Raw genomic sequence first — 1,004,884 nt, 5'->3', positions numbered from 1 at the left:
TTGGTCCTTGAAGCTCTCTGAGTGTGACATGCTTGCATACGCTTTCTCTTTTGTGGATTTGTTCTTGGTGTTTTTGGCTCTCTGCTCCTTCCTAAATGTCTTTCAAATTACTAGGCCAGTTTTCCGTATATCAATAAGATTATTACTGAACACACACATGGTTCTATGAATTGGACAGCTGCTAAGAAAATGTTTAAAGTTTTAGCCTACACCTAAGTAAATCACTTTGAAAAAATCTATATTGTTCTCTTGCACAACCTATTAAATCTTTCCAATATTCTAAGGAAGTTACTACTGAAATTGCATCTTCAAAACATCCAAATCCAAATGATCAGATAAAATATAGCTTACCGAAAACAGAATTCCATTTCAAAGCATTGTATCCCTATAAGACCTTTGATAAGTCCCTTTTATAATTAATTGACTTTTAACATTTTGCTTTACAATTATGTTTTGTGAAAAATAATCTTAAACCCTGAAATATGATTTCTGTTTATCATTTGCTAGAATGTTTCCAAGCAATTTGTACCAACTTGATGCATACTGACTATGCCAAAGCCTTTGACTATGTGGATCACAATAAATTGTAGAAAATTCTGAAAGAGATGGAAATACCAGACCACCTGACCTGCCTCTTGAGAAACCTGTATGCAGGTCAGGAAGCAACAGTTAGAGCTGGACATGGAACAATAGACTGGTTCCAAATAGGAAAAGGAGTACGTCAAGGCTGTATATGGTTATCCTACTTATTTAACTTCTATGCAGAGTACATGATGATAAACGCTGGGCTGGAAGAAGCACAAGCTGGAATCAAGATTGCCGGGAGAAATCTGAATAACCTCAGATATGCAGATGACACCACCCTTATGGCAGAAAGTGAAGAGGAACTAAAAAGCCTCTTGATGAAAGTGAAAGAGGAGAGTGAAAAAGTTGGCTTAAAGCTCAACATTCAGAAAACGAAGATCATGGCATCTGGTCCCATCACTTCATGGGAAATAGATGGGGAAACAGTGGAAACAGTGTCAGACTTTATTTTTTGGGGCTCCAAAATCACTGCAGATGGTGATTGCAGCCATGAAATTAAAAGACACTTACTCCTTGGAAGGAAAGTTATGACCAACCTAGATAGCATATTCAAAAGCAGACACATTACTTTGCCAACAAAGGTCTGTCTAGTCAAGGCTAGGGTTTTTCCAGTAGTCATGTATGGATGTGAGAATTGGACTATGAAGAAAGCTGAGCACCAAAGAATTGATGCTTTTGAACTGTGGTGTTGGAGAAGACTCTTGAGAGTCTCTTGGACTGCAAGGAGATCCAACCAGTCCATCCTAAAGGAGATCAGCCCTGGGTGTTTATTGGAAGGAATGATGCTAAAGCTGAAACTCCAGTACTTTGGCCACCTCATGCGAGGATTTGACTCATTGGAAAAGACTCTGATGCTGAGAGTGATTGGGGGCAGGAGGTGAAGGGGACGACAGAGGATGAGATGGCTGGATGGCATTACTGACTTGATGGACATGAGTTTGAGTGAACTCCGGGAGTTTGTGATAGGGAGGCCTGGCGTGCTGTGATTCATGGGTTCTCAAAGAGTCGGACACGACTGAGTGACTGAACTGAACTGAACTGATGCATACAAAAGGTAGCAAAGTAACCTGAAAACTTTATCACTATCATCTTTTTTTTTTTTTTTTTTGTACTGAGAAACATGTCGTTTTCAGTGTACATTCATTTTCCTTGAAGTTCTGAGAACACAGAGTATTACTTTGAGAGAAGAAGGAGCATTTGTTTGATAATCTAAGTGAAAACACAAAGACTCAGAGGCTGATGTATTTGGCATAAGTTAAATAATGTTTAGCTGAGTTACCATATTAATAAGGCAATCATAATTGCTTTGGAAGGTAACAGCGTCAAATAACAGTGTCAAACCTTACTAAAATACAAGCGAGGGTGGCAACATTATTTAACAGGTGCTTACTGTGGTTATATTTTGGCAAAATGCTGTATTAGGTTCATCCAGGGAGTGAAACAATCCTTGTGCCTATTTGATACATCTTGTACATTTGAGTGTGAATGTGCATGAATGCTTCCACATTTTAAAAACCACGGTGATATATGCACATGGTAAGAAAAATCAAGTATTTATAGTAGAAAAGTCACAATGAAAAGCAATGGAAACAAACGCTCTCTCCTCCTTCCTTCTTCCAGTCACGTTTTCCAGAAGCAACTATCTGTAAGCTTCTCTGTTTTGTTTTCTGGTTTTTTTTACCCTAATTTTCAATAGTATTTTGGAACACTGTATCTTAAAATGGGGCTTCCCTGGTGGCTCAGTGATAAAGAATCTGTATGCCAATGTCAGAGACGTGGATTCGATCCCTGGGTCAGGAAGCTCCCCTGGAGAAGGAAATGGCTACCCACTTCAGTATTCTTGCCTGGAGAATCCCATGGACAGAGGAGCCTGGTGGGCTGCAGTCCACGGGGTCGCACAGAGTCAGACGTGGCTAAGGGCTCAGCACTCATCCGAGCAGAAGCAAGTGTACCAGGACTAGTTTTTCTATATCTTGAAATATTTGAAGGCCTTCCTTCATTCATTTCTTCTTTTATATGATCAAGAAACGTTTTTGGAAGTTTGCTGTTTTGGAATTTGGGGAAGGGAGGTAGAGATGACTACAGTAAGAAATACAGTACTGTCTAGACCCTTGACCCTTGCCTTAGGAATTTATAGTACAGAATTTACAACATTCCTGGGGTCAAAGAAGGCTTTGAGGAGATGAGGGAGTATAAACTGGGCCTTAAAGAAAGATAAGAATTTGAAAAGGGAAATGATACAAAATGAGCGAAGTGATAGAGATGGGAATTTTTTTTTCCTAAGAGATGAGATTGCTAAATTGCCAGCTTAGAGCAAGTGGTTTGCACTAGAGGAGTGTGTCAATGAAAATTCAATTAGCAATCAAGCTAAGAAGAAAAAAGAATTTTATTCAAGTCAAACTAGTGGTTATAACTTGGGAGACAGACTCTCAGAAGCTCTGAGAGTTCGTCCACTGGTCAGAAGCTAGAGGTGCAACTTCATACATTTTCGAGACAAAGAATTGTCAGTCACACTGACAGGTTAACGTGATACATAAAGTTCATCAGAGATGTTTTGGTCAGGTATGCACATACAGAGCAAGCCTTTAGGTCAGCGCAACCTGCTGTGCAGGATTAAAAAGTAATTTTAATCTTAAAAATTACAATGCTGGCCTTAGGAAAAAGGGATCATGTTTCTCCAAGGTTGCTTCTGTCCTCCTGCCTTGAGGAGGTCTGGTTAACCCGTGGGCTTCCCTGGTGGCTCACATGGTAAAGAATCCGCCTGCAATGCAGGAGATCTGGATTCGATCCCTGGGTCAGGAAGATCCCCTGGAGAAGGGACAGATATACTCAGTGTATTGAAAAGGCCGACACAACTGGGGGCATGTTATGTGTGTTTCAATTCTGACAGTTACTTTGATTGTCCTGCCGTAGAGAAACTTATGATTTTTCCTCATTATTTCCCCCCTTTGGAGCATGAATCTTTGGAAAGAAAGTTTTAAGTGATCAAACATTTTGTCCCTTGATGCCAGGGTGTTTTCTTACCATCATGAATCCATGATGTCCCTCTAAGCTGGGTCTTAATAGTTCAGTTTTTTCTTTCTTTCTTCTGGGGATTATACTATTAATAATACAATGCTTGCCAGGGACTGGATTTTCAGTTCTAGGATGTCCAATAGAATTTATGCCAATTGTATCCCATATGTGCATTGTGTGTGCCCATTACCCTAAGTAGAACTATACATACGATCAATAGTTTCAGATCATTTAAACATTATTATTTTATTTGGAGTTGCAAATATACATCAAAAAGCACAAGGTATTATCACTCTATAAATAATATAGAACACGATCAATATAGCCAAAAACAATAGTAAAGTCATGAACAGAGATTAAACCAGAAATCCCAGTGCTGAATTATTTGCCTGAGATTTCATTTAGGCAGAGTATCCTTCAATGTAGAAATGTGATTTTTCCTGTAAGTCATTAAATGAGCCATATTACAGGGCTCATCTGGTATGAAAATACAACATTCATTCAGGATTAGAGTATAAACTCCCCCCTGTAAAGCTGCTTTTAAATTAAGAGCCATTCAGTTTTATAAAACTGTTTCTCTCATCATGGGCTTTCCTGATAGCTCAGTTGGTAGAATCCATCTGCAATGCAGGAGACCCTGTTTCGATTCCTGGGTCGGGAAGATCCCCTGGAAAAGGGATAGGCTACCCACTCCAGTATTCTTGGGCTTCTCTTGTGGCTCAGCTGGTAAAGAAGCCACCTGCTATGTGGGAGACCTGGGTTTGATCCCTGGGTTGGGAAGATTCCCTGGAGAAGGGAAAGGCTACCCACTCCAGTATTCTGGCCTAGAGAATTCCATGGAGTGTATAGTCCAGGGTCACAAAGAGTTGGACACAACTGAGTGACTTCCACTTTCTCTCATCATGGAACTTTAGAACTGAGTAAATTAATCAAATATCATAAACAAGCATGCTCAGTTGCTAAGTCATGTCCCACTCTTTGCAACCCCATGGACTGTAGCCCACCAGGTTCCTCTGTGCATGAGATTTTCCAGGTAAGAATACTGGAGTGGGTAGCTATGCCTTCCTCCAGGGGATCTTCTAAACCCAGGGACAGAACCTGTATCTCCTCCACTTGCAGGCAGATTCTTTACTACTGAGCCACCTGGGAAGCCCAACAAGCACAGAGAAGGATGTATTGATGGGGAAACATTTTGTAGATTAGAGACTTGATCAATCATCTTGGTTTGCTGTACAATTGTTGTTCAACAGTGCTGTTGGCAGCAGACTTGAAGCAAGAAGTGATACATGCCATGAGTAACTTGATAGCTAGGAAAAGAATAATGACACATTTTATGAAAATAGTAATCATCTGTAGAGCAGAGCAGAAAAAATTGCCTAGTCCTGAAAGGAACCAACTGAACAGATGATTTAAATGATCAGTCTTTCTTACATCTTGTAACCATTTTGCAATTTGGAAATTTTTTTTCTAGGTGCATCTCAACTTCTCCAGAAGTCTTGAATAATCTGAACAGTAGTACAAGCACTTCCTTTTTTTGGCCAGTAGAAAATCTACAGTCATTTGGCCAGTAGAAAATCTACTTGGGCTAAGGAGTTTAGGAATGTCTGTTACGCTGCAAGGCTTTTTGTAGTCTCTTTGGCCATTCGACCAATGGTGGCTGGTAGATTTTTGCACATACCCCTGTTTACATATATTCTTGCACTAGGAAGCAAGGTTCCCAAAAGCTGTTGCCATCAGTTCTCTTGATACCCTGCTAGTATGGATCTCCCGACTTCATTGAGAAGAGAGAGAAGATCCATCTGTCTCTGTGTATGTAGACAGTGGGCTAACATAACACCCCAGTAAGTGTAAACTTTCTACCTGCTAGCTATTAATTCATTTATGTGCCCATCCTTGGGAAGGTGGGTTGATTCCAGTATTACATATGGAGACAGAACCTGGAGGAGCACAGGTAATTCACTTAGTGCTCTCATTAGCTTCATCAATTGGAAGTTTTGTTAACACAGTTAAATCATGGGTCTCTTTGCAGGCTTTCCGACATCTATTGTATGATGTGAGAGAGTTGCTGGCATAAGTGACCTGTATGCTTCTCTTTAAGACAGTTGTTAATCAAGTAAGGGACAGACTGAGGTGGTCTTAGGACAAGTTGTGTCTAGACTCTTAAGGACCTACGATAGTGTCGAGCAGGAGATGGACATATTAATACACTGGAGAATTTGGACCTGAAAGGTTAGAGGGAGGCCAATCTGAGTAAATAGTAACATTAGGAACATCTGAAATCAGTAATAGGAATTACAGGGGTTTAAAGCAGCCTTGAATTGAATGAGGAGTTGGATAACAAATCAACAATTAGTTAAATTGCGCCTGTGATAACTTTACTAAGAGTTTTCTTTCTACTTTAAACACTGGGGCAAAAACATAGCTAGAAATAAAACAACTTGCAATTTTGATAGGCATTTGGTAAATGGCACAATTTGAAAGAATAAAAGAGGTCTTAGAGTCCTGGTTTGGACACGTGGGTTAGCTGTCTGCCATTGCTGTTGTCTTCTCATCCTGGCTTGGTGATGTCAGTCTCAGTCGAAGCCAGGTTTTAGAAACAGTACATTCAGGGAAGGAGGCTTTTCTGAGGTAAGAAAGGTGAGTCCAAGAGTTTACTCCTTTGAGTTTTGCAGCACAGCGGTTTGTTTGTAAAATCTGATATGGCCCCTTCCAACACGGCAGTAAAGAGTCCTTTATCTGATGTGTTTCCGAAAGACAAAATCTCTAGATTTTCACCTGTAGTCCTTAAGGTCTTTGTATTCATGGAGCTCACTTTTGAAGGAGTCCGTTAACTAAAGTTTCATCTTCTTTAAAACACTTCGAGTCCCTGACAAAAATTTAAAATATCACTTTTAAGAAGTGGTTCATATATAACTTCATCTAAATGCATAGGTCATTGATTAATTATTTCTAAGGGAGACAGTTGATGTTTACCTAAGGTTGAGAACCAAGGAAAGAGCTTTTGTCCATGGAAGATTAAAAGCTTCTGAAAATTTAGCCAGTTGGGGTTTAATAGTATTATTGTTCTTTTCTACCAGCCCTGGAGATTGAGGGTGATAAATACAATGAAAATACAGCATTATCAGCCACATGTTACAAATGGATTTAATAGTCTGTCCAGGAAAATACATTCCTCAGTTGCTTCACAATTCAGAAAGAATTCCCCACACTGGAATTATTCTTTCCAAAAATAATTTGCCTACTGTTAAAGCCATTGCTCCTCTGCAATGAAATGCCTCCACCTGATATGAAGACATGCATACCATTACCAGGATGTATTTGCAGCCCTGTAAGGGAGGTACCTGGATGAAGTCCAATTGCCAAATTTCAAAGGGCCCCTAAGGGAGGGGAAAGTGGCCTTGAGAGGGATTTACCAGAATTATATTTAGACAGATAGACCATTGATCATAAACCTTATGAGCTACAGTGGGATAAAGTTTCCAGAAACATTGCATTCTCCATAATATCATTTTTTTTCAGGTGTCCAGTGGGTCAGGGAATGCACATGTTTGAGTGAAAGTAACTGGGCATTTCTAAGTATTATAGGCCTTTTATATTTGTGGGATGGGATTTAAAAAAAATCCCCCTTTTTTTCTTTGAGGCCTGCTTTTCACTTTCTGAAGCCAGTTCTTCACCCTGCAAAAGGAATTTCTTAATAGTTTCACCAGAATCATGTGTGAAGAGGTTATTCTCGAAAATGGACAGAGGCAAGGCTTCCCAGGTGGCGCTAGTGGTAAAGAACCCGCCTGCCTATGCTGGAGACATAAGAGATGCAGGTTCAGTCCCTGGGACAGGAAGATCCCCCAGAGGAGGGCATGACAACCTGCTTCAATATTCTTGTCTGGAGAATCCCATGGACAAAGGAGCCTGGTGAGCTACAGTCCATAGGGTTGCAAAGAGTTGGACATGAATGCGGAGACTTAGCATGCACACTCACAGCTTAAGGCATCTGATTTAGCTTCAGCATCAGCCAGTTGATTCTCTTTGGTTTCCACTGGATCAGCTTTGAAGTGTCCAGGTGTTTGAATGATAGCCAGCTGTTTGGGAAATTGAATGGGTTCTAATAGTTTTGAAACTAGTTATCCATTTTTTTTTTTTTTAATGGATTGGCCAGAAGAGGTGAGAAATCCTCTTTATTTCTACACCATTCCAAGATTGCGAGCCACTCCAAAGGCATAGTGTCTGTCAGTGTAAATGTCTATTTTATCCTTAGATAACTGCCAAGCCCTAATTAACACAGCTAGTTCAGCCTGTTGAATCAATTTGATGTCTGGTAAATAAGAACTTTTATTTATACCATCAAGGTTATTGTGTACCTAGTTTGATAATGCCTTGTCCTCCTTTAAATAGGATCCATCTGTAAACCAAATTGCTGCTGCTGCTAAGTCGCTTCAGTCGTGTCCGACTCTGTGCAACCCCATAGACGGCAGCCCACCAGGCTCCCCCGTCCCTGGGATTCTCCAGGCAAGAACACTGGAGTGGGTTGCCATTTCCTTCTCCAATGCATGAAAGTGAAAAGTGAAAGTGAAGTCGCTCAGTCGTGTGCGACTCTTAGTGACCCCATGGACTGCAACCTACCAGGCTCCTCCATCCATGGGATTTTCCAGGCAAGAGTACTGGAGTGGGGTGCCATTCCTTCTCCGGTAAACCAAATTAAATCAGCATTATCAATGGTAATTTCTTGAACGTCAGTCCTAGCAGTAGGAAGTCAGTTAACATAATGTAGTCGTGGTTGTCATCATCTTTAGGTGCTGGAAGCAAAGTTGTGGGGTTATAATTGTTATAGCAAAGAAAATAATATTGAGTGAAGAGAGTAACAGTATTTCATAAAAAGCCAACTGGCTCACAGAATAGTGCTGAGTAAGATGAGAATTTAAGAGAGATTCAACCGAGTGAGGAACATAAATAGAGACCCCATTACAAATTCTTCACTAGCTTAGCATAAGAGAGCTGTCACTGAAATAGTTCTCACACAGGGTGGGAGTCCTTTTGACACCTAATCTAGCTTCTGATTATGCCATCTGTGGATCGATGCTGGTCACCAGGCCTCTGAGTTAGTACACCCAGGGTTTCCTTTTCCTTCATGCCAAAAGAGAAAAAAAGAATGGTAATTTAATGGCCTACTGCTGGAGCCTGAGTCAATGCAGATTTTGAAGTGCCTATAGCCTTTTCTCCTCTGTCATCCATTCAGCTGGGTATGGTTTGTCAGGTTTAAGTAATGCATAGAGAAGTTGGGCAATAAGGGGAAAAAGAACTACCCAAAGGGAAGCCTGGCATGCTGCAGTCCATGGGGCTGCAAAGAGTCAATCACAACTGAGCAACTGAACTGAATTCCTACAATATTTGGTTAGACCCAGAAATCTCAGTTTGTTTTGTTTTGAGAAGTTAGAAAGTTAGGATTCCCTTAATTCTTTCAGGATCAGTTAACTAGTCTTTCTCAGATAACAGACGACCTAAATATTTCATAATTAACTAACAGAATTGTCTTTTGACTTTGGAAACCTTAGGTCCCTTGCTGCTGCTACTGCTAAGTCACTTCAGTCGTGTCCGACTCTGTGCGACCCCATGGACGGCAGCCCACCAGGCTCTGCCGTCCCTGGGATTCTCCAGGCAAGAACACTGGAGTGGGTTGCCATTGCCTTCTCCATTGTGTGAAAGTGAAGTCGCTCAGTCGTGTCCGACTTGTAGGGGCCCCATGGACTGCAGCCTACCAGGCTCCTCCATCCATGGGATTTTCTAGGCAAGAGTACTGGAGTGGCTTACCAGTCCCTTAGAGGTTAATTATTGTAGCAGATGGATAGTGTCTGTTTGGGAGTCCTATTCAGTTCCAGAACACAAAATAAGATTATCTACATATTGAATTAAAGCAGAGTCATTAGTAAAGTGTACATCAGTCAAATCAGCTTTAAGTATTTGAGAAAAATAAGTAGAGCTTTCAGTATAGCCTTGTGGCATAACTGTTCATGTATACTGACCATCTTCCCACAAAAAGGCAAAGAGTTCCTGGCTTCCTTCTTCCGCTGGAATACTAAAGAGCATCCTACCTGAAAAGCAACAGGTAGGATGAGAGCAGGGTGTGAGGATTAAGAAGCACAGGCTGGTAAGGGGTGACCCTGTTATTTATGGTGCTCACATCTGAACAAACCTCCAGCCTTTCTCATTTTGCTTTCTTACTGGTAAAATGGTGGTGGTGGGTGGGGGTCTGGGTATTGCCAAGACTGGAACAAGGAATTACAAGTCCTTTCTCAGGGAATTTCTGAGTAATTGGTATTATTCTATTTAATGCCTTTAAATGGATATTGTCAAATATTGGGTAGAAGCTTGGAATTATCAGTAGTTGCTTTAGTTAGAGTGGCTGTCTTAATTTTCCCACTATTTGAAAAAGAAGATGACCATAATTTCTCAGGTACACATACTATTAAAGTGTCAGTTCCTGCTGACCTGTTTGAATTTTTGTTTTCATAACCAACAATCTCTCAGTTATCACACTCTGACCTCTATCTACATCTTCCAAATCTAAAATCATTTCACCCTCAGGTGAGAAGGCAATATGGGAATTCTATGCCTCTAAAAGGTCGAAAAGAGTCTGACACAACTGAGTGACTGAACTGAACTGAACTGAAAAGGACTCATCATATTAATTGGAGCACAATTTCACCAAAAGAAACACATGTTTTCCTGTGATAGTTCTTAGCTGAAAACTTACTGGCTTTAACTTAAAAACCTGCACAGGAAAATTTGAAACCTCTACCATTTGAGGAGAAGGCAATGGCACCCCACTCCAGTACTCTTGCCTGGAAAATCCCATGGACGGAGGAGCCTGGTAGGCTGCAGTCCATGGGGTCGCTAGGAGTCAGACACGACTGTATAACTTTCAAGTAGACAACCTAAGCGACTTCACTTTCACTTTTCACTTCCTTGCATTGGAGAAGGAAATGGCAAGCCACTCCAGTGTTCTTGCCTGGAGAATCCCAGGGACGGGGGAGCCTGGTAGGCTGCCGTCTCTGGGGTCGCACAGAGTCGGACACGACTGAAGCGACTTAGCAGCAGCAACCATTTGAATTCTTTATTCCGAGGGAGAGGCCAGTGAATAAGGACTTTTGCCCAATCCATTCTCTTTGGGAAGATTTTTGGTATAGCCTGATATAGCTTGTGGGCAATTTCTCTTCATTTCTGGTGGTCTGAAGCCTCATGTTTATGAAAATCTTCCATAGGCATCTTCTAATTTAGCTCTCTGAGCCATTCTTTTGGTTTATGTCCAGAGACTAGTAAATGTACGAGCTGGTACAAGTCTGAATATCCAGGCTTATATGTTCTTACTGTAAGAAAGATCCTGTAAAGGATCTGGAAAATCTTTAGTTAGGTTCTGTCTCAGTCCAAGGAGTCTATGTAAGAGCGAGTTCCCCTTTGTTTCTGGACTTCTCCTTAAAGGGAGCTGCTGTTACCTCTGGGCTGCTTTCATTTTCTGCCTTGGACTCAGATTTTTTTTTTTTCTTTTGGTGTTGGAGATGGGAGGGCAGGCAGGGCAGGGCAGGGGAAAGGCAAGAATACAAAGTGGGGGCGGAGGCTTCTGAATGGAATGGCTTCTGAAGTTTTTTTGCTGATTTGGCCACCATTAGTCATGCTTTTTCCATTTGCGTCAGTGAGTGAAGAAATTTTCTCGTTTCCCCATCTTGAGGCTTTCAGGTAGCTAGTAAACATGTCTCCCGTTCTGGTTGTTGGATCTTATAGCCTTTTTTTTCTGAGTATGCAAATAAGCCAGTTTAGGTCAACCGGAAGTGCCCCGTTTTAACAACAGGCCCCGTGGGGTGACGGTTAGCACTCTGGACTCTGAATCCAAAAGCGCCCCGTTTTGACCATCTCAGGGAGAAGTTATCTTTCTTATATCTTTCCATTTAGTTAAAAGTTGCAAGTATTAGGCCCATAGGCCACTATACAGAAACCCAGCTGGTGTTCCCTCACGTGGCTGTCTGTCTGCCTTTGAAGCATGGTTTCCCATTATTAGTTAGGTAGCCTGATTCAGATATGATCTGAACAGCTTTCTAAGAACCATGTGATAGATTGGATGTGTGCTGCTTCTGAGTCTAGCTCTCTAAGGAGCTACCTTTGGGTCGATTTGACTCTATTATGTCTCAGTTTCTCTTTCCAAGAATCGAAAACCACTGTGGGTTCCCCGAGCGCTAGTTGATCAGTCCCTGTCCTGTTCCCTGGAACAGCAGTGTTTACTTAGTGCTTACGGTGGGGTTCTCTGGGGGACCACTGCGCAGCACCGGGATTAATCCTCAGACACCTTCACTAGGCTCTCAGTCATCTGAGAATGCTTTGTGTGCGAGGAAGAAGCAGGTATCTGTTCGGAGGTGAATTCAGGCACAGTCTCTCTTTCACTAGCAGTTTGTTCAATTGTATACCAACTTGTTTTTCAATTTGAGCCAACTTTAACCAAGATTAGTGACTTATGTTTTCCTAGTTGCCTCCCTAGATCCCCCTCTAGGTCCTCGCCCCTGAAGACTCCAAGTTTTAAGTAGAAACAGCTCAAAATTCTTAGGATCATCACTTCAGCAATGAGGTCCTGATGTCAAGAGAACTCACTAGAATACCTGAGAGATATGGAGAAGCCTGTGGGGCCTGATGGTCCCATGCTGGTACCGAGCACAGGATCCAGGCATCCTCTAGATGTTCTCTGGTATCCTTCTGACTACACCATGCAAACGTTCCAAAATCCAATTAGCAATCAAAATCTGTTGCAATCTCTTTTTTTCCTACGAAGGAAAAAATAGAATTTTATTCAAGCCAAACTGAGTATTATAACATAGAAAGACAGACTCTCAGAAGCTCTGATGACTGTTCCACTGGTTAGGTGCTACAGATGCAGTTTTATATATTTTTGAGGCAAAGAATTATGAACCATATTGACAGGTTAACACTATGCATAAAACTCATGTTTTGGTCAGGTATGCATAAACAGAGTGAGACATTAGGTCAATTCGACCCCCTATACAGGATGAAAAAGTAATAGTAATCTTAAAAATTACAATGCTGGCATCAGGTAAAAGCGACCATTTTTCTTGAAGGTTGCTTATTTCCTCCTGCCTTGAGGATGTCTGGTTAATGTATAACGTAGATGCACATAGTGTGTTGAGAAAAGGCCCATCACAAATGTGTGTTTCAGTTCTGACTTAGTTTGATTATCCTGCCATGGAGAAATTTAAGATTTTTCCTCATCAAGGTGTGATTTGAGCCTGATCATTTGTGGCTTGAACTAATGAAAATTTCCACGTAGAAATCAGTGAGTGATCAGAAATGCAATCAGAAATTAATGAAAAATTCAGGATTGAAAATCACATTAAAAGGTGATAAAGTCATGACAATGGATGAGTCTGCTGAGAAAGTAGAGGTCAAAAAGAGGAAGGAGTATTTAGAGGGCAAGAAAAGGAAAGGGGCATTGGAGAGCTCAGGACATGGGGAGGATCCCAAGAAGATGACACAGCAGCCAAGGAGTGATCAAACCAGCAGATGAAAGGTGAATGAGGGTGACGACTGAGAAAAACCTACTGGATTGGTGGCTCAGGTTACAGCTTTTAGAGACCACTTAGCCTCAGAAGAATGTAAAGGCTGAAACCACACTGCAGAGAACTGAGAGAGTATGCATGTGGTTAATGAAGGGAATACAGCTAATGGAAATGTAGACCACTGTTACTAGAAACTCACTGCTAAAGTGTTGTTCAGTCGTGTCTGACTCTTTGTAACCCCATGGATGGTAGCCCATCAGGCTCCTCTATCCATGGAATTCTCCAGGCAAGAATACTGGAGTGGGTTGCCGTTCCCTTCTCCAGGAGATCTTTCAGACTCAGGGGTCAAACCCAGGTCTCCGGCATTGCAGGCTAATTCTTTACCGTCTGAGGCACCAAGGAAGCCTGCTGTTTAAAGGAAGAAGAAAAACAGGACAGTGTTTGGGAAGTGAGAACATGATCAGAGGTTGAAGAAAAGCTTATATTAATAGTACAGTAGAAATCACTGCAGATGTTGAATGCAGCCGTGAAATTAAAAGACGCTTACTCCTTGGAAGGAAAGTTATGACCAACCTAGATAGCATATTAAAAAGCAGAGACATTACTTTGCCAACAAAGATCTGTCTAGTCAAGGCTATAGTTTTTCCAGTGGTCATGTATGAATGTCAGAACTGGACTATGAAGAAAGTTGAACGCCAAAGAATTCATGCTTTTGAACTGTGGTGTTGGAGAAGACTCTCGAGAGTCCCTTGGACTGCAAGGAGATCCAACCAGTCCATCCTAAAGGAGATCAGTCCTGGGTGTTCATTGGAAGGACTGATGTTGAAACTGAAACTCCAATCCTTTGGCCACCTAATGTGAAGAGCTGACTCATTGGAAAAGACCCTGATGCTGGGAGGGATTGGGAGCAGGAGGAGAAGGGGATGACAGAGGATGAGATGGCTGGATGGCATTACCGACTTGATGGACATGAGTTTGGGTGAACTCTGGGAGTTGGTGATGGACAGGGAGGCCTGGCATGCTGTGGTTCATGGGGTAGCAGACAGTCAGACACAACTGAGCGACTGAACTGAACTGAACTGAGAAGAAACTTGAACATGTTGTTGAGCAAGGGGAAAGAGAGGAAATGACAGCGTGAGACTCTGGAGAAAGCACATGGAAATAGGGTAGAAGTTTAGCTCTGGAGATAAGCCCACAACATATGCTTTGGGTGTTTTCCATAAGTGCATTGGAAACCCACTGGGGGATATAGAACAAGAAAGTGACATAATCCAATTTGCATTTTGAGAATACCACTTTGCTATATGGAGGCTGGGTTAAGTAGGAGTTCAGTTCAGTTCAGTCACTCAGTCATGTCTGACTCTTTGGGACCCCATGAACCACAGCACACTAGGCCTCCCTGTCCATTACCAACTCCCAGAGTTCACCCAAACTCATGTCCATCGAGTCAGTGATGCCATCCAACCAGCTCATCCTCTGTCGTCCCCTTCTCCTCCTGCCCCCAGTCCCTCCCAGCATCAGGGTCTTTTCAAATGAGTCAGCTCTTTGCATCACGTGGCCAAAGTATTGGAGTTTCAGCTTCCACATCAGTCCATCCAATGAACATCAGGACTGATCTCCTTTAGAATGGACTGGTTAGATCTCCTTGCAGTCCAAGGGACTCTCAAGAGTCTTCTCCAACACCACAGTTCAAAAGCATCAATTCTTCTGTGCTCAGCTTTCTTCACAGTCCAACTCTCACATCCATACATGACTACTGGAAAAACCATAGCCTTGACTAGATGGACCTTTGTTAACAAAGTAATGTCTTTGCTTTTGAATATGCTGTCTAGGTTGGTCATAACTTTTCTTCCAAGGAGTAAGCGTCTTTTAATTTCATGTCTGCAGTCACCATCTGCAATGATTTTTGAGCCCAGAAAAATAAAGTCTGACACTGTTTCTGCTGTTTTCCCATCTATTTGCCATGAAGTGATGGGACTGGATACCATGATCTTAGTTTTCTGAATGTTGCATGCATATTCTTTACCAACTGAGTTATGAGGGAAACCCCAATCGCCAAATCATCTCCAACTCTTCATGACTCCATGGACTGCAACCCACCAGAGTTCCCTGTCCCTCACCATCTCCCTGACTTTGCCCAAGTTCATGTCCATTGCATTGGTGATGCCATCCAGCCATCTCATCCTCTGTTGCCCCCTTCTCCTTCTGCTTTCAATCTTTCCCAGCATCAGGGTCTTTTTCAATGAGTCAACTCTTTGCATCAGGTAGCCAAAGTATTGGAGTTTCAGCTTCAGCATTAGTCCTTCCAATGAGTATTCAGAATTGATTTCCTTTCAGATTGACCGGTTCGATCTTCCTGCAGTCTAAGGGACTCTCAAGAGTCTTCTTCAGAATCACAGTTTGAAGGTATCGATTCTTTGGCATTCTACCTTCTTTATGGTTGAGCTCTCACAAACAGTTAAATTAATATGAGCTATTTGTTCTCTTCTGTAAATCCAGCCTAATACCACCACAACCAGCAACCCAGGCCTGATTTATAATTAGGACATATAAAATACTGTCATATTGGTAGAGATATATGTATTTGGGGGCTAAAATTTGTCTCGGAGTGACACTAAATTACACACATGGAATGCCATCCTATGTCAAGTAACTAAACCTTAGCCCTGCCCGACTGCCCCAGGCAGAAAATATGCTGGCCATCCTTTTATACCATTCGAACTATATTTCCAATTTCACATGTGAAAAATCTCCCTCAAACAGCAACACAGCCTACTTGATATTACTGATTTTATGAAGCTGAGGTCACTAGGTCAGAGTTGCAGAAAACAGTCAACATTGAGAATGCCACAAATACTACCAATAATACCAGTTACATTTATTAGGCTTGCTTTACGGTTGTAAAAGCACTTTCATATATATTGTACCATTGATCCTGAGACCAGTTCTGTACAGAATTCATGGCATGTATTACCTCATTTTACAAATGAGTAAACTGAAGCTTGATGTGGTTAGGTGACTTGTTGGGATCTTACTAGTGACCACTGGAAGCATCAAGGCAGGGGTCTAGCCTTCCAGCTCTGTCCAGGGCGTTCTCCACGTTACAAGGCAACCAGAGGGACATTGAGGGCCAGAAGGTCCCCACTCTGGAGAGAGATGAGCAAGGGCCACCCTCCTCATAGAGGAGAACATTCCTCCTGGTTCAGCCCGTCTCATCTCACAGAGCACAGTCTGGTAGCACGGGGCAGCCAGCAGAACCATCCCCTGTTCTCAGTACACAGTTGCAAAAGAGCAGCTGGGAGGGTGAAGCTGGAGCCCGCCTGCTGTGGGCGGCTGTCCGGTGACTCTGAAGGGCTCTGTGCTCCCGTGGAAGGGAGCCCGGGAACAGCCTGCAAGGGACGAGAAGAGTGCTCCTGTGTGGCTCAGAGACCAGGTCAGCAAACATCTGATGCCTAATAAGCCAGCCTCTGTGCTAGTTACGGGGGGCCAGAGGTGAAGAAAGGCGTTCTGCTGCCCCGTGTGTGTGTATGTGTATAGAGTGGGGAGGTGATCTAACATGAGCTTCATCTTTTTCATTTGAAGCATCAGTCAGTTCAGTCGCTCAGTCGTGTCCTACTCTTTGCGACTCCATGGACTGCAGCATGCCAGGCCTCCCTGTCCATCACCAACTCCTGGAGTTTACCCAAACTCATGTCCATTGAGTCAGTGATGCCATCCAGCCATCTCATCTTCTGTTGTCCCTTTCTCCTCCTGCCTTCAATCTTTCCCAACATCAGGGTCTCTTCCAGTGAGTCAGCTCTTCACATCAGGTGGCCAAAGTATTGGAGTTTCAGCTTCAGCATCAGTCCTTCCAATGAATATTCAGGACTGATTTCCTTTAGGATGGACTGGTTGGATCTCCTTGCAGTCCAAGAGACTCTCAAGAGTCTTCTTCGACACCACAATTGGAGAAGAGCATCAATTCTTCAGCACTCAGCTTTCTTTATACTACAACTCTCACATCCATACTTGACCACTGGAAAAACCATAGCTTTGATCAGACAAACCTTTGTTGGCAAAGTAATGTCTCTGCTTTTTAATATGCTGTCTAGGTTGGTCATAGCTTTTCTTCCAAGAAGCGAGCGTCTTTTAATTTCATGGCTGCAGTCACATCTGCAGTGATTTTGGAGCCCCCCAAAATAAAGTCTGACACTGTTTCCACTGTTTCCCCATCTATTTGCCATGAAGTGATGGGAACCAGATGCCATGATCTTCGTTTTCTGAATTTTGAGCTTTAAGCCAACTTTTTCACTCTCCTCTTTCACTTTCATCATTTGAAGCACAGAAGCCCATAATACGTTCTGAAGGAGCAGCCTTCAGAGCCAGGGTTCTTAGCATTCTTTGGTGGCTGATACCATTTGATTTGTGTGCGCCTATGAACACAGCACACAGGGGAGTTTTAAAATGAGAACGTCTTGCCAGTATTCGACTTTGTTATTCTTTCTTTTCTCACTTGTATTCCCTTGCTGGCCTTCCATTCTGGGCATGAAATATTAGGGATATTGATTATTTATTTGCATACCATGATTAATCTAAGTTAGGGGTTTCTCTGGGCTCTATTAAGTCAGCACATCTGACAAGTGAAATGCTGGCCCCGGGGAGCGTTGCCATGTGCTGTAAATCTGGTTAACTCTGTTACTGCAGACAAGTGCTGTCAGCCAAATTTAAGGCTCAGAGATATCTGAGAAATGCTCAATTTTCTTTGGCATAAGCCACAAGTCGAATGGCTGTCACCAATCATCAAATTATTAGTTTGAGGTTATCAGGTGCAGTTTAACAAAGAGAAAGTTTATGGTTGCACCGTGACTCAGTGTTTGCCGTAACCAAACTGACCTCCCATTGTGGCTTAACGGCAAAAGCATGTAGAAGCTACAGTTCAGCCTCTTCGCCCCTCCAACCTGCTGCTCCCTGTTCTTGTTCTCACAAATTCCCGTCTCAGCTTTGCCCTCTGACCCATTTTGAACACATATTGGGGACCTGATCTTGGCTTAACCTTTGGACATAATTTAAAAAATATTTTCCCTCTGAGCTCACTTGTTTTCTTCCTTACTCTCTTCTCTGGCCCCGAGGGACTTGCCATCTAGGCCTGGATATAAAATAAATTTTATTTAGTCAGGATTAAGATAGGCTGAATAAATACATGTTTCTCACCAGATACATGTCTCTTAAATTTAAGGGTATTTTGAGCTAATGGGACACAATACTGTATTACTGGTATGGTTTTACCCCTAATAACTCAAAAGCAAGAGGCATAGAGTAGTGATTATAGAGTCTCTGGAGACAGGCTACTGGGATCTGAAACTCAGTTCTGTGTTACTTGCTTGTGTAACTTTGGGGAAGTCACTTAGTTTCTCTGAGTCCAGTTTCCTCACCTGCAAAGTGGGAATGATAAGATAGCTGCCTCATGGTTACATGAGAAATCTTAACTGTTTATGTTACATCTTTCTTAGTTCATTACAGAAAAAAATGTGTTGAGAGTTTTCTATGTCAGGCAGTGTGCTAGCTATTGAGGAAAAATGAGCATAAGATGCAGTTTTTCCCCCAGAAAACTCATCTCTATTGGGAAAAACAAAAAGGCAGCAATGGCTTAGTGTGATAAGTGTGTAGGAGGAGTAAGACAAGATGCTCTGTGAGCATGTAGGAGCCCAACTGAACCCAGCCATGGGCAGTCCAGAAAGGCTTCCTCGAGGAAGTGACATGACACTGAGTTCTGAAAGATGAGGGGGCATTAGCCAGGCAGAGAGAAGATCACATCCTAGGCAAAGAAAGCAACACGTGCAGAGGTCTGGAGGCAGAAGAAAACATGGGTCACACTGGGAGGGACAGTAACTTGTTCAGTGGTGTGATTGTGGTACAACCTGAATGAGAAAGATCTGTGAGGTTGAGGCTCTGAGGGAAGGAGCCCGCTGAGATTGCAGCCATCAGGATGCAGAAAGAGCAGATGGCAGTCAGGGTCCAGAGGAGGGAGATAAAAGAAGCGACTGGTCAGTGTTCACAAGGTCCAGAAGAGGTAAGAGACGCAGAACCCAGCAGAAGACCGAAATTAGTAAAATGAGGACATTTTAATCAGAAAGTCAGTTCAGTTTAGCTCAGTCACTCGGTCGTGTCCGACTCTTTGCCACCCCATGGACTGTAGCACGCCAGGCCTCCCTGTCCATCACCAACTCACGGAGTTTACCCAAACTCATGTCCATCGAGTCAGTGATGCCATCCAACCAGCTCATCCTCTGTCATCCCCTTCTCCTCCGACCTTCAATCTTTCCCAGCATCAGGGTCTTTTCCAATGAGTCAGTTCTTTGCATCAGGTGGCCAACGTATTGGAGTTTCAGCTTCAGCATCAGTCCTTCCAATGAATACCCAGGACTGATCTCCTTTAGGATGGACTGGTTGTATCTCTTTGCAGTCCAAGGGACTCTCAAGAGTCTTCTCCGACACCACAGTTCAAAAGCATCAATTCTCTGGTGCTCAGCTTTCTTTATAGTCCAACTCTCACATCCATACATGACTACTGGAAAAACCAGAGCTTTGACTAGATGGACCTTTGTTGGCAAAGTAATGTCTCTGCTTTTTAATATGCTGTCTAGGTTGGTCATAGCTTTTCTTCCAAGGAGCAAGCGTCTTTTAATTTCATGGCTGTAGTCACCATCTGCAGTGATTTTGAAGCCCAAGAAAATAAAGTCTTTCACAATAAAGAAAGTCAGTGGCACACATTTCGTATAGTGTTACATGGGAGAGACGGATGACACCAGTGACCCCAGTGAGAACAGAGCCTGGGGTGGGGGAAAGGGGGCGGGCCAAACATGGCTGGGGGGACCGGCCATGAATCTATAGGCAAGGGCTAATTAATGGGATGAGGGCAACAGAGCAGAAGCAGCAGCCAAGTTGATATGAATGGTTACAGCGAACTGTGAACTAGCTCTTTTAATATTCCTGAGCACAGGATGGGTGCTGGGATGTGAGACTTTGAGCATGTTGAGAGCAAGGTGGAAGTTTACATCAGAGTGCTCAAACTGAATTAGACTCTAGCATATTCACATTCCAGAGGGGCTAATAACTTGTCTCTTTCCAAACTAATATTCTTTAAATATTGATATTTGGATAAAATGTGTTTGTAGGGGGCTTGCATACTGCATGTAAGGAAGAGAAAATAGTTTTTCCCCAATGGTCCCAGCAATTCAGATGTGGGCCACGGTCTTTCCCAGCACTGTAATTAATAAGACCCTCTCTTTCTTAGATGACAGTCAAGCACATAGCTTGAGGTCTCATCCTGTTTTGCATCTCAGGAATTTTAACACTGTTCCTTCAAACTCCATACAGTGGTCTTCTTTACAAAAATTTCAGCATTTGCAAATTCCCCCCTCTCATGACATTTCCCATGAGGTTTTAGCAAGGAGTGACATTTAAAATATTTAATACTCGGTACTATATACATGGGCTTCCCTGGTGGCTCAGTAGTGAAGAATCTGTCTGCCAATGCAGGAGATGCAAGTTCGATTCTTCGGTTGGGAAGATCCCCTGGAGAAGGAAAGGACAACCCACTCTAGTATGCTTGCCTGGAAAATCCCATGGACAGAGGAGCCTGCAGGCTACAGTCCATGGGGTCACAGAAGAGTCAGACATGACTTATCAACTAAAAACAACTATACACATACCAATTAGAATGGCATCTGCATTAGTGCAGAGCAAAGCCTGGATGACTGCTGGGCCAGACATTAAACCTTCTGTGTCTGGTTGGTAAAGAAGTTCAGAGTGGGATGAGCTGGGGTGCTGGGGAACTTCTGGAAGTCCCAGGGTAGAAACTAGGGAGACCAAAACAGGGGTCTAGAGACCTGCAGGCTCAGAAAAACCATATGGAAATATTTCAACATTTGAACTACAGGAGCAATTATGCTGTTCGTATCTGTTAATCATCAGCTCTGGTTTTGACACCCATTAGAGGTTGGTGCTGTGGTAAAGCACTTAGCTCTACTATTTTCTGAGTCCAGCTGTGGGCTTCTGTGATGCTGAGAGGAGATGTCCTGGGGCAGAAAGGCAGATGATCTACATGAGACACGCTGGGTGTTTACTGGAGGAGAAAAAACACAACCTGCAAACACATACGTGCATACACGTGTGCGTGTGAGTGAATTTGCACTGATTACCAGAGAACCGAAAATTCCCTTCCTCTTTACCTTTCTATTCCTTTTCCCTATAAGACCAAGAAGGAGATGTCTTAGAGTTCAAATTCACTTGACTGTGAAAGCAAATCTAAGTGTAGTTCAAGCTCTTAAATGGGAGAAAGGTGGAAATAACCCAAAGGTGACCAAAGTCTGCTGCAATCTCCTCTGCTGCTGCTGCTGCTAAGTCGCTTCAGTCGTGTCCGACTCTGTGTGACCCCATAGATGGCAGCCCACCAGGCTCTGCCGTCCCTGGGATTCTCCAGGCAAGAACACTGGAGTGGGTTGCCATTTCCTTCTCCAATGCATGAAAGTGAAAAGTGAAAGTGAAGTCGCTCAGTCGTGTCCGACTCTTCGCAACCCCATGGACTGCAGCCCACCAGGCTCCTCCGTCCATGGGATTTTCCAGGCAAGAGTACTGGAGTGGGGTGCCATGCAATCTCCTCTGGTGGTGAGCTAAAGCTTAAAAACCGCATCACCGCTTTTTTTTTTTTTTTTTTGAGAAAAATGGCTGGTTGCTGCTTCCTGCTGGAGAGGAAGCATAGTCTTTACCCTAAAATCAGGAGTTGCTGTGCAATTCACTAGGGAAGCCCCACAGCCACCTTTGTCAGGTAACAGCTCTGCCCACCAACTTGGGTTGATTTTTCCTCCAAAGCCTTCCTGATACATAGTTGTTTCAAGAGTGAGAGAGTCAATGTATCTTGTGAAAATAGCTTTGACAGAATTACTGTTTACATTCTTGCAGCTTAAGTTCATGGGATGTTTCTTCAATTTTCCTCATCACAGGTAAGAAGTCCTAGTGGTGAGTACCTTCATTACGTTGTTATCATAATAATGATGATGCGAACATGTAGTCTGTTCTCTTATGTGTTTCTTTAATGCCAATTCACTCAAGTGTGTTAGAAAATAAATCAAAGCTTGTTAAAAATGTTAAGAGTTTGAGCAACAATTTGAATCAGGTAGCATCAAAACAGACGTGTCATGCATGCTGTACCAACAGGAGCCAGGGGAAAGACTTTAACAGAGAAGAGATAGAGGCAAAGCAAGGAAATTACTTGATTGGCTGTAGTTTAAGCAGTTGCTTTCTTTGAATAAGCCTGGTTGGTTATTTGTGATTGGTTGTCCTTCGGTTTCCATTTCTTAACCTTGAGACATTTATAGGTTTGGGGTTGGTTTGCTTAGTAGACTGCTAATATGTTAGAACCATCTCATTCTGTTGATTACTTGTTTGATTGACTTAGTATATGTATTTGTAAATTGGAGAATAAGGGCAGTATATTGTGGAAGCTGGGTGGGTTCATACATAATTTTCCTCAGCATGTTAATGTTTCAAAGCCAAGCTTTCTCACAATTAGTGAGGAAGCTTCTGAGAGTATTAAAACTTAAGATAAAAGCTAAAAATTCTGCAGAAATACCTTTTCTTTGTATGAAATGTGGCTTGTTAGAAGCTTCAAGAATTGCTTCATTTTCTCGTTAAGCTCTCTGGGGAGTTTCAGGTAGAGAGGACAAGTGGAAAGATGTTTACTCCATGTTAAAAGAGAATGATAAATTAGGCCATTCTTGGATTGTATTTTAAATTTTGGTTAAATGATTTCTGTGGAACTGCTTGTCTTCAAGGACATTCATTTCAAAGAAAGAAAGCACGATTCTAGTTCAGAAGGCTATAAAACTGATTCAAATGTATTCTTTTTAATGGCTGAGTAATACTCCATTGTGTATATGTACCACAGCTTTCTTAGCATCCAATTAAATACATTTAAATTAAAAAAAAAATTGAGTGACTGAGGTTCTAAGGCAAATGCCCATGGAAATTTAACCATGCTAGCATAATTTTGTTAGAATTCTGATTGGTTTCATTAGGGTACTGATTTTGAAGTCATATTTTTATCAATATATATTATTATATATTATATATATAATTATATATTATAATTATTATTATTATATATTCCTTCTTCCTTGGAGAAGAAAATGGCAACCCACTCCAGTGTTCTTGCCTGGAGAATCCCAGGGATGGGGGACCCTCATGGGCTGCCATCTATGGGGTCGCACAGAGTCCGGGACACAACTGAAGTGACTTAGCAGTAGCAGCATAATTTTATTAGAATTCTAATTTGTTTTGTTAGGGTGTTGATTTCAAAGTCATATTTTTATCAATATATATTATTATATATTATATATTATATTAGTTTCAGATATACAACATAGTGATTCAAAATTTTGATAGATTAAACTCCATATAAAATTATTATAAAATATTGGTCACATTCCCTGCACTTTACAGTGTATCCTTGTAGCTTATTTATTTTATATATAATGTATGTGATTAGTCACCCAGTCATGTCTGACTCTTTGTATGAACTGTACATGTATGGACTGGCATGGACTGTAGCCTGCCAGGCTCCTCTGTCCATGTAGATTCTCCAGGCAAGAATACTGGAGTGGGTTGCCATGCCCTCCTCCAGGGGATCTTCCCAACCTAGGGATTGAACGCAGGTCTCCTGCATTGCAGGCAGATTCTCTACCGTCTGAGCCACCAGGGAAGCCTATATACATATACATAATCGTTTGTGCTGATAAATACCCTACTCCTAGCCCTTCCCTGCTCTCATCTCCCCCCAGTAACTGCTAGCTTGTTCTCTGTATCTGTGAGCTTGTTTCTGCTTTGTTATATTAATTCATTTGTTTTATTTTGTAGATGCCACATATAAGTGGTAACATAGAGTATTTGTCTTTTTTCTGTCTGACTTATTTCACTAAGCATTATACCCTCCAAGTCTATCCATATTGTTGCAAAAGGCAAAATTTTCATACTTTTTATGGCTGAGTAATATTCCATTGTATATATACACCACATTTTATCCATTCATCAATGAATACTAGATTGCTTCTGTATCTTGATTATTATAAATAATGCTACTATGGATGTTGAAGTGCATTTATCTACTCCAGTTAGTGTTTTATTTTTCTTCAGATACATACCTAGGGATGAAATTGCTGCATTATATGGTAGTTCTATTTTTAGTTTTTTGAGGAACATCCACATTGTTTTCCATAGTGGATTTTCAAATTTACATTTGCACCAGCAATTTATAAGGGTTCTGTTTTATCTACATCTGTACCAAATATCTGTTATTTGTGGTCTTTTTTTGATGCTAGCCATTCTGATAGGTGTGAGGAGATATCTTTATTGTGGTTTTGATCTGCATTTCTCCAGTAGCTAGTGATGTTGAGCATCTTTTCATATGCCTGTTAGCTATCTGTCTTTTTAGGTCTTCAATTTTTCAGTTGGGTTTTTTTTTTTTTATTGAATTGTAAGAGTTGTTTATACATTTTGGATTTTATCCCTTTATTGGTCACATTATTTACAAATACTTCGTCCCCTTCTGCAAGTTGTCTTTTTGTTTTGTCTAAACAGTTTCCTTTGCTGTTCAAAAGCTTTTAAGTTCGGTTCACTCCCATTTGTTTATTTTTGCTTTTGTTTCCTTTGCCTTGGGAGACAGATTCAAAAAAATATTGCTATGATTTATGTCAAAGTGTATTCTGCCTATATTTTCTACAAGGGGTTTTATAGTTTACAGTATTAATATTTAGGTCTTGAATCCGATATTTGTAAATGCTATGAGAAGATGTTCTAATTTCATGCTTTTACATGTAGCTGTCAGATTTTTCAGGCACCACTTAGTGAAGAGAATGTCTTTTCCCATTGTGTATTCTTACGCCCTTTGTTGTAGATTAATTGACCATAAGTGCATACGTTTGTTTCGGGACTCTGTTCTGTTCCATTGAACAGAACCATATGGCTCTGTTTTTGTGTCAGTACCATACTGTTTTGATTACTGTGAATTTATCAGATCAGATCAGTCACTCAGTCATGTCTGACTTTTTGAGACCCCATGAACCGCAGCACGCCAGGCCTCCCTGTCCATCACCAACTCCCGGAGTTCACTCAGACTCATGTCCATCGAGTCAGTGATGCCATCCAGCCATCTCATCCTCTGTCGTCCCCTTCTCCTCTTGCCCCCAGTCCCTCCCAGCATCAGGGTCTTTTCCAATGAGTCAACTCTTCGCATGAGGTAGCCAAAATACTGGAGTTTCAGCTTTAGCATCATTCCTTCCAAAGAACACCCAGGACTGATCTCCTTCAGAATGGACTGGTTGGATCTCCTTGCAGTCCAAGGGACTCTCAAGAGTCTTCTCCAACACCACAGTTCAAAAGCATCAATTCTTCGGCACTCAGCCTTCTTTACAGTCCAACTCTCACATCCATACATGACCACAGGAAAAACCATAGCCTTGACTAGATGGACCTTTGTTGGCAAAGTAATGTCTCTGCTTTTGAATGTGCTGTCTAGGTTGGTCATAACTTTCCTTCCAAGGAGTAAGCGTCTTTTAATTTCATGGCTGCAATCACCATCTGCAGTGATTTTGGAGCCCCCCAAAATAAAGTCTGCCACTGTTTCCACTGTTTCCCCATCTATTTCCCATGAAGTGATGGGACCAGATGCCATGATCTTCGTTTTCTGAATGTTGAGCTTTAAGCCAACTTTTTCACTCTCCTCTTTCATTTTAATCAATAGGATTTTTAGTTCCTCTTCACTTTCTTCCATAAGGGTGGTGTCATCTGCATATCTGAGGTTATTGATATTTCTCTCGGCAATCTTGATTCCAGCTTGTGCTTCTTCCAGCCCAGAGTTTCTCATGATGTACTCTGCATAGAAGTTAAATAAGCAGGGTGACAATATATAGCCTTGATGTACTCCTTTTCCTATTTGGAACCAGTCTGTTGTTCCATGTCCAGTTCTAACTGTTGCTTCCTGACCTGCATATAGGTTTCTCAAGAGGCCAGTCAGGTGGTCTGGTATTCCCATCTCTTTCAGAATTTTCCACAGTTGATTGTGATCCACACAGTCAAAGGCTTTGGCATAGTCAATAAAGAGAAATAGATGTTTTTCTGGAACTCTCTTGCTTTTTTGATGATCCATTGGATGTTGGCAATTTGATCTCTGGTTCCTCTGCCTTTTCTAAAACCAGCCTGAATATCTGGAAGTTCACGGTTCACATATTGCTGAAGCCTGGCTTGGAGAATTTTGAGCATTACTTTACTAGCATGTGAGATGAATGCGATTGTGCGGTAGTTTGAGCATTCTTTGGCATTGCCTTTCTTTGGGACTGGAATTAAAACTGACCTTTTCCAGTCCTATGGCCACTGCTGAGTTTTCCAAATTTGCTGGCATATTGAGTGCAGCACTTTCACAGCATCACCTTTCAGCATTTGAAATAGCTCAACTAAAATTCCATCACCTCCACTAGCTTTGTTCGTAGTGATGCTTTCTAAGGCCCACTTGACTTCCCATTCCAGGATGTCTGGCTCTAGGTGAGTGATCACACCATTGTGATTATCTGAGTTGTGAAGATTTTTTTGTATAGTTCTGCTGTGTATTCTTGCCACCTCTTCTTAATATCTTCTGCTTCTGTTAGGTCCATACCATTTCTGTCCTTTATCGAGCCCATCTTCGCTTGGTATCTCTAATTTTCTTAAAGAGATCTCTAGTCTTTCCCATTCTGTTGCTTTCCTCTATTTCTTTGCATTGATCACCAAGGAAGGCTTTCTTATCTCTTCTTGCTATTCTTTGGAACTCTGCATTCAGATGCTTATATCTTTCCTTTTCTCCTTTGCTTTTCACTTCTCTTCTTTTCACAGCTATGTGTAAGGCCTCATCAGACAGCCATTTTGCTTTTTTGCATTTCTTTTCCATGGGGATGGTCTTGATCCCAGTCTCCTGTACAATGTAATGAACCTCCATCCATAGTTCATCAGGCACTCTATCTATCAGATCTAGTCCCTTAAATCTATTTCTCACTTCTACTGTATAATCATAAGGGATTTGACTTAGGTCATACCTGCATGGTCTAGTGGTTTTCCCTACTTTCTTCAGTTTAAGTCTGAATTTGGCAATAAGGAGTTCATGATCTGAGCCACAGTCAGCTCCTGGTCTTGTTTTTGTTGACTGTATAGAGCTTCTCCATCTTTGGCTGCAAAGAATATAATCAATCTGATTTCGGTGTTGACCATCTGGTGATGTCCATGTATAGCATCTTCTCTTGTGTTGTTGGAAGAGGGTGTTTGTTATGACCAGTGCATTTTCTTGGCAAAACTCTATTAATCTTTGCCCCGCTTCATTCCATATTCCAAGGCCAAATGTGCCTATTACTCCATGTGTTTCTTGACTTCCTACTTTTGCATTCCAGTCCTCTATAATGAAAAGGACATCTTTTTTGGGTGTTAGTTCTAAAAGGTCTTATAGGTCTTCATAGAACCGTTCAACTTTAGCTTCTTCAACGTTACTGGTTGGGGTATAGACTTGGATTACCGTGATATTGAATGGTTTGCCTTGGAAACGAACAGAGATCATTCTGTTGTTTTTGAGATTGCATCCAAGTACTGCATTTCGGACTCTTTTGTTGACCACGATGGCTACTCCATTTCTTCTGAGGGATTCCTGCCTACAGTAGTAGATATAATGGTCATCTGAGTTAAATTCACCCATTCCAGTCCATTTTAGTTTGCTGATTCCTAGAATGTCGATGTTCACTCTTGCCATCTCTTGTTTGACCACTTCCAATTTGCCTTGATTCATGGACCTGACATTCCAGGTTCCTATGCAATATTGCTCTTTACAGCATCGGATCTTGCTTCTATCACAGCTGGGTATTGTTTTTGCTTTGGCTCCATCCCTTCATTCTTTCTGGAGTTTTTTCTCCACTGATCTGCAGTAGCATATTGGGCACCTACTGACCTGGGGAGTTCTTCTTTCAGTATCCTATCATTTTGCCTTTTCATACTGTTCATGGGGTTCTCAAGGCAAGAATACTGGTTTGCCATTCCCTTCTTCAGTGGACCACATTCTGTCAGATCTCTCCACCATGACCCGCCCATCTTGTGTTGCCCCATGGGCATGGCTTAGTTTCATTGAGTTAGACAAGCCTGTGATCCTAGTGTGATTAGATTGACTAGTTTCCTGTGAGTATGGTTTCGGTGTGTCTGCCCTCTGATGCCCTCTTGCAACACCTACCGTCTTACTTGGGTTTCTCTTACCTTGGGCATGGGTTATCTCTTCACGGCTGCTCCAGCAAAGTGCAGCTGCTGCTCCTTACCTTGGATGAGGGGTATCTCCTCACCACCACCCTTCCTGACCTTCAACGTGGTCAGGCCCTCCTGCGCCCACGCAGCCACCACTCCTTGGACGTGGGGTTGCTCCTCCCAGTTGCCGCCCTGGCCTCGGGCATGGGGTAGCTCCTCCCGGCCACCACCCCTGGCCTCAGGTGTGAGGGCATGGAGTAGCTCCTCTCGGCCGCCGCCTCTGACGTTGGACGCGGGGTAGCTCCTCCTGACCGCCGCCCCTGACCTCAGACTTGGGTAGCTCCTCTCGGCCATTCCTGCACCGTCGCAGCCTGGCACTCTCGGCTGCTGCCCCTGACCTCGGAAGTGGGGTAACTCCTTTTGGCCACCGCCCTTTGGGCATGGGGTCCTCCCGGCTTCCGCCCCTGACCTCGACGTGGGGTAGTTCCTCTGGGCCACGTTTAGTGCACCAGTCGCAGCCGCCCTGTTATCTTAGAATGTATATTATGGGAGTGGGTCTGGTAAGGTCTTTACAAGCTTGAGACATTCTTTTGATTTATTGTAGGAACTAATTTAGAAAAGTATATAATTCCCTTGCTTAGACTAGCGAGGGGGGCACTCTCTGTCCCCCTTCTGATGTCTATGTCAGAACCTTTCTCTGTCCCTTTTTCACTTTAATAAAACTCTGCTACACAAAAGCTCTTGAGTGATCAAGCCTGGTCCCTGGTCCCGAAGCTAAATCTTCTTCTTCGGAAGCCATGAATCCAACATCGTTCACTGTAAGCTATCCAAAGGAACTTTGCCTTTCAAGTTTGTTATCCTGTTTACAATGTGAATAAATACAACTCATATTATTCAAACCCTTTCTGGGAGAAAATGGGTCCACTGGGCCCAGTTAAGCTGCTCATAGCGGCCCTTCTTACCTAACGGGTGACTTTATAGCTTTGAGCTCTTGGTATTTGTCCCTTTTTACACATTTCTGACTGGAGATAAGTACACAACCATTGATACTGATTTTGGGAATAATTTTTGGAACCTTTTAGCATTGATATGAGGTGAAAGGAAGTTTAGCCTTTCTGTTTGGGCATCATCGAATCAGATTTACCTGCAGACTTCTGGTCTATTTCGACTGCAGTCTAGTTCTGGTTCTCTTCTACCTTCTGTCTACATGTTGTTTCAAACTAGGGCAGAGAGCAAACGACCTCTGCCCTGGAATCAGTGGCCTCAATCCTGTCCAAAGAGAGCGTTGGTTTTCCCACCCTTCTTTGGCAGGCTTCTGGGTATGACGATTAGTTTGCTCTTCCTGGTTTCAGCAGAGTTTTGGGCCTCGATCCTTCATCTGCTTTGCTCTGTATTTGTTGAGTGAATGAACAAGTACACATCGATCAGTCCACTCTCCCAACCCTGCTCCTTGAAACAAATCAAAGGACATGATTTTTAACCACCTAAGAAAAATGTTTTAATAAAATGTCTCTAGAAAATCAAATTTAAAATCATCTACAGCCTGTAACATATTATTCTGCCTTATTTTATTGTGTGTAGAGTGCATTCATTTTTCAAGGTGGATGAATCATAAGCTAATTTAAAACAATTTAGCCATGAAAATCCCTGTAGCATGTGCAGAATTAAGATTAAATTTAAGGCAATAATAATTCCCTGTCAGGAGAAAATGAATATATTTCATCATGGTACTTCACTTGAAAAGCAATTGAGTCACCATTTCTATTCCCATTACCATCTGAACATTGTAAAACTAAATTAAAAACTATGAAATTGTAATATGGTTATTTGAAAAATCTATTTTAATTGTCAGACTTGAATGTGAGACTTTTCATCTAACACAAGTTATTTTTTCAAAAGTAGGAAAGCCCTAAATTATATTTATGGAAACAGAATATCATTTGGAGCATTAAATGAAAGTACTATTCATATATCTTGTCATAAAATTTTAACTAGAAAATTCTGGGAATGGATTTTTTTCAATATTTCTCTCAAACCTAAGAACAAATCTTTCTTAAGCTACAGACCTAGATATTCAAAAATTGTATTTTTTTCCCTGTCTTGAGCCCCCAGTACACCCAATAATAGACAATTACTTTTAGAAATTCAGGAGTCAAGTCAGGATTTTCTTAGTGAATTCTGGGATTATGTGTTTCTTGTTCAGGGTTTATTTACTACCTGGAAGCGGGGAGAGGGCTTTAAGTTACACACAGATGGGGGCGGTTGTTGGAGACAGGGGCCTGGTCCTCAAACAACATTTATCTTCTCATAAAAATCATACTCGTTTATGTTATCACCATCAGGTTTCATGCTCCTGAGTATACATGGCCAGAAAAATGTAGCTCCCCTTGTTACGGCAGATCAGGGAATCTGATAACCTTGGTCCGTGGCAAAAGAAGAAGTAGGAGTTCTGGAAGTGAATCAGATTTAGGCTTCTACTACAGATGTTGGATGAATGAATGAACACATAAATAAGTAAATGTTTCTGTTGCTACAGTTTTGAGAACCAGGAAGCTACTTGTCTCTCTTTCCACAGGACAGAACTGGTCTGTTTGTTTATCGCTTGCTCTCAGCTGTCAGAGGATTTGCTGCTTGCCTTTTCCTTGTGCCGTTCCTGCCACTGGTTTCCTTTACTCTTCCTGTTTTGTTTTGCTTTTTCTTTTTATTTCCCCTGGCTCCTATTCTTTCTCCTGTATGCCTTGGCTTTCCTGAGAAAAGGTTGATATTGCGTTGCCTTTTTCGGCCAGACTAGTCTTGCACTAGCGGCCCCAGTGTAAGGAGCAGAGCTGTGTTCTTTGGCTCCTCATGACTGTATCTGGTGCTTCAGTGTCATAATCCGGTCCCAGGGCTCGCGAGGCAGACTGCCAGAACAGAGATTGTACTCATGGTGCTGGCTGCATACGTCAGGCAGAATCCGCGTTTGTGTGTAGGTCTGCTGTGTCGTGCTTGCAGGGTGTTTGAACACAGACCTGTAGGACCCAGACTGGGCCAACAAAACCAAAAGAGGAAAAACTGCATAAACAAATGTTTGACATTATCTAGTGATCAAGCATTCCAGTCTAATTATAGAGCTAGACCATGCCAAGCATTGATTTGTCTCCTGAGTTTGCAGAGGACGCTAGACTTTTGTTTTCTCGTAATTAGTTTCTAACCTAATTAATATGTAGGTTCTGATGAACTGGCTCATTCTTCATCAGTAGAAGGAGACCCCAGTGTCAGGCTTGTGTAGTGTAAGTTCACCCCATTCTCAAACTCATGCTTTAATCGAGTAATTGCTTAGAAAATCACTTTGAGATAATCAGCTCAAAATCCTGCCTTCAATTAGAAGAAAAGTTCATTTAATTACTTTCACTTCCCACTTTCCACTTTCATGCATGGGAGAAGGAAATGGCAACCCACTCCAGTGTTCTTGCCTGGAGAATCCCAGGGATGGAGGAGCCTGGTGGGCTGCCGTCTATGGGGTTGCACAGGGTCGGACACGACTGAAGCGACGCAGCAGCAGCAGCATTTAATTACTATAAAGGATTAATTAAATGCAGACCATAATTTAATTATCCCAGACCTACTGAATCCAGAATCTGCATGTTTACAAGATTCCTATGAAATTCATATGCATGTTAAAGTTTAAGAAGACCAGTTCTCAAACTTGGTGGCATAGTGCAATAACCCCTGGAGTTATTAAAACTTACTGCTGGTTAGCTTCCTCTTAAGAAGATTCTGATTCAGCTGGCATGGGGTCTGGTTTAAGCATCAGGATTTGTGAAAAACTTCTTAGGTCTTTCTAATGTGCAGAAAACTTTGAGAATCACTGGTCAAGGAGAGTGAAAGGCTAAATAGGCCAGAACAGTCGTCTTCAATCTTTGTGGTATCACCACCAAATACAGAGAGCCAGGCTGATGGACTAGGATTCACCCTGAGCTCTTGTATGTGCCAAGTTTCCCACTGGCTCTGACAAACACCAGTGTTTAAGAACCACTCAACCAGGAAAGCATACATAATTATCAGGCAGCTTTCAGGGTCTCTTTGACATTCCTGGGGAATCCCCCTTTGGTTCTGTTTTTATGACTTGGTGAGAACACTGATACAAGTATCTGTGTGAGCATTCTATTAACTCCCTATTTTATCACCTAATAAGTATCTAGAACTGATTCTTCAGAGATTAAATCATGCCCTGATTGTTTGCTAGCGTAGTGCTACTAAGAACATTTTTTATGTGGGAGGGAGTGAGTGAGTACCCCAAGGTCACACAGAGAATGGCAGAGTATGAGCAATAGCTCTGATAATCTTTAAAAGTTTGAGCAGATAAGCCTGCAACCTCAGCCTAAACCATGTGGTTAATTATTACAAAGATAAATTAGTCCAATAAAAGAATGAAGTTTACAGGTAATACATTTACTGACGTGCATGTAATCGATCATTTGTAACAAAATTATGCCCAAATGGTGAGGCGTTTGAATAGATGGCTATAATTAATGTTACTTTCATCCTGGCATCCTTGTTTTTATCAATTTTTCTATCCCCAGTGAAAGTCTGTGTTATATATCACAACAACCAGCACAAGAGCTTAGTTTTCCCCAGTAGTGTACAGTTTATCTTATGAAACATGCATGTCATTCTGTAGTCATTTGTAAATGTTGAGAAGAAGCCTTAGTACCCCAGCATCTCTGAGAAGAGACTCAGTTGACTTTGCCCCATTTGCTCTAAAACTCCTCTGGCTCCCATCTCTGCTCCTCAAAGCTGCTGTCTCTCAGCTTTCTTACAGAATCAAAAATGAATGCTTGTCAATAGACAAACCTGGTGTCCACAGTGTTTGGATCAATTGCCCTTCTTAAATATTTGAGCAATTCTCTCCAAAGGAAGTCGAGCATGCCCTGCTGGACAGATTTCTGAAAATAAGGCTTCTGTTTCACGCTCCCTTGCCATCCACTCCACCTGTGACCTCCTCAGTGTCTCCCAAGAAGCACACGGTGCCCTTGAGCTGCCCTAGGCTGCTTGGTATTTCCCCACTGGAATTCTTCTACCAGGCCCACCCCCTAGTAGTTCTTCCTACATCTCTCAGGGACTTGAGTATCTGATAGATTTTGATTTAGATTCATGTAGGTAATTCTGCATTAATGAGTGACCACATTATTTTAAGCTTTTTTTTTTTTTTTTTTTGCACACACAGAAAAACTGGTTGTAACTGACTTAAATTAAAAAAAAAAATTTACAAAGGAAAATGAACAGGAGGGAGGGAGTGTCTCAGAGAATTTAAGAAAGAATTGCACCGCTTTGCCCTGGAAAAGGCAAGGAACAGGGCAGAAAGTGTACTTGAATCCTACCAGAGGAGCTGAAAGTAAAGTGACTTTCTCCATGGCTGTGTTGGAGCTGGTTCAGAGAGGCTTGGCAGAACAAGTGATATTTTCTGGAGTTTTGCAAACCAAATGACATTACGTTAGTACCTTGAAATCGGCCATAAGGTATTTACACCAAGGAAATTGGCAGCTGCTACAAAAAGCATTACCAGCATACCACCACTCAGGTCCATCTTTGTTCCGAACTTCAGATTCTGAAGGGTTGTATTGGAGTGGGGCATTTTAAGTGTCCATTTCTTTGTTAATTATGGACAGCAAGGAGAACAGGGTTATAATATATAGACACAGCAAGCACTGTATATCAATGGTACCCTCAGGAAAGGGGCTCTTTATGAACTGGGAAGCCTCCCAAAGCCTTTCTGCAGTTTCTATCCCTTTTCAAATATTTGCTTCTTAAACAAGGTTAAACAATTAGGAAATTATGAAATATGACGTGTTTCCCTCACTGGAAGAGAATTTATGTACTTAGCCATGACTGTGATAAATGCTACACTCACACTCACTTCAGAGTGTTACAACTGACTGCACATTATAACTGCTTGGGACCTTTAACAGTAGACCAATTCCTGGGCCCCATCAGACAGATCCATGCTTGAACCGAGTGTCACCAAGTTTTAAAAGCACCTCAGCATGGAGACCGTTGTTGTATAGTTGCTAAGTCGTGTCCAGCTCTTTGCACCCCATGGATTGCGGCACACCACGCTTCCCTGTCCTTCACTATTTCACGGGTTTGCTCAAATTCATGCCCACTGAGTCAGTGATGCCATCCAACCGTCTCATTCTGTGCCACCCTCTTCTCCTTTGTCCTTCAATCTTTCCCAGAATCAGGGTCTTTTCCGATGAGTTGTCTCTTTGCATCAGGTGGCCAAATCATTGGAGCTTCAGCTTCAGCATCATTCCTTCCAAAGAATATTCAGAGCTAATTTCCTTTATAAGAGTATTGTTTTGTATGTTTGAAAGTTGCTAAAAAAAGTAGATTTTTCTTGTGTTTTCATTGCAAGAAGAATCAAATTGTAACTATAGATGGGGATGAATGTTAAGTAAATCATTTCATATATCAAAGCACATTCTTCTACACGTAAAACAAATATAAGATTACACATCAATTATAAAACTAATACAATTATGTAAAGTTTAAAAATAAAATAAAATTAAAAAAAAAAAAAAACAAGAAAGAAAAAAGCATCTCATATAATTCCAGAGAAAACCAGGGCTGAAAACAACTGAAGTTACGAGATGGCTTCATTAAAGCCTTTGTTGTTCTTGTTGTTCAGTCGCTTAGTTGTGTCCAACTATTTGCTACCCCATGGACTGCAGCATACCAGGCTTCCCCTTCATCCTTCACTATCTCCCTGAGTTTGCTCAAGCTCATGTCCTTTGAGCTGATGAATGGTTCTATGAAGACCTACAAGACCTTTTAGAACTCACACCCCAAAAAAGATGTCCTTTTCATTATAGGGGACTGGAATGCAAAAGTAGGAAGTCAAGAAACACCTGGAGTAACAGGCAAATTTGGCCTTGGAATACAGAATGAAGCAGGGCAAAGACTAATAGAGTTTTGCCAGGAAAATGCACTGGGAATAACAAACACCCTCTTCCAACAACACAAGAGAAGACTCTACACATGGACATCACCAGATGGTCAACACCAAAATCAGATTGATTATATTCTTTGCAGCCAAAGATGGAGACACTCTATACAGTCACCAAAAACAAGACCAGGAGCTCACTGTGGCTCAGACCATGAATTCCTTATTGCCAAATTCAGACTTAGATTGAAGAAAGTAGGGAAAACCACTAGACCATTCAGGTATGACCTAAATCAGATCCCTTATGATTATACAGTGGAAGTGATAAATAGATTTAAGGGACTAGATCTGATACATAGAGTTCCTGATGAGCTATGGAATGAGGTTCGTGACATTGTACAGGAGACTGGGATCAAGACCATCCCCATGGAAAAGAAATGCAAAAAAGCAAAATGGCTGTCTGGGGAGGCCTTACAAATAGCTGTGAAAAGAAGAGAAGTGAAAAGCAAGGGAGAAAAGGAAAGATATAAGCATCTGAAAGCAGAGTTCCAAAGAATAGCAAGAAGAGATAAGAAAGCCTTCCTCAGTGATCAATGCAAAGAAATAGAGGAAAACAACAGAATGGGAAGGACTAGAGATCTCTTCAAGAAAATCAGAGATACCAAAGGAACATTTCATGCAAAGATGGGCTTGATAAAGGACAGAAATGGTATGGACCTAACAGAAGCAGAAGATATTAAGAAGAGATGGCAAGAATACACAGAAGAACTGTACAAAAAAGAGCTTCACAACCCAGATAATCACGATGGTGTGATCACTGACCTAGAGCCAGACATCCTGGAATGTGAAGTCAAGTGGGTCTTAGAAAGCATCACTATGAACAAAGCTAGTGGAGGTGATAGAATTCCAGTTGAGCTATTCCAAATCCTGAAAGATGATGCTGTGAAAGTGCTGCACTCAATACGCCAGCAAATTTGGAAAACTCAGCAGTGGCCACAGGACTGGAAAAGGTCAGTTTTCCAATCCCAAAGAAAGGCAATGCCAAAGAATGCTCAAACTCCCGCACAATTGCACTCACATCACACGCTAGTAAAGTAATGCTTAAAATTCTCCAAGCCAGGCTTCAGCAATATGTGAACTGTGAACATCCTGATGTTCAAGCTGGTTTTAGAAAAGGCAGAGGAACCAGAGATCAAATTGCCAACATCCGCTGGATCATGGAAAAAGCAAGAGAGTTCCAGAAAAGCATCTATTTCTGCTTTATTGACTATGCCAAAGCCTTTGACTGTGTGGATCACAATCAACTGTGGAAAATTCTGAAAGAGATGGGAATACCAGACCACCTGACCTGCCTCTTGAGAAATTTGTATGCAGGTCAGGAAGCAACAGTTAGAACTGGACATGGAACAACAGACTGGTTCCAAATAGAAAAAGGAGTATGTCAAGGCTGTATATCGTCACCCTGTTTATTTAACTTCTATGCAGAGTACATCATGAGAAACTCTGGACTGGAAGAAACACAAGCTGGAATCAAGATTGCCAGGAGAAATATCAATAACCTCAGATATGCAGATTGACACCACCCTTATGGCAGAAAGTGAAGAGGAACTAAAAAGCCTCTTGATGAAGGTGAAAGTGGAGAGTGAAAAAGTTGGCTTAAAGCTCAACATTCAGAAAACGAAGATCATGGCATCTGGTCCCATCACTTCATGGGAAATAGATGGGGAAACACTGGAAACAGTGTCAGACTTTATTTTTCTGGGCTCCAAAATCACTGCAGATGGTGACTGCAGCCATGAAATTAAAAGGTGCTTACTCCTTGGAAGGAAAGTTATGACCAACCTAGATAGTGTATTCAAAAGCAGAGACATTACTTTGCCAACAAAGTTTCATCTAGTCACGGCTATGGTTTTTCCTGTGGTCATGTATGGATGTGAGAGTTGGACTGTGAAGAAGGCTGATCGCTGAAGAATTGATGCTTTTGAGCTATGGTGTTGGAGAAGACTCTTGAGAGTCCCTTGGACTGCAAGGAGATCCAACCAGTCCATCCTAAAGGAGATCAGCCCTGGGATTTCTTTGGAAGGAATGATGCTAAAGCTGAAACTCCAGTACTTTGGCCACCTCATGCGAAGAGTTGACTCATTGGAAGAGACTCTGATGCTGGGAGGGATTGGGGGCAGGAGGAGAAGGGGATGACAGAGGATGAGATGGCTGGATGGCATCACTGACTCAGTGGATGTGAGTCTGGGTGAACTCCGGGAGTTGGTGATGGACAGGGAAGCCTGGCGTGCTGTGATTCATGGGGTCGCAAAGAGTCGGACACGACTGAGTGACTGATCTGATCTGATCCAACCATCTCATCCTCTGTCATCCCCTTTTCCTGCCCTCAATCTTTCCCAGCATCAGGGTCTTTTCAAATGAGTCAGTTCTTTGCTTCAGGTGGCCAAAGTATTGGAGTTTCAGCTTCAACATCAGTCCTTCCAATGAATACTCAGGTTTAATTTTCTTTAGGATTGACTGATTTGATCTTGCTGTCCAAGGGACTCTCAAAAGTTTGTTCCAGCACCACAGTTCGAAAACATCAGTTCTTCATTGCTCAGGCTTTTTTGTTGTCCAGGTCTCACGTCTGTACATGACTACTGGAAAAACCATTGCTTTGACTGTACAGACCTTTGTTGGCAAAGTAATGTCTCTGTTTTTAATACACTCTTTGCATAGATTTTCTTCCAAGGAGTAAGCATCTTTTAATTTCATGACAGCAGTCACCATCCGCAGTGATTTTGGAATCCAAGAAAATAAAATTTGTCACTGTTTCCACTTTTTTTCCTTCTATTTGCCATGAAGTGATGGGACTAAGTGCCATGATCTCAGTTTTTTGAATGTTGAGTTTTAAGCCAGCTTTTCCACTCTCCTCTTTCACCTTATCAATAGGCTCTTTAGTTCCTCTTTGCTTTTTTTTAGTTCCTCTTTGTTTTCTGCTATGAGAGCAGTGTCATCTGCATATCTAAGGTTATTGATTTCTACCTACAATCTTGATTCCAGCTTGTGATTCAGCCAGGTACATTCATTTCACATGATGTACCCTGCATATACGTTAAATAAGCAGAGTGACAATATACAGTCTGGGATGAATGGAATTGTGTGGTAGTTTGAACATTCTTTGGCATTGCCCTTCTTCGGGGTTGGAATGACAACTGACCTCCAGTCCTGTGACCACAGCTGAGTTTTCCAAGTTTACTGACATATTGAGTGCAACACTTTAACAGCATCATCTTTTAGTATTTAAAATAGCTCAGGTGGAATTCCATCTTTTCCATTAACTTTGTTTGTAGTAATGCTTCCTAAGGCCCACTTGACTTCACACTCCAGGATGTCTGGCTCTAGGTGAATGACCATACCATCATGGTTATCCTGGTTATTAAGACCTTTTTTGTACAGTCCTGTGCATTGTTGCCACCTCTTCTTAATACCTTCTGTTTCTGTTATTTCCTTGCAGTTTCTGTCCTTTATTGTGCCCATCTTTGCATGAGGTGTTCTCTTGGTATCTCTAATTTTCTTGAAGAGATCTCTCGTCTTTCCCATTCTATTGTTTTCCTCTATTTCTTTGTATTGTTCTTTGAAGAAGGCCTTCTTTTCTCTCCTTGCTATTCTCTAGAGCTGCATCCATTTAGGTATAGCTTTCCCTTTCTCCTTTGCTTTTGCATTCTCTTATTTTCTCAGCTATTTGTAAGGCCTCCTCAGACAACCATTTTGCCTTCTTGAATTTCCTTTTCTTAGGGATGGCTTTGGTCACCACCTCCAGTACAATGTTATATACCTCCATCCATAGTTCTTTAGGCACTGTATGATGTCTAATCCCTTGAGTCTATTTGTCACTTCCACCATATCATAAGGGGTTTTATTTAGGTCATACATTAAAGGCCTAGTGGTTTTCCCTACTTTCTTTAAGTCTGAATTTTGCAATAAGGAGCTCATGATCTCAGCCACAGTCAGCTCCTGGTCTTGTTTTTGCTGACTAAATAGTGTCTCTATATTTGGCTGCAAAGAATATAATCAATCTGATTTTGGTTTTGACCATCTGGTGATGTACATGTGTAGAGTCATCTGTTATGTTGTTGGAAGAGAGGGTTTGCTATGACCATTGCATTTTCTTGACAAAACTCTGTTAGCCTTTGCCCTGCTTCATTTTGTACTCCAAGGCCAAACTTGCCTGTTACTCCAGATATCTCTTGAATTCCACTTTTGCATTCCAGTTCCCTATGATGAAAGGGACATCTCTTTTTGGTGTTAGTTTTAGAAGGCCTATAGGTCTTCATAGGACCATTCAACTTCAGCCTTTTTGGCATTAGTGGTTGGGTATAGACTTGTATTACCTTGATGTTGAATGGTTCGTCTGGGAAATGAACTGAGGTTATTCTGTCATTTTTGAGATTACACCCAAGTACTACTGCATTTCAGACTCTTCTTCTAAGGGAGTCTTGCCCATAGCAGTAGATATAATGGTCATCTGAATTCAAGTCGCCCCATTTCCATCCATTTTAGTTCACTGATTTTTGAAATGTTGATGTTCACTCTCGCTGTCTCCTGTTTGACCACATCTAATTTACCTTGATTCATGAGTTTAACATTCCAGTTTCCTATGTAATATTGTTCTTTACAGCACTGGACTTTACTTTTAGCACCAGACACATCCACAACTGGTCATTGTTTCCGCTTTGGCTCAGTCCCCATTTTTTCTGGAGCTATTTCTCCACTCTTCCCTAGTAGCATTTTGGACACCTACTGATCTGGGGGGCTCATCTTTCAGTGCCCTATCTTTCTGCCTTTTCATACTGTTCATGGGGTTCTCAAGGCAAGAACGCTGAAGTGGTTTGCCATTCCCTTTTCCAGCAGACCGCATTTTGTCAGAACTCTCCATCATGACCCGTTCATCTTGGGTGTCCCCGCATTGCATGACTCATAGTTTCATTGAATTGCACAAGGCTGTGATCCATATGATCATTTTGGTTAGTTTTCTGTGATTTTGATTTTCATTCTGGAGGCCATGGGATTGAAGTTCTTGCTTCTTCTGTCTGCCTTCTGATGGTTGAGAATAAGAGGCTTGTGCAAGCTTTCTGATGGGAGGGATTGGCTGTGGGAAAGACTGGGTCTTGCTCTGGTAGGCAGGGTCACACTCAGTAAATCTTTAATCCAATTTTCTGCTGATGGGTGAGGCTGTGTTCACTCCCTGTAGTTTGACCTGAGGCCGCCCCGTCCTGGAGTCTGCATTTTCTCTATGGCAGGGCTACAGGCTCTGTGGTAGGACTAATGGTGACTTTCTCCAAGAGGATTTATGCCAGCAGGCTGCGCCTCCCAGGATTGCTGCTGCCAACGCCCCTGACCCCGTGGCAGGCCACTGTCTACACATGCCCTCTCCAGAGACTCCCGAACACTCACAGACAAGTCTGGCTCAGTGCCTTGTGGAGTCATGGCTCCTTTCCCCTGCGTCCTGGTACACACAAGGTTTTGTCTGTGTCCTCCAAGAGTCTCTATTTCCCCAGTCCTGTGGAAGTTCTATAATCAAATCTTGCTGACCTTCAAAATCAGATTCCCTGGGGATTCACAGTCCCTTTGCCCGATCCCCAGGTGGGGAAGTCTGTTGTGGAGCCTAGAATCTTTGTGACAGCATGAGAATCAGGGAAGTGAAATCTTGACACGTTTGTCGCTTGCTGCTAAGTCAGAAGCCTTATCTATAGACTTACACCACCACACAGACTTAAATTTTACATGATGTTAAAGATTCTGAAGTGGTTCCTGATTCATCGTGGTCTGGGGGAAAGCAACTGACATGCCCTCCTGGGTCAGGGACAAGCTCACTCCCCAGGGAGCGAGAAAGAGTGCAATTTCAGGCTGATAAACTGAAAAATGATGGACTTAGGAACTTGGCAATGAAGTGTCAGGCTCCCTGCTGGGGTTAATAAATTATATAATACCTATGTTTGAATCTTAAAAGTTTTGAGACAGATAGTACGGGTCAAGGGATTTTCACTATTGGAAAGATAAGAATGCTTAAAAGCAGCATTTTAGTCAGCTTTCCAAGAGATGCAGTGGAAGAGACTCCACCTGCCAATACAGGAGAGACAGGGTCCGTCCCTGGGTCGGGAAGATACCCTGGAGTAGGAAGTGCCAACCCACTCCAGTATTCTTACCTGGGAAATCCCATGAACAAGAGTCTTGTGGGCTGCAGTGCATGGGGTTGCAAACAGGCAGACATGGCTGAGCACGTGCACACAAAAGCAGCACTGACTGGCTCATTTATTCCGCTCTCTCTTTCATCCAGTGAATATTTATCGGGCAGGTATTATATGCAAGATGCTGTGTTAGCCTCTCGTAAAGTAGCACTTAATCCTGCTGAATTTCCGTTTTAGCAGAAGAACCAAGAAATAAATCATTACACAATTAAGCATTTAGTTACAAATGTGAACAGTGCTATGAAAGAGAAGGACAGATTGGAAGATACAAGACCTGAGACCTAATCCTGGGAAGTCAGGTGATGTCAGAGGAGCCTTCTGAAAGTGGTGTTTGAGCTAAAATCTGAAAATTTGTGAGACTTATTAAGGAAAATTGAGGATGAAGATTGTTTCTAGAAGGTAAAATATCAATCATGCCTAGGTAATAAGATTCTAATAAAAATTCTGGACACCCGAAGAGCTTGGGTGAGTTTCCTTTTCTCCCCTGCCCTTAAAAACATACACATACACACACACACACACAATTGTATGGGTTGTAGGGTCTCACTTCCCCAACCAGGAGTTGAACCCAGGTCAAGGCAGTAAAGCCTGTTATCCTAAATGTAGGCCACCAGGGAACTCCTTCGGGTGAGTCTTCTGGTCAGTTATAGACATCAAATGCCCAATGGTGAAATGTCCTGAGGACACAGAAGCTTTGGGACTCTCTGACCTTGCCCCTGTGTCTCTTCATTTGTCTCTTCCTGATGCATCCTTTACAATAAAACTGTAATCCTAAATATGTACTTTCCTGTGAGTCACCCTAGCAAATTATCAAAACTGAGGGGTCATGGGAACCCCTGAATTTGTAGACAGTTGGTGAGAAGTATGAACAGCAAGGAATCCCCAAGCCTGTGAATTATGTCTGACATGAGGGGAGCCCTGTCGGAGGCTATATCCTTAACCTGTGAATCTGCACCAATTCTGTTCAGTTGCTAAGTCGTGTCCAGCTCTTTTGCTACCCCATGGACTGTAGCCTGCCAGGTTCCTCTGTCTATGGGATTTTCCAGGCAAGAATACTGGAGTGGGTTGCCATTTCCTACTCCAGGATTTCTTCCCTACCCAGGGAGTGAATCTGCATCTCCTGCTTGCCAGGTGGATTCTTTACCACTGAGCCACCTGGGAAGTGCACTAACTCTAGATAGTTACTCTAAGAATTGCATTGCAAATAGAGTGTCTGTGTGTGTTATGGCAAGTGATTTACTCAGTTCTTTCATGTTTCTATACTGGGCTCAAACAGTTGTGTCACTTCCTCTTAGAAGGGCTTCCCTGGTGGCTCAGATGGTAAAGAATCTGCTTGCAATGAAGGAGACTCGGGTTCTGTCCTTGGGTTGGGACGATCCCCTGGAGAAGGGAATGGCTACCCACTCCAGTATTCTTTTTTTAAAAAATTAATTTATTTTAATTGGGGGCTAATTTACAATATTGTGGTGGCTTTTGCCATACATCAACATGAATCTGCCATGGTATATATGTGTCCCCCCATCCTGAAATGCCTCCCACCTCCCTCCCCATCCCACCCCTCAGGGTTGTCCCAGAGCACCAGCTTTGAGTGCCCTGCTTCATGTTTCCAACTTGCACTGGTCATCTATTTCACATATGGTAATATACACATTTCAATGCTATTCTCTCAAATCGTCCCAGCCTCACTTTCTCCCACAGAGTCCAAAAGTCTGTTCTTTACATTTGTGTCTCTTTTGCTGTCTTGCATATAGGACCACTGTTACCATCTTTCTAAATTCCGTATATAAGTGTTAATATACAGTATTGGTGTTTCTCTTTCTGACTTCCTTCACTCTGTATAATACGCTCCAGTTTCATCCACCTCATTAGAACTGACTCAAATGTGTTCTTTGTTATAGCTGAGTAATACTCCATTGTGTATATGTACCATAACTTATCCATTCATCTGCTGATGGACATCTAGGTTGCTTCTGTGTCCTAGCTCTTGTAAACAGTGCTGCAAAGAACATTGGGGTACACGTGTCTCTTTCCATTCTGGTTTCCTCAGTGTGTATGCCCAGTAATGGGATTGCTGGGTCATATGGCAGTTCTCTTTATTTTTTTAAGGACTCTCCACACTGTTCTCCATAGTGGCTGTACTAGTTTGCATTCCCACTAACAGTGTAAGAGGTTTCCCTATTCTCCACACCCTCTCTGGCATTTATTGTTTGTAGACGTTTTGATGGCAGCCATTCTGACCAGTGTGAAATTGTACATCACTGTGGTTTTGGTTTGCATTTCTCTGATAATGCCATTCCAGTATTCTTACCTGGAGAATTCCAGGGACAGAGGAGCCTGGCAGGCTACAGTCCATGGGATTTCAGAGTCAGACACGACTGTGTGACTAACACCAATTGCCTGGGTCTACTAATCACAGGACTTCAGCAAACTTCTGGACTTAGTTTCTCATTTTTCCTTCCTCTTAAAAAATTTTCCAACTCTTTAAGGCACCATTTATACCTTCTTACTGTACTTGCATTCCCAAACTCTTTCATTCTTTTCTTTGTTCTGATTTATCCAATGTATGAAAAATAACTGGTTCACATGGCTTATTTGGCTGGAAGCTACTTGAAGGCAGGAAGATTGCCTGATTCTTCCTCAGATCCTCAGGCCCCATCCTAGGCCCTGAATGAATGAATGTTAGTTCAGTTTAGTCACTCAGTCGTGTCCGACTCTTTGTGACCCCATGAACCACAGCATCCCAGTCCTCCCTGTCCATCACCAACTCCCGGAGTCCACCCAAACCCATGTCCATTGAGTCGGTGATGCCATCCAACCATCTCATCCTCTGTCGCCCCCTTCTCCTCCTGCCCTCAATCTTTCCCAGCATCAGGGTCTTTTCCAATGAGTCAACTCTTCGCATCAGGTGGCCAAAGTACTGGAGTTTCAGCTTCAACATCAGTCTTTCCAATGAACACTCAGGACTGATCTCCTTTAGGATGGACTGGTTGGATCTCTTAGCAGTCCAAGGGACTTTCAAGAGTCTTCTCCAACACCACAGTTCAAAAGCATCAATTCTTCAGAGCTCAGCTTTCTTCACAGTCCAACTCTCACATCCATACATGACCACTGGAGTAACCATAGTCTTGACTAGACAGACCTTTGTTGGCAAAGTAATGTCTCTGCTTTTGATACACTGTCTAGGTTGGTCATAACTTTCCTTCTAAGAAGTAAGCACCTTTTAATTTCATGGCTGCAATCACCATCTGCAGTGATTTTGGAGCCCAGAAAAATAAAGTCAGTCACCATTTCCACTGTTTCCCCATCTATTTGCCATGAAGTGATGGGACCAGATGCCATGATCTTCGTTTTCTGAATGTTGAGCTTTAAGCCAACTTTTTCACTCTCCTCTTTCACTTTCATCAAGAGGCTCTTTAGTTCTTCTTCACTTTCTATCATAAGGATGGTGTCATCTGCATATCTGAGGTTATTGATATTTCTCCCAGCAATCTTGATTTCAGCTTGCACTTCCTCCAGCCCAGAGTTTCTCATAATGTACTCTGCATATAAGTTAAATAAGCAGGGTGACAATATACAGCCTTGACGTACTCCTTTCCCTATTTGGAACCAGTCTGTTGTTCCATGTCCAGTTCTAACTGTTGCTTCCTTACCTGCACACAGATTTCTCAAGAGGCAGGTCAGGTGGTCTGGTGTTCCCATCTCCTCAAGAATTTTCCACAGTTTATTGTGATCTACACAGTCAAAGGCTTTGGCATAGTCAATAAAGCAGAAGTAGATGTTTTTCTGGAACTCTCTTGCTTTTTCGATGATCCAGCAGATGTTGGCAATTTGATGTCTGGTTCCTCTGCCTTTTCTAAAACCAGCTTGAACATCTGGAAGTTCATGATTCACGTATTGCTGAAGCCTGGCTTGGAGAATTTTGAGCATTACTTTACTAGCATGTGAGAGGAGTGCAATTGTGCAGTAGTTTGAGCATTCTTTGGCAAAATGTTAGAGGCAATACAGGCAGAGCCCTGCTCATTGAACTTGAGCAGTTTTTATGGCTTCTTACATAGCTTCACATTGTTATCATGGATGGACTTTGGGAAGAAGTATCTGGATAGCAGTAAGGAAGTAATAAAACTGGAAAACTTTATCTCATAAGGTCCCACGAGGTACAGAATTCAAACTGCACGACAAGAACTACTATATTATTAGCATGTGTGTATGGGTAAATCTACACCTCTAAATTACTGTTTCCCCAAACGGGGGAGAAAGAGAGCCTAGATGAAAGTGTTCTCCCCAAGTTGTAGTCCTTGGGACTATTGGCATCAGAATCCCCCTGCAGTCATGACAACCCACTCAGCAATCCAGATATTAGCGTATCACTGTTAGCCCACCAATGGTCCTAAGTGTTTTGCTGCTTTTTCTTATAATTTTGAAAAGCTATGTGCCCTCCCAGCATTTGAGACAATTTAAATTTCTATCTAAATTTCACATATTTAAATTAGTTAGATACTTTCCATAGTTGAAAACGATGTAATTTCTGGTATGTTATAAATATTGGCATTTACAACTCTTATATTACATTTTAGAATATGTCCAGTAGGACAAAAATGTGACTAAGCTTTGATACCTATCATATATATACTAAAAAAATGAAAATGTCCTTTTTTAATAGTCAAATTTTTTCCTTTGTCCCCACTTCACTTCTTCCCCAGAATTTTAACCTAATATAATTTGTGATTGACAGTCTTTACTCAATCATGATCTTCTGAAATAAAAATATGTATATAAATGGAGATGCAAATGAAGATTTAATTTCCAATAACCTTAAGGATATTTTATTTTTTCCTACCATTTAATTCTTTTTTGAAAGCTTTTATTTTGTATTGGAATATAGGCTATTAACAGACAATGTTGTGATAGTTTCAGATGAACAGAGAAGGGATTCAGTCATACATATATCTATTCTCCCCCAGACTTCCATCCCAGGCTGTCACATGACATTGAGCAGAGTTTCATGTGCTATACATTAGGCCCTTGTTGGTTATCCATTTTTAATATAACTGTGTATACATGTCCATCCCAAACTCCTTAACTATCCCTTTCTCCCAACCTTACCCCCAAAAGCCATAAGTTCATTCTCTAGGTCTGTGAGACTCTGTTTTGTAAGTAAATTCATTTGTATCATTTCTTTTTAGATTCCACATATAAGGAATGTCATACAGTATTTCTCCTTCTCTGACTCACGTCACTCAGTATGACAATCTCTAGGTCCATCCTCGTTGCTGCAAATGGCATTATTTCATTCTTTTTAATGGCTGAGTAATATTCCATTGTATATACGTACCACATCTTTAGCCATTCCTGTGTTGGTGGCCATTTAGGTTGCTTCCATGTCTTGGCTGTTGTAAATAGTGTCACAGTGAACATTGGGGTATGTGTATCCTTTCAGATCGTGTTTTTCTCTGGATATATGTTTAGGAGTGGGATTGCTGGGTCAGATGGTAGCTCTATTTTTAGTTTTTTAAGGAACTTCCATACTGTTCTCCATAGTGGCTGTATCAATTTACATCCCTACAAGCAACAGTGTAGGAGTGCTCCCTCTTGAAACTATTTTTTAAACCTCTGGTTTGCACTATCATTACAACCAAAATAACATAAATATTGACAATTTTTTGACAATTGACAAAACAAACATTGACAATTATTTATCATTCTTTATCTATTAAGGAGATGAATGAGTCTTACTTTTCAATCAATGCATCTGTGTATGATTCTTTATTGCTAGAAACAGAATTCAATGTCAATTTTATTTCTATTTTAAATTATTATTGTATAACTGCTGAAGAGCTTTGTTCACGTAAGTTAGTTGAGAATGTAATGAGTTTTATTCTGATGGCGTCACTCTATTCTTTGAACTATTCTGCACTTACAAACCCCAAATCATACCTCAATCTATCATTAAGAACTGTTTCTAATTATCTATTAGCTATATACTCCTTTAATTTTGTTGAAAGCAAACTTTGAAGTCATTTAGAAATGAAAATGGATTTATTACCCAATCATTAGAGGCATTCATTTTCTCAACTTCAACAAAAATATTTCATGTTTTTATTTGCATCACAGAGGTTTTCTTAACCTAGGGATTGCATCATAGAAAGATTAGCCATGGGGAGAGGTTGGCTTTTCTTTGTAAAGTAAAGCAAAGGTGGAAAGAAGATCTTGTATGACTTCTAAACCTTAGGAGGTGCTTGGATAATGTGTGAAGCTGGGGTTCTAGAAACTGATCCCCTGAGAGCCACCTGTTTGCCTGGGTATCCTTTGGCTAGTCCTGTATTCCCAGAGGCCTGATTACTCCTATTGAAGACTCTGACCTGGCTAATGACCTAGCTAATGAGGTTTATAGTAACTAACAAGGAGGATGGGCCTGGCCCCTTACTGCTTCTGCTGGCTTCAGATGATTTATTTACATTTCTATAACTGAATGTAGCTGTCATCATGCAGTTTAAAACATGGTTATACAGGAAAAGGGCACACTATAAACTTTGACTTTAAATTCATGTACATAGAAGTACCAAATAATAAAATAATCAGCAATAAAATGTTTAAAGCATCTGTCTTTTTTTATATGATTGCATACATTTTACTGTTAAACTGTTTGGTAGAGATTTCTAACCACAGGATTAATATTTGAGACCAGCATCTGAGCTTCTATCTGGCTTTCATTTGTGTTTTTCAAGATCCTTCTAGTGATTCATACCATTAAATGAGGGAAATGTCCTGACCTCAGTGTCCTTAGGGAACTTGGTAAGTCCCTGAGGACCCCTGATGCAGCAAGAATCACTCAACAAGCCCCAGAGCAGTTCCAGAGCAGCTTTTGTCATAACCCACTTGGCAGTTCCAGTTACCTTTGAGCTTTCTGGGATAGTCAACAAACAGGTTATGCTTTCCTCAACTGGCAATGTTATATTACCTCAAGCCACAGATAGTGTCATGGTGTTACCTTTTTCACTGGTATCAAAGCAAACTTCTCAACCACCTGTATACTTCTAACAGCTTCACAGTATTTCTTAAGATCTGGAAGTGTCCAATGGCACCCCACTCCAGTACTGTTGCCTGGAAAATCCCATGGATGGAGGAGCCTGGTAGGCTGCAGTCCATGGGGTCACACAGATTCGGACACGACTGAAGTGACTTAGCAGCAGCAGGAAGTGTCCAACATACAGCAATTACTATTCTAGTGGTTCCAAATTGGTTGTATACATAAGAATCATGTGGGAGTGGGTTTTTAAAATGTAAAATTAAAAGTTGGAGGGGGAGGATAGATTAGGAATTTGGGATTAACAGATATGTACTGTTATATATAAAACAGATAAACAAGGACCCACTATATATCTTAAGAAACTATTTTCAATATCTTGTAATAACCTATAATGGAAAAGAATCTGAAAGCTGAATCATTTTCCTATATATCTGAACCTAATGCAACATTGTGAATCAACTGTATATCAATAAAAATAAATAAAATAAATGTCCTTCAATCAGTTTGACTCAGTTGATCTGAAAAACTGCATGTTACTAGGGAATTATTATCTCATGTTTCTTTGCATGATCAATATTTGTATCTTAACAAAACATTAGAAATGAATCTTCATTAAATGACAGACAGTTTGGGTTCAACACAATGCAGCAATCATTCAGTAATGACAGTGAAATAGAAAAATTATTTCTTCACACAGCATCAAACACTTTCAGTGATCACACGCCCAGGTCTGTTCTCAATGTTCTTTACAGAAGAATATCAGCAAATTGCAGCCACTGATTTTCATTGATTTCATTTTGATTATGTTCCTAAATCTATCTTTATTCTTCTTCAAGTAATTCATTTTGCTGTGTACCAGGCAAAATGTGACAATTCTGTCTCATTGGAAGTTTATATCCATCAAACTCAGGATGCCTCTTACCATACAACAATTTAGCAACTAAATTAAATTCTTTAAATTGGTCATGGCCTGATAACTGTGTTAAAATGAAAGAAGGAATCAATATTAATGATATGCCTGCTATGCACAGTGCTCTTTATGACTGGGGTTATTATTTCCATTTTACAGATGAAAAAACCCAGGCTAGAAAGTGTAAGGAACTGTCATAGATAGAAACTGGCAGCGCTGGAATAGAAACTCAGTCTGTTAAACTGCAAACCCATGAGTTTAGCTTGTTTGTCAAACTACACACACATCTTTGCAAAAAAGAAAATTCATGTATAGAAGGAGACTCTTGTAACAGTGAGCCAATCAAATCATTTGTCTTCGATGAAATCCCGCTATAATTATGGATGTAGTTGAGTTACTAAGGAGCCCCAAATCCTATGGTACTAACAATTTAAAGCAACTCTTTTTAAAAATTAATTTATTTTTAATTGAAGTATAGTTGATTTTAAATGTGTTAATTTCAACTGTATAGCAAAATGATTCAGTTATATATATGTATATATATACTTTTAAAGATTCTTTTCCAATATAGGTTATTATAAGATATTGAGTATAGTTTCTGAGCTTTACAGTAGGTCCTTGTTTATTTTATACATGGTTGTGTGTTTATGTTACTTCCAAATTCCTTATTTATCTCCCCCACACCCCACCATCTTTCTCCTTTGGAAGCAATAAGTTTGTTTTCTTTGTGGATCTGGTTCTATTTTATAAATAAGTTCATTTGTATCATTTTTTTTTAGATTCCACCTGTAAGTGATAGCATATGGTACTCATCTTTCTTTGTCTGACTTACTTAGTATGATAACCTCTAGGTCCATCCACGTTGCTATAAATGGCATTATTTCATTTTCTGTGGCTGATTCGTATTCCATGTGTGTGTGTATGTGTGTGTGTGTATGTGTGTATCACCTCTTCTTTAACCATTTATCTGTCGATGGATATTTAGATTGCTTCCATGTCTTGGCTATTGTAAATAGTGCTGCAATGAACATTGGGGTGCATGCATCTCTTTAAATGATGGTTTTCTCTGTGTCTATGCCCAGGAGTGGGATTGTAGAATTACACGGTAGCTCTATTTTTAGTTTTTTAAGGAACCTCCATACTATACTTCACAGTGGTTAAAACAATTTCCATGTTCACTAATAATGTAGAAGTGTTCCCTCTTCTCCATACCATCTCTAGCATTTATTACAGAGAAGGCAATGGCACCCTACTCCAGTACGCATGCCTGGAAATTCCCATGGATGGAGGAGCCTGGTGGGCTGCAGTCCATGGGGTCACTAAGAGTCGGACACGACTGAGCGACCTCACTTTCACTTTTCACTTTCATGCATTGGAGAAGGAAATGGCAACCCACTCCACTGTTCTTGCCTGGGGAATCCCAGGGACGGGGGAGCCTGGTGGGCTGCCATCTATGGGGTCGCACAGAGTTGGACACGACTGAAGTGACTTAGCAGCAGCAGCAGCAGCAGCAGCATTTATTATTTGTAGACTTTTTGATGATGGCTGTCCTGAATAGTGTGATACCTCATTGTAGTTTTGATTTGCATTTCTCTAATAACTAACAATGTTGAACATCTTTTCATGTGCCTTTTGATCATCTTTAGATGTCTTCTTTGGAGAAGAAGACATGTATGTCTTGTTTGGAGAAATGTCTGTTTAGAGTTGCTTATTTTTTGTTTGGTTTGCTTGCTTGTTTTTGATGTCAAGCTGTATGAATTATTTGTATATTTTGAAGATTAATTGGTTTTCAGTTACATTGTTTACAAATACTTCTTCCCATTCTATAGGTTGTCTCTTTATGTATGGTTTCTTTTGCTGTGAAAATGCTTTTAAGTTTAATTAGGTCCTGTTTATTTGTGCTTTTATTTTCGTTACTACGAGAGACAGATCAAAAAGATATTGCTGTGATTTATGTCAAAGAGTGTCCTGCTTATGTTTTCTCCAGGTGGTTTACAATATTGGGTCTTATATTAGGTAATTAACCCATTTGGAGCTTATTTTTGTGTGTGCTGTTACAGAACATGCTCGTTTCACTCTTTTACAGGTCCAGTTTCCCCAGCACCACTTGTTGAAGAGACTGTCCTTTTTACATTGTATTTTCTCGCCCCCCTTGTTGTGGATTCATGATCGTAGGTTCACGAGTGTATTTCGGGGCTTCTGTCCTGCTCCACTGGTGTGTATTTCTGTTTTTGTGGCCCTACTCTGCTGTTTTGATGACTCTGCCCTTGTGGTATACTCTGAAGTCTGGGAGTGTGATTCCTCCCGCACCCTTTTTTGTTTGATTTTGTTGTTTTCTCTCAAGATTGCTTTGACTATTTGGGGTCTTTTGTGTTTCCATACAAATACAAAATTTTTTGGTTCTAGTTCTGTGAAAAATGCTGTTAGTAATTTGATAGGGGTTGCATTACATCTATAGATTTCTTTGCATAGTATAGTTGTTTTGACAATATTTATCCCTCCAATCTAAAAATATGGTATATCTTTCCATCTGTTTCATCTTTGATTTCTTTCATCAGCATCTTACAGCTTTCTGAGTACAGATCTTTTGCCTCCTTACATAGGTTTAATCCTAGGTATTTTATTTCTTTTGATACAATGATAAATGATATTGTTTCCTTAATTTCCTTTTCAGATACTTCATTGTTAGTGCATAGAAATCCAGAATCTTATTTGTTAATAAACACAGCAGAGCTCTATGTTATTAGTTTTGCATCCTGCAACTTTACCAAATTCATTGATGACCTCTAATAGTTTTCTGGTAGCATCTTCAGGATTTTCTGTGTATAATGTTGTATCATCTGTAAATAGTAACTGTTGTATTTCTTTTTCAATTTGAATCCCTTTTACTTATTTTTATTCTCTGATTTCCATGGCTAGGACTTCCAAAAACTTTGTTAAATATAAATTTATTTATTTTAATTGGAGGCTAATTACTTTACAATATTTTATTGGGTTCAGGATGGGGAACACATGTACACCCGTGGTGGGTTTGTGTCAATGTATGGCAAAACCAATACAATATTGTAAAGTAGGACTTCCTAAATTATAAGTAAAGGTGGCAAGAGTGAACATTTTTGTCTTATGCTTTATCTTAGAGGAAATGCTTTCAGCTTTTCACTGTTGAGTATGATGTTAGCTGTAGGCTTATAATATATGTCCTTTACTATATTGAGGTAGGTTTCTTCTATACCCACTTTCTGGAGAGGTTTTTTTTTTTTAATGATAAATGGGTGTTGAATTTTATCATAAGCTTTTTCTGCATCTATTGAGATGATCATGTCCTTTTTATTCTTTGTTAATGTGGTGTATCACACAGATTGATTTTTGGATATTGAAAAATCCTTGCATCCCTGGAATACATTCCAGTTGATCATGGTGTATGATCCTTTTAATGTATTGTTGGATTTGGTTTCCTATTATTTGTTGAGGATTTTTGCATCTGTGTTCATCAGTGATATTAGCCTATAATTTTGTGTGTGTGTGTGTGTCTGGTTTTGATACCAGGGTGATTTAGGACTCATACAATGAATTTGAGTGTTCATTCCTCTGCAAATTTTAGAACAGTTTCAGAAGGATGTGTTAACTCTTCTCTAAATATTTGGTAGAATTTACCTGCAAAGCCATCAGGTCCTGGATTTTTGTTTATTGGGGAGTTTTTAATCACAGTTTCAATTCTAGTACTGGTGATTGCTCTGTTTATATTTTCTCTTTCTTCCTCATTCAGTCTTGGGAGATTTCACATTTCTAAGAATTTGTCCATTTCTTCTAGCTTGTACATTTTATTGACATGACAAATAGTTACTTATAAGAGTCTTTGTGATCCTTTGTATTTCTGTGGTATCCATTGTAAATTCTCCTTTTTCATCTCTAAATTTTTTTTTTATTGTGCCCTTTTCCTTTTCCTGATGAATTTTGCTAAAGATTTATCAATTTTGTTTATCTTTTCAAAGAATAAGCCTTTAGTTTCATTGTTTTTTTTTTTCTATTTTTTTCTTGGTCTCTTATTTATTTCTGCTCTGATCTTTATGATCTCTCTTCAATTAACTTTGGGGTTTTTTTTGTTCTTTCTCTGTTTGCTTTAGGTGTAAAGCTAGGTTATTTATTTGAGGTTTTTGGGTGTTTTTTTTTTTTTAATATGTTTCCCGAGGTAAGGGGTAAGGCAGTATTGCTGTAAATTTCCCACTTAGAGCTGCTTTCCTGCATCTCACAGGTTTTGGATCATTGTATTTTTGTTTTCATTTGTCTCTAGGCATGTTTTGGTTTCCTCTTTGATTTCTTCAATGATCCATTAGCATATTGTTTAGCCTCCATGTGTCTGTCTTTTTTGCAGTTTTTATTGTAGAAGATTTCTAATTTCATATTGTTGTGGTAAGAAAAGATGATTTCAATTTTTCTAAATTTACCAAGAATGGGGAAACAATGGAAACCGTGACAGACTTTATTTTTTGGGGCTCCAAAATCACTGCAGGTGGTGACTGAAGCCATGAAATTAAAAGATGCTTGCTCCTTGGAAGAAAAGTTATGAACAACCTAGACAGAATATTAAAAGCAGAGACATTACTTTACCAACAAAGGTCCATTTAGTCAAAGCTATGGTTTTTCTGTTAGTCATGTATGGATGTGAAAGTTAGACTATAAAGAAAGCTGCGTGCCAAAGAATTGATGCTTTTGAACTGTGGTGTTGGAGAAGACTCTTGAGAGTCCCTTGGACTGCAAGGAGATACAACCAGTCCATCCTAAAAGAGATCAGTCCTGGGTATTCATTGGAAGGACTGATGCTGAAGCTGAAACTCCAATACGTTGGCCACCTGATGTGAAGAACTGACTCATTGGAAAAGGCCCTGATGCTGGGAATGATTGAGGGTCGGAGGAGAAGGGGATGACAGAGGATGAGCTGGTTGGATGGCATCACCGACTCAATGGACATGGGTTTGAGTAGACTCTGGAGTTGGTGATGGACAGGGAATCCTGGGGTGCTGCGGTCCATGGGGTCACAAAGAGTTGGACACAACTAAGCGACTGAACCAAAATTTACCAAGGTCTGCTTTGTGGCCCAGCATGTGATCTGTCTTGGAGAATGTTTCATATGCACTTGAAAACAGTATGTATTCTTCTGTTGGATGGAAAGTTCTATAGATATAAACTAAGTTTACCTATTCTAATGTGTCATTTAAAGCCCAGTTGTGCTTATTGATTTTCTATGTGGATAATCTGTCCATTGATATAAATGGTGTGTTAAAGTCCCCCACTATTATTGTGTTACTGTTAATTTCTTTTTATATCTGTTAATATTTGCCTTATATATTGAGGTGCTCTTGTGTTGGGTGCATATATATTTACACTTGTTATATCTTCTTGGATTGATCCCTTGGTCACTGTGTAGTGTCCATCATTGTCTCCAGTGTTCATCCCCTCACTTTCAGTCTGTCTGTGTCTCTAGATTTGAATTGAGCCTCTAATAAATAACATATATCTGGATCTTCTTTTTAATTCAGCTAGACTATGTGTTTTGGTCAGAGCATTTTATATATTTACATTGAAGGTAATTATCAATATATATGTTCTTATTCCCATTTCATTAATAGTTTTGGATTTGTTCTTATAGACCTTTTTTCTTACTTTGCTCTTTTGTTCTCTTATGATTTGATGACTTTCTTCAGGATTGTGTTTGGTTTCCTTTTTATTAAGGTCCTTCATGTCTACATACAAATTCTGATTTTTTTTTTAGTTGTTGTTCTAGTCCTGTGAAAAATGTCATGGGTAATTTGATAGGAACTTCATTTAATCTATAGATTGCCTTAGGTAGCTTAGTGATTTTGATCATTTTGATTCTTCCAATCCAAGGATATTCTATATCTTTCCATATGATTGTGTCTTCTTTGATTTCTTTCATTTAGTTCAGTTCAGTTGCTCAGTCGTGTCTGACTCTTTGCCACTGCATGAATTCCAGAACGCCAGGCCTCCCTGTCCATCACCAACTCCCGGAATTCAACCAAACTCATGTGCATCGAGTCAGTGATGCCATCCAGCCATCTCATCCTCTGTCATCCCCTTCTCATCCTGCCCCCAATCCCTCCCAGCATCAGGGTCTTTTCCAATGAGTCAACTTTTTGCAAGAAGGTGGCCAAAGTATTGGAGTTTCAGCTTTAATATCATTCCTTACAATGAACACCCAGGACTGGTCTCCTTTAGGGACTCGCAAGAGTCTCCTCCAACACCACAGTCCAAAAGCATCAATTCTTCAGCACTCAGCTTTCTTTACAGTCCAACTCTCACATCTATGCATGACCACTGGAAAAACCATAGCCTTCACTAGACGGACCTTTGTTCACAAAGTAATATCTCTGCTTTTGAATATGCTATCTAGGTTGGTCATAATTTTCCTTCCAAGGAGTAAGCGTCTTTTAATTTCATTGCTGCAATCGCCATCTGCAGTGATTTTGGAGCCCCCAAAAATAAAGTCTTACACTGTTTCCCCATCTATTTCCCATGAAGTGTTGGGACTGGATGCCATGATCTTAGTTTTCTGAATGTTGAGTTTTAAGCCAACTTTTTCACTCTCCTCTTTCACTTTCATCAACAGGCTCTTTAGTTCCTCTTCACTTTCTGCCATAAGGGTGGTGTCATCTGCATATCTGAGGTTATTGATATTTCTCCCAGCAATCTTGATTCCAGCTTGTGCTTCTTCCAGCCCAGCGTTTCTCATGATGTACTCTGCATATAAGTTAAATAAGCAGGGTGACAATATACAGCCTTGACATACTCCTTTTCCTATTTGGAACCAGTCCATTGTTCCATGTCCAGTTCTAACTGTTGGTTCCTGACCTGCATATAGATTTCTCAAGAAGCATGTCAGGTGGTCTGGTATTCCCATCTCTTTCAGAATTTTCCACAGTTTATTGTGATCTACACAGTCAAAGGCTTTGGCATAGTCAATAAAGCAGAAATAGATGTTTTTCTGGAACTCTCTTGCTTTTTCAATGATCCATCGGATGTTGGCAATTTGATCTCTGGTTCCTCTGCCTTTTCTAAAACCAGCTTGAACATCTGGAAGTTCATGGTTGATGTATTGCTGAAGCTTGGCTTGGAGAATTTTGAGCATTATATTACTAGCATGTGAGATATAATTTTCAGAACACAGGTTTGGTAGGTTTATTCCTAGATATTTTATCTTTTTGATGGGATGGTAAGTTGAAAAGTTTCTTGAATTTCTTTCTGATTTTTCATTGACTAACACTAAGTATAGAGATGCAATAGATTTCTGTGTATTAATTTTGCAAACTGCAACTTTACCAAATTCATTGAGTTTTAGTAGTTTTCAGGTAGTATATTTAGGGCTTCCTATTTATATCAACAAGTAGTCATCAACATGTCATCAACAAGTAGTGACTCTGTAACTTCTTATTTTTCAACTTTGGATTCCCTTTACTTCATTTTCTTCTCTGATTGCTGTAGCTAGGACGTCCAAAACTATGTTGAATAAAAGTGGCAAGAGTGGACATCCTTGTCTTGTTCCTAATCTTAGATGAAATGCTTTCAGCTTTTCACTGTTGAGTATGATGTCAGTTGTAGGTTTGTCATAGATGTCCTGTCTTGTGTTGAGATATGTTCCCTCTATGTTCACTTTCTGGAGGGATTTTATCATAAATTTTATCCAAATCTTTTGAGATATATATTTAAAACATTTTTCATTTTGTTGACGTGGAATCTCATTGGAAGTACTGAAAACTTCTTGCATCCCTAGGTGAATCCCACTTAGTCATGCTGTATGATGTTTTTAATGTATGGTTGGATTTTGATGACTAATATTTTGCTGAGAATTTTTGTGTCTGTATTCATGGAACCAGAGATCAAATTGCCAACATCTGATGGATCATTGAAAAAGCAAGAGAGTTCCAGAAAAACATCTATTTCTGCTTTATTGACTATGCCAAAGCTTTTGACTGTGTGGATCACAATAAACTGTGGAAAATTCTGAAAGAGATGGGAATACCAGACCACCTGACATGCTTCTTGAGAAACCTATATGCAGGTCAGGAAGCAACAGTTAGAACTGGACATGGAACAACAGACTGGTTCCAAATAGGAAAAGGACTATGTCAAGGCTGTATATTGTCACCCTGCTTATTTAACTTATATGCAGAGTATATCATGAGAAACACTGGGCTGGAGGAAGCACAAACTGGAATCAAGATTGCTGGGAGAAATATCAATAACCTCAGATATGCAGATGACACCACCCTTATGGCAGAAAGTGAAGAGGAACTAAAGAGCCTGTTGATGAAAGTGAAAGAGGAGAGTGAAAAAGTTGGCTTAAAACTCAACATTCAGAAAACTAAGATCATGGCATCCGGTCCCATCACTTCATGGGAAATAGATGGGGAAACAGTGGAAACAGTGTCAGACTTTTTTGGGGGGGGGCTCCAAAATCACTGCAGATGGCGATTGCAGCAATGAAATTAAAAGATGCTTACTCCTTGGAAGGAAAGTTATGACCAACCTAGACAGCATATTAAAAAGCAGAGACATTGCTTTGCCAACAAAGGTCCATCTAGTCAAGGCTATGGTTTTTCCAGTGGTCATGTATGGATGTGAGAGTTGGACTATAAAGAAAGCTGAGCACAGAAGAACTGATGCTTTTGGACTGTGGTGTTGGAGGAGACTCTTGAGAGTCCCTTGGACTGCAAGGAGATCCAGCCAGTCCATCCTAAAGAAGACCAGTCCTGAGTGTTCATTGGAAGGACTGATGTTGAGGCTGAAACTCCAATACTTTGGTCACCTGATGTGAAGAGTTGACTTGTTGGAAAAGACCCTGATGCTGGGAAAGATTGAGAGCAGGAGGAGAAAGGGACAACAGAGAATGAGATGGTTGGATGGCATCATCGACTCTATGGACATAGGTTTGGGTGGACTCCGGGAGCTAGTGATGGACAGGGAGGCCTGACGTGCTGTGGTTCATGGGGTTGCAAAGAGTCAGACACGACTGAGCAACTGAACTGAACTGAACTGATTCATAAACGATATTGGCCTGTATTTTTCTTTTTTGTGGTATCTTTGTCTCGTTTTGTTACTAGGGTAATGGTGGCCTCAAAGAATGAATTTGGAAGTTTTCATTCCTCTCAATTTTTTGGAACAGAATCAGAAGGATAGATGTTAATTCTTCTCTAGTTGTTTGATGGAATTCACTTCTGAAGCCATCAAGTCCTGGACTTTTGTTTGTTGGGTGTTTTTAAGTCGTAGTTTCAATTTCAGTTCTTACGATTGATCGGTTCATATTTTCTCTTTCTTCCTGGCTCAGTCTTAGGACACTGGATCTTTCTAAAAATTTGCCCATTTCTTCCAGGTTATCCATTTTATTGGCATATAGTTGCTTATGGTAGTCTCTTATTATCCTTTGTATTTCTGTGGAGTCAGTTGTAACTTCTCCTTTTTCATTTCTAATTTTATTGAGTCCTCTTCCCTTTTTTTTTTAAGTAATGAATCTGGCTATTGTTTTTATCAATTTTGTTTATCTTTTCAAAGAACCAGCTTTTAGTTTCACTGATACTTGTGATTGTTTTCTTTGTCTATATTTTATTTCTACTCTGATCTTCATGATTTCTCTTTTCTACTAACATTAGGTTTTGCTTATTCTTCTTTCTCTAACTGATTTAGGTATAAGGTTAGGTTGTTTATTTGAGATTTTTATTATTTCTTAAGGTATGGTTTTATTATAAGCTTCAGTCTTAGAACTGCTTTTGCTGCGTCTCATAGGTTTTGGACTGTTGTGTTTTTGTTTTCATTTGTCTTCAGGTATTTTTTCATTTCCTCCTTTGATTTCTTTAGTGATCCATTGGTGGTTTGATAGAATATTGCTTAGCTGCCACATGTTTGTGATGTGATTTTTATAGTTTTTTTCTTGTGGCTTATTTCTAATCTCATACTGTTGTGATGAGAAAAGATGTTTAATATGGTTTTTTTTTTTTTTTTTAATTTTAAAAAATCACATGCTCCCCATCCTGAACCCTCCTCCCTCCCAACCTCCCCATACCATCCCCCTGGGCCTTCCCAGCGCACCAGCCCCAAGCATCCAGCATCGTGCACTGAACCTGGACTGGCATCTCGTTTCATACATGACATTTCACATGTTTCAATGACATTCTCCCAAATCTTCCCACCCTCTCCCACAGAGTCCATAAGACTGTTCTATACATCAGTGTCTCTTTTGCTGTCTCATACACAGGGTTATCGTTACCATCTTTCTAAATTCCATATACATGCGTTAGTATACTGTATTTATGTTTTTCCTTCTGACTTACTTCACTCTGTATAATAGTCTCCAGTTTCATCCACCTCATTAGAACTGATTCAAATGTATTCTTTTTAATGGCTGAGTAATACTCCATTGTGTATATGTACCACAGCTTTCTTATCCATTCATCTGCTGATGGACATCTAGGTTGCTTCCATGTCCTGGCTATTATAAACAGTGCTGCGATGAACATTGGGGTACACGTGTCTCTTTCCCTTCTGGTTTCCTCAGTGTGTATGCCCAGCAGTGGGATTGCTGGATCATAAGGCAGTTCTATTTCCAGTTTTTTAAGGAATCTCCACACTGTTCTCCATAGTGGCTGTACCAATTTGCATTCCCACCAACAGTGTAAGAGGGTTCCCCTTTCTCCACACCCTCTCCAGCATTTATTATTTGTAGACTTTTGGATCGCAGCCATTCTGACTGGTGTGAAATGGTACCTCATAGTGGTTTTGATTTGCATTTCTCTGATAAAGAGTGATGTTGAACATCTTTTCAAGTGTTTGTTAGCCATCTGTATGTCTTCTTTGGAGAAATGTCTACTTAGATCTTTGGCCCATTTTTTGATTGGGTCATTTATTTTTCTGGAGTTGAGCTGTAGGAGTTGCTTGTATATTTTTGAGATTAGTTGTTTGTCGGTTGCTTCATTTGCTATTATTTTCTCCCATTCTGAAGGCTGTCTTTTCACCTTGCTAATAGTTTCCTTTGATGTGCAGAAGCTTTTAAGTTTAATTAGGTCCCATTTGTTTATTTTTGCTTTTATTTCCAATATTCTGGGAGGTGGGTCATAGAGGATCCTGCTGTGATGTATGTCAGAGAGTGTTTTGCCTATGTTCTCCTCCAGGAGTTTTATAGTTTCTGGTCTTATGTTGAGATCTTTAATCCATTTTGAGTTTATTTTTGTATATGGTGTTAGAAAGTGTTCTAGTTTCATTCTTTTACAAGTGGTTGACCAGATTTCCCAGCACCACTTGTTAAAGAGATTGTCTTTAATCCACTGTATATTCTTGCCTCCTTTGTCAAAGATAAGGTGTCCATATGTGCGTGGATTTATCTCTGGGCTTTCTATTCTGTTCCACTGATCCATATTTCTGTCTTTGTGCCAGTACCATACTGTCTTGATAACTGTGGCTTTGTAGTAGAGCCTGAAGTCAGGTAGGTTGATTCCTCCAGTTCCATTTTTCTTTCTCAAGATCGCTTTGGCTATTCGAGGTTTTTTGTATTTCCATACAAATTGTGAAATTATTTGTTCTAGCTCTGTGAAGAATACTGTTGGTAGCTTGATAGGGATTGCATTGAATCTATAAATTGCTTTGGGTAGTATACTCATTTTCACTATATTGATTCTTCCAATCCATGAACATGGTATATTTCTCCATCTATTAGTGTCCTCTTTGATTTCTTTCACCAGTGTTTTATAGTTTTCTATACATAGGTCTTTAGTTTCTTTAGGTAGATATATTCCTAAGTATTTTATTCTCTTCGTTGCAATGGTGAATGGAATTGTTTCCTTAATTTCTCTTTCTGTTTTCTCATTATTAGTGTATAGGAATGCAAGGGATTTCTGTGTGTTGATTTTATATCCTGCAACTTTACTATATTCATTGATTCGTTCTAGTAATTTTCTGGTGGAGTCTTTAGGGTTTTCTATGTAGAGGATCATGTCATCTGCAAATAGTGAGAGTTTTACTTCTTCTTTTCCAATTTGGATTCCTTTTATTTCTTTTTCTGCTCTGATTGCTGTAGCCAAAACTTCCAAAACTATGTTGAATAGTAATGGTGAAAGTGGGCACCCTTGTTTTGTTCCTGACTTTAGAGGAAATGCTTTCAATTTTTCACCATTGAGGATAATGTTTGCTGTGGGTTTGTCATATATAGCTTTTATTATGTTGAGGTATGTTCCTTCTATTCCTGCTTTCTGGAGAGTTTTTATCATAAATGGGTGTTGAATTTTGTCAAAGGCTTTCTCTGCATCTATTGAGATAATCATATGGTTTTTGTTTTTCAATTTGTTAATGTGGTGTATTAGATTGATTGATTTGCGGATATTGAAGAATCCTTGCATCCCTGGGATAAAGCCCACTTGGTCATGGTGTATGATCTTTTTAATGTGTTGTTGGATTCTGATTGCTAGAATTTTGTTTAGGATTTTTGCATCTATGTTCATCAGTGATATTGGCCTATAGTTTTCTTTTTTTGTGGCATCTTTGTCAGGTTTTGGTATTAGGGTGATGGTGGCCTCATAGAATGAGTTTGGAAGTTTACCTTCCTCTGCAATTTTCTGGAAGAGTTTGAGCAGGATAGGTGTCAGCTCTTCTCTAAATTTTTGGTAGAATTCAGCTGTGAAGCCGTCTGGACCTGGGCTTTTGTTTGCTGGAAGATTTTTGATTACAGTTTCAATTTCCATGCTTGTGATGGGTCTGTTAAGGTTTTCTATTTCTTCCTGGTCGAGTTTTGGAAAGTTGTACTTTTCTAAGAATTTGTCCATTTCTTCCTCGTTGTCCATTTTATTGGCATATAATTGTTGATAATAGTCTCTTATGATCCTTTGTATTTCTATATTGTCTGTTGTGATCTCTCCACTGTCATTTCTAATTTTATTGATTTGATTTTTCTCCCTTTGTTTCTTGATGAGTCTGGCTAATGGTTTGTCAATTTTATTTATCCTTTCAAAGAACCAGCTTTTGGCTTTGTTGATTTTTGCTATGGTCTCTTTTGTTTCTTTTGCATTTATTTCTGCTCTAATTTTTAAGATTTCTTTCCTTCTACTAACCCTGGGGTTCTTCATTTCTTCCTTTTCTAGTTGTTTGAGGTGTAGAGTTAGGTTATTTATTTGACTTTTTTCTTGTTTCTTGAGGTGTGCCTGTATTGCTATGAACTTTCCCCTTAGGACTGCTTTTACTGTGTCCCACAGGTTTTGGGTTGTTGTGTTTTCATTTTCATTCGTTTCTATGCAAATTTTGATTTCTTTTTTGATTTCTTCTGTGATTTGTTGGTTATTCAGCAGCGTGTTGTTCAGCCTCCATATGTTGGAATTTTTAATAGTTTTTCTCCTGTAATTGAGATCTAATCTTACTGCATTGTGGTCAGAAAAGATGCTTGGAATGATTTCTATTTTTTTGAATTTACCAAGGCTAGCTTTATGGCCCAGGATGTGATCTATCCTGGAGAAGGTTCCATGTGCGCTTGAGAAAAAGGTGAAATTCATTGTTTTGGGATGAAATGTCCTATAGATATCAATTAGGTCTAACTGGTCTATTGTATCGTTTAAAGTTTGTGTTTCCTTATTAATTTTCTGTTTAGTTGATCTATCCTTAGGTGTGAGTGGGGTATTAAAGTCTCCCACTATTATTGTGTTATTGTTAATTTCTCCTTTCATACTTGTTAGCATTTGTCTTACATACTGCGGTGCTCCCGTGTTGGGTGCATATATATTTATAATTGTTATATCTTCTTCTTGGATTGATCCTTTGATCATTATGTAGTGACCTTCTTTGTCTCTTTTCACAGCCTTTGTTTTAAAGTCTATTTTATCTGATATGAGTATTGCTACTCCTGCTTTCTTTTGGTCCCTATTTGCATGGAAAATCTTTTTCCAGCCCTTCACTTTCAGTCTGTATGTGTCCCCTGTTTTGAGGTGGGTCTCCTGTAGACAACATATGTAGGGGTCTTGTTTTTGTATCCATTCAGCCAGTCTTTGTCTTTTGGTTGGGGCATTCAACCCATTTACGTTTAAGGTAATTACTGATAAGTATGATCCCGTTGCCATTTACTTTATTGTTTGGGGTTCGAATTTATACACCATTTTTGTGTTTCCTGTCTAGAGAATATCCTTTAGTATTTGTTGTAGAGCTGGTTTGGTGGTGCAGAATTCTCTCAGCTTTTGCTTATCTGAGAAGCTTTTGATTTCTCCTTCATACTTGAATGAAATCCTTGCTGGGTACAATAATCTGGGCTGTAGGTTATTTTCTTTCATCATTTTAAGTATGTCTTGCCATTCCCTCCTGGCTTGAAGAGTTTCTATTGAAAGATCAGCTGTTATCCTTATGGGAATTCCCTTGTGTGTTGTTTTTCCCTTGCTGCTTTTAATATTTGTTCTTTGTGTTTGATCTTTGTTAATTTGAGTAATATGTGTCTTGGGGTGTTTCGCCTTGGGTTTATCCTGTTTGGGATTCTCTGGGTTTCTTGGACTTGGGTGATTATTTCCTTCCCCAGTTTAGGGAAGTTTTCAACTATTATCTCCTCAAGTATTTTCTCATGGTCTTTCTTTTTGTCTTCTTCTTCTGGAACCCCTATGATTCGAATGTTGTAGCGTTTAATATTGTCCTGGAGGTCCCTGAGATTGTCCTCATTTCTTTTAATTCGTTTTTCTTTTATTCTCTCTGATTCATTTATTTCTACCATTCTATCTTCTAATTCACTAATCCTATCTTCTGCCTCTGTTATTCTACTATTTGTTGCCTCCAGAGTGTTTTTAATTTCATTTATTGCATTATTCATTGTATATTGACTCTTTTTTATTTCTTCTAGGTCCTTGTTAAACCTTTCTTGCATCTTCTCAATCCTTGTCTCCAAGCTATTTATCTGTGATTCCATTTTAATTTCTAGATTTTGGATCAATTTCACTATCATTATTCGGAATTCTTTATCAGGTAGATTCCCTATCTCTTCCTCTTTTGTTTGGTTTGGTGGGCATTTATCCTGTTCCTTTATCTGCTGGCTATTCCTCTGTCTCTTCATCTTGTTTAAATTGCTGAGTATGGGGTGTCCTTTCTGTATTCTGGCAGTTTGTGGAGTTCTCTTTATTGTGGCTATTCCTCACTGTGTGTGGGTTTGTACAGGTGGCTTGTCAAGGTTTCCTGGTTAGGGAAGCTTGTGTCAGTGTTCTGATGGGTGGAACTGTATTTCTTCTCTTTGTTCAGTCGCGCTGTGGGGAGGGAGGGAGGGATGCTGCAAGCAAATAACACTGGCGTGCGCTCGCAGTGCCTCAGCCACACTGGGTCTGCCCCCGCTCACTGCGCGTGTAGCCTCCCTGCCCACACTGCTCGGGCTCTAGGTTGTTCCGCCGGGAACAATCCGAGGCTGGCCCTGGGTTGCATGTACCTCCCAGGTCCAAGCCGCTCAGGTTCAGGCACTCGGATAGTCCTCAGAGGCGCAGACTCAGTTGGGCCTGAGTATTGTGCTCTTCCCAGGTCCGAGCAGCTCAAGTGATAAGGTGTTTGGCGAGCGCCAATGCTGCGACTTATCGCCTCCCCGCCACTCGGTTATCTGGGCGCAAAACCGGCGCACCTTCTTAGGCAGATGTTAACCGTCCAGACCCCCAGGAAGTTTTAGTTAGCAAAGAAGCCTGCTTACAGTTTTATAGATAATGTCTCTCTGGGGCTGCGATTGCCCCCTTCCAGCTCTGGCTGCCTATCACCGGAGGGGGAAGGTCTGCAGCCGGCTATCTCTGTTCAATTCTTTGTTCCGTGCGCGGGCCTGGCGGTCTTAGGTTGGGGCTGGCTTTTCGCGTAGTAGATATCCCACAGTCTGGTTTGTTAGCCCAAATTATTTCGCTCAGATAGTGCTCAGGGTATTCAGGCCAGATTCTTACTCTAAGCGATGCAGCCCGCGCTGCGCCTCCCTGCCCAGCCCCCGCTTGTTAATGGCGCCTGCAGGCGTCTGCGCTGCTTCTCCACTGGGGGAGTTACCGTAGGACTCGCAATCTTCGAGTTTTAATTGTTTATTTATTTTTTCTTCCTGTTATGTTGCCCTCTGTGCTTCCAAAGCTCGGCACAGATTCGGCAGTGAGAAGGTTTCCTGGTGTTTGGAAACTTCTCTCTTTTTAAGACTCCCTTCCCGGGACGGAGCTCCGTCCCTCCCTCTTTTGTCTCTTTTTTTGTCTTTTATATTTTTTCCCTACCTCCTTTCGAAGAGTTGGATTGCTTTTCTGGGTGCCTGATGTCCTCTGCCGGCATTCAGAAGTTGTTTTGTGGAATTTACTCGATGTTTAAATGCTCTTTTGATGAATTTGTGGGGGAGAAAGTGTTCTCCCTGTCCTACTCCTCCGCCATCTTGGCTCCTCCCCCTGCATGAGTTTCTCTGATGTTCCCATTAATTCCTTTTGGATTCCACAAGATGACTGCCAGCAGCCTCAGGCTTAGACCAGCTCCCTTGGCTGCTTGGTGACCTGTTGGGACCTGTCGCCATTGGAAGGGAGCAAGTCATGATCCTGTGTATCAAGGAGCATTGCCCGAGGGGAGTGACTTGAATTTCGTGATCACTGGTAGAACCAGCCAGTTCTGAGAGGCTGCCTGCTGGATGTAGATTATTTTTGTTCTGGCAGTCCCAGGCCTTCAAGGGATACAAATCCTCAGCAAGACTTGCGGTGGGCTGGTGCCGCTGCCGAGTGTGGCGGGAGAGTGGGAAGCAGCCCTCCTCTGGCCAGAGAAACTGGTCCCAAGGAAGGCAACGATCAATATGGTTTCACTTTTCTTAAAATTACCAAGGCTTGCTTTGTGGTGCAGCATGTGGTCAATTTTGTAGAATGTTCAGTGTACATTTGAGAAGAGGTATAGTCTGTTGTTTTTGCATGGAATGCTCTATAAATAACAGTTCAGTCTAGATGGTCTAAAGTATCATTTAAGGGTTGTGTTTCACTTTAAATTTTCTGTCTGGATGATCTGTCTGTTGATGAAAGTGGGATGTTACAGTCACCCATTATTATCATTACTGTTGATTTCTCCTTTATGGTTGCTAGTTTTGCCTTACATATTGAGGTGCTCCTATGTTGAGTGCATATATAATTCTTATATATTCTTCTTGGATTGAATCCCTGATCCTTATATATTTCCCTTCTTTGTCTTTTATAACAGTATTTGTTTTAAAGTCTATTTTGTCTGATATGAGTGTTGCTATTCCAGCTTTCTTTTGATTTCCATTTGATGGAATAATTTCTCCAATCCCCTTATTTTCAGTGTGTAAATGTCTATAGGTTTGAGATGGGTCTCTTGTAGACAGCATATATATGGGTCTTGCTTTCATATCCACCCAGCCAGTATGTCTTTTAGTTGGTGGCAGTTAACCTATTCACATTTAAGGTAATCATCAATATGTATTGTTATTGTTCAGTTGCTAAGTGGTGTGGAGAAGGCAATGGCAACCCACTCCAGCATTTGTGCCTGGAAAATCCCATGAATGGAGGAGCCTGGTAGGCTGCAGTCCATGGGGTCACTAGGAGTCGGACACGACTGACAGACTTCACTTTCACTTTTCACTTTCATGCATTGGAGAATGAAATGGCAACCCACTCCAGTGTTCTTGCCTGGAGAATCCCAGGGATGGCGGAGCCTGGTGGGCTTCCGTCTATGGGGTCACACAGAGTCGGACAAGACTGAAGTGACTTAGCAGCAGCAGCAGCAGCTAAGTGGTGTCCAACTCTTTGTAACCTCATGGGATGTAGCATGCCAGGCTCTTCTGTCCTCCACTATCTCCTGGAGTTTGCTCAAACTCATGTCCATTGAGTCAGTGATGCCATCCAACCATCTCATCCTCTGTCACCCCTCTCTGTTCCTGCCTTCAATCTTTCCCAGCAATAGAGTATTTTCCAGTGAGTTAGCTCTTCACATCAGGTGGCCAAAGTTTAGGAGTTTCAGCTTCAGCATCAGTCCATCCAGTGAATATTCAGGGTTGATTTCCTTTAGAACTGATTGGTTTGATCTCCTTGCTGTCCAAGAGACTCTCAAGAGTCTTCTCCAACCCCACAATTTGAAGCATCAGTTTTTCAGTGCTCAGCCATCTTTGTGGTCCTACTCTCATGCCCATATATGATACTGGAAAAACCATAGCTTTGACTATATGGAACTTTGTCAGTAAAGTGATGTCTCTGCTTTTTAATATGTTGTCTAAGTTTGTCATAGCTTTTCTTCCAAGGAGCAAGCGTCTTTCAATTTCATGGCTGCAATCACCATCTGTAGTGATTCTGGAGCCCCCCAAAATAAACTCTGTCACTGTTTTCATTGAAAATTCCATTGAGAATGTCTCTGAAGAGAACATGACTCTTCAGAGAGTCAGACTCTGAAGAGAGCCATAACTAATATGGCTGAAACTCCCTGCACCAGTAGTCAATACTACCCTGAATTTTATGAATTTTATGATTGTTGACTTGCTTTTTAAGTTTGACTACATTATATATTCCTGAACAATATGTTATTAATGCTGCTTGCTTTAGAATTTTGTATTATTAATATCACACTGTATGTAATCTGCTACATAATTTTTCTGCTGAATATTATATTCATGAAATTACCTATACTGATGCATGCAGCAGTAGTTTTTATTTTTACTGCTTTATATTGTTCAATTACATGAATATCTCATCTTGTTGATGAACATTTGGATTGTTTTCAGTTTTTAGTCATCCCTATACTGCTGTGGACATCCTTTGCATGTCCCCTGGTACATGTTGCTACAGTTTTCTGAAGTTAAATAGCTGGATGGTGCACATTTTCTTCTCTAGAGAAAATTTGGGGCATAGGATGATGTTATTTTCTTCCAGAGAATATTTTCATTTCCTTCTATCAAGTGTCAGAATTGTCATCCAACTTCAGGGCCTCCTTAAGGACCTGGAACTGGTCTGAAGTTGGTGCGATGTTTCTTTCCTTCCAGGTTTATCCTTATTCCTGGGGGGCAGCGAGATAGGGTTTCCCAGGGTTCCCACCTTTGGATGACCCTTCCCATCGCTTCATGGGAAATAGATGGGGAAACAGTGGAAACAGTGTCAGACTTTTTTTGGGGGGGCTCCAAAATCACTGCAGATGGTGACTGCAGCCATGAAATTAAAAGACGCTTACTCCTTGGAAGGAAAGTTATGACCAACCTATATAGCCTATTGAAAAGCAGAGACATTACTTTGCCAACAAAGGTCCGTCTAGTCAAGGCTATGGTTTTTCCTGTGGTCATGTATGGATGTGAGAGTTGGACTGTGATAAGGCTGAGCGCCAAAGAATTGATGCTTTTGAACTGTGGTGTTGGAGAAGACTCCTGAGAGTCCCTTGGACTGCAAGGAGATCCAACCAGTCCATTCTGAAGGAGATCAGCCCTTGGTGTTCTTTGGAAGGAATGATGCTGAAGCTTAAACTCCAATACTTTGGCCACGTCATGTGAAGAGTTGACTCATTGGAAAAGACCCTGATGCTGGGAGGGAATGGGGGCAGGAGAAGGGGATGACAGAGGATGAGGCGGCTGGATGGCATCACCGACTCAATGGACATGAGTTTGAGTGAACTCTGGGAGTTGGTGATGGACAGGGAGGCCTGGCGTGCTGCGATTCATGGGGTCGCAAAGAGTCGGACACGACTGAGCAACTGAACTGAACTGAACCGGACTCCAACTTTTTCAAAATTTCTTTCAAAGTGACCCCAAATATCTTTATTTGACATCTCATTAGCTGTTTGGTAAATTTTTTTAAGACTCCTTTTAAGAATTGTCAAGCTTTTTTAGTCATCATTGGGAGAATTGGTCTGCTTTCACTCATCATTAGCAGAGGTAGAAATTCCACACTTTCAACCCTACTGGTTAATGCCAACTTGCTATCCAAACATGTTTTATGTACTCACTAATGGAGAACAGCATTCTCACTGGTGAGAGAGACTTACTTTCCCATCTGTACCATTTTGTACTCTTTGCCTTTTGTGCTCAGGCATATATTAGTTATTCAAAAAATACATGAAAAATAAAAGAGTGAATCATCATTAATTTATAAGGCAATTTGCCCTCAAGGAAGCTAAACCACATGTTGCAATTTCTTAATCCTGCTTCCTAGTGTTTTCTTTAATTCAATATTGAGCTGATTATTATGTCAGCCAGGAAACTTTTTTTTATAGATAACAATGTCTGTGTTCATAGAATCTAAAATGGTTAGTGTTGTTGGATTAGAATGTATAAAAAGATCACAGTAATGGGAAAAATTCAATCAGGAAGTCTTAATGTATATAGAAAAATGGCTAGTTCATTTGTTGCTATGGGGAAAATGATGGTTTCAATTCCTTCTCCATTAAAGGCATTCTTGGATTTAGTAAAATTTAAAACAGGTCAGCATGCCAGTAATGCTAATGCTGTAGGATACAATGGTTTAAAGAAACTCATACTGAATTCTGAAAATCCTTTGTATTTTATTAAGTATGTGAAAAAAAACAAGTAATCTTCTATTAGGGCAATAATATCTACACATGTGTAAGTTATTTGGGATGAGCTCCTAGGGAACTGCAATTTGTTTAAAGCAATGAAAGAGCAGAACTAAAATGCCAGGAAGAAGAATACAAAGTTAATTTTGATTGCAGTGAGTGAGTAATTTCTTAAAATCTAGATTATTTGGAAGCTTATTGGCTTTTCCCTATCAGGTATCTAGAGTTGCTGAAATGTAACATGTAAGTAATGTTTATAACTGAGAATTTAATATCTAAAAGACTAACACCTAATGTGTCCAATAAATGCTTATTATTATTACTAAAATACATTTAATACTGAGTCTAGAGACTTTTACATTATTAGTAATCCATTTATTTTTATTTTTATCCATTTAAATTAAATAGTTGATTATAAACTTTAAAAATGTATCAGTGTTTATTTTGTAGTTATGTCCCAGGTGGGTCAATGGTAAAAAATCTGCCTGCAGTGCAGAAGCCACAGGTTCGATCCACGTGTCAGGAAAATTCCCTGGAGAAGGAAATGGCAACTCACTCCAGTATTCTTGCCTGGAAAATCCCACGGACAGAGTAGCCTGGTTGGCTACAGTCCCTGGGGTCGCAAAAGAGGTGGACATAACTTAGCGACTAAACAACAAATGATACATAAAAGACCTATAAATTAGATTATCTCAACAAAGAAAAAAAGCATTCGAGAAAATGTAACACCCTTTTTAGGACAAAAATCCTCAACAAGTTGGTTATAGAAGGAACATACCCCAAAATAATAAAGGCCACGTATAACAAACCTATGTCATACTCACTGTGAAAGGTTGAGTGCTTTTCCTCTAAGATTAGGAAGAAAGCAAGGATGCCCACTCTCACTAATCTTATTCAGTTAGTAATCTGAGCTACAGAAATCAGGCATGATAAAGAAATAAAAGACATGCAAATGGTAATTATATGATGGAATGGAAGTGTTAGCTGATGCTATGTTGTTAATCATTTTTAATACATAAATATATCAAATCAACATGTCACACACCTTAATTTACACAAATTCATATGTCAGTTATATCTCAATAACCAAAAAACCTATAAAGGCTTGATCCTGTAAGAGGTAGAAAATAAAAAGGTACTTGGAGTTAGACATCACAAAAGGCAGGAGAGAAAGGCCTGTATTTTCAAGGGTTCTATTTGTGTGCTTAATAGGAAATTTCTATTTTTATTTAAAAGCCTGGAGAATTTCAGGCTGAAATTTAAAATAATTTACAAGTTGAGTATGGGTCATTTCTAATAGACCTAATTTATCACAGTAGCTTTAAATAGGTTAGTCTGTGAATTAAAAAGTCTTACTTGGAAAATAATTCTAAAACCTAATAAAGTTGACTTTAAGCTGGCCCAGTAGAAAAAATAATGGTTACTGTTTCAGAACCCACTACTCTTCTGTTACCTTCTCTGAGTTAACCAATACAGAGGTCTAGTGTTCTTTAGATGAGCATTTGAGAGCTTCAGGGTTTTTTTGTTTTTTGTTTTTGCAGGGGTGAGGAGCATGCAGGGAAGAGGAGGCAGGGGGAAAGGTGAGGTGGAGGGGAAAAGGAAATGGAAACTGCTATTAAAAGATGAAAAGCAGCCAATTCCACAGAATGTCTTTGTATTTTCGTTCCTTAAAACAGAGGGAAGCATTTCAGTTTTATTTTTAACTTCGTAATCACTTGTCTTCTATAGCCAATTGACTTTTAAAAGGATACAAAAGAGCACTTATCCCTTGTGGCCATGAATTAAAGGACTCCCTAGAACCACTCCAAGTCTTTGCAGTTTCATCCAAAACTGTCTTCCTCTGCCTGGGCTTTATTAAAATCTAAGCAAAAACACAGGAAAGCTCTATTTGGGAAGGTGTGAATTAGAGCTAGGGTTTAGAGGGAGGTCTCAGATCCCAAAACGCTTGATACAATTTTAAACGTTAACATCGTGACACTGTTTTTTATTCTGTCCCCTCCCCTCTTCAATACTACCTCATAAATACCGTGGGTGTTTAAACCTTGTGGGAATAGAGGCAAGAGTTATTTTTACAGCTACACCCTGCACCAATAAGTATATCTAATAAACATTTCTATAACCCAGTTTATTTCAACTTCAGGGTATCGTTTTTTTCTGCAGTTAGAGAAACGGAACCATCTCTAATGGCCAATTAATCTCACAATCACGGTGAAAAACTTAAGGGGCCATGGTGAGCTGGAGGTCTTCCTGGAGAAGAAAACCACACATTCAAGCCAGGGGTCAAAAATTCAGATACTTTCAAGTGTCCTGTGGGTAATAGGAATATGTGAAACTACCGCAGTAAAATTGTTCAGAAATGACGTGCTGGCCAATGGGAGAATGCCCTGCCAATTCACATGTTTAAAAAGCACCCCGCTGGCTGAACTGAGTGGCCATATTTACTCCATCACAGTAAATATGGGTTCCCAAAGGAACCCATTTGGGATCCTTCTTTTTAAAATAGTCCTGTATAAAGGAGGTAAAAAGGGATAGGGTTTATTTGACTGGGGTAAAATCCTTGAGTTTTACTTCTTTTTTCGCTTTTCCTAAATAGACATTAAAAAACAAATAAAACTTAGGCAAAAACCATCCTGGTCAATCAGTTCAGTTCAGTTCAGTCACTCAGTTGTGTCTGACTCTTTATGACCCCACAAACTGCAGCACGCCAGGCCTCCCTGTCCACCAACTCCCTGAGTCCATCCAAACCTGTGTCCATCAAGTCAGTGATGCCATCCAACCACCTCATCCTCTGTGGTCCCCTTCTCCTCCTTCCCTCAATCTTTCCCAGCATTATGGTCTTTTCCAATGAGTCAGCTCTTCGCATCAGGTGGCCAAAGTATTGGAGTTTCAGCTTCAACATCAGTCCTTCCAATGAATATCCAGGACTGATTTCCTTTAGGATGGACTGGCTGGATCTCCTTGCAGTCCAAGGGACTCACAAGAGTCTTCTCCAACACCACAGTTCAAAAGCATCAATTCTTCGGCACTAAGCTTTCTTTATAGTTCAACTCTCACATCCATACATGACCACTGGAAAAACCATAGCCTTGACTAGACGGACCTTTGTTGGCAAAGTAATGTCTCTGCTTTTCAATATGATGTCTAGGTTGGTCATAATTTTCCTTCTAAGAGGTAAGTGTCTTTTAATTTCATGGCTGCATTCACCATCTACAGTGATTTTGGAGCCCAGAAAAATAAAGTCAGCCACTGTTTCCACTGTTTCCCCGTCTGTTTGCCATAAAGTGATGGGACTGGATGCCATGATCTTACTTTTCTGAATGTTGTGCTTTAAACCAACTTTTTCACTCTCCTCTTTCACTTTCATCAAGAGGCTCTTTAGTTCTTCACTTTCTGCCATAAGGGTGGTGTCATCTGTATATCTGAGGTTATTGACATTTCTCTCGGCAATCTTGATTCCAGCTTGTGCTTCTTCCAGCCCAGCGTTTCTCATGATGTACTCTGCATATAAGTTAAATAAGCAGGGTAATAATATACAGCCTTGTCATACTCCTTTCCCTATTTGGAACCAGTCTGTTGTTCCATGTCCAGTTCTAACTGTTGCTTCTTGACCTGCATACAGGTTTCTGTATGCCTTAGATGAGACCACAGTCCTGGATGACACCTTGAATGCAGTCTTGTGAGACTTTTAGCATAGGACCCAGAGATGTTGTATGGACTCTAGACCAACAGAAACTGAAACAATAGATGTATATTGTTTCAAGCTGATAAATCTGTTACATAAAATAGGAAACAAATACAGTGTCCTTAAGAGCATCTGTCTGTTCCCACCCACAGGCAAATCTTAATTCTCAGATAAGAAATCATGACTTTCTATTCGCACTCTTTCTCAACTTGTTCATCTTACTGAACTACTTATAGCCTCTCTGCCTAAGACCTGGGTTTTGGATCTGTGCAGGATCCTAGTTGGAATGATACCTCCCCTGGACTTTATGTAGCTGTCTGGGCCCACCATTTCCCTGGATGATAATTTTTATTCTATTTCCCTTTCCACCAATCCTCCTGTATCCTAATCCCACTTTCCTACACTCCCTGCCCTCCTTCCCCATCAGGAGTTGTTCTGTCTTAATCCCTTGCCAATCTCTGGCTTCCCAGGTAAGATTTATGGGACCCTTGCTTGTATCGGGTGGTAGTTTAGACAGGAGACAGAAGGGGAACAGACTGAAGAAGGCAAAGAGATTCTAAGTTAAAATACTAGTGAAGACGATATTATTGATATAATAACATAAGTGAACTGATTGGAGGTTGTGGGAATGGAAACAAAAGATTCAAGACAACTTTTGGAAGTAATATTGACAGGACCTGGTGGGGCTGAGTGGCAAAGGAATGAAGGGTCCTAGAGGGTGTTACTTAATTGACCTAGCTTGGAGGACTAGGTCAAAGGCAAAATCATAACCCCACTTGAAATAGTCTACCCCTCACTGATGCCAAGATAGCAGACAAGTAGAAACCAGGAGCACTTAATCTCTAGAATTCATCCTTGTCCCATCGCTAACTTGGCTCTGTCATTTCCAAGCCATATATCTCACAGCTAACCTTTCAGAGCCTCCATTTTCTCAATGGAAACGATAATGGTATATACCCTGTAGGGGTGTGAGAAATCATGACACAGTTCATATAAAGTGTTGGATGGTGCTTGGCACACAGGAAATGCTAGAAATATTCCAGATCTTATTGTTGAGATGTACTCTCTCTGGTCCACTCATGCTTTTACCAGTCTCAGATTTCCTACTGTTTATTTGTTTTTTAAAAAAATAACATTTATTTACTTATTTATGGCTGTGCTGGGTCTTCGTTGCTGCTGGGGCTTTTCTCTAGTTGCAGCCAGGGGGGCCACTCTCTAGCTGTGGTCCATGGGTTTGGTTGCTCCACAGCACGTGGGATCTTCCCAGACCAGGGATCGAGCACATGTCTCCTGCATTGACAGGCAGATTCTTTACCACTGAGCCACCAGGGAAGCCACCAAAGGGCAGACAGAATGAAAACCATAATCTCAGAACACTAACCAAACTGATCACAGGGACCACAGCCTTGTCTAACTCAGTGAAACTATGAGCCATGCCATGTAGGGCCACCCAAGATGGACCGGTCATGGTGGAGAGTTCTGGCGAAACATGGTCCACTGGAGATGGGAATGGAAAACCACTTCAGTATTCTTGCCTTGAGAACCCCATGAACAATATGAAAAGGCAAAAAGATAGGACACTGAAAGATGAACTCCCCAGGTTGGTAGGTGCCCAATATGCTACTGGAGAACAGTGGAGAAATAACTCCAGAAAGAACGAAGAGACGGAACCAAAGCTAAAACAATGCCCAGTTGTAGATGTGACTGGTGATGGAAGTAAAGTCTGATGCTGTAAAGAGCAATATTGCATAGGAACCTGGAATGTTAGGTCCATGAATCAAGGTAAATTGGAAGTGGTCAAACAGGAGATGGCAAGAGTGAACATTGACATTTTAGGAATCAGTGAACTAAAATGGACTGGAATGGGTGAATTTAACTCAGATGATCATTATATCTACTACTGTGGGCAAGAATCTCTTAGAAGAAATGAAGTAACCATTATAGTCAACAAGAGTCCAAAATACAGTACTTGGGTGCAATCTCAAAAACGACAGAATAAGCTCTATTCTTTTCCAAGGCAAACCATTCAATATCACAGTAATCCAAGTCTATTCCCAGACCAGCAGTGCTGAAGAAGCTGAATTTGAACAGTTCTATGATGATCTATATGACCTACTAGAACTAACACCCACAAAAGATGTCCTTTTCATCACAGGGGACTGGAATGCAAAAGTAGGAAGTCAAGACACACCTGGAGTAACAGGCAAGCTTGGCCTTGGAATACAAAATGAAGCAGGGCAAAGGCTAAAAGTTTTGTCAAAAGAATGCACTGGTCATAGCAAACACCCTCTTCCAACAACACAAGAGATGACTCTAGACATGGACATCACTAGGTGGTCAACACTGAAATCAGATTGATTATATTCTTTGCAGCCAAAGATGGTGAAACTCTATACAGTCAGCAAAAACAAGACCAGGAGCTGACTGTGGCTCAGATCATGAACTCCTTATTGCCAAATTCAGACTTAAATTGAAGAAAGTAGGGAAAACCACTAGACCATTTAGGTATGACCTAAATCAAATCCCTTATGATTATACAGTGGAAGTGACAGGCAGATTCAAGGAATTAGATCTGATAGAGTGCCTGAAGAACTATAGAGAGACATTTGTGACATTGTACAGGAGGTAGTGATCAAGACCATCCTCAAGGAAAAGAAATGCAAAAAGGCAAAATGGTTATCTGAGGAGGCCTTTCAAATAGCTGAGAAAAGAAGAGAAGCAAAAGGCAAAGGAGAAAAGGAAAGATATACCCATTTGAATGCAGAGTTCCAAAGAATAGCAAGGAGAGTTAAGAAAGTCCTTCTCAGTGATCAGTGAAAAGAAATAGAGGAAAACAATAGAATGGGAAAGACTAGAGATCTCGAGAAAATTAGAGATACCAAGGGAACATTTCATGTGAAAATGGACACAATAAAGTACAGAAACGGTATGGCCCTAACAAAAGCAGAAGAAGAGGTAGCAAGAATACACAGAAGAATTATACAAAAAAGATTTTAATGACCTAGATAACTACGATTGTGTGATCACTCACCTAGAGCCAGAAATTCTGGAATGTGAAGTCAAATGGGCCTTAGAAAACATCACTATGAACAAAGCTAGTGAAAGGGATGGAATTCCAGCTGAGCTATTTCAAATCCTAAAAGATGATGCTGTTAAAGTGCTGCACTCAATATGCCAGCAAATTTGGAAAACTCAGCAGTGGCCCCAGGACTGGAAAAGGTCAGTTTTTATTCCAATCCCAAAGAAAGGCAATGCCTAAGAATGTTCAAGCTACCACACAGTTGCACTCATCTCACACACTAGCAAAGTTATGCTCAAAATTCTCCAAGAGAGGTTTCAACAGTACATGAACCAAGAACTTCCAGGTGTTCAAGCTGGATTTAGAAAAGGCAGAGGAACCAGAGATCAAATTGTTAACATCCATTGGGACATAGATAAAGCAAGAGAGTTCCAGAAAAATATCTACTTCTGCTTTATTGACTATGCCAAAGCCTTTGTGTGGATCACAACAAACTGTGGAAAATTCTTAAAAAGATGGGAATACCAGACCACCTTACCTGCTTCCTGAGAAATCTGTATGTTGGTCAAGAAGTGACAATTAGAACCAGACATGGAACAATGGACTGATTCAAAATTGGAAAAGGAGTACATCAAGGCTGCATATTGTCACCCTGCTTATTTAATTTAAATGCAGCGTACATCATGCAAAATGCCAGGCTGGATGAAGCATGAGCTGGAATCAAGATTTCTGGGAGAAATATCAATAACCTCAGATATGCAGATGACACCACTCTTATGGTAGAAAGCAAGGAGGAACTGAAGAGCCTTTAGACGAAGTGAAAGAGGAGAGTGAAAAAGTTGGCTTAAAACTCAATAGTAAAAAAAATTAAGATCATGCTGAGTGACTGAACTGAACCAGGGAAGCTCTTCAGACTTCCTACTGTTTTGAGAGCCCCTTTAAAAAAAATTAATTAAAGGATTATTGCTTTACAATATTGTGTTGGTTCCTGCCATGCTGCTGCTTGCTGCTAAGTAGCTCCAGTTGTGTCCAACTCTGTGCGATCCCGTAGTTCCAGTCGTGTCCAACTCGGTGCGAACCCATAGACGGCAGCCCAGCCCACCAGGCTCCCCCGTCCCTGGGATTCTCCAGGCAAGAACACTGGAGTGGGTTGCTATTTCCTTCTCCAGTGCATGAAAGTGAAAAGGGTTTTTGCCATACATCAACATGAATCAGTCATAGGTATAAATATGTCCCCTCCCTTTTGAACGTCCCTCCCACCTCTCTAGGTTGTCACAGGCCTGGTTTGAGTTCCCTGAGTCATACAGCAAATTCTCACTGGCTATCTATTTTGCATATGATAATGTAAGTTTCTGTGTTACTTTCTCCATACATCCCGCCCTCTCCTTCCTCCCTAACCCCCCCACCCTGTGTCCATAAGTCTATTCTCTGTCTGCAGCTCATTGCTGCCCTGCACATATGTTCATCAGTACCATCTTTCTTGATTTTGTATATATACATTAATATACAATATTTGTTTTTCTCTTTCTGACTTACTTCATTCTGTATAATAGGCTCTGTGTTCATCCACCTCATTAGTATTGGCTGAAATGCATTCCATTATATGGCTGAGTAATATTCCATTGTATTTATGTATCACAACTTCTTTATCCATTCATCTGTTAGTGGACATCTAGGTTACTTCCATGTCCTAGCTATTGTAAATAGTGCTGCCATGAACAATGGGGTACATGTGTCTTTTTCAATTATGGTTTTCTCAGATTATATTCCCAGTAGTGGGATTGTTGGGTCATATTGTAGCTGTATTCCTAGTTTTTTAAGGATTTTCTATACTGTTCTCCATGGTGGCTGTATCAATTTACATTCCCAATAACCATGCAAGAGCATTCTCTTTTCCCCACATCCTCTCCAGCATGATTGTTTGTAGTGTTTTGATGATGGCAATTCTGACCAGTGTGAGGTGATATCTCATTGTAGTTTTGGTTTCCATTTCTCTAATAATAAGTGATGTTGAGCATCTTTTCATGTGTTTGTCATTCATCTGTATGTCTTCTTTGGAGAAATGTCTGTTTAGGTCCTTGAGATCTCCTTTTTAAGCTGTATGTTTTATCTCCTAATTTCCACTGAGCTCCTAGGTTAGACTTGTTTTACTTGCTTTGACTTTGGCACTCATCCAGGTATAAGACATGATCGTCAGTAGCTGGTCAAAGACAAGGAATCCCTCTGTGGCTTGCCCTTTACTTTGTCTTGTGTTCTCAAGTCCGTGGGACTGAATGATGAGTCCTGCCTTTCTTCTAGATTCACCAATGGGGTCAAGAATCAAAAACGGAAGATAGAAGGGAGTTATGGGCTTGTGAGGGATGAGGGCAGCTTCTTCTGGAGTCTGTTGAAAACTTTCCAAAATAAGTAGTGTTAATAGAGATACACGGTTCAGGAGAGAAATCAAGAGTGGTATCTCTAAAACCAAGGGAGGTAAGAGATTGCAAGTGAAACTATTTACCTCAGATTGGGACTCAACCCCACATGGCTGGGACTCAAACCCAGCCAAAACCTTGCTTGGGACTTGAACCCATGTGGCTGGGACCCAAACCCCAACAAAACCCATAGTACCTGGTTTCAGAACCTAATGAAGCTCAGGTTCTTGATGTCACAGAAAGAATTCAGTGAGAGACAAAGTGATAGGTACGAAGTGGATTTATTCAGATACAGAGAGAGAAGCACACTCCACAGACAGAGTGTGGGCCATCGCAGAGGGTGAATGCGGCCGTGAAATTTGGTGTGGTTAGTTTTTATAGGCTGGGTAATTTCATATGCTAATGAGTAGGAGGGTTATTCCAACTATTTTTGGGAAGGAGTGGAGATTTCCAGAATTTGGGCCACTGCCCATTCCTTGGTCATTTAACAGGGCCGTCGTGGTGCCTCTGGGTGTGCCTTTTCACTTGCTGATTGAATTAGGGTCTAGTCCTGTCTGCCATCTTGGTCCCATTTGATTCTAATCAGTTTATGTTGTGTCCTTGGGCTATGTCATTCTTTCAGAAGTTGTGCCCTGCCTCTTTCCCTCCTGTTGCACAAGGGAGACGTTATAAATGACATCAAATACTGCACAAAAACTAACAGGGTAAAAAGTGAAAAAAGAGCATTTGATCTGGCAACTAACCAGAATTTTCTGTTTGCAGTTTCACAAAGGATATGAGTCTTTTTTTTTTTTTGAGAAATGAAAGAAAATTTCTTTTTCAGGAATAGTCACAGTTTTATAGGACTCTTAAAAAAAAAAACCTTATGTGGTCTTATTCATGATTTATGCTTTCATCAACAGCTTAAGGAAAACTGGTAATTTTTAGACGATAGCATATTTTCTTAAGACTTCAGTCTCAAACGTCATTTGAGTATGCACTTTTCCCATGAAATATACAAAAATGAATTTTGGAATGTTAAGTAACCCCTTTAAGATACTTAATGAAATTGTACAATGCAGCTTCAAATTTTTTAGCTTTTATCACCTCAGAAATTGACTGTGCCTGTGATGCTGACTTGAGAACAGCAGAAGTGGACTGGGATGTGGATTCTGAATTGTTGGGCAGGACACTCAAGGCTTCTCCTGGAGCTCTAGCCAGAATAACCCTCAGCAAGGCCTCTGATTGCTCTGGCTTGGGTCACGTGCCTGTCCTTGGACCAATCACTGTAGCTAGAGATCACAGATGCCCTGATCATCCCAGACTTACACTGAGCCACATGACTGTGTATTTCCCAGAAGGAGGGGAAGAACCAGTGCTGAACGGGTAAAATGGAAAAAAAAAACGAGCCCCTAGAGACATTTCAGAGATACCACATCATACCCTGTTGCTTGACAATGTGCTTACATCACAGCAGTACTCATCCCACTCCAAAGTACCCCGAGCCTCTCATAATCTAAAGGTACCATTGATTTCCCAGTTATGTTTTTGTCCATAAAAACACTCAAAATTCCCTGAGGTTTCCTCATTGTTGTTTTCTTTCTTTTTCATTTGTTCAGTCTCAACACCGTTTAACGTCAGGGGTGTAGATTGTATCTGGTTCACTCAGTACCTCATCCAGCCCCTTTTCAGGATTCCTTACTCCACTGCAGAGTCTGGAAAGCAAAAACTTCATCTCCCAGAGGCCCTCGCTCCCAGGTTCTGAACATTCATCAGGCTCGGCCAAATAGAGGCACTGGTCGGAGACTTGAATCTGGAACTGAGTTAAGTGGGGAGAGAGGCAAAGCTTGAGTTATTCCTTTGGCTGGGACAGTTTGTAGCATCCCTGACATAGTTCAGAAGCCAGCAGCTATGGTAATTGCTGCCCAGAATAGCAGATAGCTTCTGGGTCATGGCAAGGGAAGCAGCTTTGTTGGTGGCCAAGTTCTACATGGTGGCTTTGGGATTTGTTCTGGAAGCTCCTTCCAGTGTGTGTGTTTTAAGCGACTGAACTGAACTGAATGATTATGTAATAGCCTGTAATAAATCCTTTTCTGGTTAAATAGCTTGAATAGATTCGGTTCTCTGTGACTGATTCAGCATAGAGGTTAGATTTTAAAATGTCACTGGTCTTTTTGGCAATTTCATTTTTTCTCATCTTTGTAATTACATGGATACAAAGCCTGAAGTGAGGTTGGCATTATTTGTTGATTTCAATGCACTGGTCAGTTGTAAGGTGATCACTGTCCCTAACTGACCTGTGGTTAGTTAGATTCCCAGGGACACACACTATTATTCAATATACCTATGCTGAGATCTCCCATCTGCATCTCCAGATCCACTGGCCACCCTTCTCATTCCATTTCACACCCTAGGCCTGCCCAGCAGCAGTGGGCTCCCTTGTACTCTGACTTTGCCAGTGAGGGGGCCTGCTTTATGCTGGTCCTCTGTCCCTCCAGGCCCCCACTACCCCTCCCCATCAGGGAGGCATTCAATTTGTATGTCAAACGTCTCCTTGCTGATTTAGCCCTCCTATCTGTGGGCCATCTTTCTCCCTAGAGTTCGAACTCTTGGAACAGTTTACATGTATTAATTTCTCCCTGTACAGCCTCTTTCACAAGCTGAGGATTCAGAAACCAAACCCACAAAGAGAATGCCTTCTCTGGCCCTTTCCCAGAATTAAATGCACAAATTTTGATCTCCAAACTTGAAATTTTCCCATTCTTCATTGGTAAAGAGGAGTTTGATGGAACGCTCTAGACAGTTGTCAACAACCATAGCAGACTCCAGACACTGTTTGCTGCTGGGAGCCAGCACGGGAGTTCCCACCCATGACAAGGTCATGAGGGAGAGCCCTGACGGGCAAGGCGAGTCAGAGCTCGAGGGGCCCCCCCTGGATCTGCCTGAGCGTCTACCCCAAAACCAGAATCTGTCTGTTCTACTATTTTACAACTTTCACCAACTCCTCTGACATTAACGGGGGGCTATCACCAATCACCTTTCTCTGAAGGAAATCAACTTAGAGCTCTAGTTAATTAGCCTCTTGGGCATAATAGGAGTGTTTCAATTCAAACCCCTCTGATGACTTTCTAACTTGCCTGACAGGTTTACCCGGATTCCTAGAGCTATGCATAGGATTGTTTACAGTCTCCCAACGGCAAGAGGCATGGGAAGCTTAAGATATTCGAATAGTATAGAGCCTCTCGGAGAGTTAGAAATTATTAGAACAGAACTAGTAGAAGATTTCATTGTTGAGCCAATGCTTGCTGCCAAGTTTCCACATCCCCTGTATTGTATCCTTAGAAGTGTATTAATTAATATAGTTGGTATATAGAAAAAATAAGTAGTGGCCTTGGTGCTAACAACTTTAGACACTTAAGGTAATAAATTCTTTCCTTTGTTGTAAGCCCACTGCACCTTTGCCCTATAGAAATGCAACTTTATCTAACACCTTCGGAGGATGGCGCCAAACCTTAAAATAATTACTCTTAGAGAAAATAAGTCTTATGGTTGACAAACCTTTATCAGAATCATAAAATGTTAATAGGCCTTCTGGCCAGAAGATGATGTAAATCACCTAAACCATTTGTATACGATAAGTTTGCAGAAAAGAAAGCCTGGTCTCGATAAGGATCAAAGACTGCTGACTTTGCATGATTTTACACTCCCTATTACCCTCTATGCACAACTTAAGGTATATAAGCTCCCTTTGAAAATAAAGCTACGGGCCTTGCTCAAAGCTTGGTCTCCCCATGTCATTCTTTTTTGCTTCCTTTTCTCTCCTTTTCTTTTCTGTTCTTCCTTCAGGACATTTAATTGGAGCGTGGGGGTCCTCTGGGACCACTTACTTGCCTGGGCTTCTAAGACCCAGTTGAGAAGGTGCCTAAGGTGGGGCACCTTCAGCGATTTGAGAGGGCGCCTGTGGCCTCCGTGGTCAGAGCAAACCTGATGTCACGGGTTTTATTGACTTTCCGCATAAACCAGTTATAATGAGCCCCTAATCTCTCTGCTTTGCTATCCTTTTCGACAACGCCGTCCTCCCGAGGGAATCCCTGGATCCAACCGGGGCTGGACCCCAGTAGTTCGCCTCTCTTTCTTCCTCTATCTGCAATATTTTCAGTAGTTCCTCCAAGGTTCCAGAACTCAAATAGCTGGTGCTGCCTACTTTTGAGGTCTGGCCCTCAGGAGTTCACTAATCCTCCTACTTTTCCAGCTAAGACATGGAGAATTCCCTTTGTCCTCAGGGCAGCTGTGTAAATGGGAAAAAAAAAAAAAAAAAATTTTTTTTTTTTTCCTCAGAGAAAGTTTATACTTTCCCTTGAATTTAATGTATATATCAACCAAGATCAGTTGAATCAGAATTTCTCATGGTGGAGGTAAGGAATCTTCTTTTGCTAAGACAACTTCCCTAAATTATTCTAGTGCATTTCTTTGCTTCTCTTTACTCACTGCCTCAATTAATATCTGTTGAAAAGAAGGAAGGTAAAGGAAAAAAAAAAGAAATTTCAGTAGTTTGGGTATTTTATTTACTAGTGCACTACAAAGGTTAAATGAGTAATATAAAATTGTACTGTATTACAATTTTTCAGTGTTCACTCTTTAGAAAGGGGGACTGTTGGACGGCTAGGCTAATATAGATGCTGTAAAACTTTAGCAAACCACCACCAGGACTGGGAAGCTCAGAGAGGGAAAACAAAGCCAACACAATGCTACAGAAACAGAAGAGCCCAGTATTCTCACTAATTTAACTCGAGTTTCATTTTGACATCTTTGGCTGAGCCACCCACTCACGGCTGGATTCTTCCCCTCCTTGTGGCCCTGCCGCTGAAGCAGGCTAGCGACTGAACAACCAGAATCTCTGATGTTGGGCCCAAGTGACTCAGCTCTGCAGTGCTTCTCTGCAGCTGCCCCGGCCTTCTCAGATCTTGCCCGAACTCTCTGACTTTGGGTTATTACTGGACCTATAATACATTCCCTATCCTGTAAAAGCTCTCTCTACCTTTGGTCACCTTCTTTATCGAATCCATTTACTGTTCAGATTATTTTATTGAGCTCTGATCTCTTTATTGGTTAGAATCTCAGATGTCATCTTTCTTCTGAGGTTGGAATCAGTTCTTCTGATAGAAGCTGACTCATTATCCATCAGTGAACATTTTCAGCCTGCTATTAATTTCTCATTTCTTATTTGGGAGATATTCACATTTTTAGCAAAATGAAGAATCAAATCTTTCGTTTCTGGAATCAAGGTCCTTCCTTAGTTTCTGATCAAGTATTCCCTCATCAATCACTTCCCAGATCTACATATCCTTCTTGCCTCAATGAGATAGGCTGTCATATCCTATGATTACAATAACAGAAATACCTAGATGTACAGTGTACAGTAATATTAATGTGGCAAATAGACATTTTCCTCTCCCCTGTCTCATGTGAGAGAGCATGAGAACTGTTTGGTAGCATGATACTATGGTTCTGTAGAAAATATAGTTGACATCTACTTCTGCTTCCTTGACTATATTAAAGGCTTTGACTGTGAGGATCACAACAAACTGGAAAATTCTGAAAGAGATGGGGATACCTGCCTCCTGAGAAATCCATATGCAGGTCAAGAAATGACAGTTAGAACCAGTCATGGAATAACAGACTGGTTGAAAATTGGGAGAGGAGAACGTCAAGGCTGCATATTGTTACCCTGCTTATTTAATTTAAATGCAGAGTACATCATGCAAAATGTCAGGCTCTATGAAGCACAAGTTGGAATAAAGATTGCTGGGAGAAATATCAATAACCTCAGATATGCAAATGACACCACCCTTATGACAGAAAGTGAAGAGGAACTAAAGAGCCTCTAGATGTATGTGAAAGAGGAGAATGAAGAAGTAAGCTTAAAACTCAACATTCAAAAAAATAAGATATGGCATCCACTCCCATCACTTCAAGGAAATTAGCTGAAGCTCCAATACTTTGGCCACCTGATGTGAAGAACTGACTCATTGGAAAAGACCCTGATGCTGGGAAAGATTGAAGGCCAGAAGAGAAGGGGACGACAGAGGAGGAGATGGTTGGATGGCATCACTGACTCAATGGACATGAGTTTGAGCAAGCTCAGGGAGATGGTGATGGACAGGGAAGCCTGGCTTGCTGCAGTCTATGGGGTTGCAGAGTTGGACATGTCTGAACAACAATCTATGTTTTCAAACCAATATTTTTATTATTTCTTTTGGAATATGCAAAGAACATGCTCACTCCTGGGTAACTCGTTTTTTTGTTTTTTTTTTTTAGCTTTTTGTTGTTCAGTCACTAAGTCTTGTCCAACTCTTTGGTAACCATGAATTCATTCTCTAAGTCTGTTCCTGTTTTGTGAATAAGTTCATTTTTTAAAGATTCCACATATAAAAGATACCATATGATAATTGTCTTTATGACTTACTTCACTTAGTATGATATAATCTCCAGATCCATCCATGTTGCTGCAAGTGGCATTATTTCATTCTTTTTAATAGCTGAGTAATATTCCACTGTATATATGTACCACATCTTCTTTATCCATTTATCTGTCAATGGACATTTAGGCTCATTCCATGTCTTAGCTATTGTAAACAGTGGTGCTATGAACATTGGGTACGTATATCCTTTTGAACCATGGCTTACTCCAGATATAGGCCAAGAAGTGGGATTGCTGGGTCACATGGAAGCTCTATTTTTAGTTTCTTAAGGATCCTCCATATTGTTCTCCATAGTGGCTGTATCGATTTACATTCCCATCAACAGGGTAGGAGAATTCTGTTTTCTCCACATCCTCTCCAGCATTTACTGTTTATAGACTTTAATGATGCCCATTCTGACTGGTGTGAGGGGGTACCTCATTGTAGTTTTGACTTGCATTTCTCTAATAGTGGTGTTGAGCATCTTTTCATGTGCCTATTGGCCATCTGTATGTCTTCCTTGGAGAAATGTTTCTTTGGGTGTTCTGCCCATTTTTTTTTTTTTTGACTGGATTGTTTATTTATTTATTTATTTAGATATTGAGCTGCATGAGGTGTTTCTAAATTTTGGAGATAAAGCCCTTGTCAGTTGCTTAGTTGCTTTGTTTGCAAATATTTTCTCCCATTCTATAAGTTGTCTTTTTGTTTGGTTTATGGTTTCCTTTGCTGTGCAAAAATTTTTGAGTTTAATTAAGTCCCATTTTATATATTTTTGTTTTAATTTCTGTTACTCTAGGAAGTGCACCCAAAAAGATGTTGCTGTAATTTATATCAAAGAGTGTTCTGCCTATGTTTTTCTCCAAGAGCTTTTAGTATCCGGTCTTACATTTAGACCTTCAATCCATTTTGAGTTTATTTTTGTGTATGGCATTAAAGAATGTTCTAGCTTCATTTTTTTTTCAAATGTATCTGCTCCGTTTTCCCAGCACCGTTTATTGAAGTCATTGTCTTTTCTCTGTTGTATATTCTTGCCTCCTTTGTTACAGATTCATTGACTGTAACTGCAGGAGTTGACCATAGGTGCATCAGTTGACTGTAGAATATTTCTGGGCTTTTAATTCTGTTCCATTTGGTATATATTTCTATTTTTTTGTGCCAGTATCACATTGTTTTGATGACTATAACTTTGTACTAGAATTGGAAGTTAGGGAGCCTGATTCTTCCAGCTCTGTTTTTTCTTAAAATTACTTTGGATATTCAGGGTCTTTTTTGTCTCCCTACAAATTTTATGATTTTTGAAAAAATTCTAGTGCTGTGAAAAATGTCATTGATAATTTGATAGAGATTTCATTGAATCTGTAGATTGCCTTGGGTAGTATATTCATATTTTACAATATTGATTCTTCCAATCTAAGAACATGGCATATCCTATCTGTGTCATTTTTTATTTCTTTCACCAGCAAGTTATATTTTTCAGAATACAGGCATTTTGCTTCCTTAGGTAGCTTTATTCCTAGGTATTTTATTCTTTTTGATGCAATAGAAAATGGGATTTCCCCCTTAAATCCTCTTTCTGATCTGCTGTTGTTAGTTTATAGAAACACAACAGATTTCTGTATATTAATTTTGCATCCTGTAACTTTTCCAAATTCATTGCTGAACTCTAGTGACCATTATATTTACTACTGCTGGCAGGAATCCCTTAGAAGAAATGGAGTACCCATCATGGTCAACAAAATACTCTGAAATGCAGTACTTGGATGCAATCTTGAAAACGACAGAATGATCTCTGTTCATTTCCAAGGCAATCTGTTCAATATCACAGTAATCCAAGTCTATGCCCCAACCAGTAATGCTGAAGAAGCTGAAGTTGAACGGTTCTGTGAAGACCAACCAGACCTTTTAGAACTAACAACCAAAAAAGATGTCTTTTTCATTATAGGGGACTGGAATGCAAAAGTAGGAAGTTAAGACACACCTGGAATAACAGGCAAATTTGGCCTTGGAATACGGAATGAAGCAGGGCAAAGGCTAATAGAGTTTTGCCAAGAGAACACACTGGTTATAGCAAACACCCTCTTCCAACAACACAAGAGAAGACTCTACACATGGACATCACCAGATGGTCAACACCGAAATCAGATTGATTATATTCTTTGCACCCAAAGATGGAGAAGCTCTATATAGTCAGCAAAAACAAGACCAGGAGCTGACTGTGGCTCAGACCATGAACTCCTTATTGCCAAATTCAGACTGAAATTGAAGAAAGTAGGGAAAACCACTAGACCATTCAGGTATGACCTATATCAAATCCCTTATGATTATACAGTGGAAGTGACAAATAGATTTAAGGGACTAGATCTGATAGATAGAGTGCCTGATGAACTATACACTGAGGTTCGTGACATTGTACAGGAAACAGGGATCAAGACCATCCCCATGGAAAAGAAATGCAAAAAAGCAAAATGGCTGCCTGGGGAGGCCTTACAAATAGCTGTGAAAAGAAGAGAAGCGAAAAGCAAAGGAGAAAAGGAAAGATATAAGCATCTGAATGCAGAGTTCCAAAGAATAGCAAGAAGAGATAAGAAAGCCTTCCTCAGTGATCAATGCAAAGAAATAGAGGAAAACAACAGAATGGGAAAGACTAGAGATCCCTTCAAGAAAATTAGAGATACCAAGGGAACATTTCATGCAAAGATGGGCTCAATAAAGGACAGAAATGGTATGGACCTAACAGAAGCAGAAGACATTAAGAGGTGGCAAGAATACACAGAAGAACTGTACAAAAAAGATCTTCATGACCCAGATAATCACGATGGTGTGATCACTGACCTAGAACCAGACATCCTGGAATGTGAAGTCAAGTGGGCCTTAGAAAGCATCACTACGAACAAAGCTAGTGGAGGTGATGGAATTCCAGTTGAGCTATTCCAAATCCTGAAAGATGATGCTGTGAAAGTGCTGCACTCAATATGCCAGCAAATTTGGACAACTCAGCAGTGGTCACAGGACTGGAAGAGGTCAGTTTTCATTCCAATCCCAAGGAAAGGCAATACCAAAGAATGCTCAAACTACCGCACAATTGCACTCATCTCACATGCTAGTAAAGTAATGTTCAAAATTCTCCAAGCCAGGCTTCAGCAATATGTGAACCGTGAACTTCCTGATGTTCAAGCTGGTTTTAGAAAAGGCAGAGGAACCAGAGATCAAATTGCCAACATCCGCTGGATCATGGAAAAAGCAAGAGAGTTCCAGAAAAACATCTATTTCTGCTTTATTGACTATGCCAAAGCCTTTGACTGTGTGGATCACAATAAACTGTGGAAAATTCTGAAAGAGATGGGAATACTGGACCACCTGACCTGACTCTTGAGAAACCTATATGCAGGTCAGGAAGCGACAGTTAGAATTGGACATGGAGCAACAGACTGGTTCCAAGTAGGAAAAGGAGTACGTCAAGGCTGTATATTGTCACCCTGCTTATTCAACTTATATGCAGAGAGCATCATGAGAAATGCTGGGCTGGAAGAAGCACAAACTGGAATCAAGATTGGTGGGAGAAATCTCAATAACCTCAGATATGCAGATGACACCACCCTTATGGCAGAAAGTGAAGAGGAACTAAAAAGCCTCTTGATGAAAGTGAAAGAGGAGAGTGAAAAAGTTGGCTTAAAGCTCAACATTCGGAAAATGAAGATCATGGCATCTGGTCCCATCACTTCATGGGAAATAGATGGGGAAACAGTGGAAACAGTGTCAGACTTTATTTTTGGGGGCTCCAAAATCACTGCAGATGGTGATTGCAGCCATGAAATTAAAAGGTGCTTACTCCTTGGAAGGAAAGTTATGAACAACCTAGATAGCATATTGAAAAGCAGAGACATTACTTTGCCAACAAAGGTCCGTCTAGTCAAGGCTATGGTTTTTCCAGTGGTCATGTATGGATGTGAGAGTTGGACTGTGAAGAAAGCTGAGCACTGAAGAATTGATGCTTTTGAACTGTGGTGTTGGAGAAGACTCTTGAGAGTCCCTTGGACTGCAAGGAGATCCAATGGAATGATGCTAAAGCTGAAACTCCAGTACTTTGGCCACCTCATGCAAAGAGTTGACTCATTGGAAAAGACTCTGATGCTGGGAGGGATTGAGGGCAGGAGGAGAAGGGAACAACAGAGGATGAGATGGCTGGATGGCATCACCGACTCGATGGACATGAGTTTGAGTGAACTCCAGGAGTTGGTGATGGACACGGAGGCCTGACATGCTGCGATTCATGGGGTCACAAAGAGTCGGACACGACTGAGCCATTGAACTGAACTGAACTGAGTAGTTTTCTGGTAGCATCTTCAGGATCTTCTATGTATAGAATTGATGGCTTATGGTGTCAGAATTGTGATCTCCAAAGAAGATTTAACTACAGGACCAGGGACCAGGCTTGATCACTCAAGAGCTTTTGTATAGCAGAGTTTTATTAAAGTGAAAAGAGACAGAGACAGCTTCTGACATAGACATCAGAAGGGGGATTGAAAGTGTCCCCCTCACTAGTCTAAGCAAGGGAGTCATATAATTTTTTAATTAGTTATTGCAATAAATCGAAAGAATATCTCAAGGTTGTAAAGATCTTACTAGACTCATTCCCATAATTTACTTTTTAAGATAACAGGATTAGCCAGAAGGTTTTCAGGAAGGAGAAACTGTCCTCAAGCAGGATACATGTTGTTATATAATCCTTAGTACAGAATTTAAACTGAGTTGTTTGTTGTATAATTATCAGTTCTAGGCTTAGAGGAAAAAACGTTTTATGTGACTAAGACTAAGGAACATAGAGTAGAGAAAAAAAAAAGATATTTTTCCTATCCTCCTCCTTGAGAATTCTAGACCCCTATCTCCACTTTGAGAGTCTCAGACCCCTTTCTCCTCCTTGGGGACCCAGGACTTCTTATCAACCTACCTAGGAACTGACTCTCTTGGTATCATGTCATCTGCAGACAGTGACAGCTTTACTTCTTTTCCAACTTAAATTCCTTTTATTTCTTTTTCTTCTCTGATTGCCATGGCTAAGACTTTGAAAGATATGCCGAGTAAAAGTGGTGAGGTTGAACATCTGTGTTTTATTCTTGATCTTAGAGAAAATGGTTTCAGCTTTTTGCTGTTGAGTATGATGTTAGCTATAGGTTTGTCATACATGGCCTTTATTATGTTGAGGTAGAGTCTTCTGTGACCACATTATGGAGAGCTTTTATCATAAGTGGGTGTACAATTTTGTCAAAACTTTTTATGCATCTGTTGAGATGATCATATGGTTTCTATTCAGTTTTTTGATGTGGTGTATCACATTGATTGGTTTGTGGGTACTGAAAAATCCTTGCATTCCTGGGATAAATCCTACTTGATCATGGTGTGTGATCCTTTTAATGTATTGCTGGTTTCAGATTGCTTGTATTTTGTGGAGGATTTTTACATATATTTTCATCAATACTATTGGCCTGTAACTTTCTTTTTCTATGGTATCTTTGTTTGGTTTTGGTATATCAGGGTGATGGTGGTCTCATAAAATGAGCTGGGGAGTTTTCCTTCCTCTGCAATTTTTGGGAATAGTTTCAGAAAGATAGGTATTAGCTCTTCTCCAAATGTTTGATAGAATCTGCCTGTGAAGCTGCTAGGTCCCAGGCTTATGTTTTGTGGTTTTAAAATCAGTTTTGATTTAAGTTCCTGTGATTGGTCTGTTTATATTTTCTAGTTCTTCTGTTTCAGACTTGGGAGAGTGTACCTTTTTAAGAATTTGTCCATTTCTTCTAGATTGTCTATTTTATTGACATATAGTTGCTTGTAGTAGTCTCTTACGATCCTGTACATTTTTGTGGTGTCCATTGTAAATTCTCCTTTTCCATTTCGAAATTTTATTGATTTAAGTCCTCTCCCTTTTTTTTTTCCCCCTTGATGAGTCTGGTTAAAGGTTTATCAATTTTGCTTGTCTTTTTATAGAATCAGCTTTTAGTTTTATTGATCTTTTCTGTGGTTTTCTTTATCATTATTTCACTTATTTCTGCTTTGATCTTTATTTCTTTCCTTCCACTGGCTTTGACTTTTGTTTGCTCTTCTTTCTCCAATTGCTTTAGGTATAAGGATAGATTGTTTATTTGAGATATTTCTTGCTTTCTGAGGTAAGATTGTATTGCTATAAACTTCCTTCTTAAAACTGCTTTTACTGCATTCCGTAATTTTGGATCATCATGCTTATGCTTTCATTTTCATTTGTTTTTAGGTACTTTTTGCTTTCTTCAGTGATCCATTGGATTTTTAAGTAGAGTATTATTTAACCTCCACATGTTTGTGTTTTTTAGTTTTTTTCTTATAGTGATATTTAATCTCATAGTATTGTGGTTGGAAATGGTTTTTGATATGATTTCACTTTTCTTAAAATTACTGAAGCTCAGTATGTTGTCCAGAATGTGATCAATCCTGGAGAATGCTCCACGTGCCCTTGAGAAGAACATATTGTGGCTCAGTCACTCAGTCGTGTCTGACTCTTTGTGACCCCATGGACTGTAGCACAGCAGGCTTCCCTGTCCTTCACCATCTCCAGAAGCTTGCTCAAACTCATGTCCTTTAAGTCAGTGATGCCATCCAACCATCTCATTCTCTGTCGTCTGCTTCTCCTCCTGCCTTCAATCTTTCCCAACATCAGGGTCTTTTCTGATGGGTCAGCTCTTCACCTTAGGTGGGCAAAGTATTGGAACTTTAGCATCAGTACTTCTAATAAATTTTCAGGGTTGATTTCCTTTAGCATAGACTGGTTTGATCTCCTTGCAGTCCAAGGGACTCTCAAGAGTCTTCTCCAACACCACAGTTCAAAAGCATCAATTCTTTGATGCTCAGCCTTCTTTATGGTTCAACTCTCACATCCATACACGACTACTGGAAAAATGATAGCTTTGACTATACAGACCTTTGTTGGCAAAGTAATATCTCTGCTTCTTAATATGCTATCTAGGTTTGTCATAGCTTTTCTTCCAAGGAGAAAGCGTCTTTTAATTTCATGGCTGAAAAGAACATGTATTCTTTTCCTTTTGGATGAAATGTTCAGTTGCTGTGGCAGAAAGAGTCATAAACAAGATCAAACCCAAATATCAGATTTCCTGAACCACTATGTGTTTAATGTTCAAGCTAACAATATCTGGTAAATAAACTCCAACATCTCAAATAACTTAACAAAGCAGGTACAGGTCTGGGATTTTAATAAACTGACATGATTCATTTAGACATACTTGCGGGATTGCTTTGAAGCAACAAAGCCTTACTGATTGTGATATTTTATATTTTTAATAGCATTCATGGATTTCTTTTGACTGTCATAGAAAATTTTTATGTAACTAAGTAATGACATTCTTATGAATTAATGAAATAGGAAAAGGAGTACGTCAAGGCTGTATACTGTCACCCTGCTTATTTAACTTCTATGCAGAGTACATCATGAGAAACGCTGGGCTGGAAGAAGCACAAGCTGGAACCAAGATTGGTGGGAGAAATATCAATAACCTCAGATATGCAGATGACACCACCCTTATGGCAGAAAGTGAAAAGGAACTAAAAAGCCTCTTGATGAAACCGAAGATCATGGCATCTGGTCCCATCACTTCATGGGAAATAGATGGGGAAACAGTGGAAACAATGTCAGACTTTATTTTTTAGGGCTCCAAAATCACTGCAGATGGTGACTGCAGCCATGAAATTAAAAGATGCTTACTCCTTGGAAGGAAAGTTATGAACAACCTAGATAGCCTATTGAAAAGCAGAGACATTACTTTGCCAACAAAGGTCCGTCTAGTCAAGGCTATGGTTTTTCCTGTGGTCATGTATGGATGTGAGAGTTGGACTGTGAAGAAAGCTGAGCACTGAAGAATTGATGCTTTTGAACTGTGGTGTTGGAGAAGACTCTTGAGAGTCCCTTGGACTACAAGGAGGTCCAACCAGTCCATTCTGAAGGAGATCAGCCCTGGGATTTCTTTGGAAGGACTGATGCTGAAACTGAAACTCCAGTACTTTGGCCACCTCATGTGAAGAGTTGACTCATTGGAGAGGACTCTGATGCTGGGAGGGATTGGAAGCAGGAGGAGAAGGGGACTACAGAGGATGAGATGGCTGGATGGCATCACTGACTCGATGGACGTGAGTCTGAGTGAACTCTGGGAGTTGGTGATGGACAGGGAGGCCTGGCGTGCTGCGATTCATAGGGTTGCAGAGTCAGACACGACAGAGCAACTGAAGTGAACGGAACTGAATGACATTCTAGTAGATAAATGGGCAACAATCATAAACATATAATTCTCAAAACAGGAAATAAAAAGTAAAACATCTAATCAACATATATTCAGTGTAGTGTTGAATCTCACAGTAATGAAAGAAGTGCAAAGCTTAAAAACGTGTTAACGATGACTTACTTCCTAGTTGAAATGAACAGAGGGAAAACCCATAGGAATACAGATTGTCGGCTGGAGAGGGGTGAGGTCGGCCTGTCATTTACTGAAGAGGGACAGAAGAGAGTGAGGTCTCTGGGTTCCATCAGGCTGCAGGAACTAGGAGGGGCACGCTCAGATTACTCTAGATGGCAGAAGTTTGTCAGATAGATGTCTGGGGTGGGGGGAATGGGAAACAAGTCATCAGTCCTCAAGTCACGCAGAAAGTTCTTCAGGAGTCCTAGTAGTCTGGCTGCAGTTTTGATCACTTAGTGAGAACTCTTGTTGTTCACTCTTAATAGAACCCACTTATACAGGTACACTCTGAGGATTCAATGAGAAAGCGTACATGTAAATACTTTCAAACCATAATGTTTTAGAGGGATTTATTGGTTGTTTGGGGTCAATGGCCTTCTTTGAAGTAGTGCTTCTTTTAACTTGACATCTATATTTTCTTCCTTTTTTTTTTTTGCTTTTCAGTAAAATGGTATAGATTTTGTTGAGTAGGCCTGGCTTGTGATTTGGCCTGAAGAGGAGGAAACTATCATTCTCTTTGTTAATATCAAGATATCAGGAATATCAAGAATGAGGGACATAGCTGTTTTTTGTTTGTTTGTTTTATTCTTTTTTAAGGTGGTGTTTAACAAATTAAGTTCTGGGGTCATAGGAGCCTATGGAGGTACCTAAGCATTCACAGTGTGTGTGAGGGGGTAGATGTGGGAATGGAGCTGAGAGCCAGTTGGCAAGGACTGAACAGGTGGGTTTGTTCCTCTTCATCAGAATAGCTCTGTTTTGTCTGGTTTCGACATCATGATTATGGGTAAGACTTTACATCAAAAAGGAAAGTGGTGACAGGTTCAAATGGTAGTAACTTTGGCAGCCAAAGAGAAGAAATGAACTCAATGCTGACATTAATTGACAAAAGCTAATGAAGACAGAGAGGCCCGGTGTGCTGCAGTCCATGGGGTCGCAAAGAGTTGGACACGACTGAGACGGAACTGAACTGAACTGAATGAAGACAGAACTGATGCAATTAATCAGAGCAAAACTGAACACTACTTGATCAACATCTGGAATCCAAGCTGGCAAAAGAGAATTGATCAACAATAAGCCACTGCAAGGAGATCCAACCAGTCCATCCTAAAGGAAATCAGTCCTGAATGTTCATTGGAAGGACTGATGCTGAAATGCCAATACTTTGGCCACCTGATGTGAAGAACTGACTCATTGGAAAAGACCCTGATGCTGGGAAAGATTGAAGGCAGGGGGAGAAGTGGATGACAGAGGATGAGATGGTTGGATGGATCACTAACTAAATGGACATGAGTTTGAGTAAACTCTGGGAGTTGATGGTGGACAGGGAGGCCTGGTGTGCTGCAGTCCATGGGGTCACAAAGAGTCAGACACGATTGGGTGACTGAACTGAACTGAAGCCGTGGTTGTATGTGTTGCAATGGCTAAAGCCTGAGACGGACTTCCTCCTCCTCCCGGGTCCCATCTGAGACTAAGGACATTGAACTTTTGATAGGTAAGACTCAGCTGACCCTGTTACACTGTGTTGAGGACAATATTAGTGTTTTCCAGCCTCTCCCTGTATTTGCAGAAGACCATGTAGTTAGTTCTGGTCAATGAAATGTGAGTGGAAGGGATATATATTATTCAGCAATGAGGTGGGAAAAAGCTGATGCCTAATTCTTTGGACTTACTCTTCCTTGCCGCGGTGATCAAGAAGGCCAAAAGCTTCAGATGGAGGTACCAACAAGATGATGGTCCTCCAGCACGCTGAGCCCCAACTGGCTGTGCAGGGCAGAGGACCCTGCCTACGGACAGTGCACCATGAGCGAGGTATAAAGCTTTGGATTCTTTAGCTACTACTGTAGTTAGAGCAGCATAACTGAATATCCACCAGGAGGAAATGGGGAGGCTCCAGGAAGGTTTTTCAAGGTGGGAAATTCCCAGGGGCTGCCTGGAAGAGAGCAAAGCTAGAACTGCCAAGTGAAGCGGTGGCAAGGTGAAGCGGGTGGGGAGTACATAATAGCTAGCTGAGGAAGGGATGTGAATCAGTGGAAAAAACATGTACTTTGGACTCAAATTGACACACCTAGGGTTCAAATTTAGGTGTTTTTTTTTTTTTTTGAGCAAGTTGCCAATCTCTCTTACTTTTCTAAATTTATAAAGCATAATACCTACATTACATGATTGCTGAAAAGATTAAATTATACATACATACACACAAATCCATTTAGCACAGTATCTAACAGTTGTTAAGTAATCAATAATCCTAGATGCCCCTTCTTTCTGGCCACTTCCCTCTAAGACCATTTCTGAGCTTGGTGGCTGCTAACTTTTGATCTCAAGGCCTCTGCAAGTGCGAATCCTTCAAGTTTAAAGTCCTTACTCCAAGGTCTGCATCCCACAGATCCCTGCTGGAGCTTTGAAACGGGAAGGGAATGCTGCCAAATCCTTGTCTTAATTGCTTTATTTGTAGTGTCCTTGGATTCTGAAGAGGGAATCCTAGCACTGTAACTGAGTCTAAAGTCTGGGCAAGGGAATGGCTGTGAGAAAGAAGTCTGGTGGCCAGCTTTCTCCTTACTGACATTTCAGTTACCTTCTGCCCAGTATGGGTAAAAGCATTCCCCTCTCCCTGCCTTAACTGGTCATTTAGAGCATCCTCTGGCCTTCCCCGGTGGCTCAGCTGGTAAAGAATCTGCCTGCAATGCAGGAGACCTGGGTTCGATCCCTGGGTTGGGAAGATCCCTTGCAGAAGGGAAAGGCTACCCACTCCAGTATTCTGGCCTGGAGAATTCCATGGTCCATGGGGTTGCAAAGAGTCGGTCACAACTGAGCAAATTTCACTTTCTTTCCCACCTGTTTGGTACCTTCACTTCCTTCCATCCTGACCATTTTAAGAAATCTTTTCAAAGAAACTAAGCTTATTAGAAACTGAAGGGAAACACCAAGTCCCAAAATACAAATATGAAAACAAAGAAATGCAAAAGTTTACTGGACCAGTAGCTCTCATCTGAGCAAACTGGGATCATTCCCTGATACCCAGAGGCCTGGGAGCTATAAGCTATACACTGACATCCTGGGAAACAGGCAGAAATTACCTGATCCCAGAGTGGGTTTTATTGTTGAATTTTATTGAAAATAGTTCCCTTGGTCCCACTCTGGTTGGGCTCAGGGACAGGGCGTTAATTTTATATTACAAAATAACCTTGACTATGCAGAAGGAAAAAATTGTATGTTTTAAAAGGAGGCATAAGATTGAGGGGAAAAGAAGTTGAGAAATACTCTTCGAGTAACTTAGAACCCCAGGGTTTCAAAGGCAAGGCCGCAGAGAAGGAAATGAGAGGAGAAAGCCTGCATTTACTGAGAAAAAGATCTCAGAGAGAGGCCAGGGCAGCATTCGGTGAGTAGGAACATTTGTGTCTTCTTGGCCTCTTACCCCATTCACCCTCAACTGTTTAAAGGTGGGCTTCTTGGGACATTTCATCCAGTCTTAATGTTCCAAGGGGAGCACAGAAATGGTCATTTGATTTGAAAAAGTAGGCCGAACTTTTATTGAGTTCTTTATTTTTAAAGAACTTTAATAAGTTCTTTACTGAGATTTATTTTACTAGCTGGGTTGACTCTTCGTTCTTGCATGAGCTTTCCTCTGGTTGTAGCAAGTGGGAACCACTCTCTAGTTGCAAAGCACAGAGTTGCTTTGCTGCAGAGCAAGAGAGGGGCTCTAGGGCGCAATGGCTTCAGTAGCCGTGGTGCCTGCGCTCGGTAGTTGCAGCTCTTGGGCTCCAGAGCACAGGCTCAGGAGCTGGGGCGCAGTCTCTGCTGCTCTGAGGCATGTGGGATCTTCTGAGATAAAGGCTTGCACACATGTCTTCTGCATTGGCAGGCAGATGCTTCACCACGGAGCCACGTGGAAGCCCAGGGAGAAAGTCGTAATGTGGGTGGACCATCTCCGCGGGGTCCGAGGGCCCCTTGTATATAGGTGGGGCAGTTCTGCGCCTCTGTTTCCCGTTTCTTCCTCTTCCGCGTCTGCAGCCTAACCTCTCTGCAACGGAAACCCTGCACAAGCCAGCATTTTGCAGAGCAGTTCTGGGTTCCTGCTTCGTTCTGAAGCGGGCCCGGGGCTCTCCGCTCATTTGCGGAGGGGAGATGATGGACATGCCTTGAGTCCAACGGGGCTGTGAGCTGGTTCAGGCGGTGGGGGGGGGGGGGGGGGGGGCGGGGAATGAGGGGAGCTTGGCTCCACCCAAGTGCCCTCAGAGTGCCAGCCCTCTCCTTATGCCCCCAAACCTCCGCTGCCCCAAAGGCTAATCCATGGGGGACCCCCCCCCGACACCAAATCTCCAGACAAGTGCAGGGAAAATAATTTGCACCCCTAAAGGGGTGCTTCTCCCCGCTGGTTCCCCCTGCACCATACGCCTTATTGTTTTGTGAGTCCCTGTCTTGGGATGGCATCACCAACTCGATGCACATGAGTTTGGGTAAACTCCGGGAGTTGGTGATGGACAGGGAGGCCTGGCTTGCTGCGGTCCCTGGGGTCGCAAAGAGTCGGACACGACTGAGCGACGGAACTGAACTGTCCTGGGAACATGGGGGTCTGCTCGTCCTGCCGGGTTTCCCCTGCCCCAGCTAGCCACCTCCTCGGCGGGGGCTCCCCTGCGCCCGCAGGGCTCGGCCCAGCGCCCCGCGCGCCTGTGCTTGCCGCTCCGGCTTCACTTTCGCTTTCAGTTTTGGTCCCAGGGCGGCCAAGGCAGGCGACGGCGGCGTGGTCCCCGAGTCCCAGGTACTGAGTGAGACAGACCCCAGTCCGCCCCGCTGTTGGGGGAGGCTGAGTGCGGGAAGAGCGAGGCCAGGGCGTCCTTTCTGTGGCGGCCCAGGGACCCGGGGAGGAAGAGAATCAGCGGGCGGCGGCCAAGTGGAGCCGGGGGGTGCGGGGGGTAGGGGTGGTGGGTGGGTCGCGAGGCTGGGGATCGTGTCCGCGGGGAGGGTGGTGGGGTTGGCGCAGGCTCAACAGTGGCCTTGCCTCTTTCTGCACCGGGAGCTGGCCAGCGGCGCAGAGCTCCCCTAAGCCCCGCCACTTCCCGGCAGGCAGGCGGGAGCCGTCCTCTGCGCTTCTCCTTGAGGCTGGGTTCCTGCCAGCCTCGCCCGCTGTGCTCCAGAGGAGGGTCAAGAGAGGTGGTGGGTGGATGGCGGGGGAGAGGGGTTGAGGTTTGGCCAAAGAGAGTATCTGGCGGATAGTAGTTGGAGAAAACAAACCTGAGTTCGGTGAGTTGCAGGCGCAGGGATATCGTCGCAATGACAGTTAAGCGTCCTTTAGATCCATTCAAGTCTGTCCCTTCTTCTGCACTTCTTGCCAATAGTTCCCTTCGCTGTGGCTCAACCAGGAGTTTATTGAATTTAAAGGCTCTCCTGTTGGAGCAAGTTAAAATTCTCTCTCGGTGTCTTACTAGCCTGCTGGGTCTGCAAGTTAATTTCGGGAGGAAGGAGAAAGTGCAGACACTTCTTTACCTTTTTCTTGGAGGTTCTTTGTGAGGCCAGGTTTAGAAAGAAGTGCTCTGGTTTCTACTAAATCCCCGAAGTATTTGCTCTCTATTCAGGATGGAGTCAACGACTTAAGAAAAAAAAAAGACTGAAAAATTGCCCAACTTGTCTCTTTTTGCACGGAGTTGCAGTGGTACTGATAGGCAGCGCATTTTCAGGTGGGCCTAAGTAGAAAAGTTCTAATACGTTAAAAAATTGAATCAATATTTTAAAAGTTTTTACTACCGGTAACTAGCTATCATCAGTGCCTGTTAATTTCATTGCTCAGAGCCTTTGGAAGAAGGCCTGTTACCTCTTGATGATGACATTCCATGGTGTCCCAAAAAGGGAAGGAGGAGACAGCCCAGGACCAGTTGCCCTGACTTCCTGTGTGAGTGGGAGAAGTCAGAATCACCAAAGGCAGTTAGTATCTTGAACTTTTTCTGGCTGTGAAAGAAAGTTAGGAACTCTGTTACTGCAGCGCTTTAATCCACACCATTGATTGTCAAAGAAGATTTAGTAAGATCAGATGTCAAAGGAAGATACTTTTTAAAACTTTAAAGGAGTACAGTCAAGAACAGGAAATTCCTTTAAAGCCCTTATGTCTCAGTCTGTGTATATTTAACTGCCTTCTTGATATTTCCCCTTGGATATCTCATAGACATCACAAATTAAACATATTGAAAAATGAAGCCTTGGTTCCCTCTCCTCCCTTTAAAATATTTTCCACCTCTGGCCTTCTCCATTTCAATAAAGGATACCTACCAACATCCAGACGTTCATTCTAGAAACCTGGCAGCCATTCTGATACATCCTGTCCTTTCCCTCAGTCCTTACTTCTCCAGTTCCAGTTCAACTGCTCAGTCGTGTCCTACTCTTTGCGACCCCATGAGTCACAGCACGCCAGGCCTCCCTGTCCATCACCAACTCCTGGAGTCTACTCAAACTCACGTCCATCGAATCGGTGATGCCATCCAGCCATCTCATCCTCTGTCGTCCCCTTTTCCTCCTGCCCTCAATCCCTCCCAGCATCAGAATCTTTTCCAATGAGTCAACTCTTCGCATGAGATGGCCAAAGTATTGGAGTTTCAGTTTCAGCATCAGTCCTTCCAATGAACACCCAGGACTGATCTCCTTTAGAATGAACTGGTTGGATCGCATGCAGTCCAAGACACTCTCAAGAGTCTTCTCCAACACCACAGTTCAAATGCATCAATTCTTCGGCGCTCAGCTTTCTTTATAGTCCAACTCTCACATCCATACATGACTACTGGAAAAACCATAGCTTTGGCTAGATGGAACTTTATTGGCAAAGTAATGTCTCTGCTTTTTAATATGCTATCTAGGTTGGTCATAACTTTTCTTCCAAGGAGCAAGCGTCTTTTAATTTCATGGCTGTAGTCACCATCTGCAGTGATTTTGAAGCCCCCCAAAATAAAGTCTGTCACTGTTTCCATTGTTTCCCCATCTATTTGCCATGAAGTGATGGGATTACATACCATAACCTTAGTTTTCTGAATGTTGAATTTTAAGCCAACTTTTTCACTCTCCACTTTCATTTTCATCAAGAGACTCTTTAGTTCTTCTTCACTTTCTGCCATAAGGGTGGTGTCATCTGCATATCTGAGGTTATTGATATTTCTCCTGGCAATCTTGATTCCAGCGTGTGCTTCATCCAGCCCAGCATTTCTCATGATGTACTCTGCATATAAATTAAATAAGCAGGGTGACAATATACAGCCTCGATGTACTCCTTTCCCAATGTGGAACCAGTCTGTTGTTCCATGTCCAGTTATAACTGTTGCTTCTTGACCTGCATACAGATTTCTCAGGAAGCAGGTAAGGTGGTCTGGTATTCCCATCTCTTGAAGAATTTTCCAGAGTTTGTTGTGATCTACATAGTCAAAGGCTTTGGCAGAGTCAATAACGCAGAAGTAGATATTTTTCTGGAGCTCTCTTGCTTTTTCAGTGATCCAACAGATGTTGGCAATTTGATCTCTGGTTCCTCTGCATTTTCTAAATCCAGCTTGAAAATCTGGAAGTTCACGGTTCATGTACTGTTGAAGCCTAGCTTGGAGAATTTTAAGCATTACCTTGCTAGCATGTGGGATGAGTACAGCTGTGCAGTAGTTTGAGCTTTCTTTGGCATTGCCTTTCTTTGGGATTGGAATGAAAACTGACCTTTTTCAGTCCTGTGGCCACTGCTGAATTTTCCAGATTTGCTGGCATATTGAGTGCAGCACTTTCACAGCATCATCTTTTAGGATTTGAAATAGCTCACCTGGAATTCCATCACCTCCACTAGCTTTGCTCATAGTGATGCTTCCTAAGGCCCACTTGACTTTACATTCCTGGTCTTGTTTTGCTGACTGTATAGAACTTCCCTATCCATTAACAGAAAATTGGATTAAAGATTTACTGAGCATGGCCCTGCCCATCAGAACAAGACCCAGTTTCCCCACAGTCAGTCTCTCCCATCAGGAAGCTTCCATAAGCCTCTTATCCTTCTCCATCAGAGGGCAGACAGACTGAAAACCACAATCACAGAAAACTAACCAAACTGATCACATGGACCACAGCCTTGTCTAACTCAATGAAACTATGAACCATGCCATGTAGGGCCACCCAAAATAGACGGTACATGGTGGAGAGTTCTGACAGAATGTGGTGCACTGGAGAAGGGAATGGAAAACCACTTCAGTATTCTTGCCTTAAGAACCCCATGAACAGTATGAAAAGGGGAAAAGATAGGACACTGAAAGATGAACTAACTCCCCAGGTTGGGAGGTGCCCATTATGCTACTGGAGATTGGTAGAGAAATAACTCCAGAAAGAATGAAGAGACAGAGTCAAAGCAAAAACAACACCCAGGTGTGGATGTGACTGGTGATGGAAATAAAGTTGAATGCTGTAAAGAGTAATATTGCATAGGAACCTGGAATGTTAGGTCCATGAATCAAGGTAAATTGGAAGTGGTCAAACAGGAGATGGCAAGAGTGAACGTTGACATTTTAGGAATCAGCAAACTGAAATGGACTGAAATGGGTGAATTTAACTCAGATGACTATTATATCTACTACTGTGGCCAGAATCCCTTAGAAGAAATGGAGTAGCCCTCATAGTCAACAGAAGAGTCTGAAATGCAGTACTTGGATGCAATCTCAAAAATAATAGAATGATCTCTGTTCATTTCCAAGGCAAATCATTCCATATCACAGTATTCTAATTCTATGCCCCAACCAGTAATGCTGAAGAAGCTGAAGTTGAATGCTTCTATGAAGACCTACAAGACATTCTAGAACCAACACCCCAAAAGGATGTCCTTTTCATTATAGGGGACTGGAGTGCAAAAGTAGGAAGTCAGGAGATACCTGGAGTAACAGGCAAGTTTGGCCTTAGTACCAAACAAAGCAGGTCAAAGGCTAACAGAGTTTTGCCAAGAAAATGCACTGGTCATAACAAACACCCTCTTCCAACAACACAGGAGATGACTCTACACATGGACATCACCAGATGATCAATAGCGAAATCAGATTGATTATATTATTAAGGCTTACTGTTGCAAATACGTGCCTTCCCACTCCCCCTTGCTACTGAGCATGTATTTCCTTCCTTTACTTTCTGTGTTTTAAGCTCAGTGGGAAGCAAGGCCTTTCTCCCACGGAGAAGCAGCAAGGCCAGATGCCTGCTTTGTGTCCTCCCTGCTGGTGGTTGGACACCTCACTTTTGCTGACACAACAGGAAGTTGCAGGCTAGTAGAGACCTCCTCCTTTGATGACTGCACAGGTGTTAGCATCTGATCTCTACGCATTGGGGTGGCTTCCTCTAAGGTCTAGTGTGGGCAGGGAGTGGTCATCTAATCACATATTTGTCTAATATAGTTCTAATTGCCCATCTTTGCTTGTTTTATGAGCCTGGCTTCCCAAATGACCTGTCAGTTCTGTGATCCATTTAAGGATCTTCAGCCAGAGCTTGTTCTTGCTCTCAGCGGAGGATCCTGACTGATAGAGTTAATTTAAACTTTGAAAGCTAGATGATGCTTTGTAGTAGATGTTAATAATTGTTGTTGACCATAAACTTCTCTCTTCTTGTGACTCATTAACATAGGAAAGATAATTTTACTTTCAGGGAAAGACCTAGTATTTTTTTTAAGTTTATCTATATCATGTTAATTATGGGTGGATGCATTCTGAAATTATGCTCTCTTGATAATATTTTAGTGATTTTTTTTTCTTTTGTACATTTGTGCCTCTAGCCATTTCAAGCAAGATGATATCTCCACCCAGGCCCTTACTGCTTTTGACACTGCTGATTCTCTTAACGGTGGCAACTCCATCCTCATGTCAGAGCAGGGAACCAACATCTCCAAAAGCTAGCAACGGGGCACCATTTCCTTGGAATAAAATTCGACTTCCAGAGCACATCATCCCAGCTCATTACGATCTCATGATTCACGCAAACCTCACCACTCTGACTTTCGGGGGAACCACACAGATAGAAATCACAGCCAGCAAGCCCACCAGTACCATCATCCTGCACAGTCACCGCCTACAAATATCCAAGGCCGCCCTGAGGAAGGGAGGTGGCGAGAGGCAGGCTGAAGAGCCACTGAGAGTCCTGGAAAACCCACCTCAGGAGCAGATTGCGCTTCTGGCTTCTGAGCCGCTGGTCGTCGGCCTCCCATACACCATTGTCATCGACTACGCTGGCAATCTTTCTGAGAGTTTCCATGGATTTTATAAAAGTACCTACAGAACCAAGGAAGGAGAAGTGAGGTAATTTTTGTCTTTTTTTTTTTAAAGTTCAAGTGCTACCCACACTAAATTTATTATTTCAGGTGGCTTGTCCTTTAAAACTTCCTTGATTGTTGAATTCTTTCTTTGGTTTTGTTTTGCATGTCTTTGCATATTTAAAAATGGCTTATAGTCTTTTTCTTTTTTTTTTTTAAATCTCATTTTTCACTCTATTTGAACCAATTTTCTTTCCTCCAGCTCTATTAGAGTAAATACCTACTTGTTTATTTAATTAGACTTCTGGGATAGAATATATGTTTTAAATTCTCTTGGCCTAGGTACCAGTTTCCAAGGGCCGCTTTAACAAAGTGCATAAACTGTGTGACTTAAAACAGTAGAAATTTAGTATCTCACGATTCTGGAGGCGAGAAGTCCAATCAAGGTGTCAGGAGGCCTGTGCTCTCTAGGTCTCTGAATAGCCTCGTTCTTTGCCTCTTCCTAGCTTGTGGTGCCATCAATCTTTGACATTCCTTGAACTGCAGCTACATCAGTGTGGTCTCTGCCTGCCTGTCACACGGCCATTCTCCAGGTTTCCCTCTTGTTTTAAGGACACCAGTTATATTGGACTAGGGCTTGACCCGATGGCCTTATCTGAACTTGACTACATCTGTAAAGACCCTATTTCTAAATAAAGTCTCACTGATATTAGGTAATAAGACTTCAAAATATATTTTGGGAAGACTCAATTCAACCTGTAATGGCCTATTAGAGGAAATATTTCTGTCTCAGTTGAAACCATTTTAGGGATCCTCTCCTGCTTGTTTTAGTTCCGTTTTTAAAAACACAATATATTTTGGGAGATTTTATGCTAAATTTTAAAATCAAAATTTTTTAGTAGCTTATACTTACTTTTCTGATTCCATATTATTTTTTGAGGTTAAAGAAAAGTCAAATACTACAGAAAAGAATTTTTGAAAAGATAAAATGTATCCCCATTATAACCCCTAGAGATAACTACTGCTTCTGTTTTAGGGGAACATCCTTTATACTTTTTTCTGGATATACATACATGTCATTTTATGTAAATGGAACTATGTTGTATTTTAAGTTTCACGAGGGACCTTTTTTATTAAAAATATATGTTGACATGTATTTTACATGATGACTGTCACTTTACATCATTTTAACAACGTTATTAAAATGCATGTTTCTGTGTTGATTTATTTAACTAATCTTCCTATGGATGGAAATTAGGTTGTTTCCAACTTTTTAGCATCAGCAACACTTGGACAAGCATCTTTGTAAATCATTTCTTTAGAATAAATGCCTAGAAGTAAAATTGCTCAGTCAGGGGTCAACAAACTTTTGATATGCCTTGCCATATTTTTCACTAATATTGTGTAGTGGCAATCCTTTTAGAGCCAAAGTACCAACAGATTTTCCCCTTTAATTTGTTACATTGATTATTAATGAAGCTGTGCAGCTTTTGATGTGTTTATTGACTATTTGTATGTTCTTCTTTTGTGAGTTGCCTGTTTATGACCTCTGCCTGCTATTCTGCTTGGTTGGTGGGTGAATTTTTACATATTTTTAAGAGCTCATTATTTGTTCAGGTTATGTTAACACTTTGTTAAATACCTTTTGATCAATTTTCCCTGTTCTTTTACTTGTCTTTTAGTTTATGATAGCTTTTGTCATATAAACGATTTTTTGGTAGTGAGATTCATCAGGATTGTGATAGCTTTAGGAATTAAGACATGATCATACACCTCACTTACAGTCCCTGGTACTTCCTGCTGTGTTTTTATTCCCCTTTACGGAATTTTAGGATACTTGCATCAACACAGTTCGAACCAACTGCAGCCAGAATGGCCTTTCCCTGCTTTGATGAACCTGCTTTCAAGGCGAGTTTTTTAATCAAGATCAGAAGGGAACCAAGACACCTCGCCATCTCCAATATGCCACTGGTGAGTCTAAATTGTGTATCTCTGATGAGGAGTCCATTCATTCCCTGTGGCTTGCCTCTCCCCATTGCCAGTTAACATTCAGGCTACCTGTTTTGTTTGTTTCATTGCCTGACAGATAGCTAATTTTTCTTTTTCACTTCTAACCTATGCTTTTGGTTCAAGCAGCAATTTATTTATGGTCAAAGGAAAAAAACATTTTCCCTAAAAACAAGCAAAATTAGGTAAGAGTGACACTGCAGGTCATCCACGTTGACAAGAGAGAAACCGTATAGGAAATTCAGGTCAGGTTCAAGTGAGAGTGCCTTTCGTAAAGCACTTACACTTTTCTCATAAGATCTTTTAAAAGGATTTTTAAAGGAAATGCTCTGTCGGATAAGGCCATATTCCTATGATTTAGTTATGTCCTATAATTTCTGCATACTATATTACTAATATTAGCTATACAGTTTGTATTAAAAATAACTGGCATGAAGTTGGGCAGATGGAAGTTAAAAAAGTAATCTTAAGTCGCCTTTAAAGAAGTCATTATTTTCCAGTTCCAGAGCAGATGTGGACAGTGTTCCCTTTGAGTTTTATTTTTTTATTCTACTTTTTTGTTTTCCATTATGGTTAATTACAGGATATTGAATATAGTTCCCTGTGCTATAAAATAGGACCTTGTTGTTTATCTATTCTAAATATAATAGTCTGCATCTGTTAGGCTGAAGCCCTTCTGATTTTTCAAAGCGGAAAGGAGAAGATGACCTTGCCAAATGAATAAAATTACTCAGCGAGGTCCATTCCCCTATGATTCTGGTAGCACTGGAAACACAGAAGCTGAGCTGTCGGTCTACCGCTGATACATACCACTGCTGAAGCACACACTTCCTTTGTTCAGAGAAGCTCACTGTGGATGAGACTCAGGCTGGAATAGGCTTTGCCCAGAGTCCGGAAGGGTATCATACCTCATCCCTATGCTGGCTGGGGAGGCAGTATCTTCACATGAAGGGACTCAGAGAGCCATGAACCAACCTCCAGTGTAGTATTTCCCAACCTTTAGAACTCTATATTGCTCATCGAATCCCTTAAGTCGTGTCCAACTCTGTGCAACCCCATAGACGGCAGCCCACCAGGCTCCCCCGTCCCTGGGATTCTCCAGGCAAGAACACTGGAGTGGGTTGCCATTTCCTTCTCCAGTACATGAAAGTGAAAAGTGAAAGTGAAGTCGCTCAGTCGTGTCTGACTCTTTGCGACCCCATGGACTGCAGCCTACCAGGCTCCTCCGTTCATGGGATTTTCCATGCAAGAGTACTGGAGTGGGGTGCCATTGCCTTAAGGACCCCCTAAAAGAGATTCTGACATTCCGCACCAGAAGCCTATATGAAAGGCAGACTTGTGAATCCTTACCAGACAAGAACTTTTGTCTCTTTCCCCAACACACTTGTATATAGAAAGGTAAGAAACAGTTATGCCGTTTTCCTAATATAAATTTGAGATAGAGAAAATGCTTTTTCAAATTATAGTTCCCTCCCCAAATATTATGGTACTGCTGCCTGGGGTGGGAGTGACTTCTCTAATTAGAAAATTACAGCTTAAGAAGAATAAAGGAACAGGGGTGGTTTGGAAGTGAGGGACAGACTGACCCACTAAACAAGACTGGTATAGATTTCATAGGTTTGTAGGGGGAAGGCCAAAGCCCAGAGGCTTCACAAAGGTGCTGGAGTCCAAATCCATGAATCCAAATCCATGAATCCAAGTCCGGGACCTACTTGTTGAGGATCCAAAAATATCTAATGTAATCTTGCCCTTGGATGGGCCATCCCTCCTCTTGGCAGAAATCTAACAGAGGTGCCTGAACTTAAGCTTCAGACATGGGGTTGAGAGGAAGGACAGCGGGGTTTCAAAGGGTCTTTTTGGAGGCTAGAGAAGAAAAATATACCTTTGGAACACCGAAGTGTTTGGGGCAAGAGTTAATCAAATCTAAATTTGAATTCGTTTAGTTAGCTTACTTCCCTACTAATAAGCGCAACTTCAAGAACAGAAATTTTTGTCAGGGGTAAGCTGAAGACATTTTAAAAAGAAAGGTGATTTCTGGCCCTTTAAGAATAAACCTAGGTTGGCTGTCAGAGTCAGGATATGAATGCCCAAAGGCTGGTGAGCAGGCAACCATAGCTTGTGGCTGGTGGGTATCACAAAGAAGGATAAGGACATAGAAATAGAGGTGGAAATGGGATTATAGGAAAAATGCATCGTTAATGTGGATGTTCTCAGACTAGTTTCGACTGGTCTTTTCTCCAGGATCCTGCCCACTGCTTTCTGTTGGCTGAGGTAGTAGACTTTCTTCTTGGGAAGCCGACCTCTTAGCCTGTACCTCTGTGGCTCCAACCCCACTCTGCAAGGCTGCTCCCTGATTACACTGCAAAACCTGACTTCACTGAAGCAGATTAGAGTCTGGAGGAGACTTTGCAGGGTCAGGCCCAGGCATGGGTTTCTTCGAATTGTTTAAGAAAGTAGAAGCTCTTTTAGGTTATCCATGGTGACACATGCACCCAGTTAGACACTGCATTTCCAGATTATTCTCGCACTTTGTATTATGTGGGCTACATCTTGGCAAAATCAGCAGTCTCAGTTTTGCTTTTTCCCAGCCACGTTACCAATCCTCATGTGCAAATATGAGTCAGTTTGTAATCGTCTGGCTTATTTAGAAGAGATTTAAGTGGTGATGGTTATATAACTGTGAATATAATTAAAAATAAAAACACAGAATAGTATACTTTAAAACAGTGAATTTTATGGTATATGAATTATATCTCAATAAAAACATGGAGGAGAATGGTTTGGCTTTCCTATCTAAATTACTTAAGAAAGAAATACGTTTTTTGAAAAGTCTTTATTGATTTTGTTACAGTATTGCTCCCGTTTTATGTTTTGGTTCTTGATTGTGAGACGTGTGGAATCTTACCTTCCCAACCAGGGATTAAACTCACATCCCCTGGATTGGAAGGCAGAGTCCCAACTGCTGGTCCACCAGGGAAGTCTCTGAAAGAGATATTCTTAAATAACTATACAAATGTCATGTCATATGCTTTCAGTATGTCCGAAACTTAGGACTATTTCTTTTTATAAAATGTTTTCAGTGTCTTGGGTAGTTGGATTCTTTGATGATCTCAGTTATCCTGATTTTAGGTTAAATCTGTGACTGTGGCTGAAGGACTCATAGAAGACCACTTTGACGTCACCGTGAGGATGAGCACCTACCTGGTGGCCTTCATTGTTTCGGATTTCAAGTCTGTCAGCAAGATGACCAAGAGCGGAGTCAAGGTGAACTTGTGATTGTCACATAGGGTGACCTACTTGCCCTGGTCTGCCTTGGACGGTCCTGGTTTTATAACTGGAAGTCCCACATCCTGGAAACACTCCTCATTCTCGGACAAACCAGTTTGTGGGCCATCCCACTGTCACAGATGCTCGTGTTTACAGTGGGGTTCTACTGGCAGAAACACATGGGGAAACGTGGCCTGGCCTGGGTCATGGTGCTGGCTCCACCATTAACTGGCTTTCTGCTACCTTTGGAGATGAGCTTACATTCTGTAAAATGTATACGTTGGATTAGATCCTGCAGTGGTTTCTCAGGTTGCTTCTTCTGTCTATAACTTTCTGCAGTTTGGAAGTGAATGTCACTGACTATCCGAGCTGGGGATTTCTAGCCACGGGAAGGAAGTAAGAGAAGACAGCTTGGAGTATTAAATGGCTCTGGGGAGAGCATTTGGGTCAGGGAGTACTGGAGTGTCAGGGGAAGAGGTCTTGTTTCAAGGAGTTCTTGCCACTGGGTGGGTCTCATTGTGTAGTGAGCAACCTACACAATTGTACACTGCGGCCCTGAATGCAAAGAAGATTTTCAAAGAGGAAGCAGGTGACTTTTTATTTAAAATGACCTCATTTATTTAACTGAGGCCTGGGATAGTTAGGGTTTCTCTTCTGAATTGCCTTGTCTTCTGTAGGGCCTGAATAAGGTCCTGAATAAAGGGTCTTCTTATCCTTGTGAAGATAATCTCTGCTTACCTGGGGATTTGAAGCTAAGGCTTGAGACTTGACTGTAGGAAGCAGCCTAAGTTCAGCAGTGAAATTAACAGTAAAAAACACCCACTCACTGATTTGCCCACTTCAGTGAATCCTTTTTGAATGGTTATTTTTATGTGTCTTTCATACTGTGATATTGTAATTCATAATAAGAAATATGTATTTGGTCTTCATCCTTGATGAAGGCTCAGAGCTACTAAAACTCTTAGAATGTCCTATGTGTTGAGAACCATAAGTATTATCTCTTGTTATGTTAATAAAAATTTCCTAGGTAACCTAACTAAGGCTGGTTGACTGGGAGCCAACCATGTGATGGGAGAGTTGGGACTGGAGACTGAGTTTCGTCACCAAAGGTCAATCATTTATGCCTGTTGTGAAAACTCCATAAAACCTCAAAGGGTGGCTCCTGTGAGCTTCTGGGTTGGTGAACCAGTGGAGGTATAGGGAAGGTGGTTTGGTAGGAGAGGACGTGGTCGTTACAGTGCCTTTTTCCAAACCTTGTTCTAAGGCACCGCTCGCGTGTGGCTGTTCATTCCTGAGTTACGTTTGTTTATAATGGACTGGGAATCTTGTCGAGTAAAATGTTACTCTTGAGTTCTGTGAGCTGCTCTAGCAAATTAAACTCAAGAAGGGGGTTGGGAACCTCCAGCCAACAGCTGCTAAGTCAGAAGCACGGGTGGTAACTTGCACTTTTGATTGGCATCTGAAATCGGGTTAGGGAGCAGGCTTGTAAGACTGAATCCTGTAGAATGATGCTCTCACACCAGGAGTGTCAGCATGGAACTGAATTGTAAGATACCCAACTGGTGTTGGAATGTTGCTTGGAGATGTGAGGGAACCGCCCCCTCCCACATATATCTACATTGGGGTTAGGTCCCCAGACCCCCTTTTGTGTGCCAATAGTTTGAGTCATTTTCTTTAACACATTAAACTCACACTTTATATCGTGTCTAGAAGTTGTCATATATGAAGTCTTAGTGTGGCTGGTTCTGTGATTTGTTGTTTCTGCTGGCTCTTGTTCACGGTGTCTTGTTCCTTCATGCTATGTACTGTGAATCGTGTCTATGAGCTTTTCTTACCTGACTTGAAGGTGAATTTTTCCAGAGAGAATTTGTATTTCGCTCCTGTCAAGTGACCTGGAGACTTTGCAGCCTTGGGAATCACTTTAAATTATTGGCTTCAGGTTTTTGGACCACCTAGGTTTATTGTGAGTTCAGCTGTTAGACGGCATGAAGTTTAGCTTTTAGCCATAAATTCTCTGAGGAGAGTCTCTCACTATTCCTCATACATCACCAGGGTTTGAATAAGGCTTTTTTTCCCCCCTTGCAGTCTCCTGGAGGAATTTGGTGATTCTTTCTAGTTTAGACTTCCAGTAAGGGCTTGGTCCTTTGGGGTCTAGCAGGGGACATCTCCTACCCACCTTGAGCAGGTTCTGGATTTTGTCTCCTTTCCCTGTTGAGTTCTCCAGTGCCATGAAGACCTCAGCTCAAGTCCATCTGTAGTGGTCTAGTGTCTTCAGGGCAAAAGCTGGCTGCAGTGACCCTCTGCTGACTTCCGAGGGTCCTGCGGTCATTTCAGTTTGGGACACTAAGTTGTCTTTACCTTTTCACTATCTCATGTAAACATTTAGGAAGACATTTTTATATTTGTTACTCATCATCTATCTGTTGTTTTCAGTAGGGGAATTGATCGAGAACAATCAGCATTAATATAAGAAATAGCAGCCTGCCATTGTCATCTTTAATACTGGCAACCATGTCCCACACTAGGAAGCTGTTAGTGTCAGGCTTCTCGAGAAGCCACGATGGCATCTGGATCACTCACTTGTGTCTTCCTCTCCAGGTTTCCGTATATGCTGTTCCAGACAAGATAAATCAGGCAGACTATGCACTGGATGCCGCGGTGACTCTTCTAGAATTTTATGAAGATTATTTCAGCATCCCGTATCCGTTACCCAAACAAGGTATAGGTCTTGCACAGGTGTTTCAAACTGGCATTTAATGACCCCCACAGTAGATTATATCTTCCTAACTGGCATCTTCCCCCATCAGCTCAGCAGCCTCTCAAGTCATTAAAATCGCAGCAGGTTTTTGAGGCATGTAGCATGCGGAAACTTTTGCCTTCTGATTTTAAAGACAAACATGACCCTATTAGTGGGCAGATAGCAAAGGACAGAGGCTGCATTTTTTTCCATGATTGGCATGCATTTGGTAAGAACATAGAGTACTCAGTAAATTTTTTCAATGAGTTCCTTGATAGAGCATAAGAAAATCTGCATTTTCTTTCTTACATGAGCCCTTAAAACTATTATGTGTTTGAGTTTGTAGTGTGTGGGAGTCTTGGGCATCCCAGCTAGAGTGGATTATTGAGACAATTTTTAAGATTGTCCAGTCCCCAGACACCTTGTCAGAGAATTAGAAATGGAGTCAGGAGGTCTGAAAGCCAAGTGTGACTTTATCATGCAGCAGCAGAGTAACTCTGAATGAGCCACCGAGCCCTTTGACTTCATTGTGAAAGGTTCTTCATCCAGGACCCAAGATTCTGTGTGGGTCACTTAGTTTCTCTTTGATTCCTGCATCCATCCATTCTGAGAGTTAGTGTGTTTGGGCCATGTGTAGGTTAAGACTGATAAGATGTTTTTTGTTTCCTTCCCAAGATCTTGCTGCGATTCCCGACTTCCAATCTGGTGCAATGGAAAACTGGGGACTGACGACATACAGGGAATCTTCTCTACTGTTTGATGCTGAGAAGTCTTCCGCCTCAAGTAAGCTTGGCATCACGATGATTGTGTCTCATGAACTCGCCCACCAGGTAAATGAGCTCAATCACACTTTTCAAAAAAGTATAAACTATGTTTTTATTGCTCTTCTGGGACATAGGTTATTTATATCGATACATGAATGCTATGGATTCACTTTTACTTTGTCTTTTTCTCCCAGAGGAAAATTTATGTCTTTAAAACATTAGGTACCATGTTTTAAAATACATATTGAAAAGTTTTTCTTTTTATTTTGAAAAAAATATTAGCTTCATAAATATGTTAACATTCATATACTGACATTACACATATAGAATATATTTCCTTCTGAATGTTTGATGTTTATGGCCGTGTAGATAATCCAGTTGCCATAGAAATCTGTGGATAAAATGAGTAATATTTTCCTTTAGTGGTTTGGGAACCTCGTCACTATGGAATGGTGGAATGATCTTTGGCTAAATGAGGGATTTGCCAAGTTTATGGAGTTCGTGTCAGTCAGTGTGACTCATCCAGAACTGAAAGTTGTAAGTTGTATTTACTTACTTTCTTTTTTCTTTTTTTTACATTTTAGGTTAATCTGTTGCTGGAAAATAGTATATTTACCAATGCTTGATTATGGAATTTATATAAAGATTGATAACCTCCCTGGGAGTTTAAATATGGATCAGGTTTCCAAAATGCTAGTGTACTTTAAAGATATCTCATAAAGACTTATTTCCACGCTCAGTTGCTTATTTCCAAATCTATGAGTTATGAAGTTAGTACTAAATTGTCCTCCCTGAGTGAAAAAGAAACAGAAATAATGACAACTTGTCTGTTCTGTATCGCTTTCCCTCCTTTAGGCTGCTCACTGGAGAAGTATTAGGTATAGATTGATGTTATTTCAATAGGGTCCTACTTGCCAAATCAAATGAGTATTAAGATAATTGTACATTTGATTGTATAAGAACCTAGACTCATGGGTCACAAACTTACTGGTTTGGAATCTCTACATGATGATTTCAAAAGTCATGTGTTTAACTTGTGAAAATCAAATGCAGTATAATTAGAAAGAAACATTATGTAAAAACAATCCTTTACCATACTTTAATTTTCATTTGTACATATTCATATTCCCATTTTCATCTTCCTATATACATAACTTATATGTGAAAAGAAAGTGAAAGTGAAGTTGCTCAGTCGTGTCCGACTCTTTGTGACCCCATGGACTGTAGCCTACCAGGCTCCTCCATCCATGGGATTTTCCAGGCAAGAATACTGGAGTGGGTTGATTACAGTATAGTGGATCATAATAAGTATTTTCTTGTTTCCATATAGTCTTTAATAGTAAAAGTAATCATGTATGCTTATTGTTTTGTTGTGTAATATGCCCTAATCAGATTATAGTTGGAATTTGTTCTCCATTGCTTTTTTTTTCACTACATGGTTAAAGCTAAATTTCTTTGCTTTAAAACCACTACAATATTGTAATTAGCCTCCAGTTAAAATAAATTAATTAATTTACAAAAAAAAATAGTATAGATGAAGACTGGAGATACTAAAATCATTATATATTTTAGTTTCATATTTGGGTACTATTGGGCTGTAGGCATTAATGTTTTTATTTTTATAGGAATGTTCTTTATTCTAAGGTGATGAATATTTAAACAAATTTTCAATACTGATCTAAAAATCACTGTTTCCTGTCTGTTTCTTAGAAGATAATTCTATTTAATTTTGTAAATTCTGTAAATATATAATAAATATATAATAGGTCACATCAGAAATTTGGAGTGTAAACCTGTTATCCCACATGCAGCCAGCCTTATTTCATAGTTTTTGATCTAAATGTGAATCATTGGTGATGTTGTCTTTCGATCTTAATAGGAAGATTATTTCTTTGGTAAGTGTTTCAACGCAATGGAGGTGGATGCATTAAACTCCTCACACCCCGTGTCCACACCCGTGGAGAACCCTGCTCAGATTCGGGAGATGTTTGATGAAGTTTCTTATGACAAGGTAAAAATGTATTCTAGGGATACAGTTTGCACACCAAACTTACTGGAGTGGAGAGGCTGTAGCTAGGGCTGTGGGGGGACTTTCCCTTCATAAGGACCGACCTGGACTGAAGGCTTTCTCTTCTCACTCAGGCTGACCAGAGTCAACTTTGTTAAGGCCTAACTTCAAGTTGGCTTAAAACCCTAAAGGCGATACTGTTGTCAGTTCTTCATTTACTGTCGTAAGTGAATATTCGCAGTCTGCAGAAACTTTTTATTTATCCTTCAACAAATAGGTCTTGATTGAGCTTTAGCTTTGTATCAGGCAAAAACGCCTGCCCTTTCGTAGCTCTGGGTGCCTTCGGAAACAGTTGTCATGCAAAATGTGTTTAATAAAAGAACTGGAAATTGTTGCATATAATAGTTGGGAGATTTTATGTAAAAATCCATATTACTGGCTTCTCTTTGAAGGGGATAGAATTCTGGTCATACCAGGCTTCTGTTTCCCTCAGCAATGTGGACTGGAGCTAAGTCATGGCTCCGTTAGGAGATCAGGATTCTGCTTTTCAACTTTCCCTTCCATTCCAACCATTTCCATTATCCTCACCGAGGCAGAGAACGTGCCATTTATCATAAAGCTTCGCTGCTCTATGTGTAACAAAGGGAAAAGTATTTCATGTTTGCATGTTTCCATCAATAGTGCAGAGTAGATAAAAGCAGACATAAAACAGACGTATAAACACACACGTAGATCAATGGAATAGAGTAGAGCCCAGAAATCAACTCATGAATATAAGTTTAGCTTATGAAAAAGGACCCAAGAATATACAATGGTAAATGGAGTCTCTTAAATAAATGATCATTTAGTTCTTCTGACACCATATACAAAGGAATAAAACTGCACCACTGTCTTATACGACTCACAAAAACTAACTTGAAATGGATTAAAGACTTAAATGTTAGGATCAGAAACCATAAAACTCCTAAATGGAAAATAGAGAGAAAAAGCTTCTTGACATGTGTCTTTGCAGTGATTTTTGTTTTTTTTATATGTGACACCCAAAGCATAAGTGCATAAGCAACAAAGGCAAAAAGCAACAAGTGGAATCACACGAGATTAAAAACCACGTGTACAACAAGAACAGGGTGAAAGGCAGCCTACTGAACGGGGAGAGTATCTGAAAACCAGGCGTCCGACACGGGATTAATGTCCACAGTATATAAAGAACACATACAACTGGATTACTAAATAAAACAATCTGATTTTATTTTTATTTATTTTTTACACTTTATTTTTTAATTTAAATGCTTTTCATGGAAAGGCATTTTAAATAGAGCATTGTGTACATGTCAATCCCAAACTCCCAACCTCTCCCTCCCCACCACCCTTCCCTCCTGGTAACCGTAAGTTTGTTCTCTGTGAGTCTATCAATATGTTCATTTGTATCATTTGCTTTAGATTCCACGTTTAAGCAATATCACATGACATTTGTCTAGCTCTATCTGGTTTACTTCAGTTAGTATGATGTAATCTCCAGCTCCATCCATGTTGCTGCAAATGGCATTATTTCATTCTTTGTAATGGCTGAGTAAAAACAATCTGATTTTAAAAGAACTGAATAGAAACTTTTCCAATGACAAACATATGACCAATAGGTACATTTTAAAGTGCTCAATGTCGCTAATCTTTGGGGAAATGCAAGTCAAAACACAATGAGACATCACTCCACACCTGTTAGAATGGCTAGTCTCATTTTGATATTTGGCAAAACTAATACAATTATGTAAAGTTAAAAAAAAAAAAAGACAAATGGCAAGTGTTGAGAGGACGTGGAGAAAGGCAACCCATGTGCACTGTGGTGGGAATGTAACTGGGTCTGGCCACCATGGAAGACAGGATAGAAAACAAGATATTACAAAATAGAGATATCATAGCCAGCAATTCCACTTTGAGGAATTTATTCAAAGAAAACAAACAGTAGCTAAAAGAGAGACATGCACCCCATGTTCCTGGCAGCCTTATGTGCAATAGGCCAGATAGCTGTTTCCTAAAGTGTCCATTCCATGGTGGACTATTCAGCCAAAGAAAAAGGAAAGCTTGGCGCTTGTAACCACATGGATGAATCTTGAGGGCATTATGCTAAATGAATTAAGTCAGACAAACCCGGTATGACCTCACTTATAGGTTAAATCTAAAAGCAAAAACACACGAAGAGTGAGTTCATAGATTGGTGGTTGCCAGGGGCTTAGGGAATAGGTCAAGATGTCAAAAAGTAAAAACTTGCAGTTATAAAATACATCATAGGGATATAATGTACAGCATGGAGTTGTAGTTAAAAGCATTGTATTGTGTGTTTGAAAGTTGCTAAGAGGAAATCTTAGAAGTCCTCCTCACAAGAAAAAAAAACTGTAACTGTGTCGTGATGGGTGTTAACAAGGTGTACTGTGGTGATCCTTGTGCAGTATATGCAAGTATTATATACCCGAAGCTGAAGTTATCTATCAATTATACCTCCATAAATTATACCTCACAAATCCTCATCCTGTTGGCAGGGATATGCACTCAATGCAGACCTTCAGGGACCCAGGCTCTGCCCATCTAGTGACTCTACTGTCTCCTAGAACCAGAGAGAGAGAGAGACTGTCTCTACCTTGAGGGGACCTAAGACATTCTCTTGGAATAGGAGATTTTGAGTTATGTCTTAAAGATGAATTGAGGCTTTTCAGGGAGTGAAGTAGGAAGGGTTTCCTAGGAAGGGGGACTCATGATTTCCTAGAAAACTCAGGGTGGTGTTTTGAGCGAGAGGGAAGGAGGAAGGAGGAAAAGTTCTTGGTGGTTAGTTGTATGAAAAGTTCAGGGGGAGACAAAGAACGTGAAAGCATTTTTCTTTTCCTTGGACTTCTGTTGCTCGTTTGTCACCTGTCTGACCACTGGAGGTATTCGAGTTTGTGACCCGTGATTTAGGAGAGTGGGCGAGGAGGAGGAAGAGCTCTTATTACAGGAGTGCAGAGTGACTGGGACTTCTCTTGCCCTTTCTCACGTTGCTCTTGCTGGACCAGTTTTCTGTGCTCAAGGCTGCCAATTCTTGCCCAACGGGCTCTGCCATTTCTCACCTGTTCTCAACTTTGATTCCATCTCTCCCCACTCCTGCCCTAGAGGGGCGGCAGGAGGGCCACGTGGTAGTCCAAAGTCCTGTGTTTATTCTGCACAGTCTCCCACTCGCCTGTGAATCATGGAAGCTGGCAGATGATGGGGAAGCTTGAATACTGACAAAAAATAGCAGTCCTGGTGACTAAAGCATGAAGAGTCGTATTGATCCCCTGCCTCAATCGGTCCAGGTGTAACCCACTTTTTCTATTTGTTCCACAAGTGATCAGATGCTAAAAATGTTACAGCATCTTAACGAGTGGCTCCAACATAGTGGCAGTATATGAGACGGAGGCCGACTATAGCTAACAATTATTTATATGGTCTTTTCAGGGAGCTTGTATTCTGAATATGCTAAGGGACTATCTTGGTGCCGATGCATTTAAAAGTGGCATTGTAAAGTATCTGCAGAAGTATAGCTACAAAAACACGAAAAACGAGGACCTGTGGAAAAGTATGGCGAGCGTGAGTATGTTTTCATGTGTCTCTGTGTTTGGGGTTGGCAGGCCTATTGCCTTATTTTGTTTTTGTTCTGTACCACATTCATTCCTCTGAGAAGAATCACGAGCGGTTTTTCTTTTTTTTCCCAAAGGACTGAGTGATGTGTTTATTTTTGGTTTTTAGATTTGCCCTACAGATGACACACAACGCATGGATGGATTTTGTTCTAGAGGTGAACATGCATCTTCAACCGCGGTAAGTTTTCACGTCTGTACGTGTTACCCCAAAGCCCATTCTTTTACTCCATTTTCTTTGAAGGATAACTCTGTGCCAAGCTTTCCGAGATCCTGGATCGTATCAGTCTCTCTGTAGATAAGGCTGCATTTAAACTATACCAGAGTGACAGCCTTTTACAGTTTTTCTTAAGTCTCTCTATACAAGGAAGTTTTCCAGCCATCTTTGGGAACATTATCTCACTGATATTAATTTCTTCAGCTTTACTCTCTGGAAAGCAGTAGATTTATGATGTGCTTCTGTGGTAGATTAGGACTATATCCATCAGGCTGTGTCGATTGTTTCCATAGCCCTTCATTTGTGGGGGGAAAAAAAAACATAGATGGCGTGAGCATTCTCAGGCACTTACGATGTGTCAGGCACGTGTGAAGCACTTACGTGTATAATCTGCTTTATTCTTCACAATAAGCCTATGAGCAAATGCTATTACCCCTATTTTTACAGCTGGGGAAATGAAATCCAAAGGCATATGATTAGTAAATTGCAGAGCGGGGATTTGAATTGAGATCTAACTCATGTCTTTAACTGCTAAGCTATAAAGAATTCATAACACCTGAATCACAAAGCAGCCTGAGTCTCTGTTTATCTGGCCTGTGGGATATTTTCACAGGTAACTCAGTGTGAGCCTGGAGATTCAACAGAATTATATCCACTCGATTTTTATTTTCTTGGCTGTTTTGCTTTCAGAGACAGATTTATTCCATAGTTTCTAGATGTGTCCCGTGGAATGTTTTATCCTTTCATTAGCTCTTAAATATTATTTGAAAGCTTTTTTAGTATCAAAGAATAAATGCTCGTTTGCATTAATGGCTGGGTGTTGGGTTGGGGGCCACGTCGGTTTTATCACTTGGGAAGTACGGGCTCTCGATGGAGCACTTTTCCCCGAGTCTTGCTTGTTGGATAGACAGCATCCTTATGGAGGTGTTGCACACCTGGCCACTTTCTGCCCTTTCTCTCCCTGACTTCATACACATGTCTGCTTTTGTGCCTGATGCCAAACCCAAGGTCTGCCCAGGAGAACCAGGTGTGGTACCTGTTTTTAAGACAGAAGAAAGGGAGAGAATGAAAAGCGAACAGTTAGTGCTCTGATGGATATGCTATGGCTGGAGCCAGCAGGAGAAGGGAGCGGGCTTGGGGCTGGGAGCAGAGGAAGGGACAGAGAAGAGCTTCACCGGCTGCAGCCTCTGCAAGCTCAAGTTTGGGCTCTCTTCTTAGAGGTGGGTCCGACTAGTTCACGTATCTGCCTTTTTCTCATAAACCAGCACTGGCGACAGGAAGGCCTTGATGTGAAAACCATGATGAACACCTGGACGCTGCAGAAGGGTTTCCCCCTGATAACCATCACCGTGAGAGGCAGGAACGTACATATGAAGCAAGAGTACTATGTGAAAGGCATGGCCGATGCCCCAGAAACTGGGTAAGGTTCACAGGGAGAAGCTCATTTGTTGCCTCGGTAATGACATCTGCCTGGTAGGATGAACCCTTGTTTTTGAACTAGTACCCTTCCCTTTGTTGCAAAACACGTTAATCAAATCTAAATACCCTATGAAGTTGACTTACACACCACCATCTTTTCAAAAGGATAAAGATGATATATAATTACTTTAACATTCTCATGGTTTCTAGTTAGACATGATGGTAATTTTCAGTTACTGGATTGAAGTCAGCTCTAAGCATTTGTCACTAAATTACAACCATGCCTGTCAGTAGGGTAGGAGCAAGGACATAAACATTCAGGTGATTTCCAGGAAATGCAAGAGACTTGATTCTCTTTTTTGCCAGTCTGATTTGGATCCCCAAACCTGTTTGTCAGCTTAACACTACAGAGGACATTGCTGGAAATGAGACACTGCAACTTGACTGACGCTGCTGCTGCTGCTGCATTGCTTCAGTCGTGTCCAACTCTGTGAGACCCCATAGACGGCAGCCCACAGGCTCCCCCGTCCCTGGGATTCTCCAGGCAAGAACACTGGAGTGGGTTGCCATTTCCTTCTCCAATGCATGAAAGTGAAAAGTGAAAGTGAAGTCGCTCAGTCGCTGGATGGACACTGTTAAAATTTTTTTTTTTTTGAAATGATTTCAGACCTCTGGAGAAGTTAGAAGGAGAGCAAAGAATTCCCGTATAATCTTGGCCCAGATATGTGTTAACTCTTCACCACATTTATTTTATATGTCTATATATAACCTAAAATATCAAACAATTCCAAAAATATGATCTTTATTTCTCTGTATATATGGCAAACATATTTTTAACTGAGAGTAAGTTGGAGGCATGATTCCTCTTCACTCTGAAATACTTCAGTGTGTTGTTCAGTTGTTAAGTCGTGTCCAACCCTGTGACTTCATAAACTGCAGAATGCCAGGCTTCTCTGGCTCTCACTGTCTACTGGAGTTTGCCAAACTCATGTCCATTGAGTTGGTGATGCCATCCAACCATCTCATCCTCTGCTGCCCTCTTCTCCTTTTGCCTTCAATCTTTCCCAGCATCAGGGTATTTTCCAGTGAATCAGCTCTTCACATCAGGTGGCCAAATTATTGGAGCTTCAGCTTCAGCATCAGTCCTTCCAATGAATATTCAGGGTTGATTTCCTTTAGGATTGACTGGTTTGATCCCCTTGCTGTCCAAGGGACTCTCAAGAGTCTTCTCCAACACCACAGTTCAAAAGCATCAATTCTTCAGCACTCAGCCTCTTTATGGTTCAACTCTCATATCCACACATGACTGCTGGAAAAATCATAGCTTTCACTACACGGATCTTTGTTGGCAAAGTGATGTCTCTGCTTTGTAATATGCTGTCTAGGTTTGTCATAGCTTTTCTTTCAAGGAGCAAGTGTCTTTTAATTTCCTGGCTGCAGTCACTGTCTGCAGCCCAAGAAAATAAAATCAGTTACTGTTTCCACTATTTCCCCATCTATTTGTCATAAGTAGTATTTTCTAAAAAGAAGAAAATTGATTTATATAATCACAGAACCTTTATCAGAATTATGAAATGAACTTGATATAATACTATTATCAAATGTATCAACCTTATTCAACTTTACTCAGTGGTCCTAATCATGTCTTTATAGCAAAAGAAAAAAAAAGAAAAAACCTGGTTCAGGATTTAATATAGGATCAGATTGTATTACTTGTCACATCTCTTTAGTTCTTTGATTTCTGAACCAGCTCCTCAGTCTGTCTTTCTTGACCTTGATATTTTTGAAGAGTAGAGGATAGCTATTTTAAAGACTGTCCTTTAATTTGGGTTTTCTGCTGGTTTTATTTTTTCACAGTCAGATTCAGCTTGTGCATCCTTGGCAGGAATTCCATGGAAGTGATGCTGTGCTGTTCTGAGTATATGGAAGGCACAGGCTGTCAACTCCCCTACTTCTGGTGGTCTCACTTTACAGTCATGCCCCCTGAGATCCCTGTGAGACTATCAGGGCTCCCTTGAGCCCAGATTCCTAGCTCTATTCAAGGAGTCCAAGAAGAATGAATCGAATCCGAACTGGCAGCTCCCACAAAGCTGGAAATGGGCTGGGATGTTTTGAGCTCTTAACTCTAGCTGTTTCGGGTACCCTCTTTGTTTAAACAAGCCAGTGCCTGGCACATGGTGGGTGATTTAGGAACTGCTTGCATTGAATCACAAGTGAACTGTCTGTCTTCCTTTTCTTAGGTTCCTGTGGCATGTCCCACTGACATTCATTACCAGCAAATCAGACGCAGTCCAACGCTTTTTGCTGAAGACAAGAACAGGTAATTTGTTGTAGACCTAACTAGTGTACTTCAAGAAGGAACCGTTTAAATGTATAGGATTTAGATAATCAGTTTTCCTGGGTATTTATCTTGGTTAAAACAAAAATGATCGGGTCAGACTTCATCTTCAGCAGATCCCTGACTTTCAATTTCTAGTGAAGAATATAGGTTTGAAAATACTGTCCAGTTGCAAAAAAGAAGGCCAATATCTTGCCAGGTAGGGAATAAAACAGGTGAGTTATATAATGCTGAGGAGGAGAGACACTTGGGAAAATCGCCCCCGACATTAACATTGATGGGTTGTATCATACATGTGGCCTGAAACATGGCAGCATTCTTCTCATAAGTCTATAAATCTCACAAAATTCATGTATTTTGACTGTGTTTTATGGCCTAGAATGCTATGTTAAAAATATATGTAATTGTTTCTGAGGTGATGTGCATGTAAAAGGTAATATTTATCAAAATAGAGCACAGTCTGAAATAAAAAAAAAAAAAAAAACTAGTATTGGCTTTTGTCTATTGGGATGCTGTTTTCTGGTTTCTTAAAGCAGTGCGTTCAATATGAAACTCATTTCAGTGTTAAAGTTGTTGAGTATTAAGCCTGCCTTTAGTTTCCTTGTCGTCTCTGATCAGAAAAGCTTTTACCAGACAAGAGAGAAAACGGAGCTGTGATTTACTTTATTTGCTCTAGATGTGCTCATCCTCCCAGAAGAGGTGGAATGGATCAAATTTAATGTCGGAATGAATGGCTATTACATTGTGCATTATGAGGATGATGGATGGGACTCTCTGACTGGCCTTTTAAAAGGAACACACACGGCAATCAGCAGTAACGATCGGGCCAGTCTCATTAACAATGCATTTCAGCTTGTCAGGTAATGCAAGCCCCCCTCACAGTCCTGGTTTATTCCTGAAAGCTGCTGTTATCGTTCAAATCTCTGATTTCTAAAGATGAAAACGATTGATTGCTAATAAGAAATTGAAGGATGTTTTCTCCCAAGTTCTCCTAACAATTCAGGGTTGCTTTTAGCCTCAGGATTAACCTCTTATCTGTGTCTGCTGAGGACCGAGGTAAAGAAAGGAATCTGTATTGGATCAGATGAAGGCAGAAGTGTAGAAAACCACAAGACCGACATCCCGGAGAAGTCCTTTGCCTGGCCCTTAAATCCTAGCCCAGCAGCTTTTCCTGGCCTTGCTGTATGTAACAGATCAGGTTTCTCCCTGCCGGGTGAAGGCTTCTTAGAAGACTAAGGTTGCCCAGACCCAAGCTGTCGTCATTACATCTCTTGGACTAAAGGAGAGCAGTTCCCCTGTCCCATCCCCATGCTCCCACGCTACCCAAACTGGATGCCTGGACGTCACAGCATCTTTATGGCATGCAGCTCATAGGACATGGTCCAGCCAAATGACCTTTGAGTGGGAGAGGATAATGTTCACTTTTTTTTTTCCCCCATAACACTGGCTTTTCAGGAAATCTTCCCCATGCCTAAAACTCAAACTTCTTCACTCTTTAGGTAGAAGTGACGTTCAAGAGGAATCCCCCAAGTGGGAGAGAATACTGTAATTCTCAGCTCCATGTCTCTCTGCTCTAAAATGTTGAGTTCTTCCAGTGACAGAAATCAGTGGGGGGTAAAGATAGGGGTTGCGTATGAAGCCGTTTCTGCCTGCCTGAATATATTCCCCTCCGCAGCGCACCGCTGCTTAAATCACTGCGTTTACTTATGTGAGTGTGTACCCTACCACTGAGGCTTTTAAGACCAACTCTCATTATAATGATGAATTTTTTAGATGTATATTCAGTTTCTTTTTTATTTGTAAAAAAATTTTTTAATTGATTTATGTTAATTGGAGGCTAATTACTTAACAATATTGTACTGGTTTTGCCATACATTGACATGAGTCAGCCACAGGTGTACATGTGTCCCTCATCCTGAACCCCCCTCCCACCTCCCTCCCTATCCCATCCCTCTGGGTCATCCCAGTGCACCAGCCCTGAGCACCCTGTATCATGCATCGAACCTGGACTGGCGATCTGTTTCACATGTGATAATATACATGTTTCAATGCTATTCTCTCAAATCATCCCACCCTTGCCTTCCCCCACAGAGTCCAAAATTCTGTTCTTATATTCAGTTTCTGTTTGAAACGGAGACCAGGATGTGTTAACTCCAGGGACTCATACTGCTGACTGAGTGGCAGCCTCTCTGGTGAAGCTTCCTGAGGGATCTTTGGTCACAGTTCCCGTTTCACACTGGCAGTCCAGCAAGGTTCGATGTTTCCTAGAGGGACAGATGCTGACCTGCTGCCATTGTGTCTTAACCACAACTAGCAGAGCTGGTGAACCCTAGCTCTGCTATTCGAGAAAGTTCCTTCACAGTGCAAAATGCCACATGTGTTATGTTTGACAGGAAAGCTATTAGAATAAAGGTCATTATCTGTAAGGAGTTGTCTGTATCTGACTGAATATTTTGCTGGAAGCTTGTTAAAATAACTTTTGAAGCAAATAGTTGATTTCCTGGATTTTTCTTTCAAACTGCTAACCCCGGTGTCTCTTGACCAGCATTGGAAAGCTGTCAATTGAAAAAGCCTTGGATTTAACCTTGTACCTGAAGCATGAAACTGAAATCATGCCAGTGTTTCAAGGTTTGAATGAGCTGATACCGATGTATAAGTTAATGGAGAAGAGAGAGATGAATGAAGTGGAAACTCAATTCAAGGTAAAAGGCTGGAATAAACTGAATAGTTTTAGATAACCGGTTTGCTTTGGTGTGGATGTGGAAAAGATTTCTTACCACGGTGTATATTTTATACATGTCTTGACATATTTTAAAGAAAATCGCCATTATCTCCATATCTGAGTTGACCCGTGAAGATTTCAGTTTTATTTTGGCACTAAAAACAGGCATGGTACTGTCAGATCCTTTTCTTAAGTTTCAGGGGCTTGTCATTCCCTTGTGTGGCTAATTCTTTTTGTCATTTTACTTCTGTATTGTGATGGTTGCTCTTAAGATTTTCTGGGACTCAGGTACTTAAGCAGGAGGCACACAGTTGTTACTTTTGGTAAAATGTCATGAAGTCTTGTTGTATAATTTGCTCTCAAAACGTCACATCGACTGTCTCTCTTACTGTGTTTTGAAAGTGACAGCCCATCCTGATTTTAAGTAGACTAAGTATATGTTTATAAGATGGTTAGGAAAATACTCGAATCGTGCATCATTTCTTGCTTTTGACCCCTTTTATAATTAAATAGAAACCAAACCGCATGGTTTTGAAAATCTGAGTTGGCCTAAGCTTTAAGAAGCAATTCCCATCACCCGAGGGTGTACTGAGTTCTATAAAACCACGAGATGACTGGTGACCGGTGTGGCTTTCCCACAGGCCTTTCTCATCAGGCTGCTGAGGGACCTCATTGACAAGCAGACGTGGACGGATGAGGGCTCCGTCTCGGAGCGAATGCTGCGGAGTCAGCTGCTCCTCCTCGCCTGCGTGCGCAAGTACCAGCCCTGCGTGCAGAAGGCAGAAGGCTATTTCAGACAGTGGCAGGAAGCCGGTGGAAACCTCAGGTCTGTTTTTTTTGACCAACTAGTTTGTTCATGTAAGGGGTATCTTTTCTGTTTTCCATCATTATGACTCAATGTTGGGGGCAAAAAAGAAACAAGTATGGATAAGACTCTTGTGCTCTTTGGGGAAAATATATATATTTTTTTCTTTTAGATTTATCTATGCCCCTCTCAATTGTCTGCTCAAAGAAATGCTAAGAGGAAACTTCTATGCATAAAAGTCAAATATCTGAACAGTTAGAATGGGATTAGAATATTTACTGGGGGGTTTTGTATAGCTAAGGATACAAAAGGGCTTCCTTTGTGGCTCAGCTGGTGAAGAATCTGCCTGCAATGTGGGAGACTGGGGTTTGATTCCTGGGTTGGGAAGATCCCCTGGAGCTAAGGGAAAGGTTACCCACTCCAGGATTCTAGCCAGGAGAGTTCCATGAACTGTATAGTCCATGGGGTCACAAAGAGTCTGGACACAACTGAGTGAGTTTCACTTGGCCCCAGATAATCCTTTCTTTTGGGTTTCCCTGATAGCTCAGTCGGTAAAGACTGCCTGCAATGCAGGAGACCCCAGTTCTATTGGGGTCGGGAAGATCTGCTGGAGAAGGGATATGCTACCCACTCCTGTATTCTTGGTTTTCCCTGGTGGCTCAGCTGGTGAAGAATCCGCCTGCAATGCAGGAGACCTGGGTTTGATCCCTGGGTTGGGAAGATCCCCTGGAGCAGGGAAGGCTACCCACTCCAGTATTCTTGCCTGGGGAATTCCATGGACTAGGTGGAAAAGTGTGACATGACTCTCACACGAGTGACATGGGGTGGCAAAGAGTCGGACACGACTGAGCAACTTTCACTTCACTTCAAGGATACAAAGGTGGCTTCTCAGGTGGCTCTAGTGGTAAAGAACCTGCCTGCCAGTGCAGGAGACGCAAGGGACACAGGTTCTATCCCTGGGTTGGGAAGATCCCCTGGAGTAGAAAGTGGCAACCTGTTACAGTATTCTTGCCAGGATAATCCCATGGACAGAGGAGCCTGGCAAAGTCAGACATGACTGAGTGCGTGCACGTGCACACACACACACAAGGATACAAAACCTTGTTAGACTGAGACAGCTGTGCTGGACAGGAAGAGAGGCAGTGCCTCTCATCAGAGCTTTTTCAGGCCTCTCAAGCTCCAGACAGGTGGGGAGGGGACACAGAGGGATACGGGGCAGGGACCAAGTCCTTTTACATTTGTGGCTTAAATCCCATGCAGGAAATACTAAGCTAACAACATACGCACTTCCATTTAAAGAAGTGCCTGCAAACAGTGGTCCTTTTGGGTTCCTGACTTTTGTTCATAGACTTCATCTTAAGTCTAGTTTGAATTTTTTTTCTTTTGTCTTGAAAAGTGACTACCTATTGAGTCACTTGGCATCATTCAAGTATGTTAGAAACAGATGTATTTAAAGAAGTGGCATTTCACAGTATATTTTTGAGAAAGCTACTTAAAACCTAATTTCAGTTACTCTTTCTTGCCTCTTTCATAAAATGTTACTGAAGGAAAGAGGTTGTTTTTATTTATATTTTCAAGCACACATCTCTGATTGTGGAACAGTTTATCACTTCATAAGTAAGTCTCCTGCATGCAAACACACTTCCTTCATCCCAGCCTCTCTCCTGGTGTGTTCTTTTCCACAGCCTGCCCAACGATGTGACCTTGGCAGTGTTTGCCGTGGGGGCCCAGACCCTCGAAGGATGGGATTTTCTTTATAGTAAATACCAGTCGTCATTGTCCAGTACTGAGAAAAACCAAATTGAATTTGCTCTCTGTATCAGCCAAAATAAAGAAAAGCTTCAGTGGTGAGTAATTCATTCATGTTCATGTAGCCAAGAGGAACTAAATGAGAGCAGATCCTTCTGGCATCTATTTTCATTCTCTTGGCCAGGAACCGCGTTTTCTGCTGGGAACATTTATGCAGGAGAGTGCACATCTAATGTGTATGGTAAATAATTAGGGAGCAGCGAGTGTTAGGAAAAATATTTTGAGGAGTATGTATTTGTGTATCTTTAACACATTTAGAAATATATACTTGGTATCCTTATTTAGCCACTTGTGAGCAAAAGGAGAGAATATATGAGAAAGGGTGTTGTAAATATAAATGTTAGTTTTTATTATTATGTAGCTATAGTGAGTTTCTCAGCTTTTTTTTCTTTCACAAATCATTGTATTAAAAAGTTCAGAACTTTTTCCAGGGCCTCTTCATTGCTAACACGTCTCTTAATCATTCTAGGCTACTAGATCAAAGTTTTAAGGGAGATGTAATAAAAACTCAAGAGTTTCCAGATATTCTTAGAGCTATTGGCAGAAACCCAGTGGGATATCCGTTGGCCTGGCAGTTTCTGAGGGAAAACTGGAACAAACTTGTGCAAAAGTAAGTCGTGCCAAAAACTGTGCCGTGACTGGGAAAAATTCCTGAACCTCGCTGTGTTTTAGCCGAGTTTGTCAGGTATCAGGGGTTATCCAAAGGGATTCTTTTGACTGAAGATAGGAGATAGAGGTACCCAAAATATCCTTAGAAAATATGAAACTCTAATTCAGTGCTAACTAGTGGATCTGGGTGGTCAAGTTTTTCATGCCACGTGGAATAATCTCTTCCTGTACCCTGTGAACTATATGAAGCCTTCTTCTGCACAGTTCAATCCAAGTCTTCTATTTAGTACTTGCGCATTGCATCTGCCTTTATAAGTAGCACTTATTACTTGTGTCATTTTCTTTTGGGTACTTTAGCTTTTATTCAGTGGCTGGTGCGTTTATTTTTTACAACTAGATCTTAGCCCCTTGGAGCTAAGGATCATGTTGTATCTTTTTCATGCCTAACTAGTGTTTGGTGGATTGCTATAACATTTGTTGAGGCACTTAAAAGTACATATAGAATGAGCAAATACTTCATAATACATTTTGACAATTTCTATTTCTAGGTTTGAACTTGGCTCAAATTCCATAGCCTACATGGTAACGGGAACAACAGATCAGTTCTCAACAAGAGCACGGCTCGAAGAGGTAAAAAAATAAATAAATAAAAATATTTCTTTTTAAACCTAAGTGACAGTTAGCTACTAGGTTATCTGATAAATAGGGGATCAGCAAAATACTTGAAGGGCCTGCTGAGTTAGAAGTGAATTTTGTCACTGAGTACATGTTCTTTCTGGATGTGTGTTTTGTTCAGTATGGTGGTTTTGATTTTAGCAAAAAATCAGTTACAAATAATTGTAAGCTGTTCCTCTCCCCATACATAGAAGTCTTAGCTCTGACACTGGAAATTTTAGGGCTTAAAAAAATTACTTTAGACATCTAATCCCTGTTTGCTGCTGCTAAGTCGCTTCAGTCATGTCCGACTCTGTGTGACCCCATAGACGGCAGCCCACCAGGCTCCCCCGTCCCTGGGATTCTCCAGGCAAGAACACTGGAGTGGGTTGCCATTTCCTTCTCCAATGCAGGGAAGTGAAAAGTGAAAGTGAAGTCACTCAGTCATGTCCGACTCTCCGTGACCCCATGGACTGCAGCCTACCAGGCTCCTCTGTCCATGGGATTTTCCAGGCAGGAGTACTGGAGTGGGGTGCCATTGCCTTCTCCGCTAATCCCTGTTTAGGATATTAAAAGTGATTATTGGAGGAATAAGTGACTGAAGTGATCATCTACGTTATTTTGAAAGAGGCCGGTCTGGAAACTAGGTTCTCCATTATTCAAGCTCATGGTTTCCCATTACTTACTTTATGTACTATCTACTTTCAGAAAGAATTTTAGGCCACTTGTAAGGTCTATATATAAAGCAATGTTAACAAAAAGCTGCATAATGTTCAGAAAGAGGTAATTTTATGAGGGATTTATGCTGAGGACAATTTATTGCAGTTGTACTCTACATTTATCACAGCTTCCTAGCAGCCAAGGAAAGATGAGAAAACAGTATGAGTTATTGTCAGGCAAGAGAGACCCATGGAACATGCAAGGTTTCCACAAAAGCAAACTTCAGTCTTAATGGGTCATTTTGTTGTGGTGCATGTGTGTGTGCTCAGCCACTTCAGTTGTGTCCAGCTCTTTGCGACCCTATGGACTGTAGGCTCCTCTGTCCGTGCGATTCTCCAGGCAAGAATACTGGAGGGTTGTCATGCTGTTCTCCAGGGGATCTTCCCAACCCAGGGATCAAACCCTCAGCTCCTACAACTCCTGCACTGCAGGCAGATTCTTTACCCACTGAGCCACCTGGGAAGCCTGGCTCTCCTCTAACAGTGTTTGTTCTCTATGGTAAAGTTGTAGAACACATTTTACATGGCTTGAAAAATGTAGCGTTTAGATAAAAGCCAAGAGCCTAATATTCACTTTTTTAGGAATGGTTCAGTTGTGTAGTTCCCTGATCTAACTTGATAGAGACTGCTTTGAAAAATGAAAAAGAAATATGACACCCCTTATTTCTCCAGTTTTTCAGTAGTCTCACCCAGGCTTGTAAAATTAACTTGCACACAATAATTCAAGCTTGACCTTCTAGTGAGGTCTACGGCAGACATACTCTGTGTGATGACTGCAGAACCAGCCAGGGGCTGTGACGATGTGTAGCAACAAAAGATTTCATATATTGATTGATCATTCATTTATTTTCTCATTAATTCATTCAAGACATATTTCATTCTTACTCTCCAGCAGTTATGGTTTTAGGTGTCAGGGCTACAGTGATGAAACAGGATATACAAAGTCCCTGTCCTCACAGAGCTTATATTCTACCAGGAGAATCAGACAGTCAGGGACACATCAGCCTATGTCGGGTAGTTATATGCCCTGAAGATGAATAAGGAAGGGGAAGGAAAGTGACTGAGTGGGTAAGGGATGATGCTGTTCTGTGGGATGACGAGTGGGCGTGTGAGCAGGTGCAGACGGAAATGGAGACGTTTAGGAGAGTGTTGTGTGCAGAGGAAGCATCAGGTACAAAACCCCTGCTTCAGGACATGTAAATGAAAGAGCCTGACATATTATCAGAATGGGACGTGTGGTGCTGACATTTAAATGCAGGCACCATCCCGAGCCCTTCCTTCCCCTTGCCTCCACTTCCTCCTGAGTCCTGTTGGCTCTGCTTCTGGCTGTCCATCCTCTCTGCGCCTCGCTGCTCTTATCGCAGCCAAGCCTTTCTCATCTCTTGCCTGGGTCTACAGTGATAACCTCCTGATTGGCCTTCCTCCTGCCACTTGGCCAGCACCAAACCATTTTCCATCCTGAAAACCAACCCATGGCGGACTGACCCTTTCTTGGAACTCTCGCCCGTTGCTCTTAACGTCTCAAACCTCTCCTTCCCGTGTGGGTGAGTCCACGATGACCTGGCCCCGGCCCACCTCTTCGGCTCATTCCCGCACACTTCTGTGTTCCTCGTCTCAGCCACTCAGCCTCCCTCTGCTCCTGGGCCCCACTGGGTGTTTCTCCCAGCTCGAAGCCTCCGCACTTTTTCCTTCTTCTTCCTGGCTTGCTCTGTCCCCAGCTTTAGACTGGGAAGGTTCGTTTTAGAGGCCCGAGCTCAAGTGTCATTACCTCTGCAGACCACTTTGTCAAAGGCAGGCCACCTCCTCCCCAGTTGCAATCATGGCCTGGGCTTATTTTCCTCCACTGCAGTGCAGAGTCATCCTAGTTCACTTCTTATCTCCTCTGGCAGACTGTAAGCTCCGTGAGGACAGGGTGCTTGCCTGACTCATGGCCTCATCCTCAGTGTCGTGCAGTAATTAAGCCAGAGGAGTGAGTAAGTAGCAGAGTCAGTGTTCATGAAGAAACGGATGTGGGTGAGTCCCTGGTACACCCTCTGGGCTTTAGGTTCTGCACTTCACCCACATTACACAACGGCATCCTCACCATCACTCTGCAGTGTTACAGATGAGCAATCTGAGTCCTGGAGAAGTTAATCATTTACTCCACCCATAGATCAGGCTGCTTATTGCACAGAAAATGTTCTCAAGGAGGCAAGTGTGAATCATCTATGTCCTCAGCTGAGATGCTGGATTTCCCAAGGCAGATGAAGATAGGAGTGATAAATCTGGGTCCGGAAAAGTTGAAAGGCAGGGGTTAACAACCGGCTTTATTAGAGCTCTTATAGGTATCTTTTAGTACTATTGTGTTAAGCTTCTTTAGGACTAATTAATTTGACCAATTAGTAAAACCGTTGATGTGGTTTGACTAAAGTGTGCCTAGAGTGATTTTTAAATTTTTTACATTTTATTGAAGTATAGTTGACTTACAATGTTAATTTTTCTTGCATAGCAAAGTGACTCAGCCACACACATTTTCTTTTTCATATTTTTTTCCTTGATGGTTTATCGAAGGATATTGCCCAGAGTGATTTTTTTAAATAGCATATTAATTAACCTTGAATTCTGATAGAAAAACAGTAGGTTGAGCTACAATTTAAGGCAGGACAGTGAAGCAGGGTATTCTCTAGGTTGTTATAGCGGGAAGGCATGCCTTCAGCTCGCTGAAAAGTTCTACTGAGATTTAATTTTAAAACAACCCTGAATCATTTAAAATTGGAATTTGATCTTTCAAAAGCCTATTCTTCCCCACCTCCTCTCCCCAAACTTATGATTATGACATGGGTTTTTAAGGAATTAACTGTCTGGAATCCATGCTGAATAAATAAAACATCTTGGCCGAGACTTGCTTCCTGTCTACGAAATCAAAAATTGATGGATTAATGCTGTGAAAATTTATGGGAAAAAGTTAAGAACCCTTGACGGTGAGAGAGAGTAGCACAATGGTCAATGCTGTTGCCAAGCCAACCTATTCCTCCTGTGAGCTTAAAGGGGATAAAACACCCAGCAGAGAAACAACAGCAGATATTTTCGAGGAGATAGCCAAACAACTCTTATCTCTCTAAAACCGTGGGGAATGTGTGGATTTTATCTTGAGGGAACAATACATCAATTGTGGATTAGGAGAAAAAAAATTGGCAAGGTTTGGGGTATTACCACCATAACTTGCTAAGAACCCCACTCCCTGCAGTGTTTCTATAATAACATACGTGGCCAGGGCCATAGAGAAAGACTGCACTTTATGTGGCTGAAACTGTTTGGCTTGGCAAAGAAGAGATTCTGCACATTCTGCTTTTTTCAGACACGTTTAAAAATGTTAAGTTTGCATCAGTGCATATGTCACAGACGACACATAAAATAGATACACAAGATTAAAACTTAATTATAAAATGGTAAACCCCAAAGTCTTTTAGAATCTGGCAACTGTGAATAAATTTTAAAAAGCTGCAGAGAGAAAAAAAAAACAACAAAAAACACAACGCTTGACATCATGAGGCATGAGCTCATTTCAGAGCTCAAGTTTATGTACATAATCGTATCCAGACACCTGGCCCTGCCTTCTCTGTAGAATTTTGACAAATGCTGGAATTCTGGCTTCAGTTTTAACTAGCCTGAACTTACATTTGTGTAACCTGAAAACAAAATTTTAAAAGCCTGATTTTTCCCCCACAAGGTAAAAGAATTCTTCAGCTCTTTGAAGGAAAACGGGTCTCAGCTCCGTTGTGTTCAACAAACCATCGAAACTATCGAGGAAAACATACGTTGGATGGATAAGAATTTTGATAAGATCAGAGCGTGGCTGCAAAATGAGAAGCTTAATCTGCTATAATGGTTCGGCTCTTGGTTGGTTCCTGTGATGTGTAATCTGCAAACTTTTGTTGAATGTGAATATTTTTGAAGTGGAGATGGGCCAGCTTGGCACCCACTGAAGATGCTTCTTGCCCCTTCAATTCATTGCACTCCTTCCTTTTCGTGAAGACCACTGCTTCACGTTTTCCTCAGGGAGTTGCTGCCACCACATGTTCCATTATAGGTGTGACCCCGAAATGTACACCCAGGTCGGGGGTTCCCTACTGTGGAGAAGTAAAGTTCCTTTTTCTTCTTATATTGTATATTGAAGCCCCGTGGTCTCCACACCCCTGCTCCCCACACGTTTGTCATTCGTACGCTGCTGCATCAGTCTCCTGAGAAGACTCAACAGTGATGACTACTGAACCATGAACCCCTGGGGCGCTCACTGAGCCAGAATGCCCCCTCTCCATCCAACTTTCTCCCGCTTGCTGCTTGCCCAGGGGCAGACCTGTCCGGCCACATCACGAGGCTTCCCTGTCCTCCAGCTTCGGCTGCACTCCCAGGAGGGCAGATCAGAGCTGGGGTTGGGGAGAGAGCAGGTGAGGGTCTTTATTGCCCCCTCCCTTGCAGGTAGCCTCAGGCTGGCCTCCAGCCGAAGGGCTCAGCTCCAGGGAGGTGGCCCTCTTTCCCACCAGCCTTCTGCATCTCTGTGCTAGTAAGATGCTTCCTTCTCTCAACTCTGCAGGGAGAAGTGGAAGCCTGGCTTTCATTAGTCCTGTCTGGACTTGTGGTTTTCATACAGCCTGCTCATATTCTTGTTAAAAACAAAACAAAACAAAAACTCCACAAACACCTTCCACAGACCCCTCCTGAGATAATCCTAATTAGAGGGTGCCATCTGTTTCCTCAAGGCCACTGACCAGCAGTGTCCCTTCTGAAAAAGCAGAGTGCTTTCAGGTCTAGGAGAGAAACCTTTCATTGGAAGTTGAACCTGAGGGCTATTGATCCTTCGGTAGGCAATGCTTCCCTCCCTGTTTCTTATTTGGTCTGGTTTCAGTTCAGTTCAGTTCAGTTGCTCAGTCCTGTCCGACTGTTTGTGACCCCATGGACTACAGCACGCCGGGCCTCCCTGTCCATCACCAGTTTCCGGAATTTAATCAAACTCATGTCCATTTAGTCGGTGATGCCATCCAACCGTTGAAGAAGTGACTCATTTGAAAAGACCCTGATGCTGGGAAAGACTGAAGGTAGGAGGAGATGGGGCTGACAGAAGTTGAGATGGTCTGGTTTATAATCCCTAAATAACTTGTTGTTTATTGCCAGTGGGCACTGCTGCTGCTGTTGCTGCTAAGTCGCTGCAGTTGTGTCTGACTCTGTGTGACCCCATGGACTGCAGCCTACCAGGCTCCTCCGTCCCTGGGATTCTCCAGGCAAGAACACTGGAGAGAGTTGCTATTTCCTTCTCCAGTGCATGAAAGTGAAAAGTGAAAAGTGAAAGTGAAGTCGCTCAGTCATGTCTGACTCTTAGTGACCCCATGGACCACAGCCCACCAGGCTCCTCTGCCCCTGGGATCCTCCAGGCAAGAGTACTGGAGTGGGGTGCCATTGCCTTCTCCGAGTGAGCACTGCAGACTCTACTAAATGTAAGCTACTGTGAAATGGAAACGACTTGCTTATATCAGTCTAAGCGAAGACCAGGTATGGTGTTGTTGGAGTTGAAATCTTTTATGAGTTTAATATATTGCAAAACTTAAGATAAAGAAATAGGATATGAAAAATGTCAATGTGTTCTAACACACTATGGAATAGAAGGTCTTTTCAGGACATAAATGTGTTTATAATTCCATTTTTATATATACTGCCTGACTTCATGGTTTAAGAACGAAAAAACAGAAATCACTGGTCATTTCTACCCCCCAGGTGTTTTCCTTCTAAAAAACATACAAAGCCAAGATTTTAATGTAAAATACTTTCCTTTAATTGCATCTTGTATCTTGAGTAATGAAACATGGACATAGTGGTTTTCCGTTTTGGTCACCTGAGGAACCTATTTTCATTTGCTTTTGGAGAAGTCCGTTTTCTAAAGAGACACACATCACCGCAACAATGTGCAAAACCCTTTTTGGTAATAAAAAATGTTATTTACCTCTAAGCAAGTATTTGCAATTATTTACTGCGAATTAGATGGGTAAAAAGGACTGATTTAGATCCTGTAGCTTACTCAGTTCATCATTAATTACCAGCAGACACCCAAGTCTTGAAGACATTTTGAATAAACAAAAGGCATATTCAGAGAACCTTAAATAAATGTTTACTTTTACAGGCATTTCTTAAAATCTCTGGATTTGGTATGTAATTAAAAAAACACTTGATATATGCATGTAAATTAGTAATACTGGAGTCATATCTTTGCAAACACATCTGTCAATGTCAAAGGTTTCATTTTTTTTTTTAAAACAACTTTGTACTACTTACAGACACATAGTTAAAATCCCTCAGGAAAAGTGTTTATTTTCTTGTTAGTGCCTTGAAAAGGTCTGTTTAAATTACCATAATCCTGGCTTATCTTTCCCAGATTTAGACTAATAATGCCTTTACCTCTCATGAGATGAAGACAGAGCATTTGAAGTGGATGAAGTTTGCAATCTCAGGCATATGCATGATTTTTAAAGAGAATTGTTAGTATTAATAGAATTGGATACCCATTATGAATAGTATTGTTATTTTGCTTGCCTCCTACCCCATTAGACAGTATCAGTGATACTACTAATTTTTAGTGAAATTGCCAAGTCCTAAGAAATAGTTTAAACAGATGCTAAGGAAGGCTGTACTCTCTGAAAGCAGGAATTCCAAATCAGTTTTATGATGTGTACCTGATATCTTTTCCTGCGTTCACTATCAGAAAATGAAGATGGGATTTTGATAATTTAATTTCATCAGTGCTATGTTCATCAACCATTCAGAAAAATATGAGAAACCTTTCCAAGTTGTCGGATATCAGACCCTCCCTAGTTCTTAAATGGCTATGGGGGAAAAAAAAACAGATTATTTTTTTTAATGTTAAAAAGATCTTTTTTCTTTATTTTTAAGCAGAAGTTTGTTTTTGTTTTTGGCAATAAACCCAACTTCCATTAAGCCACATGCTGTACAGCGCAAGACTGACGTGGCAATGGCTCTGTGCTAACAGCGGCTGCTCGGTTTCACAGAGAGAGGATGGCAAGCCCAGCTTAAGGCAGTACTGCGGCAGAGATCAAGCCATGTGAGTATTCTAAGCATTAGGTTTTGTTATTCTTGAAACTTGCTATGCAGTGACAGAGTCTGCGTTTTGCTCTTCTGACTTGAGTCAAGTCCCGGTGGGTCTCTGCGGACAAGGTGCGGAAGTCCTAACCTCTGGCAAAGAGAAGTTCAACCTGAAAGGGGGATGCGGTGCTTCCTGGTCTGTCCAGGGTCTCTACGATTAGCAGCTCAAGAGGAGACATGTGCCCAATGCACAGTATTTTATGACTGACTTATAAACAACAACCCAAAGAAACATCAAACACAGTCCACAAGTCCAAGAGGAAAGGGGTCATGAGAAATCAGAACACTGAAGAACACGTGAGGCATCGTTTTCCAAATGCTAACAACAAAAATAAGTGCAAATTGAAAATGCTAATGAGATTTACAGGCACTGTGGGGAGAATGTGCAAAAGTTTGCAAAGGTTTTTCCTTTTTTGTGTGCTGCTTTAAGAAACTATCAAATGTATCTCTTAGAAATATAAAGTTCCTTTCTCTCCCAACTGAAGGCAATTTTTAAAAATTTAAAGTTTATCAATACTCAGTAGAATAACACAGGTGAACCAGACAAATTCAGTTTCTTTTCAGGAAAAGAATAACAGACAATGTTTAGGAGGTCAAAAGACTCAGCAAATACCACTGTCTCCAAGCCACCCAGAAATTGTTTCTGTTATCAAAGCCTTTTCTTCTTCAGAAGTCACCATCTACCCGCTGAAGATTTTATATGCAGATACCTTGAAAAATTCAAAGAAGAAAATCCAGTGAACCATTTGATAGGTTATTTTCTTATTACAGGCATAATAAATCTAAGGAGGCATTTACTTTAAGCAGATATTAGAGTAGAAAATTAGAAGAACTTTTTTTTTTGGAGAAAATCTTTGGAGCAGTTCTAATCAGTATACCTTCGTCTACAGGAAATAAAAGTGAATCACAGTGAGAGAGCCCAATCCAATTTAATCTACATTGTTATTTCTTTTAGATTTTTTTGCAGCAAGTAGTTATATGCTTTTGTCATTTAGAATAAGACCTCTTCTCTTTGACATTAATAAGGGCCTAGCTCTCAAGACAGATGTCAGAGTCTCCCTCATCCAAACCAGCTCTTCAGTTACTGTAAAGTAGAATCAAACACAGGGCTTTACTTTCTAAAACTAAGATGATCACAAGTTATCAGTCTTTTCCTTTGCCCTATTCTCAAAACCCTGCAATTACCATCAGACCGTAGGCGTGCACTTCTCCTCACCCCACAAGTGTTTTGGGTAATATCTAGATTGTAAGGCCATTTCACCATAAGATGTTACTTGTCAATTTTGCTTTGCCACAGTAACCTGCAGTCATGAGCATTTGGGTTTCAAAGAGTCAACTAGACTTAGATGGTCATTTTGTTTAAAAGCCTGGCCTCATATTTTAAAGAGCTTTTAATTACAAGATTAATATTTTTAAACATTCTGGAAGCACCATTTATTGCTTTTCAGGGAATTACTCTACAGATTTCAGTGTCCCTTTCATTGCCAATAGCATAAAGAGAACATGAAATACTCAAGAAATGGACTTAGTTTCTCTCACCTATAACACACGGGCTGGTAGAAGGTACAGTGGTCTTCATTTGTGACAAACACCCAACTTACCAAATAGTGTGAACTTTAACTTGTACTTTTTCCATCAGCTTTTGGCTTGGAAGTTTCCTCCTTTGCCTAAAAGGACAAGCAAAAACCATCAATGAGTTCTTTATTTTCTGTATTGAGTACCCCAAACTGATCAACCAGAAGAGCTTTATGAGGAAAAATGTTTTTCAGATTTAAAAAGGTAAAAGATGGCAGTTAGCAGGGGAAAATAAGATAGTCCTTTTTGAGTATTTTATTTAGTCCAAACACTGAATTCTTCCCCTTGAAGTTTATAAACTAAAAATAACCTTAAGTGATTCTAAATGTTTTACTCTAGACTTTCGTTTTTTGTTTGAAGGCCAACATCATTGGTTTCCACTTGCAAGGCTTATTTTTCCATCTCTTCACTTTCAGTCTGTCTTTAAATTTGAAGTGAGTTTCTTATAGGCAGTATACATAGATGTGTCATGTTTTTTTTATCCATTCTGCCTCTCTGTATTCTGGGGAGTTCAGCTCATTATTTTCAAAGTATTTATTAATAAGTGTGTACGTATTGCCATTCTGTGAACTGTTTCTGACTGTTCTGTAGTTTCTTTGCTCTCTTTTCTCTGGCTCTCTCCTTTTGTGATTTGATGATTTCCTACAGTAGGTTCCTTTCTCTTTCGTGTATCTACCAAAGGTTTTCGTGCAGCTACTTTGTGGTTACCATAAGGGTTACAGTTATGTTTTAAGTTGACAATCACTTAGGTTTAAATGCATTCCAAAGCTCTACAGTTTTACTCATCACCCTCATGTTTTGTTTTTGATGTCCATTTTATGTCTTTTTAATCTTGTGTATCCCTTATTATAGTTAGCTGTTTTTTAAATTACTTTTGTCTTTGAAATTTCCTACTAGCTTTATCAGTGATTAATACACCACCTTTACATTAAATTATTCTGAATTTTGCTGTATATTAACCTTTACCAGTGAGATTTGTACTTTGATTGTTCTCCCATTACTAATTAGCACCCTTTTCAGCTTAAAGAAGTCTTTTTAACATTACTTGTAAAACTGGTTTAATGGTGATGAACTCCTTTAGCTTTTGCTTATCGGGAAAATTTTTTTCCTGAATGACAGTTTTTCTAAGAAGAGAATATTCTTGGCGTTTTTTTCTTTCAGCACTTTGAAAATATATCATGATACTCCTTTTCTGGCCTGCAAAATTTCTGTTGAAAATCTGCTGAGAGTCTTAACAGAGGCCCCTTGTATGTAAAAAGTTGTTTTTCTTTTGGTATACTCAAATTCCTCTCCTTGTCTTTAACTTTTGACATTTTAATGTGTCTTTGGTGTGGGTGTCTTTGGATTCTTCTTATTTGAAAGCATCTGGGCTTCCTGGTTATGAATGTCCGTTTCCTTCCCCAGGTTAGGGAAGGTTTTAGCCATTATTTATGTCGATAAGTTCTTGGTCTCTTTCTCTCTTGCTTCTCCTTTTGGGACTCCTATAATGCAAATGTTCATCTGTGTGGGTCTGCGTGATATTGTCTGATAAGTCTTTTTGGCTATCTTTTTTTTTGCTGCTTTGACTGGGTGAGTCCCGTTGCTCTGTCCTTGAGTTCCTGGATCCGTACTTCTGCTTCTAGTCTGCTGTTGAACCTCTCCAGTGTGTTTTTTGGTTCCGCTACTGTCTTCTTCAGCTCTGTGACTGTCTGTTACTTTCTTGTATTTTTCCTATATCTTTGTTGACGTTCTCACTGTGTTCATCCATTCTTCTCCCAAGTTTGGTGAGCATCTTTATGACTGTTACTTTGAACTCATCAGGTAAACCGCTTCATTAAGGTTTCTATCCTGCGGTTTTAATCGTTTGGAATGTATTCTTCCACTTCTTCATTTTCTTTGACTCTCTGTGTTGGTCTGTGTGCATTAGATAAAACAGCCACCTCTCCCAGTCTTGAAGGAGTAGCCTCGTGTAGCAGATGAACTTTACTGGTAAACCCTGCCCTGACTCTTGATTATCTCCAAACACTGTAAGCAGCCTATTTTATCTTCATTGGTTCAATATACAAACATAATAGTCTTGAAGGGCCACAGCAGGTGATCAGGAAGTATCCCTCTGGGGGGCAGTTACAAAAATTTGGCCTCTAGGTAAGCGTCAAAGCCCCTTTTCTGGGAGATACTGGTGGCCTGGAGTGAGATGGAGAAATAGCTCAGTGGTGGTGAGCACCCAGCTGATGTCTCCTAAGAGCACATCTGGGCATCTTCTGCCAAATCGGAAGCCTGCTTCGCACAGCGGAGCTTCAGGACAAGCAAGGAGACCTCTTACACAGAAAGCTGGGGCGTGTTTTGGTCTGTGGTCTGTGCAGCACTCTGGGGATAGTGGCCGGCTAAGAACTGTAGCTCTGATTGCTTGGTTGGGGGGGCGGGTGCATCTGAGCTCATGAGCTCTTGAAGAAGCTTTCCTCAGTTTGCTATGGCCTTCTGGACACAAGCTCCATTGGCTTCCCAAAGCTAGAGGTTTTGTGTGCTCATTTCTCAGGTGGTCTTTAAATGTTGGGGTGCTGCCATGGGAGTTCAACCTAATTTGCTCCTCAGGAGAAGCTCTGAGTTTTGAGTTTCCTTCTGACGGTGAGTTGACTGTGTTGGGACTGGATTTATGTCAAGAGTCTGTCCCAGCCTCTTCTACCTTCTTTAATGCTGGCCTTCTTTTATTGGCCTGATGGATAGGAGTCATTCATATCACTGTAGGAGTTTTTTCCTAGAGGAAATTGTTGTGTATGCAGCTGTAGATCTGGTGTTTCCATGGTACAAGGCGAGCTGATCTTTTCTACATCACCACCTTGGACCAGAACTCACTATCTTGCTTTTTAAGAGTTTGGATGCAGCTGGATTATTTCTGGACCTGTATCTTTTATTTCTCGTTATAATTGGAATTAACAGTCATAACCATTTGAATACTACGGTTTTAGAATTGGAGGGGACCCAGAAGTTGTTTATCCAATCCAACTTCCATCCCTTTCCTAACCACAGTTTGAGTCATTTTAATAATAGGAAACTTTCAAAGTGCCATGCTGCTTTAACGCCCAGCTCTAAGAAACCAGATCCGCTCATTAGTCTCAGTTCTGCTTTCTATAACAATGTGAAAAATGAGGTACCACTTGGGAGGAAAGACTACTAGTATTTAATATGAGTATATTGGATCTCAGAGACTGTAAGAGCTTCTCTAGTTCTCTATACTACTTTCCTGTTCGAAGATTCACAGAAACTACATTCTCTGGTGGTGTCATCTCCTTTGCCACGCACACATATTTTAACATGTCGTAATTTGCTGTTATGATGACTAACATCGTAATCAAACTGTTGACTTTTTTCTTAATAATTGGTGGCAATTTAGACTTGATCTAATAATGTATACGGATCTATACTGTCAATGTTTATCCAAGTGGAAATGTGAGGTAGGAAGTGTTAGTCTGGGTCTTTGGGCAGGTGAAGTTATAAAATATTCACCCATCCCGAAGTCTCAGTCATTACAGCATCAAATCTAACGTCCCAAAGCACACCCCGAGAGAACAAGCAAACTAAGGGCTGATAAGGAAACAATACAGCAACCAGCATGTCACTGCTGTTCTCAGGGGGAGCCCAAGGAGGGGGAGCAGGGGTCACAGACAGATCTTCCAAGGAGGTGAAGGGATGGAGGGAATAGGGCTTTGAGTTGTTAAAGAGCTTGAATATGTTTGTGCTACAAAGGAGATGAATTGAGACAGAGATACTGGAGACAGTTCAGTTCACTTGCTCAGCCATGTCCGACTCTTTGCGACCCCATGGACTGCAGCACGCCAGGCTTCCCTGTCCATCACCAATTCCCGGAGCCTACTCAAACTCATGTCCATCGAGTTGGTGATGCCATCCCACCATCTCATCCTCTGTTGTCCCCTTCTCCCCCCTCCTTCAATCTTTCCCAGCATCAGGGTCTTTTCCAATGAGTTGGTTCTTTGCATCACGTGGCCAAAGTATTGGAGTTTCAGCTTTAGAATCAGTCCTTCCAGTGAATATTCAGGACTGACTCTTTGGGACCCCATGGACTACACAGTTCATGGACTTCTCCAGGCCAGCATACTGGAATGGGTAGCCTTTTCCTTCTCCAGGGGATCTTCCCAACCTGGGGATCAAACCCTGGTCTCCTGCATTGCTGGTGGATTCTTTACCAGCTGAGCAACCAGGGAAGCCTGGAGAGAGTTAGTGACCCCTTGAGAAAGAGAGAGAAGGGGCTGCAGACAAGGAGGGGAGAGTGGGTTTATTAGGAGGAAGATAGGAAGGGGTCTTGGTTATTTCCTGCAAGGCACCCTCGGTTTTCTCTTTAAGTAGAAGGCGAGGCTTTCTGCATACGGTAGGGGAGAGTAGCAACAAGGGAGTGCAAGGCGTTTGGGGCTGATGAAGGGAGAGGGCCTCCGCTCACCCCAGACTAGCACAGCTGACACTGGGACTTTGTGTGACAAGGGCTGGCAATGCAGCACGCTTCAATTGTGTTCCGAATCTTTGTTCCTTCAGTAAGTTGATACTTACTGAATACTGATTATTGATAAGTAATATTGATACTTAAGTATCGATTACTTTAAAAAATAATATATATCATGGCTGATTCATGTCAATGTATGGCAAAAACCACTACAATATTGTAATGGAATTAACCTCCAATTAAAATAAATAATTAAAAAAAAAACCTTTAAAACTTCAGTTTCTTTGGCAAGACGTTCTAAGGTATAGATAGTACTTAAAAATGGTCTTATTCTAAATAGACCCCAAGCAGAAAGTAAATGACTAAGAACGTGCCGTTCCCTGTAATTGCCAAGCTCATTTGTCATCTATTTACTGCTCTGGTGGGGGCTTCCCTGGTGGCTTATATGGTAGAGTCTTCCTGCAGTGCAGGAGCCCCTGGTTGGATCCCTGAGTCAGGAAGATGCCCTGGAGAAGGAAATGGCAACCCACTCCAGTACTCTTGCCTGGAAAATCCCATGGATGGACGAGCCTGGCGGGCTACAGTCCATGAAGGTCACAAACAGTCGGACATGACCGAGCTTTGAACTTACCTTTGTGCAATCCTTTGCTTTCCCGCCATTCCTAGGTGCTTCGGCACTGGAAGCAGGCTTCTTGTCTTTGTCCTAGAGCAGAGGAGATGTAATGAAGCTGCTGTGGTCAACACTCCATCTAGCAATTAACTGCTGCTGCAAGCAAATCGATCCAGACTCTTCTTTTTAGGAGCCTGGAATCTCCAGTTTAAATAATGAAAAATTGAGTGTTTCACAGTCATGACTTTTTGAACCACAGTGAATGTACACACAGGTGTTCAAAGTGGGAGGTAAGAAGGGAAAAAAATGAGGAAAAGGCGACTCACGTTGACGCCCTGCCAATTTTCACGATGCACTCAGACTGTATTTTGCTTATCAAAATAGAGCCTGGTTCTATCAGGACTGGTTTCTATGTGCCAAGAGGACACTGCTTTCAGAATCATGGAAGAATAATCTAACAGTGGAAGCAACCAGAGTGAGCTAGGGCCAGTCACATACAAAAGTAAAGTCCATTCACCAAAAAGGCATTATTGATGAGGTTCTAGGAGTTGAGAAATAGGATACTGATGTGATCTAGAAATTAAATCACGCAAGATAGGGAAGACTCGCAATTCAGTGACTGGGAAATATGTTTAGTACCCGCTGAAACCACATGCATTTTATTCTGAAAATAACAATGGAGGACACTCATTTCACTTTTCCTCCTATTTGGTGGATTACACTTTTTTCCCCATTCACATTCGATCTCCTCTGCTATGCACCAGGCATTTTGCTGATGCTGGCCACAGAGCTACCAGACACATGACTGCTATCTAAAGCCCACAGCTCAGTGGAGTGAGGCCCATGGGACAGGTAACTCACAGCGCAGGGATGGCAGAGGAGAAGCCCCTGACCTGGGAAGGGAGAAGCAGACAGGGAGAGCTTCCTGGAGCAGCTGATGCTTGAACTGGTCTCTGAGGGGTAAGGAGGAGAGCTGCTCAGGGCAGAAAAGGGGAGGAAAGCCCAGAGGGCAAGGGGCATGGTGTATACAGTGAAGGACTGCTCTCCTTTTAAATGACCACAGATAAAGTAGTACTGTTACAAGCCAATATAGTGTGGCAATCAAAAATGGTGGCAACGGAGCTTATAAAGCAACATGGAAAACATTTATGATATACTCTTAAGAAATGTATTATATATAGAATCTAAGTAGAGAATATAGAATATTCTATATATAATATATATATTCTATATAATATATATAGAATCTAAGTATAATTATGTAAAACCTACATATGCAAAAAGACAAGAAATAACACCAAATAATGGTGTTTGGGGAGAAGTAGAATTTTTTTCAAGTTTCCTAGGGCATTAATCAGTTTATTTTACGGTATAAAATTATATAATGTGTGTGTGTGTGTTGTTTGTACAGAGATACATTAAAAACAAAAGCCAAGAAGAAAAAGCCCAGTACCTTTGGTGTGTCTGTCGAGGTTTCTGTAGTCGAGGGACAGCTGTCAAAGTCCCCTGAGAGGGCATCAATGGGGTCCTGGGCACCTGCAGGTTTCTGAGATATCAACAGAAATAACCATCAAGATTTGCTTTTTGGAGAAGCAAGGGAAAGATGCTTTGTGGGTTATTTCCCCACAGCCCTGAAAATGTGTTCAAAGAAAGCCTTGCTGCATTCTTTTCCTAACAAACTATTATAAAAGAGATCTTAAAACAGGAAAATCTTGACAGCTCCATTTTCTTCCACTCTGTTATACAAGGTGCTGAGTATTCTCTGAGCTATGATGTTCTAATCTGGAAAATGGAACTGCCTATGTTGAGTGGCTCTTGGGAAGACAGAAATAATATACTAATATACATGCCTTGGCATCAGACCAAGCACAAGGTAGGCATTCACTGAATTTTAGATTTCTAAAATGTGAAAGCTGCAGCTAGAGGTTAAAAAAATTGTTTCTGGAAATACACAGCTATGATATTTACCTCTGATGCCTTGGGCTTCTCTGATGCCTTTGGCTTCCCGGGTGTGCCCTTAGAAGCAAAGCAGACCGTTGGTTAAACAAATTGTTGTAAAGGTTTTACTCAGGTGTAAGTCAGTATTTACATGATCTTTATCCAGTGGAGTTCAGTCATCCCCCTGCATCTGTGGCTTCTGCATTGGCAGATTCAACCAACCAGCAGATTGAAACTATTTGGGGATATAGAATTCTAGGAATTTCCAAAAAGCAAATCTTGAATTTGCCACATGCTAGCAACTACTTATGTAGCACTTGCACTGTATTAGGTATTCTGAGTGATGCAGAGATGATCTAAAGTACCCTCAGATTTTGGTCTCTGGGGGTCTTGGAACTAACCCCCCCTAGATACCAAGGGACAACTGTATACTTTGCATAACTGATAAACCTGGGTCCGTATTATCTCTTCACCAGCTTTGCTTAATGACTATCTCATAACTATTTCAATAGCCTTGGGGAAAACGCAAAGATGAATCTGTTCCTGGAAGTGAAAGAAATACTATTTTAGCAACTCTGTCACTGCTTAACTCTAGTTAAAACATCACAAAAGGTAACTTGTGTTTTTATGTCTTATTTGCTGTTTTACTATATATGTATCCACTACAGCTTATTACACTTCAAAAGGATTTGAGGCACTGAAATGGTCTGTAGGTGATTTTTTTTCAGTGAGGATTCCAAGGACAACTCATCAGGGATTTTCCCATCGGCAAAGGCCAGGACACTAATGAACACATTTCCCAAAGAACACAACAGGGTCAGATGGGACCATCGGAGCAGGGGCATTCTAGCAGGGTGTACAAGCGCTGTCATGAATGCTGAATGCAAGCGAGGGGAACTGATTTCTGTAACAGAAGACAGTGAAGCTGATAGTATTCTATACAGTCAAACCCTTCACAAATCATCAGTGCAGAGACAGAAACTGTCATTTGGACTTCCTTGTTTTTATCTGATGAACAGATCTGGAAAGGGTTATTTAATATCTAGAAGCCAAACAGGAAGGGGCAGGGAACACAGCAGGCTGACCAGGAGAGACACAAAGACAGATAAACTTCTTGACGATACTGTTGCTGTACTGAGATAGAGCAACAGAGCTTTCGATTGGGAATATGGTTTTGCCGGTCTTCGCTCTCAACAGCACCGGTGGTGGTGGTGTTGGGGAAGAAAGAGAGACAGCAGGCCTTGGATCGTATTTGCCCCATGAATTATTTCCATCCTAGCTCTTTTTCTGTTCTGCTTCAACAGAGAGACTCTGTGTCAGGTAAGATTACAAATATCATTCATTGTTATTACAGCCTTTTCTTGCAGAGAATTCATCTGTGTACCTGCCTCGGAATCACTGTTAAGCATCAGCGAGTGATGGAACGTTCTTCAATTCTCTCTACGCCACAGTGCCCAGCACAGTAAACATGCAAGGGTACTGGCTCAAATAAATATTAAACAGAATTCTAGACAGCCTGCTCAGTGGGGACAGATTAAATGTGTCAGTCATGTTACATTTTTATGCTATTGTTACAGTGTTCTGTTCAAGTGAGGTTTGAATCTCAAAAGCTTTGGAGTATAGATCCAACCTGGACACCACCTTCATTTACCTCCTTGTTGTCATCCAAAAGATGTTGGTATTTAGGTGGGATGGTGTCATCTCTTTCTCCCAGCTTGTCTCTGTGTTCAGCTTTGGCTTTTTCCTGTAAACATTGAACATACAGAATTACTATTCTGTTCTACCTTCATCTAGCACATTCGAAAATGCAGCATTCAGCATTTATTGGATATTTCTGAGGCAAAACATAGTCCCTCTAAGTTTTATAAGTAACTTAGAGCAACAATGTCAACAGATTTCCAGTTGATGGAAAAAAAGCAAACCCAGTGCTTCTGTTTGTCATTCCACACCTATGAATTTTCTACTTGTATTTTAAACTGAAATAAGCTTTTAAGTAATTATTCTCAGTCACTCAGTCGTGTCCAACTCTTTGCGACCCCATGGACTGCAGCATGCCAGGCTTCCCTGTCCATTACCAACTTCTGGTGTTTACTCAAACTCATGTCCATCAAGTCAATGACGAATTATCCAGGTAAGAATACTGGGTTAACATTCCCTCCTCCAGGGGATCTTTGCAATGCAGGGATCAAACCCAGGTTTCCTGCACTGCAGGTGGATTCTTTACCAGCTGAGCCACCAGGGAAGACCGACTCCAGGCAAGTCAGGGCTATCAGTTCAGTTCAGTTCAGTCACTCAGTCGTGTCTGACTCTTTGTGACCCCATGAACTGCAGCACGCCAGGCCTCCCTGTCCATCACCAACTCCCGGAGTTCACCCAAACTCATGTGCATCAAGTCAGTGATGCCATCCAGCCATCTCATCCTCTGTCATCCCCTTCTCCTCCTGTCCCCAATCCCTCCCAGCATCAGGGTTTTTTCCAAGGAGTCAACTCTTCACATGAGGTGGCCAAAGTATTGGAGTTTCAGCCTCAGCATCAATCCTTCCAATGAACACCCAGGACTGGTCTCCTTTAGGATGGACTGGTTGGATCTCCTTGCAAGGGACTCTCAAGAGTCTTCTCCAGCATGATAGTTCAAAAGTGTCAATTCTTCGGCGCTCAGCTTTCTTCACAGTCCAACTCTCACATCCATACATGACCACTGGAAAAACCATAGCCTTGACTAGATGGACCTTTGTTGGCAAAGTAATATCTCTGCTTTTTAATATGCTATCTAGGTTGGTCATAATTTTCCTTCCAAAAAGTAAGCGTATTTTAATTTCATGGCTGCAATCACCATCTGCAGTGATTTTGGAGCCCCCAAAAATAAAGTCTGACAGTTTCCACTGTGTCCCCATCTATTTCCCATGAAGTGATGGGACCAGATGCCATGATCTTCGTTTTCTGAATGTTGAGCTTTAAGCCCACTTTTTCACTCTCCTCTTTCACTTTCACCAAGAGGCTTTTTAGTTCCTCTTCACTTTCTGCCATACGGGTGGCTGCTGCTGCTGCTGCTAAGTCACTTCAGTTGTGTCCGACTCTGTGCAACCCCATAGACAGCAGCCCACCAGGCTCCTCCTGTCCCTGGGATTCTCCAGGCAAGAACACTGGAGTGGGTTGCCATTTCCTTCTCCAGTGCATGAAAGTAAGAAGTGAAAGTGAAGTCACTCAGTCGTGTCCGACTCTTTGCGACCCCATGGACTGCAGCCCACCAGGCTCCTCCATCCATGGGACCCTCCAGGCAAGAGTACTGGAGTAGGGTGCCATCGCCTTCTCTGCCGTAAGGGTGGTGTCATCTGCATATCTGAGGTTATTGATATTTCTCCCACCAATCTTGATTCCAACTTGTGCTTCATCCAGCCCAGCATTTCTCATGATGTACTCTGCACATAAGTTAAATAAACAGAGTGACATTATACAGCCTTGACATACTCCTTTTCCTACTTGGAACAAGTCTGTTGTTCCATGTCCAGTTCTGTTGCTTCCTGACCTGCATATAGGTTTCTCAAGAGGTAGGTCAGGTGGTCTGGTATTCCCACCTCTTGAAGAATTTTCCACAGTTTATTGTGATCCACACAAAGGCTTTGGCATAGTCAATAAAACAGAAATAGATGTTTTTCTGGAACTCTCTTGCTTTTTCCATGATCCAGCAGATGTTGGCAATTTGATCTCTGGTTCCTCTGCCTTTCCTAAAACCAGCTTGAACATCTGGAAGTTCACAGTTCACATATTGCTGAAGCCTGGCTTGGAGAATTTTGAGCATTACTTTACTAGCGTGTGATATTAGTGCAATTGTGCGGTAGTTTGAGCATTCTTTGGCATTGCCTTCCTTTGGGATTGGAATGAAAACTGACTGGAGAAGGGAATGGCAAACCACTTCAGTATTCTTGCCTTGAAACCCCATGAACAGTATGAAAAGGCAAAATGATAGGATACTGAAAGAGGAACTCCTCAGGTTGGTAGGTGCCCAATATGCTACTGGAGATCAGTGGAGAAATAACTCCAGAAAGAATGAAGGGACAGAGCCAAAGCAAAAACAATACCCAGTTGTAGATGTGACTGGTGATAGAGGCAAAGTCCGATGCTGTAAAGAGCAATATTGCATAGGAACCTGGAACGTTAGGGCAAATTGGAAGTGGTCAAACAGGAGATGCCAAGAGTGAACATCGACATTCTAGGAATCAGCAAACTAGAATGAACTGGAATGTGTGAATTTAACTCAGATGACCATTATATCTACTATTGTGGGCAGGAATCCCTCAGAAGAAATGGAGTAGCCATCATGGTCAACAAAAGAGTCCGAAATGCAGTACTTGGATGCAATCTCAAAAACGACAGAATGATCTCTGTTCGTTTCCAAGGCAAACCATTCAATATCACGGTGAGCCTATGCCCCAACCAGTAACGCTGAAGAAGCTGAAGTTGAATGGGTCTATGAAGACCTACAAGAGCTTTTAGAACTAACACCCGCCTCCCCCCCAAAAAAAGAGGGCTATAAAAACTTTCAATTTAAATCACTTTTTTCTTGTACCTTGACTTTATCCTCTACGGGTTTATTCTCATCTGGATCAGGCTGTCTTTGCCCGAGACTGTCAGAAAGTTGATCCAGGGCATCGTCAAGTTCTTTGTTGTCACGCTGCTAAAAAGTAAATCTGAATTAGTCACTGGTTAGCCACCTTAGGTCACCTGCAGCCCCAACAGTGCCTCTGAGACTTCCGTAAGCTCGTGGGTTTTCCCCAGGGAGGGGGCAGGTGGCAGAGACGCCGGCTCTTTGTCCCTCGCTTCACTCAGCACCTCTCTGCACCTGGCTACCCTCCCCACCCCTAGATGCATTTTTCTTCCTAGAAAATAGGTCCTTCCTAAAAAGATGGGGTTCTTGGCCCGATTTCTAGAAGTCTTATGATGCCTTCAGTACATGTAACATTATGTTCCCCGCAAAATCACTAAGTTTACTCTCTGATTCCCAAGTGTATTGTTGTAAATAAAGCTTTATACCTAGTTTTAATGACAGCTTCAAATAAAATATTAACAAAAACTAAAAACTCTGACGGAGGAAGTGATGGGAAAGGGATCATTCTAAAACATACTGTGGAAGGCCAAAAAGGTTTTTTGATTGTGGATGTTTCTTAACAGCCTCGATCACTATTCTAGGGACTCCTAAAATCCGAGTATTAAGAACTGAAGTGTAAACGGCAGCCTGGTTATTAATGAGTCTTCCTTCTGTTGCACAGGGACTTTTGTCACTGTGGGTGTGTGTGCAGACATACACACAGACACATGGAGAGAGGGCATTTTACTGGTTTTAACTGCGTCATGAGCGCCCAGGATTATAGCAGCGAATGGTGGCGCCGCCCACAGCCAGATCTGGGCTTTGTCATTGTGCCTCTGGATATTTTCAGATGATCCCACGACTGACCCAACAGGAGGAAAATTCACTCAGAATCTCAGAGTGCAGCAGGAAGCAAGCTTTGATGCTACATCAAAAGGCAAGGGAGCCTAGCTGACTTCACTCAAGCTACTTCGTCTCCAACTAGCTCATGAAGCACTTCTATCTCAGCCCAAGGAGCTGGGGGTTTGGTTTAGGGCAATCTCTTTATCTTTTGATGTGCCGTGGTCTCCGGCATCATGTATAATTTGGTATCGTAAAGAAAATTAATCAAGGAAGTCAGGAAAAGCTTTGGTCCCACAGTCTTGCCTCAGAACGTGTAAATAATTAAAACGATATTGACACTGAGGTTTTTCCATTACTAGCATGAAAATGACAAGTTTTTACTGGTATGACTGGGAGGAAAACAATGCTTTTCTACCAGGAATCTGTGATTTGGTGGGCAGAGAGAAGCTCAAACACTGAACAATTCCTTAAAGTAAACTTGAGGTTAAATAATGAGTAGTACTTACAGCATGTATCAGAAAAAATATAAAGGAAGGAAACATTGTCAAGAAAACGAAACAATTTTAAAAATCTGAATATATACACAATATGCATTATTGCACTTCAATTCTAATAAAGCAATAATATATTAAGCTCCTTCAGTGTGTGTAAAATACTTTCACAGGAATTGTTTTATTTAATCATTTTAGATAATCTCTGTCATCTCCCTATCTTGCCAGTCTTACCTCTTCTGAAACAGAAGGTGACTGTGGTAACAATTTTGTTGACCCTCTAGTTGCTGCTCAAAAACCAAGTACTTATAAGCCATGCTGCTTACCGCAGTGCTGGGGGGTGGACCGGCTGCCTGGGTGGTTGGAGCTGGGGTTTGGGAAACCACTTCAGAGACGACAGCTGAAAGTTTAGCATCTTCAAATTGCTTTTGTAAGAAAACAATCACGAAAAAAGATTTGACCCGTAATATGTTGTAGCAAATTATGCCCACAATGCCATTACTTAAATAAAACCCTCGGGACAGCTTTATGATGGTTGTTCTCTTGATCCGAATGGAAGCACAGCAACACAGCAGCTTAAGAGCCATTTTATTCTACTTTCTACTCCAAGCGTTATTTTATACACTTTCCTATTTTCTCTTCCTGCTTATTATCCTAAATATTCAATAAGCTAATTATTTAAGAGTTTTATGGCTTATACATTTCTTGTTGCACATTTAGGCTGATGGAAGTGTTTTAGCTTTGCTCTTTGTAATGAGTTGCTCTGAGTAAATTTTAGAAGTGGCTCTCTCTCTGTATGGTGCTAGCTATATTGCACCAAATAACTTCTCTTTAAAAGCTGCTAGAAAATCATGCTGCTAAAAGCAGTGAATGGGTATGCCTGTCTCCAATAGCCTTGCTTGCCTAAATTAGATACTTATCCTATTTTTAATTCTGTATAAGTGCTGCTGCTGCTGCTGCTAAGTCGCTTCAGTCGTGTCTGACTGTGCGACCCCATAGACGGCGGCCCACCAGGCTCTCCTGTCCCGGGGTTCTCCAGGCAAGAACACTGGAGTGGGCTGCCATTGCCTTCTCCAGAATAAGTGCTACTATTGCTTTAATATTTGGCATACAGGATGAGGTTTCAGTTGTATCATTTTTTTCTTAATGTTAAGTAGTATATTATTTTAGAATCTTTCTGAAATAATGACGTTTCTCACTTTAAAGATATACTAAATCTGTCATCGATGGGTTATTTTCCCATTGGCTTTTGGCTTCACTTTCTGAATCAGAACTTTACTTTTTAACATTACTGTATAATAAATCCTGGCACTTAGTTGGGTTAATCTTCCCTAAAAATAAAATGCTTTTCAGTTTTTCCATATTTTTATGCATTTATTTTTCAAATATATTGGACAGCTCAGTTTTAAATTCTCTTTCCATGCATATACTTGACAGAGTGCATGGCCACTGGCTCTATTAGTTACACTGTTGAAAACATCCAGTGTGCTGGACCGTATTTCCTGATGGAATACATCTTTAATGGCCACAATGGGTTGAGGGCCGCTAATTTCATGACTGTTTCCTCATCTCTCATGTCGGATTCTAAGTCACAGGTTTCCACTTATTTCTGCTACCCTAAAAAGTGAGGCACTAAAACCAGGACTCTCAGGAGACTTACAGGCGATGATGTGTCTGAGGGGACAGTGAAGTCCTTGGACAGAGCATCGAGGAGGACGTCTTCACTCAAGGGCTGCAAAGAACCAGGAGACGTGTCAGCAAACGCTACCTCGTCAGTCTCCTCTCCAAAGTACTGTCACTGCATATATGCTGATCAGCTCATTACACAGAAAGCTCTGCCCTTCCTAAATTAACCATCAGGACTAAAGGAGAAAGATACACAGAGAAAAACTGGCTTGCTTACTGGGAGCGGTTCCTTGACCTCTTTTGGCAGCAGTGGTTTTCCGTCTTTATCCTGTGCAGGCGGAGAAAAACATGGCATTGAGTCATTTCACATGTATTCTAAGTGTGCACTCTGTAAACAGCATAAGAGGTTGACAGGTTATAGCTGATGATGTACATTATGAAGTCGATTCCTCATTCCAGGAAACAGATTCTCTCACCAGGAAATAGGCTCTCATGAGCTCATGTCAAGAAACAGCTGACAGACATCCCCTAGGCATGGGGGCTGTTAATGGGGCTTGCCAACTCCAGAAGCCCACGGACAATGGCTACAGCGTGCACAGGACACAGAGGGAACACGGGGATGAGACCCTCGCTGGCCTGGGGAGGGGGCTTTGCACGAGTTGCCTGGGAAAAGCCGGGTAACTTTAGAGGCAGTGCATCCAACCACTGTGCACCAACTCTGTGCCAAGCACTGATACCAAGCACTGGGAAAATTCACCCTAGGGGTATGACGCTCAAAACTTACAGTTCAGATGATGCCAACCTTCAAATGACCCTAAGTACCACTTCTGAGTAATGGGACAAAATCAATAAAGCATTTGGGGCTCTTTAGTAAAAGGCGATTTATAAATAAATGGTAAAATCCCATTTATCTACACATGCAAAAATGTGTAAGCACAAGATTCTCTGTTTGTACACACAGTTAACCCTTGGATAACTGCAGAGGTTAGGGCACGGACATCCCAAGCAGCTGAAAAAATCCATGTGTAATTTACACCTGGCCCTCAGTATCCTCAATTCCGTATCTGTGGATTCAGTCAACCACAGAAGGTGAGATGCTGTAGTGTTTACTAGTGAAAAAAGTCCCAACAGAAGTGCACCCAGGCAATTCAAACCCGTGTCACTCCAGGGTCAACTGCACAGTTCCCCTGATACACTGATCAAGGTGGTTTTCGTTTGCTTTAACATTCGAGGAGATGCAGAGGTCAAGAGTATCACCAGCTTCCCTTTTCTCAAAGTGCTTTCCCCCATTTCCACGTCCTCTGCGTCCTCATGGACCTTCTAATCACTGTCCAGTTAGGAGGGGAACAGAGCCCAGGGTGTGCTCTCTGCCACCCCTTAGCTGCCAAGGCAGCAAATCTCCTAAGGGGCACACAGGAGTGGGGACAGGGGGCACACTTGTTCCACACTCACACTGAGATCATCCCAAGTTTGGAAGGGGACACCTGCAATCTACCTTGGGGAGCTGACTCTCCTGAGGAGGCCTGATGGGAGCAGTTGAAGAACAACACAAGATTTAACCCCGAAATCAAGCAGCACCTGGACATGTTATGAAGCCATAGGTAATTCATAATGGGTGAGATCCATAGTTGAGGATGAGACAACCACAGAACAAAGTGGTCAGGAAAGCTAACTGGCCACGTTCTTAGAAGTTACGATGAAAATCCAGCAAAGGGAGAGAGAAAGTAACCAACCTCCTACTCTAAAGAGAGTTACAGGCACTTGACCAGCTTTATCGAATGTGACAGCTACTTACGGGCCACGTGGTCTAAGAACCTTATAAACATACAAGCCCAAACAAATAGAAATGCCATGGTTTCGACTGAATTGTGAAATGCAGAAAGGAAGCAGACTAAAGGGACCCAGCATAATAAACTTTCGATCAGGGAGAGCGCTCAGTATAGTTCCTATCTTTGCCACATAGATGGACTAGTGCAAATCGATGAATACAAAGAGTATCAATTTGATTTTCCTGCATTATTCATGAAGTCTGGTAGAATATTCTCTTAAGTAGTGGTCTCTCCCATATCACTTATTCTGTACAATCTGTATACTCAAAATAAAGGAAATGGGTCAATTTATCACTGGCTATATTGAGTTGCTCAGTCACGTCTGACTCTCTGCAACCCTATAGACTGTAGCCTGCCAGGCTCCTCTGTCCATGGGAATTCTCCAGGCAGGAATACTGGAGTGGGATGCCATTCCTCCTCCAGGGGGTCTTCCCGACCCAGGAATTGAACCTGGGTCTCCTGCATTGCAGGCAGATTCTTTACCATCTGAGCCACCAAGGAAGGCCATATTGCTCACTATAATACAATGTCAAATGGGCTATTTTTCAACTTTATCTAAGTTTTGTAAATCCTTCTTCAGGAAGTAATTGGTTCTCAGACGGTCAAGCGTCTGCCTGCAATGCGGAAGACCTGGGTTCGATCCCTGGGTTGGGAAGATCCCCTGGAGAAGGAAATGGCAGCCCACTTCAGTATTCTTGCCTGGGAAATCCCATGGACGGAGGAGCCTGGTAGGCTACAGTCCATGGGGTCACAAAGAGTCGGACACGACTGAGCGACTTTACTTTCCTTTGGTTTTCCTATCTATCCATATAAAGATTTCCTGAGTTTTGTTTATTTCTGGTATTGTAACAAACCACATATCAGACAAGAAAATCTTAGACTTCTTTCCCCTAAGGAAGGAGTGACAGGCCACTGACAAATATTTTAGCTTTACAGTGGGTGTGCTAACAGGATGTGAGTTAAGTAATACTACTTGATGTTTGAAATACTAAGAAACATGACTTTTATATCCCAGGTCTGTTGCATGTCCCTTCTTTATGTATATGAAATTCAATATGAATGAAAATAAGTTAGAAAAAAAGATCCCGGCCTGTTTACCTTGGCTTCTTCTAATCTGTAATCAGGAGGAATCGTTTCTTCTTTTTCACCAAGTTTCTCACAATCCTCTTCTTTGGCTTTCTCCTGAATAAAAATTAAACCGTTTTCAGTGTTAGTACCTCGTTCTCTGATAAAGTGGATGCCTGAGTGACTATATCCGAGGTCAGTGACTCCACTGTGAGGTTCCCACAGCAACTGTATCTTTGACGCTGTATCCTCCTGGGTTAGCAGGCTCAGAGACCACTGTTTTCAGCCTGCCAGGTTAAGGGGCAGCTGTGAGGAGCGGCAGGCAGTACCACTTCCCGCCTTGGTCCTTGGCAATGGAAACCGGGTGGACAACGTGAGACTCAGAAGCCCGATCTCTGCACGCCGGCCACCCACTGCCACACCTAAACACTGGCGCTCGCTCTGCTTCACTTATTAAGCAGGACATGCATCGTAACAGAGGGGTCCAGCCGGCCATGTGCTGCAGGAATTTTTTTTTTTTTAAACTGATTTATTTGGGGAGTTGGAGTGACCAATGATAGCTCCTTTCTAGAAGTTTCTGAGCTGCCATTACCTTGACTTTATCCTCCACAGGCTTTCCGTCTTCTGGATCTGCTTCCTTTTTGCCCAGGCTTCCAGCCAAGGCTTCGACAGCATCGTCTGGCACCATGCCCTTCTGAAAGCACAGCAGAGGGTATACTAAGTAGATGGTTAACCATGCCTTTTAAAAGAGACTACAACGAACAACTCAGATGAGCACATCCTTCTTTCAGGCCTAGATAAGAAGCACAGGTCATCTTTTAATAATTTGGAAAATCTATGGAATTAGAATCTAGGTTTAAAAAACCTGACATGTTAAAAATGAGGGCAAGCTTCTTACATTAAACATTAAGAGTGTGCAATTTGTGAGCTGGCACTGAGAAGCTTATAAGATCTAACCAGCACTCTGGTTCAGGAATAAGGCAGTTCACTGAATGGGGAGGACCACGGAGAAGCCGAAAGCCAGGAAAGAAGAAAAAGACATGATCTTCAGGCAACTGTCCTAGAGATGGCACAGGAAAGAGGCCCAGAAAAGCCCTCGAGAGGACGTGTTTCCCATTGAAACAGCCAGACCTGCCCTGGAGGCGATGACTCTGGCTGAGCCTGTAGGCACAGAAGCCTGCGTTCTCTGTGTGGCTTCTACTGGTCAGAGTGGACTCAAGCCAGTTCAGGTGACGGTCTGTGTGACCTACTAACCTGAGTGACACAGTGAGAGCAGTCTGCCTGTGGTCCAGCTGATGAAAATGAAACATGCTCCCTAAGATACAGTAATAACACCGGACACAGTGTTATTAAAAAAAAAAAAAAAACTGGATGAACACAGAATGTAAATGGCATAAAGGGAAAATAAAGAATAAATTATGTTTGGGCTAAAAGATAGGACTGCTACTGCTGCTAAGTTGCTTCAGTCGTGTCCAACTCTGTGCGACCCCATAGACGGCAGCCCACCAGGCTCCCCCTGTCCCTGGGATTCTCCAGGCAAGAACACTGGAGTGGGTTGCCATTTCCTTCTCCAATGCATGAAAGTGAAAAGTGAAAGTAAAGTTGCTCAGTTGTGTCTGACTCTTAGCGACCCCATGGACTGCAGCCTACCAGGCTCCTCCGTCCATGGGATTCTCCAGGCAAGAGTACTGGAGTGGGGTGCCATTGCCTTGAGCTGGCTTTTTTCAAACCATAGGTCACGATCCATACGTGAGCAGCACTTAAATCAATTCAGCAGGTGCTGGTCAGGCTTATTTTTAATGAAGAATATAAAACTGAACACATCATGCATATCAAGGATAAGTACCATTGACTAAACTATTGTTTCTACTGTGTGGGTTGCAGAATTGATGAATTTCCCACAGTTGGTCTTGATCCAAAGTAAAGGCTCCTGAATTAAACAGTCTCAAAGATTATTCTTATCGTAAAAGATATATGACCTCACATGGAGTATATATTGGAGTAAAAGCGTCTTTCTGTTTTCTATAGCTTAGCTACCCTCCTAAGTAAGAAAACTTGTTCTGCTGCTAAGCTGCACCACAAAAGATGACCAGGGAATAAAGGGCAGTTAAGTGGGAAGGGATTTATCACCATCTAGTGGTTAGATTATTCATTGGAAAAGGACTGATGCTGAAGCTGAAACTCCAATACTTTGGCTACCTGATGCAAAGAACTGACTCACTGGAAAAGACCCTGATGCTGGGAAGGATTGAAAGCAGAAGGAGAAGGGGACGACAGAGGATGAGATGGCTGGATGGCACCACTGACTCAACGGACATGAGTTTGAGTGAACTCTGGGAGTTGGTGATGGACAGGGAGGCCTGGAGTGCTGTAGTCCATGGGGTCGCAAAGAATTGGACACGACTGAGCAATTGGACTGAACTGAGTGGTTGGAAACTCCATAGATTTTCCCCCCCGCCCAGGGACAACAAACACCCCTGATGTCTTCAACCTGCTTGGGATTGTAACCAAGAGTTGCTGGGGTCCCCAAGTCTTAGCCAAACAATCTCATTGCTACCTGATCCCAGTCACTTGCTCACACTTTTGTTTTCTAGTCTCTGCTGCAGAATCTTTGGAAACCAACGCTGCCTTATTCTGTGTCCTCTGATTCAAGAAATAAGTGAAACAGCATTAGAAGAACTAGGAGAAGCAGCAGTCTTAATAACTAATGGATCTAGAAACAGGACTACGGACAAAAGCTTCTATCTCCATTGTCAAGTTCAGAACTAGAACTCAAATCTCCGGAAACTTTCTTTTTCTACCACAAGAATGCAGACAGCAGACACTCATCCCTGCCCTCCTGGCTTACTGTCTGCTTTTGCTCGTTCATCCTCCAGCCTCTCTGGAGTTCTCTGACCTTTATCACATTCTGCGCCTATTGTTTCTGGCTCCCGTGGGCGTCACAACCCCAGAAATGCCAACTGACCTCAGTGGTGAGAAACTCCGCAACCGTGGTAACCAGAGTTGGTGGAGTAGAGGCCCAGGAGAGGGGGTAAGAGAATGGCTCTTTTTTTTTTCCCGCTCTCCAATGCTTGAGTCTCTACAGTCAAGGTAAAGTTGGAAAGGAGCTAACTTGCTCTTAAGCCCTGGCAGTCACACTCAGGACGACAGGTAGTGGCCATGTTTAGGTACGAGAGTTCTGCACTGGAATGTTGGCTACTGTCTTTTTGACTCCAGTCACTGACTCTGTGCCTACTCCCTGCACAGTCTCCGCCAAGATTCTCTCTCCCACTTCTGTTCTTTACCACTCTGGCCTGTGGCTTGACTCCCACAACCTCATAGTTTTTGGAGGGTACCCTGAGAATCTCCCACGCCAAAAAGGAGGTCACGTCCTGTCCAAGGCAGGAGGAAGGCTGTGACGGGATTTGCCGATGGCACCCAGGATTCCCTGGCAGGAAGCACCCACTCGGGGTACCCAGGACACACGTCCCACACCTTCCCCAAGGCCCTCTTCTCTCAAACAACTAAATGCACAGACCCCAGTATCCCAAGGGCTCCACACCTCTGTGCTGGCCTGACCTGGGCTCACTGGTCTCCCTAGGAAACAGTGCTGTTCCCACTTCTCAGCAGGATCCTGTCCTCCACATGCAAGCCTTTCCAAGTTCCACCAGGAGAGGAGTTTCTTCACCCACTTTCCTTTTTCCACAGGAGAATGATCCAACTGAGCTGTGAGTGTCAGACCTGGCCCATATCCACACCAGGCTTGAGGGGGAACTGAGTGCAGGACCCTATTTTAAATCTAGCTGAGATTCTAAAGGGTGAAGTGAATTGCTCAAGGTCCATTCAAAGTTCATTTTCCTCATTAATAAGAGAGACATGATCAGAACAGACTTCACAGTGTCCTCATGAAAATTTAATGAGAAGATACTGCAAAGAATCTAGAAGATAGTTATTTAGCCTGTAGATTCACTAAGTCTATAGTAAGGAAACATAGTTCCATCAGCTGGTATCCTCTGAGTCAGAATCTACTTGCTAATGAAAACAGAAGAACACAGATTCAACCAGTTAAATATCACACTTCATACAAAAGTCAAAAAGTCAGAGACACAAAAAGAAGAAAGGGAAAGGAAGTGAGTCCATCTGTTGCCATTCAGTTGGGAGAAAAAAGGAGTCATGATGATAAAGGTTCTTCTGTGTTCTTCTGTGTATTCACAGAATTCTATGTATACACAGAGCTGTACAAAAAAGATCTGCATGACCCAGATAATCATGATGGTGTGATCACCCACCTAGAGCCAGACATCCTGGAATGTGAAGTCAAGTGGGCCATAGCATCACTATGAACAAAGCTAGTAGAGGTGATGGAATTCCAGTTGAGCTATTTCAAACTTTAAAAGATGATGCTGTGAAAGTGCTGCACTCAATAAGCCAGCAAAGTTGGAAAACTCAGCAGTGGCCACAGGACTGGAAAAGGTCAGTTTTCATTCCAATCCCAAAGAAAGGCAATGCCAGAGAATGTTCAAACTACCACACAATTGCACTCATCCCACACGATAGTAAAGTAATGCTCAAAATTCTCCAGGCCAGGCTTCAACAGTATATGAACTGAGAAATTCCAGATGTTCAAGCTGGATTTAGAAAAGGCAGAGGAACCAGAGATAAAATTGCCAACATCTGTTGGACTATGGAAAAAACAAGAGTTCCAGAGAAACATCTAATTCTGCTTTATTGACTACGCTAAAACCTTTGACTGTGTGGATCACAACAAACTGTGGAAAATTCTTCAAGAGATGGGAATACCACACCACCTTACCTGCCTCCTGAGAAATCTGTATGCAGGTCAAGAAGCAACAGTTAGAACTGGACATGGAACAACAGACTGGTTCCAAATAGGAAAAGGAGTACAACAAGGCTGTATATTGTCACCCTGCTTATTTAACTTACATGCAGAGTACATCATGAGAAACGCTGGGCTAGAGGAAGCACAAGGTGGAATCAAGATTGCCGGGAGAAACATCAATAACCTCAGATATACAGATGCTGCTGTTGCTGCTGCTGCTAAGTTGCTTCAGTCGTGTCTGACTCTGTGCGACCCCATAGATGGCAACCCACCAGGCTCCCCCATCCTTGGGATTCTCCAGGCAAGAACACTGGAGTGGGTTGCCATTTCCTTCTCCAATGCATTTAATTGAAAAGTGAAAGTAAAGTCGCTCAGTCGTGTCCGACCTTCAGCGACCCCATGGACTGCAGCCTTCCAGGCTCCTCCATCCATGGGATTTTCCAGGCAAGAGTACTGGAGTGGGGTGCCATTGCCTTCTCCGATATACAGATGACACCACCCCTTATGGCAGAAAGGGAAGAACTAAAGAGCCTCTTGTTGAAAGTGAAAGAGGAGAGTGAAAAAGTTGGCTTAAAATAGTCACAAAACTAAGATCATGGCATCTGATCCCATCACTTCATGGCAAATAGATGGGGTAACAATGAAAACAGTGACAGACTATTTTGGGGGGGCTCCCAAATCACTGCAGATGGTGACTGCAGCCATGAAATTAAAAAACACTTGCTCCTTGGAAGAAAAGCTATGACCAACCTAAACAGCATATTGAGAAGCAGAGAGATTACTTTGCCAACAAAGGTCTGTAGAGTCAAAGCTATGGTTTTTCCAGTGGTCATGTATGGATGTGAGAGTTGGACTACCAAGAAAGCTGAATGCTAAATGATTGATGCTTTTGAAGTGTGGTGTTGGAGAAGACTCTTGAGAGTATCTTGGACTGCAAGGAGATCCAACCAGTCCATCCTAAAGGAAATCAGTCTTGAATATTCACTGGAAGGACTGATGTTGAAGCTGAAACTCCAATACTTTGGCCACCTGATGCGAAGAACTGACTCACTGGAAAAGACCCTGATGCTGGGAAAGATTGAAGGCAGGAGGAGAAGGGGATGAAATGGTCGGATGGCATCACTGACGTGATGGACATGAGTTTGAGTAAACTCCGGGAGTTGGTGATGGACAGGGAGGCCCGGCATACTGCAGTCCATGGGGTCGCAAAGAGTCAGACACAACTGAGTGACTGAACTGATGATAAAGGTGCAGACTTTTCCATCAGGACAGTCAATAAAAAGTGCTTCTGGCTGTTGGTGGGGCTCCAAATCAGCTTGAAAGACCCAAGAAAGTGAAGAAGCATGATTATCCACAGTAGCTGAGGAGCTAGAAAGCATGTCAAGAGGTTAAAAACAAAACCACCTGAAATAGTGGAAACCTTTAAATCTAGCCTGAGTTTCCAGCTCCTCTCTGGAGCTGTATTATCCTCTCTGGAGGATAATATCCTCCTCCTTGGAGGAGGATAATACCACTATCTAAGATTTAATTTTTATCTTGTTAGAACAAGGTAATACATTGGTAATACACAGCAGGAAGGGCAGGAGAGGAAGAACACTGCTTTCTCGAGACATTTCCCAAGGCCCAGAGGGTCACTCACCGCTGGAGCTGCTGTGGGCGGAGCCGACTGCACAGAACACATAGAGGTCCGAGGCACGTCCTCTGCCACGGGCACGGGGGCAGCAGCCGGGGATGCCTGCAGAAAGAAGCAGCCACAACGAAGGATTTCTGAAATACCCAGTTATTAAAATGGGACAACAATGAACCAACAATAAGGTCTGCTACCCTACCCGCTGTGAGCATGATTTTCTTGAATGCCTAAGGATCTTGAGCAGTGAATAACTCAAGGTACGTTAAACCTCTGCAGCTACCACTACGTCACTTGGTTTTACCTCTTACCTTAGGTGGGTTACTTAACCTCTCTGAGACACAGTTTCCACATCTGTAAAATGAGAACAATGACAGTACCTACATCTCAAGGCCTTTAATGAGACAAAACACGCTAAGCGCTTTGCATAGTACGTGGGAACACAGTAAGCGCAAAGATTGTTATCAACTGTCATTATTTAGATGATTTGCCATCATATATACATAATGTTATATAAAATAATATTATATAGCTGTACTATATATATATATTGCAATTATGCAATATTTAAATATATCATGTTCATATATCTAACAGCACCCTGTCAGTTGTAAATAGCTAGGTACAAACAAACGCAAGGTGGTAAGACTATCCTGGGGGTTCTCAAAATGAGGTCCTGCGACCACCAACCTCAGCACTGCTAGGGAACTTGTTAGAAATTCAAATTTGTATGCCCCACCTTAACATACTAAATCAAGAATTCTGGGGGTGGGGCTCAGTAATCTGTACTTTGATAAACCTTCCCAGTCATCTTGATGCACACTGAAGTTTGAGAGTCACTATCATTTTGTCACAAGAGTAAAATTTCAAACAGGTTGCTTTTATTCCAGACATTTATGGAAGCAAATCCTATATGCAAGGTGCTTACCAGATGATCATTAATAGTGTATGATCTCTTCTTTCAAGAAATTTACTATGTAAAAATATGTACACATGTGAGAAGTAAAGATCAAAGCAGCTAAAAGCTTGTTTGCAACAAATGTCCCAACAGGGATATAAAAAGAAAGCATGACAGACTTCCCTGGCGTGTTGTATTCTGCTTCTTAAGAGTTGGAAGTGTGGTAAGGTTTGGGGAGGGACATGCAGGAGACGAAGGCCATATTTTAGCAGAGCCTTTTAGGGCTGACTACAATTTTAGCTGATCTAGAATTTGGAGAGATTATTCCAAGCAGAAGGAACCACATGAGAAAAGCTTGAAGATACATAAGTACTTACTATCAGAGTTTAGTGATGGGGGACACATCTTGGTAGGGAAGGAAGCTGGTGGTGGTGGTGTTTAGTCGCTCAGTCGTGTCCGACTCTTGCGACCCCGTGGACTATAGCCCGCCAGGCTCCTCTGTCCATGGGACTGTCCAGGCAAGAGCACTGGAGTGGGTTGCCATTTCCTTCTCCAGACCCAAATAAACAAGCAGGAACTTTTTTGGGAAGCTCTTGGCATTGGAACAGGGGGATGTTGTGGCTACAAACATGCCTGAGAAAGAATAATGCCAGTGGACACATGGGGTGGGCTGGAAGGAGACCAAAGACAGAGGCCACGGCCGTCTTGAGGTGATGAGCGATGACAGCTTTAAATAGGTCAGTTACAGAAGCAAGAAGGGAAAGAAAAACATTGGTGTGAAGGCTCTCCTGAAGGGAATACTTGATTACAGGACTTAAACTGCAAGAGTATCAGCATCAGCTTGGGAAAACAAAGCACATCCATAAACAGGCAAGATGAACACAGCATGTGAAAAAATATGGCAAAACAGGCCTTTTCATCAGCTGCTTCCTGTTAAAATACTTTTGGTCTTGGCATTTTCAAGATCATAGACAAACACTGAAAAACGACCAAAACTGGAGATTTTAAGTTTTAGAAACATACCTCTGTTTTTTCAGTTGGCTTAGATTGTTTTTCTTTACACTTAGACTGGTCAAAATCTTCTGAGAGTTCATCGATGAGTTCTGATTCACTCAGGGGCTGTAATATAAGGAATATTATATAGTATGAAAAGAAGGCTCTGGCCATATCAATATTTTTTTTTATTTTGATAGAAGAAAAAATGCTTTCCTAGAGAAAAAGTTTTTCTAGTTAACATGTATTAGGTTGCATTTTAGGATCTAAAACCCAAAGCTAATTTATACAGGGCATACATATCATTTATCAATATAAGATAAATGTCACGCAACAAATAATGAATATTGACACCAAGTACCATAAAAAATGTTAAAGGTTTATTCAGCTAAAAGTTTTCCTGATACTTCAATTTCAAAGTAATTTTGTTCAAATAAAACTGCCCATTTCCAGTGAAGAGCTGCATGGTTTTTTTTATGTGATTGCTTTTTCTACTTCCTATTGACTTCCGTAATGAATAAGTCAGAGGAAACACAGATCATATGTTCCCTTTCTATGAGAACGTGGGTTTGGCAGGAAAGTTCTGTTATCCCTAGTTCCTTCTGGTGAAGTAGTATTATTTATTTACTGTAATTGGTCAAAATCTCCACATGCCCTAATCTAAGACAGACAGATGGCATGTAATTCAGAAGCTCGGCCCCAGAGATGGACAGGCTGAGTTTTGAGCCCTGGCCTTGCTACTTGCTAGCTATTTGACTTTGGGCTATTTACAGGATCCTTTTATGTCTTAATTTCCTCACCTGTCAAGTGGGGATAATAATAGTGACTTCCTCATTCAGCGAGTTCTCAAAATGCTAACACACAAACACCATTTAGTGTGGTGTCAGGCACACAGTAAGTGACTAATATATGTAGTTGCTTAGTATCATCATGACAGGTCACTATGCTGGCTAATACCAAATTAAGTAAAGGTAGTGTAGAATCAGAGCATTTGATGATAAAAATAGGATCAAAGTAAATGCTAATGACCTAATTTGAGGGCCCTCTTGATATCAGCTCCTATGTACAATGAATGTCACCTATAAACTTGTAATAGGTAATAATTCATGAGGTAAATAATCATTAAAAATAATCATTAAAATATAATGGCCAAATGCTGCTGTCAAAGGTTCCTTTCTCCTTAATACTAGGCTGGCATATGAGTCTCCACAGTGAGATCTGGTCTATGAAAATTATCTGTTTATATCTTACAGTTGTATTTTTTTTTTTAAGTATCAGAAAAAAACTTATTTCCTCACCTTGGGTTTTTCTTCAGCCTCTGGCAAGAGTGGTTTTCCATCTTTATCCTGTGAATGAAATTGAAAATTCATTTAAAATGAAACAAAAAATTTTGCTTTCTTATTCCATTAAGTTTGTTTTTGAAATTCCAGGATATGAGAGAAGAGACTGTCTTTTTCTGATATGTTTGAGTGAGTTTGTATTTCAAATTAATTTTTTAAATTAACGTATCAGAATAAGGAGCTGAGTTATAAAAATCAAGACCCAATGCTATAAAGTACAATGCAAGTACTTTTTTTTTTTTAAGTTACTAGAAAATAATTTCCATCTTTGGATAGGGAAGTAGAATTTTTTAAAAGGTTCTTTGGCAAGAAAGATGCAGCTTCATCAAAGAAAGGCTGAAAAAAAGGTTTTGATTCTCCAACCAGGGTGAAGAGGTAGATCTCATTCCTATAAAACTGTTTTAGTTGTTTGGACATTCACATTCTAGAATATTTCTTAAGATACTTTATACTTTCCATATATAAGCATTACAACTATTTCCCATCATACATTTATGTGCATTCTTTCAAAGATAAATGACAAATATAATTACAGGGATAAGTCCAGTCTCCTTACACCAAACCAAACCCACTTTCACTGAAGACACTGGTAAATCATTATACATTTCTCTACCACTTACAAGATCTATGTGCTTTTATCCATTGGCAGTTAGAGAAAATATAAACTCCAAATTATTCCTTCCACTTTAAGGTTAAGGATCTATGTCAAGTATGGTTAATAGCTGAAACTCTTGAATTTGTGGGAATTTTAGTGACCACACATGGTCGCTACTTAGGAAACCCTCTTTTAAAGGGTTCAACTGTTCAGGACAGAAAATAAAAGTTTCAGGGTTTCCAGAGTTGTTATCTGAACTTGGCCAGACATGCCCTGAAGCCTCCTGGGGACAGACAGGGCGCCACGGGACACACGGGCAGGAGCAGCGAGCCGCCGGCACGCAACGAGGTGAGCAACGTACTGTGGCCGGTTTTAATCTGTACTCCGATGGGACTGTTTCCTCATCTTCACCACATTTCTTTACTTTCTCTTCTTTGGCTTTTGCCTAAAGAAAGTGGAGAGGAAAAAAAAAAATTGGATAATACAGGTAAAATAAGACATCACTTTATGTACTCCATGGGTGTTGAGGAGAAGACCCAATCAGATTAAAGGGCCTAGTGAGCGGCCGGGAGGAGGTGGTGTAGGGAGACTGGAGGTGGAGGAAAAACAAGCCAGCCAGGAGTCCCGGGGAGGCGTCCCTGCCCTGTCTCCGTGACCCTGGGAAGCCACCCAGACTTTCTTTGCCTCAGTTTCTTCAGCTGTAAAACGGGGCTACTTCTTTAAGAACCCTTACCTAGCTCTCTTGATTTGTAAAGACCAGCAGAGAAAATTAAATAAATATTCTTGGAAGAAAGTTAAGAAGAGTGCACAAGTTAGTTGCAATGATTTTACAGCCTTCATCTGTCATACTCAATGAGGTACTTACCTAAGGGGGAGAAAAAAGAAAAAAAAACAATGCTCAAGAGTGTTAAACTCGTTCAGTGTTAAACAGATGAGAAATGGGAGAGACATCCCATCACAAATCTGGTTGATACATGGATAACTGGTTTTACCTCTTTTACAAGAACTCCCTTCAGTAACACCAAGATTCACTGGATTACTGAACCACGAGCAACCGGATGCACGTACGTAGAAGTGCACTGCCGCAGCAGATCAGTGGCTTTCAGGACGGAACGTCTACATTTTAAGTTACTGGTGGGTAATGTGAAGTTTCATGCTATGTAATAATCTGTATCAGTATCAAGACATGGATTTAAATCACAAGCCAAGGAGCTACTGGGCACAAAAGTGTGTGTATGTATGTGTGCGTGTTTGTGGGGTGGGTGGTATTTAGCTAATTCTAGCTCACCTTATTGCTCCCACCTACGTCTCAGCCTAAGATCGTGGTTCTCCATCGAATGCTTAGTTAGTTGATTAATTTTAAAATATTTAATGAGCACTTTTAATAAGCCAGGTACTTTTTCTAGGCTTTGGTATCATAGTTTTATTTTTCTATAGAATAATAGCCGTCATTAAGGGATGAAAGGATTTTTTAAAAAAATGTTTCCAGTTATATTCTATTTCAGGATATAGTGGACATCCTATTACACCGTAGTTCTCCCCAGTTCAGGGATCTGTGAGGTCTCCAGCTATAAAACAGTCCTCATGGAAGAGTCACCCATATAGGACTGTGCCCCCACTTGGGCTTGTGAACAGTGAGTCATATGCACAGCTAGATACCTTTCTATTCCTCTTTGATCTTTATATTTCTTAAATGTCTGCACTGTGGTCTGTATTCAATAGGCAATGAAAACAAACATCCCTGAATTGACATAGTTCCAGACTAGTTAACAGCACTAAAAATGGTGGTGGTTTAGTCGCTAACTCATGTCTGACTCTTTTGCAACTCCCATGGACTGTAGCCCGCTGGGCTCCTCTGTCCATGGGATTTTCTAGGCAAGAGTACTGGAGTGGATTGCCATTCTCTTCTCCAAGGGATCTTGCAGACCCAGGGATAGAACCCTGGTTTCTTGCATTGCAAGCAGATTCTTTACCAACTGAGCTACCAGCGAAGCCCTAGAATCCGGGGAGATTAATAATGAGGTATCACTACAGAATAAATATGCCATGGTACATTATTTATGAGAACGACAAGCAGGCATGGACCTCCTCTCTGAAGCATCCCCTGGTGTAGAATGTGCTGGAGTGGCCATGGACTCCTATACCATATCAATCTTTATGGGGTTATCACAGCAGACTAACCAAAGTAGTGAATTCACGATCAGGTACTAAAACTCAATGTAAGGATCCAGAGGATTAGAAAATCTTCATACTTTATATATAATTTAAAAGGAAAACTAGTGGAAAGAGTGAAAAGGAACTGTTCTTTTTGTTTAAATTTTAAGAGTTTGCTAGCTTTCTAGAGGAAATTTAACACATTCCCTGGTATTAAAAAGCAGAGACATTACTTTGCCAACAAAGTTCCATCCAGTCAAAGCTTTGGTTTTCCCAGGAGTCACGTATGGATGTGAGAGTTGGACTATAAAGAAAGCTGAGTGCCAAAGAATTGATGCTTTTGAACTGTGGTGTTGGAGAAGACTCTTGAGAGTCCCTTGGACAGCAAGGAGATCCAACCAGTCCATCCTAAAGGAAATCAGTCCTGAATGTTCATTGGAAGGGCTGATGCAGAAGCTGAAAGTCTAATAGTTTGGCCACCTGATGCGAAGAACTGACTCATTGGAAAAGACCCTGATGCTGGGAAAGATCGAAGGCAAGAAGAGAAGGGGATGACAGAGGATGAGATGGTTGGATGGCATCATCGACTCAATGGACATGAGTTTGAGTAAACTCTAGGAGTTGGTGATGGACAGGGAGGCCTGGCGTGCTGCAGTCCACGGGGTCGCCAAGAGTCAGACACAACTGAGCGACTAAACTGAACTGGTCCCTCAGAGGGTTAAGAACTTGCCTACAATGTGGAAGACCTGAATTCGATCCCTGGGTTGGGAAGATCCCATGGAAAAGGGAATGACAAACCACTCCAGTATCCTTGCCTGGAGAAGTCCATGGACAGAGGAGCCTGGCAGGCTACAGTCCAGGGGGTCCCAAAGAGTCAGACACGACAGAGTGACTAACACTTTAATTACTCTACATCCGTAAACCCAAACTGTTTAAAACTTATTTTGACATAACTTGTTTCATATCCACTCATCTGATTTTAGTCACTCCTAAGAGTCTTTTCATCCTGGGATTTATGTCTATACGTTCCCTCCCCAAATTATCATCTTCTTAAATCACCCTAATCAAACAGCCCCAAGGCAGAAGTGCCCTCAGCGGGCTGCCACGGAGCCCTCAGTGGTGGACCCCCAGGGTCCTGCCAGGACCACCCTTTCCTCCAGATGCTGTGCCCCCTCGCACCCCGCTGCAATCCAAGTTCCCCTTCTCCCTGTACATTACTTGGTCCTGGAGGACAAAGGCGGCTTCTCCCGTTCCCTTGCCTTCGCCTTCGTAAAGCCTTTCGTGCCATACGGCACCCAGTGAGTCCTCAAAAAAGATTGAGGATAGAAACTGGCCCATTGGGGACTGGGTGGTCCCAAACTCCAGGGGAGCTGCTGAAAGTGACGGAGACCCACCTTCCTCCGGAGACCCGGAACAGGAAGTGACAGCAGAGGCTGCAGCATTGTGACAGCGACAGCCACCAGGTCCCACCTGAGCTGGGAGGCGGGCGCTCCGGAGGGTCTCCCCACCACTGCCTGGCCAAGGGTGGCCCCAGGACATCCCTCTGCTTCCCCTCCTCTTTTCCCCCAAGAGGACTCCTCAGCAATCCCTTAAAAACTGAAACTTAACATGAAAACTCCTCTACCAAACAGGAGCAACTCCCCAGCTCCATACTCTAAACATGGATTCCTTTTAGTTATAAAGCAATTATTGCTTGATTTTATTCTAATTGGCAACAAGGTTTCAACACTTTTCCCCAGAGTTATATAAAGATCTCCCACCCCCATCTGCAGCCATCTCCTCTCTTTCTTTATAAATAGAAGCACCTAGAACCCTTTTGCAAAGACAGATTTCTAATTTCCATACGAGCAGACAACCTGTTTCTCATCAGGCCACCACCTCTATGTTATCTTGTTTAGCCAGGTGTCACTTAAGAATTGGCAAAGGAGATTAGTCGTTCATTTGAAGTATGACAATTCTAGATGGTTTATAAGACAAACACTCAAATATCCTTCCTGGTTGTTAACTCCCTGGCAATAAAATACCTGAATTAGCCAGACTCTGAAAGTACAGCAGAACAAAGCACAGTTCATTTGAGATCTCTAATAAAAACAAAAGTGGTACAAAAGTTCTAAACATATGTTGGGCATTAGTTTCGTAACCTTGTAAGCTGCAGACTAACAGGCTTTGTACGTGAACCCCCAGGTCAGTACCTCATCGACCTCCTTAATGGAGCTGGGGTCGAGCTCCGGCTCCGGCTTCCGGGTGCCCAGGGAGGCTGACAGGGCCTCCAGGGCGTGCTCAGTCATGGCATCCTGCGGAGAAGCAAAGAATTCTGTACATGAAAAACGAGACGCTCTCCTCAACCTCGATAAGCCACCTACTTCTTCATGACATTCACATTTTGTCAGTAAATCTCTAGGAATGAGCTGTGGCTTGAGGAAGGACTCTAGGAAGGCAGTGCTACTTGAAACCCAGCAAAAAAAGGAGAAAGAAATAAGAACTTACCGGTGACAGGAAACATGGGGTAGGACCCGTTTGCACAGTAACGGGGCTCCTGTACGGGTGTGCACTTCACCTCTTAGGAGGCGAGAGGTGCACGTAGAGTAATAATTGTAAAATACTCGTATCAAAGTACTGTGTTTCTTTTTCTAAACTTAGGTCCCTTAAAAATGACTCTGATAACCCTGTCCTGTAGCCCAGCGGAGCCCAGGAAGCAGGGGGCCCTGAAGTGGCTCACAGCTGTAGGAATTCCCACTCTCAGGGGTGTGGTGCTCTCTGCTCCTCCAGATAAAAAATAAACTGGCCACTCCACGAGCCAGAGGCAGAGCAGCACCCACAGAAAACTCCTCCCTGCAGTATCTGGGCGATCTGCAGACAGGGCAGGTCTTCTCATCCAGCCCAGAGCTACAGGGCCGCCTTTCAGGATTCCTGAGAAGCAGGTTATAGCTGACTGTGGTCAAGGTGAACAGAGTAACTGCAGAAACGCTCCCTTTGAGGGTCACAGGACTCCAGGCCCTTTAGAAAATCAAGTCAAAGATCTGATGTCCCCAGAGAGTGGTGTCTCTGGGGTCCTGCCCTTCTGTGTAATGTAACAGTGAGACAGTCTTTTCCCACAACCAAGGCACGTGTGCCAAAATCACCCATAAGCATCTGTAGAAACAGAGAAGGCCTGCCCGACCAACATAAGCCTGACTGGTTTCACTATGCCACGCAGGCCCGAGGCCTGAGGGGAGTAAAGGAGGTCTACAAGTATAATGCACTATTGAGACTTCCCCCCCAGTCAGCTGGATCAGCCTCAGGAAACCAAACTGCTATCCAGGGCACCGTGCTGAAGTTCAAAGAAGTAATTATTGATACCTTTTCCACTTTCCTTTTTTTCTCTTGGGGTGGAGCAGCACTTCTGATCACCCCAGCTGACTGAGCTTTTAAAGCCTCTTCTGTAGATTTCTGAAAAATAAAATACAGAAGAAGGTTTGACTGGCAGATGAAGGAAACATATGAACCAAACGGTAAGAACCAGAAGTAAAAAGCCTTGGCATCTTGGGGCTTCCCTGGTGGCCAGAGGTTAAGAGGCCGCCTTGCAATGCAGGGGACACAGGTTCGCTCCCTGGCCAGGGAAGATCCCACATGCATTGGAGTAACCATGCCCGTGCGCCAAGACCACTGAGCCTGTGCTCTAGAGCCCTCGAGCCACAACAACTGAAGCCTGTGCACCTAGAGCCCCGGCCCTGCAACAAGAGAAGCCCCCTGCAGAAGCCTACACATCGCAACTAGACAACAGGCCTCGCTTGCCCCAACTAGAGAAAGCCCGAACACAGCAATGAAGATGCAGTGAAGTGAAAAATGAAGTTTAAAAAAAAAGTTGTTGTCTTAAAGTGGGAGGTAGTTTCTAACAAGCTTCCCTAAGGGCATTAAAAACCATACCTCTTTCTCAGTTTTCTTTGCATCAGCTGTAGGGGAACTGCAGGTGAAGTCGGATGACAAGGCATCGATGGCATCATTGGGCCCCAGGGGTTTCTAAAGAAACAGGCAGCATGACGGGTCACACATGGGAACCATTTAAGTGACAGAACAGATTACAAACCCAGCAAATGGTGAATGCACTCGTGCGAGTCTTTGACTACCAAAGGAGATACTTAATGAAATAACTCAGATGAAAGCCTATGTTTGGGAGGAAATTGGATGCTCAGTGCATGTTATTTTTCTGTTTCTCTCAACGTACTTGTTATTATGCCGGTAGGATATTCTCATCCTATTTTTAATAATATTTATTCTGTCCTAAAACTTTCTTGTCCCATTCTTCTTTCCCTCAAAAAAAAACTAATTAGGAAATAAACAAGCACTGAAATGACCCCCATCCCCACCCTCTTCCTTTGAATAGATGGAAACTTCATCTGATTCAGAGATCACTATAGTCATAATCCAAAAATACAGAATTGATAACTATTCCCCCAACCAAAGATATGAAAAATGTTAAATCTGATCTTGGAAGACATTTATGTAAACTCACCAAGGAGTCTGGAGGAGGCCCTGCGATCCCTTCTTCTTTCTGAAACAAATATTAGTTTGATGATGCTGAGAAGGCAAGATTAATCCTTACAGTCAGCAAAATGCATACCTCAGTGAATGGGATGGGCTGAACTGTATCCTCCCAAAACTCACATGCTGAAGTCCCATCCCCCAAAACCTCAGAATGGGACTCTATTTGAAGATGGGGCCTTTCAGTTCAGTTCAGTCGCTCAGTCGTGTCTGACTCTTGGCGACCCCATGAACCTCAGCACGCCAAGGCTCCCTGTCCATCACCAACTCCCGGAGTCCACCCAAACCCATGTCCATCGAGTTGGTGATGCCATCCAACCATCTCATCCTCTGTTGTCCCCTTCTCCTCCTGCCCTCAATCTTTCCCAGCATCAGAGTCTTTTCCAATGAGTCAGCTCTTCGCATGAGGTGGCCAAAGTAGTGGAGTTTCAGCTTCAGCATCAGTCCTTCCAATGAACACCCAGGACTGATCTCTTTAGGATGGACTGGTTGGATCTCCTTGCAGTCCAAGGGACTCTCAAGAGTCTTCTCCAACACCACAGTTCAAAAGCATCAATTCTTCGGCGCTCAGCTTTCTTTATAGTCCAACTCTCACATCCATACATGACCACTGGAAAAACCATAGCCTTAACTAGATGGACCTTTGTTGGCAAAGTAATGTCTCTGCTTTTGAATATGCTATCTAAGTTGGTCATAACTTTCCTTCGAAGGAGTAAGCGTCTTTTAATTTCATGGCTGCAATCACCATCTGCAGTGATTTTGGAGCCCAGAAAAATAAAGTTAGCCACTGTTTCCCCTGTTTCCCCATCTATTTGCCATGAAGTGGTATTGAATTTAATTACAGAGGTAATTAAGGTGAAATGACAACATTAAGATCGGTCTTATTTCAATATGACCAGTGTTCCTATAAAAGGGGGAAGTGACCCAGCGATCCACATAGAGAAAAGACGACATGCAGATAGGTACACATGGAAAGAAGATGTAGAGTTATTCCACACGGAGGTATCCACATGTGGAGACCAAGCAGAGGGGCCTGAAACAGAACCAACTCTGCCCACATCTTGATTCCAGTCTTCGAGCCCCCAGAACTGTGAGATAGTAAGTTTCTGTTGTTTAAGCCATCCAATCTGTAACACTCTGACACGGCAGCCCCATCAAACTAATACGGTGAGCTTCAGAGTAATGATAGTTTCACAAGCCCCTTATTTTATCTAAGTTAAAATAATTGGATATATTAATGTGATAAAAATTATAATTCCAAAGAGAAAACAATAAGGTATAAATACATAACTGTTTAACTTACATTCAGAAGTTCCTTATATTTTGGAGGAAGTGTGGATTCTCTTTTACCCAGTTCCTCTATGTAGGTAGAACTCATTGGATCCTAGGGGAAAAAAAAAGTACATATAGGGATTTTAGCTGAGAATGTTGTATACATAACTCTTAAATCAAAGTACTATTGCATTATTAACTTATGGAACTATTGAGATTAAATACAAATCATTAAGAAGCCAGCAGTTTATGCAACTCTGAAATTTTATGTTTCTACAGATACTTGCCCATATTTAATTGGCTTAACCCATAAATAATGCTATAAAATATTCAAACCAATATATTAAATTTGATTCCTATATAAAATACATTTTATTTTTAAATAATTTGCATTATCTAATATTTATATACCTATAAAAGAGTAGTTGGTAACAGTGAATTTCTATATAACTCAATAGATCTAGCTATTTCTTATGTAATGAAAAAAAGTCAGAGTGATATCTCTGTTTTAGCACTCTCCAATCCAATTTTTCTTCCTTGTTTTCCAGAGATAGCCACCACCCCAAACTTTATCACATCCATCAGTATAAAGCTGAGTATATTTTAAAACAATTATTCCACATGTAAGTATCCATAAACAATATACACCATTACTTTGCCTATTTTCAAGTGTTACATAAATGGTATCAGATCAAATTCTACTATCATTCTGCAATGTACTATTCTTCATTCAAAAATTATGCTTTTGTAATGAAACCATATTGATACATGAACAAACCATTTTAACCACTATAAAGCATTCCACTTGTCATCATCTTGTTTCCTGTTGAATGCAATTTTTTCCAAATGTTTCACCTGTTCTTATAACTCCTTACACACTGTGCAAGGCCCCCTCCCGGGAATCTGTCTAGACATGGAAGTGCTGGTTAGAGGGAATGCTTATATTCAGGTGACATCCACAGCCTCAGTCACGTGTCAGACGTCTACACTTCTGCCAATCAGGTAAGTGTGAAGTGCTATCCCTCTGCGTTTTAGTATCATTTTCCCAATTACTAGGGAGACTTTCATGTGTCTACTGGTCAAATTTTCTCCTAATTTTATACTGGATTGTTTTTTCTCACTTTCAAAAATTCTTCATAAACTCTAGAAACAAGTCCTTTGTTGTGTCTGTTGCAATATTTTCTTCCAATCTATGGAACATCTTTCTTAATACCAAAGAATATACAATTGCTTTTTATGAATCAGGAATAGAAATGAACTGAGGGCAGAAAATATCTAGACGTCAGAATAAGCTCAAGTCACAGGATGGAAATATCTGGAAACCATGAGGATGTAAACCTCGAAGACAGAAAGTAAGTCTTTGTGACTCAACAGAGTACATCCCAGCTGTAGTCTCAGAAGAAACAAGCAATCGGTGTTTGCTGATCAACACAGCTTGCATAGCTCCCTGGGACAGTTTCCAACCACAACACTCATGTTCATTTGCTACCACGGACGCTAACAGCATCCTCTTTCTCTTCAAGTGACAGAACACGGTGCATCCTTGCGTGCATCAGGGCCATGACCTACCAGCCCTCTTACTTACTAGGTACGAATCTTTAGAGACATCAAGGTCACGTACCGACACTTCCGGTCCGGTATATGTTGTGTTATCTTCTTTCATCTCTTCAGGTTCTCCTAAAGTGTCTATTAAGTCATCCAGAGCAGTGTCCATGTCTGACTGGAAAACAGAGCAGATATGTAAATGCTACTTGCTGCACATCCTTCACTTTGACATTTTAATCATCAAAAGAAATTCTATGTAGAAAAATGCCAAACACCAAAAGTTCTTCAGCTATCAAAATGGTTAAAATCTGGCCTGTAATAGAACCTATTAAAGTCCCAGAGTACAGACTCTAGGTTGGCAAGATAGAAAGCCACATTCAAGTAAGAATCACAATTTCAGTAAGTCTAAAGGCATTATTTGGAGAAGGCAATGGCACCCCACTCCAGTACTCTTGCCTGGAAAATCCCATGGACAGAGGAGCCTTGTGGGCTGCAGTCCATGGGGTTGCTAGGAGTCGGACACGACTGAGCGACTTCACTTTCACTTTTCACTTTCATGCATTGGAGAAGGAAATGGCAACCCACTCCAGTGTTCTTGCCTGGAGAATCCCAGGGACGGGGGAGCCTGGTGGGCTGCCGTCTATGGGGTCGCACAGAGTCGGACACGACTGAAGCAACTTAGCAGCAGCAGCAAAATAAGCAGCATTATTAACTAGGGGAACAAGCATATGGTTCATTATGGCTGCCAGACCACTGTACCGATAGTCAAAAGAAAGAAGAAAACAAAATGCAAAGAATGATGACCATGTTGCTATATGAAAGAGGGAAGATGCTTGGTTTTTTTTTATCAGTTGTTTCCACCTCTTCCAAATAAAATGCATCTCATAAACGGATTGCCCTGTGCTCTTTTATTCATTTGTGGTTTTCTGTTCACTTGCTTGTCTGAGGATGTTTACAAATAGAAATTTCCTGAAAGGGATGTTAAATTTATAAGAAGAGACAGTTTATTCTGTCGATATGGGCTTAAAATGGTAAAAGAAACAGTGACTCCACCCTATTTTTGAGGTTAAGAATCATACATTGTGAGACTTCCCCTATAGTCCAGTGGTTAAGACTCCGCGCTTCCACGGCAGGGGGGCATTGCAAGGCAAGGGTTCCATTCCTGGTGAGAGAAGTTCCACATGTCTCACAGTATGGCCAAATAAATAAAACAACTTGTTATTATTATTATTTTTTAATGATTCATTGTGAAGACTAAGCTGCTTTCAAAGGGAAAAATAACAAGTTGAAGAAAGACCCTTTACTATTTAATTCAGCTTAAAAATGCTCGCTTACTTTTTTTTTTTGCAACTACCATATATCTACTACAACTTCAGGAACTCACCAGACTGTGTAATAGAATCTGGGGTCTGTTAGCTCTGGGGTGATTCAATTGGAAATTTCAGAATAAAGAAGTGCCTGGCATTCTTTAGATTCCTTTAAACCTCTGTTTAAAGAAAGTACATTTGCAGGAGGGAAACTGGAATGTAAACTCCTCGATATATAATTGGAGTTTTCAGAACAGAGGGTTATAATATAAAATGTTACAGACATACATGAAGAAAGTCACACTTCCAACCCAGTTTCATTAGCTTCAAACAACAATTCATTAAAAAGGTCCTTTAAGCTAACCTCACCTCATATTGTTTGCCCTCGAGAAATCGGATCATGACAAACACAGAGACTGTGAAGAAATACCTATGCAAAAATGCCCTGCTGTCTTCATACCTTTCCAGACGGTTTACTTGGTTTGGATTCAGCTGGTACGGCCGATGTTAACAATTTATTTTCTTTATTCTGGTGGGGTTGAGAAAGAGATAAAAACTCCTCATATACTTTCATCAAGTTTAATAATATTACATACTTGAAAATGAATATGCTGTAACATAAATAATATCACTCATACACTGGACATCTGCTCTGTGCCAGACATTATACGTGTTATATACTTTTCAGAACAGCAGAAGTAATAATAACAATGATATTAATCTCATTTATCGATGCAACAAACAAGGCTCAGAGAGGCTGAGTCACTTCTCAGGTCACTCAGTAAAGGATAGCACTAGGATTTGAATCCAGGTCTACCCATCTCTTCATTGCTCTTGGCTGCCTCTCCCAGGACCCACAGCTAGTCTTTGCAACGCTCATGAATTCTTTCTTATCACAAGGCAGCCACTGCTTCTAGGCGCTGTTCTCTCAGTCTTTGTACCCACACATCAAGACCTCCACACCCCTTGTTTTGTCAAATCATCACACACTGTTTCTTTCATTTCCGTGAAATGAATGCCCTTCCCACCACTGCGTCAGTTGCTCTGTCAGTAACTGCTGACAACTTTCTAACCTGCGATTTCCATGCCTTTACCCAGACATCATAATCTTCCCTCCATTCCTCTGCCCAGCACCCGTCTCCTGACTCTTATCTCTCTCAGCACCACCCTGGTTCCACGCTGGCACCTGTGGCCTCTGTTCTCTGCCGCCTCTGGCAAATCTTCTGTTTTGCTCCTTGCCCCGCACACTCTGTGTGTTTCTACTGTGCTGCTGGGCCCAGGCAATCATTCTCTAGGATCAGGGGCCAGATGCTTTCGGGGCCAGGCAGGAACTAAATGGTGAGGTCATTGGGTTGAAGACAATAGAAAACTGTCTTATTTGAAGGTCTCTGAAATCCACGCAGCAGAGCTTGGAGGCGGAGCGTACAGGCTCAGATGCTCTGGGTTTGCACATCAGCCCCCAACACACACTGGCTCCAAGAGGCTGCCGGCAGGTCACGTCTCCTTCTGAACCTCTGTATCCTCATGTGTGAGAACCAGGGCAGTCACTGCACCTACTGCAGAGGGTTGTGAGGGTTCAACTAATTAATCGATCACAGTGAGAAAGCTGGTGGTTGGGCACATGCTAAGCTCTTCCGAAGTACTACATAAGCAGTTGCTGTGATTATTGTATTAAAGATACTGTGGAGGCACCAGGGTGAACCCAAGTCCTGGCAACTGAATTCAGTTCCTCGATTCATCCACAGCCTCTCGCAGGTGTTCACTCAGTGTCACTCTCTCCCCTCAGCCCGCTTCTCCTTCTCCATCGTCACCTGGGCTCCAAAGCAATGTTTGAATCACCTCTCTCTTGGGACACCTCAGAAACTTCAGCCTGTCCAAAGGCAGGCATCCGTTTTCCACCTCCACCAATTCCCCTCCTTCTGACCTCTGTCCACCCGTCAGTGGTAACCAGGGCCGGGCTCCCCGCTTAAGAAGATGCTCGCCTCATGGGTGCTGACTCTGCACTAGGCACAAACCTAGCAGTGATACCCGGCTCTCTTGTCTCACCTTAGGGTTGCCAACCTAGTCCATTCAGACGCTGAGGTCCCAGGACATCTGAGATCTTACTACTACTACTACTAAGTCGCTTCAGTCGTGTCCGACTCTGTGTGACCCCATGGACTGCAGCCCACCAGGCTTCTCCGTCCATGGGATTCTCCAGACAAGAACACTGGAGTGGGTTGCCATGTCCTTCTCCAATGCGTGAAAGTGGAAAGTGAAAGTGAAGTCGCTCAGTCGTGTCCGACTCTTAGCTTGCACCTCTGCAACACCTCCTGCCTTGCTCCCTACTCACTGATTCTATCCTAGCTCTAATTCAGCTGACTTCGACTCCCCAGAACAGCTCCTGACCAGCCTCTCTCTTTCCAGTCTCTATGCTGTCTCATTGTAGCCGTTGAAGTCACTTAATCCTCCTGCAGCCTGGTTTTAATCCCATCACATCGCTCCATCTGTTCTCTGATCCCCAGTGTTTACGTGGGCCAGCTATTATCATTACCACAGGGATTAATGCATCTCAGTGTCCTCCTCAGCAGCGCCTCGACCTGTCTTTCTGGTATTACACTCCCACTCATGTCTCCTGTGCTTCACCCACACTGGAATGCCCTTTGCACTCAGATCACACTTCTATTTTTCTCTCTTGTTATGTTTGCAAGCCTATAAGCCCAGCTTTCCTTTTATGACTTACTCAGACCATACGCACTCAAAGTCCTCCCGGGTTCTCCAAATCAGACAGAATCCCTGTCTCCACAAACAGCTCCCTGTGGGGGCCCGTTTCAATCTGCCTGAATGCAGCCCCAGGCACATTAGAGGGGCCAGGGATACCCAGGTGGCTCAGTGGTAAAGAACCCGCCTGCCAATGCAGGAGCTACAAGAGACTCGGGCTTGATTCCTGGGTCCGGAAGAAGCCCTGGAGGAGGAAATGGCAACCCATTCCAGTATTCTTGCCTGGAGAATCCCCAAGGACAGAGGAGCCTGGTGGGCTACAGTCCATGGGGTCACAAACAGCTGGACATGACTGAGCACAGCACATCCAAAAAAAGAGAGGCCAGCCTGCAGCTCAATGTCCTGCAGAGCCAGACCACAGTCCACAGTGCTTTACACACAGTGTGGACTGAAAAAGAAAAAGCAGGTCTCATCAACGTCATTTTCTAGGAGACAAATTAGAGGCAAAGAAAAGTGAAATAATTTGCCCCAAGCCCCAGCACAAGCCAATGCACAGCAGAATCCCATATAAACCTTGCCTGACTTTACTGTTTGATTTTATAGATAACCCTGGCTAAATAAAGTGTGGCATACATTTTCAAATTTTGAGTGCATTTTAAATCTATTCCAAGAGATCCAATCCTCCGCCTTTAAGCTATCCACTTTTCCATCTGTAGCATCTAAGTATCTCTCATCAACACAAGAGAGTGAGGTGTACCCTGGTGTAGGGAGGGGGAGTCTCAAGGGACATACAGGGGGGTCTGCTGGGAAAAACAAAACAGTTTAAAATTTGAGTATTTCCATTTAAAGTTCATGTAAATTTTGCCATCATGCCACCTGGTATCTGCATTAGTTTGGAGAAAAATAAGCGTGCTTTATCCTTTTCAAAATCTAAGAAAAACAGATGTTTCAGGGAGATTGGGCCATACTTTTATCCTATGACTTTCCTTACCATCTAGCCTGCAGGGGGATAACAGTTCCCATTTTGAGAAGCAGGAAAATAAACATGTTACTTTTTTTTTTTTTTTGCTTTCATTTCCATCTTATTGTTACTGCAATTAGTTACCTGTGGCTTTAAGAGAAATAAGTACTAGCAATTCTGGGACAAGATGACTTCCAAACTGATTACTAACCAACTGCTAACTCTGTATTGCTCTGAGTAGAACCAGCAGACCATTTCTTGTCTTACAGTCTCAGGCTAGTCCCTTCAAAGGATCTCGAGAAGCTGCCCATAATTTGCCAGCAGGGCACATATACTCCTGAGAGGGCTTGTGAGACCCCGTCGAAAACCTCCCCTATCAATTCATGTAGGTGCTGTGACCGCACATGGTTTACTTGCTTCAGGACGGTAGTGTTCATATGAAACGCTGAGAGTAATGCTAATTCAAATGCTCACGGCAGTTTTATCTGCTTCATTTCAAACCTATAAATCCTGCTGGCAGGGTCTGAGTCCACCTGCATTTTAATTTTCTTGGTATTGACATGAGGCCTTACACATGGCAGGTGCCCGGTAACTGTACTGAATACAGGAATTTTAAATTCATTTTTGGTGCCTTGCTCTCTTCTCTATTCTTAGACGCACGCTCCTCTTCATCAAATGTCACACACGACGTGTTCAGTTTTACCGAATGACAGGTTATTTGGGTATGACGGCGCTGGAACACTGAATGGTTAAACAGAGGCCAACCCAGGGAGAAGGGGTCTTCGCTGAGCATATGTTTCTCATAAACAGACCTGACAAGTGTCAGGGCCCACGCACACGCCGTATCTTTCACGTGTGCTCACCTTGTCAGCTGGTTCGGCAGATGCTGCAGCAGCAGCAGCAGGAACAGCGCTCTTTCCACCACCGGAGATCTTGTCCTGTGACTTGGTCTAAAAGATCGACAGAACTAAGTTAACTTTGAATGACCATTTTCAAGATCAAACATTTCAAATGTTACCAGGGAGCCCGTTTCCCCTAGTGAGCATCTTGTAGGGAAATGGTCACTAGCTTCTGCTGGACATGATGCAAGGCGGGGCACACAGAGCTGGACGCCAGAGCCTACAGAGGCCACGCGGGTGAGGTGGGCCGGGGAGGCTCACACCAGGCTGTAAGGACGCCAGTCAGGTGTTGCCATGGGGGCCCACTGCTGCCAGCGATTCCAGTTTTTCAAGAGAAGCTAGAAATTGGCATTTTATATGAACTATTCTGACTGTAATTGTTAGCGGCTAATTAAAATTCATTTTAATTCCAGTAAGCCAAATAACATACACAAGTGGCTGCAGTCAGTGGGCCACACGGCAATCCTGATACAAGGCATGTTGTATACAAGATACACGGTCTTCCAAGAGCTCATAACGAAAAAGTCCTTCTCATAGATTTTATTCTTCTTATATATGACTCCTGTTAGTTCTGGAAATACACAATATATTTCTGATTTTTTTGGCTCTGTAAGTTGATGTCTCCAGTAAGAGCCATAAAACTCTAAGACCTCCAGGTAAGGAGCAGATCACGCAGGGCATCTGAATTCCCACAGCCCATAAGGAGAGGGCTTCCCTCATAGCTCAGTCGGTAAATCATCTACCTGAAATGTAGGAGACCCGGATTCAATCCCTGGGTTGGGAAGATCCCCTAGAGAAGGAAATGGTGACCCACTCCAGTGGCCTGGCCTGGAGAATCCCATGGACAGAGGAGCCTGGTGGGCTACAGCAAGCGTCAGACACGACTTGGCAACTAAACTGCCACAAGAAGAGGGGTGCAACGAGGCAGCCTCAACTCCCAGCTTCCTCTCTGTAAGACACCGGAGCCTGCTCCCTGGTCACAACTGAGTACTGCTGGGCAGTGACAGGGCGTGGCGGAACATCCCCCAGACCCGTCTGATGCCCTCCTCAGGCCTTACATAGTCCCAGGTCCCCTCAAGGCTATTTCCAACACCAGGGAAGTGACAGCACCAAATCTTGACTATACTAGATACATTTGGCATAGCTCCGAAGAGTCACCTACACACATCAGTGTAGGTAGAGGATCTGTGTCTTATTCCCTAGCTGACATTAGCGTTTTCCCATCTATCCATCTGGTAAAGCATCTGCCTGCAATGCAGGAGACCTGGGTTCACTCCCTGGGTCGGGAAGATCCCCTGGAGAAGGAAATGGCAATCCAATCTTGCACTCCTGCCTGGAAAATTCCATGGACAGAGGAACCTGGTAGGTTCCTGGGGGAACCATGGGGTCTCAAAGAGTTGGATACGATTGAGAGACTTCACTTTCTTTCTTTCTTTCATCTGTCTGCTTTATTTACCTTTGGTTTTGTTGATTTCTCTGATGGTGGCTGCTCGCTTGATTTGGAAACGGCTTTTTCCTTAGGAGCATGCTTGCTTCCTGTATCTGATGAGTGCTTGGGTAGGCTTTTTGGCTGAAAACACGCATACACCCCATGGGGTTAATAATATGACACATATTGCTACTTTTCTCTGAGGAGTAGAAAGCAATTCATAACACTTGTGTTTTATGTAGTCAATTGTGAGAATTTAAATTAGTATGATTTACATGTGACAAATTTCACTTTGGGTACAAAATTTGAAACAATGCAATTCCTTCCCTCCAAATTCAGCAAGAATCACACAAGCAAATTGTAATACCTGCTGATGCCACACAGAGGTGCCATTTTAACAGAAAAACAAATAACTGCCATTCTAGGTAGGACTTAAGTGTTGAAAGATGAGAGTTCAAAATTTTATCCTTCACAAAAATAAGGGAAAAAAAAAAAAGGCTTCATCTTATGATATCAAGTCCTAATAATGATTACTTACCTCTGTGTGTTCCTTTGGCTTTACTTCTTGGGTTTTTTTCTCATGAACCACAGATGGCTGTCAATTTCAAAAGATAAAATTGCAATTACATTCTAGGCCATTGTTTTTGTTTTGCAAATAAGCTCAGAAACAAAGATCCCAATTAGACCATTCTGCCTCTCTTGAGAAAGGCCTAGGGAGAGAAATGGCTGTTGGTGTCTGGTTGATAATAATCCTAGCAACAGTCTGAAAACAATAATTATTAAAAAAATAATGGAAAATGTAGTATTTCATCTGGAATGATTTTTCACACAGGTATGTATCTACATTATAGGCTGTTTCTCACAATTCATGTAGATCATTTGGTAACTGCAAGTCCATCCACAGAAACATCAAAAAGATCACTCTGAACACTGAGTTTGTTTATAGGGGGATCCTACTCTAGAAATTAAAATTAATTAAAAAAAAAAACTCCTTTCATAGGAGATGAACACTATATTTTTTTCAGTTAAATGATTTACATGATCTTTTCTGCGTTACAAGTAGAGAAGACAGGTATCACCAGAAACCCAATTCTCTTGAGGCTGGGTAACCAAAAACATTTAAATTTGGAATAGAAGACAACTTCCACCAGCTGCTGAATTATACATCTACAGGGGCCACCAAGAGGTCTTACACAGAATCACATAAGCGTCATCTTTTACCCAGATGACCCTGGCGCCCCGACCCCTGCCTGCACTTAAAGTACTCCAGCCCAAACCACGTTTGTGCTTTCCGACAGGAAACCTTGCAATCGTATCTGAGCAACTGCTCAAGTGTGCTTGAGAGAAGTAACGCACAGCACCTTTCAGAAGAGACCCCACCTGCAGACATTCCGGGGTCCGTCTCCACACAGACGGGAATCGGCTTTCAGTCTAGACAGCCATGCATCAGGAAAGAAAGGGAAGCCGTTCCCAAGGGCAAGTGAGAGCTGTATCCTGAGCAACTGACAAGTAGTCCACCGACGGAGGTGAGACCACCACGGTAAACCCAGGGCCTCTGAGGAGAGGCTGTCATCTTTAGTTATCTAGGTGCTGGGTTCAATAGACACCTTTATTCTCCATGTCTCATCATTAATCAGATACTCATTACCCTTTGTCTCTTGTCCTTTGTTCTTGTTTTTTTTTTTTTCTTTTTAATTACTTCAGCTATAACGAAGACCTAGATTTGAACAAAATGCTTTCTGAAGTAAACTGTTTTCATTTATAAAATATTATTCATCTTAACAATATATATATATAGATAACATTATAATTATTTTATATACACTCTATATAATCATGTTCAAAAGGGTAATCCAAAATTAGTTAGCTGACCTTTTTTTTTTTTTACCATTCAGTAATCAATGTAGAAAATTAGCTATTCATTATTATTTCAAAGAATCCCAATAATTCATTAGTCGACTTAAATCATTTACCTTAGATGATTGTGGCTTCTTCTCAGGTTCTGTTTTTACAGCCTAAATGCAAAAGAAAGAAAAAGAAGGGAAGGAAAAATAAACAGAGTTTATAAAGTTTATCATATATTTTCTTCAACTAAGGGAGCTAAAAGATAAGTTTTATGTATTTATCAATGTAAGTGTTGTGAGTTAAGATTATTATGCTTTTCTTGGAATTGTAACTGCTATTTATGTGGCCATGCCACATGGCTTCTGGGATCCTGGTTCCCCAACCAGGGGTCAAATCTGTGTCCCCTCCAGGGGAAGCAGAGAGTCCTAACCACTGGACTGCCAGGGAATTCCCGGAATTGCAACTCTTTAGATAGAAGCACATCAATTAACAGTCTGCTCTAACGACTGAGATGGCAATCTGCATTTTACTTCTGCGTGTATTACAGATATGTAGGGATTTATTACCATGAACACTGTAGCGAACACATAAATGAAAATAAAAACCCTCATCCCTCAAAGCCATTAACATGTTTGACCTCTTTATGAGTGGAATATTCAGCACAGGTTTCAGCTGATGAGGTAAAAGAATGGGATGCTGACAGTGTTGAGAACATAGGAAGCAGTGAAGTTTATTTTTAGTGCCAGAATGTGAGTGATGGGTAACTAAGCCTACTAGAATTCTGTGATGGGCCAAAGCGTTACAGAAGATGGTGAACTGAAATTATTAGCTTGTGCTAGGCAGCTGCAGTGACCATTAGTAAACATACGTGTTCCCTGGTACAATGAACCACATCACCTGTTTTTTGTGTCTTTTCTTGTTAGGAGAATGCGGTCCTTCCAGCTGTTTGCTGCCTGGAATAGCCTAATATAAGAGCACAGCCCCAAGTGTGACTTTATTTTATCTGACAGTCAAGTAAGCAACACGAATTAACAGAGCTAAAGGTTTTATCAAAAGTTTTCTGAAATGCTGTCTGCACAATATTACGACGGTTTGATCAAACAGTGCATAGATTCTTTGTTGTACAATAAAAATCTGTGATCAAATCTAAAGTTTGAGGAATGCTTCTGAAGAGCTGGCTGTGATTCAGGCTCTTTAGTGGAGTATTTGACAGTTTTACCCAATCCAAAGTTACCTGTGTCAAAAAGACAATTCCTTAAGTGCATACATCCCTTCTCCATATAGGGAGGAAATGAAAATAATAAAACTTGATGAAACAGTTTATGAACTTCTCAAAAGAAGAGATTAAAAATGAAGCCTGATGCTTCCTGCTATTTCTTTCCTTTTTATGCGCTTGGTGGTATCAGCACAAACTTCTATATTTTACTATATTATCTGAAAACACTGATTAAAACTCCTCTTAATTTATCAGGTCTTATGCTTCAGTAATGAAGGTACATGTGCTCTTCACATAACAAACCCTTTTATGCCAGCACACATTGCTTCGGGAAGGAAACAAAGTTCATGAACAAAGAAATGTTTTTAAAATTTTAAATTTTGGTTCATTTCAAACTGGATCCTTGTTAATGAGTTCCTATACTTGCAACACTGCTTTTTTTTAGTTTATGCAAATATAATCTATTAAATGATTAACAAGGAAAATAAGCCAGCTGGTACTGTAGTGGTTTGAGTCTATCAATAGCTTCTAATTTGTAATCTGGCGTTATGGCAATATTTAGCATGTAAGAACTCTACAATACAATTAAGAATGTATAATCACAAGAAAGAATTTATAATCACAGAATCAAGCAGGTTCTAATGAAATATACATTTTAATCAGTAATCACTAACACATCTCTTTATTTTTGGTGGCAGTGAGTCTGATGAACATAGTAATGATTGATGACAATAATAACTAATGCTTATTGATAGCCCCTCAGTACAAGGGACTGTTCTAAACTCTCTGAGCCCTCACAATATTCCTGTAAGAAAGGTATGGTGAGTATCATTATTATCATCACCACCATCATCCCCATTTCATGACACAAAGAATCTCTTTGCTGTACACCTGAAACTAACACAACATTGTCAATCAACTGTACGCTAACATAAAGTAAAAATTAAGTTCAATTAAGTTTAAAATTAAGTTAGGAGGAGTTTTCCAATATCATAGCCAGCATGGAACCAGGAATAAAAGCCAAGCCATTGGGCTCCAGTGTCCACTATACATAATCTCTAAGGGATCTCCCCTTATTAACAATGATCTGACCTTTCACCCTACACACAGCAGTGTGCCTAACAAGTATGAGGGACAAGAGAGAGACCTGAGACCCAGACATACTGCCACAGCCAGACTGACTCTCATTTTAAAGGTGCCGAACATGACAAAGATTTGATACAGGCTTTACCTTGCATTAACACCTTTTCTCTAAAAGCTCAAAATATTTATAGAAATATGCTCATACAATTTCCAAAAATCCCCAGGAGGAGGCTAGTATAAATGTTATAAGCCAAATACCAGAAGTATATGAAGGGAGGTGGAGACAGATGGTGGAGTGGGAGGACATGAGCTCTCACGGACACACTAAAATCACAAGTAACCGCTGAACAGCCATCAACAAAAATCAAACACCAGCAGCCACAAAAACTAAACAAATATCACAATCAAATTGGCAAAAATTAAAGACAAGGAGAAAATATTGAAAGCATCAAGGGAAAAACAGCAAAGTGGGCATGGAGGGAACATACCCCAAAATAATAAAGGCCATATATGACAAACCTACAGCTAACAACACACTCAACAGTGAAAAGCTGAAAGCAATTCCTCTAATATGAGGAACACTACAAAGATGTCTACTTTTACCACTTTTATTAAACATAGTTTTGGAAGTCTAGGACATGGCAATCAGAGAAGAAAAAGAAATAAAAAGAATACAAATTGGAAAAGAAGACCTACAAATGCCCTTGTTTGCAGGTGAGCCCAGGTTCTTGCATCTTCCCACACTTAGTTCAGTTCGGTCGCTCAGTCGTTTCCGACTCTTTGCGATCCCATGAATCTCAGCACGCCAGGCCTCCCTGTCCATCACCATCTCCTGGAGTTCACTCAGACTCATGTCCATCGAGTCAGTGATGCCATCCAGCCATCTCATCCTCTGTCGTCCCCTTCTCCTCCTGCCCCCAATCCCTCCCAGCATCAGACTCTTCCAATGAGTCAACTCTTCGCATGAGGTGGCCAAAGTACTGGAGTTTCAGCTTTAGCATCATTCCTTCCGAAGAACACTCAGGGCTGATCTCCTTTAGAATGGACTGGTTGGATCTCCTTGCAGTCCAAGGGACTCTCAAGAGTCTTCTCCAACACCACAGTTCAAAAGCATCAATTCTTCAGTGCTCAGCTTTCTTTACAGTCCAACTCTCACATCCATACATAACCACAGGAAAAACCATAGCCTTGACTAGACGGACCTTTGTTGGCAAAGTAATGTCTCTGCTTTTCAATATGCTATCTAGGCTGATCATAACTTTCCTTCCAAGGAGTGAGTGTCTTTTAACTTCATGGCTGCAATCACCATCTGCAGTGATTTTAGAGCCCCCCAAAATAAAGTCTGACACTGTTTCCATTGTTTCCCCATCTATTTCCCATGAAGTGATGGGACCGGATGCCATGATCTTCATTTTCTGAATGTTGAGCTTTAAGCCAACTTTTTAACTCTACTCTTTCACTTTCATCAAGAGGCTTTTGAGTTCCTCTTCACTTTCTGCCATAAGGGTGGTGTCATCTGGATATCTGAGGTTATTGATATTTCTCCCGGCAATCTTGATTCCAGCTTGTGCTTCTTCCAGCCCAGCATTTCTCATGATGTACTCTGCGTATAAGTTAAATAAACAGGGTGACAATATACAGCCTTGACGTACTCCTTTTTCTATTTGGACATGGAACAACCAGTCTGTTGTTCCATGTCCAGTTCTAACTGTTGCTTCCTGACCTACATATAGGTTTCTCAAGAGGAAGGTCAGGTGGTCTGGTATTCCCATGTCTTTCAGAATTTTCCATAGTTTATTTTGATCCACACAGTCAAAGGCTTTGGCATAGTGACACAATACTGTATGTAGAAAATCCAAAAGATGCTTCCAGAAAACTACTAGAGCTCAGCAATGAATCTAGTAAAGTTGCAGGATACAAAATCAGCACAGAGAAAACTGTTGCATTTCAAGACATCAACAATAAAAGATCAGGAGAAATTAAGCAAACGATCCCATTTACCATCACATCGAAAAGAATAAAATACCTAGGAATAAACCTACTTCACGAGGCAAAAGATCTGTACTTCAAAAACTGTAAGACACTCATGAAAGAAACTGAGGATGACATAAACAAATGGGAAGATACACCACGTTCTTGCATTGGAAGAATCAATATTGTCAAAATGACTCAACTACCCAAGGCCATCTACAGACTCAATGCAATCTCTACAAAATAACGGCATTTTTCACAGACCTAGAACAAAAAATTTTAAAACCTGTATGGAGAAACAAAAGAACCCAAATAGCCAAAGCAATCTAGAAAAAGAAAAATGGAGCTGGAGGAATCAGGCCCCCAGACTTCAGTCTATGCTACAAAGCTACAATCACCAAATAACTATAAAAACAGAAATATATAAAAAGAGAAATACAAATCAACAGAATAGGATAGAAATTCTGGAAATAAACTCATGTACCTATGGTCAATTAATCCCAACAAAGGAGGCAAGACTATACCATGGAGAAAAGATAGTCTCCTCAAAAAGTGGTACCAGGACAATTGGACAGCTACGTGTGAAAGAATTAAGCTAGAAAATTCTGTAATTTCATACAAAAAATTAACTCAAAATGGGCTGAAGACCCAAATACAAGACCAGATACTTGTATAAAACTCTCAGAGGAAAACATAGGCAGAACACATTTCAACATAAATCACAGCAATATATTTTTGGATCCATCTCCCAGAATAATGGGAGTAAAAATGAAAATAAACAAATGGGGCCTAATTAAAAGCTTTCTCACATTAAAGAAAACCACAAACAAAGTGAAAAGACAACCTACAGAATAGGAGAAAATGTTTGCTAATGATGTGACTGACAAGGGATTAATATCCAAAATTTACAAACAGCTCACACAACTCAATATTAAAAAAAAAAAAGTTATAAAATGGGAAGACCTAAATAGCCATTTCTCTAAAGAAGACACACAAATGGGCCAAGAGGAACATCAAAAGATGTGCAACATCACTAATTATTAGAGAAATGCAAATGAAAACTAAAATGAGATATCACCTAACTCCAGTCAGAATGGCCATCATCAAAAAGTCTACAAACACTAAATGCCAGAGAGGGTGTGAGATAGGGAGCCCTCCCATACTGTTGGTGGGAATGTTAAATTGGTACAGCCACGATGGAGAACAGTATGGAGGTTCCTTAGAAAACTAAGCAAAGAACCACCATAAGATCAAGTCATCCCACTCCTGGCGACAGGTCCAGAGAAAACCATTGCTCAGAAGGATACGTGTATTCCAATGTTCATTGAAGCACTGTTCACAATAGCCAACACATGGAAGCAACCTATAAGTCTATCAACAGATGAATGGATTAAAATATATATATATATGAATATTACTCAGCCATTAAAAAGAATGAAATGATGCCATTTGTGGCAGCATGGATAGCCCTGGAGATTACTGGGCTAAGTGAACTAATTCAGACACAGAGAGACAAATAGCATGGTATCTCTTACATGGGGAATCTTAAAAAAACGATACAAAAGAACTTATTTACAAAACAGAAACAGAAAAGAAGCTTATGGTTATTAAAGGGGAAAGGAGGGGGGATAAACTGGGAGTTTGGGATTGACATATACACACTAGTATTTAAAATAGATAACCAACAAGGATCTTCTGTATAGTACAGGGAACTCTACTCAATATTCTGCAATAAATGGAAAAAGTATGCACACCACAAACTAACATAACACTGTAAATCAACTGTGGGTGTGGCTGCTCGGTCGCTCAGTTGTGTCTGACTCTTTGTGACCCCACGGACTGCAGCCCGCCAGGCTCCTCTGTGGGATTATCCCTCTTTATGGGATTATCCAGGCAAGAATACTGGAGTGGGTTGCCATCTCCTCCTACAGGGCATCTTCCTGACCTAAGGATCAAGCCTACAGCTCCTGCATTGGGAGGCAGATTCTTTACCACTGAGTCACCTGGGAAGCCTACTACAATATAAAATACAAATTAAATTAAATTAAATTAAATTAATTAAAATTAAAAAAAATTAAAGCAGCACACGAAGATAAGATGATTAATGAGAACAGTATGACTGAAATCCACCAAGGACAGAGAATTAAGGCCAAGAGTGGTTCTGAGTCATTGACTGGCGCATCTTAGTTTTGTTCCTCCCTTTCTTCCCTCTCCTACTTTCCTCTCTCTCTCCCCTCAGTCCACGTCTATAGGAGTGCCAAGAATTCTCATGATTCACGCTCAGCAATGGCTGAAGCATTTGCTGACATTTACTCTGGAAAACAGGACACACTTGAAATAAGCATCGGCCCTTAAGCTGAGTGTCAGCAGGGATGAATTATAATGAGGCATCGTGTCAAATGTGAACCAAAATAATAAGAAAAAGGAAATCTCATATTTCTGGCTCTCCTTTTTATCTCCTTACTTTAATTTTCACGGACTCTAAGTTCAATGAGAATTTTTCGGGGGCAGGGGCTAAATGTTTTTTTCTATAGTCTTAAGATCATTTTAAAGATCAGCCTGGAGAAGGAAATGGCAATCCACTCCAGTACTATTGCCTGGAAAATCCCATGGACAGAGGAGCCTGGTAGGCTACAGTCTATGGGGTCACAAAGAGTCAGACACGACTGAGCGACTTCACTTCACTTTGGTATAAATAAGTAGTGACACCTAATAGGTGGTTAATCACGAATCAGATAACATGTATTTTGAAAAAATTAAGAAATTAATTACTAAATAAAAACATAATTTTACATTTAAAAATAAAAATGAGTGCTAAATGACATTGGATAAGGGCTTAGAGTTTGACAGTGTGTTTCAAGATATTTTCAATCTCCTTTAAATACAGTTCAAGATGATGCCACAGGATTACTAAACAGTACTACATTATGGTGCCAGTATTAAATTATGGCATAGGATTCTACTTGGGACAGTAAAGTAACAAGGAAAACACAAAGCAAAAGTGTGTTGGTAATTTTAAACAAGGGCAATTTGATAATAATGGAGCTGGGGTAGCTCCTACAGGCACTGAAGAATATTAGCTCATAAGAATTAGTTGCGAGCATCTTGAAAAATGCTTCCTCTTTAATCTTCCATCCTAGAACATTCCCAAGAAACTCAGTTCGAGTCACAGAAAGTCAGTGAGAGTGTTTAGGTCGCTCAGCCAACTCTTTAGAAATAGGCTTATTATTCTATGCGGCAATCCCACTGCAGGCCATTCTTTTATTTATAATTCTGAAATTCCAAGAAATTATCAGGATACACCCCAAGAGCTCAACCACAGTTTATCAATAAGATGGTGACCCACATGACTCAAATGTCAGAAAAAAACTTCAGAAAGCATCTGAAATAACCAGAGTCTGTGTCACTTCTTTCTATGTTCATTTACTGTAAACTTTCTCATTCTTGGATTTCGTTTTAAATGGTTAGGATAATAAAACCGTTTTAGTAAGAAATTAAGAATTTATATTTCTATCTAGATCCTGATAAATGTACTTAGAGATACTTCCTTACAATTTAAAAAACTCAAGGCTAGAACCAAAAGAACTCTCACGGACTACACTTTTCTAGATATTCTAAAATCCTGTATAAGTATATAGATGGTGTTTGAGGCAAATACTGAAAGGAAAGCTGAGTTTTCAAAGACCCTCATTAATTAAGAAGAAAATATTTACTTCCATAGTGTAAGTCTCCTAGGACACACAAGCTATCTGTCAAAGTCTCTATTCATTTTGCTTTACAAAATGAAGGGCTTTCACCCAAGTTGACCCTTGAAGACTCTCCATACCTTGGCTTCTGTGGGATTCATACTGGAAGACTTGCTGGCTGACGCAGAGGAAGTAGTTACCTAGAAAGAAAAGAAACAGGAAGTTTGAATCTAGTTAACCTACACCCTGCTTTGTCCTCCACCTCCTTTTAACCACAGCAGTGTAGTAGTGTTAGTCACTCAATCGTGGCCGACTCTTTGCAACCTCATGAACTGTAGCCTGCCGGGTTTCTCTGTCAATGGAATTCTCCAGGCAAGAATACTGGAGTAAGTTGCCATTCCCTTCTCTAGGGGATCTTCCTGACCCAGGGATGGAAGCTGGGTCTCTTGCATTGCAGGCAGATTCTTTACCAAATGAGTCATGGTGGAAGTCCCTTTTAACCATACTTACTTTTAACTCTTTACCTTGGTTTTATCTCACCTAGAGATCTTCACGACCAAGATAATCACGATGGTGTGATCACTCACCTAGAGCCAGATATCCTGGAATGTGAAGTCAAGTGGGCCTTAGAAAGCATCACTATGAACAAAGCTAGTGGAGGTGATGGAATTCCAGTTTAGCTATTCCAAATCCTGAAAGATGATGCTGCGAAAGTGCTGCACTCAATATGCCAGCAAATCTGGAAAACTCAGCAGTGGCCACAGGACTGGAAAAGGTCAGTTTTCATTCCAATCCCAAAGAAAGGCAATGCCAAAGAATGCTCAAACTACCACACAATTGCACTCATCTTACACACTAGTAAAGTAATGCTCAAAATTCTCCAAGCCAGGTTTCAGCAATACGTGAATCGTGAACTTCCAGATGTTCAAGCTGGTTTTAGAAAAGGCAGAGGAACCAAATTGCCAACATCTGCTGGATCACTGAAAAAGCAAGAGTTCCAGAAAAACACCTATTTCTACTTTATTGACTATGTCAAAGCCTTTGACTGTGTGGATCACAATAAACTGTGTTAAATTCTGAAAGAGATGGGAATACCAGACCACCTGACCTGCTTCTTGAGAAACCTATATGCAGGTTAGGAAGCAACAGTTAGAACTGGACATGGAGCAACAGATAAGCTCCAAATAGAAAAGGAGTACATCAAGGCTGTATATTGTCACCCTGTTTATTTAACTTCTATGCAGAGTACATCATGAGAAACACTGGACTGGGAGAAACACAAGCTGGAATCAAGATTGCCGGGAGAAATAATCAATAACTTCAGATATGCAGATGACACCACCCTTATGGCAGAAAGTAAAGAGGAACTAAAAAGCCTCATGATGAAAGTGAAAGAGGAGAGTGAAAAAGTTGGCTTAAAACTCAACATTCAGAAAATGAAGATCCTGGCATCTGGTCCTACCACTTCATGGGAAATAGATGGGGAAACAGTGGAAACAGTGTCAGACTTTATTTTTTGGGGTTCCAAAATCACTGCAGATGGTGACTGTAGCCATGAAATTAAAAGACGCTTACTCCTTGGAAGGAAAGTTATGACCAACCTAGATAGCATATTCAAAAGCAGAGACATTACTTTGCCAACAAAGGTCCATCTAGTCAAGGCTATGGTTTTTCCTGTGGTCATGTATGGATGTGAGAGTTGGACTGTAAAGAAAGCTGAGCACCTAAGAATTGATGCTTTTGAACTGTGGTGTTGGAGAAGACTCTTGAGAGTCCCTTGGACTGCAAGGAGATCCAACCAGTCCATTCTAAAGGAGATCAGCCCTGAGTGTTCTTTGGAAGGAATGATGTTAAAGCTGAAACTCCAGTACTTTGGCCACCTCATGTGAAGAGTTGACTCATTGGAAAAGACTCTGATGCTGGGAGGGATTGGGGGCAAGAGGAGAAGGGGACAACAGAGGATGAGATGGCTGGATGGCATCACCGACTTGATGGACATGAGTTTGAGTGAACTCCGGGAGTTGGTGATGGACAGGGAGGCCTGGCGTGTTGGGATTCATGGGGTCGCAAAGAGTCGGACACGACTGAGCAACTGAACTGAACTGAACTGAGAGTAACACTCCCATGAAAGTTCAGTACATGCTGTTGTCCAGTGGGTAAAACCTTTGTAATCACTCCAAATGGGTTCAAATTTTGGGTGTGCTACATAGTAAATAATCTTGGGCAAGCTACTTAAACTGTCTGATCTTTAGTTTCTGCTTGATTTTTCTTCCATAGGAAATAAAGACCTTCTAAGTCTATTGCTGCCTGGTAATTAAGTGCTCAATAACCTCAGATATGCAGATGACACCACCCTTATGGCAGAAAGCAAAGAGGAACCAAAGAGCCTCTTGATGAAAGTGAAAATGGAGAGTGGCTTATAGCTCAACATTCAAAAAACTAAGATCAAGGCATCCAGTTCCATCACTTCATGGCATACAGATGGGGAAACAATGGAAACAGTGACAATTGTCTTGGTCTCCAAAATCACTATGGACAGTGACTGCAGGCATGAAATTAAAAGACACTTGCTCCTTGAAAGAAAAGCTGACAAACCTAGACAGCGTATTAAAGAGCAGAGACACTACTTTGCCAACAAAGGTCCATCTAGTCAAAGCTATGGTTTTTCCAGTAGTCATGTATGGATGTGAGAGTTGGACTATAAAGAAAGCTGAGCACCAAAGAATTGATGCTTTTGAACTGTGGTGTTGGAGAAGACTCTTGAGAGTCCCTTGGACTGCAAGGAGATCCAACCAGTCCATCCTAAAGGAAATCAGTCCTGAATATTCATTGGAAGGACTGATACTGAAAATGAAGCTCCAATACTTTGGCCACCTGACTCGAAGAGCCAACTCATTGGAAAAGACCCTAATGCTGGGAAAGATGCGGGAGAAGGGGACGACAGAGGATGAGATGGTTGCATGGCATTATTGACTCAATGGACATGAGTTTCAGTAAGCTCCAGGAGTTGGTGATGGACAGGGAGGCCTGGCATGCTGCCGTCCATGGGGTCGCAAAGAGTCAGATAAACTGAGTGACTGAACAACAACAACAAAATATCATTCTAATTTTTGTTTGTATTATTTTCAGAAGGAACATCGACTTGGAAACTTACAGAATTTTGTTCAAATGTCAGCTTTCCCCATTACTAGCTCTGTGACTTTGGGTCTTAACTTTTCCAAATATATAAAATGGAGCCTATAATACCTATTTTGCAGGGCTGCATGTATTTGAGATAATGTGGGTAAAACGCCTGCACATTCTAGGCGCTCATAAAATTGCCAGGGCATTATTTCTAAGGTATTATACCAGACAGAAGAGTAGGCACAGCTCTGGGAAGTAGACTCAAGTAGATCAGAACTCGGAGAAGGCAATGGCATCCCACTCCAGTACTCTTGCCTGGAAAATCCCATGGGCGAAGGAGCCTGGAAGGCTGCAGTCCATGGGGTCTCTAAGAGTTGGACATGACTGAGTGACATCACTTTCACTTTTCACTTCCATGCATTGGAGAAGGAAATGGCAACCTACTCCAGTGTTCTTGCCTGGAGAATCCCAGGGATGGGGGAGCCTGGTGGGCTGCTGTCTATGGGGTCGCACAGAGTCGGACACAACTGAAGCAACTTAGCAGATCAGAACTGGAGGGCAAAACAGACTCCTCCCTGGAGGGCAAAAGGCGATAAACGGTAACCGAAATATTCAAGAAACCCCTTCCCTAGTGGTGTGGTATCAGTCCCTGCAATCTAATCACCCAAGCAGGACAACGTGCATGGTACTGAGAACTATGTATTCTAGTACTTAACTTGTATTACACTGGCTAATATTAAACACACAATTACTACCTTTGAGAATTCTAACTCAGGCTCATCTAAACCTCCTTAACATATGAGTCCACTGGGTTTTAGAGTTCAGGGGTTCCATCTGGCACAGCTGCCTTCTTAAATAACTGGCTGTCTTTCTACCAACCAGTTCTCTACCAACAGCAACTGGAGCCCCGGGCCTGAGGGCTGCCCTGGAGCCACGTCCAAGGCTGAGTCCCCAGGCAGGATGCACCCATGCCTACTGGTCCCCGGCTCCCCTAGCTCGGACACACCACTCTCAGGGTGACTGCATGAACCCACTGTAACCCATGGCCCATGAACACGATCACTTCTCCTACTGACCTCACTTAATGTTGAACAGAGTGGTGCTTACAGTTAAATTGCCACAATTGACAGATCAAAGCCCAAAGCTTTATTATACTGATTTTTTAAACACAGTTATATAAACTTAATTATTCCTGAGCACCCTTAGGCACCAATTGGGCACTCCGACTCCAAAGCACACACAGACACACACACACACATATACATATACCTGGCCACTGTGGCAGGCACGCACGGTCTCTCTTACTTTCCCTTCAGGATAAAGAACTGGAGGATGTACCAAAGTAGATTTTCCCCCATCAAACTAGCAAATAAATATGTGAATATTTAGTTTTCCATGAGAATTTTTTTTAATATGTCGGAATTAACATATCCTTTTGGCTTCCCCCGTGGGTCAGTGGTAAAGAATCCACCTGCCAATTCAGGAGACGACGGTTTGATCCCTGGGCCAGGAAGAGCCCCTGGAAAAGGAAATGGCAACCCACTCCAGTATTCTTTCCTGGAGAATCCCATGGCCAGAGGGGCCTGGTGGGCTACAGTCCATGGGGTTGCAAAGAGTTGGACACGACTGAAGAACTAGCAGTTTCACTTTCACTATCTATATATTAATGACTGTCCTTCCACAGGTGCAATTGGTTGTGCAAATTTATATTCAAACTCAAGCTCCTCTTAGCTATATCCCACTCCTTCGATGATTTCCCTCAGCCATCTAAAACCACCCAAGACCAAACACTCCACACAAAAGTGCTTTTTAAGCTGCAGATCTGCGGGTGAAGTCACTTATTCTAAACATCCAAATTTATTAAAACATTCTTGCAATTCCATAGCCTTGGGTTTTCTAGTCTGCCTTACTGCTTTATTAAGCAATAGCTGGAAGGGATCCTTAAATCCAAGAAAGGAGAAGACCTTCAAAGGCTCACCAAGAACAGTAAAATCTCCGTGGAATGCCTATAAATAAGCATGGAGCAGACTGTAATGGGAACTGAACTGCAGCCTTGGCTGCACCTGTTTTCAGCATAGATTCCTCCCTTAAAGTTTTATCCCACCCCTAGGGCATTAAATATTTTGAAACTAAAAGAGGAAAACCAATTCATGGGGGCTGGAAATGAAAATAACCCCACCCTGTTAAGGAGTGGTTCAACTCTGGCTAACTGTGGTGTGTTTAATTTTTATTCTATTTGTAAGACAAGAAACATTTACTGTTACCTCTACTGAAGGATTATATACACTTTCATTTTAAATATTCTATGTGGTTTGAACTGCTGATCATAGGTGTGGATAACTTAAAATTCAAAAATTTTGAAGCGTTAATCCATAATTCTTTGAAGAACCTTAGAAAAAAACTTTTAATATGGAGGTTTTAAACAGATGAGGAAAATGGTATCTCATAAAGATGAAGTAACCTGTCGAAGTTTTCCACAGTTCACTGGCTCCATAAACATTTATTCAGAACATAGTTTGTGTTAAATAAATGTTAAATGATGGGAAACTGTCAGACATGTCCCTGACCTTGTGAAAGTTACAGCCTGGTCAGAGATGATACTAATAGAACAAAGACTTCAATCCCACTTCTGGGTATGCATCTGGATTAAATTATAATTCAAAATGAAACATGAGCCCCTGTGTTCACAGCAGCACCATTTACAACCGGCAGACATGGAAACAATGTATATACCCCACATCTTCTCCATACATTCTTTTGTCGATGGACATTTAGGTTGTTTCCATGTATATGTATATATACATATATAGAGAGAATGGAATATGACTTGGCCATAAAAAAGAATGAAATAATGACATTTACAGCAACATGGATGAACCCAGAGACTACTATGCTAAGTGAAGTAAGTCAGCAACAGAAAGACAAACGCTGTATGATACCACTTACATGTGGAATCTAAAATGTGGCACAAATGAATGCCTCTATGAAACGGAAACAGACTCACGTAGAGAACACTCTTGTGGTCACCCAGGAGGAGAGGGGTGGGATCATCTGATGCAAACTATTATATATAGAATGGATAAACAACAAGGTCCTTCCCTGGTGGCCCAGACGGTGAAGAATCTGCCTTCGATGCAGGAGACCCAGGTTAGATCCTTGGGTTGGGAAGATCCCCTGGAGAAGGAAATGGCAACTCACTCCAATATTCTTGCCTGGAGAATTCCACAGAGTGGCCTTACAGGCTACAGTACTTGGGTTTGCATAGAGTCGGACACAACAGAGCGACTAACACTTTTCTGTATAGCACAGGTAACTATATTCAACATCTTGTTATAAACCATAATGAAAAAGAATATGTATTGTTGGTGCTGTTCAGTTGCTCTTTCGTGTCTGATTCTTTGTGACCCCAAGAACTACAGCAAGCCAGGCTTCCCTGTCCTTCACTATCTCCCAGAGCTTGCTCAAACCCATATACAATGAGTCAGTGATGCCATCCAACCATCTCATCCTCTGCCATCTCCTTCTCCTCCTGCCCTCCATCTTTCCCAGCATCAGGGTCTTTTCCAACGAGTCAGCTCTTTGAATCAGGTGGCCAAAGGATTGGAACTTCAGTTTCAACATCAGTCCTTCCAATGAATATTCAGGATTGATTTCCTTTAGGATTGACTGGTTGGATTTCCTGGCAGTCCAAGGGACTCTCAAGGGTCTTCTCCAACATCACAGTTCAAAAGCATCAATTCTTCGGCACTCAGCTTTCTTTCTGGTCCAACTCTCACATCCATACACGACTACTGGAAAAACCAAAGCTTTGACTATACGGACCTTTGTCGGCAAAGTGATGTCTCTGCAAGGAGATCCAACCAGCCCATTCTAAAGGAGATCAGTCCTGGGTGTTCTTTGGAAGGAATGATGCTAAAGCTGAAACTCCAGTACTTTGGCCACCTCATGTGAAGAGTTGACTCATTGGAAAAGACTCTGATGCTGGGAGGGATTGGGGGCAGGAGGAGAAGGGGACGACAGAGGATGAGATAGCTGGATGGCATCACTGACTTGATGGACCTGAATTTGGGTGAACTCCGGGAGTTGGTGATGGACAGGAAGGCCTGACGAGCTGCAATTCATGGGGTTGCAAAGAGTCGGACACGACTGAGCGACTGAACTGAACTAGGTTTGTCGTATGTATACGTATGTATAACTGAATAAACTTGCTGTACAGCAGAAATTAACACATTGTAAATCAACTATACTTCAATAAAATAAATCAAAAAAAGAATAATCACTTTAGTAACTACTTGTGGTAAGTGCTATAAAGGAAAATCACAGGGTCCAATGAGAACACAGACTAAGGCAACCAGATCTAGCTGAGGAGACAGTTAGGACAGGTGAGGCTGAGGATGTAACAATTGACATGCAGACTGAAGGATAAGCGGGCATCGCCCAGAGGTGGGAGGGCCCCTCTGAGCTGTCTGATTTCTAAACCACTGCCTCTGCTGCAGGATCTACCACCTAGTGGCTCCTGACATCGGGGGACATCCAGATTTAAAGCCATGCTAGTGCTCAAATACCAAAATCTCTCTATGGGAGCAGGACTGTATATCAGACTAAAGTGCAGCCATAACCGTGCTCTCCCTCCTAAATGACCCAGGCAAGTCTCTTGACATACATACAGAGTTTATTATGTATAATCTTAAATTAACGTATAAATCGCAGTAACAGCAGAGAAAAAGTAATTATTTTCCAACTACCCACTCAACAACTGTTTAAAAAGCAACGAGCCTGGGGCCGAGGATACACAATGAATAAGTCTCCATCACAGCTTTGAAAAAGTTCATAATAAACAGACAATAAGCAGTCTGTGCAACAGACATCAAGCAGGTTTAGTTACAGCTTAAATGCTCTCACAGGTATGGAGAAAATCCTATGGGACTGGACAAATGTTTTAGTTCTATGTCAGCTGCAGGCCCACCTGAAATAATCTTACTGGGTTATCAAATACCATTAAAATGAGCAATTATTGATAAAAAAAAGTGCAGCCATAAAAAATTAATGTTTACTCCTGCACTTACCCAGGTTGGCTTCTTATGTTCTGGCATTATTCAACAAAACCTCTTTAGATTTGTTCAACTGCTACAGTAAGAATTTTGGAAGTTTACTGCTGGAAATGATGAGAGATATGAAGGGGAGATGGTATGCTTTTCAGATCCTTCAGAAATAGAAACTGATTTTCTTGTTCACATATATTTGGCAAAGGTCTCCCCGACTACAGCCGTTTAGCTCTCTCACCCATTTTGGCCACATGAGGCTCCCCACGTGTCACTCTCAAGCCTCCCTCTAAAGTAGATGCAGGGGCCATGACATCTGTAAACCACTGTATCACACAGAAAGCCTTTCTCTTGCCTTTAAAGACCCCCAGTCTCCAATCCCAACCATCTCCCAGCACAGAACATCTCCTCCAGGCAGCCAGCCCCTCCCTTTCTCAGAGCACACCTCACTCATCTCTCCCTTTACATTTTTTTTTTTTTTCACAAAAGTGCAACTGGTTGGGATGCTTCTCTTCCTCAAATATCCAAATCCTAAATGCCTTTCTTTCAAGTACATCTCACTAGCATCAGCCCTGACATTGCAAACCACTGCAATCCAAAGTGGGCATCCATACATCTTCTTTAATCCCCACTTGCTTTCTCAAAGTACCTTACTGCTGCTGTTGTTGAGTAGCTAAGTTGTGTCTGAATCTTTGTGACCCCAAGGACTGTAGCATGTCAGGCTTCCCTGTCTTTCATTATCTCCTGGAGCTTGCTCAAACTCATGTCCACTGAGTCAGTGATGCCATCCAACCATCTTATCCTCTATCATCCCCTTCCCCTCCTGCCCTCAATCTTTCCCAGCATCAGGGTCTTTTCCAATGAATCGACTGTTTGCACCAACTGGCCAAAGTATTGGAGCTTCAGCACCAGTCTTTCCAATGACTATTTAGGATTGATTTCCTTTGGAATTGACTGGTTTGATCTCCCTGCAGTCCAAGGGACTCTCAAGAGTCCTCTCCAGCACCACAATTCGAGAGCTCAGCACCAATTCTTTGATGCTCAGCCTTCTCTCTGGTCCAACTCGCACATTCGTACATGACTTCTTGAAAAACCATAGCTTTGACTATGTGGACTTTTGTTGGCAAAATCATTCGTCATAGTTTTTCTCCCAAGGAGCATCTTCTAATTTCATGGCTGCAGTCACCATCCACAATGATTTTGGAGCCCAAGAAAATAGAATCTGTCACTGTTTCCACTTTTTCCCCTTCTATTTCCCATGAAGTGATGGGACCATATGCCATGATCTTAGTTTTTTGAATGTTCGGGTTCAAGCCAACTTTTTCACTCTCCTCTTTCATCTTTATCAAGAGGCTCTTTAGTTCCTCTTTACTTTCTACCATAAGGGTGGTATCATCTGCATATCTGAGGTTGATACCCATGGCAGATTCATTTTGATATATGGCAACACCAATACAATATTGTAAAGTTAAATAAAATAAAATTAAAACAAACAAACAAACAAAAAAGATACTTCTGGCAATCTTGATTCCAGCTTGCGATTCATTCAGCCTGGCATTTCACATAATGTACTCTGCATATGTTAAATGAGAAGGGCGACAATCTACATACAGCCTTGACATATTGTTTTTCCAGTTTTGAACCAGTCAGTTGTTCCATGTCCAGTTCTAATTGTTGCTTCTTGACCCACTTACAGGTTTCTCAGGAGAGAGGAAAGGAGGTCTGGTACTCCCATCTCTTCCACAGTTTTCCACAGTTTGTTGTCATCTACACAGTCAAAGCCTTTAGCATAGTCATTGAACTAGAGTAGATAATTTTCTGGAACCCCTTTCCTTCTCCATGATCCAATAAATGCTGGTTCCTCTGCCTTTTCTAAACTCAGCTTGTACATTTGGAGTTTCTCTGTTCACATTCTGCTGAAGCCTAACTTGAATGATTTTGAGCATTACCTTACTAGCGTGCGAAATGAGCCCAATTACAGTAGTTTGAACATTGTTTGGCATTGCCTTTCCTTGAGATTGAAATGAAAACTGACCTTTCCCAATCCTGTGGCCACTGCTGGGTTTTCCAAATTTGCTAACATATCGAGTGCAACACTTTAACAGCATCATCTTTTTGGATTTTAAATAGCTCAGCTGGAATCCCATCAGCTCCACTAGCTTTGTTTGTACATAGTTCCTTATATAGACAGATAATGACATAATTGCATCTCAAGGTGTCTCCTCCACCACCCTGGGGTCCGTTTAAAAGATCAGCGCTGGGTATATTCATCTACTGACCCTACTCTTACTCAAGGCAGGTCTCTGTCAAAGGCTTTCCCTAGATTCTGCAGGGTGCCTCGTGAGGCTGCAGGAGAAGAGAAGCAAGACGCGGGATCAAGCCCACCATCCTGCGATGCTAGGTGTGAGTGGCCTCATGGGTCCCAGCTGAGAGAGCAAGGGCTTCTTCAGAAGGGGTGGTGTCCTAGATGGTTGACTCACCCACTCCTCTGCCATGAAGTGCGGCTGATGAAAATGTCAATCCCTTGGCCCTCTACTTCTCCATCTCCCATGGCACAGTCTTTTCACTTGGGTGGGCTCCTATCACCTTCTTTCCAGACACTGTCAGAGGGTTCACGGGGATCCTCAGTCTCTCCCCTCCACTCTCTCCGCCTCCCTGTGATCGCCCTCCCTGCCCCCAGCTCAGTTCAGAGAGTACACCCAGAGGATGCCAGCAGATGAGTCAAAGGCCGCGCCTCACCCTAGACCTGGCTTCCTCTCCCCACCCCTCGCTGGCAGCATGTCCAGTCACCCTTCCCACCCCAGCTGCCTTTGTTTGTGGAGGTGATGAAGATCGTTGGCCCAAGTCCACGCCAGCCTTCCCCACCTGACAGTCCATCCGCAGTTTCACTCTGAATCACTGATCATCCTCTTCCCCCAGGGTTACTGTGACCTGGAGAGCTACAGGGCCAATGCCCAGCCCTCCAACCTGTTTCCATCTGGAAGCCTCTTCCACTTGGCTCCATTCTGCTCTGCATTCTTTAGTATGTAGTCACCAACCCTCTGCCTCCTCTCTCATATTCCTGCGTCCTTGGAGATGTAGGAATCCCCATGACTTTATCGTTTCCTCTGTGAACAGTTCTTGACATTTTAACAGCAGCCTTGCTTTATTACCAAACATTATTTTTACCTTAAAGGGAGGAAATCGAGAGAGAGGCAGGTTCAAATGCCTGCTCCAGCACTTAATTATTCTCTCAGAAGCCGTCACCCTAATCTGCAAAAGGAAAGTAATACTACCTGCCTCTGGAGTCGCCCAATGATATAATGGGGGAAACTCGCCTCTTCTGAATCAGCTGGAGTCGGCACAGGGCTGCCTCCAGTGCTCGGCACCATCCCATCCTTCTGCTTTGGTTTCCTGCTCACACTCCTGGTCTCATCAGGCAGCTCCCACACCTGGATTATATCGAGTCCTTTCTATAGCTTTCATGCCTTGTTCTCTCCCACCCCCAACCCCACCCCAACCTCCAGCTCCCAGTCTTTCTATCACTGCCTGATTTATCTGAAATAAATGCACACCAGCTTCCCACTCTGATGAAACACTACACTCTTGGGGGTTTCCAACCATCCTAGATGAGGTCCAATATCTTCCACCTGGACTTTAGAGTCTTCGTATTCAACCTCATCTGTTGATTCCATTGCACCTCTTGCTATGTCCTGTACCATATCTCCCCACCACTCTCCCCCACCCCAGGATGCTGTCCTTCCTGTTTTAGGAGAACTTCATCAGACAACATCACTCACTGGCTAAGAGAGCGAGAGCTGACTCTGGACTCGAGACTGGTAGAATTTCAGCCAACACTGAATTCATATGCAAGTTCAAGCAGGTTCCTTAACCTCTCTGTGCCTCAGTGTCCTCATCTGTAAAATGAGAAGAGTAACAATTCTTCCCTTCCAGCATTGTTTTAAGACTTAGCTAATGTACACGAACCCATTATAACAATGCATGCTGCTGCTGCTGCTAAGTCGCTTTAGTTGTGTCCATAGACGGCAAGTCATGTCCATAGTCGTGTCTGTGCGACCCCATAGACGGCAGTCCACTAGGCTCCTCTGTCCCTGAGATTTTCCAGGCAAGAGTACTGGAGTGGGTTGCCATTGCCTTCTCCGAATAACAATGCATGGGAAGTGGCAAATGCTGGACAAAGGCTAGTCAGTGTTAGCATCACCACCACGCTCCCATCTACCATTGAGCCTTGCATCTTGCCATCCCCATGGCAAGGAAGCCTTTCTCTGCTCAGATTCCTCCTACCCTTGAAGACTTAGCTCAAAATGCAACACCTGTATCTGCTTCAGCTCATCCTATCTACTCAACTCCCTTATATGTTTGTACTTCTTACTTGAATACTTAATCCTATATGCTGTTGAGGGTTACTGAGTCTCTTCTATGTCTCAGTCATGTCTTATCAACAAAGCTGTAAACTGACCAAGAGACAGATCACTTCCACTCCCCAGGATGCCTATCACAGTGTTTAGTAGCAGAGAGGAGCTCAAAATCCACTGTTGATTCCAATCTTTGTTTCCATTTGCTAATTATCAGTTTCATTTAAACAAAGAATGAAGTATGGTTCTAATACCTTGCTTTTTCAAAAAAAGAAAGCTAAAATCAAGAAAATAATTAATAAATCAGAAGAAAGGTTCAATCTGATTGCTTCTTATGGCCAGGAGTCCATGAGCAAGTCAATTAAACCCGAAGAGCGTCTAGTTTCCCACATGGGAATACCATGTGCCCCACAGGGTTACGGTGAGAGAGTCTGATACCAAATACTAGGGCAATGTGAGCAAAGCGCAAAACAAATATTAAAAAAAATAAAACTAAGAAGTTCTGACAAATCAGTAACTAGGTCTGCTAGACGCACAAGAGAGAAATGTATAATTTGTTTCTGAACCATAATGAGATTCTTATTTTAATGACTCATCTCAAAAAAAGTTAAAGAAAAAATCATAGATTTTCTTTCAAAACTTCTTTTTTTACAGTTTCTGTCAGAGACCCAAACCTGAACTCCGTGAGGCCAGGGACCATGCCTGTCTCAGCAGCTGCACATACCCAATGTCGTACACAGTGACAGTGAAGTCGCTCAGTCGTGTCGAACTCTCTGCGACCCCATGGACTGTAGCCTACCAGGCTCCTCCATCCATGGGATTTTCCAGGCAACAGTACTGGAGTGGGGTGCCATTGCCTTCTCCAGGGGATCTTCCCAACCCAGGGATCGAACCCGGGTCTCCCGCACTGCAGGCAGACGCTTTACCCTCTGAGCCACCAGGGAATGTCGCACACAATAGGTACCTAGTAAGTATTTGTTAAATAAATTAATGTATGAATTTGTACATGAATAAACATGAGTATTATGTGATGGCTCAAATCAACATTATATTAGTTTTATTCAATCACCAGAAATTTTGTTTAAAGCACAGGTCAGAAAACAAGTTAGGAAAACAAACATCTAGTCTTCTATACCCTTACTGGCATTACCCGGCAGTTGTAAAACTTCAAAAAAGTACTCAGAGGCACACAACAAAACCCTTAGCTGCTTCCTGTGAGACACCTGGAACAAACAATAGATGGCCCATGAGGGGCTTTCTAAAGAAAGCACTGCTGTTCTTCACAGACACCGCTCACGGACCCAGTGAGAACACGTTTATGGGGATGGACTATTCACTTTAGGAAATGAATATTCAGATGTTTAACTGTCTATTGTTCACCCTGCAATCACACCATGACATACCATCCTGTCTCACAATGCTTTTAATTATTTACCATAATAATGATGCTTCTCAAGAGAACCACAGTTCAGTTACCTAAAAAAGTATGATATTTAATCCTAACAAAAAATATGACTCCCATGAAATGGGTCATTTATGAATGAAGCTGAGCCATCTCTTTCAGGGAGAACATGGCTTGGTGCCAGCAGACCTAGTTAGGCACCAACTTCCACCTCCGCACATGTGCAATATGAGACCAGGTCAACTGTGAGAGGATCCTAAGTACAGCACCAAGTTATAAGAGATCAGAAGAGGGAGACTGTATTTCTGAGATGCAGCTTTGAAGATGGCTAGGGAAAACTTCACAGAGGAGATGGGAACAATTTACTTAGCATTCATGGCAGTTGGGATCGGGAGGTAGGTAAGGACTATAGAACCTTCCGTGAGCCAGGATCTATGGCACATGCTTTAGGCATCTGATTTCAGTGTATCTTTATAAAATCCTAGGACCCAATCATTATTACCTGCATTTTACAAAGGAGAATACTGAGGCTCAGAGAAGTTAGGTAACTTATCTAAGACCTCACAGTTGAGAAGCTCGGATCTGAACACAGACACTGACAATAAGGTCCATAAGTTTTATGCTATAACAAGTTGACTCCCCTACTTTCAAAAAGTAAAACGAAATATTTGTTTTACAAAACAATGAGATGGAGCCAGGGACAGGGTAGTCATTCCAGATGAGCAAAACAGCTTGAGCAAGACTCAGAGGCGGGGAAGTACCAGAGATCATCAGTCCAGAGTCTGACCGGCTGGATAAAGTAGAACATGGCCAAATGAGGCGACCTGAACACTGCCTGGAGGAAACAGAAAGTGGTTCTATCCAGGCTGAGGATGCTATACACTTATGAAAAACATTAAAAGGGACTGCACAGCCTTAAGATAAAAATAGAAAGCCTGAGCTCTACTTGCTCTGGGAAGTGGAGAGCACATGCATCTTTGGCCTCTGATGCAACCCTGTGGGCAGACCTCAAAATAAACATCCACACATTGCCTGGCAACTGGGACAGTAGCCACAGCTGATCTGTGATCGAAATCCAAGCCCGAGAGACCTTAGAACATTTGGCCACACCCTGTGAGTGCCTGATTATGAGCTGTGACACAGGAGCACCCCAAACGCTTAGGAAAAAAGCCACAAAAGGTGGAAGTTATGTACCCTAAGACAACTGCTTCATTCTCATTGCTTTGTGAGCCCCACTTTTCCAGTGTTCCCCTTCCCTCCCCCACCGGGGCTGATTATTTTGTAGGCAAGGAAGAGAGCAAGCCACGCGGCCTGGATTCGTCATCAAAGAGGAGAAATGCAGCTTTTTTTTCAAGTTGTGTTCATGCCTTTGGGAGCCTGGTTACTTTACTTGATGCATGAATAATTCCAACTCTGTCTGACTTTGGCTGCCCCAAACAAGCCAGAGAAGTTAGACCTGGAAAAGACAGCCTGCTCTCCTCTTGTGGTCCCTCCCCTAGAAAAGGTTTGCTTGGCTAGGACATTCTTAAGCTTGTGAGTCATGCAATTTAAGCACATTAGAAGTGACATAATGAACAATGAGGAAGACAGCCCATGATAAGTTCTTTGAACTTAAGTCTTAACCTCTCTAGAACACAGTTTCCTCATCTGTAAACTGTCAGGCTTGAGAACTCTGGAGTTCTGCAACTCTAATATGATATGCTATAAATATGTAAAGCTTATTAAATAATGTAACCAGTGATAGATGTTCAAAGGGGAAACATAGGAGTTTAGCTTCTGGAGTCCCATAGACCTGGGGAATCACACTATCTGTGTAACTTCAGGCAAGTTGCTTAAAGTTTCATGTCTGACTGTTTGTGACTATAGTCTGCCAGGGTCCTCTCTCCATGGGATTCCCCAGGCCAGAATACTGGAGTGGGTTGCCAGTCCCTTCTCCAGAGGATCTTCCCCACCCAGGGATCCAACCCAGGTCTCCTGCGTTGCAGGCAGATTCTTCACCATCTGAGCTACAGGGAAGTACTAAGCTTTCTAAGATCGCGCTTTTTTATTTGTTAAATGGTATAAAGGTGACGTCTACCTCATAAGATGGTAGTGAGGGATTAATGAGGGTGTGTTCATAAGGCCGGGCACATCAGAAGTTAGTAAACAAAAGTGATTTGTATCATTTTACAAACATCAATTGCCTGGGCTTCCCTCCTAGCTCAGTTCGTAAAGAATCCGCCTGTAATTCGGGAGACCTGGGTTCGATCCCTGGGTTGGGAAGATCCCCTGGAGAAGGGAAAGGCTCTCCACTCCAGTATTCTGGCCTGGAGATTCAGGCCATGGGGTCACAAAGAGTCAGACATGACTGAGTGACATTCACTTTCAAAAGTTCTCCTCAGTCTCAGAATGGTGAAGCACTTCAGAGGTGATCACTGCTTTGAGAAGTCTCATATTGTTTATCCTACAGAGAAAGGGCAATATTATTCTACATGACAAAATTTTGTTTGGGTTGAAATGCATCACTTATTTATCCTAAAAGATTATGAACTCATCTGAAGCATATATGGCTACTGGTGATATGATTATTGTACAAGAATAAAAAATTCTGAGCTCTGGTGAACAGTCGCCTGAAAGCCTTTCAGCTTGGTTTTCGTAGTGCTTTCAAATTCATTCCTTAGGCACAAACCTAACAAAGAGTGAAAGAAAAGAGAACTTTTTATGGACTGCTGTGTAAAAGAAAAGAGAACTTTTTATGGACTGCTGTGTAATAAAACCAACGGCCCATCTCAATCTCCACAGGGATGATAGGCTCAAAGTGCCTCTTACCGAAACTGAGAAGGTACCTATAAGGAAACACAGAGATGCGGCCAGTTGCTTGGTGCCTGAGAGATGAGTCTGTCACATGGCCATTCTTGTAGCTGGCTTCTCCGTGAAGCGTGTTCTTAATAAGAAGACTTAACTGACAGGAATTAGTACAAAGTTCCCTTCTCCAAGCTGATTTCCAAATAATGAAAATGAAAATGCAGGGTGAAATAAAGCATTGTTCTAGAAAGCACGTAAGAAAAACAAATTCACGAATGTACACTAACAGCAAGCTTCATCTTTGAAAATATTAAAGAGGTAAGTTATTTAGTCAGGAGAGCAGCTGTGGAGCCTGACCACTTGAGTTTGAATTCCAGCTCTGCTACCAGCTGTATGACCTTGCGCAAATTCCCTAACTGCTTTGTGCCTCAGTTACAGTGGGAATTATCAATACCTTCCACATTTCATCCCACTTTCCCCTAAAATTAAAAACAAAATTCGATAGAATAGGAGAATTGATTTTTAAATAGGTTTCATTTTAAATATGTAAAACATTTGTAAAAATATGAACAGTGCTGCTTATCCTTAAGTTTAACAAAAGTTCTGCGTTCCGACACCAGAAGGATGTTTTTCACTATGAATTTTACCTGTTTTTTTCCCTTAAATTTCCCTATATTCGGATGTGCAATTTATTCCTTCTTTACTGCCCACTAAGACATCTGAAGAAACTCTGTCAACAAAACTCTTCTTTGCTAATTCCAATCAGTGTACAATATACTCTTTCACAGAAGCAGGAAATTTAATCAATCAGAATTTCCACAGCATTAAGATGTTGAGCATAATATTGAGGCCATAATATCAGTTTCTAGTGGTTTTCTGAATTTAGATACAAATTCCTCTCTCAGTTATTTAAACTGCCTGAATATAAACTACTGAGTCTAGGATTTTAGAAGACTGGTCTACTGAAAAAGGCATTGGAATCAAATAGAACCTTGCTATCCATGTGACCCAGGGTAAATTATTTAATCTAAGCCTTAGTCTTCTCATTTTAAAACCTGTCCTAATACCCATTTACCTAGTTGCAAAATATGCAACTCTTAAGAGGATTAAATGAAATCCATAAATCACTTAGCACAGTAGCTGTTTAACAAATTAATAAACAGTTGGGTTTTCTTCTTTTCATTTATTTTCCATTTATCTAGATCCTGGAGAGTTTCTCCAAACTACATACATACTGCTGGACCTAACCCCTCTCCCACAGCATTCCAGAATTATCTACAGATTATCAGAATGTCCTTTGTTAATCATTTGTTTCCTACTGGTTGTCTCTCCATTTTAAATAGTAACCCAGTCTTCAGTTCATTGGTCAGTAGAAGAATGTGGAGAAGTTATACACACAGAGAAAAGTTATGGTTTATCACTGGTTCAACTGGAAATCAACTGGGGTATCTTGCCAAGATTTTAATTGCAAATATGCAGATCAATGTTCATCACATTCAGTCTTTGGAAACTCAAGTAGAGGTGTAAGAATATGCTTGTCAGAGGACTATAGAGAATGAGACAGTTCTAATTTGCCAGGCTAGGAATCCTACCACAAGAACACTATTTGAGAATAATTCAGCACCCATTACTGTAATAATTTAAAAAAATTCTTGAAACCAAGGAAGAACTCAAACTCAACAGCCAAAAGAGGGGAGCCCTTCCCTTACGATCTCTAAATATTCAACAAGGGGGTACACTGTTTCTTAATAATGTGTGGATACTTTATGGCTAAAATTTCTAACAATAATTAGCTAATGAACCAATTGAGTTAAAACTCAAGTTACAGTAGGACATCACATAGAAGATGATATAATTTTATAATATTGCTAGGGAAAAATGATCACTAATTTTAATCAATGAAACTACGTGAAATATGCAGGAATCCATACATATTTAATTATTTTATACTAAAATTATACATAATGATTGCTGGCAATGAATGTTATATCCAGCTATTGGGCACTGTGCCAGGTCAAGCATTAACACCTTTGCTGTTTGTCTGGTTGCTGAGGCATGTCTGACTCTTTGTGACCCCATGGACTGTAGCCCACCAGGCTCCACTGTCCTTTGGATTTCCCGGGCAAGAATACTGGAGTGGGTTGCCATTTCCTTCCCCAGGGGATCTTCCTGACCTAGGGACTGAATCCGTGTCTCCTGCACTGGCAGGCGGATTCTCTACCATGGGCTAATAATTAATAGAGCCCTGTGGAGGGCAGGCAAAGAGCGGCTGAGAAGCACGATCACAGGCTAAGAAAACAGGCAGCACTGCTCAGTTTTCCAGTTTCCCTTTGGACAGGACCTCTGCATAGGAGGTGTGAGTGAAGTCACAGAGCTGCCTGGTACTCAAAGTGCTCCCCAGCATGCTCACCAGCTTGTTGAGGGACAGGCATGCTAACTCAGAGATTTTCTTCACATGGTTCATCAAGGAGTGACAGTTTTTGCCTTTTATCTCTGGCATTTTTAATGAGACGTTCTGGGCACCAGGGTTATACTTCTCTGCTTCAGGGAGGGTCTCAGAATTGGTGGTCACAGACGATTAACACCTAGTTCAGTGGTTTTGGGGCTTCCCTGGTGGCTCAGGTGGTAAAGAATCTGCCTGCAATGCAGGAGACCTGAGTTCGATCCTTGGGTCAGAAGATACTCTGGAGAACAGAATGGCTACTCACTCCAGGATTCTTGTCTGGAGAAGTTCATGGACAGAGGAGCCTGGTGGGCTCCAGGGAGTCCATGGGGTTGCAAAGCGTCAGACACGACTGAGAGAATTCACTTTTCAGCGCTCTTTGGCCCAGAAGCAGAACCACTGATGGGCACTGTGTGGGGAGGGGCAGGGCAGGAATGGACACTTAGAAACTTACAAAGGAGTTTGTCCAAAAGCCTAAGGCAGGAGGAAGACAGAGGAAGGGTTACAGCCTAAAACGCTGTAAGCACCCCAGGGGATTTTGAAACTCTTTGACATTGAGAATGACTGCTTTAGGTAGTTTTAAAGGAGATGGCTTTATAGGGGGTTGGTGGAATGGCCTGTATTTTCTATTAAAACCATCTATCGTTATCCATGGGCACTTTTCTTCCGGTAACAAACTTAAGTCTCTTCCTGCTTTCATTTGGTCAAGAGAAAGGTACCAGAATTCATTAGATAATGGGTCAGATTCACAAAATTACTTTTCAAAAGTACTTTCCAGCTGGTTTTGAAATGAAGATTTGTGGTGCTGACATGGCGAGTCTGAGTTACTAAACAGCATAGATGCTCCCTAAAAAAACAGTCCTGCAATACTCCAAGAATATCTGTCTTCTCCAGTCTCATGACCACAAACTCTGAGGACAATTGATAATTGGGATTATGCCTGTAGTGTACATCTTTCTTACACTAGAAAAATGTAGAATATAGGCTTCGCCAAGCTCAATAGCACTGTCATCTTATAGGCAGATATTCTGGCCCACTAGAGGAACTCTTAATGCTACACATATCCACACATCTAGTATACAGGATTTATTTAAGAAAAAAGTAAATTTTTTTTCTGAAAACATTTCAGAAACATAATATTTGTCTATCTCTGTAGATCAGGATTCTAACACTCAAATGAAAATATACTTCGGGGGATGTGAATGAGTGTATCAGGCCAGAATGAAGAGGGGGTAGGAGGCTTCACGACAAAATAGAATGTGCAATTATTATCTAAAGGCTTTCAAAAATTTTAAAACCATTGCGCAGGCTTAATAAAATTAATCTGAATTCTGATTCAAGAGCCCCTTTCTGTTCTAGACACATAAATATAAAATTTAACATTGAAACATTAATTAAAGAGATAAATCAAGAGATGGCAAGTATAAAAGAGAAGTTGAGAATTCTGGAAGATAAAAATTCTGGCCACAAGTTTCAGTTCCCCACTATAGACCAAGCCCTCTGAACCTCATGCATCTTTGTAAACAAAATATTATGAAAAGAAGCATGTCCAAAAGCATATATCCCAGGACTCTGATAATGACAAGTCATGGTAATGGCATTATATTAGACAATTTTATTTGCTTTGTTAGATATAAACAGAATTTTCCTATCCCACGATAAGAAGGAAACAGAAAAGACTTATACGGCTGAAAACCATACAAATAATTTCCCCTCTGCTACTCTGGCCACCCTTCATTAGTACAGCTAATGAAGAAACAATATGCAGGAGGCTGAGTCTCTGGTTTCTCTGTAGGAGCAACTTTCTGCCCCAGCAACTCTATTCTGGACAACTCTGGAGGGATCAAGATCTCATCGAGGTATTTATACTAAGGAGCTCAATCCATGACAGAGTCCAAAGAGTATGCCTGTTTACTCGCCCAGGTGCATTCTTATACCAGCTTTGAGTGAAAGAGGAGTGGTTCAGGCCCTTTCTTAGGCTCCAACAGAGGGCCACGAACATCAATCAGGTCAGTTCAGGGAGGCCACTCAGGATGGCTCAGAAGTCTCAGCTCCTGTCAGTAGAAGAGCCACAACTCTCAGCAAGATTGCACTGCACCGCTGCTCACAGACCGACTCTGGTGAGCCAACTCCCTTCTTAAAGCAGCGCTCATTCCACTTTTACAGGTTTAAGGATTTACCTTGAAAGCTTACTGGGCCATAGATTCCAGTGATGCTGACTGGGTAGGTCTGAGGTGCGACCTGGACACTCTCCATTTTTAATTAAGGATCTCAGGTGAATTTCACACAGATGCTTTCCAGACTTCATATCATGAAACACTGCATTAGAGCATTCCAAGGAGGGAGGAAGAAGTACAACCCCAGGACACAGGTCAGGAGAGTCCCAGGCCCATGGATTAGCCTGGGATTATCCCACTACACTGCCTTCTCTATTTAAGAAACAAGAACTTCTCTCCTCTGAAGAGACCCTGCTGCTAAAACACAGCCCTGTGCAATTAAGGAAGCCCTGCTTCAGTTACAGTCAACTTCCCCATTGCTTAGTATAACTAGTCCATTTGCAGGACTCCCTGGGAAACTCCTTACGTTCCAGAACTCGGATGATGACGAGCCACGGAATTATCACCACTCACACACATCTTAGCCATTATGATCAGTATGTACCATGGGACCTAGAGGACTGAGGATAATTATGTTTTGGCAATATGTAAAGTTAGTTTACCAAAGCTAACTTGACTAATCAGTAAAAGCAGACCCAAATCTTCTTTCCAATATATAAGAAATCCTCCCAAATAAAACTGATTGTTAGGGTTTTGTAAGTGTTGCAAAAGCATCTAAGGGAAAATAAACAAACACTATCAACAAAAGAGACCAAGAGGCACCTTTGTAACTAAGATGTGCCAATTACTGCTAGCAAAGGAATCAACAAAAATGATAAAGGGTGAGCAGATGAGCATCTGAGCTTCTTCCTTGTTTTGCTAAGGATATGTATCCACCACGTGGCAGCTGGGAAACATGAAATATTCAATCAGAAACAAAATGGAGACAATGTGCCCTTAGAGGTAAGTGTCTGGAATGCAGGGGCACGTTATCCTGTTGGTGAGCTTGTCTGGCCTCCCTGCATCTCAGCTTGGGTTGTGAAGCAACAGGAAGATGAACAGGACGACCTGTCACCCTCAAAGCTGGTTTGGCAGACAGACAGCACAGACTCAAGCAGCTATGGAGTCTCCAGTTAATCTGTGCACTGTGCAGGGCAAATGGAAACCTCAGGTTGTCATTGCCATCTGATGGGAATCCTGTCTGCAGGGGACCGTTGTCAAGAACATCTCACGAGAGAGCCCTATAATGAATCCAAACTCTCAGCCCCACATAACAGCATACGGAAAAGTGTGCGGCGGGAGATCAGAGTAACTCCACTGGGAGTCAGCGGTAAGTCTGGAAAGATGGATTGAGAAAATAATGAACGAGGCAAGCCAATGCTTGGGAAGTTGGATGTATTCAGATCTCTGAAGAGTCCGGCCTTGAACTGACTGGTTACAGATCTCCTTTAAGGGACTCATTTTACTAATGTTTATTCCCAGAAAAACAGGCCCATCTTAACCTCATCCCCCTTCCCTCAAACTTGCACTGCTTCACAGCACCTTGACAGCAATGCTTTTTAGCACTTTTTACATTGTGTTTTTATATTTGTTATATGGGCCATACTTCACGTCTGTATCCTCTGCACCATGACTGGACATTGTAGAAGTTAAACAAAAAGAGTTCATTATGGATCTTTTTTGATTACCTAATCTTTAGCTAATGGACAAACAGATGTTAAGCTGTAAATGCTCATAAAGCTTAGAGAACAAAAACGAATATTGTTTTACTTTTCTGCCTACCTAGGGTAAATCTCTACACTAGTGCAACAGTATCTTAGGGCTCTGTTCAAATTGAAAGAAAAAAAAAATCTTCTTTTTCAATTCAACAAACATTTATTGAGCAGTTACTATGCGGAAGGCACCACGGAACATGCAGTGGGTCCAAAGATGTGGATCTTGTATTGAAAGGGCTCACAGTAGAATAAAAAGCTGGTATTCTAAGAAAAGTAACCATAGCCAAATGAGACGATATAGTCAAATGAGACTTCAGTGTGCATTAACTTCACCCACTGCAACTCATTTTTTAGGAACTATTTTATGGACAGCTGTTAAACACGTCCTGAGAAACAACACAGGGCAATGGTTAAAAGATCAGGCTCTTACCCTCTTAATCTGGAAAGTGGGCATGATAAGGGTATCTGCCTCCTCCCTTTCTCATCATCAGATCATGTAAAGTGCTCGACATATGCCTCAGTTCAGTTCAGTTCAGTCACTCAGTCGTGTCCGACTCTTTGCGACCCCATGAATCACAGCACGCCAGGCCTCCCTGTCCATCACCGACTCCCGGAGTTCACTCAGACTCATGTCCATCGAGTCAGTGATGCCATCCAGCCATCTCATCCTCTGTCGTCCCCTTCTCCTCCTGCCCCCAATCCCTCCCAGCATCAGGGCCTTTTCCTTATTTGAGTCAACTCTTCACATGAGGTGGCCAAAGTACTGGAGTTTCAGCTTTAGCATCATTCCTTCCAAAGAAATCCCAGGGACTGATCTCCTTCAGAATGGACTGGTTGGATCTCCTTGCAGTCCAAGGGACTCTCAAGAATCTTCTCCAACACCACAGTTCAAAAGCATCAATTCTTCGGCACTCAGCCTTCTTCACAGTCCAACTCTCACATCCATACATGACCACAGGAAAAACCATAGCCTTGACTAGACTAGAACACAGTAATTGTCAGTAAGTGTAGTTATAACTATTAATGCTGATTTTTTTTTTTTTTTTTGCTGTTTAGTCACTAAGTCGTGTCCAACTCTTTTGTGACTCCATGGACTGTAGCCCGCCAGGCTCCTCCATCCATGGGATTCTCCAGGCAAGAACACTGGAGTGGGTTGCCATTTCCTTCTCCAGGGGATCTTTCCAACCCCGAGATAGAACCCACGTCTTCTGCTTGGCAGGCGGAATCTTAACCACTTAGCCAATACGCTGATCTAATACACATTGTGTTGATCTGTTCTTTTTCTGAAACCTATTAAAGTCACTTGCTAATAATTTATTATTATTGCCTAATGTAAACAGGAGGGCACAAGGCTAACAATGTCACTTCAGCAACAGGATTACACATAGCCTCCACCCAAATCTCCAAGGTTCAAATATATGTATGGACTTGCTCAGAAGTCAACCTGTCTTAAGAGATGCTGTAAAGGACCCTTAAAGATTGTAAACAATGGGACTGAGTAATTATATTTATGGCTTTCCATCAAAATAGTGTATCGACTGATCTTAACCATGGTGGGGGATGGGGGGCAGCACCCAATGAAGGGGTATTTTAAAATGTGTGCATGATAGCATTTTTGTCATGCTCTGGCATTTAGTGGGAACAAGAGAGCCCCGCCCAATTAAGAACTGTCAACCCAAATGCCATTAGTACTCTGTTGAGAAACACTGGGTAACTGACATTTTTTAGTTAAAAGCTATTCACAAAAAAAAAAAACAAAAAAACACAACTGTTTGTGAAGACCCATTGTACTTTCCCAGTATACAGATTATTAATTCAATATATAAAAAACTACAGGATAAAATAGCTCCTTCTTATGAGGCCAGACACACTGATGCTAAACCACATATCCCAGATTCAAATGGTCTCCAAAATGAGGGCACTGTGAGGTAAAGAGAAGAGACAAAGATATCTACGTACACAAGAGAACATAGGTTGTGGGCTTTTTATTTAAATAGGACTGAATGATTAAGTGGTTCATATTGTGGGAAAAGTAAATATTTCCAGCTAAGAAGTAGTGATGCCTTACAGATAGTTGTTATTATAAACAATGAATAGGAACACAAATATTTGGCTGACTTTATGAACTGAATTCAAATTAACTTCCCATGTTTTCCTAAATCTTTTTCAAATGATCAGTTTACTTGCTCTCTTTTAAATCTTCATTGGTGAGAGAAGAATTATACTCAACCAGTTCATGGACAATCAAGAAACCTAACTGACCACTAATAAACTCCTCTCCGCACTGAGAATCTTCTCTCAAAGCATGAGAACTGAAACAGACAATGTTTATACTTGAAGGCACTGCTTCGTAAACATGTCAGGCAGTCTGCAAAGTTCACTTAAAAAAAAAAAAGTCATCAAGAGTTCTTGCTGCCTGTACCAGGATTCCCGCTCTACCCTCACTGCTACTGGCCAGCTACCCCTTCTCCAAGTCGGCAGATGTAGCCTTGGCTAGTCTAGCATGATTTTGCTAAATGTCACTCTTCTGTTTTAATCTTACACAGGCAGCAATCTCCTCCCCACCGCATTCCCAGCAATAAATATCCTTTAGATACTGAATATCAGCATGCAAAAGTTAAATTCAATTTCCACAAACAACATGTCAGGAAGAGGCACTCTTCATTAGAAAATAAACTTGCCAGCTTTAAACAGCAGGTGCCACTCCTTACTGACCCTCCCTGCAATGCAGAGGTTTTCCCTCTAGAAAACATCTCATATAACAGGAAATTTCCAGAACTGCCGATTAGGCAGTCCCATTCCTCTGTTGTACGTACAGGTGGATTTCCCAGGGGACTAGTCAGAGGTCCCAAAGTCCCACCCTTGGAGGACGCTTCTTAAACTCTCAGCCTCCTTTTCTCAAGCTGTAAAATGGGAATAAAGAACCAGCCCGGTACGCGTTTATAACTGAAGCACGGGACCACACCAACAGCGCAGAAGAGACTGTCAAATCTCCACGAAAACATTTTGCATTCTTGAAAGACAGGTACAAAGCACCGCTCTTTGTGATGTCATCCGACCACAGCCTCAGGTTGTGTTCAAGGAAACAGAACCAAAACAAGTCACAACATCGGCCACGCCACACCCAGCATGTTATCAGGTACACTCAGAGGTTCAGTTCAGTTCATTTCAGTCGCTCAGTCGTGTCCGACTCTTTGCGACCCCATGAATCGCAGCACGCCAGGCCTCCCTGTCCATCACCAACTCCCGGAGAGGTTACACAAAGTGAAGTCATTCTCTAAAACGGAGGTCACCACGGCGGAGGGGGCAGGGCGCGGGGAGAAGACGGGGTCTAATCCTAAAGATCACAGGGCCAAACCGAATCCACAGAGCTGCTGCTCTTTCTTTTTTGTCTTTCAGCATTTTTTCCAGGTCACACAAATCCCTGGTTTTGGAACCCTACCGTGTACGATCACCAGATTCATTCCCAGTCCAGCAGCCAGCCACTGCGGCACCGACAGGGAGGAGGGGTCGGCAAGTAACACAAGGGAGCTTAGAACCCACTGGAAGGAGATGGATCTTAAAGGTCAAGGGACTGGTCTGGGAGCACGTCCAAGGCCCTGGGAGCCCGCCGGCCCGGGAAGCCGCCGCAGCCTCGGGGACAAGCGGCCGAAATCAGTACTCACTCTGCGTCCGGCTTCGGGGCCCGGGAGACTTCAGCCCAGCTTGCGGAACGTTTGCATTCCCGATTGCGCTCGGCCCCGCGGTTTCAGTTTGCAGCCGCAGCCGAGCTCCAGGAGAGGGACGCGGCGGGGCGGTCCCGGGACGCGCGACGCAGGCCGCTCCCCGCCCGCCTCTGCCCGCCCCGGGCAGCACCGCCCCCGGAGCCCCGCGCGGTTCGTGGAGGGGGCGATGCCCGCTCTGACTGCGGGCTGGCATCCCCCGGGCTGGCTAACAAAACAACGCGAGGCAGGTCACCCGCTGATGGCAGAGGTCTACCGCTCCAAGGCTGTCTCTGTGCGAACACACGCCCCCACATGTCGCTTTTTAGACTACGGAGTAAATTAACATTTTATATCCCATAACAGATTTTGCTTTCTAAAGAGTGGTTTACCAGAACCAAAATTCTACTGAATTATTGTACATTATACATTATGACTAAACATTTCAAAATAAGAATGGATTTTAAACTACTGAATAAAATAAGAATGCATGAATTCATACTGCCATAAATAAATGTGTTTATACATATACTCAGCCAATTCATGGGCAATCAAGAAACTTAATCGACCACTAATAAATTCCTCTCCGCCCTGAGAATCTTCTCTCAAAGCATGCGAACTGAAACGCAGACAACGTTGGCCACCTACCCCTTCTTCTGTTGGCCAGCTACCCCTTCTCTATCAGTTGGGAGATGTAGCCTTGGCTAGCCTGGAATGCTTTTGCTAAATGTCACTATTCTGTTTTAATCTTACACAGGTAGCAATCTCTCCCCGCCGTATTCCCACCAATAAATATCCTTTTGTTACTGAGGAGAGATAAGGAAATGCTTTTCCTTCTGGAAGAATACACTTACACTTGAAGTTGCTCAGTCGTGTCCGACTTTTTGCGACCCCACAGATTGTAGCCTGCCAGGCTCCTCCATCCATGGGATTTTCCAGGCAAGAGTACTAGAGTGGGTTGCCATTTCCTTCTCCAGAGGATCTTCCCGACCCAGGGATTGAACCTGGGTCTTCCACATTGGAGGCAGACACTTTACCGTCTGAGCCACCTGGGAAGTCAATAGAATGCTAACTAATAAATATAAAATAAGTGCCTGGGGTTAGGGAAAATACTTAAAAAATTTTAAAGAAATATGAGAAGCCAGTTTTCCCTAAAGCCATAAATCAGTTACAATAAAGGCTCTAGACAGGGAGCTGGGGGTATGAGTGGAGGAGGTAGTGGCAGCAGGTGGTTAAGGACCAGAAATTCAGGCCTCACTAGTAACAGCTGAGCAGCGACTCAGTCCGTGTCCAGCCAAGGCAGAGGTGACGGCCAGCGGGCATTCAGAAGAGAGCTCATCTGGGCAGGCTGGTACCCACATCCACCCGCAATCAAAGCAGGCGGGGTCCCACTGACTTCTCCTGCAAGGTGTTCCCCACAGCCACCTTATTATCATTTTTCATTTATTTCTGTTAAATAAAGGTGGTGAAAGAAAAGCCCTTCCAACTCTAATATTCTATAATTCCCTGAGGAGAAGACCCCGTCCTCATAATTCTTCTAGATGAAAATGTAGCTTAAATTCCTTTTTGGTTCATGGTCAGTATTTTCTCTGCTTTTTTGTTTCTTAACCTCAGCTTATCTTAACCTCAGCTTATCAGTGACATTTCAAATAACCAACATGACTTACTTGGGCCTGCTTCTCAAGAGGGATGAGCCCTGAGTCCCACAGCTGCAGGGGTGTAAGCAGCATATCTCTGTCAATGAGGGCGAGTATATCTGAGCTCTTCAAGGGTACAGATTACTAATTACATGGTTATGAAATAAAACTTCCAAAGATGCTTATCCTGCAGGACAGGTAGAAAGGGCCTCTTCTCATTGGAGATGGAGAGGGACGGTATTGCTCCCAGATAAGCTGTGTCTATTCCAGTCCCTCTTCTAGTTCTTTCTTCCAGCGTGGCCCCCACATCACCTGCATCTGAAAAACTGGAAGGTATTTATCAAATAGAGAAAATCCTGGGCCTTACCCCCTTACGAGGAATCAGGTTTTTGTGGCTTGGAACCTGAGAATCTGCATTTCAACCCGATTATATCTGTTAGATAATCTGATTCCCTGATCAGTTTAGGTAATCTAAGATACAAGTAATCTAAATTACCCACATTCAGCACAATTCAGCATCTCTGCAGCTCAAAATACAGTTGCCAAACCACCAGCAGCAACTGGGAGCTTGTTAGAAAAGCAGAAAGAGTCTCAGTCTCACCACAGACTTCCTGAGTCAGAATCTGCATTTTAATAAAAACCTCACTGACTGAATATGCACATTAAAATGATACTGCTCTGCATATTGTTTCCCAAACCTTGGTTATTTGTGTATGTGTGTTATCGTTGTTCAGTCATGTCCAACTCATTGCAACCCCACGAACTGTAGCCCACCAGGTTCCTCTGTCCATGGGGTTCTCCAAGCAAGAACACTGGAGTGGGCTGCCATTCCCTTCTCCAAGGGATTTTCCCAACCCAGGGATTGAACCTGGGTCTCCTGCATTGCAGACAGACTCTTTACTGTCTAAGCCACTATTTTTTTCAATCTGGCATAACTATATTTACTTAATATTTTAAAAACCAATTTACATTTTAACCATATCTAGCCTTGTCTTCCCTGGTGGCTCAGACGGTAAAGAGTCTACCTGCAGTGTGGGAGACCCAGGTTTGATCCCTCAGTTGGGAAGATCCCTTGGAGAAGGAAATGGCAACCCACTCCACTATTCTTGCCTGGAAAATTCCATGGATGGAGGAGGCTGGTAGGTTACAGTCCGTGGGGTCTCAGAGTCAGACACGACTGAGCAACTTCACTTAGCCTTGTTTTAAGCAAAACTATCCAAGAGATCACAAGCTGGAATTAAGACTGCCGGGAGAAATATCAATAACCTCAGATATCCAGATGACACCACCCTTATGGCAGAAAGTGAAGAGGAACTCAAAAGCCTCTTGATGAAAGTGAAAGAGGAGAGTGAAAAAATTGGCTTAAAACTCAACATTCAGAAAACGAAGATCATGGCATCTGGTCCCATCACTTCATGGGAAATAGATGGGGAAACAGTGGAAACAGTGTAAGACTTTATTTTTTTGGGCTCCAAAATCACTGCAGATGGTGATTGCAGCCGTGAAATTAAAAGACGCTTACTCCTTAGAAGGAAAGTTATGACCAACCTAGATAGCATATAGAAAAGCAGAGATATTACTTTGCCAACAAAGATCCATCTAGTCAAGGCTATGGTTTTTCCAGTGGTCATGTATGGATGTGAGAGTTGGACTGTGAAGAAAGCTGAGCGCCGAAGGATTGCTGCTTTTGAACAGTGGTGTTGGAGAAGACTCTTGAGAGTCCCTTGGACTGCAAGGAGATCCAACCAGTCCATCCTAAAGGAGACCAGTCCTGGGTGTTCATTGGAAGGACTGATGCTAAAGCTGAAACTCCAGTACTTTGGCCACCTGATGCGAAGAGTTGACTCATTGGAAAAGACTCTGATGCTGGGAGGGATTGGGGGCAGGAGGAGAAGGGGATGACAGAGCATGAGATGGCTGGATGGCATCACTGACTCGATGGACATGAGTTTGAGAGAACTCCGGGAGTTGGTGATGGACAGGGAGGCCTGGCGTGCTGTGATTCATGGGGTCGCAAAGAGTCAGACACGACTGAGCGATTGAACTGAACTGAACTGATCCAAGAGATCATGAGTTTGGAAGTTCTACTTTACTTTTTCTAGAACACTGAAACCCATGCAGAACTATTGAAATAAAAATGCTTGCTTACTTAACAACACACAGAATCATCTCGCCCACCACATGTGGTCCAAAGGCTCTGGGGGTGAGGCTGACACTGAACCCTGGGATGCCGGAGTGCTCGATGTCAGCTGAACGTGAGTGTCCTGAGCAACCCACAGGATGCTGAGTTTATTCCCCGCCCCCTGCCCCTCATTCACATTATGCATGAGAAAAGCCGGGCTGTGCTGCCAAAGTTAACAGGTATTTATGGTAGAATCAGGACCAAAAGCACAGAAGGAATTCTCTGGTGGGTACTTATTCCTGCACAGATCTTCTCCCCTCCAACTGGGAGCAAAGCTATGTGCCCTCTTCAATTTAAAAGGTCTGCTGCTGCTGCTGCTAAGTCGGTTCAGTCATGTCCAACTCTATGCGACCCCAAAGACAGCAGCCCACAAGGCTCCCCCGTCCCTGGGATTCTCCAGGCAAGAACACTGGAGTGGGTCGCCATTTCCTTCTCCAACGCGTGAAAGTGAAAAGTGAAAGTGAAGTCACTCAGTCCTGTCTGACTCTTAGCGACCCCATGGACTGCAGCCCACCAGGCTCCTCTGTCCATGGGATTTTCCATGCAAGAGTACTGGAGTGGGCTGCCATTGCCTTCTCCATGTTGCTAGATAACCTGTTGTTTGTTGTTGCTTAGTCACTCAGTCATGTCTGACTCTTTTGTGACCCCATGGACAGTGGCCCAGCCAACCAGCTCCTCTGTCCATGGGATTTTTCCTGCCAAGAATACTGGTGTGGTAACCAGTGATTTTTCCTCCAGTTCAATTAGGCAGTTCTCCTGTTTTCCTTTCCATAGTAAATAGCTGGCAGCTGGCAATACATTTGAAAATCCTCATTACTGAAAGTCATTCAGTCGTGTCTGACTCTTTATGACCTGATGGACTATACAGTCCATGGAATTCGCCAGGCCAGAATACTGCAGATTCTTTACCAGCTGAGCCACCAGGGAAGCCCAGTCAACACAGTGAGAGCCTTCCCAGCCCCAGATTCCTCTGCAGCAGGGTTAAGCAACGTGATCTGCACTAGCCAATCAGCTGTGCCTCACATGAGTGAGCCTGGAAATGAGCCGAGTGGAGGCGCCGCCCACTGGTAGGTCTGAGTAGAAGGCCTTCCAGCCTTCAAGGTTGGCAGTGTCCAAGTTCCCGGCTTCCAGGCTTAAACGTGATAGGTGCTGAGCTGCAGTGGCAACGAGGAGGAGCTGCCAGAGAGAGGCAGGGCGTTGTTCCCTGCTGTGAAATAGATTCTTTCTGCTGGAGCCTTTTGGATTTCTAAATGGCAACCCACTCCAGTGTTCTTGCCTGGAGAATCCCAGGGACGGGGCAGCCTGGTGGGCTGCCGTCTATGGGGTCACACAGAGTCGGACAGGACTGAAGTGACTTAGCAGCAGCAGCAGCAGGAGCTACCTGCTAGCCCTTAAGAATCCCTCTAGTGTGAAGTCGTCAGAGTGGGTTCCAATGGGAACTGATAACTTTACCCAGCACATCTTATAGCCACAGTTTTCCGCAGAGATGTTCTCTGGTTTTCCTCACCAGAGTTAGTTGGTGGTTACAATAGAAGTTGCCTGAGACTCTTTCAGTAAAATACAACTGCATGACTGATCATGGACCCCAGCTATTTATTTAGTAAGAGTCTAATTTCTATAGCCTCATTAGACCTCATTATTAATTTATAAAAATTCAATTTTAAGCACTGCTGCTGCTGCTGCTAAGTCAATTCAGTCGTGTCTGACTCTCTGCGACCCCATAGAGGTTAGCCCATCAGGCTCCTCCGTTCCTGGGATTCTCCAGGCAAGAACACTGGAGTGGGTTGCCATTTCCTTCTCCAATCCATGAAAGTGAAAAGTGAAAGTGAGGTAGCTCAGTCCTGTCTGACTCTTAGTGACCCCATGGACTGCAGCCTACCAGGCTCCTCCATCCATGGGATTTTCCAAGCAAGAGTACTGGAGTGGGGTGCCATCGCCTTCTCCGATTTTAAGCACTAAACACCTTAAAATAATGATTTTGAATTAGAAATATCTATGCCACTTAAGTATTTTGGACCTCCAAACCCAGGACTGTATGGCAGAAGTGATATTATTTGTACACATAATTACTGATTTTGTAAGAATTCTCATAAAACATTTCTGCAATACATGGTAACCAGTCTCTAATATACAGCTATATACAGCTCGCTGCTGCTGCTGCTGCTGCTAGGCCGCTTCAGTCGTGTCTGACTCTGTGCAACCCCATAGACAGCAGTCCACCAGGCTCTGCCGTCGCTGGGATTCTCCAGGCAAGAACACTGGAGTGGGTTGCCATTTCCTTCTCCAATGCATGAAAGTGAAAAGTGAAAGTGAAGTGGCTCATTCGTGTCCGACTCTTTGCGGCTCCTCTGTCCATGGGATTTTCCAGGCAAGAGTACTGGAGTGGGGTGATATTGCCATACTGAAATTTTAATACAGACTAAGTTTTTCTTTGGAAGGAATGATGCTAAAGCTGAAACTCCAGTACTTTGGTCACCTCATGCGAAGAGTTGAATCATTGGAAAAGACTCTGATGCTGGGAGGGATTGGGGGCAGGAGGAGAAGGGGACGACAGAGGATGAGATGGCTGGATGGCATCACTGACTCGATGGACGTGAGTCTGAGTGAACTCCGGGAGTTGGTGATGGACAGGGAGGCCTGGCGTGCTGCGATTCATGGGGTCACAAAGAGTTGGACACGACTGAGCGACTGAACTGAACTGAACTGAAGTTTTTCTTAATAAGTAAAACTTACTTTAAGTAATAAGTAAACTTTACGTTTACTTAATAAGTAAAACTTACTTTAAGTTGTCACTTACTTTGAGTTGAATGTGTCCAGAATCAAGAAAACCAGAACTAATTCTCACTACCAATTATATCTACTATTGTCATGTTATGTGTCGGGAGAATATCATTTGCCTGTGTGTTGTGATAATTTATTGTGTAATAAAAGGCTTCAAGGGGTCACAAATGCTATTAAATGATGCATGGGAATGGTCATTTTTAAGTGATGATGATACTGAGGACTTTCAATCTAGTATCAAAAGACAAAGTTAAAAAACTAAGAAAGTATATATATATATATATATATATAATATATATGTATGCACATATATAAGTATATATATTATGCACATATATAAGTGTATATATATATATATTTCTGATACTCTGTAAGGGTTAAAGATATAAAAAGGAAGGAATGAAGAATTAAATCCTGGAAAAAACAATATTCAGGAAATTGGTGAAGGAACTCCAGTCAGGAAACCACAGTGATAAAGAACAATAGAAGAATGGGATGGGAGAAGCCAAGGAGAGAATTACAAGTCTGCCAGTAAATACTAAATCAGTCACTGTGTGGCTAAATGTCTCTGCCTCCTAGCTACACTCCCTCCCACAGCTTCCTGAGGCAGGGGCAAGGTTTGAGGAGAATTGCCAAATTCTTTACAAGAATTCTACCTAGAAATGAGTGTATGATACTCCTGGGTAGAAAAAAAATGTAAAAGGGACTGCTTCTTACCACTAAATTCAAGGAGGGGGTGGGCAGGAAATAAAGGAAACGAAACAAAAATACCTAAGTGTGATTTTCCACAATGGACTGACCCTCCAAGAGTTTGAATGAATGAAATGAATAAAGGCCCTTCCCAGGCAGGAGATCTGGACAATGTACTGAAACTCCAAGAGTTTAGGTAATGACATTACCTAGAAACCATTTACAAATGATTCACTAAAAATCTCTTGAGATTGAGGTCTGGCTAATGAAGCTTTGGCCACCTGATGCAAAGAACCAGTCTTTTCACTGAAAAAGACCCTGATGCTGGGAAAGATTGAAAGCCGGAGAAGAAGGGGACAGCAGAGGATTAGATGTTTGGATGGCATCACCAACTCGATGGACATGAGTTTGAGTAAACTCCGGTAGTTGGTGATGGACAGGGAGGCCTGGCATGCTGCAGTCCATGGGGTCACAAAGAGCGGACACGACTGAGAGACTGAACTAATGAAGCTTCAAATTTTTAGAGGCATAACTTAAGTGCAAGTTAAATAAAAGTCATAATATTACAAAAGATAGGACATGTCTAGAAAATATATTTTAGTTGGAGACCTCCAAACAAGAGAGTATGAGGACTAACAAGGGCAATGGCAGCAGAGATACCCTGGTCCAGCCTCTTCTCATGTCTCAGCTGGGTTTTAGTTTGGATACTTATAAGGGGTTTGGACAGCAGCTGAGGCTCCAGGAGGCTCTAAAATATGAACTCTTCACCAAGCAAGTAACATACATGAATGAGGAAGTCCACAGCCCTCCACAGGAGAGCTACCAGTTTCAATGGAAAAAAAATGCTTATTTTCAGTAGTCATATAGGCAATCCTGAAACAGGTTAAGGTTTGGATAATCCTGGACATACTGGAAGATCACCAGCTGAAGTGGAAGGAGCATAGATAGCTTTTACTTTATATATTGAAAACTATTAGCTTAAATTGGAGTTACAGCTTATCTTGAAAGATGAAATTTCAGTGGTTTTTGTAAGCTGCAAAACTTGGTAGTGTTATATTGCCGAAGAAGGCTTGGTCAGACTTTAAAAGGTCCAGGATCTTTTGTGAACTGGAAGCCTGGGTTTGAACCCTACCTCCATCTTACTGGCTTTGTGATCTTGTCAAGGTTACTTAAGCTCTCTGACCCAAGGTTTCCTCAAGTATAAAGGAATAATAATTATAAGGTTGTGACAGATTACATAAGATAATTACACAGCACATTTAGCAAGAGCCTGCTATGCTTAATACTCATAAAGATAATTTGAATTATTTTCTGAAGAAATGAAAAAACTATATTTCTACTCATAATATGTGCAAAAATCAAATATTATTTATAAACATTTAGAATAATGATTAATATTTTTGGACGCTTACTATTAGATGCCAGTAAGAATAATAACACAAATGTCTTTATTAGGTCTTAAATCATCAAGTCCTTATTAAGAAATGTTATGCCTGTTGCTTTGTACCTCCCCCACCTGCCCAGAAATGATACTTTGTTCGATTTTCAGTGACATATTTGACATGTCTGTTTTCCCTACAAGTCCCACCCCCCACTAGTGATACATCTGTAAAGTAGGTGTCTTTTCATGTCCAGGAAATGACTGACCTTGGGGACCGGGGCTTTTTCACCAGCCTGAGTTTTGGAGAGCTGACTGCTCCCAAGGCTTGTTGCTTTTTTCTGAAAAAAGAAAAAAGAAAATATTAGCTTCGATGGGGGAAGATACCTTAACAGTGTGGTCAAGCGTAAATTTTTCTATCAATACAAATATCTTTTCAAGCAAAATTCAGACTAATATACTCAATGCTAAGCACACAAAAAGTGAAACAAGTTTTTAATTTGTTATATCTTAGCCTGAAGACTATATAAATATTAAAAAGAAAGAGTGCATTGAGTAAATTGCAATTGTTCAATAGTCAATGGTTTTGGAAAACTGCCGAACTCCTCACATGGCCAGGTGCCATTTTCCACTGCCATGCATTCCCAGAACAGCATCACTCACTGGGACAGGGTGCGTTCTTTCTCTCTTACCCTGAGCGCTGCAGAGCAGGCGTTAGCACAGTCTGCAGAGGGTGACTCAGCAGCAAGGATGCAATCCTATGTCTAAGAAACTTATCTTAGGGAAATAATAGTACAAGAGCAAAAGCCTTTTTTTTTCACAGATATTCATCACGGTATTCTGACTTCAAAAAGCAAAAAACAATATAGGTAATAATGAATGTTTATTGAGTCCTTTATTACCTATACTGTTTTTTGCTTTTTGAAGTTAGAATACAATGATGCATAATAATAAATGTTTATTGAGTTCTTGGGCTTCCCTGATAGCTCAGTTGGTAAAGAATCTGCCTACAATGCAGGAGACCCCGGTTCGATGCCTGGGTCAGGAAGATCCGCTGGAGAAGGGATAGGCTACCCACTTCAGTATTCTTGGGCTTCCCTTGTGGCTCAGCCAGTAAAGAATCCGCATGCAATGTGGGAGACCTAGGTTCGATTCCTGGGCTGGAAGATCCCCTGGAGAAGGGAAAGGCTACCCACTCCATAAGGGCTTCCCTGATAGCTCAGTTGGTAAAGAATCTGCCTGCAATGCAGGAGAACCCAGTTTGATTCCTGGGCTGGGAAGATCCCTGGAGAAGGGAAAGGCTACCCACTCCAGTATTCTGGCCTGGAGATCCCATGGACTGTATAGTCCATGGGGTCTCAAAGAGTCAGACACAACTGAGCGACTTTCACTTCATTTTCACTGCACATTGAGTTCTTACTCAATGTGTATCAGGTAATTGTTCCATCAGAATAACTAAATTATAGATAATAATAAAATAATGCTCTAATAATACAATATATTACAGTACTATTGTAAGTGCTCTAAGCATCATCATGTGTAACGTGTATAACATCATATAACATGATAAATATGTAACATGTATCATGTATAACAAGTTAGTTAATCTTAAAATTACACAATATAAGGCTGTTACTATTGTTATCCCCATTTTATGGGTAAAGAGATGGAGGAATGGGGTGAGTATATAACTTGGCCGTGGTCACAGCTCGTAAAAAGCAAAATGTCTATTTCAGACCTTATTCTCTCACCTACCTACACTGCCTCCCACATAAGAGGTCATGCTATGAACAGCTACAGGATGAAATGTCATGTGGTTGTTTAAAGATCATGTTTAGAAGAACACTGCATTAAATGAAAATATTTAACTTATATTTTACATAAAGAAAAGCCACATTATAAAGTAACATGCATAGTATGATCTCTGAAGTTCATGTGGGGTTATTTTCTGATAGTGGGGTTAAGCGTTCTTTTTTTTTTTTTGTATTTTCTTATATAACTACTTGGAGAAGGCAATGGCACCCCACTCCAGTGTTCTTGCCTGGAGAATTCCATGGACAGAGGAGCCTGGTGGGCTGCAGTCCATGGGGTCACTAAGAGTCAGACACGACTGAGCGACTTCACTTTCACTTTTCACTTTCACGCATTGGAGAAGGAAATGGCAACTCACTCCAGTGTTCTTGCCTGGAGAATCCCAGGGACGGGGGAGCCTGGTGGGCTGCCGTCTATGGGGTCGCACAGAGTCGGACACGACTGAAGCGACTTAGCAGCGGCAGTGGCATATAACTACTTAAGTGACAAATGGATAATAAACAAGGGGGGAAGATAAAATATACAGTTGCTTTCTCCACAAGGACTTGATATCTTGTATCTTTTACTTATGAATTTTACTTATGTATTTCAGAGAAGCAAGCATATAAAGTTTATAATGCAACATGGCGAGATTATGATCCAGTATCTATAAAACATGAAGCATATACTATAAGCATTGAATACATAGGAGGGGTTATCATGCCGATTAGCTGATATATAACACTGTAAAGAGTTACATTTCCACTTACACACAACTTTGGACACTTTTTGAAAAATATATAATTGAGAAGAATTTGGTTGAATTCTTTAACATTTAGAAGATATTCAGCAAAATTTATATTGCTTAATTTTGTGAAACTGTCTGCCACAATTTGAGCTAAAGTTTGAGCTGAAGCCTTGTTTCCCTTCAGGGCAAATACTGTCTTAGCAAGTAGAAAAGATGAAACTCAGCTTGCTGTCCTCAAAGTCCAATGGTCATGTGTCCACTGGTTGGCCATTCTCAGAGCCCTGCAGGGTGCCCACTGAATCAACAGTGTGGACACTTTTTAATGGGTGTCTGAGGGTCTTCAGAGGCCTCTGCAGGGGCCCCAGACTCCAAAGTATCAACTGTAAACTAAGTAGTCTCTCCCAAGCATTCATGCACTACCATCAACCAGAGGAAGAAAAAAATCCTAGATAAATGTGATAGAAATTAAAGAGGGCTTCCCTGGTGGCTCAGATGGTAAAGAATCTGCCTGCAATGCAGGAGACCTGGGTTTGATCCCTGGGTGGAGACGATCCCCTGGAGAAGAGAATGGCTACCAAATTCCAATATTTTTGCCTGGAGAATACCATGGACAGAGGAGCCAAGCAGCTTCTGATAATCATAGTGCATAACATGGATTCCGTGTAAGGGGTTGGATATAAGAAATGAAGACAAGCATATAGCATTGGGGTTATTCATTATACTTGCATTTTCCATTTCAACCTCCTCATTTCCAGTGAGGAGACTGAAGCGTGGCAAAGTCCAATCACTGTCCACTGCTCCAGCTATTAACTTGTGGTCCCAGCTGTAATCAGGGAAGGTCACGTTGCAATCCTGCACTAACTGCAGCTTCAATTCTCACATCAGAATGCACATACCAGACCCAGACTTATCTGTAAATGAATTCTACTCCACCCGTTAGCTAAGATTTGCCCACAAAAATTAAAAACTTTTGGCTGAGTTACAAAACCATTAAGTTAAAAATAACTTGATACACATGCTTTTTTTTTTTTAATAAATTTAACATACATAATGGTTTTTATTTTACCTGTGTATAAACTTAACGTTTACTTTAAAAGGTAATTTTAAAATTATTATTAAATTCAGTATCTTTTAACTCAACTGAGGATGGGTATCTCAGCTTTCCTGTGGGTATGACCTTGCTTTGTTCTTTGAGACAACTGAATTACCTAGTTTACAAAGGACCAATTTAGTTTAGCTGAAACAGGAGTAGAATTTGTAAAAAATGATCTTCCATTATGTAATATTTATAGAGCTCTTAACAATGTCAGGCACTTGAAACACAGCACAAAAGCTTAGATATGCACACATATACCACAGCACAAACCCCTTATTCTCAGATTTGTATTGTTACACATTGTTTTCACTGTGAACCACACATACATGACGTGGTTCTCTCTTCAGCTGTATTTGACTTCATGCATCCCTTTACTCCGGGCTTCCCTTGTAGGTCATTTGGTAAAGAATCTGTCTGCAATGCAGGAGACCCAGGTTCGATTCCTGGGTCAGGAAGACCCCTCTGGAGAAGGAAATAGCAACCCACTCTAGTATTCTTGCCTGGAGAAGCCCACAGACAGAGGAGCCTGGTGGGCTACAGTCCATGGGGTCGCAAGTGTTGGATACAACTTAGCGACTAAACTACCCATCACCACCATCCCTTTACTCACTGGACATTTACTGAACCCTGGCTAGAAGCCTGGTCCTACTGTAGGCAGTGGTGATATAATGACCAATTGAACAAAACAGGTCTTACTCCTGTACTGCTTACATTCCAGTAAGAGGACTTGGACTCTAAATAAGTCAATAAAAATCAAGATGGTTTCAAAGAGTGAAGAGTGTTGTAAAGATAATAAAACAGGGTCATGTAACAGAGAGTAACTGGCTAAGGGTTCCTTAGACAGGATAGACAAAGAAGTGACATTTGACTGAGATCTGGTATAAATAAATCAAGCATAAAGTGTGGCACGGGGGAAGGGAGGCATTCGAGGTGGATAGGGCGGCACGGATAAGGGTCCTGGGCTGGGTTTAGCAAGCTGGAGGAACAGAGGGAAGTTGCTGCCGCTGAAGCAAGGTGGGCACCAGCAAGCATGGAACAAGGTGATACAGGATGCTGAATCAAGATGCTGAGTCCGAAGCGATGGGTTCATGACAGACCCATAGTCAGGTGGGCTGGGACCACCAGTTTCTTGCAGGCCTTGGCTGGCTTCCTGCCTTCTCTGGGTACCTACCATCTAGTCCTTGGGAGTCTTTCTTGTCTCCACTGGAAAAGTTCTCAAAGTCCCTTGGCTTCACGTCAGCGTGAACTTAACTTGTGCAGTCTTCCTCATCCTCACCCCCTCTCTCCCCCCAACCATGAACATCAGTCCTTAGAAATCGCAGTCTGGCCTGGACATGTTTCTCACCCAGCTAGGTCTGCACATTCACAGCTCTGACAGGGCTGGGTCTACCCCTGGATAGAATGGAATTCATTTACTCACAGTAAGGGAAAACTCGCAACAAGCTCACTCCTGTAGGATTCTGCCTTTGTCTTCACACACAGACACGCTCTGGTCTCTACAGGATTAAGCTGTTACGTGAGAACACCGGTACCAGGACAATTCAAAGTTTGAGTTCAACTAATTTTTCTTCGAGGCCACTGAACAGATTCTCCCTTGCCATTCAACCGCATTCCTTCTAACATTTACGAGCACGTCTCTGTTTTACTTAAGTTTTATAGAAAGGAAATGGTCAGGAATGGTCTGCCCCTCGTCTATGGCTGAGTCACGCTTCCTGGCAGGCCTCAGTTTTAAAAACAGTTGACAGAAGTGTCACCATCCATGCCAGATCTGCCTCTACTGGACTCTGACTCCAGGTCATCAGGTCCGGTCCATTTATAGGGAATTTGTGTGATTTTTTCCTGCTCAGGTGCAGACTCCTGAGAAGACATAGACCCTGTTTCCACGGACCATGAATCCACACCTTCTGCTAGAAGCTGCCTCTCCCATCTCGAAAGAAGTTCAGAGTCTGCCGGCCAGGAGACCCATACAATGGGCACCTTGTCTTGAGCAGACAAGATGGATAAAGAACGCACAGATTACATCCATCCTATCCGCTGTTGCAGGAGGACATGAAAGGAATTAACGGCATGCCTTTCTTGGATGTCTGTTGTGGTTCATAACAAAAGTTTTTATTGAATGAATCAGAACTCAAGTCTCAAAATAAGAATTCAAGTTTTCAAAGTAACAATGAAATTCCGAGAGCCAGGCAAAGCTGCTGTGTCACTATCTTCTAAAATCTCAGGAAAGGCCCCTTAAGTGAGGCCTCATGCCAGCCTGAGACCTGATGGCTCTACACAGAAAAGTGCCGAATCCTCTAGAATAATGGTCCTGCTCTTTGATACATGTGGCAGGAAAATCCTGGCTGCAACCAAATGCCAACTATGAGACCTCGGTCAAGTTTATGAGCACTATTAAACACTCACTTTCTCACCTGAGCAATGAAAATAATCCTATTTGTATCTCAGAGAGAGACTGAGAGGACTGTATGAAATGAAGTGTGGCCTGAAGTCTGTGGCTCACAGGTTAGAAATTCCTGCTCTGGGGGAGAGAGAGGCCCAAGGCCTTGAACCAGTGGCACTGGGACAGACTCATCAACCCAGGGCAACCCCTGTGCATCTAATTTTAACTCATAATGGGTCTTAGTGGCTGCTGAGAATTTTTTTTGAGCTTTGTTATCTATATAATACATGTGCTTAGTCACTCAGTCATGTCCGACTCTTTGCAACCCCATAGACTGCAGCCCTCCAGGCTCCTCTGTCCATGGAGATTCTCCAGGCAAGAATACTGGAGTGGGTTACCATGCTCTCCTTCAAGGGATCTTCCAAACCCAGGGATCGAACTCAGGTCTCCCACATCATAGGCGGATTTTCTATCACCTGAGCCACCAGGGAAGCCCATTTATATAATAGAAGAATAGTTTTTTCATTGAAAAGAAAGTGATTTTTTTTTTTTAAGGACTGGTCATGATTCTATTACCTGGAAACAATTTGATCCATTTGAGATTTGCTTTTAAGCTTTGTTAGGTTGAACAAGAACAGCCTTCAGAGCAGAACTAATTTTTTTCAATACAGTGAGTACTGTACCCAGCGATTCTGACTGGTGAGAACATGTCCTGTGACTGTTCTCTGTGACAGGAACTCTGGAGATGATATGAAATTATACATACAATGCATCTAAGCCCACACTCAGAGATACTGTGATTACTCAATAACTGCTGTGCACGGTAAGTCACTTCAGGTGTGTCTGACTTTTTGTGACCCCATGGACTAGCCCACCAGGCCCCTCTGGCCATGGGATTCTCCAGGCCAAGAATACTGAAGTGGGTTGTCATGCCCTCCTCCAGGGGATCTTCCCAACCCAGGGACTGAACTCATGTCTCTTAAGTCTCCTGCATTGTAGGCGGGTTCTTTACCACTAGCGCCACCTGGGAAGCCCGATAACTGCTAGCTGAGGGGAACCTGGGATCACTTCCGGGGTCAATGCTGAAAGGCTTCCGTGATGAGTGTGGCCTTCCAGAGCCAGAGCAGCAGGTCCTGGTGCTCGTGCGTCAGCTGTGACAGATGCCGGCCCCTCTGGACCTCGCTCCCCTAGGCCTCACACGGTGTGTGAGTGTGTGTGTGGGAGGGTGATCCAGCGTCATCAAGATCCGCAGGAATAAACATGATCTCAGTGTTTCTGGGAGTGGCAAGCCTCCTTCTGAGGTACTACAGGGTGTCAGGACAGGATATGGGATAGGCGATTTCAACAGCCTTTGCGGCACATTTCAATATTAGTAAAATACCTGCAGAACACTCAAGCGCATTGCTAAATGAACAAAGAAGCAAGTCAGTGACCAGGCGTATAAATGAGAAAACTGTCACAACTCAAATCCCTTCACAGTAAAAGAAGGAACTTCGGTTTGTAAGCTGGGCCACAGCCTCCTGGCAAACACAGGTTTGTTTCCCTTTTACACTGATGACAGTCTTATGTAAGTAAATTGAGATTAAAAAGGAAGGAGTGTTTCTGCCTTAAATAACTAAAGAAAACCCTAGACCACTATATGCTACAGCGGTTTCCAGATGCTGGACACCAGTCAGCAAGGACGGGGTCCCCCAGAGAGGGAAAACAAACCAGGGATGCCCTGTGATTGCCACCGTCTACTGCCCACGGAGTTTCCAGCTGTTGGATTATGCGGTGGCTGTCTGTCTGTCTGGGCTGAGGAGATGAAGTTGGGAGTTCAAAGGTCAAGGGAAGGGCACCAGAGAGGGGAGGTGCAAAAGTTAGCTCCAGAGATGTGCATGTGAAGAGAGCCTGAATGTGGGGAAAGAAGACCCAGAAGGAAGAAGCAGAGACAATATCAAAGGGTTTCCCGGGAGCCAGGACCAGGATGTGTTGCCAGCAGTCAGAACCACTGGGTAGGGAATGAAGAAGAAAAAGGCTCCTCCTCTAAAAGCTGCTCTGGTCCAGCCAAACAAAGGTTAAAAGCAAACCCCAAAGTGTCAAAGTGATCAAAGTGTCTCCAGTAACTTAACTATGTTCCAAAACCAAGCTCCAGAAAACTTAAAGCAACAGTAACAAAAAGCACTTACACAATATAAAAATCACATCTGTTTGTTATCTAATAAAAAATTACAAGGCATGCCTAGAAGCAGAAAAATGCAACTTTGGGCTTTTCCATACACAGGAAAACTATAACGTGCAAGAAGCATAGTATCTTGATTGCAGGGCTGGCTACGTGAATCTACAGGTAATAAAATGGCATAGAATATATATAAGTTTCCTAGTCTTCATATCATATTATAGTTGTAGACCACGTAACCAGTGGGGAAACGAGGTGAACGGTATGTCGCACCAGCTGTATTATCTTTGCAACTTTCTGGCAATCTATAATTATTTCAAAATAAAAAGCTTTCTAAAAGTATGTTTAGGAGAAAAATAGCAAATATCTTAATAAAACTACCCAGGGACTTCCCTAGCGATTCAGTGGTTAAGACCCTGCACTTCCATTGCAGGGGACATGGGTTCCATTCCTGGTCAGAGAACTAAGATTTCACACGGCCAAAAAAAAAAAAAAAAAGTATGAGATGAAAAACACACTGCAATTAAAAACTGATGAGACACTGCAGAAGAAAAGATTAGTGAACTTGGAGACATGGCAATAGAAATAACCCAAAATGAAACAGAGAGTGAAGGGCTAGAGGACAGACAACAGAGCATCGCTGAGTTGTGGGGCAATCCCATGCCGCTAATACATGCACAGCCACAGCCTCCAAAGAATAGAGAGATGAGGAGACAAAACAAAATACTTGAAGAAATAATGGTCAAACATTTCCAAACTGCATGAAAATATAAACTCACAAGAAGCTCAACAAATACCTATTAAGAGTGATGAGTTGGGTATGAAGGAGCAAGCTGGGTTTTAGACTCCCATCCCCCAAAGATTCAAGAGATAATGGAGTCAACCCATGGGTGACAGCTTTTCCTCTGCCCCAGCTAAGTCATGGTGCCATCCACCGCTGTGAAGGTGTCACAGAGTTCCAGTGATTCTCCTCTCCACCCCAAAGGTGAGAAGGGAGCTTGTCTACCTTTCCACCAAAGTAACAGCCCTCAAGAGGAAGCAGACTAGGGATTCTTCAGCTTGCAACAATCTCTTAAGTAACAGATCGGATGCTACATTTGATGGAATTTGTGAGCACACAATTACCCCAAAACTTTTGTATTAAATGAACACTCAAAGGTTTAACTTGGTAGCTGGTGTGCCTGTGTGCTCAGTTGCTAAGTCCTGTCTGACTCTTTACAACCCCATAGAATGTAGCTCACAAGGCTCCTCTGTCTGTGAGATTTCCCAAGCAAGAATACTGCAGTGAGTTACCATTTCCTTCTCCAGGGCCTCTTTCTGATCCAGGGATCAAACGTGCACCTCCTACATTGGCAGGCAGATTTTTTTTTTTTATCACTGAGCCACCAGGGAAGCTCCTTGGTAGCTGGAATACTCAAATAATTGCTTAAGCTATTTTAAAAATCCTGTATGTTGAATGGTCTGCAACACATTATCTGATTATCCTTAAAAGCAAAACAAATATTCATCCTCTGAATGTCAATTTAAGTGTTTGAAACTACCGGAAGTTAATCAGATTCATATCTGATAAATATGGGAGGGCTATCAAAATGAAAAATCACGATTTTAATGAAAAAATTATCAAAGGGGGATATGAAACAGTTTCGTGAACTGAATGCAAAAGTGAAATTAGTTTCAGAATTATTTGAACAATGGACATCGTAATTACATAAGTTTTCAAGTTACTACTGAATTTTGTTTTATTGATTTTAAGTCACCATTTGCTTTCCTATTGCATACTGATGCATCTTAAAATCAATATAAAGCTTTGGTCAGAGATTAGTTGATAGTCATCTTTCTTTCTTTCTTAGCATTTTCTAATTAGTGCATTTTTAGATCAGTGGTGTCTTAGGCTTGATGAAATGTAGTATTTTTCAGCATAAGGACTCTCATTAAAATGTTTTGCCATATTTGTTGACAAGTCAGTTCCTTTAGTTAAGTCATCCCATAAAATGAAAAGCAAATATTGTGCTTCCACATGAAAACACATGATTTATTGGAAAATAGTATCTAGAAAAAGATTCTTTCCAAGGAGACAGATTCCCCAATACTAGCAATTATAAGCCTGTGACTTTTATTCACAAATGTTCTTTTACACCATGGTTGTAAGTAGTCTACGGACAAATACAAGTTGCTTTCACTACAGAAACACGTATAAATGGTGTTACCCCAAATGCAGTTCAGTAAATAGGCTATGTTAGTCCCCTGAGAAACACTGCTTAATAGGTCACAATGATAAGCCCTAAGATCAACTCATAACCTATTACACAGAAATTCACTCACTGAATGAATCATCCCGTCCACAGCAGTCTTAGTAACGCACGTTATGGTGGCCAGCGTGGAGTTGTTTCCCAATTCCTCAGCGCCATGCATGGTCTCCAGGCAGAAGGCCTGGGGGTGGTCTAGCTCAGGTCTCTCTATCTGAGGTGGCCGCACTGACAGGGGGTTGGGAGGATGCTTTCTTCTCCCACTCCACTTGTGCTGGGACTCAGTTTCCCTGGGGCCCCACTTCCTGTCCACCAGGAGGGCGCAGCTGTCCTTACACTCCCTTACATTTTAGAGCCAAGGGAATGGAATGATTTAACCTCGCTTAAAGATCTTTTGAGTAAAAAGAGGACATGAGGAAGAAAGACGGCAATGAAGAGTCAGAGAAGTGAGTTACAAAAACTGACAACAGCCTTAAGAAAGTCTATGGAGTTGGCATTAGGTAGACCTTTTTAAACAGATAACTTTATAAACAGTTTTGGATACTAGTTAAGAGTATGCTGCTGCTGCTAAGTCGCTTCAGTCGTGTCCGACTCTGTGCGACCCCATAGACGGCAGCCCACCATGCCCCCCCATCCCTGGGATTCTCCAGGCAAGAACACTGGAGTGGGTTGCCATTTCCTTCTCCAATGCATGAAATGAAAAGTGAAAGTGAAGTCGCTCAGTTGTGTCCGACCCTCAGCGACCCCATGGACTGCAGCCCACCAGGCTCCTCCGTCCATGGGATTCTCCAGGCAAGAGTACTGGAGTGGGGTGCCATTGCCTTCTCCGAGTTAAGAGTATAGACTCTGGAAAATGAGTTCCATCCTGGGGTCCACTATTATATAACTGTGTGACCTTGGACAGGTTATTTAATCAAGTTGTGCCTCAATTTTCTCATTAGGAGAATGGGGGTTGTTGTAAGGTGTGTGTGTGTAACCCCTACATATGTTCAATATCAAATGATCACTAGTTCTTTACTACCTTTATCAAATCTATAAAGATAGTGTTTACATAATTTGCTTTCTCTCTTATTAAACTACTTCTCACCGAGATGTTAATAATTAATATATTATCCCTCCTACAAATATCTACAATTTAAAAGAGGATGCACAGGAAGGCAATCCTTACTTCAGAGGTTAAGGAAGTTGCTACTGGTGGAATTTCAGACATCAACACTAATCCAACTGGGAAAATATTAGATGATACCTCCTAAACATAGCTACTCAATAAGATTCCTCCCCCGTCCCAGGTAGGGATGGTGTGTATCTCTGAACCTATGTAAGTTGTATGTCACTTTTTAAAAAATTCTTTTATTCATATACATGTGTCATTTTTCAGAGAAAACAATCAGTTTTCATTGGATTTCAAAAGGAACATAAACTAAAAATAATTAACAATCCTTGCTCTCCATGCAGCCTTAGTGCTTAAATCCTGATTCTCTGTCCGTATATAAGAAGTGCCCTTCTAGCCAAACACATGTGTGTATACACGCGTGTGCACACACACACTCACACACACACACACTCACACACACACACACACACACTCACACACACACACACAAAGGGTGGCAGCAGCAGCTTTACTCTGGAAACATCTCTTGAAGGTTCCAAAGGAAAAAGGCACATAAAACATTTCTCCCTTTAAGGTCTAAGCAGATAGATTCACAGATTTAGCTTTGATCATTGTTAAAACATTTTCTTCCATTATCCTTTTGTTATCTATGCTGTTTATTATTCTTCTCCCTCTAATGAAAAAAAAAAGTTTAGAATAAAGAGAAAAGTATAAAGAAGAGAATACAAATTACTCGAAATCTTGCCAATCAAGACAACCACATTCAGTTATTTTTCTATTTGTATGCAAATCAAAATATACACAATTTGTTAAATACATGGAATTACTGGTCTTTTATCATCGTTTTTTACCTATCATAAACATTTTCCTCCATTGTTAAATGTTCTTGAAAGCATGGTGTTAAAGATACCTTACTCACTATTTTTGTGCTGTTAACATCACCAGTTCATTAAAGCTGTATGTTTGTTTCTCTAGTTTGTTATCACTGTAAATAAAGCTATGGTTAATACTTTGTACACAGGCATCAAGTACACCTCTGATTATGTATTTGAAACAAATTTCTAGAAGTGGAATTTCTGGGTCAAAAATTTTAATTGTTTTTCTTATTTATGACTCTGGGTTGCTTATTTCTCATTTATTAATATTATTATGTCTTCATTAAAAGAAAAGTTTAATCACATTTCTAACATTTCTAACCTTATAATTTGTAAGTTTTCAAATACTTGAAGAAAATTCATATAAATGTCAAAACCAAGTCCCTTTCTTCTTAAAGCACACACATACAGCTAACATATGCTTATTCAGAAAGACAAAATCAGCAATGTATCAACATTTTGACTGCTGAGACAAGAAATACTTATTCTAACTGAACACTGCACCTCAGGAGGAATTTCCTCCTTTTAACCACTGGGTGTCCCCTGAATCCTATTTTTAAAGTTAGGCAGGTATCACCAGATCCTATCTAACAAATAGTTCAGCAATCTCTCATCATATAGCTGGTACAAGGAACCCTCATTATTTTTTAAGTGCAATATTTTAAAAATTAGTCATTCAACTTTCTTGTCAGCTTTCATTTTTCTGGGAAAGAGATGCATGGTTTCAGACTTGACTGAGTAAACTCAGTGTTTTAAGAAGGTAAGCAGGAAAAAAAAAAAAGTAACAATATTGCACTCAGAGAAGTAATTTTTATCCCAAGCACTAAGTGAAACCAAAATTGGAATGTGAACATGAGATCACTTTAGCTCTCTGTTTCCTGTAAAAAAAGTGTTTTCTTTGAAACTGTACTTTGCAGATTTTAGAGTGATATATTTCTGGAAGGTGCTGAAGTCCAAACATTACGTACTTTGAGCTCAAATTAGATCGCTTAGGAATCAGAGACTTGATTTGAAAAATAAAGAGAACAGGGGTGCCCACCTTAATGTGAAAAACCAACAACGAAGCCCACAGTCCTAATGATTAAGATAAACATATGTGTAGAATTCATTTCTGAGCTCTTCCCAAATCATGTCTTTCTTATTTGATATTGGTCAATTGATAAATGAATCCATTTACCTATAAACACCTGGCAAGCAATCCAAGAAATCTGTACCATGTGACACATGGCAACACTTATCTCTTTCTGTGTAGATAAACACTGATTTAAACTTTTTCTTTTCTTTTGTTTTATCTGATGCTCACTATAAAGGCACGTACACTGGAGGAAAAGAGTCATCGGTGCCGAATCTCCACTGACTCAGCAGCCTCTGGCTCGTAACAGAAATAGCTCTCAAGTGAACCGACGATATCCCAGTCTCCAAACAAGAAAGCTCCCTCAGCCCCCAGTCCCGGGTCTATCCTCAGCCTAGGTGCTCCTTCCAGCCTTCCCACCCATGACCTGGCAACATCCAGGCTCCCCCACCCCTTTTGTTGCTGCTTCTTTGACTCGTTCACTGGTGTCTCCTTCCTACCTACTTCAGGCAGCCATTTATCAACATTTGCTTTTAGTTTCTCTCTTCTTTCTCCCTACTCGCTTCTTCAATAATTTCAACCAAGAATTTTGGCAGTGAGGGTTAAAAAGGAAGATGGAATGGAAGCTTGAGCAGCTTCAAACGAAATATTTTAAAATAGTTCATGATGAGGAAGACTAAACTGAAATGTCGTCTAAAGAGGAGTCATTAAATAAGGAGTAAAAAGAAAAAAAAAAGAATGGGATGCGACTTAGTGACTCAAAAACAACAATAACAAAAGGAATGAGGGAAGAGTTAAGGAACGAGGTCCTAGGAGAAGTAGGAAGAAATAGGGTTTGCATTTCTGCATTTCTCCCTTGCAACCAAAGCCTCCCCATCTGGTCCAATGACTCCTTGAAACCACAGTGCCCTCAATGTGCTTCAGAGCCACGCTGTCCCCAGGACATGGAGACAGGAGACGGCTGAGGGATGGGGTGGGGTTGGCAGGCATTTCAAAAAGAAAAGGAAATGAGAAAGGAAAAAAAGGAAGAAAAGCTCATATTTTCCAGGAACTGCATTATGAGATCTGTAAGAATTATCTGTGTTACTCGAAAAGTGCTCAGAAGACCACCGTCAGAAGAGTCACCTGAGTGACTGGGAAAAATACCGAAAGCCTGATCTCACCCTGATCTGGGCCCAGGAGTCTGAATTTTTCATACTATGTCCAGGTGATTCATAGGCATGCTTAAACTTGAGAAATATTGCATAATCTCATGTAATGTCCTAGGAGATGAGGAACAAAGTTTAAAATAAATTTTTATGATACTAACAAATTGATGCTTTTGAACTGCGGTGTTGGAGAAGACTCTTGAGGGTCCCTTAGGCTGCAAGGAGATCCAACCAGTCCATCCTAAAGGAAATCAGTCCTGAGTGTTCATTGGAAGGACTGATGCTGAAGCTGAAACTCCAATACTTCGGCCACCTGATGTGAAGAGCTGACTCATTTGAAAAGGCCCTGATGCTGGGAAAGATTGAAGGTGGGAGGAGAAGGGGATGACAGAGGATGAGCTGGTTGGATGGCATCACTGACTCAATGGACATGAGTTTGGGTAAACTCTGGGAGTTGGTGATGGACAGGGAGGCCTGGCGTGCTGCAGTCCATGGGGTCACAAAGAGTTGGACACGACTGAGCAACTGAACTGAACTGAAATGAACAGCGCTCTATACATTTACTAAGGGTTCTGTAATAATGCGGATTGAAATATAAAAGACTAATTTATGATGTCAACTTGCTAAGAGATTTTGACTTCACAAGTGAACTGTTTTTGGAAGGTCTTAACAAGTTATTATGTACATTGGTATATGATAAAATATTACTGACTTTATGACAAGAATCATACATATTCAGTCCTTAAATGATAAAGGTTTCTTGCTGTGGGCACAATTTTAGGTCATCCTCCCTTCTGAATCAGTCATTCCATTATCTTTTAGAAGCTAATAAAGTCTAGAGAGAAGACTGAAAAAGATATAAATGTTAAAACAGTGTATTTCAGGATTAATATTTAATTGATTTGTCCCTCGGGTTTCCAGGACTTAAGATCTATTCTAAAGCCAAGAAATGTAACTTCTATTCAATTCCTTTGATTTTTTTTTAACTTTTATTCTAATTCCCTATGCTATAAGGTATAGTCTTCAGAGACAATTTTGGTAGGACCTAAGATCTTACGCAGTTAGGCTCATTACTCTGAAGTGCAATAATAACTATTTTTATTAGTCACTCACTACTACTTAGATAACATTTTGTATATCACAGATTCTTAATTTAATAGCAAATTATTTTCATGTTCTTGGTTACAGAGGGACTGTATTTTCTAGCAACTGGCATATATTTTTGGGTGTTAACAGAGTTGTTTTGAAACAAAGAAAGACTACTAAGCTTAATGAACTACCAAACTTCCTTCCTTTTTTAATGGGAAAGGCTTGGCAATATATAGTCAACAAAAGAATTTGAGTCCTGGCTCTAAAGCAATAAGGGGCTTACCTTTATTGCCAAACAAGTTCTCCTCATTGGCTAGTAAAAGTAATAACAGTAGTAATAATAATAACCGTGATAGCAGCTAACACCGTCGCATGTCCCAGGCACTGTTCTAGACACTTCATTTGCTTGGTCTCATTGATCTTCACATTAACTCATGTAGAACCTATCGCTGTCTCCATGGACACATGAGAAAGGTACCCTTAGGGAGGCAAAGGAATCTGCCTAAGAACACCCAGCTAGGAGGTTGCAGAGCTGGGGACAAGTCCACACACTGGGACTCCAGGGCCTGCTCTCAGCAACTACAGCGTGCTGCCTCTTTAGGCACCGTGGACTGGGGGCGGGCTAACTGGGGAGCTTTTCAGCGCTCCCACGGCACATGAGAAAGAAGATGCTCTTACAGTGGTCTCAAGACGGCAAAGAATTTTTGTCCTGAATTTGAGAAACTCCCTGTGTTTTTCTCAGAATTCAACCTGAAAACATGTCTTCCAATAAACAGGCTGTGTGAATGGCTACATAATGGCTGGTATTCTAACCGTAGGTTTTGACCTTAAATCCATAGATGGCTGGCGAAGACCCATATGGCAGGCTCCACGTAAGAAAATACAAACTCTATTACGTGCGTACACAAGTATCAGGCGCTGAGACGCAAGCAGTACCTAAAGCACGTCATGACGACACACGCACAGAACGAGGCCCACGCACCGGAAACCAGTCAGAGAAATTCCAGAAAAGAGGCGACATGGAATGCTCCTGAAGCCCTACACCTCAAGCCCTTCTGGTGAAACTCATGAGGAGCTACACACAGTTAATAAACAGAACAGAGTCCGCAGTGAAGGCCTACTTCACAGGTTATACCCGAAGGAGGCTAGAAAAGGGGAGACTGGATTCAAGACGTGAAAGAGAGTCATTAGGAGACCACTCCGGGAATTGCTACTACAAAATAATCTCGACAGCAGTTTTCTAATCATCTTCTCACAGAAGAGGCTGGAATTTGACTCAACAACAAAGGAAGTCAGGGAATTGCCAAAACTGAGGTAAAATCTCCACCCTGACAGTAACTGAGCAGGACCCTGTGGAGGCTTCCCGGGAAAGACCACCTCCCACCCCCTCACCACATCCTCCACTGCCTCTGGTTTGCAGAAAAACTTTGGCCTCCTAGGCCTTGCCTGAGTTCCAAAAAAGACATTTAATCAGATAAGTGAGAAGAAGGAAAACAGTCAAGAAAGATGCCGTTTTCCTGAAGACTGAGACAGTAAATCTCATAAAATGATACACTACAAGAAGAAAATTTCAGAAGACTGTCTGCATCCGTAATAGGAAACGAGATGGCATTGCCCCCGTGAAAGCCAGGTAGAGAGCCACAGACACAGAGAAGATGGAGATGGGAAAATAACAGAGTGAAACAGAGAGAGAGGTCAGGAAGACTGGATTAGAGAGGGGTACAATGCAACAGGGGAAAAGGCAAAATTTAAACCTGTATTGGAAGTTTCAAGGAGCAGAATTTAAATGACAGAAATAAAAATATGGGGGATAAAGTTCAGAAACTCTAGCAGAATACAAAGGTGAAGGTTAAAGAGAAAACTGAGGCAGGTGCCTAATGAATGTCTGATCTCAGAACTATATGTATGGTTAAAAAGAAACTGAAATAAGACCGATAATTACATAATAGACACTCTAGGAAAAAATTAATAGAAAAACACACATGTAGGCACATCCTGGCAATTTTTTAAATTGTAAGAATAAAAGAAAAAGAAATCACAAATGCACCAAAGCAGGAAAAACAAGTTCTCTAAAAATAAATAACAATTAGGCTGCCTCAGACATCTTTTCTATAGCACAAAAAGTCAGAAAACTATGGAGCAACAGGTAGAATATTTTAAGGGAACAGAACTGGTACCCCAAAACATACAATTTTGTAGTAGCACCTTGTGTGAGGCCAGCAGAAAAGCATGCTGAGATCCACACAGATGCAGAAAATCACCATCCATATGCCTTCATTGAAAAATAAATTATCTTAAAAATATTTTAGTTAATTGGAAAATAATAAAAATTTAGAATTAAAAAAAATTGGAAACTGCAATTGAAAAGGATTTTGGAACTTCCTTTAGTGAGTTTAGCCTTTCAAATCGGACACCCAGCAGAGTTCTGGATCTCCAGGTAAGACAGATGGGGACTGCCCTTGGGGCACATTTTCAGAGTTGCCTCCTTCTTGGCACTGGGACATGAACTTGTCGAGCACAATCAAGTCCCCACAATTAAAGTGGACAAGAGATTGTAATGACTTAACACCCCCTAAAATAACATTTGCTGTGGCACTTTTCCAGAATTTGCTAAGGACGGCTTTATCACTTGTTGGCAGGAACACTGTCCCAGAAAACTTGTTAACAAGAAACTTGTTTTCCTCTCTCAAACACACAGCACCAAATAATAACCAGATTAAATATTATGTGAAATGCCAAGGTACTTAAATACGATTTTCTATGTATTTAAAAGTGGAAGTGTTAGTCGCTCGGTCATGTCCGACTCTTTGTGACCTCATGGGTTGTAGCCCACCAGGCTCCTCTAGTGGGCTCCATGTCTGTGGAATTCTCCAGGCAAGAACACTGAAGTGGGTTGCCATTCCCTTCTCCAGGGGATCTTCCCAACTCGGTGGGACCAGCATCTTTTACATCTCCTGCTTTGGCAGGCAGATTCTTACCACTAGCGCCACCTGGAAAACCCCATGTATTTAAAAGCCACACACAATGATGACTCCTCTCAACTGGAAAATATTTATCTATCACAAAGCACATTGTTTATCATCTTTAGTCTAGGCCCTTTTAGTCTAGTAATGTTCCTTTGTTATCTCAGCTTAAACATAAAATATGGCTTCCCTGGTGCCTCAGATGGTAAAGAATCTGCCTGCAATGCAAGACACCCAGGTTAGATCCCTGGGTCGGGAAGATCCTCTGGAGAAGGGAATGGTTACCCATCCCGGTATTCCTGCCTGGAGAATTCCATAGACAGAGGAGCCTGGTGGACTGTGGTCCATGGGATCGCAAAGAGTAGGACAAGACTAAGTGACTAACATGAACACACATAGAAAAAAGATGAAGGAAAATACTCAAAGATAGAAATAGTGGCCATTTCTGTAGGGCTGGAATTCTAGATGACAGTGTTTATTTCTTTAAAATTGTTGATACCTTCTAAATTTTCTTTAGAAGAAACATATTGAAATACGTTTCTATAATGATATGTAAGAGCTGCATCATTATTTAAAAGCTACAAAAATCAGTATATATAATAACTATGAACATATAATATCATCACAATGATTTGAGAGTACACACAAAATTTTGTAGCAGCAGTGATAACTTAAGTGGTAAGACAGGGTAAATACTTTTGCTTTTCACAAGTACATATTACTTTTGCAATTAAAAAAGACTAATCTCATCAAGAGAAAAAATATGTTAGAAAGAAATTTTAAAATGTTGGAGTAATTCATGGACTTTAGAAGCAGGAGAGGTAAACACACTGAGGGAAAGAATACCACGAAAGCTGTTATGGTACAGAGAATTTATCAAATACCTTCAAGGAGCAGTTTAGACTCTATACATCTCCCTTTCTTTACCTATAAAATATATCCATCATTAAATATGAAGTCCTTAAAACAGGCTCTGTGAGATCGTGTGCATCCCATGTCTTAAATTCTATTTCTCAGGACGTCACGGAAATATGCTGCTAAGATGCTCACACTCCCCCAGGGTGGTCAGATGTGTCAGTCAAACACTTTAAATAGATTTGATTGCAGGTTTGGAAAGACAACTTTGTTCCACTGTATTTAAAGGTGCTGCTAAATGTTTTCATTTTTCTCTTTCCTACTCTGTAGTCATTTTATCTTTGGTTTTTTTAGTCCATTCAACTTTTGGTCTTACAGTTCCTCTACACCTGAGAAGAACTTAAGTTCTTAACAACTGTCACAAAAAACAAAACATACATTTTCAAAGAAACTTACTCAACTCCATCCTCAAGCATTTATACTGCAAATGCAACATGACAAATGATATTTTAGTTGCAATAGTCTATTAAAATAACTGCAGACATCCTAGGATCACTTAGTGGGTGTATAGGAGTAATATTCAAGATAAATAAAAACCATTTATGGCAGCAGAAGAGAAAGAACTCTGAAATTCACACAGCTGCATTCATCCCCAGGTAGTTTTGCCTATGACAATATCATAATGGTTCTTGTCTGATCCTAATCATTTTCAATCCTGGTTAAATCTTCCCGAAGCCCTTCTCTGTACCCTTTTTCTTGCACCTCCAAATGAAAGGCACTGGAGAAGTATCCCTGAGCAGAGAAAGCACATTTTCAAACTGACTTTATTTCAAAGGCCTGGCTTAGTCCTTGGAAGCTTAACTAGTATGTTTGCATATGCTTGGGGACAACAAGCTGTTTACTCTTTGGAGGTAGATGCTAGTTTGAAAATGGATAACCAAACCCCCCCAATAAGCTTCTTAATCTTACTTCTTGTTCAACAGAACAGCAGATAAGAAAGCATTTGTGCGAAAGAATCAGTTTTAGGAAATCTTTCCCTAGTAATCTGAAGACGATAGTAACTGGTTGTAGATGGTAGGCAGGGCAGATGACAAGTCCAGACTGCACGTGGTTTTATAATCACGAACATAGAGTAAAAATAATGCCTAACGGATGATTTCCTTGAATGGTCTCCAGGGCCATAATATGTCATCCATGACATACGGAATGAGAGACTCCTTGGAGACAGACTACATTAGAAATATAACTAGACCACTAGATGATTCAACTTACACATCCGTCCACCCTATCAAATAGATACGGGCAGAATTTGGCGAGATAATAAGCAGTCTTCAGTCTCAGGCTATCTGAACCTCTGCAGTGATTTATGTCACGGGAGCAGGGCGAAGCCTGGCTCTCCTCTCTGTCAGCCAGCTGGGGTGGAGCAGAACAGACCCAGATGACCAGGTTCTGGCACAAACGCAAGAGCTGTGAATCTGAATTTCCCAGACGTGTTATGAAACAAAGTCAGACTTGCTTCAACTGCTGATAAAGAAAAGAAAAATTCTTTCTTTCTTCTCCTGAGATGGAAGCTTAGCCTTTCACTTTCAAAGAACTGCAAGCACAGTCATCACACAGACACAGAAGTCTTGAATTCTCCTCTGATTGTACTGATAACAGGACTCCTTATCAATTTTCCCAAGCCCTTTATAAAAATGAAAATGAGGCATTTTATAGTCCAGATATTAAAAGAGATCTAACACTGGGGGAGCAGCTGCTGCCTTAACCAATGATATCTGTACATTCAAGACATAACATTTAAGCTTCCACATAAAAACGTAATTGTTGAGAATAATCCTCTAAGATCTAGGATTCTTAGAATTAGGTCACTATCCACTTGATTGAACTGGAAGATTTCCTTTCTTGTGCAAATGTTTTCAACTTGATTAATATTAACATAAAGAATAACATCTAAAAACATTATTTCCTGATCTGGACAATAAAGAGACACTATAGTTGTCTCTTTATTCAACAGGAAACCTATTTGGTAGATAACTTATCTGGGAAGATATTTAAAGAGAAGGATTGATAGGGGAACTGAGTGATATTAGGTACATAGATCTTCATGCTAGTAAAAGTTGGCTTGTTCTCATGGAAAAAAAGTTTAAATAATTTAACTAAGAGCCAGGATAAAACCTTAATAAAAGTTTATTTTTACTTTGTAAAGAAAATTTTCTTCCATGGAAACAAAAATATTCACTGCAGATTTGCATGGTAAGAAATAATCTAAATTATATTGACTTGGGTGTTGGTAATGGAAACAATAGTAGACAGCTGAGGACTAAACCTTCGTGCAGAATTCATAGCAAGATCTAGTCATAATGGCTCCCTTCATACTGAATATACAGAAATATATGGACTATTTCAAAACTGCAGAAAATAAGCAGAAAGAGAAGCTAGATTTCTGGAAGCATGTTAATAAGAGAGAAAAACCAAAATGGTTACTCTATGCTTTTTAAATTTCCAGGTACCTTTCAGGACCTGGCTCTTTTACAAACTGGGATGAATGATGATAATTATTTCTACTGAATGAAGATGAATATTCCATTGAGATTTAAAATGTAAAAAGCAGCAAAAGGAAGCAAGCCTAGGACCCTCTCAGAGGCTAGCACTTTCACACGACCCATTCATGGAGACCAGACGATGCTGATAGTGAACATAATGGGGTATCGTTCAGTGAAAGGAGAAATTCACGGACTCAAAGACAACCCATCTGAAAGTGAGGCTTGCTTCCACTAGTATTTCCACAGGATGGAACCAAATAAAAATAGTCTTTTTCTCTCCCTTTTGTTTGTGAACCTGAATGACTGGTTTAGTCTAGGTTATCACTGTTCTTTCACAATGACTCTCATAAAAAAAGATTTCCTTTTCAACAGTAGCATTTGGTTTCCCTTCTGTATGTTTTTGTTCAAAAAAAAAAAAAAAAAAAACAGAAAAAACAGTTAAGATTCACCAATTCCTATAGAGACAACACCCTAAATAACTGAGTTCTCCTAAATGAAAACTATTTCTGGAGGAAATAGTTCCTCTCTGAGGAACACTTTATTTATTTTAATGATTTCCACTTACAGCATTGAAGCAGCTCTTAGTTAAAACTAAATTTGCCAACATTTTAGTAGGAGATATTTGCTACCTCATTATTTATTTCATGATAGAATTCACAATTTAAAAACAGGAGAAAATGAAAATTCAGTATTGTAGAAATTACCTCATCTGATCCTTTCTTTTCTCCTGACTTGGAAGGCGATCCACTGGTTTTTCCACTGACATGCTGTAAAAATATTAAAAGAGATAACGTTTAATAGAGGGAGGTGATACAAGATTATATAATAGTGACTTTAATCCCAAAGGGCTAAATACACAGACTGTAAAAACAAGGACACCTTTAATCTTCCTCCTGAGAACTGTTAATAATTCTCCATTGACATAGGTGGCCTTCAAAAATAAAGGGAAGCTATAGACATTTATTTGGGATGCAGAAAGTAAGTCTGTAATTAACCAGACATAGATCTGATGGTGGTGCCAAGGCGGCATCTCGTCTCCTACAAAATGCCTCCTGGAATTTCAAAGCCCAAATTGCCAGCATAGGCGACATTTGGTTCCTCATGGAGATGAGATGTCTGAGGACCATGTTGAGCTGAAGCCATTACTTAAGCCTCAGTTCAGCATAAACTCAAGGGAGGAAATTCTCTGGAGTTCTGTCTACTTACCAAAACAGAAAGATAAAGCGTGCATCGGGAAGACCATACCTCCAACGTTCATTATTTATGGCTTTAGGATTTCATTATGTCCTAAATCAGAATTATTTTTCTCACAAGAACACTGGTGATGAATGGGAGTATTTTTGCATGCATGCTGGGCTGCTTCAGTCATGTCTAACTCTTTTCGACCCTATGGACTGCAGCCAGGAAGGCTCCTCTGTCCATGGGATTCTCCAGGCAAGAACACTGGAGGGGATTGCCATGCCCTCCTCCAGGGGATCTTCCCAACCCAGGGAGCCAATTCGCATGCTTCTCTGACATCTCCTGCGTTGGCAAGGAAGTATTTTTATGTGGTATATAAAAGCGTCAAGTAGTTTACACGCTATTTGGTTTGATAAGAAAAGAAGCCATGAACATTATTGTACTTTTTAAAATATTTATTTTATTTATTTTTGGTGGCATTGGGTCTCAGGTGAGGTGTGTGGCCTCTCTAGTTGCTGGGGTGGTGCTTAGTCGCCCCACAGTATGTGGGATCTTATTTCCCTCATCAGGGATCAAACCCTCACCCCCTGCACTGAAAGGCAGATTCCCAACCACTGGACCATTAGGGAAGTTCTCATTCTTGAATTTTTTTGAGAAATGAAAATATTTTATGTTCCTGAAAATTAGGGACAAAGAATTATTTCTTATACAAGTGGGATACGCAAGAAAGTGGGAAAAGGAACCTAAATATAAGAAAATGAAAAGCTCACTATTGGGTCTTAGCCCAATCATCTTTAGTTACATTGAAACATAAAACCCCATCATGTTCCCTAAAGTGGAATCAAAACCTGGATATGCATGTCACTCAAGTTATTCAAATTAAAAAGAATGGCAATAACAGTAATAATAGTAATAATAATGTTTATCATTTTTTATTACTTACAGGAACTTTCATATATATTTTTATCTGATACAAAAAAAGATGCTCACGTGAGTTCATGGATTAAAAAAAATTAAGAATAAAAGTCATGTGATGCGCTTTTCACAAAAAGATACACCCAGTAAATGAGAAAAGCTTGCAAAGCTGGTTTTCTGACAGCAAATCTATTGTCTCTATACTATGATAAGAGCTTCCCTGATGGCTCAGTCGGTAAAGAATCTGCCTGCAATGTAGGAGACCTGGGTTTGATCCCTGGGTTGGAAAGATCCCCTGGAGAAAGAAATGGCAACCCACTCCAGTATCCTTGCTTGGGAAATCCAGTGGACAGAGGAGCCTGACAGGCTATACTCTGTGGGATCAAAAGAGTTGGACATGACTTACCAACTATATCACACATACTATGATAAATAAAACAAGATAATATTTCTTTAAATCATATCAACAGATATTTTTGTAAAATAAGAAGGCTAAGCAATATTAGATATGTGCAGTAGTTCTTTGTATAAAAACTAGAAATAAATCACTTTCACAAATGGAAAACTTTCCCCCGAACAGAAACCTCTCATGAATTTCTGCCCACAGAAAAGCAGGCAGACTGCAGTAGCTTGGTGAATGAAGCTCTCTACAGGGCTTGTTTCACCCAGATGACCTAGTCAAGAGTTTGCCCACCCCTGGAGAAGGAAATGGCAACCCACTCCAGTATTCTTGCCTGGGAAACTTCATGGACAGAGGAGGGGGTGGTGGTTTAGTTACTAAGGTGTGTCCTGCTCATGCGACCCCATGGACTATAGCTCACCGGGCTCCTCTGTCCATGGGATTCTCCAGGCAATACTGGAGCAGGTTGCCATTTCCTTCTCCAGGGGATCTTCCCGACCCAGGACTTGAACCCAGATCTCCTGCATTGCAGGAAGATTCTTTACCAACTGAGCTACAAGGGAAGCACAGACAGAGGAGTATAGCGGGCTATATTCCATAGGGTCACAAAAGAGGTGGACACAACCTAGCAACAAAAAAAATGTTCATGTTTACATTTACAACATTATTTATAATTGTCAAGACATGGAAGCAACCTGTATCCATCAACAGATGATGAATAAAGAAGATGTGGTGTGTGTTTTTAAAAAAAAGAGTTTGTCCACAGTTGAGAGCAATAGCTATTGAGTAATTAATGAATCTTGAAAAAACAAGAGCCATTTAAAAGCCCACATATATATGTCAGAGCTAGATGGCCATTGATAAGCTTTAAGAATAATAGGTGAGCAAAAGAGAAGAATTATTCAGTGTTTGGAGAGAGAATTTGAGAGGGATGGGTCTACATGACACAAATTTATTCAATTTGTCTCCTTTCAGAACTGGTAAATTTAGAACCATGATATCAAATTCATTTTTATCACCAATTCTATATATTTTTCAGATTAGATATAGGTAATATCTAGTCACAACAATACCCACTGTTTGAGCATACACACTGAACATACAGCCTCATTTACTTTTAGGAAGTATGATTACTCCATTTTAGAAATGTGCTTACTCGCTGAGTCGTGTCCGACTCTTTGTGACCCCGAGGTCTGTAGCCCACCAGGCTCCTCCATGGGATTCTTCAGGCAAGAATACTGGAGTGGGTTGCCATTTCCTCCTCCAGGGGATCTTCCCAACCCAGGGACTGAACCCACATCTCCTGAGTCTTCTGCATTGGCAGGCGGATGCTTTGCACTAGCACCACGTGTGAAGTTCCATTTTAGAAATGAGAATACAGACACACAACTCGCTCTTGTCTTGGGCAAGGCTCCATGCTCTCTGCAAGGTCCCATTTCGGTTCTTGCTCAGGTGGGAAACATACATTACGATCTACCCTACAGTAAACACGCAGACAGCCTTTTCTCTTTAAAATAAAGGTAGATAGATATCTTACTATAAAACATTTATAAAGTTGATTCCCTGGTATTTCAAAATTGCAGTCCTCCAGATTAACCAACATCATCAGTTACTTGCTTCCACTGAAATGCTCAAAATCTCTCACAATTACATACTTTCCAAATAATAGTTTGAGAGGGATATATATAAATATATATATATATAAATATATAACAAATGCTTTTTTTGCTTAAAATGTCTATTATAAATATATGTTTTACAAAATGAGGTTTTAAAAAAGAAAATGCTTTTTAAAATGTTGAATTGTAATGACAAATTATAAAAATTATGTACTATAAGAATTGTCATTTTTTAACTTCAAAGAAAGATTTGCTCTCAATAGAGTAAGTATAATAATATAAATAAAAATCACATAGTGAAATGACATTTTTTAGTAACTATCAGGATTATATTTTTTCTAGTTTTTTTAACCTGGCTTTTTATTATAAAAATTTTCTAACATACAGAAAAGTTGAAAGAAAAATATCCATAGTCCCATCACTGAGAGTCAACAACTATTAACTATTGTTGCCATATACTGACATCTCATCATATATTATGGACAGACACATGATCTACATATATTTGCATATGTACCAGCATTTGAAAGTAAATTGAAGATATCCTGAGACTTTACCCCTAAACATTTTATCAAGCATGTCCTTAAACTGAGGACTTTTTCCTCTATAATTACAATACATCCTCACTCTAACAAAACTCTAATAGAATTAATAAGAATTACCTAATGCCATTCAATTTCCAGTAAATGGAAACTTTATAAGTGAATCATTGCCCTGACCAAGAAATGGCGCTTATTCATATTCAGTAGCTGGTGCTGTGCTGTGCTTAGTCGCTAAGTCGTGTCCAGCTCTTTGCAATCCGATGGACTGTAACCCGCCAGGCTCCTCTGTCCATGGAATTCTCCAGGCAAGAATACTGGAGTGGGTTGCCATGCCCTCCTTCAGGGGATCTTGCCAACCCAGGGATCGAACCCAGGTCTCCCACACTGCGGGCGGATTCTTTACGATCTGAGTCACCAGGGAACCCCATTCAGTAGCTTATTAATGATACAAAATCAGTTATATCTTTTCATTGAGAGAGATTCAAAGTGCCTAATTTCTACATTCATGGAATAACTGTGTACTTTCCACATACTTTCCATTCTGCTGATGAAATAAATGTTTGGAAATTATACATTTCAGATTTGATCCAGCTTAGGAAGCTGCAGCAAGTATCTCAAAGAGTGAAGAAAGAAACCTTTGTCTACTATCACTACATGTAGTTGGTGGGTCAGGATGAGCTGAGAGAAACATGGAAAAGGGACTGAACCACAAACCTGAAATATCCAGGCAGGACTTTTCTGTAAGAGTGGAAAGAAACTAACATGTTCTAAGCATCTCCTTTGTGAGCCCAGCACTGGGCATTTCCTCTCTGTGGTCTCCTTGACTGCCATAGCAGTAAAAAAGAGACACAACTGGCAGCTCATTTTATTGATAAAGAAATAGAATGTGAAACGTAAGATCCTCCTCAGTCACACTACATGTCAGCTACATGTGTGGGTTATAGTCTGGAAGCCAGAGACTGGGCTGGTTAAGCTAGCTGAAAACTTTTGATGCCCGTCAAGAAAGTCTCAATCCAATGCTCTAAAAGGAAAACAACTCAAAAAAAAATCAACAAAACCCAGATAAAGCCTTCCTATTCTAAAACTGTTCTTTTTTGTGTGTGTGTGAAATTAATCAGACACACACTACCAAAGTGTCATCCTGTTTTAGGAAGTTTTAGGAGCTGGACGGGAGCAAAGACAGGAAGTGCAGGATGCCGGTCCTAAAGTAGGAGACATTTCACTCGGAGGATACGGCCCTGGAAGCCAGGAGCTAAGATGAAAACACGTGAAAGAACAAGAGTGACAGGAGTTTAGAGGCAGAGAAAATATCAGATAAAGGGTTTTTTGGTCTTGCTTCAAAAAGAATTTTCCAACCTGTTTCCACCTCCTGGCATTGCTATATATTTGGTAAGCATAGCTGTCCTTTGTCCTCATTCTAGAAGACAGCACTAATATGCATACAATTTTCTGCCCTAGCAATCTCACAAACGTCTCAGGAAATCAACAGGAGCAAGGAGCCATGAAGCTTGGCACTGTGCTCCCACCCAGCTAAGGACGTATGCCAGCGCCAGGCTTTGGCTCTGCAGCATTTTGGGGTCGCCTCCCCAGGGCAACCCAGATACACCCTGACACACTCAGAGACAAGGGTATGTGTCACAGGATGAGCTGAAGCTCGAACTTCTACACATACAAGAAGAGAAGGAAGACAGACAAAAATTGAGCTTCTGCAAGCCTAAGCTCAGCTGTGAAAGAGCATCAAAAGCTAGTGTGCTTCTGAAATGCCTCTGTTAGATTTAAACCCCCCCCAAAAAGGTACTGAGTTTCATTTAAGGGTGACAAAAACATTGTAAAATGATCTTAAAGTGATGCTTGGACAACTCTGTACTCAGTACTAATAAAATAATAATACTGAGTTAATAATAAAATGGGGCTTCCCTTGTGGCTCAGCTGGTAAAGAATCCGCCAACAATGCAGGAGACCTAGGTTCAATCCCTGGGTGGGGAAGATCCCCTGGAGAAGAGAAAGGCTACGCACTCCAGTATTTTGGCCTGGAAAATTCCATGGACTGTATAGCCCATGGGGTTGAAAAGAGTCGGACATGACTGAGCAACTTTCACTTTCACTTTCAATAATAAAATATTAAAATATTAAAAATACTGAATTGTGTATTTTAAAGGGTAAATTATGAATTATATCCAAATAAAGCTGTTTAAGAAAATAATAAAGATTATGTGAAAACAGCTGGAAGATCTTCCTTCTGCAATTTGGGGAATGCTGACGGAGATCAATGTTTGCATGTCCAGTGACAGCTATGGCAAAATCAAGAAGTAATGATACGTAATCCCAGGGCCCTCTGGAGCCTGGTGCACACCGCTTTGCTCCCTCCCTGCACCACTGCTGCACACAGAGACAAAGGCTTGCTGGGGAGGGTGGGGTAGGGGTGCTCCCTAAGGATCAAAAAGCCTTCGTTTAGCTGTGGGTTGCTCCATGGAAGAAAAGCTATGACAAACCTAGACAGCATATCAAAGAGATGGGAATACCAGACCATCTTACCTGACCTCCGAGAAACATGTATGCAGGTCAAGAAGCAATGGTTAAAACTGGACATGGAACAATGGACTGGTTCAAAATTGGGAAAGGAGTATGTCAAGGCTATGTATTGTCACCCTGCTTATTTAACTTATATGCAGAGTACATCATGTGAAATACCAGGCTGGATGAATCACAAGCTGAAATCAAGATTGTCGGGAGAAATACCAATAACCTCAGATATGCGGATGACACCACTAATGGCAGAAAGCAAAGAGAAACTAAAGAGTCTTTTGATGAAGGTGAAAGAGGAGAGTGAGAAAGTTGGCTTAAAATTCAACATCCGAAAAAACTAAAATTTGGCATCCGGTTCCATCACTTCATGGCAAATAGACGGGGAAAAATGGTAACAGTGACAGATTTTATTTTAGGGGGCTCCAAAATCACTGCAGATGGTGACTGCAGCCATGAAATTAAAAGACACTTGCTCCTTGAAGGAAAAGCTATGACCAAATTAGACAGCATATTAAAAAGCAAAGACATTACTTTTCTGACAAAGGTCTGTATAGTCAAAGCAACGGTTTTTCCAGTAGTCATGTACAGATGTGAGAGTTGGACCATAAAGAAGGCTGTGCACCAAAGAATAGATGCCTTTGAACTGTGGTGCTGAAGACTCTTGAGAGTCCCTTGGACTGCAAGGAGATTCCAACCAGTAAATCCTAGAGGAAACCAACCCTGAATATTCATTGGAAGGGTTGATACTAAAGCTGAAGCTCCAGTACTTTGGCCAACTCATTGGAAAAGACCCTGATGCTGGGAAGGACTTAGGGCAGGAGAAGAAGTGGGCGACAGAGGATGAGATGATTGGATGGCATCACTGACTCAACGGACATGAGCTTGAACACACTCAGGGAGATGGTAAAGGACGGGAAGCCTAGTGTGTGGCAGTCCATGGTGTCAAAAAGAGTCAGACAAGACTTAGCGACCGAACAACAACTCGTCTTTCAGTGCAGGTCACAAGTGCCCAAGCACTTTTGGAAACGCTTAAGCTAGAGTCTGGGGATTCAGATTTAGTTTATCCAGGGTGATGCTGGGGACAGATGTACATCCCTGAACTTCCCCAGCTGAAACTAACACCCGGCTAGGACTGAAACCACTGCTTGGAGAGGAGCTCTGTGGGCACCATGTCAGGAAGTGGAGGTTTCTACTCCTCCAATCACCCCACTGAGTCAGCACCCATGGGAGCTTCCCCAAGTCAGACAGGCCAGGGCAGCTCAGGGCCTCCTGGGTAAACCAACTGCTCAAGGCAGGAACCCAGTGCCCTGTGTTCAACCCAGCATTTCCTGACTAGTTCTGAGCCTTGTCCTGCTAATGGCACATCAGATCTTCATGTTGCATGTAAGTCTCTATTTTCTTAGTAAAGCAAACCAATCAGCACTTTATTATATATGCTCCTGCTCACTGATTACTTCATAAATGTGTATTTTGCCTGCTCAGCCAGATGGTAGATTAAATTTTTTTTCCTAGTACCGTGGCAGCGGTCCGACAAACAATTCTTGACTGATGACTGCATTTCCACAAACCTCTAAACATTCCTTGAGAAGTACTTTTGCTCTTTTCAGGTTAGTAGACTAGGTAAAAGACTTTTTTTAAAGCTGAAAAAAAGAATAGCTTGAAAAATTAAGAGACAATATGCAAATTGGATTTCCTGCAAAGTTCCTTAAAAATCTATTTTTCCATGTATTCTACTTTCTAAAACAAGACTGTTCAGCAAACAAACATAAGGCTCAAGATGGAAAGCTGGTTTTGCTTTAAAACAGGCTCCCTGGTGCAGACCGAAGTGGACCTGCTTGCCCTAGGGTGGACTCCCTGCCCTGACCCCGGTCAGTTGGTGTAGTAGGAATGTGTGATGGCTGCCTCCATGGGAGCCTCCTGCAGGACAGGCCAGCAGTGGTTTCAGCTTCTGCAAGGTGATCCTGCTTCCCCTCCAGTCTAGGAATGGTAGCAGCTTCCTAGATTTCTAACCCCTGTGTTGCCTCATCCACCCCAGTTGGCTTTCCGGCCTTTTCTGTTACCTGGCAACCAGCTCCCTGCATTCCATTCCATTCCCCAAACTCGGATAAGACAGGAAGAATGTGGGTCTGAAATGCTATGAGACTTTGAGCCAATAATTTAAACTTTCTGTTTTCTCCTTGTAAAATGCAGGTCATGATGCCTACCCCAGGGGCTGGCTTACGTACAAAACAAGTGAGGAGGAGCCCAGTCCACTGTTAATGAGGAGTCTGGTCCATTGGCTCGTTCATTTTAAGAACACAATAAAGGTCATTTCACTCCTTTCACTGGCATGCTGAATTATGAGACAATAAAATGAATATGAGAAGAAACAAAGGTTTAAGCTTTCATTTTCTAAGGCTATAAATAATATAGCAGGGAATTTAGATTTTAACTGGCCGTAAGTACAAAGGAGCGAGAGTCATCTGCTAAGTTTATGTTTAGTACTTTGCCTACCTCACGACACTGTGTTACATTAGTCTCACATTTCCATAGTACAGATGAGGAAACAAAGTACACAGGGAACAGAGAACTCAGTTTTTCACACAACAAACACCAAGCTGGTCACAGGGATAGCACTTATTGTGCAATTCCCATGCTATAAAATACTTCAAGGGTGTGGGGTGTGTGTGTGTTTGTGGGGCTTCTAGTAAGATAGATAAGGCAGGATAGGCACAGTGTTACGCTGATAATTATAGAAGGTGATGGATACAAGAGGAGGGTGTTATATTATTCTCTCTGCCTCTGTGCTAAAAAAAAAAGTTTAAAAATTTTTTGAATCTTCTTGAGAGCTTGTATCTCCCTAAAGTTACACAAAGGGTTTCCCTGGAGACTCAGTAGTAAAGAATCCACCTGCCAATGCAGGAGTCATGGGTTCAATCCCTGGGAAGGGATGATTCCCCTGGGGAAGGAAATGCCAACCCACTCCAGGATTCTTGCCTGGGAAATCCCAGGGAGAGAGGAGCCTGGCAGGCTGCAATCCATGGGGCTGCAAAAGAGTTGGATACAACTTAGCAGTTGAACAACAACAGAGTCACACAAAGGGAATATCCTAGCCATTTTTACTTGCTTTTAATACTGAAAACCCCAAAATAATGGAGAAGGCTAGTATGAGAGGAAGAATTCATTTACTAAAAAAATAATCAGTGAGCAGCTGCTGTGTGCTAGGTTTTATAGGGGGAATAATTATTTAAAGAAAGGAAATGAAAGGTGTGATGCATGGTATCTTTCTGCTTCTCTGAAAACATTTGTTATTAAACTATAGAAATACAGGATAAGCTTCTTTGGGGTTCTCATAAAAAAGAAGACGCAAATTAAGGTTTAAATGCATATGTATACGGAGAAGGCAATGGCACCCCACTCCAGTACTCTTGCATGGAAAATCCTATGGATGGAGGAGCCTGGTAGGCTGCAGTCCATGGGGTCGCAAAGAGTCGGACACAACTGAACGACTTCCCTTTCACTTTTCACTTTCATGCATTGGAGAAGGAAATGGCAACCCACTCCAGTGTTCTTGCCTGGAGAATCCCAGGGATGGGGGAGCCTGGTGGGTTGCCATCTATGGGGTCACACAGAGTCGGACACGACTGAAGCGACTTAGCAGCAGCAGCAGCAGCAGCAGCAGCAGCATATGTATAATTCTGAAATCCTCATGTTTCCCTGAACTCCGTTTGCTTTTCTCTAACATTTTAACGTTCTGGTGGATATGCCCAGGTGGCAGTGTAAGGGTGCACCTTCTTTTTGCCCAGTTTTCAGAAGTAACATTGATTGCCTTTCTGCCTTGTTTAGCTTAGGGGTTCCACTGTAGTAAGGCTTTTTTAATTTCCTCTGAGTCAAAGACGACGCCATGAGAATTTCAATAGCTACTCTGCTACTTTTGTACTAGTCTTTAGGCTGTGCTTGTGATTTTTATCTATGAGAAAGGCAAGAGAAGACCAGGAATGGACCATCAGCACAATTTTTGTGTCCAGGGCACCCTGTTCAACACATGACACATAGTAGATGGGCAATAAGCAACTGTGAACATCTTTGGCCTTTACCAAAGCACTTTTATATTCTGTAAGTTCTCCAGAGTCAGAAGGAATTCCATACATTTTAGGAAAACTAACCATAGACCCTTTTTTTTCTGGAGTTAAATGACACTCCCATCTGAGGAAGCAACCTACATAGATGGTACTCATTGGATCAAGTAATTTCACACTTCTCTTAAGTGAAAGACACTGGATATTTTTTCTTTATGGTAGCTGCAAAGCCTTCTGGGTCATTTTTTATGAAAAGAAAATGAGACAACTTGAAGAATAGAGGTTTAGAATCACATTAACAGGATTTCAATCCTTAAAACAGTTTAAAGGGAAGATTCTGGGAAGATGAAGTAAGAGGTACCAGGAATCCATCCCCTGACCTGGAACAAATTCTCCCTGGCAGAATCTGTCTGATGTAACTACTGTAAGTTCTGGAGTCTATCAAAGACTTGCAACTTCCAGGGGAACATTTAAATGGTAAGTTTTGGTTAATTTGCATCCATTTTAGCTCTGCTCAGCAGCAGCTGCCCATTCCTCCTCCCCAATTCACAGCTCAGGTGGCTCAGGGGTAAAGAAGACTCAGGAGACGTGGGTTTGATCTCTGGGTTGGGAAGATCTCCTGGAGGAGGAAATGGCAATCCACTCCATTATTCTTGCCTGGAAAATCCAGTTGTCAGAGGAGCTGAGCAGGCTGTAGTCCACGGGCTCGCAAAGAGTCAGACAGGACTGAGTGACTGAGCACACACAACTCACAGCAAATGTGCACACACAGCTCATGCAAGCGTGCCCTGGAGCATTCGAAAGGACTCTGCCCTCCAGATATTGCGGATCTGTATTCTGATCACAGACTGCTCACGCCCAGGAAAAGGTGCAGAATCAGAAAAGACCTGAGAAGCTCTTCAGTGTACACTTTTGGCTGAACCTTGGCACAAAAAGATCCCATCATTACTAAAAACAAAACAGCAAACCCTAGGGAAAGAGGAGAATTTGATTTCCAAGACTTTCAATGATTCAAATGTCCAGTTTTCAACCAAAAAAAAAAAAAGAAAGAAATCACAAAGCATGCAAAGAAACAGAGATGTATTGCCCAATCAAGGGGAAAAACAAAAAACAAATAAAAAACAGAAACTGTCCCTAAGAGCTGATAGTAGATACACTAGATAAAAACTTTAAAACAACTGCCTTAAAGATGCTCAAAGAACTAAAGCAAGTGTGGAGACAGTCAAGAAACCAATGCATAAACAAAATGGAAATACCAATAAAAAATAGATCATCTAAAAAGAAACCAAAAAAAAAATTCTAGAGTGGAGACATATAATAACTGAAATGAAAAAAATCACTAGAGGGATTCAAAGGCAGACTTGAGGAGGCTGAAAAAAGAATCATTGCAATCAAAAAATAGGACAACTGAAATTATAGAGTCTGAGGAACAGAAAGGAAAATGATTAAAGTAAATAGAGCCCGCAGGGTGTCCCAGGTGGCTCAGATGGTAAAGAATCTGCCTGCAGTGCAGGAGATCTAGGTTTGATCCCTGGGTTGAGAAGATCCCCTGGAGGAGGGCATGGCAACCCACACCAGGATTCTTGCTTGGAGAATCCGGTGGACAGAGGAGCCTGGCGGGCTACAGTCCATGAGGTTGCAAAGAGTCAGACACGACTGAGGGACTAATACAGCAATGACAAACAGAGCCTACAGGACCTGAGAGACGTCATCAAGTATATTTGGGTTGCTTCCATGGATGGCCGTTTTTTGAGGAACCACCTTACTGTTTTCCACAGTAGTTGTATGGATGAGCACAATACTCTGTGTGTGTGTGTGTGTGTGTGTGTGTGTTTCAGCCTTAAAAGGAAGAAAATTTTGATATATGCTTTAACATGGATGAATCTTGAGGGGATTAGTGAAGTCGCTCAGTCCTGTCCGACTGTTTGTGACCCCATGGAGTGTAGCCTATGAGGGTCCTCCGTCCATGGGATTTTCCAGGCAAGAATACTGGAGTGGGTTGCCATTTCCTTCTCCAGGGGATCTTCCCAACCCAGGGATCGAACTCAGGTCTCCCACATTGTAGGCAGACGCTTTACCATCTGAGCCACCAGGGAAGTCCAATGAAATAAGCCAGTCACAAAAAGGCATATACTATAAAACTCCACTGATGTGAGGTGCCTAGGATAGTCAAAATCATAGAGAAAGTAGAATGATGGCTGGCAGGGACTGAGGGGAGAGGGGAATTCAGAGTTACTGATCAACAGGCATAAGGTTTTAGTCAAGGAAAATGAATAAGCTCTAGAGATCTGCTGTACAATATTGTACCTACAGTGAACAATAATGCACTGTATACTTAAAAATTTGTTAAAAGGGTACATTTCAGGTTAAATGCTTTCATAATACAATAAAAATGATAAGGAACACAGATACTGGAATATAGTACCATGCGTTTAAATGTAGATATGAAAATTGAATGAGAATTTATTGTTTAATGAGTATAGAGTCCCAGTTCTGCAAGATAAAAATTGTTCTGAAGCTAGATGGTAGTGATAGTCGCACAAGAATTATGAATATTTACTTCCACTGAACTTTACAGCTATAAATGGTAAAGACGGCACATTTGCTGTACGTTACCACAATAAATTTTTTTTTAAAACCTCAAGGAAAAAACAAAACAAAGATGGTTTGCTTAGAGGTTTTATACTCCATTGAGACAGTCTACTCAGAACTAGTTACCCACTAGTTCACCTGGGAACCTCAAGTGGCCACCCACCATTTATACCACCAGCGGCAAGCTACGTCATTCTTTAAAAAGTATTTATACAATTAAATTTCTGGGAAGTATCAAAATGGATTAAAGAATAATATCATCAGGTGTACTCTTAAGTCTTATCTGCAATGGGAAGCAAACCAATTCAGAGACGGGGGATGGGTTGAGGGGCGGGTTGGGGGCGAGGCAGAAGGTGGCGGTGCTGTGCCCTTTTTGCAGAATCTATAATTTACATTCCTTACTCTTAAAAGTCGCTGCAGCCAAGTGGTCTGTCCTGCCAGGGAAGGTTTGTGACACTCTTCCCAGGCTGGTCACAATGGCGGGGCCTCCCAAATGACTGCTCCTAGATGACTCTGCCGTTGGACCAATAGGTCTAATTAGGCCAAGAAACATCTTTAATTAACACGGTCTAATAGAGTCAACTTATGACTCAGGAATATGATTACTGGTGTCAGCCAACAAAATTTACTCTCCGTCATGCTTCATCATTATGAAGGTCATCAGATGTCCTTCAAATCTAGCTTTGTAAATTTTTTGTTTGTTTTTTTTTTTACTAAAACCACATAGTTCTTCAAAAGATCAGATCCATAATACTGATGGTATTCACTGGGAAAATATATACTGAAGCGTTTCTTTGATTGGCTTTATAGGTGGCAATCCCTTAAACAAAACAAAACAAAAGATACACCCTTCAATTATTTTACCTTATTCTGCCTAAATTTTTAAAGTTAGCTCATTCACAATCTTTTTCAGTAATTAAAGGATCTCAGTAAAGACATTTTAATTATAGGACTTACTGAAGCATGATATACATATATGCAGATATGTATTATATCGTGTTTTTGTATAAAATTTTTGTATTAATAAACTGCATAAATGTTATATTTAATAGCATATAATATAAATCATATATATGTGTGTATACACATATATAAATTGGCTCCACGGGTCTTTAAGGGATTATAGATGGTCTTCTGTATGTGTGTACATTTTGTTGTGGGAAAGTGGTCCACGACTTTCATTTAATTCTCAAAATGGCTGTGGTCATCCCCTCACAGCCACCAAAGGAAAGTGGTTAGAAACCAATGTCTAGAGCTATACTGTCCAATACAGTAGTCATTAGCCACTCATGCCTATTAAGCACTTGAAATATGTCGTGTTAACTGAGATGTGCTCTAAGTGTAAAATACACACCGGATTTTGAAGAAAATGAAAAAGAAAATTTACAATATCCCAATGATTTGCACATTGATTCCATGTTGAAATAGTACCATTTGGAATATAGTGGGCTAATTAAAATATGTCGTTTTAATTTCCTCTGTCAGCTAATGTAATTACTAGAAAATTTAAAATCACATATGTGGCTCACACTATATTTGAACAGCTCTGGTTGGGGGAAAGTTAGCGCTTCATCACTGGCAGGTTACTGATTCTAGGAGGTTCCTACTAGCAGAAAAAGAAAATTTAGAATAGTTCTGACACTGAATTATAAGAGAGGTTTCAGCAAAGATGTCAGACTGTGCCTAAACATAATAGGGTTAAAAACATACCTTTAAACTATTTTCATCCCAATAATCCAGGCATAATTTCCTTTGAAGAATCATGAATTTGGAAGAAAAGTGATGTTAGCTCTGAACCACTGTTATTGATATTTGCAGATAATTCATGTTCTTATCAAAATGCACCACATGAATTATCTGCAAATATCAATAACAGTAGTTCAGAGCTTAAGACAATAATGACTCAAAGTAAACTTTTGCTCTTAGCACATCAATAAGATGCTACATTCAAAAAAACCCAGAAAATGTACAAGGAAGCATTCATGAAGAAACATCTCAAGGAAAATGGAAATTTTCTCCAGTGTTCTTGCCTGGAGAATCCCAGGGATGGGGGAGCCTGGTGGGCTTCCCTCTATGGGGTCGCACAGAGTCGGACACGACTGAAGCGACTTAGCAGCAGCGATGTATGGGTATGGTACTTTTATTCAGGAATTAAGTCTTCAGCAACCCTTATGTGGTACCTATTATCACCCACGTTTTATAGATGTGGAAACCGGTTGAAAAAAGAGAACAAGAATTCTGTCCATTTTCCACTTTGAGGCTAACACTGAGTCTGACACATAGTAGATGCTCAGTGAATGGCCACGGGATGAAAAGGGACATTTTACTGGTTCCAGTACAAGGTTTCCCTCTAAAGAGTGTCTGATTACAACACTCTTGTTGTTCCCAGTACCACATGATGAAAGAGAAGGGTATACTTCTTTTTTCCAACTCTCATCATAAATCAATGGGATATAAATATTTCTATCCTTTCTGTCAACAAGACTTATGTGTATTGTTATTATTTTGGAAAGCATCCTAATATTAAAGCATGCTTCCTGGTTCAAAACATTACAAGTACCAGCTTGACTGGATATCACACTTACATAGTTGGACAAGCATTCAGTGCATTAAATAAATGGAACATCTTTGCCCCCGATCCAAGCAATAAAGTATAGAGTCTCCCTCTCTCTCTCTCATTCTCAACAAGGGTCTTGATCTCAGTTGTTTATGTTCCTTGGAGTTTTGGGATTTTTTTCCTTGCCCCACCCCACTATCTTAGTTACCTGTCTACTTGGCGCTGGAAAATACACGCCCAACAACACGCCTCTGAAAGTTTTGTGCTTTACTTATGAGTTAAAAACAAACTCTAGAGCTGAGCGCTTTCTGAGTCAGCGTTCATCCAGGAATCCGCGTCCGAGGGCAGAATTCGTCCAGCAACAATCCCTAAGCCATTCAACTTGTGAGCCTGAACTCACGCCGACTAGCACGTGTACGTCCAGCTGGCTCCCACATTCCACAGCAGGGTGGGTCTCAGCCTCTCCCGGAGCCTCCCCTGAAGGTCTGAGAGGAGGTCACAACCTGCTCCCCAACCCTCGCCCGAAAATCTGAACAGTGACCTCGCCTACAGCCCAGGAAGACAGAGCACATTCCCTTCCCAGTCCTGCCCAGGGACGATCACTCCTATTTACCGTCTTGTACCACCAGCTTGCAAATGCCATGGCGACGATGGATGTGTTCCGAGAGACGCAGCGAGGGACCCGAGGGACCCGGCGAGGACACGGGTGCAGCGCAGCAAAGGGCCACCGGTTCGCACTCCACCTGCCGCAGACCTGACTGGGACTAATTCTGTAAGCACCTAGGCTGTCAGGGGGTGGGCAAGGCAGCTGGGCGGGGCCTACCCAGACCCCGCCCCTCCGGCTGACCCCGCCCTCTCCCCGCCCCCGCCCCGCCCCTCCCCGCCCCGTCCTGCCGGTTTGGCTCAAAGCTGCTTAGGGAAGAAGTGTTATTGCTCCAGGCAGCCACGCCCTGCAGCCCTGACTGGGCGGAAGACCCGACTTTTCTGCTGAACTGTCCTACAGACTCCGGAATCCCGGGGGGTCCCAAATGAATTTCATTCTCCTTTTACCCTTATCCGCTTCTCACCCACCTCTGTCTCATCCACCAACTTTTCCCAACGCATGAGTGACAAGTGAGCAAAAGTCGCTCAGTCGTGTCCTGACTCTGCCACCCATGGACTATCCAGTGCAGGGAATTCTCCAGGCCAGGATACTGGGAGCCAGTTCCCTTCTCCAGGGGATCTTCCCAACCCAACGAGCCCAGGTCTCCCGCATTGTAGGCGGATTCTTCACCAGCTGAGCCGCCAGGGAAGCCCACTCCAATGTGGCTTGCGCCGCGCCCAGTGAACTTGGCCGGGACCCAGGGCTATCCGCGGGCCCCTCCGGTCACCTGCCCAGAGGCAGGTTCTGAGTCCACATCCCTCTCTCTCCAGATGTTTCTCCGGGCCTGGGAGGGGTGGCGCCCAGGGACAGAAGGCCAGGAAGGCTAACCCTCCTCTGAAGGTGGACCCGAGGCTTCGGGGGGCCCCGAGATCCTCCCCGCGCTCAACCCCGGCGGTAGGAGCGCCACTCACCTCCTGGGTGTGGCGGGCAGCGCGCCGGGGCCGCGGGGAGGCGGCGGGCTTCGGGCCCGGCTGGGACATGGCGAGGCCGGTGCGAGCGCTGCCTCCGGGCGGGCGCGGCGGAGCCTGGAAGGGAGGCCCGAGCCGGGGAGCGCTGGGAGGGAGCGAGGGCGCGGAGGGGCTGGCGGGCGCGCCTGTGAGGCAGCTTTTCCGACCCAGCCCCGACCCGCGGGAGCTCCCCTTCGCCTGGCAGGGCCCTCCCCTTCCTGCCTGCCGTTGGCAGCGCCCGGGCGGCAGCGGCCCGGGGCTCCCTGTTTGCAACTCACACCCTGGGTCCCGTATCTTCTCCCAGGGACACCCCACCCCACCCGAGGTCGCCTTGGTGCCCCAGTGGGTCGCAGAGAGGAGGGGCTGGAGATGGCGGGGTTTTCCCCTCGACTTGCCTAGACTTGGCTTGCAGTTGAGCAAGGAGAGCGGAACCGGGGCGTGGCCCCATCTACATCTCAAGCCCCCCTCCCTAAGAATCTCAAGAATTAGACAGCATTTCTGCAATCTGCTCTGAGTTAACTAGGAGGAGAATTTACCAACTCAGATGGCCCGGGGCCTGGACCCTCTGGATGAGGAAGCGGATTGCAGAAACAAATTGGTCTGTGTGTGACTCCGTGTGTTGTAATTGTGTGTGTGTGTGTGTGTGTACACACACGGGCCTGGGTGTGTTTTGTGCGGCTTTACTTGTTTTGAAAGTGCAATGATGTTTCATGTGGAACAAGTCTTGGGTTCCAATAAAAACCCAAGAACAGTCCTAAATTTAAACCCCATTGCCTTTCAGGAGGCTGTTGAATTTTGTTTGCGAGGAGGCCGGATTGCTTTTGTCTTTGGTTCGTCTTAAAGAGCACTTCCTGGTTTGGGGCTGTGAATTATAACCAGCTTGAAGTGAAATGTTATAAGCCAGACTAGAAAAGGCTCCTCCTCTGCAGTGATTGTCTGCCTGTGGTTGCTGCCAGTTTGTGAAGATCTGACAGAAGAAAACCTGTTAACCCTGCCATGGCATTGACAATGTGAGCCTCGGGGTCACTGCTGTCTGCGGTGCTGTGTTTCAGACAGTTGGGGAGAGGGGGTGCAGGTTACAAGGAAAGACAGGTCATGCTGAATGGACCTTGGCAGAATGGAATCCTTGTTTCCTTCTCCCTTCTCATTTTGGGCATTCTGACTTCCCTTTATTCAAGGGACCGGCTAGCTTCATTCTTCTTGAGGGGGGAGCAGGGAGGGATGATTGCAATGCATTTCCTCTTTAAGGAAATATTTGTGTATCTGATATTTCCAAAAAATAGCATTAACAGGTTTACTTCTGTTGGATTGTCACAAACCGGCAGCAACCACAGGCAGGCAATCACTGCAGAGGAGCCTTTTCTAGTCCACCTTGCAACATTTCACTTCAGGCTTGTTATAATTCACAGCCCCAAACCAGGAAATGCTGTTTAGGATGAACCTAAGACAACTTATACATAATTTGAATCAACTTGAATATGGGGCCTATGATTGCCCATTCAAGAAAAACTGATTGATGGCATCAGTTACATTCACAATTAAAGAAAATATGTCATAAACCTGAAAAATGCTTTTATGATTGTGACCAAACACCTACAGTAATTTAAGCATACATAAAACGAAAGGAGTGATATAATGGCCCTACCTCCAGGCCCAGGAATTGGAACCACCTCTCCCAGGATCCTAAAGGGCCTAGATTCAGTATCCCCGAGTACATTATTCTGACTCTGAAAGAACAGTTCCCATTAAAGTCTGAGTCATTTTTTAATGGAGTATTGAAATTGGACTTGGGACTTCCCTGGTGGTACAGTGGATAATGATCTGCCTGTCAATGCAGGGGACACAGGTTTGGTCCCTGGTCCAGGAAGATTTCACATGCTACACGGGGCAAGTAAGCCCTTGTGCCATGACTACTGAGTCCACAGGCTGCAGCTACTGAAGCCACGCACCTAGAGCCTGTGCTTCACAGCAAGAGAAGCCGCAGAGATGAGAAGCCCACGCACCACAACAGAGTAGTGCCCCTCGTCCAACTAGAGAAAGCCTGTGCGCAGCAGTGAAGACCCAGCGCGACCAAAAATAAAAATAAAACTGAGCTTAAACTGGCTAGTGTCATATTTGAAAGGCTTCCATGTAAAGCACGATGAAAAGGACTGTAGAGGGAGCAATATAAAGGTTAAAATACGTATTTCCTGCCCTCCAGGGACTTCACAGTTTAGCTGAAGTCATATAGCATTTGTAACCCATGATCATTTGGGTGGCATTGAAAGACACACAGTGGGTGAATAAATACAAACGCACTTTGGGAATTTGGGGTTCTGTGGGTTTGGGGGACTATAGGAAGGGAAAGCAGGCTTGAGCTGGCTGACTGGCTGGTGGGATGTGGTTAGAAGAAAGTGGGGATCAGTTCAGTTCAGTTCAGTCACTCAGTCATGTCCGACTCTTTGCAACCCTATGGACTACAGCATGTCAGGCTTCCCTGTCCGTCACGAACTCCCGGAGTGGAAGTGAGAAATAGATTCAAGGGATTAGATCAGATAGACAGACTGCCTGAAGAACTATGGACGGAGGCTCCTGAAATTGTACAGGACACAGGGATCAAGACCATCCCCAAGACAAAGAAATGCAGCAAGGCAAAATGGTGTCTGAGGAGGCCTTAAAAATTGCTTAGAAAAGAAGAGAAGCGAAAGGCAAAGGAGAAAAGGAAAGATATACCCACTTGGATGCAGAGTTCCAAAGAATAGCAAGGAGAGATAAGAAAGCCTTCCTCAGTGATCAATGCAAAGAAATAGAGGAAAACAATAGAATGGGAAAGACTAGAGATCTCTTCAAGAAAATTAGAGATACCAAGGGAACATTTCATGCAAAGATGGGTACAATAAAGGACAGAAATGGTATGGACCTAACAGAAGCAGAAGACAGTAAGAGGTGGCAAGAATACACAGAAAAACTATACAAAAAAGATCTTCATGACCCAGGTAACCATGATGGTGTGATCACTCATCTAGAGCTAGACATCCTGGAATGTGAAGTCAAGTGGGCCTTAGGAAGCATCACTATGAACAAAGCTAGTGGAGGTGATGGAATTCCAGCTGAGCTATTTCAAATCCTGAAAGATGATTGCTGTTAAAGTGTTGCACTCAATATGCCAGCAAATTTGGAAAACTCAGAAGTGGCCACAGGACTGGAAAAGGTCAGTTTTCATTCCAATCACAAAGAAAGACTATGCCAAAGAATGCTCAAACTACCGCACAATTGCACTCATCTCACATACTAGTAAAGTAATGCTCAAAATCCTCGAAGCCAGGCTTCAACAGTACATGAACCATGAACTTCCTGATGTTCAAGCTGGATTTAGAAAAGGCAGAGGAACCAGAGATTAAATTGCCAACATCCATTGGATCATTGAAAAAGCAAGAAACTCCCAGAAAACATCTACTTCTGCTTTATTGACTATGCTAAAGCCTTTGACTATGTGGATCAAAACAAACTGTGGAAAATTCTGAAAGAGATGGGAATACCAGGACACCTGATCTGCCTCCTGAGAAATCTGTATGCAGGTCAGGAAGCAATAGTCAGAACTGGACATGGAACTACAGACTGGTTCCAAATAGGAAAAGGAGTACGTCAAGGATGTGTATTGTCACCCTGCTTATTCAGCTTCTATGCAGAGTACATCATGAGAAACGCTGGGCTGGATGAAGCACAAGCTGGAATCAAGATTGCTGAGAGAAATATCAATAACCTCAGATATGCAGATGACACCACCCTTATGGCAGAAAGTGAAGAGGAACTAAAGAGCCTCTTGATGAAAGTGAAAAAGGAGAGTGAAATAGTTGGCTTAAAACTCAACATTCAGAAAACTAAGATCATGGCATTCGGTCCCATCACTTCATGGCAAATAGATGGGGAAACAATGGAAACAGTGACAGACTTTATTTTGGGGGGGCTCCAAAATCACTGCAGATGGTGACTGCAGCCATGAAATTAAAAGATGCTTGCTTCTTGGAGGAAAAGCTACGACCAACCTAGATAGCATATTAAAAAGCAGAGACATTACTTTGCCAACAAAGGTCCATCTAGTCAAAGCTATGGTTTTTCCAGTAGTCATGTATGGATGTTAGAGTTGGACTATAAAGAAAGCTGGAACTAACATTCATGGACCTAACATTCCAGGTTGCTATGCAATATTGCTCTTTACAGCATCACACTTTACTTCCATCACAAGTCACATCCACAACTGATTGATGATTTTGAAGAATGATGCTTTTGAACTGTGGTGTTGGAGAAGACTCTTGAGAATCCCTTGAACTGCAAGATCAACCACTCAATCCTAAAGGAAATCAGTCCTAAATATTCATTGGAAGGACTGATGTTGAAGCTGAAACTCCAATACTTTGGCCACCCGATGCGAAGAACTGACTCATTGGAAAAGACTCCGATGGTGGGGAAGATTGAAGGTGGGAGGAGAAGGGGATGACAGAGGATGAGGTGGCTGGATGGTGTCACTGACTCGATGGACATGAGTTTGAGTAAGCTCTGGAAGTTGGTGATGGACAGGGAAGCCTTGCGTCTACAGTCCATGGGGTCACAAAGAGTTGGACATGACTGACTGAACTGACTGAACTAAAGATAAAAGTTATGTTTACACTGTATCCATTAGGTGTGCAATAAACAACATTTCTAAAAAAGTAATGTACATGTATTAATTTAAAAATATAAACCAAAATCAATTATCATGTTAACATCAAAGATCGATGATCATAGATCACCATAACTATAATAATAATGAAAAAGTCTGTAAATTGGTGAATTTGCAAAAATATGAGACATGATATGAGCAAATGCTGCTAGAAAAATAGCATTGATAGACTTGATCCAAGGAAGGTTGCTGCAAATGTTCAATTTGTAAAAAACAAGGTCTTTGTAATGCACAGTAAAGTGTATTCGTTGCTCAGTCATGTCCAACTGTTTGTGATTCCATGGTCTGTAGCCTCTTTTCACAAAGTTCTCTAGGCAAGAATACTGGAGTGGGTTGCCATTCCCTTCTCCAGGGGATCTTCTCAACCCAGGGATTGAACCTGGGTCTTCTGCATTGCAGGCAGATTCTTTACTGTCTAAGCTAACCAGTTCTGTTCAGTTCAGTCACTTAGTCTTGTCCAACTCTTTGCAACCCCATGGACTACAGCACACCAGTCTCCCCTGTCCATCACCAACTCCTGGAGTTTGTTCAAACTCATGTCCATCATGTCAGTGATGCCATCCAACCATCTCATGCTCTGTCATCCCTTTCTCCTCCTGCCCTCAGTCTTTCCCAGACTGAAAGACTGGGAAAGCTAATGAGGGAAGCCCTTAATGCACAGTAAAGTGAGGTTGCAATAGAGCCTGGACACATGGCTCTGTTTTATTCCTTTATTTAGTCTGTAACAGGATGCCTGCTCTATGTCAGGCTCTGGGGAGGCAACAGGAGCTCAAGGATCTCAGAATCTAGTAGGGGAGACAGACGAATGAATCCACAATGACCATGCGATGAGGGCAGCTGCCAGCAGAGACAGCCTAAGAGCCTTGTTGGTTCCCTGGAGGGGCTTCTCTTTCTGACTGAGGGACAGGTGGTCTGGGGACAGGAGAGAGCTCAGGGCTGCATCCTTCCCTCATCTCTGACTTGAGTTGAAACCTGCTCTGAACAATCTCCACATTGTATCTCCTCCCCAGCCTCACCACTCCCCTCCTCCATCACTTTTCATCAGGAAATGCATGAAGAAGAAAAATAAAGGCAGGATGATGTCCAGAGAAGAAACCAGGGCAGCCTGAGAAGGTGCGGGCAAGGAGCAGAAGGAAGATGGTGGAAAAGTGAGCCCTAAGATTCAGGGAGGAGGGCCTTCTGAAAGGAAAGGCTGACCCCCGGTGTAAATGAAGGGAAGGGAAGTGAAAGTCGCTCGGTCGTGTCTGACTCTTTGCAACCCCATGGACTATACAGTCCATGGAATTCTCCAGGCCAGAACACTGGAGTGGGTAGCCTTTCTCTTCTCCAGGGGATCTTCCCAACCCAGGGATGGAACCCAGGTCTCCCATACTGCAGGTGGGTTCTTTACCAGTTGAGCCACAAAGGAAGCCCAAGAATACTGGAGTGGGTAGCCTACCCCTTCTCCAGCAGATCTTCCCGACCCAGGAATCAAACTGGGGTCTCCTGCATTGCAGGTGGATTCTTTACCAGCTGAGCTAACAGGGAAGCCCCACTCCATAGTATAACTGCTGCTGCTGCTGCTAAGTCGCTTCAGTCGTGTCCAACTCTGTGCGACCCCATAGATGGCAGCCTACCAGGCCCCTCCGTTCCTGGGATTCTCCAGGCAAGAACACTGGAGTGGGTTGCCATTTCCTTCTCCAATGCATGAAAGTGGAAAATGAAAGGAAAGTCACTCAGTCATGTCCGACTCTTAGCGACCCCATGGACTGCAGCCTACCAGGCTCCTCCGTCCATGGGAGTTTCCAGGCAAGAGTACTGGAGTGGGTTGCCAGTGCCTTCTCCACCCCATAGTATAAAACCTCACTCAAAAGTTGGGTCAGACAAAGCAGGGAGTGTCCATTGGCTCTGACAGCTGAGAGGTTTTTGGTAACGCAGCGGGTAAAAACTTAAAAGGAGGCAGAGCATTTTTCGAAGGGATGCACAGTGCCCTTCACTTTGGATGGTATTTCTTTCTACACCCCCAGAGGGGAATTTACCCCTGAAAACCTGGATCTTCTGGCTGGCATCCAAGTGCCCTCTGATGCTACTGAAACGTGCCTGTCCTGTTGGCCATTTCAACATTCACAGCCAAGTTTGCTCCACTCCATAGTAATGTTTGCCTAAGTAAACCAGAAAATAAACATTCGCGCACACCAGCAAAGACTGAGTAGTAAAATATTCAAAGGCTCTCAGAGTCTCCTTTCCCTTTTAACAAACATGTATCTGAGTAGGAGCTTCCTGCTTCTGACTTGAATTATCTTGAAGAATGCCGTCAGGGATGAAAAAGTGAAAAGTGAAAGTCACTCAGTCGTGTCTGACTCTCTGTGACCTCGTGGACTATACAATCCATGGAATTCTCCAGGCCAGAATACTGGAGTGGGTAGCCATTCCCTTCTCCAGGGGAATCTTCCTAACCCAGGGATCAAACCCAGGTCTCCTGCATTGCAGGCGAATTCTTTACCAGCTGAGCCACCAGGGAAGCCCTGAAGTTCTGTGCATAAAGGAAATGGGAGTGCTGACCTGGAGGACTAGATGTTTAGACCACAGGAGGCTTGCCGTTGCCTTAATGTCTGTGTCCCCTCAAATTCCTAAATTGGGATGCCAGTGTCCAAGCTGGTGGCGTTAGTAGGTGAGACCTTCCAAAGTGTTAGGTCCTGAGGACACAGCCCTCATGAATGAAATTAATGCCCTTATGCAATATCCCTGTGAGAGCCCCCTTGTCCTTTCCATCTTATGAAAATGCAACAAGAAGTCTGCCACTTGGAAGAGGCCCTCACCCAACCAGGCTGGCACTCTGATTTCAGACTTCTGGCCTCCAGAACTTTGAGAAAAAACATTTCTGTTGTTCCTAAGCCCTGCAGTCTGTGGTGTTTTGTTATAGTTGCCTGAATGGACTAAGACACCTTGCTTCTCAGCTCACCCCGGGCTTGTGCGTGAATGGCAGATGAGGAGGGGGAGGGAGAAAGAATGGAAGATTGGAGGGTCAGAGGAGGAAGACAGGAAAGAGAATCAAGAGCAGATGAGATAGCTTTTAGTTTTCACTACTACCAAACAAGAGCTTGAATCATACACACACCTGTACAGGGGATCTCAGGTTTTACTTCCCAGCCTTTACGTCCCTCCAGGGAGTCAGACATCACTTTGCCAACAAAGGTCTGTCTAGTCAAGGCTATGGTTTTTCCAGTGGTCATGTATGGATGTGAGAGCTGGACTATAAAGAAAGCTGAGCACCAAAGAATTGATGCTTTTGAACTGTGGTGTTGGAGAAGACTCTTGAGAGTCCCTTGGACTGCAAGGAGATCCAACCAGTCCATCCTAAAGGAGATCAGTCCTCGGTGTTCATTGGAAGGACTGATGTTGAAGCTGAAACTCCAATACTTTGGCCACCTGATGTGAAGAGCTGACTCATTTGAAAAAACCCTGATGCTGGGAAAGATTGAGGGCAGGAGGAGAAGGGGACAACAGAGGATGAGATGGTTGGATGGCATCACTGACTCAGTGGACATGAGTCTGAGTAAGCTCCAGGAGTTAGTGATGGACAGGGAGGCCTGGGGTGCTGTGGTTCATGGGGTTGCAAAGAGTTGGACATGACTGAGCAACTGAACTGAATTGAAGGGAGTAAGACACCCGCATATACCCTCAGGCCTTGTTCTTCAGCTGGACACAATGTTCTGCTTCTTGTCTCGGTGGAACACAGAGGGCTGAGTTTCCAGGGAGATATTAGGGACTCCTCTTGGGCTCAATACCTGGTTAAGGTAAGGAAAGATGGGCAAAGGAAGAAGCTGAGCTGGAGTGCAGACCTGGCAGAAGTCTCACATAATCCTGCAGGGAATGACGAAGATGCGGTACCCTTTAGAGATGTCCAGGGTTGGCAAGAGAGAGCTGAGCCTTAATAAGCCTGCATCAACCAGTCCTTAGATGCAGTTGAAGGGGGAGGGAGTGTGACTTTAAGGAAGGTGGGGGGTGTCTCCTTTAAGTGGTGGGAACCCCTAAGGGGGCTGATGAGGGTTACCAGCTGGCAGCACTCCAAGGAGCTGGGGTAGGAACCTGGGTAGGGCTCTTTCATCCCTGGGCGGAATTCAGGTAGTTTATCACATCTGCTACACCCCTCAAGGCTATGTAACACCATAGAACTTTGCAAAAAGAATGGAGGAGAGGATAAATGTTGCAAATATGTGCTGTCAAACTGCTATATAACAGAACATTAGGCTTGAAAGCATAACCCATTTAATTAAAATTTTCCTCCTTTTACAGTTGAGTTTGTCTTCAAGAAGGCAAAAGAGAGGAACACCTTGTTTCACAGAGCAGCCATGCTGTCAATACTAGTATCTAGATACATGGAAACAACAATTTTACAACTGTTATTGCTAAGAATGGGTAGAAATAAAGAGAAAATAACCTTTTTTTTTTCTAGGTTTGTCTCGTAGTATTAAAACAAGCAAACAAACAAAAAGATTGCTCTTTAGGTCCAGCAGCAGGTGAGGAGGTGGGTAGAAGACATCCTTTGTTTGCCCCGAAGCTCTAAGCCTTCAGCTTCTTCTGCCTTCCTTGCTAATTTCCCAAAGTTTCCTTGCTAGTTTCCCCAAAAAGTAAGTTTGCAACTTTCCATCCTGAGAGTACGGGTTCCTAAAAAGGGCTCAGTTTGCACAGTTAGTGCACTATGCTTGTGGGCCAACAGCTAACGATCCATGTGTGAGTCATTCCTTTTCTTGTTTACGGTCCCTGCTGGTTCCTCGGTGCCAATGGGGGTGATCCCTTAACATGGCCTCCCAGGACCTGCAGGATGGTCCTGTCCCAGGCAGCCCTATCTGCAACCTTGTACATTCAGGCCACCATTCTCCAGCCTTGCCTTCCTGCCTTCAGGTCCTGGGGGACGCCCGCTCTTCCCAGTTGCTCCCTTCACTCACTTTCCTTCTGAAATACTCCTGCCTTCCCATCCCCAAGGCTCTAACCTTCCCCAGCACTGCAGCCCAGGACACGGCTCAATCCTAAATTTGGCTTATATTTAAAGAAATAGTGGCTCAGTGCTCCAAAAGGAACTAAAAGCATTTCAATCTTCACTGCAGTTGAAGGTGCCTGAGTGGGCACAGAATCTGAACACTCAGCAAAACATCTTTAAAATCCTTTCTCTCTGTATCTTACTTTAACTACGTTCCCCCAACCCCCTGCTCAGAAAGTTCTTCTATAAACACTTCAGAAATCAACCAGATGTTCTTTTGTTCTAATCCCCCTTGTTTCCTTCTGCCATGATGCAATTCCTCCTAAAGGTGTATATTAATGTTCTCTGATTCACCTTTTGCCTGCTTATCCATATCCTCCACTAGACTCCATGATGAAACAGACCATTTCAATCTTATGCACAACACTTGAGACTCTCCCTGGCACAGACTGTGTCCTCAAAAAATATTTATGGAATGAGTAAGAATGCACTGTTGAGTCTTTCCAAGCTAAACTTCCGTCTTCAAAAGATGAAAGGAGTGGACTGGGTAATTTAAAAAGACGCTTATGACTGAAACCGTCTCTGATCACATAAGATCAGGAAGTCAGCAGTACTGTCTAAACACTCAGTGGTACTATTTGCGCCGAATGGCTCTCCACACTAGGTCATATTTGCTCGTTTCACCCTTATGACGTAGGGACCGTTACTTCCCCCATGCTACAGATGAGGAGACTAAGGCCCAGAGAAACTGAATAATTTGCCCTGGGTTGCAGAGCTGCTAAGTGACAGCCCTAGCATTTGAATCTGGAGGTCTCGCTTCCTGGTGTGGGTGCCTAACCACTATGCTAAGGTTATTCTTTGCTACATACAGACACTGATAATGGCCTGGGGAGTGGAATGTGGATGGCTACATATATCTTGTGGGTTGGGAATTGAGATTATATTTCAAAATGGGTGATTCAATATCTGTAATGATAACAGTGAATTTTCCAAGGTACCTTAACTATCTGTTCTTCAGAGTACATCTGGAGATTATAAAAATAATATGGCTAGCCAGTCATCAAAGGTCATATATGATTCCTTTTATACAAAATGCTCAGAATATGCAAATCTATAGAGACAAAAAGTTGATTAGCAACTGTTCTGGGTTGGCTGGTGGGGAGAGAAGGTTGTAAGGACAGGAGAAAGTGAAAGTCGCTCAGTTGTGTCTGACTCTTTGTGACTCCGTGGACTATACAGTCAATGGAATTCTCCACGCCAGCATACTGGAGTGGGTAGCCGTTCCCTTCTCCAGGGGATCTTCCCAACCCAGGGATTGAACCCAGGTCTTCCACTCCCACACTGCAGGTGGATTTTTTACCAGCTGAGCCACCAGGAAAGCTCAAGAATACTGGAGTGGGTCTATCCCTTCTCCAGAGGATCTTCCTGACCCAGGAATCGAACTGGGGTCTCCTGCATTGCAGGTGGATTCTTTACCAGCTGAGCTACCAGGGAAGCCCTATGACAGGAGGGCAATAGCTAAAGGGTTTGGGGTTTCTTTTCGAGGTGATAAAAAAAAATCCTAGAATTGACTAGTGCTTTCCATGTTCGTGAATATACTAAAAACCACTGAATTGCATAGTTAAATTGAGTGGATTGTGTAGTATGTGAAAGATATTTCGATTAAGCTGCTTTTTAAAAAAATACTTCCTTTAAAACAAATCTATTTCATCACGATGGGTATCTATGAATTTCAAAAGAACACTTTAGGATCCTTCTGGAGTACAGGTCTTCCACTTAAACTTCTGTTTACCCACTTATATTTGCTGCTCCTTCAAGGATTTTGGAAGAGATACTCACCACAGGAGTGCTTTTGTTACCTGGCAGATTCAGGTAGTATGTTGGTTACCTCCTTCAAGCAGTAAATGTGCGACTGGAAGATTATCTTTAAACCTTTAAACATGGTGATTACAAATAAAAGTTTATTTCAAATTTTTAGGGGTGTTTATTCTCAGAAAATTCTTGTTAAAATAGGAAATCATTTTTCTAGTAAAATTTTATTTTGTAATAATTTTAGAGTTAGAAAAAAGCTGCAAAGGTAGTATAAAGTTCCCAGTTTCAGTCGTCCTAATGTCACCATCTTATGTGACACATTCATCAAAGCTAAGAAACCAACCTTAGTTAGTATATTACTGTTCACCAAACCCCAGAATTTATTTCACCAGTTACCTCATTAATGTCCTCTTTCTGTTTGAGGCTGTAATCCAGGATCTCACACTATCGTCACATCTTCTCAGACTCCTCTGTGCACTGTGACAGCTCTTCAGTTTTTCCTTGACAGGCATTCATGACTTTGACAGTTTTGAGGAGTATTGGTCAGGTGTTCTGTAGAATGTCCCTCAATTTGAGGTTATCTGATGTTTTTCTGGTGAGTAGGCTGGGGCTGTGGGTCTGGGGGAAGAATACTACAGTAGTGAGTGGCTTCTCATCACATCCTCTTGAAGGTACAATGATATCCACATGCTCTGTCACTAGCAATGGTGATCTCCATCACTTAAGTAAGGTGGTGTTTGCTGGGTTCCTCCACTGAGGAGTTCTAGTCTCTCCCTTCTTATACGCTATTCTTCGGAAGCAAGTCATTAAGTCCAGCTTACACTCAAATTATTTTAAAATATAAAAACATTATTCTTATTTTTTGAACTATTTTATAAAACTTACAAAGGTGATTACAATTGGGAGGGTGAAGTTTAAGCCTCTCTGCTATGAACTAACAGGCAGGTAAAAAGTTTTTTGAATACTGAAAAACTATTCCAGAGAAAGACGGCAGGACAGGGGATATATGTTTGTCCCGTGTCCTGCCACCTCTTTCTGGAATAATTTTGAGACTTGGATGATTTTTGTTTCTGTAAAGTGGCCTGACTTTTCTGCTGGTGCAGCTGTCATGTCTGCAATGGGATTAGTGGAGGGTGGTTTGTTGCTGCCCAGTTACACACAGAGAACTATAAAGGAAACTCTACTCTGCTAACAGCCCAGTTCTCTGTATCCGCAGGGTCAAAAGTACCCTTTTGGTTTCATAACACTGTTTGTTAATTAGACCCAGTTCAGACTCTAAAAGTATGGATAACAGGAGATCTTGCTTTAAGCATGACTTGTTATTCAAATCAACACAGAGTAGTTCTGTGGTAAAAACAGCCTTCTTGCAAAGAAGCTTCATTGCATTGTAAAACTCGTTTGCTTCTATAGGATTTTTACTTGATATGAATTCACAAATATGGTATTGCTTTGTACTATTGGGGCTTTCCTGGTGGCTCAGACGGTAAAGCGTCTGTCTGCAGTGCAGGAGACCTGGGTTCGATCTCCGGGTTGGAAAGATCCCCTGGAGAAGGAAATGGCAGTCCACTCTAGAACGCTTGTCTGGAAAATTCCATGGATGGAGGAGCTTGGTAGACTACAGTCCATGGGGTCGCAAAGAGTCGGACACGACTGAGCGACTTCACTTCACTTCACTTTGTACTATTCAAACCAATAGTACTTTAATGATGAGGTCTGTTTCCTTTTTTCTGTGTTATGAGTTTAACTGTGTCCCTCCAAAAAAGGTACATTGGAATCTTAACCCCATACAACAGAATTTGACCTTATTTGGAGATAGGGTTTTATAGAAATAGAAAAGGTAAAATAAGGTCATTAGATGGGCCCTAATCCAGGATGATGGATGTCATAAAAAGAAAAAATTGGGGTACCGATGCACACACAGGGTGGACATTGTGTGCAGACTGGAGTTATGCTGTTAAAAGCTGAGAAACTACCAGAAGCTGGAGAGAGACCTGAGACAGGCATCTGCAAAAGGACTGAGACCCTGCCAACACGCCGCTTTTGGGCTTCAGCCTCCAGAACTAAGACAGAATACATTTCAGTTGTTCTAAGCCAGCCCTAGCTGTTATTATGGCAGACTTAGCCAACAAATACACCCAGGAGGCAGAATGCTGGACACAGGCATAAAGACCCAGCTCAGAAATGATTCAGACCTTTCGCAGTTTCTTCCTGTACCAGGAAATGCCTCTTGCAAATCTGAACTCTGATTTGAGCATCTAGGCTAGAAAGAGTTAACCACCTTTACTCAGGTTGTGTCTCCACAACATTCTTAGGAAGAAGGGCTTCCTTCTCCCTGTGTGACTGAGTTCACATTTTAGGCTGTCTTTATGAGGCTTTGGATCTCCTTGCTCAAGTTTTCCTCTTCCACTCTTTCAACACTCCCTTTCACAACCTGTCTGAAGCGCACTTCCTCACGGGTCTTGGCAGTCTTGCCCTCTCAGAACAGGGCCACCCAGCGACACCCCGTGCTCTGTGGTGGCACCTCCGCATTCCCGCCCTCACAAACCCGTCCGTTTCTCTCTCTCTCTGGGGTGAAATTTCAGTTCTTAAATTAGTATTTGGGGGATATTGCTCTCCTTTAACGGAGAAGGCAATGGCACCCCACTCCAGTACACTTGCCTGGAAAATCCCATGGACGGAGGAGCCTGGTAGGCTGCAGTCCATGGGGTCGCTAAGAGTCAGACATGACTGAGCGACTTCACTTTCACTTTTCACTTTCATGCATTGGAGAAGGAAATGGCAACCCACTCCAGTGTTCTTGCCTGGAGAATCCCAGGGACGGGGAGCCTGGTGGGCTGCTGTCTGTGGGGTCACATAGAGTCGGACATGACTGAAGCGACTTAGCGGCTCTCCTTTAAATGGCAACATCTTTGAAGAAAGGGTTTTTTCAACAAATGCTCATAAATATAATGGTTACGATTTATGCAGTGTTTTATTCAGTACATGTCTGCTATGAACTTCTATATACACACGTCTTCATGATCATGCAGAGCCAGGAATCACCATAGATCGGATGTGACAAATATATATATTTATATACATATATAGTGTATATAATATATAGTATTATATATTATATATAGTAGTATAATATATAGTATTATATATAGCACATATATAATAAATTATATATGTAGTATATACAATGTATGGTATATATATTATATATATGGTATATATATAATATATATACCATATATATGATATATATCATATATAGTGTATAATATATATGTATATACACATATATAGTGTCTATAAAGAGAGATATATAAACACTTGTTTATGGTCACACAGAGCCAGGAATCAGGACAGGTTAGATCAACTCTGAAGCCCTGACTCTGGGAATCACACACAGTAAAGCTGACCTGTTAAGCCAAGTCTGACTAATAGAGCAGTGGCGACTTTGTCTCTTTTGCTCACTGATCTTTCCTCAGGGCCCAGAAGAGTGTTAGCACGAGGGAGGTGCACTAGTCACATTTTTGTTACAGGAGGTGTTTGTGGCTTTGTGTGGGTACGACTATGCTGCACAAAAGAGGTATCACAGGGGAAGAAACTGCTCTACCCCAATTATGAGGCTGCAAAATTGCTTACATTCAAAATGCTTGAGATGAGCATTTCATACAATTTCAGTTCAGTTCAGTTCAGTCGCTCAGTTGTGTCTGACTCTTTGCGACCCCATGGACTACAGCACACAAGACCTCCCTGTCCCTCACCAACTCCCGAAGTTTATTCAAACTCATGCCCGTTGAGTTGGTGATGCCATCCAACCATCTCATCCTCTGTCGTCCCCTTCTCCTCCTGCCCTCAATCTTTCCCAGCATCAGGGTCTTTTCAAATGAGTCAGTTCTTCCCATCGGGTGGCCAATGTATTGGAGTTTCAGCTTCAAATCAGTCCTTCCAATGAGCATTCAGGATTGATTTCCTTTAGCATGGACTGGTTGTTCAACTGTGAAAAGGATTTAAGCTGAAAGAAAGTTCAGCTGCTTGATTTGGGATATATGTATACCTATGGCTGATTCATGTTGAGGTTTGACAGAAAACAGCAAAATTCTGTAAAGCAATTATCCTTCAATAAAAAAATTAATTAAAAAAAAAACATTCCTGCCATATCCATGAGCTGTGATTCCCACTGCACCCCTGGATTCTGATGAGGAGAGTCCATTATTGTATTTCTGTTAGTGTGTGTTCCTGACCTTAGTAGCTGTCTCACATCTAGACATTTTGTTTCAATCAGATCAGATCAGATCAGTCACTCAGTCATGTCCGACTCTTTGTGACCCCATGAATCACAGCACGCCAGGCCACCCTGTCCATTACCAACTCCCAGAGCTCACTGAGACCCACGTCCATCGAGTCAGTGATGCCATGCAGCCATCTCATCCTCTGTCATCCCCTTCTCCTCTTGCCCCCAATCCCTCCTAGCATCAGAGTCTTTTCCAATGAGTCCACTCTTCGCATGAGGTGGCCAAAGTACTGGAGTTTCAGCTTTAGCATCATTCCTTCCAAAGAAATCCCAGGGCTGATCTCCTTCAGAATGGACTGGTTGGATCTCCTTGCAGTCCAAGGGACTCTCAAGAGTCTTCTCCAACACCACAGCTCAAAAGCATCAGTTCTTTGGTGCTCAGCCTTCTTCACAGTCCAACTCTCACATCCATACATGACCACAGGAAAAACCATAGCCTTGACTAGATGAACCTCTGTTGGCAAAGTAATGTCTCTGCTTTTGAATATGCTACCTAGGTTGGTCATAACTTTCCTTCCAAGGAGTAAGCATCTTTTAATTTCATGGCTGCAGTCACCATCTGCAGTGATTTTGGAGCCCCAAAAAATAAAGTCTGACACTGTTTCCACTGTTTCCCCATCTATTTCCCATGAAGTGATAGGACCGGATGCCATGATCTTGGTTTTCTGAATGTTTAGCTTTAAGCCAACTTTTTCACTCTCCACTTTCACTTTCATCAAGAGGCTTTTTAGTTCCTCTTCACTTTCTGCCATAAGGGTGGTGTCATCTGCATACCTGAGGTTATCGAGATTTCTCCTGGCAATCTCAATTCCAGCTTGTGTTTCTTCCAGTCCAGCATTTCTCATGATGTACTCTGCATATAAGTTAAATAAACAGGGTGACAATATACAGCCTTGACGTACTCCTTTTCCTATTTGGAACCAGTCTGTTGTTCCATGTCCAGTTCTGACTGTTGCTTCCTGACCTGCATACAAATTTCTCAAGAGGCAGATCAGGTGGTCTGGTATTCCCATCTCTTTCAGAATTTAACACAGTTTATTGTGATCCACACAGTCAAAGGCTTTGGCATAGTCAATAAAGCAGAAATAGATGTTTTTCTGGAACTCTCTTGCTTTTTCTATGATCCAGGAGATATTGGCAATTTGATCTCTGGTTCCTCTGCCTTTTCTAAAACCAGCTTGAACCTCAGGAAGTTCACGGTTCACGTATTGCTGAAGCCTGGCTTGGAGAATTTTGAGCATTATTTTACTAGCGTGTGAGATGAGCGCAATTGTGCGGTAGTTTGAGCATTCTTTGGCATTGCCTTTCTTTGGGATTGGAATGAAAACTGACCTTTTCCAGTCCTGTGGCCACTGCTGAGTTTTCCAAATTTGCTGGCATAGGCATGGTTAAAGTTCTGCTGCCATGAAGCATCACTGGTGCCTGAGACTGGGAATGTTGCTTCTCCCAGGATCCACTGATGACCACCTTCTCTTAAATATTGGACATCAAGAGACCAGGTTTTTAACTCTTTCTCCTCCACTGATCTGCTCTGTGGCTCAGATTCAGCAACTTTTGCCATCTAGGTTTCTACCTTGATAAGACAGCAACCTTTGCCATCTTGGTTTCTACCTTGGTAAGACAGTCTGGGACCAAAGACTTATGAGGAATGGATTCTAATCTTCCTCCCAGAGCTAGCAGGGGGACTTTGACCCACCTGAGCAGTTTCTTATCTTTCTTAGTTAATTACATGGGAATTATCTTCATCATGCATGCTTTACATATTTATTATGGCTATTTAAACCATAAAATGCTATTCATGTGTAATGTGTTTCCTTAGCATTGTGGCTAAACTTCAAATTATTAGAGGCAATGAAGATTAGCCAAACTCTGGTGAACATAGCAAGGTAGTTACTACTGATGAGAATATGATAGCTATCAATAATCACTGAGAACTTTGTGACAGACACTGCTCTAGATGCTTTACTTGAATATTCCCACATAATCCTTATAACAAACAATACCATAAATTAGACGTCATTGCATCTTATAGTTGTAGAAACTGAGCTACAGAGAGGTTAAGTAAATCACACAATACCTGGTAGAGCCAGGCACTCACTTATCCACACTTTCAGTCTGTGGTAGAGACATTTAATGCTCACCAAATATCCATGTGAAACCCCTCATTTCCCAGACTCCCTTGTAATTATGCTGCCCTTGTGGGTAGATCTGGCTACTTGACTGGAAGTGCAGTGATGATGTGGGTTATTTCAGGTTGGAACATAAAAGAGTGATTATACCTCCCACACTGCTGGTGGGAATGTAAGTTGGTGCAGCCACTATGGAGAAGAGTAGGAAGGCTCCTTAAAAAACTAAAATTAAATCTACTAGGTGTGTGCTAAGGCATTTCAGTCGGGCCCAACTCTTTGTGACCCTGTGCACCATAGCCTGCCAGGCTCCTCTGTCCATGGGACCCTCCAGGCAAGAATACTGGATTGGGTTGTCATGCCCTCCTCCAGGGGATTTTCCCAAACCAGGGAACAAACCCATGTCTATTACATCTCCTGAATTGGCAGGTGGGTTCTTTACTACCAGTGCCACCTGGGAAGCCCTAAATCTACCACATGATCCAGCAATTCTCCCCCATGCATGTATCTAGGGAAAACTATAAGTTGAAAAGATACATACACCTTGATGTAAATAGCAGCCACATGATCCAGCAATTCTCCCCCATGCATGTATCCAGGGAAAACTATAAGTTGAAAAGATACATACACCTTGATGTAAATAGCAGCACTATTGGCAATAGGTAAGACATGGAAGCTGCCTAAATATCCGTCAACCTAAGGTGGATAAAGAAGACGTGGTACATATACACAATGGACTATTACCCCTCCAAAAAAGAAAGAATGAAATAATGCCATTTGCAGCAACATGGGTGGGCCTAGAGGTTATCACACCAAATGAAGTAAGTCAGAAAGAGAAAGACAAATATCATATGATATTACTTACATGTGGAATCTAAAATATGACAGAAATGAACTTATTTATGAAACAAAAGCAGACTCACAGACCTAAAAAACAAGCCTAAGTTTACCAAAGGAGACAAGGGGATGGGAGAAGAATAAATTAAGAGTTGGGGATTAATATATACACACTGCTATATGCAAAACAGATAAGCCACCAGGACCTACTATATAGCAGCCGGAATTATATTCAACATCCTGTAACAAACCATAATGAAAAAGAATATATATGTACATACACACACATGACTAATCGAATCACTTCGTTGTACACCAGAAACCAACACAACACTGGAAATCAACTACTATCCTTCAATATTTAAAAAAAAAAGAGAGAGGTTATGAACTTTCCACACCTTCTGCATCCCCCTGCCTAGGTCTCAGGTGAAATGATGACATTATAGGTAGAAGACAACACGGATAACTTGGAAGTCGGCTGCCTTGGGGAGCCGATGGACCTGCAGTAAACTTTGCATAAGAAAGAAATGTTCTATTTGACCAGCCATTGAAGTTTCCAATTTGCTGGTTACTGCATTACAGCCTATCCTGTCCTAATAAACTGCTGCTTCTTGAAGCAAATGTGTTAGTATTTCTCCTTGGCATGTAGAAAGACATTCAAAGATAATAATCAGACAATCCTCCTCCAATGGGCTTCCTCCTCAAAAGCTTCATTTGCAAAGTTAATTTATCTGTAAAGTTTGCTCCTCTACTTTCTCCACCCATCAACCTAAGATGTTTTTTCCATGTACCTATTCATTTACCTATTTCCCATCTACCTGATTCTTGTGTGTATGTAAATGACTGTTGGTCAGTTCCTCTGTTTTATTTTTATTTTTTTAATGTCACTGTTTGATTATATCCTTCCCTCTATTGCACGTCTGGATTTGATCCTCTAATTTCCTTATCTTCTCCTTGTTCTGGTTCTTTTCTTGGTGAGTCTCTCATATTATCTGAGGTTGGAAAGGGGTAGTTATCTTGCTGTGTGGGATGGAAGAAAGGGCCTGAGGGGCTAACCTCAGTCTGGAGATACTCAGCCATTTCCCTGGATTCAGCCCATGCTCCACCTCTAAATTCCAAACTTCACCCTGGCATTCAGCCTGGCTCACTTCTGGCAGTAGCTTCTGGTGGTTGGGCTGCCACTTCCTCCAATCTCTAAGTCAGTTTCCATATTCCACTCTCACTGCCCATTTTCCAGGCATGTCTGTAATTGTCTCCTGTTCTATTCTCTCTATCTTTGTGAGCTTATAATTTTCCTATTTGTTTTAAATTCCTTTACTCTCCTTTTAGTGGAGCTTCAGAGGAGAAAAGGAATCAAGAGACATGCTCAGTCTGTGTATTTGGTCAGAAGTTCCCTGTAACCTGTTTAAAAAAATAATAGCCCTGTAAGGTATGGAATAGTAGGCTTGTTTTACAGATAAAGGTACTGAGTCTCAGAGAGATTCAGCAAATTGCCAAAGAGCTCACAGCCAAGCACCAGAGTTGTGACTCAGACCTATATTTAACTGAGTCCAAAGCCCATGCCAGTGCAGAATCCTACCTGCAGTAGTCACCTGGGCAGAGACCAGATGACCACGGTTAGGGATGGTCCTAAGATGACACCATTCAGGTAATGCAAGGTCTAGACAACCCTAGGGTCTATTCCAACTCTGGCCATATTATTTGCCTTTGCTTTTTTGATAATCAAAGCGAGTGGGTTACAGGGATCTTTTTAAGGAAAGACAAGTGATTTATATCATTTTAGCTGAAGCACTAAATAGTGCTCAATTAAAACCCTAAGGAAGGGGAAAAACGCAGAAAAGGCCACTGAGTAATCCACAGTACTTAATTATACATTTAGCTACAGATACAATCAGCTCATTGCCACACACAGAGACGAAGACATATGTTTAGGTGACTCCTCTGTGACACCTCCACTTAAACACCCTATGTCATAGAGCCTCCTGACATAGAGCATTTGGCCAAACCCACTCAAGGAATGACTTGTATACCATTTGTTTATTTTTTTAAATCCACACTTGACATATATATTTGGATATGTGATCATCTCGTCTGTATTAGAACAATGCAATGCAAAATGTAAGAAGTGCTACTTGAAGTCTTCCCCCCAAAAAAACTGGTGACAGAAATGATGGTCACAGGGATCGCAGCAATGAAAGCCTGACTATCTCATCCTTCAGAGGGAGCACACACACTCATACATAGTATAAACTTTTACATGATTTCACTCAGATATTATCAAGAACAAGCTAATCAATCAACAGATCATATCAAAATGAGCAGAACAGAAAGATTAAGAAAATAGAAAGATCAATTAAGAAAACAGAAAGATCAATGGATCATATAAAAATGAGCAGAACAGAAAGATTAAGAAAAACCAAGGATGTATGATCTGAATGCTACAATGCACTTGGGAGTGAAAGCCATCCTGAATAAATGAAAAGAAAACAATTCAAGACCATGTAGGTTTGTTCTCTATTTTGAGACAACACGAATTATGGAAGTCCTTAAAATTCAAAGAAAAAATTTTCATTTTATTATTTTTATTGTACCTTAGGTGTTTAATGTAGAAATAACTAAGAAAACATAAACTGGGAAAACAAAATGAAAATTACCCTCAAATCTCATCATACAGTTAATTTGCTGACACATAGATTTCTCTTTATAACACCATAATTTACATGGTGAAATGCATTCTTCATCTAACACAAGATTTTGAATGCTTTTCAGTGTCAATAAATATGTGGCAGAATCTTCAAGGTTGGAAAAGGACAAAATGTGGGGCAGTGACTGGTCAGATCTCATGGCAAGTGGGCTTATTCTGGGCCCTGAAGGACATGCAGGATTTAGACAATCAGGGGGTGGGACTTTCCAGGCAGAACGACAACATGGAAAACTGCAGGGAAGGGGAAAGGGGCAAGACTCCTGGTCCAGGGAGGAGACCTCCTAGCACGGACACAGCTGACTTCCTGCAGAGAAGGGTGAGGACCGCTGGGAGAAGCAGGGACCCAGGTGCAGGGAGGGCTTGGAACAACTCTTCTTAGGAGGTCTCTAGGAATAGGTTTGAATGGCAGCCCAGAAAGAAATTTGTGAATGGGATATGCAGGAGCGAGAGGAGGGAATTCTCAAGTGATGCTCTGAATTTGTTAAGACCTTCGTTGTTAAGTAACAGAAAAAAGCCAACTTTACTCCACAAAATGAAGGGCAGCTTCATTCCATGGATTTAAGGGCCCCCAGAACTAAAGAGAACTTCCCTGGTGGATCAGGTGGTAAAGAATCTGCCTGTGATGCAGGAGACCTGGGTTCAATCCCTGGGTCAGGAAGATCCTGTGGAGAAGGGCATGACAACCCACTCCAGCATTCTTGCCTGAAGAATCCCATGGACAGAGGAGCCTTGTGGGCTACAGTCCACAGGATCAATTGAGGACTTAAGGGCTTCCAGAACTAAAGACTCTGGAGGAGGAAATGGCAACCCACTCCAGTATTCTTGCCTGAAAATCCCATGGATAGAGGAGCCTGGCAGGCGACAGTCAGGCAAAGAGTCGGACACGACTGAGCGACTAAGCACGCACGCAGAACTCAAGCAACAAGGCCTCCTTTGGGACTGGAGCTCATAGCTTGGAGGCTGCAAGGACACTCGCCTCCTCTGTTGCCAATGTTGCCCTCTGGTCCCCTGGCACACCTGCCATGCCCTTTCACTGCAGGCTGGCTTGAAGGACTATCAGTTCCCACAATAAACCTCAGGTATACATGCTTCATGTCATAATTTTTGCTACTTAGTTTTTCTCTGTCTCCTTCATTTCTTCATCCTGTCCCTACCTCCCAATGAGGGAAGCAAACCCATTTAGGTCAGTGTAATCAGGTCAACCTCTGCTCCCATCAACTGTGGGTTGGAAGCAATGGGGTAGAGTGATGAAATCCTAATGGGCTCTGGGATTCCACCCAGAGAAGGAGGACCTGGATTGGGCTGAAGGATGCCACACAGGGTTCCTGGGGCATGTTGTCAACTCCCCACTCCAGAAAGTGGGGGATCTCTCATATATTGGGTTAAAAAAATCAAGGTTATGCAAATGCCCAAAATAACTTTGAGTATTATAACGAAAGATATACATTCTCTCAGCAAAAGGAAGCCTGGACCAATGATGAGCTTACAAGCCAATGAAAAATCTCTTAGAATGAGCTCATTGTCCACATGTGACAAATGGTTCAGTTCAATTGCTCAGTCGTGTCCAACTCTTTGCGACCCCATGGACTGCAGCACGCCAGGCCTCCCTCTCCATCACCAAATCCCAGAGTTTACTCAAACTCATGTCCATTGAGTCAGTGATGCCATCCAACCATCTCATCCTCTGTTGTCCCCTTCTCCTCCTGCCTTCAATCTTTCCCAGCATCAGGGTCTTTTCAAATGAGCTCTTCACATCAGGTGGCCGAAGTATTGGAGTTTCAGCTCCAGCATCAGTCCTTCCAATGAATATCCAGGACTGAGTTCCTTTAGGATGGACAGGTTGGGTCTCCTTGTAGTCCTTGAAACAACAGAAATGTTGGGGGGCTGGGGGCGTGATAAAAATCCTCACTAATTATGTTATGTAAAGTGATCTGCAACAAGAAAGGACAAGACTATTATAAACTCTAGAGAGAGGTGACACTAAGCACACAAGGCTAAACAAAAGCTTGCCCTGCATGACAGCTTTAATTTCTTGACTAGACCTAACCAAAGAATCTGCAGTGTTGTGTGGTTTGGGTGTGGTGGTGGAAGCCTGAGTGAGTCACGCTGTTGACCAATTGTGGTTTCTTTTTCTCTGTGGTGAAGAAATATGATTTGCTCAGTGTATCAGCCAGTCTAAAGACCTTCTGGACGTGCTTCAAGAAACAGTGCTTAGTGGGGGAAAGACACGCTGAGAAAGGAAATGAGGGTCAGGCCTAAGGAAAATTTAGATGACTATTTTTTGGAGTGGGAGGGGTAGAATAAGCCATATAGAAAGGATAAGAAAATCATTTGAAAACTTCTATATCTCAAGAATATAATAACTCTTTTAAATAAAAGTTGACTCCTATGAACTACTTTGCCTTGGTAAATTCCAGACAGAAACAACACATTAAAGAATTAATCCTGATTTGTTAAGAATCTGAAGCAAGCCGTTATGGGCTGTTGAGAGAACTGGACTGGCTAAAATTTCTACCTAGAAAATTAATAAAAAACGGTGTTTGTGAGTAGAAGAAGAATGGAAGTTACAGGGAAGGAGCCAGGTTTCAAGACTAGAACTCAATTTCCAGAGAGCCACTTCCCAGCCAGAATAGTTAATTGCATGACTGTTTCCTGTGTTGCCTCCAGGCCTGAGGAATCATAACCAATGTGTCCCTACCCCAGGATGGGAACTATAGGACTTAGTGTTTGGTGTATTCATTACCATGAATACATCGGCCCAAACTTGTTTCCTGGTTGCCTAGCAAATGTTAGAGTCATTTCAGATAACCAGCCATTCTGTTAGCACACACACAAATGAAACAAGTTATCTCCATCAAGTTTATATTTCCTGAGGAAATGGAAAAAAGTACCATTATCAGGGATGAATACATCAGGGTGAGTTCTGCCTGCTAGCTCAGTCAGATGTGTGGGTCTGGAGGAGCACTTTCCTAGAGTACTGCTCGCCTCTGGATCCTTCTGTGGTCCAGGGAACGTCTGGAACACTGGCTGAATGGGGACAGATCTAGAACATTCAACAGCTAGGAAAGAGGTTGCTTCTGACTTGGGAGCCAGACAAAATTGGTTTGTCCCTGTCAAGAGGGTACTCTATAGTTTAAAATTTTTCAATTAATAATGATGACAGACACAATGCAATAATTGCAACTGGCATTTGTTACACAATTATAAGACAGAAGGCGCTAAGCTAAGTGCTTTTATGCACCACCTCATTCAATTATCAGAATAATCCTAGGAAGCAGGTATTCAGTTTTCTTCTCCAGAGGTAACAGATAAGGAAACTGAGGTTCAGAGTGATTATGTAACTTGCTCAAGGTTCTACAGTTGGTAAACGGCAGAGCTGGGATTTGAACACAGCTGTGTGGAGCTAAAGCACTTACTTTTCATCCATTATGCTGTCTTGCCAAACTATGACAGCCTTAGGCAAACGGAACTGATGTTCACTTTGGTGTTCGCTTTGTTCTGCTCTTTACGTCTCTATGGGAACTCTGATTCAAATATATATTTGTATGAAAATCTATTACTAATTATTTAAAAAATATTTTTATATTAAATAATTTCAGAAGCATGGAAAGGCTGCAATACAGCCAGCATCCAGTTTCCCTGTTGTTAGCACTGCATGGCGGAGAAGGCGATGGCACCCCACTCCAGTACTCTTGCCTGGAAAACCCCATGGACGGAGGAGCCTGGTGGGCTGTAGTCCATGGGGTCGCTGAGGGTGGGACATGACTGAGCGACTTCACTTTCTTTCATGCATTGGAGAAGGAAATGGCAACCCACTCCAGTGATCTTGCCTAGAGAATCCCAGGGATGGCGGAGCATGGTGGGCTGCCATCTATGGGGTTGCACAGAGTTAGCCACGACTGAAGCGACTTAGCAGCAGCAGCAGCAGCAGCACTGCATGGTACACGGTACACTTGTCATACCCAACGAACACGATACTATCAACTAAACTCCATACGTCATTCTAATTTCCTTCGTTTTCCCCTGACGTCCTTTTTCTCCTCCAGAATCTCATCTAAGATATCACATTAGATTTAGTCAAAAAGTCTCATTAGGCTCCTGTACTATAAAAGTTTCTCAGACTTCCCTTGTGTTCTGATGAACTTGACACTTCTGAGGAATACTGCTTACGTATTTAAACAATGTCCCTCACTTTGGATTTGTCTGATGATGCTTTTTTTTTTTTTTGTCTGGGATTATGAATTTGGAGAATAGGTTCTATAGAAGTGAAGCGTCATTCTTATAACAAATACTCACTATCAACATGACTTATTTTCCCTGGTGGCTCAGTAGATAAAGAATCCACCTGCAATGCAGGAGACCTGGATTCAATCCCAGGGTCGGGAAGATCCCCTGGAGAAAGAAATGGCAACCCACTCCAGTATTCTTGTTGGGAAATCCCATGGACAGAGGAGCCTGGTGGGCTACAGTCCCTGAGGTTGCAAGAACTGGGCATGACTTAGCGACTAAACCATGTGTTAATCTCGATCACTTAGCTGTCATGGTGTCCATCAGCTTCCTCCACCAGAAAGTTACTTTTGTACACTTCTCTACACTCTTTGGAAGCAAGCCACTAGACACAGCTCACACTCAAGGGCTGGAGGGTTAACGTCCCAACTACTTGAGGATGGAGTATCTACATAAAGTTGCTGAAGTTCTCCTGTATGGGATATTTGTCTCTTCTCCCCTACTTATTTACTCAACCATTTATTTTTATCAGTGTGGACTCATAGATATTTACTCTGTACTTTGGGTTGTATCTAATATTACAGTGTTTCTTTAGTTGCTCAAATTGTCACAGCTTTGGCCACTGAGGGCTCTTTCAGGTCAGCTCAGGTTTATCGTTGACATACTCCATGGTTTTACTTGTGAACACTCCCTTACTTTCTGCCACTACAAGATGCTTCAGGCTCATCTACATTCCCTGTTGCAGCACAAGCATTAGCCATTTCTTCAAGTAGTCCTGATTCCTTTTATTGGAAAAATTTTATTAGAAACCAAGATCTGGCAGTTGGCTGTGATCATTGCTACTGAAGTGTCGTAACTTCCAGGACAGAGCTAGGAAATATGCATATGTATACTAATCCATGTTTATACACACATCTATAATTATTACTGTACCTATATTAAGCTTAACATGAGTTTATACTGATATATCCAACTCTGATGCATTCCACAGGGTCCATTCTAGCCTTCTAAAGAGAAGGCTTATCTGGAACTTTCAACTGCAAAACTGAGTGAACTGGATTTCATCATCTGCCACTACTTACTTACTTGTTCAATCCCAGCTTATAAGTACAGTAGTTTCAGAATTCTTGATCTTTACCCCGTAAGGAAGAGCTTTATTATCTACAGTACAGAATTAATATGAAATTCCCTTAATGGGTAGTTAAAACACGGCTTTCCAAAGTCACCTAGTTATTTTTAAAAATTATTTTCTTATTATGAAACCATATATAGTTTTATTGTTGAATGTTTGAAAAGTAGAGCAAAGTTTAAAGGATATTCCATAATCTTATATTAACCACTGTTAATATCTTGGTGCTGTCCTTCTTTCTTCCTCTATCTCTATTTTATATGTTTATCTTTCTGTATTAGCTCCCTCCATATACATATATCTCTGTGTTCATGTACTTTATCAAAGGAGCAATGTAGTCAACAGTGGTCCTGCAGAAGATTTAGAAATGATGCTGTAACATGTTCATAAACTGAACCTTAATAAAAGCCAAGGGTATAGAAAATAATTCCAGTACATTTAAGTGGATCTAAAATACTTTGATGCTTTTGAACTGTGGTGTTGGAGAAGACTCTTGGGAGTCCCTTGGCCTGCAAGGAGATCAAACCAGTCAATCCTAAAGGAAAGCAACCCTGAATACTCATTGGAAGGACTGATGCTGAATCTCCAATACTTTGGCCACCTGATACGAAGAGCTGACTCACTGAAAAAGATCCTGATGCTGGGAAAGATTGAAGGCAAGAGAAGGTGACGACAGAGGATGAGATGGTTGGATGACATCAGCAACTCAATGGACATGAGTTTGAGCAAACTCTGGGAGATGGTGAAGGACAGGGAAGCCTGGCCTGCTGCAGTCCATGGGGTTGCAAAGAATTGGACACAACTGAGCAACTGAATAACAACAAAAATACTTCTAACCCATTTCTGTCTGGTGATCTAACTTCCTGTAAAGGAGAACTTACGTTCTTTAAGTTGTCCAGATATGAAACTGCCCTCATCTCTATTAATAGGACCTGAATAGCCATTATATCAAGGCTGATCTCTGTAGAGAAAGCTATTAGGGCAACTATCCTGCTTTGTTGGTTAAAAAGAAATCCCTAGCTATAAATACCCGAACGTCAGGCAGCAGGTGCAGCATTCCTCTGTAAACATTTTGGCTCCTAATGTACATGCCTGCCCACAACTGAGGACAATCCACCAGCTCAAAGCAACAGACTACAGAGGAAACCCCAAGAAAAGCCAACTTACATGTTTCTCAAACAGTTTCGTATGTCCTTAAAAGCACGAATGAGTGTTTGGCTGAGACTTGACTTTTCTATTCCATGGAGCAAAGAGCTCACTGTGGTGTTCATAACTCTAGGCACAGGTTGTAGTGCTCAACCACCTTGATCACAAGTGTGGGTCCCTGTAGTTCAATCTGTATGAGCTTCTAGGAACTCTCTCTCCTTTCATACCCTCTCATTGGCTTAGAGTGATTTCCTCTTTCCCATATGCATAGGATGAACAGGCCTACACGTAAGAGTTATCTAATGTTGGTGGATGCTTATTGATGCTGAAAAGGGGCAGGACCAAGAGGCAACACGTGGACTGAAAAGTGAAAGGTAGAAAAAAGTTCTCAAGAAGAAGACAGGAGTCACATGCCAGGCCCAGTGTGTCTAGAGAAGGGGAGAAGTCCTCAGCGGCAGGCTGGGCCTGTTTGCTCATAATCTCCCTGGGGGCTGTAGGACAGAGAAGGAGAGGAAACTGAGAGGGACAGAGAAATGCGTGGTGGTGAGAGGTTCCTCTGCAACAAATGTACGCTTTGTGCAGAAGAAACTCTTGGAACTAGATGGAGCAGATATAAAATACTGAGACCCATGAGTCTCATGGAAGTTGAAAGTTGCCTTGGTGTTGACAATGGCCATGAATGTGTTCACTGCTGGGAGACGGACAAGTTGGGCTGTTTGTAATGTTCTTTCTGGCTACACCCAAACAGAGGGTTTGAGCCTACTGATCCGAAAATAAAGGAGCTGCCGTGTGTACCTCCCAACTGACACTGTCTGGCACAAAATACCCAAGGTCTTTGGGGCGGTCTTAGGGAGCCTCTGAAGGATACAAATGGGTTTTGTTTTGTTTTGTTTTTTTTCAAAGGAAGAGAAGCAATTGAGGTGAAGGGCCTGGTAAGGTAAGGGCATTACTTACTGCTGTGCATCTCGTAAAACACCAATGAGGGGCCCGAACTCTCCATGGCCAAGCCCTACGCTCTGCCCGACACTTCCATCAGGGAAGGTGGTGGTCCATTCGGGCCACCCAGGCCTGTCTCAGGTCTCCATCAAGGCTTTATAAAACACAGTGGTGACCCAGAGGGCCGGCCATCTTTATGTAAGGCCCATTCACATGTTTCTTCACACTAGGAACCCTGTACATAAGTTTAACCTTTAAGTTTTTAAATTTACTCATGTGGATAATACTCCATTATCATATTTTGCTTAAATAGTAAAGCTTATTTATCTTGTAAGATTGCTGTATCAAAAATAACATCAACTAGTTATTAATAAAAAATAAAAATTTGTATTCAGACGAGAAAAATGAGCTCTTTGATTGTGTATATTTTGGGGTTATTCTTTTGGGGAGATATCGTTACCGTAACTCTTCAAGGTTCACAAAGCTGGGCCAGTCTTTATGTGATTAATGTTACTTTATGGTCTTGAAATTCCTTTGGTTACTGATCCTACAACAGCTCACCAGGAGAAGTTGCTTGAAAGATGTGTCCTAAGAAGCTGAATTTATTTACTCCTGGATTGGGATTATTTAAAATGGAACAATGGAGGGCTGGAAATCCACATTACAGAAACTTGGGGTTATGTGAGCCCCTCTCTGAGTAGCTGTGTGAATGTCCTGGCTGAGTAGACTTGGGCAAGCTACCTGGCCTCTGGGGCCTTCCTTTCTCATTTGTGAAATGGAACTTATCTAATATGGTTGCTACGGAAATTAACTGAGAAAAGAAATGCAAAGTGCTTAGGATCACACTCAGCACGTAGTAAACACAGTAGTAAAATTACACTAGCATTAGTACAACGGATGTTGGGATGACCCAAGACATAGTCGGCCAGCTACTCAGCTTCTCTTAAAGATTATGCTTTGTTCACTCCTGCAAAACTGTGTTATCTGAATAGGAAAGATGCTCAGAGAGAAAAGATATTTATTTACATCATTAAACTATGCTATTATCTTGTTTTTACATAATTTTTATCTTGAGTCTCATTAATTGAAATTTTATTAAAAACATTATGAGCACCTCTTAACATACGAAAAGATGCTCATATTCACTCATGATAAGCGAATGAAAATTAAAATTGTACCTCAGTATCATTTTTTTCTACCTTTCAGAACTGGCAAATGTAGAAAATTTCAATAATGATGCATTGGGAAGAACACAGAGAAACAGGGTATCAAATAATTATCAATATCTATAAAAATTACAAGTGCATCGAACTTTTGACTCACATAACTTCTAGAATTATATATTGTAGACATATTTGCACATATACAAAATGATATCTGAGTTTTTAATAGAAGTATTGCATTTAATGAGAATATTTTGGAGGCAACCTAAATTTCTATCAATAGGGCATTCATTAAATAAATTATGGAGCAAACATCTATAAAAAACAATGGGGAAGTTCTTCTTATACTCCTATGGAATGTTCTCCAAAGTATAAAATGCAAAGTTCAGAGCAATATGAAAAAAGAGGCAGTTCTTTGGCTAAAAGGGGAGAAAAAAGAAAAAGTGTTAGTATTATATATTAGTATTAATATATAGTATTAATATATATATATTAGTATTAATACTTAATACTAAGAAAAAGTATTAGTACTATATAAAAGTATTAATATCTATGGGCTTCCCAGGTGGCTCAGTGGGAAAGAATCCACCTGCCTAGCAGGAGACACGGGTCCGATTTCTGGGTCAGGAAGATCCCCTGGAGAAGGAAATGGCAACCCACTCCAGCATTCTTGCCTGGGAAATCCCATGGACAGGGGATCTTGGTGGCCTACACTCCATGGGGTTACCAAGAGTTGGACATGACAAAATCTATGGAAGACATAAAGGAAGCCACTCATATTAATTGTCTATTAGAGGAGGAACAGGAAGAGGGTTCCCAGGTGGCAGAGTGGTAAAGAATTCGCTTGCCAATGCAGGAGAAGCAAAAGTATATCTCACTGGTCAAGAGATGATCCTTACTTTTCCCAATTTTGGTGGCAGTTTTAACATAGGCTTTGATGAAATAAAGAAAAAATCTCAATTTCTTGCAAGTTTAAGATTTTAGGTAAGAAATGACATTGTTAGTACTATTATTATAATCCTTTTGCAGATAAGGAAACTTGAGTCATAGAGAGGTCAAGTCAGGCATTTAGGTGTTTTTGACTTTCAAAATCCTGCTCCTGACGTGTGGTTGTGTACCTGTACCAAGCAGAGTTTGACATCACCAAGATTAAATATTGACCAGGATTAGTTATTGACCAGGGTCTTAGAAAGCAGTAGGAAGGATGAGTTGATGTAAAAAGTAGGGAGAAATTAAGCTATTCAAGTTTATCTCTCATAAGCCAAGTCAAAGAATCTTCAACCTGAAGCAGAAGCAATTTTTTCACTAAGCACAAATAAAAGTCATTTACTATTTCAAAGAGGCTATTGCCATTTGAATGGCAGCTGCCCAGTCTTGGAGTAGCTAGTGGAATTGGAGGCAGGCATCTCTTCCTGATACCCACTAAGACAGAAGCAAATGTGATTTTATAGTCTTCTTGATCTTATAAATAGTCCTTAGTTCCCAACCAACTCAGAGAGTGGTTGTAGCTAAGTCTTCTTTCATTGGGTGCCTGGTAATATTTGTTCCTTCTAGACATTCTCATTTCTCCCCCTCAAAACAAACAGGTAGTTCAGATTTGGAAACAAAGAAAAGAGCAAAGTCTGTATGAATTGATTCTGCTGCTAAGTTGCTTCAGTCGTGTCCGGCTCTGTGCGACCCCATAGACAGCAGCCCACCAGGCTCTCCTGTCCCTGGGATTCTCCAGGCAAGAATACTGGAGTGGGTTGCCATTTCCTTCTCCATGAATTGATTCTAGCTCCTATCATTTCCCCATAACTCCCATCAAAAAAGCTTCCCTTTGGTCAAGATATTTTAAATCTCCTACCAGGTACAATGACTCTGCTATCATGCTTGTCCATGCTTCAGGCGCTCTTTCTCATAGGAAATCCACCCACCTAAGGTGTCATATTCTACTTAGAGTTTAAGGTCTCTCTCTAGCCATAAAGCCTCTGAAAATAATCCTCCTGTCAGAATTTCTATGATACCTAAAGTCTGAATCACAACGTTTAGTGCCAAATTACTGTGATTCGTTATCATTACACAATATTTATCCTTCTAAATAGACAGTGAGTGTTTTAAGTAAAGACACCTTGCCCAGTGCTCTTCTGAATCCTCTAAATTGCTGAACAGTCAGAATGCAAATGTTTGTTTTTAATCACACGTAGTTTTGTAGGTCTCACCCTTGAGGTTTAATGAATGTAAAAGCTCAAAAAGACTAAAAAATTATAGTCCTGGTAGAATATACCAGAAATTGGTCAAAAATGGAAACTATGTTGGGTACAATATATTTCATTTCAGAGGGAGCACTACTGATTTTTTTTACTAGTAGGATTCAGAATGGAAAGGCCCTTAAGGTTCAGGAAATGAGACTGCTTCTATCCTCTCCAACCCCAGCTCTCTGGTTCCCTATTTCAAGGTAAAAGCCCATTCCACTCGACTTGGTTTATCTGAAGTTTAAGGGTGGAAAGCATGCCATATTTGGAAAAAGAAGGAGAAATATTTTCATATTTTGAAAATATGTGTGTAAGCATACACACATATGTGTGTATGTGTGACATATGTGAAAATATGTGTGAAAATATTTTCATATTTTGAAAATATGTGTGTAAGCATCTCTCTGTAAGGGACTTGATATATTCATGCATAATTTCACATAATCTTTACAACAACCCTACACTGTAAAAATTGACTTTCATGAAACTCAGATAATGTGCATAGGTCAATGAATAAAAGAACCAAGACTTGAACCCCTTTTATTCATTCTGATTCTACTATGAAGGTTACATTGATTTAAAAAGTACAATAAAGAGCTAAATGGAACATGCCTACTCTGCTAAAAAATATCAGTGCATTCTTCCAATATCAAAACACTGCTTTGTGTCCTTACAAAAGATAAGCTCTTTATGTAGTCAGACAACACAAACATTGTATACACCATTTTATATTTGGCATGCTCAAGGAATTTATACTACCAGGCTAGCCTGAACTCAGAAACACATTATGGGAATAAAGAAATAATTCCTCTCCATTTTCAGACTGGAGGAATCAGGATGAGTCATGAGTTGTTCTAAATGGTTGGAAAATTAGAGACAAGATATACACTAGCTGTGATTTAACAGAGAGGAACAGAGTTTATGAAAGTGAAGACTTGAGATGCTGTCTCCCAGAATGATCAGTGGAGACTGTGTTTCTGAGTGAAGGGGAGCCTTTTGCTAAAATTGCCAAGACCATCAAACTTTCATCCCTAGCTTCATTCTAAAACTTGGCGATTTCTGTCCATTTTCTTGGCCTCTCATAATCAAAACATTATAACCATTGATTTCCTCCTCTTCAAATTTAACCAGCTACTAAATCTCAAAAATTATGAATTCCCAACACGTCTCACATTCTTTCCTATTTCTACACATATTAACACACATCAGACTCACCTTCTCATAACCATGTGTAAGCAAGTTCCTGGAAGGAACTCTCCAGGTTGACATTCCTCTGATATAAACAATCTATCAATCATCTTCAAACACTGGCAGAATCATCCTCACATTGCTGCTCCCTTGATGCGGATAGTGGGAGACCAGCTCCAGCCTCTGTCACCTTCATCTCCAGACTCAATCCCCAATCTTCCCTCTCCCCAGTGCTCCTAACTGATCTGCCCAGTCTCATTTAAAAGCCTCAGTGATGGAAATTATTTCCTCTCTTATATTTTCTATAAACATTTACTGGGTTGCTATTGAATGATTGCCCCTAAGTAAGTATTCAGGGGTTCTCAAGGCAAGAAAACTGAAGTGGTTTGCCATTCCCTTCTCCAGATCCTAAAGGAAATCAGTCCTGAATATTCATTGGAAGGACTGATGCTGAAGCTGAAACTCCCAATACTTTGGCCACCTGATGCAAAGAACTGACTCATTTGAAAAGACCCTGATGCTGTGAAAGACTGAAGGTGGGAGGAGAAGAGGATGACAGAGGATGAGATGGTTGGATGGCATGAGTTTGAGCAAGCTCCGGGAGTTGGTGATAGACAGGGAGGCCTGGTGTGCTGCGGTCCGTGGGGTTACAGAGTCGGACACGACTGAGAGACTGAACTGAACTAAACTGAAAGTATTCAGAAAAAGAAAGGGTGAATAGAACATGGTCTCTTCCCTACAGGTAAGGGAAATTGACATTTCACAGATGTGGGCCATTTCATATATTACAGTGGGTTACTATGGGTATATGGCGGGTAGGCAGGGAGTATGGAGTGGAGAGTTATTTGCTCTCACTTTGGGGAGTAAAGGTCAGGGAAAGTTTTACATAAGAGAAGACACTTCATCTGAAAACCAAGAAAAAATTCCATTTACAATAGCATCAAAAGAAAAAAAAAACCACTTAAATGAACTACTGTATATATACCAAAAACTACAAAACATTGTTTAAAGAAATTAAAGAGGATCTGAATAAATCAATTGTTAAGACTTACTACTGTTTGTATGGTAATACTATGAAAATTAATCTACAGATTAAATGCAATCCCTATTAAATTTTCAACTGCAAGGGATGCAGAATAGCCAAAACAATCTTGACAAAGAAGAGCAGAGTTGGAGGACATGGCCTTCCTGATTTCAAAACTAACTACAAGTCTAAGTGATCAAGAGAGTGTGATACTGGCATAGAGACGGTAATATAGACCAACGGAAGAGAACTGCAAATCCAGGAGTAAACGTATACATTTATGGTGAACTGATTTTTATGAGTATCAAGAACATTAAATGGGGGAGAAAGATAGTCTGTTTTTACGAATGGTATGGAATAATGTAGTGTAGTAGTGTTAGCCACTCAGTTGTGTCCGACTCCTTGCGACCCCATGCGCTGTAGCCCACCAGGGTCCTCTGTACATGGGGATTCTCCAGGCAAGAACACTGGAGTGGGTTGCCATTCCCTTCTCCAACGGAATAACCAAATGTAAAAGAATGAACCACGTGTTCCTTCCTCACACTATTTACGAAAGCTAACTTTATCCTTATGATTATACAGTGGAAGTGATAAATAGATTTAAGGGACTAGATCTGATAGATAGAGTGCCTGATGAACTATGGATGGAGGTTCATGACATTGTACAGGAGACAGGGATCAAGACCATCCCCATGGAAAAGAAATGCAAAAAAGCAAAATGGCTGTCTGGGGAGGACTTACAAATAGCTGTGAAAAGAAGAGAAGTGAAAAACAAAGGAGAAAAGGAAAGATATTCCCATCTGAATGCAGAATTCCAAAGAATAGCAAGGAGAGATGAAAAAGCCTTCCTCAGTGATCAATGCAAAGAAATAGAGGAAAACAACAGAATGGGAAAGACTAGAGATCTCTTCAAGAAAATTAGAGATACCAAGGGAACATTTCATGCAAAGATGGGCTCGATAAAGAACAGAAATGGTATGGACCTAACAGAAGCAGAAGATATTAAGAAGAGGTGGCAAGAATACACAGAAGAACTGTACAAAAAAGATCTTCACGACCCAGATAATCACAATGTGTGATCATTCACCTAGAGCCAGACATCCTGGAATGTTAAGTCAAGTGGGCTTTAGAAAGCATCACTACGAACAAAGCTAGTGGAGGTGATGGCATTCCAGTTGAGCTATTTAAAATCCTGAAAGATGATGCTGTGAAAGTGCTGCACTCAATATGCCAGCAAATCTGGAAAACTCAGCAGTGGCTACAGGACTGGAAAAGGTCAGTTTTCATTCCAATCCCAAAGAAAGGCAATGCCAAAGAATGCTCAAACTACTGCACAATTGCACTCATCTCACACGCTAGTAAAGTAATGCTCAAAATTCTCCAAGCCAGGCTTCAGCAATACGTGAACCATGAACTTCCAGATGTTCAAGCTGGTTTTAGAAAAGGCAGAGGAACCAGAGATCAAATTGCCAACATCCGCTGGATCATCGAAAAAGCAAGAGAGTTCCAGAAAAACATCTATTTCTGCTTTATTGACTATGCCAAAGCCTTTGACTGTGTGGATCACAATAAACTGTGGAAAATTCTGAAAGAGATTGGAATACCAGACCACCTGACCTGCCTCTTGAGAGATTTGTATGCAGGTCAGGAAGCAACAGTTAGAACTGGACATGGAACAACAGACTGGTTCCAAATAGGAACAGGAGTACATCAAGGCTGTATATTGTCACCCTGCTTATTTAACTTACATACAGAATACATCATGAGAAACACTGGGCTGGATGAAGCACAAGCTGGAATCAAGAATACCAGGAGAAATATCAATAACCTCAGATATGCAGAGGATACCACCCTTATGGCAGAAAGTGAAGAGGAACTAAAAAGCCTCTTGATGAAAGTGAAGGAGGAGAGTGAAAAAGTTGGCTTAAAGCTCAACATTCAGAAAACTAAGATCATGGCATCTGGTCTCATCACTTCATGGGAAATAGTGTCAGACTATTTTGGGGGGCTCCAAAATCACTGCAGATGGTGATTGCAGCCATGAAATTAAAAGACACTTACTCCTTGGAAGGAAAGTTATGACCAACCTAGATAGTATATTGAAAATCAGAGACATTACTTTGCCAGCAAAGGTCCATCTCGTCATGGCTATGGTTTTTCCAGTAGTTATGCATGGATGTGAGACTTGGACTATAAAGAAAGCTGAGTGCTGAAGAATTGATGCTTTTGAACTGTGGTGTTGGAGAAGACTCTTGAGAGTCCCTTGGACTGCAAGGAGATCCAACCAGTCCATCCTAAAGGAGATTAGTCCTGGGTGTTCATTTGAAGGACTGACGTTGAAGCTGAAACTCCAATACTTTGGCCATCTCACACAAAGAGTTGACTCATTTGAAAAGACCCTAATACTGGGAAGGATTGGGGGCAGGAGGAGAAGGGGACGACTGAGGATGAGATGGCTGTATGACATCACTGACTCGATGGACATGAGTTTGGGAAGACTCTGCAAGTTGGTGATGGACAGGGAGGCCTGGCGTGCTGTAATTCGTGGGGTCGAAGAGTCGGACGTGACTGAGTGACTGAACTGAACTGAACTTTATCCTGCACAGGCAGTTATGTTGATCTGCAGTTTATTGGGTTCTTGTTTCTAATCTGATGCTGCTGCTGCCGCCAAGTCGCTTCAGTCGTGTCTGACTCTGTGCGACCCAATGGACTGCAGCCCACCAGGCTTCTCCGTCCATGGGATTCTCCAGGCAAGAACACTGGAGTGGGTTGCCATTTCCTTCTCCAATTTCTAATCTGATAGAAAGCGCTGAAGTCAGGGAACATAACTGTTTGTGTCATTGATACATGCCAGGTGCCCAGGGCCGGGCTCCACACAGATTAGTTGAATGGATGCCTAACTGCGAAGGCAGAGAGCTGTGATCAGGAGACCCAGGCTCCTCTAGGCTGAGGTGCCCAGTGGCCTGGCACTGCCTTCTTCTGAGACTGATCTTGTCGAGCCTCCTCCACAACATCCGAGGCTTTGCTGGTCTAGGGCATGGCTGTCGCTTAACACTGTGTTTGCAAAATTTATAGCACTTGAGTGCAAAGAAGTTCACCTCTGCCAAAGTCAACACCAAATAAGGGCTGTGACATGCAGTCCAGCCTGGGAAAGTCAGGGTTGGGCAGAAAGGGGTAGGGAGGTCCTTTCTCTAAGGCAGCAGAGCAGTGGATCGAAAGACAGGAAGTAGGCAAGCCCAAGCTGCTTGAGTAGATGCTCTTTAATTTTGCCTTTCATGCTATCATCCTCAAGAGAGAGAGAGAAAAAAAAAAGAAAGGCAGGGAGGAAATGAAGTTCATTGAAGTCCCAGTGCTAGGCTCTCAGAGGCGAACTTTCCATATTAGGTATCATTTAATTAGAAGGAATTCTTTCACAGATAGGTCACTGAATATGAGGAGTCAAGGTGTTCCCTGCCTCTTACGCCTGTGAAGTCAAGGGATCATTTGTTACAGATGCTAAACTCTTCTAAGGACTTCAGCACGAGAGGTGCAGACTCCCAGTTCACTACGAACCAAGAAGGGCCAGAACGCAGAAAACAAGCAGTTGTATGATCACATGACCTGTTCCTTCAGCGACAAGATCTTTGTTAACTGGTCGTGGTCTCATCATGCAGGGAAACAGCATCCCGTTCTTGCTTTCTAATCTGGGCTCTGAAGGTTAAACTAATTGTGAAAGTCACTTAACTTCCCAGCTTTCTGGGACTTGGATTATCTCAGGATATTATTATCCTCGCTTCACAGATAAGAAAGCTGGGGTGTGAGTGACGAATGACATCCTGAGGCCTCGCAGCTGTCAAATGGCTGAGCCCAGCCTGGGCAGATCTGCCTGCTTGGCTTCAAACCAACATACTTTCAACTACATCAGGCAGTCTCTTAGATTCTTAAAATGAGGAGGCTGACGGGCTGATCTCTGTTATTTCCTTCCATTGTTAGCGTTCCATATGTTGTCAGGGCACACTTATCACAGAGAAGTAGAAACCTCATTCAGTGCATAAACACAGTTTTTATGCTCTGTGATTTATAACAGGGTTAAAGCTGATGCTCACCATTGTTGAGGGCATCTGTTCTCAGCAGTGGGCTTCCTCTGTGGTTTAGTGGTGAAGAATCCACCTGCCAAGCAGGAGACGCTGGTTCGATCCCTGGGTCGACCCCCTGGAGAAGGAAATGGCAGCCCACTCCAGTATTCTTGCCTGGGAAATCCCATGGACAGAGGAGCCTGGCGGGCTACAGTCCATGGGGCCCCAAAAGAGTCGGACTTGACTTAGTGACTAAAAACAACAACAAATTCTGAGCAGCAAGTTACTGAGTGACACCCTTTCAAACTTTATAACATTATGACACCCTTTCAAACATTATAGCTGTGGGGGAGTTTCTGAATGAACTTTCTTTTCTTTCTTCTCTATAGAGCAATTGTAAACAAAGTTTCCAGAACTATTTAGTGCATGAGAAACGCTGGACTGGAAGAAACACAAGCTGGAATCAAGATTGCTGGGAGAAATATCAATAACCTCAGATGACAACACCCTTATGGCAGAAAGTGAAGAGGAACTAAAAAGCCTCTTGATGAAGGTGAAAGTGGAGAGTGAAAAGGTTGGCTTAAAGCTCAACATTCAGAAAACCAAGATCATGGCATCCGGTCCCATCACTTCATGGGAAATAGATGGGGAAACAGTGGAAACAGTGTCAGACTTTATTTTTTGGGCTCCAAAATCACTGCAGATGGTGACTGCAGCCATGAAATTAAAAGACGCTTACCTCTTGGAAGGAAAGTCATGACCAACCTAAATAGCATATTCAAAAGCAGAGACATTACTTTGCCAACAAAGGTCCGTCTAGTCAAGGCTATGGTTTTTCCTGTGGTCATGTATGGATGTGAGAGTTGGACTGTGAAGAAGGCTGAGCACTGAAGAATTGATGCTTTTGAACTGTGGTGTTGGAGAAGACTCTTGAGAGTCCCTTGGACTGCAAGGAGATCCAACCAGTCCATTCTGAAGGAGATCAGCCCTGGGATTTCTTTGGAAGGAATGATGCTAAAGCTGAAATTCCAGTACTTTGGCCACCTCATGAGAAGAGTTGACTCATTGGAAAAGACTCTGATGCTGGGAGGGATTGGGGGCAAGAGGAGAAGGGGACGACAGAGGATGAGATGGCTGGATGGCATCACTGACCGATGGACATGAGTCTGAGTGAACTCCGGGAGTTGGTAATGGACAGGGAGGCCTGGCGTGCTGTGACTCATGGGGTCTCAAAGAGTCAGACACGACTGAGCGACTGATCTGATCTGATTACAAATGGGGCCTTTGTTTAGTGAAAGATAAATAGATAATTTTAAGTGGAGAAAAGTTTGTGCACTGAGATGGTCACTTTAAAAGGATGCTTAAAAAAAGGGAAAAAGATGCTTTAAAAATCAACAATGCTTAAAAGACTTTATCTTCTTTCTCAATGTCTGTATAAGAAATGGTAACATCTATTTTCACTTAAAACAGGTATTCTCCTACCAAAAGCAATCAATGGAGGGAAAAAAATCTTTCCTCTTCACCTTGTAGGATAAGGCAGTTGCCCAATGAAATGAAAAGGAAAAGAATGACAAAAAGGTAAATTTCACCTTCTGTGTGACTCATGGATTGTCACCTCCCAGGCTCCTCTGTCCATGGAATTCTCTAGGTAAGAATACCAGAATGGGTAGTCATTCTCTTCTCCCGGGGATCGTCCCAACCCAGGGATTGAACTCAGGTCTCCCACATTGCAGGCAGATTCTTTACCATCTGAGCCACCAGAGAAGCCCAAAATTTCACCTTCGGGATTTGCTTTATGACCAGGAAGCTCGGAGTGCCTGAGGAAGGGGACCTGAAGAGGAGCCCCACAACTTCTGGTAGTACCTCATGGGGCATGAGGAACTAATGGTCTCCTTGAATCCTCCTCTGCCTTCCCAACAACCCCACAATTGCAATTAATACAGGAGACCATAGAGATATTTACATTTCTGGCCAATAAGCATAACCTTTTTCCCTTCAGACAGGAGCTTTCTCAGGAAGTATTTTCTGCTTAAGAAAATACTAACACCTCATTTTTTTTTTTATAGTTTTCCAACCATTTTCACATGGTGGATTGCAGACTTTTATTTCATAGACTAACTAAAATTACAAAAAAGAAGAGTATCATCAGAGTTCCAAACTTTGCATTTTGTCAAAGAAAATATTAAAGAGAGAAAAAATGTTACTCTCTACAATCACCATCACTCATGAAAGAAGCTCCGATCACAGCAAAGGAGCAAGGAGGTCATTCATATAAGGAGTCCTTAAAGCAGCCTAAGATGGACTTCTTGGCAGATTCATGATACTACCCTGAATATTCTCACTCTTCTGCAGAGCAGTAAAAAAATTTGTCGAAGACTTTCACAACCAGCCTCTAAAGCAGGCAAAGGAGGTATTACTCTCCTCTTACCTGTCATGAAACGTGGGCCAGAAGGTGAAGTAACAAGCTCTGGGGACGCAGATATGGCTCATTCACAAACCACACTTTGGGCGTCAGAGCACAGACCCTGGGCTGGAATGCTGGGTTTTGCTGATGCTCACCAGCTGGGAGAGCTCGGGGACATTTTAGTAACACCAGAAAGCCCTAGATGAGAGACTGCAATCAGATTGCCCTGAGGCCCCTGGTTTTACTGGAGGGCCAAAGGGCAGGTTAAGTTTCACTGGTTCAGGTGCCTGTTCTTGACTCATCTGCAGGTTAGAGTGACCTCCTCAAGGCCGGGTCACTCTGTGTCTTTCCTGGATTTCCCAGATTACAACCAGGGTCCAGTTGGCTGAACCAGCAGAATGCCACTTGTGCCTGATATTCCCCATGATTTTGCATTCTCCAGAGAAAAAGATACACTGCTCTTCAGAGTTAGGCCCTCTTGGAAAGCCTATGAACTCCCTAGTACCCTGTAACAAATTCCCCTTCCTCCTAAAAAATATTAGGGAGAATAAAAAAAAGAAGAGAAGGGGTTGTTGTTTATTCTGAAATTAGACCTACATCCCTGAATGTCAAGATAAATTTCAGTTCAGTTCAGCTCATTTGCTCAGTTGTGTCCAGCTCTTTGTGATCCCATGGACTGCAGCACACCAGGCCTCCCTGTCCATCACCAATTCCTGGACTTTACTCAAACTCATGTCCATTGAGTCGATGATGCCATCCAACAATCTCATCCTCTGTCATCCCCTTCTCCTCCCACCTTCAATCTTTCCCAGAATCAGGGTCTTTTCCAAGGAGTCAGCTCTTCGCATCAGGTGGTCAAAGTATTGGAGTTTCAGCTTCAGCATCAGTCCTTCCAGTGAACAGCCAGGACTGATCTTTGGGATGGACTGGTTGGCTCTCCTTGCAGTCCAAGGGACTCTCAAGAATCTTCTCCAACACCAGTGTTCAAAAGCATCAATTCTTCAGTGCTCAGCTTTCTTTATAGTCCAACACTCACCTCTATACATGACAGAAAATCCATAGCTCTGACTACTCGGACCTTTGTTGGCAAAGTAATATGATTTGGTGGGTATAAATTTAATGGGCCATTAGATAAACCAGCTTATATCACTCAAATTGTATGGATGTGTGGGGGCTGTAAATACACTGCTTGAATCTGAAGTGAACAGTAATCTGAAAATTGCTTGGGGGTCATATGCACGCTTGGCCAGCAGTGGGGTGACCGCTTTCATTCCTTCTTTCCTTCTATGGACCCTGTGCGTGTGGCGGAAACGGGAACAGACGTTGTGTTGGAGTGGCGATAGAGGCAATCCTCGTTTTCTGTTTTCTATTTTATCACTCTTCTTTGAAACGGGTTTTCCTTACTTTTATTAGCTTAGATGATTTTACTGATGAGGAATTGGAAGTACAGACAGATGAAGAAAACTGCCCAAGATCACAGAGGCTGTGGCAAAATAAGACCAGAATTCTGCCTCCGAACTCTCTCTACAATTTTGTCGCTAGTTTCAAGCATTTACCAGGAAAACACTAGAAGGAGAGAATTTTGGACAAAATTTTGGACAAAATTTTGGTCTATCCAATTTCAGTAGAGATTAAAGGAGAATTCATATTCTACTTTATGAAGTGTATATGTGTGTATGAGAGAGAGAGAAATGCAGAAACTTAACTAGAAAACTGAAAACACCCTCATTGTCACACTCTAAGTCATAATCCTAAAAAGAATTTTGTTTTGAAATCCTTTTAAGAGAGAGCTCTCATAAAAATCGAGTTATTTTTCACAGTGCTAGTTAGTGCTGTCTGTCGCTGTTCACGGAATTGCTGACATAGACAGAAGTTCTGCAAGTCAAAATCGCATCTCACTTCTGCTTCAGATATTTACAACAAATAAGACAGTCTCACACGAAATTAACCTCACTAACTTAGAAAGATCCTGTGCCCATGAAAATTGCACACGATAAGTAGCAAAGACACCAAGAGCTCTTCCCTGAATCCAAGTGTTGCCATGGAAATAGATAACCAAAATGATGCCACTGTTTCTTATCTCTAGAAGCAATCCTTGTACAAAGGGAATACAAACACAAAGCCATATGAAGGGATGAGAATATTTGCTCCCTAAATGATACCGGTTCATAGTGATTAACTCTATGGCAAAATCTTTCACTTTGCCATTTTTTTTTGAGATCAGTTTATTTTTTCAGCCTCTGAAAAGTGGCAAAGATGATATCAAAGATCGTTATTATTAGTGATCACAGTCATAAACAAGAGACAGTGTAATACTAACAGGCTTCATGCTATATATCTGTGCCTCCAGCCACTCATTCCATGCTTTGGGAATTTTCATGTCCATTAAAAATATCACTTTGGGATACATTATATTAGGGATATCCATTTATTTTAGGAAATTTGGACAACACCAAAGAGAAAAACACACTTGGAATCCTACTGGTCAATGGTAACTATTGTTGTAATTCTTATATAATTCTTTCCAGATTACATGTGTAAAAGACAAACTAGACCTGTGTATTGACAAGATTGGAATCTCATTAAACTATTTTCCCAGACTATTCAAAACTTGTTCAATGATAGACACTTAGTCATTGAGTAGAGACTCCATGGTCTGACTAAGAGTAGTTGCTACTTTCCCACAGAAAGGTATGCCGAGAAAACACACACACAAGCTTGGTATCGGAACACTTCCCCTTGCAGCAGCAGTGGTTATTTCCTCATTACACCTATAAATATTTGTGGCAAGCCCTAGTATAGCACATGGATAAAAGGTCCAATAATAATCTAGAAAATGTACAGAATGCTTGGGAGCAACTTAGATCTGGCTAAAATAATGTCGCTTAAATGTCTCTGAAAAATTAACAAAATTATCGTGTTCTGAAAAAAAAAAAAAACCCTAACATCTCTCTTCTTTTCTTCCAAAAAGTTATGTTAAAATAATATTAGAGGAGAATGGACTCTGAATCTTCAAGAGGCAATCAAATGGAGGAGAAAGCAGCATGGATTTGGATTGAGACAGGTCCGGATGTAAATAATTGCACTGCCACTTAACCTCAATGAGACCTTGAGACTGTCTTTCCTATTCTGAAAAGTGGGGGGCATAAATATTCCTTAGAGCATTGCTGGGAGAATTAAATGAGCCTATGAACGTAAAGCTATTTGTAGAATGGGTGCCTCACTTAACTGCTGTTTTTACCATTACTGACTTTGGAAAGAATTAACCCACGGGCTCCATGCTCTCCCCCAGTATTTTACTATCCTATGAATTTAGCAGTGCCACTTAGCTTTAATGTTCTCTTCACTGGCTGCTATGGAATTGCTGAAAACAACTGCCATTACTACCTTTTAGATTCTCTGGCCTGCCAGCTAGATGAGAGCGCAGAAGAGGACAGCTAAAAGTGTCACATTATAGGAATCGCTGAGGCACGCTGCATATGACGCAATCTGTGAAACACCAGAAACACAATCTATTTGTGGAGGAAAACGAATTTATATTTCTTGCATAATGAGGCATTTCACAAAGAGACACAATTGGACAATGCCTGCTTTGAATTCAGGAAACAGCACTAAATGCTCCTTCTCCATCGGGGCTAATGTACTCTGGCTGCTATTGCTACTCCCTGCAGTATATCATCTCCTTCTAGAAGGTTCCACAAAAGATGAGTCAGCAAATGGCAACTGCCTGCACAATGCAAATTTTGCTTTTTCTTGCTTGAGAAAAAGGCCCTGCTTTTCAGTCTAAAATGAAGATACCTCCTGGTTTAGTTTGTTCTCAATGCTTTCTTTAAATAGAGCACTTAATGATTTCTAAACTCTCTTTCCAGTCAATCAAACTCACATATCTAATAATGCTTCCACCCTGGGTCAGAGCCGTGATGTTTGTGAAGCCAACTCTAGCACTTACTTACTACTATTTTTACCTCAAAGGTTGATTTAGTTCATTGCCTTTACTTCTGAGATTAACCCTTAATGTTAGAGAGAACCATGTGTCCATAGAAAAAGAATCAGAAGAATTTCTTTAGCATCAGGCCCAATACTATGTGCATTGCACCCGGCTGACGTCTTTGGTAATGTTAGCTCCAGCTTGCACATAGCAACTGAGCTCAAATGATTTACTCCTTCTTGGACAAGCTAGAAATTGTCTCATAAGATTTATTTCTCCACAGCAATCAGCCACCACTATATTACCAATTCTAAGTCATGGGCTGAAGGCTCATTGGTCATTTTATATTTCCTATGTGAGTCACGATCAATAGATGTTAGAGAAGAAATAGCCTCTGTTCTTAAGAGTTCCTGGCTGCTTTCAGAATTTAATTTCATTTCAGAGATGAGGAACAATCAGGAAGCTATATATAGAACCTAAGAGAACACAATAATCCTTAAAACCCCAGATAAATGAAAAGTCTATACTGTAGGTTTTTTAAGTCCCGAGACCAAACATCCTTTGGAAATCTGACCCAATGATTAGTGACTGAAGCAAAGTCTTGCAATAGCTTAATTCCTTCATTCTTTCTTTTATTGATCATTGTAGGGTGATTAAATTTGGGCTGGTCACCAGAACAAGGAGATAGAGAGACCTGAAGCTACAGTGATTCTAGTCAACCTGCCCCCAAGGAAAACTACAAAAGCTTTCACTAAGAGTAGGTTCCCCGTTTGGTACATTTTCTAAGTGCATGCTCCCCTTTCTTAGTATGTGAGTCCTGATTTTAGGTAAGGCTGAAATCTACACAGAAAGAAGTCTATTTCCCAATATCTTTTGCAACTGGTGGTAATCATGTAATTAAACTCCGGCCAATGAGATGCGCACATAAGTGTCGCCTGGACTTCTGGGAAGGCTGCTCAAATGGGACTGACTCAGCAGTCTGACTCTGAGCCCTTGACCTTTCCTCTTTCTTATGCCTTAAATGGCCTGTAACAATGGAGCTCCAGCAGGTATGGGGACTAGGAAGTGACCTTTAGGATGAAAGCCAGCTCTGAGCAGGAGGGAGAGAAAGACTGACAATGCTTTGGTCTATGACAGCTGTAGAACTGCCAGCCCTGGCCTTTCAGGAAGGAGTGGAAATGAATCTCCACCTTGCTTAACTGCTGCAATCTTAACTGCTTGCTCCTAAGAGCAGCTGAACTTCATGGAATGCATACAGCCATCAAAGAGTCAAACTTCCCAGTGTGGGAATTTCTTTTGTATGTGCGTGACTCTGTGACCCCACAGACTGTAGCCTGCTGGGCTCCTCTGTCCACTGGATTCTCCAGGCAAGAATATTGGAGTCGGTTGCCATTTCCCTCTCCAAGGGATCTTCCCAACCCAGGGATCAAACCTGTGTCTCCTGCACTGCAGGTGGATTCTTTACCTGTTGAGCCATCAGGGAAGCCTTGGAATTTCCTTTACAGGGAGACAAGGCCTTGTATGTTACAAGACATTTAAAATGCCAACCCTTTTAGGAGTTTCTTTTAAATCACTTAAAGTACAGATGTCTGCTAGCAACTCCTTTCCTGAGGGCAAATTTTTGAAGGGAAAGGCAGAGAATCTGAGGTTCCTGTGGGAAATTTCAAGAGTTCTAAGAAGGAAGAGAAAAGAGTTTAGAAAGGGAGTTAATAGTTGACTTAGCCGCCATCACATTTTAACCTTAGGCTTGTACTCCTGACTCCAGATGGATGCTGGGCTTCATTACCTGCCCGAGAGGCCCTGGGAGACTTGAGGAGGGAAACGTAGGTATTCTAGTAGCTGTCAGTTCAGTTCAGTCGCTCAGTCATGTCTGACACTTTGTGACCCCATGGACTGCAGCACGCCAGGCTTCCCTGTCCATCTCCAACTCCCGGAGCTTGCTCAAACTCATGTCCATCGAGTTGGTGATGCCATCCAACCATCTCATTCTTTGTCGTCCCTTTTTCCTCCCACCTTCAATCTTTCCCAGCATCAGGGTCTTTGGCTAAGAATACTGTTTAGTAGGTTAGGGGTATTAAATGCATTTTCTACTTACGATACTTTCAACTTATGATGGATTTATTGGGATAAAAAGTGAAAGTCACTCAATCGTGTCTGACTCTTTGCGACCCCATGGACTATATAGTCCATGGAATTCTCCAGGCTGGACAATACTGGAGCGAGGAGGAACCCCATTGTAAATTGAGAAAGACCTGTACATGCATTTGTGCGCGTGTGCTCAGTCATATCTGTTTGTGATCCTATGAACTGTAGCCTGTCAGGCTCCTCCTTCCATGGGATTCTCTGGGCAAGAATACTGGAGTGGGTTGCCATGCCCTCCTCCAGGGCATTTTCCCGATATAGGAATCAAACCTGCATCTCCTGCATTGGTAGGTGGATTCTTTACCTCTGAGCCACCTGGAAAGCCCTGGACATGCGTTACCACCAATCTAATCTTCATAAACTCTGAAACACAGGTTTGATAGCCTTAGTTTATCGATGTGCAAGCTGACATTCAGAGAGATTAAAGATCTTGCTGAAGGTCACTATCCAGGGCTCAAGTTGGGTGACCAACTATCTCGGTTTGCCCAAGACTAGGGTTTCCTGAGATGCAAGACTTTCAGGAGAGCATCAGGCAAACCAAGATGGAAGAGTGATGGCAAAGCCCTGTCATAGCATCTTTAAACCCCAAGGAGCACAGAGCCCAGACAGAGCTCCTCAAGGGCTGGCTCTAGCCTCCTAAGGTGCTCAACTTTACCTTGGACTTGGGAGTCTGCTCCCCTCTTGAGAGGTGGACTTGAGTAGCCTTAGCAGTACTGTGTGATGGAACTAAAGTCTCCCCTGGTCTGTTCCCCCAACCCAAGATAGGACCCCCCAGCTCCACACACCCAGTAGCTAACAGCAAGGGAGAGCCCAGTCCTATCCAAGGAGCAGGTCCATGTACTCTGTGGGGCAGAGCCCGGGTCCTTGCCCCACTGTGAAGTGTCCTTCAAATCCTGCTCCCTCATTTTTCACCTGATGCAACCACTGCGAACAATAAATTACCTTTAACATTTTCCTATGAAAATGTTTCTTCTAGAGCTTTTAAAGCACTATTATTTATGTTCACCTAAAGATGTAAAATGTATGATTCAAGATAACCTCCAAATTCTGTCCCTTCCTATTCTCTCTTATTCCTTACTGAAGGGTGCCAATGGCATTTTGTGAGTGTACCTCAATTTAAATACACCAAATAATGGCCATCTAAGGCAGGGGTTCCCAGCTTGAGGTTTCAGGATAGAATTCATAGGGTATATGAGCCTTCCTGAAGTTGTGTGTCCGTGTGTGTGTGTGTGTGTGTTTTATAGGGTAGCAGGTCTGTAGCTTTTCACTACATTCTCAGGAGAATCTGTGACCAGAACAGAGTTGAGAACCACTGGTGAGATAACAAGAATTAACTGAGAAGAATTTTTTTTTTTTTAACAAAAGATGTCTTTGTTTTCTGAAATGATTCACAGTAGCAACTAATCCCAGGATATTAACCTATGATTCAGGCTATGGCCTTGACATATATCAAAGGAAGAAGGTGGAGAGCCATAAGGAAGGTGTGGTCAAAGCCACAGCAGGGAAATGTGGCTGAAAGTTCCAGAGCCCAGGGCACCACGCCTCATGGGGACAGAGGCAGAATCTTCAGACCCAGAGGAAAGCTGTGGGGCTCAGAGCTGATTGTCTAAGATCTTCTAAGTCTTGTTGCCACTCACCTGTCTCTAGATGATTGGTTTTTTATTTCTGGTGTTCTGTGTGTGTGTTTTGCAAAATAAATGAATTCAATAAAACAACTATTGGGGGCTGTAGCCCAGCGTCTGAGAGCTCATACATTGGAGTCTTGCGTTCATAGCTCAGTCTACACTTTGCAGCCATAGGATTTGGAGCAGTGGCCCTGACCTTGCTGAACTTCAGCTTTCTGGGCCTCACTGGCATGGAACCTGTCCCCTGAGCCCTCCTTCCCAGCAAAGGCTTGAAGTAGTGGTCCTTAACTAAAAGGGCCAGTGAGAGCCTCATCACCACGATCCCCTGGCCAGCCCTCTTAGGCTCTCTGGCCTGCCTGGTTTCCAGAGCAGCGGACTAGGTTATATTCTCCTTCAGTGCTGGTCTCAGCCAAGCAGAGCCTCCAACAACCCTCTTTGGTTTGCTTCATTCTCCATGAGCTCATGTGCCCCCTGATGAAGCCATCTGAGAGATGCGGGCAGAGAGCTCAGAGACATGTGTGCTGACTACACCAGTGGGAGAGATGATTACTGCGGAATGAGGACCACAAGGAGGTGGGCCTTCCCCAGCGACTGACCAACACCTCCTCATGCTGGAGCCTTCTCAGGGGACCCTGGGGCCTCCCCAGGGCCCAGGCTCAGGCTTGTGAGTCAAAGTCAGGAGTCTGTCATTCTGTTTTCACCTTCCCAAGCTCAGGACGGGAACATGAGAATTCCTTTCCATAATTAATCTTCTTCAGGTTCAGAAAGTGAGAGTGAAGTCGCTCAGTCGTGTCCGACTCTTTGCAACCCCCGTGGACTGTAGCCCACCAGGTTTCTCCATCCATGGGATTCTCCAGGCAAGAATACTGGAGTGGGTTGCCATTTCCTTCTCCAAGGATCTTCCTGACCCAGGGATCGAACCTGGGTCTCCTGCATTGTAGGCAGATGCTTTACCATCTGAACCACCAGGGAAGTCAGGTTCAGAAGAATTTTAAAAAAAAAAACAAGAAGAAGAAGAAGAGCTGAGTAAGAGGGCCGGTCTGAGGACCCTCAGCAAAGCTGGGTCTGGGCTCCTGCCTGAAGCGACTGGTCTGCCCACATATTCCTTGAATTCTCCCTAAATCTTTGGACTCTGCTGCAGGTTTATCTGCCTGAACAGTTTTCCCTCCCCACCCCCCGCCCTGCCCCATAATGAATGAATCATTTCCTCCTCTCATATCCTGCCAAACATTTCAAATCATGCCTCCCATTCTTGGTTAAGTGCCTAAATTGACCTTACTATGATGAAACAGTAAAGGGTAGGAAACAATTTTTCACTCTCATTTACAAGCCTCTTGAAATAAGCTTTCTGAGAGGAGCTGTGGGCACAATACCCTGTGCCCAGCTGGATGCTCCTGCTGAAAACCCATCGTCCACAGTTAAGCCCTGTGGTAGGGAGGGGATCACAGAAACGCAGGGGGAAGAGAACAAGATTCCTCTCTTTGAAGTAATCTAAGTCAGACATCCACCAGGAACAATCAGCAGGAAAGTGGAGTCAGTCCAGTAAGTCAGTTCAGTCGCTCAGTGGTGCCCGACTCTTTGCGACCCCATGAACCACATCGTGCCAGGCCTCCCTGTCCATCACCAACTCCTGGAGTTTACTCAAACCCATGTCCATTGAGTCAGTGATGCCATCCAACCATCTCATCCTCTGTCTTCCCCTTCTCCTCCTGCCTTCAATCTTTCCCAGCATCAGGGTCTTTTCAAATGAGTCAGCTCTTCGCATCAGGTGGCCGAAGTATTGGAGTTTCAGCCTCAGCATCAGTCCTTCCAATTAATATTCAGGACTGATCTCCCTTAGGATGGACTGGCTGGATCTCCTTGCAGTCCAAGGGACTCTCAAGAGTCTTCTCCAACACCACAGTTCAAAAGCATCAACGCTTTGGAGCTCAGCTTTCTTTACGGTCCAACAGTCCAGGTTGGACTGTACGAGCTTCTGCTGCCATCTGGTGGAGTTCTCTCCTTTAATCATTGTTAATTAAAGGGTCACTTTCTAGAGGAAAACTATAGAGTCATGGTTCTCCAAGTGAGCTCCTTGGACCAGCAGTATGGGCATTACCTGGTCATTTACTTACTACCTATGACAACTGGAGAGTAACTTAATCTTTTCAAGCTTAGTTTCCTTAGTTATAAATGTCTAATTCACAGCATTAATGAGGATTTAAACAGAAAACACAGATAACACGAGCAGGGATAATAAAAGATGTTAAGGAGCCTAGCATTAAACCTAACAAAAAACTGGTAATTATGAAAACAGGTATAACATTTCTGTTATACTTACATAAAAGAGCTCCTTGGAAAAGAAGAATCTCAGACTCTAGACTTACTAGATCAAGAGGAACACTTAACAGGATCTCCAGGTCATTTATATAAATATTAAAGTTTAAGAAGTACTATCGGAGAAGGCAATGGCACCCCACTCCAGTACTCTTGCCTGGAAAATCCCATGGATGGAGGAGCCTGGAAGGCTGCAGTCCATGGTGTCGCTGAGGGTCAGACACGACTGAGCAACTTCCTTTTCACTTTTCACTGTCATGCATTGGAGAAGGCAATGGCAACCCACTCCAGTGTTCTTACCTGGAGAATCCCAGGGATGGGGAAGCCTGGTGGGCTGCTGTCTATGGGGTCACACAGAGTCGGACAGAACTGAAGCGACTTAGTAGCAGCAAGAAGTACTATTCTTGATGTTTTCCCCAGAGAGATAGATGTTTATTCTTGTTCTTCTTATTATTACTTTACACTTTTAAACACAAAGTTGTTTAATTTGAAAATGCTGTCACTGAAGAAACTCATCACAAGCCAGTATGGACTGGAGACGAAGAGCCCTGGACTGGGGAGTCAGACAGCACTTACTTTGCATCCCATCCCTGTCACTTGCCACCAATGATGTGTGATAAGTTATTGAATCTTTTTGAACCTTACTTTCCCTAGTTATAAAATAGACAAGAAAATATCTAACTCATAACATTGTGAACATTTAAAGTGTGAGTGAAGTGAAAGTCGCTCAGTCATGTCCAACTCTTTGCGACCCCATGGGTCCGATTCATCCACGGAATTCTCCAGGCCAGAATACTGGAGTGGGTAGCCTTTCCTTTCTCCAGGGGATCCTCCCAACCCAGAGATTGAACCCAGGTTCCCTGCATTGCAGGCGGGTTTTTTACCAGTTGAGCCACCAGGGAAGCCCAAGAGTGAAACATAAGAAAAATAGACTGTGCCTACATTAAAACTAATAAAAGATGCTCAGTTTTAAAAAAGAAAAGAAAGTACAAAATTTCTTAGAAAGACATTAAAGAGAAGACTTAATGCAAGAGAGGAAACCAGGTTCAAGGATAGGAAGACCCAATACTATAAAGCAGTCAGTCCTCTTCCGGTTCATCTCTTCTCATGCAGTTCAAGTGACAACCTTTAACTGGGCTTTCTGTTGAACTTTGACAAGCTCATTCTAAAGCTTATGTAAAATAAAATGGCTGGGAATAGCTTAAACAACTTTGAAAGAGAAGACCAGATGGGAGAGTCACTCTACCAGATATAAAAACTTGCTATACAACTATTAATATAAAAATAGTGAAGGCGGTGTGGTGTGATACACTGGCGGACACAGTGACCAGTGGAACAGAATAGAGTTCAGAAACAGTTCTGCACATATTTGGGGATTTGGTATATGACAGTGGTGGCGTTATAAATCAATTTGGCATGACCCTGTAAAGTTAACAGCAAGACCTTGTAAAGCCATCATTCCCACTCCTGTGGGTCTGTTCTGGAAACACTTTAGCACACACTCTCACTGAGGCATTTACAAGGATTTTATAGAAGCTCTTTTCTTGTAAAAATAAAAATATTGGGAAGAACCTAGAAGCATACTAACATAGTAGAATAGATGAATACATTTTCTTGCAGTATTGATTACTGTACAGCAGTTAAAAGAAATGGATTAGAGATGTATATAATAACACACACCTCAGAAGAATAACATTGGGGGGAAAAAAGGCAATTGCCAAAGACATAGGAAGAAAATGCCATTTGTAAAATTTCTAACCTGCAAAATAATATTATAGTATTTCTGTGTCTATACATATGCACTAAGAAGTAATATAGGCATATGAATAATACTCACCAAATTTAGGATGGTAGCTCCTTCTAGAAAGTGAAGAGGAACTAAAGAGTCTCTTGATGATGTGAGAGCTGGACCATAAAGAAGGTAGAGCACTGAAGAATTGATGCTTTTGAACTGTGGTGTTGGAGAAGACTCTTGAGAGTCCCTTGGACTACAAGGAGATCCAACCAGTCTGTCCTAAAGGAGATCAGTCCTGGGTGTTCACTGGAAGGACTGATGCTGATGCTGATCCAATACTTTGGCCACCTGATGAGAAGAGCCAACTCATTGGAAGAGATCCTGATGCTGGGAAAGACTGAAGGCAGAAGGGGAAGAGGGCGACAGAGGATGAGATGTTTGGATGGCATTGCTGATTCAGTGGACGTGAACTTGGAGAGTTCATATCTGGGAGATATCTTCAAACTCTGGGAGATAGAAAGGGACAGGGAGGCCTGGCATGCTGCAGCCCATGGGGTCACAAAGAGTTGGATACAACTTGATGTCTGAATAACAGCACCAATGCTGCTTTTGGAGAGGGAGAGGTGATGGCATTCCACTGAGGATACTGTATCCTTACAGGGAAAAGATCTGCAACATCGAATATCTCAGTAGTATCTGTATCATCTAATAATTTAAGGTCAATGGTAGATACTTTTAAAATAATATTTTCTAGAATTTTTATGTTTGAAGGGATCCCTGGTGGCTCAGGGGATAAACTATCTGCCTGCAATGCAGGAGACCAGGGTTCGGTCCCTGGGTCAGGAAGATCCCCTGGAGAAGGGAATGGGAACCCACTCCAGTATTCTTACCTGGAGAATTCCATGGGAGCCTGGCAGGCTACTGTCCATGGGATTGCAAAGATTCAGCCATGACTGAGCAACTAACACATACATACTACATAGAAAGAAAGACAATGTACCTGAAATGAATGACATATATTAAAATATGGCTGTGATCATTAATGAGGATTGAAATGCTTCCAAATAATTGATTGTGAGATTAAATAATTATATCTTGGAAGGAATGTTTTTAATTTCATCATAAAAGATCCACCTTAAACCTATTTTTTTTTTATGAACATGTTTACAGAGCACATTAATCAACAAATAACTTCTTTTTCTGGGCACCTGTCAGGGGTCTAGTAGTAAGCTACTCACTATGGGGAGGCTACAAGGGAAAGAACAGCCCGCCTGTAACATATCTGAAATAAAGAAAAAAAAAAGAAAGAAAGAAAGAAAGAAAGGGGAGGGGGAAGAGGGACAGGAGGGAGAGGGGACGGGGAGGAGAGGAAGAGGAGGGAAGATATCCCCGGCAGGATGGAGTCAACTCGCACACGGCTATTTTAACAAGCAGACTATTTCACAGATAAAAACGAAGTTAGTGCAGCCTCCTCATGACATGAGACATTTATCCTGATGATTTCACTAATAAGACACTTCTGGAACTCTTTATAGAATTATGGTCAGAATATATACTACTCTAACTTGAGTTTCTCTAATGGGAAGATAACTGGGAGATAAATTTGACTTGGGGAAGAGTCAAGAAGAGTGGCCAAGTCAGATAAAATGGCTTTTGGTCAATAGCTCAGTTCAGTGCAGTCACTCAGTCGTGTCTGACTCTTTGCGACTCCATGGACTGCAGCACGCCAGGCCTTCCTGTCTATCACCAACTCCCGAAGTTTACTCAAACTCACGTCCATTGAGTCAGTGATGCCATCCAACCATCTTATCCTCTGTCATCCCTTTCTCCTCCCACCTTCAATCTTTCCCAGCATCAGGGTCTTTTCCAATGAGTCAGTTCTTCCTATCAGGTGGCCAAAGTATTGGAGTTTCAGCTTCAGCATCAGTCCTTCCAATCAACATTCAGGACTGATCTCCTTTAGGATGGACTGGTTGGATCTCCTTGCAGTCCAAGGGACTCTCAAGAGTCTTCTCCAACACCATAGTTCAAAAGCATCAATTCTTCAGTGCTCAGCTTTCTTTATAGTCCAAGCCTCACATCCATACATGACCACTGGGAAAACCATAGCCTTGACTAGACGGACCTTTGTTGGCAACATAATGTCTCTGCTTTTCAATATGCTGTCTAGGATGGTCAGAGCTAGGTATGACCAAATACAAGTGTCTTCCCCCCTACACTCCATTCTCAAACCACAAAATGGTATTTGCATGGCACACTAGATACTATGGATGAGGCTATTTATGACCAAACGTGGTGGTTAGACTCTGATGCCACAGTCTCTGCCAGCCCACCCTAAGGGGGAAGGACATGGTGTTTCCGCTGACTCAGGATCAAGCACTGCGCTTGGCCAAGCCTCCTGCACTGGCTGGGAAGGTCGTTATAACACATCCTGTGAAATGACTCTGTGGCAGACCCTAGCGAGCGCTCACCAGCCCTGTTTCCTTATCTGGGTGCAGAGGTTTGCAGGATCCTGTGTACAGTCATTCCGGCCCTGATCATAGTCCTCCCGCGCCACTGTCCATGCTCTCCCCAACCTCGTTAGCCGGCAGCCCAGTGTTCCAACAGGCCAGAAACACATGCGGGAAGGAGCCTTAACTCCTGAGCCAGTATTTGAAGAAGAGTCTTTAGGAAAGGCCCCAGACCTGCCTTTAGGCCAGGATGCCACTGAGAAATAAACTTTTATAGCATTCAGGCAATGAGGTATTAGAATCTTTTTCTGTCATGTGACACAGCCTAGTATGTACTAATAGAGAGACAACTCCAAAAGAGTAAAACAAGCTCCAAACCTGTTTGAAGCAATGGCAGCACCATCATAAACCCATGCATGCATGCATGCATGCTCAGTCACTCAGTCATGTCCAACTCTTTGTGACCCCAAGGACTGGAGCCAACCAGGCTCCTGTCCATGGGGATTCTCCGGGCAAGAATACTGGAATGGGTTGCCATTTCCTTTCTCCAGGGGATCTTCCCAACCCAGGGATTACCTGTGTCTCCTATGATTCCTGAATTTGCAGGAGGGTTCTTTACCACTAGCGCCACCTGGGAAACTCCATAAACCCCTGCTCCTGCTGCTGCTGCTGCTGCTGCTAAGTCGCTTCAGTTGTGTCCGACTCTGTGCAACCCTATAGACAGCAGCCCACCAGGCTCCCCCGTCCCTGGGATTCTCCAGGCAAGAACACTGGAGTGGGTCCATAAATCCCTAAGTCTCTTCAAATGGTATGAAGGACAACACTGATTGCCAAGTGTATCAGTACTCGTGGTTTTACTTAAAATGTGATACTGCTATTTTAGAATTACACCGTGCAAACTTGTGTGGTAAGTCACTCACGTGCTGAGCAAGATTTCTCCTAAAAGAGCTAGATGTTGAGGTCAGGTTAGGATTTGCGTGGCTGAAAAAGGGGAGGGCATTTCAGGTAGAAGGTATGACGGAGCACATGGGTGAGCGCCTCTGACTGGGGTGGAAAGCAGCTCCTTACAAAGAGGAAAAATACTCTTCTCCCCCTTTGTAAAACCCAAACAAAGCAATTAAGAGTAGCCAGATCTTGTAAACATCCCCTAGCTTTGAAAGACCCAGATTTTATATAATGTCTACCTGATTAAAAATTCTGAGTTTTGAAAGAAATTTCAAATTGTTATTAAAAGCACAAGACTTCTGGAAGTCCCAATATCAATAGCTAATGTTTACTGAGTATTTAACACATCCTAGGACATAAGCCCTTTGCTTTTAACTGGGACAAGCAGCATGGGTGTCCCTGGGGAGCTTGTTGGAAATCAAGGATGTCAGACCCCCATCTCAGACATACCGGATCGACCCATGTCTGTCTTTTAACCAGAACCTTGGGGGATCTGTATACTTGCTAAGGTTTAAAAAGCACTGCTTTGAATACTTTATTACAAATCCCACAAAAATCCTATCATTCACTTCTTCTTACTTCAAAAATTGACACGTGTTTTATATCTCATTGAGAGACTTCTTGAAGTCACAATACCAACAGGTAGCATTTACTGAGTATTTAGCATGTTCTGCAAAAATCCCATAAGATAGGCACAGGTATTAATTATTAATTCCATTTTCAATAGACAAGGAAATAACGGTCTCAGAGATTAAGTAATTCACCCCAAAATACAAGTTTAATGTCTCTGATAATATATATACACACACACATATGTATACGTGTGGTGGCTGATTCTAGAATCTAAGCTTCTACACCCTGCACTGGTGGTCTCTCCTTGTATAAAAGGCTCTGTCAGTGCAAATCAGGCTCACTAGGACAGACCAACCTGACTGGAAGAACATACCCAATTGGGAAGTGCAGCAGAGTAACCTACAACATTTAAAGAAGTGACTGTGAAAGGAAAGCTTTGCAAAGCTGAATCAATAATTAAATATATATTTAAGCATATGAAAGAACACACATACACAGGTAAATATGGTAATTTGTAACTTTAAGTCTGAGAACTTTAGCAACTGAGGTCTAAAAAAGCCAGGACATTGGAAGCAACCTAGATGTCCATCAGCAGATGAATGGATAAGAAAGCTGTGGTACATATACACAATGCAGTATTACTCAGCCATTAAAAAGAATACATTTGAATCAGTTCTGAGGTGGATGAAACTGGAGCCTATTATACAGAGTGAAGTAAGCCAGAAAGAAAAACACCAATACAGTATACTAACACATATATATGGAATTTAGAAAGATGGTAACAATAACCCTGTATGCGAGACAGCAAAAGAGACACTGATGTATAGAACAGTCTTTTGGACTCTGTGGGAGAGGGAGAGGGTGGGATGATTTGGGAGAATGGCACTGAAACATGTATAATATCATATAAGAAATGAATTGCCAGTCCAGGTTCGATGCAGGATACAGGATGCTCAGGGCTGGTGCTCTGGGACGACCCAGAGGGATGGCACGGGGAGGGAGGTGGGAGGGGAGTTCAGGATGGGAACACGTGTACATGTGTGGTGGATTCATGTTGATGTGTGGCAGAACCAATACAATATTGTAAAGTAATTAGGTTCCAATTAAAATAAATAAATTTAAATTAAAAAAAATAAAAGATGATTTTATATTTCTTTCTGAAGGAAAATTAATTGGGATATTCCCCCATTTATAAAATTCATTGAGCCAAGAAGACAAAATTTAGGATACACTAGTGAATGAAATACAAATTTCTGTGGCTTTGTCTTGTAACTGTTTTTACTGCTGAGGGCACCTGCTCTAAGACTTCAGTACAGTGGGTCTCAAACTTTAGCATCAAAATCATCCAGGGAGCTTGTAAATGAGTTTGCTGGGCCCCTTCCCCAATCTCTGACTCAGAAGGTCAGAGGGGAGGGGTCCCACAGTGTCACATTTCTGATAAATTTCCACACGATACTGGTGCTGCTGGGCTGGGGACATCTTGAGGACCACTGGGATGGGACGATGTTCCAGAGTAAGTGTCAAACCCAAGACCAAGGTTTCAGGTTGCACACAGGTACTGTAAACCTTCCCAGGTCAAAAAAAAAAAAAAAGAGAGAGAGAGAAGGGTGGCAGAGCAACCTGGTGTTCCACACTGCAGGGCTTCCTTGGGGGAAATTGCTCATTCTTTCTGAGCCAACCTCTTGCTTTTTTTTTTTTTTTTCAACCTCTTGCTTTTAACTGGATTCCAAGCCAAACGTGAGGAGCAGGACACATGTCTTTATAAGGTGGAGGCAGCCTCAGTTGGCTTTGCCCGGCCCTTTCCCACCTCTCCTCTCTGCTCCTCCAGCCCCTTCCTCTGTCTTAGCTCCTCAGCCTGGCTCTCAGTCATTCCATCAGCATGGCCTGCATGGGGCACTGGGCCCTCTGTATACCTAATCTTTGGGGTAACTCCACAAAATAGCTATCGCTCTTCGTGCACAGATGAAATGCTGAGACCCAGAGAAGTTAAATAATTGACCAAAAAAAGACAAAGCCAATAGGTAGTGAAGTAGAGTTCAAATTCAAATTTCAGCTCAGTCGTGTCCAACTCTTTGTGACTCCATGGACTGCAGCACGCCAGGCTTCTGGGTCGATCACCAACTCCCAGAGTTTACTCAAACTCATGCCCATCGAATCGGTGATACCATCCAGCCACCTCATCCTCTGTTGTCCACTTCTCCTCCCACCTTCAATCTTTCCCAGCATCAGGGTCTTTTCAAATGACTCAGTTCTTCGCATCAGGTAGCCAGACTATTGGAGTTTCAGCTTCAGCATCAGTCCTTCCAATGAATATTCAGGACTGATTTCCTTTAGGATGGACTGGTTGGATCTCCTTGCAGTCCAAGGGACTCTCAAGAGTCTTTTCCAACACCACATTTTGAAAGCATCTATTCTTCAGGGCTCAGCTTTCTTTATAGTCCAACTCTCACATCAATACATAACCACTGGAAAAACCATAGCTTTGACTAGGGCCTTTGTTGGTAAAGTTATGTCTCTGCTTTTTATTATGCTGTCTAGGTTGGTCATAACTTTTCTTCTGAGGAGCAAAGGAGAAAAGGAAAAATATACCCACTTGAATGCAGAATTCCAAAGAATATCAAGGAGAGATAAAAAAGCCTTCCTCAGGGGCTTTTTTCCCCCTCAGAAATAGAGGAAAATAATAGAATGGTAAAGAATAGAGATCTCTTCAAGAAAATTAGAGATACCAAGGGAACATTTCATGCAAAGATGGGCACAATAAAGGACAGAAATGGTATGGACCTAACAGAAGCAGAAGATATTAATAAGAGGTGGTAAGAATACACAGAAGAACTGTACAAAAAAGATCTTCATGACCTAGATAACCATGATGGTGTGTTCACTCACCTAGAGCCAGACATCCTGGAATGCAAAGTCAAGTGGACCTTAGGAAGCATAACTACAAACAAAGCTAGTGGAGGTAATGGAATTCCAACTGAGCTATTTCAAATCCTAAAAAATGATGCTGTGAAAGCACTCACTCAGTATGATACCAAAGCTGGAAAACTCAGGAGTGGTCACAGGACTGGAAAAGGTCAATTTTCATTCCAATCTCAAAGAAAGGCAATGCCAAAGAATGTTCAAACTACCACACAATTGCACTCATCTCACACGCTAGCAAAGTAATGCTCAAAATTCTCCAAGCTAGGCTTCAACAGTACATGAACCATGAACTTCCAGATGTTCAAGTTGGATTTAGAAAAGGCAGAGGAACCAGAGATCAAATTGTCAACATCTGTTGGATCATAGAAAAACCAAGAGAGTTCCAGAAAAACATCTATTTCTGCTTTATTGACTATGCCAAAGCCTTTGACTGTGTGGTTCACAATAAACTGTGGAAAATTCTGAAAGAGATGGGAATACCAGACCACCTGATCTGCCTCTTGAGAAACCTGTATGCACGTCAGGAAGCAACAGTTAGAACTGGACATGGAACAACAGACTGGTTCCAAATAGGAAAAGGAGTACGTCGAGGCTGTATATTGTCACCCTGCTTATTTAACTTCTGTGCAGAGTACATCATGAGAAACGCTGGGCTGGATGAAGCACAAGCTGGAATCAATATTGGCAGGAGAAATATCAATAACTTCAGATATGCAGATGACACCACCCTTATGGGAGAACGTGAAGAAGAACTAAAGAATCTCTTGATGAAAGTGAAAGAGGAGAGTGAAAAAGTTGGCTTAAAACTCAGCATTCAGAAAATGAAGATCATGACATCTGGTCCCATCACTTCATGGCAAATAGCTGGGGAAACAATGGAAACAGTGAAAGACTTTATGTTCTTGGGCTCCAAGATCACTGCAGATGGTGACTGCAGCCATGAAATTAAAAGATGCTTGCTCCTTGGAAGAAAATTCAGGTTTATCCACCTGCAAAGCACTCTCCTCAGGGCAGTGCTTGTTCATGCTGGTTAGCTCTTAGGATCCACTAATGCCAGGGCCCCACCCCAGATCCATTGAATTAGAATCTCAAAGCTGGGGCCAAGGGTGCTATTGGTTTTTTTTTTTTTTTTTTAAATCTCCACAAATGATTCAAATGTGCTGTCAGGATTGAGAACAGCTGCCTTATCGGTATCTGTTTGACTCCATTATAGATCATTACAGATATATTCGAACACAAACACATATATGTGTATATATACACACATACACATATATACATATAGATTTTAAAGTGATACTGCCCCTTTGACATTGACCCAAAGGAATAGAAATGGTAGAATGTTCCCGTATCTGATTATTTAAGGGATAATTTCAAATCTCACCAGCAGGAGCAGTTTTGTCTAAGATATACAAAATCTTCTTGAAAACACGTCGTCACAAGCTGTTTTACTAGGTGGGGACATTACTATCTTAAAATACTAAATTTTTACAACACAGTAACTAGAGTCAACAGCAGAAGTAGAGCCCCAATCTCTCTATCCAGAGTCTGCTATTTAACATAAAACTAATAATGATGGTTATTCACTTTTCTAAAATTATGGTTCCTTATTAGTACAGTATGTACTACACCTGTGGGACAGCATAGTTGTTTCTAGAGCCTAAAAACAGAACTCAGAAAACTGCATCCTGTTTGTTCTGTTTGCTCACCACTCCCCTGGCAGAATTCAGTTAGAAGCCTTTGAGCATGAAATACGTGAAATATTCTTACTATTTTTCCTTTTACCCTGGCTAACAATGAAGTGAATGATCTAAAACTTCTCTTTTCAGGCTGAGAATTACTGTATACACCTATGTGAACAATTAAGCTGAGTTGTCCCTCAAGAAATAAGGAGGAGAAGTGCAGGAGAAAGCAAAATTTTGAAAATCACGCAGATGTTAGAATCAGGCAAAACTGGATTCAAATTCTGGTTTTGGCCCCCATTAGCTGTGTTAATGTGGGAAATTTGAGTGTCTGAGTTCTCTCTCTCTCTTTTTTAATCTGAAGAATGTGGCTCCTGATATCTACTTTAGTTGTTATAAAACTTACCAGCACATGGCAGACAGTGCATGAAAGGCAGCTCTCAGTACGTACCATGACGTGCCGGAGACTTAGTTCCAGGCTGAACAGCCCCACCTGAACGTTTCCCTGAAGTCTCACACGTGATGTGTCAGGAGCTTCAATTTGCTCTTTTCTCCAGTTTTCTGCCTCTGAGTGTGGCCTCAGCATCCCTCGGCCCCCTGGATGGCGAGGGTCTTTGGAGTCATGCTCAGTGGCTCCCTCCCCTCTTCGCCCCTCTGCTCTTCATCTCCGAGGCCTCCCGAAACCATCTCCTGTTTTCTCAGGCACCAGCAGAAGTCAGATTTTTATTTTCTGCCTGCTGCTTCATCTCCGAGGCCTCCCGAAACCATCTCCTGTTTTCTCAGGCACCAGCAGAAGTCAGATTTTTATTTTCTGCCTGCACAAATGGCAAGGCGACAGCTAGGGGATACTTTGTCCTCCAGCCTTCTCAGCCTCTTGTCCACTGAGCTCATTCTATGAGCGGCTGACAAAGACATCGTTTTGATCACGCCTCTTTGATGGATTGCCATTGTTACATAACAAATTCTAGATCCTCTGCATGGACATTGAGTGGCCTACATTCTGCCGTCTAGGACTTTAAGCCTAATTTTCCATCAGTCCCAAATTCTTTGCTCCATTCTAATGGACTCAGTGATTCATTCCCATGAGTCCACGTTCCTCCAACGGATTCTTTACCACTCCTCTTCAGTCCTTTTATGGGCTTCTCTGGTGGCTCAGATGGTAAAGAGTCTGCCTGCAGTGTGGGAGACCCGGGTTCAATCCCTGGGTCAGGAAGATGCCTCGGAGAAGGAACTGGCAACCCACTCCAGTATCCTTGCCTGGAAAATCCCTTGAATGGAGGTTCCTTTATGTGCCCTGTCCCCCGTACCTGGAATTTCTCTTCCTCTTCACCTGTTCAAGCTGTTCAAGTCCTACAAAGGCAATTCCATCACCATGGCCTCAGTGCCTCCTCCCACAGACCTCAATCACCATGAATTGTTTCCTCCTGAATACATCTCTGCTGCATTGTTTAAAATTCACCATGTAGCCCTAGCATCATCCTTATCTGTACACATTTATCTGTTCCAGTCCCAAATTTAAAAGGTCTTAACATCAGAACCCAAGTCTTATTCATCATCTTTTCAGCCATGGTGGAATCCAGATATTATTGAGAATCAAGTGATTGCAGTACATTCTGACCATAATGAGTACTGAGATCCTATCTTCCCCTCGTATTCCCAGTACAATAAACACTAGTCATGTTGATGAGTGAATACATGGGGAAAATAATGAGGAACTCTATGCAGTCTAGAAAGGTATTTAATATTTTGCACTCAATCTTTATTGTCATTCATAATTTTGTCCAAGATTGAACCCATGTTCAGTAGTTAAATGGTTGTTTTTATGTCAAAAGCAATGGAATATAGAACTTTCTCCAAAAAAGTGGACGCTGACCATGCTGAAGACAAGGCAGGTAGCCAGAGGGACACACACACACAGATGAACTGTAGTGTCATAAAAATTGAAGGAGAAGATATTTTCCTATCATAAGTAAACTAGCAGGAGAGCATTTTGTAGGACCCTTTAGATGGAAGTAAAATCTTCTTAGTGAAAAGGATGCCAAATTCTACATAAGCTAACAGAAACAGCTGATGCAGACTCAGATATGCTTGTTAATGATATTACAAGAGAGTAAAATCTCAAGCGAACCAGTGTGGGACATAGAAGCATATCAACAGAACCTGGGTCAAGAAAGAAGAAAAAATCTTACTGGGAAAAGAACTAAGACTATCCCTGGCTATGTTCAAGCCAACAGAGCCTTTTAAGTTCTTCAGTGAGTATATACTTCAAATTACTATTGAAAGGTTGTTGTTGAATCACGTGAATACACCAGGATTCTTGGCCCCCGGAGGAGAAGAATTCAATCCGGGGCCTGAGACGAGGCTTGATCGCTCAGAGCTTTTGTGTAATAAAGTTTTATTAAAGTATAAAGGAGATAGAGAAAGCTTCTGACATAGGCATCAGAAGGGGGCAGAAAGAGTACCCCCCTGCTAGTCTTTAGCTGGATGTTATATAGTCACTAGCAGTCTGTTAATGAAAGAAAGGAGTGTCTTAAAATTCAGAATGGCACCAGGCCCCTCACCCATAAGATGCATTTTGGGATAATCTTGGCACCAAATGGTTTATCCTGGGCCATAAAATGATTAACTTGAATCTTGAAGAAGGGCAGACCACCATACAAATAGTTTCATTTACATAGATTAGGGGAACAATATCCATACTGGTTTGTCAAGTAGGTTCTGGGCCAAGAGGCAGAACCGACTTGGAGACAGAGTTTGGGGTAAAGGCATAGTACATTAGCATAGCTTAAGACAAACATTTCCATAAGAAAAAGGCATTGGTTATCTCTAGACTCGAGAATAGCTAACTTCAGGCGAAGCCGGGTGTCATTATGGCAACACAGTATTTTAAGAGAAACCTCCCTTTAAATTTGTATAGAGAAGGAAAAAATATTGCTAGTTTGTTTCCTCCTGCCGCTTAAGAGAGATAAAAATGTCTGACACTTGCAGGCTATTTCCTCTATTTGGAGACCCCTGGCCTTCCTGCCTGTTACCCTCTCACTATCAGAAACTCACTGATCATGCTGAATGAAAAAGGATAGGGGCACAGAGGGACCAGCTCAGAGAGAGTGGCTGGCTCATCAATATGCCTCACCAGAGGGGACAGTAGCCAAGACTCCCTGCCCCCAGATATCATTTAGGGGAGAATCACCAGGTTTCAGCTCCAGGATTTTTTTTTTTTTCTTTCTGTATTTTAATGGCTGAACAAGACTCAGAAAAAATACATTCTTTCTTTGGGTAGTATTAATATCACTCAATACATCCTTGTCTTTTTTCTTTTTAATCTAAAGAAACATCTTACTGACGTGCTAGCCTTCATACGATGTGGCATATTTCTTTTCTCGTTTCTGATAGACAAATCAGAGTAATATTGATATTCCAGGGGCCATGTTCCCGTTCCCACATAATTCCTCTGCATTTGCAGTAACTGGCCACAGGGGTGGGCACAGGACAAAGGCTACCTGGGCCATAATCCCTCGCTTCCCTGACCATAGCAATCGGCTCAAGGAGTAAGACAAAGTCAAGGAAATCAGAGTCCCTCCCTGTGTTTTTCAAACTGGGTTGGGAGGAAAAACCCTTTGTTTCTTGCTTGATTAGGAGGCTGTATGAAGCTCAGAGGTACCAGCATCTATGGTTCTAGCCTAGTCCTAGGACAGACTGACTTCAACATGCACACAGAGGCAGAGAGAGCTGGTGACATAGAACCCTTGGCTCCAGCAGCCCCAGAGAGTATTCCTTCCGATTCCATGAAAAATCCTCCAATAAACCCTCCCCTATCAACTTTGTTTTCTCTTAATTGGGTCTGATTTAGATTTCTGCCTCTTGGAACCAAAAAGAGTCCTGATAAATATATAATCCATCATGTACTGATCTCAAAATTTAAGTCTCAGACGGCAATTTTACTTCTCCTGTCCCGAACTGGCAATGTCTAGAGAACAAACACCACTCGGTCCCCGTCATCACACTTCAGAAATTGATACACTGTCCTTTTCTCTGGCCCTTGGACATGCCAGGCTGCTTTCTTTTTCCAGGCCTTTGCACTTGCTGTTTGCTTTGCCTAGAAGGACTCTCCCCAGCTACTTTTATGCTTGGCACGTTCTCCGTATGTGAGTCGCATTCAAAGGCCAGTTTCTGGAGTAGGTTTTCCCTGGCCACCTTAAACAAAGCTGTCGAGGAAATTTACCTGCCGACCCTGTTTATTTCCTTTATATATATACATCCTAATATGAACTTGTCTTGTTTGTTTGCTACCCATCTTCCTCACTTCAGCTTTCCAAGGGCGGCACCCTTTTCTGACACTGCCTGTCTCATTCCCAATGCCCAGCCTGCAGTCAACACATAAACATTTCTGAAATGTTAAGTGAAGACATAGTTTCGCTCACTGCATATAAGTATCGTTGAGGTAACCTGTTATATGGACTGCATGCATTTTGAACAGTTCTCACGCCATGTACGTTTTGCCCATTCTCAGCGCCCCCTGGCTCCCCCGTGAAGTTCTGAGTCAGCTCACTCCTCTGGATGCTCTCACGTATAGACCCCGAGACCCCACCTGACGTCACAGGTGGGATTCTGCCGCTCAGAGTGGAGAGGCTGGGTCTGGTGGCCTCTCATAAAGGGACTTGTCTGCTGCCCAGAAGAGTCTGAAGCTAAACCCAGAGCGTCCAGCCGGGAGTTCACGGGGAACCTGGCTGAAGGCATCACTTACTGCAGTTTTTTAATTAAGACACTAGGTGGCAGATGACTATGCTCTTGGAGACAAATGAGCAATTAGCATTATAATGCTTAAGAAACCATGGATAACTTTCTCTGGTGACATTAATGTCACCAGGAATTATAATCATTTGACAGGATGGTAAGAATTATGACTGGGGCTTTGGCCTGAGCCTATGAAGGGTAGGATATATTCTGAAACATTTTACTTTCAGATTCACGAAGGAAATGTACAGCATGGAAAAATTAAAAGACTAATCTAGCAGAGAGATTTATATCAGCTACAGGGGACCACCGAGAGAGCTAATGTCTATATAGCAAGGCTAAAATTGCTATTTGCACTGTAATAAGAATTCTGTACCTTTTGAATTAATAATCTAATTTAGCAAATAATTGATCACATCTTTCTCTTTCTGTTCTCTTTTCTACTTAAACACCAGGGAGTGTTTCTTTTCTTTTTTTTTTTTTTTAAAGTCTTTCAAATAGAAACTGATCAGGGAATCCATTGTTTCCCTGGTAACCTTCTATGCACAGTCCTGGGCTTGGAAAGCCTTTATTTTCTGCCAAGGCCACAGTGCATGGCAGAAAACAATTGGAGGGACACATGCAAAAGTGGATTGCATTGGTATTTCTTTTAATTAATCACAAATAAAATGCTCAGATCGCCTGCTATTAAATTAAGAAAACAGAATACAAAATACAATAAACACAAGAAATCCCAATACATAGATTTCCTTTTCATGTGCAGTCATTAAAGAATGGCAGCAAGGAAAGAGATGAGAGGAGAGGCAGCCAGAGAAGGAAGAGGGTGAAAGAGTGAGGGAATGAGAGGTAGTGAAGGGAGTGGGGTGGGGGGACATTGACACAGAAGGGGAAACCAGAGGGAGAAGGAATGCAAAGAGGCAGAGAGAGAGGAGAGTCACACAGGGAAGATAAATCATAGAGGGAGGTGGGGAGCAGGAACAGAAAACTGTAAGGAAAGCCGAGGAACACAGAGAGGAGGAGGAAAAATCCAGAGGAGGAGGAGCAGGGGAGACGTCTAACAGGTTTCCAAATGTTTTCATCAGCGCCTATTTCTCCAGGGCTTCCTTATCTTCAAACTTCAGAAACGAAAAAAGGAAAAAAAAAAAATCACCTGTTATTTGCTGCCCTTTGAGATGTTTATTAATCAGTGAATCATTGTTTACTGCTCTTTGACCACCCTAATACTTAAGCCTCGGGAGTCTTGCTTGGGATAGATGTGAATGAGCCTCTCGTAGGTTGCAAGGACCAGAGAGAGGCTCGGGTTGAGTCAGAGGATTAGAGAGTGTGGAAGGGATCTGCAGAGATGCAAGGAAAACAGGAACCATGTGTAGACAGGCTCTTCAGAAAAAAATCAGATCTGGAGGATCTTTTAGGTGAGAACACTCTGACAGCTCAGTTGGTAAAGAATCGGCCTGCAATGCAGGAGACCCCAGTTCGATTCCTGGGTTGGGAAGATCCGCTGGAGAAGGGATAGGCTACCCACTCCAGTATTCTCAGGCTTCCCTGGTGGCTCAGCTGGTAAAGAATCCGCCTGCAGGTGTGGGAGGCCTGGGTTTGGTCCCTGGGTTGGGAAGATCCCCTGGAGAAGGGAAAGGCTACCCGCTCCAGTATTCTGGCCTGGAGACTTCCATGGACTGTATAGTCTATGGGGTCGCAAAGAGTCAGACGACTGAGTGTCATTCACTTGCACTGTTCGAGCCACCACATGTCCTGTCGCTAGGTCAGCAGCACAGATCTCCTGTTCTTTCTTGGCTTCTTCTCCATTCCTGTCACTTCACTTTTCAGCTCTGCATCTGCAATTCTCCCCATTATCCACCATTTTCTCTCTGTCTCTGGACTCAAACTGGGTACGGCAGAATATCCAGGTGTGGTCATCACCACCCACTTAGGGTGCCCTTAGGGGCAGAACTTTTTCTTGAGGCCATTTCAGAGAATGGCGGGCCTTGGGTTAGGTGTTCACTCATGGTTCAAGTAAGTCTCATCAGGATAAGAAGGACTAGGAGGTACATGTATGTGAGAGACCTTTCTGTATTACGGAGCCGGTAGGGCAGCAATCCAGAAAGGGAAGGGATAAAACCAAAAGGCACACTGGTTGGTAGGACCAGTGCATCCCAGGCTTGCCCATCAATCATATATTTTTTTTTTTTGGTGGGGGTTGGGGGGCAGATATGGCTTCAGCACTGCCCACATTGTACTAAACCTACTTAAACCTCACAAACCCAGGGCCAAGTTTAGCCACTACAACCAGGAGATATAACATGAATCACTTCAAACCTAAGTGTTTGAAACACTTTGAATGTTTTTGAAACCTAAGCCCAATGAAGCAATAATGCAGAATGTTTTGAGTAGAGGGAAAGGGGAAATACAGGAAATGAAGAAGCTGTTTGGGAGAAAGAGAAGGGAAAGAAAAGAGATTTTTCTCTGGTGAGAGAGGGAGGGAGGTCTGTGGACCTACCTGCGCCCACATCTGAACCCAAGGGGGTGGCAATACTTCAGAGATGACGGATCAGGACACCTTGGGAGGGGGGTTTCCAGCCTCTGCAAGCATTTCCGTGCCTCCCATGAGGCTGGCTTCAAGCTTGGGGACTCTGACAGACCACTCCGGATTTAAGCAACGCAGCTGTCATGGTGTCCTTGATGGCTTGAGGGATGAAGACCCCAGAAAGGCAGATAGAAAACAGATGTTACAGGATACTGCAGGCTTCCGGGTACTCATCAGACCTGAATAGGAAGCCAGTTCCAATATTACCTGACGTGAATTCCCTGACAGCTTGGGAAGATGTTTGCTTAAATTCATATTTCATTTGATTTATAGGAAATAAACCAATAGAGATATTTTTGAATCTCTGAGTTTAGAGACTGAAAATTGTACCACTTGAACATTTTTAAGCCTGGGGAACAGATTGGGACACTACTCTTCAAAGTCCTAAGTTAAGATAGGCCTTGGTCAAATCATGATTTTTACCTTGTCTGTTTGGTGGCTTAAGATTTTTCTATAAACACAAGCATACCTCTAGAAGTCTCACAAAAGTTCTGTATCAATGATTTCTTATTCTTCTTGAGATGCTACAGCAAACACGCCCTAGATTAGGTAGCTTGTAAACACCAGAAGACTCTTGAGAGTCCCTTGGACTGCAAGGAGATTGATCCAACCAGTTCATCCTAAAGGAAATAAGTCCTGAATATTCATTGGAAGGACTGGTGTTGAAGCTGAAACTCTAATACTTTGGCCACCTGATGCGAAGAGCTGACTCATTTGAAGAGAGTCTGATGCTGGGAGAGATTGAAGGCAGGAGGAGAAGGGGACGACAGAGGATGAGATGGTTAGATGGCATCACTGACTCAATGGACATGAGTTTATGCAAGCTTTGGGAGTTAGTGATGGACAGGGAGGCCTGGCATGCTGCAGTCCATGGGGTCGCAAAGAGTTGGACACAACTGAGTGAACTGAAACACCAGACATTCATTTCCCACAGGACTACTACAGGCCAGAAGTCCAAGACCAGGGTGCCAACATGCTCAGGTTCTGGTGAGAGCCCTCTTCTGGGATGCAGATAGTCAAGTCACACTTGTATCCTCCCATGGCCCAGAGCAGAAAGGGGAGCACCTCTCTCATGACTCTTATAAGGTCACTAATCTCATTCATGGGGCTTCCCAGGTGGCACAGTGATAAAGAATCCACCTACCAATGCAGGAGATGTTGGTTTGATCCCTGGGTTAGGAAGATCCCCCAGAGGAGGAAATGGCAACCCACTCCAGTATTCTTGCCTGGAAAAATCCCATGGACAGAGAAGCCTGGCGGGCTACAGTATACGAGGTCACAAAAAGTCGGACAGGACTTAGCAACTGAGCACTAATTCCAGTCATGAGGGTTCCACCCTCATTACCTCCCAAAGGTACCTCCTAATACCACCACCTCCTAATACCACCACCTCCTAATACCACCACCTCCTAACACCACCACCTCCTAATACCATCACCTCCTAATACCACCACCTCCTAATACCACCACCTCCTAATACCACCACCTGGTAGGCTTTCGACATAGGTGTTTCGGAAAGACCCAAACATTCGGTTCATAATAGTGACCATCATCACTTTTTCTCATAGAAAAATAGGAGCAGTATTTATTGGCTTGCTCTGTGGCACCCAGCCCACGTGGCCCAGCTCAGAGAGAAAGAAAGTAAGCAGAGCCAAGCCATGGCCTGTCTTCCCAAAGATCAAGGCTGTTGTCCTAGAGAAAGCACAGCTGGGAGGGAAGCTGGTTTCCCACTTGTTTTTTCCAGTGGTGGCACGGCTGGGATGTGACCATCCTTTTCGGTCCTGAACATGATGGAGGCTGAGTGCAGGGAACTGGCTGGCCTGTGTGCAGATTTAGGGCTCTTTCTCAACTTGTGTGGGGAGAAATACTTGGGACAAAGGCAAAAAAAAAAAAAAAAAGGGTCTTTTGTCATTTCACTTGGGACAAGGAAATATACAGCAAAAATAGAGCATATTTTCCTGTAGGCCGACTGTAAGCTCTCCTTAGGCATACAAGCTTATTTATAGAACAGAGTTTTGCCATGTCTGGACAGCTAGTCTAACCAATTCTCATCAAGCCAGTTGCACAAGTTCCTGTTACGATGGATTCCCATAAAATAACTCTCTGGGCTGAGCATCTCTGGGGAATGTGAAGGACGATATTGACTCAGGGATGGGAGACATGAGCTCAGCTGGTGCACCGCGGCTTCCCCCACCTGCAGCTGCGTCGCCTCCTTCCTCCAGCCTTCTCTCCCTGTTCCCTGCCCCTTCCATGCCTCCGGATGCCCACTGGGATGACTCAATGCTAGTGCCGAACTACATCACTGCTCTGCTCCTCACTGTATTCATTCATAGAGGGATGATGTCTACTTACCCGGATTACAATGAGGCTGAATAAAATAGCACATATGAATGTCCTTGCACAGAGCGGACACTGGATAATTATTCAGTAGGAAATAAGGACAAGAAAAGGCAGTAGTTTGAGTGCTACCCAGCACATGGAAAGATAAATCACTCGATGGAAGGTTTATCGGGTGGTAGGACGTGAGGAGGGTGAGTCAGAGCAAACTAATGAAGGAGGGTGATGTTGGAAGTTGCAGGCTTGTCACTGCTGCTGCTGACGTTATTTGAAAGAGACAGAAGGCTACATCTCCAGCCGGTGTTAATTAGTGGAGCTCCCTAGGCATTCTATGTACCTGGGATGGTAAACCCTCATGTCCTGCTTGAGACCAACTCCTGTTTGTATAATTACCTCCTGACAGCCAGCCCTCAGCTGTACAGTTTTTACAAAAAGATAGCATCTCTTCTATTGTACTCACTGTAATTAGCCTTTCACAAAGGGGATGAGGAAAAGGTGACAGGATGCAATGGGGTCCCCTTCTCTCTTAGGGCAGATGGGTGAATTCTTGGGAAAACTGTGGCATTAGAAAGATTTAAGAATGCATGAATATTAAAAGGTGTCCTGAAAGTATTTTTCATATTGTTTTCTGATATGGTCTTCATCACAATAATAACTATGAGGTCATGGACCCTAGAAGTAAAAAATGGTGCTATCCTGACTGTCAACATCTGATGCAGACTGAATTATGTCACCCCCCCCCCCAACCCCCATTCGTATTTTGGAGCGCTAAAAGCTGTGTTTTCCAGTGGTCATGTATGGATGTGAGAGTTGGACTATAAAGACAGCTGAGCGCTGAAGAATGGATGCTTTTGAACTGTGGTGTTGGAGAAGACTCTTGAGAGTCCCTTGGACTGCAAGGAGATCCAACCAGTCCATCCTAAAGGAAATCAGTCCTGAATATTCATTGGAAGGACTGATGCTGAAGCTGAAACTCCCATACTTTGGCCACCTGATGTGAAGAACTGACTCATTTGAAAAGACCCTGATGCTGGGAAAGATTGAAGGAGGGAGGAGAAGGAGACAACGGAGGATGAGATGATTGGATGGCATCACTGACTCAATGGACAAGAGACTGAGTAAGCTCTGGGAGTTGGTGATGGACAAGGAAGCTTGGCGTGCTGCAATTCATGGGGTTGCAAATAGTCAGACGTGACTGAGTGACTAAACTGAACTGAACCCCCAGTGTGACTGTATTTGGAGACAGGCTCTTGAAGGAGGATTAAAGCCCAGTGAGATCATAAGGGTGGATCTGATAGGACGGGGGTCCTGTCAGAAGAGACACAAGGGACGTCTCTCTCCACACGCACAAAGAGGAAAAGCTCCGTGAGGTCACAGTGGCAAGGCAGCTTTTGGCAAGCCAGGAAGAGAGACCTTGCCCCAAACCAAACTCCCAGCACTTGACCTATCCCAGACCTGCTGGCACCCAAGGGCTCGGGACACTGGGCTGTGGGCTGACTGGGGTGAGGTCGAAGCCCCCTCTGTGATCTGTGTGGAGGAGGGAAGAGGGTCTCAGCAAGTTCTATCACTCACTTGGTTGCATCTGGTTTTACTTGGCATAGCCCTTTGATTGTAAAGGGCTAAGCATCTTAGTCCGTGTTCTTCAGCACCTCTGTGAGCTTCCCATTGCTGCTGTAACAGATTAGCACACTCTCAGTGGCTTAACATGACACAGATTTATTCTCTTATGGTTTCGAAGGTTAGAAAGTCAAAAATCAGTCTGACTGCTAACGTCAAGGTGGTCACAGGGGTTCCCCCTGGAGGGTCTGAGGGGGAATCTGTTTCCTTGCTTTCTGTGCTTTTGGTAGCTGCCTGCATTCCTTAGTTTGACGTTGTTTCCTCTATCTTCAAAGCACATCACTCCAATCTCTGCTTCTCTCTCCTCTGACCTGGCTGGCATCTGTCTTCTAAGGGCTGCTGTGAATTGCCCTGAGCTCACACAGATAATCAGCCCACCTCATAATCGGATCTCATCTGCTGTTCTTCTTGCCACGTGAGCTAATGTTCGCAGGTTCTAGGACATGGCCATGTATGGAGGAGTGTCAGCCTACACACCGGCCTCCCCAGGGTTCCATACTCCCAGGCAGAGATCCTTTATGGAGATCACCGCCACAGAGATCAGCTTCCTGTGGGTTTATTACAGCCTTCCTGCCTGGACTGAGTCTCTCTAATATTCAGGTCTCGTGCCACCTCCTCCTGGAAGCCTTCACTCACTCCTCCAATCCACTTTGATGTTCATACTACTTAAAAAGTGAACTTCATTATTTGGCTCTAATGTGTTAGGCTGCTGCTGCTGCTAAGTCACTTCAGTCGTGTCCAACTCTGTGCGACCCCATAGATGGCAGCCCACCAGGCTCCCCCATCCCTGGGATTCTCCAGGCAAGAACACTGGAGTGGGTTGCCATTTCCTTCTCCAGTGCATGAAAGTGAAAAGGGAAAGTGAAGTCGCTCAGTCGTGTCCGACTCTTAACGACCCCATGGACTGCAGCCTACTAGGCTCCTCCATCCATGGGATTTTCCAGGCAAGAGTACTGGAGTGGGGTGCCATTGCCTTCTCCAGTGTTAGGCTGAGTTCAACCCTATTTTGTTTTGCGTGTGTTTGTTTTCTTTCTGCAACTAAACTGTAAGTTTCCTATCTAAGTTCTGTGCATATCCCCTGCTTTCTTCCCCTCCATTCCTTAAACAATGTCTTTAGCCTCTAGGTCTCCTTCTCAGCTGGACTCACCGATGCCCACAGGGTCTGAGCCACTCCCCAACTAAGTACCCGAACCCACCATGGTCCCTGCTTGTTCGTTCCCCATATTCCATCCTTGGCCTTGGTTGTGGGTCAGTTTCCTGCTTTGGTCCTGTCTGAGATACTGTTCTGAGAACCTTCCTGAATTGTTGAAACTTCTGTGACTCCACTGCCTTCCAAGACCAGGGTCCTGATCCTTTCAGTTGTCCTTCCTGGGACCTGCGGTTCTGCTGTTGAGTCTCTATCTCCCTGGTGACCAGGCCCCAGGTCTACGCACACAAACACTCCAGACAATACCTGCTTGATAGGAATCTGGGGGCTTGGGCTACAGCCTGGCCTTGAGGCTGAAGCCAGACCATTTACCAGGATTTTTCCACCTCACCCTGAGTTGCCCATGCAGGAATCATGCTTTTCTCTGTGTACATAGACATCCACTTTGGTATCTTAGGCAGATCTCCCGGCCCCTGGCCCCTGTGATGCTGCATGTATATACATATCTCCTGTGAGCATTAAGTCCTCACCATTTATCCTGTTTCTGGGAGGAAGCAGCCAGACCTCATGATGGACTCTTAGATATAATGTGGCTCTCTCACACACCTAGCACAGATACAGCAGATGTTCAAAACCAGCACCAACTGATTGGGGGTTTGGTTTTCTCCTCCCTACCTCATATTGGCACCTTGAAGACAAAAGGTACTTTGTCAGGCACTCCTTCAGGGCTTCCCTGGTGGCTCAGAGGGTAAAGCATCTGCCCACAACACAGGAGACCTGGGTTCGATCCCTGGGTCAGGAAGATCCCCTGGAGAAGGAAATGGCACCCCACTCTAGTACTCTTGCCTGGAAAATCCCATGGACAGAGAAGCCTGGTAGGCTACAGTCCATGGGGTCGCAAACAGTCGGACACGACTGAGCAACTTCACTTTCTTTCACTTTCATTCTGGTATGAGAGTTGTTTATTTTGTTGCTCCTTTTCTAGAAACATTAAGATTAGCCACAGTTGCCTTTTAAAATTCATCATGTGAGAGTTTGCTTCGTGAAAGCAATAGGAATACTCAGGTGAAAAACACTCTCCCCCCTTCAGGAAACCCCTAATCTAATGAGGCACACAGATAAGGACAGCAGAGACTATGACTGGGTCAGCAGGGTCAGCTGCAGCATGAAAGTGTGAAACCTCTCATTAAAAAATCAGAATAAAAGTCCCCATTAACCCTATAATGTAAAGCTTCTTGCCACGCGTGTACTCTCTGCCTTTAGTGTCCTGGTGAATCAGTAAGGGATGGAAGTAAAGGGACTGTGGGCTGCCTACCTTTCCCTTTTTTCCCCTGTGCTATCATTTCTGGTGTGAGTGGTTGCTAACACAGGGACGTTGAGAAGAGTAGGAAGGAAGATAGGATTCCTTGCTCATTCTTCCTTGTTAGAACATCACTGGCTTCTTTCTGTCTTCAAAGCAAGTTCTAGCTGGAAAAGAAAGCATGTCCTTTTGGGCTTGTAAATACCACTGCTTACTCAGTAGTAGACGTGCATGCTCAGTTCCTGAGTCATGTCTAGTGACCCCATGGACTGTAGCCCACCAGGCTCCTCTGTCCATGGGATCTTCTAGGCAAGAATACTGGAGAGGGTTGCCATTTCCTTTTCCGGGGGAACTTCCTGACCCAGGGATCGAACCCATGTCTCTGACACCTCCCGCAACGGCAGGCAGATTCTTTACCACTGAGCCACCTAGGGAGTCCCAGAGTTGCCAACGTTTTAGGTGGATGGAGCTGCTTAAAGAATGACACACACACACTGCATGGGTGTCCTCTGCTCAGGGGTACATTCCCTTGTCCTATGGGAGTTCACTTCAAAACACAAATTTAAAGATGAAATTATCAGGAATTTCAAAGAGGTGATACCAGAGCGTGAGGTAAAGTACAGGGCCCTCCAGACAGCAGGGTTCTGTGTAAACTATACAGCTTGCACGGTCACAGGGCTGGTCTGAATTTCAAAATCCTATGAGAAATCCACGATCAAGACGTATACAGGGCTCCAGAGGAACAACTCAGTAGAAAGGAAGTAAAGAAGAGGACTTTCCAAGAGGGGTCGGCACTGGGGCTGAGGTCTCAAGGATGAGAAAGGTTTACCCAAGTGAACAGAGGAGGAGAAGCGCATTATAGCTGAAGAGACGGCAGGTGCAAAGAACGCGCGAGGCATCATAAAGCCCTGCACGTGTGGGGAACTCAGCTGATGATGTGGCTGGAATGCTGGTGGGCGTGAGATCGTAAAGGAAGCTGAGACTTAAGAAATACCATGACAATCACGTGAAAGAGTTTCAACTCTCCGTAAAGCGATGCAATTATCATTGGAGAAGTATAAGCAGAAAGGTGGCATTAAAAGATTTGTATTTGCAAATTTTCTCTCCGACAGCTACGTGGGTAACGGGTTGAAAAGAGGGAAACTGTACCTAGAGAAGTCAATTGGAGGCCACTGCTGTGCTCTGAGAGGCCAAGACTGTGGAATTCTTTAGTTTTGTCCCTTTAAAATTAAAAAATACACATATTAATTGAAAAAGGCCGACCCATACTAAGGAACAAGAGTTAAAATATTAACTGAAAAATTTACTAAAGCACAAGGCCATTTACAGCAATAACAATCGCAATGGAGTTGGGCTCTTATATCAATGTTGAAGCTGCCCTCTTCAAAGCACAGGACAAATATTTTGACAAATACAGCTTAGAGAAATGCTTTTTCTGATTTGCTCTTTATCGTATTATTCAGTGATCCTTCCGTTGCCATTGTCAAGGATTTACTGCTGAAAAAATTTATGCATGTTTTTGGCTCTGCTACTTTATCTTAAAGCAAGAGCTATGAACGACAAATCCGCCAGGCAGGAGCTATTGTTCCAACATCATGTGATTATTGTTTAAGTTCTGCTTATTTAACTATGTAAGGAGTTGGAGAACGCAACCAAACCTTGTCTCATCCTGGCTTCCCCACTGCTGAGTTGTCTCTGCCCGAGAGCATCGGCTTCCCTGGTGGCTCAGATGGTAAAGAGTCTGCCTGCAATGTGAGAGACCCAAATTCGATCCCTGGGTCGGGAAGATCCGCTGGAGACGGAAAGGCAACCCACCCCCTAGTATCCTTGCCTGGAAAATCTCGTGGACGGAGGAGCCTGCCAGGCTACAGTCCATGGGGTCGCAAAGTGTCGGACATGACTGAGTGATTTCACTCTCACTTTTTTTCTAAGAGCAGCGGTTTACTGCTTCTCTACACTTTCTGTCTCTAATCCTTCTCAGGAAAATATACCCCCATTAAATCTAATTCATCTGAGCTGCATTCTGTTGCCTTTCCAGGTAGCAGCGCACACAGCTAATGATGTGATCTGTGTGATGCCTGGGGGTCAGTGGGCAAGGTCGCCTGCACCTGCAGGGGCTGCCCCGGGTTCTGGCTGCGCCAGTCCCCACCCTCGGGTGGTCATTGCCTCCGTGCACCTGCAGACCATTTGCTGCACAGCAGCCTGCCTCACACATAAACAGGGACACTCTCTGCAATAAACATTCTTCAGCCCTTCCGAGTACCCACGTTCACTATATGCTGCTTCTCAAACGTTACTATGCTCATGCAACACCTGGGGGATTCATTAAAGAAGAGCATTCCACAGGTCTGAGACTCTGCATTTCCTACAAACTCCCAGACAACACCAGGTGGGTTCCTGAACCATACGCTATGTAACAAGGAGCTAGATAGCTCATTAACTCAGCTTGCTCTGGAAAAACAACAATATTTTGGAAATTTATGTGTGTGTGTTAGTCGCTCAGTCATGTCCGATTCTTTGCGATCCTGTGGACTGTAGCCCATCAGGCTCCTCTGTCCATGGAATTTTCCAGGCAAGAATACTGGAGTGGGTTGCCAAGCCCTTCTCCAGAAGATCTTCCCAATCTGGGGAATTGAACCGGGGTCTCCTGCATTCCAGGCAGATTCTTTACCCTCTGAGCCACCAGGGAAGCCTTGAAAAATTATAAAATTTCTTGATTTTTTAATATTAGTTACTACAGCGACTTCACACACACACACTAGATTAGTTACTAGAATGCCAGAAATAGTATAGGTAAAGTCCAAATTGTAAAGTCAAATTGTAGGTAAAGTCCAACACTCTTACTTGGCTAAGCCTGCCTCGGTTCTGTTATACACATCTAATTAGAAACTTCAAATTATTGTTCTTGGTAACACTCTTTTAAAACCCATGTAAAGTGATTATAACTGACAGTTCCTATTATAAGGAACACTTGTCTGGAGTGCAGAGGACTAAATTTGGCTTTCTTGTAATCAAAGAAAGATCCTTGTCAAAGAGAGGTGAGAGCTGGTTATTTAGCAAGACTCTTGTACTAGACTGAACATACTCAAAGAAACATAATTATGTTGAAAATTATTGTATTCTCATGGTCCTTGATGCAGATAAATTCTGCCATTAAAAGAATCCCTTAACCTAAAACAAAATATCCTTTCCTCCTAAGATTGTGACTAAACCATTTGCTCTAGAAACTGTTCCTGTTTCTTCCCAACTGTCAACAAATGCAGATTCAGATGAAATGTTCTATTTCCAAGTGGAAATAAATTTAATGGCAAATGTAAAAATGACTTTCAGACTAAGTGAAAAGTGGCATTTAATATAAACTCAATGGCTTTATAATTTCTTGAAAGAAGAAATGAATTCCCAAGACTCAAAACATTTTGAAAATGAAAACTTAAACCTCCTAGTTTTACACAAACCAGTTTTCAAATAATAAAAAGCACTGACACGCTATGAGACTGAAAGGAAATATATCTCTATTCAAATTCAAATTGTGGAAAATTGGGAATTTTTACAAAAGTGTTTATTTATATAAGACCCAAACACTTTACTTCAACCTCTTTGAAAAGTTTATGGAACATTTGGCAATTTAGTACATCAATTTTTGTAATATGAGCATTAGATGAATCTAAATTGATTCACAGGGAGTGAATTTAACATTACTTAGAAATCTACTATCTTTAAAGTATTGTAAATGAACTCACTGTTTCCTGAATGAAAAGGTCATTGGAAGGAAGGGTAGTTGAAGTAATAAGCTGGAAAAGCTGGAAAAGAAAACGTCTATCTTTACAACAAACAGGGAAGAAAAAAGAATATGTGGGAAGACAACTTAGTGATTCTGGAGGCCTAAAAAATTACTGCTTTCATTTTCAAATAAATTATGAAAGTGAAATGCAGAATTCCATTACCATTTTTATGGAGGTCTTCCTTCTATGTTGCTGCTGCTGCTGCTAAGTCGCTTCAGTCGTATCCGACTCTGTGCAACCCCATAGACGGCAGCCCACCAGGCTCCCCCGTCCCTGGGATTCTCCAGGCAAGAACACTGGAGTGGGTTGCCATTTCCTTCTCCAATGCATGAAAATGAAAAGTGAAAGTGAAGTCACTCAGTCGTGTCTGACTCTTCGTGACCCCATGGACTGCAGCCCACCAGGCTCCTCTGTCCAAGTGATATTCCAGGCAAGAGTACTGGAGTGGGGCACCATTGACTTCTCCTTCTATGCAGAGCTAAAAAATGGGGGTGGGACTTTCTCCATATGGGGTAACTGTTGATCAATTTCACACCAATCCTTTCTCAGAAAATTTCATTAAGAAATCATGGCACAAAATACTTTGACCATGGATGAGTAGTTTTATAGTCAATAAATTGTAGTACATGGTGTTTCACATTAGAGAAAAGGGCAATCAGATTTCATGCTTCTGAGTGTAAATGGATTACTCTCTTGGGATCTGAATATAAATAATTTTTCTGGCCATTTTACTGCACTTTCATCCAGTTGGTAAAAGCACCTTTTTCCTTATCGGCATTGAAATTATTAGACTTGGACAACTACAGGTATCAAATGGCAAAACCTCCTGAACTGCTATCTTATTTTAATGAAGAAAATATAAATTTAACATAGGTTAGAACATCTAACTTAATTGTATGTACAGGTTTTGGTTAATAAAAGAAATAACAGCATTCTAGAAGCTATTGTTTCCTCTGAAGTGATTACAGTTTAGGTAATTACACCCAGGTGGTGGCTGGATTGTGGAACAAAAGTCTGAACAGCTAGAGTTTCAATAAGGACAAGAAAGCTGAACTACACCTGTGACAAGCACTGTGCTATGTCTTCTACATTAAATACCGCAAGAAAGATTATATGTAAGAAAGACTACTTTCCATGAGAACTGAAGCTTTTCCGAAACAGCTAAGCAAATCTGCCAGAATATTCCTTATTTAAATACCATATGTTACTAGCAACAAAGAATACCCTCACCTTAGTGGTATCAGGAATTGATCTTCAGTGTTTCTCCATCAACAGTTTCCTCCTGATTGATCTCGAACTATTTCTTGAAGATGAAATCTCTTTGAACATGTCCACAGAGCTGAAATTGTCAGTAGATTTGCCATGTATCAGGATTCTTTAAGCTCAACATTCTTATTACTCATTTTCTACCCACTTTTCTGCTTAAAAGACAGATGTATTTAACAAGTCAAAGAAACAGCCATTTTGTTCTGTGCCCAAACTATTCTCTACTCACAAAGAGGACACTCAAAATATTTACCAACTTATATGTGCAGCAGCCAATCCAGAAATAATATTTCTAACAGTTTCTTCTTATACTTACCAGCAGGACTATTCTTTTACTAGTCAGAAGTCTTCATCAGTCTCCCCAGCCAACCACTTTCAATCCTAGGTCTTTACCCTTTGAAAGACAAAATGCATTATTATGTTGCTGCAACTCTAGGCACCTGCAATAGACCTTCTGTGCTACAGAGACAATGCCCCTGGCAGCTATAATGGGTTGCTATTAAATATAGGTTAATTTTGCTTTCTATACAAAGAGCTGCTTTACTAGCTGATGTGGTGAATTGAATGAGGGTCTTATTTTCTGAAAGCAAAACTCTATTGCTTAAATAACCAGAGCAATTATAGAAACAAATAACACTCTATGTTCAGTAATAGCTGAGGCAGCTTGACACAGTGAAAAGATCATAGGCTTTAAACTCTAATAAATCTTGGCTTGAAGGCAGCTTTCCTACCTCAATGATCTTGAGCTTGTTCTGTAATATGGAGATAAAAATACCTTAGGGTGTTTTGCTTGAGACTTACATGGTATACATAACGTATACAGAGGGCTTAACACAGTGACTGGCTAACATCATAGGTGCCTGGCCAGTTGGAGCTCTTATTATTCCTCTTCTTCTCTTCCCTTTCTGAATTAACCCCTGATTAATTCCTACTAGGTAGGCATGCTTTTAGTCCCTCTGCAGATTTTCACGAGACACTTGGAAGATGGGCCAGCCCTCTGAAAGTCCTAACTGTCTCTTAACTTTTAGATCCTCTATCAGAAACAGAATGCTGAGTGGAATTCATCATAGAACTGATCAGATCAGATCAGATCAGATCAGTCGCTCAGTCATGTCCGACTCTTTGCAACCCCATGAATCACAGTACACCAGGCCTCCCTGTCCATCACCAACTCCTGGAGTTTACTGAGACTCACGTCCATCGAGTGAATGATGCCATCCAGCCATCTCATCCTCTGTCGTTCCCTTCTCCTCTTGCCCCCAATCCCTCCCAGCGTCAGAGTCTTTTCCAATGAGTCAACTCTTCGCATGAGGTGGCCAAAGTACTGGAGTTTCAGCTTTAGCATCATTCCTTCCAAAGAAATCCCAGGGCTGATCTCCTTCAGAATGGACTGGTTGGATCTCCTTGCAGTCCAAGGGACTCTCAAGAGTCTTCTACAACACCACAGCTCAAAAGCATCAATTCTTCAGTGCTCAGCCTTCTTCACAGTCCAACTCTCACATCCATACATGACCACAGGAAAAACCATAGCCTTGACTAGACAAACCTTTGTTGGCAAAGTAATGTCTCTGCTTTTTAATATGCTATCTAGGTTGGACATAACTTTCCTTCCAAGGAGTAAGCATCTTTTAATTTCATGGCTGCAGTCACCATCTGCAGTGATTTTGGAGCCCAGAAAAATAAAGTCTGACCCTGTTTCCACTGTTTCCCCATCTGTTTCCCATGAAGTGATGGGACCGGGTGCCGTGATCTTCGCTTTCTGAATGTTGAGCTTTAAGCCAACTTTTTCACTCTCCACTTTCACTTTCATCAAGAGGCTTTCGAGTTCCTCTTCACTTTCTGCCATAAGGGTGGTGTCATCTGCATATCTGAGGTTATTGATATTTCTCCCAGCAATCTTGATTCCAGCTTGTGTTTCTTCCAGTCCAGCGTTTCTCATGATGTACTCTGCATATAAGTTAAATAAACAGGGTGACAATATACAGCCTTGACGTACTCCTTTTCCTATTTGGAACCAGTCTGTTGTTCCATGTCCAGTTCTAACTGTTGCTTCCTGACCTGCATACAAATTTCTCAAGAGGCAGATCAGGTGGTCTGGTATTCCCATCTCTTTCAGAATTTTCCACAGTTTATTGTGATCCACACAGTCAAAGGCTTTGGCATAGCGAATAAAGCAGAAATAGATGCTTTTCTGGAACTCTGTTGCTTTTTCCATGATCCAGCGGATGTTGGCAATTTGATCTCTTGTTCCTCTGCCTTTTCTAAAACCAGCTTGAACCTCAGGAAGTTCACGGTTCACATATTGCTGAAGCCTGGCTTGGAGAATTTTGAGCATTACTTTACTAGTGTGTGAGATGAGTGCAATTGTGCGGTAGTTTGAGCATTCTTTGGCATTGCCTTTCTTTGGGATTGGAATGAAAACTGACTTTTTCCAGTCCTGTGGCCACTGCTGAGTTTTCCAAATTTGCTGGCATATTGAGTGCAGCACTTTCACAGCATCATCTTTCAGGATTTGGAGTAGCTCAACTGGAATTCTATCACCTCCACTAGCTTTGTTTGTAGTGATGCTTTCTAAGGACCACGTGACTTCAAATTCCAGGATGTTTGGCTCTAGGTCAGTGATCACACCATCGTGATTATCTGGGTCATGAAGATCCTTTTTGTACAGTTCTTCTGTGTACTCTTGCCATCTCTTCTTAATATCTTCTGCTTCTGTTAGGTCCATACCATTTCTGTCCTTTATTGAGCCCATCTTTGCATGAAATGTTCCTTTGGTATCTCTGATTTTCTTGAAGAGATCTCTAGTTTTTCCCATTCTGTTGTTTTCCTCTATTTCTTTGCATTGATCGCTGAAGAAGGCTTTCTTATCTCTTCTTGCTGTTCTTTGGAACTCTGCATTCAGATGCTTCTATCTTTCCTTTTCTCCTTTGCTTTTTGCTTCTCTTCTTTTCACAGCTATTTGTAAGGCCTCCCCAGACAGCCATTTTGCTTTTTTGGCATTTCTTTTCCATGGGGGTGGTCTTGATCCCTGTCTCCTGTACAATGTCATGAACCTCATTCCATAGTTCATCAGGCAGTCTATTAGATCTAGGCCCCTAAATCTATTTCTCACTTCCACTGTATAATCATAAGGGATTTGATTTAGGTCATACCTGAATGGCCTAGTGGTGTTCGCTACTTTCTTCAATTTAAGTCTGAATTTGGCAATAAGGAGTTCATGGTCTGAGCCACAGTCAGCTCCTGGTCTTGTTTTTGCTGACTGTATAGAGCTTCTCCATCTTTGGCTGCAAAGAATATAATCAATCTGATTTCGGTGTTGACCATCTGGTGATGTCCATGTGTAGAGTCTTCTCTTGTGTTGTTGGAAGAGGGTGTTTGTTATGACCAATGCATTTTCTTGGCAAAACTCTATTAGTCTTTGCCCTGCTTCATTCCGTATTCCAAGGCCAAATTTGCCTGTTACTCCAGGTGTTTCTTGACTTCCTACTTTTGCATTCCAGTCCCCTATAATGAAAAGGACATCTTTTTTGGGTGTTAGTTCTAAAAGGTCTTGTAGGTCTTCATAGAACCGTTCAGCTTCTTCAGCATTACTGGTTGGGGCATAGACTTGGATTACTGTGATATTGAATGGTTTGCCTTGGAAACAAAGAGAGATCATTGTGTCATTTTTGAGATTGCATCCAAGTACTGCATTTCGGACTCTTTTGTTGACCATGATGGCTACTCCATTTCTTCTGAGGGATTCCTGCCCGCAGTAGTAGATATAATGGTCATCTGAGTTAAATTCACCCATTCCAGTCCATTTCAGTTTGCTGATTCCTAGCATGTTGATGGATTGTGGTAATTCTTCCATTTTATATACATTTTGCTTTTCTATAGCTCCAAACTCTAAGCCTTCACCCGTAAACCACCTTGCTATATATGATATTAAGACAAAGGCTCTGAGAGACTTCAGCAGATGAGATCTGGCAGGACAGAAGGAGGAGAAGCAGCCTGGAATCCATACACAGGAATTTGGGCATTAATCTACAGTTTATAGGAAGTGAATTAAAAGGCTTAAGCTATGGAGTAATCGGGGTTATTCTGTGCAGGCAGGACAAACTGAAGGTAGGAAAACCGGTGGTAGGTAAATTAATTGGGTATAATTTGAATGGGACATAAGAACCTAATCCAGTGGAAATGAAGACAGATAGGGGCTGAAGAGTTGAGATAATATATAATGTAAATAGCAATAAAAACAATTGAATATAATGGAGTCTAGAGGATATCCAGTATAAAATAATTGCTTCTTCTGTAGCACACGGTATTAGTGGGCTAGGGCTACTGTAGCAAAATGCTACCGACTGGGTGGATTAAACACCAGAAATTTATTATCTGGTCCCATCACTTCATGGGAAATAGATGGGGAAACAGTGGAAACAGGGTCAGACTTTATTTTGGGGGGCTCCAAAATCACTGCAGATGGTGACTGCAGCCATGAAATTAAAAGATGCTTACTCCTTGGAAGGAAAGTTATGACCAACCTAGATAGCATATTAAAAAGCAGAGACATTACTTTGCCAACAAAGGTCCGTCTAGTTAAGGCTATGGTTTTTCCAGTGGTCATGTATTGATGTGAGAGTTGGACTGTGAAGAAAGCTGAGCACCAAAGAATTGATGCCTTTGAATTGTGGTGTTGTAGAAGACTCTTGAGAGTCCCTTGGACTACAAGGAGATCCAACCAGTCCATACTAAAGGAGATCAGTCCTGGGTGTTCATTAGAAGGGCTGATGCTGAAGCTGAAACTCCAATACTTTGGCCACCTGATGTGGAGAGTTGACTTATTGGAAAAGATCCTAACTCTGGGAGGGATTGGGGGCAGAAGGAGAAGGGGACGACGGAGGATGAGATGACTGGATGGCATCACTGACTTGATGGACATGAGTTTGAGTGAACTCTGGGAGTTGGTGATGGACAGGGAGGCCTGGTGTGCTGCAGTTCATGAGGTTGCAAAGAGTCAGACAAGACTGAGCAGCTGAACTGAACTGAACTGAACAGTTCTAGAGGTTAGAGGTCCAACACCGAGGTATCAGTCGGCTTAGTTTCATTCTCAGGCTGCTTTCCTTGGCTTGCATATGGCCACCTCTTCTGCTGTGTCCTTCCACAGCTGTCCCTTGATCTGTGCTGTGTCCTGATCTCTTGTAAGAACACCAGTCATAAAGGATTCGGGCCTACTCTCACAGCCCCCTTTACCTTATACCTCTTTAAAGGCCTATCTCCACATACAGTTATATTCTAAGGTACTAGAAGGTGAGGTTTCAACATATCAGTTAGGAGGGACACAATTCATCCTGTAACACACATCTTATATATTAATCGCACTTAACCATGACGGTGCGTGCATACATCGGTACTGGTTACTAAGCGACTGCCTCTCAGTTCCAAACCTGCCTGTGAGGCTGGAGCTGGGGACTCCGCCATTTTCTGCTTTGTCATCCGGTTGCTACTGAGGCTCTGCCAATAGAGGGCGCTCAAGAGAAATGACAAGGCTTGATAAGGGAGGAGGAATCTGGGCTCCTCCTCCAAACTTACGGGTTAATGATCCCAGATTCTGCCCTGTGTTTCTCTGGTCCTATGGGTGAAAGTTGCTTCCTACACTGAGTTTCTCTGTATTAACTCCGTGTGTCCCCGTTTGCCTTTTCAGTCCTCCAGTGCCTTTCAACCAATTTCCTATATAACATTTTGTCTGTTAAAGTAAGTGAGGTTATTTTGTTTTGTTTTCCCAACTGAAGTAACATCTTCCTTTTGTGAAATTCTTCCCTCCTCTGCTTCATGCAGTGAAGGGGTTACCAACTGTCTTATATTTACACAAAAATTAATATCAGAGGAGTGAAAAATGGCCAGCATTAGTTATCATCTAGGGGGCATCAGAATTCCATACCTATGAAAAATAATGAGCAGAAAAAACCCAGCAACCTGTTATTAACTTTAACAGCTCTGTCTTGCAACTATGACAGAAGGCACACCATAGAAGAAAGAGTACTGTTTCTCAGTCACTAAGTCATGTCCAACTCTGTGCAACTCCATGTACTGCAACATACCAGGCTCCTCTGTCGTCCAACTCTGTGCAACTCCATGTACTGCAACATACCAGGCTCCTCTGTCGTCCACTATCTTCCCAAGTTTGGTCAACCCCTTCATGGATCACAGCCTCATCATGGTGAAGATGCTTGTGTAACTCAGTGAAGCTATGAGCCATGCCATGCAGGCCACCCAAGATGGACCGGTCATAGTGAAGAATTCTGACAAAACATGGTCCACTGGAGAAGGAAATGGCAACCCACTCCAGTATTCTTGCCTGGAGAACTTCATGGGCAGTATGAAAGAGTACTAGATTTACCTTAAAAGACCTCATTTCTATCTGCTGTCTTCTACCTTCATCACTTGCTGTTTGGTGTCTTCTCAGAACATTGGTTTTTAATCACAAAGTTTTATTGAGGAATAAAATAATAAATGCAAAAGTCTTATGACAATTCTATAGCATAAATGATTGCACACAGAGTGCCTCTTAGCCTTCCCCTTTATTCTTCTCCTTGGTATCCATAGTTCTCATAGTATTTAAATTTGGGCAAAAAAATGTACAAAACAATAGTGGCATTAATATATGTGGAATGCTTATCCCATGCTAGATACCATGCTAAATACTTTCTGGATATTGTTTCCTTCACAAGAACCCTGTCGTGACAGTACTAATATTATCCCCAGATTGCTGAAAGGGAAACAGCAGCACTTAGAAAAGGTGCGCGTGTTACACTGTACCATAAAGATGGTGGAACTAGAATCTGAACCAAAACACTCAAACTCTAGGTCTGTGTTGGAAAGTTTCCTAGCTCACTTAATTTCTCAAAATACATTTGCAATAGAAAAAGAACTATTTCAAGAGGAACTCCTTTCTTTCAAATAGAAACTGTCGTGCAAGTCATTTACCAACATTTAACTTAACTCCAACTCCCAGTAACAACTCCCTCCTCCGCCCCAAATGACAGCATAAAATAAGAATCAGGGAAGAAGGATGACCAGATACTGAAAAGAACAAAACAGATATTCTCCAGTGGGATAAAGAGCTTTTATATTTTAAGGTGGGGTGTTCTGAAGGAAGTAAGGACCATTTAAAGATTTGAGGACTAAGGACTTCCTGGTGGTCCAGTGGTTAAGAATCTGCCTTGTAATGCAGGGGCCATGGGTTCCATCCCTGGGAGGGGAACTAAGATCTCACATGCTGCACAGTAACTAAGTCTGAGCCACAACTGGTGAGCCTGCAACTCCAGAGCCCTTGTGCCCCAAGTACTGAAATCCCTGTGCCAGAACTTGTGCATCATAACTAGAGAGTCCGTGCACCGCAATGACAGATCCTGCATGACACAATGAAGACCCTACGGGCTGTAGCCAAGACCCAGTGCAGCCAAATGAATAAATAAATAAGTAACTGAAAGATTTGAGAGTTATGTGAAGAAATCACTCTAACAGAAATGTTTCGAGCTTCACTCACCCTACCTTTACTTTCCTGTTTTCCCTTGCTTGTGTTTTGGGGCAGGGATTATCAAGAGCTTTAGCAGTGAAATTTCCTATCTTCCAAATTATACTGAATCATAAAACAAACAATAGAATTTTAATACACAACCTTATTTCATGCTTTGACATTCATGATACTTGTTAAACAGCCAATCAGTGAGAATGTATATTCATATTTTGATGGTTTCCAGTGTGTTAAAATTGGATATGTATCATATTTGAATGTGTTTGCTAGCTAGTTTTTAATTACAGTCTTAAAAATAACTATTTGAACATATTTCAAACACTTGCAATGAATGCTTGCTGGGCCCCCGAAGCACCTCTGAGGAAGTATCACAGATTGCAAATCACTGATGGAGGGAAATGCAGGCGTCCGGCTGCTCACCCCCGTCCAGTACACAAGGAGATGGCTTTCTCTGCTTCCTGAGTACATTTATGCTGGCCCACGCTCCTGGCAAAGGAGCAGGCGTCGGGCTCCATCCATCTTAGACACACAGAGTCACTTATCCATATGCTCAGGGTGTTTAATGCTGTGTCCCTGCACAGTCACAAATTAGTCACTTTCTGCTAGTGACTATGAATATAAAAGAGGCATTTTTTGAAATATGGATCTTATTTCAACAATTAGGCATAGAGAACCAATAACCATTTGTTCTTCATTTATTATATATCTAAATGAAATAGCTTCAGTTTGTGGCCTGCATACATGCTAATGAAAATATTTCACCCCTTACGACTGCTCCCAAAGTCCCAACTCTAAAATAAGGAGAGTAGATAAAAATAGGGTAGAAAACTTGCCTTCCTTCCTTTCTCTCATTGAGGCCACTGTGCTGAATTTATAGAATTATAGAATTTCTGAGTCAGAAGGAAACTAAGAAATCACACAGACTAATATGTTTAGAATTCTCTAAAAGAATTCCCCAGAAAGAATTTCTAACAGCCTTTGATGGAACATTCTAGTATGAGGAGCTTCCTACCTCATTATTCCACCCAAGTATTTATGTAAAGTTCTCCCTTCGATTGCATATGCCACTGTTTACCCAGTCACTAGTTGATGGACATTCAGGTTGTTTCCAAGCTCTTTTCACAAAAAAGTGTTACAGTGAACTTACTGGTGAGTATCTTCCTAATTCTAGGTTTATTTCATTAGAGAAGACTCTCACAATTGGAATTGATGAGACAAAGTATATGTGCACATTTTGTATTTTAACAGATAATGCTGGATTACTTTTCAAAAAGATTGTTGTAATTCATATTCTACCAAAGATGCCTATTTCCCACTGGATTTTTATCAAGTTTTTAAACGTTTGCCTGTCCACCAACTGAGTTTTTATTATTATCTGTGTTTGGTCTTCTGTGATTTTTTAAAAATTTTTTTATTGTCATTGTAGAATTGTTTGTCAGTTTGTCTTTGGATGGTTTATATTATCAATTTGAACGAGCTCTTACTTGATTAAAGGTTGATCTTTCTACTGATACTCATGGAACTTAGTGTCTAACTTCTTTTGTCATTGAAATATGTTTATTAAACACATACAAGGAAAGGAAATAAAATAAATCTCCTTTAGAATCACGCCAATCAGAGATGACCATCATTTCCAATTTGATCTACTTTCTTTTTTAGTGTCTAACTTCTAACTATCCAGCCTTATGTTCTCTGAACAAATTTATTACTCAAAGATTCTCTGAAGATGTGGTGATTGCTCATAAATGAATATCTCACCCTAGAAGTGATCTGTATGGTATAGGGCTTTGCTCCTCTAAGTGTGGTGGTTCCCTGATCAACAGAACTAGCATCATCTGGAGATTTTTTGACTACAGAATCTCCTGCCTCATGCAGTGTCTACTAAATCAGAATCTTCTGCTGTACAGGATATCCAAGTAATCTGCATGCACATTAAAATTTGAGAAGCACCATGATAGAGCATGAAGGATCTTCAGCTTTTGCCCCAGTTCCAAAATTTGTATTAATTTTGTATTATCATAGCTTTTTAGGTCACAGTAACTAAATCTTTTATTCTGGTTATCAAATAAAACTGTTGATAAATTGCTTCCTGACCTGTATTCACTTAGTAATATTTTGTACCTAAATATATGATTTTACATTTATTCTCATTAAGTTTTATTATATTCATGTAAAATCATAATTCTGATTTATGATACACTTGTTGAATACTGAATCTGCATTTTAATACACAGGCTCTCATTACTCAGTTTTTGGGGAAATTAATCTAAAACCTTTAGTAAATAGGTGTGGTAAGACTCCAGATAAGTCCCTTTATATTTTCCTTTGTCTTAGTGAAAGTGAAAGTGGCTCAGTCGTGTCTGACTCTTTGTGACCCCATGGTCTACACAGTCCATGGAATTCTCCAGGTCAGAATACTGGAGTGGGTAGCCATTCCCTACTCCAGAGGATCTTCCCAATCCAGGGATCGAACCCAGGTCTCCCACATTGCAGGTGGATTCTTTACTAACTGAGCTACCAAGGAAGCCCATTCCTTTGTCTTATGGACACATTAGATCCAGTTAAGATGAATCTTAAGACAGGCTTAAGAGAAAAGAGAAGGAAGGCCATGTTCATAATATAAACATTTAACTGAAGATATTTATCCATGTGTTGGGACTTGACTGACTTTGTTATTGGTTTTTCCCCAAACAATAACCTGTTGACCACTCATCCTCACAAGCTGCTTCTATGACAGATCCAGGCACCAAGTCACAGAAGAAATTTGGGGATCATGTGGCTGCTTCAAAGCAGCAATGGCTAGGAACCACGAGTGCAAAAATGACTCTGGTCCCTGGAATGATGAAGTTCTTAAACACAGATAGGAGACATTTGAGAACCAACGACAACTCCTCTTTTAAAAATATACACAAACTCTGGTCTGGACAGAATGGTGGAGACCTCTTTCTCCTTGCTCATTCCCCTAAATATTAACTACACTGGAAATAACTCAAAAGACAGCCAGAGGAGACCCTGATGGGTGATAAGAAGGGAAACTTGCTTGGGACCCCAGACAGACAAAACAGCACAATGGCAAGGCATTTTGCAGGTCCTACCCAACAGAAGAAGGTGATTCAAACTTGGCGTTTCCCTGGCCCCCAACCTAGCAGTAGATGGCAGCCCAAGTGGACTCATTCCTCCTCTGGGTTGAAAGGGAGCTCCTCTGAAAATATCCTTCTGAAATCAGCCTGACACGTTGGGCAAGGGGAATAGAACTAGAGACCCTCCGAATAATACATGGCCAAGAAGATCTCTCAGTTGCTGTCAGGCTAGGGACTACCCTTCCACTCCCCCCAAGTACCAAAGCTAGTGCGATAAACAGGCCAAAGGGACCCATTACAACATGTGACTTGGCCGCAAAGCCTCTCTGATCTCATATACTCTGCCCAGGGTCATCGTGGAGCTTGAGGTGGGGGGTTACCATGAAGGGGACCCTATCACAACAAATGCCAGACTAAGATGCCTCTCACCTCCTCTTGAAAGAGACTCCCCTTCTTCACTGGGACAATTATCAAAATCAGGAAGGAAACAGCAGATATCACTACAAATCCTGCAATTATCAAAAAGATGATAATGGCCTAAATCAAATCCCTTACAGTGGAAATGACAAATAGATTCAAGGGATAAGATCTGATAGACAGAGTGCCTGAAGAACTATGGACGGAGGTTTGTGACATTGTACAGGAGGCAGTGATCAAGCCCATCTCCAAGAAAAAGAAATGCAAAAAGGCAAAATGGTTGTCTGATGAGGCCTTACTAATAGCTGAGAAAAGAAGTGAAAGGCAAAGGAGAAAAGGAAAGATGTACCCATCTGAATGCAGAGTTCCAAAGAATACCAAGGAGAGATAAGAAAGCCTTCCTCAGTGATCAGTGAAAAGAAATAGAGGGAAAAAACAGAATGGGAAAGACTAGAGATCTCTTCAAGAAAATTAGAGATACCAAGGGGACATTTCATGCAAAGATGGGCTCGATAAAGGACAGAAATGGTAGGGACCTAACAGAAGCAGAAGATATTAAGAAGAGGTGGCAAGAATACAAAGAAGAACTATACAAAAAAGATCATCATGACCCAGATAAGCAAGATGGTGTGATCACTCACCTAGAGCCAGATATCCTGGAATCTGAAGTCAAGTGGGCCCTAGAAAGCATCACTACAAACAAAGCTAGTGGAGGTGACAGAATTCCAGTTGAGCTATTTCAAATCTTAAAGATGATACTGTGAAAGTGCTGCATTCAATATGTCACTAAATCTGGATAACTCAGGAGTGGCCACAGGACTGGAAAAGGTCAGTTTTCATTCCAATCTCAAAGAAAGGCAATGCCAAAGAGTGCTCAAACTACCGCACAATTGCACTCATCTCACACACTAGCAAAGTAATGCTCAAAATTCTCCAGGCCAGGCTTCAACAGTGCATGAACCATGAACTTCTAGATATTCAAATTGGATTTAGAAAAGGCAGAGGAACCAGACATCAAATTGCCAACATACGCTGGATCATCGAAAAAGCAAGAGAGTTCCAGGAAAACATCTACTCTTGCTTTATTGACTATGCCAAAGCCTTTGACTGTGTGGATCACAACAAACTGTGGAAAATTCTTGAAGAGATGGGAATACCAGACCACCTGAACTGCTGCCTGAGAAATCTGTATGCAGGTCAAGAAGCAATAGTTAGAACTGGACATGGAACAATAGACTGGTTCCAAATAGGGAAAGAAGTACGTCAAGGCTGTATATTGTCACCCTGCTTATTTAACTTATATGCAGAGTACATCATGAGAGATGCTGGGTTGAATCAAGCACAAGCTGGAATCGAGATTGCCAGGATAAATATCAATAACCTCAGATATGCAGATGACACCATCCTTATGGCAGAAAGTGAAGAACTAAAGAACCTCTTGATGAAAGTGAAAGAGGAGAGTGAAAAAGTTGGCTTAAAACTCAACATCCAAAAAACAAAGATCATTGCATCTGATTCCATCACGTCATGGCAAATAGATGGGGAAACAATGAAAACAGTGGCTGACTTTGTTTTTTTGGCCTACAAAATCACTGCAGATGGTGACTGCAGCCATGAAATTAAAAGACACTTGCTCCTTGGAAGAAAAACTATGACCAACTTAGACAGCATATTTAAAAGCAGAGACATTACTTTACCAATAAAGGTCCACTTGGTTAAAACTATGGTTTTTCCAGTAGGCATGTATGGAAGTGAGAATTGGACTATAAAGAAAGCTGAGCACCGAAGAATTGATACTTTTGAACTGTGGTGTTGGAGAAGACTCTTGAGAGTCCGTTGGACTGCAAGGAGATCCAACCAGTCAATCCTAAAGGAAATCAGTCCTGAATATTCATTGGAAGAATTGATGCTGAAGCTGAAACTCCAATACTTTGGCCACCTGATGGGAAGAGCTGACTCATTTGAAAAGACCCTGATGCTAGGAAAGATTAAAGGTGGGAGGAAAAGGGGACAACAGAGGATGAGATGGTTGAATGGCATCATCAATGTGATGGACATGAGTTTGAGTAGGCTCCAGGAGTTGGCGATGGACAGGGAAGCCTGGTGTGCTACAGTCCCTGGGGTTGCAGAGTCGGACACGACCAAGCAACTGAACTGAACTATGAGCTACTTTATGATCTATGATCATAAGTTTGATAACTAAGAATAAATTAATCAATTACTTGAAAACCCTCAAACTACCAAAAGTCAACCAAGATGAAAAAGATGATCCAAATAGTCCTCATAATATTTTTAAAATTAGATTCATAAAGAAGAAGTTTATGAAAAATAAATCTCCAGACTCAGATGGTTTAACTGGAAAATTCTACCAAACACTTAAAGAAGATTTAGCACGAATTTTACACAAGCTTTTTTTTTTCTTTCAGAAAATAGAAGAGGGAATACTTTCCAAGTCATTTTATCAGTCTATTATTACCTTGATAACAACCAGACAGATATAGTACACAGAAGAAACTACAGATCAATATATCTCATGAATTTAGTTTTTTAAAAAAGAAATCCTTTAGCAAATCAAATATGAACATGATTTAAAAGAATTATACCATGATCAAGTAGATTTATTCCAGGCAAGCAAGACCAATTCATCATTCCAAAATCAACCAGTGTAATTCATCATATCAACAAAGTTGTTTAAAAATCAAGAAAAATCATATAGTTGTGTCAGTTGATATAGAAAAAACATTTAATATAATCTAACACCCATTCATGATAAAACCTTTCAGTAAGTTAAGGAACTGTCTCACTTTGATAAACACAAAATCCTACAACTGACATCATACTTCATGGTGCAGAACTGAGCACTTTTCCTCTAAAATGAGGAACAAGGAAAGGACATCTACTCTCAGCACTCTATTCAACACAGTACTGGGACTTCTAGCCACTAAAGTAAGTAAGTAAGGGAAAGAATAAAGACATATACAGACTCAAAATGACAAAATGAAATAATTTCTGTTTGCAGATGACATGACTGTCTACATGCAAAATCCTAAGAAATGAATAAAAAACAATCCTAGAATTAGTGTTTTAAAGTCATAGCATATAAGATCAACACACAGAGATTAATCTCATTTTCATATTCTAATAATATATGTGAAACTGCAATTAAGTTGAAAATACTTCAGTATACACTTAACAAAATACATGTAGCATCTGTATGCTGAAAATTAATAAATGCTGATGAAAGAAATAAAAAAGGACTCAAATAAATGAAAGCATATACCCTTCATTTGGAAGACTCAACAAAGTGAAGTTTGCAATTCTCCCCAAAGTAGTCTATAGGTTTAATTTGATTCCTATCAAGACCCAAGCAAAATTATTTGTTATTTGTTTATGACATAGACAAACTTATTCTGTCATTTATTTGAAAAGCACAAGCAGAGAGATACATAAATCAGTAGAACATAATAGAGAACCTAGAGATAGACCCACACAAATATGCTGACCTAGTTTTTGACAAAGGTGCAAAAATAAATTTATGGAGGAAACTAGCCTTTTCAACAAGTGATGCCAGCCAGAGCAACCGGTGTATAGGCAAAAGGATGAATCTTGATCTAAACTCCATAACTTATATAAAAATTAACCAGAAATGGATCATTGACAGAAATGTAATAAAACCATTAGAAAAACAAAAAGGAGAAAATTTGGGGAATCTAGGGCTAAACAAAGAGTTCTTAGACTCAACATCTCAGAAAGTATAATCTGTAAAAGGAAGATTTGATACAATGGACCATATCGAAATGAAAACTATTGCTATACGAAAACCCTTCTTAAAAAGATGAAAAGAGAAGCTATACAACAGAAGAAAATATTTGCAAACCATATATTTAATATATAACTAGTACCTAAAGATAATCACGATGGTGTGATCACTCACTTAGAGCCAGACATCCTGGAATGTAAAGTCAAGTGGGCCTTAGACAGCATCACTACAAACAAAGCTAGTGGAGGTGATGGAGTTCCAGTTGAGCTATTTCAAATCCTGAAAGATGATGCTGTGAAAATGCTGCATTCAATATGCCAGCAAGTTTGTGGCCAGCAGTGGCCACAGGACTGGAAAAGGTCAGTTTTCATTCCAATCCCAAAGAAAGGCAATGCCAAAGAATGCTCAAACTACCGCACAATTGCACTCATCTTGCACGCTAGTAAATTAATGCTCAAAATTGTCCAAGCCAGGCTTCAGCAATACATGAACTGTGAACTTCCAGATGTTCAAGCTGGTTTTAGAAAAGGCAGAGGAACCAGAGATCAAATTGCCAACATCTGCTGGATCATCACAAAAGCAAGAGAGTTCCAGGAAAACATTTATTTCTGCTTTATTGACTATGCCAAAGCCTTTGACTGTGTGGATTACAATAAACTGTGGAAAATTCTTGAAGAGATGGGAATACGAGACTACCTGACCTGCCTCTTGAGAAACCTGTATGCAGGTCAGGAAGCAACAGTTAGAACTGGACATGGAACAACAGACTGGTTCCAAATAGGAAAAGGATTACGTCAAGGCAGTATATTGTCACCCTGCTTATTTAACTTCTATGCAGAGTACATCATGAGAAACGCTGGGCTGGAAGAAGGACAAGCTGGAATCAAGATTGCTGGGAGAAATATCAATAACCTCAGATATGCAGATGACACCACCCTTATGGCAGAAAATGAAGAGGAACTAAAAAGCCTCTTGATGAAAGTGAAAGAGGAGAGTGAAAAAGTTGGTTTAAAGCTCAACATTCAGAAAATGAAGATCATGGCATCCCCATCACTTCATGGGAAATAGATGGGGAAACAGTGGAAACAGTGTCAGACTTTATTTTTTGGGGCTCCAAAATCACTGCAGGTGTTAATTACAGCCATGAAGACACTTACTCCTTGAAAGGAAAGTTATGACCAACCTAGATAGCTATTGAAAAGCAGAGACATTATTTTGCCAACAAAGGTCCGTCTAGTCAAGGCTATGGTTTTTCCTGTGGTCATGTATGGATGTGAGAGTTGGACTGTGAAGAAAGCTGAGCACCGAAGAATTGATGCTTTTGAACTGTGGTGTTGGAGAAGACTCTTGAGAGTCCCTTGGACTGCAAGGAGATCCAACCAGTCCATTCTGAAGGAGATCAGCCCTGGGATTTCTTTGGAAGGAATGATGCTAAAGCTGAAACTCCAGTACTTTGGCCACCTCATGCGAAGAGTTGACTCATTGGAAAAGACTCTGATGCTGGGAGGGATTGGGGCAGGAGGAGAAGGGGATGACAGAGGATGAGATGGCTGGATGGCATCACCGACTCGATGCACATGAGTTTGAGTGAACTCCAGGAGTTGGTGATGGAAAGGGAGGCCTGGCGTGCTGGGATTCATGGGGTCGCAAAAAGTCGGACATGACTGAGCGACTGAACTGAACTGAACTGAGTACCTAAAATATATAAAGCATTATCAAAACCCAACAGGACAAAACCAATCAATCCAATTAGAGATGGGAAAACATATGAGGGTTTGGATAACAAGTTTGGATATTTATAGTGGAATATCATTCAGCAGTCAAATCACTTTTAATTAAATACTAAGGCATAGATCATAGGAAAATCTCAAAAACATCATACTGATCAAGAGAAAAGAGTACAAGTTTTTACTCTAGAACAGATAGAACTAATCTCTTACATGTCCTCAGAAGTGGCTGTCTGAGGGAGCAGTCGGGGGCTTACCTGTGAAGGGGCACAAAGGAACTTTCTAAACTCCTGTCAGTATTTTCTGTCTTGTTTGCACTGAAGGTTACATGGGTATGCACATCTGTTGGTGTTCATCAGACTGTACATTTATGATTTGTGCTTGACATTTCTTATAAATTTACTTCATTAAAAAGCACAAAAAGACAAAATAAAAAGAAGAAAAAAACAGTCTTAAGGTTACTGAAGATGTTTTACTGAAGAAGAACCTTACTTAAGGTTATTGAAGTTTAAATTTCTCATCTTCCGGGGACTCCCATAAAGATCTGATAGAAAACCATCTGGCTCTTACCCAGTTGAGTCATCACACCCAGTGTACAGTCCAAGGGCATAAAGCATAAAAGACAAAAAAAAAAAAACAAAACCCAAAACAACCTATCTGTAATGGGATAGACTCAGCAACCACAGCAGTCACCTACCTCCTTGTCCTTCAATATCACTGTTCCTGTCCTTCTCCCCAGTTAGTCATCAAGTAACCTGTTCCTGTGACCACTCAATACCCTGCCTGGCTTATTTCTATTGCATCCTGAACACACTTGTTATTCATTTGACCTTTCTTCCTGCTGTTTTACCAAGTCCCGCCAGGCTGTGCATAATGCTGTGAGCCATATCCTCCAGGGCTGCAGACAGTTGGTAGACAAATACAGACTCCCTTCAGCTCTGGCAGGCTCACAGCTGCTCTGCTGGCTGGCAAATAACTGAAGCAAGAGGAGCCTGTCCAAGGTGCAGAGACCAGCAGCAAGCAAGCTTTATTTTCAGCTAAGGGAACTATGCAAGTCTTGTTTTCATGTCCAAGTCAGATGTAGTTAGAGGGGATCGGGAAAGGGAGACCAAGAGATCTCAAGATTCAAAGGTATTACTGAATGGTTTCTCTAAAAAACCAAAGGTACTACTGAATGGTTTCTCTAAAAAAACCCTCTCCAGGGTTGCAGTTTTGAAGCATATTAAACTACCTGGCTTACAGCTTTTCTACAAAGTAACGTGTCATAGAAATAGCACAAGTTATATAATCAGAAAGAATCAGCTTCAAATTATTTGTCTGTAACTTACTGCGTGCATATTTCTGGGGCAAATTTTTTAACCCCTCTGAGCCTCAGTTTCCATACCTGTTCACTCTAGAAAGCAATACTTAGGTGACAGGGTTGGGATCGGATTCAAGTGTTTAATGGTTATAAAGCTATTACTGCTGGAACATGGTAGATGTCCATTCATGTATGAACTAATTCACTAATTCCATTCAACAATTCATTTACTAATTAATCCTATATTTATATATTCAATAAAAACAGCACCTTGTACATGTTAGGCAGCATTTTAGGATACCTCAGTGAGCACAGCAAAGCTCCTACCCTCAAGGAATTATATTCCATTTGGAGAGATAGGCAATGAACAGGTAAGTAAACAAGCACATACTATAATGAGCATGTAATATAAGAGCGATAAAGGAAAGTAAAGCAGGGTTGGGGTATAGAAAGTGGTGCAGGATGCTATTTCTTATCAAACCCCCCTCTGTGGAGATCACAGTGGAAGAGAAGCCAGACTGGCATGAAGGAGCAATGAACTGAAAATCTGTGACTCCTTTCCCCCTGGAATGGTTATTGATAACAGAAGACTTATCAAGCATACTGACTCCATTCAACGGTCTGTTCAGGCAATTATAACCATTCCTGGGTGAATCAACCTAGATCAAAACTCAACATGTTTCTTTATCAACTTCATTCTCCTACGAGCCCCATCAATAACTATATGGAATAGTCTCAAAATTCATAGCATTGATATGTCAAATAAATCAACAACAACAAAAAGATGACAGAGACTACCTGTGTGAAGAAGAGAAATCAGCTTCCACTCTTTTTCTGATCAAAGTGAAGAGGTATTAATGAGAAAGAGAGCTAAGCCTCCTGAGATGTTTTTAAAGTCGCAAATGACAGAGTAGCTTCTTTACATGTCCTCTCTGCGCCCTCCCCCGCCTCCCAGCTGCAGTACTGAGCCCTGCAAAACATGGAGCCTGAATGAGGTCCAGCTTTTAATATTTTATCTATAGCTCTGAACTTGGACCCGTTACAAAGGACAGCTCTGGCTTCTGAGATCACTCCTCAGGGTTTACCATTCAAAATCAGAGGCTAAGACACTCCAGCAGTTTGACAGAATTAAGCTCTGCTGGCTAACCTCTGCTTCTCCGAACATGGACTCACCCAGTGTGGCAGCATTATGCAGAAAGGCCCTAAATTCATAACACCATTCAGAGTTCTAGGGATCACCATATCTTGCTAACCAAAAGTTGGGAGCCATTGACACTGAATTTTTTGGTTCCTGACAGTGTTGGCCTGAGGATCATCTAAGTTCACCCTTCCACTTAACCGAGTTATTCTGTCTACAAATCGGATAAACTTGGGTCATTGTGTGGTCAATTTCAGCATTGTACGGCATTCAAAAGAAATATCAGTTTAACATTCTCCCCAAAGTTGTGAAAATGGATGTAAATCTTTACTAAAGTTGCTTAAAGAAATGCTAAAGGGGTAACTCATTGGAAGGTACACTGCACATGCCCTAAGGATCCTCTTTACCTTCATTGTATTTTCACTGCAACAGTACAGAATATTCATTATGGAAGGATTTCCCCTGATATCTATCTATTATCTATCTATTTTCTATCCCTTCTCCAGCTCTACCTTTTTAAGCTTTTCTCCTTCATTCCCTCTGTTTTTCATCTTTATAATCAGTTGTCCTTATGTGAGTTTCAGATCCATTCTAATGTGAACTAACTTAGCTTTCCCCCAATCCTTCCAATTCAGCCACTGTTCTCATTTCCCTGATCTCTACAGAAGTAATCTAGGCCACAGCTCCACGATCGGTGAAGAAAAGTTCCTTCTTTCTCAGCTAGCATGATGGGGAAACAGTTGTGAATACATGAATGCTATTATTTTTATTGGTCTCAAAAGTCATTTCATAAATATTTTTGAGGGCCTCCTCGGTTGGGTACATGTTCACTGTGGTAAACAAGTCACAAGCATTTTTTTTTCCCCAAGGATCCTAAGGCTCTCACAGTCTGTGGAGGCAGACAAACAGGTCTATAAATGTGCTTCTCAACTGCAGTGCTGTTCGACATTCACAAGTGAGCTACCGATTTTAGATCAAGCTATAAATTTATTTTTGTTATAGCTGAGGATACAACCCGTCACTGTGATGTCAGTCAGATGGAATTAGACTGAGAAGGTCTTAGACTGAGAGATGTGATTGAGAGACAGGTGCCACCTGCTTTCAGCGACTGAAACAGGTGAGGCATAATGTCAAACGGGAGCCATAATCAGATGTCTTGTTTACAGATTCCAAGCAGAAATGTGCTCTGCCTATTACACAGACTGAAGTAAGTCAGAGAGAGGAAAAATATCATATATTAATGCGTGTGTGTGTGTGTATATATATATATACACATATGGAATCTAGAAAGATGTACTCATGAACCTATTTGCTGGGCAGCAATGGAGATGCAGACATAGGGAACAGACTTGTGGATACAATGGGGGAAGAAGAGGGTGGGACAAATTGAGAGAGTGGCATAGAACATATACATTACTTTTTGTAAAACAGACAGCCAGTGGGAATTTTCTGTATGATGCAGGGAACTCAACCCGGGGCTCTCAGACAACCTAGAGGGTTGGGATGGGGTGCGAGGTGGGAGGGAGGTTCCAGAGGGAGGGGACATACGTATACCTACGGCTGATTCATGTGGATATGGCAGAAATGACACAGTATTGGAAAGCAATTATCCTCTAATTAAAAATAAATAAATATAAACAGTGTGCTTTGTGCACATGTAAGAGGGTAGGCAGGAGGGAACTGCTCTCTTCAAACAGTAAAACAGCGCTGAGGGGGGTACAAAGGAAAAATGCAATAACTGTGGGTGCTTTCATAGCCAGCTTGAGATATTCGACCAGAGAAGTCATTATCTTGTCACTATTGATGACTTGTTTATGACTGTTTCAAGACTTTTAGTCCCTTCAAAGGAGAGACCTTCCCAAATCTGAGTATTCCTAAGTTAGCAGTGAAACAAAACTGAAAATAACAAAAAGGGAAACTGAAGATCCATGTGGACCTCAGGGAGAGGGGCTGCAGAGAGGCTGGTACGTCTGGGCCAGGGTGACAGAAGCAAGAGGGATGTGACGTACAAAGACAGCCAGAGGGGCTGGCCTCTGGGTCTCAGAAACAGGGTGCTTGTGGGTCTCCCAGGGGGTTTTCCTTCACATGCATGAGTCACAGGGAGCAAAATAATAGCTATTCCTATTTATTGTTCATTTGTCATCAAGCAGGGCTTCCCTCATAGCTCAGTTGGTAAAGAATCCGCCTGCAATGCAGGAGACCCCGGTTCGATTCTTGGGTTGGGAAGATCCTCTGGAGAAGGGATAGGCTACCCACTCCAGTGTTCTTGAGTTTCCCTTCTGGCTCAGCTGGTAAAGAATCCATCTGCAGTGCAGGAGACCCCGGTTTGATCCCTGGGTTGGGAAGATCCCCTGGAGAAGGGAAAGGCTATCCACTCCGGTATCCTGGTCTGGAGAATTCCGTGGGCTGTATAGTCCATGAGGTCCCAAAAAGTTGGACAGGACTGAGTGATTTTCACTTTCTCTTTATCATCAAGCGGCTGAGCCAGAATTTGAACTCAGCTCCTTCTGACCCCCAAGCATGAATACTTCCCATTCTGACGTGACTACCACACAGGTCACATTTTTGTGACAGAGACAGAACTCTGAGTGAGGAGGTCCCTCACTGTGTCTGTTCTTTCAAGGGCTAGAATGTTAGGAATGTGTTTTGAATGCCTATTTCAGCAAATAGGCATTCCATAAAATGCAGTTTTATTTCTCTTGGTTTGGCATCAAGAAGTCCTCAGGGAGTTTCTTCCACTCATTATCCTAAAATGTGTAACAGCAACAGCTGAGGAGGTGCAGCCTCAGGCTTGTGTTCTGGGGGCGGCGGGTCCAGAGGAGAGCTGGTCTGTCTGTACAGAGTGTTGCCGCTGCTCTGTGCCAGGACACTCTTCTATTTTGGGCTCTGACAGAACAACAAAGGCTGCTTCTGTGCTGATTTCTCACACATGTATTATTATTCCCTTCCATACAATTTTCACTGTCCCTTCTGTTTGGCTTTTATGCTCATGTAGAATGTTGTTACGCAGAATATTGTTCACAATATTCTACGTAAGTACAGACTGAGTTATGATACACGTTAGCAGACATCCAGTCATTTTAGTTGCCTTTCACCAGCCCTTTGAAATATTCCCTTGTGCAACATGCACAGGAAGGAAACATCCCTATGAAAATGAAAGAAATATGCACAGAAAGAAAAAGGAAGGAAGAAGCACCTCACTTCTCGGTACCTGAAGGCAAACCATAATGCCAGAACACTCCCCATCCTGCTCAGTATTAGAGGGATAAATCAACCACCTCTACTTTCGGCTTCTTAATGGCAAGAAAAAAGTGAAACAGCATCTGTTAGAGGTATACGGTGGTGTGAGAGTCTCTGGAAGGCTAAGCCATCCACCAACGTTCTGGTGGGGATTCAGCCTTGACTCAGAGCTAGACACCTGTTCGTCCCTACCCACTTACAAACATTAAATTTTAATTTAATATTAAAATTCATATAAAAATTAATTTTATATAATAAAAATATTACATATTTTCCTACCCAGAAATAGAAGTTTCAAACTGGGTGTTTTCAAAAAGTGCCCTTTCTTCAAAAGAAATTTTGCCCCAAAGTCCAAGAAGTCTAAATGTGTAGAGTCAATAAAGGTAAAACTGCCTAGGTTAAATCAGGAAAAGGCATGTCACCTGCCTCCTCTTTTATCCCCTCCCCTTCCATGGGACTCAGAAGCTCTGCTAAAGCAGGGTTTAATGAAATGTCCAGATCCTTAGGTGACTCTGAAACATCTGCATCATCTGGTTCCAAATTACCCTGCCCATAGGTATCACGCCCTCCCCACCTTCTGGATACTGCAAAATCGAACATAAAATGATGCTGACTGGTCTTCAGTTGCCTGCTCTGACCCTGCTCACCCATCTTTCCCACCATGGTCAACCAGTATTTGTTGAATTAATGTGTTACAGCAGCATATACACGAAAAGACAATATGAGCCAGAGCCTGTGCTCAAGGACACTGTAGTCAAGAGACACACGAAGAACGTGTAAGGAAAATGGTGAATAGTCAAGAGTGGAAGCCCCCGACTCCCATTTCCAAAATCAACAGCCAGAGGACACCCCGTGGAGGAGGGGGAGCTTGCAGTTTCTCAGAGGATGAGTGAGGATTGGGTGGGCAGAGGGAAGGTGTGGAGGTGAGAACTGGTAATGCCGCTTTGTGGTTAGGAAGGAGAGGATACGGTTTGGAAGGAAGGGTTAGCATTGTGGGAAACAGGAGCTCAGGATGGACAGATGTGCTGGAGCCAAACTGTGGGGGGTGTTACAAATCAGGGAGAATTGGGTGTGATTTGGTTTTCAGTGCGGAGCCATCATCTGGTCTTAACTAGGAGAGTGACTTGATAAAAGGGGTAAATGAAGATCTGGAGGAGGGGAATAACGTGATTTGAGTCATAGACTAGAAAATGAGTCTAGCGGTGTTATGCTGACGAAAGACGGGAGGCTAGAAGGCTGCTTTAGGAATGAATGAGTTCTCTTCTTTCCTGCTGAGAAAGAGATGTATATGCCTACACTCAGATTCAGAAACGCCCACGTAATTTGCAGCAAATGCTGACACCCATTTTTGTGGCCCTTCTTGTGCAGATGAAAGCAACCCAGTGTTGTGTTTAAAACAAATTCACATGTTTGCAAACAAGTCCATGTGGGGGGGAAAACATAAATAAAGCATTCTTACTATTTAGCAAACTCAATGACAGTGTCTATTTTTAAACTCCATTTGTATATGCAATTAAAGTTGTGTCAGCTTTTTACTAAAATTTTTTATCAACTTCAATTTTTTAAACCTTCCAATTGTAAATGCATTGGTTTCCATGTCTGCCCTAGCAGGGGTAGAGGTCATGTATAGTTTGTATGTATTTTTTAGGTTGCTAACCCTTTCCTTCCCTCTGTCAACTCTAGGTTTTAGATGACTTGAGCTATTCTTTGTTACACCCGCTTTGTGCCTGGCTCAGTGCTCTGAAAAGAGTGACCAGCACATAAACACATGGACTGTGATGCTCTCAGCTTGTATTTCCAACAGGTTCCCTCTGTCTTTGCAGAGGTTCCTAGCTTTCTTGCTTAACTGCCTGTGGTTCATCCTGTTTGAAGAAGGGTCAGAAACTGCTTCTGGTTGTTTTCTTCAATTTCATGTCATCAGTGATGGATTAGCATCACCCTGTCACACAACTTTTCACTCATTTTTTCCCTTCCTGTTTTGCTTTTGGGGCTCATCTGCTTCATTGCGATCTTAATTTAGAAGAGAAGGGATTGCATTAAGGGAACAATGGAATCAACAAGTCTGATGTATGAATCAGACAAATTCCTAAAGTGCTTTTCTCTGAGGCAGAATCTGCACACAGAAATTCACATTCATTAGGCTAAAGGCAGAGCGTGTCAAGCTAGTTGCAGGTTTAATAGAGAGGTCAGACCCTTTTCTCCCCGTCTTTCCTACTAAGACATCATTAGAGCTACAGTAAAATAAGAGAATGTCACAGAATGTCAGCCTAGTCACAGTGCAACTGCTCTTTTTTCATTAGTGACTCAGCTGGTTGCTATGGAAACCCCACTCTAGTATCAAGGATACTAGGGCTGATGCTTTTCCGCCTCTATTTTCAGTTAGGATAAATTGTGCTCCCACCTCATGGGCTCCTGCCATGATATTTATATTTGGGTCACGATAATAGAGCCAGTTGGAAATATGTCTGTTGAAATTCTAGCCAGGCAGAGAGCCTTCCCACTAAAAGGGAGAGTGAATATAGGATTTCGAGGTTTGATTTGAGCACCAATTACCCCGTAGGAAGGAAGGTATTCCCTTCTGCTCTGTCTCGTGGGGAGACTGTAGACCTCTCATGTACTCATTTTTAGTATATGTACTGCTGAAGCGAGTGTTGGCGCCGGAAAAATTAGGCAATCTATTTTCTGTGCTCCCTGACTCACCCAAGGCTCTGTCCATTTAAAAGCTGCCTTCTGAGTGTGCTCAATACCACTTCATTTATTTATTCCCTCTATTTATTAACTGCAGAGTAATTATAATGGGGGCTTCCCTGGTAGCTCAATGGTAGAGAATCTGCCTACCAATGCAGGAGTTATAGGTTTGACCCCTGGGTTGGAAAGATCCCTTGGAGAAGGGAATAGCAACCCATTCCAGCATTCTTACCTGGGAAATCACTTGGACAGAGAAGCCTGGCGGGCTACAGTCCAAGGGGTTGCAAAAGAGTCCAATACTACTGAGCAACTAAACGGCAACAATTACGACGGACCGAGCATCATGTTAAACAGCACAGCTAGCGGCTGATTTGGGGTCTAGTATTCACAATAGCTAGAGGGCAGGCCAGGGAAGGAAGCAAGAGTATAAATAAAAGCTTATCATACCATCTGACACATGTTTTAGTTGAGGTCTAGGCATGTTTTCAAAGGAAGAAGGAGACAGTGACTCTGCCTGGAAGTCAGCTGGCAGATACTTCAGAAAGGAGGTGATATTTAAGTTGGAGTCTTAGCGAATGTGTTCTCCAGTTGAACGCCTCATTGATTCAGAGCTGAGGTGAGCCTGAAGGCCTCTGGTGACAGCAAAGTTTTGCCTGGTTGAAAGTTAGCTTGTTCTTAAAAAGTATATTAATTCTCTTGAATGCAAAAGTATTTGCTGGCCACCAGGATGAGTGTCTGTTTCAAAAAGGAAAGATTCTGGAAAGCAAAGCCAGATTCAGACAATAGTCTCTGGAGTCAGAGTACACCCAAGTGAAAAAGTTGACAGATACGAAGATCTTGTTGTCAGTTAACCTTTTCCCTGGAACTGATATATCGTGAAGGCTTCCACTATATCTCTGAAGCAAACAAAGAAAACGAAGATTGAACAACAAAGAAAACTATACTGAACAAAAGTGTTCTATGGTCCTTAGAGTTGGTTGGGAATAAAAGGATCCTTCTTTGCACCTATTTTCTACAAAATTCAGTATTTGGGGACCCTGTGGGATAAACAAAAGCATCTCTTTCTCCTGCATATCAATCATTGTTCAGAAGTAGGGGCAACAGCTTCATGAAGCCATTGCATAGAAGACAGTGTTCTTTATGAAATGTATCGTGGACCAGGGCCTCGTGATGGAAGCAACATTATTTATCATGGACTGGAAAAGTCCTTTCTTACTGAGCCTGTATCACTACATAGCTCACATATTCAAGCAGCACCTTCTAAGATGAACGCTCTCGACAGCCTGCCTACAGCAAAGAGTATTGCCAACATGTTCGGAGAAAGGCAAGAAGCGTGCGTCACTGTGTCTGCAGAACAGATCAGGACACAGGTCTGTGCAGGATCAAGAGGCCTTGCCTGCATCCTCTGCCTTGAACAGGGTGGGCAGGCCTGGTATGGAGAGGACAGTCCTTGCCAAACTGTGCTCCTTAAAATCCAATTAACAATAGAGTCCAGCAACTGCAGCAGCAAGCATCGCTGGTATATTGCAAGCATTAAAAATAATTTATAAAAGTGACATATTTTTGCATAGGTAATATGTGCAATATGGTACAAAATTCTAAAAGTATCTAAATGTGGACACAGTTCAAGTACGCCTCATTCCATTCCTGACAGTTCAACATTTTACTTCCCTGGAGAAAACTGCGATTACTAGTTTCCTGTTTTCAGGGATCTCATGCTTATAGATACATATTAATATTTATGAAGTAGTATAATATTATGCAAACTTTCTGCACTATGATTTTTTTCACTTAAAAATATTTCTGGACATCATTCCACATTCCAAATGAGCTGCTTCCCTTTTTTCTTTTTTAATGAGCTACATCATATTCCATTGAATGGACATATAAGCATTTAACCAACACCATCTTAATGGATATTGTCTTAGCCCACTCGGGCTGTTTTAACAAAATGCTGCAGAATGGGCAGGTTATAGACAACAGAAGTTTATTTGTCAAATTCTAGATGTTGGAAGTCCAAGGTCAGGATGCCAGCATGCCCGAGGGCTCTCTTTCGGGTACATAGCCTGCACTTTCTTACTGTACCTTCACATGATGGAAGGGTTGACGGATCTCTCTGGTCCTTCTTTTATAAGAAAATAATCCATTTTGTGAGGGCTCCATCCTCATGACCTCAGCAACTCCCAAGCCCCCACCTCCTAATACCATCATCCTTGAGGGTAGGAGTCAATGTATGAATTTTATGGCATTCAAGCCATAGAAGACATTGAAGGTCATTTTCAGTCTTTTACTATCATAAAAGTGCAAAGTGCTGAGGGAAAGTGTGTGTACATATAATTTTAATAATTTTGCACACCAATTTTGAATAATTCATTATTCCCCACTTACTTAAATGCTTAATTTTTCATATGCCAAATGTCAGAAGTCTGTTTGGTGTTAGGGGTCCATTCCACTGACTTGTGTGTTATTCACATGCTAATCAGAGAAGGCAATGGCACCCCACTCCAGTACTCTTGCCTGGCAAATCCCATGGACGGAGGAGTCTGGTAGGCTGCAGTCCATGGGGTTGCTAGGAGTCGGACACGACTGGGCGACTTCACTTTCACTTTTCACTTTCATGCATTGGAGAAGGAAATGGCAACCCACTCCAGTGTTCTTGCCTGGAGAATCCCAGGGATGGGGGAGCCTGGTGGGCTGCTGTCTGTGGGGTCGCACAGAGTCGGACACAACTGAAGCGACTTAGCAGCAGCAGCAGCAGCACATGCTACTAGTGCAGGGTTTTATCATTTGTATCGCTGTCAGTTATTAGAGCCAGTTTTAAGTGAAAGTGTCAGTTACTCAGTCATGTCCAACTCTCTGCAACCCCATAGACTGTAGCCTGCTAGGCTCCTCTGTCCATAGGATTCTCCAGGCAAGAACACTGGAGTGGGTTGCCATGCCCTTCTCCAGGGGATCTTCTCAATGGAGGGATCAAACCCAGGTCTCCTGCACCGCAACGGGCTTACTGGTTTAGCTCAACTCTACCCATTCATCAGTCCCTATTCAGCAGTGGCACAGAAGGGGGTTCAATCTATCCTTTTTTGCCCTGCTGGTGATATGGGAGCTGGCTCCAGTAAGTATTTCTCCCTTGCCAGGAGAGGGTGCTGGAGGGTCAGTGCAGGAAGAAGGAGCATTTTTTCCTGATTTTCTTGCCTTTCTCCTGTGACAATGATGCTTACCTTCAAGCTTGCCTGGCCTGGTGTGTGGCTTCCTGTCCACCAGTCTTAGTGTGCTAGCATCCTGGTGGTGTGATTTCCTGCATCCAGTTCCCTGCCCTGCCAAAGAGTCTGCCTGCCAGCTGTGAATAGCTCTGGCCTGGGGAGAACTCAGGGCCAGAGCAGGGACGTATTTCTGCTACATTTTTTGCTATTTATCTGAAATTCAAATTCAACTGGATCTCTCTCTTTTTTTGTGTGCTAAATCTGGCAATCATACTCAGAATACATACTCACTTCACTGAAGCACTGAGAAACAAATTAGAGAGAGAAGTACTGCATCCTTGAAAATGCTATAGTTGCTCCCTGTGTGGAGGCAGGGTATGGTCATAGGGGATTCCTGCACAGGATCCCAGAGATCTTTGGGGTGTCTCATGCTATAGATGGGATGTCTGCTGGAGTATTAGTTGGTCTGTATGACACAAAACTCTAGCTATGGTTGTTAAAAAGATGACTAGCATCACCATAGTGGAGAATCAGGCTTCAGTGACAGACTGAAGTCAATTCATAGGCCCTGAATTCCTTGGTTGGAGGGTAATTTGGGTCTTATCTTGTTGAAGAAGTACATGATATAAATATTTCTCTAAGGCTTCTCCAAAGGACTTGGAGAAAAGTACCCAGATGTTTGGGGAATTACCACCCATTGCTCTGAACTGACTGACTCCCAGATGTCATTGTGACCCACCAATCAGAGTGGAGGCTATGACTGTAGGTAACATCTTAAGTCTAACAGTGACCACATAGGCCCAAGGACCCACCTTGTGTTTATTTCTGCAGTTCTTGATGTATAACTGGGACAGACATGCTTAGCAATGGATGGAGTCCCCACATTGGATTTCAGACCCTGAAATTTATTCCAGTTCCTACCAAGGTCAGATCAGATCAGGTCAGATAAGTTGCTCAGTCGTGTCCGACTCTTTGTGACCCCATGAATCGCAGCCCGCCAGGCCTCCCTGTCCATCACCAACTCCTGGAGTTCACTCAGACTCACGTTCATTGAGTCAGTGATGCCATCCAGCCATCTCATCCTCAGTCGTCCCCTTCTCCTCTTGCCCCCAAATCCGTCCCAGCATCACAGTCTTTTCCAATGAGTCAACTCTTCACATGAGGTAGCCAAAGTACTGGAGTTTCAGCTTTAGCATCATTCCTTCCAAAGAAATCCCAGGGCTGATCTCCTTCAGAATGGACTGGTTGGATCTCCTTGCAGTCCAAGGGTCTCTCAAGAGTCTTCTCCAACACCACAGTTCAAAAGCATCAATTCTTCGGTGCTCAGCCTTCTTCACAGTCCAACTCTCACATCCATACATGACCACAGGAAAAACCATAGCTTTGACTAGACGAACCTTTGTTGGCAAAGTAATGTGTCCACTTTTGAATATGCTACCTAGGTTGGTCATAACTTTCCTTCCAAGGAGTAAGCATCTTTTCATTTCATGGCTGCAGTCACCATCTGCAGTGATTTTGGAGCCCAGAAAAATAAAGTCTGACCCTGTTTCCCCATCTATTTCCCATGAAGTGATGGGACCGGATGCCATGATCTTCATTTTCTGAATGTTGAGATTTCAGACAACTTTTTCACTCTTCTCTTTCACTTTCATCAAGAGGCTTTTTAGTTCCTCTTCATTTTCTGCCATAAGGGTGGTGTCATTTGCATATCTGAGGTTATTGATATTTCTCCTGGCAATCTTGATTCCAGCTTGTGTTTCTTCCAGTCCAGCGTTTCTCATGATGTACTCTGCATATAAGTTAAATAAGCAGGGTGACAATATACAGCCTTGACAAACTCCTTTTCCTATTTGGAACCAGTCTGTTGTTCCATGTCCAGTTCTAACTGTTACTTCCTGACCTGCATACAAATTTCTCAAGAGGCAGATCAGGTGGTCTGGTATTCCCATCTCTTTCAGAATTTTCCACAGTTTATTGTGATCCACACAGTCAAAGGCTTTGGCATAGTCAATAAAGCAGAAATAAATGCTTTTCTGGAACTCTCTTGCTTTTTCCATGATCCAGCAGATGTTGGCAATTTGATCTCTGATTCCTCTGCCTTTTCTAAAACCAGCTTGAACATCAGGAAGTTCACGGTTCACATATTGCTGAAGCCTGGCTTGGAGAATTTTGAGCATTACTTTACTAGCGTGTGAGATGAGTGCAGTTGTGCTGTAGTTTGAGCATTCTTTGGCATTGACTTTCTTTGGGATTGGAGTGAAAACTGACCTTTTCCAGTCCTGTGGCCACAGCTGAGTTTTCCAAATTTGCTGGCATATTGAGTGCAGCACTTTCACAGCATCATCTTTCAGGATTTGGAATAGCTCAACTGGAATTCCATCACCTCCACTAGCTTTGTTCATAGTGATGCTTTCTAAAGCCCACTTGACTTCACATTCCAGGATATCTGGCTCTAGGTCAGTGATCACACCATCGTGATTATCTGGGTCATGAAGATCTTTTTTGTACAGTTCTTCTGTGTATTCTTGCCATCTCTTCTTAATATCTTCTGCTTCTGTTAGGTGCATACCATTTCTGTCCTTTATTGAGCCCATCTTTGCATGAAATGTTCCTTTGGTATCTCTGATTTTCTTGAAGAGATCTCTAGTCTTTCCCATTCTGTTGTTTTCCTCTATTTCTTTGCATTGATCACTGAAGAAGGCTTTCTTATCTCTTCTTGCTGTTCTTTGGAACTCTGCATTCAGATGCTTATATCTTTCCTTTTCTCCTTTGCTTTTTGCTTCTCTTCTTTTCACAGCTATTTGTAAGGCCTCCCCAGACAGCCATTTTGCTTTTTGCATTTCTTTTCCATGGGGATGATCTTGATCCCTGTCTCCTGTACAATGTCATGAACCTCATTCCGTAGTTCATCAGGCACTCTATCTATTAGATCTAGCCCTTAAATCTATTTCTCACTTCCACTGTATAATCATAAGGGATTTGATTTAGGTCATACCTGAATGGTCTAGTGGTTTTCCCTACTTTCTTCAATTTAAGTCTGAATTTGGCAATAAGGAGTTCATGGTCTGAGCCACAGTCAGCTCCTGGTCTTGTTTTTGCTGACTGTATAGAGCTTCTCCATCTTTGGCTGCAAAGAATATAATCAATCTGATTTCAGTGTTGACCATCTGGTGATGTCCATGTATAGAGTCTTCTCTTGTGTTGTTGGAAGAGGGTGTTTGTTATGACCAGTGCATTTTCTTGGCAAAACTCTATTAGTCTTTGCCCTGCTTCATTCTGTATTCCAAGGCCAAATTTGCCTGTTACTCCAGGTGTTTCTTGACTTCCTACTTTTGCATTCCAGTCCCATATAATGAAAAGGACATCTTTTTGGGGTGTTAGTTCTAAAAGGTCTTGTAGGTCTTCATAGAACCGTTCAACTTCAGCTTCTTCAGCATTACTGGTTGGGGCATAGACTTGGATTACTGTGATATTGAATGGTTTGCCTTAGAAACGAAGAGAGATCATTGTGTCGTTTTTGAGATTGCATCCAAGTACTGCATTTCGGACTCTTTTGTTGACCATGATGGCCAGTCCATTTCTTCTGAGGGATTCCTGCCCGCGGTAGTAGATATAATGGTTATCTGAGTTAAATTCACCCATTCCAGTCCATTTCAGTTCGCTGATTCCTAGAATGTCGACATTCACTCTTGCCATCTCCTGTTTGACCACTTCCAATTTGCCTTGATTCATGGACCTGACATTCCAGGTTCCTACGCAATATTGCTCTTTACAGCATCGGACCTTGCTTCTATCACCAGTCACATCCACAGCTGGGTATTGTTTTTGCTTTGGCTCCATCCCTTCATTCCTTCTGGAGTTATTTCTCCACTCATCTCCAGTAGCATATTGGGCACCTACTCACCTGGGGATTTCTCTTTCAGTATCCTATCATTTTGCCTTTTCATACTGTTCATGGGGTTCTCAAGGCAAGAATACTGAAGTGGTTTGCCATTCCCTTCTCCAGTGGACCACATTCTGTCAGATCTCCCCACCATGACCTTCCCGTCTTGGGTTGCCCCACGGGCATGGCTTAGTTTCATTGAGTTAAACAAGGCTGTGGTCCTAGTGTGATTAGATTGACTAGTTTTCTGTGTCCTACCAAGGTAGTGAACCAAAAAACAACAGGGCATCCTCAGGGAACCTGCTGATATTAACACCATCAGAGACTTTAAAGAAGCAGGGGTCATAAACTATCATTACCCCTTTTAATTTACCTGTTTAACTTGTTCAAGCCAAAAAAGGTTCATCTAGTCAAGGCTATGGTTTTTCCAGTGGTCATGTGTGGATGTGAGGGTTGGACTATAAAGAAAGCTGAGTGCCGAAGAATTGATACTTTTGAACTGTGGTGTTGGAGAAGACTCTTGAGAGTCCCTTGGACTGCAAGGAGATCCAACCAGTCCATCCTAAAGGAGATCAGTCCTGGGTGTTCATTGGAAGGACTGATGCTGAAGCTGAAACTCCAATACTTTGACCACCTGGTGTGAAGAGCTGACTCATTAGAAAAGACTGTAGGGCAGGAGGAGAAGGGGACGACAGAGGATGAGATGGTTGGATGGCATCACCGACTCGATGGACATGAGTTTGGGTTGAACTCTGGGAGTTGGTGATGGACAGGGAGGCCTGGCGTGCTGCGATTCATGGGGTCACAAAGAGTTGGACACGACAGAGCAACTGAACTGAACTTGTTCAAAAGTAGGACGGATCTTGGAGAAAGACTATGTACTATCATAAACTTAATCAGGAAGTGACTTCCAATTCCAGTTCCTGTCCCGGGGGCAGTATCTCTCCTAGATCAAGCCAGTATGGTCTCTGGCACTTGGTTTCCAGCTTCAATCTAACAAATTCCTTTTTCTCCATAGGCATTTGTAAAGACTACCTGGAGCAGTTCTGTTTTGTCTGATTTGTCACAAATTACTTTCACAGCCTTGCCCTACAGCTGTGTCAGTTCTCCTGCTTCTTGCTGTAATACAGTTTAGAAAGACCTTGATTACCTTGACATTCCACGATGTCAGCATCATGGAACACATTGCTCCATGACACTGATGACATGTGCTACTTGGAACTGAGGTGCAGAAAATATCGAGCACTTCAGATGACTTAGGAAGACCTCTGAGAACTTAGGAAGAGAGTAGGCGATAACCCCAAGATGATTCAGGAGCCCCCCACTTCAGTGACATTCCTGAGAGTTGGTCCTGGGAGTGTTGAAATACCTACTCCAAGATGAAAGACCAGTTTCTGCCCCTTATATCCCTGCCACTAAAAAGAGGTGTGATGTTTGATGGACTTTTTGGATTTTGGAATATTACCTAGGCAATATATGCCGCATCTGAATCTGCTGCTTTGATCTCTAAAAGAAGGCAGTCTGCACCATGACCTGAGATCCACTAATACTCGTGGTGTGTGGCAAATGAGAGATGGCATATGAACCTCTGGCAAGCCCCAAAAGAGAATCACAATGAAGCCTAGGATTTGGGAGCAAATAGCTTCCTGAAAAACTTTTTCTTTTTTTTTTTAATTTTGAGAAACAACTTCTGACTTTCTAATAAGCACTGGTAAAGAGCTTGAATCTCTGATCATGTGTCATCAGATGACCATATGGCCTGAGCTTGCCATCATGAAACTGGCTATTTCTGACCCACCTAGCCACAAGGTTTACTGTGCTCAGAACAATACAGCATCAGGTAGGAATGGAATATAATAGACTAAGCTTGGGGACATCCAAGGTAGTGGGACAGGAGGCCCAGACATTGAACACTTGGCTACTACTGCATCGTCCCCTATCTATCACTCCATGGTTTTGGTCACCTGGGATGTTTCTAATAACCAACTACCCAAAATATAAAGAAAAAAATTCTAGTTTACAAATGGGTCTGCCCATTATATTAATATGGCCCCAAGTGGAGAGCCACGGTACTCTTCTCAGAAATAACCTTGTAGGGCAGTAGTGAAGGAAGATCAGTCATTGTGGTCAGAACTATGAGCAGTATATTTAGCTGTACATTTTGCCAGTAAGAGACAGCCAGAAAAACAGATATATTCATAGGCAGTGGCTAACGGTTTGGCTGGATTGTCAGTAACTTAGAAGGAACAAGGGTGAGGGCTTAATGACAAAGAAACCTGAGGAAGAAACATGTGGCTGGACTAAAGATGGCGAACGGTCACAAACAGTGAAGACATTTGTGAACCAAGTAAAAGATCAGCAAAGAGCATTCACTCCAGAGGACGCTCTTAGTCCACGAAGAAAAGGACACGTTTTGCATGTCAGTCAGCCTCTTTCCCCAGACAATGCTTGCTCAATGCTTGTTCAGTAGGCCTCTGAGATAAGTAGCATCAGATAAGTGACATAGTGGCATGGATAAAACCTTACATGGGCTGAACAATCTGGACTTCCTCTTACTAAGACTGACCTGGCTAACTGCTGCTGACTGTTGTGATGTGTGTGACACACATTTGGCAAGTGAGCATATGAAAAGATGCTCAACTTCATTTGTCACAGTTGCAAATGAAAAGAGCAGTCACATACCACCGCACACTTATTAGAATGTTAAAATCCTGAAGCCGACAATCTCAAAGGCGGTGATGCATCAAACAGGAACTCTCATTCATTGCTGGTGGGAATGCAAATTGCAGCCCACTTTGGAAGAGAGTTTGGCAGTTTCTTACAAAACTAAACACAGTTTTGTCTTAACATATTATCCAGGAGTTACACACCTAGGTATTTACTTAATTTAGTTTAAAGCATGTCCACACATGAAGGTTATGGCAATTGTATTATCATTGCCAAAATCTTGAAGCAACCAAGATGGTTTTCAAAAGATAAACAGATACACTTTGGTACATTTATACAATGGGATATTATTCAACCATATAATTCAGAAATGACCTATTAAGCCATTAAAAAGTCACGGTTTGGTTTGGTTCAGTCGCTCAGTCGTGTCCGACTCTTTGCGACCCCATGAATCGCAGCACACCAGGCCTCCCTGTCCAGCACCAACTCCCGGAGTTCACTCAGACTCATGTCCATTGAGTCGGTGATGCCATCCAGCCATCTCATCCTCTGTCGTCCCCTTCTCCTCCTGCCCCCAATCCCTCCCAGCATCAGAGTCTTTTCGCAGAAGAGCCTTAAATAATATTGCTAAGTAAGGGAAATAAGTTTGAGATGGCTATATACTGCTACGTACTGATTCAAATCAGATGACGTTCTTGAAAAAGCAGAACTATAGAGACAATTAAAAAAATCACTGGCTAGGAGTTTGGAGGAGAAGAGAAAATTGAAAAGGTAAAACATGGAAGAAGTAAAACACAGATGAAACTGTTCTTTATGATGCTGTCAGAGTGGATACATCAACATGTGTTTGTTAAACCTATAGAATTTTAAAGTACAAAGAGCAAAACTTAATCTATAGACATGAAAAAAATCATTTATTCCCTCTGGTTCAGGGAATCCCAGGGAAAAATGCAGTTTATTACAAGAGAATCTAAGTGTATTACAAACATATGAAACAGCCTCAAAGAAAGGGGTGAAGGAAAAGCACTGACCTAAAAAACTGTGGAAATGGAGTTTGTTTTTTAAGACAAAAGGCCAAAAGAAGTGCACAGAAGTACTGACTCTAGTCAATACAGTTTTTTCCCGTCATGGGTGTATGTATTAACAATTTTGACTCTGCTTTATGTGTATCGGTTCAGTTCAGTCGCTCGGTCGTATCCGACTCTTTGCGACCCCATGAATCACAGCACACCAGGCCTCCCTGTCCATGACCAACTCCCAGAGTTCAACCCAAACTCATGTCCATCAAGTCGGTGATGCCATCCAGCCATCTCATCCTCTGTCGTCCCCTTCTCCTCCTGCCCCCAATCCCTCCCAGCATCAGAGTCTTTTCCAATGAGTCAACTCTTCGCATGAGGTGGCCAAAGTATTGGAGTTTCAGCTTCAACATCAGTCCTTCCAATGAACACCATGCTGGAATTAAAAATTAAGTAAACAGATGGCAGATGGTGGGATCTAGGCTTTTCACTGTTTCAGGAAAAATATACATATCAGCAAAAAGAGTGGGCTAGAATGATCCATTTGGTAATAAAGACATCAGTACGAACTCAATTTAATTTACAATAGATACTGATGATTACATTTAGAAATATATACAGACATGTGTAGACAGCACACAAAGATACACTTCAGTACACACACTCATATTGCTTTGTCAGCCGAGAGGATCTAAACAAAATGACACCCCTTTAGCATGAGCATTTCCAGCACCCAGACCTTGGTTTCTAATGCCGTCCTCCAATAACAGGAAACAGGGCTTTTTGGAGAAACGGCTGTCTTTAGGACTTGGGCAGGAAAAACACAAGATGAGCTTGGAGTGGTTTGTCAGCTTGTAGTGCCAGAAATAAATAAGTGCTCAAAACCAGATAAAGGATGACACTGATGAATGGCAAAGGGGCACAGGAGCCAGCTGAAAGAGCTCCTGATAGCTGAAGCTGGAACGCTTCAAATGAAAAAATAAAGTAGTATTGGATTATAATCCAAAATATAAGATAGACATTCATGAGCACATACTGATACAAATGACTGAAAAATAAATGTCTCATATAGAAGAATTCCAAGTGAATTACAGATGCTCCCTCCTAAAGGGGATAGAGCATAACCCCCAGCCCTGAGCCTTATGATCTGCTCTCAAAGAGTACAGTATGGAAAGGCAGGAGGAAGAGGAATCTTACATTGGAAAAACCTGACAAACTCTACTTCAGCCAGTGATCAAGGGCAGTACTGTCAATGATAAATCACACTGATAGTATATGCCCTTGATACCACGTAACGAAAATATGAATTTACCTCTGTGCTCTTTCTCCTTAAAATCCTAAAATCCATGTGTGTGTGCCAAGTTGCTGTAGTCGTGTCTGACTCTTTGTGACCCCCGGGACTGTGGCCCACCAGGCTCCTCTGTCCATGGGGATTCTCTAGGCAAGAACACCGCAGTGGGTTGCTGTGCCCTCCTCCAGGGCATCTTCCCAACCCAGGGATCAAATTCGCATCTCCCGTGTCTTCCACGTTGCAGGTGGATTCTTTACTGCTGAACCACCAGGGAAGTACCCGAAACCCATAACCCCAGTCTAAACAATGAGGGAAAACATCAGACAATTTCACATGCAGGAGCATCCTACTATTCTTCAAAATTGCCAAGGTCATCAAAAATAAGGACCGTCTAAGAAACTGACTCTAAGGAAACCTGAGAACTATGAGTATATGCTGTCTTGGATGGGATCTTAGAATAAGGACATTAGGTAAAAACTAAGGAACTGTGAATAAACCATGGATTTTAGTTAATAATGGCATACCAATATTGTTTTATTAGTATAACAAATGTGCCACACTAATGTAAGATATAAATAATAGGGGAAAGTATGTACAGAGAGATATATGAGCACTTTCTGTACTACTTGTTTTTTTTTTTCTATAAATCTTAAATGGTTCTAAAAGTAAAGTCTATTGATAAAAAATACTGAGAGAAAAATATAAAGATGGAATAAATGTTTTTTTAGACTTACAAAACCTGAGAAAAATCCATCAGCAGCAGATATGCACCACAAGAAATGTTAGAGAAGATCCTTTCAGCAGAGGCACAATGATACCAGATGGGAACCCAGACTTGTACAAAGGATACAAAGCACCAGAAATGGTAACTTACGCTGGTTGAGTTTTTTCTTATTATTTAAATTTCATTTAAAAATAGCAAACTGTTTGAAACAAAGACAAAAATGATATCCTGCAGAGTTTATAATATCTGTATAAATTTTATGCCAACAAGAGGATAAAGACAAAGAAGGGAGAAATAGGACTAAATTGTTAAAAGATTTTAATTCTATAAATATTAAAGGTACACTGTGTCCATCAGCAGATGAATGGATAAGAAAGCTGTAGTACATATACACAATGGAGTATTACTCAGCCATTAAAAAGAATTCATTTGAATCAGTTCTAATGAGGTAGATGAAACTGGAGCCTATTATACAGAGTGAAGTAAGCCAGAAGGAAAAACACCAAAACAGTATACTAATGCATATATATGGAATTTAGAAAGATGATAACAATAACCCTGTGTATGAGACAGCAAAAGAGACACGGAGGTATGGAACAGTCTTATGGACTCTGTGGGAGAGGGAGAGGGTGGGAAGATTTGGGAGAATGGCATTGAAACATGTAAAATATCATGTATGAAACGAGATGCCAGTCCAGGTTCAATGCACAATACTGGACGCTTGGGGCTAGTGCACTGGGATGACCCAGAGGGATGGTATGGGGAGGGAGGAGGGAGGAGGGTTCAGGATGGGGAGCACATGTATACCTGTGATGGATTCATTTTGATATTTGGCAAAACTAATACAATTATGTAAAGTTTAAAAATAAAATAAAATTAAAAAAAAAACATGTGAATAAGCAAGTGAATAAAAGAAATTGGGTAAAAAAAAAAAAAGGTACACTGTAATAAGATAAAGATATACACTAGAAACCCTAAAACAACCATTAAAATAACAAAGATATGTATAATAAGCCAAAAAAAGGATAAAATTAAAAAATAAAAATATTCAATTAACCTATGACAAGGCAGAGAAAAGGAAAAGAAAAAAATGAACAAAGATAGATGCATTGAAATAAAAAATCAAGATGATAAGATTTAAACCCAATGATATCAATATTCACATTAAATATAAATGGTATAAAAACACCAATTAAATGTGGAGATTGTTAGATAGCTTAAAAAAGGAAGACCAAACTTTTAATATAGAGACATGAACAAGTTAAAAGTAAATGAATGGAACACATTAACATTAATTGAAATAAAAGTGGAATGACTATATTAATATCAAGGTAGATTTCAGAGCAAAGAATATTACTCAGGACAAAGACCATTACACTGTAATGATAAACGTGTCAATTAACCTACGCTATATGCAATTTTCAACATTTAAGAACCTAATTACAGAATATAAGTTCTCATTATTCCACTTTTTCACTTTCAAACAGTTCGCAAGATATAAAGATTGCATGGTCGATTCAAACAGGATTAAGTGTATTGTCTCAAGACTTTGACTCTCAAGTTTTGCTGGTTTTTTAAGCCATTCAACATATTATTCAATTTTGAACAGTATGAGTCAATGCTGATGAATTTTTAAAAGGGTGATATTCTGACATTTGCTGTGATTGTCTTCATACATATTTTATGAGAAAATACAAATAAGGGAGAACAGAGTTTGCCTTTACTTTAACTGCAAATGTTAGTTGTTGATGGGACCAATCAAGGATTATTACAATGAAAGTTCTGTGGTATTTTTTCACATAAAATTCAGAATGGTTTCGTGTCATCATATTGACCAAATATGAAGAGCTTCCTCTTAGGGTGACATGACAGCAGCAGAACCATTAAAAATAATGCCTCTATGAGTCATTTGACATTGATTTTTTTTTTTTAATCTTCACTTCTTGAGGATTTTTTAAAGTCTTACACAGCCAGAGTGCAGTAACGTGATATCCCTATCCAATGGTGTGAAACAGAGATGATATCCCAAAAGTCACTCCATTTCTGGCCAGAAGACTGTACATCTGAGGGAGGTATGAGAGGTCTTATGTGTGACCAATGACATAGTAATTCAATATTACACTTTTTGTTCCTTTTGATTTCAAAAGACTCATGTTGCAAAACTTTTAAGACTGAGGTTAGTCTCAGACCTATTTCTAGCTATTTGAACATTTCCTGGTTTGCCTACTGATTCTACTAACAATTCAGAAATTCAAGAGATGTTACAAAGTTTAATATTTTCCAAGATTTTGAAGGTCCTTGGTCATAGCTTTGCTGGTCCAGTGTTTATTATTCATTTATATGTTTTTAAATGTTTTCCAAACCACACTGGTTTCCAAAGGACCTTTAAACCATTTTCTATCCTAAAAAATGAATACAGAAGAGGACTTCCCCTTCTACAAATAACCATGATGTAAGACTCACATCCACATATCCTTATATAACTTTATATCTATATCAATCACCATTCACTGGCCTACTTTCCTAAATAACTTCAAATTAAGTAGTGATTGTAAATTTATCCCTAGAACCTGATAACGGCTCTCGATAACCTCTGTGGTTGAAAGGAAGCTCTTCCCTGGAGGGCTTGAAGGACACCACGTGGCCCTGCTTTGTTTAATGAAGCATTTTTGTTTTGCAAGCTGTTGCGTTTGCCTTGTGTGTACATCACATGAACTGAGCAGGGTTTTCAGGGAGCTGAGGGAGAGAAGAGGCTGAGAAGTGAGAGATCAATGGGAGATAGGGCTGGACGAGTAGAAGCTACTACAGGAAGATATTTTAGGGGAAGAGCTAAGATGATCTATGGACATAAAGGACACTTTCGGTGTATGATGTGCAGACAATCCCTTCCTCCCCCTAAAAAACATACTCACAAACATATATGTTCAGTTCAGTTTAGTCACTCAGTTGTGTCTGATTCTTTGTGACCCCATGAACCGCAGCACGCCAGGCCTTCCTGTCCATCACCAACTCCTGGAGTTCACCCAAACTCATGTCCATTGAGTTGGTGATGCCATCCAACCATCTCATTCTGTGTCGTCCCCTTCTCCTCCTGCCCTCAATCTTTCCCAGCATCAGGGTCTTTTCAAATGAGTCAGCTCTTCGCATCAGGTGGCCAAAGTATTGGAGTTTTCAGCTTCAACATCAGTCCTTCCAATGAACATCCAGGACTGATCTCCTTTAGGATGGACTGGTTGGATCTCCTTGTAGTCCAAGGGACTCTCAAGGGTCTCTCCTACATATATATTAGACATCTCTAGTTTTATTTGGGGATGCATACTGAGACTGGCCTCAGGTAGAAAGAAACATGGCCTGAGGGGCTTAGTGACAATCAGATTACTCTGGAAGTAGCACCTCCAAAGCAAAGGAAAAGAAAGTTGTCCACCTTTTATTGCTGCTCTTTCATTTCTCTGCTGCTTTCAAAATGTCAGAGTTTATAGGTGAAGAAAAGAGAAATGGCAGTTTTTGGAGAAATGAGATGAGCTTAACCTCTTTGGAGAGGAAATGATGAGTCATTTGCCATGAGAGTTGACTAGATAAGGATTTTTTTTAAAACATTCTTCCTGTGTTGCTCACAGAAACTGTGTTTTAATAAGTTCTCATCTCAATGGCTAATCATACACCGATGTGACTGCAGTAGAACAAAGCAGAGGGCTTTTTTAAACCGTAGCACTACTCAAGGGGAGGAGAGAGTGCTTGGAAAGCCTAACTGGGGGCAAGATGGCTTGCATGTTGTTCCAATGAGAGAAAAATGTGTTCAGACAGTTTTACAAAACCTACTGAGAAGAGGTAAGTTGCTTTTATATTTTTTTGCTGAAGAAGCCAGTTCAAGTTCAATTCTGAGATAAGCTTTGGGAGAAGTGAAGCATAGTGACTAAGTTGACTTAGGGGTGCAGGGGACAGAGGTCAGCAAGGGTAGGCTTCAATCCAGCCTGAAGCCAATCAGCTGGTCAATAGTCAGGGGAAATCTGACTAGCTACTATAGTGAAGTTTTCTTCCTTGGAAGCAGGCTCTATGTCTCAGTCAAATTTGTATTTCCCTAAGACTTTACATATTCAAGCACTGGGTAGATTTAAATGTGAAAGGTAGACTTTTGAGGTTCTCCTGGAAGAAGACAGTCTGGTTTGGTAACTTTTGTTAGTGAGAATGGGATTGTAAATTCCCATCCCAGGCTCCCCTGTGACAATATGATATGGCAAATCACTATATTGAATTTTTACTCACTTCTTCCTTTCTATAAAGAACATTCATGTTGTCACAAACATTCCTCCACCTAAAAGTTGGGCCCTTGCTTACTAAGCTCTTTGGGGGCAGAAGGGGTCACTTCCTGTGGCATGATCCCAAATTATTGTCAGGATATCCTTTATAATGTGGCACAGATTTGAGATGACAGCTCAAAAATGGATTACTTTGAGATATGTGGTGGCTATACAGAAAGAAAAATATATCATCAATCCTATAACCCACAGATTTTCTTCAAATCTCATACCTATGCCTTCTTCAAATCTCATATCCATGCCTTACCTTCCTCTTCTCTGATCCTGTAATTACCTCTTCTTCCTCACTTTTTGCTCACTCATTAATCCACTGAAATCCAGGCTGCAGACCCATCGCTCCACTAAAACTGTTCTTGTCAAAGACACCATTGAGCTCCATGTGGCAAAATGCAATAGACAAATCTGGCAACCTCATCTATTGAACCTTCACTGACATTAGATAGTACTGGCCCAGCATCTTCTTCTTTAAAAAAAAAAAAAAATTAAATATTTGATACATGGTGATTAACATGTGGTTTTATAAATATATTTGGTTTTCTCTGTTGTGATTTATTTATACTTAGAATCATACTATGTACATTCTTTTAAAAGTTGCTTTATAATGTTGTGTGAGTTGGTACTGTACAACAAAGTGAATAAGCTATACATATACACACATCCCCTCTTTTTTTGGATTTCCTTCCTATTTCAGTTCAGTTCAGTTGCTCAGTTGTGTCTGACTCTTTGCAACCCCATGAATCACAGCACACCAGGCCTCCCTGTCCATCACCAACTCCTGGAGTCCACCCAAACCCATGCCCATTGAGTTGGTAATGCCATCCAGCCTTCTCACCCTCTGTAGTCCCCTTCTCCTCCTGCCCCCAATCCTTCCCAGCATTAGGGTCTTTCCCAATGAGTCAATTCTTTGCATGAGGTGGCCACAGTATTGGACTTTCAGCTTCAACATCAGTCCTTCCAATGAACACCCAGGACTGATTTTCTTTAGGATGGACTGGTTGGATGTTGCAGTCCAAGGGACTCTCAAGAATCTTCCTATTTAGGTCACCACAAAGCACTGAGTGGATTCCTGTGCTATGCAGTAGGGTCTTGTTAATTATCTGTGGCTATATAATTTAAATGTGCAAAAGGGTCCATCATTAAAAAAAAGAAAAGTCCATTCAGTTGCTGATTTAAAAAATAAAAATACAGGATACCCAGTTAAACTTGAATTTCAGATAAACAATGCATTTTAAAAATATAAGTACATCCCATTTAATATTGGGAGTATATTATGCTAAAAAGAAAAGTATTTGTTGTTTATCTGAAATTCAAATTTAACTGAGTATTTCATATTTTTTCTGGCAACTCATGTGACCATATCCCATGCTTTATCCAACTCTCCAGAGGCAATAAATTCTAATTTTAAAAAAGCAGTTTCTTCTAGGAGTGAGCTCCTTATTTATAAATATTTTAAAACCTCCTGGTTTTTTACTTTATCCCTTTGCTTCTGTGATGATGAATGAAGATTTAGTTCCCTTGCATGATTTCCATTCTCCCTTCCCCACTTTTTTCAATAGAATCATACTTGCTATGTTAATTGCTGTTTCCTTACAAGCTTTCTAAAATACCAACAGCTTCAAATTCTTATTCGATCAACTACAGGTTATATCTTCTGACTTTTTGGAATGTGAGGGAATTAGCGCTCCTGCCCTATTCTTTATCTCCTCTTTCCACTTCCAGCTCCTACTTTCTGTCTTCTGTACTTATTCTATTGATAAGGCAAGGCTGATACTATTTACCATTGGTTCTGCAATAGGAACTAGGCTTATATTTTTATCCTAAAAACTACAAGTCAAGAAAGTGCTTACATTATTTTGACACCCTACCAATGCAGTTTTCATACTTTGTTACATTAAAATCTATTGATCGCATACTTTCAGGAGCTCTTTTGCTTGTGTGTGATATAATACCATGCACTGGTTATTTAGGCAGTGTTGATTCAATGAGTTATACATATCTTCCCAATGTTGACACATGTTACTTTACAATATCAAAAAAATAACATTTGTTAATATCACCACTGATCTCATCAGGAAGGTCTTTAAGTATCGAGAATCTGTCAGGTTCATAGTAGTGGATACAAGTTTTCCAAGATTGTCATTTCTGCTTGACAGTTTGCATTTTGACAGTGGCAATAAATACTGTCAGTTCTTTTCTTTGAAGCGACGGGCTCATTTCACTCATTTTAGGAAATGTCTGCCAAAACTCCAAGTTTGAATAATCAGAGTTTGTCTATCAATTGTTCACTCAAGTAAAAATAGTGCTTCATGGCAAAAGCGTCTAATTTAGCTCAGAAACAGCTGCACAAGTGCTTGTCCCCAAGAACACCTTCATGCTGCCATTGATGGAGGGCTGTGCACATTTGTTTTGATGCGAAGAATATTAAAAAAGACATCCTCAAGAGTCAAGATGAAGAAGACCAACAATTTGTGCTGTTTTGTCTATGACATTTAAAATAAAGGGTGGTGGGTTCTTTTTCGTTTTTGTTCCTGGTTGTTTTCACCAGAGTGCATGGCAGAGGAGAATTCAGTGCCTGTTAATACTGCTTGGTAGCACCAATGCATTTATGCTAGTAAGCAATTTTAACCATCTTGGCTTATGCAAATTTCAAAGCCATACAAAAGGCATATCTTAGTATTGTTATGAAAAGTGTCTATCTCGGATCTCGATCTCACAGACTCCCTGAAAAGGTCTCTGTGTTTCCTAGGAATCTGTGGAGCCTCGTTTGAAATCTAGTCTGGGTCTGGAGACCTCCCTCTGGGCACCTTCTAATGTCCTTCTCTTTGAGCAAAAGCCCCAGCCTTCCCTTCACAGGCATGAGTTAGAGATTCTGTTATTTGGATCCCATGTCATCTCTTTGTTGTTATTTACCCCTTGATTTATTACCACAGAAAAAGGTTATACGGGAGGCAAAGTTTTCTGAGTCCTTGTATACATAAAGTATCTTTATTCTATCTTCATATACCATGGTTTAGCTAGATACAGAATTACAGTTTGAAAATCATTTTCCTTTGAAACTTTACATTGCTCTGCTGTCTTCTAGCCCTTGGTATTGCTAATTGCAAAGTCTGATGAGAAGGTGATTCTTACTTCTTTATAAGTTGTTTCCTCCATATCCCATTGAGAAAGCATTTCAGATCAAGTTTATATCCTTGATGCTTCTACTTTTCAACAAGATGTGCCTAGGTGTGGGTCTTTCATCCACGTAGGACTGCAGATCCTGTAAAATCTGTAGACCTTTAAATCTGTCTCTCTGAAGTATCCTTGCATTATTTCTTTGATAGTTTATTGTTTGTTCTCTTTCTGGCACTTCCATTAGTCAGTTTTGGGAACATCTGGTTTCTTTAGTTTTCTTTCTACATCACTTATTTTTATTTGTAAATAATATTTTCTGTCTCTGACTCATTCTACTTTTTGATATTTCCATTTTGATTTGCAATGCTTCCATTGAATGTTGTACGTTGGCAGTCATATTTTATTATTCAAACATCTTTCATTTTGATTATTCCTTTCTTTTTGCTGCAAGCTTTTTGAAGATTTTTCTGTTCCATATATTAAAATTTCACTTCCTCTAGACTCACATTTACCTATTGTTCATCATGATCTCTTTGTGTTGGACACCTTCTCAGAATCTAGTGATCTTTAATTGTCTATTCATATTTAAGAATGAGGCAATAAAAAGTTAATTGGGTGCTCTGGGTACATGGAAGACCCTGTCATCTCACAGATTTAGATCGAGGTTAACATGCCTTATTAAAGCATGTTAGTTCTCCATGCTTCAGGCTCCATGATCCAGATTCCAAAATCACTGCAGATGGTGATTCCAGCCATGAAATTAATAGACGCTTGCTCCTTGGAAGAAACAATGTGACCAACCTAGACAGCATATTAAAAAGCAGAGACATTATTTTGCCAACAAAGGTCCATCTAGTCAAAACTATGGTTTTTTCAGTAGTCATGTATGGATGTGAGAGTTGGACTATAAAGAAAGCTGAGCACCGAGGATTGATGCTTTTGAACTGTAGTGTTGGAGAAGAGTCTTGAGAGTCCCTTGGACTGCAAGGAGATCAAACCAGTCAATCCTAAAGGAAATTAGTCCTGAATATTCATTGGGAGGACTGATGCAAAGAACTGACTCCTTAGAAAAGATCCTGATGCTGGGAAACATTGAAGGCAGGAGGAGAAGGGGATGACAGAGGATGAGATGGCTGGATGGCATCACTGACTCCATGGACATAAGTTTGAGCAAACTCTGGGAGTTGATGATGGACAGGGAGGCCTGGCATGCTGCAGTCCATGGGATTGCAAAGAGTCAGACACAACTGAGCTGAACTGAACTGAACTAACATGCCTGTTAGGGAGGTAGATTTTATTTAAAGGAGGTAACTTCTAGGAACTGTAGAGTATAGGCCTTCAACTTATAGAGAGGAGCTTTTGTTTGTTTGCTTTTTCTAGCCAGAGATTCAGAATGCAGGGGTGAATGTGGTCGAAGAGCAACAGTTATGTATATACTTCCTTTCAACCCATTCCTCTGTGTTCAGCCCTTAGCCTCACTTGTGTTCTCTGTGGTACAATCCTCCAGGATTCTGCAGAGCAGGTCAGGTCTCCCTGTAACCCCGTCTCTTGCAGTGTTCTCTGTGCTGTGTCTCCCTCGGTCCACTCAGTCACTCTTTCATCTCCTTTCCATCCTCCAGAAATCACTGAAATGAAGCCACTGGCGGTTCTTCCCCGTGTCTTTGCTGTAGTCAGGTTTATGTCTTTTCTAAAACCGCGTCACTGATATCGTTTCCTAGGTCTTGGTATAGAAAGGGGAGTGGGGGATGTGCTCATCACCCCACCATCCTTAACCTTTTTTTGACTCCTATGACCTCTGCTCTCCCAGTTCTGCTGGGCTCACTCTTTTACTGGCTCCCTCTTTCGTATTGATGGCTTCATGTAGGAGTTTCTCTTTTCTCTATACTCTCTTCGAAGACAATCTTATCCACTGGATCATTCTTAAATGTTTATCTATATGCTGATTGTTCCTTATCTGCACCTCCTTCCCTGACTTGACTTCTAGACTCCAGGCTCTTTAATCCAACTGCCTATTTGAAATCTCGAGCATTTCAGATACTTTCAATGCTAGTTTCCAACATTCTCCTCTCCAGCTTGCCCCTGTCTCAGGAAAGGGCCCTTTCCCTCTGCAGAGATTTCCAATCTTATTTCCTTTTCCAGGAATGCCCCTCTCTTCTCTACCTACATGGCTACTTTCTTCTCATCCTTAGGCAAAACTTCCCTAACTATACAAAGTTTCTCCCTCCTTCCCACACTGGTATTTTGTCTCTTGGCAGCCTGCTATCAATCTTCATAGAACTTTTTAAATTTGAAATTATTTATTAATATTATGTTTATTTCCCCCCTTTCTTATTAAATGGTAAGACCCACTACAGGTAGGGACTGTGCTCTCATATATGTCACTGCTCTTTTAGCACTACCATAGTGCTTGACACATAGGAAGAATTTAACAAATACTGTGGAATAGTTAGATACAGCTTAAAATGAATGCTGAGATCTCAAAATGTTTCCTTATTTACAATCATCTGAAAACTGCCTGAAAGGGCCTCAAAAATATTCTAAAAACTCATCCCATCACTTACTTTTAAAAATTTACTTGCAACCTGAAGACATAACTCAATTAAAGCAGAATACTGTATTGATAGAGCCATGATGGAGAAGAGTATGGGGGTTCCTTAGAAACCTAGAAACTACCGTTTGACCCAGCAATCCCACTCCTGGGCATATACCCAGAGAAAACCATAATTCAAAAAGATACTTGTACCCCAATGTTCATTGCAGCACTATTTCCAATAGATAGGATACGGAAGCAACCAAAATGTCCAGCAACAGAGGAATGGAAAAAAAGTGTATCATTAGCAGAGACACAGGCAGACCTAGAGACCATCATACAGAGTGAAGTAGGTAAATCAGAAAGAGAAAAACAAATATCCATATAATATCATGTATATGATATGGGGGTGGGGAGGAAGGGAGGAGGAGGTGAACTGGGAGATCGGGATTGACATATATACACTACATACGTAAAATAACTAAAGGGAACTTGCTGTACGGCACGGGGAATTCTACTTAATGCCCTGTGGTGATTTAAATGGAAGGGAATCCAAAAAAGAGGGGATGACTGAGTCACTTTTCTGTATAGCAGAAATTAACTCAATATCATAAAGCAACTATACTCCAGTAAAAATTAATTAAAAAGACAGAATACTATAATACTTGTGAATACAGTTTAGTCCAGAGAACAATGTGAGTGCATTTTAAGGCATATGCCACTTCTTGACGTGGTATATGCCATCTTTTTTGATATATGCCATCTCTTTGCCATCTACAGGGTGAGAGCTCCAAATGAATTTTCTCTCAGTCTTTTCCTTTTGTCCTTACCTGACCCAACTTTATGAAACTGATATGGCTTGCTTGATTAGGGCCATGAATGTTAAGTTCAAAATGGATTATGAATCATGACATCACTGAGAACACAGGAATAAAAAAGCAGCAAGACTTTCCTGCTAAAGCCAGACAGCTCTCTGTATTTCACTCCTTTAATCCTGCCAGATAAAACATCATGAAATAGATCAGACAGATCGAGAGGATCTCGCTGTCACGAAGAGCCGTATTCATCAGGTATGTGTCAACTGTCCTGCTACAGACCCTTGGCTTGATTCCCACACCTGCCTCTTCAGGGAAGAAGCAGAAACACAAAGCTGGTTACCCAGAGAACTAAGCCCTGGGAACTGACAGAGTAAGATATGATTAACGGCTCTGAATATGTATTTTGGCCAGACCAGTCTTCACCACAAGATCCTTTTTTTATCTCTTGGCACTAGAAAGAATCACTTGGACTAAGCTTACGAATGCTACTAGCTGTCAAAGGAAAAGAATACCTTTTATGTTGTAATTCTTGATTTTAATGAAACAAATTCTTGGAAACTGTTATTTAATCCAGTTTTTAAGGTATATATTTGATATAGCAATAAGTGCTGTTTTATGTAGTAATAAGAGCTTGTCTTATCACATCCGAAGGAAACCAACTGCTAGGGAGACTCTCCTTCTGCCCCTCTTATCCTATAAGACCCTTGAAACATGTGCCCTAGTCTCCAGCAGGCAGCTCCTATCCTGTGGGGACAAGGTTCATAGAAAATCATTCACCTTGTAAGGCCTTCCTCTGGTCTCAAGGAAGCTATAAAGGAAACTGGAGGGGCCTGGTGGAGAGGTGAATGATTGCTTGGAGAGGTGGCTATTGACAGAACCACAGATGGGGAGGAAGTTGTGCTAATTAACTGGATCTGTGTCTACTGCATTGGTCTCCTAAGCCCAGGACAACACATGCCTCCCTCACTGTGCTCTGGCTAAGCTTAGAAATACTTCCTTAGGAGGAGACCAAATAAATTCAAGTTTTAAAGTCAGACCACCTAGATTTGAATACCAGTTAAAACCACTTTTAGGGCTTTCCTCGTGGCTCAGACGGTAAAGCGTCTGCCTACAATGTGAGAGACCTGGGTTTGATCCCTGGGTCGGAAAGATCACCTGAAGAAGGAAATGGCAACCCACTCTAGTACTCTTGCCTGGAAAATTCCAAGGACCGAGGAGCCTGGTAGGCTGCATACAGTCCATGGGGTCTGAAAGAGTCAGACATGACTGAGCGACTTCGCTTTCTTTCTTTAAACCACTTTTTGGCTGGGTAAATTTATCAAGTAAACTCAGCTTCCCTGAGTTTCAATTTTTTTTATCTGAACATGTGCATAAAGTCAGAACCTCTCTCTGTGGTTTTTTTTTTTTTTTTGGTGAGTATTAAGTGAAAAAGTTCTTAGAACTGTGAAAATATAAATCAAGTGCTAAAAGCATATTGTTAGTTGCTATGAGCATTGCTGCTATCTTCCCATCACTCATTCTCCTTCTCCTGGAAACTATCCCATTCTTGTCTGGGTTTGCATGACCAACCCTATAGGTCCTTTGCATTTGGGTCTTAGCTCAATATTCCTGGCTCAGGCCTTAAGCGACACAGTCCCACCTCCTGGCCATGGTTCTTGGTCCTAGGGTGGGTATGTGATCTACTTTGGTCCAGTGGGACTTGAGTGATTGCTGGGGAATCCTAAGAAAGAAACATTCTTGCTTTTCCAAGAGAAGTTTCCGAGGGAAGTGGCATCATCATTATTAGCTCTATTTCTTTTATTATTATTATTGCAGATGACAATTCTAGGTTTTCTGGTGGGCCTTAACCTTTGTCATAGAGGGACGAGTCAGACTGGACACAGACTAGACTCAAGGAATTTACTAAACTTCGCCATTGAGCATAGGGACAGAGACAAGGTTAGAACCTCCACAAGAATCCTCACAGTCAGACACTGGGATCATGTTAGGGAAATTAAAATGGAACTAACCTTGTTCAGGCTTCAGAAGCACAACAGCAGACCTCTGACAGACTTCTGATCCTGCCTGAATGGTGTGCCTGACTGCAAACACACCAATCACTACCAGCAAGTCAAGTGGCACTTTAGATAAAAGAGGGAGTGGGTCTTGGATCTTCTTGAGCTCCTGGCAGCCTGGCTAGACCCCTGGGTTCAGAAAATCTTATGACTTGTAAGGTAAACAAAGAGCATTAGAAGTTAAAGGAAAGCCAGCTGCATTTTTGCTCCCAAACTGATGATACCGCCAGTTCGTGGCCTGGGGTTATATGCAGGAGCCCCCAAAACTGCAATTTGAAGTCTCACTCATGGGGTGGATGCATCTCCCGGGACCTTTTCCCAACTGGGACTCCAGATTACTGTTAAGGAGGGACTCCCCAGTGCTGTTTAAGTCTGGATGTTGGTCAGCCCAATTTGGTGATGTATGTGCTGTTACTTTTCTCTATTATTTCTATTGCTCTTCTTTCAATGACTGTACATTGAAATTTAGTTAAATAATCCTCTATTAAATATTGAAATTATTTATTGTGTGCGACATGTAGTTTCTTTTGTTAATGAGTCCTTCGAACCTAAAACAAAAGTAAAACTTTTGGCAAAACAGATGGCAGCCAAGGTTCTGTGCAACTTGGGGTCCCATGTTATATATCAAGAGGCTTCTGAAAATGCTTCATGAATTTCCTGGGGGGAGTGAGGCGAGATAAATTAGGACTATGGGCTTAACATAAACACACTGGTATTTGTATAAAATAGGTAAAGGACAAGGACCTACTATATAACACATAGAACAATAATCAATATCTTATAATAACCTACAATGGAAAAGAATTTGAAAAGGAATATATATGTGTGTGTGTGTGTATTTATATATATATAACTGAATTACTTCACTAACACAAATTTTAAAACACAAATTTTAAATTAACTATACTTAAAAACATTGCTTTATGAATAATTAACAGCAAGATAGCAGGAAGTTATGTGACATTAACAATCCTGAAAAAGCAAGTTCTCCAAGGTCCCTGCCTTCCTTCCAATAACTTGGCCAAAAAATGGGGAAATAGTCTGATGCCATAGAGACAAAAGCAAAGGCATCTCAGAGGATATTGCAGTTGCAAAACTTGCTATCTGAAACCCAGTAACGTGGTACAAACGTAGGCACCAGCAATCTGTGGCATGTGGGCCAGTTATGAGACACAGATCAGCTTTCGTTGTCAGGGGATCAATTGCCTCTCACTTTCACCTTTCTGGTTGGAAACCAAAGTTCCCTCTGATCGAGAGAACTATCAAGGGGCAGGAAAGCAGTTGCTGACAAATGTCTCTAGCCTCATTTTAGCTGTTGGTTCATCCACCTTGGGGAGACAACCCTGGCATGCCAATTTTCGCAGCTTGCCAACCTTTGTAGCAAAACACAGTGAAATGAACTGCCGTTTATATTTTGTTTTATTGCTTGATTCCCTGTAATGCTTATATTTTTCTTTAGCTTAACTAAATGATAACCAGATTCTTGACTCAGCGGAAACATCAGATTACAACTCATAGGCAAAAGTGAAGACCTCCAATGGCAGTGAATCATAGAAATAATATTTAAGTTAGGAAAGGGCAAAAATGTAACTGAGCCTGATTCTCAACAGCCGTTTGAAAATGCTTCATGAATTTTTAACTGCAAGAGGGCAGAAACTTGTCTTTGTGACTCAGCTGAGGGATGAATCCTCATAACCCACTGGTTTCATTTGAAGTTCAGAAAAATAACATCATCTATTAAATCATCAATATCACTGGTTATAACACCTTGGGTTTCCCTTGGAGACTTGGCTCTGACGTATAATTCTATAACAAGCCCCAGATTAGGGGAAGGAAACATGGTGCATGCCTAACGAATTTCACCACGATGATGATGTGAGGAAGGGTCAATGGAACAACACGTTATGGAACAACAACGTGTTATGTTGTGTGAGCAACATAACACGCCTTGGTCCATGTCATAGTCTAGACCAAGTACCTGCCTTCAGGGAGTTGATAGCCTAAAATGTGACTATGTAGGATTAAATCAATGTGGGAAAACAAAAAATGATGAGCAGCAGGCTGAGGAGTTAGGATGAATCACTCTTCAGTGATCAATATGGTTCCCACTTCTAACCTTGGCCTTCAGAGACAGCAAAGCTGCACCAGGAGAGTGCAAGGTTATTACTCAGGAGGCCTGAGTTCTATATTTAGCCCTATCCTCATAGCAGGAGTAAATATTAACTGACAATAGGTGGTTTAAAAAATACTATGTTGGAAAAAAAGATTCTCCCTGAGCTCCTATCTGCTCGTGGAGGAAAATTCACCCTTGATCTCATTTTGGGCTCAGCCTCTACTTCCCCAGGGTCACAGGATAGTCTCAGTTCACTTGAAGTCCAGAATAGAGATGGCACACCTTACTGTCTCACTTTCACTTTCACTAGACCCACTCCCACAATATACATTTTCCTGGAGAAGGCAATGGCAACCCAATGGAAAATTCCATGGATGGAGGAGCCTGGTAGGCTACAGTTCATAGGGTCGCAAAGAGTTGGACATGACTTCACTTTCACTTTCACTGTCTGGTTCATCTGTCTGAGAAATGGGCTGCTCGGGCAGAGAGAACATTTTCAACTCTGGGAGGTGCTTTACGACTCACATCTGGCTGCCTGAGCCACACACAGGGCCGCTGCTCTTAGGATGTGCTCTGAAGGCAATGCAGAGCGCTATGAGTGAGCACAGCTCTGGTCCCTCCTAGCTGCCAGACAGCCCAAACCCTGACCCCTTCTGCCTCAAGGAAGCTTCAACACCTCTCTCCAATCCACTTCTGCTTTCCCCAAACTTTGGAGCTCCTCTCCCCTTACAGATACTTTGCTATCATTGTTTCCATGAATTTATGCCATGAAAGCAAAAGTTGAGGCTGGGTTTACCTGCTGAGCACCTGTCAATGTTGGCTCTTGATCCCACAACACAAGAGCCTGTTAGACATGGGGATAATAGCTGAGCTACCTTTTCACGACAGGGAAGGGAAATGTATCAACAGCAGCAAGATGGAATATGAATTAAGTGATCAATAGGTGATCCTTTCACACACACTGGTGTGGAACATAACAATTCATAAGCATAAACAATTCAATGACCTCTTCCTCTTGCATGTGCCAGGTTGAAATCTATAAAGGGGGAGGGAAAAAAATCTCTTTATCGCAGAGACTCCCAGTTCTCTTTGATTATGTATTCTTGGCCTCCTTCCTGGCAGCAGAACTGCTGATGTGGCTGGAAACCTGGATACATGTAGTAAAGGGTTCATTTCCCAGCCTCTTTTGCAGCTAAATGTGGTGCTGCAGCCAAGCTCTGACCCATCAGAGGTAAGTGGAAACCTAGCATGTAAATTCTGAGTGTAGAGTGTCCTTAAAGAGAAGGGGCACGTCTTTCTTGGCCCTTCCTCTTTCCTGCGGACTGGGATGCAGCTCCCAATGCTCCAGCAGCAACCTGGGTTCTTGCAGTGGACACTGCGTGTTGAGGGTGGATCAGAAAGAAGAGTATGGTCCAGGCCCTGGTGACCTCACAGAGCTTCACCACCAGGCCTGGACTGGCCTAGCTTCAGACTTCCTCCACCCTACAGAGAAATAACCTCCTATCTTGACAAGCCTAACTATTATTTTGAGATATCCCAGATGATATTCCTCAAGGCAAATGAGATAACACCAGATTTTATATTCTCAGAAGAATTCCACAATATCAGCAATTTCACAGTACCAGGGGATAACAGAGTAATTTCACAAACATGTGAATTTTGCATTCTCTCTGACATTTTTCAATAAGGACATGTACCTATGTGTGCATGTGTTCCTAAGATGCATAGAAAGGAAGCTAGCTTGAGTGTCCACAATGAATTTCTAGGCTGATCCAGCAGGCATGTGTGTTTGAGTGGCTGTGGAGCCTCTGGGCCTGAGCCCATTCTAAGCAAGGAACGAGACAGGTCCATAAGCTGGTGAGGTCCCTGGACTAGAGGGAGAGTTCCAGGATGCTCCAAAGGTAACACTCAGCTCATTTCTGAACATGCTTGGATTGCACTCAAGCCACAAAGTGAGAAGGATCTGAAAGTTAAAACGAAAATACCTATGTTCCTTAAAATATTTGGTGTGATTGGGAATTGAGTTTAGGGGCCTGCATGGTGTAACTATGGGCATCGGGAGGAGGTGATGCCGGTGGCGGGAGGAGGTGGTGGGTCATGGCAGGTGGTGGCAGGAGGGACAGGCGGTGGTGGCAGTGGGGTAGCAGCACCGTAGCAGCAGTGGTGTGGTGTACAAGTGGGCAGGGCGTCAGCTCACGGCATCGATAACCCAAGAAAGAGGATGGCTTCAAAGGCAGCGAGAGGCACTGCTGAAGATTACAAGTCCGCAGAGAAAAGGGAACACTTTACTACTGTTAGTGGGAATGCAAACTAGCACAGCCACCATGGAGAACAGTGTGGAGAGTCCTTAAAAAACGCAATCCCACTGCTGGGCACACACACCAAGGAAACCAGAATTGAAAGAGACACATGTAGACACATGTATCCCAATGTTCATTGCAGCACTGTTTATAATAGCCAGGACATGGAAGCAATGTAGATGTCCATCGGCAAACGAATAGATAAGGAAGTTGTGGCACATATACACAATGGAATATTACTCAGCTATTAAAAAGATTGCTTTTGGATCAGCTCTAATGAGGTGGATGAAACTGGAGCCTATTATACAGAGTGAAGTAAGTCAGAAAGAAAAACAGCAATACAGTATGCTAACACATATATAGGGAATTTAGAAAGATGATAACGATGACCCTATATGTGAGACAGCAAAAGAGACACAGACGTAAAGAATAAGCTTTTGAACTCTGTGGGAGAAGGCTAGGGTGGGATGATCTGAGAGAATAGCAGTGAAACATGTATATTATCATATATGAAACAGATTGCCGGTCTAGGATCGATGGCATGAGACAAGGTGCTCACATGGCCTGGGGAAAACATAGGTTACATTTTTTCTTTTAAGGCTCTTTTTTTACACTGACTCTCGTGATTTTTTTCACTGTGCCACATTCAGTTCACCGATAGATGGGTTTGTGACAGGCTAAAATGATCCTTTCCAACAGCTACCTAAAGGCATTTTAAATTGGGTAAGAGAGACTTGCCTTCAAGAAACTGATATTGTCTCATGTATGCAGTGTGTTGGAGGCAATAAGTAGGTGACAAGACTGACATACTGTTCTGCTAGAAATGGGAAAATAAAATACTGCAAGGACAGATTATTTGATCTTTTACATTAGAAAAGGAAGACGAATGAAGACCAGGTGGTCAACAACTTAAAAATAAATCTTCTAATTTGGTTTGAGAATAGGACCTTGAATTGTATTGTCTGCAAAAACATTGAGTAAACTAGGTTTAACCCTTGTCTTGTCATCCTATGTAGTACAATGACAAGTTATAAAAAAATCCATTCATTAAATCAGAAATTATCTCATCATATGTTATATTCTAACAGCTGAGATATATACCATAGGAAATTAGAGGCAAGTCAAAGATTAATAAGATATAATTCTTGTCCTTGAAAAACTCAAAGCACACGAAATAAGCAGACAGAGAGACAGACACACAGAAATAGATGATTACAATAGAAGGTCGTAAATGAATCCAAGTGACTATGTAAGTACAGGAATGACAAGTCCTATGGATGGGCATGTGACATATGAGGATGTGTGATCTTTGACTTGGTTATGAACAACAAACAAGGTTGTATTAAAGGCAGACTCACTGCATAGAGCATTTCACTATGGACATTGGACGTTCCTCATGACTCAGACAGTAAAGCGTTTACCTGCAACGCTGGAGACCTGGGTTTGATCCCTGGGTCGGGAAGATCTCCTGGAGAAGGAAATGGCAACCCACTCCAGTACCCTTGCCTGAAAAATCCCATGGACAGAGGAGCCTGGTAGGGTACAGTCCATGGGGTTGCAAAGAGTCGAACATGACTGAGCGACTTCACTAATCCCCTTGAGAAATCCTAGAGGTTATTTGGGGAGCAGGAGACACAGTATGGTATGGCTGGAGCAAAAGAAACATGGCTGGGGACTGAGGAAGGAGAAGCCGGAAGGAGAAGCCAGGGCCAGCCTGAAGGACGCTGTATGCCAAGGTAAGGAGTTTAGACTTAAAATCTTTAACAGTGATGAGTCAGCAAAGGATTTTAAGTAGCAGAAGGGCATGATCAAATTGACTTAGCTTAGCAGGTGTTCAGTCAACACTTACTAAGTTTTTCCTAGGTGCCCAACACTGTTAGGCAGATAAAAGGAAGAACGCAGCTCAGGAATCCTACAGTTCCATGGCAGAGGTGACCACACAAACATCCAGGGGTCAGGTCACAGGATGTGCTGGGCTTAGCCAGCCTGGGAGATGCAGAAGAGGTTCAGGAGGACCCACGCTGAGCCTCACAGAGCCCATCTGGCTGGTGTGCATCTCCGACTAGAATGGAATCTCTTGGACTGGAGGACGTGCTCTGGGCACACAGCCCAAGTAGCATTCAATACATTCTTAAACTGAGAGCAAAGACTTATGTGCCCTGGTCCATGTCTGGAGCCAAGCCTGCACATAGTAGGTGTGACACAGATATCTGTTGAGAGATGAAGCAGGCGGGCAGCAAGGGTGGGCTGAGGCGAGGAAAAGCCTTTGAAGTAGAAGGAACAATATGCACAAAAGCACGGATGCATGAAAGAGCAGAGGGTGCGTAGCTGACAACAAAGTTTGACTATTGCGGAGGAGCGCCTATCGCGGCCAGCGAGGAGCTCGGTGCTGAAGGAGGCCCTCTGCTAAAGGGCTCACGTGCACCATGCAGACGCCTGGAAGCCAGAAGGATTCTGGAAAGGCGGTATCTTTTAGACATCTCACTTTGAAAACAGCTTGGAGAATGGGCTGAAGGGGTAAAACTGAATTCTGTTCTGCTACGGCAATAAAATGATGACAAGGAATGGATAAATCTGGATATTTAAGTGGTGGAACACCTAAAAGCTTGGATATTTATTACGGGAGAGAGCTGAGAGAGTGAGAGCAGCCAGAACACAATCTTCCATCTTCCTTGGTTATACAAGGAACACACACACATGCACACGTACACACATTCACACACACAAATGCACACATATGCACACATGCACACACACGCACACATACACACACGCACACACATATACACGCAACACATTTGTTGGGGGTGAGGCATTTATTTCAGATGTTGTGAGTTGAAGCTCCTGTAGCGCGTCTGTGTGTGTGTTCAGAGGACTGTTGGCAGTTCAGATCTGAACTGAAGAAGGGAGGAGGGGCTACCTTGGGAAGACGACACATGAACACATTCACCAGTTCCTGACTCACCTCTAGAAACAGCGGAAGAAACGAGAAAGTAAAACAAACTCAAATCAGCGCTGGGAGATACGATGGGACACTCTTAGGGATTAGAAATCATGAGAAATCTTTGAGAGATGGAAGCAGGTGGATTAATTGAAGATGAAAATCCCAGCTGGCCTAAAACTCAGGCAAAAGTGGGATTGGTTTTGAGGGAGCCTTGAGCACAGCCAGAACAAATATAGGGACCAGAGGTGCTCTTGAAACAACAAAGAGGGGCTGGGGTATCACAGGAGTGCCCAAGTGGGCGGGGGGCGGGGGGCAGTTACCACTGTTTTCCAAAACTGGATATAAGCATGAAAAAGTGCATATAAAATGACAAGATGAGCTACAAATATTTTTTTAAAAGAGAGAGAAAATAGATTACAAAGATGAAATGAGGTGTGTAGTATATTAAAAGTCATGCTATGAAATCCCACACACTTGCTAAGAGTGTGTCACAAATTAGGCTATAAATTTTCATTCAATGAGAAAAGGAAAACAGAATCTCTTTACATAGCTACCAGCAACCAAAGGGTTAAAAACATATTAGCTTCTTTTAATTTGATTTCCACAAGTTCAGCCTGGAATCTGTTCACATTCAGAGAGGAGCCAAGGGGTTAGATGCAGTGGAAGAAATGAACTATCAGTTATAACATGCCTGCCTGGTGCCAGACACCACCCCCATACTTTCCGATTTGGTATTCAAACAACTTTGTTCTTAGTCCAGATCCTGTGGGCTTTCCATCATCCTCTGCTTTCCCTCAGGAAGAAGAAGCTCCTGTGTACTTTGCTGTCTGCTAAATCCTTAGTACAAAACGCAGGTTGATTCCCCTGGTGTGTATCGATAATTTGTGAAGGAATCTTCCATGAGATGTGAATCAAAGGACTTTATCCAAGATGATTGATACTCGCAGCTGTCTTTTAAGATTACGATACATTCTGTTGATCCTTGCTGTCAGGCAAAGCGCGATACTATTCCTTCTCAAAGAGAGTTGCTTGACCCAACACAAAGCTTCCTGGATCACCAGGAACGCCTTATCCACAGTTTTGTGCCAGAACAGCTGTGCCCATGGGATGCTGTCCACAAGTGTTCTGTGAGGTATTTGAATTTATGGGGAAAAGTCAAGTGTTTTTCCAACTGAGTCCAACCCTTGAGTCAATCCACCTGAAAGCGAAAATGTACATTTTTAAGGTAAATCTGATTTAAATGCCTATTAACAGCCCAGATGTACACTAAAACGGGCAGATGGTATAATTAGGGTTCTGTAGCTTTTGAGGATGATTCTCTGATCCTCCCAGATATCCCACGACTAAACTGATTCCCTTTAGTATATTCCTTTCTTTTAGCTAGCAATTGTGGATTCTGCTCTCTGTAACTAAAACTCCAATAGTTGACGTATATCTATCTGTAGAGGAGAAAGAGGTAAAGGAATAAGATTCACATTGTATATTAAGGGCTTCCCGGGTGGCTCAGATGGTAAAGAGTCTCCCTGCAATGCAGGAGACCCAGGTTCGATCCCTGGGTTGGGACGATCCCCTGGAGAAGGGAATGGCAACCCACTCCAGTGTTCTATCTGTAGAGGAGGAGGAGGTAAAGGAATAAGAGTCATGTTGTGCGTTGAAGCTATAACTAAATACCAGGTGAAATGTGTATAGGTACTAGTTCCCTGGTGCCACTCTTCATTACTTCATTTCCTTAGTTACATTTGAATTGCCTCAAAGACAAGCACATCTTCTCGTGAGAGTTTAGTATTTAAGAACATGAGCTCTGCTACCAGACTGCCTGATAGGAATCCTGGCTTTATCATTTTCTAGCTGTGTGACCTTGGGCAGGATATTTAACTTCTCTGCACCCCAGTTTCTTCATTGGTAAAATGTTCAAAGTGATAACAATCATAAAGAGCTTGTCACCATCTTGGCAATGTGATAAGACTGAATAAAGACTGCTATCCTTATTATCTTGATTTTAGCTTGTATCAAGATTGCCAGGAGAAATATCAATAACCTCAGATATGCAGATGACGCCACCCTTATGGCAGAAAGTGAAGAAGAACTAAAGAGCCTCTTGATGAAGGTGAAAGGGGAGAGTGACAAAGCTGGCTTAAAGCTCAACATTCAGAAAACTAAGATCCTGGCATCCAGTCCCATCACTTCATGGCAAATAGATGGGGAAACAATGGAAACACTGACGGACTTTATTTTCTTGGGCTCCAAAATCACTGCAGATGGTGACTGCAGCCATGAAATTAAAAAATACTTGTTCCTTGGGAAAAAAGCTATGACAAACCTAGACAGCATATTAAAAAGCAGAGACATTACTTTGCCAACAGATGTCCATCTAGTCAAAGCTATGGTTTTCCAGTAGTCATGTATGGATGTGATGGATGGACCATAAAGAAAGCTGAGTGCTGAAGAACAGATGCTTTTGAACAGTGGTGTTGGGGAAGACTCTTGAGAGTCTCTTGGACTGCAAGGAGATCCAACCAGTCCATCCTAAAGGAAATCAGTCCTGAATATTCATTGGAAGGACTGATGCTGAAGCTGAAACTCCAATGCTTTGGCTACCTGATGCGAAGAACTGACTCATTGGAAAAGACCCTGATGCTGGGGAAGATTGAGGGCAGGATGAGAAGTGGGCGACAGAGGATGAGATGGTTGGATGGCATCACCGACTCAATAGACACGAGTTTGAGCAAGCTCCTGGAGTTGGTGAAGGACGGGGAAGCCTGGCGTGCTGCAGTCCATGGGGTTGCAAAGAGTTGGACATGACTGAGCGACTGAACAACAACAACAATTCTTATTATCACATGCTAACTCCAGAGAACTTGCTATAATGACAGTGATGAATAGCCAGTGTCAGAAAAGGAGTTGTACAGTGAATGGGAAACTTCTCAAATCCTGCAGTATCTTAGGACATGATGAAACACACTTTTCTCACCCTCTGAACTTTGAGGCTTTCCCTGCAGTTCTTTTTCCTGCTCATTGGCAGTGGAGTAATGGTGAATGCAGAATCTGTCAACTTACTTTGACATCCTTAACCTTACACAACTCACTCCAGTCATACAGCTCCATTTACATACCCTCCTCCCCAAATCTCTTCTACATCTGATTTCACATGGAGATCATTACAGGCAGAGTGTTTATACAAGTCTCCATGGTGACAATCCATTCTCTTGTCTCCACGGTGACATGTGCAAATAACTCATAACCTCTCCAATTCATTTTGTTTATCTGAACCGTCTACTGATTGTTATCAGCCTAAGCCATGTATAACAACACAAATTTATGTCTTTCTAGGAATAAAAAGGGAGAGAATAAAGTAAAATAATATTTAGGGCATGTCTCAATCCACTAAAAGAGCATATGGGGAAACTAAAACTCTAAATTTTATTTCATCCTTTAAATATACTGAGAATGCATAATTAGCACTTACAATTATTTACAAATTGTCTTCAGTGGTAGGACAACTATAATCTCAGTAAAAACAAAGATGGGTGGGACAAACATTACCGAGTCAGTAATCAGAGGACCTGAAATTGAGACCTAATCTTAGACTGACCAACCATTCCAAGATCAAGGGGGCTTCCCAGCACAGGAGACTTTAGTGCTAAAATCAGGCCATCTCTAAGTGTCCTTTTTCTCTTCATTGTTACGGGGTGCTGGAGAGAACCACTGCTGTGGTTCCTTCCAGACTGAATGTTTTGTGATTGTACAAAATAGAGCTGGATATTTTCCCCCCAGGACCATCCAAGTTCAGTGTGAGCATGGTAGATCGTACTTTATTTTCCAGTTATAAATGCATATTAGAAGTGAAAAGAGCAGTTCTTTTAGAGCTGAGTGTGCCTAGGTACAACAGAGGTCAAGCAACTAGTTAAGTTGTGAACTATAGCAAACGGCCTTAAATCATGTGCATTCTTCTCACTTGGGCTTGTCCCCAAACATTTTCACCAAATAAGGAAAATCTGTTTGGGGGATTAAGAGTGACTAACATTTATTTTTCAAAGCAATTGTGTTTTTTTAGGGCACATAGCCTGCCATTGCAAAATACCTCCAACCACCAGTAAGAAAGTCACTGGTGTGCAGACTCAGCCTGAGAAATAAGAATGGGTGTTACAAGGTGCAAGGTCAGTATACCTCTTTGCTTCACAGCATGAGCGAACACATGTAAAAAATAGAGATTATTCAGAACCAATCTCTTTTATTTTCCCACAACTGGAAGGTTCACCATGTTATTCCAGACTGCAGAGATGGGTGAGTCAAGCAGAGATGTTTTGAACAGAAATAATGTATTGATGTGCTTCCATTTCAGTTCACAGCTTTGTATGTCCCTTGCAACCATTTCTATGTGAAGAAAAATTGTTGTTTTTGTAGAAGGACTATGAGCAAGATTTTTTCATTCCCCTGAAATGCATGTTTACCATGTTAGCTGAGGCTTCTTTCTTCACAGATAATTCTTTTCCAACTTGGTGACTTTGATGTGAAGACTTGCTCACCGGCAGTTTCATAATTGATAGGCTGGGTTGCCTAGCAGGTTTATCTGTCAGTCTCTAGCTGTCTATCTCGAAGAATGGTATTTATAAAACCACAGTTATATAGAGAAATATTAAAGGAAAAAGGACTTTTTAGTTATAAGGTTCTATCTTAGAAATCCTTTGGACTTATATCCATCTCTGTTTCTTCCAATTCTATGTTCCCTAAAACTTTCTAAAATTAATTTTACTGATTTTTCCTCATTAGTATAAAATTAATCCATTGCTTATTCTCTTCCGCAGCAGGATGGAATCCAGTGTCACCTTGAACTTTTTTATTACTCCTCATTCTTGCCCTTGAAGGGAGAGAACAAGGGCATACAGACACTGAAGCTACGTGATGAGAACTGATCAATATCAGCAAAAAGAGTTTTGTTTGCTTCCATAAGTGCTGCTCACTCAAGGATTCGAGGGTCCAGTTTTGTTTCCTCGAGCTGGAAAGAGGGACAGGTTTTGCTGGCCATGATCACAAGGGGCAGGGAAGACCTCAGGCAGGGGAGAGAATATAAAGGGAAAAAGAACTTCTGGTGTCAACAGCCAGTGAATTCTGTATGGTTTGAAAGGCAATCTTTGTGGGAATAAGAATTGAATATTTGAGCCATCCTCCAAACTCTTTGCATGTGTGCGATCACCTATGAGTACATTTGAGTTCATTCTTGAATTATACCTTACGAACATGGAAGGGGGTGGCATTGCTGAAATGTAGTAGGGGGAGTGGCTACATCAAGTGAAATAAGCCAGGACCGCTGTACTGCGGTAGACAAGTGATGGGCAGATTCAGCCTGAGCTGCTGGTGTACTCAGCATATCCTTCCATGACAAGGAACATCAAGCACTGAAATCTGCTGTGTGGATAATGGCTTAGCAGAAATCTAGAACTGTGCTATGATGTGAAGGCTCATCAGTATGATTCCACAGAATATTTCCTACAGAGGATGCTGGAAGAGTGGGAATTATGGACTCTCATATCAGCCAATATAGATTTTAAAGACGGTGGCATTAGTCCTTGGCAGGACGGGAAGGATACAAGTGGAATGCTGGAACTGGTGGGAGGGTCTGTCACCATCAAATCTGGCCTCCCAGCCTCACACCCGCCAGGACTGCGGAACATGAAGTGGGAAAGCAAGGTGTTTGTGGAGACTGTGGATTGAATGCCAAAGGGAGGAGCATAAACCACCGCTTGCACACATTTAGGAAATACTCTAGGAAACAGACTGTCTCAAAGAGCAGACAATGCAGGAAGATCGTGGTGAGACCCCAGGATCCCACTCTCTACCTGGCCCCAGGGGCAAAAGCGGAGAAGCAGGGTGCCCACGGGACTGTCTGCCGGCTCCAAGGAGAGTCTGCGACAGAGATGTGATTGCCAACAGCAAACACCCAGCACGGCCCAGGAGAGATGAGACCTTCCAGTTTGTTCTCTCACATTGGTTCAGAAGGTTCAGGAAAGACTCTGATCTGGAGGATGGAAGTGGCCAGGATCTGTCGGTTTAACTGCGGCATCGACAAGCTTTAGATCTTGGAGGCTTCTGCTCTGCTGCTTCCACAAATTCTGATGGGAGATATAAGAGGCAGGCTTTGTGTTCAGCTGGGATTTCCTCTCTCCTGCAGACCTCAGTACTGGATCATTCAGGCTCCAGTCAGAAAACAGACAGTCAAAAAGGGCATTATATACAGGTATTTGTTATACAGATGAGGAAAGAGCTGAGAAGTCAAGCGGGATTCAGTGAGAAACCTACTGATTAGCAACTGAGGAAGGCCCTCCCACTGTCAGATGCAGAGATGAGCGGGATGGTGATGCTGGGTCCCAGGAGTGGGGACCACTGGACAGAAGCTGGAGCTTTCCCTGTGGAGAGAAGCTAGTCTGGTGTGAGTTAGCCCTATATCCACTGCCTCTCCTGCAGCAGAGAGAAAGGAGAAGACAGACTCTGGCTTTTCCCCTCCTCTGGCCCTCTGGGGTTCAATCAGTGCTTCCTGTTAGCTGTCTCTTTCTGGAAAGGAGAAGGCAAGAGAGCCTGGGAAATGTCTTTCCCTGAAAAAGACAGCAGAACTTCCCAGGTGGCACTAGGGGTAAAGAATCCGCCTGCCCTTGCAGAAGATGTAAGAGACGCAGGTTCGACCCCTAGGTTGGGAAGATCCCCTGGAGGAGGGCATGGCAACCCACTCTAGTATTCTTGCCTGGAGAATCTCTGTGGATAGGGGAGTCTGGTGGGCTATAGTCCATAGGGTTGCAAAGAGTTGGACATGACTGAAGCAATTTAGCACAAAAAGGGAAGGAGAAGACAGAAGTATGATTTGCACTGGGGTTGAAACAAATCAGAGATTGCACTTTTCTTTTCACATGAAGGAAGTATGGATGTAAGTTGTCTGATGTTAATATGGTGACTCCAAGATATTAGCAGGAAGCCAGGCTACTTCTCTCACGCCACCCCCCTCAATGTGTAGCTTTCATTGTTGACACTCCTTTAGGGTCCCAAATGACTGCTGTTGCTCTGGTTGTCACATTTACCTTCTCGCACAAAACAGGATGGTTGAATAGGACATAAAGAGCTTTCCAGAAGCCATGCCCCAAGACTGCCACTTACATCTATTTAGCTATTCTTGCTGGTGAACGAGGCTTGAAAGTATTGTTTTTCAGCTGGGAAAATGGCCCTCGCATTCTGCCTTTAAGGAAAGGGAAGACGGGATACTGGGTAAACCACAGGCAATCTCTGTCACAGAAAAAGAAAGACTGGCATTTAAGATCAAGTGAAAAATAGAACAGGCTGGTTGGGCAGCATCTCAGAGCAGTGTCTCAGACACAGGCCCAAGTCTCACAATCCACAGAAATCCAAGGCAGAGGAACAGGATGGGAGTGCCAGGTTAGGAGTGGGGTTACTATTCTATACGGCTCTGTCCAAATTTGAGTGGAAACCTACAGAAAGTATTGAACGTTGAGTACAGTCTTGATCGATTGCAAGTAAAGATAGATTCTTTCTGTGCTAATAGCATAGTGTTCCAGATTATCTGGTACATAAAAGAAATCTCACCATTCATTCATCTACTCATTATTTCAGCAGAGACTCGGCAGGCACTGCACTGTGAGCCAGGGTCTCAGAGACAAACAGAGAGAACGATGTCTGCTCTAATTGAGCTTACAGTCCTTTCTGGAGGCTCCTTAATGTTTGGCCTAAAGTTCCCAAGTGAATAAGCTGTGAGTCACCTATATGATTTATTTCTTCCAGAGTGTTAACTAAGGCACTATTTTTTAAATGCATACTAATTGATAGCTATTATGAGCTAAATTTTGTCTTCCTTGCAAAATATATGTTGAAGTCCAAATCCTCAATACCTTAGAATGTGACTCTATCTGGAAAGAGGGTCACTGCAGATGTGATTAGTCAAAATGAGGTCAACGGGTAGGATGGGCCTTTAATTCAATATAACCAGTTCAGTTCAGTTGTTCAGTCATGTCCGACTCTTTGCAGCCCCATGGACTGCAGCACACCAGGCCTCCCTGTCCATCACCAACTCCCAGAGCTTATTCAAACTCATGTCCGTTGCGTTGGTGATGCCATCCAACCATCTCATCTTCTGTTGTCCCCTGCTCCTCCTGCCTTCAATCTTTAATAGGATCAGGGTCTTTTGCAATGAGTCAGCTCTTTGCATCAGGTGGCCAAAGTATTGGAGTTTCAGCTTCAGCATCAGTCCTTCCAATGAATATTCAGGACTGATTTCCCTTAGGATGGACTGGCTGGATCTCCTTGCTGTCCAAGGGACCCTCAAGAGTCTTCTCGAACACCACAGTTCAATATGACCATTGGTGTCCTTACACAAGGGACAGAAGAGTCACATGTGTGCTTTCCAATCTATCATGGAAAATAATTAAAAAAAAAGAATATGTATGTATATATATATATGTATAACCAAATCACCTTGATTTGGACCTAAAACTAACATAATATTGTAAATCAATTTTAAAAAATCAGATTTTTTATTTCTCTTGGAAGACAGCAGATCTGGTAAAACTGGACCCAAATCCTACATGGCCACAGTGCTGGAGCCGAGAAACCACTATATTCTCCAGTTACAGTAACTGTCTGGTTTATTTTCCACATTAACTGGTTTATTTTCCACAGCTCTTAATAGGAATTGGCATTCGTACCCCACTGTCTCCAGCTTTATTTTTTGCTTTTGGTCACAGCCTTATCTGATGGACTTGATATATGAATTCTGTGTTGTCAAAAGGCAACAAGTATTTACTTAAAATCTCAGTGGAGATTTTTCTGCCCATCCTATTTACTCTTGCTACTCTACACTCTATTCTCTGCTTTGTATTTCTTTCTATCCATCTAACTATCTTAGTTTATTTACTTTTTATGCTCGATTCTCAGTAGAACATAAGTTCCCCAGAGGAAGATATTTGTCTCTTTTGTTCACTGTGGCAGCCCCAGTGCCTAGAGGAGTGTCTTGCTGTGAATAAAGGAACTATGGAATGTGAAAGCTATAATAAATCCCAAACATTAACTAACTCAATCTTAACGTTTTAACTCTCAAGGAAACTAACCAGGCCGAGAGAGGACATGATTTGAGAAAGGTCATATAGCCAATTAGCAGCCAAGTGAGTCAGGATTAGGACTGAGGTTTTTCTGCCCCCAAGTCCAGTGATCATTCTGTGGTTCCAGGCTGCCTCTCTAGTGATGTAATCATAGTATTTGAATTTTAAGAGTTAAGAATTTTAATTTTACCATCAAAATGGTAATAGAGAAATGATAGCTCTTATGTATTCCATCTAACTATTTATCTGATAAATGTTTTCAGAACAAAACTGAAAAAATATTAATTCACGTTTCTGATATCTGAAAAGGTGACAGATTTACTGCTTCTTTATGATTATTCATAGTAAAGATTTAATTGTCATAGTTTGGTAAACACCTTTTTGATTTCAGCCTCAGAAGAGAACCCAGCTGATTTCTTGATAGCTATATTCTATCTTATTATTAAAGAGGTAGTTAAAAAAAAAAAAAAAACTAGATTTCCATCCACCAGGTTGAAACATAATATGCCAGAAACTCAAGTGATGGTTTTTCACTAATTAACCCATCTAATCTTTCTAAGGAAGTTCAGTTTGGTTGTTGAAAAGAGAATATCACATCAGAAAGAGCTGGTATGTGTTCACCACTATATATCAGTCATTCATTCATTCAGCAAAAATGTAATGAGGTCTTGCTATGTGCCAGATCTCTCCAATGATTAAAACCAGACAAGGTACCTCCTAGATAAAGCTTCCCTAGTGGCTCAGCTGATAAAGAATCCACCTGCAATGGGGGAGACCAGGGTTTGATCCCTGGGTTGGGAAGATCCCCTGGAGAAGGGAAAGGCTACCCACTCCAGGATTCTGGCCTAGAGAATTCCATGGACTGTATAGACCATGGTGTCACAAAGAGTCAGACACAACTGAGCGACTTTCACTTTCAGGTAAAGCTTATGTTCTAGAGCAGTGTTTTCCACAGCTGCCTAATAGGAGGAGGCTCCTTGGCACCTGTAAAACATACAGACTCCTAATTTCTACTCTAGACCTACAGAATCAGAAACTCAGGGAAAAAGACCTGGGAATCAAGTGTTCAGCAAGCATTCAGGTTCAATTTCATCAGGAGTGCTCGGATGCTCAGTCACTCAGTTATGTCCATCTCTTTTGTGACCCCATGGAATGTAGCCCACCAAGCTCCTCTGTCTATGGGATTTCCCAGGCAAGAATTACTGGAGTGGGTTGCCATTTTCTCCTCTAGGTGATCTTCCTGACCCAGGGATCGAACTCGTCTGCCCTGTGTCCCCTGCATTGGCAGAGGTGAGTTCTTTACCACCAAGTTACCTGGGAAACCTTTCACCAGGCAAGTTTCAGCAAAACTTGTAATGGGAGCTATAGACATTAACAAAGTATTTACACTAAAGCATGTGTGGTTCCCAAAATAAGTGCTATGGAAAATTGTATACAGTGATTGCTCACTAACTGTTTATTCAATATGTTTTTATTGAGCACCTAACATGTGCTAAACACTGCTTTAGATGCTGAGCATACAGCAGTAAATAAAAGAGATACGATTTCTGCCCTCATGGAGTTTTCATTTTAGTGAGGGAAACAGATCATGAGCACACATTCTAATGAGAAACCACAGTTGTGAACACCATGCCCTTTGGGGAAGCCTTTCTGTGCCCGGTAACCAGGCTAGCAGAAAAGGAAGAGAAGCCCAAGAGGCTGGCTATGAAGGGTTTAAGGACTCAGATGTGTTGAGCTGATTTCAGAAAAAGTCCTGGTTTGTCCTTCTCTAGGCCCGTCTGAAAAGACTGCGCTTCCCAGAGAAGCCCCGGGGTTAAAACTATCCGCTGCATCCAACAGGCAGGGGGAGGAGAGTAAAATCGGCTGAGAAAAGTGGCTAAGAGATTGTATGCAATATCCTCTCTGCTCCATTGATTCTCCATGTCTTTCTCCCAGAGTGTTAGGAATCTAGACATTTCTGTGTCTGGGGTGAGGGGCCGGCATGTGGAAATAACTGAAGATATCAGCTGGTGAGTCAGTGATGCCGAGCTGGTGGCATCACCGACTCAATGGACATGAGTTTGAGCAAGCTTCAGGAGTTGGTGATGGACAGGGAGGCCTGGTGTGCTACAGTCCACGGGGTCAAGAAGATTTGGACACGACTGAGCCACGGAACTGAACTGAACTGATCAGCTGGTGAACTCACTGGCCAGGAGGGTTCGCTGCAGACAGGCACTATGGCTCTGGGGCTGGGAGCCACAGCATGGATCACCCAAGCCCCAAATCTACTGGTCATCAGAGCTAGGCCTCCAAGCATCAGCAGCACAACCAAAAGCAGAATAAAGAGACAAGCGGGCAAGGGGGAAACCATGAGGGTTCAACCACGACGTGTTAACCTGACTCAACTCTGAAAGTCACAGTCTCTTCAGAAGCAGAGGACCCAGAGAAGAGAATGCCCTGAGAGTCAGACTTCACACCATCCTCTATTCCAAGAAGACACTAGCCATCTTTACAAGGCACTATCTTGAAAAAGAGGAGAGAGAGACTGCTTTGGGTTAGAAAAGATTTTTTTTAATTATGAATATTTTGAAACTTGAAAAATAGAATAGTATAATAAATTCCATATATAAATTATTCATATTATAGTTTTTGTCATTCTTGTTTCCTTAATAACTCAATTCTTTTTAAAAAAAAAATATTTTATAGCAAATCCTCATGCCATTTTGCTTCTATGGACTTCAGTAGGCATATGGAGAAAAACAATTTCTAACATTACCTCAATGTTATCATCACACTTAGGCAATTAACAACCATTTCATGAATTATCTAATATGCTGCTGCTGCTGCTAAGTCAGTCATGTCCAACTCTGTTCGACCCCATAGACGGCAACCCACCAGACTCTGCCGTCCCTGGGATTCTCCAGGCAAGAACACTGGAGTGGGTTGCCATTGCCTTCTCCCATCTAATATACAGTCCGTTTTAAATGTCTCTGATTGTTTCACATTGCCTTTTTCTGTTGGCTTGTTTGAATTGAGGTTTAATTAAGGGTGACATGTTATGTTTGGTTGTTAATGTCTCTTTAAGTGTCTCTTAATTTAGAGCAGCTCCCTTGCAATCATCAGAGCAAGAATTTAAGAAAACAAGATCAATTGGAAAAAACAAATCATTATCCTATTTTGCTCACATGAGTCTGAGAGTGTATATTTTGACCCCACAACAAGAAGAAGCATTAATAGTCATATAGAATCTCACGCAACTGGAAGGTACCTTTAGGAAATCTTCCTGGGTAAATTATGTTAAAAAGCAGCAAGAAGATACTGGAGCAAAGGCTCTTATTCAGAAAAATTTTTTTGGCACTATTACAAAGGCCACTAGATGAGTTATTCAGAAAAATTTTTTTGGCACTATTACAAAGGCCACTAGATGAGCATGCTTCCTCAATTTCTTCCTTGCCATCCTGTAAATCCTGCAAGACTCATTATAAGCAGCACCTACTCTGACTCACAGACTATTAAAGCTTATTGAGAAATAACCTGGACTTCCCAGAAGACTAATTTACGTCAGCAAGCAAAAGGATAATCACAGCCATAAATCTCAAACCGATCCAAGAGTATAGCTGGTCAAAAAAAAATTCCGTAGTATTTTGTTACTTTAATCCAAAAGGCTTTGATTTTTCTTTCTTTAATAATCCACAGTGTTTTAAAAGCCACCCAGTTTTATTGCTGTTCCTTTCCTGCTACTGTGCAGGGTAACATCAAATAAGTTATGGCCGAAAGGCCAAAGTTCGTTGTTAGCTTCTCTCTGTTCGGTTTTACAGGCTGTTGGGAAACCAGAGAATAAATACTTGGAAGGAAAACAGAATTTAGACAATGGTACACATAAGTATAGAGAAACCCTCACATAATCAAGTATTACCAATCTTCATTTGTGTGGATTCCCATTTTTAGAAATTGAAGCCATTCTCTCTTATCGGTTTATTGGTTAATTGCTTCAAAAGTGCCTCTGGGAATAATTCCTAAAAATGGTGATTAAAACAGTCTCCTGAAATGCAGATGCTCCCCATCGCCAACCCAGCTCATTGCTCTCTGTGTTCATGTTAATATTTCTCTGGCCAGTGTCTGGTCAAAGACAGATTATTTATAGCAGAAACACCAGAGCTCAAAGCATCCTGCTTACCTTGTGTTGTCAAGGTAACAACTTAAGATCCTTTCCCACTTCTGCTGAAAGGTCAGATCTCTGATGATATGAGTCACAGAGCTCAGGGGGATTGTTAAAATTGAGATAGCACTTTGTCAAAGCCAAATTAAAAATAAGGCTTTATAAACATCCAGACCGTTTTAAATTGGATTGAAACCACTAGGTGGTTTATAGTACGTAATTAACCCTGCCGCCTCCCTGGCTGGGCTCTGGGAGGCGTGGCTTAGCCTCACGGCCACTCGAAGAGCTTTCTTCCGAGGATAGCAGCGCTCTCAGCTACTTACTGACTCTGTTAATTGCAAACAGAACTGCTAATTCTCATTTGCATGAGACATGACAGAGACTCCTAAAAATGTTTTTTTCCTTTAAATTTCACATTTAGAAACTTCGAAAACTACAGTGGGGAAGGAGATTTTGAAGTTAACTTAGAAAAGGAATCGCAGACCAATGCAATAGGAGGTAAGAGCGACTTGAAGCATTATCTATGAATTAAATTCTCAGAACAACTTTCTAAGGTAGAAAATATTAATCTCAAATCCTTTTCTTTTTTTTTTAATAAACAAGGATGGTGAGACAGAGATTGAGTAAGTAACTTAGCCCAGGTCATAGGAAAACTTCAGGGACAATTTGCTCCCAACAGTTCACTTGATGTCTACACTCTCACAACTTGGCCAGAATTCCTTTTAACAAGCTCATCTCTCGAACTGAGTTACAGGAAAGTCCTAAGGTGGCGTTCCGCTCGGGAGGGACCCATGCCAACTTGTGAGCTTGTGCTTTCGTGGGATCCTCTAGTGCCCACATACCTCCTCCAGTATAGGGCCCCACTTCCACCCTGCAGTGCCCAACAGAACTCATTTAAGAAATAATAAATCTGGGATATAAATAGTTGAGTACCTCAGTCCAACCTCGTCCAAAACAAAGTTTTGAAAATTTAGGTGCGTAATGTTAGGGACTTTGTACAAGGGACCGACTCCTTTGAGCTGACCGCTAAGCAATGAACATGAAAGGGAGCAGACATTTTAGAAAGATAAATAATCTTGAGCAAAAACAAGATTTACAATACCTGCCAGTCGCTTTGTACTGTGTGTACATGTTTTTTTTTTTTTTTTCACAATTAACTGAAGGAGCAGTTTGTTCCTGACAGTAAACTTTATGTCAGAGGCTTACAGAAGAGAGGCTGAGGGGTATAGGGCATCTTCCAGAACCCTCTCAGAGGAAAATAACCAGAGACCCTTCCCTTCCTCCCTAAAGTCAATTTAACCACTGTTTTCCGCAGCATCTCCAGGCTCTAATATTCAAAGAGAAATCGAGAGCACCAAGGAGTTTTAGCTAAATTGATTATTCTGGCCCTCCCGTATAGCTACACGACAGAGGTTTGTTCAGATTTATAAAAGATTATTTGGATCCTAGGAACATCTGACTCATGTGTGTTTGAGATCTGCATAACTACAGATAAGATTCGACTGGATGCACCAGTTTCATACATCAAAGAAATAATTGCTACCGAGTGGAGGATTATTACACAGATTCGGATGAGCCACCGCAGAAGTCACATTGCCCCTCAAGCGTAGCATCCTTAATTAGTTAAAGCCTGATGGAACAAAGCGGAGACGAATGAACACTTATTTAGCTTCCTGTGTGCTCCGCCTTCCCCAACCCCGCCGCCCCCCACCCCCAGTCTGGCAGGCTCCTCTCCATCCTCAGCTCAGGCCTCCCCTCAGAGGGCACGAGCTGGAGTGCTCAGGCCAGTGTAGGAGCATCTGCTGTCTCCTGCCCCAGACTCTGCCCCGCAGCCACCTGACACTTTCAGGGCCCTCATCACAATTTGCAGTGAGGGATTTTCTTGTTTGTCTATATTCTGCCTACTCAATAGCTTGCAGGTTTTTGTGAAGGCAGAGGCCACATCCACACTAACAGCAGCATTCAGGAGTTTGACTCCTGGCCAGAATCCTGTGTTGTGATTTTTTTCAGGCCCAACCACAGGCCTTTACCAAGGCTCTGCCTGAAAGTCTGATGGAGAAAGTCTGCCCTCCCCATATCAGACTCACATCATCAGCCTTCCCACCCCCTACCCTTGACTGGTCAAACTCTTACAGGTATTTATATTTGCAGCCAAGGGATCTTTACGTGGGGGGGTCTCTTTATCAAGATCCTTAAGTAGAGGCCTTGTTAGGTGCCTCTGAGAGCTGGGAGTAGGGTTGCAGGCGGCAGGAGGTGGGGTAGATGCTAGAGAAATGAAAATCTGAAGATATTTTCTCCACTCTGCTCAGTACTCGGTGCTTTTTGTCTTCCAGCTATTTCCTCTCCGCCTTTACCCGTCTCCCACCCCATGGCTCTGGGGTCCATAACATGGCAGGAGTCTTTCAACCAGGACTCTTGATAGTGAGACAATTCCCCATGTCTGGGCTGAGCCATCTAACCCTCACCAGTGTCCTTCTCTGGGGAAAGTGGAATGATGGGGGAATCTGTGCTTTCTCTACTATAACCTCATGCTAATATTATCACAGGAAGTGGTTATTGGTGGCACAGTTCAGCTCTCAACAAAGATATAGTAGATACTCAATAAATATTAAACAAAAGATTCAATGAGTGAATGAATGAATAATCTCTGTAGGTATCACGTATTACATTAAGTACTTTAGTCAATCTGTGAGCATTTGCTAAACACCTCCTACATGCCTAGCACTGTTCTAAGCTCCTGGGATTCACACAAAGATTTCCTGCCATCAAAGACCTTACATTATATGCATTGTATTATTATCCCAGTTAATCCTCACAGTAACCCTGTCAGGTGAAAACTGAGAATTATAAAGATTAAAAATTTGCTTAAGGTCATAAAATTGTAAGTAGCAGAACTGAAGTTGAAAAATCTCTTTCTTTGTGGCTATGGCCTTGTCTTCCCAAACCACCTGGGTAAGGACTAACTTCTCTCCTGATCTCAGGAGTCCACAATCTGCAGTCATCACCTGATAACTGTAGCAGCTTCCACTTTGCTGGTGTCCATAGGACAACAAGGCATGTGCACCCAGAATCCTCTGTTCCTGCCCCCTAGGAAGGCTCACTGGAGTCTTCTTAGCCAAAGAAATCTGAAAGGGGCACCTTCAGTGGTGGCTCACAGAGGCAGGACAAGGAAAGAGGGAACCAAAGGACTGAGAGCTGGTGGTGGCTGTGTGCTTTTCCTTTGTCAGTAGGATTCTAAAGAGCTCTTGGATGAAGGCTGAGAAGGAATGGAAAAAGACTTAAAACTGCTCCCTTTCCTTAGTTCCATTACTACGACTGCCCATGATTCCAGTCCTAAAAACCACAAAATGCTGCTCAGAACTTTTATTTATTTATTCCTGTAGACTGGGTAATTTCATGACAAATGCGACCTTAAAAAGATGAGACTTATTAACAAATGTCTTCAGAATTTGTTTGACAGTTTCTGAGAGAGTTAAACATACACTTACCACATGATCTTGCAACTCTGCTACTTGGAATTTACCCAAGAGAAATGAAAACACGTCTACACAAAGACTTACATGCAAATATTCATAGTAGAGGTGCCATAGTCAAAACTATGACACAACCCTAGTGTCCGTCTGCAGGTGAATGAATCAATGAAATGTGGTATCGCCATGCAATGGCATACTATGCTGCTGTAGTAAAGACCGAAACACCGATACAGGCAAGAGCATGGATGAACCTCAAAAACATTATTCTAACTGAAAGAAGCTAGATACAAAGGACTGTGTATTGTGATATTTCGCTTATATGAAACTTCTAGAAAAAGGCAAAACTACAGAGAAAGAAAGCAGATCAGCAGTTGCCTGGGTTGGAAGTAGGAGCAAGTATCAACTCCAGTTATCAAGGGGGAAGTTTTGAGGTGATGGAGCTGTTCTACAACTGGATTGTGGGGATGGCTGCACAATTACTTACACTTACCAAAAGTTTACAAACTGCACACTTAGAATCGGTGAGCTTTTATGGAGACATGAGTTTTCATTTCAATCCCAAAGAAAGGCAATGCCAAAGAATGCTCAAACTACCGCACAATTGCACTCATCTCACACGCTAGTAAAGTAATGCTCGAAATTCTCCAAGCCAGGTTTCAGCAATACGTGAACTGTGAACTTCCAGATGTTTAAGCTGGTTTTAGAAAAGGCAGAGGAACCAGAGATCAAATTAACAACATCTGCTGGATCATCAAAAAAACAAGAGAGTTCCAGAAAAACATCTATTTCTGCTGTATTGACAATGCCAAAGCCTTTGACTGTGTGGATCACAATAAACTGTGGAAAATTTTGACGGAGATGGGAATACCAGACCACCTGACCTGCCTCTTGAGAAACCTATATGCAGGTCAGGAAGCAACAGTTAGAACTGGACATGGAACAACAGACTGGTTCCAAATAGGAAAAGGAGTACGTCAAGGCTGTATATGGTCACCCTGCTTATTTAACTTATATGCATAGTACATCATGAGAAATGCTGGACTGGAAGAAACACAAGCTGGAATCAAGATTGCCAGGAGAAATATCAATAACCTCAGATATGCAGATGATACCACCCTTATGGCAGAAAGTGAAGAGGAACTCAAAAGCCTCTTGATGAAAGTGAAAGTGGAGAGTGAAAAAGTTGTCTGAAATCTCAACATTCAGAAAACTAAGATCATGGCATCTGGTCCCATCACTTCATGGGAAATAGATGGGGAAACAGTGGAAACAGTGTCAGACTTTATTTTTGGGGGCTCCAAAATCACTGCAGATGGTGATTGCAGCCATGAAATTAAAAGACACTTACTCCTTGGAAGGAAAGTTATGACCAACCTAGATAGTACATTGAAAATCAGAGACATTACTTTGCCAACAAAGGTTCATCTAGTCAAGGCTATGGTTTTTCCAGTGGTCATATATGGATGTGAGAATTGGACTGTGAAGACGGCTGAGTGCCAAAGAATTGATGCTTTTGAACTGTGGTGTTGGAGAAGACTCTTGAGAGTCCCTTGGACTGCAAGGAGATCCAACCAGTCCATTCTGAAGGAGATTAGCTCTGGGTGTTCTTTGGAAGGAATGATGCTAAAGCTGAAACTCCAATACTTTGGCCACCTCATGGGAAAAGTTGACTCATTGGAAAAGACTCTGATGCTGGGAGAGATTGGGGCAGGAGGAGAAGGGGACGACAGAGGATGAGATGGCTGGATGGCATCACTGACTTGATGGATGTGAGTCTGAGTGAACTCCGGGAGTTGGTGATAGACAGGGAGGCCTGGCGTGCTGTGATTCATGGGGTCGCAAAGAGTTGGACACGACTGAGCAACTGAACTGAACTGACACCTCAGTACATCTCTTAAAAGAGGGAAGGGGAAGAAACTGTTTAGGCATGGTTTTCCTTTAAGATTAAAACAAAAAAAATTAGACTAAGGGAAAAGAAGTATCCTAAATGCAAACTCTATTCTTGGGATATGGTTTAATTTTAAAATCTGCTCATAGATTAGTATTTGCTCAAACGCAGCTATCATCTGACATTTCAAGCTGGTCTCTGTGTGGGCTGAAATATGCAAGTGCATTCATGTTACCAAGTTCTTGGAATTCTCCGGAGGACTTCCTGACAGGATCAGAGAATAAATTGCCACCGCACACAGGAAACGAGGAAAGAGACAAACAGAAACTGTGCTAAACTGGATGTGCTGGTCCACTTCTAGAGCAGCTGATGGGGCCAGACAGAGTCAGGGAGGCGGGAGGTGAGGAGAGTGAGGGACTGTAGCCCGCCAGGCTCCTCTGTCCATGGGATTCTCCAGGTAAGAATACTGGAGTGCATTGCCATGCCCTCCTCCAGGGGATCTTCCCCACCCAGGGATCAAACCCACATCCCTTGTGTCTCCTGCATGGGTAGGCGGATTCTTTACCGCTGCGTCCAGTGGGTGGCAGGGTTTTCATCTCCTCCCTAAAACTGACCTGAGGGCTTAGGGACAAAAGCCGCAGAAGCGTGTGTCACAGGTCCTGCATGTGAAGGATAGTCAACCGGTCCTCAAAGAAATCAGACTCTGGCTCAGGTGGCATTTTAATAAAAGCAGACAGCTGCCTCCTGCCTTGCGGGTCAGCTTCCCCACAGTCTTGAGACTCACTCTTCTCTTCTCTGTGGGAAAGCCTGCTAGAGGCATATTGGCTGCAAAATGAGGTTTCTTTTCCTATTTTTTTTCCCACCTTTTAAAAAACCAGCTTGAAGCTCATTAAGATTAGGAAAGTGAATGAGACACTTGTGAAATAGGAAAAGTGGGGTGCAAGGCCAGGGAAGAAAAGACAGATGTGGACTTGTGTAAAAAGGTGCAGTCAAAGGGTGGTCAGGGAGGGCAGGGGCTCTGTCACTGCGGCTGCGATGCTTGGGGCTTCTATTCCCTCAAGTGAGACTATCAGGAGGAGTCCACGTTTTTCAATAGACCAGCATGACATTAAGCGGATGGTTCCTGAACATTGGCACTCCAGACTGCAGGGTCTCTGCAGGTGGGTTTTATGCTGTGCTCTTTGGTTGCCAGAATATAAATCCCACATGAATTGTGTAGCAGCAGCAGGTTTCATGGGTAGCAAAGAGGATTATGTGCTCTGGGGAAGTGCTTTTCTCCCCCTTTCTTCTCTTTCCTTTAAAAAAAATTTTTTTTTAAATGGAAGCATTCAACTTCCCAGAGAGATGGAACCATGTCTTTACAGCCAAAGTGAAAGGGAGGTTTGAGGCAAAGCAATAATAACTCAGGTCAACGAGGACTGTCTTGGCCACCCCACCTCCTCCGTCACTTCCACCTCACATAAAAGAACATATGGTGAACAAGTATTTCTAAGACAAAAAAGTAGAAAAATGGGCAAAGAATATAGACAGACAGCTCACAGACAAAGTTATGTAAATTACAGTTAATACATGAAAAGGCTTATTGCCCCTGGTGACTAGGGATATAGAGACCAAAGGAACATGAGATACTAGTCCTCACATTTCAGATTGATAAAACCTAAAAGGTACAACAGTGCACAGAAGATAGGAAGCAGCCCCTTCAACATATTGCTTGTAGGGAAGTGATCTGCAGCAGGCTTTTATAAGATAATAATTAACTTAAAATTTTTTTTTAATTGAAGGATAATTGCTTTACAGAATTTTGTGGTTTTCTGTCATATATCAACAGGAATCAGCCACAGGCATACCCATGTGCCTCCTTCCCAGACCTCTCTCCCGTCCCCCTCCCCATCCTGTGCTTCAGCCCGTCACAGAGCCCCTGTTTGAATTCCCTGAGTCATACAGCAAATTCCCGTTGGCTGTCTATTTTACACATGGTATCGTAAATTTCCATGTTACTCTCTCTATACATCTCCCCTTCTCCCTCCTCTCCTCCCCCTATGTCCATAGCTAGAACATGGAAGCAACCTAGATGCCCATCGACAGATGAATGGATATAGAAGCTGTGGTACATGTATACAATGGAATACTACTCAGCCATAAAAGGAACACATTTGAGTCTGTTCTAAGGAGGTGGACAAAACTAGAGCCTATTCTACAGAGTGAAGTAAGTCAGAAAGAGAAATATAAATATCGCATACTGACACATATATATGGAATCTAAAAAGATGGCGCTGATAAATTTATTTTCAGGGCAGCAATGGAGAAACGGACATAAAGAACAGAACTAACTTTTAAAGTTAAAAGAGGACTCCCAGAGGGAGGGGGGAATGATTTGGGAGAATGGCATTAAAACATGTATAATATCATATAAGAAATGAATCGCCAGTCCAGGTTCGATGCAGGATACAGGAAGCTTGGGGCTGGTGCACTGGGATGACCCAGAGGGATGGTATGGGGAGGGAGGTGGGAGGGGTGTTCAGGATGGGGAACATGTGTACACCCATGGCGGATGCATGTTGATGCATGGCAAAACCAATACAATATTGTAAAGTAAAAAAAAATAATAATAAAAAAAGAAAGAAAATTGACCTTGTTAAATAGAAAATAATAATAATAAAAGAGGACTCCCAAATTCCCCTCTTGGTAACTTGTCCTACAGAAAAGAAAACGTACCATGTTGGGAGGCAGAAGAACTGGAAACCCAAACCAATCAATCAAAAAGGGATGAAGAATTATGAGGCATCTATAATATAAGGTGTCATACAGGCAGTAAAAGGAATGAGTTGGATTCATATTTATTAATCTGGGAGAAATTTTCATGATCTGTTCAATATAGAAATACTTCTAATTAATGTAATATAGTATATCTAATATTCAGTAGAAAAAATCCTTTACTTCCCCCCAAATAATATGAATAATTTTGGACAGATAACTTAGTATATAGATATAATTAGGTCATCTGGACCACCTTAAAAGGGAGGAGACAGAGAGCTACATTTTTTTCATACATCTTTGGATTGCTCACTTGTAACAATGAACATGCATTACTTTTTAATTGAAACAAGGAAATCCATTTAGTTAATCTTTGTGCTTAGTCACTCAGTTGTGTTTGATTCTTTGTGACCCCTTGGACAATAGCCAGCCAGATTCCCTTGTCCATGAGAATTCTCCAGGCAAGAATACTGGAGTGGATTGCCATGCCCTTCTCTAGGGGATCTTCCCAACCCAGGGATTGAATCCAGGTCTCCCGCATTGCATGTGGATTCTTTACCATCTGAGCTACCAGGGAAGCCCAAGAATACTGGAGTGGGAGGCCTATCCTGTCTCCAGGGGATCTGCCCAACCCAGGAATTGAACCAGGGTCTCCTGCATTGCAAGCAGATTCTTTATCATCTGAGCTATCAGGCAAGCCCTAGTCAATCTTTAGTTTGCTTTAATTTTAGTAGGGTCTTTGCTGAGGCCCTGCTAAATTTTGAACTGTATTTCTGCCACCAGTCAGCTTACTAAACAATTGCAAACATATGAACAAAGAGAATAAAACCAAAGAAAAATAAATGACCATACATGTCAAGATACTCTGTCCCTTTGGAGGCTGGAGAGCTATGTGGGCCAAGGCAAGAGGGTAGAACTCTGTATTTTCTTGTGGAGGCAGCAACAGAGCCAAGATCTTGAAGTATAGGATTTGTGTTATGGGAGCTGTGGGAAGAAAAAAGCTAAATATACATGGTGGGATTATTAGATCGATCTTGCTGTGTTTGTCCAAATCTTCCAAACCATTACTGATGGTTTTATCTTTGAAAATTACTGAAAGAGGTATATTAACATTTCCTACTCTGACAGTGAACTTGTTCATTTCTTTCTGAGTATTATGTAAATCGAGTGGTGGGTACAGGGGTCAGTTAATTGCTTTGTTGACCTTTACACCTTGCACAACAAACATTCATTGGTAATCATCTGACATGTATAGAAACAAAACAAACTTTCTTCTGGTTAAGTTTTGGCATTTTTATGACTATTATAAATTCAGTATTTTTATATATTTCTGGTAATTTAAACCTATTTTGAATTATGTGATTACTGTTTTATTCTTAGTAACACTTTATTATGTAAGTTTTGTCAGATATTGATGTTGTTACACATGCTCTTTTGATTGGTATTTAACTGGGATGACAAGTTTATTCCTTTCCATACCTATCTTTCATGTATGTCTCTTGTCAATTGTTTATAGATAGCATTTTTAAAAATTCATATTTTTAATCTTTGTCTTTTAACTGAAAACAATGTTAGTTCATGTACATTTATTGTGTTTACTGACATATTGATGCTTGTTTTTACCATATTACCTTGTTTGTATATTTGCCCCAAGGTTTCATATTTAATAACTTCTTTCCATGTCTGATGCCTCTGGTGTCTGAACTTTGTCCTTTATCTGGATCAAGCCTCTCTGCCTAAATTTTCAGGTTGACACCTCAATTAGGTTGACACTGCCTAACTTTTAGTTACAACTTTCTTAGCTTGATTCTATTTACACTTGGTACCACATCCTGCAGCCCACTCCACCCCACTCCATATGGCCCTGGAACCTCAGGAGGATGATCAGATCCAGTACTTGCAGCTACTGCTTCTCTGGGAGAAGCTATTAGGCATTCTTGCCATCCAGGCTCTAATTATTGGATTTACCTTCATTTCTGTCTTTTGCAGTCAACAAAACTCTGACCATTGTTCCTTTAAAATCTGTCTTTATTCCACCCCCTATTCCATAACCACGATCCCAACCTTAGTTTAGGTTCTTAGTGCTTCCAAGTTATGCACTTCCTAGCAACTACAGTGGCTGTGCTAGACACAGTATTTTCAGCGTATGTCTAATGGCCATCACGCCCATCTTCCATTATCGCGACCTGATATATCACTACTGCCCTCAAAAACTTTCTATCGCTCTCCAAACAACTTAAATCTTCTGTCAGTGTAGAATTCCTAATCTACTATTTCAGCTTTATCTAATTACTCTCTAGTTGATTTTCTAGCATTAGTTCTATTCCCTAAACTAGATTATAATCTTTCACTGTAGGGAATTCCATCTTGTCCGTTTTTTTTAGTTTTTCTTATCTTATCACTTTGATTTCTTACTCACCAGAATCTTGATCATACCTCAAAACTATATTAGACTGTGAGATCCTTGAGGGTTGACACTGATGTCTTCATAATTGTATCTTATCATAACACAGGTGACAGGAACAGAGTAGTTACTCAAAGAAGGTTTCCTTACACACTACTATGAATTGGTTGTCCCGCTGTGGGAACAAGACTGTCATTGTCATAGTTAGTATTTATACACCTAGTTCCAATATCTACCTGTAATCATACCTGGTAGACCCCTTAATTCAGAACTTTATGAACGTACCTGTGGCACATGGAATCTGTTGCCATTTCAACAGGCAATATTCCCTTCTCTCATGTTAAGAGAATCCCTATTTTGTCTAGGTGTTAAGAAGCATGGCATATAAGGAAGGCCATCCAGCCCCAGGGAACAAATCACGATGAGTCTAGACCAGGAATGGTCTATTCTCCTCATCAGTGATTAATTTTACCTTTAGGCATATCTGACCAATGAGATACAGCAGGATTGCTGAAAGATTCTCAGAAAAATTTCTAAGAAAATAAGACACTTGAGGAGAAATGGGCTTTTCTGTCTTGGGGTGTAATTGCATATAGAACTGATGCCTGAAGCTGAAATCACCATCCTCTTACTATAAAGAGACAAGCTTCAAGAAGAAAAATCAATATGCTCAAGATGAGAGCAGAAAGGTAGAAAGAGTCTGGGTTATGGATAAAATCGGTCCTGGAACCAGCTACATCCATAATGGACAGTTTCTGCCAATTCTAGGCAAGTCTTCTGGCTATAGCACAAAAACAAAATAGCTTAGTCTGTGAGAGCTCTCACTATTGGTTGAAACTATTTGTAAACATGTTTACTATATAGTTAACTTAAAGTAATTATATACCAGTGAAGTTGCCCAGTCATGTCCACTCTTTGCAACCCCATGCACTGTAGCCTACTAGGCTCCTCCACTGGAATTTTCCAGGCAAGAGTACTGGAGTGGGTTGCCATTTCCTTCTCCAGGGGATCCTTCCAACCCAGGTCTCCCATATTGCAGGCAGATGCTTTACTGTCTGAACCACCAGGGAAACCCCCAAAGTAATTATATAAAGAAAATGATAATATCAATAAGGAAGTTGATGTTTCTTTTGATACTAATTTCACTCACACTAATTTTCCACCCTAAAAAACTTGATAGTTAAAAAGGTTTAGCAAGTATAGCTTAAGAAGACTGTTTCTGGTTTCGTTCTTTTCGTCTTGCTGTTCCATGCTCTCCATGCCATTATGTCCTTATGCTGGGAGTCTAATTTGCAGATAAAGACAAATCTCAGCCCCTACTCATGTGATTACTTGTATTTCATTTTAAATTCTAGACATTTTCCAAGTATGGATAAGGATGCGTCCTCAATACCTGCTGGAAACTACCCAGCACAAGCTATCATTACCCTTATATTGTGCTGCTACAAGGGAGCTGAGTATCCACAAAGAAACCTGAGGCTCTGTTCTTAATCTCTTAGAAATGGGTCAGCCTGTTTGCTTGGCCTTGCTGTTCTTGGACTGTCCCCGATCCTGTCCTATTCCCCACCTCTATGCCTCGTGCTTAGCAGAAGTACAGACACCGATGAAGAGTTAAAAAAAAAAAAAGTTAAAAAAATTGAAATGTTTTGTATTTCAGCTCTTTTCTTGGTTAATTTCAGTGAATTTCCTCACTGCAAAGAAACACGGATCCTCTATTACTCCAGCGGAACATCATTAAACCTCCTCCCTGCCGTGTTTGAAGCCCAGTGTCTCTTAGTATGCACAGCACGGGGCTCGGGGTTGGTGGGAATACATACTGGTTTAGAATTTCCAAGGGACTGAACTACATTTGAGGTTCATTTTTGCAGCTTGCCCAACTTCTAACTGGAGACTGTAATTTAGTTGGTGAGGAAACTGAACCCACTTCCCTTTAATCTCTCTCTGGTGAAGAGGCGAGATAGGGGTAGAATTAGATTGTGAGGACAAAGGGAAATTTCACTTTTGCTCCATTCCTGGGAGAGCCAGGTACCTTACCCAGACTGAAGAGGAGAAAAAAATGAACAAACGTTTAAGCCTGAAGTGAGAACAGTATAAAAATGTTATAAAAAGGTACATAAAAACAATAATTTCAAAGTAAAACTAAATCAGAGTTAGGGTATTTTTACATAGAGGGTTGTGTGACTTCTTGAATGGCAACTGTTCTCTCCTTGTTTTTACAAACTAAATCAATTTTACAAAGTGCTGCTTCTGTTAATTTAGGAAGAATATCTTGGTATATAGGAAATAAAATTATCTGTAGCTTTTATCTGCAGTTTTACTTTGTCGATCTTTTAAAGCATTTCTTGATTATTTTTTGTGGTAAAAATAGGGTAATATTTATATGAAATATGAATTTAAAAAATATTTTCCCACCCCCAAATCAATTGGCCTGTTGTTTTGGACTTTAAGCTGCATCACTGGACCTCACTGAAATGTTTGCATGCATCTCTATTGCTCCACTCCATAATTAATCACTTCCTTTTTGTTGATTCGGCATGGGACCTTGCGTTAGCTTGACATTTAGTCTATTCTCAGCTCATGTTCTTTAGTTTTATCTACTGTCTTACACGTTCTTCACTGAAGTTTATATTCATCATTTGGTCATTCATTAGGCTCCTGGGATGGAAGAGGCACTGGGATGGAAGATGATATAATTGGCTGGTGGGAGTCTTGTGTGAGAGGAAAAAGTGAACATCTTTAGTTCCAAGGAGAGAAAAACAGAATACATAAGAACAAAGGGAGCTTTCCAATGTAAGCAAAGAGCTCTGATGATGATATTTTCTTTCAGTTCAGTTCAGTCATTCAGTCGTGTCCGACTCCTTGCAACGCCATGGACTGCAGCATTCCAGGCCTCCCTATCCATCATTAACTCCCAGAGTTTACTCAAATTCATGTCCAACAAGTTGGTGATGCCATCCATCCGTCTCATCTTCTGTCATCTTGTTCTCCTCCTGCCTTTAATCTCTCCCAGCATCAGGGTCTTTTCCAAGGAGTCAGTTCTTCTCATTAGGTGGCCAAAGTATTGGAGTTTCAGCTTCAGCATCAGTCCTTCCAATGAATATTCAGGGCTGATTTCCTTTAGGATGGACTGGTTGGATCTCCTTGCAGTCCAAGGGACTCTCAAGAGTCTTTTCCAACACCACAGTTCAAAAGCATCAAAGATGTTTCCTTAGGGAGCTAACATACTAGACAGAGTAGAAAGAGACTACACTGGCTGCTGATTTGCTTTGGTGAAAATCAGGTTTTATACTCTATAGATTTTTAGAAAAAGAATTGTTTTATTATGGAAGATTAAAGGCAAATACAAAGTTAGAGAGAACAACATAATAAAATCACATGCTACCCATGGTCCAATGGAAAGAGTTATTACTCTACAGAGATCTCCTTTTCCTTCTAAACAGTGTCCCCAGAAGCTTCCCTTGGCTGAGTTTGAAGAGAACCAGGGCCTCCCTCAAACAAGAGTAAGTGGAAACATTGCAGATTCCTTCCTCAAATACTTTGATAAAAAGTGAATTATCTTATTCAAACATTGCATATGTAAAGTGCACACCAGCTGTATAGCTTGATGACTTTTATAAGCTGGGCACAGCTGCATAACCAACACACTGAGGTCAAGACACAGAATATACCCAGCATCCCGGAACACCCCGCACCCCGTGCTTCCTCCAGTACTGGCCCCTCTGGAGATGAGGATTGCATGGACTCCATGCCAGTATGTCAGTTTTGCCTGTTTTGGAACATTATGTAGATGGCTGAGTTGTGTAGTATGCACTGCTTTGTCTTTAGCTTTTTTCCAACATTGTGAGATTCATACACTTTGTGTAGTTTTATAATTTATTCATCTTCATTACTTATAGTGTTCCACTGTCTGAATACATCACAATAGATTTATCCACTGAACTGTTGATAGACATTTGGGCTGTTTTCAGTTTGGGCTTATTACAAATGCTGCTACTATGAGTATTCTTATGTATCTTTCCTATATATGTAGATACCTGGGAATGGAATTACAGTGTCATGGGTTTTGCTTATAATCAGTTTTTAAAAACACTGCCAAAGAGTTTCCAACCTGGTTGTTTCTATTTATATTTCCACCTGCAGTACATAAAAGTTCAAATTGTATCAATCCTCACCGGGCTTCAGTATTGTCAAGCTTTTAAATTTCAGTCATTCTGGTGAGTGTGCAGAGATACCATAATTTTTTTTGCATATCTCTGATGACTAATAAGGTTAAATAACTTTTCATGGTTTCTATCCTCTCTTATGTAAAACATCTTGTCGAATCCCTTATCCATTTGTTTTACTGGTTGGTGAGCCTTTTTCTTATTGAAATAGAGGGGTTACCTATTTTTGATACATCTGGGTCTTCTGTCAAACCATTTAAAGTGCAAACATTTTACAAGTGGCTTGCCTTTTTACTATTTTACTACTGTTCTTTGATGTACTATTTTTTTAATAGCTAGTACTTTTCATATCCTATTTAAAATTGTTTTGTTTATGCCAAAATAATCTCCCATGTTTTCCTCTAAAAGTTTTATGGTTTCTCACTTCATATGTGGATCTATAACATCTCGAGTTGGTTTTGTGTATAGTAAAAGGTGGGGGTCGAGGTTCATTTCTTTTCTGTTAGGGATGTGCAGTTAATTCAGCAACATTTGTGTAATGATGACCTTTTCCCTCCTGTACTGCAACATGATTTTTGTCATCATTTGTATGCACACGTGTGAGTCTGCCTATTTGTATATGATTATGCCTACACCACACTGTCATTATCACTTCATAATATGCCTTGAGAGTGCATATTGTATCTCCTCCAGCTTTACTCTTCTTCAAGATTGACTCTGAGCTGCTATCCCTGGCTCTTTGCACTTCACATGCGTTTTGGATCAGCAAGCCAAAATGACAGTTTACATATACACATATCCCTCTGTTGAAATTTTCGTTGAAATTTCTTGAATATTTGGAGCATGTGGGTAGTGGCCTATTGTCTTCTCTATATGCAGCACGTGGGAGAGTCAGAAGAGAGGAGGCTGGAAGGCTCACCGGTCCAGATAAGGAAGGTGAAATAGATCATGTTTGGTATTTTGAGCTTTGTTCCCAGAGCAGTGAAAATCCACCTCCAGGTGATCTGATAATCACTGGTGATCCTCACCAGGCCCTCTCCAGTGGTAGGCTCGGGAAGGAGGCAGTTCTGCCCTGCGGATGTCTGAAGCACACGCGTCCAAACGTCAACTCTTACGAAGCCTGGTCTTGAGCTGCATTTTCCTCTTCATTACTTTTTAAAAGGACACGGAAGTGACCTCCAGAGGTCATCAAGTCCATCTCAGAGGAGTAGATTCTCTCTTATTCCCAGAGCCTCAGATTCACTGTTCCTGAACTAAGTGGCACTAATAAGCTGTGCTCAGTTTAATTGCCTGTGTCTGTGTGACAGAAATCTTGCCTCTAAGCCCAGCTGTGTGGAGAGAGCATGGCATCTCCTAGAGGCTGAGGGGGCCCATTATCTAAGTGCTGTCACAGCCTGTCAGCAAACAGGAGGGCCCATGTGTTGTTACTGACAGTCTTGGGATGGAAGAGGGGCGAGGCTGGGAAGGGCAGGAAGGGAGAAGGATAGCACACACACGGAATCTTGTGTCTGACATTCCACCCAGCCGTGACTTCTGCATGATCGTGTTGCCCTAACACACGATGCACCTCGGTGATCCAGGAGTATGATTCTCTTTTTACTATGGATTTTGTACTGAGTGCATATTATTTACTATATATTATAGTATACACTATAAAACACAACATAATTTTAGAAATGTCGTGAACTATTCACAATCTGCATTACCAGGAGAACCACTCCCTTTGTAATAAACGAGGAGGGGATTCTCTGTGGTTGTTTATTACCCAACTTGCACATTTAAAAATGGCAAGCATCACATCCCATGAATTTCTTTATCCATGGAAGAGGAGGGGCTTGACCTCAGAAAAACCTAACCCTTGTTACTCCCTAGTCACCCTCAGGTCTGCCTCAAGCTGGCTTAAAAAGCAAAATAGAAATTGTTACGCCTATGAGTCTCTGTGGAAACCTAGATTTATGTTTGCAAGGGCAGGACAAATATTTGTAATTATCCTCTCAAAATTTCACATTCCCTTACTCAGTTTGTCCAGAGAGCTTTGGATAGCTGAGCATGTCTTATATAAACTAAAGGGGGCTTCCAGGAGTTTTGCGAACCCAATTATTGGGCTGAGTTAAATTCTTCCAAGGTGAACTCTGTACAGAGGTAGTGGGTCTGATATTGATCCTATTCATCATTATATGCCCCCTTCCCTCATCCCAAACTGCTCTTTGGTATCCTTGGTTTTTTTCCACCTGAAAATCTCAGTTTGTGCCATTCCCAAACATTGTAGAAGCTTCAGTAGAGTTGAGCCTCAAAAGGAGACAGAGGGGTTTTGTCTTGCTTCTCTCCAAAAGGACATTATTCTCTAGGTAAATTTACTAAACTTTTCCTAGTGCCAGGGAGAAACCTTTGTCAGCTCACAGAAGGTTCTGCTACATCCTTCCTCCAAGATAATGGTTACCACTCACTTCTTGTACATTTGAATAATAACTCCAAAAATCTAAGAAATGAAGCTTTTTCCAGGAAAGATCTATTTTAAGGAACATGCTATCTTCATCTAGAAACAACTATCTGATGACTTCTCTAGATTAAAAGAAACACTACATCTTCATTTGACAAAATGCCTTGTTCATATCCAGTACTCAAAAAATGGCAGTCATTATTAGGCTGCTATTATACTTAGGTTTAGTATTTTTCACATTGAAAATACGTTGTTGGATGTTAACAAAAATAAGAAAATGGTTCATCAATGTTCATTGCACATCCTCAGTTTTTTGACTGCTGCTTTTCTATTCTGGATATCATTAGATACTGTTGATGACTTCTCGTCACTCAGAAAGAAATATCTGTTTGTAACAGAATACTGAATTCACATAAAAGTGAAAGTCACTTAGTTGTGTCCGACTATTTGTGAACCTATGGACTGTATAGTCCATGGAATTCTCCAGGCCAGAATACTGGAGTGGGTAGCTGTTCCCTTCTCCAGGGAATCTTCCCAACCCAGGAGTCGAACCGGGATCGACTGCATTGCAGGAGGATTCTTTACCAGTTGAGACATCAGGGAATCCTCAAAGATTATTATAATCACTTCAACCCTGGGATAGACTATTGAATCAAAGGCAGTCCTTCCCATAACACATTGAATTAGCAAACAGTTTTCTCAAAGGAATTATTTTTCCTAACTCTACTTGGTTCTGCTCTGAAGCCTACAGTTGATAATTAATTATACTAACAGGTGATATTTTTAGTCATGTGTCCAACTGTATTAAAATTTTATGAGTTAGTCATATTCTATAAGATTCTCATAAGTAAAGTTACATAAAAGCAAAAAGGAAGAAGTTATTAACAATGAGTGGAATGCTAGAGAAAAATCTTACATACAAGTGTTTGCAGGACTTCCCTCATGGTGCAATGGATAAGAATCTGTGTGCCAATGCAGAGGACACAGGTTCGATCCCTAGTCTAGGAAGATTCCACATGCCTCAGAAAAACTAAGCTCATGAACCACAACTACTGAGCCAGCACTCTAGAGCCTCTGAGCTGTAACGACTGAGTCCACGCGCCCTCGAGTCCGTGCTCTGCAACAAGAGAAGCCACTGCAATGAGCAGCCCAAGAACCGCAACCAAGAGTAGCCCCCACTCACTGCAACTAGAGAAGCCCCCGCAAAGCAACAAAGACCCAGTGCAGCAAGAAATAAAACAAATAAAAACTATTTTAAAAGGATTTGCACTTTTTGTTCCTAACGTGTCATGCCATATACCTTAATCTTCTATTTAACACAATGCGTTCAGTGCCATCTCCAGATGCCATCCGGATTCACAGTGATGACAGAATATAAATTAAATTTCATTCACATGCTTTCAAAAGCCATACTCCAAAATTAAATCTTTAATCTGCTCTTGGCCAAGTACTTTCTACAAGAGGAATGTTTGTGTTATAGTTTGGAATAAGGTTCAGGTTAAGACAGTGATATACAAGGAACGGTCAGAGGCCAACCAGGCCTTATAAAGTGGCTTAAACTTTGTGGCTTATTCTAGATGTGTTTCCCAGGTGGCTCAGTAGTAAAGAATCTGCCTGCAATTAAGGAGACATAGGTTCGATCCCTGGGTCAAGTAGACCTTTAATTTAGGAGTCCTTTGTTCTACAGGATCTAAAGCCTGATTCAGTGTCTGAAAATAGATCTGTCTCACAGACCACATTACATTGATCCAAACTGTTGAAATATCAATGTGTAATAACCTGTTAGCTAATATATTAAGTTACAATGAGACTACAATTGATGTAGGGGATGAAACAGTCAGCAGCAGATACATATGAGCCTCTAAATGATGCTCAGAAAGTATGGAATGAGGAAATGGTGATTTAATTCTATGTTCAATGACTTCCCAGTGTGTGAAGTCAAGGGGGCCTTAGGAAACATTACTATGAACAAAACTAGTGGAGGTGATGAAATTCCAGCTGAGCTTTTTAAAATCCTAGACAATGATGCTGTTAAAGTGCTGCACTCAATATGCCTGCTGCCGCTGCTGCTGCTAAGTCACTTCAGTCGTGTTCGATTCTGTGTGACCCCATAGACAGCAGCCCACCAGGCTCCCACATCCCTGGGATTCTCCAGGCAAGAACACTGGAGTAGGTTGCCATTTCCTTCTCCAATGCATGAAAGTGAAAAGTGAAAGTCAAGTTGCTCAGTTGCATCCGACTCTTCGTGACCCCATGGACTGCAGCCTACCAGGCTCCTCCGTCTGTGGTATTTTCCAGGCAAGAGTACTGGAATGCGGTGCCTTCGCCTTCTCCTGCACATTTGGAAAACTCAGCAGTGGCCACAGGACTGAAAAAGGTCAGTTTTCATTCCAATCCCAAAGAAAGGCAATGCCAAAGAATCTTCAAACTATTGTACAATTATACTCATTTCATATGCTAGCCAGGTAATACTCAAAATCCTTTGAGTTAGGTTTCCAGAGTACATGAACTGAGAATGTCCAGATGTTCAAGCTGTATTTAGAAAAGGCAGATGAACCAGAGATCAAATTGCCAACATCCGCTGGATCATAGAAAAAGCAAGGGGTTTCAGAAAAACTTCTGCTTTACTGACTACGCCAAAGCTTTTGACAATGTGGATCACAACAAACTGTGGAAAATTCTTCAAGACATGGGAATACCAGACCACCTTACCTGTCTCCTGAGAAACCTCTTTGCAGGTCAAGAAGCAACAGTTAGAACCAGACATGGAACAATGGACTGATTCACAATTGGGAAAGGAGTACGACAAGGCTGTATATTGTCTCCCTGTTTATTTAACTTCTACAACAAGGCCGTATATTGTCACCCTGTTTATTTAACTTCTATGCTGAGTAGATCATGCAGAGGGAAATGCCGGGCTGGATGAAATCACAAGCTAGAATCAAGATTGCCAGAAGAAATATCAACATCCTCAGATATGCAGATGATAACCACTCTAATGGCAGGAAGGGAAGAGGAACTAAAGAGCCTCTTGATGAAGGTGAAAGGGGAGAGTGAAAAAGCTGGCTTAAAACTCAACATTCAAAAAATGAAGATCATGGCATCTGGTCCCATCACTTCATGGCAAATAGAAGGAAAAAAAGTGGAAGCAGTGACAGATTTTATTTTTGGGGGGTCCAAAATCACTGCAGATTGTGACTGTAGCCATGAAATTAAAAGACACTTGCTCCTTGGAAGGAAAACTATGACAAACCTAGACAGCATATTAAAAAGCAGAGACATTACTTTGCCAACAAAGGTCCATACAGTCAAAGCTATAGTTTTTCCAGTAGTCATGTACGGATGTGAGACCTGGACCATAAAGAAGGCTGAGCACTGAAGAATTGATGCTTTCAAACTGCGGTGCTGGAGAAGACTCTTGCGAGTCCCTTGGACTGCAAGGAGACCAAATCAGTCAATCCTACAGGAAATTAATCCTGATTAATCATTGGAAGGACTGTTGCTGAAGCTCTAATACTTTGGCAACCTGATGTAAAGAACCAACTTATTGGAACAGACCCTGATGCTGGGAAAGATTGAAGGCAAAAGAAAGGGGCGGCAGAGGATAAGATGGTTAGATAGCATCACTGACTCAGACATGAATCTGAGCAAACTCCGGGAAACAGTGGAAGACAGAGGAGCCTGGGTGTACTACAGTCCATGGGATCACAATGAGTCGGACACAACTTAGTGACTAACCAACATTAAAGTCATTATGCTATGACAATATGATGTACTAATTTATATAAACAAATCTGCATTCTCTAACCTCTAGGGAGAATTTGAAGAGCATTCCCCATGATTTACTATGTTAAGAGAATAGACCATTATTATACAGTAGTTTCAAAGTATAGTATTAGCCTTCTGGTAGAGAGGCTCAATCTCATTATACAGAACTGCCTAGCATATTATAGATGTTTAGCATTCCTGGCCCCTATTGATCACAATGATGTTCCCCAATCATTACAGCAGCCAAAAGCAGTCTCAGATACTTTTAGTGTTCCACTTTCCCTGCCTCAACTCTACCTGAGATCCACCAGTTTAATGGAAACGATCAAGAACTTAAAAATCTACACCTTGTGTATGGTATGCCCACTTTTTAATTGGCTTTTTTCCGCGATTATATGACCCTGTGCTTCTCTTTTCTTAGAGAATCTCTCAGAGGCCCACATCATATATATGGTAAGATACCAAGGTACATAAATTGGAGGCCACCTGGGGACCACAGAAGAGTCCTTGGGGGAGGATCTAAGTTGACTTTATCAAAGCAGTGAATTTTTGTAAATTTTTTAGGTGCAGAAACAGTCGCCAAGAGATCTTACATAGAACTGCAGTGTAATCTACAGACGAAAGTGAGCTACTCTGGTGGAAATGGGGATGGGGTAGAGGGGGAGGCTCTGCCTGTTGAACTTCCCTGGCACTCCTTGAGGCAGCTCATGGGATAACTGCATGAGCCCCTAGGGTTCTGAGGGACACAATCTGAAAAATTCTGGTCGCAAAGAGGCAGACATGACTAAGTGACTGAACTGAACTGGGAATTTTTTTGATAGTACAGAATAGGGGAAGGAGGGTTGTGAGAAATAGGCTACACTAATTGGCAGAGCAGAAGTAGAAAAATCCTTGATCTGTGGCCATAAAAACAATGATGAGTCTCTTTATTTCAGTTCAGCTCAGTTGCTCAGTCATGTCCCAGTCTTTGCGACCCCATGGACTGCAGCTCTCCTGGCCTCCCTGTCCATCACCAACTCCCGGGATTTATTCAAAGTCATGTCCATTGAGTCGGTGATGCCATCCAACCAGTTCATCTTCTGTCATCCCCATCTGCTCCCACCTTCAATCTTTCCCAGCATCAGGGTCTTTTCAAATGAATCAGTTCTTCACATCAGGCAGAAAAAGTATTGGAGTTTCAGCTTCAGCATCAGTCCTTCCAGTGAGTATTCAGGACTGATTTCCTTTAGGATGGACTGGTTGGATCTCCTTTCAGTCCAAGGGACTCTCAAGAGTCTTCTCCAATATCACAGTTCAAAAGCATTAATTCTTCTGTGTTCAGCTTTCTTTATAGTACTCTCACATCCATACATGACTACTGGAAAAGCTATAGCTTTCACTAGATGAACTTTGGTTGGCAAAGTAATATCTCTGCTTCTTAATATGCTGTCTAGGTTGGTCATAACATTTCATCCAAGGAGCAAGCATCTTTCAATTTCATGGCTGCAATCACCATCTGCAGTGATTTTGGAGTCCAGAAAAATAAAGTCAGCCACTGTTTCCATTGTTTCTATTTGCCATGAAGTGATGGGACCAGATGCCATGATCTTAGTTTTCTGAATATTAAGTTTTAAGCCAACTTTTTCACTCTCTTCTTTCACTTTCATCAAGAGGCTCTTTTGTTCTTCACTTTCTGCCATAAGGGGGATATCATCTGTATATCTGAGGTTATTGATATTTCTCCTGGCAATCTTGATTTCAGCTTGTGCTTCATCCAGCCCAGCATTTCTCATCATGTACTCTGCATATAAGTTAAATAAGCAGGGTGACAATACACAGCCTTGACATACACCTTTCCCAATTTGGAAAAAGTCTGTTGTTCCATGTCCAGTTCTAACTGTTGCTTCTTGACCTGCATACAGATTTCTCAAGAGTCAGGTTAGATGATCTGGTATTCCCATCGCTTTAGGAATTTTCCAGAGTTTGTTGTGGCTTACACAATCAAAGACTGGGGCATAGTCAATAAAGCAGAAGTAGATATTTTTCTGGAACTCTCTTGCTTTTTCTATGATCCAAGAGATGTTGGCAATTTGATCTCTGGTTCCTCTGCCTTTTCTAAATCCATCTTGAACATCTGAAAGTTCACAGTTCACATACTGTTGAAGCCTGGCTTGGAGAATTTTGAGCATTATTTGCTAGCATGTGAGATGAGTGCAAATGTGCAGTAGTTTGAGCATTCTTTGGCATTGCCTTTCTTTGGGATTGCAATGAAAACTGACCTTTTCCAGTCCTGTGGCCACTGCTGAGTTTGCCAAATTTGCTCGCATAGTGAGTGCAGCACTTTCACAGAGTCATCTTTCAGGATTTGAAATAGCTCAACTGGAATTCCATCACCTCCACTAGCTTTGCTTGTAGTGATGCTTTCTAAGGCCCACTTGACTTCACAGTCCAGGATGTCTGGCTCTAGGTTGGTGATCACACCATCATGATTATCTGGGTCGTGAAGATCTTTTTTGTACAGTTCTTCTGTGTATTCTTGCCACCTCTTCTTAATATCTTCTGCTTCTGTTAGGTCCCTACCGTTTCTGTCTTTTATTGAGCCCATCTTTGCATGAAATGTTCCCTTGGTATCTCTAATTTTCTTGAAGAGATCTCTAGCCTTTCCCATTCTATTGTTTTCCTCTATTTCTTTGCATTGATCACTGAGGCAGGCTTTCTTATCTCTCCTTGCTATTCTTTGAAACTCTGCATTCAAATGGATATATCTTTCCTTTTCTCCTTTGCATTTCACTTTTCTTCTATTCACAGCTATTTGTAAGGCCTCCTCAGACAACCATTTTGCCTTGATGCATTTCTTTTTCTTGGGGGTGGTCTTGATCCCTGCCTCCTGTACAATGTCAGGAACTGTCCACAGTTCTTCAGGCACTCTGTCTATCAGATCTAATCCCTTGAATCTATTTGTCACTTCCACTGTATAATTGTAAGGATTTGATTTAGGTCATACCTGAATGGTCTAGTGGTTTTCCCTACTTTCTTCAATTTAAGTCTGAATTTGGTAATAAGGAGTTCGTGATCTGAGCCACAGTCAGCTCCCAGTCTTGTTTTTGCTGACTGTATAGAGCTTCTCCATCTTTGGCTGCAAAGAATATAATCGATCTGATTTTGGTGTTGACCATCTGGTGATGTCCATGTGTAGAGTCTTCTCTTGTGTTGTTGGAAGAGGGTGTTTGCTATGACCAGTGCATTCTCTTGGCAAAACTCCATTAGCCTTTTCCCTGATTCATTCTGTACTGCAAGGCCAAATTTGTCTGTTACTCCAGGTATCTCTTGACTCCCTACTTTTGCATTCCAGTCCCCAATAGTGAAAAGGATATCTTTTGGGGGAGTTAGTTCTAGAAAGTCTTGTAGGTCTTCATAGAACCGTTCAACTTCAGCATCTTCAACATTGCTGGTTGGGACATAGACTTGGATTACTGTGATATTGAATGGTTTGCCTTGGAAACGAACAGAGATCATTCTGTTGTTTTTGAGATTGCAGCAAGTACTGCATTTTGGACTCTTTTGTTGACTATGATGGCTACTCCATTTCTTCTAAGGGATTCTTGCCCACAGTGATAGATATAATGGTCATCTGAGTTAAATTCACCCATTCCAGTCCACTTTAGTTCTCTGATTCTTAAAATGTCAATGTTCACTCTTGCCATCTCCTGTTTGACCACTTCCAATTTGCCTTGATTCATGGACCTGACATTCCAGGTTCCTATGCAATATTGCTCTTTACAGCATTGGACTTTACTTCTATCACCAGTTGCATCCACAACTGGGTGTTGTTTTTGTTTTGGGCCCATCTCTTCATTCTTTCTGGAGTTATTTCTTCATTGATCTCTAGTAGCATATTGGGCACCTACCGACCTGGGGAGTTCATCTTTCAGTGTCCTATCTTTTTACCTTTTCATACTGTTCATGGGTTCTCAAGGCAAGAATACTGAAGTGGTTTGCCATTCCCTTCTCCAGTGGACCACAATTTGTCAGAACTCTCCACCATGACCTATTCATCTTGGGTGGCCCTAGAGGGCATGGCTCATGAGTTAGACAAGGCTATGGTCCATGTGATCAAATTGGTTAGTTTTCTGTGACTGTGGTTTTCACTTCTGTCTGCCCTCTGATGGAAAAGGGTAAGAGGCTTATGGAAGCTTCCTGATGGGAGAGACTGACTGATGAGTCTGATGAGAGATCAATGAGTCTCTTAGCTCTACCTTAATATCACAGGCTCATCAGAGTTCATTTTTCAAGCCCCAAGTATCTTGAGGGCCAGAAATATTCTCTGATCAAGGAGAAAATTTATCCTCTTTTTCTCCTTAACTCATATATGTTTGAAAAAGAAACTTAGAAAACTCAGTTAAACTCAAATGGGAAAACTCTCAATAAAAAATGAGCATCATGATTGGTGGAGAAGTCCGGGCTTATCATTATTTAATATAAATTTGCCATCTGCTCCATACTGAATAACCCATCTGGTGTCTACTGCCAACAAGTATCAACACCTCTTCCAGATGTCTCTGCTGAGCATAATTATGAAAGCTTGTACTTGATTTAAAAGCAGATGTAGACAGGCAGAGTATATATGTTTCACTACAACTGAATTCTGATGGCTTCACTTTTCAGACAACTCTAATCTGCTCATACAAAATCATTAGCTGGGCTGAAAGTGTCTTTAAGAGTCACAACTGTATGTGTCGGGGAAACTTAACAGTTGTGAATATGAGCGAAGCCATTGGTAATGGTAACCATAGGCCTAAGAGAGGAATATACTCAGAGAAATTCCAGCCTCTCATGAGAAACAGAATCCTGGTAATGTAAAAAGATCGACAAGAGTCCTCAAACGCATGTAACAGACTTTTTTTTTTTTTAATTTAATTTTATTTTTAAACTTTACATAATTGTATTAGTTTTGCCAAATATCAAAATGAATCCATCACAGGTATACATGTGCTCCCCATCCTGAACCCTCCTCCCTCCTCCCTCCCCATACCATCCCTCTGGGTCGTCCCAGTGCACTAGCCCCAAGCATCCAGTATCGTGCATTGAACCTGGACTGGCATCTTGTTTCATACATGATATTTTACATGTTTCAATGCCATTCTCCCAAATCTTCCCACCCTCTCCCTCTCCCACAGAGTCCATAAGACTGTTCCATACATCAGTGTCTCTTTTGCTGTCTCGTACACAGGGTTATTGTTATCATCTTTCTAAATTCCATATATATGCGTTAGTATACTGTATTGGTGTTTTTCCTTCTGGCTTTCTTCACTCTGTATAATAGGCTCCAGTTTCATCCACCTCATTAGAACTGATTCAAATGAAATCTTTTTAATGGCTGAGTAATACTCCATTGTGTATATGTACCAGACTTATTAAACACGCATTTATGCAGGTTCTTTGAAGCTTGGAGCAAAAGAAGATGGACACAACACTAACAGAATTGTCAGTAAGCTTACAGTCTGCCCCAAATAAAGCCTGGCATTGACTTCATACCAGCAGTCAAGAAGCTGCATGGTGTAAATAGAACACAGCACTGGACTTGAGTCCATGTGATTTGGGTATGAGCTTTGAGTCTGCACTTCACCAGTCATCTGATTTTGGCAAATTACTTGACCCCTCTGAACTTGCTTTCTCAATTTGCAAGAGTTGTCACAAGAATCCTGACAGCTGTTTGTAAACTACAAATCAAGACAGAGTTGTTTCATATCTTTTAGAACAAGTCATATACCAATGAATTTTGTTATCAATAAAAATAAATATATTTTTTAAAGTAACTAAAAGGTTATTTAATCAAAAGAAAAAATAGTGAAGATCAAATTTAAATCAGACAACAGACACAAAAACAGAAAAATCTTCATGAGGAAGAAGTCAGAATAATTATTTTATAAATCCTCAAATTGATCATTTTTAATTCAACTTTTTTCTTCCTAATTAACCTCACCTTTGCAAAAATGACCAGGTTAACACACAGTAAGAGTTTAATTCAATCAATATTAATGAGCATTTACTACATTTAAAGTTCAATGCTAGACATTACAGAGGAGGTAAGACTGATAATCATGCTGTAAACACTGTCACGGCTACCTCACTTGTCAGTAGTCAGCACACATTCTTATGGCTAATGCTTATTCCATGCTGATTTTGAGAATTTGCTCTGAATACAAATATGAACAAAACATACTCCTCTTAGCCTTTGTCCACACCTTAGATCATCTCAGTTTTCCAAATGCACAGTTGGTAAGTGGCACTACTTAAAGTACAGATAGTTGAAGTGCTAGTTAGGTTTGACCAACGTGCTGACTGATTCATTGGCTGACAACAGGAGTTTGGCCATTTGAATCTAACTTATGTTTGTATTTTATTGGGGAATCTGTGGCTTCTTATCTTGATCCACAGCTTCTTTAGAGATGTTTTCATTTTCTTGACTGTTTATAATAGTTCCTACTTATTGTGTGTGTTATGTGTGTGTAAGTCACTCAGTCGCGTCCGACTCTTTGCAACCTCATGGGCTGTAGCTCACCAGTATCCTCTGTCCATTCCCTTCTCCAGGGGATCTTCCTGATCCAGGAATCGAACCCATGTCTCCTGCATTGCAGGCAGATTCTTTACCATTTGAGCTACAGGGAAGTCCTTTTCTACTTATTATTAAACATCAAATATGTACTTATTATTCAACATCAAATACCAGATAATATACTAAAGTCATCCTTATTATCTTGACAAGTCTGTGAAGTTGATAAAACTGTTTTAATAGACACTTAATAGGCTGAGCCAGGGACTCAGAAGTGATGGGTAAATTTCCTAAGGTGTGATGACTACGAAGTACTAAAGAAGTTGACTCTGGGTCTGTCTAACCTCAAATCTGGACCTTTTTACCATTCTCCATTGAATGATTAGCAGAACTTCTTTACCAGCATGGACCCTGTTTCTCCTTGATCTATTCTTCGCTCTAACACTTTCATTTCTCGTCCATAAGATTGTACTCAAAATTAGAAGCCAACATTCACATGGTGAAAAGGAGAAAATTTCCTCTCTCATCATAGCTATAAAGATAAATAACATCCGTCCTGTGACCAGACAGGAACATCTCAATCATCAGAACAGAGTGGGTAGTGAACTCCTGTCACCATCAAGAGAAGAGTTCTTTCTTCATTACAAAATCTTGTTACAGGATGCACAGAATTCTTGGGGCTATAGGACAGGAAAATATTGTGAATATCTATAAATCATGGCTCTGAATCCTCTAAGGGTCATCCAAAGCAAAACAGATGCAAGCATAATTCTAGAAGAGGGATGAGGGAATGACAGGCAATTCTCATCACCCTATTCTATTATATAAGGCCTTTCTTATACATGGGCACTGCCTGGAGGACTTTCATCCATTGCTTCATGTAATTTGGTGACTCAAATGTATTTCTTATCCTCCTTATAGACAACTTTGCAACTCTGGTTCAATGACAACTAACCATGTGCTAACCTTTACTAGTCCTAGTTTTTCTCATTTCCTTCTCTTCTTCTCTAGTACTAGCAGGGTTGTGTTTGACAGATCATATTGACAGATTGCTTCCAGGGGATATTTTTAGCACTATGGATAAGAAAATCTCCAGCAAAGGTCAGATCTTTCTGTTTTAATTAAATTGCAGTAGAGAGAGATTATATCATAAGGGTGGCCAGTCAGCTAACTCTACAGCAATATACACAAAGCCATCATAAGTCTCCTTCGTTAGCATGAATGCGTAAGAATGACGTGGGCACCAGGGCCAGGTTTTAATTTAAAATGAGGCTCAATAATTACTTAGAGTTTTCTTCAAAATTGTTGTCAAGGGATATTTAATAAGGTTTTGCAGATCCACAGTGACTGTGATTATTACTTTTTATTGGTATGATATTTTATTACTTCCCCTTCAGACATGAGTAGGCAATTTTTAACCAGTAGGATTTTATCTTTAGTCACTGAAAGCCACCAATTTAAATCCTTTCAAAAGTATTTTTCCACTTATTTACCTTTTCATGTATTCTACAGATGAGAAAATTGTTTGAGTTCATCTTGAAATCAAATACCAAAGAGACTCTTAAAGACTGTTCCTGAAATGTTATGGCTACGAGGGGGTTGAAATATTGCTGCTTTGTAAATAAATACAAACATTCTCACTTATATAATGCATCTGCTTCTTATTGGACCCCAAGCAAGCCATAACCCAGCTCCACAGACGATCCAGCTCAAACTGCCTCTTAACAGAGTGGGCAATAAAGAATTTTTACATTGGTTTCCTTGGGTTACAAATTGAGTATCTGCATATTTACTCAAAATGCCAGAAGATATTCTTGAAACCACTTTTAATGGATGTATAAAGCAGGCTCTGATCTGAATTAGAATCACCTGTCACTTGGCTCTTGCAGATTCACAGTAAGTTTGATTTTGTGAGCAAAGAGAGAAGCCATTGAGCAGAACATGACAAACCAGGGCTGGATACTGACTTTGTGAGAACAAGGCAGGGCTACGGCTAGTGACACTGGGTGATCATTTCTTCCCATGAGGAGCTCCTTTTTCTCTAGACTAGAGAGTCTTCTTAAATGGAATACACAGCACATACAGGAGAGGACTAGAAGGGAGGCAGGGAAAAAGACAGCATGAATCAAAATGTAAATCTATTTGCCTTTTTCTACTTATTAAATATAGTGAGAAGGATCCCAACATCCCTTCACTGCGTCCTTCGTTCACGTTCTTTTTTCAGGTTGAGAGCTCTCTCCACGTACCAGTTCAGCTGTAGGCCTTGCTCTGGCAGTGGCTACTGAGGGGTATCCATTAGCGCCAATGAAATCCGCTCCAGGGACTGTCTTGTTCTCTGGAAGGCTATTTGTGGTCTAAATCTGCCCCCACCCCCCACCCCCACTTTGACTGCCATCCTAATTGTTTCTTCCCCTTGATGGCCACAGCTCTTTAAAGAGCTGTGCCCACTATCAGCATGTGCTCGCCACCCTTTAATCTGCTATCTGCTAATTTAGCTCATTCCTGTTCCATTTCGCTGAAACTGCTTTCCAAAGGTCACTGGTTGCTTCTCTGTGAACCATGATCGTATAGACTCCTTGTCCTTCCTACTAGATGCTCTTCTCTTGGTTTCCATGGCACCAAATTACCTGCTTTTCTTCCTGCCTCTTTAAGCATTTCCTTGACCTTTATGAAGTTCTTGTCCTCTGCTCCTGCCTTGTATGTAACGGCTCCAAGTTCATTCTCAGGCTGTCTTCTCACTTTCTCTGGATGATCTTATCCAACTGCCTAACTGCACCTCCTAGGACTGTAAGTGTCAATATTTCCAGATCTCTAACTTCACTTCAGCCTATTGCTGGAGTTACTCAATCCACTGATGCAATGGCCTACAAGTCAGATCAACTTAAGATATATTCGTAGGCAATAAATAGTCAACCTGCCCAGAATAGGATTCACCCTGTCCCTTCCAATCCCAACCATTTCAACACATGGTGTTCTTTATCCATCCTGATGTACAGCAGTTTACTAGGATCAACCTTGATTCCTCTGTACCTTATTTCCATATTCAATTCCTTTCTCCCCATTTCCATTGAACTACCTCAGTCCAGGCCACCAAATTTCCCTGCCTGGACTCCCCAGTGACTTTCCAAATTTTTCTAACCCCTGCCTTAATTCCCTGCAAACCATGCTCCACGCTGGAGCCAGAGTCAACTTACTTCTCTGCACATCTGATGGCGGTTTTTTGTTTTTTTTTTTTTTCTCCCTTAAAACCATTAATGTCTTTCTAAAGGTCTTAGGATCAAATGCAGCTATGTAACATGATCTACACTTGCCTGGTTGTTCCTGTGACTTCTTAATTCTCTAGCCTCTTCTGATAAACCCAGCATCCACCCCCCAAAAAAAGTTCTCCTGCAGAGCTTGGCTTGTCCTTATCTAGGGCTAGCTACCCCCACTGGCTGGACTGCTCCTGCCTCCCTCTTCACCTAGTAAGTGGGTTTTCTCCCTTTTGACCTCAGATGCATTTGCCCTCTTATAATTTCTTGTAATTTCCCTCCCCCCTCCAAAGTACGTAAGGGTGTTTGGCTCATGGTAGTTACTCAGTATATCTTTTTTCAACGATTGAATAAATTTCAAAGGCTAACTTCACAGCAACCTTTTCCCCAAATATTTTCACTGTGCACACTTACTTTCAAAAAGATCTGCTGAATTAGTGTTGCTAAGTTGATTGTCTGGTAGTTTAATTAAATAGACAATCAAATCCAGAAGCAACCGCTAACGACATGAGTCCTTCTATTAACGCTGACATCAGAGTTTTCAATGCACCATGTACATGATAAATGCAGTCTCCTCCCAAGTGACCTGGGGACCTGACCTGGGTTCTATAGACAGACACCCTGCTCTGTGTGCATCCTGCCAGTGCACACTTCTCACTTCTTCAACTTCTGCTACTGTTCAGTTGCCTCAGTTATACCCAACTGACGTCACAGTTCCCTTCTCACCTCCTTTATCTCTATCACCAGCCATGCCTTGTGTACCACTTCACGTGTTCAACTGGTTCTATCAAGGATGCTGTGAGAACTAGTCATTACCCCTTATTGATAAGGAAGAAACTGAAGCTTGTTATCATAAAGTATTCAGTGGCCAAGCTGGGCTCTCACTCCAACTCATTTTATGCTTTCTGGAGAAAAGAGAGTCTTATTAATACATCATTGTCACCAGTCACGCGCAGGACATAAAGTAAGTGCTCAGTAACTGCTTATTGGATAAACGTCAGTAAAATAAATTAGGATGTTAGAAACAAGAAAGAGTATTCTTTCTACTTTATGTTAATCTGTTTTAGTGTAGTTTCTTAATGACTATATATGTATATTAAGCACAATCGTACTCAAATAATTAACCAGATAAAACTGCAAAGATAGAAATGGTATGAAGGTTCACCTTGACCAATAGAGTAAGGACCAAAGACCTTCCAGAAAACTGGTAACACCTTCCAGAAAACCAAGAACAGATTGTGACAAGATGATTGGAAACAATGAGGCAATTTTCACTTTGCAGTTAAATCCTATAATTTGGCCAATGTGCATTTGTATCAAATGTGCTTCACTTCAAGTGATGTATAATATTTAAGATGGATAAATTTGATGTGGGGTAAAATGAGGCATAAAATGCACTCAGTTTTTATTCTATTAGTTTTTCATAGCAAAGAATTACACAAATATTTCATTTATTAGCGATACTATTGGTTTTTCAGTAGTCATACATGGATGTTGAGAATTAGACCAGACAGAAGGCTGAGCACCAAAGAAATGATGCTTTTGAACTGTGGTTCTGGAGAAGACTCTTGAGAATCCTTTGGACTGCAAAGAGATCAAACCAGTCAACCCTAAGGGAAATCAATCCTGAATATTCACTGAAAGGACTAATGCTGAAGCTGAAGCTTCAATACTTTGGCTACCTAATGTGAAAGAAAAGACCCTGATACTGGGAAAGATTGAAGGCAGGAGGAGAAGGGGGATAAAATGGTTGGATGGCATCACCAACTCAACGGACGTGAGTTTGAGTAAACTCCAGGAGATGGTGAAGGACAGGGAAGCCTGGTGTGCTGCAGTCCATGGGGTCGCAAAGAGTCGGATATGACTTAGCCACTGAACAATAACAACAAAATTGGTTTCTATTGGGACCTTGTTAGGATAGATAATATACTCACTTAGACATAAGAGCAGAAGAAGGGGATTCATACTTTATTTTGATAAAGCAAATTGCAATAAGTTATAAAGTGGTGAACTTTTAGAAAATACAAATGATTTAAGCTTCTTAAAAAGAGAAGTGAGATATTTGCCCAAAGTCATCAATTATCTGGAAAAACATACTTATATCACTGCTTAAAAAGAAATGCTTAAATTAGCAGCATGAATCAGGGGCATAAAAATGGGTGTTTGAACATTTGATTTGTGTCCCTGGGTAGCACGAGCTCTCTCGTCCCACTGCCTTGGAGTCTAGTAATCATCTCCGGCCTCTGAGCCTGAAGTAGCATGCGCTCTCTCGTCCCACTGCCTTGGAGTCTAGTAATCATCTCCAGCTTCTGAGCCTGAAGGTGCCTTCTTACACAGTTTGCTTGATGAGGAAAATCTACAGGCCCTCCTATCCTCCCACTTTGTCATCCTCTCTGATGCTCTTTATCCTCATTTTAGACCTCTTGATTATAGTTCAAATTTGGCATTTGCAACCTGGATAATTGAATCAAATTGGGGACAGAAAATGAATATTCTCACCTGCAGAAGACTAGGAAGAGAAGACATGCAGATTTTTGTGTTAGCATCTCTTAAAATAGCCCAGCGGTGGCACTGAGAGCATATGTAGCCTGTACCATCACCCTAGGAACACTGGGCACCATCCCTGGATGTCGCAGCGCTATGAGTCAAAATACAATGGTGACTGTTGTCAAAATAATTGCTGATAATGTTAGTGAAAGCAAATTGTCAAGGTGGTTGTCCAATTATTCCAAGAAGTAACTATTGTGTAAGAAGGTTTCACAAAGACACAACTTAACCTAGGTTGATGGATCCATTTGGAAAATAAACGGAAGACTTGAATGGGCCACATAGAGGCAGAGCCAGTCTAGAGATGCTCGTATTGTATGTATGTGTGCCTATGTCTCTACACTCTCTACCCATATATCCATGTATGTACCCCTGGTGTAAATTATCAAAATCTGGTTAAACCAGAAGGATAAGTACCCTGCCTAGATTATGGAGATCTTGCAAATTTTCAGCAGACTTTGTATATTTTTACCTTATGAAACATAAAAAGCAGTCTTTTGAATTTGCAAATTCTGTGAAACTTCTGTTGTTGTTTTTTCCTTTTTTAACTCATTGATCTACCAGTTACCAGATCAACAACTGTGAAGGAAATAGAGATTGATGTCTAGCTGGGATCTTCAGACTTAATTAAAAGACCACTAAGAATAGACTTTCTTTTTAGCTGTTCACATCATGACTGGCATTGATATGGCTTCTTTCTACACTAAGATCTGTCCACTTATTATTAGACAACTGTGAACTGTATGTACTGCTGCTGCTGCTGCTAAGTTGCTTCAGTCGTGTCTGACTCTGTGTGACCCCAGAGATGACAGCCCACCAGGCTGCCCCGTCCCTGGGATTCTCCAAGCAAGAACACTGGAGGATGTGTTAATAGAGTGTGCGTGTGTGCTTGAATGAAAGAGGAAAGAAAAGTATAATACTGAACAATTATCTTCCTACTGATTGGAAGTTGGACTTATTTGCCATGAATATCAGGACTGTCCCATGGGATACTCATGTGGGTAGCCTTTCAGGTTAAGCATAGAGAATGGGCTAGCCAAGGAAGTGATGTCTTTGAAATGCATTTATAATTTTCTTGGAGCTTCCATTTAAAATGTTCCAAGTATTTGGAATAAATAAAAAAGAGTAGAAATAAAGAGGTAGAGTGATACTGCTCTGGCCTGGCTATAAAAATTTCTGAGCATAGTTCTAGCTAAAACATCTTTCTGGATAATTCCTAGCATCACTTCAGAAGTGTTGCTGGGATGATGGTAAGTGGTCAACTTGGCATCAGATAACCATGACATTCTTTCAAGTGAACATTGTTAAGAAATAATCAAGTGATGCAAACAAGCATAAACGTGGAGAAAAATGAGTTTGGTGCTATCTGAAAATAAAAACAAAAAGCCCTCGGCATGAAAAAAATCAACAAAAATAAATTCTAATGAGAAATGTAGTTACATGTTAAATTTACTCATTCTAACCCTAAATGTGCACCCAAAGGAGCAGCTTTCTTATTTTCTAATGGTAGAAGTGATTTTCCTTATGAGATCACCACCAGCAGGGAGAAGACTTGCCAAGAAATAATATTTTACTTTCTTCTAAACGTTCAATCACAAGTAAAGAAGGGTTGAAATTGTTTCTTCTGGAGACTACCTTTTCCTGACCAAAATAAAGCAGTGGAGTTCTGGTATATCAAGGGAAATGAACCATGACCCTATGGCAGGGGTAGCTGAACTCTTAGATCCCCTGACTGTACACTGGATCCTCTCCTCTCTCTACTGTTCTGTTCTCTTCCTGCACTGCTGACCTTTAAGCTGCAACTGTTTCCATCTGGCCATTGGAGAAGATGAGCTGCCCCCTACTCTCGGGAGCTATGGTCCTAGAAACCTCCCCTGTTTGACAATCTTTTTAGCAGCAACCTCTTATTTTACCCCCAATCCTTTGCCCATCCATGTCCCCTCACTTGAGGGCATGGGAACTTCCAGGATCCCTCCTTGCAACTCATGGACCCAGTAATTTGCCAAAGTAATCTGTGTGATCAATAGGGCACCCTCTGACCCACTACTGCTGCTCCTTGCCCACCTGCAAACCTCAGGGCACTCAGCCACACTGATCTGCTTTGCAGCGTTTGCTCATTATTTAACAGGAAAAGCAGCTGGTTCTGAAAGCTGCTAAAGTTAATATTCAGGTTCCTTTCTTATGCTTTGGTATGAGACGGAAAGAAGAATATCCAAAGATTTTCATTATTTATTACTTCCTGCAACAAGAGCTGGGGCTTAACATTAGTGGGATTTAGAGATTTCAGCTCCTCAAGGGCAGCAGGAGAAAAGTACCACGGTAACAAATACTTTGGAAGTCATTTCAAATGAAGATGCTACTATGAGAGGTAAAGATGGGGAAGCATGGTCCCAGATCCCGTCCTCAGCTACTCACCCTAGTCTTCATTTCCCCAAAAGCTGGGATGAGGGTACACTCTGACAGACCTACCACTGGACAGGAAGAAGTATCAGATTTTGGGCAATCAGAATGGCCAAGGGACTCTGGGAGATAACAGAAAGGGTGTACAGATATACAGGGAGTCCTAAGTGAAAGAAGACTGTAGTCAGGAAGAGGGGGGCAGTGTAGTGTTTGAAAGGAGGTTCAAAGGACAAATCCCTCTCATGGATCACAACCTTGTCACAGCAAAGGGGCCTACATAACTCAAAGGAAGCTATGAGTCATTCTGTGCAGGGCCACCCAAAATGGATGGGTCATAGAGGAGAGTTCTCTCAAAACATGGTCCACTGCAGAAGGGAATGGCAAACTACTCCAGTATTCTTGCCATGAGAATCCCATGAATAGTATGAAAAAGTAACAAGATATGACACTGGAAGATGACCTGAACTCTTTAAAATCCTAAAAGATTATGCTGTTAAAGTGCTATGCTCAGTATGTCAGCAAATTTGGAAAACTCAGCAGTGGTCACAGGACTGGAAAAGGTCAGTTTTCACTCCAATCTCATAGAAGGGCAATGCCAAAGAGTGCACAAACTACTGCAAAACTGCATTCATTCCACATGCTAGCACGGTTATGCTCGAAATCTTTCAAGCTAGGCTTCAATAGTACATGAACCAAGAACTTCCACATGTACAGCCTGGGTTTAGAAAAGGCAGAGGAACCAGAGATAAAATTGCCAACATTCATTGGATCATAGAGAAACAAGGGAATTTCAGAAAAAAACATCTACTTTTGCTTCATTGACTATGCAAAAGCCTTTGACTGTGTGGATCACAACAAACTGTGGAAAGGTCTTAAAGAGATGGGAACACCAGACCACTTTACCTGCCTCCTGAGAAACCTGTGTGCAGGTTAAGAAGGAACAGTTAGAACCAGACATGGAACAATGGACCAGTTCAAAATTGGCAAAGGAGTACAACAAAGCTGTATATTTTCACCTTGCTTATTTAACTTATACACAGAGTATATCATGCAAAATGCCGGGCTGCATGAATTACAAGCTGGAATCAAGATTGCCAGGAGAAATATCAACAACCTCAGGTACACTGATGATGCCACTCTAATGGCAGAAAGTAAAGAAGAACTAAAGAGTCTCTTCATAAGGGTGAAAGAGAAGAGTGAAAAAAGTGGCTTAAAACCCAATATTCAAAAAACTAAGATCATGGCATCCAGCCCCATCACTTAATGGCAAAAGAGGAAAAGTGGAAACAGTGACATTTTCTTGGGCTCCAAAACCACTGTGGATGATTACTGTAGCCATGAAATTCAAAGACTCTTGCTCCTTGGAAGGAAAGCTATGACAAATCTTAGGCAGGATATTAAAAAGCAGAGACATCACTTTCTTGACAAAGCTATGGTTTTTCTAGTAGTCAGTTATGGATACAGGCTTCCCCGTAGCTCAAACAGTAAAGAATCTGCCTGTGACGAGGGAGACCAGGGTTTGATCCCTGGGATGGGAAGTTCTTTTGGAGAAGGGAATGGCAATACACTCCAGTATTCTTGCCCGGAGAATTCCATGGACAGAGAAGCCTGGTTGGGCTATAATCTGTGGTGTTGCAAAGAGTCAGACACAACTGAGCAACTAACACACACACACACACACACACACAGGTATGGATGTGAGAGTTGGACAGTAAAGAAGGCTGAATGCTGAAGAATTGATGCCTTCAAATCATGGCGTTGGGTAAGACTCTTGAGCATCCCTTGGATAGCAAGGAGATCAAACCAGTCAATCTTGAATGAAATCAGCTCTGAATGTTTATTGGAAGGACTGCTGCTGAAGTTTCAATACTTTGGCCACCTGATACGACAAGCCAACCTATTAGAAAAGACTCTGATGCTGGGAAAGACTGAGGGCAGGAGAAGAAGTGGGCGACAGAGGATGAGATGATTGGATGCCATCACCGATGCAATGGTTCTGAATCTGAGCAAACTCTGGGAGATAGTGGAGGACAGAGGCACCTGGCGTGCTACAGTCCACAGGGTGGCAAAGATGCAGACACAACTTAGCAACTGAACAGCAACAAAAGGAGGAACTACCCGTGGGGTCAGGTTCTCAGGGAACCAAGGCTGTATTTAGGGCTTCCCCTGGGGGCAGGGGCAGAGGTGAGCTCCTGACCATCTCCCCCGCATGGGGAGTCTGACGCCTTTGACCGAGAGCACCAGCCAAGAGGCAGAGGACAGGCAAGGCCTTGTCTCCTCTTCTCGTCGTCTTGTCCAACGGCACAGTTTTTCTTATTGCTATCGTTTTTAAAACAGGCACAGAAGGGCGAAATATCACAGTCGTCTCAGTCCACAAGGCAGTTTGGCATCATCCAGAGACCTAGTATCTGGTCTCAGTGTGCACACTGTCTCCTCATGTGAAGGCATTTCCTGAGAACAAGACCCTGACCAGACACCAGGATGGTTCCTCTTCTTAAATTCAACCTCCCCTCTCCCACTCCCTGACCACAGTCTTCTTTCTTTCTCTCAGGTACTTCCTGGACATCCTTTCTGTGATCTCACAGAGTCCCTTGGCCATTCTGGTTGCCCAGCATCTGAAGCTTCTTCCTACATTTGGGGGAGTTTCTTGGTAAGAGTAGGAGCCTCTTCTCATGCCAAGTTAAAGTTAAAAAAGTTAAAAAAAAAAAAAAAAAAACATAAAACATAGCCAACTATGCAGACTTCCTTGCAAGCTGGAATTCAGGCCCATGACAGGGGCCTCTTGCTCAGACTTTGAGTTTGGAGGTGACGCAAGTTGTAATTAGCAAGTAACTTCAGGAGGGGAGCCTTCCCAGGCCCTCGGAAGCATGGCTTAGGGGGTAGCATCTGGTGTTTCGTGGGGTCAGGGCTCAGCAGCGGTGGCAGGGGCAGCCTGACTCATCAGTTCTGCATCCTGATTTGGACCTTCTTCCTGATAATGCAGCCCTATGTGGTTCTTTAGGTCTAGAAAGTTCTGTGAGCTCGCTCAGAACATTTGAATACATTTCCTTTTCTGCTTAAAACAGCCAAAGTTGGTTTCTTATTATATCCCAAAGCCCCAAATTATATATATATATATATATATATATATATATATCACCATGGGCTGTAACCTGCCAGGCTCCTCTGTCCATGGGATTTCCCAGACAAGAATACTGGAGTGGGTTGCCATTTCCTTCTCCAGACATCTTCTTCCTTACTGGCCCTTTTATGATTCAACCCTTACTTTCCTCCCTAGATTCATCTCATAGTGTGACTTCCCACTGCATATGCTACAATTTAGACATAAAGTATTTCATCTTGCTAGCTCTTTCTTACTTCCAGATCCATATAAACACTCTTCCTTCCTTCCTTTTGGAAATCCCCTCTGTGCCCTCTGTACTAACTTATCCTTTGAGTCTCAGCTTTGGCTATCACTGGGACAGCTTCTCTGGCAGAATCTGCTAGTTCCCCTCATCCCTCTATGTCAACAGAACCGTGATTTTGTAGAGACTGGTGTGGCCCAACTAGTGATACTCACCTCCTTAGTCTCTCTGAAACTCTGAATGGCTATGTGACTCAGTCCTGGTCAATGAGTTACAAATAGAAGCTGGTCAGGTGGGGACTCCAGGACATAAAGGGTCAGACCCAGTCCACAGATGCCCTCTCCCTGCTCCTTCCCCTTTTACTTGTAATGCAGACCTGATGTCCAGCTTGGAAATATTTTGAGGCCGTAAGAACCACAGTGCGGGAGAAGGAAGTGATTTCCTGGCATGGTTGCACCAGATGTGGACGGCCTACCTCCAATTTCCTGTTGAGTAATACAAATAAATCTCTTGTTAGGCCGCTGTTGTCAGACTTCGGAGTGCAATTCTGAGTCCATCAGGCACTCTGACTAGGTGCTCTTCTGAGTTGTTTTCACAGCATCCTTTATTCCCCCTATGGATTTCCTATGTATGTATCTGTATCTTCACTCTCCATGGTAAGCTCCATGAGGACAGTGACTAGAGTGGGTTGAGTTGTGTTCCCTCAAAGTTACATTCCAATCCTAACCTCCGGCACTGGTGAATTGGGATCTTGTTTGTGGCTCAGCTGGTAAAGAATCTGCCTGCAATGCAGGAGACCTGGGTTTAATCCCTGGCTTGGGAAGATGCCCTGGAGAAGGGAAAGGCTACCCACTCCAGTATTCTGACCTGGAGAATTCCCTGGACACAGTCCATGGGGGTCACAAAGAGTTGGACACAACTGAGTGACTTTCACTTGGAAATAGGATCTGTGTAGATGTAATCAAGTTAAGAGGAATCTCACTGGCTTAGAGCCCTAAATCCAGTGACTGGGGTCTGTGCAAGAGAACAAAGAAGACTTGGCTACAAAGACCCATACAGGGGGACAGGGCATGTGATGATAGAAGCAGAGACTAGGGTTAAGCTGCCACAAGCCAAGGAACAGCCAGAGCCTCCAGAAGCTGGAAGAGATGACAGGGCTTCCTCCTAGAGCCTCAGAGGGAGTGTGGCACTGTGAACACGTCAGTTTTCGATTTCTAGCCTCCAGAAATGAGACAGTATAAATATCTATTGTTTTAAGCCATACAGTAGTTGGTAAACTGCTAACAGCAGTCCCAGAAATCTAACATGGTACCCATGCCTGCATTGTTCAGATTTGTACCATGTCACCTTATGTTTGAGTCACCAACGCTAGTACTTCTCTGAGAGCAGGTCAGCCCTCAAGCCATAATGCAGGTGGATCAGAGCCAGAGGAGATACTGGGCCTGCTTTGTGAGGCAACAATTGGCTAACTCCGTATGCTATGGCCTGGCATCCTCATAATGAAGTCAGCATCTAAGAAATGACAATCCAAGGATGGCAAGCGGGTCTTCACTTTGATTGCCTAGAGCACCGCATAGGCTATGCAGTGCATAGGATCGCAGTGTACCACACTGCGGTACAATGCGTGGCATGGGATGCTGAGGCTGCATTTGGGTCATTTCATTCAACAGTTGCTTACAGAATGCCTACTATGTGAATATGCCAGGAAATGTCCCGGGAATCCAAAACACACAAAAGAAAGAAATCAACCACTCTATCAATCCTTGTCTCCATACAGCTGATCCTGGAAAGAGTGTCCTGACTAAGTAAAGATGTCTTCCACAAACATGGGAGGCAGGAATTGAAGAATTTACCTTCCACCTACCGTCCTTCCAAATCCTTAGCATTGGATTTTCAGGCAGTTTTACAATTGTCTGTATCTCTTCTTTGAATCTCATTTAAACAATTCACTTCAATTAGGTCTGATTGCAGCTCTTTCTTGTTTTAATGTTTAAAGAGCACAAGAGTAGAAGACCTCAGTTTGATGAGGAGGGGTTGAATGCTTGGTGCGACACCAGACAGATTGCTAGAACCCAGAAGAGTTTAAAGACATTCTCTTGCCTAAATCATAATCTCAAGAAATTCAATGTACCTCAGTGAAGCAAAGAATTTCATTTTCCATCAGAGAGTAAAAACTAGATGTTGGAAGGTATGTAGATAACTTTAAAATAACAGCTGTGGAGAGCTGTCCAGAACAAGCCTGGTAGGAGGTTGACCATGTCTTTAGTTGAACTTCTGAGAAATAACAGGAAAAAAAAAGTGCAAGCTAAATTTAGATTTAATCGGTTCAATTTGCAAATGCAAAATTCACATACACATGTACACCATATATTCAATTTGAAAAGAAAACTATAAAGCAACCTGAGCACCGAAGAAATGATGCTTTTGAACTGTGGTGCTGGAGAAGACTCTTGAGAGTCCCTTGAACTGCAAGGAGATCCAACCAGTCCATCCTAAAGGAGATCAGTCCTGAATATTCATTGGAAGGACTGATGTTGAAGCTGAAACTCCAATACTTTGGCCACCTGATGCAAAGAACTGAATCATTTGAAAAGACTGTGACGATGGGAATGATTGAAGGCAGGAGAAGGGGACGACAGAAGATGTGATGGTTGGATGGCATCACTGACTCGATGAAGATGAGTTTGAGTAAACTCTGGGAGTTGGTGATGGACAAGGAAGCCTAGTGTGCTGCAGTCCATAGGGTTGCAGTCGGACATGACTGAGAGACTGTACTCAACTGAACTGAAAATGTTCTCAGTCAAGCTGGCTTTAAAATTTGGTGAGAGTCAGGAATCAACTGGAAACAGGTGCTGTGTAAACATATTTATTTTTCAGATTAATAGAATATTACTGTCTGTAAGTCATAAATTCTCCAATCTGTGTGGAGAATTTTTATGTCATCATGCCAGACACCTCAATACATGATATATCATCTCTTCTTGACTGTATCTAAGGCCTTTTTACAGTATTTGAAGCAAAGTTTTTTTTTTTTTCATTATAATTTGCTTGTGAAAAGAGAAAATGGAACATAATTTTGGCTAGAGGCTGAGGAAATACGAGGATATTTTGGTAGCCTCAGGGGGACACATCGGTTCTGACACAGGAAGACAAGAGTATATCCACTTTGGAAAAGGAATGGGGACCGGCCTTGACCAATACAGGCCCTGCAAGCTAGAGAACAAAGACCCTGGGGGCCTGACTCCCAGAGGAAAAAAACTAGGTTTGCAGGGATAAAAGGTGAACTTTATTCCTGTTACACTGACGAGTATACCTAGTTGCCATGAGTATACCTAGTGAGGTACTTCCCCGGTGGATCAGAGGTAAAGAATCTGCCTGCAGTGCAGAAGCTGCAGGAGATGTGGGGTATGATCCCTGGGTCAGGAAGATCCCCTGGAGGAGGGTATGGCCATCCACTCTGGTATTCTTACCTGGAGAATCCCATGGACAGAGGAGCCTGGCAGGGTACAGTCCATGGGGTTGCAAAGAGTCAGACATGACTGAAGTGACTCAAAACACAGAACACATCCCTAGTGAGAGTTGAACCATAAAGAAAGCTGAGCACTGAAGAACTGATGCTTTCAAACTATGGTGCTGGAGAAGATTCTTGAGAGTCCCTTGGACAGCAAGGATATCTAACCAGTCAATATTAAAGGAAATCAACCCTGAATACTCATTGGAAGGACTGATGCTGAAGCTGAAGCTCCAATATTTTGGCCACCTGTGACTCATTGGAAAAGACCTCGATGCTGGGAAAGATTGAAGGCAAAAGGAGAAGGGTGCGGCAGAGGATGAGAAGGTTAGACAGCATCACTGGCTTAACGGACATGAGTTGGAACAAACTGTAGGAGATGGTGGAAGGACAGGGAAGCGTGACGTGGTGCTCGCAGAGTCGGTCATGACTTGGCGGCTGAACAACAGTTGCCACAACACAAGAAGCTCAGCTTTAATTCCTACCATATCTGCTCCTGTGCTTTCTTGCAGAAAATTCTTATGCATTTCTTTCCTCTCAAAGAAATGCTCCCTATTCCTGACTGCCACCATGGAGACACCTGCTACTGATCAAAGAAGTTTGAGGATTTCTGGAAATTATCAGTGATCAAGAGACAACCCTCCCTTTTGATATAAAAAGCAACCCATCCCTTCTACTTGGAGAGCTGGCATTTTTTGCCCCCACCTTCTTCCTTATGCACAAGCTCTTTTAATAAAAAAGCTTTGCTTGCTAAGAGTCTTGTGGCAGCTGTATTCATTTCTATAATATTGTTATTCAAGAATCTGGAAAGGTCCTGGTAACAGATCAAGGTGAGGTATGGCTTGACCTTTCTGGTAAATATTCTGGCAAGCATTCTATTCTTGGTCAGCTGATATCTGTGGAATATGACTCTGGGAGTTACTGATTCAATGTTCAGAATTACGGAACTGCACAAACTTGACCTGTCTTCAATCTGGCTTGTGACCTCAGTCAAGTCACTTATAACTTCTGTAACCCTCAGGTCCTAACACAATTACAAAGACCACCACATCTGTCTAATCTGGCTGCAGAGCTATTGGGAGGAATCTCCTCTCCCCATAGCCTCAAAGCCTTTTCAATTTTGTAATGTGTTTTTGTGCTAAGAGGCCCTGAGGTCAGCTTAACCACTGACAACAGAGCACTGAATTTCATTAAGCTCTTAACAGTGTGAAAATCTCAGGCCAAATGACATGTGACATCTGCATACACTAATTTCTGGGTGCTTTAAAAAATATGTACTTTCCTTTTGGCCACATAACCAATGACTCTTAAAATAAGCTCCAAGGCTGTAAGTGAATTACTAGCATCAAACACACATTCCTTCTCAGTTCTCACATGCAAGGGATACACAAAACCATAGACTTTTATTTTCACATAGGACTTAAGGCTGTTTATGGCTAAATTAATGGGTGAGCTATTAGAGTTATTTAAATTTTATATTTGCAAAATAAATTAGCACATTAACTGGGCATATCGAGGACATAAATTCAGTATTCTACTCTGAAGACCATGCTGTTATCAAATGTGGCAGAGTTTGAATATTTCATGCATATACATAATTTAATTCTAGTATTGCTGCAGCGCCAGTGTTGGCTTAAAATAGATGCCATTTCAAGATGCTGTTCTTTTTTGCCTTTGCATTCTAATTTATCATTATTTTAGCTCCGCGATTATGTTTATTTACTGTGGTAGCTTGGTTAATGCTACAGTGCATGGTGACACATATACGCATAAACTGTATTTTTGGCCTATGGCCCATGATTTCTATAATGACTAGATTTTATGCATCTGTGTTCTGTGGTTCTGGTACAAATCATCCGTTCTACCATTTCTAAAATCAGAATGCCTTCTCTTTCTCTGTTTTTCTCTCCCAGTATGTGCTTGCTTATATAGTGAGACTTCCTTCTCTTCACCTCATTCTTTCTCCCTTTTCGAAGTGGGCCATGGGTGGGGTGGTTGGGTTGGCAAGGGATCTTGGATCCTGCCAAAGAAGGCCACATTGTAACAGATGGGTGCGATGTAACAGAACAAGGTAGAGATAACAGATTTATGAAAAGCTGATACTCAAGCTTTACATTTGTATTCACATCATCTTTTTAACAATTTTAACGTTTTCAGAAACTTTCTACAAACACAAAATACACATCTATTTGCTCCTTTCTCCCCTTCTATTTGTGAGGGATGCTTCTTTACAGAGATACAATTTTTTCAAAAGACTGCAAATCATCATCAAACTAGAAGACAGTGTCTGATATAAATCATATGGATACATGTATATACATAGTGTATATTATTTGTATAGGACCTTGACGGTTATTTCCAATGCATTCTATTGTCTCCATTAGAATGAGACAAAAGGTGGTTTGATCTCAACTTGTATTTGATTCCTCAAAGTCACCTAGCTGAGGAATCACCCAATTGGAATAAAATGACCAAGTTTTCTAAATATGCAAAGTTGGTTTCTAATCTTTGGAAATTCCTAGATAACAGAAAAAAAATTAACCTTGGCAGCTGAATTTTTTTTGGAAGGAGGTCACTTCAGATTTTACTCTTTAGTCCAGAGCCTGACCGGCATACACCATCTCTCCACAGAAAACATAATCATGTTCAACGTATTGTGACGGGTGTTTTTGAACATCTAGACTCTCAGGTTAGAGTCTACAGGCTACATGACGATACTAAGAACACTTCCCCCTGTGGGAGTGCATTTAATCACGCTGATGTACTTTACCACCTATTCAGAAATTTGAAATCACTCGGTGGTTGAGCTGCCACAAAAATTACTTTTAGACACAATACTCGTGAATGAATCATAGCTGAGGTCTCCCTTTCACCTCCTGCCTGGCTCAGTAGTGGAGTAAGAGACATAGAGACATAATTCTTTTGTAAGGGGTTCTGAAGAGTAAGTGTGCTTTTAGCATCAATCTATTAATCAAAGTCAAAAGCAGGGGAGACATGTTCTGGCATAAAATTTAAATTTGTGTATAAGTCAAGCACATATTATTTTTAGTTTAAGTGAAGTGAAAGTCGCTCAGTCGTGCCTGACTCTCTATGACCCTGTGGACTATACAGTCCATGGAATTCTCCTGGCCAGAATACTGGAGTGGGTAGCCTTCCCCTTTCCCAGGGGATCTTCCCAACCCAGGGATTGATCCCAGGTCTCCTGCACTGGAGGCGGATTTTTAGCTTAACTGGAATTAAAAATAAAAAATCTGTTCTAGGCGAGATCCCCTTTATCGTCTGCTTTGTCTAGTTAGTTTTGGAATGCCAAAGAACAATGCATTTTCTGTCTTTCTCTTCCATTTGATGTATTCTCCTCCATTTGACATATTTGACATATTTCCTCCATTCAATACATTTTGGTGTAGGCAACGTACTAATGTACCCAAAAGTTACTAAACACACAAACAACAGCTCCCTTTAGACCCTCATTCCTAATGTTCTTTGTAATCTGTCTCAAAAATTACCTGTTTCAAATAAACTCTAATTGCACTTTCATCGCAATGGCACTTCAATTTTAATTGCATTTTAGCTTTTAAATCTTTAGTATTTTATCACATATTGGTCTGTAACTGATGTAAAATAGTTTTATGAATATAGTGATTTATGATCCTAGCTGGTTTGTTTTTGCATATTTGTACTCATTACCATGGGATGGATGAGATAGGCATTCCCCTTAGGCTCATGCTTCTTGGGGTTTGGCTTCAAAATAACACATGGGTCTGAGTACAATGCAGGTTCCTGAATCACACCAGACCCACTCAGCTAGAATATCTGAAGGACGGGGCCAGGGAATCTGCCTTGTAGCCAGCATGCCAGGAGAGGTTCATGAACACTAGTATTTGAGAAACACTGCTCTAGACAGTGCTTCATCTAGATACACTGAGCTGACAGACAGTAGCTATTTAATAAGAAGGAAATTAGCACTTATTAGGAAAAGGCAATGGCACCCCACTCAGTACTTTTGCCTAGAAAATCCCATGGACGGAGAAGCCTGGTGGGCTGCAGTCCATGGAGTCGCTAGAGTTGGACACGACTGAGCGACTTCACTTTCACTTTTCACTTTCACGCATTGGAGAAGGCAGTGGCAACCCACTCCAGTGTTCTTGCCTGGAGAATCCCAGTGATGGGGAAGTCTGGTGGGCTGCTGTCTATGGGGTAGCACAGAGTCGGACACGACTGAAGCAACTTAGCAGCAGCAGCAGCAGCACTTATTAAGTGGCCAGTGTAGTGTATAGGTTACATCATTTAAGCTTCACACCAGTATTTTGAGACAGAGATTATCAACAATTTACTCCAGAGAACACAGAGTCTCAGATATTAATGCTCTTTTCTGTCCTAGGATCCAATCCAGGGTACCACATTGCTTTTAGAAAGATGGGCTTCTAAATAAATAGTGCTGAAAAAACTGAGTAGCCATTTGGAAAAATATAAAACTAGGTCCACACACAAGAATGAACTTCAAGAAGATTAGGGACAAATACTAAAAATAGTATTATACATACAGGCAAAAATAAAACAATATAAATATTAGAAGAAAAACATGAGTGAATTTCTCTTTAATCTCACTGTAGGAAAAGTTTTTCTAACTACGCTTTAAAATACAGATGGAATAAAAGAAATGACTAATAATTCTGATGACAACAATAAGCATTTGTACACGGCAAAACACACACACCATAATCAAAGGAGAACTGATAATTACAGGAGAACTGAACTCACAGAAAATATTTTCAACCTATATCACAGACCAAGGACTAACATCCCTAATGTAAAACGAATTCTTAAAATTTAAGGAACAAAAATGAAAAGCAAATAGGAAAATGGGAGAAAGACACAAAAGACAGTTAACAGAAAAAATAATATAAAATAGCCCTTCAGCATCTGAAAAGATGCTCAAAATTACTAATAATTAGATAAATAAAAATTAAAACACTAAGATAACATTTTTCATTTATACAATCAACAGTTATTAAAATGTATGGCAATGCACTCTTTTGGCAAGGCTGTAAGGAACACTGCTGAAGCAAACATTAACTGGCACAACCATTCTAGAATTTGGCAATTTCTAATAAATCTATGTATGCATTTACCTGTTGACCAAGTGACTTTTAGGAACTTACATTCCCAACAATACAAAAATATATGCATATGAGGTTATATTGTTGTACTGTTTGTACTGCAAAATATTGGAGGTACTGTAAACTTCTTATAGAGTAGCTGAATAAATTATGGAGTACCATGCAGCAGTAATGGAGAAGGCAATGGCACCCCACTCCAGTACTCTTGCCTGGAAAATCCCATGGACAGAGGAGCCTGGTAGGCTGCAGTCCATGGGGTCGCGAAGAGTCAGACACGACTGAGCGACTTCACTTTCATTTTTCACTTTCACGCATTGGAGAAGGAAATGGCAACCCACTCCAGCGTTCTTGCCTGGAGAATCCCAGGGACAGGGGAGCCTGGTGGGCTACTGTCTGTGAGGTCGCACAGAGTCAGACACAACTGAAGTGACTTAGCAGCATGCAGCAGTAATCACAAAGATAATGAAGAGATTTATGAACTAATATGGGATGATTTCCAGGATAAATATAAAAAAGCAAAATTTGAGTACCTATGGTAAGATTTCTTGTAAGGGAAACTGGATGTGAGATTAAATGTACTTATTTGCTCATTTGTGCAAACAAATACAGAAAGGACAAAAGATAAAATAATGAGATAGGTTATCTACAAAGGGTGAGTGGGAATGGGTTGGAAAGAATGGGAGAATAAAACAGAAAAGAGGAATGATCTGAGCGACACTGCTCTGAATGTACCCTTTCATACAGTTCTGGCTTTTAGAACCATGGTAATATTTCACATTCTTGCCTGGAGAATCCCATGGAGAATCCCATGGATGGAGGAGCCTGGTCCATGGGGTCACAAAGAGTCGGACGCGACTGAGTGAGCAACTTAACTTGGGTTTCCCTGGTGGCTCAGAGATTAAAGCGTCTGCCTGCAATGTGGGAGAACTGGGTTCGAGCCCTGGGTCGGGAAAATCCCCTGGAGAAGGAAATGGCAACCCACTCCAGTATTCTTGCCTGGAGAATCCCATGGATGGAGGAGCCTGGTGGGCTACAGTCCGCAGGGTCGCAAAGAGTTGGACACGACTGAGCGAGCGACTTAACTTAATGTTTCACAACCATTAATTTAATCTTAGTTTGTGTCAAAAATTTTAAATTAAGTGACGCATGAAAGCAACTCCAAACAGAATGAAAAGAGTAACCAAAGGCACCTAACTATAAAACAAGTAAACAACAACAATAAAATCACATTGAAGAGGGTAGGGGAAAAAGAAGAGGAATCTAAGCAATTCTTTAAACAATATTTTCACAGTAATTCCAAGGCTAAGGACAAAAGGAACTATACACAAATATAGTACTCTAATCAGTACATTTGTTTTTGCTTTTTTTTTTTTTAAAGAGTTGTGGGTTAGAAAATCTAAAATTACTTTATGTTCTAAGTTTGAAAAAATAAGTATATTCTGGGTAATGAGATCCAGGTTTTTCCTGAAGGAAAAATTACAAATAAGGCAAGGAGAAAGGCTAGAATGAACCGTGTGTACAGATTGGAATTGGATTTATCGATTATGAACTCAAAGGTACACAAGCACACACATACACACTCCTTCTCACACACACACACACACTCTCTCACACACACAGATGGATATATATGTGTATATATATTCATATATACATGTGAGTGTATTTACCCATACCTGTATTTCCCAGCTCTTTTCACTAAAATGGTCTAGGAGCAATGAGACTCCAGTTAACAGTGAACACCTTCACACCTAGATCTTAAGAAAATTCAGTATCCATCATGATTTAAATATCAAATCCCATATCAAGTGAAGGGTAAAAAACCCAAAAATCCTTATTGGACAAAGATTATCTATAAACACCTATCACATACATTATGTTTAATGATAAGAATACTGTAAGTCTCTCTCTCAAGATAAGAATAACGCTTGCATTTCATATGGTACTGGAAGTCCTAGTTGGTATTGTAAGGTAAGAAAAGAAAATGTATAAGGATTAAAAATGAAGAGCAAAAATTATTATTTATAGATGAATGGTTTTATACATTAAAAATCTAAAGGAATCTATAGCTGTGCAAGCAGCAGGATAAAAAAATCAAATACACAAAAATCTATTTTCTTTCTAAATGACAAAATATAAAAGAGAGAGATAAATAGAGATGGTATTTACAGTATTATAAAATATCAAATGTCTAGGGGAAAATTTTATCACTGTCCAAGATTTCTTTACATAAAATTATAAAATTTTGACATAATTTTTGTAAGATCAAATACTTTGAAATAAATCTTCCAAAACATATGCCAGACTTCTATAGAGATCATTGTAAAATTACAGGAAAAAGACTTAAATAAATAATAAATATACTCTGTTCTCCATATCAATCTATGAATCCAATGCAGTTCTAATGAAAGCTCCAGCAGGATTTTTGTTAGAACTTGAAAAGCTATTTCTAAAATGTAAATAGAACAACAAATTATGAAGAAGGAAGCCACCCCAGAAGGACAAGATGGGGGGACTTGCTCTGTTATATGTTATCTTAGTCCATTTGGGCAGCTGTTTAACAAAATATCTCAGGAGAGCTTATAAAAAAGAGAATGACTTTCCTCCGTTCTGGAAGCTGAAAGTCTGAGATCAGGGTTCCAGCATGGTCAGGTGAGGGTCCCCTTGCATCGCAGAAGGGGAGGACCGTTAATCCATTCACGAGGGCTCCACTCTCATGATCTAATGACCCTCCCAAAGCCCCTCCAACGAACACCATCATCTTTGGGGCTAGGGTATGAATCTGGGAGGGAGACACAAACATTCAGACCAGAGCAGATGTCCAGATTCCTGTAAAGCTAGAGTTGGCAATGTTCTACTTCTTGACCTGTGTCATGCATGACCATACAAGTATTTACAATATACATTAAAGTATATATTTAGGTTTACTCACTTTATTATGGAATAGATTTCTACTGTGCTATGTTTCATAATAAAAGGGTTGACAAAGAAATATGTTTTTTTTAAGGTTTTTTCTCTTTCTGTCATTACAATCAACATTAATTAGTGGGTATTAAGTATTTGGACTGCAAATGGCTCAAAGCAATATAATATGTGACTTGCTCAATGCTATTTTGATTATATGCTTTTTGACCTACATGGAATCAGCTATGGAAATCTCAAGTATACTGACATTAATATGTAATAAATGACTATGTAAAACCTAGGACTTTTACCAAAAGACACACACACACAAGGTATAGGACCTGATGTCCAACTCTTTTCGACTCTATGGACTGTAGTCTGCCAAGTTCCTCTGTCCTTGGGATTCTTCAGGCAAGAATACTGGAGTGGGTCTTCATTTCCTCCTCCAGGGGATCCTCCCGACCCAGGGATTGAACCTGTGTCTCTTATGTCTCCTGCATTGGCAAGTGGGTTCTGGGAAGCCTGGTACTTGAATTCAATTAAATAACTACTCCTTACATGAAACCCTACAAATACATCAGAGACAGTACATATGTACTCATACATACTGTACAAAAATGTACTCATTTTTGGCTGAGCAAAAAGAGTTCCCAAGTAACAAGGGGAGAGAAATAACCCAGGAAAATACTTTGCTTACAGTTGTCTATTTCAAAGAGGAAGTGAGCTTATTAAAAAGTCAGATAGCATGTTTCTGCAGTTCTTTTGCAGTGTTGGGAAAAGTGTGCTGTGTCTAGCCTGGGTACTTTTTCTTTAAACACTCTAGTCTTGCCTTCCCAGAAAATGTATCACATTTTTATATGATAGCACATTATCAAATGTTTCTCTAAGTACTGAGTAGCTTGTCCTTTCACTTGATGCTCCCCAAGCACAGTTATCTTTGCTTCTACATCCTCCTCCAGATTCTTCTTCTCATTCTACTTTTTCCTCCCTTTTCTCATTATCATTTTCTGAGTCCTCATGTTAAAATAGAATGGTTAAAGGGTCAAAAGGTTTGAAAAGAATAAGAGACAGAGGTGAAACAAAGTCAAGTGATCGTAGAAGGTTAAATAAAGAAAAATAAAAGAGAAGTAGATGGGAAGTTCAGATTTGGACAAGGGAGGTGAAAGAGGAAGGAGAAACCCAAAGATTGCGGAAGTGAAATCTGCCTGTGAGGCTCAATTGAGGCACTATTATCTATGTTCCACTAATGTGTTTATGACTGATGAAGCCATATGGATGCCCCTTTAACATAAATCAGTATCAGTATGAATGAACAGAATCAGAGTAACAGCTTTTCTCTAAGTGGAGGTTTGTTATTTTCAAGAAAATACTTCCAGAAGAACAGGAATTAATACTGGATTTCTCTCTTGGGTAAGATCAGGGACTCACAGAAAGGACTGGCATTCGTCCTACCCCCAAGGAGCAATGTGTTCTGAAAGTCACTTTGGGACTTTGATAAAATCAATGATAATAACCTTTCCTAAATCAAAAAGCGACCAACCCACAGGATTTTGATTTCACCAAAAAGGACACTTGACATTTTCTTAAACTTTTCTCAGCTCATTCAAGTATTTCACTGTGTATCATTAACATACAAGAGGAAAATAAAGCTGAGTTTCAAATCACAAATGAATTTAGAGAAAAGTATCAGTTGTCAAATGGAATTTTGTCTCCATGAATGAAACTGGGTGCTTTCATTGTTATCAAGCTCTTACATACATGTTCAACCATGCCATCCTCCCCAGAAATGAAATATTCAGAATCACAATGGGTAGCGGTTATCATGTTAACAAACATACTATCAGAATATTGGCATTGGGAAGCATGTTCTGGAGATGCTCGTTCAGACTTCTTAAATTTTTATTAAGAAATTGATATCTCAGAGAGAGGGTAGTTTCTCAAAGAGTTAAGCATACAGTTACATGATCAAATAATTCCACTTCTATATACCCAAGATAACTGAAAATGTATATCCACACAAAAGCTTGCACAAGGATGCCAAAAGTAGTACTATTCATAATAGCCAAAAAAATGGAAACAATCCATACATCAATCAACTGATGAACAGAGAAATAAAATATGAGATATTCATTGCTAGAATATTATTTAGGCCCAAAGTAATGGCTTATGCTACAACATGGAGGAATCTTGAAAACATCATAATGGGTCAAAGAAGCTAGACACAAAAGGTTACATATTGTATGATTCCATCTCTATGAAATATCTACAACAGGCAAATCCACAGAGACAGAAATCAGGTTAGTGGCTGAAGAGGTTGGGGGCAGAAATGGAGAGTGACTCCTACTGGCATGGGATCTGGGGGGATGAGGGATGAAATGTTCTAAAATTAGGTAGTGGTGAGAGTTGAACAGCTCTGAGAATATATGAAAAAGCCCCACTGAACTGTATACTTTCAAAGGATAAATTTTACAGTATGAATTATACCTCTATAAAACTTTTATCTCAGAAATTATGTCTAACAACATACAGTTTCTACAAAAGTCCTGAAAATAGCTTATATTTTTATATATTTCTGCCCACAAAAGAAAGTATAAAATTGAGGAAAATGTGAGATAATTCAAGCCTAAAAATACTTTTTACCATGAATATGCAGCTACTTTTTGCAAGCATGACTTTTTCCATCCCATTGCCTTTTTTCTCCACTTCATTTCCATTCATTGGCATAAACAAGGCAACTGGACACCACTTTTCATTCTGCTCTGGCTCTTTGGACCTGAGTTTTATTTCTCCTCTGATCATGTCCTTCTTGCAGTTCTACCATCTCTGTGTTCTCCATGTCCTCAAGCAACTCTTCCCCTTCTTCTGTGACTCTCAGAACATCCTTCTTCTGAGCTAGGTCATGAGAATGCTTGTCAGAGTGTAGCTAAAGTGCACGACATTGAAACTCCAAACACTTGAAACATGTCCTCCCACTGGATCAGAGAGCCTCTTCTACTTGTCTAATATCCGGGCCATTGTCAGCACTTTCAATGTTTAGCCATTGTTGTGTATTTTCCACCTCTTTTGCCTGGATAGGTCTGGAATTGTTAACCAAACAAAAGGAGGCTGGTTGCTAAGTCTGAAGAGACCAAAGCAGTTCACGGACAGCTTCCTGTTTGCTCTGCATGATGTGGGCAGAGGGTAGCACACGGCCTCCTTATGCTTACGCTGTGTGTACAGAAGATGAGGAAAGCTTTTTGTGCCTTGCTTACTCAGATACACTCACTCAGAGCTGCTTCCAGGACTCCTCTGTGGTCAAATCTGAAAATGTGCTATGCACAATTACACAAGCAAACATAATGTCCCAAGACAAATATGCCCTATTAGTAAGCGGGCCAGAATGGAAGTAAAAACAGGTGTTTCTTATATTGGGTCTGATTGCCTACATGTGTGGCCACTCTGAAATTATTTCTTAATTACGTCGAAGGGTTAGCTCCAGCAGAGAGGGAGAGAGAAAGCTCCGCGGGAGTCTGAGGGCTCTTTGGTCCTCTGCCGAATTAAAGCTTAAGCAGCTGAATCCTGTAATTAGTTCATTTTTTTTTTTAAAAGAGCCATCATGGCCCATTTTTCCCTAGCCAGCAATTATATATTTCAACTACTGTATTAATTTTCCTCTCAATAATCATAGGCTTTATTAACTCAGTTACCCATTTTGATAGGAACCTCAATTTGTGCCATCAATATGGGTCGATATGCAATGTCCCTTAACTCGTGATCTATATTATAGCATCTGATCATTCAGTTTCAGTTCAGTCACTCAGTCATGTCCAACTTTTTGCAACCCCATGGACTGCAGCATGCCAGGCCTCCCTGTCCATTACCAACTCCCGGAACTTCCTCAAACTCACGTCCATCAAGTTGGTGATGCCACCCAACCAACTCATCCTGTCGTCCCCTCCTCCTCCTGCCTTCAATCTTTCTCAGCATCGGGGTCTTTTCAAAGGAGTCAGTTCTTCACATCAGGTGGCCAAAGTATTGGAGCTTCAGCATCAGTCCTTCCAATGAATATTCAGGATTGATTTCCTTTAGGATGGACTGGTTGGATCTCCTTGCAGTCCAAGGGACTCTCAAGAGTCTTCTCCAACACCACAGTTCAAAAGCATCAATTCTTTGGAGCTCAGCTTTCTTTATTGTCCAGTTCTCACATTCATACATGGCTACTGAAAAAACCATAGCTTTGACTATATGGACCTTTGTCAGTAAAGTAATGTATCTGCTTTTTAATATGCTATCTAGGTTGGTCATAGCTTTTCCTCCAAGGAGCAAGTGTCTTGTAATTTCTTGGCTACAGTTACCATCTGCAGTGATTTTGGAGCCCAAGAAAATAAAGTCTGTCACTGTTTCTGTTGTTTCCCAATATATATGCTGTGAAGTGATGGGACTGGATGCCACAATCTTAGTTTTTTGAATGTTGAGTTTTAAGCCAGCTTTTTTACTCTCCTTTTTCACTTTCATCAAGAGGCTCTTTAGTTTCTCTTCTCTTTCTGCCATAAATGTAGTGCCATCTGCATATCTGAGGTTATTCATAATTCTCCCTGCAATCTTGATTCCAGCTTGTGCTTCATCCAGTCTGGCATTTTGTATGATGTACTCTGTATATAAGTTAAATACGCAGGGTGACGATATACAGCCTTGACGAATCCTGTCCCAATTTGGAACCTGTCCGTTGTTCCATGTTCCATGTCCAGTTCAAACTGTAGCTTCTTGACCTGCATACAGATTTCTCAGGAGGTAGGTTAGGTGGTCTGATATTTCCATCTCTTTAAGAATCTTCCACAGTTTGTTGTGATCCACACAGGCAAAGGCTTTGGCATAGTCAATAAAGTGAAAGTACATGTTTTTCTGGAGTTCTCCTCCTTTTTCGATGATCCAATAGAGGTTGGCAATTTGATCTCTGGTTTCACTGCCTTTTCTAAATCCAGCTTGAACATCTGGAACTGCTCAGTTATCTGACCATAGGAGAAATGAATTACATAAAAAGAAATAAAAGGAGGCATTCTGCCATGTTTGTGTTGCCAACACTGGATCATGCTGAGCAGCCCTGGAGAGCAGTCATTTATTTCTAGCAAGTAGAAAAGACTTATGATTGCACTTGTTTCTCAACCTCAGTATTCTCTTTGGCTAATGCAGAAGAGATGTTGAGAGCCAGGAGTCTGCTGCATCAAGGGGACTAACTGTACATGGTATAGGAGCACTAACTGTATTTTTGGTATCATATTAGGCACCAAAATGGTGCAAAAATGACAAATTGTGGTCTCCGCCTTTGAGGATATTAAGACTAATTTGGTACTGGAATGTACAAATAAAGGCGATGAAAAATAAATCCCAAAACACGGGATATATCCCCATGCTATGGGCATGCTCAATATGCTGAGATTTGAGGATGTGAGCTGGGTGAAAACAACATGATGACCTAGAAACCTTTCATTTTATTGAGATAACACTAAAAAGATTAAGTCTTGAAATTTTTATGACATCCTTTAAATTAAGGAAATTAAAGATTAAAAGGGCTAAGTAATGAGACCTATTTTCCACAGATATAGGAAACTGGACCTTGGACTCAAAGGAAACTGGACCTTGGACTCAAGCCAGTTAGGTTTAATTCTAATGCCCCATGCTCTGAAATGCACAATATTATCTTTATTCTATGAGTATGTTCATTCTCATTTCTTCGTGCTATAATACACTTTCTTTTGTTAGGTTCTGGTGATGAAAGCAACATTTGCTTGTCTTCACTTGGTAAGAAACTAAATGTTGGCAAGCCCTGTGCTTGTTTCCTCTCCCCTCCTATTCTTTAATTTTACTGACCCAGGAAATCCCAAAGTCTAGTAATTATTTCTCTAGATTTAAACATCTGTAAAGGGCTAGATAGTAGATATTTTAGGTTTTGTAGGCCATATGGTATCTTTGCAATTCAGTTCAGTTGCTCAGTCGTGTCCGACTCTTTGTGACCCCATGGGCTGCAGCACGCCAGGCCTCCCTGTCCATCACCAACTCCCGGAGTTGGCTCAAACTCACATCCATTGAGTCAGTGATGCCATCCAACCAGCTTATCCTCTGTTGCCCCCTTCTCCTCCCTCCTTCAATCTTTCCCAGCATCAGGGTCTTTTCAAATGAGTCAGTTCGTCACATCAGGTGGCCAAAGTATTGGAGTTTCAGCTTCAGCATCAGTCCTTCCAATGAATATTCAGGACTGATTTCCTTTAGGATGGACTGGTTGGATCTCCTTGCAGTCTTTTGCAATTACTCAACTCTGTTACTATAGTGTAAAGGCAGTCCCAGACAACGCCTAATCAAGTAAGTGTAGCTGCTTGTTAATGAACACAAATATGAATTTCATAAACTTTTCATGTGCCACAAAGTACTATTATTCTTTTGATGTTTCAACTATTTAAAAATGCAACGACCATCCTTAGCTGTCAGACTGTATACGAATAGGTGACTGGGCAGATTTGGCCCTTGGTCCGTAATTCTGTGATAGGAGACTGGACAAGCTGTTAGTTCATGAAAACAGGGAACGTGACTTATCTTGACAATCTCCTTTCATGTAAACATATATATATATGATTTAAAATCTATTTTCCAGAGCAAAGTCAACAATATAAGAAAGAGGAAGTGCATAAAGTTTTAAAGCCCACCTGAAAGCTGCATGAAGGAGATATAAACCCAGCCAAAGAAGCCCGGCCTCCTGCCGAGGCAGCCTTCGTCAGGTGCACATCCCGGCAGAAGACCTTGCTGGGCGGGGTGGCTTCCAGATGGAGGACAGTAACTGATCCACCCTGAGTTCCGGGGGACGAGGAAGTTTCTGGTCCCATAAAGGAAACGTGAAAGATAGGAGAGTCAGGAATTCTAAGGGACTCACTCGTACAAAGTTGTGCAGGTAGGAACACATGTTGAGTTTGAAAGACAATGCATAAGTCATAGGCTGGGATTTGGGCTCAGGAAGAATTAAATATACATTTGCAAGCATGGCTAGAGGAGAGCTTAAGGAGGGCTAGAAATATGTATGTTACTATGGAGAGCAGAGGTTAAAAGGAATTGTCAGGAGCTATACCTAATATATGGATGTTTTATTTAGTCTCTATAGCATTTTATAAATTCAAGGCAATCTTTCAAAGTCCAGTTTCTCTTGAAAAATTAAAAGATCTGCCAATACTAGCCCAACATTCCTATGATCTTATAAGAATATGAATAACCCAGTATCCCACAGTTCCAATTCCTACTGACTCATTTCTGTCTCATTTCATTCATTTTTCAATACAACCCTATAGTAACTTCTCTCAGATCTTTGAAGCTATCATGAAGCTATCATGCTCTCATTTTACACACACACACACACACACACACTCATCATCCCTCCACAGCCCAACATCTCTTAGTTGTCCTTCAGAGCTAACATTAAATATGGCCTCTTCCAAGAAGCTTTCCATGACATGCCAAGTCCGGGTGAGATATTTCTAGAGCATTCTGTATCTTCCTGTATCTTCATCCATTCACATTTATTGAGACCCTGCAGTGTCAAATACTGTTCTGGGTAAGGGCAATATAAAAGTTTACAAAATTAACTCTCAGTTCTCTTGGAGTTTAAATTCTAGTAAAGGAGACAGGTACTAAGCTAATAAACAAGTACATAAGTAGGAAGATAGTGACAAATGTTATGGGAAAAAATAATGTAGGATAAGGGGCCTGAGTACTCCTCCTGTGAAGTGTTCAGGGCAGGCCTCACTGACAAAGTGACATCTGAACAAAAACCAGAAGAAAGATGAGGGAACAACTCATGTGGACGTCTGGGAGAAGACTGTGCCAGGTGGATAGGATACGATCAAAAGCCCTGAGGCCCACATGGCAAGTAATAGGTCCATAATCATCATCACAACTTGCTTTCAAGGAGGGATATGGAATGTTTTTGTGTTAAACTATACTCACTAGTTGGAGAAGGCGATGGCACCCCACTCCAGCACTCTTGCCTGGAAAACCCCATGGACGGAGGAGCCTGGTGGGCTGCAGTCCATGGGGTCGCTAAGAATCTGACACGACTGAGCGGCTTCACTTTCACTTTCATGCATTGGAGGAGGAAATGGCAACCCACTCCAGTGATCTCGCCTAGAGAATCCCAGGGACGGCGGAGCCTGGTGGGCTGCCGTCTATGGGGTCGCACAGAGTCGGACAGGACTGAAGCGACTTAGCAACAGCAACAGCATACTCACTAGTGGGAGTTAATGTTACCTTTCTTGGTGGAGGTGGATTTATATTTTAATAGTAAACAAAACTTTTAATTGATAGAATAAATGATCTGTGGCACACTGAAATGAATCAGCAGAGCTCATGGAGACTGGAACGTGAAGACCTCATTACTTCTGAAAGGATGTACTTGGGTAAAACAGATTCGACCTTGGACAATCTGTCTGCAATGCAGGAGACTTGGGTTTGATCCCTGGGTCAGGAAGATCCCCTGGAGAAGGGCATGGCAACCCACTCCAGTATTCTTGCCTGGAGAATCCCATGGACAGTGTAGCCTGATGGGCTACAGTCCACGGTGTGACAAAGAGTTGGACACGACTGAGCGCCTAACACTTTCACTTTTCACCTTGGGAAATCACTTGGGACAGGCTTAAATTCAAGCTGTAAAAAAATGAATGAGCTTCAAAATATGATTAGGCTGTACTTATTAATGTTTATACCAGCACCTTACTTATTCAGCAGTTATTTATCTGGAAACTCCAACTAGACTGATCACAACAGGGAAAGAAGAAAAGAAAATGGTTCTCAGCAGCTAAAACAAATGTCACAAAGCCCACACATTAAGTTCATGCCACACTTTACTAATCATGTCATGAAAAAGCTTCCCCCTGCTTCTCCAGAGCACTGCAGTCCAACCAGAAGAAATATGTATGTATGTATGTGTGCATATGTGTGTGCTCATATACATATTGTTGTTGTTCAGTCACTAAGTTATGTCTGACTCTCTGTGACCCCGTGGACTGCAGCACATTAGGCTTCCCTGCCTTCACCATCTTCCGGAGCTTGCTCAAACTCATGTCCACTGAGTCGGTGATGCCAAACAACCATCTCATCCTCTGTCGTCCCCTTCTCCTCCCACCTTCAATCTTTCCCAGCATCAGGGTCTTTTCAAATGAGTCAGTTCTTCTCATCAGGTGGCTGAAGTACTGGAGTTTCAGCTTTAGCATTTGTCCTTCCAATGAATATTCAGGACTGATTTCCTTTAGGATGGACTGGTTGGATCTCCTTGCAGTCCAAGGGACCCTCAAGAGTCTTCTCCAACACAAAAGTTCAAAAGTCTTAGGTGCTCAGCCTTTTCATGGTCCAACTCTCACATCAATACAAGACTACTGGAAAAACCATAGTTTTGACTATATGGACCTTTCTTGGCCAAAGGATTTCTCTGCTTTTTAATATGCTGTCTAGGTTTGTTATGGGCTTCCCTCATAGCTCAGTTGGTAAAGAATCCGCCTGCAATGAGGGAGACCTGGGTTCGATCCCTGGATTGGGAGGATGCCCTGGAGAAGGGAAAGGCTACCCACTCCAGTATTCTGGTCTGGAGAAGTCCATGGGGTCGCAAAGAGTTGGACACGACTGAGCAACTTTCACTTTCACTTTAAGGTTTGTTACAGCTTTCTTTCCAAGGAGCAAGTGTCTTTTTTAATTTCATGGCTGTGGTCATTGTTTTATTTATTTATATTGAATAATTACATATCCCAGATTTCTAACAAGCTTAGTTATCTAGAAGCAGCCATTCTAGAAGTTTTAAAGAAGGCTGCTGAAGTCAGGTACTTCGGCAGTGAAAAATAATGATACCTATCAGTCTTATAATAATGATAGAGAAAGAAAAATATTAAAAGGCAGTGGCAAGAGTCTGGAGGGTTTATCAACATTGGCTGTTTGGTGAGGGAACCAGCTCCATGAGGCTCCCAGCACCTGAGGAGGCCAGTGTGTGTGTTGCTAGGCCTTACTTATTCAGTTCTCCTAGTGACAACCCTGACACATGGACGTGACGTCATGTCGCACTATGGAGAGTCTACTTTAGAGACTGGGGAAGAGTGCAAAACATTTTAGGACAATTTCTTCCTGGAATGACTGTAGAAAATCAGGAGCTTTAGTGGCAGGCTGCATTGATTCAATCAGCACATATTCAGGAGCGTTTACCACATGTTCTAGTGGCAAAGAGACGGCATCTCACCCTGATGGAGCTCACACAGGAGCAGCAGCACGGAGAAGGTGTTCAAAGCCAGATGATGGGATCAGATCACCAAGTGCGGATCTAGGATGTTTGCTTTACATGGCGTGTACGTTCTCAGCTAATGCTGGGTAGGAGGGCCATTGTTAAGTTCCCCATATTTGCATCCTCAGGAGAGACTTTGTACAGGAAGCAAGACGCTCTTTAGTTGTGACACATGCTCAGTTGCTTAGTTGTGTGCGTGCTCAGTTGCTCAGTCGTGTCTGACTCTTTGCAACCCCGTGAACAGTAGCCCGCCAGACTCCTCTGTCCGTGGAATTTTCCAGGCAAGAATACTGGAGTGGATAGCTATTTCCTGCTCCAGGGGATCTTCCCAACTTAAGGATCAAACCTGTGTCTCCTGCACTGGCAGGCTGCTTCTCATGACAACATGTATTACCTTCATATTCTGGTTTCATCCCTTCAGATGAAGCTCTTAATTAGTAGAACTTTGAAGTCAAGGTTCATTATCTGTTATCTTTTTATAAACAACTTCATCTCATTTCCAGAGGTTATTTATAGTTTACCTAGAACAAAAGTCACCGATTGGTCACTCTATTTATGACAGCACCTAATTATTGCGAGCAAGGCTTACATGATTTTTTTTTAATGCACAATTTCTCTCCTGTAATAAAGAACTTCCTACTTGTTTATCTTTGTAGAAGAAGTTGAGGACATCTTCTCCTTGCAACTGAGCTGGAGCAGAGTCTAATTCAGGACCTGCTGCAGGATGGACTGTCTGAGACCCTGCCTATTCTCTTCATGTTGTATTTCAGTCACTCAGGTTCTGGGTTGGCTATTTTGCCATATAACTGTACTATTTTTTAACATGTATTATCGCCATGTGTCTGTATGATTATTTTGTGAAATATCATTACTTCAGTTGACTCACTTTTTAGTCTAAATTCATTTAGAAAGGACAATTTATATCACTGTCACAGCATCAACTGTCATAAATGAAAACTACTAATAAAATAAATGCTCTGTTGCTTGCCAAAGCCTCTGAATCAAATGCCTGCTTTCACTTTATTGGCAAAAGAGATTAGCAGGAGTTTTAAAAAGCACACTACCATCAAGCTGAGCCATTCTTCTTCATGGTCCCTGGAAAGATAGAAAAGGGAATACATCTCTCTTTGAGATTCAATATTGTTTAATTCAGCAGTCAGTGGCCCAGCTAAAATAATTTCACCTGTCACTGGTGAAATGCTTGGGAAACGAGGGAATTTTTCCAAGAAACAATGTCTGTTTAGCTTACCAAGGAAGAGGGCTGGGCGTTTCAGTGTTCTGTCTGTCCCACCAGGCTCAACACACAGGGAGTGGGTCATAAACCCCATAACTGCCAACTTGACCACCACAGCTGTATCCCTGCCTCTGCCAGATATCCACAACATTGCATCTTTTGGTTGCAAAAGTTTGGACACAGTAAAATGGCTGATCTCCTGGATAATAAAATCACAGTGCTGCTTCTGTTGACAGTGAACCAATAACCAACACCTCTTTTGTATTATAATGACATGAATGTAGCAGTATAGCATTTCAAAGGGGATTAACTCTGGGCCCACGTTCCAATATTTACTTAGCAACTCACTCGTTTCATGACCTTGACCAGGTTATTTAATTTCTCTGGCTTGGCTTTCCTTGTCTGTAATATGGGTCTGATAAAATCTTTCTCTTAGAGATGTTATCAGGACTAATGAGGCATACATATATGATGGTTGTCACATAGTAGGGTTGCAACAATATGGAGCTATTTTTAGGATACCAGATGGATAGGCTTCAAAGGCTCCAAGGCCCTTTATAATAGCTGAGCAAGAAAAAAATTATATCTGAAGAATTAGACAAAGTCAAAAAAGCATTTCTATGGATACAAATTAGAGATAAATCTTGAAGAAATTATGTAGGCATTTCAGATAAGAAATCCCGCTCAGCAGAACCTAAGGCAAAAGAAAAAAAAAAAAGAACCTAAGGCAAGCCAGTTTGCATTTTTTTGTTTGTTTTTTACCGTCTTGCTTCGCCTTGCTGACTTCCTGAGTTGTCCCTTGGGCAGCAGGGACACAGTTCTGGTGTGGACCACCAGATGCAGTGCTCTGCCCATTTGTGTTTCAGGGATGTTTTTGCATACTTAAGAATTATTTTTATATTTAAGGCTTTTACTTGCTGACAAAGTCTTTCTTCTGATTAAATCAATATACCACTTTTGATTGTGTCTAGTTAGCTGAAAGGTCAATGAATCACACTCCGTGTACATTCTGGAAACAATTACACATTCAGACCTCAGCTCACACTGTCATAAAGTGAAGTTGATCAGTCGTGTCGGACTCTTTGCAACCCCATGGACTGTAGCCTACCAGGCTCCTCCATCCATGGGATTTTCCAGGCAAGGGTACTGGAGTGGGGTGCCATTGCCTTCTCCAGGGGATCTTCCCGACCCAGGGATAGAACCCAGGTCTCCTGTATCGCAGGCAGATGCTTTACTGTCTAAACCACTAGGGAAGCCTGTCAAAGTCAGCAGAAAACTCACACTTGGATCTCCCTCAACAGTGCTTTATGGTGATGCCCGAAATACCTCCTGTAGCCACACTGACACAGCACTGTGATAGAGCCAGGAGAGGTGTTTCCCTTCTCACACTGTTCCATCCTTGATTTCATAAAGCAATTCTATTCCCTCAAATAAAATTAAAATTCGCAGTTTACTTACAGTCCTCTCTAGAAGAGCTCTGTTAAGGTTTACCACACATAGGTAACGGCAAAATAAAGTGACTCTGGAAAATCATTTTGTAGACTAATTATAAACCTTACTGTTTATATATTCTCCTCAAATATAATCAATATCTCTGCCTGAATCAATGCCAAATAGGATTAAAATTGGATTTATGTATATACATGGTGGGGAAAAATAACATAATAATCAACTGGCATTTAACATTGTTTTAATTGAAATATAGTTGATTTACAGTGTGATATTAGTTTCAGGTGTATAGCACAGTGATTCAAAATTTTTACAGATTATATTCCATTTAAAGTTATTATAAAACAATAACTATACTTCCCTATGCTGCATAATATAATCTGTTGCTTATTTATTTTATATATGGTATTTATTTTATATATAGCAATTGTATCTCTTAATTCCATACCCTTATCTTGACCCTCATGCCTTCCCTCTCCTCTCTGGTAACCAGTGGTTTGTTCTCTATATCTGTGACTCTGTTTATATTTTATCATATATATTCATTTGTGCTATTTTTTTTTAGATCTGACATAAGTGATAACCTAGAGTATTTGTCCTTATCTGCCTAAACTTATTTCACTAGGCATATTTCACGTGGACCTCCAGGTCCATCCGTGTTGTTATAAATTACAGAATTTCATTCTCTTTTATGGTTGAATGGCACCCCACTCCAGTACTTTTGCCTAGAAAATCCCATGGACGGAGGAGCCTGGTAGGCTGAGGTCCATGGGGTCGCTATGAGTCGGACACAACTGAGCGACTTCACTTTCACTTTTCACTTTCATGCACTGGAGAAGGAAATGGCAACCCACTCCAGTGTTCTTGCCTGGGGAATCCCAGGGATGGGAAGCCTGGTGGACTGCCGTCTATGGGGTCGCACAGAGTCGGACACGACTGAAGCAACGCAGCAGCAGCAGCAGCAGCAGCAGTATTCCATTGTGTATATATACCACATCTTCTTTATCCATGCATCTGTTGATGGATACTTGGGTTGCTTTCATATCTTGACATGCTGCTTTGAATATTGGGGTGCCTATGTCTTTTCAAATTAAATGATTTTAGTTTTTATTTTTTTGTCTATAAACCCAGAAGTTGGATTATTGAATCATATGGTAGTTCTATGTTGTTTTTTCGAGGAATCCCTATAATGCTTTCCATTGTGGCTGTACCAATTTACATTCCCACCAACAATGTACAAAGGTTCCCTTTTCTCCACATTCTTTCCAACATTTGTTATTTGTAGACTTCCTGATGTTTGGCAGATGTGAGGTGATATCTCATTGTGGTTTTGATTTGTGTTTCTCTAATAAGGAAGAGGAACTAAAAAGCCTGTTGATGAAAGTGAAAGAGGAGAGTGAAAAAGTTGGCTTAAAGCTCAACATTCAGAAAACTAAGATCATGGCATCCGGTCCATCACTTCATGGCAAATAGATGGGGAAACAGTGGAACCAGGGCTGACTTTATTTTTGTGGGCTCCAAAATCACTGCAGATGGTGATTGCAGCCATGAAATTAAAAGACGCTTACTCCTTGGAAGGAAAGTTATGACCAACCTACATAGCATATTAAAAAGCAGAGACATTACTTTGCCAACAAAGGTCCGTCGAGTCAAGGCTATGGTTTTTCCAGTGGTCATGTATGTATGTGAGAGTTGGACTGTGAAGAAGGCTGAGCGCTGAAGAATTGATGCTTTTGAACTGTGGCGTTGGAGAAGACTCTTGAGAGTCCCTTGGACTGCAAGGAGATCCAACCGGTCCATCCTAAAGGAGATGGAACACCCAGTCCTGGGTGTTCATTGGAAGGACTGATGCTGAGGCTGAAACTCCAATACTTTGGCCACCTCATGCAAAGAGTTGACTCATTGGAAAAGACCCTGATGCTCAGAGGGATTGGAGGCAGGAGGAGAAGGGGACGACAGAGGAAGAGATGGCTGGATGGCATCACTGATTCGATGCACATGAGTTTGGGTAAACTCCGGGAGTTGGTGATGGACAGGGAGGCCTGGCGTGCTGCAATTCATGGGGTTGCAAAGAGTCGGACACAACTGAGCAACTGAACTGAACTGAATGATCAACAATACTGAGCATCCTTTCACGTGCCTGTTAGCCATTTGAATGCCCTCATTGGAAAAATATCTGTTTGGGTCCTCTGCTCATTTTTCATTTGAGTTTTTTTTTTTTTTAATATTGAGTTGTATAAACATATATATATATATTTTGGATATTAATCCCTTAGTGGTCATATCATTTGCAAATATTTTCTTTCATTCAGTAACTTGTCCTTCCAAACTGCTTTAATTACTGTGGCTTTGTTGCTGCTGCTGCTAAGTCTCTTCAGTCAAGTCTGACTCTGTGCGACCCCATAGATGGCAGCCCACCAGGCTCCCCCATCCCTGGGATTCTCCAGGCAAGAATACTGGAGTGGGTTGCCATTTCCTCCTCCAAGGCATGAAAGTGAAAAGTGAAAATGAAGTCACTCAGTCACGTCCGACTCCTAGCGACCCCATGGACTGCAGCCCACCAGGCTCCTCTGTCCATGGGATTTTCCAGGCAAGAGTACTGGAGTGGGGTGCCATTGCCTTCTCCAACTGTGGCTTTGTAGTTTAGTCTAAAGTCAGGGAGCAGGTTACCTCCAGCTACGTTCCTTTTCCTCAAGACTGCTTCAGCTATTCAGGGTTTTCTGTGATTCTATGTAAATTTTAGGATTATTTATTCTAGTTCTGTGAAAAATGTAATGGGTATTTTGATAGAGATGGAATTTAATCTATAGATTGTTTTGGGTAGTATGGATATTTTAACAATAGTTATTCTTCCAATCCAGGATCATGAGATATCTTTTCACTTATTTGTATCATCTTCAATTTTCTTCATCAGTGTTTTATAGTTTTCACAGTACAGGTCTTTCACCTTCTCAGTTAAGTGTTCAACTGGCTTTTTAAAATAGCTGTTTCTGCTGTGTTTTGAGACTCAGAAACAATAACTTTGAGGCCTTATCCTTCATCATATTTAACAGGCCTATTTTTCTTCATTCTTTCTCGACTGAAATTAAAGTTTTTTTTTTTTTTAACCTATAGTTGTTGGGGATCATGGTTGTTCACTGGCTGAAGTCATTCCTTAGCTACCTGGAATTTCTGTGACCTGATTTATAAAAATACATCATTTCCTCACTTTCTTTCATTTATGTATTCATTCAACAGACATTTATTAAGAACTAGGCAGTGGTAAGCACTGAGTCAATTTTTTGAGGCAATGTGTGGGCAGTAAGTGGTACACAAAGATATATGACTAGGTCCCTGCCTTTCAAGAGTTTGCAATCTAAGCTTATATAGATTTCATATAAGCACTAAAATATATACCACATAAGTAAATAATAGATGTATTGAAGTATTGTGGGGAAAGAGTAGAAGAATCAGAAGAGAGGACACAGCTCAGATTTTAGAGGAAAGGCAGAATGTGAGAATGTAAAAAATATTATACAGAAGTATAGAAGGAGGGCATCCCAGCAGGAGAGAATTTTCTTAATATGAACTCCTTCAGTTTTGTCTGACTGAACCGTCATTTGCAGAGCAACTGCTAAGGATAAGATACTTGGGACTCTGAGAGATAAAAACATGAATGAAAAATAATACCAGAGCATAAAAATGACCAATCCAGGAGATCTAGCATCCAAATAATAGATAGATAGAAGTCCTATAAAGAGAGAACCAGGAATATTGATGGGAAGGAAATGAGTTTCCAGATTGTCCTTCAGATTTCCTGATGGACATGAGTTTTCAGATTGAAAGATATATGTAATGCCCAGTATAATGGACACCAAGGTTCTTCACTGTGAAATTTCAGAATACTGGGGATAATTTTCTAAAGAAAATGTAATACCTCCAGAAAGAAAAAAGAGCAAACAACAGGAATCATAAATAACTTTGAACTTCTGGACAAAACTTTTGCCAGTAATATGACGTTAGAGAAATGTTTACAGTTTTCCAAGGAAAATTATTTTTTCCAACGTGAAATTATATATCCAATTAAATTCTTACTGAAATGTGAGGGTAGATCTGAGGTATTTTTAGATATATGCCCCTTTTCAGGACTACATTTTAAACAGTATTCTATAAACAAAAGGGAAAATAACAAGAAGAGAGAAGAGATAGAATCCAGGAAATTGGCTCCAAGTTAAAAGGATGGTGAAGAGAACTTCTGATGATGAAGAAGGTATCCCAGATGCATCAGGTACAAAGAAAGTCTTGTCCCAACAGGACAGACCAGGAGGGCTCTGGAAGAACATCCCTAGGAAGATGAGACAGACAGATACATTGATACATTTGAACATAAGAAGAGGGGAGGAGATTTAGATAAATCAGGGAGAATTTTGAGATGAACTGGTGAGAAACACATAGAAAACTAAGGAAAGAACTCACAGGACAGAGTGCAGAAGAAGGGGAAATCAATCATAGTAGAGAATATGCCTCAGAGGTGAAAAGACTTTTCATAATCTAATCATGTAAACCCTGAATAGGTGTTTAAGTAGGGTTGTCATATAACCTGTATAAAGAGACAGAAATTACTGTGCATGGCTGGAGTGCAATGATGGTTGAAGAAAATTAGATGCTTTTAGGCTAGATAATGCATAAAATGAAAAATCAACAAAAAATGGAAAATAAGGTAATTTAAAGATATGGAAATAAAATGAAGCTGAAATACTGAAAGATAAGAAGGTGGAGAAGCTGGAGATGGGAGAGACTCCTCATTTCATAACGAGCCCAGCAGAAAACAGGCAATCTAACTATGTGTATAACTTGATACAAATAAAGTGCCAGATATTTTTAAAGGTACTATTTTTCATCACAATTTACCCAGGAATCTAGGTCTAGAGCATGGCTGCATTTTTAAATGGCATTTGATCCAATAATCAGCAAAGAGAAATGCTTTTGAGGGTCTCTGCTGGCCTACCTGTTTTGATCAGTGATATAATCCTTGTGTCCCTGTGTCTTTAGACCAGAATCCTTCTTTATGTGAACATGACAACCTGGACAAGCTCTAGATATTCTGAGTTTCTGGGTTTCTCTTTCCAAAAGGCACTAACTGCACTAAGAGCTTCAAGAATTTAAACACTGTTAGAAGCACATCTGCTTTTTGCCTTTTCATACTGTGCACGGGGTTCTTGCAGCAAGGATTCTGGTACGGTTTGCCATTCCCTCCTCCAGTGGACCACGTTTTGTCAGAACTCTCCACTATGACCCATCATTCTTGGGTGGCCCTGCAAAGCATGGCTCATAGCTTCACTGATTTACACAAGCCTCTTTGCATGCATCGCTGATTCAGTGGACATGAATTTAAGCAAACTCCAGGAGACAGAGGAGGACAGAGAAGCCTGGCATGTTGCAGCCCATGGGATCACACAGAGTCGGACATGACTTAGCAACCGAACAACAGAAACATATCCAAACATTCCCAGCTTGTTCTGATCTTGAAAAGGCAAAAGCATTTATAGTCCCAAGGATTCGTGTAAGGATGTCATGGTCAAGAGGGAGCAGGGAAACTGTTTCTAAGCACTATGCCTGGTACTTGGTGAAAGCATAATAAACATATGTTGCATGAGTGAATGAGTACACCAATACATGAATGAGTGAAATATAGCAAGCTCTTCTGAGAGAGCCGACAGGATGGTCTACATATGCCAGGGTAAAACTTTCACTTCTCCTTTAAATCCAGCAAGGGAAGGACTCAAGTGAAATTATAAGCCCAAGGGACATAATTAGAAACATTCTCTGCACAAACTTTGCATTCCATTTGGAATCAAACCTAGGCCTTGAAGATTGATAGCACCCCCACCCATTAATACACTCTCTGTAACATATCCAGCGGCACAAATAGAGCAATGGTTTTCAAAATGCTGTTCTTTACAGAGACACCTTTATTCCATGAAAATACTCCAGACAGATGCCCCCAAGCTGCTTCCTGGTCCCTCCTCTCCGCTTAGTCAGGGTGACCCGGCTTTTACCATTTTTTACATATGAGAGTTCCATCCCACAGGACATCTCTACCACTTCCAATGTCTGAAACCACCGATGCAGAAATGTGCTGCTCTAGCAGAGCGGCATCCTACTTCTTGCGCATTTACTAGAGAGGCTGGGACAGAAATGCAGTCTCACCACACAGTGGACAGCATGGGAGCAGATTTAATTAGAACCTCAAAGAGATGTCGGCCCTTCAGCTGACACCTGGGTTTTATAAATAAGTGCATAAGTACCAGCGCACATGCACACCTGATTAGGCACCCAGTGGGTAAAGTGCTTCCTTATTTATCAGTGAATAAATGTAATGTTTATCACAAATCCACATTGCTGTCTAAATGCACAAAACCTGATCAAATACAAGTACTTTGTACTTGTTCCCAAGAACATAGTAAAACTATTGCTCAGCTATTTTAAGTCCAAACTTGGGCAATGATAAGACTCTGCCTTACTCTATTTTCTCCCCTGAATGACACGGAAATTCCAAAGAGGGCTTGACAGGGTGTGCATGTGTCTGGTCAATAGGCATTCTCTATTCTCTGCTGGCATCAGCTATTTAAATTGTCTTTCCTACCCTTTAGAAATTGGATGTTATGCCCACGACTTCTGCTACTGCCTGAGATCCTAACATGGGTTCAAGCTTCTTAGAGTTCATCGGTGCTCTCAGCCACTTCCAAGCCCCCTTGGGGCTGCATACTTTCAGCTGTCACCACGTGACTGGAAGCCTGAGAGAAACTCAAAGAGGTATCTAATGCCTTCTCATGTTCAGCTCATTTATTTCACTTTTCTCTTGCCACTGTATGGTGAAACACATATACAAGTCTTCTGCCACCGTGAATTCTCAAATGGAAATCTGGCATCACTGCATTCTGTCCAAGTCTGTTATTTAGCCACCACACACCAGAATGATCAGTTGCTCTGATTGGCTGTCTTTTCTAATTGGCCAATCTTTGTGCTATTCTGGTTGTTAAAAACCCAGAATGATGACTTTACTCTCAAATCTCTGAAATGACAGAAAGCTCCGTCACCTCTTTTCTCTCCTAGATGTTGGGACTGGAGCTGAAGTCTCATGTCCATATTCTGCTGTTGCTTTTTCTTCAAGGTAACTATTTCCCCTAGCCTCAGTTCAGTGCAGTTGCTCAGTCATGTCCGACTCTTTGCGACCCCATGGACTGCAGCACGCCAGGCCTCCCTGTCCATCACCAACTCCCAGAGTTTACTCAAACTCATGTCCATTGAGTGGGTGATGCCATCCAACCATCTCATCTTTTGTCATCCCCTTCTCCTCCCATCTTCAATCTTTCCCAGCATCAGGGTCTTTTCAAATGAGTCAGCTCTTCACATCAGGTGGCCAAAGTATTGGATTTTCAGCTTCAGTATCAGTCCTTCCAGTGAATACCCAGGACTGATCCCTGAGCCTAGATAACCTTTATCTAGTCCCTAGGATAGGGCACTGTAACTCGTCCCCAATTTCTTTCCATTCTATTGTTTACAGCACAAACTTTATGTCCAAACTCCTTTGGGGCTTGGCCTTTTGCAGCTCAAAGGAAACTTGAATATTAATATCCTTGTCTTTACAGATTACTCTCTTTGCAGTGAGGTTGAGGTTTTATTTTTAGAGATTCAAAACTAAGCATTGACTGCTTACTCTCTTTTTATGTTCTTGGTATAAAACCCCACATCTTCTCTGAAGCAATGCTTGCTACTGACTGGACAGGACAGGAAGTGACCAGTAGTAGTTAGCTGCTCAGCTGTGTCTGACTCTTTGTGACCCCATGGACTGTAGCCCTCCAGTCTCCTCTGTCCATGGAATTCTCCAGACAAGAATACTAGAGTGGGTAGTCATTCCCTTCTCCAGGGGATTTCCCCAACTCAAGGATCGAATCTAGGTCTCCTGCACTGCAGGCAGATTCTTTACTGTCTGAGCCACCAGGGAAGCCCCAGTGAGGAGGTTGGACCCTGGCTAATATCTCAAAATTTGATCCTGCCACACCAGTAAAAGTGATGGGCCTATCCAGTCCTTTCTTTTTTCAAATACAGAAGAAGGCCAAGAAATCAGAGAGAAGCAACTGGCCATGGTACCCTTCGAAGTAATGTTAACAGTAGAGAAGTTCATAATGTAACTCAGAGTCATGAGTAAATGGTTCCCGCACCATAGTAAAGAGTCAAGTTAACAACAGAAGGATGGCTTTCTTATACAGACTCAATGAGGGTTCTGGCAGGGAGGGAATCGGATGCTTTTTCAGCACAAAATTATTTTGCAATTCCAAATGGAATCCCAGCCCCCTGACATTGTACCCTGATATCACACACAATAATGAGACCGGGGTTCAGTTTTTCTCAGAACCTAGCATGTTTCTTTTCACTTTATGGAAACTGACTCATATACTACACATTCTGCTTATTAATTTATAAAACAGGCTGTGACTAGACCTAGCTATGGAGAACCACGAAATACAACGTAGGTGGAAGACTCACCCAGTGAAGGTATAGAATCGAGAAGATCACAAAAGTGTGCCATTAGAGGCATCTCTGGACCTAGAACCTGGACATAGCCAGGTGGTAAGATTGCTAAACATTACCTTACACAGTAGAAGAGGCAGTGAAATGACCTGGAAGCATAAAAGGAAGCAAGCCTGACCACTCTTTGCCCTGGGCCTCTCAGACGTGTCAGATTTCTCACCTGCTCAAGCTGCTGACTACTGCCTTGTCCCTGGGGGAAGAAGAGGCACACTTCTTGGTCAGAGGGATCCTAGTCAACACTGTCCTCATACCCTTTTGATGCTGGATACAGTTGTAAATAGAACTCATTGCTGCCTCTGACTTCTCTGTCATTTTTGTTAAAAAAAAACCAAAAAACAAAAAACAAGGTGTATAATTGCTTTGCAATGTTGTGTTAGTTTCTGTGGTACAACAGTGTGAGTTGGCTCTATGTATAACACATGTCCCCTCCCTCTAGGTCTCCCTTCCACCCTCTGCATGGAGCTGAGCTCCTTGTGCTATATAGCAGCTTCCCACTAGCGATCTAGTGGGGCTTCCCTCATAGTTCAGTCGGTAAAGAATCCGCCTGAATGCAAGAGACCCGGGTTGAAATCCTGCATCCAGAAGATCCCCGGGAGAAGGAAATGGCAACCCACTCCAGTATTCTTGCCTGGAGAATCCCACGGAAAGAGGGGCCTGGCGGGCTACAGCCCATGGGGTCGCAAAGAGTCAGACACAACTGAGCAACTAAACCACCACCACCAATGTATATATACATGAATGCTTCTCTCAGTGTGGCCCACCCTCTCCTTTTCCTACTGTGTCTGGGTGTATTTCTGTCATTTTTGAAGCCAGTCACAGTCATCCCAAATCTGGGACAAAGACCCTGTGATTTTTGGCGGATTGCCTCATTTCTCCAAGCCTCTATTTCATCTATAAAATGGATAATAAAGATAACTTCCCTATAAATTTTGGGAACTTAGCAAAGCGTGAGGCCAGAGAAAGTTCTTTGTTAGGTACTATTATTAATACTATTAACCTGTCATTTCCCACATGGAATTTTATAGGTTACTATGTCCATAACTATTCATTGGCATAATCCTTTAATGATTATGAATAGCCTTCCATTTTATGAGAGCTCCCCTTGGACAGAGGGGCCTGGTGGGCTACAGTTCATCAGGTTGCAAAGAGGCGACCACAACTAAAGTGACTGAGCATGCACATGTGCATGGTTTATTTAACTAGTCAAATATTAGGGGTCAGTTAGACTGTGTTCATTTGTCTATTATCCTTTTAGGTAAAGTTAGCTGATTAAATATATATATCTATATGCACTCCCTCCCCAAACCTCTCAAAAACTACAGGGAAGGGATTTTTTTTAAAGGCATAAACTCACTGGAATGAGAACAGGCGTGGAAGCACTAGCAATAGAATTATGGAAGCAGAAAAACAAACAATTTAGCACACCCAAGAAAATGGAGTCTTCAGTCAGCAGAAGGGAAAGCTAAGAACTAAGCCTTTCTACATTTCAGAATTCCCCTACGGCTTGGGAATTGGTGGCACCAAATAGCTCTGGAAGCTGAGATGAAAAGACACGCAAAAATAAAATGGATTACTCGAAAGTCTGTTTCAGAAGCAACCATACTCCCGGATCCCTTCATCACTCTCAGAAAACCACTTATTTGCTACCTCTTGCTACCTCGGCCAAAGACTAGAGGATTCTTCCCTAGAGAGAGTAAAACAGGGATTCACCAGGACACAGGCACAACTAAAGGTGGGGTTTTCATATGGAACTGAGCAAGGCAAATGGATGCTAAGGTTCCCAGGATTCTTTTCCCTCTGCAGCCAGCCCCGCTCCCTCCAGACTGAAGGTTGGAGGTTAGAATCTTCTCTGTGGCACCTGAACAACCCAAGAGGAGAGACTTAAAGACCCGGAATCAGAGCTTTCTCACCTCAACTATCTGCTAGGCCATCCGACAGCAAAGGTCATGGTCGCCACTTCCCTCCGCAAGGACCACAGCTTCCAACCACCCTTTCCTTGACTCACACTTAAACAAGGTCTGGCAATCAAGGATTGCCAGAGATCTGAAGAATGCCTTTGCTCTGACAGAGCAGAAACAGAAAACAACAACTTGGTGGGCTGCACGGGGGGAGGAAACATCTTGAAAGCAAAAAACTGGCATGAATATTCTCAAAGGCATGAGGACATTTTGCAGTGATGAGAGAACAAGGACAAATAAAAAGGAACATTCATAAAACAAAGAGGATCTCTTGGAAATTAACAACATGATGGCAAAAACGAAAATGAAGAACTCAGTGGAAGAGCTGGAATATAATAAAAATTTCCAGAACTAGTAGCAAAAAAAAAAAAGATTGTAAATGAGACAGGATTTTTTTTTTTAATTTATTACAGAAAATTGTTTGGTGGAAATATTTGAAAGAAAGATTTTAAACTATATAAGCCAACAGATTTTGTAGTATTGGATAAAATCAGAAAAGAATTCAATTCCTAAAAAGTTTTGAACCTTTAAAACACAGAAAACAGGAAAAGTTTATTCTCAAGTGCCAGAACATCTAGGTAGATAGCAAGTACTGGAACTCAATTAGCAATCTTTCTAAATTAAGTAAATTTAATGCCTAACACCTGCAAAGTTAAAAATCTTTTACATGAGGCACATTGGCAAATCATGGTTTAAATGCACCTATTTTCAATGAGAGCTTAAAAGGCCTAAGCCAAAAATGAAGACAAGGGCAAAGAACAGCCTCTTTATGTAAATCTTTCCAGCTAATCTTCACAAGCTCCAGAAAGGGTGAGGTGAGGAATAAATGAACTCTCAACTCCTGTGGCTGCTTCTAGGACTACTCAGATTCAGCCATGAGGAATTATTGACCAGCAGATGTAACTTGCCTTTTACCTTTATTCTTTGTATTGCTAAGATTCACATGGAATGTCCTTGCGGTTCCACATACTGTTAGGTGCTCAGAGTATGTTGACAAGATCAAGTATACCCTAGCAAAATGAAACAGAAAATTGTGGCAATTAAGAAGAAATCCTAGACCAAGTATTTCACTTTCCCTAAAATATACAGGAATTGAGGGTAAAATGTTCTTAAAATTCTCTGCTTTAGTTTATTTCTAATCTTAATCTGTGCCTCAGCCTTGCAGAAGGAGGCAGAAAGCTGCAATGGTCAAGTAAATCTGACACAGGTATATTAATAACTACCCCTTGGTGCTCAGGAGAATTCCCAGTGAAATTGCTAGGTGGTATTTGGGGGCGTTCCAAGGAACTCTGGTTTTTTTGATTATATTTCAGTGCAGAAAGAATTCAGCAAGAGGCAAAGTGATAGATAAGAAGTGATTTACTAGATAGAATAGGATTCTTGTGGGGTTTACAAGCAGACATATGAGAAGGTCCCTTGCCCTGAGAACTTAGGGGGCTACAGTTTTATAATCAAAGGAAAAATGCAGAGGGAAAAGGCCATCTTCTTCCTCATTTTTGAGTAGACATCATGCTTCCATCATCAGTTCCTCTTCCACATTGGACAGGGGGGTCTTCTTGTCTTACATGGTCAAGTTGGGACTGTCATGGTGCAATGGAAATGAGCCAAAAAGCCATAACACATGCTATAAATGGTAAATCATCTCAGGTTTTGGTATACTGTCACCTTTTGCTTATATTTTTGTTTTTAGTGCACACAGAGGAGCATGTCCTAGGAATCATTAATTTACCGAGCTCACCGGATAGGATGTGGGTCTCACACCAGCATTGTTCCATTGTTCAGGGATATTTCTTGTTTCCATTAAACCGTTTTGTAGCTAAGTAAGCCTGCTTGGTTTTGCAGTTAGGCAAACCTGCTTTTTTTTGAGTAATCGTTAACTTACAGGGGTTTCCTATATATATATTTATTTATTTATTTTTACTGACAATCCCCTAGTGAGATTAACTATTTAGCCACTTACTTTGTCCCTTTACTCTGTCCCTATCACTGGCTTCCCCTTCACAGACCACAGCCTTGTCATGGCAAAGAGGCTTGCATAATTCAATGAAGCTATGAGCCATGCCATGCTCATAGGATCATGGCATCCAGTCCCATCACTTCATGGCAAATCAAAGGGGAAAAAGTGGAAGCAATGACAGATTTTATTTTCTTGGGCTCCAACATCACTGCAGACAGTGACTATAGCCATGAAATTCAAAGACACTTGCTCCTTGGAAGGAAAGCTATGACAAACCTAGACAGCATATTATAAAGCAGGGACATCACTGTGTCAGCAAAGATCCATATAGTCAAAGGTATGGTTTTTCCAATAGTCATGTATGAATGTAAGAGCTGGACTATAAAGAAGGCTGAGCACCAAAGAACTGATGTTTTCAAATTGTAGTGCTGGAGAACACTCTTCAGAGTCCCTTGGACTGCAAGGAGATCAAACCAGGCAATCCTAAAGGAAATCAACTGTGAAAATTCACTGAAAGGACTGATGCTGAAGCTGAAAGTCCAATACTCTGCCACCTGATTCGAAGAGCTGGCTCATTGGAAAAGACTCTGATGCTGGGGAAGATTGAAGGCAAAAGGAGAAGGGGGCAGCAGAGGATGAGATGGTTAGATGATAGTATCACGGAGTCAATGAACATGAATTTGAGCAAACTCTGGGAGATAGCGGAGGACAGAGGAGCCTGGTAGGCTTCAGTCCATGAGGTCTCAGAGAGTTAGACACGACTTAGCAACTGAACACCAGCAGCATCAGTAGCATGCTCTGTGACACACTAATTCAATCACAATCTCTAGGTGTAAGGCCACGGCATTGATATTGTCTAAAAGCTACTTAAATGACCCTAATGGACAGAAAGAACGGAAAACCACTGATAATCACATCTATAATTTGGGCTAAAAACACTTTGAAACTCATGCTTTGGATCAGCTATTTATATTTCTTTCAAAGCTGGTAATTGCTAAATATCTGCTTACTCTGAAGTTATCTAGATATAGTGTCCAAATAGGTGACCATACTTTGTTAAAGTGGTTTCATAGCTAGCACCTGGCTCTATTCTCTAGTTTCTCAGCAATAAGGTACAATAAGCTGGGGGTTGGAATGGGGAGACAGGAACCCAGAATATCTTTTTGGGGATGCCTGAATGATTTGAAGCAAAATAGCAATATAAGTAAGATTTCTATTGGATTGTCTGGATAACAATCCTATACCTGTGTGGGTGTGCTTAGTCGCATCTTAATGGGAAAGACTTTAAAATTTACTCTCAGGGCATTAAATTGGGCTCTAACATTGATAAGCTCAGGAAACAAACATGGGCTATTTTACTCTTTGTGAGAGGGCCAGAGTCTTACAATGATGTGAGGGCAAAATGATCACTTCGACTTAATGACTGTCTTCCTAATTGGATCCAGGGAAGTTATATATATATTTTTTTTCCTTTGAGTAATTACTCTGTATTTTTCCCCCAGGTTCAGTGGCATTTTCTCTAGAGAGATAATAATAGAGTTAGTGTAACAGTGGAAAATAACCTCAGGCAGTCTATTTGAAAGGGTGGGGGGAAAAGAAGCAAGCAATGAGAAGAGAGAGAAGATAAGGTGATGAAGAGGACAATGGTCATGATGGCAAAAACAAAAAAGAGGAACAGAAGGAAAAGGAGTAGGAGAAGCAACAGCAGGATAGGAGCCAACACTAGCTGAGGGTCTTTCCAAGTTTCCTATGTCCTCCAAGGGTATTGGTTAAAGATTGCAGATTCCTAGGCCCCATGTTATACAAGAATCAGAATGGGAAGAGGGACACCTAGCAATTTGCATTTTAGACAAGCACCCGAGATGAGCTTTACGCAAAATAAACTGTTTGAAAATTACTGGCCTCAAGATATGCCTAGTACCAACGGTCAGGGATGCTGTTCAATTTAATCAATTTATTTTTTGAGCTCCCAGTCTTTCCAGAGCAACAAAGGGTAATCATTTTTTCAGGTAATATAAACTCAGGAACATGGTGTTTCTAGGATTAATCTCAAACCATGGGCAGTTCTCTTTGCTGCAACACCAAGAAAATGACCAGAGAAGACAAAGAGGGAATCATAACAGTTAGCCTTTACTGAGCACTTAGCATGTGGCAAGCCCTGTTCTAAAAGATTTACATGACTGAGTCACCTCCAGTTCTTATGAAGAGTCGCCAGTTTTATTTCCCCTAGTGCACAGATAAGGAAGCTGAAGTTTCACGTTAAAACAACAGTGCTAGTAAGGGGCAGAGGGGACTCATACCCTCAACTGCTCAAACTACTAAACGTCAAAATAGTCCATGCGAATGAAGATAGAAGTACTGCAAGCCTGAGTTCTCCTTTTAGCTCTATCAGATCAATTAGGCAAACTCTGGCAGACTCAGCCTATGACTGAGGTTACGTGTCTGTAAAATGAAATTGGTGGTACCAGTGTAGTGAGAAGCTAGTAAATGTTAAGTCCTTATGAAGAGCATACAGTACTGTATAAGTGCCAGTTATCATTATATTCCTATAATCATGGGGCACATGGGCCAGATCTAAACCTTCCAGATGAAGTAAAGAAATAGAAATGAAGTGACTGTGTTACTGTTCAATCACACAGAATCATAGGCAGGTTCTAACAGCAGGAGGGCAAAATGGAGGGGTGAAGCCAAGTTTTCTAAAAGATGCTCCTTTGACGGCTGTCTATGTGTGCCTCAAGGTCTGACTGCCACTCTTGATACTGACTGCAGGATCCACTGGGCTCAAGCTTTCACAATACATTTCCATCATATTTCACACATCAACTCAATATAGTACCTAATTTTTTTAAAGTGCCATTTTTAGAGACTGTGTTTGGAGGAGCAGCTTTCTAGTCTTTCTAGTTCTTCCCATTAGCCTAAACTCAATGACTATTTTCCACCATGAAATCAAATGCCAAGAGTTCAAAGAGGAAGGAGCTGGTACCCTGGTCACACCAGCTGCATGAGCCACAGGTGACTCACTTCACTCTTCTGCATTTCAGCGCACTGGAGCCCATCAAATCTGTCTTGCTTCTCTCAGCAGGATTACAGCAAAAATCTACTCAGAATATGCACGACTATGATCGAAAGAAATAAAAGAGGAAGGGGAGCATACTGGAGTAGAAGAAGAGAAGAGAATGATGTGTGAATTGGGTACCAGAGCCAGGCAGGCTTAAGCTTGGAAATCAAGCAACCAATGTGCCTCCAAAACCGTGCCACATCCTCCCCACTGGAAAAACGCTTTGACAGCGAACTGTGTCCTACTAAGGTGCTACTTTCTTAATAAAAGTAACTCATTAACTTGCACTAGGTATATCATATAACTGCATCAGGTGAGTTCCCACTACAGCCCTTTTTACATATGAAGAAATGAAAGCACGCAAGCATCAAAACCATGACCAAACTTCCCGAGGGAATAGAAGTAGCAGAACTGGGATCCTACCCCGGGCAGTCTGGCCCCAGAGCCCGCTCTTGCCTCTGCACTTACTGCTTCTCAAAAGAGTGTCCATGTCAAGTTTGGGATCCGTTTGGCAAATGCTGTCAGTTTTCCAATCAACTCTCAATTCACCTTGCAAATAAAATTAAAGGCACTGCTTCTGCTTTTTCTAGTGATAAAGCACCAGAAAAGAATAAACCGGATCACCAGCCACCGCCCTCCACAAGCCACTTTCTCAAAGCTATTTTTCCCAAGCTTTCCCAGTGACAAAGCCCCATATTTCCCCAAGTGTAGGTGTGGCCCCAGAATCCTGATTAACCTGGACTGAAGAGTCAGAACATGAATAGCCTAAATTGACTCCTTCACCTTGCTAACATCTGTTCCATCTCCCCTACCACCACACACACACACACACACACAAGTCCATCTCTTTCCCAAATTTGTGGGCTGGGAAGGAACTCTTGGCCACAATTATTTTTGCACCAAAGTATACTTTCTCAAATAGTAATTTTGTAGTGGAGAATAATCTGGACAATGCCACTTAAGTGATCAGAGATAGCATCTCTAGTAATTTAGACATGTGGATATCTGTACCTCCTGACACCAGCAATGAAAATGACATAACATTACTTCCTGGGATACAAATTTCTTCCTGGGATGTAACAAGCCAGACCTGGCCAATACACGTTTGCTTAAGATATTGGACCTGTTGTCCTCTTCCTTGCTGTGAGTAAAGAGCTATGGCTGCAGTGTGACTGGGTTTGGAAAGAGTCTGCAGGAGGCTTCAGGGAAAAGAGTACAGACACAAATGCTCAGAGGAGACAGCAGATACCACAACTGATTGTGTAAGTCAAGCTTAAGACAAAGTTTTCTTTAAATCTCTGACTCCTGCTATGCTTTGTTTTCCTACTTTTGATAGAGTCAAGGATACCTGAACTTTATCATAAGAAAAAAAAAAGCGGAGGTAAACAAAATTGCAGAAATTTACCCTTTGTCTCAATGTCTGATAATGGTGGGAATTCACCATTATCAGACACTGATAATGTATTTCTTAATTTTCTTTTTTTTTAATGTCTTTTTTAAGAAGCCAGAAAACCAGATTTGCACTAGACAATTGTCAAGTTTAAGTGTCAGAAATCAGCTTAGAATTTTAAGGTAATGCGCAGTGGACTGATTCTACTTTCACAGACTTGTTTGCTCTTTGCAGTGAGTTAGTGGTGCTCAAAGAGGCCTGGGAAGGCAACTGAGGACTGAGACCTCTGCGCTAGAGTGGAAAGCAATCTAAGACTCCCCAGCGTCAGTTGTAGGATTGGTCATCTTCAGGTTCTATTTCTAGCAGGACCACTGAGGGATAAACAACAGTAATAGATTGAACCTAACTTTTCCTTTGCTTCTCATCTCCTTCCAGTGAACGCTGGGATTAATCTGCCTGTTGTTTAAATAAACGTAATCCTTGAAGGACTGCACTGAAGCTGTTGTAAATACGCAAGGAAAAGCAGGCCTCAAACAATTGTTTCTAACTGTGGTTCTAAGAGTGGACCAACCCTGATCCCAGATATGACAAGTAAGAAATACACTCAGTAAGACTGAAAAGCCATCTCCTGGCTTGTGGAATAATAAATAACGAGGATCACAAGGTACAAGGGCCTGTGGAAGTGAAATTATTTTCATTTTATCAAATTGGATATTATTAATATACTTTGGTTCTTTTCATCACGACTTCAACAATTATTTTTGCACTGAAATATTCTTTCTCAAACAGTAATTTTGTAGTGGAGAATAACCTGGACAATGCCAATTTATTCAAGTGGTCGGAAACAGCATCTCTAGTAATTTAGACATGTGGATATCTGTACCTCCTGACACCAGCAGTGAAAATGACATAACATCACTTCCTACTAAAAAAAAAAAAAAAAAAAAAGCATAATTCTAACCTAATCATGAGAAATTTGAAGAAGCTCTTTAGAATAGCTAATAGTAGTATACCAATGGTAATGTCTTGGTTTAGCTAACTAGTACTATAGTTACATAATATGGGAAAGCTGAGTGAAAGATAAATGAGCCCTATATACTGTCTTTACAACTGTTTGTAAATCTAAAATTACTTCACGATGAAAAGCTAGAAAAGATCTTGTTTTTATAACCTCACCCCTAAGTCTTTTTTAAACAATTTAAAAGGATTTAAATCTACTACTTGCTATATTTATGTTGTCTAAATTAACTAATTCAACATCAGTATTTGCTTTTAAATGTTGAACAATGCTTAAATGCATGAACCACAGGAGAGAGAATACCACAGAATGGGAAAATATGGATTGTCAATGACTATTTTTTACTTGCTTTCTGTCTGCTGAAGGGCATGGTGATTGTTTATGTTTCTAGACTTTTTTCTTTTTTTTTTATTATGGGAACTTCCTTTTGTTTCTAAACACTTTTGCTTTCTTTATTATACAAATCTCCACTTCACCCTTTCTTTGGGGAATTGCTCTTTCCTTACTGAAAACACTGAACTGATGATGTAACTACAAGTCATACTAAAGCTAATACCCTCCTTACACTTTCAAATACAGTATCGGTCACACTGTCTACATCCAGCCAATCAGAACACACTGACCCAGGGTGAAGGTATCAGTATCAGTGAAGCCTAGCACGCATAGTTTTGCTCTGGGACTTTCACATTGAGGACTGAAAGGAAATCCTCTTTTCCCCCTTATATTATGAACTCAAAAGCTGTGATCTCAGAAGTGTCAATGGTCACATATGTCGCCCTGTGGAAAAGCCTGAGAAATGAGAACTATGAAGATGTAGAAGCTGAGAAATGAGAGCGGGGATGAGGAGGGCACTTGATAAAAGCTATTTAAGTCTCTGATTCCAGTCTCTTGGGCCAGTTCTATATTTCATTTTTCATGCTTTAATAACATAACCCAATATATTTCCCTTCTTGTGCTTAAGCTGGTTTTAGTTAGGACACAGCTCTTTGTCTTTTGAAACCAAAATAATTTTGATTCATCCAAGATGCCTTTTGTTGTATACCAATACTACCTGGGACTAATTCAAGGGGAGGGGCCAGATAATACAGGTAAATGTCAATGAAGAATAAATCCATTATAAAAGGGAGACACCTGAACCAGCGTCAAAGATCACTGAGGAATATTAGAAGGCAGAATAAAGATCAGTGCTGAAAGATGAGCTGGTCAAAAATTCTCAGTTCCAAGAATGCAAAGAAAGTAAGTTTTATGAACTAGATCAATGGGCAATCATCAATTTCAGATCAAAGTATTAAAGTTTTGGTTTGAATTACTCACAAAATAAATTTTGATCACTGACACCCAGCATGACATGGAGAGAGTCAAGCCTATAGAAACTGTATATCTAGACTTCTACATAACATGTAACAAGGTCTTCTGCTACTCTTTTGAATAGTCACTGGTGAGGGAGAGTTGAAACTGCTTCTAAAGTATACTATTATTAAATTAACTTGTAAGGAAGTTTCTAGTAGTTATGTCTTTTCTCTTTCAATAAATTAACTAACTTAAATCTTTTTATAAATAACCTGAACAAAGCTACTAATAGAAAGCTGACTTCATTTGTATACACCATAAAGCTCAGAGCAAATCAATGGATGATAAAATCAAGATTCCAAACATCCTGCATCCATATACACAGATAACAAGAACACAAAAACTGCAAATCAGGGTGGAAATGTGGATTAATAGCACATGTGACTATAAATAGAGATTATTGTAAATTATTTGTTCGACAAGGAAAAAGTAAACCTAACTCAGTTTTATGCTATCGTGGCAGATGGATAGTTTCGAGAAAGAGGTGAAATTCTTGTTCTAATCAACACAGGTTTGGCTGACTATATTACATTTAATTCTGGGTGCCATATTTTTAAAAGTATGTTTGAAAGATCCTGTTCAGACAAGAGTAACCAGAATGCTAAATCATTAAAACAGATTGAGAATGTTTAACCTAAAGTAAGAAAACTTAGACAAGGCATAATAAATCTGTCTTCCAAATCAGAAAAGCTGTCACACACACAAAAAAGCTTAATGCCTACCAGTGTGGTGCAGCAGGGAAAAATTAGCATGACTGGAGGAAAACAATGAGCAAAGATTTATGTCATTATAAGGAAAGGTTTTGTAACCATTTGAGCTAACCCAAACCAAAGAACAGGCTGTTTGGGGAGAGACCCTGAATTACCTATTTGATAGAAATATTCCTTTTTAAAAATTTCTAATTTTATGGGCATATAGTTGATTTACAATGTTGTGTTAGTTTCAGGTGTACAGCGAAGTGACTCAGTTATATATGCACATTTGTTTATTTTTTTAGATTCTTTTCTAACATAGGTTATCACAGAGTATTGAGTAGAGTGCCCTGTGCTACACAGTAGGTCCTTGCTGCTTCATCTCAAGCTCCTGATTTGCCCCCTCCATTTCCACTCTGGTAACCGTAAGTTTGTTCTCGCTATCTGTAAGTCTGCTTCTGTTTTGTAAATAAGTTCATTTTTATCTTTATTTGTTTATTAGAGTCCATACATGAGTGATATCACTTGCATGTCTTTTTCTGAGTTGCTTCACTTATTATGATAATCTCTAGACTCATGGTGTTATTTTATTTTTATAGGTAAATAATATTTCATTGTTTATTTGCACCACGTATTTTTTATCCACTTAAGTCTGTAAAATTTGAAGTTACAGCTGACACTACAGAAATTAAAAGAATCATGAGACTACTACAAATAACTACATGCCAAAAGATGGGCAACCTGAAAGAAATAGACAAATTCTTAAGATAAAGCCTTCCAGGACTGAACCAGGAAGAAATAGAAAATATGAACAGATCAATCCCAAGTACTGAAATTGAAACAGTGATTTTAAAACTTCCAACAAACAGAAGTCCAGGATAAGACAGTTTCACAGGTGAATTCTATTAAACATTTAGAGAAAAGTTAACACCTACCCTTCTGAAACTCTTCCAAAAATCACAGAGGAAGGAACACTCAAGTTCATTCTATGAGGCCACCATTACCTTGATACCAAAACCAAAGATAACACACAAAGAATAAAATTATAGGCCAATAACACTGATGAACATAGATGCAAAAATATTCAACAAAACCGAATCCAACAATACACTAAAAGGATCATATACCACAATCGAGTGGGATCTATTTCAGGGATGCAAGAATTCTTTAATATCCACAAATCAATCAATGTGAAACACCATATTAACAAAGTGAAGAATGAAAACCATATGATCATCTCAACAGATGCACAAAAAGCTTTTGACAAAATTCAATACTGATTCATGATAAAAAGCTCTCCGGAAAGTGAGAATAGAGGAAACTTATCCTAACACAAAAAAGGTCATGTATGACAAACCATAGTTAATGTCATTCTCAATGGTGAAAAGGAATATTCCTTAGGAGTTTCATATATTTAAGAATGTGTTAACTAGATCAATGCTTCTCAAACTTTAATTGTATATGAATCAACATGGACTCATTAGAAAAGCCAGTTCTGATTCAGTAGTGTTGGGGTGGGGGGTGATAGACCAAATGAATTTCTAAAAAGCTCCAAAGTGATGCCTATCATGTAGTATGTGAACCACACTCTGAGAAGCAAGGAACCAGATAACTGTTAAGGTTACTTTTTGATACTGACAGTCTATAATTTTCACTAAAAAAAAAAAAAAAAAATACACTTACAGGAACAGCAAAAGCAATTATATTCTGTGTTTTCCATACGAAAATGGTAGTGTTTGAGAGCACAGAGGAAGCAGGAGCATTGCCTAGAATTCAAAACTTTCTCAGTAAATGCAAATTTTTAAGGACCCCATTCTAAAGTAAAAAAGGAAATATTAATAAATATTTGCATATGACTACATTTAATTATCTACTTTCACTGGAAGTGACAAGTCATGTTCAATAATTGGAATTAATAACACTCATTTCTTCAATTTTAATAATTCAACTTTGTATTAAATTCAATACTTTGTCCAGTTCACTCAATAAGTCCTTTATAATTACTTATCCACTCTGGAGCCTTTCAGTGTACAGACTTTGCTTTATTATCCTCTTACCTTCATTCCTGTAGATAGAACTTCCTAGCCTGTAGGATTATAGATGTGCCTCAAGATATTTGGTCTTTTCATCCTTTGAGAGGGCCATGCAAGCAGCCTGATCCTGGGCTCCTGGGGAGAAGATTCAACCAGGTCGGCAATTAGTCAATCATGATTAGTGACACCTAGCACTCATTGGCCTGGCCTCAAGAGAGTGAGCTCAACCAAGCTGGGTGTCTGTCTTGCTATCACCTTTGTGCTGCAAGTACGCCAGTTTTTATCTTAGGAGAAGGAACTATGGATCTGTTGGAGAAGTTCATGTCCTAAGTTGTTAATTAGCATACCATCCCCACCAAAATTTGGCCATGGGAGGTTAGACGATGAGAAAGAAGCTTTTGGCAGGTATATCTTTAGGCAATGGCACCAATGTCAGTCTTCCCATGCATTAAATACCTTTATCCATTTGTGGCAAAGTAGGTTCATTGTAACATTTCTAAAAGGCACATGTATTTTTCAATATAGAAAAATGATTTTGTAATGCTTTATAAAATTTAGGTGAATTCTAAATTTACAGCAACCTCTTATGAAATTCCTAAGGTAAATTTAGCAAGGAGCTAAAAGGAAGAATTGCTATATTTAAGATCAAATGTTGCAAATTTTTAATGATTGTAAAAGTTGTTTCAAAATTTTATTCTCTTCTACAAAATTGTTTTTTCATTGACAGCAGCCATAAACAATTAAAAAAGACTGACACTGGAATGTTTTGATTAGAAATGATATAGGCTTTCAAGCATAAAATCTGAGATTAAATGGTTACATTGGTGGAAGTATATTTATAGTTCTTAATTTAATGTTACCTATATTCAATTTTTGGAGAAGGCAGTGGCACCCCACTCCAGTACATTTGCCTAGAAAATCCCATGGACAGAGGAGCCTGGTAGGCTGCAGTCCATGGGGTCGCTAGAGTCAGACACGACTGAGCGACTTCCCTTTCACTTTTCACTTTCATGCATTGGAGAAGGAAATGGCAACCTACTCCAGTGTTCTTGCCTGGAGAATCCCAGGGATAGGAAGCCTGGTGGGCTGCCATCTACGGGGTCGCACAGAGTCGGACACTACTGAAGCAACTTAGCAGCAGCAGCAGCAGCATATTCAATTTTAATATATTGCTCCAAATATTATATTGTATTTTCTTGTCAAAACTGTATCACATTTTTAAAAATGCAAAAAATAGCTTTAGTAAGTGCTGTACAGATATTCCTAAATGTCTTCCAGCTTACCCCATGTGTCATGCAAATATTATAATTTTCTATTTGGGAAAAAAATACTGCTATGGGTATATTTCCCTCTATAATATGTTCTATTACCAAATATCTTAGTATAATTACAGACTAATTAATCACATACTTGTCTTAGTATATAGCTACTATTTTTTTATTTTTCTTTTTTTAAATATAAATTTATTTATTTTAATTGGAAGCTAATTACTTTACAATATTGTATTGGTTTTGCCATACATTGACATGAATCAGCCATGGGTGTACCCCATGGCTGAACCCATCCTGAACCCCCCTCCCATCTCCCTCCCCATCCCATCCCTCTGGGTCATCCCAGTGCATCAGCCCCAAGTATCCTTTATCATGCATCAAACCTGGACTGGCGATTCATTTCACATATGATAATATACATGTTTCAATGACATTCTCCCAAATCGTCCCACCCTCTCCCTCTCCCACAGACTCCAACTGACTGTTCTATACATCTGTGTCTCTTTTGCCATCTTTCTAAATTCCATATATATGTGTTAGTATACTGTATTGGTGTTTTCCTTTCTGGCTTACTTCACTCTGTATAATAGGCTCCAGTTTCATCCACCTCATTAGAACTGATTCAAATGTATTCTTTTTAATGGCTGAGTAATACTCCATTGTGTATATGTACCACAGCTTTCTTATCCATTCATCTGCTGATGGACATCTAGGTTGCTTCCATGTCCTGGCTATTATAAACAGTGCTGTGATGAACATTGGGGTACACGTGTCTCTTTCAATTCTGGTTTCCTCGGTGTATATGCCCAGCAGTGGGACTGCTGGGTCATATGGCAGAAGAACCCCAGGGTTAGTAGAAGGAAAGAAATCTTAAAAATTAGGGCAGAAATAAATGCAAAAGAAACAAAAGAGACCATAGCAAAAATTAACAAAGCCAAAAGCAGGTTCTTTGAGAAGATAAATAAAATTGGCAAACCATTAGCCAGACTCATCAAGAAACAAAGGGAGAAAAATCAAATCAATAAAATTAAAAATGAAAATGGAGAGATCACAACAGACAACATAGAAATGCAAAGGATCATAAGAGACTACCATCAGCAATTATATGCCAATAAAATAGACAACTTGGAAGAAATGGACAAATTCTTAGAAAAGTACAACTTTCCAAAACTGAACCAGGAAGAAATAGAAAACCTTAACAGACCCATCACAAGCACAGAAATTGAAACTGTAATCAGAAATCTTCCAGCAAACAAAAGCCCAGGTCCAGATGGCTTCATAGCTGAATTCTACCAAAAATTTAGAGAAGAGCTAACACCTATCCTACTCAAACTCTTTCAGAAAATTGAAGAGGAAGGTAAACTTCCAAACTCATTCTATGAGGCCACCATCACCCTAATACCAAAACCTGACAAAGATCCCATAAAAAAAGAAAACTACAGGCCAATATCACTGATGAACATAGATGCAAAAATCCTTAACAAAACTCTAGCAATCAGAATCCAACAACATATTAAAAAGATCATACATCACGACCAAGTGGGCTTTACCCCAGGGATGCAAAGATTCTTCAATATCTGCAAATCAATCAATGTAATACACCACATTAACATATTGAAAAATAAAAACCATATGATTATCTCAATAGATGCAGAGAAAGACTTTGAGAAAATTCAACATCAATTTATGATATAAAAAACCCTCCAGAAAGCAGGAATAGAAAGAACATACCTCAACATAATAAAAGCTATATATGACAAACCCACAGCAAACATTATCCCCATTGGTGAAAAATTGAAAGCATTTCCCCTAAAGTCAGGAACAAGACAAGGGTGCCCACTCTCACCACTACTATTCAACATAGTTTTGGAAGTTTTGGCCACAGCAATCAGAGCAGAAAAAGAAATAAAAGGAATCCAAATTGGAAAAGAAGAAGTAAAACTCTCACTGTTTGCAGATGACACGATCCTCTACATAGAAAACCCTAAAGACTCCACCAGAAAATTACTAGAGCTAATCAATGAATATAGTAAAATTGAAGGATATGAAATCAACACAAAGAAATCCCTTGCATTCCTATACACTAACAATGAGAAAACAGGAAGAGAAATTAAGGAAACAATTCCATTCAACATTGCAATTAAAAGAATAAAATACTTAGGAATATATCTACCTAAAGAAACAAAAGACCTAGATATAGAAAACTATAAAACACTGGTGAAAGAAATCAAAGAGGATACAAATAGGTGGAGAAATATACTGTGTTCATGGATCGGAAGAATCAATGTAGTGAAAATGAGTATACTACCCAAAGGAATCTATAGATTCAATGAAATCCCTATCAAGCTACCAATGGTATTTTTCACAGAGCTAGAACAAATAATTTCACAATTTGTATGGAAATACAAAAAACCTCGAATAGCCAAAGCAATCTTGAGAAAGAAGAATGGAACTGGAGGAATCAACCTGCCTGACTTCAGGCTCTACTACAAAGCCACAGTTATCAAGACAATATGGTCCTGGCACAAAGACAGAAATATAGATCAATGGAACAAAATAGAAAGCCCAGACATAAACCCACGCACCTATGGATACCTTATCTTTGACAAAGGAGGCAAGAATATACAATGGAGAAAAGATAATATCTTTAACAAGTGGTGCTGGAAAAACTGGTCAACCACTTGTAAAAGAATGAAACTAGAACACTTTCTAACACCATACACAACAATAAACTCAAAATGGATTAAAGATCTAAACATAAGACCAGAAACTATAAAACTCCTAGAGGAAAACATAGGCAAAACACTCTCCTACATAAATCACAGCAGGATCCTCTATGACCCACCTCCCAGAATATTGGAAATAAAAACAAAAATAAACAAATGAGACCTAATTAAAATTAAAAGCTTCTGCACAACAAAGGAAACTATAAGCAAGGTGAAAAGACAGTCTTCAGAATGGGAGAAAATAATAGCAAATGAAGCAACTGGCAAACAACTAATCTCAAAAATATACAAGCAACTCCTGCAGCTCAATTCCAGAAAAATAAATGACCCAGTCAAAAAATGGGCCAAAGAACTAAACAGACATTTCTCCAAAGAAGACATACAGATGGCTAACAAACACATGAAAAGATGCTCAACATCACTCATTATCAGAGAAATGCAAATCAAAACCACAATGAGGTACCATTTCACGCCAGTCAGAATGGCTGCGATCCAAAAGTCTACAAGCAATAAATGCTGGATAGGGTGTGGAGAAAAGGGAACCCTCTTACACCGTTGGCGGGAATGCAAACTAGTACAGCCACTATGGAGAACAGTGTGGTGATTCCTTAAAAAACTGGAAATTTACCCAAAGAAAACATGTAAGTCTATATAACAGTTGGGAAATGTTAGACCTAAGTTATTTCCTCACTCTTTTCCTTATGCTTCTTGAAGAAAAAAAAAACTGAAAAATTACTCTGAAGGGCTGGCAATACTCTTTTTCCTGACCTGAATGGTTATATGGTGTTCACTTTGTGATAAATCATTGGGTACATGGTTTTATACACTCTAGTATATCTACTTTATTTCACTGTAACAAAAGGTTTGAAGTTTTTATTTTCTAATACTAAAGAGATATGGTGATCTACAGATCTCTGAACATCTTTTACCTCCTGTTTATAATACCTCACTACCCTCCAAGAAAACCTAATAAATGATTAACTGTATCACTGTGCAGCTGGGAGCAGTCATGAAAGGCATGAGACTTGATAATTCATAATAGAAACAGTCCTTTGCAGTTTCTGAATTATCCTGTTTCCTGCATAAATTAATCAGATGAATCAAATGCTATTAAAACCAACTTAAGGGTGATAATTGGGACTTCTAATTTATGATATAAAATATGACAGTGATGGGCTTGGAGGTTATTACTATGATCTTCATAGCAGGACAGGGTTAGCCCTTGATATGACAAATTTAAGATGACTCCTACATCTATATTTGCACCCTTAGCCTTGGCAAACATTCATCCTTTCTGCATCCCAGAAACTGTGGCAATTAAAGTCCATCAGATAAAATTCAGAGAATTTCAAAATAAATTACTATATATATATATATATATATATATATATTTGGATGGGGATATTATGTTTCTACTGTGAGAATTTAGTTTGTACTTTTAAGTATATCAACTGAATGTTTATTCCAGGTGCGTTGGGTGCTCCGTTTAAGATAAATGATTCATTAATGAGACACTGGCCTCCTTAATCATTTACTTGAACTGCCAACTGATTTGCTTGAAGAATAATAAGGGCAAACATGTTCCTGCTCTAACCATTCCTACCATTATTAAACATTTGCAACAAATGTCTCCTGTTTTGCTAGCACACAGTTAACATCTGTCTACTGTAAGAATGAAATACCCTAGAGAGCTTGAGTCCACAACTCAGCTGAGATACGAAAAGACAGCTCACCTAGCCATCAATACTCACACATGTGAATTTACAGTGCCAACAGAAAAACTATCAATCTGAGTCCATTCTACAGCAGCTCATGTGAGAGTTACATTATTGTAATAGACTTAACTGCATCACATGGTTTATTAACATTGGCATTTGTTCTCATTAAGAAGCTTTATATTTAAAGAAATTATTGATCTCCTCCACATTTATGAAAACATGCAGGCAAATGAAAAATCCGTACTAGCCTTATCCTCCATCAAGCCTCCATTTCATTTGCTTTCTGTCAAGAGTTATCTCTTGCTTCCTTTCTCCACAAGCGCATATGCTTTCTCCCACTCTTAACCCTTTTCTCTTTTCTCTAGAATAGGCTGCGCCCCCCAGCGGTTGGGAGCTTTAAAAAGAAAAACAAGAAAGAAAAAACCTTTCTCGGGTGACTTTGAATCCCCTGCAATTTTATTTTGGGGCTGAATGCATTGTGTTCCCAAGAATTCCAATGCAATTAGTCACGATTATGACCTAACCATACTTCTCCCTTGTGGTCAAGTTCCTGTTTTTCCTTTTTAAAGAGGGGGGTGGTACCAGTCAAAAGGAAATAGTTTGATTCTTGGGGGGGGACGGCGATTCTTGGAACTCAGAAGCGGAGCTCCCGCAGGCAACCCGTGCTGGTGGCGCTGTCCACTCCTTGGTGCTGAATGCAGAGAGACCCTGGCATTTACCACCAGGCTCAGCTTCTCAGGATCAGAAAAGGTTCATCCACAGTACACTGTACTCACTTCCCTTTTCTGGGATAGAGGACCATTTAGACATCTCCTTATTCTCTTTCCATAAGAAAACACTCTTCCACCAAAAGAAACTGCCTCTTACGGGAAAGTAATGGCACAGTTTCAGTTCAACACCAAAGTGAAAAGGTCTCCTGAAGGAAGAATGGAAATTTCAGAGTTAATGAAACCTACTCTTCCTCTCTCTGAATCAACACAATACTACTTGGGTACACTTCCTTGTTAATAAATAAAGGAAACTTTTAAAAAATTGTATGATAAAAATAAATAAAATTTTAAAATAATGTGATTAATCATTTTTTCTGATAAAGACTGTAAAGTGGGTGGTAGTGGGTGCTGCAATATCTGAGACAGAATTTTAGATATTGTTTTACTGAGGTTAAGAAACAGAGGAGAGAAGGATGTAAACTTGTTAACTAAGGTGGTTTGAATGGCTAAAAATATGTTCTTTAAAATGTTGCTTTAACATTGTCTTCCCAGAGGTGCTCATTCTCCTGGGCAAATCAGATCAGAAGCTTCCCTTCTGGTCTCTGCCTTCCCAGCCTCTGTCCCATTTGAAAGACTGAAAGGCCCTGTTCTTCATAGCAGGTGCTGATATCCACAGGGTCGTCATAAAAATCCTCCTCTCTCCCTCCCCTAACACAGGAGATAATTAAGCATAGATCAAGAAAATGGACAAAAGGACAAAAGGGAAGGAAAGTGTTCTGCGCTCCAGGTCTTTGATTCTTGGTAGTTATATTCAAATGGGGGGCACTTCTCAAAGAGAAGTGAAGGTGTTTCTCGCGGCTGCAAAATTTACAGTCAGAAAGGGAGCCGACTTAACCAATACCAGCAAATGTTTCTTCCTTTTCTTAATCCCTCGCTGCTTATTTTAGCAGCTTCTCCACCCCGCCGGGAATACCATCCAGATCTCAGTCCAGGTAGATCTGACGTCAAGAGATGGCTTTCGTAGATTTGACGTGTAAACACTCATTTCCATTCCTCCTCGGAAGGGCTGGGGCTCCACTCGGCAGGGAGACCAAAACGCTGCACTGAGCGCTCGCCACCGCCCAGCGTCTCCTGCGCGTCTCTTATCTCATCGCAGAGCAAGCCGGGGCGAAAGTGGTCCCGAGCCTCGCAGTGGAAGGGGTGATCGTTTCTGGCTTCTCTGGCTTGCGTCTCGCTCCCCTCCCTCCCCACTTGGGTGCGAACCGGTGTGAAAGCCATGGGGCGAAGAGCCTGGACTCTGCAGTGTACTGCTTTCTCTCTCTTTTGCGCTTGGTGTGCAATGAACAGTGTAAAAGCGAAGAGGCAGTTTGTGAATGAATGGGCGGCGGAGATCCCCGGGGGACCTGAGGCAGCCTCGGCGATAGCCCAGGAGCTAGGCTATGATCTTTTGGGTCAGGTAAGAGTTTGCACTTTCAAGAAACTTTCTGGGGCCCGAAGGGACTGGAGGGACTGGAGCGCCATCTCTCAAGTGGTAGTCCCAGATTGCACTCTCCTGAGCCCAGTGGCAAAGAGCAGGAGCTTTTCCGGCTCTCGCCCCTGGCGCGCTTGCAGAAGCCTTGCATTATTTATTGCTTGGGCTGGGCGCAGCCAGGCAGAACCCAGCCGCCGCAGCTGGGTACAGCTTAGTCTTGGCTGTTGTCCTTCCTGGAACTGAAATCCGTTTCCCGCGCGGTTTGGAAGAAAAATCCCTCAACTGTCGTTCACGCAACTTGAGATGCATGCAGGCTCGTACCAACCAGCGCCAGGGCAGGGAGAGGCAGTGCGCTCTGTCCCCCTGGGTCTCAGCAGGTCTGCGTCAGGAGCCGGCTGTTTCCTTCTTTTCAATATGGCAGCATCAGATCCAAGTCCTGCTGCAAGGGGCCAAGTAGGCTTGGAGATGTTCGCTGCAGCCTTCTCAGATACGCCCACGGCTCATCTCTCTCTGGAGAGTGCCAGTGGCCTCGACTCACAACCTGGGGCTGGGGATTTCGGAGTGGTAGATGAGGTGGGTGAGAGGCATGGGACCAACTCTCCAGCCCTCTACTGCAAGCACCGGACTCTCACTGGAAACTTGCAAAGTCCGAGCCTCATAACTTTGCCCGGTCAGTTCCCCTGAAGGGTCAGGCTGCTGAAGTGACGGTGGGGAAAGGATTTCTTTCTTGTTCCTCAGCCAAATGTGTTTTAGCTTCCCAGGGGTTTCCATGTGGGGGGATGCGGGGGGTGGGGAAGGAACTGTTGCCTGCTCAAGTGAGGACTGGGTTAATAAATAGCTGGGGGGGTATGGGCATTGAGCCATTGTGTAGGGGGCTGTGAGTTCTCATGGAAGCTTTCACTTCCCTTGGCTCAGAATCAAGCCCTTATTTCTTGCCTTGTAAGTTGTTCACTGAAATGAGGGAGAAGGGAGTTGTAAAACATTTTGGCGCGTTTTTTCTAGAGGTGGTGGTAGAGATGTAGTTGAAGTCAGGGATGAGTAATCGGTGTGGGCGTTGCGATTCCATAGATTCAAATCCTCTGGAGAATGTGCCTTTCCTTGCCAGAGGCTTCATGCTCCAACTTTATGAGCCAAACTGCCTGAAATGCCCAGCACGAAAGTCAATGCCCATATTGACTTCTCTTCTCTGTGTACCAGTAGCAGACCAATAGTTTTGCTTTTGCCAAGTCCTTATTCTGTGCTAGGCTCCGCGTTGGGGGCTAAGGAATAATAGGAGGAAAAGAAACCTTCAGGAAACCAAGAGTCTAGAGACTGATTTAAAAATAAATGATTGCAATTGCAAGTAATTGGTATAGCAACAGAAACTGTTCCTGGAGTCTTGATTGAAAGACTGAAGATGGAAGGGAATTGGGAAGAGGGGAAAGAAGACAATCCAAGGAGGAAACATTTGCACAGGGTTTAAGAAGAAGAGTCAAAGGTGGGAACACGATGAGATTGGGGAAGGCACCCAAGGCATAGAAAACGGCTTGTGGGAAACCAGGGAGATACAAAGAAAGTGACTTATTTAGAAGTCAGGAAACTGCAAGGAATTCTTGGAGTCTAAAAAGAGAGTGAGTAGTGGGTAGAACTGTACTGGTGGGTACTGTGGGCACCATGGACATCTTGTGTGTCCTATGAAGGGAAAAAAACCCTGGGAACTTAATCCTTTGGACTAAAGCTAAATAGCATTGATAACTGTGTGGAAGGAGACTGGAGGAGAGAGCAAAAAATAACTCCCTCTTCCTTTTCTCACCTATTAGCCTCAGACATTCATCCAAACCCAGACCATTCATTGTGGGAACTGCTTTTTAAAATCACAAGTCCCAGTAAACAAATAAATAACAGTAAATCAGTACTGTTGGTAGGATCTTCAAGGAAAGGGTGGCATAGTAACAAGAAACTTTAGAAAAGAGTGGGAAAACCTACCTAGAGTTGCATACACATATTTCCAGTTAAATGACATTACTAATAAATGTTTTTAAAATAATAATTCCTTATAAAAGACTGATGGTGCTTTCCTGGTTCTGTTTATTTCTTCCTTTGTTTACACTTAGATGTATCACCATCTTGAACTTCTTAAGGCCTCAAAATAAAGCTAGGATAGGTAGGAGGTGACAAAAGGCAAAACCAATTGATAGCAGAAACAGAGCTAAGCACTGGTGATCTTTTCTTAAGGCTACTATTCTCTCCCCCCAACTCCACGTAAAGCTTATAGCAGATTTACTCCCAGAGATTCAGGCTTGGAGCAGGACCTAAGCATCTCTATGAAAAAAAGTCTTTAGGTGATGAGAAACATCAATTTAAAGAAAGTAATTCTTATGAAATAACCCATTGTCAATTGCTTGTCTCAATTTAAAAAAAATGCAGGGCATCTACAGAATTTAGTAGGTTCAAATTAAGTACTATTTGGAATAAAGGGAAATTATCTTAAAATAATAATGAACTTAGCTCTAAATTGGACCATTTGTATTGATAACAAATGTATTGATAGTCATCTAGAGAAATTTACACACTCTAAAGTGGAATACCTGTGCTAAATGTAGCATGCTGACATCTTGCTCAAAGCTTTGAACTACTGGAAAGTCAAGTAGTCATTACTAGTAGCTTATAACAATCATCACTATGGATTCAATCACTGTATTTTATAACAACAAATTGTTCTAGCTGAGTGCAGCACTACACATATATAGTACCGAAGAGTTCTCCTGCTTTCTACACAGTATCGTTCTCTGACAGCATGCATTTTGTAAAGTGAATATATTTTTTAGAAATGTCTATCTACGTAACATCACCTAGAAAAGAAAATGTGGTTTCTCTGAAATATAAAAGACAGAAGCATCATCAGCCCTTAAGAATGCTGTGACCCCAAATGATAATATTGGGAAGCTCATCTCACTGAACAGACTAAGAAGAAAGGGAAGGCTTCTAACAGTGTCTTCCTCATCAAGAAAAAGGTTACCTTCAAATACAAGAAATGGACTTAATAAAAATTGCCTGTTTGCAAGTTAGCTGGGTTTTAATCTGACCTATACACACTTATTTTGGAAAGAGGATTTTTATTTTAATTTTTCCTTTTATAGATTGGATCACTTGAAAATCACTACTTATTCAAACACAGAAACCATCCTCGGAGGTCTCGAAGGAGTGCCCTTCACATCACTAAGAGATTGTCTGATGATGATCGTGTAAGTATTGTGCATTTGTCTTCAAGCCAGTAACCTGACTTATCTGCTTTCTTTGTGCTTGCTAACAAGAACAAAAGTGAATATTATTCTTTTTCTTGTTTTCACAATTATTTATCTGTAGTGTTTCTTATCATTTCCATAGGGTTATAAATGCACATAATAATAACTGAATCTAATTGGTTGACTACAGTATATGTGTGTATATACATACACACACACACACACACACACATATGAACTATATAATATCAGTTCACAAATTCAGTCTAAGAGCATGAAAATGAATCCTGAGAATCAAGTGGCAGCACTAATGAACTGTTTGACAATACAATCAATGAACAGCCTTTTATTATATGGCTATCTATGTACCAAGCATTTTGATATTCAATGTGATGATGCCAAACAAATATAATGCAGAAACTCCATTCTTAATAACATTTCAGTGTTATCTGAAAATGCATTCTGCTGTTTCTATCTGATTTGGTTATATAGGGAACTAGTGTTTTTGAGAGAGTTTTAAATCCATGTCTTCAGGAGGCAAATGTTTCCATAAGTATTATATTATCTGACCCAGAGTATTTGATCTCCTTTTATTCTGGTTTGTATACATATTCAACGATAAGGTACCAGCAGGAAAAGTCTAGAATGAACACAGGTAAAGTGTGGGGCCAATTTCATGTATATCTAATGTACCTTTTGATTTTTTTAATTAATTTATTTATTTTAATTGGAGGCTAATTACAGGATTGTAGTGGTTTTTGCCATACATTGACATGAATCAGCCACGGGTGTACATGTGGTCCCCATCGTGAACCCCCTCCCACCTCCCTCCCCATCCCATCACTCAGGGTCTTTTTGAAGTCTGTTTTCAAGGTCATAAACATCAATAGAAATGCTGATATGAAATAAAAATTTGAAGTAAAATTTGAGAAAAATTTGCCTTTTCTCAAGAATATGCCATACTGATGAAAATTTATCCTGGGAAGCCTGATATCTGGATACATGATTTCTGTTGTCTAGGACATTCTCAAGAATTATGAAGGCTTTGTGAGAGATGAAACATACACGTTCAACTTCCCATAAAGAAAAGTACAAGTGACAGAACAGGGCTAAAATTGTTGAAAGTTCATGGAACTCACAACCACTGTACAATAGTTTGCTACTTTGTTATGCACCTGATAGAATTTTTAAAAGAAGAGGGAAAAGAAGACAAATTATGAGAGTAGGAAATGACTGGGCCTGGGTTACCAGTGTTCCAACATGAAAGCAGCAACCTAACCCAGACCAAGAACGTTGTATCAGGACCATGGACGGCAACCCGCAGCTCATAAACAACCGTTGCTGGCTTTTACTCGAGTAAACGGCTTAGAAGTGACAGACCTAAGCAGAGGCCCCTAACATCATTTTAAAAGTTTTTTGTCCAATAAAATCTTCCTTTTACTGTCCCAAGGCAGATGGCTAATTGTATATCGGCTCTGAAAGTAGGACAACTTCCAGTACTCTAGCTAGGCTTAGTCTTTGGGCAAAAACCCAAGAGAACTATTTCCTTGTCTGCCTAAATGCATGCCTGACGTTAAGTAATGTACAAGGAAGTCAAACCGACCTCCCTTCTCATCTTCACAGGAGAAAACTGGATAGAGTGAAGCAGTTATTATTCAAAGTATCTCACTAAAATGAACAGATGGCCCAGTTCTATTCTTTAGATAATTGATTTGTAATTCCTTAGTAATTGACTTGGGGGAGAAATCACAAAACATAGTGAAGAAGAGCCAAGAATTTACTCTCTAGCATAACTTCATTAGAAGGGAGTCTATATAATCCTATGAAAGTTATCCCCAGAATAATTTAATTTCAGGAAAAATTCTAGAACCCATTGAAGCTTGAAGTGGAAGGTTGGACTAGATGCTTTTTAATGCCCTTTGCAAAGGGCATTAAATCCCAAAAGGATTATTTACCATTAAGTACATGATACTTACTATATATACAATAGAAGGATGCTACCAATTTGCTCTGTTCCATTTGGTCTGCTCTTACAGAGACTAATATGGGATTTGGAGTTAATGACATTAATCACAACTCTGTTTCCACCAATTGGTTGTTTACCTGATCAGATGGCAGAGTGCCTCTTCTTTTATTCCACTTTTAAAAAAATGCTCTTGATTTTCATTTTATTGCTCTTTTTTTTGGATAGGGATACTATTCTTCCAAATTAGCACTCTGAAGTGCACCAATATGCTATCTGCAAGTCTGTTAATGAAATCTCTAACTGTAAGTGACTCTCTCCCTCAAAGATTAGTACTTGTTCCCTAGCAGCCAGCTTCCAAAGACCAACTCAAATGGCAGGCAGTATATTCCAAGCATTGAGGTATTTTAAGCCAAAACAATTAAGCTTGAAAATACAGGCACTTTAAAAATAAATTATAATGACTAATTTCCAACCCTCAAGTCCCTCCCAATGTTTATAATAGGTTTGCAGTATGTTTTCTAATTGGAAATTTAGGATGGTGTTACTGGATGGCTTTATCCTTTAGCTGCAAATTACTTTTCAGTTTTTATTTTTGGATCTGACTCATTAGTATTCTCACATTAGCAATATCCTATCACACACTGGACTATCATCGTGTGTACGAAAGAGAGGATATGTTTTGGGTAGGAAACAGTCATGTTGCTCAGCAGAATCAGAGCACAGTAGCATCTCATAATGAATATAACCACAAGGCAGCCCCTCACCTCTTGGGGCCTCAAGTATAATAGGATTATGCTATAAATGTTGGAAAGGTAATTTTTGTATTGTCAGATCTCCTTGCATAATACATGAAACAAAATTAATGATAAGTGTGCATGGCCAGTAAGGCTCATCCATCATCCCAGATCTGTTTCTCATATTAAATATTCTTAAGCAGAAGGCTGAAGCACAGGGGAGCCAGAATTTTGAATCAGCAAAGACACAGCACCTTTCCTGTCTTTTGTCACATCTGCAATTTCTATTTTTGTGAATAAAGAAAGGGACATTAAGCTGTAAGAGCAACATAACAGCAGTCTCTGAGATCTCTTAGCTTGTTGACTCATTCCATGCAAATGGACAAATTTTCAGCTATGGAACCCTGGAACCTCAATATAAAAATGGGTATTATGGTCCATTTGCTGATGAAAGCAGGCTGAACTTTTACTTCCACTGGAATCACAGTGTCAATAATTTGAGGGAACCATCACTTCACTGACTACTTCTCCTCCTCGTAAAGGCACACTTTACCATAATAGAGGAAATGGTCATCTCCCCAGAGGGCAAGCCCTTATTCTCACTGAGCTGCCAGTGTGATCTGTAGTCAGGTGGAAACACTGATGGAGAGAATACTAGAGCTAGTTAGAGGGAAGATGATTACACCAGAGGTGGCTGTTTAACTGTTGATTTTCTTGCTATAAAACTCCTGGTAGGTGATATGGGCGGAACAACAGTATGAAAAAGAAAGAAGTAAACGTTCAGTTCTAAGAGACTCAGCACTAGATCTCTTCAATGATCCGATGTGGAATCAGCAGTGGTACTTGGTAAGTACCTGCATGAGGACTGCATAGGCCCCGGGTTACTTGTTATCTCTGAACATTAGATATTTTTAAGTAACAGATAATTCAGTACAGGGCTGTGTTACCCAGAGATCAGGGTGAATGGGACCTTCCATGATCTGGATCTTCTGTTTGGCTGTGTGAGAACATCTGAAAACACAGATCTTTAGCTTCTACAAGAGGAAGTCTCCTTACATTTATCTGGAATAAGTACAGAAGAATTGGGTCTTGCAAGGTAGGGTTGGAAAACAGTATTCATGGCAAAAATCAGACCTGCTCAAGGTTACTCCTGAGAACCCTTTAAATTATCCAAAGAGGACAGTGAACGTGATTCAGGATATATAGCCCTGAATGACAATTCTTACATGCTCCCAGGTGAGAATCTCTGAACTAGGCTAAAGGAAGGAACGTGAGGAAAGACAAAAGGCATCTATCTGTGAATGTCTAGACTTGCAAACCAGTTCTACCTTTAAAGGGCTTCCCTGGTGGCTCAGATGGTAAAGAATCTGCCTGCAATGCAGATGTGTTTGATCCCTGGGTCGGGAAGATCCCCTGGAGAAGGAAATGGCATCCCACTCCAGTATTCTTGCCCGGAGAATTTCATGGACAGAGAAGCCTCGCAAGCTACAGTCCATGGGGTCGCAGAGAGTCGAACACGACTGAGCAACTAACACACACTTAGTCCACCTTTAAGACAGTTACTAAATCCTTACAGGAATGTGGGCAGTGAGTGGAGAAACTGTACATGCTCCTGCCTGCCTGCCTGCAGAGTGCTCTCCCTTCTGTTTTCACATTAAGCCTCTACTGTAGTAACACATGGAATAGATGTGCTTATTGTTGAGAATACTGTAAAAGATAAAATTTCATGAGAACCATAAGCTGAGGTCTAGACGTCCTTGTTGCAGATAGGATGGGAAAGGAGATCAATTCCTCTTGAAACTCTCCTAACCTAAGTGATACTTGCTTGCTGCAGAAGACACTCATTAACACCTGTGCATCTACCATGTGCCAAATATTAATACTATCCTGTTTGACATGAATTAACTCATCTAGTTCTCACGCAACATTTTGTTGTTCATATAATAAGTATTTCCTTTTAACAGATGAAGAAACAGAGACATTGGCAAGTTGAATAACTTGCCAAAAATCACATGATTCTTGTGGTGGGACCATAGTTCATAGTTCCAGAGGCCATACTCTTAACAGCCACAGTCTCCGATTGTTCCTCCCACTGACAGAGAGTCCTTCTCTGGCTTTGGCCAACAATCTGTGTGCAGTTCCAGCCTCCTGGGATTCAGCTTCATGTTGGCCTAGAAAATTCTGGTTTTGCTCCTCCTCTTTCTGATGGGCATCGGCCAGGGGGCAATGCATTCATTGATACTTTTGATTGCTGTCATTTGTAAGTTTCCTGTTGATCCCTTCACTAAAAACCTGGCTTTCTTCTAATGCGTCTCTCTTGAATGCTTGGAGATGTGCTCATATCTGTATGCCTTTGCTGTCCAATCTCTCTTCCCTACAGCCCCACATACTGTAACTCTCAGAAAAGTTACCTGAAAAAAAAATCCTAAATCACCTCTCACAGATACTGACTCCCTAAATAACTTATAATTGGAAACAGGCAGTTCAATTCCAAGTCCTGGTAAGACTACAGCTTCGTGGGCATTCCAGGTACTGTAAATCCACGAGTAACTGTGAACCAGACAAAATAAAGTATGTTCAGTGTGGCAGTGGAGGTTTAGGATTTGGGGGAGATGGAAGCTTGGGGCAGCAAATAAAGCTTCAGTAGATGAAAAGCTTGAGCATGTTATTATAAATGAAAGCAACTTAGGGATAAACTTCTTCAAAGCCACACAGCTCAAAGACAAGGGGCACAGGGTGATTCATCTTTTCGAGTGATTTTCCATTGGAACAACTGGAAAAAGAGCAGAACTATGATGATTCACTTGGTCCTCCCCTCAACTTTGTCTTTTATTTCACCTAATTTCCTGCTTCTAAAGAATAGAATGACCCCCAGAAAAAGAAAGATGGGTCTCAAGACTGGAGCTTCAGTTCTCATTGTGCAGCAAATGATTTTACCAATGCTTCTTTGTTCTTTTTCACCAGCAAGATACAAGGATGACTGCAACCCTGCCCAAGCTGGATCTCCACGTGATACCTGTTTGGCAAAAAGGCATCACAGGCAAAGGTGTTGTTATCACTGTATTGGATGATGGCTTGGAGTGGAATCACACAGACATCTATGCCAACTATGTGAGTCTAAGCCCTTCTATTGCTGCAGCTTAGGGAGCTGTCTACACAGACATACAGTTAAGGCTTCACTTCCCTCAAGCAGGAGGTGCTCTGAGTGAGCCCTGGGGTTGATGAGCCAAGCTTTGGCTATTTCCCTCACCCCTCTGCCAGTGCACATAAATTTCTTTCTTTCTTTCTTTCTTCTTCTTCTTCTTTTTTTTTTTTTTTTGTATCACTAGACTTTGAAAGAATTCACTGAAGCCAAGGACTGTACAAAAGTTATGTGTGTTGGGGTTGGAGGAGGCACTTATACCGGCTAGATTATTAAAAAGCCATTCAAATTCTATGCCACTCAGTACTGGGGAACATGAAAGCAATCAGATCAAGCCTCACGTCTGAGATCATTTTCACAGTCATCCTCCTCACATTCCCTGTGGGTCAATAGCTCTCACATTGTGAAGTTATATGAACGTGACTCCATCCATGCAAATCAAAGCATGTACTTCATACTGCAAAAATGACAAGCTGAGAAAAGTTTACCAAAAATGGGAAGTAAATTATTTACTTGTTTATGAAGTTCTCCATAATATTTTAGGTCTTTAGGGGACTTCCTTGATGGTCCAGTGGATAAGACTCCATGTGCCCAAAGCAGGGGTCTTTAGTTCGATCCCTGGTCAAGGAACTATTAATAGATCCCATATGCCACAACTAAGAGCTCACACCCTGCAAATGAATATTCCACAGGCCACAGTTAAAAGATCTTACATGCCGAAACAGAGATCAAAGACCCAATGAGCCACACCTGAGACCCAGCACAGGCAAACTAATGAATTAAAAATATTTCAGGTCTTGATTTAAAGATCTGTGTTTTATCTTGAATACTACCCCCTGTCTTTATGCCAGCCTTTCTACTCAACCAACGTTCTAAAGCTAAAGAGCAAAGGAAATGGGGTGGAAAAGAGACAAAAAAGATTAGCAATTATTAAGACAGAGAAACATAAAGAACAGCCTGAGTGGTGACACAATTATTAAAAGGTGATTGGATCTCCTTGCAGTCCAAGGGACTCTTAAGAGTCTTCTCCAGCACCACAATTCAAGAGCTTCAGTTCTCTGGTACTCAGCCTTCTTTATTGGAGGAGGGCATGGCAACCCACTCCAGTATTCTTGCCTGGAGAATCCCACGGACAGAGGAGCCTGGCAGGCTACAGTCCATGAGGTCACAAAGAGTCGGACAGGACTGACTAAGCAGAAGCAGTAGAGAAATACAGAGAATAGCAGTCTGTTTTAAGTCTATTTAGTGTAACTGGGGTGGCTGAAGGAGCTCACTGTAGACCTGAGCCCCACCCCACAGCCAGCTCTTTACACCTGTATCCTTAGGAAAGATGAGTGTCAAAGTGTTACTAACTAGCTCTGGAGCCAGTTGAACCATTCCACTTCTCTGGACCTCAATTTTCTCATTTGGAAAATGACATGATTGAACTAAGTAAACTCTGACTCCTCCTGTTCTAATAGCCTATGAGATTCTATAGGTTTGGAAACATTCACTGAGAATTGTTGGCTCACTTCTCTGTGCACGTCATCTCTGCCTGGTTTCTGGCTATGATGAATGATAAAAAACGGGGCCAGAAACTCTAAACTGCAGACTCTCAAGCCATCAGCCAGAATGGGAATAGGACAGGGGTAGATTGAAAGGACTGATGTTGAAGCTGAAACTCCAGTTCTTTGGCCACCTCATGAGAAGAGCTGACTCATTTGAAAAGACCCTGATGCTGGGAGGGATTGAGGGCAGGAGGAGAAGGTGATGACAGAGGATGAGGTGGTTAGATGGCATCACCTACTCAATAGACATGAGTCTGGGTGGACTCCGGGAGTTGGTGATGGACAAGGAGGCCTGGCGTGCTGTAATTCATGGGGTCGCAAAGAGTCAGAGACAACTGAGCGACTGAGCTGAACTGAACTGAAGAAGACTTGGAAAACACTGCTTTTTTTTTTTTTTTTGATGCTACAGTGTAATTTTTGCTTTCTCTTTAGGATCCGGAGGCCAGCTATGATTTTAACGATAATGACCATGATCCATTTCCCCGATATGATCCCACAAATGAGAACAAGTAAGTAAATGTGGATTTGGGGGTGGGGTAAGTGCTTTAAAATGCTTTCATCTTATTTGAGAAAATTACACTATAACTATGATCCATATTTTTGCTCTCAGAAAATGGTCATGTACACCATCCATACTACAACATTTTGTTGCTTTTAAAACAGGAAACAGAAGCTTTTATTTTTATATTCCTTTTGGCTTATAGGACTATATTTCAATTAAACTTTCTTCTTATACTGTGAAATGTTCCCCTCAAAATGTTACTGAATATCTATGGCTTTAGAAGAAATATTTGGGACATTTATTCTTGTTCAGTCACTAAATCATGTTTGACTCTTTGAGATCCCATGGACTGCAGCACACCAGGCTTCCCTGTCTTTCACTATCTCCCAGAGCCTGCTCAGACTCACATCCACTGAGTTGATGATGCTATCTAACCATCTCATGCTCTGCTGTCCCTTTCTCCTTTTGCCTTCAGTCTTTATCAGCATCAGGGTCTTTTCCAACGAGTCAGCCATACAACAGGTAGCAAAGTATTTATTAGAGCCTCAGCTTCAGCAACAGTTCTTTCAATGAATACTCAGGGCTGATTTCCTTTAAGATTCATTGGTTTGATTTGCTTGCAGTCCAAAGCATTAAAGAATAAAAATCTTCACTCCATTACCATTGCACCTACTTCCTCTATGGATCTTTTACTATTACCAACATGCTTGTTGCTAGCCATGAAGAGAAATAGAGATGGCCAAAATAACAAATCCCTACGACTTCTTATGGTAGCCACAACCATGCTTCCTAGGCCCCTCAGAAGAGCGCGGAAAGACACCAGACAAGAGAAATACACCATAAGGCTTGGCCCTCAAATCCAACACAGTCTCCAGGGCACTGGGCTAATTAGTCTGTTCCAGAGTTTCTTCTGGGTATTTTAAAGCTAAAAGGAAGAGGCAAAGGACATCTTCTGACCCCTAAACTAACTCTCCAGAGTATCCACCGGGTAGTGAGTGAGGCTAAGAGCCAGACTTGGCAAAGCAACAAGGCAAATGAAGACCCAAAGGCAGGAGACATTTTAGCCTTTTTTCTTAGCTCCAAAGGAACTTCACCCTCTAGGCACACAGCCCCATGTCCATGCCCATGGGAAAACTCATCTTTGTGCATAAAGACATCTTTCACAGACTTGAAGGAGACATTTCACTCTTTCATTTGCTTCACCCAAAAGAAACTCATACCAAAAGAGAAAAAAGTCAAGGCAAAATGAGTACTGCTACAAGGTGTGTGGAGGGGGTGGGGTAGATGGGGTGGAAAGAGCAAGCAGGGAAAAGCTCTTTGTGTCTGTCATGTAATATACTTCCCTTTCCTTTCTTCCTCCCTCTTGGATTAGTATCCAACTTGGGTCAATCAGTTCTCTCTCTCTCTCTCTCTCACTTTCACTTTCCCTCTCAGTTTCTCCCTGATTGTCTCAGAATTCCCACGTGGCTGGTGTGGTATTGTTGACTGAAAGCTGTTACATTGGATTGTCCTCCTCCAGAAGGCTCACAAACCCCAGGGAGGGAGTCTGGAGCTCAAGGACTTGGCTTCAACTTCTGGGTGGTTATTTCTTCCCTCGGGGGGAAGGGGAGGTTTGGGGAGGCACCATTTACTTTCCTTCAGTACCACTTATTTCTTCTAGCATTTATCTTTTAAAGGGGTCAACCGCAAGCAGCCCTACAGGTTAGAATATTCCATTAACAACACAATAGGAACCATGAGGGGGGCCCCCTTGGAGGAAAGTGGGATGTCTCAGAAGCTTAGAGTAGGACTCCCCAGACAAATGTTCAGCCATATTTCTGAGTGAGGGCAGTGTGGGAGCAGGAGGAACTTCTATCCTTTTACAGCAGGACCTTGCAATGTTAGCCTGGCTGGTAGTGAGAGCTTTGCCAATCACCAGAAAGGAGGATGGCTTTGAGGAAGTCACTCACCTCACTCTGCCTCTATTTTTTTTTTTTTTAATTTTGTCTCAAAACAAGATGACAAGGTCCCTGTTTACCTACTCTCCTAAAAGAAACTACCTTAGGAAATGGGCAATAAGTGCTGAGAAGAAAAGGGCACTCTTCCTAGAATGAACTAGAAGTGACAACTCTCATTCCTTTCCCTTGGTCAAGACTAAGAGGGAAATCCGCTCCCACCCACATGGGTTCAGCTGAGGACACTGTTAGCTGGAGGTGTCAGCCCAGCCTCTTGCTTAGGCAGTGCCTTGGGTCTGGTCCAGGATCCAACATGGGTGATGATTTGTGTGGCAGACGCGTGATAGGTGAATACCTGGTGAAATGATATTCTTGGAGTTTTGTACTTGTGAAAAGGGGAACTCAGGTGTCCTTCTTTCCCACTGCCAAACAAAAGGGACTTGCAACTCATGGTACTGATGATAGCCAATTCACAGAGTTTCAAAGGCCCCAAAATAGCAGCCTATACAATTTTATTTAATTTGTGCCTGAAAACTGTGAGCTTCTAGAGCACAGCAGACCATGGACCATGCACGTAGCATAGGATTAGGACAGTAGAGCCAAACACTTAAGAGCACAGACTTTACAGTTAGATTTAGTTCAAATCTTAGATCTTTCACTTAATAGCTGAGTGACCATGAGCAAATTATTTAACTTTGTGACCAGTTTTATCATCTACTGTGACAGACTTTTATTTTCTTGGGCTCCAAAATCACTGCAGATGGTGACTTCAGCCATGATATTAAAAGACACTTCCTCCCTGGAAGAAAAGTTATGACCAACCTACACAGCATATTAAAAGGCAGGGAGACTACTTTGCTGACAAAGGTCTGTATAGTCAAAGCTATGGTTTTTCCAGTAATCCTGTATGGATGTGAGAGTTGGATCATAAAGAAAGCTGAGCACCAAAGAATTGATGCTTTTGAACTGTGATGTTGGAGAAGACTCTTGAGACTCCCTTGGACTGCAAGGAGATCAAAACACTCAATCCTAAAGGAAATCAATGCTTAATATTCACTAGAAGGACTGATACTGAAGCTCCAATACTTTTGGCCACCTGATGCAAAGAGCTGACACATTAGAAAAGACCTGGTGCTGGGAAAGACTGAAGGCAGGAGAAGGGGATGACACAGGATGAGATGGTTGGATGGCATCACCGACTCAATGGACTTGAGTTTGAGCAAACTCCTGCAGATGATAAAGGACAGGGGAGCCTGATATGCTGCAGTCCATGGGGTCTCAAAGAGTCAGACACCACTGAGCGACTGAACAACAACCAAAGAGATAATGATGGTACCTATTTCATTGGGGATTTGTGGGGATTAAATAGGTTTATATATATAATTGACTTGGATCGTGTCTGGTACATAGAACAAGTTAAACATGTACTATGATAATGATGATTAAGGCTTCTCATTTAGCAACTAAGGTAGAACTCCTTTCAGTGAGGAAAAAAGCATGACAAGAATAATATTATCTGATAAGAGCAGAAGCAGAGACAAGTCAATTTTCTGAGCCAATTCGGAATCTGCTATTTGAAAATTACACAAAAAGCAACTATCTCTCAGGGTCCTCTTGATTATCAACCAAAAAGCTAACATCTCCATCATTTATCAAAAGGCACAATAAAAAAATAGAGTTAGTTACCCTTCCAGCATAGTGTCAGAAATAAATCCCTTAGGTTTAGAAAATGAATTGCCCCATTTTGTTTTGGCCTTCACAGCAGTTAGAGACCTATTATCTCCCAGTTCCAAGGGCTTTATCTCTCCAAACGATCTGTGTTGCTGCTGTTCTTTATTACTATGTAAATGAAGTTAATAAAAGCTGCGTTTGAATTCTCCTCTGGAAATCAAGAGAGGCATCACTAAATAACAAAATCTTAAAAGTACAGGTAACCCTTACTAGTAATCTAGCATGAATTTGTAATCAATATTTCAACAAAAATTTCAGATTATTTTTCTAGCTATATAACATATATGGCAAGGATATTTTAACAAGTGCCGTGGTAGTCTTTAAATTACCTTCTGAAATAATTTTTCAAACATAAATTTGTTTAAATGCCAGTTACAACCATTGTTCTAAGATAATAGAGGTTGCTTTTACCCCAGAGGCTGATTTAAGGGAAGAAAGCCATAGGTCTAAAAAGAATGACATGGAAGCACTTTGATAAAGTCTTCTTTTTCTCAAGGAACAGAGGTGAGAAGTGAGGATAAGAGGAGGAAAAGATATCAATCCCTATTTGTACATGATCCTACATTTTTTAAAGAAAATAGTCCTTAGTATGTAAAGAGAGATAATAGGTAGTGTCATGCCGCATCATTTTTAGGACAGAGGTATAATGCTGCAGATGTCTGCTCACAGGCTGCTTCTGTAAGTTCTATCTATCCACCTGGAGACTTTGCTATCTTGGGTCCTGTCTTCCATTTTGTATGAACAGAAATTCAGGTGACGGTGACTTCTGGTAGCATATTTCTCAGAGAATGGCAACTGAATTTTCCCTTCTACAAAGGTAGAGAGGGCTAAGCCCCCAAAGAAGCATAAGATGCCTTCTTCATGTTCAATATGCATGCATTTTGCAGAGAATAGATGTATATTGGTCAGGACAGCTTCAGTTGCAAGTGAGAGAATCCTAACTTGAAAATTAAGTAAAATGGAGGTTTAAAAATATTTTTTACCCAAGAGATGATCAGCTGTAGGCATGGCAAGATCCAGAAACTCAAATAATATGCCTTGAGGACACCAATTACTCTAGCTCCATCTCCTGGCGCTGCTCACCTCCCCTTAGCTTCATTTTCAACAGAGAATGCCTCATAGCAAGATCCACAAGGCTCACAAGGCACTTAAGCATCAGTTCTTGAAAGATGTCTGGGAGGACAAGTCTCATGATAGAGACTCACAAGGAATGGCTGAGGGTTACTTCCCCAGATGGGACAATGCTGGAAGACCGAAAACAAGTTGGTGCCTGCTACATCAGGGAAGACTGTGAATTGCATTGTTCTGACTTAGGACTCCTATCCAGTATTAACATAAAGGAGGCCATCATTCAGTGGAAGGAGACCAGGAAATCATCTTTGGTATTTTAGGTAAAAAAAGAAAAGTGAAACTGGTTTATTTTAAAAGACCAGTCAATTCAGAAATTTTCTATTTCATTCTGGCCTAAATAGATGTCCAGTAGAGTAGTAATCAGAAGGAGCTGGCTGACATTTGCTCAGACCTAACCCTTGCTCTTTTTCCCTGTGTCAGCATATGTGGTCAGCGGCTCCTCCAAAGGTGTCCACAGCCTTTGTGCTGCTCCTGGAAGCTTTCACAATGGAATAAAATCATGAAGCAACCAACTTCACATTAAAGTTCCCTCAACTTATTTACCTTCCTCAAGTCAGGAAGGTGACAGGAAAAGATAATCACTATGTCTAGAATTTCAGAAATGATACTTTTATACTTTGGTCTGTTTAAGATGGATTTTCTTTTCCCCCAAATGTTCTGAAATCGTAAATTACCTTCATCATCTGGTTGCAAAACTAGTCTTTTTCAGGCTTCTGGTCCCAATTAGAGTTGCAGGAGCACCCTGGCATCCCAAATAGCCTGGAGTGCCTTGTTAAACATTTCGAAATCCCCTTGGGACCAGGAAACCATCAGATGTTTTAGTCTGGTGTATGGTTAGAAGAGGAGAGGAGGCCTTGAAAGGGGGGCTCTGTTCTACATATCCCCTTAAGACTGGTCCAGATTAACCTAATCCAAGGAAGTCACTAGTGGGGGAGCCGGAGGGAAGGGGTCACTTCAACACCAAAAAGCATGGGACTGCTCATAGGAAGTATTAATAGCTAACACTTCCTGGTTCTTTCTGTATACCAGCCACTGTTCTAAGTGTTCTGAATACTTAGTGTTTCATGGGATGCCACATCTTTTGGAGGACCAGTCACTTTCCCAAGGTCATATACCTAGCAGAAGCTAGAATTTAAACTCATATACTTGGGCTCTGGTACTTGTTCCCTTCACCTATCTACACGTCATCTAACACTGATGGGATAAAAACCAGCAACAGGCTGACGAAAAGTTAGTATATCCATGGACCATCGATTTGTATGCAAAACCAATGTTTGCCCTCATTTACATTTTATAAATTCTATTTTCTCATCCTCAGACATGGAACCAGATGTGCAGGAGAAATTGCGATGCAAGCAAATAATCACAAGTGTGGGGTCGGAGTTGCATACAATTCCAAAGTTGGAGGTAAAGCAGAGGGTCGTTCCCGTAGATTCGCGCTTTGAGTCTTGTGTTAACTGGTGTAAATGGGGTGGGCAGAGGGGACTTTTCAACAACCAGAGGGAGAAGTGAACCCCATGCAAAATTTACTACAGAGCTTGAGTGTGATTTGAAATCTGCAAATCAGTGGATCTGGGTTCTCAAAAAATGATACCTGAATAAAGCCCATACCTCTCTTCTGGGGGAGGAGAGGGCGGGATGGAAATGTTGAATAGCTTTTGAAGCAAATCTGATTTTCTCTGTGTTCTGATTTAGAAGGGCTTGTTATTGAGTTCTGGCTAAGAGAACAGAAGGAAAAGGTAAATTTAGGCAAAGACTTTCCCTGCCTCTCGGTTCTGTAGTCCTTCAGTTCACAATGAACAGTCAAAAATTAAATAAAAAGAATGCATATGTATCACAGAAAGAAGACAAAGGTTATCTGTAGTAGCAAGAATTTAGAATCTCTGGTTGTTTCAATGTCTTTATGGGTAAGCATACGGTAAGTTCCATCAGCACAATTTGATAAAGGAACTATTTACAAGAGTCCAAGGGAACAAGTGGCTGTTGCAAGCAGATGTTACCACCTTCAGACCTAGTGGAGCCGGGGGAGGAAGTAGTCATGGAACCTGGGAAGAGAAAGCTGTGGCCACATGAGACAGCCACAGGACAAGAGCTGGGGCCCGGAGTACAACAGCAGAGGGGCTTCGAGGCAGGGAGGATCCTGAAAGGAGCACTTCGTTCTCCCCTCACCCCCCAACCTCCTGCCGCCGTGTCAGTTGGCTGACACCGACGTGAAGACAAGAGAGCCCACTGCTGCCATCCAGGTTCCTCTGGATCTGCAGGGGATCAGAGAGAATAAAGCACTTGCCTCTCCTCTTCACACTAGCCTTTCCTCTGGAGCTCATGGAGACATTATTGGTTTTGCACTTAATTTGCTTTCTAAAATCACAACAAAAAAGATTCATTGTAGAACATGGCCATGATGGTGAGACTCTTTCAAGCTCTACATGAGCATACCTTGAATGTGGTTTTGTAATCCTTTTCAGAAATCAAATAAATATACATCCTAGCTTACAGAATGCATCTCTCACTAACATAGCACATACTCCTAGGTTTTAGGTGTCATTCCTGATTCCTTTGATGCCAGCGTTGTCAAAGTGACATGTTAATCTACAGAAAATGAAGGCAGGAGCACAAATTACATTATCACCTAGAAAAAGAAAGCCCTTTCTAAGGAGTGATGAACAAAGTAGCTATAGTCTGTGAGAGAATCATCTCACCCTTTCATTTTACAAAGGAGGAATCAGAAGCAAGATCCTCAAGGAAACTAAAACACACCTACTGTGTGTCCATCATTTAACTCCCAAGACAGGATCTACATCCTGGAAGTTAACAGGATGGATCTGAGCACCAGATTTCTGGGCTTCAAGTCCCAGTTGCAAGCCATGTGGCCTTGGACAAGTCCCCGTCCCTCTCTGACCTCAGTCTCTCTCCCTGGGAAAAATTACAGCATCCGCCTCAAATGGTTCTCATATGGATAGATGAGTTCACACATTTAAGGCCTGTGTAATGGTAACTGCATACAATATATCCTCAATGCACATGAGCTGTGATCAAACCCATTTTACAGTTGAAGAAACTGAGGCACAAAGAAGTGGCTTGCCCAAGATCATAGAGCTAGCAAATAGTAAAGCTGGGATTTTTTTTCCCCCCAAATGCATTTTAAACAATTTTCTTAAAAAAAATAAATGTGACTTCTATTAGTCATGTCAGCTCCACGTTCCTTTACCCATGCTCCATCGTAAACAGTCATGTGAAAACCTGAGGCCGTGCACTCCGTTGCATCATTAGCCTGAAGCCAGCACTAACCAGGTAGCTGCCGATATCTGTCTAAACTGCTTTTGCCTTCCTGGCTCTTGCGTCCGTGAGTCTGATGATGGGCGACAGCCTGTTGGAAAGCACAATGAGCCACTGCATCTGCCTTCTCCGGATGAAAAACGATTCCCCCTCAGGAGTGAAATCCATGGCAATGATTTCATCCTTGAAATTATTTAGGAGAAAAGGAAGCATGTTCCTTTGCAAATGTTTCTTAGCAAACACATAAAAGAATGGCCTCTGGGTTATTTTCAATCAGTGCTTAGAAACAGGAGTTCTTTCCCTACTTGTTAGTCTTCTTTTGTAGGTAGGTCTTCTCAAGCTGCACAGGTTCCCGTACAGAGCCCTTTGTAAAGCGCTGGCTGGGCCACAGCCGTTGATGGGATAGTCATAAGCAGGCATGTTGACAGAGGGTTGTTTGATGCCTCTTTCTGAAAACTGTCCCATCATTTTCAGCTTATTAGGTCAGCAGGGGGAGGGGAGACATTTTTTTCCAGTGGAAAAATAAGCCTTTATTCTTACTGATTATACTTTAGCTTTTTTAAAAACATTTCATTTTGTATTGGGGTAGAGCCAATTCACAAACAATGTTGTGATCATTTCAGATGAACAGCAAAGGGACTCAGCCATACATATACATGTATCCACTCTCCCCCAAACTCCCCTCCCACCCAGACTGCCATATAACACTGTTCCCTGTGCTACACAGTAGGTCCTTGTCAGTTACCCAATTTAAGTACAGCAGTGTCTACATGCCCATGACATTTTATAATCGACAACAACCATGCCCACTGCATAGCACAAATAGTTACCTCTAAAGGGCAGATAAAGAAAGCTTCTGGAGGCAGTGGCTTGTATCTCCCCATGGTGCTGTTAGCAGCTGGGTCACAGGCATTTGGGACATACAATGGTTACCCTGTTTTTGACTCTTTGGATAGTCCTTTGAAGAATAAAATATTAAGAGCCTTGTGCCATCCTGCATGCACACACTGACATCAACATATTTTGTATTTGTCTGTTTTGCTGTTCAGGCATAAGAATGCTAGACGGCATTGTGACCGATGCTATTGAAGCCAGCTCAATTGGATTTAATCCTGGGCATGTGGATATTTACAGCGCAAGCTGGGGCCCTAACGATGATGGGAAAACTGTGGAGGGGCCTGGTCGACTGGCCCAGAAGGCTTTTGAATATGGTGTCAAACAGGTGAGATGCTTAACACAGACCCAGTTGAAATGAAAGCTGACCACTGGAAAAGGAAGAGAAGGGAAGAACACTTAGCTTACGTGCAAAGAAATGGTTGTGAATTTCTTGCTGCTGTTAATGATTTGAACTGCATTTAGAGACCCAAATCATTCTTCAGAGAGATGGAAGTTAATGTTTTCCCCATTTGGGCCTGACATTCAACAGATATTCATTCCTCTTAGAATATTTACTTAAAAAAAAAAAAGTACTCTGGATAGGTCCTTTCTCATTTTCCTGCTGCTTCTGAATGTCTACCCTAGGTAAACTACTCCCCAGACTTCTTTCAGACACTCTGAAAAGGCGCCTTCAATGCAGGAGCGTGCCGCCTCCCTCTCTACACGTGCCTGGTGGACACTTCTGCCTTGGTTGTGTTGCTCTAAAACTGGGGCTGAGGGCATCCTTGCCAAGATTCTAAGGCCTAGTTCTGCACAGGATGGAACAAAAGTAGAAACTTTGGAAAGCACAAATTGAAAAACCATAGAAAGAGTAGCCTTGACGAGTTCCATTCAATTGAAGAGTCCCTTTTAACGCAGCTGCAAAGCAGATCTGAATAATGCCTGATTTTGTCACGCTATCAGTCAGCCAGAAGATTCAACCAGAAATGAAGAGAGGAAGTTCAAAGACTCAAATGGAGTGACATAAGCCAAGGGAACGGCCAAAATACTAATAATAATAATGAGTGAGTGCTAAAGGCCAGATTATGAATCCACATAATACGGAAAAAAAAGAAAAGAAAAGTCCTCACTCCACACCATCCCAGAGAGGAGGATGGAGGAGGACCAGCATGCCAGAGCCCACCAGGGGCTTGTAACACACAGTCTTGGGAGAGTCCTCCTGCTGGAGGACCTGGAGACAAAACTGATCACAAATTCCTGTCTCTGAGAACCTCATGCATGCATTTATATACTTCTTGGGGATTTTATTGGGCGATGACAGCAATCTCAGCAGATGATAACAGACATGGTAAATTTTGGCTTTTCCTTTAGGGCAGACAAGGAAAGGGCTCTATCTTCGTCTGGGCCTCCGGGAACGGGGGGCGTCAGGGAGACAACTGTGACTGCGACGGGTACACGGACAGCATCTATACCATCTCCATCAGCAGTGCCTCGCAGCAAGGCCTATCCCCCTGGTACGCAGAGAAGTGCTCCTCCACGCTGGCCACCTCGTACAGCAGTGGGGACTACACCGACCAGCGAATCGTAAGCTGCTTTTGTCTGCTTCTCTCTGCTTAGGTAGGAGAGCACAGTTCGCCTTCCAAAGGATCCTTGGGTCAGATGGATTTGCTTAAGCTTCCTGTCTCAGTTAGGGAGACTCACACGTTACTCACCTGAAGGGTGGGTATGTATTGGGAAGTCTTCTCTCTCAGGGATAATGATACATCTGCTAAGATGTTGTTGCCCCTCGGTCATGTCTAAACTCAGCCCTGAGAAGCCACCAACTTGTCATTCAACGACCAAGACTCTAAATGGCTCTTCAGCTTGTGTGATGCCTCCCTGAAAACAGCCTTAAAGGAGATTTTAGGGTTGTAGGGGCTTATCATCCTTGTACTTGTTGATCCTCTAATAGCAGGGAGAATGTCTGACTTGCCCTTTAGTGGACAATAAAAGTATGGAGCATGCACCAGCTATGTCTCCTAAGAACGGATGACCTACAGGAAAATAACAGCCTAAGTTTCCCCTGAGGTGAACTTCTCAGCATCTGAATAAGCAGCTTAGGAAGGTTATATGCTCAGAGAGCATCTCCAGCCCACGCTTGGCTGTGCCTTCTCTTCCATGAGTCAGACTGCCAAGGGCAATTATTGGATTTCCCTTCAAGGGCATGATGATGAAGGGCCATTCGGGGGCTTTGAGAACAAAGAGAGGCACTTTTAATTTAAAAATGGAAAGCCTCAAACTTAACTCCTGACACAGAGAAGAACCAACTAGCTAAAGCATGTAGACCTTAATAAAATAATAGGTCAAGATCCAATTAGATTGTGGGTCAACCCCCTAATAATTAGCCTTTGGAATGTGTGTAAAATTCATATTAATGACATCTCAACACAATTGTCAGAACTAAGATCTTCATGCAGGATCACTCTTCTAGAACTCTGTCTCTGCAACCTACTCTAGTTAAGACAGTAAAACTGGGGTCTCAACTTGGAAGCCCTGGCCTACCTCTCATTCTGGTATTTTCAATTACTCAAAGAGACGGTGACATTCCACCCAGGGCCTCTTGACAGCAGAGATAACTTAGAGCCTTTGAAAGGAGCCTGTGAGACGTGTGTCCTGCCTGCATGCACAGCCTCCAGCTCTTAATGATCCCAGGGGTGTCCAGAGTAGCTTTTCAAAAAAAATGGCCTGTTGTCCATCACAGAGTCACCATTTCATAGACAGACCCTCATCTGAGCCACTCTGCTCCGAAGCAGGAGGAAGAATTTGCATCTTTGTAAAGATCCCTCTTTAGGAACACCAGCCATAGAAGAGACAGCTGGTGGTGTCTATTTGAGACAGTTGCAGTAACACAGCCTTTGTCTTACGCAAACCTCTTCCTCAGCAGAGTCATCTCTGGGGGCTTACTCGCGTCAACAGGTAAAAGGGCAAACTTGCTTCCGCAGCCCTCGGAGGAGCACAGCCACTGTCACCTGAGATATTCAGCGACTCCAAGTGGGAAGCCAAAGGAGGTGATAATGGAACAGATTATTTTTTTACACTTCCCTCCCACACATTGAAATCTCTAGCTGAAAATCACAGTGCAAGAGCCTGGGTAGGTGTCTTGCTAGCAGTCCTTTGGCCCAACTTCTGGTTCAACCAACAACACAGTGGTCCTTAAGGAAGACTAATTGGAAGTCTTTTTGGTTTCTTCCCTTCATTTCAGCAACCTCTTCAGTAAGCTAAAATTAGCCCAGGTAATTCCTTACGTGCAATGGCATTGTGTGAAAATTTGCTTTCACAGACAGGATCTCATTTCAGCTTCAGAATATGAGTTAAGAAGTGTCAACCTCACTTGACAGACAGGGACAACCAAGTGACTTGCCCATGGGACACATCTACTGAGTGGCAAGTTTAGAATTTGAGCCCAGATCTGTGTCTAGCACACTTTCATTTGAAAAACTCACCATTTTCAAAGTGAAAATATGATGCTAACTCCTGGCCATCAGAAGACATCAACAGTGAGTGCAAGCGAAACACACTCAACACGTTTTGCACAAGCAGTTCAAGTGGCCAAAATCAGCACAACTTCCTTTTGCTGAAGAGGCAGGCAAATGTCAATCTGAAGGCAATGGGGAGCTGGGAATGAGGCAAAATTTCTAAATATGCCAGGCCAAACACAATGGACCTGATGATTAATGGGCCAGCATGATTCACAGTGATTCTGAAACAGTCCCTTTTTTACAGACAGCGTTTCATTTGGGAATCTCAGTAGAGGAAAAAAAAAAATTCACAGTGGGAGGACTTCATCCCCAGAAAAGGCATTCTGATGCCAGAATTATAGACAAGTTGCATATAGAGGAGAGGGAGATAAAATATCAGCAGATGGCAAACATCCGCCTGTGGTTCAGAAGAGGAAGTAGGGAATCGCATCAGCTGGGCTTCCTGATCAGAGCAGATGCAGCCCTCGGTAGGGTTAACCCCCAGGGCCAGGATCACACGCCTCACATGTTCTCCCACGTTTCTCTCTCCTGATACCCCCCAGACGAGCGCTGACCTGCACAATGACTGCACGGAGACCCATACGGGCACCTCAGCCTCTGCACCCCTGGCCGCTGGCATCTTCGCTCTAGCCCTGGAAGCAAAGTAAGGCCCAGAAAGCTTCTGATCACCTGTAAGAAGCTGCTTCTCCTTCTTTTTAAATAGCATATATTCTTTTCTGAATATACAGTTATAGTAGAAAACTACCAAAAATAGTAAGTTCTCTTCCAGTTAACATCTCGAGGTAGGTTTCTTGCACACACTTGTCTTACAAAATTGGGATCTTAATTCACACACTATTCTGCAAATTTTTTCATCCGTCTGTATCCAAATCAATCTTCCCTGACCTTTAGAAACGCATGCCCTCCTCCCACTCAGCTCTAAGGCCTTCTCACTTCTGGTTATTCCCACCGAGACTACCCACAGATAGTCTCCTGTGGGTAGTATTAGGAATACCATGTTTTTAAAACTATCCCTTTTCTTTTTAGGTTAGGGTTAGCCCAGTCGTAAAGCTGACAAAACACATCAGGGGACATAAGAATTAAAAACAGGACTTTTATCTTTTCATTTCCTTCTCCAGAGGATCTTCCTGACCCAGGGATCAAACTCGGGTCTCCCATATTGTAGGCAGATGCTTTACCGTCTGAGCCACAAGGGGAGTCATTATGTAAATGCAAATCTTACTAAAGCCATTTGTGCTTAAACACCCTTGTCCATTGATAGCAGTTACTGTTTCTGATAATTTCCTGAAGATAAACATTTACAACTGAAATTTTGGTGTCAAAGGGAATGCCTACTTTAATGATCCTGATACATATTGTCAAGTTAGTCTAGAAAGACTGTACCATTTTATATTCCCATCAGCAATATATGTGTGAAAGTGCCAGTTTCCTAAAGCCTTATCAAACCTATATTTATCTTTTAAATGTTTGCTACTTTGATAGGTGAAAATGGCATCTCATCTTTATATGCTTTTATTTCATTACTAATGAAGCTCAAATATTTTATATTCTTTTGCCATTTATCATCTGTGATTGCTGTTTATGACCTTGATTTTGTTTTATGGTCTTAGTTAGAAAAGCTACTAATGCTCGGTTAGTTGACATTTATCTTTTAATTTTATTTACATGTAATTTTTAATTTAATGAAGTTACTATGTATACAGTTACCTTTATCAGTCTCTAAGTTCTTTTTTTCCCTTTTTTTTATGCTCAGGAAAATCCTTGCAACCCCAAATTATATAAATATACATTTATGTGTCTTTTATTAGATATTTATTTTCTAAATCCCCCTGGAATTTATCTTAGTGTATGCTACCAAAAAGGGATTTAGCAACATTTCCCCTTCAAAATAGTTATTCAATAGTCTAATACTTAATACAGAGGAAAAAAAGTCTGTCTCACACTATATGGCCACACCTTTTTATTCATCCTTATTTCTGCTTTCTGATGTTGTGTGGTGAGAAATCTTTAAATGTTAAGTCAGGTGCCATGGTTGAGTGATAGAGGAAGTGTTTAAACTTACAGATTACTATTATCCTTCCTAATAAGCAGGTTACCCTAGAATATCATCCATATTCTCTACAGAGAAGACAAAGCAGTCCCCTCATGTCACGTTCAGTAGATGAGGTTCACGGTAGCAGAAGAACAGAGTGCCTTGGCCTGGGCCGTAGCTGGAAAAGATGTGCAGTTGCTAGAGAGCCCAGCATCACTCCAGGAGCCCTGGGACCACCTGTGGAGTTGCGGTTTAGTCTCTGGTATCTCAGTTATGATGGCCACGGCAGCTAAGCAAGACAGGCTGAGTGAGGCCGACCTACTTGGAGGAGCTGGAAAGATATCTGATTACGGAAGAGCAAATCCAGATGCTCAATCAGAAACAAGCGAATCTGAAGCTCTTGGGTCCAGAAGAAAAGCTGTGCTCAGAATCTGAGCTCAGTTTCAACAGGTAGAGGATGGACAGAGAGCAAAGTCTACAGGCACAAGCTAAGACTAGCGTCGGCAGCCCCAAGCCAAATTGAAGGAAAGACCATCTAAGCAGTGAAAAGGGCAGGGAACACCTGGCTTCAAGTCCCAGGCATACCACTAGCTATGTGACCTTAGGCAAAGTAATCTCCAATTGAGTGCTCAATTAATCATCTATAAAATAGAGGGGTCAGATCAGATCATTTTTTTTCTAGCCTTTTCCTTTTAAAAGGATCCTCCAATTTGAAATTGAAGGTGTCAGCTTATACAGATCATCTAACATGAATTGCTGAGATTGGTGGGAAGAGGTCCAGAGCGGAAGAAGTAAGGTCTTATGAAGGCAAGCAGTTACACAGGTGGGAAAAAAGATCATCTTTTTTATGATTTTAGGATATAAGTTTTAGCTCCAGGGAGCTTTTAGAAGAAAACTATCCTTAAAGATCTTGTCTTCCCTATCCAACACCTATCAGATGTGTACAAATATAACCAGCCAGACCTAACCATCTTGTCTAGTGACCAGAATAGTAGAAACATTCATCTAGCTGAACAGATGTAATGTTATTTTGACTAAGAACTGAAATTTTAAAATTGTCATATCTGGTTTCTAAAATTTCAAAGCTCCTCTTTTGGTATACAGAGAAAATTATCTAAGGATGATCTAGCCCATTAATCTCAGCTGATTCCTAATGGATTACTTTATAAAGCAGGGGCCCCACGGATTGTTACAAAACATACGGGGCCCAAGAACTTCTTTGCGACTAGATGCAGACATGTTTAGGAGTGTGTGTCTGGCATTTTGGGGAGAATGGTTTGCAGTTCCATCAGATTCTTACGCTGCTCATGATTTGAGAGACATTAAGAGTCTATGATCTCCCTAGTGCACGTCATAAGAATTTAATTCCTTTCATTTTGATTCAGTCATCAGTAAGATGGACATAATCCAACTCAACATTTATAAACTTCCTGCCAAAGTACATACAAATTATTGAGATGTCTGTTCTCAGATGGACAGTTTTCTTTGCTCTATTCAGTTGTCTATACCAGATGATTATTTCAGAAAATCGGAATGCCAGAATTTCTAGAAGAGTCCGTAGACAAACACGATTGGGAGAATCATTTAACCATGTGTTCTTCCTTAAGTAACAACTATGGAGAATGAAGAACAACTCTGGGCTAAATTTATCATGAATAACAGCATTCAGCATTTATCAGGCTACTACCATGGGCCATAACCTGTGCTAATCTCTTTATATACAATGCTAACTCTAATTCTTACAACATCCTTGTGACATATAAATTATTAATTGCATTTTATTAAGGATGAAACTGAGGCTTCGAGAGGTTGGGAAATGTAACCAAGAAATCTTTAACTAAAATCTTTAACATCCAGGCTTTCCTAGTTGTGATTAGAGGCTAAACCAGGTAGCCTCTAAGACTTTTTCATTTTAGAATTTTGTCTCCAGAATACTTTACCTACATTCTCCTAATTAGAAGCAATGCTTAATTCCAATGTTTAATTCCAAAGCCCTTATTTTCTGTAAACATATCCTTGATTAGCAACCCAATGCAGATTTTTAAAAATTTAATTATTGTGGATGCCATCGAGGAGCGAGATGCTAATTAACAGAGGAAGGCTGTCAGGAATGAGATGCACTGCTGTTAGAAGGTCCCTTTCACTTTATGAAATGCAATCACTCAAATGAAAAATAACTCTGTTAGAGAAATAGCCTTAATTTTCCTAACTGCCTGACAATGAAGCCTCTTTGGATATTTTGCAAAGAATAGGTAAAAGAAAATAATCAAAAATAAAACAAAACCTGCAAGGGAATAAAAACCAATGCTCTAACTATAGAAATCTGCTTCGTGTTTGATTAGCATGATTATCAAGACCATGACTTTTACCTCCTTGGTACCTATCCTCATCCCAACACACACACACACACGTGCACACACACACACACGAGAGTCCAAGAGGTAAACTGGCATGTGGCCCACAGCCTAGCTCAGTGAGACCACCTTTGGTAAGAGGCTTTGACCTAAAACTCCTTTTAAAAGACTAGAAGGAAGCACGAATTTCAATAACATGCTATATAGGCCAGAATTAGTTTCCACATGGAGAAAACAGCCATTTCCGCTCAGCTAGTTAATTATTCATCAACGTGGGATGGCCAGTGTGGATACGAGATCTACAATGAAGGAGAATATATATGATCCTGGGCAGATTGGAGGTCAGATTGTCATACTCGACCTCTCATCTTAGAGGTGAGTCCATTCAGGCCCAGGGAGACGAAGTGGCTTGCTTAAGGTCACACAGGTCCTTGGTAATAGAATATAATTTAATGTGCTTTTTACTACTCCCTATTCTGACGCCATGATTCTGACCCCAGTGACTTCTAATTACCTTAATTAGATAGATACTTGTATTCTTTCTTTCAACTCCTATTATTGTAGCTGTAACACAAAACTGGCTGGATAGCTTTTTCAAATATAAAATCCCTCCCTACCCTCAAGTATTTTGGCTCAGTCGGTTCAGGGTGGGACTCCAGAATTTTCATTATTTGCAAGTGTACCGGGTGATTATGATGCAAGCAGCCTTGAACCTTGGAGAATCACTGAACTAGAGTCTTTCCAAGGGCTCTATCAGTCACTCCCTGGGTTAAAGCCTGACATCTGCCAGGAGCTCAGCTGAGCAGAGAGAAGGCATATTAAGCTTCTAGGAGTCAGAGCAGCTTTAAAGTAACACACCAAAAATGAAAAAGTTAAGCCTTCAACGACTTACCATGATGGTGTAAGCCAGAGTCTAAAACCAGAGAAAACACCAACTTTCCCTGATCCATCCCCCCACCCCCACCATGGAAAGGTGCACCAGTTGAAGGTCAGGTTAAAAGTATGGACGTGGGGGCTTGTTGTCTCGCTGTTGAGGGAGCCAACGCAAGCCTCTGGGATAGGGTGGGGGTGATGGGTAAGGCTGGGAGTGGAGAAGTCCTGGGCACTGAGTCAGAGTGGGGAGAGGTGTTTTCAAGGTTTCCCCCTCTTGCCCCCATCAGGAGGCCTTGGCCGAGCTGCCCAAGACCTCAGATAAGAAGGCCCAGGAATGTAAATATGTGAAGAGCTTGCTGGGAGAGGAGGACTGGAGTCCTTGACTACTACAGCTCCCTTAACAGAGGGCGATACGTGGGCTTGGCACCCAGGCTGGCATGCAGAGGGCAGCGTGCCCACGAGGCCACCAGATACAGACTTTGTAAAGCTTCTTATGAGGACTGGGATTGTAACCAGGAGCAGACTCCTCCATGTTTAGGAGTGTGCACCACCCCCTGTTGTCACTGAGGGATTGTTAAATCCGCCCATGATCAGCTCTGGGGAGACAACAGCAAACTGAGCCAGACTTCCCTGTTGGCTGTTTCACAACCTGGTGATAAGACAGAAGCCTGGAGGATGCAACTTAGGCATTTCTTTATCTAAATAAGGCTTGACTGGCCTGATAGAAACAATGCAGGTCTCAAAGCTAAGGAAAGGCCTGGGATCATGAAAGACTTCTAATGACTAATGGCAGTAAGTTTTAAAATTGTATTTAAGGCTAGTAGGCTGCAGTCCTTCAGGTATGACTGAAATCAAATCCCTTATGATTATGCAGTGGAAGTGAGAAATAAATTTAAGGGCCTAGATCTGAGAGATAGAGTGCCTGATGAACAATGGAATGAGGTTCGTGACATTGTACAGGAGACAGGGATCAAGACCATTCCCATAGAAAAGAAATGCAAAAAAGGAAAATGGCTGTCTGGGGAGGCCTTACAAATAGCTGTGAAAAGAAGAGAAGCGAAAAGCAAAGGAGAAAAGGAAAGATATAAACATCTGAATGCAGAGATCCAAAGAATAGCAAGAAGAGATAAGAAAGCCTTCTTCAGTGATCAATGCAAAGAAATAGAGGAAAACAACAGAATGGGAAAGACTAGGGATCTCTTCAAGAAAATCAGAAATACCAAAGGAACATTTCATGCAAAGGTGAGCTCGATAAAGGACAGAAATGGTATGGACCTAATAGAAGCAGAAGATATTAAGAAGAGATGGCAAGAATACACAGAAGAACTGTACAAAAAAGATCTTCATGACCCAGATAATCACGATGGTGTGATCACTGACCTAGAGCCAGACATTCTGGAATGTGAAGTCAAGTGGGCCTTAGAAAGCATCACTACGAACAAAGCTAGTGGAGGTGATGGAATTCCAGTTGAGCTATTCCAAATCCTGAAAGATGATGCTGTGAAAGTGCTGCACTCAATATGCCAGCGAATTTGGAAAACTCAGAAGTGGCCACAGGACTGGAAAAGGTCAGTTTTCATTCCAATCCCAAAGAATGCTCAAACTACCACACAATTCCACTCATCTGACATGCTAGTAAAGTAATGCTCAAAATTCTCAAGCCAGGCTTCAGCAATATGTGAACTGTGAACTTCCTGATGTTCAAGCTGGTTTTAGAAAAGGCAGAGGAACCAGAGATCAAATTGCCAACATCTGCTGGATCATAGAAAAAGCAAGAGAGTTCCAGAAAAACATCTATTTCTGCTTTATTGACTATGCCAAAGCCTTTGACTGTGTGGATCATAATCAATTGTGGAAAATTCTGAAAGAGATGGGAATACCAGACCACCTGATCTGCCTCTTGAGAAATTTGTATGCAGGTCAGGAAGCAACAGTTAGAACTGGACATGGAACAACAGACTAGTTCCAAATAGGAAAAGGAGTTCGTCAAGGCTGTATATTGCCACCCTGTTTATTTAACTTATATGCAGAGTACAAAATGAGAAACGCTGGACTGGAAGAAACACAAGCTGGAATCAAGATTGCTGGGAGAAATATCAATAACCTCAGATATGCAGATGACACCACCCTTATGGCAAAAAGTTAAGAGGAACTCAAAAGCCTCTTGATGAAAGTGAAAGTGGAGAGTGAAAAAGTTGGCTGAAAGCTCAACATTCAGAAAACAAAGATCATGGCATCTGGTCCCACCACTTCATGGGAAATAGATGGGGAAACAGTGGAAATGGTGTCAGACTTTATTTTTCTGGGCTCCAAAATCACTGCAGATGGTGACTGCAGCCATGAAATCAAAAGACGCTTACTCCTTGGAAGGAAAGCTATGACCAACCTAGATAGCATATTTAAAAGCAGAGACATTACTTTGCCAACAAAGGTTCGTCTAGTCAAGGCTATGGTTTTTCCTGTGGTCATGTATGGATGTGAGAGTTGGACTGTGAAGAAGGCTGAGCACCAAAGAATTGATGCTTTTGAACTGTGGTGTTGGAGAAGACTCTTGAGAGTCCCTTGGACTGCAAGGAGATTCAACCAGTCCATTCTGAAGGAGATCGGCCTTGGGATTTCTTTGGAAGGAATGATGCTGAAGCTGAAACTCCAGTACTTTGGCCACCTCATGTGAAGAGTTGACTCATTGGAAAAGACCCTGATGCTGGGAGGGATTGGGGGCAGGAGGAGAAGGGGACGACAGAGGATGAGATGGCTGGATGGCATCACTGACTCGATGGACGTGAGTCTGAGTGAACTCTGGGAGTTGGTGATGGACAGGGAGGCCTTGGTGTGCTGCGATTCATGGGGTCGCAAAGAGTCAGACACGACTGAGCGACTGATCTGAGGCTGCAGTCCATGGGGTCTCGAAGAGTCAGACATGACTGAGCGACTTAATGTTTAGTTTTCACTTTCATTCATGGAGAAGGAAATGGCAACCCACTCCAGTGTTCTTGCCTGGAGAATCCCAGGGACGGGGGAGCCTTGTAGGTTGCCGTCTATGGGGTCACACAGAGTCAGACACGACTGAAGCGACTTAGTAGCAGCAGCAGCAGCAGCAGCAACAACACTTAGACACGTTCAACCATCCAACCAGCTAATATTTACCCAGCATATACCCTGTGCCTGGCATTCTTTTGAGTGGTTGGTGCACATCAGAAAACAAGAAGGAAAAAAATCTCAGCCCTTTTCATTGCTGATTCTAGGAGGTGAGACAGATGCTAATAACACACAAAAGAAATGAGTTTCTCAGTATGTTACTAGATGATAAGCAGTATAAAAGAATAAAAACAAAGTACAGCAAGATAAGAGAGCACAGGAGTATTTGGGGGGAGTTGAAATCTTAAATAAGGTGATCAGGGAAGGCTTTGTCTTCATTATTAAGAGACCCAACACACCCATGCACCTCTGATTTATCCTTATGTTGCTATGAAATTAATTTTACCAAGACTTCTGATTATACCATTTCATTGCTCAAAAATCCTCGATGGCGCCCCCTTGCCCAAAGGATAAAGTATAAGCTCCTTTTCCTGGCATTCAAGGTCCTCACCACCTGGCTCAGTATTCCTCCTCACCTCTTCCCTGCTCCAATAAACCAGACTGTTACCATACTCTGGGCATATCCTATATTTCCCCTGCTCAGAGGTTTTGCTCCATTGCCTCATCTCTCATTCTCTCTCTCCACTTCTTAATGTTCTACCCATCCTTTAAAGTTCATCTCAAAATATTTCCTCCTAGAAGAGCCTTCCTAGAACCCTTCCATTCCCAAAGAATTATTTCTTTTTTTAAGTAATTTGATTACATGCTATATTACTGGCCAAACAAGTATTAATCTGAATATTTTGCCTTTTTATCATTTTTTTATTATTATTATTTTTACTTTACAATATTGTATTGGTTTTGCCATACATCAATATGAATCCACCATGGGTGTAAGTCCAACAGTACATTATGCTATGAATACAGGATTCAATAGATACAGTTTTTAAAAAGACTAGTTCTTTTACTGGATTTGAAGCCTCATGTGCTGCAGTCCATGGGGTTTCAAAGAGTCGGACATGACTGAGCAACTGAACTGACTGAAGCTTCTTAAAGACATGAACTACTTTCTTGCATATTCCCACTCTGTTCAGCATGGTGCTTGTAAGAATGAGCTCAAGTCGCTAAGAGCTTCTTGACACTTTTGCCATATAAAAAAAGAGACAAAAAAATATTTAGGAGTGGGTAACCAGTCTGTGTCTAAATCTAAGTCAAGACCTCAACTGTGGGTTCATAATGTTGAAAATTCTAAGGCTGATAAGGGACAGCATAAGGATGGAGGACACAAAGGAAGTGTCATCATTTTCAATTTTTGCTCCAGTCAAGTGTAAGTCATTAGAACTTGGTCCTACATTTCTACAGCACTGAAAACCAAAATTTAATAATTTATAAGACTGAATTTTTAATTCTGAATGAAAGATATACCAATAGTGATGCACATTAAAATTACAGAGGCACAGTTGCAAAAAGACACCTTACCATCTCTGAATGGAGATGCTTATTTTTAACACTTGCTTTTGCGACGAAACTCCCTTTTGCCCCTGAACATTCTTTCGGTCACTTCCTGTCCAGTCCAAATCTCACCTGGCGAGATATGCAGCACTTGGTTGTATGGACCTCTGAGTATGACCCACTGGCCAATAACCCTGGATGGAAAAAGAACGGAGCAGGCTTGATGGTGAACAGTCGATTTGGATTCGGGCTGCTAAATGCCAAAGCTCTGGTGGATTTGGCTGATCCCAGCACCTGGAGCAGTGTGCCTGAGAAGAAGGAATGTGTTGTCAAGGACAATGACTTTGAGCCCAGGTAAGTGTCTCCAGGAATTTTAAACAATTGTGTGCCATGGCACTATTTGAGAATGATGCTTGTCACTCTGCCTAATTTTTCTCCCCTGCCCTTCTGAAGTAGATAGGGATGGCATTTGCCAGTGTTCCCTGCGGCTCCATGAGAAGTCACAGAGACCGAAGATTTGCAAATCATGTTAACAACACACTTGTATTTTCCTTTCATAGCCCATCTCCAACAGTATAGCAGTAAGCTAATGTGCACCAACTCGGTGGATATGAGTTTGAGCAAGCTCCGGGAGTTGGTGATGGATAGGGAAGCCTGGCATGCTGCAGTTCATGGGGTCGCAAAGAGTCGGACATGACTGAGTGATTGAACTAAATGTGCTCCACTGTCCTATAGACCACTAAGAAAAATCACTGCCAATTAAACTATTACAAATCATCAGTTTATTAAAATTCATCCCAAATTCAAAGATGTTAAATTTTTTTTAATGCATCTTAGAATTGATGAGATGCAGTACTTGCCAACCAGTGTTACCCAAAACCGACTTCCAAAAGAACCCCGCTTTATGCCCCAAGGCTTTCATTTAGAATATACTTGTCCAACTACATCTAGGTGCAGAAGCAGAATCTGGTATCAAGACAACCACAACTATACTGAAGGCACACTCACACAAAATACTCAAGGGTGGGAGGCTTGGAGGGCATGCGTCAGGGAGATAAAATCATTTCTGAAAAAGGTATGTTTCAGTAATGGACCATTTTTGGATTAATATAAGACAAACCTGTTTGGATTTGATGCCATAACAAATAGTTTATTGCATTTAAATATCTGTGTTTGTGTTCCTTACCATTTACTTTTCTCCCCTTATGTTCAGAACTCAACATGAGATTTACCCCCTTAAGTTGTTAAGTGTACAATACATAACTGTTAACTATTGGTACAATGTATAGCTGATCTTTAGAACTTACTCATCTTGCTTAACTGAAACTTGATGCCCACTGATTAGTAACTCTCCATCCCCCCACCCCAACAAGCCCAAGGCAACCAACATTTCACTGTCTGAGTCTATGAATTTGACTATTTTAGACATCTTGTATAAATAGAATTATGCAATATTTATCTACCTGTGGCTGGTTCAGTCGCCCAGCATAATATCCTCACATTGTATCCATACTGTCACATATAGCAGAATTTCCTTCTTTTTTAAAGCTAATGTTCCATTGTATATGAATATCATATTTTCCTTATCCATTCATCTATTGAGGAATATTTAGGTTGTCCCCACAGCTTGGCTATTAAGAATAATACTGCAATGAACATGGGGATGCTAGTAACTCTCTGAGACCCTGATTTCAATTCTTTTGAATAAATATCCAGAAGTGAGATTTCTGGATCATATGGTAGTTTTATTTTTTAAGGAAGTTTCATATTGTTTTACATACTGGCTGTGCCATTTTGCATTCCCACCAATTGTGCAAGAGCTCCAGTTTCTCTACATCCTCACCAGCACTTGTCTTATCTTTTTTATCTTAATTTTTTTTAAGTAATAGTCATCCTGATCTTGATAGGTATCTTGATTTGGGTCTTGATTTGAATTTCCCTGATGATTAATTACTGTGAACTTTGTCCCCCGCCCCCCACATATCTATTGGCCATTTGTATGTCTTCTTTGGAGAAATGTCTATTCAGGTCCTCAGCTCATTGTTTTGAATCAGATTGTTAGGATTTTTGCTATCAAGTTATAGGAGTTCTTATGTATTTTAGAGATGAGCCGTTTATCACGTATTGTCTACTGTTCTTAGGCTGCCTTTTCAGTCTGTTTCCTTTGCTGTGCAGAAGCTTTTTTTTTTTTTTTTTACAGAATATTTATTTGAAAATTATCCTGTGTGTTTTCCCCAGAAAAATTTAAGTTCTGTATTGTTCTTTCTGGAACCCTAGCAACTAAAGTAGAGACAGAATCATGGTAGATGCTCTAAAACAAACAAAAACTTATTTGAAATAATGACTTAATGAATCCAGTGTTTCAATTCAGTTCAGTCGCTCAGTCATGTCCCACTCTTTGTGACCCATGGACTGCAGCACACCAGGCTTCACTGTCCGACACCAACTCCCGGAGCCTGCTCAAACTCATGCCCATCAAGACGATGATGCCATCCAACCATCTCATCCTCTGTCGTCCCCTTCTCCTCCCACCCTTAATCTTTTCCAGCATCAGGGTCTTTTCCAATGAGTCAGTTCTTCACATCAAGTGGCCAAAATATTGGCATTTCAGCTTCAGCATCAGTCCTTTCAATGAATATTCAGGACTGATTTCCTTTAGTATTGACTGGTTGAATCTCCTTGCAGACCAAAGAACTCTCAAGAGTGTTCTCCAATACCACAGTTCAAAAGCATCAATTTTTCGGTGCTCAGCTTTCTTTATTGTCTAACTCTCACACCTATACATGACTACTAGAAAAACCATGGTTTTGTCTAGACAGACCTTTGTTGGCAAAGTAATGTTTCTGCTTTTTAATATGCTGTCTAGGTTGGTCATAGCTTTTTTTCCAAGGAACAAGCGTCTTTTAATTTCATGGCTGCAGTCACCATCTACAGTAATTTTGGAGCCCAAGAAAATAAAGTCTCTCACTGTTTCCATTGTTTCCCTATCTATTTGCCATGAAGGGATGGGACCGGATGCCATGATCTTAGTTTTTTGAATGTTGACTTTTTTTTTTTTTAATTTTATTTTATTTTTAAACTTTACATAATTGTATTAGTTGTGGTCCTCGTTTATTTTTATTTATCTTTTGCTGCCTGTGCTTTTATTGTCATATCCATTAAATCACTGCCAAGACCAATGTCATGAAACTTTGTCCCTATGTTTTCTTCTAGAACTTTTACAGTTTCAGGTCTAATGGGTGGGTTTATTTCTGGGTTTCTACTCTGCTCTGTTTATCTGTATGTATGCGTGCTGGTATGCTCAGTCCTGACTCTTTGAGACCCTATGGACTATAGCTTGCCAGGCTCCTCTGTCCTTGGATTTTCCAGGAAAGATTACTGGAATGGCTTGCCATTTCCTCCTCCAGAGATTTACCGGTCTGTCTTCATGGGGTTCTACTCATAACAGAGATAACACGCCTAGCCGAGTATCTACTTAAGAGTGCTGTGTACACATTTCCATAAAATGTAAGGAAGAGATGCAACTTTGTTCACTGATGATTCTTTAATGTATTTAGAGCCCTGAAAGCTAATGGAGAAGTCATCATAGAAATTCCAACAAGAGCTTGTGAAGGTCAAGAAAATGCTATCAAGTCACTGGAACATGTGCAATTTGAAGCAACAATTGAATATTCCCGCAGAGGAGACCTTCATGTCACCCTCACTTCGGCCGCTGGTAAGTTTAAAAAAAAAAAAAATTCAATTTATTCTAAACTATGTGTTTAAATTTTTAAGCATAAATTAAATGATTTCAAATCGATGATTGATTTTTGCTTATATATAGGCCTAAGTCTTTCAATAGATACTTTCAGGACTTAAAAAATATGCTTTATTTTTTTTAGCATCAGAACTCTATCTACCCTGTTTATTTCAACTGATCCTTAGATAAGCGAAGAATGACATTTACTCAGATAATACCAATTAATAAACCCTCTGAGTTATGCATTTTGAAACTGTGTTCATTTTCCCATGTCACTGATCCATATCATTCATTTCTCTCATTAGTGAAAGTTAGTCTAATAATTTAACTGACAGATACATCAGACACATCCAAGGAATTAATTAAAAAACTGAGAATTCTGATCTATGAGAGTTAGGAAGACTAAAGAAATTTTCCACAATTACATGATTAAGGGTATATGATATGATATATTGATATTTGTCCTTTCCTGTAAAGTTACTAAATCAAACAAGATCATGAGTGGTAGTTTGTGAAATACAAGCTACAATCCAACTAGGAGAAGCTGTCCCAATCCTTTTTTATACTTTAATAGGATTCAAGTGACTAAATTCAATTCCTATAAGTAATGTATGAAAAAGATGAGCTATCCCTATAACATCCTTCTAGAATATGAACTTACTAGAGGTTTGGAGCTGGCTTTGTTAATTTTGGAAATGTGCTTTCTTAATATCTGGGAACTGGCCCCAAATACTGGTAGAATGCTTTTTTACTGACATTTTCTCTTGAAAATATTATTTACTGATCTATAGAGAACTTGGATGTGAACATTTACAGTAACTCTTACTAGGAATTTTTATATCAAAAGATATTAGTAAATTATACATGGTTTTATTATGTCTATGCTATATTATAGACCCAGGAATCTATTAAATTTAAAAATTTTTCTCTTAAATTTCAAAATGATAGTTCCATTAATATGTATGTTAGGTCTCTGATCCTCTTCTTCAATGTAGTTCATAAGCATAGTTCTCTGAGTTCTCCTTATTCAAATAAACCTTATTCAATATATCCAGCCATTATGTATTTTTCTAGGATGTTTACTGAGAACTTATTATATGCCAGGCAATGCACTACGTACTGGGAATAAACCTTTTTTTCCCTTGGGCATGTTGTCATCCTGGCATTATATTCAAAGGGAAATTAAGGCTTATGTCTCCCCGCTTTCTTTTTCAGTTATCAAACGCTGGAGTGCGTCCTGCTATCGGTTCTGTCAGGACACACATTAACTTGTGTTTCTTGCATGAAAACAGGAACCAGCACCGTACTGTTGGCTGAAAGAGAGCGGGACACCTCTCCCAATGGCTTTAAGAACTGGGACTTCATGTCTGTTCACACGTGGGGAGAGAACCCCATAGGCACTTGGACTTTGCGAATTGCAGACATGGTAAGTATGAATGAAAGGCTACTGACCCACAAGCTCACTTTTAAACACTCAGAGGCACTTTTAAAGTTAGCCCAACAGTAAGGACCCAAAGGAACTTTGATCACTCCTTAGAGAGGCCAAGGAGAAGGTATATATGTTTTAAGCTCTGCCCACTTGGCTAAAAAAATAATAATTAAAAAAAAAATTAGGCACCAGCCATGTAAGAAGGAAGAAAAAACATTTTGATACACATCGTGACAGACTGTGGGACAAATGTTTCCATGTCAGAACACAGCCAGCCACGTGAGCTACTCAGACACCAGAATCAGCTGTATTTACAAGCATGGCTGTAAATACTACACCAGCTTTACTATGACACTCTGCTGGGGTCAAGGCTCCCCAGGTGGTGCTAGTGGTAAAGAATCTGCCTATCAATGCAGGAGATGCAAGAGATGGGGGTTCCTTTCCTGGGTCAGGAGCATCCCCTGGAGTAGGAAGTGGCAACCCACTCCAGTATTCTTGCCTGGAAAATTTCATGGACAGAGGAGCCTGGGAAGCTACAGGTCATGAGGTTGCAAAGAGGTTGCAAAGAGTTATGACTGAGTGACTAACATCTGCTGGGGTCATATAAAGAAACTCTTAACAATATTACCACAGTGGTTATTTAGAAGTAGTTTACTTGTTAGACAAGATATTTTATTTAATATGATTTTTTTTGTTTTATTTCAGTTATGAAACAAGCAAAAGTATTTCTCAGTTTTCTTTGTTTGCTAACACTCTGATATTCTTCTATAATTGTGACACAGTCCCTAAATATAGTGTCGGAGCAAAATTCAAATTCAGTTGAGTCATTTATTTTTATATCATTTCTCCAGCATTTTCTATAGGTGAGCATATAAATGAATGGTGTTTCAGGTTCAAGTTCTCCAGAGCTAGCAGTGTTATAAGTATCAGTAGTACCAGATTTAATGTCTAGATAACTTTTCAAAAATAAATGATTTTAAATCCTTGAAGATGTCCATTAAATTAATAGAAATTCTACAGTCATTGTTACTTTTTTCTCCAAGAATAGCTTTCACCTAAAGACTGTTAAAATTGTGATTTAGCCATGGAAGTGGTAAAAATTTCTGCTCTCATACGGGGCAGAAGAAAACGTTTTTAGTTGATGGTTCTGTTCCTGAAGTTGGCCTCCATGCTTTAACTCAATGTCACCACAAGGAAACTAAGAAAATCTGTTAACCAAGATGGGACTGTTTTATATCAAGTTTGCAAAATCTGGCTACAGTTTTAGAGTTTGTTTGTTTTTTTTTTAGATATTTTAGATTTTAGCACATTATTTTTAACATAATTGTCGAGCCTGTAAAAATTATTATTCCCACAAATATACAGTTCTTAAGGACTGCTCAGTGTTGAAGGCTATTTATAATACTCTAGACTTTCATTCCAATGGAATGTTTCTACAAGTTGATAATTGGTAAATATAATTCCCATTATATAAGGTACTGTCAACTTTTCAAGAACACACGCAATATAGAAAAGAAGGTTCACACAGAGAGTTCTCCTTTATAAATTAAAAACAACCAGTTTGTAAATCTCTGAACCTGTCAACTACTCGTTTTCATCGCAAGAGTGAGTCTAGTGGTTTATGTCTTTGTACACAGAGCTCTACACACGGAATGCACAGAATTTGAAAGTTAGGTTTTCACTATAAAATCTCTCAGCTATCTTGAAGCCGTGTGTTTTATACTGCTCAGAACACACACTAACATTATGTATGCTTATTCGTTAGTCTGGAAGAATGCAAAACGAAGGAAGAATTGTGACCTGGAAGCTGATCCTGCACGGGACCTCTTCCCAGCCAGAGCACATGAAACAGCCCCGGGTGTACACGTCTTACAACACCGTGCAGAATGACCGAAGAGGCGTGGAAAAGGTGGTGGACTCTGGGGAGGTCCGTGCGGCTCTGTTCTTCCTGGCATGCTCTTCTCTGAACTGGGCTTCCCAGGTGGCGCTAGTGGTAAAGGACCTGCCTGCCAATGTGGGAGACATAAGAGATGTGGGTTCAATCCCCCGGTCAGGAAGATCCCCTGGAGGAGGGCAGGGCAACCCACTCTAGGATTCTTGCCTGGAGAATCCCATGGACAGAGGAGCCTGGTGGGCTACGGTCCATAGGGTCACAAAGACCTGGACATGACTGAAGTGGCTTAGCATGCACGCGCAATCAACAATGTAGTGGGTGAACCTGCCCCTTTTAGGCAGGAAGTGAGTTAAAAAATGGGTTGGGAGGAAAGGGAGTAGAAGTGAACTTTATTTTTGATAGAAAATTGTCTCACTTCTTCTTTTATCCAAAATTTAGAAATTAAAATGAATGAATTCAATATTATTCAATTCTTGAACATGAATTTTCTCCATTTAGAACAGTATCAAATTTTAAAGAAAGCTATCTTTTTGTAGGCTCACATATACCTAATGTTGGTATTGCACCTAGTTTTAAAGGATTTTCCACACTGTCTCATTTAACTTATAATGCTTATAACCTAAAAAGGATAGATCTCAGTATGTTCATTTTACAGAAAGAAGACCAAGGGTCAAGTGACCAAATCATGCACGCTTCTCTTTACTAATTCCTTAACTGATGCTTCTTGGTAACTCCAAGGGGAGCTACAGAATTCCGGTTTTTCTCAGAAACTTGCTGAGGAAAGCTGAAGTCAGTCAGTTACATTCCCAGGTCTCAGCCAGAAGCCACTGGCTTCTCCCTTATCAGATGATGGGCAGAAAACACATTTTCTTTATCTGTGTGTCCCCCCAGGCCTCTGGCACTGTGCCTCAGATCGTAGCAGGTAGGTTATCAGAGTTTCCAGGACGACCTTCCCTGAACAGGCCTGGCTCTGTGACGGGTGTTTTGGAAGATACAAAGACATTCTTTATTCAAGAAAGGTATAAACTAGCTGTGTGAAGGCCTCAGCTCATATTCTAGCCCCATTTACATTCTGCAAAATAGCTTCCGCTGGGGCCCTATCACAGAGGCCTCCTCATCACAGTCCTGGAGGCAGGGGGCACCCTGCAGGAAATTTTCCTCCAAGATTCCCTAAGGGGTATTAACAGAGCCCTTTGATTGTTAAGGACTTCCCTGGTGGCTCAGATGGTAAAATGTCGGCCTACAATGCAGGCGACCTGGGTTCAATCCCTGGGTTGGGAAGATCTGGAGAAGGAAATGCCAACCCACTCCGGTACTCTTGCCTGGAAAATCCCATGGACGGAGGAGCCTGGTGGGCTATAGTCTATGGGATCACAAAGAGCTGGACACGACTGAGCAACTTCACTTTCACTTTTCTTTTGATTGTTAAAATAGTGAAATAGTTCCACAACAGGTGACCAAGAAACGCTTCTCTGATCTCTCCAGTGCCCCCCTTTCCTAGACCACTGCCCAAGGCTCTTCCCAGACCCTTTCTGACAATTCAACAGCTGAAAGGGCAGCTCCTAACAGAGCAAGAGGCCTCCAGAGAGCTGCCACACAACAGCATTACTGGTGCCTCTGCAGGAGTTCCTGCCTGTCTTAGCAGCAGCTCCTTCCCAAAACATGGATGGGAGGAAAGGGATTGCCACACTGTTGATTTTCCATATGATAAGGCCATACTGTCTTTTACAATTAACTTTTCCATCCAGAACTTAAGACTTTAAAGTAAAATAAAATTTAAAAAAAAATAAAGAAATTATATATATGATAAAAAAAAAAGACATTAAAGTGAATGAATTCAGTGTTATTAAATAACATGCATTCTACTATAGCAGGCCGAAAAGCAAAGGAAACCAACAGGTACGCGCACTCACCTACATCATCCCATTCAGACTTCAAAACCCACAAGAAACGGAGGAATTCTTCCTGCCATATGACAGGGGAAGTTCAGGGAGAACTTCCTCTGAACTTCCCCACTTAAAAAGGTGCCAAAGCCCCTGGAGAAGGGCAAGGCTACTCATTCCAGTATGCTGGCCTGGAGAATTCCATAGACTGGATAGTCCATGGGGTCACAAAGAGTCAGACATGACTGAGTGACTCTTATTTCACTTCGCTTCAAAGATGAATTAGTGAATGGGAAAATGCAGACTGAAACCCCAGTTAGTATGAGTCCAAGCTTTGCACTCTCTCTGCTCCCCAGACAGCCTCGTGAGGGACAGGCAGTGGGTGTGTGTTGTAGCTGCCTTGCTGGCTCCTAAATAACGAGCTTTCTCCCCTTGGCCGGTGGCTTTCTGTGTTTCAGGAGCAGCCTACACAAGAGGGCCTGGATGAGAACGCTCAGGCATCCCAAAGCCCCAGCGGCAGTGGAGTCGGGGGCAGAAGGGATGAGCTGGCAGAGGACGCCCCTTCTGAGGCCATGCTGAGACTCCTGCAGAGCGCTTTCAGCAAAAACTCACCCTCAAAGCAAGCACCAAAGAAGCCCCCAAGTGCGAAGCCCAACATCCCTTATGAAAACTTCTATGAAGCCCTGGAAAGGCTGAACAAACCCTCCCAGCTTAAAGACTCTGAGGACAGTCTGTATAACGACTATGTCGATGGCTTCTACAACACGAAACCTTACAAGCACAGGGACGACCGGCTGCTCCAAGCTCTGGTAGACCTTCTGAGGGAGGAAAACTAAAATGCGTGCTGGTCCGAAGCTGGAGATAGTCACGCTTCTTCCTTCCCCCTTAGATTTTGCCTGTGTCTGAAGTGGGTGTTTTGTCATTGATTCTTCTGCTTCTAATATCCTTTGTGGTACTTTTTCTTTTTCTCCCTAAACTGGATATTTGAAAGCTAGGAGCTCAAGCAGTAAATCCAACTTCCTGAATTGATTGCACAAAGCACGTCTTCCCTGCTTGCACAAGTCAAATGTTTTGTTCTTTCTGGGGCCACAGTTCACACCTGGTCCTCATACCACACGAGAACGCCTACTCGGGCCTCCCATTTCATGTCTCAAAATAAAAGGTACACAGGGCAACAGATTACTTTGAAAAAGCAACCTGCAAAAAAAAATGAGAGGAAGGAAGACAGTTTCTAATAGCTTGTCCCCTGTCTTTGCCATATGATTCTTCAAATTTTGATGCCAGAGAAGGGCTTGGAAAGTCTCTAATGAAGGAGCTCTTAATTAGATTCACTATCCCAGGCTTTTCTGCTCCAAAGTGCTGCTCATTCAGGAAGAGGCCGTTAGGTCACTTTGGGGAAAGGCTGGGTTATTCAGATCCGGAAACAGGCCTCAAACCCTGCACTGGCTGGTGTGAGCAGTTGCAGAATATTCTTTGCTTGGTGTACCATGGAGAGGCCTCCAAGGATCTGAAGGTGACTGCGACTCAGGCTGTGAGTGCTGGCCTTCCTCTCTTCCCCCTCACATTCTCCTTTCTCAGCCACAGACTAAATACTGAGAGAGCTATTGATACCACTTTCTTAGAACAAGCTTGTATTAGGGACTTGGCCAATTCCTAGTCATAATTTTTGTTTTAAATGGTCATAACAGGAAATCACCACTCATAACATGGAAAAGCAATGTAATAAGAGGAACATGTTCATCGTAGGGAGAGCCAATGGAAGGTTTTGTTGTGTTTTAAACTACATTCATTAGAGCAGGTTTTTCTGGATCTTTGAGTTTATGTTCTTTGACACCGAAGGCGCTTCTCCAGTCTTACGGATGATAGTCTCCAAATTCTCAAATTGTTTCCAAGCTTCAACTCAGAGGACACAGGCTGGCCGCCCACAGGCAGCATCTGACCCTCAGCTAGATTTTGTTTGGCATGTTAAATGTTTTAAAAATGGGAGTGATTATTGGAACTGTAAGATTTCACATAAAACCTGACTGTCAGATGCATCTTCCCTCACAGCAGCAGCTGACCGGAGCTGAGTAGCAGCTGCCGAGCAGTTACAGACTTGGACACACGTCCCATGGTACTCTCTCCACCCATGCTGCTTATCACGGCCGCCTGACCGGCACGCGTTCATTAGGCATTTGATTTTGCCTATTCCTGCACTAAACGAACATGCACAGTGTAAAGGCATTAGGGAAAAAATATCCCCAACTTCTTTCAGGTAGGAGCTGTATGATAATCAATAATTACAAGAATGTGTCATGATCTAATTTATTGGCCAAAAAAGAAAAGGTATTTTAGACCCTTGAAAATACCCCTGAAATCTTGTTTTACTTACGTGTTTTATCTCACCTCACCCAGATGCTCACATATTCTAATTCATGAATTTGCCGAGGCCCTAGTTTCTCGCTCTCACAAAGGCTCCAGTCACTGACAGTACTGGCATTCTCCCACTCAGTCGGCTGTTTGCGATCCTTCCATGAACTCTGAACTTCATTAGGCTGCTGGACCAGGAAGAGAACGCCACTGAAGTAGATCAGGGGAACCCTAGGGTCTGTCACTTGCTTTAAAGTGAATTTGGTAAGACAGACTTTCACCCCCGATTGTGCAGAATGAGGGTATTTCTAGAGCAATACGCACGATGTATTGAGGATGTCCCCCTGAAGGAATGGCAGTATCTCTCTATCATGGAGGTATCACATGTTGTATGATTCACAGTGTTAAATAGAATTTTGGAAAATTGCAGCACATCAAAAAGTATTACATAAAGCTGAAAAGTACCAGAGAGTTACAATGAAAAAAAAATAACTAAGTTTTCAATGAGTTAAAAATAAATCAATGAAAAAATAAAGCTAAGGCCCAGAGAGGCCAATAAAAAATAACAGATGAAAACACCTCCTGACCCCATTCCCAAACTAGTGCTAATTTGTATGAAGCTTTCTTTTTCATCCTTCTAACAGTATCTTTTTCTGGTTAAAACCCCAACCAACCATTGGACCATAGCCAAAGGTTCAATCAAGAGAAGCTTTAATAGTTAAATAAAGTCATGTTTGAATGTTTCCAACATGGAACATATTGTTCAGACTTGAAATATTTTTGTCAGTCTTTCTTAGTACCTGTGTGGATTTTTGTGAAAATGTAAAAAGAAGAAACTTATATAATATTTCCCTCAGAATTTTAAACTATATTTTCTTTACAGGTATTTGTAATGCTTTACCAAATGCTTTTATCAAATAGAATTTTAAAAGGCATAATAAATTATATTAAAAACCAAAATTTTCCTGAGAGTAAAAACATTTCATCCAATAAAATATTTTTGAAAGGCATGTTCCTCTGTCAGTGAGAAAAAAAAAAGTGTAATATGTATATGTTGTGGTATTAAAAGTGACATTTGTCTCATAACCTAATATAATGTGTAGCTGAGTTTAACATGTGCGATCTTAACATTTTTAAAGGAACTCCCACATTATACGCTTGATGTATTAACCAGAATATGTACAATATGCTTATAAATCTGAAGAATAAATGGTTCCTCACTAAGGCAAAAAGAAAAAAGAAGCTTATGTTTCCAACAAAAACAGGATCTCCTTCTCTTATTATATTTCCTAAATGAACTGTAAAAACTAAAAGGCGAAGGTTTCCATTAAGTTCACTGGGCTTTCTTAAAGGCAATTTAAGAATCTACTTTAACAGGTATATTTCCCCTTGCTTTAGAGGCCAGTCTTCCACTTTTTTTTTTTTTTTTGACAACACACAAAGTTGTGTGACAGCATTAACTGAAGTGCTGAGGAAAAAAATAATAACTACAGGGACAGCATGTGAGAGCAGTCATTTGCAACAGTTTACTAATTGTGACTTTGTTTACCAGCCAGATTACAGCAACTCAGCATTAAATTCTTCTCAGGGGCCCCTCGTCAGAAGCCCGCTAGTTTCTAATTCTGATCTCCTATTCTCAGCCCATTTTCTCTCCTGCTCCAAACCCTTATTCCAGGATTTTGCACCCACCATTTCAGAATCTGACGCCTTCCTACGCAGAGGTTGGTTCCCCCCCAGACTGCATTCCCCCTTCCTAAGTCATAAATACTCAGTAAAACCAAAATGATTTCTCAAGAATTCCAGAAGGACTATTCAACTTGTTTTTGTTCTCCACATCTAGCCATCTTCAAAGTCTTCCCACCAGGGGGATTAAAGATAGTTTGATTTCTTTGGAATGTCCACTTAGTAAGTCCTGGATTAACCATGCGCAGGCTGCAAGTAAAAACACAAACACACACACATGTCTCAAGGACAGACAATTCCTAAATATAAATTTAAACCCAGAAGAAGGAAGCGCATTTCCTAACTGCCTGATAATTTTGCAAGGCTATAACACTAATACACATGATGGTGATTATTATTCACGCTACTCTCTCTGCCCTGGTGGACAGTGTACCTTCGTGGCCTATGGATGCTAAGCTTGATCTGCTTTGGTCAGTGAAATACTAGCAGACAGAAGGCAATCAAGGATCTTAAATCTGTTTGGCTTGTATCTTGCTTTTCAGTGCATCAGTGCTATGAGAAGAGCATGTTTCTGGGAGCTACAGCCCCTTCAGCCTGTTTCCACAACAAATGTATACAAGGCAGACTCACATTCTGGAGCTAAATCCAGGCAACTCACAGTCTGAAGCAGAGCTGTCCAGATGAGTGCAGCCTAAATAAACTGAACTTGTCACCTTGACAACAGTCTTTGAGTAGTTGGTTACACAGCCTTACTGTATCACAAAATAATGAAAGAAAAAGTTCCACATGTTCATTCCACTACCGATACCCTTTCAAACTGTGCCTTTCTGAGCCTGCTGCTGCTGCTGAGTCGCTTCAGTCGTGTCCGACTCTGTGCGACCCCATAGACGGCAGCCCACCAGGCTCCGCTGTCCCTGGGATTCTCCAGGCAAGAACACTGGAGTGGGTTGCTGTTTCCTTCTCCAACACATGAAAGTGAAAAGTGAAAGTGAAGTCGCTCAGTCGTGTCTGACTCTTCGCGACCCCCTGGACTGCAGCTCACCAGGCTCCTCCGTCCATGGGATTTTTCCAGGCAAGAGTACTGGAGTGGGGTGCCATTGCCTTCTCCATTCCTGAGCCTAAAGTACAAAAAAGAGCCAGTATTAAGCCATAAACTTCTTAATACTGATCCCAAGGATAAACAAAGACCCTACCCAAGCTCTGAAATTTTCATCTTTAAAGATCTTAGTTCAGCTCCTCCTAAAAGCAGAGCCTCAGACAATGAATGACTGGGTTCAGGTAGTTTATTTAGGAGGTAAACAAAAGCAGAGAGAAAAACTGACTCTCACAAACCTGCAAGGAGTAACACAATGGAGCCACACTGATCATCAGCACAAGACTTCCCAAAGACTAGAATGGATGTTTCAGCTGACAATGGCTTCAGAAGAAGGTAGCTCAGAGCAGACATCTATGCTCCCCTCTCTCCCTCATCCAAAACTGTCACAGTCCACTGGCCTCTCTCAGAAGCTAGATGAAACCCCAGAGTAAGGGAAGAAAACGTGATTGGCTGAGATCAAGTTCATACCACTAATTAGAAAAGCAACTTTTAACAGAAATCAAGTTCTGTCACAAAATAATGAAGAAGCTTTGGCTCACTTCGGTTTTAGCCTGCAATTTGTACATTTGTATAATTTGTATTGCTTGTATATTGCTGCTGCTGCTGCCAAGTCACTTCAGTTGTGGCCGACTCTGTGCGACCCCATAGACGGCAGCCCACCAGGCTCCCCCATCCCTGGGATTCTCCAGGCAAGAACACTGGAGTGGGTTGCCATTTCCTTCTCCAATGCAGGAAAGTGAAAAGTGAAAATGAAGCCACTCAGTCATGTCTGACTCTTCGCAATCCCATGGACTGCAGCCTACCAGGCTCCTCTGTCCATGGGATTTTCCAGGTAAGAGTACTGGAGTGGGTCGCCATTGCCTTCTCCTAAGTGAGCACTATTCTTGCCTTCCTAGGGACTCCGATGGTAAAGAATCTGTCTGCAATGCAGGATACCTGGGTTTGATCCCTGGATCAGGAAGATCCCCTGGAGCAGGAAATGGCAATCCACTCCAGTATTCCTGCCTGGGAAATCCCATGGACAGAGGAGCCTGGCGGTCTACAGTCCATGGGATCACAAAGAGTCAGATGCAACTGAGTGACTAACACACGCAACCTTATCATCAGTGCATGAAAAAGAGGTGACTATGGCCATTATGTGTCCACCATTCCCAGGGCATGTGCAAAGGAGGCAAAAATCACTTCCTGGTTTCTAAAACCGGCCTCCATTGTATTCCAAACAGTTTGCCCGGAACTCCACAAAGCACTTTCACTCTCATCCACAGCCACACACCCTCTACCTCCATAGAGCCCATGTTGTAGGTATCTTCATTGAACATTTACCTACCTGGGGAAGGGCCCACAGGCTCAAAAAGGGTTCTTGTTCATAGGAGAAGGTAGGGGGAAACAATCTCAGATCTGTTCCTCCAAGGCTGTTGTGACTGTTTTCTTCTACCGTTAGCTCTATCGCTGTCTCTTGCAGCCCCAGCATCAGATGACTTATCTGTTTTGATCATCAATCTAGATGATGTTCTGATGTGAGGAGAGTAGCCTCTATGTCTGGTTCTGCCTTATATCCTTGACACTTACTTCTTGCATCATTATTCAGTTCAGTTCAGTTGCTCAGACATGTCCAACTCTGCGACCCCATGAATCGCAGCACACCAAGGCCTCCCTGTCCATCACCAGCTCTCGGAGCCGACCCAAACTCATGTCCATCGAGTCAGTGATGCCATCCAGCCATCTCATCTTCTGTTGTCCCCTTCTCCTTCTGCCCCCAATCCCTCCCAGCATCAGAGTCTTTTCCAATGAGTCAACTCTTCGCATGAGGTGGCCAAAGTACTGGAGTTTCAGCTTTAGCATCATGCCTTCTGAAGAAATCCCAGGGCTGATCTCCTTTAGAATGGACTGGTTGGATCTCCTTGCAGTCCAAGGGACTCTCAAGAGTCTCCTCCAACACCACAGTTTAAAAGCATCAATTCTTCGGCACCCAGCTTTCTTCACAGTCCAACTCTCACATCCATACATGACCACTGGAAAAACCATAGCCTTGACTAGATGGACCTTTGTTGGCAAAGTAATGTCTCTGCTTTTGAATATGCTCTCTAGGTTGGTCATAACTTTCCTTCCAAGGAGTAAGCGTCTTTTAATATCATGGCTGCAGTCACCATCTGCAGTGATTTTGGAGCCCAGAAAAATAAAGTCTGACACTGTTTCCACTGTTTCCCCATCTATTTGCCATGAAGTGATGGGACCGGATGCCATGATCTTCATGTTCTGAATGTTGAGCTTTAAGCCAACTTTTTCACTCTCCTCTTTCACTTTCATCAATAGGCTTTTAAAAAGGGCAAGTCTGAAAATGCAACAGCAACACAAAGTGGCTAAAGGTGTAGGCTCTTCTATCAGCCGCAAGTGAATGTGAATTCTGACTCTACCGTATTCTAGCTGTGTGCTCTTGAGGTTACTTCACCTTTCTGAGTTCTGCTTCTTCATTTATGACAATGAAGTCTACTGCTCATAAAATTAAATAAGATAATGCAGATAAGTTATTTAGTATGGTTCCTATGCCTAATAAATTTTCAATAAATGTTAGTTTTTATTATTAGTGAAACTACTGCTCGTATTATTATCGTGGTGCTGTGAAAAGAGAGTCAAGTAGATGTGAATTTGTAGTTCTTGTCTACAAATTTAAGAAAGGAAAAAAAATTAGAATCGATAAAGAAGATGGAAATACCATAAATTATTGCTGGTCAAAGTGATGGTGCCTTGAGAATTGTCATTCCAATGGGAAATTTCTCCTAGGGTCACATTGGAAACCATTTAATTGTAGCCAATGAAGACTGGACCACAATGAGAAGAGAGTGTCAAAGAACAGCTACTCAAAGCCAAGGAAAGCTAGAGGTGACAACTGAAGAGAAAGGAGATGAAGAAAAAAGGAAATCGTGGGCTAAATTTGTCTCATGGCCAATCATTTTTTGTGTGTGAAATGAGTTGGGAATTTTCAAATGCAAGCATTTTATAAAATATTGAGAAATGTTGATGTTAAAAACAACGAGTCCTTTATTGTATCAGCAGCACAGTGCATTGCTCAGCTGAAGGCACCCAGGAATTGCAAAAGAAATAGGAGATAAATAATACATGTCCCTATTTTTAGATTAGAGAATTGAGGCAGAGAGAGGTGCTGTGATTTGCTCAAGGTCACATAGATAACAAGCAGCAGAAATGAGGTTTTTAACCTGGCAGAAATTTCAGGCTATTGCCTTACATTAGCAAGACAAAAAGAGGACATATATCTTAGAAAATATTTATAGCATGGGATCAAATGGATACTGTGTGTCCTATACTATCAATTCTTTTCTGCCATTAGAATGAATAGAAATAGCTTTTTATTAAGTGAACATTTACTGCATATTAAGCATATGGGTTCTATATTTTGTCAATAATGAGATAATTCATGAGAATGGAGGTATTATTTCTAATGCTTGCATTATGCTACAAGGGAAATGTTTTTACAGATACTGAAAATGAGATTCAGAGAGGTGAGGTCACTGGCCCAAGATCACAGAGCCAAGCCAGAATTTTAAAACTAGTCTATCTGACCCTGACTCTTCACTATGTCATCCTCTTTGACTTTTCAGTTGTAGCTCCAAATTTTTCAAACTGATACCTTAATAGACAATCTTACACTTCCAGGAACAACTAGATAGTTTTATGCTGCTTCTTTACTCAAAATTTCAAATCTCAATATATTGAAAAATGAGAGAGGCAGTTGTCCTTCTCAATAATCACTTTGACCTATTTTGAAATGAACCAAAGCCCTTTTCTTAAAGGACCAAGAGACCAACCCACTAGCTCAGGCATCCTTTGGATCAAGAATCAGCTCCACATAAATTTATGTGTAGTCCAGCCCAAGGGCTACCAAAACATATTGAAAACCAGGATGTCGCTAGGCTGGGCATAAACTCTAGGCATTTTCTACTATGGTGGGCCATTTTATTTTTCTCCCCACTCCTTGCCCTTCCTGTCTTGATGTTAATGTATCTTTTTATCCCCCAAAGTATATTCTTAATCTGTGGTGTGTGGGTAGGTATCTTAAAAAGGGACTCCCTGGTCAAGTGCAGTAGTGAAAAAGTGAATGAACAGTGAGTTTTTTTTATTCCTTTACTGTGTAGGAGTTCTCAGAAGTCCTCTCAAAACAATGCTTTGGATCCTCACTCTTCCAGAGGGATATTCATTTCTCCAGCCATAACCCCTGTTTCCTGGACCATCTTCCAGGATTAGTATTCTCTCAGCTCATGTGGGGAGACGTGATCTTCCAGCAAACCATCTCCAGTTAATACTTTCCCAGCATGATTCTGGGTTCTACCACAAGTAAGGCTTACAACCACCACATCCCTGATTATTTCTGAGCGTGTACAGCTCGTGCCTCCTCCTTGCCTCAGTACAAAATGCTGCAGCACACATTAGCTGACAGAAAACAGGTGCCAACCATTACCAACGAGGGGATGAGTCAGAGTCCACCCACAGTGATCCCAGGAAGAGCTGGAACTCATCTTCATGAGGGGCGACAACTGAGAAGAGAAAAGAAGGTACCCACCCAGTCACTCATGTCCATAATAGACAGACTGGTCATTGTCCCAGTTTGTTGAGTACCACTCAGTTTATCTCTGTTGTCCAAGCATACATTATTCTTTCAAAAGTATCTTGTTAAATAATTGTATTTTGCTACCGGAGCATGGGTGTGGATTGCCTTTTTGTCTCACAGATAACGTGCCTGCCTAGATTGTTTTCTACCCGCCACAGTCAGAGAGTCTTAAAATTGAAATGGATCATCTATTTTTCTATCCAACCTCCTACGCTTGAGAGAAATGCTGCAAAAGATTCTGGGGAAAGGGTTGTCCCTCAATAAAACGAGCTGCAGGAAAGGAAGCCCCTTCCCTTAATCATCTCGACCTCATTGAGTTCTGCATGCAAGGTCTGTGGACCTCCCTTTTTATAGAAAATCAATTTCTGGAGGAGCTTCCCAGTTCCATAAGCTTCAGGTCCCACAAAATAGGATTGGCCTCCTGCTCATCTACCTGATCTATGTTACTGAGTCTATAAAGTCTATCCCATGGGTATAGCTTTCAAATCTACCCACTTTTCTCCACCTCCAGTTCATTATCCTGGTCTACATTGACATCTTTCAACAGCGTTCGCCTGTGAGTCCTTTCAGACTGTGATTTTTCTAAACTGTGTATCTTGTCACAACACACTTTTCTATAAATCCTACTGAAGTTAGGGGAAGACCAAAATGCTTAACCTGGTTCTGAAGTTCTGGATAACCTGGCCCTATCCTGTCTCTACAGCTTCATGCATCTTACTGCCTTTCTCACCCCTGGCCTTCTTCCTTTTACAGCAGTGTCCCAAGTCCTTGTTGGGTACCTACTATTCTGCCAGAAAGGTTCTCAATTTATTGTCTAGTTAATTATTTTCTATTTACCCTTCAGAGCTCAATTTAAAAACCCCTTCACTGGGATAGACTTTCTGACCACTCAATCAGATTAAGTTAAAATTTCTGATAAACACTCACATACAGAATTCATCACAAAGGCAAATCACATAATTAATTAACTAGTGGCTGTCCCCCTGGATGGGGTGTAAGTTTCACTAACATCTTTCATGTCAACTGATAGGTCCGCAAACATTAGTACAGTGTCCTATTCACAAACGTGAATACTCAGTAAATACTTAGGATATATTTTGTGGAACAGCTGGATTACCTGCAGGGTGATGACACTCTTTAGAAACTAGAAATTAAGGATCCCAATGCATACCTCTCAAGCACCATGATAGCCAGTGTTAGCATTGCCTTCCTAGAGACGCAGCATACCAACTCCAAGCTGAGTCAACCTGAGGTGGTTTCAGTTCTGATTGTCACTTACTAGCTAGGTGACGGGAAAAGGCAATGGCACCCCACTCCAGTACTCTTGCCTGGAAAATCCTATGGACAGAGGAGCCTGGTAGGCTGCAGTCCATGGGGTCACGAAGAGTCGGACACGACTGAGAGACTTCACTTTCACTTTTCACTTTCATGCACTGGAGAAGGAAATGGCAACCCACTCCAGTGTTCTTGCCTGGGGAATCCCAGGGACAGGGGAGCCTGGTGGGCTGCCATCTCTGGGGTCGCACAGAGTCAGACACGACTGAAGCGACTTAGCATCAGCAGCAGCAGCAACAGCTAGGTGACATGGAATAAATGAATCTTCCTACCTTTTAGCTTACCTGCAAAATGGTAAGAGTAATTATAGTTACCTCATAGGCTGATTATTTGATTTTGGCACACATTTTTAAAATATCTACTCTATGTCAGACAGCTGGATAGAGGCTAGGAATAAAATAATATGCTACCTGGACAAGGCATCTGCCCTTCTGGACACTGTTTTCATTCATCTTGTATCTCCTAACCCTAGCACAAAGCCTGGTATATATTAATTTAACATGCATTTGTTGAAGTATCTAATATAGCTCTTTTGCTTTTCCTACTCATTTAAAGTACAGTTGAGATAAAAGCACCAATGAGGGCACGAGTCGCGGCTGATATCCACGGAGGACTCACTGGTAGCAGGTAAGATGCTGAGCGTGGCACGTGGATTGTTTCACTTAATCTCCATTCAGTGATGTAGACTCAATTATTATCTCCATCCTAGAGGAAGGGAACTGGAACACAGACAGGCGAAGTCACTTGATCAAGGTCACAGAGCTAATAAGTGGCGAGGACACATTTGAGCACAGGTGACTTCACTGTACCGATGGCACGCTTCAAGTTCTATCAAACTCTAGCTGAGAAGCCAGAGTCCCAGGGAGAGAGGAAATGAAGAGATACATTCAAAGCTCAGAAAAAGAAGTGCTGACATCAGAAAAGCAGCAGGAAAACATCTTTCTTTGCTTTCTCTGGCTATTTTCACCCAGCTGCTTTCCCTCTTCTGTTTTTATGCTCTATATCAGGTAATAATACACTTGACTATGTCGAACTGAATAGTTTTATTCAACTCTGTATTATATGCCATCAGCAGAAGCACTGAGTCCTAAGAATGTCATATAATGCTATGTATTTTTGATAAGGAAACCCACTTGAAACAGAACTGTAGTCTTCTGATTATTCCTCATACTAGTCTCAAAGCCCCCAGTGAAATGACATTATAAAAGGTAGACAGAGAAACAAGCCATATGTTGGAGGTATTAAACACAAGGAAAGCACACAGAAGACCAGTATCTGACATCAAAAAAGCATGTATGTGACATGGCAAAGCAAAGAGCCTCCCTAGAGACCAAGAGTGGCATTTACCATCTCGTGTCAGTAACCAAGCTCATCGGTCTTTAGTGCGTGTGAACAAAGGGTCAGGCTTTTTAAAGCTTTGTTTTTCTTTTGGACTTAATTATTTATGTGACTGATACTGATTGTTATTCCCTGTTTCATATCCAAATTGGGAGGTCATCCTAATCTACTGCTGACTATATAACTTGCTTGGTATAGCCTCATAAAACTGAAATGCAAAATTCCCCAAGAATGATTTATTCAGGTAGCAATTAAAAATTTGTTTGGAACCAAATCTGTTTTACACTCAATATTACTAAGGACCTCAAAGAGCTTTTGTTAATGTGGGTTATATCCACTGAAACTTTTTTAAATTAAAAAATGTTTAAGCTATTAATTCCAGAATTACAATAATAAAGTGAATGTATACCAGCATAAATGACATATTTAAAAAAAATAATAACTATTTCCAAAACAAAAAGTTAGTGAGAATGCCATTGGTTTATACTTTTGCAAATCTCTTTACTGTCTTAATAGAAGGTTGGATTCTGTTACCTACTTCAGCATTCTGCCTGCTACAAAATTATGTTTTGGTTGAAGTATATAAAGAAAATGCAGTCTCTCAAAAATATACATGCAAATGGAAGAAAGGAAGCAGTATACTTATGGATATTCTTCTTTGATGCTGCATCAAAACTCAACCAGCAGCTTCTCAAAGAGTAGAAGCAAGTAGACTCTGAAACGGAATCAAACCTTTTGCACTCTCTAAGACTAAAATCCATTGGTCTATCTTAAACTTTAAATAGAATTTTCACCCACACATAATTTTCTAAGACCATGCACTGTTAGTTGGAAAATATTGATTCAATGAGTCATATACACATTTCAACTGTTGACACATTTTTATCATACAATATTTTTTAAAAGCACATTTGCTATTATGATTACAATCTCATAAAAGTCTTTAAGTATTAAGAAGTTGTCAAGCTCATGATGGTAGATACAAATTTTCCAAAATTTTAGTTTCACCAGAAAGCTAAAATTGTATCATTTGCCACAAATACTGCCAGTGGTGTCTGCCATGAAGTAGCAGGCTCACTTTATTCATTATCAATAAATTTCTGCCAAATATCCAATTCAGAATAACTAGCTTGTCTTCCAGCCACTCTTTTTTAAGTAAAGATGATATGTCAAAAAACAAAACAAAACAGCTCATTCAACGTGCAACTCAAACTTCACAAATGCTCTTCCTCAAGACAACCATGATTATTAGGTACACAGCAAAGTGCTCCACCAAGGGTAGTCTTAAGTGTCATGGGATTCAGGGGGTTTTCTTACCCATGAATTCATGATGGTGAAGAATATAATGACTAGCGATGTCGTTGGTGCCACTGCTGATCATTAGTATTCATGCTACTCTCTCTGCCCCAGTGGACAGTGTACTCTCATGGCCTATGGATGCTAAGTTCGATCTGCTTTGGTCTATCAGTGGACATGATACAATCAAGGTCTTAAATCTGTTCCCACAGTTTGGCTTGGCTCTTGCTTTTCAGTGTGTCAGTGCTATGAGAAGAGTATGCCCCTGGGAGCTACAGCCCCTTCAGCCTGTTTCCAAAACAAATGTATATGGAGCAGATTCACATTCTGGAACCAAATCCAGTCAACCCACAGTTTGAACCAGGGCTGTCCAGATGAGTGTAGCCTAAATAAGCTGAATTATTTAGCAATAATAAGCAATTATTATTCATTGCTTTCACTGCAGGATTATTTATAATAACCAAGAAGAAGTTAGCTGAGTGTCTGCTGACAGATGAATAGAAAAAAGGTGAGATAGATAGATAATATAGATGAAAGAATATTATTCACCCATAAAAAAGGAAAGTCTGCCATCTGTGACAATATGAATGAACTTTGAGAGCACTATGTTAACTGAAATAAGGTAGAGGCAGGGGCGGCAGCAGGGAATGGATAAAAGCGGTCAAATAGTACAAATTTCCAATTACAAGATGAATAAGTTCTGAGGATCTAATATACAACATGGCAACTACAATTAGCAATACTGTATTTTTACATGTGGAAGTTGCTAAGATAGTAGATCTTAAAAGTTCTCTCTGTACACACACACACACACACACGATACCTATGAAGTGATGGATATGTTAAGATAACTATGAAGTGATGAATATGTTAACTAACTGTATTGTGGGAATCATTTCACAATACATACATGTATCAGATCATCGGCTATTCACTTTAAACTTATACAACATTGTAAGTCAGCTATATCTCAATAAACCTGTAGCATAAAAAAAAAGCTAATGACAAATTATCCCAAATGATGAATTTAGATAATTTTTATTTCCTTCATACTATTTTACAAGCCCTGAAAATACTCAAGATCTTTTTCTGTAATGCCTTTCCTTGTACAGCTATGGGAAAAGTTAAAAGGGAAAATCTCATATTTAATTAAGAAAAGAACCTTCAAATTTGAAGGCAGATGAAATCTGCCTAGGTTTTTTATTTTTCTCATTATCTTTTTTTCAATATAAATTTATTTATTTTAATTGGAGGCTAATTCCTTTACAATATTGTCTTGGTTTTGGCATACATTGACATGAATCCGCCACAGGTGTACATGTGTTCCCCTTCCTGAACTCCCCTCCCACCTCCCTATGCTATGGACAACTTTGACTCTTCCTTTTCCGAAGCACTTCTAATCTATTTCTGCTGAAGTGAAATGACTTCTCTGTTACCATGTTTTGTGTCCAGAATCTCAAGGAGAAGCAGATAAGAAGACTTACAGGGAGAATCAGTGAGTCATCAAGTGCCTGAGAACAATCCCTATCCACCCATGGGGAAGCGTCCTAATGAAAATGCCACTGCTGCCACCCCCAGTGCCCAACCCTGAGCATACCTGGGCCTGGGCATCAGACAAGCAAGACCCCACCTGCCGCGACGCGTGCCAGGAGACGAGTCCATGTGGGAACACATCCCAGCCCTGTTCCTTCCTCAGCTGCCCCCGGTGCAGGTGTGTCCAAATGAGGAAATCTAGGTTATGAGCTCTTTTTGTACCCTAAGCAGCAAGGGATTCTGGTGCAGACTTCTGCATCATATCCCAACAGGTAGAACAAAAAAAATGGGGACATGATCAAGACAAACAAGAGTATTTTCAAAACACGTTAAACAGCCATAGGTGCCCACTGTACCCACAGACACATAATTATTCAGATTGAAGTTGATAATATGCTGAGTCACAAAGAAGGCTCAGGATGGTATTCTCATCGTCTAGCATTCCCACCTCCTTCAACCTGAGCCTGGAGAATGGAAATCAAATTATTTCAGTCCACATTGCTTTCTATTACACCTTCTCTATGTCCAAAGTGTTTAATCTATTCTGAAACTTACTATGGGCATAGAATGGATTTTTTCTGGAATGTCCTTTTCTAAAGGACTGACCTGTTTTATGGAAATGGATCTGTGTTATGTGGTCCTAAACATTTCCTGCTGTCTTTTAATTTGTCATAATAGCAGAACTCCAATAAAGAATGAGAACATTCTGAATTAAAAAAAAAAAAACAAACAAACACCTTGTATTTGTATTGGAAAACATATGGTTCAGGCAGACATTGCTTCAATGCCATGGAAACAGCTGTTCTCCACCAAGTATATCTAAATAGTTGGCAATTATCCAATTTTCAGTGGTGCAAAAGAGGTTCTCTACACAAGGTACCCAATCTTAATGTTTTTACACGTTTTGTATCAACTTCATACGCTAAATGAACAACTGCAAGTCCTACTGCCCACATTCATAATAGGCAAAATGTCAACTCTTTTCAGCAAAAACAATCAGTTTAAGATAGCATACAAGGCTATCCCCTGTCCATGGGATTCTCCACGCAAGAACACTGGAGTGGGTTGCCATGCCCCCACCCCAGGGGATCTTCCCAACCCAGGGATCAAACCCTGGTCTCCTGCATTGCAGGCAGATTCTTTACTGTCTGAGCCACCAGGGAAGCCCAAAGATTTTTGGAATCCTGGTAGACTGAGAAATCTCAATCATGTTTCTTCCCACCACTAAAATAGGTCAATAATTTGTCAAGGTGCTTCTGCCGGTGACTCAAAGAATGACAAGACTTTCCATTTCTCCAACAACTCAGGTTCTACCAACAGGAAATCACATGCTCCATATCCAGAAAAACCAGCCTCACCAATGACAAAACTGCTCATGCTGTGCCTTTGAACACTACAGTTCCACTCTTAGATGTGAAGCTATTCACAAGTCTTCAAAGCAGTAGCTGCTTTTATTCCCTAGGGAAGTTTCTACAGGGCTGTAAATCTTCTGGGATAATAAGCAATTTTCTGAAAGCCCTACACCTTAGTAAGAGAGGAAAACTTGGTGTTCCTGGCTGGGGGGTCGGGGAGGGGGAAGTGGCTACACTCTCTGTAGAATATTTTGGCAAAATAGAGAAGATTAATCTACCAGCATCTGAGAGTTCAAGTGCATTTATCTACCTATTTTAACAGAAAAAAAAAAACTTCACTGTTACAGAAGCTACCTTACCCAGAGAAGATATTACTCATCATGAAGAGTGCCTTGGTGATCCCTGCCATCTCATTCCCAGCTCACAGGTAGAAATGATCCTGAAGCCTTAATTGCTTTCCATAGGTCATCATCACTGTCATCCAATGCTCTTTAAGGAACAAAATTTTAAAAGGCGTCTAACATTATCAGCTGTCAGAGTGTTCAGCTCTGCCTTAAGACAGTCCTGCCTGTCAAATGAAGAGCAAGTATCACAGTGGAAAGATAGGCCTGCCTGCATTCAAGCAGATGCTACTGATGCTCTCATAGGAAGAAAGCAAAGAAAATGGAGGACCGACTCAAAAGAGAGGGGCTGTATGTCCTTATTCGCAAACAACGTCTGCACTAAAGAAATTCCAAAGCCCCTGAGAAAAGAACTGCTGCGGTTCAGCTTGGGAGCCTGACCAGGAAGAACAAAGAGAGGACAGGCTGAAAGCAAGGTGTCAGTGATGTGAGGAACAGAAAACAACCCTGCCTTTCAGAAATGGTGGTGCGGCTCCATGCCTGTTCCAAACGCTGGGCAGAGAGGCTGTCAGGAAGTCAGCGAAGCTCTGTTTTTTTGGGCTAGAGTATAAATTGATGAAAAGACATCTAGGAGCTAATCTTCTAAGACAACGAAGGTGCTCTCTTCAGTGTGCACTGACGGGGTCCAGGGCAGGCATCCATGAAGAAAGGAAGAAAGACCACAGAAGAGAGAAGAAATGAGAGAGTGGCTCCCAAGAACAGCCCAAGGAAAGGCAGAGAGATGGCAGACTTCAGCCAGGATGGCGTGAAGGAACCCCCAGCAGGGTATGTTGCTTTTGTAGAGACAAGAGCAACATTTAAATCTGGAAATAGGACCTCCCAGTTTACCCTTCACCTTGGCATCTGACTGGTTCATCTTCTACCCAAGTCCATGATATCCACCTTTGTGACCAATGCCACGCTCCCTGGTGTGTCTTTGAGCAAGTGGAGTTAATCTTCCCTAAGTGCTATTTTCTCATGGCTTCTGAAGAGAGCTACCACAGTACACACTGGCTAGAAAAGCCAACTCTACCCCAGGTCGGGTCAAATTCTAAAGGTCATGGGTGCAACTTCAGGGTCATCAAATTCATGAGCCAAAGAAACAAATGCAAGACTGAAGAACAAAGCTCTCAGGAAATTCTATTCTACGTAGAATTCAAGAGGATGAGGTATATCTAGGGAGCACTAAAGGGGCCTTCTGATATTTAATAGACAGTGAGATATAGCAGTCAAGCAAGCCTGGGTTCAAATCTTAGCCATTCTATTTACGAGCCTCAATTTCTTTATCTCAAAAATAGTGATAGAATCGGCTTCCTGTTATTTACAGGACAAAACAAAGATACATCCTGGCAGAGTATCTGTAATTAATAAATATAAATTTCAAGAAAAGAATCTTAATCAAAGTCAATTTATTAGAAGGAAAACCAGAAAGTGAGCTAGGGAATTTCTATCAGTGATAACAAAAGCAGCCAAATAACAAATTACTTCCTAAGTATTAGATTTTCAAGTGCCATTTACCTCTATATTGGTTACAAATCCTGTTGTGTTTAGAGGTTTTTCCTGCTTGTCTTTATTTTTTATTCCATTTTCAGCCCATGGCTATATGTCTAGTGTGCTATTTAAAGACTTCCGTAGGTTGGCCATCTAGGCTCACGGCCCAGATTCCTTCCGGTGTTCGTACACAGTTGATCCATGCTTCCAGCCAGTGGGCATTATTGAGCACCTACTATGTTAGACGCTATGGCAGGCAATGAGGATCCGATACTCAGAATGGTTCCTTCCTTCCTGGAAAGTATATTTCAACAGGTAAAAGAGACACAGAGATTCCTATTGTAAGATAAGTGAAGAAAAGTGCTGTTTCACCCCTTGAGAGTCCATTCACCTTATAAAACACTTCATTCCCATATCACTGGCAAGAATGTTCCTGAAAGAAGGAAGGGAAAAGGAAGGGAGAGAGAGGAGGAAGTGCGCCATCGAAAAATAACATAGACATGGATATGCTAAGCTTCCGGCCCATACGTCATTGACATTTGACAGCAATCCAAGCGGACTTCCCCGCCCACCCCCAACTGGCTGCCATGGGATCAGTGAAGAACCTCCAGGTGGCAGGGAGGTTATTGAATAGCCTTGTTAATGATGACCTTCCTGGAAACTCTGCCAGCATCTCTGAGCAGGTTTTCCTCCCCCCCCTCTGAAGCAATCATGCTTTATCAGTTTTTCTACATAACGACCTATGGAAATAAGCCAGTCATGGCAATATGACTCCATTTACTTAGCTCTGAGCTACAAATGGCCTGGTGAACAAGGTGAGCTAATGGAAAACTAACACACGCTGGCCCAGGTCAACAGCTGTTTCCATTGTAACTGTGGCCCACGACACACAGGTGTACTCGGTAGGCCCTGATGCAGACTGCCATCTGCTCACTGAATGTCTTTCATTTCCTTTCAACATGCACACAGATACCAAGAACTGGAAGTGTGATGGACATCAACCTTGCTTCTTTCAGGCCCAGATGATTGGAGAGCCCTCCTACTTGATTTAAGTCATGAACAGGGGAATCTTTAACTCAGCACCTCAAGATTTCTCTTGATCTTCTCTGGGAGAAATAGGAATGATATGTACTTTATTCTGTCATTTTGCTTAAACATTTAGGATTCATATACACTCATAATTTCACCACATTAAATCTCTCTGGAGTCATAATTGCACCAAGTTGTAGAAGCATTCAGGCTAGGCACTCCTTACCATATCCCCAGTCTGAATACAGAGACAGTACAGATAAAGCCACAGTGCTTTTGATTCTGAGAACTATACCGTGATCCGGGGCTGTCCCCCTGTCTTCTGCATTCTGAGTGTCCAGGTTGGTTGCGGCTGTCAGGGTGAGAGCTGAAGGACCAGTTTGGCCCTGGAGGGGCATGTGACAGCTCCACATTGCTCTCCTTAGTTTGAGGGCTCACATGGCCCATTGCTTGGGGCTGAAACCGCAAGATACTGAGAACAATTCCAGTCAATATCCTCGTATGCTTGTGTGCTTGGCATTTGCCTCTCTCACTCCCAGAAACACCCAGCAGAGACCATGTCTGCTTCAGTCAGTGGTGTGCCCCCGGAGCCTCCAACGGTGCCTGGTACATATAAGATTCTGGTCTTGGTTCCACGCTGCCTAATACACCCTGGTCTTGAGCAAGTCATTTAACTTTTCTGGGCTTGAGTTTCCTCACTTACTATTTATTAATTACTTTCATACAATATACTATATAAAAGATATTCAATACATCCTATAACCACTTCCCAATCACTAAGAACTCTTAGCCATGAGGATGCTCTTTAATTTCATTTGAACTATATGAAGTTGCATTTTGAAGGTCAAAAATAGCTGAATAGCAGAAATTTCAAATGATTTAACCTATCTCATTACATGAATTTTCATTGAGCACCTCCTACATACATTTTGTTGTCAGATATTGGGTATTCAGTAATGAACAAAAAGAGGCACTGGCCTTACATTCTACTTGGAGAAGACAAAGAATAAACAAACAAATGAATATATCATGAGTCATGCAGTGAAGGGCACCAAGAAGGAAAATAAAACAGGATAAAGAGGCAGAGAATTACTTAAGAGCATGGGTACATACTCAGACTAGAGAGACTGAGAGAAATTTACCTACTGAATGTGGAGACCCTCAGCGTCTTTCCTTACGCTGCTCCAGATTTCTGGCAGGAAGGTGACAGACGTTAGAAAAGCAACTATTAGAATCCTGTTCTCTGAGGAATATTATTACCCCAAGAGAAAAGATCTAAAGACACTAATGTTAGATGTTAATATTTGTTATCAAAGTGGCTAATGTTTGTTAACAAAGTGGCTCGCCCAAATCACGTTAGAGTGACAGCCAGTGCACAGCTTCCAGAAGAGTTTTTTGGTGTCTAATACTTATATAAGTGAAAGTGTAGTTGCTCAGTCGTGTCCGACTCTTAGCGACCCCGTGGACTGCAGCCCACCAGGCTCCTCCGTCCGTGGGATTTTCCAGGCAAGAGTACTGGAGTGGGTTGCCATTGCCTTCTCAGAGACTTGGGTCCTCTGAATGTTATCAGTGTTCCTAAACACATATGAGGGTTTGAAAAATAAAATCCAAGCATTTTTAACTCTGTATGAACCAAAGCATAATGGACTCCTAAACTACAAGGAACATTTTGCTGGGCTATTACATTTAACCAAAACAACACATGGTTTTATAAAAAAAAAAAAAAGTAAGCTGGGAGTTACTAGGTCCAATATCCCACAAGTTCAGATATGTATCATTCCTGCTGTCCAAGTACCACACACACTACGTTCCCATGTCTGTTAAGCAGATCAGTTTAGCTCAGCGGTGATGGATGAATATTTACAAGCGTCTTATTTACAGTACTTCTTTCTGCAGATTGCAGGCCAATATTGTTTTCTTCCACTCCCAGTCAATCCGAGTTTGGTTTTCTCAGTGAGAAGGGGTAAATGTGAAAATGGTTGCTCAGCTGCTTTACCACTCGTACTCCATAGTGGACGTGGGCCAGAGTGAAAGCAGCCGTCAAGGCAAACAGGAGAGTGCTCTCAACGTAAGGGGTTACTCCTACATTCACCACCATGACAATCACAAAAAGAGGAAGCAGCAACCAATTCAAAGTTGGGCACCGGGTACTGCTCATCTGACAATCAGCTGACATGTGCTGTTGGCAAAGGCTGTTCCAACCATTAAGGAGAACACTCTAGGGTGTAAATCTAAAATAGCTGAAGGTGACAGGAGGATCCATGCTGTAGGCAAAATGAATAGCAAACATGGAGAAAAGAATGGAACCACAGCTTCATAGACTGAACTGTGTTTCAACGTGTTATTTTTATAGCGTCTGAAAAAATTGAACAAACTCATTGGAAGAGTCACACACAGTGCACAACCAATGATCATGGCAGTGAATAGGTCTCTATGTAAGAAATTAAACAGGAAAGGTTCATACCAGGCCTCAGCTCCCACGGCCGCAGTCACTATGTAGACAAAAGCAATAGTCACCGGGCCAATGTTATGTCCCCATGGCAGGAAAAGAATCCCTGTGTTATACTTTCCCCAGTGAGACAGGATGAAAGAGAACAAAACTACCCATAGCAGGAGATAAAGAACAAAAACACTGGAACCAGATGATCCTCATCCAAAAATGGAATACACGGTGACGACAAAGTAAACACATGACCAACTCCCCAGGCCTGGTCAAAAAGCTCCCCCAGCGCGGTGCTGGAACTGGTTCTGCGGGTTTGGTTTCCATCCACGCCATCTAGAGTGCAGGCCATGGAGTTGAGGATGCCCACTACAATCCAGACCCAGTCGGGTACATGCTTGTGACCTGGTGCTGAAGCATAAAAGTCAGGATCAGAGTATGCCATAAGTAGGAAATTGAACACGACCAGCAGAAGGCCAGAGAAGCTTATCGGATCTGGAGCCAGCCAAGTAGGAAGTACCTGTACTACAGTGTTCCAAAATGGGTGCATGACATACAGAGAGAGTGGACTGGTATCCGCAGCACTGTACTTGTACTTATCAAAGCCAGCCAGCTGCTCCGGGCTCACGTATTCGGAACTTGTCCTGACAACCCAAACACGAGCGCCCAGTCGGCAGCAACTCTCCACGATGAGATAGGAAAATAGGAGCACTACATCGGCTGGGCAGCCAGTTCATGGGGTTCTCACAGCAAGAATACTGGGGTGGTTGGCCATTCCCTCCTCCAGTGAATCACGTTTTGTCAGAACTCTCCACTATGACCCAACCATTTTCGGTGGCCCGACATGGCTCATAGCTTCATTGAGTCATGCAAGCCCCTTCACTATGACAAGGCAGTGATCCATGAAGGGTGAAGTCAAGTGGGCCTTAGGAAACACTGCTGTCAATAAAGCTGGTGGATGCAACGGAATTCCAGTAGAGGTATTCAAAACCCTAATAGATAATGCTATCCAAGTGTTGCACTCAATACGTCAGCAAATCTGGAAGACCCAGCAGTGTCCACAGGACTGGAAAAGGTCAATCCTCAACCCTTCGCCAGAAGGATAATGTTAATAATGTTCAAACCACAGGACAATTGCACTCATTTCCCATGCTAGTAAGGTCATGCTTAAAATCGTGCATGCTAGGCTTCAGCATTACGTGAACTAAGAACTGCCAGACATCCATGCTGGGTTTAAAACAGGCAGAGGAACCAGAGATCAAATTGCTGACATTCTCTAGATCATAGAGAAAGCAAGGGAATTCCAGAAAAACATCTATTTCTGTTTGACTACACTAAAGCCTTTGGCTGTGTGGATCATAAGAAACTATGGAAAGCACTTAAAGGGATGGGAACACCAGACCATCTTACCTGTCTCCTGAGAAACCTGTATGTGAGTCAAGAAGCAACAGTTAGAACCCTGTATGGAACAACTGATTTGTGTAGGACTGAGAAAGGAGTATGACAGGTCTGTCTGTTGTCACTCTGTTTATTTAACCTATACACTGAACACATCATCAGAAATGCTGGAGTGGATAAGTTACAAGCTGGAATCAAGATAGATGGGAGAAATATCAACAATCTCAGACATGCAGATACCACTTTAATGGCAGAAAGTGAAGAGGAACTAAAGAATCTCTTGATGAGGGTGAAGGAGAGTGAAAAAGCTGGCTTAAAACTAAATACTGAAAAAACTAAGATCATGGCATCAAGTCCCATTATTTCATGGCAAACAGAAGGGGGAAATGTGGAAGTAGTGAAAATGTGGAAGAAGTTTCCTCTTCTTGAGCTCTAAAATCACTGCAGATAGTGACTACAGCCATGAAATCAGAAGACAATTGCTTCTTGGCAGGAAAGTATGACAAAGCTAGACAGTGTGTTGAAAAGCAGAGACATTACTCTGCTGACAAAGGTGCATATAGTCAAGACTATGGTCTTCCCAGTGGTCACATATGGTTTGGATAGCTGGACCGTAAAGAAGGCAGAGCACCAAAGAATTGATGCCTTTGAACTGTGGTGCTGGAGAAGACTCCTGAGAGTCCCTTGGACAGCAAGGAGATAAAACCAGTAAATCTTAAAGGAAATCAACCTTGAATACTCATTGGAAGGACTGATGCTACAGCTGAAACTCCAGTATTTTGGTCACCTGATGTGAACAGAACAGCTGAATCACTGGAAAAGACCCTGATGCTGGGGAAGATTGAGGGCAGAAGGAGAAGGGGACAACAGAGGGTGAAATGGCTGGATGGCATCACTGATGCAAAAGTTATGAACTCGGGCAAACTTTGGGAGATGGTGAGGGGCAGGGAAGTCTGGCATGCTGCAGTACACAGGGTTGCAAAGAGTCAAACACAACTGGGTGACCAAACAACAACTCTTAAATATAAACAGGCATCCGGGACTAACAGGTGTTTGAGGATAGCTGCTCATCTTAAGGTCAGGAGACAACACCAACTAACAGTAACTTAGAAGAAACAAAACTTCACAAAAAGAAAAGGTCAAAGTTCTTTGATGTCTTCAGAGAGAGGAGAGAAGAAATGGATACTTAACTGTTTAAAGAAAAATTTGGAAAATAAAATAATTCTAAGAAATAAACAAATCTATACTGGAGATGAAGGAAAAAAAACTCAGTGAGGTGGTTGCAAATCTCCTAGAAAATAACTAAAAATTATCGAAAATAGAGGAATGTAGACAAAGGTGAAAAATAAAAATAGAAAAAAAATATATAGGTTAAAAAAGACAACCATCCACAAGGTCAATATTCAAATAATGAAAGTTTTAAAATAGAGAGAAGAGAATATTGGGGAGGAGGGAATGAAATTTTCAGTTAAATAATTCAATAAGTTACCAAAATCATTATGAAGTTTCAGAACCCTGGGCACAAAGAAAGGAGCATTTTCAGAAAGGGGAGAAGACAGGTTTCACACAACGATCCTGGACTATACTGGGGGAAATGAAGCAATACTTTATCCAGACTGGGAGAAATTCTTTCTAGCTTGAAATTTCGTACCCAGGCAATTAAACGCAGGAGTAGAATAAAATTATTTTTAGACATGCAAGGTTTCAAAACATTACTTTAAAACTTACTCAGAAAAGTAATACAATAGATGTTCCATACAAAGGAGCAAAACAAGAAAGATTACAAAATCCAAGGAACAGGAGCCTGTTGACATAGGGAACAAGAATACCAGAGAGATGGTGAAAAGAAATGCCAAGCTCACAACTCTGCAACCTGGCTAGAGAACTCAGAAGACTCTAGGATGAAGACCTGAGTGCCTAAAATTTATACACAGGAGAGTGAGCTTGAGCATAATTACACAGAAATATAAGTAAATATAATAGCTCAGTTGGTAAAGAATCCGCCTGAAATGCAGGAGACCCCATTGTGATTGCTCGGGTGGGAAAATCCCATAGAGAAGGGATAGGCAACCCACTCCAGTCTTCAACTTCCCTTGTGGCTCAGCTGGTAAAGAATCTGCCTGTAATGCGGGAGACCTGGGTTCGATCCCTGGGTTAGGAAGATCCCCTGCAGAAAGGAAAAGCTACCCACTCCAGTATTCTGGCCATGGAGAATTCCATGGGCTATGGGGTCGCAAAGAGTCGGACATGACTGAGTGACTTTAAAAAATTAAATAAATAACTGAAAGTTTTAAAAAGATGATTAGAAACTCCAGTGGCAAACAGAAAGGAATGGGGAGGAAAAGACAAGATAATTAAAGAGTATTATATGATCCAGCTATGAAAATGTTTATATAGTCATACTATGAAGATATGGGATAATCAAATGATGTCTTACTGTGGATGAGGGATACGACAGTAGGGGAGAGGCTATAAAAGCATAATAGACCTTCACCTTCCATAGTGCGGAGAGGGTATAAAGCATAATAGACCTTCACCTTCCATAGTGGGAAGTCAGTGCTTAATGGCTAAACCCAAGAATTAGGAATATAGATAATCATGCTGCTGCTGCTCAGTCATTCAGTCATGTCTGACACTTTGTAACCCCATGGACTGTAGCCCACCAGGCTCCTCTGACCATAGAATTTTCCAGGCAAGAATACTGGAGTGGGTAGCCATTCTCTTCCAGGGGATCTTCCCTACCTAGGGATCAAACCTGAGCCTCTTGTGTCTCCTGCATTGGCAGGGGGATTTTTTACCACTAGCACCACCTGGGGAGAAGGCAATGGCACCCCACTCAAGTACTCTTGCCTGGAAAATCCCATGGATGGAGAAGCCTGGTAGGCTGCAGTCCATGGGGTCGCTAGAGTCGGACATGACTGAGCAACTTCACTTTCACTTTTCACTTCATTGCATTGGAGAAGGAAATGGCAACCCACTCCAGTGTTCTTGCCTGGAGAATCCCAGGGACGGGGGAGCCTGGTGGGCTGCCATCTATGGGGTCACACAGAGTTGGACACGACTGAAGCAACTTAGCTGCAGCAGCAGCAGCACCACCTGGAAGCTATATATATATATATATATATATAAAATATATATATTTATATGGGGCTTCCGTAATTGCTCAGTTGGTAAAGAATCCAACTGCAATGCAGCAGACCCCAGTTCAATTCCTGAGTTGGGAAGATCTGCTGGAGAAAGGATAGGCTACCCACTCCTGTATTCTTGGGCTTCCCTTATGGCTCAGCTGGTAAAGAATCTGCCTGCAATGCAGGAGACCTGGGTTCGATGCCTGGGTTTGGAAGATCCCTGAAGAAGGAAAAAGGCTACCCACTCCAGTATTCTGGCCTGGAGAATTCCATGAACTGTATAGTCCATGGGGTCTCAAAGAGTTGGACCTAACTGAGCAATTTTAGAAGAAATAAAATATATTTATATATCCCCAAATTATTCAAAGAAATGAAAGTACCATATTTCTTCAATTCTGAGACAACTTTTTTGCATTTCAACATGTCCATAATGAGGCTATGTCTCAACCCATGGTGTGACACAGTGTAACTGGCAGCCTTTATAGCATCATATAATCACAGGCATTAGTGACTGAATGAAATGCGGCCAATATTAAAATCAGACAAAGGCTGGCTGCCTGCCTCTGGGAAGCAGTAATTGGGAGGGCGGGTGAAAGGGACTACTGTTTAAGTAACAAACTTTTGAAACTGACTCTTTAAATTATGTCTAGGTATACATTATTTTCTCTGTTGGCTCCGATGGTAAAGAATCTGCCTGCAGTGCAGGAGGCAACAGTTCAATTCCTGTGTCAAGAGATTCCCTGGAGGAGGAAATGGCAACCCACTCCAGGATTCTTGCCTGGAGAATCCCTTGGACAGAGGAGCCTGGCAGGCCACAGTCCACGGGGTCACAAAGAGTCAGATAGGACTGAGGGGAAAAACACTTTCACTTTTTTCATACATTATTTAAAAAAATATATGTTTAAAAAAATTCCTTCAACCGCCTTGTGGAGAAATGTCCCTAAGAGGACAAGACTGGGAAGGAGGAGATGAGTAGGAGCTTGTTCATAGATCAGAAGGGGACTGGTGATGGCTTGGACTAGACTGAGAAGAATGGAGGTGGTGATAAGTGGCCAGATACAGGATATATATTTTTTAAAAAGCTGCTCAAATCTTCCCATGGATTTAGCATGAAAGAAAAAGGAGAGTCAAACGTAACTCCAAAGTGTTCAGCCTGAGCAGCCAGAAAATGAAGTTTCCGTTTCCGGCAATGGAAAGTCTGCAGGGAAAGCAGGTTAAAGGAGGAAAACATCAGGAGTGCAGGCGAGACACAGATGGACGTCAGGATCCCATTAGATGCCCAAGTGGGCGTGGCTGGCAGGCAGACTGCCTAAACCTGGAGCTCTGTTCTAGCTACACCAAAGGTCAAGTGTGGCTTTGTTTCTTCATGTTCCTATCTCCCCCCTTTAACAGTAGGGTAATTTTTCGCTTGCTTCTATAGATAGTAATAAAGTAAGCCTTTTTTTGTTGTTTGCACACATACTCAAACAAAAGTAAAATTTTATTTTCTATCAACTGGTTCAGTTCAGTTCAGTCACTCAGTTGTGTCTGACTCTTTGTGACCACATGAACCGCAGCAGGCCAGGCCTCCCTGTTCATCACCATCTCCTGGAGTTCACTCAGACTCACATTCATCGAGTCAGTGATGCCATCCAGCCATCTCATCCTCTGTCGTCCCCTTCTCCTCCTGCCCTCAATCTTTCCCAGCATCAGGGTATTTTCAAATGAGTCAGCTCTTTGCATCAGGTGGCCAAAGTACTGGAGTTTCAGCTTTAGCATTATTCCTTCCAAAGGACTTCTCTGGTGGCTCAGAGGTTAAAGCGTCTGCCTGGAACTCGGGAGACCCAGGTTCGATCCCTGGGTCAGGAAGATCCCCTGGAGAAGGAAATGGAAATCCACTCCAGTACTCTTTCCTGGAGAATCCTATGGAGGGAGGAGCATGGTAGGCTACAGTCCATGGGGTCGCAAAGAGTCGGACATGACTGAGCAACTTCACTTTCACTTTTCACTTCCAAAGAACACCCAGGGCTGATCTCCTTTAGAATGGACTGGTTGGATCTCTTTGCAGTCCAAGGGACTCTCAAGAGTCTTCTCCAATACCACAGTTCAAAGGCATCAATTCTTTGGCGTTCAGCTTTCTTTACAGTCCAACACTCACATCCATACACAACCACTGGAAAAACCATAGCCTTGACTAGATGGACCTTTGTTGACAAAGTAATGTCTCTGCTTTTTTATATGCTGTCTATGTTGGTCATAACTTTCCTTCCAAGGAGTAAGCGTCTTTTAATTTCATGGCTGCAGTCACCATCTGCAGTGATTTTGGAGCCCAGAAAAATAAAGTCAGCCACTATTTCCACTGTTTCCCATCTATTTGCCATGAAGTGATGGGACCGGATACCATGATCTTAGTTTTCTGAATGTTGAGCTTTAAGCCAACTTTTTCACTCTCCTCTTTCCCTTTCATCAAGAGGCTCTTTAATTCTTCTTCACTTTCTGCCATAAGGGTGGTGTCATCTGCATATCTGAGGTTATTGATATTTCTCCCAGCAATCTTGATTCCAGCTTGTGCTTCTTCCAGCCCAGCGTTTCTCATGATGTAATCTGCATATAAGTTAAATAAGCAGGGTGACAATATACAGCCTTGACTTACTCCTTTTCCTATTTGGAACCAGTCTGGTGTTCCATGTGCAGTTCTAACTGTTGCTTCCTGACCTGCATACAGATTTCTCAAGAGGCAAGTCAGGTGGTCTGGTATGCCCATCTCTTTCAGAATTTTCCACAGTTTATTGTGATCCACACAGTCAGAGGCTTTGGCATAGTCAATAAAGCAGAAATAGATGTTTTTCTGGAACTCTTGTGCTTTTTCCATGATCCAGAGGATGTTGGCAATTTGATCTCTGGTTCCTCTGCCTTTCCTAAAACCAGTTTGAACATCTGAAAGTTCACGGTTCACATATTGCTGAAGCCTGGCTTGGAGAATTTTGAGCGTTACTTTACTAGCGTGTGAGATGAGCGCAATTGTGCGGTAGTTTGAACATTCTTTGGCATTGCCTTTCTTTGGGATTGGAATGAAAACTGACCTTTTCCAGTCCTGTGGCCACTGCTGAGTTTTCCAAATTTGCTGGCATATTGTGTGCAGCACTTTCACAGCATCATCTTTCAGGATTTGAAATAGCTCAACTGGGATTCTATCATCTCCACTAGCTTTGTTCATAGTGATGCTTTCTAAGGCCCACTTGACTTTTTGTACAGTTCTTCTGTGTATTCTTGCCACCTCTTCTTAACATCTTCTGCTTCTGTTAGGTCCCTAACATTTCTGTCTTTTATTGAGCCCATCTTTGCATGAAATGTTCCCTTGGTATCTCTAATTTTCTTGAAGAGATCTCTAGCCTTTCCCATTCTGTTGTTTCCCTCTATTTCTTTGCATTGATCACTGAGGGAGGCTTTCTTATCTCTTCTTGCTATTCTTTGGAACTCTGCATTCAGATGCTTATATCTTTTCTTTTCTCCTTTGCTTTTCACTTCTCTTTTCACAGATATTTGTAAGGCCTCCTCAGACAGCCATTTTGCTTTTATGCATTTCTTTTTCTTGGGGATGGTCTTGATCCCTGTCTCCCGAACAATGTCACAAACCTCAGTCCATAGTTCATCAGGCACTCTATCTATCAGATCTAGTCCCTTAAATATATTTCTCACTTCCACTGTATAATCATAAGGGATTTGATTTAGGTCACACCTGAATGATCTAGTGGTTTTCCATACTTTCTTCAATTTAAGTCTGAATTTGGCAATAAGGAGTTCATGATCCAAGTCACTGTCAGCTCCCAGTCTTGTTTTTGCTGACTGTATAGAGCTTCTCCATCTTTGGCTGCAAAGAATATAATCAATCTGATTTCGGTGTTGACCATCTGGTGATGTCCATGTGTGGAGCCTTCTCTTGTGTTGTTGGAAGAAGGTGTTTGCTATAACCAGTGCATTCTCTCTGCAGAACTCTATTAGCCTTTGCCCTGCTTCATTCTGTACTCCAAGGCCAAATTTGCCTGTTACCCCAGGTGTTTCTTGACTTCCTACTTTTGCATTCCAGTCCCCTATAATGAGAAGGACGTCTTTTTTGGGTGTTAGTTCTAGAAGGTCTTGTAGATTTTTGTAGAACTGTTCAACTTCAGCATTACTGATCGGGGCATAGACTTGTATTACTGTGACATTGAATGGCTTGCCTTGGAAACAAACAGAGATCATTCTGTCATTTTCAAGATTGCATCCAAGTACTGCATTTTGGACTCTTTTTTTAACTGTGATGGCTACTCCGTTTCTTCTAAGGGATTCCTGCCCACCGTAGTAGATATAATGGTCATCTGAGTTAAATTCACCCATTCCAGTCTATCTTAGTTTGTTGATTTCTAGAATGTCAATGTTCACTCTTGCCATCTCCTGTTTGACCACTTCCAATTTGCCTTGATTCATGGACCTGACATTCCAGGTTCCTATGCAATATTGCTCTTTACAGCATCAAACCTTACTTCTATCACCAGTCCCATCCACAAGTGGGTGTTGTTTTTGCTTTGGCTCCATCCCTTCATTCTCTCTGGAGTTATTTCTCCACTGATCACCAGTAGCACATTGGGCACCTACTGACCTGGAGGGTTCCTCTTTCAGTGTCCTATTTGCCTTTTCATACTGTTCATGGGGTTCTCAAGGCAACAATACTGAATTGATTTGCCATTCCCTTCTCCAGTGGACCGTATTCTGTCAGACCTCTCCACCATGACCCATCCATCTTGGGTGGCCCCACATGGCATGACTTAGTTTCATTGAGTTAGACAAGGCTGTGGTCCATGTGATTAGATTGGCTAGTTGTCTGTGACTGTGGTTTCACTGTGTCTGCCCTCTGATGCCCTCTCTCAGTGCCTACCATCTTACTTGGTTTCCCTTACCTTGGAGGTGGGGTATCTCTTCATGGCTGCTCCTGACCTTGGGCATGGGGTTGCTCCTCTCGGCAATGCTTGTATGCTGCCGCTGCTGCCATCACACTTCTGTGCCACTGCCACCACAGCAGCCAGGCATTGTCAGCAAATGCACATTACAGCAAAGTAAGACAGCATACCCCTCCAGTAAATCTAAGCATGTTTCACTTAGACTTTGGTTCTTTTAGGCAGAATTATTCTACTCTAAGTATTGTGTTTAAAGGGATGCTATAAACCCTGTTTGTGAAAGTGGATACATCCTGCTTGGAGAAAAATCTAAAACCAGGGCTCCTTTCTGCATTGAATGATGGATGCCACATCTCTTAAGTAACCTGCTGGAAGCCCCTGCAAACAGCTGACTGGTCAATAACATCATGTCTAATTTCTCGGCACTCCCTCCACACACACACACACACACACACCCTGCAAAGCAATTAAAGATAACTACATTCAAGTCAGATGAAGCAACTCAAGCTTACATTCTTCAAAGATCACTATAGTCAGGTCCTGCTTTTATCTTTTCAGACTTTTTTTGAGCTGTAATTGACATGTGCAACATGTTGATTTGATACATTCATATATGATTATAGTCAACGATACCATACCATAAACTTAAGAGTTGCTAAGAGATTATACCTTAACTGTTCTCCATATTTTATTTTGTTTACCACACACACACACACACACACACACACAAACTACATGATATGACAGAGGTGTTAGCTGATGCTATGGTGGTGAGCGAAAGTCCCTCAGTCATGTTCAACTCTTTGTGACCCCATGGGTATAGTCCATGGAATTCTCTAGGCTAGAATACTGGAGTGGGTAGCCTATCCCTTCTCCAGCGGATCTTCCCAACCCAGGAATCGAACCAGGGTCTCATGCGTTGCAGGCAGATTCTTTACCAACTGAGCGATCAGGAAAGCCCTGCTATGGTGGTAATCATACTGCAATACATAAATGCATCTCATCTGACTTTTCAATTCACATTTCACTCTGAGAAACACTCTAAGAGACATAAAGAAATCCTTTTGAACCAAGAAAACATATTGACCTGATAAGGTCTTAAGCAATTACAGAAAGGCTCTTTGAAGACTTTTCTTGAGTTCTGACTAGTTTTTGGCTGTCGTACTTGACCTACCTCATGTGTCGGGGCAGATCTGATAGATCCCTTCAATATTCCAAGCATTGGAATCATCCTCTAAGATGAGCCAAGCAGAGTGGGTTGACCTTCACAGGCTAATTCTAGATGAGGAGTCAGAAAAACACCCAGCCAACAGGTTTTTTTTGGCTCTCTGCGGTTACAGACATTTCTATTAGTTCACACTTCTTTGATCCTTTTAGAAAATCCAGAGAACTTTCCATTTTTTGTACATTTATTATTTTCAAGTTCCAACTCCTCCACCTCTTTCTCTACCCCTAAGCACTTGAAACAAAATATTTGATCATGTTTATAGCAGTATATAGTTAAACATGAAAGAACAAGTAGGTTATTTTCACCAATTTCTAGTGACAATTTAAAGACTATTTTCTACCAAATTTTCTTGTTACACCCACACTGCCTTTCCCCCCAATGTTTTTTCTTATAAAAATGACTCCATATATATAATAGTGGTGTACAGTAGAAATATACACCTTTTATCAGTTAAGATAGGTTGACTATGTTGTGGTAACAAACAGCTCCAAATCCCAGTGGCTTAACGCAACAAAGGTTTCTCTCTCGCGCATAATACATTTCCTTTACGTGCTAGCTCCATGTCATTGCGTCCTCACCCAAAGATCCAGCTGGAGACGCTACAACTATCAGTTGCCAAGGCAGAAGAGAAGGGCAGCCCTGAAAAAAATGCACTGGTTCTTAAACGTCCATCTGGAAAGGACATGCGCATCACTGCCATCACATTTCTTCAAACAAAGCAAGTCATGTGACCAAACCTCATTTCAAAGGGTCAGGTAAGCATTAATGTTTTTGCAAAAGGGGCATTGAATATGAGTGAAGAGTTATACACCCTATTATTCACACTCTACACCCAAGTTACAGTGCATCTGATCTTAAATCACAATCCCTAGTAATAGAGGACATTCTGTTCATTTTTGCCTAGATGTTTTTCAGAAAAACATCTAAATTGTGAGTTCCAAATCATTGTCTCAACCTCACTCTGTGTGTTTGGCTAATGGTGTCACATTCTGTAGATAAATAAAGGTCATCATCTCATTAAATGAGTATGTTTCAGACCACAGGAAAATGTGTGACACGGTTACCAAGGTTCTTCACTTATAATGAAGGTCTGAAATGTCAGCAGGGGAGGCCAGGAGCCAATTTCTGGCTGGCAGAATCAGTTCCAATTGCAATTGTGCAACAGTAATTATGCGACTGTTTTCCCTCCCTTCTCCCTAATGTTATTGGTGTCAGGAAACGTGCTGTTCTTTCTGACAGAGTCTACATGGCTCAGGGAGATATTTGGGTGCATGTGGAGAAGGATTTAATTGAAGTAGGAGCAGTGAAGTTCAGGAATCATGACCTTTCTAGTATAATTGGACAAATCAGGCAGTTCACCCAGTTGCCAATCAAGTGTAGGTTGTAAATCCGCAGCTTACTCCATCCCCATCTGTGATATTGTGATACAGTAAGAAATATTTTGCTCTTGTCTCCAGTTCCTGGCACAGCACTCCTAAAACTCCTGAAATTTCTTAAGTGGCAGGGGTAAGAGGAGCAGCTTTTGTTATTCATGAGAGGCCCCTTTCAACCATACTTGTTTTGATGCTAATGTGGTGACTCCTGGATGGTTGGGCTGGGCGCAAGAAGGCTCAACGTTGAGAGGGTTGAAATTTTCAGTCTTTCCCCTTGACCTAGCTGGAGGTTGAGTTAATCACCAATGACCAATGATCTGATCAATCGTGCCAATGTAATACAGCCTGCGTGAAAATCCTAACAACCAAAGGGGCTCAGAGAACTTCTTGGCTGGTGAATGCATGGAAGTACTTGGAAGGCAGTGCCCCTGGAGAGGACATGGAAGCTCCCCTCCCTTTCCCCATGCCTTGCCTTGTGCCTTCTTGCATCTGAGTTGTATCCTTTGATAATAAAATGATATAGTAAATATATAGTATACAAATATATAAATAACAATTAATAATTAATACTAATTAATTATTAATTATTATATATAAATATATAGTAGATAAATAGTATATATAGTATATAGTAGATATACATATAGATATATAGTAAATAAATTGTTGTTTCTGAGTCCTGTCCCGTGAGCTGTTCTAGCAAATTGTCAAACTGAAGGGAAGCGGGGGGTCACAGAAACCTTTGATTCATAGCTGGTCAGCCAGAACACAGATGACAGCATGGAGCTGTGACTGATGTCTGACGCTCTGGGGAGGGCAGCCTTTGGGGACTGAGTTCTTAACTTGTGGGGTCTAAGCTGACTCCAGACAGTGTTATAACTGAATTGTATGGCACCTATCTAATCGGTGTCCAAGAAGTTGGAAAATTAGTTGGTGTGGGGAAAAAAAAAAACAGACACTTGGTGTCAGAAATGTTTAAAGGAGAGGAGAAACAGAAAAGAGTTTTGTTCTTTTACCATCTTTGTATGGTATCTTCCTAGGTGGCACTGGTGGTAAAAAAAAAAAAAGCTTGCCTGCCAACCATCTTCATATAGTGGTCATTTGTACAGACTCGATTCGATATTTCTTCCCTAGACTATGTCACTTTTCTTTTGCCTCTAGTCTCACTGCTTTTTGCTTTTCACTCCAACTTCCACAAAGCAGCCAAGAGTTATCCTACTGAAGTTCAGTTCTGATGGTGAAAGTCACCATCAGCAAGGAGTTTAGTGGCACCTTATTGCTTAAAGAATGCAACACAGAGTTACTTACAGAGACCCTAAGCACAACATTCTGTCAACAATTCCAATCCAACCTACTTTTCATTCTTTATTTTCCAAAACACTCAGGTTTTGTGCAGTATGAAACTGACAACAGTGAACACTTCTCAGCTGCAAACATGCCCTGGTTTTGAAAGATAAAGGTATAGCTGCTCTTCTCCATAAACTTGTATGTCTCTCTGGATCCAATCCAGGGTTGAGAAGATCCCCTAAAGAAGGAAAGGCAACACACTCCCGTATTCTTGCCTGGAGAACTCCATGGACAGAGGAACCTGGCAGGCTGCAGCCCAGTGGGTCACAAAGAGCGGGACTCAACTGAGTGACTTTCACTTTTCACTGACCCAAATGGTCTTTGAAAGACTCATTGATAACAGGCCTCCAGATAGAAACGGAATATCTGCAGCCAGTTTTTGATAAACAGTTATATATGTTGCATTTAAAAATAAAAAGTAGATCACTTAAAAATTATCTTAAAACAGTCATATCAGAGTGAAGTCAAGAATAGAAAGAAGAAATGATTATATTTAGTTATCATCACAGCAAAAACGGTGTATTTTAATACCCAAACATGAATGTAGCCTTAAAACCAATAGCTTAGTTTGGACCTGAGCAACTAATAAACTTCAGTTCCTGGTAAGATTTATTTTAATTCAATTTTTCAAATCATCCCAATTGGCTACACTGGCTAAGAAAGTTTATACTGTTGAGTAGAAAACAATAGTGTTTTCACTGGTTAAAAGACACATTTAGAGTATTTTTGTTTGTTAGCTTATTTGTATAATGTTCTGTTTTCTTCTCCCTGACCTTGGGTATTAGTGGGTCATTTGTGTCTGACTCTTTGTGACCTCATGGACTTTAGCCCACTAGGCTCTTCTGTCCATGGGATTTTGTAGGCAATAATACTGGAGTGGATTGATATTCCCTTCTCCAGGGGATCTTTCTAACCCAGGGATAGAACCCAGGTCTCCTGCATTGCAGGGAGACTCTTTACCTTCTGAGCCACCAGGGAAGCCCTCTCCCTGACCTTATATGCGCTCTAATCTTTGCTCCCTTTGGGTTTTCCCTCTAGAAGGCCCAGCTCTACTACAAACAACTCCACAACCTCAAACTTCGCACTTTTCTACTTCCTGCTCATAACTAAACCCAACTTCCTCTAACCTAACCTCTAATCTTCCTCTAACTAAACCTAATACCACTTCCCTTCTAGTAAAAGTTGCTTATTTTCTAGTTTCCCAAGAACCTCAGGGTTGGCAGCATGTCCATGCTTCAGACACATATTGTCTATTCTCTGCCAACCCTGGACCTGCTGAACTGACCCTGCTGAGCTGCGTGTTACCTGGTAAGACCACTCTCTAATTGTCATTGCTGAAGTCATCTGTCCACCTTCTGCACAATAGCTGAGCTTCCTTTTAGACACTGTCCACCAACCTCACACCTCCTACTTCCTCTGACCCTGAGACTCTTCTCAAATGGCCTTAACTCCTACTCAAGGAAAATAAGCCATCAGGTTTAAATTATATAATTTCAGCTTCTCACACCAAAGCCCTAAACTCTCCCATCCTCTTCCCTCCTGTTTCAAAGCAGAGGTTGCCTATTCCCATCAAAATCAATCCCTCCATCCAGGCTTAAACTCTTCTAGATTTTTCTTCTCCAAAATTGTGTACAAAAGAATCTCAGTTTGCCTCTCTCTCTCCCCCCACCCCAAAATTCCCCTCTCCCTCTATGTCTCCTAGCTCCTTCCCACTAACATTTAGCCATGCTCATGTCTCTGCAAACTTTTTTCTTTAAAAATCAAATACAGAATAAAACCCTAGATAACCCCATAGTCTTTCCATCCACCATCCTATTTCCTTCCTTCTGGTGTTAATTTTTTTTTTTTTAATTTGACTTCATTTTCTTCTCTTCCCCTCTTCACTTTAAATCTGGTTCCTGGGCTCACTATCCCACTGGCATTGCTCTCACCAAGGTCATCATTGTCGCTTGACACTACATCCATTGAAGGTATCTGAGATCTCAGCTAACTTAATGACTTAGCACCTGCCAATTCAATAGACTGATCCTTTTTTCCTACCTGAGCATCGTCTCTTATGCAACTTTGTTCCTGTCTCATTTGTTGGCAATCTCTTCTCCTTAACCACTGACTACTGGGGTCATGTTGGGAGGGCTTTATCTGAAATCTTTGCTCTTCTCTCTCTACACTCTCTTCACATCATCCACCCCTATCACTTTGTAGTAGACATCAAGGGGGGTCTGCTGGTCCCCTCAAATCACTTTTACCAGTCTGTGGGCCTCTCCCTTGGTTTTGGGTCTTTTTTCTTTCAGTGGCACCTCCAGTTTCCTTCAAGCTTTGGAGTTGGTTCTAACGCATTTCTGAGATGACTCTTAGGATGTAAGTGTCAAAGACACTGCTTCATGTTAAATGAGGTGAAGATACCAGGACAGTCTCATTAGAGTTCCAAGGAGAAGATCTAAAGGCTCCAAGATGTGGGCATTTTGGAATGGCCCTGTTATATAATACCCGAGAACCCATCTGGTGATGGAGGAAGAAAGTAGCTAGGTCTGGTTCATAGGTCTGGGTCAGCTTGGTACACTGGTACAAACTAAACACAGACTGCTGCTAGTCTCTCACACCCTGCATAACCCAGACACTGCTGTCCTGAAACAGGCTGGAATAGCATGAAGGGACAACTAAGGTTACAGCCTGGAGATGACACCCAGTGAGGTCAGGGTGTTGCTTTCAGGATGTAACATGTTATGCCAATGTTCATTACGTGTTATTCTGTCTCCAGTGTGTAGAACGGATGAATCCAGGAACCAGGGTAGAATTAGAGTCTACTCACCCCATTCCCAGTGGCCTCTTGTCTCTTGGGAAATTTGCACTTCCAGGGACCTAGACAGACTTTAATTACCATCCCCATGCTGACAAATGCAAGCTCTATCATCTGAATCAAGATTGCTGGGAGAAATATCAACAACCTCAAACATGGAGAGGATACCACTCTAATGATAGAAAGAAAAGAACCAAAGAGCCTCTTGATGAGAGTGAAAGAACAGAGTGAAACATTGACTTAAAACTCAGCATTCAAAAACTAAGATTATGGCATCTGGTGCTATCATTTCATAGCAAATAGATGGGGAAACAGGGATATATTTTATTTTCTTGGGCTCCAATCACTGTGGATGGTGACTGCAGCTATGAAATTAAAAGACACTTTCTCCTTGGAAGAAAGCTATGACAAGCCTAGACAGCATATTAAAAAGCAGAGACATCATTTTGCTGATAAAGGTCCATATAGTCAAAGCTATGATCTTTCCAGTACTCATGTATGGATGTGAGAGTTGGACCATAAAGAAGGCTGAGCACTGAAGAATTGATGCTTTCACACTGTGGTGTTGGAGAAGACTCTTGAGAGTCCCTTGGACTGCAAGGAGATCAAACCAGTCAATCCTAAAGGAAATAAACCCTGAATAGTCACTGGAAGGACTGATGCTAAAGCTGAAGCTCCAATATTTTGGCCACCTGATGTAAAGAGCTGACTCACTGAAAAAGACCCTGATGCTGGGAAAGATTGAGGGCAGGAGGAGAAGGGGGCAACAGAGGATGAGATGGTTGGATGGCATCACTGACTCAATGGACATGAGTCTGAGCAGACTCCAGGAGATACTGAAGGACAGGGAAGCCTGGCAGGTTGCAGTTCATGGGGCCGCAAAGAGTCAGACACGACTGAGTGACTGAACAACAATCATCTGACCCATAGTTTTCTTATGAGCTCCAAATCTGAATACAGAACCACCTGTCTGATTTTCAAATTAGATACTGCAGAGTCACCTGAAACCTAGTATGTCCAGAACTGAACTTATCTCTCCGTTCTTGCAGGATGTCACTGCAAGTGAACAGTGCTGGCATCAACTCAGGAGCTCAAGCCTGAAATCTGCAGTCTTTAAAATCTCTCATTTCTTTATCCACCATATCCAAAGCAATGATCAAGTTTTGCCAATTCTACCTCCTACCCTCCAAGGTCAAACTGCATCTTTCTGAGTCAGATCATTGGAACAGCCACATGGTGGCAGCCTCTATGACGACCCCCAGGGACTCCCACCCGCTGCTGTTCACACTGTGGTATGGCCCTCTCGCCCTCCACCTCTAATAGAACACAGTGAACATGATGGGATGCGACTGCTGAGAGGGTGACAAGATTACTCGAGCTTTCATTTCCTTCTCATTCTCTCACTTGCTTGTTCTGAAGGAATCCAGCTGCCGCTGTGCTGAGAGCCGCCCCGCAGAGACCTGGATGGCACAGAACCGAACAGAAGCCTCCAACAACAACTATCACACAAGGACCAGAAGTCCCCAGTCCAATAGTCCCAGAGGAGCTGATTCTGGTCAACAGCCACATGAGTGAGCATGGATGTGGCCCTCCCTCCTGTGGGCCTGAGACTTGGCATCATCCTGGCAGACACCTGGGCTGTAGCCCTGTGAAGCCTCAACCAGTGTCTCTAGGCAAGCTGGGCCAGGATCCCAACCCACGAACGATGAGGGTGTTTGCTGTAAGCTGCTAAGCTTTGGAGGGATTTGTGATACAGTAACAGTAACTCAGAGAAGGCAATGGCACCCCACTCCAGTACTCTTGCCTGGAAAATCCCATGGATGGAGGAGCCTGGTAGGCTGCAGACCATGGGGTCGCAAGGAGTTGGACACAACTGAGCGACTTCACTTTCACTTTTCCCTTTCATGCATTGGAGAAGGAAATGGCAACCCACTCCAGTGTTCTTGCCTGGAGAATCCCAGGGACGGGAGAGCCTGGTGGGCCGCCGTCTATGGGGTTGCACAGAGTCGGACACGACTGAAGCGACTTAGCAAGAGTAACTCAGTTGGTAAAGAATCCGCCTACAATGCAGGAGACCCTGGTTGGATTCCTCGGTTGGGAAGAGCCCCTGGAGAAGTGATAGGCTACCCACTCCTGTATTCTTGGGCTTCCCTTGTGGCTCAGCTGGTAAAGTATCCACCTGCAATGCAGGAGACCTGGGTTCGATGCCTGGGTTGGGAAGATCCCCTGGAGAAGGGAAAGGCTACCCACTCCAGTATTCTGGCCTGGAGAATTCCATGGACTGTATAGTCCATGGGGTTGCAAAGAGTCTGACACGACTGAGCGACTTTCACTTTCAACAGGTTGAACACAGTCATCTTACTGGTGTCCGCCTGTGCATTCATTCTTACCTTCTCTAATCAATCTCCTCACCGAAGCCAAAGTCTCCCTTTACAAGAGAAAACTACAGTTGTGTTGCTTTCTTTATTAACCCTCAAATTGCCTACTGCTGTTGGTATTAAGGCCAAAAATCTTTACTCTGCCCTTTGAGGCCCCCGTGATCTGGCTCTAGCTGGCTTTTTTCTTTTTTTGGTCTCATTTCACATCCCTTTTCCCATCCACTCACCCTGATCCAACCCCTCAGGCCTTCTTCCAGATTGTTGGGGTTGTTGTTGTTTTGTCTTTAACAAGCAATGTTTCTTCCTCCTTTCTGTACATTGTTCCCTCCGTCTGAAACATGCACCCCTGTTCTTCGCCTGCTCACTGCCACCCTGCTCTCAGATCGTCTCAGATGTCACCTCCCCCAGAAGGCTTTACTGATTCCATCTCAGGCTAAGTTGAGCATTGCCCGTGACACATTGCCATAATACACCACCCCAACATGACAAGGGATATTTGTCATTATTTGTTCTGTCTGCCTCTCCTGCCAAACTGCAAACGCCCTGAGGGCAGAGAAGATAACTCCGTTGTTCACGTCCTCATCACCAGGGCTCACACAGGGTCTGGTACACGGCAACAACCTCATAAATTGATTATTCGTGAAGGGAAGCAACGGACCAACGAATTGAGAAAAATGTATCATCTTACAGCATGACAAAATATGGTCGATTATTTCAAACCACCTTAAACACGAGGAAGCACACCAAAAAGCATCCCATGCTTTATGTGCCAAATGTCTGAGATTGACTGCTCATGCGAAAGCCTTTACAACCTAGGATATGAAAGCAGTGCGAATCAATCAGACTTTAGACATTCAAGTGCATATGTTTGTCCAAGTGCTCTTTCTCTCCACAAACATTTATTGAATGTCTGCTTTCTGATGGGAAATTTTCTAAGCTGAGAACAGAGACAGTAATGAAGTTTCTTGCCTGAGTAACTGGATGAATGGAGGTGATGGTAACCAAGATGGGAAAAACTAGGGAGGGACAGGTTATGACAAAAGTAACAATTCTTTAATGAATTAAAAGCATTATAAAAGCTTCAGTTCCATTTAGTCGCTCAGTCGTGTCTGACTGAACCCATGAATTGCAGCACGCCAGGCCTCCCTGTCAATCACCAACTCCCGGAGTTCACTCAAACTCATGTCCATCGAGTCAGTGATGCCATCCAGCCATCTCATCCTCTGTCATCCCCTTCTCCTCCTGCCCCCAATCCCTCCCAGAATCAGGGTCTTTTCCAATGAGTCAACTCTTTGCATGAGGTGGCCCAAAGTATTAGAGTTTCAGCTTCAGCATCAGTCCTTCCAATGAACACCCAGGACTGATCTCCTTTAGGATGGACTGGTTAGATCTCCTTGCAGTCCAAGGGACTCTCAAGAGTCTTCTCCAACACCACAGTTCAAAAGCATCAATTCTTTGGCACTCAGCTTTCTTCACAGTCCAACTCTCACATCCATACATGACCACAGGAAGAACCATAACCTTGACTAGATAGACCTTTGTTGGCAAAGTAATATTTCTGCTTTTGAATATGCTATCTAGGTTGGTCATAACTTTCCTTCCAAGGAGTAAGCGTCTTTTAATTTTGTGGCTGCAATCACCATCTGCAGTGATTTTGGAGCCCCCAAAAAATAAAGTCTGACACTGTTTCCACTGTTTCCCCATCTATTTCCCATGAAGTGATGGGACCAGATGCCATGATCTTCGTTTTCTGAATGTTGAACTTTAAGCCAACTTTTTCACTCTCCTCTTTCATCAAGAGGCTTTTTAGTTCCTCTTCACTTTCTGCCATAAGGGTGGTGTCATATGCATGCTGCTGCTGCTGCTGTCACTTCAGTCGTGTCTGACTCTGTGTGACCCCATAGACTGCAGCCCATCAGGCTCCCCTGTCCCTGGGATTCTCCAGGCAAGAACACTGGAGTGGGTTGCCATTACCTTCTCCAATGCATGAAAGTGAAAAGTGAAAGTGAAGTCGAGCAGTCGTGTCCAACCCTCAGCGACCCCATGGACTACAGCCTTCCAGGCTCCTCCATCCATGGAATTTTCCAGGCAAGAGTACTAGAGTAGGGTGCCATTGCCTTCTCCATCATATGCATATGTGAGGTTATTGAGATTTCTCCCAGCAATCTTGATTCAAGCTTGTGCTTCTTCCAGCCCAGCGTTTCTCACGATGTACTCTGCATATAAGTTAAATAAGCAGGGTGACAATATACAGCCTTGACGTACTCCTTTTCCTGTTTGGAACCAGTCTGTTGCTCCATGTCCAGTTCTGACTGTTGCTTTCACTTTCACTACATGACTATTCACTTGTCAAAATTAATAGAAATTTTCACCAAATGGGGTGAACTCTACTGCAATTTCTTTTTAAATTATGAGGAACATACAGCATGTCCCAAGACATACTGCAGCATGCACTTACACTGAGTTAGGAACAGCAGTGAAAGGGCAGATCCAAAAGCAATGACATCTGAGGAATAAGCCTGTCCAAAGAGACAAAGAGCTGCACTCTGAAAACTATTAGGACAATGATAAAAGAAACTGAAGATAACATAAAGAGATGGAAAGATACACCACATCCTTGGACTGGAAGAATCCATGTTGCTAAAATGACGATGCTACCCAAGGCAATCTATAGATTCAAAGCAATGCCTATCAAATTATCAACACTATATTTCACATAACTAAAATTTGTATGCAACCACAGAAGACCTCAAATAGTCAAACAATCTTGAAAAATAACAGAGCTAGAGGAGTCATACTCCATGACTTCATAACAGATTACAAAGTTTGACTTGATTACCATATAGTAATCAAACAGTATGGTCCTGGCACACACACACACAAAACCAGATACATAGACCAATGGAACAGGATAGACAGCCTAGAAATAAACCCACGACCTTGTGGTCAACTGATCTACAACAAAGGAGGCAAGAATATAAAGAGAGAAGAGACCATCTTTTCAGTAAAGTGGTGTTGGGAAAACTGGACACCACATGTAAAAGAAAGAATTAGAACACTCTAAAACTATACACAAAAATAAACTCAAATTGGATCAAAGACCTAAATGTAAGACTGGATACTATAAAACTCCTGCTGCTGCTAAGTCGCTTCAGTCGTGTCCGACTCTGTGCGACCCCATAGATGGCAGCCCACCAGGCTCTCCTGTCCCTGGGATTCTCCAGGCAAGAACACTTGAGTGGGTTGCCATTTCCTTCTCCAATGCATGAAAGTGGAAAGTGAAAGGGAAGTCGCTCAGTCATGTCTGACTCTTAGCGACCCCATGGACTGCAGCCTACCAGGCTCCTCCATCCAAGGGATTTTCCAGGCAAGAGTACTGGAGTGGGGTGCCATTGTCTTCTCCAATAAAACTAGAGGAAAACATAGGCAAACACTCTTTAACGTAAATTGCAGCAATATTTTTTGAATACATCTCCTAGAGTAATGGAAATAAAAACAAATGGGATCTAATTAAACTTAAAAGCTTTTGCATAAAGGAAACCATAAACAAAATTAAAGACAATCCGTGGAAGTGGAGAAAATATTCACAAATGATATGACCAAAATGGGATTATTTTCCAAAATATATAAACAGCTCATTCAGCTCAATATTAAAAAACAAACAACCCAGTCCAAAAAAAATGAACAAAAGACCTAAATAGACATTTCTCCAAGAAGACAGACAGATGCTCTTATATGTAAAGATGCTCAAATTGCTACTAAAGAAATGCAGATCAAAACTACAATGAGGTATCACTTCACCCCATCAGAATGGTCATCATCAAAAAGTCTACAAATAATAAATGTCAGAGAGGGTATGGAGAAAAGGTAACCCTCCTACACCATTGGTGGGGATGTAAATTGGTGCATCCATTGTGGACAACAGTCTGAAAGTTCTTTGAAAAACTAAAAATAGAGTTATCATATGATCCAGCAATCCCACTCCTGGGCGTATACCTAGAAAAAAAATGAAAACTCTGATTTGAAAAAATACATGCACCCTAACATTCATAGCAGCACTATTTATAAGAGCCAAGACAGGAAAGGTACCTAACTGTCCATCGACAGATGAATGGATAAAGAAGATGTGGTGTGCACACACACATATATATATGTGAAAGGCACTCAGTCGTGTCTGACTCCTTGTGACCCCATGGACTGCAGCCTGCCAGGCTCCTCTGTCCATGGAATTCTCCAGGCCAGAATACTGGAGTGGGTAGCTGTTGCCTTCTCCAGGGGAACTTCCTGACCCAGGAATCGAACCAGTGTCTCCTGCATTGCAGGCAGATTCTTTACCAGCTGAGCTACCCAGGAAGCACACACACATGCACGCACATACGCGCACACACACACACACACTCACACGCACAATGGAATAATGTGTCTGCTGCTGCTACTCAGTCACTAAGTTGTGTCAACTCTTTGCAACCCCTTCCTGCCAGGCTCCCCTGCTCATGGGATTTCCCAGGATTTCCTTAATACAAGAGTGGGTTGCATTTCCTCCTCCAGGGGATCTTCCTGACCAGGGATTGAACTCAAGTCTTCTGCTTTGAAAGGTAGATTCTTTACTAACAAGTTACCTGGGAAGTCCACAATGGAATATTACTCAGCCATAAAAAGAATGCACTAGCGCTATTTTGCAGCAACATGGATGGACCTAGAGATTATCATACTAAGTGAAGTAACTGGAACAAAGATAAATAGCATATGGTATCACCCATAAGTGGAATCTTAAAAAATGATACAAATGGGAGGAGGAGCTAAGATGGCAGAGGAGTAGGATGGGGAGAACACTTTCTCCCCCACAAATTCATCAAAAGAACATTTAAATGCCGAGCAAATTCCACAAAACAACTTCTGAATACCGGCAGAGAACATCAGGCACCCAGAAAAGCAGGCACCCAGAAAAGTCTTCGAAAGGAGGTAGGAAAAAATATAAAAGACAAAAAAAGAGACAAAAGAGGGAGGGACGGAGTTCCGTCCTGGGAAAGGAGTCTTAAAAAGAGAGAAGTTTCCAAACACCAGGAAACCTTCTCACTGCTGAATCTGTGCCAAGCCTTGGAAGCACAGAGGGCAACATAACAGGGAGGAAAAATAAATAAACAATTAAAACCCACAGATTGTAAGCCCTATGGTAACTCCCCCAGCGGAGAAGTGGTGCAGATGCCAGCACATGCCACTAGCAAGTGGGGGTTGGGTAGGGAGGCGAGGCACAGGCTGCATCGCTTAGAGTAAAGATCTGGCCTGAATACCCTGAGCGCTTTCTGAGCGAAATAATTTGGGCTAGCAAACCAGACTGTGGGATATCTACCACGTGAAAAGCCAGCCCTAACCTAAGACTCCGCCAGGCCCGCACACGGAACAAAGCACTGAACAGAGATAGCCGGCTGCAGACCATCCCCCTCTGGTGACAGGCAGCCAGAGCCGGAAGGGGGCAATTGCAGCCCCAGAGAGACATTATCTATAAAACTGTAAGCAGGCTTCTTTGCTAACTAAAACTTCTTGGGTGTCTGGACGGTCAACATCTGCCTGAGAAGGTGAGCCGGTTGTACACCTAGATAACTGAGCGGTGGGGAGGCGATAAGTCGCAGCAATCGTGCTCGCCAAACACCTCATCACCTGAGCTGCTCAGACCTGGGAAGGGCACAAAACGCAAGCTCAACCGAGTCTGCGCCTCTGAGGACTACCCAAGTGCCTGAACCTAAGCGGCTTGGACCTGGGAGGTGCAGGCAGCCCAGGGCCGGCCACGGATGGTTCCCGTAGGAGCAACCTAAAACCTGAGCAGTGTGGGCAGGGAGGCTACACGCGCTGTGAGCGGGGGCAGACCCAGTGTGGCTGAGGCACTGCGAGCACATGCCAGTGTTATTTGCTTGCAGCATCCCTCCCTCCCTCCCTCCCCACAGTGCGACTGAACAAGTGAGCCTAAAAAAAAAAAAAAAAAGTGTCCTCCACCGTCCCCTTTGTGTCAGGGTGGAAACCAGACACTGAAGAGACCAGCAAACAGAAGAAGCTATAACAGAGGGAACCGCCTTGGAAGCTACAGGCAATAGATTAAAACCCTGTGGTTAGTACCAACTACATCAGAAGGGGCCTATAGATCTTGAGAAATATAAGTCGGACCAAGGAACTAGCCGAAAATGAACTGAACCCACAATACTCACAACAAAACCAGAGAAAGTCCTAGATATATTTTTACTATTTTTACGATCATTCTTTTTCTGTTTTTTTTTTTAATTTTTTAAAAAAATTTTAAGTCCTGTATTATTCCTTTAATTTTCACTTTTATAACCTATTACTTTGCGAAAAAAAAAGACCCTTTTTTTTTAAGCAAACTTCACATATATATTTTTTATAATTTTTTTGACCTTGTTTTTTTTTGTTTGTTTGTTTTTGTTTTTCCTCTTTTCTTTAACATTATATTTTTGAAATTCCAAACTCTACTCTAGATTTTTAACCTATAGTTTGTTTGTTTTTTTTTACAATTTCTGTGACTTGTTTTTTTTTTTTTTTTTCTTTTTCTCTGTTTCTTTCTCTTCTTCTTTTATATAACATTGTATTTCTGAAATTCCAAACTCTACTCTAGATTTTCAATTTATGCTTTTTGGTATTTGTTATCAATTTTGTACCTGTATTTTCTTTATAATTTTTGCGACTTTGTTTTTGTTTGTTTGTTTGTTTTTTCTCTCTTTCTTTTTCTTCTTCTTTTTTTTAACATTGTATTTTTGAAATTCCAAACTCTACTCTAGATTTTTAACTTTTGCTTTTTGGTATTAGTTATCAATTTTGTACCTATATTTTCTTTATAATTTTCACGACCTTGTTTGTTTTAGTTTGTTCATTTTTTCTCTCTTTCTTTCCCTTCTTTTCTTTAATATCATATTTTTGAAATTCCAAACTCTACTCTACATTTTTAATTTTTGCTTTTATGTATTTGTTACCAATTTTGTACCTTTAAGAACCCAATCTTCAGTACCCATTTTTCACTAGGGAGTGAGATTACTAGCTTGACTGCTCTCTCTCCCTTTGAACTCTCATTTTTCTCCACCAGGTTGCCTGTGTCTCCTCCCTAACCCCTCTCCACTCTACCCAACTCTGTGAATTTCTGTGTGTTCCAGACAGTGGAGAACACTTAGGGAACTGATTACTGGCTGGATCTGTCTCCCTCTTTTTCATTCCCCCCTTTTATCCTCCTGGCCACCTCTGTCTCCTTCCTCCTTCTTCTCTTCTCTGTATAACTCCATGAACATCTCTGAGCGGTCCAGTTGTGGAGTGCACATAAGGAAGTGATTACTGGCTAGCCCACTCTCTCCTCTATTGATTCCACCTCATCTCATTCGGGTCACCTCTAACTCCCTCCTCCCTCTTCTCTTCATGTAATGCTGGGAACCTCTCTGGGTGACTCTCACGGTAGAGAAACTTTTCATCTTTAATGTAGATGTTTTATCAATGGTGCTGTATAGAAGGAGAAGTTTTGAAACTACTGTTAAAAATAAGACCAATAACTGGAAGCAGGAAGCTTAAGTCCACACCCTGACTCCAGGGAACTCCTCACTCCAAGGAACATTAATTGACAGGAGCTCATCAAACGCCTCCATACCTACACTGAAACCAAGCACCACACAAGGGCCAACAAGTTCCAGGGCAAGACATACCAAGAAAATTCTCCAGCAACAAAGGAACACAGCCATGAGCTCCAAGATACAGGCTACCCAAAGTCACCCCAAAACCATAGACATCTCATAACTCATTACTGGACACTTCATTGCACTCCAGAGAAAAGAAATACAGCTCCACCCACCAGAACACTGTCACAAGCTTCCCCAACCAAGAAACCTTGACAAGCCACCTGTACAAACCCACACACAGCAAGGAAATGCCACAATAAAAAGAATTCCACAAACTGCCAGAATACAGAGAGGACACCCCAAACTCAGCAATTTAAACAAGATGAAGAGACAGAGGAATACCCAGCAGATAAAGGAACAGGATAAATGCCCACCAAACCAAACAAAAGAGGAAGAGATAGGGAATCTACCTGATAAAGAATTCCAAATAATGATAGTGAAATTGATCCAAAATTTTGAAATCAGAATGGAATCACAGATAAATAGCCTGGAGACAAGGATGAGAATATGCAAGAAAGGTTTAACAAGGACCTAGAAGAAATAAAAAAGAGTCAATATATAATGAATAATGCAATAAATGAAATTAAAAACACTCTAGAGGCAACAAATAGTAGAATAACAGAGGCAGAAGAAAGGATTAGTGAATTAGAAGATAGAATGGTAGAAATAAATGAATCAGAGAGGATAAAAGAAAAACGAATTAAAAGAAATGAGGACAATCTCAGAGACCTCCAGGACAATATTAAACGCTACAACATTCGAATCATAGGGGTCCCAGAAGAAGAAGACAAAAAGAAAGACCATGAGAAAATACTTGAGGAGATAATAGTTGAAAAATTCCCTAAAATGGGGAAGGAAATAATCACCCAAGTCCAAGAAACCCAGAGAGTTCCAAACAGGATAAACCCAAGGCGAAACACCCCAAGACACATATTAATCAAATTAACAAAGATCAAACACAAAGAACAAATATTAAAAGCAGCAAGGGAAAAACAACAAATAACACACAAGGGAATTCCCATTAGGATAACAGCTGATCTTTCAATAGAAACTCTTCAAGCCAGGAGGGAATGGCAAGACATACTTAAAATGATGAAAGAAAATAATCTACAGCCCAGATTATTGTACCCAGCAAGGATCTCATTCAAGTATGAAGGAGAAATCAAAAGCTTTTCAGACAAGCAAAAGCTGAGAGAATTCAGCACCACCAAACCAGCTCTCCAACAAATACTAAAGGATATTCTCTAGACAGGAAACACAAAGATGGTGTATAAATTCGAACCCAAAACAATAAAGTAAATGGCAACAGGATCATACTTATCAGTAATTACCTTAAACGTAAATGGGTTGAATGCCCCAACCAAAAGACAAAGACTGGCTGAATGGATACAAAAACAAGACCCCTACATATGTTGTCTACAAGACACCCACCTCAAAACAGGGGACACATACAGACTGAAAGTGAAGGGCTAGAAAAAGATTTTCCATGCAAATAGGGACCAAAAGAAAGCAGGAGGAGCAATACTCATATCAGATAAAAGACTTTAAAACAAAGGCTGTGAAAAGAGACAAAGATGGTCACTACATAATGATCAAAGGATCAATCCAAGAAGAAGATATAACAATTATAAATATATATGCACCCAACACGGGAGCACCACAATATGTAAGACAAATGCTAACAAGTATGAAAGGAGAAATTAACAATAACACAATAATAGTGGGAGACTTTAATACCCCACTCACACCTATGGATAGATCAACTAAACAGAAAATTAACAAGGAAACACAAACTTTAAAGGATACAATAGACCAGTTAGACCTAATTGATATCTACAGGATATTTCATCCCAAAACAATGAATTTCACCTTTTTCTCAAGTGCACATGGAACCTTCTCCAGAATAGATCACATCCTGGGCCATAAATCTAGCCTTGGTAAATTCAAAAAAATAGAAATCATTCCAAGCATCTTTTCTGACCACAATGCAGTAAGATTAGATCTCAATTACAGGAGAAAAACTATTAGAAATTCCAACATATGGAGGCTGAACAACACGCTGCTGAATAACCAACAAATCATAGAAGAAATCAAAAAAGAAATCAAAATTTGCATAGAAATGAATGAAAATGAAAACACAACAACCCAAAACCTATGGGACACTGTAAAAGCAGTCCTAAGGGGAAAGTTCATAGCAATACAGGTATACCTCAAGAAACAAGAAAAAAGTCAAATAAATAACCTAACTCTACACCTAAAGCAACTAGAAAAGGAAGAAATGAAGAACCCCAGGGTTAGTAGAAGGAAAGAAATCTTAAAAATTAGGGCAGAAATAAATGCAAAAGAAACAAAAGAGACCATAGCAAAAATCAACAAAGCCAAAAGCTGGTTCTTTGAAAGGATAAATAAAACTGACAAACCATTAGCCAGACTCATCAAGAAACAAAGGGAGAAAAATCAAATCAATAAAATTAGAAATGAAAATGGAGAGATCACAACAGACAACACAGAAATACAAAGGATCATAAGAGACTACTATCAACAATTATATGCCAATAAAATGGACAACGTGGAAGAAATGGACAAATTCTTAGAAAAGTACAACTTTCCAAAACTGGACCAGGAAGAAATAGAAAATCTTAACAGACCCATCACAAGCACGGAAATTGAAACAGTAATCAAAAATCTTCCAGCAAACAAAAGCCCAGGTCCAGACGGCTTCACAGCTGAATTCTACCAAAAATTTAGAGAAGAGCTAACACCTATCCTGCTCAAACTCTTCCAGAAAATTGCAGAGGAAGGTAAACTTCCAAACTCATTCTATGAGGCCACCATCACCCTAATACCAAAACCTGACAAAGATGCCACAAAAAAAGAAAACTACAGGCCAATATCACTGATGAACATAGATGCAAAAATCCTTAACAAAATTCTAGCAATCAGAATCCAACACACATTAAAAAGATCATACACCATGACCAAGTGGGCTTTATCCCAAGGATGCAAGGATTCTTCAGTATCCGCAAATCAATCAATGTAATACACCACATAACAAATTGAAAAACAAAAACCATATGATTATCTCAATAGATGCAGAGAAAGCCTTTGACAAAATTCAACATCCATTTATGATAAAAACTCTCCAGAAAGCAGGAATAGAAGGAACATACCTCAACATAATAAAAGCTATATATGACAAACCCACAGCAAACATTATCCTCAATGGTGAAAAATTGAAAGCATTTCCTGTAAAGTCAGGAACAAGACAAGGGTGCCCACTTTCACCATTACTATTCAACATAGTTTTGGAAGTTCTGGCCACAGCAATCAGAGCAGAAAAAGAAATAAAAGGAATCCAAATTGGAAAAGAAGAAGTAAAACTCTCACTGTTTGCAGATGACATGATCCTCTACATAGAAAACCCTAAAGACTCCACCAGAAAATTACTAGAACTAATCAATGAATATAGTAAAGTTGCAGGATATAAAATCAACACACAGAAATCCCTTGCATTCCTATACACTAATAATGAGAAAACAGAAAGAGAAATAAAGGAAACAATTCCATTCACCATTGCAACAGAAGGAATAAAATACTTAGGAATATATCTACCTAAAGAAACTAAAGACCTATATATAGAAAACTATAAAACACTGGTGAAAGAAATCAAAGAGGACACTAATAGATGGAGAAATATACATTGTTCATGGATTGGAAGAATCAATATAGTGAAAATGAGTATACTACCCAAAGCAACTTATAGATTCAATGCAATCCCTATCAAGCTACCAACGGTATTCTTCACAGAGCTAGAACAAATAATTTCACAATTTGTATGGAAATACAAAAAACCTCGATTAGCCAAAGCAATCTTGAGAAAGAAGAATGGAACTGGAGGAATAAACATACCTGACTTCAGGCTCTACTACAAAGCCACAGTCATCAAGACAGTATGGTACTGGCACAAAGACAGAAATATAGATCAATGGAACAAAATAGAAAGCCCAGAGATAAATCCACACACATATGGACACCTTATCTTTGACAAAGGAGGCAAGAATATACAATGGATTAAAGACAATCTCTTTAACAAGTGGTGCTGGGAAAACTGGTCAACCACTTGTAAAAGAATGAAACTAGAACACTTTCTAACACAATACACAAAAATAAACTCAAAATGGATTAAAGATCTAAACATAAGACCAGAAACTATAAAATTCCTAGAGGAGAACATAGGCAAAACACTCTCTGACATACATCACAGCAGGATCCTCTATGACCCACCTCCCAGAATATTGGAAATAAAAGCAAAAACAAACAAATGGGACCCAATTAAACTTAAAAGCTTCTGCACAATAAAGGAAACTATTAGCAAGGTGAAAAGGTAGCCTTCAGAATGGGAGAAAATAATAGCAAATGGAGCAACTGACAAACAACTAATCTCAAAAATATACAAGCAACTCGTACAGCTCAACTCCAGAAAAATAAATGACCCAATCAAAAAAATGGGCCAAAGAACTAAATAGACGTTTCTCCAAAGACATACAGATGGCTAACAAACACACGATAAGATGCTCAACATCACTCATTATCAGAGAAATGCAAATCAAAACCACTATGAGGTACCATTTCACACCAGTCAGAAGGGCTGCGATCAAAAGTCTACAAGCAATAAATGCTGGAGAGGGTGTGGAGAAAAGGGAACCCTCTTACACTGTTGGTGGGAATGCAAACTAGTACAGCCACTATAGAGAACAGTGTGGAGATTCCTTAAGAAACTGGAAATAGAACTGCCTTATGATCCAGCAATCCCACTGCTGGGCATACACACTGAGGAAACCAGAAGGGAAAGAGACACGTGTACCCCAATGTTCATCGCAGCACTGTTTATAATAGCCAGGACATGGAAGCAACCTAGATGTCCATCAGCAGATGAATGGATAAGAAAGCTGTGGTACATATACACAATGGAGTATTACTCAGCCATTAAAAAGAATACATTTGAATCAGTTCTAATGAGGTGGATGAAACTGGAGCCCATTATACAGAGTGAAGTAAGCCAGAAGGAAAAACACCAATACAGTATACTAACGCATATATATGGAATTTAGAAAGATGGTAACAATAACCCTGTGTACGAGACAGCAAAAGAGACACTGATGTATAGAACAGTCTTATGGACTCTGTGGGAGAGGGAGAGGGTGGGAAGATTTGGGAGAATGGCATTGAAACATGTATAATATCATGTATGAAACAAGTCGCCAGTCCAGGTTCGATTCACGATACTGGATGCTTGGGGCTGGTGCACTGGGACGACCCAGAGGGATGGTATGGGGAGGGAGGAGGGAGGAGGGTTCAGGATGGGGAACACATGTATACCTGTGGTGGATTCATTTCAATATTTGGCAAAACTAATACAATATTTTAAAGTTTAAAAATTAAAATTAAAAAAAAATGATACAGATGAACTTATTTGCAAAGCAGAAATAGACTTACAGACATAGAAAACAAACTTATAGTTACCAAAGGGGAAAGGCCAAGAGGGATAAATTAGGAGTTTAACATTATCAGATACACACTACTATACATAAAACATATAATCAGTAAGGATCTACTGTATAGCACAAGGAACTATATTTAATATCTAATAATAACCTGTAATGAAAATAATCTGAAAAAGTAAATATACACACACACATACATAACTTAATTATTTTGCGGTACATTTGAAACACAGTGCTGTAAACCAACAGTACTTCGATTTAAAAAAAGAGTCATGATCATGAAACCCAATGCCAAGTCAAAAGTCCCAAATAAACCCAGAATCGATATACAGTCTCACTCATCCCATGGCCCTTTTTCTTGGCAAATTGGAATCAATAAAATAGTGCAGTCTAGGAAATCATCCAAGACATTTATTAAGCAAGCACAGATTAAAGACTTCTCAGTTTAAGAACCTCTTTTAGGGAAAGGAAAATTAATATAAATCAAGAGGTGACTGAAGCTTTCTGAAACCATGGCAGGGGCGGGGGTGGGGGCAATAATACTGGGAAGACTCACTGTTAGACACCATTTCCCACAGCACTAGCAGACTGATTAAAAGGAAGCCGTCTACATTCTAAACTGGAAATGAAAGCGGCGTGCAAAAGACAAATTACACCCTTGCACACGTAAGCACATCAAGCCCGTGAAAAGCAGCAGAACTGAAGGCAAACCCTCACCCCATTCATCTGTGTTGAAATGCTGACCTCTTGTGTCGAAGAGACGTTGCATCCTGTGATTCCACGCTTAACCACTTGAAGTGGTTTTTCAGAGGTTTGTGTTAAGAGAAAATGAAAGAACCAATACAAACAAATCTCAAATATAATCCAGCCTGAGAAACTGTGCTTGACACAGAAATTATGTCTGCTCTGCCTCTCAATTCAGCGTGCCTGCCACCCACTTTCCAGGTATTAGTCGTTTATTCCAGTCCCAAGAAATACACTCAACAAAAAGCAAATTAAGCCAGCATATCCCCACAAGCCCCAACAAAAATAAATGAGGACATAAAGCAAAAGGAGACTATGTTTCATTTCTCATTAGATCATGGTCCAATTGTCAGAATATTAATTCCATCTACCTGATTCTCATTCATTCTAATCTGAATTATCTTTATGACATATGAGCCACTGCTTGCTTTTGTAGTTAATAAGTGATTTCCTTCTCACGCCATTTGATTGATACTCGTGTTTGACCCTGGATGAGTAATGAGATTAATACTCAAAAAAGCTAACTATTAGCTAATCAGAAAAAAATTCGTATTGGGAGAAATTTTCAACTGTTCCATATTGCTCGTATATTCAACACATTTTAGCATTAACTATATACCAGGCTATACAAGAAGAGGAGCTTCCCAGGTGCCTCAAGGGGTAAAGAATCCACCTGCCAATGCAGGAGATGTGGGTTCGATCCCTGGGTTGGGAAAAGCCCCTGGCGGAGGAAATGGTGACTGAACAACACTAGTTCTATCAAGTTCATAAGGGTAAATATAAAGTGATAATCCATGTAGGAGCTTTAGTCCAAGTTCTTTAGCGATCAGTTCATTCAGCACATATGTATTGAACCTGGGTTCATCCAGGTGCTGGGATGGCTGATCAAACCTAAAGCATCATCAACCACTAAGAAAAGTAATGTCAGTTGAACTGTGCTGCAATGCCTGAAACAATCTAGTGATGCTGACATTTATCCCATGTATTCTCAGGGATCTCACAATTTTTTTCTGCTTTCAACTGCAATACTTTTCAAGTTATGGTCATACTTGTGTATCACAGTAGCAAAATGAAATCTGGTTTTATTCATATAGCCTCTTCACATAGGCTCTATGAAGCCATGGTTGTTTAAAAGGAAATACGGGAAAGGGGGGAGCTGTTCTGTATTAACATCACTATTTTGAAACTAAAGAATATTTTAACTTCCTCTAATCAAAAAATGTAGAAAGGACCTGATTCAGAATTCAGAACTTTAACTGAAAAGCTTAGTTTTTTTTTTTAAATGAATAAACTGTCCTTACTTTCACATTTTTCAATGGATCAAGAATTCATTTTGGCCAGATGTCAGTTCTGTGAGGACCATTTAGAGAACTGCAATGTAGAACTGAGGTCTTCAATTTTTTTTGTTTATGTATCCCCCTAAAGGAATTTTTAAATTTCTACGTATGCCTTATTTTTGAGAGTAACATTTTCACCATCATTTAAATGGCTGTGTTATAAATGTTACTATTTTAAAAGTATCTTAACGTCATAGCTTTTTAGAAGTACAGAATTGCTATCACTCTTCTCGTAACAAAATATTTGCTTCAATACCAACTGTAGGACCCAATGTCCTGTTCCCACGCTTTTCTTCATACACAATCACTTCTGGTTAGGTGCTCAGTCACAAGACCATCATTTTAAAAACATTTTAAGCCACAATGAAATCCACTCAGGCAGTACCAAAACACGTGCAAATAACTTGAACAATTAAGACCGGATTTGCAGTATGACCGACAATGCCTGTGAAATACATGTCAGTTTCAGAAATGCAAAAATGAGGGAAATGCGCACCTTAGGATTGAGAAACACGGCAGCCTGACCTCAGTGCAAGGGAGCCATGTGGGCAGCCAGGAGGGAAGAGCTGTTCTAGCTTGAGACAGAGAATTAAATTCAAACTCATTTATGAGATAGGCTGCCTCTCCACTTTGGAACTAGGATCCATGCCCACATAACCTCCAACAGGGGCCTGGGCTGAAGGCAGGTGGACACCGCATCTCCTCTCCTCTGGACAGGGGTTCATCCCAGTGCGATCGCCAGACCTGCAGCCTCGGGCTCTGGTGAGCGTCTCACATCCCAGCACAGACCTGCTGAATCAGAAGATGTTGGGGTGGGCCCCGCATGCTGTTGGTTCAACAAGCCCTCCAGGTGATTTCCATGCAAGTGAAAGTTTGAGAACCACTGCCTCAGGGGAACTCCAAAGATAAAAAGGCAAAGGAAGTTATCCTGCTTATTTCCTTTCTGTTATCCCATGGGTTTGTGGTTTTATGTACATGTCTAGTCTCTTCTCAGATGTCCCCAGAGGAGTGAAGGAGCAAGGCTCTGTTCCTACTTGAGCCAAGATGTCCAGGGGGACACATCCCGAGGCCACCCTGGTGGCAACGGCGGCAGCAGTGAGAATCCCCAAGAGGAAGGAGACTTCTGGAGAATAAGAGCCATAGGTTCAACGTGATCTCACTTGGAGAGCTGTACACCACCAATGCTGGGAAAGATTGAAGGCAGGAGGAGAAGGAGATGACAGAGGATGAGATGGTTGGATGGCATCACCGGCTCAATGGACATGAATTTGAGTGAACTCCAGGAGTTGGTGATGGACAGGGAGGACTGGTGTGCTGTGGTCCATGGGGTCATGAAGAGTCAGACACGACTGAGCAACTAAACTGAACTGAACTGAAACTCCAGTTGTTAAACATTGAGGTTTTAATAGGGTTTAGTTCATTTTACCGAGGTATTATTTTCTAAGCTGAAGGTGACTTGGGGCTAGGGGAAGGTACTGTTGTTGTTCCGCCATTGCTCAGTCATGTCTGACTTTGTGACCCCATGGACTGCAGCACGCCAGGCTTCCCTGTCCTTCCCTATCTCCCAGAGTTTGCTCAAACGCATGTCCGTTGAGTCAGTGATGTCATCCAACCATCTCATCCTCTGAAGCCCCCTTCTCCTCCTGCCTTCAATCTTTCCCAGCATCAGGGTCTTTTCCAATGAGTTGGCTATTCCCACCAGGTGGCCAAAGTATTGGAGCTTCAGCATCAGCACCACTCAAGCACAGTGTGAGAATGTTTTCCTACACTCTTTTCTTCATTACATCTAAGGAAAGTCTCCATTTAGTGTCTTTAACTCTCTACAAAACAGAGACCAAAAGATAGAAATCCTTAGGCTCAAGTGCCTTGGTAGGCTCCTGTTTCTAGCTGGAACTCAATAATATTTTCTTGTTTTCACCATTATTTCTTTTCACAGTTACCTTCTATTGTGGTAGGGAATTCTGATTTTTCATCTGAGGTCATTATCTAAAAGTTCCACTTAAGGAAAGTTTATTTAAGTGAGAGATGCATCATTTTAAAGAACAACATGAGAAAGTCATAGTAGAGGTAGTCTGAGGATATGGTATGTAAATGGAACCACTATATTAAGGAAGACTGTGGGTTGTTATTCTGGCGCTTACACTAATGAGAACTCAAATTCAGCTCCTCTCCTCAAAGTGAAAGTTGTTATCCCTAATTCAACCTTCAGGCTGGCTTTCAGAAAAGCCACGTTGAGCTTAATCAACTGTTACAACAGTTGATTTAAACAAACAAACAAAACAAAACAGTCAGACAGAAAGTCATTCTACAAAAGGAGATTGTAACCAAAATTTTTAGGATAACATTTTTATGATAAAAATGTGAATTATGGTAATGTATCCATTCCAATGACAAGGGGATGAGTAAGATACAAACTCTTCATTACTGGTGACAATTAAAATGCAAATAATTCGCACTGAGAATCATGATTATTTACATGCTATGACAAAGTATTCTTTTGTATGTAATAGTTTAGGCAGTAGGGTTTAACAAAATACAGTTTTATTAATCCTAGGGCCAGAATTTCTCTATTACACTGTTTTAATTTTTTCCACGTAAATACATCTCAAGTACACTCACTAATGCTCCCCTCAGCATATGTGGTGATGGTAACACTTAGATATAAATTACTGACTACTCAGTTAATTTCCATTATTCTGCATAAGGCTCAGCATATAGAGTTACAGCTGTAATATAAGTTAGTCTCTAATCAGAAAATCATCATAGCATTTTCTTTGTAGAGCTTGGAACCAAATCTGATATGATTACTGGTTGGGAGGATATGAAAGCTTCCTGTAAAATAAAGTAAGTGATAAGAAAAGAGGACAGTCACATCCTCCTTGGAAGGGAGAATGCTTCCATGAAGGCAGAGCTTATGCAACCAGAACTCTCTTGGCAACCAAAGATGCTTTGACTGGATTCTACTCTTTGGCCATTTCTCCTTCTGGGATCCAATAGCCACCTGAGTAAATAAACACACCGTGAGTGTTACTGGATTTCAGAGTCTATTTGGAGCCAACAGGCTGATTCAATCCTTACTGACAATCCACATTCAAGAGATTCAAAGCCAGGATCATTGAGTTACTAAACCATTAAAAATTAACAGAAATAAAAATTGAAGCAGACTGGTATAACTTGGAACAAAGATGAAAAACATGGTAACCACCAGGGGGAGGTGAGGGCAAAAGGAACCAGTGGTTTTCGGTATCAAGTTCCTTCCACAAAGAGACCTGGTTGAAAGGGAACTGTTAGCCAGAGGACCTTCGAGATAAAAGTGGGCTCCTGCAGAATATGTTCCAGTTCCAGGGAGACAGCAGCACAAATTAAATAATATTGTGTCCTTGTTTAATTGTTGTCATTATGTATTGCAAAAAATAACCTTGGGGCAAACAGTAAAGATAATACTTGGCTGAATCTCCTTCTTTCTCTTCATACTGACTGCTCACAAAGTCTCGCCCTGTCATCTTTTCCGTTCCACAGCCTGTTGTCATAACGTGTTTCTGTAATGCTTTTCTGGTTGAAAGGCCATGAGTTCAAGCCAGACTTCAAGTGTCTGGGGGGATGAAGTTGAGGATCCCACCACACAGAGCTCAAGGCATCTGTCCCTTCCCACCTGCAGCCTCTCCCCCCAGTCTCCATCAGGAACCTGGGGGGGGGGCGCTTCCCCAAGGTCACCTGCTCCCTGCACCCACAAATCAATCACAGAAGAGTCTCATCCTGGGCAAGTCCCACCTCCTGTCTCCTCCTAAGAAAAGGACCATGGTGATTTCCTGTGCATTGCACCAGTGTAATTATATTATTTGTCTACATGTCTGTGAATTCAGGGTCTATGTTAAGTGTCCTTGTCACTTTAAACTCTGGGGATTTGCCCAGATATGGCTGTGTTTCTTGATGAAGCAAATATACCTCTTTGCTTTTAGGGGTTTTCCCCAGCTTATTGTGTGGTTTTAGCTTCATCACTTAACTCATCCACTCTTTCATTTCCCATTTACAGTGTGCAATGTCATGACAAAGAATGAGTGACAGCAATAACTTGAGTTTAAAATGGGCCCTCCTTCTAGGAGATTTAAAATAATTCATGAGGACTACCTGGCATCCTTCCCAAAGCCCTAGTGAGGAAGGTTTTGTTATTCATACTGCTTTTACATTTTGGTTCCATTTTACTGATACAAATACCAAGCACCAAGTTGTTGGAAAGATTTTTCTTGGGATCATTAAGCTATTATCCTCACTTGGCACTATGTTATCAAAAGCCTCTTTTGGTGCTTTCCTGGTATATATTATTCAAGTTATACAGCTAAAAGTATTCTGCATAGGTATCTGACAATAGGCAGAAACTTTAAAAATCACCACTAAAGCCAGAAGCCTATCCCCTCATTCTTCAGGCAAGAATTAGGAAAGAAACTCTTTCTTTTTTGCCCAAGTAATAGTTTCTATTTCTGAGTAAAGTGCTTCGGAAACTCAGCAGAGAGAGTCCAGGCGGTCTCCACTGCCACACCACACACATAACCAGAGCCAGGCTAGCACACGCATCAAGACAGAAACACAGGTGGCCTTGCCAAGGTCCAAAGGTCTGCGCAAAAATACCAGAAGCCAAGTCTCCAGAGCACAAACAACCAGGCGGAAGGTCTCCCAGGAACAGGATGTTCTGCTGCAGTTCCCATTACCCTGGCCTCTGGGCAGGGCATCCGCTTCCTGCTCACCACACGCCCCCTCTGCCAGGAAAAGCAATGGGATCTCCCTCGGAAGAGCTACAAGACCATCCACCAAATCACGGTCCTGACATTGAAGATGCAGTCTCTTTAGACCAGAACTCATGGGATTGCCCTGGTGGTCTGGTGGTTAAGACTCTGCCCTTCTAACGCGGGGAGCATGGGTTTGATCTGTGATCAGGGATCTAGGATTCCACATGATGCACATGTGAAGTGGCTCCCCCCCCAACCAGAAATATAGACTGAATCACAGAGAAGTGTGTTTTTGTGCGAGAAGTGATACAAATAACTTTTCCTCCTCCAGACTTAGCATTCTATATTATCAGGTATCTAGATATACTGTTAGGTCTTACAAGCTACCTATACTGTGACCTCACTCCACCAAACTTAAAGTTCTATTAATAGGGTAAATCAGCATTACGAAGAAAAAAGAAAGGAAAGAGGAGAATAATAAGTAGCACAAAACATGACAAAGGTGGAGGTAATAGCCTATGGTGATTGTCAGAAATCAGAGAGCGATGAACAGCAAGCAAAGGGTCTTACCTTCACAGGATTTGGAGCCGAACTTTGAAATGCATTTGAAATATGAGAGCAGGATAAAATTCGGTTCTAGCATTTTGGTTTGTTTCTTTGTTTTGGTGTTTTCAGCCTGACACGTGGAGGATGACACTGAGAATTTCTTAACGACCATGGTCTAGCCAACAGTTGTGCCACGATTTTCTGGAAGGAAAATATAAGCACCATCAGTCAAGTCTATTCACTCTCTTCATTTCTCAGTCCAAGACCTTCTCCCCAGCTGTGCCTCCAGCAAGGAATTCTGAGTGGAGTAGGTCAAGGCCCCCAAAAGATTTTCAAAGGGTTCCTTAGCTACAGAATCTAAAGAGATAATTTTAAGTAAGAGTGCCTTGTATGTGTTCAAAATGTTTGGGATACTCTCTTAGGTACATCTCTCCGATACTGTCCACAGGACTTTGGCAGTTTACAGAGAGTAAAACGGATGAAGAGAGGGAGAATGATGGGCTTGATGTGAGAGATCATGTCCAAAGACGCCAAGACGGGTAACTGAGAAGAAGATTCCATCCACTCAGTCTGCCATACCGGTCTCCTGGCACAGCAGGCCAGCTTTGACCTTGGCAGCATTTTCCACCTAAAGAGGCAGATGCCAGAGGGAGCATGGGCATTACACAGTATAGCAGCAGCACCGTAAGCACAGCACACAGATGTGGCTCCCCACGACTCAGAAGACTCACCTGGTGCCCACATCCCCAGTGGATTCACAAGAACACACACCTCTCGTCTCCCAGCTACTGTGTTCTGGGCTTTGTGGCCTCTTCTTCCGAATCTGACTATGAACACCCATGGTGTCTTAATCATTTTTCCCTTTCTGGGGGAAACGTCAAAGAAATTCTCAGGAGTCCACTGCCATTGTAAGGTAATAAATATAATTTTACCTATCATCAGTCATCATTACACAGATACAGAGAAATCACAGTTGGCTCCGTCATTAAATAAAAGACTTCTTTTTTCTTCTTTTGATTGAAAACAGAGGGAAGATCAGGCTAAAGGTGGTTTACACCAGAGCTTACTGACAAATTAAAGTGTGTGTGTGTTGTTGTGTGATTAACTTCTGCTTTCATATTGTAATAGACTCTTGGAAACCTCAGAGTAAGTCTTAATTTGTTTTAGCTCAGTTTTATTTTCAGGGTCAGGGTTAAACTCCTCCATTTAAATTGAAACCTTGAATGTCTTCCAGATTCTTTTCAAATATTTTTCATTTAACTGTCTAGAAATCAAATGTAAATATATAACCTCTGCAAAACAGCTCTTAGCCTACTGCCTTGTGTATACTTAGTGTATAACACGTATTTATTGCTAAGTCTGTTCCCAGTTGTTTGGCCAAAATATAATTTCAGATGATTCACAGTTTTCTGGATGGGGTCTTCCACTCCTTGTTTAACAGGTCAGAGATCTAAGTTCGGAGACTTTAGTGGAACAACTTGAACTGGAGCTTGAGTTCTCTAACTCCAAATTGAGTGCCCCTGGAGGTACACTGTGTGCTTTATCCCCAAACCCTATTATGGAAGCACATAAAAATTCTGTGAATCAAAATGATGCAACTGGGGAACACACATTTTGGACAAACAGCAATAATAGTACAGGTCTTACTATGAAGTTCTTTCACAGGAGAAACTGCAGAATGGGTTTGTTATGTGGGTATCTGCTCTGTCTCTGAAAGCCACCTCTAGAGGGTAGCACACTCTTTGTAACAAACAAGAATCTCCTCGGTTTGGAAGAACAGCCTGGCGTGAAAACCGAGCGGGGTTTGAAATACTTATTAACAGCTTTAAATAAGTAGAACCCACAAATCTATCAAGCCTGGTATACTTTTTGTCTGTGTGGGGGAGAAAGGGGGCTGAAATGAGAATATAACTGTGAGTCTTTTCTCTTTCCTCCCTCCCCAAGCACAGAGCCTGTAATATTTAATAGCAGCTGAACTTGAAACTTCCCTTATAATACCAGCCTGATACTTAATTTTAAAAGCAGAAGCAAAGAATAGAGGGAAAATGAGATGTGTACAAGGAACTACCTCCGGTTGACTGTTGCTGGAACCCAAGTGGTAGGAGCCAAGGCCTGAGAATTAGGCAAGAGACGGCCACAGAGGGCCATGTGTGCCCGGAAGGGAAGCTGAACTTGCTCATGTAGATTCCAGGAAGCAGAGAGGGACAGGGTCAGACTTGGTTTCATGTGGATCACTGAGGTAGCTCTGAACTGAGCAAAATTGAGGGCAGCAAGTCTAGAAACCAGGAAGCCAGTTGAGGTGGCTGTGCCAATCCAGGAAGAGAAGGCACATTTGGAAACAGGAGCAATGGCAGATGGGAGGATGGATTTTAAGGAATCCAAGGGAGGGGAAACCAGCAGAATGTAATGATCAGTTGGATGAAGAGGGTGAGAAAGACAGAAGCATTAAGGCTATTATTTTATAATCTGGATCACCGGGTAAAGAGGTGGTGACATGACAGAGAGAGACTGAGTTTGGAGGGATGTGCTACTTGGTTTTTGAAAACTCCAATCTGAAAAGTCTGATGAATCCCCAGGGAAGGTACCTGACAGGTAATGGAATTGTTGAGTCTGAAGCTTGGGGAAGGAATCTGAGCAGGAGATCGAATTAGAGAGTCATTAGCATACAGGTGGTAGTTGAACTCCAGAGAGGAGATAAATTCACCCAAGAAGAGTAGCTATAATGAGAAGCAGTGAGCTGGAAACAGACACCTAGGGAACATAAGCATGTGAGTGGTGAGTGCAGAGAGAGGAGCCTGTGGTTAAGAAGAAACAGAAATGAATGAGACAAACTGGGAAAGATGCTGTTACCTTGGGGGAGCAGCAGTGCGCATAACCCACGTTGCCAAATGCCCCAGAAACGCATCGCAAAACAAAGACTGGAAAACGTCCGTTGGAGTTTGTCATTAGAAGAGCACTGGGGGCCTTAACAAGGGCTCAAGCCAGACTGCAGGGGGCGCAGAGCGAATGAATGGCACCTCGAGTGGTCACACTGAGTACGTGTTCCTCCTCTAAGAAGTTTGAATAAGGGGGAAGAGGATATGGGATATTTTCCAGGGCACATGAGGTCACAGATAGATTTCCTTTTTAATAAATGGCAGGGAAACGAATAAGCTTACCGTCTGAAGGGAACACATACCTGCAAGAGGCAAAGATGGAGTTTCAAGGAGAATGGCTTTGGAGCCTGATCCTGGCCAGAACGAAAGGGGGCACCACCTCTTAGGAAACTGGAGGAAGAGTCTGAGAGCTGTCAGTGCAGCTCCGCGTCCGGGTGTGGGGGAGGCGAGAGACTGAGGGAATTCATGCCCCGCTGCTTCTGCGGCAGGAAAATCCATTGAGATATCACATTCGATATTGCTCACTTTACTGTAGTAATCTCTAGTGAATGAACAAGTCAGCCTTTGTGTTGTGTTTCCTGGTCCCGCCTCGAAGAACTGGGATGACTTTTGTGCTTCTGGGGCCGCAAGCGAGTCTCTGGGATACCAGGGTGGAAACTCCCTCCCAGCCTTTCCTTTCAAATATTTATTTAACTCAGTTCAGTTAGTCGTGTCCGACTCTTTGCGACCCCATGGACTGCAGCACGCCAGGCCTCCCTGTCCATCACCAACTCCCAGAGTTTACTCAAACTCAAGTCCATTGAATTGGTGATGCCATCCAGCCATCTCATCCTCTGTTGTCCCCTTCTCCTCCTGCCTTCGATCCTTCCCAGCATCAGGGTCTTTCCCAATGAGTCAGTTCTTCACATTAAGTGGTCAAAGTATTGGAGTTTCAGCTTCAACATCAGTCCTTCCAGTGAATATTCAGGACTGATCTCCTTTAGGATGAACTGGTTGGATCTCTTTGCAGTCCAAGGGACTCTCAAGAGTCTTCTCCAACACCACAGTTCAAAAGCATCAATTCTTCAGTCCTCGGCTTTCTTTATACTCCAACTCTCACATCCATACATGACTACTGGAAAAAACATATTGGGTTTCTCCAAATGGTCATTAGGAGTGAAGAACCCTACTGTGTGACTGGGTTCACAGGTGACGTGAGAGGAGACAGAGTTGGCGTACTGCAGTTGAAGAAGGTAAGTGTGAGACCCTGGGGGTGACTTCCCTGGAATGAAGAAAGGGGCCAGACGAGGTAGCAAGCTGTGCAAGAGGCTGAAAGCCATGCAGCTTCTTGAAGACGGCAGGCTCTCTAGAGAAGTGGCGGGTAGCTGTGAGCAGTCCTGAGTTCCCCAGCCACAAGAACCTGGCCACCTTGCCTGCACTGGGCAGGGTAGAGTGTGGGAGTAGGCGTGGGGAACAGAGCCTCCAGCCTTACCAGGGACCATTCTGCCCAGATAATAAATGACCCTGATAAGCTGGAGGGGGAAGATATCTCTCTCTGAATTTTCTGGGCTGGGCCATCCTCCAAGGAGGCCTGACCATCCCTAAAGAGAAGGCACTGCGTTAATGACTCCTAACACCACTCTTAAGGGACAATTTGGAGCTTGATTTTTTTTTTTTAATAGTGCAATATGACCATTCTTGCACCTGAGCATCATGGAGAAACTTCATCCCCAACACAACGCTATTTTCTTGACAAAGCAGACAGAAAGTTTGCTCAAAGTGAGGAGAACATGGAATACATGTTGAATGAAGGGTCTGAGCCACATAAAATCAGTTTTTAAATCTTTAGACTCATGGGATCAAAGAATGCTGATATTGGAAGAGATCTGCTGAACTCAGTCTAGGTTCTGCTGCATCTCCTGCAGAATATTTTATATATTCTATATAAATATTTATAATATTTGATTTAAATATAAATTAAATATTATTAAATATTTAGATTTATATATAAATATAATATTATAAATATTTAGAATATTTATAATATTTTACCAATGAGAATATAGAGTTCAGAGAGGCTAAGGATTCTATCTAAGGCCACCCAGCATCACAGCGCTTCAGCCGGTTTAGTCTCATCCATTCTATCCTCAGAGCAGCCGCCCCTTCCAGCACCCACCTCCTGGCACCAACATGCTGCTTGTGCCCCTTCGCCCACCATGGTCCCCCTGCATGAAGCTGCCCTGACCTCAGGGCTCACCACGCAAAGTGACACCAGCTTGGGCTGTCCGGCTGCCTTCCCACAGCTGCCCTCCAGCCTCAGGACAGAGGTATCTCAGCTTTGGACCTGGTTTCTGGCCCCACCTGACAGCCCTGGCCAGCCCCCGCCAGTCTCAGCTGCATGCTGCACAGAAAGACAGCAAGGTGACCACCACATCGCCAGGCTGAGTCCTCGGCCTCATGTGGCTTTCACTTCACACCAGAGGCAACAGAGGCCTCTGAGCAGCGCCAGGACTTGCCCACACACCTAGGGAGCCTTAAATCAATAGGAAAAGCCCGCTCATTCTGGCTTTTCTCTTTCCAAGCTTCTTTTCCAAACAGGCAGCTCCTCAACGGACTATGCAGAGGACAGCAGGAGCTGCCCTGGGTTAAACTCCCCACCGAGAACACACTGTCCAGGTCACCCTAACTCAGGCCCATGCTGAGTCCTGGGAGAGCTAGCAGGGCCAGAGGAGCCTCCAGCTAACTGGGTCGCGCTCCACGCTGAGAGAGGACTGGGGAAAGCAGCACTCTGCGTTCAGCTGCTGCGATATGAATGGAATCAAGGAAAGGCAAGGAAAGAAGCTAGAAAAAGACTAGGGCTTCCCCCAATAAAATTGGCACCCCAAGCCCTGGGTCCTTCAGGAGAGAAAGGCCAAACAACAAGAACCAAAGCAGAAATCTACACTGTGAGCGCTGGTGGCCAAAAGGAAGCCCAGCGGCTGAAGCTCAAGGCACAGATGGGGCCCGAGCCTGGAGACCGAGCTAGGTGGGAGGGGAGAAAGGCTGGGCAGGACTGGCATGGACCCAAGTGAGTTTGCTGTGTGAGGCAAGACAGCTTGTTGGGTTTTTTTTTTGATTACCCTCTCCCTATTGGAAGCTAGAAATAAAACCACTCCAGTGCTGTCATTCCTAGAGACTCCCTGCCATTGCTCCATCCCCAGGCGGGACCTACACCTTGGTATCTAGGATCTCCACTACCAGGGTATCTCACGGGAGGGTCAACATGCTCTGTATGCAAAATGATTTTAAGGGTACACAACAATTTTCATTTTAATAGTTACAACATCTATCAGTTCAGTTCAGTCGCTCAGTCGTGTCCAACTCTTTGCGACCCCATGGACTGCAGCACGCCAGGCCTCCCTGTTCATCACCAACTCCCGGAGTTTACTCAAATTCATGCCCATTGAGTCGGTGATGCCATCCAACCATTTCATCCTCTGTCAGCCCCTTCTGCTCCCGCCTTCAATCTTTCCCAGCATCAGGGTCTTTCCCAAGGAGTCAGTTCTTAGCATCAGGTAGCCAAAGTATTGGAGTTTCAGCTTCAGCATCAGTCCTTCCAATGAATATTCAGGACTGATTTCCTTTAGGATGGATTGGTTGGATCTCCTTTCAGTCCATTAATTATAACAATCAACACTAAATTTTCAGTTTATGAGCGGGAAAGTTATTCAAAAGGAAAAAAGTCTGAGTCAACTCAGACAGCATTATTCTGACCAAAAAAAAAAAAAAAAAAATGAAGGTGATATACAACAGCCCTGAATCTGGGAAACACTGCCTAGGACCTTCCCAAGCAGGGACCAATGTTAGCTACAGTCTGCTGTGTAAGAGTGCCAGAGAAATGCAAGGTTGGAAACAGCATAAAATAATACATGGTGTGAATTCGCCCACTCAGTGTGGACACCCCGGAGGTTTGTTTTTGTTGTGTGTGCTTGTGGGGGGCTCTTTATTGATCTCTTGTTTAACTTTCCAGAGAGTAACATTTTATTTTCCCATATTACAGTTGGGGGACTCTGGGGCCTCCTTCGTCCCAAATCCCTTAACAGAACCAGTGACAGAAGAGCCGTGAAGGGCTTCTGGTTCCAAAGGCCTCCCTCCTTCAAGAGGAATAGCGAAGTATGAGGAATAACTGTTCCATCTTTTTCCAACGACATGTTGAATGCCAAACAGGGAGGCCACGTTAATTTTCACTTGTGACATAAGACAAACATTGGCCCATGAATGGTTATACCCCTGCCTTTCCTTGTCATCTCTTCATTATTTAAGGGTGGAAAAGCAAAACCAGTTAGACAAGGATTAGTCCGTAGTAACCTCCGCATCATAAAGTCTTCCAAATCAGTGAGATTTATGTCTACATACCCACCAGGCGGAGATAGTAACTCAGTTCAGTGCTGGGATAAAGTTGAAATGTATCAAATGTTGAATGTTGTCAAGGAAATAATTTCCTTAAACTCTGACCTTTGTTTTAGCTGGTTTCTTTCAAGAGAAGATAAATAAAAGCAAGAAGAGCTAAAGCTATATTAGTGCTGATGAATATGCAGAAATAAGGAAAATTGGCTACAATAGAGCACAAGTTGGTTGATCCAGCTGAGAAATAAAAACATGAATAATTTGATTTTTTGGCTAAAAGAACTGAATTTTTTTCAACAAATTGACCAAGTTCTTTACTGCTTTTGGTGTAGACTCTGCCTGCATTTCCTAGTTTGAATGTGGAAGATCCCACAAAACTCCCCGTCTGTCAATTTTTCCTCCCTCCTCCTCCAGTTTGGTTTTACGAGGCTCTGCCTGTAGAAAAGGGAAAGAGTTGTTGTTTTAGTCACCAAGTCATGTCTGACTCTGTGCAACCCCATGGACTGTACCCTGAAGGCTCCTCTGTCCACGGGACTCTCCAGGCAAGAATACTGGAGTGGGTTGCCATGCCCTCCTCCAGGGGATCTTCCCGACCCAGGGGTCAAACCCACATTTCCTGCATTGGCAGGTGGATTCTTTACCACTGAGCCACCTGGGAAGCCCGAGGGAAGGAGAATGAGAGATATAACCTGACACTCAAAGAAAGAGAAGAGAAATAAAGTAGAGAAAATAGAACAGAACTTGAGCCTCTCTCCAACTTATGACTGAAAGTTTTCTGTTCTATTCCTGCGTCTGCCTGGCGCTCAGTTTTACCACATGTAAATAAAGTAGTAGGACCCTTAGTCACGAATTCTTAATCTAGAATTCACAGATTCTGTAAGAGCGACATGTGATGTGTGTGAAGTCGCTCAGTCATGTCCAACTCTGTGCGACCCCATGGACTATAGCCCACCAGCCTCCTCAGTCCATGGGATTTTCCAGGCATCAATATAAATGTTCTTAAAACAAGGACAAAATATAGTGAATATACAATTTACTTTCTAAGGGTTGAGAAGAATCTATAGTTTTTATCTGAATAAAAACTGTTAACAACCACTGTCCTGGATGATTTATATGGTCACTTTCTGATCTTGTATCTTATTACTGCAACAGGCAGAGAATCAGAGGAAGCGGTTAACAGCCATGGGTCAGAACGACAGAAAACACAGAAGGCAGAGAAGTTATTGTTTTCCTTCTACCACCAATCCTGAGCACCTAAGGGTGCTTGTTCACCTTTCCCCAAAGTCACTCCAGGGTCTACATATCCATAAGTCATGGGCTATCTCCTCAAAAGAAAGGAATCTTGTGTGCAGAATACAAAGTATACTAGTTTTATGTCAATAATTCATAAAAGAATTCTTGGACCTTCACAAACTAGATTTGCACAATTCCTAACACATATTATTTTCATTAGTTTTGACAGAGAAGAAAATCCTCATGACAGCTTCAAGTGAAACTCCAGAATGACTCAAGCCACCATGCTGATGGTTGGGGCTTCTTCTAAACAGTTTTGATAACTGTTTAAAACAACAGGAGTCAGTAATCTGAATGGGAATTGAGGAGGACAGGGGTGGGAAGAAGCAATAATAAAATACCGTAATTAAAAAAAAAAAAAGATACCGCAATTAAAAACCCCAAACTGGCACAATTGTCTAAAAAAAATGAAGCCCCTTGGAGATACCCCACAGTCACTCTGTCCTTAATAAGCTAATGAGAAAGCTAGCTGGCATCACCCCTCCCCCACTTCCTGTTGGCACAGAGCATAACTGGGAGGAAGCCAGCGGACGCATCTCTTTTGTGTCCACCTCTGAGGGCCCAGCTAACACTCACCAGACACAGAGGGAAAAGATGTCCTAGGGTGAACCATATAAACTACTATTTTTGTAAAAAGACACTGGTCAAACATTGGCAATGTCATACGGCTCAACCTAGTATGCAGAATAATTCCAAAGAGGACATTCTAGCCAATTTGGCATTAGCAAGGTGCTCCTGACTCATCTTTCATTGGCAAAAATAATTGAGACTCTGGAGAAAAAGACAAGAGATGGTTAACTCACTGTGAAATCAAGTCAGTCCATCCTCAATGATCATGACAATGTTTAAAAAGAAATGTTCAAACACCAAGACATCTCTGAAGCCAGCTCAGAAATAGTTATGTGTCTTATAGTATTCAATTGAACAAACCTCTGTGAAGAAACTTTTGTACAAAGCACAGGCTGCTAACTATATAACCACTTGGGATTAATCTTAGAGGAAGGGAGAAAGAAACCCTTCCATGAACGGGGAAGAGCTAATACCTCAGGAATTATTTGCTAACAAAGAAAGGTTTCTGGATTATCACCATCATCTTCAAAATTATTAGATTTTTTAAAAAGTAATCTTTTGTGCATATAATCACAATAGTCATCGGTCTGGATATATTAATATCATAATTCCCAATTATAGTATCAATATCAACCCCAATATCAATATCAATTCCCAATTGCTGGATATTTAGGTTATTTCTAATCTTCTTGTATTTACTAATTTTTCTGTAAATAATACTCTTATATATTTAAAAGAGTACGATTTGGCAAAGGCTATTTTATGTCAAGGAAGTTTGACAACAACTAGAGTTTAAATGCTAAAGTTTAAAATTTTCTATGAGTTTAGGAGTGGATGGAAGAAACATTCAGGTCAGCTGCTCAGCTTCCCACAAGGACAGAGTCTAGTGGTTCCTCTCGAGTCAATTTCAACCAAGGCTGTGAGACTAAGGACGGTCCTTATCCCCACAAACCCAAGGGAAACTCTGATTTCACCAGCTTGATTACATTTTTATTTAAATTATTTTTCAATTCAAAGTTCCCAGGTTTTCCTAGAGAATATACCAATTTAAAAGATCATTTCCCCTAATAAGAACCTACTGATATCACAGGGAACCCTATTCAACACTCTGTGATGACCTGTATGAGAACAGAGTCCAGAAAAAGAGTGGATAATGTGTATGTATTACTGACTCACTTTGCTCTACAGCAGAAGCAAACACAACATTGTAAATCAACTATAAACCAAAGAAAAAATTCATCAGAATAAAAAAGAAAAATTAAGACAAAATGTAAGCATATTGAAGCCACTGAAAGCAATTGGTTATAACTAGAGTAATGGGTAGAGACAGGAATTTGGGTAAGGATGGTATTTAACATATTTTTTAGTATTACGTGATGGAGGTTCCAGTATGCCATACTTGTAACTTGAATTTACCTTGAATAAGCTAGCAATCTAATCAGCAATTTATGTTTTACCAATGGCCTGGCAGGGTACAGTCCATGGGGTTGCAAAGAGTCAGACATGACTGAGCACACACAATGTTTTGATATAATTATTTTCAGTAGTGTTGATAACAGGGTTAAGAATTAATACTAGGTACATTATAAAAATGAGGAAACAAACAATGTGAATAGAGTTTCTCAAAAAAGCAAAACTTTTAGTGTGGCAGCTTTAAGTAATTTGTCTCTGACTTCAAATCTAAAATTCTTTCAACGAAATATCTTGCATTTAACAGGTACTCAATTACTGTATTATGAGCTGGTATTTTACTAACAGCAAGAACCAAATAATTCAAGAGACCCAAAAATAAATAAATAAAAAAGATCATTTTTCTAACAGCTAACTTAAAGCATTGGGTATCTTTTTTTCCAGTTTTACCGATATATATAACTGACTCATAGCATTGTATAAGTGTATGGCATACAACATAATGATTTTACATATATATATTTAAAAATCCATAACCTCACATAGGTATAATTTTTTTCCTGTATGAGAACTTTTAAGATCTACTCCCTTAGCACCTTTCAAATATACAATATATTACTGTTAGCTATAGTCACCATGCTGTATATTTCCAGAACTTCTCCATCTTACAACTAAAAGTTTGTACCTTTTGATCACCTTCATTCACTTCCCTCAACCACTACTCCCTGCCTCTGGCAACCAGCAATCTACTCTTTGTATTTATAAGTTTGATGTTTTAGATTATACGTATAAGTGAGATGATACAGTATTTGTCTTCCTGTGACTTATTTCAGTCAGCCTAATGTCCTCCAAGTGTGAGGTGATACCTCACTGTGGTCTTGATTTGCATTTCCCTAACGATTAGTACCTTTTCATTTATCTGTTAGCCATCCGTGTGTCTTTTTTTAAAAAACTGTCTATTCAGTTTTTCTGCCCACTTTTTTAATTGGGGTGTTGGGGTTTTTTGTTCTTGTTACCGAGTTGGATGAGTTCCTTGTATATTCACATATCTTTTATATATATTTATATATTTTAGATGTGAACCCCTTGTCAGATATAAAAGTTGCAAATATTTTCTCCCATGCTGTGGGTTGCCTTTTCATTTTGTTGATGGTTTTTATTGCTGCGCAGAAGCTTTTTAGTGTCGCGTAGCTGAAATGGTTTGATCATGACAATAACCATTAAAGCCTTGTTAGGAGGAGAAAATTTCAGGAGCATGGACAGCAGACCTGAACTTACCGTGCTAGTGTTACTGGTTATCGGGCGTCCAAAGACGGGTATCAAAGACAGACTTCGACTTCATCATTTCTAAATATGGGCACGTAGGGAAACTGGGCAGTGGAGCCTAGATTCTCGAGGGGTCACCAGTAATATTTACAACCTCTGCCAGCAGGAGCAGGGCTCTTCTCCAAAGAAGGCCCATTCGTTTGTTCAGCATTATCCTGAGGGAGCCAGAAAGGGACAGTTTATTAGAGTTTAACAGTTTCATAGGTTAAACCCTCTAATAAGAGCAAGCTTTGTGGTTGAGTCAAAATATTAAAACAGATAATATGCTGACAAGCATACAATTTTTAAATTCACAGCTTATACTGATTTAAAAGTACACACACTGTCGCATTGTTTTCTGAGCATTTCTTTCCCTAATGCAATAGTGAAGCCAACTGCAGCCCCACATATACATATGCATGTACATGTACATATACACATGCATATGCATATATCCATATCCATATCCATATGCATGTACATGTACATATACACATGCATATGCATATATCCATATCCATATATACAGTCCCCACTAGAGCCTCAGTAACAGTGAATCCACAGGTATTAATAATAATGATAGTAATAGCATACAGTAAGTATTAATTATTTCATAATAAACTACTATAATAATACAAGACCAGCTAGAATTCTATACTGAGAAATAAAATTTAAGATATGATTCTTGCCATGTGGGTTAGAGAAAAAGAACTCATAAAATAATTTTAAAAGTTACCAAATGAGCTATCAATGGGACTTAGAGCAATAATTCCTAAAATGTATAATAGAGCCAATGAACAATATAGGAGGGAGAGAAATTCAAATGGGGGCTGGAGGAGTCAAGAAGCATTGATGAGGTAGAGCGTTAACTGACGGCTTCATGCTGAGTTTCATTTTTCCATGGCGAGAGAGGAAATGAAGGGGTTACCAAGTGGAAAGCCAAGGCAAGCAAAAATGAAAAAGCAGGAAATGGCATCTTTGGAAGTTAGTGAGTGCAGATCAGTTTGGCTGGAATAAAGGGCCAGATTTTTTCTGAAAGTAGGTAAGACATAACTCTAGTCATAAGTCAGAGTTAGAGGCGATGTAACTTTTGTCCCAGCAATGGGTTAGTACCAAATACACAGTTTTGTAAAGCAGTTCAGCTCACATCCACAAAGGGAAATAATACTAAGTTCACTCATGTTTCTAATCTGCAAAGACAAATGAAAAAGATAACTCCATTCAGCACATTTAAGACTCATCTGGGCCTCCTGGGGTATTCCCTTTGGTCTCATAGCTTGGTATTGGTCTGACAGAGCTGACAGATGCTTTGAGTGTTTCACATTTTTCAGAAAAGTGGTTAGAAATAATAGCTGGGATCATATGAATAAATCTTCAGTAGTCAATGAAAAGACTTTGGGAAACCCCAAAGCACAAGAACAGAAGACAGAAAGAGAACAGACAAAAGTTGGGCAATTCTAAGCAAAGCCGCTCACTTCCTCATTTCTGAACCAGCTGTACTGCTGTTAGACATCTGGGCTGATCAGTGCCATCTGGTGAAGGAAGTAGGATGGCAGTAAAGCAGAAAAACCATCATCAAAGCAACTAGGATCTATATGTCACTTATAAATCATCAAACACTTTCAAAACACATGATGTGATTTAAAACTCGCAAAACTGGTGAGGTCAATGGGATGGTTCTTATCCCTGTTCTAGAGATATGGATGCTGTCAGTGCCCGTGTACATAACCATCCTAAGTTATTCCCAGAGTTATTCATTAGCCTGCTCTTCCAACTTCTGGTCCAGTGGTTTCTTTGACTACAGAATTGTTTTCCTCTACCTTAGAGGAACAAAACAGCTAAAAGAATGAATATAAAGAGAACTTTGTCTTTTATTTTGGCTAATCAAAGATGTTCTTAAGTGTCTTGAAGACTTCATTACTGATTCTAAAAAATACATTCCCAGCCTAATAGCTGACTCATTAGAAAAGACCCTGATGCTGGGAAAGATTGAAGACAGAAGGAGAAGGGGGACGACAGAGGATGAGATGGTTGGATGGCATCACAGACTGAATGGACATGAGTTTGAGGAAGCTCTGGGAGATGGTGATGGACAGGGAGGCCTGGCGTGCTGCAGTCCATGGGGTCACAAAGAGTCAGACACAACTGAGTGACTGAACAACAACAACAGCAAACCTAATATCCTGCCAAATTTAGGCCAGTGTGTGTGTGGGGGGGGGGGGGATCACCATGCCTTTTTTAAAAGGGAGAGAATTCACACTTACAGGCACTCTTTATACATAATGGATTAACTAACATCTCCCCTATACAAAGAATGACACTAGTCATCCTTAGGAGAGCTGACAAAACTGTTTCTCAACTATTTCTGTTGTTCTATGGTTTGGATGAGGATCCTGGCAGTACACTTATTTTTGAAGAGGAATCCCTTGGCGGCCAGAAGGAAGTATCGCACTTTGACCTGCCTATGTGCTATGGAGGATTTTACAATATGATGGTAATGATAACAACTGTCATTTATTGAGAATTTATTACACGCCAAGGACTAGCATACATGCCGTCCACATATCTCATTTCATCTTCAGAAGAAAACTGGGAAGCAGGTGTTATTACCATCTTACGGATAACAAATTTGAAGCTCAGAGAAGTCAATTAACCTTGCCCAAAGTTACACATGGAACAAGGGGCAGAAGTGAAATTTAAGCTGAGATCAATTTTACTCCAAAGCCATCCCCTGGCCCCTTACACTACACTGCATCGGAAGGTACATCCTCCCATTCTCACTGCATGACTTGATTGCTTCTCCTCCAGCCCACCCTCAACCATTGCAGAGAAAGAGCAGACTTGCAAGCAAGCTAACAAAAACAAATGGCTGGGCAACGAGCTGGTCCCTGACATCTGAATCAATGTCGAAACTAAAAATAAGTACAAAGTCATGAATAATACAAGAGTGGAACCTGAAGGAATCTCAAGAGATTATAGACTCATTCACTCCAATAATCTCCACTGGGAACCTACCATGTGCCCCATAATGCACTAGAAGCGAAAGACGGAAAAAAGAAAAGTCATCCTTCCTGCCTCTGAGGACTTACATCTAAAAGGAAATGCAGGCACACAAACGGTTGCCATACAGCTAATAAATATGTACAAATTAAAGAGGGGGCTCAAAGATGAGAACGATCCACTCTGTTTGGGGTCCCAGTCCCAGTCTGGATGCTTGAACTGGGTCTGGAAGTATGAGTATGAGTCTGACAGATAAAACTTTGTGGGAATGATACTCCGAGAAAAGAGGAAGAAAAGATTCAAAGGGATGGGATATAAAATCACACAGGAGTTTTGGGGACACGTGAGTAGTTCAACCTGGCTAAAGTGTTGGCATAGAAATAGAAGACCAGTGAGGCTTGTCATGGAAAGCTTTGTAAGCAAGCCAACCAATGGGAGATGAGATGCCGCAAGAGAGACTATTGCAATAGATCAGGAAAGAAAGGATGAGGATCTGGGCTGAGGCAGCAGGACCAGAAGAAACCAGTTAAGGAAGAAAAGTAATACGGAAGCCAAATCAAGAGAAGTGAACTTAATGACTGATCAGAAGAAGGGGTCTGCCAGGTGATAGGGAGAGGGGAACAGTTGGAAGGAGGACACTCAGGTTCTGAGTTTGGGTCGGATGAGTGAATGGGTAAGGCAGGAAAAAGGTGAGGAATTCAATGGAGAGTAATTTTAAATAGTGGTATCCATAGAATCTCTTTCAGTGTCCAATCTTTTTGCCTTTTCATATTACTCATGGGGTTCTCAAGGCAAGAATACTGACATGGTTTGCCATTCCCTTCTCCAATGGACCACATTTTTTAAGAACTCTCCACCATGACCATGTCCATCTTGGGTGGCCCTACACGACATGGTTCACACTTTCATTGAATTAGAAAAGGCTGCCTCCTGAGAAATATGTATGCAGGTCAAGAAGCAACAGTTAGAACCCGACATGGAATAACGGACTGGTTCCAAATTGGGAAAGGTGTACACCAAGGCTGTATATTGTCACCCTGCTTATTTAACTTATATGCAGAGCACATCATGAGAAATGCTGGGCTGGAGGAAGCACAAGCTGGAATCAAGATTGCCAGGAGAAATATCAGTAACCTCAGATATGCAGATGACACCACCCTTATGGCAGAAAGCGAAGAGGAACTAAAGAGTCTCTTGATGAACGTGAAAGAGGAGCATAAAAAAAGGTGGCTTTAAACATTCAAAAAACGAAGATATGGAGCAGAAGCTGGCAACCCACTCCAGTATACTTGCCTGGAGAATTTCATGGACAGAGGAGCCTGGCGGGCTACAGTGCATGGGGTTGCAAAGAGTCGGACACGACTGAGCGACTAACTACAGCATTGTCTCTACCCTTGAGTAGCATGTGTCTCTATGAGAAATAGGAAGGCTTGGCTTACGATACACTTTCATATTTAAGGAGATAAAGATAAATGTATGAATGAACCCATTTTACTGAAATAACTGATATTTCTGAAACATCATGTGTCATGTGTCTTTAACCAGCCAACACTCACACTTAATCGACTTATTTTTTTATTTGCCTGTTGGGTGAGGAGGACAGTGTAACTACACAACCTTCCCAGATGAATCCCAGTTCTTCCCTCTGATTCCTCCTTAGAGAGGCTTCAGGAACAATTCAGTGATTTTCTCGAGGTTGAATTGCAGCCACAACAAAACAAAACACACAGCTAAATTAAGCTAAATGATAACAATACCTTCAGAGAAGGAATCTCATTTTTAATCTTACAAAAGATTGTATGAAGATTCCCTGTCAAGTAAAGTGACTAGAATTTTAATGGTTGAAATAAGTGTGTGTCAGTACAGATACAGGTAAGTTCCACAAGTGTCACCATTGACTTTGTCCCAGTATAAGGACTAATGACTAATATCGTTTGCCAGGGTATTTTGAGATTCCTTCCTTTTATTTTTTTAAGCAACATGTGATAGTATTACCTCATGTTAAGAAATATACTGTACAGAAAGACATAAAAATATTCATGTATTCACTCTGAACCCTTCTTGGGGTCTTACAATGATTACATGCCTAGTTTTGTATGGCCATTGTAGGCCATGTCATTTCTGTTGTGTTAATCGATGGCATTATTGTGAAGGCCCCTCTTCATGGTGTTTCATGTCTTGTCTAAGAAGTCTTCAGCAAGCTCTGGGTTCTTAAATCTCTGATACACGTTGAGTTACTTTTTGAATTAACCGTGTGCAGTTTACGTAGTGGGTTTTTCTTGTTTTGCCTAAGGATGTTCAGTTGTTCTGGCACCATTTGAATAGTTGAAGACTATCCTGCCTCTATTAAACTGAACTTAGTTGAAATAAAATCTGTTGGACATATTGATTTTTGGTCTGTTTCTGAGTTCTTTATGTTATCCTATTGATCTGTGTATTTAAACCTGTGCTAATACCACATTCAGAGAAGGCGATGGCACCCCACTCCAGTATTCTTGCCTGGAAAATCCCATGGACGGAAGGGCCTGGTAGGCTGCAGTCCATGGGGTCGCGAAGAGTTGGACAAGACTGAGCGACTTCACTTTCACTTTTTACTTTCATGCATTGGAGAAGGCAATGGCAACGCACTCCAGTGTTCTTGCCTGGAGAATCTCAGGGACAGGGGAGCCTGGTGGGCTGCCGTCTATGGGGTCGCACAGAGTCAGACACGACTGAAGCAACTTAACAGCAGCAGCAGCAATACCACATTATCTTGAATACTGTAGCTATCATTAAACCTTAAAATTGGATAAAGTGCTTGTATTTTCTTAATAGTTTTTAAAATTGATTTACCTTCCCTTGTCAATTTTTCCTTTGGTTTTCTGTATAAGTTTTAACATGTGCTTGTCTATAAATTAAAAACATCTTGGGAGATTTTTATAAGAAAAAAAAAAAAAAAAGATCTTGGTATCTGGTCCGATCACTTCATGGCAAATAGATTGGGAAACAATGGAAACAGTGACAGACTTTATTTTCTTGGGCTCCAAAATCACAGCAGATTATTATTGTAGCCATGAAATTAAAAGATGCTTGCTCTTTGGAAGAAAAGCTATGACAAACCTAGACAGCATATTAAAAAGTTGAGACATTACTTTGCTGACAAAGGTCCATATATTCAAAGCTATGGTTTTTCCAGCTGTCATGTATGGATGTGAGAGTTGGACCATAAAGAAAGCTGAGTGCTGAAGAATTGATGCTTTTGAACTGTGGTGTTGGAGAAGACTCTTGAGAGTCCCTTGGACTGCAAGGAGGTCAAACCAGTCCATCCTAAAGGAAACTAGTCCTGAATATTTGTTGGAAGGACTGATGCTGAAGCTGAAACTCCAATACTTTGGCCCCCTGATGCGAAGAACTGACTGATTGGAAAAGATCTTGATGCTGGGAAAGATTGAAGGCAGAAGGAGAAGGGGCCGACAGAGGATGAGATGGTTGGATGGTATCACCGACGCTAGGGACATGAGTTTGAGTAGGCTCCAGGAGTTGGTGATGGACAGGGAGGCCTGCCATGCTGTAGTCCATGGTGTTGCAGAGTCAGACACGACTGAACAACTGAACGGAGAGGATCTCTGGTGAACGTTCTGCAGTGTGTAGACACATGGAGAGACTCATGTAGTCCATTGGTCCAATGGTCACTCATGTAGACCATTCAGTTAGATCCTTGAATCCCCAGCCAAAATAAAATCTGTCCATTTATGGTATCCAGGTGACCCATTTTTCTCATCATGAAAAATACTGGCATTTTGAATTTACATTATCCTTCCGTCTAAGATTTTGGAGCTGACTTTTCCCACAACTGCAGATAAACATGCACAGGAATTCTCTAACTCCTTTCCTTTCCATAGGTTTGTTTTTTTCATAGCGATTCTCATGTTCAGTTCTAATTCCTGCCAATCAAGCATTCCTAATGCAAATACCCAAGGAACTGTATGGAATGATGACCAACTTTTACATAAGGACCTGTTTACTCTTGTCACTTCACAGAAGTTAAATGGCACCAGGGCCAAAGGGTGGGGTTAACAGTAATGTACCCGATCATGAAGGAAAAAAATGAGTTCTCAAGTAACACACATTAAGAGACTATCTTTATATATAAAAACTTGACTTAAAAATTGTTTTTAAATGTTTAATTGGCATCAGGCCCTCAGGGTGCAGTGTTACAGTAAAAACCCAAGAACACAGACATGTTTACTCTCCTATAATTGCCTTGAATTGTAAATAAAGGATTACTGCAAGGTAATATGAGGGAGGAAATTCCTTCTTTGTTAAAGATTTAAGAGTGCAGGTAGGGTGGAAATGAACTGATAAGTCTCACGTGTATCTGAATAAGCAAGAAAGGTGTGCAAGAGAGAATTGTTAAAGGACATTCTAATTATGATTAGGATAAAGGCCCGTTCAGCAAAGCAGTCTCATCTGGCTTCTAGTGATATCAGTCTGCATAATGGAAATAATAAGTTAAGGTCATGAGATTGTTGGAGTCTCTTGTGAATATTAGACTTATTTCCTCAGTGAGTCAGAGTTAGAATGTCAGAGAGATCAATTTATGTGAATACAATTAATAAGGTAATTAAGAAGTAGAGACAGCTCAAGAGGATATTGCCTGATAATTAATAACCAGCTGGAAAGGATGAGGATCCTAGGAAACAGTGAATTAAATAAAGATTGGCATGGAGAATTTCCATCAATAAGATATGGGCTATTGTTTAAGCCAGCTGGGGTTAGTATCTGCTGCCATCTGCTTAAAAAAATAAAACTCAGATTAAGCAGGGCTTCTTGGAATTTTATGGCTTATAATTTTATGTCCAATAATTTTACATTCTAGAGAGCCCAAAGAAAGGGGGCCAGAAACAAGGAGAGGGAAAGGGGGGCACAATGTCCTACATGAAAATAGCACCTGGCCTAGAGTGAGGGTCTGGGTTCTCCTCTCATCTCTGCTAGAGATTAGCTGAACAATCTGAAACAAAGTACTTCACATTCAGGTCTCCACTTCATTAGCCAAACAGGGTGACTGAACTCTATGACCTCGACAATTTCTTGCAGCTCTGAAATTTGAATTATAAACACAGCTCCTTAACAACGACAGCCACAAAAAGCTGAAATATGAACAGTCAGGCCAGAACCGGGGTGGTATTGTTGGCTGAGGGTGTTGAATAGGCACCAAGAGGTACTGAAGACCCAGATTTTAAAGAAAAAGGAAAAAATTTGAAAAGGAAAATATAAAAATAGTCCCATTTTCTTAAGTCATGTGTTTGAAAACAAACATAAGAAATAAAGTGTGGGACTGTGGTTTATTTCTCTTTGCAACTCCTGATACTTGTAAGCAGATAATTTACTGCTGTAAGGGGTCTAGCTATCAACAAAATGCCCCTTGTTATAAAAAATAACATAAAGCATTCACCTCAAAGTTCAAGCCGCTCTGTGACAGGTTCTCTGGAAACCAAAGCTTAAAAATCCAGGAACTTTTTAAACTACAGAGTCTTTGCTAACCAGATACTCCTTGGTTAGGTGACCCTTTGAAGATGGGTATAAAACATCTCTTGAATGCAGAGAAAGCAAGAAAACAGACAGCTGCTTGTCTGCCTGGACCACGGTATATCTCCCATGTGTGAGTGCTAAGTCCCTTGTTATCCCCCAGGCTGGAGACTGCCACACATGTGGGGAGATGGGAAGAAATCAAACATCTCAATAACAGACCCTTCCCCAGGGTCTTCAATAGCTTGCTCTTGTCAGAAAGCTCAATAGCTTCAATGTTTGCTCTTCTCAGAAAGCACCCAGGCGCCAGTAAAACTTGGTAAGGATGAGTAGGAAGGTCAGTTTTCTTAGGGGAAATGAGTCACTTTGCAGATGGCAACAGGCACCTTGCAAAGCACGTGTATGCAAAGAAGGGCCCAGGTTAGGGTTGAGAGGGATGAGGGACAGGCTGTGAGGTGGGGGAAGCTGACTGTTCACACCCATGCAAATGACCATGGGAGTTTTGGGTACCATCTGTCAAGGCTGCCTCCTCTCCCAGGCTGCCCACACAGCCTGCCTGCCTGTATAGCACCCTCAAGGTCAACCAGGGGCCTCTCAAATATGCCACTGAAGAATCCTAACCCAACTCCAAAGTCCTACTTGCATCTTTCTTTTCCAAGCAGAGCACTGGGGCATACTTTGCGTGGTGATGTACATTCCAAGAGCAGACACCCAAATAAACCAGGGCAGAAAAGTCCCCTCTGACTTCCTTCTAAGGGGCCTGCACTCCAGAGGGGAGCCCTTTCTTTCAGGTCCCCAAGCAACGTAAAGGTCATTTTGGCAGTTTATTTGGAGAGGTGAGACATCATATCATTGCAGCACACAGAAATAACTATAATCGACCTGAAGTCACTGAGAAAAGCAGCCAAGATAAATGTAGCTAAATTCAGTCAGCAGGACATCTCTATCTCATGCGTAGATTTTTCTTTATGCTCAAGTGCTTGATGTTGTGGAGAGAATAGTTAAGTTGGGGGTTTGGATCTAGGTTGTAGTTCAAGCCATTAGCCAGTTGCACGAGCTGGGCAATTCACCTCCTTGGGATTCACTTCTCTTACCTGTAAAGCGAGGACACTGTGATCTTTAAAATTCCTTCTAGTGTCAATTAATGGCCCAAATAATCTTGGACTGTGATTTTAAGAGGGCTGGAGGGCTGGATGTCCCAGCCTGGTCAGGAATTTCAAAACAAGCACACAGTCTGGGCAGTCTCTGCAAATTACCCCCCAGAGTGACATTCTGAGCATAAGAAAGGAACAAGGCTAATGTGTAAGAACTTATAATACTGTTTCATTAGCTTCAGATGCTAACGTAGTCGGCTGTTATCTACTGAAGCCATAGGCATTGGACATTTTTGATTGTCTCCTCTGGGATGAGGTGGGTGGTAAGGGATGAAGGATACTACTAACAGGAGAGCCCCCACCCCAAAAAAGGATGATCTGGCCGCAAATGCACGAATTCTGAGGTGGGGCTCTGTGTATATATTCTGGGCAGGTAGCTTAGCTGGGAGACTGGGGGGTAAGCTGGAGAGGCAGGTTGTGACCTCTCTCCTCAACCAAGTTGTGACCATGTGGGGATGAGGGCCTCCTGTTGCCAAGCCTTCCAGTTCCTCCAACCTCATAAATCTAGACTTTTGCTGAACTCATCTGGCTTTCAATACTGACGATGACTAATTCAGTTCTTTCAAAATACCAGAACTCCACAATACCAGGGCTCCAAAATCACTGCGGATGGTGACTGCGGCCATGAAACTAAAAGACGCTTGCTCCTTGGAAGAAAAGCTATGACCAACTTAGACAGCATGTTAAAAAGCAGAGACGTTACTTTGTCAACAAAGGTTGGTCTAGTCAAAGCTGTGGTTTTTCCAGCAGTCATGTATGGATGTGAGAGTTGGACTATAAAGAAAGTTGAGCACTGAAGAATTGATGCTTTTGCACTGTGGTGTTGGAGAAGATTCTTAGGAGTCCCTTGGACTGCAAGGAGACCCAACCAGTCCATCCTAAAGGAAATCAGTTCTGAATATTCATTGGAAGGACTGATGCTGAAGCTGAAACTCCAACACTTTGGCCACCTGATGTGAAGAACTGACTCATTGTAAAAGACCCTGATGCTGGGAAAGATTCAAGGTGGGAGGAGAAGGAGATGACAGAAAATGAGATGGTTGGATGGCATCACCAACTCAATGGACATGAGTTTGAGTAAACTCCAAGAGTTGGTGATGGACAGGAGGCCTGGTGTGCTGCAGTCCATGGGGTGGCAAAGAGTCAGACACGACTGAGCAACTGAACTGAACTGAACTGAAAATACCAGACTTCCCTAGGCAGGGGAAAGGGGAGATCAGGCTCAGGCTGCAGGCTGCTAGTTTTGCCACCCTCTCATCTTACATGGCAAAAACTAACTTGCAGCATTCCCTTGCCTTAAAGAAAAAGTGTTCAAAAGAAATGCAGCCATCTGAGCCATTGTACAATACTACAAGATCGGTTTAGACAGGAGGGGGGTGACGATCTAATTGCATAACTAGGAGAAACACACAGCACATGATGGGGAGCTGCAATGGAATGCTCTGCAATGGATGCTGTGGCTTGCTCAGGAGGAAAGGTACAGGCTAACCCTTCCTGCTTCACCAGGACTTGAAACCTGAAGACTCCAGAAGCTTTTTCAGCAGGATGAGCCCCAAAGGATCTCTGACACATCTAGTACAGAAGAAAGGTGTGGACACCTCTTCATACCTGAGAAGGCTCTTCGTCTGTATTATAAATCAAAACCCACTAGGCTGGCCACAGGCGTTACCCTGCATGTGAGGGGAACTTCATCTGGCTTTCTCCAGCTTCAGTCATCTGACTCTGATACCAGATATTTGCACTCTGGAGCACCTAACATTTCCTTTCTTGAGTGACTTAACACTGATGCAGTGATTCACTTTTCTAGCACATAATGTCATCTGATAAGTTATGGAACCCAAAGGTGACAGCTGTTTGCTAACAGCACTGCATGGATGGTAACACTGTACTATTTTTTTAAAAAAACACTTTAAGCAGCTCTCATGTTGTTGTCACATCTGCTGGGACTGTGATACACAGAACATCCTGTGACGACAGTAGGTGTGGTCTTATTATACCCATTTCACAGATAGACTAGCCAAACTTTGATCCCTGTAACACCCTCTAGGGCAGGTAATGGGGCATGGGCTCTGGAGTCAGGTTTAAACCCTGACATTGACTCACATCAGCTGTACAAGCCTGCACAAATCACTTTATTTCCCTGTGCCTCAAATTTCCATATTTGAAAAATAAGAATAGTAGTATCATACTCTACCTCAGAGTTGTCATGAGAATTAAATGAGTTGATAAACATGTAAAGCACTTAGGGAATGGCCTGGGACAAAGTAAGCACTATAGTGTTAGCTGTTACTACCATCATTTTCCAGATGAAGCGACCGAAGCACAGAGTGACCCAGGTGATCTGAGTACAGGGTTTGCAATCATTTCACTGTGGCTCAATGAAGACACCAGGAAACAAGGTGCTGAATGATATGTCAGTCATTCATCACACAAGGATATGGAATCCAGGAGTCTTGACTCCAGGTCTAGCATCTTTCCACCTCACCCTGTAGCCCTTGGGTATCACAGCATGTGGGAGAGAACAGGTGATGAAAGTGAAAATATGTGGACCACACAGCAGCTGGTCCCCTCTCACTGTGAACAGAGCTGAGTGTCTTGATGGACTGATGTCCCAGAAAGGCACAGCCCTCTACAGCCAAGACCAGTAGGAGGAGGAGGAGAGTCCATCAGTCCAGAAGCGCAGCTCCCTGTAAACTCATCAAGCTATTACCACTGTTAGCTTGGATACGTGTGTTCTGACATGAGCAAAGAAGGGCTCATCCCCCACAGGGAGTTCTTTCAGTTCAGCCCAACATACTAAGTACGTTTTAAGTCAGAATAATTGCCCACTCCTGCCCTGAGGAGTTTCAAAGACACAGTGACTTGCTAGATGTCCTGAAATTGATCACTTCATCATCAAACAAGCCAGCCAGGGGAACAAACGCTTTGGCAGGAAGACTAACAGGCAAAAAAAAAAAAAAAAGAATCATCTTATGGTTACTAATGTTTTTGCTGCTATGACTAAAGATTGCTGTGATTTTTTTTTTTTTTTTTTGAGTTCAGATGCCTGGATATTTTACTGCTGAAAATGTCAAGCCACTGAGCTATTGTGATGATAACTGACCATGCCATGAGTGCATTTCAGGACTGTTTTTCTGTTGTTATGCGGTCAGCATTATAGATTCAGAATAAATTTGAGCGACTGCTGATCTGCCTTCCAACACGCAGCATGACTGGCTCTGAAGCAAGCATTAGCTCTGCAGGCTATAAATGTACATCATGAATGATGCCAGAGTACGGATATTACCAAACCTCTCTGCGTGCTTTCTATGTGCTCTTTGTTCCCTGACAAAACTCTTTAAGGCGCTCTCCCCAAAGGGGCCCACCTCAGCTGACCCAGGAATTCACTCCACCTATTAAGTTAATATAGCAACCTGCCCAGTCAAAGCTTCCCGAGTGCTGCTGCGTGCAATGGAGCGACGGGATGTGATGGTTTTTAGAAGTGGCTAATTTAAAACGCTTTGCACTTCCTTGGAAGAGGGTTTCATGTAATAGGACTAAATAATTATTATAATCATCGTCATACATATTCATTAAATAAGATCATTTTTTCAAGTACATACAGAATAAAGTATCCTAGATTTTAATTGTAAAATAGGATGGCATTTTTCTAATGCAGTGCTCCTCAGTTAAAGTAAACCAGTGGTTTTTCAGAACAGCTGAATGTGTGAAAAGTTTACCTGGCAATGCCCAACTGGGCAAGTCTCTCCGTGTGTGTGTGTGTGTGTGTGACCATCTGTGTGTGTGTGTGTGTGTGTGTGTCTTCAGTTGCTTCAGTCGTGTCCGACTCTTTGTGACCGCATGAACTGTAGCCCACCAGGCTCCTCTGTCCATGGGATTCTCCAGGCAATAATACTGGAGTGGGTTGCCATGCTCTCCTCCAGGGGATCTTCCCAACCCAGAGATCGAACCCCCACCTCTTACATCTCCTTCATTGGCAGGCGGGTCCTCTACCACCAGCCCCACCTGGGAAGCCCCAAGCTTTTCCCTAGGCATCTAGTATTCAGGGCCCTTAATGACTCAAACTTAGTCCCTCCCTTGGTACCAAGAACATAGCTAGGTAATCTTTTGAGACCACCCAAGTTTGGGTACTTCCCATTCAACCATATGTAAAACAGAGACCTTATGTGTAATAGAAAAAGCAACCTTACTTAAAAGAGCCTAAGTAAAACTAGAAACAGATTTACTTGACAATTCAATTAGACACATATCACATACATATTACAGCATCTATAACCCAGGTATGGTCTTATTTCCTCTCTAATTCCTCTCTCCTCACTTATTTCCTCTCTCCTCTTCTGGCCCTGGGTGGCTTGGATGGGAGCGTGAGTTCCCTTCTTGCATCATTCGCCTTTGGGATTCCCATTACACCTTCCATGGGGAATTCTCACACTCTCTCTGCATTTTCTCAGCCTTCCCGTCTACCTGCAGAAAGTTTCCTGGAGACAGCAAGTGCAGCTGTAGGTGATTTCAGCTGGAGTCTTGCTACTCCCTGCACACTGATGCTCGGCTTTCTCTCATACTGACAGTTCTGCTCCCCTGCTGTGCTCTTCTCTGCATCTCATCCCAGGTTTGTACATGTTCTTGTTGTTAACAAGAAAACTGTTAGCTTGGGTTAGCTCTCAGACATGTTTTAGCTGGAGACATATTCTCAGCTGGACTGCAGAAGGTCTCTGGACCTCTGGGGAGTTGGGGACAACAGAAAGACAGAGAAGATATCACTCTGGACTCCTAGCTATGACTCAGTTTTGAGCTCTAGCACATGTAATGCTATAGGTTAAGATTCTACTGCAAGTATGATTTCCTTGGCAAACAAGCAAACGGAGAGGTTTGAATACTCAGTGATCAAAGGCACTCCTTTCTTAACTACGTCACTCCCGGGTCAGGAAACTTACTATGTATGTTCACTGTTCTGATTATCTACTGCTGGGTGACAAAAGCTTCTAAGATGCAGCAGCTTAAAAAGACGCCCTATTGTCAAATCTCCAGGTGTCATGGGTCAGAAATTCAGACAAGATTCAACTGGGTGATTCTTTTGTTCCAAGTGCCATTGAAGGATTCGGTTGGTGACATTCAACTCTCAGGGTCTGGAGGGTCCACAACAGCTCACTCATGTTACTTGATAGGGATGGCAAGAAGGGTGAGCTTAGCGGGGTCTGTCAACGAAAGTTTCCACTCAAGGCCTCTCTAGGATGGCAGTGTCAGAGAAGATGGACTTCTTGTATAAACTCTCAGCTCCCAGAAGAGGATTCTAAGAGACAGGAAGTAGAAACCAAGTAGAGACAAGTAGGGTCTAAGCTCAGAAACCGAAACAGTGTTATTTCTATTATTCTATTAGTTAAAGCTGCCTACCTTCAAAAGGAAGGCAATAGGCCTCTCCTCTCAATGAGAAAAGTAGCATGGAATATGTGGACTTCTCTAGTCTACTGTAGAGGCAGACCTTTACATGACCCAAAAGGCCACAGGGTCAGTGACTCCACTCATTTCTGATCTCAGTTCTCTTTCTGGTCTTGCATCCTAAACTGGCTAAGATGATCAATCCAACTACATTTTCTTTACTGGCAAACCTGGGTCAATAATAGCATTGTCCACCATGTATTTCGGAACTTCCAAGAGCACTATTTCCTACAATTCATTACACTGTGTAAAGAGATTTGTGTTGGCTAGGGTTGACAGATAGTATACAGGACACCTAATTAGATTTAAATTTCAGATAAACAGGAAACTGCTTTTCAGTATAAGTATGTTCCAAATATTGCATGGGATATACTCATACTAAACAATTGTTTGTTGAGTCCCAAGGCCTAACATTTTGCTGATGTGGCTAAAGCAATTACATACATATCATAATCTGATAATGGAGACAGGAATCAAAGAATTCTTTTAATGCTTTGATTTTTCTTTCCTATTAGAAGAGGTTTATAACTACATTGATTAGATGAGGCTGAGAGGAATCTCATTCTAACTGAAATCAGTCGCATCTTAGAACTACCATTTTGCCAAAGTATTGATATATATGAATGGCTTTTACTCAGCAAAAATATCTGTTGAGCAGATGCTTCTATCATTCCTTTTCTAAGCTTAAGAAAATCTCTGCATTTAAAAAACCTTCACTGCAAATTTAAAGAGTCAGTCAAAAATTATTTATTGAGTGTGTATTATGCGTTAAGCCCACGAAAATTAACACGTGGTTCTTGCCTGAAAGGAGTTCAGAGTCTAGGAGAGATACAGAAATGTTAACAAATAACCACAAGGCAATGTGATAAGTCTTCAAACAAAACAAGCTCAAAGTTCAGTGGATGTGGCTAACAGGACTCAGGGGATTTGGCATCATAGAGGAGGTGACATTTTATCTGATCTTGAAAGGCAAGTAGGATTTTGCAGGCAGAGAAGGAGAACAAAAACATTTAAACAGTGTGCAGGTGTGTGGGGGCAAGGGGCAGACGGGAAGCAAAGGACCCGCCATGCTGATGTAACCGAGAAGGTTCTGATCTAATCAAATCTGGAAAGAAAGGACCAGAGTTCTATTCACTCCATCTCACGCATATCACAATTGCATAGGAAGGGTGAGGGGGACCTCTATCCAAGTCAAAACTTAGTATTAGTTGAGGAAGAGAAATAAGAGCAAGTGAACACAGGGCCAAACAAATAACCAAAATAAAGACGAGAGGAAAGGTGCGCAACTCCTACAGGAATGAACGGCAAAGTGCTGTTGTAGCTCCAGTAACTTTTATTTCATTCCCCTCTCACTGTGGCAAGAGCCAATTTTCTATGTGAGGCTAGCTTGGAGAGCAGCAGAAAAGAATTGGCTGCTTTTCCATTTTGGAGATGATGAGCAGAAATATTCCCCTGGTAGGCATTTCCCTGATACACTATGTGGAAAAAAAAAAAGGAGCAAAAAGCTTCTAGTGATTCTGTTATAAATCCTCTGATACAAGGATCCAAAACTGGCTAGAAAGTAAAGACACTGTGCCTGCTGAGCCTATTAATATGTATGCTTGGGTACTGAATCGCTGTAACATATGATTAGTGATAGCCCAGAGGTGCAGCACTGGTAGGAGAAGACGGTGAACAGCCAAAGTCCAAGGCTAACAGAATCTGTCTTTCTGATGTCTGACATGCCTTCAATTATTTAGTGTGTAATTCAAAACCTATCTTATAAACTTAACTGAGAAAACTTGAAAGACACAATGAGATACCATTGCACACCTATTACAATGGCTCAAATTAAAAAACGCTGCTGCTAACTGCTGCTAAGTCGCTTCAGTCGTGTCCGACTCTGTGCGATCCCAGAGACGGCAGCCCACCAGGCTCCTCCATCCCTGGGATTCTCCAGGCAAGAACACTGGAGTGGGTTGCCATTTCCTTCTCCAATGCATGAAAGTGAAAAGTGAAAGTGAAGTCGACACCATGGACTGCAGCCTACCAGGCTCCTCTGTTCTTGGGATTTTCCAGGCAAGAGTACTGGAGTGGGGTGCCCTTAAATACTAAAAGCTAAAATGAACCAGATGTCCATCAACTGGTAAGTAAATAAATTATGTTATCAGTTGATACATAGCAATTTAGAAAAAAGGTCTAAAGATACATAAAACAATATGGATAAGTCTCAAAAGCATTATGCTAATAGCAAAAAAAAGTCAGACTCAGGTAACTAGATATGGGGCTCCCCTGGTGGTTCAGTGGATAAGAATCTGCCTGCCAAACTTGGGGACCTGGGGTCAATTCCTGGTCCAGGAAGATTCCACATGTTGCGTAGCAACTAAGGCCCGTGTGCCACAACTACTGAGCCTGTGTGCTGCAAATACTGAAGCTCACACGCCTAGAGCCTGTGCTCTGCAACAAGAGAGCCGCCTAAATGAGAAGCCCATGCACCGCAATGAACAGAGGCCCTGTTCACTGCAACTAGAAAAAGTGAAAGCGAAGTTGCTCAGTCGCGTCCAAACTCTTTGCGACCCCATGGACTGTAGCCTACCAGGCTCCTCAGTCCATGGAATGTTCCAGGCAAGAGTACTGAAGTGGGTTGCCATTTCCTTCTCCAGGGGATCTTCCCAACCCAGGGATTGAAGCTAGGTCTCTCGCATTACAGGCAGATGCTTGCTCTACCATCTGAGCCACCAAGGAAGTCTCTAGAGAAAACCTACCAAAGTGACAAAGATCTAGACAATTTAAATAATCTTAAAAAAAATTTAAAAAGACAGTACACAGTGAATGACTCAATTTATGTGACATTCTAGAAGAGGAAAAGACTAGAAAAAAATCAGATCAGTGGTTGCTGATATAGAGCTGGAGGTGAGGGAAGGGAATTTACTATAAAGGATCGTGAGGAATTATCCTTTATCTTGATTTTGGTTGTAGTTACATGGTTGCATACCAGCTTTCCTGGTGGCTCAATGGTAAAGAATCTGCCTGCGAGACATGGGTTCTATTTCTGGGTCGGGAAGATCCCCTGGAGAAGGAAATAGCAACCCACTCCAGTATTCTTGCCTGGAGAATTCCATAGACAGAGGAGCTGGTGGGTTACAGTCCATTGGGTAGCAAAGAGTCAAACACAGCTCAGCAACTAAGCATGCACATGATTGCATAAGTTTGTCAAAATTCCTCAAACTTTACACCTAAAAAAAATGTGAATTTTTACCATCTGTAATAAACAACAACCAAACTAATTTGTATATCTAAAAGAAACAAACAACAAAAAAACTTTGGGAGTTGACGGAGGCATTATCTTGAATTTTTGTTTGACTATTTCCAGCTCCGAAGGCTTTTGATCTTTAGTCTTTTATTGACCATTAGTTGTATCCTATAATTCTTATCCAACATTCAAGTAGACATGAATGTCTCTTAGTGAAATTTAGATAATTTTGAGAGAATTAAGCCCTACTGGCTATGGTACCCACTGTATGTAATGAACAAACTTCCCTCCAATGCATCTTTGAAGGGACAGAGGATATAGTCATTTACATCATTTTCTGTTTTATGGTTAAGAGGAGGAACTCCAACTGAACCTATAGCTTAGAGGGATTAAAACAGCAAAAAAGGGACTACTTGAGGATATTCATACAGTGGTAGCCTGAGTAAGTCATGTATTTTAAGCACGTCTTCATTTCATGAAGTAGTTCGGAGTACCATAGAGGGGAAACATGGAAAGAATTATTTTACTACTGTTTCTCTGCACCAGTCCTTTTGCTTACTTAGTAAGAGCATTGACAAAAACAAGTCTCAAGCACAAAATCCAAACTAATTCACCAGGGCAGCCAACCTGTCGCTTCCAAAACAGGTTTCTTATCTCCTCTGTTTTGTTAGTTCCTGAGGTGTTCCTCCAGTGCACTGGGCCATGCTTCTTTTATAAATAGCTAATCTAAATCCATAAAATGCTCATCAAAGGAGCAGAAAAAAACTAATCAGTATTGACAAATACAATGAAGGAGTAACCTTTAGACTAATATCCTCTGGCAACATCTGAGGCCGGTCAGGAGGCATCTGGCACTAAGTTTACAACCATGTACTCATCAAATGAGAGGCAGGGAGAAAATTAACCTTAAAATCCCTGTAGCACGGAAGTTATAAAGCAGAATCTTATTGAGGCAAAATTTTGACTTGTGGTGCTGTGGATGCGTTTGTGAGCTGCTGGTTATAAATATTACTTTACATCATTTATCATTTATATTACACTGGTCTTCCACCCAGTGACTTCCCTGTCAGACGGTAAAGTGTCTGCCTGCAATGTGGGAGACCCTGGTTCGATCCCTGGGTCAGGAAGATACTCTGGAGAAGGAAATGGCAACCCACTCCAGTTTTCTTGCCTGGAAAAATCCCATGGATGGAGGAGCCTGACGAGCTACAGTCCATGGGGTCACAAAGAGTCAGACAGGACTGAGCGGCTTCACTTTCACTTTCTTTTTCCACCCAGTGACTCTGGTAGTAGGGCTCTTATGAGTTGTGCAAGCTCCAACAGAGCAGAAGGCAATGTGTGGTGGAGCAGGCAAGAGGGTCACAGCCAACATGAGGCATGGAACACAATTTTACCAAAGAGTAGAACATTTTGATGTCTCCTAGCACTGCGATTTGCTCTCCCAATCATTTCAATTAGCTACTGGAAGCCACCACCTCAAAGTGAATTTGCTAGAATATTTCAGTCTTTTTACCCTGCCTTCTCTTTTGGTGCCCTGTTGATTTTGATCCCAGGTACTGAATCAATTAACAAATGAATAGGCCTTCCTATAAATAGAGAATTTCTCTGCTCTGTCTTTAATCTTTGACATACACACACACGCATGTACCTCACTTAAGGTCCTGAGAGCTTTGTAGTTTTCATCAATCTTCCCCCTTACTGAAACTGCTTAAAGAAGTTAATATCTGGACCCATTATTTAAAACTTTGGCATTATAACTTTTGTACTAATTATAATTTTTCAAGTCCTAAACATTAATTTACAGATTAAAGACCCTCATAATTCAATTCATAGCCAGTAGTTTCCAGAAGTCTGTTTGGATTTGTCCTCAGATACTGGAGAGTGACATTAATATTCCTAAATTATAAAATGAATTAATAATAATAGCTAACCACATGTCAGGCTCTGTCCTAAGCACTGGCTTATACTAACTTCTATGGTCTTCACAACAGTCCACTGAAGTTGGTACAATTACTTTGGGACGGGATGGGAATGGAAGTCACACATCCTTGTGCATAAACGTGTCTCTGCCATCTAGGTGACAAGTTACATTTATCCCATGTTAGACAATGAGAAACAAAACCTGCCAAATAGCAATTTGAAACAAAGGTGAATGGACTGAAGTGCCTGGCAAGAAGAGCCTGCATTACTTTGATGCAATCAGTTCTCACCAAGCAGCAACTAGATGGATTGGATTTAGAGCCAAAGAAGAGAAAGGCATCATTCTAAGGCCAGGCCCCAACACTGCGGATTGCTTCTATCCTTTCTTTGCAAATATTACTTGCAAGTTTTATGTCAAGGATAATACAGAGAATCCTGGCTTCCAAAAATATCTAAAGAAGAAGTATAAAAATATTTCAGTGGGCCTAGGGTCAGCCAGCAAACGTAAGTTTAAAGTGTAGTCAGATTTCTATTGCCTGTCCAGCAGATAGCACTGGGCGACAAGGCAGCTGTAAGCTGTGCTCAGACAGGAGTCTGCCGGAGTCAGAGGTACGCGAGTCAGATGCCTCCACGTCTTTCTGTTCTCTGAGGGCACAAGCACACTCGCTGCAGAAAGGACCATAGGCGATGAGCTCCAGTCAATTCTAACTTGCTCATGAGCTTTATATTTGAAAACTGTTTCCAGTGCTGTCAATGACATGAGATACAGTGAGCTGAGAAGAAATGTCTTCCTGTGGCTACTAGGATTTTGAGACCTTGGAAGACAGGCATAGCTGTATCACTACCCAAGAAAAAGAGAAGACAGAATAAAATGAAATGGAAGCAAGACAGCTATTTCAGACCACCTGAGCCTGGTCCATCCTTGGCTCCTCTGTTACAAGCAAAGCACACTTTTCCAATTCCCACTGCTCCGAATTATCTTCCTGCTTAGTCAAATGCAGGACTTGAAGAGAGGGTAAGAAATATGCTGCCAGCTGATGTGGCTCCTGCAAACTGCCACCCCAAGAACCATGTTTCATGTCAAAATCCTCTGCTGGATCAGGGAAACGTAGGCATTATACAGGAGCTCCCTGACCACCAGAAGAATGCCACGGTGGCAGCAGACCCATGAGACACAAACATGCATACATCTGCCTTGACATGGAGAAAAACCTTCAGTTCAGTTCAGTCACTCAGTCGTGTCCAACTCTTTGCGACCCCACGAATTGCAGCACGCCAGGCCTCCCTGTCCATCACCAACTCCCGGAGTTTGCCCAAACTCATGTCCATCGAGTCAGTGATGCCATCCAGCCATCTCATCCTCTGTCATCCCCTTCTCCTCCTGCCCCCAATCCCTCCCAGCATCAGGGTCTTTTCCAATGAGTCAACTCTTTGCATGAGGTGGCCAAAGTATTGGAGTTTCCTTCCGATGAACACCCAGGGCTGATCTCCTTTAGGATGGACTGGTTAGATCTCCTGGCAGTCCAAGGGACTCTCAAGAGTCATCTCCAACACCACAGTTCAAAAGCATCAATTCTTCAGCACTCAGCTTTCTTCACAGTCCAACTCTCACATCCATACATGACCACTGGAAAAACCATAGCCTTGACTAGACGGACCTTTATTAGCAAAGTAATGTCTCTGCTTTTTAATATGCTATCTAGGTTGGTCATAACTTTCCTTCCAAGGAGTAAGCATCTTTTAATTTCAATCAGGGTAGAAATAAGAAATTATCTATTAGGTAACTTCCCTCCCCAACACCCAATTTTCCCCCTCAGATTATTCTTTTGTATAGAGCAACTGTTACCTGAATTTCTCTTTCAAAACTAACATTCTGGGAGAGGACAAGCAACCAGCACCATATTAACTCACTGCTGAAAACTTTCTGGCTGACACTGACCCTTTGTCAAATGCCACATTTCAGTGAGTAAAGGATCTATTAAAAAAGAGAGAGGTTCTTAAATAATAGCAAAAAAAAAAAAAAAAAAAAAAGAACTAACTTCCAACCTATGTATTACAAGACTTTCTAAGAGACCATAAGTCATTGTTCACAGTGAAAATATCCTCTAACCCTATGACTCTGAGTCTACAGCTGACATGGGAAGACATAAAAATAATTCAAAAGAACACAATATCCAATTACCAAATGCTATCTAATATAGAGGAGCAATAGAAAACTATTAATTAGGGTGTAAGAACCCTCAGAAGGTGGTCAGCAAGCCATTATGACATCTGAAGTTGGGCCAACGTTCCAGGTTCCTGTCTCTGCAAACCAGTCAGTCTATGATAAAAAATGAGAAGCAGATAGCCAATATATCATGGCCTCCAAACCCACAGTATTGCAATAGTTTGGATGTAATCAACACAGCTGAGCAGATATTCGCAGGAGAGACTGGATTCAACCAACAGCCAAGAGTTTAGAAGCTGATCAAAATACCTTTGCTCAGTTTCTCTCACAGGATTCTCAGTTCATCTGTTACTACATATTTTCAGCCACTTAATTAGTATAGATTCACTCTTTCAGTTGTTTAATAGAAAACAAAAATCACAAAGCTCTGGCCTCTGTACTCTGAGAATTTATCCTATAGATACAGAATGATGCTTCAGTAGAAAATCATATGAAAAGATGATAAAGCAATAAACAAACAGGATGAAGAATTATAAAACAACATAACAACAACCATGAAGTTACCTTAAAAATTAAACACATAAGAGCCAAAGATTTTCATAAAAAAAACAATCAAACTGAGATAGGTAGAATCAGAAAAGAACTCCTGAAGGAAGATAGCTTTTGGGCACATTTTAAAGGGACTTGAAGACAGCAATTTTCAGAGAGAAGTGAAAAGTACCAGCAAAAGCAAAGATATTGTATTTTTTTCTAGTGGAAAACTTGGGTGTGGAGCAATAAAAGAGGATTTACCCAAACCAGAAAATGTAGCAAACCCGATAGAAGGAAATAGTGTAATAAAGAATCTGTAATCCAGCTTGAATTTTGTATGTTGGGTGATTTTACCCTTGAAACAATACAGTTCTTATGTAAAAAGTACTATTTTAAAAAGCTGTATAAAACTTTAGCTATTTTATAGCATTTACTTTCCCTCTAGTTGTAAAAGTAACAACTGCTCATGGCAGAAAATTTGTATACAAAAAAGAGGTTTAAAATCCTCCATAATATCATTATTTAGACATAACCACTGTTAGGGCTTCCCAGGTGGTCCCATGGTAAAGAGTTTGCCTGCCAATGCAGGAGACACAGGAGACATGGGTTTGCTCCCTGGGTCGGGAAGATCCGCTGGAGGAGGAAATGGCAACGTACTACAGTATTCTTGCCTAAAAGCAATGTCATGGACAGAGAGCCTGGAGGGGTACAGTTCACGGAGTCACAAAGCGTCGGAGGTGACTGAGCATGCGCACACTGTAACACTCCCAGCCTTTCCATAATTTTACCATGAATGTGCATCAATAATATGTCTTACTCTAACATAAAATTAGATATCTCGCTGCACACATTTTTGTATATTTTTCACTTTCAATATTTTAAAACTAAAATCTGCTTTATAGGACTTTTTCTGTTGCTCTGATTTTATGGTGTTTTTTTTTGTTTTTTGTTTTTTGTTTTTTCCCCAATTCCCATTACGTTTGGCAAGTAAGAGCAATTACAAAATAAAATCCCTAGTTTTATAGTCTGAAAGTAATAACCCTTAGCTGAATTAATCTCTTTTCTTCATATTGGCACATTTTGGTTTCCAAGACTAAGATATTCAGAGATAAATTTTTACAGATGGTTGGATGGCATCACCAACTCGATGGACATGAGTTTGAGTAAACTCCGGGAGTTGGTGATGGACAGGGAGGCCTGGCGTGCTGCAGTCCACGGGGTCACAAAGAGTCAGACATGACTGAGCGACTGAACCGAACTAAAATTGTTGAAGCATCCTGACAAAGGACTAACCCTTTATTACTGGTTCCAAATTTCTTCTGGGCTTCTATAGTATTCCTGTTTCACTTTGGAAACTAGCAGTCTTGTCTTTAAATTAATGAGAAGATAATTTTCTTTCCCATTGTCAATGTCATTATCAAATCTCATATGAATGAACTGAATCACACCAAGAGCATAAAGTCCCCAGTGAGCCCACTGATTCCAAATGCGGCACTGGGCCACTTTCCATTGCTCCCTAAGTATTGTGACATGGACCAAAGTCCAGCGTGCCCCTTCCAAAATCAGGTTATCCTGCTCACACACAAAAGCAGTAGTTCAGTTTTACTACAGTATCATGGGTGGTGGGGGCATAGAATTCAAAAGAGAGGTTTAAAAAGCACCACTATGTTCAATCTGGCTATTCAAGATGACAATTCTTTTTCTTCCTTAAAAGGAAGTTCTATTCATTTGTGCGGTTGAATCTCTTATTCAAAAGTTCTATCTATAGCTTGCTTACTTCAGTATTCACCATAGAAACAGACTTAGAGAACTACCTTATCATTTTGTAGTGAGTGTTTCACAAATAAAAAAAAGGTAGCATTGATGAACGTTTCCCTATTAACTGATGAAGCTCTCCTCTGGAGATGCTCATGCGTCCAGCAGCCTTTGGCAAAATGTCACGAGAAGACAAATATTTTATTCCTGGCTCTCCTGTTTCTGGAAACTTGGGGCAATGGTAAGGAGATGGGACATTTCAATGAAGATTAAGTCCAGGAGAGATGGTATCTATGCTGGCCACAAGGCAGAAGTAGGTACCTTCCTCTACCATGTAGAGTAGAACGACCCTTCCAAAACTTGGTGACTAGAAATGTTCAATGAAAAGCTAACAATCTTGGCAGATGACTTCAATTTTTCATTGTAAAATGTACAGAACATATTGCTTATACAGGCCACTTGCAAAAGTATTACAAGATGAAGTATTTTCAGACCCCACAAAAATTGCTTGCCTGGATTACTCCATTAGACACCACAAAGGGAAATTTTCAGACTGGCAATTTCCTTTTGTGCATAGCAAAATGTGCTCATTCTCTGGAAATAGGGAAAAAGAAATCATATTTTTCAACTTCCTGGGCACTGGGACGAGAACTGGTTCAACTGGATCAATACTAGTCAAACAAAAGCATTCACTTTAAAACCAAAAGTAATAAGGTTTGCAGAATTCCAGGAGAAAACTTCTGAAGTGAGTTATGTTGAGGAAAAATACTGCCAAATTTTAAACTGTAATAAGAGGCCAGTTTTCTTCTCCCAGATTTCTTCCCTGTGTCTCTTCAAACCACTCAGTAAGTACACAAAGGAGCAAGATACAGAAATGAAACAAAACAGAACAACCCCTCCAAAACAGAAAAGACTTAACCCAAGTCAAGCATGGGTATAAAGCAAGAATTCCCCAATTTTTTTAAGTTGTAGCCAATTGAACATTTCAGGGAACAGTACAGTATGAATCCTGAGTCACTATGAATTGATTCAATAAAAAGAGTATTTTAATAGAATGAAACTTAAAATAAAAATAATCTGACATTTACTTAAATTATGCATCAAGTAGGTGGTAATGATGCCTAAGCTTCAGAAATACACATATTCTAAATACTATTTCAGTTCAGTTCAGTTCAGTCGCTCAGTTGTGTCCAACTCTTTCAACCCCATGGACTGCAGCATGCCAGGCCTCCCTGTCCATCACCAATTCCCGGAGTTTACTCAAACTCATGTCCATTTGAGTTGGTAATACCACCCAACCATCTCATCCTCTGTTGTCCCCTTCTCCTCCCACCTTCAATCTTTCCCAGCATCAGGTCTTTTCCAAGGAGTCAGTTCTTTGCATCAGGTGGCCAAAGTACTGGACTTTCAGCTTCAGCATCAGTCCTTCCAGTGAGTATTCAGGACTGATTTCCTTTAGGATGGACTGGTTGGATCTCCTTGCAGTCCAAGGGACTCCCAAGAGTCTTATCCAACACCACAGTTCAAAAGCATCAATTCTTCGGCACTCAGCTTTCTTTATAATTCCACTCTCATATCCATGCATGACCACTGGAAAAACCATAGCCTTGACTAGACGGACCTTTGTTGGCAAAGCAATGTTTCTGCTTTTTCATATGCTGTCTAGGTTGGTCATAACAGCATAGCCAAATTATATGCTTCTGGAGTTTTCTGGAAGAAGAAGAAACAACTGAATGGAACTAGTGAAGAGTACTGGATCCATTATACATGGGAATCTACAGAACTGGGCCTGCTCGCTTCGGGAAAATGGGACTCCAGGGACTACATGTTCAAGAACTAAGAACCCACAGATGCTCTCTCCTATACCACAGTCACCTTCCCGCAAGGCTACATTTCTGCGCACCTCTGGGGAACAACATTCATGTGACAGGCATACCTTGGAGAGGTTCGGTTCCAGACCACTGCAGTAAAATGAATATTGCCGTAAAGCAAGTCATATGAATTTGGGGGGGTATCCTCATGCCTACAATAGTTATGTTTACACTATACTGTAGTCTTTTAAGTGTGCAACAGCATTAGATCTTTAAAAAAAAAACATGCACACCTTAATTTAACAAATGTGTGTGTGTGCTCAGTTGTGTCTGACTCTTGGCGACCCCAAGGACTATAGCCCTCAAGGTTCTTCTATGAGATTTTCCAACCAAGAATACTGGAATGGATTGCCATTTCCTCCTCCAGAGGATCTTCCCAACCTAGGGATTGAACCCACATCTCTTGCATCTCCTGCACTTACCACTACACCTTTATTGCTTAAAAAAAAAAAAAATTGCCAACCATCATCTTGAGTTTGTGCAAAACGTAGTATCTGTGAAGTGCATGCAATAAAGGGAAGAACAATAAATTGAGATGATATGCCTATACATTCCACGTGACCAGTGGCCACTGGAACTGGGCAGCATGGCAGAGATGTCTCCCAGACAAAGGAAAATGTCATGAGGAGTTGGCTACTATTAGCTCTCCTCCCTCCACGCACACTTGAATCTTTCACTCAAGCATTTAACAACCATTTGTAGAGAATTGTACCCATAGAGTCTCAGTAAGAGATGTCAGACCACCTGACTCAAACTGGCTTAGTCAAAAAAAGAAACTTCCTTTTTCCTATAACTGAACAGTCCAGGAGTATCCTGGCTTCGGGTGAACTGCTCAGATCATCAGAACCCTGTGTGTCTCTCACCCCTTGACTTCGCTTCCTCTGTGTTGACTTATGACAGTACTTTGTGAATTGTTTAGTGCTAGACAAACTACTAAAAGGAAAAATTCTCCCAATTAATAGGCATCATTTTCTCCTACCTTTATTATTAATTCTAAACTCAACACAATCATCTTGCGAGAACATTAACCTATTAGTCAATAGGTAAATAAGTATCTTGAGGAATAAAAATGACCACACCCTTAAATGAAATGGAGGCAATTTAGTTTGAATCAGAGTCACTGGGGTGGAGCTTGAGCATTTTTAGCAGCTCTCTAGATGATACTTCTGAGTAAGATCACTAGCCTGCCTAGTTAACAGACAGCACTGAGAACTAACTTGCCTGAAGTTGTGGTATATTTAAAAGAATTCAATAGTTATTGTGATATTAAAAATGTATCTAAATTAGACTATTACAAAACTTTTTATTTGAAGAGTCCTAAGAATAGATATTTTAAGTTTTCAAGAACACCTAGGACCCACAGAACTCTCTAAGCTTTCCTTAAATTTCACTCTTAATGTATATTCCCACCTTCAGATAACTTTTATTCACATATAATTTTAAGGTAATATCCAGAGGAAACTTGAAATTCCTGCTTTATTTTAAATATGTTGGGATATTTTTGAATTATTGATATGTTTCTTTTTTTCTCCCAGTGTTCCCTTCTTTCCTTCACTTCATTCAAAGAAAGAGGATGCCTAAGAGGGGTATTGAAATAAAGGCAAAAAGCAGAAAAAATCTGAGAGTCTTTCTGACTTTTGTTTTCAAATGTTTAAAAATTTAAATAGAAAATATCTGGGATAGAGAAAAATATTTGAAACAAACAGGAAGATGTAACACTTATCACCTCCATTCACCCCCACCACACACACACACACACACACACATTTACACACACAGATAAAAACAGAAATCAGTCCCCTAGTTCATGATGAGAGTGGAGATTTTGGAAGGTTCTATAAGGATGACACTATCACATGACTTGGCAATAAAGCAACACAATGGTGGACCTAAGTAGATGAGAACCCAGAAAGTTCAGAATCCCCCATACTTATTCCCACCCCCACACAGAAACAGGTAAAAGTCTCCTGAGTCCCACTTACCCACTTCTACCCAAAGTGGTACTTGGAGGAATTGAGAGAGACATGTGGATACAAACAGGATAATTTTGAACTATCTTGCCTCAACTGACTAAAACTTTTAGTCATTTGATACGCGCTCTCTTCTGGGGGGAAATAATGGGCTTGACAGATATGGGCTACTGTTCGGAGAGTGCAGGACCACAAAACTTGAGCCATTCATTTGCAACAGATAGTGTATATATTTTACAAAGGGACAGGAAAGAATTCAGGGACTATCAACAAAGTCTTCATATCCATTCAGATACAAAACATTTTACTATACTAACACACTGCGTGTATTAGTTATCTATTGCTGAGTAACAAATTACTCCAAAATGTAATGGCTTAAATTACAATGACTCAGTATTATCTCTTACAGCTTCTGTGGGTCACAAATTTGAGAGTGACCCAACTCTGTGACTTTTGGCTCAGGCTCTCTCATGACTCAAAATGTCAGCTGCAACTATACGCATCTAACAGCTGAACCGAGTCTGAAAGATCTCCTTCCAAACGGCTCACTCACAAGACTAGCAAGTTCACCTTGGCTCTCGGCAGGAGGGCCTAACTAGTCCCCACAGAGCTGCTTGAGGATTCTTCCAAAGTGAGGAAGCTGGCTTCCCTCAAGAGAGAGACCTGAGAGCCGACAAGGCAGAAACCGCAATGTGGCTTTTCTGACCGGGCTTCAGAAGCTGCACACTTGTCATTTACTCTAGGATCCCATCGGTTACACAGGTCAAGCTACTGATTGCGGTAGAGGATTATCCAAGTTGAAAAATATGACATGACATGGCTCATTAGGAACCATCTTGGAGGCTGGCTACTACAGCTTGCTGCTTTGTGATATTTCCACTAGGGAATAAAAGAGGCTTGCCTCAAATGAAAAAGAAAACATTCTAATTAAATGTCATCCCTGTCAGTCATCTCAGATATAAAAAAGGCAGGCAGTTCACCTCATTTTCAAAAGGAAACAATGGGTTAGGTTGCACTCTTTGAACTTGACTCTGAATAAATTTCTTCGGTCTGTCTTCTGAATAGAAGGCATCAGGTGCATATGGGAAGCTTCAGGTTTTTGGCTTAGACGAAAGAAATAAAAGTGAAACCTCATGAGTAAAGCATTGAGAAACCAGCATGGATAATACCTGATTTTTATTTAATATTATTTTGAATGGAAAATAAAAGGGGAATTGCTATAAAATCTCTTCAGATTAATGTCTGTTTCTTAAAACCCTGAAACTTTCACTTATTGCTCTATGAAAACATCCAACTAACTTAGGACTTGGCACGGAGAAGGGCGTTTTTCCCGATCTTTGTCCAAGAATTTCCAGCAGTGACTGGTGTTTACCAAAAACTAAAGGAGGATCTGTCTACCCCCATCCCTGTGTCCTGGTATTGTATAAGCCCCCCAAACCTGTATCTAACCCTGGAAAGGTGGGCAGAACCTCAAACAGCACAATGAAGGCACGAGCTAAAATGAAGATGCAGAAAAAAATGTAGCTTATATTTATTTCACACATGTCTAAAATACCAAGCATTCTGATAAAAATGAAACCAATGCTTGAGAGATGGAAAAAAATCCCTAATGCTATATACATTAAAAAAAAATTGGGTAACTTAACCCATTTTGATCATGCCATTTAGTCAACTCAATTTTTCAAAAAATCTTCAAAGAAAGTTTTAAATGAAAGTAGATAGCAGAGTTTTGCCTCTATTAAAAACAGAAATTATAAAATAAATCATTTGTATGCCAAGAACCACACTAGGCATCTTTTTTCATCTCATTTGTCTCCCGACAAAACTGAGAATTGTGCATTATTATTTCCAATTTTCAGATGAGAAATCTGAGAGTCAGAAAGTTTAAATAACTTATCCAAGGATATTTATTAAAGCCAGGTTGGAATTCCTGACTCAAAAACCTATTTTCATTCCACTAAGCACACTGTCTCCAGTACAGTGGTCTCCTTCTTTGAACAGAAGCAAATTTCAAATACACTGAGGAAAATATTTACAATAGAAACATTGTAAATATATCATATGTACAACACAGAAGGAGAAGAAAATCATGATCAATCCTAACTGGTACCCACTATGCCCGACCATACTCTAAGATATTATTTATTTATTTATATGCATTTGTAGATAAATATATATATATGAAATACATATATATCTCTACAATTAAGCAATGTGGCATAGCAGCAGCAAAAATAGAATGTAACACTTGACCACATGCTGCAACTCAGGCCACTAGAGAGAAGCCCTCAGGCTACAGTGAAGATCCTGCTTGCTGCCGCAACTAACATCTGACCTGACATAGGCAAGTAAATAAAAATAAATAAATAAGAAATGTGACACTTGAAAAATTCCTTCCCACACATGGGCTTTGCAGTCCCAGGTACTGACTGCAAAACAGCTCAAATCACCTGTAACCGAAATGGTCTACTCATTAACCAGTTCACCTCAAAGGAAACCTCAGTGGCCTTCATTCTACAATGTATTCCTTACCTCCCATATTTCTGCCTTCTCATTTAGTTGCAAATTCAGAAGGAAAGCTCAACTCTGAGAACTTTGAATGTTTGTCCTTAATAGCCAATCACCTCTTTATCCGTGTTTTTAATAGAAAAACCAAGGCAAGGGAATTCAACACTTCCTAAGCCACACAAACGGAATTTGCTACATAATTTTGCTTCATGACTCCATGTACATATAGTACTTTACTTGTCCTTGTAACTTAGTCATATGCCCAAAGTTTCCCAGGTTTTTGGAAAATGAGGCATCTCACACACACACACACACACACATTTTAAGGTTCTAAAACAATGGAGAAGTTTATTATTTTATTACATTGACTTTGGAGTTATAAATATATAATTTCTATTTTATCGGATCATTCTGTGCAGCTGTGTCACTGCTCAGAAAATTTTGAAATAGCTTTTTGCAAAGCAGAGAGAAGGTTGCAGGAAATATTTTTTAAGTGGTTAGAATTCAGCTCTCAGATGAATTCTTTTAAGTACTGTTGTACTTTACCAGTAGCATGCTGGCATTGGTAAGAAAACAAAAATAATTATGCAATTATTATGAAACTCTGTGTTCAACAGTACTTTTTACTTCCCAAAAGGGGAAGAAGAAAAAAAAAACAGTCCTTTGCCTCCTGTAAATTTCTCCAAAATATTTGAAGATATATAAGAAAATTTATAGCATTAGGACAACATGGTTCCAAGATTTGCTTGCCCTTGACAGATGTGCTGTGCAATTTAAAAGCCAAAATCTTTCCCACAAAATAGGAAAGGCTGAAATCCCATCTGAAACTCAAAACAGCTTTTTAAAAAACGAAAAAATTTTAATTTAATTTATTTATTTTTCATTTTATTATCTTCAGTATTTTTAAAAGTATTAAAAGCAGAATTACTACTCAAAAACTTCACCATAAAAAAGGTTTTCTGCTTCTAGCACTATAGAAAATATTTTTTAAAATATTTTAAGGTTATAAAACAATGCAGAAATAGAATGACTTTTAAAGAGACAACAGAAATGACTGTTCTTTAAATACTAATGTAGCAAATTCCCTAGTCATTTGAATTTTTTAAATTTCTTAGAAAAGTGCCACTGTCTATACAAATGTGTTTTTATTTTATTAGATGTGTCTGAGCTTTCATTAGAATCTAGAATAGATGTATATAAAGTTTCCATTTCCTTATCTAAAGTGCTTTCTATAATTCCTATACTCAACAGAGGACCAATGCAAATATAGCTGAGGTTACATGGAATCCCTTAACACCCCAGGAAAGAATTCCAGGGCATGCTTCTTGGTTCTTCCCAACCACTTTCTTTATGAGTTCATTTCACATCGATCTGACACCTTGGAAAAATACAGGTCTAAAGGGCCACTCAAAGGAGAGATTTTCCTCTATATAATAAGGAATGGAAATTGAGGACTTTGATACTGTCATAGAGATGACTCTTTGTAAATACTGGGCCTATTCCAAGCCAGAATGAACTGGAACAACGTTCTCTTTTTTCTTTTCAAATTATGAGATTGGAATATGGACAGAGAGAAGATCTGGTCAAGATGGTGGGAAATAGAAAAAGAGTGTACCTGACAGAATTCCCCCTTTTGCCAGCAAGCCCCCACTTCTGGGGCTTCCCTAGTGGCTCAGAGGGCAAAGCGTCTGCCTGCAATGTGGGAGACCTGGTTTCAGTCCCTGGGTCGGGAAGATCCTGTAGAGAAGGCAATGGCAACCCACTCCAGTGTTCTTGCCCAAAAACCCCATGGACGGAGGAGCCTGGTGGGCTGCAGTCCATGGGGTCGCTAAGAGTCAGACATGACAGAAGCAACTTAGCAGCAGCAGCAATGTGGGAGACCTGGGTTCAATCCCTGGGTCGGGAAGATCCCCTGGAGAAGGCAATGGCAACCCACTCCAGTCCCCTTGCCCGAAAATCCCATGGACGGAGGAGCCTGGTGGGCTGCTGTCTATGGTGTCGCACAGAGTCTATTACGACTGACGCGACTTAGCAGCAGAGGCAGCAGGGAACTAGAGCCCACATACTGCAACTAAGAGCTTACGCACAACTCTAATATCCCACATAGCGACTAAAAGGCACCGCACGCCATAACAAAGACCAGGTGCATCCAAATAAATAAATATTGCTTAAAAATGCAAGAGTCTTTCCCACTTTAGACAAATCAGAAATTTTCAGAGAAACAAACTTAGGAAAAATCCCTGGATTTATGCTCGGAGGACAGTTTAAAGCTAACGATATTGGTTATCAGGGCGAAACATGGCGTTTTCAAAGTCACAACATAGTCCATATCCTGCCTGTAACTTTAGGGGCTCATTCTTTTATAAAATACTCTGTTGATTCTTTTAATATTTGTTCTTTGAGTCCAGAGGGAAAGTGAAGGAAGATTTCACTATAGGAGTTATCCACAGCATCCATCCATTGACCCTCCCTGGCCTTTGAGACAACGGTACTATCTTAGGATTGCTTAAAAGGCCTAGAAAATATTTCTGTAGGCCAACTTCCTGTGGTAACTAAAAACTGACTAGAGAGTATTTAAAGCATCTTAGAACAAGAAAGAATGAGCTGTTACTACCGAATATTAACACAGAGAGTTCCATTTTAAAGTAGCTCAGCTTAATGCAATGAGTATTAAATTAATTTTAATTCTACTACTTTGTCCACTCACAACCAGGAAGCTGCAAATCTATCAGGCTCCCAAGCCTGGCTTCTTTCCATTCCACTACACTGCCTCCCTTGAAAGGCTTGGCTTCTTGGAAGCAATCCTTGGGAGCCCCAGGACAGAGCCACCTGCCCCCTCGACAGGGGAAAAGATTAACTCAGGTGGTGCCATGGTAAAGAACCTGCTGGCCAAATGCAGGAGACAGATAAGATGTGGGTTTGATCCCTGGGTTAGGAAGATCCCCTGGATGAGGGCATGGCAACCCACTCCAGTATTCTTGCCTGGAGAATCCCACAGACAGAGGAACCTGGTGGGCTATAGTCCATAGGGTCGCAAAGAGTCAGATATGATGGAAACAACTTAGAATGCAGGCATGGATACATGTAGGAGTGTGGTGTTGTAGGAGCACTATGCAGGCAACTAGAGACCCAAATGGGCTTCCCAGATGGTGCTAGTGGTAAAGAACCCACCTGCCAATGCAGGAGATGTAAGAGATGAGTTTTCGATCCCTAGGTTGAGAAGTTCCCCTGAAGGAGGGAGGGCATGGCAACCCACTCCAGTTTTCTTGCCTGGAGACTTCCATGGGTAGAGGAGCCTGGTGGGCTACAGTCCATGGAGTCTCACAGAGTCGGACACGACTGAAGCAACTAAGCACGCATGCACTCAGAGACTATTAGCACCCTAGAGTCTGTAAAAGGCTTGGGGTGTTTGAATATCCCTCAGGATTCAATTTAGGATTGGAATGAGAAGGAAGGCAACGATCCAGGCAATAGTCATTCTGGGAGGACACAGTCCCTGGTGGTAATGAGTGGATTAAGTTTATCTTTCCTCCCTTCATCCACTACACCAAAACAATTCTGTAAGGATAATGTGCTTTCATTTCCACCCCCTGCTCTTTCTTTCCTTTTCTTCTTAGTGAAACACTAAGTTCATGCCTTTTAGAACTAGTAGTGAGCAGCTGCAGAAAGTGACCCTTCTTGACTCACGTCCCTCCCCACAGTCAGTGCAAATTCTACCTCTAAACTGGTGCATCACATCTCATTAGAGGAAAAATGGCACCTCCTAAACAATGGCTGAAGAGAAGGGGTGGGGGACACAGATATTTTGGCAATCAGGTTTCTGTCACTGAAAATGCTGATCTGACCATGAAAATAAATTCTGCAACTGACCATTTGTGAAGTCATTTGAGACAGGAACTGAGTTAAATTGACACAGGTTCACTGGTGGGTTTATGACCCTGGACAAGAAAGATGCACTTGCTTGGGAGAAGGCTAATTCTGCACATTTAAGACTGGCAGCTTCAGTGGAGTGTTCTAGGACAGGGCTGAGCTCAGGCTATTTCATTCAATTGTTAAACAGTATAAGTTGAAGCCTGGACAAGATGAACATGACACTAAGACTGTTCACCAGCAAAGATGAACCGCAGGGTTCAAACAGCAGCCTAAGTCCTGCCAGTTAAAATGCCAGGGAGGTGGGAAGGACAGGCAGCTTGGCCTCCTCTTGGGAGTGTGTCCAAGTATCCATGACTAAGGAGATGTACAGAGTTTCGCATTTTCAGACAACCAAGATAACTGAGAAAACCTGTCTTATATGTGCCTGTATATAAGGCAAAAAAACACACCACTTCATATTTGAGTCTTTATGAAATTTCTCACACTATGTGTTTGCCTATTTTTTAAATAGAAGATCAATTAGCCAACATAGACCTTAACCAATGCTAATTTTAATTGCTTGCAGAGGTCAATCTGATGAAACTTACATTTTAAAAATAGGACCACAAGTAAGCCCCACTTCTTAGATAGTCTGATAAATCAATAGACAATGAGACCTTGGAATCCTTTTTCTTCTTTAAGGTCCTTCAGGTAATTCTAAGGGGCAACAGCCAAGGTTGGAAAGCACTAATCTGGTAAAATCAGCAATTTTTAAAAGAACAGATGTGGTAAATATTCCTAAGGTTATGATAACCTCACAGTGACAAGTGTTGGGTTTCACTTAAGCATTGATGGGTGGCTATGTAAAAAGAATTAAAAAAAAATACAATGCATGGTTAGGTTGCAGTGATTGTGAATATTCACCCACAAGAGTCATAGAAAATTAAAACTCTTCCTAGTATTATACCAATGGGTGATTGACACTTGGGGTAAATTTTCCATTGATAGCATCTAGGGATGCTTGGTAAGGTTTTTAATGTTATGCACTGCACAACTCCAGGGGGTTGCATTCATACAACATTTGCATCTCATTGGGGAAATAGGAGTGTAGCTTAATATTTAGGCTTTTGTCTTATTTAGACATACATCATAAAATGTTACCCTAATTTGTACAGAAATTATACTACAGGAGATTCTTTTCTCTCAGTGTAGAAAATGTGTTTTGCTTCTCAGCTGACAAAGAATAAAATAAAATATTCTGGTGCTGAAGCTAGAGACGAGAAGCTAAGGTGAACATTTGTTCTTCATACCCATCCAGCACCCCTTCCTCTTTTCTATGATATTAGACATCCTCCTTGTATTAGGCAATATTCTCCAGAGAAACAGAACCAATAGGATGTATACATGGAGATTTAGTATAGGAATTGTCTCATATGATTATGAAGGCTGAACAGGTCCACAGCCTGCCATCTGCAAACTGGGGAACTCAGAATGCTAGTGGTGTAATTCAGTCTCAGTCCAAAGGCCTACAGACCCGAAATATTTCTTCAAAAGCGGAAAATGTGGATGTCTCAGCTCAAGCCAAAAGGGGTTCATATTCATGCCCTCTTCTGAACAGTGACATGGGCTAAAAGACAGAACTTCATCCTGAGATGCACCATCTTTACTCTGCAGTATTGGAACCAAGGAGTGTGTGTGTGTGTATCACGGATGACAGAGGAGCCGCCAGTAACAAAAAAATCTCAACTTTCAGTCTCTTAAAAGAGATTTACATTACTTTTTCAAATTTTCTCTGTGTTCAGTACCTCCTCCAATGTGAGATCACCTCTCATTCACTATCATACCAGCAGCCTGATCATTTTAGTAATTTACCGTTTCATGGAGCCATGGAAAGAGAAAGGAAATTGCTTTTAGACACTGTCTTATTCAAGCAAAAGGAAATGGTTTCTGAACCACAGAAAACAAATAAACATGCCTCTACCTGGAACTTCACTAGTATTTGCCTGTTGTCTGGCACTAAAAGGTGTGCTTTAACATAATGGTGCAGTGTGTGGCTGGAGATTCTGCGTGCTAGCAGGGATATCTAAGCTCTGTAAGACGATGTTAACAGTCTAGGACCACTGAACTTGGATGAACTCCCAAATGCTGGGTGTCAAACCACGTGCTAAATATCTTTCCATATAGCAAAATGAAATGCCAAATCCTTAATGGCAGCGCAGCTTTCACAGATTCCAAAGAAGTATATTCTATTACTGCTCAAAACGTAACGCAAGCACACTTACATACATGTATGTACATGGCCAGGGTGAACGACAACAGTCATAATATGGATGCTTGGCACTATGGTGACATTGTTAAGCCTTCTAAAGAATTACACATTTTCTATTCTCATGTCATTGATATATCATTTATCCTTTGCCTGTGAATTGAAAAAATGCGTACTTTGGAACTCTGTGGGATCCTGCCGAATTCCTCAGGACCATGGTCAAACACAGTTAAATGGTTATCCTTTTCCATAATGTTATTCTTGGGCATGGAAAGGAGTATCTTTTTAATAAAGGAAAATTGGCAGGGAGATCTCTTGCAATGCAGTCCTGGTTTGGCACAAAATGGGAGGCGCCAGGGATGCAAACATCTCATCTTCAGATCCTTACCTGGCAAAGACACAAGAGGACACATTGCCCTGGCGACGCGTAGCAGTCGGCTGCACCACAGCAGGTCTCAGGCCTTTGGACTGACCCTCGCTCAGATGGTAGAAATCCAAAGTAAAGCAATGTGACCTGGCAAACACAGGATCCTGGAGCAGAGCGTGTGATTTCTTCCATTCCTATGGAGATCCTCATTTGGCTGGAAGTCCACTCCAGGGACAAAGTGTTTCCAGATCTTTGGCAGAAAAAGAAATGCCCTCTTTTCAACTTTCTCTGTTTCAAAGAAGTAGAATGCTGACAAGCAAATATGAGTGTCATCTGTACTATTGCTATAGAAATAATAGCCACATAGGTTTTAGTGTTGTACAATAGTGATGTGAACAGTGGCTACTTTCAAGATCATTGAAAGAATGTAATATTCTTCTCTGAGCTATAAAACAAGAGATAGTAGGTGAAATATATAGATATGCATATGTGTTGTATGTATGGTATGAAATATGATAAAATATGTAAACCTATGCATATATGCATGATATATGTGTGTATACACACGTGTGGCCTATTGAGCATGTAGGACTCATGAGGTATAATCATAAAAAGCCATTTTGTTCCAAATTCTCTCAAAGCCCTCTCGTAATACTCTCTTAAGTTCTCCATCTTACAGGATTCTTGCTCCTTCTCAAACTGGATCATCTTCCTGAAAAAATCAACTGAAAATGGATGGTTTTCTTGTAAACTTTTAAACACATCTCTGGCCTTTTTGTAACTACCACTTCGATAAGCCCAATCCAGATATATTTCCTTTGCAGGGATTGAGCCAGCTCCTGGGAGACCAAAGATAGCTCTCTTATAGATCGCTTAAGTGTCTTCTTGTTTTCCAGCATCTTCACTCCACTGGGCCCAAGTGAGCCACAATGGAAGGCAAATCTGAGGTTTCAGGTACTCAAAGACTTGGTCAAAAACCTTGGCCATCTCCTGGCTCTCTGACGAAATCAGGGCCTCCAGCTTCACCTGCCACATCTCCACTGATTTTCTGAACAATTTCACCCCAGCGTCTGCCACCTCCAGGGGTTGTATATCCTTCAGTGAAACATGATGTTACTGGGAGAAGCATTCAGTACAGTTTTACCTACAATGTTTCACTTAATATTATGTTGTTTTCCATGTTATTAAATAGCCTTGAAAACATGAAATAAATCCATAGCATTCCACTGGAAAAAAAAAAAAAGCCATTTTGTTTCTGTATTCTGTACTCCTCTGTGCTTTTGAGTCTGGGGACATCTTCCTCTGCTCCAGATGGAAACATGGACAATCTCATGCCTTTTCTGAGCACACTTAGGATACAGAAAAATCTTACAATCACTTGAAGCTGTAAAATAGGATTGTGGTTCAGAAACTAGAATTGCTAGTCTGAGATATAAATCAGTGTGGCAGAAGCTAGGTGCTGCCCCCAACCCTGTTCCATCTCATTTACGGGGCTCGCACACCCGTCTCTCAGCTGTTGTGCAGGTGGTCGATGAATGGCTCCCAGAGTATTCTCAGGAGCCCCTGAGAGAGGACTACAGGTTACACGGCAGACCTCTCCCTCACATATCACACGAAGGCTAGACTTTTACCTGAAATCATATCCTTGTTCTGCTTTTCCACTTCCTTATCCTTAAACTTACTGACTTCTTCTGAAGAGCATTCCTCAAAAGGTTGTTTGCCCCTGAACTCTACACTCAGTTTCTGCTTCTAGAGAACTTGATCTAAGACAAAACAAAACATCTGTACTTGTATTTAAAGTGATGATTCTCTGCCATTCACTCAAGAGTTGTCTATAGGAAGGTCATCAACCATCAGAGAAGTGGATACTTTCTTACTGTATTTCCAGCTTCCCGCTATACTCACTCCACTCACTGACTGCTATTATCAAATATTTTTCCTACATCTCTTGATGTAAATATATGGTTTTTATTTTTAATAATACAACTAATTCATTGAAATTTGCTGATATTGAAATATACTTCTGGTGGTTAAACAAAAAAAGCCTTACTTGGTCATGATGCTCTGCAGATTTTGAGGCTATATTAAGACACATTTATATCCCTTTCATCTTTATTTCTCTTCTCTATTCTAATAATATCTAGAATTTTAGTTGTAGAATGTTAGGAAGCTTTCCTGTTTTGCTTTTTGTTTTCTTCCCTTTCACCCCCTGATAAATTTTTGGACAAATAAACATTAATATATCTATTTACTCATATTTATTTCTTATATCTTTGGCTGTATCTCCTAGAGTTTTTTTCTTCTTCTTCTTTTTTGAGTATTTCCTCCAGGAGTATTTACAAAGTGGTTCTCTGTGTGGCAAACTTGTTATGACTGTGACCATCTCCACTGGACCCTCTGTGGCGTTGTCGAAATCTGATCATGGGTTGTGGGTGGTGGGCACTCGTAAGTAAATATCAGAGTCATTTGAGGGGCAGCCAGCTATCTTGGAGCCTCCATATGGCAAAAATTCAGTTTACAATTGCTCTCTTGTGTACCTCCCAGATCTTGACCCCAAAGTACATTCATACTCTCCTACCACTAGGGTCTCCTTGCCTAAGAGGAAGGTCCTGAGAGTTTACCTGAAGACAAGGCAAGCCCGGCTACCTTCATCCCGTTCACAGGAAATGCGTGTATCCTTGGTCTTCCAAAGTATCAGCTCCTCCCACTTACTGACTTTTCTCCTAACTAACACCTTCTGAGTGCCTCCAGCCCAGTTCTCCCAGGCAAGAAAAAGACACCAAACACACATCAGGTGCTTCCAAATACTCTCTTACTCTCTATAAACTTAAAAGAGATGGGAATACCAGACCACCTGAGCTGCCTCTTGAGAAATCAGGAAGCAACAATTAGAACTGGACATGGAACAACAGACTGGTTCAAAATAGGAAAAGGAGTATATCAAGGCTGTATATTGTCACCCTGTTTATTTAACTTATATGCAGAGTACATCATGAGAAATGCTGGGTTGGAAGAAGCACAAGCTGGAATCAAGATTGCTGGGACAAATATCAATAACCTCAGATACACAGATGACACCACCCTTATGGCAGAAAGTGAAGAGGAACTAAAAAGCCTCTTGATGAAAGTGAAAGAGGAGAGTGAAAAAGTTGGCTTAAAGCTCAACATTCAGAAAACTAAGATCATGGTGTCTGGTCCCATCACTTCATGGCAAATAGACAGGAAAACAGTGGCTGACTTTATTTTTGGGGGCTCCAAAATCACTGCAGATGGTGATGGCAGTCATGAAATTAAAAGACACTTACTCCTTGGAAGGAAAGTTATGACCAACCTAGACAGCATATGAAAAAGCAGAGACAGTACTTTGCCAACAAAGGTCTGTCTAGTCAAGGCTATGGTTTTTCCAGTGGTCATGTATGGATGTGAGAGTTCAACCATAAAGAAAGCTGAGCACAGAAGAATTGATGCTTTTGAACTGTGGTGTTGGAGAAGACTCTTGAGAGTGCCTTGGATTGCATGGAAATCAAACCATTCAATTCTAAAGGAAATCAATCCTGAATATTCTTTGGAAGGACTCATGTTGAAGCTGAAACTCCAATAATTTGGCCACCTGATGCGAAGAGCTGACTCTTTTGAAAAGACCCTGATGCTAGGAAAGATTGACGGCAGGAGGAGAAGGGGCCGACAGAGGATGAGATGGTTGGATGGCATCAGCGACTCAATGGACATGAGTTTGAGTAAACTCTGGGAGTTGGTGATGGACAAGGAAGCCTGGCATCCTTCAGTCCATGGGTTTGCAAAGAGTTGGACACGACTAAGCGACTGAACTGAACTGAAACATAAAAACAAATTTATCTCTTAATAAAATGCTTGTGTTCAGGCATCATTCTGTAACTTCAAACTTTGGAAGATGAGGGTGCTTTTCTGTTTCTATTCTCCTGAAATAGTATTATTGTAACTTTGGTTTAATAAATACGCCATCACCAAACAAGAAAAAAAATTGCAGTTATGTGTTGCAACAAATGGTAACTGGGCTTTATTGTGACCCTTTAGTAATATATACAAATATCAAATTATTATGTCATATTTGAAGCTAATAAAATGTAATGTGAATTATATCTAAATAGAAAAATTTAAGATGATACCCTCAGAAAATGGAAGTGTTTAAATATGAGAGGAGATTTATATAAATTAGAGAAAAGTTGAGTATAATTATGACAAGAACATAGGAAAAAAATATGAATAAGACACTAATTCTAGGAAAAAGATACCAAAAATATGCAGAAAAGGGAAAGTAATTCTTACAGTACATAGTTCATTGATAAACAGAGTTTACACGGTAAAATAATTTAAATCTGGAACAGAACAATAATCCAACTACAATTACACTATTTTACAAGAATGGAAATAGGGGAGAACCCTAATCTTCCAAAATATTTCCAAAATAATTCCCAAAATGAAAAATTAAGAATTGAAAACACAAGCATACTATTAAAAGATAAAAGGGGTTTTGTTAATTTTATAAAGAGTAAAATAATGTTTGTATCTAAGGGCAGGGAAATGGTAAGAAGTGTAGTAGCAAGAAACTTTCATTTTTCATTTTTAAAAATGAGTATAGATTTCTTTGGAAGGAAAGTTATGACAAACCTAGATAGCATATTCAAAAGCAGAAACATTACCTTGCCAACAAAGGTTCATCTAGTCAAGGCTATGGTTTTTTCCTGTGGTCATATATGGATGTGAAAGTTGGACTGTGAAGAAGGCTGAGTGCCAAAGAATTGATGCTTTTGAACTGTGGTGTTGGAGAAGACTCTTGAGAGTCCCTTGGACTGCAAGGAGATCCAACCAGTCCATTCTGAAGGAGATCAGCCCTGGGATTTCTTTGGAAGGAATTATGCTGAAGCTGAAACTCCAGTACTTTGGCCACCTCATGCGAAGAGTTGACTCATTGGAAAAGACTCTGATGCTGGGAGGGATTGGGGGCAAGAGGAGAAGGGGACGATAGAGGATGAGATGGCTAGATGGCATCACTGACTCGATGGACGTGAGTCTGAGTGAACTCCGGGAGTTGGTGATGGACAGGGAGGCCTGGCGTGCTGCGATACATGGGGTCGCAAAGAGTCGGACACGACTGAGTGACTGATCTGATAGATTTCTTGAATACCTATATTTTGTACATATACAAATTTGATAGAAAATTAAAAGCAAATTCTTTAAAATCAAAGGCTTAAATGTGGATTATTTTTTAGATGGCACTGGGACAACTGGTTATCCATAAGGAAAAGATAAAAATAAATCTCTACATTTCTCATCATCTACAAAAGTAAGTTCAAAATGAATGTAAGACCTGTCTGTGAAATGCAAAGTTTTAAGTTTTTAGAAAAATATATGAGTGAATATATTTATGATATCAGTCTAGGGCAGAATTCTTAAAAGGCAGAACACTATAAAATTTAAGAGAAAATACTGATAAATCATCTTGCACATTACAATCAAAATCTCTGTATCAAAGAAAGTCAACATAAGCAAAGTTGAGGCAAGAGACAAAGGTGAGAGGCAGAAGATATTTGCAAAGTATACAATTGCTAAAGTATCTATAATATACATGGAATTCCTAAAAACAATAAGAAAAATGCAAAAAAGTTTAATAGAAAAAACAAATCAAGCAAACAATATAATCAGTTAATTTGTAGGAGAAGATATCTCAATGATCAATAAATATCAGAAAAGATAAGCAAACTTAACTAAAACAAGGAGAAACTAAATCAAGGAGAAATCATTACACACCAATGGTATAGGATGGGGGGAAGAACAATACAAAAGTTGATAATACCAATAGTTGGAGAGTTGGTGGAAAAAGAGAATTTATGTATTGTTTATGAGAGAACAAATTGGTACAATTACCTTGAAGAAAAACTATGAAAATACCTAGAAAAGCTTAAAATGTACACAGGACATTAATTAAACATCCAGATATAACCTTCAGACCTAGAGAAATCACTACACTTGTGGCCAAGGAGAACTACACAAAGATGTTTTTTTTTGCATTGTTTGAAACAGGAAAAAATGGACAATAACCTAAATGTCCATAAATAAGAACTAGATGAATTAGACAGTGGCTTATTCATAGAATGGAATACTATGCAACTGCTGAAAAGAATGAATTGTAGGTACATGGGAAAATTTCAGAAACATTACCAAAGAGACAGGACCAATGTGCAATTGGAAATGGTACATATAATTTTACATATGTGAAATTTAAAAACACAACAATTCTATTTATGTTCATAGACATAGATACGTAGAGTCATACTCTCAAAATAATTATGGGAATACTTCCCAACCAGAAGCAACAGGCAAGTTTGACCTTGGAGTACAAAATGAAGCAGAGAAAGGCTTACAGAGTTTTGCCAAGAGAACACACTAGTCATAGCAAACAGCCTCATCTAACAACACAAAAGATGATTCTACACGTGGACATAGCCAGATGGTCAACACCAAAATCAGACTGATTGCATTATTTGCAGGCAAAGATGGAGAAGCTCAATACAGTCAGCCAAAACAAGACCGGGATCTGACAGTGGCTTAGATCATGAACTGCTTATTGCAAAACTCAGACTCAAATTGAAGAAAGTAGGGAAAACCACTAGATCATTCAGGTATGACCTAAATCAAATCCCTTATGATTATATAGTGGAAATGACAAATAGATTCAAGGGATTAGACCTGATAGACAGAGTGCCTGAAGAACTATGAATGGAGGTTTGTAATATTGCACAGGAGGGGGTGATCAAAACCATTCCCAAGAAAAGGAATGCGAAAAGCAAAAATGGTTGTTTGAGGAGGAGTAAGAAACAGCTGAGAAAAGAAGAGAAGCTAAAGGCAAAGGAGAAAAGGAAAGATAGAGCTATCTAAATGCAGAGTTCCAAATAGCAAGGAGAGAATAGAAAGCCTTCCTCAGTGAGCAGTGCAAAGAAATAGAGGAAAGCAATAGAATGTGAAAGACTAGAGATCTTTTCAAGAAAATCAGAGATACCAAGGGAACATTCCATGCAAAGATGGGCACAATAAAGGACAGAAACAACAACCTAACAGAAGCAGAAGAGATTAAGAAGAGGTGGCAAGAATACACAGAAGAACTATACAAAAAAGGTCTTAATGACCAAGTTAACCACAAAGGTGTGGTCACTCATCTAGAGCCAGACATCCTGGAGTCTGAAGTCAAGTGGGCTTTAGAAAGCATTACTACAAACAAAATGAGTGGAGCTGATGGAATTCCAGCTGAGCTATTTCAAATCCTAAGAAATGATGCTGTGAAAGTGCTGCACTCAATGTGCCAGAAAATTTGGAAAACTGAGCAGTTGCCAAAGGACTGGAAAAGGTCAGTTTTCATTCCAAACCCAAAAGAGGGCAATGCCAAGGATGTTCAAAATACCGCACAATTGCACTCATCTCACATGCTAGCAAGGTAGTATGCAAAGTCCTTCAAACTAAGCATCAATAGTACACGAACTGAGAACTTCCAGATGTACAAGCTGCATTTAGAAAAGGCACAGGAACCAGAGATCAAATTGCCAACATCTGCTGCATCATAGAAAAAGCAAAGGAATTTCAGAAAAACATCTACTTTTACTTTTGCTTCATTGACTGTGCTGAAACCTTTGACTGTGTGGATCGCAACAAACTGTGGAAAATTCTTCAAGAGATGGGAATACCAGACCACCTTACCTGCCTCCTGAGAAACTTGTATGCAGGACAAGAAGCAACAGTTAGAAATGGACATGGAACAACAAACTGGTACAAAATTGAGACAGGAGTACATTAAGGCTGTATATGGTCACCCTGCTCTTTTAACTTACATGCAGAGTACATCATGCAAAATGCTGATTTGGATTAATCACAAGCTGGAATCAAGATTGCTGGGAGAAATATTAATAATTTCAGATATGCAGGGAATTTCAGAAAAGCATCTAAAGACACCATCGTTATGACAGAAAGTAAAGAGGAACTAAAGAGCCTCTTGATGAAGGTAAAAGAGGAGAGTGAAAATGCTGGCTTAAGACCCAACATTCAAAAAACTAATATCATGGCATCCAGTCCCATCACTTCATGGCAAATAGATGGGGAAAAGAAGGAAACAAAGACAGACTTTATTTTCTTAGGCCCCAAATACTATGGATGGTGAATGCAGCTATGAAATTAAAAGATGCTTTCTCCATGGAAGAAAAGCTATGACAAACTTAGTGAATGAAAAAGCAGAGACATCACTTTGCCAACAAAGCTCTGTAGAGTCAGAGCTATGGTTTTTCCAGTAGTCATGTACAGATGTGAGAGTTGGACCACAAAAAGACTGAGTGATGAAAAACTGACGCTTTCAAACTGCGGTGCTGGAGAAGACTCTTGAGAGTCCCTTGGACCTCAAGGAGATCAAACCAGTCCATCCTAAAGGAAATATCAGCCCTTAATATTCATTGGAAGGACTGATGCTGAAGCTCCAATATTTTGGCCACCGGATGCGAAGAGCCTACTCATTGGAAAAGATTGAAGGCAGGAGGAGAAGGGGATGACAGAGGATGAGATGGCTGGATGGCATCATCGATTCAATGGACATGAGTCTGAGCAAATTCCAAGAGATACTGAAGGATGGGGAAGCTTGGCATGCTGCAGGCCATGCGATCACAAAGAGCTGACCGTGACTGATGACAGAACAACAACGAGGGAGGGTAAGAGGGATGGGAAAAGATGGAGAAAGGACAATATTAGATGCATTGGCAAAGCTTGGTTACAAACCCCAAACAAAAATGATCTGGAGCAAACAAACAGAAGGCTAACATTCGTTGAACCTATGGAAGTAGAAATACGGGTATCTGAAACAACAGTTTTCTGTATGTTTAAAATTTTGGGCAACAGTTATGTAGAAGAGTATGCACCAGCTGACCATCTGATATCCAGTCCTGTTTCTGGTTTCCTCTGAAGGCAGTTTTATGCTTTTAGCCAAATCTCTTAGCATATTTTCATCTCAGTTCCTTTATTTGTAAATCGAAGGTAATAGCATTTTGCCTAATCTGTTTCAGTGTTTGAGAGATGACTAAATGAAAAAAAAAAAAACAGCCCCTTTGAAAACTATTAAGAGCGAAATAATTAAATAATTGTTACTGTTTGTGTGTTGACATGTAAGAAAAACAGATATCCATAAAAAATACTAATGCTACATTGGGAAACTAATATCAACATACTGGGTATATTTTACCTATGGGTTTTGTGCTGCTATTTTGACTGCAAAATTATACTAGTCATCTAACCCTACTCTGGAGGCTTGACAAGGAGAGGGAGAAAATTGTGTCCCATCCTTCTTCCATCTCTGTCCCCTAAACACTCTAAGGATTTGAAAGATTTAAAAGCACAAAAGTCAGCCAGGAACTACTTGGAGAAAAAAAAAAAAACACACACAACATGTAAAGATGGTGATTTAGGATATGTCAGTTTAGTCAAAAAGACTACTGGCAAACAAACACAATGCTTGCTTCTATTTGGAACTTTAAAAAAATATTTTTTAAAATAATCAGTTCAGTTCAGTCACTCAGTCGTGTCTGACTCTTTGCGACCTCATGGACTGCAGCACGCCAGGACTCCCTGTCCATCACCAACTCCTGGAGGTTACTCAAACTCATGTCCATCGAGTCGGTGATGCGATCCAGCCATCTCATCCTCTGTCATCCCCTTCTCCTCCTGCCTTCAATCTTGCCAGCATCAGGGTCTTTTCAAATGAGTCAGTTCTTTGCATCAAGTAACCAAAGTATTGGAGCTTCAGCTGCAGAATCAGTCCTTCCAATGACTATTCAGAACTGATTTCCTTTAGGATTGACTGGTTGGATCTCCTTGCAGTCCAAGGGACTCTCAAGAGTCTTCTCCAGCACCACAGTTCAAAAGCATCAATTCTTCTGCACTCAGCTTTCTTTATAGTCCAACTCTCACATCCATACATGACTACTGGAAAAGCCATAGCTTTGACTATATGGATATTTGTCAGCAAAGTAATGTCTCTGCTTTTAATATGCTCTCTAGGTTAGTCATAGCCTTTCTTCCAAGGAGCAAGCATCTTTTAATTTCATGGCTGCCATCACCATCTGCAGTGATTTTGGAGCCCAAAAAAATAAAGACTCTCACTGTTTCTATTGTTTGTGTATCTATTTGCCATGAAGTGATGGGACCAGATGCTATGATCTTAGTTTTCTGAATGTTGAGTTTTAGGCCAACTACTTCACTCTCTTCTTTCACTTTCATCAAGAGGTTTTTCAGTTCCTCTTCCCTTTCTGCCATAAGAGTGGTGTCATCTGCATATCTGAGGTTATTGAGATTTCTCCTGGCAATCGTGATTCCAGCTTCTGCTTTATCCAGTCTGGCATTTTGTATCATGTACTCTGAATAGAAGTTAAATAAGCAGGGTGACAATATACAACCTTTACGTACTCCTTTCCCAATTTGGAACCAGTCCATTGTTCCATGTCCGGTTCTAACTGTTGCTTCTTGACCTGCATACAGATTTCTCAAGAAGCAGGTCAGGTGGTCTGGTATTCCCACCTCTTGAAGAATTTTCCAGTTTGTTGTCATCCACGCAGTCAAAGGCTTTGACATAGTCAATACAGCAGAAGTCAATGTTTTCCTATAACTCTCTTTTTCTATGATCCAGTGGATGTTGGTAATTTGATCTCTGGTTCCTATGCCTTTCCTAATCCAGCTTGAACATCTGGAAGATCTCAAATCACTTACGGTTGAAGCCTCGCTTGGAGAATTTTGAGCATTACTTTGCTAGAGTGTGAGATGAGTGCAACTGTGTGGTAGTTTGAACATTCTTTAGCATTGCCCTTCTTTGGGATTGGAATGAAAACCGACCTTTTCCAGTCCTGTGGCCACTGCTAAGGTTTCCAAATTTGCTGGCATATTGGAGGCAGTACTTTAACAGCATCATCTTTTAAGACTTGAAATAGCTCAACTGGAATTCTATCACCTCTACTAGCTTTGTTCATAGTGATGCTTCCTCAGGCCCACTTGACTTCTGACTCCAGGATGTCTGACTCTAGTTGAGTGACCACACCATCGTGGTTATCTGGGTCATTAAGATCTGTTTTGTCCAGTTCTTCTGTGTACTCTTGCCACCTCTTCTTAATATCTTCTGCTTCTGTTAGGTCCATACCGTTTCTGTCCTTTATTGTGTTCATCTTTGCATGAAATGCTCCTTGGTATCTCTAATTTTCTTGAAGAGATCTCTAGTCTTTCACATTCTATTATTTTCCTCTATTTCTTTGCATTGATCACTGAGGAAGGCTTTCTATTCTCTCCTTGCTATTCTTTGGAATTCTGCATTCAGATAGCTCTATCTTTCCTTTTCTCCTTTGCCTTTAGCTTCTCTTTTTTTCTCAGCTACTTGTCAGGCCTCCTCAGACAACCATTTTGCCTTTTTGCACTTCTTTTTCTTGGGGATGGTCTTGATCACTGCCTCCTATACAATATCATAAACCTCCATCCATAGTTCTTCAGGCACTCTGTCTATCAGATCTAATTCCTTGAATCTATTTCTCACTTCCACTGTATAATTGTAAGAGATTTGATTTAGGTCATACCTGAATGGTCTAGTAGTTTTCCCCACTTTCTTTAAGTCTGAATTTGGCAACAAGGAGTTCATGATCTGAGCCACAGTCAGCTCCCCGTCTTGTTTTTGCTGACTATATAGAGCTTCTCCACTTTTGGCTGCAAAGAATATACTCAGTCTGATTTCAGTGTTCACCATCTGGTGATGTCCATGTGTAGAGTTGTCTCTTGTGTTGTTGGAAGAGGTGTTATGCTATGATCAGAGCATTCTGTTGGCAAAATTCTGTTAGCCTTTTCCCTGCTTCATTTTATACTCCAAGGCCAAACTTGCCTGTTACTCCAGTTATCTCTTGATTTCCTACTTTTGCATTCCAGTCCCCTGTGATGAAAAGGACATCTTTTCTTTGGTGTTAGTTTTAGATAACATTGGAAAAGAATGCAAAGTGAAAGGGGAACATAAGGAGCATCTTGCATATATACTCTTTCCAGTTGTGCTCTTCTTAATAAATGAACTCTCTTCTAAAATATTTGTTAGATAGAAGCAATTAATGCTGAGGCTCTATCCTTGCTCCGCTAATTAATTACAGCAAATGAGCCTGTAATGTGCATCATAACAACTTAATAAGCTGGCCCAAACTACTTTAGATTCTGCTATGCTAGTATTTCATCACGGCTGGGCTATTTAAAATAGTTAAGTAATATCTGAACATTAATAGCTTTTGAATGAGCTGTGTCCTTCAAAAGAAACTCTGGCTGAAACAGATGTGCTGTTTATCTGGAAGGAATGACAGTGAAGAATGTTGTAGTAGAAGTGAAGACAAGGAAAGGAGGCTGAAATGGGCAACACGAGAGTTTACACAAATTATCATCTTCGGTAATGTAACATCCCGCCCCCTGCAGCCATCACCCTGGCCAACCAGATGCCATTCCAACAGGTCCTTCACATTTTCCATGCTTGTTGGACATGTAGAGTTGAGAATCCAATAGCTGCACTAGCCTCTCTTTTTTGACACTGGTTACATTGTCCATTTCTCCCTCAAATGTCTAAGTGAACCTGGATCAAATTGTGACTAATACAAGCTCTTTAGTGATGTCTTTGCTTTTAATGAAACCTTAGAGGCAATTAGTGACTCACTGAGTCGAATAGACTTTGTACATCTGGGGATGACTTAAAATATGGCTTATTGTCAATGAAAGAGCCAAAGGCCCTGGATCAGCTGTGAATTATCTAAGACAAGATTATCTGAAACGAAAGCCCTGATTCCTTTCAAACCAAATGTCAATATATCTTCAAGGTAATAACATCTGCTATCAGCCTTCAACAAAAGTCAAGCATATCCTAGTCTCTCTCTCCTTGAAACACAAAGTGTTTACCATCCATAAAGGTATAATTCAGAAATTTACAGAAAGGAAGGAGAAAAAGGGATATCAGAGAGCCAATCTGGAGCTCAAGGCGAGCTCTGGAAGGTGGTCTTTTTGGCGGCCTCTTTTCCTGTTTATTTATATCAAATTTCTCTAGAACATAAAGCCAGGGCTCTTCAAGACAGAATGGAAAAAGCCTTGAAACAATCCTCTCGAAATATTTTTTAAACATGAGGTGTTTAGAGGCACAGGGAATGTGCCAATTTGACGAGCCAGAAGAAATTTTAGAAGCAAAGGCCAGTAACAAAGAGAAATAATTAATTGCCTCCCTTCCAATTTGTTGTGAAACCCATTATCTCTAGGAGGGAAATGGGAAGAAATGGAGACACACACACAAAACAATCTATGTTTGACCTAAGGGCCAATTCAATAATGGCAGAAACTATATTTGATCACAGTTCTTGATGTCTGTCCCAAAATACATTCTACCCTCAAATCTGTGATGCTTCTGGGATGAGAACTGTATGTACATATACTTTTAGAAGTGTTATTTTTTGGTAAATTTTGTGGACATAGTCACGACTGGACTGTAAAACTGGCTTTCTCATCCATTTACTCTCTCATACCTTCCCTCTCATCTCCTCCTTTTTCCTCTGAAGGATTTATTTTAGCAAAACCTTACTAAGATGTCAAATGAGAACTATTTCAAGTTGGTCCTCTCTCAAGGTTACATGTATTTTTAAAAATTCATTCCAAAACTCCAAAGCCTCCATAATTCAAAGGAGTACAGCACCTCTAGAATGACAGGGACAAGGATGAGAAGGTAGGTAGATGGTCGGGCCTCAGGGCCCTCTCAGTACAGCACTGATGCATTTCCTGCTCAGTCCAACCCTGAACACACAGGAGCAAGAACCAACAGGTGGAGAGAGAGAACTGCACTGTGGGTACTCTTGACCCAGGGAGTAGAGGTCAAAGGAATTAAAGTCCGGAGAAAGCTGTCCTTGATTTAGACATTTTCTTAAGAATGTTCCATGTCTAGAAAAATATCCCAACAAGCCATTTGGAAAGATGTAGGATCATTTTAAATCCCATTGATGCTTCAAAGGATAAAGAGGTTCAGTCAGCAATATATGACTAACTAAAATGTTTTTCTCCAAGTAGAGCCAGTCCTTTCTATATACTGGTGTCACTGACTGGCAGGCAATAAATCCGTCTGGCATTTTCTTAGAACAGAAAAATGAAGATAGGGCCAGATAATCTTGTCAGATTTCCATGACTCTTGCTATTCTCCAGCTTTTCTATTCTCGTCCATCACACTGCCCAGGTGGTCTTGAGCAAAGCCCCAAATGATCGAATCTGTTGGCTTAATGAGTTTATCCAACTCACCTAACTGTGGAAGCCTTCTCTGAAGTTCCATCACTGCACTTCACAGAATAGCTTGGCAGCCTTGATTTCCAATAACAGAAAAGGCCTCTAAAACAATAGCTCATTTGATTTGAACCATATTTTATCAATGACATATCAACCCTAGAACAGTAATTTCACTCAGAAAGTAAACTTCATCAGGATAAGGTCTCTCTAGCTTGCTCTTTCTCTCAGCACTAAGGCTGAGGAAGATATAAATGATGCAAAATATCTAAAGACATATCAATCATACATTCCAAAATAACTGCATAATTTTCCTTCAATCTGTTCACATTTATTATATATTAAATCATTTAATTTCCTCCTCTTTACTTTGAGTTGTTCCTTTTATGACCAGGTAAACTGAACAATTTAAGAAAATGATTGTATTAAGTTAGCCTAAGAAAACGGAATTTGATTTCTCCATGACATTAAGCAGCAAAAATGTTATGAAAACTGCTAGTGAAAAAGTAGGATACAAAATTTGTCTCTATGCTATTAAAATAACCATAATAAAACAAGCAACAGAAATTATTTATAGATGGCCAATAAAAATGTATGTGCATGCTCAGTGGTGTATCTGACTCTTTGTGACCCCCTGGACTATAGCCCACCAGGCTCCTCTAACCATGGAATTTTCTGGGCTAAAATATTGTAGTGAGTTGCCATCTCCTACTCCAGGGTATCTTTCCAACCTAGGGATCAAACCCATGTCTCTTGCATCTCCTGCATTGCAGATTTTTTTTACCACTGGGACACATGGGAAGCCCCCAGTAAACATGACAGATGCTCAACTTCAATAGTCACCATGAAATTGCAAATTAAAATCACAGTGTGATCCTACACATATACCAGGATGCCTAAAATGGAAAGACAGAAAAGGCCAAGTGGAAGTACCAGAGTTCTCATACACTGTCGGTGGACAGGAAAATTAGTACAGCCATTTTGGAAATTTGTCTGGCAGTACCTATTTAAACTGAATATACACATTCCCTATTGACTGACAACCCCAATTTTAGGTATACTCCCAACTGAAATTTGTATATACATTCACTGGACTACTTTTACCAGATTGTTCATAGGAGCAATTGCAATAACCTCAAATTGAAAACAATCCCAAATACACATCAATGGTTGAGTGGATAAATATTCACACAGTGGAAAACTCTACCATGATGATGGTAAATGATCTACAACCACACACAACGTCAATGAATCTCACAAGCAGAGTGTTAAACGAAAGAAGCCAGACACAAGAGTACATAATGCATGACTCCATTTACATAAAATACAAAGACAGATGAAACTAACTGATGTCTTGTTTGTATTTATGAAGGTTCAAAGAGGGAGACAAGTGCCCAGAGGATGGGAGGACTCGTCATCCTCTAAGATCCCGCCTTCTCCTGTGCAAGGCCCCCACCCCAAGCACTACACTCACGATAAAATGAAGACAGCCTTTCAAGTGAATACTGATGCTGAAGCACATGAAGCAGGCACAGAGCCACAGAGACATGCTTGATGTAGCCTCCGGGGCAGACAAGGACGTTGTGCTGCTCCTCCAAACACAAACCCCTGAGACCATCAGAAATCTTTGTCTTTAATTCTCCAATTTATAGCCCCGTTAAAGCACAGAAAATACTTTGATTTAGGCTATGGTTAGAAATGGAAACTTGTTAGTTGTGATGTGGCAGAGGGAATGAGTTGGCAAGGGGTGACAAAGAAGAGGAGTGGACTTATTTAATGCATTTCCAAAAACCATTATAGACTTTTACTTTACACATAATCCTTTTAAGAGAAGTTGCAGGTAGACAAGGCTCTAAGGTTCCTTTCAGTATGGTTAAACTGTGCACAAACAGACCACATGAAGGCTAAAAAGATATAAACAAGAGGATACTGCTGCAACCGAACATGACCACGGCAGAGAGAATCCGACACATGATGTGTCTGGGAGCTAGTTGTGTTGGGATTACCTGGCAAATGTACAAAAATGGAGTTAAACAAAGGTTATTCTTACTTGGTCAAAGGAGGGTTTTTTCCCCCTAATTTTTCTCTTCTTTTTGTTGATTCCAGACCTGAGAACCTTTTCCATGAAAGGGACCCTTCTGATCTATCTTTGTGCCCCTACAGCAGGGGCTGGTACAAAACATTCTCAACAAGTGATGTCAAATGGAAGAAATGTCACTATTGATAATTCACTCTGAAGCTCTCTCTCTCATCAGGGATTCCTGCTTTCCACCCATCTAATGCTTTGTGACAGAAGCCCCTCGAAGGGTCCCTCCACATCTCTTTTTCTGTCTTCCTCACCTGCAGGGTCCTTCAGAGGCACTTTTAAACTGCTTGTTTCCTACCCTCTGCAACACTCACCCTTTCCACCCACAGCCCTCACCTACCAAGTGCTCTAGGTTCAAAACATCTGATAGCAGTGCAACTCTGGGAGACATGCAGATGGCTCATAGGCAAGGACTGCTTCTCAGCCCTGCCTGCACACCGGAGTCACTCAGGAAACTAGCAGAACGTACTGATGACGGGACTCCACTCCTAGAAATTCAAACTTGGTTTGTTTGGGCAGATCCCTGGCAGCTGGACTTTTTAAAGTGCAACAGTTTTTTCTAGTCAGGTCTTGAGAACCACGGCCTTGAGGATAAATGCATATTCCCTAGATGTGGGGAACAGCTGTTAATGAAGCAGAACACACAGGGCAGTAAATAATGGACTCTAGACATCTTAAGAAATACAGGAAGGAAGTGGGAGTGAGGAGAGAACTGAGGTCCTGCCCTTGGCAGGGTTTGGGCTCCAATGAAAAGAAGCTGGCAACTCCCAGATGCACCTCTACTCAGTCCTAAGCAGCTGCCAACCAGTCAGCCTCTGATGGTTCTATTTGGAGAACTAAAGCCCAATTTTAATCTGAGGGAGAAAGGAAAGAGTAGGGACGGAGTATGCGATTCTGCATATGACAAGTTGAGGAGGCCATGCAGAGGGAACTTCCAGCAGCACAGCGCCTTTGGCCGCTTCTCTTCCTGCCATTGCCCACCTCCAACACCACCCTCCTGTCCACTGCACATGTTGTGTCTGTCCAGTGTCGGCACACATTCCCTTCTCACTCTCTCTGGACAATTCCTTTTATCATACAGTGACATCTGACAGGAGTGTTTTGGTGGTTGCCATTACTGCTTTAATTTTAAATTTAGATTCTATAATAACTCTTCACAGGGAAGACACCCCCCACCCCAAGTAAACTTCAAGCACAGGCTTTAGAACCAAAGCTACCAAAGTTTGAATGCTGATTTGATCATTTATCAGTCTTAAAATATGGGCCACTGATTCCCTGAGCTTCAGTTATTTTCAATCTATGAGATGGAGACAATACCTACCTTGCAAGGTTTCCTGAGGATTAAAGAAGATCATAAAAAAACATTGCTGACAATGGGAAGGTGCATAGTAAGCATGAGTTTTCTCACTGTCTAGAGAAGACAACTCTCTGACCTTCACTGTCCAGTATGGTCGCCGCTAGCCGCCTGTAGCTATTTAAATTTTAAATGAAATTAATTAAAAGCATTTAAAATTAGAAGTTCAAGTCCTAGTTTCTCTAGTCACGTTTCAAGTGCTCTATAGCCACACACAGTGATGTGCACACACACACACACACACCCATATTTTACTGGCTAGCACAGATTATAGATCATCTCTGTCACTATAGAATGTTCTAATGGACAGCATAATTATACCATCCGGCCTGCCTAACTGCAACTACAGTGAAGGCAGGAACCATCCATGTAACCCACTGGCCAGTAGTGAGGTTCAGGGCTAAATCCTTCTGTCAGAATAGTCTATTCATTGTGTGTTATGAAAGTTGCTCAGTTGTGTCCAACTCTGTGTGACCCCATGGACTATACAGTCCATGGAATTCTCTAGACCAGAATATTGGAGTGGGTAGTCTTTCCCTCCTCCAGGGGATCTTCCCAACCCAGGGATCGAACCCAGGTCTCCCACATTGCAGGTAGATTCTTTACCGGCTGAGCCACAAGGGAAGCCCAAGGATACTGGAGTGGGTAGCCTATCCCTTCTCCAGCAGATCTTCCTGACCCAGGAATTGAACCAGTGTCTCTTGCATTGCAGGCGGATTCTGTACCAACTGAGCTATGAGGGGAGCCATTCCATTCATAGCATAGCTGATATAGAGACTAGATTGGTAGTTGCCAGAGGTGGGGTGGTAGGGAGTGGGAGAAATGGGTGAACTGTTTTTGTTTTGTTTTTTCAATTTATATAAATTGAATAAAAATTAATTAATTAAACTAAAAGTATCAGCATGCTAAAAAATATTAAGTAAGTAAAAAAGAAGATGCTGAGGAACCTGAAAAGAAGTATGACTTACTCAGCAATTTTGCCAAGGCTGGACAGGTTATGTTAGTGTTCAGCTCTGGGTAAGCAAATAAATCCATCCAAGGTTGTCAAGCAAAGGGTATATTTGCCATGAATTTTACTTATTATTCACACACAGCTTCTAGACACTGCATTGGTCAATTTTGAATTCATTTCCCTAGCAACCTGGGCTAAATTAAGCAATACGACAGAGCCATGAGGCAGGGAGCCTTTCAAGAACATCTTAACCCATTATCTCAGACTTTAAACTTGCCTTTTATCTTAGTTGCTGTGCCAACAATTGTCTGCATCCCCAAGTCACTAGTTCAGGTCATGACTTGTTTAACAGAAGCACAAGAATGCGATGGGTCACAGGGTGTGGTTGTACAGGCTGTGCACTGCACAATTCCATGGGGTACCGTTTACAAAGTCATCATAAATTTGTATACTTAGTCCAACAGCTTCCCAGAAAACAGCAAAGTGCCTTGAATAAGGAGTAGCTTTTTCTGTCTTTTTAAAGGTACTGTGTATGTTAGCTGCAAGGGCGACTGCACGGGCCACTCTGTAGCTAGCGGCCAGAAACAAAGAATTCAGAATCCTTCATTTGGGGACAATTCAGCATTGGGGCCCAAGAATGTTCTGGACATCCACAGCAATTCTTTGTTTCAATAGCTGCCGGGGAAATTCTGCCTCATGACTCACTAACTGGACCAGCCTTGACCTCAGATCTAGACACTGGTTCTGACCAGGTTTCAAGACTAACACAGTGTTTTTCAAATCTGGTTCTACAATTCCTTGAGGAGTTTTAAAAAACCCTTTAGATAAAAAAAGTAGATTGGTACTTTCCAGTGGCAGATGGTGAGGAGTGGGCAAAAAGGATAAGGTGGTCAAAAGATACAAACTTCCAGTTGTAAAATAAATAGATCATGGAAGTGTAATGCATAGCATGGTGACTACGGTTTATAAAGTCATATTGTATATTTAAAAGATGCTAAGGGTAAATCTGGGAGAAGGCAATGGCACCCCACTCCAGTACTCTTGCCTGGAAACTCCCATGGATGGAGGAGCCTGGTAGGCTGCAGTCCATGGGGTCGCTAAGAGTCCGACACGATTGAGCGACTTCACTTTCACTTTTCACTTTCATGCATTGGAGAAGGAAATGGCAACCCACTCCAGTGTTCTTGCCTGGCTTCCCAGGTATCTCAGCTGGTAAAGAATCTGCCTACAATGCAGGAGACCGCAGTTCCATTTCTGGGTCGGGAAGTTCCCCTGGAGGAGGGCATGGCAACCCAGTCCAGTATTCTGGCCTGAAGAATGCCAAGGACAGAGGAGCCTGGCGGACTACAGTCCACAGGGGTCGCAAAGAGTTGGACATGACTGAGCGACTAAGGACAGCACAGCACCAAGGGTAAATCTTAAAAGATCTCATCACACACACAAAATTTGTAACTATGTGTGATGACAGATGTTAACTAGACTTATTGTGGTGAACACTTCACAATGTATATAAATATCAGATCATTATGTTATCCATCTGAAACTACCGTAACGCTATATATTATGTATACCTCAATTTAAAGAATTCTGATTCTGAACCACAGATTGGAGCAATAAATTAAAATCACTCTGGATAGGGCCTGGAGACCAGTATTTTATAAAAGTATCTAGAGTCCAGCATGGTGGATAACTGCTCCTCCAGCAGACAGAAAGAACAGGACGGACAGATGGATAAAAGAGGAACCTGATGCCCCAAGTCTGGGGAAAATTTGTCAAAATGGAAGCGGACTTTTAAAATGTGTTGCGCGGCCCTTTTAACCACTAGAACCAAAGGTAAACAAAAACGTTAAGCAACATGATCGGGTATTCACCAGAGCAGAGTGGGTCTTCATCATTTGTTTTTAAAGTTTAGAATTATACTAAAAATATAAACACATAACATCAGACTTTACTGATAAAACTGTTCTGGAGTGCTCAAACTGAGCTTTAAAGTGTTAAAAGAAGCAAGGAAGGAAGGAAATGACTGAAAAAGGAAGGGGGAAGTCGGACCCATTTAATAACAGAAATGAGCCCTCAGCTAAGCGCAGCAGGTGGCATGGCATTTCACAGTTTGAGGGCAGGAAGAAGGGGCTCACTGTGATGATATGAAAGATAAGCGGCATAACCACAGGGGAAGCCGACACTGTCTTCCCAAACTGCGGCTTGTTTATTGAGAAGACCTTGTGATTTCCTGCTAAATAATCCAAGTGTGGCCTAGTCCAGCTCGTTTCAGATGAGAATGGCTTAGTCATTTTACCCATTTCAAGAGTTTTCTGTGAGTCATGGGTTATACTCATTTCACATTCAGGTCTGAGATAGTCAGGCCCCCTTGAAACCTCTCTGGAATTAAGTCTGCCCAGCCAATCCTTTCTGCACTATCTCAGAGATGAGTCAGTGCTTTGCCGCCTTCCTCTGCCACCCGGAGTTAGTGAAAAATATTCAAAATTCCCAGAAAAGCAGAAGTATTCTAACTGGTTCTTAGTAAAACAGTCAATTTCATAAATGCATGATGTATTTTCAAGTGCATGTTCAGAGCCTAAAAATACGCATTTACTTTGAATTCCTCTACCGGAGATACATGTGTAAAAAAATTTAGGGAAAAAAACATATTTTCCCTCACCCCCATTTCTTCTTATACAAATCCTTTACTGCTTTCAAAAGCCAGTTTACTTCTCATATCCTCCATTAACTGTTCCCAACCCCAAAATAGCCTCTTCCTGCTCAGGATTCATATTGATTAACTGATCCCTCATTTGGTTTTATCCATATACTGTATTACTACACCTCTCCATAATCATTTAGCTTATCATATGGAAGTGCCTTTTCCACCTGTTATATTCTTCAAATATGCCCGTGTGTATAGTAGAAAAATACATACTTTGCAGCATTCACTGAATGTTAGACGCAGTCTCTGTTGTTTGCTGTTTTTATTAATAGTCGCTAAGTTGTGCCCAACTCTTTGTGACTCCATGGACTGTAGGCTGTAGTCAGGCTCCTCTGTCCATGGGATTTCCCAGGCAAGAATGCTGCAGTGGTTTGCCATTTCCTTTTCCAGGATATCTTCCCGACCCAGGAATTGAACTTGCACTGGCAGTGGGTTCCTTACCGCTGAGCTACCAGGGAAGCCCGTGACATAGTCTAAATTCACAAATCAATTTTATCCCATATTAACTATGCCATTGTTCCCTCTCTCAAAAGGGAGACACAATAATATGTCAGGATATAAGATAAGGTGCCCTGGTTTTCTTACAACTGTTGGACCCAAGCAGCATGGATGCCTGGATTCCTTTAGTGTGTCAGGTACCAGAAACATCGGCAGGGTGAAGGGCCTCCAGTGCTCCCCCAGTTGAGACATGTGTCTTGAAAGAGGTGTTTTTAAAGAATAGGGAGGCATATTGGTAACTAGATGATGGCATGCCATTGACTGTAAAACATCCTGTTAAAAACTGTTAACATACGAAAAAATATGTGTTTTTAAAATCAATGATATATGGTAAATAAATATGATCTTTTAAATGAGGCAACATGTAATAAAAGTTAGAAAGCCCCTTCATTAAAATGTTAAACTATTATCATAAATCAGAGAATAATCTATCTTAAAGAAAGATGTATCATAGACTTGCTTCTGAAACAGAGTGCCAGACAAGACAATCAGCCACGCTGGAGGCTGCTGATGGCCTAAATATGCCAAGTATGCACTTATGGTCCCAGAAGGTGAGCGTCCAAAGGGAACAAGGGCTATGGTGTCCTGCTGCTTCAAGAGTGCGTACAAGTCGCAAAGTGTAGTTCTGAAAGAACATAAGAACATGCGATCCGTGTTTATACAAAAGGAGGTTGCTGTTTTGTCTCTTGGAGTCCTTAAGCAGCATCAGTTCAGTTCAGTTCAGTTCAGTCACTCAGTCTTGTCTGACTCTTTGCGACCCCATGAATTGCAGCACGCCAGGCCTTCCTGTCCATCACCAGCTCTCGGAGCCGACCCAAACCCATGTCCATTGAGTCGGTGATGCCATCCAGTCATCTCATCCTCTGTTGTCCCCTTCTCCTCCTGCCCTCAATCTTTCCTAGCATCAGGGTCTTTCCCAATGAGTCAGCTCTTCGCATTAGGTGGGCAAAGTATTAGAGTTTCAGCTTTAGCATCAGTCCTTCCAGTCAACACTCAGGACTGATCTCTTTTAGGATGGACTGGGTGGATCCCCTTGCAGTGCAAGGGAATCTCAAGAATCCTCTCCAACACCACAGTTCAAAAGCATCAATTCTTTGGCACTCTGCTTTCTTCACAGTCCAACTCTCACAGCCATACATGGCCACTGGAAAAACCATAGCCTTGACTAGATGGACCTTTGTTGACAAAGTAATGTCTCTGCTTTTTAATATGCTGTCTAGATTGGTCATAACTTTCCTTCCAAGGAGTAAGTCTTTTATTTCATGGCTGCAATCACCATCTGCAGTGATTTTGGAGCCCAAAAAATAAAGTCTGACACTGTTTCTACTGTTTCCCCATCTGTTTGCCATGAAGTGATGGGACTGGATGCCATAATCTTAGTTTTCTGAATGTTGAGCTTTAAGCCAACTTTCTCACTCTCCTCTTTCACTTTCATCAAGAGGTTCTTTAGTTCTTCTTTGCTTTCTGCCATAAGGGTGGTGTCATCTGCATATCTGAGGTTATTGATATTTCTCCTGGAAATCTTGATTCCAGCTTGTGCTTCTTCCAGCCCAGCATTTCTCATAATGTACTCTGCATATAAGTTAAATAAGCAGGGTGACAATATATAGCCTTGACATACTCCTTTTCCTATTTGGAACCAGTCTGTTGTTCTATGTCCAGTTCTAACTGTTGCTTCCTGACCTGCATTTAGGTTTCTCAAGAGGCAGGTCAGGTGGTCTGGTATTCCCATGTCTTTCAGAATTTTCCAGTTTATTGTGATCCACACAGTCAAAGGCTTTGGCATAGTCAATAAAGCAGAAATAGATGTTTTTCTGGAACTCTCTTGCTTTTTTGATTATCCAGCGGATGTTGGCAATTTGATCTCTGGTTCCTCTGTCTTTTCTAAAACCAGCTTGAACAACTGGAAGTTCATGGTTCATGTATTGCTGAAGCCTGGCTTGGAGAATTTTGAGCATTACTTTACTAGCGTGTGAGATGAGTGCAATTGTGTGGAAGTCTGAGCAGCATATTCACACACCTGTTCACACCACTCCATCAGTGGCTAGAATCTGCCTGCATGTGTGTTTCAATAGGGAGTGTGTCTTGTGCACTGCTGTATTTCCTCAAGGGCCTTGCACTTGTGTCTGCCACATGGTGAGTAAGCCCTCAGAGGACTGTGAAAAACATATGTGCAAAGAACTATTGAAGGAAAAACTTAGTTCTGGGGTCAGTAGCTACCTAAGCGAGAAAGTGAAAATGAAAGTCGTTCAGTCATGCCTGACTCTTTGCAACCCCATGGACTATACAGCCCATGGAATTCTCCAGGCCAGAATACTGGAGTGGGTAGCCTTTCCCTTCTCTAGGGGATCTTCCCAACCCAGGGATCAAACCCAGGTCTCCCACATTGCGGTTGTATTCTTTACCAGCTGAGCCACAGGGGAAGCCCCAGTGAACCCATAAAGAATAAAGCATGAGATTGCTGCTTTGCAGAATATTCAAAAAGAAGGGTGAGTGATGCGGTTCTGAGGAGAAGACCCACGAAGAGTACCTTTCCCACACACTATCTCTCAGGCTATGAATGAAAAGTAATCCAAAACAATCTTTTTAGCAACTGGTGTCAATATCAATAGTAAATTCAGTCATTTTTGCCTTGTATCCTTTCTATCCCAAGACATCCCAACTTTTTCTTTAACTATGAAGTATATTCATATAGATGTATCTAAACTTTTCAGGTGGAAATCTTTCCTTTTTTAAACCCAAATAGACCTGTAACCTGCTGATGTTCCAGCATGTAATTTACAACATATTTAATCAGAACCCAACGGTGCAGGGATCCCTCTACACTGCAGTGTTTGAATCTAAAGCCCAAGAAGCCTTGAGCACAGGATCCTTCTAAACGCAGATAAGAGAACAAATTAATTTTTCTCTTGCCCTGGACTTCTGTTCTTCATCAAGGCCTGCACTGAAGCACAGGGATGAAGAGCCCCCGGGCAGCAAAGATCCACGCAATTGCTGCTGAAATGTTCCTTCTGGCCTTGCTCTGGGTGCTACTGCTGTGTTCCTTTCCGGGCCTACAGTCAGTCAGGAGCCATCTGGGCTGCCTGGCCTGAGAATGCACAAGGGAAAAAATATGGCATCATACAGATTTCACCATGTCTCCTGCCGGGGGAAGAGAACATAATCCACCTTCGTTACCAATTAAACACCCAACAAGTAGTGCATTCCTGGTCCCCCATGCCCGGGCTGGCACTGCCTGGTGCTGGTTTCTGTGGGGGAATACTGCAGAAAATTTAGACTCAGTATCAGTCTGCCCCCTTCTGATGTCTATGTCAAAAGCTTTCTCTATCTCTTTTATACTTTAATAAAACTTTATTACACAAAAGCTCTGAGCAATCAAGCCTTGTCTCTGGCCCTGGATTGAATTCTTCTCCTCCAGAGGCCAGGAATCCTGGCATCTTTTGTGGCTCAACAGCAACCTGTCATCTTGGGGGTTCATCCAGGACTCTTCAGGACAAAGTAAGGATACTTGGAGCTCTAGTTCTTTGTTCTTCTAGTGAACATGTTTTCCACTGTACTTTACTAACTCTACAGTGTGCTTGTGTGAATGAATGACATGCTCTGCACAAAGCAAGTGAGGAGACCTGCTCTGCAGTTCAGCGGTGACCCCATACGGCTTATGGCAGAAACCCTGTGTGTGTGGGGGGCGGCGGGTGGTTTATACTGACCTGCCAATGGACTTCCCTGGTGGCTCAGAGGGTAGAACATCTGCCTACAATGTGGGAGACTCGGGTTCAATCCCTGGGTTGGGAAGATCTCCTGGAGAAGGAAATGGCAACCCACTCTACTATTCTTGCCTGGAAAATCCCATGGATGGAGAAGCCTGGTGGGCTGCAGTCCATGGGGTTGCAAAGAGTCAGACACGACTGAGCGGTTTCACTTTCACTTTTCACTTTCATGCATTGGAGAAGGAAATGGCAACCCACTCCAGTGTTCTTGCCTGGAGAATCCCAGGGACGGCAGAGCCTGGTGGGCTACTGTCTATGGGGTCACACAGAGTCGGACACGACTGAAGCTACAGCAGGAGCAGGATGTATATGTTTCAATCATCTGTCAGATCAAATCAGATCAGTCGCTCAGTCGTGTCCGACTCTTTGTGACCCCATGAATCACAGCACGCCAGGCCTCCCTGTCCATCACCAACTCCCGGAGTTCACTCAGACTCACGTTCATCAAGTCAGTGATGCCATCCAGCCATCTCATCCTCTGTCGTCCCCTTCTCCTCCTCCCCGCAATCCCTCCCAACATTAGAGTCTTTTCCAATGAGTCAACTCTTCGCATGAGGTGGCCAAAGTACTGGAGTTTCAGCTTTAGCATCATTCCTTCCAAAGAAATTCCAGGGCTAATCTCCTTCAGAATGGACTGGTTGGATCTCCTTGCAGTCCAAGGGACTCTCAAGAGTCTTCTCCAACACCACAGTTCAAAAGCACCAATTCTTCAGTGCTCAGCCTTCTTCACAGTCCAACTCTCACATCCATACATGACCACAGGAAAAACCATAGCCTTGACTAGATGAACCTTTGTTGGCAAAGTAACTTTCAAAAATGAAGTGGCCAATTGTATATCCAAATAAGATCCTAAGAAGCAAGCAAGAACAACCATTATATAAATGGTTTAAATGACCCATACATTGCTTGAGAACCAGGAGGATGCCTTATTCATATTTGTATCCCCATAGCCTAACGTGGTGTTCAATATATAATAGGTATCTTATACTGCTGAAAGAATGATTGAACAAATATCTTACATGAAGATGGATGCCACCTGAACAGAACAGTCCTAATGCTTAATTACCTGTCCTCAGTTCAGTTCAGTTGCTCAGTCGTGTCTAACTCTTTGCAACCCCATGGACTGCAGCACACCAGGCCTCCCTGTCCATCACCAACTGGTCCACAAATTCATGCTAAGGCCAAAAGATTATGTATAAAGGCCAAAGTACTCTGTGGCACCATGGTTAAAGACAGATCAAAAGGAGTGGACCATATAGGATGGTGATTTCCCAAGTGATGTCAGTGGTAAAGAATCTGCCTGTTGATACAGGAAATATAAGAGATGTGAGTTTGATCCCTGGGTTGGGAAGATCCCCTGGAAGAGGGAATGGCAACCCACTCCAGTATTCTTGCCTGGAGAATCCCATGGACAGAGTAGCCTGGCTGGCTGCAGTCTATAGGGCTGCACAGAGTCGGACAGGACTGAAGCAACTTAGCATGTACATATTGGATAGTGGCCAGTAGAGTCCTCTGGATGCGCTCTCTCAGAAAGTACAAATACAAGTAGCACAGAGAAGAGGCTCCCAAGCCCTGCTCTTGAATCAGGCGCACCAATGACCATCTGGAAGACAGCGACCCAGAGTGGCTCATTGCCAGCTGTGCACTTACGAGGAACCCTATCGCTCCTGGCAGATTTCCCCTAACTATGTTCTGAGAAAAAGAGTTCTAAGAGATGACAATAGATATTGCTTGATAATAGTCTGGGAAATGCTGAATGCCATGTCCTTTCCTGATTATTCGCAATGTCCACTTGCATGTTAAAGTCTCTTAGAAATCTTGCTCCAAAAAAAAAAAAAAAAAGAGAGAGAGAGAGAGAATTTAAGCCTTTTTTGCAGAGGGACCCACACTCTATTTTGAGGCACACATAACTTCCAAAGTGTAGCACAGGACACCTGATTTGAGAAATAGTGACTTCTATGTATCTCTTCTCTCATAACTTGAGTAACTCGAAGTAAAAATTTGCCTTAATTATGGGACTTATAATCATCATTCTCAGCAAATGAGCCTCCAACTTGAGATAATGAAGCCACGGGCTCAAAATTAGACCAGGCCCTTTTCTATAAAGCAGTTACTCAAATTGTAACATGAGTCAAAATTTTGGGTTCCAAAATTCTTAAGACTTCATGACTTCATTCAGGAATCCTAAAAACAACTGTGGTCATCATCCATTAAAAATGCAATTTTCACAGTGTTCCACAGACAGGGAGATAAAAGTCCTTTGGGCTGATTTATTTTCATTAGTGCCTTGCCAGTAAATATGTAAACAATTTTAAAGCAGGGCAATGCACATGCCGAGCATAATAAAACCCATCTTAATTGCTGCTCTACCAAGGAAAAGAACTCTGAGTACCTTGTCAAATAAATAAATGATCTATGTCTTGTCACTTTTCTTTTCGTCAGTAAGTTTAATAAATAAAATTGATGGTTTTGGAAAGAGCTTTAGGTCAGTTCTTCCAATTGTAACATTCCTTGACTTAAATATCAGTTACCACAGCATTCCAAACTTTGAAGCAAAAGCTGTTTCCTGCATTTATTTTGACACATATCATAAAGCAGCATCAATAGCGCTCAGCCCCTCAGCCCTGGCTGGAGTTTTTCATGATACATGCCTGCTTTTACTTTTTGCTTTTCTTCACCTCACTGCTTTCTTCTGCCAATCCCCACTTTGCCCCAGAGCATGACTCATTAAGCTCATGGTAGAATAATTACTTTGTTGTGTTTTCTTATTTTTTTAAATCATTTGATGTCTGCAACATAATCTAAAAGGAAATGCATTTTATTTCACCTAAAAATTTGAATTAGGATCATGAATAACTGAAAAGGTTTAGCAATGAGCAAATATACCTAATATATACATTTTTTAAAAATCTTTTTTGGCCTCACCACGCTAGAGGCATGTGGAACTCCCTGGCCAGGGATCAAACCCACACCAGGGTATTAACCCCTGGACCACGAGGGAAGTCCCAAACCAAACATGCCCAATATAAAAGAGGAAAGGTGAGAATAAACTCCAATAGTTACAGGAATAGAAAAAGCATAGTCTGTAAAGGTATGTGTATGTATGTGCTAAGTCAATTCAGTCCTGTCTGATTCTTCATAACCCTATGAACTATAGAGTGCCAGGCTCCTCTGTCCATGGGATTCTCCAGGCAAGAATACTGGAGTGGGTAGCCATGCCATCCTCCAGGGGATCTTCCTGACCCAGGGATTGAACCCGCATCACCTGCGGCTCCTGCACTGAGGGCAGATTCTATACCACTGAGCCACCAGGGAAGCCCCATAAAAATATTTACTAGTGATTTAATGGTGAATTCATCGAGACATAAAACAAAAGCAAAAAGTAAAACAAAAACCTTAATTCTCACCTGCTCCCAAAATAAAATATTCCTGAAATTAGATACTCTTCTCCTATCACACATCAATCAATGCCTACTTTTGTAACTATCAGAATAACTGAGTAAGATTCCAACCACAGATCTATACATGGAAACATGGTTGGCTTTTACCCTCAAGAGCTAAGGAAGTAATGATCCTCGAATTTGGAAACTGCTATTCGGAAACTGCTAAGAGAGGAACTTCCAGATGTTCAAGCTGGTTTTAGAAAAGGCAGAGGAACCAGAGATCAAATTGCCAACATCTGCTGGATCATCAAAAAGGCAAGAGCGTTCCAGAAAAACATCTATTTCCAGAAAAACATCTATTTCTGCTTTATTGTCTATGCCAAAGCCTTTGACTGTGTGGATCACAATAAACTGTCGAAAATTCTGAAAGAGACGGGCATACCAGACCACCTGACCTGCCTCTTGAGAAACCTATATGCAGGTCAGGAAGCAACAGTTAGAACTGGACATAGAACAACAGACCGGTTACAAATAGGAAAAGGAGTACATCAAGGCTGTACATTGTCACCCTGCTTATTTAACTTCTACACAGAGTACACCATGAGAAACGCTGGGCTGGAAGAAGTACAAGATGGAATAAGGATTGCCAGGAGAAATATCAATAACCTCAGATATGCAGATGACACCACCCTTATGGCAGAAAGTGAAGAGGAACTCAAAAGCCTCTTGATGAAAGTGAAAGAGGAGAGTGAAAAAGTTGGCTGAAAGCTCAACATTCAGAAAACGAAGATCATGGCATCCGGTCCCATCACTTCATGGGAAATAGATGGGGAAACAGTGGAAACAGTGTCAGACTTTATTTTGGGGGCTCCAAAATCACTGCAGATGGTGATTTCAGCCATGAAATTCAAAGACGCTTACTCCTTGGAAGGAAAGTTATGACCAACCTAGATAGCATATTGAAAAGCAGAGACATTACTTGGCCAACAAAGGTCCGTCTAGTCAAGGCTATGGTTTTTCCTGTGGTCATGTATGGATGAGAGTTGGACTGTGAAGAAGGCTGAGCGCCGAAGAATTGATGCTTTTGAACTGTGGTATTGGAGAAGACTCTTGAGAGTCCCTTGGACTGCAAGGAGATCCAACCAGTCCATTCTGAAGGAGATCAGCCCTGGGTGTTCTTTGGAAGGAATGATGCTAAAGTTGAAACTCCAGTACTTTGGCCACCTCATACGAAGAGCTGATTCATTGAAAAAGACTCTGATGCTGGGAGGGATTAGGGGCAGGAGGAGAAGGGGACGACAGAGGATGAGATGGCTGGATGGCATCATGGACTCGATGTACATGAGTCTGAGTGAACTCCAGGAGTTGGTGATGGACAGGGAGGCCTGGTGTGCTGTGATTCATGGGGTCGCAAAGAGTTGGACACGACTGAGCGACTGAACTGCACTGAACTGAACTAATAGGCATTCTAATCTGAATGTATAAATGCTAAGCTCAGGTTAACGCACAGGAAAATGTAATAAATAGGTGAATACACTTTAGGTGACTAGAAGATCTGAGAAATACTTTGATAATTTGATACCCACACTCTTCCTTATTAGCTAAAATACCTTTAAAAAAAAAATTAGGTTTCACATATGTTGCTATCCCACTGACTATTTCAGGGTGTCCATTTTGCTTTCCCTGTACAGATAGAGCTGTAATGATACAGGAGTAAAGCAGGTGGGCACCAGGGCTCTGGGCACTCAATCTATTTCTATGTGTGTGTTCTAAGTCTTTTCAGTCGTGTCCAACAGTTAGCAACCCTATGAACTGTAGTCTGACAGGCTCCCCTGTCCATGGGGTTCTTCCTCTAATTCCAGTTTTAAGAAAAATCTACTCAAATCTGGGCATCAAATAAGTGTCTTAACACATTTGGTTTTAGGAAGCTAAAGTTAAATTCAAAGCCAGGGCCGCATAAGGAAAGCAATTGTCTAAGCTGAGATGGGATAGCCATCACACTGGTGAAATTCAAAACGTACAAAATGGTCTCCTGCTCGAAACATTTTCTGCCCTTGCCTGGCTATTGTCATTAGAGTTCATCACACTGACCAAAATATCCACTAGATACTGATTTCAGAAATTCAAATGACACTAAAAGCTGTTTGCACTTTAGTGTAAGTTAGCTTGATTTGATTTCTATCCTTTCAACAGAAATGGCAGCTTCTAGCTGTTCTCAACCCTGGCCTGCACACTTAGAATCACCCACGAATATCTGAAAATGATGCAAATGCCAGGGCCCCACCCCAGAGATGGTGTGGTTCTGGCATACTAGGACCTAGGCAGCAGCACATTTTATAAGCACCCAGCTGGCCCTGGTATGTGCCAGGCTTGAGAATCACTGGTTCAGACACTCTGCCTCCTGTAAAAAGAAGTAATAACATTTGCTGACCATGTCCGTATTTTCTGTGGTTTCCATCCTGCAAAGATTAACCTTTCTCACAGAAGGCTATATTAAGAGAGAGAGAAACCATCACAAAATCTACTCTGAAATAAGAAACAAAAGTTGTGTGGAAAGAAGATTAAAGGAGGGAAAGTCTGTTTTTGGTGATGTTAAAAAAAAAAAAAAAAAAAAAAACATGTTATCTGACTTCTTTGGGATATAGGAGACATGATCCCATTTTCTTAAGTAATCCTTTAAATATGATTCACTTTGAACTACATACTTCTTAACTGCCTGTGAGTCTTTATGAAGTTTACCACAGCTGCCATATGATAAGAGTCAAACCTTAACTGGCAGACTCCAGTCATTCTGAGACCACTAGAATTTTGACTACAAAGTAGGTTCAACAACCAACAAATTCAATTGCTATTTCTTTTCATGACATTTGATCAATAGTACAGATCTGCAATATGTAAGTCAGTCTGGATGAAATACCTATATTTCAGGAATCTAGGTCAGAACATTATTATTACTGTAAGAGGTTAAAAACAGACATCCAACTTCACCTAAGGTTCTTACAGGAAAATTTCACATATAAAATAACTCTTTCCATTAAAATGTGAAACTTAGAAGAATTAACAATCAACACTCTCTGCTACTAACTTTCTGTGCAATCAGATAGGTTGCTTAATATTCTGTGAGCTTCAATTTCTTCATTTTTAAAATGGGACTATTATTATCTACCCTACTTCCCTTGAGATTTTCTTAAAGATTTTGTTACAATGCTTGTGCACTTGAAAAACTTCAAAACACAATACAAAGGTAAGCTATCAGTAGCCACTTAATCATAAGTTTTATGAGGGCAGAAACAGTTTCTCACAGATTTATGCATTCTCCAAACTTAGCACAATACCAAGCATATGGTAGGTACAAAGTAAATGAGCAATATTCATTAAATAAATGAATGTGTGCGTTCTAACTAGCTTCAGTGGCATCCGACTCTTTGTGACCCTATGGGCTGTAGCTTACCAGGCTCCTCTCTCCATGGGATTCTCCAGGCAAGAATACTGCAGTGGGTTGCCATGGTCTCTTCCAGGTGATCTTCCTGAATCAGGGATTGAACTCGCATCTCTTACATCTCCTGCATTGGCAAGTGGGTTCTTTACCACTAGTACCTGCTGGGAGCACTGCAAAATATATGATCATATTGAAACTCACAGAAAACATGAGCTAATGATTATAAGTAAAATGCATTTTTGGACTTTTTTCCCCCTACCACAAAAGCTACCATTGCCTTTATGAAATCAGTAACCATATATTTAACTTTTTTTTTTTTTTGCCACTTTTTCCTATGAGCTAATAGGAAAACCTCCCGAAGAGAAGCTTTCATTGAATGTCACATAAAATTCTCCAAGAATCAACTAAGAGTATGTGGAGACCAGATGCAATCTGCATTCATCCACCTATTCACCTATTCTTGGACTGTGAGCTTACATTCCACTCCTATCTCTAACACAGAAATGAAGTAGAAAACAACATGAAAAGAGTATACTCTTCAACTTGGCCTCCTAAGTGATGTTAAATGCCAGCATTCTTGGTGCTGAAAACAATCTTTGTCTAATGGGCCAGAGAACAAACCAATTGAGGCATTTTTCAAGTTTTTTGGAATGAAGTTACTCATCACATGCTTGTATTCATTAGACTTAGGCAAGAAGAAGGCCCTTGACTATTATACCACAACCACTAGTTGAGCTATCGAGGTCTAAGTTTCTCTCTAGAGAGAATGGTGACTGGTTGATGTCAGTGATACACCAGTTCATCTCATCTTTTACTTTCAGAGACCAGGAATAAGTTTCCAAGACTCCTTGTATAGTAAGCATGCATTTTCTTTGCTTTTATTTAGAGTGTTTCTGAAAGGTTACTACTATGCTTCCTCCTTCCCATTCCCCTTCCAGTGAATCTGGGATTCTTGGACAGAAAAAAAGCTATCAAAATGTGGTTGGATGAATTTTCTAGGTGCCATCCATCCCAACAGGACTGTACTTTGGAGTAATTTATTAAAATATCATTGGTACTAACACATATGCCATACAGAACTTTATTAAGTAACTTACACACGTTTATAAAATGACTTTACAATTATGCTATTTATTGATAAGCTTTTAATAAGTTATGCCTTTATGAAGAAATTAGCACAACTGGAAACTGGTTTATGGTCCTGCTATATTTGTGCACCAATGATACTGTAGAGCAGAAAACAGGCCAGCAAAGAGCAGGTGTTCAACTTTCAACAGATAGGAAGCCTTAGTAAACAGTTAGATTATTGGCTCTGAGCTCAGATCAGTTGGATAAACAAAGATCTGCCCAAGTAAGGAAGGACTGCTCTGTGTTTTTTCTCTGATCTTCCATCAATCAGTACCACATTCTGAAGTTGGGTTTCCAAAGACAGACACAGTCCCATTCTTCTCCTCAGGGTCATCCCATATCTAGACTGTTGTTGAAGCAGGGGAGCCACAATTCAGAAGAGGATATATTAAGAGGACATCCTGATGCAGACTATCCACTGCATATCTTATATTTAACCTACTCTTTTTTTTTTTTTTTTTTAACCGAAAGAACCCTGCTTTTATCTAGGGTAGCAACAAAACATTGCTTAAAAACTACATTTTCTCACCTCTCTTGCATTAGAATTGGGCATGTGATACAATTTGACCAGTAAGAAATAGAAGTTGCTGTTAATGTGTCCTAAAAAGCTCCTTAAAAGGAGAAGCAGACTCAGGAGGCTTGCACTCTATTGCTTTGGGCTCTTCCCATTTTTCCCTGCCTGCAATGGGAACACTGGTGGCTGTAGCCACAGTGGCCACCTCCAGAGCCTGAGAACGAGAATCACACCTTCAGGCAGAGGAGAAACCTAGAAGGTCCTGGGTCCCTGATGAATCTGCTGAGTCACCACGGAGCTGTCTACTGCAGGGTCTCTGCTATGTGAGAGAAAAATAAACTCCCTTCTGTTTTAAGCCTCTAGTTTGGTGGTTCCTATTGGTTCATAGCAAAATATAATTTCTGACTGAAATAAGTCTAGTCCTAAAGTTATCAATCATAACATAAGAGGACTTGAAATCATGTCATTTGAGAAAGGTTGAAGGAACTGGGGATTTACATCTGGAAAGAAGGAAGTGGAAAATATAGAAAATAAGTATATTCAAAGTTGTGAGTCACTGATGTATGAAGAGCCACAGAAGCCAAGTTAGAAAGGATGAGTGAGAACAAGAGGAGCAGACCAGCTCAAACTAAAAGATTTTTCACATAATAAGACCTAGCTGCTCATGGATGGGGTTCCATCAGGGGAAGGGTTCAAGTATTAGGATGAATGTCTATTCCACAGGAATACAGTAAGGACAAGAAAACACTAAATGGGATAGTTGGGCAGGATGATATTTACTTACATTTCCACACCCAATCCAGAGAGTCTATAAATCTATGAGTTCCTAATACCTAATCATCAATTCTCTCTACTATAACAAATATTTTCTGAATGCCTGTGAAGTGGATTTTATTGCTTTCCTCTGTTTATTGTGTTTAATTCACCTAACTTATGCCATCTGTAGGCCTCTTTCAAGGACAACTGCCTTTTCACTTAATCTTAGAAGTGTCTTTAGCTTGTCAGAATTTGAAAAGAAATTCATTTGCAGCTAGAACAGACTAAGCAGAAGTTACAGACATTCGCTGCATCTAATTGCATGCCAAGCACTGAGCCATGTGCTCTAAATTCATGATCTATAATTTCACAACAATCCTATGAGGAAAACAGTTTCATTGCTTCCATTTTTAAAGGAGTAAAATAAGGCCCAGGGAGCTTAAATAATTTTTCAAGATCACATAACTAAGGGTGATGCCAGAATGGAACTTGTCAATCAGACTCTAGGATCCCATACTCCTGACACCTATTCTATGTCTGGCTTCAAAAAGACATATACATCCAAGGATCATAGTAAAACCAAGAGTGAATTACAGGGACCATAAAATCAAAGGATGAAGTCAAATACCCTGTGGTTTCTGAATATGTCTCTTGGTAAATTTATTTATTTTAATTGAAGGGTGATTGCTTTACACTACTGTGTTACTTTCTGCCAAACTTCGGCAGGAATCAGCCACAGGTTTATCCTCGTCCCCTTCCACTTGAACACACCTCCTTGAATATTTCTTTACCAATACTTTCTTCTTTTACATTCAATGTCACTTTATCCTTGTCTCTAAGTATCACCTGGTAAAAAACAAATATGAAATAATGCACATTAAAAAGGTATATGGCAGCTATACGACAAAGGACGGTACTTAGTCTCTGGATAAATTGGTGAGGGGTTAGAAGGTCAGCCTTTCTCCACAAACAGCTACAATTACCTTTGTAAGCCAGAGCAGCTCCAACCGAAATCTTCTCCCATCGATGACTGAGTGGAGGCCCACAGATTAAAAAACCTTGAAAGTATAAAAACACAGTAATTTTTCACAACAAATCTGACAACAAAATTTAAAAGTCAATATTTGAAATTAGCTTAATATTTGAAAAACAAGATACTTATTGCAAAGGTCCTAAACTTTTCTCTTACAGCATCGTTAACACAAGAATATGATCTGGCACAGTGTTTCATCATAAATCCTTGTCAGGACTTAAAAATCTGTCCCTTAAAAGCTGAAATAACTGCTTAATTGTTTTTTAAAAAAATAGCCACTGACATTACAGCTGAACAAATAAAATATTAATTTATTAACTTTATTCTAACCTCTTTTTTTCTGGTTTCATTTTTAAGTCATTTTGAAGCTCTATCGCATTTTGCCACTTGTTCTGATACACTCTGATTCTGCCTTGCATGCTGATCAGTCAAGATAAACTCAGGATCAGAACTCTGAAACCGCAGACTTCAAGTACGCCCAGACATATGCCATGCGTTTCATCTCACAAAAGCCTGGCACATTGTGACCCCCTCACCATGGAGACCATCCTATTTAGTGCACCCTGTATCATCCTGACTACAGGCACGGAGACCCCGATAGTCATGAATACGATTTTCCCTCTCTTCACACCCAGTCAATGTGCATCAAGTAGTTCAATAAAATATACTTTGGAACTAGGTCCAAAAGGAATGAGGAGCAAAGAAGAGAGAGGCAGGAAGAAAGAGAGAGAAAGAGAGGAAGTAAGCTTTGTAGAGATAAATAAATAAAGGTGAAGCCAAGAAAGCTTGGTGATGGCTCTCATTTTTTGGCAGGTGGATTTATGGTGTTAATGGCAAAGAGCAGAAAGCCAGGAGGAGGTCCTTCTCACTGACCTCAAAAATACATGCATCAATTATGGGCTTTGGTAAATATGTCTCCTATAAGCAGTGGCCCTACCTGTCACCACCAAGGGGTCTACTATGACTGAGCCTGTAAGTTAGGAACGTCCTTCCTCCTGTCCCCCAGCCGTGTGTCTCACATGGCCGCTCTGGGGCACCAATCGCCTTGCTCAGAACAGCCAGGGCAGTGGCAGTTTTTCTCTGCACATTGCGCCTCGGCCCTTTGCTCCCATAAGGTAACCCTGCAGGTGCTTTTCTTTGCTTAGACTATCAGCATATTTAAAGGAGCTGCATTTTCCTAAACTACCAAGCATGCAAGGGGCTGTGAAGTTATGACAGTTGCCAAGCAGTTTTTCTGGGGGCAAAATAACAGGAAAGAGAGAAGTTGGGTCTCCTTCCTGCTGCAGCCCAGGACCAAGCATGGCCGCCATCCCAAGAGGGAAAGAAAAATCACTGATCGGACTGTGTCTGCTCCGCATTCCAGCTGGACATTGCATCCTTTCCCTCCATCCTGAGTGTGCGAGACAGGAGCATGCTGACACATGTGGACACATGCTTGTTCCAAGTTTTACATTCTAAACAATAACTCCTCAGCAATTCAGAACTAACCACTGCAACAACACAGGGTCCTCTGAGACACAACCATGCAATCAAAGCCAACAAGTAAACAAAACCTTCTGGGCAGCCAGAATACAAGTCACAGTATTCCTCTCCCAGAGCTGGACAGTGACTCTCAGGAAAGATTGCCAGAGCTTTGCCCAAAATCCAGCTCATTCTAAATAAGACCTAGTTCTCAGCAGTTTGGCTATGTGGGAGTACAGCCCACAGAGATCAGAAACAGAAATGAAAGCATGTGTACGTACTGACAGCGGTACAGAAACAGCTGGCTTTCAAGGAAAAGGCAGAGCTAACAGCAGCACACAAGCAAACCAAAACCCGTAACAACATAGGATTAAAATGCAGGAGAAAATTATCTGCTTCAATGACTTCCATAATATACTGCATAGCTCAGTAAAATAAGTCATATTTTAATGACAATTCTGAATCATCAGGAAACATACAAAGCTTCAATGCCTGGTGAAAGCTGAGGAGTTTTAACTTTTTTTTTAAAAAAGTCATGGCACTTCAATAGGTAAAGTTCCATTTTCTGCAATTCCCAAGTAATTTTACTGAAATGATTATACACCAATATGTATCTTTAAGGTACATGGTTATTAGCCACCTAATAAGAGTCAGACGTGACTGAGTGACTTCACTTTCACTTTTCACTTTCATGCATTGGAGAAGGAAATGGCAACCCACCCCAGTGTTCTTGCCTGGAGAATCCCAGGGACTGGGGAGCCTGGTGGGCTGCCGTCTATGAGGTTCACAGAGTCGGACATGACTGAAGCGACTTAGCAGCAGCAGCAGCAGCAGCAATAACCGGTCAGGGCAAAGCCAAGCCGCAAAATGGGGAAACTGGATGAAACTGTCAAATTCAGATTACCACGCAGCAAAGCTGTCGACTTGAGAGAGGTGGATGGAGGCTTAAGAGGAGGATGTACTGAGAAGCTTGCCCCGAAGACAAGTCTTACTTTTCCAGAACATGGTGGTGGTTATTCATGGGCCCTACGTGGCTGCAACCACACCGGTGGAGCAAAGAGGTGGGGGGTCACTCCTTCTACACAAAGAACTTAGAATAGAAGCGTGGAATTCTAGCTGATCTCCAGGTTAAGAAGGCAGCTTTCCAGGATCCACTCTTGGATATGCTAGCTTGGAATGTCTGTCTGGATCCCTGGAGCCTGCATCTTTTAAACCTTGGCCAAGCTTGGTACCACTGACCAGGGATGCTGCTCTGGGGAGGAGCTCTGTGTGCCTGGACTTCTCAGTTCTGCACCTCCCACCTGAGGGGCCGCTGATCCAAAAGGCACGTGGTGCTGCCTCTGGGACCACTCTGTTCAGCCTGCCTCCCACGTGAACACACAGAGCCCACCCTCTCCCAGGGGAGCCCGGTGAGATTCCGAGCCAGCACCCTCGAGCTAGATGCAACTAGCACCGAGCTAGCTGCAAGAGATTAAGGCAGAATAAGAAACATAAAACTAGCCACAACTTGGTTTTCTTATATTATTATAAGTAATTGATCCCCACCCTCCACCACCAATGAAAAATACTTGAAAAAAATTAAAAGGAGATTGAATATTTTACTGCATCAAAATCAGTTATAAGAAAAATACAGTTTTGGGGTTTTTTTAAAGTTTCTTCAGGAAACTGACCACGGTGATCAGAATGTTCCAATTCTAACCACTTTCTAGCCTTCTGGCAGTCTATTTAATAAAAATAAAAGCTCACACTTAGGTACTGCTTAGCCTGTTTATCCCTCGATCATTTATTCAGGTATTTGTACTCTCTATTTGGCTTCATTCTTTAATGAATCTCTTTTATTTTCTTTTATCAATTTGATTTCTCCACAGAAATATTACAGTCTCCCCAACTGCACAGATTTTTCAAATACAATCACACATAGACCAAGTCTTTAAAATAAAATGAATCACTAGTAATGAATTTGAATATACATACAAAACCTTCCAGAATGGGTAGAACCAAAGCCTGGCTATGCTTCTTTGGCATTTCAGCCATACTCATTACCATTATGGTCTTTTTCCATTACATAGAAAGCAAACATTGATATCTGTGAGCACACAGAAAATTTCTTCTGCTTAAACTAGGTGAACTCTACTGTCAATGAGGGCAGCTTGTTTAACCTCTTTCCTTCTATTGCTAAACAGGTATACCACATAGTGTGAGACTGAAGGGAAGGAACAGATTAAAGTTTACAGTATTCTGTCCCTTTCTGAAAGATCCCCATTATAAGTGCTAGCAAAGGCAAGAATAAAGTACTTGCCTGATTTGTCCAGAGATGCTATGAAAGTTTCCACACAATCATTAGATTCTAGCTCTTTGGAGGGTGGGATGGTGGCTTTTCATCTCCGATGTGTTTAAAATTGTAACAGCAGGATTGGTAAACTTGGGACTCTATCCAGTTTCTAGAAGTTTCCAGCTGTCTTCATCAAATAACACCCTTTACATTATTCCTGCATAGAAATACCCTGAAATTAAGTGAACTAAAATTCTCTAGAACATGGTATGGCTCCTAAACACACTACTATATGTACGCATGTTCGATGAGTAGGATAGATTGGGCTCAGGGGAACAATGAAAAATATTTCTCTGGAGTCAACTGAAACAAATTTTGAGTGGATTATCTGAACAAAAATGAAAATCAGCTATTATTCTTTCCTTGATTAGTAGATATATTTTACATTTATTCTAAATAACCTACAAAGTTCCTTCTTCTACATATTGCCATCCCCGCTTCCTAAAACATATTCTCTGAGGCTATATTTACTACATTCATAGAGGCCTTACCCACACAGTCACTCAGTACGTATTTAATCAAGGAATGAATACACACCATTTAAAAAACTCAACCAAATATCTCAAGTATCGAAACAGAAAGATGTTCACAATTTAAGAATGCTATCTTGAGTCATTGTAGGAGAGAGTACAGGTTTTGCAGCGATTAGAACTGGGTTACAAGTCTCGTTAGAGGCTAACTAATGTACAAGCCTCAAACATTCAGCTTTCCCATCCATCAAATGAGGTTAATCATTTGCAGAGTTTCTAGAAAGATTAGAAATAATATCTGGAAATCTCTAAGCACAGTGTCTGCATATATCATTTTAATGATGATGATTAGTTTTCTTTAAAAAATAATACTAAGAGCACGTTATTTCCATCATTTTGAATGTCCCAACTTTTTCTATGCCAGGTAATCCTACTAATATTTTATTTTGCTTGACATAACTTCCCAGAACAGTAGAGCAGCATATTCAGAAGATATAAGAAAACACACTCCAAAGTAAATATAAATAATTTTTAAATCTTAGAATATTACTGAATTCCAATGTTTGGAACTGTACTGAGAGTTTTTCTTTATCCATGAGGATTCTTGGATTGCAAGAAGAGAAAGTTGAGTCAAAATGAATTTATCAGAAGGATACAGGGTAGTTCACAGAATTGGAGGAAATGCTTTATAATCTTGCCTTGGAGGAACTGACAGAACTAGGTCACTCTGGAGACCAGGGTAGAGAAACTAGGAGTGAGCTTTAGGGCAGCCAGGTGGAATGTTCCAAGTCTAACCACTCTCTAATGTTCTGTCACTCTGCTTAATAAGAAAGTTCACACTTGTATACTGCTTACCCTGTGCCAATACTGCTTCTAAGTACTATGCATGCATTAAGTCAATCCTAACTTAATGAGGATTTATGAGACAGGGTAATTCTCAGGAAAAAAGTAAAGTCTCATCAGTATACCTTGAGTCATGTTCCTATGCATTGGGTAAGGATGTATCTCATCTGATAGTCCCACCAAGGTGAGATGGAATAGCCAACGCCATGGTAATTTTAGCAAAAGAAGGGTTAAGCGTGGCTGGGTAGGTAAAATCCACAAATATCTACTACATTTGATAGAACCCATATGTCTGGCTTTGAAAGATTCTATGTCTCTATTTCTAGTTGGCAAAATATTTTCTATTAGTGATATGCACTGATGAGCATTTCAGCTCAGTTCAGTCACTCAGTCGTGTCTGACTCTTTGCGACCCCATGAATCGCAGCACTCCAGACCTCCCTGTCCATCACCAACTCCCGGAGTTCACTCAGACTCACGTTCATCAAGTCAGTGATGCCATCCAGCCATCTCATCCTCTGTCGTCCCCTTCTCCTCCTGCCCACAATCCCTCCCAACATCAGAGTCTTTTCCAATGAGTCAACTCTTCGCATGAGGTGGCCAAAGTACTGGAGTTTCAGCTTTAGCATCATTCCTTCCAAAGAAATCCCAGGGCTGATCTCCTTCAGAATGGACTGTTTGGATCTCCTTGCAGTCCAAGGGACTCTCAAGAGTCTTCTCCAACACCACAGTTCAAAAGCGTCAATTCTTCGGCGCTCAGCCTTCTTCACAGTCCAACTCTCACATCCATACATGACCACAGGAAAAACCATAGCCTTGACTAGACGGACCTTTGTTGGCAAAGTAATGTCTCTGCTTTTCAATATGCTATCTAGGTTGGTCAAAGCTTTCCTTCTAAGGAGTAAGCGTCTTTTAATATCATGGCTGCAGTCACCATCTGTAGTGATTTTGGAGCCCAGAAAAATAAAGTCTGACACTGTTTCCACTGTTTCCCCATCTATTTCCCATGAAGTGATGGGACCGGATGCCATGGTCTTCGTTTCCTGAATGTTGAGCTTTAAGCCAACTTTTTCACTCTCCTCTTTCACTTTCATCAAGAGGCTTTTGAGTTCCTCTTCACTTTCTGCCATAAGGGTGGTGTCATCTGCATATCTGAGGTTATTGATCTTTCTCCCAGCAATCTTGATTCCTGCTGTGCTTCCTCCAGCCCAGAGTTTCGCATGACATACTCTGCATATAAGTTAAATAAGCAGGGTGACAATATACAGCCTTGACGTACTCCTTTTCCTATTTAGAACCAGTCTGTTGTTCCAGGTCCAGTTCTAACTATTGCTTCCTGACCTGCATATAGGTTTCTCAAGAGGCAGGTCATTAGAAAGTTCAAAAATAAAATGCCTATCTTCCAGAAGTGGAAGTTATACTTTGTCTTCTATTATATATGTGGATAGAAATACAGAAATACTCAAAATGAATATATGATTGCACACTGATTCCAGTGATTAATAAAATTAAAAAATAGGTATTGAACAACAACAAAAAGAAACTGTAAATTCAGTCAAGTTTAGCACTCCTGACTTCACTGGGTCTAGGAACCATAGAAGAGAGAAGGAAATTCTCCCTCCATTACCCCAGGATTAGTGAGATAAACATTCTCCCAATCTCTTGTAAGCCCCTGGTAAAACAATCCCTTCACTGAGTTACTCAAATAAACGAGACTCCCACTGCCAGAGAAAAAAAGACATTCTATTATCCCGCAAACTTTCATTTTCAAAAATCAGTTCTGATGTTTGACCTGAAAAAGGGGGGAAAAAAGCAGTTGCTGCCAATAAACTATATGTGAGGTTCCTGCAGGATAGTAGGAACAAGTCAAAAGTTATAAGTGAAAAGAACAAACAATCGAAGCTATTTCAAGAGTAGTCCCCATTTTTTTTCTAATCAAAACCTGATTGCCATTACTACCATTTGAAGTATCTTAGAAACATGAAGAAACCTTAAAGTTTTCAACACATGAAGAATAATACAAAAGTTATACAATGATAATTCGTATCCTTTAAGTTCAAGGTGATATTCATCCTTTGTTTCGTCATTACATGTTCTTTAAAAGCTTGTGACGTTCAAGTCAATAGGATAATGCTAAAAGAACTCGATATGTGAATCAAAGTGTAAGTGCCTCACACCCCCTATTCTTAGATTTCCACTGATGTTCAAAGGGTTATCAAAGATGAGAAAGTCACTTTCAAATTAGAAGCCATGGTAATAATCTTCCACAAAGCAAACACTTAGAGGAGTTTCAGCTATATAAAGTAGATAAGATATAAAGCATACAAGAACAGTCAAGGAATAACTCTCAAATTCTCCAGCACCTAGTCACTTATTTGTAAGGACAAGATCTAATAGCTGGGTGTTCTAAGACAGCAGAGAGTAAAAACACATCCCTTCAATTGGTATCTCAAAGATTTGAATAAGCACCATTTGAAGCCCTCAAATTATTACAGAGGCCGTATCAAGTTGTAAGATTGCAGTTGGGCATAGATGCAGCTTACATATAGCATGAGGCAAGCTGGCTAACAAACAGGCAGTCAAGAAGCCTGCATAGCACCTTCACCAAATATGGAGAGAAAACACGGCCCAATCAACCTTCCTCTATTGGACTACACAGGTGTCCCTCTCCCTTCCTTCTCTCTACAGTCTTCAGGAGAGGAATCTGCTAATCAACAAAATAACTAATACCAAGCTTAAGAAAGCTGGAATCTAACCTACCAGCATGTGGGGAGACAACAAACATGAATAGCCCACTGCTCACAGAAAAATGAGAAACAGGGAGAAAAAAATACTACGTAGGATTGGTTTATAAAGACATTCTATGGCATAACAAATTGAAGACAGCATTCAAGATTTTTTAAAAATCAAACTTACATACCTACTACACAGGGAAATACAAGTAAATGTTAGAAAACATGACCTTCATGTCCCCAAGAAGATTAAGAATACATGAAATGGGATTAGATTATAAATTCGATGGAAGTTTACTTGGTTAAAAGGGGGAGGTAATATCATACAGAGACCAAAAGATGTAGTATCATAACTTTAACCTATGTGAACACTGCAGAAAATAAAATTAGAAATACCAAGGTAGCTGCACAAAGAGGTATGTAGCATCATTTTTAAGGCAGTATTTTTATTGGCTCCTGCCTTATTACTTTCCTAGCCCTTATTAAATAGTGAACCTATTAACATAGGAAACAGGAAGCATATTTAATATTCATTAGTATTTATATTCATGAATATTCATCAGTGTGAATATTCATCAGTGGTGGATAGTTTAAATAAATTATACTGTATCCAAACTGTGGAAAACTATGCAACTATCAAAAATGATGAGTAGGTTTTAATTTTATGACATTAAAATTTATCTAAAAATTGAAGAAATGCAAAATTGTATATAATAAGATGTCATTGAAAAATACGTACAGAGGGAAAACGAAAGCAGAGGAAAGAGAACAATCCAAAACAATATGCCCCCAAAAGCCTAACATTTGTTAAACCAGGTTATACAGATTACACTTTTGTCTTGTTTTCACTTTTCTCGAAATGATTTGAAAAAAGTAGCACTGTGTTTAATTCTTTCTTAGTTGAGGGAGATGGTTTAAACTTTGGGGTTATACTCACATGATCTTCCGTTATTAAACCAAGAAACCATGAAAATGAAAGAATTAAGTACACAATTTCAATAAATTAGAAGGTAAAGCAAACCTAAAGAACAAAAAGAGGGGCTTCCCTGGTGGTCCAGTGGGTAAGACTCCACACTCCTAAGGCAGGCGGCACCGTTCTGTCCCCGGTGGGGAAACGAGATCCCTTCTGCATGCATGCTGCAGCCAGGAGGCCACATGCTGCGACTAAGCCTGAATGCTGCAGCCAACCATCCTGCAGCCTGCAGCCAAAATACATAGAATGTTTTTTGAAAAGAACAAAAAAGAAGTATAAAGGTAAAAATATATCTTAATAAATTCAAAAATAGAAAAATAAAATTAAAAATAAATCCATGACAAATCCTTTGGATAAAAATAAGCTTTATGAAAAGTTAAGAATGAGTAAGGAGACAAATCAACAGATACAGAGAGGTTTTTTTTCCCCATTGCTAAAATACATACATTCAGTTTTATGAAAAATAAACTTGAAGTGTGAATAAAAATGATACGCTTAAAGAAAAACATACCAATTTCCAAAATTCAATCAAGAAGATAGAGGCAACCTCAACAGATCAATGATTATGAAAAGAATTTAAGACTTTGTCAAAGATCATTTCCAGAATATGGTTCCAGGTCCGTTTTATTTTTATGTACAAATGATAGAAAATGTCCAAGGAATTGATGATTTTTCAAACTGCCAGTGATTGCTTCCACAAACTTCTGGACAGCATTTTAAGAAACCAATTTACCCCTAACTCCCACATTAGGCAAAATTAGAAAACAGATATACCTAAAAAAAATTTAAACACATATTTGAAAAAGATTCATATACGTAAAATTCCAGCAGAGACAAGCCAAGGGTACTCACCCCTGTAGGAAGGTTCTGAGGTGGCTCATTATGCCAGCCCTCTTCTCAGGGTTGTTTTTTTCCTCTCCCTACAGAACAAGACTCTTGAGAGTCACCACAGCCCCTGGTGCAGATTCAGTGTGGACAGAACTCACACAGTTTTAGTTCCTGTTGAACATCAATGGATTTGAATTGCTAGAAGGCCAGAGGGCTGAACTCAATGACCAGAAGCACCTGGGTCTCAGCTTCTCTCTGAGAAATGCTTCCATCACTCTATGTTAAACACACAAAGAAAACTAGAGGTGGGCTAAAGGATTCAGTGGAAGAAGATTTACTTCTGATTGGAAGGATGAGGAATCAGGAAAGAGATGGTGGCATCTGAGTTGGTATTTCAAAGATTCACAAGATATTGTCCAACATAGGACCACCAGATGAGATACATGCCACTCAGTTAACTTTGAATTTTAGATAAGCAAATAATTTTTAGTATGTGCGTGGTAAGTCATTTCAGTTGTGTCCGACTCTTTGAGACCCTATGGACTGTAGTCTGCCAGGCTCTTCTGTCCATGGTATTCTCTAGGCAAGAATACTGGAGTGGAATACCATGCCCTCCTCCAGGGGGTCTTCCCCACCCAGGAATGGAACCCATGTCTCTTGCTGCTCTGGCATTACAGGCAGCTTCCTTACTGCTGAGCCCCTGGGGAAGCCTAGTTTTTAGTGTAAGTATGCCCAAAACATGCAACCTTGGGTAGAAACCACCACAGAGCTAGGAATGGAATACCAGAAAGTTCAGCAGGAATGCCTTTGACTTGCTCTTTGGACATTCAGAGCATGATTTTGTTTTGCCTTTCCTCCATTCCTTAGCCCTCAACTCACAACAATTCAGAGAGGTACACTGGAAGTGCCATCCAAGCACATAACTTTGGGCTAAGGAAAGGGAAGGCCTCCAGAGTACCTTCAGAAGGCAGTCCTAGAGAAGCACGTGTGTAGTGAGTCCAGCTCTGGTCACCACCAGGACACAGAGTGCACCAAGCTCTCAGAACTGGTGACTGCCCACTGGGCCAGGCAAGCGAGCAGAGAGCCAGGCTGAAGGCAGAAAACCCAGGAGCTTGGCAACGACAGTTGCTTTTCCTGGACATATCACTGAATTGTGAGTTTAAAAGGGAAAGAGAGCTAACCATTATGGTATTTGGGATTTCCACAAAACTGTGTCCAAAGACGGCTGTGATAAATATTTCACAAGAATAGGTAATTCCAAAAACAACCAGTCGAGCATAGTGGTTTGAAAAATGGAGTCTGAAGTCAGAGTTGGGTGTTAGTCCCGACCCCACCCACTGTGAGTCAAATGACCTTGGACAGAGTGTAAGTCATCTCTGCAGACTCAGTTTCCTTTCTGTAAAATGGGGGAAAATCGCAAGGTTATTAAATGAGATAATATTTTAAAAAAAATACCTAGCTCATGGGCTTCCCAGGTGGCTCAGTGGGTAAAGAATCCACCTGCGACACAGAAGTTTGTGGGTTCCCTGGGCCAGGAAGATCCCTTGGAGAAGGGACTGGCTACCCACTCCAGCACTCTTGCCTGGAGAATCCCATGGACAGAGGAGCCTGGTGGGCTACAGTCCATGGGGTTGCAAAGAGTCACACAACTGAAGTGACTGAGCACACACACACGCACACCTAGCTCATAGAAGTTACTTAGTAAGAGGTAATCTCTATAATATTCCAGGATGTTCTAAGTAACCAAAGGCAAAAGAAATGACAAAAAAAAGTTAGAACTGTTGCTCTTCTCAGTATTTCCTTAGACCCCTGAGAGAGCTCAGGAATCATGTGGGCCAGAATCAAAGGGCCATCATCTAGGACCCATTCCAGCATCCCTAGGCATCCAATGTCTCTAGAGTGCTCAGAGTGTTCTCAGGTTCTTGCTGTTAGGAGAGGAAACCAGAGTTACCCAGAGAGCAGGGAGGGGTGGGGAAATACACTCCAGTCCCTGAGCGACTTCAAAATAGAAGAATTTTCAGAAGCAGGGAATTTCTGAGATTCCAAGAAGATATTTGAGAACGTTCTTCCCCCAGAGGGAAGAAACTAGGTCGTGTGCTCTTAACCCAGTGAGGTTTAGGGTCACAGTGGAGAGGGAGAGAGAAGATAGTTGGCCTTAATTAGCTCCCAAAAAAGCCCAGGACTCCTGGGATTAATCCAAAAGCAAGCAGAACTTCTGGTGGAGAGATCCAAGCTCCCAAATTGTAAGTACTAGTTTCGGTAGGATGAAACCAAATCTAGGACAGCTTCTGAACAATTACCATTTTAACTACATTTCCATGCTATAAGGACTAAATTTACCCTGACCACAACTCCTGTTTATAGAAAAGGCTCAGTCGCCACCAGAAAGTATGCTCTGTGAAGGGACGGACTGTGTCTCCCCTTTTCACTGCATATGCTTAAGGAACGGCAGCGTGCCTGGCACATAGTTGGTACTTAATAAATATTCACTGAGCTGAATCATCAAAGCCACACAGCGAGTTAGTGGAAGGAGCTGGGATTTGAACCCTAGTCTGACGCTCAGAACCACACTTGCCCCTGTGTCATACTGCCAGGCAAAACACACAGGCCAGAAGCTACTGCAATGCAAGTTTTTGCCCTGGCTGTCTCCCTCCAGCCTGTCCTGGGGTCCACCAAGTTTTTCTACCAACTGGGAAAACCACTTGGAAGGACACCCTGTGGAGAATCTACGAAGCAAAACGCTGTGGCAGACACTGCTCGTGACCTCTCAAGCATCTTATCTTCCCCTTGCTAAAAGAACTTTGATCTATGCATTCACCTATGAGAAATGTTTGGTAGCTTAACTGTCGTGAAGATTTCATAAGTGTACATAAGTCTACTAGATAGGGTTTCCATTAAAGCTATTGTGATACTGTTCAATTTGAATATTAATAACACGAAATTCCACTCAATCATTTTAATAGCAGGGCCTTCCTCAGCTCTACAGGGAGGTCCTCAGTGTGGATTAGAAAATGTGTCTGTAAAACTACACGGAATCATGAATTGACCACAGTCCCTGACAATAGCAGAGGTTTTGCTGTCTACATATTGCTTCCCTGATGGCTCAGATGGATGAACTCTTGCCTTTGAGTTTCCCTTTTCTTTCTGTCTAGAGGTGGAACAGCTGTCCTGAGAGAATAAGGACAGAAGCCTCAAGCTAAGGCCAGTGAAACAGCAAGCTACAAGGAACCTGATCACTAGTCCCTGGTAACTATCTGGAGAGGCTACACCTGCCTTGGCTGGCCCACCTCCTGATTTCTTGCTTTGTGAGACTACAGGGAACCTGATCACTAGTCCCTGGTAACTATCTGGAGAGGCTGCACCTGCCTTGGCTGGCCCACCTCCTGATTTCTTGCTTTGTGAGAAAAATAAATCTCTATTTGGTTGACCTGACACTGCATGGTTTCTTCAGATGCTGCTTGCAATTGCTGAGTGACAGTATTCCCAAGCAAAGCATAAAGAAGAGAACCCTGCACCATTCCTCAAAAAATCTTCAGTTGTAAGACCCAAGCCTCCCTAGTCTTATCTCCTACTATGGCCTTTCATAAACACGTCCTTCCAACCCTAGCAGGCTCTTTCCCTTATTCCAAATAAGCAATGTATTTTAAGATTAATGCTGTTTTCCTAACCTGATATGTCTTCCTTCCATAATCTTTTACAGGCCTTGGAAGATTCAAAGAATTTATGTCGATCACAGTGGCCAGTGGAAGACTTGAGAAGAAATTTTGTCTTCTAAATATAAGCCAGATGCTTTTGCCTTAAATATCCATTTCTGGAGTAGGAAAATCAAATGCTCTGGTAAGAGACCTGATATACTCTTGGCTTTTTTTTTTAATATGAAAGACTATCACCTTTAAAAAAATGATTAATAAGTTATGTATTTGGAATGTTAGAATGGAAAAGCTCATTTACAACAGTGGTTATGAGAAAAATCAAACTTTTAAGAATAGTTTTCCTATTCTACCATATCTGATTATACATGAAGATATAAAGTTTTATATATGTAACAGAATATATAAGTAAATATGTTATGATAAAGACTTATCACTGTGATCTAACATTCTGTGTGTTGGCCAAACCCACAAATTATTGACCAAAATATTTCGTTTCCAGAGCTACTTGTTATGTAACTAGGAGAAACTAATTAAACCTCCCAGTTCACCCATCTGTCAAAGAGAAATAATATTATATTTGCCATCTGTGCAGCCTTCAGGTATGGCAAATACTGATGAGAGGATTTTAACTAAGTATAGGGCTTTGTGTCAGCTCATTTCAAAACTTTATCAGTACTGTAAACTCCAGAAATCAATTTTTGTATATTGATGTTATTTATTTACTCTTTAAAGTATTCTAGACACAGCTAAAGTGCTAATCCCACCCCAGGCTTTCTCTCTCTTCTTTCTCCAGAGGTATCCTAAATTTGGGGGGGAGCAATTCCATGCAAGACTGTATAATTTTACCACATGCATATGCAGGAATTAATATACATTATTATTTTTGTTTTTAAATTTAACTTGCATGTATTTTGTTTTATAAGTCTATTCCTACTGATATAGGAAGATTGACACAAGTACTTTATTTTAACTGTTAGCTAGTAATAATCTACAGTTAACTTATCCATCCCCTGATTAGTGGAGAGTTAGGCTGTTCCTCATTTTTCACTATACCCAGCAATGCTTTAAAAAAGAATATTTGTGTACATATATGCAAGTGTTTCACTAAAATATGTGACTGTATTTTAAAGTAGAATTGCTGTGCACTTCTGTGCATTTTTACCAAAGGCTCTATAGGAATTTTTATTGGAATGGCATTCAATTTTTAGATAAATTTAAGGAGACTTAATATTTTTAGGAATCTAAAACTTACCTGTGAATATGGTATGTCTCTGAAAATTCTAAGATCATCTACTTTATGTCTGTAAATAAAGTTTCATAATTTCATGCATGAAAAAAGGAAAAGTTTCTGTGAGATTTTTTCCCCTAGATATTGTATATTTTCTCTCTCCACACTGTTCCCCATGCTTTTTTAACTTATTGCATTTTTGAGTTACACTTTACCATTTTTCGTATTGCATTCTTACAAGGTTGTGCTGTTATACACATACTCTACTGAGTTGCTTTTTTTTTTTTTTTACATTGAATTTCTGGTCTTAATTTTGTATTCAGCAAACTTGATGAACACTATAAATTCTAAAGGTTCTTTTATTTACCTCAGGATGTTTCTGGATTTTCCAAAAGCTTTTGTCTGCAGATTCCCATGGGTTTTCTTTCAGAAACACATTATTTGTGGATAAGGACATTGTCACTTCTTTTCAGTCATCGCACATTATCTTTCCTATCTTAATTTGTTAGCTAGAACTTATATTATCATATAGAATAAAAGTTTGGGGGAAAAAAAGCATCTTTGTCTTTGTTTTGCCTTTAAAAAAATACAGCTAATGGTTCTAGGTCTAATGATCCTAGTTTGTTATCAATTACTATCATTAATCAGTGGGTCATTTTATAAGTTTCCAAGTTTCATTATCAATGTCCAGAAATAGAGTGTTTAAATAACAGATGACCATAATGAAAATTTTTTTTTAATCTGATTGTTCTAAATAAACATGGGTAATAATTTTTCTATACATCAGGTCATATCTTGAAGCCCCAGTCCAAAATTCCTTCAAAAAGTCTGGGGAACTTTGAGAACTAAATAGTTTAAAAATGAATTTCAAATATTAACAGGAATTTTTAAAGTCATCTCACTTGATGAAACAGCACATAATTAATACGTTCCATCTACTAATACAATTAACTCTTTTGATAGGACATAGGCAAATAATCAAAATTAACTCTAAACACTTAAAGCAACTTTTTAAAAGTCCAGGTTGGTAGGAAGATTAAGTTGGTGAAGGCACTATGGAAAACAGTACGAAGGTTCCTCAGAAAACTAAAATTAGAATTACCATAGGATCCAGCAATCCCACTCCTAGGCATACCAGGACAAAAGGATAATTCAAAAAGATACATGCACCCTTATGTTCATAGCTGCACTGTTCACAATAGCCAAGGCATGGAAACAACTGAAACATCTATTGACAGATGAGTGGATAGTGAAGATGTAGTGCACATGTACAACGGGATACTGCTCAGCCACACAAAAGAATGAAATACTGCCATTTGCAGCAACATGGAGGCCACTGGAGAGTATCCCATTAAAAGTGAAGAAAGATAGAAAGAGAAAGGCAAATCCCATATGATATCACTTATACGTGGACTGTAAAATATGTCACAAATGAAAACAGGAACAGACTCACGGACATGGGGAACAGACTTGTGGTTGTCAAGGGGGTGATAGGGTGGTGGGGGCAGAAGGGAGGAGGAGGGATGGACTGGGCGTTTGGGGTTACTAGCTGCAAACTATTACATCTAGAAGGAATAAACAACCAGGTCCTACTCTATATCACCAGGAACTACATTCAATCTCCTGTGATAAACCGCAATGGAAAAGAGTGTATATAAATAAATATGGGTGTAATTTCTGTATCACACAGTACTATAAATCAACTATACTTCAGTTTAAAAAAACAGAGAATAAAAAGGCAAAACATGGTAATATCCCACTTTACTGTTATTACTGGCTTGTCTAATCTGTTTGGGGTCATTTTTCCTAAAGATGGGGCAACTTCTTGACTGCTCTTTGCCCAAAAGATAATCTACTTGTGAGGAGCAAATGATCTTAAAATTCATTTTTTAAGCAGATTATCATGCACATGCAAAATATTTTCTAATGGAAACATTCCCCATCAGCAGATGAATGGATAAGAAAGCTGCGGTACATATACACAATGGAGTATTACTCAGACATTAAAAAGAATACATTTGAATCAGTTATAATGAGGTGGATGAAACTGGAGCCTATTATACAGAGTGAAGTAAGGCAGAAAGAAAAACACCAATACAGTATACTAACGCATATATATGGAATTTAGAAAGATGGTAACAATAACCCTGTATACGAGACAGCAAAAGAGACACTGATGTATAGAACAGTCTTTTGGACTCTGTGGGAGAGGGAGAGGGTGGGATGATTTGGGAGAATGGCATTGAAGTATGTATAACATCATATATGAAACAAGTCGCCAGTCCAGGTTCGATGCATGATACTGGATGCTTGGGGCTGGTGCACTGGGACGACCCAGAGGGATGGTACGGGGAGGGAGGAGGGAGGAGGGTTCAGGATGGGGAACATGTGTATGCCTGTGGTGGATTCATTTCAATATATGGCAGAACCAATACAATATTGTAAAGTTTAAAAATAAAATAAAATTTAAAAATAAAATAAAATAAAATTCTACTTTGAAAATCAAAAAAAAATTGTTAAATTCTCACACTAACTCATAAAAATCTATTTATTCCATGATATACCAGAAACAAGTACAAAATACATTCTTTCAACTATACCAAGCCATCACTTATAACATACCTCTATAATGGTAATTTATAAGAAGGTCACTTTTAAGACCTTCATGATCAGGGTAAGGAGTTATGCATTTGTTGGGAAGGAAAGGTGAATGACCTTGAGTGACAACAGTTTGTCTCCTTTAAATCAGATCCTTTAATTTAAACTGTTAAACTATTTTCATTTAGAATTACAATAAAAACCTTGATTCAAGATTCTGAGATTCTCAGGCTTACTTAGCCCAGTATTGGTTGCTCAGTCATATCCAACTCTTTGCAACCTCATGGACTGTACATTTGTCCATGGGATTTTCCAGGCAAGAATACTGGAGTGGGTTGCCATTCCCTTCTCCAGGGGATCTTTCTGATCCAGGGATCGAACCTAGGTCTCCTGCATTGCAGCTGGATTCTGAGCCACCAGAGATGATTCAAATTAAGCTTTGTTACATTCTGCGACTTCATAGAACAAATATCATAAATCCAATCAACAGGGCCTTCTTGCTTAGTGTCAGTGTTCAGAATTACCTAGTTAACTATATGAGGTATGGATATGTTAATTAGCTTGATGTGTTAATTAGCTCGTTATTTCACAATGTATATGTATACTGAACTATCAAGTCCAGGTCATTCTCTTTAAATACATACAATGCTTATTTGTCCATTATAACTCAATAAAGATGGAAATAAAAAAGAATCACCTAGCAACATTAAAATTCCTTCCATTTTTTTTATCACCCTACCCTGCAAAGATATTGATTCATAGGTCTAGGGTGAGATTGATAAATTTTCATTTTTGATAAGTATTCTCCACCCAAAATACTGATGGGAATTGACCCTGATTCATAGAAACACTTCTGAAGATAAAGTATACACCCACAGTTGTGGTCTATACCAAATCCCTGATTTTTAGTCCTTTTACCATCAACATATAACATATTCTTTAAAGCACAGTGACCCTATTGGCATCTCAACTCTCTCCATTCAATCCTGATTAGTAAAAAAAAAAAAAAATAGGTTAAGCATCTGCTTAATTGAGATTGGCATCCTGCACCAAGTTCTTGGGGCTTCCCTAGTAGCTCAGTCAGTAAAGAATCTGCCGGCGGTGCAGGAGACCCAGCTTTAATCCCTGGGTCAAGAAGATCCCCTGGAGAAGGAAAAGGCAAACCACTCCAATATTCCTGCCTGGAAAATCCCATGGACAGAGGAGCCTGGAGGGCTACAGACTATGGGATCACAAGAGTCGGACACAACTTAGCAACAAAACCACCACCAAGTTCTTATTTTACATAACCTTCTGGCTATCTCTTCTGCTCTGACATGCAGTGCTTTACTGAATAGCATCTAAATACCTAGGTCACTGCCAAAATTCAATATGCATGTTTTTGCCTTTCTTTTTTAATATTTTTATTTATAATCTAATCATTTTGGTCTACAATGAAAATAATAAATCATAAAATACTAATGTCATTGTTTTCAGTTTATTTACCATAACTATTTTTAACAACTTTATTAGGATATAATTTATACCATAAATTTTACCTGTTTAAGTACACGTAAGTATGTAAGTCAATGGTATTTAAAATATTTACAGGATTGTGAAACTTACTATATTCTAATTTTAAAATACTGTCATCGTTCCAAAAAGAAACCCCATGCCCATTAGCAGTCACTTCTCATCCTTGTCCCTCTCTTTCCCACAAACTCTGGTCAACCATTCATCTACTTTCTGTTGTTATAGATCTGCTTCTTGTGCGTTCTTCATACAAATGGAATCACACAATATGTGGTCTTTTATGACTGGTTTCTTTCACTCGGTGTAGTGTTTTTGCAGTTCATCCATGTTGTAGCACATATCATTATTTCTTTTTATGGCCAAATAATATTCCATTGTGTGACAATATAACATCTGTCTATCCATTCATCTGTTGATGGACGGTTAGAATATTTCCACTTCTTGGCTATTATGAGTAATACTGTTATGCATGTTCATGTACAAGTTATTATTTAGACTGTTTTCAATTCTCATAGGTACATACCTAGTAGTAGAATTTCTGTATCACAGTAACTCTGTGTTTAATATTTTGATGAGCTGCCAAACTGTTTTGCAGAATGACTGTATCATTTTACATTCCCACCAGCAAAGTATGAGAGTTCCAATTTCTCCACATCCTTGACAGTACTTGCTATTATATATTGTGTCTTTTTTGTTAAAACCATGCTAGTGAATGTGAAGGAAATGGAGAAGAAAATGGCAACCCACTCCAGTGTTCTTGCCTGGAGAATCCCAGGGACAGGGGAGCCTGGTGGGCTGCCGTCTATGGGGTCGTACAGAGTCGGACACGACTGAAGTGACTCAGCAGTAGCAGTGAATGTGAAGTAGTATTTCATTGTGACTGTGATTGGCATTTCCCTAATGGCTAATGATGCTGAACATCTTTTCATATGCTTGTTGGTAATTTGTATATATTTTTTGGAGAAATGTCTATTCTTATCCTTAGCATATTTAAAAAATCTATTGTCATTTTTTTATGGAGTTGTAAGAGTTTTTTATATAGTATGGATATATGTTTAAATATATGATTTACAAGTATTTTCCCTCGGCCAATAGACTGTCTATTTTCTTCCTAATGATGTCCTTTAAAGCACAAAAGTTTTTAATTTAATGAAGTCCAAGTTAACAGTCTTCTCTTCTATTGCTTATGCATTTGCTGTTGTGTTTAAGAAATCATTGCCTAATCCAAGATGAAGAGTTACTTCTGTGTTTTCTTCCACAATTTTTATTACCATGACTACTTTTATAGATATGAATGAATGGGAAGTGAAATTTAAAGTGGTATAATCAAAGAACTATCCAGGGAAAATATTTCAATTACTTAATTTTACAGATAATAATTACTAGGATTATGGGATAGTTTCTGGGCATTAACTCCAACTACAGATAAGTTGATAGAAGAAGTATCAATAAAGAGAGAACTGAAAAGTCATGGTGAACCTAAAAACACTTAAGGAATAGGTAGGAACCTGGATTAGTGAGAAATCAGAGGACTTTGTCTCCCTGCCCAGGGCACCTCTGGGGGACATTCCAAAGCAGTTCTAATGGCTGCCAATCATAAAGGAGAAGTCAGGAACCCTAACTCCTGCCCTCATACTGTAGGATATCAGCTAGAGGGAATGGAGTCACTTCCAGGCTATACAACCAAGTTCAGGCTTGATACCATACTGGCTTGATCAGTCATTTGTCACCATAAGAATGAGAGGTTTCTTTCTTCAACTGGTTAAGAGGTATATCTGAGCACAAGGAAGTATCAGTCCAACAGCCAACTACCAAGAGTCATTGGTCAACTGTTCTCCTTGGTCCAGATGGGAAGAAGAACCAGGAAGATACTATTATTTTACAACAGAAGGAACATGGGTGAGGATAAGAGAAGAATTTACTGATGGCCTGTCAAAATAAAAAGAAATGAGTATCATGGGCATTTTGAATCTAGTTTCCCCTTCACATTTCCGGTACTATGTGAAAAGTAAATGTCTCCTAATTCAATGAATGGATCACAGGAGTGAAAAACAGCACACACTGTGTTGAAACCTTATTCCTTCACTTCAAAACACAAAAGGAACATAAGGGTCACTGTGAACTATGTGATACAACTAAGTCACTATACCCTGAAGGCATTCTAGAAGGCATCATTTATGAAAAACAAACCCAATCACAACACAATGGTGAAATGTGAAAGGTCATTTGCCAGCCTAGTGGAAAACAAAATGTTTTCTAAGGACCTGATAGAGAAAAGAGCAAAGTGTTGTCTGTCTGGCATCCTTCATGTAATAATCTAGAAGTACTCAACACATGATTTGATACATCTTCATAACACAGGATCACTCTCTATTCTGTAGAGAAACAGAGAGCATTTAGAAGAGAATCTATCCTCACCTAAGTGGAATGGTTTGATGGGTTCTCTTTTAAAGTTGGATAGTGGATAACCTGAATTTTTCAGTCTTTCCAACCCCAGGATTCTGTGGAGTCACAAAATGGTTATTTTAAACAGAGAGCAAACCAACCAGAAAAGGTTTTGTTTTTTGTTTTTTGTTTTTGTTTTTACACAAAATGGATAAATATAGGAACAGAACTGAATATTCAGGTAATTTTCATCTAAAATTCCCTATATTTTGAGATATTGTCTCCTACATATTTTATTCTTACTTTCACATTTTTCATAAAATATTTGCTCATAATTTTCTATTTTGGTATAATGTCATCTACTTGTTCCTTAAAATAGTCTCCAGGATAGAAATTCAAGGTTTTGAAATACAATCAACTTTGCAAGCATGCTGACACATTAAATTCTCTCTGAGTATTACTGTGACTCAGAATAGTTATATCTTCTTTTCAAATCAAGGTTTTCAGTATGTAAATGAATCATGCAATAATCCAGAGCTTACTTTGTCAAGGCTTTCTGTGCAGAGATGGATTATAAACTTTACATAAGTTTCTTTGGATAAATGGATTGCAAATGCAGACACTAATCTACAGGACAAATAAAATTTACTGGAGTCCCACACTTAAAAACAGGTTTAATCAAGACAACAATCCATTCATTCATTCAAAGAATAATCTAGTGATGGAACAGGGTAGAAGAAGTGAGGAAAACATATGAAATAAGAAATTAGAAGGCTGGAGTCCCACACTTAAAAATAGGTTTAATCAAGACAATAAGCCATTTATTCATGCAGAGAATAATCTAGTGATGCAACAGGGTAGAAGAAGTGAGGAAAATATATGAAATGAGAAATTAGAAGGCTAATCAAGTACTCGAGTCAAGACTATGTTACCATGTTCTCTTATGAACTTGAGCAGATTAATTTCTCAAGATGTATTCATTAGAAATGTGCAGAGATATGAGTAATAGAAAAACTGACGAAAAGTGGCTTAAGAAAGAAAGACATTTAATTGTCTCATGAAGGAGAAGAACCAGAGACAAGATGTTCCAGATGTGTTGCAGTGGCTTGCTGCAGGAACCAAAGACCCAAGCTCTTCCCATCCTTCTGCTCTGTGGTCACCCCATCCCTAGTCTTGCCACCTCACAGTCCCCAGATGGCTGCCGACCTCTGAGTATTACACTCCTTTTCAAAAACATAAAGCCAGGAAGGCTGAGAAAGATTTTTATCTTCCATCTAGCTACTTCCCCTTAACAATGAAAAGATTGTTTTTCTCCTGAAACAATCCAGCAAATTGTTCCTTTTATACTGTTGTCCAAAAATTGGTCACATGGCCACCTGTATATACAAGAGAGTCTGGCAAAGTGAGGATCTGGCTTATCCAGTCTCTTAAAGAAGATGACAGACGAGGAAGAAGGGAGCCTCATAGCTCTGTCTAAAAAATGTGGGAATTGGATCAACTGATCTCTCAGGCATAGCTCTAGACTAATGAATGAAAAACAAGTCATCTGACTTCTACTTTATATGTTTTTAAGAGGCTTCAGTTTTTATTTCAAGCTTCCTGTGATGGAATTTTTCCTCCATCTAAAAACAAAACCAAACAAACTTCCTCCATCCATGAATCTGAAGTTCTAAAGTGACAAGTGTTTCCCCTTTCCTAACTAGGGGGGAAAAAAACACTTCTGAGTGGTCCAGACACTGAGTCATTCAATTTAACTTTGATGGGACTGCATCTATTTTTGAGGTCTTGCCATCGTGGTTTAAGAGCACTGACTGTCTACAGACACTTCAGATGATTTTCCCACCACCTCTCTGAGTTTACTCTGCACTAAATTTGAAATGGAAAATTGATGATGTAAAAGGTTGAGTAAATAATTCTATTGGAAAAACACGACTAATCTTTTTCTTTAAAAAAAAATCCAAAGAATTCAAAATGTATTGAATTTGTCCAACTGACATTCCATTTATGATGTCTCATACGCCCATGAAATATTACAATGTACCTCTACTTTTTTTTTTTTTTTACAGAAAATTACACAGCAGCCTTTTCTTATTAAAAGCATCCAACACCAAATATACATTCACACTAAAATTAAAACAAGGAACTAAATGGGAAAAGCTTGGAGGCTAGAATATTGCCAGCTGTGTACATGAGGTATGATTTAGAATGACAGCAAGCAATGCTCCAATCAGCCTGTTGGTTAGTTAGAAACTGTGGACACCCAGATGATATTCCACCTGAATACACACCCAATGGTGTACTCAAAACTACTGTGCAAAAATGCTTGTTTTACCCAGGTATCCTATGAGAATATTTAGCTGTTACATTGTAAATGCTGTTATTTTGGTTTCCAAAAATGTCATGACAGGAAATGATTCCATGGCATAGTTGCCAAGATGGCTGTTGAGCAGAATCAAGAGCAGGGGGGTGGGGGCAGTTAAACTTAGACAACAAGAAACTGGAAAAGGTGAAAATATTACTTACTTTCTGCAATAAAATAATTCTTATAATCCAAAATAATTTGATTATTTCCCTCTAACTGTCATCACTCAGAAGGCTGTTTATGCTTAAGGAGTCCCTACTGCTCTTTGTCCCAATGATTATAAAATCTGCCGTCACCTTTGGGTCAATTACCTGGTTGATAAATGACTAAAGAAAGACATCCAATTTGTATAGAGACAAGAGATGAGTACTTCTTGTCCTTATTTCCCAGCTGCTACAGCCAACAGGCAATTGAGGTCTTTTGGTAAGAATTTCTGCAGGTTCAGAAAGACTCATGCTTGTACTGATTCTTATTCTCACCCTATCTGAGAAGTACAAGGTGAAAACAGGTAAAAATAGAGGCTGTTCAGGAAATAACTATAGTTATTGTTTAACTATAAATATATTTATGCTGCTGCTGCTGCTAAGTCGCTTCAGTCATGTCTGACTCTGTGCAACCCCATAGACGGCAGCCCACCAGGCTCCCCCGTCCCTGGGATTCTCCAGGCAAGAACACTGGAGTGGGTTGCCATTTCCTTCTCCAATGCATGAAAGTGAAAAGTGAAAGTGAAGTTGCTCAGTTGTGTCCGACTCTTCTCGACCCCATGGACTGCAGCCTACCAGGCTCCTCCATCCATGGGATTTTCCAGGCAAGAGTACTGGAGTGGGGTGCCATCTAGTTAGTGCCATATTAGGAGTTTGACCTTCCTCAGAGGGATGCTAAGTTAGGTAGTTTAGTAATTGAAGAGCTGTAGACATTCAAAAACATAGAAAGGGGAAGAGATGGGAGGATGAAAGAGAATTATTAATAACTAAATTGGTTTTTCTTCCTCAATAGATTCATATTATAGAATAGCTCTAAGTATAAACTTCCTGATACAGCCAACTTACTTCCTGTTAATAGTATTTATCAGTCATAGTGGCTCAGTTGATGAAGAATTTGCCTGAAATACAGGAGACCCAGGTTTGATCCTTGGGTGGGGAAGATCCCCTGGAGAAGGAAGTGGCAACCCCCTCCAGTACTCTTGCCTGGAGAATCCCATGGAGGGAGGAACAGAGGAGCCAGGAAGGCTACAGTCCACAGGATCACAAGTCAGACATGACTGCAACTAACTTTCACTTCATTTATCTTTAAGCAATAATTTGTCTTCATTACTCTTTCTGTTATATCTACAAATATTCAAAAACCACAACAACAAAAAATCACCCAAGAGAGATAACTAGCTATCTACATTCTTAAGGAGGTTCATAGTTCATAAGTAACATCTTTTCAGAAAACTTCCAACATATTTATAGTTTTACTTTCACTGCTTTCAAGTAAACTCAATACTCTCCCCTCTTCTACAGCAACATGAGTGAGCTTCTTCCACCCTTTATTTTTGGACTCCCATTAACTCTTTACTATTTAGTAGGTTCCTCATGTGTTTTACAGTATAAGTTGCATATAATTTTATTACTTGTATTGTTACATCCCTTTATCCTCCCTTTCAATTTTCTTTTTTTTTAAAATTTTATTTTATTTTTTAACTTTATAATATTGTATTAGTTTTGCCAAATATCAAAATGAATCCACCATAGGTATACATGTGTTCCCCATCCCGAACCCTCCTCCCTCCTCCCTCCCCATACCATCCCTCTGGGTCGTCCCAGTGCACCAGCCCCAAGCGTCCAGTACCGTGCATCGAACCTGGACTGGCGACTCGTTTCATACATGATATTATACATGTTTCAATGCTATTCTCCCAAATCTCCCCACCCTCTCCCTCTCCCACAGAGTCCATAAGACTGATCTATGCGTCGGTGTCTCTTTTGCAGTCTCGTACACAGGGTTATTGTTACCATCTTTCTAAATTCCATATATATGCGTTAGTATACTGTATTGGTGTTTTTCTTTCTGGCTTACTTCACTCTGTATAATAGGTTCCAGTTTCATCCACCTCATTAGAACTGATTCAAATGTATTCTTTTTAATGGCTGAGTAATACTCCATTGTGTATATGTACCACAGCTTTCTTATCCATTCATCTGCTGATGGACATCTAGGTTGCTTCCATGTCCTGGCTATTATAAACAGTGCTGCAATGAACATTGGGGTACACGTGTCTCTTTCCCTTCTGGTTTCCTCAGTGTGTATGCCCAGCAGTGGGATTGCTGGATCATAAGACAGTTCTATTTCCAGTTTTTTAAGGAATCTCCACACTGTTCTCCATAGTGGCTGTACTAGTTTGCATTCCCACCAACAGTGTAAGAGGGTTCCCTTTTCTCCACACCCTCTCCAGCATTTATTGCTTGTAGACTTTTGGATCGCAGCCATTCTGACTGGCGTGAGATGGTACCTCATAGTGGTTTTGATTTGCATTTCTCTGATAATGAGTGATGTTGAGCATCTTTTCAGGTGTTTGTTAGCCATCTGTATGTCTTCTTTGGAGAAATGTCTATTTAGTTCTTTGGCCCATTTTTTGATTGGGTCATTTATTTTTCTGGAGTTGAGCTGTAGGAGTTGCTTGTATATTTTTGAGATTAGTTGTTTGTCCGTTGCTTCATTTGCTATTATTTTCTCCCATTCTGAAGGCTGCCTTTTCACCTTGCTAATAGTTTCCTTTGTTGTGCAAAAGCTTTTAAGTTTAATTAGGTCCCATTTGTTTATTTTTGCTTTTATTTCCAATATTCTGGGAGGTGGGTCATAGAGGATCCTGCTGTGATGTATGTCGGAGAGTGTTTTGCCTATGTTCTCCTCTAGGAGTTTTATAGTTTCTGGTCTTACGTTTAGATCTTTAATCCATTTTGAGTTTATTTTTGTGTAAGGTGTTAGAAAGTGTTCTAGTTTCATTCTTTTACAAGTGGTTGACCAGTTTTCCCAGCACCACTTGTTAAAGAGATTGTCTTTAGTCTATTGTATATTCTTGCCTCTTTTGTCAAAGATAAGGTGTCCATAGGTGCGTGGATTTATCTCTGGGCTTTCTATTTTGTTCCATTGATCAATATTTCTGTCTTTGTGCCAGTACCATACTGTCTTGATAACTGTGGCTTTGTAATAGAGCCTGAAGTCAGGTAGGTTGATTCCTCTAGTTCCATTCTTCTTTCTCAAGATAGCTTTGGCTATTCGAGGTTTTTTGTATTTCCATACAAATTGTGAAATTATTTGTTCTAGCTCTGTGAAGAATACCATTGGTAGCTTGATAGGGATTGCATTGAATCTATAAATTGCTTTGGGTAGTATACTCATTTTCACTATATTGATTCTTCCAATCCATGAACATGGTATATTTCTCCATCTATTAGTGTCCTCTTTGATTTCTTTCACCAGTGTTTTATAGTTTTCTATATATAGGTCTTTAGTTTCTTTAGGTAGATATATTCCTAAGTATTTTATTCTTTCTGTTGCAATGGTGAATGGAATTGTTTCCTTAATTTCTCTTTCTGTTTTCTCATTATTAGTGTATAGGAATGCAAGGGATTTTTGTGTGTTGATTTTATATCCTGCAACTTTACTATAATCATTGATTAGTTCTAGTAATTTTCTGGTGGAGTCTTTAGGGTTTTCTGTGTAGAGGATCATGTCATCTGCAAACAGTGAGAGTTTTACTTCTTCTTTTCCAATTTGGATTCCTTTTATTTCTTTTTCTGCTCTGATTGCTGTGGCCAGAACTTCCAAAACTATGTTGAATAGTAATGGTGAAAGTGGGCACCCTTGTCTTGTTCCTGACTTTACAGGAAATGCTTTCAATTTTTCACCATTGAGGATAATGTTTGCTGTGGGTTTGTCATATATAGCTTTTATTATGTTGAGGTATGTTCCTTCTATTCCTGCTTTCTGGAGAGTTCTTATCATAAATGGATGCTGAATTTTGTCAAAGGCTTTCTCTGTATCTATTGAGATAATCATATGGTTTTTGTTTTTCAATTTGTTAATGTGGTGTATAACATTGATTGATTTGCGGATATTGAAGAATCCTTGCATCCCTGGGATAAAGCCCACTTGGTCATGGTGTATGATCTTTTTAATGTGTTGTTGGATTCTGATTGCTAGAATTTTGTTAAGGATTTTTGCATCTATGTTCATCAGTGATATTGGCCTGTAGTTTTCTTTTTTTGTGGCATCTTTGTCAGGTTTTGGTATTAGGGTGATGGTAGCCTCATAGAATGAGTTTGGAAGTTTGCCTTCCTCTGCAATTTTCTGGAAGAGTTTGAGCAGGATAGGTGTTAGCTCTTCTCTAAATTTTTGGTAGAATTCAGCTGTGAAGCCGTCTGGACCTGGGCTTTTGTTTGCTGGAAGATTTTTGATTACTGTTTCAATTTCCGTGCTTGTGATGGGTCTGTTAAGATTTTCTATTTCTTCCTGGTCCAGTTTTGGAAAGTTGTACTTTTCTAAGAATTTGTCCATTTCTTCCACGTTGTCCATTTTATTGGCATATAATTGTTGATAGTAGTCTCTTATGATCCTTTGTATTTCTGTGTTGTCTGTTGTGATCTCTCCATTTTCATTTCTAATTTTATTGATTTGATTTTTCTCCCTTTGTTTCTTGATGAGTCTGGCTAATGGTTTGTCAATTTTATTTATCCTTTCAAAGACTATTACTGGTATTGATTACTGAAATGTGTGAAAGAAAATTCACCTTTTACATTCTATATTACGATGGATGAGAGAATATAATTCAAATAGATCTGAAACTTCATTTTTCATTTCTTCACTGGGTGACTATTGACTATTTTATTCTATCTCAAGTCATTTGGATTCATCTGGTGTTGGTCTACTTCACAGATCTGAGGCATCCCTTATAAAAATGCATGTCCTGATTATCAGCCAACAGTATATATAAATGTCAAGTTCATACACCTAAGGAGAAGAGGGTTTCTAACAATCTTTCCTTCTGTCTTCACTGAGGACAGAATATGTTGTCATTTAAATGTTAGGTGGCACATATATTGATTACTTGAATGTGTGAAAGAAAATTCACCTTTTACATTCTATATTACAATGGATGAGAGAATATAATTCAAATAGATCTGAAACATAAATTTCTGTTTCTTGAGGCACCTATAACACAAACATTAAAGGCCAAAAACAAAGCATTAAGGACCATGAAGATACATGTCTGCTTGCCACTATTGTTTAAAAAAAGATAAATTTCATGGCATAAAGAACAGAAGCTACTGATGCACTGGCTGAATAAAACCTGAAAAGAGCAAGCAAATGACACACCTCTTTAAAAAAGCAAGTATATCTTCTCCTTCAGTCTTCAAAGTTGCTCTTACAACACTTGATCTAGTGATTGCCTCAAAGCCCTACCTGCTGATCAACATGAATTTCTTGACAAACAAAACATCCATATATATGAAATATATTTTAATGAAATGATTATATATTGAACATTGTAGGCTCTGCTATAATGATGAAATAAAACATTGATTATGTTTACATCATTAAAAAAATGAGGTGTGGTGCATAAATAAAAAGATAATTTGATGGAGAAAGTAAAAGAAAGGACATGTATACTGAGTTGATACATAACAGATAAGATAGAATTGAAGTCATACTGTACCAAATTAGTCTGAATGTATTCTAGATGTATTCCTGGCTAATTTTGCTATTACAGTAAGACATTTAGCACTATAACACTAAATTTACTGTTAAGTACCCCTTTAATTTTAAATTCAACAACACCAACAAGAAAATATTATGTACAATTTGGGCCACCAACTAAAAATAAACATTTCACTAACCTCCACGAATTTACAGGAATTTTTCTCCTTAAAAAGAAGAGAAGCCAGATAAATACAAAACAAACCATAGTGTAGTACTTTAAATGATCTAATAAATCCAAAGCAAACTAATAAGGACTGAGAAGAGGATAGCATCAAGACATGAAGGAATTCTGGCAGGGGTCATATGGTAGATACTTGTTGGCTCAGAGCTAACTGGTAAATTTCCTTTGGGAAATCAGTGCAAGTGGATGGGCGGGCCTTCACCCCTGAGTACGTGACTCAGATGCAGCCAATCAGAACAGCTAATTACCTAGACGGTACCAGTTGATTCAGGGGTGGGCAGGTGACCCAAGCTGGCCACGTCAAAGTGAATTCTACCACTTGTGTGCAAGCCATAACAACAAACGCTGTCTTTTTCAACCGACTTGAACCCTGAGGAGAGCTCTGACAAGCAACTTGCCACCGTGTGTCATCTGAGAAGATGAATTAGTAGTCTGTGGCGGTAGAAACAAATTACCACAAATTTGGTATCTTAAAACAACAAAAACGTATTTTCTCACAGTTCTGGAGGGTAGAAGTATGAAGTTCAAAACTGAAGTATCCTCCGGGCCATGCTCCTTCTGAAGACTCCAGGAAAGACCCTTCTCTGCCTCTTCCTAGCTTCTGGTTCAGTTCAGTTCAGTTCAGTTCAGTCGCTCAGTCGTGTCCAACTCTTTGCGACCCCATGAATTGCAGCACGCCAGGCCTCCCTGTCCATCACCAACTCCCGGAGTTCACTCAGACTCACATCCATCGAGTTGGTGATGCCATCCAGCCATCTCATCCTCTGTCGTCCCTTTCTCCTCCTGCTTCCAATCCCTCCCAGCATCAGAGTCTTTTTCAATGAGTCAACTCTTCGCATGAGGGGGCCAAAGTACTGGAGTTTCAGCTTTAGCATCATTCCTTCCAAAGAACACCCAGGGCCGATCTCCTTCAGAATGGACTGGTTGGATCTCCTTGCAGTCCAAGGGACTCTCAAGAGTCTTCTCCAACACCACAGTTCAGAAGCATCAATTCTTCAGTGCTCAGCTTTCTTCACAGTCCAACTCTCACATCCATAGCTTCTGGTAGTTGCCAGCAATTCTTGGTGTTCCTTGGCATATAGACACATCACTACCATCTCAGCCTCCATCTTCACATGGGACGCTTCTAGCGTCTCCTCTGTGTCTCTGTGTCCAAATCCCTGCTTCCTCATAAGAACATCAGTCACTGGATGTGGGGCACACCCTAATCAAGTAGAACCTCATTTCACTTCATCATATCCATGAAGATCCTATTTCCAAATAAGGTTATATTCACAGGCATCAGATGTTAGCACGTCAGCATATCTTCTTAGGGGACACAAATCAACCCAGAATAGGCTACAGAGGACAAAGTGACCTTCAGGTCATTCATAATGACCTGACACTGCTTAATTTAGCACTGAAAATATATCCTGTGAACGAAATTAACTATAATCTCCTTCAGTAAAGCATAAACTTTATATATATCATGGTACCAGAAAGTGATACAGCTCTTCTTTCTCTGATAGCCAAGGGCATCAGAGAAAATATATTAGGTCTATTTTCTGCAGAATAAGTGAAATCATGGTACTTTAATTTCAAATAACTTATTAAACTCAAGGAAGACTGTCATAAGAAAAGAATGTCGGATAATATCACTAAATAGCCAACTAAGTTCAGAACTATTTAGAAATAAAAATGAACCAAACAAGCTGAATCATTTTAGATAGTCAACTTAACTAGTCACAAATATTTTCAATGGCATAGCTACATATGAGTGATGTCTTACTCATCAAGGAATGTCTTCTGGAACTAACACTGAATATAGTCAGAAGACCCATGTTTTAGTACAGGATCTAGCCAGCTCTGTAACTTTGGGAATGACTGTTAATTGCTCTGGGTTTCTTTTCTCAGTAAAACGAAGAGCTGATAATCAAGATAATCTCAAAAGTCTCTTTCTCCTAAAAAATACTTGCATAAAATTATATTTTTTACTATAGTCATTTTATTTACATAGCCTGTGCTTCACAGATCAATAAAAGAGATTAATTATAGTTAAGTTCCAGTGTGCCTGATGGTATATTTTACCATGTGAAGATAAAAAGCATGAGGAAGAAATTCCCTGGCAGTCCAGTGGTTAGAATTCTGGGTTTTCACAGCCAAATGTCTGGGTTCAGTCCCTGGTCATGAAACTAAGATCCCACAAACCATATAGCATGGCAGAAAAGAAAAGTATAAGGGAATTTTATGGTCACAAAATGGCTGCTACAGCTCCAAACATCACATCTTCACAAATCAATGTCCAAAGCAGGAAAGATAGGAAAGGTAAAGACTCTTCTTATGTATCTTTATAATAAGAGGTGAACCTTTCTCAGAAGTCTCCAAGGAAACTTCTCCTCTGGTTCCATTAGCCAGGACTGATTCACAGGTCCACCCCATAACAACAAAGGAGGAAGGGAAAACTAGTATTTAGCATTTTCTGCCTCTACCATGACAGATAGCAAGGCAGAAAGGGGAGAGAAAATTGTTTATCAGGCAACAAATAGGGCTAGTCAGAGGCCCCCAAAGAAAGTGACTTTAGAACCTTTTTGACAGATTCTGATGGCCTCCTAGCAAGAGACAGAGCAGGGTCTTCAGTGGATTCAGTGAGCGAGAAGAATTTCAGAGATATCAGTTTTGTCAGTCACACCAACAACTTCAGCATGGCCTATATAATATCACTTATTAGCTTTATGACCTTGGATTAATTACTTAGTATCCTTACAGGGCTCAGTTTCCTCATCTGTAAAATAGGCATAATACTTACTTCAGAGGTACATTCTGAGGATTAAGTGAGAGAATACATGTAAAGTGCCTAAATAGTGCCTGAAATACAGAAGATCCACAATAAATGTGTTTCCCCTCTACTCCTCTTTCTTAGAAAGCCCTTAACATAATTAATTTATATTAATTACATATACTCTGCTGTCTCACTTTCTCTTCATTTCCTACCTACATACTGAATAGCAAGGAGCTGTGGGCAAACAACCCTTAAAAGTAGGTTATTAATGGCCTGGCAGAGTATATACCGTGATTCCTCACTCCACTCTCTCAGGAATAAACTGAAAAGACCTTTTCCTGATGAGATTCCTGAAGAAAGGCATCTAACGACATGGTCACTTTCAACCCATGAGTACTGCTTTTAATATTCCGTGTGATATAAAGTATGCATAAAGGACCTCAACTGCACCCAATGTTCAGTTCAGTTCAGTCACTCAGTCATGTCCGACTCTTTGTGACCCCATGAATCGCAGCACGCCAGGCCTCCCTGTCCATCACCAACTCCCAAAGTTCACTCAGACTCACGTCCAACGAGTCAGTGATGCCATCCAGCCATCTCATCCTCTGTCATCCCCTTCTCCTCTAGCCTTCAATCTTTCCCAGCATCAGAGTTTTTTCAAATGAGTCAGCTCTTAGCATCAGGTGGCCAAAGTATTGGAGTTTCAGCTTCAATATCAGTCCTTCCAATGAACATTCAGGACTGATCTCCTTTAGGATGGACTGGATGGATCTCTCTGCAGTCCAATGGACTCTCAAGAGTCTTCTCCAACACCACAGTTCAGAGGCATCAATTCTTTGGCGCTCAGCTTCCTTTATAGTCCAACTCTTACATCCATACATGTCTACTGGAAATACCATAGCCTTGACTAGACAGACTTTTGTTAGCAAAGTAATGTCTCTGCTTTTTCATATGCTGTCTAGGTTGGTCATAACTTTTCTTCCAAGGAGCAAGTGTCTTTAATTTCATGGCTGCAATCACCATCTGCAGTGATTTTGGAGCCCCCCAAAATAAAGTCAGCCACTGTTTCCACTGTTTCCCCATCTATTTGCCATGAAGTGATGGGACTGGATGCCATGATCTTAGTTTTCTGAATGTTGAGCATTAAGCCAACTTTTTCACTCTCCTCTTTCACTTTCCTCAATAGGCTCTTTAGTTCTTCTTCACTTTCTACCATAAGGGTGGTGTCATCTGTATATCTGAGGTTACTGATATTTCTCCCGGCAATCTTGATTCCAGCTTGTGCTTCAACCAACCCAGCGTTTCTCATGATTTACTCTGCATATACAGGTTTGTCAAGAGGCAGGTCAGGTGGTCTGGTATTCCCATCTCTTTCAGAATTTTCTACAGTTTATTGTGATCCACACAGTCCAAGGCTTTGGCATAGTCAATGAAGCAGAAATACATGTTTTTCTGGAACTCTCTTGCTTTGTTGATGATCCAGCAGATGTTGACAATTTGATCTCTGGTTTCTCTACCTTTTCTAAAACCAGCTTGGACATCTGAAAGTTCAAGGTTCACGTATTGCTGAAGCCTGGCTTGGACAATTTTAAGCGTTACTTTACGAGCGTGTAAGATGAGTGCAATTGTGCAGTAGTTTGAACATTCTTTGGCATTGCCTTTCTTTGGGATTGGAATGAAAGTGACCTTTCCAGTCCTGTGGCCACTGCTGAGTTTTCCAAATTTGCTGGCATATTGAGTGAAGCATTTTCACAGCATCATCTTTCAGGATTTGAAATAGCTCAACTGGAATTCCATCACCTCCACTAGCTTTGTTCATAGTGATGCTTCCTAAGGCCCACTTGACTTCACATTCTAGGATGTCTGGCTCTAGGTGAGTGATCACACCATCGTGATTATCTGGGTCATGAAGATCTTTTTTGTACAGTTCTTCTGTGTATTCTTGCCACCTCTTCTTAATATCTTCTACCTCTGTTAGATCCAAACCATTTCTGTCCTTTATCGAGCCCATGTTTGCATGAAATATTCCCTTGGTATCTCTAATTTTATTGAAGAGATTTCTAGTCTTTCCCATTCTATTGTTATCCTCTATTTCTTTGCATTGATCGCTGAGGAAGGCTTTCTAATCTCTCCTTGCTATTCTTTGGAATTCTGCATTCAGATGCTTATATCTTTCCTTTTCTCCTTTGCTTTTTGACCACTTGTCAACTTTCAATGTAGTATCAAAAAATAACCACATTTATCTAAAAAAGAAACAATGAGTTTATCTATATGAGGCTGGGATTTCTTCACATGCTTTAAATAAAACATATATCAATAGATCACTGGAGAAGCAGGGGTGATATGCCAGCTACTTTCTCAAAATCAACTGTCAAAGAGATCGCAAAATGTAAAACAGGGCCCCTATTCTCACTAATTTTTTGTTTGGGGAAAATAGATTTTTAAATAAAAATATGGTATTTGCACTAGCATGCAATGAGTTTAGCATTATTTTTTAATGTTTAAATATTTTTTAAATTTCTCAGTTTTGTATAAGAATACAGTAAACATGGATAGCTATAATCTACATACTCAAAAGCTCTTTAGAGTCCTCAGTAATATTTAAGGGCGCAAAATCCTCAGACCAAACAGTTTGAGAACCTTTGCTGTACAGTATTTCATTGTGAGCAAGGATTTAATTTTAACAGTAACTTCTGGGAATATCCTTGAGATAGTATATATTTAGCTTAATTTCCTCATCTGGCCTCTCTGCTTGTGGTTTCTTCTGCTCTCCAACCCGTCCTGCATCGGGCCAATCAGATCATCCTCCAGTTCAGTCCTTACAGTGGCTGTTACATCAGGTGCGCTTTCTTCCTCCTGGCAGGAATATCCCAGAAAGCTTTACCAAGAATGTGGGACTGTGCTGTGGCTTAAGGATCTGGCCAGAAAGAGGTCAGAGGAGGACAGAGCAAACTAGAGCAATGTAAGCACAAGACTTTTTCTTGGATTATGGATATGATTTGCTGGGCTTCTCCGTTTAGCAGCATCTCCTAACACCAACTCTAAAACATTCTCCCTGTGTCTCTGTAACACATAACTCATGTTTTGTTCTCACCGAAATGCTGAACACTACCTGTTTTTTTTTTTTTTTCTTTGATTTTTATTCCTTTGTTTTCATTCTTCCTCACTACCTTCCCCAGAATATGAGCTGTAAAACTGCAGGAACCTTGCATGCCTTGTTTATTGACTGAAACTGTGTCAGGGGCGCAGTAGGTACCTAATATATTTTTGTTTAATAGATTCAACATCTCCTCTTCATAAATCTGTTTATTCTGCAATTCATAAAAGGCAAATGAAAATTCCAAGATTTAAAATTGTCTTTTAGTTCATGGGATATTAGGCTTTTCCAATCTGGCAATGTAAGAAATAAGAGCATAAAGTATTCTACAAAGTTTCCAGGAGATACATTTTTACTTACAATATAACCTTTCCTTTTTTTGGTTTCATTCCATTATTCTTAGCCATGTATATATTGATGCTCAATAACTTCACAACTCCCTGGAAATTTATGACTTATAAATAGATTCCCATCATGTTTCTTATAAATTATTTCTTATTCAAGCTATATACATTTAGCAATTTACATATTCCATGATAAATTATATTCTCCATTCTGTTCCTTAAATGTCTTCAATTCATGTCGATTTTCAGATTTAATCTTCTTGTGCAGAACAGCACACTTACCAAGACTGGCTTTTTTTTTTTCTGTGTGTGTGTAGCACAGTTTTATTAAAGTAAGAAACGGGAAATAGAAAGCTTCGGACAAGACATCAGAAGAGAGATGGAGAGTGCCCCTGAGACTGGCTTTTAAGACTTTTGAAGCTAGAAGAAAATACTTTTGTTTATATGTTACCAGCATGCTCTATATATACCAACATAGAAAGATCTCTAAGATATGGTATTAAGTATATGCAAAGAAGGCTTCCCCAGTGACTCAGCAGTAAAGGATCCATCTGTAATGCAGGAGGTCTGGGTTTGATCCCTGGCTTGGGAAGATCCCCTGGAGGGGGGCATAGCAACCCACTCCAATATTCTTGTTTGGAGAACCCCATGGACAGAGGAGCCTGGCGGGCTACAGTCCATAGCGTCACAAAGAGTTAGACACAACTGAAGCAACTTAGCACTCCCCCACATACATAAAGCAAGACATAGGACAGTATATATACTTTGCTCTTATTTGTATTTTCTTTTTAAAGAAAAGATATACAGTCCTATAAGTATTTATATGTACGTAGAATGGCTCTGACTTGGAGAAGGAAATGGCAACCCACTCCAGTGTTCTTGCCTAGAGAATCCCAGGGACAGAGGAGTCTGGTGGGCTGCCGTCTATGGGGTCGCACAGAGTCGGACACGACTGAAGCGACTTAGCAGCAGCAGCAGCAGCAGAATGGCTCTGAAAGATGATAGAAGGCTGAAGAAGATAGTTGCTTAGATGGGAAGACTGGGGGAAAGAGTAGAAGGAGCCTGATTTTTAATATGTTCTCTTTGATATCTTTTGAATTTTGTACACTGTATTACTTATTTAAGGTTTAGAAAATAAATGTCAGACATAAAAGCATGTTTATATGCACTAATTAAAGATAGAGATTAGCAGTGGGATTTAAAAAACATGACCCAACTATATGCTGCCTATAAGAACCTCACTTCAAATATAATATACATAAGATGAAAGTAGAAAGATAGAAAAAATTAATCATACAAACATTATTCAAAAGGAAGCAGGAGCGAGGCTTCCCTGGTGACTCAGTGGTAAAGAATCCGCCTGCCAAGGCAGAAGACACAGGTTCAGTTCCTGGTCTGGGAAGATCTCACATGCCACAGAGCAACTAAGCCCCTGCACCACAACTATTGAGCCTCTGCTCTAGAGCCTGGCAATTGCAACTGGGAAGTGCAACAACATGACCCTCATGCCGAGAGCCTGTGCTCTGCAACCAATGAGAAGCACACACACTGCAAGGAACAGTCGCCCCCTCTCCCCCAGGAAAAGCCTGTTCAGCAACGAAGACCCAGCACAGCCAAAAATAAATAAAGGCTAAAAAATGAAGAAGAAAGCAAGTGTTAATATCAGATAAATTAAGGAGCAAAGAGTGTGACAGAGACAGAGAGTGACACGACAAAATGATAAAAGAGTCAAACCATCAGTAAGACATGGCAATCCTGGGTAGGTAAACAGCAAAGCTACAAAATATCCGAAGCAAAAACCAGTGAGATTGAAAGATGAAACAGAAAAATTTACAACTGTAATTGAGACTTCAACATCCCTCTCTCGACAACTGGTAGGACAACTATATAGAAAATCAGCAAGAATATAAAAATAATTCAAAACACCATCAACCAACAGAATGGAATCAACATTTATGGAACAGTCTCCTCAACAACAGCAGAACTCACATTCTTTTACAAACCTATGGAACATATACCCAGATAAACCACATCACAGGCTTTAAAACAAATCCCAACAAATTTAAAAAATGTAAATCATACAGTTTGTTTTCTGACCACAATGGAAGTAAAATAGAAATCAATAACAGAAAGAAGAACAATACATTTCTAAATAATCCATGAGTCAAAGGGGAAGTCTCAAGAGAAATTAAAAATAACACTGAACCTAATGAAAATTAAAGTAGAATATATGAAAACTTGGGAGTCACAAATAAAGCAATGCTGACAGGGAAATTTCTAGAACTAAATGTTTATATTAGAAAATAAGAAAAGTCTCAAATCAGTAATCTAAGCTCCTACCAGAAGAACCTAGAAAAAAAGAAAAAAGCATATCCAAAATAAATAATAAAGATCAAAAAGAAAAAAAAAAGAGAATCCACAAATTAGCAAACTTAGGAATTATACAAGGGATATCACAATAGGCCATGGGTAATACAGGAGTACTGTGAAAAATTTTATACACATAAGTCAACTTAAATGAAATGACCAACTCTGAAAAGCACAAACTACCACAAGTGATACAGTATTAAATAAATAATTTGTATAACCCAATAACTATAAAGGAAATTAAACTCGTAATTTAAAATCTCCAAAAAAGAAATCTCCAGGTCCAGATGATTTCGCTGGAGAATTCTTCCAAATATTTACAGAAAAATTAGCATCAATTGTACACAATCTCTTCCTGAAATAAAAGAGGAAAGAACACTTCCAGTTCATTTTATGAAGCTAGTATTACCGTGATACCAGACCAAGTGAGTACAAGAAAAGAAAACTACAGGCCAACATCACACTTGTAAAAAGCCATAAAGGAAACACTAAATAAAATCTAGCAATAAATAAAAGAAATTATATACCACAAAAAAGTACAGTTTATTCCAGGGACACAAAGAGAGTTCAATATTTGAAAATCAGTCAATGTAATCTAAAAGGGAAAAAGCAGAAGCAGTGACAGATTTTATTTTCTTGGGTTCCAAAATCACTGTGGAAGGTGACTGCAGCCATGAAATTAAAAGATGTTTGCTCCTTGGAAGGAAAGCTATGATAAACCTAGACAGTATATTAAAAAACAAAGACATCCCTTGGTGGACAAAAGTCTGTATAGGCAAAACCATGTTTTTTTCAGTAGTCATGTACAGATGTGAGAGTTGGACCATAAAGAAGGCTGAGTACTAAAGAACTGATGCCTTTGAACTGAGGTGCTGGATAAGACTCCTGAGAGTCCCTTGGACTGCAAGGAGATCAAACCAGTCAATCCTAAAGGAAATCAACCCTAAATATTCAGTGGAAGGACTGATGTTAAAGCTCTAATACTTTGGCCACCTGATGCGAAGACCTGACTCATCGGAAAAAGCTCTGATGCTGGGAAAGATTGAGGGCAGGAGGAGAAGGGGGCAGCAGAGGACGAGATGGTTGATGGCATCACTGACTCAATGGACATGAATCTGAGCAAACTTTAGGAGATAGTGAAGGACAGGGAAGCCTGGTGTGATGCAGTCCATGGGGTCACAAAGCATTGACATGACTTAGGGACTGAAAAACAACAAATGTAGTATACCAACAATTCAGTTCAGTTCAGTCGCTCAGTTGTGTCTGACTCTTTGCAACCCCATGGACTGCAGCACACCAGGCCTCCCTGTCTATCAGCAACTCCTGGAGCTTGCTCAAACTCATGTCTGTCGAGTCAGGGATGCCATCCAACCATCTCATCCTCTGTCGTCCCCTTCTCCTCTGCCTTCAGTCTTTCCCAGAATCAGGGTCTTTTCTAATGAGTCAGTTCTTTGCATCAGGTGGCCAAAGTATTGGAGATTCAGCATCAATCCTTCAGTGAATATTCAGGACTGATTTCCTACAGGCTAATAAAAATATCATGATAATATCACTTGATAAGAAAAAACATTTGACAAAATCCCATAATAAAATCCCATTCATAATAAAAACTCTCAGAAAACTAAAAATAGAGGGGAACTTCCTCAACTTGATAAGGCTTATATTATAGTTAATAATGAAAGACAAAATGTTTTTCTACAATATCAGAAACAAGGCAAAGACACCCATACTCTTATTCAAAATACTACTGGAAGTTCTAGATAATACAGTAAAGCAAGGGAAGGAAATAAAAGGCATACTGATCAAAAACAAAGAAATAGGACTACCTACTTACAGATGACATGACTGTCTACATAGAAAATCCCAAGGAATCAACAAGAAAGCTTCTAGTAATCCTATGTCAGTTAGCAAGGGCATAGGATACAAAATAAACTGATTATACAAAAATCAATCCCACTCTTAAATACTAGAAGTAAATATCAAAATTAAAAATATAATACTAATTACAATCATTAAAGAAAACCCAAATACTTAGGTGTAAACCTAACAAGATTTGTATATGCTGACTACTACAAAATGCTAATGAAAGAAATAAAAATAAAAAATATTTAAATAAATGTAGAGACATATTGTGTCTTGTCAAGCCTGTATATTGTCACCCTGCTTACTTAACTTATATGCAGAGGACAACATGCAAAATGCTGGGCTCGATGAAGCACAAGTTGGAATCGAGATTGCCAGGAAAAATATCAATAACCTCAGATATGCAGATGATACCACCCTTATGGCAGAAAGCAAAGAGGAACTTATGGGCCTCTTGATGAGGGTGAAAGAGGAGAGTGAAAAAGCTGGCTTAAAACTCAGCTTTCAAAAAACTAAGATTATGGTATCTGGCCCCATAACTTCATGGCTAACACATGGGGAAAAAATGAACCTCAATGGACATGAGTTTGAGCAAACTCCGGTAGACAGTGGAAGACAGGAAAGCCTGGCATGCTGCAGTCCATGGGGTTGTAGAGTTGGATACATTTGAGCAACTGAACCGAACTGAACTCACCATGTCTCTGGACTGGAAGAGTCAACATAGTAAAGATGTTAGTTCTCCTTAAATGAATATATAGATTTAATTCAGTTCTCATCAAAACCCTAGCCAGAATTTCTGTAGATATGTTGTTGTTGTCAGTTGCCAAGTTGTGTCCAACTCTTCATGACCCCATGAACTGCAGCACACCAGGCTTCCCTATCCATCACCATCCCCTGGAATTTGCCCAAGTTCATGTCTATTCAATTGGTGATGCCATCCAACCATCTCATCCTCTGTCACCCCCTTCTCCTTCTGCCCTCAATCTTTCCCAGCATCAGAGTCTTTTCTAATGAGTCACCTCTTCGCATCAGGTGGCCAAAGTATTGGAGCTTCAGCTTCAGCATCAGTCCTTCCAAAGATATAGGCAAGATTATTCTTTCTAAAATTTATGTGGAAAGGCAAAAGAATTAGAATAGCTTAAAAAAAATTAAGAAGAATAATAGAGGAGAAATCAGTCTAGCCAATTATTGTGTATCTACAGTAATCAAAATTGTGAGGTGATGGAAGGACAGACATACAGATCAGTGGAACAGAATAGAAAACCAAGAAGTACACCCACACCTGACTGACTTTTGACAAAAGTGCAAAAGAAATATAATGTAGGAAGAATAGACTTTTCAACCAATGGTTCTGGAACAATTGGATAAGGAAAGAAGGAAGGGAGGAAAGGAGGGGAGAGGGAGAAAGAAAATAAATAGGTAGAGACCTCAACCTAAGTGTCTTATACAAAAATTAATACAAAATGGATCATGACCTTAAATGTAAAATGTTAAACTATATTACCTTCTAACTAGTAGGAAAAAAACAGGAGAAAATCTTTGGGTTTGAGATCCAAGCAAAGAGTTCTTAGACTTGACACAACCCATAAAAAGGAAAATCAATAAACTGTCCTTTCATCAAAAGGAAAACTCTGCAAAAGACCAAAAAAGAAAAAAAAAGAAAAACAGACTGGAAGAAAATATTTGCAAACCACATATTCGACAAAAGCCTATTGCGTAGGAACTTTCAAGGCCAAACTGTAAAAAAACAAATCATCCAATTAGAAAATGGGCAAAAGACATGAAGATGTGTTTGTCACAGTAGTTGTTGCCAGAAGACTTAAAGACATAAAAAATATATGCAGGTATGAACTTCGCTGAATGTTAGAAGAGAAATTGGAAAAAAAAAAAAAAAAAAGGCTAGACTTTGGCATTTCTACTCAAGATGTTATTTTGTACTAAATAATCCAGAATATACAGATGATGAACTAATAAATTACAGGCTGATCTCTGTGGGTATAGCTCGGGTCTTCTCCATACAGTATTTTCATGGTCGATCCCAGGAAGGGTCGGAAATGTAGACTATGAGGAGCAGGACTTTCACTGAGAGAAGAGAAATTCTCATCTGTCTGGGGACTTTTGGGGAGTATTTAACAACACTCCCAAACTGAGCCAGAGAGTGAGAAATCCCTTTAGCTGCCCTGAGGAAAGGCTGGTCCTAGATATAAGTTGTTATACTCTGGGTGGTACTTCCCAACATTACCTGGCCCACATCCCACAACGGGTGAAGTTTTGTGGGAACTTGCAGCCTGGTCTCTGCTGTGTGGAATTAGGAGAACTGGTCTGTGCTTGAGGCACAGAGAAGACTCCTGCACACCTGCCCCCACACCAAGTCAGAGAGGTAGAACAAACATCTTCATATCAACCTCATGAGGGTGACTGACAACAGAGGCAATGCGTGGTGGCTCTGCAGAAAGCCAGGTGGAAAAACACGAGGATCTGCTCTATTCTGTGCATCCCCAGGACAGCATCCTTGGGGAAGGGAAGGAAACTTAGAGGAAATCTTGCGGGAGGGGCCAATTTCAGGCAGGCAGGCCTGTGAGACCAGAGCTTGTATTGCTTGGGTATTTAGAGGAAATAAGATAATATTTCGTAGGGTTTCCCTTACAGCTCAGTTGGTAAAGAATCCACCTGTAACACAGGAGACCCCGGTTCGATTCCTGGGTCGAGAAGATCCACTGGAGAAGGAACAGGCTACCCACTCCAGTATTCTTGGGCTTCCCTTGTGGCTCAGCTGGTAAAGAATTTGCCTGCAATGCAGGAGACCTGGGTTCAATCCCTGGGTTGGGAAGATCTCCTGGAGAAGGGAAAGGCTACCCACTCCAATAGTCTGGCCTGGAGAAATCCATGGACTGTCCATGGGGTTGCAAAGAGTCAAACACAACTGGGCGACTTTCACTTCACTTAAGATAATATTTCGTGACTAGGAAATATTGGTTGTTGAAGCAGGGACGTTTGGTTTCACTAAGTTAAGAGAAAAGTTCAGTCTCCCCTTTTCAATAACCCGTTGTCTTTTCATTAGAAGCCTTAAATAGCAGGGTTTTTCTCTGCCCTTCCATTCCTTTGAAACCCTACTCATAATTAGCTTCCCACAACTCTCCTTGGTTTCTTCCAGCATTACTCATCATCCTGGTCTATTTGTGTTACAGATTACGATTCTCAGCCTCCATTGGTTTCACCAAGTTTAGTACCATTTTGCTATTTTAAGCCCATATGGCTAATCTTTGGGGAACATACAATACTTCTCCCTGATTACTAGTTTCAGTGCTCTCAATAATCTGATAAGTAATCTTTTTAATCTAATAAATTTAGTAAGGTTCTTAATCTGAGGCCTGTAGCAATGAAGGTTCACATATAAAATTCAAGCTATCTGTGAGTCTGGAAGGGACATGTTTCACCTCTTTATTTTTATTAACCTCTCACTGAAACTGAGTGTTTCCTTTATCACTAAAATAAGCAACAGATTACAATGAAGTAAATGGAGCATAGCAGCTACTATTACTCTCATTGCTTTAGGTATCTCAAAATTCATTTATGTTTATCACCAGTTAAAATTATTGTTATTATTAGATGTGCCATTAGATATTGTTATTTAACAAGAGGCACATATATCACAAATTTTAAAAAAATATTTTGATAATCCTTTTGATATAATTGGTTTCTTCTGTTAGCCTATATTTTTATGCAAAAGATTATTCTGAGAAGGGATTCACAGGTTCAACTAAACTGTCCAAGACAATAATGGCACAAAAATGATTTTAAATTCTTGAAATGGCCAAAAGTGTCTACAACATAACAGTTAAAAGATTAAAAGCAACCTAAATGCTAATAACAGAAGATTAGTGAAATCAATTATGATATATACATACAGCAGAATATTATGCAGTCACTAAACAAAATTCTATAGAACACTAATGGCTTACATGGATAGATATCACAATATATTGTCTAAAAGAAAAAGTGCATATGATCATTTTTTTGTAAATCACACATACATACACATATATACATACTTATAGTATACATGGACAGAAAATGTGTATCAAGACACACAAAAACGCTTATGGTGGTTGCTTACAGTTGGTAGAAACTGTAGATAATCTTGTTATCTCATTTGTAAAAAGTTTCTACACATTTGTAATTATTTTTGCAAGAAAATTTTTTAAAATTATTGTTTTTAAATAAAGCCCTAAGGAAATATCCATAAAGATATGCTATTCTTACTTCTGATCAGTTCTGTGTACAGTCATTCAACAAATAAACTTCAGTTCAATGGTCAATGTTATAAAATGAATTAATGCTATCTATAAAATCTCCCATCATTATGGGGAAAAAAATCTACTGATTTTCATACAATGATTTAGCAGCTGAACTAGTAGAAGGGTTAATTAGGCACCATTTATCAACTTTATAGGCTATGAAACCTAAAGTAAATTGCCATTGGCACAAATATCATATACTCATCACTTTCAAAATTGTGTCCCACCAATCATTAAATAATTTTATCTTCATAAAGTCCTTTTTGTTTTATTTTGTTTTGCTGATTGGCATTTTTGTTTTTTGAGTGTCATTTAACAAAGTAAATATAAATTTAGATCCCTTCATATCAATTCTCGTCTTAAAAATCAGCATATTTTATAACAATACATGTTTCTGAATTCACATTCCTGGAAACACAAGCTTTTCCTTTCTCTATGATTGTGCCACACCATACAATTTTGATTGATTCTGGATCACATTGTCATTGGCACTGGAAAAAATATTCACTGTTATTTTATTTTTATATCTGGGTATTAGGAATTCCAAAATGCATATCATATCCCTTTGTGCTAACATTTTGTTAGCTAGAAAAAATATGCTAGGTTTTAATAATGCTCCTAAATGAGGTTTATGACTTTTAAATACAACTTTTCTAAAAGCAGACATTCATCTAATATGCAAGATGTGACTTTAAGGAATTAGCCTGATATAATTCTCTTTGTTCATAAAAGCACCAGACTTTACATAGGAAATGCATGTCATCTTCTCTGAGCAGTCACCTTGGGACACCTCAGACAAACCTTGATGAGGTTTGTCTTTGTTCAGAACAATCTTAGGACCGCTCTTTTAGACTTGATTGTGCTCTGTTCCTTTTTTAAAAAACGAATGTCTTTAAAGATGGCAAAGCATTGCCCTTTAAAGTCAGGTAAAGGTAATCTAGAGTAGGAGATGGGATCCTAGGTGCACCAGGTTAAAAAAAAAAAAACAAAAAAACAGGGAATATGACAGGATTGCATGTGTGCTCAGTTGCTTCAGTCATTTATGACTCTTTGCAACCCTATGGACTGTAGCCCACCAGGCTCCTCCATCCATGGGATTCTCCAGCCAGGAAAAATGGAATGAGTTGCCATGTCCTACTCCAACAGATCTTCCCAATCCAGGAATCAAACCGGTGTCTCATGTGGCCCCTGCACTGCAGGCAGATTCCTTACCCCCTGAGCACCTGGATTAGGGGAAACGCAACATAACACTAAATGTAATGTGACACTATGGGCTTCCCGGGTAGCTCAAATGGTAAAGAATCCGCCTGCGAAGCAGGAGCTCTGGGTTCAGTCCCTGGGTCAGGAGGATCCCCTGGAGAAAGGAATGACTACCCACTCCAGTAGTCTTGCCAGGGGAATTCCATGGAAGAGTCAGACACAACTGAGTGGCTACCACTTTCACTTTCAATGTGCCACTACATTAGGGGTGATATATTAGATACTCAGCAATAGGTATGGCAGGGCACAGATCAATCAAAACAGGTGTCACTGAGCCGGGGGACTTTGACCAAGATCCAAATACCGACTCTTTAGTGGCAGGACTGTGAGTCCTTCTAGAGGATCCAATAGGGGAAACTGTAGCGGTGGGGATGTGTGGGCACCTGGGGACTTCTGAACTATGCTATTCGAAGTCGCTTCAGTCGTGTCCGACTCTGTGCGACCCCACAGACCGCAGCCCACCAGGCTCCGCCGTCCCTGGGATTCTCCAGGCAAGAACACTGGAGTGGGTTGCCATTTCCTTCTCCATTTCTGAACTATGGCAATAACCAACCAACAAAGGAGATTTGGGGTATTTTAATGTCAGTTGAATATTGGTCCTTCCAAAAGTAGAGACCACTGCTGTTTTTATGGGGTTTGGGCCTTGCCCAAAAGTTGTTAGAAGGTGTTGAGAACAACAGCAGCAACATTGGAACAAATGTATAGGATCTCAGGATAATGTCTTTGAAGGGCACTGCTTATATGAATGTTTCTCTAAACTTATGAAGAATAAGCACCATACTTTTTTTTTACTTTTTCTCACTAGCACCTAATACAGTGCTTGAGATATAGTAGTTGTTTAGTAAGTATTTGCTGAATGAATGCCATATTTGCTAACGAAAAGTAACTTCTAAACAAAATCTCATCTTTAAGGTTTTTAAAAGTTATTTTTTTAGACCCATAAACTGTCTTTATTTTATTGGAAATAATTCTAAAAACCTCTTTGAAGAAAGAAATCCACAAACATTTATTCCTGACTCAAAACCTTTTGATAGCAGCCTACTTCTTTCTCGAAAGCAATCCTTTACAATGATCTTTTAACTATTACCTATCTTGAAAGTCATGGTAGCTGTCGATCTGTCTTTAAACCCCTGGGAGCTCCTATTATTTCCAGCCAAGAAGAGTCTTCCTTTTAGCCCATAGGACTTGAGCTCTCCTGGGCCTAGGGCTACTATACCGTAGCCTGCTGGCCAATATTTTTCAGGCAGTGGGGGTCAGGGCTTCCCTGGTGGCTCAGTCAGTAAAGAATCCGCCTGCAATGTGGGATACCTGGGTTCGATCCCTGGGTTGGGAAGATCACCTGGAGGAAGGCATGGCAACCCACTCCAGTATTCTTGCCTGGAGAATCCCCGTGGACAAAGGAGCCTGGCGGGCTGTGGTCCACGGGGTCACAGAGTCGAACACGACCGAGCATCTAAGCACAGTGGGTGTCTAGTGCTGTGCACTTAATACATCCCTTCCCTCTCCTAACCACCCTTTTTGTAGCTGAGGAAATTCAGTTCTAGAGTAGCTCTGCAAGTTCCCCATATTTACACAGCTAGACAATGGGAAAGGTACCAGTGGAATCCAAGTAACTTGATTTCAGAGCTGAGCACCCTTGACCAACACAGTATAAGGAGTCAAGGCTTGCTCATCTTCAGTCAATCAGCAAGATAGGAATTGAAGGATTTCTCATACCTGGAAAGTACCTCAGAGCTCCTATTACATTGACATTTAGAAACGAGGTTTCAGAAGGAAGATTTCATTACACATTAACAAGTATTTACTGAACATATATATATGCGGGCACTGTTCTAGGTTCTGGGAGGACCGGCAAGGGAACCACCATCTCCTTCTGCTTGTTACATGCAGCACTTTTAACTCAAGTTTCCTAGGGCTCTGTTTTCCTCTACTTTTAAAAAGGGGAAAAAAACTAAACCCCTGTATTGAGTTTGAATTCTGGATCCTAAGCAATCATCCTCCTCGATGAACTGAAAAATAGACATACCTCTAGAAAGGAGGAGATCTACCACTTTTCTTTCTGGATCCCTCTAGGGGAGTATTTGATCTCCTTTGACATCCTGTCCTTGTAAGGAGAGCAACAGGGGCAGGAGGAGGTGGTGGAAGTTAGGAATGAAGCACACAGACAGTATGGAACACAGACAATTTATCTATATGAACATTTCATTGACATGGCAGCATTTTCCTGTTAGTGCAGGATTACCCTGCATAATGCTGATATATCCAAAGTCAGACTAATTGTTTGACATATGAATTTTTTGTTTTAGGAGGCATTTTTAGTTATACAGTGGTCTTTTATGCTATCATAATTGGAAACAATAGAAACATGAACTGAACTTTGTACCTTCCTGAGAAGATTAAGTTGTTTAAAGGGAAGTTAAACAATAACCAACGAGAAGACTATCAAAGAACTGAGCTTAGAATAGTAAACCATACTAAATGCCCCAAGCAAGCTGAGAGTTTAAGAAACACTAACTTTTCACCAAAAATTATCCTAAACGTGCTGAAAAGCTAATCTGTATAAGGGAGTTAATAAATTCACCCCACTCCTCGCCCCAGTAATATTTCAAGATAAAATAAGAATTTCTAACAACAATTCTTGGAGAACGAAATGACAACCCGCTCCAGTATTCTTGCCTGGAGAATTCCATGGACCAAGGAGCCTGGCCGGCTATAGTCCATGGGGTCACAAAGAGTCGGACACAACTGAGCAACTAACACACAACAACTCTAACAAAACAAAGAGTCCTTTCTATGTCTCCCTAAAGCACCAAATTCTCAATATTAGAGTCATCCTAATATTCTCAATTATTTATTTTTACTGTTTTTAATCATATGAGGCATGGCCTTAAATCTCCCATTCGGAACAAAGTACAAAAATAAATTTTTAGAAAGAAGTAAACAGACAAACAAATACATAAATCAATAATTGGGAGGATTTTCCACTCTTTCACCTAAAGATTTGATCCTTGTGAAACTATATCATTCTTTGGGAGAGAGAGATGGTGTTTTAAGCAGTGTTCATCATTTTCACTTTAGTATAAACATGTACTTGAGGCTTTCTTAAGAACAGATTTCGCTAGAAGATAAAAAGTGAGACTTTCTTCCTCTTTTCCTAGAGGCAGAGAAGCCAGAATGTTCCTTGTTCTGATTTTGGCCGAAGAACAGGGATGCTCTGCCTTTAAGACTGAAATGCCAAAATCTCTCTCTCAAAAGTAAAATATTGATGTACACTCATCTTCTACTTCTTGGAATAGAAATTATATTTGTATCTCAAATTTAAAATAAACTTCTCCCTCACACTCCTTTCTTATATTCAAAAGCAAATAATCAAGTTAACTTGTCCTATAGTCACATCACCTATAGGAAGAAACTGTTAAAGCATTTTTGTCAAAGAGATTACAGAAAATCAGTCCCTTTATCTCATGAAGTGTTTCTGAATTTTCTGGTCCTTTAAGCTTTCCCCTCTCCTGTGTTAAAGTCAAAACATCGGATCAATAATACATGATGCTCAAGCCTTGCAATTTCAGGCTCACGACTGATATAGAGGATGCAAAATGGACATTACAGCACACAATTGTGCTCTGTGGAAACTATGGCGTAATACCCTGAAAAATAGCTTCAAGTCATAAAAATGCAGTGCACCGACCCCCCGGAAGGAATTGTGTCCACGGTCCCAGAATGATGTCTGTTGTCCAACACCCTCACTCCACGTCTGAGCCCTTTTGCTCCATGTGGTTTTTCCCTCAGGGATCATTATTGGGTTTCATAATGATTAGTTTGTGTATGAAAAAGGAAAGCTCAAGACTATAATTTTATACATACTTAAAAAAAAAAAACATATAAAGAAAATTCAGTAGCGAGACAAGCAATCTCCTGGAGCCTGCTGTGAGCAGGAGTATACCTGTGAGAGCAACAAGCTGATAAATGAATGTCCCAGCACCCAAGGGGACAAACCACAGAAAGGAAAGCATTGTGTCCCCGTAGCTTACGGGGCTCTGCTCTCCTGCTCCCAGCTTCAGACATAACGAGAGCACCCACAGAGAAGCAGACGGCAGCTGGTGAAGCAAATGAGTGTTGGACCATCTGAGTCGGGAATTCAGGGATAAGGAGAGGGGGAATGTTTCTTGTCATTTTGGCAGCCAGATGATGAAAGAGATACTTATCAATAAAGACCCAAGGGAAGGATAGGTAGACGCAAAGTGGGGCTGAAGCAAGGCCCAAGGGTGACCTCACAGAGAGACCGAAGGAGGAGACGGGCCACACTGGAAGTCAGGAAGACAAGACACCTACTGGTAAATGGGTCTTCAGCACTACACCTGCAAAGGCTCCCTTCTCTGCAGATCCCCAAGTCCTCCCGCCTGGAGAGACAGCGTAGCCTAAAGAAGAGAAAATCCTGGGTGACCCCTCTCAGTCTGTGGCCGGGTTCCCAACCTCCAGGATCTAATGCCTGATGATCTGAGGTGGAGCTGATGGAATAACAGAAATAAAGAAATGCAATGTCCTTGAATCATCCCCAAACCATTCCCCTACCCCAGTCAGTGGAAAAATTGTCTTCCACAAATCTGGTCTCTGGTGCCAAAAAGGTTGGTGACCGCTGCTCTATGGGGCCTTGAACCAATCACTTAATAGTTCTGAACCTCAGTTTCCTCATCTGTGAAGAGGGCTAACAATAAGAGAATCAATCCAAGAAAACCCTGGGCCACATAACAATCACTCAATAAACTTTAGATTTTGTTATATTCTTATCAACTGTCACGTCAACATATTACTTTTCTTTTTAAAAAAAAAAAAGTGTTAAAAATGTGTCCCCACCCCCTTCAGCTCTACCTATGATTTAATGAAAAGGAAAGGTAACTTGTTCATCCTCCCTTCCTCCAGTGGGATAAATTAAGGTGTTTCCTACATTTTTATTTGTATTCATCTCTGTGTTCCTCCACATACAAAAAGTAAATCCCTCAAAATGACAGGATAACAATTAAGATCCGTGTGTATTTTAGAGTAGATGGATGAGAAGGGGGGCAGTTGGGTGGCTATGTTCCTCTGGGGACAGAAATTAAAAGGTAGCAACTAAAAGGAAGGAGCCTGTGTGGAAAAAAAAGGAAATGGCAGAAAAAACTGAGTATTGGTCTCTGGATTTTAACTGGGATACACGTTTGGCCTATAAAGACCAAGTTTTCTTGTTCAGTCATCTAACCAAGTGATTCTCAACTGAAGGCAGTAGTAAGCTAAGAGCAGGGAGAAAGGAAACTGACGATATTTGCTAGACATGTGAACATCAAGGCTGAAAAAAGCAAACTCAAGAATCAAGTTGTACGAGTCACACACATGACTTTATTGATTGTGAATGTCTATTGAAAGGGGCACATATGTGATTGTCACACACATTCTCTCAGTTAAAAGCTTTATTCTAACAAGCAGGCATCATGTATAAACTGAACTAATGCAATAGCCTTCGAGCTGGTCTTCATTCCACTCTGACTGGGGTCCCTTCTCTACACAGAGCTGGAATTATCTCTGTAAAATACAAAAGTAAAAAGACCTGATACCGGGAAAGATTGAAGGCAGGAGGAGAAGGGGACGACAGAGGATGAGATAGTTAGATGGCATTGCCAACTCAATGGACATGAGGTTGAGCAGGCTCCGGGAGATGGTGAAGGACAGGCGTGCTGTAGTCACACATAGGATTGCAATGAGTCGGACACAACTGAGCAACTGAACAACAACAAAACCACAACATCACTGCCTAATTAGAACCTATCACATTTAGAATACATTCAAACTCCTATCATGGCCTGTGAGATTCTGCATTATCTAGCCCCTGCCTTTTTTTTTCTTTTAACTTCCTTTTGTCCCCTCCCTCCAAAGTTTTCATTACAATGGTACTATATTAACCTCTCAATTCCTCAGCTTATTCTGATCTCAGGGCCTTTGAACTGGATACTGTCTCTCCCAGAAGCTTTTCTCTCACAACTGCTCAGGTCTTGGCCCAAATATCACCTCCTTTTCCAAACTACCTCATCTAAAGAAAAGTCCCCCAACAGTTCTCTGATCCAACTGATTTCCCTTATAACATTTGTCACTAGCTGAAATTCTTATATATTTACCCACAATCTTATTATCTCTTTCCTTTTATCAGAACATAGCTTTCTGAGAGCAGGGGTCTTATTTACCCAATACCTAGCCTTATGCCTGGCATAAAGTTAGCTCCCACTAGGTTTCTGCTGAATATGTAAATGAATAATATTCAAATAGAGTCTAGATGCTAAGAGAATGAAAATATGTTTATGAGAAACATTTCTAAGGCATTGAACAGCTCAAAAGATATTAGAAAAATTTTTCTCAAGAGTTAGACTTTCAAAAAAATTTGAGCAATGTTTATATATTCAATTGATTGATGGCATCTGTCTAGTTTCTTATACCTGTAATTTAAGGCCTAGCCTCTTGTCAACAGTTGAAAGCCTTTTAGATCATCCATACAGAGAAGACTGGAACAGAAACTCAATAGGAAAAAAAAAACCCTCAAAAGAGATAATAGTCCAGATAAGACTAGACTCTAAAAACTACTCAGAGGGCCTTTGGGCTACTCTTCTAGTCTGCCTTCATAATGGTATTACTGAGACAGTCACTCAAGCTATAATAAAATGAAATACTCAAAAAGGAAAAATTACTTCAAAATAACAAAAGTCCCAATTAAAGTCCTCTTCTGCAAAAATAAACATATATTTACTACCATTTTAAACTAATAGGTTATTTGAAATTGGAAAGAATGAATCACTAATCCCTATAAATTAAAAATTTTGGCACAAACATGTTGTCTGTTTGACATTTTTACATAACCATATTTCACAATCAGGTCCATAACTCTTTTTCCTCATGTGAAGCTAATTCCTCTTTCAAGCTCAAATCAAACCATATTTTAAAAACAGTTCAGTGCTTTTATTTTGTGTTGATGGTCAGATAACCAGTTGTTTCAGATGTAACTTTTAAATAACTAATAATAAAATGTGATATTAAGTGGATATTCAAATGTTAATGTCATTAAAAAATGCTCTTTTTATAAATTTTGTAGAATCTTTAATCACAGATGCTTCAAGATGTTGGGAGTTCACTTCATATAATTGTTTTCTCCAGCAGCAGGCAATTTAACTTACAGTCTCCTGGGCTTCCCTGGTGGCTCAGATGGTAAAGCGTCTGCCCACAGTGCAGGAGACCTGGGTTTGATCCTTGGGTTGGGAAGATCTCCTGGAGAAGGCAATGGCAACCCACTCCAGTACTCTTGCCTGGAAAATCCCAAGGATGGAGGAGCCTGGTAGGCTACAGTCCATGGGGTCACAAAGAGTGAGACACGACTGAGTGACTTCACTTCACTTCACTTCAGTTCACTCCACTCCACTCATGAGGTACCTATTAAACATACAGATTCCTTAGTCCTATTCAGAGAGTTTCTGTTTTTATGGATCTAAGCAGAGATCCAGGAATCTCTACTTGTTGAAAAGGCTTTCCAAGTTGTTATTAAGGCCTTCCAGGCTTCACAAACAGTGATTTTCATCCAGCTTCCAACTTAGACCAGAACACTTTTATTCACATTTCGTTTTTTTTAATTTGAAGTATAGTTAATTTATAAGTGTTAGTTTCAAATATATAGCAAAATTATTCAGTTATATATATATATATTCTTTTCCAGATTGTTTTCCATCATACTGACTATCTTATAATACTACTGTGCTACAGAGTAGGTCCTTATCACTTACCTATTTTATACATAGTAATGTGTATATGTTAATTCCAAACTCCTAATTTATCACATTTCTAAAAAATTGTTACTCAGACATGTTCTGAGCTCTTCCAGAGGAGATAATCCCATCTCCATGTAGTTTGTTAACATCTACTGGAAAGGTCTGATTGTCAGAAAACTTGTTTACTTTAAACTGAAATGGGTGCTGGTGGCTTCCTCCCACAGGTCTGCCCTCTGGCACAACAAGGGTTATTATATATGACAGCTGTCCATGCATTTCAATGCAGTTTTCGGGGACCCTCAAGTTTTTCTTCTATAGCTGGACATCCGGTTTCCCAAACAACTGCTCTCAGATCCTGTATCACCCGAGGTATCTCTGCACCCTCCCACACCACCCACATACTCTTTTCAGAGCCTCTCCTCCACCAGTCAGAAGGAGAGCCCCTAACCCAGCTATGAGCCTTTCGGCCCTGCCCAGCAGTGGAGCAGCATGTTGGGAGATCATATGGAACTGTACACATCCTACACTGTTGCCTCTAAAAGGCTGACATGCCGAGTGACGCCACAGGCTGAGGGAAAATGGTGAAAGGAGAAAAACAGCTAAGTTCATTCCATCTAAAAGATTCTAGTACTTTCTTCCTATATCATGATCTGCCCAGGTCCTTCTGAAATTTTTGTTTTAAATGAAACTAGAAGGATACTAGTTTGCTTGGTTGGTTGGTTGGTTTTACTAGAAAGTTAGCCATCCTATGCTGATGAATTCTATTTCTTGAACAGCTGTAATGGTCCATAAAGATCAAACTCTAGGAACCACTGCCCTGGACTTGCCTTTTGTGTTACCACTGTTCTCTAATCCAGCTCTTGCCTCTGGAACACCTATCACCTAACAAGACACAGTGGCTGACAAATCATTAGATCATTAGGATCAATGGAGTTTTATGAAAATACAGATTCCATCCAGGGCCCCCCACCAGAAATTATGGTTCAGTAGGTCTGACGTGAGGCTTGGTATCTGCATTTTTAAAAGCTCCCCAAAGATCCTGATGCTCATCCAGAATTAGAAAGAATTAGAATTAGAAAGCACTGGAAAAACCATACCTTTGGTTTTTTATCATAAATGATATGCATTTATTCAGTGACTCTCTCCCATGTATTTATAGCTTAGTATCACCAGGGAGCAGAGTTGATTAGGAAAGCAGGAGTCTGATCAAGTGTTAACACAGCCAAGCAGGTCTTGATACATGAATGTGTAGTCAGCTTCCTCCCTTAGATATGGACACATCTGCAATTGGTATCCTTTCCTCCTCCTCTGTAAGAAGGTAAGCCTTCTCTTAATAGACCAAGTGTTCTCCCTTCAGCTTTAGACACACTAGCTCTATCTGTCCAATTCTACCCAATAAACTGACCTCAACACTCTTGGGTTTTATCAACATTTCTATTAAAGGATAATACTTGAACAGGACATAATATTAATGCATAATCACCTTTTAATAAACTGGATATTAAATATCTACTATTATTATAGCTTCAAATTACCTTCAGTTTTATAGAGACACCAGCAAACTGATGCTATCTGAGGTCTGGACCAATCCATACTACTTGGCTCTACTTGAATTTCAGTAAGCAGTTCTCCTTTATCCAATATGACTGATGTTTACAAATACAACTTCAAGTTATATATTTATTCAAGTTATACATGAAATTATTCAGAACTTCAGGTTTTAAAATCTATCACATATTTTCAGTACCTTTTCAACAGATTACAGCATTTTCAATGCTAACTTTTCCATCCAACACATTGAAACTCTTTTCCAGAGAATTATCTTACGTAATGGTCTAATGTTAAATAAACTTGAGAAATACAATTTCTATACAGTCATTCAAATAATTGATAACATATATTTTAACAGGGATAGCAGAAAACACAGAGCTTCTTAAAGATTTTGTTTGAAAGTGGCTAATGTCACTTTTCACATTCCACTGGCCATAGCAAGATACATGGTGAAGTCTGACATTGATGGGGTGGGAAGTAGACTCTTTCTACACAAAAGGGCCTAAATGAAAGGTTCATGCAGGAAAGGGGAGTAAATATTTAAAACGCACAACATAATTGATCATCTTTCCTTATTTGAAATTGGGGCCTTACACACCTTTCTCCAATCTTTTGTATTTTTTTCTGTCTTTTCCAAAATTTTCCAAACAATATGATAGTACTATGATCATATCAATAAGATTGTTTATTGCCTAAAATGTAATTTGTCTGGGCCTGGAATTTGAGCTCATCTAAAATATTTAAGTTATCAAAAGTTTCTCTTACCCTGGATGTCAATGACCTCTAAACACAATGATTTCTCAGTGTTGCCAGCTTAAAGGTCATCTTTCTCGGTATAGACAGGAAAAAAAAAAAAAAACGGAAGTACTGTGTTTTCTTTTAACATGATACCCTCATTCTCAAGCAATGGACCTATAATTTTGATCTATCTATTGTTCTGAAAATAGCTCTAAAAATTGCTGCTGCTGTCTTTAGTGGTTTTTGTGAGCCTCAGCTAATCCTTGGCTTTAACTCTCTTGAAATTCTTGTCCTATTCTTTTGTATTCCCCTTAGTTATGTATTCTCCTATCCACAAGTTACACAGATATTTTCCAGCCTTATCAGTTTTCAGTGCAAATATGCCAGCTTCTCTTCAGGCCTCCCATTTTCTTTCCAATGAGAGTATGTTTAATTGTGTAGCCAGAATTCCATAATTCAAATATTCCTTGGGGGCTTCCCTGGTGGCTCAGATAACAAAGAATCTGCCTGCAATATGGGAGACCTGGGTTCAATTCCTGGGTTGGGAAGATCCCTTGGAAAAGAAATGGCAACCCACTCAAGTATTCTTTACCACCACAGAATTGTATTAATCTTTTCTCTCTTTTTTAAAGTGTCTTTGTTTTTTAAAGAAAATATTTTATCAGCTATTATTCAAAACTCCATCCATATTCTATCCTCATGGCTTATTTTTTTTTTTTAATGATGTGATTATGAGAGACAATATGGCATAAAGTTTAAGAGTTCAATCTCAGGAGATGAAATCTGAACCTTGGCTTTTTTTACTCATGAGTTCCGTGACCTTGAACAAGTGAGTCAACCTTTCTGTGTCTCAATTTCCTCATCTATAAAATGGGGACAATTACAGTATTTCCCTATACTGTTATTGTAAGAACTGAATAATGTACATAAAGTACCTAGAACAGTGCCTGTCACATAAGTGGCTCTCACTCAGTTCAGTTCAGTCACTCAGTCGTGTCCAACTCTTTGCAACCCCATGAACTGCAGCACACCAGGCCTCCCTGTCCATCACCAACTCCCAGGGTCTACTCAAACTCATGTCCATCGAGTTGGTGATGCCATTCAGACATCTCATCCCCTTCTCCTCCTGTCCCCAATCCCTCCCAGCATCAGGGCTTTTCCAATGAGTCAACTCTTCACATGAGGTGGCCAAAGTACTGGAGTTTCAGCGTTAGCATCAGTTCTTCCAATGAACACCCAAGACTGATCTCCTTTAGGATGGACTGGTTGGATCTCCTTGCAGTCCAAGGGACTCTCAAGAGTCTTCTCCAACACCACGGCTCAAAAGCATCAATTCTTCGGCGCTCAGCTTTCTTCACAGTCCAACTCTCACATCCATACATGACTACTGGAAAAACCATAGCCTTGACTAGACAGACCTTTGTTGGCAAAGTAATATCTCTGCTTTTGAATATGCCATCTAGGTTGGTCATAACTTTCCTTCCAAGGAGAAAGCGTCTTTTAATTTCATGGCTGCAATCACCATCTGCAGTGATTTTGGAGCCCAGAAAAATAAAGTCTAACACTGTTTCCACTGTTTCCCCATCTATTTCCCATGAAGTGATGGACTAGATGCCATGATCTTCGTTTTCTGAACGTTGAGCTTTAAGCCAACTTTTTCACTCTCCACTTTCACTTTCATCAAGAGGCTTTTGAGTTCCTCTTCACTTTCTGCCATAAGGGTGGTGTCATCTGCATATCTAAGGTTATTGATATTTCTCCCAGCAATTTTGATTCCAGTTTGTGTTTCTTCCAACCCAGCTTTTCTCATGATATACTCTGCATATAAGTTAAATAAGCAGGGTGACAATATACAGCCTTGATATACTCCTTTTCCTATTTGGAACCAGTCTGTTGTTCCATGTCCAGTTCTAACTGTTGCTTCCTGACCTGCATATAGGTTTCTCAAGAGGCAGGTCAGGTGGTCTGGTATTCCCATGTCTTTCAGAATTTTCCACAGTTTATTGTGATCCACACAGTCAAAGGCTTTGGCATAGTCAATAAAGCAGAAATAAATGTCTACAGGGGGTCATCAAAGGTCCTTGAATAAAACAGGTGCACTGGTTCACTCATACACACATACACACACACACACACACACACACACACACACATACATCTAACACACTCAGGACCTCATGTAAAAGGTAGTTCTTTGTTCACTTCTATAAGAGAAAAATAGTGCAGGCACTTAAAGGAATTGAGCAAGCTGCAGGGCAAAATACAGGTTGCTAGTATGAGCCCTGGTTTCTCACTCTCTCATCCACTCACCCTTGTGAAAATTCTGCAGATAATAAGCCCTACGTACATAGAAAGAGCCTTCACTTCAGGGGAAGAGGCATCCTGGAGAAAGAAAGGACCTACAGAGTAGTCAAGGAAACCTGCACCCCAACCTGGAATAATCAACCTAAACATTTAGTCTAAAATAGAAACTGATGATCAAAGACTACCAGCATATGAGGAAGATAAACAGCATAAAAAAGAGAGATCAAGATCAAATCAGAGCCGTAGTTCCAGGAGAACATAACAGAAATACAAGGAACAGAAGAAATCTTTATCTTAAATTTCAATTAGACTCCTAATGAGTTTTTAAATGATATTATAACCTTAAAAACAAGATCTACAAAAAAATGGGGTAGATCACAGTAAGAACTAATTCCTAATTTTTTTTAATGCAAAGTTCAAAAATTCATAAAAGGGCAGTAAGATATCAATAAAAATACATCAGAACATAGAATGGAAAAATTAAAATATGAAACAAATCAAGAGCTGATAAAAGCCATAAAATGTCAACATATAAATTTCAGTGTTCAACCAACTGGGGTTCCAGAAAAAGAACAGAGAGAACAGAGAAAAGTAAAGTTTCCCAAAAAATTAAAAAATATAAAAAGATACAGGATCATAATGAAAAGCTTATGAATATTATCACCATCTAACTTAGTACTGATTCAAGAAGTACATCTAAAGCAGAGGGAACAAAAAATGAAACATATTATTGGTATTATTGCAGGCATGGACAAGTAACAACAGAAAACCAAAAATTAATAATATAATACCAAACACTAGAAGAAAGAAAATTTGAGTAGTGCTTCAAGAAGTTAAATCCACAGGATATAGAGCAGGAAAACATCACTAATTAAAGTTTATTTGATCAAGAAATAGCTATATACTACCGTATTTATGGAAGAAACTATTGAAAAAGTTAGGAGTGATTTTAACTGAGAAGAATGTACTCTCCAAAAAGGACAGAGAGTAGTATCAGTTCAGTTCAGTTCAGTTCAGTCGCTCAGTCATGTCTGACTCTTTGTGAGCCCACAGACTGCAGCACGCCAGGCCTCCCCATCCATCACCAACTCCTGAAGTCCACCCAAACCCATGTCCATCGAGTAGTATATTTTATTACTAAATCTTTCTACACTAGATGACTTTTTTACTTGGCATCTCAGTCTCCATTCAGGCTAGTACTCTTTTGGTGCAACATAAAGGTTTAGGCCTATAGAGTCAGCATGTAATGAATATGTAAGGAAATAGTAGTATGTTCTATAGCCAGGCTCTATAGGAGAATGCAGACAGCCCCAGATGGGAGAGTGGACCAGTGACTGGCTAACCAAAGTGAGCCAGTCATTCCATGGGTGACTACAAAAGCATTTGAGTCTCCTTCCAAAACCCCAGGCCAGGCAAGAATCTGTTTTCATCTTGACTGAGCTGCCAAGATTCCCATACCTTAGTAAGATGACGTTCATTACTGGACATCATTCTGTCACTATCAAGCCCAAGTCTCAGTACTTCAAGTAAGCTCTAACTTTGCTTTGGAATTTAAAAGAGATAAAACATAAAACTTTTGTAGTTGGTTTTAACTTCAGTAATCTCAGCAGCTGAGTTGAGCTATTCAACAAAATTGACTGAGTGCCTACTTTGCACAAGGCACCAAGGGAAACACACAGATAAATAAAACAGATATGTTCTCTCAGGGAGCTTAGGAACCACTGAGCAAGAGAGAACTGAATGCAGCTAATCTTAATACAAGATTGAATGCAAGTGGATTGGAGCATAAAGAAGGAAGAAAGTGTGTCCAGCTTAGAAAGGGATCAGGAAAGACTAAGTCAAAGTGAGGTGGAACCCTGGGCCTTTCATCAACAGGATGCCTGCAGGCTAGTGCCATGATGCTGCTGCGACTTGGAATATAATCTGAGAGCAATATTATCTGATCTGTGCCTGCCCTGGTCAAGGACAATGTTGGGATCTCCAGTTTGGGGTGCTCTGAATTTCTGATTAAATGATTTCTGATTAAATTAAGTGATTAAATGCTACATTCATTTCAAATGCCTCACTTACCCACACACAGGCATTTTCCTTGGAAAGTATGAATTGGTAAAGTATAAACCTAGCACAGAAAAGTCTGTGCTATGGTATAAGCAAACCAGAAGTCACTCGTAACTCCAACTAAATCCAAAATTCTGGGTACTTTCTATTTTGAATATTGTATCTCAACATGTGTTTGTGGCCATGTGTCTACATTGTCCTCTCAAGTTCCAAAGATAGAAGAACCAGAGAACACTAAAATTGGAAAGGACCTCAACTATTATTCAACACAATCCTATCATTTTACAAATGATGAAATTAGGCCAAGATACAGTAAGTGTGACTTCCCAAGGTTACACAACCACAAGGAGCAAAGTCTGGACGTAAAGCAAGTTTCCAAGTGCAGGTCCAGAAGCTCTTTTTTCTGGATACTATATACCAAAAGGAAAATGAAAGGATAGGGAAAAAAAATCAAAGATAATAAAGAAATTAAACGTAATGCTTAATTTAGTCATTACCAATAGATGTAGAAACATCAGTGTTTCTGAAATAAATTTCAAAAAAGCTTTTAAGGGATCCATATTTTTTAATATGTTTTCTGCTGCTGCTAAGTCACTTCAGTCGTGTCCGACTCTGTGCGACCCCATAGACGGCAGCCCACCAGGCTCCCCCGTCCCTGGGATTCTCCAGGCAAGAACACTGGAGTGGGTCGCCATTTCCTTCTCCAATGCAGGAAAGTGAAAAGTGAAAGTGAAGTCACTCAGTCGTATCCGACTCCTAGCGACCCCATGGACTGCAGCCAACCAGGCTCCTTCGCCCATGGGATTTTCCAGGCAAGAGTACTGGAGTGGGGTGCCATTGCTGTTTTCTACTTGGACAAAATAAACACATACTGGTTACCAAAATACAAAATATTTCTTTTCAAACTATTTTAACTAATTTTTAAATAATTATTAAAAGCATAAATTTGTATTCTGTTAAAGTAGCCAGGGAAATGGTAAGTAGCTAATCATCCACATACATAAAATTTTTGCTTTCTAAAAGCAAAAACAGGAAATATTTTAAAATAGGTACTCTCAATGTTTAAAATAAGTACTCTCAATAATAAATAGACACTCTCAATATCTCAGAGCCAACCCATTGGAAAAGACCCTGATGCTGGGAAAGATTGAGGGCAGGAAGAGAAGTGGGTGACAGAATGAGACGATTGGATGGCATTACTGAATCAATGGATATGAGTTTGAGCAAATTCCAGGAGATAGTTGGATGGCATCACTGACTCAATGGATATGAATTTGAGCAAATTCCAGGAGACAGTGAAGGACAGGGAAGCCTGAAGTGCTGCAGTCCATGGGGCTGCAAGGAGTCAGACATGACTTAGCAACTGAACAGCAACAACAACTCAATATTTATTTAATATTTATATCTAAAGACACTGTATTTTAAAAATAGACTAGAAAAATTAGAACAGAGTCTGTGCTGTGTCTGCTTACGAATATCATCTACCAGCATCTACCATAGCAACTCCATAGGTCCATGAATCAAGACAAATTGGAAGTGGTCAAACAGGAGATGGCAAGAGTGAACATCAACATTCTAGGAATCAGCAAACTAAAATGGACTGGAATGGGTGAATTTAACTCAGACAACCATTATATCTACACAGTGGGCAAGAATCCCTTAGAAGAAATGGAATAGCTGTCAGAGTCAACAAAACAGTCTAAACTGCAGTACTTGGATGCAATCTCAAAAACACAGAATGATCTCTGTTTGCTTCCAAGGCAAACCATTCAATATCACAGTAATCCAAGTCTATGCCCAGATCAGCAACACTGAAGAAGCTGAATTTGAATGGTTCTATGAAGACCTACAAGATCTTCTAGAACTAACACCCAAAAAGATGCCCTTTTCATTATAGGGGACTGGAATGCAAAAGTAGGAAGTCAAGAAATACCTGGAGTAACAGGCAAATTTGGCCTTGGAGTACAGAATGAAGCAGGGCAAAGGCTAATCGAGTTCTGCCAAGAGAATGCACTGGATATAGCAAACACCCTCTTCCAACAACACAAGAGAAGACTCTACACATGGACATCACCAGATGGTCAACACTGAAATCAGATTGATTATATTCTTTGCAGCCAAAGATGGAGAAGCTCTATACAGTCAGCAAAAACAAGACCAGGAGCTGACTGTGGCTCAGATCATGAACTCCTTATTGCCAAATTCAGACTGAAATTGAAGAAAGTAGGGAAAACCACTAGATCATTCGGGTATGACCTAAATCAAATCCCTTACAATTATGCAGTGGAAGTGACAAAAAGATTCAAGGGATTAGATCTGATAGACAGAGTGACTGAAGAACTATGGATGGAGGTTAGTGGCATTGTATATGAGACAGCAATCAAGACCATCACCAAGAAAATAAATGCAAAAGGCAAAATGGTAGTCTGAGGAAGACTTATAAATAGCTGAGAAAAAGAAGAGAAGCTAAAAGCAAAGAAGAAAGCAAACTCTCCATCAGAATGCAGAGTTCCAAAGAACAGCAAGGAGAGATAAGAAAGCCTTCCTCAGTGATCAGTGCAAAGAAATAGAGGAAAACAATAGAATGGGGAAGACTAGAGATCTCTTCAACAAATTTAGAGATACCAAGGGAACATTTCATGCAAAGATGGGCTCGATAAAGGACAGAAATGGTATGGACCTAACAGAAGCAGAAGATATTAAGAAGAGGTGGCAAGAATACACAGAAGAACTATACCAAAAAGATACTCATGACCCAGATAACCATGATGGTGTGATCACTCACCTAGAGCCAGACATCCTGGAATCTGAAGTTAAGCAGACCTTAAGAAGGATCACTATGAACAAAGCCAGTAGAGGTGATAGAATTCCAGTTGAGCTATTTCAAATCCTAAAAGATGATGCTGTGAAAGTACTGCACTCAATATTTCAGCAAATTTGGAAAACTCAACAGTGGCCACAGGACTGGAAAAGGTCAATTTTCATTCCAATCCCAAAGGAAGGCAATGCCAAAGAATGTTCAAACTACTACACAATTGCACTCATCTCACATGTTTGCAAAGTAATGCTCAAAATTCTCCAAGCCAGGCTACAACAGTATGTGAACTGTGAACTTCCAGATGTTCAAGCTGGATTTAGAAAAGGCAGAGGAACCAGAGATCAAATTACCAACATCTGTCAGATCATCAAAAAAATAAGAGAGTTCCAGAAAAAAACATCTATTTCTGCTTTATTGACTATGCCAAGCCTTTGACTGTGTGGATCACAACAAATTGTGGAAAATTTGTGAAAGAGATGGGAATACCAGACCACCTGACCCGCCTCCTGAGAAATCTGTATGCTGGTCAACAAGCAACAGTTAGAACTGGACATGGAAAAATACACTGGTTCCAAATCGGGAAAGGAGTACGTCAAGGCTGTATACTGTCACCCTGCTTATTTAACTTATATGCAGAGTACATCATGCGAAATGCCAGGTTGGATGAAGCACAAGCTGGAATCAAGATTGCCAGGAGAAATATCAATAACCTCAGACATTCAGATGACACCACCCTTATGGCAGAAAGTGAAGAAGAACTAAAGAGCCTCTTGATAAAAGCGAAAGAGGAGAGTGAAAAAGTTGGCTTAAAGCTCAACATTCAGAAAACTAAGATCATAACATCTGGTCCCATCACTTCATGGCAAATAGATGGGAAAACAATGGAAACAGTGACAGACTTTATCTTTTGGGGCTCCAAAATCACTTTGGAAGGTGACTGCAGCCATGAAATTAAAAGATGCTTGCTCCTTGGAAGAAAAATTATGGCCAACCTAGACAGCATATTAAAAAGCAGAGACATTACTTTGCCAACAAAGGTGCATCTAGTGAAAGCTATGGTTGTTCCAGTGGTCATGTATGGATGTGAGAGTTGGACTATAAAGAAAGCTGAGCACTGAAGAATTGATGCTTTTGAACTGTGGTGTTGGAGAAGACTCTTGAGAGTTCCTTGGACTGCAAGGAGATCCAACCAGCCCATCCTAAAGGAAATCAGTCCTGAATATTCATTGGAAGAACTGATGCTGAAGTTGAAACTCCAGCATCAGTTGGAAACTCCAGTTGGCCACCTAATGCAAAGAACTGACTCACTGGAAAAGACCCTGATGCTGGGAAAGATTGAAGGCAGGAGGAGAAGGGGATGACAGAGGATGAAATGGTTGGATGGTATCACCGACGTGATGGACATGAGTTTGAATAAACTCTGGGAGTTGGTGATGGACAGGGAAGCCTGGCGTGCTGCAGTCCACGGAGTTGCAGAAAGTTGGACATGACTGAATGACTTAACTGAACTGAATCATAGCATCTGGCTTATGGAATATATATACTCAATATATCTTAGTTGAAGAAATAAATTAGTTAATACTGCCATGCTGTCCTCCAGGATTAAAATTTTCCAGCAACCTTTGTATATTACATATTATGTCCAGTATTTAGATGATAAAAATCTGATATGTAACACTAAAATTTGGAAGAGTTCAAAACTTCAGCTACCCTTGATTTAAAAGCAATCCAGGGAGAGGAGCTAAGATGGCAGAGGAATAGGACAGGGAGACCACTTTCTCCCTGACAAATTCATCAAAAGAACATTTAAACGCCAAATAAATTCCATAAAACAACTTCTGAATGCCGGCAGAGGACATCAGGCACCCAGAAAAGAAACCCGTTGTTTTCAAAAGGAGGTAGGAAAAAATATAAAAGACAAAAAAAGAGACAAAAGAGGGAGGGACGGAGTTCCGTCCCGGGAAGGGAGTCTTAAAAAGAGAGAAGTTTCCAAACACCAGGAAACACCCTCACTGCCGAGTCTGTGCCGAGCCTTGGAAGCACAGAGGGCAACATAACAGGGAGGAAAAATAAATAAACAATTAAAATCCACAGATTACGAGCCCAATGGTAACTCCCCCAGCAGAGAAGCAGCGCAGACGCCTGCACCCGCCACTAGCAAGCGGGAGCTGGGCAGGGAGGTGTGGGCTGCATCGCTTAGGTAAGGATCTGGCCTGAATGCCCCAAGCGCTATCTGAGCGAACTAATTTGGGCTAGCAAACCAGACTGGGATAACTACCACGCGAAAAGCCAGCCCTAACCTAAGACACCGCTAGGCCCGCGCACTAACCTAAGACACCGCTAGGCCCGCGCACGGAACAAAGGACTGAACAGAGATAGCCGGCTGCAGACCATCCCCCTCCAGTGACAAGCAGCCAGAGCCGGAAGGGGGCAATCGCAGCCCCAGAGAAACATTATCTACAAAATAAGCAGGCTTCTTTGCTAACTAAGACTTCTTGGGGTTCTGGACGGTCAACACCCGCCTGAGAAGGTGCACCGGTTGTACACCCAGAAAACCGAGCAGCGGGGAGGCGATAAGTCGCAGCAATTGCGCTCGCCAAACACCTCATCACCTGAGCTGCTGGGACCTGGGAAGGTCACAAAACTCAGGCCCAACTGACTCTGCACCTCTGAGGACTACCTGAGTGCCTGAACCTCAGCGGCTTAGACCTGGGAGGTGCAAGCAGCCCAGGGCCGGCCACGGATGGTTCCCGGCAGAGCAACCTAGAGCCTGAGCAGCCTGGGCAGGGAGGCTACACGTGCCATGAGTGGGGGCAGGCCCAGTGTGGCTGAGGCACGGCGAGCACACGCCAGTGTTATTTGTTTGCAGCGTCCCTCCCTCCCCACAGCGTGACTGAACAAGTGAGCCTTAAAAAAAAAAAAAAAAGTGTCCACCACCACCCCCTTTGTGTCAGGGCGGAAACCAGACACTGAAGAGACCAGCAAAGAGAAGCTATAACAGAGGGAACTGCCTTAGAAACAACAGGCAATAGATTAAAACCCTGTGGTTAGTACCGACTACATAGGAAGGGGCCTATAGATCTTGAGAAATATAAGCCAGAACAAGGAACTAGCCGAAAATGAACTGACCCCACAATACCCACAACAACACCAGAGAAAGTCCTAGATATATTTTTACTATTTTTACGATCATTCTTTCTTTTTTTTTTTAATTAAAAAAAATTTTTTTAATCCTCTATTACTCCTTTAATTTTCACTTTTATAACCTACTATTACTTGGCAAAAAAAAAAAAAAAGACCCTATTTTTTTAAAAGCAAACTTCATATATATATTTTTTATAATTTTTGTGACCTTGTTTTTTTTTCTTCCTTTTCTCTTGCTTTTTTTTTTTTTTTCCTTTTCTTTAACATTGTAGTTTTGAAATTCCAAATTCTAATCTAGATTTTTAATTTTAACTTTTTGGTATTTGTTATGAATTTTGTACCTATATTTTTTTTTATAATTTTTGTGACTTTTTTTCTCTTTCTTTCACTTCTTCTTTTCTTTAATATTGTATTTCTGAAATTCCAAACTCTACTCTAGATTTTTAATTTATGCTTTTTCATATTCATTATCAATTTTGTACCTATATTTTCTTTATAATTTTTGTGACTTTGTTTTGTTTGTTTGTTTTTTCTCTTTCTTTTTCTTCTTCTTTTCTTTAACATTGTATTTTTGAAATTCCAAACTCTACTCTAGATTTTTAACTTTTGCTTTTTGGTATTTGTTATCAATTTTGTACCTATATTTTCTTTATAATTTTTGTGACTTTTTTTTTCTTTTTCTCTCTTTCTTTTCCTTCTTCTTTTCTTTAACATTGTATTTTTGAAATTCCAAACTCTACTCTAGATTTTTAATTTTTGCTTTTTGGTATTTGTTACCAATTTTGTACCTTTAAGAATCCAATCTTCACTCCAGCAACACAGGAACACAGCCCTGAGCTCCAATATACAGGCTGCCCAAAGTTACTACAAAACCATAGATATCTCATAACACATTACTGGACACTTCATTGCACTCCAGAGAGAAGAAAACCAGCTCCACCCACCAGAACACCGACACAAGCTTCCCTAACCAATTAACCTTGACAAGCCACCTGTACAAACCCACACACAGCGAGGAAACTCCACAATAAAGAGAACTCCACAAACTTCCAGAATACAGAAAGGACACCCCAAACTCAGGAATATAAACAAGATGAAGAGACAGAGGAATACCCAGCAGGTAAAGGAACAGGATAAATGCCCACCAAACCAAACAAAAGAGGAAGAGATAGGGAATCTACCTGATAAAGAATTCCAAATAATGATAGTGAAACTGATCCAAAATCTTGAAATCAAAATGGAATCCAGATAAATAGCCTGGAGACAAGGATTGAGAAGATGCAAGAAAGGTTTAACAAGGACCTAGAAGAAATAAAAAAGAGTCAATATATAATGAATAATGCAATAAATGAGATAAAAAACACCCTGGAGGCAAAAAATAGTAGAATAACAGAGGCAGAAGATAGGATTAGTGAATTAGAAGATAGAATGGTAGAAATAAATGAATCAGAGAGGATAAAAGAAAAACGAATTAAAAGAAATGAGGACAATCTCAGAGACAACCAGGACAAAGTTAAATGCTACAACATTCGAATCATAGGAGTCCCAGAAGAAGAAGACAAAAAGAAAGACCAAGAGAAAATACTTGAGGAGATAATAGTTGAAAACTTCCCTAAAATGAGGAAGGAAATAATCACTCAAGTCCAAGAAACCCAGAGAGTCCCAAATAGGATAAACCCAAGGCAAAACACCCCAAGACACATATTAATCAAATTAACAAAGATCAAACACAAAGAACAAATATTAAAAGCAGCAAGGGAAAAACAACAAATAACACACAAGGGAATTCCCATTAGGATAACAGCTGATTTTTCAATAGGAACTCTTCAAGCCAGGAGGGAAGGGCAAGACATACATAAAGTGATGAAAGAAAATAACCTACAGCCCAGATTATTGTACCCAGCAAGGATCTCATTCAAATATGAAGGAGAAATCAAAAGCTTTACAGACAAGCAAAAGCTGAGAGAATTCAGCACCACCAAACCAGCTCTCCAACAAATACTAAAGGATATTCTCTAGACAGGAAACACAAAAACGGTGTATAAACTCGAACCCAAAACAATAAAGTAAATGGCAACGGGATCATACTTATTAGTAATTACCTTAAACGTAAATGGGTTGAATGCCCCAACCAAAAGACAAAGACTGGCTGAATGGATACAAAAACAAGACCCCTACATATGTTGTCTACAAGAGACCCACCTCAAAACAGGGGACACATACAGACTGAAAGTGAAGGGCTGGAAAAAGATTTTCCATGCAAATAGAGACCAAAAGAAAGCAGGAGGAGCAATACTCATATCAGATAAAATAGACTTTAAAACAAAGACTGTGAAAAGAGACAAAGAAGGTCACTACATAATGATCAAAGGATCGATCCAAGAAGAAGATATAACAATTATAAATATATATGCATCCAACACGGGAGCACTGCAATATGTAAGACAAATGCTAACAAGTATGAAAGGAGAAATTAACAATAACACAATAATAGTGAGAGACTTTAATACCCCACTTACACCTATGGATATATCAACTAAACAGAAAATTAACAAGAAAACACAAACTTTAAATGATACAATAAACCAGTTAGACCTAATTGATATCTATAGGACATTTCATCCCAAAACAATGAATTTCACCTTTTTCTCAAGCGCACATGGAACCTTCTCCAGGATAGATCACATCCTGGGCCATAAATCTAGCCTTGGTAAATTCAAAAAAATAGAAATCATTCCAAGCATCTTTTCTGACCACAATGCAGTAAGATTAGATCTCAATTACAGGAGAAAAACTATTAGAAATTCCAACATATGGAGGCTGAACACCACGCTGCTGAATAACCAACAAATCACAGAAGAAGTCAAAAAAGAAATCAAAATTTGCATAGAAATGAATGAAAATGAAAACACAACAACCCAAAACCTGTGGGACACTGTAAAAGCAGTCCTAAGGGGAAAGTTCATAGCAATACAGGCATACCTCAAGAAACAAGAAAAAAGTCAAATAAATAACCTAACTCTACACCTAAGGCAACTAGAAAAGGAAGAAATGAAGAACCCCAGGGTTAGTAGAAGGAAAGAAATCTTAAAAATTAGGGCAGAAATAAATGCAAAAGAAACAAAAGAGACCATAGCAAAAATCAACAAAGCCAAAAGCTGGTTCTTTGAAAGGATAAATAAAATTGACAAACTATTAGCCAGACTCATCAAGAAACAAAGGGAGAAAAATCAAATCAATAAAATAAGAAATGAAAATGGAGAGATCACAACAGACAACACAGAAATACAAATGATCATAAGAGACTACTATCAACAATTATATGCCAATAAAATGGACAACGTGGAAGAAATGGACAAATTCTTAGAAAACTACAACTTTCCAAAGCTGGACCAGGAAGAAATAGAAAACTTTAACAGACCCATCACAAGCATGGAAATTGAAACTGTAATCAGAAATCTTCCAGCAAACAAAAGCCCAGGTCCAGACGGCTTCACAGCTGAATTCTACCAAAAATTTAGAGAAGAGCTAACCCCTATCCTGCTCAAACTCTTCCAGAAAATTGCAGAGGATGGTAAACTTCCAAACTCATTCTATGAGGCCACCATCACCCTAATACCAAAACCTGACAAAGATTCCACAAAAAAAGAAAACTACAGGCCAATATCACTGATGAACATAGATGCAAAAATCCTTAACAAAATTCTAGCAATCAGAATCCAACAACACATTAAAAAGATCATACACCATAACCAAGTGGGCTTTATCCCAGGGATGCAAGGATTCTTCAATATCTGCAAATCAATGTAATACACCACATTAACAAATTGAAAAATAAAAACCATATGATTATCTCAATAGATGCAGAGAAAGCCTTTGACAAAATTCAACATCCATTTATGATAAAAACTCTCCAGAAAGCAGGAATAGAAGGAACATACCTCAACATAATAAAACCTATATATGACAAACCCACAGCAAACATTATCCTCAATGGTGAAAAATTGAAAGCACTTCCTCTAAAGTCAGGAACAAGACAAGGGTGCCCACTTTCACCATTACTATTCAACATAGTTTTGGAAGTTCTGGCCACAGCAATCAGAGCAGAAAAAGAAATAAAAGGAATCCAAACTGGAAAAGAAGAAGTAAAACTCTCACTGTTTGCAGATGACATGATCCTCTACATAGAAAACCCTAAAGACTCCACCAGAAAATTACTAGAACTAATCAATGAATATAGTAAAGTTACAAGATATAAAATCAACACACAGAAATCCCTTGCATTCCTATACACTAATAATGAGAAAATAGAAAGAGAAATTAAGGAAACAATTCCATTCACCATTGCAATGAAAAGAATAAAATACTTAGGAATATATCTACCTAAAGAAACTGAAGACCTATATATAGAAAACTATAAAACACTAGTGAAAGAAATCAAAGAGGACACTAATAGATGGAGAAATATACCATGTTCATGGATTGGAAGAATCAATATAGTGAAAATGAGTATACTACCCAAGGCAATTTATAGATTCAATGCAATCCCTATCAAGCTACCAACGGTATTCTTCACAGGGCTAGAACAAATAATTTCACAATTTGTATGGAAATATCAAAAACCTCGAATAGCCAAAGCAATCTTGAGAAAGAAGAATGGAACTGGAGGAATAAACTTGCCTGACTTCAGGCTCTACTACAAAGCCAGTCATCAAGACAGTATGGTATTAGCACAAAGACAGAAATATAGATCAATGGAACAAAATAGAAAGCCCAGAGATAAATCCACGCACATATGGGCACCTTATCTTTGACAAAGGAGGCAAGAATATACAATGGATTAAAGACAATCCTTTAACAAGTGGTGCTGGGAAAACTGGTCAACCACTTGTAAAAGAATGAAACTAGAACACTTTCTAACACCATACACAAAAATAAACTCAAAATGGATTAAAGATCTAAACGTAAGACCAGAAACTATAAAACTCCTAGAGGAGAACATAGGCAAAACACTCTCCGACATACATCACAGCAGGATCCTCTATGACCCACCTCCCAGAATATTGGAAATAAAAGCAAAAATAAACAAATGGGACCTAATTAAACTTAAAAGCTTCTGCACAACAAAGGAAACTATAAGCAAGTTGAAAAGACAGCCTTCAGAATGAGAGAAAATAATAGCAAATGAAGCAACTGACAAACAACTAATCTCAAAAATATACAAGCAACTCTTACAGGTCAATGCCAGAAAAATAAATGACCCAGTCAAAAAATGGGCCAAAGAACTAAATAGATATTTCTCCAAAGAAGACATACAGATGGCTAACAAACACATGAAAAGATGCTCAACATCACTCATTATCAGAGAAATGCGAATCAAAACCACAATGAGGTACCATTTCACGCCAGTCAGAATGGCTGCGATCCAAAAATCTACAAGCAATAAATGCTGGAGAGGGTGTGGAGAAAAGGGAACCCTCTTACACTGTTGGTGGGAGTGCAAACTAGTACAGCCACTATGGAGAACAGTGTGGAGATTCCTTAAAAAACTGGAAATAGATCCAGCAATCCCACTGCTGGGCATACACACTGAGGAAACCAGAATTGAAAGAGACACGTGTACCCCAATGTTCATCGCAGCACTGTTTATAATAGCCAGGACATGGAAGCAACCTAGATGTCCATCAGCAGATGAATGGATAAGAAAGCTGCGTTACGTATACACAATGGAGTATTACTCATGTAATGTAATGTAATGTATTAAAAAGAATACATTTGAATCAGTTCTAATGAGGTGAATGAAACTGGAGCCTATTATACAGAGTGAAGTAAGCCAGAAAGAAAAACACCAATACAGTATACTAACACATATATATGGAATTTAGAAAGATGGTAACAATAACCCTGTATACAAGACAGCAAAAGAGACACTGATGTATAGAACAGTCTTTTGGACTCTGTGGGAGAGGGAGAGGGTGGGATGATTTGGGAGAATGGCATTGAAACATGTATAATATCATATATGAAACAAGTCGCCAGTCCAGGTTTGATGCATGATACTGGATGCTTGGGGCTGGTGCACTGGGATGACCCAGAGGGATCGTAAGGGGAGGGAGGAGGGAGGAGGGTTCAGGATGGGGAACACATGTACACCTGTGGCAGATTCATGTTGATATATGGCAAAACCAATACAATATTGTAAAGTTAAAAAATTAAATTAAATTAAATTTAAAAAAATAAATAAAAGCAATCCATCCTTTTCCAAAGAAGATTCCATGATTAAGTCTTTCTCTAGTCCCACCTGTAATTAAGTCCCAGGTGATAGCCAGAACCTGAATCTGAAGCAGAAGTAGAATCTTGCTTTCCTCTTTCCTAACCCTAACCCAGAGGAGGGCTCTAGAGGTGAAACCCATGCTTGACTTCAGACCCTACTCCCAAGCATGAGTGAGGACTTCTTAACTGGCCATGAGTGTCCAGTTCATATCACCAGATGCCTTCTCATTAGTGCCTTACAGGCCACTAACAGACTAATTAGGAAACACCCTAAGAAATATGAAGGGACTTCTGATCCAGAGGGCTATTTGCCAGGGCATACAAATGGAAGAGAGAAACTCTAAGTTTTTTCAAGGATATTAAGAACCTCACTGAGGAAGTTAAAGATGGAAACTAAATATGAAAGGCTTTTTTTAATCACAAGGACCTTATTTAAGTGTTATGCATATATATATGTATATAAGAAGTTAACACACCTTTGTTATCTTCCTCATCTATTTTATAGAAATGAGAAAAATGTTGCGTTTTGAAAACTGGTGTCACTGAGGTTTTCCAATTGCTTAAAACAACAACAACAGGGGCAGGGGAAGGGATAAATTTGGAGATTGGGATTGACATACACACACCACTATATATAAAATAACTAATAAGGACCTGCTGTATAGCACAAGGAACTCTACTCAATATTCTGTAATGATCTCTTTAGAAAAAGAATCTAAAAACAGAGTGGGTATATATAAACCTGACTCACTTTGCTGTACACCTATACTAACACAACATTGTAAATCAACTATAATCCAATAAAATTTTTTAAAACAAAAACAGACAAAGCTGCCATTTCTAATCTTCCTTTGAATGTTTTATATAGCAACAATGAATGTTATAACTTCTGACTTTCCTATTTAGTGTCTGTGTACTTATGCAACTAACTATAAATGAAATATTGCAAGTCTGACTCTTTTTCCACTTACCTGTATATAAAGTCATTTAAGTATTAAACCATATTTCCCCTACTCCACTAGTAAAGAAAAAACCTGAGAAATACTGAGAAGAATAAAAACACAGGAGCATGAGTTAGGGAAAGTGAAAGTGTGAAAGTGTTAGTCACTCAGTTGTGTCTGACTCTTTGTGACCCCATGGACTGTAGCCCACCAGGCTCCTCTGACTATGGAATTCTCCAGGCCAGAATACTGGAGTGGGTAGCCATTCCCTTCTCCAGGGGATCTTCTTCTACAGGGGATCTTCCCAACTGAGTGATCAAACCTGGGTCTCCTGCATTGCAGGCAGATTCTTTACCACTTAGCCACAAGATGCTTTTGAACTGTGCTGTTGGAGAAGACTCTTGAGAGTCCCTTGGACTGCAAGGAGATTCAACCAGTCCATCCTAAAGAAAATCAGTCCTGAATATTCATGGAAGGACTGATGTTAAAGCTTAAACTCCAATACTTTGGCCCCCTGATGCGAAGAACTGACTCATTTGAAAAGACCTTGATGCTGGGAAAGATTGAAGGCGGGAGGAGAAGGGGACAACAGAGGATGAGATGGTTGGATGGCATCACTGATTCAATGGACATGAATTTGAGTAAACTCTGGGAGTTGGTGAAGGACAGGAAGGCCTGGCATGCAGCAGTCCATGGGGTTGCAAAGAATTGGACACAACTGAGCAACTGAACTGAACTGAACTGAACTGAATTATGCCAGAGTTAGGGAAGTTGTCGGCTAAGCAGTAAAGAATTTGCCTGCAATGCAGGAGACATGGCAGGAGCCATAATTTTGATACTGGGTCAAGAAGATCCCCCGGAGAAGGAAATGGCAACCTCCTCCAGTATTCTTGCCTGGAAAATCCCATAGACTGAGGACCTTAGTAGGCTACCATCTGTGGGTTTGCACAGAGTTGGATACAACTGAGCAACTAAATAACAACGATTCTTCCTAAACTAGCTTCTACTACTGAATCACCAGTTATACTCCAGCTGCCCACACCTCACTTTTCTACGTCTGAGAAACAAAGACCAGAGTCACAGTTACATCAAAGACAGAAATGAGAAAAAATAGCAAATGGTGGCTTGCAAGTCTTACCAATCTTCTTGGGAGGTTAACTGTGGATCCTCAAGACCGTTTGATGCCTAGTGTCCCAAGTCCACCTCAGAAGGTAACAGCAGCCCCAGGAAGGAGGCAAAGGACAAAAGCAGACCCTGATACACAGAATCTGGAAACTCATCAGGATTTGCCCACATTTTCATTTGAAGAAAAAATTTGCACTGACTCCAGAGGGAGAAAAATCTTGATGTATAAATTTTGAATTTTTCTAATGAAGCTGCATCAGGTACTAAAAGTAATCTGGAAAATTTCACCCCAGATGAAGAATTTAAGAAATTCTGTCAAGAGAATGAAGACATAACAGCTTGATCATTTTAAAAATGTAAGTATGTTTCCTGTTGTGAATATTCTCAGAGATGCCCATGCATTCTTTATCTGATGGCAAGAAGAGAAAATAGGTACATTAACAGTGTAAAAGAGAAAAAGAAAAAATAGGGTTCCATATGCTATTGTGTGTTTCTATGAAAAAACTTTGCTTGTGAGTGCTAAGTCACTTCAGTTCAGTTCAGTTCAGTCGCTCAGTCGTGTCTTACTCTTTGTGACCCCATGAATCACAGCACGCCAGGCCTCCCTGTCCATCACTAATTCCTGGAGTTCACTCAGACTCACATCCATTGAATCGGTGATGCCATCCAACCATCTCATCCTCTGTCGTCCCCTTCTCCTCCTGCCCCCAATCCCTCCCAGCATCAGGGTCTTTTCCAATGAGTCAACTCTTCGCATGAGGTGGCCAAAGTACTGGAGTTTCAGCTTCAGCATCAGTCCCTCCAGTGAATACCCAGGACTGATCTCCTTTAGGATGGACTGGTTGGATCTCCTTGCAGTCCAAGGGACTCTCAAGAGTCTTCTCCAACACCACACTTCAAAAGCATCAATTCTTCGGTGCTCAGCTTTCTTCATAGTCCAACTCACACATCCATACATGACCACTGGAAAAACCATAGGCTTGATTAGACAGACCTTTGTTGGCAAAGTAATGTCTCTGCTTTTGAATATACTATCTAGGCTGGTCATAAATTTCCTTCCAAGGAGTAAGCGTCTTTTAATTTCATGGCTGCAATCACCATCTGCAGTGATTTCGGAGACCCCAAAAATAAAGTCTGACACTTCAGTCATGTCCAGCTCTCTGCGACCCCATGGACTGTAGCCTGCCAGGCTCCTCTGTCCATGGGATTCTCCATGCAAGAATACTGGAGTGGGTTGCCATGCCCTCCTCCAGGGGATCTTCCCAACCCAGGGATTTGAATCCAAGTCTCCTGTGGCTCCTGCATTGCAGGCGGGTTCTTTCTCGCTGAACCACACACAACTGCATATAGAACAATTATCTTTAATAAACAGATTTGTTTGGCAGCTTGGTTTTAGATGCAGTTCACACTCTCCAGGAGTCTGGAGGATGGACAGCTGAACCTGCTGGCCAGGTCAGGGAGGTCTGTCTGCTCACTAGCTTGATCCAAGCCAGATTTACTTGTTCCTGCACCCACTGTTTTCATGAAGAAATTACACTTTGCCCATCTTCTTCAATGATGGTAATTAAATATTTCTACTGAGTTGGCAACCTATTTTACTTGAAATTGTGAATTTGTTTTATTTTTCTAAGTAAATATGGGGTTTTTTTCTATTTTTTATTATTTATTTACCTCAAATTTTAATCATTTTTCCCTGAATATTTTCTTTAATGTGTCTTTCCTTTTCTATTCTCATTTTTCAAATGTTCCCCTTTCTCACTGTAACTTTTTTTTCCCTTTTGTCACTTTCTAAGCAGTCAAAAATGGGAAAAAATGGAAATAAGCTGAGAAAGCTCCCAGGAGTAATGCATTCAACCTGACTTTTCCAAGAAGCATTTCATAGACAGGATCCACAGGAAGGGGATAAGGGACCAAGAGTTATGAAGGACTCTTTGGCTCCCAGATCAAATTTTCAAAATTAGACATTTGACATAACCTCCCAAGGAGGCTCTATATATAGCCCTAGAGACATGCAACAATAGTAACAAGAGACATTCATCTCAAAAATTTTAATCTGTAGTCCAAGTCCATTACCTGATCATACCTCTTACAGTCTACAAAAAAAAAAGTCATTCACATATATATGTGTGTGCTATATACATATTTATGTACTATATTTCTTGTATGTGTATCTGATTACTTCTCATTAATAATAACATTAAACTGCATTGTAATTTTTTACGTCAAAAGGGCTAATTTGTTAAATGTAAGTATGTAAGAATATTACCTGTGTAATTCTGTTCAGACGCTGCTTCAGTTTTAGCTGTACCTAGAGTCTCAAGAAAAGCAACAGGAAGCCTTTCCAACCCTTGAGAGAAGCTGGTCACAGATGATAACAAATGTGTCATAACTATGAGTATGGTTCGTGCCACAGAATTCTGTATGTCACCTTTGATTCTTTAGCAGCTCTAAACCATTTGTAATTTCTCGAAACATGGCCAGTTGTCTCAAGCACCGGTACATGTTATCCTGTCTGCCTCAAATACATTGTCTTATTTCTTCCTCAAGAGTGAGTCAGTTCGTGACTTTAATAAACAAATCTTGATAAGTCTTATGAATATATTATGTGGAACTTTGGAGAAATTAATTTTGAATAGGAATTAGTCATTGAAATGATATAAAACATTCCCACTGTTCTTATTACTTTAATTTTAAAAGTTTTCATTAAAAACAGCACTACTTTTCAAATGCATGTACCCTGTTTATGGTAAACCAAATCCTAATACTGTATATTGCCTACAATAAACAAAAGGAAAATTAAAAAATGAGTCAGTTCAGCTCCACCTTCTCTGTGACTTTCTCCGATTACTCTTTGTGTTCATTCACCTGTAACTCGCCAGGCACTCTGCTAAATGCTGAGTAAGTAACACAAAAACAGTACTCCTGCCCTCATGTTGTGTGATGCACGGTGGTCAGAAGAGGTAAGGTGGGAACATTTCTTGATGGGGCCGGGGAAAGGTTTCCTGGAGGAGGTAACAGCTGGATCAAAATCTGAAAGCTGGGCAGGAATTATCCAAGAGAAGAAAGGATGAGGGGAAGGCATTCAAGAAAGAAACTAGGAGGAAGCAAGGGTGGAGAGAAAGAACGCTGGCTGAGAGGTCAATATGTCCTTCAAGGGAGTTTCAATTCTACTTTTTTTTTTCTAGAAGGCAATGAGGATCCTTTGAAGCAGAAGAATGAGATGACTAGACGTATTTTTTTTAGAAGGTGTGAAGATTAGAGAGAATGAGACTGGGGCAGTTAGGAGACCTATTGGTAAAGAAAATAACATGTGTAATTTGTATGGGAATTAACATGGGAGAGAATTTGACAGAGATGAATGAGTGAGAAGGGAAAGGACTTAGTCATGGATGGGCCATGGTACACGAGGCACAGAAAGACAAGAGGGAAACCCAGGCTTCTCTGCCTTCTTGCCAAAGTGGACATGAGACTCTCACTGAGATCAGAAACTCAGGAGGAGGAGGAAGAGGTGACGGGCTGAGTTCTGAATCTGTGTAAATAGGAGAGACCTGTGAGACATACACATGGAGAGGTCAGTGGTCCTTCTACTGTGTGCTTGCTACCCTGTTGCATTACCTCGTGTTTCCATTGTTGCACTTGTCTGTCTTCTACCTCTGACTTTCTCCAGACAGGAAGGACCAGTCCCCAAACCTCCCCTTCAAGGTGCCCTCAACTAGCCCAAGACAAACAAGGCTCTCTCATTTTTCCTGTCTCCCATTCAGTTCAGTTCAGTCACTCAGTCGTGTCCGACTCTTTGCGACCCCATGGACTGCAGCACGCCAGGCCTCCCTGTCCATCGCCAACTCCAAGAGTTGATTCAAACTCATTGAGTCGGTGATGCCATCTCTTCCTCTGTCTCTCATCAGAGCAGTGCTAACTTAGAAGAAATATCCTACAAGAGCTGAAGTTCATCACCCCTTCTAGAGAGAGCAGAAACATGGACTGAGAAAAGAGAAACGCTGGTTTGCCTTTATTTTAATATCACCCATTTTCAAAGAAGCCATTGTTTCAGGAGAACTGAATACTTTCTAAGGTAAATAGAGTGAATGTGAATAACAATCTTGTTTAAGATTCCAACTTGTTAACAGAAAACATGTGTAGACTTGAGAATTAAAAATAAACATGCCTTTAAAGATGACCTGGAAGGCTTCTTACCTGCCAAGAATAGAGTTCAAGACCTCAGAAGGCCTACGTTTTCCCAGAAATGGTAGATTATATTGCTAATGATGGGTGAAGGCATTAAACCATAAGGGGTTCCCCACTATAATTTTGATACTATTTAGGTGAGTTTTGTAATGAACTGAAATAAGAGAAGAAATCTGAAGACTGATCTTGGGTTGTGGATATTGGGTCTATGATTTTATCCTTTGCAAGAATGTTTCTATTACAGTTCCTGATTATAGTTCTTGATTTTTATACAGTTTTATATATATATAATATACGGGATGAGCCCCTCTCATAATTCAAATTACATTTTAGTGATCTTGGTTGTCTTGGTATATACAAATATAAATTTATTTTTAGTTTCTCATTATTTATCTTTTAGTTCAATTGAACATTACTAATGAAGAGTATTAGTTCTTCTTTCAATATTCTTATTCATTCCAAATTAGAGAAGGATTTCTGAGGGTTGTTATGAATCAACACAGCAAATGCCAGCAGCAGAATGTCTCCTAATGGACCATAGCAAGGGGCAGACCCAGAGGCAATTCCTCTCGCAGAACAGAAATTGATGTTGTCCTCCGCATTCACTGACTTGTCTGGTTTTCATATGACAAACAGATGAGTCAGTTTCTCCTTTTTCTAAGGGACTCTATGTGATTAGGGGCAAAGACTCAGCAAAGGAAAAAAATCTGCAGTTTTATAAGAGTGGAGCTGATGAGATGCCAAGGTGATTCACTTCAAAGGTGCTGGCTATTTTTAAAAGACAGCTGAGAAACCCTGCTGTTCTCTGAACTTGGGAGGCTGGTTCCAGCACATGCACAAATTCGGCTCGCCATATGAGCAAAAGTGAGATCATACAGTTGATGCTGGCAGAGTCTCTGAGAGTGCAGTAATTCACGCTGTCAGTTACTATCAGCAGCAATTTGCTTCTGGATTGGTTCCTGTGAGCACTCATGTGAGCATTCTGCACAAAGGACCAGAGTGCAATATTCTCTTGGATTTCAGGGATTTAGTGCAGTTTCAACATATAATCAAAAGTGCCACGTAGTTCACCACCTCGCGTTTTGTGTTAAAGAGACAGGGCTTAAAGTTGGTTTCCTTTCTGCTCTCCAAAAATAGGAAGTTGATGGCAATTGCGAACTTATCTTTACAGCAATTGGTTGGTGCTTCACTGGAATCTACTCTGTTGGTTAAGTGTAGTTTTTTGTTCTTCTTTTTTTTTTTTAAACTAAATGTTATTTCACTGTTTCCATAATAATAATAATAATCAAAAATTTGCTTTAACCACAAACCTTCACTTCTTAAATTCAACTTACATATGTGACCAACTCTTAATTATGACAGGACAAATGCACTGGAAAATGAGACGTTCCCTTGAATTGCTATGTATTATAATAGTATATTCCTCCAAATTTAGCACAGCTTTTGAAAAGTTCTATAGCAGAGAAGCTATAACACTGCAGCCATAAGCTTAAAGGCACATTACTACAGAATCTCTGTGAAATAATACAATTTCAGTGAGTTCCAAATAACTTTAAGATATCAATAGTACCCTTGCTACCAGTCTATCCACCAATCTCTTTCTATTTCATTAATACTTACTACTGAGGATTCAAGAGATTCAGGCTTTCGGAGCAGTCCTGATCAGAAGGGGTCTTTGTGTCTGTGAAATGGTAGTTTAGTTTCACTCAGAAAAGTGAAAAGTACATCACAATCTCAAGTGCCATTGTCAACAATACATATATTCTGTGGTGTTGACTTATAATCTCTTGAGTGTTCTCAGATGAAAAATTGTTTTCATATTGCATCAAGTTCAAAAATCCTGCAAACCTTGGCATCCTACTTGATTAAAAAATGTTCTGTGTTTGCTATCAATCTTTCTCCACCACTTGAATATAGACTGAATGAGGGCAGGGACTTCTATCTGTTCAATGATATGCCCTCGGTTCTAGAACAGTGCATGGTGCACAGGAAGCACTTAATAAAAATGTGTTGAATGAGCATTGTCCTTTTCTTCATCTAAAGTCTTACTTTCTTAACAAGACTCACCAGTCTCTCTTAATTCAGCCCTGCTGGTGTCATCTCTCTTCCCACTTTTCCTCTTGTGCTGCATCCTGCAGTCAAATTCAGGTTATTCTCTTTCCCTAAATGCATCATGTTCTCTCTCCCTGGAGACCTTTGCACCTGTTTCTCTGTATGCAAGACTTTTCTCTCCTGCTCCCCTGCTCCTTTGCCTGGGAAACTCCTCTTGCTCCTTCAGGTATCAGTTTAGAGGTCTCTTATTTCAAAAAAGTTTTACCTGGTATCCAAAATGGAGCTAGACAGGCTTATAACCCACTGTGATTTCCACTGTGGTAACACTACTTGGACTATCATTGCTGCAAAGCAGCAACATAACTAGAAGCATAATGGTATTTGTAAAATTACCACTCAGTAGTTAGGCATCAATTGGGAGCTCAAAAGGAAATTAACTATGTATTCTTGGTAGTGGCATAAAAGTTTTTAAATTAGTAAGGATATATCAGAAGAAAATCACAAAGGTGTGAGAGAACTAACACATCTCTGGACTTATTGCTCCCACGCAAGACATGCATCCCCCCAGTCTAACCTTTAAAGTGTAAACAAGAATGGCAGATGCATGGAATGCTAACAGACTAACTGGTTTATTTTTACTTCTCCCCCTCTAGATGATACTCTCCACAAGAGCAGAGACCTTGTATGTCTAGTTCAGTGCTTTACATTCCCAGAACCTAGATGATTGCTTGGCATTCAGCAGATGTGCAATAATTTTTTTTTTTAATAAATGTGCAACAAGAAATCTCAGAATTAAAGTAATTTCCATCTTGGCAGTAGGATGGCTTCAGTGGCACTGGTTGCCCAGAAAAAAAGAACTGGACACCCATTGCGCATTATCAAACATTCGTATGCACCACTGGGCTCTTCTCATCAACTAATGAGTCCTAACCAATGAAAAACCACTGTTGGGTACTGTACTGCTTTCACTCACTCAAGTGTAATACTTCATAATTAGGTTATACTACATGTTCTGAGTATTACTCTTGGATATAAAAGTAAGAAACATTTATGTCTTAGAAAGTGAAAAAGTTTATGTTGATCTTCTTCTGTTTTGATACATAAAAAGATACATATGAGGCTAAGTATTTTTTCACATACATTGAAATATCCAGTCAAAATGTGTTATCTTCCTATTGACTTTATTGCAAACTACTAATCTCAGTTTGCCTAGATAAATCTGAAATTAATAGAAAAAAATTGATTGAGGAGAAAAGTTTTTAACTTGTTAAAAGCCAAAAAAATTTAAATATATACTTTGGTGAAATGTTAGGATACCATATATCCAATCTGGGGGATGAATTACAGGGATTGTATATGGTCAGATCCTATTAGTTCTATGGCAACAATATGGAATCAATAGTCTACTCATTTTTATTGGTTAGAAAAGAGAAGATTAATAAGAGTACAAATCACAAGTTAGAAGCTACACAAAAGGAGAGAGAGGAAGGGAGGGAAGGAGAGAAGGAAGAAGAACAAGAAGGAAGGGCAGGGGAGAGAGAAATTGTATTTCCTCTAAAAATTCATTAACAAATTAGAGGCACCCAAAAAAAGTGTTCCTATATTAAACTACTGACTCTGACTAGAGAGGGAAACTTCTCTAGTTTATAATTTTATAAACTGAAATTATAACCTGTGTCCAAACATAAACCTTTATAATCCAATGAGCAGTAGACTTGCCACACGATGAGTCTGACACGGCTCTTCTCCCCCTCATAATGGAGAAGGGAATGGCAACCCACTCCAGTATTCTTGCCTGGGAAACCCCAGGGACAGAGGAAACTGGCGGGCTACCGTCCACGGGGTTGCAAAGAGTGGGACACGACCGAACGACAAACACTTTCATTTTTTCACTTCCCCCGCATAAGCGAGAGGAAGAGTGACCTGGCAGAAGTGTAGCAGTGATGAATGACCAGCACACGACCTTGTTCACAGCTACTCGACAAACACTTGTGAATTGATTGTTTAACAGACTATGTAAATTGGAGGATATCCTTCAGAGCAATAACTTGACCTAGTGGTGTATGGTCCAGAAAGAAGCAGAACTGAAATTTCTCTGGTGGAATAGAACCAAATGCCCAGAGCAGAGCAAACTGCTAAGTTTATGTAACCCAAAGAGGTTCCTGGGTATCTCCAAATCTCTCCACATGACTTTCTCCGTGTCGTATTTGATAGGGAGCCCTTTATCCAGATTCTCCGGAGTGACTATCTTCATGAGATTTGAAGCACAAAGAAGTCTGAATTAAAAATGAATCACCTAGTAGGTATAGGACTTAAATTTTATTTTTTTACTTCTCTGAGACTTAGGTTCCTAAACTAACAATGAATTGGTAGGTCATTCTGGCCCAAGGGAGCTGCCTATTACAGTTTTAGGAACTTTTCAGTTATTTGTTAAACACCACCATGATTAACAATTAAATTATAGAAACTTACAACTAAATTTATTATATTAAAATTAAGTTAATAAATTCTCTGCTGCTGCTGCTGCTAAGTTGCTTCAGTCGTGTCCGACTCTGCAACCCCATAGACAACAGCCCACCAGGCTCCCCCGTCCCTGGGATTCTCCAGGCAAGAACACTGGAGTGGGTTGCCATTAAATGTATTAAAAGAAAGGCCATAAATATACAAAAGTAATCATTTTCTAATTATTTTGCTACATTTACTGCTGTCTATTCTCTTGTGGTGATTTATATCTTTTGTATCTGAACTGGAGGAAATGGGCCATACGTTGTGGTATGTCACTGCCCTTTGCTTGCCAACTGCATGTTCAGTTGACACCACGTTATTTACGCTATGGAAACTGCCAAAAGCTACCAATTAGGGATTGATTTATTGTTTTGTTAATTGTTTAGATTTAAGAAAGTGATGAAAATGTTCATAATAAATGATGAAAGTGAGAAAATGTTAATAATGCAGATAAAATACAAAAGTTTGTCCTATTTGTAGCTATCAACTTATGAATAAAACAAAAACAAAAGCCAACAAACAAAAGCTCTTCAGGAATTATTCTTCCGGTATTAGCAAGTTCAGAAGTAATCATAACATTGACAAACCAGTGAAGTTCTAACAGTTGTCATTATTGATCTACCTTTGTTCTACTTGTTAACTTAAATGAAAATGAAACCAACATTCATGTCAGAGCTATATGCTCTTTCATCAGTTGCAACCACAGGCTGGCTAAGGATATAGGAATTCAGCAAAAAGTCAATAAAAGCAGTCGGTGAGAATCCTTTGGTTATATGAAATTTACAACAAGGAGTATTGTGCATTTCATTATGTGAAAATTGGGTGACATCTATCCTTCATATCAAAAAAGTGCATAAAAAATGTGTGTACATAAATATATATATATTTTTACCAGCATACCGCTAGGTATATGGGAAGTTACTCACCAGGAAAAAAAGAAGAAATTATATGTCCTAAAACATTGGTCACCTGATGTGAACTGCCAACTCATTGGAAAAGACCCTGATGCTGGAAAAGATTGAAGGCAGAAGAAGAGGGCGATGGAGGATGAGATAGTTGAATGGCATCACCGATGCAATGGACATGAACTTGGGCAGACTTTGGGAAATGGTGTGGGACAGGGAAGCCTTGTGCGCAGCAGTCCATGGGGTTGCAGAGTCATATACTACTTGATGAGTAAACAACAATAACAACAACAATTAGTACTTAAAAAGGAGGAGGGGATGAAAGGAAGGGAGCAAAACAGGAAGAGAAGGCAGACTTACGACATAAATGAAAATGGTGAATACAATTAATTCTTACATTATGCAACTCTTTAAAGTTTTTAATACATTTTCACATAAACTTTCTTGATTTAAAATCTGTCCTCAGTCAACCTCTACCCCTCTCCATACAAATATCCTCCCCAGCGGAGGGCACTCAGCCCAACTGTGGCTCAGGTTTCTGCTCTATCTTCCTTCTCTATTCGTCTTCTCTTATCACCAACCCAGACACTATCTCTTGAGCTAATAAGGCAAAAAGAGGGAGGAATTTGCTGAGTTGTCAGCTTCACTTCTGCTTTCTCCTCTCCTATCACCCATTTGCCTGATACCTCTCAGAGCTCTCACTTTCTCCTCAGTCATTTCTGATCTTCTCAAAATCAAAATATTTAGAAATATAACCATAAATGGCAGCATCTTCAGTCTAGAATCATGCATATATCTCTTTCCAGAATTCCTATTTTTCATGTCCCACCACACTACCAATGCTGCCCACCAATTTTCTTCCCCTTCCCTCAGCCTACCTCATGCCAGGTTCTGGACCATTCCAGAATCTATTTGCCACTACAGGTCCTAGTTCAGTTCAGTTCAGTCGCTCAGTCGTGTCCAACTCTTTGCAACCCTATGAATTGCAGCATACCAGGCCTCCCCGTCCATCACCAACTCCCAGAGTTCACTCAAACGCATGTCCATAGAGTCGGTGATGCCATCCAGCCATCTCATCCTCTGTCGTCCGCTTCTCCTCCTGCCCCCAATCCCTCCCAGCATCAGAGTCTTTTCCAATGGGTCAACTCTTCGCATGAGGTGGCCAAAGTACTGGAATTTCAGCTTCAGCATCAGTCCTTTCAATGAATACCCAGGACTGATCTCCTTTAGGATGGACTGGTTGGATCTCCTTGCAGTCCAAGGGACTCTCAAGAGTCTTCTCCAGCACCACAGTTCAAAAGCATCAATTTTTCAGTGCTCAGCTTTCTTCACAGTCCAACTCTCACATCCATACATGACCACTGGAAAAACCATAGCCTTGATTAGACATACCTTTGTTGGCAAAGTAATATCTCTGCTTTTCAATATGCTATCTAGGTTGGTCAGAAAAGGCAGAGAAACCAGAGATCAAATTGCCAACATCCACTGGATCATCGAAAAAGCAAAAGAGTTCCAGAAAAACATCTATTTCTGCTTTATTGACTATGCCAAAGCCTTTGACTGTGTGGATCACAATAAACTGTGGAAAATTCTGAAAGACATGGGAATACCAGACCACCTGACCTGCCTCTTGAGAAACCTATATGCAGGTCAGGAAGCAACAGTTAGAACTGGACATGGAATAACAGACTGGTTCCAAATAGGAAAAGGAGTTCATCAAGGCTGTATATTATCACCCTGCTTATTTAACTTCTATGCAGAGTACATCATGAGAAACTCTGGGCTGGAAGAAGCACAAGCTGGAATCAAGATTGCCAGGAGAAATATCAATAACCTTAGATATACAGATGACACCTGCATATCTTTCTTTGGCAGAAAGTGAAGAGGAACTAAAAAGCCTCTTGATGAGAGTGAAAGAGGAGAGTGAAAAAGTTGGCTTAAAGCTCAACATTCAGAAAACTAAGATCATGGCATCTGGTCCCATCACTTCATGGAAAATAGATGGGGAAACAGTGGAAACAGTGTCAGACTTTATTTTGGGGGGCTCCAAAATCACTGCAAATGGTGATTGCAGCCATGAAATTAAAAGACACTTACTCCTTGGAAGGAAAGTTATGACCAACCTAGACAGCTCCTAGTACTTCTGCCTAATTCACAGACAGATTCAACGTAAAGAGAAAATAACAGGAAAATATTAGATCTAGACTTATGTATTCAGATTCTGCGCCAATCCAAATCATAACAGTGACCAAGTAAAGTTACTTTTTTTCCCAGTTTATTCTCTCTGCATGATCTCCTGCTTGCTGGTTGACCATGTTCTTCACAAAAACAACTTCCAGACTGTTGGAAGGCAGAGATCACATCTGTCTTGTTCTCTTCCATCGCCTCATTGTTCAGTACAAAGCGGAGAGTCAGTAAAGATTTACAGATAGATGGTTAACAATCAGCCAACCATTTTCCTGATCTGATTTTGTGAAGCGTCCTCTAGCAAATCTTAGTCCTCATGGCTTCTATTGTTTCAGATTCTACGAGATGAGAGGTTAGCCAGACAAGTCATCTAGACTAAAGCCATAATGAGACTGCACCCAGAATATACCTTCATTTAACCCAAAGGAAACAACACTTCAGTTCCTGCCCTTTAATGGTACCTGACACTTTCTACTTTATATTTGTAGGTGACTATGTCTCATTTTTCACACATCTCTGGAAGCAAAGGGATTCACTGATAATTGTTTTCTTATCTTCTATATTCCACTTATCTTGTACTTAGTGCATTTTATCAAGTGAGTAAATTACATATATTCATATATGTCTATACATATATGTATATATACACCTATATATATGATATCATATATATATGTATATCATAGAAAGATTAAAAGGAGAAATTAATAGAGGAGAAAACAGCAATTTTAAGAGAGCCACCTACTGACTATCCCCACAGTTAAGACTAGCCCTACCCACACTGGCCCTCCCAGGCAGGGAGGGCAGAAGGCGCAAAGAAAGGGTGCTGACTCAGAGAATCTCCCAAATATCCAGACTGTAAAATATAAGCATGATCTGCATCCTCTCTGCTTATTTAACCTTGAACATGCTGTAGGGATTTCATTGGTATCTGAAAAAAAAAAAACTATACTAGAGTATATTTCCCACAATGGAATATCATGATTTAAATTTTTTCTTTTTAAATCTAAAGGAAAGTTTATATCAGACTTCAGCTGACTAATAGACTTTGCCTTTCTCCCCAGTGTGAGCACACTTGGTAAGCAAAACACTTGGCTTGAGCGACTGAGGTCACAAAATTCAAAGTTATTAATGCTACTGAATCAATCCAAGTATTTAAGTCATATACACAGAGAACTAACTGGACTTTTAAGACACAAAACCTAAGCATGAAATAAAAACAACTAGCGTTTCCTTTACATTCTTCTCACTGAAGGCCAGAGTATCTACTTAAAGTGCTGACAATCACTTTCATGTAAAGCATATTTGTCCACTTTCATAGGAAATCTCCTTCTGTGTTTAACCACAGCATCTACATCTGTTTACAATTAGATGCCCATGCTGACTGCACAGTCATATTTTCTATATGACAAAAATAAAGGCATCTTTTACACAAAATGTCAAATGTGTTATCATCAGTGTTATAACAATAATCCCATGGAAAAGAGAACTGCTGTGACACTATAATTTATGGTCCTTGCCTGGGACAGAAATATAAGATTCTTGATTTTTCATTTCCTGTATAATTACTGCCAACCCTCCTTAATCATATTATAACAGATCCTTAAATATAATGTGAGTAAAGACCTCTGGTCCTGAAAACAAATGAAATGATGGTGAGGGTGGCATAGAGATGCAGTTATTAAAAACTGGTTAAACCAGGATCCTCCTAGTGTTTCAGATTGGCTAAAGAAGCAATCAAAGGCTGTTGCTGACAGATACAGATTGTATGATAAAACGCAGTAAGAGGCATTGGAATAAAATTTGCTGTAAGTCTTCCTGGATCAGTCTGTGCTTACAAATTAAAAATCCATGACTGATTCTTTTCATGGCCTCTCCTCTCTTTGCTTAGTCATAAGTCTTTCCAGGATACGGACTGCATATGGGTGGCTGCCTAGGTGTGGCAGGATCTTATTTAAGTTTTAGCTTGCATTGTTAGGCCAGTTTTTGTCTTGAGGTTCTGTTTGCTTTGAGGGGGTTTTTGTCTGCTTTCATGACTGCTTTTTCTTTTGTTTTGTTTTACTGGTATTATATAGCAGGAGATGTTGTCTGCTTCTTTTGTGCAATTTTTGCCCTAGGAAAACCAACAGAATAAAGATTATATAAATAACCAATGGGAGACTTCCTTGATCAAAATCTGTTCTTTAGATGAATGTTTATTATTACTATCATGTCCTAAATCCACCTGCTTGAGTAAAGAAAACATTTAAAATAATCAGCTTGAGATATGTTTACAGGATGTGACGTTTGTATTTTTTATGCGTCTATTTCTCTAAACATCACAGAGCACACACGTAGGATTAGAAAATAAAATAAGGATTTTCAACACAATGCAACCAATAAAAGTGCAGAGGCCGACTGCTGGCATATTCAGCTAAAAATTATTGAACTCACTCTCAGCTGAGGTTCCCTTTATGAATATTGCTGACAGTTTCGTGAATCACATGTGCAACCAGCCTCCTGCCACCGTGATGCTTTAGGTGTGGCATCCCACAGTGGCCACCCCACAAACTACTATCTGAGCCACGCAGCAGAAAGATGGTTTAGGACACCAAGCCTCTAGAGCGTTTGTCTTTGGGGAGTTTTCCCAATACATTTTTCTAAATTCATAACATCCATGGTCAAATTAGGACACCCTTCTCAAACTCAGAGAACATCTGGGAGATTTGCCAAATCAAATCCTATCATCATGCAAATTATAAAGTTGGAGGGATGTTAGAAATCATCTAGTCCAAGCCCTTCCTTTACGGATGAGATAAGCAGGGCTTGTGCAAGTAAAGTGTCTTGCTGCTTATCACATGAATGGGGCAAAAGCAGACAAGACTCCAGTTGAGCAAAGGTTCCGTTGTAAAGAATAACTTAAAAAAAAAAATTCTTGACCTTAGTTCAAATCTAATAAGAGAAAAAGAAAACATAAACCAATGAAAATGTAAATCATGACTGACTATTTAAAAAATACTTCAGGATACAACAGATTTTCACAAAGCAGTACACAAGAAATTTCCAAGTGAACTATGTAAAGACTTTATGAAATACATAATGTATTATTTTGGTAGTAAATATATAAAGTATATTATAAGACTTAAAAAGTCAAATAATTTTTGTGGATAAAGAAAGGGTAGTTGCTCAGTTGTGTCCAATTCTTAGCAACCCTATGGACTGTAGCCCACCAGGCTCTTCTGTCCACGGGATTCTCCAGGCCAGAGTGCTGGAGTGGGGTGCCATTTCCTTCTCCAGGGGGTTGAACCTGGGTCTCCTGCATCACAGGCAGATGCTTTACCCTCTGAGCCACCAGGGATAAAGGTTTGACAAAAAAGTTGACAGACTTTTGCTAAAGGCAATTAAACCCAATGACTTGTGCTTTAAAGACACCACAGAAATCAGACCTCAGGGGATTGTGCCCCCAGACAAGCCTTTGAAAAGAAGGTCTCTGAGAAACTCCAGTCAGTTCAGCAAGTGGCATAATAATATGGTGAATTATAAACTTATGGTGAATAATAAACTTATTTATCTAGTCCTTCATTATGTTTAATTTTTGGACTTTGAAAAACAGACATGACCAAGATCAGAGAGTGGTTTGAAATATTTTATTTCTTCAATGCCAACATGCTTAATTATTTCTCCCTAATTGGAACTCAAATTCAGGCAGTTATTTGAAGATTATTCATCATCTAAATTATCTATACTTTTTTTCCTCAGAAGTTCAGACCTTTTCAAGACATCTGCATTATTTCTCTAAATTAGGTGGAAGAGATAGGATCACCCACAGTATACTAAAGACATGTGGGCAATGAAGTCATAGGTTGCAGATGGGTTAAGTGAAATTAATAGAAGAGAAATTTCCTGACCTGTGCTCCTTTGAAGACTGAAATAGAAAAACATCACTGAAGATATATTCCTGTCGTCCCATCTAAAACAATTCTGGTGCTCATACCAACTAGGGAATTAGCCCTAAGATCATTATGATATTGGCTATTAGGCTTTAGAGGCAAGTTTAAACAGTAACATGTCAATACTAGGTCACACTGTGGCCCTGATTACAATGAATGCCTTCTTGGGTCATCAGTGAGCAACTCCAAAAGCTAGAAAGACAACCTTGAGACTGTGTAAGCATGATGCTAGTAATCAGTAAGTGGAGGCTAGAGCTTAATTCTGGAAGGCTCCTATGACCAATAGGATACAAAATATATTTAATAATATTTAACTTTCCCTGCGCGTTAAATATCAAGACTCCTCTTTAGGTTGGTAAGTTGCAGCTGCTTTCAGCCACTTCCATGTCCCTTTACACATCCCTCAGTGAGTCCCCTCTCACTGGACCCTCTGTACCTAAAGACACAGTGCCTGGCACACAAAGACACAGCTGCAGCTCCAGGGCCCAGGTTGTCACACATTTTGAATACTATCCCTGAGGAGAAGCAAGTTTCAGAAGCCAGATAGAGACCAAAGGGGAGCTAGGACTGGAAGATAAAAATCTTAAGAGGGTCTCATCTAGCTGGGAGGCAAGGCAAGTGAGAAGAGTTGAGGAGAAAAGACTTAGCCTGGGACTGTGTGGCACATATGGGGCATCTAAGAAGGAAGTGGGAACGTAGGAGGGTGGACCGGGTCTCTGGTGACTATGGGAGGTGACTGCAGGCACAGAGCAAGAACCACTTACACTTCTTTCTATACACACCTTTCCTAGTAAGTAAAAGGAAAAAAATAATTCCAACTTAAGAGTTTCTATGAAAAGGCATATTTAAAAAGGTCTAACAAATACACAAAGAGGAAAATCTGTCTTATTTTTAAAAACTTACACTCTTAACTCGGTCAATCATCATATCTCCCAGGATTTCCTTTCAGGATAAATTTGTTAAAAAGGTATGGAAACAACCAAATGTACTTCTTATTTAGAAATGGAAAGCCAAGCCAGGTATGATGGGAGGGGGCCATCCAAGGCTCTGGGAAACAGGCCACCAATCCTTTCCCACTAGTCCCTTTCATTCTTTCTTCCTATGATGCTGCTGCTGCTGCTAAGTTGCTTCAGTCGTGTCCGACTCTGTGCGACCCCATAGATGACAGCCTATCAGGCTCCACTGTCCCTGAGATTCTCCAGGCAAGAACACTGGAGCAGGTTGCCATTTCCTTCTCCAATGCATGAAAGTAAAAGTGAAAGTGAAGTCGCTCAGTCGTGTCCGACTCTTAGCGACCCCATGGACTGCAGTCTACCAGGCTCCTCTGTCCATGGGATTTTCCAGGCAAGAGTACTGGAGTGGGGTGCCCTTGCCTTCTCTGCTTTCTTCCTATAAAGAACCACAAATCATTCTTCTGTCACCAGGGGGTACAGTGAGCAAGCATGTTGTAAGACTGTTTTAGATACAGTGCTGGTTCTGGTCCATAATCCCTTATCCACAATACCAAAGATTTTAAAGAAAGAAAAAATAAAAAAGATTTCTTAACCCATTTGGCAGCAAAATCTGATTTATGGAAAGAGGAGACCAATCTCCCATGCAGACGAATTCCGAACAATTTACAGATACTCCCCGCTCTAGGAAGAGGGCCTTAATTCCCTGAAGTATGGGTCATGCAGAGTGACTTCCAACAAGTACAGAATGAAAAGGCAAGAAAAAACAGGAGAGCAACTTTTCAGTGGGAAAACTTGACAAAACACTGCCACAATCAGGTGATAAGGTTGTGACTTAACAACATCAACAGTGATCATTCATGCTGATAGTATGTACCCTACAAATGTGACGAGAATGGCATTTTTGTGGTCTTCCTGCCCAAAACCCATAAAGTGAAAGTGAAGTCGCTTAGTCGTGTCCGACTCTTTGTGACCCCATGGACTGTAGCCTACCAGGCTCCTCGGTCCATGGGATTCTCCAGGCAAGAATACTGGAGTGGGGTGACGTTTCCTTCTCCAGGGGATCTTTCTGACCCAGGGATCAAACCCGGGTCTCCCGCATTGTAGGCAGACGCTTTACCCTCTGAGCTACCAGGGAAGCCCATAACCCCAGTCTAATCATGAGAAAACTGTCAGACAAGTCTCAGTTGAAGGACATTCTAGAAAATATCTGACCAGTACTCCTCAAACTGCCAAGGTGATGAAAAACAAGAAGAGTTTAAGAAACCGTCATCACCAATAGGAGTTTATGGAATCATAACAACTAGAAATGTAATGGAGTGTTTTGGATGGAATCCAGGAAGAGAAAAGGAAATCACATAAAAGTAAAGGACATTTGAATAAAGTATGGACTTTAGCTCATAATAATATATCAGTACTGGTTCATTAGTTGTGACAAATACACCACAGGAAGGCAAGATGCTAACCATATGGATAACTGGACACCAGAATATGGGAACTCTCTGTATCATCTTCACAATCTTTCTATAAATATGAAACTGTTCTAAATTTTTTAAAGCTATTTTTAAAACAAACCAGCCTGAATTGACAAGAGGCCATGTGTAGTCTTTATTTACCACACATTCACTCAATAGGTTTCACGATAAAAATACTAAAGTATTTGATAACATGGCCCTGCCTCAAATACTCTAAGCATGATGCAATATATAATTTACGTACATAGTTCTAAAACCCCAAAATTTCTGAATTCTGAAAATATCTGGCCCCAAAGGTTTTAGATAAGAGACCATATGTACCTGAAATACTGTTGGTGCTAATAATACAATTAGCAGAGCGTATCAGTTGTAATACGCACTGTAATATGCAAAATGTCTGTGATTTAGCAGACATTTTGAGTTTAGCCTGAAACTCTCACCATGATTGGTAGCAGTGATAAGAACTTATCGTTTACAATGTTCCATACAATTAAGTTTATATAATAATCTGACTGAATCCCTAATATCTGTAAGATAGGAATACTTATGCACATTTTCAAAGGAGAAGAATGAGTTTCAGGAAGATCAAGTTGCTTGCAAGTAATATGACCCAGACTCAGATATGAAGGCCCCACCCCTGACACCCTCAGGACTCAATACAGAGGACACGTGGAAGTCCGCAGCCCACCGCCCCATCCTCCTCTTCCTCACCCCACACCCGTCCTGGTCAGGCCCCACCCTCCAAGGGTGGATAGCCCAGCCAGCCTGTCCTAGGCCCCTACGGTCCTTGGTAGTGTGTTCCCAGTTGCCTGGCCAGGAAATTCAAGTCCTGAAAGCACACCAACAGAGGGTTCAGGTAGTCATGTGTACTCAGCCCTTTGGACTTCTCTCCCTGTGAGAAGGACTGCAACTGTCACAGGGTCAGAGAGGACCCTCCAAAGAGGGAAGCTAGAGCAGGGTCCCAGACTCCAGACCTACGGGTTGGAAAGCCGATGTTGAATCGCATGTTTGCTTGATTCAAATGCTCATGCGCTTTCTCCTAGTGTGTGTTGCCAAGAGAAAAGTATACCCAAGGACTGCAATATCAACTTGAAAACTGGTGTTTGAAATACATTGTGTTGTAAATTAAAGAGTATCAACACATCTTAGGGTCCGATATTCTTGTATAGTACTGACAAGACAGACTAGTCATGAAGCACTCTAATTCAAAAAGAATTCTAATTGAAATTCTTAGATCCCTAAATCCATCGACTTTGATTTTTAAATGTATCTGCTGAGAACTTTCTGAGAACCAGGCTGCCTGTTTGGAGAGTGACTCCTCTCTAAGGCACAGGTTCTCATGGGACAGATTCCTTCTCCCCACCACGGGGAAAAGAGGACAGACATAGCACAAACTCTTGCCTCCAAAATTCAGAAGTGTTTTCTCTATTTACAAAATATTCTTGTAAAATGAACATAACTGGTTTTGCACTCTGAATGCACTTGCTAGTTTTTCTGTTGAGAATGTGTTATCAGGAAAGTGGACAGACAAAAGCTAGTGACATGGAAGGCTCTGGTCACTGAGATTGCGCTGTCTTTTCTTGTATTCACAGGAAGCACATTTCACCTCTTTCTTCACCTCTTTGAGTTGGCTCTGTACCTGTGTCCACCAGATGTGTTGAGAATGGCCATTCTATCTCCCAACCAAGGCATTCCTTGGAAGCCGTGGCTGTCCGTCCTTGTCTCCCCAGCCTCCACAGGCCTTGGTGCTCTGCTCCCTGCCCTGAAATGCTCTCTCCGAGTGGAGACTGAGGGCCAACTGCAACCCCAGCAAGGCTGGGGAAGTGCCCCCTACACCTGCACTGTCTGAGGTCTGCCCGGGATCTGAGCTTTAAGTGGAAGAGTCCACGTTCTGACAGAAACTCTCCCCAGGCCTTGGCCAGGCCACCAGTTCAGCTTTATGCTCTTTTTATTCCCTAAGTGAACAAACTTACGCCAGAGAAGGCGAGCCACTTTTCCAAGCATTGTGTCAATGAGAGGAGTTGTATCTGACCCAATCGACAGAGATGCTGACATCTCACCTCTGTTATTTTGGATGGCACGCTTACAACAAGTAGTCTTTTCTGAATCACACATAAACAGAGCCAGAGAACATGTTCAGAGGTTTTCCCTCCCTCCTGGGACTGCCAAGAAGCTCTGTGTCTCTTTACCCCGTGCCCCTACACGCCATAAAAGGTCACCAGTGCGCTAGGAGAGGCTGTTTACGATGGCAGTTCTTTGAAAAGGGGAGATCCTTATCTGGGGCCGTCAGGAGCTGGAGGGCAGAGGGCAAGAGCTTCTCTGCTCTTCACAGCTTTTAGATCTCAACCTTTTATCGTAATTTGTTTTTCGTTTTGTTTTCAGTGTTGAGCAGTTAAGCTTTAAACCTCCGAGAAGGAGCTATTTATCCTGTTTGTAGTCACAGCATTCAGCTCAGTGCCCTGTGCAAAGAATGAACGGAGCCTTGGTTGACGCCACTCGAATGTTTGCTGGATGCTGATCATATGAGTCCGCATGAACGTTAACCAACGTCGTTCCTCAGTCTGGACCTACAGGCACCTCCTTCCCCGGCTCACGCCAAACACAGCACAGCTGACTCCTGCTCATTCACTACCATTTCCTGAGAGGTCACCCGTGTCGAGCTCTCTACATGGGCACCAGACCACCTCCCTATCCCCCTCCCCACTATCTTTAAAGAACAGAGTTTTGTAACTCTATGTCTTATTCACTCACAGCATTACCCAGTTGTTAAAGGAACCAGGATCAGTATGGTGCGAGCTGAAAGCCATTTACCCTCTCCTCCTTCTGCTACTTCACATCTGCCCCCTCCACATGTCCGTCCCCGTGGTTTAGACGGACATTTCCCACCGGTCCCGTAGCCATTCTAGTCACTTTATGATCGTAAACAAGCAGTCCCTTTTCCGGAGTCATTTTAATGGCAAGACCCCAAACCTAAGTTAACAGGCCATTTCTCCTCTCTGCCAGCTCAGACTGCTTCAGGCTTGGAGGATTGTTCAGTGGGGCAAACTTCTCCTCACACTCCCTCCTCTCACCTCGCTGTGTGGATTCAGGCCCTTCAGGTTGGGGCAGGGGTAGAATAGAGTAGGGGAAATAGATCACACTTGTCAGGAACTTGGCGGGCAACCAAGCTTCTAAGCCCATTCTTCTTGGGGTTCCAGCCACTCCCATCAGGCCAAATGTGTCATCTGCAGCAGCTTTGCTAGGCAAAGCCCTTTGCGGTTGGTCCATTAGAAATTTCCCCTTCATTCCCACTCAGCTGCCCCAGTCTAGTTGGTTGGTTTAGTCACTAAGTCATGTTCACCTCTTGCGACCCCATGGACTGTAGCCCACCAGGCTCCTCTGTCCATGAGATTTTCCAGGCAAGAATACTAGAATGGATTGCCATTTCCTTCTCCAGGCAATCTTCCCAACCCAGGAATCAAACCCAGGTCTCCTGCATTGCAGACAGATTCTTTACTGACTGAGCTATGAAGGAAGCCCCAGTCTAGAGACCCATCTCTTTTTTTTTTTTCTTAAGTCACCTAGCCCCTCCCTATGGTCCTCTTTGTCGAGTTACTTTCAAGGTGACTCAATCTGTTCCTCCTTCAGAGTCTGTTCTTGCCCAGTCAACTGCCAAAGTGCTGGCATTCCCAACGCAGCCACCTCTTCTCTGCTGTGACCCTCATCACCAGGTCCCATCCTCCTCCACTTTGGCCTCTGCCTTGAGATGCCATAGATGTTAGATACCAAGTTCCCAAAGTCCAGGGAACACAGGACAGTACTCTCTCTCAGTGATCCCTAGACTCTTTCTTCCAAAGAGGTCTGAATGAGGGGACACGCAGCCCCTCCCCGAGGTGAGGAAAGCCACCACTGCACAGGGACAGCTCTCCTCAAAGGCACTCTCCCTACCAGCACTGGAACCTCCAAGAACACTAAGCCTTCTCATCGGTGCCCTGGAGGTAATGGGTCAGGCTGGCAGAACCAGTTCTGAGGTACCCTTTCTGCAAATCCTGCAGAGGTAGTCTGCCACCTCAGATGGGAAAGCCAAGGAACTCGACACCTATTGCTTTGTTCTTTGGTGCCTCAGTCGAAACTGAGCCGGAAACATCCTGTTCCTCTTGTTTGTGCTCAGTCTCTGCATTAAGCTGCAGACTCCAGAGGGGCAGGGACATGAGCTGATCTATTCACCACCGTGTGCACAGAACCTAGCAGAATGTCCCACATCGGTTTCAAGAGGTTGTTTAATACATATTTTTTTAAGATAATGAACATATAATACAATGAAGATGGTGATGGCACAGGCACCATTTTACTGAAGAAGGAAAACAACGAAGAGGGGATTTCTATATTACTCAATAAAATATCTGATCTTGAAGTAAGGTATTTTGTGATTCCTTCCCTTGAAAGAACCTCTGGAAAGACCTAAGTCTAAATATTAGGACCATGGTTTTCATTTTAAGCCAAAAAAAATGCCTGGGGCACAGACAGCAAATGCTTACACAAGAGTTAACAGATTGGATGCTGGCTGATGATGCTAATATCAATTCTTTGTCTAGACATGCAATGGCAGTTCTGCTGACACATCCTCTCAGAAGCTTTTTTGCAGGATGTGAAACTGGCCTCTGGGTGAATTGATATTCAGAAATAAGCCTGGACCTCTGCAGAGAATACTCTTCAAAGGGACTCCAACCCCTATGTTCTGCCCCTGATGAGGGTCACCAAGCCCCCTTCCCCAGGGGCAGATGGAGAAGTAAGGAGGTACCACTGTATTGCAATGAGGTTGACACCACATTCTTCTTCTCACTTGGCACAAGGATGGAAGAAGAGGAAAAAGTTGAAAAAGCAAATTCCCTGAGGCTCTTTCCATGGCAAACCAACCAAGCATATGGGGGTGAGGGTGAATACCAGAGCTACGACCAAAATAACCTGGCAAATGCTCTCCCCATGCCAAGATGTCTTCTGTCCATCAGTTAGTTACCATGGGTAGCAGGAGGTGGTTTAGAGTTTAGCCTCCAACTCTGGGAAAAATGGAAAGCAGGGCTGTGAAGACAGCCTGGCCGTACAAGTCTGTGCCTGCTCTGTACACTCAGCCTCTGTAGACCCAAGCTTCACTCCCCAATTCCCTTCTGTGCTCTTCAGCAGAGTTGATGACAGACAGAAGATTCCAGATGCCAAGCCAGAGCCAAGGAAACTCTCTCTCATACCAATTGCACTTAAAAATAAATCTTAAAAAGAAGGGAATTTTTGCCTGGATTAAGATTCACCTAAGAAGGATACTTCCTAACACAAACATAACAGCTTTCAACATCAGCAATAGAAATTTAGACTTTAGGGAACATCTACCCTGATGCCTCACATTTTACAAGTGAAGACACTGAGGTTCTTGGGAAGTCACGTGACATGGCCAAGGTCACACAGCTCTCACTGGAATATGCTTCTTCCAGCTGTAGCGTCTCACTCTTTCCACCACATTAAGCAGTCTTCTGTCTGTGCTCAAGTCTTTCTCTGCCCACTGGGGTAGACAAATATAGCCACGCTTCTGAAATGAATCACATAACTTTATTTAAATAGTCTCCAATTTTTCTAATTGCATATCATCTTATTGTTCTAGAAAACATTAAAATGAGAGTGTCCTTGCCTCCAGATATTTAACATCAGAGTTACACAATGTGCTTCGCCCTGAGCACATGAACTAAAGTTTAATACTAAATCTGCCCCTGACTCACTAGGATACTTTGGGCTAGTCATGAAATTGTCTCAGTTTCTTCATCTGTTCAGTAAGAAGAGTTATGCTGATCTGTCACTTATTAATTTAAAGAGGCTCTCCATCTGGTAGCTACTAAACAATTGTGGGGTCGGGGGGGTGGAATTCTATAACGATTCTAAGTATCAACTATATATAGAGACCATATAACTAAAGCATCAAAGGACATCAAAGGACATAACAGATGCTTTCTAACAATTGTGACATACATTATTTTAGTTTACCAAACAAAGACAGGTGACTACCAGTCAAGCATGTTCCTACAGAAATCATCTCATCATCATACTGTTTGAATACCAGAGGTATTAATTAAGCCTGCAGAATTCAAGAGGCAAAACTGAAATGGAAATTTGCCTCAAAGCTACTGAGACTGGTTGTATAGCACATTACTAAACAAGCTTATCTGCCAATTAAAATCTTCCCACCAGCAGAGGAAAATAGGAACTGCTTTCGCGTGACCAAATAATCTCTGTGTGGCTGGAGTCCTGATCACCAATATCACTTTTTGTGGAGGCGCTGTAAAAAAAAAGAAAAGGTAGGCAACGGCAGTAAAAGGGAAACTGACGAAGAAACTAAACCCAGTCTGTGCTTTGTTTCTCACTGACAACACTCGGTACCAAATTATCTTATACTTGGCTAACAGTGGGATTTGTATGGATAGGACAAAAATAGATTCCATTTCTTTGTTTTCAAAAATGCCCACAAGATGGTTTTAAAGTCCTGCTAATGCCCTGTTGTCAATCAGCACAAGCTGTCCAGGCTTCAGCAGCATAAAGTAATCACCTGATAATTACCTCAAGAATCATGTGCTTGGGGAAATCAGTGAAGAAAAAGAGATAGTATTCACTACTCTTTAACAGAACAACTAAAATGGCCTGGAACAAAGGCTTACCAAGTTACTGGTAATACTAGAGTTGTTACAACAGATTTTTCTTTTGAGATAAGGATGTCACTAGGCTTCCTGTTTATTTCCACACAGAAAATTAGGAATAAAACCAGAAATTACCCATAGATGAGAACAAGTATCTTAAAGTCCTGATAATAATTTTTAAATGATTGTAAGCAGAGGTGTATGTATGGTTCTGAAGGCCTGTGGGAGTCTTTCCACTTCCAGACCTGCCTAATCACAGGATACGGGACATTAAAGTTAGTTGGGTGCTTTAGCAGAGATGGTCAGGGTTTGCTAATTACCCATGTGTTCCCAACATCTCTCAGCTTCTTTTGCATTTAGGTGGAGGTCATGTGACAAGCTCTGGCCAATCACCTCTGGGAGAAGGTAACTTGCATCACTTCCAGGCTGAGGCATTTCAGAGCCAATGTGCCTTGTTCGTCTCTCTTTCCTTTTCCCCTCCTGAGCAATACTGAGGGCTGCCTGTCCCAGATGCTGTAGGGACATACAGAGGAAAGTTACTGACTCACACTGGACTTAACATGAGTAAGAATACACCTTTGCTGTGTTAAGCTAATGAGATTTCAGGGGTTGACAGCACAGCCCTAGGATCAATGACCAAGACAAACATAAAGGCCCATGTTAACTTGTTCATGGTGGCCTGCAACTTACACTTGTACTCCTGGCTTTTGAAGATACTGCTAGAGGAAAAGAATATATTTCCTTCTTTTCTCTTTTTAAATTTTCTTTTTCTGGCCCTCCAGGTGTCTAAGGTAGTGGTTCTCAAAGCATGCTTCCAAAGACCAGTAGCATCAGGATTCATTTGGCGGTTAGTTAAAAATGCAAATTCCCAGACTCCACCCCAGGCTGCTTAATCAGAAACTCTAGGGGTGGAGTCCAGCAGTATGTGTTTTCACATGCCCTTCTAGAAATCCTGAACACTCAAGTTTGAGAATGAATGATCTAAAGTAAACTTCTTAAAATCCAACCAAATGTGATCATGAGCAGCCAGTTTCCCCCTTTTTATCACATGCATTCAGGAGATACCTAGTCTTTTTTATATTCCTCTCTTTTTTTCAAACACTAGCTTTTATATTGGTTAGTTACACATAGATTTACTATAGTTGATTAAAGTTAACTGCTATTTCTTTGTCATTTCCCCACCCTCACCATGAGAAGTGAAGTCTATTTCTTCACCCCTTTGAATATAAGTTGGGCCTGTGATTGCTTTGACCTGTAGCATATAGCAGAAGGGAAGCTCTTTCACTTCAGGGCTAGCCTTTAAGAGGACTGGCAGCCTCCACCTTCTGCCTCTTGAAATCCAACCACCATGCTACACAGAGCCTAAACAATCATAAGGAGACGCTCAGGAAGTCTTGAGGAAAATCAAGACCCTCAGCTGACAGTCCTAGCTGAGCTACCACCTGATGGACAGCATCTCTATTACCTAAGTATGACATCTTGGGTGCTCTGATCCAGACGAGATCCAAGGTAGCTGCAGCCCCAGATGACTTCATATGAAGCAGAAGAACCACGCAACTGAACCCCGTCAGTCCACAGAATTAGGAGATTAATGGCCGTTGTTTTAAGCCACCAAGTTTTGGGGAAGCAGAGAGTTATGAAGCAATAAAGAATTAAAGCATTCTTTGGCTCAAAGAAACTGACTCCTATGGTTTCTTATAATGCCTTTTCCTATTATTTCCCTCTTCTTCAGCTTAGCTACAATAATAACCTTAAGTAGTTTCTCCATCCTCAAATTTGCAATCTTGTAATAATTTCTCTACTAACTACCTCACAAATTTCAAACAGAAATCTAAGCATTTTGTCTTCTATATCCATAACTGTTAGGAGAAAGAACTAAAAAACTGGAAGCAGAAAGTTTATAGCTTCAATAAAGTGTAATGGAGGATTCAGATTTTGTAACTTATGTAAAAATTTTCTTTCAACATCCACACTCAAATTTAGTAACCAATAAGATTAGAACCTTGGAGAAGGAAATGGCAACCCACTCCAGTATTGTTGCCTGGAGAATCCCTTGGACAGAGGAACCTGGTGGGCTACTGTCCATGGGGTTGCACAGAGTCGGCCACAACTGAAGCAACTTAGCATGCATGCATGCATGCATTGGAGAAGGAAATGGCAACCCACTCCAATATTCTTGCCTGGAGAATCCCAGGGACAGAGGAGCCTAGTGGGCTGCCATCTATGGTGTCGCACAGAGTCGGACACGACTGAAGTGACTTAGCAGCAGCAGCAGCAAGATTAGAATCTAGTTATCAGAAAGCTTAAAGCTATATTAAAAAAGAAAAAGCATTATCCTGGATTTGAAATTCTCATTGAAAAAGAGACGTGCAAAATGAAAGAAAACTAATATTAGGTGGCCATATCTTTTTTTAACAGTTGGCTAAAGACAGTTTTGGCTGATTGACTTTCACAGATACTTAACAGAATTTAGGAATCAATTATTTAAAGTGAAGAATCAAAAGCTAAGCACTGAAAGTTTAAGCACATGCCCAATGGTTATAAATAACAAAGGACCAATCTTGCAAAGAACTAGCACCCAAAAAAAAAAAAAACGATACTGTGCAATAAGCTCTTAGATGGTGGGAAGCATATCTGCATATCTTTAGCTCTCTGTTCTCATGACCCAATAAGGTGTTTGGTATATGAAGTTGTCCAGTATATGTTTATGAGTGAAAAAATGGAGAGTCATGACAAAGAAAGAAAAAGAGACCAAAATGAAGAGGAATGAGTAGTAAGCAAGAATTTCAACTAAAAATCCCTCCTGGAACAGGCATCACTGACTTTTTCAAAGCTGCTTTCTCAACATAAGCAATCAGAATATAAACCTTGGTCAGCAGAGGGAAATAGCAGCAGCTAAACAGGCCCTGCAGCTTTGAGCTGCCCCAGGCAAGTCAGGCCTGGACAGAGGAGAAACAAAACTTTTAGTACCTTAAAAGGACCTAAAGAAAGGAAAGGTCTCACACTCCTTCCTGGCTAGTCCCTCACATCTATAAGAAAAGGTAATCAGTAGTCATCTCATTTTGCTTTTTTGCATTTCTTTTCCATGGGGATGGTCTTGATACCTGTCTCCTATACAATGTCACGAACCTCAGTCCATAGTTCATCAGGCACTCTATGTATCAGATCTAGTCCCTTAAATCTATTTCTCACTTCCACCGTATAATTATAAGGGATTTGATTTAGGTCATACCTGAGTGGTCTAGTGGTTTTCCCTACTTTCTTCAATTTCAGTCTGAATTTGGCAATAAGGAGCTCATGATCTGAGCCACAGTCAGCTCCCGGTCTTGTTTTTGCTGACTGTATACAGCTTCTCCATCTTTGGCTGCAAAGAATATAATCAATTTGATTTCGGTGTTGACCATCTGGTGATGTCCACGTATAGAGTCTTCTCTTGTGTTTCATTCCAATCCCAAAGAAAGGCAATGCCAAAGAATGCTCAAACTACCGCACAATTGCACTCATCTCACACGCTAGTAAAGTAATGCTCAAAAGTCTCCAAGCCAGGCTTCAGCAATATGAGAACCGTGAACTTCCAGATGTTCAAGCTGGTTTTAGAAAAGGCAGAGGAACCAGAAATCAAATTGCCAACATCCACCGGATCATGGAAAAAGCACGAGAGTTCCAGAAAAACATCTATTTCTGCTTTATTGACTATGCCAAAGCCTTTGACTGTGTGGATCACAATAAACTGTGGAAAATTCTGAAAGACATGGGAATACCAGACCACCTGACCTGCCTCTTGAGAAACCTATATGCAGGTCAGGAAGCAACAGTTAGAACTGGACATGGAACAACAGACTGGTTCCAAATAGGAAAAGGAGTTCATCAACGCTGTATATTGTCACCCTGCTTATTTAACTTATATGTAGAGTACATCATGAGAAACACTAGGCTGGAAGAAGCACAAGCTGGAATCAAGATTGCTGGGAGAAATATCAATAACCTTAGATATGCAGATGACACCACCCTTATGGCAGAAAGCCTCTTGATGAAAGTGAAAGAGGAGAGTGAAAATAGTTGGCTGAAATCTCAACATTCAGAAAACGAAGATCACAGCATCTGGTCCCATCACTTCATGGGAAATAGATGGAGAAACAGTGGAAACAGTGTCAGATTTTATCTTTTTGGGCTCCAAAATCACTGCAGATGGTGATTGTAGCCATGAAATTAAAAGACGCTTACTCCTTGGAAGAAAAGTTATGACCAACCTAGATAGCATATTGAAAAGCACAGACATTACTTTGCCAACAAAGGTTCATCTAGTCAAGGCTATGGTTTTTCCAGTGGTCATGTATGGATGCGAGAGTTGGACTGTGAAGAAAGCTGAGAGCCAAAGAATTGATGCTTTTGAACTGGGGTGTTCGAGAAGACTCTTGAGAGTCCCTTGGACTGCAAGGAGATCCAACCAGTCCATTCTAAAGGAGATCAGCCCTGGGTGTTCTTTGGAAAGAATGATGCTAAAACTGAAACTCCAGCACTTTGGCCACCTCATGCGAAGAGTTGACTCATTGGAAAAGACTCTGATGCTGGGAGGGATTGAGGGCAGGAGGAAAAGGGGACAACAGAGGATGAGATGGCTGGATGGCATCACCGACTCGATGGATATGAGTTTGAGTGAACTCTGGGAGCTGGTGATGGACAGGGAGTCCTGGCGTGCTGCAATTCATGGGGTCGCAAAGAGTCGGACACGACTGATCGACTGAACTGGACTGAACTGAGTCATGTCATAAGAGGTGTCACCTGGATTTAAGTCAAAGTCAATTCCATACATACAGAAGCCTCCCTCTATGGGAATTTTTAATATACCTAAATTCTTGATGAAAAAACTTTCAAACATTAAAATATCCACTAAACAGGACAAATTTTCACTTAGAAAAAGTACTTGAACTAAATAATACAAAATTTTCTTGATTCAATTTTTAAATAGTCATATGCTAACAATCATGGATGTTTGCTGGCCATTAAGATACTAAATTATGTCTTATTGTTTTAATTTATTTTCACTATTTAACTGTCTATAAGTATATTATTCAAGTCATTGTTCATTTTTTACTACAATTTTTAATGGCTAATCCGTTAAGTAAATGTATATAAACAAAGAGTTCCCCAAACATTTGGTCACCTAATTATTTTGTAATGCTTTCAGAAATACAAACGAACATAAATAAACCAATTAATTAAAATTAAACAATAATACTTCAATAAATCAAACTCAAAATATTTCTGTTTTCCTGCATCATTCATACCAGGGCCTCAGAAACACTTTAGGTTATGCATATTTGCCGTGTAATAGAATACATAAAATCACAGAGTCAAATTTTGGAGCTGTAAGGAAACTTCTTTTTACTAGCTAGTCCAAATCTTCATTTCACAGAAAAGTCTAAGGTCTACTGAGCTGCAGTAACTTAACCTTGTTAGAGTAAATGGTTATCATAGCACTACTGTTAATGGATAGATTCATCTGTTTAATAATCATATATTGAGCAGACAGCTAGAGACCAGACACACCACCTGTCCTAGGGGATACAAAGGTGGAGAAGTTGGGTCCCACCCTCAAGACACTCTCTTTAGGAACAAACCTCAGCAAAACTGAAAGATGCAATTCTGGGTCACAACTTCTGTAAGAAAAGTGGTATTACCTACAAGAGAGCAAATCCAACTAGGTCAGGAGATAAGATTGAGGAGATTACTTGGAGAAGACTTCTCATAGAAGGAGATTTTAGCCAGATATCAAAAGTGCATACCTGAGGGACAATATCACCATCTCAGTCGAGTTTAAGTTAACCTATCAAGCCCATTTCACAGATCAGACAAGAAGTAAAGAGTGTTTGTGTAGAACTACTGCTTATATAAGAAAGATCATGCACGTGGTTGAGTCATGTGGGGATGAAAATTAAGTTAGTCTGTTATATCCCCTAACATACATATAGTCTATATACACATAATTATTTCTTATCACATTCATCGAATTGCATTATTTTCTTTTATGGCAATTTACCTTGAAGTCATTATAATATCTTTATGCGGGAGGTGGGGAAAGAAAACCATTATGCTCCTTATGGAAACTCAGATATTGTAATGTTGACCCATATTCCTAAGAGTCTGGCAAGTAAGTCAGCAGCACCAGAGTATTAAGCTTTAGGGTTTGTACTAATCCACTGAATCATACTGTCTCTTGTAAATGGGCCTCCTTTTGGACATCTGAATGGATAAGATTAGGTAATAACACAATAACCAGCAAGCAGCAAGAGCCAATTAGTACGTGCCTCATGAAGGTGTTCTGGATGTGCTTCATCCTGAAAGGAATGAGAGGTTGCCAGATCTTACACAAGTCATGTTTGTTCCTGTACTTGAGCTGAATAATCAAAATTTTCTTGATTAAATTTTTAAATATTTTCCCAGCTGCAACTCTACCTCATCTCTTCCCACACCACTGCACCGAAGGATATACGGTTGAAAGTTTGCTTTGGGCTTCAGAGGAAGAAAATAAATTCAATGACAAGTAAAAGCAGGAAGTGCCAACTGGGGATCATTTAACATTCACAGGTTTCAAAGTCTGATAAGAACCTCAAATTCCCACACTCTGCTCAGAGAAAAATACTATCTTTTTGTTTAATCTGGGCCTTTAGACTGGATCTGTAAAATATGGAGTAAAGTGATCTGGTAATTTTATGCTCAATTGAGTCAGTGTAAAAAAAAATTGTAAAAAAAAATTCAAGTTTCAAAACAGAATATGATATAGTCAACTGGGGTGCCTACATTAAATTAACTAGATTATTGCTAAATCATTTCCCTTTGTTCTTTGTGGGTATTCTACTAACCATGGGAATTTATGGGATGTACTTATAGTCATGAGAGATGATATTTAATTACTCAAGTGATCAAAATTTGAAGGTATACCCCCCAAAATCTCAACTTGTAAACTGGCCTAATGCCCAGGTCAAATGTTTCTACACAGCCTCCTAACAGAGGCTGTCACCACCTGCCACTGTCATAGAGCTGCAGGAGAACTGGGCTCACCAAAAACAAGCCAAAAAACAAACCATCTCTATAAATAACTCAAACTCATCCTTACACACTGTAGGACTTCTCGGAAGAAACAACTATAGCAATTTCAATGGATTTTCAGCAGCAAAATTATACACGTATAAAAATATGGGCTTTACCAAGATCAAACATTTTAAAGAATATTTAGTTGGTAAACTGGGATGTCCATCCCAAAGGCAATCAGTCCTGAATATTCACTGGAAGGACTGATGCTGAAGCTGAAACTCCAGTACTTGGCGACCTGATGCGAAGAACTGACTCATTTGAAAAGACCCTGATGCTGGGAAAGATTGAAGGCGGGAGGAGAAGGGGACAACAGAGGATGAGATGGTTGCTTGGCATCACTGACGCAATGGACGTGAGTTTGAGTAAACTCCAGGAGTTGGTGATGGACACGGTAAGCCTAGTGTGCTGCAGTCCATGGGGTCACAAAAAGTTGGACACAACTGAGCAACTGAACTGAACTGAACTGAAACTGGGATGTGGTGTGGGGTGGCTGCTGTTGCTTCTTCAAGTAGGTCAGTTATGCCCTACTTATCTGGGAATGAAAAAGGAGCAGTATTCTTCCCTATTTTGCATTAATCAAAGTATCTTTTCTGGAGGAGAATATGAACTCTCTACTAATAGTCAAACAAAGAGTGTCTATTGCGAAGTGTCTATACTGCTTATCACCTGAGTGAAGAGTGAGTCTAACAGGAGAACCCCAACCATTTCTATGCAGCAATGGAGGTTCAATTTCTATATCTCCAATCTTTTCAAGAGAAGCCTGAAATTCAAACTCTTGTCAATTCCTCTGATTTATTTTAACATCACAAGAAACCAAACAAAACAACTCCATATACTGAGTTTGGCCCTTTGACCACTGGTTTAAGATGTCTCATATACACAGGGATTTTTATTCATTTTATTGTTAATGCACTGAATATATACTTATCTGACCAATTCTTATATATTTACGGTTATCCCTGTACTAGCTTAATCCTGCACAGTTTTCTTAAGTAAACTGGCTACCATCTCATGTTAACTAATGAGAATTCAACTATGACAAGGTTAACATTTCTGACATCAAAGAGATACTGTCTAATGATAGAGAAAAGTCAGGAGATAAGTTGGGTGTGCTATAACAGAAAAATGGGGTAAATTTAGGGAGTCAGTGATGGAAGATGAGGTTCGAAAGACCAGCTGGCAAAATTTCATATGACAAGGTGATGCAAAAACCAGCAGCCACCATTACTGAGTACATAAAATGTACCAAACACTGTGCTTGCCTTACACACACAATACCCAATCTAACTCTCACAGCAACCCTCATGAGGGGAAAAATAATTACTATCTCTATTTTATAGATGAGGAAGCTGAAGCTTAGAAAGGTCAAGTAAAGTGTCCAAGAACATGACTGTGTGTGGCAGCCAGAATCTGGGCTCACGATATCCGTCTGACTCCAAAACCTGTGTTTTCAGCCACTATGATATTGCTAAGGAATTTGGATTACAGCCTATAAGAAATGGAAAACAAATGAAGAATCTTATTTCTGTTCTGTTCTTATAACACTCTGTGAGCTAAATAATGGAAAGTATGATTACTATTTTATATCTGGAGAAATCAAGAAAGGTTAAGTAATTTAAAGCAAGGCAAATAATGGGCTCCTAGCACCCAAATGGCTTAATTTCTAGCCCAGGATTCATGCTGGTTTTACATGGTTGGCAAGTATTACTTTCCAAACACTTGGTGTGCTTTCAACAATCATACTTCTTCAAATCCAGAAATTCCAAGAGCACATTCCTAATTAAAGCCTTTTCCCAGGAGAACCTTAGCTATTTCTAGTCAAGTTGTTCCTAATTAGTGATGTCAATCTGAGAAATACAAAATCAGCACTGTGATAAAGAAATACAGCCGTCACCAACTTCATCCCTGCTCCCAACTGTGTGCACAGGTTCCACAAATCCCATCTGAGTGGCCATAATGAAGTACTAGTCTACCAAGGATTCTCTTTTGTGTATTAGCAACTTGTTAATAATGTTATTTGCATTGATTTATAATTTCTATAAAGCATTTAAACAATCAATTTTCCAGGTTATAGCCACCACACTTTATACACATCCATGAAAGACTGTCCCCATCAAGTTTCCCCACAACAAAAACTTAATACCACTTCTATTACCCAGGTTAAGGCTAGTAATTAGAAGATTACTTACTTATAATAGTGATACATAGCATGAATGGATCTAGAATTTGACCAAGATATTTCTCCACTCACAGAAGAAAAGAGTTGTGTAAATGCAACTCTAATCTGGTCGCTTTCATTGCCTAGAAATGTCATACAACTGGATATCTTAATGTTTTCCAGAATGAAAAAAATACATTTACTTTCTCCATAAATGCAGCCACTTATTGAGTACTTATGCTACAAAGATGCTTTGAGAAAGGCGTAATATACCAACTTTTTCAGCAGAGAAAATTAAGGCTCAGAGAGGTAAAATAATTTTTCCCAAGGTCAGACAACTAGTACAGGGAAATCTAGGAACTGAACCCAGGAAAATCTGACCCCTATGTCCACATGCTTGACCACTAAGAAGTCTTAGGCACTGGAGAGACACATAAAGGAAGAATGAAAATGATCCAAAGAAGCTCAAAGTTTATCTGAGAGCTGGATTTCCCTGGTGGCTCAGACAGTAAAGAATCCACCTGCAGTGCAGGGGACCTGGCTTTGATCCCTGGGTTGGGAAGATCCCCTGAAGGAGGCAATGGCAACCCACTCCAGTATTCTTGCCTGGAAAATCCCATGGACAGAGGAGCCTGGGGGGCTACAGTCCATGGAGTCGCAAAAGAGTCAGACATGACTGAGTGACTTTCACTTTCACTGTATGTAATAATCTTGGGAAACAAGTGTAAGATGTGTATATGACAACAAAAGATAGAACAAAATATAAATACAAATTATAGATTAGGGATAATATTTGCAAAATCTTTGACAAACAGCAAACTAAGAACTTAAAGAGAACATTCTTAAATTGATAAAGAACATCTACAAGAGATCTACAACTGTTAGGTTGGTGGAAATGTAATCGTGGTTTATGCATTGCTGAAATTTGCCATTTGATACTGGAATACATTCTGAATAAATGTGGTTATGTTATATATCACTTTAATGTGCATTTCTCGCTTTATGCTTTTTGCAAATTATTTATTACTTGCTGTGTATTTTATGTTTATTTATATTTAATTTATATTTATTTAGTCTAATTCAGTCTAATTAATTATATTTCATTTAGACTAGGGAAATAATGTTAGACAAAAAGCAAATTACAGCAATTTTCTTATTTGAGTTCAAAAAGCAGCGGAAAGAACTCACAAACATCACCAACGCATCTGGCTCAGGAACTGCTAATGAGCATATAGTGCAGTGGTGGTTCAAGCAATTTTGCAAAGGAGACGAGAGCCATGAAGATGAGGGGCTGGCCTTTGGAAGTTGACAACGACCAACTGAGAGCCATCGTTGAAACTGATCCCGTTACAGCTACACAAGTAGTTGCTGTAGAACTTCCATGGTCGGTCGTTGGCATTTGAAACAAATTGGAAGGGTGAAAAAGCTTGATAAGTGGTTGCCTCATGAGCTGACCGCAAATCCAAAAAACCATCATTTTGAAGTGTTGTCTTCTTTTATTCTATGAGACAATGAACCATTTCTCAGTTGGATTGATGTGCGCCAAAAAGTGGATTTTAAATGACAACTGACGACAACCAGCTTAGCAGCTGGAACAAGAAGCAGCTCCAGAGCATTTCCCAAAGGCACACTTGCACCCCAAAAAAAAGGTCCTGGTTTGGTGGTCTGCTGCCAGTCTGATCCACTATAGCTTTCTGAATCCCAGTGAAACCACATCTGAGAAGTATGCTCAGCAAATCGATCAGATGAACCAAAGAAAACTGCAACACTGCAGCCAGCACTGGTAACAGAAAAGACTCAGTTCTTCCCCACGACAATGCCTGATCGCATGTCACACAAGAATGAACAGGGCTATGAAGTTTTGCCTCGTTTGCCATATTCACCTGATCTCTCACCAACCAACTACCCCCTATTGAAGCATCTTCACAACTTTTTGCAGAGAAAATGCTTCCACAATCAGCAGGATGCAGGAAATGCTTTCCAAGAGTTTGTAGAATCCTGAAGCACAGATTTTTATGCCACGGGAATAAGCTAACTTACTTCTTGCTGGCAAAAATGTGTTGATTGTAATGATTTCTATTTTGACTAATTAATAAAGCTTGTTAGAATGATTTAAAATTCATGGTCCAAAACCACAATTATTTTGCACCAACCTAATAACACCATCGGAGAAGGCAATGGCAACCCACTCCAGTGTTCTTGCCTGGAGAATCCCAGGGACGGCAGAGCCTGGTGGGCTGCCGTCTATGGGGTCGCACAGAGTCGGACACGACTGAATCGACTTAGCAGCAGCAGCAGCAATAACACCATGCTTACTGAAAAGAAACTGGCTGTTTTTTCCCTTAGATCCAGAACAAGGATAACCCCCCTCACTCTACCCAATTTCATGTGTTACTATAAAGCCACAGTAATCAAGATAGCATGGTATTAGAAAAATAATAGACAATGGACAGAACAGAGAGTACACTAATAGGTCCCCACAAATATAATCATCTAATCTTTGATGAAGGAGAAAAGACAAGTTAATTTAAAAAGGATATTGTTTTCAACAAATGATGATGGAACAAGTAGATGTTCATATGTGAAAAAATAAATTATTAAACACCCTTGGCATAGACTTTACACTTTTCACAATAGTAAGCTCAAAATAGATCACAGACCAAAATGTAAAATTCAAAACTATAAAAGCTAGAAGAAAGCATAAGCAAATACTATGTCCTTGGATTTAGTAGCGAATTTTATTCACAACACCAAAAGCACAACTCATGAAAGGAGAAATGGATAAGTTGGAACTTCATTAAAGTGAAAAACTCTGCTCTGCAAAGACATTGTGAAGAGTACAAAAAGACACACTACAGGCTAGGAGAAAATAATCGCAAAATACATATCTGATAAAGGACTTATATCCAATATACACAAACATTTAAAAATCAACACTAGGAAAACAAACAGCCCAAATAAAATACTGACAAAAGATGTGGTAGATTACCAAAGATGGCAAATAAATATATGATGAAAAGACGCTCAACATCATTTGTCACTCAGTTCAGTTCAGTCGCTCAGTCCCGTCTGACTCTTTGCGACCCCATGAATCGCAGCACGCCAGGACTCCCTGTCCATCACCAACTCCCGGAGTTCACTCAGACTCACGTCCATCGAGTCAGTGATGCCATCCAGCCATCTCATCCTCTGTCGTCCCCTTCTCCTCCTGCCCCCAATCCCTCCCGGCATCAGAGTCTTTCCCAATGAGTCAACTCTTCGCATGAGGTGGCCAAAGTACTGGAGTTTCAGCTTTAGCATCATTCCTTCCAAAGAAATCCCAGGGCTGATCTTCAGAATGGACTGCTTGGATCTCCTTGCAGTCCAAGGGACTCTCAAGAGTCTTCTCCAACACCACAGTTCACAAGCATCAATTCATTTGTCACTAGGAAACTACAAATAAAACATAAACGAGATACACCTACATACCTCTTAAAATGGCTATCATGCAGGGAAAAAAAAAAAAACCTTGCCGGAAGCAATCACGGGTGGCTTGAAAAATGAGGGAACCATGACTCAAGGCACTGGACTTCTCGGAGGAAGCCAGATTTCACAGGATCTCAGTTCTACCAAGACTCCAGGAGTCCTGGGATGAGAAACACCTACCTGGGTTCTTCCTTCTCACCACCTTAACCCCTGGCAACCCACTGATCTTTTTACTGTTTCCATAGTTGTGTCTTTTTCAGAACGTCCTCTGTAGTTGGAATCATACAGTGTGTAAACTTTTTAGATGCTCCTTTCATTTAATAGGAATAAGCATTTACGGTTCCCTGCAAGTCTCCTTCGGAGAAGGCGATTGTACCCTACTCCAGTACTCTTGCCTGGAAAATCCCATGGACGGAGGAGCCTTAAAGGCTGCAGTCCATAGGGTTGCTGAGGATCAGACATAACTGAGCAACTTCATTTTCACTTTCATGCATTGGAGAAGGAAATGGCAACCCACTCCAGTGTTCTTGCCTGGAGAATCCCAGGGACAGGGGAGCTTGGTGGGCTGCCGTCTATGGGGTCGCACAGGGTCGGACACGACTGAAGCAACTTAGCAGCAGCAGCAAGTCTCCTTATAGATCCACAGGTGATTTCTTTTTTTCACTGAATAACATCCCCTTGCCTGAATGTACCCAAATAGGATCTTTTCCTCTACTGACATCTCAGGTGCGTCTATGTTTGGGCAATTATGAATAAAACCCTATGAATATTTGTTTAAATCCCTAAACCTGACACAGTACCAACTGGGAACTAGAGGGCAAATCAACAGGAACTCTCACTCTTGCTGGTACTCACAGCTACTTTGGAAGGTTCTTTGGCAACTCTTACAAGATTAAACCTCATTTTACCATACGACCCAGTAAGTGCTCTCCTAGGTATTTACCTAACTAAAAACTTATGTCCACACAGAAACCTGTACATGAATGTTTACAGCAGCTGTAACATTATTACACAGTAATTATAATTATAATTATAATAACAATTATAATATTGTTATTATTGTTCACAATAACCCAAAACTGGAAGCCACCAAGAAATTCCCCCTAAAGTGAATGGATAGGTAAAATATGATACAATGGAGTTTTTCAGTGATTTTAAAAAGGTATAATCTAGAAAAATATGAAAAGACATGTTAATCTTAAATATATACTGCTAAGTGGAAGAAATCAGTGTGAGAGGGCACCTTATTCAGTGACTCCAATTGTATCACATTTGAGAAAATGCAAACCTACTGAAATGGTAAAAAGATCAATGCTATGGAATGAGAAAGAGGTGAATAAGTGAGTCACCAGGAATAGTGTGGGCACTGAATCTATTCTGTATGTTATAGTAATGATGGATAAATGACACCATGAATTTGCCAAAATCCATAGCCTTTTACAGCAAAAAGAGTGAACCTTAATGTATACAAATTTTAAAAACAATTTAGTAGGTCAGGCAACCTCAGGAAGGAATGTAGAATGTGAAAAAACATTCTAACCGCATGACAAATGCCTGAAACAGCCCCACAGAAGGGAACCAAGGCAAAAGGTGCTGACCTAAACAAATGGAAACGAGTAGAATCTACAAGACTAAAGCTGAATTCAAGCTGACAAAGTCTTCTCCCCTACAAATAAGTGTAGGTTAACAATTTATACACAATGGTACAAATAAGGAAATGAATAGTCAGTTCGGGGAGCTAGGTTTCTTGTTGTTCAGTCAGTCAGTTCAGTGGCTCAGTCGTGTTCGACTCTTTGCAACCCCATGGACTACAGCATGCCAGGCCTCACTGTCCATCTCCAACTCCCAGAGTTTACTCAAACTCATGTCCATTAGTCGGTGATGCCATCCAGCCATCTCATCCTCAGTCATCCCCTTCTCCTCCCACCTTCAATCTTTCCCAGCCTCAAGGTCTTTTCAGATGAGTCAGTTCTTCGCATCACATGGCCAAAGTATTGGAGCTTCAGATTCAGCATCAGTGCTTCCAATGATATTCAGGACTGATTTCCTTTAGGATGGACTGGTTGGATCTCCTTGCAGTCCAAGGGACTCTCAAGAGTCTTCTCCAACACCACAGTTTAAAAGCATCAATTCTTCGACACTCTAGCTTTCTTTATAGTCCAACTCTCACATCCATACATGACTACTGGAAAAACCATAGCTTCAACTAGATAGACCTTTGTTGGCGAAGTAATGTCTCTGCTTTTTAATATGCTGTCTAGGTTGGTCATAATTTTTCTTCCAAGGAGCAAGCGTCTTTTAATTTCATGGCTGCAGTCACCATCTGCAGTGATTTTGGAGCCCCCCAAAATAAAGTCTGACACTGTTTCCATTGTCTCCCTATCTATTTGCTATGAAGTGATGGGACCAGATACCATGATCTTCGTTTTCTGAATGTTGAATTTTATGCCAACTTTTTCACTTTCATCAAGAGGCTTTTTAGTTCCTCTTCACTTTCTGCCATAAGGGTGGTGTCATCTGCATATCTGAGGTTATTGATATTTCTCCCAGCAATCTTGATTCCAGTTTGTGCTTCTTCCAGGCCAGGGTTTCTCATGATGTACTCTTCATATAAGTTAAATAAGCAGGGTGACAATATACAGTCTTGATGTACTCCTTTCCCTATTTGGAACCAGTCTGTTGTTCCATGTCCAGTTCTAACTGTTGTTTCCTGACCTGAGTACAGATTTCTCAAGAGGCAGGTCAGGTGCTCTGGTATTCCCATCTCTTTTGGAGGTTACAAATAAATGAGAGGAGGAGATTAGAAATGATCCAGTGGTAATGGATGAGAGTTATGGACCTAACAGAAGCAGAAGATATGAAGAAGAGGTGGCAAGAACACACAGAAGAACTATACAAAAAAGATCTTCATGACCCAGATAATCACCATGGTGTGATCACTCACCTAGGGCCAGACATCCTGGAATGTGAAGTCAAGTGGGCCATAGAAAGCATCACTACGAACAAAGCTAGTGGAGGTGATGGAATTCCAGTTGAACTATTTCAAATCCCGAAAGATGATGCTGTGAAAGTGTTGCATTCAACATGCCAGCAAATTTGGAAAACTGAGCAGTGGCCACAGGACTGGAAAAGGTCAGTTTTCATTCCAATCCCAAGAAAGGCAATACCAAAGAATGCTCAAACTATCGCACAGTTGCAATCATCTCACATGCCAGTGTTCTTGCCTGGAGAATCCCAGGGACGAGGAAGCCTGGTGGGCTGCCGTCTATGGAGTTGCACAGAGTCGGACACGACTGAAGCGACTTAGCAGCAGCAGCAGCACACGCTAGTAATGCTCAAAATTCTCCAAGCCAGGCTTCAGCAATACGTGAACCGTGAACTTCCAGATGTTCAAGCTGGTTTTAGAAAAGGCAGAGGAACCAGAGACCAAATTGCCAACATCTGCTGTATCATCGAAAAAGCAAGAAAGTTCCAGAAAAACATCTATTTCTGCTTTATTGACTATGCCAAAGCCTTCGACTGTGTGGATCACAATAAACTGTAGAAAATTCTGAAAGAGATGGGAATACCAGACCACCTGACCTGCCTCTTGAGAAATTTGTATGCAGGTCAGGAAGCAACAGTTAGAACTGGACATGGATCAACAGACTGGTTCCAAATAGGAAAAGGAGTATGTCAAGGCTGTATATTGTCACCCTGCTTATTTAACTTATATGCAGAGTACATCATGAGAAACTCTGGGCTGGAAGAAGCACAAGCTGGAATCAAGATTGCTGGGAGAAATATCAATAACCTCAGATATGCAGATGACACCACCCTTATGGCAGAAAGTGAAGAGGAACTCAAAAGCCTCTTGATGAAAGTGAAAGTGGAGAGTGAAAAAGTTGGCTTAAAGCTCAACGTTCAGAAAACGAAGATCATGGCATCCGGTCCCACCACTTCATGGGAAATGGGGAAACAGTGGAAACAGTGTCAGACTTTATTTTTTTGGGCTCCAAAATCACTGCAGATGGTGACTGCAGCCATGAAATTAAAAGACATTTGCTCCTTGGAAGAAAAGTTATGACCAACTTTCAATGGCATATTAAAAAGCAAAGACATTACTTTGCCAACAAAGGTCCGTCTAGTCAAGGCTATGGTTTTTCCTGTGGTCATGTATGGATGTGAGAGTTGGACTGTGAAGAAGGCTGAGTGCCGAAGAATTGATGCTTTTGAACTGTGGTGTTGGAGAAGACTCTTGAGAGTCCCTTGGACTGCAAGGAGATCCAAGCAGTCCATTCTGAAGGAGATCAGCCCTGGGATTTCTTTGGAAGAAATGATGCTAAAGCTGAAACTCCAGTACTTTGGCCACCTCATGCGAAGTGTTGACTCATTGGCAAAGACTCTGATGCTGGGAGGGATTGGGGGCAGGAGGAGAAGGGGACGACAGAGGATGAGATGGCTGGATGGCATCACCGACTCGATGGACGTGAGTCTGAGTGAACTCCGGGAGTTGGTGGTGGACAGGGTGGCCTGGCGTGCTGGAATTCATGGGGTCGCAAAGAGTCGGACATGACTGAGCAACTGAACTGAACTGAACTGAGAGATATCAGTATGAACTTATTAGTGTAATATAGATACAGAAAGTTACATATAGAAGGATATATTCATTTGTATAGAAATGTATACACATACATTTCCTTGCCTTGTCTGCTGAATTTGTCATCTTAGGTAGAGCCAGATTATTTTCTAATATTGTATAGTAAAGGAATCATGGTCCCCTGGAGAAATGGCTGATTCTAGGACCGCAGCAGGAAATATAGTAGATGAGCCTGGAGGATCTTGTAGAAACTGCCAGGAAGTACTCTTGCTAAAACAAACAAACAATGATAGGAGTATTAACAAATAAAAAAAGTAGGGAGAAAGATTCAAATCTCCCTTGCAGAATTACAAATAATTTACGTAAATACTGCATCCTCGAAGGAGGTTGACATGACTCCCCATTCCTTACATGTTTGGACTGCACATAGTAACTTCTTCCCAGAGTGCAGTTAGCACGGAAAGCGGGGAGGCCAGGGAAGAATACCTGGACAATGAGGAAACACAGCAAACACTGCATCAGCCAAGCAATCAAGGTGATCACCAACAAAGATAACTCATGTTGATGGCATGTACGCTTGATGTGATTCAATGTCAATGGCATTTCACTTCTGCGATCCTGCTTCCAAACACCCATAAACTCAGTCCAATCACGAGAAAAACAGACACAAATCTCAACTGTGGAGGCATTTGACAAACAGCTGCATGGTACTCCTTAAAACTGAAAAGGTTATCAAAAACTAGGAAATTTTGAGAAACTTTCACAGCACAGAGAAACCTAAAGAAATATGACAATTTAAAGCAATGTGGTCCCCTGGATGGTATCCCAGAACAGAAAAAAAAATATTAGGGAAAATAACTAAGGCTATTTGGACAGCAAGGAGATCAAACCAGTCAATCCTAAAGGAAATGAACCCTGAATATTTATTGGAAGGACTGATGAAGAAGCTGAAGCTCCAATACTTTAGCCACTTGAATCAAAGAACCAACTCCTTGGAAAAGACCCTGATACTGCTAAAGATTAAGGGTGGGAGGAGAAGGGGGCAAAAGAGGATGAAATGGTTGGATGGCATTCAGCAGCAACTTTATGGACATGAGTTTGAGCAAACTCCGGGAGACGGTGAAGGACAAGCAAGTCTGGTGCGCTGTAGTTCATGGAGCCACAGAGTCAGATGTGACTTAGCGACTGAACGACAACAACAACTTGAATAAAGTATGAGATTTATTTAATAATGATGTATTTTATGGGTTCACTGACTGTGATAAGCATTAAGATGTTATTAATATGTATTTCGTAGGCTCATTAATTGTGGGAAATGTTAAGATGTTACCGATACAGGAACTAGGGGCAGGGAGGATGAGGGAAACACAGAGACTCTCTAGATTATCTTCACAATTGTTCTCCAAATCTAACACTGTCCTAAAATTAAAAGTTTATTTTTAAAACCTTACAAATACAAGATTACTAGTTCTAAAATATAAAGAACTACAAATTGACAAGAAAATAAACAACTCAAAATAAGACTGAGCAGAGGTTATGCACAGGATACTCATAGGAAAGCCAAATGGCCATAAAACTTAAACAAACAAACAAAAAACAAAAAAAAGACACAAAAAACATTGACCTTATCAGTGGACGGTGGGAAACAGAAAATAAAACATATTATTTCTAAACCATCAGTTTTTGGCCTATGTTTAAGAGAGTAAAAATATCCAGTGTTCAGAAAGACACAGAAAAATGGACACTCCTACATCACTGATGGAAGCATGAACTGCTACAGCCTTTTGCAAAGTAATGTGGCAATATTTATTGCAGTAAGAAACGTATATACCTTGACTTACCAACTATACTTTGGGGAATCTATCCTATAGCAGTAAAAGCACCATAATAAAAACATATGTATGCATAAGGGTTATCACTGTAACATTTTATTGTTGTTACACAATATTTTTAGTGAGTGGCAAAAAAATTAGAAATAATCTTAAGGTATATTAATAGGGTAATGGCTATAAATTATAGTATATCTGTATTATAGAACATTATGCAGCTATAGAGAAAACATAATGCAGATCTATTAATCTGGAGAAATACAATAATGTTATTTTAAATGGTAAAAGAAAACCACAGTATAGTATGCATGGTGTGAAACTATTTTTAAAAACCCTCTGAATGTGCCTTTATGTTGAAATATTTTTGGCAAACTGCACACCTAGCTGATAACATGCTACCAACAAGAGTCAGATGGAGCTTTAGATTTAATCTCGTTACTCTTACACACATATTCTAAAATAAAATAAAACAAAACATCAAGCATGATTGTCTTATGTTACTTGTGACAGGAATATAAAGATGTAAATGAATGCCAGAACAACTCACATGATCACAAGCAACATTGTAACACAGTAAAATAAGATGTTTTCTATGGGCCCACAGTAACCTACTTTCTACATCAAGAGAAAAAGCACCAAATTATTAATTTTTATCAGTGACCTACATGAGAGAAAGGAGCACAGTCAGTCGGTATTTGTCTTCACTGGGGTACAATTGTTAAGCTTCTAGGAGTTGGAAAAGGGTTCCGATTGGCTGGGATGATTCAGAGAAACAGCATTTTCAAAAATAAAATGAAGTCCAGTGTATGTAAGTAGGAAACCATAGAGCAGAAAACCAAAAACAATAAATTCAATCCAGGAGACATTGACAAACATGGGTAATCTTTGAAGTCAGAAGTGCAATCAGCAAGAGTCACAGGGCATAATGAATAAACACAAGCACAACGGGGTAAATCTAGAGGGGGGGAAACCAGAAAAGAGAAAAGCCAGCAGAATACTTGAGAACCAAGGGCTCCATTTCCTCCGTACTCAACACAGTCAAAACTTCACTCAGCGACACAGAAGAAAGACGGCATCTGGAGCTACTCGATTTAATCATTAAACTTCTGGCTACAGTTATAATCATACACTCTTTGACACAGAGCAGTGTCAATAATTATGTTTTAAGGAGGGAGGGGAGGGAAGAAGCCAGGGAAAGAGAAAGGAAATTACTTAGAAATAAAGAGAATAATGAAAATGTTCATTAGAAAAATAGGCTATGCTTAGTCACTCAGTCATGTCTAACTCTTTGCAACCCGATAGACTAGCCTGCCAGGCTCCTCTGTCCCCGAGAATTCTCCAGGCAAGAACACTGGAGTGGGTTGTCATGCCCTTTTCCCAACTCAGGGATCAAACCCAGGTCATTGCAGGCAGATTCTTTACTGTCTGAGCTACCGGGGAAGCCCAAGAATACTGGAATGGGTAGCCTATCCCTTCTCCAGGGGAACTTTCTGTCCCAGGAATCAAACCAGGGTCTCCAGCATTGCAGGTGGATTCTTTACCAGCTGAGCTACCTGATAAAGTAAGGAGAATAATGCAAATGTTAATACAAAAATAGCTAATCTGAAATGTGAAGATATGAACATTAAAAGGAGGAACTTCTAGACTTTCTGTAGACTAAAAGAATAAATAGAAGTAACACTACAGTTTTATAGCCCACTTGGTTAGCATCAATCTTGCAAATAGAAGAAAAACATGTCCCAGTCATAGTAAACCCCCAGAATGCGAATTTTATGAGTAAGCTTGAAGCCTACCCATTGGACTTCAGTTTTCTAGACAAGTGGACCAAAGACGACATGCTACAAGGGGCAGGGTAAAGAGCAGTCTTCATACCAAATAAGAACATCAGTGTATTTCAGATTAGAGCATCCAAGATACTAAGAAGCTGACAGGCAAGAATCAGGCCCCAGGGGCAGTAAAATTATAGTGCTTTCTTTTTCAACCATGCCTATACATCTTAACTCCAAAAGATCTCACAAATGAACAGAAAATGTTTTAAAACCCTTACTTATACCTAAATGGGCTTCCTGGTGGCTTAGATGGTAAAGATCCTGCCTGAAATTTTGGAGACTTGGATTCAGTCCCTGGGTCAGGAAGATCCCCTGGAGAAGGGAATGGCCACCCACTCCAGTATTCTTGCCTTAAAAATTCCATGGACAGAGGAGCCTGGCGGGCTATACTCCAAAGCCTTATATGTACTAAGGCATTTGCTGCAGCAAAGAGAAGGAAGGATAGAAAAGAACAAGCTGTCACCAGACAAAAAGAAACTTAAGAGATTTACAAATGTATTCTCTCTTGTTCAAAGGACACTTTCAGTCCTTATGCCTCAAAACCCTCATGAGAAAAGCTTAATTTTCCCTAGAACTTTTAAGTGACGTAGTTTTGAGAGATAAGAGTGTGAGAAAGAGGCAGAAAAATGGGAAAAGTGCTAGAGCAGGACTAGTCTGTTCTAGTCTTGGCTCTGCCTCTGATTCACTGAGGGGTCCTGAAGGTGTCTATGAAATTCTCTTTCACATGACAGACATGAAGTATCCCACTCCAATGTTTCATGTTACTGAAATGTGTTCTGTTTTTTTTTAAATGGAAAATTACTTGCGTTTATACTTCTGAGTTTCCCATATTTTGCTTCTGAAAATAAGGTTATAGTCAAATTTTAGCCAATTGTTTTTTATTACAAATTCCTATAATATTTTAAATTCTCTCCTGAAGCTGCAATGGTCTAGGCCAGTGGTTTTAAAAAAAACTTGTTTTGAGAGCATGAAACCATTGGTCAACAGACTTGTCATAAACAAGACTGATATACAAAATAGAAAAAGAAAGTCACTTTACTGAGGAGGAAATAGGAGGGAGTAGGAGGGCTTTCCAGGTGACCCAGTAGTGAAGAATCCACCTGCCAGTGCAGGAGACACGGGTTTGATCCCCAGGTCAGGAAGATCCCCTGAAGGAGGAAATGGCAACCCACTTCAGTATTCTTGTCTGGGAAATTCCATGGACATAGGAGCCTGGCAGTCTACAGCCCTTGGGGTCGCAAAGACTAAAGTGACTGAGCAGGCATGCAAGCACGAGGGGATAAGAGGGGTGGATACAGGGGAGAAAGAGTAGAGTTCTGCTCACCCCACCTCCCCACTGTGCTTTTCCAGGGGTCCCTGAGGACTGCCACTGCAACCTTGAGAACATCAACATTCTGTGACAGCTTATCACACACAGGAGTAATGTAGGCATACGTATTTGGAAACAAAGGTCAAGGAACACAACTGTATTTAAACTATTGCAAAACTTCTCTTTTTCAGTGGAACTAATATTAGTTGGCCTTCACTTGGTATAGATTAATCACAAACAGAAATGCAAATGAGCATACTGCAAGGCTGCTACAGTCCACTGTTACAAAGTAGGTTTCCAGGTCATCCAAAATATGCTCAAGTAAAATTTCTTTTAGAATGCCATCAAAATGAAAATATAAATAAAGATAAAACCAAAGCTGTATTAGAAAGATGCTAACTAGTAACAGGAAAACATATGAAAGCATAAAACTCACTGGTAAAGATATATATAGTTAAATTCAGAACAGTCTAATATTGTAATAGTTGTGGTAATACAGTTCTATGATAAAGTTAAAATACAAAAGTATTGAAAATATTTACAACTGCAGTATTTGTTAGTGAAAATCATTAAATGAGGGGGGGATAACAATTTAGAGTTATTGAGTGCATTTGAAATTAGGGTGTTGTTAGCTTCAAACAGACTGTTATTAATATGTTTTTTTATATAAGCCCCATGGTAAGCACAAAGTAAAAACCTATAGCAGATACATAAAAGAAGAAAGGAATCAAAGTACACCACTACAAAAAAAGTCAAATCACAAAGGAAGAGAATAAAAGAGGAAGAGGCAGAGAATTATAAAACAGGCAGAAAATAGTGAACAAAATTGGAAGAGTAAGTTCATACTTATAAATAACTATTTTACATGTAAAGCAACTAAATTTTCCAGTCAAAAAGAATGACTGAATGGCTAAACATACAAGATTCAGTGATTTGCTGTCTACCAGAGACCTATCTCAGCTTTCAGGTTTAAAGTGATATAATTGAAAAATTAGACTTTAAGTCAAAGTCTAGACACACAAAAAAGTCATTATGTAATTATAAAAGAATTTATTCATCAAAAGTATAAAGCATTCATATATATTTATGCATCTAACATTGGAGGACCTAAACATACAAAAGTGTTAATCACCCAGTCGTGTCTGACTCTTTGCAACCCCAAGGACTGTCACCCGCCAGGCTCTTCTGTCCAAGGAATTTCCCAGGCAAGAATACTGGAGTGGATTGCTATTGCCTTCTCCAGGCAATCTTCCTGGCCCAGGGATTGAATCTGGGTCTCCCGCATCGCAGGCAAATTTTTTACCATTTGAGCCACCATGGAGGTGATCTAAATATTCAAAGCAAATATTAACAGATCTGAAAGGAGGAACAGACAGTGGTATAACAATAGTAGGAGGCATCCGTAATTCACTTTAACATTGGAGAGACATTCTGGATAGACAGAAGTATCAACCAGCAAACACTGTATTTAAACTGTGTGTTAGACTAGAAGGACCTAACATTCATCTATAGAACATAGCATCCAACAACAGCAGAAAACATATTATTCTCAAGTACACATGAAACGTTCTCCAGGAGACATCATATGTTAGGCCTTAATAAATTAATTTATTAATAAATTTAGTTAAGCTTTAATAAACAAGTTTTAATAAATTTAAGTGACTCCAATCACACTAGTATGAAACTAGAAATCAATCACAAAAAAAGAAAACTAGAAAATTCACAAATACGTGAAGATTAAACAACATGCTATTGAATAACCACTGGGTAAAGAAATCAAAAGAGAGATTTTTTTTTTTTAAATCTTGGGAAAAATGAAAATGTAAACACAACATATCAAGACTTATGTAATGCTTAACTTCTTAAAAGATAAACAAAATAGATAAACCTTTAGCTAGACTTGCCAAGAAAAAAGAAAAAGAAAACTCAATAAATAAAATTTTTTAAAAATGAAAGAGGAACTATTAAAAGTGATACCACAGAAACATAAAGATTTATTGGGATTTGGGGATTAGCAGATGCAAACTATTATACATAGAATGAATAAAAACAAGGTCCTACTTTACAGCACAGGGAATTATGTTCAATATCTTGTGATAAACCATAATGGAAAATAATATGAAAAGGAACATAAATATTCATACACACATACATATATACATATATATAGCAAACATTTTGCTGTACAGTAGAAATTAATGCAAGATTGTAAATTAACTATACTTCAATAAAATAAATTTTTTAAAAAGTGAGGCCCAGTTTCAGCCCAATCTGTGCCCCTACTGGGTGGGACTCAGCCATGGCTGGGTCTTTTTGATGACTAGAGGGGTTGCTGCCCACCCCGCACTGGAGTGGGCAATGAATCGATTAGTAGGAGGTTCACTTGATGAGAGGAACAGAAAAGAGGCATGTGAAAGTCAAAATACAAGATATCAAGTCTCAAGGACTCTCTTACCTGTAAGGAAAGCAAACATCTGAATAAAGAATTCTTTCACTCAACCAGTATTTATGGACTGCTTACTAAACAATGGCAATGGGACTACAGCAGTTGTGAAAAAGCCACAAGTTCAGAAATAAGAACATAAATTCTAGATCTTAATAAGTGCTGTGAAAGAAATAAAGCAACGTACTAAATGGGGACAATTTTCCGTAGAATGGAACAGGACGATATCCCCAAAGAGGGATATTTTAATCAATATGGAAGAATGAGAAACCAGGGACAGGATAAGAAGGGAAAAGATGTGTGCAGGAGGCAAGAATAAAAGCCCTAAGGCAGGAGGAAGCTTGGGACCCAAAACACAGGCAAGGAGTGTGGCTGGAGCCAGTGGATAGTGGGTGGCATAGGGTGAGGGATTAGCATCCCCCAGCACTGCAGAGGTTTGAATCATCCTCAGTGTTAAGAGGACCCACTGGTGCATTTTTAACAAACGGGAACTTTGATTTTCTTTCAGTTCAGTTCAGTTCAGTCACTCAGTTGTGTCTGAAACTTTGCGACCACATGAACAGCAGCACACCACGCCTCCCTGTCCATCATCAACTTCCAGAGTTTACTCTAACTCATGTCCATTGAGTCGGTGATGCCATCCAACCATTTCATCCTCTGTCGTCTGCTTCTCCTCCTGCCTTCAATCTTTCCCAGCATCAGGGTCTTTTCAAATGAGTCAGTTCTTCGCATCACATGGCCAAAGTATTGGAGTTTCAGCTTCAACATCAGTCCTTCCAATGAATATTCAGGACTGATCTCCTTTAGGATGGACCAGTTGGATCTCCTTGCAGTCCAAGGGACTCTCAAGAGTCTTCTCCAACACCACAGTTCAAAAGCATCAATTCTTCGGCGCTCAGCTTTCTTCACAGTCCAACTCTCACATCCATACATGACCACTGGAAAAACCATAGTCTTACTGTCCTAAATTGGGGTTCTTCAAGGGAATTAAGTCCTCATGCCCAAAGGCATCCATTGGATGAAAGGAATGAATTCCCTCCTAATGCATTCAGTCTCTTGGGAGACTTGAAAAAACGACCACTCAAATCAATTTCAGTAGAGCTTAGTTCTCTCACATAAAGTTAGCTCAAGTTAAGAAAGACTGGAGGACAGTATCACTTTCAACTTCTATTTTAAAAAGCAAGGTCAAATCGGGGGAAAGATCAAATCTGGTAAAGGCAGAGACCCTAAAACAACAATAAAAAATAAACCAGAAGCCAGAAAGTCTCTAGAGGACTAAGGATTCAAAGAGAAAAGTTAGACTCACTGAAGGTGAGTGCTCTAAGGAAAATAGAACTCTGCAGAGGCCAGGGTGAAGGAAACATCAGCTAGACTAAAATCAAATACGGGTGCAGCTGAAACCAAAACACATGCTCTCATTCAAAAAAAGAGACACACCAGAAAAAGCTTAGAAAATATTATGCTTTTCTGTCCTCCTCAAGGGGCCCCAAAACATTTGAAATAAACTGCTACACACTCACATATCCTATAAACAATGTTCTAATCTCACAAAGACAATAAGGCATGCCACAAAAACTCTCAAGGCCTAGAAGTCACCCAGATGAGAAAGGTTTGTGTCAGAAGTTAATTTAAAATTCTAAAAAGGGCTTAAAATCATTTATTCTAATTGCTCAGTGTCTCTTTCCCAGAACGGAAATGACCTAACTCAAGGACATAAAAACTGATCATGGCCTTTTGCAAAGCTGACAGAGACATGACAAAAATTAAGCTGTAGAAATGCATTAATACTTCTGAAATAAACGTGTAATCGCTTACCTCCATGTAGTTTAAGTGCATGGACTAAACATGCAATAATTCATCATACATATCTATCATTACCAGTAAAGGTGTATCACAAATCAACTTTAAGCAAGTGATGTAAAAATGAGATTTCTATTTAATGCACTATTGTAAATTGTACCAACTGCCAGTGTTAACACTGGCAGCATAAGATGCCAAAAAAGCTTTTAAATGCCTGGAAGGAGGATGCTTTCCAAAACTGTTAGGAAAAAAATAAAAAAGAAATAAAAGGAATTGAGAAGAGGTGGGGGCAGGGAACCTTCTTCTTGTCATTTAATATTCTGGAGTAAGACCATAAAGGGTACTCAGAAATAAAGAAAACAGAGCTTTGAGCTTCTCAATCAAGGGCCAAAGAAAACAGTCCTTCCTTTCTCTTCTTTGCAGTTCATCAGTACAACACAGAGGTGTGGCTGAGATAAATCACTCCAGCTTTCCAGCTCTGCAAGTGGTAACCTCAAGTACATTAGCTCATTTTCAGATGATATTACAGTTTACTTTTAAAACAACAACAATGAAGGTTGATCCCTAAGAGTACCTGTCTTCATGTGAGCAATTATTGAATTTCACAGTCTCATAAGAAAACATAATCTGTAGTAACGTATCTAATGATCTCTAGTGACCTACCACCATCTACAAATTTTAAAGAAGCTCAATAAAATAATCTTGGACGTGACTACAAACAAAAATGTCTATCGTGTGAGTGTTAAGTCTCTTCAGTCACGTCTGACTCTTTGTGACCCCATGGATCGTAGCCCACCAGGCTCCTCTGTCCATGGGATTTCCCAGGTAAGAATATTGGAGTGAGTTGCCATTTCCTTCTCCAGGGGATCTTCCTGACCCAGAGATCGAACTCATGTCCCTTAAGTCTCCTACACTGGTAGGCGGGTTCTTTACCACTAGCACCATCTGGGAAGTCCAAAAATGTCTATTATGCTCTCTTTAACTTGTAATTTGACATTTGATAACATTGCTAAATTATTTCAACATATTTTAAAGGCTCAGGACATTGAATTGTTCAAATGTCATTGCCAATGAAAACATGGAAGACCAACTCATCTTTTTCAAGTAATTAAAAATACTAAAAACTAGGGTTCAAGTTTCAGTCTGGCTAAGTTCAAAATCTGGCTTCTTAATTTACTAATTTTATGACCCTAACCTCTCTACACTTTAGTTTTCCCACCTATAAAAAGAAAGAAAAAAAAAAATCCTCTGTGTAATGCTGTCTTGGGGATTCAGAGAGATAATTTACAGCGTGTTTTGCATGATTTGCGACACAAAGAAATGAACAAATGATTACTGTAATTCTGAGGAGATGAAAGATGTTTAGAATACCATAATTTGAATACCTATAAACATGACAGCTTTTATATACTACCTTGGTTTCAGGAAACATTTAAGGTAGCTTACAAAGATATTTGAAATACAAAGTCACTAAATCAAAATGTGAACACAAAAAGACAGTAAAAACGATGGGATTAATTTTAAAGGGGCAAAATGTCAGAAAAGATGAGCTTCATCAGTTTTATACAGTATGATTCCTAAGATAGAACAATTACTTAGGAAAATAAATCAATAATTAGCTGAGACTAAAACAAAACAGGAATTTTTTTTCAAGAGTCTTCCAAAAGAGGACAACAAAGAATGAAAACTATCTTCAACAATATCCTTACAAGAGATAAATTTCACAGACTTTCTCAGTACAGACTCCCCACCAAATTGCAGTGACACATTTTTTAAATAAAATCAAAAATCCCATACTAAGCAACCAGACGTACTTTTTGAATTTGATAAATTAATTACATAATAGACTTTGTGCTGGGTTTGCAAAGAATTCCCCCACGGCACTATTCCTACATAAAACAGAGTAATGAATCTCACCTCAGATAAAGCCCACCACCCTCTGTACTCATCTTTCTGGAAGAGGGGGCACTCATGGAGAAAGGAGAAAGCAGGTGCTTTTGCCATTAAATAGTTTAAATGAGAGGCGATATCTCTGTGAGGGAGGCAAATATCATGCCAGGGATCAAGGTTGTAAGAACGCTGTTGAATTTAAGCTTTGTCATTTCACCGTGGTTGTTAAACTCTGCTTTCTCTTAGGAAGTAATATCAAAACTCCGAAAATGAAAGGGGCAACAAATTAGGAAGATGCCTTCCCCAGCACTGCCAGTCTGGAAAGGAGGAAAGAAGAGAAGGGGAAGAAAGGGGGAATCCTGAGGAGTAGATACTGAAATAGTCCTCAGGGTCCCTCCCATAATTCCTGGCCAACGGCATACCAATGCCAAAGAAAAAAGAAAAGAAAAGTAGAGCTACTTCATAGACAGAGAGTAATATCTGACCTTTACTGAGTGCTAATTGAGCACTTTAAGCTAAGTATACCATTTCAAGCTCATAACAACCTTATGAAAGTGTGAAAGTGAAAGTGTTAGTCACTCAGTCGTATCTGACTCTTTGCGACCCCCATGGACTGTAGTCCACCAGGCTCCTCTGTCCATGGAATTCTCCAGGCAAGAACAATGGAACAGTTTGCCATTCCCTTCTCCAGGGGATCTTACCAATCCATGGATAGAACCTGGGTCTCCTGCATTGCGGGCAGATTCTTTACCATCTGAGCCACCAGGGAAACCCAACAACCTTAAGAGGGAAGTACTTTTATTATTATTACCTTTCTGCTTTTGACGCGAAAGTCAAATCTTTTGCCAGCACTTCCACACAGCTTGCAAATGGCAAAACCAAGAGTCAACACCAAACTAGTCAGTCTAACCCCAAAGCTCTCTCATAAAGCTTCCCATCAGATGAAAACTCCACTCACACACGTGACCCAGTATCTCACCATCTAAGTTAGCTTTGAACTTTAAAGAGCTAATTGCCCCACCACTGAGGGAAATCATTGAGGTCACTGTAAATAAGAAACTGCAATTATTCATATCTATCCATAAAATATGACATTTTATAAAGCTCTTAATCACTGGGCTAGTGACTCAAAATTTCATTCTCTAAATTTAAGGGCACTTTAGGTACCATGTAAAATGTTAAGCAAAAGCCAAACATCATCTTAAAGGCTGCAAAATCCTCCTAGTTAACCTACGGTCTCAGAACAATCTACATAGAATCAGAGCCCGATTTGGTAAGATATGGACAGTTGCGATGCCCAGAAACTGTCACATCTTTGTGACATTTTGTTTTAAGAATGGGGACAGTCCTTTAAAATTAAACAAGGGAGAAAAGAACACAACTATGTAAGACTAGTCATTAAAGTCAGTTGATGTCCTATTCAAACATCAAAGCACAGGGTAAGCAAGGGGATAGGATATAAAATAAAATGAGACTGAGATAACTTTACCAATATCTTCAGTACACATAATCATGCATTAATAGCTGCCGTAACTGTCAGTTCCGTGAAACAATTCGCATTGTTTCATTACCATTCTTATAACTTGTCTAACATTTATATAAGATCAACATTCAAAGGGCTTATTGTTGATATTAAGAAATACAAATATGAACTACTATCCATTTGCTCATTAAGCAAATAACCATGCATGATGCTCCTTGTCTAAAGGTACCAGGCACTTCCTATAGGAAAAGAATGTAAAGTGGAATATGGGACAAGTAAGGTCTCTATGGTCTCTACCCTTAAAGGGTTTACACATTTAGATGAAAAAAATTTGAAGGTTATAATGAATTCTGGTTAAATTTGACTCAGCCCTATAGTTGGGTATATACTTGAAAATATTTAAAATTAAAGAATATAAAAAAGGAAAAGGAATAAAAAATGTTTAAAGATTTGAGATTAGGTCATTTAGAGCAAAACAAAAGACTATGGTCTCCTTTAAGTTCATAATAAGCTTTTTTTTTTAATGTTTTTATGGTAATAATAAGCTTTATATTAATAAAAATTTTTAAGAAATGGGAAGAGTTTGGTCTGAACACACATAAGGACAATGCTGTTAATCAGGATGAGTACATTGTCAGGGGGAGACATAATACTTTCCAGATATAAGATTCTGAGAACTCAATCAACCAGTCAAATAAATATTTCTTGTATTATTGAAAGTACCAACTAGAAAAATTACTCACCGAAAGAGGAGGCAGCTGAATAGAACCAGAGGCCTTCATACTCTGAGAGGAGAAAAAAAGACCTTGAAACAGGCAAAGCAGTGCTGGGATGGGGAAATTAAGCAAACAATTTTAAGAAAGAAACGGCCCATTTTTTTAATGTTTACAAAACTTAAATAAGATTTTTAATGTACAAGGATTCACAAAAGCATCTCTCAATTCTCCCCATTCGGTAGTTAAATGGGTACATCAGCCTAATAATTCAGAAGACATTCCATTTTGTTGAATTTGCTCTTTAAACTACTTTGTAATCTGGGAGCACATATCAACCTCCAGGGACCCCCATTGTGAATACAAACTTGGAATAAGCCAACAACTGTCTAATCCACCAAGTAAACAATTCTCAAGGTAGCCCACAGTTGATTTTTCCATTATGCTGAACTTCAATTTTGGAAAATAGCTACTTAAAAAAAAAACTTAAATTCATGCCAAAAATGTAAAGGTGTCAGAAGCTTGATTTCTGAATTCCCCATCAGTATTTTTTTAAGAGCTTTTGCTTTTTTTAAATTAATTAGTTAATTTGGCTACCTGGGGTCTTAGTTGCAGCATGGGGGACCTCTGTTGTGGCAAGTGAACTCTCCGTCTGTGACGCGGGCTCAATAGTTGTGGCTTGGTTACTCCAGGGCGTGTGGGAGCTTAGTTTTCTGCCCGAGGATCAAACCCACATGCCCTGCGTGAAAAGGCAGATTCTTAACCACTGGAGCACCAGGGAAGTCCCCCTGCATCAGGGTTTTAACAGTATAGACCAACAAGCTTTTAGAAAGGAAGTCTTTCATTAGAAATTAATAATGTGTTCATTATGCCCACCACATGGCTAGTAAAACAGGAAAATGGGCCTAAGAGTCAGAATAAAGAATGATGAATAGTCTCTTAATCTCCAGGCTTTTCTGCCTCCTGACTTCATAGAGATGTGGTAAGAACATGCTAAAATAATCAATACGATTATTGTTTATTATAAAGTTATTCAAATTCAAGGATCTATTACTATAAGCTTAAAGCTCAACATTCAGAAAATGAAGATCATGGCATCCGGTCCCACCACTTCATGGGAAATAGATGGGGAAACAGTGGAAATGTTTTTAATGTACAAGGATTCACAAAAGCATCTCTCAATTCTCCCCAATCGGGAGTTAAATGGGTACATCAGCCTAATAATTCAGAAGACATTCCATTATGTTAAATTTGCTCTTTAAACTACTTTGTAATCTGGGAGCACATATCAACCTCCAGGGACCCCCATTGTGAATACAAACTTGGAATAAGCCAACAACTGTCTAATCCACCAAGTAAACAATTCTCAAGGTAGCCCACAGTTGATTTTTCCATTATGCTGAACTTCAATCTTGGAAAATAGCTATTTTCTGTTTCTGTTTTCAATTTTGGAAAACAGAGTTGGTGATGGACAGGGAGGCCTGGCGTGCTGTGATTCATGGGGGTCGCAGAGTCGGACACGACTGAGCAACTGATATGATCTGATCTTCCAAAGAAATCCCAGGGCCAATCTCCTTCAGAATGGACTGGTTGGATCTCCTTGCAGTCCAAGGGACTCTCAAGAGTCTTCTCCAACACCACAGTTCAAAAGCATCAATTCTTCGGCACTCAGCCTTCTTCACAGTCCAACTCTCACATCCATACATGACCACAGGAAAAACCATAGCCTTGACTAGATGAACTTTTGTTGGCAAAGTAATGTCTCTGCTTTTGAATATGCTATCTAGGTTGGTCATAACTTTCCTTCCAAGGAGTAAGCGTCTTTTAATTTCATGGCTGCAATCACCATCTGCAGTGATTTTGGAGCCCAGAAAAATAAAGTCTGACACTGTTTCCACTGTTTCCCCATCTATTTCCCATGAAGTGGTGGGACCGGATGCCATGATCTTCGTTTTCTGAATGTTGAGCTTTAAGCCAACTTTTTCACTCTCCACTTTCACTTTCTTCAAGAGGCTTTTGAGTTCCTCTTCACTTTCTGCCATAAGGGTGATGTCATCTGCATATCTGAGGTTATTGATATTTCTCCTGGCAATCTTGATTCCAGTTTGTGTTTCTTCCAGTCCAGCATTTCTCATGATGTACTCTGCATAGAAGTTAAATAAACAGGGTGACAATATACAGCCTTGACGAACTCCTTTTCCTATTTGGAACCAGTCTGTTGTTCCATGTCCAGTTCTAACTGTTGCTTCCTGACCTGCATACAAATTTCTCAAGAGGCAGATCAGGTGGTCTGGTATTCCCATCTTTTTCAGAATTGTCCACAGTTGATTGTGATCCACACAGTCAAAGGCTTTGGCATAGTCAATAAAGCAGAAATAGATGTTCGCATAATATATGTATCCTAAGAACTTCTAAATGGCATAATGAGAACAGAATATCAGTAGTAATAGATGCCATTTATGTAGGTCAAAAAGATAAGATTATAGTAACAAACCACTCCATTAGTTCAGTTAATTCATATTAAGCAGGTATAGAGCACCTACTATGTGCTGGGCACTGTGCAAGGCTCTGAGGATGGAAAAATGAATACGAATGGGCCCTGCAATCTGGAACTTACAACTGCACCACTGACTACAAATGTACATTATCATAAATAATGAAAAAAATATCACCATCTGGATAGTTACTTTATTTGACCTCACACGTATAAGAACATTTATTGAAGCTGACACAAAATAAAAGTGGAAAATTGATGCTGCATCTGAATATCCATTTAAAACCCGCAGAACAAATTCCACTTTCATAAATGTGTAAACTTGACTAAAACAAAAAAGCAAACAATGCTCCCCTTTCTCTGCCTCCCCCACCCAAAAAAACCCAGTAAGTCTTGCTTCAAGGTTTGTACAGTGGCCTTATCTCTTCAGCTGATACATGGAGATGAAGGCTGAGAGCCAACTGTCTACCGCCCATTAATGGGGCTCCATACTTATTTGCTTGGATATGCAGGCACAACAGAGCCATCCCTGGCCCCAGCTGGTTTTGATTGGAATAGCAGGTTTCAAACAAGATGGACTTGACCTTAACTAAAATATTGTCAGTACCATTTTATTATTTTATTAAAAAGAAATTTAGAAATTCAAAATGCTCTTGAGCTCTGGGAATTCACAATGCAAGGAAGAACTCTGAACTCCAGAGTTGAGTTATAAAGGAAAAATGAAAGTATCTCAGCATTTCAAAACTGCTGAAACTCAGAAAGGAAAGGTCTCATCATGTTATAAGGAAGTTATTAGGCAGTATTCTCCCAAGTTTGCAGCGAAACCTTTCCTCTACTTCTGACAAGAAAAACACAATCTAGCGGTTCTCCAAAACTAAAAAAGGGTAGCTTCTCAAAATTTATACTTCTGCTTTTGTAATTATTTTTCCTAACTAAATTAAAACTGACCGAGGAGATTTTGAAAGAATCCATTATTCAACAGTGTCCTATAATCATAGGAGTTCTCTTCAATCACTGAAATAACTTAAATACTTAGAAATTATGATCAAAACCATTTGAAGCCCTGCCAACCTAAAGAGACACAATTCTGCAGTAGGAAAAGAAAATTAGAATGCTTAATTGCAAAGGGAAGAAAAGAAATAGTCTGACTGAAAGAATAGACTAAATTTAGATTAGAATTATATTTATCTTTTTGTCACAGTACTAAAACCATTTGGTCTAATTGGTGTGTGCTGGGAAGGGGGGCGTGTGAAGAGGATGGAGGGATCAAACATCTTACTAAGCATAGTCCCTTCTTATGTCCTTGCTGCCACTCCATGGAGTGTTCCTGGGAACACTGCATTGACAGTCCATGTCTGCCTCGCCAGGCAAGCACACACACATTTCCCTATCCTGGAATCTGTGCCTCTAAGAGAACTAATAACATGATCCCACTCTACTTACACTTCAATTGAACTTGCAAATGAAATTTGCAGACTAGGAGGATCAATTGTATTTCTTGGCTGGCTTCAATTTGAGAGCTTCACCTCCACAATGCTGACTATGTCAACTTGCTGAAACTAATCTGAGCCTTTCTTTAAGCAAGTTCCATCCTGATCAGGTTGCCATTAATGTTTGTTTTGTTTTCCATCAAAATGAATATAAGCTCAATACTAGGTGGAGTTAGTCCCCATGACTGTCACAAACCAGTAGTTTCAACAAGAGTGAAATCATGAAAGGATTAGATTCTGATGACTCTGTCCTTTCTAATAGTTAAAGCAGCTAGGCTCAACAGCAAAAACAAATATTTACTATGTGCCTATTCTGTGCCATGCACCATGCTACATACTAAGTATTCAAGTCAAATAAAACATAACTGCTTTCCCAAGGAGCACGTCATTCATTCAACAAATTAATATGCCAAGGATTATTCTATATGGTGAGGATACTGAAGTGAATGCTATGTGCCCTTGCAAAGCCTATAGTCCATCAAGCATTTCGGCCTTAACCTGGAGTGAAGTGGGCAACCATTGGAAGGTTCTGAGCAGAGAAATGACCTGATTTGACTTAGAAATGTTTTAGCAGATGCATATAAAGCAGATACATACATCTGCCTTAATTGGTGAAGAGGCTACTTGAGCATTTTAGGCAAGAGATGGTATGGAATGTGGAACAGACTAGGGCAGTAGCGGGGAAGTGGTGAGACAGGGTCCATCAGTTAGAGCTCTCTGATTATATGCAAGAGAAAAACATGCAACCAAAAACAGAGAGAAAGAAAAGAAAAGAAAATGAAACAGAATATTGGGGAATTTCCTGAAACTGACAAGGAGCCTTGAAGAACCAGACTTAGGAACTGGACAGGAATAAGGCTAGAAACTATGACCATCAGAGCAATACTCCTGGAGTGCATGAGCTTTAACTGTTGCTTCTGACTTTGTACCACTCTGCTCAAGATTCAAATAACCAGGCGACTTCAGCTTTCTAAGTTTCAGTCACATGCCCATTTATTGGCACATACCCAGCAATATGCCTCTTGAGAAACCTGTATGCAGGTCAGGAAGCAACAGAACTGGACATGGAACAACAGACTGTTTCCAAATAGGAAAAGGAGTATGTCAAGGATGTACATTGTCACCCTGCTTATTTAACTTATATGCAGAGTACATCATGAGAAACACTGGGCTGGATGAAGCATAAGCTGGAATCAAGATTGCCGGGAGAAATATCAATAGCCTCAGATATGCAGATGACACCACCCTTATGGCAGAAAGTGAAAAGGAACTAAAAAGCCTCTTGATGAAAGTGAAAGAGGAGAGTAAAAATGTTGGCCTAAAGCTCAACATTCAGAAACTAAGATCATGGCATCCGGTCCCATCACTTCATGGCAAATAGATGGGGAAACAGTGGAAACAGTGGCTGACTTTATTTTTCTGGGCTCCAAAATCACTGCAGATGGTGATTGCAGCCATGAAATTAAAAGACGTTTACTCCTTGGAAGGAAAGTTATGACCAACCTAGACAACACATTAAAAAGCAGAGACATTGCTTTGCCAACAAAGGTCCATCTAGTCAAGGCTATGGTTTTCCAGTAGTCATGTATAGATGTGAGAGCTGGACTATAAAGAAAGCTGAGCGCCAAAGAATTGATGATTTTGAAGTGTGGTGTTGGAGAAGACTCTTGAGAGTCCCTTGAACAGCAAGGAGATCCAACCAGCCCATCCTAGGGGAGATCAGTCCTGGGTGTTCATTGGAAGCACTGATGTTGAAGCTGAAACTCCAATACTTTGGCCACCTGATGCAAAGAGCTGACTCATTTGAAAAGACCCTGATGCTGGGAAAGATTGAGGGCAGGAGGAGAAGGGGATGACAGAGGACGAGATGGTTGATGGCATCACTGACTCAATGGACATGAGTTTGGGTAAACTCAGGGAGTTGGTGATGGACAGGGAGGCCTGGCGTGCTGCGGTTCATGGGGTCACAGAGTCAGACACGACTGAGCGACTGTACTGAACTCAGCAATAGAGACTAAGAACCAAGCTTTATTTACCACCATCAGACCCAGATTCCCAAGTTGCATTACATGGGAGAGAGACAACAGGCCAAAAGGAAATCAGGATGCTATTAGGAAGGACAGATGAACACCAGGAAACCTAGCCGACAAGGCAATTTATGTCTGATGGATAAATGCAGAATTACAGACAAAAGATAGCTCAAAATAAAAGTGGTCTCATAAATTGACACATACTTTTCAGCAAAAAGGTATTTTCAGTAAAATTGTCATTTTACTCTTTCTAGATATAAAGATAACCCTGGTACTCAACAGACTATGGTGGAGATTATTTAGCTGTCAAGCGGTCACATGAAGGTTTTTGCTTAAAAGGTCCTAAATGTCTAGATAAAACATTTTGAAAGAAATTTCATTTTTTTAAGCCAGACAATACATAACACATGTATAGCTTTCTCTCAGAAGAATCAAAGGATGTATATTTAAATCAGTATATTTGAATTTGAATTATAGGGTAACTTTGTGAATTACTGACTGTAAATAGCTGAATAAAGGTCCAAATATATACTTTTAAATCATTCTTTTCACTCTTTCTAGGTAACTCCTACTCTTAGAACAGGAAACAGACATGGGAAACATGCTAACGTCATTCATTCTCTTATCTTACTTTCTCATGTCTATTTCCTGTTCAAAAGAAAAGAACTTATCTAGAGAGTGAAAAGAACGATTTTAAAATAATATGTTTGGATCAGAATATGTAAAACCTTACAGATAATGTCTCCAGAGGACAGGCTGGTGATATGAGACTTTAGACATCCTAAGGGGGCAGCCAATGCTCCAATCTAGTCACCCTTGCCATGTCAGAATGCAGCTCCAGAGATGCCAGACTTTCCGATTTTTCAAAAGAAGCTGAGATTCTAGATTTTTACATGAAACCTCTAGATTTTTAAATGCTGGAAATTTTAGTTTGGGTTTTGTTGTTCTTGTAGTTGGTGTGGTTTTTTGTTTGTTTTTCAGTTTTTGAATAGTCTATAGGTAAAATAAAAACCTAAATTTAGGTGACCTCTTTTCTTCATTGCATCAAGGTGTGGTCAAACCTTAACAGAGATAAGCAGATGCCTGCATTTCTTTTCTTTCTGTTTCCAAAATTAACAACCACAATTCTTTCTTCCCTTCATGGGAACCAGATGTGGACTTGGCAAAGACATGGATTCCCCAAGAACTCCTTTCATACTCCAGCTGCAACCAAAATGATCAATGCTTTCAGAACAATTTCAGGATGACATGTTTGATGAAGATTTGGAAGCACCAACTCACTGCTCCCTGGATAATGTCCAGAACCACAAAGGGAGTGAACGGCTTCAGGGTGAGACAGCCATGTTGACTGGGACACGTGCAGAGGAACACAGGTCATCTAAACGAGGAACTCGAGAAATGAAGCAACTGAACCTAAGGAAAAAAATATGCTGAAATAGGACCTGGGGGAGGGGTGGCGGGTGCTGGTGGGGAAGGCCACAGTAGAAAGGAAGCCCTTCCTAATTTCTCAACCCCACTTTCTTCCTTAGCACATCTCCCTAGGTCTTTTAGCTGCTTGCATTGGCTTCTTTTGTCAGTTGGGCACCGTAAACAATCTCATGCAAGACACGAGGGACAAAATATATATGTGTGTGAATTTCTAAGAGAAATTGCCTGAGAAGAAATTTTTATGGAATGTGCTCAGAGAATTGGTTAGTCAGTAGAGACTCATGTAAATATTTTTAAAAGTATTCGTAAGTGACTTAATTCACACAAGCAGACTTCCTTTGGCATTTTCCTCTCAGAACAGTGGAAGCTTTATTCGCCAACTCCACGTGAAAGAAACATATTTTTTTTCCTCTCGTGGTTAAGGATCTGTAGAATCATTTCCTTTCTACAATGCAAACTTGGTACATGACTTACCCACTTACTTCAGGTGGATGACAAACCACAATCATGAGAGGGAACGATAGGGCAGTGCTCTGAGAAAGTGCTTTTCATCCTCTCAAAACATTCACAAGCATTAACCAATTAATGGGTGAGTGAAGTCAGCCTTTTTTTAAAAAACAAATGAGAAAACTGAAGATATTTAAAAGCTTTCCCTACAAAGAGATTCAGTGTCTGAGTCTGAATTAGAACTTGGACCTTCCTAACATTAGCAGTTCAGAGATTCAACTCATGTAAACATTTGAAAGGTCAGCTGTTCATCAAATACTTTTCCAACTACAGCAAATGTATCCTTATTAAGTTTCTTTTGCAAAAGTTCCAAGGTGCTGAATACTCATCCATTGCCACCAATAATTAACAATCCAAAACAACCTAAACACAGAGAATTTTTTGTTGGCATTTTGAAACTTCAGATTATCTTAGGAACAGAGTGTGTGGGAGTGGTTTTGGGCAAAAGGCAGGCTAGGAAAAAAGACATCAGCTGAAAAGTTTTCCTGAGACTGGTCCTTCCCTGTTTCAAATAGGTTTGCAGCAAGAAGAAAAGTGTTTGTTCTCTTTAAATAAAAACTTTGTGCTTCCTGGAAATGGGCAGAAAAGGAAAAACCAAGCAAAACAATATCACTTGGCCTAATATTTAGAAAATTCAATAAAACTTGGAGTCCTAAGTACAGTCATCCTTATCCTAGCTAGTTAACTTTGATTCAAACATATCTCTCCACCCAAAGTTTAAAGATGTTTTAAAATTTCTTAACTACCATATCTACCGTGAGCAATTTTCTTCTCATTTTTTCTACACTACTCACTGGTAAAGAAACTGCCTGCCAATGCAGGAGACACAAGTTAAATCCCTAGTCCGGGAAAATCCTACATGCTACGGAGCAACTAAACCTGTTCACGAAAGCTATCAAGATTGTGCTCGTGAGCCCACAAGCCACGACGACGAAAGCCTGTGCACCCTGGAGCCTGTGTTCAGCAACGAGAGGAGCCACTGCGGCGAGAAGCCTGCACAGCGCAACTGGAGAGTGGCCTGTGCAGCGACGGAGACCCAGCACAGCCAAATAAACATATACAGTTTTTTAATTAAAAAATAATGAAAAGAGGACCCCAGTGAAAGCATTTCTATTGAGAGAGTTTCAACCTCTACGTCAGACTCAAGATTAACATGAAATGACAGCAGACCTAAGTGCAAAAAAAATTGGCCTTCTCGAAGAAAATCCTTGTGTCACTGAGTTAGAAAAATATTTTTTTAAACAAGACACAAAAGTGCAAAATAGAAAAAAATGGATAAAATGAATCAAAATGTGAAAGGTTTGCTCTTCAAAGGGCACAATTAGGAAAATGAAAATGCAAGCCACAGATTATGAGAAAACATTTGCAAACCATGTATTTAACAAAAGAGTATATTAACAGTATTTTTTCTTTTGAAAAGATATATATATATAAATCAATAAGAAAAGGATACTCTAAATTTTTTAAATGAACAAAAGATGTGAACAATCACAGAAAATATCAAATGGCCAACAGACCGAGAAAAGATGTTCAACATCACTAGTCATCAAGAAAATGCAAACTAAAGCCACAATGAGCTACTAGAATAGCTAATGTTAATAAGACTGACAACGTCAAATAATGTCAAGACAGAATCAACCAGAACTCTATCAAGTCTAGTACGTTGCTGCGGGAGATACAGAAGAGTATTCCAAGTACAGCCACTTGGAAAACAGTGTGGCGGGATAGTATAAAGTTAAACATAGATTTACCATGTAGACCAGCACCCCTGTTCCTACATATTTAACCAAGAGAAACGAAAGCAGATTTCCACAAAGACTTGTACATGAATATTCATAGCAGCACTATTCATAATAATCAAAACTGGAAACAACACAAATGTTCACTAACTACTGAATGGGTAAGTAAGCACGGTATAGCTATAATATGAAGCACTCCATATCAATAAGAAAGGAAAACTGCTGATAAAAATAACAACGCTGATAAATCTCAAAGGCTTTAGGCTGAGCAAAGCTATCCAGATACAACAGCCTACCATATCATATGATGCCATTTATATGGCATTCTGGAAGAAGTAAAACTATAGAGACAGAAAATAGATCAATGGTTGCCTGGACCCAGGGGTCAGAGAAGAAGATCAACTACAAAGAGGCACAAGGGTCCTTTCTAGGATGATGGAATTTTTCTATATCTTGACAGTGTGAGGATTTTGCAACTACACATAATTACCAAAATTCATCCAACTGTACACTCAAATGAGAAAGTTTATTATATGTCAGTTATATTTCAATAAAGCTAAAAAAGGAAACCTCAGAAAAGGCAATGGCAACCCACTCCAATACTCTTGCCTGGAAAATCCCATGGACGGAGGAGCCTAGTGGGCTGCAGTCCATGGGGTCGCTAAGGGTCAGACACAACTGAGCAACTTCACTTTCACTTTTCACTTTCATACATTGGAGAAGGAAATGGCAACCCACTCCAATGTTCTTGCCTGGAGAATCCCAGGGACGGGGGAGCCTGGTGGGCTGCCGTCTATGGGGTCGCACAGAGTCGGACACGACTAAAGCGACTTAGCAGCAGCAGCAGCAAAAAAGGAAACCTCAGTGTTAGGAAATCTTTATTTATTCCTGCCGTTTGACAAAATCTTGCTTTTAGAAATAATCTGAATACTAATCATCACATTCACAGTACTTAGATCTGAGGTTTCCTTTCAGAAGGCACTCACTAGCCATTTCATGTCTATGATTTGTTTTGATATTGTTTCGAGATAACCAGACACCTCAGAAACTGAACAATGATTTGACTTGCTTATTTTTCATCTTCAGAACATTATTTTCTGAAGAAGACCTTACCTAAAGTCAATGTAGTCACAATATAATGAAATTCAGCAAGCATTTGTTTGGGGTCTGCTAAGTTTTAAATTCTGGAACCATACTGCCTAGGTTCAAATTACAGGTCTATGGCTTAGCAGCATGACCCTGGACATTACTTAACCCTCTGTGTTTCAGTTCCTCATCTATAAAACGGAGATAATAGCAGCATCTACCTCATAGGCTTGTTCTGAGGATTAAATGAGTTAATCCATTAAAAGTGCTTAGAACAGTGTGTAGCACATAAACAAACACCCTGCCTTCACAATTATTACATGCAAGGTGCTAAAACTACAAGCGTAAGAAAGAGTTTGTTTTCATGGTTGCTGTTTGCTTGTCTTGATGAGCTCACAGTTCAGTGAAAAGACAGAGAACAAATTAATAATACATAATAAAAAGGAACACAAAGAGAGACATCGTTAAGTACTATGAGAATGTGGATGTGTGAGCAATCCATGAAGGAATTAAGGGAAGCTCTTGAAGGACCGCTACAAGCAGCAAACTTTGGGGAAAAAAATGGGGGTTCTCCAGACATCCCCCCTGAAAGTAGTACAAACAGTAGCTGTGGTCAAGCACTGAGGTCTGCTAGATGCTGCGCGCTGTGCTGTAAATCTGACACAGGCCATTTCTCTTGTAATTGTTGCAGTAACTCCATAAGCCAGATACTACAGTACCCATTTCACACTTGAGGAAACAGATTATGATCACTTCTCCAAGGTTACCAAATTAGTGCATGCCTTAAGCTAAAATCCAAACACGGCCTTTCAGACTCTGAAACCTGCTCAGAGAGAAAAAAAAACTGCAGCAAAGACTCAGGTGTCAAAGCTCACAGAATCGTAGGAAAGAGCAAAAAGCTCAGTGTGACACAGATAAGAAAACACAAATCAAACAAGGAAGCTGAGTGCTTTGAGGTACCGCAACTGGTTATCATGTCTCAGACAAGGAAATCCATTACTACTCCCAGACGGGATGTTTTCAAGGCCTACTTGCCAGTGGCTCAGATGGTAAAGAATCTGCCTGTAACGTGGGAGATCGGGGTTCAATCCCTGGGTCAGAGAGATCCCCTGGAGAAGGAACCGGCAACCCATTGGCCTGGAGAATCCCAGGGACAGAGAAGCCTGGCGGGCTAGAGTCCAAGGGAGTCACAAAGAGTCGGACACGACTGAGCAAATAACACGCACACTGCTTCAATAGACTTAGTAAGCATTTACTTTGCCAGATCTTAATATCAGTGGCAAAGGTTTCTTAAAGTGTGTTCCAGTGACGATCTGTGCCAAAGCCCCCTGGAAAATGTATTAGAAATACAAGTTTGCTAAGTACCACAGAAGCCTAAGGAATCAGAACCTGTTTGGTCTGGGCCCTGAACTTCCCTGTTGAACAATTTCCCCAGGTGTTTCTCATGCATAACAAAGTTTGAGAAGCCCTGAGAACTATAGATTTACTGCTCAGAACCCAGCCTCCCAGTTCTCCCAGAGCCAAGCTCTCAAACTTCAGCGTGTGCATCCAAGTCACCTGGGAATCCTTCGAACATTCAGTCGACTGAAGGGGCGACAAGGGGCCCCAAGACTCCGCCAGTCGTAGCAGATGTCCCTGGCCCCCAGAGCACAGTGGAGCCACAGGATTGTAGAACTACCATCGGGATTTCTCTTCCCTTTCTACCCTCCCTCCTGCTCTTGCATTCATCTCCAGACTACTTTTTTTGCCTAGGTTTACTGCACCTTAAAACAACGTTCTGTTTATTGACCGTCTAAAAATGTTGTACCTTTGCCGAGAGGTCATGGTCAAACTGTTTTTATTTTCGTATAGTAGTTATTGAAAAACAGTACTTTTAATTAAAAAAAAAAAAAGTTTCTTCGATATCTGAAATTGTTCACTGACATTCTAGGAAGACCTATGGAGTCTGGCTTGCAGTACATCAAATAGATTTCATGATGACAAAGGGTGTGTAAAACTGACCTTATCTTGTGTTACAATGCAGGTACAAGAGTTAGTCATGGGGTCCTATTAACATTTTTCATATGTTCTTTTAAATAAAATAATGAAACATGAAGGACTGCCATCTCTACAGTCATTAAGGATTGACTCAGGAAGAATCTTAGTCAGAATCAATCTCCTTATTCAGACCTTCAGGAACCTGAGCCCTCTGGTCTCCTGTGCAGACATGCTCTGGAAGCCTCTCCTTGCTGGCACTCTTGCAGGGAAGGAGCCATGTGAAGCTGCCTGCCAATGCTGCAGCTCCCTGGCACCAGCAATGGCAAAAGCCGCTCTGGCTGAAAGGCGTCTTTTGCACTCAGGGTGAGGACGGCTGTTTTAGAAAATGGCTTTTTTCAGTTCCTAATGCTATTTTTCTACGTGTTATTGTATTTTCAGAGCACTAATCCTTAATCCTTATGGAGAAGATCCTTTGTAAGACCTCACTTTGTATTTTTGCAGTGCCTCTTCTAATGGGCTCTCCTAAGTCTTTCCTAATGTGTGTCCATTAACCTGGACTCGTTCTTGGCTTTGTAACTCAGATGGTTACTTTATCTCTGTGGTTAAATCTCTCCCGTTTGTTGTTCCCACTTAATTTGGATGAAATAAATAGGCACTTTCATAAAGGTGCTACATTACCAGCTCTCTATAAAATAGGCCTGCATGCTGAGAATTCTCTGGAGACAGTCATCTTATTCAATTTGGTGTACGAAAAATAAGTTTTGGTCTGAAATCTCATATCTTTGCCCTGAATTCTTAGTTCTAAGACTGCAAAGAAATTAGAAATCAAATTACTAACATAGTTATTAAAGAACATGCTGTCAATAGAGACAAATCAATACTTTGAAAACTAAAATAAAGACTCTTTTTAGTACTAGACAAGCCCTTCTAGATGGAGTTAAACATCCAGGCTCATGGGAAAAGACAAAGGGGATTCTAGGCAAATTTGGGAAATAAATATAGTTCAGCATTGAGGCCCTCCTATCTCCTTTTTCTCCTTCTCTCCTTACCCTTCACCCTAGCGTCTCATTTATTTAATAACTTTTCTCAAATACAAACTATGCATCACAAACTGTTAGGCTCTAGAGATGTAACTTTAAATAAATCAAATACAGTTCCTGCTCTCACAAAACTTATCACCCAATGGGAAATACAGGAAAAAGTAATGCAATATGGGCTTCTCAGTTGGCTCAGTGGTAAAGAATCTACCTGCCGGTGCAGGAGACACAGGTTTGATCCCTGGTTAAGGAAGATCCCCTGGAATAGGAAATGGCAACCCACTCCAGTATTCTTGCTGGGAAAATCCCATGGACAGAGGAGCCTGGCAGGCTACAGTCCATGGGGTTGCAAAGAGTCAGACACAACTGGGCAACTGCACACACACACACACACAATGACAATGTAGCGTGCTCCATTCTTGATTTAAAGTGGCCGTCAAGCAATCCCTGCCATGATTTGCTGTTTCCTGTCACTAATAGGTTTGGATCTGCAAGGCTAGTATTAATACTTCTTCCTGGGCAGGATTCCTATGCCTTCAATTTGCGTTGATGACAGTAGGGGACACAATAGAGTCTGGATCATGTCATGTATTCCAGCTGACTTTCCCTCAGACAAGTTTCTCAGAATATTTAGCACACAATTGAGTTAATTTTTATATAAAAGAAGCTTTTACTAAACCAAAAACATAAATAAGAAGCTACTCATTAGCGTTGCTAATTATAAACAATATAAAATATTCTTAAAACTACATAAAATAAGGTCACACAAATAAGTTGGTACCTTCCATCACATGACTTTTTGATGGCTGTCACTACTTGTTTAATTTAATTCAGTGTTGCCTCTCACACCCAAAATTTCTCCCTGTCTTAATTTTTAGAATTGGAAACACTTAGGCTATACTCATCTGATTGGGCTTCCCTGGCAGCTCAGATGGTAAAGGAAACACCTGCAGTGCAGAAGACCTGGGTTTGATCCCTGGGTTGGGAAAATCCCCTGGAGGAGGGCATGGCAACACACTCCAGTATTCTTCCCTGGAGAATCCCCATGGACAGGCTACAGCCCATGGGGTTGCAAACAGTCAGACACGACTGAGCAGCTAAGCACATCTTTGTGCTTTGGGGATATGCAGTGAAATCTTAGCTTCTCAACCTGTTTTCTGAGATCAGACATAGGTAAGTTCCAACTTTTTAAACACCTTCTTCCTAATTACCTAGGTAGAAACCCCATTTTCTCTTTCCTACCATCCCCCAAAACTATCTTTTTTTTCCCCCATCAGCTTTACCACCTGAAGAATCCTCCTTCTTCACAGTTGCCCTCTCTTCCCAATTGTGGCCAGATTCATTGTGCCTCAGCTACAGTAAAATGAACAGGAGATGTTATATGAATGCAAGGAAATTACCTAGGGAGAATCTCTTTGAATCAGGAAAAACCATGACCTTGAATAAATCCTCCAGATAATTCATTCTGCAATTCTTTCTGAACAGCCTATTTGTTTGAAGGGTGTTTTTATATTATGGCTTAAGATTAATATAATTTGTGTATTCACATTCAAGATAATCCACTTTATCAGAGGATTATCTTTATTGATTGACTGTTAAAGGACATTTCCTACTTAAAAGAACTTGAGATGAATTGCACAAAAAGCCACATATATAATCAAACCATAAAGATTAAAAAAAAAAGAGAGAGAGAGAGAAAAAACCTGATACTTTGACTCCCAGGACCAGCCCTTCCTCCACCCCACTGTAATCTGAGGCAATCTAGACCATCTACAACATTGGATAGTATTTATTTGGTGTTGTCTCACCCTCCCACTTTACCATACTGTGAGTTCTTTGAGAAATAGAGATGTGTCTTAGCCAACTTTTGTATTCGCAGAGCCTTGGCAAAATGCTGGATACAGGCTGGATTTTCAATAACAGTTTGTTGAATTTGTTCTGAATTTCTAAATTTCCACTCTACTTCTTTTAAGAGCTGTGCTTTTTTTTCTAATATTTTAATATGTAAATGTAAATATACTAAAATATCAGAACCATTCCAAAACACAGTTTTATGTGGTTTTGCTTCCTATAACATTAAGATGTTAGTTTGAAAAGAATTAAGATATGATTCTTCCCCCAAGCAATTTGTATTTTTAAAGGCTGGCTCCTAAGCCTGAGGCCAAGGGCCGCGGCGGGGAGGAGCCACCCCACGACCGAGGCCAGGGGCGGTGGCCGGGAGGACCAACCCCACGTCCAAGGAGCCATGGCTGCACGGGCGCAGGAGGGGCTAGAGGAGCTATCCCACGTTGAAGGTCAGGAAGGGCGGTAGTGAGGTTATACCCCTCGTCCAAGGTAAGGAACAACGGCTGCACTTTGCTGGAGCAGCCGTGAAGAGATACCCCACGGCCAAGGTAAGAGAAACCCAAGTAAGACGGTAGGTGTTGCAAGAGGGCATCAAAGGGCAGACACACTGAAACCATACTCACAGAAAACTAGCCAATCTAATCACACTAGGACCACAGCCTTGTCTAACTCAATGAAACTAAGCCATGCCCATGGGGCAACCCAAGACGGGCGGGTCATGGTGGAGAGATTTGACAGAATGTGGTTCACTGGAGAAGGGAATGGCAAACCACTTCAGTATTCTTGCCTTGAGAATCCCATGAACAGTATGAAAAGGCAAAATGATAGGATACTGAAAGAGAAACTCCCCAGGTCAGTAGGTGCCCAATATGCTATTGGAGATCAGTGGAGAAATAACTCCAGAAAAAATGAAGGGATGGAGCCAAAGCAAAAACAATACCCAGCTGTGGATGTGACTGGTGATAGAAGCAAGGTCCAATGCTGTAAACAGCAATAGTGCATAGGAACCTGGAATGTCAGGTCCATGAATCAAGGCAAATTGGAAGTGGTCAAACAAGAGATGGCAAGAGTGAATGTCGACATTCTAGGAATCAGCGAACTGAAATGGACTGGAATGGGTGAATTTAACTCAGATGACCTTTATATCTACTACTGTGGGCAGGAATCCCTCAGAAGAAATGGAGAGGCCATCATGGTCAACAAAAGAGTCCGAAATGCAGTACTTGGATGCAATCTCAAAAACGACAGAATGGTCTCTGTTCATTTCCAAGGCAAACCATTCAATATCACAGTAATCCAAGTCTATGCCCCAACCAGTAATGCTGAAGAAGCTGAAGTTGAACGGTTCTATGAAGACCTACAAGACCTTTTAGAACTAACACCCAAAAAAGATGTCCTTTTCATTATAGGGGCCTGGAATGCAAAAGTAGGAAGTCAAGAAACACCTTGTTTTGCAAGTAACAGGCAAGTTTGGCCTTGGAATACGGAATGAAGCAGGGCAAAGACTGATAGAGTTTTGCCAAGAAAATGCACTGGTCATAACAAACACCCTCTTCCAACAACACAAGAGAAGACTCTATACATGGACATCACCAGATGGTCAACACTGAAATCAGATTGATTATATTCTTTGCAGCCAAAGATGGAGAAGCACTATACAGTCAGCAAAAACAAGACCAGGAGCTGACTGTGGCTCAGACCATAAACTCCTTATTGCCAAATTCAGACTTAAATTGAAGAAAGTAGGGAAAACCACTAGACCATTCAGGTAGGACCTAAATCAAATCCCTTATGATTATACAGTGGAAGTGAGAAATAGATTTAAGGGCCTAGATCTGATAGATAGAGTGCCTGATGAACTATGGAATGAGGTTTGTGAAATTGTACAGAAGACAGGGATCAAGACCATTCCCATAGAAAAGAAATGCAAAAAAGCAAAATGGCTGTCTGGGGAAGCCTTACAAATAGCTGTGAAAAGAAGAGAAGTGAAAAGCAAAGGAGAAAAGGAAAGATATAAACATCTGAATGCAGAGTTCCGAAGAATAGCAAGGAGAGATAAGAAAGCCTTCTTCAGCGATCAATGCAAAGAAATAGAGGAAAACAACAGAATGGGAAAGACTAGGGATCTCTTCAAGAAAATCGGAGATACCAAAGGAACATTTCATACAAAGATAAGCTCGATAAAGGACAGAAATGGTATGGACCTAACAGAAGCAGAAGATATTAAGAAGAGATGGCAAGAATACACAGAACTGTACAAAAAAGATCTTCACGACCCAGATAATCACGATGGTGTGATCACTGACCTAGAGCCAGACATCCTGGAATGTGAAGGCAAGTGGGCCTTAGAAAGCATCACTACGAACAAAGCTAGTGGAGGTGATGGAATTCCAGTTGAGCTATTCCAAATCCTGAAAGATGATGCTGTGAAAGTGCTACATTCAATATGCCAGCAAATTTGGAAAACTGAGCAGTGGCCACAGGACTGGAAAAGGTCAGTTTTCATTCCAATCCCAAAGAAAGGCAATGCCAAAGAATGCTCAAACTACCGCACAATTGCACTCATCTCACACGCTAGTAAAGTAATGCTCAAAATTCTCCAAGCCAGGCTTCAGCAATATGTGAACCGTGAACTTCCTGATGTTCAAGCTGGTTTTAGAAAAGGCAGAGGAACCAGAGATCAAATTGCCAACATCTGTTGGATCATCAAAAAATCAAGAGAGTTCCAGAAAAACATGTATTTCTGCTTCATTGACTATGCCAAAGCCTTTGACTGTGTGGATCACAATAAACGGTGGAAAATTCTGAAAGAGATGGGAATACCAGAACACCTGATCTGCCTTTTGAGAAATTTGTATGCAGGTCAGGAATCAATAGTTAGAACTGGACATGGAACAACAGACTGGTTCCAAATAGGAAAAGGAGCTCGTCAAGGCTGTATACTGTCACCCTGTTTATTTAACTTCTATGCAGAGTACATCATGAGAAACGCTGGACTGGAAGAAATACAAGCTGGAATCAAGATTGCTGGGAGAAATATCAATAACCTCAGATATGCAGATGACACCACCCTTATGGCAGAAAGTGAAGAGGAACTCAAAAGCCTCTTGATGAAAGTGAAAGTGGAGAGTGAAAAAGTTGGCTTAAAGCTCAACATTCAGAAAATGAAGATCATGGCATTCGGTCCGACCACTTCATGGGAAATAGATGGGGAAACGGTGGAAACAGTGTCAGATTTTATTTTTCTGGGCTCCAAAATCACTGCAGATGGTGATTGCAGCCATGAAATTAAAAGACACTTACTCCTTGGAAGGAAAGTTATGACCAACCTAGATAGCATATTCAAAAGCAGAGACATTACTTTGCCAACAAAGGTTCATCTAGTCAAGGCTATGGTTTTTCCTGTGGTCATGTATGGATGTGAGAGTTGGACTGTGAAGAAGGCTGAGTGCCGAAGAATTGACGCTTTTGAACTGTGGTGTTGGAGAAGACTCTTGAGAGTCCCTTGGACTGCAAGGAGATCCAACCAGTCCATTCTGAAGGAAACCAGCCCTGGGATTTCTTTGGAAGGAATGATGCTAAAGCTGAAACTCCAGTACTTTGGCCACCTCATGCAAATAGTTGACTCATTGGAAAAGACTCTGATGCTGGGAGGGATTGGGGGCAGGAGGAGAAGGGGACGACAGAGGATGAGATGGCTGGATGGCATCACTGACTCGATGGACGTGAGTCTGAGTGAACTCCGGGAGTTGGCGATGGACAGGGAGGCCTGGCGTGCTGTGATTCATGGGGTCACAAAGAGTCGGACACGACTGAGCGACTGATCTGATCTGATCTGAAAGGCTGGAAGGGACTACTCTCTCTTTTCCGTATCCTCCGTCAGTTTTGCTGCCCCCTGCGCGTCCTGAAATAACCCCTACATCCACCAGACAACCTAAAAACATAGATGTGAGAAGAAAATGATTAAACCTCACTCACACCTGCCCTCACCCCCTATTCTTGCTGCCGTCATCCTTAAGTCTTCTTAGATAGGAACGCTGCCACCTCTACTACTCAGAAAATCATAATAAAGAAGATCTGATTTTTTAAGTCCCAAAATTTCCAGTCCCTCATAGAGGATGGCTGACCACTGTCAAATTTGTAAATTTTACCACATACAATTTACCTTAGAGCCTTATCAACATTTCCTAGAAGATTCCAGATTGCCAGAATAAAATTATGTACTTTTAATTATACAGTTTCACTTTTGAAAATGTAAAAAAAATCAAGGTAATTACATAATTACTGTTTATTATATTTATTATTTACTAATTCAAACATCACTAGCATCTGTATTTTGCCAAGTATGTTATAAAATGTCATAATTCCCAATGCCTGATGATCTGTTTAAACTTTAAAACATCTTAAAATATTTCTATCCTCCAAATCTTTATATTTTCTATTAAAACACAATTATTTATTTTGTGTCCATTTTTGATAGTGACTTTCACTCCTAGACCAATGCCTGGCACAAAATGGTACTAATTAAATATTTCCTAAGAGAGGGCAACTGTGAAGAACAAGGATTTTTCAGGTGGGAAGGCTGGTGGGAAAAAAAAAAGGTAGTTTTGGGGGATTACAGGAGAGAGAAAATGGGGTTTCTATCTGGGTAATTAGGAAGGAAATATTTTAAAAGTTGGATCCTATGTCTTCTGTGTCTTCAGTTCAGTTCAGTTCAGTCGCTCAGTCGTGTCCAACTCTGCAATCCCATGGACAGCAGCACGCCAGGTCTCCCTGTCCATCACCAACTCCCAGAGCTTGCTCAAACTCATGTCCTTCGAGTCAGTGATGCCATCCAACCATCTCATCCTCTTTCATCCCCTTCTCCTCCTGCCTTCAATCTTTCCCAGCATCAGGGTATTTTCCAGTGAGTCAGCTCTTTGCATCAGATGGCCAAAGTATTGGAGTTTCAGCTTCAGCATCTGTCCTTCCAATGAATATTTAGGACTGATTTCCTTTAGGATGGACTGGTTGGATCTCCTTGCAGACCAAGGGACTCTCAAGAGTCTTCTCCAACACCACAGTTCAAAAGCATCAATTCTTCAGCACTCAGCTTTCTTTATTTTATTTATTTATTTATTTATTTTTTGAGACCTGACTTGAAAACAAGGGAATATCTGTATTTGGGCAGTTTTTTGTTTTTTGGGTTTTTTTTTAATTTATTAAAAATACTTTACAATATTGTATTGGCTTTGCCATACATCAACATGAATCCGCCACGGGTGTACACGTGTTCCCCATCCCAAACCCCCCTCCATCCTCCCTCCCTGTACCATCCCTCTGGGTCATCCCAGTGCACCAGCCCCAAGCATCCATTATCATGCATCAAACCTGGACTGGCGATTCATTTCATATATGATATTATACAAGTTTCAATGCCATTCTCCCAAATCATCCCACCCTCTCCCTCTCCCACAAAGTCCAAAAGACTGCTCTATACATCTGTGTCTCTTTTGCTGTCTTGCATACAGGGTAATCATTACCATCTTTCTAAATTCCATATATATGCATTAGTATACTGTATTGGTGTTTTTCTTTCTGGCTTACTTCACTCTGTATAACAGGCTCCAGTTTAATCCACCTCCTTAGAACTGATTCAAATGTGTTCTTTTTAATGGCTGAGTAATACTCCATTGTGTATATGTACCACAGCTTTCTTATCCATTCATCTGCTGATGAACATCTAGGCTGCTTCCATGTCCTGGCTATTATAAACAGTTCAGTTTTCTTTATAGTCCAACTCTTACATCCATACATAACTACTGGAAAAACCACAGCTTTGACTAGACAGACCTTTGTTGGCAAAGTAATGTCTCTACTTTTTAATATGCTGTCTAGGTTGGTCATAGCTTTTCTTCCAAGGGGCAAGCATCTTTTAATTTCATGGCTGCAGTCACCATCTGCAGTGATTTTGGAGCCCCAAAAAATAAAGTCACTGTTTCCACTGTTTCCCCACCTATTTGCTATGAATTGATGGGACCAGATGCCATGATCTTCGTTTTTTGAAAGTTGAGTTTTAAGCCAGCTTTTTCAGTCTCCTCTTTTACTTTCATCAAGAGGCTCTTTAGTTCTTCACTTTCTGCCATAAGGGTGGTATCATCTGCATATCTGAGGTTATTGATATTTCTCCCAGCAATCTTGATTCCAGCTTGTGCTTCATCCATCCTGGAATTTCACATGATATAATCTGCATATAAGTTAAATAAGCAGGGTGACAATATAAAACCTTGACATACTCCTTTCCCAATTTGGAACCAGTCTGTTGTTTCACGTCCTGTTCTAACTGTTGCTTCTTGACCTACACACCGATTTCTCAGGAGGCAGGTCAGGTGGTCTGGTGTTCCCATCTCTTGAAGAATGTTCAGTGTCTTATGTCCTATACTCTTTGTCCTCTCATCACTATTCCCATATCCTCAGCACTGCTGCTGCTGCTGCTAAGTCGCTTCAGTTGTGTCCAACTCTGTGCGACCCCATAGATGGCAGCCCACCAAGCTCCACTGTCCCTGGGATTCTCCAGGCAAGAACACTGGAGTGGGTTGCCATTTCCCTCTCCAATGCATGAAAGTAAAAAGTGAAAGTGAAGTTGCTCAGTCGTGTCCAACCCTTAGCGACCCCATGGACTGCAGCCCACCAGGCTCCTCCACCCATGGGATTTTCCAGGTAAGAAGAGTACTAGAGTGGGGTGCCATTGCCTTCTCCATCCTCAGCACTGGCTGGGGGAAAAAAAGGCAGCAGCCTATCACTAAGCTTCCCATAATAGATGGGTAGTTTCTTGAGGAGATCTTATTTATTTTTGTAAAATAATGAAACAAAATACAGAAAATTCTTGGTTATGAGTGAGAACACATAAGCAGCTGCATTCTGAGATTCATCGTGTTAGCATGTTCCTGAAGGGAGAATCAGGGGAAGCAAGTAGAAACTCAAAGATAGACTTTCCGTTGCCCTCCGTCTAGTGTGTAGCCTTTTAAAAATGGCATTTGGTGGAAGCAACTAAATGAGAAAAGAATTTGGAAAAGGTTGAAGTAGAGGGAGAAGGATGATTGAGTGACCGGAAATTAAAACCTATGAAGTTGGAGGAACTTGGTCAGTTCAGTCTGGAAAGAGAACAACTGACGAGAACAAATTGTGATAAATGAGGCTGGTTGGGTGAGATATTTGCAGGGTCCCCCGAAACCCAGTTGACACTGCTGGGGGACAGGGGAGGATAAGCAGCTGGGAACTCATGTGCTGGGCAGAGCAATGACCAAAGGGTGTGGTGAACTCAACTTCAGAGAGCAGACAAAATCTGTGATTGAGTGGGCAACAGTTTCATGATTCCAAGTAAGCCAGTAACAACAAGATGAGAGCAGCTTACACTTAAGCACTTTTAAAGTATTTTACGTGTGTTGTCTTATTTAATTCTTATGACTCTGTGAGGTAGATACTATAATTTCTCTACTTTACAAATAGAGAGACCAAGATGAAGAAACTAAATGGTTAGGGGACTTGCCCAAGTTCTTCCAGCTAGAAGGTGCTCAAGCCAAGCTTCCAATGCAACATGGTTTAAGTCTGGAGATGTACTGGCAGCCTCACAGGACACTCCACTCCATCCACAGTAGGGAATCCAGAGAGCGGCCACAGGAGGGAAGAGGCAAGAGCTAGGCAGTAAGGTAGGGGGCTGGGCCAGTGGATAAGGCTCAAGGTAGGCTGAAGACCCACGGAAGAACTGGAGAGTTAGGCTGGGAAACTGAGGCAGAAGCCAGCATGTTAGAGGAAGGACAGGCTCCAGCAGGGAGGTCACACAGCACTCACATCCAGCAAATGAGGTACAGCGTGCATGTGGCAGAACTCATGCCAGGCCCAGGAAGTTAAAGCTAGGGCTACTTCCAGGCCTGGGCAAGACTGTGACAATGAAGAGGTTAATCCTGCAGCAGGGGGCCTGGGAAGATGGGCTGACCAGACACTGCTACCCCTCATGCAGTCCACCTGCCCATGCCTCAGAAACTGAAGGTGACTTAAGAAGGGCCTGTCCTACCTTGAAATCCCAGTGAAGACCTTGGTGATGCCATGAACTTTGTAGAAGGCACAACGAATTCAGTAAGGGCTAATCACAGAATTAAAGCAGAGCCCTGCACAGGCACCCCCACCCACCCCCCATATAAAACATTACATTTGTAGACAGGTGAGTGAATTGTTAAAGCTCAAAGAGCTTCCCCATTCAAGATGAATCATCCCTTTGGAAAAACTCAATTACTTAGATCAAAGGCCCCTAGGATCATTTATAAAGCTTCTAGAATTTTATCCTGGGTCCTGTCCCAAACTTAAAGGATCAGAATATCAGGTGGTAGGGCACAGGAAATTGTGGTTTCCTTAAGTGTCCTGGATAATTTTGGTGATCTGTGTGACTCATCTACATGAACCCATGCAAAACACTGCCAACAGGAGTCCATTGATGGGAATATTCCCCAAGAGCTGCGTCCTTCTGCCATCTCTGATGGAGGTGCATGACACTGGCCTGCTCAGAGCATGGGTGTGAGGTTCTCATCCGATGTTACCTGATCAGGCACTTTAGGGATCTGTTGGACTGAAGTAGGAACAGCCCTGCTCGGTGACAGAGGCCGTCTTGCTTCAGACACTTCTGTTGCAGATGGTAATGGAATAGGGTCTTAAAGCCAGAGTCTTCAAACAAAATAACCTGAGAATGACAAGATCAGCCATGGGTCAATAGGAAACAGATTACTAAGTGGTTAAAGAAAATGGAAGCAATGCCACAGTACTGCACAGAAGTGTGTTTGGGCAGGGAGTGACAGTGCCTCTTCCCTAAAGTTATGACCGTTGTTCAGAGGGAATTGTCAGGCCAATGGCTTGGTTCTGTTCCTAACACCTTCAGCTTGTTCTGTCACCTTCTTTTGTACTCGTTTGTGTGGAGGGCTCATTTTAAGCTCCAGTTTCTTTAAAGAATAATAGCTAATTTTTGCCAAATATATTAACTGCTAGACTTTGTGCTAAACTGTTTATAAGCAATTTTATTTAATGAGCAACTTTAGGTCCCTAGGATGACTTGAGCTACAAAAAGATCTCTGATGATTTACTCTAAGAATCCAAAAGCTTCTTTATCTTATCTTCCAGTACCTATAGAAGTTTCCTATACAGTAGTTGGCAGGAAGGTATTCCCATCTCCATTTAGGGTAGCTTCACGGGAGATTTATTTAAATAACACCCCCCAAAGATGAATTTACTGACACTAAGGTTAGGTCTTTCTTTGTGACCTGAGTGTCACGTACTCCAATCTTCTTCTATGTGAATAGCTGCTGTTTACATAATCAACTCATCTGGCTGTGTTTAGGCCAAAACAAACAGGAAGATGGCCACAAAGTTGGTCGGCTTTGTCATCATCTGCTTTTTTCTGTTATTTAAACACAGTCTAAATGCTAAACAGTAGACTGAATAATAAAAAGAAGTTGGACTGTCTTTAGGGGTTTAACACAATGTGATTCTTTCCCCAAGGATGTTTTTAATGGATCCATGTCAAGAAGATAGGGGCAAGGTAGAAAGTATGAGCATAAGCTGGCCTTCTCAAGGTCTCCTCCAGTCAAGGAAGGCAATGATTATATCACATGCAGAAAAAAATCCAAGCTAATTTCTCCTTGGTGCCTAGGATATCTTCTTGGAATTTAGAAGGAGTGATGTTGATGATTTGCACATATTCAAGGAAAGGACATTCACTTTTCGTGGAATTCTATTTTAGAGTAACACATGGCCAAAAGACAAGCTGATTAAGAAAGCCTAATGAGGTGAGGGAAAAAAAAAAATGAGTAAACTCATAGAAAACCACATCAAGTATATTTCCAAACCAGCATTTCCTTCAGCCATGTGGTGACATTTTCTCAGAATGCTGCCCTTGTAAAAATGGCTGACCCAAGATGTAGCCTAAACTAGCCGCTTCACCCTTCCCACGCCCAAACACCTTGGCTTTGAGCCAGACGCCCAAAGAGCAGGTAGAAGTTACCATGCCAGACAGCTAAATATAGTGAGAGAAATGGAATACCCAGTTTTTCCCAAGTCAAGCAGGACCTCAAAAAAAAGCAAAACAAGACTTTGGATTTGTTGGATAATTTAGACAGCTGTAAGGATGACTCTTGTAACATAATTAGTTCCCAGGAGCTAATAGCTGGTGGAAAGAAATATACAACCCTCTGAATTACTTGTTGTAATAGACAAGTCCAAACAATCCATAAAGAACCAGTGTCACATAATTGAAAAATAAAACATGTAACAAGCTGGCAGCTTCTGCGAGCCTGACTTCCTGCCCATGCTCTCCACAGCAGAGTGAAGCATCTCGGATTTAAAGTCAGAGAGCCGGTTTGACACCCATCTCCTTTTAGTTCTCTCAGTATCATTTCTCAGCCTTTCTCGGTATCGTTATCTGTAAAGTGAGAATGACAACGGCAGGGAGGATTAAGTAACGGCAAGAATAAATATGTATACTATGTAAATGTTTGCTGGCATTAGGAAAACCTGCAGCACCGTCCTCTTTTATTGAGCCTACTTTTCAGTCTCTCTCAGGATGAAGGGGATATGGCAGTGGTAGAAAGAGATGTCTCCTGGACCAGAAAAAAAGTATCACTCTGTTATGTAAGATCTTCAGGCCTCTGTGCACTACATATTTTTTTAACTTCATCAGTCTCCTAGTGAGTAATATCCAACATCCCTCAACTAACTCCTTAGTTATATATGTAAATTAAACCATGTCTTATGCCCCCTCCAATACCAAATCTTTTGGGAACTCATTGGGCATAGAGGGTGGATCAATGTGACTAAATTATTAGTCAGAGAACAAACATTCCAAGTAAGTAATGTTGTTCTCTCCCATAGATTAAATACATTCTCACCTGCAGTGAACTAATGGGCTCCAGGGATCTTTCTGTATATATTTAACCATGAGATACCTAAGTGGCAAAGTCAACAATAATCAGAGGGCAGGTGCAAGGAACCAAGAACCTTTTTACAAATATTATTTTTCCTTAAGGGAAATTAGACACACCTTTAACATAACAGTTCTGTAACCTGAAACAAGAAGCAAAGAGATGTAGGGAAAGAAAGACTGGCCAATAGGAATAGGATCTGTTAGAGCAAATCAGCTCAAACTCTAATCTTGGCAAGAAAAGCAATTCAGGAACACAGACAAACTTTTCTGAGCTTGGTGACCCAGGATAAAACCCTTGGACCCAACTTTGAACAATTTCTTCTCTCGACCTACCAAACCTATACCCCAGTGGTTATTCCTTTGAGAGCCTATATATTTTCTTCTTATTTTCCACTTCTACCTGTCTCTACCATCTTACCATCTCCTGCCTTTACACTCAAGTGCCTGGTAATTAGGGTTTCAGAGTCTCCAACCCAAACTGCCCAAGCGACCGTTTCGAACAGGTCTATATAGTCACACTTTGGAACAAAACGCAAGGTGAACTTTCTGTGGTCTACAGGTCTGAGCTCTTCTGCATGACAAGCAGTCCTTTATAATCTGACTCCACCCTACCAACCTGTCCTTACTTTCCAGTCAGACTGGCTTCCTCACCAATCTCCCATGAACACACAGGCCACACACCCACACCGCTTCACTGTGCCTTCCACTGCTGCACACACGCTGCTTGCTCTTGTACAAAATGCCCTGCTTCGCCAACTATGTAATCCTAACCCTTCTCATTCTTCAGGACTTGGATTTAGTTTCCATCCTCCACGAGGCCTTCTTTCACTCCTACAATACTCATTTAGCATCTTCTCTGTACCCTATAATCTATCGTTTCACAAACCATCTGCTTATTGTTCACCACTTATTACATGAGCACTAGACTCATCTCAATAATTAGATAATAAATTAGGTCATAAATTGCTGGTCTTCATATCCAATATAACCCCAAGCACATTTTGTTCAATCCCTCATCTTTGCTTTTTCCCATTTTAATATTTTGGCACACCCTCATCACTATCTGTGGAATTTCCTCAGTGAAATCAATCTTCTGCCATCAATCCCCAAATTATCAAACTTAAGAATAACAATATGAGATTGTGAATCATTAGAGCTTCTAAATCTTGAGTGTAAGAGAACAGGCATTGCATGAATTAGGAAAAAAATCACTGAACAGTGGTTTAAGAGATCCGGCTTCTAGGCACCACCCTGTCACCAGCTCTGTGATCCTGGTTAAGCCACAGCGTTTCTGTAAAATGAAGGGGTTGGACTGGGTGACCTCTATGATCTCTTCCAGCTTTTTCTTTCTATGATTATAAAGCTGCCAACAAGGTATCAGAGCCCTATTTGGCCATGTCTGAAAGGCAGAAGTAAAGAGGTTTCTCTCCAGGAAATAGAAAAACTCCAGTGCCTTCTCTTTGTAACCAAAATATTAACATTTTGGGGAAAGTTCATATCAAATTATTTCCATTTATGGGGTCGCACAGAGTTGGACATCACTGAAGCGACTCAGCAGCAGCAGCAGCAGCGGCAGCAGCAGGTAGTATAGGGCTTCCCTGGTGACTCAATGGTAAAGAATCCGCCTGCAGCGTAGGAAAGTGCCTGCAATACAGGAGACGCAGGTTCCATCCCTGGGTTGGGAAGATTCCCTGGAGAAGGAAATGACATACCACTGCAGTATTCTTGCCTGGGAAATCCCATGGACAGAGGAGCCTGGTGTGCTACAGTCCATGGGGTCACAAGAGTCAGACATGACTTAGTGACTAAACCACCACCACCATTAGGTAGGATAAGAATTTTCAGGTCAAATACAAAACAGGTAACTGGTTGGTTTCCACTATTCGGAAGTTATAATGTATAGTTTGAATCAACTCAGTAATGGTGACTCTTGAATTTGGGTATGATGAGGCTACCTCAGGAAGTTACATGAAAATTTAACAGATACCCAGTTCAAGTTTGGAGAGGAAAGACTCTAAGGATACATGTTGAATGCCACAAAATAGACCTACATAAAATCCCGAAAAACAAATATTTCTCCTATATTCTAGCCAGTATTTTAAGAAATACTAACAAAATCTGCTATAAATCTTTGAGATCTTTTTTCTTTCCTTTTCATCTTGAAAATGAGAGTTTTTTTTTTTAAAGACAAAATAAAGAGAAACAAACTATCATAAGGTACCTGTGAAAAATAATTTATAGAAAAATACATAGAAGCAGGAGAGTTTTCCAAGGGGAGAGGACTAGTCAAGAAGGAAATGAAGTTAAAAGGAGTTCTTCCATGGATGCTAGTTAAGTAAGATTGGCAAATGTGTCACAAAATCAGTCATAGTATGATTCAGCTTTGGAGATCAAGTGCATGGATTCATTTTTCATTCATTCACTCATCAAGGGCTGAGGTAATATGCTGGGCACTTGGAATATAATAAAGGGAAAGACACAGTGTCTGCCCCGCGAGAACTCATTATGGAGTGGAAAGACAACCAGGGTCTACATTAGCACTGCATCTGACTGAGGACTCATCGTATGCTGGGCACTGTGCTGAGCTCACCAGCCCCAGGAGGCAGCTACCCTTACTATCCCTGTGCCACGGTGAAGAGACTAAGTTGGGGAGTTTCCATAACTTACCCCAGTGCTACGATCTGAACGTTTCTGTCCTCCCCACAAATTGTCATGTTGAAATAGTAACCTCCATTACAATGGTATTAGGAGGCAGGGCCTGTGATTAGAATCCGATTAGTCCCCTTACAAAAGATCACAGAGAAACTCCTCATTTCTTCCTCTGCCCTATGAGGTTACGTGCAGGAAGGAACAATCTAGGAGGAAATGGACCCTCACAGCAAATCTGCCAATGCCTGGATCTTGGACTTCTCAACCTTCAGAAGTGTAAGAAAAATGCCTGTTGTATATAAGCCACACAGTTTATGGTATTCTATTAGAACAGCTGAAACAAACTAAGACAGCAAAAGCTACCCAGCTAGGAAGTAACAAGTTGGGCTTTCAAACCCAGGTCAGTCTACCTCCAAAGCCAGCACTCTCCACCCCAGCCCCACACAACACACTGACGTGATGTGTGGGAACAGAGACAGGTGCAAATACTCTGGTCTCTGCTACTCACAGACATATCCGTCCTCACCAAGACGTACCTGTGAACCTGCAACCAGCACAAATTAGAAAAGCTGGAATAAATGGTTGGGTATCAGGTCTCTCACCAGAGCTCAAAAGAACTAGGTCTTTTTCTGCGGATTCACAGCCTCTGGCTTCAGAAGCACATGAAGTTGGTGTGTGTAAAACTACCCAGGATGTGGTAATCTACAACTAGACCAAGGCCACAGCGGGACGAACACAAAACACTTTCCTTGCTTCAGAGTCTCTGCTGAACTCTGAAAGACACACACACACACACACACACACACACACACACACACACTCCATTGCCACACAGTTCCCCCAGAGAGTAGGTTATTGAAAAAGTACCTTCTTCCTACCAAAACAGAAACAATATTTTAAACATGTTTGAAAACTAAAAATAAATAGAACGCAAAAAAAAAAAGAAAACAAAAACACAAAACCTCTTCCTGAAAGTTAAGACCCCAGGAGACTAGGGAAAAAAGACTCTGAATAGCTCAGTGGCTGTTTGGTCCTCCTAGGCTGACAGAGCAGCTGCCAAACTAAGAGGACCCAAGAGGAGCCTCTAAGGGTCATGGCCGCAAAGAACCGTAAAGCTCCGGGGGCCCTGGGGAGGATGCTTCAGGCTTAGTGGGACCATGGCCCCACCTGCTTTAACGCCAGCCTAAGGCCCTCATGGGAGACCTGTTTTGAATCATAACACCAGTGGAGAAGGGGCTTTGCTTGTTTACCTTATGGTATCCTCATTTTTGTTGTTGTTGTTGGTTTTAATCTAGTACGCCATAAAATGTTCAGTGTCCTGTGAGGAGAAGACTTGCTTCACACAAACGCAAAGGAAAGATTTTTGCCTGCAGTAAGGTGCTAGAAATACCTGACCCACCAGCATTGCCTCCTTTACTCAAGGCCCCATCAAGGATGGAGTCCTAGGTATGATGCAAGAGAACTTATGTAAGCCTCACAAGTCTTGAGATATTATTCATCCTTTTTGGAGGAGAAAAAAAGTGGTCAGGCTCTGGACAATACCAAATAATCTGCTGAGTATCACACAACTAGTCAGTGGGGGCCAGAGCTAAAGATCTCTCTGATCTCAATGACCAGCAAGAGGATCCTTTCTGTGGAAAGCGAGCAGTGAGAAGAAATCGTAAAGATGAGATTTTTAAAAATGGACATCTTTATTGTTTGTTTGTTTAATTACCTATTTATTGGAATAGCAATTACATGTACGAGGAAAACACTTAAAGCTTTATAAAAAGGCTCTCAGCTCCCCAGTTCCTTCAACAGAGTCAACTGCTGATAATCCAAATAGGTTGCATGTACACAAATATACACATGTGTATATATGGCTTTTTTTTTTTTAATAAATGGCATCATGGTCTGTCCCTTCTTAGATACTCAGTATCTAAGTATATCTTGGAAATTTTCCACAATGGTATATATAGACTTGCCTCACTTTTTTTAACAATTGGTAAAAGAATCTGCTATATGAATGTGCGATCATTTAACTAGTTCCCAATTAAGTGGACATGTAGATAGCTTCAAATCTTTTGCTATTGTAAACAATACTGTATAAATATATATTTGCCCTTAAACACACACTAGTATACTTTGGGGATACACAGTAAGAAGTAAAATTCCTCAGTCAAGAGTATCTGCATTTTAAATCTTGGTAGATATAGAATCAAATTATAGCCTCCAGAAAAAGTGTGCACCAATTTACAGTCTTTAAAGTGTATACTTATACCTGCTCCCCCACTGTCTCTAAAACACTGTTCCATCCTGTGTTGAAAAGAAAAGCACCCATATGCTCATCTGCTCCCTTTAAAAATCACATACTTCCTTCAGAGAGAAGAGGAGAAACCTATTTGTTCAGACCTGGGCATTAGATTCCCAGAGTAATGGGAGATTTTTTGGAGATTCTTAAACTGTAGAAGATGCTGACTAAAAGCATCTGGTCCTCAGCTAGATGATGTTGGCAAAGTAGGAAAATCCCTGAAAATAAGCAATTGGCTATGACTAATCAGCTCGATCCACCAAGGGACCATCAGAGCCACACAAGTGACCCCTGGGTATCCAGGTAACCCCACCAGCCTGCTGTCTAAAATGGTCAGGTGAACTGGGAGCCAGGAAGAGAAGGCCCGCCACAAGCAGGAGCACTCACAACCTACTTTCAGTCCCTGTTTCTTGGGGGAAAAGAGCATGAGCGAGGGACAATACACCAGAAACTTAAAACTAAAGAGATACTGCCAAGTACTGAACAACTTCCTGACTATTGAAATGAGGGGGAAATGGATATAGTAGAAAATGGAACAGCCTATAGTTTACTTTTATAAAAATCTTCTAGAGTGAATAAACCCCTAGTGGATTTGCAACACTAATATCTCCATCCAGTGGGGCAATCCAATCAAAACTATAGGATCTGGGCCAGAACCCTGGGCTTCAAAGGCTAAGAGGATATGAGCCACATACTTTGTCTTCATTCTACTTATTTGAACCTGCTAAAAGCCTGGGTTTGACATCCTTTCAGGATGCATTACAAAATGTTCCTCTGCTACTTGGCAATCACCTTGCTTAAGAGTTGATTATCAACACCTGGGAAAAATATCCTGATGGCACCATGGCCTGCAGAGGACAGAGAGGAAGGGCAGCGGCTTAGAAGATCTTTGAGGGTGAACTGACATGGAAGGAACTTTATCTCTAGAGGACGTGATGAGGTCCCAAGAGTGGTCATATTAATGATTGTTCGAAGCTGGTCTTGATTTTTGAGCTTTTGCACAGATATGACGTGAACAAGTAAATATGCATTGCTAACACCACCTGTCGAAGATTTTTAAACCAGGTGGTTGCCCAATAGAGCTGAATATGTTAATCACTGAGGGAAGGAGCCGCCCCCCACCACCACCCCCCTCCCCCAGCAAGCAACAGAATGCCTTCTAATTATTATTTGTGCTTTTTCCCAATTAGCAACTAACAGCACATTGTCATGGAGGCATTGGTGGGAGTTGTTTGCCTCCTGCAGATGTATTTAGATACTTAAATGTAGGTTTCTAGGCTAGATACATATTATTATAAACATTACAAGGCTGAAAAAAAACTATTTCAGATGGACCTGTTTCAATTCATCGGATGTGGAGTAGTCTCCAGGTCAGCTTCACAGGCAATTGGAGGCTGCTGGATAGAATTTTCTGTTGCCCAGATCACATCCTGTCAGCAGTACATATGAGTTAACCTGATTTGCCACTGTTAGCTGTACTCCTCTGAAATCTCTCCAAATCAGTCACTAATTCACTTTCAAGTATCATCCATCACTATTCAGATGAACTTCACTCCAGTTCTCATTGATTTAGCCTGATTGACTGATTGATGGATTTCTTTATTAGTCTGTCAACTAGACAGAGAAAAAATAATTTGGAACATTCATCTTCAAATTGCATTCCAGGGATCATTTAGCTCAATGTGGGTTTCTATGATTATCTCTCTTCCTCCATTCTGCTGAGCCTTTTCTCTGTTAGGTACCTCTGATAGAGAAAGTTTCCATGAGCAAGAATGAGCAAGAATCTAAGAAAAAATAGAAAGATGAAGAAAATTTAGAATCCTGACAGAAGGAAATAACTAAGTTGAAGATCAAATTTCACCTAAGAAGACTGGTCTTCAAAGTTTTAGGTGGAATACATCTTTTTAAAAAATGCGCATATACTCTTAGTTCTCTTCTGTGATATACCTTGAGATGACTCTGGGAAAATGTAAGTACAGCCTCTGATAATAAAGCGATTCAATACCTAAATTGAATCTATCAATATGTAATGCTTAAGGATTTCTGCCCACTAAACTCAGAGGAAACTATCAATTACAGTAGTTATATGAGAGGTAAGCATGTAACTGCTGAGCACGTTGTTCTGTGTTCCTACAAATGGGAAATCCACAGGTCACCTCAAAGCTTTCCCTGCCCACCAACAGCCTTTAAAGATGCTATTTTTGCCTGCATGGCCTTTAAGTTAAATTTTATTTCAGAGAGGTTTTAAGCAAAACGGATGGTAGGAATGTTTACTAAAATGAAAGCAGACCTCAATCAAATATGTTCAGACTAAACCACACAAATTATGTGAATTCAGTTGATTTAAGTAGTGGTGAGACTTGAGGTAAATTGATAAGTAACTTAAAGAGATTACAAAAGGTAGGGCTAACCATCTCATGTAGAAACTTCCTCACAGGTCAGTTCATCCATCAGGGTCCTCCTAGTATTTCACCTAAACTCACACAGGTAGGTAGGTGCACAGCCAAGACAAAATTCAGGTATTCTAACTTCTTGTAAACCTGTTGCAAATGAATGAGACTAAAGGAACCATTTTACAGGACTCTGAACAGTTTTCATTTTATAGGACTCAGAACAGTTTCATTAACTCACATTAGATAATTGTTTTGGGAGCTTATTTATTCCTACATTCATTTATTTCCTCTTTATTCTCCCACCTTGGTCTGAAAAGTGATCTGAGACAGAGACACATGTGATGCAACAAGGCAAAGCATACGCATCAGTATAAGAGAAAAAATTTTTTCCAACACTTTAGGAATATTCGTTTGGCACAGGAAAACACACTTCCATTATAAGAAATTCTGACAATAGTTTCACTAATTAAGAATAATTTGCTAGCGCTGTTCACAATAGCCAAGACATACTGCTGCTACTGCTAAGTCACTTCAGTTGTGTCCGACTCTGTGCGACCCCATAGGCGGCAGCCCACAAAGCTCCCCTGTCCCTGGGATTCTCCAGGCAAGAACACTGGAGTGGGTTGCCATTTCCTTCTCCAATGCATGGAAGTGAAAAGTGAAAGTCAAGTCGCTCAGTCTTATCCGACTCTTAGCGACCCCATGGACTGCAGCCTACCAGGCTTCTCCGTCCATAGGATTTTCCAGGCAAAAGTACTGGAGTGGGGTGCCATTGCCTTCTCCGAGCCAAGACATAGAGACAACCTAAATGTCCATCTACAGACAAATGGATAAAGATGTGTTACATATATACAATGGAGTGCTACTTAATCATGGAAAAGAACTAAATAATGCCATTTGCAGCAACACGAATGGATCTGAAGAGTATATTAAGTGAAGTAAGTCAGAAAGACAAAGACAAATACCATATGATATCACTTATATGTGGAACCTAAAATATGACACAAATGAATCTACCTGTGAAACAGAAACAGCCACACAGACATAGAGAACAGACTTGTAACTGTTCTGGGGTTGGGAGAGGGATGGAGTGGGAGGTTGGGGTTAGCAGATGTCAACTTTTATAAACAGAATGGATAAACAACAAGGTCCTACTGTACAGCACAGAGAACTACATTCAGTGTCCTGTGATAAACCATAACAGAAGGGAATATAAAAGCAAAAAATAATAATAATAAACTTAGTTTGTGAGGCTTTAGAACTCCATTTTGTGATGAGATTCTTCTTATCCATGTGCATTTTCAGTTTTTTTTAACCATTATATCCTGAATCTCATTTCAGTCTCCACAGAAGCTTGAAATACAGACACATCGCTAACCCAAAAGCATACTGGAAATGAGTTCCAGCCAAGATATGAATGTTAAATGCATAAGTAGCGCCTCTACTAAAAAGTCAGTAGCTGACCCAAGGCTCCTGCTTCATCCAGGATGGGCTCTGACCTTCAAGCTGCGCAGTCAATGAGTGACAGCTGCTGAGGGCTTCCAGAAGCCCTGGAGGGACCTGGCACGTTTTACTTCTAGTTAAGTTCATGAAACTAGGGTGATTAGGAGTAGGGCTTTGTTTAAAAATTGTTACTAGAATGCAACAGCGTATTTTTCCTGTTTTTGACTTTCTTTTGATGAGCTCACTTCTTAACCTTAGAAGACCAGAGAACAATATTTTTGCTGCCAGTAGATGAAATTGGTGCCACTGACAGCAATGTAAATAATGTTTATAATTTGGGGTCACAATTTTGTCTTTATACTAAATGCTTCAATTTGAAATTGTAAATGCTTATTCAGTTTTCAAGACCTAGTTCTAATACCTCCTCCACTGAAGCCCCTAAGCAGATTAGGCTGTGTGGTTTTTGTTTCTGTTATGCTATTCTCCACACCACATTGTAATCATGTAATTTGCCTGTCTTGTTTCCCTGACTATAAATTTCTAAAATGCAGGAGACAGGGCTCTTTGCCTTTTTTGATGGATAGTAGACACCTAATAAGTGCTTAACGGAAAAACAACTATCACCATTTTGATAAAAATCCATATGATGTTTTAAGCTGTTTTCTTTCAATCAGATTGCAGTAGGATCACGAGATAATTCCATCAGAATCAGAGGATATCTTCTGGTGTAAGTCCAGGCTTTGGAGACAAGCTTCAAGGTCAGAGAAGAGGCAGCTGGAATAGGTGAGAAAGACTGAAAATCAGTGCCTCTTTACTTCCTTATGATTTTTGTCTTCCTTATCAGTTGCTTGAAGCAATACAGAGTAACGTGGTAGACATCTGCTGTTTTTCTCCACTCTGCTGCCTTTTTCCTTCTTCTGGAAATAGCATCCTGATTTTTCTTTGGAGGAACTGTTCCATCAGATACAGGCAAGTGTGACTGCCAGTTTAGACGCCCTGCCCTCTAGCCAAGGGTGGGTACCTGGCTGGAGCAAAGCTGATCAGATTCTCATCTCTGGAATATGAACAAGGGACAAGAGCAGCAGCCCCTGCTTTCCAGACCTCCCGTAGCCACAGTTTCTGGTCCTTCGAAGCCTCTTGCCTTGACTTTCCTCTTGCTTGTTTGAGCTTCTCTGCTTGCAATAAGCTACTTTTCTACTTCAATTCTGCTTATGTGATAGCAGCCAACAAATGGTAACTGACAGAAACAGTGAATTGAAGATTAAAATTCTATCTGATTTATTTGAAAATCTAGCAAGAAAGAATAACCCTGGATATCTCCAATCTATCCCCAGATTCAATTTACCTCACCCAGTCCAGGTAAATAACCTGAGAAATACAAATCCTCCTTTCAAATATGCATCCTGTTCCTAAAGTAAAGCAGCTGTCCCACATACTCCCCAGGGCAGCCCCAACACCATGTTTAGTGAAACAACCCAGTTGACTTGAAGATCCCTGCAGTACTCAACCCGAACCTGCCAGTTTGTTGCTTAAATATCCACCTACTTTGCCACAAAAACATGGGCACTTTTTCATTATTATGAGATTCCCAAGTCAGCCATATGTCATTAGCACACTCCCAGTTTCTTGGTTCACCAGCAGTCACAAATGGGGAGCCTAATTATATTACTTCTTATTTAACAAGTTTAGAGTTCTTACTCTGTTCCAGGCATTATTCAAAGTGCTTTTACTCATTTAATCCTTATAAACCACCCCCCCGTGAGATAAGGACAAACAGGATGAGGCATAAAGGTCTTTATCAGCCCCAAGTGTCAACACCCATAAAGAGCAAAATTAGGATTGGAATCCGGTTCTCAGTCTGTGCTCTGAACCACCAAGCCAGGCTTTGGGGATGATGAGTTTATTACATGGCCAATTAAAGGGAAGGGCTAATCATATTTTAACCTGCAGCAGCTGACAGGGTCCATTGACATGGAAATAAGATTAGTCCCCACATGTCAAAAACCTAAAAACATCAAGTCAATTTAGCTTGCCCTCCAGGCCTCCTTCTTTCTTAAACTCCATGGACACAAGCCAAAACAATCCTATAGCAGTTTCCATTCATACTGAGAAAATTCTGATGCCTTAAGTAGAAGGTACCTTGCTTCTTTAACTGGCCTGAAACAGACATGTTAATTTTTTAGAAAGCTTGAAATGTAAATCTAGTCCTAAACTTTTACTCCCTATTGTAATCCAGTGTTTTACCACCTCTGGAGTGGAGGGAGATGTTACTGCACTTGTTCAATCACTCTTGTGTCCTCCGGGACATGAGGCCCCTCCTCTCTCCCACAGAACTGTTAAACCACTTCTAAACCAGGTAGGTAGGTGATTTTTATCATCTTCTTGGTTTTCAAATTGCAATTAAAGCTTAGTATAGTCATGATAGTCTTATTGAATTTTATATATATATATATATTTTTTTTTTTTTACTTTTTTTTTACTTTCCTTGAAATTTTAGAAGTTTTCCAGAAGAGTATCTAAAGCAAGAATTTGCATATTGAATATTTCAATTTACTTGTGAAGCCGTAACTCTAATAACTTCTCCCACTGATCACTAGAGTCCAAATAGATTTGGTTCAATGAATATTAAACACTCCACACTATGCAGAACATTCTTGATATAATGACATATAAAGTGTCAGCATCAATTTTTTTAATTTTTCTTCAATCAGAGTGAAATATAACTAAAGGTTAGTAGTGGGTATCTATATGAAGTAAAATCATAAGTGAATTCTAACTTCTTGTATTTTTCTAATTTTATATATCATCTATAAAAACCTATATTTCTTTTATAAACAAACAAAGCAGTGTTAGCAAGAATATTAAGCTTTAGTGGCTTAGCCGGTAAAGAATCAGCCCGCAATGCAGAAGACCCAGGTTTGATCCCTGGGTCAGGAAGATCCCCTGGAAAAGGGAATGGCCACCCACTCCAGTATCCTTGCCTAGGGAATCCCATGGATTCAATCTACAGGCTACAGTCCATATGGTCACAAAGAGTCAGACACAACTGAGCGACTAAGCACACACATACCTTTATTATGCTTATAGTATCATATAGTATCACAGTTATATTGTGATAGGTACTTTTTTCTAATTTGTAATCAATAAGAAAAGTAAAATGAGAACACCCTGCTGTTTATTTTCAAAGTAATCGAGAAATAGGTAAAAAAAAATCTACTACAGTAAGTGAAAAACTAATGTTCATCCTAATTCCATAGGTATATTCAGACTCTGCTGCTAAGTCGCTTCAGTCATGTCTGACTGTGCGACCCCAGAGACGGCAGCCCACCAGGCTCCCCTGTCCCTGGGATTCTCCAGGCAAGAACACTGGAGTGGGTCGCCATTTCCTTCTCCAATGCATGAAAGTGAAAAGTGAAAGTGAAGTCGCTCAGTCATGTCTGACTCTTAGCGACCCCATGGACTGCAGCCTACCAGGCTCCTCCATCCATGGGATTTTCCAGGCAAGAGTACTGGAGTGGGGTGCCATTGCCTTCTCCGATTCAGACTCTAAGAGAATCCTTTTTGCCTAGGAAAGCAGTTGAGTGTCAGAGGGCCTAGAATGTGAATGAGATCTGCCTGCCATCTGCCCAGGGATGGTTACATCACTTCCTGTGCTTCACTTAGTGCTCTCGATTGCGACATGGAGATAATAGTGTCTTGTTCACAGGGCTCTGAAGGCACCTAGGACAGGTTGTGGCACAGAAGAGCTATCCAGTACAGGTCCATTTACTTATTCAACAAAAGCTTACTACAGGCCTTCTCTGTGTCAGCACTTGCAAAGCATAGGGAAAAATAAAATAGAGGATACAGTGTGTTTGAGCTTAGTCCTGTTGGACTCTTTGAGACCCCATGGACTCTAGCCCCCCAGGCTCTCCTGTCCGTGGAATTTTCCAGGCAGGAATACTGGAGTGGGTTGCCATTTCCTACTCCAGGGGATCTTCCTGACCCAGAGACTGGACCCACGTCTCTTGCATCTCCTGCACTGGCAGGCCGATTCTTTACCACCTGGGAAGCCCGAAGACTTAGTGCCCTCAAAGAGTTCATGATCCAGAAATGCAGATAAGGAGTCAAACATTTGAGACAGTATGGAAGAATTAGAAGTCCTTGGAATCTTTATCAAACATTTTTAATTTCTCAGTTTATTGCAGTCACTCAGTCGTGTCTGACTCTTTGGGACCCCATGGGCTGCAGCACGCCAGGCTTCCCTGCCCATCACCAACTCCAGAGCTTGCTCAAACTCATGTCCATCAAGTCGGTGATGCCATCCAACCATGTCATCCTCTGTCATCCCCTTCTCCTCCTGCCATCAATATTTTCCAGCATCAGGGTTTTTTTTCTAATGAGTCAGTTGTTTGCATCAAGTGGCCAAAGTATTGGAGCTTCAGCTTCATCATCAGTCCTCCCAATGAATATGCAGGGTTATTTCTTTTAGGGCTGACTGGTTTAATCTCCTTGCTGTCCAAGGGACTCTCAGTACTACAGTTCAAAAGCATCCATTTCTACCAAACTTCACGGAGTTCCTATTTCTCCAAGTTATGGAAACTGAATCTCAATTGAATTGGGATTCTGCCATTTGTCAAGGGCAGGTTGGGAGCGGGTAAACAACAAGTCCAGGTATTTACTGAACTGTTCTCCATCTGGTCTTCAGGAGTTGGGCCATGTAGGTCAAACTGTTGATTCTGTCCATGTTCCTGGTCTAAAGTACCTTGGGGCCCAACCCTGTTTAATCTCCTTGCCCCTTTACAATGCACAGGACCATTTGGTGGCTCCCACATCACACAGGGCCCCAGGACATACAGCAAAGCCAGGCTCAGCCCTTCTCCACCCATGCCCCTCTCTGATGGAGCACAGGAGTCACCCTCTGCTCCCACACCTTGCCACACTGTTGAGCCTCTGTGAGCCCCCTCAGGCCTGGGCACCTGGGTACTGTGCATGGCCATGTCCACTCTGGGTTCTTCCCATCTCACTGGGCACTCTCGAGGAAAAGAAACGTGGTTTCCCTCTGGGCTCAGATTCTTCATGCCCCTGGGGTATTTCTGTCACTCTCCTTAGTCCTGTGCTGAGTTCGAGGAAAGGACCAGGTGAGAGGACCAGGCAGAGGGCTTCACTCCTCTGTCGGAGGCCACAGCGTCTCCTCAGCCCTGGCACCCTCCTGTCCAGAGTGCTTTCTCCCTTCTGGCACATCAGAGCTTTAGTTGCTCAGCATGTGTTCTCCTGGTAGTGTGTTTATCTGCGTACACATACCTTCTCCTCTCTGAAGGGCCCAGACTTTCGATTGACACTTAAAATCCAAGAAATGACTGTGTCATCTCATCCTTGATGCATCAAAGATGCAAAATCAAGGCTGAGGCTGGGGTGACAAATAAAAGCTATCAGGTAATAATTAAAAACCCTTCAGTTCAGTTCAGTCGTGTCCAACTCTTTGCAACCCCATGAACCGCAGCACGCCAGGCCTCCCTGTCCATCACCAACTCCCGGAGTTTACTCAAACTCATGTCCATTGAGTCAGTGATGCCTTCCAACCATTCATCCTCTGTCGTCCCCTTCTCCTCCTACCCTCAATCTTTCCCAGCATCAGGGTCTTTTCCAATGAGTCAGCTCTTCATATCAGGTGGCCAAGGTATTGGATTTTCAGCTTTGGCATCAGTCCTTCCAATGAATATTCAGGACTGATCTCCTTTAGGATGGACTGGTTGGATCTCCTTACCCCACCACGTAATGCAGAGGCCAAGATAGTTCAAAGGGATAGAGAGCCTAACTGAGCTGGGGCACCCAGGGAGGGCTTCACGGTGAAAAGCCAGCTGGAGCTAAGTCTATGAGGATGAGTCAGAGCTCAGCTACACAGTCAGATGGGGGAAGGTCATTCCACACAGAGGGAACAACATGTGCAAAATGACACTGTTTATGAGTCAGGTTTTAGACTTCTCTCTCAGAATTGCCTAAGTCATATAAATCATACCTCATTTTGAGACTGGAATAAACACAGACAAAATTGTTTGGGCTGGAAGTTACTTTAGGAATCATCTATCTAATCCCTGCGTATAACTGGTAAGGACACTGAGGCCCAAAATGATGACTTTTAACCCAACGTTCAAAAACAAGTGAGGCTAAATTCAACCTCCTGCTTCTACCTGAGAGTAAGCAGGAACTCTTACTCTCAGTTTACCTTCCCAACCATCTTCTCTGAGCCAAAATTAAGCATCAATTATGTCAATACTTAGGACAAGTTTAGAAGTGAGTTCTTCTTTATCAAAGTTGAGGGGAATAAAGGTATTCTCCAGTAATAGCATTGATACTTCTAAAAGATAAGGTTCTGGCTTCCAAGAAATAATCCCAACAAGAAAATTATAGAGGCCATTTTTTATGCTGATGTCAGAATGCTGTACTTGTATTAGCACCAGTAATATGTATATCTCCAATATCTCTTTATTTATATCTGTATTTATACCAATTTTACAGATGAGGAAAATAAGGTACAGATAGTTAAGTAACTTGCCCCTAGGTTAATAAGTGGTAGGCAGGTAGTCGTGGATAGTAAAACTCCAGTATTCATGCTTTAATCACCGCAATACCACATTTATCTTCATGTGATTATTCAGCATGCAAATATATTTACAAACATACTTGCACAAACACACAAGTCTTTACAATGCATTAGGGCTTGTTTTTTAAAAGACTAGAAATAACCTAAGTACCTATTAGCAGGGGGCTAATTTAATAAATTACAACACATTCTCATCATACAGCCAGTAAAAAGAATGGGATAAAACTATGTGTGCAGATATAGACCAGTTTCCAAGAAGCAAAACATAGTTAAATTAAAAGTGAAAAAACAAGAATAAACACAAGGTATATACAGTATTTCCTATTTGGGTTTTTAAGGGGGACTATATAAATAATATTTAAGTTTGACTATATAGAGAGTGTTTCCATAGGGCACAAGCAAGAAATTAGTAATGGTTGCCTCTGAGAAAAAGAGAGACAAAGGCACTGGGGTTGTAGAATGGGAAGGAAATTTGTTTTTGACTGTACACCTTTTTCTAATGCTTGCATTTTTACCATGTACAAATAAGATTTATTCAGATCCTACAAGCTAATTGACTTTTTTTAATGATCAGTAATAGGATTCTTTAAATCATAAAATAACTATTCAAGCTTAAGTTTTTAAACACTCAAATTATCGTGTTTGTATTTACCCACAAAATAGCACTTCGTAAAGACTAGCCTTTTTAACTCCTTGCCAGGGTATTGATTCATTTCTGACTCACAAAAGAAAATAAAGAAATAGCCAGATGTGTAACTAGCCTGATGCCAGTTGGAATGTGGGAGCTTAGGGCAAGGGACGTGGGTAGGGAATGCAGGGAAGGGAAGGGAGAGAAGGGGAGGGGAGGGGTGGAGGCACCCAAGGGGTAATTCCTAGTGCTGTTGAGATCCCTGTATTGTGAAGCTCCATTCCTACCATTCATGACTGAGACTCAAACTTCAGAATGCATGAGTTACAAGACATGAAAATATTCTTCTAAATGGACTCTTAAAACCACATGCTGCCATCATACCCACAAGGCAAATCATGCTTCGAGACTGGCCCTGCTATAAAATGCCCCATCTCCTCCCACACTGTTCTTTCGCTTGTTTATTTCATTTTGTTCTATATCTATTGATTAAATTTTTATAAGCTCAATCAAGTGTTCCTGAAATTTTATTAATACTTCTGTCTTTAACACATATCAAGTTCCCCTTAGTTAAGAAGATGTGTATTTGGGTAGAGGTTGGAGTGACCTGAGGGAGAAAGAGAGTGTAGGGACTGAATGTTTGCATCCCCCTCAAAATTCATGTGTTGAAGCCGTAACCTTTGATGTGGTAATATGTGGACATGGAGCCTGTGGGAGGTAATTAGGGTGGGATGAGGTCATAAGGGTGGAGCTCTATGATGGGGTTAATGCCTGTATAAGAGTCTCCAGAGGTGTCTCTCTCTCTCAGAGGACACAGTGAGGACGTGGAATAGTTTCCTCATGGTACAAAGAGTTACTGCAATTAAAATGTAGTGTGATGCTTTCAGATAAATCTCACCTAAGAAAAAAGTGTTCCTGGCCTGAAGATGACTTCAGAATAGACAGTCAAGTGTCCAGAGATCAAAGTGTACTATTCCTCAGAGAAGCTATTAAACAGGAAAAAATAAGCTATTGAACTGTCATAGACAGTGCACATTCAAATAAATACAACTGGCAAAAACAATAAAAGGAAATCCACAAAGGAAAAATGTTCATTCCAGTAATAATCAAAGAAATGCAAATTAAAACAAAGAAATGATAACAACATCCAACATATGTAGCACTGTCGAGGATGTCATACGGTCATGTTACATAAACAGTTCAGAAAACAACATGTCATGTTATACAGCAAGAACCATAAAGATGTTTATAATCACAATCATTTGTGGGAATTTAATTATGAGACAAAACTGAACACTAATAAAATAAATACCTACAAACAAGAAGATGCTCAATGCAATGTTATCTATAACACACATCTAATTGCCAAAATAAAGCTATCTAAAGGTTCAACAGTAGAAGTTAGCAAATTAAGATAGATAATATGAAATATTATGCAATCATTTAAAATAGTAACTGTTAGTCCAGGTTCGATGCACGATACTGGATGCCTGGGGCTGGTGCACTGGGACGACCCAGAAGGATGGTACGGGGAAGGAGGAGGGAGGAGGGTTCAGGATGGGGAACACGTGTATACCTGTGGTGGATTCATGTTGATATATGGCAAAACCAATACAATATTGTAAAATTACAAAATAAAATTTAAAATAAATAAATAAAAACTGGAAATTTTAATAGTGAGAGACAGAATGTTATATTTAAAAAGCATAACATAAAATAGTGGGGTTGAAAATATAAAACACACAGGCTTATGAAAAGAACTATAGAAACTATTATGCAAAAATATGTATCATTAAATGGGAAAATGTGATTATGAATTGTCTTTAAATGTGTGTTTATATTGTTGGTGACCTTTATTAAAAATCACAGGGATTTATGATTCAAAAGTTTCTAAGTGTAATCGAAATACAAAGGAAAAAATAACCTACTTTCCAAAACACAACAAGCTTCAATTACTGAACTTGATATTTATCTCTTTCTTTTTCCTTTGTCTTAAAGAATTCATTGAATATTTTTATGGTGCAGTAAATTCTCATGACATGGCATATGCTTTCAACCACAGAAACTGACTTCCTAAAACCCTGCTCTAAATTCTGTAGCTACTAATTACTCAACTTCAGCAACCCATTATGGTAAGGATGGCTCCAAAGTTGTTTTCCTCACCAAAATGTTGGCTTTGATCACTGTCTTTTAATTACACAACGAAGGACTTGAGAGTCCAACCCCAGAGCCCAAACCCTTCATGTTATCAAGAAATGCCTCTTTATTCAAAAGGAAGAGTATAAATTCCAACTATTCTACTCCTTCTTAATATTTGCTTTTGTTGCCTAGAGGAAAGGAGAGGGACGTGTGTTTTCCCTTTATACTTAGGACTTTTCATCATACGTTCTTTAGAGCAATATGTTTATAGCAGGGATACTGAATAACACTAAAGACAGACTCAGTTCTGAACAGAAAGGTGACAGTCTGACAAAAAGTTCTTTGACATTTTTCTTTACATTTTTATTCTCAGCCTTTTGCCTCAGGGTTCAAATTTGTGGTTTCCAACTCTGAAAAAGTAATCCTGGAACAGCTGGCCCTATAGTGAAAACAAACCATCCTGACCTAGGGTGTGGTTCCCCAGAAAGAGACGAGCTACCCAGCGGACAGGGGACGTTCAGTCTCGAGCTGTGGAAGGAACAGGGCGCCCAGACAGCGTCACTTCTTGCAAGACAGGAAGGCAAAAAGCCAAGGAGAGAAATAAGATGAAGTTCTCTTAGCCTGTTTTCAACATAGATGTTCAAACCAAGCAAATTTAATGTGACAAACTCCCAAGAGGAAAAAAATTCCTTTTAAAAGTTTTGTTCACATAGAAATGAGACAGTGTTTCATTCGTTCACCTTGAAGGGATCCTTTAACCCATGAAATACACATTCAGGCACTTGCCCAGAGGATAAAGCAATCTGGTAGTGGGCTTAAAAGCAATCCTTCCAAAAACCGATAGCTCTCTGCCTCTTTCTTCCACATGGCTCAAAATCTTCCCCTTTGCCTAGTAAAACTCAATACTTTGAAAATTTTATTTCTTCTTCTTTTCCATATTTTTTTCTTTAGTTTAGGTTGAATGGTAATTGCTTTTATTCTCTTGGCTTGGTCAATTAGTTGGCTGGTTGTGGAAGCAAAATGCACGCAGAACTGGAAATCTGAAAAAACTGTGTTCAAGTCCCCATTCAGTCACTAAGTATATAATTATTGACAAGCCAAATACTTTTTTAGGCCTTTATTTCCTCTTCTGTAAGATAAGAAGGGTGGACTGCATGATTGCTAGGATACCATCAAACTTAAAATGTTCTGTAACTAAGAGGAAAAAATATAGATGATGCCAAGAAATCCTGGAGGAAATTTAAAACTTTAAATTTTGTCAACCTTAAAAGCAGACAGAAAGTATAGCAGAGGTGAGGCAAACCTTACATTTCATCTTCTCTTGACTTGATTTCTCAGAATTGAATTATCTCATGGAAGGTACTACTCAGACCTAAAAGACATATAGATCCAAACAAAGCTCTAAAAATAAAAGATGAGCCTATATTAGGAAGAGTGACTAGGAGCCAGTGAAGAAATTCCTGCAGTAAGAATTTCTTTCATTCTTTAAGACCAAAGCAAACAAGTAGAAAGAAAAAGTTCAGGTGCCCGTTTCAGTGCAGCTTTTCCCCCTGGCAGATCACTTTTTAGGGATTAGTTTTCATTTCCCCGCCTCTGCAGCCTAAAGGAAAAGCTAACCTGAGCCAATTTATTTTCTAACGCTGCACACCATGGAGGGTTAAATCACAGTCAAGCTGGAATTGAGGAACATGCAACCGAGATAAAGCGAGAGCAAGCATGCCATAATCCAGAAATAACTTCCAAATCCTACACTATTAAACAGTTTCAACTCCCATCTTATTCACAAAACTTTTCCTCCTAGAAATGATAGTAAGTCATTAAATTTGCTGCTGTGACCTCTGTCCTTTTTTCTCTTTCATCTCAAAACCACGGTACTAAGAGTTAAACCTATGTCTTTTCACTGGCCATTTTATATAGTAGTCAATTCGTTGGTAGCAAGTAACAGAAAATATCCATATATAACCCCAGGGATCATAGCCTGCCAGTCTCCTCTGTCCATGGGATTGCCCAGGCAAGAATACTAGAGTAGATTGCCTCTTCCTTCTCCTGGGGATCTTCCCAACTCAGGGATCGAACCCAAGTCTCCTGCACCAAGACCAGGTGGCTTAAACAATAGGAATTTACTTTTCAGAGTCAGGAGTCTGAGAAGTCCAAGATCGAAGCACTGGCCAATTCATTTCCTAGGTGAGGGCTCTCTTCCTGGCCTGCAGACAGTCACCATCTCACTATGTCCTCACATGGCAGAGAGAGAAGAAAGCAAGCTCTCTGGTGTTTCTTCTTATGAAGACACTAATCTCACCATGAAAGTCTCACCTGTATGACGTGTGTTTTCCTAGAGTGTGCCAGGAGTGGTTTGAGATGTTTTCATGCATGATCTTGCATACGTGTGTGCGTGCTCAGTCCTGTCTGACTCTCTGCAACCCCACAGCTGTAGCCCACCCAGCTCCTCTGTCCATGGGATTGTCCCAGCAAGAATACCAGAGTGGCTTTATCAGGGAAATGCAAATCAAAACTACAATGAAGTACCATCTCATGCCAGTCAGAATGGCTGCCATCGAAGTCTACAAACAATAAATGCTGGAAAGGGTGTGGAGAAAAGGGAACCCTCTTACACTGTTGGTGGGAATGCAAACTAGTACAGCCACTACAGAGAACAGTGTGGAGTTTCCTTAAAAAACTGGAAATAGAACTGCCATATGACCCAGCAGTCCCACTTCTGGGCATACACACCGAGGAAACCAGAATTGAAAGAGACACGTGTATCCCAATGTTCATCGAAGCACTGTTTATAATAGCCAGGACATGGAAGCAACCTAGATGTCCATCGGCAGACGAATGGATAAGGAAGTTGTGGTACATATACATATACAGTAGAATATTACTCAGCTATAAAAAAGAACGCATTTGAGTCAGATTTAATGAGGTGGATGAAACTGAAGCTTATTATACAGAGTGAAGTAAGTCAGAAAGAAAAACAACAATACAGTACATTAACGCACATATACGGAATTTAGAAAGACGGTAACGACGACCCTATATGCAAGGCAGCAAAAGAGACACAGATGTAAAGAACAGACTTTTGGACTCTGTGGGAGAAGGTGAGAGTGGGATGATTGGGGAGAATAGCATTGAAATATGTATATTGCCATATGTGAAACAGATGACCAGTACAACTTTGATGCATGAAACAGGCACTCAAAGCTGGTACACTGGGACAACCCAGAGGGATGGGGTGGGGAAGGAGATGGGAGGGGGCTTCAGGATGGGGGGACACATGTACACTCATGGCTGATTCACGTTGATGTACGGGAAAAACCACCACAATATTGTAAACTAATTAGCCTCCAATTAAAAAAAAAAAAAAATACTGGAGTGAGTTGCCATTTCCTCCTCCAGGGGATCTTCTCGACCCAGGGATTGAACCCATGTTTCCTGCATTGCAGGCGGATTCTTCACCACTGAGCTGTCAAGGAAGCCTTTTATGACTTGATTGAAACTTAATTATCTCCCAAAGGCCCCATCTCCCAACACAATCACACCAGAGGTCAGGGCATCAATATACGAATTTGGGGAGCACAATTCAGCCCACAGAACTACACAACCTACAGAAGAAATAAGTTTATTAAAAAATACTGAGTAGCTCACAGAAACAAAAAGAATTCTAAAGAACAAATAGGGTAGCTGAGGGTGGGTAGGCAACAGGAGTCAACAGTTAGTTCATTCATGACGTTAATACTAGAAAGAATTAGTTTTAACTAAGTTTTCAGTCTTCGAGTCTCTCCATGCAAGATACAAAAAAATCAGAGAGAATGTGATTATCCTAGCTTTAGTCCTGAGGCAGGGTAACTTGGTTAATACTTATAAGGACACATCATAGACTAGACTGGGGCAGCAGATAGGAACAGGAGAACTAATTCTCCAGAAAAGAGAGAGATGAATACAAGTAGCCGAAGAGCAACAAATATCCAGTGTTCTCTGTTCAGTAGAGACTTACAAGAAACCTGGGTTTCAATGCTGGCTCATTAACTGGTCATTTTAGGCAAATTTATTAGACTTACCAAACCTCAGGTTTTGCATCATGCAAAGGGAAAAAGTAATATCTGTCTAATGGCAACACTGTGTTGACTAAGTAAGTTATTCACAGAGCAACTAATGTGTCCTAAATCCTCAATAAAGGTTAGATCCCTTCCTTCTCATTCTTAAATATGGCAGGAGAGCTGCTGATTCACTGTTTTAGTCTGTACACACATGCTGCTGATGCTGCTTAGTCACTCAGTCGTGTCTGACTCTTTGTGACCCCATGGACTATAGCCCTCCAGGCTCCTCTGTCCATGGGATTTTTCAGGCAAGGACACTGGAGTGGGTTGCCATTTCCTTCTCCAGGGGATCTTCCCAACCCAGGGATCAAACTTGTGTCTCCTGCTTGGCAGGTGGATTCTTCACCACTGAGCCACCTCAGAAGCCAGGTTATTTTTTAAATTACAAAATAAAATACAACTTGTACTATGTGGACATGTTATACTGTTACAAGTGTTTTGCATATTAGCCAATTATGTGAAATCAAAGGGATAACAGGCTGAGTCAGACTTAAATGAATAACTTTTGGTAAATCTCGGGTTAAGGTAAGAAGGTCAAGCTTTGACCTCTGAGGCATGGAGAATAAACAGTCTCAGTGACAATATTGCTCATCATTTCTGAGTCAAAAATGAGCCTTCTGTTTGTTAAACACAATGGACATGTTCCCTATTAAAGCTTCCAGCCAAGCGGCTCAGATCTAGGAATTTAACTGGGATTTCTGATCTTTGAACTCTTGAAATTATATGTGAAATTGATTGTGTATTTGTGTGTGTTCATGCATACATGTAGGTCGAAAACCACTGCTTTAACCAAAGAGAGAGCAAATAAACCTCTATGAGCCACTCCAAAGAGCAACAGCCACTTTCAAATTCTCTTCCCTTAAAAGAGTGGATATATGTAAACGTATGACTGATTCATTTTGCGGTATAGCAAGAAATGAACACAACATTGTAAAGCAACTATACTCTAATAAAAATTCATTTAAAATTGGAAATTTAAATTTTCGGAGAAGGCAATGGCACCCCACTCCAGTATTCTTGCCTGGAAAATCCCATGGACAGAGGAGCCTGGTAGGCTGCAGTCCATGGGGTCGCACAGAGTCAGACACGATTTCATTTAAAATTGGAAATTTAAATTTTAAACCCCCCAAATTAATTAATTAATTAAAAATTGTAAAAAATAATGTTTCTTCCCTTTCAGGTGGACTCAAATATTCACGATCCTACAGTGTATCCCACTAATATCTACAAGAAAAGAAGCAACAAGTGCCTAATACACCAGAAAGTACAGTTATGCCAGAGACAACGCTTATTAACTTCATTTTAGCCATGGAACTTGTTGCAATAAATGTCTTCCCTGAAACTCAGTATGTAAAACAGATTTTCTAAACAAATAGGTTCTACAGGCAGTTTACGTCTTCACAGAAAAGACTTTTCTTGTTTTGCGGAAAACATGAAGCATCCATTGTTGTCATTGTTCAGTTGCTAAGTGGTGTCTGACTCTATGCGACCCCATGGAATGCAGCACACCAGGCTTCCTTGTCCTTCACTATCTCCTGGAGTTTGCTCAAACTTGTGTCCATTGAGTCAGCAATACCATTCAACCATCTCATCCTCTGTCATCCCCTTCTCCTCCTGCCCTCAGTCTTTCCCAGCATCAGGGTCTTTTTCAATCTTCACATCAGGTGGCCAAAGTATTAGAGCTTCAGCTTCAGCATCAGTCCTTCCAGTAAATACTTAGGGTTGATTTCCTTTAGGATTAATTGGTTTGATCTCCTTGTAGTCCAAGGGACTCTCAAGAGTCTTCTCCAGCACCACAATCTGAAAGCATCTATTCTTCAGCACTCAGCCTTCTTCATAGTCCAACTCTCACATTCATACATGACTACTGGAAAAACCATAGCTTTGACTATATAGACCTTTGTTTGCAAAGTAATGTCTCTGCTTTTTAATATGTTGTCTAGGTTTACCATAGCTTTTCTTTCAAGAAGCAAGAGTCTTAATTTCATAGCTGCAGACACCTTCCACAGTGATTTTGGAGCCCAAGAAAATAAAATCTGTTACTCTTTCCACTTTTTCCCTTTCTATTTGCAATGAAGTGATGGGACCAGATGTCATGATCTTAGTTTTTTAACTGTTAAGTCAGCTTTTTTGCTCTCCTCTTCACCCTCATCAAGAAGCTCTTCAGTTCCTCTTCATGAAGCACCCATGAGGATCCCTGGAGTCACTAAGAAGACTATTTAGATTGCTAAGATACTGGTGAGTGGCCCTTTGCAGAAGCACATTCTCTAAACTCAGCTGCAGTGTATCTCTAGCTGGCTCCTTCCACTTCCCCACAAAAGCTGTCTGAGAATTTCTCAAGTCTTACAGACTTCCCCACCCCCGCATTCCCTGGAGAGCATATGGACCCCTTCACCAAGAGGGTCAAGCCCCAATGATGCAATTGCTGAGATTTCTTTCCTCAAGTTCTCTATATCCCCACTCATTCCAAGCTCATTGTCTATATCTTAGTGTTTTCCCCACTTCAAGCAATCAAATATCACCTTCATAATTTTTGCCAAATCATATTTATGCTAGTATTACTTAACAGTGTTTTTTATGTCAATTCATTTTATTTACTCACATACATTTACGTATAAACATTTAAGCTATTTTCATTAAGGCATCTTAATGGAAAATTTTAAACATATACAAAAATAGAGAGTATATGGAGTAGGAAGCCCATAAGGAGCCCCTAGGTACTCTTCAGCTTCAACAATTATCAATCCATAACCAGTCATTTCTCCAATTATACCAAACCCCATCCTGAACATTTTTAATCAAATCCCAGTCATCATATCATTGCACCAATAAATACATCAGTGTTGGCCTCTGAAAGGTAAGGAACTTCTTTAGGTATACTTCTTTCTAAAATTAGCAGATCAAGGAAAAGGACAGGTACAAAGTATAAAAGTACATAGTCTGGAGAGAAAAAAAAAAAAAAATAGCATGCAAAGTGAGAGAAGGGACTAGAAATGAGAGAGAGAGAGGCAGAGAAAAGTAGGGCAATGGCTGGCCAGGAAAGTCTCCAAAGAATGAGACCAACTCCAGTGCCAAGCAGATGGTGGGTGCAGGTGAAGGCTCCAGTACGTGGAGTACGGGAGTAGATGGTGGGTGCAGGTGAAGGCTCCAGTACGTGGAGTACGAGCAGAATCTGGGGCAAATGGGAGTCCCACTGGTGGATGGGAAATACACTCAGAACGAGGAGTTGGGGAACCAGGTCGGGCCTAGGCACCAACGTGGGGTGCTAGATGAGGGACGCTGCAACTGAAGAAACACCAAAGGGAAACAGAGACGGACTGGAGACACAGAAGAAGAAAGTGGAAGCTGACAGGAGCAGCGAGGGTGGGAGAGGCATAGCTGGGGACTGACATTAAAATGGGATCCTGCTTGAGGAGAGGTTTTGTTAGTAGGAAAAGTATGGTAAGCTGGTCTTGAAAGGGGACACTGGAAGGATTAAGAGGAGGAAATTTGAGGACCAGATGGAGACAAAGGGAGGAAAGCTGTATATAGGATAACTAAAGAAAAGTATAGGGTATATGAGTGTTCGCCTTTAAACTCGTTATGGTCTTGGCCCGAAGTAAAAGAACTTCTACATACCACCAATGAAATCCTAACTGAGAGACACAGTGACTCTTAACCCTCACTATATTCATTTCTCTGATCAAGCATTTCACTCTCTTGAGCACCATCTTCTTCCTGTGTACCTTTGAGCTCTATGACCCTCTAATTTTCGGTCTTTAGATTCTCATTCTACCTCTTAAAATCTTTGAGTGGGTCTTCCTTCTCTCCTATCTGCCCTTCAGAGGCAACATTCACCAGGGTTATGTACCTCCCAATCAACCTTGTCCATTCCCACATCTATCTGCTCATGTGCGTGCTGAGTTGTGTATGAATTTTTGACCCCATGGGCTATAGCCCCCCCTGGTTTCCCTGTATGTGGAATTTTCCAAGCAAGAATGCTGGAGTGGGTTGCCATTTCCTACTCCAGGGGATCTTCCTGACCCAGGGACTGAACCCCATCTCTTGAATCTCCTGCAATGGCAGACTCATCACCTGTGAAGCCCCCACATCTGTATACTGGTTCCCAGATATACATCTCTAGCCATACTGATGATTTTGAGCCTGGGACCCAAATTTCTAGCTGCTTTTTGCATAACTGTCACCACACTGATATGCTCAGATATCTTAAATTCAATCTATTTGAAGACAAACTAAATTTTTTAGCTCAACAAACATATTCCTCTTTCCAGTCCCCTGATCTTAGTCACAGTATCTCTAATCACTAAGCGGGAAACCTTGGGGTCAGTTCTGAGCCCTCCCTCTCCTTCTCCACCTGAGTAGGAATGTTGCTGACCACCAGCATCTTTTGATCATCCATTCCAAATTTGAGAAATTCCTCAAATCCTCAAAAGTAGAAAAGGCTGAATGCCCCTTTCCCTGTCTCCCTTGTAACCAGGATGCAAGCTTCTGACCCAGTGAGGAAGGAAGCCAGAGCTGCACAGTACCTACTTTCATGAGGTCGAAGGTAGACGTATGCAGTTTGGAGCAGGCAGTGGTAGGTTCTGGAATCCCATGCCCAGCATCAGTGGTCATCTGTGGTGTGACACATAGTGGACTCTTCACTGTAGCAACCCCATGGTGTGGTACGAGCACAGTTCCTGGCTGCATGGCTCCCAGTCCTGACTCTCTGGACCTCTTGGAAATCCCACAACCTAGGAAACATATTTTCATAATTCTTCTACTTCAATTAGCTGAGGATATACCTTTGCAAAGAGTCGGACACGACTGAGTAACTGATCTGATCTGATCTGATCTGAATACCTAAGTTGCTCTACTTTCCCAAAATCAGTTACTAAACTTTGTCTCCTAGACTTACTGAATGCTCATCTAATGCCAAGTCCCTCCTTCCTCTTCCCAGAGCCTCTACCTTGGTTCTGGCTTTATCAGCTGCATAGACTCCTGGCCCCCTCGCTTCAGCACACTTTGCAATGCATACACCTTTGTTCACATCTCCATCATCTGAGCCTTAAAGATACCTCCATGATAGCACTGACCCCACTCCTTTGGAGCCATTTGTTCAATCATTTCTCCTAGTCTGTCAGGCTGCTATTAAAAAACATACCACAGATTGGACAGCTTACAAACAACAGACATTTATTTCTCCTAGTTCTGGAGACTTCTAGTCTGAGATCAAGGTGCCAGCATAGTTGGGTGAGGGCCTTCTTCTGAGCTGCAGGCTTTTCATTGTATCCCCACATGATCTATGGATCTCTTTTATAAAAGCACTAACCCCATTTAGAGGTTCAACTGTCATAACCTGATCACCTCCTACAGGCCCCACCTCCTAATACTATCACATTGAGCGCTGGAACTTCATTATATGAATTTAGATGTAGGGAAATCCAAAAATTCAGACTATAACAATTACTGTTTTTCCCATTAGCCTGGGTGTTAAGGCGTTATGGCTTAGTGAAGACAGCACAAGTTTTGATGTTAGGCAGTCAGTGGCTGAACCTCAACTTACTCGCTGTGGAATTCTGAGAAATTCATTTAATCTCTCTAATGTTCCATTTCCATTGTCACTAAAACATGTGTGATTCTTTGCAACCCCCATGGACTGCAGCATACCAGGCTCTTCTGTCCTCCACTATCTCCCAGAGTTTGCTCAAATTCATGTCCATTGAGTCAGTGATGCCATCCAACCATCTTATCCTCTCTCGCCCCCTTTTCTTCCTGTCCTCAATCTTTCCCAGCATCAGGATCTTTTCCAATGAGTTGGCTCTTCTCATCAGGTGGCCAAAGTATTGGAGCTTCAGCATCAGTCCTTCCAATGAATACAGGATTGATTTACTTTAAGATTGACTGATTTGATGTCCTTGCTGTCCAAGGGAGTCTCAAGCGTCTTCTCCAGCACCACAGTTTGGAAGGCATCAATTCTTCCGTGCTTAGCCTTTTCTGTCGTCCAGCTCTCACATCTCTACATGACTACTGGAAAAATCATAGCTTTGACTATATGAACCTCTGATAGCAAAGTGATGTCTCTGCTTTTTAATACACTGCCTACATTTGTCATAGCTTTCCTTTCTAGGAATAAGTGTCTTTTAATTTTGTGGCTCCAGCTACTGTCCCCAGTGATTTTGGAGCCCAAGGAAAGAAAATGTGCCACTGTTTCCACTTTTTCCCCTTCTATTTGCCATGAAGTGATAGGACCAGTTGCCATGATCTTAGTTCTTTGAATGTTGAGTTTTAAGCCAGCTTTTTCACTCTCCTCTTTCATATTCATCAAGAAGCTCTTTAGTTCCTCTTCACTTTCTGCAATTAGAGTGATATCTCCTGCATATCTGAGGTGATGGTATTTCTCCTGGAAATCTTGACTCCAACTTGTGATTCATCCAGCCTGGCATTTCATATGATGTACTCTATGTATAAGTTAAATAAGCAGGGTAACAATATACAGTCTGTTGTACTCCTTCCCCAATTTGGAATCAGTTCATTATTCCATATGTCCAGTTCTAACTGCTGCTTATTGACCTGCATACAGGTTTTGCAGGAGGCAAGTAAGGTGGTCTTGTATTCACATCTATTTAAGAATTTTCCACAGTTTGCTGTGATTCAATAGTCAAAGGGTTTAATGTAGTCAAGGAAGCAGATGTAGATATTTTTTCTGTAATTATCTTGCTTTCTCTATGATCCAATGAATGTTGGCAATTTGATCTCTGGTTCCTCTGCCTTTTCTAAACCCAGCTTGTATATCTTGGAAGTTCTCGGTTCACATACTGTTGAAGCCTAGTTTGAAGTTTTTTTGAGCATAACCTTGCTAGCATGTGAAATGAGTGCAATTATACAGTAGTTTGAACATCCTTTGGCATTGCCCTTCTTTGGAGTTGGAGTGAAAACTAGCCTTAGAGGAAGAGAACCAAAGACAAGATTATTATAGGTTCCATTCCCCTGGATACTGTCACACAAGCTTCCAGCTATTCTAGAACACCTGTAGAGTCACCTGGGGTGTGAAGAAAAGCTGGGCTTAAGACTCGCCTGTTTCAGGATCTGCCTGCCAATGGAAAGGCTATGCCTTTCAGCCCAAGCCTCCGAGGCCAGCAACTCCCTGTCCTCCTAGTCCCAGGAGTGTGCTCAGTAGACCCTCCGCATTCCACAGATACTGTACTCTACTGTTGAGCTTCACCACGAGAACCATTCCCACCGATGGTGGGACAGTAATTGAGATAATACATATAAACAAAGCATTCCACAAATAGTGACCATTATCATTATTCATTCTGAGCAGAGATGCTTCTCTGCTATATATCATAAGTACCTAAACAAGAGACATGGAAATTGTGCTTCATGAATTTTTAGAGAATATATGAATTCATGGACAAATTCTGTTTTTATTGGACTTAGACTGCTTTCCCCTCACTTGTCCTTACCTTTTTTCATTTAGCAAACTCCTATCTAGCTTTCAACATCCACCGCAAATCACACTCCTTTTATTAAGCCTTTCTGATGACCCCCAGTCAGAATTGATTATCCTTTGCTCTAGATTCCCAAAGTTCTTTGTTGAGAGCCAACAGAGAACTCATCACAAAGATCATGGCTTGATTTATAGTTATTTACTTACTTATGTGACTTCCCTGGTGGCTCAGACAGTAAAGCGTCTGCCTACAATGTGGGAGACCCGGGTTCAATCCCTGGGTCGGGAAGATCCTGGAGAAGGAAATGGCAACCCACTCCAGTATTCTTGCTGGAAAATGTCATGGGTGGAGGAGCCTGGTGGGCTATAGTCTAAGAGGTCGCAAAGAGTCAGACACGACTGAGTGACTTCACTTCACTTCATTTACTTATGTGACCATCTCTCTTATTAAACACATTTTCATTCCAGACAAGGGCCTATATTACTTTCCTTTGTAAGATACATAGGACTCATGATGGTTAATTTTATGTGTCAACTTGTCTGGGCTATGGTACCCACATATTTGGTCAAACACTAATCTAGATGTTGCTGTGAAATATTTTTTTAAATGAGCAAATTTTGCAAAAAGCAAATTACTTTCCATAATTTAGATGGATCTCATCTAATCAGTTGGAAATGTTGACAGAAAAAAAAAAAAAAAAGACTGACTTCCCCCAGTGAAGAGGAAAGGCAGTCTCTGGACTGCTTTCAGACTTGAGATACAACATCAGCTCTTCTTTGGGTCTCCAGCCTGTCAGCTTACCCTGAAAACTTTGATCCTGCCATTCTCCACAGTCCAGTTTCTTAAAATAAATCTAAATAGATGATGTTCAGATAGACAGACAGATGGAAAAACAGATTGATCAATCCTATTAGTGTGTGTGTGAGAGAGAGAGAGATCTTGAACAGCAGTGTGAACTGTGTGAACACAGTGTGAACTGTGCAGGTCCATTTATACATGGAGTTTTTTTCAATAAATCCAGACTACACTACTACACTATCTGCAGTTGGTTGAGTGTAGAACCCTGGATACAAAGAGCCAAGTGCAAAGTTATACACGGATTTTCAACTGTGCAGGGGTCTGTGCTCCTAACGTTCCTCCCATCATGTTGTTCAAGAGTCAACTGTAGAGACAGATGGATAGATAGATTGACAGGGATACACACACACATACACACACATACACACACATACACACACACATATGTATCTACCTATATCTATATCTAAATGCTATATCATACATAGGATATCCTATTAATTCTGTTTCTCTGAGAACCCTGGTGAATACAGTATTTCTCCAGTGTTTGCCTTCTCATGGTATGTACTCAGTAATTGCTTCATGAAGAGGTGAGCTGGAAGTGAACAGGAGAAGATGAAAACTGCTGAAGAACGTGAGGCAAGGTAGCCTGGGGACAAGGACAGTGGGAAAAGTCCAGGTGGGTAGAACACCATCTTGCTGGTGAGGCCTCACGAATCCCACCTCTTCTCCAGTTTTCCTAGACAAGGCCCAGGGCAGACACCGCCTGCTCAATAATAAAAGCATCATGAGGCCAGAGATTCTTTTGGCTGAATCTCTAAGAGACCAGGGTTCAGATAGGGTAATGGAGAACAAACTCCCCAGCAGTGAGTCAGTGCCCAGTAAATGCTGCTGCCTGACTAAAACAATGACACGACTTTTATCTTGGTGTGCACTTCAGTTCAGCAGTGGAGCCCAGCCATGACCCTCTGTCCTTCCTGAACACTGCTTCCCCTTTCGGCTCATCAACCTGATGATGCCTCCATCTTCCTTCATACTTCCCCTGACTTTATTACCAGAGCCCCTTATCTCTCAGCACCTTGCACCAGCTAGGGTGGCCCTTCAGCTGCTTTGAGTTTGCCAGCACTGCCCAGCCAGGGCTGCATTTAAAAGCCATCTAACTCTCTAGTTTCTGCAAATACAGGAACTGTGTAAGCAGGTTTTTTAAAGGGAAAACTATAAAATGTGGACAGTAAATTATATCGCTGTTTTCCCCTCCCATTGAAAAATGGCAGGCTGCTAAGTGGTTTGGAGCTCAGTCAGTGTTTCAGATTAAAGGGAGTTGAATTTAAACCTCACATTACTTCTAGAGCATGAAAAAGAAAGAACCTTAAATAGTCCCCATAACTGACAGGCGAAAAGGGGTGTCTCTGTCAGTCATTATTGCTATTTTTGTATTTGTAAATGGATGGAAGGTCTCTGGAGCTTTTTTAATCTTAAGTATGCCCATTTTAAAGCAAGCCAATTTAAGAAAGCCCAGCCTAGCAAAACAGATGAATGAGAAAGTATTTCTTCATTTTATAAAAGAATTCTTCACTCCAAAAGCAATTAAGACAATCTCTATGATTATTAATGCCTTAAAAGTCTACCACAAATGTGCTTCTAATGATCTGTCTGAAAAGTTATTTCCCTATTGAAGGGTCCAGGTAATTACTTAGAGATTAAAATGAGCCATATCCATGTTGCATTATTTAAAACTTGTGTTTACTGGAAGCCTAAATTGGGCAAAGGATTTCCTACACACACAAATAGTCTCTCTTGTCAGATTGATTTGCAAAAGGAAAATTAAAAGAAAATAAAGAATGCAACCTTAAGAATGAGATTATTTGAGATTCAAAATAATATCCTTATGGACTCATTTTTACAGGGCATTAACTTTCAACAAAAGATTGAGTACCTAATATTACAGAAACCATGAATACATTATTTGCTCATTCCACATATATAAATTGGACATGGTCAAGCAGAAGATGGCAAGAATGAACATTGACATTTTAGGAATCGGGAAACTAAAATGAACGGAAATAGGTGAATTTAATTCAAATGACCACTAATATCTACTACTGTGGGCAAGAATCCCTTAGAAGAAATGGAGTAGCCCTCATAGTCAACACAAGAGTCCGAAATACAGTACTTGGATGCAATCTCAAAAACAACAGCATGATCTCGGTCTGTTTTCAAGGCAAACCATTCAACATCACAGTAATCCATGTTTATGCACCAACCACTAATGCCAAAGAAGCTGAAATCAAATGGTTCCATGAAGACCTACCTTCTAGAACTAAAACCAAAAAGAGATATTCTTTTCATCATAGGGGATTAAAATGCAAAAGTAGGAAGTCAAGAGATACCTGGAGTAGTGTTTGGCCTTGGAGTACAAAATGAAGCAGGGCAAAGGCTAACAGAGTTTTGCAAAGAGAACACACTGAGCATAGCAAACACCCTCTTCCAAGAACACAAGAGAAGACTCTACACATGGACATCACCAGATGGTCAATAGAGAAATGAGATAGATTATATTCTTTGCAGCCAAAGATAGAGAAGCTCTTCTCCATCTTCAGCAAAAACAAGACCTGGAGCTGACTGTGGCTCAGATCATCAGTTCCTTATTGCAAAATTCAGCTTAACTTGAAGACAGTAGGGAAAAACACTAGACCATTCGGCTATGACCTAAATCAAACCCCCTATGATTATACAGCAGAAGTGACAAATAGATTCAAGGGATTAGATCTGGTAGACAGAGTGCCTAAATAACTATGGATGGAGGGAGGTTCATGACATTGTACAGGAGGCGGTGACCAAAATCATCCCTAAGAAAAAGAAATGCAAGAAGGCAACATGGTTGTCTGAGAAGGTCTTCTTTTCTGAGAAGAGACATGAAAGGCATGGGAGAAAGGGAAAGATATACCCAACTGAATGCAGGGTTCCAGGGAATAGTAAGGAGGGATAAGAAAGTGAATAATGCAAAGAAATAGAGGAATACAATAGAATGGGAAAGACTAGAGATGTCTTCAAGAAAATTAGAAATACCAAGGGAACATTTCAACCAAACATGGGCACAATGAAGTATACACAAATAGCAAGGATTTAACAGAAGCAGAAGAGGTTAAGAAGAAATGATAAGAATACACAGAAGAACTATAAAAAAAAGGTCTTAATGACCCAGATAACCACGATGGTGTGCTCACTCATCTAGAGCCAGACATCCTGGAGTGTGAAGTCAAGTGGGCCTTAGGAAGTGTTACTACAAACAAAAGTAGTGGAGGTGATGGAATTCCAGCTGAGCTATTTGACATCCTAAAAGATGATGCTATTAAACTGCTGTACTCTATAGGCCAGAAAATTTGGAAAACTCAGCAGTGGCCACAGGACTGGAAGATCAGTTTTCATTCCAATCCCAAAGAAGGACAATGCCAAAGAATGTTCAAACTAGCATACGGTTGCACTCATTTCACATGCTAGGAAGGTAATGCTCAAAATTCTCCAAGCTAGACTTCAACAGCATGTGAACTGAGAACTTACAGATGTAGAAACTGAATTGAAAAAAGGCAGAAGAACCAGAGATCAAATTGCCAACATTCGTCCAATCACAGAAAAAGGAAGAAAATTCCAGAAAAACATCAACTTTTGCTTTATTGACTATACTAAAGCCTGTGACTGTGTGGATCACAAGAAACTGGGAAATAAAGAGATTGGAATACCTGACCACCTTACCTGTCTCCTGAGAAACCTATATGCAGATCAAGAAGCAACAGTTAGAAACAGACATGGAACAACGGACTGCTTCAAAATTGGGAAAGGAGTACATCAAAAGTACATACTGTGATCCTGCTTATTTCACTTCTGTGTAGAGTACATCATGTGAAACGTTGATCTGGGTAGATCACAAGCTAGAATCAAGATTTCTGGGAGAAACATCAATAACCTCAGATATGCAGATGACACCACTCTAACACTAGAAAGCAAAGAGGAAATAAGAGCCTCTTGATAAGGGTGAAAGAGAAAAATGAAAAAGCTGGCTTAAAACTCAACTCTAAAAATACAAAGTTCATGGCATATGGTTCCATCATTTCAAGGTAAACAGATGGGGTAGATGGGGAAACAATGGAAACAGTGGGCTCCAAAATCACTGCATATGGTGACGACAGCCATGAAATCAAAAGACACATGCTCCTTGGAAGAAAAGCTATGAAAAACCTAGACAGCATATTAAAAAGCAGAGACATTACTTGGCTGACAAATGTCTGTGTAGTCAAAACTATGGTTTTTCCAGCTGTCATGCATGGATGTGAGAGTTGGACTGTGAAGAAAGCTGAGCACTGAAGAATTTATGCTTTTGAACTGTGGTGTTGGAGAAGACTCTTGAGAGTCCCTTGGACAGCGAGGAGATCCAACCAGTCCATCCTAAAGGAAATCAGTCCTGAATATTCATTGGAAGAACTGGTGCTAAAGCTGAAGCTCCAATACTTGGGCCACCTGATGCGAAGAACTGACTCATTGGAAAAGACCTTGATGCTGGGAAATATTGAAGGCAGGAGAAGGGGACGACAGGGGAAGAGATGGTTGGATGGCATCACCGACTCGATGGACATAAGTTTGAGGAAGCTCCAGCAGTTGCTGATGGACAGGGAAGCCTGGCATGCTGCAGTCCATGGGGTCACAAAGAGTCAGACACGACTGAGTGAATGAAATGAACTGAAACAGATGGGGGAAAAGTAGAAGCATTGACAGATCTTATTTTCTTGAGCTCCAAAATCATTGCAGATGGTGACTGCAACCATGAAATTAAAAGACGCTTGCTTCTTGGAAGAAAAGCCATGACAAACCTAGACAGCATATTTAAAAGCAGAGACATCACTTTGCCAACAAAGGTCTGTATAGTCAAAGGTATGGTTTTTCCAGTAGTCATGTTAAGGGTGTGAGAGTTGGACCATAAAGAAGGCTGAGTTCGAAAGAATTGGTACTTTCAAACTGTGGTACTGGATAAGACCCCTGAGAGTCCCTTGGACTGAAAGGATATCAAACCAGTCAATCCTAAAGGTAATCAACCCTGAATATTCATTGGAAGGACTGATGCTGAAGCTGAAGCTCCAGTACTCTGGCCACCTGATGCAAGAGCCACCTCATTGGACAATACCCTAATGCTGGGAAACATTGAGTGCAGGAGGAGAAGGGGGTGACAGAAGATGAGATGTCTGGATGGCATCACCGATTCAATGGACATGAGTTTTAGCAAACTCCAATAGATAGTAAAGGACAAGGAAGCCTGGTGTGCTGCAGTCCATGGGATTGCAAAAACTCAGACATGACTTAACAACTGAACAACAACAGATAAATCTTGGTTACTTAATACTTCTAAAGTAATGTGCTATCCCCTGAAGTGGATACAAAATAAAGGTTATGTTTTTCCCTCCAAAGAAGTTGAAGAAGTAAATCATTCTTCTTCATAAGTCATATGAACCACTTGTGAAATAAGGTCAGAAATTATAGTGTGCCACGTGGAAAAAAAAAAAAAAAGAACAGATAGTAAGCAAAACAAGAAAAGGGAAACCAATAACAGCTGAAGTGGCGAGAGAAATGAAACTTGAGCTGGCTGCTGAACCAAGAATTTGTACCCAAGCTACTTTAAAAAATGTCCAGGATGGGACTCAAAAATAGAAGAGAAAAGGTAAAAAGTGAAGTTTAAAAAGAGAAACAGATGTCAGGAGAGAAACTATGATCACATAGTAAGCTATGGGGAGGAACAGAACACTGTAGAGTCAGAGGGGAAAACAGAGTCCCAAATCCTAAGAAAAGGTCCAGAACAGCCAAACACAACCAGGCTGGCTCTCAGGCCCTGCTGCTGAGGTTCCTTCTCTCCACAGGATTCACGGTCAGAGGGTGCGCAAACTCCACAGTGTCCCAGTGACATTCAAACCTCTTTTAATGGTGGACCTAGCCTGGAACTCACAGAACCCTGTTCCTCCTTCTCTCTTCCTGATTCTGCCGGCACTAGCAGTTTTCTGCCACAAATGCTTAATAAAGTCTTAACAGGAATGGAAGTATTCCAGCCTGTTCTCATCCTCATTACACTCATGACGCTTCCTGTCTCTATAACAGATACTCATGACGCTTCCTGTTTCTATAACAGATATTCTTAATGCCACCCCTGACTTCACTGAATTCCCCTCTGACTGTTGGAAACTTTGTGCATGACCATCCCAGGGACAATATTTGCTCTTTCGTTACATAGTAGTAACGTAGTACATCTTCGTAGTAAGATCACAGACATGGAGAAAGAGCTGCAGGTTAACTGCCCTAGAATTAACGCTTTAAATCCCACAGGAGGGGCAGACGTAAGAACAATCTGGCACAAAGAGCACTTCCTCTCTGGCACCAGGCCAAGGGGCTGAAACAGAATCTAAAAGCTTCAGGGCAAGGGTATGTGTGTGTATACCTAAATACATATTTGTTGTTGTTTAGTCACGGGGTCATATCCAACTCTTTTGCGACCCCACGAACTGTAGCCCACCAGGCTCCTCTGGTCATGGGATTCAGTCCACCAGGCTCCTCTGGTCATGGGATTCTCCAGGCAAGAATACTGAGGTGGGTTGCTTCCTTCTACAGGGGATCTTCCTGACCCAGGGATTAAACCCGTGTCTCCTGCTTTGGCAGGAGGATTCTTTGCCACTGAGATATCAGGGCAGCACGTATGTATGTGTATCGCTTTGCTGTACACCTGAAACTACACAACACTGTAAATCAACTATAGTTCAACAACAACAAAAAAAAAAAACACAAAGATCTAGGGCTGGAAGGTGGAGGGCTACCCACTCTGCATAACAAATATTGCTAGTTATATTTCTAGAACATGGTATTTTTTAGTTCCACAGTGCATTATACTTTAAAATCTTCTTTCCCTTGCTTTATTTCATGTCTTAAATGCTTTCAAATAAAAGACTCTTCAAAAATAGGAAATATCAGTTTCCTTTATTTAAGAATAATATATATACAAGGTAGAGCCCAGCTCTTATGCACAAGGCTCAGTGAATGTACCCACCACTCAAGGTCAGGATATATAGCATTTCAAGCCCAAAAGACTCTCCTGCGCCTCCTCTCAATAATTTTTTTTCTTCATTCCACTGACTTTTTTAATAAAAATTAAAGTTAGAAACAATAACACCCAGCTATGCTCAATCCACTGACATTTGGGAAAGCTGATTCACTGATGTGCTTTCAAAGTTCCAAGAAACAGTGATGGAAAAGAGCAAAAATATTATTGTGTTCCTGGTTTACACCAGGAAAAAACTGTCCTATCCCTCACATCAAACCCCAGCTTTTTGAATGCACTCATTAGGGATTAAAAAATATATTTTTAGAAAAATATCATATCTAAGAAATATTGACAATAGGAATAACAAGTACCAGGAGACAATTATTAGCCTTTAAAAAATTTAAGTCAGAAACATACCCCAATATACAGCCATTACCAACATGTACGGTCAGTGCAAAGAGGACAAAGGGGGTTGAACAAAGGGGTCATCTGGTCTGGCTATATATATGTGTATGTATATATATATATATATATATATATATATATAATTTTTTTTTTTTTTGACCAGCATGAGGGATCTTAGTTCCCTGACCAGGGATCAAACCCGTGCCCCCTGCAGTGGAAGCACACAGAGTCATCCACTGGACCTCCAGGGAAGTCCCCTGGCTATATTTTTGTGGAATCTTTTGTTAATTGTTATGCTTTAACTTTACCTTACTTAGCATGGAAATAAAATACCAGCATAGATGTCACTGAGGACAAGAATCAGAAGCAAAAACAATTCCCAGAAAAGGGAATTTCACACCTTTCTAAGAAAGTAAGACTGGGTTATTTCAGGAAACTATAGACTTATGACTATTTAAATAGTTAAGCAGGTGGCTTTTTTCCCCTAGGCCACATAATACCAACCACAGTCGAGAAATATCACTGGTGAAAATCAGGCAAAATGAAGAGAAGTTTCACAAACGCAATAAGCTATAGGCAGATAGCCCCCCAAGGTTAGTGTTTGAAGCACATTCTGCAATTAGTAAAGGTTCAGTCCAGTTCAGTTACCCAGTCGTGTCTGACTCTTTGCGACCCCATGGACAGCAGCAGTACACCAGACCTCCCTGTCCATCACCAACTCCCAGAACTTATCCAAACTCATGTCCATTGAGACGGTGATGCCATCCAACCATCTCATCCTCTGTTGTCCCCTTCTCCTCCCACCTTCAATCTTTCCCAGCATCAGGGTCTTCTCCAATGAGTCAGTTTTTCGCATCAAGTGGCCAAAGTATTGGAGTTTCAGCTTCAGCATCAGTCCTTCCAATGAATATTCAGGACTGATTTCCTTTAAAATGGACTGGTTGGATCTCCTTGCAGTCCAAGGGTCTCTCAAGAGTCTTTACCAACACCACAGTTCAAAAGCATCAATTCTTCAGCACTTAGCTTTCTTTATAGTCCCACCCTCACATCCATATGTGACTGCTGGAAAAACCATAGCTTTGACTAGATGGACCTTTGTTGGCAAAGTAATGTCTCTGCTTTTTAATATGCTGTATAGGTTGGTCATAGCTTTTCTTCCAAGGAGCAGTTTTTCGATTTAATCATTATCAACTTACTGAAAGTACAAGACTGAAAACTTTATAAGAGCTGCAATTACATTCATCAGCCCACCACTCAACAGGTGTCTGCAGTACTCTAACGCCAAATTTATCTGCTACATAATAGAACCAAAATTAGCTTTGAATCTTCCCTGGGTTTATGAGGGTCTGTAACTTTCTGCACTCTCTGACATAATTTCTATTCAACATTCACTATTGTTCATGGCAACGAAACACCAAGCCTGGCTTCCAATTACTACCTGGTCGATAGTGTCAAGAAACACTGGGGTCAAAGCAGAAAAAACTATTGTTCCTTGGCTGCCATTTTCTTTTTTATTCTCATGGCCTATAGGAGACACAAATCTAGGTATCCACCCTGAAGAAGTTACCAAGTAAAATTACTCCCTTCTCTCCATCAGAGAACAAACCACAATGACCACTAGACTAGCTTTCCTATAGGTAAACTTATGGATGGACCATGTACTGCTTGGGGGACCTTATCGACAGTCTCACATAATCAGTTCAAACTAAGGGTAGATTAGAAGCCTCCAGCAAAACATGCACACGTTGTGTTCTGAAAGCCTCTGAAAGCATAGTAGAATAAGAGGCAGAATGATGGACCTCCAATCCCGATGTCAGTGCTAACACTTATACGCATTCAACAACACACCTCACTTTCTCTTGCGTCAGTTTGTCCTATGTAACTTGGGAATGACATGTAGCTACCTCTCAGGGTTAAATTAAATAAAAGGATTAAATAAAATAAGGCATATGAGTGCCTGCTACAGCCCACAGCTAAGTAAGACCACACAACAGGGCTGTCTATTGCAGTATATTTGGGATCCACACCTTTGAGGGAGTCAAAGAAGCAGGTGTGAACAGAGAGAAGGTTGAACTTCAGTGCCTTCACAATAAAGGATTCAGCTGTCACCCTGGGATCTCTGGAGCTAGGATGGCTCGTCTTCAAAACAAAGAAACTGAGTCTTCATTCTCCTGCCTGATCAGTCACTGTATGTAGGCGGTCCCTGGGAAGGTGGCATGATTTATGTGAGATAAACCTTTGCCTGAGGGCAACGTCCAGAGAGGACCCTTTCCCGGTTACTAGTGACTTGGTTCTGAAGGAGAAGTCTGGGTAATACACCATACTATTCACTATGTAGTATAAACCCTATACTATACATACACAGCTTTTTTTTTTTTTTTAATGTTAAGGTCAAGTAACAGTGCTTCTTTTGCTAGGTATTTCTAACAAAAATAAGCACACGTTCCCTTCAAAATGCTGAAAACTATTCTTTTACTACAAGGAAAGTACACAAATAATTTAAATCAAGGACAAGGTCAAGAATTGAGATGCTCTTGCTCCAATGAAACCATAATATAACCTCTAACATAGATAAACGTCAGTTCAAAATATTTAACTGCACAAACATCGACTGGAAGAGAACTGATATGATAACATTTCATGCAGAAAATATCCAGGGGAGTTAGTTGTTTTCAAGCTTAATATGTGTCAAGAGTACAAAGGCAGCTACCAAGACAGCAAATGCATTTAGTCTCTATTAATAGAAATGTAGTTGCTAGCAGATGTTATGGTTCTGCCATACATTCCATAATGGAGAGACAACCACATCTGGAGAGATACTCAGTTCTCAACCTCACATTTTAAAAGACACAATTCAAAACCAGACTGAGCCCTAAGAATAGCAATCAGAGGTCTGAAAATAATGCCCTATGGAGAAAAGCTGAAGGGTGTGGGAGTGGTTACTCCAGAGACAAGAGGCCTCCATGAGGAGGAAGGAAGTCAACTGAATATACTGGGTCTGAGTTTTTCCAGAAAGAACTAGGATTTGTGGGTAGAAATTACAGGGACTATTTCAACACAATATAATGAAAAATTTTCAAACAATTAGAGCTGTTCGACAACAGAGCCAGAACAGCCCTGCCCTGAAAGTGCCTCAACCAAGGCTTCTTTCAGGGATGCTGGGGTCCTCCTCCCCAGACATACCCTTTAAAATCTCATTTTTCTAAGGTTGAGAATTGACAAAGACCATACAAGGCCGGAAAAGTAAATTTCAAAAAGAGAGGCTAACTTTCCTTCACTCCTCCTTGAACATCTATCTAACCAGCTATTTATCTATCTACCTACCTACCTATAACTTCCAAGCTCAGGGCAGGAACTCTGCCTCTGTTATTCCCCTTACCAAGGGAACAGAAGAATGGCTAAATAACATTTGAAAGATGAAATGGCCAACAGCTCATGAGTAAACCAATGCAACTCAGATGTTTTTTATCTCTTATATAGATATGCCTAACAATACTCTTTCTTAAGAACTCCCCAATAAAGTGAGTCATCATGTGAACTCAATTAAACTGTCACCTCCTTAGAGCCCAGTTCCCCTTCTGGTAATAAATACAGGAGTCAGGGCTAAATAATCGCTTGATCTCTTTCAGCCCAAGCAGTCTCACAGCCCAAAGGAAGGAGGCGTTGTTTTTATCAAGAACAACTTAAAATTTATTAGTTATCTAGAAGCAAATTTGTATGTGTGTTGATGTAGCTATACAAAGCAGTTGTAGAAGATTTGTTGTTAAAATTTATGACTTAGTAAAACACCCAGAAGAAAGCAAAAGATAAAGAACTCCCAAGAAGAAAAATCTCTAGAGTAATCAGAGTATTTGGCTTGGTTTTTACTCATTTTTACCTTTTCCTGTGAGTTCACAGAAAAGTTTCAAAAATCAATTGCTCTGCGTTAGGTATACATGACTAGGGGAAGTCAGCTGACTTTAGGAACTCTGTGCTAAAAAAAAAAAAAAAAAAACCACCTAAAAATGATGACTTTTTTTTAAAAAAAGGAGACATTAGGAAACTCTGAGGAGAAGGCAATGGCAACCCACTCCAGTACTCTTGTCTGGCAAATCCCATGGACGGAGGAGCCTGGTAGGCTGCAGTCCATGGGGTTGCTAGGAGTCCGACAAGACTGAAGCGACTTAGCAGCAGCAGCAGCAGGAAACTCTGGGGGTGGTGGAAACATCGTAGACTACAAATACTATTATGACAGGAACAGAACTGACTGGAACTTTTTTTTAAGGACAGGTATGTTATGTTACACATGTGTTTCAGGAGATTTGTATAATATTTTAAAAGTTTATCATCCATTTGAATCAAAGTTCAACAAAAGAATTAAAATATATATTATTATATGATGTTGTTAAAATTATTTAAATATAATCAAGATGTTATTAAATAACTTTTCATCTGAATCCAGAAAAGGCAATTCCCTGGAGATCCAGTGGTTAGGACTCTGCGCTTTCACTGCCTAAGGTCTGGGTTTGATCCCTAGTTGGGGAACTAAGATTCCACAAGCGGCTCGGTGAGGCCAAAAATAAAGGGGGGGTGCTGGGGGATGGATTTTTTTTCCATCTCGGAGCAGCACTCCAGTTAGAGTGCTGACTATAAGGAGTATCTTGGATGGTAACAAAAGGCACATTCCTAAACATGTAGTCAGATCTAACACAGATCCGAAATATTTATATTTGTCATTACTGTGGGTTCTGGTACTCTGGTCACTGCTAAAATACAGTATACGCTCTGAAAGAACAACACAATTGAGTAACGCTTATTTTGGGATAATCAACAGATTAGTCATCTAAAATGCTAGCCACAAGCAGCAGTAAATCAGCTGTCAAAAAGTAAGTGTAATCCTAATCTATATTAATAGAAGTGTAATTTTATAATGAAGAAAGTGAAATCTAGGGAAAGAAAATGCCAATATAATGTGGGAGAGGGATGGGACTAATGAAGGTGAAAGAAGAAAAGGTCAAAAGGTGGAGGTGCCCTGATGGAAGGACCTAGTGAAGCAGCAGTAAGGTGGGAGAGAGATGGGAATTCTGGAGGTAGCACTGAGATTCTGGGCCGTGGTGCAGAGAAAAAAGATACATGACTTGAAGGATGGGTCATGCACCCAAATTTAAATGAGGAATTAGCTGATGCTTGTGAAGTGCTTTGCCCTTGACAAAGTACTTTCATCCTGATGATAGTATTTAATCCATCTACCACCTGAGGCAGCATCTATCTACCGTTCTCATCTTAAAGACAGAAAGTAAGGCTGAGACTAAATGACTTGCCCTGATTCACACCAGGTCTTTTAACTCCAATTTTACACACTCATCACACACAAGAGAGCAAATTCAAGAACAGCTTATTTTACAGATATTAGAAGGAAAACGGACTACTTAAAAATAAATAGTACTGAACTATCTCATAAAGTGCTTTCACATATAGTCTATTATTTACTTTTCGGGAACTGTGATTTCCATTTTATAGATTTAGGAAATTATGACATAGCATAACTTAAAGTTCTATAGGAAATCACTGATGTGGAACTAAAAGCAAAGTCCACCAAGTCTGGCTTGGCCTACGCTACCATGCACAGCACATGCGGAGATCAAATAGGATTCCATATTCAGAATTACATGAAAAAACCTACAAGTGAATATATTAATAGCAACAACCACAATAAGTGCTTTGGAAAGGAAAAAAACAAGGTCTCTGCTAAAGTCTCCACACAGTCCTCCTATAACTGTAGCCCACATCACCAAGAAAATCAGCATCAAAGATCAACATATATTGAGGATAAACCACAACAACTGAATAGGTAAGAAGCATGATTATTCCCATTTAAGTTGCCAAAATAATTATGTCTAGCTTTTCTAAAGATGTCCTACAGGTGGGGGGAGCATCTTGATATCACAGATGGGAGAAATGATTTTACTTCTAAGCTCATCATATATGGGGTAGACCATCAGTAGGTATTTTACTTTCATATGGAGAAGGAAATGGCAACCCAGTCCTGTATTCTTGCCTAGAGAATCCCATGGACAGGGGAGCCTGGTGGGCTGCTGTCCATGAGGTCACATAGAGTCAGACACGATTGAAGCTACTTAGCATGCATGCATGCATTAGAGAAGGAAATGGCAACCCACTTCAGTATTCTTGCCTGGAGAATCCCAGGGACAGAGGAGCCTGGTGGGCTGCTGTCTATGGGGTCGCACAGAATCGGACACGACTGAAGCGACTTAGCAGCAGCAGCAGCAGCCATTACTTTCATAGGGCAGTGGGTAAATATCCCCAGAAAAACTGAATAATATTTGAATGAGATTTCATTTATTGTAGCTGACATATTTCCTTTCTTGAGCTCTGTTCTGTGCTATTTTATCTTCAGTAACAGATGAAAATATATTCATGAAAAAGTTGTGATACTAATATTTTGCTGATACTCTTCTTCAAGATGAGACTGCTTATGTCATGCTGCAGTTGGTTTGCTGATTTTTTAAAACTGCAAAATAAAGACCTGAGAAATAATTTGTTCAGCAATTCCCAACCCCAATTTAGTAATGCAGTCTTTCTACCCATCTCACAACAGGATATCTGCAGTTATTCCAAAGCCTATTATGGAATTTTTCCAACAGTCTCAAGCCAAAAAAAAAAAAAACTTGAAAAACTTTTAGGAGATAAGATAGCAAAAGAGTATCACAAAACTGCATTATAGGTAACGAACACAAGTCTAAAAAGAGATCATAGAATTAGACCAGTGGCTTTCAACCTTGGCTGAACAGTAATTTTTTTAATTGTAATGTCCAGGGTACACCTCAGATGAATTACCTCAGAATCTTTGGGAGTAGAACACAGGTGTGAGTATTTTTTCAGGTTCTCCAGGAGATTTCAATATATAGCCAAGGTTGGAAACAACTGGAATAGAACCATTAAAGGACTAAATCCTTAAATTAATGCCATCTTCTGTAAGGTTTAAGGGGGGTGGATGGAGTGGGGAGTATGTGCAATGAAGTGAGAGCTAGCTGAAACACTTCCTAACTCCATGACTAAGGCAAGTCTTCAATTCTGAGTCTCCCAACTTCCTCAAAGGGCTGCCATGAAGCAGAAACTAAAAGAAAGAACATGTGAAAGCACCTAAAAGCATTAATGCCACATAAAAATACCATATAAAAGCATTGAATAAATCTCCCTTCTCCCCGCTTCCATCCCTCCAAGTGTTTTAGGGAAACACTACTTCTGACCAAATGGATTAGAGAGTAATAGCTCTAAACACAGAGCACAACTGTTCCCCCCAAAATTTTAGGCAAATACAACTGCAGCCCTTGGACAGCAAGAAGGTCCAACCAGTCCATCCTAAAGGAAATCAGCCCTGAATATTTATGGAAGAACTGACGCTGAAGCTGAAATTCTAATACTTTGGCCACCTGATGCGAAGAGCTGACCCATTTGAAAAGAGCCTGATGCTGAGAAAGGTGAGATGGTCGGATGGCATCACCGACTCAATGGACATGAGTTTGAGTGGGCTTTGGGAATTGGTGATGGACAAGAAAACCTGGCGTGCTGCATTCCATGGGGTCGCAGAGTCGGACACAACTGAGCGACTGAACTGAACTGACTGACAACTACAGCCATTCTTTCACCAATAATGGAAAAGAAATATGCAGAGTCTTCATTTCACTAATGACTCTCCTGCCAAACGCTCATCTAAAAATTGGTTGTTTGAAGCAAAAATAAGATGCCATATTTTGCCAGTTGGCTAAACCAAAAGACTGATAATCATCGATAATCACCAGTGTTGGCAAAAATGTGGGAAAAGAAGGTTGTAGAAATATAAATTAGGACAACCTCTTTTGGAGAGCAATTTGGCAGTATTTATCAAAAATTTAAATGCACATACTCTTCCATCCAACTAATCCATTTCCGGGCACCTAGCCTAGAGACATACCCACACATACCTACATAAAGAGATATTATTATGTTTTTGGTTTTATTTTTCTCTCAAAGAACTTATTACTTTCTCAAATTCTTTGTTTGCAGACTATCTTCATACTAGAAGGTAAAGCCCTGTGGGAAGGGGCTCTTCAGTCTTGTTCGCCAGTGAGAAGGGCTGGGCTTGTCAACAGGGCCCAAGTTATGGTCATACTTGTTGCCCGTGATGTCATTCTGCTGAATACATACAATTCTTTGGTTTCTGATGCACTTTCTCCACCAATCCGTTCATGTTTCTTTCTTTTATTTATTTTAGATAACGTATAAACACGCACACACCATCTAACGCAGTGATACTAACAGCTAACATCTATTTATGTGCTCTCCCCACGCCATCCCCTGTGTGTCCTCTAGCCTCACCACTTCACGGGTAAACACTGTCCTGAGCTTTGTGTTTATTTATTCCTTTGCTTGTTTTTAAATGTTACAAAAGTAGCATTGTACTATAAATAGTTTTGGGGGATTTTCTTTTTTCACCAACATTTTGTGATAGATTCATCCGAGTGTCATGTCTATCTGCACTTTATTTGATGGCAAGTAAATATTCCACTGTGAGGATTAATCATAGTGTATTTATCTATTCTCCTATAGTCGGCATTTTCGTGTTTCCATTTTGGGCTGCCAAGAACAGTGGTACTATACACACTCTTCCTCTTATTTTATAGCACCAAGTCAACTTCTGGCAGGAAATCTGACTTCCATCACACTAACCCCATCACCCACAAGAATCACTGATGGGCTCCCCTAAAAGGTTTAATTTCTCTCCCCAGTCCCTCCTGCAACCAGACCAGTTCAAGGGAGGAAACTTATGAAAAGGGAAAGCACTCCTTTTAAAAGACAGCTCTTGGCAGCAAACATTTATTGCTATAACTGGCCCCTTCCAGAACTATTCTGTTACCTCCAACCTCAGGCTGGCTGCTTACTTTGCCCACCTGCCAGAATTTTAAAGATATTTTTATTTGAAAGACAAATTTCTGAACAGTTTGATTTCAATACTTTATTCTTACTATTTTAAAAAGTCAACTGCAAAGAGAGTTTTAGCTACTGATATTAACTCCAATACATAATCTTGTTTATCACTAATATTTGACATCGAGTGCTCCAAAAATGCACAGATGGACTCCTTGATGGGTAAACACACACATACACACACAGTAGCCTTAGTAAAAAATCCAGTTTCAGTAGCTACATGTAGCCCATTTTATTTTCTCTCACTAAGATATGACATAAAAGATTTAAAGCAATTTAGGAAAAGAAGAAAGAATAACCTATGCATTGTCTTGTAATGATTTTTTTAAATTTAATTTAGAATATGGCCCAAGCTTTTTGTAATGCCTGTATAAATACTGCTTTGGTCTCATCAATATTTTATCATCTTTTCTGGTGTTACCATTGTCCAAAGACCTCAAATTACAGAAATCATTTTTTTTAATTCGGTTTTTTAAAGTTGCTGCCTCCACTCAGGAAAGAGAAAAACGGGACCACCAGCTAGGGACCATCTAACTAAAACCAGCCATGTAGATAACCACAGCCCCACCCCCCACCCCCCATCCTATACCCTTCTGTTCAGTTTACAGGTGTTAACTGCTCAGGGTTTGCGTTTTGCTAAAACCACAGCCTCAAATTCCTAAACACACAGTCCCCGGTCCTCACCACACTCCACCATGGTCCACATTCTCTGGATCCAAGCGCATCCGTCCACCTTGCCTCCCAGTCAGCTCTCGCATGCACTCAGCCTTGCCCTCCCATCCCCGCTCAGCTCCTTTGTTTCGGAAACCCCTTTCCTCAAGGCTGCGATGAGGACCTTCAGCAGAGGACACCCAGCCCGCAGGATCTGCAGTGCTACTCAACGGTGCCTTCTGGAGCCCTATAGAGCCAGAGCCGGACAGAAGCAGTGTTCAGCCTCAGTTGCTCAGTCCCATCTGACTATTTTTGAGACCCCAAGGAACTGTAGCCTGCCAGGCTCCTCGGTCTATGGGATTCTCCTGGCAAAAATAATGGACTGGGTTGCCATTTCCTATTCCAAGGGATCTTTCCAACCCAGGGATTGAACCAAATCCCCTGCATCTCCTGTATTGCAGGCAAATTCTTTACCACTGAGCAACCAACTGCTCATGACCCCACAAACAGCTCAGTAGAACCAAGATCCTACCCTTTTTTGCCCTGTGGCCAATGCCATTCTCTTCACAGAGACTACTGAGATCATCAGCATGAACTTCCTCAACATCTCACACCTCTCCATCCCACGCTTTTATTTATTTTTATCTGCATCCGGCCATGCCAGCTCTCCTCTCTTTCCAGAGGAAGTGAGCTCCCTTTTCTGGTTTCTGGCTAATTCCTTCACCTGTGCCGGCGAAGTCCCCCCCTCCCACACGGTGCATAATCAGCCCTTTTCTTTCTCTCCCTAGTTTGGCTACTTCCCCGCACACCCCAGTGTTCATTCTTAAAACCAACAAACAAAACCCTACCATCCCTCTATTTCTCTTTCCCCTCATAAAAAGAACAGAGGACAATTTCAGCCCATATCCATGTCTTACCTCCTGTCTACTCTTCCACAGACTGCAATCTGGATTCCAACCCTAACAACTCTACTCAAGGGGCTCTGGCAAAACTGGAACACCACCCTCACACTCCACCCCCAAGTTGCTAAATCAAATGCTTTTTTTTTTCCTTTGCATGAAAACCTTAGCTGACCTATTTGTGTCAGTTGGCAGTATTAACCACTGCCTTCCTCCTGAAATTCTCTTCTCTCTTGACTCATAATTCTTGCTCCTCCTCTTCATCTCTCTGGCATTTTGCCTTTCCCCATCCCCCTATTTCCTGTCTCCTATTCTGCTTCTGTCCTCTTAAAATGCTCACGCTCCCCATGACCCTAAGCCTGGCCTTCTACTAATCACGCTCAGCATATTTTCCTTAGCAAGTTCCTCCCTAATATCCATTCCGAAGCCCCACCTCCTCATAGAGAAATAGACCCACATAGCCAACTGTCTTCAGGGCATCTCAAGTGTGAACCAAGGCTCACACTGCGCTCGTCATCCCCCTCATTCCCAACCTCCCCCACCAAAACCAGTAACCTGGCCCTCCTGATTTCTCTTTCAAAGACACTGGAATCGCTATTTGCCTAATTCTACCCAAGTGGGATCCCTGGGAAGTATGGTGGCAGTTCCCCATCATCCATTCATCAGTCCCTGAGGCTTATACAATCAACCTACCTAACACCATTGTCATCTCTCCTCCCTTCTCCATTCCCATTGCTTCTGCCTTAATTCAGACTCTTTTCATCATTAAAATAAGAACTATGTTTACAGGGAATACTAGATACTGAGAACTTAATATACATAATATGCAAAATGGAAAAGAAGGTACAGATGTACTGTTGCCGATATTTTTACAGATGAGAAAAACTGAGACCCAGAGAAGAGAACCAGCCGCCCAGGCTCACACAGTGGAGAAGTGGCAAAGGCAGGGTCTATCTAAATGCAAGTCTTCTTGGCTCCAGAGTCCACAGCCTCTGCTCCACTTTAGCAACCTCCTGTTGCGATAGCTTTCTAACGAGCTTCCTTCTATCTTGTCTCACATTGCAAGTCTAATCCAGTCTATATAACAGACAAAAATCAGCTCTCCTTTTTTAAGAATCATTTTTATTGTGAAAATAACACCTAATCAGAAAAAGTTCATAAAATGACAGCTTAAATTATTATAAAGTCATCTTTCTAAAATGCAAATCTAATCTTACTCCTGACATTTTCCTAACCTTTTCAAAGTCTCCCCACTGCCCTTCGGGTAAAGTCGAACCTCAGTAAAGTGCAGAGGGTCTTCTGGGATGCCACCTCAGCCTGCACTCTGGCTCATCTCCTGCCACATGCCCCACCCTAGGCTCCCGCAGTACAGACCGTATCTCCACGCTCTGGACTTTGAGCTGACCTGGCTCCCAACTGAGAATCTGGGGTGGGTTCTTCTCCACTCCTTGCTTTACCTCTCCATTGGATACTTTCTTTGCTTTGGGGAAATCATGTCTTACTGCTCTTTTCAGAAGATAACTGTGTCTAAAGAGAAAAGGACTCTTGGCAACACTGCATGACCAAAGCAGCACAGCTCATGAGAGAGACTGCTGTTCACATGGATCACCAGTGAAGTCCTAACATACTTAGAACATGTCTACTCCGTCCAGAAAAAAAGAAAGTGGAAATTTGAGGCAATTGCTGTTGGTCACTGATGGTGAGTTGGAGAAAGGACTCCACTTTGACTACAGACTGCACCTCAGTAATTTTCACCCACAGCCCCTCACCATCCCAAAACTCAGATCAAAGAGGTTAGTAATGCTAATTATTGTTATTGCCACTATCTTATACAACCCATCTAGCTATGCAAGTAGAACCCGCAGACATATCCTTGACATTTCCCTTTCTGCCCGCCTCAGTCTATCACAATGTGCTATTTTGCTTCCTAAACTGTTTCGAAACTGTCTACACCCAATGATGCCGGTCATCTCCAGCATCACTTTCCTCATGCAAGCTACCCTGGAGTTCTGGGAGAGCCTCTTAGAATACTCTCTGGCCTGTTCTCATGCATTCTCCATTTTGGAGCTAGTTAACTTTGCCATACACAAATATGATCACATCACCACTCCACCTCCATCCCTGCATGATTAAAACTTTTTAATGTCTTATCTTTCCTCATATGACAAACTAAAAGCTCTTTAATATTTCCAACCTGTAGAACAAGATTTGGCACAGAGCAGTTACTCAATACATTTTAATTAAATGAATGAATGAATATAACCTTCATCTATACTCTCCCTTTCTCTAATTAAGAATTCCAGAACTGACTTTCAGTTCTATTCCCTCTAATCACTAGGGTTTTCCCTCTATTTTTCACTCTCTTCCTTTCTTCCGTCTCCAGGTTAAAATTCCTACCCTCTCCCTTCAGATCAGAAGGTAACCATCGTGTCTCCAGAGCAGCCTTCCCTAACTGACCTGACTAGCCCAGAGTCGTCTGCACAGGCTTTCATTGCACCATGAGCTTCCCCTCCACGGTGCGCGTCACACTTGCAGTTTTATATGTGCTTGTATGACTAACGTCTGCTGTCCTCCTAGCCTGTAGCGCTGTGACGGCAGCCCTGTGTCTGTCAATATACCCCAGGTACTTAGCACAGTGTTTGATATTCAGAAGACAGTGAACAGATTAATAAATAGTGAACAGATTAATAAATGTATCATAAATTAACATGCAGGGTCCCCACCCTTATTACAATTAGATTTTAATATAGCTATGAAGTCTAGAAGCTCGCCTGAGAGTCAAATCACAGAAGATGGGTCTCTTCCTACCCTTTTTTCTTTGAAAGTCCTTGAAAAAGTCAAAACTTCAATTTCTGAACTCCCAGGAGGCAATGTTTTAAAATATAACTTCATCTGAATAGTTACAGGACAATTTTCCTTTTTAAAAGATACTCTTCTGGGTTTTGAGATCCCCAAAATAAAGAGGGAGGCAGAATTTGCAATAATTTTCCTGATTAAAAATCTCTCTAACCTAAAGCAAGATCTTTCATATTACCAGTAAAAATGTAAACTTTTTTTCTGGGCAAAAAATAACCTATTTAAGTTTAAATACAAATAATGACGCTTGATCCTTCTTGGGGTTTACTGGTGTGCATGCAGAATATTTGTTTTGAAGAAATCACAATGTTTTAGGCATCAATTCATGTAGTTTTTCAATATACCTGACATTTCCAGGAAAAAATTAAGCCATTAAATCACATAGTTTTGAAAAGGTTAATGTTAATATGTTTGTAGAAACTATGTCTTATTACTTTTTTGGTAAGATGCTTTGTCATAAGGAAAAAGAGGTATTTTGCACATTGCAGGCCAAAGGCAGTATCGTCCATTATAAATACTGCCGCCTGTATGGGAATGAATCATCAGAATTGGAAAAGTCTTAACACACTGAGGGTATATCTCTCTTCTCTGAAGAAGAGGTTTGGTGCCAGCATTTTAATTTTTGGATAATTTATGGTGATGTGGAGATGGAATATAGAGTTCTTTCTGGTTAAAAGCTACAACAAGCTACACCTCTGCCCCACAACTCAGGTGTAGAATTGAGTTAATAATACTCATGATACTCTGGTCTAATAGACTGGTGCTATGTCCCTCCCTTGTATCTATTTCTTTTGGTCAAGGTTCCTTCAGCCACTCCTCTCCCAAAGGTACACTCTGTTTACTATGTAAATGATTGGCTATATGTCTCTTTATAAATACAAACATTGGCCCAAAGGGAACCCACGATCTGGTGTCTGCTGGCTCTGACTTTATCTCTTCCTCTCCCTATCTCATTCTGCTTTAGCCACTCTGGCCTCCTAGCCAGTTCTTGAACTTACTATGCGCACCTCAGGGCATCCGTTCTTGCTGTTTTTTTCTGCCCAACACTCTAGTTGCTCACATGTCCATTTGACGCACTCATTTCCTTCATGTCTTCGTCCAAACATCGCTTTGTTTTTGACAAGCATGAGGGAGAAAAATTTCCTATTTTAAATAGCGATTCCTTCTTATCGCCTTCCGCCTCTGTGTTCTGCTTTTACTCAGTTGCAGTTATTGCCACCCGAGAAGAGCTGACTCATCTGAAAAGACCTCACTTGATGCTGGGGAAGATTGAAGGCAGGAGAAGGGAACGACAGAGGATGAGATGGTTGGATGGCATCACTGACTGGATGAGTTTGAGTAGGCTCCAGGAGTTGGTGATGGACAGGGAGGCCTGGTGTGCTGCAGTCCATGGGGTCACAAAGAGTCAGACATGACTGAGCGACTGAACTGAACTGAACTGAACTGAGATATTTTTGTACCTATCTCTATCTGTTGTTGTCTTTCTCCTTCACTAGCATGAGTGGCAGTAGGGCATCCTGGTTAAAAGCTAGACTGTAGAGACAGGGTTACAAGGCTTGCCTTCTCACTCTACCACTTACAGTGTGATCTTCAGTAGGCAGCCCTGTGTCTCAATTTCCTAAGCTCTAAAATGGGGATGATAATAGTATCTATTTCATATGCTTACAGTCTGACCTGGAACATAATCTACACTATTTAGGTATTACTTGCTGCTGCTACTACTACATTTATTTTTATTATTAGAATTAAGCTTCACGAAGGCAGGGACTGAGTTTTCTTTGTATCCCCATTTACTCATTAAATAAATGCTATTTTGCATGCATGTAGTTTTTTACAGAAAAAGTTTTAAGTATAACATGCATATATTAACAGAAAATGAGCATCATAAATATACAGTTCAGTGAATTTTCACAATAAAATCCATGAAACTACCATCCCTATTAAGAAATGAAATATGAGCAGTTCACCAGAAGTCCATCCCAATAACTCTGACCTTCCCCAAAAGGTAGTCACTATCTTGACTCCAATCATTATAGGTTAATTTTGTCTATTTTTAAAATCTATGTAAATAGAATCATATAGTTAGTACCCTATTGTAACAGACTTCTTTCACTAGTTGCAGCATGGAGCAGTCATTTATTCATTCTCATGGCCGTACAGTATTCCAGTGAATACTATATTCAGTTAGTCTTCTAGCATGGAACTACACCGTCATTCATTTACCCATTCTTCTAGCTGATGGACACTTGGGTGACTGGTTTCTAGTTTGGGACTAGTATAAATGGTGTTGCTATAAAAACTCTCAGATATGTCTGGAGCACATAGGCATGCATGTATATATACCTAGAAGATGAATTTATTCGGAAGTAAGGCATGCTTTTGTCCAAAAGTTTTCCCAAATGGTTATACCACCTTACACTTCTTATAGCAGCAGGTCAAAGCTCCAGTGTTCATGTATTTTTAAGCAACATAAATAACTGTATTATTCAATAGATTGTGTTCTCTTTCCCACTGTTGCCATGAATACTGTGCTTTTAAGACCTACGTATGTTGCTATTCACTTATTCCCTCTGCTGCTGCTAAGTCACTTCAATCGTGTCTGACTCTGTGCAACCCCATAGACGGCAGCCCACCAGGCTCCCCCGTCCCTGGGATTCTCCAGGCAAGAACACTGGAGTGGGTTGCCATTTCCTTCTCCAGTGCATGAAAGGAAAAGTGAAAGTGAAGTTGCTCAGTCGTGTCCAACTCTTTGCAACCCCAGAGACTGCAGCCTACCAGGCTCCTTCGTCCATGGGATTTTCCAGGCAAGAGTACTGGAGTGGGGTGCCATTGCCTTCTCTGACTTATTCCCTCTAACTACTGCATAACATTTTAATATTATATCTTCATAAATGAATCATTTTTTCTGATTATTTGAAATTGTACTTGTCAGTGTAGAAGGTTTTTGTTTGCTTGCTCAGCACCCATTCCACTCTTCTTCCATCCTGACAACTAACTGTGCTCATCTACATGGACAAGTGCTCCAACCCCAGTCCCCAGAGGTGACTCTTAGGTCACCCAAACTAATCTGGTACTTTTATTTCCCTTGTGACCCTGTTCTAGCCAATGAGACTTGAAGAGAAGTCTGTGCAGGCTGGAACAGTGGAAAGGTCCTTCTTCTGACAAGGTTTCTTACTAAACGTTTCCAAGACACACAAAGAAGAGGCCCTCTTTTCTTACCTGGACAGTTGTGTGAGACTGTGTTAGCCAGAACTGCTGCAACCATCTCCTGACCATGGAGGGAGCTGGATGAAAGTTGAAAAAAAACTGAGTCAATCATTATAGCACTAAGCCAGGAGCCACCCTACCTCCAGACCTGTCGGATGAGAAAACTATTTTAATTAGATTTTCTTACTTGCAAGCAAAATGGTCCTATTACAATTAAAACATTAGCATCAGCTTGTTCTTTAAAAGCTATTTTATATTAAAGTGGATTCATAGAACACTGGGCTTCCCCATGACTCAGTCAGTAAAGAATCTGCCTGCAATGTGGGAGACCCAGGCTCAATCCCTAGGTTGGGAATATTCCTTGGAGGAGGAACTAGAAACCCACTCCAGTACTGTTGTCTGGAGAATCCCATGGACAGAGAAGCCTGGTGGGCTACAGTCCATGGGGTCGAAAAGAGTCAGATACAACAGCAATTAAGCACAGCACAGCATAGCAAGGAGATTCTGGTGAGGAAGATAAAACTCACTTGTTGCCTTAGGCCACAGTCGCTGGCTCAACCTTTAGCACCAGAGTGAGGCTTCAGCCACATGATCTGAAATTAGATGTAGAGAGGTGGATCGTCAGAAGAAAATCAGTGAAGCAAATGTCAGTGCCAATGAACCACGCCTCCGGTTTTGCACACCTTTTGTAGTTCTGTCCCTTCAATTTGGGGGCCTCCAGCTAGCTTTTTAAAAAACAGACCTTTGTATATTGTCACCCTGCTTATTTAATTTATATGCAGAGCGTGTCATGTGAAATGCTGGGCTGGATGAATCACAAGCAGAAGTCAACTGCCATGAGAAATATCAACAACCTGAGACAGGCAGGTGATACCACTCTAACGGCAGAACATGAAGAGGGATTGGAGAGCTTCTTGATGAGGGTGAGAGAGGAGAGTAGAAAAGCCGGCTTAAAACTCAACATTCAAAAAACTAAGTTCACAGCATCCAGTCCCATCACTTCAAGGCAAATAAAAAGGGGAAAAGTAGAAGAAGCAACATAGTTTATTTTCTTGGGCTCCAAAATCATTGCTGGTGGTGACTGCCGTCATGAAATTAAAAGACATTTTCTCCTTGGAAGAAAAGCTATGACAAACCTAGATAGCATATTAAACAGCACTAACATCACTTTGCCGACAAAGGTCTGTATAGTCAAAGCTATGATTTTTCCAGTAGTCACGTACAGATATGAAACTTAGACCATAAAGAAGACTGAGAGCCAAAGAACTGATGTTTTCAAATTGTGGCGCTGGAGAAGACTCTTGAGAGTCCCTTGGATTGCATGGAGATCAAACCAGTCAATCCTAAAGGAAATCAACCCTAATAATTACTAGAAGGGCTGATACTGAAGCTGAAGCTCCAATACTTTGGCCACCTGATGCGAAGAGCCGACTCATTGGAAAAGATCCTGATGCTGGGAAAGATTAAGGGAAGAAGGAGAAAGGGGCAAAAGAGAGTGAGATAGTTGGATAGCATCACCGACTCAAAGGACAGGAATTTGAACAAACTCTGGGAGATAGTGGAGGACAGAGGGGCCTGGTGTGCTGCAGTCCACGCAGTTACAAAGAATTGGACACGACTTAGTGACTGAATAACAAAAACAAAAATTTTTAAGAAAGGTTTTAGATCTGTCAGAAAAATAAGGCCATAGTACACACAATTCTCACATGCCCCCTCCCTGAATTTCTCCTACTAATAATAACATCTTATATTTGCATGGTATATTTGTTATAATAAATAAAAACTTATTAACGCATTATTATTAACTAAAGTCCATAGTAGTTTATCCAGAGTTCCTTCAGTTCAGTTCAGTTCAGTCGCTCAGTCATGTCCGACTCTTTGTGACCCCATGGACTGCAGCATGCCAGGCCTCCCTGTCCATCACCAACTCCCAGAGTTTACCCAAACTCATGTCCATTGAGTCAGTGATGCCATCCAACCATCTCATCCTCTGTCATCCCCTTCTCCTCCTGCCTTCAATCTTTCCCAACATCAGGGTCTTTTCAAATGAGTCAGCTCTTCACATAAGATGGCCAAAATACCAGAGTTTCAGCTTCAACATCAGTCCTTCCAATGAACACCCAGGACTGATTTCCTTTAGGATGGACTGGTTAGATCTCCTTGCAGTCCAAGGGACTCTCAAGAGTCTTCTCCAACACCACAGTTCAAAAGCATCAATTCTTTGGCACTCAGCTTTCTTTATAGTCCAACTCTCAAATCTGTACATGAGTACTGGAAAAACCATAGCCTTGACTAGACAGACCTTTGTTGACAAAGTAATGTTTCTGCTTTTTAATATGCTGTCTAGGTTGGTCATAACTTTCCTTCCAAGGAGTAAGCATCTTTTAATTTCATGGCTGCAATCACCATCTGCAGTGATTTTGGAGCCCAGAAAAATAAAGTCAGCCACTGTTTCCACTGTTTCCCCATCTATTTCCCATGAAGTGATGGGACTGGATGCCATGATCTTAGTTTTCTGAATGTTGAGCTTTAAGCCAACTTTTTCACTCTCCTCTTTCACTTTCATCAAGAGGCTTTTTAGTTCCTCTTCACTTTCTGCCATAAGGTTGGTGTCTTCTGCATATCTGAGGTTGTTGATATTTCTCCCAGCCATCTTGATTCCAGCTTGTGCTTCATCCAGCCCAGCATTTCTCATGATGTACTCTGCATATAAGTTAAATAAGTAGGGTGACAATATACAGCCTTGACGTACTCCTTTTCCTATTTGGAACCAGTCTGTTGTTCCATGTCCAGTTCTAACTATTGCTTCCTGACCTGCATACAGGTTTCTCAAGAGGCAGGTCAGAGTTCCTTAGTTTCCACCTAACATCAGAATACCACATTACATTTACATGTCATTGTCTCCTTCAGTTCATCTTGGTTGTAACAGTTTTTCAAAATTTGCTTTTGATGACCTTAACAGTTTTGGGGAATATGTATCAAGTATTTTGTGGGATTTCCTTCTACTGAAACTTATTTGATGTGTTTCTCATAATTAGACTGGGGTTATGGGTTTTTGGTGACGCTAGAGGTAAAGAACCCGCCTGCCAATGCAGCAAACCTAAGAGATGCAGGTTCGATCCCTGGATCAAGAAGATCTCCTGGAGAAAGGAATGGCAACCCACTCCTGTATTATTGCCTGGAGAATCCCATGGACAGAGGAGCCTGGTGGGCTACAGTCCATGGGGTCGCACAGAGTCGGACATGACTGACTACTATTATTGACTGACTACATAACTGACTACTATTTTCATGGGTTTTGGAAGGACCAGCACAGAAGTGCCATTTTTATCACAACATATCAAGGATAAATACTGTTAACATGACTTATCACTGTTGATACTGACCTTGATCATACAGCTGAGATACTCTTTATTTACCCTGTTCTATTCTGTGCTATTTGGAAGGAAGTCAAAATGAACAAATTAGGGATTCATGCTTTCCCTTCTTGCAGTGAAATATCTACACACATACATTATCTGGAGTTCTTCTTCAAGGGAGGTTTGTCTCTTCTCTCACATTTATTTATTAATTTAATCATTTATTTCTATTAGTATGGATCCACTGGATCCCTGTCTTATACTTCGGTGATAATCCAATATTATGTATTTGTTTTATTGCTCAAATCATTTTTGCTTTGGCTGTTGGGAGTTCTATTGGTTGGCACCTGTGTGTGACTTGCATGCTCAGTCACTCAGTTGTATTTGACTCTTTGCAACCCCATGGACTATAGCCCGCCAAGCTCCTCTGTCCACGGAAATTTAGGCAAGAATACTGGAGTGGGTTGCCATTTCCTCCACCAGGGGACCATTCCAACCCAACAATCTAACCCACATCTCCTGCATTGGCAGTCAGATTCTTTACCATTGCACCACTGGGGAAGCCCTTAGCTTTCTACTGATTGAATAAAACAAATGATGCCATATGTCTTCCAAAGCTTTGTTATCAAAAGCTTTGTAGCTTCTGCAAGAGTATCTTAAACCTTTACTCTGGGAGAAACAGCCACCCTGTTAAAATTCTAACTGCAATGAGACTGTAGTACTGTGAGGAATCCCAAACTAGCCATATGAAGAGGTCATGTGTTAACAGAAAGAGAGATACCACCTTCTAACTCTTCTAGCCATCTAGCCATTCTAGCTAAGGACCCATATATGTGAATCAAGAAGCCATCTTAGATATCTAACCCACTCAAGACTTCAGATTACTCTAGCTCTGCCACCATCCGAATGCAACTATATGAGAGGCTCCAAGCAAGAATTCCAAGTTCAGCAGAGTCCAGGCAATCTACATAACCATCTATGACAACAATGAACTGCTCTTTTAAGGCACTAAATTTGGGGACAGGGGGTGTGATGCAGTAAAAGATAACTGAAACAGATGCAAAAATCTATCAGCTGCAGTATTAACTCTCAAATTAGAACAAGTTTTAGTAAACAGCATATGGTAATGATTTTCTTGTTTTATCACTCAGAAGAAATCATTTATCTAGACATATGTGACAAAACTGTTAATGAATCTTTTTCTTCTCCAATACAGTTATTTAACTTCTGGGGCTCTTGAGGTAACATTTTGATCAGAAACATTGCTCCATAGGGACAGTGAGCTTTCTCAAAATAATAGTCTCAGTTCAAAACCAGCAGTATTTGTCTTGAATAACTCTGTTGCCTGCCTAACAATGAGTCACAGCAAAGTAGACTTTGGAGTAGAATTTTCAGGTGGCAGAATGTTTAAGAATTCAGAAACCAGAAGTGTTTCCTAGTGTCATGGTGGGAAATATATTTCTACATTTGAGACAATCTAAACTTCTATTGGCACTTTCACGGAGATGTGGGGAACGCAGGTCTCCATTCTTACAGGGGGTGGAAACTGTTGCCTTTCTACTTGAACTGTACATTTCTGGGAGTTACAGGGGGTGGGGCTGAGGGAGACGAGGACACAGTGAGGAAAGAAGCCAAAATCACTTTCAGAAGAGATAAGTGTCCAGATTATATTACCAGATTCAAGAAAGCTGTGACATCTATTTTTTTTTTCCTTCAAGAGAAGATAATTTGGATTTCTATTTTACTCCCGGTTCCCCTCCTCTCTTTACTCTTATTTCCTATCTCTCATTGAAAACAGTTTGCTCTCATTTTATTTACAAATATACTTAAGTTTCACTACTATGTACTCATTTTATCTAAATCTGAAATAATTTGACTTGGCTTGGGTTTAAGTTTATCTTGAGATAATGAACAAAGTATTGTCTAACAAATTAATAGAATAAACAAGGCTAAGAAGAGTTTATTTCAAATAGTTAAGGTCAGAATATTTTGGGTCCTAAATATTAACTGTGTCTATAAATACACGCTGCTAACCTGCAAGCTTCCCTGGTGGCTCAGTGGTAAAGAATCCTCCTGCCAATGTAGGAGACACGGATTCAATTTCTAGGATGGGAAGATGCCCTGGAGAAGAAAATGGCAACCTGCTCCAGTATTCTTGCCTGGAGAATTCCATGGACAGAGGAGCCTGGCGGGCTGCAGTCCATGGGGTCACGAAAGAGTCAGACACAACTGAGTGACAAAACAACAGCAACAAAAACACACAGTAATTAAAGTTGCCAAAACAATAAAAGGATACTTCTTTTTAAATAGTCACCAAGAAGGGCCACTAGAGTCTAGAGAAAGAAGGTTCCTAGACAGTGTATTAAAAAGCAAGGACATCATTTTGCCAACAAAGGTCCATCTAGTCAAGGCTACGGTCTTTCTAGTAGTCATGTATGGATGTGAGAGTTAGACCATAAAGAAAGCTGGGCACCAAAGAATTGATGCTTTTGAACTGTGGTGTTAGAGAAGACTCTTGAGAGTCCCTTGGACAGCAAGGAGATCAAACCAATCAATCCTAAAGAAAATCAGTCCTGAATATTCATTGGAAGGACTGATGCTGAAGCTGAAGCTCCAATACTTTGGCCACCTGATACAAAGAGCGGACTACTTGGAAAAGATCCTGATGCTGGGAAAGATTGAAGGCAGGAGGAGAAGAGGGCGACAGAGGATGAGATAGTTGGATAACATCACTGATTCAATGGACATGAACTTGGGAAACCTCCAGGAAATGGTGAGGGACAGGGAGGCCTAGCATACTGCAGTCCATGAGGTCACAAAGAGTCAGACATGACTTGGCAACTGAACAACAACAGACTTTTATACATGCTGCTTTTTATCTTGCTTTTTTCACTGAATTTAGACTTAGAGATCTTTTTATCTGTCATGCTAAACTAGGCAATTTCATTCACTACATTTCATTCCCAGCCATGGTAGGTGTGAGTTAAGTGTACTTGCTAAGTCGCTTCAGTTGTGTCTAACTCTTTGTGACCCTATGGACCGTGGCCTCCCAGGCTCCTCTGTCCATGGGATTCTACAGACAAGGATTCTAGAGTCGGTTGCCAAACCATCCTCCAGGGGATCTTCCAGTCCCAGGGACTGAACCCATATCTGTTCTTCTCCTGCATTAGCAGGCAGGTTCTTTACCACTACTGCCACCTGAGAATCCCATTTGAGCTGCAGTGAGATAATACTATCAAAGGCAGAGTGGGAGAGGAGACTTATTTTGCCCAACTTATCACATCAGAGTAGCTAAGCAGGGGTGGGGAGATCATTACATAATAAGATGTCTTAAACATCAGAAGTCATCATCCTACACATGAGTTGCAATTAACAAATTGCAAATACAGCAGCCACAGATTGTTAGCTGCCCACACACACACACACACAGACATGGAAACACTAAATCAGTGACCATGCTAGAATTCCTAAATAAGAAAATTTCAACACTTCTCTTTAAGTGCCCAACCCCTCTATGCCCACTCTCCACATTATACTTTCCAGAGGTGAATTTACCAGATGTAGTGTTTCCTAGATGGCAACCCATTCCAGTATTCTTGTCTGGAAAATCCAATGGACAGAGAAGCCTGATGGCCTACACTCCAAGGGGTCACAAATGAGTCAGACATGACTTAGCAACTAAACAGAAGCAATTTCCTAGACTCAAGAATGTTAGGAGTTTTGTGAAAACTTCGGATTCCCACCCCCATCCCTTGGATATTCTTATCTAGATTTGAATCTATGCTTTTAGGGAAAAATGTTTTAAGATGCTAAATACATTTTCATGCCTATGTTGAAACAATTCTCTAAGGGACTAGTCCTTATAATTAGATTCTGAATATCTTATTAGGTGTTTTTTCTAATGGCTATTTTAAAGGCATCTTTTAGAGAAGAACATCCCAAAGTTTTTCATGATGATAAATATATTAAGAGTTAATACTTGTTTGGCACACTGGAGGAGGCTACTGTCAGCCAGAAGCAACAGATCCAGGGGTTTTAGAAGCATGGCAAGATGAAAAGTGGCATTTCATAGTACAATGGTTGGGAAATTTTGCTTTGGGGGGAAGCAGAAAAGAAAGTACCTTGGGAGGAAGGAGAAAAGAAAGTGGCATTTGTTTAGCTCTTGTATATGTGGTGCTATATTTTAAGGCTTTATCTTGCTTACAATCTACTTAGAATAGACAAATGTGTATTACTTCCTCCATTTTAAAGAAAAGCTAAGACAGTCGGTTTTAGATCAAACCTCTTCCAAAGATTGAGTCAAAGACTAGAATTTGAACTGACATTTCTGGCTCCTATGTCCAAAATTTTTTTAGCATCGCCTCAAATGGTAACCAATACATAGCTCAAAGATTAGGAATGTTCAAGAAAAACTCAAATGACACAACTCTCCTGGATGTATTTTGTCTTCAACTCTAGTTGCTGATGCCAGAACACAATTCTCTTTGTAGTCACTAGTCTCCAAGCTGACCCCAGTGACCTTGCCTCTTGGCATTCCTGCTCTGATATTCCTCCTCCAAAATTATATCAGGATTGGTTTGTATAAGCAATAAAATACAGAAGACACACTGATAAGTAACTTCCAAGATAGGTTAGGGAGACTCTAGCTCCCATGAGGTGAGGAGACTTGAGCAGTCTCATGGAGAGGCCCACATAGGTCGGGCGTGCCAACAGGCTTGGGAATGCACCACCTTGGAAGCAGCTCCTTCCGCACCAGTCAGGTCTTCAGATGACTGCAGTCCCAGCTGATCTCTTAATTGTAGCTTCCTAAGCCACCCCGAGTCAGAGCCCCCCAGCAAATCTGCTCCCAGATTCCTGACTCACAGAAACTGTAAGATAATAACAAACGTATTGTTTTATGCCTCTAATTGTAGTAGTAATTTGTTATACAACAACATGTAACTAGTACAGGTTTCTAATACATGGATTGAAGAACAAAACACAGTAGGCATTTGCCTCTATTACATTGATATATTCCACAGTCACTTGAAATAAGAAAAAAAAAAGTAAGATTTTTTTTTCCTGAAAATAAATAAATAAATGAAGTATTTTAAAAAGACTTTTGTTACACTTTCCAAACACTGTTAACTTTTTGTTTTGCTTCATCAAGGACTGGTATGGAAAACAGAACAAAAGCAGCGGAGCAAGGTCATTTCAACTAAATAGTGAGGGCAAATATCGACATTTGATATTTGAACCAGTATGACTGAAAAATAAAATAACCTACCAAGTGGGCAGGAGAAGTGGTTTTGTAAACCCAGCTCAGTGCTGTGCCAAACTGACATATGGCCTCCAATGACAAACTATGTCTTCAGGCTAAAGCTGAAGCACATGTTTGCTCATTGGTTTATCAGCTAGAAAACAAAGTAATTCTGTTAATTACCACCAGAAGACCCAGAGAGAGAAAAATAAGTGGAACTGAATTTTCCTCCGTCCAAGGTGGAGATGTTTTTTGTTTTTCTTTTCCTTTTTTTTTTTTTTTTGTCATGTTCTAGGAAAAGAAACCTATAATTAGGTCTAAAGAAAGTTCATTTAAATCTGTGATAATTTCTTAATCATCCATATAAAAATATTTCCAAGAAAGGAATGAATACCTAAGGGAAATATAGCTAACAGGTCATAACGACATGATATCATAGGAATACCAATATTACCACAGCACGTTCATTTGGGCTTTATTTTTGCCAAGTATATTTTTCATTATTTGTACCTACTACCCATCAAAGCAATATGGTATAATAGGTTAATAGTCCAACTCACAATTTCTAAATGAGGGAACTCAGATGGGCTGGATAAGTACAAAAGTGGTTTCTATAAACATTGAGAACTAAACCTGGGTAATGGTATCTAGCTCGTGGGCACTTGTCTTTCATATGGCAAGTCCCAGAATGGGGGTGGGAGATGAAAGGGAGGAGAGGTGGTGAAGCAAACTACTTAAAAGTAACCTCTTCCTCCGTACCCTCATCCCCAGGACTCTGGTATTCCTAAGATCTTTCCATCCTGCTCTAAATCTGTCAGGGGACTGCAAATACTGCTGCTTGCTGTACATCCTATGACCTAAATCCAATCTGTCCACAATGCCATCCCACCAATCATTAACCTAAATGAGGCTGACCCAGCACGGGCCTCCAGGTTACCCTTAACAGGCAGGTCCATTGCCCTCTATCGAGTCAACCTCAGGCCCATGAGAGAAGCAGTTTACTCAGGTCCCCCCTCTAACATCTGCAGGACTGGAGCAGGAACACAAATGGAGAGCCATATTTAAAAGCTACAAATCAGGCTAACAAAACTGTTAGCTAAAATGTCTTAGCATCCTACCTTGAAATTCTCATACCAACAAAAATTTTTCCAAATATGTGCAGAAGCTTTGGGTTTTAAGTGACTGAAAATCAGCAAAATAACAAAGACTACTAAAGGGAATAATTGCACCTGTCTGAGTGATATTTGGATGAGTAATAAGGACATCTATAATTTATAAAGTATACATTTATTCTATAAAATACATTTTTCTTGCCTCTGCCTCAGCAAAGTTATTAATTATGTTGTTAAATCAAGATTTTCAGGGAATTCCCTGACGGTCCAGTGGTTAGGACCTCACACTTTCATTGCTGAGGGACCAGGGTCAATCCCTGGTCTGGGAACTAAGATTCGGCTAGCTGTGTGGCACAGCAAAAAAAAAAAAAAAACTTTTCACATAATTTGAATTCTGACAGCAAATGCCAAATAGATGACCTTTCTTAGATTGAAATTATTGCAGAGTTTTTTTATTAATTTCCTTTGGAAAACCTTAGCTCTGCTGAGATAGTAGCAAATGGAACTGTCAATAAAATTTCCAAAGCAACATTCAGTTCAGAAGTGAACATTCATGTCACATTTCAGACTCAAACACTGTAAAGGGTTTGCATGTGATAAATTATCATCTCAAAAAATATTATAAAGTATTTTAATTTCATCACATAGGTTGCTATCACAATGTGATTCTTCGGGATCTCTTAAGACAATATTCAGATTCATACAATAATTCTCAATTCTTCTGCTTTCACATTTTTCAACTTCAGAATATCATAAAAAATTTAAAATTGTAGTGCTCTTCGTTTGTTCAAATCTTTCTTTGGTTTCTAATGGTCAGAAAATAGCCTTTATAGAAGTGAGTTTGGGTGTTTGTTTTTCTGTATGTGAATTTTCTCCTTTGGGGTCATATGAGCATTTTTATTTCTTCATTTAAATTTTCTAACTTTTTTGGATTGTCATTTTTGCTACTTATTGCACATGTAGTTTCTTTCTATTTATAAAAACCACTTCTTTAAATTCTAAGAGTTTTTCAATCCTTTTAAAAGTAGCCAAATTTAGATTTTTTCCCTAAGCTTTTGCTAATATTATTAATAGAAAATAAATATGTGACTAGACATACTCAAAATTAATTTCATTTTCTGCCAAAAACCACAATTTACTATTTGAGAAACTTTCTGTTATTTTACTTGACTGTCCTAAGACATTTTGAACCTTGTTTAAATCTAACCACTTTAGCAGCATTTGATCAGCACTCCCATTGTTTATCTGTGAGTATTTATTAGGTCAAATTCTATGTTTTTCTCAAGATGTTCCACCTTTGGACGGACCCTGAAAATACTATATATAATGTTTAAACTGTTCCAAAGAATGTCAACAATATCAGAGGTATCGGGACTATGTCTCTTCGTAGAAAATTCAAACCATGCAGTGTAAATGGCTGGAGAAGGCGATGGCACCCAACTCCAGTACTCTTGCCTGGAAAATCCCATGGACGGAGGAGCCTGGTGGGCTGCAGTCCATGGGGTCGCTAAGAGTCAGACATGACTGAGTGACTTCACTTTCACTTTTCACTTTCCTGCATTGGAGAAGGAAATGGCAACCCACTCCAGTGTTCTTGCCTGGAGAATCCCAGGGACGGAGAAGCCTGGTAGGCTGCCGTCTATGGGGTCGAACAGAGTCGGACACGAATGAAGCGACTTAGCAGCAGCAGTGTAAATGGCATGAAGAGTCCTTCTGGACTTTTCACCAAAATCACCTTTGTTGTTATCAACCATGTTATTATCAGTAACACAGATTTGCTCTCAACAATCTCTTAAATTAGAGTCTAAAATTGAAATTGGTTTTTTTTGACTCTTCCTTCAGTCAAAAAGTTGTACTTTTTACAACAGTTTAGAAACCAATGAGAGATTCCTTAATTTAAACTTCCTTCCTTTATTCTCCTGGTCACCAGTGTATAAATAAATAAATGTTATATATGTAGCAATACTTTGGATTCTGGGACTTCCCGGTGGCTCAGCAGGTAAAGAAGATGCCTGCAATGCAGGCAACACAGGAGACATGGGTTCAGTCCCTGGGTTGGAAAGATCCCCTGAAGTAGGAAATGGCAACCCACTGCAGTATTCTTGCCAGGATAATCTCAACGACAGAGGAGCCTGGGGGGCTACAGTCCATGGAGTCACAAAGAGCTGGATATGAGTTAGTAACTGAGCACATGGCACTTAGACTTTGGATACTGGTACAACAAAGTTGAACTGAATACTCTTCCCTTTTTAAAATTTGGGAGATGATTTTTTATCTCATTTTAATATCTCCTAAATTAATAATTTCATTTTTATTTCTCCTTACTAGAGAATTACCATTTGTTTCATTATTTTTTACTCATCCTAAGTCTTTGGTCATTCTTTCCTCAAATTTCAAAACCACTTATACAAATCCTAAACACTTACCATTACATTCTATCAATATTTTGCTGTTCTGCCATGAAAGGCATCACTAAACTTGGTTGAATGTTAGACACACAATTATTCTGTAAAAAAGATTATGACCATATACTAGTTGACATTTATTTGTGAAATATTATTAGTCTGCTATTTGCTTGTCTCTTTTTTCAATTCTAGTAATTACATCTGTATTTTTTGTGTGCAAAGGACATTTCATGGCATTTTAATTGAGAATTTAAGTGCTTCTTATTATAAATACGTTCATTGGCTGAAATCTATCATAAAGATTGACTGTGAAATATGTTAACAGTGATAACAAAACAGTTTCTAAAGAGAGAATATAAAATCACATTCTATTTGAAAGAAATTCAGAATAAAATGAAACACAAAAATTCTGCCATGTTCATGCAATGGAAAATCATAATCATTAATTTGAAACTAAATGCGTTTTATTAGCAACATTCAAACTGTCAAAAGGACATGGTGTCACCATTTCCAAGAACATCCAGTCAAATTGGATTTCTTCATGTATTTGCTGATTTTAAGATGATTTGTTTCTCCATCTTCTAAAGGATAGGCCAGAGTTATGTTTGTTGTTTCTGAGTTATGAAAGTGATATAAAGTTGATTCTTTTTCATTCTCATTGTTTTAATTAGTCATTAAATCTTCATTTAATAGAGTATATAAAATTTCAAGGTTTTTTATCTGACCCACTTAAGTTGTAGATTTGATGAGAATAATGTTCATGTTAATTTGCATTGTTTTGAATAGTGGTTAAATCCTCATTAAATAAGAACTTGTAATCTCTTATTTGCAAATTCTGTTAGGGTCATACTCAACAGAAGTCTGCTCACTTCCACTGTTCCAATATTTTTATTTTAAATCAAGTAGAATCTTCTTGGACTTCCCTGTTGGCTCAGACAGTAAAGAATCTGCCTGCAGTGCAGAAAACCGGGGTTCAATTCCTGGGTCAGGAAGATCCCCTGGCGAAGGGAATGACAACCCACTCCAGTATTCTTGCCTGGAGAATTCCATGAACAGAGGAGCCTAGTGGGTTATAGTCCAGAGGGTCACAAAGAGTTGGACATGACTGAGCGACTAACCCTTTCACTTCCCAGGACTCTTCTTTGAAATTTTTCTATTTCTTTTTTCTCCCCAGCTTTATTTATATCATAATTATTCTTTCCCTGCCCTCATTCTCAATGATTTAAAAGATTTAAAAGTAAATGTTAACATTTAAATGGTATAAAATTTTGATTATATTAATCAAAAATGTAGGACTTCCCTGGTGGTCCAGGTTAAGAACCTGCCTTGCAATACAAGGACACTGGTTCTATCCCTGGCCCAGGAAGACCCCACATGCTGTGGGGCAGCTGAGCCCATGTACCACAACTAACGAGCCCATGTTCTGGATCCTGAGAGCCACAACTACCAAGCCCACATGCCAGATCTACTGAAATCCAAGCCCTCAAGAGCCTGTGTTCTGCAGCAAGAGAGGCCACCGCAATGAGAAGCCCTCACACCACACCCAGAGAGTAATCCCTGAATGCCACAAATAGAGAAGGCCCACGCACAGCAACAAAGATCCAGTACAGCCAAAAATAAATAAATATTTTTAAAAAACAAAAAATTTTTTAAAGTAAATTTCAAATGCAGAAAAGTAAAAACTTTTCATGTGTTAACAGTTATTTCTCTTTTAAAATATATACAAGTATTAAACTTGTATATACAATGCAAACTGTAATGAATATCAAATTATGAAATGAAATTAAATAATCCTGGAATTTTTATTTTAATATTTGAAATTTTAATTAATCTTATTAAACATTTTTACAAAAATAAAACTATTTGCATCTCTCACATTCAACGTCCATCTAGTTGCCGATGTTAACAACTAGTATCATTCTTTATATTATGTTTAGACACAGGTGCATACAAATTTAAGAGTAATATGAATTGTTTAATACTGTGAAACATTCCTCAGCCATCATGTGCAATAACTGCAAATACTAAACAAATATGGAGTAAGTCCAGAATCATGAATTGCTTTTATATGGAGAGAAGGAAGAAAACAGATGCTCAGCAGTAGTGGGAAATGAAACTTCATAATGCAAATACCCATTGTATTCAAGCTATGAAAAGGATTTGACAAGTTAATTAATTTATCTTTTCTCTTTTTTAAGTGTTCTGCTGTTCAAACTCTCTCTGGACGGCTGAAGCTTTCTCCTTTTCTTATATTGAGGGTAGCATAACCAATGATACTTCAGAGCATGTGGATGCAATTGCTAATGAGTGGTGGTCGCAAGCATGAATGTTTAGTGCCAGAAGGGCCTGCTGGCACTTAAAAACTTACTAAGTATTGTATATGTTTGTGATTTGAGGGTCCTTTGCCACACCGAGCCCAGAGCCTCATTTTCCCAGATCTAAGTAGGAAACTGAGCTCATGCTTCCATCTTTCCTCTCCCCCTTTCTTAGTCCACTGCCTTGCCGCTGCTGCTGCTAAGTCGCTTCAGTCGTGTCTGACTCTGTGCGACCCCATGGACTGCAGCCCACCAGGCTTCTCCGTCCATGGGATTCTCCAGGCAAGAACACTGGAGTGGGTTGCCATTTCCTTCTCCAATGCATGAAAGTGGAAAGTGAAAGTGAAGTTGCTCAGTCGTGTCCGACTCTTAGCGACCCCATGGACTGCAGCCTACCAGGCTCCTCCATCCATGGGATTTTCCGGGCAACAGTACTGGAGTGGGGTGCCATTGCCTTCTCCCAGTCCACTGACTTAGTGCACCTCAGAATCAGGGCTCCCACCCCTCAGCTCAGCTAAGGCCTTGACTTATTGATTTAGTCTTTTGGCTACTCCATGATGTATTGAGAATTTGAGCTGAACAAGTTCTTCAGACTGTCACAAGTTCTACAACATTCTTTGTGAGAAGATCACAAGTCCCTCTAGTGAGAACAGGCCATCACACTTTTGTACGTGCTGTTCTCGTATCTGAAACACTGTGCTCTCCTCTTCTCAGACTTACTTAGATCTCAGCCCAGTTGTAACTTCCATGGAAAAGCCTTCCTTGGCAGCCCCAATTAGTTCCAATCCCCTTTGGATATGCCCCCTTAGCATCTAGTTCTACTTAACAGAGCGAGGATTTTATATTCATCTCATAATTTGGCGAGCATTTGTCTCCTCCATAGAGAAGAACTGACACAAGGACTGTGTCTGAGTGTGTTTTAGCACACTATCACATGCCCAGAGCTTAGCCCACGTTGCACACATAGAAGACACTCAAGATTTAATTAACTGGGAGCCACTCAGCTGTATCTTACATTCTGTTTTCTTTCTTGCCTTTAGATGTTGGTCGATTATGCAGCTAAAAAAAAAATCTATTTGCCTTTTAGATCTCAGCTTAATAATATCATGTCAGGAAAGTTTTCCCACACTAACTACTTCAAATACCACCACCCCCCCCCTTTTTTTTATGTTGGAAAAAAGTGTAAACTCCAGTTGGCCTCCCGACATAATTTCACATCATGTGTTTACACCTAAGCACCTGTGCTCCAGTGAACTCTCCCCAAAGCTGTGAAAAAATACTGCACTAAGAAGACTGGCTTTGTGGTGGGCAGACTGCATTACAACAAACTTAGTAAACTTTGCTAAACTTCACTGGTTTAGCACATCTTAAGTTTGGGCACTGCTGCTGCTGCTAAGTCGCCTCAGTCGTGTCCGACTCTGTGTGACCCCATAGACAGCAGCCCACCAGGCTCCACTGTCCCTGGGATTCTCCAGGCAAGAACACTGGAGTGGGTTGCCATTTCCTTCTCCAATGCATCAAAGTGAAGAGTGACAGTGAAGTCGCTCAGTCGTGTCTGACTTCGCGACCCCATGGACTGCAGCCTACCAGGCTCCTCCGTCCATGGGATTTTCCAGGCAAGAGTACTGGAGTGGGGTACCATCGCCTTCTCTGATGGACACAGAGCATGACTAATTTTAGCAATAGGTATATTTTCCCTAAATCAAGTATTTCGAACACTGACTGACATGGGAACTAGAAAATACATTTTCTAATATGATCACATTTCTTTAGATAGCTTAGGATTTATCCTCAGCATTCCATTTTTACCTGGACACCAAGCAGCCAGGGAAACACAAACAAATATTTCCAGAAAGTTTCTTGACTCTTTTTTTTTTTTGCAAAATTTAACTTCATTACCATGAAATCATTTGTTTATTATAGAATGACTTTCATCCTGGTTCTGCTGAGAACTTGAAAAACTAGAGGAACCAAGAATGATGGTAAAGGGTCTCTCTCCATTTTCTCACTGCTCCCAATATTTAGTGACTACAGACCAAACTTTAATATAGATTCCTACCTCTTCTGCTTTCTGATACACGTCTATAGGATGTTTGGTCCCTGTCTCTTTACACAATTTTCCTTGCAATAAAAAAAATGAAAGACAGCAAAATTGGACTATAATAATTGGACACTGACATCACAATCCACAAAATAACCGTTGTTGAGTTGAATCAGCAGTGAAAGTTTTTTAGTAGATAGATTTTTTTTTCTCACTTTAAGTCTTCATCTATTTTAAGCAATGGCATAATGGAAATGTCAAGATGGATCCAGTCAATGGGGTACCTCATTCTCATGAGTTACTGAGTGTCCATGTGGCCTGGGGGGACAGACCAGTTTGTCTCAAACAACTGAACTTTCTACCCAAAGGCGCTGAAGGGCAAAGAAGGATTTTATTAAACTTAGTTGATGGAAATATGGGAAAGCATCAGACTCTGCTCAAACTCAAATGAGCAAGCTCTGGTTCATCGGCCCAATCAGAAGCTTTACTAAATAAGACTCAGGAGCAAAGAAACGTGTTAATGTGTTAAGAAATAAATTAGCAAAAATATCTCATGCCAGAAGGCCTGACCTCCATTTGTAATCAATGAACTTATTCTGGCAAAAATAGTGTACCATCGAGTTCTGAGAAAACATGCATTGCACACCCTGTGTGGCTTTAGAAACAGAAGGGGAAAAAAATCTACACTTTTTTTTTTTTTTAACTCATACAAAAACAAGATCAAAATTGCTTTGAGGTCTTTACTTCATGAGAAAAAGCATTAACATTTTTTAAATCAAGTAATATGTTAGAAGTAGAAAGTGTAGTTCATCTGTTTTCATCAGGTAGTACAATGGAAACAGAGGTACTAGTAACTGACTTGGAGAAGGAAATGGCAACCCACTCCAGTGTTCTTGCCTGGAGAATCCCAGGGACAGGGGAGCCTGGTGGGCTGCCGTCTATGGGGTCGAACAGAGTGGACACTGAAGAGACTTAGCAGCAGCAGCAGTAACTGACTATTACCTTGCCTCTAGCTGTAAGAGACGCACCTCAGCAGTTTCATCTGCTATAAAACAGCAGATGTTTCTCTTGAGCTTCTAAGTTCTCTTTAGACCAAACAAAGCACTCTTCTCTGTGGTTGAGATGAGCCAAGGAAGACATCCTACTGAAGCCTTGTCCAATTCCCAGGAATTCCAAATAGGACTGCCATATTGTTTCCCACCTGGCTTCAACTGGGCAATGAAAGATTACTAAAATGTTTTCATCATTTTCAAGTTTAGGAATGTCTTAACTTTTTGCCTTTTCAAAAGCATCATGTAAGTATGCTTTTCTTCCTTTCTGCACTCCCCCGCCCTGCCACACTTTGGATTGTTTTTTCAGTTACTTTTTAACCATGGATAAACAAAGAAATGACTGAACTTGTTAAGTGCTGGTTCTGATATGAGTAGCAAATTGAAATCCTTTCCTTTAAAATAATAAAATAAACTTTGATTGTATTCTAGAGGTATAGACTGCTAAAAAGTCACTTGGGGCAAATACTGGACAATCATTCTGCAGTGTTTTAAGTTAGCGTTAACTTTAGGGATTACGGTTTTAGTATATACTTTGCCTCCGTGGGTGATAATAATTCTGTGGTTTTTGTTAGCTGTTTCATTTCTTGGCTGAAATTACCCTGAAATAAAGGAAAGTCTGTGTTTATTTTGTAACTATTTCATTAACGGGTTATACATTGCATTTTCTCATTGGTCAGTTTTATTTGGAGGAGCCAGGAAAGTAACTTCCAAGGGATTTTATTAAATATCCATGTTTCTGAAGATAAAGGTGGAAGAAAAATTTCTTCTCCTTATTATGTTGCTTAAGTCTTATTTTTTCTTCCTACCTTTCATTATTTAACTGGCCTTTTATACATAATAGGGTTGTAAGATTGTCTCATAACATTGCTATGTCCTTAAAAATTTCCATGACCCATATTTTGGATTATACCTTCAAGACTTTTAAATAGAGAATAATTTTATGCTTATTCAGGACCCAGTATTTCCATTACTGTTCCTATTTTCTGTGTCCCAGTTCACAGGTTTTTAGCGTAAATCAGCCCAAAGAAAAAAACACATTCAGAGGTTCTGAAAGCAAGAGAGATTTGGAAACTTCAAATTGCCCCACTAGTCTCGATATGCGGATGATATCACTCTAATGGCAGAAAGTGAAGAGGAACTAAAGAGTCTCTTGAAGAGGGTGAAAGAGGAGAGTGAAAAAGCTGGCTTGAAATTCAACATTATAAAAATTTAGATCATAGCATCCAGTCCCATCATTTCATGGCAAATAGAAGGGAAAAGTGGAAGCAGTGACAGACTTTATTTTCTTGGGCTCCAAAATCACCACGGAAGGTATCTGACTGCAGCCACAAAATTAAAAGACGCTTGCTCCTAGGAAGGAAAGCTATGACAAACCTAAACAGCATATTAAAAAGGAGAGACATCACTTTGTTGACAAAGGTCTGTATAGTTAAAGCTATGATTTTTCCAGTAGTCATGTACGTATGTGAGAGTTGGACCATAAAAAAAGCTGAATGCCAAAAAATTAATGCTTTCAAATTGTGGTGCTGGAGAAGACTTTTGAGAGTCCCTTGGACTGAAAGGAGATCAAACCAGTCAATCCTAAAGAAAATAAACCCTGACTATTCATTGGAAGGACTGATGTTGAAGCTGAAGCTCCAATATTTTGGCCACCTGATGCAGAGCCGACTCACTGGAAAAGACCCTGATACTAACAAAGATTGAAAGCAAAAGGAGAAGGGGGAGACAGAGGATGAGATGGTTAGATAACATCACCGACTCAATGGACATGAATTTAAGCAAACTCCAGGAGATAGTGGAGGACAAAGGAGATGGTAGTGCTGCAGTTTATGGGGTCGCAAAGAGTCAGACATCACTTATCGACTGCTGCTGCTAAGTCCCTTCAGTCGTATCCGACTCTGTGCGACCCCATAGATGGCAGCCCACCAGGCTCCCTGGGATTCTCCAGGCAAGAACACTGGAGTGAGTTGCCATTTCCTTCTCCAATGCATATATGAAACGTGTCACCAGTCCAGGTTCGATGCACTATACTGGATGCTTGGGGCTGGTGCGCTGGGACGCGCCAGAGGGATGGTATGGGGAGGGAGGAGGGAGGAGGGTTCAGGATGGGGAACACATGTATACCTGTGGTGGATTCGTTTCGATATTTGGCAAAACCAATACAATATTGTAAAGTTTAAAAATAAAATAAAAATAAATAAATAAAACCTTCTCCAATGCATGAAAGGGAAAAGTGAAAGTGAAGTCACTCAGTTGTGTCCGACTCTGCGACCCCATGGACTGCAGCCCACCAGGCTCCTCTGTCCATGGGATTCTCCAGGCAAGAGTACTGGAGTGGGTGGCCATTGCCTTCTCCAACTTAGCGACTAAACAGCAAATTAATTTATTACTGGGCCAGGGTGAGAAGGGAGGCCCAAACAGCTTCCACAAGTGGCATTTCAAGGTAAAAACTTATTTAGACTCTCATTAGTAAAATGAAACCAAGGACATCATTTTCAGCAAAAAAAGAATGCCCTTCATCCTGACCCGACAAGAGCTATTTTTCGAAAGCCATCATAAAATAATCTAGATACTGACCCGGTACACCTAGGTTTCACATAAGTGACTGAAACGTCGTTTCCTAGTATATCTAGAGCACATCCTCCCCTTTGCTTACCGTCATGACCACACAGTCACTAGGGAAGCAGTGTGAGGGATGCCTGAGGGAAGCATGGGCAAGAGATGACACCTGTTCTCCCCCTCTTCCCCAGATACCCTTGAACAGGTGGGGCTACATCTGGAAAACTTCCAGAGACTTCCTTCCACCATCATGATTGCCACACAGAGACTTGGTGATGGAAGATCTACCTGTCAACTCGCTATGCTATAGTTAGTTCAAAGTTATCTAATCAAATGCTAATCTAGGTGTTGCTGTAAAAGTATTTTTGTAAATCCGGTTAACATCTACAATCAGTTGACTTTAAGTAAAGGAGATTATCCTCAATAATGTGAGTGGGTCTAGTCAGTCAGTTGGAAAGCCTAAGAGCAAAAATTGAAGTTTCCAGAAGAAAGAAGACTGAACTATCAACTTCTGACTAAGTTTCCAACTGGCCTATAAATACACACACACACACACACACACACTGTGTTCATGCTCAGTCACTAAGTCATGTCTGACTCTTTGACATTTCAAGGACTATAGCCCACAGGTTTTTCTGTGGATTTCCCAAGCAAGAATATTAGAGGGGGTTGCTGTTTCTTTCTCCAGGGGATCTGCCTGATCCAGGGATCAAACCCTAGTCTCCTGCATTGCAGGTGGATTCTTTATCACTGAGCAACCAGGGAAGGCCCTTTTGCCCACCACCCACATGTAAAACAGACCTATTGGTTCTGTTTCTCTGAAGAACCACGACTGGTACAGAACCTTATTTCATTCCTGCTTCTTCCTTATTGGGCTGTATATTGTGAGTTAAAAGGAGTCATGAACAGAAAAGCATATTCAGGTTGGATAACTACAGTTCTAAGAACTATGTTTAATACTTGGGAGGATTCCTGGAAGAAACCAGAACACAGATTTATCCCATATTTGACTATGTATATGTGGAGCACTACTGCATTAGATAGATGACTTTCCTATGCTTTTTTTTTTCCACCTTGTTTTAAATATGTAATTGTATTTGCACTACTGGCAAGGTCTCATAAATATGCCTTAATTTTTGGACAAATATTTATAATACAAATTAGATATTTTTGTTATGCTGCTGCTGCTAAGTCACCTCAGTCGTATCTGACTCTGTGCGATCCCATAGATGGCAGCCCACCAGGCTCCCCCGTCCCTAGGATTCTCTAGGCAAGAACACTGGAGTGGGTTGCCATTTCCTTCTCCAATGCATGAAAGTGAAAAGTGAAAGTGAAGTCGCTCAGTCGTGTCCGACTCTTAGCGACCCCACGGACTGCAGCCCACCAGGCTCCTCCATCCATGGGATTTTCCAGGCAAGAGTACTGGAGTGGGGTGCCTTTGCCTTCTCCGAGATATTTTTGTTATATAAACCCATAATTATTGACAGTATGACATATATTTTAGCATGTAAGTATTTCATTTTAATAGTGTTGGGGTATAGGTGTATTTCATATAATTATACTGAATTAGATCATTAATTAGTTAACTGAAAATCAGCCATTCTTTTAATATGCAAACCCATTTCCTAGAAAATTTTACACAAGCTTCAAAAACTGACTGAATTGTAAAAGTAGAAAATACTAATAATCATCAGGGATCTTTTAAGTAATACTAGATTTAACAGCTGAAAAATTGGACTTTTATGCATAAAGCTGGTTTTCTGTGGCATGCTTCTAGAATCCTAAATACACGGAGGCAGCTATAATCGTTAATTATTCTTTTAGTGAAAAATGTCATGTCAGCCAATTTTCCATCATAAAATGTTTAGGAACTTCAGAAAACACTCAGTTTTACTGACAGAATTCTCTCCATTGATTCCATGATACTGAAGTTATTAATGATTCTTAGTTGAACAATCTCACTTGCTTCCCTGCCCTATATTGCATTATGCACATTCTAGATTTGCAATAGTTTATAAAGAAACAGGAAAAAATATCAGATCCTAACAAAATAGGAAGTGAAATTCTAATTCAACTAAAATGTGAACAAAATTTTAAACAAAGTTCTGACTAATCTTAGAATCATCTAGGGTCATTGAATTAAGCATCTCTCTTTTGAAAACAAAATGTGAAGCAAATGTAGTAACATACAAGACTAGAGGACACTGGAGAAGGCAATGGCACCCCACTCCAGTACTCTTGCCTGGAAAATTCCATGGATGGAGGAGCCTGGTAGGCTACAGTCCATGGGGTCGCAAAGAGTCAGACACGACTGAGCCACTAAGCTGAACTGAAGCAACTAACACACACACACACAAGGTTGGATCCTGTGCGCGTGAGACCGAAAGGGAGGCCTTCGATGGCCTAGAGGAGGCAGGTCTCACCTGACAGGCCGGGCTGAGCACGAAGGGCTGGAGGGTCTACCCCAACACCGCCCAGCTCCCCAGTCACGTTCGCCCCAGACGGCACTTTGTGCCTCTGCAACGCTGGGGGGCACCTTGAGTCCTCCCAGTTTACTAAAAGAGAACTAAAGCTTTGGATAGAACAGGCACTGCCTCTGAGGACCAGAGTCATGGCCCTTCGGGGCCCCCCTGGGGATGCTGTGCAGGGTGTGGGGTTGGAGGTGGGGGCGTGGAGTTGGAGAGAGGGACGGGGCTGCTGAGAGCCACTCGGAGCTGGCGGCAAATGGGTGAACTGCTTTGAAAGTGACTGAATCTCCGTGCACGGAGAAGCTTGTCTTCCAGAACCCCACAGAGGCAGCCAAGACCAAGTGCTTGCTGGGGCGGCAGTGAGGATGACCCCCCACTTCTCTGACATCAAAGAAAGAGTCGTGAAAACCAATTCCGGCATCTCTGGCCCTTGAAGAAACATTTCTGGGTCAAGAATTTGCAGCTTATAAATTCCCCGTGTTTGAGATTCAGAGGAGGCCTGTGCAGGGCTGGGTCTGTATAACCTTTCACATCACACGACTTCCTGCTCCACGGCCTCCCAGCAAGCACGTAGTCTAGGCCAGGGTTCAGAAAGATGGTCTGATGGATTGCAATACACGGACAGATTCAAAGACAGGTGGAACTAACATAGAGCTGTAGTCAATGATACTTAAAAAAATAAAAAATAAACAAACAACAACAACAAAAAAAAAAAAGACTAGAGGACTGATCTATTTACAAGCATTTTAACTTTTAAGATGTGTTATAAATCTGTTGCTTGTTTTTTATTAGTCTTCTTTGCTCTCAGAGCCCTGTTTTTAAAAGAGAGCGAAAATATATCTAATTTCTGACCAGTTATTGGCTTATAATTGAACCCAAAAAAATCACACTATTTCTGATATCAGAGGCAATATATCATGGTGGTTAAGGCAACCAGATCTAGCTCCATCACTTTCCAGCTGTGTGACTTTGCCAAATTAACCTCTCCAGGCTTCAGCTCCTTCATACGTAAACTGGGGACAGTAATATCCTACTCAGTGAGTCATTATAATGGAAAATAAAGCTTTATACATATATTTAACAACAAGCAACTATACACATATACCCATTAAATACATAAAGCGTTGAGCACAGTTTTGGCAAATATTGTATTCTCAATAAATGGTAGATATCTTCCTAATTAAGAAATTGTCTTTACCCCAAGTCACTAAACTTCTATTCTAAGAAAATAGATCTTCTTGTTCAATATATTTTAAAAGCAAATAACATATAAAATGTCTGTTTAGGCTTATCACCACTGTGAAACATAAAATACAAAACTTGTTATAAGCAACAGAAATAGACTAAAATGGAAAATAAACTTCTGGAAAGCTGTAATACCCCCAGAAGCCACAGGAAAGATCAAGAAAGGCAGTTCTAGAGGTCTAAACAGACTTGCCTTTTCTTCTTCAGGATTTTGCTGATTCCATTCCAATTGCTTCAGTCATTTTGTCATTCGTGTTTCAAATTCCAAGAGATAACATCTAAGCAGTCTAGACTGGCTGAAGGAAAGTGGAACTTCCAGTCATGTTTGCTTTGTCCCCCCACAAACAAAGGCCAAGGGCTGTTACACAGGAGAAAGCGGTGAAAATGAGAAAACAAATGCCCTATATGTATAAAAGTACTGCCTTTTACTGTTTTTCAGAAACCATATGCCCTGCCAATTTACAATAATCACATGTATTCGATAGAAAATAAGTGTCAGAAACTATGTAGTTTAATGTTCAATATACACAATACACTAACAATGATAATAGAGAACCTAGGGTTCTGGGTGACTGCAATAGTCCCAAATAAGCTGTTATCACCCAGAAGGGGTAATGACAGATTTCCATTTCCACTTGTTCATTAAGAGTGCGCTGGGAAAATCTGCTCACCATCAGTTTAGTTCAGTTCAGTCACTCAGTCATGTCTGACTCTTTGTGACCCTGTGGACTGCAGCACGCCAGGCCTCCCTGTCCATCACCAACTCCCGTAGCTTGCTTAAATTCATGTTCATCAAGTCGGTGATGCCATCCAACCATCTCATCCTCTGTCACTCCCTTCTCTTTCTGCCTTCAATCTTTTCCAGCATCAGGGTCTTCTCCAATGAGTCGGTTCTTTGCATCAGATGGCCAAAGTATTGGAGTTAGAGCTTCAGCATCAGCCCTTCCAATGAATATTCAGGACTGATCTCCTTTAGGATGGACTGGTTGGATCTCCTTGCACTCCAAGGGACTCTCCAGAGTCTTCCCCAACACCACAGTTCAAAAGCATCAATTCTTCGGTGCTCAGCTTTTTTTATGGTCCAACTCTCAAATCCATACACGACTACTGGAAAAACCATAGCTTTTACTAGACAGACCTTTGTCAGCAAAGTGATATCTCTGCTTTTTAATACTCTGTCTAATTTGGTCATAACTTTTCTTCCATGGAGCAAGAATCTTTTAATTTCATAGCTGCAGTCACCGTCCACAGCATTTTGGGGCCTAAGAAAATAAAGCCCATCACTATTTCCATTTTTTCCCCATCTATTTGCCATGAAGTGATGGGACTGGATGCCATGATCTTAGTTTTTTGAATGTTGGGTCTTAAGCCAGCATTTTCACTCTCCTCTTTCACCTTCATCAAGAGACTCTTTAGTTCCTCTTCTTTTTCTGCCATAAGGGTGGTAGCTACCCTCTTTTCTCCTCTTTACTGGTCTTTGCCACCCTGGCTTCCAAAAGTGGCAGGAATGGTGGCACTATCTTCCAGTTATAACTTTCAGTTTGGATGGGCTTGAGAGGTAGCAATTAATGGCAGTTCCTTGAACCTCCACAAACACTCAAGCTTATTTGTTTACACTGGAGGTCTTCTAGTGATGCTCATCTCATATTTCTGATAGATGGAAAAACTGGTATAATATATGCATGCTGCATGCTAAGTTGCTTCAGTTAAGAACCACTCTTTGCGACCCTATGGACTGTAGCCCCTCAGGCTCCTCTGTCCATGGGATTCTCCAGGCAAGAATACTTGAGTGGGTTGCCATGCCCTCCTCCAGGGGATCTTCCCCACGCAGGGATCCAATCTGTGTCTCCTGTGGCTCCTGCATTGCAGGTGGATTCTTTACCGCTGAGCTCCCAGGGAAGCCCCTGATATAATGTGAACACTATCCAATTTAGATTCTGTTTAGTTTCCCAATTACAGTAAAGTGGAAACCTTCGCAAGAGTAGCAGAGAATTAGATAGGATTCTTTCTTAAAAGAAAAAAAAAAGTATCAGTGAGCCACTGCAAGGAATTACAGTAACACATACTCAACAAGTGGTCACTTCCCTCAGGCTAATTTCCTTTAAGTTACGTATAATCCTAACAAAACTGATTAATTCCTTCCAAACTGCAGCAGATTGAAAGCTGTACATTAAGAGGTCAATAGGACTAGAAAGAAGATTTTGAGGATCTTCTGAGAATAGCCAATAGGTGACAGAGAAGAAAAAAATGCTATGAAAATACACAAAAAACCCAAAACACCATAGCAGATGCCCTACACACCTCAAAGTGTCCTGAACTATATCGTATTACAGCATAATAGCTGACATTTATGATGGTGACCCTAAGTCCTTGGGAGGTCTATTTAAATCACACTGTAGTACAATAACTGGCATTCATAACAATCAACCTGGGCTTCCTTGGTGGCTCACTGGTAAAGAACTCACCAATGCAGGAAATGGGGGTTCAATCCCTGGGTCAGGAAGATCCCCGGGAAAAGGAAATCCAACCCATTCCAGTAAACTTGGCTAGAAAATCCCATAGACAGAGGAGCCTAGGAGGCTATAGTTCACAGGGTTGCAAAAGAGTCAGACACAGCTTAGCAACTAAACAACAACAATGAGGAACCTAAGTCCTTAAGAACTCTATTTAAGGCAGAAAAGACTAATATTTTTTAGAAATGTATGCAAATAGAGTAATTCTTAAAAAGAGGCTGCATTTAAAGAAGGTAAACTTTGGGAATAAATATATAATATATATTATATATAATTAAATAAGTATATTTAACTTATAAGTATATAATAATAATATCTAAGATCATGACATCCAGTCCCATCACTTTATGGAAAATAGATGGGGAAAAAATGGAAATAGTGACAGACTTTATTTTCTTGGGGTCCAAAATCACTGTGGGTAGTGATTGCAGCCATGAAATTAAAAGACACTTGCTCCTTGGAGAAAAGCTATGACAAACCTAGACAGTGTTTTAAAAAACAGAGACATCATTTTGCTGACAAAGGTCCATATAGTCAAAGCAATGATCTTTCCAGTAGTCATGTACAGATGTGAGACTTTCACCACAAAGAAGGCCAAACACCAAAGAACTGATGCTTTCAAACTGTGGTGCTAGAGAAGACTCTTAACAGTCCCTTAGACTGTAAGGAGATCAAACCAGTCAATCCTACAGGAAATCAACCCTGAATGTTCATTGGAAGGACTGATGCTGAAGTTGAAGCTCCAGTACTTTGGCCACCTGATGCAAAGAGCTGACTCATTGGAAAAGACCCTGATGCTGGAAAAGATTGAGGGCAGGAGGAGAAGGGAACAGAGGATGAGATGGTTGGATGGCATCACCGACTCAATGGACATGAGTCTGAGCAAATTCTGGGGGACAGTGAAGGACAGGGAAGCCTGGAGTGCCACAGTCCATGGGGTCACAAAGAGTTGGACACGACTGAGTGACTGAACAACAACAACAATAATAATCTTGCCCCAAAGATTCTGGATAATGATAATGATTGCAACAATAGCAGCCAACACTGATAGGGGATTTATCACTTGCCAGACACCATGTTAAGTGTTTTACCTAGATAATTTCATGTAATCCTCATGCCAAAACCCAGGGTAGGTACAACTGTCATTTCCTTACAGACAAGAAAACTAACAGAGGTTAGGTAGCTGTGTGAAGCCACTTTCCTAGTAAGGATAGGTAAATGAGATTACAACAACAAACAGCTCTAACATCTCAGTGGTTTAAGACAACAGCTTTATTTTTCACTGATGATACCTATCCATATGACGTGGCAAGGGCCCTGCTCTTTGTAGAATGACGGAGTGTCTACTGTCTGGAATAAAGCTGGTTGCCATGCCGGGAGAAGAAAAGGGTGGTGACTTATGCCCTGACTCCTTCCATCCAGTCATGTGGCCATGACCTATTTCAATGAGCAGAAGTACAAACCTACCATGTGTCCAAAGGAGGAGACCAGAATATTAGTGAATTGCCCTAATGACTGTTTGCCACAAACACACAACTAGAAATTTGGGAACAGGATTCAAACTCAGGCATTCTAAAAATATGAGTTTAGAGTAAGGACTAGAGAAATCTCTTAAGTTTTGTATGCCTACCAAGGAGAGTGAGTAAGAAAAGACAGAAGTGAGCCACATCCTTTAGAAAGTTTCATTTGCTGCTTGCAAAAGTTTTCTTTACCAGGTCTTGCTTAAATACTATCATGCTAGAGAAATTATGAACTTTGAAGGCAGTCTTGCCCTTTGTACAAGTCGTGGGGTTAGCAGTTACATTTAATACCAATGGAAACAACACAGTATAATCATTTTAATTTATTTTCTATGGCCTTTTGCATTGTCTTGGAATAACACAAGTGGAATCTCTTTAAGAAAAGAAATTGGCTTTAGTATTAATGAAGTGTTCTATAACCTTGTATGTTCAACAATAATAATCACTGACATCCCTAGCACATGTCTGTGCTTATTTAATTTGAATAATTCCTTATTAAGCAATTTGTGCATGTTCTATCACTCAGTTGTGTGCAACTATTTGTGACCCCGTGGACTGTAGCCCACCAGGCTCCTCTGTCCATGGAACTTTCCAAGCAAGAATACTGGAATAGGTTGCCTTTTCCTTCTCCAGGGGATCTTCCCAACTCAGGGACTGAACCCTCATCTCCTGAGTCTCCTGAATCAGCAGGCAGATTCTTTACCACTGCACCACCTGGGAAGCCCTAAATTACTTGAAAATAAGCAAATGAGGTTTTATTCTTTCTTGGTTCTTTTGATAGTTTGCATTGGATCTTATTGGTTTAGATTTCAAAACACTTTTTTTTCTGCAAGTTTTCCTTGGTAGCTTCTACTGGGAGGAGCAGAACATTCCCAACTTTATACTTCACAGATTTGTAGAAGTGTGTTGGATGTTTACATATCTTCTGCATGACTCCAATGCAGGGTAATGTTCCTTACAAAATTCTTGCAGAAGAAAAGCAAGATTAGCAACAGGTCTAAGTGCATAGATACCTACTTTTTCCATAGGGCAAAGTAAGGAATGCCACACAATACCAGCAACTAACTTACCTGGAGTAAACTTAAATAATTACCTTGGTTTTTATACTGACTCCAGGATTTTCCAAAACAACATGTATATGGTTTTACTTTCTATCTAAAATAGAAATGTATCCTAAGTAAAATTTAATATAATTTCTATAAACCTAGGAAAGTGAGACACATTCCACATTTTGTGGCTCAGCCTATTATCCATCTAAATGAATAAAATGAATGACAGTCTCTAATCAGAATCAAAATTTTAAGTTCTAGTCTTAATTCTATTATGATTGAAGTAAATGCTAAGAGGGGACATACTATCTTTATATCTTGTTTTCTTAATCTTTACAATAGTAACATACAGATCTTTTTTTCTGAAGTCCTGAAGAAAAGCTTTATTGATTCGTGATAATAACACCAGGTGTATGTAACTGCAAATTATCAATTTTAATATCAGAAATATCTTTAAGAACTATGGAAAATGTGACCATAAAACATAAAAGTTAAGGAACTTATTACCACTGAAAACTGTCTAGCTAAGTTATAAGCTCTTAATACTCTTAGCAAAGCATTTACTTTGAGCCTAATTGACAGGAGATAAGAAAATGTTAAAGAAGGATTTTTTTTAACTTTTTATTTTGTACTGGGGTATAGCCAATTCACAATACTGTGATAGTTTCAGCTGAACAGCTGAGGGGCTCAGTCATATATCTACATGTATCCGTTCTCCCCCTAAACTCCCCTCCCATCCAGGCTGCCACATAACATTGATGAGAGTTCCATGTTACTTAAATAAAATACAAATAGAGAAGAAGAAAAACAGAAAAGTGTTGTCTTTTGGGATCTATCACTTAACCAGCCCTTAGGATCTGCTCTTACAATATTTTGATCATGGAATTAGTGCTTATCTGTAGTAAGGAACATATTCCTCCCATTCAACTAAACTCATTAAGGAATTAAAAGTTTTGAATTTGACATATCAATATTTGTCAGAAGCCTGGCCCAGAAGAAAGTGTAGCACAGGTTTAAACAGCTAAATCAAGTCATCACCCAACTCAGAGAATATCACCTCCTGCTCCCTTAAAGTTTTAAATTATCTAATAATTGATAAGACAGGGCACAGCAATATTGACTAAAAGCTTATAGGCTAAGAATTAAAATAGAAAAGTGAGAGAAAAGATAGAAAAGGGAAAATAACACTGGCCTCCAAATATGAGAGCGGACAAAAGCGAGAAGGCAAATGACAAATGGCTGTGTGCAGACATGACAGAAATCATTTTGACAGCAGAGCTGTGGGTCTGGTGTGCAAGGAGATAAGTAAAATCTAGTGTCCGCCTTTATTCAATATGCTTATCATGATTGTGGGTGTTGGTGTTGTTCAGTCACTCAGTAGTGTCCACCTCTTTGAGACCCCATAGACCCCGTGACTGAGGATACAAAATATAAATGCTAACAGTATGAAGTAGGGTGTGATAAGTGTAATGTGTGGTTCAGATGCACAGCAGCACAAGCTCAGGACCTGGGTTCACTAGCATTCTGGTTAGTGCTTGAGCTTTAGATTTGGACAAATGGATCAGTCAGGTTCAACCAGAGAAACAGATCCAGGAGGAGATTTATATTAAGAGATTTATTGCAAAGAACTGGGGACTGGCTAGGCAAGTCTGAGGTCCATAGGGCAAACCATTAGGAGGGGCAGTCTGGACTCACAGACAGCTGAAGCTGCAGTCCACAGGCAGAATGTCTTGTTTGGGAAAGCTTCAGCTCTGCTCGTTAGACCTTTCAACTGGTTGAGTCAGACCCACACAGATTATCTAGGATCTCCCTTACCTAAAGTCACATGCTGATGGACTTTAATCACCTCTACTCTTCATAGCAACACCTAGACCAGTGTTTAACTGAGTATTATTGTGGGGACCAGAGCCCAGCTAAACAGATACGTTAAATGGACCATCAAAACAAACCTAGATTAAGTGCCTAACTACCACGTCCTAGCTACGTGGCCTCGAGAAAGCTTCTAAATTTCTTTAAATCCTTACCTTATCATCTGTAAAATGAAAGGAGTAAGAATAACTACTCTTGAAATTGTTGTGAAGATTAAATAGCTCCTGTAAACTGGACCTAGCAACATGACTAGTGCAGAATAAATACTCAGTAAACATTACCCAGCATCAGTAGCATCTCACAAACTGGGCAAATCAACCCTTGTCTCTGAGCTTCAATTTTCTCACCTGTACAATCAGAATATTAATACCTACAATTCACAGAAGTGATATGAATATTAAATATATAGGAGGTGATTTTTTTTAAACCGTGCCCAAGGCAAGTTACTACTACTAAGTCACTTCAGTCGTGTCCGACTCTGTGCGACCCCATAGATGGCAGCCCACCAGGCTCCCCCATCCCTGGGATTCTCCAGGCAAGAACACTGGAGTGGGTTGCCACCTCCTTCTCCAATGCATGAAAGTGAAAAGTGAAAGTGAAGTCACTCAGTTGTGTCCAACCCTCAACGACCCCATGGACTGCAGCCCACCAGGCTCCTCCATCCATGGGATTTTCCAGGCAAGAGTACTGGAGTGGGGTGCCATTGCCTTCTCCGTAAATATATAGGAGGTGATTTTTTTTTAAACTGTGCCAAAGGCAAGTTAGCTACTTAGCAAATTATAGAAACTTATATTCATTTCCCAAAACATTTTAGTACCAATAATTACAATCACAGACTTTTAAAAATGAGGCCAGCTCGTAACAGCTTCTAGTATATCTTAATATATCTTCAGTTTTACAAATGGAATTTCCCCCAGAGTCCTATAGACACAGTCAAATAACATCCAAATTCACACACACACACACACACAATTTATGGATCACTTTTTGAAAGCTATTATTAAAACACGACGTGAGAAAAAATATTTTAGGATATTATAGTAATATTAGTTTAATTATGCTTTTATCTTAAAAGCAATTTTAGAGAATTTATGGCTTAGCTGTCTTACCCTAGAGTAAGTCTGCTTAAGTTAGAATCCCAGTTTTATTACTTTCTAGCCGAGTGAACTCAAGCAGGTCACTCAGCTTCCTTCCACAGAAATCTCCTCATCTTTAAGATGAGGGTAGTAATAGTACCTCTTTCAGAGGATATTTTGAGGATTTAAAAAGCTGATACCTGTAAAGTGCTGAGAACTTTCTGTTATTTGGTGTCAGCTCTCTGAAAAGATCATTTCATGTCCTCCTGGAAGGTCAGTGGGATGGTTTCCTGTATGAAATATTACTTCCTCCAGGTTAAAGAAAGGCTATTTTTTAGATATCTATTTACAAATAGATATCTAAATAGATATATGTTTACATAAATAGATATCTATTTACAATATCTCTTACAAATTAAATTTTATTTGTTCCACTGTGAAGGACAATTGGTAGTAACTGTCAAAATTCCATTTGCATATATCTTTTTTCCTGAGAATTTATAATATACATATACTTGCACTGCAGTAAAAGACAGAAAACAAACCAAGTGACCAACAAGAGGATTCTCTTTACTATAGTATACAGGCACACCTCTCCCTTGTTTTATTTTATTGGCGTATAGTTGATTTACAATGTTGTATTTAATTTCTAAGCGCAGCACAGTGACTTACTTACATATATATATATATATATATATTCCTTTCCATTATAGTTTATCACGGGATACAGAATATAGTTCCCTGTGTTATACAGTAGGACCTTCTTGTTTATCCATCCTATATATAAGGCACACCTCTTCGTACTGAGCTTCATAGGTACTGCATTTTTTAAAAATTGAAGGTTTGTGGCAACCTTGCGTAAGGCAAATCTATTGGCACCATTTTTCCAACAAGCATTTGCTCATTCATGTTTCAGTGTCACATTTTAGTAATTTTTTCAGTATTCCAAACTTCTATATTACTGTTTTATTACTTATGGTGATTTGTGATCAGTGATCTTTGATGTTACTTCTGTAAACTGGGGGGAGAGAAAGGGGTGCCACAAACCACACCCACATAAGACAGCAAACTTAATGGACAAATGTCTGTGCTCTGATTGCTCCACCAACAGGCAGGTCTCACTCTCCTCTGGCCTCCTTATTCCCCGAGACACAATGATATTGAAATTAGGCCAATTAATAACCATACAACAGCCTCCAAGTGTTCAAGGGAAAGGAAGAGCCACACTAGAGTCTCACTTTAAATCAAAAGCTAGAAATGATTAAGCTTAGTAAGGAAAGCATGTTGAAAGCTGAGATAAGCTGAAATCTAGGCCTGTTGTACCAAAGGACTAAGCTGTGAATGCAAAGGAAAAGGTCTTGAAGGAAATGACAAGTGCTTCTTCAGTGAACACACAAATGATAAGAGAGCAAAACAGACTTATTACTGATATGGAGACAGCTTTAGTGGTCAGGATAGAAGGTCAAACTGGCCACAAAATTCACTTAAGCCAAGCCATAATTCAAAATGAGGCCTTTACTTGCTTCAATTCTATGAAGGCTGCAAGAGGTGAGGAAGCTGCTGAAGAAAAGTTGCAAGCTAGCAGAGGCTGGCTCAGAAGGTTTAAAAAAAGAAGCTCTCTCCATAACATCAAAGTGTAAGGTGAAGCAGCAAGTGCTGATGTAGATGTTTCAGCAAGTTATCCAGAATATTTAGCTAAGAACATTAAGGATGGTGGCTACACTGTACAACAGATTTTCAGTGTAGACGAAACACACTTCTATTGGAAAAAGATGTCCGATGGGACTTTCATCGAGAGGAAAAGTCAAAGCCTGCCTTTAAGGTTTCCAAGGACTCTCTTGTTAGGGGCTAAAGCAGCTGGTGACTTGAAGTTGAAGCCAGTATTCACTGACCTTTCCAAAAACTCTAGGGCCTTTAGGAATTACGTTAAATCTGCTTTCTATAAATGGAACAATAAAGCCTGGATAAAAGTACATCTGTTGAAAACATGTTTTACTGAATATTTTATGCCTACTGCTGAGAACTACTACTCAGGAAAAAAAAAAAATCTCAAAATATCACTGCTCATTGGCATCTGGTCATTCAAGAACCCTAATGGAGATGTACAATGAAATTCATGTTGACTTCATGCCTACTAATACAACATTCTGTAGCCCATTACATTCCATTCTGTAGCCCATAGGTCAAGAAGTCATTTTGACCTTCAAGTCTTATTTTTGAGAGCATTTTATAAAGCTTCAGTTAGCATAGATAGTGATTCCTCTAATGAATCTGGGCAAAGTAAACTGAAACCCTCATGGAAAGCATTTACCATTCTAAATGCCATTAAGAACACTCGTAATTCATATGAAAAGTCAAAACATCAACACTAATAGGAGTTTGGAAGAGTGGATTGATTGACTGATTCCATGAATGATTTTGAGGTGCTCAAGTCTTCAGTGGAGGAAGTAACTACAGATGTGGTGAAAATAATACAAAAACTAGGATTAGGAGTAGATCCTAAGGATGTGACTGACAATCTCATGAAAAAAACAAACAATGAAGAGTTGATTCTTATTAATGAGCAAAGAAAGTGGTTTCTTGAGATGGACTCTACTCCTGGTAGGAGAAGATGTTGTGACAATTGTTGTAATGACAACAAAGGTTTTAGAATATTACATGAACTTTGTTGATAAAGGAGCAGCAGAGTTTGAGAGGACTGACTCTAATTTGGAAAAAGTTCTACTGTGGGTAAAATGCTATCAAACAGCAATGGATACTACAGATAATTTGCTCATGAAACAGCATCAATCAACATGGTAAACTTCTCTGTAATCTTATTTTAAGAAATTGTCACAGACACTCCAGCCTTCTGCATTTATCACCCTGATCAGTCAGCAATCATCAATATCCAGGGAAGACTCCACCAGCAAAAATATTATAACTCACTAAAGGCTCAGATGCTGGTTAGCATTTTTTTTTAGAAATGTAGTGTTTTTAAATTAAGGTATAGGCCTTGTTTTGTTAGACATGGAACAGTTAATAGACTACAACACAGTGTAAACAGAAATTTTATATGCTCTGGGACCAAAAAGTTCATGTGATTCACTTTATTGCAATATCTGGTTTATTGTAGTGGTCTGGAACTAAACAGTATGTTCAAGGTATGTACAATGTAGCTATAAAAAGGAATACGGAAGCTGTATATTGATATGTAAATATATTGAAAGTATATTAAATGAAAAAAGAAAAGCATAAAACAATGTAAAAAAGATGAGGATGGAGGCCAAGATTATAAATTCATGTCTATCTGTATTTAGATAAAGAAACTTTAGAAGGATACAAAAAAAAAAAAAACAAATAAAATGGGCAATTTGTGGTGACAGCACATTGATGGGACCCAGGGGAATGGAGAACAGGGCTTGGAGCAAACATTTTACTGTATACCTTTTTATATTTTTACTTATGAATTGTGTGGATGTTTCCTATTTTAAAAATACATTTTGGAACTTCCCTTCATGATCCAGTGGTTGGGAATCCACCTGCCAAAGAAGGAAACACAAATGTGATCCCTGGTCCGGGAAGATTCCAAATACTATGGGGAAGCTAAGCCTGTGTGCTGCAACTACTGAAGCATTTGAGCCCTAGGGCTCGGCCTCCACAAGAGAAGTGCCTGCAATGAGAAGCCTGCACTCCACAACTACAGAGTAGTCCCGCTTCCTGCAAATAGAGGAAGCCGGCACAGAAGATCCAGCACAGCTAAAAATGGATAAATTAATCAAATCTTCAAAAGAAATAAAATAAAAATACATTTTTATAGAAGTAATTCAATGTTGCCTGTTGGATCAGTTGTCACAAAAATGCTGTCACAGACCATGCCAAGATATAATAGTTATTTACTCTTGAAGATTTATAGGTCAGCTGGGACTCAGCTGATTCCACCTAGGCTCAACTGAGAGATCCTTCTTCAGGCTTCAGTGCCTAGGGTAGCCCTGCTTCTCACTCGGACCTATAAGTCTGCTCCCCCATGACTCTCATTTTCCTTGAACCAGCAGAAATAGAAGCATAATATGACTGCTGGAAGTGTTTAAAACCTCTTAAGTCCATCACTGAAAAATGGCACAACTGCTGATCACATGCCATTAAACAAGCAAGCCAAGTGTTGAGGAAGTGCACTCCAAACAACAAAGTCATGACAGGAGTGTGGCTGCAGGGAGGGGCCCATGGTTCAATGTATCACACCTGCTGGTAACTACAAACATCCTGACCATTCTAAAGCTAGAACTGTGAAACACCGGCCTAAGGAGTAGCAAAGAGTGTCCTAACTTCTCTCAAGTTTGAGCTCTATGAAATTTAGTGACATTTTGTCTTCAAGATTCTGTCATGGCTGTCTATCTGGATCGTAAATGGAATGGACTGAAATGGAAGGCAGGCTTAGGAACTCACAGGAAGAGAAGGAACTTTGGACCACACTTCACCCAACACTTTTCATGGATGAGGCAACTGACGCCAGGATAAATAAAAGTTAGAATACACAATAAACTATAAGATAAGCTGAACAGCAACAGGAAGTACCTAAAAAGACCCGTAAGCCCTAAAGCATAACTGTTTATCTGGAATAAAGAACAGTCATAATAAGCTTAGGAGGTACATCAAAGATGCATAAGAGATTGATCGGGTCAAGTTTCCTGAAAGTCGAGATGACTGGCTGCCTGAGGGAATAAAGAGGGCAAACACCAATGACATTAACTACAAACAGTACCCGCAGTCACAAATATGGACAGATTTCATGCAGACAAAGGAATTCTGACTTAGAGATAAATTTCAAACATACATGAGTAATAATGTGTATTATATATTTATTTTGAAATTTGTTATTAGATTTTTTTTAATTTAAATGATTTCAAGGGTATACAAAAGATGCCTTTTTTTGACCAGACACCAATTCTACCCTCCCCCTGCACCAAAGCAAAACACTGTTAGCAATATCTTATTTTACTCCATAAATATAACATGCATTCTAGGTTTATGGAGATAAAGACCTGGACAATTTCAATACTTATTTTCACATAGGGCTGTTAAAAAATAACAGATTTTTTTTTTTAACCAACTAAAGTGTCAAATGGCATTTAAAAAACAATTCATAATTTCAAGACCCATCGGTTTGAAAACTTATGCAACTCTTACATAATTCATTTTAAATTAAGGAAACTGACAATATTTCATTTATATCAAAATGCAAAAGACATGTGCTTCCCAAGTGGCTCAGAGGGTAAAGAATCCCCCGCAATGCAGGAGATGTGGGTTCAGTCTCCAAGTCGGGAGGATCCCCTATAGGAGGGCAAGGCAACCCACTCCAGTATTTTTGCCTGAAGAATCCCATGGAAAGAGAAGCCTAGTGGGCTACAGTCCATAGGGTCGCAAAGAGTCAGACACAACTGAAGCAACTGAGCACGCACACACGCATGCAAAGGACATAGAAGAGCCAACAGTTTAGAAGAACAAAGTTGGGAGAGATACACCTGATTTTTGGGACTCACCATATAGCTACAGTAATCAAGACAGTATGGTACGGCGCAGCATGGCCGCAAGGATAGACAAATAGGTTAATGGAACAGAAGGCAATGTGTTCTTGGCAGACTCATCACATTAATAATTGGGATTGACCTGAGAGTTCACTAAAATCAATAATTTTTTTTACAAAGGTAACTATATCCATGTTCAGCATCATCCTTGTTTTGCCCAGTTGATGTGTTGAAGTAAGCATGGGACTTTACATTTATCACTATTACACTTTAGTTTTATTAGTTGTTACTCTTCCTTTTAGCTAAGATCTTTCTGGATTTTGATTCTATCATCTATCTCTATTCTCTATCTCTGTCTCTATTTCTCTATTTCTTCATGCTTCTTACTGTTTGTGAACTTAGTAATCATGCTACTTAGCACTCTTTCAGTTATAATTAATAAAGATCCAGTTAAAACAGACCTAAGACAAGAGAGGAAATGTACTGGCTCACATGATCAAAAAGTCCAGCATAGATTCAGATACATGTGGCTCCAAGTAAACAAACAATTACCATCTGAGGGCTCTCCCTCTGCCTACCTCTGAGCATTGTTTTCCTCTGTATGGGCTTGAACCTCTGACCCAGTGATTTTAGAGAAAGACTTGGACCTATCTTTTATTGCTCTCTGCCTGAAATAAGTCACATGTTCTTTTCAGAACCAATCAGTGGAGTTAGGAGAATATATTTCTCTGAATGTCCCTGTCTGAATAACATACTCATGTCTGGAGCCATGAATGAGATAGGCCTCCATCTAACCACGTGGACTAGGAAGTAAGACGAGGGAAACAATTTCCCAAAGAAAACAAAGCATTGTAACCAGGTTGTAAGAGAATGGACACCAGAGAAAGTTAAAATGAGATACTTGCACTGTAGCAGTCATTTAGGTTGTTGACAAAATATACTCAGCATGGTCAAATGAAAGGCACTTAGAAACATAAAGATATTGTCTCTAAAGATAATTTACTTTTATATGTATGTATATTTTATATGTATTTTTATATTTTCATATTTTTAGAGCATGATCCTAGGAAAAGTGAATGAACTAGTATTATGTCTAAAGGAAGCAGGAGAATATCACCTCCACATGGTCAATACTGGCTAAGGTTTAATTGCTTTATTCTCTTCATGAACTCCCAAACTGGAGAAGTTGGAGAAGCCTGTGTGTTAGACATCTGGACTGCTATAACAAAATACCATAGACTGATCTGTGGCTTAAACAGCAAACATTTACTTCACAGCTCTGGAAGCTAGGAAGTTCAGGATTAAGGTGCTGGCAGACTTGGTTCTTGGTAAGGGCAATCCTGGCTTGCAGACAGCAGCCTGTTCCTTGTGTGCCCTGATGGTCTTTCCTCAGTATGGGCTACTGGAGAGCTCTTGTGTCTTTTCTGGTAAGGGTATTAGTTCCACCATGGGGGCATTGCCATTATGACTTAATCTAAACCTAAATATTTCCTCAAGCCCTACCTCCAAATACTATCACATTGTGGGGTATGGCTTCAACACAAAAATTTTGAGGGAACACGCACATTCAGTGTATACCAAGCAGGAAAAGAACTGTAACCAAGTTCAAAAGTCAAGGAATGACCAACAGGATGAAATATAGTTACTATTCACACGATAAAAATCAACAGAACAAATGTTCCATTCAGTCTTGCACCCAGAAATAGCATTATTCTTAAGGAAGCTTAATGTGCGTATACAATGAGAAAAACATTCTCTGTAGCACCTCTAAGATTTCTCACTTGGACTAGGAACTAGTATACAAGTAAACAAATCAAGGAAAAAAGCCTGAAAGGGAACTAACTAAATAAACTATGTCCCACAGGCAGGAAGCTGAAGTCACAACATATTACAGAAAATGGAAGCAAACTGGTCAATTAATTGAAGAATATGACACCAAAACCACCTTTTACAATCCACAAGAATATCTGATAATTATGTGATTGAGGGAAACTGGAAGTACAAGATATAAAATGGGTAATGCCAAAATAGAGAAGAAAATTACAGGTTATTGTGCCAATTAGGGCTTTTAAAATGTTTTTTAAAGCTTAGATATTTAGCTATTGCAGGGCTGTCATTTTCATTTGCTAGATCTACAGAGAGAAAACAAAGAATGAGAGGAGTTTCCTGCAATGTCGAGTTCTCAACCTATAAAAAGGGATTTTAAAAGGATAGAAAATTATAATAAAGAAAAAGTAAACTGGCCTTAAAACTTGCTAGAAGGCTCAATCCAACACGGTATGCTCACCATGGTTTCACTTCAGTCTCACTGTCCTAACGTTCAGGCCTCCAACTTTAGTGCCTGTCTTGATGACAGCAACAGTGAACTCCACGTATCTTTGGTGCCCCGGGACACTCCTGCTCCTGGCATCAGAAGGCTTGGTTTCTAAACCCCATTCTACTGGTAGATGAGCAAATAAATGGCTTAATTTCTATAGAATAAGTTTACCATTTAGCCAAAAAGAAATGAACAGGGGAGCAAAATGCTCAACAAAAGCACAATGTTTTGAAGATGTGGTCTAGCCACATACGCTCACTGACCACTCCACCCCCAGCGAGTCCTACACAACTTCCAAAGTGCTCTGCTCTTAGTGATTTAGGATGATTAAATAGGACAGAAGTGAACTTAAATAATTGTAATCCAAATCTAAAGCAATCCACTGATGTAAAAATGCTAGTCACTTAATCTAAACACATATTCATTCATTATTTAAAATATATGCTTCCATGCAGAAGAATAGACTGGTAATACTGGATAATTCAAAATATACAACATTCATGTACAAGCAATATTTATTAAAAAATAATGCAATATTTATCTCAACTGTTTATTCTGAAAAATCAATCATAAAATTAATTTTTATTTTCTGTATACCTGGGTGCTCATTAATTTTATTATATTATATATAATATGTGACATAGTACATATTATATTGTACTCTTTTCTTTGTTTCATCTTTCTTGTTTCTCCAATTAAATTTATTGAGATTTTATTTTTCAAAATAGATTGAGATAGGAAAAATGTGATGACAGAGTTACCCCATACCCAGTTTCCACTATTAACATCTTTCAATGGTTTATTTTAGTTTGAACTACTTTTATTTCCACTTGATTCTTAATCAATATAACTGATATACATGATAATATAATCAAATGGTACTAAAAAACTGATAATCAAATTTATCAGCACTTACTTTATTCTTCCCTATGCATAATACTTCCATCTCTAGCTATTTCTTCTAGTTTTTTAACCTTTGAGCTTCTAAGTAACCTATTAATATTAAAATTCCTTAGTTCATCAATATTAGAAATTCTGATTTTTTTTCCAAATGCTTCATCAGATTTATCATAGACCTATCAACATTATTTTATGAGCAGTCTAGGGTTACAAGATAATCCATCCATTTCATTTCTTCCCCATTTCTATTAAGGAACTCCTACCTTCTTGCTCGAGTCTGCAATTGGTGACTCTAGGTCTGATGCCAAAGCTGAGACTTCCTTCACCAATCTCCTGTATAGGAATTCCCTGCTCCTTGGACCTTGAGACTTTATCTTTCTTGGGTTGTGCTCTTATTTTTGCTGGAATAGATCTTCCTAAGAAAAGGCTCAAGGGAGCTTTTTTTTTTTTTAACTTATCTAAAATTGTCTTTACTCTCACAACTGATTGCTTAGCTGAGCATAGAATTCTAAGGTGAAAACTAATTTTTCTCAGACTTCTAGTGACATGTTTTCTATCTTTCAAAACTTTTGCTAAGATGTACTGTGCCAATTTATTTCCTATAATACATGCCGTGGTCTTCCAGCATTTTCTCTTTAATCCTAGGGTGCTAAAATGTTATGAGGACTTTCTTTATAAGGGTCTACTTTCATTCACTGTACTAGGCACCCAGAGGACCTTTTCAAATGGAAGATTCATATTCCAGAATCTTGATCTCTGCTTTCTATCTTATAAAATTGTGTTGAAATCTCTTTTCTGTTAATGACACCATCCCCATATTTTATCAGCAGTCATTTGAGGTAGTATTTTAAATGCATTAGTCAAATCAATTATTCATTCTAAAAGCAGGTATATTGTCTTTCGAATATGGTCTAAAATTTCAAAATGTATAGTATTTCAAGCCAAATAATAAAGCTATTTTGAAGAAAACCCAGTCACCGGAGTTGAAGTTATCCAGCTTTCTCATTCACCTTCACATGTAATTAGCCACAGAATGGGAAAGACTAGAGATCTCTTCAAGAAAATTGGAGAAAGCAAGGGAACATTGCATGCAAGAATGGGTAAAATAAGGACAGAAACAGCAAGGACATAACAGAAGCAGAAGAGATTAAGAAGCAGTGGCAAGAATACACAGAAGAACTATATAAATAAGGTATTAATGATCATGATAACCACAATGATGTGGTCATTCACCTAGAGCCAAACATTCAGGACTGTGAAGTCAAGTGGGCCTTAGGAAGCATTACCATAAACAAAGTTAGTGGAGGTGATGGAATTCTGGCCCATCTATTTCAAATACCAAAACCAATACAATATTGTAAAGTAATTAGCCTCTAACTAAAATAAATAAATAATTTTAATTTAAATAAAAAAATAAAATAAAAACAAAAAACTACCAAAAAAAAGACAATGCCGTTAAAGTGCTGCACTCAATATGCCAGCAAATTTGGAAAACTCAGCAGTGGTCACAGAACTGGAAAAGGTCAGTTATACCAAAGAATGTTCAAAGTACAGCACAATTGCACTCGTTTCACATGCTAGCAAGGTAATGCTCAAAATTCTTCAAGCTAGGCTTCAGCAGTGTGTGAACTGAGAACTTCCAGATGTACAAGCTGAATTAAAAAAAGGCAGAGGAACCAGAGATCAAATTGCCAACATCATAGAGAAAGCAAGGGAATTCCAGAAAAACATCTAATTCTGCTTCCTTGACTACACTAAAGCCTTTGACTACGTGAATCACAACAAATTGTGGAAAATTCTGAAAGAGATGGGAATACCAGACCACGTTACCTGTCTCCGGAAAAACCTGTATGCAGGTTAAGAAGCAACAGTTACAACTGGACATGGAACAATGGACTGGTTCAAAATTGGGAAAGAAGTATATCAAGGCTGTATATTGCCACCGTGCTTATTTAACTTTTATGCAGAGTACATCATGAAAAATGCTGGACTGGAAGAATCACAAGCTGGAGTCAAGATTGCCAGAGAAATATCAATAACCTCAGATATGCAGATGATACCACTCTAATGGCAGAAAGTGAAGAGGAACTAAAGAGCCTCTTGATGAGGATGAAAGAGGAGAGTGAAAAAGCTGGCTTACAACTCAACATTCAAGAAACTAAGATCATGGCATCTGATCCCATCACTTCAGGGCAAATAAATGGGGAAAAACTGAAAACAATGACAGATTTTACTTTCTTGGGCTCCAAAATCACTGAGGAAGGTGACTGTAGCCACAAAATTAAAAGATGCTTGCTCCTTGAAAGAAAAGCTATGACAAACCAAGACAGCATAGTAAAAAGTATACACATCACTTTGCTGACAAAGGTCTGTATAGAGAAAGTTATGGTTTTTCCAGTAATCATGTACAGAAGTGAGAGTTGGTCCATAAAGAAGGCTGAGCAACAAAAAATTGATGCTTTCAAACTGTGGTGCTGGATAAGACTCTTGAGAGTCCCTTGGACAGCAAGGAGATCAAACCAGTCAATTCTAAAGGAAATCAGTCCTGAATATTCATTGGAAGGACTGATACTAAAGCTGAAGCACCAATACTTCAGCCACCTGATGCAAAGAACTGACTCATTGAAAAAGACCCTGATGCTGGGAAAGATAGAGGGCAGGAAGAGAAGGGGAAGACAGAGGATAAGATGGTTGGGTGGCATCACCGACTCAATGGACATGAGTTTGAGCAAACGCTGGGAGATAGTGAAGAATAGGGAAGCCTGGCATGCTGCAGTCCATGGGGTTGCAAAGAGTCGGACATGACTTAGAGACTGAACAACAACAAGGACTGATTAAATAAATTATTAAACATTTAGCTAGTAGAACATCATGTTATTATTGTTGTGAACCATTTGAGAGCAAGTTGGGGACATCATGCCCTTCACCACTAAATATTTTAGCATGTATTTCCTAAGAACAAGTCCCTCTATCACATAATGCTTCTAATTTTATGACCAGTAGATTAAGGGAACAAGATATGTTCTTGCTAAAATTAACCACATGCATAGGAATCCTGTATATAATGTATCTACACTGGAAATAGTCCAACGAGATTTAATGATAACAATATAGCAGGGCCTTTTTGTAATGATCTCACCTCTTCTTTCTTCCTGTGACACAGACCCCACGCCAAGCTCTAGAAGACAGCAACTTGGCATAACCAGCCAACATCCATCATGTTTTTTAAAGCCAAAACCAACTTACATTTCATTACTTGTCTTTGATATGCAAAGAATTTTAAATGTGCTATATTTAAATGCTGGTTTGTTCTGTGCGTGTGCCACCCTTTCTTCTTACTCTATTTTAAAAGCTGGAGCTGTCCTAATTTACGAGTATGAAAAAAAAATTACTGTATTTGGACTTGCTATTTAAAACTCCTGAATGTAATTCTCTTCTTCATATGTGTTTTGGAATTTTCCCCTATCGGAAAGTCTATAGAACTGAGAATGTTCTATACAAGGAAAATATGGCTTACCTGAAGCTTAAAATTGTGGCCACTTAGAAACTGTCTTCTAGTCTTCAGTAAGAATTTGAGACAAATTTCATAAAAAAAAAAAAAGTATAACTCTACGTAAATAGACATCATCAACACACTTTAGGTTATCAAAGAGGAACTACTTTTTAAATGATCTCTCTTAACTAGGACACTTGTGATTTTTATTGTGAAATAAACAGACTGTGCAAGCAATCATAATGAGAATATTTATAAAAACTTGATAAAATTCAAAAAGTGATATTGAAAATTGACACTGAATGTTAATTCACGGAAAAGGTATTACATTACCATAAGAAAGATAAAGAAAGCATAAGTTAAATAGATCCCTAGAATATCTGAGATGCTTTCAAAGATAAATAAATGCAGCAATATTATTAATAGCAGCTTTGCATTTTTGTGGCAAATAAAACCCAGTGCTCCTTTCACTTAAAAGTGTTTAATAACACCTTACCAAATGCTGTGGACATCTGTTGTTTGTGTCTGCCTGGCATCCATTAGGCACTTGCTCCTCCTCTTTTACCCCATGTGGATCTGGAGAGTTTGTCAATCAGAGGGTCTTACTCAGCTCTGGCTTCATGAGCTGGGACAGTTTCTGGGCCAGGAAATCTTTAAACCATCTTCTGCTGTTCGCAAAGATTGGTGCAAAGGGTGAACGTAGGACTCAAACAGGAGCAGTCAGAGTCCCCTGATGAAATCCCAGCACACAGGATGGCTCTCCCTCTGATCTCAACTTATACAGACCAAGTAAGTCTGGCAGTGCCAATGGCCGTTTTTAACAACCGCACACACAGAATCTGTCTGAGACTAATACCGGTACCCAGAGGAATGCTGAACTGAGTGACAGAGGCAAGAGAGCCAGGAATTCTGCTGCGTCCTTACATAGAGCTGTGCTGCGGTCAGTTCTACACCTGGTCTTACTGGTTAGAGTGCGCGAGTCTCTCAGTCATGTCCAACTCTTTGCAGCCCCATGGAGCAGCCCACCAGGCTCCTCTGTCCACAGAATCTTCCAGGCAAGGATATTGGAGTGGGTTGCCATTTCCTCCTCCACAGGATCTTCCCCACCCAGGGACTGAACCCACATCTCTTGTGTCTCCTTCATTGGCAGGCAAGTTCTTTATCATTAGTGCCGCCTGCAAAGCCCCTTCTGGTTAAAAGAGGCAATGAATTCTCTTTTTGCTTGAGTTCATTTGAGTTGGATTTCTGTCACTCATAACAAAGCAACCTGACTAACAGACCAAGGCAAGGCCTTTTCCAAATGCAGCATATAACTAAAGTATATATAAGTACACTTGAACAACACTTGCTCCTAAATGGTACATCCGCCAAATAAAGATGATAAAGTTACAAGAATGTAATGTTAGCTTATTTTTCTTATAACCTTGGAAAGACTTCTACTACTCACATATAAGCAGCCCCACACTGTCTGTTTTCAAGAAGAGAAAATAAAGTATGTAGAGACAAAGAGGAGGAAATCAGATGGAGAACTCAAAGAAGCACAGGCTCCCCCAATCTGAAAAGTTTCAGAAGTCATAGGCTCAGTGTCCGTATGCTACATGAAAGACTGTTAGGTTATTTTGGTTCAAGTCTGAAAGCACTACATTAAAAAAGAAAGTCCATAAAATGAATTAGAGTATGTGACTCAGAATCTGAAAAACTATCTTTTTCTTGCAATGTGAAAAAAAAATGTCATTGTCCAAAGTTTGGTTGCAGCTATATAGGCAGGAATTCCTGTCACTCTTCTGATGTGTGAATTCTCTTCTGCAGAGCACATTCTGTGAGCTGATCCTTGGATCATTTTCCCTCTTGCTTCATTCTCCTCAGTTAATCCCTCAATCAAAAGAGGTATGCAGTTCTAGACCCAGGGAATCACAGAACTAGCAATAAATGTGCAACATAATCATTTAATGACTTGTTCTCACATCCCTGTCCATCGGACATCTTTGTCTTACCTTTCTGGGATATGGCCTCACAGAGTCTAGCACAGGGTGAGTCTTCAATAAGTGCTGGCTGAATGAACAAGTAGAGCATTCCAAGGAAAAGATGCTAGAAATGAGCTGCTGTCTTACAGTGGAAGAAGAATTGAGGGTCTGGGATGTCAAGCAATGTTCCAAGAACACAAAGCCAATAATGGGAACCCCAGGAATAAGTTTCTTGATCCATAATGTTCATCCACTAAATGAGAGTTTTCAGCTATTTTTGTGTGCCTAGGAGAGATGTTCTCAGGGCATAGACTGATGTGTGGTCAATTCTAAGATATCACTGTAGCCCCCACTCTAGCATGTCAAGTGTTTTGTTTTGTTTTTTTTTAATGATCATTAGCAAACATTAGTATGTGAATTTTTATTAATTATAAGGTTTTAGAGATATACCTTAAAACACCTGGTGACAAATGAGTATGTAAGACACCAAATAAGCTGAAACCATTACACTGCTGCTGCTGCTGCTGCTGCTAAGTTGCTTCAGTCGTGTCTGACTCTGTGTGACCCCATGGACTGCAGCCCACCAGGCTCCTCCATCCATGCGATTTTCCAGGCAAGAGTACTGGAGTGGGTTGCCATTGCCTTCTCCGAACCATTACACTAGACTAGACCAATGTATATAGGTCTTTTTCCTGAGGATACCAAAACCACCCACTTGACTTTACCTCAGAGTCATTATTCTTGAAGTCACCAAATCTTGATTTGGTGTGCCCCTCTGTTTTATGTCCTTTAGTTATGGAGATATACCTCTCAAGACTGTACCTGAAGCTGGAAATTGTATCATTCATCTTTGTATCACCAGTGCCTACCCCAAAGTCACGCATTCAGTACATATCAGTTTCTAAGACAAGTGAGGACAATTGACCATCACATGCAAGGTGATGGACTTAGATCTTCACCTCACACCATAAATGAAAAATTAACTCAAATGGATCAGAGACTTAAATATAAGAGCTAAATAGAAAAGTATATATAGGAGAAAATCTCTGAGGTATTAAATTATGCAAAGATTTTCTTCAGATAGACACCAAAAACACATTCCATAAAAAAATTGATAAATTGGACCTCATCAAACTTTAAAAGTTTTGCATTACAAAAGACATTAAGAAAATAAAAAGAATAGCTACAGACTATGAGAAAATCCTTGTAAAAACATATATGATGAAGGATTTACACCCAAAATATATAAAGTATTCCTACAACTCAATAATAAATGGGCAAATGATCCCCTTAAAAATGTGCAAAATGTATGAGCTGATAGTTCATGAAAGAAGATATGAAAATAGATAATGGTTAATAAAGATATGAAAAGAAGTTCAACATCTTTAGTCATTGGGGAAATGCAAATTAAAACAAGTATGAGATATCATTTCACACCCACTAGAATAGTTATAATAAATAAGGCAGACAATAACAAATGTTGATGAGGTGTGGAGAAATGAGACCCCCTCATACATTGTTACTGGGAATATACAATCAGGTAGCTACTGTAAAAAAACAGTTTAGCAGTCTGTTAAAGCTAAGCAGAAGAACCAGCAATTCTACTCCTAGATATCTACACAACAACAACAAAATACATCTATACCAAGCCTAGCAGAGAAAAGCTCACAGGAGCATTATTCACAGGAGCCCTAAACTGGAAACAACCTGAAGGTCAGTCAACAGGCAAACAGATACATTGAATGTGTATTTCTATATGATGGAATCCTATTCAACATGACAAAGGAAGGAATACCAACACAAGATACCTACAGAGAAACTCAAAACATTAGGCAGAGAGAAAGAAGCCAGATACAAGAAACCGTATAAGACAGCAAAAGAGACACTGATGTATAGAACAGTCTTATGGACTCTGTGGGAGAGGGAGAGGGTGGGAAGATTTGGGAGAATGGCATTGAAACATGTATACTATCATGTATGAAACGAGTTGCCAGTCCAGGTTCGATGCATGATACTGGATGCTTGGGGCTGGTGCACTGGGACGACCCAGAAGGATGGTATGGGGAGGGAGGAGGGAGGAGGGTTCAGGATGGGGAACACGTGTATACCTGTGGCGGATTCATTTTGATATATGGCAAAACCAATACAATATTGTAAAGTTTAAAAATAAAATAAAATTTAAAAAAAGAAAAGAAACTGTATATTGTTGTATGATTCTATTGATAGGAAATGTCCAGAAAAAACAAACTGGAAGACATAAAACAGATGAATAGTTGCCTGGGCCTAGGGATGGAGATAATCGTAAATGAGCATACAGGATCTTGCTGGGAAGATGAAACTGTTTTAAAATGGATTTGTAGCAATGGTTACACCATTTGGTAAAGTTATTAATAATCATTGAATTGTACACTTGAAATGGATGAGTTTCATGATACATACAATGTATTTCACTATGTTGTTTTTGAAAAAGACAACTGACTGGATCACCGGTCCATTTATAGCCATTGAAAAGATTCTTCTCTTCATTGTCATTTAGTATTCCCTTAAATGGATACAGCACCAATTACTAGAAGCTCTCTATTCTCCTGATCTTTAAGATTCTCACCTTTCCCCAAGCCCCACCAAAACTCTCTCAAAATACATTTTAACACACTTATATTTTAACACACTTGTCCCAGTCCTTCAATTCACAGAGAAACATGTACCCTTTGACAATGGCTCGTTCACATTTTTGTAGGGGTCCCTGGCCCTCAGAATGCTAACAGTTCTACAGAAAAAAAAAAAAAACTAGGATTCACACAAACAACCATGAGATAGAGGTTCTGAGGATGGCAAGATCCTTCTGGATGCAGATGGGAGAAATTTGAGAAATCTTTCTGCAAGAGACGTCATCAAAACAAGACACTGCATGAAAGTCAGAATGCCCACACCTGGGAGTGGACAGTACAAGACCTCCTTGGCCAGCCCAGTGGCTCAGTACCTCTACTCTGAGTGCTGTGAGCAACAGATCTTTGTTCCTGATCCTTCTCTTTTCTTGCCAAACCATGTTCACTTGCTGTTGGCTCTGTTATCATGCTAACTACTCAAACTCAGGCAAAAAGCAAATAACTGAGCTTTCATTTCAGCCCTGTGGTTATCTCCACATCGTCAATACATAATTGTGTCTTAGAAGGTACTATTTCAAAAATAATATTTTTCGCAAACTTCAGCTCCTGTCACCAAGAGATGGTGTCAAAGAGAGGGGGCTAGAAGGGGAAGTCCTGCCGGAAGACATGCACTAATGCTCTGGAAAAAAGACACCCTCATTAGTGATAAACATGCCAGAAGGGTATACTTTCCCCCAATAAATGTGAATCAAAAGTCAGGATGTAGTATCTTATGTTTGACCATGCATGGAAAATGAACCCTAGCTTTGGTAGGAAACCCACCAAAACAGAAGTTTGACCCTTAGAGAAGCTGCTGAATCACTGTATGGAAGGATATTATTTGCTTCTTTGGTTCCAAAGAATTCTCAGCTTTTTGAAGAAAATAGATAGTGTCACTGTTTTCAACATTTCTGTCCTTTACCATTTATCATGCAATGAACAAATTCAGGCATTAAGCAAATACTTACAGTACGTAATTATGTACCTTGATATTGGAGATATCAAGGGAACATTTCATGCAAAGATAGGCACAAAAAAGGACAGAAATGGTATGGCTCTAACACAGGCAGAAAAGATTAAGAAGAGGTGGCAAAAATACACAGAACTATACAAATAAGGTCTTAATGACCCAGATAACCATGATGGTGTGGTCACTCACTTATAGCAGACATCCTGGCATGTAAAGTAAAGTGGAGTTTAGGAAGCATTATTACAAACAAAGTTAGTGGAGGTGATGGAATTCCAGCTGATCTATTTCAAATCCTAAAAGACGATGCTGTTAAAGTGCTGCACTCAATATGGCAGCAAATTCGGAAAAATCGGCAGTGGCCACAGGACTGGAAAAGGTCAGTTTTCATTCCAACCCCAAAGAAAGGCAATGCCAAAGAATGCTCAAACTATTGCATAATTGAACTCATTTTGCATACTAGTAAAGTTATATTCAAAATCCTTCAAGCTATGCTTCAGCAGTATGTGAACGTAGAGTTTCCAGATGTACAAGCTGGCAGAGGAACAAGATGTACAAGAAAAGGCATAGGAACCAGAGATCAAATTGCCAACATTTGTTGGGTCATAAAGAAAGCAAAAGAATTCTAGAAAAACATCTACTTTTGCTCCATTGACTACACAAAAGCCTTCGACTGTGAATTACAATAAACTGTGGAAAATTCTTAAAGAGATGGGAATACTAGACCATCTTACCTGTCTCCTGAGGTCAAGAAGCAAGTTACATGGAACAACGGACCAGTTCAAAATTGGGAAAGGAGTACATCAAAGCTGTATATTGTCAACCTGTTTATTTAACTTATATACAGAGTACCTCATGTGAAATGCCAGGCTGGATGAATCACAAACTGGAATAAAGATTGCCAGGAGAAACATCAACAACCACAGATATGCAGATAATTCCACTTTAATGGCAGAAAGTGAAGAGGAACTAAAGAGTCTATTGATGAAGGTGAAAGAAGAGAGTGAAGAGCTGGCTTAAAACTCAACATTCAAGAAACTAAGAACATGGCATCTGGTTCCATCACTTCATGGCAAAAGGGGGAAAAAATAGGAACAGTGACAGACTTTATTTTCTTGGGCTCCAGAATCACTGTGGATGTTGACTGCAGCCATGAAATTTAAAGATGCTTGCTTCTTAGAAGGAAAACTATAACAAACCTAGACAGCATCTTCAAAAGCAATGACATTGCTTTGCCAACAAAGGTCCATATAGACAAAGCTACGGTTTTTCCAGTAGTCATGTACAAATGTGAGAGTTAGACCATAAAGAAGGCTGAGCACCAAAGAATTGATGCCTTTGAATTGCGATGCTGAAGAAGACTCTTGACAGTCCCTAGGACAGGAAGGAGATCAAACCAGTTAATCCTAAAGGAAGTCAACACTGAATATTCATTGGAAGGACTGATGCTGAAGCTGAAGCTCCAATACTCTGGCCACCTGATGCAAAGAGCCAACTCATAGGAAAAGACCATGATCATGGGAAAGATTGAAGACAAAAGGAGAAGAGGGTGGCAGAGGATGAGGTGGTTAGGTAGCATCATCGACTCAAGGCACATGAATCTGAGCAAACTCCGGGAGACAGTGAAGGTCAGGGAAACCTGACGTGCTGTAGTCTGTGGGGTTACAAAGAGTTGGATACGACTTAGCAACTGAACAATGAAAACGTAGCACATACCATATACCCAGTGCTGGGCTAACATGATGAATGAAATAAATAAGGATGAAAGATGTGTGAGAAATTCAAGTATAGTTCAGTGTTTATTAAAGTATGGCCAGTGGACCACCTGCACTCAGAATAACCTGAAGGGCCATTTAAATGCAGATTCCTGGGCACCCCTTCAACCAAAATGAAATAGAATCTCTGAGCAGAGCTCTGGAATATACACTATAACAAGTTCTACAGGGAATTTTACATACATGTTTATGATCTGTATCATAAGCAAACATAGCAGAATACAAGATGTCTCCATTAGATTTATTGCCAATTATGTGTCAGAGTCCCCTTGTGTATAATATTCTCAGTGCTGATAATGTTTACATATAAGCTTCTAGCCAGTATAAAATTATCAATACCATGAAAATAATGATCACTGTTAAAGGAGGACACAAAACAGGATGAAACGGATCCACCAGAGTCAGGAAAAGTATCATAGAGGAAACACCTGAGTTAGATCTTATAGCCAGACCTTTAAACTGGGTCAGCCACTTTTGCAGCTTTGTCTGAGTCATGATTTTCTAAGCATCACACTCAAGAACTGGATAAATCAAGCTGTTGTTGCCACTGCTGATCCTAAAAAGAGTTGGCTTCTGCCATTCACTCTGGAACCAGTAGAAAGATACTTTGGAACCAGCCTGTATCTTCCTTTAGCTCATTTCTGAGTCAAGGCCTTCCTGGATGCAGCAAACTGGTATCGTTCAGCCACATATCTAGACACTAGCTACAGGGGAGTGAAGAAGGCGATGGCACCCCACTCCAGTACTCTCGCCTGGAAAATCCCATGGACGGAGGAGCCTGGTAGGCTGCAGTCCATGGGGTTGCGAAGAGTCGGACATGACTGAGCGACTTCCCTTTCACTTTTCACTTTCCTGCATTGGAGAAGGAAATGGCAACCCACTCCAATGTTCTTGCCTGGAGAATCCCAGGGATGGGGGAGCCAGGTGGGCTGCCATCTATGGGGTCACACAGAGTCGGACACGACTGAAGTGACTTAGCAGCAGTAGCAGCAGCTACAGGGGAGAACAGGAAATGTAGCTTCATGCTTTTGTTTCTATGCTACTCTGGGAAAGGGAAATTCATAATGAAGGGAACTATCAAAACATGGAGTGGATGGCTGGTGAAGAGGTTTTTAGGCTGCTGTGGATGTCATAGGCCTAGCTCCAGAACCTGAGGCTTCAGCCACTCTGCTGTACTGTTCCTACTGTCACCAGGGCTGTGCAGTACTCTTATTGTCCAGTTCTGAGTCTTGCATAGAATGTAAGAGGTTGTCTTCATCTGTTCTGATTGCTATAATGAAAATATAAACTGGATGATTTACTAACAACAGATACACTATATTTTTCACAGCTCTGGATGTGTGTCCAACAGGAAGGCCCCAGCAGATTTGGTATCTAGTGAGGGCCCACTTATATCAATAACCTCAGATATGCAGATGACACCACCCTTATGGCAGAAAGTGAAGAGGAACTCAAAAGCCTCTTGGTGAAAGTGAAAGAGGAGAGTGAAAAAGTTGGCTTAAAACTCAACATTCAGAAAACTAAGATCATGGCATCTGGTCCCATCACTTCATGGGAAATAGATGGGGAAAGAGTGGAAACAACGTCAGACTTTATTTTTGGGGGCTCCAAAATCACTGCAGATGGTGATTGCAGCCATGAAATTAAAAGACGTTTACTCCTTGAAAGGAAAGTTATGACCAACCTAGATAGCATATTCAAAAGCAGAGACATTACTTTGCCAACAAAGGTTCATCTAGTCAAGGCTATGGTTTTTCCTGTGGTCATGTATGGATGCAAGAGTTGGACTGTGAAGAAAGCTTGAGTGTCGAAGAATTGATGCTTTTGAACTGTGGTGTTGGAGAAGACTCTTTAGAGTCCCTTGGACTGCAAGGAGATCCAACCAGTCCATCCTAAAGGAGATCAGTCCTGGGTGTTCATTGGAAGGGCTGATGCTAAAGCTGAAACTCCAATACTTTGGCCACCTCATGCGAAGAGTTGACTCATTGGAAAAGACTCTGATGCTGGGAGGGATTGGGGGCAAGAGGAGAAGGGGACGACAAGAGGATGAGATGGCTGGATGGCATCAGCGACTCGATGGACATGAGTTTGGGTAAACTCCAGGAGTTGGTGATAGACAGGGAGGCCTGGCGTGCTGCAATTTATGGGGTCGCAAAGAGTTGGACACGACTGAGTGACTGAACTGAACTGAACTGAGGGCCCACTTCTTGGTTCCTAGATTGTCTTTGCCCTGTGTCCTCACACAGCTGAGGGATCTCTCTGTGGTCCCTGTCATAAGGGCACCAATCCCATTCAAGTAGACTCCACCCTCATCATCTGCCAGAGGCCTCACCTGGCAATACTATCACCTTGAGGATTAGCATTTCAACATATTAATTTTGGAGAGACATAAACATTCAGTCCACTGCAGACATGTTTGCAGTAGGAAGGGATGAGCACTTCACAGCAGATATTCTAACCCCCAAATGGACTTAATATAGCTATTGCCAAAGTCCCTTCTCCTTTAATCATACCTAAGGCAACTGAACTGGCACAGTAAAAAGTAATGCAAAAATCCTCCCCTCTGTTAATGGCCTAAGATCACAAGAAATAACTGAGTCTGTTGATCAGTTGCTTCAGAAATGAATAATCCAATATGCATGCCAAGACCCAAATATTCATTTTCTACTTACAGATTTTAGCAGCAGTCAGATGGCAAATACTAAATCATTCAACAAGGCAACTAATGTAATTATCTGAGGTTATATCTTAAAGATAACTTGGTAGGCTGATCAGGCTGCAGATCAGCTCAAATTAAAACATTGTACATGATTCATGTTACAGTTCTCTAGAAGCAGCTGGTAACCACTGATATTTATCAATGGAACTTGTTTTTTTCTGCTTGTGATATAAAATTTAAGAAATTCAACACAATGCTTGTCCAAACATTTAAGCATGTAAAACCCTATGTGGGATGGGATGAGTTCCACCGGGGTGGGTGTTCTATTCTTAAAAAATCATGAACACCTACAAGGCTTCATTTTTAGCTCCTACCTCACTCCTCCTCCATGCGCTTAAACCACACGCCCTTTGTTCTCGAGCTCATCTCAATTGTCTTGGTCAGGTTACTGACAACCAAAAAGCTGGTCTGAGGGTAGAACAATGGGGAGCTGTGTACTTTCCTTCTGTTTCCAGAAAAAGAAAGAAAAACAAAACGTTTTTTCATGGTCATTATAAAAGTCAACCACATGAAGAATATTTCTAACTTTTTTAAGTCCTTTAGAAAATATTACCCATTGTGATACTTAACCTTCTTAAGTGAAGATTCTCACAGAAAATTACTCTCCTACTTGTAAAAATGTGTTGTCTTCTGACAGGCAAGTACCCTTCCATTTATGACATATAATGAAAAGTATATAGCACATGCAGTTTTTTTTTTTTATTATTATCTACAAGGAACCTTGAAGCTAAATTTACTGCTCAACTGCAATAATTACCTTTAGCTGTTTTTTTTGATATAATTTTTCCTTTATTATTTGGTTGATATTCTCTTAATAGAGTTATTAACTCTAAAGTCTCATTTTTTTCAATTTATATTTCCATAGGTTAAATTTAATATAAAAGTCAGTCCCTTTAAATGTACAGTTTGATGAGTTTTCACAATTGTATATAATCAGTTACGGATTGTCACCACAATCAAATTATAGAATATTTCTGATACTGATCAGGGTCCTTGGCCTTCCCCAATCAATAGAAATTAATAAGAGCCCAGACAAGAAATTCAGGAAAGGCTTTATTGGGGCCCCTCCTGTTTCAGTGGGGAGTGAAAACAAGTAATAGTTTCCCTTGTCTGCTTCCTGAGGTGCGTGCAAGCTGATGCCTTCTGTGTGGTGTGTCCGGGTGTTTACTATGGTGGCTTGGCTGGTTTACCCACCCCTTTGCTGGTGTTGAGCGCAGATGGCATGTGTTTTGCTTTTGACAGTCTGTATTTGCTCCTGACTCTTCAGAAGTGTCATTTGGATTGTTTTGGTCTTTTGTGTCCTGTTGTCCATAATTTGCCCCAACTGCGCATGCACAGTTTTCATTTTGTTTTGTTTTTTGTTGTTTTCTTTTTGTTTGTTTTCTTTTTTAGTTTCTTATACTTTCTTTGTATTTTGTTGCTCCAGCAGGCATCCGTCCAGCTGCAAGCACTGCAGCAAGGAGTCCTAGGTCCCAGGCCCAGACTGTCTCATTTCCAGCACCCTAAAAAATTTCCTCTCTGCAGCTGATTGCTTCCCTTGACACCAACCCTCAGGCAACTACTGATCTACTTTCTGTCATTATAGTTTTATCCCTTCTAGAATTTTAAATGAGTTGGGGTCACACAGAACGTAATTATGTGACTTCTTTTACTTAGCATAAGATTTTTGAAATACATTCATGTTGTTGTGTATCAATATTTAATTACATTTTTAGTTACCAAATAGAATTTCATGGTATGGTTATACCATGGTTATACCATATACCAACTTGTTTATCCATTAATCAGTTGATGGACAAGTGGATTGTTTCATTTGAGACTATTATGAATACCATGGTTAGAAACATTCACATACAAGTTTTGTATGGACATATGTTTTCATTTCTCATGGGTAAATACTTAGGAAGTAGGAGTCCTATGGTAAGTTTACACATATAAGACAATGTCAAGTTCTTTTCCAAAATAGCTGAGCCATTTTGCAATCCCACCAGCAATAGATGAAAGAGTTCTTTTTCAACACTTGATGTTGGCAGGCTTTTAAATTTTAGCCAGTCTACCAAGTTTGTAGTAATTTGCATTTCCCTGCTGACCAGTGATGCTGAGTATCTTTACAGGTGCTTATTGGTCATGCTCTTAAATTCTTTTTTGAAGTATCTATTCAAATTCTTTGCCTATTTTTATTAAGTTGCTTGTTTTCTTATTATTGATTATGAGTTATTTATATCTTCTAAACTCAAGCATTTTGTCAGATATATGTTTTGCAAATACCTCCAACCAGTCTGTGATGCCTTTTCATTTTCTTCACTGTGTCATTCATGGAACAAAAGCCTTCAATTTTCACAAAGTCAACTTTGTAAAATGCTTCCTCTCATAATTCAGATTTTTTGTGATTTATTTGAGAACTCTTTGATTAATCCAAGCCTTTTCAACCTCTGTACTACTGACAGTTTGGACCAGATACTTGTTTGTTACATAGGTGGTCTTATACATTGTAGGACATCTATTAACAGGTCTGACCTCTACTCATTAAATACCAATAGCAGGATCCCCCCCACCAATTGTGACGATCAAAAATGTCTCTAGAGTTTGCCAAATGTCCCTTGAAGGACAAGTTGCCCCTGGTTGAGAATCACAGGCTGAACCCAATGTCACAACTTTTTTTTTTTTTTCAGAAGTCTTATAGCTCTAGCTCCTACATTTAGGTTTATAGTTCATGTCAATTCCTCTGTAAGGCTGATGTAAGAATTAAAATGCATTTTTTCCAGACACATATTCAATTGTTCTAGCCATTGGGTTGCCATTTCCTCCTCCAGGGGATCTTCCTAACCCAGGGATTAAACCTTTGTCTCTCATCTCCTGCACTGGCAGGCAGATTCTTTACCACTGGTGCCACCTGGGAAGCCCCATTGTTTTAGCACCATTTGTTAAAAAGACTATCCTTACCCTCATTGCACTACTTTGGGACATTATTCAAAAATCACTTGATCTTATAAATGGAGATCTATTACTGAGCTCTCTATTACATTCCATTTCCATATTTCTAGCCTTATGCCAATAAAACAGTCTTGAGTACTGTAGTTTTAAAATAAATCATGAAATTAGGTAGTCTAATCACCTCATTCTTCTTTTTCAAAATTGTTTCAGCTAATCCAGGTCCTTTGCATTTCCACACATCTTTAAACAAGCTTGTCCATTTCTTTTTTTCTTTAATAAACTTTCTGTTTTTGAAAAATTTCAGATTTGCAAAAAGTTGCAAAGATATTATGGAGTGCTTCCATTTATCCTTCACCCAGTTTCTGTTTCCAGATGTTGTTGTTCAGTCAGTCATGTCTGACTCTTGGCCACCCCATGAACTGCAGCATGCCAGGCTTCCTTGTCCTTCAACACCTCCCAGACCTTTCTCAAACTTATGTCCATTGAGTCGATGATGCCATCCAACTATCTCATCCTCTGTTGCCCACTTGTCCTCCTGCCCTCAATCTTTCCCAGCATCATGGTCTTTTCCAGTGAGTTGGCTCTTCACATCAGGTGACCAAAGTATTGGAGCTTTAGCTTCAGCATCAGTCCTTCCAATGAACATTCAGGGTTGATTGTGGTACGCCTGGTAAAGCTAAAAAACCCACAGTGGTACATTGCTATTAACTAAAGACTTTATTTTAATTTCATTGGGTTTTTTAATGAATATCCTCTTTCTGTCTCAGGATCCAATCTAGAATACCACATTGCTTTTAATCGTCATGTTTCCCCTCTCTCTTCCCAAACTTTCTTTGTTTTTCACATATGATATTAACAGTCTTGAGGAGTACTGGTCAGGTATTCTGTAAAATGTCCCTCAAATTATTTTTCTCATAATTAGACTGGGATCATGCCAGACTAATGCCTGGCATGACACTTCTCATCATATAGTATCAGAGGAGACCTACTATCTACAGTTCAGTTCAGTTCAGTTCAGTTGCTCAGTCATGTCTGACTCTTTGTGACCCCATGAACCACAGCACGCCAGGCCTCCCTGTCCATCACCAACTCCCAGAGTCCACCCAAAGCCATGTCCATTGAGTCGGTGATGCCATCCAACCATCTCATCCTTTGTCATCCCCTTCTCCTCCTGCCCTCAATCTTTCCCACCATCGGCGTCTTTTCCAATGAGTCAGCTTTTCGCATCAGATGACCAAAGTATTGGAGTTTCAGCTTCAGCATCAGTCCCTCCAATGAACACCCAGGACTGATTTCCTTTAGGATGGACTGGTTGGAACTCCTTGCAGTCCAAAGGACTCTCAAGAGTCTTCTCCAACACCACAGTTCAAAAGCATCAATTCTTCGACACTCAGCTTTCTTCACAGTCCAACTCTCACATCCATACATGACTACTGGAAAAACCATAGCCTTGACTAGACAGACCTTTGTTGGCAAAGTAATGTCTCTGCTTTTTAATATGCTATCTAAGTTGGCCATAACTTTCCTTCCAAGGAGCAAGCATCTTAATTTCATGGCTGCAGTCACCTTCCAAAGTGATTTTGGAGCCCAGATAAATAAAGTCAGCCACTGTTTCCACTGTTTCCCCATCTATTTGCCATGAAGTGATGGGACTGGATGCCATGATCTTAGTTTTCTGAATGTTGAGCTTTAAGCCAACTTTTTCATTCTCCTCTTTCACTTTCATCAAAAGGCTCTTTAGTTCTTCTTCACTTTCTGCCATTAAAGTGGTATCATCTGCCTATCTGAGGTTATTGATATTTTTCCTGGCAATCTTGATTCCAGCTTGTGCTTCTTCCAGCCCAGTGTTTCTCATGATGTACTCTGTATAGAAATTAAATAAGTATGGTGAAAATATACAGCCTTGACATACTCCTTTCCCAATTTGGAACCAGTCTGTTGTTCCATGTCCAGTTCTAGTTGCTGCTTCCTGACCTGCATACAGATTTCTCAAGAGACAGATCAGGTGGTCTGGTATTCCCATCTCTTTAAGAATGGCATCATTAATGATGTTAACCTTTAAGTCAAGTTTCTTTTCAAAAGCCTGTTTGACACTGATTGGGATTGCAATGATTCCACATGTCAATATGGGGAAAACTGTGATCTTAATAACATGGAGTTTTTCAACCCATAAACATTGTTTATCTTTTTACTTATTTAGGTCTTCTTTAATTTCTCTCACCTCCTCTAAGCATGTATTTCAGTTCACTGCCCTGTACCTTCAAGGAGTGACATTATTATTATGGTTATTATTCATATGTTCCAGAGTGTACAGTTGTTATCTGGGTAAGGTCACTTCAGTAAGATCTAACTCAGCCATTACTGAAAACAGAACCTAAAACTGCCTCAATACTTTTAAAGGTGGACAGGGAAATGTAGACAGACATATTTATATTATTATCCTTAAAATACCCTTAAAATAGAATCGCAACTACTATCTGTGCTGAGCCAACCTGCAATCTTAAAATTCATCAACAATGAATACACAGTTTGAATAGAAACAGACTTTTTCTGTGAGTCAGTGAGTTTGAATACATGAAATTGATGACTTTATATATGGTTAAAATTTCATATCCTAAAAGATCAAACATATGAGAATTATACTCAAATATTAACAAAATTGTTCAGTGTTGTCCACATTGGGGTAAAATGGGCATAACTCTGTAGAGTAATAAATTTTAAATGGGAATACATTCTGTTAACACTTTTGGAACACAAATACACAAGAGCATTAAAATTATTGTCTTGACCTATTAATCCACTTTAGATACTCTATCCAATGAAAACAACACTAAATAGAGTCAGAGGGAAGAATTACCCTTTAATCAAATATTTTTACTATGGCACTTTTTTATAAGGTAAAGAAAATAATACTTAAATGCCCAATAGGAAAAGAAATAATTCTATTCACACAGCCATTTAAAAAGGATGTTTATGCAATTATTCTACAACAAAGGAGGCAAAAATACACAATAGAGAAAAGATGTGGTACATAAACAAACAATGGAATATTGGTCACAAAAAAGAATGAAATTTTGCCATTTGTCTCAGTGTGGATGGACCTAGAAAATACTATGCTTAATGAAATAAGTCAGACAGAGACAGATAGATAGTATATAATATCACTTACATGTGGAATCTAAATTATAATGGATGTATATGCAGAACAAATAAGTAGCTACAGTAGAGAGAGAAAGGGGCTGGTGCAAATTAGGGGTATGGAATTAAAATATAAAAATTAATATGTATAAAACATATTTAAAAACAGGATATATTATATAGCACAGGGAATTATAACCATTATCTTGTAATAACGTTTAATGGAGTATAATCTGTAAAAAATACTGAATCACTATGCTGTACACATGATATTAATACAATATCGTAAATCAACTATCAGGTTTCCCTGGTGGTTCGGCGGTCAAGAATCCACCTGCTATGCAGAAGACATGGGTTCGATTCCTGGGTCCAGAATATCCCCTGGAGAAGGAAATGGTAACCCATTCCAGTGTCCTTGACTGGGAAATCCCATAGAGAGAGGACTCTGGCAGGCTACAGTCCATGGGGTCACAGAAGAGTAGGACTTAGCAACTAAACAGCAACAACAAATCAACTATACTTCAAAAATAAATGTATTAAATAAATAAAAATTATTTTATGAAAAGCATTTAGTATTATAATATTGCTGTTGGTGGTGGGGTTGTTTAGTTGCTAAGTTGTGTCCGATTCTTCTCAACACCATGGACTGTAGTCCGCCAAGTTCTTTTGTCCATGGGGTTTTCCAGGCATGAATACTGGAGTGAGTTGCCATTTTCTTATCCAGGGGATCTTCCCCACCCACGAATCGAACCTGATGTCTCCTGTGTCTCCTACATTGGCAGGCGGATTCTTTACCAGTGAGCCACCTGGGAAGCCCTATTATAATATTAAATATTTGTATATGCTGTATGAGTTCTGCTTTATTTTTTAAGTACAGAAGACTAGAAGTTAATATGCCATAATCTTATTGGTGGCTAGTGAGACTGGAGTTGTTCACTTCTTCATTTTCCTACTTGCTGTTTTTTAATAGTGAGCCAAGAAAACAATAAAACGTTTTAATTTTATAAAAATTTACCTTATTATTAAATTTCTGAGCTGGAAAAAACTTTATAAAACTAGCTGACCCCCTGTACTTCAATGATAAGAAAATTTCCTTATCAGTAGACATCACAGAGAGTTAAAATATTTGTCTAAGTACACAAAGTATGTTGTTCGTACTCTATTGTATAGTCGGATTGTATTCTGACTCATTGGATATGATACTACATACTGATCATTTCTGTTGTGTCCCAGACTCCATTTCTATGGTTAAGGGGATGGCATAATTCACATGAACAATATTTACTTAAAACAATTTAAAATTTATTATATAAAACACCTCAAGCAAGGTTATTTTTATATAGATGCCCTAGAATCTGGGAAATGGAAGAAATTTTAGTGTTGTTTTTTCCAATGATTATATCAAATGCTGAGTAAAAGAGGAGTTTTACCCTAGAAAGCTTTTTAGTTTTGAGATTTAATATGCGTGATTTAAATTTAAAGAGCGTGCACTACATTTTATTTATTAAAAGCTCATTATTCCCTTGTTCGAGTTACTCCTGTTTGTCCGTAGTTGCTCAAACAGAAACGACAGGGTACAATGTGATTTTACAAATGAGGACTTTCTGTTATGAACTGGTTCACTTTTACTGTTAAACTCTCATGAACTAAATGATATAAGGCCAAAATTACTGATAATTATCTATTAATCATATATTGGACATAACAACCTTTAACTTGGTTTCAAATACCCCAAATAATTTTTCCTAAAGTCTTTCTCAATATAAAAAACATTTTTAGTGTAACATTTGGTACCGTTGGAAGATAATCCAAAGGGAATGTATAAGGTTAGTAAAGTGTTTATCTTATCAAAAGTCGGGTCTCTTTGGGTTACTGTTTGGATTCTAGCTAATCAGGCTTAGTTTAAGAACTTTAAGCAATTAACGGTATTCAAACAGCACCAATCTGCAATATTATTTCAGCTGGGAAAGCAGCTATATGAACCAATACAGCTTCCCTACTAAAAATAAATGATAACACTTTCCACTCCCTGGGGAGTTAGTTTTTAAAGTATGTCACACTGCATAATAAAACCAAAGAGTGTGAAATATCTAAGTAATAAAAAACCCAAAAGACATGCCATGTTTTCAGATTTAAAAAAATAATAAAGTAACTTTGCCAACAAAAACATCATTGCAGGAAGACAAAACAAATACAAAGTGAATTTAAGAGGTAGATTGTGGTCCCTTTTCCTTCAAGAACCACTACTTCCCTTGTTTGTAAGACTGCTTGGTTTTATTAGCAATTTTTAACACACAGTAGCTCAAATCAACAACTCATTTGCTCTTCAGACTTTTGACACTTCCCAAGCTGCTAGGCCTGTGCTTAACTAAACAAGTACAGTAGAACAAGTAGAACATTTATGTAACACAGAAACTATAAATGATCTTTTTGAGAAACAAAGGGGCCTACTCATTCTAGAAGATAAGACTAAGGGCTGAGAGCATTACCTTTTAAAACTCCTGTTGAGGAAGATACATCTTAAACTTGTTGAAGTTAAAAGCATCACGTCATTTGTTTACTGACAATAAAATATCTTTCTTTTCTCTAAATATTTTTTTTAATTCACTTAGCATCTATCCAATGTTAGACATTGCACTAAGAATTTTACATGTATTCTTTCCTTTAATCCTTGGAATAATCCTATGAAGGACTGAATTTATATTCATTTTGTAAATGGAGAAACTGAGACTTGAGGTCATTCAACGATTAAATACTGGAGCATGGTTCGGACTCATGAGGTCTGCCTTCAGAGTCTGTGGCTCTTACCCATTGTGGGCAAATCAAAATGACACCAAAGAATTTCTAGAATGGAAGCGATAACAAAAATACCTGAAATAAATATTGTTCTTATTATTTAGTTGCTAAGTCAGATTCTTGCAGCACCATGGACTGTAGCCCTCCCGGTTTCTTCTGTCTATGGGATTTTCCAGGCAACAATACTGGAGTGGGTTGCCATATCCTTCTTCAGGGGATCTTCCCTACCCAGGGATCCAACCTGTGTCTCCCGAATGGGCAGGCAGATTCTTCACCACTGAGCCACAAGGGAAGCCCGAAATAAACATGACTGATAATAAAATCATAAAACACATCCCATCTGTGGCCTTTCTTTTCCCACTGACAGATATTTAGTGACGTCTCTTACCAGTGCTAACTCTTCCCCCTTGGCCCCTTTCTCTTCCATAACATACTTGTATGCATGCACAGACACACATATACACACACAGCTTCACTAATAGTATCGGTGGTACTTAAAAATAGGGGAGGAAAAAGTAATATTCTAATTCAAAAAATGGACTAAATGCTAAGTGTGGCCTCAGAGCCTTGGGGGTAGGGAGGGCAAGAGAGATTCTTATTTGACAATCGATTAGATCTTCTCCCACTTGTTTGTTTACTTCTAGGTAAACTTATTTACAAGTATATAGGAATAAGAGAAAAAGTCTCCACAGAAGAGCTGGTTCATGGATTTCCCTCCCATCTCTACTCAAGCCAAAAGGCCTGCTGCTTACCCAAGAGAAACAAATGTCGTGGGCTTTCCAGACCAGAATTAAAAACGAATTCTCTCAAGTAAACTTAGCTCTTAGTGAAGCAGACCCTGTAGGCTATCATTTTCCAGTCTCAGGGACTTTCAGGGATGAAGGATATGACGTTAAACATCCTAGTCTCATACAGCAACCACTAGCCACAGGTGTCTGCTGAGCACTTGAAAGGTGGCTAGTGTGACTTGGGAACAAACTTTTTAACTTTCTCATTTTAAACCATCACATACAGCTAATGATTATCATTTGGACAGAATAGCTCTAGACTCATCTCAGTAACCACCATTCACTGAGTATCTACTATGTGCTTCAAAACTACATTTGAGGAAGGTCCAATTTTGCCCCCATTTTTCAGAAAGGAAACTGAAGCTAAGAGAGAAAAAATGACTTGCTTATGGCTTTACAACTAGTAAGTGGTAAATTCTGGATTTTATACCCATGTCTGTCCCTCTCAATGCCTGATGCTTTCACTACCAATGGTTCCCAACACTGGTTAGCTATCAGCTGGTGTGCTTTTCAGAAATACTCACCCCCAAGTTCCATGACAGCACCCTTATGGTAGAAAGCGAACAGGAACTGAGGAGCCTCTTGATGAAGGTGAAAGAGGACGGGGAAAAAGCTGGCTTAAAACTCAACATTCAAAAAAAACTAGGATCATGGCATCCGGTCCCATCAGTTCAGTTCAGTTCAGTTCAGTCGCTCAGTAATATCCAACTCTTTGCGACCCCATGAATCGCAGCATGCCAGGCCTCCCTGTCCATCACCAACTCCCAGAGTTCACTCAGACTCACGTCCATCGAGTCAGTGATGCCATCCAGCCATCTCATCCTCTGTCGTCCCCTTTTCCTCCTGCCCCCAATCCCTCCCCAGCATCAGAGTCTTTTCCAATGAGTCAACTCTTCGCATGAGGTGGTCAAAGTACTGGAGTTTGGAAAGTTATGTCCAACCTAGATAGCATATTCAAAAGCAGAGACATTACTTTGCCAACAAAGGTCCGTCTAGTCAAGGCTATGGTTTTTCCTGTGGTCATGTATGGATGTGAGAGTTGGACTGTGAAGAAGGCTGAGCACCAAAGAATTGATGCTTTTGAACTGTGGTGTTGGAGAAGACTCTTGAGAGTCCCTTGGACTGCAAGGAGATCCAACCAATCCATTCTGAAGGAGATCAGCCCCGGGATCTCTTTGGAAGGAATGATGCTAAAGCTGAAACTCCAGTACTTTGGCGGGTCCCATCACTTCATGGCAAATAGATGGGGAAACAATGGAAACAGTGAGAGACTTTCTTTCTTGGGTTCCAAAATCACTGCAGATGGTGACTGCAGCCATGAAATTAAAATACACTTGCTCCTTGAAAGAAAATCTATGACCAACTTAGACAGCATATTAAAAACCAGAGACATTACTTTGTCAACAAAGGTCCGTGTAGTCTAAGCTATGGTTTTTCCAGTAGTCATGTATGGATGTGAGAGTTGAACCATAAAGAAAGCTGAGCACTAAAGAATTGATGCTTTTGAATTGTGGTATTGGAGGAGACTCTTGAGAGTCCCCTGGACTGCAAGGAGATCAAACCAGTCAATCCTAAAGGAAATCAGTCCTGAATATTCATTGAAAGGACTGATGCTGAAGCTGAAGCTCCAATACTTTGGCCACCTCATGCGAAGAGCCGGCTCACTGAAAAAGACCCTGATGTTGGGAAAGATTGAAGGCAGGAGGAGAAGGGGAGGACAAAGGATGAGATGGTTGGATGGCATCACTGACTTGATAGACATGAGTTTGAGCAGGCTCCGGGAGTTGGTAATGGACAGGGAAGCCTGGCGTGCTACAGTCCATGGGGTTGCAAAGAGTTGGACATGAGTGAGCAACTGAACTGACTGAAGTTCCATAACCCAGTAATTGTTATTTAATTAGAGGCAGGGCTCAGGCATGTGCATACCTCTGAAATTTCCACTATGCAACACCACCAGTGTGACCAAGACCTTCTAGTAGGAGACAACCGTTTCCAAAAGGAAGCTGCAATGAAATTCTACATCTATTTCTTCTCTTAAACATGGTCAACAGTTTAATGCTAAACAGAGTCCTACTCCTTCCTTTTGCAGGTCAAAGTAAATGACTAAGAGCAGTTGCTCTGAGCTAGGATGAGGTCACATAGCTGGTGTTTTGATGGAGCTGAGACAAGGACCCAAGTATAAGTTTATATGTAATGCTGCTGTTTTTGGTTCCCTGGGGACTGCAAATAAGCAAAGGACAGGAAAGCTCAACTAAGGGCTTTAAAATCCTAAGCAGCAACTGAGAAGCCCAAGGCAGCAAAGGCTAGGAGTGTGTGACATTTGACTATTTCTAGTGGTGGGAATATCTGGCTCTTCCAGATTCGTCAGCATCACCTTCTCTTATCCCCTCTTTCCACTGCTCCAAAGAACTCAGGAGTGATCCAAGGGCTTCTTTGTAGTATTTTTCACTCTCTCAGATACTTTTGTTGTTGTTGTATTGAGATAAAATTGACAAAGAACGTTATAACATGATTCACTATTTGCATATATTACAAAATGACCACCAAACATATTAATAGCTACAAAAATTTTTTCCTTGCCATGTGATGAATTGTCAACGTTATACTTAACAGACATAATTTTACCTTTGGCCCATAGTATGTGCTTAAAATTATGACTATGAAATGAATTAAGCAGGTTTTGCAATTCAAGAGACAGATTACTCAGCTTCTGGATGGGTTCAGATATCCGAATATGTGTTTGGTAAATAACTTTTTAAAAAAGGAAAGTAAAAAGTCCCTTCAGAACCTTTACACATTATTCACAAAAGTAGGTAGAGAAGATGATGTCAGTTTCCAGGGCAGGGTTACAGGCATATCTCCTCTTACTGTACTATGCAGATAACTGTATTTTATAGAAATCAGAGGTTTGTGGTAACTCTGTATCACACAAATCTATTGGCAAACATTTTCCCGACAGCATGTGCTCACTCCAGGTCTCTGTCACATTGTGGTAATTCTCACAATATTTCAAACCTTTTCACTATTATTGCAATTGTTTTGGTGACCTGTGATCAGTGATCTTTGATGTAACTACTGTAATTATTTGGGGACATCATAAACCATGCCTATTCAAAAAGGCAAGCCTAACTGATAATGCTGTGTGTGTCCTGACTTCTCCACTGACCCGAAGTTCCCCACTCTCTCTCCTTCTCCTCAAACCTCTCAACTTCCTGAGACACAACAACATTGAAATGAGACCAATTAATAACCATACAATGGCCCCTAAGTGTTCAAAGGAAAGAAAGAGATGAATATTTCTCACTTTAAATCAAAAGCTAGAAATGATTAAGCTCAGTGAGGAAGGCATGTTGAAAGCTGTTATAGGCTGAAAGTTAGGCCTCCTGCATAAAACAGTCGGCCAAGTTGTAAATGAAAAGGAAAAGTTCTTGAAGGAAATTAAAAATGCTACTCCAATGAACACCAAGTGATAAGAGAGCAAAACAGACTTATTGCTGATATGGAGACAGCTTTAGTGGTCTGGATAGAAGATCGAACCAGACACAGCATTCCCTTAAGTCAAACTCTAATCCACAGCAAAGCCCCAACTCTCTTCAATTCTGTGAAAGCTGTGAGAGGTAAGGAAACTGTTGAAGAAAAGTTTCAAGCTAGCAGAGGTTGGCTCATGAGGTTTAAAAGAAGAGAAGCCACCTCCATGACATCAAAGTGCAAGGTGAAACAGCAAGTGCTAACACAGACACTGTAGCAAATTATCCAGAAAAACATTAATGGATTCACCATTCTAGATGCCATTAAGAACATTTGTAACTCATAGGTTAAGTCAAAATATCAACTTAACAGGAGTTTGGAAGAAGTTGATTCCAACCTCCATAAATTATTTTGAGGGGTTCAAGACTTCAGTGTAGAAAGTAACTGTAGAGGTGGCGAAAATAGTAAGAAACTAAGATTACAATTGGAGACGGAATATATATTGTTGAAATCTCAGGAAAAAAACTTGAACAAATGAGGAGTTCCTTTTTCTGGATGAGCAAGGAAAGTGGTTACTTTCTCTCTTTCTTCTTTTTGTACTTTGGCCACACTGTGCAGCCTGAGGAATGGTTCCCCGACGTGGGATCATTGAATGAGGCTTCTGTACTTAAAAGTGCTGAATCCTAACCACTAGGCCACCAGGGAACTTCCCCAAGAAAGTGGCTTCTTGAGATGAATTCTACTCTGATAGAGGTAGATTCTGTGGTAGAAGGAAGTCCTGGTAGAAGAAGTTGTTGGGAAAACTGCTGAAAGGACAGCAAAGAATTTAGAATATTACCTAAACTTAGTTCATAAACAAACAGGCATGGTTTGACAGGAGTAACTCCAATTTTGAAAAAGTTCTACTTTTCAAAAAAGTAAAAAACTATCAAACAGCATTGCATGCTATAGAGAACTCATTAGTGAAAGGAAGAGTCAGTTGATGTGGCAGACTTCATCACTGTCTTATTTTAAGACCGGCATCATATTCCCAGGTGGCTCAGTGGTAAAGAATCTGCCTGCCAATGAAGGAGACACTGGAGACCTGGGTTTGATCCCTGGGTTGGGAAGATCCCCTGGAGAAGGAAATGGCAACCCACTCCAGTATTCTTGCCTGGAGAATCCCATGGACAGAGGAGCCTGGCGGGCTACAGTCCATAGGATTGCAAAGAGTCAGGACATGATTGAGCGAGTGAACAACAATCAATGTCAAGGCCAGACCCTCCACCAGCAAAAAAAATTACAACTTGCTGAAGGCTCAGATGATAGCTAGTATTTTTTTTTTTTCAGTGATATGGAATTTTTAAATTAAAGTATCTATCTTGCTTTTTTTTTTTAGATATAATGCTATTATATACTTAACCTACAATATAGTATAAACATAGTGTTTATATGCTCTGGAAAACCAAAAAATTCATGTGACTCCATCTATTGCATTGTGGTCGTACATGCATGCTAAGTCACTTTAGTCATGTCCAACTCTTTGCAGCCCTATGTACTGTAGTCTGCCAGGCTCCTCTATCTGTGGGATTCTCCAGGCAAGAATACTGGAGTGGGTGGCCATGCCCTTCTCCAGGGGATCATCCCCACCCAGGGATGGAACCCATGCCTTATCTTTCCTGTACTGGCAGGCCAGTTCTTCACCACTGGTGCCACTGGGAAGCCTTTCATCGTGGTCACCTGGAAACAAACCTGTGTTATCTCTTTGGTATGCCTGTATTTTTTGTTTCAGGGGTTGTAAAGGCTTGAATATGATAAAATAAGAAGAAAAAATGAGAATACTGACCAAAAGTTAAGCAGAGGAATTTATACCATACTCATGTATTTCAAGAGTCCAGATAAGCACTGGAAACCTGTATTTATCCTTATCCTAGGTTAGGAGACCACTAAATCAAGCTCTAGGGGTTGGAAAGAAAGTCAACGATGAGAAGGAAATTGCCACAAAATTGCTGCTGTCAACATTACCTTTCAGACTAGCCAAGTATGCCCCTCTCTCTTACAATAAATACCAATAAAAATAATTTGTGATTTAGATTATCCTCAGCAATGGTATGTGCTATAAAATGCACTATGGAAATCATCTCTCTATTTAGGAACTCAGCACAGCTGCGCCAATAAGGAGGCTGGGTATATTCTGCAGCTAAATGAACTTGTGTTCTAAGAATCTGCCTTTAGAAGTAACAGCTCTGAAAGCCAGGAGCAAAAAAATCTCAAGGATTATTGTAGCAAATGGCTTCAAATAGAAACATCTAGACTGTTGGCAAGTGCTTTTTAGAAGGCAGGACTTGAATTCTCTTGAAGCAAAATTACCAATCATTCTTGTGGCCTGCTGCTTACAAAAGTAAAGAAAACAGGGTTTTTTGAGCTACAGCTGCAGATTCAAAAATTAGGACCATTAGATTTTGCTTTAGTAATGTAAAAAGCAAAACTCCCCAAAGAGAGCAGAAAGAATTAGCTAAGGATGTTAGAGATGTGAAAGAAGATAATGATAGGAAAAAGTCATTTCAAACATCTCCAGATTGTAATTACAAGCCAAGGTTTCTTTTGAATCTTATCTGTCTACTTCACTCCCTGTCCTCACCCCAGGCCTTCCCCCACCTTTCTTGTAATAGTAATATATGCCCAAGGCTTAAAAAGAACACAGAGGTATGTAAAATAAAATGTTAAAACCTTCTAACCTTTTTCTACTCTTAATCCTATTAAAAATTCCTGAAAGTCAAAGTCATGACTCTTTGCAACCCCATGGATATACAGTCCATGGAATTCTCCAGGCCAGAATACTGGAGTGAGTTGCCATTCCCTCCAGTGGATCTTCCCAACCCAGCGTGGAGCCCAGGTCTCCCACATTGCAGGCAAATTCTTTACCAGCTGAGCTACCTGGGAAGCATTAAAAATTCCTAAAATTTTTAAAAAAATCATTGTCTAGCTCTTAAAATGGAGAAGGCAATGGCAACCCATTCCAGTACTCTTGCCTGGAAAATCCCACGGATGGAGGAGCCTGGAAGGCTGCAGACCATGGGGTCGCTGAGAGTCGGACACAACTGAGCGACTTTACTTTCACTTCTCATTTCATGCATTGGAGAAGGAAATGGCAACCCACTCCAATGTTCTTGCCTGGAGAATCCCAGGGACAGGGGAGCCTGGTGGGCTGCCGTATATGGGGTCACACAGAGTTGGACAAGACTGAAGCGACTTAGTGGCAGCAGCAACAGCTCTTAAAACATTAAAGAAACATTGTGTCTAGTGTGCATAACTTTGCTTCCCTGGACTCATAATTTCTATTAGGGCTGGTTGTATAAGCTAGAAAACAGGAGACAGAAAATCAAAAGCTGGAGGCTCTGCTGCTCACTTCTTCCCAACCATTTTTGCGCCTTTCAGCAAAGTTTTTCCTTGTCTGAAAAGTAAGGAAGATGAGAATGCTGGTTCTTGGTTCACTCTGAATTCAAATCTTCCTGCACTAGCACTGTCTAACAGAAACACAACTGAGCTACAAATGTGAGCCACATTGATAATTTTAAACTTTTTAATAACCATATTTAAAAAATAAAAAAGAAGGTGAAGGCAATTATAGTATTTTCATCCCAACACAGTCAAGATATTATCATCTCAACATGCAATCAACATTTGTTTTGTTGTTGTTTGTTGTTTGGTCACTAAGTCATGTCCCACTCTTTTGAGACCCCATGGACTTTAGCTCGCCAGGTTCCAACGTGCATGGGATCTTCCAGGCAAGAAAACTGGAGTGGGTTGCCATTTCCTTCTCCAGGTGATCTTCCAGACCCAGGGACCGAACCCAGGTCTCTTGCACTGGCAGGAGGATTCTTTACTACTGAGCCACCACGCTTCCTGTAATCAACATTAAAACATTAAAATTTGACATTAATAGTTTATATTCTATTTTTCAAACTAAGTCTTCAAAATCTAGTGTGTATTTGACAAAAAAAAAATCTTCATTCAGATTAGCTACATTTCAAGTGTTCAGGAGCCACATGTGAATAATTGCTAGTGTTTTGAGCAGCAAAACTATGCCAAAGCCTTTGACTGTGTGGATCACAATAAACTGTGGAAAATTCTGAAAGATATGGGAATACCAGACCACCTGATCTGCCTCTTGAGAAATTTGTATGCAGGTCAGGAAGCAACAGTTAGAACTGGACATGGAACAACAGACTGGTTCCAAATAGGAAAAGGAGTTCGTCAAGGCTGTATATTGTCACCCTGTTTATTTAATTTCTATGCAGAGTACATCATGAGAAACACTGGACTGGAAGAAACACAAGCTGGAATCAAGATTGCCGAGAGAAATCTCAATAACCTCAGATATGCAGATGACACCACCCCTATGGCAGAAAGTGAAGAGGAACTAAAAAGCCTCTTGATGAAAGTGAAAGTGGAGAGCAAAAAAGTTGGCTTAAAGCTCAACATTCAGAAAACGAATATCATGGCATCCGGTCCCACCACTTCATGGGAAATAGATGGGGAAACAGTGTCAGACTTTATTTTTCTGGGCTCCAAAATCACTACAGATGGTGACTGCAGCCATGAAATTAAAAGACGCTTACTCCTTGGAAGGAAAGTTAAGACCAACCTAGATAGCATATTCAAAAGCAAAGACATTACTTTGCCAACAAAGGTTTGTCTAGTCAAGGCTATGGTTTTTCCTGTGGTCATGTATGGACGTGAGAGTTGGACTGTAAAGAAGGCTGAGCGCTGAAGAATTGATGCTTTTGAACTGTGGTGTTGGAGAAGACACTTGAGAGTCCCTTGGACTGCAAGGAGATCCAACCAGTCCATTCTGAAGGAGATCAGCCCTGGGATTTCTTTGGAAGGAATGATGCGAAAGCTGAAATTCCAGTCCTTTGGCCACCTCATGCGAAGAGTTGACTCATTGGAAAAGACTCTGATGCTGGGAGGGATTGGGGGCAGGAGGAGAAGGGGACGACAGAGGATGAGATGGCTGGATGGCATCACTGACTCGATGGACGTGAGTCTGAGTGAACTCTGGGAGTTGGTGATGGACAGGGAGGCCTGGCGTGCTGCAATTCATGGGGTCGCAAAGAGTCAGACACGACTGAGCAACTGATCTGATCTAAGCAGCAAAGTTTTATATCAGTGCCGGACATTATCTGAAGAAAAGCTCTATTTCACTGTGTAACCCACTTCTGCATCTCTATACTTGATTGACTCTGTTGTCAACAAAACATTATTGTTGATTATCATTTGTTAGTAATATCTAATTATCAACAACTAAGTGCTGAATCTATTTAGACTACTCATAGAGTTTCAGTATCAGAGTTTTGATTAATATCAGTGCTGTTTTCCTATAATACATTTAGTCTTCAAGTGAGTTTTTCTTGTCTGGCTGAGTCATTCCTATTGAATTGTAGATCATTTATCCCAAGCTATCCAGAATGATTAGGATAGGTATCATTGTTAATTAACCATTTGAAAAGTATTCCAAGCTTTTAAAAGCAGATTAAATCACTCACTTGTATCCTACCAATAATGTTCTCCACCTCTCAATCCTCTCACTAAAAAAAAAACTCTAACATATTACAAAGCATATAGCATTACCAAGCAATGAAAGTTTAGTAAGTGAAATATTACTTAATCATTGTACTGTTTTTTAATAAACTCAACAAATAACTCTTGATTACCTTTCATAGGCCAGGACCTGTGCTTGGTTTTGAGGATTCCTATCTTGGTGGTTTAATTTCAAAGATTCCATCAGAGTAACCCATTATTAGAGGCTCTGGAATTTATGTATTGGAGTAAGGGTATAATTTTGCATCCCTGGGTATCTTTTCCTACAGACAAGCCTTTCCCCACAAATCCCCAAATCAGACACATTTTTAAACAGAATCCTTCTTATCTCTCCAAGTCTATTCTGCCTATAAAACAAAATATGCTGAAATACACTATATTACAACTTTGAGTGTGTGCTACAAATTTAAAAATAGTACAAATTCATTGTAAAAGAAGATATTCAAACAACTCAGAAGTATAGAAAGTAATATATAAAGTTCTCCTCTCTCTTAATGCATTATTCCCAGGTGGATCATTCAGAGGTGACCACTTACAGAATTTTATGCCAGAATTGTCCAAGCATATACAAATACATATACACAGATGTATAAACATTCGCAAATTTTGAGAAAGTATTTTAAATTAACAAGATTATGAGGAAAATTCAAATAACACAGAAGCATATAAAAATGGAATAATCATATTCACATAGAATATTTGAGGGAGGATCTTAAAACAAAGTAACACATGATTCTGAAGAAAATGCAAATTATGGTAAAAAGCAAACTGTAAAATGCAAAGTGAAAATTTTCCCTATCCCACATTCCCTCTACCCAAAGGTAATAAAATGTTCCCTCGGGTCTTTTTGTGTGTGTGCTCTCTTTGTGAAATTATCTATGACTACACAAGAATACACACACATATACACACACATACATACATACATATACCCAACATTCATATGAATATATATAGAACATATATATATGTTTAATGTATTAAAACATATATAATATGGTACTTATTTGGGAAATCAATATATATGTAGATAAGTATCCAAAATGACAGAGTGAATCCCCTTGAGATTACCACCCAGACTGAACAGTAAAACATTGACAGCCTCTCAGAAGCCCTCTTTACAATCCTAATCCCTGCCCTCTCCCACCATCTGTTTCAAAGCTTTCTGCTATCCAGACTTAGAGTAATCAATTCCTTGTTTTTCTTTTTCATTTTACCACCTAAGTACACATCATTAAGGAAATATAACTTTTCCTATTTTTAGATTTTTAAGCAAATGAAGTCATACCATATGTATTCTTTTTTGTCTTGCCTCTTTTATTTGCAATATTTATTTATTTTTAGCTTACTGTATTTTGGGAATCTTAGTCAATATATAGAGAATTACCTCATCCTTTTAATTCCATGATATAGAATTGGACAAATGACCTAATATCAAGTTATTTTCATTCTTTTTGGCCATTATGAATAACATTATAAAGAACATCTTGGGCATTCATTTTCATAAATCAATTACTTTCACTCAAAAAGTAATCATACTGTTAATGTAAAATGAAATGAAGTGCCATGTTAATTATTTCAGAATTCTTGAACAAATTCAGTTGCAATACAATAAAATTTTAACAAGGGATGATCCTATCTTCTAAATCCTAGACTGCCTCCCAAAACTTAAACTTTGCTTAGAGGCAAAGAGACATCTTTTGAGCACATTGTCAAAGTGTTTTTCAAAGTATAGTCCTAAATTGGTAGCATCACAGTTACTGGAGGATCTTATTAAAATGCACATTTCCTAGCGTTCAGCATCTTTGGAGATGGTCTTGATAAATTAATTAGGATACAGTCTAAACTACTGTAATCAAGAATACAAAATACAGTGGCACCAACAAGATAGGCATTTACTTCCTTCTCATTTAACAGTTCAGAACAGCATGGGCTGGCCAACATAGAGAAGGCAGCTCTACTCCACAACAAATCAGTGCTGTCTTGTTGCTCTGCTAATCTATGAGGCATGGGAGAAGCTGGTCCCCGACCATGTCCATGGACTATCACATTTTCAGCACAGGGAAGGGAAAAACAAGTAGAGGGAAAGCCATTTGTCAGGAAGTGCACAAGTTCTGCAGATTCCATTGCCAGAAGAAATATGGCCACAGCTAGTTACAAGGCATGTTGGGAATGTGTGGCTTTGGTTCTGCTGGTCATGTGTCCTCTTCACTGGCAAGTGGCAGGGTTCAATTACTAAGAGGAAGAAGAGGATGGAGATGTGGGGGTGGCAATTAGTAGTTTCTGCAGCACCTGGGCATCTACATCGTTAGGTGCTTGCTCCAAGTCCTCTGTCCTCAGGTGTGTCTGTCTGGTCACTGGGCTGGAGAAGTGCTCTTTTATACTTGGTTCAATGTCCCTTCTCCCAAGTACCCCTAGAACTCATGAGCTACCTACACTTACTGACTGATGCTGAAGCTGAAGCTCCAATACTTTGGCCACCTGATTTGAACAGCCAGCTCATTGGAAAAGACCCTGATGCTGGGAAAGATTGAAGACAGGAGGAGAAGGGGACGACAGAGGACAAAATGGTTGGATGGCATCACCAACTCAATGGACATGAGTTTGAGCAAGCTCCAGGAGATGGTGAAGGACAGGGAAGCCTGGCATGCTGCAGTCCATGAGGTCACAAAGAGTTGGACATGACTGAGTGACTGAACAACAAAATCAGCTAATATCAACAAAGTGCTAATTATGTGCCAAGGATCTTACATGAATTATTTCATTTAATCATTACAACAAATTTAAGGTACTATTTACTCACCCCTTGACTACAGATAAGAAAACTATGACTTACGGAATTTCCTTGCCCAAGCTGTACAATTAGTCTGTAATTAGTAAGGGTTGAGTCTTGAACCCAAAGCCTAGGTGCTTAACCTTAGTCTGCACAGTGAAGGGTTACATTTAAAAGAACATCTGTCCTTAAAAATCTATGTATGTTCAATATAAAAATGACTGATATTAAGAGTTTTGATATAAAGGAGCAAAATTTAGGGGCAATTACTGGGAGATGACACTCAAGGTTAGCCCAGTCCTAGTAAGAATGATAAAATATCAATTGACACTAAGCATTTACACTCTGTAAGGCACTGTTCTAAGGGCTTCACCCTTGCAGCAACCCTGAGTTAGGCCCAGGGTTGCTGAGCCATGAATGATTAGAATCAATCATCTTCAGTTTACAGATAAGGAAACTGGGGCACAGAATGTTAAGTCAATTAGCCAAGGTCACACAGCTGGTAAGAGTAATATGCTTAACCACTAGCCTATACCACCAACATACAAACAGAAGCAAGCATAGTCTCTTGGGACAGCTGATAATTATGAGTCATATTTATTGAAGTTCTGGCATATATTGCCTTTTTACAGGGTATTTCTTGGGTGACAAGCTTTATCTCTTGTGTGAAGTTGGAAGCTGTCTGATGCACAGATAAGGCAATTAGCAAGTCCTCTGAACATTATGATAACAAGCATCTTACTTCATCCTTATCAATTAATATTTGTCAATTTCTATACTTCAACTTCTATACTAAGCCCTGGAGCTCTACAGGGTGTCTCTGGTTCTTATTTTCATCACGGCTCCTTTAAGTAAAACAATTCTCCCAAATCTGCATTTGAAATTGGTCCAGATTGAGTGGATGGTATTAACACTAGCACAAGGAATGTTGTATTTCTCTCCAATGGCCAGTGCTGTATTTTCACTCTTAGTTTCATCTTACCTCATTGCTTCAGTGCACTTGGAACTGCCACCTCATGATCTGCTGCATTCTAGAGACAATGCTCACCATAAGAAAAGAATAGGCATCATTATTCTATGAATTATTGAGAATCTCCAATGTACTGTACACATCTTTGGGGGCATGAATTAAAGGGGTAGCATGAAGAAGTTTCTCTCTCTTGCGAGAACAGTTCCATACCTTGATTACAATGGCAGGTACACAAACATATGCATGGAATGAAACTGCATCCCATACACACATGCACACATACTCTCAAACGTATGCAAGCAAAATATAATGAAAATGGAATCAAGTCTGTAGTACAGTGAACACTATTATACAATATTAATTACCTGGTTTTGACATTATATTACAATCTTATTACCTATCGTATCACATACAAGATGTCATCATTGGAAGTTGAATGAAGGTTACATAGGAGCCTATGAACGATTTTTGCAATTTCTTGTGAGTCGAGTTTTTTCAAGATAAAATGCTTTAATGGTGGGGGTGGGGAGGGTGAAAGAGTGGTTCCCAGACCAGCTTTGGCATCAGCTGTGATCGTGGTAGAAATACAGAATCTCAGGCCCTACCCTAGACCTACTAAATTAGAATCTGCATTTTAACAAGAACCTCAGGTGATTTCTTTGGACACTAAAGTTTGGTGTACAAGAGACAAAAGTAATATTCAAGTATTCCTCACTCTTTCAAAAAAGTTTCTTCCTTTCAGCTTCAGATAGGCTATTTCAGAGGCCTGGGTCTGCTTCACTGGTGTGCAGCCAGTATAGTCACACAGGGTACTGGCTCAGAAGACCCTCCTACTACATGAGATTTAGTACTTTGTTTTGAAATTCTTAATAATTTGACCTTTGCCTTTGTCTTTTGTTAGTGAAGTCCTGTGAGACCACAGCACATGCACTCGGAGCTTGGAGCCTCAGCTCACCAATGAGCCCACTGCCCTGCCTCACTGGGACGGGCTCTCAGCTGCCCGGGCACTTCAGAAGCCCTCACCCCAACCCCCCAGGACTCACCCAGCTATTGCTACTGGCCTCCAAACCCAGCAGGGGTCCAAACACAGATGGAAGGCTTGCATAGCTCCTGAGACATCTCAGGGCGAGGCGTGTGGCAGGCATGCCTGTCCCAGACCAGCAGAGCTTTCACTAAAAATAAACTTAAGTGCTTGCCTTTTTCAACTATTACCCATACTCTATTAATATTTATGAATAAAAAAAGTGATATTCAGAAATAACACACATTTATTCTTCATTGTCTTGTAGCAAGTTCTTAGAAATGGTTGTCTTAGGGTATGGAAAACAGGTGAGTTTAGTTTTCTTCTTACTGTTACCTCCGTATTTTCCCAGTTTGTCTGCAATGAATATTATAGAGGACATTGGCAACATTACATGGTAGGTAGGGCCCCAATGCCTCTGACACTCATTATTTTTTGATAGGAACAACTTGGATTTTTTTTTTTTCAGAGAGGTACTTTGGTCTTTTGGATACAGCCACCAGTTTGCTAACAGGAGTGATAAAGCTAAGTGTGAACTTCTCACATTTAAGGGGTGCTAATTCATTCAACAGCCCAATTAAGTCACCATCTGATAACCCAATTCATTACAACTTATCAGACTCCAAACACTCAATTAATTAACTCCTCTACATGAGCATACACATCCTGACTTTGTTAACTGAATCATCAAGCTTGTTTTTTTAAACCAGTGATTTCCATATTATATTGGAGGACAGTGAGTTGAGGCAGCCTGAAAACTCCTTATTATACTTTCAACTGAAAAACTGTTTGTCTTAGAATTATGGGGAATCTACCACAATAAAGTATATTCAGTACGTACATACGAAATCATTGTAACTATGAATGTCCTACTTTCAACAGCTTTCAAATAACTTCTATCTTCCCACAGTATTTTCTAGATAGAATTTAATAAGATGGAAGGATGAGAAGCATAAGCATTTAAGGTGGTAACAAGGCTAATGAAGCTAGACTTTGAGAAAAATCCAGTTGGGTGGTTCTCAGTACTCACTTAGAGTCACCTAGGGTTTTTTTAAATATACAGACGCCTGAGTCCAAACTCAGATCTATTAAATCCGACTCTTGGAGTAGTGCTTAGGCATGGTGATCTATACACTAATCACCATTCTGAGTGCTTTTACATAATCATTTCACACTATACCTCATAACATAGGTGCTATTTCTCATCATCTCCATCTTACTTCTGAGGAATTGAGGTCTAATGAGGTAAACTGAAGTAAGCATCCAGGACCTTGGCAGACTGCACACAGCCTGCCTTATGCTATGCAGTTTCACAACCCTCAAGCTCTCTTCCCAGAGACTGGAGGACTGCCATGTCATTCTTGCCCAGAATATATATACCCACAAGATACACTCAGAAATGAATAAGTGTAGAAAATGCAGACTGATTTGCAGGAGAGCTAAAAGAAACAGTAAAATAAAGGTGATGACAGAAATCTCGTAAAAGACACCCTAAAACAATAAAAACTACGGGAGCTAGTCTGGCTGGTAGTGACCAGGATAATGCTGTCATTTATTGAATGCAATTTTAGAGAAAAGAAAACTAAGGCAGAGAGAGGTTAAGTAACTTGCCCAGGATCAAACAACTATTAAGCGACAGGGCAGGGATCTGAACTGAAGAAATGTAGCAGTCAAATCCATGCAACTGGAAAACAGGGAATGAGAAAAACAAGCCAACTTAGTGATCAAACTCACAAATATTTATTTAGGCCAACTGTGCAAAATGAAGCCTTCTTTAAGAAGCTAAATTTGATTATTCATACAATCTCATGGTGAATAAAAAACTAAGATCATGGCACCCAGTCCCATCACTTCATGACAAATAGATGAGGAAACAATGGAAACAGTGACAGACTTTTTCGTGGGCTCCAAAATCACTGCCGATCATGACTGCAGCCATGAAATTAAAAGACGCTTGCTCTTTGGAAGAAAAGCTGATCAACCTAGACAGCAAAATAAAAAGCAGAGAGGTCACTTTGTCAACAAAGGGCTGTCTAGTCCAAACTATGGTTTTTCCAGTAGTCATGTATGAATGTGAGAGTTGGACCATAAAGAAGACTGAGGGCCGAAGAATTGATGCTTTTGAACTGTAATGTTGGAGAAGACTCTTGAGAGTCCCTTGGACTGCAAGGAGATCCAACCAGTCCATCCTAAAGGAAATCAGTCCTGAATATTCTTTGGAAGGACTGATTCTGAGGCTGAAGCTCCAATCCTTTGGCCACCTCATGCAAAGAGCTGACTCATTGGTAAAGACCCTGATGATGGGAAAGATTGAAGGCAGGAGGAGAAAGGGATGACAGAGGATGAGATGGTTGGATGGCATCACCAGCTCAATGGACATGAGTTTCAGCAAGCTCTGGGAGATGGTAAAGGACAGGAAGGCCTGGTGTGCTGCAGTCCATGGGGTCGCAAACAGTCGGACACGACTGAGCAACTGAACAACAACAAAATAGGAATTTCTCCCTTAAGAAACTGCCAGTTAAGTGGGAGAGTCAAAGTAGAAGCAAAATGAGATTCAAAGATTAGAGATGGGATTGGATGTTCTTTAAAATATCTTTCAAATCTGGAAGATTCTAAGCATCTCTTAGCTTTATCAAAGTTTTGTTTGCCAAAGTTAGAAAAATTTCACAAGGTACTACATAAACCACAAGCACAAAGTTTCCAAGGAGGGAGAAAGAACCTCTGGCTTGGGTGTTCTAATTCAGAGCTTTGTCTGAATTTGAACACTGAGTCAGCCGATCTGATTGCTTTCCCTTTGTTACATATGGGAAGAATCAATTTCCATCACATCATATCCATTTGTGCAGTTGCTTTGAATCCATAAACTAGAAATTCTCCACATTACCTAAATGTCAATAAAGAGAGGGGGAAACTCTAAACAAAATATACTCAGGCTGTTGGTGTAAGCAAACGGATCAAGGAGGCAGTGCTGGGTCTACAGAATACCTGGTGGAGAATCTAGATTTTGGTTGCTTGTGTTTAATGGGATTTTCAAATTACTTTTAAAAGTAGGTCATCAGCCTGAATTTAAAGGCAGACTCTCTAGGGATTCCTGGTGTGTTTTAAGAAATCTTCTGTGGAGCACAGGCAGCCTTGTCCCCAGAAAGGATTATAGGCAAAAATTTCTATCTTGTCTCCGACATGACCAGAACGGGGTGGATTTAACACCCTCTGGCTATTGTCCAGGGACCAATTACTACATTCACAGCTAACTTAATGGGATCCTGAATAGCATCATTAAGGGCACAGTAGGCAATAAATGATTATAAAGAACCTAGTGAAATTCCCTAGGTATCTATGCCGGGTCTATCTCTCTTATCTAATACCTTTTATGGATGCACAGATGACCTGGAAATGGAAATTGTGTAACTAATAACTTCTAATTGAAAGAAATCTAACTTAAGCTTCTGTATGCTGCTTATGGCATGTTATATCTTAGTTCACACGTAGGGAATCTAAACTAGTTATTGCTAACAGCTTTGGAACTCTAAAGCTCAATCATTAGGTTTCATAACACCTATCTGTTCTAAGTGAAATAGTATTTTAAAAATTCAGTTGAGGGACAGTAGTTTTTGTTAGGAGAATTTTGTAACTTCTTGAGAGATGACTCAGAGTGCCAAACAAAGTAAGGCTGTGGTTAAAATGCAGATTCTTGGCCACTCCTCATGCCTAGTAAATTCAACCCTTCAGGGCTGGAGTCTAGGGACCTATATTTTAACAAGTTCTCCAGGGGATCCTTATATACCTCAAAGTTTGAGAACTTCTGCCTTAGGGTATCACTTGTTACTACTGAATGTTATAAAATGTTGAACATATAGCACAGCTTTAATAAGCTACAGGAAATCAGTATTCCTAGTGTTAGAAAAATTCCAGTCACAATTTGACTTTCTCATATTTAGAGGCATGATTAAGCATATGGCTGAGATGCCACCAACATCACTATAGGAATCTGGTCCATCTGTGAAAGGCTGCTGCAAACAGGCTCCCTCCCCACCTCTAGACTGGTACCATGATTGGTATGACTCAAACTGCATCGGCAGAAAGTGAAGAAGAACTAAAGAGCCTCTTGATGAAAGTGAAAGAGGAGAGTGAAAAAGTTGGCTTAAAGCTCAACATTCAGAAAACTAAGATCATGGCATCTTGTCCCATCACTTCATGGCAAATAGATGGGGAAACAGTGGAAACAGTGGCTGACTTTATTTTTCTGGGCTCCAAAATCACTGCAGATGGTGATTGCAGCCATGAAATTAAAACACGCTTACTCCTTGGAAGGAAAGTTATGACCAATCTAGACAGCCTATTAAAAAGCAGAGACATTACTTTGCCAGCAAAGGTCCGTCTAGTCAAGGCTATGGTTTTTCCAGTAGTCATGTACAGATGTGAGAGTTGGATTATAAAGAAAGCTGAGCGCCAAAGAATTGATGCTTTTGAACTGTGGTGTTGGAGAAGACTCTTGAGAGTCCCTTGGACTGCAAGGAGATCCAACCAGTCCATCCTAAAGGAGATCAGTCCTGGGTATTCACTGGAGGGACTGATGCTGAAGCTGAAACTCCAATATTTTGGCCACCTGATTAGGAGAGCTGACTCATTTGAAAAGACCCTGATGCTGGGAAAGATTGAGGGCAGGAGAAGGGGACGACAGAGGATGAGATGGTTGCATGGCATCACTGACACAATGGACATAGGTTTGGGTGGACTCCGGGAGTTGGTGATGGACAGGGAGGCCTGGTGTGCTGCGGTTCATGGGGTCGCAGAGTCAGACACAACTGAGCGACTGAACTGGAACTGGAAACTGCATCAGTCTTTCTCCTTCATCATTGTACTCTGTTTCTCTAAAGCAAGGACGTGTTAATTTGAGCTGTCATATAAAAACCTGTGCAATTGTCCCTTGATGATATTTTTAATTTGTTTATTGTATTGTTCTTTTCAGCATATTTACTGATTGAATGACACAAAAATTTGTCCCTGTGGTGGCAAAACTCTTCAACCTCCCAACAAATATTTTGCTTTTAAGTAATATTAATAAATCCTGAATATTCATTGGAAGGACTGATGCTGAAGCTGATGCTCCAATACTTTGGCCACCTGATGCAAGGCACTGACTCACTGGAAAAGACCCGGATTCTGGGAAAGATTGAAGGCAGGAGGAGAAGGGGACAACAGAGGATGAGATGGTTGGACGGCATCACCGACTCAATGGATATGAGTTTGAGAAAACGCCAGGAATTGGTGATGGACAAGGAGACCTGGCATGCTGCAGTCCATGGGGTCACAAAGATTTGGACATGACTGAGCGACTGAACTGAACTGAAATATGTCTGCTGCGTGCTAAGTTGCTAAGTCATGTCCGACTCTGTGCAACCCTATGAACTGTAGCCCACCAGGCTCCTTGGTCCATGGGATTTCTCCAGGCAAGGATACTGGAGTGGATAGCCATTCCCTTTTCCAGGGGATCTTCCTGACCCAGGGATTGAACTGGAGTGTATTAAATCTTACCTGCATTGACAGGTGGGTTCTTTACCACTAGCGCCACCTGGGAAGCCCCATTAATAAGTCTAACTGAGCTAACAAAAAAGACTCTGATGCTGGGAGGGATTGGGGGCAGAAGGAGAAGGGGACGACAGAGGATGAGATGGCTGGTTGGCATCACCAACTCGATGGACGTGAGGTTGAGTGAACTCCAGGAAATGGTGATGGACAGGGAGGCCTGGCGTGCTGCGATTCATGGGGTAGCGAAGAGTCAGACACGACTGAGCGACTGAACTGACTGAGTTAACAAAATGAGAAAATTTTGAACAAAGGAACCAATAAACTCAGGAAGAAATTGGCTTCATGAGCCTAAGAGAAAGACTGTGCCTTCAAGATACATGACACTATCCCCTCAGGCATAAGAGAATTATTTCACCAAATCCAAAATATAATCCTATCATAGGCAGAGAATTTTTTGGCTTTTGGAAAATATCAGAAACCTGAAAAATAAAACTATTAAAGACTCGGTAACAGGAAAGAACCTTTTTTACAGAAGTTTCCATGCTCGTTTGTTTTTCAGGGAGAAATAACAGCAAGTACAAACACTTGATGAAAATTTATCTATCTGAGCTCACACAGAAACTAGAAATTGAAATGTACCTGTCCAAAAAAAAAAAAAAAAAAGCTCTACTGCTAAGGCACTGGAAATCAAGCCCCCTTCATAAAGAAAATTTTCCCAATCAGACACCATTCAGCATGGCTCTATCAGCGTCACTTTGCAAAAGGCAGAAATCTTAAATGGTATGAATCATAACAGCTGGCTTCCACTCCACCAGACAGGAAGCTGGTTGTCAACGGGTGGTAGGGTGTCACTGCCCAGGCAACTCAGCCTGGGTGGTGGGGGGGCCTGTGAGAGGAGGGGAAGCCCATCTAGGGAACTTTTGCAGGTAGTAACTTAGTAATGAGTTTTTTTGTTTGCTTGTTTTGCAAATTTTTGCATTTGGACTGTGATGCAGAGGTCTTCCCTTTTGGCTCAGAGGGTAAAGAATCTGCCTGCATTATGGGAGAAAGGGGTTTGATTCCCTGGGTCAGGAAGATCCCCTGGAGGAGGGCACAGCAACCCACTCCAGTATTCTTGCCTGGAGAATCCCATGGACAGAGGACCCTGGCAGGATACAGGCCATGGGGTCGCAAAGAGTCAGACATGACTGAGTGACTAACAATTGTGATGCAAAGAAAACTTGAGTTAAATATCATAGTCCATGGGGACCTTTTTCAATCCAGGTAAGGGATATAAGAAGTATGGCTACAGCCTGTTCTGAATTTATATCAATATATAAACTGAATAAAGACAGAAGACGAAATTGTTGAGAAATAATCCATTTGCTTAATAATAAGAGTTTAAAGGAAATTGACCAGAATGCTATAATTTGTTTCTTCCTAGCAGAGATGTCTAAAGTTAATTCTATAAACCTACAATAATCATGACAATGTATGGTACTGGGGAAAGGATAGACACATTGATCAGTAAAGAAGAGAGTCCAGAAATAGACTCATAAATACTGTGGCTCACTGATTTCTGACATAGGTGCAAAGGCAATGCAGTGCAGAAAAGACCATCTTTTTAACAAATGGTGTATTACGTGGAAAAAAAAATGAATCGAGACATTTATCTTATATCTTTTATAAAAATTAAGTCAAAATGGGCCACAGACTTTAATGTAGGGGAAACATATGGAGAATTTTTGTGACTTTGAGATAGGCAGAGTTCTTAGATTTAACACCAAAAACACTATATCTTTTTTAAAAATTGATAAATTGGACTTCATCAAAATTAAAAACATTTTTTGCTCTACAAAATGATACTTTTTGCTCTGCAAAAGATACTTTAAGAGAATTAAAAAACAAGCTAGCGACTAGGGAAAAATATTTGCAAATCACATACCTGACAAAGAACTTGTATCCAGATTACACAAAGAATTTTCAAATCTCAACAATATGAAGACAAACAATCCAATTTTAAAAACTGACAAAAGATCTGAAAAGATCCTTCAAAGAAGGAGATATGAGAATGGCAAATATGAAAAGGCACCCTATGTCATTAGTCATTCAGGAAATACAAATTAAAACCATAAAAAGACACTACTATTCATCCTCTAGAATGACTAAAATTAAAAACAAAAAACAAAGTTGACAATACAAAGTGTTGGTAAGTACACAGAGAAACCCAAACTCTCAAAAAAGAGAAATGGAAATGAGATAGCTACTTTGGAAAGTAGTTTAACAGTTTAAAGTTATTAATAAATATATACTTACCATATGCAGTTAATCCCACTCTTAGGTACTTGTCAAAGAGAGATAAAACTCATGTTCACAAAAAAACCACTTGTGAATATTTATAGCAGTTTTCTTCAGAATCACCAAAAATTAAAATGCAAATATCCTTCAACTGATAACCAAACTGTGATGCATCCATAATGAAATACTATTCAGCAACAAAAAAGATCTAACTATAGATACATTCAACAACATGGGTGAATCTCAAATGCATTATGCTAAGTGAAAGAAGCCTGGCCAAAGAGCCAACATACTGTATGATTCCATTTATGTGACATTCTGAAAAAGCAAAACTGTAGGGTCAGAGAACTAACCAGCGGTTGCCAGGGGTTAAGAGGGAAGGGAAAAGAGTCTGACTACAAAGGACCAGCGTGAGTGAGTTTGTTGGAAGTCATAGAATGATTCTGCTTGTCAAATGTATAAAACTAGAAGTAAATATTACTGTATGTAAATTAAAAACCACTTTTAAAGAGCTTGTTTTGAGCTGACACGAATAGTTTACAGTAAATCTTCTGTAATCATGGTTGCAAACCAAAAAAATGCCTTCAAATTTTCTGTTTTTAAAGTAAATTTCCAATGCTATGTTCTGTCTTGGAAAACAATCAAAAATAACATTCAATTAATCTATTCAAACTGATATGCTTAGAGTTAGTATGTAAAACATAGGTTAATTTTAAAACCACAAGACAGAAACATTTTTTTTTTAAGATTCCAGAAACTAAAAATGAAACAAAGATACTCATCAATTAAAATCTACATAGGACAGACCTCTTGCTCCATGCAGAATACAAGAAATGCCAACATTTTCAAAGCTAAATCATACATCTTGGCTTTCTATACTACTGAAGGTTTAATACAATTTGCTGACTCCGGTACAAATTTTTCACCACGGGTCAGAATTACAATTGATCATTAACATTCTGGATTATTGTTGTTGTTGAGAAATGTGAATATCCCTATTAGAGACTAATAATTTTTAAAACTGAGATATAAATGATATACAAAATTGTGTGAGCTTCAAGTGTACAACATATTGATTTTGATATATTTATATTGCAATATGAGGCTAATACTCTTTTGCAAGTAAGTCAAATCATATTTTATGTTTTTAATATTTTTTATGTTGGCTCAGTCGAGAAATATTGAAGAGAACTATCACAATTGAAATAACTGGAGGATTTAAATTACCTAAAATAATTTTACACGTGAGAAGTAATTTATTCAAGGCAAAGATAAAAGAATCAAGAGGTACAGAATCAGAAACAGACAGCAAGTCTCCTTATTCTCAGTGAATGGCCCTGCCTCCAAGATTAGATTACAGATTATAAACACATTTCTGTTAATCAGTCATTGTTAAAATTAATTTGCCATAACAATTTAAGGAGGGCATTACCACTTTAAGTACTGTGCAACAATATCAGTCCTTGGAGACAAATGGATTCCTTTCTTTTTCCTTGTATACATATTTCCTACAACTGAACTGAAATTTTGATCCATTCAGGATGGACAATAATCAATGCACAGCTGGGAAACTTTATTCGGCAAATATGTGACTACTAGTAGTATGACAATCTCTCTTCTTAAATGCTTTTTTTTTTTTTTTTTTACAAATAATCACTTAAGCTTCACAGTATTTATTATTGCCACAGATTGTTGTTTAGTCACTAAGTTGTGTTCGACCCTTTTGAGACCCCACCAGGCTGCTCTGTCCATGGGATTTCCCAGGCAAGAATCCCAGGGATCAAACCTGTGTCTCCTGCATTAGCAGGCAGATTCTTTACCGTGGAGCCACCAGGGAGGCCTGCCACTGACACTGATAGTGCCCTATTCTAAACTCGCATATTATATAGAGCCTCCTCTGATCCTTGGTCTTCCTGCTTACTCTCTCCCCAGTAATCTCTTGTTCCCTCTTCACTTCTGATCAAAGTGCCTATAGGCTCCCCCATTATGGCCTTTAATACCTGCTGCTGCTGCTGCTAAGTCACTTCAGTCATGTCTGACTCTGTGCGACCCCATAGACAGCAGCCCACCAGGCTCCACTGTCCCTGGGATTCTCCAGGCAAGAACCCTGGAGTGGGTTGCCATTGCCTTCTCCTCCTTTAATACCTACTTTCTGTCATAACATGCCCCATGGATAAGGTGTACACTGAATAAGTGCAATGCCCAAGAGGCAGCTGTTAATTCTACCCTTTTTTTCTCCATTTCAAAACAGATATTTGTATGCAAGTGACTGAGCATGATGTTACTCTTTGGAAAATCTTGGAAACATACAGAAGGACACACACACACACACCTCAGACGTAAGATACCCGTGTCAATAGTGTGACCCACCATTGCCATGCTTCTAAATGTAGAAGGTTTGCAGCCCTTACAGTGGGGCGTGGTTTGGGAATATTTCCTGATCTTTCCTTTCTCCTCCTCTTTCCTCATAACCTCTATCACAAAACTTACCCAATCCCATGACTATTACTATTATTTCAATGGAATTGACTCTGAGGCCTAAGACCCACATCTGCAAATTACTGCCAAACATTCACACACACACATCCATCCTACCACTATTTTTAACCTAAACCAGCTTCTGATTTTATTTATTTTCATATCAATACTATCATATAGTAAGCCAAACTTGAAGCTAGTAGTTGTTTGTGGCTCCGCATGCTCACTCACCTCTTAGCCAAATAAAACTGTTAAATCAGTCAACTCTACCTGGCAGAGCCTTTCATAGCCACCTCCTTTTCTCTATTCACATTGTCAATACCCTAACACAGGCTTTAATTTTTATTTATTTTTAATTAATGTTTATTAGGGTACAGTTCCTTTACAAGGTTGTGTTGGTTTCCACTGTACCGCAAAAGTGAATCAGTTATGCATACTCATATATCCCCCGTTTCTTAGACTTCCTTCCCATTTAGGTCACCACAGAGCATTGAGTAGGGTTCTCTGAGCTGTATGGTAGGTTCTCATTAGTTATCTATTTTATATAGAATAGTGTATATATGTCAATCTCAATCTCCCAATTCACCCCACTGCCCCAGGCTTATTATTTTTGTCTCTTAATTCAACTTCCTTTCTCCAGTATCCCTCCACTCCAACTCATTATTCATACTGCTATCACCTGAAGAGTCCCAACATATGATTTGACTATGCCACTTCCTGATCAGAAGCTTCCAAAGGTTCCCTATTGCTCACAGATAAAAGTCCAAACTCCTTAACCCATTATTGAAAGCTCTCTTAATAATCTGTCCCCAGCTCATCTTTCTGGCTCTGTCACAACCACCTTCATGTGTCCCATAGAGCAGGCAAACCAGATTACTGTCTTTTCCCCCAAACACACCATGATAACAAACCACTGCTTAGAAGATCCCCAAATTTAGAATATGTCAATATTCCCATTATCACAGCTCCAAGCCTTTGACGTTTCAATACTAAGTTTTCCATGAAGCTTTTCCCAACACCCTGAGCTGAATATGTTCCAACAATCTACAACTCCTACACCACTGAATTAGTGCCTGAATGGTGCTTCTCATCTAAGATCCCTTATTCTCATATCTTAAATCTTATTAAACTATATTGCCCTGTTTCTAATTCTATAAATATTCTACCCTGTAAGGATCATGTTGGTTCTTAAATTTCCAAAATCCAAAACAACATCAAAATCTCCCAAATAAAAAGCTCCCAAATAGTAGGCCATAACAGATCAAAACATAATAAACATGATACTTGAATAAATTGATGACTGAAAACAAAATGGAATCAGGGCAATTACAATTCTAATTCTCTAAATAGAAACAGAAAAGCTTCTATGTTCATATGTGTGATACATATTTTTTCTACTTTTTGCCATAATACGTTCTGGAAACCATATTATAAAGGGAGTCGTATTTTGCCTTTGGGGATAGTGCTTTTGACTAGAGACTCGTTATCAAATAAATCATTTATTACATGTTGGATATGAACAACATTCAATAAAAGCAAAGATATAACAACTGTAAATCCTTATAAATTACAAGTATGAGATGAGCATTTTTTTCTTTCCTTTTTTTTCTTTTTGACCTTGTTGTACAGCTTGCAGGATCTTATTAGTTCCCTGACCAGGGACTGAACCTACACCCTCTGCAGTGAAAGCCCAGAGTCCTAACAACTGGACCACCAAGGAACTTCCAAGACGAGCACCTTCATATGGGCACCTGGGCACATATTTGTTATACCAATAGTTCTAATATATCACGAATTATGCCATACATAAAAAATACAATTATTACTAGCTTTCATAAATCTCACTAAAGTCAATATGCTAGCTATAATAAACCAAAGCTGAGTGGATGGTTTTATCTTTTAACTATTCAATAGACTATTTGGTATTTGTGTGGAAGAGGTGACATTTTATTTATCATATATTTTTATCTTCTATTTTACTTATCTTCTAACTATTCAATAGACTATTTGGTGTTTGTGTGGAAGAGGTGACATTTTATTTATCATATATTTTTATCTTCTATTTTACTTATCTTCTAACTATTCAATAGACTATTTGGTGTTTGTGTGGAAGAGGTGACTCAAATGACTTAACTCTTTCTTTCAAGACCAAAAACCAAACCAACTCCCAAGCTGCCCCCCAAAGTAGAACCATTTCATTTTTATGAATTTACTGTGATAACCTGACACATTCAGTATAATTCCACAGACTTTAGAGCCATGATCAAAGAAGTGCTAGATTTGTAAAAGGAAATTTAGGTTCTGGCCAAGCTCTATCACTTACCAATTGGGTGACACACAGCCTCTCTGTGTATCACTTAAAGGTAAAAAGAATGTAAAACAATGACTACCTCAAAGAGTACAGAGAGAAAACTCAAAGAGATAACAGAACTTAACTGTTTTTAAAATGCAAAGTCACATCAGGAATTCAGCTATTATTAACCATCAATACTGTTCTTGACGTTGATGGCATTTGGTCCGCTATTACCATGTTTTAAAGTGAAAAGCTGAACTGGCATTTTGCCCTCTCTAGTCTTCCTGTTTCTTCAGAAATACATGTGTTCCTTTTCAGTACAAAATAACAAGGAAACAGAGTTGTGAGGTCAATCTTTACCACCTTTCTCATTCTCAAGCTCATCTGACACCTTTCAGGGCACTTTGCACTATGCTGAAAAGCCACAGAACCAACTATCATGTGGGAGAAAGGGAAATTTTGGTCACTATATTGTGCAATTCTGTGGACAGGACATTTCTTTCAGTCAAAAAAGGAAAAGGTCTTCTTTGTGTGCAAGAGAATTAAACCATTTTACTTTCAAAGTACATACAACTTCCTAGAGACCGCTCTTCAAGTGAAGAATGGCAAGGGACAAAGAGGGAGAGAAGCCCAGAAAGGTGTCCATGAGGACTGGTATCCCTATCTTAGGAAGCTAGAGTACTGTTTCCCTTGTACCTGAGAGAATGAAAGAGAGCACCCACCCACCTCACCTTCTACGCAGCACCACTGAGAGGAAGAAAGTATCTTAAGTGAAGGGAAGAAGGTTGGAAGGGGTTGGGGAGAGGGGTATACTTTTCTTACTCCCAGATTACAATTTTTGAAAAGAACCAGAGGGGAGCAAAGAATCTTGGAGACTAAGAGACTGTACTGAGAGTAGTCGAGAACTGGGATTTATTTTGTTGTTTAGTCCCTAAGTCCTGGCGAGTCTTTTGCGACCCCGTGGACTGTAGCCTGCCAGGCTCCTCTGTCTGTGGAATTTTCCACGCAAGAATACTGAAGTGAATTGCCATTTCCTTCTCCAGGGTTCTTTCTGACCCAGGTATGGATCCCAAGTCTCCTGCATTAGCAGGTGGATTCTTTACTGCTTAACCGCTAGGGAAGCCCCAGATCTGGGACAGCTTCCCATCAATGCTACCCTCAATACAAACAGCCATATAAACACACAATCTAAAGTAAAACCAGTACGCTTGCCATGTTAACCCAGTTTTAATTTGTGTCCCCAGGTTTCTCCCATCCCGATTGTACCCGAACTCAAATTCATCCTAAAGGGAAATTCTTGAGCTTCTAATGGATTATACCAGCATCAATGGACAGAGACCAAAGAGCCCTCCTCATATACTCTGGGACCATTGAAAGACCTGTAGATTTATTGTTCTATCACACGGTGAGATCGGGGGGGGGGGGGCGGTTTGCTCAGAGCCAGATTTAGCTTATAATAATGATGATGATGATAAATAATGCCTTGTGATATTTCTTATACTTGAATAGTGTTAGTCGCTCAGTCATGTCTGACTCTTTGCGACCCCCTGTGCTATAGCGTCTGTCCATGGAATTCTCCAGGCAACAGTACTGGCGTGGGTTGCCATTGCCTTCTCCAGGTACACTTGAATGGAATGGAGTAAAAAATAATCACACACGACCAAACATCTATTCAGCTTAAAATCTATGTTTAGGCAACAAATATTTATGTGCCTCCTGTAGGTCCTGCAGCCTTATTCTCTACGAACATTTGGTGAAGTTCCTGTAAAACCATAAAACTACTACTTCGGTTGTGTCCAAGGAAAGCAGGAGATTTTTGCACAGGACTGGGTAAAGTCTTGAAGGAAGAGCAGTGCAATGTTGTGGGATCAAACACAATGGGAGGGAAAGAGGCATAAGGAACAGAGAATTCCAAGGGGAAAGAATTCCCACCTGGATATTCTTTCAGAGCTCAGCTATAACTCTAAAGTTCTGTGTTCTCTTTTCGTAACAGAAATTACTGCCTTGTATTAAGATGTTGTTGTTGTTCAGTCACTCAGTCGTGTCCAACTCTTTTCAACCCCATGAATTGCAGCACGCCAGGCTTCCCTGTCCTTCACCAACTCCTGGAGCTTGCTCAAACTCGTGTCCATTGAGTTGGTGATGTCATCCAACCATCTAATCCTCTGTCATCCCCTTCTCCCCCTGCCTTCAATTTTTCCCAACATCAGGGTTTCTAATGAGCTGGCTCTTTGCATCAGGTGACCAAAGTATTGAAGCTTCAGTTTCAGCATCAGTCCTTCCAATGAATATTCAGGATTGATTTCCTTTAAGATTGACTGGTTTGATCTTGCATCCAAGGGACTCTCAAGAGTCTTCTCCAACATCACAGCTCAAAAGCATCAATTCTTCAGCCCTCAGCCTTCTTTATGGTCCAACTCTCAAAACCATACTGGACTACTGGAAAAACCATAGCTTTGATTAGACGACCTTTGTCAGCAATGTCTCTGCTTTTTAATATGCTATTTAGGCTAGTCACAGCTTTTCTTCTAAGGAGCAAACATCTTAATTTCATGGCTGCAGTCACCATCTGCAGTGATTTAGGAGCCCAAGAAAATAGTCTGTTACTGTTTCCATTTCTTAAAGCCACTTATAGAATTGCTCCTACTAATGTCTTAAAATTGGATTAACACATTAGTAGGAACTATTCTATAAGTGACTTTAAGAAATAACTCACAGAAGTACTA

General features: G+C 41.0%; 3 protein-coding genes, 2 long non-coding RNA genes and 1 pseudogene across 35 annotated transcripts; 4 read left to right on the top strand and 2 right to left on the bottom strand.

The window, feature by feature from the left end:
- Positions 1 to 98,761: 98,761 nt before the first annotated feature.
- On the top strand, positions 98,762 to 135,977 carry ERAP1 (endoplasmic reticulum aminopeptidase 1). The gene is made up of 20 exons (XM_086413204.1): positions 98,762 to 98,812; positions 99,627 to 99,728; positions 103,805 to 104,324; positions 106,111 to 106,249; positions 109,415 to 109,549; positions 112,151 to 112,271; positions 112,965 to 113,119; positions 113,477 to 113,590; positions 114,933 to 115,064; positions 118,524 to 118,655; positions 118,815 to 118,886; positions 120,188 to 120,342; positions 122,582 to 122,661; positions 123,356 to 123,539; positions 125,225 to 125,381; positions 126,043 to 126,227; positions 127,892 to 128,053; positions 128,485 to 128,625; positions 129,173 to 129,254; positions 133,707 to 135,977. The coding sequence occupies exons 3-20, from the start codon at positions 103,819 to 103,821 to the stop codon at positions 133,860 to 133,862; spliced, it is 2,808 nt and encodes a 935-aa protein (XP_086269330.1). The 5' UTR covers positions 98,762 to 98,812; positions 99,627 to 99,728; positions 103,805 to 103,818; the 3' UTR covers positions 133,863 to 135,977.
- Positions 135,780 to 906,021, bottom strand: CAST (calpastatin). 30 transcript variants are annotated; one of them, XM_086413227.1, is made up of 40 exons: positions 905,960 to 906,021; positions 884,247 to 884,449; positions 830,947 to 830,988; positions 701,414 to 701,488; positions 698,045 to 698,202; positions 616,199 to 616,375; positions 504,961 to 505,071; positions 348,693 to 348,770; positions 348,341 to 348,449; positions 251,092 to 251,154; positions 228,579 to 228,650; positions 193,121 to 193,180; positions 185,922 to 185,987; positions 185,153 to 185,194; positions 183,718 to 183,774; positions 183,207 to 183,320; positions 181,715 to 181,801; positions 177,651 to 177,719; positions 175,960 to 176,058; positions 174,370 to 174,450; positions 173,038 to 173,076; positions 172,452 to 172,544; positions 171,885 to 171,974; positions 170,738 to 170,839; positions 166,753 to 166,836; positions 165,755 to 165,802; positions 164,487 to 164,582; positions 162,578 to 162,673; positions 156,712 to 156,813; positions 156,153 to 156,236; positions 153,503 to 153,553; positions 153,260 to 153,331; positions 151,926 to 152,024; positions 150,248 to 150,355; positions 147,332 to 147,424; positions 145,711 to 145,758; positions 145,196 to 145,288; positions 143,764 to 143,835; positions 138,727 to 138,792; positions 135,780 to 137,835 (listed from the first exon to the last, which is right to left on the bottom strand). In XM_086413227.1, exons 12-39 carry the CDS (start codon positions 193,139 to 193,141, stop codon positions 138,742 to 138,744), a joined length of 2,157 nt encoding a protein of 718 aa, XP_086269353.1. In that variant the 5' UTR covers positions 193,142 to 193,180; positions 228,579 to 228,650; positions 251,092 to 251,154; positions 348,341 to 348,449; positions 348,693 to 348,770; positions 504,961 to 505,071; positions 616,199 to 616,375; positions 698,045 to 698,202; positions 701,414 to 701,488; positions 830,947 to 830,988; positions 884,247 to 884,449; positions 905,960 to 906,021; the 3' UTR covers positions 135,780 to 137,835; positions 138,727 to 138,741. The 30 variants fall into 30 exon arrangements, with proteins under 30 accessions (XP_086269353.1, XP_086269354.1, XP_086269331.1 ...); XM_086413228.1 differs by lacking the exons at positions 698,045 to 698,202; positions 701,414 to 701,488; positions 830,947 to 830,988; positions 884,247 to 884,449; positions 905,960 to 906,021 and adding an exon at positions 619,353 to 619,463; XM_086413205.1 differs by lacking the exons at positions 348,341 to 348,449; positions 348,693 to 348,770; positions 504,961 to 505,071; ... (4 more) ...; positions 884,247 to 884,449; positions 905,960 to 906,021 and adding an exon at positions 268,330 to 268,568.
- On the top strand, positions 218,949 to 220,140 carry LOC147370002 (uncharacterized). The gene is made up of 2 exons (XR_015168295.1): positions 218,949 to 219,079; positions 219,340 to 220,140. It is a non-coding gene; the product is annotated as an uncharacterized LOC147370002 (long non-coding RNA).
- LOC147370001 (uncharacterized) lies at positions 268,162 to 270,464 on the top strand. The gene is made up of 2 exons (XR_015168294.1): positions 268,162 to 268,312; positions 270,203 to 270,464. It is a non-coding gene; the product is annotated as an uncharacterized LOC147370001 (long non-coding RNA).
- Positions 512,449 to 556,185, top strand: PCSK1 (proprotein convertase subtilisin/kexin type 1). 2 transcript variants are annotated; one of them, XM_086413239.1, is made up of 14 exons: positions 512,449 to 512,817; positions 515,952 to 516,056; positions 519,492 to 519,602; positions 521,721 to 521,867; positions 523,878 to 523,954; positions 530,062 to 530,150; positions 533,069 to 533,241; positions 534,267 to 534,479; positions 536,956 to 537,056; positions 546,323 to 546,556; positions 549,760 to 549,917; positions 551,234 to 551,367; positions 553,136 to 553,279; positions 555,606 to 556,185. In XM_086413239.1, exons 1-14 carry the CDS (start codon positions 512,638 to 512,640, stop codon positions 555,981 to 555,983), a joined length of 2,244 nt encoding a protein of 747 aa, XP_086269365.1. In that variant the 5' UTR covers positions 512,449 to 512,637; the 3' UTR covers positions 555,984 to 556,185. The 2 variants fall into 2 exon arrangements, with proteins under 2 accessions (XP_086269365.1, XP_086269364.1); XM_086413238.1 differs by having other exon boundaries at positions 553,136 to 553,297.
- Positions 576,393 to 577,826, bottom strand: LOC147369999 (ethanolaminephosphotransferase 1 pseudogene; annotated as a pseudogene).
- Positions 906,022 to 1,004,884: the final 98,863 nt, after the last annotated feature.

Source organism: Bos grunniens, chromosome 7 (genome assembly GCF_055505025.1).
Source record: "Bos grunniens cultivar Pamir isolate PY7600 chromosome 7, Bosgru_T2T1.0, whole genome shotgun sequence".
Taxonomy (NCBI): domain Eukaryota; kingdom Metazoa; phylum Chordata; class Mammalia; order Artiodactyla; family Bovidae; genus Bos; species Bos grunniens.
This window is presented reverse-complemented; position numbering and strand designations above follow the sequence as displayed.

Bases quoted from the DNA above. Each gene is read 5' to 3' on its own strand.
- ERAP1 (XM_086413204.1), top strand. From the start codon at position 103,819: ATGATATCTCCACCCAGGCCCTTACTGCTTTTGACACTGCTGATTCTC. The intron at 104,325-106,110 runs GTAATTTTTGTC...ACGGAATTTTAG, and splicing joins ACCAAGGAAGGAGAAGTGAG to GATACTTGCATCAACACAGT. The intron at 126,228-127,891 runs GTCTGTTTTTTT...TCTTTTCCACAG, and splicing joins GAAGCCGGTGGAAACCTCAG to CCTGCCCAACGATGTGACCT.
- CAST (XM_086413205.1), bottom strand. From the start codon at position 268,398: ATGTCCCAGCCGGGCCCGAAGCCCGCCGCCTCCCCGCGGCCCCGGCGC. The intron at 156,814-162,577 runs GTGAGTGACCCT...CTGTGCTTTCAG, and splicing joins CGCCCACAGCAGCTCCAGCG to AAGGGCATGGTGCCAGACGA. The intron at 152,025-153,259 runs GTAAGTCTCCTG...TTCTTACAAAAG, and splicing joins CCTCAGACACATCATCGCCT to CAATTTGAAGATGCTAAACT.
- PCSK1 (XM_086413238.1), top strand. From the start codon at position 512,638: ATGGGGCGAAGAGCCTGGACTCTGCAGTGTACTGCTTTCTCTCTCTTT. The intron at 533,242-534,266 runs GTGAGATGCTTA...CTTTTCCTTTAG, and splicing joins TTGAATATGGTGTCAAACAG to GGCAGACAAGGAAAGGGCTC. The intron at 546,557-549,759 runs GTAAGTGTCTCC...TAATGTATTTAG, and splicing joins GACAATGACTTTGAGCCCAG to AGCCCTGAAAGCTAATGGAG.